The sequence below is a fragment of the Triturus cristatus genome, chromosome 7 (assembly GCF_964204655.1).
Source record: "Triturus cristatus chromosome 7, aTriCri1.1, whole genome shotgun sequence".
NCBI lineage: Eukaryota > Metazoa > Chordata > Amphibia > Caudata > Salamandridae > Triturus > Triturus cristatus.
In genome coordinates, this window is record NC_140590.1 from 1,776,223,189 (window position 1) to 1,777,232,359 (window position 1,009,171).

Consider the following 1,009,171-nt stretch of genomic DNA (forward strand, 5'->3'; position numbering starts at 1 on the left):
AGTGCCCACCGGCGGGGGCGCCGGGATTAGGCACGGTAGGGCGTCAGACATGTCAGAGCTTCACTAGCGGTGTAAATACATTCCATGTGGATTCATTCTATGCATAGTCGCCTTTTAATGAATATCACGCAAATCGTCATGGTGATAGGTACACACGGTTTGTCCAGCATGTCCTAGGTGTTTCTATAAATATATATATTTTTAAAATAATAAAAAACAAAAAGGGGGAGGAGCCAAGATGGCGACCGGGACGGCAGCGTAGACTCCCGGCTCCGTGAACCTCCGCATCCCGCACGGATATCCTGCATGAGATCCTCAGCCTGCGCTACGCGCTCGTATTTGTGAATGAGAGTGGCAACCGACCGTGTGACTCCGAAGTTTCTGGCGGCGGTATCGCCGGAGAAATGTGCCTTTGAAATTTGCGGCCCGTGCAGCCCTGGAGCCAGGACCTCGAGTGGACGCCATGGCCGGGTGGCAGTTCAACAACAGCGGCCTGTGATGACTGGGTGGAGTTGGACCACCGGAGCGGTGCACACCTCGGCCTACATTTCGCCGTGGTCGTTCCTACCGCTAAGCGTAGCGGACCGAGTGCATGCCCGGGGTGGCAATTCTGAGATTCTCCGGCGATTGCCCCTGCCTTTGACGGTGAGCTGCCCGGACGCCGCCCGTAACTCGCCCTGATTCTTGCGGGCTGCTCCCGGATTTTCGCGGGCGCTGGTCCGTGGTGGGGACGACTGTTGCCCGTGACCACACAACGGATAATTTTTGCCTGCCCCCGGAACCCTGTTTCCAGCGACGTGGACCTTGAGGCGCTTGTCCCTGGGTCCCGGTCCCAATACGGGTCGGGCCTACCCGGCGGCCATCTTGTTATGATGAAGCCTACCATCCTGTCCACCGGGTCACAGCAGGATTGGGAGTGTGTGACTTTTGGGAGTGTGGCGGAGCGATCGCAGAGAGCTGTGCTGGGGTACGGCGACCTCCTCGAGGCTCTCGGTGCCCTTCATTCCACCTTGGTTCATGGCATCGGGGTCTTGGGGAGTAAGCTCGATGGTGTGGCATCAGCGTCGGGACAGTTGCGGCCTGCCTGTCCTCAGGTACACAGGGACTTCCCACACTGCACACAGGAGGACAATGTCGCGGCCACCCCTGAGATTAGTGAACAGCTGGAAACTCCGGACAGTATGCTTCCGTGTGATCGGCTGGCTGTGGGTCTGATCTGTTCCGGAGGTATTGGACCTGAGTGGGAGGTGGTGGCCCCGTCCCGTGCACGGCCTCCGGCGACCCAGGGAAAATTCAAGCAACAGTTGTCTACTTTGGCTCATTCCGCCTTCCTGGACCTTGTGTGCAGTGCAGATCCTGGGGCAACACTGGGAAAGACGTCCCTCCATGATGCGGACTGTGTTGGTACTCAGAGACTTCCACCCCACCTGTGTGCGTCACTTCCCGGTCGTTTTTGGACACTCCTTTACCTTGTAACATTGGACATGGCGCTGGGTCGAGGGGTATGCATGGGCAGATTTGCAAAGAGTGGTTAAGGATAAGGCTGATCCTTCAGGGGTGGTCATCTAGTAGACGGGCGGGCTCAGGGGTTGCGTGCTCTCATGGCATAGCTATTAGTATAATTGGTGCATAATGCTCCCCATCTTTCTTTGACATGGTCGATTTTGTGCTGCTTACTGTTTGCCTTGGGGAAAACTTACCGTGCGGGAGGGAGAAGCCGGGGGCATGTTTTGAAGGCCCTCCTCCAGTTTATTAATACTCTCTCTACCCCCCCCGTCTGGTGGAGTTCTTTTCTTACTCCCTTTTCTCTGTTCTTCTATATTTCGGGTCTGGTTCCAGGGCGACAGGCACACTTACGGAGGGGGGGGGGCCGTACTCATTTGCAGAGGTGCAGGTTGGGGAAGGGGATTCTTTAGTCTTTACCCTTTTTTCCATGGCCTCCTTTTTCTTCTTTGATTCTTCTTTGTCTTTCTTTTCTGGGATCAGCGTAGTACAACTCCTTTGTTGTGAATCACTGCTTTTTCATGTGTGCCACAATTTCCGGGGTGTTTTCTGGGCTTTAGGGCATGGGACTGCAGGCGCAACTGGTCATGATACTTCTCTACATCCTGCACTTCCTGTTTTAGCGCCATTGACTCGATAGATTGCCGTTTATTGTTTACGTTTGTTATTCTGCCTGCCATTTTTCGCTGCTGGGAAATTGTTTGGCACCTGATCCTTTCGTCTTTCCCTATTATAAAATGAAAGCCTTCTTAATCCTGGTGTCCTACTTGCGCCATTCACTGGCCGAGAATATATTAGCATGGAGATTCTGCTCCCCGAGGTTCTGCCTGTGTCAACATTGGATCTCTGTTGCTTTGACTGCTTAGCGGCCGGCCCCGGGGGGTTGTAGGCCCATACTTGTTATTGGTTGAAATGCTAATAAAGGTTTTTCAAAAAAAAAAACAAAAAAAAACAAAGGCCGGCCCCGGGGGATGGGGTCCCCGGAGCCATAAGTGGCCTGAGGAGGGGGGCAACGCAGCCCTCCTAAAGAATTTAAATTAAAAAAAGGCCATGACCCGGGGGTTGGGGTCCCCAGGGCCGATTAAGGCCTTGGGAGGGCCAAATTAATTTTTTTCAACACAAAAAATTAGGGTGCAGGCCCTGGGGGATGGGGTCCCCAGGGCCAGTAAAATAGAAAAAGAAGAGGGGCCACACAGCCCTCCTTCTTAAAAAAATAAAATGAATAAAAGACCGGCATCGCACTGGAGGCCACGCCTCCTCCTTGCAGCACTCTGCAAACACGTCCCCTGGCCAGTTGTAAGTTGGGGAATTAATTCCCATTCAATACTGAGGGTCCCTGAGGGCCAACTAGCCCAACAGATATCTCCAGTATGCGCCAGGGAGCTGCGTTGCAGACAGGTGTTCTGAGGCCACGCCCCTTTTTACACCTCTATGCAATGCAGCTCTGTGGCGCTTACTGGAGGTACCTAGTGGGCTAGTTTGACCCTAGGGACCCTTAGGATTCAAGGGGACTTAATCTCTCAACTTAGAACGGCCACAGGGCGCGTTTACACAGTGGTGAAGGGAGGGGACGGGGCCTGAGGTGACATGTGCAAACACGCCCTGTGGCGCGTTTTAAGTTTGGGAAATAATTCCCTTTCAATCCTGAGGGACCCTGGGGGCCAACTATCCCACCAGGTGCTTCCAGTAAGTGCCACTGCTCTGCATTGCAGAGAGGTGGTGCAGGCCGTGCCCCTTTTTACACCTCTCTGCAATGGCGCTTACTGGACGTACCTAGTGGGCTTTTTTGCCCCTAGGGATCCTCAGTATTCAAAGGGACTTAATCTCCCAACTTAAAAAACGGCCACAGGGCATGTTTACACAGTGGGGAAGGAAGGGGACGGGGCCTGAGGTGACGTGTGCAAACACGCCCTATGGCGCGTTTTAATTTGGGGAAATAATTCCCCTTCAATCCTGAGGGTTCCTGGGGGCTTACTAGCCCACCAGGTGCTTCCAGTAAGTGCCACTGAGCTGCGTTGCAGAGAGGTGGTCCAGGCCGTGCCACTTTTTACACCTCTCTGCAACGCAGCTCTGTGGTGCATACTGGAGGTGGCTAGTTGGACCCTAGGGACCCTCAGGATTCAAGGGGACTTAATCTCCCAACTTAAAATGGCCACAGGGCGTGTTTACACAGTGGGGAAGTGAGGGGATGGGGCCTGAGGTGACATGTGCAAACACGGCCTGTGGCGCGTTTTAAGAGGTAGTTTTAATCCCCTGCCCTATTATATACTAGGGGATTACAGAGGAGGTCATGCTGATCACAGGGAGACCCCAACGCATAGTGTTCCCTAGTGTATGTAGGTGTTTTCACTGTATTCTAAGTTTCTTTTAACATAGCACTGGCTCTAGGACTGGTTAGTCAGACTCAGTTACCACCAGTATCCGTCTGAAAAAGTTGAGGGTACGGGATGATTTTGCAACAAGGCTTCTTTCTGCTCTTCTGTTTGTTCTTTCTGCATTATCCTTCTTCCTGCACTTTTCTTCGTCTTTGAGGACTTCTGTTGCTTCTTTCTGCATTTTTTTTTTTTCTTTCTGTGCGTTTTTTCTTCTTTCTTCACATGTCCTATCTCTGTAGGCATAGTTAGAAATTAGCATTTAAAAAACCTTTGAAATTCACTGAAAAAACCATAGGTTTCAGGCACGTTATAGTTAGGAATTAGCATTTAAAAAACCTTAGAAATTCACTGAAAAAACCATAGGTTTCAGGGGCGTTATAGTTAGCTGGACTTTTCACTCGTACAAAACCATTGAAATTCCCCTGTTATAGTTAGTTCAGCTAACTATAACTCGCGCGCCCGCAATGCACTGCTGATGACGTCACATATTACATCACTCATGATATTGTCAGTGACATCACTCATGACATCACTGATGACATCATCCTTGTGAGAGTGGCAGACATCCTCTTCCCCTAATATAACCTTTGATACACACATTCAAAAATAGAAACTACAATGTTCAAAACAATGGACATACCAATACCAGTTACAACAACCTATTCAGTAATTCTAAGATCCACATACACATCCACTCATTCACCAACAGTCCTATACAGTCACTCATACATGTACTCGCTCATCATATGTACTCACACACCTATACATCCTGTTACACAACACCACTTATCCATAGAGTTACTCACACACACAGTCACTCATGCGAATAAAGAATCAAACATACATTTACTTGCATATACAGTTCTACACACACCACCACACTTACTTCTACGGAAACTTACACATACTTAGTCTTTTAAACAATCACTTATAGGAACACATACTTATTCATACAGGAACTCTTTTAATCTCTCACTCTCACATATACTCACTTATATACACCAATAGTCACATATACTAGTTTCAAACATATGTAGTTACTCACGAAGACACTATTGAGACAGTGTATCACTCACTAACACACCCATGCACACACTCATCCACCCATACAGTCCTGCACACATGCTGTCTTCAACACATACAAACAGTGAGTCACTCATTCATGCACCTATGCACTACGTAATACCCCCCACCGAACCATACAGACACTCAGACACTCATACACTCATACTGATACTCAAAAAACCAACTAATAACCTATATAGACACTCATGTAGCTACTCACCAACCCATGCAGCCACTTATACACAAAGTGAGAGACTGATACAGATATTTACACATTTAAACATTACTCACTAAGCCATGTATTCACTAAGATACACTTAATCAGTCAGTTATACAATCAATTTTTCAAAAACAAATCATCCATTTAGACACTTATATACCCATTTATTCTTCCATCGACCTTGAGATATACATATATAAAACATGAATTAACATTCAAGACGCATATTGTAAGTTGGCTGAGATTCATAGATGACTTATTTATTATATGGAAAGGAAGTGAAAAGAGTGCATTAGAATTCATGGAACTCCTTAATGAAAACAATGTAAATCTTAAATTTACTTATGATATAAGCAGTGCACAAGTTACTTTTTTAGATGTGCAAATCAAAATAGTTAACAACAAATTAACCACTACCCTGTTTAGGAAACCAACTGCAGGCAACACGCTCCTCCATGCAACTAGCGCACATCCGACACACCTCATTAATAGTATCCCTTATGGGGAAATGCTACGAATACGCCGCATATGTAGCGAAGAGGAAGAAGTGGAGAAAATGCAAGGAGAGTGCCGCAATCGGTTCTTGGCACGAGGATATAAGAGCAAGGTCATTGAAGCAGCTATAATGAAATCGAAACAGAAAGCTAGAACAGACCTACTACAATACAGGAATAAGTCTGATAACAAGAATGATGTAGTAGATCCTATCAGACTCATTTTGGGGTTTTCAAAACAAGACTAACAACTTCGCACCATCGTTAGACGCAATTGGCCATTAATAAAAGATGACCCTATTATAGGGAAGCTTATAACGAACAATCCCTCTATAACATTCAGAAAGACTTCAAGTATGGGCAATGCGTTAGTAAAAAGTAGCCCAGAAGACCAGAGTAAAACAACTTGGTTAACTGCTAGGAAGGGATTCTTTAAGTGCACCACCTGCAAAGCTTGTCAGCAAGGTATAAATACTAGCTCCTATTGCACTGCATTCGATAATAAAATACATTTAATTAAACACCTCACGTGCAAGACTGAATTTACAGTGTATGTATTGGAATGCAGTTGTAATCTCAAATACATAGGAAGCACCAAACTAGCAGTGCACAAAAGAATCCTACAACACAACAAGGGCCATTACCAATAACGTTGTTACATACCCTGTTGCGAGACACTTCAAAGAAATTCATGATAGCAATTTGAAAGACCTTAGATATTTTGCTTTAGATTCAGTTCCATTACACAAAAGAGGCGGTGATCGCGAGGGTAAACTAAGACGATAGGAAACCAGATATATTCTAGAATTCGATTCTAAGCACCCTAGAGGACTTAATACTACTGAGGATTTGCACACATATATATGACAGTAACTTTTTATCATCTTTTAGCATTGAATTATGTATTATTTTATCGAGTTTAAAAAGGTTCACTAGTAATTCATGCTGGTAGGAGGTTTCTTTACACCTATGCATAAAATAGGCAATTCCTTTAACAATAGTTGAATTCCTGTTATTTTAGAATAGGTGTAGGATTACTTGTATGGTATACATCATATTTTATCTAGTGTTTCCCCATAATACTCGAGATCATACATGTATTTAATAATAAGGACATTTGAGGCACTGCTTATTATCATTCAGAATAGACTGATCTGTGCTCTATTTTGGTAACAGGAAAGAAGAGAAAAGAAGAACATAATACAGGAAATGTTGACGAGAGGGGTAATTTTAGGAATGGAAGGGAGAGGTGTATTTGAGTAGTGAACATAAAATTAGATTTTACAATCTTTATATAAATAATAATTTTTTATATATATTTATATATGCACAGTTTTATATTGAACGGTTTTTAGGAAATTGTTTAAAACGTGTATCATATTTATTCAATGTATTTATATGTAATATTTATTAATTTTAACTACCTATAATTACACAACTATGAAGCAATATGGATAGGTATATATTAACTGCAGATAACATCCTAAACCATTAATCCATATGCTCGTATTTCTCCCCTCCCAACCTCATTTACCCATACATACAATTTTATCCTTATCTCCAATTACATTTGCCATGAATTTAACACAGTATCTTAATTTCAGCCAAGTATGTATATTGAAATTAGACTTTGGAAAAATACACATATTGTGTTATGGTAAACATCTTATTTTAACTATATACTTACAAATGGTTGTACATATTTATTTTATTTACAACCGATGTATAATATCTTGGCTATGCACAGCACTTTATTTTAAAAAAAAAAAGAATTTTTAATATTTAGAAATTCAGCACATTATCTCACTTTATCCTTTTTCTCTTTTTCTTTTATAATTTTAGGGTTTTGCCATTTTGCACAGGTATAGTTATAGACATATAAATTGCGTATACTTATCTTCTTCTGTGAGTTTGCATTTATGCATTTATTGATGATTATTTCATATATAGCGTATATGGATTACTAAATCATTGTTTGTACCATTAAGCATAAATATAACCATGGATGGTTTAAACATAAATTATTTCATGCTTGTGTTGTAATCCTGATATACGTATTTATACGAGGTACGCTATGTTTGATAGTATCTTGTCTATGTCTATCATGCACAATTGAAGCACTGGCACTTTAAAAATGGCTTTCACGGTCCAGAGCGTGTCATGTGATCAAGGCCGAGGGAAGGCCGAAATGCGTCATGGCGGACTAACTGGTGGTGTGTAATCAATAAACAATTTGAAGCACGGATTTGGCTCCACACATCTTTTTTCTGGAGAAATAGTGGAACAAGGAGATTAAATATATAAAACATATGTAATTTTCAGAAAACACACATTCACTGGATGATGTAATTTGAGATGTCATCAGTGATGTCATGAGTGATGTCACTGACCATGTCATGAGTGATGTAATATGTGACGTCATCAGCAGTGCATTGCGGGCGCGCGAGTTATAGTTAGCTGAACTAACTATAACGGGGGAATTTCAATGGTTTTGTATGAGTGAAAAGTCCAGCTAACTATAACACCCCTGAAACCTATGGTTTTTTCAGTGAATATATATATATATATATATATATATATATATTTCACTGAAAAAACCATAGGTTTCACACACGTTATAGTTAGGAATTAGCATTTTAAAAACCTTGCAAATTCACTGAAAAAACCATAGGTTTCACACACGTTATAGTTAGGAATTAGCATTTGAAAAACCTTGCAAATTCACTGAAAAAACCATAGGTTTGACACATGTTATAGTTAGCTGGACATTTCACTCGTACAAAACCATTGAAATTCCCCCATTATAGTTAGTTCAGCTAACTATAACTCGCGCGCCCGCATTCCACTGCTGATGACGTCACATATTACATCACTCATGACATGGTCAGTGACATCACTCATGACATCACTGATGACATCTCAAATGACATCACTGATGACATCACTGATGACATCATCCTTGTGTAAGAGTGGCAGACCTCCTCATATCCGAATATAAACTTTGATACACACATTGAAAAATACAAACTAAGGTTTTGAATACTATAGAGAAACCAATACCAGTTAGAACAACCTATTCAGTAATTCCAAAATCTAAATACGCATCCACTCATTCATCAACACTTCTATATAGTCACTCATACATGTACTCAGTCATCGTACACTCATACATAGAGTTACTCACACACATACTCACACATGCAAATAAACATCCATTTACTTGCATGTACAGCTATACACACACCATGTCGTGGTCAGGTATAACTGAGTGCCACTAACCTGACAGCCGGATACAGCAGGAACGATGCTAGGTAATCTCCTCCCCTCAGAAGTGACACCTGCGCGCAGCGTATATATATGCGGCACAGATAACACTCCTACCGGGGAAGGGAAAAAAGGGACAAAGGAAACAAAAAATAGATTTGTCGCCTGCACTGCGGACGCACTTGGCGGGAAGGATGAGGTCTTGCTTCAGCTCCTCCCTCTAGTCTCTGAAATGAGAGCACAACATACATTCAGCAAGTTCTACAATCAAGCATTTCCCAACCTCCTCCCACCTCTTTAGACTATAGCTCACAATGTGTATTTGCAAGGAAGCAGGCGTAGAAACAGGCGAATTCTTAGGATCAATAATGCAGCACTAGACTTAGACAACAGTCTTGAATAAGGAAGTTGCAGGATACTTATCCAATCACGCCAAGCTCGGCAAGTCTGGCACCGACGTTGACTTTCTTCCAGCTGAAATCCAGCGCTATCATAAGCGCACCATGTGAAGAACAGTCCCTCCTGTACCAAGGTTAACAGCACTCTGGCAAAGGGGACGCTGACAACCAGGGGCTCTTGCGGGGGGAGAGCGCGACTCCGTGGCAGTGTCGCGTTGGGAGAGTCTCCGGCAGGGAAGTTCAATTCTCCCAGGGCATTGTCACCGGCATGCCAGTAAAGAATAAAGTGTGGGGACACAGGTTGGAGTTCACCCAACTTCCGTCTGAAGTTTGGGCGGTGGAGGTAGCGGAGTAATGACTGGTGCGGGGAGCATGCGCAGCGCTCTCCTACTGTTCGAAGAGCCTGCTGCGAGTCCCGCAGGGGAGAGAGTGTTTCTCTGCGTCCCGTCGGGTCAAGGGTGCGCGGAGGCCAACCGCCTTCCAGGGACAGTGTGGCGGAATCGGCAGGGTTCAGGTATCGCGGTTCTCCCGCGCGGCGGGAGAGTCTCTGTGGTGCGAAGCAGGTGCGGGTGATAGCAGGCTTCCGTGCTGCGGTTCCTTCCTTGTTGGCTCGAGGTAAACAGCGTTACGTGAAGCGAAGCTTCACGGCATAGATTCGGAACTTGAGTGTCAAGCACCGCCTTGCGTGGGGGCGGGGCTTATATACTGACGGCTGTGGTTCCCAGTGCACTGTGGGAGTTGTAGTGTACCGGCCCCTCAGTCATACGCATTCACGCCCTTCCTGCTCTACGGCGCCCCCTCTGCTGGGCCATGACAGTACCCCCTCTCAATGTCCGCCGTCTCGGCGGACCTCCTGGCTTAGAGGGATGTTGGTTATGGAAACGTCTCACTAACCCGGGGCAATGTATGTTTTTCTTGGGTTCCCAGGACCTGTCTTCTTGCCCATAACCCTTCCACTCTATGAGATAGTGGATCTGACCTCGTAGGATCTTGGAATCTAGAATAGCCTGCACCTCATATTCATCCTCCCCGTCTACTTCTATAGCTGGAGGCCTATCGGGAAGTCGTGTGCTGGCACGGCAGGGTTTCAGAAGGGACACATGAATTACGGGGTGGATATGCCATGAGGAGGGCAGAGTGAGTTTCATGGCCACAGGATTGATGATTTTGCTGATAGGGTACGGACCTATGTATTTGGGAGCTAGTCTACTATTACCCTTGAGTCTCAGATGTTTAGTGCTCAACCAGACCTTATCACCGACAGTGTATGCGGGTTCAGGTGTCCGTTTTTTATCAGCCTGCGATTTATCTCGTATCCGGGCTTCCTCGAGATGTGCCTTAGCTGTGTCCAACACGATTTTGAGGTGTGCGTGATGTTCTTGAATGGAAGGGAGTCTGGAGATGACGGGATTGACGAAAGGTAACATGTTGGGATGGAAGCCAAAAAGACAAAAGAACGGAGAGCATCCTAAGGAGGAATGGGTGGCATTATTGTATGCAAACTCCGCTGTCCATAGGAGTGTACTCCATTCCTCTGCGTGTATCAAGGTGAAGCATCTGAGATATTGCTCTAAGGTTTGATTGAGCCTTTCTGTTTTCCCATCCGTTTGGGGGTGATAACTAGAAGATAGTCTGGCGTCTACTTTCAGTATGGCACACAGTTCTTTCCAGAATTTGGAAGTGAATTGGGTCCCTCGGTCCGTGATGATGACAGCAGGTATTCCATGTAGTTTAATCACTTGTTGGAGGAAGACGGAGGCCACTTCTGCTGCCGTGGGTAACTTGGGGAGGGCAATGAAGTGCCCCATCTTGGTGAGATGGTCGACAATCACCAGGATGGTATTGTTGTTACAGCTGGGCGGCATTTCCACTATAAAATCCATGGATATGGTGTGCCAAGGAGCCGGGGGCGTGGGAATAGGTCTCAGAAGACCGCTGGGTCTTTGGTGAGATGCCTTGGCCTGGGTGCACACGGCACAGTCTGCCACATAGGTGGCGGTGTCTTGGTGTAATGTCTCCCACCAGAAATAGCGTGACACCGCTTGTTCTGTCTTTTGTCTTCCGACATGACCGGCTAAAACAGTGTCGTGGACCCAGTGTAAGGCTTGTTCTCGTAACGACTTACTGGGAACATACAGTTTATCGTCTTGAAATAGTAGATCATCCATGTCTTTTCTCAGATGAGGCTCTTTCTGGACCCAGGCGGCTCTATCCATAGCCATCACCTGTCTTTTTACTTCGGTAAGGAAGAGCTGGGTAGAGAGAGCAGCCGTGGACATCGTCGGGAATGACGCCTTGTGTAAAATGATAGGAGGCTCTTCTACAGTCTCAGGTACTGAAGGACCCTCGAGCACGGGTCTCGACAAGGCATCTGCCTTTCCATTTTGTGGTCCTGGTCGGTATTTAATGAGGAAATCGAAATCCGCGAAAAACAGGGACCATCGTAGCTGTCGAGGGGTTAAAGCCCTAGCACTCTTCAAAAACAATAGGTTTCTGTGATCCGTATAGATTTCAACGGTGTGCTTAGCCCCTAGCAGATAGTGTCTCCACTCCTCACAGGCGCGTTTTATGGCCAACAGCTCCTTATCAGTGGTGCTGTAATTGATTTCACAGCTTGACAATTTCTTCGAAAAGAAGGCAACGGGGTGAAGTTGCCCGGTGTCCGGATGTCTTTGAGACAGGATTCCTCCTAACGCGTAATAGGACGCGTCTGTTTCCAGTATGAAGGGCAGTTGGGCATCCGGATGTCTCAGAATCGGGGCCCTGGGAAAACATCTTTTTAGGTCTTGGAAGGCTTCTTCTGCTTCAGCTGTCCACTTGAAGGAAGCTCCTTTCTTCAGTAGATAGGTCATGGGTTGGATGCGGGTAGAGAAGTTCTGTATGAACCTTCTATAGAAGTTCGCAAACCCCAAGAAACTCTGTAAGGCCTTAACGCTAGAAGGGGAATTCCACTCTTGGATGGCCTGCGTTTTCTTTGTATCCATACACACCCCATTGGGCCCAATGACATAACCCAAGAATTCCACCTCCTGAGTGTGAAAGAAGCATTTTTCTAGTTTGGCATACAGTGAGGAATTCTGGAGCCTCTCCAATACCGCTGCTACGTGGCGCTTGTGCTCCTCTAATGAAGTTGAGTAGATGAGGATATCATCAATGTAGACGATACAGGATACATCTAAGAGGCCCCTCAATACCTCATCCATGAAGTATTGGAAGGCGGCAGGGGCATTACAAAGACCAAAGGGCATGACTTGGTACTCATATAGGCCAAACTTTGTTCTGAATGCCGTCTTCCATTCATCCCCCTGCCGCACTCTGACCAGATGATACGCTCCTCGGAGGTCCAGTTTCGTAAAGAATTTGGCTCCTTTTAATTGATCCAGAAGTACCGGAATGAGGGGAAGAGGATACCTGTTCTTCTTGGTAATCCTGTTTAGGGCTCTATAGTCTATACAGGCCCGCAATCCTCCTTCACGCTTCGGAATGAAAAATAAAGGAGATGACGCAGGGGAGGAGGAATGTCTGATAAATCCGTTGGCCAGTAACGAATTCAGATATTGCTGTAGATAGGTGGTTTCCGCTTCCGTTAGAGCGTAAATGCGGCTACACGGGATACTGGCCCCTGGTTCCAAGTCAATGACGCAATCATAGGCCCTGTGCGGAGGTAGTTTGTTGGCTTCTTGCTCATCGAACACGTCTTGATACTTGTGGTATTCTGGGGGTACTTGTGACGTACAGCCTATATTGGGGGAGCTACTTCCGCTAGCTAGGAATGCTGCAGGGTTGTCTTTCTTTGCCGGTCCTTCCTTTTGACGGAGAGTGCAGTGTTCTTTGCAATACGTTGAATTCAGAGATACTGTGCGTGCGGCCCATTGAATGAGAGGGTCATGGAGAGTTAACCAGGGCATCCCTAATATCAAGGTAAACTGAGGGGCATCGATCAAATCAAATTGAATGTCTTCACGATGATTCCCACCTATGGTCATCGCGAGAGATTGTGTGTGATACTCCACTGGTCCAGAGGTTAACTCTGTGCCGTCCACGGCTTTTACCATCTCGGGGATAGACTTTTTTACAGTTCGAAACCCTGTTTCTTTTGCGTATGTCTGATCCATAAAGTTCCCGGTTGCACCGGAATCAAGTAAGGCGTGAACTGAGACCACTCCGACCTCCGTAGCTGCTAATTCCACGCATACATTCATGTGAGCTACTGCACTTTGGATAGTATTGGCAAGGGCAGGACAGACCTCTCTCTCTCCGGGCCTCAAACAAGGGGTCTGGTTCTTGTCTGAGCTGGCTAGTTTTCCGACGGTTCAAACAGGGTGTCTGTGGTGTTCACTTTTTGTGGGCTTTTTACGTCTTTGTAAGGGGCCCGGGTTCTGGCCTTGCATTCCTTTATGAAATGCCCGGATTTTCCACAATAAAGGCACAGACGTAGCTTCCGCCGTCTCTCCCTTTCTTCTTGATTTAGAGGCCCACGAATACCACTGATTTGCATGGGTTCTACCCCGTCCATAACCGGGGTAGGAGCGGTGCTAATAGGTCGAGGTCGCGGGGTAGTATAACGGGTTTCCAGGCGGGTTTTATCCCCTCGCCGTTCTTGTAAGCGATGATCTAATTGAACTGTGAGATCGATGAGTTCATCACATGAAGTGGGGAGATGCACCACCTGCGCGAGGACATCTTTCAATTCGCCTCGTAACCCCTGATAGTATAAGGATGTGCGCTTCTCCTGAGGCCAATCTGTTTCGGAAACCAGTCTATTAAACGAGGTAATGTAAGTCAATAGTTCTTGATTCCCCTGTTTCAGGGTGATTAGTTCTCGGTCTAGTGAGAGGGCATGGGCCTTCCGATCAAACAATTTGCGCATTTCCTCGCAGAAGGAGTCAAAATCTCTCAGAGCCGGGTCATTTCTTTCTATGAGCGGGAAGGACCAGCTGGCCGCGTCTCCTCCTAGATAGGACATTACAAAGGCGGTTTTGGTCTGGTCATCTGGAAATACAGCAGGTTTGCACATGAAATGGAGTTTGCACTGCCCCATGAAATTACCAAATTTCTTAGGGTCCCCAAAGAAATGTTCAGGGGGGGGCTAAAGGCAAGTGTGCGGCCTGAATAACCTGGATGGTAGCCGGGCCTCCTGTACCCCCGTCTGTCTGTGAGGCATGCCCTGCATGGGAACTGCTAGTGTGAGGCGGAGGTAGGGTCCATTGCCTAATGTACTGCGCTCCTCTCTGCGTGCTGGGACCTGGGCGAGATAGCCCCGCAACCTCTCTTCGCATCGTGCTCATCTCACTACGCATTTCTAGCGCATCCCCCCTAAACGCATCTACTTCCATCCTGAGGGCGGTCATGGTCTCTAATACTGACGTGAGGACGGTGTTAGTGTCCATCGTTCGGGCTGTATATATCCGTGGGCTTGACACTCTGTCGTGGTCAGGTATAACTGAGTGCCACTAACCTGACAGCCGGATACAGCAGGAACGATGCTAGGTAATCTCCTCCCCTCAGAAGTGACACCTGCGCGCAGCGTATATATATGCGGCACAGATAACACTCCTACCGGGGAAGGGAAAAAAGGGACAAAGGAAACAAAAAATAGATTTGTCGCCTGCACTGCGGACGCACTTGGCGGGAAGGATGAGGTCTTGCTTCAGCTCCTCCCTCTAGTCTCTGAAATGAGAGCACAACATACATTCAGCAAGTTCTACAATCAAGCATTTCCCAACCTCCTCCCACCTCTTTAGACTATAGCTCACAATGTGTATTTGCAAGGAAGCAGGCGTAGAAACAGGCGAATTCTTAGGATCAATAATGCAGCACTAGACTTAGACAACAGTCTTGAATAAGGAAGTTGCAGGATACTTATCCAATCACGCCAAGCTCGGCAAGTCTGGCACCGACGTTGACTTTCTTCCAGCTGAAATCCAGCGCTATCATAAGCGCACCATGTGAAGAACAGTCCCTCCTGTACCAAGGTTAACAGCACTCTGGCAAAGGGGACGCTGACAACCAGGGGCTCTTGCGGGGGGAGAGCGCGACTCCGTGGCAGTGTCGCGTTGGGAGAGTCTCCGGCAGGGAAGTTCAATTCTCCCAGGGCATTGTCACCGGCATGCCAGTAAAGAATAAAGTGTGGGGACACAGGTTGGAGTTCACCCAACTTCCGTCTGAAGTTTGGGCGGTGGAGGTAGCGGAGTAATGACTGGTGCGGGGAGCATGCGCAGCGCTCTCCTACTGTTCGAAGAGCCTGCTGCGAGTCCCGCAGGGGAGAGAGTGTTTCTCTGCGTCCCGTCGGGTCAAGGGTGCGCGGAGGCCAACCGCCTTCCAGGGACAGTGTGGCGGAATCGGCAGGGTTCAGGTATCGCGGTTCTCCCGCGCGGCGGGAGAGTCTCTGTGGTGCGAAGCAGGTGCGGGTGATAGCAGGCTTCCGTGCTGCGGTTCCTTCCTTGTTGGCTCGAGGTAAACAGCGTTACGTGAAGCGAAGCTTCACGGCATAGATTCGGAACTTGAGTGTCAAGCACCGCCTTGCGTGGGGGCGGGGCTTATATACTGACGGCTGTGGTTCCCAGTGCACTGTGGGAGTTGTAGTGTACCGGCCCCTCAGTCATACGCATTCACGCCCTTCCTGCTCTACGGCGCCCCCTCTGCTGGGCCATGACACACCAGTACACTTACTTCTACAGAAACGTACACATACTTACTCTCTAAAACAATCACTTATAGAAACACATACTTATTTATACAGGAACTCTTCCAATCTCTCACTCTCATATATCCTCACTTATATACATCAATACTCACATATACTAGTTCAAAACATATGGACTTACTCATAAAGACACTATTGAGACAGTCATTCACTCTCTTACTCACCCATACACACACTCCTCGACCCATACTGTCCTGCTCACATACTGTCTTCAAAATACATACAAACAGTGAGTCACTCATTCATGCATCCATACGCTAAGTAACATCCCCCACTGAACCATACAGACATTCCTACTGATACTCTAAAAACGAACTAATAACCCATATACACACTCATGTAGCTACTCACCAACCCATGCAGCCACTTATACACAAAGCGAGACGCTGATACAGATATTTAAAATATTTAAACCTTACTCACTAATACTTGTATTCACTAAGATACTGTTAATAAGTCAGTTATACAATTAATTTTACAAAAAACCCCATCCATTTAGACACTTATTTACCCATTTTTTCTTCCATTAACCTTTAGATATACATATATAAAAAATATTTATTTTTCAGAAAGACACACATTCACTGGATGATGTCATCAGTGATGTCATTTGAGATGTCATCAGTGATGTCATGAGTGATGTCACTGACCATGTCATGAGTGATGTAATATGTGACGTCATCAGCAGTGGAATGCGGGCGCGCGAGTTATAGTTAGCTGAACTAACTATAATGGGGGAATTGCAATGGTTTTGTATGAGTGAAATGTCCAGCTAACTATAACATGTGTCAAACCTATGGTTTTTTCAGTGAATTTTCAAGGTTTTTTAAATGCTAATTCCTAACTATAACGTGTGTGAAACCTATGGTTTTTTCAGTGAATTTGCAAAGTTTTTTAAATGCTAATTCCTAACTATAACGTGTGTGAAACCTATGGTTTTTTAAAGTGAATTTGCAAGGTTTTTTAAATGCTAATTTATGAATGTATTATATTTTTTAAATATTTACTTTACAATAAGCTACCTATGTATATAGTTATAGATTGACTGTATCCTGTAATATGGAATGGCTCAGCTCTTTTTTTTAAAATTTGGATAAAGTTGAACCGCATAGTTAATATCCTCTATAAACTTATAAACACTTTATTTTTTATTTTTTTTTGTTTTTAAGGGTTTTTGACCGTGCGCACACTGTGCGCGCACGGTGCGCGCATGCATACGTGCTCCGTGTGCGCATGCGTACGTGCTCCGTGTGTGCATGCGTACGTGCTCCACGTGCGTGCTCCGTGCGCGCATGCTCCGTACGCGCATGCGCGGTACACGCGCGTGTTCCGTGCGCGCACGGCAAGTCATGAGATTAAGAAACAACACTTTTCATTGGTTTATAGTAGTTTCAGGTCATGTGATTAAGAAACAACACTTTTAATTGGTTTATAGTAGTTTCAGTTCCAGAAACTTCCAACACCACACCCACTCCCCTCATTATTTCTTCTGATTCCCTGGGAGAAGGAGCTGAGCAGCTTTTCCAGTACTCCAGTACTTGAGAATGGCAGAGCAGCAGTCATCTTCTGGGAGTGAGCAGGAGACCCTTGTGCCACAGAGACAGAGGAAACAGAAAAACTCTTTTATATGGCAATTTTTTACATTTCCAGAGGGGCAGAAGAAGGTGAATGCTCCGAAAGTCACCTGCACTATTTGTGGTGTTGTCTTATCAAGAGGAGATACTAAAAAGAAATACTCTTTTTTAGTATTTTCACTATGATCAGGCACGTTAAAGGAGTACATCCTGTGGCTTATGCTCGAGCTGCTAGAGACAACCCTCCAGCAGCTCAGCCGAGCACATCCGCAGCAGCTCAGCCGAGCACATCATTGGCAGCTCAGCCGAGCACTTCATCTGCGGCGGCAGCTTCACCTGCTTCTGTTCCTCTGGATATGCACCCTCTGTTCAAGAGGGTGCATATACGGTGCAATGCGTGCAATGCTCTTCTCTTTTATGGTGACACCAGCATTCCCCTAATAGAGAGCAAGATACAGCAGCACACATGCGGCACCCCATACTTTTTTTTATTTTTTTGTTCCTCTGTTACTCAATTAACACAACGGCTCTTTTTAGAGCCACTTAACATCTAAACACTTAAATTTGATTTTTAATTCTATTTTTTTAATGATTTTTTCCCGTCGTGCGCGCACCTCGTGACGGTGCGCGCACGTTGCGCGCACCTCGCGATTTTTTGAAAAAAAAAAAATGTTTTTTTCACCCTTTTGGGTCCTTCAGGGACCCCCTGACAAAAGCTAGGGGGTCAGGAACTCTCTACCCTGCCCCCTTTTCACGTTCTCCACCTTTCTTTTTCACTGTCACACACAAAATGGCGGCCGACACTTCCTGATTTCGACCGATTCGAATGTTGACTGACATGTAGCCACCAATCAGAATTACGCTCGCGCACGTTATGGTGCGCACACGGTGCGCGCCTATAGATATGTATGTACTTTTAACTGCAGTTTTCTCAGGAACTACTGAACAGATTGACTCCATATATGCAAAAGGCACATCCCTGACCTGAGGACTACCTCTTTGCCAAATTTCAAGTAATTCTTTTCAGCCGTTCGGGCGGTACCTTCGACTAAAGGTCCTATGGAAAATGCATGGGGAAAACGCGTTTTGGGACCCCCCTTTTTTCTCAGCCACCCGCTTGACGAACCACCCCGAGACTTTCAGGGTAGGAGCTGAGCGGAGCGCCCCATTAGTTTTGAAAATTTCGCGAGGATTCGTCAACCGGTGCGAAAGTTATTCAAAATAGAATTTTGAGATTTCCTATGGAAACTCGGTCCTAACTATAACTATCTACTGGCGACCGCCAGTTGATAATATATATTCACTGAAAAAAACATAGGTTTCTGGCACGTTCTAGTTAGGAATTAGCATTTAAAAAACCTGAGAAATTCACTGAAAAAAAACATAGGTTTCAGGGGCGTTATATTTAGTTGGACACTTCACTCGTACAAAACCATTGAAATTGCACTGTTATAGTTAGTTCAGCTAACTATAACTCGCGCGCCCACAATGCTATGCTGATGACGTGTCATATTACATCACTCATGACATAGTCAGTGGCATCACTGATGACATCATCCAGTGAATGTGTGTTTTTCTGAAAATGAAATATGTTTTATATATGTATATCTCAAGGTCGATGGAAGAATAAATGGGTATATAAGCGTCTAAATGGATGATTTTTTTAATGAAAAATTGATTGTATAACTGACTGATTAAGTGCATCTTAGTGAATACATGGGTTAGTGAGTAATGTTTAAATTTATAAATATCTATATCAGTCTCTCACTTTGTGTGAAAGTGGCTGCATGGGTTGGTGAGTAGCTACATGAGTGTCTATATGGGTTATTACTTGGTTTTTCGAGTATCAGTATGAGTGTCTAAGTGTCTGTATGGTTCAGTGGGTTGTAATGCTTAGTTCATACATGCATTAATGAGTAAGTCACTATTTGTATGTGTTGAAGACCGTATGTGTGCAGGACTGTATGGGTGGATGAGTGTGTTTATGTGCATGTTAATGAGTGAATGACTGTCTCAATAGTTTCTTTATAAGTAACTACATATTTTTTAAACTAGTATATGTGACTATTGGTGTATATGTGAGAGTGAGAGATTGGAAGAGTTCCTGTATGAATAGGTATGTGCTTCTATAAGTGATTGTTCAAAAGAGTAAGTATTTGTAAGTTTCTGTAGAAGTAAGTGTGGTGGTGTGTGTATAACTGTATATGCAAGTAAATGGATGTTTGATTCTTTATTAGCATGAGTGACTGTGTGTGAGTAACTCTATGGATGAGTGGCAGTGTGTAACAGGATGTATAGGTGTATGAGTATATATGATGAGTGAGTACATGTATGAGTGACTATATAGGACTGTTGGTGAATGAGTGTATGTGTATGTAGATCTTAGAATTACTGAATAGGTTGTTGTAACTGGTATAGGTATGTCCATTGTTTTGAAAATGCTAGTTTCTATTTTTGGATGTGTGTATCGAAGGTTATCTGAGGGTGAGAGGAGGTCTGCCACTCTATCACAAGGATGATGTCATCAGTGATGTAATATGTAACGTCATCAGAAGGGCATTGCGGGCGCGCGAGTTATAGTTAGCTGAACTAACTATAACGTGGGAATTTCAATGGTTTTGTATGAGTGAAAAGTCCAGCTAACTAGAACGCCCCTGAAACCTATGGTTTCTTCAGTGAATATATATATATATATTACATAGGAAGGAGAAGCCTGACCATGAGACAACATTCAAAAGGGATTTTTGATAAAAAAAAGAATGCATGGTCTCAGCGGGCAACTGGGAACTTAATATTAGACCATATAGATGAAAAATCTCCCATATTTTACCAACTGCTTCCTTACTTTCAGTGAGAGGCTAAACCAGTACTTGAAACAACAATGGAAGTCCAAGATTCTACTGTTTTAGAGTGGCGGAGATCCAAGACGACCACAACACCATCCTCTGTGATGTCCACTTGGGTAGACTCCACTCTGGGTCTAGGTCGGGCCCCAAACTGCCAGACATCCAAGAAGTGAGTGATGGTTGTGGCAGCATAACCTGTACTAGAGACTGTTTGAGAGCCAAGTTGGAAGGAGGCCGAGCTGGGGTTCTATGTTTACAGGTGATCAGCAAATATTGTCTTTCATTTGTCCATTACCAGTGCCCAGTCTCAGCCCCTCCCCTGGAGAAAAGAACAGCGGCGGCAGGATCCCTCTAATGTCCAGTTGAAGGTAGAGCGGCCGATAAAGAGGTGTGTTTTTATGTTCATGGACAAACCTTGACTATCCATGGTGCGTTGTCCCTCCTCGGTGGTTCTGTGAAATCTCCTCTTCGCTGCTTTAGCTTAGGAATTCCTGGCCAGGAAAGCAATGCCTGGTTCCAAGTCTGGATGCAGGGGGGCATCTGGTCCTCCAATAGTCCTGCCTCTTCCCAGAGAGCCCACCACCTCCCCTCTCTTGCTTGTCGCTGCACAAGGTAAGCACCCAGCAGACTGTAGACCATTCTGCACTGAGGTGAAGAAAGAGGGCTGGACCAGTCATGGGGCGGCCCTGCACTCAACCAACTAAGAACGGTGCTGTTGAACAAAGCTGAATTCTGGGAACTGCAACGAAAGGAATGAAAATCATTGTAACAATGAATTAGGCCTTCATTAAAATATATATATATATATTCTGACTGAGCCTCGTAGGCTGGAAGTTGCTGCTAAAAAGTGTTTTTACTTTTAAACAAAAGTATTCAAAAAATGGATTTCGTGCGAGGAGGGTTTGGCGTCGGAAGAACAGCTTCTAGGTAGAGGTTAAGGGTCTTGTTGCCTTGAAATGTTGAAGCCAGGACATTATTGAAAGCATGGTTCTTAAATGAGGGGCGGGGGGGGGGAGTCATTTGCGTAGCTGGGGGAAGCGTAATGAAGTGAAATTACAGCAAATTTATTCGGAATTATGAGAAGGACGTAATCCAGCACTTGGTGCATAGTCGCATAACTGTTGGTACTCATCACAAGGGTACGGAAAGTTCTCCAAATGCTCTGATGTAGTTAAGTTTGCCCTAGACTAGTTCATCCCTGGTGGTTGGGTCTCATGATGACACTAGCAACCATTCCGGATCAAAGGCCGTCAAAGAGTAAAGCTGCTATAACAAGGCAATGAATCGTTGTAATTAATTGTACATGCAAAATAACACAACCAAACCGTTAGAATGAAACTGAAGCTTTATTAATGAATGAATGAATGAGAGGAACTTCTATAGCGCACAGCTACTCAAGTGTCCGAAGCTTTAGGCCGCTGGAGACGGAAGAGAAACCAGAACTATAAGTCATAATCACTCAAGTTTGAATAAAAATGTTTTCAGAACTTTCTTAAATTTTGTTTCCTCCTTAACGGATCTGAGATGCACAGGGAACTGGTTGAGTATACTACAAGTGTAGTAGGAGGAGTAGGAGCTGTAACCTTGTGGTGCAAGAAGGCCATTTCTAGTGAAGGGAGAGCTGGCAGGTGGGTGTGCTGGGCAGGAGCTCTGTCCCATGAGTGCCTGAGGCCAAGCACTGGCCGCGTAGTCTTTGCATTGAGTGAGTGGTGGCATTTATATGGCACCTCTACAAACTGAGCTTCTTCTAGGTGCCCATCACCCAAGCTGTGAACCATCAACATCTGAGTGGCATCATATCGCGTGTACTGAGCACAGAGGAGCATGTGTAGTTTCCTTGCTTACGCTGGACCAAAGAAGGAGCATGACTCAAGTGAGGGAGTGATTTAGTCCAGGCCCTTTTGGTCACCTAAAGACCCTCCCATCCGCTTTCCTTATGCCTTCAGTCAGTGGAACTATTAGAGATGGCAGCTTTGCAGATTTCACTCCAGTGCACACCAAAGGCCTGCCTCAAATAAGAAAGGTCTTTCCCGGTCAAGCTCCCTGAGGCCTAGGTTCATCCACTGAAGATAATTCTGTCTTTGAACGTTAGTCGGTGTATATTCCCCTCCCCCTCCAGGGTCCTTCATTTTCAATCTGTTTTATGAGACAAATAATAAATTTCAAAGTTGATGGAAGATCTAATCAGTATAGGGTCCAGGCCATGCCTCTTAGCAGCATGAACTATGGGGGTCTTATGTATGTTTACCAGGACGCAAGGCGACAGGGAGCACATGGGCAGCCCCCAGTCACTTCCCACCATTGGGTTGACGAGGACATTTCACAGTCCACTCTGAGCTTTCATTGAATACTTCAGATAAGTTGGGTTGGATTCAAACTTGGTGTCCACCAGATTGGGCATGTTTCCAAGTGCTCTGGGGCTTGGGCAGCTCTTGGCGCCATCTTTGCTGGAAGATATGGAATGGCGTGCACATGACCACACCCACCGCATGCACATGAGCGCAACAGCAGGCCTAGATCACGACCACAGATGCAGGTATGAGGGATCAAGAATAGAGGCATTTCTTCTCTGATACCATCCCAAATGGAGAGCGGACAAGAATCCAATTTAGGTTCTAGAATTTAGGGAGCAAAATAAAGCTATCCCAGCGAGGCTACTGGTGATGCAGCTGCCAAAGGAAGTGGAGCTGAATCCCTTTCCTGGACCATGATCATTGACAGCCCTGTGACTTGCAAAGCCTTTGTTGTGACCTGAGCTTTAGAAATTGGTGAGGTGGAGTCTCTTTTTGTACAGAAAGTAATACACTCACTGCTAAACGCCCCTGATGAATCCAAAACGATACGATGACAAGAAACACTACAATGCTATCGATCTGGCTGATGTTGAGTGCTGTATTGAGCAACTAAGTCTGGTCAAGTAAGAAGCTACTGTGATCTGGAAAATAAGGGTGACCGTTTCTGAGCACCGCAGCGGGACGGGTCCAGTTTGCAGATCCTCATTTCTTAAGAAAATGAAACAGTTTGCACCACTTTCAGTGTATCACATAGAATATTGTCATTGCATTCATATGTATATGCATTTAAATAGAATTACCTATAATGTAACAACAATAAATAAAAGATTACATTAAAAAAAATGTGACCACATATAGGGCCAGATGTATGTAGAAACCATTTTTCGATATCCTAATCCTTGCGATTCGCAATTTGGAAATGCCAAAACTGCATGAATGAAAGTGTGTTAAACACTTTCTGCGATTCCCAGGGGGTCGCAAATGACCTACCTCATGAATATTAATGAGGTAGGTCACAATTTGAGACTTCCCTTCGAATCGCTAAAACCACGTGGATGGGGGCCTGGGGGGGATCAGCAGACCACCCTGTCCATGATTGCTTTTAAATAAAGCAAAAATGTGTTTTTTTAAATGTAGCCCGTTTTCCTCAAGGGAAAGCAGGTTGCATTAACATAAGAAAAATTAAAAGTTTTCTTTTCATTTTCTAAAAGTTGGCAGTGGTCCCATGGACACAACAACATCGGACCCAAATACCTCAACGAGAGACTATCCTTCCACGTACCCAAGAGAAACCTCCGCTCTGCCAACCTCGCATGGCAGAGGTCCCCCAGGTCCGCAGGAACAGAACAGGCGGGAGAGCCTTCTCCCACATAGCAGCCAAGACCTGTAACGAGCTCCCCGTGAACATCAGACGCTCCCCAACCCTGCACACATTCAGGAAGGACCTCAAGACCTGGCTCTTCGACTGATCCGGAGCTCCCCCCCCCCCCCAGCGCCTTGAGACCCTCAAGGGTGAGTAGTGCGCTATACAATACTCTCCAGAACAATTGCTGAGCTTACGCGGTAAAACCGGCACTGACTGTAATCTACTTTGTCCCTTAGAGGTTAACATCTCCTCCTCATGTTGCAATTACCGTTTTCGCACCCATTTCTCGAATGTTTTTAACAGTTCCATTATAGATGGTTCCTGTTTCCAGCGAAATTATGGATTTCCTTCAAATAAAATCTATAATTTTTAAAATATTAACTGTTGTTCCCTCCCTAAACATAAGGAGGACATTTTTAATTTGGTGATCAGTGAAGAACCTGATGCAATTTTTTTTAAACAGAAACATGGCTAAACACAAGTTCAGGACCGGACGTGGCTACTGCCCTACCTGACAATTATGCCATAGTCAGGAAAAATAGACCCTCTAGGAAAGGAGGAGGCATCGCGATAATTTAAAAAAAAATGTTATTCACGTAAATTTGAGGATTTTCCTCTTGTTGATTGCGAAGCTGCTCTTTTTAAAATTACTCTGACTGCCCACTTTACCCTATCTGGGGTATTGATCTACTGACCCCCAGGACCGGCTGGTTCTTGGGTGTCTTTACTCCCAGATTTGATAGCTCCTTATTTACTCAAAATGGCTAACTTTACAGTCTTGGGTGATTTAAATCTTCACTTTGATAATAATGAATGTACTGCGAGCAGGGCATTGATTGCAGACTTCTCTGCAATGAATTTACTACTCTGCAAAGGTGGCCCAACGCATACAGCTGGTCACTTATTGGATCCTATCTTCTCCAACTTGTCTCATATTAACTGCCCACCTGCTCTCCCTTTATGCTGGTCAGACCACTTCGCTGTCAAGTTTCAATATACAACCCCATTAAACCTGGTTTTACCAATACCTGGTACACATGCCCAGTCAAGGAACTGGGGAAAATTGGACATAGAAAAATGTAATCAAACCTTGTCAAATAATGCCCCTAGTTTTGACCTTATATCACTTTCATCTTTGGAAATTATCTATAATTGGATTTCTAAGGCAACTAACGTCTGTCTTCCACTTTCTGTGAAAAAATTGAATAATCATCGTCCCCCTGCTCCCTGGTTTACAGAGCAATTAAAAATTGAAAAAAGTAGGTGTAAGGTCATGGAAAGATATTGGAGGAAGAATTACTCCCCCCGAATCTAAACTCATATAAAAAACTGCGCTAAAAAAAATATCAAGCTTTATGTAAAATAGCTCGAGCAGAGCATATTTCCTCTACTATTTAGAGGGTGCAGAATTGCTCTCGCACTCGGTTCTCTATGGTTAAGAAGTTAGCAGGTTCGGGTACGCAGCCTAGCTCTCCTGTTTTGGATGAATTGCAATGCAACACTCTTGCTAACTTCTTTATAAATAAAGTGGAGCAAATATATCTGACACTAGATGGAACCAGCGCAATGGCACCTACTCAGTCCATCTCCTTTCTTGAACCCACTGTTGTTGCTGATCCTGAGTCTAGAGAAGTGGGCGTCTCTTAATATTAGCTCTTTTAAAACAATTCTAGCTAGCTTTAAATCGTGCTCTCCCTGTGACCCTCTTCCGGCTTCTGTACTCCTGCAATTTGAACGGCCATCTTTGAGAATTGTTATGGAATTACTTAATGCCTCGCTTCAAGAGGCCTTGATGCTGCCTGATTGGAAACATGCCATGGTCCTTCCTTTGTTGAAAAAGGCAAATGCTGATCCCACCCAGCCAGCTAATTTTAGGCCCTTCTTACTTCCTGTGTTTTTCAAAGTTTTGGGAAAGCACGTAAACTCACAATTGACCACGCTTGTTGAATCCTCTAATTTTTTACATTCTTCTCAGTCCGGCTTTAGAGCGGGTTTCTCAACTGAGACAACCCTTCTTGGCGTTACCGAAATGTTACGACAACGCTTGGATGCAGGGAATACAGTAGCACTTGTATTGTTAGACCTAAGTGTCGCATTTGATACGGTTTCTCATACCGTATTAATCAGGTCCTTACAATCTCTGAGCATTTCAGGATCTGCACTTGGTTGGTTATCCTCTTTTTTTTTTTTTTTTTTTTATCTAAGCGGACATTCCAAGTGTTCTCATCTAGGGCCTCCTCAAAGGTTTATTCCTCTCTGTATGGGGTACCACAAGGATCTATTCTAAGTCCTCTTCTGTTTAACATATATGTACAACCTCTGGCAGCGATTGCAGAAGAAGCGGGGCTGTCACTCTTTTCTTATGCCGATGACACCCAGATTATTTTTTCCCTATCGGCGGAAAAAATATCTGGACCTTCCACCCTGCAATTGGGCTTGAGTAATATTGCATCTTGGATGCAATTAAATCTACTCAAGCTCAATGGGGAAAAAACGGAAGTCCTTATTCCTGGAAAAAAAAAAAAAGATCTTTGGGGTCCACAACATTGGCCTGATGTAATGGGGCCTTTACCCTTGCCCTCCACTCAGGTACGCAATTTGATTCATCATTGACAATAAATTGTCTATGAAACATGCAGTAAAAACTGAAGCCACCTGTTTCACCATCTTAAAATGGCTAAAGAAAATCATTTGGCTGCTCCCAGTTGCTACCCAAAAGACTGTAGTCCAGGCACTTGTAACATCCCGATTGGACTATGGGAACATCCTCTTTTTGGGCGATAATAGGGATGTGTTGCGTAAACTTCAGGTGGTACAGAATTCTGCAGCGAGATTGCTCTGCAGAATCCCAAGAATGTCCTCTACCTCTAATGCCTCGAGAGACTTGCACTGGCTCAGGGGGGAAAATCGAACAAAATTTAAAGCCCTGAGCTATATGTTTAAGATCAAGACCGGCACTGCACCTAAATACCTTCAAAATTTGGTACGCCCCTGTCAACCTTCTCGTTTGCTACGCTCTTCTATTCAAGAAAAATTTGAGATTCCTAGGATCAAACTTGTAAGAATTCTCTCCCCTCTTTGATTCGCAAAGAAACACTGTATTTAAATTTCCTCAAACAACTAAAAGCTTGGCTGTTCAATCGATGATCTTTATCTTTTTCAGAGGCTCCTTCCAGGCTTGCGCTGGGAAACCCTTTTTGGGTAGCTGTGCGCATTATAAAATAAATTAACATAACATACAAACCCCTGATTGATTGATTGAATCTGTAAATACATGCAACAAAATACATTTATCAATTAATATAGAAATATTGAACTAAACATTAAAATACATTTAATATACAAAGAAATAGTTAATAAATACAAATTATAATAATTTATATTAACCAATAAACCTCAGTAGTAATGTGTAATGATAGATGTATTATAAACACTTTATATATTTTATATGTAGTAAACCATTAAAATATATTTCATAAATATAGAATAAAAACTAAAAATTTAAATACTAAATCTCATGACAAAAATGGCAAATAATTTACAAATCAAAATCCAATAGAAAAATAATTTTAAAAATATATACTTATCCTCAAAATATCTTACAAAAAACAGAATTAAGAAAGCAGCAACCTAATCGGATTCAAGAACTTGAAAACCTAAGAAAATAAAAAATACTTCAAATACACAACTCTTAATCACAGTTCAACAGACTCTGGGGAAAGTACATACATTGTGTTGCTGGTGTTCAGATTCACTATCCTAACTCCACTTAAACAAAAATTGGGAAAGTGCATACATTTGTGGAAGTCAGATTCACTATTTCCGCTCCAGTTTAACATACACCGGCATGGGGCCCGATCTACTATTGGGAAAAGTGCAATAATTGCAGAGCAGACAAATTTACTATTCTAACTCAAATCTACACAACATTGAGGAAGGAGCACAGAGTGGGAGTTTGGGGGCTCAAGGTATTATTTTCACTCCAGTCTAACAAAAATCAGACATAACACAATTCCATGAATTGGAAAAAGTGCATATATTTAGGAGGTGGTGGAGGCGGGTCAGATTCCTGTCACTCAAATAACAGAAGTGCATTTAAAATTCTTTAAAAATTTAATTTAAAAAATCAAAAACCTGAAAATCATTAATGTCTGAAAATTGGAAAAGAACTGAAGTACTTCTCAAAAACATTTAAAAGAATTTTTTTAATATAAAACGTATTAAGCATTTTTCTTAGAAGTAGGATGACTCAAACTTGCTCATAATAGCTTCGCGTTGTTCTTTGGTTACATTTTGGATGTTTTTCAAACCAGGTTGTTTGTTGCGTAACCGAATTTTGGTGTGATGTCTTCTGAAGAAGACATCACACCAAAATTCGAACAACTGATGCATTGACTGGGGAAGATCTGGCGGCCCTAGAGGTTATGGAGTCACTGAGAGAAGATAATCAAGTCGACAATACTCTGGAAAAAGGTGATCAATTACAGAGAACACTACAACTAGGATTTGACCAAGTAAAAGATATTAGTGACTTCAAACCGACCTCACAATTTCTACCACAACTACCCCCAGATGCAATTGATGTCTTCGCGGAGGCAGTTAATAAAGACCTTATACGGTTACGCAACAAACAACCTGGTTTGAAAAACATCCAAAATGTAACCAAAGAACAACGCGAAGCTATTATGAGTCTGAGCGAGGACAGCACGATCATCTGCAAACCCTCGGACAAAGGGGGCAATATAGTCCTACAGACCAGAGAAAACTACCGAATGGAAGCAGTAAGGCAACTATCTGATCCAAGCTGCTATCAGAAAGTCTCCAAAGAAATATACTTGGACAGCATACAAAGATACCACGATATGATCAAGATGTGGCTGGATAAATCTATGCTCGACATGGAGGAATACCTATTTCTTCGATGCTTGAATCCAGTGGTACCTACCTTCTATCATATCCCGAAGATACACAAAAATAGTACACAACCACCAGGAAGACCTATTGTTTCCTCACAAGGTGGACTCACGGAACATCTGTCAACTTTTATTGATTTTTTCCTTTTTCCTTTGGTTAAGACACTACCTGCATACATCAAAGACTCACGGGATTTCCTCATGCACATGGAAAAACAACAATGGGACCCACAATACAAATTAATTGTATTAGATATAACAAGTTTATATACTCGGATCCAGCATGAACATGGCCTTGAAGCAGTAGCTCACTTTCTAAAAAAGAAGCCATTAAAATTTACAGCACATAATGAAATGATCCTCCAATTCGCTGAGTTTTGTTTGAAAAATAATATTTTTGTCTTTGGTGAGGACTTCTACCGTCAGATCTCAGGTACGGCGATGGGCACATGCCCAAAGGCCCCAATGGTACCAATATGGAAAGGGTGATCTCCTGGTATCGTTACATAGACGATCTTTGTATAATCTGGAACGGATCAGAGCAGTCAGCCAAAGATTTCATTGATGAGCTAAACAGGAACACAGTGAATTTGGAGTTTAGTGGGGAAATCAGCTCTAAAACTGTAAATTTCTTGGATTTGAAAGTGAGCATTGACAATAACAACATAACTATGTCACTATATCGCAAACCCACGGCTGGGAATTCCCTATTACATGCAGCAAGTAACCACCCACCAGGACTAGTCAAGAGTATCCCCTATGGGGAATTTTTAAGACTAAAACGAAATAGCACTAGAGAAGCGGACTTTGAGGAAGCCGCACAAGCTAGTGTCTTTAGATTCCTGATTAGAGGTTACAGTAGGGATCTTCTGGATATAACCCTCAACAAGGTTAGACATATATCTAGAGATGATCTCTTTACCAAGGAGAAAGTTAACAAGGAAGGATTAGGATTGAATAAATTCAGAATGATCACTACTTATTCGAGCGATGCCAGTAAATTAAGAACAATCATGAGAAAAAATTGGCACATTTTAAAAACAGATAGTGTCATTGGCTCTGATATCCCACCTAACCCTCTGCTAACTTTCAGAAAGGCTAGATCTCTAAAAGATAGCCTTGTCCAAAGCCAATTTTGTCAGAAACTTCCCAAGGGGGGGACCTTAAGAGAACTTAGGGGTTTCTTCCCTTGTGGGAAATGTAAGGCTTGTGTGTACAGTAGGAGAACATTCACATACATGGTCACCGGCCTTAAGAAGCCTAAAACCATAACCAAGTTTCTGACATGCAGCAGCTCCTATGTAGTGTATTGCTTAGAATGCCCATGTGGTCTGCGTTATATCGGCAGCACTATCCATCCAGTCAAAGTAAGAATCTTGGAGCACATGAGAGCAATAGCAAAAAATGATGCCACCTATTCTGTGGCAAGACATTTCACTGACAAACACGAAAGCAACAGGGAACTGCTGCGTTTCTATGGGCTAGATCAAATCCCCTTGAACATCAGGGGAGGGGACAGGATCAAACAGCTTCTCAGACTAGAATCGAGATATATTATAGACCTAGGCACAAAGATACCCCAAGGGATGAATGTAGGGGAAGAATTAGCAGTGCATCTAGGGGATTAGTTCTTTCTCATTCTTGAAGTTGTTTAAGTACTATTGTGTTTCTGTATGATGATGTTGAATTCAGATTTGTGTACTCCTCAAGGTAAACTTTCCTTCCCTTCTTTTTAAACGTTGGTTGGTCCAGAACTATGTGTGGAGAGAATTGGATAAATGCCGATACACGGCGTAATAAGTACTCCACCGGGGATTTATGCCGATACACGGCATGATTGTGTCAATTAGCAACAAGTTACAGTTGATGTTATTTTATACATAATACGGTCCACACATGTGTGGGAAACATTTGTACTGTATGCTGTTAATTATTCAGCAGGAGTGTTGCTTTATGATGTTCCAATGGGAGTTTATCTACTCCAACATGGCGCCTGTTTATGAATCTATGGTGGTCCTTCTTTGCTCTCCACACATTGGTGTATCATGTGACCTCTGACATCTTGTTAAAAATGCTGGCCGTGTCACGGCGCGAAATCTAAAAACATCAGATTAAGGCGCAAGCCGAAACGCGTCATGTTTTTAAAGCGGACCAAATAAAGAATACGTAAGACAACCCCTGCGAGTGCTTTCCTTAATCCGGATGGAGACAAAGGAGTGAGCGAACATATATATATATATATATATATATTACCTGCTGTCGATAGCCAGTATGTAGTTATAGTAAGACCACAGAGTCCATAGGACAATGGTTTTTTGTTTTGCCAATATCTTTAGCGCCGCTTGACAAATCTTCCCAAAATTGTCCCAAAACTTCCCCTTTTTGATGCAGCTGCTGTGTTAAAAGTTTTGGGGTGATCCGTCAAGCGGGGGCTGAGAAAAAAAGGGGATCCCAAAACACAATTTCCCCATGTTAAGTCTATGGAGATTTTTCATTTTTAGAGCACTACTACAGCCCGAACAGCTGAACGCAATTACACCAAATTTGGCAAAAAGCTAGATGTTGGTTCAGAAAGCATGCTTTTTGTGATTTGGTGTAAATCCGTTCAGTGGTTTATTTTATTATTTTATTTAGGTTTTAAAAGTTATAGATATCTGGGAGCCCAAAAATCGATTAAATTTGATTGGTTGTCAACAAGGAAGTGTTGGCAGCCATCTTGGGACCCCTGTACATGATAGCACCCCATTGAAATGCATTGTAGTGAACGGCAGGATTTGAGGGTTACAAAAAGAACGCATAAAGGTTGATAACAGATTTTAGTTACAATATAAATCATTTGTTGATGGTACCATACTAATTTTAGGAATTGTGATGTGTTCTAAGGTGATTTTACCCTGTGGAAAAGCCTTGTGCTGGAATGTCAAGAATCACGTTTGAGAGACCCGTTTTCTCATGATTTCCCCATAGAGGTTATAGAAGGTGCACCAGAAGCTAAAATGATAGCATGTTTTCTGTAAATTCTGGCAGTTGATTCCCTTGTGTTCTACTGCAGCCTCCCATAGTGTAGAACAACTAGAGCCCTAACAGTATTACATATGACTAAAGTATGGCACACCAGAAGCCATGTTGATTGAATCAAACTGGTAAAACTTAAAGCATTTAATTTAGAAAGGAAAAAATTGAGGGGGTGGTCAGTTTGTCAAAGAAATTATAGTTGGTGCGTTAAAAAGAAAAATTAGGACACATTTTATGGGAGTTGTAAAATAACTTCCTCTTCTATTTAATTAAAACATTCTGACATGCAGACCAAAACATTCACTTTCAACACCAGCAGCAGACTGCCAGTTAACTCCCTGGTGAACAGCAGTTTTTCTACAGTGTTCTAATGAGCAACTAGAGTGCTAACATTCTGAATTTATGCTAAAAGTGTGGCACATATGAACGCCCTCATGATGGAATCCAAGTAGAAAACTGAAAGCATTTTCTACTGAGGATACTACAGTAAATGATGAAGGAGCTTCATAACAAGTCTCCCAAGATGGCCACTGGAGAAAAACTCGAGGAAAAAAGAGCCCAAATATAACCAAAATGTAGCCGAATGACCGGATTGTGCAAAGCACTTAATTATTTTGTGGTTTTATGTAGTGCAGACCCAGAGGCATAGGAGTTCTTTACATGAGCATCCGTTACATTGCACAAGAACACATTAAATGTGGTTTTAGACATAGGGAGATGAAGTGATTTACCCAGAATCACAGGATGTCGAACTGACCCCGAAACTGAAACCTGGTTACGAAGTCTGCAGTTCTGGCTGTAATGCTACATCCTCTCCCTTAAGTGTAACATTTAATCAAATGATCAACTGGATAAAAAAAACAAAGCAAGCAAATTATTTAAAAGTGCTTTGTTGCTAGTTGAGAACTCAGAAAATATATCCTCATTTTAGTTGTTAAAGCACGAACTATAATTTCTATGGGAATAAGACCCTCTAATTGAGGAGGGTGCAGAGGCAACATGTTGACCACGCTTTGCAGGCGTGAGGAACAATGGCCGCACAACAGACCATGGAGGGCAGGGGCAACAAACCAACCATGCAGTCCAGGCAAGAGAGGCTGTGGCACTATAAAAGACCATTGAGGGCATAAGGAAGAGGCAGTGGCAGTACAACCATAAATGCCAACAGAGCCGGTTCAGGCAGGAGACTCCTGAGATTTGTAAGCCTAAAAGGCCTTTATTTTATTCGTCTCCTACATAAAATATCCTCTCCTTCAATGTAAGTCAATACCGAAAAATCAATTCCTCAGGTATTTATTTCAAAATCTCCCTCTTACCAAGTTCAAAATATTGGCAAATAAGGTACATTGGTTCACGGAGGGTAGGAGGAATGGGGTAGGTACTTGGTTAAGAGAGGACAGGAGGAAGATGGGCAGAGCAGGCATCAGGGGTTGTAGCAGCACAATACACCACACTGGGCAAGTGGGATGGTAGTGCAGTACAACGGACCATGGAAAGCAATAGGGAGTGGACAGGGCCATGCACATTGAAAACAGAGAGCAGAGGGGAAAGAGGCACGGGCAGCAAGTTGACCATACCGGACAGAGAGGAGGGACAGTTGCAGCATAACGGACCATGGAGGGCAGGAGGGAGGGGGCAGGGGCCAACAAAATGACCAGACAAGGCAGGAGGGGGGGTACAGGGATCTGTACATGGAAAACGGAGGACGGGGGTAAGGAGCAGCAAGCTGACCATGGAGGGCAAGAGAAATGGGCACTGGAAGCACAACACACCATGGAGGGCAACAGTGAGACTATAATAGCATGCACACAGACATTGGAGTAAAGGTAGGAGGGGTGTCTGGGGCAGCAAACTGACTACACAGGGCAGGTGGGAGGGACTTGGGCAGCACAGAAGACCATGCATGGCAAGCGGGAGGGTTAGTGGCAGCACAACGGCCACGGTGGGCAAGAGAGAGGGGGCATGAGCATGCACAAAAGACCATGGAGGAGTAAAGGGAGGGGTAGCGGCTGGAGACGAACAAAAGAGGGCAGGGAAAGGGACTTCACAACAGACCATGCCGGTCAGACCGGAGGAGCAGTTGCAGCACATCACAGCATGGAGGGCAAAGGGAGTGGCAGCAAAATGGACCATGAAAGACAGGTGGGAGGGGATAGTGGCATGGAACCTGGACAGGCAGGGTGGATGTGGCAGGGACAGATGGCAGCCATCTGACCATGTTAAGCAGGTGGGAGGGGCATTGGCTGCTCAACAGAACACTCAGAGTAGATAGGATGGTGTCAGGTCAATGGAATATGGTGGGCAGAAAGGACGGGGCAGGGGCATGCACACAGACATCAAAGGACAGGGGAAAGAAGAGTAGGGACAGCAAGCTAAGCGCAGAGACTAAGCAGGAGGACAATGATGCTGCATAGAATTGAGGAACAGAGAGCAGGAGGAGTGGGCAGGGACATTGAGGTATAGGGAAGGGAGTGGCAGCACATCGGACCATGCAGGGCAGGAGGGATGGACTGGTGCATGGACTCGGACAACAGAGGTTAGGGTGGAAGTGGATGGGGCAGCAAGCTAAATGTTTAGGACAGGCAGGAAGGGCAGTGGTAGAATAATGGCCACACACAGCTCTCATGAGGGAGCAAGGTCATGGACATGAACAATGGATGGCAAGGAGGAGGGGGCAGGAGCAGCAAGCTTGGGTGGGGGCAGCTCAATGCCAGGCAAGGCATTCAACCCCACCCCCACTGTGCATTGCGATGGGCATCTTACTTTACATTAAAAAAACCTTAGAAATTCACTGAAAAAAACAAAGGTTACAGGGACGTTCTAGTTAGGAAATACCAGTACTTATACATTCACTCACTGATTTCGAGATCTACACACATCCACTCACTCACCCATACAGCCACTCATACATTCACTCACTTACTAATACAGCCACTGACCTATCCACTCACACACTGAGTCAGACACTCATAGAGCTACTCACACACCTACTCACACATAGTCATCACACAGCCACTTACCTATACAGTTACACACACCCACCCACTTATTTACTCATACATATACTAACATGTACTCACTAACCTCTACAGTCACTGACACAAGCACACACACCCACACCCATACAGCCACTCTCACATTCACTTACTCACCCATACAGTCACTCATATACCCCATCACTCATCTATACTACCTTTCACATACCCAGTTATTCACCCATATACCGCTGATACATTCACTCACCCAGACAGCCACCCCACACACAGCCAGACTCGCCCACTCACTCATTCATACAGGCAGTCACACACACACACCCTCACCCCACTTCACACAGACTCTTATACAGGTACTCAGAAAGTCAATCAATCACCCATACAGACACTCATGTAACAACTCACACATCTATACAGCCACTTAGACACCAACTGACAGACTGCTATAGTCACACAACCAGTCACTCACCCATACATTTGTTGAGACACCTAATAACTCACTTATACAGTCAGTCACTCACCCACTGAATCACCAATACAGGCACTCGTACACCCACTGATTCACCAATACACTTTGGTGTATATATATTTTATACTCAAACTTTTTAAAAACACTCAGTCACTGGATGATGTCATCAGCGATGTCATTTGCGATGTCATGAGTGATGACACTGACCATGTCATGAGTGATGTCATTTTTGAGGTCCTAAGCTGTGCATTGAGGGGGTGCGAGTTGTAGTTAGCTCAGCTAACTAGAACTGCTGAATTTCACTGGTTTTGTACAAGTGAAATCTGAACCTAACTCTGTCCCTGTAACCTCCTGTTTTTTCAGTGAATTTCTAGGGTTTTTTAATTCACTTTCCGAACTATAACTTCCCTGTAACCTTGTTTTTTTTTTTTAGTGAAATAAAATATAAATATACATATGTACATTACTCACTCAGCGGTAGTCACCACTGGGTATTTATAGTTAGGATTGTGTTTCCAAAGGAAAAGCATTTTTCTTTTCCTAAATAACTTTGACGCTTTTTGACGACTATTAACAAAACCTTCCCAATTAAATGTTCCACCTCTGCTCCAGCCTGGAAAGTTTTGGGGTGATCTATCAAGTGGGTTTGAGAAAAAGGGTGAGTCCCAAAACATGTTTACCCCATTAATTTGTCTATAGAACATTTAGACTCAGCCTAAATGGCTGAACGGATTTACATGAAATTTGGCAGAAAGAACGATCTTTGTCAAGAAAGCGTGCATTTCAAGATGTGGTGTAAATCCGACCTGTAGAGTTTGAGTAATTAAGCTTTAAAAACGTAGTATATTTCGCACTGCTGTTGTAAATTGAAACAATGATGTGATTAAGCATTTACTAAAGACATGAATTCTCCTTCCTTAGAACTTGTCTCTTTCGTTATGTTGACTAAAGTCTGGACTCCATTTTGTATTGTTATGTCTCCACGTGCGCAACACGAGAAGAGTCCTATCTTCGTGTTAGTTGCTCTTGCAATCTGCCTAGTAACAGTCTATAAATAGCTCCTTTGTCCGTCTGGCGCATGCCCAGACTTGACCACATCTGTTATCAGTTAGTCCTCGCTTGACCATGTTTTCGCGGGCCCAGGAAAGTGTTGACTCCGCCCACATATTGATCCTGTATCGAAAATGTCCTTAAATGGTAATGAATTTCGCTCTATGTTGTATCCACCCACTTATGAGCCCCTCTGTTGTGTATAAAAGGGGACCGTGTACGCAAGTTCTTTGTGCTACTCTATGCAATACTGAAGGGTGTTGTATGGATTGTAGGACCACCCTTAAGGGTTAATAAACTTTGTCTTTGTACTTTGCAGTTTCCGTGCCAACTTCCTTATAGATTCCATTTGCAGGAGAGCGAACCCTTGTGTCCTGCGGGCCTGGCTGGGGCCTGTATTCATCAATTGGCGCCCGTCACGTGGGGCTCATCGGCGACTCGGATGCTCGAAGGACTGGTCGCGACGAAGGTGAGGAATTTGGCCGGGGATGTGATCACTGCCAGAGGCACTTTAGTCCTGTTATCCCGAGGTTTTCTTCCTTCCCTTCCGAGCTGACCATCTGGGTGGCGCCGGTCCTCGACTGAGACCTCTTCTGTCGGTCCTGCCGTGACAGCCGTTTGGGCGAATTTTGGAGCTTGGCAGTTGGAATCTGGACTCTTGATTGGTAAGAACCGTTGTACGGTACTTGCTCCGAGTTTTTGAAGCCTGGTTTGGCTATTTTGAGTTTGATTTGTGATGACCGGTCATATCTTGTATTGGCTATTGTGAGAATATATGCGTTGCAACACATATAGGCAGGTAATGTGGAGATATTTCTCCGGAACTGTGTAACTTTGAACAGCACAACGTTTAAGTGCCATTTTTTATAATACTGCATATTTTGCATTATTTTTGAGCATGCCTGCTTTTAGCGCACTCCGTAAGTGGTGCTGCTGCTTTGGAAACCGGTTAAACCTCGAGGAATCTGCTCCAGCTCCCCCAGAGGGGACTCCTAATAGGGATATGTATGTGAAGCATGGTCTTTCTTCCATAATGTACAGCACAATATGGAGGAAATACACCAGAAAGGATCCTGAGTTACGATGGCCTTTGTATGGATCGTTTGATATGCGTAAGATTGAGTATGTGGAACAGTGTATGTGTAAACGGCGTGCTCGTCAAGACATGTTTGAATGTGTGCGATTATGGGTGAAGGAAGTGCGTGAGCGAGAGAAACGTGAGAAAGCGCTGTTTGATAAAGAGCAACGGAAGAATGATCATGTGCGAGCACAGGAAGCGAAGCGTCGGGAGGAAAGAGAACAGACGGAGAGACAAGAGAAAGAGCGTAGGTTGCAAGTCTCGGGTCAATATGCTGTCCGTCAGTCACTTTATCCTGTCCTTAATAATCCTGACGATGATTTTTATTTACTAGATCGCTCTCCGCCCCCTTATGTTGGCGCGTCTGCCCCGGGGCCACCGGATTCTGGATCGGTGTCGGGTAAGGTAGACACGCGGTCCATGTTATCGGCTGACCGAATGGGTGAGCTTCGGCAAGTTTCCTATCGTGCACTTAAGGGCAAGTTATCCCTTGCTGAGTTGTTGAATTCCTGGGAGCTGTGGCAGGATAGAGAAAAGTTGTATTTTTTGGGCCACTTTTCTGAGGAAGTGATTGCTGCTTTCCGGAAATATTCCAGTGTCTTTGAGCCTGACGATGTGGTATTAGATGCTAAAGCATTGCCTAATGGTGTTTTTTCTCCCTCTAAGGCGCCTGATGCGGTTCGACGGCTGTTTGCATTACGGGACGCGGTGAGTGACCTTAAAGAGAAAGCGCGCCAGAAAGCTGAGGAGGAAAAGCAGTCGGCTTCACGTGTCGGTGATGACCAATCATCTACCTCCCACTCAGATAAGAGCGATCTAGTGCATGTTAAACCAATGCGAGAGGCGGCGCCTTTGTATGTTCCTCCTAAAGGAGCGGGAACTAGTTCGGATATTACCTCCGCCGATGCTAAGGGATATTTTGTGTACAATTGGGTTTATACTCCCTGGCATAGGGCTGACGTCATGGCATTAAAGAATGCGTTGCCTGATCCCCGCAAGAATCCAGCGGCCTTTTACGAAGAAGTCGAGGGGGCCTTGAATTCTTGTACTATGACCTTAGCAGATATAGATTTGTTCTTTGGGCTTATTTTACCACCAGATATGTGGCGATCTGTGCGGAAGGTGGACGATGTTGCCGCTTTTAAGGCTCGGTGGTCTGAGCTTGAGGATGAGGATAGGGAAAGGAAGCCCGCGCAGAAACCACCTCAGGTTATCTTAGATCTCCCCGCTGCTATTCTGACTAAGTTGAAGACAATCATCCCCCCTAAAAAGATTGACTGGATCATGTTAGCCTCGTGTAAGCAGAAAGTCGATGAATCAGTTGCAGATTTCTTTACGCGCTTTGAGGAGACGTTTCATGATTTTAGTGGTCAGTCACTTACGGATGATACGGGTCGACACCTCTTTGCTGATAAATATGTGGCGAATTTACTACCGGCGATCGCGGCCCGCCTAAAAGCGAGTGAAAGTTCTTGGTCCACTGCGACCCCGACAGCCCTCCTGACTATAGCTCAGTATTATGAGCGTCAGGAGCAAGAAGCGAAGGGACAGGAGGAGAAGAAATCGAAAGATTTAAAAACAAAGGTGATGTTAGCGCAAGTATATGGTCCGCCCCGTCGGGGTGTCAATAGAGGTAGGGGAGGATTTTATGGTCCTCCCTCGGGCCGATCTGATTTGAACAGGAATCAATGTGCGTATTGTAAGCAATCGGGACACTGGGCCAGAGATTGCCCGGCATTGCATGCTTCGCGTCAGGGACACAATCAGGGTGGCCCGAGAGGTAGAGGGGGTTTCTCGAATTTTAGAGGGCATTCTAACGATCACGCTCGTTTTGACCCTGCCGGGCAGCAACGATATAGGCCTAATGTTTTCGATCGACAAAACCAGTATCAAGTGTCGGGGATTGACCGCTCTGGGTACCATGATTCTCAGCATGCATAGGAATGCGTTGGATGGGGGTTAGAATCAGTTGAGGTGCCGGTTGATCAGAAGGGTCCTTACGTATCAGCTGAGGTTTTGGGTTCTACTGATCAGTTCCTAGTGGATACAGGAGCGACTCGTAGTGCGCTGTCTAAACAATTGGTTCCGAGGGCTCCCCCATCTGGCTTAATGGTTACATCGGTAGGGTTTGACGGTACACTCTCCCGAAGCCCTCTTTCGCGGCCCCTCACATTTCAGGTTGATTCTTTTTCTGCACCCTGTCCGTTTTTGCTTGCCCCGAACACGCCGGACAACATTATGGGCCTTGATATGTTAAAGCACTTCAGAGCTACGATTCGCTGCTCCCATGCTGGAGTGCGGGTGATATTAAATGACAATTACCCTCGGTCTGAACGGATGTGTGTGGTTGCAGAGGACGCTGTGTTAGCTACCCTCCCTCGTGCTTTGTGGGCCACTTCGGATACTGATGTGGGACAGATGGTGATTCCGCCTGTTCACATTAGTGTCCAGGAGGGGGCGGTGTTACCACGCCTCCCACAGTATCGTATTTCCCAGGAGGGGGAGGAGGCTCTTATACAGATTGTGCAGGATTTGATTAAGGTGGGAGTAGTGGAGGAAGTTCCCTACAACGTCTGTAATAGCCCGATTCTACCCATTTTGAAAAAGGATACGGATGCCAAAGTCTATCGGTTTATAATTGATTTGAGAGAAGTAAACAAGATCGTGATACCTCAGTACCCAGTGGTTTCTGATATCACGACGTTGCTTACTTTGGTCCCGCCTACGGCGACGACGTTTTCAGTCATTGATTTGAAAAATGCTTTCTTTTCGATTCCTATTCATCCCGATAGTCGATACCTTTTTGGTTTCACTCTGAATAATAGGTCTTATCGATTTTGTAGAGTTCCTCAGGGCTACACAGAAAGCCCTAGCATTTATAGTCAAGCTTTGAAAAGGCAATTGGACTCCTTTGTTCTGCCCGAGGGTGTCGCCCTCATTCAATATGTCGACGACATCTTGCTGGCGGCCGACACTCCGGAGTTGTGTGAAAGGAGTACGTTGTCCTTGCTTTCCTTTTTGGCATCCCACAATCACAAAGTATCTCGGAAGAAATTGCAGTTCTGTAGACCAAAGGTGACTTATCTGGGTCACCTTTTGTCTAAGGAGGGGCGTGCACTCACACCAGATCGTATCCAAGTAATTTTGGACACGCCAGTACCTTCCAGGCAGAAGGACGTGCGTGCATTTTTGGGTCTTGTTTCTTTTTGTAGGCAATGGATATTAGGGTTCTCACACATAGCCAAACCATTATTAGCCCTTTTGACAAAAGACACACCTATTCCGCTTCCTTGGTCAAATGAGTGTGACGCTGCCTTTCAGCAATTACGACAGGCCCTTTGTTCAGCACCAGTGTTAGGGACCCCTGATTATACTAAACCTTTTTCACTGTATGTGCATGAGAAAGATGGATGTGCATTATCAGTTTTAGTGCAGATGCACGGCGACAAGCAGCGCCCTTGTGCATATTTTTCGGCTGCTCTTGATCCTGTTGCCCGAGCATTGCCTGGTTGTTTTCGCTCGGTTGCGGCGACAGCTGTGTCAATACGCCAAAGCGAGGGAATTGTGTTATCTCATAAGCTGTTGGTATTAGTCCCCCATGCTGTTGATGCCCTGCTTAATCAGACGAAGATGCTGCATTTGACCAGTGCCCGTTTAACGGGCTATGAGCTGACGCTTTTGGCTCCTCATATTACGTTAAAGAGGTGCGTAACGTTAAATCCGGCCACATTGTTGCCATACCCCGAGACTCAGTCTGAAGCACGGAAAGCACATGACTGTATTCTTGTGACGGAGGAACAGACAAAGGGTCGTATTGATCTCCAGGATACGCCCTTTACAGATGTAGATGGAGAACTGTGGGTGGACGGATCATGCCTGAAGCTACCAGACGGTACGACTTCAGCAGCGTATGCAATTACCACACTGCAAACAATAGTGGAGACAGCACGCATACCACAGAAATCAGCTCAAGCAGCGGAACTGATAGCATTAACACGAGTATGTGAGCTCAGTACAGGATTGTGTGTGAATGTTTATACAGACAGCCGCTATGCTTTCGGAGTAGCGCACGATTTCGGCCTACTCTGGAAGGAGAGAGGGTTTCTAACGTCGCATGGAGTACAAATAATGCATGGAGAGTTAGTTCATAACCTTTTAACTGCATTGACATATCCGAGGAAAATTGCTATCATTAAATGTAGTGCCCATAAGAAAGTAGTTGATAAAGTTGGAGAAGGGAATGCGTTAGCAGACCGGGTGGCACGGGAGACTGCGATGCAGCCCGGTGCTACTGCCATGTATGTAGTGAAGTCGCAGGTAGAAAGATGGCACGATGCGAAGGAAGAAGTGCGAGAAATACAGAGGACCGCTTCTGATAAAGAACGGGAGCAATGGTCCAGTGAGGGAGAATTGGATGGTGAGGGTTGCTGGAGAAATAAGCAGATGGATAGATGGAAATTACCCACGGCTTTTGTACAGCCTATGGTTCAGATGGCACATGGGCTAGCACATGTTGGAGCTTCCGCAATTGTAAAATTGCTTACCCAAGTCTGGGAGCATCCAGAGATTGCTAGCACGGCAAAGAGGGTGGTGCAGACCTGTATGATCTGCCTGAGGTACAACCCAGGAAAGGGTACTCGAACTCCAGCAGGAGGATTTGTAACACCTACTGCACCCTTTGAGGTTTTGCAGATGGATTACATCCAGCTTGAGCGCTGTAACAATTTGAAGTATGTTCTAGTAGTGGTTTGTGCCTTCAGTAAATGGATTGAAGCATACCCTACGAAAGACAATACTGCAATGACTACGGCTAAGATGCTATTGAAGGAGTTCTTCCCTCGATATGGCGTTTGTAGACTTCTGTGGAGTGATAACGGACCCCACTTTATAGCGGATGTTATAAAGTATGTTTTGAAGGGTCTGGGCATCACCCAGAAGTTTCACGCAGTGTTTCACCCTCAATCTGCGGGACTAGTCGAGAAGTATAATGGTACACTGAAGCTCAAGATCGCTAAAATTCAAGCTTCGACGTCTTTGACTTGGCCAGATGCTTTACCGCTGGCGTTATTGTCAATTAGATCGGTACCGCACTCTCGAACCGGTCTTACACCATACGAGATTGTCTTTGGACGCCCAATGAATATTTGGGGTCCACCAAAACCTAAGACTGTGTATGATGTACCTTGTGTAATGATGAATGATTATCTGGCGCAGTTAACGGATAACTTGGTTTCTATTCATCAACAGGTCCGGGAGGCGCTCCCTGATCGGTCCGCCGGTGAAGGACATAGTCTCAGGCCTGGCGACTATGTCATGGTGAAGATTTTTGACAGGACGAACAGCTTGGAGCCGAGATGGGTTGGTCCTGAGCAGGTCCTACTTGCAACGAGGACGGCTGTGCGAGTTTCCAACAGAAAGAATTGGATCCATTCCCTGCACTGCCGCAAGGTACCGCCCGGATTGGTGGAGTCTGCTGTATTGACCGATCAACGAGAAATTCTGGCCGCAGAGAAAGGCCGTGCTGGGGAACCGAACGACACTGAGGAGCTCTTCCCGGACCACGCGACTCCTGGAGGAAGATATCATCTCAGGCCAAGGAAGTGAATTCTTCAGTACCGGGACATGTTGTCAGAACGACCCTTGGGTCAGTGAAACGGAGAGCCAATGAGGCAAGGGGGGGGGGATCAGCCCTGCATTAGTGTAGCGACACCCGTCTTGGCCCGCTGGTGAAGAAATCGACCGCTGCCCAAGGGGAAGAGTTCTGACAAACCTTTTAGTTTCAGGAAGATATTGATTCTTATTTCTGACATGGAGAAAAAGAAAATCCTTTGTGCAACAGGTTTTATGCTCACAGTAGCTATTGTTGGGATAACCACATGGTTTGTGGAGGATGTGACTCCTGCTCGAAAGTTACTTGTGTTGACTACTCCAGTGCCTGAGGAGCACTACTTCTATACCCTTCCGTATCAAGATTTGAAGCATCGTCAGTCTTATTTGAATAACACTTTCATCCAGATGTTGCATCATACCCACGTTGCCACGAATGCCACGAACTGTTGGATATGCGGTATGATGCCAGCTCATCAGAAGAAAGGAGGAACTCCGTTCATACCTCTTCCTTTCTCTCATAATGGCTCTTGTAGAGCATGGTACACTTTGCTTTTTGCCACCCGGAAACCCACAGTGGGACGATTACTCTTCAGACTCAATAAAGAATGTCATCAGGATAAAGATGGATATCCGCAAGCGAATGGGACAATTTGGGAATGGGAAGAGTATCGACCAGACAATGAATCGTTTCCCTATATTTTCACCAACACCAGAGACACTGTGGGAAAAGACAGATTTGTGATTCAAGTGGCACAAGCTCAAGCGGACCTGTGTGTCCAGAGTGTGGGTTATATTCCTGTTGGTGTTAGTGATTGCATTACCATATTAAACATCGACGGGTTGAATAACAGTACCTTTTTAGCATCCCATAATACATACTTCGTATGTGGAAATAAAGGTTATTACCGTTTGCCAGCCGGTTGGTCCGGAGTATGTTATGTGGCATTTCTATTGCCCCCTGTATTCTTGGCACCTGCATCTTATCATAAGGATTTGAAGTTGTTAAATAATGTGACCGTAAATAGGTACAAACGCACTCTATCAATTGATGATGTGGATCAGACTGACACTAGTCTGCAGCAGTATATTGATTTTAATTTAGGATTGTTTTTCTTCGTTGGAGCTGCCCTAAATAGTAGGAAAGTTCGAAGGTTAACAAGAGTGGTAGAGGCTGTGACAAACCAAACCGCTGCTGCTCTTGAATCTTACGGAAGAATTACAGATTACTAGAATTGTTGCATTGCAGAATCGTATGGTGCTAGATGTTATGTTAGCCGACCGAGGTGGAGCTTGTAAAATTATCGGAAGTAGTTGTTGTGTGTTTATCCCTGACCACACGCCGTCAGTTTATAATGCTATCAATAGGTTGCATAAAATTGCAGCTGAAATCCATACAGAAAACTGCACTTGGACCTTTTCTGGATGGTTTTGGGCATTGATCACTGCTTGGGGGTGGAAGGTTTTAACTGGTCTCTGTATTATTGTAGCAGTTCTGTTTTCTTGTTGCATTTGTGCCCAATGTGGTCCTTTGCTCTGTTCCTTATGTGTATCATTCTGTATTCCCGATAAGAAAGCTATTGCCGATGTCACTCATCAGAAACATTTAGCTAAAGAAGTAGAAGGAATGATGACAATTGACATATACGATGATTATCCTAACTAACCGGATGTCTTCAGTAAATGCTGAAAGGGTCGTCTGTTGTAAATTGAAACGATGATGTGATTAAGCATTTACTAAAGACATGAATTCTCCTTCCTTAGAACTTGTCTCTTTCGTTATGTTGACTAAAGTCTGGACTCCATTTTGTATTGTTATGTCTCCACGTGCGCAACACGAGAAGAGTCCTATCTTCGTGTTAGTTGCTCTTGCAATCTGCCTAGTAACAGTCTATAAATAGCTCCTTTGTCCGTCTGGCGCATGGCCAGACTTGACCACATCTGTTATCAGTTAGTCCTCGCTTGACCATGTTTTCGCGGGCCCAGGAAAGTGTTGACTCCGCCCACATATTGATCCTGTATCGAAAATGTCCTTAAATGGTAATGAATTTCGCTCTATGTTGTATCCACCCACTTATGAGCCCCTCTGTTGTGTATAAAAGGGGACCGTGTACGCAAGTTCTTTGTGCTACTCTATGCAATACTGAAGGGTGTTGTATGGATTGTAGGACCACCCTTAAGGGTTAATAAACTTTGTCTTTGTACTTTGCAGTTTCCGTGCCAACTTCCTTATAGATTCCATTTGCAGGAGAGCGAACCCTTGTGTCCTGCGGGCCTGGCTGGGGCCTGTATTCATCACTGCGGAAGATACGACGATGCAAAAGTTCTCAAAATAAGATCCGATTGGCTGCTGCCACATTATTAACAATGTGGCGGCAGCCATCTTAGAACTTGGTCCTTGAAAAAAACATAAACAATAGACCTAAGGAGACAGGGTAGGGATACCAAGCCCCTTAGGACGAGTGGTGGTGGCAAGTGATGGAGGGGTCCCAGTAGCAATTATCTTTTTTTTATTTTGTATTTTGCTAGGACTTTGCCGAGGATCTGCAGCAAAATGTTTTTTTTTAAAGCACAGGCTCAGCGCTGTTGAAAAGAAGAAGAAATAAACGATTGGTGGCACAATAGCATATTTAGGAGAGGGACACGTGGCCTATCCTCGGGCCCACACACATACTGAAAGGGGGGGGCAGGCACTTCTCCTGCCCAGGCCTGTTGGGACCCTGTGTAGACGCATCCCTTATGGTCGATAAATATATTTAAAGGGGAGGGCAGTTGTGTGACCCCCCCTCCCCAAGCCTCATAAGACCCCGGGGACTCCATTCGCCAGGGCCATCCCATAAACAGTGGTCGAAGTGGGGGGGAACGGCAGGGCACGGCGTGCCCCTACTTCTTCAATTCAAGCGATTCCGTTCCCCTACTTTTTTTTTTTGAAAATGCGTCCCGGGACGCAAGAAATCACCATCGCCTATAAAGCTCGGCGTTCGAGCATGGGCGTAGGAAGTGTGGGGGACGCGGGGGATATATCCCCCCCAGATTTTGGAGTGGGGGGGACGAGGGGACAAAGGAATTTCCCCTCTCCCTTCTGTTATCGCAGGGCCATTAGCACGCGAAAGCGCTACCTAATGGCCCTGCACTTGACCTGCCTGGAGTCAGAGGCCACCCGCCCTCTGCCTTTTGTTATGCTGCAGGAAGGCTCAGCCGTTCTGGGAAGGGGAGAGAACGGAGAAAAAATAAACGCTGTCTCTTTTCCTTCATGGCAAGGACCGTGTCCACTACTCCTGACCTGCCTCTGGCGCTGCCCTCCTCTCTTTATTCCTCCATCTCTTTCTGTCTCTCTCCTGCTTACGTGCTGATTTCAAGAGGCAGCTCTTAAGGTACTCTCTCTTGCCTCTCCTTTTCTTTATTTGTTCCCCTGTGAAATTGATCCAAAAAAGGCTGAACACTTTGGCTGTAAATGTCCTCATTTTCTGACCGTTTTCTATTGAAAAGAAAAACCTCGGAATGGAGAGAAAAAATTGTTAAATACCTAAATAAAGCAATACAGAGTGGACAGCAGACAGGCCAGACTGTTATTTACACCCACACACATTAGCGCCACTTTACAGAGTTTGCCAGTGAAAGCGCTACTTTCTTTTTATCTTCATTCTTTGAACAACATTGTTTTCCCAGGGTGGGTAAGTGCGCCATTCCTAAAGGGACTGCAATACCTGGTTGATGGGTAGAGTGGAAACGTTTAATATGATCGTTTTCAACTTTTTAATTATTTTAGCTTATAAAATGCGGCTCTGTGTTTGGGGATGTGGTCTTTTTTAAACCAAACTGCATACATTTTTAAAGGATATAAGCAATGGACATTGAAAGGGGTCCCTTCCTGGTCCTGTAGCCATGTCTTGAACTTTTCAGGCAAAATCACTTACTGATTTCTGAATAATGAGTTTAAAACCGTTAAGGTAACCATGGTTTTTTCTGATTACAGTTCACATGCTTTGCTTATTCTTGCATTCCCTATGAGTGTTTTCTTTTTCCAGGGTGTTATTCATTTTTTTTCAGGCAGCATTTTACTGTTGTCTAGTGCATAATTTGAATTTAGTCGCAGCACAATTGAGTTGTGCTGAAGGCAGTGCGAGTTTCTCTCAGTGGGGCAGTATGGTGTTCAGTGTGGGAGAGAATGTGGCACTCTGGCCAGAGCTGCTGAATTTGGAACTGGAGAACCATGTTCAGACCTTCATGACCAGTTCACCATACCACACTCCTGACAGAGCTTATTCCGATGCTACGCCTTAGAAGGCCCGATAGACCTTAGAAACCCAGGTGTCTTAGCACCCGCAGGTGGACCTGTCCACCACAATCCATACTGCAGTTCACTTCCAGTCTTACGGGCAGGCATATGAAGAAGCACATCCTAGATCGACAGTGAATCTGTCACTGAGGTCACAAGACCCTTGAGGCCAGTCCACCTCACCCATTGGTACCTCCATTGGCCTTTTTCCAGCACTAGCAGTGCAACTTGCCAGGGGTTGGCAATGTAGGATTTGCATGCACACCAAACTTAGGGGGTGATTATAATGGCAGTGGGACCGCCACGTCAACCCGTCGGTGGCGGTCCCACCGCCATTGGTGACTGCATCACAGCCCGCCATATTACAATGGCGGGTGGTTACCTGGCGGTCGGAAAGACCAACCACCACGCACCCGACGGGCTTCTTGAGCCCGCCGGTGTGGTGGAGGGGCTCGTGGTTCCTACAATGCTGGTGGTACCTACCAAGCACCGCAGCAGGCATTACGATGTCCCATACCCGCCAGCTTATCAATGGCGGTTCACTTCCCATGGAAATGCTGGCGAAAGGGACATTGGGGGCCCGTAGCAGGCCCCTTTACCCCAGGCCCCCAGGCATGGGTCCTGGGGGGCATCTATGATGCCCCACAACATATCACTGCACCATGTGGCAGGCACCGATATATTTAACATGTTCCTTTTTGTTTTACTTTGCGGCGGATGATGCAGCCAGCAGCACCTGCTGCAATGTAAAAGATAGGCACTGCGAACACTGTAGTGGCAGTCACATTGTAATGCCTATCGTGGGGCATCCACCTTGAAGACCTGGAGGTACTGCAAAGTGTGGATTGGAAAACAAAATACGTCCAGGGATGTGGTCTTTTTACCATACTGCTTACGTTTTGTAAGGATATAAGCAATGGGCATTGAAATGGGTCCATTCAGGGCCTAGTAGTCATGTCCTTAACTTTTCAGGCAAAAGCACTCACTGATTTCTGAATAGTGAGTGTAAACGCATTAAGGTAACCATGTTGTTCCTGCTTACAATTCACATGGTTTGCTAAATTTTGCATTCCCTATGAGTGTTTGCTTTTTCCAGGATGCTGTCACTTTTTTTTGTAGGCTGCATATTGCTCTGCGTCATTTAAATTGAGCCGCATCCAGGTGTTTATAGCTGGCAACAATTGGGTTGTAGTTGAAGGCAGTGTGTTTTTTCTCAGTGGGGCAGTATGGTGTTTAGTGGGGGAGAGGATGTGGCGCTATGGCCAGAGCTACTGAATTTGTAACTGGGGAACCAGTTTCAGCCTTAATAACCAGTCCACCAGACCACTCTCCTGAGAGAGCACAATCCCATGCTAGACCTTAGAAGGCTTCGCAAGACCTTAGAACCGCTGGTGTCTTAGCACCAGCAGGTGGACCCTAGCAGTGGCAAGTGTGGGTTAACCTTCAAGGTTTGTCCACCACAATCCATATTGAAGTTCACCTCCAGTCTTGCAGACAGGCCTATGAAGCAGCACACCCTAGAGCGACAGTGACTCTGTCACTGAGGTCACAGGACACTTGAGAAGGGCCAGCTCTAGGGCAGTGCAACCAGTGTGACCGCACCGTGTGCTGACTTTGGGTGGAGGCATTATGTTTGCAAGTATATTAAGGTTTTAAAAGTGCTTGCTGCCTCCTTCCTGGCCTCCAGCAATTTTCGGCAACAATAAAAATGTCATGATGACTCTGGTGTTTAATGTTCTTCCTAGAGAGAGATCATTTTGTCTAGTGGAAGTTCTGATTCATGGAAAGGTAGCTCAGAGGGTTAATGTGCCTGCTGCAAAGAACATGTACCATACAGATTGTGAGAAGTTGGCCTGGTATATGCTGTCCACTAGTTATGATGGGCACCTTGTACCAGTCCAAACAACCCTTATTGATGATAGGTTTAAAGACAACCTTTATTGAAAGCTATCCTAGTGGTAGCTATGGAGAGCAGCCTTCAGGCTAAGTCTTGAAGGAGTGTAAAGCAGCTTGGTTTACCAGATTATAACCTCTTGAATTACTAAATGAAAGGAGAACCACACAAGCTATATATAAAATATATGTATTTATTTCTAAACACTCACAACTAATCTCTTTATGAGATTAGAGTCCAAGATACACAATAATACAGTTCTAAAACGACAGTAAATCGCACAATAGACAATGGGCCCTAGGGGCGGACCAAACCATATATTAAGAAAGGGGTATAAGAACCACGATTTGACTAGACACAGTGCCTAAAGCACGTAGAATCGCTGGGACCCCAAGAAACCACCCACCGGAGTACTTGAGTTACCTCACCTAGATAAACCGGGTGCATAGGTGTCAAATGGTGTCAGGGATCGTCGTTGATTTCAATGGCGATCTACTGCAAAGGGCTGCTGCCGGGAAGGAGAAAAGTGTCCGGTGTGATCCAAGCCTGGATCGAAGATCAGAAGAACCTGAAAGCAGAGGGTACAGAGTCTGGGTCACTTGCCAGTGACCAGGGGCACGGTAGAGGAAAGCCCACCGATGTTGGGTGATTCAAGTGCGAAGAGGTGAAGCTTGACTCTGCAGCCACGAGGACCAGGAGGCGTCGACGACAACCAGAAGCTGGATTTGAGCTGTCCCACAAAGGATGTCGAGTGCTGGGGTGTCGGTCCGCGTATTGAACACAACAAGTCTTGGCAACAGCAACCCACGCAGGAGGAGAAAAGATGCTTTGGTGCGGACCAGCAAGGTCCTGGGGACTCCCCAAGCAATGGAGAGTCAGGACACGTCTGGAGCAATCAGGTAAGCCTAATTAGAGGTAAAGTTGCCTTCACAGGGACCCACCAGTCGACGGACTAGGGATTGCGAAGGGACCTCGAGAGAAAACACAAAGGGCCAGCTCACGGAACACTCATGGAGTGTAGGCGGGCAATCTTCAGTGCAAATGCTGCTCGGGGTCAGCGCTATAAGTAATCCAAAGCTTAGCTGCAGGAGTTGTTGGAAAGCTGATGCTTCTGCAAAGTGACGTGGTGTCCAGGGGTTCAGTTTGCACAGTCGCCACGAGGGATACGGGCCTCAGACTTGCTGTGGGCACTGTTCGACCTCAAAGACCACGGAAACCCACCTCCTATGTTACAAAATTCTTCGGAGTCTGGCGGGAGCTTCGGAGCTGCAAACCGTTCAGATCTGTCTTTGGTGCCTGCCTTGCAGGGGAGTAACTCCTTTACTCCAAGGGAGATTCTTTACTTATCTAGTTCAATGTAGATCGTTGAAGTTCCAGGATTCAGTATCAGAGTTTCGTCCAGGTGTAATCTAAAGTCCTGTAGCCAGGGGTTCCTTTCTTATACCCAAAGAAGGGGTGGGACAAACTCTAGGGACCCACCTATGGGAGGGTCAGGAAAGAGGGGTGGCTACACCCATTTCCTTTGTCCAGTTTCGCGCCATTGCAGGGGCTGGACTATGTACAGGGACACCAAATGTGCCCCCAGTGCTGAACTTCAGTGCTGAACTTCAAAGCACTCTTGGAGTGCACCCACCCAGCCCCAATACACTAAAGCCTTTCTGGGAGGTGGTGACACCTCCCTGTGACAGGAAACCTATTGTCCAGGCCTCCCCTGCCGGAGTTTCGTCCAGCAACAGGAGGGCAGACTCGTGTCTGTGGCTGGCAGCATCCATTTTGCCAGGGCTCTGTTAGCTGGTGCTGGGTATACCGGTGCTGTCATGTCTCTCCCTCTAGAAGGGTGGGATCATACTCCCACACCAGTTACTGGTGTGGGGGTATGATTCCAAAGTGTTTGACACCAAATACAACATGTTTCCGTGCAGCCAGTCCAAAGTTAGCATTTACCGTTTGGTTATAATGCACTTAAGAGTGTATGGTTTGGCAGCATCACAAACAACCCCAGAATAAAGGTTCTGAAGGCTGCTGAGGGGCTCTGCTCATGCATGGGCACCCTCTCACATAAAACCCAGCACCCTGCCTTCAGGATTGGTAAGGTCTGCCATAGGGGTGACTGATAGGTTTGTATGTGCAGTGATATGGAGAGATAGAGTGAACCTATATCTCAGTAAGGGGTGCATGCACCACCTTACCCAGGCTGCAGTAGCAGACCTGTGGTGTCATTTTGGAAGGCTTCCCAGGGGTGACACAATACATGCTGCAGCCCCTGGTAGGCCTAGGGGGTACCTATGCCCTTGGTACATAGTATACCATATACTAGGGACTTATAGGGGTACCCCAGAATCCAATCTGGAGTGTACCTATAGTACTTGTAATCAATTTAAGGGAGAAAGCAGATAGGCTGGGGTCCTGAATAGCAGGATCCCAGGCAGACTAAGTCGAAAACCAGCAAAACACCAGGAAAAAAATGGGGCAACCATGTAGTCAGATTCCACCTTCCTACACAGATCACAAAGTGCACATAATGTAAATAGGTCAGTGGGCTACTGCTTTTGTCAGAGAGCTCCTTTTGTTACTTGCAGTTTAGAAGTTAAAATCCTAACATACAACAGTGAGCTATTAACTTTCATCTAAGAGCTGAATACAACCTGCAAGGTATAAATTAGAGCGTTATGTCCCCCCCCCCCCCCCAGTCTTTGATTATCCTAATGTTGCAAAAAGTGTTCTTTTGGACAGAAATCAATTCTGATTATTAAAGAGTACCCCCAACCATGGTATTAAGTTTTAAAATTCTGAGTTTATGTTTCTCCAGACCAATCACTATTAACTATACCGCCTAGTAGTATGGTTGTCATGTGACTCCTACACCTTGTAGTCCTTAGTCTTATGTAACATTTTCTATACAGTGATTTACACACATATTGATTGTCTCTGAGTAATGTGTGTGATGTAAAGTGCTCTGACACCCTACACTGGTATGAGTGGCGCTGTAAATCAAATTAAATGCATCTGAGAGAGAGTGTGGTTATGGAGACTTGAGGGGCACTGTTAAAGGGTGGTAGTGAGGGAATCCATGACAGAGGTGGCCATTAGAGGGTAATAACAAACATTAATGCACAGGGCACCGCCAGTGCCCTTGAGGCCAGTCTGCCTCACCCATAGTTAGCTCCATTGGCCTTGTTTCAGAAGTAGTAGCTGCAACTCACCAGAGATTGGCAATGCAGAATTTGGCACGCACACCAAACTAAGTTCGCAAACTTCACAGTTTCTCTGCTTCATTCACAAGCACTTTTAACATGTGCTGCTTGCTGTGGGGTCACTGGAATTAAATATGCAGCAAAGGAGGACACAATTATGCCACAGTGTTGACTAAATTATGCATTTAAAAAAAGGCTGCAGCGTAATGCAGTATATTTTCTGATATTTTATTATTTTGACGTGTACACATGCTAACAGTCTTTGGAAAGATTTTGCCTTATTAGCACCAGTGTAACATACAAATGCAACAGTGAGAAAGATGATCAGTCAACCTTCGCAATAAGCCATCCACTCCGCAGCAAAACAAGTCACATTTTTTGTTAACTTTTGATACATTTGAGCTATAAACAATTTATTAGTTTAAATGATCAGATCATGCAGCAGATCTTGCATTAGGAGGCAAATATGGCAGAGCCAGAGTTATATAGAAAACATTTGCAAACTAGGATATTTTGCCATTCATGTTTGAACTGCTGTTGTGGAAAAAGGGAGAAGTGCTGATGATAAACACCATGGCTCTGCGACAAATGGCTTGTGCTTCCACATTTTATCGTATTTGGGACATTCTGTGATTAGAAGCATATCCCACTTTGTGAATGTGTTTTACTGTCAATAACTCATTATAACCTTATATAATCATGTGTATCCATTGGTTGATTAAACTGGGCAGTGAAATGCCTAACAAATACTAAAAATTGGGATATTTGCGCATTCTGGCCACACCTCTGGCCCCGCCCACTGAGCCAATCCTTGGGTTATTCCCGCCCTCTGATTCTCCGCCCACAGTTCCCCTACTTTTTTCCCCCACTTCGACCACTGCCCATAAACCATGTCCCGGGCAGCCCCCCCCCCCCTCTCCCCCCTCCCCCCCCGTGGGACACTGTAGTTTCCCTGCAATCAGGAGTGCTGGCAGGGAAACGCACGTTTGGTCCTGCCCGATGGGAGCTTTAAAAATCCTCCCGCAGCATGGGAGCAGACGTGTTTCCCTGCCCGTGCTCTTGCTGGCAGGGAGACTCAAATTGCTCCTGCCCGGAGGTAGCAAGCAATAACTGCTTCTCCTTCCTGGCAGGATGAAAACCGGCTCCTGATGCATCTGGGATGGATGCTGGCATAAAGCCAAAGGGGCCCCTGAGGCTCCCCCCAACGGTGTGTACCGTGGGTGCCCCGGGGTGGGCACCCACGTGAGGCCCAGGGGCCGCTACTGCATTGGGAAGTGGGACCGTTTGAAACCCCCTCCACCCTGTCTTCTTTAAAAATAACTGCCTCTCGAGATGGGAACGCTGGGGGGCCCACAGTGGCTCAGGGATGGGGGCCATGCACCGCCCTCTCCTTTGCATATATGATTTGGTCCCAATGATGGGGTTCCTGAGGCCACTATTGGCATAGGAATGGGGGCTGTGGTCTCACTCTCCTTAAAAATAAAAAAGGTCCTGGGGATGGGGTCTCTGGGGCCTTAAAGGCCCAGGGAGCAGGCTGAACAACCCTCCCCCCTCGAACCCAATATTATGAAAAACAATTACAAAATTTAAAAAAGAGTTGCTGGCTCCCTCCAGCACTCGTGATGGTTGGGCACCATGACACACACATTATTATTTTTTTTTTTTTAAATGAATAATAAATGAGCAGCAGGAGGGCCCCATAATTTTACAATTCGATAGTCATGCTTGTAGTGCCCCCTAAAAGAGGCAGCGGCACCACCAAGCATATTTTTTAATGTTGTGGGTTGCTGCAGGATGTGCCCCCCAAACAACTTAAAAAATAAAACAAAAAGCAGCATGTCTCCTGGGCCATTTAATCCATGACTCCAGGAGAATTTATATTTTTTCAAAGCACTTCAAGCTAGAGCTTTATGCTCTTTAGCTGGAGTGCAAGGCCCTCTTGTGGTCATTTTTATGATTGTATTTTGGCTGAAAAATGTTAAAAGAAAGAAGCAAAAACTGTTTTTTTTTTCTTTTCAATGTCTGAGTTTTTCTTTTAACATTTTTCAGCCCACCAAGTGCAAACATAAACAATGTCCCAAGAAAAACTCAGACATGTTAATTTCATTTTTCATTAAAAACGTTATTACACATTGGTATAATAATCATTAAACCATGCATTGTGCAAATTATTGAAATATACATTTGGTTAAAAATGTTGGTTATTTTCAGAGAAACCTGATTGATGTGCTTTATATATACAGATCTGCTCACCCCTTGATAAAGCCAATAGGCACACATTTATGTTTTGGTGCTAAAGGCTGTGCTTGTCATAGGGTTCTCTGCCGTAGGCCCTGCGGCCAACCACATGTCATGCAAGGCCTCGGTTGGCTGCATGACGTGGGGTTATCTAAAGTAAATGTAACTCACTGCTAATTACCCCATACATTACATCAGTTCTGACCTGTTCTATAGCACCATTGATAATATGACTGCAACGTGATTCTGGGCAAATCACTTAATCTCCCCGTGCCTGAATGTGTCCGTCTGAAATGCAACGGATGCTCGTGTAAAGTGCTCTGATACCTTTGGGTCTAGTTTGCGCTATATAAACTCCAAAAATGTCAATGACATCATTTATGGAAAGATTGTGCATGGCAAGGGCGTGAGTTCTAGTTGCCTTAAGGCACAAGTTCTAGTTACTTGAGATAACTATAACTGGTGAATTTCAGTGGTTTTCTTTGTATAGAATGGTATGCTTTAATTGATATGTTAACCTAACTATAATATCGTTCTAAGCTTTGGTTTTTCAGTGAGCAATGAACATAAATATTCCCTGAAAATAAAACAAAGGCTACAGGGACATTATGGTTCAGCTCAGATTTCACTTGTACAAAACCAGTGAAATTCAGCAGTTCTATTTACCTGAGCTAACTTTAACTCATGCTCCCCACAATGCACTGCTTGTGACCTCACATATTACATAACTCATGACCAGGCTATTGACATCACTGATGACATCACATTTGTCATTGGTGTGTTTTTTTTATTATTCTCTGGTTGTTCTTTTGTGGTCATCACACATTTCTCTGCAGGTTGCCTTATCGCTCAGGCCAAGCGGCTCAAAGCAAGCCTGGGCTCTGCTCATTGAAGTCTGTTGCCTTTGAGGAGTGGTCAGTAGAGCGGCGGGTTCAATCCACTAAAGAGGCCACATAGTGATGATGCACAGTAGATTTTACATCCCAACCAGACATCATCAAAGAAAGAGAACCCAAGAGTTCTTATTGTTGTGTTTATTGATGATGTAAGAGTGGGTAAGAGGACATGCCTTTTACTTTTCACTGGATGACACTTTTACGACTGTGGCCTATTAGTCTTCCATTGTCTGATAGGTTGATTTCTCACAGAAAATAAGATTTACTCCAAGGTTTGTCAATAAATAAAATGAATGGCCTCTTGCCCCCTAAACTGACAGGGACTGCCTATTTTACACACCCAAGACTGTCCAGTTCTTTATCTCGGGTTTCCCAGGGAGTCATGAATCCAAGAAAATACTTGAAGATGCTCAAACAGGAGGGTTAGTAAAAAACTATGCTTTGCTTGTATTAATCAGAAAAGTGGTATAATTGGCAAGTTCTTCTTCCCTCCCCACCATAATGAGCTGCAGAGCACATAGTGTGTTGAACTATGCACACAAGTGCCGGGTCCTTCTACAAAGTGCTCTCTTCTCCTTCCATGCTACACACCTCCTACTACAGTGTTGTTGGAGTTGAGTCCTTGGACAGAGCTCATGTTCCTAACTTTATTGCGTTTTCGATTGTCTTTCAAGGAACTTGTATAACATATCCTGGTGGCACTGTCCATTTCACCGATACCAGGTGGCAATTTAAGACACCTACCCCATATAGTCTTTTTCTTCTCTAAGAGGCGGTGGAAGATGTTCTTCTGGCTCCATAAACAAAAAAATAATCATCTGGGCACAAGTGAGGGGACACGTGGGTAGACGGCAGCCACCCACTATTTGCACAGGGTGGACACCGTCCACCCTGCCACGAGGTGTGATCCCACTAAAATATGCTGAGTTCGCCCTGGTGTAGGTTTCAGACACCAGGACCTTTTCAGCAGCATCTTCACAGTGTCTGCTTTCGTTCTGAGAAGCAATGTGCATGCGGTTTTCTTATTTTAAATTTCTGGTATCCTGGCTGGGAACTATCTAGAGACTCGCACCTACCTGCAATGGAGGGTAAACAAGAGAAATGCTTTTGACTTTGTTCAGTCCCTGCATACAAGAGATATGCATGCACTGTAAGAATGTTAAATGTATACGTTGCCTTCTGTGTTCATATCTACAGATGTCAGCCGAAACTATACTGTACACTGTAACTGACATATGTTTAATAAAACATTTTTTTTTTAAAGAATGTGAGATCTGTTGGTCTGTCCCAGTATGTACACAAATAACAATAAAAATACCAGTATTTTGGGGCGCGAGGCCTGGCAAGCCGTTATGGCGGACGTGTGTTAGGCTAGCTCCGTCCAGGCTCAGCAAATATCCTTTACTTATCCTGCCTCTCCGAGCTGTGTCGCCTTCCTCAATTGTGTCCCAGGTGGGGCACATGTGGGGGCTGTCTCTTTTGCCCCGTTTTGGCTGTGGAGCACTGCACGACGAGACAGGGTGGCGTTGGCCCGGAGCGCGGCCTGCCATGCGGTATGAACTTTGAGAGACAGTGTTTGGTGAGTCTGAGCCACGGATGCCTGGCGTGTTATCGTCTCGCTCCTCCTCTTGGGCAGCGGTCGGCTTGTCGGTGGCCATACTGGGCCGCGAGTGAGGTGGGGGGGAGGCGAAGTTGTGTGCCGGGGCTGGTGGCCACCTCTCTGCTACTGGGCCGGTGTTGGATCCGATGTATCCTTGGCTCTCCAGCGTCTAGAGAGCCGTCTGCGGCACCTACCTTCCTTCGCTGCGCTGCACGCTCGTGTCGGCGGCAATTTCGGATGGCGCGAGCTCGCTGTGGTACCTCGGCAGTCCTTGGCCGTTGCTGCCGCTCCTGGAGGCTGAAGGCGGACCCTTTGGGGGGACGTTGAGTGTCTAGGGGATCTCCCTGGTTCCCTACCAGAGAGCCCCATCAGCAGTAGACGCCTGAGTGAGCGTGGCCACCCTGGGGCTCAGCGCGGGGGGCCTGGACAGAGTGCAGTGGCGCTGTGGCAGTGGGCAGCTGCCTGTGGACACCCACTGACCAGGGCTGGACGTCCCTGAGGTCCCCTCTCCTTCTCTTCTTCCTCCCTCCCTCTTGCTGGCAGTCTCGAAGTCAGCGGCCAGACCGGGCCGTGCAGACTGCGGGGCTACACTTCTCCGCCCCCCCTCAATTTGCACGGGGGAGTGTGCTCTCCCACTCCAGGGCTCAGGCAGTACCGCAGTCCTCTGACGAAGCTGCTTGGTGAGTCGGCCCAAAGATATCCTGGATGTCGGAGGGTTTGGTGGCCGGCATGACGAGAGACAAGGCAGGAGGGAGCTTAGCCAAGCAGAGCACACTCGACAAGTTTGCGGGCCCTGGGGTCCCTGTGGCAGTGCCGGGGGGGGCACAGGGTGTCACGCCGAACATGCCGGACAACGCCGCACTCATGGCTGCAATCACGCAGTTCAGGGACATGCTGAATGCTATAATCGGGGCGGTCGGCTCCGATGTCATGCTCCTCCGGCAGGATTTGAGTAATGCTGTGACTCGCATAACGGAAGCCGAGTCCCGGATTTCTGGCGTGGAAGATGAGGTCACCACCCTACAGAAGCGGGTGGCCACACAAGAGACAACTCAGCGGGACCTTGCAGATCAAGTGGAGGATGCAGAGGGAAGGGCCAGGCGCAACAACCTCTGTTTTGTAGGTTTTACGGAGGGCTGTGAGGGGGGAGATATCGAGCGGTTTCTTACTCAATGGCTGGAAAGTTGACTCCCCCCAGAGTCCTGTCTCGCTGCTTTGTGGTGGAGCGTGCCCATAGAGCCCTTATGCAGAAGCCTCCGCCTGGGGCCAGCCCGAGCCCGGTCATCGCAAAGCTGCTGAATTATCATGACTACGATGTAATTCTCAAGCAGGCCAGGGATAAGGAACCTCTGCTTTTTGCAAATGCTTGAATATTGATTTTTCCCGACTACGCAAAACTGGTTCAGCAACGGAGGCAATAGTTTCTGGCGGCCAAGGCCCGACTTCGAGAACTGAAACTTCCATATGCACTGCTGTATTCGGCCCGGTTGAGGGTGGTGTATCGGTCCCCCACCCATTTTTGTGACTCACCAGAATAAGTATTTCACTGGACAAATGAGACAGTTGCATCCTCACATGCCGCCCAGGAGGGGCTTGGACTCCTCGTCAAGCGAGGCAACTCGGAAGTTGCTACAACCGAAATCTAAGGGCCATAGACGCTCCAGATCCAGACGTCGGGCTCAATCTTGCAGTGAATCCTCCCGGGCCGGTTCGCCCTCCCAGCAGACTACCTTGGCATCATGATTGGAGGAGGTGACTGTAGTCCCATGAGTCTTAGATATTGCCGCTTTGATCAGAGAAGCCCGTACATGGGCCGGTTTCTCTGTTGGACTTTCCCCGACAGAGAGTGCATGTCTCCAATGGGCTGTAAGTTGGGGATCCATTTTATGGAGTGTGCCGGGACCCCCCGTTGGGGTCTGCGGGCCACACCTGCCGCGACAGATACTTCATCGTTGTTGAGGTAAAGGGTGAGGGGGTTGTTAGGTTGTTATTGTTTTTATCCCCAGATCGCACTTCTCTACACTAACATTAGGCCATCGTATCCACAGCAAACATCTTTTTCTACACTAGCACACGCAACCACGATCTTTCATGGCAGTCTCGCTAGCTTGTTCCCCCGGGCCCTCTGGTACCCTTCAAATAGTGAGTTGGAATGTTAGGGCGGCTCTAGACCAAATTAAACGTTAGGCCATACTTCAACAGGCTAAGAGGGACCGCGCTGACATACTCCTGTTACAAGAAACACACCTGATGGGATCGAAAGCACTTTGTTTTCAGCACTATGGGTTCGGTCAGGTGTTTCACGCGGGGTTTGTGAGGGGGTCATGGAGGGTGTCAGTCTCGATTCATCGTCTGGTCCCATACACACATGTTAAGGCATGGGCGGACATTCATGGGCGGTATTTATTCATACAGGGCATGATCTGTGAGGAACCGGTGGTGCTGAGCTGTGTCTATGCACCCCCTCCACTTTCGTGGGGTCTAGTTGAACAACTGATGACGCTATGGGTGGACATGCCAGAGGGCCTATCTGTGGTTGGGGGGGACTGGAATGACGTGATGGATATGATCAGAGATTGGTGGAGGTCTTGGGGGGGGGGGGGGGGGATACAGTGGTTCACCGGCCCATGAAATTATACTCTCTGGCATTGGGGCTTGGTTGGGAGGACCCGTGGCACCGGTTACATGGAAATGCCCAGGGGTACACATATCTCTCGGCGGTTCACGGCTCCTACTCCCGCCTTGATTACCTATTTGTTCCCCGAGTGGCAGCATTCAGGGTGGTCGGGCTGATATTCTTCTGAGGCGCCTCTCGGATCATTCGTCGATAGCCCTTACATTACAGGTGGGCCTGGTGAGACAGCCTTTCCGCTGGCGCCTATCAGCTTGGAACCTCCAAAAGGAAGATTATAGGGAACGTATGGAAGGTGCTATTGACCAATACTTGACAGTCAATGTGGGATCAGTTTCGGGGGCCGAACCCCTTTGGGAGGCCTTGAAGCCCACCTTACAGGGTATCGACATCTCCCTATGTGTGGCAGCTGGCAGAGCACGTAGGGACACGCTGGTACAAGCGGAGGCCAATATTATGGATTTGAATCAGCGCAGCAGGGACGACAGGGACAACCAGGTCCATTAACAGTTGCTGCTGGCACAAAAGAATTATGCCGCTCTCCTATTGGATGAGGCCTGCCATGCCTGGCTGGCAACACGCAGTCGGGTTTACCAGTGGGGAGATAAGTCGCGCAAGATGCTTCATCAGTTGTGTCAAGGGACGTTTAATTCCCAGGCTCTCCCCGGTATAGCAAATTTGGATGGGGAGTCCATCACGGACCCCTCTGAGATTGTCGAAAGTTTCGCTACGTATTATGCGGAGTTGTACGCCCCCAGATAGTGTCTCCCTGAAGATATGATAGGCCGGTTTCTTGACAACCTCCCGCCTAGGGCTCTGTCAGATGAGGCGAGTGAGGAATTGGACCTCCCCCTTACAGAGAAGGAATTGGGTGCTGCCCTAGGAGCCCTTAATTTGGGGAAGGCCCCAGGGACAAACTGGTTTCCCTATGAATTTTTTACGAAATACTTCTTGCAGCTGGGGCCACACTACCTCAGGGTGGTAGAAGAGGCCTGTGAGCGGGGATGCCTCCCTTGTGACTGGAGACATTCAGAGGTTGTGGTTTTTCATAAACCTGGCCGCCCCCCTGATCAACACGCTTCCTCCCACCCTATTTCCCTTTTGAACGTCTAAGCCAAAATTCTGGCCAAGACACTTGCCAATCGCCTGCGGTCCCATATTACTACTTTAGTGCACCCAGATCAGGCAGGGTTTATGCCCCAGAGGGCGACCCAACACAATATTCGACGGGCACATATTGCGGTCGCGACCATTCGGGGATTGGGTGAACGGGTGGCACCATTACTGGCGTATATGGACAGGGCATTTGATTCCCTTAGTTGAGTGTACTTATTTGCGTTGCTGAACCGTCTGAATTTTGGACCACGCTTCTTGTCCTACCTGACATTGCTTTACACTGATCTCAACGCGTCAGTGCGCGTTGCTGGCTCTATCTCCTCCACCTTTTTCATTGGACTGGGCACCCAGCAGGGCTGCCCTCTGTCTCCTTACCTGTTCGCATTGGTTATGGAACCCCAGGCTGCGTGTGTGCGTATCGATGTGTAAGTGTCTGGATTTGAAAGGGCGCACGGACGATCGGATCGTATCGCATTATATGCCGACGACGTTTTGTTTTTCCTTACCGATGTGGATAAGACGGGCCGAGATTACTCCGCATCATGCAGATCTTTGGGGAATCGTTGGGTCTCTACATGAACCCCCGCAAGTCCACCTTGTGGGTTCTTGGGGATGCGTCGGGTCTTGGCTCCTGGGCCTTGTCGGTTCAAGTGGTCACAGGGGGCATGAATTATTTGGGAGTGTTCCTGTCGGACTCGCCCACCGTGTCTTGGGAAAGGAACCTGATTCCGGTTTGGGAACGCGTGCGGGAGGATCTTAAGACCTGGTCCCATATGCCACTGTCAATTCATGGTAGATCGCCCATATTCAATATGGTCTTGCTCCCCTATCTATTATATCAACTACAGAATCACCTCTATCCGGTTTCCCCCAGATGGTTCCGACAGGTTAATGCCGCTCTGGGTCAGTTACTATGGACGGGAGGAGCGGTGCGAGTTGCCCTACAGACATGTTTCCTCTCTACGTACTGTGAGGGGCTGGCGACTTCCGATATTCTTTCATACTATATGGCCTTGCACCTCCTCGTCCTGGACGAGTGGTGATATGGGGATAGGGATGACCCAGCCTATGCCGTTGAGCGGCGCAGTATGGGGGATCTCTCCCTGCACACAATACTGTACTCTGCACTGTTACGCAATTTGTTGCTGTCTGCGACAAGGGTAGTTTTCCAAATTTGGCGGCAGGACCTACGGAGGATGGGGTGGTGGAATAAACTAACGCGGGAGACCCCTCTGTGGAACAACGGGTGCCTGCCATAATTAGCCACTCTGTTGGGGTTTCGTGGATGGGATAGCATTGGTATCTCTACCCTGGGGGATGTGATGCAGGAGTCAGTCCTTAAGTCCTTTCAGGATCTACAGAAAGACTTCCACATGCCGAAAACTCAATTCTATAAATATCTCCAGTTTCGGCATGCCCTTTCCCCTAGCCTGAAGGGTTTGGAGTCACTGGCGGAGTTTAGCCCAATAGAAGCAAAGGTGTTTATGGGGGATCTTCAGGACCACAAGATCTCTAAGATTTACCAGTCCCTGGTTACTCACTGCTCTCCCATACTGCAGAAGCTTAGAGGGGCCTAGGAGGGAGACGTCGGCCCACTTGATGAGGAAGACTGTATGAAGGCCTTAGCTTCCCCCTGTGGGGGGCTATAGTGATACGACTGAGCCTGGTCCAGTTTAAATTTGTACATCAGGTATATTTCACAAGGTCTCGATTGTGGGCGGCGGGACTGGTAGCCTCGCCGGTGTGTCTCAGGTGCGAACGGGAGGAGGGTACCCTGATGCATACAATTTGGCACTGTTCTACCTTGACACGATTCTGGAGGGGAGTGATGGCCTGCCTCTCTGAGGTATTGGGTTGGGACCTTCCCCACTCGCCGAAGCTGGTGCTCCTACATGTTATGGATTGGATTGGGGGCAACATAAACAAACGCCATTTCAAGTTGCTTGGGTTTGTTCTGGCAAAAAGAGACATCGCTAGGGCCTGGAAGGCACCAGTGGCACCTCCAGTGTCCGCATGGAAGAATGGCCTACATTTTTGCATGGGCTTGGAGCTTCCCCTTTTTGCTGCAAGAGGGTGCCTGCATTAAACATTTTAAAATTTGGAAGCGATGGGCGGGCTATCGAGGCTTGGAGCTGGAGTCGGTTTTTACAACAGGGCCCCTCAATCCAGTTTAGGTTTCACTTTATTGGTGCAAACGGTGGATTATTGTAATTTCATGTGCTAAAATTGCTTATTGTGATGCACGTTTTTTTGCTGTGCTGCTCTTGGGAGGTTGTTAGTGCGATGGGGGGGTAGTTGGGATGGGGTTTTTATATTGTCTCTCATCTGCATTGCTCTTCATTTTTCCTTGATCTTATTATGAAAATGTCAGTCGTAATGCCTTACGTTTATTATACAGAAGTCTCTGGGTTACAGAGCTCTGACACAAATGTGCTTTTTTTTGTTTCTTTTATAGTGCTCCACATCCCAATGCAGGGAGTCAGAGCACTTTACATCATATGTAAACATTATACATTGACAATAAATCATGTGTGCAAATCAATGTATAGGATGTGTTACATAAGACAGTGAGGGTCACAAGGTGTAGGAGTCGCATGCCCTTCATAGCTCACTGTGCTATATTCGAAGGATTCCAATTTATGAACTGCAAGTAACAAAAGGATCTTTGTGTTAAGAGCAGAAATCCACTTACCAAGCTACATAAAATAAGAATTTGTCATCTGCATGTTACATGATGTGCTTTACAGGAGAAATATTTACCCTCTATGCTAGATTCATTTAAAACTGGGAAAAGACAAAACACAGATTCCTCCAGCAAATGTGTTAACCTCCAAAGTTATCTTACCATTATTATTCCCTGAGATTTACTGTGCACAAAAAGATCTCAGCAGCAGGTGTCTTAACCCCATAAGATATTTTAAAATGCAGACTTTGCAACCAATTAAGCAGAACAGATTTACTGCCACATTTCTCCTTGTTGCCAATTTCGTGTGGGAGAGTTCAAAAAACAAATGTATAAATCAAGGCCCAGATTATGTGTGGGGCACTCTTTTGGCACAACCCCGTCACAAAATGACACTTGTTAAATCTCGCAATGCGCTCAAATATACTCCCGAAAGAACTGCTAAACATATGCCTGAGTTGTCAAGATCTAATGTCACTTCTTGTGATGTCACATCCTGTAAGGTCATAGGTTGTGATGCCACTTCCCGTGATGCCACATACGGTGTCCTGCGCCATGATGTCACTTGCATACTGCCTAACTTAGGTAGTACCCCCACGTCTTTTTATTTTTTTAGGACTTGGGGCCATATGTAAGAAACACTTTTGCGATCGCAAACACTGCGAATCGCAAGAATCTGGGTGTTTGCTATCGCAAAACTGACTTTACCTATGTAGGAAAGGTGTCTGCTGCATAAAATAGCAAATCGCTAATTTAGCGATTAGCAATTTTGCGTAAAGCTGATTGTTGGAGGGAGGGCCACCGGGTAGTCGGGGAGACTATTCCGGGCACCTTCCTACCGCAAAGGTATAGCCGAGCGCCGCTGAGAAGCCCCCTCGGGGAGGTCCTTCTCCTATGATCGTACTAGGCCCAGTAACACCACCACACAGGACTCAATAGCAGTTGCAAGATTAGATTCTTTATCGGCAGTAATACGGGCAATATTTACAGAGGGATCGAGGGATCCTATCAGAGTCTCAGTGTTCGTTAAGCGGATAGGGTAGCGGGACAGTCTTAGTACCAACCAGGTACGGGAGGGCCCTGTGCCAGACCTTGGATGCTGGTCTCAGAGCGGCTCGGACGTGGAGAGCCGCGACGGCGTCTGCAGGGCTCGGATGGTAGTTCCGCTTAGGTCGAGCCGCGACACGGTCAGCAGGGCTCTGGTGGTAGGTCCGCTTCGGTCGAGCCGCGACGAGGTCAGCTGGGCTCAGGTGGTAAGGTTCAACCAGGTCGGGCCGCGACAGCGTCAGCAGGGCCCCAAGGGTTCGTGAAGGTCTTTAAGCACGGTGGAGCCGCGACGTCGTCAGCAGGGCTCAAGTGGTGGTTCAGGGTGAGTCTTCTTCCGTAGGGTCAGCCGCGATCCGATCAGCAGGGCTCTTGACTCCAGGATACAACTACTGCCCTGTTGTCGGGTCGCCCCAGATATAGGACGGGAGCCCTTTGATGTCCGGACCCTTGCGCCCGGAGGGGGCGGAGAGGCCGGGTAGGGAGCGGCCAGACGCCCAGCAGGAGAGGCGCCAGGCCCCAGAGAGCTGTGGGGCGGTCACACTCAGGTGTGGAGAGACGGTTGGGGGTCCCATCGATACTGCCCTCCGCCGGGAGTGGGAAGGGCTCACGTGGTATCCCCCGGGCCAGGGGTTGGCGTCTCGATGTCGGGCCTCGCTGGGACCGAGGCCGGGTAGAGCAGGGTCATACAGATGGTCACGTGGAGTGACGTGCAATCCAAGATGGAGGAGTCCCGATGTGCATGGGACCTCGTGCGGCTTAGCGCGGGGAAACAGGACCACGCCACGAGGCCGGCTCCCACACGCGTCCCCCCCAGCTGAAGGCAGGGAGAGTCACCCATCTTCTTGGGGGTTCTCCTCGCCGAGGCGGAAGAATCGGGACATGCCGTCAGCATTGGCGTGGTCGTTGCCGGGCCGGTGTTCTACAGTGAAGTCCATCCCTTGCAGTGAGATGGACCAGCGCAACAGCTTGGGGTTCTCGCCCCGCATTTGCATGAGCCACCGCAAGGGCCGGTGGTCAGTCTGGACCCTGAAGTGGGTACCGAAAAGGTAGGGCCGGAGCTTCTTGAGAGCCCATACCACAGCGTAGGCCTCCCGCTCGATGGTGCTCCACCTCTGTTCTCGCAGCAGCAGTCGGCGGCTGATAAAGGCCACCGGTCGGTCGAGGCCCTTGGCGTCCAGCTGGGAGAGGACTGCCCCGACCCCGTACTCCGATGCATCGGTCTGGACTACAAATTACTTGCTGTAGTCGGGGGCCTGTAGCACAGGGGCAGCGCACATGGCCGCCTTGAGAGCATCAAACGCGGTCTGGCAGCGGGGCATCCAGTGCACTGTCTTGGGCCGCTTCTTCGAAGTGAGTTCCGTAAGGGGGCCCACAATGCTGCCATAATCCTTTATGAAGCGTCGGTAGTAACCTGTGAGGCCTAAGAAGGCCCGGACAGCGGTTTGGGTGGCGGGAGGTTCCCACGCCTGGATGGCGTCGACTTTTAACTGGAGGGGGGCCACCTGGCCACTCCCCACCTGGTGGCCCAGATAGGTCACAGAGCCTTGACCGATCTGGCATTTACTGGCTTTAATGGTGAGCCCGGCTCTTTGGAGAGCGGCCAGGACTTCCCCAAGGTGTCCTAGGTGCGCGGCCCAGTGGTCGCTGAAGATAAGATAGCAATGTCATCGAGGTAGGCCGCGCTGAAGGCTTCGAGACCGGCCAGGACCTTGTTTACCAGCCTCTGAAAGGTCGCTGGGGCGTTCTTCATGCCGAAGGGCATCACCCGGAATTGGTAGTGGCCATCGGGGGTAGAGAAAGCTGATCGTTCTTGTGCGCCGGGAGTGAGCTTGATCTGCCAGTACCCAGCGGTGAGATCAAAGGTGCTTAGGTAGCGGGCGGCCCCTAAGCGATCAATCTGCTCATCGGCTCGTGGCAAAGGGTGGGCATCGGTCTTGGTAACTGCGTTCAGGCCCCGGTAGTCGACACAAAATCTGAGTTCGAGGGCCGTGCCGGGGGCGGCGGCCTTTGGGTCCAAGACTACCGGGCTGGCCCACGGGCTGTCGGAAGGCTCGATGACTCCGAGGGCGAGCATCTTGGCGACCTCGGTCTTTATGCAGGCTCGGACTCGGTCAGGCACTCTATAAGCGCGGTGTCGTACAGGAGGCCTATCCCCCGTGTCCACGTCGTGGACGCACCAGGGGGTCACCCCGGGCGTGAGAGAGAAGAGGGCAGCGAAGGGTTGCAGCAGCTTCTGGCAGTCATGGCGCTGTTCTGGTGTCAGGGTGGCGGAGAGGCGGACGCCCTCCAAGGAGCCGTCTTGGCTCGAGGACCCCAGGAGGTCTGGTAGGGGCTCGGAGTCACTTTCACCCCCATCGTCAGTAGCCAGCAGTAAGCTTAGTTCAGTTCGGGCAAAGTGGGGCTTGAGCCGGTTGGCGTGCAGGACCCGGAGGGGGTTCCTCGGAGATTCCATGTCGACCAGGTACGTGACGGGGCTCTTCCTCTCAACTACCTTGAAGGGCCCGGTCCACTTGTCCTGCAGGGCGCAGGGGTCCACGGGTGACATGACCCAGACCTGCTGGCCCGGCTCAAACTCGACGGCGGAGACATTCTCGTCATACCAGCGTTTCATGTCTTCTTGGCTGGCTTCAAGGTTGGCTTCTGCCAGGGCCCGGAACTTCCGAGTCTGGTTCCGCAGGGTCAGGAGGTACCGGTAGACGTCGGGCGGGGCACTTTGGACGTTCGCCTCCCAACCCTCCTTGACCAGGCTGAGGGGCCCTCGGACGGGGTGCCCATACAACAGTTCGAAGGGGCTGAAGCCCAGGGACTTCTGTGGTACCTCCCGGTAGGCGAACAGGAGGCAGGGCAACAGGACATCCCATCTCCTCCTGAGGGGCTCTTCCAGGCCCTTGATCATCCCCTTCAGGGTTCGGTTGAACCGCTCGATCAGTCCGTTCCCCTGGGGGTGGTAAGGGGTAGTGAATTTATAGGTGACCCCACATTGTTGCCAGAGGGATCTCATGTACTTCGAGATAAAGTTCGTCCCCCTGTCGCTCACTACTTCTCGGGGGAACCCCACCCTGGAGAAGATGCCCATCAGGGCCCGGCCCACCACTGGAGCTGTCACAGTTCGGAGGGGGACAGCTTCTGGGTATTGGGTGGCGTGGTCGACCAGTACCAGGATGAAGCGGTGGCCCAGGGCGGTTCGGGGGTCGAGGGGCCCCACGATGTCGATCCCCACTCGTACGAACGGGGTGTGGACGGCTGGAAATGGTTGTAGGGGGGCTTTCACTCGTCCCCCTGTCTTCCCGCTAGCTTGGCAGGTCGGGCAGGACCGGCAGTGCTGGTCCACGTCTCGTCTCATTCGGGGCCAATAGAAATGGGTCACGAGGCGGCTGTAAGTCTTGTCCCGCCCTAGATGTCCGGCGAGGGGCACGTCATGTGCCAGGTTCAAGAGGAACTCTCGAAATCGGAGGGGGACCACCAGCACCCGGCCGGCCCCTAGTTCGGCGACTTTCTGCTCGCTATACAATAAGTCATCGTCCCAATAGACCCAGTGGGTTCCCGTGGGGTCCCCCGCAGCCTGCGCGGCCGCCTGCTGTCGGGCCCCCTCGAGGGACGGGCAGCCCTTCTGCTCTTGCTGGAATTGTTCGCGGGTGGGGCCCCCGTCGTGGCGCCACTGGGCCAGCCCGGGGATCTCGCTGAGGGGAGCGGCCTCGTTGGAAGAAAGTTCGGACGGCCCGGCCTCCTCGTCACGTTCCTCCGGGCCGGAGGAGGTGGATTGTTCGGGGCCCGCCGGCTTGTCGGGGGCCGGGGCCGCGGCTGGCTGGGTGGTCATGGACCGAGTGGTGGCTCAGGCCCACTCAGGTAGTCCTAGCATCCCCAGATGCTCTCGGCGCTCCACCTGGGCCCAGGGGGAGCTCTCTAGGTCGTTCCCCAGGAGGCAGTCCACCGGGGCGTCGTCGCGGACAGTTACTTTTAGGGTGCCGGACACTCCTCCCCACTCGAAGGGGATTCGGGCCATCCGGCACATGCTCTCGGTGTTGTCTGCGGTCCGGACAGGGCAGAGGACATGTGGCAGGATCTGTTCGGGGGTCACCAGATGGCAGCGGACAGCGGTCACACTGGCCCCAGTGTCCCGGAGGGCCTCGGCCCGTCGCCCGTTGATGGTGACCCACTGTTGGTACTTCTGGGTGTTGCTTGGGATGGTGGCTCGGGGCACCATTTCTCGGGAGCCTAGGCATACAAGCGACATGGCGGCTGGTTCCCACTCGGGGGATCCGTCGTCGTGGTTTTCCTCCTCGTCCTCTCTCTCCCCCAGGGCTGCGGCGGCTATGTGTCGGGGAGGTGGCCCCGTGGTCCCGTTCCGTCGGTTCACGGGGCAAGCCGGGTCGCTTGCATAATGGCCGGTCTGCTGACATCTGAAGCAGGTCACTGTCGGTCGTGGTCCAGACCGGGCGATAGGGGTCCCTCTTCGGCCCTGGGTCGGGGAAGCGGGGTTGGTTGCTTGCCCTCGTGGCGGACTTCTGGGCAGCCAAGCTGGGAATTCTCGACTGCGGTGGGACCCCCCTCCTCCGCCTCGCTGGCGGGGAGGTCCCGTGGTACTCCGGGTGTAGTCCCCCACAGGGTTCCGGGGGACCCGGGTGTTGAACCATCGGTCCGCTTCGGCGGCGAGCTTCCGGGGCTCGGTCAGTTTACTGTCCAGGAGGTGTTGCCTTAGTTCCACAAAGCAGTTGTTGGCGAGGTGCTCCCAGACAATGAGGTCGAACAGTTCATTATATGAGGTGACCTTGCTCCCTTTTATCCATCCTTCCAACGCTCGGCTGAAGAAGTCCACGTATTCGACCCATGTGGTACCGGGGACCTTCTTGCAGTCCCGGAAGCGTTGCCGGTACATCTCGGCCGATAGTCCGTAGCGTGTGAGTAGGGCTTCCTTCATGTGGTCGTACGAGGTCATCACGGCGTCGGGGAGTTGCAGCAGGGTATCCCGCCCCTCGCTGATGAACCTCCCCCATAGGCCGGCGCCCCAATCCTTCCGGGGTACCCGATGGGAGGTCATGGCTACCTCGTACGCTCGGAACCATTGCTGGATGTCATCATTTTTATAGTACTCCTTGACGACATCCTTGGGGATGTGAACCTTTGGCTCGGTCAGGGGCAGAGCGTCCCGGGCTCCGGGGTTGCTGGTCTCCCCAGTTTTAGCTTTTAGTTCAAGCTCTTTAAGGCTCCTCTCGTGCTCGAGGGTTAGCCGTCTCTCCTCTAGCTCCCGATGCCTTTTCTTCTCCTCGATTTCTTCTTGCAGCCGTAGTTGCTCCAGGGCTATCTTTTTCTCCGCCAGTAGGAGCTCACCGTCCAGCCGGAGTCGGGCAAGGTCCATTTCGTGTGTCCGTGCCCTTTCCCGTTCTCGTATCTCTTCGTGGGAAAGGCTGGTGTCCGGGACGGTTCGCTCCCCGTTTGTCGGGGTCGTGGTCGGCAGGTTTCCGTCCCGGGCCGAGGTCCCTTCGGCTCGGGGTGGAGGGGTCTCGAGTTCTGCCCAGGCTTTCAGGGCTCTCTGCATATCTTCCTTGGTGCCCAATCCTGTGGTTGGGATCCCTTTGTCCTTGCAGAACTGTTTGAGTTCTTTGTGGGTGTATTCCTCCAGTTTCTCCACCTGGAAGGTTGCGGCCACGGTTGCTTCTTGGCCATCCATGGTTTTCATTTCCCGTCTGGTCCGGCAGTGGTTGCGTTACTTGCTTGTACGATTGCGTCTGGCTCGGATCCCGTCGCTGGCCACCAAATGTTGGAGGGAGGGCCACCGGGTAGTCGGGGAGACTATTCCGGGCACCTTCCTACCGCAAAGGTATAGCCGAGCGCCGCTGAGAAGCCCCCTCGGGGAGGTCCTTCTCCTATGATCGTACTAGGCCCAGTAACACCACCACACAGGACTCAATAGCAGTTGCAATATTAGATTCTTTATCGGCAGTAATACGGGCAATATTTACAGAGGGATCGAGGGATCCTATCAGAGTCTCAGTGTTCGTTAAGCGGATAGGGTAGCGGGACAGTGTTAGTACCAACCAGGTACGGGAGGGCCCTGTGCCAGACCTTGGATGCTGGTCTCAGAGCGGCTCGGACGTGGAGAGCCGCGACGGCGTCTGCAGGGCTCGGATGGTAGTTCCGCTTAGGTCAATCCGCGACACGGTCAGCAGGGCTCTGGTGGTAGGTCCGCTTCGGTCGAGCCGCGACGAGGTCAGCTGGGCTCAGGTGGTAAGGTTCAACCAGGTCGGGCCGCGACAGCGTCAGCAGGGCCCCAAGGGTTCGTGAAGGTCTTTAAGCACGGTGGAGCCGCGACGTCGTCAGCAGGGCTCAAGTGGTGGTTCAGGGTGAGTCTTCTTCCGTAGGGTCAGCCGCGATCCGATCAGCAGGGCTCTTGACTCCAGGATACAACTACTGCCCTGTTGTCGGGTCGCCCCAGATATAGGACGGGAGCCCTTTGATGTCTGGACCCTTGCGCCCGGAGGGGGCGGAGAGGCCGGGTAGGGAGCGGCCAGACGCCCAGCAGGAGAGGCGCCAGGCCCCAGAGTGCTGTGGGGCGGTCACACTCAGGTGTGGAGAGACGGTTGGGGGTCCCATCGATACTGCCCTCCACCGGGAGTGGGAAGGGCTCACGTGGTATCCCCCGGGCCAGGGGTTGGCGTCTCGATGTCGGGCCTCACTGGGACCGAGGCCGGGTAGAGCAGGGTCATACAGATGGTCACGTGGAGTGACGTGCAATCCAAGATGGAGGAGTCCCGATGTGCATGGGACCTCGTGCGGCTTAGTGCGGGGAAACAGGACCACGCCACGAGGCCGGCTCCCACACTGATTCTGCGAATATTTTAGCATAATCACAGTCTGCGTCCCAGTAGTAGCGGAAATCACTGTTACCGACATCGCAATTTGCGAATTCGCAAAATCATATGTTCAAAAAAATCGCTAATAGCGATTCCTCAATAATCGCAGTTTAGCACTTCTCAATTACCACCAACTCTGAGCAGGTGGTAACCAAGTGCAACCTATTTAAACAGGCCCACAATGCCACAGGGACTTCCCACCATGGCTGGGCTGTACGTGATAGCCAGGAGGCTGCGAATCAGGGATGCCACGCAGGGAAGGAGACGCCAGGAAAGGATCTACAGAGCACGCATCACCCTCTTCCAACTGACCGATGAGGAGATCCATGTGAACTACAGGCTGCACCCACGCAGCATCCTGGATTTAATAGAGGAGCTGACACCCATACTTGAACACCCCACACGCAGGACACACTCCATTCCCACACATGTTCAGGTGCTGTGCTCACTGCACCTCCTGGCATCAGGGAGTTTTCAGGGGGTCATTGCCACAGCAGGAGGTGTCTCGCAAAGTGCACTGTCGCGCTTCCTCCACGCTTTCCTGGATGCAATGGTACAGAGGCTGCATCACCACATACAATTTCCAAGCACACCACAGGCACTAGATCAGACCAAGCAGGAATTCTACCAAATTGCCCAATTCCCCCATGTCATTGGCTGCGTAGATGGGACCCATGTCGCAGTCTCACCCCATCACATAATGAGTATGTATTTCACAACAGAAAGTCATATCATTCCCTCAACGTCCATGTAGTGTGCAATGCCCAACATATAATCACTGATATTGTGGCCAAATACCCTGGAAGCACACACGACTCATTTATGTTTCGCCACTGTGCATTACATCGAAGACTCACAAATGGTGATTTTGGAGAGGGCTACCTGCTAGGTAAATGCATGCCAAACACACACAGAGGCAGTAGAGTGATGCAGTGGCAGGACACTATTGAACCTGAATCTGCTTATGCCCCACAGGTGACAGTGCGTATGCTGTACGAGACTACATCCTCACACCGTACCTGAATCCAGCAACTGCCGGTGAGAGGAGGTACAACAGCGCACACAGAGCCACACGCTGTGCCATTGAGAGGACCTTTGGAATCCTAAAGAGCTGTTTTCGATGCCTCCATAAGAGTGGAGGAGCGCTACAGTACAGCCCTGAGACATGTTGCAAAATTGTGGTTGCCTGTGCAATGCTACACAACATCGCTACCAAAAAAGGAACCCCAGTGGACCTGACTGACTCTGAATCATCAGATGAGGATGGACCAGCACCACATCGCGGTCCGGCAGGTGGTGCTGGTGCGGCTGCCGGACGCATGAGACGAGATGAGATCACACAAAACTACTTCTAAGTGAGTAATGAGGACACGATGCGACTGATTGGTTTCTTACAGGGATGTTTATTTCCTTATCTTCAGGAATGAAGGTATCTTACATTGTGACTTTATAGTAACTGCATGCACATGTTTGTGTCACAGTGCAATAACTACCATCAGCCACTGAGTCATCATGGACTGTGTTGCGTCACACATGGCCATTAGTCCCTTGTGTCCCTTCACCTCCTACGTGCACGGCCTGTTGAGCCTCGCTGTGTCTGCGCAGTGCCCTCCCTGGAGTCATCATCCACTCTGCCCTGGCGTGCACTCCGGCGTCTGTCCTGTGGAATTGGGGGAGTGATGCTGCTCCTGCTTGACTGTCCATCAGTGTCCATGGCACCAAGTGTGCCTATGCCACCTGTGGCAGTTGCGCGCATCTGGTCCACCGCATGTGTAACCTGCACCAGGACACTGCCAACGTCCTGGCAGCAGTGGGCCATCTCGCGCTGCATGCTGACACATCTTCTGGCCAGCAGGGATGTGGCGGTTGACTGGCGGTTCACTGCCCTGGTGTATAGGTCCAGCCGTGTGTGTAGGCGATGTCTCTCCCGGCGCCGGGCTGCCCTGTCCCTCGCAATCTCCCTGCACAGTCCCTTCAATGCACCAGTCATGGCCATTACACCTGCACGCAACTCGGTCATGTTATGGTTATGTGCAGCCAGTTGCCGTCGGATTGACCGTATCCCCTTTACTCGCAGGCGCTGTTGCTTGAGCATGCTGCCCTCGAGGCCCGAGAACACCGTGTCCTCTTCACCAGGAGCAGTGCTGGTGGACGGCCGTGCCCTGCGTCTCATCCCTCTACCTACTCTGGAGTGTTCAGGGGACTGTGTATGGTGCTGTCCTGCATGCTGCCTGTGCACTGGCTGTTGCTCCTCTGCTGTGTCTGGTGCCTGTGCCTCCAACAGTGGTAGTGGTGTTACAATATTGCGGCACCTCATGGTGCTGTGTCTGCAGTTCTGGCTTCGCCCTGCTCCTCCTGGCCTGCCTCGTCCTCCATCTCAGCTGTTGCCTCGCATTCAGCCTCACTATCCTGTCTTGGCGGTGGTGCTGTGGATTGAATGGCACACATTAGTTCTGTGTCCTGTCTGGCATTTGTAATGCATTAGTTTTACACAATAAATTCACATGGGTACTATCTGTCTTTTTCACTATCTGCATGATGGAGTCCTCCCTATTCCACCTGCCTGTGTCTCACTGGTACAGTTATCAGTGCATGTGACTACGTCTCCCATAATGCATTTCTGGGTGTGCTGTGTGACATGTACTGGAGTTGCAGTCAGGTTGCCTTTTGGGGGTTGTGGGTTGGTTGGGGATGTATCAGGGGGTTTTGGCATGCATCTTACCTTGTCTGGTGTTTGTGTGTTCGGAGCTGTCCAGGTCAGCCACTCCACTCACACTCTCAGGCTGCAGTGTGCCCTCCACCAGCTCCTCCAGGGGCGTCGGTTCTGTTGCAGTGGAAGGCCCCCCCACCGTTTTTTTTGGCCTCTGCAAGTCTTGTGGCCACCCTCTCCTTTGACCTCTGCCGCATGTCATACCACTTTTTTCGTAGGTCCTCGACACTGCAGTGTGTGACACCAATGGCATTGACTTTCTCTTGGATGTCACTCCATATCTTGCGCTTTCTGGCCTCTGGAACTCGTAGGGAACGTTTCCCAAAAAGGAGATCATGGCTGGTGACCACCTCCTGTGTGAGGACCTCCAGCTCCCTGTCACTGAATTTATGTTTCCTCTTCCTTGGTGGTTCATCATGCTGCTTCTCAGGCCCCTGGGACTCCATTTGGCTTGTTTCCAAAAGCTGAGCAGAACTGTTCTCCTCTCCACACAGGCTCTCACACAGCTACTGGCTCACTCACAGCTGCTGGCAATCAGGTGCTGCATGGGCAGTCACACTTCCTGGGTGTGATGTCATCATTCTGCACCTGAATTGCAGATTCCCGGATTTGCGATTCCTTATTTGCGATTTTGCAGTTAAGGAATCGCTATTTGGGTAATCGCAATATAATTCTGCGATTTTTTGGGAATCGCTAAATAATTGCGAAGAAATACCTACATCGGAATTTGCGATTCCGAAATTGCGATTCACCAAAAAACGCAATTTGAGAATCGCAAATTCGGTTCTACCTACATATGGCCCCTGATCCCTGAATAACCGGTTTTGCTCTTGTTTGGGTCGCACCAGCAGGTGCCGGGCAAAAGCAGCATGAATTTTCTTGCAAGAAGTTGCTGCTTAAGGTACAGTAAAATATATCTAAAATGCAGCAAGTCGTTTTTTTTTTTTTACCACTTTTGTATTATTTCCAGGTGGGGTCATGTTTCATAAATGTTTATTTTTTAGCATGCACATTTTTGTAACGTTCTTGATTATTATAAGGTATGTGTCCTATATCTTCCTAGCTCCAGAGAGAAGATATTGTGTCATCAATAGAGCAGGAAAATTAATTTAATTAGATGTGCTTAAAAACAAATTGTGACACATTTCTCTTTAGTGCAGGAGGGCAGTACATGGGAGGCAGCCAGGCTTGGACAGATTTATTGAGTGCACATTAGAAGCTTATGGTGAATGCCCGCATGGCTTGCTGGTGATCACTGCTACTTTGATTCCTTATCACAGAGCGTCGATTGTAAAGCCTGCTCCAAGCAGACACCACCTGCAGCAGTGAGAGTGCTAGAGGTAATCTAATTTTGAGTTTTTGACAGGTGTTGAGCTCCTGTCCCACTAACAGCAGACATTGTGTTATTCTAACAGTGGCGGCCCCTTCCCTAAGGCGGAGGAGCGTCGCCCCACTGCTCAAATGAAAAAATAAAATGATAATGTGCGGTTTCTATAGCAGTCAGTGGTGGGTGGGGCTGGCCAGAGCGGGGAGAGGAGTGGTTTGCACTCCCTAAGTGAGCATGACTGTTTGGCTGGCCCACTTGGACCGCCCAAACAGTCTTACGCACTTTGCATGTCCCCTCACCAGGCTGCATTTCACCGCTCCCTGTCTGAGCACCGAACCATGGTGCTCAGACCAATAACAGCCCTGCGTTGCAGTGTTTTGTGTGCCCGGGTGCTTCCTGCTGCCGGACAGAACTGGAGACAGGAAGAAGGAAGAGGATGGAGGAGAGGCAGCGGCTGGCCATTCCAGGTAATTTCTTTTTTTCCTTTTTTCTTCCGCCCACCACCCCCGTTCGGTAGCAGCCACTACTGTATTCTACGTTTTATGATGAATTTTTCCAACATGAACAGCAACTTTTGTCCTAAAATTGGATTGGATGACAGAAGTAACTGGTTCTCCGCACTTGCTAGGCCAGTCCTTCCAGAAGCACCCCTAGTGGGCGAGATAGCATCCATTGAATCTTAGACATGCAAAGACAATTAAGGAGGGGCGATGATACTCCTCTTTCCTACCAACAGCGGTTTCTATTTTTGGCATGTGACTGCAACCATTTGGTAGTTTAACCTTTATCCTCTTGGAGGTAGGCAATTCAATAACCAAATTCAACACTATTAGCTATCACATCCTACTAAGTTTGTTCCGTAGGCACAACCTGCCCACCCGGTCAAATGCTGCGCTGTAATCCTCACAGAAATACCACTCGATTCCACAAGTTGTATTATCCGTAAATCTAGTGCGCTTTTTTCCTTTGAAGCGGCGACCTTTGCACAAATACTTGATAATACAGATCTCCTGTCTGAGAACGTGTTAGCCCATTCACTGTTTAGCACATAAATATAAAACACTTTAAACATGGCTGGTACGAAGAGACTGCAATTCATTAAGATCTATAAACAAATAAAATCCTAATTGTATCTCTCTTCTACCCGTGAGTCTTTCCCCTTAAGTCTCTCCAACATCTGGAGTCACCGAAAGCTTTGTGAGCTGTGCAGTGGTTAACTTTAGATCCACAGGAAGACAATCCTACAAAGTGTCATCCATATGACTTATCAGAGGTCTAAGACCAGCCAATGAATCCATCCCAACAAACCACTGGGGCTGTGCTGTATAGTTTCATTTCTCATGGATCAAGGCTTTACTCTCCAGCTGATGTTGGTTTAGAGAGATGGGTTCGCAAAAAATATTATTAAGCCCGAGCTTTGGGGGAACGAGTAAGAAGTTGGTAATATGGAGGGATGTCAAAATTGGGGTGAGACTTGTTTGGTTAACTACTTGTAGCGTAGAGATATACGCATAGAGGGGAAACGCCGATGACTGGTTCAGAGCAAAATGTAGCATTAATTTAGTAATGAACTGTTAATTATCTAGTATACACTTCAGTTTTTTTTTATTTAAATCTAATGGTTGTTTTTTAAAACTTACAGTGAATGCCTGAAGAAGAGCTAATAAAAGCTTGAAATGCATTGGGTAGAGAAGAACAATCACTATGGATGAATTTATGCATATGGCACGCGACAGAAAAAGACCCGGAGGCATATCTGCTGTGTCGAAGCTTTGTTATACATAAGTGCTCAACACGTGACACGATGAATGGAAATTAACTTTTGGAATACTTTGAATAAAACTGATTAAATCTGGAGGAAATTGGTATACATTTGTTATGCTACTAGAATTAAGCAATGCGTCCCATCCGCAGTGGAATCACGCTTCAGTTTCCATATGAGAACTTGTTAGCCCATTTACTGTTTACTAAATAATTATAAAACACTTTAGACATGGCTGGTAAGAAGAGATTGCAATTCATTAGGATCTATGAACAAATAAAATCCTATTATTATCACTCTTCTACCCGTGAGTCTTCCGCCTTAAATCCTTCCAACATCTGAAGTCACTGAAAGCTTTGTGAGCCGTCTAATGGTTAACTTTAGATCCACGGGAAGACAATCCTACAAAGTGTCATCCATATGACTTATCAGATGTCTAAGACCAGCCAGTCAATCCCAACAAGCCACTGGGGCTGTGCTTTATAGTTTCCTTTATCATGGATCAAGGCTTTACTCTCTTACTTCCCTCAACTGATGATGTAGATGCATTATAACCTTACAACATTCAGACCTGCTCTTGATTCCCTAAACCACAATGCCATCCCACACCTTTTCCACACCAGACACCGCAGGGCAGAGTCTCCTGCCAATTTCCAGTCGCGATTTGTTGAATCTTGGGACCAGGACCTGGAGATGGCTCTTCGAGCAGAGGCTCCATCTGGGGCCGAAGATCAAAAGTTATTTCTGGGGGAAGGTGTTGACACTCTTGACGCCGAGAGAAGGTACGTTCTGGAGAGGACGGATGTAGGTTTTGAGTGTTTGGGAGAGATTCCAGGTGGAAATGAGGGTTCAGCATGTTTCCAACAACCAGAGAGTGAGAAAAAGCAAGAGAAGGCCAGAAGCGCCCTGAAGACTTCAATCTGGCTGCGGCTCTGGGTTTCCGGCAGGATGCAACAATGACTAAGAAACCAGAATGAGACAACTGAGAAAAGGAGTGAGGCAGAGGGAGCGGGAGTGAAGAAGGGGCACTGCAAAATGTTATTGTGGGCAAAACAACTGTTCTACAAGGTGGGTGTGGCGATACAGAACTTTTTCTTATTTAAAAATAGTCCACATGAGCATTGCAGGGCAGGTGTGAGTTATAATAAATATTAGTTCTGTAAAACATAACAGTAATACATCTACCCTTGTAGGAAAAGCTCCCCATCCCTATTGCCCTCTTAGCAAACGGTTCAGACCTTGAGAAGTCTTCACCTGGAAGCCTGACCAGGTCAGCGGACACGGCCAGCATTTCTCGTCTGGTAGCCTTGTGTATTGATTGATCAGTTTCTAGCAAGTGGCGGATTTAAAATGCAGTGAACTTTACCCAGGTGGGTCTGAGGTAAGTACTCACAAGGGCACACTGTCCTTTGCCTTTCAAGGCGCATGGAATGCAGGGACAAGAAGGGCACATTTTCCTGTACTACCTCAGGAATCGCAAACCATTTACTAGGGTTTTTTCATTGACTGGTTCATTGTGGCTCATAATCAGTCAGGAGGCGGGCTGCCAGCGGCTTTCTGCTCCAGCACCCGAAGACAGACGCCCTCTGTCCCCCTGCCTGCCCCGCTCTGGAGCTGAATAGATTCCTTTGTTGGGAAGGTATGTGCAGGTCGCTCATCCCAAAGCCGTCAGCAGCCCAGCGCATTTCTGACGTATAGCAGATGCCTCCCTTTTCTGAAAGTTGACACCGTCTAATATCAGCCCAGTGACATGTACTCAAGCCAAATCCTCAATCAGCTTTTCATTGGGAAAGGTGGTGACAGCCGTGCTTCAGCCTAGAAATATTTCTAACTTTTTAAGTTAATTAAATATTAAAAACCTTCGGAAGGTAGGAGCAGGGTATCTAATTGTATCCGTAAATCTTTTAAGTATCGCTCCCAGCTGTGACAGCCCCGGAGGTGCTGCTAGAATTGACTTTAATTCCTGGAACTGTCCAAAAAAAGAGAGCCTCCACTCTTTCACAGGAGGAAAATTTCGGATTTCTCATACCAAAATGCTTCTACCGTGAGTGGTAGAAACTCTGCAAGTCCCACTTCAATGAAACCCGAGTGCTTCGTTACAATTAAGTCGGTGGTGTACAGCAAACTGAGGGGAGCCCGTGGAGCATATGATGAGGGGCCAGAGTCTCCCATATTTCAGAGATAGACATTCATTAGTCTTAGGCTAAATGGGTACCCAATTGAAGGGTTGGGGCCCCCCTGCACTGCAGAGGCATGCGTTACGCCCCTGAATAAAGTGTGTATGTGTATATATATATATATATATATATATATATATATATATATATATATATATATAATGCAAAATAGCTGTAATTCTGTGCCTAGAGGGGTAAAAAGTGCTTGTCTTTTTTTTCCCAGCTCATTGTGGTTAGCACAGCGCTAATCCCGTGCTTAAAAACCCTGCGCCAACAATTACATTTTGCAGTGCACACATTTCAAGTGTGGGTGTGTAATGGTTTCTCCCTCTCCTACTCAGCTGGAACAACCCCGAGCTTAGGGTCCCCCTAAGGATATGACACGTGGTCCTTGGGAATATTACAATGTGATGCTTTTATTGAGACTACCAGTCCAACAGTTAAGTGCACCATCAAGATTATCAACACGAGGAAGGGATATCGCAGTCCTGGGGTATGGTCTTGTAAGGGAAGGCCTTCTTCTTCCAGTCGTAGTCCTTCAATACTTCAACCAGGGCTGGTACTCCCAAAAGGAAACCGAAACACAACATTACCGTCACTGCCTGGACTAAAGTCTTAGTACTTTATATTGTGCTCCCTATCCCCATCATTCACAGGTCACCAACAGTGTGTGTGAGGGAAGGAAATAACTGAAGGGCGGGAAAGTGAAAGGGTTCTGTGCAGGGGTTACCACTCAGCAACTGTAGCGCCTTATTTGTGCCAGAACCCCAAAAAACCCTTCCCGCCAACCTCCTCCTCCACCCTTCTGCCCAAGACACTTGCCTTGAGCCACGGCCCTCCCCCAGGACCGTGGCGTCTGGTATCGCGGCGTCCTGTTTCCTCGGAGGACGTCCGGATACTGGCACAGGGTTTGTTGGGGAACTCTCCCTCTTCGGTGTCGAGTCGGCGTCTTCCTCTCTCTCCCTGGCTCCCTCTAGACTCCGTCACACTTCGCCTCGCCTTCCGCTCCTCCCGGGACCTTCTCCGTTCGCGGTTGTCTTCCTCCCGACCCGCAATCACCCGAAGACCCCCTCCACCTGTTCCAACCGACGTTTTCTCTCCTCTCCCCTGACGTCATGTCTTCCGCTTCCTCAACCACTAGACCGCCCATGTCTGTCAGAGGGCGTCCCCTTAGAATTCTCAGCCACTCCGGGATCACCCTCGCCTATATTACATTGCCTCTCTTCTGGGGATGGACGATCGGGCCATTCTGATGTAGGGAATCTGGATAGGTAGTCAACGTTTCCTTGCAACTTTCCTGGCAGGTGTAGAGTGTGAAAGGAAAAGGGCTGTAAGGCTAAGAACCATCGTAAGATTTTAGCATTGGTGTCCTTATTGGTGGCTAACCAAGTTAATGGAGCATGATCTGTGACCAGAAAGAAGGTACGTCCTAACAAGTAGTACTGTAGCGACTCCATAGCCCACTTTATGGCGAGGCATTCTTTTTACATAGTGGCATACCTTGTTTCTCTAGGAAATAGCTTGCAGCTCAAGAACAACACTGGTTTAAGCAAACCCTGGGAATCCGGTTGGGATAGTACTGCTCCAAGTCCTCTATCAGAGGCGTCCGTCTGTAGCACAAACTACTTTTTGTAGTCTGGACAAGTCAGTACTGGAGCACTACAAAGTAAAGTCTTTAAGGCCTCAACGCTCTTTTCTTGTGGGTGACCCCAATCTATCTTAGCTCTAGAGGGTTTGTGTCTTAGCAAATCAGTAAGGGGGCTGGCCACTTCTGATAATTGAGGGATAAATCTCCTATAGCATCCCACCAATCCCAAAAAGGCTCATACTTCTTTTCTAGTGGTAGGTCTAGGAATACTTTGGATTGCCTCTAGCTTGTTAATTTGTGGTTTGAGAGTTCCCTCACTTATAGTATATCCTAAATAGGGTGCCCAGTGTGGTTTTCTTTGAGTTCATGGTCAACCCCACTTGTGTCAAAGTTTCAAATAGGTTTCTTAGATGTTCCAAATGGGTCTCACAGTCTGGACTATACACCACAATATCGTCCAAGTATGCAACCGCATATTTGTGGTGTGCCCGTAGAAGGATGTCCATAAGTCTTTGAAAAGTAGCCGGAGCTCCATGAAGCCCAAAGGGCATGAATTTAAACTGGTACAAACCCGAGGGGGTTGACAATGCTGTCTTCTTCTGGGCAGAGGGTGTCACAGGAATTTGCCAATAACCTTTAGTTAAGTCAATCGTGGACATGACCCTAGCCTCCCCTAATCGCTCTATCAGTTCGTCCACTCGGGGCATAGGATAATTATCGAATTTGGAGTGGGCGTTCACTTGTCGGAAGTCTATGCAGAAACTGAGACTCACATCTGGTTTGGGCACTAACACAATTGGAGAGCGTCAGTTACTCTTAGAGGGCTCTATTATACCTGCTTGGAGCATTTTCTCTATTTCCTGTTCTACTGCCTCTCTTCTGGCCCCAGGTATTCTGTAGGGTTTCACATTAACCACCTTCCCGGGTTGAGTGACAATATCATGTGCTACCAAAGAGGTCCGTCCAGGACTGCCTGAACTGAGTCCCGGGTACTGTTCTAGCAACTGCTCTAACTGTCTTTGTTGATCCACATATAGTTTAGGCCCCATCAGAGGTTGTTCCCCCTTTTCACCCTCCCCTAGACCTTTGGGTACGTCCAACGTTTTATGAATGGATACGGGGTTTACTGTTTGGACTACACTCTGGCTCTGTGGCGTTGAACTGGATTCTTCCCATTTCTTAAGAAGATTGATGTGATCGGTCTGTCCAACTTTTTTAGTGTGAGGGACTGCGACCCGATAAGAAACAGGGGTCACTTTTTGAGTCACCGTATATGGCCCTTGCCATGTGGCCAACAGTTTCTTGTCAGAGGAGGGGAGAAGTATTAGAACTTTGTCCCAAACAGTCAATTCTCTCATGTGACTGTTACGATCCTACTGCTCTTTCTGTCTAGCTTGCGCTTTGTCCATGTTCTGGTGGACAGTGTCCCATAGGGTAGCTAGTGTCTCCTTTAGCATTTGCATGTACCCTGGGAGTGGCTTCCTCTCGTCTTCCTCTTCTGTCCACTGTTCAGCTGCCCTCTCCAATAAAGTACGGGGTTTTCTTCCGAACAAGAGTTCAAAAGGACAGAATCCTGTAGACTTTTGCTCATGGGTTCGAATGGCAAACAGAACTAAGGTCAGTTTCCTATCCCAGTCCTTTCCTGTCTCTCCTATCAGTTTCTTTAGGATAGTTTTGATAGTTTTATTGTATCTCTCGACCAGACCGTCTGTCTGGGGATTATACACGGCTGTCCGAATTTGGTGTACCCCCAAAAGCTTACATATCTCTTTCATAAGCTTAGCCATGAAAGGAGTTCCCTGGTTAGTGAGGAGTTCCAATGGAAAACCAACTCTAGAGAAAAAAGACACCATTGCCTGAGCAACTGCTACTGTGGTCATACTAGTGAGGCGTATAGCTTCGGGGTATTGAGTGGCATAGTCTACCAGAACCAATATGTATTGATGCCCCTGGGATGATGGAAGTTATGGTCCTACAAGGTCCATCCCTACTCGTTGGAACGGAACATCAATAATCGCTGGAGGTTGTAAGGGTACTTTTTTGTCTTTGGAGGGATTGATCAACTGACATTTGGGACATGCGGCACAGAATTTCGCAGTTTCTTGATACACTCCTGGCCAATAGAATCTTTCTAGGAGATACTTCAATGTCAGTTCCTGTCCGTAGTAACCCCCTCCCGCTCGGTTGTGTGCTAACTGCAAGGCTTGTTCCCTAACAGCCACTGGTACTAGTAACTGTTCCGTCCTGCCACCCTGCCCTTCACTCGCCCTGTATAACAATCCTCTTTTTATGAAAAAATAAGGTCCTACCTTCTCCGGCTCGACTTCCTGTACTTGATTCCATGCATTCATAAGGGTGCTGTCATCCTTCTGAGCTGCGCGAAAACTCAGAGCGGGAGTATTTCCATCTTCTGGGGAAGAGAGCAGACATGAGGCAATAGATTGGCAAGCATGTGTGTATCTCTCTTTTTCTCTTCTCTTTCCATTTCTGGATTTCTTTTCCCTATCCTTGGGGCTAGCTATAGTCTCACTGGAAAAGGGTGCCTCTTGTAACCATTCAATGTCAGCCCCTTGTTTGGACACCTCTGTCAGATACTCATGAAAATGGGGCAAGTCGGTACCTAGGAGAATGTTTTCTGGAAGTGTCGGCACTACTCCCACTTTCTCACTTGAGGATACCCATCGATTTCAAGTAACACTTCTGCCAAAGGATATGACTTAACGTCTCCATGAGCACATGACACTAGGACTGTCTCACCTTCACATACAGAATTTAACGGAACTAAGTCCTGGGCTACTACTGTATGATGACAACCTGTGTCCAGTAGAGCCTCAATAGGGCGACCATTGAGCCTAATAGCCTTCTTGTACCTTTGTTTCCGAACTCTGGTTACCAGTACCCTGCCCCGGGACCAACCCACCTCCATTGGTTCTGAGCCGTCACTGTTTAAGGGACAATTACGGGCTATGTGCCCCCAATCTGCACATTTGAAACACTGAGGTCCTATTTGGGCTGGGGAAGTTATCTTTGGGAATGGTTTAGGGGCCGGTCTAGGTGTAGAGAAGGATAATTTCTTCCCTCCCTCTGCTGTCGCTTTCGGGGTAGGTTTGGGAAAGAGAATAGGAGCTCTTCCTGTTGGGGCTTTGAAGTCAGGGGACCTATGATATGCACATGCTAATTCAATGGCAGATTGAGAAGTGAGCCCGGGATGTGTTTTTTAGCCATGCCCTTGTGTTGCTAGGTAATGCCTCCAGATATTGCTCTAGAAATATTTGTTCGGTGACATCTTCCATTGAGGAAGAATGAGGCTGAAGCCACCGGTTTCCCAAGTCTCGAACCCGATAGAACAACGCTCTTGGATTATCTCCACTGACCCATTTCTCTTTCCTAAAACGGGCTCAGTAGTACTCCTGATCACATCCCAATCTTTCTAAAATGGGTCTTGGTAGTGAGTAACTCCCGCGGGATTGGCAGCTTGGTAGGCCGCTTGTAACTCCCCGGATAGCAATGGGGCTATATATTGACCCCATCTCTCAGGAGGCCAAGTAGAAGTGGTAGCAACCCTCTCAAAGATCGTAAAGAAAAAATCTGGATCTTCGCCCTCCTGAAACTTTTGCAGAACACTGCCTGGCATATTAGGGTGCACTCTGGTATTAGAGATGGCATCTGTGAGTCTTAAACTGGCCGTATCTTGCACTTTCTGTTTGCTAGTTAAGAGAATTGCTTGTTCCTTCATTGCGTCTTGAAAAGATTCCCTTTCTTTTTGCGCATTCTGATTCTGTTGCTCCAACACCAATTGCAAATGTCTCTGTCCTTCTGCTAATTGAGTTATCATGTCCTGTACTATTACGGGCTGCGTCATCTTGTTTCAGACGACAGTATCCCCCTTCTGACACCACTGTGATGGTTTCCCCCTCTTCTACTCAGCTGGAACAACCCCGAGCTTAGGGTCCCCCTAAGGATATGACACGTGGTACTTGGGAATATTACAATGTGATGCTTTTATTGAGGCTACCAGTCCAACAGTTAAGTGCACCATCAAGATTATCAACACAATGAAGGGATATCGCAGTCCTGGGGTATGGTCTTGTAAGGGAAGGCCTTCTTCTTCCAGTCGTAGTCCTTCAATACTTCAACCAGGGCTGGTACCCCAAAAGGAAACCGAAACAGAACATTACCGTCACTGCCTGGACTAAAGTCTTAGTACTTTATATTGTGCTCCCTATCCCCATCATTCACAGGTCACCGACAGTGTGTGTGAGGGAAGGAAATAACTGAAGGGCGGGAAAGTGAAAGGGTTTTGTGCAGGGGTTATCACTCAGCAACTGTAGCGCCTTATTTGTGCCAGAGCCCCAAAAAGCCCTTCCCCGCCAACCTCCTCCTCCACCCTTCTGCCCAAGACACTTGCCCTGAGCCACGGCCTCCCCAGGACCGTGGCGTCGGGTATCGCGGCGTCCTATTTCCTGGGAGGACGTCCGGATACTGGCACAGAGTTTGTTGGGGAACTCTCTCTCTTCGGTGTTGAGCCAGCGTCTTCCTCTCTCTCCCTGGCTCCCCAGAGACTCCAGCCACACTCCGCCTCGCCTTCCGCTCCTCCCGGGAGCTTCTCAGTTCGCGGTTGTCTTCCTCCCAACCCGCAATCACCCGAAGACCCCCTTCACCTGTTCCAACCGACGTTTTCTCTCCTCTCCCCTGACGTCATGTCTTCCGCTTCCTCAACCACTAGACCGCCCATGTCTCTGTCAGAGGGCGTCCCGCAGGGCGCCATCTTAGAATTCTCGGCCACTCCGGGCTCTCCCTCGCCTATATTACATGGTACTGTAAAGTGCTCAATGTACAGGAGCTGCTCTACGCCTCAAGCTTGAGAACTATCCAGGGCACCCTACCTACTTTTTTTAATTATTATTAAATAGTTTATGTGGGACTCCAAGCCTAAAAGGCTATTGTATTGTTTTCAGTTGCGGCCAGCATGACTTGCGGGGGGTGAGGGGGGAGGTGGTTTAATTTTAAAAAAAAAAAAAAGAAGAAAAAGTTAACTTTCCTTTGCCGGCCCGGTCCTGCTTCATCTCTGCTTTTCTGCTCCTCACAGGAAGCAAGCAGCCTTCCTCCCCTAAGCCAATCACAACACATCAATGGCAGCAATGTGATTGGTTGGGACGCGGACCACAAAGGCATCTATGGGGAGGACAGCCTACTGTTATATTCCATATAGATACCATAATATAGGCCCCGGTAATCTCATTACCCTTCACCTATATTCTCTCCCTACATTACACTTGTCACGGTTTACAGGGACTGACTTTTTACCTAGATATTACACTGCATTCAGAATGCAGGTTTTCCCTAGTTCGAAATCTCATACATTATGTATGAGGATTCTTGGAAGCACAGCAGGACTACCTTCTCCTGTATAAAATCTATTTACAAAGTTCATGCCCAACGATATCCTTAGGCCGACACAGTAACACAGCAAGGTAGGACCCCTGGGGAGACCTATGGGTATATATACATCTCATCTTGCTAAGATAAGACAGAGGAGACCAAGACTTCCCGGCCGACACACTGACCAGAGACGCTGAAGTTCCTGCATGCAGACACTCCAGCTCGCAGTGGTCTAACATCCCTCGCGGGGTGTCCAACTCGAGGCCAGGATGGGGTTCCACAATCTCTCACTTCAGGTAATGGGGTTGACTAAATCCTAGAGGGATTCTTGCCTAAACACCTACACACAGGCTAGGTACACTTAGGTACATATAGTTAGGGAGGCATCATAGGAGTACACATCTTTTATTATGTGTTTTATATATTCATATGTATTCATGATTATAAGATTGTAGAGCTATACCATCCAATTACCTTTTTAGTACTGCTAATAATTTATATCTTATACTGCATAGCGGTTGTTGCAGCTCATCTATTTTACACCAGAATAACACCTGTTCAATAAATTATTAGCCTGTTTATTCTGTGTATTTCTCTGAGACAAACTAAGTAAGCACGAGTGACTGAGCGAAAGGTAGTATATTGTTTCCATGGTCCTGAGGGATCAGGGTTGTCATGTTCGATGGTTGCCAGGAACTATTCTCTCCTTGGTAAGAGGAGATTCTAGTGGCACTGTGAGCTAGTTGGTACAAAAGGCCAACATACCTGGTGGGGGTGATCAAAGTTTGTATGACACCAATCCTACAGTGTGTGTTGCCTAAACGCACAGATCGTGTATACTTTTTATAGGAACTACACGACATGGCGCCGCTAACATTGGTTGGGTACTTATTTAACAGTGGAATCTGAGTAGTTCGGTCGTGCTATTCTCAGAAATCCCTATTCCCAAAACACCAGAGACGTCTGGAGTGGGTGGGCAAAATTCCGCCACAGCTGAGTGGGCGAAATATCCTATTTATAGGCTGTTAATCAACCTTGAAGGACACAGTGTTACTAAAAAGTGTGCAAAACACCTTATCTTGGTTCCCTTGAAAAGTTATTTAGTGTTCTAAACACAATGACTAACCAGTTCTTAGCCCCACTAGAGAAACCACTGCTCCTCTCAGAAGACGAGGAAGATGCAAACGTAATACAATTGCGCCAAATGTTAGAAATACAGTCACCCTGAAACTGCTTGTGCATGGTTTAACACCTGGGGTGGCATAGTAGCTTTCGTGATTGAGGCACACGAATCATACAGAACAGAGGTATTTTATTTGTGGGTTACATTCCCAGCATCAAATGCAAGAAAACAAACTTTTAATTTTTACACAAAAGATAAACCACCAATGTCTGTATGAGGACATTGAGGTTCCACTCATGTACCAGGAACATTTAAACTGGTTTAAAGGCGGCCTACACCATACAAGAAGAAGGGTAAGACTCGGCCCGCTCAGAAGAGAAGTGGCAACATGGCCAATATTAGTAGCCAAAAAAGCAAAGAAATTCCTTTCCGCAAGACTAAACTATGGGTAGAGACCCAGTACTGTAAAGTGTACTCTGGTATGGATCATGTGCTATGGGTACTTAGAACAAGAAAAACAAGTTACTGCAATTATTATATCAAAAACATTTCCATATAGAGAGAATAAATTTGAAGTGCTATTCATCTTGCTGTAGAGTGTTATAAAAACTAAAAATTAGGACATCTAGTAGACTAGGAATTGTTTATTTAAAAAAATTTCAATATGAAACAGACCAATTGATCTACAGTTTTTACAGAATATAATACACAATCTAATCAGCACAATGAATACAGTTCGTTAATGGATTAAAATCAAAGAAGATAAAATACAAATACACGTTTAAAAAAAAAAAAGTTCACAAATGTATAAATAAACTTTTTACGAAAAACTGTTGATGTGGCATTTCAGCCAACATTTACTATTTCTTCACCTTCGAGACAAAAGTTTTCAGTTTATCTAAATAGAAAACATTTATTATACAAACCATAGATTGTGAGAAACTCAATATGAATTATAACACAGCAATTGAGAAAATATCCTAGAACTTACAAAAATCAAACTTTGACCAAAATCTATGTCCAACAACATGGCAATTCTACAGTATTAGTTCGTATATCACATGATGCATCAGATCTAATAACTAAAATGTACAATTTCTGAGAACCCACATTTCTTATCAAAGATGGAAACATTCCTAAATATATAATTCAGGGGGGTGTGGCCAAGCAACATGGCCGACAGGACGTGAGCTCCTTTAGCTCCCGACCGGCCTGTCGCTAAAATCCTGTTTAATACTTCACCCGGATGCCCACGGCTGCACTGTGATCGCAGCGGGGGCCCTGCAAGCGGTGGAGGCTGCCTGCGAGGGGGAGACCCCGATACACGACCTGATCCCCGGACGCTGGGGCCGAGCTCCCTGGCAGCTGAGTGCAAGGGGCGGATCACGCGAGGCCGGGCTGAGGCCTACGCCCGGCTGAGATGCGGCTAGCCCTGTGATACGCGGCCAGCCCTGTGAGACGGTGCTCCTACACTCGGGCACACCAAGGACCCTGAGACGGAGCAGGTCTCCATTGCCATCGGAGGTCTCCCGGAGCGTTTGGGTCCCCTGCGCTGGTGTGAGACTCGGGCCGGAGGGTAAGCCGCGAGTCTTTTCACTGACGGAGTGCTGGAGGGGCCTTGACCTAAGGCGGCCATCCCTGGGAGTCGGACGGTCGCGGCCTACTCCCTTTTTCTGAGGGGTCTGATGTGAGGGCGGACCACGAAGATCGAGCTTGGCAACCCCTGCTGAGAACAGCACAAGGCCGTGGCCTGCGCTCGCCCGAGGTGCGATGAAACTGAGCGGCCAGCGGTCTCTCCCTGTGGAGCTCCTGGGCAGCCTGGTGCCGGCAGTGAGGGGCCCCTGGGCACTGGGAACCCCGTGTGTGGTGAATCTGGTGCCCCGCTGAGGTAGAGCTGGCGTGACGCTGCTGACCAGGGCCCACCCTATTGTTGGAGGTACTACACCAGCGGCAGCCGCCTCCTGGGCCATTTATTTTGAGTCTGTTTGCATTGCCTGCCTCTGCCCTACTGGATGCCCAGGAGGTACCTGGCCTCTGCGAGGACTTTTGAATTCACTTACTGGTGGCATAACTGGAGCAGGAGGCTTTACCGCAGAGCCGCACCTGCATCATCTTCACGGGGGTCATGTCGGAGTGACCTGCGGGCGCTCCTGCCGGCATGCAGGGTGCAGGGATCGCTGCTCTGCGGTTATCGGAGCAGTGGACATATTGAGGTGAGTGGCCCCGGGGACTCTGTGGGACCCTTACGTCTGCCTACGCTTTGGGGTGTGCCTGGGCTGAGGTCTCCATCTGCCCCGGGCAAGGGCGGCTGCCCTTTAGACGCCGACTAAGTCTGCCATGCTATCTGGGTGCCTGCGGAAGATCCATAATTTCACTTCTCCAGTAACTCGGTTCGTCATAGGAGGGGAATACGCAGCGTGACGCTGGCACTCTGGGGGCTTCGGAGAGAGTCCTGCAGTCCTGAACTATGGGTAAAGACAAACTGCCCCGCCTTTCCAACCCCAACACAATTACTCAATATACTACTCACCGCCTCCCCACACAACGGATCACCCATCAAACAGGCCTGAAGGGGGATGGCGAAGCTGCTAATGAACCATCCCGAGCGGAGCTCCTGGAAGGCATACAGGGATCCCGAACCACCCTGGAAAAGCAGATTGAAACTGTTTCCATCGACGTAAATCTGCTGCGGGCGGACCTGCGGAAGGTAGCTGACAAGGTCTCAACGGCAGAGGGGGACATTGTGCAGCTTCCGGGAGAAGTGGCGTCTCTGAGGCAACAGGTCTCCCAGCTGACTAACACCACCGGAGCGTTGGAGCGCCGAGTGGAGGAAGCGGAAGGAAGGGCGTGCTGTAGCAATATCAGGGTCCTGGGCATTCCGGAGCACGTGGAACAGGGCAATGCTGAGCGTTTTCTGGAGAACTGGATACGCACTAAGCTCTGCTCCATGGGAATTTCGGAGGTCTTTGTGGTGGAGAGAGCCCATAAGGTATTGATTCCTCTGCCACCACAGGGATGCCCCCCAGGGCCCTTATAGCCAAAATCCTGAACTACCGGGATAGGGACTGTATACTGAAAGCCGCAAGAGAAGCGCCGGATCTCACCTATGACAATGCAAAAGTTTCAGTAAATCCAGACTATACCTGTCAGGTACAGGAACCGAAATCATTCCTCGGTATCAAGCAAAAGCTTTGTGAACTACACTTACAGTACATGAAATGAAATGAAATTTTGTACTTGTATAGCGCACTGCGGCCCCAGCGACGGGGCGTCCTGGCGCTTGGACTCATACCGCTGTGGAACCCTTCCTGGCTTTCCCTGTGAAATGTCCACTCCTGGGCACCCCCAAGGTGAAGCCAGGCATCCCCAGCGCTGCTGGGGCCCTTGTGGAGATCAAGCAAGCTATTGCCCAGAGTTGCAGAGTGGGACCCATGATTAGAGTATCTCCCCCCGCGTGTGGTGATCAAGAAGAATCAGAGGTTCATGTTATACTCTTCTGTGCAGCCTACAAAATCCCCGTCGATCCCCCGGGTGTGGTGATCAAGAAGAATCAGCGGTTCATGTTATACTCTTCTGTGCAGCCTACAAAATCCCCCGTCGAAAATGGATTATCCAGTTGGCAAAAAACATGGGGGTTAGGAACTATAGAGATTTGTTCAGGCTGCTGAAGTATGACTCTTCTCCCCTATTTGTCACGGTGATTGCTAAATTCCTATTTTCAATGTGGTTAACCAGGAGACGTTTACTATTACATTAAGGTAAACCTTGTGATACTATCCATCCTAAACTTAGTGCTTTTTTAGTCCATGTTTGTATGTTTTTATATATACATTTTCAATTATGTACTAGTTCCTTTGTATTTATTGTATAAGTTTTATGTTTCTTTGTGTTTATGAACTTTTATGGCTGACAGCCGAAATAAAGTTTTTCTGACTGACTGATTAGAGTAGACACCGAGGCGAGAATTATCAGGTCCGAGGAAATTGAGACCAAGACCCGCCGAGGCGGGAATTGAACCCTGGTCCCGGGCCAGATCTCTGAATCAGGGTCTGCCGCTCTAACCATTGAGCCACACTTCTCTACATGTTACTATACCCTGCGAAACTAAAGGTGATATCCCAGGGAAAAACCCACTTCTTTGACTCCCCTGAAGAAGTGTAGGAGTGGTTAGAAATCAGAGGAGAGGCGCTCCCCGAGCAGGAGTGGAGGGGCTCCCGGAACACACGGGGGACCAGGCCCCCGAGGAATCGGTGGGGTAGGCGCAGGAACCGGTCTGCCAGTGGTGCCCAAGCGGAAAGACAGGGGGATGATGGAGCCCTGCGAGTGGAATCTTCGGATTCCGGCGACTCTTCTCCATAAACTCTGACTGACACTCCAGATGTGGGACTAGTGCCTGAGACTCTGAGTCCGACCAACCATGCGGTTCCGGAAACTGCTATGGACCCTCCTACATCCACTCCAGACCTTCCATGAAAGTAATGTTTTTTGAGGTATGGGGGTTCCAGTTTGATAACCTGGTGGTAACTGACTCTGGGACTTTGGTGCTGTGCTTTTAAATATGTACCTCAAGGGGAGAATCTTGAGGGGAGGATCGTGGTGGAACAAACCATTGGTCAGATACCCCGTACATTCTGCTGGGTTTGAGAAGAGGACTGGCTCTGATATCTGAGAAACATAGAACAGGGTGGTTCAGGGCATTGATAACTGCTTCGATGTGACTGGGCTGGGACAAGAGTTAGAATTAGTTGTTCTTTGAGGGTAGTTTTCAGCCTCTTTTGGGCTGATTGGGCAGCTGTGCACATCCTGGCACCAGCAAGGGAAGAGCATTTATGCATGTATAGTTGAAAGCACATTGCTTGTGAGAGGGAGGAGGGCGTTCAAGGGGGGTCTTTTTTTGGTTTCTTTGTGTATTGTTTATGCAGCATGTGGGGAACAGGTTGTAAGTAGCTATTCAGGAGGAGAAACACATAGAGGCAGGTTGTTACACCACCAATGGGGATTAAACTCCTAAGCTGGAATGTGAGAGGGCTGGGTACATGTACCAAAAGATACAGGGTGCTGTCCTTCCTCCGGAGACATCAGGTCTCGATAGCGTGACTCCACGAAACCCACCTTAATGAAGAAGGAGCTCAGAGGCTGGTGACAAAAATGGCAGAGGCAAGTTTTCCACTCTCTACTTATGCCAGGGGTGTTCTTGTATGGATGGCCCCTTTGACCCCATTCGCCCATCAGTATATGGAAGCTGACGTTCACGGGAGATACATACTCCTCAGAGTTAAGTTAGATGGACGAGACATTGCTATATTGAATACTTATGCCCCAAATCCGGACGACCCAGACTTTTTTCAGGCCCTGCAGGAGGTCCTGGTGTCAGAGCTAGAAGTCCTATTGATCTGGGTGGGAGATTTTAATTGTGAGCTAGATCCTGATCTCGGCAGATTCCCACCTCGCAGGGGCACGAAGCCGAGGATGACAGAGAAGCTCCGGGAGGTTATGGGAAATATAGGGGCCCAGGACATATGGCTTCAGAGACACCCAACCCAGAAATTGTACACTTGTTTAACCCACACTCACAGTCAGCTGGACAGGATTTTTGTGGTGAACCCAGACATTATGTCCTTAGAGGTGACACATCAGGGGTGTTCCCTATCTGATCACTCCCCTGTGGCCTGTTTGGTTGATGGGGGGGGGTCCCGGCTCGTCGCCCCCGGACCTAGAGGTTACCGGCAGAGGTACTCGAGGACCCGGCAGGGAAGCAACACATAGAATCTGCAATAACTGTTTATATCGACCTAAACTGGGAGGGACCTTATTTGTCGAGAGCCACGAAGTGGGAGGCCTTGAAAGCGGTGGTAAGGGGTGCCTGCTTAAGCCTAACATGGAACTGCACACCGAGGAGCGGAACCTCCTGGAGGCACAGATCCAAGACGGTCTGGACGCAGAGGACGGGACTAGGGACCGCGACATTCGAGAGCGCATCCATGACATTTGGGACAGACTCGATAAGCATACCGTCACACAATACAGACAATGCCTTCATAGGGAAGGGGAAATAATCAAGTCGCTTGTTGGCCTGGATTCTCGGACGAGAACAAGCCCCTGCCACAATCGTGGCTCTGCAGGAACCCACTGGTGGCCTGATCCACTCTGAGGTGAGACTACTACGAGTCGTGAAATCCCATTTGCAGACGAGATAGGCCGCGGACCCAGCGGTTAGCGCGACAGCTTATCTCCCTTATCTGCACGATCTGACCCTACGGTCTATCCCTTAATCGGTACGGAAAGAGGTGGAAGAGCCATTAACGCTGGAGGAGGTGCACTCCGTGCTGCAGCACTTACCAAAGGCCTAGTCCCCGGGGAGTAAAGGGTACCCACATGAGTTTTATCAGGCCTTTGCGGGCTCGCTGCCCCATCTCCTATTACAGGTATATCTGGAGGCCTTTGAACGTGGTGATCTTCCACCCAGCATGAAGCAGGGGGAGATATGTATGATTCTGAAGCCGGGAGGGGATGCCCATGAGCCTTCGTCATACCGGCCAATTACTATGATCAATAAGGCTGCTAAAATTCTGCGTAAGCTCTTGGCCTCCTGCTTAGGGCCATACATGCCGCACTTGGTGCACGAGGACCAATGTGGTTTTATCCCGGGCCGGCACATGGCTATGAATCTGCGCCGGCGTAATCATGTTATGCATGAAGTACGTGATCAGGAGGAACAGATGGTACTTGTTTCCATCGATCTAGCCAAGGCATTTGATACGGTAGACTGGGGATTGCTTTTAGAAGTGCTATGGGTCTTGGGGCTGGGACCCAGATTCTGTCGCTGGATCCGCATACTGTTCATGGAGCCTTGTGCGAGGGTTAAGATCGGGGGCGAGTGCTCAGAAGAGTGGCAGCTGGGTAGGGGCACTTGCCAGGGGTGCCCACTTTCGCCTCTATGGTTCGCCCTTGCCATAGAACCATTTGCGGTCCATGTCAGAGCGGAAATGGATCAGTGGGGAATCAGAGTAGGTGACACGAGTCACGTAATTTCACAGTATGCAGATGATGCCCTTTTTTATTTGGCCTCCCCCCGGGAATCAATACCTGAACTGCTGCGTCAATTGGATAGATTTGGAGAGGTATCGGGATTGAGGCTCAATCATAATAAGTCACTGATTTTTCCATTGGCGGGACTAGCTTTGGTGCCCCTAGAGGATCTCCCGGACCTGGGACTGCGATGGGAGCGGGCGGGTTTCCGATCCCTAGGGATTCAGGTTGCGCCGACAGAGACACAAGCGCTGGCCAGGAATATAGATTGGGTACTCGCGTCCCTACAGCATTCAGTGACATTTTGGAACACCCTTCCACTGTCATTGATGGGCAAGCTGGCCATCTCCAAGATGGTGATGCTTCCCAGGACCCTGTATGTCCTACAGAACTCGCTATGCCCGTTACTGATGCGCGTCTTCAGGACCCTGAATATGATTCTCACGTCCCTGCTCTGGGCCGGCCGGAGAAGTAGAGTAGCCCTAAACACTGTCATATGCACCTATGAGGAGCGTGGCTTGGAGGCTCCATGATTTGACCTATATTGCTATGCCGCTCAATTGCAAACTGCGGCCCACTGGCTGACTGACTCAGACAATTAGGAAAAACGCCTTCTGTCCAGCAGAGCGGATACCCTGACACTTCAGACTGCGCTAAAGCAGGGCAGCGGAGCTGAGGCAACTCTCCCCTACGTAGTGAGACACACGGCCGACATGTGGCAGCGGTGTGTTGAGAAGGTCTTAAGGAAAGCACCATTTCATAGGGAGCTACAGATCTGGATACTGGCCCCCTCTACAGACTTGGGAATGCATATGTCATTCCAGACCTGGAGGAAGGGTGGCTGTGAAGTTCTTGCTGACCTTTTCCCCAATGAGACATTTATCACCTATAAACAGGCGGAGGAGACCCTTGGCCTCGTGCAGGGGCAATTCTTACACTACAGAGGTATCCAGGAAGTGGTAAAGGTCACCTGGCCAAAATACCCAGACATTCCACCTCCGACACAAACATTAGATATCCTGCTCACGTGTGGTGCTGGTCGTAAACTGAACTCTCTCTTCTATAAAGCCATGAAACAGGACTCCACGCCCCCAGTGCCGCCATCCAGGGCTGCCTGGGAGAGGAATCTAAGCGCCCAGTTGGAAGAGAAACAATGGGCATACATAGGCACCCTTACATGCACTGTCTCCTGCAATGCCAGATTTGTTATTTTTTTTAATTTTTTTTTTAAAAACCTTTATTTACGTCAACATGGTACACAGCTATTCAGCCGACATCCCGGTGGTCCGGCAGCACGATGAGAGCAATACGTAGGAAGGTCCATAGCTATACATCAGGAGTAACAAAGGTTTAGTTTTAATGTAAACCAAAAAAAAATAAAAACACAAGCAAGGCAGAGCATATAATAAGCATGCGCTAGTTCTCAGCCGGGGCGAGGTCCCACTCCCATCAGCGGAGCAGTACACCACGCCAAAGAAGTGAGGGGAAAGCAGAGGTACGGACTCCAGGTTATGAACAGTTTTACGTCCAAAGTTGGGAGTAGAGCTAGGGGGAAAGTTTCACATCGAGCATCTCAGTAACCGGGGGCACACAAATATCTCCCCTATAATGGTTCCATTGCCCCCATATCTTATGCCATTTCTTAGGGCGACCTCGGGCACTGTACACCGTTTTCTCCCGGAACATGCCCCAGTCCATATTTTCCATCCATGTTACCAAGGTGGGAGGTCTCTGGGATTCCCACAGCTGCGCAATATCTCGCTTCGCCACCATATTCCCCAGGGTCACCCATTGGGTCTGATCGGCATCATAGTCGGTGGGACCCCAGACATTCAATAGGCATCGTCTTGCCTCCGGAAAGAGTGCGATACCTGTGACCTCTTCCATCACGTCATGAATTTGTTTCCAGAACTCTACGATCTCCCCACACTCCCAAATAATGTGTAGAAAGGTGCCCAACATCCCACAGCCTCTCTTGCATAAGCCATCATCAGAGAAACCCATGTGAATCAGGTGGGGCCCCGTGACATAAACCCTGTGAAGTATCTTAAGCTGCACCAGCCGCAGTCTAGCCGGGATCGCAACCTCCTTCGGAGAGGAGATGGCATATTGCCAGTCCACATCGTCCAGCTCGAGACCATCCCTAGTCCATTGTTCTCGCACATCAAGGAGGAGGTCGGTCCGAACATTTACAAGCTTCTTGTAAATCAAGGAGATTGTACTCTCCGGCATATGACCATCCAGAATCCGATACTCCAAAGGAGAAGACTCAGGCACGACCTCCCCCTCGGCACAGACAGATAGCAGAGCGTGATGCACCTGGGCATATCGAAAGTATTCAGTACCCCCTAATTCGTACTCCGTCTGCAGCATCTCAAACGATTTCACCTTACCCTTAGTCAGCAAATCCCCAACTCTAGAAATCCCAATTAGGTCCCACTTCTCAAACCCTTTCGTGTGCCATAATTTCCCCAATATATCGGATTCGAAAAGCGGAGTAGCCTGGGTAAGTCTGTCCTTCCAGCCCAACGAGTTTGTAACCGCCTTCCACACATGCACTGCCATCTTGGTTGGTCCCGTGAGGGACCCATCCAGTGATTTGGAATACAGCGCCCTAAGATAATTACCCCCGCGCAACAACCACCGATCCATAGCAAACCCAGGGTTCAACGCCGGACCATAAACACCGTGGTTAATCGCTCCCAATTGGGTAGCCCAATAATATCTTCTGATGTCAGGGAGTGCAATCCCCCCGTCATACCATGGAAGGGTCAACTTTGCAACAGCTATACGCGGTCGACCGTCCCATAACAGCGAGCGCTGGAGACTCTCCACCTCACGAAAATAACAGGCCGGAACTAACTCTAGGGTGTTCTGTAGGGCATAGAGAAATTGGGGAAGAGACATCATTTTAAACAATGCGGCGCGGCCTAGGAGGGAGAGCAGCAGCCGCCTCCAACCCGCAACGTCCCGTCTCAAACGTGACAACGGAGGGAGTAGGTTCTTCTCGTATCGGACAGAGGGGTCGGTGGAAATATATATCCCCAAGTACAGAAAGCCCTGCTGGGCGATCTGGATGGAGCAATTCCGCGGGACAATAGGGGTGTCTCCACTGAGAACATATAGATGCGACTTTCCCCAATTAATGGCGAGACCCGAGTTTCTACCAAAAGAATTCAAGACGTCACAGACCACTATGAGGGATTTCCTAGGTGAGGTCAAGTATAACAAAATGTCGTCCGCATACAAAGAAATGCGGTCCTCGTGGTCTGGCGACCATCGGATCCCTTTTATGTCGGGCTGCCATCTAATCCATGCCGCCAGCGGCTCAAGGGCGAGGGCGAACAATAGTGGCGACAGAGGACAACCCTGCCGGGTGCCCCTCCCAAGCTCGAACGGAGATGACGCCCTACCGTTCACCGCGATTTTAGCCAAAGGTTCCTCATAGAGTAGCCTAATCCAGCCTATAAAACCCAGTCCGAAGCCAAATTTTGTGAGCGCTGCCCACAGATACGGCCATTCCACAGTGTCGAAAGCCATCGTGGCATCAAGTGACGCCAAGATGGCCGACTCCCGCAGCGTCCCAACACTCGCGAGCACGCCACGGAGTCGCCTGAGGTTCAACGCAGTGTTGCGGTGTGGGATAAACCCGGATTGGTCCGGGTGGATCAAGTCCCCAATGACCCTGATCAAACGGTTAGCCAACAGTTTGGCGAGGATTTTTGGCTCAGCGTTGAGTAGGGAGATCGGCCTATACGATCCACATCTGTTCCGGGGCTTGCCATCTTTGTGTATAACCACTATTGTCGCCAGACGTTGGTCAAATGGGAGACACCCATGCTCCCGTGCCTCTACAAACATATCTCGCAAATGCGGAGCAATCTTATCCGGCCTGAGTTTATACAACTCGATCGGCAAGCCATTCGGGCCCGAGGCCTTGCCCGGGTGTAGCAAGCGGATAGCAACTGCAACCTCATCCGCGGTGATGTTACCATCAAGGTCTTCCCTGTCTACGTCGGAGAGACAAGGCAGGGCAATATCTCGCAGCAGTTCGTGCGAGTCTTCCTCCGGCTTGTCCGACACGGACGTATAGACCATGCGGAAGTGGTCCGCGAAACACTGGACTATCCCGTCGGGTTCTGTGACAATATCCCCGCCGACCGTCACTCGTTCTTTTCTGTCTAACCACGCTATTAATTTCCCAGCCTTGTCACCTACATCATACAATCGCCCTTGTTGTTCCCTGCTAAGAACCTTAGCCGCGTTTGTCACCAGTGCTTTATATTCAGACTGTTTCAATCTCAACTTATGCAGTGTTTCCGCCGTAACCTCGTCTTCCAGGACTGACTCTAATACCACTATCTCAGCCTCGATCTGCGCCACCTCCGCATCTCTCCGACGTTTGACATCCGCTATCAAGGAGAGGGCCTCCCCTCTCAGTACTGTTTTAAACGCTTCCCACGAAGACACCGCGGAGGTAACCGAGCCAAGATTCTCCGAAAAGTAAAGATCGACCGCTTTCAGCAACGCGCTACGAGTCCTAGGGTCACGGAAATACCAGGGGTTAATCGGAGCCACCCTACCTGCCGCTCCACGGCCAAAATCCATACAAATCCACACCGGCGAATGATCGGAGATGCCCCTAGCCATGTGCCTAGCCTCGGACACCAAGGAAGCTTGGGCAGCCAAGGTGAGAACATAATCTATTCTAGAGAGACTGCCGTGCGCCCCAGAGTGAAAAGTGTACTGCCGCTGAGCGGGGTGCAGCAGCCTCCAGCAGTCAACCAGACCTAGTGTATTACTAAAATCTGGGAGCCATCTCTGCGCCCCCCCGTGGTCCCTTGGCGGATGTCTGTCTAGTAATCCGGGACCAACTGCATTAAAGTCACCACCCACCAACAACACGCCCTCGGGGAGATCCAGCATAGCCCTCCCCAAGTCAGCAAATGTGGCGGTCTGCAGGCCAGGAGGGACATAAACAGAAACCAAAACCAGTGTCATGCCCTCCCACCTCCCCGCAACAGCCACAAAGCGCCCCCTCTCATCGACAGTAGTAGAATCAATCTCAAACGGCAGCGAGGTCCTAACGAGTATTCCAGCCCCCCGAGATCCGGAGGAAAACCCAGAGTGCGCAACAAATTTATAACCCTTTCTATTGAGAGCATGACACTTGTTGCCTATCAGGTGCGTCTCCTGCAGCAAAACTATGTCAGGAGAGCACCTCTTCAGAAATTGCAAAACAATCCCCCGCTTAATACGATCCCCCAAGCCATTAACATTCCAACTAAGTATATTCAAACCCCTACCCCATCACAGAATGGCAAGAGACCCCCGTCCCCCCAGAGAACAGCACACGAGACTTGCATTGCGATACCTTGTGAAATGAAAAACAACAACAAACACTCCAACAAACCCAAACCACCCCCCACCCTGCACCCCTGCGTAAGCCTAAAAAGTCCCCCCAACTTGCAGTGTGCCTGTCGCCCTAGCAGAAGCTAATCTACAAGAAGAAACCCCGTAGGAGGAAAGAGATCCCATTGTACCCTCGCCACCCCCGGACAATAGCTAGCAATGAAAACAAATCAGCGAACCACTGTCCTGAGCTTAGCCAGAATGTTCAATCACCGGAGTCCTCACTCTTTTGCGACATGACCACCTTCAGCTCCGCCAGCATGATCCCCGCTAGTCCGCCGCTGAGGCAATGTGTCGAGCCATTCCCCAACCTCGTCTGGCAAGTCAAAGAAAAAGGTTCGCTCTTCGTACTCGACGCGCAACTTGGCTGGGAAGAGCATGGCATACTTCAGGCCCATCTCACGTAGCCTCCTCTTAACCCCCAGGAAACTCTGCCGTTGCTTCTGCACCGCCTGGGTGAAGTCAGAATGGCATCGCGGTCCCTGAAATTGAAGATCCTGGCGATGATCGGTCTCGGGGGGGCTCCCACCTTGGGCCTCCCACCCGGGACTCGGTGGGACCGCTCGACCGCAAAGAACTTGCTGAGGCCCTTAGGCGCCAAATGATTAACCACCAAGTCCTCAACAAACAAGTCCGCTGATTGCTCCTCCGATTTCTCCGGAACGCCAACAATGCGCACGTTATTGCGCCCCGCCCGGCCTTCAAAATCCTCCATCCTGCGGGCAAAGAGGTCATTGGTAGTCCTCAGCGTGCGGACCTCTATTTGCAGATCAGAGACGTCCCCCGTGAGGCTAGAGGTTTTTTGGTCCAATGATTTAACTCTCTCATTAGTTTTCCCCAGGTCAACGCGAAGCAAATTAACGTCAACTGAGATAGTGTCCACTTTGTGTGCCAGGGTCTCGAACTGTTGCCCAATAGAGGACTTCATCTCCTCAATGGCGCCCATGATGTCTTGCAGTGTCAATTCCAGGGCGGGGACCGAGCCGTCTCTCGGTAATTCCTGTGGCTTCCCCGGTCCGCTTGGCGATCCCTTTTGCTGGGCATAGCGATCCATATTGTTAGTTTGAGTGTAGCCCCCCTGCCTGGTATTCTTGGGCTTCTGTTTGTCGGCTTCCGATTTGGCCAACATCCTCAACACCGGAACAGTCAGCGTCAAAGACAGGCCGCTCAGCCACACAATTGGCACGAGGTCCGCTGGATCCGGGACCCCGATTCAAGCCCATGCATGTGCAGGCCGAGCTACAGGCGACTGTTGTCCAAGACACTCGCGGGCCGAGGCACGCAGTTGTAGAAGAAAGCGAAAGTGAAAGTGAAAACAGCCCCCATCCGATGGTCTGCACCACACACGGCCGCTGTTGTTCAATTAGTGTCCGGGCCCATGCCAACGCGAGACCCGGGCACCTCCCGGGGATAGGCCGCGAACTTCCACTTGTCACAACTTCAGTCTCCGGTGTACAATTTCAGTCCGGACAACGACGCTCGCCTCAGCAATGGTTCATCTCCTATATTCCGGATATTTGACACAGGATTTTTTCAGGATAGTTGCCAGAGGGAACGAGGGTCGCGGGAGCTCTGTGCTCACGCAGCCATCTTGGTCACGCGCTAGGCTCCTCCCCCCTGCAATGCCAGATTTAAATTGACGCACTTCAATTTCTTACATCATACTTACTTAACCCCGGTAACATTAAAACGCGTTTCACGTGACAGGGATGACAGATGCCTGAGGTGCGCCATAGACAAAGTGGATTTCCTTCACCTGGCGTGGGAGTGATCAGTGGTCGGGTAGTTCTGGACGGGGTGGTCAGCAAGATTAGTGAAGCTACGGGCCTTCAGTTGAGACCAGAACCCTTGTAAATGTATTTGTACTTATACAGCGCACTTCTACCCAGAGGTCTCGTAGCGCTGTATTCATACCGCTGTGGAACCCTTCCTGGTTTTCCTGTGAGATGTCCACTCCTGGGCACCCCCCAAGGTGAAGCCAGGCATCCTAGCGCTGTGGGGGCCGTTGTGGAGATTGAGCAAGCTATTGCCCAGAGTTGCACAGTGGGACCCATGATTAGAATAGGCACCGAGGCGAGAATTATCAGGTCCGGGGAAATTGAATCCAAGAGCCACCGAGGCGGAAATTGAACCCTGGTCCCGGGCCAGACCTCTGCATCAGGGTCTGCCGCTCCAATCATTGAGCCACACTTTTCCTCTTTGTATTGCCTACTAGCAGCCAAAGAAAGCCCAAGACACGAAAATACCATATAAATTGCTACAAGTAATGCAAGTGCTAACTAAACGTAGGGTGGCCCATAGATGGGACAGAGAGGCCCACAATTGTGATCACTAGCCGAAGAGGCAAATATGAAACTTACACATAGGGACGAGAAACTCAAGCTGACCTGATGGACTGGCGAGAAATGTGTACTTCGGGGCTGATGGAGGGAGATGCCTCCACCCACAACACTCCAGGGAGCGGGAAAAGCGGGTCGGATGAGGAAGGCCAGCCTGATAATAATGGGGGTTGGGAGAATTAATCTGAGCAGTGAACAGCCTATGTGTGTTTGGTATATCCCATGCTTGTACCTCACTGTGTTATACTTATGGATGATTATGTACCCCTATTGTGCCTTTCTATCTCCAATGCTGCCGCATGTACCGAGTATCAACAACTACATCGAAGGTATGACCCTATATTCTGTATCGTTGAAGGTATGTTTTTGTTGTTACAAAATAAAAAATAAAGTTAAAAAAAAAAAATGTATATATATATATATTCACTGAAAAAACCATAGGTTTCAGACATGTTATAGTTAGCGGAAATTTTACTGCTAAAAAACCAATGAAATTCCCCCGTTATAGTTAGTGCAGGCAACTATAACTCACGCGACCGCAATCCTCTGCTGATGCTAATACTGTATTTAGACACTTATTTGCCCATGTCTTCTTCCATAAATTTTTAGCTATACATATATTACAAATATTTTTTTTTCATAAAGACACATATGTCATCAGCAGAAGATTGCGGTCGCGTGAGTTATAGTTGCCTGCACTAACTATAACGGGGGAATTTCATTGGTTTTTTATCAGTAAAATTTCCGCTAACTATAACATGTCTGAAACCTATGGTTTTTTCAGTGAATTTGCAAGGTTTTTTAAATGCTAATTCCTAACTATAACATGTGTGAAACCTATGGTTTTTTCAGTGAATTTGTACGGTTTTTTAAATGCTAAGTTACTTTACGCCATTCGTGGCGTGGGCGCCCACTTAACGCAGTTCGTTCCGTGCGCGCACGGTGCGCTTCGCGCACCGTGCGCGCACAGTGAGCACGCGGTGCGCTTCGCGCACCGCGCGCCCACTTTACGCAGTTAGTGCCGTACACGCAAGGTGGGCACGCAGTGCGCTACGCGCACCGCGTGCCCACGTTACGCACCGTGCGCACCTGAAGGACATATTATGCGCTTCCTTGTGATAGGTAATCTGTTAAATTTTATTTGTAAGTGATGACAATAATATGCCATGCACAGAGAGTGTTTTTTTTTTTTTTTATTAAAATTTTTAGCGTAAGCGCACCGTACGCGTACGGTAAGCGTAATCGGCGAAATTTTCAAAAAAAAAAAATTTACCGTTTTTGGCCTTGGGGGATCTTTGAGGACTCAACTAACATGGCTATGTGCATGGGCGCTGTCTAAACAGCCCCTTTATATGTTTTTTGCCTTTGTTTACAGCCCCCCCCTCAGAGTGCGAGAGAGAAAATGGCGGCCGCCGCTTCCTGGTTTCGACCGATTCGAATGTTTACTTAGATGTAACAGCCAATCAGAATCGCGCTCGCGCACGCCACCATACGCGTACGGTAAGCTTACGGTAAGCGTACCGTAAGCTGGCTCAGATATATATATTGATTTAAAGGCTATTTTCTCAGAATCTACTGAACAGATTTACACCAAACCTACAAAAGGCACTTCCTTGACCTGAGGACTACCTCTCTGCCAAATTTCTAGTAATTCTGTTCAGCCGTTCGGGCTGTAGCCCTGTCTAAAGGTCCTATGGAAAAATGCATGGGAAAAACGCGTTTTGGGACCCCCCTTTTATCTCAGCCCCCGCTTGACGAATCCCCCCGAGACTTTCAGGGTAGGAGCGGAGCGTAGCGCCCCACCTATTTTGAGAAATTCGCGAGGATTCGTCGACCGGCGCTAAAGTTATTCAAAATAGAATGTTGCGGATTTCCTATGGAAAAGGGGTCCTAACTATAACTACCTACTGGCGACCGCCAGTAGGTAATATATATATATATATATATATATATATATATATATTATCTACTGGCGGTCGCCAGTAGATAGTTATAGTTAGGACCGTGTTTCAATAGGAAATCCGCAACATTCTATTTGGAATAACTTTGGCGCCGGTTGACGAATCCTTGCAAAATTTTCAAAATAGGTGGGGCGCTCCGCTCCGCTCCTACCCTGAAAGTCTCGGGGTGATTCGTCAAGCGGGGGCCGAGAAAAAAGGGGGTCCCAAAACACGTTTTCCCCATGCATTTTTCCATAGGACCTTTAGTCCAAGCTACAGCCCGAACGGCTGAACAGAATTACTTGAAATTTGGCAGAGAGGTAGTCCTCAGGTCAGGGAAGTGCCTTTTGCAGGTCTGGTGTCAATCTGTTCAGTAGTTCCTGAGAAAATCAAAAGTAAAATCATATATATATGTGGGCGGAGCCTAATCACAGATCTCATCCTGAGATCTGATTGGCTGTCAGCACTTCATCCAAGAAGTGTTGGCAGCCATCTTGGGACCAATATACATGATAGCACCTCATTAAAAATCATTGCAGTTAATAGAAGGTTTTAAGACTTTAGTTACATTATAAATCATTTGTTGATGGTACCATACTCATTTTAGGAATTGTGGTATGTTCTAAGGTGATTTCACCATGTGAAAAAGCCTTCTGCTGGGATATCATGATTGAGAGAAAAATATTTTCTCATGCTTTTCCCACAGAGGTTTGGAAGGTGATCTATAAGCTAAACTGAGAGCATATTTTCTGTAAATTCACATTATCTTTCTCAGTCATGTGAGAATGAAGTCTGACATTCTCAGTAAAACATGTACATCCAACAAGGGCAGAGACTGTCAGTTGATTCCTTTGTGTTCTACTGCAGCTTCCCAGAGTGTTCCAAAGAACAACTAGAGCGCTAACAGTCCTACTTATGATAAACGTATGGCACACCTGAAGCCATCTTGCTTGGATTGAAGTGGTAACTCTTAAAACATTTAATTTAAAAAGGAACAAAATGAGGGGGTTCATTTTTCCATAAAAAGTATGATTAGTGCTGCAGAAAGAAAAATTAGGGCACATTTTGAGTGACTTCTCAAATCCTCTAATATTTCATTAAACAATTCTGACATGCAGACTGAAACATGCACTTTCAATACCAGCAGCAGTTTTCCCTGGTGAGCAGTAGCTTTACTACAGTGATCTAATGAGCAAAAAGAGTGCTAACATTCTGAATTTAGGGCAAATGTGTGACACATCTGAATGCCTTCTTGATGGAATCAAAGTAAAAAACTGAAAGTATTTCCTACTGAGGAGACTGCAGTAAATGAGGAAATTAGGAAACTTCATAACAAATAAGTCTCCCAAGATGGCCACCAGAGACAAAAGAGCCCAAATGTAGCCCAAATAATGTAGCCCAAATATCACCCAGCTGTAGCCCAAGTATAGCCCAATGACAGAATGTCCCAGAGTGTTCTTAAAAACAACTAGAGCGCTTACTGTCTTCATTTTGACAAAAGTATGGCACACCTGAAGCCATCTTGATTGGAATAAACTGGTAACACTTAAAACATTTAATTTAAAAAGGAACACAATGAGGGGGTTCATTTTGCCATAGAAATTATGATTAATGCTGAAGAAAGAAAATGAGGGCACATTTTGAGTGACTTCTCAAATCCTCTTCTATTTTATTAAAAAATTCTGACATGCAGACTGAAACATGCACTTTTAATACCAGGAGCAGACTTCCATGGTGAACAGTAGTTTTACTACAGTGATCTAATGAGCAACTAGAGTGCTAACATTCAGAATTTATGGCAAATGTGTGACATATCTGAATACCTTCATGATGGAATCAAAGTAAAAAACTGAAAGTATTTCCTACTGAGGAGACTGCAGTACATGAGGAAATTAGGAAACTTCATAACAAATAAATCTCCCAAAATGGCCACCGGAGACAAAAGAGCCCAAATGTAGCCCAAAATCACCCAGATGTAGCCCAAATATAGCCCAATGACAGAAGTGTGCAAAACACTTATTATTTTGTGTTTTGCAGTGTTATATAGTGCAGACTTGTCAGGTATTGGAGTGCTTTACATGAGCATTGGTTACATCACACAAGAACAAATTCATTTTGGTTGTAGACATGGGGAGACTAAGTGATTTGACCAGAATCACAGAATGGCGAGCTGAAGCAGAAACTCCAACCTGGTCCCCAGTTGCAAAGTCTGCAGTTCTGGAAGTAACACCACATCCTCTCCCCTAAGTGCAACATTTAATCAAGTGGTCAACTGGATAAAAAAACATAAAGATAACAAATAATTTAAAAGTGCTTTGTCGCTATTTGAAAACTCAGAAAATATGTCCTTATTTTAGTCTTTTAGAGCACTAACCTTAATTTTGATGCCAATAAGACCCTCTCATATATGTAATTTCTAAAGGAAATGCTCTAGGTATTACAGTTTTGATTACATCAAGATGACGTCAGGCGTTCCACACTTTTGTAATAAATATAGAATGTTAGCAATCTAGTTGTTCATTAGGATACTGTTGAGAGGCAGAGGCCAGGGGCACGGACTCTGAAAATTGAAGGTAGGTAGGAGGGTGCAAAGGCAACAATTTAACCACACTGAGCAGGCAGGAAGGGCCGTGGCAGCACAACAGACTATGGAGGGCAGTGGAAAGGGGGGCAGGGGCAACAAACCAACAATACAGGACTTGCAAGAGAGGCTGTGGCAATGTAATAGACCATTGTGGGCAGAAGGAAGAGGCAATGGTAGTACAACCATACATGCCAACAGACCCGATTCAGCCAGGAAACGTCCAATGTTTTTAAGCTCAAATGGGCTTTATTTGATCTGTCTCCTGTCTACAATCACCTCTTTTTCAATGTAACTCAAAGGGGAATATCAATACCCCAGCTTTTTTTCAAAATCTCCCTCTTACCAAGTTCAAAATGTTCGCAAGTATGGTACATTGGATCATGGAAGGAAATGGGGTAGGGACGTGGACTTGGATAACAGAGGACAGGAGGGACATGGAGAGGTGCACCAAACTGACCCTGCAGGGCAGGCATCAGGGTTTGCAGCAGCACAATACACCACACAGGGCATGTGGGACAGGAGTGCAGCACAACAATCCATAGAAAGCAAGAGGGAGGGGACAGGACCATGCACATGGACAACAGAGAACAGAGGGGCAAGAGGCAATGGTAGCTAGCTGACCATAATGGACAGACAGGAGAGAAAGCTGCAGCATAGCAGACCATAAAGGGCAGGAGGGACGGATCAGGGGCATTACAATGGAACAGACAAGCCAGGAGGGAGGGAGAAGGGGTCTGCACATGTAAACAGAGGGCTGGGGGCAAGGGGGCAGGGCAGGAGCAGCAAGATAGCCATGGAGGTCAGGCAGGATGGGCACTAGAAGCAAGACACACCATGAAGAGCAACAGTGAGACTGTGATGGCATACACACAGACCATGGAGGGAAGGTGGGAGGGGGTCAGGGGCAGCTAACTGACCACACAGGGAAGGTGGGAGGGGCCATGGCAGCACAGAAGACCATGCATGGCAAGTGGGAGGGTTAGTGGCAGCACAATGGCTATGATGGGCAAGAAGGAGGGTGCAGGGGCATGCACAAAGGACGATGGAGGATAGAAGGGAGCGTCAGGACCTGTGCACAGACAAGAAAGTTCAGGGGAAGGAGCCTCACAACAGACCGCACGGGCAGGCAGGAGGAGCAGTTGCAGCACAACAGACCAGGGAGGGCAGAAGGGTGTGGCAGTACAATGGACCATGTGGACAGGAGGAAGAGGATAGGGGCATGGCATGTGGACAGGCAGGGTGGAGGTGGCAGGGACAGGTTACAGTCATCTGACAATGCTAGGCAGGTGGGAGGGGAGTGGCAGCTCAACAGAACACTCAGAGTAGATAGGAGTGGCAGGTCCATGGAACATGGTGGGCAAAAAGGATGGAGCAGGGGCATGCACAACGACATCGGAGGGCAGGGGGAAGGAGAATAGGGGCAGCAAGCTAAGCACAGAGTTTAAGCAGGAGGTCAATGATGGGACATAGAATTGGGCAATGGAGGGCAGGAGGAGTGGACTGGTACATCATACTAAATTGAGGGCAGTGGCAGCACATCAGACCATGCATGGCAGGAGGGAGGAGGCTAGTCCATGGATTCACACAACAGAGGATAGGGAGGAGGGGGATGGGGCAGCAAGCTAACTGTTCAGAGAAGGCGGGTATTAGGAACTTTATTGTTTTTAAAACGTGTGTCTGTGCGAACTACTTAAAATATGAACAAGTATGCAGCATAATCTCACTTTTATTCAGGAAGAAGAGGACGTTTGTGACTGTGACTCCGGGCTCACTTGGCAGAAACACCCCGTGACCCTCCACCCCCTATCCCAAAATGTAATGCCCGTGAAAAGGGTAGGTGAACACAGTGTTATATAGAACATAGTCCTGAGAGCACGATTGAAAATAAAAACTAGATATAGTGTATGGTATAAACTATGCACCAAAAAGTGTGATATAAGATGAACCGGGCATGAAATATAATATGCAATACATTGTGCGCAATGACAGATTCATTGGAGAGCGCGAGATAGCACAGGCACTAGCGCGTGCTATGCGATATGCGCCTTGGAGTGTAATATGCACAGGGCAGTGTTGTGTAACCTAACTAGTCTTTAAAGTTGTAATATAAAATATGTGCTGGGGAGTGTAACGTTGCATATGCACTGTGACAAAGATATGGATCCCAGATTGTAATATGTATGGCAAAGCACTGTGCATTATAACATAGGCATCGAGGAAGGCACGTTAGATGGGGCAATATAACACGTGCGAAGACAAGTGTGGCATGACATATTCACGGGGTGGTGTTACAGTGCACATGGGCTAGAGAGTGTCATAGCATATGCACTAGCTAGTGGAATACAACACAGAGGTGTGTGACACTCAGCAGGCAATGGTGGGTGTAACACAGCATTGGGCTCTGCCAGGAGCACGCTGTGACTCTCAAGTGATGTTCGTCCCCTTTCCAGAGAGTAAAATAAAAAGTATGACACATCCGGCAGTGGATGTGTGTTTTATTAATCGTGAGGGGGGTTTCTTGCATAGTTTTGGTCGAATTTTTGTCGAATCCCCTTTGAATGGCTTGGTGTGCATGTGTATTAAATGTGCCCGTCAATAGCTACCCATGTTTGTATAAATAAACGACAAGGGTGTCTACCGGGATTAGGCACGGTAGGGCATCAGACATGTCAGAGCTTCACTAGTGGTGTAAATACATTCCACGTGGATTCATTGTATGCATAGTCGCCTTTTAATGAATATCACGCAAATCGTCATGGTGATAGGTACGTACGGTTTGTCCAGCATGTCCTAGGTGTGTCTATAAATATATATATTCTTAAAATAATAAAAAACAGTGGCCGGCCCTGGGGATTGGGGTCAAAAAAATATAATTAGGAGACAGGCCCTGGGGGATGGGGTCATCAGGGCCAATAAATTAGAATAAGAAGGGGAACCACACAGCCCCCCTTCTTAAAAAATTTAAATAAATAAAAGACTGGCATCGTGCCGGAGGCGACGCCCCCTCCTTGCAGCACTCTGCAAACGCGCCCCCTGGGGAGTTGTAAGTTGGGGAATTAATTCCTCTTCAATACGGAGGGTCCCTGAGGGCCAACTAGCCCAACAGGCATCTCCAGTATGCGCCAGGGAGCTGCGCTGCAGACAGGTGTTCTGAGGCCAAGCCCCTTTTTACACCTCTCTGCAACGCAGCTCTGTGGCGCTTACTGGAGGTACCTAGTGGTCTAGTTTGACCCTAGGGACCCTTAGGATTCAAGGGGACTTAATCTCTCAACTTAGAACAGCCACAGGGCGCGTTTACACAGTGGTGAAGGGAGGGGACGGGGCCTGAGGTGACGTGTGCAAACACGCACTATGGCACGTTTTAAATTGGGGATATCATTTTCCTTCAATACTGAGGGCCCCTGGGGGCTAACTAGCCCACCAAGTGCTTCCAGTAAGCGCCACTGAGCTGCATTGCAGAGAGGTGGTCCAGGCCGTGCCACTTTTTACACCTCTCTGCAACGCAGCTCTGTGGCACTTACTGGAGGTACCTAGTGGGCTAGTTGGACCCTAGGGACCCTCAAGATTCAAATGAACTTAATCTCCCAACTAAAAACGGACACAGGGTGTGTTTACACAGTGGTGAAGGGAGGGGACGGGGCCTAAGTTAATGTGTGCAAAAACGCCCTGTGGCTTGTTTTAAGAGGTAGTTTTAATCCCCCTGCCCTATTATATACTAGGGGCTTACAGAGGAGGTCATGCTAATCACAGGAGGACCCCAACGCATAATGTTCCCTAGTGTATGTGGGTGTTTTCACTGTATTCTAAGTGTCTTTTAACATAGCACTGGCTCTAGGACTGGTTAGTCAGACTCAGTTACCACCACTATCCGTCTGAAAAAGTTGAGGGTACAGGATGATTTTGCAACAAGGCTTCTTTCTGCTCTTCTTTTTGTTCTTTCTGTACGTTATCCTTCTTCCTGCACTTTTCTTCGTCTTTGAGGACTTCTGTTGCTTCTTTCTGCACTTCTTTTTTTTCTTTCTGTGCATTTTTTCTTCTTTCTTCACATGTCCTATCTCTGTAGGCATAGTTAGAAATTAGCATTTAAAAAACCTTTGAAATTCACAGAAAAAACCATAGGTTTCAGGCACGTTATAGTTAGGAATTAGTATTTAAAAAACCTCAGAAATTCACTGAAAAAACCATAGGTTTCAGGGGTGTTATAGTTAGCTGGACTTTTCACTCGTACAAAACCATTGAAATTCCCCCGTTATAGTTAGTTCAGCTAACTATAACTCGCGCGCCCGCAATGCACTGCTGATGACGTCACATATTACATCACTCATGACATGGTCAGTGACATCACTCATGACATCACTGATGACATCTCAAATGACATCACTGATGACACCATCCTTGTGATAGAGTGGCAGACCTCCTCTCACCCTAATATAACCTTTGATACACACATTCAAAAATAGAGACTACAATTTTCAAAACAATGGACATACCAATACCAGTTATAACAACCTCTTCAGTAATTCTAAGATCCACATACACATCCACTCATTCACCAACAGTCCTATACAGTCACTCATACATGTACTCACTCATCATATGTACTCATACACCTATACATCCTGTTACACAATGCCACTCATCCATAGAGTTACTCACACACATAGTCACTCATGCTAATAAAGAATCAAACATACATTTACTTGCATATACAGTTATACACACACCACCACACTTACTTCTACGGAAACTTACACATACTTAGTCTTTTAAACAATCACTTATAGAAACACATACTTATTCATACAGGAACTCTTTCAATCTCTCACTCTCACATATACTCACTTATATACACCAATAGTCACATATACTAGTTTAAAACATATGTAGTTACTCATAAAGACACTATTGAGACAGTCATTCACTCACTAACACACCCATATACACACTCATCCACCCATACAGTTCTGCACACATGCTGTCTTCAACACATACAAACAGTGAGTCACTCATTCATGCAACTATGCACTACGTAATACCCCCCACCGAACCATGCAGACACTCAGACTGATACTCAAAAAACCAACTAATAACCTATATAGACACCCATGTAGCTACTTACCAACCCATGCAGCCACTTATTCACAAAGTGAGAGACTGATACAGATATTTACATATTTAAACATTACTCACTAAGCCATGTATTCACTATGATACACTTAATCAGTCAGTTACACAATCAATTTTTCAAAAACAAATCATCCATTTAGATACTTATATACCCATTTATTCTTCCATCGACCTTGAGATATACATATATAAAACATATTTAATTTTCAGAAAAACACACATTCACTGGATGATGTCATCAGTGATGTCATTTGAGATGTCATCAGTGATGTCATGAGTGATGTCACTGACCATGTCATGAGTGATGTAATATGTGACGTCATCAGCAGTGCATTGCGGGCGCGCGAGTTATAGTTAGCTGAACTAACTATAACGGAGGAATTTCAATGGTTTTGTACAAGTGAAAAGTCCAGCTAACTATAACACCCCTGAAACCTATGGTTTTTTCAGTGAATTTCTGAGGTTTTTTAAATACTAATTCCTAACTATAACGTGCCTGAAACCTATGGTTTTTTCTGTGAATATATATATATATATATATATATATATATATATATATATATATATATATATATATATATATATATATATATATATATGAAGTATCACCGTCCTGTCTTAATCTGAGAGTCCCAGGAAAAAACAGGTACGGACCACAGCGTGTTCTGAAGTTCAGTGCAGTTTATTGCTCAGGTTATCAGCAATTCTGGCATAGCAGCATTACGCGTTTCGACAGTGTACCACTGTCTTGATCACATGACATGCATGCGGCCAATCAAAGCTTATATACCGGTGAGAAAACAGTGAAAACAGACACAAAATGCTGTTGTTTGCTAGAATATCAAATGTAAACATATTAACACAATATTGATTATCATATTGTTAAAATTATACATATAAGTATTCGTATTTGGGCAAATGTGCAAAAATCGCAGTTTACAATAAATATATCAATAATTAAATATGTAAACAGAGTGAAAGTGCAAGTGCTAAAAAACTTGTCAGATTAAATTCAGTCACCGATAGTTGTTAAAAACAGTTGATAAAATATCCATATTAAAATCATATGAAATTGAATCATTGTAGAGAAGCTAAGCTCATTATTTGTGCATGTGTTTGGTGTTTGATGACTCTCATATTGGCAACAATAGATGTGAGATAAATAATGAGACCAATACTGCTCACAATACGTCAACCTCATGTGAGGTTGTGGTGTGTACTGCTCAATAATGGATTAACCTCGTATTATGTGCTAGTGCTGATGTAACATATCAGAGGGTTATATCTGTAGTTGCCAAAGTTTGGATGAGATTGCAAACAGTAAACATGCACAAATGTAGACGACTTATATTACATATAAAACCAGTACCCAATGCTATCATCGGCGATTGTTTCATTAATAGATCGTTAAAATCTTGAGTAAAACCGGGGAACCAGTAAAAACTCTCGATAAAAACACATCTAAAATTTCAACAAAAGCCTGATAAATAACAAATTGTAATGGCATAAAAAGTAGTATCAATGATAAAGACATATTGGCAGATATGAGAAGGTGATAAAGATGGATGTATGTCCCATATAGATAAAATATAAAACATTACAAAAAATGGTGCATTTCTTCTCCATTGTTCAGACCATTTGGCATCTTGGAATCTAGAGCCAAGATGTAATATGACTCTAACTGCCGCAATTTTTTCTCCCTGTTACCCCCTCTGATGGATTTGGGTATCATGTCTATGACAAAGTAGCTGAAGTCATTTAGGTTGTTATTATGAACATGTTTAAAATGTCGAGCTACCAGGTAACTGGGGTCTGAGTTGACTATTGCTCTCAGATGTTGTAGGATCCGATTAAAAGCTTGGAGTTTGGTACTTCCCACATATCTGAGTTTGCAGGTACATTGTAGGACATAAACTGCAAACTCAGTGCGGCATGTAAGCATTTTGGAGATTCTTATAGGATTAGAATCCACCATTCCTGTGACTTCATAAGTGTTGACCCCAAATTTGCAAGCTCTACATGAGCTGCATTTGTAAAAACCTTTTTTGTTGCTTAACCAGTTACTAGTTTTTATAACTTCTGGACTCGATCTTACTAATGCGTCTCTCATGGAAGGTGCTCGTCTGAAAGTAATGTTAGGCAATTCAGGCACCAATTGAGACATAGTAAGGTCTGTTTTTACAATGGGCCAATTTTTGTAAATGATCTTTTTAATTTGTTTGTCTTGTTGACTATATGCTGTGATTAATCTAATGTTGTTTTCAGATTCAGTTTTGTTGGTTTTGAGACCTACTTCTTCACTCTTTTCTACACTCTTTTCTACACTGTCGCTACGAGTGTTGGCTTTGTCCATGGCTTTCAGAAGTTCCTTTTCTTTGTATCCTCGATGGATAAATCTCTCAAATGCACCTAATTGACAAATCTTGAGGTCCTCATCTGTGTTGCATATGCGTTTGATCCTCAAGAATTCCCCATATGAGATGCTTTTGATCAAATGATAGGGGTGAGAGCTCGTAGCATGCAGTATGGCATTGCCCGCTGTGCTTTTTCTGTGTAGTTTAGTGTGAATGGAATTGTCACTGATGTAAATCTCCACATCTAAAAACTGTGTTAACTTCTCATTAATATCTGCCGTGAAATTCAAGTTTAGATTGTTGACGTTTATATTTTTAACAAATTCTTGAGCTGTTTCTTTACTGCCCCTCCAGATAACAAACACATCATCTATAAAGCGCCACCATCTAATGACATGTGTGTCAAACATCTCCTTGTGAGTGGTTCTGGGGACATGCTCCTCCCACCAGCCTACGTGGAGACACGCGTAGCTGGGGGAAAAACATGAACCCATCGCCACCCCGCGTAGTTGTTGAAACACCTCTTTGTTGAAAATAAAGAAGTTGTTGGTTAAACATATGTTAATCATGTCAAGTAGCATAATATTATGTTGATAAAAAATACTGGAGCGCTTAGACAGAAAGTATTCACTGGCCAATATACCATCAGAGTGTCGAATGCTGGTATATAAAGAGCTTATGTCCATAACCAGAAAAACATATTCTTGTTGCCATTCAATGGTATGAAGTTTAGATAAAAAATGGTTAGTGTCTTGAATATATGAGTCCAATTGTTCCACATGTTCGTGGAGAAAGAAATCCACATATTTGGACATATTCTCCAGGAGTCCCTTTTGTGCTGATATTATAGGTCTCCCTGGGACTGGATTTGTCTTTTTGTGTACTTTAGGAATAAAATAAAGTACTGGAGTAATAGGGTGGTCATTTCTTAGAAATTCCAATTCATTTTTAGTCAACAGTCCCATTCGTTTCCATTTTGATAGTTCTTTGAATACTAGTTCTTTGATTTTCTTCAAATCATTGAATGTTGCTTTTACATAGCAGTCACTGTCTCCCAAGTGTTTATGTGCTTCCTCCATATACATGTGCCGCGGCCATAAGACAATATTACCACCTTTGTCGGAGTTATTGATAATAAGATCTCCACGTGATTGTAGTTTACGCATTAATTTGGAATATTGAAGTTCTTTGTATTTACTGTGTTTTTGTGTGCGTAATGTTTTTGATTACGTTTTTTCAGATCTTCTGTGACGCAGTCACTAAAAATATCAATAGCATCCCTGGGCATCATCGGGATAAAAGATGACGGTGGTCGAAATGGTGTTGGACTGATTGCATTGCTCTGCATGCCCATTGCTGACATATCTTCTTGTGTTGGTTGGATTGTATTGGGTTCCTCTTGTTCTAGGGCATGCATAGAGCGGAGTAGTGGAATGTCACAAACTTGAAACAGTTCTTCAATGGTATTGGTAGATTCTGTAGTGTTGGATTTTTCCGTCATTTTATTCAATTTGAAATGTTTTCTCAGCTTCAATTTTCTTATAAATTTGAAAACGTCAACTCTAGTTTGTGGGTATTTGAATTGGTTGCCTGGACAAAACGATAAACCAAGAGATAGTAGTTGTAATTCCGCTACTGTTAACTCGATGTTGGATAGATTGATAACAGTGTTGTCTGGGGCTGTTTGATTTGGTTCTGTCATTACCATTTTTTCCCCCTGCTCCCTCTGCCTCTTCCTCTGCCTCTGGATTTTTCTCCTTTGTTTTCTCCTGGTGTTGTTTTCCCGGCGTTTGTCTTCTCGGGATCGTGTGAGCGTAGAGTGTGGCGACGATCGTCTATAAGAAACCCCAATTCCTCCGAGGGGGTGTAGTCTGTTGGGAGTCTTGCTAAATGGTTGTTTGATGCACTGTCATCAGAATCATAGTTGCTACTTATAGGGCTTGTATCAGTACTTGGTGTATTGTTTCTCCCTTCGGTTGAGTTGTTGCCACTGGTAATTTTGGTGGTCAGAGCTTGTCTTTTTGCGTTGTCAAATTTTCTTGCAAATGTGAACACCCTTCCTGTTTCATAGTCTGTCTTATCCCTTGTGAATTTCCATACTTTTCTTGTTTTGATTGTTTCTTCGTGTTTGGTTAGTCTTGACTTAACTTCTTCGCGACTTTTTTTGATAAAGTCTTTTTGTTCATGTGCATCCAATATGTTGTTTAGTGATTCAATTTTTTTGAGGATCTCATTTCTGTCGATCTCTGCATATTTTATCAAAATTGTTACCATGTTCATGGATGCTTCCAGGTTGTTGTTTGCCCATTCTTTTAACATTAAGGGATTAGGGTTTTCAAACGATGGCGCAGTAAGTATTCTAAGACCACGTGGGACGCGACCCACTTCTTTGTATTTCTCCAGGCTTTTTTTCTCCCACCATTTAGAGAGTTCCGTTTTTAATAGTTTTTCCAAGCTTTTCAACATTGTTTTTACGTCATGATCGACACCTGAACCATCTTTGTTGCCATTGTGGGTTGTGTCGGTTGCAGGAAGATTTGAAAATAAGGCGTCTGCTATAGCTTCTCTGGTCCGCAGCGCGTCTGCTGATGTAGCCATTTTACAATAATATTAGTGTTGCTGTGTGTTGCAAAGGGTATCTGCACTAGTGCGCTTGTTACTGGTGTGAATATATCTCACAAAGCGCCGGTGTTGTTGTGAGCACGCATCTCAATCACCCGCCTATATGCCACATACGAGGTATAGCTGATGCTGCTTACCCTTCCGGAGTCACTCCTTCTCCTCGTCGGCGTCCTCCGACCTCCGTTGAGTCGTCGGCTGAGTCCGGATAGATGGGTTGGCTTGAAAGAAATACTCCTTCCGGGTTATTCACAGGTGCTGGCTGTATGATTCTACCCGCCCGTTGTGAAGAGAGGGTCCGTAGAGGGGAAGACGGCCAAACTTCCCCGAAATGTATACGAAGTATCACCGTCCCGTCTTAATCTGAGAGTCCCAGGAAAAAACAGGTACGGACCACAGCGTGTTCTGAAGTTCAGTGCAGTTTATTGCTCAGGTTATCAGCAATTCTGGCATAGCAGCATTACGCGTTTCGACAGTGTACCACTGTCTTGATCACATGACATGCATGCGGCCAATCAAAGCTTATATACCGGTGAGAAAACAGTGAAAACAGACACAAAATGCCGTTGTTTGCTAGAATATCAAATGTAAACATATTAACACAATATTGATTATCATATTGTTAAAATTATAAGTAGTCGCATTTGGGCAAATGTGCAAAAATCGCAGTTTACAATAAATATATCAATAATTAAATATGTAAACAGAGTGAAAGTGCAAGTGCTAAAAAACTTGTCAGATTAAATTCAGTCACCGATAGTTGTTAAAAACAGTTGATAAAATATCCATATTAAAATCATATGAAATTGAATCATTGTAGAGAAGCTAAGCTCATTGTTTGTGCATGTGTTTGGTGTTTGATGACTCTCATATTGGCAACAATAGATGTGAGGTAAATAATGAGACCAATACTGCTCACAATACGTCAACCTCATGTGAGGTTGTGGTGTGTACTGCTCAATAATGGATTAACCTCGTACTATGTGCTAGTGCTGATGTAACATATCAGAGGGTTATATCTGTAGTTGCCAAAGTTTGGATGAGATTGCAAACGGTAAACATGCACAAATGTAGACGACTTATATTACATATAAAACCAGTACCCAATGCTATCATCGGCGATTATTTCATTAATAGATCGTTAAAATCTTGAGTAAAACCGGGGAACCAGTAAAAACTCTCGATAAAAACACATCTAAAATTTCAACAAAAGCCTGATAAATAACAAATTGTAATGGCATAAAAATTAGTATCAATGATAAAGACATATTGGCAGATATGAGAAGGTGATAAAGATGGATGTATGTCCCATAGAGATAAAATATAAAACATTACAAAAAATGGTGCATTTCTTCTCCATTGTTCAGACCATTTGGCATCTTGGAATCTAGAGCCAAGATGTAATATGACTCTAACTGCCGCAATTTTTTCTCCCTGTTACCCCCTCTGATGGATTTGGGTATCATGTCTATGACAAAGTAGCTGAAGTCATTTAGGTTGTTATTATGAACATGTTTAAAATGTCGAGCTACCGGGTAACTGGGGTCTGAGTTGACTATTGCTCTCAGATGTTGTAGGATCCGATTAAAAACTTGGAGTTTGGTACTTCCCACATATCTGAGTTTGCAGGTACATTGTAGGACATAAACTGCAAACTCAGTGCAGCATGTAAGCATTTTGGAGATTCTTATAGGATTAGAATCCACCATTCCTGTGACTTCATAAGTGTTGACCCCAAATTTGCAAGCTCTACATGAGCTGCATTTGTAAAAACCTTTTTTGTTGCTTAACCAGTTACTAGTTTTTATAACTTCTGGACTCGATCTTACTAATGCGTCTCTCATGGAAGGTGCTCGTCTGAAAGTAATGTTAGGCAATTCAGGCACCAATTGAGACATAGTAAGGTCTGTTTTTACAATGGGCCAATTTTTGTAAATGATCTTTTTAATTTGTTTGTCTTGTTGACTATATGCTGTGATTAATCTAATGTTGTTTTCAGATTCAGTTTTGTTGGTTTTGAGACCTACTTCTTCACTCTTTTCTACACTCTTTTCTACACTGTCGCTACGAGTGTTGGCTTTGTCCATGGCTTTCAGAAGTTCCTTTTCTTTGTATCCTCGATGGATAAATCTCTCAAATGCACCTAATTGACAAATCTTGAGGTCCTCATCTGTGTTGCATATGCGTTTGATCCTCAAGAATTCCCCATATGGGATGCTTTTGATCAAATTATATATATATAATTGAGAGACCCAAAGAAAGGCGTCTCCAGCTTGTATTCGCTTTGTACCCAACCGTTGATGTTTGAGTCAGGCGTTTCTATCGAAAAAAGTATTTTTATTTGTTTACTTTTTAGATATAGCCTTCTATTTTTGTTTATTACATTTTCATTTTGATGATTAAGCCGAACATTCCTCCGTAAATAAAAAGAGAGAAGTCCAACTGTTTATAGTTGCTTCTTGGTATGGAATAGCCCGCTATATGTCAATCAATCCAATATAGAGAGTCGATATGATATAGTTGTTATATATCTACAAAAAAAAGGGAACACTTTAAAATATAGAGCTAGTATTAACTATAATCCCAATGGAGGGAGATCTCACCATTAGTTTAAAAAAAAAAAATGGAATCAACTGTTCATTATTCTGCAGCTTTCATTGGTCACATTATGTTATATTCAATTTAACCTTTAATGTTTTAAGAGAGATAAACGTATTTTTGAATAAGGACGGTCTTGATCTTTTGAAATGTAAAACCATGCTAAGCATATTATTTCTAATTCCTAAAGTTTTTTACCTGACAATTTTTACCGCTCAAGAATATACTTCCAAAATGAAGATAAACCAAAACAAAAGCCACAGTTCAAAAAGAAGAGGGTTGCAGGTCTAAAGATCAGACATGCCCAGAAACCTGAGGACTCGACTACTGAATGGGGAATGGGCTCTGACGATGCTAGAAAGTGCGGCAGAAGTAACAATAGCTCGCCAGAACCTGATGGAATTTCTGGTGACAGCGAACTTGAATGATTGTATCTTGATAGAAACACCTGATACTAGGGTAAGTGTCCCACATAATTTATATGAAATTACACTCACAAATAGAGAGGGACAAATGCAGGATAGTTAGAGGTCTCTTTTTGGAGAACCTAACGTTTGGCTATGACATTTTGTCAGCTGAACAGGATTGGCTGCCAGCATTCATCATGGATTGCCCTAGGGGAGAAACGGTAATTTTACCAGCATTCTCCGACCATGTTCACAAATATTTAAAAAATACATATGCGTAGGAGTGGGTGGTAGCCCAAGCCCCAGCATTATACAAAAACCATGTTGGGTGGGATGAGGATTCAACCCACCACATAATTCCATTAGAAAATACTCGAACTGCACAAAGGCAGTATCCAATAAAGCAAGGAGCTAAAAAACAGGTCAGGGAGATCTTAGATCAACTTGAATACCAAAGAGTGATTGAAACATGCACCTCTCAAATGAATAACCCTCTGTTTCCCGTATCAAAACCAGACAGCACATACTGTCTAGTTTTGGATTACAGACATTTAAACACTTGCACTAGAACATTTGCAGTACAGAATACACACAGTGCCACATTAATGAATAACATTGTGCGCAAAAACAACACTAGATATCTAAAATGGATTTTGTTGCCAAAATATAGCACCTGAGAGCAGATATTTGACAGCATTCTGAGCGCGAGGATCTCAGCGTCAATTTTGCCGACTCCTCCAGGGGTGTAAGAACAGCCCGGGGTTGTTTTCGGCTAGGGTAACTGAATTACTTCAAAATCTGGATGAGGAGGCATTATCCTACGTAGATGATATTTATCTAACGGAGGATGACCTGGAGGAAAACTTGAACAGAGTAAACACCATCATTTTGGGATTTGGATCTGAGGGTTACAAATTCAACTTCAAAAAATTGAAGATTGCCCACCTTAATGTCCTTTTTCTAGGATATACGCTTTCAAGTGAAGGGAAAAGTCTAGCAACTACATTTTTAGAAAAATGCGCGCTGCTCCATTAATTTACAATCAATCCTGGGATTCCTGAACTTTCGCAGAAAATACATTTTGGATTACGCAGAAAGAGTAAAACCTTTCTACGATTTAATAAAAACCTGATTTTTCAGTCAGACAGTGGACACAGGAACACACAGATACTCTTTGTTCCTTACAAGCTGACATGATAGCTTCAAAACACTTACAAACACGCATAAATGTACGCAACCTGGTGATCCATATAGTTGTGGGTCAATTTGGGTACACATATCTAACATATAATGAAGGTGAGACAGTACCAATAGCATACAAATCACATTTGTAAACAAATGCTGATGCGCGTTTTGCATCAACTGAAAAAATTCTAACAGCAGTACAGACTGCTGTAGTCAGAGAAAGAGCCCTGGCTCATGGGGAGACGTATAATAGTCATTACCCCAGTTCCAGCCTTAGAGGCTGTGACAAAGGCAAGCGTTCCAAACGCTAAAGCCTTACATCCAAGATGGATACAATGGGTTAATTCTCTCACTGTAACAGATGTAGAATACAGGTTCGACCCAAATCTAAAAATACAAGCATTTCTGCAATGCGAACAAAAATAACCTCCACCAAATTAAATAATGCCTCTAGATCAGTATGAATATATAATTTACACTGACGGTTCTGCGCAACTGGCCACAGGGAGCAAACAGCAATATAGCGGAGCCTGTGCTATCGTTCAAGGATACATGCAGGATGTAAAGTTTCACCCCAGGTGTACTAAAACACCGTCTCTAGGAGACCGTATGGCGCAGCTGACAGAACTAAAAGCACTAATACTGGCACTGGTAAATATGGATCGAGAATTCCACACACTAATCGTGTGTGATTCCTTTTACTGTGTACTGCCATATAATGAATATTTACATCACTGGGGATAAAACGGGTTTAAGGATGCAAAAGGTGGCACAATAAAGCACAAAACTCTATGGGAACAGGTAGTAGAGTTGAAAAACGAACTACCAAGGACTCACATGATACATACACTGAGTCATCAACGTGATGTCGTTCACGTTGAAGGGAATTCATTGGCGGATGAAGCTGCAAAGGGGGCTGTATGTACGGCTTCTGTAGCTGCAATCACTCGTTCAAAAATGAGAATAGACATTGAGATAATGGTTGCGATTATTGCTACACGCAATAAATCAGCAGTACCCAAAAGGTTTCCACTCAAATACTCCTACAAGTTAGATGCAAACAATGTTCCATTTTCTCAAAGCGGGGGATAGAGTAATACCAAATATGGATCGTAGGTTAGGATTAATTCTAGCAGCACACAAGGGTATAGGGTCTGCACATGCAGGAGTTAGAGCAACTGTTTCTCTACTGAAACAGTGCTATTGGTGGCCAGGAGTAAGGAAGCAGACTAAGAACTATGTCTTGAAATGCAACATCTGCCAGCAGATGAAAGGCTCCATCGTAACACGTCCAGCGCAAACACCATTATTATTATTAGACAAACCACTGGCGTGTTGTGGAAATGTGCTTTTTTAGGGGCACACCAGTGCAGGGTTCACCCTTAAGTTTGTCCACGTGTCCTTAGACTAACAAAGAAGAGATTGGCACTGAAGCCGGAATTAAAAGAACAAGTTTATTAATCACTCATGAGTAGGACTACATCAATACAACACCCTCAGGCGCTGTAGGAGGTAGTACATGGAATAAAGAAACCATGGGCCTTTTATACACAGTTTGTTGCAGAGTAAGCATGTAGTTACAAATAGAATGTACAGGCCTACACAGGAATAGATACTGACAAACATGGGCAGATGAATATCACTTAGTCAGCAAAGTGGGAGGGGAAACAGAACTGCTTACATCAGGAAGGCATGGTGGACTATTACAATCTCAAACGTGCATTTTAGCAGCTACAGGCCTTTCTGAGCTCATACATTGCTCTGGCTCAGTACAGAAGGAGTTAACTAAGGTTGATGACTCAAGCAGAATAGAAAAGCAAGCAACAGTGAAGACGGCAGAATCACAAGGCTAACAAAATGGATGCAGCAAACAAGATGGCTTCAACTCATGCTAACAGCAATTATTTTCGATTTCCACAGTGTGTTTATTTAGACCACCGCAGCCCCTTACAATCTGATGGGGATTACAAATATATCATGGTTGCATTGGACTCCTGTTCTAGGTTCCTATGGGTGTGGCCCCAGCGCTCGGCTGACACTCAAACTGTTCTAAAAGATGTGCGAGTCTTTATAGGGACATACGCAGTAGGCATAGTACATTCTGACTGTGGCCCCGTGTTTAGCTTTAGGGCTTACAAGAAAGCCATGTGAGGTTTGGGTGTAGCATTGCAGTACTCTTCTCCCTACCATCCTGAGGCAAATTTGGTCGTGGAGAGGAAAAACCGGGACTTTAAGCAGTCTTTAACAGCTAGAGAATTAGGCTCGGGTAGAAATTGGGCAAAACATCTGTATGGAGTACAAAGGGCATAAAATAATCAGCCAAGAAGCTCTCTAGGGGGTGTCACTTCTTATGAGGTCCTATTTGGGATGAGAATGTGGGTACCTGATCTTGATTGTGAAGACACAGTGGCAGATGATAAACCTTTTGACATCCATTAACGTTTGGCTGTTTTACAGGACCTACATGAATCCAGGGCACTACAGAGTAATGTCCAGGTGAAAAGGACCGCCACTGGGGAAGCAAAAAAGTATCACGGCAAGTCCTGTCTGGATCCCTAAAGTTGGGGATCCAGTCAGAGACAAAATAGCGGACAAAAAATAATTTGGGCCATCATACAGTAAGCCTGTACCTGTCCTGTTAGTTGAAAGAACAAGAACAGTACTTCTGCCACCTCTTGCCTGTAAAAAGGAGAAATGATTTGTCTCAATTGACTTAATCAAACCACACTATGTGGCCGATACTGAATAGTAGGCCACGTGGACTCCGGAGTAACAGACACCCTCCTCTAGCAACTATACAAGAAGATCAAACAGAAAGACTCATCACGTTTGAAGAGTCACCTACACAGAATTAAGGACTATGTAACAATGCAATGGAACTCGTTCCTCTCGACACCGAAGATAAAAATGAGAACTCAACAGAAAGACAAGTTTCAATTCGACCAAACACGGATATCTACGTCAACATGCCCCAACGAGAGCAAGCTACAATTTCCACAAAACCTGCGGAATTATCGAAAATTGATCGAACTGCATCTGGCTATGTCATTGACTTTGATACTTTTTCATTGGATCCAAGTGAACCTGAAATTATGCCAGCCCAGAAATCTTGTCTACAGCGATTCAAAGATTTTCTGAACTTTCTTAAAAAGACTTACCTAGTATAACCTTGGGTGGAACTCTGGGTAACTACCGGGATACTTTTCTTTCTTTTCTGGATAGGCCTAGTAACTGTCTTTAGTATGCTTATAAATGGAACATATCTTTGAGAAAGCTCTGCAGCACAAAAAGTTAATGTGATTCTGAAACCACATCTATCATTACATCAGGAAAAAAGAGACCTATCATCAGTGAACATTACAGCAGTTCCAATACCTGACGGTATAGAATAGGACAAGGTTGAGTACGATATATTTGGCCCGACTGAACTTTTAAAAATACCACATTTATTTAAGATTTCATTAAGTGATATTACCTCCAGTACATTTTCCGATGATTGGGATTATGAAACTGTAAATAATATGTTGTCTGATTTAGAAAAATCTGCTGCTTTTTCTAATAATAAAATGTTAGAGGGCATATCAGACTTTGAAACAATGTATTGCTATCAACATTATGGTCCTCACTTTCTGCATAAATATGCTAATCCCAGAGATGTTTTCACATACCATCAATGGGAACATTGCCCAACACCACCGAAAGGCAGCTCAAAAACATTTGCACAGACATTTTTGTATTTTTCAGGGTTTAACAAATCAGACCCAGCCTCATATTATTATAAGGTTGCACCAACACCAGCACCGAAAAATATGTTAACAAACACCAAACAGATTTATTCTGCTACCTTTATTGCCCAATTGTCTGAACAGGGTTTCGACTTGACACTATAGACTTAAAATCGGTCTGGGGTACTAGGGACTGGCAGGTACAGGGAACAGAGGCACTATTTAGAGCATGCCTTATTCCTCATTGTGAGAAGTTGGCCTGGTATATGCTGTTCACTAATTAAAGTGGACACCTTGCACCAGTACAATTCGACTCTTATGGTAGATAGGTTTAAGACAACCTTTTAAAGAAAGCTATCCTAGTGGTAGCTGTGGAGAGCAGCCTTCAGGCTAAGTCTTGAAGGAATGTAAAGCAGCTTGTTTTACCACATGATCTCTTGAATTACCAAATGAAAGGACACCACACAGGTATATATATCAAATATATATGTATTTATGACTAAACAACTCTCTACTAATCTCTTTATGAGATTAGAAGTCAGGAACATATGCACAAATAAACGTTTCACAATAAATTAAGCACAAATATCGCTGGGGCCCTAGGGACGTACCAGACCATATACTAAACCAGCATTTGCAATGCAATAGGTCTCGCATTATAAAAGTTTGAGCAGTTGGCACTGCTAATAATAATGCAACACTAGCTATTGGAATTGTAAGTGATAATGTCATTTATTTATGTGTTTGTTTGATAAAATAGATTAAAAAAGGCATTGTCATGAACAATGACAATAGCTAAAACTTTTGCAAATGCGAGACCTATTGCATTGCAAATGCTTGTTTAAGTACTGCAGGCTTTAAAAAAAGTTTTAGTCACTACTCAAAATGAAATCCATTTTATCAGCGTTGCAGTGCTCCTTTATGTTTAATGCCCTAAATGAAACACAATGTTCTAAGCAGATTGCTAAACAGCATCTCCTGCCCCGATCATAATGTCTCACTTCATGCTGGACAGTGGGCACCCTGTTTTTATGCAGCGCCAAGACGGGGTGAACTAATGCACAGACTGAGGTCTGCCAGCCTCTGAGGCTCAAAGCATTCCTTGCAACAGTCCGCTGTGTCAAGGTATTGCCATGTGTACAGCACACACTCTGCAACAACAAGTGGTTTCAAAGTTGGGGGGGACTTCCCAAACTTTGCCGAGGTGTTCATCGTGTTTGGTGACAGCGTATTTATGCTGACAGCCAAAAAAACTGTTTGTGGTTGTGTGTGTGGTTGTGTGTGGGTGTTGTTGTGGTTGTGTGTGTAGTTGTGGTTGTGTGTGTTTGTGTGTTGTTGCGGGTGTAGTTGTGGTTGTGTGTGTGTGGTTGTGTGTGTGTGGTCGTGGTTATGTGTGGTTGTGTGTGTGAGTGGTTGTGTTTGTGGTTTTGTGTGTGTGGTTGTGTGTGTTTGTGGGTGTGTTTGTGGTTGGGTGTTGTTGTGGTTGTGTGTGTAGTGTGGTTGTGTGTGTGGTTGTGTGTTTGTGTTATTGTGTGTGGGTCTGTGGTTGTGTGGTTGTATGTGTGGTTGTGTGTGTGGTTGTGTGTGTGTGTGTGTGTGCTTGTGTGTGTGGTTGTGGGTGTTGTGTGTGTAGTTGTGGTTGTGTGTGTTTGTGTGTTGTTGTGGTTGCGTGTGTAGTTGTGGTCGTGTGTGGTGTTGTGTGTGGATGTGTGTTTGTGTTATTGTGTGTGTGGGTGGTTGTGTGTGTGATTGTGGTTGTGGGTGTGTTTGTGGTTGTGTGTGTAGTTGTGGTTGTGTGTGGTTGTGTGTTTGTGTTATTGTGTGTCTGTGGTTGTGTGTGTTTGTGGTTGTGTGTGTTTGTGGTTGTGTGTGGTTGTGATTGTGTTCATGGTTTTGTGTGTATGTTTGTGGTTGTGTGTGTGGTGTGTGTGGTTGTGTGTGTGGTTTTGTGTTTATGTTATTGTGTGTGTGGTTGTGGTTGTGTGTTTTTGTGGTTGTGTGTATGGTTGTGGTTGTGTGTGTGTGGTTGTGGTTGTTGTGTGTGGTTGTGTGTGTTTGTGGTTGTGTGTGTGGTTCTGTGTGGGGTTGTGTGTTGTTGTGGTTGTTTGTGTTGTGGTTGTGTGTGTGGTTGTGTGTTTGTGTTATTGTGTGTGTGGTTGTGTGTGGTTTTGTGGTTGTGTGTGTGTACCCCTTCAAGGCTTAACAGTGTTTTTGGAGTTGGGCACTGCGAAGGCACATGCTGAGCATTGGGAGAAGGATCACCCGGCTATTGGAGTGGATACCATCTGACACTGACATAAGAATATTTTCCTGTGCTGCCTCGCAACATTTTCGGAAAGACTCCTAGGATGACATTTGAAAGGTACACTGAAGTAAAAACCTGAATGTGAACTTGGAGACTGAAATGTTGCATGTTTTACTTTCAGAAGGTTTCCCACTTGGTTTATTACAGCCATGAGTCCTGTGACTGTAAGGCGGCACATCTGTACATTACAGCCGTTTGGTGCGTTTAACAAAGACTCATCCCGTGTAGCTCATGACAATCCAGTCTGGGTTTCATAAATGTTATTTTTATGTGTTGGAACTTTGCTAAAACAGCTGACTAGATGAATAGAGCTCAGAGGCACAGGCTAAAAATTGTCTATAGTAACCCATTAGAGATTTATATTAACTGTCAATTTTTTAACTGAGATGCTTCAGTAATATTTTGCACTAATGTTTAAATGATTCATGTTTCACACACAATTACTACTTTTAATAACAACGATGTAAATTGGCATGAACTGCTGCAGAGATGAAGTGCATTGTCTATGTTTACTGTTTACTGACGTACTGACATAAGAATATTTTTCTGTGCTGCAACGCAATATTTTCGGAAAGCCTCCTAGCCTGGCATTTAAAAGGTACACTGAAGTAAATACCTGAATGTGAAATTGGAGACGGAAATGTGGCCTCTTAACTTTCAGGAGGCTTCTGTTTTGATTTAATTAAGGCCATGAGACCCGTGACTGTAACTTTTGCAATAATCGCGGCACCGGCGCTTTACTTTTAACATTAAAAGTAAAGCGCGGGTGCCGCGATTATAGCAAAAATAAAGAAATCTTGAAATGGTGCAGAGTTCCATTAATTACAAGAAGCTTACGAGAGAAAAGTCTAACAGGGCTGTGTAGCAAATATATATAACAAGGGATGAGCGCGCAAGCGTGCGTGCTTGTTACGCTTTCAAGCAAACTGGGGGGAAAATGCTATCGCCGGTCACAGCTTGCCCGCGCACATGCACTGCAAGCTGTTATTTTAAGCATTCATGGGCATGCACGGAAGACAACAACCATAAATGACTAATGTATAGTCTTTACAATGATTAGAAAATTGAAGTGTACCTTACTATGCGATTACATGAAAACAAAACTTTAAAAAAAACAAAGCTCTCTAACACACTGTCTTTTGGAGCAAACGGTGTGCATACAGCCTTTCACAGAAGGGATGGTCTCTGGTTGCTTTTACACCGTGATCTCAAGCTGTGAAAAGATCAGTTTCCTTAAAACAATGAAAACTGCATAGCACGCATGAGCGGAAAGAAAGGCAAGCAAATGCAATCATGATTTGTTCATGAAAAATCAGAGAAATGTACACACAAAAGATCGTGGCCCTATAACCTTCCACTTTCCTGATCAGACACCCGTCATGTTTAAAATACCAATATCTTCTAAGATCCTACTGCAGAATTCGCTTTTTTTTTCAAAGATTGCTTTTTGACACCAACAAGCGTCTTTTGCAGAACACTGGCAGAGTCAGCTAAAAGTTGGCACACAAGAGAATGTGCCACATGCACATTACAAAAAAGACAGAGGCAGAGCGAGCCAGCGATGCGGAGGAAGAGATAATAAACAAGTGCCATGCATCGTGGGTTTGGCTAACGCATTGTAATGCCTTCTCCTGCATCACTGCACTGGCATTAAATGCCACACATTAGTGCCCTTAATTGTAGTGTCTGAGAGTGCAGCTTTAGCGCCCAACACTGAATATCTCGGCTGTGAGTGCTTCGGTAGCTAGAGCGTGAGCCGGGCCCAATGTTGAAACGGGGGCTGTGGTTGTCATGGATACACAGTAATGTCTGCTTGGGCCCGCCCTCACGTCACGTGCTGACACCTCTTTGCTTGAAATAGACTGCATGGCACGTTGTTGGGTTCCTGTGGTGCCCAGAAAACGAGGTCCGCGATCCGTTCCAATACTGGCACCGCCCGTCAGTGCCACACACACCGGACCGGTGCGGACAGTCCAGAGGCTCGCGGGGATCAGCCGCTGCCTGGGTAAATGAGCTCTCTACGGGTGGGTGAGACGCTATAAAATAAACATGTAATGCAGTCTGCACTCTTTTGTACCCAGACCAGGTTCGAGCTATTAAATTGCTGAAAAACGGTTGAAAAAAATAAACGTGTAATGATTAAAGTTATTTTTTTACCAGGTTAAATAATGCAAATTTTGCATAGTGAATGGGAAAAATAGAGTGCTTAATAACTCTCAAAGACTACGTTACTAAAGTAGCATGTAGACGCCAAACAGAGGGAGACAACCGCGCGAAAGTGATCGCGATGACGCACGAGTTTTCAAAGTGCTGCTGAAGGCTAGCGGTTCGCGCGTGCACTGTCGCGTGAACGCAAGCGCTAGGCCAGCCAGCACCACTTTGAAAACTCACATACAAAATGTCTCTCCGAGCCAGCGCATGTGCTGGGCTCAGCGAGACCTAAAAAGAGACTTAGAGATAACGACTTACAAAGGGACAAGGCCTAGGGCCTCCAGAAGTGTTGGGGCCTGACAAAACCAACCAAGGCAGGTAAGTAAAGGACCCACGGGGGACGCGTGCAGTGTGTTAACCCAGCTGCGAATCCCCGTTGACTTCAATGGTGCAAGCTGCGATTGGGCATTTAGAGTTTTAGGGCACTTCGAAGGAGACTACAAGCAAGTCACTTACAGGGTAAGTAGTTCTAGAGCAAACACCCACAGGAACACCGTAGTGCTGGAGTTACCTCACCCAGGGAAGCCGGGTGCATAGGTGTCTTTTGGTGTCGGGTCACGGCGTCGTTTTCAATGGTAGCCAATGAAGACTTGCTGCTTGTGAAGACAGAAGAAGTGTCCGGTTGAATCCAAAGCTGGATTCAGAAGAAGGAAGACTTGAAAGCAGAGGGGACAGTGTTCAAAGTCACTTGGCAGTGACCCAGGGCAAGGAAGATGGATGCCCACAGTCGTCGGGTGTTTTCAGGTGCTTCATGGGTGTCTTGACTCTTCAGCCACGAGGTCCAGGAGGCGTCGACGATGATCAGGAGCTGGATTCAGCGTGTCCTGCGAAGTCTGCAGCTTACTGCGGTGTCAGTGACCAGATTGGAGCCAACAAGCCTTGGAAACAGCAAGCCTTGTGGAAAGGACAAAAAGTCAGCGGTGTGTACCAGCAAGGTCTGGGGGGCTCACCCTGCGAGGGTAAGTCAGGGCAGGCCTGGAGCAACCAGGGGAGCCCTTTGGAATTGTAGAAAAGTCTTTAGGGGACCCACAAGCCAACCAGCAAGAGATCGCAAAGACGCCTCAGGAGGATCCCCTCAACAGAGGCCCACGGCCACTCGAGATGGGGTAGGCCTCTGATCTTTGGAGGGATCTCTACTGGAGGCTTAGACCACATGGGGCGAAAAGCACAGGTTCGTAGAACGTCATAAAGGGGTTGCACTCGACAATAGTGCACAGTACCCAGGGATTGCGGTTCCTCGTCACTCGTGGGGTCCACTTGCCTCAGCGTCGCTGGGGACTCATGATGGCCTTAGAGAAGTCAGGAAATCTTCTTCCAGGGCTGCAGGGACTTCTGACTCCGGCGGGAGCGGAAAAGTTTGCAACCGTTGTTGCAGTTTTGTGGTGCCTGCCAAGCCGGGGAGTCACTCCTTGACTCAAAGGGAGATTCTTCAGTCTTCCAGAGGTAGTGGAACATCGAAGGTCTGGGATTCTGTGTCAGAGGGTTCCCTAACTTATACTAGAAGGAAGGGAGGGACTAGCTATATGACCCCACCTATGGGAGGGTTAGGGGAGTGGGTGGTTACACCCACTTCCCTTTGTCCAGTTTCACGCCAGAGCAGGGGCAGGTAGCCCCTGAGCCGGTTTGAACTGGTGTATGCACAGAGGAGCCTTCTGCTCCCCCAGTGCAGGACTTCAAAGCACTCTAAGAGTGCACCCACCCAGCCCCAATACACTAAACCCTGTCTGGGAGGTGGTCACACCTCCCTGTGACAGGATACCTATTGTTGGGCTTCCTCCACTGCGAGTTTCGGTCATCAGCAGGAGGGCAGCCCAGTGTCTGTGACTGGTGGCATCCATTTTGTGAATTCCTGTGACTCCATCATATCTGGAGAAACTTTGACCCACAATGGATTTAAAATCCAAGCGACCAACTTGTGGAATTGTAAGACCCTCAACGTCATTTACTTGATCCTCTGTCCTTGCCAACTAGAATATGTAGACGAAACTGCGAGAGCTATACACATCAGAATATCAGAATATCGTTCTGCCATCAAAACTAAGAAACTTCAAGCCCCCTTAGTGAAACACTTTATCCAAGCAAAACACCACCCAGATGACCTACGCTGGTGCATTTTGGAAAAAGTCAAAACACCTGATACTCAAGGTGGAACTGCAATACGAAAAAAATGAGAAGTATTTTGGATTTTTTCCTTAGACACCTTTCGCAATGGTCTGAATAGTGACTTACCGTGGGAAAATGCAATTATCTAATTTGATACATAAGTCATAAAGATGCAATACTTACAATTGATATTTTCATCCTTTTTCCACAAGAAATGCGAGTTCTTTCATATCGATCGCTTAACTACCCCCTCTGTAGCTGATCACATACCTGCTTACATCCCCCAAGACAGACAATATATTTACACAGTTTACAGACATTACGCATTATTAGATTAAACACCTTGCATGCAAACTTTCACCCTAATATATACAAACATCGTGCATTGTGCACATGAGATGGTACCTGCGTGCCCATCTATATTGATCAGAGATCTCAATGAGCGATATTCATCCATTTGTATTCACACATACAGTTAGGGACTACTGTTTGCGAATCAAATTCCAACTCGCAACAGTAGCCCCACCAATTCCTCGCACATGTACCTTTAACTAAATTACGATTTAGTCTAAACGTCACTATCCACGTGATAAAAACCATTACTCCGCCCGCACATTAACCACGTAGCACGCATAGTCAGCTACATCCAATTAGATCAACTCAACTTGAATATTTAAGCGGATGTGAATCCCGCCATCGTCGCTTATCCGCCCGATCCACAGCTGAACAAACGTTTACGAAGAAGTAATCGGCACCTCACCGCGCCGCAGATCAGGTAAAGATCTTTTCCAGCACTTTAGAATTAAACCTGCAAATCCTTTACTTTCCAACATAGAAACTACTTTATTACTTATTTGTAATCTTAACTCACTGATGTGACAGACTCGCTCGTCACATCCCATCCACACCCTTCATACAACCTCTCCTTTTTTTCATTCGCGGCTGGCATGTAATCATTCTTTGCCCCAAAATGATTACCCTAAACATATCGTAATTATTAACATCAATTTGAGCCAAGCCAAACTCACCCATTTTACCGATTAAATAATCGTCACACACAGACCACCTTGAGGCCATTTATATAATGCTTTTTTTCCCCCTCCTTGTTCCCTTTGTTGTAGGATATCTGTTCCTAAAACTAGACGTCCGTCATCGACACGGCATCAGTTTAAACACCATCTGCGAATTTTCCATCCGTTTTATACATAAAAAGGTAAACAGTGAAACAGCCATGATGTCAAAAATGTTCGATCTTCATAGGCACCTATTAATTCCAACTAATTATTTTGGGTTCCTTACTTTAGAATCTTGCTGCATAAAGAACACATGTTGAACTTATGAACGAATGCCCAGTCCACTCGAGTCATTTGATCGCCACATTTGAACATCCATTTAAAAGATAGAACAGGTATTTTGATCGTATTGATATACAGAAAATTAATATATATTCTTTTAAGGGTGCTTATAGAGTTCTATCTACACCCACACAAATGCATGTTATCATTCTTACAGGCTTTACGACCACCACCAGTAATACCCTGCTACGTTTTTCATATATTGTGAAACCACATGGTTAAAGGCATTGCATCAACTATCAGGTACCGAAGGATGTCTTCAAGTGTAGTAGTCTCTTCCCGACATCATCATTGTTTTTCTTATATCTTGTTTTTTGGTCACTTTAGGCTGTTCATACCTCCTCCTGATAAACCCTTCATCCGTTATTAATTCGCTAGACTACCTTTTGAAGTAAGCACACCTTATTATCTCTTCAGTGTTTAGTATCTCGGCCACGTTTTTCGATAATTGTTTTTCTCAAACAACTAACTGCCTCGGTATCTGACACCGCACTCCTAGTTACTCAATCATGTTCACATCCCATTTTTTGTCCCTTTCCTTCTCTTTTTGTCTCCTTTCTCTTCCTTTTTCATTGTATTTTCCCTCATTTTTTTCTTTCTTCTTTCTTCTCTTTTCCCTTTTCTTCTCTTTTCCTCTTTCTTCTTTCTTCTTTTTTTCTTCTTTTCTCTTCCTTTTTTCCTTCTTTTTTCCTCCCGGTTTTCTCTTTTTTGCCCCCCCCCCCACCTTCCTGTCCTCACTCAATATTAGATGTTCCATCGTCCACATTTGTATCCATTAGACAGATATTTATCATTTACTCATATAATTATCTTATATGTAAGTGTCATCCTTCTCGTTATCCTTAGGTGAGAATAACAGATTCTTGCTGTATATGAAGTGTCCTGTTTAGTTTATAGCCAATTTTATGTAAAAAATGTGAAAACACAAAATTATTCATGTAATATCATTTTTTTAAATATTTGATTCTTTAATTCACAGGAATTGTGGCTTTTCCTGACGAAGGCGTACTTTTCGCCGAAACGCGCGTAGAAGATAATCATATGGCCACTGATTTGTTTTTACTTTTTATTGCTTGATGAATATTATTACATTGAATGTTTACATTATGTACAAATGCATTGTTGAATTGCTTTTTTTATTGAATTTGTCTTTGATTCTGTGAGAATCATATTAATAATAAACACTAATGTGAAATTTTTAAATACTGTTTTTGGCTATACTATTTGGACACATTCTAAATATCAATTCCCTTCAAATGTCAATTGCCTAGGAAGTTACTATTGCACTGTATCCATTTTGTGATGCCAGGGCTCTTCAGGATTCTACCGCGTTTCCACAGTAGGTACATGTCTATCCCTCTGGAAGGGTGGGATCATACTCCCACACCAGTTACTCGTGTGGGGGTATGATTCCAAAGCATTTGACACCAAACACGACATGTTTTGATGCAGCCATTCCAAAGTTAGCATTAACCGCGAGGTTATAATGCACTTAAGAGTATATGGTTTGACCGCATTCACAAACAGCCCCAGAGAATGGACTCTGAGAGCTGCAGAGGGGCTCTGCTCAGGCAGAGGCACCCTTTCACATAGAAACCAAGCACCATGCCCTCAGTATTGATAGGGTCTGCCTTAGGGGTGACTGATAGGTTTAAATGTGTGTGCTGGAGAGATATAGGGAACCTATATCTCAGTGATGAGTGCTAGCACTACCTCACCCATGCTGCAGTAGCAGGCCTGTGGTGTCAGATTTAGTCTGCTTCCCAGGGGTGGCATGACACATGCTTCAGCCCCTGTTAGGCCTGTGAAGTACCTATGCCCTTGGGACCTAAGGTACCATATACTAGGGGCTCACAAGAGACCACAGTATCCAATCACTAGTGCACCTAATGTGCACACCATGTCGTTTAAGGAGGTAAACAGATAGGCTGGGGTCCTGGATAGCAGGATCCCAGCCAGACTAGTCAAAAGCCAACAAAACACTAGAAAAAAAGTGGGGGAAACCATGTAGTCAGATTCCACCGTCCTACACTCAGCAAATAATGTTTTTGAATAAAACGGTGCAACAAACGACCTGTCTTGGATTAGCAAAGAATAAAGATCTGAATACACCGTGGATGCCCACACCATCACACACCGAGGGTAATATAACATCACAAGAAGAGGTTACACTATCATGCAATACAATAGATCAGTCCACGATTGGAAGGGATGGTTGATTTGTCCTGTAGACACCAACAACTGTCAAGAAAGATTCTTGGGTAAAACTAAAAGATTTAGTATCAATAGGCCAGATCCACGTTATGTACAGAGACAACACCCAGGGGTAGTGACATCTTACAGTGTTGGGAAATTATGGCTCGATTGGCTAAAGACCTCAACACTTACACATGTGAAACAACAATTATCTTTACTTTCAGAGGATGTGGACCTACAGGATTTTTTATTAGGTCCTAGGGAGCCACGTCACAAAGTTTCTATTATGCTGTCTACAATGAGATTTGGAAAACATCACAGCAAGAGGCCGCAGAAAGATTACGAGAAATAGATCGTATGAACCTAGAGAAAGCTCTATCAGTGGTCGACAATGGGTTAACAACACTAACCTTCAGAATATATTCTCTAGGCAACATTGTATCTTCTGCTATTGATGTACTAGAGCAGGATCTGTCCATATTACAGCAAGGGCAATCACAATTCTGTTCTATTATGTTATTAAGCTTGACGCTGCAATCTTTGCGCGAGGGCTATGTGCCTTGGCGTTTCCTAAACAATACGTCTCTGTTTTCTTTGTACAATCTGACGGAGAAACAGATAGAAATGGCACAAAGGGGAGCGAAATATACAATGATGCATATTGAAAAACTGGATAGATTAGCATTTACAGTGGCAGAGTTACCGTCCACGGAATAGCTAATCCATGGCCACATAACTCTTCCGGTCACAACTTTTCAATTCCAGTATTGCCTTGAACAAGTGCAGGCAGGCAGATATGAAGAAATGGGTAGGGAATTCATCAATGAATCTTGGGAATTACCGTACAGATTTCGATGCCGGAGTTGGGGAAAAAGAAGTGTTTTTGAGCTGTACAAACTGCGAGAATACTTTAAGCGGATCAATTATATGCCAGGATATAATAGTTCATGGGGCCTGTAACAGTTCGGTAGCAAACTTATCCTTTCACTTAAAGGGTGCGCCAGCTGCCGTGATCACTCCAGTGTTCAGGCTACTTTCAAATGGGAGTTACTTGATGCTGAAGGCTCAAGGTTGCTGTGGGATCCGGGCATCGCATATCTGGTAACAGTGAGTTCCAGGGTTACTTGCTGCTGTATGCAAGTATTGTTTCCACCATCACATACAATCAGGGAGGCGCCGTTATGACCTTCACTAAATGTTTCATTAATACGGTTTGATGCTTTGAGCAGAATGAAAGCCATGCTTATACAAAAATCTGTGCCCTTAACCTACGCTCGAGAGACTTTTGATCTTCAAGTAGCAAGTTCTTCGGCAGAGATACAGGCACTTATATGTACAAATTGCCCTTTCCATTTCACAGAAATGGTAAATCGTATCTTTAACATGTCTGATACAACAGGCATTGTCCTTCTATTTAAGACCATAGGTTCTGGACTACTTTCAGACGGTCCTCGGAGTTATACCAAACTTTATCCATATCTGGAAACATATTTGGAGGGCTGCGGCTGATCCTGTTTCTAATAGCAGGTATCCTTACTGTCATTTTTCTGCTACGCAATGGACGTCCCAGTCACCAAGGAGATGAAAACAGTACTCCCGGAGAGAAAATACCATGAACGCATGGTACAACTTCTAGGCACACTGAAGCATCCTGAATAATAAATCCAGCACTCAGGAATGCTTATATTATGAAGTTTATTCCAAGAGAGAAGATCCCATCCCTCAGCCAGCAGACAGTCCAGTAGCTGAACTCTTACAGAACATTTCCATGAACAACACTCCATGACATCAGCAAGGTTCCAATTTAACATAGCATTAGGACTTATCAACATAAACATAACAATGGCAATACAAGTGGAATACCACACACAACTTGCCTAAGGGAACTAAGTGCTTCTTGGTTCTTGTCATTTAGACCAGTCTGGATGGACTGCATCTTACCTGTCCTCCGATGCCTGTTTTGCGGAGAAAAATACATGTCGGATCTCTGTCTGACACTCCCATCATGTGCGCTACCAGAGGTTGATGCTTTACTGGACCCGATAACTGCCCATGTTCTGCGGTGTCCCCAGCGTATTCTCATGTTGAGGGCGGCATTCCTAGAGCCACGACAGGTAATATCTGCTCCTGTTGGTATGGACACCGGCTCCTCCTCTGACACCCAGGCCTTGGATGACGTACAGGCTTCCCCAGCACCGGCTGTGGACAGTATGGAAAATCATCTGTGCTCAATTGACGTAATATGTGAGGTGTTAAAGGGACCGCCAACTGCGGAGACAAGCAACAAGAATGTTTCATCTACCAGCCAGGACACAAACATTTGACTCATTTGGCCCGTCCTGTGCTGGTAAACAAATTCAACTTTTTGGAAAACAAACAGAAAATTGGAACTCCATATCAAAATTGACATTCTTTCTGAGCATGCACGGCTTTCAAAATGCTTGTAGTAGTTCGAACTATACCTATGGACATTTTAGAGCTATAGCTTGAGTGTCAATTTACCTCTTTTAGAATTTTTTTTTTAAGACAAACCTTTTTTAATGTTTGAAACATTGTTTTTAAGCATAAAAAGAAACTAATGTGTTTTACTATTTGCATATCAGTATCTAGCCAGCCTAGTAGTACGTTTAGAATGTAACTATGTCGTCCATTCGGAGTGGGTGTTATATTCCATATAGGCCCCGGTAATCTCATTACCCTTCACCTACATTCTCTCCCTACATTACACTTGTCATGGTTTACAAGGATTGACCTTTTACCTAGATATTACACTGCATTCAGAACACGGGTTTTCCCTAGTACGAAATCTCATACAGAATAGCAGGACTACCATCTCCTGTATAAAAACTGTGTACAAAGTTCATGCCCAACGTCTTCCCTAAGCCGACACAGTAACACAGCAAGGTAGGACCCCTGGGGAGACCTATTGGTATATATACATCACATCTTGCTAAGATAAGACAGAGGAGACCGAGACTTCCCGGCCGACACACTGCCCAGAGACGCTGAGGTTCCTGCATGTAGACACTCCAGCTCGCAGTGATCTAACATCGCTCACGGGGTGTCCAACTCGAGACCAGGACAGGGTCCCACAGTCTCTCACGCCAGGTAATGTGGTTGACTAAATCCTAGAGGGATTCTTGGCTAAACACCTACACCCATGCTAGGTACACTTAGGTACATCTAGTTAGGGAGGCATCGTAGGAGTACACATCTTTTATCATGTGTTTTATATATTCGTATTTATTCATGATTATTGTAAGATAGTAGAGCTATACCATCCATTTACCTTTTTAGTAGTGCTAAACATTTATATCTTATACTGCCTAGCGGTTGTTGCAGCTCATCTGTTTTACACTAGAATAACAACTGCTCAAATAATTCTTTTTTTAAACGCCCAGCCTGTTTAATCTGTGTATTTCTCTGAGACAGACTAAATAAACACGAGTGACTGAGCGAAAAGTAGTATGTTTCTACGGTCCTGAGGGATCGGGGTTGTCATGTTTGATGGTTGCCAGGAACTATTCTCTCATTGGTAAGAGGAGATTCTAGTGGCACTGTGAGCTAGTTGGTACAAAAGGCCATCCTATCCGGTGCGGGTAATCAGAGTTTGTCTGACACCAATCCTACAGGGTATGTTGTCTAAACTGGCAGATCCTGTATACTTTTTATAGGATCTACACGACACTACATGGAGAGTGCGTATGTCTGGTTTGGTCGGCCCTGGGGCCGACCAGTCAGTCAGCGCCCTCAGAGTGGGCAAGCCACTCCTTCCCTGCCCCAGAGCAGGACCGCCCACCCTCCTACACCCAACTAAACCCTTCTGTTCTCTCACAGTGCAAGGAGCAGAAACATAAAATGGTATTTATAACACTATTTAATGCTTCTCGCACTGCGAGAAAGCAGTGGGGTGATGCTCCTCCGCCCACAAGGAGGAGCCGCCCCTGATTTTTTTTATATATAAAGCAATGGCGCATTTATTGTGGATGCAGAACTATTGCGCCATCCTGGAGACACGGTACCATCTGGCATTCCAGATATAGTGTGCCATTGCGAGTACCAGACACTTTCAGGTGATCGCAATGGTTCCCAGATACGCTGCACCTTGAAGCATCCCCATCATACTATTGAGCTTCCTTCATGTAGAGCAGAAGCGTTCCGGAGACGTTATGTCATCAGGCGTCCCAAGGATACTGTGCCATTGGTAGTTCCCCAAAGACAAAATGTGGGCCATCACATGCATTACTATTATTATTATTAGTAATAGTATTAGTAGTTGTAGTAGTAACAATAGTAGTATTAGTATTCTTTTTTATTGCGCACACGTTCACCTGAGGAGAATAGACAAGTCAAAGAGACATAAAAGCAGGACGGTAACCAAAGTCACGAACCAAGAACCGGAGTGGCGCCAAGCCCCACCTGGGAGGCTGCACGATAACTTCGAAAACAGGAAAGCTTTCACAGTGTATTTAAAAGCTCGAAAGCTTATTCTGTGTCTCCAGAGAGAGGTTGTTCCAGCACTAGGTTCCAAGAATACAGAAGACTCTCCAACCACAGAGAAGCAAGTCACACCGTGTATGTATGTGTGGGTGGTGTGTGTGTGTTGGGTAGTAGCTGGTAGGGAGTCATGACATCCATTACTGGATGGCACACACTAAACAAGCATTGGCATAGCTAATAGGTCTCGCTTTTGGGACCTTATAAGTGTTTAGCCATGCAACAGTTGATGTTGTTGCACCAAAGATATTGTGCTGCATAACTAAATACTTATAAGGTCCCAAAAGTGAGACCTATTGGCTATGCCAATGCTTGTTAAAATCGCTATGTGTGTCATTATGTGAAATAGTATATGGCGATGTCGCAAAAGACACTTGCGCCATTCAACACTCCTACATGTAAACTTAAATACTCCGACTGCAGTTTGTTTCAATTATTCAATGCACTCAAATTACGTCTGCCAGTTTTTCAAAAGCCGTTTTAGAGCACTTATAGAAAAGGGAACCAACTTTAGAAAACAAAGCCTGGCTTGTGGTAACTTCACCATAGAGTCGTATAGCGACACCATAATCTGTTCAATTCATGGACGTGCTTCAAGCAGTGTAATTTGTGGCTCTGGGCTGACACCATGAATTGTTAGAGATGTCCGAAGCACCAGCAGAAATGCACAGACATGCGCTATTCAATGGACTGACGTATATCCGATGTCTCAGAAAGGCTGACGTCTCATTAGACTGTATGATGGGGCTGCGAGCATTTCTTTCCTGTGGGAACATGCAGGTCGCCGAGTCCTATGCAATGCGAGAAACTTCCGCCAGGACGTCCATGACGCGTGTCAACATTTAGTCGCCATTGAAGAGCCTCCTGGGAGGATGTCCATATTAGGCCTATTTATTGCACGTCTGTGTTTTCCAGTTGATTTCCTTTAATCTGAGTCGACATTGTAATGGTTATTGCTTCCCAAACGTGTCTTTCAATTAACCATTCGATGTGCATGCTAACGTCGCAGGGTGTTAATGACAGAATAGAGCAGTCTCAGGCAGGATACCTCTTTTCTTCTACAAGGACACAGTAAATTAGATTATAAATCGTGCAAATGAGGCAGACACATCTATTCGAATCCCGCTAATCCCGCGCTGGACGAAAATGAAGAAAAGAAGCCCGGGAGTTGTGTGCGCGTGCCGCGAAAGTGATTGCGATCGGATTCACGCGATAAAGCCAAATGGCAGCTGTGCATGTCGCGCGCGCTTGTACGCAGAACAGCAACCTGGTGGCTGGAAAAAGCATGTGGGTAGCACTTTGGAAACCCGCTTACTAAGTGTCTCGCCTGAGCAGCACTTGCGCTGGCTCAGTCGAGACCTAAAAACACTGCACCCAAATTAAATTATAAAGGGGACCCAATCCCAAAACTAGAGTGCTCCGACGAAAAGAATGAGATCAAAAGACTCAAATAGTCTTTTCCAACTAAAACAGATAAAGGACAAAAGTATCTCTGGGGTCTGTAATAATACAGCTGGTCTGAGACCCAACTATGGTGCTCCTGAGCGCCAAACTCAAAAACCCAGCAGCAAACCTGGAAATAATAACAAGAATCTTTTTGTAAAGTGCTTAGTGCTGCACTTCTGCAGCTTCTATGCTCTGTAAATAGCAGGTGTTAACAGTACCCGTTTTCCTGACCAGTGGCGTAACGAAAGTTCAAGGGGCCCCCCTGCAATATACACGGAGGGGCCCCCGCTCTGGATTTATTCCGGAGCGCTCAGGCATAAGTACTGTGCCGAGGGAGCCCCCTGCAGCTCGGGGACCCCCCGCACCGCGGGGAATGCGGGGGCCTGTGTTACGCCCCTGTTCCTGACCTCAGAAGGAGGGGGTTGATTGTGCTCGTGTTCAAAAGGAGGTGGCCTGGCCTGGGTCGGGGAGGTGGGTCCTAGCAAGGTACACTACATGGTGTGCTCACTCTGTCCTACGACTCAAGGTGCATCTAACCCACGAGGCCCCAAAAAGCTGAAATTGGTCTGATATGCTTTTTCTATGCTCACTATGCAACAACATTCAAGCCGGTCACTGATGGGGTCCAGTTACGTAAAAAAAAGTGTACAGTTGCTTGCATTGCTAATATGAAGGAAACTAGCTTAAAAATCAGACTGGATGGTTCCTATTGGGCAAGCTTATAGCTGAATTGCAGAAGGTTGGTTCCTGTCTGGAGTGGCAGTCTTAAAGCTCGTAGTAATTATCACTAGCCAAGATTAGTGCACACATTCCACCTATCACTTTTTTGTTTTTCTCATTCTGACATTTATGTATAGATATCAGTCCAGTGCTCACTGTGGCATAGGCTCAAGCCGTACCACACTGATGGGGCGTCAGGTTTGCAACAACCTTATGCACATGATCCATGGGAGATTTTGGGACACCTCACCACTCCCACCAATTAGCACACATTCATAAATATAAGGGCCGGGAAAGAGGAATGGAATAAGAGAGAAAGCAGATACACAGGAGTCCACCATTCCTGCCTTGGCACTCGGCTGGTCAATGAGGTCTGTGGAATGTAGTTAATTCCTAAAATGCAAATATCATATGTGAAAGCTAAATGTAACTATAATTGGGAATAGACATTCCTGGATTCTATCTCTGTGTTACCAATTCTCTTCCATTTGCTATGGAAGTAGCAATTTCTGAAAACTAAACCTAGAACAATAAGAATCTGAAAAGTAGCGCATGTATGCGAGTGTCTCTATCTAGTTCTCATAAAGACCTTGTGTAGTCATTTGTGAGAATGAATTATTCTCTCTCCTTGAATTCTGTAAAATGGAAAGATGACCAACATCATTAATATCCTGTTGTTTCTAGATCTGTCAATGATATGTTCTTTATGGACTCTAATACCATATTTGTAATATCTGTAAACCTATCTATTTAGTGAGCCATTAAACGTTCAAGAATAGTTCAGGTTTGTTTCCACGAACAACACAACTTGAGAATATTCACTATCCTCCTCGCCCAATAGTGTTGTGGCCTCCTTCTGTCACACAAGGGGGAGGGGGGCAAGGGCAAGGGTGACGTATCACAAAAGCAGTGGCGCCTCATTTGCGGGTGGGGGGGCAGGTAGGGGGGATTAAAAAAAAACGTACCTTACCGGGTACCCCGCCGCCTCCACTCCTGGCTGGGTCCCGCACCAGTGTTTTCCTGCTCCTTTCCTGCTCTCCTGCCTCTGGCAGGAAGAGGAAGCAGGCATCTTCCCTCCCCTCCCTTAAGCCATCACAACGCTGCAATGGCAGCATTGTGATTGGCGCCACTGTGTATTGTCCTCCTTGTGCACGCCATGCACATCCTCACAGCACCAGCACTCTACAAACACGGCTCCCCTTCCCTTGACTTCAAGATTCCCAGTGTGAGTGGGATTGACACACTGCCTCTAGACACATGAACCACATATTGTGTAAGAGGTTCCCACTGGAGCAGGGTCAAGACTGATTTGCATAGGTTTGGGTGCAAAGGGAGGTGGCATGGTGAGCAAAATAAGTGGGAGGGGTATGCCCAGACATCCACCCCATACACACTGTGTCACTGGACCAACCTATACCTGGCTGATGAGTCCTAACGGGGGCAAAACTGGTCCTGTGTTCCTTGTGTCCTGGTTTAGGGAGGACCTGGCTTGGCAGTTCGGCTGGACTGTTACCGATGGAGCAGGGTCAAGACTGGTCCAAACTGAGATGGCATGGTGTGCAAAAGAACGATGAATTGGGGTGCGCTCTCGAGTAATTACCAGTGGCTGATATTATTTCAAGCATTCTACCCATCACTTTTTTGTCTATTTTAGCAAGTTCACTAACATAAAACAGATTCCGCTGTGCAATTTCCCATTATACAAAGAACAGTAGTGGCAGCTCTTCTGTGGCAGCACTTGCAGCACCTTCTGCTACTGTCCTTCCTACTCCCACTCACCAGGTGCTAACTGAGTTTCCTAAAATAGTTAGAAGGAAGCTAAGGTTCAGACACCACACTTCGGGGCACCGGTTGTGGTGCACCTATTCTCGCCCAATAAAGTCTCTTGTCACACGGATAGAAATGGATTGTAGCCCTGCTGTAGCCCCTGGTCTTAAAGCTATACGATAATGTAGTCGCTAATGCACAGGCTGCCAAGAATCTCCAACCATCTGTGGTGTCATAAGTTTAAATATGGCTACACAGCCCTTCATTTCAGGCTCAAGAGTGGGACAGCAAGTGCTGCAAAACAAATTGTTTGTCCTGCCATCAGAATACAAATTCTGGGCACCTATGTGTCCCTCATCTGGATAAATAAAAACACATATTTGAGCTTCAAGTAATTGTGATGTGTTGGTGCCATTTGAAAGGTAGAGTGCATAACTATCATAGGCCACTGTACTAGTGTGCGGTCTAGTAGTGGGAAGGGCGGAGCGTGGGAGGAGCAGGGGGAAGAGGAGGCGCCAGGAAAGGGAAAGTTAGTGAAAGCAGGGACACGGAGGAAGACGGTTGAAATAAAGAGCCCTCCAAGAAAGTACGGTGTCTGTCATTATTGCAGGGGGTCTCAGGTGAACACGACAGCCGGCGACGAGGGTGGGATGAGCGGCAGACTCTCCCGAACCCCAACGAGTGATCGAGCCCGCCCTAGTGTGGGCGGCTGAAGAAGACGGCCGGAGCGCTGACACGTGCGCGGTGTGCCCGGAGCATAAACCGGGGCCTGTAGGCAGAAGAAAGAGAGCGCAAGGAAGCAGGAGAAACATAAGCCCTGCTCGAGCTCTCCTCTCCCCGCAAGACAAGTGCTCCGCTAGAGCGACGTCGTCACATGAGAGCCCCCCCGCGCATGAAGAGGAGGACGCGCGTGTGGGCCCGAGCAGCAGCAGCGGTGAAGCCTACCTGCCTGGCGCCTGCTGAAATCTCACGGAGCTGGTGAGTGAAGCTCCGATAGCAGCGCTGCATCAAGCTGAAAGTACGGTTGAACCTCGTGAGGCCCAGTGGGCGTGTGTCAATCCGGCGGCCATCTTGAAACCAGGCAGCCTCCGAGGGACACCCCCATTAAAGTGAGTTGGCGGCCATTTTGAAGTCAGGCGCCTAGGAGTCACCGAAGGAGAACAAACAAGCACGAGCAAGTCCAGGACAAGTTCTCAACAAGCACAGGCAAACGCAAGTGTGAAATAAACAAGCACGAGCAAAACCAAGATAAGAGAACAAACAAGCACAAGCAAACTCAAGATAAGTTCGCAACAAGCACAGGCAAAAGCAAACAAGGAACAAACAAGCACGAGAAAAATAAAGATAATTCTGTAACAAGCACAGACAAAAGCAAGCGAGCAACAAACAAGCACGAGCAAAGCCAGGATAAAGGAACAAACAAGCACGAGCAACCTCAAGACAAATTCAGCAACAAGCACAGGTGAAAACACGTGAGCTGACAGAAGTGAGCTGAGCCGAACGCGCGTGACCCACAATGTCAAACCACGGATCGCCGACACGACAGGAGGCGAAACCCATCGTTATGGGTCTATCACACCTGCGCCCTCCGGAGCCTCTGGCGCTGGTAGTCGGTAGTAGCATGGGCCCTCGCTGGGAAGAATGGATCGAGGATTTTGAAGACTACATCAAAGGCTCCAAGGTGCTCGGGGATGAGGATCAACTAATTGCGCTCCGCAACCTCGTGGGGAAAGATGTCAGCAAAATGATCAAGGAAATCCCCGCTGCGGACGCAGGAACATACGTCAAAGTACGAGAAGCCCTGGATAAAAAATTCATACACAAGAAGAATGTGGACTATGAGAGGTATGTGTTCCAGCGGGCGCGTCAGGAGAAAGATGAAATAATGGGCGCCAACATAACGCGACTACGGCGGTTGGCGCGTCACTGCAACTTTGAATCGTTCTCGACGGACGACGCCATACGCTTGCGCGTCATCGACGGCTGTCAATCGGAGACCCTCCGAAGAAAACTATTAAAGAAGAGTCACACCCTGGACAAAATCGAAGAGCTAACGAGGGTGCATGACCAGGCCGAGGAACAGGCCAGGTCCATGGAATCGGGGTGTGCAGAGCGCAAGGAACTTGCATGTCAAGTGCGCACCAGTCGCCCTCGCCGAGGGTCGAAAGAGCACGAGCGACACGCCCGGCCGCCATCGCACCGCCGCCACCAAGGACATCGGCAGCCAGACTCAGGGAGGAGGAGCAGGCGGCATGATCATGCGAAGAAGGCGACTGCACGACGATGCTACAGATGTGGATACGACTTTCCACACAGTGGAGTGTGTCCAGCTATGGGACAACAGTGCCGCAAGTGTGGCCAAAGCCACCACTTTGAAGCCATGTGCGGGGAGTATCGCCGTGAGAAAGATAAAAATGCGCCTGAGTCGTCGCGCAGCGACACCCGCCGGCATCATGTGAGAGCAGTACATGATCGCCAGAAGTCATCATCAAGATCCTCCCATTCCAGCAGGGAGTCGTGGTCATCAAGGTGGTTGTTAGAAGGCGACCTCAGGGGAGCCCGGAGGGGGCCCTGACTGTCCTGAGACCCACCCTCAAGGTATCGTAGCCGGGCACTGGCGGGAGATTCCGCAGGGGAGGAATCTCGTACCTAGGATCGTACACTTGGCACCACACGACAAAGAGACACCACACCGAGGGTTCTTAGGATTCAAGCTTTATCAAATCGAAGTGGTAGGATCTTTATGATCAGCAAGGCAGATATTTACAAGCAGAGCGGGGGCTCACAGAGTCTTGGCGGGGGTAGGAGGTAGCGGGACAGTCTTTGGGGGGTTCGGATCAAATGCAGGAGCGTACCCGGCGCACAGCTCACAATCCTCGAGCTGGGGGATACGCTTGTCGTCGTGGGGTCCGGCGGGACCAAAGAGAGTCAGGGGGAGCCGCGAGTCACTCAGCAGGCTCAAGCACAAGTTCGGAGGTCTTACGATCTTCAGGGAGCCGCGAGTCACTCAGCAGGGCTCAAGCACAAGTTCGGAGGTCTTACGTTCTTCGGGGAGCCGCGAGTCACTCAGCAGGGCTCAAGCACAAGTTCGGAGGTCTTACGATCTTCAGGGAGCCGCGAGTCACTCAGCAGGGCTCAAGCACAAGTTCGGAGGTCTTACGATCTTCAGGGAGCCGTGAGTCACTCAGCAGGGCTCAGATGTTCCAAGGCGAATCTGCCGGACAGTCCCAGAGCACCCCTTGTTATAGGTCGACCCCTCTTTGATGTCCGGAGCCTGTGCAGGCAGGGGTCTTGTCACCTGGGGGTCGTTTGTCGAGGTTTCCTGCCATTGTCTTTTGATCCTTTCAGGGCCGGGTCGGGAGGAGTCCCAGACACCCAGCAGGCGTGGAGCCAGCCCTCAGGGAGGCCGGAGGGCCGATCGAAACCCATCGTCCCAGGGGAGTTCAGAGGTGCGATAGAAACTGCTCCTCCCTCTCTCATCCCCTGGAAGCGTGATGTCCTCCAGCCGGAGTGGCGCCTCTAGGCCCGGGTTGTGCTGGGGCCGGGCGGCCATCTTGGTGCACGAAGTGGGCACGCGTGCCCGGGGTGGCGGAAAGGAGAGAGGCCATGGACGGGGAGGCCCGGGTCGCGTGGGTGTGTTCTGGTGGGAAGGATCGGCTGGGCCGTGTGCTTGGGGTTCCTGGTACCAGGTTAGGTAGTGCGAGGACAGGAAGAGCCATGCTACGAGGCCGGGTCTAACACGCGTCCCCCCCAGCTGAAAGCCGGAGAGAACTACCCATCATCTTGGGGGGTTCTCTTCGCTGAGGCGGAAGAACCGGGAGAGGCCGTCCGCGTTGGCGTGGTCCGTACCAGGGCGATGTTCTACGGTGAAATCCATCCCCTGGAGGGAGATTGACCACCGCAGTAGCTTGGGGTTTTCTCCTCGCATCTGCATGAGCCATCGCAAGGGCCGATGGTCGGTTTGTACTTTGAAATGGGTGCCAAACAGGTAAGGGCGCAGCTTCTTGAGGGCCCAGACTACGGCAAATGCCTCGCGCTCAATGGTGCTCCACCTCTGTTCTCTGGGCAACAGCCGCCGGCTAAGGAAGGCGATGGGCTGGTCTAGGCCTTGGTCATTCACCTGGGACAGGACGGCTCCAATGCCATGCTCGGAGGCATCGGTCTGGACTACAAACTCCTTGGAGTAGTCGGGAGCCTGGAGGACGGGGGCCGTGCACATGGCCTTCTTTAGGGCATCGAACGCTTCCTGGCAGGCAGTCGTCCACTGCACCCTCTTGGGCTGTTTTTTTGATGTGAGTTCGTGAAGGGGCCAACCAGGCTGCCATACCCCCGGATGAATCTTCGGTAGTAGCCAGTGAGGCCCAGGAAGGCTCGGACCTCCGTTTGGGTGGTGGGTGGTTCGCAGGCTAGGATGGCGTCGATCTTTGGCTGTAGAGGGGCGACCTGACCGCTCCCGACCTGGTGCCCCAGGTAGACTACTGATCCTTGCCCAATCTGGCACTTGCTGGCTTTTACTGTGAGGCCTGCCTGGCGCAGGGCGGTTAGCACTCTCCGGAGGTGCTGGAGGTGCTCACTCCATCCGGAACTGAAAACGGCGATGTCGTCTAGATAGGCCGCACTGAACTGTTCCATCCCGGCCAGGACCCTATTCACCAGTCGCTGGAAGGTGGCCGGGGCATTTTTCATTCCGAAGGGCATTACGCAGAAGCGATAATGCACATCTGGGGTGGAGAAGGCGGACCGCTCCTTGGCTTCCTCTGTGAGCGCAATCTGCCAGTATCCGCAGGTGAGGTCGAATGTGCTGAGGAACCGGGCCGCCCCGAGTCGGTCAATGAGCTCGTCGGCCCGGGGGATGGGGTGGGCATCGGCCCGGGTGACGTCATTGAGCCCCCGGTAGTCCACGCAGAATCGGAGCTCGGGGGCGACACCGGGGGCCGCTGCCTTCGGAACTAGGACCACGGGGCTGGCCCAGGGACTATCGGATGGCTCGATCACCCCCAGGGTCAACATCTTCGAGACTTCAGCTTGAATGCAGGACCGGACTCGGCCAGGGACTCGGTAGGCTCGGTGTCTTACTGGCGGGCTGTCCCCGGTGTCCACGTCATGGACACACCAGTCGGTGACTCGGGGGATCAGGGAGAAGAGGTCGGAGAATTGTCCTAGGAGCTGGCGACAGTCCGCTTGTTGCTGGTCAGTGAGGGATGGGGAGAGGTTCACTCCTTCCACGGAGCCATCCTTCTCCTTGACACACAGGAGGTCCGGGAGGGGACCGGACTCATCTTCGGCCCCGTCATCGGTGGCCAGCAGGAGGCTCAGTTCTGTCCGTACGAAGTGAGGCTTGAGGCGGTTCACGTGTAGGACCCGCAGGGGATCCCGGGGCGACTGGACGTCCACCAAGTACGTGACTGGACTCTTCCGCTCAATCACTTTGAAGGGCCCGGTCCACTTGTCCTGGAGGGCGCCAGGCTTCACGGGGGCCATGACCCATACCTGCTGGCCCGGCTGGAACTCGACCAGAGTGGCATTCTGGTCGTACCAGCGCTTCATCTCTTCTTGGCTTGCCTCCAGGTTGGCCTCGGCCAGCTCTCGGAACTTCCTGGTCTGGTTCCGGAGGGCCAGAACGTATTGGAACACATCTCGTGGGGTGGACTGGGGTGCTGCCTCCCACCCTTCCTTAACCAAGCTGAGGGGACCTCGGACGGGGTGCCCATATAGTAATTCAAACGGGCTGAACCCCAAGGACTTCTGTGGGACTTCCCGGTAAGCGAACAGGAGGCAGGGGAGCAGGACGTCCCACTTACGCCGGAGGGGTTCTTCTAGGCCGTTGATGATCCCCTTCAGAGTCCCATTAAACCTTTCTACTAGGCCGTTCCCTTGGGGATGGTATGGGGTGGTGAACTTATAGGACACCCCACATTGTTGCCACAGGGACGTCATGTATTTTGAGATAAAATTAGTGCCGCGATCGCTCACGACCTCGCGGGGGAAACCCACCCGGGAAAAGATCCCCATCAGGGCTCGGCCCACCACGGGAGCCGTGACGGTGCGTAGGGGGATCGCCTCAGGGTATCGGGTGGCGTGATCCACTAGGACCAGAATGAAACGGTGACCTTGGGAGGTGGGGGGATCCAGGGGCCCCACGATGTCGATTCCGACTCTTTCGAATGGGGTACTGACGACCGGGAAGGGTTGGAGGGGAGCCTTGCGCTTCCCCCCACTCTTCCCACTAGCCTGGCACGTGTGACAGGACTTGCAGTGGGCTTCTACAGCTACTCTCATCCTAGGCCAGTAAAAGTGAGTCACGAGACGGCTGTAGGTTTTGTCTTGACCCAGGTGGCCGGCGAGGGGGACGTCGTGGGCCAAGCCCAGGAGGAAGTCTCGGAAGCGTAGGGGTACCACCAGCACCCGGCCGGATCCTAGCTCCACCGACTTCTGCTCACTGTACAAGAGGTTATTCTCCCAATAAACTCGGTGTGTTCCGGTCTGGTCGCCTGCGGCTTGGCCCTCGGCCTGGTGCCGTAGCCCGACCAGGGAAGGACAGGTGGCTTGCTCCCGGCAGAACTCCTCCCGGGTGGGCCCGCCCTCGTGGTGCCACGGGGCCAATTCGGCCAGATCGCCTAACTCGGGGACCGGGGTGGTGTCTGACGGTGAGGGTTCGTCGCTGGCGACTGACCCTCCCGATGGGGGGACGGGAGGACCCTCGGCGGGGACTGCTCTGACTCCCTCGGTCGGGGGGTCCTCGACTTCCCCCAGGGGGGTGAGTCGGGCGGACATAGATCGGGTGGTGGCGCACACCCACTCGGGGAGTCCCATCATCTCTAGGTGGGCCTTGCGCTCGACGTACTTCCAGGGAGAACTCTCCAGGTCGTTCCCTAAGAGGCAGTCGACCGGCTGGGAGGTTCTTACGGCAACCCTCAGTTTACCTATCACCCCTCCCCACTCAAACGGCACCAGGGCTACCTGACACATACTCTCTCTATTATCTGCGGAAATTACGGGGCAAAAGACGTTGGGTAGGATCTGCTCCTCGGGGACTAAGTGCCTGAGGACACCGGTGATGCTGGCCCCGGTGTCTCGCAGGGCTTCTATCTGGTGGCCATTGATCTTGACGAGCTGCCCGTACTTCTTCGTGTTGGAGGGCAGGAGGCTACCCGGGACCATCTCTCTGTCTCCCAGGGACACTAGGGCCATAGCTGCGGGTTCCCACTCCCCGGTGTCCTCAACCTCCTCCCCCAGGGCTACGTTGGCTATCTGTCTAGCAGGGTTTGCAGCAGGGGGGACCTGGGGGGCCATGGGGCACTCCGGGTCATTGGCGTAGTGCCCGGGCCTTTGACAACGGAAACAAGTGATGGTTACCCGGTGCCCCCGTCTCCCGGGGGGTCCGGAGACTGGTGGGGGGGGCGCCGGGAAAGGTGGAGGTTGGGCCTTCGGGGGACTCGACTGGGACTCTCTCTGCCCTCCCTGGTTCCCTCCCCCTCTCTGGCGGGGTGGTCCCTGACTGGCTCGGGGGTATTCTCCTACACTGCTCCGGGGGACCCGGGTGTTGGTCCAGCGGTCTGCTTCCACAGCCAGCTTCCGGGGATCGGTGAGTTTGCTGTCGAGCAGATGCTGGCGTAGTTCCACAAAGCAGTTCGCCGCCAGGTGTTCCCACAACATGAGGTCGGTGAGTTCCTCGAGGGTGGTGACCTTGCTGCCCTTGATCCACCCATCGAAGGCCCGACTGAAAAAGTTTACATACTCCACCCAGGTGGTGCCCGGGATCTTCCTGCAGTCCCGGAATCGCTGACGGTACATCTCTGGGGTGAGGCCGTACCTAGTGAGGAGAGCCTCTTTCATGTGGCTGTAGGAGGTCTGCAGGGAGAGGGGTAGGTCGAGCAGGGTGTCCCTTCCTTCGCTCAGAAACCGTCCCCACAGCCCTGCCCCCCAGTCCTTCTGCGGGACCCGATGAGAGGTCATGGCGACCTCGTAGGCCCTGAACCATTGTTGAATGTCATCATTTTTATAATATTCTTTGACCACGTCCTTGGGGATGTGGACCTTCGGTTCCGCCGGGGAGGTCGCCTCTCGGTTCCCCGGGGGCCTCCCTTCCTCGTTTCTGGCTTTGAGCTCGATCTCCTTCAAGCTGCGTTCGTGCTCTAGTTGGAGCTTCCTTCCTTCGTGCTCCCGTTGGAGCTTCTTCTCCTCCGATTCGCCTTGTACGCGCATTTGTTCTACTGCTAGCTTTTTTTTTGCTAATTTCAATTCGCCTTCGATTTTGAGTTTGGCTAACTCGAGTTCGTGATTGCGACTTCTCTCTCTGTCTGCGAGCTCTTCCGGGGAAAGGCCCCCGTCTGGCACGAAGCCTCGCACCTGATTGCTGCTGCTTTCGCCTTGGGTGGGTTCTGCTTCGTCGTGTCGCTCCCCCATGCCTTCTGGGCGGGAGGCCCCGGCATCCACCCAAGCTTTCAGTGCCTTCTGCAAATCTTCTTTGGTGTTGAGACCGGTGGTAGCGATTTTAAGTTCTTTGCAGAATTGCTTCAGTTCTTTGTGCGTGTATTCTTCTAGTTGTTCCACCTGGAACACCCTGTTGGTGTTGGTTTCTGCGGGGCTCATGGCGCTTCCTTCTGCCATCTTTGTCGGTAGTGTGTCAGTCGTTCACGGTACGATCTCTAGGTTATGGGCCCGAATCCCGTCGCTTGCCACCAATGTTAGAAGGCGACCTCAGGGGAGCCCGGAGGGGGCCCTGACTGTCCTGAGACCCACCCTCAAGGTATCGTAGCCGGGCACTGGCGGGAGATTCCGCAGGGGAGGAATCTCGTACCTAGGATCGTACACTTGGCACCACACGACAAAGAGACACCACACCGAGGGTTCTTAGGATTCAAGCTTTATCAAATCGAAGTGGTAGGATCTTTATGATCAGCAAGGCAGATATTTACAAGCAGAGCGGGGGCTCACAGAGTCTTGGCGGGGGTAGGAGGTAGCGGGACAGTCTTTGGGTGGTTCGGATCAAATGCAGGAGCGTACCCGGCGCACAGCTCACAATCCTCGAGCTGGGGGATACGCTTGTCGTCGTGGGGTCCGGCAGGACCAAAGAGAGTCAGGGGGAGCCGCGAGTCACTCAGCAGGCTCAAGCACAAGTTCGGAGGTCTTACGATCTTCAGGGAGCCGCGAGTCACTCAGCAGGGCTCAAGCACAAGTTCGGAGGTCTTACGTTCTTCGGGGAGCCGCGAGTCACTCAGCAGGGCTCAAGCACAAGTTCGGAGGTCTTACGATCTTCAGGGAGCCGCGAGTCACTCAGCAGGGCTCAAGCACAAGTTCGGAGGTCTTACGATCTTCAGGGAGCCGCGAGTCACTCAGCAGGGCTCAGATGTTCCAAGGCGAATCTGCCGGACAGTCCCAGAGCACCCCTTGTTATAGGGCGACCCCTCTTTGATGTCCGGAGCCTGTGCAGGCAGGGGTCTTGTCACCTAGGGGTCGTTTGTCGAGGTTTCCTGCCATTGTCTTTTGATCCTTTCAGGGCCGGGTCGGGAGGAGTCCCAGACACCCAGCAGGCGTGGAGCCAGCCCTCAGGGAGGCCGGAGGGCCGATCGAAACCCATCGTCCCAGGGGAGTTCAGAGGTGCGATAGAAACTGCTCCTCCCTCTCTCATCCCCTGGAAGCGTGATGTCCTCCAGCCGGAGTGGCGCCTCTAGGCCCGGGTTGTGCTGGGGCCGGGCGGCCATCTTGGTGCACGAAGTGGGCACGCGTGCCCGGGGTGGCCGAAAGGAGAGAGGCCATGGACGGGGAGGCCCGGGTCGCGTGGGTGTGTTCTGGTGGGAAGGATCGGCTGGGCCGTGTGCTTGGGGTCCCTGGTACCAGGTTAGGTAGTGCGAGGACAGGAAGAGCCATGCTACGAGGCCGGGTCTAACAGTGGTCAAGGAGATCTCCGTCTCGTGACTCTGGGTCAACTTCAGACGAACGAGAGTACTCGGTGGAGTACGCGAACATGATCGCCTACCCAGACCAACTGAAAAAATATCCCCGTCTGGACATCAGTGTCGGTGACCATAACACGAAGTTTGTGATGGACAGTGGGGCGTCGCTGAATTATATCCCAGTGACAGAATACAGGAAGATGAACCCTCGCCCCCGACTGAGCCCTGCACACGTCCGCGTCTACACCTGGATGTCCAGGGAGCCACTTCCGTGTCTTGGAAAGTTTCCAACCATACTGAGGCATCAAACGACATCGGTCCCAGCGGTAATACACGTCATAGAGGGGCCGGAGGCGGACTGTCTCCTCAGCCTGCCGACGGCCAAACGACTAAGACTGGTAGAAATTCTCTACCGCGTCACAAACGACAGCGACATCATCCACAAATTCCCGAAATTGTTCACAGGGCTTGGGAAAATGAACAGAGGCCAGATCCGCCTTCATATCGATGAACAGGTCCGACCTGTTGCCCAACATCCTCGGAAAGTTCCCTTTCACCTCCAACAGGCCGTGGAGGATGAACTGCAAGACCTCCTGACAGCTGACATCATCGAGCGTACAGAAGGCCCCACGCCGTGGGTGTCACCAGTGGTGATTGTCCCAAAGAAAGGAACTCCAGGGAAAGTCCGGCTATGTGTGGACATGCGCATGCCCAACACAGCTATTGAGAGGGAGCGCCACCCGGGACCCCACTTGAGTGACATGATAGCCGCACTAAATGGTGCGCGAGTGTTCTCCAAGCTGGACCTTAACAAAGGGTACCATCAACTGGAACTCCACGAAGGCTCTCGGTATATTACAACGTTTGCAACGCACCTGGGGTTATTCAGGTATAAAAGGCTGAACTTTGGTATATCATCCGCTGCCGAGATATTCCAGGAAGCCATCCGGCAAACCATCCATCATATCCCCAACACACTGAATTACAGTGACGACATCCTGGTGTACGGGGCAAACCTTCAGGCTCACGACACAGCCCTAGACCGAGTCTGCCACGCCCTTTTGGAAGCAAATCTAACACTCAACAAAGAGAAATGCGAATTCCATCAAGCAAAACTGAAATTTTTTAGGCATATCTTCTCCGGTGCGGGGATGAAGCCTGACCCGGACAAAGTGAGCTCACTGAACGACACCAAGAGCCCACGAGACGTCAGCGATGTGCGGTCCTTCCTGGGTATGGCGAGCTACTGCTCACGGTACATTGAAGACTACGCCACTCTCAGTCACCCCCTCCGGAGGCTGACCAAACAAGGACAGACATTCGAGTGGACTCCAGAGTGTGAGCGAGCCTTTCAGGACATTAAACAGGCCGTGGGAAAAGCTGACAGTTTGGCATACTTCAGCCCGGACCGCAAGACCGAAATCACAGTGGACGCCAGCCCCGTCGGTCTAGGTGCCATCCTGGCTCAATACGATAAGGACACTGACCAGCGTCACATAGTGGCTCATGCCAGCCGAAGCCTTTCTGACACAGAGAAGGCCTACTCCCAACCCGAGAAGGAGAGTCTCGCGGTAGTGTGGGCCTGCGAGCACTTTCACGTGTTCATATATGGAAAACACTTCACCATGGTGACGGATCACCAAGCGCTCGTCACCATCTTTGGGAACCCACGTTCCAAAATGCCACCTCGCATCGAACGCTGGGGACTACGTCTGCAAGAATATACATTCACCATTGTCCACAAACCAGGGAAGTCAGCCAACCCAGCCGACTATATGTCAAGACACCCCGAAGCTCCCCAACGTCCCGCTCCGTCTGTAGCCGAGGAGTACATCCACTTCGTAGTGGACCAGGCGCGGCCGCCGGCTGTTCCTTTAGAAGCCATCCAACAAGCCACCTCGCAGGATGAGCTGCTACAAAGGGTGATTCACAGGGTACAAACACATCGGTGGCGACAGGACGACACACCTGAAGAGAGTGATCCGTTGAAGCGTCAAGAGCTGCAGGCGTTCAAGAACGTGAGCGAGGAACTATCCGTCACAGCGGAAGGTCTGCTCCTGAGAGACCACCGGATCGTCATCCCACAACAACTGCGCCAGGGAGTCATCAACCTGGCGCATGAGACCCATCGAGGCGTGGTCGCGACCAAGAGAGCCCTTCGCGAGCGTGTCTGGTTCCCGTTTCTTGACAAAATGGTAGAACTTACCCTTAAAGACTGTCCGCAGTGCCAAGTGGTGGGGCGCGGTGATCCCCCAGCCCCGCTTCAAATGACACCACTACCATCGGGAGTGTGGCAGGAACTAGCCATGGATTTCTACGGCCCCATGCAGTCGGGCAAGTATGTGCTGGTGATTGTCGATGAGTACTCGAGATTCCCCATTGCCCGATTCGTCCCTTCCACCGGAGCAGCTGCCACGCTTGCCGTCCTAGACGAAGTGTTCGCAGCTTGGGGAGTACCCAAAGTATTGAAGACGGACAATGGTCCTCCGTTCAATGGGCAGGAGTTCAGTGACTTCATGAAGCTAATGGATGTTCGACACCGGCGGATAACACCGCTATGGCCACAGGCCAATGGCACTGTCGAGAGATTCATGGCCACTCTCAAGAAAACATTCCAGCAGGCAGTGCTTGACAGAAGAGACATGCAAACAGCCCTCAATGACGTGCTCCGCTCATACCGAACGACACCTCATGCCACCACAGGCAAATGTCCAGCGACACTCATGCTGGGGCGCCCGTTCGGACACGGATACCCACCTGGGAAGCAGCTCTACGACCAGTGTCCCCAAGCCGCATCCATCGAGAAATGGTGGCTACCGATAGGGCTCGCAAAGAAGGCATGAAAACGTATGCTGATGGCCGGAGACGAGCTCGGTCGCTCTCTTTCCGAGAAGGAGACTGTGTGGTGGTTAAGCAGGAGCAATGTAAGAAAACGGACAGTAGGTTTCGAGCAGAGCCCCTGACGGTCACCCGACAAAAGGGAACCATGCTGACGGCAGAATCAGACAGTAGGCGCATCACTCGAAATGTGTCTCATTTTCAAAGATGTAGCTCGGCTCTGCAGGATGCGCTGGAGTCGCGGCTAGAGTCACCGAGAACTGAACAGACTGAGCAGCGACGCGAAACTGCCACTGACCCGGAGGGAGGAAGTGGAGGCAACCTCACTGCAGCAGCAGAAGGCCGGTCTCTCAGACCACGACAAACAATTCGCTAGCCACGACGGCTAATTGAGGAGATGTAAATATTTTGTGAGTTTGTTCTGTTAACAAAGGGGGAGATGTACTAGTGTGCGGTCTAGTAGTGGGAAGGGCGGAGCGTGGGAGGAGCAGGGGGAAGAGGAGGCGCCAGGAAAGGGAAAGTTAGTGAGAGCAGGGACACGGGGGAAGACGGTTGAAATAAAGAGCCCTCCAAGAAAGTACGGTGTCTGTCATTATTGCAGGGGGTCTCAGGTGAACACGACAGCCACTAATGTAATTAGCTATTAATTAACTCGCAGCTGTGGATGGGTGGTGTCCTTTAGTCAGAAGTCCTGCAAATCCCAGCTCCACAGTTTTCACAACAGTGCCTCTGAAGATATGCAACACAATCAAAAATTCTATAACCCTGACAGGAGGAAATGGTGATTAGGTACAGAGATGAGAAACTAGAGGAGAGTGCGAGCACAGAAAAGATTATGATAAGGAAAAAAACAAGAACTGAGGTGGGTGAAATGAGAACAAGAGAAGGAAATGGGTTAGAAGGCTGATTAGAGAGGAGTAAGAGAGTGAGTGCCATAAAGTAGAAAAGGCGATGAAGATGATGTTGGAGGTAGATGAAGGAGGATTTTAGAGCAGGACAATGATGAGCAAAGTGGATGATGGAAATAAGGTTATTGGTAGTTCTGTTCTGAGAAAAGGAGGAGAGGTGAGTATAGTGTGAGGAGTAATGATGGTGGAGAATGAGTCTGGTAAAGGATTAGAATGATAAGAAAGGAAGGATATCATAGAAGAGGGTGAAGGGCAAATTGATAAATTGTGGAGTGGCAGAGGAGGGTTAAGAGGAGATTAATGGAATAAAAGGGAGAAGAGAGTGATGGCGGGCAGGATGATAGAGGCAGAAAGGTTGATCGGTATAGGAAAGAATAGTGGGAGAAAGGAAGAGAACAGGAAAGAATATTGGAATATGCCAGTCACAATTTAAGAGACAGCTCCATTTTGAGGCACTCACATTAGATGCACATTTCCACTTTGTTCTCCTAAAAATACATTCTTCTCAAAAGTCTGACAGCCGAATGTTGGTTCAAAAACTAGCCACTAAATTACAAGTCCAGTTGTCCACCTCAGAAGCTGTACTCTTGGCGCTGTGGGCAGCGAAGTGTAGAAATGGGCTCACATTTGATGTCTGACCAGTTGCCAACTTGGATTGCGTATGCAATTGTTATTGCACTTATTTGAACTAAATGGACAGCAGAAGGTATTACCCACTAATACAAAAGGGTGCATAGCTCTTTACTCTCTCTTTAAAATATGCATGGCCCCCCAGTCATTGTAGATCTTTTGTGTGCTGGTGAGCTCTCCATATCATCAATGTTGACAGCATCCAGTGCAGAGCAGGTACAGGCAGCAGGACATTATAGGTCCACTTGCGCACAGTAATTTAGGAGAAGGAAGGACCCCGTATGCCAGCTAGAGATTTTCCAAGAGCTCTCCTGGGCTAGTAAGATTTAAGTCTTTTGTTAAGGAAGACAACGCACAGAATTTTCAAAACTGAACATTTTTTTATAGGGTGCCAGGACAGGTCATTCAAATGTTGTGGGATTTGGCAGGTAAGTTAACAATGAGTCTTGATATTGAGTTTTGAATCAGTTGAATGTTGTGTTTTCTAGGCAGATATGCCACAATAAGGAGTGTTGAGGAGTCCAGACGCAAGGTGTTAAGTACATGGATGACCAAAATATGTGTAGCGTCTTCCCCAGCCGGAATCACGCAAATAAACATGCCACACATGAAGCTCTGTAACAGACTTCTTTATTCCTCAGCACACAACCCCTCATTGTGTCATACTTTTTATAACCACACTTTACCGCCTCCCAGCAGGATACGTCATTCCTGTATAGTGTCCGCCCAGAAACGCAAGGGTCCTAGCGCACATAATATCATGACAAAACATGTCCCACTTTGTTAAATAAAAAGTACAGACAGCATTAGCATCATAGTTCCTCAATGACTTGTCGAGGCGCTCACACTAGTCGGCCAGATCAGGTGGTATGAGGTAGTTGAGATGCCCCTTGATTATACACCGATGACATGGGCTCAGATCCTTGTTCTGGACATTCAGACGGGGTCGTCTCACCCTTGATCTCAGGAGCTAATAAACATCAAGGTAGGTGTTTTCAGTGTACCGAGTCCTGTGTGATGGACCTTCCATGACGATACACTGCCACAATGTGTCCTTTGCACATTACAACCCAGCAAACAGAGTGTCCATTTTCCGTTTTTGTTTGACCAGTATCCAGTCCCCTTTGTCAATGATTGTTTCCTGTGTGCATCGGCGCTGATTGGCATTTATGTTAATTTTGCACTTTCGAGAAGTGTATGTGACCTTATCGGCATTCATCGATCGGTCTGATGTCCATTGTGGTAGTTCTGATGGCTCACCCAAATAGCAAGGTGGTAGGACTCTTACAGTTGTGTAGTGAGGAGTTGATAGATAGGCACGAAGGGGCTTGACACCTGGCTTGGTTTAGATTGATTCCTTCTATCAATGTTCGTTAAATTACCCTCTTGACGGTGCAAATGAATCGTTCAACAATACCATTGTCTTGGGGTCAGGGAGGTGTACTCTTTTGATGCTTGACATTGAGTCGAACAACCAACTCCTTGAATTCTTTGCCATTGAAAGGCAGGCCATTGTCAGATTTGAGAATAGCGGGGTTGCCCCACTCTGCAAATATGTCAGCAAGCAGCTCAATGACTTTGTCATGGGTTGTCGAAGATAAGTCTTCCACCAAAGGAAAATGCAAATATTCATCAATGACTACCTTAAGGTGATGTCCGTTTCCTAGAGGCCCAAAGAAGTCAACAGCAACTCTCTCCCATGCCTGTTCAGGTAGGTCAAACATGGTCAATGGATGGTGCGTCACCTTGGGAGATAAACAGTTACAAAGGAGGCACGCTTTCAGCTCTTTCTCAACACATTCTTCTAGATGAGGGAACCACACTCTGTCTCTTAGGGCCCTCTTGGTGACTACAATGCCACAATGTCTATCATGAGCTGGCTTAATGACTCGCTGTCTCTGGCTCGCAGGTATGGTGATTCTAGAGCATCTCAATATTATTCCTTTTTTGGGTGACAAATAGCTCATTCTGTAAAATTTTTAATTTTGGAAACTCAACATCATAAGCAAAGGGTCAAATACTTTTTTGGGGTCATAATTAGGTTTTTGAGGATGAGCATGTATTTATCTGCATTGGTAGTAGCAATAATCTGTTCACTGGATGGAGCAGATAGCCTGCTGGACCTCACAATGAAGTCGAAATACTCTTCAGCCGCTTTGGATGTCGAACTGTGGTGGTGCGGCACCCGTGAAAAGTAATCTTTCCCCAGCTTGTGGACAATTGCATAGTTGTAGTCTTGCAGTGGCAACCCCCACCTCTATTGGGCATCTTAGCTTTAGGGTTTCCAAAAATAGTGAGCAAGGTCTGGTTGCCGGGGATGACTATGAAATGTTTTCCATATAGAAACACATGAAAATGTTTGCAGGTCCACACTACAGTCAGACTCTCCTTTTCCAGCTGAGAAGAGGCACGTTCTGTTTCAGACAGGCTTCTACTGGCGTAGGCCACAATGTGTCTCTGAGCATTCAGATGCCAATCGCGTTGGGCAAGAATTGTCCACAGCCCCACCAGGCTGTGCTCTCAGCATGTAACTTGGGGTCAAAATTGGCCATTTAAGTTGCATTCTCAATTGCATGCGCTATTTATTTGAAACTTTGGTCACATTCAGGAGACCACTGGAATGGGACATTCTGCTTTAAGTCACTCACTGTAGCATTGTAACAAATGTACCTTGAGCAATAACTGGCCATGCCTAAGAAGGATCGCAGCTTGATTTACATCTTGTGAGGAACAAGTGGATGACAGTGCTTGCACCTTATTCGGGTCAGGAGTTATTCCTGCATCAGAAAATATGTGTCCAAAGAATTTGTTTGGTTTTGTGAAACTCACACTTTGCTGCATTAACAGTGAGACCTACATCAGCAAGTATACTTGTGTAAGAGCCTTGTCATGGTCATTTTGTGTTGTCCCAAATACCAGTATGTCATCACTGTATTTGAAAGCATGTCTAAGAGGTTGGCTTACTTGGCAAATAACATCATGGAATATCTCCTCAACCAAAGATATTTCAAAACTCACAATGTTGTATCTGAAAAAAACAAAATGAGTAGAAAAAGTAGTAATGTACCGACAGTTCTCTTCAAGCTTGAGTTGATGGTATCCTTTGTTCACTTCAAGTTGGGAGAAGACTTTGGCTCCATTCAGCTGCATGAACATGTCCATTTTGTGGGGACCAGGATGTCTTTCTCTCTTGATTGCTTTGTTGGCCTGTTGCATATCAACACAAATGTGCAATACACCTCCACAGTCCTTTTTTGGCACCACAACTATGGGTGGCACCCACGGTGTAGGAACAATGCAGCGTTTTATGATGTCAAGCTTCAACAGTGTTTCTAGTTCTTTCTCAACGGCTTCTTGTGAGTGATAAGTGACTCTGCTGTGACATTGGGCAACCGAAAGAATGTCTTCATTGGTGAGAAGTTGCATTTTGATTTTCTTGAGTCAACCTAGGCCATGAAACAATGATGGGAACTGACCGAGGAAGGAGGTTGTAGATGAGAGATATCAGTGCCATGTCAGCAGCAGTGGCAAAACTATGCAGCATGCACTCAATGAAGTTCCCTGAAAAACATGAACGGGTGCTTGCATTGACGTTGGTTTGTGTCTTATGGTTGTTGTAAATGACTCTTGACTCTGTAGCGGGTTAGACGCAATCCATGTGTACACCTTCATGTTTGACGGAGCAAGGCATGGTAAAGGAGATTAGCTGTTAAACCTCTCTACGGGCATTATATTAATCGATGCACCACTGTCAATAATGAAGGTAATGGGGCAACCGTTCACCTTTAATGTGATTTTAGGACAGTGTCCAAACTAATTTTGTCGCTCCGTTTGGTGTATTTATTTTAACTTTTGATCTTCTTTGCAAGCAGCTAATCCTACATGTGCATGTCGTTCCTTAGTGGATATCATCAATGCACCTTGGTTTCTACTTGTTGTAACTGATGTTGTCTTATGGCCTTAGAAGTGTGGCGAAAATGCTTCTGGAACCTTCTGGCATCTATTTTTTCTTCTCGCTGTGACACACGTGCTCTCTGTTTCGCTCTACAGACCATTATGAAATGATTTTCTTTCCTACAATCTTTGCATATTTGTCCTATGGCGGTACATTTACCTTCATGGGAAATTAAAACCCACATCGGAAGCATGATTATTTCTTCTTTGGAGACGTCAACATGTGTGACTATTTTGTGCCTACGCTTGCTTTTCATAATCAATGCTGATTCATAAATTGTGAGCTGTTCCAGCTTCCATATCAGCAGCTTGTTGATTTGCTCATTCTTCTGTCAGTGGTGGCTGGTGACATTTGAAAGTGGTATGGCGTAAAAGAGGGTTATGACTTTTATGTAGCAAGTGACACGTTATACGAGCATGCTTAATGGGCAAACGTGGTGTCCAGTGTGGATCCACCTCCAGAGAGCTTTTTTTTTAAATTGTCAAATGGTGCAATTTAAAGCAAATTCATTTAGTAATAAAGCAAGACTTATAAAGCAGTGGGACCTATAGTCTTGAAATATTAAACACTTTAAAAACTGCCCCATATCTTACTGCAATAATATGTTCATCAGTTACTGTAATGTGCAAATTGTCCAGCGTGAGAATTTCAGCCCTGTAGTGTGTGATGCCTATTGTCTTGCATTGCATGTGGTATCAACGTTGGAAAAAAATGCTCTAACTAGGCTTTGAAAAGCACCCACAGCTGCTGGCTGCAACCAGTCATATAGAAATATGAGCAGACAGGTCTTTAAGTGGGATGAAAAAAGTGGGGAGACTCTAAAAGGGAACATGTAAAATACATTGCTGATTCCCATAGTGTGCCACCCAACCGGTATTTTGGTTTCTCTTTGAGAGGTAATTGCATTCCGCTATATTACACAACAACTGAAATACACTTAAAACCGATCAGTAAGATTGGCTTTGTCAATGGTTGATAGCTGTTTAAAGATAAATGAGTAACAGCAATGATTTGTTGTAAATAATTAACATTGGAAATATTTTCAATTCTGAAATTGTGAGTCTATGAATTAAATAGTATTGAGGCCTGTGGATAGGGTTTTGGCCTTCAGTTATGTGTGCTTTATGTTAGATATGTATGCACTTTTTCTATGCACATCTCGTCCATCTGCACATCTTCAACTGCCTCTCTTTCCTCTTCAGCACCCTCTTTTCACTTTTGTCATTCTTCCCCGAATGAACTTCTTCACATCTCCCTCAGTTCACCACTTCCAAACATATACTGCACTCACTCACATTTTTTGGGGGGAAAATCTTTTTATTAAATCAGAGAACAAGCTTCAGATACAAGCAATTCCCAATATACAGATACAACTTATGTGAAAGACATGACACTTACCAGACACTGGATCCCGCAAGTACATTTTACACAGTTCTGTACACAGCCGGATTAGCTACAACAATTCCCTCTCCTAGGATAGCCTATGTCACCCCCCCCATGTGTCCCATCACAGGCCTCTGTACAATGTCCAGGCCCCACATATTTTCTCCCACTTGCGAGGGCAACCATGACTTTGATAGACCACCTGCTCTGCATTGTGAGACCAGTCCATATCACACAGCCATGCTGCTACTGTTGGTGGTTCTGTCGCACCCAATGCAAGTGTAATGTTCCTCTTAGCCAACCCCCCTGCTAATGCAAGCCACAGCTTGGCCCACAGTGGCCATGTGATCTCTCCTGTGACGCCAAGGATGTGCCATCTGGGCTCCAAAGGGACCTGCTCGCCCACTACAGTCTCCATTATGCGGGTGAGGCCCCTCCAGTACTTCTGAATCCTGGGGCAAGCCCATAATATGTGGAATAAAGATCCCCTCTCACCGCAACCCCTGACGCATAGCTCAGAACCGCTACCTTGAATACGGACCTGTACCATTCTCGAAGTGTAGGACCTATGAAGGATGTGGAGCTGAACCTGCCTGAAGCGCACCCTGATGGCTATTCCTCTGTGGCTCTGGAGGGCCGCTGCCCAATCATCATCCTCCAAAAGTCCCACCTCCGATTCCCAGGCCCCCCTCAGGGAACCCAGGCAGTCCAGGGAAATGTTTACTAGTTTTTTTGTAGGTGAGTGACACCACCTTCTCAATCATAGGATCTGAAAGGAGCCTATCCTCCAGTGGGGAGTATTCCGGAAGCACAGTCCCTTCTTTCAGATGGCAATGGAGTGCCGAACGCAGCTGTCGATATCTAAGGAATTCGCCTCCCCCATTTGGAAGCCTTCCCGCAGATTATCGAATGTCACCCACCTTTCCAGTCGTCCCCGAGTACATCAATGTCTATCAGGCTCCGTGACCGGAACCCCTGCAGAAGTTGTACTTCCCTCAGAAAATCTCCTCTCCATAGTGGAGTCTGTTCAGTGAGTTTCATCTCCCACACCATCATTTTAGTTGCTTTATGCCAAATGTCAATGACTGTCTTTGTGTGTGGTGGCGGGTGTACTGAGCCCCTACCCTGCAGTACAGTTCCTCCAGGTGGCTACGTTCAGCTAGTGCCAATCTATCCACCCTATAGGCTGGTTCCTCCAGTGGGACAAAAACCCATCCATTAACATTGATAAGGTGAGATACCCAGTAATATTTCCCGATGTCCAGGACTGCCAGCCCCCCTTCATACACCCCGTTCTGTAACCTTTTGAGCGCAATTCTTGAATTGTTGCCACCCCCCGAATAGTTTGCGGAGCTCGGATTCAATCGCACGAATGAACGTTTCCTGGATGCGATAAGGAGTATTTTGGACGGCGTAGAGTAAATGCGGGATGGCCATCATCTTCATCTTGAAAAGGACCGCCCTGCCCATAAGGGAAATTGGGAGCCCCCTCCAATGTGTCGCATCCTCACGTAACCTGGCTAGCTGCACCTGTATATTCAGTAGTGTAAACGCCTCCACAGACTTGCTTATACAGATACACAAGTACTTACATTTATCTTGCAATACCATCTCCGAGCATGTCGACATCAGGACAGGAGGGTCCCCGGATAATGAAAAAAACAAATGATTTGTCCCAGTTAATGCGATATTCAGAGTAGGAACCGAAGGACCGTATTATATGAATGAGTCTATGGAATGTTTGCCGGGCCTATGCGTATAAAGGAGGATATCGTCCGCATACAAGGATATGCGCTCTTCCCAGCCCCCCCCATATCTATGCCCCTCACTACTGGTTCTCTCCTGATCCACGCCGTCAGTGGTTCTAGCGCCAACACAAACAGCATCGGGGACAGTGGGCACCCCTGACGCGTCTCTCTGTGTTACGTGAAGGCCCTAGAGACGATCCCGTTAACCCTTACTCGTGCCGAGGGGACGAGTGGGGAGCTGTATTCCCCCCTATCTTCGGAGGGGGAGGGAGGAGGGGTTGAAGGTGAGGCTGATCCTTTGCGGCACTGAGCGGGGCTGGCCCGGATACTCCCCCATTATAGCTGGGGGCCTGCCTCACTCCCAGGTGTTACTTCTGTACATGTTTGATGCTTGGACCTGTATGAACTGCTTATCTCTGATGTCGGGGGGAGGAGGGAGAAATCTGATTGTTTGTCTTAAAATGAAAAATAAAGTTTTCAAAAAAAAAACCCTTACTCGTGCCATCGGAGCAATGTAAAACAACCCGATCCACTTTTGCAGCTACAGGCCAATGCCCACCTTTTCCAGCACTGCAAAGAGGTAGGACCATTCGATACTATTGAACGCCATCCTCGCATCCAATGAGAGGAGAGCAGCTGGGACCTCTGGCCGCATTTGAGTAATGTGCATGACTCCAAACAAGCGTCTCAAGTTGAGCCTTGTGCTCCTATGGGGCATGAAGCCAGATTGATCTGGGTGGACCAAGGACTGGATGAGAGGGCCCAAACGGTTTGCAATAATCTTGGCTAAGACCTTGGCCTCAAGTTTAAAAGGAAGCTAGGTTTGTAGGAACTGCACAGGTCATGCGGCTTACCCTTCTTGAGGAGTACAACTATAGTCGCCATTCTTGTGTCCTCAGGTAGTTGGCCCTCCTGGAATGCCTCCCTAAACATGTTCAACATGTAGGGGGCCAGCGTGCCCGCCACACATTGAAACAGCTCGTGGGGAGCCCGTTTGGTCCCGCCACCTTCCCGGATTGCAAGTCTTGCATGGCATTTTCCACTTCTTCAAGATGGAAGTCAGAGTCTAGCGTTTCCCTGTGCTCTAACCCCAGAGCCGGTAGAGAAATATCCCACAGGAAGTCAGTACAATCCGACTCCCCCCGCGTGGACTGGGACCGGTAAAAGTTCTCATAATACTTGGCAAAGATTTCTGTGAGAACCCTCCCAGTACCACCCTGCGTTCCTTCTGCAGACCGAATCTCAGAGACCCAGTTGCGACTTCTGTCCCTCTTTTCCTTCCACGTGATCAATTTATTGTCTTTATCACCCAGATCATAAACTCTCCGCTGCGTGGCAATCGCGTGAGCCCGGGCCGCGTTTTCTTCCAAGTCCTGGCGGGATTGTTCTTTGGGTTTCAGCATATGCTTGTTTCCAGTGGCAACCCCAGAGTCAGAGCCTAATGTGCGCTTCAGAGCCAGTATCTCCTGCTCGAGACCCTCACACAGACTCGTTTTACCTTACGTTGAGCACCAATCGCCGCCTGTACAAAGTCCCTCGCTACCGCCTTGTATGCTTCCCAGAGGATGCAGGCAGAGCTCACAGATCCGACGTTTTCGGCAAAATCTAGCTCCGTGCGCTCCTCAAAGCGCTCCTGAAATTCCTGATCCCGGAACATGAAGGGATCAAGTCACAGGGGAAGGGACCAATCGTGAGTTGGCCCAGGCAACCTCACCCCAACTGGAGAGTGATCTGATATCCCTTGCGCCTTATGACACCCTCCCTGAAAGAGACCCGTCGAGGTAGTGTGTGTAAAAATATAATCCAATCTTGCACCGCTGCCGTGTGCCGCAGAGATATGAGTGTAGTGTCTAGACTTGGGGTTATGGCTTCCCCACAGATCCACCGGTCCCAGCGCACGTGCGAACGTGTACAATAGATGGGTGCCCCTGCGCCACCGGGAGGAGAACTTTTCTATCCGTCTCCCGCGCTAGTGTGTTGTTCAAGCCCCCTCCCAAAAGCAAGAGCCCCTGAGGGAATTCCAGTAGGAGCTTACTAAGATCCGAGAACGTGATCTCATGCAGTCGTGGAGGAATATACGTGGAGCACACATTTACCACCTGACCCTCCCACGTTCCAGATAAGGCACGTAACGTCCCAGCTGGTCGCACCACGTGCGATGTATCACCAGGGGTACCACATTTTTTATGAGAATAACCGTACCCCTGGACCCGGACGTGAAACCAGCATATACCTGCAGTGTATAACCATATCTATTAAGGGCTAAATACTTGTTACCCTTGAGGTGCATCTCTTGAAGTAGGTCGATGTTCGGTGAGTGTCTGTGCAGATATTGCAGAACAATAGTGCGTTTAATTTTATCTCCAAGGCCATTCACATTTCAAGAGAGGATTGTTAGCGTTTTATTAGGTCATGTGGCCATGGTGACAGTCTATGCCCTCCCTCCCCCCCAGCAAATGAGGACCCACCCCTTACACGCGGCAGAGCCCGGCCCACCGGAACATGTCTCATGGCAGAATTGTTGAAGCAATAATCAACCCCTGGATAACACAAACAAAAAAGCCCTTAACACTACCGCCCACACTGCAACCCTGCCTTGTAGGTCTGAAACTACCCACATCCCCAATAGCAGAGCACCTGTCACCCTATTGAACAACTAACTAGTGTAGGGCTGCCTGGCACCATCACCCCATAGTGCCCTCCCTCAGGCCCGCAATTCCACGCCGCCACATATTGAAAAACTGGAGCATACAAAACTTTGGCCCATCCGGCCGTGTCCCGAACTTCAGTGTCCCTTGAGAATGAGCGTTACACCCGAGAGGTAAATGAAAATCTGTACCTTAAGCCCCGAATAAACCATGCAACAGTTCGCTGAAAAGAGTCCAGTCCCTTACTTTCCAGGATACCTTGCTTCCTGGATCTGGCCTCTGACCTTACCCCCTCGCTGCGTCAACTTGGAGACTCGAGAGTGCTGTAGCAACTCCTGCACCAGTTAGTTTCCTCTCGACGCCTGTGTACTCGGGGGGGTGGAGGGGGGGGGGGGGTCACCCATCCAGCCTTTGTTGGACATCTGCAGGCAATGTGAAAAACCAGGATGTGTTGCTGTCTATAACCTTGAGCTTGGCTGGCAAAAACATCATATATTTTATCCCCTTCTCCCTAAGGGTATGTTTCACCCCGTCAAATGTGCGCCTCTCCTGCTGCACTTTCTGAGTGAAATCCGGGAAAAACCGAACTGTTGAGTTCTCGTAGGGGAGATCGCCTCTCACTCTAGCCGCCTGCAAGATTATGTCCTCGTCGCGGAAGTTCAGGATGCGCACAATGATCGTCCAAGGAGGGGCCAAGGGTTTCGGCTTAGGGATCGTAGCTCTATGCGCTCTCTCAACAGAAAACAGGGTAGACAGGCTCTTAGGCTTGAGGAGATTCATGATAAGGTCTTCAATGAAGAGGTCCATACTGGGGCCCTCTGCCCCTTCAGGCACTCCCACCACCCTGATGTTATTGCGCTGGGCCCTCCCTTCCTGATCATCCAACTTCAGGGCCATCACCTATGTTGGTGCGCCAGCTTCTGTATGCGTTCCTCCAACTTGCTTGTCAACAATTAAAGCTCCCCTTTGTTCTCCTCGGTTGCTGTATCCCTCTGTGAGGTTTTCCGCATGTCCACCCTCATCAAGTTCATCTCAATTGTGACCTTGTCAATTTTCGTTTTCAGGTTCGTACCCACGGATTGGATCGCCGCCATAATTGAACTAAGGGATGGCTTCTCTCCGCTCAACTTGTCCCCAGTCACCCCATCTTCAGATGCCACTTCACGCCACCCCCCTGGCTTGCCGCTGACCTCCAGATGCAACAGGCACACAGTTTGATTATGAGATCACCCCCTTTCTCGTGTTGCAAGGAGAAGCAAAACGTCCTGCCTGTTGCACACACGGATCCAGGATAGCAGAGGACACAATAGAGGAGCCCAACCGCCCCAGGATATTGCTATGGCTGTCCACTGCGGCTACCAAGATCCCACTAGATCTGCTCTGCACCCTCCGTGGAATCAATCAATCAATCAGGGAGTTGTAAGCACGCTACTCACCCGTGAGGGTCCCAAGGTGCTGTGGGGGGGGGGTCCGCAGAGCTGTTTAGCCGAAAAGCCAGGTCTTGAGGGTCTTCCTGAAGGTGTTCAGGGAGGGGCACGTCTGATGTCTGCCGGTAGCTTGTTCCAGGTCTTGGCTGCAATGTGAGAGAAGGATCTTCTGCCTGCTCTGGCTCTGTGGATGCGCGGGGTTTCGGTCAGTGTGAGGTTGGAAGATCGGAGGTTTCTTTTGGATAAGTGGAAGTTGATTCTGTCGTTGAGGTATTTGGGTCCGTTGTTCTGTAGGCATTTGTAGGCGTGAGTGAGGATTTTGAAAGTGACTTTTTTCTCATCGGGGAGCCAGTGGAGACTTCGTAGATGTTGACTGATGTGTTTGTGTCAGGGGATGCCGAGGACTAGTCTGGCGGCGGTGTTCTGTATTGTCTGGAGTTTGCGGAGTAGGGACTTGTTGATGCCGGCGTAAAGTGCGTTTCCATAGTCCTGTCTGCTGGTGATGAGTGCGTGGGTGACTGTCTTCCTTGACTCGGGGGGGGGGGTCCACTTGAAGGTCTTGCGGAGGATGCGGAGGGTGTTGAAGCAGCTGGAGGTGACAGCATTGACCTGTCGGTTCATGGTGAGTGATGAGTCGAGTATGATGCCGACGTTCTTGGCGTGGTCTGAGGGGGCAGGTGGGCTTCCGAGGGCGGTCGGCCACCAGGTGCTGTCCCATGCAGAAGGGGTGGTACCGAGGACTAGGACTTCTGTCTTTTCACGGTTGAGCTTCAGGCAGCTGTTGGTCATCCAGATTATGATGTCTTGCATTCCATTCTGGAAGTTGAGTTTGGCAGTGGTGGGGTCTTTGGTGAGGGAGAGGATGAGCTGGGTGTCGTCGGAGTATGATATGATGTTGAGGCCATGTTGTTTGACGATGGCTGCGAGGGGGGCCATGTAGATGTTGAAGAGGGTGGGGCTCAGGGATGAACCCTGTGGGACTCTGCAGGTGATTTCCGTGGCGTCGAAGAGGAAGGGTGGGAGTCTGATCCTTTGGCTTCTTCCAGTGAGGAATGATAGGATCCAGTCCAGGGCTGTTCCTTGAATGCCTGCGTCGTGTAGTCTGGCGACTAGTGTGCGGTGGGAGACTGTGTCAAAGGCCGCTGATAGGTCGAGTAGGATGAGGGCTGCGGAGTGGCCTTCGTCCAGGAGGGTGCGGATGTCATCTGTGGTGGCACGTATGGCGGTCTCTGTGCTATGGTTGCTTCAGAATCCGGATTGGGACGAGTCGAGGACGGCGTTCTCTTCAATGAATCGTGTCAGTTTCCTGTTGACTGTTTTCTCTGCAACTTTGTCTGTGAAGGGTAGGAGCGAGATGGGCCGATAGTTCTTGAGGTTGGTGGGGTCAACTGTGGGCTTCTTGAGCAGAGGTCTGACTTCTGCATGCTTCCAGTCATCTGGGAAGGTGCCTGTTTTGAAGGTGGTGTTGATGGTGCATTGTAGTTCAGGTGTGATGGCGGCCGCTGCTCTGTGGTAGATGTGAGGGGGGCAGGGGTCGGTGGGGGCCCCCGAGTGGATGCTTTTCATGGTCGAGGCGGTGTCTTCGGCTGTGATCGGTGTCCAGTTGGAGATGGTGGGCTGACTGGTGTTTCTGGGGGGCGGAGGGCTATCTGTGGCATCTGGTGGATGGTCGATGAAGTTGTCGTAGAGGTTTTTGATCTTGAGGTGGAAATTGGTTCCAAGCTTGTCACAGAGGTCTTGGGATGGGGTGATGTCTGTGGCTTCGCTGCGTGGGTTGGTGAATTCTTGCATGACACTGACAAGTTCCTTGGAGTTAGTGGAGTTGGCCAGGATTTTGTTGTGGATGAAGTTCCTCTTGGTGGCTCTGATCTGGTTGTGGTAGTCCGTCATGGCGTCCTTGTAGGTGGTGTGGTTTTCGGTTGTCTTGGTGTTTCTCCAGTTCTTCTCCAGGCGTCTGCAGGTGCGTCTAGCTTTTTGGAGAGCGGTAGTGAGCCAGGTGGCTTTCCTGGGGCGTAGTCTGTCGGGGTTGTGTAGCGGAGCGAGCTCGTCTGCGCAGTCAGAGATCCAAGTGTGGAGTTCTCTGGCTGCGTCGTTTGCGTCAGGTGCCCAGGTGTGGTTGTCTTGGGTGAAGATGGAGTTAAGTTGCTCGTTGATAACCTTGCTCCAGTTCCTTTATGGTGGGCATGGGGCTGGTTTGGGTGCCTTGGGTTTGTTGATGGTGAAGTGTACGCAGTGGTGGTCGGTCCATTGTGGGTGCGTTGTGTGGCTGAATTGGATGCTGTTTCCTGCAGCGAAGATGGGGTCGAGGGTGTTTCCTGCTCTGTGGGCCGGTGTGTTGATGAGTTGTTTAAGTCCAATGCTGGCGAGGTTGTCAAGAAGGATAGTGGAGTTGGGGTCGCTGGGGTTGTCGAGGTAGAAGTTCAGGTCTCCAATGAGTATGTAGTTTGTTGAGGCGATGCCGTGGGGTGCGATGAAGTCAGTGATGGTGGTGGTGAAGGGTGTTCGTGGGCCATGGGCTCTGTAGACGAGGGTTCCTTGGAGTGTATCTTTAGGGGTGGTCTAGATCTGGAAGTGCAGGTATTCAGCAGACGTAAAGGTTTCCCTGTCTCTGGAGAGGCGGAGGGTGCTCTTGTGGGTGATGGCGAGGCCCCCTCCTGGGTGGTTGGGGCGGTCTTTCCGCTGGATCTTGTATCCGTCTGGGATGGCAGTGCTGATGTCGGGGGCGGAGGATGCGTTAGTCCAGGTCTCTGTGAAGAAGGTGATGTCGGGCAAGAGAGAGTCGAGTAGGTTCCAGATTTCCATGGTGTGTTTGTGTATGGAGCGTATGTTGAGGAGGATGCGTTTTAGGGTGTCGCTGGTGCTGGCGTCGGTGGTGTTGGAGGCCGAGGTGGCGGTGAGGGTCTGGCGGCAGTGGAGGGAGGAGAACTGGCTGTGGGTCGTGTTCGACGAGGCCTGTTGGCATTCTCTAAGTCTTCCAGGGTTGAATGCGAGGAGGGTGGTGGTGTCGTAGCAATGGGTAGTGGGAGGTCCAGGGTTCCTGGCGCTGGCCGCGGATGAGCGCAGATGGGCTTGCCTTTGGCTTGCCCGCAGCGCGCGTATGCTGCGCGCCTGCGCAGCGGCTCCCATTAAGTAGGGGAGGTGGGAGGAATGGGAGGCGGGAGCAGGGGAATTCTGGGGGGAATTCCCGGGGGAGGGGCCGCGAAGGCAGCAGCGGCGAAAGGAACAGGCAGGCACGAGAAAATTAAAACAGTGGTGGAATTAGAGCAAGACACAGATGGGCACAATAACAGTGGCACAACAGAGAAAAATTAAGAAGAAAAAAAAGTCTGAGAAAAGTTACAGTGGTTGCAGGCAGTCTGGGCCCAGTTGGAGTGGGCAGCAGGTGCAGGAGCCAGCAGCAGCCTCGAACCTCCCAAGGAAGAGGTCGGGGTCTGAAGGCAAGAGAAGGCAAAGCAGAGCTGCGGGGAGAGAGTGGACCTAGACCGAGGGTCGGAGGTCTTATGCACTGGCCTTTCCGAATCTCCAATCCCACAGTGTCTCTGGTGAAGTAGGGGGCCTGTAGGTACTCCTGAACCCCCTCCAGACCGGCCATGTGTGGGCCCCCGTCTGCCACACTGTGCCCGGCCTCACCTCATCAGGCTGCCTCAACGTGATCCAGAAGCCGCCAGCGGACTCACCACAGCATATAGCAGGCCAGATGGAGAAGACTGCCAATGATACACGATCTATACGACCCCCAGGAGACGCGCCTCAGGCACTGAGTCTTCCATCAATCACGGGCCCCACACTTGCAATCGCAGGTACAGGAGGTCCCAGGCCAGGCGTGTCAGGTGTGGACAGTGTGAGCTTGCCCCCAATCACTGGTTCCAAATCCTCGCCAAGCCAGGGAAGGGGCTTGTGGAAACTGTTATGCTCTGTCTCAGCAGTCCAGGGAGGGCCCGCCGGTCACCTCATGCCCGTCTTTGTGCTTTCGGGCACCACTGAATAATGCCCGCGGGATCACCCCTGCAGGCGTCAGGCTGTAAGGGGCGCCCTGCCGGCTGTACTCGCTCTGCGCGGCCCCAGGGAATAATACCACAGGCGCAGGGATCAGCTCCAGCTGCAGGCCCTATGCACCGGATCTCGGGCAACGCGCTCTAGGTGCAGGCCGGCAAAGTACGTGACTCCGCCCCTTCTTCCAGAGCTCATCGCCACTTGCAGGCTGGGCCCTTCGTCGCCACTCTCGGGGCACCGCACCGTCCAATATGAGAGGCACCTCTCCCACCCCAGAACTTTGCCGGGATAACAGTACCGGTCAATTCCTCCCTCCAGCCGCCAGAGAAATGCGCATATTCCAGGCTTTATCGCTCTCCTAGTTTCATATGTAAAGCTTCTAAAGTTGTCATGCTAATTGGCCAGTTCACACTATGCAAATACCACAAACAAAGATGCATATAAATATTTGTATTTACTGAAGAGCGAACACTCTTGGGGAATGCACGATTAAGTAAAACGTGAAATAAGAGAGGAACTAACTAAATCGCCGACATGCATTGCTTCAATGTTTTTAACACTCATTGTTTGAAAATCAATCCATGTTTTGGGCATTAATGTTGCTTCTATTACTACGCATCTTAGCTTGATAGCTGGAAAGGGCACCTCCAAAAGAGAATGTAAAAGGTAGGATTAAACTCTCATGAAATGTGTCTTTACATCCTACACCAAGGTCAGCAGGACCATTCAACGGTAGCAGTAAAGCGAAGCTTGATATACATTGACTGATGAATGCATTCTTAAACAGCAGAGATGAAATCAAGGGATCCACCCATTAATGTTGATGGAGATGAAGTGAATGCCTTACAGTCTGCTCGGTCTGGCAGAGTTTCACAAGGAACAATTAACAATGAATCCTATCTGGGTGAAGGTTGTGTTCCTGCCAGACAGTAGTGCAGTGTTTTACATTACTCATAGCAGGCTCTATTGATAAAACATGTGGATAGCATCTTCTGCAGACTCTGGGGAGAAGCAATAGAGCAGTAGGTAGGTCACTATAAATTTAGCAGAGTCTGTCAAGCATCACTCCTGTTACGACTGAGTGAGTGAGACGACTGGAGACAGGGCAGTTGTCGTCATCGAGTACGTATGCTAAGAAGTAATCTGCGGCCTACCTCAGTGTGAGCACACCAGTCAGCCAAACATTCTCATGCAATGCAATGACCCTCTGAACATGCCAGTAGTTAATCAGTAAACACAAATGTTTGTATGCATCTTTGTGGTATTTGCATAGTGTGAACTGGCCAATTAGCATGACAACTTTAGAAGCTTTACTTGTGAAACTGGGAGAGCTGCGGGATCTGCATTAACAGCACCCAGGCTTTCGAGTGGATTACTAAGAAAGAGGGGGAGGGCGGGATCCTCACAGCAGTTTCTTCTGGTCACCGTGATTGGCTGGCGTATTTGGAGGAGACATTCTAATCGCATTATCCTGGACTGGGAGGCTGCTGTGGAAGCGCGAGAACAGCACCTGCTTGCATTTGCAGCAGTATACAAAGCAGAGAAATTTTATTTTTAGAGAAAAAATAAAATATAGCATTTTGGATCACCGATTTATTCACGCTAATCTTGTATGTTGCTATGTGCAGAATTATTTCCTTTCCTGGTTGTGGAATGGTATTAGCTAACCACACAGAAACAAACAAATGACAGGAAGTGTGCCAACCTCACGCCGAAAAGAATTCAATTGCTACTACACAGCACTTCTTGCTTCGGATTTAACTTACCTCTGTGGAAGAATGAAGGCACTTTGAAGCTCTTTACAAATCAATGCATGCATGTAGGCTGAATCTTCCTTGCCACACAAAAAGGCCGCTGCAGATGGCTAACTCTGACGGTGTCAGAGTCTGTCAATAAAAGCATAAAACAGCACCCCAGGTAAGCTGCCTGGTTCACCACCGATCTCCCAAAAAATAGACTTACCTGCAAATGTCTGGAGAAGAACTGGAGAAACACCAAAACACCGGAAAATTACACCATCTACAAGGATGCCATGACAGACTACCACAACTGAATCAAAACCACAAAGAGGACTTTCATCCACAACAAAATTCTCGACAACTCCTCCAACTCCAAGGAACTCTTCAGTGTCATTCAGGAATTCACCAACCCCTGCAGCGAAGTCACAGACATCACCCCGTCCCAAGACCTCTGCGACAATCTCTGAACCTACTTCCACCTCTAGATCAAAAACCTATACGACAACTTCATCGACCATCCACCAGACGCCACAGCCAGCCCACCCCCCAGACACACCAGCCAGCCCACCATCTCCACCTGGACGCCGATCACGGCCGAAGACACCCCCTCGACCACTCGGGGGCCCCACCGACCCCTGCCCTCTACACCTCTACCACAGAGCCGCAACCACCATCGCACCCAAACTACAACACACCATCAACACCACCCTCGAAACAGGCACCTTCCAAGATGACTAGAAATGTGCAGAAGTCAGGCCCCTACTCAAGAAGCCCACAGCTGACCCCAATGACCCCAATGACCGCAAGAAAAACCGGCCCATCACTCTCCTCCCCTTCGCAGCAAAAGTTGCAGAGAAAACAGTCAACAGGGAACTGACATGATTCATTGAAGACAATGCCATCCTCGACCCGTCCCAATCTGGATTCCGAAGCAACCACAGCACGAGACCACTCTACTCGCCGCCACAGACGACATTCGCACCCTCCTGGACAAAGGCCACTCCGCAGCCCTTATCCTACTCGACCTATCAGCAGCCTTCAACAACGCCTCCCACCGCACACTCATCGCCAGACTACACAAATCCGGCATACAAGGAACCCACGAAAATCACCTGCGGAGTCCCACAGGGGTGTTCACTAAGTCGACACTCTTCGACATCTACATGGGCTGCCTCGGGCGCCATCGTCCGACAACAGGGCCTCAACATCGTATCCTACGCTGACGACACCCAGCTCATCCTCTCCCTCACCAAAGACCCCACCACCCCCAGACTCAACTTCCAGACTGGAATGCAGGACGTCGCAGTCTGAATGACCAACAGCTGCCTAAAGCTCAACGCAGAGAATACAGAAGTCCTTGTCCTGGGAACCACCCCCTTCTGCATGGGACAACACCTGGTAGCCGACCGCCCTCGGAAGCCCTCTGACCCCCGCGGACCACGCCAGAAACCTTGGCATCGTACTCGACTCACCCCTCACCATGAACCGACAGGTCAACGTCGTCACCTCCAGCTGCTTCAACACCTTTCGCATCCTCTGCAAGACTTTCAAATGGATCCCCCCCGGAGTCAAGGATGACAGTCACCCATGTACTCATCACCAGCAGACTGGACTATGGAAATGCTCTTTACGCCGGCATCAACAAGTCCCTACTCCGCAGACTCCAGGCGATACAGAACACCGCCGCCAGACTCGTCCTCCACATCCCCCGGTACGAACACACCAGCAAACACCTATGAAGGCTCCACTGGCTCCCCGTGGAGAAAAGAGTCACCTTCAAAATACTAACCCACACCTACAAATACCTACACAACACCGGACCCAACGACAGAATCAGCTTCCATGTACCCAAAAGAAACCTCCAATCTTCCAACCTCGCACTGGCCGAAATCCCTCACATCCACAGAGCCAAAGCAGGCGGAAGATCTTTCTCTCACATTGCAGCCAAAACCTGGAATGAACTCCCGGCAGACATCAGACACGCCCCCTCCCTGAACAGCTTCAGGAAGACTCTCAAGACCAGGCTCTTCGGCTAAACAGATCTGCAGATCCCCCCCACCAAGCGCCTTGGGAACCTCACAGGTGAGGAGCGCACTTATAATTCCCTGATTGATTGATTAAGACCCGCCCCCTCCCCTCAGACAATCATTGGCTTCTCCAGGAGTCAGGAGGACCCCCCTTAGGGCTCGATAGTACAAACTCCCTGGCCGCAGCAGAAACATGAATACAGTTTTAGTACTACTGCAATTCACATGGTAAAATATAAATGCCCCAATGCCCTGAGTGAGTCACCGTCCCATCTTCAGCTCTTGCAGCCATTAGCATTTTTTCTAAACTGAGTGTCTCTTTTAGCATGCGACTTCTGAAGGAATCTGAAAGACAGCCAGTAATGACTCAGGTGCATGACTTCTTAATTATCAAAGTCACAGAATGTATGGTGTTTGATAAGTGCATCATGTAGGAGAGTAGGATCTGCTTCTTATGGTTACCCCCACTTTTTGCTGAAATATCACAGTTTTCAACTTAGACTGACTGGGATCCTGCTATCCAGGACCCCAGTCTAGCTGCTTTCTCCTCTAAATTGATTGCATGTACTTTAGGTACACTCCAGATAGGATTCTGGGGTACCCTTATCAGTCCCTAGTATATGGTATACTATGTACCCAGGGCATAGGGTACCCCAGAGGCTTCCCAGGGGCTGCAGCATGGATTATGCCACCCCTGTGAGACCATTCAAACTGACACCATAGGTCTGCTACTGCAGCCTGTGTAAGGTGGTGCATGCACCCGTTACTTAGATATAGGTTCACTATATCTATTCTAAAACACTTCACATATAAACCTATCAGTCACCCCTATTGGAGGCCTTATCAATTCTGAAGGCATGGTGCTGGGTTCTATGTGAGAGGGTGGCCTTGCATGAGCAGAGCCCCTCTGCAGCCTTCGGAACCTATTTTCCGGGGTTATTTGTGATGCAGCCAACCATATATATTTAAGTGCATTATAACCTCGCGGTAAATGCTAACTTTAAAACGGCCGCTTAGAAACATGTTTGGTGTTTGGTGTCAAACACCTTGGAATCATATTCCATCCACCAGTAATTGGTGTGGGAGTTATGATTCCACCCTCATAGAGGGAGAAATATGACAACACCGGTAACCCGGCACCAGCTTTCTCGGCCCTGGTATCACAAGATGGATGCTGCCAGCCTCAGACACAAATCTGCCCTCCTACTGCTGAATAAAACTCTGGCAGGGGAAGGCTTGACAATAGGTTTCGTGTCACATGGAGGTGTGACCACCTCCCAGACAGGATTTAGTGTACTGGGGCTGGGTGGGTGCACTCTCAGAGTGCTTTGAAGTCTGCACTGGGGGCACATTTGGTGTCCCTGTGCATAGTCCAGTTCAAACCAGTTGCAGGAGCCATTTGCTCCTGCTCGAAACTGGACAAAGGACATGGGTGTAGCCACCCCTCTGTCCTGACCCTCCCATAGGTGGGTCCCCAGAGTTTGTCCCACCCCTTCCTTGGGTATAAAGTAGGAACCCCTGACTACAGGACTTTAGATTTGACCTGGGCTAAACTCTGCTACAGAAACCAAGTACTTCAACGATCTACACTACGCTGGATGACTGAAGAAACTCCCTTGGAGTAAAGGAGTTACTCCCCTGCAGCAGCAGGCACCTTAACACACCTGACCAGTTTGCATCTCCTGAGCTCCTGAGGACTCCAAAGATTTCTGCAACACAGGAGGTGGGTTCCCGAGGTCTCTGAGGTCAATCTGTTCTCTCAGCAAGTCTGAGACCAGTATCCCTCATAGGGACCAGCAGACCCGAACCCCTGTGCACCTTGTACTTTTGAAGCAGCATATGCCTTTTGGCAATCCCTGAGGCCGTGCTTTGGAATACTTGTAGTCCGGACCCCATGCAGTATTTCCACCGAAGATTTCTGGTCTACACTCCACGAGTGTTCCGTGGGCTGGTATTTCGTGATTCAGCTCGAGGTCCCTTCGCGATCCCTGGTCTGTTGGCCTGTGGGTCCCTGTTAAGGTAACTTTGACTTTCAGTGGGCTTTCCTGGTTGCTCCAAATGTGCCCTGACTCTCCATTGCTTGGAGAGTCCCCAGGACCTTTCTGGTCCTCAGTGAAGCTTATTTCCTCTGCCCATGTGGGTTGTAGTTGCCAAGGCTTGTTGGTGTTCGATCCGGACACTGACCCCCCCAGCACTCGACATCCTTTGTGGGACAGCTCACCTCTGGACTTTGTTCATCAATGACGTCTCCTGGTTCCCGTGGCTGCAAAGTCAAGCATCGCATCTTCTCACCTGAAGCACCCGACATCGGTGGGCATTCATCTGTCGTGCCCCTGGTCACCCTGAAGTGACCCAGACTCTGTCCCCTCTGCTTTGAGGTTCTTCTTACCTCGGATCCAGGCTTGGATTCCACCGGACACTTTTCATCTTCCCGCAGCAGCACTTTTTCGCATCACGCCATTGAAAACGACAAAGGTTTCTGACACCACTTGACCCCTATGCACCCGGCTCCTCTGGGATAGGTAACACGGGTATCTCGGTACTCTCAAGGGTGTTGGCCATAGAACCTTCTATGTTCCAAGGGGTTTGCTTAAAGTCCTCTCCGAAGTGTCCTTAATCTCTAAAATTCCAGCCTCGACTTTCCCATTGAGTTGTACAGAGCTCGCACCTGTGTTCACACACTGCACCCGTCCTTCGTGGGTCCCCTGTGTCACTACTTTGGGTGGTTCCTTGGGGTCCCAACGATTCAACATGCTCTAGGCACTGTGTCTAGGTAAGTCGTGGTTGTTATACCACTTTCTTAGTATATGGTTCTGTCTCCCCCTGGAGCCCGCTGTGTATTGTGCTATTTACTGTCGTTCTAGTGATTTAATATTGTGTGCTTTGTGCTCTAATCTCATAAAGAGGTTAGTAGAGAGTGTTTAGTAATAAATACATATATTTTATATACCTCTTGTGAGGTTCTCCTTTCATTTGTTCATTCAGGAGATTCTGATCTGGTAAAAGAAGCTGCTTTACATTCCTTCGAGACTTAGCCTGAAGGCTGCTCTCCATAGCTTCCACTAGGATATCTTTCAATAAAGGTTGTCTTTAACCTAATCATCAATAAGGGTTGTTTGGACTGGTACAAGGTGCCCACTATAATTAGTGGACAGCATATACCAGGTCAACTTCTCACACATAAAGTCTTTCAACAAACTCATCTATTATTTCCACCAGCCTCTTATCGTACCCGGTTGAAGATGTACCTTTCATAGTCGACATTCGGCATTGGATTGAACTTGACTTCCAGCGCTTCTTTTATCTTTTGGTATGATGTTGCATCAGTTTGTGTTACTTTCTTTAGCACTTCTTTCACACCATCACCAGCAAGATTTTTTAAATATTTGATGATTTTCTTGTCGTCGATTTCATCTAGTGAACCTATGAAGTTATCAAATGTTTCGATCCATGCAGCCCAGCTGGACCCGATGTTCTGTTTCTTTGTCGTGTCAAGCAAACGTGATGGCTTCAAGAATGTAGCCACGTCGTACCTTGTGCTCCCTCCTGTCACCACGAAGAGCATGTGCTGTTCTGGCAGCATTCTTCATGCAAATCAGGCTCTGCAACCTCTCCATGCAACCCCCGCTGTTGTTTGGGCCTGGTCACCTCGTCTAATTTGAGGTCATATAGCATTTTACTTGCTTGTGCCGCTAAGTACGTTTCTGCTTTCATACCTGGTTGTCACTGCCTTTAGTGTTTGCTTCATATGGATGATGGCTCTGTGTTATGGTGCCACACAGTAGCTCTTCTTTCAGCCTTACCATTAGGTTTTGGTGGGCTTTTCGAATGTGCTTCTCTAAAGGGCCTTCAACTTCTTCGATGGCCATGTATAGGCTGGAGCGGGGCTTTGCATCCACATACACCAACCGCAGACTGCTTTGCATCGATTTGGGGCACACATGACACGCACAAGCTGTTTGCTGGACCATTGCACACTCTCAGGGAGAGCAGCCTTTTTCCTCCGAGGCATGCATCTAATCCCTGTTGCCAGTTGTAGTGTCTTTCCCAGCCCGGGAGCATGCAAATGAAGACACCACACATGGAGTTCTGTAACAGACATCTTTATTACTCAGCACATAACACCGTACTGCACGCATTGCATAATAACTTTTATAGCCACACTTTAACACCTCCCAGCTGATTATGTAATTCCTATTTAGAGTCCACCCAGAACCGCAAGGGTCCTAGCGAGCATAACATTGCAAGACTACATCATACAGCCAGGTGAAGTTTTTTCCCACCATTCTAAGGATGGAGAAGCACATAACTGAGACTTTATTAACCCAACTATTCAAGGAAAGATTCACATCAAGAATGACCTTGAGATTTTTGGGTAATTCACCGCACGTATTGTGCTAAATGTCCTGTATTGTTTGATGGTCTGAGCAATGTTGATAAAAAGAGTTTAAAAAAAAAAAGAATGACCTTGAGATTTTTGGCAGACGATTTAGAAGAAGGTTGTGTTCCCACATCAGCTGGCCACCAAGTTGAAGATCAGCCAGAGGACTGGTTATCAAACGAGAGAACCTCCATCGTGTCACGGTTTCAGGCAATCGGTCGTCATCATTGATGCAGTGTATGACACACAAGGTCGGGAGCTGGGTTTGATGATAGAACAGTTATCAGAAAAAGACACAATAATTTGTGTGTCGTCAGTGGACGAGATTTTTTCATAACTGAAAGGTCTAAATAAATTGCCAAAGGGACACATGTAAATATTGAAAAGTGTGGGGCTCAAAGAGGATCCCTGAAGATATATGCATGTCTGAAGAGCTTCAGGGCAGGAGTGATATAGCCAGGGATCTGAATACAAAGGAACCCAGCCAGATTACATTTTCTAAGTAACTAACTAAAAGTTTGTTTGCACTGCAGTTCCTACTGCTATATGGTAGGTTTCCTGAAGTATATAGCTTATGCTGTCATCTTGTGTCCAGTTTGTAGTGTAGTTCCTATTTCCCTTATAGGCTCCGAGCATTGGAATAATATACACTATAGTTGTGGCATAGGACTGAGGTCAGTATGCCTCTATCGAGTACATTAAACTTAATTACTTTGTGTGCCAGCTAACTCAGAGGCCGCTAGAAACTCCTTGAATAAACAAGAAAGGAGAAGTTTCTGGCAACCGCATAAACATGACAACTTTGTTTCCCTTTAGAATCGGAACATCTCTCAGAACCGTGGAAACAACAGATAACAGTTTCACTCAGTCAATCGTGCAGGCTTAGTTTCTTCAGAGTTACAAAGAAATAGATAGACGGGCGTTTCAATAAAAAGGATTTATTGAACAGTCTTGTTTCTCGTGTAAGAGAAATGAGCTGTTACATTCGCAAGACAGTATGCAAGATATAATATGTACAGCGTAAGCAGTAAGAAGAAATAATACTGCACAAGCATTGTCTTCTAGCTATGACGTATATTCATATACACATACATAAATAACATGGTAAATGACCAAAATATAGAATCCAAAATATAGACAGGACAGAATATCGACTTCAAAATATAGATAGGACAGAATATCGAATTACCAAAATATAGATAGGGCAGAATATCGAAATTGGGGTATGAAATATCGATTTACATAATTCGAATTTTAAATATCGATTTCCATAATATCGGAAAAAAATTAGTGTTATGTATGGTGATATATGTGTTAAAATTATGTATTATTTTGTAATGTATGTTTAATTTTTTTAAAGTAATGAATGTTATGTAATTTAATTTTTGCGTAATTTAATTCTGTAGCGGGTTGTGGGTTTATGGGGGAACAGGGTGGGAAGTAATTTAATTGTAATAAAGTATATATTAATTTTTATTTATATGTATTGATAATTAATTGATTGATAATTCATTATTAATTGGTAATTAATTGTTATTAATTGGTAATTTATTTTGAATAATTGGTCATTAATTTGTATTAATTGATAATAATGTTAATTGTATTTTTTTATTATTGGGAGTGGGTTGTGGGTTTATAGGGGAATTGGGTGGGAAGTAATTTAATTGTAATAAAGTAAATATTATTTTTTATTTATATGCATTGATAATTAATTGATATTTATTAATTGGTAATACATTTTTATTAATTGGTAATACAAACATTTTCAATGGTAATTAATTTTTATTAATTGGTAATTATTTTTAATTACTTTTTTATTGGTATTGATAGTTAATTTAATCTTATTTTAATATTAAATCATTACTTTCCCTACTGTTGCACTCTCAGGAGTGGGAATAGTAATCTTTACCCTCCAGCTATCCCACGCTTTCCCTACTGTTGCACTCTCTGGAGTGGGAATAGTAATTTTTACCTTCCCGCTATCCAACGCTTTACCTACTGTTGCACTAACTGGAGTGGGAATAGTAATGTTTACCCTCCCGCTATCCAATGCTTTCCCTACTGTTGCACTCTGGAGTGGGAATAGTAATTTTTACCCCTATGCTATCCAACGTTTTCCCTGCTGTTGCACTCACTGGAGTATGAATAGTAAGTTTTACCCCTACTATATCCAACGCTTTCTCCACTGTTGCACTCACTGGAGTGGGAATAGTAATTTTTACCTTCCCGCTATCCAACGCTTTCCCTACTGTTGCGCTCTCTGGAGTGGGAATAGTAATTTTTACCCTCCCGCTATCCAACGCTTTCCCTACTGTTGCACTCTTCGGAGTGGAAATAGTAATTTTTACCCCAACGCTATCCAACGTTTTCCCTACTGTTGCACTCACTGGAGTGGGAATAGTAATTTTTACGCTCTCATTATCCAACAAAATCTCTACTTTTTTTACATTACATTTATTATTTTTACATTTGAAGCTTTTTATATTATTTTAAGTATGTTTTATTTATTTGTTTTTAATATTTAATTATTTTTATATTATTTTTAATACATTAAAAAAAATCGGTATTTTGGGCATTCTATATTATGTCCCTCGATATTTAGTCACTGAACCAAATAACATAGGCTAAAAAGTGGATACTCGTCTGATGCTTCTAAATAGTTCTACCCCAGTGTACCTAACCTAAGTGTAGTACAAGGTAAGAAGTAGGTGCTGTATTCTATAGTATGGTAAGCTATAGTTTGGCATATGCCAAGAGTCCCTCTAGGTTCTAGTCAGCTCCATACCTTACAATGAGAGAGGTGGGAATCTCTTTCCGTGTCTCAAACTCTAACACCCCGCAAAGGGAGTCAGAACACTGGAAGCTGGATTCTCTGCGAGCAGGGATGACAGCGTCATGCTGGGACTCGAATTCCTTTTGAACTTGCCATAGCGAGCCATATCGAGCTGTGCAGCCGAGCCATGGTTTGCCATGGTATGGGAATGTATATTTATACCTGGGAAGTGCTTAGGAATGCTAGCATTGACGTAAAGTCAGGCAGAGGAATACGTCATGAATGAACCCCTAAGAAATAGTAGTTCATGCATAATAGATGAGTTCTTGGAGAAATCAATAATTCTAGCTAGGGAAAGTCCCAAAGGCTTAAGGGTCTGGTTCGTACGAACTCGTCGTGACGTTGGGATGGACGGATGTAGGTGACTATGCCTGTATTTGGATAGCATGGCTAATGCCTAAATAAGGACTGGGATTCTATGCATAAATAAGGGCAATGAGAATTGTGCATATATAGGGACATGAATTAGGAAAACTCATAAACTCATATACGGACATCTAAATCGAAACACAACAAGTTGACTGAACACTCCAGTTCACTGCTAACTGGCTGAACCATTATTAGCATCGCTCCACTGCTGGGGACGTGTAACAGAGAGTGCCAGAGTTGTGCCATGAGTGATTACACCCTTTATTGTGCATCAGAAGCTCTTTGGTATAAAAGATCGAGCCACAGACAATTCCCCTTCTGTAATATAGATTGCACAGGCACATGTTGTCTCCGTCCAGGTGATCTCTAGGGGGCAATGGGGTTTGGCCTGATTCAAATGAGTTTCCCATGGAAACAAGACAACGCCTGTGCGGTTATACCGTATTACAGACGCAGGTGCAGGGGTTACCAGGCATCTATTGTGCTCCACGCATGAAGTGGCATGCAGTAAGTGTACCATCCAATGATGCCCACTGGCAGAAGCATAAGGGGTCCCAGTAATGACATCTCCCCACAGGTGGTTCAGTCACACACGGCACCTTCCTCTGAGAGGATCTCTCCCCCTCCTAAAAGGGCTGCAAGCCCAGCTGAATAGAAAGGAGAAGCTGATTCAAAGGTTGATCGCACTCTGCTCGTCACACCAGCAAGTTGCCCCAAGGAACTGTGGTAGATGTAGTGGCGACGGCGAGTACGCCTATGCCACGATGTATGTAGAAAAGTATGTGTTGCGTTAGCCATCCCTGGACACGTGTTTCGAGGTAGTTGCCTCTCGTCAGCAGGGAGTAGGTCAGTGTAAAGGGGTGCCGTGTGGACTGCCAAAATGTAATTAAAACAGGTCAAGTACCTCTCATGGCGCGCAGGTGCAGGTCCAAGGCTCGTCAGCCCGTTGGCTCAAGGGAGCCGTAATAAATGATTCAAAGGTTGATCGCACTCTGCTCGTCACACCAGCAAGTTGCCCCAAGGAACTGTGGTAGATGTAGTGGCTACGGCGAGTACGCCTATGCCACGATGTATGTAGAAAAGTATGTGTTGCATTAGCCATCCCTGGACACGTGTTTCGAGGTAGTTGCCTCTCGTCAGCAGGGAGCAGGTCAGTGTAAAGGGGTGCCGCGTAGACTGCCAAAATGTAATTAAAACAGGTAAAGTACCTCTCATGGCGCGCAGGTGCAGGTCCAAGGCTCGTCAGCCCGTTGGCTCAAGGGAGCCGTAATAAATGATTCAAAGGTTGATCGCACTCTGCTCGTCACACCAGCAAGTTGCCCCAAGGAACTGTGGTAGATGTAGTGGCGACGGCGAGTACGCCTATGCCACGATGTATGTAGAAAAGTATGTGTTGCATTAGCCATCCCTGGACACGTGTTTCGAGGTAGTTGCCTCTCGTCAGCAGGGAGCAGGTCAGTGTAAAGGGGTGCCGCGTGGACTACCAAAATGTAATTAAAACAGGTAAAGTACCTCTCATGGCGCGCAGGTGCAGGTCCAAGGCTCGTCAGCCCGTTGGCTCAAGGGAGCCGTAATAAATGATTCAAAGGTTGATCGCACTCTGCTCGTCACACCAGCAAGTTGCCCCAAGGAACTGTGGTAGATGTAGTGGCGACGGCGAGTACGCCTATGCCACGATGTATGTAGAAAAGTATGTGTTGCATTAGCCATCCCTGGACACGTGTTTCGAGGTAGTTGCCTCTCGTCAGCAGGGAGCAGGTGACAGTTTGCCTTTCAGGAGACTTCTGTCCACAGTGCATGCAAGAATTGTGCCAGCACTGGGAGCAGCACATTTTGTAAGTAATATGATGTGGTGTCCTTGTGTGGGCCCAGTGCACACAAGGGAGGGTCACAGAGACAGAGAGTATACGTAGACTTACCTGTTAAAACTTCCTCCCTTGCTTGCATGGTGCTGCTGGACTGCAGTAAAATCACCACAAGGTTGCTTTAAAATGGTGCAGGGAGTTGAAGGCCATGCGTGACCGGTATTGTTCACTCACAGGGGATTGAGCGCACAGCCTCATGCGGCAGTCCTGAAAATGAATTTTTAACAAAGTATGTAAGGGTTCAGGGTGAGCACACCCAGCCCCAAACGGCATGTGGGGGGTCCCAAAGGGACCCCCCCCCCTTTATTGGCTGGACACAACATGGACAACATGCTGTGGCAGCACTTACAGGACTCTAGAACATGGGCTCCGTTAAAAATGCGTTATAGTGAATGGCAGGTTCTGAGGGTCACAAAAAGAAGAACGAATAAACAGTGATTTTACCCTATGAAAAATGCTGAGCTTATACTGGGATTTCATGATTTATGTTTGATTTTCTCATAGAGGTTATAGAAGGTGCTACAAAAGCTAAAATGCGAGCTTATTTTCTGTAAATTCCCACTATCTTTCTCAGCCATAGGAAAATGAAGTAAATTATGTACTTCTAACAAGGGCAGCCTGTCAGTTGATTGCCTTGTGTTCTACTGCAGCTTCCCAGGGTGTTCTAAAGAACATCTAGAGCGCCTACAGTCTTACTTATGACAAAAGTATGGCACACTTGAAGCCATTTTGATTAAATCGAACAGAAGGAACCTAAAACATGTAATTTAGTAAGGAACAAAATTAGGTTCAGTTGGTCGTAGAAATAAAAGTTAGTGCTGGCAAAAGCACAATTAGAACTCATTGTAAATGATTTCTCAAATATCTTCCTCATCGATTTAACTAAAACACTCTGACATGCAGACTGAAGTTTGCACTTTCATCACCAGCAGCAGACTGACAGTTAACTCCCTGGTGATCAACTGCGGCTTCACCACAGTGTTCTAATGAGCAACTAGAACGCTAACATTCTCAGATTATGCCAAGATTGTGGTATATTTGAACACCATCTTGATGGAATTGAAGGGGAAAACTAAAAGTATTTCCTACTGAGGTTACTGAAGTAAATGAGGAAATTAGGGAGCTTGATAACAAAAAGTCTCGCAAAATGGCCACCAGAGAAAAAGAGCCCGAATGTAGCATATATATCACTGGAATGTAGCCCAGGTATAGCCCAATGACAAAAGTATGCAAAACGCTTAATTTCTTATTTTTTTCAGTTTTATAGAGCACTGAGTTGACCCAAACGTATTGGAGTGCTCTACGTGAGCATCAGTCACATTACACAAGGACAAATTCATTTTGGTTTTTGTCATGGAGAGATTAAGTGATTTGCCCAGAATCATAAGCTGTTGAGCTGACGCCGAAACTCGAACCTTGATACCCCACTGCAAAGTCGGCAGCTCTGGCTGTAACTCCACGTCCTCTCCCCTATATGAAACAAATAATTAAGTAATGAACTGGATAAAAAACGTAAATATAGCAAATAATTTAAAAGCACTTTGTCGCTAGTTTAGAACTCAGAAAATCATTTTAGTTTTTTAGAGCACGTATTATAATTTCTATGAGAAAAAAACCCTCATTTTTATAATTTCTAATGGAAATGCGTTAGGTATTACAGTTTGGATTACAACAAGATGACTTTAGGTGAGCCAGGCTTTTGTAATAAATAAAGAAAGTTAGCAATCTAGTTTTTCATTAGAACACTATGGGGAGGCAAAGGTCAGAGGGCAGGAAGGACAGGCAGAGGCAACAAGTTGGCCACGCTGGGTAGGCGAGAGGGGCAATGGCAGCACAACGAGCCATGGAGGGCAGGATGAAGGGGGTCTGGGGCAGAAAACCAAACCACACAGGAGAAGCAAGAGAGGCTGTGGCAACACAACAGACCATTGAAGGCAGAAAGGAAAAGCAGTGACAGTACAACCATACATGCCAAAATACCCAATTCAAGCAGGAGACTTACGGTTACTTTAAGACCAAAAGGGCTTTATTTTAGCAGTCTCCCGTCTAAAATCTCCTCTTTTTCAAATTAAATTAATGGAGAAAATCAATTATCCTGATTTCCTTTTCAAAATCTCCCTTTTATCAAGTTTGAAATGTTGGCATGCATGCAACAAAGGACCATGAAGGGCAGAATGAATGTGGTAGGGACATGGACTTGGACAATAGAGGGCTGGAGGGAGGTGGCAGGGGAACCAAACTGACCTTACAGGGCAAGCGCCAGGGGTTGTTGCAGCACAATACACCACACAGGGCAAGCGGGAGGGCAGTGCAGCACAACAGACCATGGAAACTAACAGGGAGGGGACAGGGCCACGCACAAGGACAACTGGTGGGAACAAGGAGTCAAGGGCAGCAAGCTGACCATACAGGGCAGGCAGAAGGGGCAGTTGAATCACAATGGACCATGAAGGGCAGTAGGAATGGGGCGGGGCATGCCAAGGGACCATGGAAGGCAGGAGGGAGGGGATATGGACCAGCACATTCACGACGGGTGGGAGGGCAAGAGGGAAGGGTGGGAGCAATAAGCTGACCATGCAGGGCAGGCAGAATACACATAATGTTGCGCAACAGGGAGCCTATAAGGGTATACATACAGACAACAAAAGGAGTGTGATAGGGGGTCAGGGGCAGCAAGCTGACCACACAGGGCAGGAGGGCCGTGGCAGCACAAAAGACCATACATGGCAGATGGGAGTATTAGCTGCAGCACAACAGCAATGGTGGGTAAGAGGAAGGAGGCAGGGGTATGCACATAGTACCATGGAGGGCTGAAGAGAAGCAGCTGGACATAGACTACAGAGGGCAGGGGTAGGGGGTACAGGTTTAATAACAGACCAAGCAGGGTGGGCAGGATGAGTAGTTGCAACACAACATCGCATCAAGGGCAGAAGGGAGTGGCAGCAAAATGGACCATGGAGGGTAGGAGGGAGGGTACAGGGGCATGGAACTCGGACAATGGAAGACAGGGTGGAGGGGGCAGGGACAGGAGGCAGCCATCTGACCATGCTGGGCAGGCAAGAGGGGTAGAGGCAGCAGAAGCTCAAAGTAATACTCAGAGTAGATAGGAGGGGCAGTTGCAGCTCCATGGAACACGGTGGGCAAAAGGCAGGGAGCAGGGACATGCACACAGACATCAGAGGGCAGCGGGGAGCAAGCTAAGCAAAGAGGCTAAGCAGGAGGGCAGTGACAGGGGAATGGACTCGGGCAATGGAGGGCAGGCGGAGTGGGCAGGGACAACAAGCTAACTGGAGGGCAGTGGCAGCATATCGGGCCACGATGAGCAGGAGGGAGGGGGCAGGTGCATGGACTTGGAATAAAGAGGGCAGAGAGGAGGTGGGTACGGACAGTAAGTTAACCGTTCAGTGCAAGCAAGGAGGGCAGTGGAAGAATAACAGCCAAACAGGGCTGGAATGAGAGGGCAGGGGCATGAACTTGGACAATGGATGGAAAAGAGGCGGGGGGAAGGGGCAGCAAGCTTTGGCTGGGACAGCACAACAGACCATGTCAGGCAAGGCCCTGTGTCAATCCCCCCATGCACTGCTATGGACATCTTACCGTAAGTTTTAAAAAAACTAGAAATTCACTGAAAAAAACAAAGGTTAAAGTGACTTCATAGTTAAGAATTGTAAAACTATCTAATTTCACATTTAAAAAATCAAATAGATTCACTGACAAATAACAAAGGTTAAAGAGATATTATAGTAAGCTGGAAACGTTACATCAAACATACCATTTGAAACTAACAAAACCACTGAAATACAATGGTTACAGTTATCTCAAGAAACTATAACTTGTGCCCTAGACTAACTATAACTTGCGCCCCCGCCATGCCCTCTATTGTAAAGAATAATGGCATTTCAGATGTGATTAAGGATGTTATAAATGCAGTCAATGAGTATTTCATGAGCGATTTAATATGCAAGGCTAAAATCAGGGGGATGGGGACCCCAGGGCCAATTAAGGGTCGGGAAGGGGGGTGCATCGTCCATCCCCTTAATATATATGTCTTGGCCCCAAGGGATGGGGTCCGAAGGCCCGAAGGCCAACCCTATGCTGTGCATGCCAAACGCTGTGTATGGTGTGGGGATGGCAGACTGTTGGGAGCTTGGCCACAGGGCCTGCCAGCAGGCCAAAGACTGTGCACAGCATGTGGTTGACTGCCTGTGGGGAGTTGGAAGCAGGGAATGGATGTGTGCAGCGTGGGGTTGGCTGCCTCCATGTGGCTGCCTGCAGCTAAACCCATGCTGCATGTGACAAGAGGCCTTGCGTAGCAAGGGGTTGGCTGCCTGGGGGTGGGTTGGCTGCCTCCAAGTGGATTAGCCACAGTGTCTGACTGCAGGTCATGCCCTCTTGCTAACTCCCTGCTGTGCACAGCAAAATGCAGTGCGCAGAATGAGGTTGGCTTCCTCTGGGGGGTTTGCCATAGGGCCTGGTTGTAGGCCAAGCCCTGCAACCAATGCGCCACTGCTCATGGCCAAAGGCCATGCATGGCATGGGGTTGTCTTTATCTATGGTAATAAAATATTACTTTATTTATAGAAAACCCATGAAATTAACTGCAAAAAACAAAGGTAAATGTAACCTTATAGCAAGGTGTGGTAAAAAGATCTGTTTCTGTTTTTAAAAAGCCTTAGAAATTCACTAAAAAAACAAAGTTGAAAGTAACATTATAGTTAGGTGAAAGTAGCTCACATTTTGAACTAAAACAAAACACAGAAATTCACCAGTTCGAGAATAAACAGCGCTAACTAAAACTTGCGCCCCCGCCGTGCCTACTTATGACCTCACATATCACTCATGACATATTCTATGACATCACTTATGACATCACTGATGGCATCTCAAATGACATCATTCATAACATTACTGATGACATCATCCAAGCTTCTTTTGCACACATTACTCTAAAAACTAGTATGGCATTAGAACCCTGAAAGTAAGTACAAAATAGCTCATGAAAATATAAAGCATCATTAGTGCCGTCACCGATACAACTGCATTAGGTGCAGCAATCATGTGTTATGTGCAACATTGACCCTATCCCATTCAATTCACTGGTAGCCTAGTTCACATTAACAACCAACCATGGATATATTCGAAACCTTCATTGCACATAGTGTTCAATATATATGCAACTGTTCAGAGAAAGCCAAGTTCCTCAAGATGCTCACCGTCTGTTCTAAAATGAATGCCTTACTGCAAACACCTTTTATCTTTATCAAAGCCCTCACAGTCACAGAGCCTACATTAAAAATATGGTTAATAAGAGTAGAAAAGTGGGTATTGTGAACAGTGTTTACTCTATGGAGAGACTTTGCTCTGTACCACACTGTTTACAGACAGTGACACTCATGAGACATACACCACAGAGTAATAAGAAGCCCATCTTTCTGAAACAAAAGAAGCACATGAATATAGGTTAGTAGCTGGTGCGCAGTCTTTTACGTTATGCAGAAATTGTCATGCTGTGACAATTCTGTCTAATAACTCACAACGTCCTACAATAGTTAGTATCCACTACGTAGAATAGTTGCCATGTTGGAAACTTATTCTGCAGAACTTAAAAAACTTTTGTGGACCATACTCGACACAAGTTGTCGACTGTCATCTGTACACAGAGTCACTCTTCAGTACAAAGATTTGTAACACATTCAATACCTCTACAGACCTATGACGTATTAGAAGCACAGGTGTTTTATAAACTCTCACGCCTATTAGCTGGACACAGGCTGTGTAAAATTAGGTAGAAACGTAATATAGTAGCTACCCGCCACTATATAAACTATAGAAACAAACTAAAATACTTATTGGATTATGTCATTAGTGATGTTATCAATGATGTCATTTGAGATGTCATCAGTGATGTCATAAATGTACTAGAACATGTCATGAGTGATGTAATATGTGAGGACATAAGAAGTGAATGATGGGTGCGCAAGTTAGGGTTAACTCTGCTGACTATAACTGGTGAATTTCTGTGTTGTTTTTAGTACAAAATGTTAATGTTGTCACTGACATATTCACCTAACTATAATGTTACTTTAATCTTAGTTTTTTTCAGTGAATTTCTAAGGCTTTTTAAAAACAGAAACAGATCTTCTTATCATACCTAACTATAACGTTACTTCAACCTTTGTTTTTTGCAGTTAAAAAATAAAATATATATATACATATATATACACACACACGCACACACACTTACTGTCCACTGTCTAGTGCCCCCTTTGTAAATCTGCACCTCAATATCTCTTCTCTGTAACTCCACCCACCCTCCTCAACACAAACATACTTTGCTGCCCTTCTCCTTATTTGTCTCAAATCCTTGTACATCCATTTGAAGTCTACTCAATAATTCCGTGCTCTCCATGCTGCAGTTTCTAGTTCTTTCTTGTTCGGTTCTGATGTCTGGCGCGAAGCCTGGGGTCGACACCAGGAGAGAATGAACTACAAAGCAATATTGTCAAGTGTCGCCTCGATGCCCTGACCATGAAGGCCTGCCTGCTCCTGAAGGCTTTGAACCTTGTACTTTCTTGCAAGATTAGTGCGGAAAAAAAGAGGATGAGCAGAGATCATCCAATAAGGAAACAAGAATGCTCCCAGTAAGTGAACTCTGCTCAGATGTACAGCAAAATGACATGGTGCCCATGTAATTGGAAGCAAAATCCAGACAAAGGGAAAATGTAACCATCCCCTAAATGCCAAGGCTTTAATGGGCATTCCTTGCAAGCAATGGGGAACCATGAAAAACATATGAACGCCAATAGCTGTCCCAAACTCCACTCTCTTTGTACATCTTATTGTACTTCTTCGAAGAATTGATGACATGAGTTATTTTACCTACAAAAGAGGGGTGAAACCCCGAAACCGGTCCTAGGATGCTTGTTTCCAGTCCAGGGAGGACCTGGCTTGGCAGTTCGGGCTGGACTGTTCCCATGAGGCACAGGGTCAAGGCTGATTTGCATATGGCTGGGTCTAAACTGGAATGGCATGGTGAGCAAAAAAACGATGGATTTAGGCCCAGATCTCTGTACTGGGGTGAATGCATGACATTGTTCTGCATTCTGTCCATCAACTGTTGTTTTTGCATGAGTTATTTTAACGGCAAAAGATCTCTATAACCTGGACCTAAACATTGCATGACCGACAACCAATTAGATCCCTGCATGATGCTCCACTCGTGTCCGCTGGCTCACTTTCTTTCATGTGTCACACATAAGTGCATTGCCCTGATATCCCACCATTGATCTGAGGTTTGTGACTTCCCAATATCGATGGCAGAGCCTTGTAGGGCAATATTTGCTTTCTTTAGTGTGTGCATTATTGTGTGGCAGGTATGACTGAATGTTTATTGATGAATTCGTTTTTCATAACAGATCTATGATCAGCAATCACTACTTTGCAATGACAAGTGACAGGAAAGAGTGTGCAGTTTGGTCCTGACATATGACTGCGTGGGAGGATTGGAACGAACACTACAGCCCTTGGGTCTCCATTGGTGGTTGGTTGGCGCTGCCCATGGTCAGGCTCTCCATGGTTCTGGAGTATGGGGCATGCTGGCATTTCTAGGTTTTTCGCATGGACTGTTGGCAGCATGAGTCAGGGTGCGCAGCGGGCCACGTTGGGCATCTCACCTCAACGGAGCTGCTCAGATAGCCTGCGAATAGTCCCAGCCCTTATCTCAGAGACCCTGGCTACGTGTTTCTCGATCAATTCTGATGTTAACACGCAGCACACATGAATGCTGACTGCCATTTACAGATACGGGCCCTTATTTATGAAGAGCGTACGCCGCCATGGCGTCCCTTTTTGAGACGCTGCGGCGGTGTGAAAAATGCAGCTCACAGCACCATATTTACAAAGTGACGCATCTAGGCCGTGTTTGAATTACACTGAAGCACTTAAAAGTATCAAAAAATAGTTAACTATGTTTGGCCTTTAAAGACTCTCGGGATAATCCCCCATACCATCTTTGACCCAGCTCACAAGGTGAGTCAGTAGATGACCCCATCGCACTTTGGATTCAAGGGCCAAGCTGATCCCTGGCGGGACCTGGCTTGGCTGTTCCTATAGGACTTTCCCTCCTCTAGGCGCCTGTGGTAAGTTAGCTCTTTGGTTAATATGTCTGGAGAGTGGCCTCCCAAAATTGATAAGATGGCTCTGAAGACATGGCCTTTATCCATATAGCACCCCTCCCTCTTTTTTCCTCTGATTAGCTATCAGTTACAGTTCTTGCATTATGTGGGTCCAGCGCTAAGAAGCCCCCTTGTTGGGGCAGCTATGCGCTTTATAAATCATATAGCATAATATAGTAACTTTTCAAGTAGCGCCTTGCTGCCCCGCGGGTAAAAACGCGCTAAAAAGCTGATATCTCTTGGCGCATGCGGCCTAGGACGGCTGTAATCCCCCTCTGGGGTGTTTGTGCGCCTGCAGCCGAGCCGGGTAAACATTAACCTCCTGGTACAGAGCAGTAAACCTAGCGCCCGGGCGGGCAGGCCTCTTGGCGCCGCGCCAAGCGCTGTGCTTACACAAGGCCACTAAGTGCAGGTGAAGACGCTCTGTTATCATGGACGCCGTAGCTGCAGGGACTTTGGACATGTTCCCGTGACTTGGAGGAGGACAGGGCCTCTCTGGGGGGTGGCTCTCTCCTGCCCAGCTCCACTCTGACAGGGAAGCAGCAGGAACAACAGGGAAACAAACTCCAGGGTGCGGGAGAAGGGCAGAGAGGGGGAGAAGTGAAGGGAAAGAAACTCCAGGGGGCAGGGAAAGTCCAGAGAAAAGGAGAAGAGGGGAAAGAAAAACTCCAGGGGGCAGGGAAACGGCAGAGAGGAAGGGGAAAGAACTCCAGGGAAAGGCCAGTGAGGAGGAGCAGAGGGGTAGAGGGGGAGAAACTCCAGGGGCAGTGAAAGCGCAGAGAAAAGGAGAAGAGACGAAAACGGAAGAAAAGAGAAGGGATTAAAGAGGGGACATTCTCCAGAGAACTGCAGCAGACCAGAAGACACCGCTGCCCACAGGTGTGTGAACGACATCTCTTCCTGCAGGGGTCCTATTCTCTCTCCTTCTCTTTCTTTGGCTCGTTCTCATCTTCCCTTTTTTTTTCAATCTCGTCTTCTAGTGTCATTCTAACTTTCTTTCTGCTTTTTCTTCTTTGCCTCTTTACACCATCTCTCTGTCCCAGTTCGCTCTCCGCTGTCCACAGGTCTGTGAAGTACATCTCTTTCCGTAGGCTTCGTTCTCGTCTTCTCTCTTCCCTTCTTCTCTTTGTTTTGGCTCTTTCTCATCTTCCTTTTCGTCTTCTAGAGTCATTCTAACCTTCTGTCTGCCTTTCTTCTTTGTCTCTTTACACCTTCTCTCTATCTCAATTCTCTCTCATTCCTTTATGCTCATCTCTGTCTAGTTCTGCCCACCACTTTCTTTTGCTTCACTTCTCCTCACTCCCTCTTTCACTGCCTGTAAACTTTCCCTCTCTCCCATCTCTCCATTCTACCTCACCTTGGACTTCTCCCTTTTCTTTTACTGCTTTACCCCTCCTGTCTCTTTTCCCTTTCTTTCTCACCTTCTTCCTCCCTTTCCTTTGCCTGTCTCCTTCTCACACGCTCAGTGTGGGCTCCTCCGCAACACGGCTGATCGTAGAGACATTGTATTTGTTTACTTTAAGCCATGCTGCTGTGCAGCCAACGCTGCTGTGCAAGATGTCCAAAAAACATTGACAACGCCACTAGATTTCGCATAGTAGAACCCTGTTAGCTTTGCCAGTGCTTGTTAATTTTTGTTTTGTTTACAAATTATTACACCGACAGCACTGTATTAAACGAAACCTAATGAACGTGACCTTTTGTAATGTAAATGATATGCGTGGAAAAAGCAAATTCGCAATATATAAAAAAAAAAAAAACAATCTTCGTGTGAGGTGGATGTCATACTGCAATTTACACATCCCAGTATCCCAAACTGTCAATGTCTTTCTAAATGCCATCTGAATGAATTGTGTTGCAGTAAACACTGACTATTCATGCAGCTAACACAACTGATCCCTGTTTGGCCTCACCCCGACTGGTGTTTGCTTTCATTGCCCAGCTCCCTTCTCCTCATTTTCTCTCTCCTAAATGGTTGGAAAGACGAGCCAGCCGTCTCAGGAGTCAGACCTGTAACTTGGAAGCCAAAGACCGAGCTGGTCAGAAGGCACCCAACCCACTGAGCTATCTTATCTACAGCTTGGCTGGATAAACGAGTACTTGAATGGATGAATAGCTGGATAGATGTATGAGGCTGGGAGGGTGGCTAGATTTAACACAATTCAATATGGGACATTTTGCAACAGGGTCAGTATGCATGAATATATTATTACAAAACCAAACCCATGCTGCAATAATAAAAATACACTTATATGAAACATAGGGGAAAATGTATTAGCCCGTCTAGCCACGAGAACGTCATTTTTTAGGACGTTCCTGTGGCGATAGGGGCTTTGCCTTACTTACAAGGTAGCGTTTAGCCGCTTAAATTGGCTAAACGAAAATAAGGCCCCCTTTCACGCTATGCTCAGCATGAAAGAGGTGGGCAGTGGGTGTTGCAGTGGGGGTTCCACCGCAACACCAATTGATTTTGACTCTGCCTCCTATTTACAAGGGCAGTGTAAATAGGAGGCAGCGCCAGAATTAAGACCAGGGAAAACCTAGTCTTACCCTGGCGCAACGAGGAGAAATGTTTCATTTCTCCTCGTTTTACTGTTTTCATGTGTGCTGCATTGTGCAGCACGCATGACAACAGCAAAAGGCCAATGATTACTTATGTACAGGAAGTTCCCCCTTCCTGCACATAAACAATTAATTTTTTTAAATGCTGGTTTGCAACTTGTGTGTGTGCTGCATTAATGTGCTGCATTAAGCAGCACGCATAGAAGTTACAAACCAGCATTTAAAGTTTGTTTATGAGCAGGAAGGGGGACCTTCCTGCTTGTTTTTGCAGGAAGGGAGACCTTCCTGCACATAAACGAGCTTCCCCTGCACGCAGACACCCTTGCAATATTCTTGTAAATGTGGTGCAGCCTTGCGTTTCTGAAGTGGCGGAGAGAGGCGTTAAGCCAGGACGGCTAACGCCTCTCTCTGCCACTTCCCTTGTGCATATACCCCATAATAGTGCTATCCTCAGGCGGCAACTGGAAAGCAAGCCTGGGCCGGGTTAGCGAAACTCCGCGAAGTGCAAAAAAAACCTCCGCCGCACTACGCGGAGTTCCGCAAGCGGCGGAGTTTCTTTAGATAAATGTCCTTCGCAGTGATTTTCAGTGCCAGGTGCTTGTCCGCACTGTGCAATCATCGCGAACAGCACCATGCACAGCGCAAGCTGGCGCTGCTTCCCTTCTGCCGCTCAAGTAGATTTTTACTCTAGCAGCAGCTTTCTCAATGTGAACGGACTGTTTCTCAACGTGAGCGGTCGCGAGTATATGTGACCACTCGTAATGAGAAATCAGACCGCCGTGTTGAGAAATCTGGCTGGGAGGTTGATTTTCCATGCTCGCGCTCGCCATCTTGATGTTGACGTTCGCGAACGAGGAAAAATGTCACTGGGAGGTGGATTTTCCTCGCTCGCGCTCGCCAACTTGACGTTGATGAATGCGAGTGAGGGAAAAAACTCTACTCCGCTACAAGGAGCGGAGTATTTTCGGAACTCTGCTAGCTCCGCGTAACTCGGAAAGCTCCGCAAACTACACGAGCGGAGTTCACAGCACAGACTTACTGGAAAGCCACTGTCCTCTGTCACTGGCTATCTAAGCCCACATGCCTTGACGCTTGGATGTGCTCGCAGGGCTTGAAAGGCCTGCAAATCTCACCTTTGGTGATCCAAGGCTGAAAAGGTTGTTTAACATGGAAATTACAGGCGGATTTGAGCCCCTTCTTTTATCTCACGCGTTTCCTCGAAAGCAGTTAAACAGCCCATCTGCATCTGCTGAGATCTTTGTGCAACCCACACTTGTGAATCCAGAGTGGGCCAACTCAGGCACTCATTCTTCTGAAGTCGATAAAATGTGTGCATCTGAGTTGTTAATCAATAGTACCAGTGAATCACCATGCTGTTAAGCTGGAAGGCCGTGGCAGAATGCACTTTCTAAAACACATCCTCTTTAGTCCCCTGTAGTTCACATCAGGTAGTTGCAAAACATGACATTAATCCTAGTTATATTATATTGACCAATTGCAGATTTTTACACAATACCAGGACAGGGAGTTCAACAGGGTTGAACTAATCCATTAGGTGAAAGGAGAGTACAGTCAGAAACAGGCCACAGCGAAGCCACTGTACCTGATGTCGAAGTCAACAAGAAGATGCCTCAGCGGGTTCAGCGGCTGCTGTAAAGATCTGTGTGTGTCGCTGGTAGCTTCTGAGTTTTAACTGCAGGTTATATGTAAATATAGTGCTATCCTCAGACAGTAGCAAAAAAGCCCCTGTCCTCTGTCACCACAGTTATCTAAGCCCATATGCCTTGACAACGGGAAGTCCTCCGGGCGCTTGAACGGCCACCCCGGAAATCTGAAGAATTTGCTTTATGGCTTTTGAATCAGTCAGTAAAACGGATTTCACTTAAGTGTTACAAAAATGATAAATGCGTAAAACCACCCAGACCCCGCCCCATAAGAAGCGTTAATGGGCCAGCAGCACAGAGATAATGTTAATGTGCTTTTTTAGGTCTTACCTAGCATTGCAGCACGCATTCGCTGCTCGCTCTGCCAGACATATTGTGGTAGAGGAGATTTCAGAAGGGGATTTGAAGCCCCGCCTATTATTTTCATTGGCTGGCGTCATCGTTTATGCTAAACTGTGACCTCCGATTGAAAAGGAGGCTTCTTTGTTTCCGCCCTGTCTCCTTTTGGTACGGCCCATCCGTACTGGATCGTTTGCTTGACGGCTGTCTTGAGGGTATTTCTTATCTTTAGGAAGCGTGTAGTGCCGGATCATGTTTCCAAAGTCTTGTTTCTTTATTCGTGCAATGGTGACAGCTTGGTCCATGGCAGTACGGTGGAGGTACATGTCTTTTATTCATGTCCTCACACTCGTTTTATATGTTAATTTGAGCGCAGCGTCCACGTGTCTTTTATTCATGTCATCACACTCGTTTGATATGTTAATTTGAGCGCGGCATCCACTTCGAAGACACCGCGCTCGGTTTATTTATATTTTTTAACTTTACCACTGAACGCAGTGCCCGCTTCAAGGACTCCGTGCTCAGTGTTAAAGTTAAAAAAAAAAAACGAGCGCGGTGTCCTTGAAGCGGCGCCGTACTCACCCTGACTCACTAAATATCCAGCAGTAACACACTGCAAAGGTAGCGGCTGTAGCGTGCGCTCCTCCACCTATAGGGCGCCAAACTTAACAAACAGTCCCAGGACAATGGAGACCGTGCCTCATGTAAGCAGTACCTAGAAAACCAAAAGGGGTTCTGGCTCGTATGGCAGCAAGGCCAAACCAATTATAATATAAGAACAAAAAGACAAGCCAATGCTGCGTGTGAATTTGCCTGAAATTTTTCTGGTCCCAGAATCAAACAGGGGCACAGACAACCAATTGTTCCGTTGGATTTAATCCTGTGACAATTTTTTTAGTTCACGTTTAGAAACATTTTGAATTTAACAATACATATACATTACAAAAAACATGGAAAACACTTAACTTGATGATGACATCATTAGAAACAATTAGACACCACTATATTCATTCATACAATCACCCATGAGGACAACATTCATACTACTCATACTACTCGTACAACCAAACTAACGTACAACATAAGACAGAAATCTTCATTCAATAAATCTTTACAAAAAGGCCATCAAATCACTACTGTGCATAATAATGAGGCTTAACGCTGTTTTTTCGCAAGATTGGCCGTAGAAAAAAACAGGGTCTACGCGTTTCGAATCCCTTTGTTGAGGGGATTCTCGTCAGGACCAACACTTGACTTAAACTAAGGAACGGGGAACTCTGCCCAACCGGGTGTGTGGAACGGTGTCGGGTTGACTGAAGGAATTTCTTTCTGAAATCAGGACAACCACGAGGTTTTCCGAGTGTTAATGGATACTAAGGAATATCTCCAAAGGAGGGGGAGGAGGATTTAATCCACTGCTCGATCGTCTACTGTCCGCGGCAGGAACTAGCGCGGCGTGAACTCAGTCGGCCGTTTTGGAGATATTGTCATGCTTGGAGTATCTCCCGTCCTCCATCGGATGGTGTTAAAACTCCGAGTGCTTCTACCTTGCTTTCGACTCCGGAGTACTTCAGAAACTGTTTCAGGACAACCACGAGGTTTTCCGAGTGTAAATGGATACTAAGGAATATCTCCAAAGGAGGGGGAGGAGGATTTAATCCACTGCTCGATCGTCTACTGTCCGCGGCAGGAACTAGCGCGGCGTGAACTCAATCGGCCGTTTTGGAGATATTGTCATGCTTGGAGTATCTCCCGTCCTCCATCGGATGGTGTTAAAACTCCGAGTGCTTCTACCTTGCTTTCGACTCCGGAGTACTTCAGAAACAGTTTCAGGACAACCACGAGGTTTTCCGAGTGTAAATGGATACTAAGGAATATCTCCAAAGGAGGGGGAGGAGGATTTAATCCACTGCTCGATCGTCTACTGTCCGCGGCAGGAACTAGCGCGGCGTGAACTCAGTCGGCCGTTTTGGAGATATTGTCATGCTTGGAGTATCTCCCGTCCTCCATCGGATGGTGTTAAAACTCCGAGTGCTTCTACCTTGCTTTCGACTCCGGAGTACTTCAGAAACAGTTTCAGGACAACCACGAGGTTTTCCGAGTGTAAATGGATACTAAGGAATATCTCCAAAGGAGGGGGAGGAGGATTTAATCCACTGCTCGATCGTCTACTGTCCGCGGCAGGAACTAGCGCGGCGTGAACTCAGTCGGCCGTTTTGGAGATATTGTCATGCTTGGAGTATCTCCCGTCCTCCATCGGATGGTGTTAAAACTCCGAGTGCTTCTACCTTGCTTTCGACTCCGGAGTACTTCAGAAACTGTTTCAGGACAACCACGAGGTTTTCCGAGTGTAAATGGATACTAAGGAATATCTCCAAAGGAGGGGGAGGAGGATTTAATCCACTGCTCGATCGTCTACTGTCCGCGGCAGGAACTAGCGCGGCGTGAACTCAGTCGGCCGTTTTGGAGATATTGTCATGCTTGGAGTATCTCCCGTCCTCCATCGGATGGTGTTAAAACTCCGAGTGCTTCTACCTTGCTTTCGACTCCGGAGTACTTCAGAAACTGTTTCAGGACAACCACGAGGTTTTCCGAGTGTAAATGGATACTAAGGAATATCTCCAAAGGAGGGGGAGGAGGATTTAATCCACTGCTCGATCGTCTACTGTCCGCGGCAGGAACTAGCGCGGCGTGAACTCAGTCGGCCGTTTTGGAGATATTGTCATGCTTGGAGTATCTCCCGTCCTCCATCGGATGGTGTTAAAACTCCGAGTGCTTCTACCTTGCTTTCGACTCCGGAGTACTTCAGAAACTGTTTCAGGACAACCACGAGGTTTTCCGAGTGTAAATGGATACTAAGGAATATCTCCAAAGGAGGGGGAGGAGGATTTAATCCACTGCTCGATCGTCTACTGTCCGCGGCAGGAACTAGCGCGGCGTGAACTCAGTCGGCCGTTTTGGAGATATTGTCATGCTTGGAGTATCTCCCGTCCTCCATCGGATGGTGTTAAAACTCCGAGTGCTTCTACCTTGCTTTCGACTCCGGAGTACTTCAGAAACTGTTTCAGGACAACCACGAGGTTTTCCGAGTGTAAATGGATACTAAGGAATATCTCCAAAGGAGGGGGAGGAGGATTTAATCCACTGCTCGATCGTCTACTGTCCGCGGCAGGAACTAGCGCGGCGTGAACTCAGTCGGCCGTTTTGGAGATATTGTCATGCTTGGAGTATCTCCCGTCCTCCATCGGATGGTGTTAAAACTCCGAGTGCTTCTACCTTGCTTTCGACGAGTCGAAAGCAAGGTAGAAGCACTCGGAGTTTTAACACCATCCGATGGAGGACGGGAGATACTCCAAGCATGACAATATCTCCAAAACGGCCGACTGAGTTCACGCCGCGCTAGTTCCTGCCGCGGACAGTAGACGATCGAGCAGTGGATTAAATCCTCCTCCCCCTCCTTTGGAGATATTCCTTAGTATCCATTTACACTCGGAAAACCTCGTGGTTGTCCTGAAACAGTTTCTGAAGTACTCCGGAGTCGAAAGCAAGGTAGAAGCACTCGGAGTTTTAACACCATCCGATGGAGGACGGGAGATACTCCAAGCATGACAATATCTCCAAAACGGCCGACTGAGTTCACGCCGCGCTAGTTCCTGCCGCGGACAGTAGACGATCGAGCAGTGGATTAAATCCTCCTCCCCCTCCTTTGGAGATATTCCTTAGTATCCATTTACACTCGGAAAACCTCGTGGTTGTCCTGATTTCAGAAAGAAATTCCTTCAGTCAACCCGACACCGTTCCACACACCCGGTTGGGCAGAGTTCCCCGTTCCTTAGTTTAAGTCAAGTGTTGGTCCTGACGAGAATCCCCTCAACAAAGGGATTCGAAACGCGTAGACCCTGGTTTTTTCTACGGCCAATCTTGCGAAAAAACAGCGTTATGCCTCATTATTATGCACAGTAGTGATTTGATGGCCTTTTTGTAAAGATTTATTGAATGAAGATTTCTGTCTTATGTTGTACGTTAGTTTGGTTGTACGAGTAGTATGAGTAGTATGAATGTTGTCCTCATGGGTGATTGTATGAATGAATATAGTGGTGTCTAATTGTTTCTAATGATGTCATCATCAAGTTAAGTGTTTTCCATGTTTTTTGTAATGTATATGTATTGTTAAATTCAAAATGTTTCTAAACGTGAACTAAAAAATTTGTCACAGGATTAAATCCAACGGAACAATTGGTTGTCTGTGCCCCTGTTTGATTCTGGGAGCAGAAAAAATTCAGGCAAATTCACATGCAGCATTGGCTTGTCTTTTTGTTCTTATATCATGTAAGCAGTATCATGGCTAATTCACTTTCTTCCCTGCATTGCGATCCAATCTACCCAAAGAGATTCCTCGGTGTTTCAAGTTTAGGTTTATTTGCATGATGAACAAAAACATTGAAATTGGGTATTGAAAAACAAAAACGTAACCAAATTACACCAAATAGTGGAGAGAAACAGGCAATTAAAAATAAAATCATCACAGTGAGCTAAATTACACTAACTACTAATATGGCATATGCTGGCATAAGTTACGGAAACAGTAAAACAAAAGTAAAGTTGATCAGTGATTAGTATGGTCCAAATCTAACCGAAGGCAATGTGCTGAAGTGCACTCCCTCTGCTTATGGCGGTGATTAACAGGGGGATGTGCGCCACCTAGCGGCTGCAAGTCCTGGCACCATACGTTCTGAAATCGTCACTGCGGGGTGGCGCTAAAACTAACGTGCATGTCTTTTTCTTTCATTAATTGCACGGTGAGTTGCTATAGTGCGGTGCATTTGCCATTCGTGCTGATATCCTGACAATAACTTGTGCAAAATTTGTCGGAGATGGCTTATGTACGAGCTCTGTACTTCCTAAAGATTTCATTGTGGGCTGTTTGAGTGTCTTCACTTTTAAAAGGAATTTTACAAAACGCCATGGTTTGCGGTGTCGGACCTTTTATGTAGAACAAAATTGTTTGGCAAGCGGATCTGATTCCATTTGCGTTAAAGATGTATTGGGCTAGCTTTTAGGCAAAGGCCATAAAACTTGGCAGGAAATCTTCCTAAGGATATTGACACAGGTGCCATTTTGTGAGCTTGTGTTATTGTAGAAACCCCGAATCTGGCTTGGAGCACTTCTGTTTTTATATACTTTCTTGTAACCTAATTCATGTAGGTTTGTGCAATTAGGGTCTTATAAGAGGTGATGGTCATCCAGGTGTTGCAGGGTCCTTGACCCCGGAGCTGGACAATAGAACCCAGCCTCTCGGGCAAATGCCAGTACAAGGCAGCATAGGATATGGAAGCGCATTTTAGTGCCCCATTAGCCTCTGCTGGTGTAACTCCTTTGACCTTAGGGTTTTCTTTGAATAGTACACAAAATCACGACCTGTCTCCAGTCCATGGCTAAAGGTGTACAATACAGGGAATGTTGCTCAAGAACGTTACTTTTTGATAGCGCCTGGTTGACACGTCATGTCAGACAATCACTTACTCCTGTATAACATATAAGACCTATCATGACGGGCTTTGCTGGCTCAGCGCAGAGCCCAGCGCTTGGTTTTCTACATGCAGTGCTGCTCTTCTCCTCGCTCTACGTCCTTGCGTCTCACACTACTGTTCTCCTCACTCTCCGTCCTTGTGACTCACTCTCCTTCCTTGTGCCTCACTCTGCTCTTCGCCTCACTATCCTTCCTGGTGCCTCACGCTGCTCTTCTCCTCACTCTCCTTCCTTCTGTCTCAAGTTGATCTTCTACTTACTCTCCATCCTTATGCCTCATGCTGCTCTTCTCACTCCTTTCCTTTTGCCTCATGCTGCTCTTCTCCTGACTTTCCTTCTTTGTGACTCACGCTGCTCTTCTCCTCCTCATTCTCCTTCCTTCTGCCTTACATTGCTTTTCTCCTCACTCTCCGTCCTTGTGCCTCATGTTGCTCTTCTCCTCACTCTCCGTCCTTGTGCCTCATGCTGCTCTTCTCCTCCCTCTCCGTCCTTGTGTCTCACACTGCTGTTCACCTCACTCTCCATCCTTCTACCTCACTCTGCTCTTCTCCTCACTCTCCTTCCTTGTGCCTCACTCTGCTCTTCGCCTCACTATCCTTCCTGGTGCCTCACGCTGCTCTTCTCCTCACTCTCCTTCCTTCTGTCTCAAGTTGATCTTCTACTTACTCTCCATCCTTATGCCTCATGCTGCTCTTCTCACTCCTTTCCTTTTACCTCATGCTGCTCTTCTCCTGACTTTCCTTCTTTGTGACTCACGCTGCTCTTCTCCTCCTCATACTCCTTCCTTCTGCCTCACATTGCTTTTCTCCTCACTCTCTGTCCTTGTGCCTCATGCTGCTCTTCTCCTCCCTCTCCGTCCTTGTGTCTCACATTGCTGTTCACCTCACTCTCCATCCTTCTACCTCACTCTGCTCTTCTCCTCACTCTCCTTCCTTCTGCCTCACGCTGCTCTTCTCCTCCCTTTTGCCTCACGCTGCTCTTCTCCTCACTCTCCGTCCTTGTGCCTCATGCTGCTCTTCTCCTCACTTTCCGTCCTTCTGCCCCACGCTGCTCTTCTCCAGTGGCGGCTGATGAAATTTGAAAGTGGTGAGACGTAAAATTGTTGGCGTACTGCACTGCGGCGTGCGCGCGTGAACAACCTACGGGGGTCTCGGGGGGGATTCAAAATTTTGAAAGAAGAGTGGATAAATTGAGCATTTGCAAGCACATTTAAGGAAGCAGGAAGATTAATAATGCAATACACCCAGCAATACCCCAGGCTCCTCCTTATGAACCCTATTACCCTCCCATCTCTCTCCATTGCTTCTCTCCACCACTCTCAAGGACCATAAGAGCAGCAGCACTTTAATCAGGTCCTCTGGAATTATGCAACAGGAAGTACCAAATTATGCAGCTGGGTTGACTACATTTTACAGTGTAATGCAGGGTATTATTATTTCAATATTATGTCATTTTGTGCACATGTTATCACTATGCGAAGGGCCTGCCACTGTGCAGCCACATATTACTGCATTTTTAGTAACATTTGGTCATTTTTCTGATAGTTTTTGTTAAAATCTTCACCTTAGGCTGTAGATGATGGATTATATAGCTGAGGTATCAAATCTATAATTATGCCTAAAACGCAGCAGCATCGAATAAATCCTCTGGCCCTGGCTATAACACTGGTACCCCAAAGTGATGTTGCACTACGTGACTGCCGTGTCGTGAGATACTGATGTGTGTGATATTAGTGTGAGTGTGTTTGTGTGAGGAGGGCTGGTGTCTGTGTTTCCGATTATGTGTCTTGCTTGTGTCTGTGTCACAATCTGTGTGATTCAATTAGGGTCACTGGAATTGTGTGCCATAGGAGGACCACATTATGCAGCAAGAAATGACAAATTGTGCCTCATAATGCAGCACATTCTGTTGTAGTATTATATCCACATTCTAATACATATTTGACCATGCATTCATAATTCTGATCAGTATCCCTCCACCCCTTCCCTTTGTTGCATCCAAATCCAACTCTAAAAGGAAACAGCTTCCCAGCTCCCTCCGTGCTGTCCTAAACTATATCCCATATCCGCAACTACCTTCTGCCGCTGCAACTAACTATGTAATTCAAGCAATTTGAGTGTACCCTTAAAAATGCCTTGTACTCAAACTGTCCTCTACGCACACGCTTCTTCTGCGTTACATCAACAGATCCACATGTTCCTCATTAGCAGCGACGACCCCCTATTTCAGAACTCAAGAGCCCACAGTACACGCTCAAACTCCACTCAATCTGAAATCCAGGCACACACGTTTGTAACGTGGAACGCAAAGTGATGTTGTGTATTTAGACAAAATGATATACCCCCTAGGGAACTGAAGAGCTACAGTTTTAAATTGGTCTTCATAGCTGTCCAGTGGCCCCATGTCATGTGTGGCTCATTCAGTCATTTCTGGCTGTTCTGAAAACAGAAAACTGCATGCTGGGACTTGTGGTCCACTTTTAACATGATAGGGATTGGTCCAAAAAAGCAATTCGAAACAATCAAAATGTTATTAGCTAAAAAGAACTTGCACTGTCTCAAAGTGTCGCACATGACATAGGGCCACTTGTCAGCCAGTCCTGTTGTGTTGCACCTTTCACGTCTGTGATCATTTATGTGTTTGCTGCTCGAGCAGAAATACTACAGTGAGCTTACAAACAACCACCGTGGCTAGCGATTGGCCAATTGGCACGAGAAACACCTTTTTTATCCAACAGCCCTTGGAATTCTGGGTTTTGCAGTTGTATTTTTCCCATTATAAAGTATAGCCATAAAGTCATAGCATGAAAAATACTATTTGTTAAGAAGTAGACGCTGGCTAATGGTGCCAACCGTCATGGCATGAGTCCACTTGGCAGCGGTGAACAGCAAACCAGGGATTAGACGAGAGGTCCCAGCCAGTCACCCTTTGGGTTTGCACCTAGGCGAGGGGATGCAGGTAACCAGCACAGTGAACTATAAAAGTACCAATTTACTATAGCATCACATAGGCTTTCTGAACACAAGGACACACTTCCCACAGAAAAGCGAAAGCCATTTACAGGGGGTACATTTTACATCAGGTACATTTTGTGTGAATGTGCAGAGGTGAAATTTTCCTCGCCCCCTGTTTGGTAGTATAAATGGTCTTACCTGAGGAAGATGTCCTTCACCTGGCCCCTGCAGGCATCCTCGTGAGGCAGCAGTGGACGGCTGAACTCCACTACCACCGGCAGATAAGAGGGGGAGTTTCATGAGGGCAGACTCCTCTGAGCTCTCAAAGTTCGCTTTGTCTCAGCCTGTGTGACCGTGACTACTCCTGCGGGGGTGGCTTGTCGTAGTGCACTGTTTCAGGGTGGTGTCCCTTCATGACCCCTCTCCTCCTCATTTGTGCCAGTCACCCTTGGATTTCCTTCCCCCTGTCCGAGTTACCTACCGCAACTGACGCAATGGAGTGTACGGGGTTTAAGCGCGCAAGTCCGGTTCGGTTGTTACAAGTAAAGAATCGCGGGAGATGTTTTTTCAGATCACATGCTGATACTGCCAAATCAGAAGACTGGATTCTTGTTTACCCGGCTAGTCGGCTGTATCCTGGCATTTGGCAGGGCACGGGGCGACTGTGTCGAAAACACGTCACCGCCCTAGCAGGATGCTATCTTTAGACATGCTGCACTACACTAGGCATGCGCAGCATGTCTAATGCCTTGTCAATGTGAGACAGGGGCTGAAATGAAGAGCGCTCCTCTCTCACATGCGCAGTCAGACCATCTTCTGGACTCCTCCTGCTTTTGCCTGAGCTGTGCGTTGACATGCGCACTTTCACCTGTGTGAAGCACAGGCCGGAAATGTAAACCGACGAATTGTGAAAGCTGTCAATTCGCCTGCTTACATTCCTGTTGACCGAACAGAGTTTCTTTTTTGTGTTGATGCTTAGTGGGGCGCCGCTCCGGCGCCCCTATAGACCAGCCACCACTCCTTTAGTTGTGCCTCATTCTGCTTTTCTCACTCTCTGTCCTTGTGCCTCATGCTGCTCTTCTCACACTCTCCTTTCTTATGTTGCATGCTGCGATTATCCTCACTCTGTCCTTTTGCCTAGTGCTGCTCTTCTCCTCACTATGTCCTTGTGCCTTACGCTTCTCTCCTCCTCACTCTCTGGCCTAGTGCCTCACACTGCTCTTCTCCTCACTCTCCTTCCTTGTGTCTCATGCTGCTCTTCTCCTCACTCTCCATCCTTGTGCCTCACGCTGTTCTCCTCCTTACTCTCCATCCTTGTGCCTCACACTGCTCTTCTCCCCACTCTCCGTCCTTGTGCCTCACGCTGTTCTTCTCCTCAGTCTTCCTTCAGCCTCACGCTTCTGTTCTCCTCACTCTCCTTTTCTTTTGCCTCATGCTGCTCTTCTCATTCCTTGTGCCTCATGCTGCTCTCCTCCTCACTCTCCTTCCTTGTGCTTCACGCTTCTCTTTTCCTCACCCTCCTTCCTTGTGTCTCATGCTGCTCTTCTCCTTACTCTCCATCCTTGTACCTCACACTGCTCTTCTCCCCACTCTCCGCCCATGTGCCTCACGCTGTTCTTCTCCTCAGTCTTCCTTCAGCCTCACGCTTCTGTTCTCCTCACCCTCCTTTTCTTTTGCTTCACGCTGCTCTTCTCACTCTCCGTCCTTGTGCCTCATGCTGCTCTTCTCATTCCTTGTGCCTCATGCTGCTCTCCTCCTCACTCTCCTTCCTTGTGATTCACGCTTCTCTTCTCCTCACTCTCCGTCCTTGTGCCTCATGCTGCTCTTCTCCTCACTCTCCATCCTTGTGCCTCACGCTGTTCTCCTCCTTACTCTCCATCCTTGTGCCTCACGCTGCTCTTCTCCCCACTCTCCATCCTTGTGCCTCACGCTGTTCTTCTCCTCACTCTTCCTTCAGCCTCACGCTTCTGTTCTCCTCACCCTCCTTTTCTTTTGCTTCACGCTGCTCTTCTCACTCTCCGTCCTTGTGCCTCATGCTGCTCTTCTCATTCCTTGTGCCTCATGCTGCTCTCCTCCTCACTCTCCTTCCTTGTGCTTCACGCTTCTCTTCTCCTCACTCTCCGTCCTTGTGCCTCATGCTGCTCTTCACCTCCTCAATATCCTTCCTGATGCTTCTTGGTGCTCCACAAATAACAATTATAATCCAACTCAAAATATTCCACAACACACCACATACATACACTCCATAACACATGGGTACAAAACATTGCCATTTACAACGCCAAAAGCTCAAAATCAAACAAATGCGAGACCTATTCCATTTCCAATGTTTGTTCTTGTAGGATACCAGATACCAGGTAGGATTTACCTTGTATATACCAAAGCTTTGTCAGGAAGGGTATTTGTATCCAATAAAAAATGGTTTCCTTTGAGATATGCAGGCAAAAGTATCACACCAAATAGTACTTTGCAAGATGTTAATATAAAAACAAGTTTTATAAGTAATGTTATCGAAAAAAAGTGTTTTTGTTAAAGTGATTTCAATTAGTTGTGTGAACATGCAAAAACAAAGACAGCTTGTAACAACAACAGCTGTCTGCGAACGTGTTATTACTTGTAGAAGACCTGGTGTTTATTCACGTTTTTTCACTTGTAGAAGCCGGGGTGTTTATTCATGTTTTCACTTGTAGAAGCCTGGGCGTCTATTCACATTTTTACTTGTAGAAGACCAGGTATTTATTCACATTTTCACTTGTAGAAGACCAGGTGTTTATTCAGGTTTTCACTTGTTGAAGCCTGGGTGTTTATTCACATTTTTACTTGTAGAAGACCAGGTGTTTATTCACATTTTCACTTTTAGAAGACCAGGTGTTTATTCATGTTTTCACTGGTAGACGACCGGGTGTTTATTCACGTTTTCACCGATAGAAGACCGGGTGTTTATTCACGTTTTCACTCGTAGAACACTGCTGTTTATTCACGTTTTCACTAGTAGAAGCCCCCGCCGGTGGAGTCTGTGGTTTGCGGCCGGGGCATTTACTGATCGGAGAGGAGCTAAGATGCCAAGAGCAGTAACTCTGAAGCATTTCGAGTGCCTGCAGAGGCAGCTCGGAGTCTGCTGCACCAGTCAGGCACAAATCTCATCAGCTAAAAGTTTTTTTTTGGTGCAAGGGAAATCAGGAGCCCACTGGACCCGTCCAAAAAAGTTACAGATCTTTGGTAATGCCTCCACGGGCAGCACAATCTGCAAGAGAAACCTAATGTTCCGTTCTTCCTGAATGAGTGCCCTTAGTTTGTTAATATGTACATGTGCAGAACAACGGATGGAGGAGGGGGGACAGAATCGACTGCGGGAGGAGTGAAGGAGACATACTGCTGAGACATGCACGCTATAAAAGTGCATGTCCAGCATTAAAAAACACAGTACCCGGAGGAGTCTATGCACAGTGGAAGGACACTGGCCAGAGGAAGCAGTACTCAAACCAAGCTCCACGGCAGGGACATATGGCGAAGCTTTCGGAGGAAGTCAAAGCAAGGAGGAGGATCTGACCAATGAGAGCCACGAAAACTAGAGAGACGTGGTAGCCAACAAATGGTAAGTAAAGGTAACTAATAGGTCTTTTTAAAGATTTTTTTCTCATTTACAAGAGATTTTACAAGCACGGCACAAGCCATGTGCAGGAGAAACTTAAAAAAGGCAGTAAAAGGTGGGGTGGAGGAAGTGCCTGTTGCCAACTCCATGCCATGCACAGTCGAAAGCTGTGCACGGCATGGGGTTTGGCTACCTGCAGTGTTTGGACGCAGTGCCTGGCCACAGGCCTCTATAACACGTGCCCTCGCCATGCACTGTTAATGACCTCCCTTATTACATCAATCATGACATGTTCTATGACATCACTGATAACATCACTGCAGCATCTAAAATGACATAATTGATGACAACTGTGCATGGCAAAGGCGAAAATATTGTTACTTTACTGCACAAGCTACAATTACTTGAGATAACAATAACTGGTAAATGTCAGTGTTATATAAGTTTAAAATTGTATGTTTTAGCTGACATTTCACCTATCTATAGCGTCCCTTTTACCTTAGGTTTTCTCATTGAATTTCTAAGATTTTTTTGAAATGTGAAGTAAGTACACACAAACGTACGCAGGTGTGTGGGGGTGTGTGTGTGTACACATATATTTATATGAAAACAATACCCTTGCAGGCTTAGAGTGGCACATAAATTATGCAAAATCAAAGCAGAGAAATATGGGTAATTCCCAAGGTTAGGTGAAAAGCAACCCCTATATAGAGCACCCTACTATACTAGCGACACTCTAAAATCTGCTCACGGTAAATGTGTTTTTCTAGCAGTTTTTAAGCATAGGATTAGCTCAGTGCCATCCACGTTGAGCTAGAAGGGGACAAAGTATTTTGCCATTTATACACAGGGAGCACTCAGTGTAAGTCAAAACAATACCCTTTCAGGCTTAGAGTGCTGGATAAATTATACGAAAACAAAGCAGAGAACTCTGGGTAGTTCCCAAGTTTAGGTGGCAAGCAGCTCCTATATAGTCCATCCTATAATACCAGTGACACTCTAAAACCTGCTCACCTCAAATGCCTATTTTTCTAGTAAAGTTTGTAAGCATAGGATCTGCACAGTGCCATCCACACCAAGCTACACAGGAGCAGAGGCACTTACTTACAAGCCCCTGTGCAGCACCAGAACATCACTTTTATTGACCTTACGGCAGCACACAGTCCAGTGCTATATCTATAAGGACACGTAAGGCCGCCCTGCGTGGCTTTTCATGCTCTGCAGATATGGTGTGAGGCAACACAACGCAAATCTCTGCATTGCCTCACACTGCGTTTCCACACACTGCGATTGAGACGCGAACACTGTGTGTTCCCACATAACACCCATGGCAGATTTACAATATTCTGTACACCTGGGAATGTGTCGAGGCTTACGCCTCCCCACGGGAGGCCCACTAGGTGAAATAACTTTATTTCTCCATGTTTTTGCTCTTCCTACGTGTGCTGCATTCAGCAGCACACGTAGAAGGTGGGGATCGCCTCCATTGATTGTTGTTGTGCAGGAAGGTGTCCCTTTCTGCACAAAAACAATCATTCCCACAACGCAGATGCACTTGAAACATGGTGCAAGGATGCCTGCATTGTCGCATGGCAGCCAATTGTGCGCCAGAGCCGGGAAAGAGGACAGGAATGCGCCTTATCGCATAGATACAGCGCATTCCAGTCCATCTCTTTTGAGGTAGGACAGCGCAGCAAGAAGGCTTGCGGCGCTGCCCTACACCAAAAGTTTGCAAATGAGGCGCAAAGTCATTTACAATTTGTACTGCAAAAAAAAAAACACTAGATATTCACTGAAAACCCAAAATGCGAAGGCGACATCATAGTGAGGTAGGGTAATAATATCTTACTTTGCATAAAAAAACTTGGAAATCCACTTAAAAAAACAAAGGTTAAAATCACGTTATAGTCAGGTGAAATTGTCAGTTATGGTTATTTCAGGTAACTATATGTTGTGTCATTGCTATGCACTGCTTATGACCCCACATATTACAACACTCATGACATGGTCTATGACATCATTGATAACATCACTGATGGAAACGGAATTGACATCACTGATGGCGGGGCAAGAGTTATAGTTACTTGAAATAACTATAACTATTGAATTTCTGCGGGGTTTTTTCAGTTCGAAACATTAAGACATTTGAAAACTGGTAAGGTGTCCGCTAATCCTTGGGAGGGAGTGACGGTGTTACTTATGGAGCTTGGCTAACTCAAATCTTCGAGAACCAAATCTTCAAGTGTTCTAAAAAAATTCTACTGATGAATTGTTAACGTTTAAAATCTTTTGAGAGTAGTAGGGGTTTCTTTTGGGTCCTAACTATATGGCGGCATCTATGCATTTGTTTAGCATAATCAAGTTAGGCTGAAGAATTATATGATTTACGCCATCTTCTTTCTAAGTTTTTCAAACTCTCCTTTTCTGACCTGTGTGCCTGGGGAAACCAGGGACATAAGTTATATTTGGTTCTGGGCAGTGCTGGATGGTTGCTCTGAGGAGAGAGGCAAATTGTAAGATTTGTTGCAGTAATATCAGTGACAGAAGTGATGCAATCACTTTGGGGCAGATTTACTAATCTGTCATGCAGTGCAACTCAGCAAGGCAAGTCACTGCGTTGCTTGAAGAGGCGAGAGCTGACCTGTGCCATATTTACAAAGATAAGTTGCTGTTCAACTCTCTCCTTGCGTGGGCACGTTTGTGGCTGACTAGCGCCAACGCAGGTGCCCTTGTACCATGGTGCTCAAGTGGCTGTGTGTTTAGAGGATTGTGTTTCCTGCAGCACAAAAAAACACAATTTTTAGAGGCTTATTCATCTTTGTATGTGTGCTGCATAATGCATCACACATGGAAAGAGGAAGTAATGAGGAGAAATAAAGATCTTTCTATTCGTTAAGCCAAGATCAAGCAGGTGCACAATTGAGGCACAAGCCCAGGTTTACAGTAAATCTGAATTTATATCAAAATCCATGTGTGGATACACAGGGATGACCATGCTACTCGCATGGGATGCCTCCCCAACGCAAAGGAACGAAAGGCTGCACTATGCATTGCTGTGCTTTATTTTTCTTTGCATAAGCCACACAAATCGGGCTTTGCATGGCTTAGTAAATCCCAAAATAAGTTTTGTGTTGGAACTGAATCAAAAAAGATACGCAACCCGACACGAAATGTGGGCCTTCCAATTTTAACCTTCTTGTATGTATTATTAAAAGCCATAGGAGTCTCTAAGGTCCAGTTCCAGTTGCGGCCTTTAACTATGTTTTTATGGTCATCATTATGTGTTTGCATTGAGTCTATGTTGAATAGGACCAAAAAATTCTATCCAAGGAAGTTCATTAGTGTCAAGAACTTTTACCCATTTAGTGGTGGAAAGAATGAGGTCTAGGGTAGGGCAGCTCTATGTGCAGAGCCACTTGCTGGGTAAGACCTAGTACTGGCTGGATTTTCTTATGTTTATGGCAATTTGTAAAAGTCTCCTAGAATTCTGATTTAGAAATGGGATTACTGATTCCTCTACCCACTCAAAGCATTCCATTAGGGTAAGTGATGGGCAGTAACATAAAGTGGAACCTGATGGGGAGTTCTCTTCGACCTCAGGAGTTCATTCCAGACAATATTTTACATTATCCGAAATAAGGCACATCCTCACTTTCTTTCTCATCCGGCCATTATTCCAATTTCAGATGCGAACAGGAGAAAGCACCCACGTAGGGAATACAATTTGCATGAAAATACTACACAGGCCGAGCAATTTTCCCAGCAGAAATTTCGGCTGCCAGGAAAATTTGTGAGGGCATAAAATGCAATATTCAGAGTTTTGCACCTCTGAACAATGACCTTAAACATGACCTTTAGCACAATCTCCCATTCCCTACTCGTGAATCCAGGAAAATCCAAACTCTGCAGTATTGAGTATTTCCCAGGTGGGAGTACAGCATCATCGGGGTAATCAGAATGAGACACTTACACAGGGGCATATTATCAAGCACGGCGTTAACATTATCGCCGCTTTAGCGGCAGAAAACTGCCCATGTTGACACCAGAACATAGGCTTCTATGGGAATTCTTAAGGGCATATTATCAAGCCCATTATCGCGGTTTTCTGCTGCTAAAGCGGCGATAATTTTAACGCCGTTCCTTGATAATATGCCCCACAGTTTTTTTACGATTTCCAAGTACGCCTCGCCGTCTGCCCTGGTGTACAGTTTATTTTATTTATTTATTTATTTTTCACATTTATAGAGCGCACTGTTACCCAGAGGTGTCCTGGCGCTAGTTGAGTGAGTGTGAATAAGCAGGGGTTACTGTGTGAAAAGCCAGGTCTTCAGAGCTTTCCTAAAAGACAAGAGGTCCGGTAGTTGTCTGAGTTTTAGTGGTAACGCGTTCCATGCCTTTGCTGCTCCTAGAGAGAAACTCCTGCCTCCCCAACTGGCTTTCCTAACTCTGGGGATGACTACCAGACCCTGCTCGGCTGATCTCAGAAGTCTTGTTGGTCTATACCACTGAAAGAGTTGGGAGATACAGTGGGGGCCAAGGCCGTACAAGGCCTTAAAAGTCACGCAAAGAGATTTAAAAATAATTCTCTTGCGAACTGGTAGCCAATGTAGTTTGTAGCAACATCTCCTGTTTTGCTTCTTATAGGTACAGTCAGTTAATTCTATTGTCTAATTACACTTTTTATGGCATTATCTTCAATTATGGATATGTTTTACTTGGTATGAATGGACAGGCATCATTTTATTTCTCAACTACTTGAACTGGGTTGTTTATCTGACCTTTAACCTAATTGTTTCTGGAGAAAAGCTTGACCTCTGACAGCCACCTATGCATCGAGCATCGGTTACTATATGATGGCCTTGTTCTATTTTTGTGAGTCACTTTCAGCATCTGATTTTGGGGTGGGGGGTGCCTGATTGAGTGCCATCAACCTCCTCTATATGTGCTTTCTCTTACTGAAGGCCTAAGCACAGGGGTATTTAAACAGCATAATGGTACCTTCATATGGTGGAGATATCCTTAAAGTACTCAGTGAGGTGATATCACCCAGAGAAGAAATACACAGAACACTCCATGATGATGGAATCCCTCAGAAACACCCGACATAATGTTAATTAACATTCCTACAACATACTTCGCACAGAAGCCAGTAAGCATGAAGCAATGACCAGTGCAATATATTGTGCAACGGATTCCATTGCTCGTTGGACCGCTGACCAAGCGCATGAGTTATTTACTGTAGCTATTTAGGTGTTTTTTGCAGCTCCTATACGTCACCACCTGTACTCTTTACATCATGGTGGCGCGGAGATTATATGCAACCTGTGATGTCACGAATGGCATTTTTTTAAAAGTGAACGCAGCTAAAGGCCTCGAGACCCAAGTGATCTGTGCATTTAATCATGTTTTACAACACCTGGACACCCTGTTCAGTCTCCAGTGCTCCCCATCCATGTGTAGTTATTCAGATTTAGGAGTCCTTCCAGCAGAAGTGCTGTATAAAGCAAAAGAGAGGGTGTGGTTTAGAGTCTGGTGGATGGGTACTCCGCCATAAATGTGATGGAGACCGCATCCTCCTTATTGCAACTGCCACAAGATATAACGCGCGTCTGATAAGGCCACAGGATATAATGCACTTGTAATAGGACAGGCAGGATACCCGCCAACTTTAGGCACTAAGGGGCAGATTTAGCAATGAGTTGCTTGCCCTTGTGCCATGGATCGGGGCAAAGGGTGACACAATTGCTAAGTCAGATTTATCAAGGCGCACAATGCCATCTTCAGTGGCGCTGCGTGGCTAGATAAATCTAGAGTAACTCAAAGCAGTGCAATTCACTGAGCTGCGATACTCTTCCCCAGGGAGGCGTAGGATTTCCCATGCATCCACCCATGGATTTTGGTGCATTCCCAAATTTACCAATACTGGTATACCTGGAAATGTGTCACAATGCTACGCCTCCCCAGGTAAGGTCTAACAAGAAGGAATACGTTTATTTCTCCTCGTTTTTTCCCCTCTTTCTATGTGTGCTGCATTCTACAGAACACATAGAAAGAGGAAAGTGGCCCAGGGGGTTGTCTTTGTGCAGGAAGGTGTCCCTTCAATCCTGTCTGCAATGCTGGTACCCTTGCACCATGGTGCAAGGGTGCCTGCTTTGACCCCAGGCAGCACATTTTACACAAGAAAATGACAGGAATTCCCGTTAAATATGGCTGCCCTTTCACGCAGCACAGCAAGATAGTTTGCTGCGCTGCACTGTGCTGTGTGAAATTATAAATCGGCCTCTCAATACATAGTGACAGGTATAGAAGATACAGATTTAGGTGGTTAAATCTAAAATAGCTGATGATACATAGATAGTATAATAATATTAGCATGCAGATGTTGAAAAGAAATGCATACACAGACCAATTATTCTAGACAGGAAATCGGCTAACAGTTTTTTACAAATAATACAGGTTTATGTGCAATGCACCCACTTCTTTCTTACCTTCGTGATTAGTACTTTTTACAAAGATTCTGTTGCTTGATTGTATTTTCTTCACAAAAGATCTCTCTTTACGGCTCCGATATGGCGGATCAGCTCCTACTGGGCTAACTGTGACGGGGTTCCTGCCACAAGCCCCAGCTAGGGGTGGACTGCACACATCAGGGTAAACACCCAGGTTGGTGGCAAACCCTCTGCTTTGCTTATAAAACTGACGAGCGTCCTTGACTTCTGCAGTGCCCCTTGCCTCCTGTAGTTATCAAACAAGCCCAAAGTCTTTCTGCTCATAGCAGTCCACACACACCAAGTCCTAATATCACTCCCATCGCCCCATGTGTGTTACTCTAAGACCCTAACATTCCCATACAAAACATAGTGCAAGGGCGCCTGTGTTATAGTAAGGATAGTTTGCACAAAAACTTTCCTCTATCCTTAGAAGCCTTTTTGTCGTTGTATGTGTGTTGCAGATTGTAGAACACATGCAAAGATTACATTATGAGGTGGAATAAAGAGATTTCTCCTCATTACACCATCCTCAGGCTGGTGCACCATTTTGACGGAAACCCATTTGTATTCTCTTTGTAAATATGGTTTTGCATCAAAATCCGTGGGTGGATGCACAGGAGCGCCCATGCACCACCGATGGAATGCCTCCCTGAAGCAAAGTAACACAAGGCAGTGCAATGCACCGTGTTGCATTACTTTTTCATACAAAGTCATGCAAATTGAAATTTGGGTGGCTTTGTGAATGCCAAAAAGGTTTTGCATCAAGGATGCTTCAAAAAAAGTGATTCATTGTCCCCCAACACAACATCTTTGTAAATCTGGGTCGTGGTTCCAAACCAGTTATTTCCCGTCCATCACATTTCGCATTGTGCTCCTTCCTGGTAGCAGGTTGTTGAGTGAAGGAGCAGGCAGGGTATAATACCATAGTATCATTGTCAGATTGTCATCTGACATAAAAACTGAGTCCTAAGTTTTGTTCACAGAAAGATCAATCCATAGGGGCTAATAATAGAAAATCTACACTCATTGGGACACTATTTTTGTAAACAAAACTTAGGGAACAATGTTCATGTCAGTTGTGTGTCTCTGTGGACAATATTCTGAGGACGTATCTCCTTCCCGCTGAGAACTGCAGTCAGCTCCCTCCGCACATTGCTGAGTGCAGGAGCAGTCGGGCCTTTGCCAAGGCGATCCTCTTCTTTGCCCTGCCCATAACCATGGTTTGGATAAGAGGCAGGAGGGAGAGAATGATAGTGGGGCATGACTCCATCATACAGAGGAATAATCAGCATAGCAAGGGAGGGTGCAGGAAATGATCAGCATTACCTTACATCACCCCTGGCCCATTCATTTTAATCCCTTCCTGGTTCAGTGCCCTCTTGGTCAGGCTGGCCTTGCGCTAATGATTCGCTAAACCTGGGAAATGCTGTTTGCCCAGGTCAGGTCTGCGTGATTTCAGCTTTGCTTCCTCATCAGGAGCGAGCAGTGTCTGAGTCTCCCTCTTAGGCATTGTCTCAGTAGGCCAAACACCAGGAAGCTGCTGGTGCCCCAAACACCAAAGACCCCAAGTCCCCATTCTAGTCATGGCCTCCTGTAGTGTGGGGCTTGTTTGAACATTTGTGCCAGGGCTGATTTTGGTTTCCAAACCAGTCTTAGTAACTGACTCTACTTCATTCACAAAATGGGCCATTATTTTATTAATTGCAGCTTCTTGATCTCACTATGTGAACCCTCTGAGGCTATACTGTAGAGAGCATCCAGGTGGCATAAGGGGTGTTTGCACCTGCCTTTTGCACACCTGGGGTAACTATGGAATTATATGAAGGGCAGCAGATGCTAACACATATCACACTATTGTTAAATGTGGGCTGACATGATCTCAAGGGGCAGTCCCTCATTTACGAAATGGAGTGGCCCCTTGTATACAAATAAATCCTTTGCGTCTGCACCCGCGCCATAGTACAGAAATGGGCAAAGAGATTGACACAATGCGCACTGACTGTGCACCACATGGAGGTTGCATGTAGTCTGTGCGCCCCCTTTCAGAGTTCCTTGGAAAGAAAGAAATGGAGCCCCAGGGACCACCTCTAGCATCACCCTGTAGGCAGGTGAAGTCACTCACTGGATCTGCCCGCCGTGGGATCTCTGACACCCTTTGAATTGCGTACCCACTTACTGCCTCTTCAATGAAACACGGACTGGCAGCTTCCAAAGCTGATTGGGCTTTCACTAATGTAAAGTATTGCACCTGGAACAATGCATTCGGTGCAATACGGATACTCTGTCCTAGACAGCGCCATGCGCACAGACTTAAATATGAGTGGACATATCCTTAATGCGACCACAGGTCATCTGGATTGAAAACAAATACCGTCATCATAGGGCAAGTCACTTAAAATGTGAGTGGCTTCCTGTCATCGAAGGGCAAGTCACTTAAAATGTGATTGGCTTCCTGTGGTCGTAGGGCAAGTCACTTAAAATGTGATTGGCTTCCTGTGGTCGTAGGGCAAGTCACTTAAAATGTGAATGGCTTCATATCATCACAGGGCAAGTCACTTAAAATGTGATTGGCTTCCTGTCATCACAGGGCAAGTCACTTAAAATGTGTTTGGCTTCCTGTCATCGTAAGGCAAGTCACTTAAAATGTGAATGTCTTCCTGTCATCATAGAGCAAGTCACTTAAAATGTGAATGACTGTCATCATAGGGCAAGTCACTTAAAAGGTGATTGGCTTCCTGTCATCGTGGGGCAGGTCACTTAAAATGTGAATGACTGTCATCACAGGGCAAGTCACTTAAAATGTGAATGGCTTCCTGTCATCATAGGGCACATAAAATGTGAATGGCCTCCTCCCATCACAGGGCAAGTCACATAAAATGTGAATGGCTTCCTGTCATCATAGGGCAAGTCACCTAAAATGTGAATGGCTTCCTGTCATCATAGGCCAAGTCACTTAAAGGTGAATGGCTACCTGTCATCATAGGGCAAGTCACCTAAAATGTTATTGTTTTCCTGTCATCATAGGGCAAGTCGCTTAAAATGTGAATGGTTTCCTGTCATCATAGGGCAAGTCACTTAAAATGTGAATGGTTTCCTGTCATCATAGGGCAAGTCACCTAAAATGTGAATGGTTTCCTGTCATCATAGGGCAAGTCAAAGTCACTTAAAATGTGAATGGTCTCCTGTCATCATTTGGCAAGTCACTTAAAATGTGAATGGCTTCCTGTCATCGTAGGGCACTTAAAATGTGAATGGCTTCCTGTCATCGTAGGGCACTTAAAATGTGAATGGCCTCCTCTCATCACAGGGCAAGTCACGTAAAATGTGAATGGCTTCCTGTCATCATAGGGCAAGTCAAAGTCACTTAAAATGTGAATGGCCTCCTCTCATCACAGGGCAAGTCACGTAAAATGTGAATGGTTTCCTGTCATCATAGGGCAAGTCAAAGTCACTTAAAATGTGAATGGTCTCCTGTCATCATTTGGCAAGTCACTTAAAATGTGAATGGCTTCCTGTCTTCGTAGGGCACTTAAAATGTGAATGGCTTCCTGTCATCGTAGGGCACTTAAAATGTGAATGGCCTCCTCTCATCACAGGGCAAGTCACGTAAAATGTGAATGGCCTCCTCCCATCACAGGGCAAGTCACGTAAAATGTGAACGCCTTCCTGTCATCATAGGGCAAGTCACCTAAAATGTGAATGGCTTCCTGTCATCATAGGCCAAGTCACTTAAAGGTGAATGGCTACCTGTCATCATAGGGCAAGTCACCTAAAATGTTATTGTTTTCCTGTCATCATAGGGCAAGTCGCTTAAAATGTGAATGGTTTCCTGTCATCATAGGGCAAGTCACTTAAAATGTGAATGGTTTCCTGTCATCATAGGGCAAGTCACCTAAAATGTGAATGGTTTCCTGTCATCATAGGGCAAGTCAAAGTCACTTAAAATGTGAATGGTCTCTTGTCATCATTTGGCAAGTCACTTAAAATGTGAATGGCTTCCTGTCATCGTAGGGCACTTAAAATGTGAATGGCTTCCTGTCATCGTAGGGCACTTAAAATGTGAATGGCCTCCTCTCATCACAGGGCAAGTCACGTAAAATGTGAATGGCTTCCTGTCATCATAGGGCAAGTCAAAGTCACTTAAAATGTGAATGGCCTCCTCTCATCACAGGGCAAGTCACGTAAAATGTGAATGGTTTCCTGTCATCATAGGGCAAGTCAAAGTCACTTAAAATGTGAATGGTCTCCTGTCATCATTTGGCAAGTCACTTAAAATGTGAATGGCTTCCTGTCATCGTAGGGCACTTAAAATGTGAATGGCCTCCTCTCATCACAGGGCACTCTCCTTGTCGCTATCATCAGGATCAATGGACCCGAACACAAAGGTGTAAATCGGTTGTAATACACTGCCGGTATGCGGTTTGTTCTAAGGATACGCATCCTTGTTTCTATGGCAGCCTGGGCGGGACATTTTGGTGGCATTTAGGGCACCTCTTTACAATATGAAATTCAACATGACGATTTCATCCTCATCTTCTTTCTCTTTTTGCCTCCATAAGGCAGCTTTTTATTTTATTTTCCAGGCCAGTGATCAAAGTACGTCAGCAATAATTGTAAATTCATCGGTTTGTGTGCTTCACATTCGTTTAGTAGTCCTGCGGCCTGTAAGTGTTTTCTAGGAATTAACGTACATTTAATATTAAATTAGTAGTGATCAGTTCCAAAATCAATCAAAATCCACCGGATGCTCTAAAGTTACCAGTTATAATTAGATTAAAACACATTTTCTATTACCAGTGAAATAGTCCACACAATTTGGTAACTGCTGAATAAAATAAAAGGAAGAGCAGTTTGTAATTCCAATCGCATTGAGTTCAAACGAAACACATACGGGCTGTAACCGCTAGATGGCAATGTAACCCTAAAAAGATAAAACTCTTTTATGTCTCGAATGCTTTAAAGTCACGTGGCTTCTTCCGCAAAAGGTAAGGATAAAACAATTGGACATGTGCGCCAATAGGCAGGGCCACTGGAATTATGCGATTGTGCGGTGCGGCGATTTTCGCATATTTATAGATTTTGCTGCACTTGGCACATAATCCATCATCTGCTGCATAATCTGCAGATTTTAACCAAAAAAAAAGTTTCTTTCCAGCTCAAACAGTTCAAGAGTTACTAAAAACACAGCGGCACGTGTTACCGCGCAGTGGAAGGCCGTTTGTAAAGGTTGACTGGTCACCTTTCCGTTGCTTATTGCGTGCTATATTTAGGTACTAAACTGGTACTAATGAGGTGCACCCAATTCCCAGGCAGTGTTAACAAGTACAAAAGGTACAAAATAATGAAGTAATACTATTTTAAAAAGTGCTGCATTATGCCGCATAATTTGCCTTTTTGTGCTGCATAATTTACCCAACTCTGCCACATAATTTGGGCCTAATTCCAGTGGCCCTGCCCATTGGTGTATCGGTGCATTTTGAGTAAATGTCAGATTTTGTTGCATTTCTCACGGAATTCTAGGAGTCCCCTTGGAAGCTATGATAGTCGCTATTTTTAGCAGCAGTCATCTGCATTGATGCAATGTCAGAGCGAACGTTCTCTCTCAGGATCTGAACGTGAAGATAAATGGACCCACCTCTCGATACCACCAACTCTGATTCAAAGTAATAGAGTGACGGCGTGATCAAGCGGGGGGAAGGGAAATTAGGATGGGAACTGCTGGGAAGGAGATCTGGAAAGGAAAAAGGTTAAAACAAAGACAAAAACAAATCACAATGCAACAGTAGGTCTTGCGCTAAGTCTGCTGCTTAAAATACAAGTGCTTTCCTTTATCAGCAAAACACAATGCCAAGACATGCGAGTTGATTCCACTCACTAGGTACAGTACAATTTGTGGCCTGACATTATCACCTTTAAATGTTTTAACTCCAACTGTTGACTACAAGATGTGTGAGTTACCTTCACTCACTGCAATATCATAGTTAACACTTTTCTTAATGCAGGGCTAGTGTTTACTAATTTACATTGTGCTTATTGCGTAATTCTCTAGGTAAACTCTCTCCAAAACAGTAATGTACATCAAGATTCGAATAAACAGCACTCTAAGAGAAATGCGATGTTTCAATCACCATGATTCGTTTTTAGGTCTCGCCTAGCTATTGTGTTTACGCAATCGCTATGCGAGACTCTAGTAAGAGGGGCATTTCAAAGTGCTCCCAAAAGTGGATTGCATGGCGAGCACGCGCACAATCACGTGCATCGTGCCGCCATGCAATCCGTTTGGGGAGGCGCTTCAGCCCACTGGCGCCCTCGGCATCATACTTCAAAGGGTCCGCTCCCCCGCCTGGAATGCGCTCCCCCGCCCCCGCCAAGCGCGCGCGGCCGCTCCGCTGCATCTCGCCGTGACAAATTTGCTTTCACTTTCACGCGGCGGGCGCTCGCGTCCGGAGCAATTTAGAAGCCGGGCTTGTCTTGTTTTCTTCGTAATACGCATTTGTTCTCTACCTGGCTCCCCTCCTTTTGCTAGGCCTCTGTCTCTCTTACGACCCCATTCCCTTTCGCTTATGTCTGTATTTACTGCTCTCTCTCTCTTCGCTCATGTCTGTATTTACTGCTCTCTCTCTCTTCGCTTATGTCTGAATTTACTGCTCTTTGTCTCTCCCGCTCTCCCCATTCTATCCTGCTCTCTCTCACGAGCCTTCCATCATTTCCTATCTCTAACCTGTGGTCCCCGTCTACCTCGCGCCCTCTCCCCTCTTTGTGCCCGCTCCCTTTCTCGCGTCGCCACCTCTTCCATCATTGTACCTCGCTGTCCCTGTCTAACCTGCAGTCCCCGTCGACCTCGCGCCATCTCCCCTCTTTGTGCCCGCTCCGTCGCCACCTCTTCCATCATTGTACCTCGCTGTCCCTGTCTTTCTCGCGCCCCCTCCCTTCCAGATCTCTGTGTCGCTGTGTCTCCTTCCCTGTCAGGCCTCTTCTTTCCTCCCGGTGTCTGACATTTGAGGGTCGCTAATGAGCGCCTCCGCAGTCCGGCTCTCACTGATCCCTCGGAGGCTGACGGGGGTATGGGATCCTTTCCCCGCAAATAATTAATTTAGCTACGTGTTGCGTAAGAACCTAAAAGGCTTTCTGCTGCTACCGTGCTGCTCGGCGGCCATTAATATTATATCAGGGCCGGTGCTGTTGCTGTAATGCAGTTTCATTAAAAATGTGATCTGTAGCTTTAAACATGCAGCTTTCCATGCAGAACTATGCCAAGTAATTCTTGGTCTGCAAACTCGTAATTGCGTACAGAGATTCCCGTCGGTACCGAAAATTCAGAACGCCTGGAACGGCTGCATATAGTTCCTCAATACTTTGTCCATTTCTACTAGTTGTGTTTCATCAGCTTTTAAGAGTAGCGTTCGGGCCACTCCTTCCCCCCCTCTTATCTAGTCTCCTTCTAGGCCACTTTTTCCATTTTGCTTGGACATTTGATCCTCGTATTTTGGCTGCCTCTTTCTCTTCTTAATAATTATACTATAATATAATACTTGGACCCCCAAGACATAGTTAACCACTTCGCAGAGCACTTCCGCACAGTATACAGTTCGGTTGCACCATACACCGAAGACGATACCTCAGATCTCCTGAGAGACATCTCCCTTCACACGCTATTTGATGAGGACCGAGCATTCATGGACAGCGACATCTCCACTGACAAAATAGCACTCACGATACGAGCCCTACATCCGGGCATGGCCCTTGGACCCAACGGCATCCCCATAGAACTCTACAAGCACCGACCAAATAAATTAGCCCCGTATCTAAATGCTATGTACGAAGACAGCCTCGAACAGGGGTTACTACCTCTGGATCAGAGAATTGCAACTATTGTAACAATTTATAAGGAAGGTAAAGCCAAGACAGACTGCGCCTCCTATTGCCCCACATCTCTGTTGAATGCAGAACCCAAAATCCTCGTTAAACTACTCGTCAATAGATTGATCAAAGTCATAGGGGACCTAGTACACCCTGACTAATCAGGATTTATGCCACGTAGAAACACGCGTTAAATCTGCGCAGGGTCCACGGGGTTCTGGGTTGGGCATCTACCATACGAGAGCAGGCGATCATAGTCTCCCTTGATGCTACCATGGTATTTGATACGGTAGAGTGGCCCTATCTATTCACTGTACTCGCAAAACTGGGGTTTGGGCCAGGATTAATCCGATGGGTGCGCCTGTTATACTGTGAACCCATGGCTCAAGTCGTTGTAAATAACAAAAGTCAGAGGCCTTTACACTCAGCCGAGGGACTCGACAGGGATGTCCCCTGTCTCCCTTATTATTCGCGCTGGCCCTGGAGTCCCTCGCAGCATGGATCCGGAGAGATCCAGTAATTCGAGGAATGCGATGGTCCCCGGACTGGGAGGATGGTATTTCTCTATACGCTGATGATGTCCTGTTATATCTCACTTCCCCCAAGAAGTCTCTGATCCCTGTTCTCGATATCTTAGCCATTTTCGGCAGATACTCCAGGTTTGGTATCAATTGGCAGAAATCTCTCCTCTATGTCCTTTGGGGGAATCCTCCTCCATTGCCCTTAAAGTGTCCAATACAGGTAGTCACGGAGGGCTTCAAATACCTGGGAATATTCTTCTTTTTTTATCACTCCCTCCGATATGGCCGCATCCTGGTCCCCCCACTGCAAAGACTCCGACAGGACATAGCGAACTGGAAGTCGCTCCCACTCTCCTTCTTGGGCAAGGCAGCCCTTTTTAAAATTATGTCCTTACCCAGCTTCTTGTACACATTACAAAACTCGGCCGACCCTGTCCCAAACTCGTACATCAAAGAAATAGAAGGGCTCCAGCGGGAACTCCTATGGGACGGAAAACCCCGTATTGCTCTACAAAAACTCACGCTCAACTGGTATGATGGAGGGATCGGACTGCGAGATATTAAAAAATATTACTGGGCAGCGCACCTTGCAGCCATAAACCACGGTACAAATGGACGCTTTGACGACCCGGGGTTTAATATGGATAGATGGCTTCTCCCCAACGGTGCTTACAGTCGATCCAAACCAGGCCGGTATCCACTTGCAGGTCCCACTGGACACGCAGTTGGAATCTGGCATTCAGCTACTAAATCTCTCGTTTGGAGCCATAAGCTTACTCTTGCTACGCCTTTATGGGATTCTCAGGACTTGGGAGTCCTGGGGAACTCAAAGGGCTTCGACAAATGGGAACTAATAGGAATATCCCAAATTAAAGACCTTTGGGATGCAGGTGACGTGAAGCCCTTCAACGTTCTCCAGTGTCAATACGAGTTGGCAGACTAGGAACATTTCCGATATCTACAAGACCGACACGCGTTGCGATCAGTACTGCCCCGAAACTCCTCTCCTCCAGACTCAATCCCACTAGAGGATAGATTACTCGACGGTCACTTGCCTGAAAAAGCCATCTCCCTTACCTATCGGAAGCCCATTAACAATATGGAAGACCCTCTGCGCTCACTGCGAGAAAAATGGGCCAGAGATGGTATCGAGCTAGACGACGAAGATTGGCAAGTGGCAGTCTCTTTCCCCAAAACTGTTGCAATCCCAGCACGTCTCCGCTTAGTACAACTGAAGATACTGCACAGAATTTACATAACAGGTCCCCAATTATTACACATGGGAGGGCCAACGGATGGGTCGTGCAGGCGGGGATGCACCCGCCTGGGCACGTACATGCACATAATATGGCACTGTGGGCCTATCCAAGAATACTGGCTGAAGATACACGAGGTGATGGGAGAGACTCTGGGAGTTGTGCTTCGTCTAGAAGCACGTAGATGCCTCCTTAATATCTGGGAGCCTACTGATCTCACCACTCACACTACACAATGGGTCACGCTTGGCTACATGGTTGCCAAAAGGAACATTGCTCAGCTCTGGGGGGCCTCACATGCACCCAAAATTGCAGACTGGAAGAAAGACCTCGATTGGTGTATGTTGAGGGAAAAGACAGTGTACATTGCCCGAGGCTGCCCCCGGAAATGGTCCAAGATTTGGGACCCCTGGAATAACTACCGTGGTAATATTTGTGTTCCACACCGTAATTTGGATTGTGATGATGCCCCTTCACCGTGATTTCCAATGAATTATCCTACTGCATCTGTATGGGTAATTGTCTCCACTGTAATTCCACATGTCATGTCTGCGGTACTGTACTTTTATGTCGAATTTTGTTAAATAAAAAGATATTTAAAAAAAAATAATGCATCAGATAATAAAAATGCTAGAGGATCGATATAAGGCCTATCTTGAAAGCAAGTAAATTGCTAGAACTAAAGTGTATTTAAGCAAAAGGACTAACATAAATCTGCTCAGTTAAGAAATCAAGGAAAGTATACGTATAAACAATAGACAGAGTAACGCACAGTCTGCAAAGTTCAGAAAGCAGGAAAAGTCCAAGTATAGACAGTCTGATATAATTCGCATTCTCAGAAATAAGCAAAAAGTGTGACAAATCTCCCAAAAAGGGCATAGTTTATAGGTTTTAGGTAATGAACGCCACACACTCAAAATAGTTAGACATAATAAGGCTGGTCTAATAAAGTTCCATGCATATATAAAGAATAGTGTTTAAAGAAAATGTGATACATCAAATAAGAAATATTTAGGAACACCTATTTTCATGTATAATTATAATAGGGCATACATATATTGCAGGAAATAACATGGCCTTTGCGCAACAAATGAAAACAATACACAGTACAGCTCATGAATAAGTCTTGGAGCAGACATTGGTAAAGAACTTTTAATTTGCTGCAAATACAGAAACATCCTGGGCATGAATTTCTTTGCAAGGAACACAAACTAATCCATTCCAGCTTGAAAAGCAAACAGCCCTATGAAATAAATATTATTTTGCTTATCGTAATGAAATGAAAACAAACAGAAGAGAAACATGTATATAGAAAGCTCATTTATGTAATTTTTAAAGCACATTTTTTTCTGTCACTGTAAAATAAATATCAAAGCTTTCTGACTTTGCCTAGTCATGCCAACTGAAGCCTGGTTATGCGAACTAAAGACCATTTAAATCAATTATTATTTTCTATTAATTCAAAACATGTTAACAGTATCCCCAACCCCTCTCTTTTCTTGGCTAATTAGGCTGATCTTAATGATACCAAAGGGGCATTTTATGAGTTTTTTAGATGACCATGTTCACATGCACCTTGATGTTTTGGAACAAAAGAAGCAGTTTTCAGTAGGGAGATGGCTGTGGTTTCTGTGCCACAGCTGAGGTATTGCCCTCGGTCAGGTAGGTCAGTCTATCTAAAGACTCAGGGGCATATTCTCAAGACTGTGTGATAACTATCGTAAATTTTGCTTAATGCAACTTTGCACATCGCAGTCTATCGCGGGAAAATAACGCCCTGTTAACGTTGTATTCTGAACCCGGCCGCACCATGCGATAGTCTCACGATAACCAGCCAAATGACCGCGTTAAAACGAACGTGGCGCCGAAAAAACGCGAAACACGAACGCGAAAAAAGATGCGAGGTGGCCAATCGTGTTACAAAAATGAGCGATAACCAGCGACAGGCCTGCAATTTCCACGCGTCATGCAGGAAAATGCACTATAAAAGAAGAACAAAAAAAAGGCAAAAGACAATAAACTGCATAGCGCCATAGATGCACCGGGACCGAGTGCAGAGGTCAACCCGAACGCCACAAGCCCCACAGACGACCAGCAAGGAACCCCGGGCTCAGGAAAGGCCAAGGAGAAGAGGAAGAGAAAGACGCGGTTCAGTCCGCAGGAAAACAGGATCATCGTTACGGAGGTGATAGGACACTACCAACAACTGTTCGGCACCGCAAACGTGTCATTGGCAACACAAACGGAAATATGGCAGTCCATCTTGAACAACGTGAATGCATTCGGAGTGTCGAGGAGGTCAATGGAGGAGGTCAAGAGGCTCTGGCATGACGTGAAAAGCCAAAGCAGAAAGTCGCTGCCAACAGGAAGGCAGCAACGGCGACTGAAGGTGGGAGTACTGCGTCACAGGAGGAGCTGGATGATCTGGAGGAAATGGTGGCCACAGTCATCAGTGTGGAGACGGTGGCAGGAGTTGGTGTGCCGGACACAGCTCGATATGACCTGACCCAACAGCAACAGGGTGAGTAACGACCAGGGACTGGGGGGACGGGGGGAGATGGGCACAATGACACACATGCACAATCATGTGTAGCACACTGTACACCCACAATGAGTGTGGGACATGTCCCTGACGCTGCTGCACACATAGAAGCACCAAGTAGGCCCCCCTCCACAATGGGCACAAAAGGGCCCCCCTCCCTATCACCAATCACACAACCTACCCATGCACATGTGCTGAATCCACCTAAGCAGCGGCTTTGTGAGCCACACTGACAATGCAAGTGACACTGCATGACCAATAGCATGGCTGCAGTCAAAATACATGACATGGTGCATGCCACAACACTGAGGTGGCCCAGTGTGGATCACATCCTCCAATGAGCAGGTCACACTCTGACACATCCACGTGCACATGCAACCCCTGACGACAACAACAAAACTGCAAACAAACAATGCACACGAGTACAAAAACCATCCAAGAGCACAAATGACCCAAGTCGCCAACATCTCTGCACCGTAAAAGCACACAAGTCAAAGGCACACCTCCTCAACGGGATAAGGGGCCGCTAAATTAGAGCTGCAGGGGCGACTCTCCCACAATGTAGCACACACACATAGCAATCACAGCAAATCAACATTGATGACAATGTGGTACAAGGTGCAACACTATCACTACAGAACAAAGGACACAACTGGTGCCGCTTGTGTGTAGAAACTGGTCAATCACATCTGGCATAGGAGGAAACTGTGAGGTGACAATGTACGAGTACAACCTCACATCCATCATGTAGTCCAAATGTCCACTGTCTCCCATCAAATAGCCAGCTCCTCCAAAACAGTCACAATGTACATTGTCATGCAGTCTGTATGTAAACATCTACATCCGTCAACATACATGGGACACACTGTTAACCTGCATCCCCCCTTTACATTGCAGAGGGACAATCAACACCTCCTGCAGAGCAGACCAGACATCTCTGCAGTGATGATGAAGAGGACACCCTGCACATTTGCTCAGACACCCTCCAATGGCTGATGGACAGCCTCTGCACCCCAACCCCAGGAGCAGTGCAGCCCAGCTGCATCAAGGTGACCCCACCCCTTGCACAGACCACACAGCAGGAAGCACCCACCACCAGGGCTGGCTCCCAGCACCTCACCGAAGAACACATGTCGTTCCAACGCTGTGTGTTAGACTGCCAGAAGGAGCTGGCTAAACATGTGCGTCTGGGTTTCGAAATCATGGCAGCCAAACTCAATGCCATACGTGGGTGTATAAGTCCCATCCGGGACAACTTACAGTCCCTAACGGACACCCCCAGTCCATTCCATGCCCTACAACAATCATTGGCTGACCTCGCTGGAGCCATTACTCGGATACAAGAACTGTCTAGTCAGACAGGCTCCAGCGATGACAGCACAGAGTTGGCACAGATGCGGAGGACAATGGAGAACATGCAGCGGAAGCAGGCAGGAAGGATAGCTGCCACGGCTGAACACCAGCGAGATGTAGCTGGGATCTACCATGTCCTGAAGATCCTCATCTTGCCATTGCTGCCACAGAGCCTGTCCCAGATGACTGCTGCAGGAACTTCGACACAAACATCTCCGCCCCCTGATGTGTCTGTGGCACACAAAGATGCAGCCATGCCGCCTCCACCCCCTGATGTGTCTTTGGCACACAGTGATGCAGCCATAACACCACCACACACACCTGGAACACCTGACACTGAAGACATTTCAGAGGACGAAGATGTGGATAGAAATGACTCTGTGTCAAAAACGAAGTTGTAGCAATCTTCCCCGCCATATAGCCTGTTCCTGCTTGGTTCAGCCCTCTGCATCATGCCCTGGAACAACTTCTTTCACTGCCCCCCCAAACACTCTTGAGACATTCACCTGGACCCCAACATGGACTGCCATAGCTGCACTGGTTACCAATGACACAGCAATCAGACTGCGGACTGTACTCTTCCTCTTCCGACTCACTTGTCATTCCTCCAAGGACTCTGGTTGGCACTGTGCAACCATGTAATTTAGGGTGTGCATGGCCATGTACTGCTCCAGCTCCGACACTCCACAGAATGTGAATAAAACATTTCAAATCACACAGAGATGTCATGTATATGTTCAGTCAAGGATAAAAGTATGGATGAATGTAGGGACATCGATTGCACAAAAAGGTACACCCTTGGAAATGACATCAATGTGCATGTTTGACCGTGACACACATGGCCAATCATGTCTGTGAAGGTGTGAACTAGCTGTGGCCTCATTGCTCATTAACAACAATCTCGCAACCCCCCAGCGTAGCCCCACAACCATGTATGAAATATGGTTGTGTGTGAAAATGTCAGAGCCGGTAGCAGGACCAAAGTAGTGCCCCCCATTACATGTGGCAACAGTACATCTCTTTGCATACCTACACACACTAAACTATGTGATTCACATGGCAAGAAGTTGGATACCATACACACATTGCTTGTTAGAACTGGGGGTCTCTAGTTGGCAGAGGTAGGTAACTTTGACCAAATAGGGACCATTGCTTCTAAGTCAGGGAAAATTACACTACTGGATAACCCCTGCTCACCCCCTTGGTAGCTTGGCACGCGCAGACAGGCTTATCTCAGAGGCAGTGCATTAAGCATTTGTGAACACAGCAATACAGTGAAAACACTACAGATGGACACAACATAGGTTTTATAAAAATAAGTGTTCTTTATATAGACACAAGACCACAAACGACAAAAATCCACAATACTGTACTCAAAATAGACTTAAAGGTGGTAGAAGTAACTTAGCTCAAGTTGATGATAAATGCAACACGTTTCTCCCAAAAGTACCTTGGATGCGTAACGCAAAAAAACCCAAAAGGTTCCAGAGAGGGTGATGCGTCGATTCCTTGCTTCGGGGGAGGCGATGCGTCGCGCCTCAATGCCTGCGCAGAGTCGGGGATGCGTCTGTTTCTTACCGGAGAGGAGGTGATGCGTTGATTCTCGTACTGCGTTACGGTTCCGATCCGGCAAGATGGCGCCTCCATGCGATGCGACAGTCCGGTGCGATGCGATAAGATGGCGCCCTTGATGCGATGCGACGACGTGAAGGCAATGCGTGCACGCCCGACGGCGAGTCAACAACTTCTGAGCCGCGACAGGCCCTGCAACATGCTTTTCTGGTGATGCGACGGCAACCCTTGCGTGGCGACACGCTTCTCCGGTGATGCGACGGCAAACAGCTGCGACGAAGACACGCTTCTCTGGTGATGAGGTGGCGGCGCTGCGGCAGCGACACGCTTCTCCGGCGATGCGACGGCAACAGCTGTGACGGCAACACGCTTCTTCTCGTTGAGTCATGCTTCCGGGTCCCAGCGACACGCAGGCTTATGCAGACAGAATTTCCCAGCAAGGAAATTCAGGGGGGAGCTGGTGGTGAAGTCTTGTAGCCCTGAGACTTCAGCAGGAGGCAAGCACAAGTTCAAAGCCTTGGAGAAATATTCTGCAAGATGATGAAAGTTCCTTAAAAGTTCCTTCTCCTTTCCTTGGCAATGAAGAAACAACTGCAGGCCAACCCAGCAACCAGCACACTAGCAGAGGGGCAGTCCAAAACTCCTGCAGCTTCCTTGGTTCTTCTCCTTAGCAAAGGTTTGTCTTGTTTTCCCAGAGTGATCTAAAGTCTTGGGGTCTGGGTCCCCCCTTTTATACACCAAAATACTTTGTCTCTGAAGGCAGAGAGTGTCTGTACCTAGTCCAAACCAGTTCTGTGCAGTCCCTGAGCACTTTGTTTACAGGACTCCTTCTTTCCTTTAGCAGGATGGGCCAGGGACATCAGACGCACCACAGGAGGTGGAGCCAGCATTGTGGAAGGCAGACACAGCCCTATTTAGACCCAGGTGCTGACTCCTCCCACCACTCTACATGCAGATAGGTCTATTCAGCCCTGTTCTGACTCACCCTGTCTCCTGGAATGCCCCAGCCCCTGTCACTCACAAAAACAGACACACAATGCACAAGCTAGCTGAGGCAGACTGGATGGTTAGGTAAGAAAAGTGGTATTTTCAAACACAGAATGTTAAAACCAACTTCACTAAAAGATGTATTTTATCATTCTGAGTTCAGGTATACTAAACTCGAATTTCTACCATGTTCCCATTCTGGCCTATGGGGACTGGTAGCCTTGCAATAGTGAAACACGAAAATGGCTGTAATTCACTATTAGGATATGCCACCTACCTTACACACCAGGGCATGTTCTACCTAATGCTTACAATGCACCCTGCCCTTGGTCCTACCTTAGGGGTGTCTAGTACTAGACTGCACACAGGCTCTGCAATGGCAGGCCTGAGACAGACTTTACAGGCTGCTTCTGTGGGTGGCACAACCAGTGCTGCAAGCCCACCAGGAGCATTTGATTTACAGGCCTTGGACACACATGGTGCACTATACTAAGGTCTGACAAGTAAATCACCTAAGCCAATCATGGAGTCACTAATCCAGTACATCAATTTACAATATAGAGCATATGCACTTTAGCACTGATCAGCAGTTGTAAAGTGCCCAGAGTCATAAAACAGCCAACAACAGGTCAGAAAAAATACAGGAGGCAGGCAAAAAGTTTGCAGGGATGACCCTGCAAAAAGGGCCAAGTCCAACATTGCTGAAGACACGTAAGCGACACGTAAGCGCACAGGTCTACCAGCAACTTTCCCAACCACAATATCCGGCTCAAAGAGGTGGAGCTGCCAGTGGGGACTCACCCCTAAGTGAAATGCGTCACTCAGTCCCTCCCTGTGTACGGACAATGCTCATTGAGGCACACGATTTGGCATTCTAATCAACACTCATCACAGTTGAACACTAGTGAAGTTGCGTACACTTTATTAGCATGTGCGTGTCAGTACGGGCAAGACAAGGGCCACAACATGCGGACCAATGCATCATATATTACCAGGCAGCATGGGAACATGTAGAGGTGCAAGACATTGGGATGCAAACATGGACAGAAATTATCACGGATGGGAACGGTCTCAGCCCACCTTGCCTTGCTGGACGAGTCATGTGATGTTTGGCGTACGCTCATTGCACCTTGTCTGGGGACACCACTCGCAGCCCATGGGATCTGCATATTCCTGTACCACCGAACTGCGCTGACTGTCTGCTCTGCTGACAGTGGGCAGTCCAAAAGGGTCACATGTAGAACTACATTGCCATGTGTGTACACTTCCTCCAGCAGGGTGTCAGATTGAGGAATGGTGCCATACGCCGCTGTCCACTCACCTTGACCAGGTGTGTGTCAACCCGCAGTGTTGCACACACATGCATTCTGAGTCCAGGCAAATGCAGCCATGTCCACTGTAATGGTGGGATATGTGACTATTTCTCCAAGATGCAAAAGGGTGTTGGGACCTGTGCTATGGGTTACAATCAGTTGTGGCTGCAGGAACGTAGTTACTCGTCCATGAGAGCGAGCGCAGCTTCATAGGCAATCTGTTCCAAGAGTACGTCATTGTCGGGTTCAACGAACACGAGGGCGAGCCCAATAGGGGAGCGCCTAGATGTGATCACTGCACATGAGGAATTGTGCAATCTCCCTTGCCCAACGGCCAGAACATACGCCAAATATCAAGGCATCCCATGAACGGGTATCACGGTTACACTTCTGGTCGTGGGCCAACAGGCAGCGCACACACTTGTCATAATCCAGTACAGCTACCGTTGTGTTGGATAGGCAGACATCCATGGGCCACTCGAATATGCATGATCAACAGTGGAACCAGGGCTGGACAAAGGTGACGTACGCAAGTTGAAGCTCAAACGGTAATTGATCCGCAGCACTGCCAATGGCAGTGCCCCCAACAGATGCAGCATTCGGTCACAGTACAGTTCCACGTGACACAGGTTGCGCATGTGCCCGGGATGTCCTGCCATTGCGTTGTTGGGTCTCGGAGAACCGGCACTCTTCTGACCTGCGGCTGTTGTATGGATGATATGCCACAGCTCGGAGTAATGAGTCGTATAGGTGTGCAAAGTTTGGATGTATGGGTTTTGCTGTGCTTAAGTGTCAAGGGCATTCCATGCTGGAGTATCTCAGGAAAGGTCTTCTATGAGTGGGGTATGGATACGTTGTTCTTTCATTAGCGCTGTGTGGGGTGTGGGAGTCTTCATCTGCTATGGTGTATCTTTCAGTGGGTGCCCGCTGCATGCACTGGCAAAGTCGTAGGTGCAGGTGTCCTTTCACCTTCTGTTTTGGGACAAAGGAGCTTTCATCCACAATGTCAGTCTGACTACTGCTTGCATTCTTGACATGCGATGTGGCTTTCGCTTTGCAAATGAGGCTCGGCCTTAGGCTTATGGTGCACCAAGAGCGAAACACACACGACAGTTGGCATGTATCAGCCAAGACCCCGAGCGGCCTTGCGCTCCTTGTACAATACCTTCATGCGTGGCCGCCCTCCGTGTTCATGCAACAGGGCGACATTGTCGGTTGAGGTCCGTGTGGCGCCGACACTGCAACAGAGACACACACATCAGTTGGTTTCCTGTCCAGCCCAGACATGAATCATGCACAAGGCCCAGGGATGATTCTCTCTCTTTCTCTCACTCCTGCTCTTCCTTTTACTGTCTCTCTCTTCCTCTGTTTCTCTCTCTTCTTCTCCCTCTCTCCCCCATTCTCTCTCTCTCTGTCCTTTGATGAGCGCATGACACACCTTCTTGTCTTGAATTTTGTCTTGCAGGCTGTGACTTACAGAATGTCCATGGGAGACCCGCCATGACTCTTGCAAATAGTAGTATTGAGTTACATTTGAATGAATTATTCTTTTTGGGAAATTCAAAGGTGAATGGATGATTTACCTTTGTCTGTCCACACATGAATGTTAATTGTTGTTATTGTGAGGCTTCAGGTGAATTGTTTGGTGCAAGAATCTGTAAAGTTGATGTGAACTATCTTCGTCCGGGGGGAGGTAGGGCCCGGGGGGGGGAGAAGGGGGGGAGTGCTGGGGGTGGTGGCGGTGTGTGTTGTGGCCCTCTTGGGTGTCCAAGCAGCCTGATCAGTGGCTCCATGGTATCTGTTGTTCTTCAGGTGTGGCTGTGTGTTGGGCTCCCTTTGATGGTGTAGGTTGTCGTCAGACTTAACACCAGGTAAGGGCAGGTGTTAAATTCCTGCTGCTAACGCACCTTATCTCATGTTTTGGGATCTTATCGCAGATCTGGCTAGTCGTTGAGAATGTTGCAAAGTGGTGTTGACGCGGCTTTTTGCAGGGGAACGCCTACTCTGCATCTCATTAGCGTTAGTTGCCGGTGTCATCTGTGGTATTGTTTTTTGCGGCTACTATCGCAGGAAAATTGGTGATATCAGCTGTTAGCACCAGCTTGTGAATGGTGCGATGAATTTATCACCACTTTGGCTGCGATACAGTGCCGCTAACTCGGCGATAGGTCCTTGAGAATATGCCCCTCAATGTTCCTTTTGTGTAACCTTCAGCAAGGAAAGGTGTTTGCAGCTAAATCTCTTGTCAGCAAAACCCCTCAGCCTACAATTGTTGGATTAAAGTTCCTCTCCATCTATCTTGTACAATACTTCAGTGCAGCTTATTTTATCCAAACGTTGTTAAATATTTTTACAACAATCAAAATAAAAGCATCCCTGCCCTTTACCTATTCATGTTCGGTGAAATGTTGTCTACTATTTAGGCCTTTGATCCCTGATCCATGGGCAGATTGTGCCTTCAGGTCATAATTTTTTAGCAGTTTAATTCTGCTCAGGGTACATCTATACAAGTTGCTGCATGATGACCCACCATGTTTTTCACTCACTTGCACGCACCTTTTTTACCCTCCATACAGAACCCACTTTCCACATACCCACATGCACCATCCGGCGGTTCCTAAAAGATCTCCGAAAAAGTGACCCTTCGGGGGCCCGTAGGGAATTGCAGCGCCGGCCCTACGAGGAGCAACCGCCCGATGATGAAGCATGACACCTTTCGGGGTGTGTGAGGGCACAGAGGACATAGAGTGGTCCTCCACTTACCTGAGTGGTTCTTCAAACTAGGAACTCTTTCACTCCTTATTTATTTTTAAGGGCTCGGGTGACTTTTTGCACCTGCCCGCAGGAACTTTGTCCTCCTGGAAATATGTCTACTATTTAGAAACAACAACTGAGAAGTCAAGATATCAGATTCTATGAAATCTTGTTGACTGTTTAGAAATAATAACTAGAAAATCAAGATATCAGGCTATGCTAGAACAAACATTGAACAATGTAGTCAAGTGATTTACACATAATTCAAAAGGGGAATACCTAAATAAAAAATATATTCAGATTATTTAAAAAATCATCTTCTTGTTTTCATGCTACAGATCCCTGGGCAGTCATGTGACCATCTTCATAGGAGATCCCATCATGTGCCGTTGTGAAGCCTCCTATGCTGACGTCACATGGAACTGGATACGGAAATGGCTGTTGATCGTTGGTGCTTTTATGGATGTGATCGGGGTGTTCCTGCTGGCCTTCAGATTCCATACAATTGTTTCAGGTGTCATCTGCATTGCTTCTGGCTCTACCGTACTCTTGCTCTATCTGCTGACTAGCTTGAGCATTGTTGCACAGTGGTTTAAGAAATATTGCTTGCCAACCATAATGAACCGAACAGAGGATCATGTGACACAGGGAGGCAGGTCGGTGCAGGACAATACAGACTGGTAAGCATCTAAGTACTCAGTACTCCATTGTCTTGCTGTTAAAAATAGCCAAGATGACACAGAGAGAGGTGTAGTGTCCCCCTCTCTCTATTAATCATGTTGTTTCTTGGTGTCTTTCTCTGGCTCCATTTGTCTTGCCTGTTCTTTCTCTCTCTCAGTCAAAACACCAAATATCCACTGTAAGGAAATGGGTTCTATCCCTCAAATCCATCCGGAATTTTTGCTTTTTGACCAAATTGTTTTTGACCTTTTTACTGTGGGTGAGCTTTACAACTGGTGACTTGGACACGGTAAACTCTTGGTAACTGGATTGTGCGTGTTTACCCCTGGAGTCTGCCTATTAAGGAAAGGCCACTGTGATGCAGCAAGTGTAAGGGGCACTTGGATGGTTACACATTAACACACGCACATGTCTGTGTACATGTGTGAGAGCTGCGTATGGGAGACTCCTGTTGTGCACAGCCCAGTAAAAGCGCACAGGTAGCCTGGTGAAGCGGGGACTCTGCAGGATTGGGTATTAACCCAGGTAGGCCTCATGATGTTATTGCACACTCAAAGAGAAAGTCAGTGCGGTTTACTGACCTGTCTGCAGTGACACTTAATTATACATCTATGGGGAGGGCTCCCTAAGAGGGCAGCTTCACTTCCCTTTAATATCAAGTTAGGGTGTAACCTATATGGCAAAGTCAGTTGTGCAAGTTCCAAAAACAAACTGTTCAGCTTATGGGTTATGCAGGAATGTCACACTTCTCTACTCAGGATCAGAGCCCAGCCATTTTGTAACCCTGCTGTGCCAAGCTAATTACATTTCTCTCCAGTGGCAGGAACAAAGGCCTCCCCACACAACGGGAGCAATTAACATTGCTTCACTCAGCTCCAGAGGAGGAAAGAGGTGGGGCGGAATGCTCTATATCAATCAACCAGCTGTCACTAAACAAAGGAGGCAGCCAGACATCTGAACCCAACCTAGTAGGGGGCTCCCTTTAAACATTTTCTGGGGCAGGCTCTGGCAGTAATATCAGCAAGAGGTGGAATTGAGGCCCCCAGAGGAGATGTGGCAAGTGACTCCTGGGTGACGTAATTATGAAGGGTTCCGGCAGGGTGTGTAGAAAGGTAGGCACAGGGCCGGAGAAGAGATGTGGTCCCTGAGTATACGGCCGATGTGCCTCCCTGCCGGACCCTCCTGCCCCCACTTAAAAGGTCTTGTGCAGGGGGGAGAGTTCTCTCTCGGATGTGCCTTTCTGATGGACACTGGGACTGGAGGTGGCAGCCATGGACAACTGGAAAGAAGAACCCTCTGATGGTCATTTGGAAGAAGGGCTCTGGCTTAAGTTGACCCCGACCACTGGGGCTCTTCCCAGAACCAGGGAAGCTGGTTCCCTTACACCACCTGAAGACTAGTTGGGTAAAGACTGGGCTTCTGCGGCAAGGAGGAGAGGCCCAGAGGATATCAAGTAGAAAGGCTGGAGTAGGAAGCCAATGAAACCAGCTCCGTGTGAATGCCATTGCCTTCGAGGCCAGGAGACCTAAACAAAAGGACTCCAGGTGGCTAGGTCTCACCACCAGGAGGAGGAAAACGAGATCGAGATCACACAAAACATCCCAATGGGGCCTGAGATATCAGCTTGCAAATAATTTGGCCTGTGATCCCCCCAGAGAGGCCCAGATCACATGGAGCGTCACTGCCAGAGCTTTTCACCCCTGGGGTGGTCCGGGGGCACCCCCAGCATTGTAGTGGGCCTGGGGTTCCCATCCTCCAAAGTAATTTTCCTGAATGGGGAGCCCAACTCCAGACCCCAAATATCAGTGAAGGCAGAGAAGTGCTGTTGCACTTCCCTGCATCTGAGGTGTGCAGGAGGGGCCCAGGACCCTCTTCCTGGGCCACAGAACCAAGAGGATGTGAGGGGGAGCACTCTTGGTTCTTTTGGCCTGTCCCTCTCCCCGTGCCCAAGTCCAAAGGGAGAGGAGGGCCGTCATGTGCCACAGCGCTCTGCCGGCTACTGTACATGCAAGAAGCTGGCGGGGGCAGCGAGGAGTGGTCTCTCAGGCTGCCTCCCATCCTGGAAATGCACGGGGTGTTGGAGTGGGACCGTGCACCCCCAAGAAAATAAAAGGACAAATGGCGAATACGAAAACAGCAAACAAAGGCAGCGGCTCTCCCTGAGGCAGCGGGAGAGCAGCTAATCCAATATGCATGCACTCGCAAAGTGCCCCATAATGCCCTGCAGGACTCGCTAATTTGGCACTGTTTTTCTCCCCTTGTGGTACATGCTTTAGTATCGTTTTTAAATGTTTTTTGGAAAGAATAACACTGACTGATTATTGGTCATGTAGTAATAAGTGTATTTACACATGATTATTTGTGATTTACTGCATTTTCTCCAAAAAGTATGCTATTCTGACAAATGGTTTGCTGGTCTGGACCCCGTTAAGTGTCCAGAGGTGATTACACAATGTGTTCACCAGGACTTTTCAGCAGCCTTATGTAAATTTGTAAATTTCTGCGTAGTATTGAGTAATTAATGTGTAATCAATGCACTTTTCCTTTTTCAAAAGAAACTTTGAGAGACTCATTTATTGAGTGTTATAATTGGGTGACAGCGAATGGTGATTACTCGCCCAAACCACCTCCTTTGACCAGGCCTTGGACTGCTCTGCTAGGCCTTGGACTGCTCTGCTTCACTACCCTGAGAGTCAAATGCTACAACGGGGTGTTTGGTTCCCAGTGGAGGACAAATATGGAGCCGTTACTTGTGCAGACCTCACAACTAATGGCCGTTTTTCTTACAACCCCCTACCCTGAGGCAGGTCTAGTGCACTCACTCTTGCCTGACTGTAATTTCAGATCTGAATGTCTTCATAGAATAGATGATCAAGAACCACAATCCAGGAGAGCGTGGTTATAAGGGGCCTGGTAAAGTCAATGCAAACCTTCAATATCCAGAATTACAAGGCATTTCTCAAGGAACATCCTTCTCACCTAAACCTGTATATTTTCTCCCCTACAAAAATCTTGTGGCCTCATGACATCTTGTACCACATGTACATGGATAATACACAACTATATCTAAGGCTAAACAGTGCAGAAAACATTGTCTGGAATACAACCAATTTAGCCATTTCATCAATTAAACCGATCTAGCTAACATGGCTTTCATCAGGTGTTGTATTGCCTTGTCATCCTCAGGGTTTGAAAAATATACAATGCAAACTTACTGCGTATGCAAACTTACTGCGTAGAAGCAAATAACCAGACAGCATTGCATGTTGTCACAGAGAGGGATAAACCAATGTTCTCAAAATAAGAGCTTGATGCCTTTGTGGGTGAGTGAACATCTTCAATGAATCAGAGTTCTTAACATTCCTATGCGGTCAATAGGGGAGAAAAAAGCAATGTATTTCAATGCAATACATCATGACTAGACCATATGTTAAAATGAGAGGTTTCTTGGCCTTATGTGCCTTAATATGAAATTTTAACTCTTTTGTTTTTAATAGAGAAACAATTTCAACAGATACCAGAAGAGAGACAGATTCCAGTCTTCAAGAGATTGAAGACGAGGAAGATCTGTTGAGAATTTTGTTTCAAGTCTTCTCTGGAAAGCTGAGTTTGGTTCAAATTTACCAAGTTGTTGCATCGAATACCATAGGGTAATCAACTGAGCGAAATCTTGGCGGGAAAATCCTTAGAGCTTGTAATGCATCAAGGAAATCAGAAATGGAAATGGATAAAAGGGGACAATGATGCAACCTTGATGTACCCCATTTCTGGTATAAGCCCTTGTCGGATTCCATCATTAGCCTTAAAAAGGTACATTGATATTAAGGAAAATAACCTTCGCACAAACCCCCACTTTTTAAATTTCCTCCATGAAGTGGGGAAAGTAAACTTTTTCAAAGCCAAATATGATGACTAGATCTTGTTTTTCCTAACGAAACACTCCTGGTCTAATGAATCCAATAGTAATACACTGTCTTAGACCTTTCTGCCTTAGGGTGGCCTTCCCCCAAACCCTCCAAATCTTGATGGATTTCCGTTTTGTTGGCCTTAGGACTCTGTGAACTTGACCACTGCCAACCACTGCTTAAGTGCTTGTGCTCACTCCCCTAAACATGGTTTCATTAGTATATACTTAATTGGCATGTTTTATTTACTTATAAGTCCCTTGTAGAGTGGTATGTCATATAACCAGGGCCTGTAAAGTAAATGCCACCCACCTAAGTAGCACTCTAAAACATGACCCAGGTCTGCCATTGCAGCCTGAATGCGGTGTTCCACTGCCATGAGGACTTGGCATTTCAACCCCCTTGCCAGGCCTTAAACACCCCTTTTATAACATATAGGTCACCCCTAAGGCAGTTCCTAGGTAGTTCATATGTTACGGTGCTGTGTAATTAACTGATCAATCGCAGACTTTAAAGTTTTACATGTCCTGGTAGTAAAAAACTCAGAAATTCATTTCACTACTGTGAGGCCTACCCCTTACATAGAATAACATTGTGGATTCCTTATTACATTGAACAGGCTGTAATGCCTAATTGGGAGAAGGTAGATATTTAATGTTTGGTACCTATGAAATTGTAATGGTAAACCCTTTGAAAATGCCAATCTTAAAAAGTTGCCATTTTCCTGCCCTTAACCCTTCATGCCTGCCGACTGCCCTGTGTCACATGACTGGGTGTAGCTGAGAGTTAGACTTTGTGAATTCCTCCTAGACAGTCACACAATAGAAGGATTGGGTGTGCCTCAATGGACCATCTACTAGTAAGATGGGGCGGGTCTTAGCTAAGCACTACCCCATGTACACCTGAATAGCTTGTGCTCTGCCTTCATGCAAAGGGCCTAACAACCCTGTATTGTCACTGCAGCCAGCTTGGAGACAGGGCAGGGGTGTCAGGAAATTCCATGCATTTCAAAGAACCATTCCAGAAGCTTCTCTCACTTTCCAAAAGAGGAACACTAGGGTATAAAAATAAGATCATCAGTTCACTACTGGGCCTGCGTAAGGACTCTCAGAGAACTGCCTGTTGCTGTGACCTGCTATGCACTCTCTCAGACTGCTGCTGAACCTTGAAAGAGTGCTTTTTTGCCTGTAGTTTGCCTTGAACCCTCAAAGGTCAGCCCTGATATTGGGCCCTGCATCTTCGCCTGCACCCAGGACTATCAGAAGTGACTCCAAGGGCTAGTTTGGTGGCCTACTGTTCAGAGCCACAGGGACAAAAAAGGGTCCCACTATATTGAACCCGCACCTCGGCCCAGCCTGATCCGCCAAGAGGTGTACCATCAGTCCTACACCCTTGGTTGTGGTGATAAAGGTACCCAGATGACCAAGTTAAAGAACTCAGGAAGATGTGGCCAAAAAAGTGCTCTGAAAACAAGGAGGAGACCAGGACCAATGTAGTAGTAGTAAATCTTTATTCGGTTATAAAAACAATAATAACCATTAAAGTACATAAAAAAAAAAATATATCATACACAATATACACTTTATAAAAAGACTGATTGTATTGATTAAAATTGATTCAATCTAGATTTACTCTATGTTTAAAAATACATTTTAAAAACGTGCTGACACTTTTAGTAATCAATGGGTTGTTCAGAAATTGCAAATACAACATAGCAATGCGACACCTTCTAAAACCCAGTGTTCTCAGCAAAGGGATTAGCCATAATTTACGGTGTATAGAGTAAAATTTACAGAACAATATCGTGTGCATTGTTGATTGTTCCGATAAATCATCACACGGACAAGCCATTAGGCCCTCTTTCCAGTTATAGTTTTTTGGAAAGGCAACAAGTCTATGGAAAACATTCAATCTGAATCGTGTCAATAGAAAGCGTTCAAATTGTGAATCAACATAAGTCAAATACGGTTCCATTTCAAGTGTGGTCATGACTGTCAAGGAGTGCTGAGTGGATATTTTATTTATCTCCTTGCCCATCCTTAGTTCTTCCAAGTGGCTGAGGGCCCTTATTTTTAAATCTTTCTTGGAAATCTCAGCAATTTTTTGGGGATTAATATAATATTTATTAAGGCCCAAATCAGTAAGGAAGTTTTTTACATAAAGCAGCCATTCTATTTTTCCCGCATGTTCCAGGGACATGCAATCCGCCACAATCTCTTTTGTAAATAGATTCTTTGTTGAGGTCCAAATACGGGGCCATAACAAAAGAGGTTGAATTTTGGCCAGGTCTTCAATATGGGAAAGGCCAAGTTCTGCACGACAGGCAAAAGTGGAAGCCCGCTTGGGGGCCATCAGGAGAAATCTCGTAAATGTATTCTCTGCTATCTGCAGGGCATTGGTGTTTTTATGTCCCCACAGACCCGCCCCGTAAAGTGCGATGGAAAGACACTTTGCTTTATAAATGCGGAGGAGCTCTACCGGTGGCCGCTTTCCTAGCTTCTGGGAAAATTTTATCAAGGCAATAATAGCTCACAAAAGTTGATGTTTGCGGGCTTCAATGGCGGCTTTCCAGTTAAGTTTGTCGTCTGTCATCACCCCTAAGTATGGGTATTGGGAGGTCGAATCTACTTTCTCTTCGTGAAGGTAAATGGGCTTTTCCTTTTTTTTCCCCTTTCCTGCCACCATCACATACGTTTTTCTTATATTTATTTTGAGGTCCAAGGTACCCATGAATTTTGAGTATCTATCTAAAGCTTTCTGCAGCTCTCGCGGAGTACGTGCCAGTATTACTGCGTCATCCGCGTAGAGGAGGGCCGGGACGGGGCGATTTTTTACTCGTGGAAGGTCCTGGGCCCCTCTCAACATCTCGACCTCAAGATCGTTAGTATAGAGGGAGAAAAGAAAGGGGGCCAGTACACAGCCCTGCCTCACGCCCCTCTCCACATTAAAGAGTTCAGATAGCTCACCCTGCGTTCCAAAACGGACCCTTGATGAGGCGTTGGAATATAGAGCCCTAAGAAGATGTACGAGGGGGATATCTATGCCCATATTAGAGAGCACTGACCGCAGTTTCGAGTGGGAAACGCAATCGAAGGCTGCGGAAAGATCGACATAGACCATATATAACTTTCCTTGCTTTGCTGATGCATATTTACCCATCAATAAAGCTAGGTTCAGGGCCTGTTCTGTTGTTCCAAATCCCTCTCGAAAACCGAACTGAATGTCAGATAGTACGTTGTGGTCATCTGCCCACTCCTGTAGGCGCTGAAGGACCACTCTGCCTAGAGCTTTGCCAAGTGAGTCCAATAATGAGATAGGCCTATAACAGGTCACATCTTCCCTGTTTCCTTTTTTAAAAATAGGGACCATGATTGATTGGGACCAAGTTTTAATGAGACCACACTTCATTGTTGCATCGAACACTTTTTTTAGGATTGGAGCCCACAGATCTAAGTTGGACTTAAAAAAGTCCACTGGCACACCGTCTGGGCCGGGGGCTTTTCCGCTTTTACTCTTTTTTACCGCGTTTATGACTTCGTTTAACTCAAAATTTAAAAGGATCGGGAATACACTTTCATGTGAGATCTGTTTATTTTCTTCGAGTGGATCTTCCCCTACTACTTTACCAAATACTTTAGAAAAGTGGTTTGCCCATATTGGGCCCTCGATCACTACATCAACTTTCGGCAGATCGCTAGTGTCTGTCAAAAAGGGAGTCCTTACTACCTTCCAGAATTGTTCACTATTCCAGTTCCGGGAACTCTCATATAGTTGGTCCCAGAGCGCTTTTTTCAAATGTTTTTTCCTAGTTATACATGCTAGACGATAGCACCTCCTTAAACCACGTATTTCCTCTCGATCTCGTAGAGGTTTTGTCAGCGCTTTTTTTAAAGATTTATGCGCCAAGGTGCATTCATGATCAAACCATCTTTTTTTCCTGGGCTTATTCACTTTTATATTACGGGTTAGAAAATCCTTTACTTTCTCTATGATTAAACTAAAATTTAGTAGAATCTCTTCTTCGCTGGTATCGTTCTCAAGACACTTCACTATTGCTGGATATGTCTCACGAACCACTTTGTTTGTCATGGCCACTGGATCAATCATTCCCCATCCTATGGCATAGCCATTTGTTCTTGCAAGATAGATATTATTCTGAGCAAGTGTTGTCATCATTGGATGTGAATTATATTGCCCCTGGTCAATGACCAAATCAAATGCCAGTGCAGTATGATCACTTAAGGTATTTACTAACAGCCTAAAACTCTTAGCCTTACTTTCAAGTATTGCTGAGACCAGTATATAGTCTATTGTTGTTTCCCATCCCCTACCCAGATAGGTGGGCTGTACTTTGCCAGATACAACGTCAGTTTCATTTAAAATTACAAGTCCTAGTTCTGATAGCATTTCATTTAGGAAATCCCCCACTTTAGAGTGAGAGAAGTGGGACGTGTGTTTGTCTATTTCTTCTACCATGCCACAGATGTTACTGTTTTTTGCCTCACAGGGATGGTGATTAAAATCGCCACCCCAAACAATGCATGGTACGTCGGCTCCTTGCATTTTTTTTGTCTGGATAGAAAGTTTATTTCGAAGAGGCCCAAGTAAATTTAATCTCTCGCTTTCCGGGACATTGTCGTATGTATTCACTAAAATTATTGTCCCATTCTTCGGAAGTGAGAGTTTCAATATCTGGTAGTTGGAATGTAGGCTGAGCGATATTATTTTTAGCCCAATTATAGTATTTTTTATATATATCGTTAAACCCCCCTTTGCCCTACCATGAATGCCTGCCACTGCCGCTATAAAATGGGTTTTATAACCTAATAAATGCTCTTCATTTATGGACCATGTCTCCTGCAAACAGACAATGTGGTAATCTTGTATAAAATCCAGTAAATTCCCATTCCTTATTTTAGTTCACAGTCCTGCGATGTTCCAGGACATAATTTTTATTATGTTATCGTCCTTTCTAGGAACTAAACATTTATTTGTGCAGGCTGCCTCTACTTTTGAGACATTCTCAGGGTTTTTTTTTGATTCATCAGCCAGGTACTTAGATCGATTGCTACAAATTCTCCCACGAGTGGTAATATCGTGTCCTATATGCACTGTTTGGATGGGTGCTGGGGAGGAATTACTGTTTACCATTTCTTGTATTTCTACAATTTCTCTTTGGAGAATAGTGTCATTTTCAGTAGATTGACTTGGCATGTTCGGTCTTTGGACTCGTGCCTGCTCGGCATTAAGTCAATCTACATTCTCCAAACCACCCAGAACTGAGAAGCGATTAAAAGTGGGTATATTAAACCTCTGATGTTGGTTTACATAATCGCTCTGATAGAGTGGTTTTAATCGCTGGAGTGGGTATTGATTATTATTCGAGCTTCTCCAGAACTGGGGGTTAGACAAATGATTATAAGCGTTTTGATGGGCAAATTGATGGTCTGCCTCCATCCAGTCTTGGAGAGAATTAGTTGCAGGATGAGGTCTAGGATGGGAGATCAGTTCTCGTGGATAAAAATAATTGATATAATGTGTGGAAATAACGTCTCCTCCTCTAGGTTCGTACCAGTCGCCGATACATCTAACGGCTCTGTGATCCCTAAAGTTTACAATTATCACGTCCCCCTTCCTTTCTTTTGGTCTCGTACCCACCCAGCTCGTTCTTCTCACCATTAAAATTTCCCCATTTATATGGGCAGGGAGAGGTCGATTTTGATTAAGCCAATAGATGGTTTGATTTTTTAACGCGTAATAGTCCTCCCTAGCACCATCTGATAATTCGGGGACCCCAGTCATGATAATCGTGTATGGGGCTGATTCTGGGGGTAGATCCACTCTTCTAGATAGTGCAATGGGTTGTTGAAGGGGGGGCTGTTCTTCATTTCCATTATCCAATGTGTGTGTTAATAAGGTACTACTTTTTCCCTTAAGGACATTTGTATTTTTGTTTTTATTATCTTCAACATTTCCTGTCGTTTCTAGTATGGAACTACTATCCATCCTTATCTCCCTATCATTTTCTGTGTTGTTCTTTGGGCACTTGGTTTTACTTGTGGACACAGTTTTTTCTAGTGTTTTTCCAACAGATTTTTTGCCCATCGGGGTAAATGTTTTCCTTAAAGTGCCACTAGTTGATGGTTGTTCTAATAGAATGGGGGGAGAGGTGGAAGTGGTGGTTTTAGTCTGGGTTTTTAGATAATCAGTTAGGGTCAGGTTATTCCCTTTTATTTGTTTACCCAGATCGTCCAAATGTAGGGTGATCAATCTAGTCCTTTCAAAAAGGGGGAGTAAGAGGGACTTAACCATTGTCTCTATTTTCGTGAGTAATTCGGCCAAAGGGTCCTCGTCAGTGGCTGGCCCTATTGTATTAATACTTGTGAGGGGATTTTTTATCGTCGTTGGGTCAGTAAGGATCGAGGGTTGTACTTTGGATTTGGTCTTCTGTTTTTTCGCCACCAATGGTGTCGCAGAGGCACCTTGCCTCTTTCTTAAAATGTGTTTAATCTCGAGAGGCCCTATTGACGGTGTGGGGGAAATTGCTAGGTTCGGGGAATCTGACAGTCCTGATATAGATGAACCAATTGTGTGGTCAGCAATACTAGCCGTAACTGAGGTATTTGTCTGTAAAATTATTTCGGCATTCTCAGGGATAGAGCCTACACCCTCACTCATTGTCTCCGGGGAGAGTACTTTTCCAATTTGGCCAAGTGAAGAGCGTTTGCCCGTTAACAAATCAAGGGATAGGCGTTTCTCCGTATCCGCAATTTCCTTCTCCAGAACTGTAGTAACACGTTTAAAAAACTGATCTATTGTGCCAGAGACAGGACCATTAAAAGTATTAACGGTTAAAGTGCGTGATTTGCCAGCGTCTAGTGGCATATTTGCGGACTATGGACAAATACCAAAGGGACTCAAGAAACAAATAAATAAGTTCGAATTATCAGCAATACAAGGTCCAGAGAATCAGAATAATTGTGGCAATATTGTCACATAAGTCTTACCGGGCCGTAGGAGTTAGGGGAGTGGCCCGTCCCGTCCTCGAACGGCCTCAAACGGCCCGCCCTTTGCCCGGGCTTAGCACTGTGTTCCTAGAAATAGGGAGGTGCTTGAGCAAGGGGGCGTGGCGGCCAGGGAGAGCAGCCCAGGTGTTGATGATTGGGGTTGCAGGGACTCCTGGGCAATGGAGTCCCCGCTGCTTGCAGCCCCGGTCCAGGTAGGTTTTTCCCCTAGATGGTAGGCAGCCCCGTCCAGCAAGCTCCCGCGCTGTGTTGGCGCGCTGCGGGACCCGCGCAGCGGGTCTGGCGAGTTGCTGACGGCAAGAACAGGGACAGCAAGATTGTGCAAGGCAGTCCAGCGTCGATCCTAAGGTCTGTAGATTGTCCCGCTGTTAGGAGAAAACTGATCCTCTTTTACTCTCGTGAGCAAGGGGGCGTGGCGCCCAGGGAGAGCAGCCCAGGTGTTGATGATTGGGGTTGCAGGGACTCCTGGGCAATGGAGTCCCCGCTGCTCGCAGCCCCGGTCCAGGTAGGTTTTTCCCCCAGATGGTAGGCAGCCCCGTCCAGCAAGCTCCCGCGCTGTGTTGGCGCGCTGCGGGACCCGCGCAGTGGGTCCGGCGAGTTGCTGACGGCAAGAACAGGGACAGCAAGATTGTGCAAGGCAGTCCAGCGTTGATCCTAAGGTCTGTAGATTGTCCCGCTGTTAGGAGAAAACTGATCCTCTTTTACTCTCGTGAGCAAGGGGGCGTGGCGGCCAGGGAGAGCAGCCCAGGTGTTAATGATTGGGGTTGCAGGGACTCCTGGGCAATGGAGTCCCCGCTGCTCGCAGCCCCGGTCCAGGTAGGTTTTTCCCCCAGATGGTAGGCAGCCCCGTCCAGCAAGCTCCCGCGCTGTGTTGGCGCGCTGCGGGACCCGCGCAGCGGGTCCGGCGAGTTGCTGACGGCAAGAACAGGGACAGCAAGATTGTGCAAGGCAGTCCAGCGTCGATCCTAAGGTCTGTAGATTGTCCCCAGGACCAATGTGCTTGCCTATCCATCCTAGGTGCATTGCCAGTAGGACTGAATTTGCGGCTTCTCCCACTACGTTCTTCTCCGCAGCAGCAAATTCGTTTCAGCGGTCCTTCACTAAAGAAATATCGTCCTTGTGGAATTGTTTTGGCTACAGTTCTCTGCTTTGTCCCGGGGGACTTTTTCAACTTCCATTTCAGCGACTAAGTCCAAACATAGAAATCTTCACCACAGCTTCGACACGAGGCAATCTGACGATAAAGCTCCCTCTTCAGACACCTCCTGCAGCCTTGCCCCATTGAACTTTACCTTTTCAAACATTTTTCTTCAAGAATTTTTCTAAGTCCGAAGTATCTTGTATCTGAACCATGCTCCATCACGGTCGGCCTTACATTTAAACTTTGACCCGGTCTCGCGTGACTATATGTCCGCAATTAGCGCTTCGATCCTTTAGGCCCTAGATTTCACTTAAAACATTAGAAATTCATAACTCCGGTTCTACTGATTGGATTTCTGTAGTTTTAGTGTCAAATTATTTATTAAAATGTACTTTATTTTTCTAAATTGGTTTGCACTTTTTCTGGTGTTGTGTTTCAATTAAATACTGTTATTGTGCTGCATAAACACTTTACACATTGCCTCTAAGTTAAGCCTGACTGATTTTTGTAGCAAGCTACCCAGGGTTAAGTACAGGTTAATTTAGTGACTTTTTGTGGTTCACCCTCCAAGGGATTGTGGCTGTTGCTTGACCAGGGTTCATGCCCTAGTAAACCAACAACACAATTTAGCATACATTGTGTTTCCACTTGAAGCTTTCCTTAAACATGTATTGGTGGAGTTTTCAAAATACTTTCCTGCAACATTTCAGGAGTGCTCTCAATTGATAACTTTCAGGTCATACCACAGGACCCTTCCTATGAATAAGGATCATGATGCTCCCTTTCCATGAAAGAGGTGCTTTACAGTTTAAGATACATATTCGAAAACTTTTTTGGACCCTTTGAATGCTGGTAATGTGGGATGCAGGTTATCGGTCTTTGTCCAAAAGTACTAGATTTAAGGAAGAAATATCTAAGTGCAGTCTTCAGAGAAGTTACTTTAAGGACAGTCAATAAGTCTATAAAATGTTGCTTACTGCACGATCTAACTCTTTTATCAGTAAATGTATGACATTTTTAGACTATGCTTACTATTAACTTAACCAAACTGTACAAGATTATTTATATTTTATTACAACATGGTCTTACATGAGCTGATATAAAATGTTCAATATATTCTAGCAGAGCAATTTAATTTATGCATTATTTTAGCCTCTTATATTTATTGTAATCATTTTTGATAAATACAATAAACTTACTAATACTAAAAAAAATGTGTTGACCAACCATGCTTAATTCGCTCAATAACTGAATTAAGGTTCTGGTTAGGAACTTGGATATTTGAATTACTATATCTCTTATCAAATTACACATAATGCAAAAAATTGCAATCCTCATTGATTTCAAACTCAACGGATCTCTGTGTTTTTTAATTTTTTTAATATATTTCCTTATACTTCATGAGTGAAATGTGTTTGCTCATTTCTCTATACATCAGAGAAGCCACTGATTTCCATGGATTGGAAATGACAAATATATGAATTGCAATTCCCACCCCAAAGCATATATAGATCATGCGCTATCTTACTTAATGCCATTAAAATCTTTGTCCAGCCTACCAATCACGCCAGATCTCCCCGCATCACAAACGTTGTTATAGAAAATTATGCATATTAGCCCCATGCCCCTAGAAGCTTCTAGACCAAAGATCTGACAGTAGGGTTTGCCAGTCTGATATGTATAGACTAGCCCCTTTTGCAGAGTTGAGAAAGCTACAAACAAGCCTTCCCTGGCCTTTCTAGAATTGACATCGACCGTAGGCATGTGAAATGTAAGATAGCCATTAAAATGTAGGATTGCTACTGCCCATGTCTCCTGGAAACAAATGATTGAATGTTTTTTAACAGCATCCAACCACTCAGTTTTAACAGTTTTTTTTCTTTAACCCACATTATTGAAGCTTTTATACTGCGCCATGAACAATTTTTTCAGCATCTTTTAAAAAAAAGTAGAGCTTTAGAAATTCAAAAGTGGCACTGATGTTTTTGCAACAATTGCACTTGCTCGAAATCTGTGCAATTGCTTCATCATAATCATACTTATGGTATGCTTTGCACATCAGAAAATCCCTGGGTTGATATCTGTGTGTTTCTATTCTTCTGGGAAGGTGGTGGAGTTGATGGAGCAGTTGATGGTGCAACATAATACAGGGGCGATGGTGGTGCCGGCTTTGTTGAAGATGTGGTGCGGGTAGCGGCTCGAGGGGGCTCCGGAGTTGAAGCTCTTCATGAGTCAGAGGGTGTCGTCAGCGGTGAAGGGTGTCCGGCTGAGTTGGGTCTGCTGGGTTCTGGTGTTGTTGGGTGTGGTGGTTGTGGGTGCGGTGGGAAGGTCTTGAGTATCGAGTCTGTCAAAGCTGTTGTATATCTCCTTAATCTTGCAGTGGAAGAAGGTGCCAAGGTTGTTGCAGAGGTCTTGGGAGGATCGGATGTCTATTATCTATGTGCTGGGTCTGGCAAATTCTTTGACCACGGCGAAACGTTATTTGTTATTAAGTGCATTGGCGTTGATCCTTTCTAGTAGGTCCGCTTTCTTTGTTGTTCTAATTAGGTGGTAGTGTGTGGTGACAGCGGTCTTGAAGGCTGAGTGGTCTCCTGGTGTATTTCTGCTTCTCCATCTCTTCTCGAGCCATCTAGAGGTGCATCTGGACTCATGAAGGGCGGGAACAAACCAGATTGCTTTCTTGGAGTGTCGCTTACTTGGGGCTTTCTTCAGGGAACCAGAGTGTCGGCGCAGTTGGAGATCCATCAGTGGAGGTTGCATGCTGAGGCATTAGGTGGAGGGGGCGGGGGGTTTGCTGAGGGAGGTGGTGAGCTGTTCTTCGGTGACTTTGTTCCAACTACTGCGAGGTGAGCAGTAGGCATGGTGGTGTACAGTGGGTTTGGCGAAGGAGACATGCAGCGGTGGTCGGTCGACAGGAGCTCAGTGGTGTGGCTGAAGGTTATGTTGTCACTGGCAGGGAAGATGGGGTCGAGCGTGTGTACTGCTGAGTGGTTTGGGGAGGTGACCACTTATTTGAGTCCGAAGGTGACAAGGTTCTCCAGCAGGGATGAGGAGTTTTCAACGTTGGAGTTGTCCAGGGGAGAGTTGAGGTCGCCGAGGAGGATGTTGTCTGAGGAGGCAAGAATGTGTGGTATGATGAAGTTGATTATGGAATCGCTGAAGGGTGGGTGGGGTCTGGGGGATCTGTAGATGAGGGTGGTATTCTGGTTGGTCTGGCCCTGGAAGTGGAGGTGTTCCATGTCAATTGAGTGGTCGTCCGCGTGGGTGGTGAGGCGGTGGGTGCTTTGGTGTACGATGGCGATGCCTCCCCCCGGTTTGTCGATGCGGTCCTTGTGAATGATCTTGTAGCTGCCCGAGATGGCAGTGGTGATGTCCAGGTCGGAGGTGGGGGTTCATCCAGGTTTCCATGAGGAAGGCAATGTCGGGGTTGACAGAGTAGAGCAGGTCCCAGACGGGCTTGCCCTTAGTGCTCCAGTTGTGTGCCTGCTTCCCGCGGCCGTTCAGCGACCGCCATATGTAGTGTGAGCAGGAGGGAAAGCGGGAAGCGGTGCCAGATGTGGGGCGGGTCACGGGGGATGAGCAGCGGCAGGGGCATGGAGGGAAAAGGTGCAAAAAGAAGAAAGGCAAGAGAGGGGAAAAGTGAAAAAAAGTGCAGAAAAGCAAAGAAAAATGAAGGGAGGGAAAAAGAGATAAGTAGGCAGAGAAGCGGCAGAGCAAAGAAGTTCCCCACTGGACCACCAGGAATGAGGCGCAGGCAGGTGCCTGCAGGTGGAGGAGTGCCTCGAAATCAGAACAGCAAGGGTGAGGTGCAGCAGCCATCTAGGAGGAGCTGTGCTTGAAGGGAAGCAGTTCACTGACGAGGTCAGCGATCACAACACGTTTAAAAAACTCCTTCAGTCTACCACGTTTCAGGAGTGTGAATAGTCTTGTATCTGGTTTTTATCTTTTATTTTCATTCTTTAATTTCCGGTCAGAATTGTTCACAATGACTTGTTTAGTTAAGAATTATCCTCTAATAAAACCGCACATGTTAAATGCTGTGAATTTTAAGTCATTACTATCTTTGTATCATCTTTCGTATAGATTTTGACAAACATTTGCACCGGTCACTTATTTGTATATTTAACGTAAGTTTGGAAAAATGTTTTATTTTCAAACACATACAGACTATTGCTCTTTTAACAATTATCTACTCGATGCTGCAGCACTCGCGGCCTTCATTAGTCTTCTGGTAAGCATCAGTAGAGACATGAGTGCAATTTCAATAAACACTCTGAAAGCTCCCTGCCCTTTTTATTCTACATTTTAGAGGCAAAGTCAACATATGCATTACCCCACAATGCTTTCAGCTCTATTTCACCAATTGAAGATGGCAGAAAGGGGATATTGAAAGCATTTAGGGCCTCATTTATGAGGTTTTGGTGCAGGGCAGCGCCACAAGATTCCTTGCGGCGCTGCCCTGCATAAAAAAAAGGTCAGGAAAGGCCGTATCTATGAAAAACTGCATGTTCCTGTCCTTTTCCCCTGCGCTGGCGCACAATGGTATGCCATGAGCCGCCACAGGATCCCTTGCACCATGGTTAAGGGTGTCTGCATTGTAGGGGTGATTGTTTTTGTGCAGGAATGGAAGGTGTCCCTTCTTTCAAAAAAACAATCACAAGAGGTGCTTTCCTCTTTCTATGTGTGCTGCAGAATGCAGCACACATAGAAAGAGGAAGAAGCAAGGCGAAATGAAGACATTTATCCTCGTTGTGCCTCCCTAACGCCACCCCTGGGGTGGGGTTAGCATCTGACACATTTCCAGGTTTAAGATTCTTCATAAATATAGGAATATGTCAGGTTCCATGGATGTTGCATGGGAACACCCACAGTGACACCCATGGAACGCTCATTTCACGCAGTGTTCTGTGTGAAATGGGCACATATTTACAAGGCCATGAAAAACCACGCAAAGTGGCTTTGCGTGACCGTGGAAATATGCTGCAGCACATTACGACGGTGGAGCGTCAAAAAAGTTAAGCTCCGGCGGCACAAAAGTGCCGCTCCGGCGGCACAAAAGTGCCTTAGTAGTCCCAACATAACTAAATCGGATGACCAAATGTGTTGCTTGCATTGAATCAACCAACTGATAGTCAAACTTCATACTCTACAAAATGTAAACATTAAACATTAATATGTTTCATAACCTTGCTCATTTGTTTTTTTTTAATTGAACCCTGTAACTGGAAACTTATATCAAAAAGCTACCTGCAAGCCAATGGTACAAGTATTAATAAATTGTACTTAGCAGAAAGATTCTAACTGATGCATGCAATCAGGTTTGTTAGTATCAATATTCTTTAACTGAGTAAATGAAACAGTAGGAGTAAAATACGGGTATATTTATGAGAGCCTTGGCTCATGTTTGCACCATGCAAAGTCGTACATGAATGACGGAAGGCACATTCATGAAGCTGCGTAAAGCCACATTGCATGGCTCTGAGTGGCCTCATAAATATTAAGTAAGGCAACGTAGCACAAATCGCTGCGTCACCTTACTCTGTGCAAGGGCGGTGTTCCATGGTCGTTGCAGTGGGTGTTCCCCCGGCAACTCAGGCCCAAGGACTTGCAAATCTGGGAATGCATCAAAATCTTGCGCCTCCTCAGGGCAGGCGTGACTAGGAAAAATATCTGTATTTCTCCTCGTTCTTTCCTCCTTCTTTGTGTGCTGCATTCTGCAACGCACATAGGAGGAAACACCTCTATGGATTGTTTTCATGCAGGAGGGTGGCCTTTCCTGCAGAAAAACAATCCTGCTTACAGCACAGGCACTCCTGCACCAGGGTGCAAGGGTGCTTGCGCTGGGACTAGCCTGCCAAAACGGCAAAAGCGCAAGGGGAGAGGACAGGAATGTACTGTATTGGATAAATATGGTGTATCCTACTCATTCACTTTGACGAAGCCTTACATAGTGTTCTCTGGTCTACTTGATCACCTTTTTGCTGCTCTGTCTTTCTCTTAATATTTACATTCAATTTGTCTCTCATTCTAGGGATACTGCTGTTTATGATGTACCAACATATGAGGAAGTTGTGGGACCCATGAACAGTACACTGTCCAGCATCTGGACTACTGGAGTCCTTGATGACAAGCCCCCTCCATACAGCGCAGTAATAAGGGTGCCTGAAACACCATGCACAGCGGGACCTGCTTCGCAGCAGGACACACCATGTAGTAGAGGGGGCACTGCATCAGAAGACAATAGAGGCACTCTAATGACAGGCCCCGCCCAGGTGCTCAAGATCCTGAAGCCCTACAAGCCACTCAGCGGTCCCTGCAGTACGCATGAGCTTATTCAGCCAGCAGAGGGGTCACCTCGGGAGGAAACGCAGACCCCTCCACCGAGTTACGAGGACGCAGTGGATGATGATGTTTTCTATCCTACAGAATGGAATCCACCTGCAGGACTATCACTAAGAGACGGGATATGAAAAGGAAAACACACAGAGGACTGCGGAATTTCAAATAGTACTCATAGACAATGACAATTTTGCAAATATATCACTACAATCATTAGAATGTAGACAATGTATTTATCCACAATTCTATCTGGACTGGGAGTGAGTTTAGAAAGACTAGGTCCAATACCAATCCTCCCAAGAAATATCGTTAAATCACGTTGTGGTAACTGTTCCTCAAAAGGAAGAAGGGATCAGAGGCCAATTTGGTCACAGAAGTTAGATGAAGAAGGAAAAGTCTCTAAAGTAAGTGTCCCTTGTCAGTGCTAGGTGGGGAGTCTCTCCTTTAGACTTTAGAGCCCTTTCGTGGGGCCCGTGGGGGACTGCAGCGCCACCCCCACGAGGAGCAACTCCTGATGATGAAGCATGACACACGTAAGGGAGTGTGAGGGCACTAAAGTCTAAAAGAGAGACTCCTCACCTACAATGACAAGGGACACTTACTTTAGAGACTTTTCATACTTACATTTAATACCTTCCTTGACAGTTCACTGATATTTCAGTAATTTATGTTTATGACAGAAAGATTAGGGGGTCTTTGCTGAGATAAGAGAGAATGCTAGCCAATCACTAAAAGAATTCCGCTACTAGTAAAGTTTGCAGAAGTGTGGGATTAGGAGAAACTGGGAGCTCAAATACATGCTTAAAGTTTTTTCCTTGTTGTTCTCTCAGCCCTCGTTCTCATACCCTAATGTACTCAACTGCTCCTATCTTCTAGGTGCATGGCCAAAAGAAGACTTCTTTGTTATCAAGCTATGTACCTTTCTCCTGATCAAGTTTAAGAATTATTGTATCTATGAATGAATTGCAACTAAGGAATGTAAGAAATGTAGGGGATAGGTTGGTTAACAGATATATTGAAAGAGACCTAATGGAGACTTGGAGGGGAGAGAGGAAATAGGAGATGCATTTGGAGGAAGGCTGGAAGGAGGGAGAAAAACTGATCAGCTGGGTACAGAACGTGACTGTTAGACCTGTTAGCCTTAGGGTGGTCTTCCACCACAACTTTTGCCTTCACCGTTCCTATTTTGCTGATCTAGTTTTTGTTGGCCTTATGCCTTATCGGATCTCATCATTTGCTTTAAAAGGGTTTTAGAATGGATTGATATGATCAAGGAAATTAGCCTTCCCACAAACCCTCACTTTTTCATTTTCATCTACGAAGTGAGGGAAAGCAAACTTTATCAAATGCCTTTTCATTGTCAACAAATGATAAGACTAGATCTTGTTTTTCCTACTGAAAATACTTCTGGTCTAATGAACCCAATAGTAACACTGTCAGCCTTGGGGTAGTCTTCCCCCAAATGTATTGCCTACTTACCTCCAATTTCTGCTGGATTTTGTTTTTGTTGGCCGTAGGACTTTGTGCACTTCACCACCAGTGCTCAGTGATGGATTAAACACTGTGGAGGCCCCTAGGCAGTCCCAAGGTCAGGCCCCCCTTGTAAATTATCTCCGAATACCCAATGTACTGATTTATTTACAAACGGACAGTTGCCAGAAGATGAGATAAACTGTAATGTGAATCTGATGTCTCTGGTTTATGTACTTTAAGTTGTTAATGGGTACATTACATTAATACCGTATTTTCTCTACAGAGTCTTTAATGTAAAGTTTTCGTTTCTTTGAATTAATTAATTTTTTTCTATTTTTTTGAAAGCTTGATTTTAATTTTCTTTCAAGATCAAATCAATATTATTTTCATCTGTTGTCGCATGGCCCATAAAAGGAGTGGGGCCCGAAGGCTGGTGCCTACTTTGCCTATTTGCTAATCCGGCACTGCCAGAGATCAAGTGCTTGTGCTCTCTCCGCTAAACATGGAAGAACTGGCTTGTACGCAATTGGTACATTTATTTTTCCCAAGTCCCTAGTGGAGTGGTATCACCTGTACCCCAGGCCTGTAAATGGACGCTAATAGTGGGCCTGCAGCTATGATTGTGCCACTCACTTAAGTAGCCTTGTAAAACATGGTGTAGGCATGCCATTGCTGCCTGTCTGTAGTTTTAAACTGTCATTTCGACCCGGCAAAAGAAACCTTTGGCCTGGCCTAAACACTCCTTTGTAATACATAGAAGTCAACCCTAGGGTAGACCCTAAATAGGCCATACAGAGGGGTGCAGTGTATCTAAAAGGTTGGACATGTACCTTTAAGTTTAACATGTCCTGGTGGTGAAAACTCTTACATTTGTTTTTGACTCCTGTAAAGCCTATTTCTCCCATAGACTAATATTGGGTTCCCTTATCACATTCAATAAGTGGTAACTTTAATTTGGGAGCAGGTAAATGGGTCAAGATTGTTGTTCTGCAGTGAGGATCTGGACTTGTGTTTGTGCAGTACCATGCAGGGATTCTGTTTTACACTGAAAACCCCAGATAAGTAATCTGAGACCAATCTAAGCCTTTTTTAAACTCTCCTTGGTGTTTTGATGAGCTGTTTTTCCTTTTTCTAAATGTAAGTTTCTCTTCTTTCATGGAGATGTAGGTGCTCAATGTGGACACCCTTCGCAGGTCTGAGTTGCAGAAACTCTGTAAGAAGAGTGGACTGCGTGCAGGAAAGAAGGCTAAAAAGCTGGACCTTCAGATAGCACTCTGTGCCTAAAAGAAAGTCACAAGGATGGAAAACAGAGGAGTCTGAGGAGGAGGATCTTAATGAGGGCAATACGGATGATGACAAAATTGATTTAGAAGTAGAGAAGGACCTGACTGTGGGCCTTGAACAGAAGCTCCCAGAAGAGGGAGATCATTTGCCCACTGAAAGAGAGCCTAGTGTGAGTGCATGGAGCAGTGTGTGTCTTGAAATAACATGTCCCCAGAAGAGTTAGAGGACAGGAGGGCAGAAAGGGAGCTCAAGCTGAATTTAGCCAAAATGAAACTGCAGGCAGAAGAAAGGAAGGCCAAGGCCGAGAGGGCCTTGGCAGAAAAGAAAATTATGCTGGAGCATGACATAAGCCAGAAGAAACTGGAGCTCAAAGCTAGACAAGCCGCAGAGTCTATCAGCTATGGTGGCAGCATACCTGCAGTATCTGAGGGAGAAAAGAAAGTCTGCATTCCTAAAGATCTGCTGCCCACTTTTGTAGTGGAAGATTACATAGACACGTGTTTTTCTACCTATGAGATAGCTCTGAGGGTACACAAGGTACCAGTGGGTTGAGAACAGGTTAGTTTAGGGATTGCTTGTGACTTCACGCTGACAAAGATTGTTGTTGCTGCTTCAGTAGTTTTGCACCCCTCAACAAGTAACAATCTGGCACATGCATCAACGTAGGCTTTTGCGATTTCTTAATTGCGATTATTAAAGAATCGCAATTAAGGAATTGCAAAAGCCTATGCATGTAGGAATCGCTATAAAAATAGCGATTCCTACACATTCCTTAATTGCGACTCGCAAATTGCGAGTCGCAATTAAGGAATGCCGTCCCATTCATTCCTATGGGCCTCCAGGCCCATAGGAATGAATTGGAGATTGCATGAGCAATTTGCGAGTACCAGGTAGGTACTCGCAAATTGCTCATGCAATTTCAAGAGTGCAAGGGTGTCAAAATGACACCCTTTTGCACCCCTGAAATTGATCTGTGCACATATGTTGCACACACACATGCCCTAAGGGCATGTGTTTGCGCAACATGAAACTTAGAAAAATGCACAAAAGTGCATTTTTCAAAGTTTTTGCAAATTACCATGAAGTTCAACTTCATGGTAATTTGCTCCCCCTATTAGCGAAATCGCTAATTTTTTTACTTTAATGCATTGCATTTAAGGAATCTCAATTTGGGAATCCTTAAATGCAATCGCAATTTAAGTAATCGCAATTTAGAGATTCCTTAAATTGCGATTTTTGCATTTGGGATGATGCATTCCAAAGGGAAAAATACCGGTCGCAAAGGGGCAGATTCTGAGAATCTGCCCCTTTGCGACCGGTTTTTCCTTTGATGCATGTGCCTGTAGGTTTCTTACAGTAACACAGTAGTCTTCAAGGGAGAAGGAAGAAAACTAAGCCATGGAGGTCTCCCTATTTCAACAACACTGATACTTCTTCTTTTATCACTTCATTTACTTAAATTATTTACATTTTCCAAATTATGGTGGGAACACTTCCCTCAATAATCAAGGATGTGAAAATCAAATATATTTAACATTTCTATATCTTCTACACAATTTAAAAAAAAATGTAATTGTAATTTACAATACTGATATGAATCACATGTCGCAGTATTGTTGAATTGATGAGTGTGAGGGCCTACATACCCCCTAAGAATAGAGGCCTATCCGAGAGAAGCAACACATCCCGACACTAAATAGCAATAGAAGCGCCCAAGACATCTGTGGAGACTTGTTCTCTCTCTTTATTTCTCATGTCAAAGTCACAGACTGGAAAATATCTGCAGATATGGATTCCAGACAAAAGCAGAACAGCGGAACACCTCAGATGTCTTCCATTACAAGCAATACCAAATCTCCAGGATGAGACAATGTAGAAAGTAGTGATTCCAGAAATGCCAAAAGCAATCTAGGAATAATATTAAGAATTTAGGGGTATATTATCAAGCCAGGCGATACAATTATCGCCGCTTTAGTGGCAGAAAACTGCCGCTAAGCGGCGATAATGGGCTTGATAATATGCTCTATGGAATTCCAATTGAAGCCCAGGTTAGATGTCCTTCACATTTAACATGGGCTTCAATTGGAATTCCATAGAGCATATTATCAAGCCCATTATCGCCGTTTTAGCGGCAGTTTTCTGCCGCTAAAGCGGCGATAATTTTATCGCCTGGTTTGATAATATGTACCTTTACATTTATAGCAAATGGTTTAAATGATGGTAGTGATAGTTAAGGACTGACCCAAAGGTATGCCTTTTGGTAAATCATGACTACAAAAAGTGATGGATGGATTTCTTAAAATAATCTCAACTATTGGCATTTGCTCTGGGCCACAACAATCCAGTCCATTATTATTCTGCTTGCTATGGCCACTTCAGACAGGAACCAGCTACATACATATCAGCCATGGTTCTGCTCCAGCAGAAACAGTTCAGCCCAAACTGACAGGCCAAGTCCCCTCTGAACATGAACACCAGCAACCTCTGACGGTTTCAGCCTATTTGCTTCTTTTCAGTAGGGTGCAGCTTGAGTCCTGCGGCATAGTGAGCCCAGGACCCACATCCACGCATACTTATCACACTTAGGGCATCACACTGAATGGAATGCTTGAACTTATCTCAGGTACTAGTAATTACTGTGGAAAAAAAGGGTTGTGGCTATTTTACTGACACTGAAATGAGGAGGCCTGGTTTCGAACTCTACCAATTTTGTGATCTTGTGCAAAGTGCTTTTGATCTCTTTGCCTTAATTCAACCAGAAGCCAACACAGGCTGGAAAGAAGTATTTTAAAGAAAAATGAGCATGATACTGACAGCTGCATAAAAATACCCTCCCAACCTAGAAAATACACACTTACAATTTGAATGCATGATTTATTTGTCTTCAAGGTGAATGTCTTTGTGATTTAAAATGGGTGCTGGAATCTGAGGAAAATGCATTGTTAATGTTTCCTCTGATCCCAGGTGGTCATGCAGACTCCCAGAGACCGTGCATCAAGTGCCACATGCTTGCTTGTCTACAAGTGCACAACACAACCACTGTCAATGGCTATAGATCTAGTTGATTATTCATGTGGTATGCAATAAAGGTTTTGCTGGTAAAACTGTTAAAAGAGAAGAATCTTGTGCAATAATGTTATCTAGTTGCACAATATATTTGAATTATAATAGCTAAAATGTGTACTTACACCATTCAAGTTTGAATAATACAATGGAACTGTAAAACATTTACGGCTTGATTATGAGTCTGGTGGACCACAGACCGCCAGACTCGTGGGAGCCCGGCGGTGGTGGTCTCTCGACCTCTTTATTACAATTAGGGCGGTCGGACCGCTATAGCCCCGCCAGGGAACTGCCATTAGTTGATGGTGGTGCCGTGGTGTAGAGGCAATAATATGCTTGGTGGGACTTCCGCGGACCCACCAAACTTATTACAAGTTTCCTCTCCGCCGGAGTTTTCATGGTGGTTGACCGTGGCAGAGAGGAAACAAAAGGGGCCCTACAGGGCCTCCTGGTACCTCACACCATGTGGATGCACACAGGGGGGCACAATATGTTCCCCCGTGTGCATGCACACCAGTCTCTGCACAGAATGGACTTTACATTCCATGCCGTGCAGGGACTGTTTTTGGCGTTTCCATTGTGGTGCCCATTTGCTGTGCCAGCGCCATGGGAACGTAAAAATAAAAAGACCGTCAGAGACTCGCAATCTAGTGTGCAGTGCAACTACAGGTTTGGCGGAGCAGTGGCGGTGCGCACCTGGTGGTTCAGCACCAAACTCGTAATCAGGCTCTTAAAGGGAATGAAAAGCAAATTAAGTTGGTGCTTTATGAAGTAAACATTACTTAGGTACGCATTTGTTTAATTTCATAATGCAAACCTTGTAATTGTACAGTGGTAGAAAGTTGAAAAGTAAAAACAGTAGTGGGAGAGTGAGTGTGTCAGCAGAAATGTATTAGTTTCGTTTTTGTAATTTTAAAGTAGTTTTACATTGCAAGTGTTGAAAATGACATAACTGTTGTTTAAAGGATTTAGGGCAGGGTTCTCCATTGAGTAGCTCGTGAGCTACTGGTAGCTCTCCAAGTAGCTCTCCTGTGTTCTTCCCAGCCTTCTAAACTGTAAGCTTTCACTTGACTGAATTAATACATGTATACCAACATTGAAAAATATGTATTTGAGGAGGAAATGTGTGTATTGTCTGAGTTCATAAGCTAATGATTGCAGAAACGTATTTGAATTATTGATTGAATTTCTCATTCAACCACTCAATTGGGTAACAAGAAGTATATCCTAAAAGACGAACATGCACTTACAAATACACATTTTATGCTTGCTCTATTCACAGCTAATAATTTATAAATCAGGCAACGTTTGGGAGACTTATTACCTTGGTACATTGAGGATTTAACTGTTCTGTAGCAGCCATTCAAAAGCATTCCATATTGGTAATGCTTTTTTACATTAATGCTGACAATACCGCTGGTCGCATGGGGTGGCCTCTGATGTGATCTGGTCACTATTACAACACTAATAATATTAGTAGCGCCGGAGGATTTCCACTGAACATAAGTAGCTCTTATTACAGAAGAGGTTGCGGACCCCTGATTTAGTGCCTTAGATTTTGGCGGACGGGTTACTCCATCACAAATGTGACAGATATCCCAACCACTTTATTACAAGTGTCATAGGCTATAATCCACTCCTAATATGTTGGATGGGTCATTTGCCATGTTTGTAACAGAGTACCCCATCAGTCAAATTCTAAATAATCCCCTTAGAGTTCATGATTGGAGGCAAATAATGGTTATCGTGAATTGGTTGATATGCTGTTAGTTTTAAGTTTCTGTAAAGTGATATTTGAATGTTAGTAAAGTGTTTTACTAGGTGCCTTTTACTCTGTAAAGAATCGCAAGAACATTACTTTGTATTACAATGCAAAAGCTTAGGACATAGGGATTGTCTTAGTTATTTAAAAATGAATAAGAAAGTGTTTCATGACTTCATCAACACTATGAAATTCAGCATATACATAGCTCGCTCCTTTTTAAAAAAAACTATCACCAATGGGTAGCTGTAAAATATACACATTACAGAGGCCGCTGTAAGTTAGATGGGAACGTTAGGTAAAGTAGGTATGATAGGTTACATCTTGCAGGCATGGTAGGTTGGTATTCTATATTTGGTGGGAACGGTAAACAGGTATTGTAGGGCTGGAGGGTATAGCAAGTTAGGTACAGTAGGTGTGAGAGCAAGTTAGCGTAGGTTTGGAATGGTATGAATGTATGTATGTTTTGGTATTTCTAAAGCACAAACGTAGCTGTCTAGCAATGAATGAAAGAATGAAATTAAATATTTATGTAGCATAGAAAAAGGTTACTTAACAGCTACTTCAAAGAACAAAGTGTCCATGCGCTAGAATGTCCACATTAGAACTAGATAGGAAGAAAGCTCAAACAATCTTCAAAGAGGAGAAGAAGGAGCCTAGATGTTATTGATGAATAAATAGGCCTTGAGTTTTTTCTAAAATCCATGATGTTTTGCTCAGTGTGGAGGGAGGGAAGTTCAGTACTTAGCTGTCACCACAGCTAGGGAGTGGCCTCCTGTCTCGCTTTCTTCTTACTATGAAAACAAAGTTGTCATAAAAGATGTATGCGTCTAATTGTAAAGAGTTTTGTGGCAAAGGTACATTGCCTCGAATTGGTATCTTTTCTGGACACAGATAATGAATCCCAGAATGGATGAGGGCATGAATAATGTCTTTCCTGGAGGAGGCAGGGATAAAAGGAAGACTAAAACTTGTCCTGCAAGATTTCTTAATTTGTTCTTGAAAGACAGTTCAACAAAAACAATAGGTTACCAACCTGTAAAAAAATGTTTAGGTAAGGCTCGGAAAGATTCTGGCCCTATTCCTGAGACCAGTCAGCCCCTGATCCAAAACCTTAATTTCTGTTTCCTCACAGTTCAGGAAAATGGAGTTTGCCTTCATCCTGTCACATACTTCCAGCAGGCATTTCCTAGAATAACTGCCCATAGTCTCTGTTTTTTTAATCTAGTCTACTGATCATATGCGTGTTGTCACCATAAGAGTAGAAGGTAATGCCAAACATTTCGATGAGGTTAGCCAGTGTAGCTACATAGAAATTAAAAAGAGTTGGACTCCAGACAGATAACTGAGGGACTCTGGAGGAAATCAGCTTAGAAGTAGTTCTACTGCTACTGCCGGAGAGGTGAATGCGGTAAGCACAGCCCCCCATCCCCCCCTAAGCGGGCAAACTCAAATCTAAATATTAGGGAGAAGTGGGAGACTGTGTCAAAAGAAGATGATAGATCTAATAAGATCAATGCTCCCCCTCTTCACCATGCAGGAGATGCCTGATATCCAGAACTGCCTTTACTAAGACAGTCTTTTGGAAGCCTGATTGGGCTTTATGCAAACAGAGATTTGATTACAAATATTAGACTACCTGCTTGTTACCTATGGGCTCGATGAAGCTTGGCAAAAAGAGGGAGTACCGAAAGGAGGGGAAAATTAGCCATGATCTGAAGGTCCAGGGAAGGTTTCTGTAAAAGAGGCGTGACCAGGGAAGTTTTCCATTCCATGACAACCATGCCTGTGGCAAGCGACCAGATGCATTAATCAGTCAAGTAGGGCACCATTAGATCATTGATCTTTTTGAGTTAGTGTGGTGGACAAACATCTAGTGAGGAAGACGAAGTCATAGCAATGGAGCAATGGCAAGCCATAATGGGGATACATGAAGGAGGGGAGACAATGAGGAGGTAAAACTAGTGGTTAATATGAACTCATCCTATCTTATGTACTGCTTCTTGAAGAGGTGAGTTTTCAGTTTCTTGCTGAATAGTGGGGGGGGGGGGGGGGCGGTAGTCCTGCACTAAAATCCCCAGATTGTTGTCCCTGATCATGGGGTCATAGGGTGAGAAGGTGTGTTTCTTGTTTTCTCCTTTCAGCAGTTTTTAGTCTCTAATATAGCAATGGTGGAGCTCCTCATCCTACCTCCAGATATTGTTACTTTGTGAGCTAGGTAAGCAGAGGTCTTAGTACACCAGGACTTGAAAGTGATGCAGCTGATCTTGAAGAGCATCCAGGCTTACAGTAAGAGCCATAGTAGATCTTGTGGCACAAGAATGATATGGTTGGATTTCTTCTGCCCTATGATGAGCCATGCTGCTCAGTGAGGATGCCTCTCAGGGTAGCAAGGGTCGTCTCTGGGATGACTTTGAGCCAGGCCGTTCTCTCCATCAAGTGCCCACCAGGCATTAGACGCCTTAGCACATTTCATATTGATCTCATACAAAAGCTCTTAATGGTCGGTCCACAAAGTGATTTCATGCCGTTACCCATCCGTTTTTGGAGGGGGGAGTAAGTGGTATAAAAATATAAATAGGCAGAAATTCATTATTTTGAAAGATTAAATATCACGTATTATCAAATAGCAATGTAGTGTATGACAACAAAAAAAGAAAAGAAAAGAAACACATGGGACATATGGACTGAATCTCAATTTTGGTCCATTAAGAAATGCTAAATTGCCTTTCCATATGTGCAAAGGCAGATAGAGAATCGCAAAATGCAATTTCTACTCAATCGAAATCGCATTTTGCGATTACCTAAATAGGAACTTGCAAATAGGGATTTCCTATTTGTGATTTCCTAAGCACATGTACAAAGAATTTCCTAAATGCAAAATGGGCATTTCGGAAGTGCTATTACCAACGACTCCAAGTCAATGGTAACCATGTGTAAATCTAGGGCATTTGGGCGCTTTACATGTGCACCACATTTTTGGGGGTGTATCAAGGGGGGCCTTAGTCCCATAGGCACCGTTGGTGTTGCATTTTCTAATTTGAAATTTCCTAATAGGTAATCCCTAATTTTGAAATGCAAAACCATTGTACCTATAGCAGTGAATGGTTTCAATTCCTACTATGTAGGAATCGCTATTAGGAAATCTCTATTTTTGTACATTCTATTTTGCATTCCCTAAATATCGATTTTTTGGGATTCGCTATTTAGGAAATGCAAAATGGAAACTTCGTACATATGGCCCGGAATACCATGGGATATTGAATGCGGACAAGTTATTTTCCTCAATGCCCATTAGACCTGTATTCTTATTGATGAGCGGGGTCCATATACCTCACACTTGTTTCTTGGCTTGAGTCCTCTTAAATATGCAAAGTTCTAAACTGATTATATCTACAAATTGTGGTTACCATAGTGAAATATTCAGGGGTTCTAGATCCAGCTAGAATCGTGCAATGCATATCCTTGCCGTCAAAATCATAAAAAATACAATGTCAGTGTATTCCTTGGGAATGGCAATGGAAAGTCCCAAAATTAGTGGATTCAACCTAACTTGAGCCCCAACTAATTTAGCTATTTCATTAAAAACTACTTTCCACTGAGTTTGGAGCTTAATGCATGTAATAAACATGTATACCATATCTGTCACATGGGTTTTATACCTAAAACTGACTAAGCTAATTTGCCATCCCCATAGACATAGCCAGTTTGGTGTATAATACACATATTTGAATCATTTTTAAATGATGGGTCTGCAAACAGGATATATTGATAAAATGAATTCCAGATTTAATTAAGTATGATATAGCCCCTGCCATAATATGCTTGTCTATTTTGAAGGACCATTTGAGAGCCAGTATAGATCCATAATCAGGCTGATCCTGAGTGAGCGGTTGATAGATACTGCCGATCAGACCTCTTTTGCTGGTATTCCATGGTAAGTCAATAAACGGAATTTGAAGAAGGCAGCCGCTGCCCTTATAATTATATACAAAAAATTAAAATCTGCAGATACTTGAAATGTTCAGTGTTTGGAATTGCAAATTGAGACTGAATTTCGGCATATCTTAATATTCGATCATTGACAAAGAGTTGATCAACCGTCTGGAGATCAGATTTAGCCCATGGGGCCATAAGAATGTGAAAGCCAAAAATCAATAAGACAAATACACAGCAAGATTCAAATGGAAACTTTATAGACAGCTGTAGGAATCCCAAATGCAATTAGCTCTGAATTCCCCAAACAACCCTTGACAAGGGTGCATTTCAATACTCACTCTTGTCAGGGTATAACATTTCTTAATATTCTTCCAATCATGTATCAGTTCTAAACATTTAACTGTATATGTGTATAGTCCTATGGAATCATAATGTCAAGCACAGCAGGATTGGTTTTCTGTACACTCATGATGTCCTGATTACTTGAAGCTTTCCGGTCACTGTGAGTTCAGAACAGGTCATCAGGCTTTTAGGCATTCTGCAAGTCCATGTTTAGTGACACAAAATATAACCTGAAATAAAATGGATTCTACATTCCCACCTCTTACACTAGTAAGTCTCACAGGCTAAAGGTAATGTGCATCATATGCTGCACATCCTGCTCAATAAAGGAACCTGCCATTGCCTTCTTGGTGCCTTTTAGATGGCATTCATGTCAGTGTATTAACCACCTGATTGCTAAGGCATATATGTGTGTGTAACCCCACAGGCAATATGCCTGGTCTTAGAAATTGGGGAGCTGGTTGACTGGGCTGTAATCCCTGGTCATATATCAACCACAGTCCGAGTCAGGGTAAACCACAAGCAAACCCCACATTAACATTGGTAGCTTGGCACATAGCAGTCAGATTTAACTTAGAGGGAATGTGTAAAGTATTTGTGCAAAAAGAACTATTGATGGACAGACTGCAGAACAATGTTATACATTCACCCCAGTACAGAGATCTGGGTTTAAATCCATTGTTTTTTTGCTCACCATGCCATTCCAGTTTGGACCCAGCCATATGCAAATCAGTCTCGACCCTGCGCCCAATGGGAACAGTCCAGCCCGAACTGCCAAGCCAGGTCCTCCCTGGACTGGAAACAAGCATCCTAGGACCGGTTTCAGGGTTTCACCCCTTTTCAGCCAGAATAGCTTGATTCCAGTGCCATGGAGAACACAGGACTCACGTCTGAGCATACCCGTCCCACTCGGGGTGACAAATGCAAAAAGAACTATTGATGGACAGAATGCAGAACAATGTCATACATTCACCCCAGTACAGAGATCTGGGCTTAAATCCATCGTTTTTTTGCTCACCATGCCATTCCAGTTTGGACCCAGCCATATGCAAATCATTCTTGACCCTGCGCCCAATGGGAACAGTCCAGCCCGAACTGCCAAGCCAGGTCCTCCCTGGACTGGAAACAAGCATCCTAGGACCGGTTTCGGGGTTTTCCCCCTCTTCAGCCAGGATAGCTTGATTCCAGTGGCATGGAGAGCACGGAGTATGCCGAGACGTGGGTCCCTTGCTCACTTTGCCACTGGATTCAAGCTAGCCTGGCTGATGAGGGTTATGAATGTGAAACCGGTCCCAGGATGCTTGTTTCCGGTCCAGGGAAGACATGGCTTGGCAATTCGGGCTGGACTGTTCCCATGAGGCACAGGGTCAGACTGATTTGCATATGGCCATGTCTGAACTGGGGTGGCGCAGTAGGCTAAAGAATGATGATGGATTAAACCCAGATCAGTTGACTGGGGTGAGTGTTTGCATGGCTTCAAACGCTCTGTCCATCATCCCCTTTGGTTTTGCTTTGTTCGCCCTAAGTTGGCAGGGTATGCCCAGACGTGGGTCACTTGCTCACTATGCTACTGGATTCAAGATAGCCGGGCTGCTGAGGGTTATGAACCCGAAACCGGTCCCAGGATGCTTGTTTTTCGGTCCAGGGAAGACATGGCTTGGCAGTTCGGGCTGGACTGTTCCCATGAGGCACAGGGTCAGACTGATTTGCATATGGCCATGTCTGAACTGGGGTGGCGGAGTGAGATAAAGCATGATGATGGATTAAACCCAGATCAGTTAACTGGGGGTGAGTGTTTGCATGGCTTCAAACGCTCCGTCCATCATCCCCTTTGAAGTATTTGTGCAACACTGTAAACAGTATAACAGTGAAAACACCACCACATAAAACGATCTCACACCAGGTTAGAACAATAGAGCTTATTTGAAACACGCAACATGCCAAAAATAACAAAAAACAAATTAGTAGAATCAAAGATATTGAATTTTAACGTTTTGAGAGTAAATAGTGCCAAAAGGTGTAAAACGCCAACTGTGGGTATCTGGTCACAACCTCCTGGGACAAAGTCACAAGTTCCCACCGACCACGATGGAGTGCTGGACGGCTTCAGGGACCCAGTTAGGCCTGCTGAACAGAGTACCATAAATCCTGGTTTACGGAGCATTGTGATGATCCACATCGAAGATACGTCATGCAGCGGAGGCAATGGGGCTGTTCCGATATGTGGAGAGGCAGTAGTGCGAGATCCTGTTGCACTGACGTCTAGGGCTATGGCCACGGGGCTTGCAATGCACAGTCCAGCGTCAGGCATGGGGCCTGCAGTCGGGCAGATGCAGCGGTTCCGAAGAGCTGCAGCATCATTGAGGCTGCTGTTAACAAGAGATATGAGGGCAGGCGCCCTTGATGCGTCGTGCAGTGGTGGTTCCGAAGGCGATGCAGGCTGCAGGGCTGATGGGTGTCTTTGCGATGGGTCCAATCCACACAGCAGCCGAGATGCGTCAGTTGTGCTTGTGGTTGCGCACACAGCAGATGAGATGCACTGGTTCCGCTGGATCCACAGAAGCTGACAAAGCATGTTAAGCCCACTTCCAAGTGACCTAGGTTGGGATGGCCCCACTTGGCAGGGGAGACTCACAGATAGCAGAGTCAAGGTGCAGATGTACCTAAGCCTGCTGATCAGGAGGCCAGCCAACTAGCCCTTGGAGTCACTCTAGGTTCTGGGTTCAAGTGATGTAGGACCAGGCAGAAGGACAGCAGGTCAGCACAGCAAAGCAGGAGTCCAGAAGAGTGGCAGTCCTTCAGAAGCACAGCAGTCCTTCTTCCTGCCAGAGTTTCCACAGGTCAAGAGGTGTATCAATGTGTTGTCTGAGGTCGTTCTTTTATACACAGTTGTGCCTTTAAAGTGAGTAGAAGCTTCTAGAGGTATGCCTGTGAAGTGCACAGATGCCCTGCCTTCCCTGCCCAGGCACCAGACTAAGGGGGTATGCAACCCTTTGTGTAGAGACAGGACACAGCCTATTCAGGTGTAAGTGAAATTGAGCCCAGCTCCTCCCTCCTTTCCTGCCAATGACGGCCCATCCAGTGACACCTATGGTTTAATTGTGTGTGGCTGTTAAGGAGGAATAACCTAAGCCCAACTGCCAACTACACCCAATCATGTGACCAGAGGCAGGCTGCAGGCACCAAATGGCTAGAGCAAGAAAATGCCAACTTTCTTAAAGTGCCATTTTCAGAATTGTAATTTAAAATCTGACTGCGCCATAAATTAGAATTTTAAATTACGATTCCAGAGAAACCAAACATAAACCAATTATCTCTTACCATTTGGCAATAACACATGCAATGCAATGAGGAACTTCCAATGTTATCCTATGGGAGAGATAGACCTAGTGAAAAATGAATTTAAGAGTTTTTCACTACCAGGACATGTAAAATTTAAACGTACATGTCCAACTTTTAAAATACACTGCACCCATCCCTTGGGGCTGTGTAGAGCCTACCTGAGGAATGACTTACATTTATTAAAAAAGTAAGGTTTGGGACTGGGAAAAGATTTATTTGGCTAGGTCGACATGGCAGGTTAAAACCGTACACACAGGCCCTACAATGGCAGGCTTGAGACATGTTTAAAGGGCGGTGGTACAATCAGTGCTGAAGGCCCACTAGTAGTATTTAATTTACTGGCCCTGGGCACATGTAGTGCACTTTATTAGAGTTTTATACGTAAATTAAATATGGCAATTGGATATAAGTCAATGCTACCATGTTCTGAGCGGAGAGAACAAACACATTAGCATTGGATAGCAGTGGTAAAGAAGGACAGCGAAAACAAAGTCAGCAAAAACAGGAGGTCTGAAGGCAAAACATTGGGGGAAACCACAACAAGGATGTCAGGTATAACACCTGGGCACAACAGTAATTATTAAAAGCGCCCCATCCCTAAACCTATTGTGATGGCCTGTTGGTGCGAATACCCTATCAGCCGAGCAACGATGCACAGAATTCCCATAGCCTTTTCACCCTGAATGTCCCTCTCCTCTAATTTGTGGATCTGATTTATTCCTCCAAGTATATTTTTGTTGTAGTCTGGAACATAAGTATAACACTTGATGAGGCAACAGATCTCTTTTTTCTTGGCTAGAAATATGTCCAAAGCCATCCTATTCTGAATGACTATGTCACTAATGGCATCTATTTAATCTCTTATATTTCCTAAAGTAGAAGCACTGCTTTCCAATTGTTTTTGCATTAATTCAATTTTTTATCACGCTGCTGGCATAATGATGGCCTGAAACAGTTCAACCTATTATTAACCCACTTAGGGGTCTGCCTCTTTCTCTGAAAGATGTTGACCAATAGTTTAACAGTATGATAAACTCTGGGCAAAATAAAAAGGCAAATGTCAGCTCCCACACCCTGCTTGGGATAAATAAACGTAGGCCTGATCTCCACATATAAAGCATACTCCCTTATAATTTATCATGCACGCACAGCTCTTGGGGTGCACCAATATTCAATACCTCATGAAGGCAAGTTTGCATTTCTTCTGCATGTACTCTTCTTGACCCATACAGTATTCATCACAATATTTACTAAATATATCGGCTCCATTTTATTTCAATCTATCTTCAGAAAGGATAGCTCAGGTTTACATCTGTCTGCCAGATTTACACTTTAATTGTGGAACTCCCCCAGTATCTCTTGTAGTGACCATATATCCCCATTTCGCCTTTACTAACCTCCATAAAGGTACCCACAGTCTTTTCATTCCCTGGACTAACATCAGACTTTAAAGTAAGGTGAGCCTCATTTACTATAGTCAAATAACGAGCAGTTTCATACAGTACCTCTCCCAAGAAACCAGAACTTATAGCTCTAGCTACAGGTATAACACTATAAGTTGTGTCATCTTTGACATTAGTATGTGTGCAAATATAACAGGTTGACATATTAAAAATGAACACATACGTCTTTAATAAGATAACTGAATTTTTTTCCTTTACATTCTTGTTAGTGTCAGACCATTTCTCGAACGGGGTGTGGGTAGGGCAAAGGCAGCGGTTGAAGTATAAGCCACAAATATCTCATTAACACTTCCAAGTTTGTCGGTGATCTTTGAAATCTGTATGCAATTTTTTAGAACAATCAGCAACCCAGTCACTTTTATAGCTGGTACAAAGGTAAACAGCACAGTCATCAGCCATGGCCACTCCCTATTACTTCTCACTGAGGTCTCAGTCATCACGCAGGAAGAATTCATGATTATTTCACTTGCTCGGGCCTCTTTGCTTGGCAATCGTGATACTGAGTGCCTGCAACTGGTACCTGTTTGTGGAATCCTATTCTCAGTTCTACAGAAAAGTCTACAAAGCCATGTGGGAATTAGAGAAGTATTTTGCACTGAATAAACTGGCATCTGTTTGTGTCACAAGGAGTCATCCATCGGGATTATGAAGTTTATGTAGTGAATACAGGGTTTTGCCTGCACACATTGCTATGTTAGCATAAGCCTTTTAGATGTTAACACCATCTTGCCTCTTTGCTGCTTTTGCACACGACACTCCAGGTAGCTGTTATTAGAAGTAAAACTGCTTGCTTGCTTTTTCTTCACATGAGAACGGTCTGTTTTTCACATGCCTAGACTTACACCCCGACCTTAGTCTGAACACTGTGTGCAGAAACCGTCAAGGTCAAATAACAATGTATGCTGTTGAATTCAGGTTGATCTGCCCCCGCTCTAGACACAACAAGCACACAGCTGCAAATATCTGAAACTCGGTGCCTTTAATATTGCATTTTTTTTAGCAGAGTTTTATATAGCGCGTACTTGACCCGAATCCAATCAGGTATCAGAGCGCTTTACATAGCACCAGTTACGTTACATGAGGACACACATTCATTTTTTTTTGTTAGGCACGGGGAGATTAAGTGATTCGCCCAGAATCACAGGATGTGTAGCGTTGTTACCGAGACTCGAACCCAGTTCCCCCAGGTCCGAGGTCGAGCGCACTAACCGTTAGGCCATCATGCATTGTATGCATGATGCTGGCACTCTTGGAGAAAACCTTTCCAGACACAGACAGCAGTGCTGATCCTGTGATGTGATTCACCTAGGCTGATCTTGGAGGTATGGGGTTCCCCATTCAAACCTAGAGACCTTCTATTATTATCATAAAACTAGCTTATAGCCAGGGGAGGGTGGTACACAAGGTATTATAGGACCTGTTTCCACTATCATTATAATATGATTTCTCCCTTTGTGTTTTATGGAATTGTAAAATGCTGACGGTTTTATTTCTAATCATTTGTTTGCTTATGTTAGCCAAAATACTGCATAAAACACGTAGTTAAAAATAAACATTTCAAACTTTTCTGTGTCTCTGATTACTCACGTTGTGGACTGATATGACAATAACAACGAAAAGGTGTTCTTGAGTCCCACCATTCCTGAGAGTAACCTAAGTCGCTTGTTCTGGGTTGTCTAATCATTGGTAGCTTCGCTGTAGTACGGAGAACGAATGAGACACTGATGCTAGTCGGATAGGGGTTCTGGGTACTGAGGTGAGTTTTTTGGTACACCACAATTCACTGAGGTCCTGGTTTCCTGCGCATAGTTCTGTGCATGAGCAGAATCCCCACAACATTTATAGCACTTTTTTCAAAAGAGTTTATCCATAGGGGTTATGACCACTATAGCACTTGTTTCACTGGAATTATCCTTAGGGATTACATACTCTATAGTGCTTGTTTGTTTTTAGAAAGTTATCCACAAGCATTACAAACTCTTAGAACCTGTTTCCAAAGATTCATTCATAGGATTATGAAAGCTACTGCAATTTTTCAAAGGCCAATGGAAGTATATCAGCAATGAAGTAGGTCTATATGGTATGTTGGTATCGGAGATAGTGTATACATACGTGAGATGGGTTCAAAACTATACACGCAATACTAAAAAGTGTTAGTTATGATAGTTATTCACTTGTCATCCTGAACGCAAACTACCTACAAAAGTTGTTTCTAGTTTTGAAGGTAGATTATTGTAATCTAGATGGGTATTCAGTTATTATAAAAAGGTAATTGGATTTCAGCTCAAAAGAAAGGTTGAGTATCAAATTGTAACAGAGTCAAAATACAGGGAGTGCTACGAGGTATAATATAGGCCCCACTTCGAAGTTGAAACTTCAATACACAAAATATAGTTATACTAAAGCTCTTCTTTACCTTTATGTATCAACGCTCTGGTAGTGCAGATTAAGCCCCGCTGTGTGTCCTAATCCTCTTTCTCCAGGCATGCTGTACAACTTCATCACAGTGTTGCAAAGTTAGCTGTAGGTTTGACCAAGTGTGGAAAATATCCTTGCTTCCGTTGAATCTGGATTTCTAGGTTAGTGCATCATGAAATTGGGGGGCATATTATCAAGACAGGCGATAAAATTATCGCCGCTTTAGCGGCAGAAAACTGCCGCTAAAACAACGATAATGGGCTTGATAATATGCTCTGTGGAATTCCAACTGAAGCCCATGTTAGATGTGAACGACATCTAACCTAAGCTTCAATTGGAATTCCATAGAGCATGTTGTCAAGCCCATTATCGCCGTTTTAGCTGCAGTTTTCTGCCGGTAAAGCGGCGATAATTTTATCGCCTGTCTTGATAATATGCCCCTCAGTTTCTTCTGAATGACTTGACACCTGGGAATCTGCAGTTTGGCTTTTCAAGTTCGCCCTCTAATAATGATGGCTTTGAGCCAGATTGACACTACCTTGAGGGGTGAGACATGACATGACTAATTGAATTGATTTTAACTAATCTTAATGGCTTTTGAATGATTTTTGTTATTGGCCTCATTTTACAGTTTGGTCATTTTTTGTATATTTACCAACTGTTACCTGTTTTTTTCCTAGTTTAAAAAAGATCTTACTGCATTCTTTATTTCTAACTAGATTGGATAAGACATTTACATTTTGTATGTCTTTCTCAATTTGAAACATTTTGGACTTCAACCCACCACTAAACACAACTATAGCTCCCTTCTTTCATCACATGTCCTATGACATTACTTTATAATCTTTCAAATGTATTAAATCTGGGAGATATCACGCACTACAATAACAACATTCTCATTTTCTGATTTAAAACATTTATTTAATGAATATCAACCCACATTAATTTCTTACTAAAAGAACTCAAGCAAACATGCGTTTCACAACTTTTCAGTTGCACTCTGGACTGTAAATATAATTTTATACCATGTGGTTACCAAATATGCTGGCATAAAGAAAATAAATCTACAGTGCACTTATTCATTTGGAAATACACATTTTATGGCTATCTATTAATTACTTTTATTTTTTATCACATTTCACTTTAAAAACTAAGGGGCTTATTTATAAGAGCCCTGCGTCACTTTTGCACCACGTACAGTGGTACATGTGTAACGCAGGGATCTCAATTCAATTTATGAAGCCATGCAAAGTCACCCTGCGTGCCTTTGAGTGGCCGCATAAATCATGAGTAAGGCGACGCAGCGCAAACCACCGCATCCTGCAGCACATAGAAAGAGGGAAATGTCTCAATGGATTACTTTTGTGCAGGAAGATACCCCTACCTACACAAAAACAATCCATTGTGCAAGAGAGACACCCTTGCACCATGATGCCGAAACGGCACCAGCACAGGGAGAAAGTACAGGAATGCACCATATTGTCTACCTTGGCGTAGGGCAATACAGCAAGGTGCCTTGCTGCGCTGCCCTACGCCAAAATCACATAAATGATTCCCTGAATGTTTTACATTTTTCATACAAAAATTACCAAATGAAACTCAATACCAATTTGCTCCATTTCAACGTAATTTTCGTTCTAGATTGCATTCCTTTTTATAATTATTAATTTGACATTAGATTAGCATATTTTATCTGAAAATAAATTACTTTTCAAATGTATTTAAATGGGATCCTATTAATGACCTAATTGGATGTGCTTGCGCATGAAGACCATTTCATCTCCAGTCTTCCAAAATCTAATACTTATACCACAGCAGTCCTTTTTTAAGCTTATTGCCTAAGCAAAATGTTCATTTATGTTAATCTTTAAAAAATCCTAAATCTAATGGGCTTGTTATGGACATGACGCAAACTGGGAGAATACCATTCATCAAGGCAGGTGTGAGCCCAATTTCTTATCACTAAAGGTTCTGGGAGAATAGTAGTCCTCGGGCGCTCGAGAACCCGACATTCAGATATTTAACCAGTGTACTTTGACTATTCCTTACAGTATCAATCTACATTGCTTTGGCTCTTAGGGCCAGATTTACGACCCTTTTTTGTGGCCGCAAACAGGAGAACCTCCTCATTTTTCAACTCTCGCTATTAGGAAGGCACGTCCCTTCCTAATAGCGAGTCATCATGCTATGTACTAGTGTTTCGTGACCGCATTTGCGGCCGCAAAACACTCACAGTTTACCACCTACTTCAAGTAGGTGGTAAACCACTCACAAAGGGGAAGGGGTCCCCAGGGGACCCCTTCCCCTTTGTAAAGTATGTTGGAAAATATTTTTTAAGTGCAGGCAGTGGTCCCGGTACCACTGCTTGCCCTTAAAAAAATGAAACTGAGAAGTTTCATTTTTCTTTTTTAAATGCATCCAGTTTTCCTTTAAGGAAAACTGGATGCATTTTAAAAAAAGCTGCTTTATTAAAAAGCAGTCCCAGACATGGTGGTCTGCTGAGCCCAGCAGGCCACCATCCCTGGGAGGGCTGCCATTCACAATGGGATCTCAAATTGCGAGAGGGTCATTAATATTAATAAGCCTCGCAATTTGCGACCCCATTGGAAATGGCAAACAGTGTGAAATACAAAGTTGTACATCAGAAATTGCGCCTCGCTAATTGCAACTCGCAAAAGAGTCGCAATTTGCGATGAGCAATTTACTTGGTCGTACATCTGGCCCTTAGTCTTTCTTATTCCTGATAAAGGGTAAAAACCTGAGTGACAAAACACATGTTGGCTGAGCTGGAACTCATACACACGAATTGAGGCTTCGAATAAAAATAAGTCTGCCCAGCTGGACATACTGGAATTGAAACCTGCCTGAAGACATTTGTACCACAAATATTTGATGTGTGGGCAATTGCAGTATCATAACCTCGATCTTAATCGTGCTTACCTGGGGAATACTGCTACAGCTGGTCTCCCTATATGCTTAGCACCCATTAGCTGTACAAGACAAGTAGCTGTACACCAGAATAACTCTTGCTATACATAGTATTTCAATACTCCTTCATTTGTTCTTGCTAAACTTCAGTTTATTCACCTAAGAGTATTCCTACACCCTTGCTACCACCTGAGTGGCTGCATTCAATCACAAAATATGAGGCTAGCACTCTTCTCCTCAAGCCCGATGTAGGCAACATTATCTGTGGCTGCTGGCATCATTATAAAGCTGTTGTCCGTATGCCAATTGACGAGCACCATAGTATCCATGTTCTTGATTTCCAGGTTTCTCCACAGTACATTTCCTGTCCACAGTGTCAAAGGTCTCTCCCTTTAATCAGTGAATGTCACCATTCTTGTTCACCATTTTGTGCTTAAAAACAGCTGTTATTGTGGCTACAAAACAAGTTATTCACTTTCATTCAGTCGTTATAATAAAGATACAGAAAACCATCAGCATTTGATTAAGTTGTTTTTATTTCTATATGAAAAAGATACATTGTTTGTCAATCGAATTCTTGGTTGAGAACATTTAAACTTAATATATTGTGAGTGGCAAAAATATTCATATTTGCCATATTTCACATTAATGTCCATAGTGACAGTGTTCCAAGTGGGCCCATTTAAAGTGGTTCTTTTGAAATACGTGAATACATTCTACTTTTCATAAAGCTTTCCCATGTGAGTGACTACTTTTTCTCTTGATGATAGTCTAATAGTATGAAAATGTTGTGTTGGTAGAGGATGGAGTAGTTTCATGCCTGTAACTCCAGTTCTCTTGTAGGGGTATTTCCGCGATAGTCATAATCACGCCCATGTGCGTGGACCCCACTTCATTATATGTATCTTCTAAAGTTGCCATCTTCTGCCTTTCTTCAGGAAGGTCTGCATAGACACTTAAGAGATAAGGAGACAATAATGCAGCCTAACAAACTAGGCTACACTGGCCATTACTTCATCTTAAAGGGAAAAAAGATAGCAAGTTAACATGTAAATTTAGCACAGAAAACTCCCCGACACAAAACTCCTTTTTTCATGATAGATATGAAAGGGTTGGACAGAGAAGCCCCCATAGGCTGCCATTATGAGTCTGCAAATGGATACCGTGCCTTTAAGAGTCTCCAGAGACCCCTGGTATCCCGTGATGCAAAGCCAGAGGCAGTTACTTTCAGTTCTTTGCTTGCTAGCAGGACCCTGGAACATTGAGCTCTACCGTTTTTTGGTATTTCCTTCAAAATATACTTCAGGATTTGGATTTTTGTAACTTCACTTGACGTCTTTGACCTGTATCTACCTTCTGCTGTCCTTTTTTGGCAGAATTTCTACAGTTTTCTGGCAACAACTTGAACAGTGATCAATATTATAGCGGAAACAGAAAACACCAACATAACAAAACAACTGCGAAGCATCATGATGGTAGCCGGAGCAAGTAGAGAGGTCACCCAATATTCAATCATAAGTGTCCGTGAGTTGCAGTGCACTGAGGTAGGGGCACCAGAGCTGAGCGCGCTCATGTGAAGAAATTGTCTAGGATTGTGTCCCTTCGGGATATTCCTGCCCGTGCTGCAGTGGGGTGTGTTACACCTGCCTCATCTTCCTCATCATTGTCCCAGGTCTTCCCCACTGCGTGAGATGACATTGTTCGTGAGCCATCCACAGCACAAAACTCAATCATAAAGTGTCCATGAGTTGTGGTGCACTGAGTTGGTGGCACCTGAAGAGCTGTGCAGGGTATCAAGCTGATGATGGCATCCAAGACAGGTGTGAGCAACTCTGATAGTCTTGCTGCAAGACACTTTCAACTCTGGCAGTTGTTGGTTGGAGGTGGTCCTGGTGGTGGTGGTGTGTGCAGCCAGCGGTGATGCGTCATACGGGCTTGATTTGATGAGTGAGCCCTGGTGGACTGCAGTTGAGGCCGGAGACAGCGGTCAGTGCAGGGCCACAGACACATGGCGTTGATGAACACCAGGCCCACGACTCAGAGGCCATCCAATATTCAATCAGAAAGGGTCCATTACTTGAGCTGCACAGAGTTAGTGGCTCCAGATGCACTGCGGCCGGTACAGGCACACCACCAAGGGACGATGACTTGCGGTGCACTGAGGTGGGGCCACGTGAGCTGAGCGGGTCCTCGTCGATGTCCAAGGTGAATGTCGGGGAGTGGGGGAAGGTGTTCTTCCAGGACATGATGCAGAGGGCAGAACCAAGCAGACACAGGCAATATGGAGGAGATGAATGCTACAGACTCATTCCTAACACCAAGTCAGTATCATCTACATGATGATGAAGACAACACCCAGGCCATAGACTCAGACGCCAACAAAGTTCAACCAGAGAGTGTCCATGAATTTCGGGGCACAGGGTTAGTGGCATCAGAGCTGGAAGGGGATGCAGTCTGCGATGAGGCCTGTACAATGGTATAAACTCTGCCATAAACAAATCAAGACTCAGTTCCAAATGTGTGACCTCAGTGTAGGCCAGTGGCAGCGGTTAGCAGGGGCCCACAGGCACGTGTCGTTGGCTTGCGATGCATAGAGTTAGTGGCACCAGAGCAGCTGTTGGTAGTGTTCGATCACCTCCATAGCGATGATCTTTTTTTCCTTCGGACTGAACTGCGTCTTCCTCTTACTCCTCTCCATGCGTACAATGATATGGACTCTGCCATACACAAATCAAGACTCAGTTCCAAATGTGTGACCTACTTGACCGCAGTGTAGGGCGGTGGAGTACGTCAACGAGAAAGGAGTGCTGGGGGCCTGTGTCGCAGAGGCCGTGATGGTCTGAGGAGGCTGCCAAGGTCATGGGCCTTGGGCTTGGAGCTTGCACTGGCACGTGGCGGCCCCTCTTTGACACACGCCAGTGTCGGTAGGTGAGCAGTGAGGCCTGGTTGCGCAGGGACGGCCAAGACGGGTCTGGGGACCTGCGGCCTGAGGTGCAGCAGGCGCACATTATCGCAGACACCGCCGCTCACGGCGTCGGCCTCGTGGCGGGCCAAGAGGCACCGCCCTGGCAGACACGTTGGCCATTCCGGAAGAGAACCACGCCCAGAGCAACGGGCTTTTTATTCACACCCCTACGCTGGTCTGGCGTACGCCGGGCAGCCCACTCCGCTCACGCTTACAGGGGGGGGTGTAACAAGCTACATTTCCGCGATCATCCCCGTTGCCTGGTGTAACATGGTTGCGTCCACTGTTCACTACACTCCAAACACCAGCAGTATATGTCGACATGGACATGTCTGTGTTCTGCATACTGCAGTCTGGCCAGCACATCCACGCCACACTTGGAATTGTGTACATTCTCATTCACGGGTCACTTGCCTCCTTCGCACATGCATGGTTCCCAGTTGAGGTGTGTGGTGTGTTCATTTGGTACTTACCAGCGAGCAATGCATTCCCATAGGTGCCAGCCTCAAAGCGCTGGTTGATGATGGACTGTCGGAAGATGAAGGAATCATGCACACTGCCTGGGTACTTGGCGACGACATTAGTGAAGGGTCCCAGGTGGTCCACTATTGCCTGTACATTGATGGAATGCGTGTGCTTCCTGTTGCGGTAATTGTGTGCAGTGGCGGCAGGGGGCACAAGGAGTACATGTGTGCAGTCGATTGCCCCCAACACGTGCAGGAAGCCAGCTATGGTGTAGGAGCCTTGCTTGGTCTCCAGCTGTTCCTGCGCAGTGTGTGGGAAGTAAAGGTGCTGGGGTACCAAACTGATGATGGCATCCAAGACAGGTGTGAGGTACTTGGATGGAGCTGGCTGTGAGACTCCTCTGACTATGGCAGTTGTTGGTTGGAAGGTACCATAGGCCAACAAGTACAGCACAGCCAGCAGCTTTGTCTGCGGAGGGATGATGGTTGTCCGCTGTGTTGGTACCGTCAGCCTGTGGGCAATGATGGTCAGGATGCGGAGGATGGTTGTCCTTTTGAGCCTGTAGCGGGCAATGACATCCTCTGGTGTTAAGTCTGTGAGGCTGGTGCGTTTTCTGAAGGTCCGCTGTCTTTGTCTGTGCTGCCTCTGTGGTAGTCCGGGGGGAGGGATGGGGAAGGGTTGCTGGACTGGGTGTGGTGGCGGTGGGTGTTGTGGCCCTCTTGGGGCTCCGAGTTGCATGTACAGTAGCTCCATGGCATCTGTTGTTCTTCAGGTGTGGCTCTGGGCTGGGCTCCCTTTTATGGTGCAGGTTGTCGTCCGACTTAACAACAGGTAATGGCAGGTGTTAAATCCCTGCTGCTAACGCGCATTATCACCTGTTTTGGGATCTTATCGCAGATCTGGCTAGTCGTTAAGAATATTGCGAAGTGGTGTCGTTATCGTGGCATTTTGCACGGGAACGCCAACTCTGCATCTCATTAGCGTTGGTTGCCGGTGCCATCCGTGGCAATGTTTTTTGCGGCTGCTAGAGCGGGAAAACTGGCGATATCGGCTGTTGGCACCAGCTTGTGAATAGGGCGATAAATCTATCGCCACATTGGCTGCGATAAAGTGCCGCTAACTTGGCGATATGTCCTTGAGAATATGCCCCGTTGTGTGTCTGTGGTCAAACCAGCTGTTGAAAAACCAGTATATTGTATAGAAAACGACACAACGATCACATTTGTTAAACTGAACTAGTGGCAGTATCGGATGGTTCCCTTAGCTCACAATAATGTGACCCCAGTCCATCAAATTTACAGGGGCAGCCTCTGCTACTGTATGTCACTTTTTCGGCTGTCATATAGAGGTCCATACCAGGCCACCATTTCTCTACAGAAGGCACCTCCAGCACTCCCCAGTATTTAGCCACATCTCTTTTTGCCCCCACCAGGCTCAGCATGCAAAAGATCGGTTTAGAACTGGGGAGATCGACCTTACTCAGGATCCCCAGTGTCACCTCTAAAATGACTGAGAACTCCTGAAGGATCATAGTCCAGTAGTTTTGGTACATGGGCATTCCCAAAATGTATGTAGGAAGGACCCTATTTCAGCATCGCAGTGCAAGCAGGCCAGTGAAGGCTCCCTCCCCATATGGTGTAGTCTTCGATGGTCATAATATACCCTGTGGAGTATTTTGAATTTGATTAGGCGCAAACGTGCCTTAATGGCAACCTCATGGGGTGCATTAGCGCCGCTTCCTAGGCTATGTACTGTAGGTTGCCCATGTCTCTTTGCCATTTCTCTCTCAACTGGCCTAGGGTGTCTGACATATTATTGTTTATAGTTCTATACATGGCTGACACAGCACCTCTAAAGAGTTCGTCCAGTAAAATGCGACCCTCGAGGAGGGCATACTCTGGTATATCAGTCTCCCTCAGTCCCTCAGCCCTTCACAAGAGCTGAAGTTGGGCATAGCAAAGGATTTGGGACGGGTGTATGTTGTATTCTTTCTGTAGTGAAGAAAAGATAATGTCACCATCCTCCAAAATGTCTCCCACCCTGGAGATGCCTATTGTACATGCCGGAAAGCCCATTAGTTTTACGATCTCTCGCAACCAAGTTCCCTTCCAGAGGGGTTATTGTGTCGGCCTACCCAAAGGTCCTCATCGCACTGGCCTAAATCTCAGGTGGTCGTGTGGTGCATAAAACCTGTTAATAATATTAATCAGATGTGACGCCCAGTAATAACCCTCCATATCGGAGAGCGCATGCCCAACGTTATATTGGTTGCACTGCAGAAACTTAAGCGAGATCCTGGGGTGTCGCCCATCCCATAAGAGTGCTCTCAGTTCACTCTTTAACCTAGCAAACACTGTTGGTGTGACCTGGTAGTAAGTGTTTTGGAGGACATACAAAAGCTTAGCCAGTGTAAATATTTTGAAGAGGGCCGCCCGCCTCATCAGAGAGAGAAGCAGGCCCCTCCTCCGAGCTGAATCAGCATGGCAGTCCGACAGTACCCTTCCCACATTGGGACAAAGCATAGGTTTTTGTGTAATGTCAGAAATATTCCTAGATATTTAAATCCTCCTCCAAATCTTTAAGCCCCTGGGCAGTGGCAATGGCATTCGTATCACGTGAAGGGGATTAAAGCACTGATTTGTCCCATTTGACCTTATATTCTGAGTGGGCACCATATTACCCCAGTATTTGAAAAAGTGTCAGGATGGTATTCACCCGGTGTGTTACATATGGGAAGATATCGTCAGGATATGACGATATCTTCTCTACTTGCTCATTCTCCACTGCAATACGGAACCCACCAACTCCACAGTGTTGTCTTATGCATGGCCAGGGATTCAGCCGTCAGGGCAAATAGAAGTGGGGACAGGGGGCAACTCTACTTGGTTCCCCTAGTTATCAGAAATTCAGTCAATATCTTCCCATTAACCCTCACTACGGCTACCGGGCATCGGTAAAATATCGCTACCCACTTCTGGAACCTAGGGCCGCAGCTGAATTTCAATAGTGTCTGCTCTAAGAAGGGCCAATGAACAGTGTCATAAGCCCTTTTCAGCATCTAAAGATAGGAAAACAGGTGGGATGGTTCTTGTCTGTACAACATTTAGCCAGTTGTGAGTGTACTGCAGGTTGAGAAGTGTGGACCTGCTGGGCATAAAGCTTGATTGGTCACTGTGAACCAAAGAGGTGATGACCTGTAACAGTCTGGTAGCAAGAATGATGGCCAATAGTTTTGTTTCCCCATTAGGCAGGAAAATTGAACAGTAAGAGTCACAACAGTTTTTAGGTTTCCCTTCCTTGGGAAGGACAACTATGGTGGCCTTCATGCCACTGCACGTACTTATTGCGAGGGTGAACGGCCGGGGCGGCTCTTGCGATGCCTCTTAGGCAGCGAAGAGACAATACGGCGATCCCAGAAATTAGACCACAACCTGGAACCTCTCCGCTAATGGAGGCCCAAGTGGCGGAGCAATATCGACAATATTATGCAGACCTCTACCCCTCCCGAGGCTGCAGTACCGACGAGCAAATATTAGACTACCTGACACATATAAAGCTCCCGTGGCTGTCCAACTGGCACCGTGAATTTCTGATGCAACCGATCGAGCGGGATGAAATTATCCTAGCTCTCTCTGATATGAGGGCGGGGAGCGCGCTGGGGAGTGATGGCCTCACGGTTGCCTTCTATAAGGCGTTCATCGATCTACTGTCCGAGGACATGTGTACCACGGGAGAGATGCCCCCGTCTATGCGGGAGGTGATCTTAGTGGCTATACTTAAACCTGGAAAGCCTCCGGACGAGTGCGCCTCGTATCGACCCCTGTCCCTGATGAATGTGGACGCCAACATTTTCACGAAACTGCTTGCAAAATATCTGGCACCACTTGTCACAACCTTGGTGGCCCCGGAGCAGGCCGGATTCGTGCCCAGCAGAAACCTGATGTACAACCTGCGTACCGTTTTTGCTGCGCTACAGCATACAAGACCGGAGGTGCCGGCTATTGCGGTATTTTTGGACATGGAAAAGGCATTCGACTCGGTCGAATGGCCCTTCATGAGGCAGGTCCTCAGCCGCATGGGGGTTGGGGAGGTGTTTTTGCAACTTCTTCCTCTCCCACAGCGCGTATCAAAATAGGCTCCCTGGTCACTAACCCCATTCGAATATACAGGGGCACAAGACAGGGCTGCCCCTTATCTCCGATCCTCCACGCCCTGATTGCTGAGCCCTTGGCATGCGCCCTACGGGAGTATCATAGCCATAGAGGCATTCGCTTTCCAAACTACCGCCTAATCGTCTCCACCTACGTGGACGATACACTGCTTTATGTCAGAGACCCTGAGACCAATCTTTCCCTGGTCCTGCATGAGGTGGTGCTCTTTGGCTCCCTGTCCGGCCTTAGAGTCAATTGGAACAAATCCATCATGTTCCCCCTCACTACAGCCACGGCGGCCTTTGAACCTGAATACCCACTGCAGAGGTCTACAGAGGCGGTGCGGTACTTGGGGATCAAATTGCACACTGACTCCGAGGTTGTCCTCAGGGAGAACTATGGGGTCGCTATTTCCAGGCTGGAGGAGGACATTGACAGATGGATGTGCCTCCCTTTATCGTTGATGGGTAGAGTGTCTCTTATGAAAATGATTGTACTACCTCGCTTTCTCTTCCTCTTTATGAATATACCCATGGTGCTTCCCCGTGTCTTCTTCCAGCGCCTTCAGTCCCTAATGGTACGCTTGGCTTGGGAGGGCAAGCAGGCGCGCGTCGCCTGGCAAATATTGACACTGCCGTACGCGATGGGGGCCTGGGTGCTCCCGATTTGGATTTATATTATAGAGATGCTCAATGCTCTCAGGCATATCATTGGATACATGGTCCGCTTGACATTCTGCACGTACGCATTGAGACGATAGTTGCTGCTCCTAGGCCTCTTCCTGCCTTGCTGTTTACTCCCCCTGATAGGCGCACGGGTATAGTGGACTCTCTTAACTCGGTCACTCATGCCTGGCATTATTTATTAGCTACTCAGGCGGGTAATATATTGTATTCCCTGATGGTCCGCCTTGATTGGTGCCATTGGCTTGCTCCATGTTAAGACAGGGGGGTCACAGCTGCTTTACAGACGCTAAATGCCCACACCATAGGGGACCTTTTCACAGATGGCGCACCTCGTTCATGGGGCTATATGATCGGAGGGGAAGTTAAGCCGACGCCCCTTGCACAATTCCAATTCCATAGACTTCGACACAATCTCAAGGACTTACTAGGGGAGGATATGGCAGAGCCCCCTGAGGTTGTGGCTCTTACTGCTGTCATTAGAGCGCAAACACCTGCTAAGATGGTATCTAAGATTTACCACATCACAATGACTGCTGGGGGAAGTACCTACATCAAACCGCGGCTGGCATGGCAGCGTGACCTACAGGTAGACCTTACGAACGACAAATGGCTCTACTGCTGTACGAGCACTAAACGTGTCTCGCTCAGTGGGCGGCATAGAATTGTTCACTTTAAATACTTGAACAGGGTTCACTATACGCCGGAACGTCTACATAGTTATGGGCTGCGTGAGGAATCTCATTGTGAAAGATGCGGGGAACAAATTGCTGACTTCTTCCACTTAGCCTGGACATGCCCGTGGATCGCTCGTTTCTGGGGACTGGAATTTATGGAAATTAATCGGATAACAGAACTGACGTTGGCCCCTGACCTGTTCCTGGCTTTACTGGGTTACTCCAAGCCTCTACCTAAAGCGCTACGACGACTGGTAGACATGACACTACTCTTAGCTAAGAGATGCGTTGCGATCTGTTGGCTTGGCAGCCAGACCCCTACGATAGCTCAGTGGTCTAAAGATATAATGTTCTGTTTCACCCAGACCGAAAATTACAGTGAACTCTTACCTCCTCGCAACAGACCAAAGAACTTTTGGGCCCTGTATATGACGGGCAACACTAACACGGTGGACACTGACCCTGATGACGCTGCCGCCCCATGATATCCTGCCCCCCCAGACCACGAGCCTACCTTCATGCATTTCACCTGACAGATGCAGGCCACACCGTCCATTCGACTTTGTCCATAGATGAAACGGTTCAGACAGTAGAGGGGACTATGACGTTTAGAGGGTAGGGCCCTCCAATTGCTTGACGTAGTGTATCTTTCTTTCCAGCATGGTATTACGTTGTATGTTTCTGGTTGTCGCACGCTGCTAACATCATTTGAAATATGTCACTGTCGCTTGTTTGCTGCATAAAAATGTAATAAACACATTAAAAATAAAAAATAAAAATACAAAATGGTGGCTTTCTGGAGATCTGGAGGGAGTTCACTGGCTTCCCCCACTTCGTAGAACATATTTAGGACATGAGGACCAAGGAGATTCACTTATCGCTTATAGAATTTAGCCACTTTCCCATGTCTCAATTTTGCGATGTCTGCGTGTAATTCAGCTAATGTTAAGTCTTCAACAGGAAGTTCCCTTGACTCCAAGTCCAATACTGGAGTGGGACCTGCTGCAAGATATTGTTGTATAGTCTCTAAATCAGAAAGTGGTCTAGTTTAGTAGAACTCTCTGTAATATCGGGTGAACTTGCCCACAATGAGGTAATCCGTGTCATATATTTCACCATTTGGGTTTAGAATAGTGTGTATCCATCAGGCCTCATGTTTCTGCTTGCTTAACCAGGCCAGTAGCTGACCAGCTTTATCCCCCATCTCGTAAAGGAGGTGGAGAGTAGCCATCATCTGTTTTTTTGACTACCTCCTGGGGCAGGTCTTCATATTCAGTTTGTAACGCTGCAATCCGTCGGAGAACGAGGGGGTTAGACTCTGCCCCAGGTGAGCTTTCTAGCTGCAGGATCCATGTTTCCAGATCCTCCAGTTCTCTTCCTCCACGCCTCTTTTTCTGCGCTATTCCGTTTTGGGCCCAGTCTCAATGCCATTTCGAATGCTTCCCATAAGACTGTTGTGAATCTACGGAGTCCTAATTTTCAGCAAAATATATCTCAATATCTGTCGGGAGGCGTCATGCCACCTCCCAGTCCTTCATGTCTCAGGCATTCAATTTCCATCCTGGGGCCCGCCTTTTTTTGGCCGCCCAATTTGGACCAGCTTGGGCGAATGGTCTGATAGTCCGCTTGCCAAGTAGTGTACTTGGCTTATCTCCCCTACCTCCCTATGTGGTACAAAGGCATAATCCAACCTCGAATACACGATGTGTGCCCCTGAGAAATAAGAATATTTCTGTTCACCTGGATGGAAACTATGCCAAATATTAACCAAACCCGACAGAACCGGTAAGTGGGCTGGTGCTGTCTTCTGTGGGGCAGACACAGAAAGACTAAAGCAGTCAACATTCAAAGCCATCACGTCATTGAAATCCCCACCCACAATACGTAGTACTGAGGTAGAGTACAGGAGGATGTCTGTTATTTTGGCCAGGGTGGGTGCCTGGAGTTGAGGGTGGCGTAGACACTTAGGGTGGACCTATCACCTAATTTTAATGCTACTACACATGGTGTGGTCGCATTTTCCAATTTCTAAATGGGAGCTTGTGTTAAGGCCGTCAACTATCCGTAACACAAACTCCCATTGAGAAATGAGAGTCTGTGTTCATACCTGCACCATATGACAAGGTGCAGGGATCAACAGGGGGCATCATAGGTGCCCCCTCGCCCCCAACCGGATGCCGAATACAGAAGAGGGCCCTGCTAGGGGCCCCCGAGCACGCTTTCCGACATGGTTTCGATGTTGGAAAGGCCGGACTGGAAACCCCGCCGGAGACCGTGCATCGTAATCCAGAAGGCGAAGACGCCTTCCATTAGGATTAAGGGCCGGTCTCCGACTGGCATATGGGCTCCTCCTTGTATCATAATCAGCTGGTCCGAATTGTCCTATGGTCGGAGGGCTTACGACCAACATTGTAATCGGGCCCAAAGTAGGGTTGTCTCTGTAAAGCCCAAGTGGCACTGCACTATCACGTACCATCCATGTGGGTGAACCCATGCCTTTGTTACTTTGAATTGGAGGCTTTTCCTAGCTAAAATGGCCACTCCACTTGCCCTTCTGGTGAATCCTGCATGTGCTAGGGTGGTGTATGCCCGTGCAAGTGGGTCTCCTGAAAGAGAACCACATTTGACTGCATTTGCTTAATGTATTATCCCACCAGGCCACTCTTAATTTTATAACAGAGGCCGTTTACGTTCCAAGTCAGTATCAATAGAGGTGAGCCGTTTACATGTCCAGTCTGGGCCACTGGGAATCAAGTGATATTGAAGTTGCTACACGAGTGTGTGTACAGGTGCAAATGTGGGCATGGGACCGTGTATCCACCATTTTAACAAAATAAACACCAGTAAAGCTGAATTCAGCTAAAATAAAACAACAACAAAAAAGCTGAATTCAGCTGCCTGTCCATCCCAACTATGCCCACTTACTATTATTCTTAAACTTGAGTACAGTCATGCTTGGCTTCAAGAAACTCTCCATTTGGAAAATGTAAAGATGCACCTATCCTGATATCAAGCTGTTACGTGCAAAATACAGTTTTCTGCTGCCTTTTTCTTGAATAATCTATGTTATAATTTGTTATTATAATACAAGGTCCATTACAACAATAATAGGATTATAAACATCAAGTGGGGAAAAACTGGTAAGGAGGCTTTCTTCAGAGATTTTATGACAAACAAACGGTAACAAATTGAGGTGGACCTAAAAGAGGATGCGGAACCAGAGGATATTATACAGGCCTTTACCTCTCTAAATAAATATATAGAAACTAAACAAAACAAAAAGCCCTAGAAAAACAATTGAAGCCCCAAGATGGTTCAATAGCGCTTGTTCCACAGTGCATAAATCATTAAAGCACGCTTTAAGCGTACGTCCGAGAGATAGTGAAGAAATAGTCAAGGCTAGGAAGTTATATAAATCAATCAATCAATCAAGTCAGGGAATTGTAAGCGTGCTACTCACCCGTGAGGGTCTCAAGGCACTTAGGGGGGGGGGGGTCCGCAGATCTGTTTAGCCAAAGAGCCAGGTCTTGAGGGTCTTCCTGAAGGTGTTCACGTCAAAACGGAAGCAGGAATTAACAGAAAAGGATTGGAAAGATCTAAAAATGCCTGCATGGCAAGAGATTTGCGTGCTTTCTGGCAAATCTTAAATTCCACAACCTTGATGGGGGATGATTTGTCCAAGCTAGAAACAATCATGCCAGCAGCGGACTAGGTAAACTATTTCGTGAAAATATTTTGTCATGACAAGCAGATTTCTAATCCTGACAAAGTAGTTCCCATGACATGAGTGCAGCCCGACCCCGAGCCACTCAATAAACATCTTCCACAATTCTGTCCCCGATAATAATCAATGTCATTAGAAGTGGAATAGTAGGACCCCTAATTAAGACCTGGCAAGAGGCCATTATCGTGTTGATTTTCAAAAAGATAGATAAAAGTCAACCACGCTGCTATTGTCTCATCTGCCTTCTAGACAGTACAGTGAAAATATTAGGCAGGGTGCTTCTGGCAAAACTGGAATTGTGGGCAACAGAGACCCAAGTACTGTTGGATTTCCAATTGTGGTTTTGCCCCGGGTTAGCCACAGTAGAACAGACCCTAAACCTCTCCTTAATAATTCAAAAGTATACAAAGGCACAAAAAGGCTGTGTCCATCTAGCCTCCATGGATTTAACATGTGCTATTGATAAAGTGGTTCACTCAAAATTATGGGCACTCATGACAAGATGGGGATTGAAGGAGCCATTATCACACTACTCACCAGGCTTCACTATCAAACATCAGTAAGAATCCGCTATAACACGACCGGTGACTAAACTGAAGCATTTCCCTCAACTGTTCGGGTTTGACAGGGGTGTGAATTGGCACCATTCCTCTTTTTGCTTTATATTAGTGGGCTAGGTGAATATTTGTGTAAGAAGGGGAAGGACACCCCGAGGGTAAATGCACACCAAATACCGGTTCTCTTATATGCGGACGATGCTGTCCTGATAGTGAGAACAGTAAATGGACTTCAATCCCTCTTGATGCTTTTAATGCCTTTATGATTGATTTGGGACTCAAAACTAATCGCACAAAATCATTTGTTATGAAGTGTGGCCCCAAAAAAGCTAAAATAAGGAAGTTAATGTTAGGAGGGGAAGAAATCAGAAAAAAGCCCTACTTTTCATACTTGGGAATGCCTTTTGATACCAATCTTAATTTGAAGTTTTTAATCAGTGTTAGGGCAATGCAATTTAAATGATCTATAGAAGCTGTTTTTAGATTCTCTAAAAGAATTGGGCACAAGCCAATTCAGGAATTGCTTTATGTGTTTAAAATTAAATGTCTGTCTTTTGTTTCTTTTGGCGCCGGCGTCGGATATATAAACTGTAAAACATTGCAAAAAAAAGAAAACAAATTTATCAGGAGACCATTAGCAGTGCCACAATGTACATCTGCATTGTTTTGTCACAAGGAAGTTGGGGTAAATTGTTGCAGGGATTCTGCTTATACACAGAACTATGCGTAGAACCCCAGGACCTCAGTGAATTGTGGTGTACCAGAAACTCACCTCAGAACCCAGAACCCAGTATCCGGCTAGCATAAGTGTCCCATTCGTTATCCGAGATTTAGCTCGGCGGTCCCAATGAAAAGACAACCCAGAACACGCGACTCAGTGTACTCTCAGGAATGGTGAGAATCGGAAATACCTGTTCGTATATTATTCTTACATCAGTCCACAACAAGAATAAAACAGAGACACGGTGAAAATAAAAAGAGTTTATTTTTATAGACCACGTGTCCTCATATGCAGTACTTTGGCTAATACAAGCAGACAAATGATTATAATTAAAACCATCAGCATCGTTACAATACCATAGAATAGAAAAGGAGTTATGTTATAAATGACAGTGGATACTACCACCTTCCCTTTACTAAGAAGCTAATATTACTATTATGCTAATAGAAGGTCTCTTAGGCTTGAATAGGGGATCCCATACCTCAAAGATCAGCTTAGTGAAATCACATCACAGGAGCATCAGGAGTCTTCTCGCAGGAAGGCTCGTCTTCGGTCTGAATATTAAACATGATGTCTGCAATATTAAAAGCACCAGCTTTCAGGTATTCGCAGCTGCCCGTGTGTTATGGCTAAATAGTGGGTCGATCAACCTAGAGTGGAAAACATGCATTGTCTAACAACCCAGACTGTTTTGTCACACCATGTACAGACCAAGGTCGCTGCGCAGAGCTCGGGATGGTAACAACAGATTGCTTTCATGGGAGGCAAAGCTCGAGTCAGCAGTTTGTTTAATCAATAACATGTAAACGTGCAGTGTCGTGCGCAAAAGCAGCAAGATGGCTTTCTAACATCTAACGTGGTTATGCTAACTTAACAATGCATGGACGTATTAAGGGATTCCTTACTACATGCCCCCTTGATCGAATCACTAACCAGTAGGGAAGAAATGAGAGAACGCAGAGTTCAATTTCGACAAAGCAGGACAAGGCGAATTCAAATTGAAATCAAGCAAAAAAGTATAAAAAACCTCAAACAGGGGGGGGCGGAGCTAGCCGGCGGCTATGGCGGACGTGTGAGCGCGGAGCTCCCGCTCTAGGCCCCTTTCTATCCGTCCATAGGATCCTGAATAGCAGCATTGCTCTGTGCACTGGTGTGGGGGGTCCCCTCTGGCACTGGGTGGTGTCGCCCCGGGGGGGCCGGCGGCGGCGATCGAGCCCTGGTGTCCCGATACCGGCGTCCGAGGAGTGAAGAGGCGGACTGGGCCGCGATCCCCGGGCTGGCCTGTGGCTCTACCCGACGTGCGTCAGCCGACGTGCGGCTGCCAAGCAGGAGGCGGACCCGACCATCGTGGTCCTACGGCCGGGTCCCCGGGAACCGGCAGAGAGGCGCACCGGACACATAAGCGGAGGGTCGGCTGCGGTGCCCCCCCCCCCCCCTGGATTGCTGGCTGAGTGGGCTGCTAGGTGGGAACTGCAGCCCTCGCTGCGTCGGACTTCAAGCACCCCAGGGGCGCGGGCCCGGAGGTCCCCCCGAGGCACCTCGGAACTGGGAGACGAGCTGGTGAGGCTCGCCCCCCCCCTCACTCCCCCCCCCCCGCTGGAAGTACAGGGGGGCAGCGCACGCTGTGGGGCGCCCGTGCAACGTGAGGCAGTCGGGGCACACATTGGAGCTGCGCCGGGGTGCCAAGGAGCGACGAGCACCTGTGGATCGCTTGGAGATTGGCGCGCTCGCCACCCTGCTCCCCACTCGCGCTGAGGGCGCTGATCCGAGCCCGCGGGGGCGGTAGAGGGACCGCTGCTCATCCTGGCCCGGGCCTGCGTCCAGTAGCGGCGGCTACCCGATACCTGAACTGTGGAAAGCCCGGTGAGTGACGGTGGTGGCCCGGAGCACTAGTCCTCGCAGCTGGCGCTGAGGCTTGGCCGTGTGTGGTGGAGGGGCCGCTGGCGTTGTCGCGCGGAGGGGTGCGGTTCGCTGCCGTGGTCCTCTGAGGCGAGGCCAGCGTTGCTGGCGGTATTCAGCTGCGGCCCTGTGGGCGCCCGCCCAGTCCTGGACAGTAAAGCCACATTTGGAGTAGCCAGGAATAACTGACTCGGGCAAGGCGTGCCCCATTCGCACTCGGCCCTGAGGAGGCGACCGGACACTGGAAGTGGCGAGTGCGGCTCTTAGACACCGGAGTGCGGGACTGTGACGCGGGGAGGTCGGCGCCCCGGACATCGAGTGGTGGCGGCGGTGGCCTGCAGGACTGGGCCTTTGCGTCGTAGAAGAGGCCACGAGCCAGTTGCCGACCTCAGGCGCAGCCATGGGCAAAAGTGATAAATCGCAGTCCAAACTGTCATTTGACCCCCGCAAGCCGAAGGGGCCAGTCGAGGCTTCGCCGGCGCGGCCCCCGGACGGGGCGACCGCGGAGAGCTCCATGTGCGCCGACATCAAAGCAACACTGGCAGCAATGGAAAAGGGGCTGCAGGGTAGTCTAGCCGCGATAGACACTAAGCTTGATGCGCTCACATACCGCATGGACCGCATGTCGGAACGAGTGGATAAGAACGCTGAGAGGCTGGACGCGACCGAGCAGAGGATAACGCAGGTGGAGGAGACGCAGACGGCGTGGGACTCGGACCGCCGGCAATTCAGTAAACTTCTGCAGGTCATTCAGGATAAGTCCGAAGATTTGGAGGCCCGTTCTAGGAGATCGAACGTCCGCATCACCGGCGTGGCGGAATCGACGCACACAGGTCGAATGGAGCTCTTCGTGGAAAAACTGCTGCGGGCCCTGCTTGGAGAGGAGGTGTTCTCCCCAATGTTCGTGGTTGAGAGAGCCCACCGCTCGCTGGGCCCTCGACCCAGGCCCGGGGCGCCAGCCAGACCTATAATAGCAAAACTGCTAAATTATAGAGACAGAGACACTGCCCTGCGTGTGGCGCGGGAAAAGGGGAAGCTGCAATATGAAGGGATGGATATCTCCATCTATCCCGACTTTACGGCGAAGGTACAGGAGGAACGCAGGCAGTTTGCACCCTACAAAAAACAGCTCCGCGACTTGGGCCTGGACTACGCAATGCTATACCCGGCGTGGCTCCGTATCAACAGGCAGGGGCAGTCGCACTTCTTCACAGACCCGAGGGAGCTGCAGCGATCCCTGAAAGAGTGGTCGAGGGAGCAGCGGCGTGGAATACAGGACGACGCGACTGCCCGGGCGGAGGTCTCCGACCTGGGGGACCAGGACTAGAACACTGGCGGTGACCGCTTGATACGCATTGTCTCCTGGTGAGGGGACGCCGCCCTGTTGCAGAGGCTGCCGCTCCACTGGCGGCTCTGCGGCAGCTGGAACTTTGTTGGCGTGTAGGAGACGACGAACGCCATGGAGGACTCTTAGGCTGCGGCTGGGTGAGAACATTCTGTTGTGTTGGGGGAGCCCCGGGTGTCGCTGCCCTAGAATTGGTGGGGGGGCGAGAGACTGGTCCTCTTCCACGGTTCTGATCAGGGGTGGGATAGCCCGGTGGTCCTAAGCATTGCGAGACTTTGGTGGGTATGGCGCCTGAAGCGCACCGCATGGGCTGAGCTGTGAGATAAATGGGCAACGGCCTGGTTGCCTGTCCGGGGGAGGTTGTGGGGTGCTGTGCAGATTCGGATAGACTGGGGAGCTCGCCACTGATGGGCGGGCGGGGGTACCCCCCCACCGCACCTACTGGAGGGGAGGCGATATTCGCTCGAGCTGCACTTAGATTGGCGGCTTAGAGGCGGGGGCAAGGCCACATGGTGGACTCTTGAGAGTTTCGAGTAGCTGCTCAACGGAGGCCCCTGCCCCAGTGCTGATAGCTCTCTTGGCTCCCACGGGGGCTGGTTCAGGGATGGTTATGTATGGTTGTTGTTGTGGGGTAGGGTGGGGGGGGGGACGAGGGATCTGTCTGGCCAGGTTGGGGACGGTCGGCTGTGGGTGGGGGGCTGGGAAGTTAGGGGAACGTTCTGCTTTGTGCATTTGTGATAAGCACTGTCTTTTGCGCGGCAAGCCATTTGATTTACTGGTGTGTGGCTGTTTCAGATTGTCTGAACTAGAGGGGTGGGCGGGGACTCCCTGCTGCCCTAAGTGCAGAGGTGATATTAGTATGTGCAACCGGGATGACTGGAACGGATGAACGAATGGGTGACTCTGGCGGGGAAGCTCTTAGAGCGCTGACGTGGAATGTCCGAGGGCTGAATGACTATCGCAAACTCAGAAAAGTCTTAAACTACCTCCACCGACATCACATTGACCTGGCACTGCTCCAGGAGACTCATCTCCCACTTACAAGTAAGTTGTTAGCGTGGGGAACTGGCGGACGAAATAGACACGTTCTTTGAGGTCAACGCAGGCACAGTCCAGAGTTTCCAAATAGTGTGGGACTCGTTCAAGGCCTATATCCGTGGAGTAGCGATGACTAAGCATTCGGGAGTGCTTAAATCCATCCGGCGGCGGCTCGGGGCCCTGGAGACGCAGATAGCTCAGCTGGAGGAGAGTCAGGGGGCCTCGGTGGACCCTGAGGTGGCCACGAGGCTGCAGCACCTGGTCACTGAGTTCAATAGTGAAGCGGACCGAGAGGTGCAACACATGGGGAAGTATGCCACAGCCCGCACATATGGGGAGGGTGAGCGCCCGGGATCCTTACTAGCGGGAATACTGCGCAATTCTAGGCGACCCCTGGTCATCGATGAGCTTGTCACTGCTTCGGGTGATGTGATTACCGAGGAGGAGGGGGTCATAGAAGAATTTAGGGCCTATTACGCTGGACTGTACAAATCGCAGTCCTCGCGCATGGAGGAGGAGATAGACGACTACCTCAGTTACCTCAAAATGCCGTTCTTGTCCAACTCGCGGCGGGAATTCTTGGCGCTGCCCATACAAAAAGACGAGATCTTGGAGGCTTTGGGAGGTATGCGGGCGGGCACTGCCCCGGGAGCAGACGGGCTGACGGTGGCCTTTTATAAGGCCTTCCAGGACCAGCTCCTCCCACACCTTATGGCCCTTTTTGACGACATTTGCCTCGAAGGCAGTATGCCCGACACGATGCGAGAGGCCCTGCTTGTTACAATTCTAAAACCCGGGAAGCCTCCCAACCAGTGCGGATCCTATAGGCCACTCTCACTGATCAATGTTGATGCCAAAATATATGCAAAGGTGCTGGCCACGCGCTTGGCGCTACTGGTGCCGGAGCTCGTGGCGCCGGAGCAGGCGGGCTTTGTCCCATCCAGGAATCTCACGTACAATATCCGCACGGTCCTTGGCGTCATGCAACATGTGCGCCCAGAGAGTAAGGCCATAGCGCTCTTCCTTGATATGGAGAAAGCGTTTGACTCCGTGGAGTGGCCGTTTATGGTGCGGGTGCTGAGGAAGCTTGGGCTGGGAGAGCCTTTCCTGCAGATGATCGGGGCATTGTATTTCAGACCCACTGCCCGGCTTCGCCTTGGAGATCGTGTCACGGAGCCGTTTGCAATCACTAGAGGGACCAGGCAGGGTTGCCCCCTCTCCCCACTTCTTTACGCACTGGTGGCGGAGCCCTTAGCGTGCGCAATAAGGGAATACCACAGATTCGAGGGCATTAACTTTCCCTCTTATAAGATTGGTATTTCTACCTATGCGGACGACACGCTACTGTACATCAGAGACCCGGAGGAGAACCTCCCCTCTATCCTGCGGGAGGTGGTCCGGTTTGGGGCGCTGTCGGGCCTCAAAGTCAACTGGAACAAATCGCTGGCATTTCCGCTAACCCCGGCAACATTGCCGTTCTCTATGGAATACCCTCTGCAGTGGACAACAGACTCAATCCGCTACCTGGGCATCCGGCTGCACAGGGACCCGGAGGTCTTGCTGAGGGAAAACTATGGGGTGGCTTATTCCAAACTCGTGGATGAGGTGGAAGAGTGGAACAGGCTGCCCCTCTCGCTGATGGGCAGGATAGCCATTATGAAAATGATCATCCTACCGCGATTTCTGTTCCTCTTTACCAACATTCCTATAGTGTTGCCCAGGTCTTTCTTTGCACAGCTGACTCAGACCCTAATCCGGCTGGCTTGGGGTGGTAGACAACCGAGAGTCCAGTGGAAAGTGCTAACGTTGCCATACGAGATGGGGGGACTTGGAGCTCCGGACCTGGAGAGTTATTACAGGGTGGCGCAGGCGTCCCATCTGCATTCGTGGATACACGCTGACCCAGATGTCCCACATGTGCTACTGGAGCGCTTGTTCGCGGATCCGGTACCACTCCCGGCGACGATCTTTCAGCCCGTGGATCGGAGGGCGGGACTGTTGGACTCGCTCGGATCTACTAACCACGCGTGGCACATGCTTATGAAACGGCAGGAATGTGCTCTCTTATACTCCCCGCTGATGCGGGTGGAGTGGGCAGTTTGGCTCCCTCCTCTGCGAGAAGCGGGGGTGACGCGGGCGCTGGGTGCTTTGGGTATAGTGAGGATGGCTGACCTGTTCCAAGACGGCGTGGCTAAGACGCTGGAGAGTGTTGTATCGGCACAGCCGGGGTGCACATTACTCCAGCGCTTTCAATTTCACAGGGTTCGGGGCGCACTGCTGTCTCTTCTGGGGCCGACCGCGGCGGAGCCGCCCGAGATCCCGGAGCTTACCTATGTCATTAAAACTGCGGCGCCGTCCAAGCTGGTCTCGATACTCAAAAAGATCGGGGATCAACACAGGGAGCCCCAGTGCTCTGCTGCGCGGCGAGCCTGGCAAACGGACCTCGAAATGGACATCTCGGATGAGATGTGGAGATACTGCTGCTCCAGCACTAAAAAGGTCTCTTTGAACGGTCGACACCGATTAATACACTTTAAGTTCTTACAGCGGGTCTACTACACCCCTGAAAGACTACATAGATATGGGTTGCGCCCCACGGCGGAATGCGAGCGTTGCCATGCTCTTGTGGCTGACTTCCTACACATGGCCTGGCTTTGCCCAGGAGTGGCCCGGTTCTGGACGGCGGTGTTTCGTGAGTTGAGCCAGATCTTGGAAAGAGAGATCCCCCCTGACCCAGCTCTAGCGCTTCTGGGCTACTCCAAGCCGCTTCCGCGGGCGCTGCGACGACTGACAGACGTGGCGTTGCTGATTGCGAGACGAGTCGTGGCGGCCTGCTGGATGAGAGGGCCTCTTCCCACTAAGAAAAGATGGGCCAGGGATATGCTGTACTGTAGCACACAGGCGGAAACGTATAGCGAACTGTTGCCCCCTAGGAGTCGCCCTAAGAACTTCTGGGCGCTGTACAGCACATACATGGCGGCGGGAGACTCTGAGGAGACTGGTCGAGGGGAGACGCAGCATGAAGCCCCGGAGGAGTGCGGTGGGGTGGTGGATGGTGCGCCACCGGATTAGTGTTCGATAGAGGTGAGATAGGCTATGATGATAGTGTGATGTTTGAGAGAGCGACTGGTTGGCGGGAGGAGAGACGGGGTGTCCCCTGTATGAGGCGCGTGCTACCTTGCGGCGTGCTTGCGAAGCGGACACTGGAACCGCGGGATTGGCCAGGCCTGGAGGCATGGGGTGTGATGTCTGGCCGGAGTTCGGCGCCCTGGTTAGAGACAGTGTGCATGAGTACACATGAAACGGGTGAAGACAGTGGCACGATGGCGAACGGGGTGGGGGGTTGGGTGTTGAGATATGGTGAGCGAAACTTCAGGTGCTTGAGCAGACTGCCTGCAGGTTGGATGAGTGGGCTGGTTATACCACGGCGTAGGCTGGGGGGGCATACGTACCATATGCGTTGGAAGTGCTTCAGCCCGAACTGTATTATGTAGAACTGCAATGCCGCCGGTCCTCCGGGATGTCGGCTAAATGGCTGTGTGAGAGCTGCAGGACCGTAACAGACGTGTTTTCTGAAGTAACCCATTGCATAAGGAGCATACGGCAGTCTGCTATGTCTATTTACTATATCTCAATAAAGGTTTTTGAAAAACTAAAAGAAAAAAAAACCTCAAACAGGGGAAAAAAATCAAAACAGATGCTGCTTAATCCAGCACTCAATAGTCACAAGTAACATAAGGTTCATGACATGGCGGAAAAAGCACAGCAGAAGACAGTTCACTCAATCCATGAACGTGTATGCAGCATACGTAGCAACAGCTTCCAACAGAAAATCGTTGGCACTGCCACCAAAAGTTTCAGCCATCCAGTTAATCAAAGAAAAGGAACATACATGTTCTTCAATAAGCGGAGCCTCTAGCACGATCAGAGGACAACCGACGTGTTCCTCCAGATAGCTCATATTCAAGAAGTCATAAGCAGCCCTCGCGATGTCCCAATTACCCAGGATGCCATGCGCCGCACCACAGGCCATAATCCGAACACCAGAACAGGCAAACTCGTGAGACACTAAGGGCCTCATCAGTCAATCATAATCCGGCACCGGAGACACCGTGTTGGTTAAGCACAAATCCAGAGGCCATTCAAAGGGACAATCTAGGCAGTGAAAGACAGGTTGCACGCAGGTGAAGTATGAATACCGGAAGGATAATCCATACGCCAGGCTCAAAGTCGCCAATGGCAGCGTACCATAATAGTCAAGCATCCTGTCACGAAAAAGATGCAGACGGGACAGGTTGTCGTGTGGCACAGGAAGAGCAGCCATTTCGTAGTATGAAAAGCAAAAGTAGCACCCCTGCCACCAGCGCCAGAATCAGCGGGACACCTCCAAAGACGCTCGAAAAAATAGAATGAAAAAATGCCGGAATCACACCAAAAATAGTTTGGAAGGAGGTCACGAGGCCGGAGCCCACAAGTTTAAAAAAATGGGCCAGGCCGGTCGTGGACGAGGCATTGAAAATTGTTTGGATCAAAGCTCCAAAATGCAGGGGGAGGTCAGTATTTAAAAGCGCCTGTACCTCAGTGCGTGTATTTGCTACGTGAAGGACAAATGTTTCTCGGGAGGAAGTGAAAGGCACCTCCTTTTGGGACAATAGAGCTCTTATTCTGCTCATCTTGTTGAACTCTGCTTTCAAGGTCGGAATCGAAGGCCAGATGGAAACATCCAGCCGCCCATGCGGGGGAGGAAATAGAACATTATTGCAGCAGACTACTCTCTGCGATACAGTTACAATATATGGGATTCCCACTAACATCCCGCAGCAAGCTTCATTATTCAAAATCAAATAACTACCGTTCGCAAGCAGCGTGAAAGATGGTGTAATAACTGGTACTGGGATACCTTTGAGGACGCAGGCCAAATTCGGGGCGTGAACATTGCAAGCACCGTGCAACTGAATGTGCCTACATACTAAGGAATGATCTGGTGTCGTGGTACATTCCTCACCCTTCAGATAAACCTCAGTACCGTCTCTAGTACATCTATACGTAAAGGGGAGGGACCAAACCTCATGCATGAAAGCGGTACCCAGCTGTTCATATCTACCCAGAGCATAATGTTTCATACAGGACGTAAACTTAAAAAGCGCAAAAGGTAGAGTGATCAACCCATGTATTAACCACACGGCTGAATTTAGTTCCGCCACAGAGAAAGGTAACGGCTCCAATTTTTCAATATGCAACAAATAATATGTAGCATCTTTCATGGACATGAACCGTTGTTTCTCAGTAAGGTTAAGGGGAAGAAATAAAGATGTTGTATTCAGATAGTCCCAAGGGACCTTTCCTGCCTTTAACGTTTGTAATGTCCATGCAAACTGCATAACAGAACGCAACTGGTTTTGACCATGATACAACACAGACATATCATCATGCACAATATCAACAACTGAAGAAACAATATTATCTAACGTATAAATTCTTGAAGAAAGAGTGTTAATGCTGTTATCTATAACGGCTAATACCTTTTCCATATTTGCTTGGTCAATAGCCCTCAATCTAGAAGCCGCTTCAATTTGCGACAATTTCCATACTTCGTTGTAAATAGCATACGCCCACCTCTTTGATCTGCCACCCACAGGACCTTTAACAAAATCATTCAAATCTATTTTGTCATGTAATTTCGATAAATGAACTTTGACAGATGCCAAGGTGGAATGTCGCAGCCAGGATTGACATAATTTCCCTACAGAGTAGGTAGTTACTGTACGAGAGGACTCAAACCGAGGGTCTGCGCGTTGTTGAGTATACCCCGGTTTGAGACCCAGAAAACGACGTTGACAGGCATCGGAACTGCTTTGCCAAATTAACCACCCTTCATTACTAAATTTCGAAATATTGAAAGATGTATTAGAAACTAATGACTGCAAAGCAGGAAGGGACAGATCCGTGTGGTTATCCCAATTTGGGTAAGCGCCCAGATCCGGCACAGAGGGGAAATTTAGTTTTTTAGTAGTGGCCAATCCGAGACAGGTGGTCTGGAAGATTGTCGAATTCAAAAACAACATATGATTTGGTATAAGACAGGCACGATGTAAAGCTTCAGTTCCTTGAACCTGCCATGGTTTGGAACCCCAAACCGATTTGAGATCTATACTAGCCTTCCACAGATCATAACCTTTGATTGACAACTCATCCATAAAGGACTTAGAATAGAGTAATTTGGTGTGCGTCAGTCTAACCTTCGAGGTAGACTCAGGCATAACTTTAAAATAAAAAGATACAGGGTCGGAAACACTGAAATCAGTAAAGTAGGTATACTTATCAACTAATGTAGGTGAACTACCGAAAGAGGGGGTGGGACAGTGTTCCCATTGGGTAAAATTTACAAAATTACGAAAAGTGTTTGCCTTATGCAGGAAGTGATTGCCATAATGTTGAAAACAATACTGTTCTGCATAGTTAGCCGTATTTTCATATAAATCTTCTGCATCAAAAGCGGCATAATATTTCAAATCAGAAAACAGTGCTTCAATGGCATGAACATCCCAATCATCAGAACGAATGTTCTGCTTAACCACATCACCCATAGAAACACGAAATACATTAGGCACATTGATGACCTCTGTAGGACCATGAATTTGGAATTTAACAGCATCCCACGCAATTCCATCCAAAACGGGCCAGGCAGTAATATTCACAAAAGTCTGGTCCCTTTTCATGATGTGGGACGATGAGTGGGGGGCCAAAGTTCCATTGATGAGTCTAATTGTTGATCTCTCTTTGAGATAGTGGCCATCCACCAGACGGAAAAACACTATTACAAATCCAATGGACATAAACAAAAAAACACTGAAAAGCAACAGCCAGATGTATGTCCAAGGGGTAACCAAAAAATGTCTTTTAAACCATCTAGCAAAAACAGCAATGTTCGAAGGGGGAGTGGAGGGCAATGAGTTAGTGTCAAAGGAGAAACGGGACCGGTCAACTGCCGTAGATTGTAAAACAGGCGAGTGACCATTTGTAGGATAAGCATACTCAGTCTCTTCGGGCAGACCACCAGCCGGTGGTAGTAACAAGGGATCAGTAACTGACTGCATCTCGATGGCAACATCAGACAAGGTGTCAGAAGCAGGAACCAGCATTGAATTTCTTTGCATCGTCTGGCATGAAACTGCTGGAGTCAGACTAAGAAGTATCGGCCACTCGCTGAAGTTTGACATTGTCAATAGAGATGTACCTGTTTTCTTTTCGACCAGGAAGTGGAGGTAAAATGACTGTTCTTGTACCCTGCACTCCAAGCACCGGAACCGGTGCACGATAAGAGGGGCCGAACTTCTTGTTCTCCACCTTCTCACGGACCAGGTCTCCAACTCGGGGTAGCCAGCCGACTACCGGAATCTGAAGCTCAGCATCAGACGTGGAGGGCAAGTGTTCCTTCGAAAGAGTGTCTCTGGCTTCTTGTATAGTCTGCAAAACAGCACAGTGATCATCTACGTCAAAGGGTGCGGTCGACGCCGCCATGTCTAGACCATCAAGGTCTGGGACAAACATTCTAATTCCGAAGAGCATCATGTACGGGGTCCGCCCACCCAGAGACCTTCTAGGGAGATTATTAAGTGCACGTTGGACGTTATACAAATGGGCTAGCCAGTTCCGGCCTGTGCCTAAAACACGTGCTGTCAAAGATTGCTTTAAGTCACGGTTCATTCGCTCCACCACACTATTACCCTCCGGTCGGTAGGGGGACGAAAATTTGACTTGGACCCCCAAATTTCTCATAGCCTCCTTGTAAGCCTTAGAGGCGAACGCAGGGCCCTGATCAGAATGGAAGGTACCACACGCAAAAGTTCCCACAAAGACACGCAAATCCCTGATGACAGTCCGCGAGTCAGCACTCCTTTGTGGCCATACCCACAGAAAACGTGTGCACGAATCCACTGCAACCAAGATATACTTGTACGCAGTATCAGAAGAAAAAGGACCGCAGTGATCTAGATAAACACAACCAAATGGTTTATTAGATATGTACAACTGTGTTTGTGGTGGGCGCGCAACAGTGGAAGGTTTAATTTGTTGGCAAATGTCACAATCTAGTACATAAGCGCGCGCTTGTTTATATAAACCAAACCACCAGTAACGTTGTTGTAACAGAGATATAGTAGCGGACACGCCGGTGTGGGCTGACGCCAACCCCTCGTGCGCTGCTAATATCAAAGCTGGTCTGCAGTCCGCGTTGGGAATAATTCTGTCACCAACGTCGTTAATCCTCACTAACGGGACGTTATCAGGACTTAAGTGATAAAAATAACGAGAAGGAAAACCCTTCGGGTAATCACTTCCCTTCTCTGTAGCAGCAATAGCTGCCAAGATGTCATCATCAATCTTACTTTTGGATCTTGTAACTGCTGCCACTAAGTATGTAGCCACTGCGGGTTTAGCTGCCTCGTCAGCCAAGCTGTTACCGACAGCATGGACACCAAGTCGTTGGTGACCAAGAGTGTGAATAACATTCACAAGAGGGAGACGTTCTTTAAAGTCTGCCACTCGAACCCAAAGCAATTTATGCTTAATTGTGCTACCTTTGGTATCTCGGTAATCGTTTTGAGACCAGAAGTGTAAGTTGTCATTGTAGGACTGGACACAATAAAAGGAGTCACTTACTATAAGAGTCGTGACTCGGGGATCAGCAAACTCCAATGCAAGCACCAGAGCCCGGAGCTCCACCAATTGCGCGGTACAATCACCCAATGACTGCGTATGCACTGCATCAGATTGGAATTCACAATTCACGAATGTACCTACGACAATTGCGCAAGCCGCAGAATAGGCGTGCTTTGATCCAATCGCGGGCTGCGCCGAGCCGTCAGTGTATATGACACAATGGTATTCTTCGAGCGGGCGCAAAGACAGAGGAGCCGGATGAACGAATTCATACTGCAAAAACTCCTGAGTCTGTAAAGAGGCGTCAAAGATATAAGTGACATCTGGGGATGTCAGTGTCGTGGCCCATTGTATCCACCGTGGATGCAAAGCTTTAGAATTTGGTACACTTGCTTTAGTCACTGCCTCTAGGGCAGGATACGGTGTTACAACCAAGATCTGTTTTCCATGCGACAGTGCGCGTTCCTTAAGGATCGCCATCTGTACTGCCGTCAGAACTTTCTCGACGGTGGAAAAACGTAATTCAGCAGAGGTGTACAAGTGTGATTTATACGCAATGGGGACAGTATCGCCCTCATTGAACGTCAAATACGTGAAACCCACGGCGCCTGGTACTATTCTTATTACCAGGTTCGTGCGGTTATCACGCGTCAGCAAGTACTTTGATGCAAGAAGATCAGCCTGTAAAGACTGTAAAATAGCAGAATGTTCTAGTTGCCAGCTAGACTTCGAAAAAGAAGGTTGTACCAAGGCGTATAGCGGCTTGATACGCTGGGCATAATCAGGAATATACGTACGGCCGAAATTCAAAAAGCCCAGTAGAGATTGTAATTTTTTCAGTGTCGTAGGAGCACGCAAGCATGCGCACTTCTCCAGAAAGTGAGGAGCCAATCCCTTACCCTCGTTGTTGAGCTCGTAGCCCAAAAACAACACTGTATATTCCGCGATGTGAGACTTCGCAAAATTTAATTTGTAGCCATAGTCAGCAAAACTCACTATTATATTGTCGACTCGAGACAGATGCGGCATCAGCTCATCATCCGTGAGGTAGATATCGTCAACATAGGAGTATGCGTCGGGGTCTATTCTTTCTAAGAGCGAGACCACGCGAGCGGAAAAGACGCCAGGGCTGTTTTTATAGCCCATGGCTAATCTTGTAAACTGTTTCTGTTTGCCGCCCGAAGTAAACGCCGTCCACTGGCTACTCAGTGTGGACAGGTTGTGGCTAAAAAAGCCATTGGAAATGTCAAGTGTCGTTTTAAATCTCTTACGCACGAGACTGTCGACAAGAGCCGAGCTGTGAGTATTTTGTACCGCGCAGGTCCGGCAATGCGAATTTAGGTGCCGGTAATCCAAAACTAAACGGTACGACCCGTCAGGCTTCGTCACAGTGAATAAAGGGTTATTCATAGGGGACACACAAGTTTCAATAACACCCTGATATTCCAATTGTTCAAGGATTGCCGCGACGTGCGGTCTAGCTTCACGACGCATGGGATATTGGGGTTGAGGCTGGGGCATAGACCGCAATGGAATCTCATGGCAGGGGGACAGCCGGTCCCAACCCACTTGAGTACGATACACCGCCGGCGCAAGCGCCAGCGCCCACTCCTCAGCGTACACTTCAGCCTGGTCCTTAGGCACCGTGTGCGCAAAGGACGGTAGGATCACTTCCTCCCCTCTAGGAGCTTCTAAAATGAAAGTTGGGGGCCAATCCGCCTCCGCTAGGAGGATATCATAAGTGGTAGTCAGATTATCCCAAAAAATCCCCTTAATTGTACGTTGTATGTCACCCTCAATTAATAAGACTATTTCATAAAGTCTGTCTGGGGGAGCCACCCTGGTGTCAGCTGTTTCAACAGTAACCGATATATCAGTTGCTGTCACCGCCAGAAATGGACGCAGAGCTTGACGGACTATGGTAATTTCCGCTGCGCTGTCCAGTAGCGTCAGCGCCCATGTCCGGTTCCGAAGCTGTGTCCGCACTATCTGAGGCATATCTTGCCGTCAGAGCAGCCACTTTCTTCTTCTGAAACGGGGGTCTTTGTCGTGCAAATTCGTCCTGCTTGCCTTTACCTTCAGTCTGTCGGGGCTGATCACGTGTCTGTGGAGCACCCCGACCTTTGCCACCGCCTCCGCCACCGGACTGTGAAGCCGATGTTTCCTGTGAAGAATGAGGAGAACGTTGTTCAGAAACCTGAAACCTATCAGGAGACTTAATAGTAGCACGATCACGTAGATCATAAGTGCGTTCACTACCTGATGGGAGAGGCAGGCCGAGAGCCCTGTTTCTGCTGCTGCTTTCCCTGTTGTTTTGACCGCCAATTTTGTTTTTGAAAATTTGGACGGTCATCCTTACCAGAGGCTTCCGCCTTACCCTGCTGCTTAATTTCGGGAGTTTTGCCCACAGGTTTAACTCCTAAAGAGCTACGACCCAAATCTCTGTACGCTGACGAGATTATTTTCGCAAATTCCCGCGGCTTATCCTCATCAGCAACTTTCTTCAGTTCATTACGAACTTGGAACTGCATAGCATCACCTTTAAGGTTACACATCATCATGGAAGCCACCAGGTCAAACTGTCCGAGGAGCCGCATCCCTAATTCTACCGCAGACTCCGCACCGTGGTTATCTTGAACACGTTTAATAACGGAGGGCAGCACCGACATAGACGGAGTGCCAAAGCACTGCGAGTACGTCGCCGCAAAGACCTTGCCCCAGTTAACACAATCATCAATGTCGGGGACCAAGTCTTTAGGCAAACTAATGGTAAGGATCCTGTGTTTCTCCACAGGAGATGTATTCGGATAAACCGCTTCTATCTGGTCAAATTTTTCAGCAAGCCAAAAGGGGAAATCATCCCGCGTTTGGGGGCGCTTGCCCATAACAGAATTAACCATAACAGGACTAATGACCACCGCGTGATGGTCAGTAGGCTGTCCCGCAACAGCAGGTGCCCCCGCCTGCACATTGCGCGACACATACTGCACTAACGCCCTATATACCGTAATAAGGGAAGTGTGTAGTACACGCAATTCAGCCACCGTCACCGTCAGGTAACGGGGATGAGGCGTAAATCCGGCTAGTACCGGCCAAGTGGCCCCGGCAATCGATAAAGGGCCCATTCTTGGCGGTATAACCACATGGGGAAGGGCGCCATTAAACCAAATAACATGCTGCCAAGCAGATATTGGTATTTCCTGTGTCCTATACGGCGTATAGTTCGCTGGCACCGCAGTGGCAGTGTAAGAATGGAAGGTATTATCGTCCTCACTCACTGCCGGAATCGTCACCCAAGAGTAGAACAACTCATATGGATGTGCCGCATCTACTCCTACCACATGCCAGTGTCCGGCACCCCATACTGCGTCAAATGACGTTTCAGAGCTGCACGGCTATGCGCCGCAATATCGACCGACATAAGGACAAGCTACACTCGAAGTAATCAGTAGCACAAGGGTTCAATAACCTTTTTAATGATCAAGCTTGAAGAAACCTATATCAACAGAAATAGGTAGGTTTAAATCCGTCAGACTTGTTATCCGGAAACAAGAATGAGGGTGTTGTGGACTAATATAAGCACTACTAAGGCGTTTCAACGCATAGACCAAACGTTAGGTGCGCCATGTTGCAGGGATTCTGCTTATACACAGAACTATGCGTAGAACCCCAGGACCTCAGTGAATTGTGGTGTACCAGAAACTCACCTCAGAACCCAGAACCCAGTATCCGGCTAGCATAAGTGTCCCATTCGTTATCCGAGATTTAGCTCGGCGGTCCCAATGAAAAGACAACCCAGAACACGCGACTCAGTGTACTCTCAGGAATGGTGGGAATCGGAAATACCTGTTCGTATATTATTCTTACATCAGTCCACAGCAAGAATAAAACAGAGACACGGTGAAAATAAAAAGAGTTTATTTTTATAGACCACGTGTCCTCATATGCAGTACTTTGGCTAATACAAGCAGACAAATGATTATAATTAAAACCATCAGCATCGTTACAATACCATAGAATAGAAAAGGAGTTATCATGTTATAAATTACAGTGGATACTACCACCTTCCCTTTACTAAGAAGCTAATATTACTATTATGCTAATAGAAGGTCTCTTAGGCTTGAATAGGGGACCCCATACCTCAAAGATCAGCTTAGTGAAATCACATCACAGGAGCATCAGGAGTCTTCTCGCAGGAAGGCTCGTCTTCGGTCTGAATATTAAACATGATGTCTGCAATATTAAAAGCACCAGCTTTCAGGTATTCGCAGCTGCCCGTGTGTTATGGCTAAATAGTGGGTCGATCAACCTAGAGTGGAAAACATGCATTGTCTAACAACCCAGACTGTTTTGTCACACCATGTACAGACCAAGGTCGCTGCGCAGAGCTCGGGATGGTAACAACAGATTGCTTTCATGGGAGGCAAAGCTCGAGTCAGCAGTTTGTTTAATCAATAACATGTAAACGTGCAGTGTCGTGCGCAAAAGCAGCAAGATGGCTTTCTAACATCTAACGTGGTTATGCTAACTTAACAATGCATGGACGTATTAAGGGATTCCTTACTACAATATTTAGAAGAATTCCTAAAACTGCAACCCATGTTGCTGTGGGCAAGAATTTGGAAAAATCCATAAGCCCAACTCTGCAGAGAGATACTGAGAGATTGCTTAAATCTAGACAACTGCCTAGAGACCCCATGGCTCAGGTATATCAAATCCACCTTCTTAAAGATGAGTACCTCTGAGTACTTTTCTAATCCAGATACCCTCACTAATGCTTCCCTCCAAAAAAATATTAATCTTTTTTACCACCATCAGATGCACTCCTCAGATGATATTGCCTCTGATAAGGTAGAGTTATATCGCCAACTCAAAGCACAGCCTGCACTTTATTTACAGCTAAGTTTAAATGAAAGGCGAAAATTCCTGCTGACTAGGCTAGGCCTTAAACCAGTACAATTTTTGGCAGCCTTTCCCATTCAAGTTACATGGTTTTCTTCACTTCCACTTTGTCCTTGTGAGGGTCTAACATATCAAAGCAGCAGGCACTTTATTTTGTTTTGCACATTTTACAATCCTCAGAGAAGGCAATTCATTCGACCATTACTATTAGCAGAGAAAATTAGGAATCATGAGACAACTTTGGCTTATTTATTATCCCTAGATAATCTGGATATTATATATGCCGTTTTAAACTATGTTTTAACTGTACTTAGGATATGTAGCAAATACTAAATATGTATCATGCTCATTTTGTTTTTTAATGAAAGTAATATTTATTTATTTATTCATGAATTTTTATAGAAATGGGAGTAAATGAACTAGCTTGTGCACACTTTTATGGCTCAAATAGAGTTGAAAAAAGTATTTTTGATGATGATGATGATGACTAGAAATTCATTCTCAGAAACGCCTTTAAGTATTACTAAATTCTAATGTTAGAGTGGGATTTGCATTGTCTATATTCAAATAATTATATCACTGCTCCAATTGCTCAGTCATTCCTCTTCATATTATCGAAATATAAATTAACAACTAGATCTCTGTGCCATAGTATTATGTTCCCTAAACTACCCAAGTATGCTCCCTTTAAAACCAATGCACAAAGTGTACAGCATAAGAAGGAGCAAACTGTGGTCACATTACTGGTCCCAGTTTTGTATGTAAATGTTGAAAGAGCTGCCAGATAAAATATATAATGGACTTTTTGCCTCAAGACAAATAATATTCAAAAAGTCAATGTCAATGTGGATAATGATACATTCACGCACAAAACGAAATCGCATCTTTATTGACCAATTTGCCTGGTGTGAATTCCACGTCCACCCGACTCAGAAATACGTAGTTAGTCAGGTCCTGAGACCCAGGTCCAATGTCACTGACTGACAGATCACAAGTGGGGTAGCCCGTAGCCAGAAGACAAACGCAAAAACAAGAATGCCCAGACTAATCCCACAGATGTGTACAGCGACACCACAATGGTTCAAGGAGATTGGCCCCAATCAAGCACACATGGCCGGAGGGGTGCGAGGATTCCCAAAAAAACATTACGTCAGATGCCACATAAAGTGAGGAATACTTAAGGACACAGCACACACAGTACAGGCAATAATCACATGCTCCCCATGCCGGGCATCTGGACACTGCCGTATTGTGTCTACGTAAGGTCAATCCCTACCTGGATTCCTCATCCACTACTTTGATTCATGGCTCTATAGATAGCGGACGGCATTGCTTTCCAAGGATTTGCGGAACCATTTTAAAGCATCCATTAAACTGTATAAAAGTCTATGTAAGACCATTTGTAAATTGAGAGTCCTGAGACCCTATGAAGGTCCTGCAGCACTGTTTAATAAAATAAACTGTTCCTGTGTTGCCAAATGCCTCGTTTTTTCATGGTATTTCATGTTCAAGCAACATTTTGGTGAGCCAGCCAGGAGCTCATTGGTACCTCGAAGCCGACTGCAGCCAAAGAAATGGGACCCCGCCCGGACGGATTCACATATGTGGAACATCAAGGAAGGTGAGAAGAAGCTGCAATTGATTGAATTTTCTGCTGAATCCGTTGGGCGGAGGTCCATCCTGAAGCAGCCGTCACAGAGGGTAAGAGACTACATCAGGACCTTGGTAAGCATGTTGCAAAAGGCAAACTAGGGAGAAGCATAAAAAGATAACATGATCGCCCTGCCACTGACAGAAATCTGGCATATTACCTAGTTTATATGTCCTGAGTAGTCGCAAGGCGGCCTTGGAGGCGATCCAGTGGAAGTCACCTTTTTTCAATAGTCAGCACACTAGGAAAGGTGAATATTCATTATATTCATTGTCAGAGTTGTCACCTCAATCTTATTTTGTAGTCGAAAAGGGCTGCTCAGTGCCACCGAGAAATCCTAAAGCAATTTATAAAAATTGCTCTGATTTTGATATATTTTAGACACCAAAATGAAAACAATGCATACTTTATAATCGGAGATATCAATTTTAAAGCTTTAAATAAATCAGTACTTTTCAATGTGAAAACTGTATGCTGCGGTCTAAGAGAAAAAACACATATATGCAATTGGATACTTATAGAGTGAGTTCAACGGAACCCACTTGGAGTTAAGGTCTTGTGAGTCCCTAGACCAGTTCAAAACAGCTATCATAATTTTACCTGGCTCAGGGGAGCAGGGTGAAAAGGTGTACTTTAGCTGTCAAATGGAGCTGTCAATCAGGCTTGCTGTGTTGAAATTGTTACCTTAGCAAAAAGGTACTGGTGGGGCTGGTTAAGCAAAACCCTTTAGAACCTAAGCAAGGAGCTGGCCCTGGATCAGGAGTCTCCAGGTGCATCTGATCTACATGGTTTAGGGGGCTCTGTTGCAAAGGTATTCATGGATATACACGGTGCAGAACTGGATCCGCGGCCAGAGAAGCTGGCAGGCATGCCAAGAGAGGGTAAAAACAAATACAAGGTCTGTATGATGGAGCCACAGGGGTGATTGGCCATGCAGGTGATTCTTTTCTCTTGAAGCGTTGAGTAAAGCAGATTGTAGTCGGACTGACCACCAACAAGCCTTGATACCTGCAAGCACTCCGGTTGAGGAAATCTTTATCCCGGGGACCAGGGGAATGTTGTAGAAAGCTGAGGGTTGGGACTACAGTTCCCAGAAGCCACCTGCCCACGGACTTTGGGTGGCCATCCCTGACTTCAAGGTTGTGGACTTAACAATTTGTGCCTGCCGACTTCAGGGGACTAGTTCCTCTAGCCCAAGGGAGTTATTGTCAGTCTAGAGTTTTCAGAGGAGTTCACCTTCCTTTTGGAACTGGTCTCTTGCCTTGGTCAAGTAAAAATCCAGCAGGTGCAGAGTGGCTTTCACAGGTGCAGAGCTTGACACTAAACATGAAAGAAATCGTCTGGGCCCTCATGGAGTTGGACGTATATGTAATGCCCATAAGTCAGCCCATGCAATCCGAGGGACTGCCGGCTACTTGTGGTAGAATTACGTTTAGAATGCTACCACAGGGTAATATATGCTTCTACATATATTCCCACACAGATAATATAATGCACCCAGCCTCCTGGGCTATAGGAGGCCTACCTTAGATGTGACTGACATATACTAAATGCAGTGAGGTGACCCAGTCACACGTGGTGTGTGAAGGGTTGAACTTGTGCAGGGCTGGTATGGCAGACTTCAATTTTACTTGTGTCACCCAGGGAGGCATCATAAGGGCTGCAGGCCTGGTACCCCTTTTACAACCTTGCCCTGGGTACAACTTGTACCATTTACTAGGGCCTCACAGGGGTATAAAAGTACTTGCCAATTGGGTATACCAATTCACATCTACAGTTTAAGAGAAAGAGCACTGGCGCTGTGCCTGGTTAGCAGGGCCCAGCAGACTTTTAGATCAATTATCACAACATCTAGCAGTTCACATGGGGGCAAAAGGTGGTGTGGGGGTTGGGGAGGTTGGTGCGGGGCATCTGCAAGCAGCCCAGTTTACTACATTCACAAAGTCGTCATTTTTTCTCTGTCAGTTTTTTTTGGTGTTGGTCGCTTGGACCGCTGGGTGTGATACAGATGGTACGCTTGACCCCTGGGAGTGATACAGGGTGCAATTATTGATGTGCTATTATTAATGTGCGATTGTTGATGTGCGATTATTGATGCACGATTGTTAATGTGCGATTGTTGACGTGCGATTATCGATGTGCCATTATTGATATGTGATGTTGTGTTGCTGTTAGTATTGCAAACTGTGTTTTGCATTAGGTGTTGTGTTTTTTGTCGATGATTTAATGTTTCATCAAAGCAATATTGTACAGATACTATTTTTTTTACCAACTGCACTTTGTTCTAGATTGTAACTCTTCATATGCATTGTTGACTAGAGTTTTCAGAGGGGTTAACCTTCCTTTTGGAACTGGTCTCCTGCCTTGGTAGAGTCAAAATCCAGCAGTTGCAGGGTGGCTGCCACAGGTGCAGAGCTTGACACCAAACATGAAAGAAACTGATATGCGATTGTTGGTGTGAGATTATCGATGTGCGACTATTGATATGGGATGGTGTGTTGCTGTTAATATTGCAAACTGTGTTTTGTATTAGGTGTTTTGTTTTTTTGTCGAAGATTTAATGTTTCATATGGGGGTCCTGCTATTTCTCACAAACTGTACTTGACCACAAAGCAATATCGTACAGATACTGTTTTTATTAACAACTGCACTTTTTTCTAGGTTGTAACCCTTCATATGCATTGATGAACAAGTTACTTACCTTCTGTAACTATATATATGTAAGAGACATATGTTAGTTATGGATTCCTCACCTTAGAATTGCCCCCAGGCGTCAGACTGGAGAATTTTTTCCCTCAGCAGTACCTCTGCATGTCGATAGGTGATGTTGGTCGACTCCGCGTTCGTCGTTGGCGTCGTGGTCACCGGAATGACGTCGCAGTATCTACTTAGACGCTGCCCTCACGCGCCTACGTCAGTTTTTTACACGACATTCCACGCCAGAAGTGCAGAGCCATGCAAGACACTGACCACTGGTGCACAAAAACTAGGGCCCTGAAAGGGAAGTCCCTTATTCTAGAAACCAGTTTGCAGAATGGGGAGGATTGGTGGGGTGGTGAGGAATCCATAACTAACCTATGTCTCTTAGAGCTATATCGTTACCGAAGGTAAGTAACTTGTTCATCTGAAAGAGACAGTTAGTTATGGATTCCTCACCTTAGAATAGATACCCCAGCAATACCAACCCCGGTGGTGGGTCTGTGAACCAAGTTCACACCAGAAAGTCCTGGAGAACTGAACGGCCAAAGAAGCCATCCCTCCAGACTTGACTGTCCAGGCAATAGTGTTTCGTAAACATGTGCAGTGAAACCCACGTAGCTGCCTGGCAGAAATCATGAAGGGCGACTCCATGTCCCATAGCAGTAGTGGCTGCCTTCGCCCTGGTGGAATGAGCGCACAACCCCACTGGAGGTTCCTTTTTCGCTAAGGAATAACAGATTTTGATGCAAAGAACGACCCATCGGGGATGGTTTGTTTTTGCACGGCCCGACCTTTCTTGGCACCCACATAACCGACAAAGAGCTGGTCATCCTCCCTGAATTGTTTTGTGCGATCCAGATAGAAAGAAAGTGCACGGTTTGGATCCAGACGGTGGATCCTCTTTTGAAGGATTTGGAGGCGGAAAGAAGGTGGGCAAATTGATGGTCTGTCCTATATGGAAAGAGGTAACCACTTTGGGAAAGAAAGAAGGCCTAGTGCGGACCTCAACCCTGTCCGGATGAACAACCAGGAAAGGAGGCTTTGACGAAACGGGCTGTAGCTCACTCACCCTGCGAGCAGAGGTGATGGCAACCAGAAAAACAGTCTTATGGGTTAAAAGTCTGAGAGGGGAGGAGCCTAGCGCTTGACCAAGATGGCCGCGTGAGCTTAGAGCTCCCGAGACCCTCGCGCCCTCCGTCGACTATCCTGTCTCTAATCCTGATGGTATGCATGGCACCGTGTTGCTGAGTTGTCAGGGAGGCGATTGATGCTACCCGCGGCCGGATCGCCCATCGGGAACCGGACTTACGACTGGCGGAAGATTGCGGCCTAACTCCCGGGGATGCCAGGGGCTAGAGTTGGCAGGATGCCCGACTCCTAGTTGATCAACAACGGCCTGGCGAGGTGTGAACTGTCGGACGGAGGTCCTCGCACTTTCACTTTCGATTTCGTTCCCTTTGTCTGCCCGGACACTGTAGAGCTCTGGGTGGCTTTATTACCCCAAGGACGCTCGGCGGGCTGCTCACCCCTTATCCCTCTCTTTGAGAGGGAACAGTCTTAACTGCACTGGACTGCCCGGAGTCCATTGTGTCGGGCAAAGCAGAAGGGGATCGGCTGAAGACTAAGTCCACCAGGCGGGGAACGTATTCCCAAGTCAACAGTATGGACCGCTACGCCCTCCTGAAAGCATCGCCGAGTGGATCGAGCCAGGCGCCGGATGCCCAGAAGGAGGACTCGCCTGGGACACCGGAGCTCTCCCTACAGGATGTCATGGGCGCGCTCGACGGGATGCAGACCTCGATGGGGAAACAGTTCGAGGCCCTGGCGCATAAGGTGGATGCCATCCTGGTAGATGTCAATCTGATCCGCTCGGACCTGGGCAAGACGAACGAGCGCGTTAAGAACCTGGACCACAAGACCACGGGCCTCACTGATGATGTTGCGGGTCTGCAGACCGAGGTTCGGAAGCTGAGGGCCGAGAGTGACCTCGCCGCCCGCCGGCTGGAGGACTTCGAGAGCCGGGCCAGGCGCAACAATGTGCGCGTCATCGGGGTCCCGGAGTCCTCGGATGAGGCTTCGGCAGACCTGCTTGTGGAGGATTTGGTCCTCAATCATCTGAAGCCTAAGGGCCTTGGAAAGTTTTTTGCGGTGGAAAGGGCCCATAGGGTGCCGGGCGGGCGGCCTAAGGCGGGTGCCCCGCCGCGGCCGATTGTCGCCCGGCTCTTTCATTTTCGAGATCGGGACGCTATCCTGCAAGCTTCGAGGGTGACGGGCCCAGTCCCCTTCCAGAATGCGTCGGTGAATTTTTATCCGGACTTCACCCAGCAGGTGCAGAGACAGAGACAGAGCCTCATGGGGGTGAAGCGGAGACTTCGGGAACTGGATCTGAAGTATGCCATGCTTTTCCCTGCCAGACTACGGGTGGTGCATGAAGATCGGACATTCTTTTTTGACTCTCCTGTTATGGCCGACGAATGGCTGGACGCTTTGCCCCGGCGACGGACGGGGGATGACACGGCCGAGCATGGAGACAGTGGCCGGGATGGACAGGGTTGAGATCTCAGAGCCGGCCTGACTTGATTTGACTATACTTGAAGATTCGAACAGAGTGCAGTAACTGTGGAGGGTTGCGGGAGGGCGAGCGAGGGGTGCTCTTTTCCTCCCTTAGGGTACTTTTTGTAGATTTTTGTTATTGTAGGGCGACAGGCACACTGCAAGTTGGGGGGGCTTTGTAAGCTGCAGCAGGGGTGCAGGGTGGGGGGAGTTTTGGGGATTTTGAGTTTGTTGTTGGGGGGTTTATTTCTGCAAGGCATCCTCAGGGCTGTTCCATGGTGGCTCCTCGGGTGTGGGGTGGGCCTCTTTCCGTTTGAGGATGGGGGGTAGGGGCTTAAGTGTTATAAGCTGGAATGTTAATGGTTTGGGGGATCGCATCAAGAGGGGGATTGTTTTGCAATTTTTGAAACGCTCAATGCCAGATGTTGTCCTGCTGCAGGAGACGCATCTCATAGGTAATATGTGCTATGCCTTGAATAGGAAGGGGTATAAATTCATTGCACACTCGGGATTCTCTTCTGGGTCCAGGGGTGCGGGCATCCTTGTTAGAGCATCGTTGCCTTTTGAGGTGGACTCCACCATTGTTGACGATAGGGGGAGGTTTGTGGCGGTGGCGGGGCGGTGGGAAGGAAGGACTTTGGTTTTGGTTTCGGTTTATGTCCCGCCGGCCCTGCAGGCCTCCACACTTGCTGAATTGGGTAGGGCTTTGCTGACTCTCCCGGGGGGAATGCTGGTAGTGGGAGGGGATTTCAACGCTGTGGGCTCCGGACTGTTGGATAGATACCCGCCCAGGGACACAGGGGGGGCTCAGAAATGGCTTCCAGACTTCCTGGACACGTTTGGTCTGATAGACTGCTGGAGGCTCCGGCACCCCACACAGAGTCAATACACGTTTCACTCCGGGGCGCATGGTAGTCTCTCCAGGATTGATTACCTGCTCACTCTGGCCGCACATGCCTCGTTGATATCCGAGGCGAGGCACATGGCACGCGGTATCTCTGACCACTCGCCAGTGTGGATCCGGCTGGATCTAGGTCGGGAGGGAGGAGGGAGGGTGGCCCCCATCAACCCATGGTATTTCCGGGACCCCAAGATGCGCAGCGCCCTGGTAAAGAAGGTGGATAATTACTTTAAGGACAATCTGGGAACCGTGGACTCGGCGGTGTCGCTGTGGGAAGCCTTTAAGACCGTGCTTCGGGGGGAAGCCCTCTCCCTGGTGGTGGCTGCCAAGAATCAGAGGGATGGCGAGGTGCGGCAAGTGGAGGAGGAGATCGCGGCCCTTGAGGGGGCTATGGAGGAGGAGGTTACAGAGTCCTCACTGCATGAGCTTTGCTTGAAGCAGGCGGAGTATAGGGACCTGGTTACGAACGCCGCTAAGACCCTCAGTAGGGAACAACAAGGCCGCCTGTATGACGTTGGTGATAAGGCAGGGAAACTCCTGGCGTGGTTGGACAGGAAAGAACGGGTCAATAGAGTGGTGCCAGAGTTGACGGGAGAGTGGGGAGAGGCGATTGTGGAACCTGAGGGGATTGTGAAGTGTTTCGCGGAGTATTTTCGTAGGGTTTATTCCTCTGTGTCGGACAGGCCGCCCGAGGACTCGTCTGAGCTCCTCCGTGATATCGAGTTGCCCTGCCTCTCTGACATAGATAGGGATGATTTGGATGGTGACATAACGGTTGACGAGGTGGCGGGGGCGATTCGCGTGTTAAACTCGGGTAAGGCCTCTGGACCGAATGGAATGCCGATCGACCTGTATAAACTGTTCCCGGATAGGGTCGCCCCTCACCTGCGCGCCATGTTTTTGGAGGCGCGGGGGGATGGGATCCTTCCGTTGGATCAGCGGCTGGCGTCGATCGTGGTAATACATAAAGAGGGTAAACCCCGAGATAGGTGCGCCTCCTATCGGCCCATTTCACTCCTCAACGCTGAGCCGAAAATTCTGGCCAAACTCCTGGCTACCCGTTTGAGTAGGGTGCTTGGCGATTTGGTCCACCCGGATCAATCTGGCTTCATCCCGCACCGAAACACAGCATTAAACCTTAGGCGTCTTCATGGCGTCATCGCCAGGGCGGGCACGCTGCGTGAACCGGCTATTGTGGCATCTCTTGATGCCGCGATGGCCTTTGACACGGTGGAGTGGGCATACTTATGGGCCGTGCTGGCCAAGTTTGGTTTCGGTCGCGGTTTTGTGAGTTGGGTTCGGTTGCTGTACGAGGGGCCACTAGCGAATGTTGTGGTGAATGGTCGGGCATCTACTCCGTTTCAGCTTGGTAGGGGTACTCGGCAGGGTTGCCCCCTGTCGCCTCTGTTGTTCGCCCTCGCCCTTGAACCGTTGGCTGCGTGGATACGTTGGCACCCGGATATACGGGGCCTTCGGTGGTCGCCTGATCACGAGGACCGTATTTCGCTTTATGCCGACGATATCCTACTGTATCTTGCCTCACCTAAGAAGTCACTTATAGTGGTCTGTGACGTACTCTCATCGTTCGGTAGGAATTCGGGGCTTGTGATTAATTAGGGCAAATCGTACTTGTACGTTCTTAGTGGCGAGGTCCCACCGATCCCTAGAACATGTTCGATACAGGTTGCCCAGCAGGGTTTCGTGTATTTGGGGATTTTTATATCCATGGATCCTGCTGTGCGCTATGAGAGGAATCTGCTCCCCCCCTTGGCGCGTTTGAGGCGAGATGTTGAAGGTTGGCGGAGGCTGCCGCTCTCCCTTGTTGGGCGTGCGGCCCTGTTCAAAATGATGTCTCTTCCCCGCTTCCTCTATGCCCTCCAGAACACCTTGGACTGGGTACCGGCCAAATACTTTCGGGAGGTCGAAGGCCTCCAACGGACGTTGCTGTGGGATGGGCGGCCGCGAATAGCTATTTCAAAGTTGACGCTCCCATGGTACGATGGGGGCATTGCACTCCCAGACATCCGACGGTACTATTGGGCCACGCAGCTGAGCGCGATCAACCACGGGTTTTATGGCCCTGCCCTCAGCCCTGGGTATGCCCTGGATAGGTGGCTGCTGCGTGGCGGCAACTACTACAGGGCGTTGTATTCGCGGTCCTTAGACTCGTCCCTCACGGGGCCCACAGGTGTGGCGGTGCGTGTATGGAAGATGGCGACTGATTCGTTGGGCTGGAAGGATAGGCTCACCCTCGCTACCCCATTGTTTGAATCGGCGAGATTGGGAAGACTCTGGCATACGAAGGGCTTTGATAAGTGGGACCTGATAGGTATATCCAAGGTGGGAGATGTGCTGCATAAGGGGAGGGTGAAGTCCTTCGAGGAGTTGCAGACTGAGTATGAGCTAGGGCCCTCAGAGTATTTCAGGTATATCCAGCTGCGTCACGCCCTCCGATCAGTCCTCGTGGAGGGTGAGAAGGTGCCGGAGTCCTCTCCCCTTGAGGACCGAGTCCTTGATGGTCATATGCCCGAGAGCACGATCTCGCTCATATATAAGAAGTTGATTAACGTCCGGGCAGATATGCTTTTGGGGCTGAGAGAACAGTGGACTAGGGATGGCCTTGAGTTGGATAATGAGGACTGGCAGTCAGCGGTTTCTTCTCCTAAGGAGGTTGCGATCCCGTCGCGTCTGAGGCTGGTGCAGCTTAAAATACTGCACCGGGTGTATGTGACGGGGCCAAGGCTGGTCCACATGGGATTCTCGGAGGACGGCCTGTGCAGAAGGGGATGTGGTATGGTGGGTACTTTTCTGCACATCATTTGGGAATGTGGTGTCATCGTGGAGTTCTGGAGGAGAGTCCATGCAGTTATGGGGGAGGTGACGGGCACTGCGGTACAGCCGGAGGCGCGGTGTTGCCTCCTGAACGTCTGGGGGCCCACTGACCTCGATGAGGCGCAGACCCAATGGGTGACTCTGGGTAACATGGTAGCTAAAAGGGATATCGCGCGATTGTGGGGCTCCTCGGGACCCCCTACACTGACCGCGTGGAAGGAGAACATGGATTGGAGCATGTTTAGGGAGAAGACGGTCTACTGCTCTAGAGGTCGCCCCCGGAAGTGGCACGCCATCTGGGGGCGGTGGAACCAATACAGGGGGGGAATATGTCTTGCCCCGGATCTGGAACCTCCCGAGGAACAGCTTTCCCCCTGACCTACTTTCCAGCACAGTTTGGTTTTAGGAACCGTTTTGGGCCTCTGCTGTCCCCCTTCTTCCTCCGTACACAGTCTTGTAACTAGTAGATGAGTGGGGTCCGGCCTCCCCTGGGGGCTTTCGCCATGGGTTTTCAATGTTCTGCCTTGCTGGGGTTTGTTGTGAGTTTTTTCTGTGTTTATTTAAAATTGGACCTTTGCATTACTCTTTGAACTGTATTGGGGACACATCACTGTATCTAACTCTCAATGCTGCCGAACCTTCGGGCTGTCGGCTGAATAGCTGTGTCCTGAATTTTGAAATAAAGGTTTTCAAAAAAAAAAAAGAAAAACAAAAAAAACAAAAAAAAAAAGTCTGAGAGGGCATTTATGTAGCGGCTCGAAGGGAGCACACATCAAATAAGTCTCACTGGGGCATCACGAAAGGAGAAGGTGGAAACAAATGAGTAATGCCCTTAAGGAAGCCAATTACAATAGGGGACTTGAAAAGAGAAGGCTGGTCAGGCAGCCGAAGGAAGGCCGAAATGGCCGAAAGATAACTTTAGAGAGTGCCCAGAGCAGAGCCCTGCTGGGCCATAGAAAGAATGAAGAGATGAACCTCCGAAAGGGAGGCAGAAAGGGGATCCACAGCCTTTGCTGTGCTCCATGCCACAAATTTGTTCCATCTACAGGCGTATACCGTTTTAGTGGAGGGGCGCATGGCTGCCCAGATAACATTACAGACTTCGGGAGGAAGGTCGAAAGCTGTCAACTGTCGCCGCTCAATCTCCACGCAAGGAGGTGGAGGCTGGACAGGTTCAGGTGGAGGACCGTCCCCTGATGCTGCAACAGAAGATCCTCCCGAAGAGGCAGTATGATTGGATGATTGATGGCCATGTGTAACAGCTCGGGATACCAGACTCTTCTCACCCAATCCGGAGCCACATGAATGACTTGGGCCCAGTCGCGCTTGATCTTCTTCAGCACTCTGGGCAGAAGTGGTATAGGTGGAAAGGTGTATAGAAGACCGCAACTCCACTCGCGAGGAAAAGCGTGGCCTAGCGAGGGCCGCCTTGGAAATTACAATGCGCACAACTGCTGACATTGCGCGTCCTCTTCGGTGACGAATTGATCTAACCAAAGCTCTCCCCTCTGCTGAAAGAGACCCTACACCACCTCTGAGTGAAGACGCCATTCATGATCCATCATGCACCTGTGGCTGAGTTTGTCCACACTGGCGTTCAGGGAACCTGCCAGGTGTTGAACCACCAGGGATATGCCCTGATGTTCCAGCCATAGCCTCTTGACATAGGGTCCACAACTCCACCCTGCCATGTTTGTTGGAGTACCACATGGTGGTGGTGTTGTCCGTGAACACCTGCACTACTCTTCCCTAGACAGAGGGAAGGAATGCTTTTAGTGCACAACGAATCGCCCAAAGCTCTTACGTTCAGTTGTTGCTGTTGCCAGTCGTTGCTGTTGCCTCTGTCAGGGCTTCATGAAAAATTCTCTCTTGGCCCTCGTTTGGTGCATACAGCGCCCAGATGATCAATGTTTGACCCCCTATTATGAACTGATGGGATAACAGCCTCCTCCTAATTTCTGCCACTTTCTGGACTACCCTGTCTTGGAAGGACCGGGATACTAATATAGCCACCCCTGCAGCTTTAGTGGGGCCAGACAAGAATAGCTGTATAGGAAACATACAAGGTGCGTCCCTTGTAGGAGGCAAATATCGGCTTTGGTGCTTTCCAAATATGATAGAATTGCCCTACGCTTTATCGGATTATTGAGACCTCTCACGTTCAGCGTGAGGACCTTGAGGTCAGAGGGAGACATTTAAGGGCCTAGTGGCAGGATTTATTGCTAAAGATCCAAGGCTAAGCCATTGCGCTTGTTCGTGGTTATGATCTCTAGGGTACCCCTGTGGCTTGGTGTGAGGCAGCTTTGTACAATGATAGAGTGAATGAGGGAACCCAATACACAAAAACCCCTGTTGAACAAGAACAAAGCATGCATACAGATAAATGGTAAGAGATCAAAGAATAGTCCGTCAGCCATGTGTGACTGGTAGGAAGTCTTTACGGGGTCCAAAGTGTGGCCAAGTGCTGGGTCTCCGCCCCGCCCGCCGCCCTCCCTTGCTCAGTGAAAAAGGGATTAACATCCACTGCTTGCTCACAAAGCCTATGTCTTTGCCGGGGCCACCGAATGGATTCCAATGCAGCATGTTGCCCTTTCGTGATCTCTGCTTGGTTTGGCCTTTTTGGCTGTTGTCTGCAGCCTTGACGCCGCCATCGCGGGGCTTGATCGCCAGTGCCGGATGAAGAGTTCTCTCTTTCTTCATCCTCTTCAGGGATTTCAACACCTAACAAACAACTTGCCTCTGAGAGTGATCTTACCTGGTGGAGTTTACCATCTAATTGGAAGATAAGCCAGAACGGGTGACCCGGGGTGTATGGAATGGCCCACTGGCAGAGGTGTGCAGTTATTGGTCGGAAGTCCCTTCGCTTTTGTAAAGTTAACCCGGCGAGATCTTGGTACAGTACTGATGTCTGATCCCTGAAGGTGATAGGGTGCATGGACCTGGCTTTGCGGAGTATCTCTTCTTTTGTTTGAAAGTCCTGTACACAGACTAATATGTCTGCCGGTGGAGCTTTGACAGGGCAAGGCGGACCCAACCTGTGTGCTCTGTCTAACATGAGGTCCCTGTTAGGAGCGTCGCCGAGGATGTGGTTGATTAGGTCCCTAGTGAAGGCAAAGATATTGCTTCCTTCTGTATTCGTTTTCACCCCACTGAGCCGAATGTTGTGTCGCTGGGAACGGTTTTCTACATCTTCAAGATGTGCCTATAGATCTATGTGTTGGTCATGAAGGCGGATTACTTCCTGCTGTAAGGCCGCCATTTCAGTTTCTCTATTGTCTCCTTTATCCTCCCATGCAGCCACTCGTTCCCCAATCGTGTCAACGTCCCGTCTAATATCTTCAATTTCGAACGTTAGATTGCTCTTGACCGTTTGTAAATCTTCGTGGAGCCCCGTCAACAGAGACTCCTGAAAGGCGCGCCTCACCGGTTCCTCCATCTGAGTTTTAGTTGCTTATCCTGAACATTCCATTGTGCTACCTCCTTGGGGGCCCGCAAACAAGTCTTTCAGTGTTTTGTCTTTCTTCCTGGACAGGTCATGGTCACGGTCCAGACCGGACTGTCACGTCCTTATGGGGGTGAGTTCGGCGCTGACCTTGCGTGTTGTTCACCCCCCGATCCATGTAGCTGCTCGTCTCGGGGCCTCTGCGTGCTATGGCCTGATAGTGGCCTGTCTCACAGGCTTTTTGGGGGGCCAGCTCGGTCCACCTTGTGTCGAAGGGCTGCCTAGGTCCAAGGTGTGAGAGTGCCCGAAGTGTCTCCCAAGTGTGCCTGTGCTCCAGTACCTGAGGGGGTCCGTCATTTCCCCATGATCTTTGCTGTCCGTGCCCTCCTCTTCGGCCCCCTCCCAAGGAGTAAGGTGTTGCAGCCCAAGCTCACTTCATTTAGTTGATCCCTCTGCTTTGGAGGTATCACTCCGGGCTCTATGGGTGCAAAGGGTCTCACTCTGTAACCCCAAAATGGATCCAATTGGCGACTATCATTCGCCGTGACGCTGGAGTGTCTGGGCTCCTCGGACTTCTGGCTCCCAAGGTCCACGGTTATGTGAGCCCCACTGCGGGCGTCCTGAACTGGTCCCAGCTACGTGGGGAGGGGGGCCCAGATACGGACTGCCCCTGGAATCCCCCCTGGTTTGCATTGCCAGACAGTCTTCCTCCCTGCACGCCCCATGGCCCATGGCTGCTGCTAGGGGGGTCAGGGCCTATGTCTCGGTGGTCTTCCCGTTGCTGTATGGGTCTTTCTTCCCCCCAGCTCAGGCCCCCCCTGTAGTTGCTTCATGCCGCTCAACTTGCCAATTCCTGGATGGGCCGTTCTCTCCCAGATGCGCCCTATGCTGCTCACCTGGATGACTGATCTCTCGCTCTCTCTCCTCGAGCTCGGCCGGCAAACACGCTTCACTCCCTCAGGCCGTCATATTTCCCTTGCCGCGGTCGCACTCAGTGTGCCTTGGGCCTCACCGGAGTCCACATAGGGCCAAGTCTTCTTCTTTTCCCTGCGAGGGCTCGTTCGTGTGGCGCAGTTAGATCGAGCACCATGCTCTTCGGCGTTGGTGCAGGCCGCAGGTTGTCAGGCAGCGCCAGCCTGTGGCCACACCCGAGCCCAGCCACGGCAGTTATCCGTGGCCACTCAGCTCCTCAGCAAGCGTTCTGTTTGGCCATTCTGCCGCCTCAATGTTGCCCAGACTGCTTCGGGCTGGCCTGGGGATGTAGTCCGGCGGAATTCATTCCTCTGTGCCCAGCATGCACCAAGGGAATCGCGGTTACGGGCCGACGGCAGGCGGGAGCGAAGAGACCAGCGTCCTATCTCGCCGCCATCTTGGCCATGCACCCCATTCATTCTCATTTAGATGACACTCACTGCACTGCCTTTTAAGAAAAAGTATATAGCACTCAAGATTTGAACTTACTTTGTAACCGGAAAGTTACCAATTCAAAAACATACAGTCATTGACATGCACTCACCACCTGAAGGTTATGGGAAAGTTTTACGAAGGAGCTGGATCCAGAGATTCTGCGACAAAAAGGAGCTGGCGGAGAAAGAGCAAGATGTTAATCGCAACAACACTGAATCTTGCCCTGGGAAGGTACCCACAGGAACGCAAGAAAACAATAAAGGAGCACATGTGAGAAGAGATGGTTGGGAACCTGAGCGAAGGGCAAATAAACCCACCAACACACATAGACTGAGACTGCATTCTTAAAATACTGCTGGGAGCCGCAGGCTACAAGCCTGCCACATCAACTCGCCCCAACAACAGTGCGGCAATAAAAACAAACTTATAGCCGAATAAATCCATAGTCACCAAAGATAAACTCACTACTTAGTAATTAAACTTATTTTTACTTACCTGTGTCCTGTGGAACTGAAGTCAGCTAAGGTGATTTAGCTCAGTCTTAATCATGTCTCACCAAAATGACAAAACAGAACTTGACTGGCGCGTGAGACGGAAGGATGCAGAAACCGATTCACTTACTGCCATAAAGGGAATATACAATGGACGTTGTCCGGATACTATTGCCTATTAATGGGCTATGTTAGACTTTTTTCACCGTGAACATCTGAATATAGAGATAAAAATAGTACTGTTGAGCCCTGAAGAAGTCCATGTTTGGACGAAACGCGTTGGCGGTTACACTAATGAATAAAGATGAAAAAAAACAACTTCGATTGAATAACGTTATTTCTTCTGTACAAGCATACATCTTCATGATTACTGTACCTATTTGTGGGTTTTGATAAACAAATATTTGCAAGTGTGCAGGGCCACTTTGTGCTGTATGTCTCTAGTGTATCCAGTGGGTTCTCTCCTGGTTTACCTAGCTTTGGGACATAGGGGATTGTGTCTCAGGTTCCTTTGCACCTTGGCTGTTGTTTCAAAATAGAAACACTTCTTGAGACGTTTAGACTGGTGTGGTTTCATGTACTTCGATCCCCTCTTTTTCTTGTAACCCACCAACACACATAGACTGAGACTGCATTCTTAAAATACTGCTGGGAGCCGCAGGCTACAAGCCTGCCACATCAACTCGCCTCAACAACAGTGCGGCAATAAAAACAAACTTATAGCCGAATAAATCCATAGTCACTAAAGATAAACTCACTACTTAGTAATTAAACTTATTTTTACTTACCTGTGTCCTGTGGAACTGAAGTCAGCTAAGGTGACTCTGCTCAGTCTTAATCATGTCTCACCAAAATGAGAGAAAGCCTTTACTCCCACCCCCCCGCTGCCTCACGTGACGCTGATAAGCACACACTGCCAGGAGGCCTCTAACCCAACCACTGTGTCTCCCCTCTGAGCCAATTTGGGCAAAGCTCCTGCTTTTACAGCAACGCAGGGATTGGCTCGTGCAGGCAGCCATACCGCTCGTTACTGAGACCGGGGGCTGCCACTTTGAGTCACTCCCCGCTCACTAATGCGCAGATGGAAACATCTCTAGTGTGTATGTTGGGGTGGCTGGAGAAAGGCAGTCGTCCAACCGGACATGCGCACTTGGGGCGAAGTGCATGCTGCCACTGTACTTCACTAATACTGTCTGTCTAGTCTGTGTCAATTTAAGCCCCACCACCTTAGGCATGGTCACACTGGCTTCTCAAGAAGCTGCCTCAAATGCTCGTCCGCGGCAAAACGTTATCTTTTTGAAATAGTACTCACCTTTAATTGTGGGGGCCTGGGGCCTAAATTATGAGTGGGGTATTGCCATGAGGTCCAAAGGAAAGCATCATGTCTGGATCGCCATCCGGTTATGGGATCCTGAGAAGCGATGGGTACTCCAACCCAGGCCAAAAAACACAGCAAATGTCCCCAAAATGCGCCTCCCACAGATGGCCCGGTGAGGATGTAAAACCTGTAATGCATTTCGATCATGCCAATAGTGCTGAACATTCACACATGTGCTAGAAATGTCCACCTTATCTGCTACTGACTGTGATATTGACTCATGAAGGGTTGACCGTGTGAAACGTGCTGCTTTCATGTGACACTGCATGTCTGCAGCTTAACTAAGGCAACGCCGCCATTGGAGGAGGAAATGAAAACTTGATTGTGGCACTGTGGTAGTAGGGGAAAGTAATGACCACAAGTTGTAGCACACATCAACAACTGTAAAAAACTACCATACTATATGTAGTCAAAGAAACCTTCTACCTTAAGGCAACCAGAATATCCACGTAGCAATTCCAGTGCTTCCTTCTCGAGATAAAATTAATTTACATAAGGATTTGTTTCAATATTTACTGATTTTTCATTAAATAAATGATAAAAATAAGTGGCCACAGTCACTGACATGGACTGTCATGTGCATTCAATAACTCATGAAAAGCCCAGTACAGTGGCGTGGTGGATGCCATGTTTTCAGCTTTCCTGCTACTCAAGAAATATTGTCAATTTCAGAAATCTTTTGTTTTTGTACAAAGTAGAAAGGTATTTCAATACATTATACGATGACTATAATGGTAAGTTTGAGACAGGAATGGATCGTGGTGCATGAAATAACCAATTCAGTGGCAATGGCAATTAGTGCTTTACCATCCGGCAAGGCAGCAGGGGAAGATTCTATTCCCCTGTAACTTTATAAAACTTTTAAAGATGTCTTGCTGGAGCCACTTAGCCAGGTAATAGAGTTTGTTGGAATAAGCGGTAAAACCCCAGAATCATGGCATAAGATGCAAAGAATTTTTTTCTTGAAAAAAAAAAAAGAGCAGAGGAGTGTGGGTCGTATCGGCCAATTTCACTCAGAAATGCCGATGCAAAAATCTATGCAAACAAAAATTCTTGCAAATCACCTTTCCCCAATAATTCCTAGATTGGTCTCCCGCCATCAGCATGGGTTTATCCAAGGAAGGGACACTACAGCTCATGTTAGCATGGCAGTGACAGCCTTTGATGTGGCAAATATAAGATCCACCTCACTCGGTATGATATTACTAGACGTAGAAAAAGCGTTCGACCGAGTGGGGTGGAAATTTCTTTGTGCCACACTTTCAGCTTTTGGGATTAAGGGTCAATTTAAAAGGCAGATGCAAGCTTCATACGATAAGCCTTGTGCTAAATTAACATACTCAGGTCTGCAATCGTCTATCTTCCCGGTACTCTGTGGCACTCGTCAGGAGTGCCCTCTCTCACCTTTATTATTTGCTCTCTATATAGAGCCATTTATCCAAGCTTTGCAAAATAATCCCCAAATACAAGCTTTTATGTCTGGAACAAACTCTCTTAAGGTCATCGCATATGCAGATGACATAGCGGTCTTTTCATCAGAACCAGGAGAAGCGCTAAAAGAGATAACAGACGTAGCTGTCAAGTTCGGTTCAATCTCAGGCTACAAGTTAAATGTCAATAAGACCCAAGTCCTTCTTAACTATAAATCTACTGCTCCTATGCAGGGAGTTTGTTCAGTGGTTACTTATTTGGGGATCAGGATAACAGCACAAATAGACAGAATTTTTTCATTAAATTATGAAGCTTTGCTGAAGGAGACGACCAAGTCTTTAAAAAATGGCACAAGCTACCTATTGGTATTATTGGTAGAATCAATATTATAAAAATGAAGATTCTTCCTAAGTTTCTTTATCTTTTTCGTTCTATTCTGTTACGTGTTCCAAACTTATTTTTTAAGCGGTTAGATGGAACGTTAAGTAGTTTTATATGGGGATATAAGAAAGCAAGGCGTGTGATAGTTCGGTTGAAACTTCCTTTCAGCCAAAGGGGTTTAGAGGTTCCAGATTTTAAAACATACTTCTGGGCAGCCTGTTTTATTCGCCTCCGTAGTCTTATCAATCCTGCCAGTACCATTTTTTGTCATGAGTTTATGTTAGGGGGCGAGAGCAAGATGTTTCTGTATAGAATTAACGACCCAAACTACTTTAAAAGGGTAAAATTTAAGACTATACGGGACGGTATATATACCTGGCACACTATTTTGCTTAGCAATAATATTTCTCAATATCATGACAAATTCACGTTATGGCATAATCCAGGATTGCCAGAGAAATTTCAGGATGCTGTGGGTAGTAAATGGGCAAGCTGTGGAGTTACAAGTTTGGGGGATTTGTATGACTACAGCGGCTTTGTCTCATTTGAGAGACTGCAGATTGAGCATAAATTGCCCGATTATATGCTGTTTAAATACTACCGGATTCAGGATTATTTTTTTAAGAGACATAAATTTGGTAAACATAGCTGACTCCGAGATATGGGATTTTCTGTATGCAGTAGAGTCGAAAACATTGATCAGCAGGGTGTACAAATGGTTAAGCAGTCACAGAATAGATGACTGTGGGAGATTAGCTGATCGCTGGAGCAAGGTGCTGGGGGCGCCGGTAGCGGCTAGTACCATATCACAAGCTCTTAGCACAATAGATAAGGCTGTCCACTCTACTAACTTGCGACTGCAGCAACATCGTATGTTATGTCTCTTATATTACACTCCCGAAAGAATAGCTAAGTGGTCATCTGGCAATACTATGACTAGTGATCGGACAAAATGCCCTAGATGTAAATTATATGCAGCTGACATAAAACATATGTTTGTAACATGTCCGGTACTGGCTATATTCTGGCAGAATGTTGGGAGTGTTCTCCTTCAGAAGTTGGGGATAGGAGCACCTTTGTCAATTAATGAAATCATGATGGGAAATAGTTCTGGGCGCCTTAAAAGCAATAGTTTGCTTGCTATTTTAATAGTCTCTGCAAGATTAACCATAGCTAGAGAGGGGATATCATCAAAACCCCCATCTGTTATGGATTGGTGGCTGTTAGTAAGGCAAACATATGATATGGAACAGGCCCTGGCTAAGGCAAGAGGTATCCGCTCAACAGCTAAATTCACGGCAATCTGGGGGTCTTTGTTTTTGGCGGAATAAATGCTCTGTTGTATAGTGTATAATTACCGAGTTAGGTAATGTTATCTGTATATTCTTAATTCTGTGTATATTATTTTGTATGTGTGCATTAACCTCTCGTTGACAATAAAAAAAGAAATTAAAAATATATATATATATCTAATTCAGTTCACCTTCATGTTGTCTCTTTAGCTGGCCTGCTGTCTAGAGATCCAGTGGGAGAAGTGCCGGGTATATGACTTTTATTGCACTTCTCAGGGAATTCTTCACTACGAAATACTGCACCCTGTTGTAAGTCTGCTCTACCCACTCTCGCACAAGACAATTGCCATAACGAAGCCCCACAAAGAAAATCTGCCCTTAAGGAAAGTCTATCTTATACAGTATGTTCATGCAGGTTTACCATGACGGCAGCAGAATTGCCATTTGTTCTCGTATGTGGCAAGCGCCATAATTCACTAATTAACTGTGTGCTTTCTGGTTCAAAATGAGCTGCTTTATGTGAAATGCATTTTACTTTTGTCCTCCAATATCTATGTGAGAGGCTGGCTCTGTACATGATGTACACTTATGTAAGTGGACACCTTGCACTGATCCAGACAACCCTAATGGTGATTTTAGTGGTCTCAGACAACCTTAGAAAGCTCTCTAAGGGGAGCAATGGAGAGCAGCCTTCAGGCTTAGTCCAGAAGGAGTGTAAAGCAGCTTGTTATAGCAGTATATAATCTTTTAGGTATAGATAAACAAGCATTGGCATAGCCAATAGGTCTCGCCTTTGGGACCGTATACGTTTTTAGCCAGAGATATTGACTTTGCCTATGTCTTTAAGCTGTGCTGTAGAGAAGTGTGCAGCATGCTGAAAAGTTATAATAAAGAAGTGTCAGAAGCATTTTTGTTACCTTATATATGACCAAGAAAGCATTATGTACAACTGAACGACCATATTAAACAAGGTCTTTGTAATGTATAAACTATAGCGCTACGAAGCTGTGCTGGGCATCTGGTGTTTTTACAAGATCTCATTAAAACATTTTCCAGTGGAATCCGCAGTAAGAAGCACCGTGTTAAAAACCTGCCCCATTCTTCCCCGCTTGGTGTGCCATCAGCAAAGCGCCCAAAGGCTGCCCTCTTGGTGATTCTCACAGTCGCACGAGCTTCGCTCTCCAAGCTCCCAATGCAGAGGGAGGGTGCGGGAAGGGTGTGCTTGATTCCGTGTGACTTTAGCAGTGAATTCTACATTGAAATTTCCAAATGACACTGGGGACGATGCAAATAAGTAATAATGTCACTGGTGTTTATTAATTATTTTTTCGGAGTTTTTTATATAGTGCGGATTTGACCAAAAGTATCTGAGCGCTTTACATGAGCACCAGTGGCGTTACAGACGGAAAATTTATTTTGTTAGGCATGGTGAGATTAACTAATTTGTCCAGGACCACAGGATGTTGAGGGTTTCTACCGAGACTGGAACCCGGTCCCCCAACTTCAAGGTCCACCGCTGTAGCAGTTAGGCCACATCCTATTGCTGTGGGTAGGCCCAGCAGGATACGTTAATCACAAGAGCTTGTGCTGTATATATCCATCCTAAACCACAACAAGGTCTTTGTAATGTATAAACTATAGCGCTACGAAACTGTGCCGGGCATTTGGTGTTTTTACAAGATCTCATTAAAACATTTTCCAGTGGAATCCGCAGTACGAAGCACCGTGTTAAAAACCTGCCCCATTCTTCCCCGCTTGGTGTGCAGTCAGCAAAGCGCCCAAAGGCTGCCCTCTTGGCGATCCTCACAGTCGCACGAGCTTCGCTCTCCGAGCTCCCAATGCAGAGGGAGGGTGCGGAGAGCGTGTGCTTGATTCCGTGTGACTTAACCAGTGAATTTTACATTCAAATTTCCAAATGACACTGGGGACGATGCAAATAAGTAATAATGTCACTGGTGTTCATTGATTTTTTTTTAGGAGTTTTTTATATAGCGCGGACTCGACCGAAAGTATGTGAGCACTTTACATGAGCACCAGTGGCATTACAGACGGAACATTGATTTTGTTAGGCACGGGGAGATTAACTATTTTGCCCAGGACCACAGGATGTTGAGGCATTCTACAGGGTGAGGAAAGCGTGTGCTTCACGTGCACCCCGAGAACAACTAACATCCAGACACGAATCAGAGGAGCATCGTTGTGCACAGTACGTTATATTGAGAGGCTGTAGTGAAAAAACAGGCGCTGGCAGCCTGCAATTGAAAAACAAGGCACCGCAGCAAACAATAATGTCTGTAATGTTGTTTGTTTATTCTTTAGAGACTGGGGTGTCTGCAGTCTTGTGGGAAATGCGTAATTAGTCTGTGTTCCTTCTTTGTGCCTAAAGATGACTTCGCTCCTTTTCACTCGCAGAGGTAAACAGCACAAGGAAAGGAAAGGAAACCGACACGGCCTGCCAGACACACACAGCGTTTCCCTTGTGGGAATGAGCAGGGGCACCATCTGTTTGCAAGATAATTACAAACAGATGTTGCCAAAGCTTGCTCCCGCAAGGGAAGCGCCAAACGTGCACATGTTGCAATTGAAAGTAATGCAAAGCGTGCATGTTTTTGGGGAAAAAAGCTGATCGATTACAAAAGGTCCCCTCCTATGCAGCGCATGCGCACTGCGTAGGCGAGACTTAAAAAAAGAACCACACAGTTTATTTGTAAAAATATGTATTTATAATAAAACACTCACTTACACATTTAGATATCTCCTAGCCGGAGATATACACAATACTTTGGAATAGAAACAGGTAAGTAGCACAGAATACATTGTGGTCACCAGGGGGGACCAAACCATACACTAAAATAGTGGTATGCGAACCACGACTCAAGTCAAGACAATACTCAGAAGACTTAGAAGTGCCAGGGACTCAAGGAATTACCCAAGGTGAGTATGTAGGAGCCTCACAGAGGTGGTGTGCAGTGTAGGAACACAACCACGTTCTCCGTACAAATCAAAGTGTAAGTCGCGGTTGCAATTTTAAAGAAAGAGGACCCTTCCCAATGGACCCTGAAGGAACCCTGTGGAGGAGAAAAGGTTGGAGAGCTACCCCACCCGTGGATACCCTAGGAACCAGGTTACCTGCACCCGGGAAGCCGGGTGCATTGTTGTGAAGTGGTGTCGGAAACCGCTGTTGAACCCAATGAAGGACTTCAGAAAGAGCCCGCTGCTGGAGAAGGTGAAAGTGTCCGGTGGAACCCAAAGGTGGATTCATGATGTGAAGAACCTGAAAGCAGAGGGGACAGAGTATATGCCACTTAGGATTGACCAGGAGGCACGGAAGATGGATGCCCACCGATGTCGGGTGTTGCAGGAGAGGTGACGGTGACCTTGGAACTGCAGCTGTGTGGACAGGAGACGCTGTGGAAGAACAGGAGCCGTACACAAGCTGTCCCACATCGGATGTCGAGAGTTGAGCACCAACAAGCCTTGGGAACTGCAACCAACGTGGAAGTTGAAGAAGGTATAATGTAGGGACCAGCAAGGTCCAGGAGACTCACCACAGGCAGGGCAGTCAGGGGGAGCCCAAAAGAATTCAAAGGTGACCCTAAAGAGGACCCACAGGCCGGAGGCACTGGAGTCACAGAGGACCTCGAGCAGCTCACCAAAGATGCAGGCCCCCGGTGCAAGTTTTGCGGTGAATTGTATCGTGTTCCATGATGAATATAGGGACCGACCCTCAGGTAAGCCCTTAAATACCCTAAGGAAAGGAAAGGGTTGGGATGATACAGGGGTCCCTCCCTACGGAGGGGATGGACAAGGGCTAGGATACTCCCTTGTCCTTTGCCCAGTTTTGCGCCAGAGCGGGAACCAAAGGATCCCTGAACTAGTTTGAACTGGACTGTGCATGGAGGGCCCCAATTGTGCCCTGCATGCAGACTATGTGGTGCTGTCAAGCGCCCCCACCTTGCCTCAATACACTAAATCCTTTCTGGGAGGTGGTCAGACCTCCCTGTGACAGAATGCCTATTGTTCTGCCTTCCCCTGCTCGAGCTTGGCTCAGCAGCAGGAGGGCAGAATTGTGTCTCTGGTCGGCAGCAGCCATGTTGTGCTGTCTGGGTCTAGTAAACTGGTACCGGGAGTACTGAGGGCCTAACGGAGGGCCTTTACAGTGCTTGGAATCATACCTCCCACACTGTGTGGGGGAGGATTCCCATATGTTTGATACTAAATACAACAGGGTTTGTTACAGCCAGTTTTGAGATGGTCATCGGGTAATGATGCAGTGCATCTCTATATGTTATATGGCTGTCTCACTTCCAACCCGGGAGAATGGACTCCGTAGGATGTAGGGGTGTCCTGCTCATGCAGGGGCACCCTCACACATACAACCGAGCACCCTGTGTTCAGGATTGACAAGGCCAGCTGTAGGGGTGACTTATAGGTTTTAAGTGCAGGGACCCTAGATATAGGGAAACCTAAATCTTTTGTAAGTGGTGCTAGAGCACAAGCTGCAATGGCAGGCCTGTAGTGCTAGTATGAATGGTCTCCTATAGGTGGCATAGTACATGCTTCAGCCTATGGGGGACCCCCGGGGTACCGATGCCATGGGTCCCTTAATACCATATACTAGGGACTGAAAAGGATACCCCAGTATTCAATCTGGAATGAACCTAAGTACTTACCATAACAATATAGGCGAGAAAGCATAGAGACTGGGGTCCTGATTAGTAGGATCCCAGTCAAACTAGTCAGAAAACAGCATTACATCAAGCAAAAAGGGGGGGTAACCATAGAAGCAGGTCCTACTTACTTACAATCTGCGTACTAATTGGTGCTTTTAAACGCCTCTCTATGATTGCGTTGCTGGGTAATATTTCATGTTGACCCCCACAATGGCAGTACACCACAATTAAATAATGCACTCAGGACACTTGCAAGAGTATACTTGCGCTCCTATAGTGCGCTGTACTCAGGAGACAAGCACGTTTCGATCTGACAACCATGATTGTGCACTCGTACAGCACTCGGGAACCCAGGCATGTATTAGCGCCAAAGCCAGACTGGACGTACCAGCATCTGGTGTTTTCCCGGGAGGCTGGAAGGGTTCACAATTGCTTTAGTCACATATTTGCTTTCTCAATTTCCTTGAAAATGCACCATTTGCCCACTCTTTTTTCAAAATATTCTAGGAGGAGAACTCTCCCCCCTGCTACCCCTTTATGACAGTTGGGCTACGCTAGCTCACCAAAGGACACTCATCCCAAACGTTTACGCCCCACCACTTTCAAATATCAACAGCTACCCCTGAGCCTATCTAGATCTGGAAAGGAAACCTGGCCACTCTTGCTGTGGTCTGACCTCTATTCCCAACACCAGCAAAATCCACAACCTTGAAACAGGGAGGACGTCAACACCTGCAGGCACAATTCCCGAATCTGCATCTAAGGCACCCTTTGGTTCTCGACTCTCCCATGGATATACACCCCCCTCAGATCTATTGTTGAGTAACTCCTGACAGTGAGGTGGAGGAGCAGCGGGTTACAGCGCTACATGGTGGAAGGACGTTCGCGGTTGAGAGCTGAACAACATTAGAGATAGTGTGGACGGCGAGGATATTGAGAGGGTGCTAGGAGAAAAGGGCGAGCTGACAAACTCTACCCTTAATGCTCCAAGTCTCACCACATTTCCAAAGAAGGGCAGTGGCATTTGCAAGTGTGTGGACACAGGCAGGGAGGTAAATTTAAAGTAGGAATGTTAATTTTAAAATTGTGGTTTTGTTTTAGTAATTTTTGGTTTTCTTTTGGAACACACTATACCGATGATTCAAAACTGGGCAACAGTAAGAAAGAGGTGCATGGCTCTTGTGGAGCTAAAATATAGAACTTACATTAGGTTTTTGGGAGTTCGAAGAGAAAGACACAAAGAAGGACTGCCTGGTCAAAAAAGGGACAGTGGAAGGAGTCTTTAGAAGTAGTGAGTGAACCAACACAAGATATGAGTATGAAGAGAGAAGAAGGAAAAGAAAGTCTGAGAATCAAAAGAAAAGCCTGAAAATTGAACCAGCAGGTGAATGTGTTAAGCTGCATCAGCCTGTACCCAAACATAAAGTGGTAATACTCATTGCTCCTGTTCATGCGTAAAGAGGAATCCAGAGAATGAAGTCACCACCCAAGTGTAAGTAAGACCAGACTTACAAGAGCCCTTAATAATAGGGATCTATAACCCTCAATTGGACCCAATGCTAAAATAAAGTATAGAAGATACTGAATCCTATCTGACAACTGCTCCTTTTTCAGGACTCAGAAAACCTATACAACCAAGAGAGAAAGAAGGCAGGACAAGGAAAGGGGCTTTCAGGAGTTCAATATCCTACTAACTCAGGAAAACTGGTCGAAGGATATGCTGTTTAAAAAGAGGACTCACTGCTGCGGAATGCCTGCTAAAGGGCTAAAGATACAGAAAGAGACTCTTTTTTGAAGAATGGGGTTCTCTGTAGAAAGGAACAACCTCTCCAATGTTTCCTTGAAAATATATGGCTTTAGATGTGGGCTGGCTGAACCGTCTCTGCATCGAAAGACTATTTACCGTTGGGTAAGCAGCGCACCTCCGTCACCGTGGCGGACTCCGTTGCTGGCTAACAGTATTTCATTGCTCTCAGGCTAGCAGGTTTGCGCTGAGCCGATTTAGATTTCCCCATTGTGCTGGAGTTGTCCTAGCGGCGGATTCCTGACAGAGTGAGCCCCTGGTGGAGTGGAGACTGGTAAGTACCACTTTTATAATATATCACTCCACCTACAGGTTGTGTTTGGTTAAAAAATATATGTAGGTAATGGGTCATGCCCCTTTTTGTACATATAGCATAGCACACATACAACATACACACACTACTGAATGCACATCCACATGCATCACACTCACCACAATAAAAATAAAAATAAATTCTGAGTTAATACAAGTGTTTTCATTTTACCTTGATAAGTGGTAAAATGAGCACTAATGTATTACACATGAGAAGAAAAGTGCATGCAAGAGCAAAGTAAAAATACACAAGGCTAAAGCAAATGTTAACTCCTAGCACATCTGCTTGGGGCCCAGACGAATGCCCGCCATAGAGAAGGGATTAGGAATGGCTGCGGAGAAATCCTTCGATCAGATAAAGACATTGCGACCGAATCTGAGTCTTTTTATACCGCACTCTACAAGGAGGATCACTTAGATCAGTCTGCAGCCGAGGAATACTCTCGTGGGGCACCAGTGTCCTCCCACCCGCCTATGGACGCGACCGAGTTGGTGGCAGACATCCGACCTGAGGAGGTCTTGCGAGCAATACAGGGTCTCACCCCAGGGAAAGCCCCCGGAGAGGACAGATTTTCAGTCGATTTCTACAAGGACTTCGTGTCGGACCTTGTCCCCCTCCTAACCCGACTATTCAACACTTTTCGTGCAACTGGGAGCTTGGCCCCTTTGATGTCTATGGCAGAGGTGGTGGTGATACCTAAACTGGGAAAGGACCCTCTAGATTGCGCATCATACCGTCCTATCTCCCTCCTAAATGTAGATCTGAAGATTTTTATCAGTATTCCTGCGGCGAGTCTCGCTCCCCACATGCAAGGAATGGTGGACCCGGATCAGTCTGGCTTTATCCCGGAGCGAAATTGCAGTGATGGGACTAGGCGACTATGCCATCTATTGGATAAAACGCAGCACACACAGATTCCTTCGGTGCTCCTGTCGGTGGACGCCGAGGCATTCGATCGGGTCAACTGGCCCTACTTGCGACAGGTCCTACACAGGTTCGGCATTGGGGAGCGATACATGTAGTAGGTGGACTGCATATATAATAGACCAGAGGCTAGAATTAGAGTCAATGGGGTTGCCTCCTGTCCTTTCTGGATTGGTAGAGGCACTAGACAGGGGTGCCCACTCTCCCTCTTACTCTTTGCGCTCCATATGGAGCCGTTCGCCGAACGAGTTAGGTTGCTCCCTTCCATCACTGGGATTCAGATGGGAGATAAAGAACATAAGATTTCGCTTTACGCAGACGACGTGGTGCTTATTCTCACAAAACATTACTCTCTCTGCCCCCCCGTGGAGGAGATAGAGGCCTTTAGCGCCGTCTCAGGCTTTAAAATCAATCTTCGGAAGACTCAGGCCCTTAGCCTAACCCTTCCCAAAGCAGACCTGCAACAACTAGTGGCACAATTCCCATTTGTATGGGCTTCCAGTGGCATCACATACTTAGGGCTGCAGATTTTTCCCATGGTCGAGCAGATTACTCGGGTGAATTACTCAGAGACCCTAGTTAAAGTACAAAAGGAACTCCTTACCTGCAAGAAGCATACTATGTCATGGTTGCTGCTATTAAAATGACTCTCTTACCCCGTATCTTATATATAATGCAGACACTTCCACAACATCCGCCACCTAGGATACTGGCTCAACTTCAGCAACTCATTGAGGGTTTCATATCGGGAGGAAGAGGACACACATGGCTAGACACCTGATGTACCTCAGACAGGAGGACGGGGGATTTGGGGTCCCACATCTGGGACGATACTTTGAGGTAGCGCAATTATGCTGCATGACAGAGTGGTATAAATTGGAATCGGAAAAACACTGGTGCTTTATTGACCGGCTATCCCAGGCATGCACATTTAGTAGGTCCCCTGGCTACCCAAACGACAGCGCCCACCAGGAGTGTACATTTCCCCGGTCTTGAGGTCCACCATGAGGGTGTGGGACAAAGTACGGGAGAAGTGTGGGCTTTCGACCGCTATGTCCCCCCTGACCCCCTTAATTGGCAACCCTGACTTCCCCCCCCACTAATAAAGGGAATGATTACCTGAAATGGCAATAGGCCAACTGCAAACAAATAGGGGACCTTTTTGACAAACAGGGCGCTATGGACGTTCCCCAATTAGTGTCGGGATTTGGGATCCCCAGGGACGCATATTGGCAATATATGGTGGTGCGCCACTGGGTCAGCCAACCCTGTGTACTTCCCCATGCAAGCCAACCTCTCACCAAATTTGAGCTCTGGCTCATCACTTGTAAATCGGACAAACGCCTACTGTCCAACATTAACACCTTTCGGAATAAAGTTAAAACTAACAATAAATCCCCAGCACAGCGTTGGTGGGAATCAGAATTGGTGCGGGAATTTTCCCCAAAGGAATGGCGGGACATTATTCATAGGGCCAGAGCTTCCTCCTGTAGCACTGCAGGTAAGGAAATGTTTTTAAAGACTGTGTATTATTGGTACTACACACCAACCCGCATTGCAAGATGGGAACCAAGAGGGGATGATATCTGCTGGCGCAGCTGTGGACAGTCAGGCACTCTAACACACATTCTCAGGCAGTGCCATAAAACACAGAGCTTTTGGGACTCCATCCTTCCGGACATTGACAGCATCTATCATGCGAAATCCCTAGATTCCCCAGCTATATTCTATTGGAACTCCCTAATTCTCTTACCTATCCCCTCAGGTCTTGCAGGGGGAGAGCGATCACCTTAGCACTAGGTGCGGCTAAGCAAGTATTATTATCCAGGTGGGGTATGGAGGATATCCCAACTAAATTAGACTGGCTACATAAGGTCTGGGAATCGGTGGGTATAGAGAGGATTACAGCGGAGCTCTCCCAAACATTACCCAGATTTGACAAAACATGGGGCTCCACTATTGCCTATCTATCATCCGAGTTTGAAGAAACTCACGTGCCCACGATACTTGCGGGTTCTCAGGTTGAAGATCACGACTCCCACTGAAAAGGAACATACCCACACGGAGAGAGGGACCCCCCCACTAGCTACAACCTCACATACCCGGGACACAGACAGGAAGTAGACCTCTGACTAGCTAAGAGCCATCTCAACAACTTGTTTTTAGCAATTTGAAGATCATCTGTGGTAGTGTACCCCAGATGTCACTGCCATATAGTACTTTTGAGATACACTTGGCCCTATAAAGCTTTATTAAAGCCCCCACCTGTCTTTTTCTATAGGCAAAGTTAAAAATAGCTGCAGTCTCCCAGGTAAGGTATATTTTCTACGAGTTAACTGGGGCCCCGATTACATTTTGCCATCTAACAATACCCCCAAGTAAGAGAAAACACTTGTATATGTGACCGGGGTAGCCAGACAGATCTTGATCTCGTTTTGACATTTGGTTTTTAGGATCTCATGAAAAGAATCAGGAATGACCTGAGCCCATTTGAGCCTTCTCCCCGCGTCTGTGGTCTGCAGTGAGCCCCCTCTCCCCTTCTTCAAACCCAATGAGGGCCAGCTGGCTTTGAGACATAAATTGTAAATTGATACTTGTATAGCGTACTACTCACCTGCAAGGATCTCAAGGCGCTTGTACGAATACCGCTGTGGAACCCATCCTGGCTTTCCCTGTGAGGCGTCCACTCCTGGGCACCCCCAAGGTGGAGGCCAGGCATCCTTAGCGTTGTGGGGGCCGTTGTGGAGATTAAGCAAGCTATTGCCCAGAGTTGCAGAGTGGGACTCCATGGATGGAATGGCACCGAGGCGAGAATTATCAGGTCCGTGGAATTTTAGAGGCCAAGACCCACCAAGGCGGGGAATTGAACCCTGGTCCCGGGCTAGATCTCTGCATCAGGGTCTGCCGCTCTAATCATTGAGCCACACTTCTCCACATAGACATAGCAGGTTGTGATAGCTACGAGTACTTGCTTTAATAGTAAAATCAAATATAAGGTGAAAAAGGGGGGGTAGAGACAAAAATAAAATCAATAAAAGAGTCGCTACCATGCCCTTTAAAGGTGGGAGTGTTGTCCCTCTGATCTGGTCCCGTTTGCCCATCGCTGATAGGCAGTCAAAGTCACATACTAGGGTGTTTAATTTGTCCCCCTGGCTGCTATGTTCAAGGTGCGTACCGGAAGGCGGGGACAGGATGAACCCCCTATACCCAGCAGTCGTGAGTCCCCACATAGATGGATGTTAAAATCTCCCACCAGGACAAAATGGGTGGTATGGCGAATAGACTCATTACAATTAGTCAGAAAGGTGCCCAGCCGAGATATGTTGCAAACCTCAGGGAGAGATGAAATAGCATTAAAAAAGTTCAAAAGCAATAATCTACTGAACCTATGGGAAAATAGCAGAGCCTGCAGGCAAGAATTAGCTGTGTTCAGATCAACAATACTTCACTTAAGCCTAAGTGAGACCGCCCTTAGGTCGGCCAGCCCCAAAGAAGAACTTGTACCCCTCCAGAGAAAAGGAGTTATCAGTAGCCCAGGTCTCCTGCAAGCATATAATATCAAACTTTTGAACAAAACAGCGCCACTATGGGACCATGATCTTGCTTGCCAGACCGGCTAGGTTCCAAGAGATGAGATTGCAATGGTTAATATCCAGGGAGTGGGTTTCGGGGGTGCCTTGGTGCAGCTGATGAATACGGACGGATTGCAGAAAAGGCCCCATTGGGATCGTTGGCATTAACCCTTCAAGTCAATCACAGTTATCTAAGGACCCCAGGATGCGAAGGCGTTGGTGGATTGGACGGGTGGTGGAACCTGTTGCCACTCCCGGAGGACCGAGCTGAATGGTCTCCTGGGGTGCCATAAGCTTGGGGTTAAGGTTTGAGGCTGAGGTCTGTAGAAAAAGCCCAGGAGAAGGGCCATGAAGGAGGTAACAGGGCCCGTAGAGGTGTGGAGGCTAGGTGCGTGAAGGATTCTCTCTGCCAGGTGTGGCCAATCGAAATTATTTATTACACAGTCACCAACACTGCACTTTTTAAACCCTCCTATTCAGGCCATCCTCTGGACCATGTTGATATGCATCCCCAATCTAAATCCCAGGATTGTTTTATTATTCAGCCAATGCAACATTTTGTTTTCTAACTGGTGAAAGTCATCTTTGGCACCAGGCTTCAACACTGGTACATTTCCCAGGACCACAACGAATGGGAGAAAATGGGTGGTTGTTGGGCCCTAGGGCTGTATTCCTGGTTCCCCTGTTACAAAGTTGGAGTCCGTTCCTCGACCGGGCTCCCTCCTGATGGTCCTATTGCTACATCGGCAGGTCTTCGTCTTTGAGCTCTCCAGGGATGATGCTACCGCCTTTGATTCTTTTTTAGGGACGGGAGGGGAGCAGGCCGTGACGGTGGAAGGGTGGGAGGGATGGTGCTCTCGTGCGGTAAGGTACAAAGCGATTGAACCTCCCCAATTGTGGGTGGGGGGAGAGGCTGGCAATGGCCCTTATATCCACCACTGACCAAAGGTGCCGCATGACAGTTGTTGACTGTGGTGCTGCCCATCTTAATGTACTGGGACCGGTTAGAGAGTTCCCTCTTAATGGAGGGCAGACGTTGCTTGATTGGTTACAATTTGGAGTCCAGTCCGTCAAGGCTGCCAACTCGTCTTTCAAGAGGGGTGCAGCTCCCAGAATGGTAGATGTTGGAGTGTCTTCTCTGGGCTGTTTTGCCTAGGCCCCTAACGAGGGACACTTTCACTTTGTACCAGATCGAGTCCCCTTACTGAGTTCCCCCCAGGCATCAGATTAGATTACTGCCAATTTAGTGGTAAACATCCCACAGGCTGGCATAGTTACAACGACTAACTGTACCCCGCAGGCCCCTCCAACGAACTGAATGTCTGCTACCGTGCCTTGGCCTGGCTCCTGACCAGAGGGAGATACAGGAGGATCTACCAACTCCACCAGGTCAGGGGTGAGCAGTAAAGGGGCCTGACCACTTTAAGGGCTAGGAGACCATGCGTGCAGCTGATTTGCCGAGGAGCAGGAGAGCCGACGATCCACCTGTTCGATTTCCTTCTCGAGGACCACCGCTGCTCTCTGCAGGAAGCAGTCCATGCTTGTTATTGCTGTTGCCACATGGACTTCTACAGCTGTCTTTCCTTCCCTCATTGGGCCTAGCTGGATGACAGCAGTACCTTTGTAAGGGCAAGGCAGCATGGCAAGGCGATGAGAGCCCCAAAGCCGAGCAACCTGGGCAAAGCTAAACTTATACTGCAGAGTGTAAAAAAACATATACTGCCGAGCGAGAACATATTGATGAACTTGATGCACAAATGGCAGGGAGTTGAATGTATTGTCGAGTGTGAATGGATTGACTAAATATGAGGTATAATTGGCATGATATTGAATACAATGGTCTCGAATAACTACCTTTACAAACGTGAGACCTCCTTGACGCATACATATTATGACACGGGTTGCTGGCACTGGAAGAGGTGCAAACGGAATAGGCGATATTCACTCTAAGTACAAATGGTACGCTATGGTTATACGCACACTGCCAAATTGGCAGCTTTGAATTAATGGATTCATTTAGGCTCCGCCGTTTCTGGTCACATGAGCACAGACCGTGCATGATAGGGACGGGTGCACCCATGCTTGATGGACATATTTGCACTTTAAGAATGCTATTTTAATACAATGTATTTTTTTGTCCTTTTTCTTCTTCTTTCTCTCAGTTTCGTAACTGGATAAAGGGAGATAAGTATCCTCCCCAATGTGATTGTTTTCACTGTCACTAATTTCAACGAAGGTTGCAGCTTTCCGCACTTTCAAAGCTAATATATAGGTCAGCTAATATTGTTTTTGATCTAAACCAGGGAGGGAATTTCATTTTGCCCTGACGAAAGCCCAGGACCATTTTTTGGCCACGCACCTTCGGGCTGAAACATGTTGGCAGTCTTTTAGGGTCTTAGGACCATAACCTCCAAGAAAGACCCGCTTTTATTATCTTTTTAATATCAACTACATCCCCACAAATAAAGGGATACCTGGGTGGTGTAGTAGGATTTTTATCTTCAAGTCCCCCTGGCCTACATCTCCTAAGAGCTCCCTGAAATACGGTCGAGCCCACTCTGACCTTTAGGAGTCAGGGTGCACCCGATGAAGAAGCATGACACCAATAGGGTGTGTGAGGGATAAATAACAAAAGGAATCATTTTCCTTTACGCTGTTGCGGTACACGCCACCTAAGGAGTTGAGAAGGTCTTTGGAGCCATTTTGGGGTCAGGATACACTGTTGTGAGTAGAAATTTACCTGGGAGGAGGTATCCTCACTCTCACCTCTCTTACCCTTCTCGTGGACAAGTGGGGGGTCTCCACTGCCACTTGTTGGTTACAGTACATAGCTAACCTAGCCCAGAAAATGTTGAGACAGGAGGAGATAAAGTCAATATGTGCTGGCACGCAGAGTATGGAAGGGGATGCCGTGAACCTCTAAATTCCAGAACAATTGTAGATATGCAGTAATAATATCCCAGCAGGCCTACCTTGATCGGGGTGGCCGATGGGGTCCAATCAGACTCGCCGGTGTCTTGCCCATTTGCTTAATGGCTACGCAGGAGGACCAAGAGGGGGATCCAAGCCTGGCCTCCTCCGGTCTCTGCCGGGCACAGACGGGTGCACACGTGCGCGTCCTGCACTGCTGGAGTGCAGTGATGCTTTTCAGGCACCGGGAGGACTGGCTCCGCGCCCTCGCGCCTGGACACGGTTGCTGGGGGACCAAGGCCCCCCAGGTGGGCTAGTTGGCCCCTAAGGGCCCTCAGCAGCAAAGGGGACTTCATCCCCCAACCAAGTGCATGCCAGGAGGTGAGTTTGCAGAGTAGTGGAGAAAAGGGTCAGGGCCTCCAGGCGAGTTGCCGTCTTCCTATTTTTTTAATTATAGGAAGAGGGGCTGTGTGTACCCCTTCCCGTTCACCCTTTTGGGACCCGGGAACCCCATTCCCTGGGGTTTGACCCATCTTTTTATATTTTAGTACATTAAAAAGGGAGGGGGCTGTGCGGCCACCCTCCCAAGGACGATTTCGGCCCCGGGGCCCGACCATTTATTTATTTTTTTAAATAAAAAAAAGGGAGGAGGGCCAAGCAGCCCCCTACTGGGCCATTTTTGGCCCTATGGACCTAGGCTCCCCCAACGTTTAGATTTTTAAAGAAGAATGGGAGAGGGGACATGCGGGCCCACTCCCCCAGGCCATTTTAGGCCCAGGGACCCCATCCCCTCGGGACAGGCCATTTCTTTAAATGTACTTCAATTTAAGGGAGGGAGGCCGCGCGGCGGCCCTCTACAGGCCGATTTCGGCCCCAGGAACCCCATCCCCCGGGTCCCGACCATTTTTTTTAAATAAAAAAAGGGAGGAGGGCGAAGTGGCCCCCTACTGGGCCTTTTTCGGCTCCCTGGACCCCATCCCCCGGGGCTTGGCAGGTCGTTGGGGACCGCAGGGGAGTCTCAAGGCCCCCACAGTCCCTGCCGGCTCCCCATCTCCTGTGGGAGCCAGCATTGCTTTTGGGCGCAGGGAGCTGCAAACATGAATCTCCCTCTGCCCAAAAGCAGTTCTGCTCCGTTTCATGGGAGCATTGAAAAATGCTCTCGCTTCCATGAAGCGAAGCAGTGTTTGCTATGGCTTGGCGGGAGACCTGCTCCCGCCAAGCCATACCAAACTGCAATGTCCTGAGGGTGGGCACCCCAGGACATTATGGAGTGGCGGTCACCAGGGCCATTTGCGGCTCCATGGGGGTGCCGGGTAGCCTTCCTCCCATCTTTGAAATAGCCCTAGGGAGGTGGAGGTCCCCGGGCAGAGTGCGCATGACCGTTGGGCCGGCCCCAGATGTGCACATAGAGAAATGCAAAACCACTCCTCACTCTGCTTGGCATCACAGAGCCCCCACCTGGACCCAAGTGCTGCATGGAAAAATAAAATGATAATAACATCCTTTTATTACCATTTTCTTTTGTGCACTTCTTAAATAGCAGTATCAGTGGGGCGACGCTCCTCCGCATTAGCGTATTTTCCTCATGTTACGTCTATGGGGATTTTTCATTTTTTGAATACAACTACAGCCCGAACCGCTAACGGAATTACACCAAGTTTGGCAGAAAGCTCGATGTTGGTTCAGAAAGTGAGTATTGTGTGATTTGTTCAGTACTTTCAGAGATATTTAGGTTTAAAAAATATAGATATCTGGGAGCCTAAAATCCTAATGATATTTGATTGGCTGCCAACACTCCAACCAGGATGTGTTGGCAGCCATCTTGGGACCAATATACAAGATAGCACCCTATTGAAATGCATTGTAGTGAATGGCAGGTTTTGAGGGTCACAAAAAAGAGAACATATAAAAGGGCAAAACAAGATTTTAGTTACAATATAAATCATTAGTTGCTGGTTTAAGGAAATGTGGTGTGTTTTAAGGTAATTATACCGTGTGGAAAAACGTTCTGCTAGGATTTCAAGAATCATATTTGAGAGAAAACAGTTTTCTCATGATTTTCCCATAGAGGTTATGGAAGGTGCTCCAGAAGCTAAAATGAGAGCATATTTTCTGTAAATTCACACTATCTTTCTCAGCCATATGAAAATGAAGTCTGACAGTTGATTCCCTTGAGTTCCAATACAGCCTCCCAGAGTGTTGTATTGAACAACTAGAGTGCTAACAGTGCTGGAGCAGGGTTTTTATTAAAATCATGTATACCCTCTCCATTTTTGCATGTTTAGATTAATAAGATTAATTAACTAATAGTAACCGTATTATTTTGTTTGCTGTTTACTAACATTAAGAATACATGTGGGAATTGCTTTTGCATGGCCTAATTAATACGTGAACTAAACAGTGTACGCTTATTGATCATGGATAAATAGAGTTTTACATGTTATATGTTGCTTCCGTGATGTATTTGTAATTCGTGCTTTTTTAATGTGAGTATAACCCGCAATGAGTGTTGCTTCTGCTAGATAAATACACACACATATGGGTATTAGTGAGGGGATAACATTTTATTAGTCATTTCTATGTATTAATTGCGGTTTTGTGTTTCTTTGCTTAAGTTGTCCATTATGGCCTGCCTAAAGATGGCTGATATTTGGCGCTGGTCTGCCAATGCTGAACAAGGCTTGGGTGAAGTGCGCATGCGTTGCCGCTAGCAACAGTGGCCTTTGTACGACCCTAACCCGACTGTGCCCTCCAAGGACGCACTGGAATGACAGCCAGATGTCCGAAAAGAAACAAGAGTGGATACAATTTTGTTAACGGATTTGAACTATATGTAAAGAAACATTTTCCCTATGGGAAAGTGGTGGTACGGATTTCATCGACCAATGAGAGACTTTCTAAAATATCATCTGTAACATTTGGAATGTAATTTTCCTATAAAAGGCCATAGAATAGAGAGGTTGCAGAGCTATCCCCTTCCATCCCCATCGCTTTCCTGACGTTGTGCTGATGGAGAGGACGGTGACACTGCAGGACAGCTGTTATCCAGAGACTCTGACAGATTGAGCTGATGACCAAGATTCTGACTTAGAAAAACGACTTTTAGCCAGAATAGGTAAATATGATGGCCAGCTGCTTGATTTAACAAATGATCTTTTGCAATTACTTAGATAAAAACATTATTATTATTACAAGATCTGTGTCGGGTTGTTTATTATGAGAAAATGTATTAATGTAAATAGATTGTAGTAGTTTTTAGATAATCACTTCAACCTGCAGCTAGTTGATCCATGGCCTATCCATGAGGGGAAGTACCAAATGGTGAGGTTTAGGCCTTATTATATAGAGAAGGGTATTTCCTTTCATCACAGCGAACGGAATAAATCAACCTCCCTAGGAAAAACAGATTAATAGAGAATGAATGTTAGTGTTATGGGCCCCACCAGCGAATGTAGTGATTGAGTGAGTCTGTGCGATCAATGATCTGTGACGGAGGGAGGGATTTTGCATTCCGCGCTGCAGCAGTTTTTCCTGGTAGCAGAGATATGGTTAACTACTGTTTTGGTTTGGTGATCATTGCTTGTAAATAGCTTATTGATTTTTGATTATTGATTGGTATTGATTTATGGACTAACACTCTATGTTGATTCGCGTTGAGTTATATGTTGTTTGCACGGCTTCTGAGATGTAGGGAGGCGGAAGTTTGTAACAATTCCGTAGTAGAGCAGAGGTAAGCGCTGCTCTCGGGAAAGACGGAATTGTGGTTATCCTGTAGGTACACAGGAGAAAACGTGTGACAAGTGAAGTTGCACGGCACATTGTCTGGGTTCGATTCGGTGACATCGTCGTGTGTTACCATTAGAGACATTTTCTGTATTGAGAGAAGTGTGTATGATAGCGAAGGTTATCTGTGAAATTTTGGTCTTTAAGTACCAGGAAACCAAATGGCATACCGATAACGCTTATCACTGAAAAGGTAGCAGGTATTCTCTGAGCTTGTTAGAAGGACAAAGTAGAGGTAAGCGCTGCTTTGTTAACGTATGTTATAATTCTGTAGTAGGACAGACTATTCGCTGTTCTCGGGAAAGACAGGATTCTGTGTGAATGTACTACATTTTCTGTATGAAAGTGTGTGTATGAAAAGGCATTCCGATTCATTGTGAAACTCTGGATTTATTAAATACTAGAGAAACAGTTGGTTGATGCTTGCTAGAAGGGTGAAGTAGAGGGATGTGCTACTTTATCAACGGAAGTAACGATTCCGTAGTAGGGCAGAGGTAAGCGCTGCTCTCGGGAAAGACGGAATTCTCGTGAGAAAGGTCTATTGCTATTCTTTGGTTAGCGAAGCGGACAATGGAGATGTTTTTGTGTTGTTACTAATAGAATTGTAAGAGTTGCAATAAAGAGTTTACTGAGCGGACTTGTGAAGGAGGGGTAGACAGAAGCAGAGCTGCCGCAGCGGCTGCTAACGTCAGAACGACCGCACTGGGATTGGACAGTCGGTCAGAACTGTAAAACGCTCCTGATTGGTGCGTTAGTGTAAAGTCGCGCTGGGATTTGAGGACTAAGACAGTGACGTAGACGCTCCGGATTGGTGCGTTAGTGTGAGTCGCGCTGTGAGTGGACAGAATAGCGGTACAGTTGTAGAGAGACTAGCGATACACAAAAACCAAGAAAATGTATTATCAGCCGCCAGACAAGGAGAAAAAGACATGGTTTGGTAAAATTAAGAAGTGGTTTAAGAAAGACAAACAGGTCAAGACTAGGGAAGGACAGTTACTTCCTCCACCGAAAACCCCCGCATCTATGATGATTGCGAAATACAGGTATCATACTTGTATTTGGTTAGACAATTGGGTAAAATATACCAAGGACGATGGAGTCCTGGCATTTCCAGAGCATGGTTCCTTTAATTTGGCCGTTTTAAGGAATTTACGGGACACAATGATGTGTCTAGAACCAAGACCTAGACCGACGCAATTTGAGGCATTGACGGAGTGGGAAGACGAAATGCATGAACGAGAGAGACAAAGAAATGTTAAAGGCTACAGACATCTATTTAGTAGACCGTATGGACATGAAACACATGATGATCGAATGAAAAGGTGGCGAAATGCGAGTATGACTGAGGGTGTGTTTCCTGTAAGAACGATAGGAAAGAATGAAGGAAGAAAATGTGTGGAAAAAAGGAATAATGTGGAATCAAGAGGTTACGGAGCAAATGAATCGGATGACGATGTGCTGGATGATGTGTTTTATAAAAATCCACCACCGTACCGACCAGACCCAGAAATGTTGACACCAAATGCCCCAATGAGAGAAACATTACGAATTATCAAAACTGAGGCTATGTCACCAGAGTTAGATAAGAGTAGCTCCAATAGAGAAACAGAAAAGAAGGCAGAGAATAGAGTAAGTAGTGAAAATTCAGCAGAATTGGCCAAAACTACTCTAGAATTAACCGAGAAAATAAGAGAATTGACAAAAAATCTGGAAGCTGTAACAGTTCAAGTGACCATAGGTCCAGTAATGCCCATTTTTGAAAAGCAAAAAGATAGCGAACATTGCTTGACGGTACCATACCGGAACCATAATTTGGTTGAGAATCCAGAACGGAGTCAAATTGAGAATCCGTGGGGACCGACAATAAATATGTTTGAACCCCATGTTTCAAATAATCCGTTTATAAATCAGAATTATACTGAAAAGAGTAGAACGACAGTAGAAACATTGTTAGAACCCCAGAGAAATCCAGAACAGGGTAATACAGAAAGCTCAGTAGGACCCTCAGTGGAGGAACTAAGTGAATGGTTAAGAGGGTTACAGAAGCAAGATAGGGAATCCCAGTCAATTGATGTAGCCAAATTACGGGTGGTATTGGAAGAATTAATAGTAGGGACTATTCCCATAGAAAAATTGAAAAACTATCAGGATGAAGAAATATTATTCCTGTGCAAAAGCGTGACATGGAGAGCATAAAACCTACATGAAACACTAGGAGAAGTTGCGAATGAAATGAGTATAGATATTGATAAGGTAAAAGCCTTACAGAAACCCTATCGAGTAGATTTCACTGAAAAGGACATTGAAAATCTGAACATCACAGGACAGACAGGTCAGATTAAGGACACAATTATTTTGTTGAGAAAATGGGGGGATGTGGATAAATGGAGAAGTAAGTGGTATCGAAAACGAGATGATGCCCCGGACAGGACAATTACAACATTTCCTGTTAGAGAAAAGGGAAAAGTAGCAACTGAATACCCCATGAGAGAGATTCCAGGAGGAGGATATGTACATGTCCCCTGGACAAGACAGGACATTTTGTCATTTACGAATGATTTCCCTCGACTGCGCGAAAAGCCCGTCGAGTGGTACCGGCAGGTAGACAGATTTGTGAAATTGTCAAAAGTACTATGGATTGTCTTGAATAGTCTATTTGATATAGTAGTACCGGCAGATTTGTGGACAGAGTGCAAACTGATGATTAATTGGCCAAGTCAGGAATACCCCAGGGATCCAAAGACAGGAGCTCCAGACCCAGAGGTAATGAAGAAATATGAGCAGGTTATGGTATTTTTGAAAAACAAAGTGCCCCCCAAAGAGACAGATTGGGTAAAAATTGACCGAACACATCAAGAAAGTAAGGAGTCAGTACATGCCTACTATGAGAGGTTAATTCTGGCCTTTAAGCAGTTCAGTGGAGATGAGAACCTGAGTGATAAGGATTTGAGTCATTTCATATACAGATTTGTATATGGTTTATGTCCAGACATTGGGGATATGATTAAACAGCATACAGTAGATTGGCAAAATAAGAAAATAGATGAAGTTTTGAGACATGCTAAATATTTCAGTGATGAAATAGAGGCCAAACAGCGAAAATTAAAAGAAAAGGCAATGTGGGCACAGGTGAAGGTAGCTGAAAGGCAGGAAGCTCAGTTAGTCGAACAAGCAAATAACTCAGGAATTAAACCAAGATTTGGCCCAAGAAAATGGAAAGGTAATATAGAAGAAGCTAAAAAGAAGTTCCCATGCCATAATTGCGGTAGGTTAGGGCATTGGAAATCCGAGTGTAAAAATCCTCCGAGTACTAACAATGAAAATCCATCATTGAATCCACAGGTGCAGAATGAGGAGAGTGGTCAACTGCAGCAACAGCAGCAGGTGGTTACTTCACAGAATCAGGTGCCAAAACCACCTTTCCCGCAGAGCAGAAACACTCAGAAGTATAGTAATGAATCAGGATTCTACAATGAAGAACAGGTAAATAAACCATCACGCGCCTGCGCAGTTTCACAGCATTGGCTGCAACGCGATGAAAGTGATTCGGAAGGAGGCTATTGACGGTGCCGAAGGGAGGAAGAAGAGTGCGTACTTGGCGCAACTCTAGAAGTAGACCAGACAGGACCATTTGTAGATGGGAAGGTTAATAATGAAAATATTACTTTCTTAGTCGATACTGGTGCTACTCGATCAACTGTTAGATCAGCTGATGTCAAAAATCTTCCTCTCTCGGATGAAACGATCCAAGTGGTTGGTGTATCCAACAGATAGATTAAAACTTACCTTACAGAACCAGTGAAAGTCAGCAAAGTGAATTTATTAGGAAGGGACCTGTTGTGCAAAATGAATTGCACTATATTTTGTACTCCAGATGGAATAGCATTTGAAACACCCGATAAGGATGTACTGTACAAAATGACAATAGCTAATCAGGAGAGTGAAGTTACAGGAACTTATGCAGTATTCAATCCTGATGAACTACCTAAAGAATTGATGAAGTCAGTGAAAGCAGAAGTGTGGGATTTTACTGGAGAAGATGTAGGGCTAATGAGAAATGCAGATCCAGTGAAAATAACTGTAAAGGAAGGAATAAGCTATCCAAATGTTCCCCAATATAAATTGACACCTGAGATAATTGAAGGGTTAACACCAATAATTGAGAAAATGATTAAGCAAGGAATTCTAAGAGAGTAGTCAATGTAATTCACCAATAATGGGACTGAAAAAGCCTAATGGAAAATTCAGGATAGTACAGGATTTGAGAAAGGTAAACAAAATCGTTGTGTCATGCTGTCCCATTGTGCCAAATCCATCAGTGATTTTGTACCAGATTCCCCATGATGCAGAATGGTATACAGTAATTGATCTATGCCATGCTTTCTTTTCCATCCCATTACATCATGACAGTCAGCAAATTTTTGCATTTCGGTTTGGAGAGCGGATTTTGGCATGGTGCCGAATCCCACAGGGGTATACAGAAAGCCCCTCAATATTTAATCAATTGTTGAAGAAATCATTGGAAAGTCTGCAAATGCCCGAAAGTTCAGTACTAGTCCAGTATATCGACGACCTTTTGGTGGCGTCGAAAACACGTGAAGCTTGTGAAGTAGACACAATAGCACTACTAAATCATTTGGCAGATGGAGGACTGAAAGTGTCCCCAGCAAAATTGCAGTATTGTAAGCAGGAAGTACAGTATTTGGGACATAAAATTGAGAAAGGGCTGAGGAAAATAACGATAGACAGAATCAGAATCATAAAAGGAATGAGAGCTCCCATGACTCAAAGAGAAGTGAGAATGTTTCTGGGAATGGTAGGGTACTGCCGTCAGTGGATTAGTAACTTTTCCCTGATTGCAAAGCCCTTGGTGCGTTTGACCAGGAGTGATGTAAAAGATCTCCTGGAATTGAACAAGGAAGAATTGGCAGCATTCAAACGATTGAAAGAAGGTTTGTGTGAAGCACCAGCACTAGGCATGCCTGATTATGAGAAAGACTTTGAGTTGTATTGCAGTGAGAGAAATGGATGTGCACTTTCTGTGTTAATTCAGAAACATGGAAGATTGAGAAGACCAATTGCGTACTTTTCATCAATGCTTGACCCAGTAGCTGCAGCTTTACCTGGGTGTTTGAAGGCAGTGGCTGCAACATGTCGAAGTTTGGAGCAGAGTGAAGGAATCATGATGGGATATCCATTGTGAGTGTTTGTACCTCATGATGTGGCGATTCTTTTAACAAGGAGTCGTACTCAGTATATGACACATAGTCGGCTGACTAAGTATGAGAAGGTCATATTAGGTTCAACAAATGTGAGCCTTGTGAGGTGTTTAAATGTGAATCCTGCAACTTTGTTACCAGATGCTGTGAATGTGGAAGTGAGAGATGAAGCAGATCATGATTGTTTGGATGTGCTTGAGTATTGCACAAAGCCACGACCAGATATAAAAGATGTACCTTTGCCAGAAAGTGATTTTGTGTTGTTCGTTGATGGGTCATGTTTGAGAACAGATGAAGGAGTACTAAGTGCAGCATATGCAGTGTGCACAGTTGCAGCAGTAATGGAAGCATCTTACCTGAAAGGAGTAAGGTCAGCTCAAGTAGCTGAACTTGTTACTTTGACAAAAGCATGTAAAATTGGGAAAAATGTGAGAGTGACTGTGATAACTGACAGCCAGTATGGCTTCGGGGTCGTCCATGATTTTGGCCAAATTTGGCTACAAAGAGGTTTCCTGACCTCAAGTGGAACCCCTATTAAGAATGCTGAAGTGGTTGGAAAATTGATTGAGGCGATACAGCTGCCTAAACAACTGGCTGTGGTGAAATGTGCTGCCCATGGTCAGGGTAGTGATTATATCACTACCGGTAACAGGTTTGCTAACGATATGGCACAGTATTGTGCAAGAAATCAGAATTCAGTCAATCGGGCAAAGGAAAGGGAAATGTCTTCTTGCTCATTGATGTTTACTAACGTTGTGGGAACATGGGAGGAAGTGAGACAATTGCAGGAAGAGTCAGGAGATGAGGAAATGAAACAGTGGATAAAAGCAGGGTGTGCCCCAAGAGAAAAGGACCATGTGTGGGTCTATCGAGATGGAAGACCAGTAATGCCTGATAGCATGATGTCTACCATGGTACGGATGTATCATGGCCAGGGATACATAGGGAGAGACGCCATGATCAGGTCTTTTAAGCAGACCTGGTACAACCCCAAATTTAGGCTTGTAGCAGAGAGCCTATGTCAGAGATGTCTAATATGTCAGCAATACAATCCTGGAAGAAAGACAGTGGTGAGTCTAGGAACCATAGGCCGAGAAGGAGGGCCTTTCACTAGAATGCAGGTGGATTTCATTGAGATGCCTCCTTGTAACAGATTGAGGTATGTTCTGGTCATAGTCTGCCTATTCTCCAGGTGGGTGGAAGCATTTCCAACTAGAAGAAATGATGGGATGACAGTGACAAAGCTTCTTTTGAGAGAGTTTATTCCCAGGTTCGGGTTTCCAGTAACCCTTGAATCAGACAGAGGAGGACATTTTCACAATGAGATCATAAAATTGATTAGTGAAGCATTGAATGTACAACAGAAACTACATTGTGCCTATCGACCAGAGGCTTCTGGTGTGGTTGAACAAATGAATGGTACGATCAAAAACAGAATAGGGAAAATGTGTTTAGCCACGGGTATGAAATGGCCTGATGTCTTGCCTCTTGTGCTTATGACAATTCGAGCAATACCAGACAGAACCACAGGGTTGAGTCCACATGAAATAATCATAGGACGGGCCATGAGGCATGTGTATATTCCAGTCAACAAGCTGATGACAATAACTGATGACATGGTGTTGGAATACTGTAAAGGCCTGGCTGACGCAGTTAATTCTGTGTTTCATCAGGTTGGAGCGGATGCCACCACCCTTGAAAAGAAGCCAGCCCATGATCTGAGCCCAGGAGACTGGGTAAGGATAAAAGTCCACAGAAGAAGAAACTGTTTGGTTCAGAGGTGGGGAAAACCAAGACAAGTCATTCTGACCACGACAACAGCTGTGAAGTGTGCTGGATTGAAAAACTGGATCCATGCCAGTCATACTTTGAGGATACCAAATCCAGTTGACAGCAGAGAAAAAGAGTACTATGACAATTCAGAGATAAGTACTGAATCAGACAATGAAGAGCTGAGAACACAAGAAAACCCTGAAAGGGGGGAGACAGAACCAAAACAAAGTTTGGTCCCCGGAAGTATCTCTCTGAGAAGAAGATTGCAGATTTCTGACATCAGTTCAGATTCTGAAAACGAACAAGGTACACAAAGTTCTAGAAAAGAACACAGAAAGAAGAAGGAAAAAGTCAATGGAGAGACATAAAAGACACTCGTGAGAAAGAAGTTTCAGACGAAAGGCTGAGAGAGATTCCACCTGAAATAACTGATTCAAGTGAACAAGGGACAGGTACAGAGAGAGATGGACAGATTGCGGAAGACCCCCGAGAAGGTGTAGGGAACTGCAACACCCAGTTAGGTGAAGGGACAAGTAGTCAGCAGGAAGATTGCGTGCCGGAGACCCGAGGAGGGACAGAAGTGGGGAATACAAAACAGGTGGAAGAAGAGGCCACTGAAAAGACAAAGCAAGTTGAAACAGAATCTGAAGAAAGTGAGAATGAAATACCCGAAGGTCGAGTATTAAGGAAAAGAGCTTGGAGAGAAGAAAAGAATAATAAAGGAAATAAAGAAAAAAGAGTTAAGAGAGATGAGGTGTGGCCAAACAAGATAAAGAGATTGAGATATCGGCTGACACGGGTGCGTTCACCGGGAGCTGAACAGGTGAATGAAGTGACAAGCCAAGAAAAGTTGAAAGGAGAAGAAGCAACTGAGAATAAAAGAACGAGAAAACCTAACCAGAAGTATAAGTCACCGGAATGGATGTACGTGGCTCTGCCTAAAAAGGATGACGAGGTAGATGGTCAAGGAAATCCAGAGGAGACTTTGCTGAAAGTGGTTCAAGAAGAAGAAGAAACAGGAATCCTGAGAGTTATCTTGTCCGACATTGGAGAAGAAGAAACAGAAATTCAGGAGTTTCTGTATTGGGATGACGAGAAGGAAGTGAAAAATGATGAGATGCCAAATTGAGTAAATTCAAGAAGCAACTGATGGAAAATTAACAAATGTCAAAAGATAGAAAACTGGTAGAACTAAGTAGGTGTGGAGAATTCAAGAAGTAGAAAACTCGTCGTGAAGTAAAAGAGGCTAAGTCAAAAGACACAGTCCAGTTCTAACTAGATGGCTAATATAGATAGAAGCAAAAGTAGATGTACATTCATGAAAAGATGGTGTAAAATGTGTTGTTTTTGTACAGGATTATTAATGCTTCTGTGGAGTATATTTGCTCTACTAATTTCTTTTAAGGTTACTATAAATACATTAGAAGGACACACTGAAAACATTACTAATGTGGGGAAGATTCAAAAGGTGGTTCCGGCTAAAATAGATAATAATTATTTACATAAAGATAGGTCTATTAATGATTTTTCAAATAATGTGTTTTCAAAGTTATTGTATGAATATGTAAAAACCATGGATGTAAGGGACTGCTACATATGCATGCAGTTACCTGCTTCTGTTTCAGAAGGAGTGACTTATCATCACCTTCCAGCAACGTATGGAATAGCATGTAGTGTAATAGCTAGTTTATTTTATCAGACAGGTAAATTAGAATACTATTTTTCAGATGTAGATAACCTTTTTGCGCAAGTACCTGCTAATAACAAACTAAACAAAGTGAAACCTGCTAAGGTATTAGGTACATTTTTCTTAGAAACTAAAGAACTAACGTTAGAATATATTTTTAGAAACAATTTGACTTGCAGTTTAAAGAATGAGGAAAAGACATTCCTAGACATGGTCGAGGAAAGGAGATTGAAAATGCAAAGAAAGGCAGTAGAAGGAAAAGGGGAGAAAACAGTTTGGGAAGTAGAAATGGAAAAACATATGAAGGGAGAGTCTAATTCAACTTTAGCTTTAGATATGCCTCAGAAAGGGAAGATGTGTATTAGAAGGAATCAAACTGCATATGATAATTATTTTGTAGGTAATAGTGAGTGCCATGATACATATCGAATCATGGGTGTATGGGGATTTAAAGGTGGAAGAGATCCAGTTTTCCCTGGACTTTATTTTATTTGTGGGAACAGGGCATATTATCGTTTGCCAGACCACTGGTATGGCACATGTTATGTTGGCCTGGTTTTTCCAAAAATCTTTCACATGGACAGAGGAGAAGATGGTGTATATAGTTTAGGTAGTCATTTAGTACGTAGTAAAAGAGAATCCTGGACAGATTATAGGTGATGTTTTTGGAGCATTGATACCAACTGTGGGAATATCTCTGAATGCAGACAAAATTAGAAGATTATCAACAGTAGTGGATCGCTTGTCAACAAGCACTGCTGGAGGATTTTATTTGGTAAATACTGAAATGGTTGCCATGCGTGCTATGGTTATGCAAAATCGACTTGCCCTTGATATACTATTGGCAAAAGAGGGTGGAGTCTGTGGAATGCTGAAAGTTCAACATTGTTGCACTTACATTCCAGATGAAAGCAAAGATCTGAAAATTTATATTAGAAATATTACAGAATTGCATGACGAAATTGTACCACTGGAGGTTGAAGGTGTTTGGGAAAAGATTGGTAAGAAAATAGCTGCTATTAAAAACTTCTTAGTTAAAATAGGTAGTACTTTTATAGGTAAAATATTGTTTCCATTAACATGTGTGATTTTCATATTATTCATATTAAGATTAGGTTGTATGTGTTGTAGAAACAAGAAAACAAAGAGTAAAATAAAAAGAGAAAAACTGAAAAGAAAAGGAAAGGATCCAGATAGAGACTTAGAAGAAATAACATTAGAAGAGTGGAAAGAGAGTATGTATAAAAAGGCAAAAAGAGATGAAGAAGAAACTGAATTATGAATAAGAGCAAGAATACATTTTGAGTTTCCATAAAAGGGGTAAAGAAATTTAGTGTTGTTGTGGTGATAAAATCACCAAAGGGGGGATTGCTGGAGCATGGTTTTTATTAAAATCGTGTATACCCTCTCCATTTTTGCATGTTTAGATTAATAAGACTAATTAACTAATAGTAACCGTATTATTTTGTTTGCTGTGGGATTAACCAACCTTATTAACATTAAGAATACACGTGGGAATTGCTTTTGCATGGCCTAATTAATACGTGAACTAAACAGTGTACGCTTATTGATCATGGATAAATAGAGTTTTACATGTTATATGTTGCTTCCGTGATGTATTTGTAATTCGTGCTTTTTAATGTGAGTATAACCCGCAATGAGTGTTGCTTCTGGTAGATAAATACACACACATATGGGTTTTAGTGAGGGGATAACATTTTATTAGTCATTTCTATGTATTAATTACGGTTTTGTGTTTCTTTGCTTAAGTTGTCCATTATGGCCTGCCTAAAGATGGCTGATATTTGGCGCTGATCCCGTCTGCCAACGCTGAACAAGGCTTGGGTGAAGTGCGCATGCTTTGCCGCTAGCAACAGTGGCCTTTGTAGGACCCTAACCCGACTGTGCCCTCCAAGGACGCACTGGGATGACAGCCAGATGTCCGAAAAGAAACAAGAGTGGATACAATTTTGTTCACGGATTTGAACTATATGTAAAGAAACATTTTCCCTATGGGAAAGTGGTGGTAGAGATTTCATCGACCAATGAGAGACTTTCTAAAATATCATCTGTAACATTTGGAATGTATTTTCCTATAAAAGGCCATAGAATAGAGAGGTTGCAGAGCTATCCCCTTCCATCCCCATCGATTTCCTGACGTTATGCTGACGGAGAGGACGGTGACACTGCAGGACTCTGACAGATTGAGCTGATGACCAAGATTCTGAATTAGAAAAATGACTTTTAGCCAGAATAGGTAAATATGATGGCCAGCTGCTTGATTTAACAAATGATCTTTTGCAATTACTTAGATAAAAACATTATTATTATTACAAGAACTGTGTCGGGTTGTTTATTATGAGAAAATGTATTAATGTAAATAGATTGTAGTAGTTTTTAGATAATCACTTCAACCTGCAGCTAGTTGATCCATGGCCTATCCATGAGGGGAAGTACCAAATGGTGAAGTTTAGGCCTTATTAAATAGAGAAGCGTATTTCCTTTCATCACAGCGAACGGAATAAATCAACCTCCCTAGGAAAAACAGATTAATAGAGAATGAATGTTGGTGTTATGGGCCCCACCAGCGAATGTAGTGATTGAGTGTGTCTGTGAGATCAATGATCTGTGACGGAGGGAGGGATTTTGCATTCCGCGCTGCAGCAACAGTGTTACTCATGACAAACGTATGGCACACCGGAAGGTATGTTGAGTGAATCAAAATGGTAAAACTTAAAACATTTAATTTAGAAAGGAACAAAATGAAGGAGTTCTGTTTGTCATAGAAATTATAGTTGTTGCCGTTTCAACATATGCACACATGCACTTTCAACACCAGCAGCAGACTGCCAGTTAACTCCCTGATGATCAGTAGTTTTACTACAGTGTTCTAATGAGCAACTAGAGGGCTAACATTCTGAATTTATGCCAAAGGTGTGGCCCATATGAACGCTATCTTGATGGAATTAAAATAGAAAACCGAAAGCATTTTCGACTGAGGATACTGCAGTAAATTATGAACTTTGAATGCTTTTTAACTAATAAGTCTCTCAAGATGGCCAACGGAGAAAAAAGAACCCAAATATCGCACGCATATCACCCAAATGTAGCCCAATGACATGTGTGCTCAACAATTAACTATTTAGGTTTTTTTGCAGTTTTATATAGCAAAGACTTAACCCAAATGAATAGGAGTGCATCAGTTATGTTGCACAAGGACGCATTCATTTTCGTTTTAGGCATGAGGAGATTAAGTGATTTCCTCAGAATCACAGAATGTCGAGCTGACACCGAAACTCAAAACTAGTTCCCCAGGTGCTAGGTCTGCAGCTCTGGCTATAACGCAACATCGTCTTCCTTAAGTGTACCATATAATTCAGTGACCAACTGCATAAAAAATAACATAAAGATAGCAAATTATTTAAAAGTGCTTTTTTGCTATTTGAGAAATCAGAAAATATGTCCACTTTTTAGTTGTCTAGAGCACTAACCATAAATTCTATGAAAATAAGACCCTCTTATGGAGGAGGGTGCAGAGGCAACAAGTTGACCACGCTGTGCAAGCGGGAGGTGCAGTGGCCGCACAACGGACCATGGAGGGAGGGAAAAGGGGGGCTGGGGCAACAAACCAACCATGCAGTAAAGGTAAGAGAGTCTGTGGCAATATAAAAGATCACTGAGGGCAGAAGGAAGAGACAGTACAACCATACATGCCAACAGACCCGCTTCAGGCAGGAGGCTCCCGATGTTTTTAAGCCCAATATGCCTTAATTTTAATTCTGCATAAAATCTCCTCTTTTCCATGTAAGTCAATAGGACAAATCAATTTCCCAAGTTTTACTTCAAAATCTCACTCTTACCAAGTTCAAAATGTTGGCAAGTTTGGTACATTGGATCACGGAGGGCAGGAGGAATGGGGTTGGGGCACGGACTCGGATAGAAGGGGGCAGGAGGGATATGGGCAGGGGCACCAAACTGACATTACAGGACAGGCATCAGGGTTGCAGCAGCACAATACATCACATAGGGCATGTGGGATGGTATTGCAGCAAACATACCATGGAAATCAATAGGGAGGGAACAGGACCATGAACATGGACAACAGAGAGCAGAGGGGAAAGAGGCAAGGGCAGCAAGCTCACCATAGCGGACAGACAGGAGAGACAGTTGCAGCACAACGGACCATAAAGGGCAGGAGGGAGGGGCAGGGGAATGACAGCGAACCAAACAAGGAGGGAGGGTATAGGGGTCTGCACATGGAAAACGGAGGGCAGGGGGTAAGTTGATAATAGGCGCTGACCATGGAGGGCAGGTGTGATGGGCAGTGAAAGCACAACACACCATTGAGGGCATCAGTGAGACTATAATGGAATACACAGAGACAACTGAGGGAAGGTGTGAGGGGTCAGGGCCAGCAAGCTGACCACACAGGGCAGGTGGGAAGGGCTGTGGTAGCACAGAAGACCATGCGCGGCAAGCAGGAGGGTTAGTGACAGCACAACGTCCATGGTGGGCAAAAGAGAGGGGGTAGGGTCATGTACAAAAGACCATGGAGGACAGAAGGGCGGGGTAGGCGCTTGGACGCAGACAAAAGAGGGGAGGGGAAGGGACTTCACAACTGACCATGCAGAGCAGACAGGAGGAGAATTTGCAGCACAACAGAGCATGGAGGGCAGAAGGGAGTGGCAGCAAAAGAGACCATGGAGGATAGGTGGGAGGAGATAGGGGCATGGTACTTGGACAGGAAAGGTGGAGGTGGCAGGGACAGGCAGCAGCCATCTGACAATGCTAGGCAGGTAGGAGTGGCAGTGGCAGCTCAACAGAACACTCAGAATAGATAGGAGGATGGTAGGTCCATGGAATATGATGAGCAGAAAGGAGGGAGCAGGGGCATGCACACAGACATCGGAGGGCAGGGGGAAAGGGAGTAGGGACAGCAAGCTAAGCACAGAGGGTAAGCAGGGGGACAATGCTGCTGCACAGAATTGGGTAACCGAGGCAGGAGGAGTGGGCAGGGACATTGAACTAAATGGAAGGCAGTGGCAGCACATCGGACCATGCAGGGCGGGAGGAAGGGGCTGGTGCATGACAACAGAGGGTAGGGAGGAGGTGGATGGGGCAGCAAGCTAACTGTTTAGAGCAGGCAGGAAGGGCAGTGGAAGAACAACAGGCACCCATGGCTGTATTGAGAGAGCAGGGTTATTGACATGGACGCCAAGGAGGAGGGGGGCAGAAGTAGCAAGCTTAGGTGGAGGCAGCACCATGCCAAGCCAGGCCCTGCGGTCAACCCCACCCTCACTGTGCATTGCGATGGCCATCTTACTTCATGTTAAAAAAAAACTTAGAAATTCCATGAAAAAAACAAAGTTTGCAAGGACGTTATAGTTGGGAAAAATAATTTTTTTAAACCTTAGAAATTCGCTGAAAAAGGTTACAGGGACATTATTGTTAGGCTCAGATTTCAGTGAAATTCAGCAGTTATAGTTAGCTGAGCTAACTGTAACTCACACCCCAACAATGCACTGTTATGACTTCACATATTACTTCACTTATGACATGATCAGTGACATCACTGATGACATCTCAAAAACCGTTGTACAATCACTGCAAAAATAGTATCCAACCTCACCACCTGTGCTAAACCTCTGCTGAAAGTGTGAAAGATGTGAGAGCTGCATGATACATTAGAATCTGTGCTTCCTGGGATTTCCAGAAGGAGTAGAAAGCCCTCGGCCAGTGTTTATCCTCAAAAACTAGTTGAAAGGAATTATAGCATCCAACAAACTGTCCCAGTGTTTGATCACAGAGAGTCCATTGGCCCTCGCACAAAAACCACCACCAGGTGCCCCGCCTAGAATCATGATAGTCAAGCTTTTGAGCTATAAAAACTGCAACAAAATTCCTAAAACAGTGCAAACTCAAAGAGAAATTTGCAATGAATAGCAGATCATGAAAGTGTTCCCGACTACATGTTGCAAGTTAAAACATTTAAGGAAGTCAAACAAGCTCCAGATAATGAACATTAAATCCATTCTCCTACTTCCTCCAAACGAAAAGTTATTTTCAAATTGTGTTTTGACAATCGTAAGGTAGCATGGAATAGGTGGAGGAGTGCAGAGATCTTAAGTGCGAGGCACAAACTGTACAGAGAGAATTACAGAGAAAGGAAAATGCTAACACCAGGAGCATCTTCAAGACACAAAGGAACAAGCCTAACAGCACGAAACCATGACAGAAACACGCCAGGAATGTAGTAGAGAAATACAGCAATTTCCTTTTTTCATCTGATATTGCGGAGCTTTGCGGCAAGAGCATTTTCTGGACAATGCAATTCAGCTGTGAATATGAAATAGTTATCTCCACCAAGAGACCCAGCATGTACCACCGTAGGTGTTGAGGCTGGACCTTGACCATATCAGCACAACATGGGAACCAAACACCTTAGTAAAGTCACCCAACATGTATGCATGTTGCAGATGGATAGGGTGACTGGAGTTGCTGGAGGGGCTGAGTGTTATTCATTTTCGCAGGAAAAAGCTGGGACAATCGCAAATGCTGGATACTTACCATTTTGGACTGATAACACAGTATATGCACTGAAGTCTAACAGTTGATCTTACGTGGGCATCAAACCAAATAAGGCATGCTAAACAAGAGACCACCGGCAGTTAGGGTCCTGGTGTAATACAAATTCTCTTCTCACTCCTAAAATACCAGAGAGAGCAGTGGGGAGGTAAAGTTCTCCCCCAATTAGATCATTGACCGCAATGCTGCTAATACTGGTTCGGTGCCAGGTGGCGATCCACTGAGATCGGAAATCGGCGCCGTCTCCCAAGGCCTGGCTGGCAGATGCATCACATTGTCAGACTCATTTCACTGACTACTGGAACCCCATGCCCCCAGCTAGCCGACCACACGATATATGGGCCCCCCTAGTAATGTACTTACAGCGGTCTGACAGTGGCTCTCCCTCTCCCGATCATGCGAGAGCAGACCTAGATGCGCCCTCGACAGTTATGGTTGAAAATGATGATGTGGACCCTTATATTAATATGACGCAATGATTTCTACTGGACTAAATTTACAGATCGTTCTGCAGCTAAACATGTGTAATGTAAACCTACTGGCTATTGTTACGTGGCAATGTTCATGTTGTCATGCTATAATTACTCCAAACTACTGTGGGGGATATTCACAAGAACGTGTGATAACTACCGCAAGAGTAGCGTAGCGCAACTTCCAATATCGTAGCCCATCGTGGGAAAATAACCCTGTGTCAACGTGGAATTCACAACAAGGCGGTACCATGCGATAGTCCGCCGACACCACGGACAATATCCGCGATACAACCACCATGACAGAGATAAAAACACAAACCACAACACCAAAAAACACGCGATGAGCCAAAGCGCGATGAGGAAATCAGCAATAAGCAGCGCCAGGCCTGCAACACACACCTGGCAGGCAGAAAAAATCACCATAAAAGTAGAAAAAACACCCACACCCAAACTGACCTACACCCAAGCACCATGGAGGCAGCCGGAGCAGGCGCAGAGGACGAGCGCATCCCCACAAGCACCCAGGACGACCAGCCCGGGACATCGGGGACAGGCAAGGGCAAGGACAAGAAGACGAAGTTCAGTCCGCAGGCGAACAGGATCATAGTCACGGAGGTGATGGAACACCATCAACAACTCTTCGTCACCTTCAACGTGTCATTGGGCACCAAAACTGCAATATGGCGGGACATCGCCGACAAGGTAAATGCTGTCGGAGAGCACAAGCGGACAATGGACGAGGTCAAGAGGCGATGGAATGACATCAAGCAGAAGACCAAGGAGAAACTCTCCGCCAACCAGAAGGCAGCAATGCAGACTGGAGGTGGGGGCCCAGCGCCACAGCTCGAGCTGGATGACATGGAGGAGCTGGTGTCGACAGTCATCAGTGTGGATACTGTGGCTGGAGTCGGGGGACCGGACACTGCTCGACGGGACACAACACAACTGCAACAGGGTGAGCGACCACCAGGTACTTGGGGGACGGGTGGAGATGGCCTCGATGGCACACATGCACAATCAAGCAGGGCATAATACACACCCACAATGACCCTGGCTCCTCGCACAGACCCACAGACTGTAACAATGTACAATGCCATGCTGTCAGAATGTCAACCTGTACCATGCACCCACATACATGTGCACACATTGTAATACACCATCTCCCCTTCACATCACAGGGGCATCGTCAACACCTCCAGCAGAGCAGACCCAGCCACTCTTCACTGATGACGAGGAGGACAACATCAGCATCGACGCACAAGCCCACCTAGACATCACTGACCTCATCCGTGACTCACCTCCAGGATTAGGGCAGCCCAGCTACATCGAGGAGACCCCACCCACCACCCAAACCACCCAGCAGGAGGCACCCACAGCCCCGGCACCCTCCCAAGTCCCCCAGGAACAACAAATGGCCTTCCAGCGCCGTGTGTTGGAGGGCCAGAGGGAGACGGCCGAGCAGGTGCGCGTGAGGTTCGAACTCATGGCTGCCAAACTGGACGCCATCCTTGGGTGTCTATGTCCGCCCCATGGTCTCCAACGAGCCCTGACTGACATCGCTGGAGTCATGACACGGAGAGTAGAACAGCTGTACGCTCAGAGTGGCTCCAGCGATACCAGCCGTGAGCTGGCACACATGTGGAGGCTCATGGAGGACATGGTGCAGATGGAGGAGGAAAGGATGACAGCCACCGCAGCACATCATCAAAATGTAGCTGGGATCGATCATGCCCTGCAGACCTCCACCATGGTATTGCCGCCACAAGGCGTGGCGCTGATAAATGCTGCCGCCCCCTCACCATCCACATGAGAGGTACTCTACCGGTTTTAATTACATTTTGGCAGTCCACGCGTCACCCCTTTACACTGACCTGCTCCCTGCTGACGAGAGGCAACTACCTCGAAACACGTGTCCAGGGATGGCTAATGCGACACATACTTTTCTACATACACCGTGGCATAGGCGTACTCGCCGTCGCCACTACATTGACCACAGTTCCTTGGGGCAACTTGCTGGTGTGACGAGCAGAGTGCGACCAACTTTTGATTCATCCACATCCCTGCACCCTGGTGTGTCAGTGCCTCCCAGTGTGCCAGACGTATCCACTCAGGCACCTGATGTGTCAGTGGCACACAGTGCTGCCGACAATTCCCCTCCGGCCCCTGATGTGTCAGTGGCACACAGTGCTGCAGCTGGTACTGCAACACCTGCAGGGGGGCAGGGCACACATCCGGGGACGAGGACGTGGATGGTTTTGTGATCAGGAGGCACTAGCATTCATTTCCGACACCTGGCCTGTTTCTGCTTGGTGCCGCACATGGTCTCATTACCTTCCACTGACCCCCGATACACTCCGATGCACTCACCTTGGACAGCGACATGGACTGCCACATTCTGTTCGACGCCCAATGACACGGCGGACATACTGCTGACTGTACCCTTCCTTTTCCGTAGTGCATGTCATCCCCGGATGGACTCTGGCTGGCCCTCCACGGGCCCATATTGTGTAGTGTGCTCGGCATTGCCCTTTACCGCTCCAGCTGCTTTACTGCACTGGATGTGCAAATAAACATCCAATGACGCACTGCTGTGTCATGTCTTATATCATTCAGGTATGGATGAATGTGGGGACAGTGCCTTCCCTTGCATCAATGATGTTCATCCTGTGGGATGCGAGTCAGTGGGTGCGACATTTTGTGTACCTGGTCCAGTGAACACTACAACAGGGACACACGCTTCAGTCACTTCCTTGTCCGGACATGGACTGGACCACACCCCGAGCCCACGAGTCATTGTGGCAAGCTCTGTGCTGATCCGGCAGGCCAGACCACTCCGATGACGCACCGAGGGGGGGCCATCATTGCTATCCGTCGCAGGCGTACTCGTTGGTGGTGTGCAAGTCACTGGTCTAGTCATCAGCATGTCACAGCCACTCCCTGAGGGCAGGTTTACACACATACCAGACCCATCCGGCACAGGCGTCACTGGCCATGTGACTCCGCCAACGTAAGGGGCCGACGACGTCACATTCCCCTCTTCCGGTGGTGACTGGATGGCGGTCGCTCCACGCTTCTCATTCATAAAGGGCCCATGACATGTTGCGCACAGGGTTGGTGGCATCTGAGGCCTGCTGCACAACATGGGCCTACTGCCACGTGGCGCTGACTGGGCTTGCACAGGTTTAGTGGCACCCAAGGCCTTGCGGCCATCATGGGCCTACCACCACGTGGCGCTGACAGGGGTTGCACAGGGTTGGTGGCACTCGGAGCATTGCAGCCGGCACAGGCACCCCGCCACGGGATGGTGAGTCAGTGGCACCTTAAGCTGCTGAGCAGGTGTGCAGCCTGCGATGATGCCCCGTCCCGGCGGTCCGTACAGCTCAAGTTTTGTGTGCCCTGCTGGACCGCAGTGTAGGCCAGAGCCAGCGTCGCTTTCGGGATCCCAGAGTTAGTGTCACCCATTGGGCTGAGCGGGTGTGCAGCCTGCGATGGTGCCGGGTACACTGGTATGTCCTCTGCCATGGAGTAATCAAGACCCAGCACCAAACGGGAGACCTGTTGGCCTGTGAAGCGTGGCTGCATGGTGTGGAGGGTGCCATGTCTGCGGGCCCCGGGCTTGTGGCTTGCAGCGGCACGTGGTGGGACCTCCCGTCTACGCGCCGGTGGCAGAAGGTAAGCAGTGAGGACTGGGTGTGCATGGGCAGGCATGCTCGATGGGCGGCGGGAGGGGTTGGGGTGCCTCTGCCTGGGTGTGCATGGGCCGGCAGGCGCTGTTGTCTTGTGCAGATGTGTGTACTGTGCCAGTCATGTATCTGGACTCTGTTTCAGCTGGTGGCTCTGACTCAGATGTGTGACCTGGTGAACTACGATACATACCTGCACGTGGTTGGAGACACACTGGTGGCAGCAGGTGAGCAGTGTGGCCTGGGTGCGCAGGGGCGGCACTGTCTCTCTCTCCCTCTCTCTTCTTTTCTCTCTCTCTCTCTCCCCCTCTCTTCATCTCTCTCTCTCCCCTTCGCTCTCTCTCTGTCCTTTGCTGTGCGGAGGACACACCTTCTCATCATGATTTTTGTCTTGCAGGCTGGGACCTACGGATTGCCCCGAGGGGAGCGGCCATGTGTCTTCATTTCATTGTTCATTTTTTTTTTTAATTCTTTTTATTGAAAAAGGCATGTAAACAATCAAAGCACTACAATGCTCAAAAGGTCTATAGAGCACATTGATACAGCAGTATTAACCCATTGCACAGTACATTATAAGTGTTGTCAAATGTCACATACTATACAACTACAGCAGTACTCTCATCCCTGCTCCCAGGTGGCTCACATATGTCCCCTCGAAAGGTGTTCCATGACCCCCATATTTGTGACCATTTCGTCGGGCACCCCTAGAGGCATAAATAGGAACTTCCATCACCATACACCAGTCCATGTCCTTGACCCAATCAGCAATGCTGAGTAGGTTCGGGGCCCTCCATAGACGTGCAATGTTTCGCTTGGCCACCATGAAGCCCAGAGCCACCCAGATTCTCCCCTTAGCACTGAGATCTGTGGGGTCCCAAATGTTCAATAAAATCAATTTGATGCTACAAGGTATCTGTTGTCCCAACGCCTCCTCCATCATACATACCAACCCCTCCCAATATTTCTGTATTATAGCACATTCCCACAGTGTGTGAATAAAGGTACTCTCTTGTCCACAGTGCCGCACACAATTACTGTCTTGGGCATAGCCTATATGAACCAAAGAGGGTCCAGACAAATATTTTCAGTTGGACCAATCGGAGTCTGGAAGAAATGGCAACCTCCCGCGGGGGCGCCACTGCAGCTCGCCACTCCTCATCATCCAGCCCAGCCACTTCGTGGTCCCATTTACTTCTAAGACGGATCAGGAGATCGGGCTTGTTGTTAATGAGCTTTCTATATATGAGAGATATGACCTTCACAGGCAAATCGCCATCTAAGATCTTGTCCTCCAGCGGAGAGGACTCGGGGAGGTCAGCCCCTTTAGGGAGAACTGCAAGCAGAGCGTGCCTGATTTGGAGGTACCAAAACTGTTCAGAATTGGCCATTTCGTAGTCTTGCTGCAAGCGGGAGAACGGTATGACCTCGGTCGGCTTCCACAGGTCCCCAATTTGGGAGAGGCTAATGAGTTCCCATTTGTCGAACCCCTGGGAACGAGATAATCGACCCAATCGGTCACAGTGCCAGAGTGGCGTGGCCCTGCTGAGCTTGCCCTCCCAGCCCAGGCATCTAGTAGCATCTTTCCATACCTGCACAGCATGTTTGGTCGGACCAGACAGGCTGGATATCGGAGATTTGCTATACAACGCCCCCTCGAAGCCGCCTCCTGGGAGAGCCATCGGTCTATCCAAAAGGCCGGGTCATCGTGCCGCCTATAACGCCACTGATTGATGGCAACGTTCTGCGAGGCCCAATAATACCTTCTCATATCAGGTAGCCCAATTCCACTGTTATACCACCCCAACGTGAGTTTTTGCGTGGCAATGCGGGGGGGCTTACCCTCCCATAACAATTCCCGCACCAATGACTCCTGTTCCCTGAAGTACGACACTGCTACCGCAATGGGCGTGTTTTGCAGGGCATATAGAATTCAGGGAAGGGACATCATCTTAAATAATGCCGCCCGCCCCAGGAGGGTTAGGGGAAGCGACTTCCAGTGCTGGACATCAGATTTGAGACGTTCTAGCGGAGGCTGGAGTTTAGTCTCATAGAATCGGGACAAGTCTTTGGATACCCAGATTCCCAGATATTTAAACCCTTCCACAGCCTCCGTCAATTGGAAACCACAGGGGAGTCGGGGCTTCTGCCCACTAAGGACGTACAGCACAGATTTGGACCAGTTGATCCTGTAACCTGCGAATCTACCGATGATGTGAAATATGTCCATCACCACGTTGAGCGACTTCGCCGGGGAGGTAAGATAGAGCAGGATATCATCCGCATACAAAGATATACGGTCCTCCCATCCATGTGTCCAGCTCAGGCCTCTGATAGCTGGGTCCCAGCGGATCCACGCCGCCAAGGGCTCCAAGGTCAAGGCGAAGAGGAGTGGTGATAGGGGACAGCCCTGCCTGGTGCCCCTACCCAGGGGAAAAAAAGGGGACTTTCGATTATTGACGACCACCTGTGCCAACGGTTGGCAGTATAAAAGGCGCACCCATTTAATAAATTCCAGGCCAAAGCCGAATTTGTAGAGCAACGCAAACATGAAGGGCCATTCAATGGTATCGAAGGCCGACGCAGCATCCAGGGACACCACCACGGCATCCTCCCTAATAGTGTCTGCTCTGCAGAGTACTCCGTGTAGTCGGCGGAGATTAAGAGATGTGTTTCTTGCCGGCATAAACCCGGACTGGTCCGGGTGGATCAGGGTGGGAAGAACCTGCAACAGACGAGTGGTGAGGACCTCAGCGAGGATTTTTGCCTCACAATTGAGCAACGAAATAGGCCTATATGAAGAACACTGATCTGCGGGCTTGCCCGGTTTATGGATGACAATGACGGTGGCCAGTCTATGGTCTTTGGGGAGGATTCCAATCTCTCTACTCTCCTGGTACATATCTGTAAGATAAGGGGCATTTATGTTCGCCGTCAACTTAAATAATTCTATGGGGATCCCATGGGGACCCGAGGCTTTCCCCCCGCGCAAGTCATGGATGGCCTTCTCTACTTCGGTCACAGTTAGATCACGCTCCAGATCGGAGGTGCCCTCAGCTGTAAGAGCCGGCAAGTCTATATCACGGAGTAGAAATAAGACCTCCTCCTCTGAATAGATCGTACAGGAAGTATATAGGGAGCGGTAGTGATGTCCAAATGCGTCCGCAATGTCTTGCTGTGCGGTAACACAGGAATGTTGGTCGGTGTTGACCTCAACCACTACTCGCCTCGCCTCCTCTCTGCGGTCCAGCCATGCCAGCAATTTGCCTGCTTTATCGCCTACATCATAGATCCTGCTGAGAGTCGCCCTGTATTGTGCTTTAGCCGTGTCAGTGGCCAAATCAGAGTATTTTTTCATCTTAATTGGGAGCTTGTGACGCGATTCCTCCAACTCCTGTGTACAAACCGCGCATTCTAAGACCAGGACCTCTCCCTCTAAGCGCACCATTTCCGCAGTTTTTTCCTTGCGTTGTCCAGCAATCTGTCTCAATACCACCCCCAGAATGACCGTTTTATAGGCTTCACAAAGGGAAACAGATGAACCAACTGAACCATGGTTCACCTGATAATAGAGGTGATAAGTGGTGCCACGCGGCCAACCGTGGGTTCTCCCACTTCCACCCTGCACAGCACGGGTGAGTTATCCGAAATCCCCCTAGCCAAATACTGAATCTCTTTGACATTGTGAATCTGATTCGTGAGCGTAAGTACATAGTCGATGCGTGACATGCTACGATGGGGCCCCAAGAGATGCGTGTACTGAAGCTCGCTGGAATGTAGGCACCTCCAGACATCCACCAGGCCCATAGGCCCCAGAAAACTATATATGCGTTTGCGTGATGCCGGCAGGTCTTTTCGGGGCCAGCGACCCAGGGAGTCTGAAACGATGGAGTTAAAATCACCCCCAATCAACAATCTCCCATCCGGCAAATTCAAGAGAGGATCACCACGGTCAATAAATGCCTGTGTGTGTAGACCTGGTGGAATATACACTGATACCAGGTTGAGGGCAGCCCCCTCCCACACCCCGGACACCTCCACGAACCTGCCCAGGGGGTCCGTGTGGATCATATTAACAGTCAAGGAGAAGGACTTGCGGACTAAAATGCCCACCCCCGGGAACCAGAGCCAAAGGCAGAATGAGCAGCCATCAGGAATCCCCACCGAGACAGGGCTTTACAACCATTGCCCAACAGGTGGGTCTCCTGCAAAAGAACGACATCAGGTGAATGCCGCTTCAGAAACTGGAGGACCACCCCTCTTTTGATTTTATCTCCCAGCCCATTCACATTCCAGAATAACAGTTTGAGTTTCTGTCTATGCGTGGTACCCATCACTCGATGTCATAGATGCGAGGTACCCCACTGAGGAGCACATCAAGGGGGAGAAAGGAAAGGATGGCACTGCATTCTTGAGTACTGTTACCAATGAGAACACCACAATCGCTGCATCTGTCGCATCCTGCTCACAAGACCAATCGATGGTGACATGCCTGAACCTAAATACTGTGGCTAATGATAGCATTACCAACATTGCATCTATCACAATTTACAACTGAGACCAATCGAATATGACATGCCTAAACATAAACAATATCAATAACATAACACAAATACATTCCCCGCCCACCCGCCCCACACACCCAACAGACAATCCCCCAACCCCCCCTTCCTGCCTCCCTGCTCGGCGGTAACATAACCTCCCAGCCCCCCAACTAGCAGAGTGTCTATTGCTCACCCTTTCGAAAACTTGCGGGTCCGTGCAGCCGAACCGAGCAGCCAATTTTTAAGAAATCGTTTTACCAGCAATAACATCAATACTCTAACATACATATACAAAGAGCTTCAACCAAAGCCTAGAACACACCCCATAACACCCACATGGTTGGTCGGGGTACAAGCAAAGCTCGGGGAAAGCATATCAACCAGTCATATGGGGCAGGATAACTCAAGATAGCAAAGTCTGATGCATGTGGCAAAGGCAACTCCATCCCCACAGCCCACGGTCTGATTGAACCATACCAGCACTCAAAGGGAAAACATACAGACCAGTTATTCGGCACCTCACGCTGCCTCACTCAAGTCATGTAGTGGTGAGCCACCACCTGAAGCTCGGGTGTCTCCGTCCATCCTCATGCCTCGAGCCTGGTTGTTGCGGCGCCCGCCGTACGCCAGCCCTCCAGCCAGTCCCAGGTCTCCTCCGGGGTGGTGGAGAACCAGGACTTTCCCTCCGACTCCACTCGCAACTTGGTCGGGAACATCATAGCATACTTCAAGTCCTTGTCGCGGAGTACCTTTTTCACTTCCAAGAAGCTTCGTCTTTGTCGCTGCACCTTGAGGGTGAAGTCCGTGAAGAAAGTGATGTGACTGTTTTGGAATTCCACTGGCGGCACGGAGCGGGCACACTGCAGGATGACATCCCTGTCGCGGAAATGGAAGATTCTGGCGAAAAGAGGACGTGGGGGGCGGGCCCAGGTTTCGGCCAGCCTCCCGGCACCCGATGCGCACGTTCCACCACAGAGAAGAATTTGGAAAGTCCACGTGGCTTGAGGTAGGTGTTGATCAGATCTTCTACGAAGAGGTCCGCCGATGGCCCCTCCGCCCGCTCCAGAACCCCAATTATGCGAACGTTATTGCGCCCTACATAATCATCCAACTGCGCTTCCAGTTTCGCCGCGTGCGTTTGGAGGTCATCTACATTCCTTTGCAGCGCTGACGTGTCTTCCACCAGGGAGGTCGCCTTGATTTCGACGTCTTTCAGGCGCGTGTTCATAGACCGCATATCCTCCCTGATAAGGGTGGACACAGTGTCAATGAGCGACTCTAAAGATGTGCAGACAGTGGTAATGGCCTCAAGAATGTCCTGCAACGTTGGTTCCTTATGCTTCCCGCCAGACTCAGACTTGTCAAATGAGGCTAGTCCTCCTTTAGGGCTCGCGCCGGGGCCTCCATCCCACGCATTTTTTGTCAATTTGGCTTGGAGTGCTGCCTTCGAGCTGCGACCACCCCGCCATAATAACGGCAGAGCCCCCCTACGAGGCTTACTTGCGATGAGTACAGGTTACTATATATGGCCGTAGCGGTGGAATCTCCAATGACCGCCTTCCTGTACAGTGCAGCCTTTGAACAGCAGGACTATCAGTGTCAAGGTACAAGCTGTGGGGATCTTCTAGCACCAGTGTGTGACCAGATGGGTGCCAGGGCCGCCTCAAGAATGCCTGCGGCCGGGTATACAAGTCAACTTGAGGAGAGAAAGGGTCTACACCGCTGGTCAGTGCTCTCCAACACAGCACCTGTTGAGGCCAGTAGTGCAAAGCCACCATGCGGCTCTACTAAATAACTGCCGGGGGGGGGGGGGCAGTTGGGGTTCACTGCAGCTTTGTAGCCAGTAGGAGTATTGTGTAGCAGCTGACTGGCCGATAGGCAGCAGCTAGTCTCGGCCGTCCGTGGACATGTATATGCGCTGCAGGCGCGCTGTTGTGTGTCTGTTCTTAGTGCTCAGTGACACTCCAGTTCCGGCCCCATGCTACCCTGATGGACGGAGCTGTGTAACAATCCTGGGGAACTCGGCGGATGGCCTGGCGCCGCAAAAACCCCTCCCGCCCCCCTGCCCAGCCGGTGCAGGACTGTCTCCTCACCTCGATCTTCGCTACAGGCGCTGTATGCCTTGGCGGGGGTCAATGCCGGCGCCGAGATCTCCTGTCCTCCAGCCCGTGTGGCCTGCACTCCGCTCACAGTCCACACCAGCCCCACAGCGTCGGCGGCGCACCCACAGCCGACTGCGGACTCCCAATGCTGACGGCCATGGTATTCGGCGGGATGCTGCCCGCAGGCGCGCCACGAACCAGCCACCGAGGGTAAACAGTTCTTCCGTCACACGCCACCAATGCAGCGCTCAGCCACCAAGCCTCAGGCCGCGCCGCAGCCCTGATGCCGCAGAGCTCGTCGGGTCCGTTCTGCACCTTCTATCTGGCCCCCGGAGGTAACAGTCTGCGCCGTAGCTCCTCCAATTGCTGGTGTCGATGTTAAAACCCCACTTCAGGCACAATTGACCGGATGTATGGCGGATTGTTTGCACGGTCGGCAGAGCTGTCAGATTAGGCAGCCATCTTGTAGCTCAGCTGGCCAGGCCCCCCCCCCACGTGTTCATTTTAATAAAGTTTAATTTGTTGCTTCGAAAGTGAATGTGTGCTGCACTTTTCTGTGTCGGCACAGGCATGTCACCAGTTGTGATTGTGCGACATCAGGCGGATTATTTTGTGCATGCTTAGGTGTAGCTGATATGGCATGTCTTTGGTCGGGGGTGCCAGGGAGGGGTGGTCCTGGGGGTGGTGTCGGTGGGTGTTGTGGCCCTCTTGGGTGTCCGGGCCGCATGATGGGTGGCTCCATGGCATCTGTTGCCCTTCCGATGTGGCCCTGGGCTGGTCTCGCTTTTGTGGTGCAGGCTGCCATCCGACTTTACAACAGGTCAGAGCAGGTGTAGATTTCCTGGTGCTAACGCGCCTCATTGCCTGTTTTGTGTTTTTATCGCAGTTCTGTCTGGTCATTGAGAATGTTGAGGTGTGATGTTGTTGCGGCTTTTGGCATGGAAACGCCCACTCTACATCCATTAGCGACAGTTGCGGGGGGCCTCTGTGGCGATGTTTTTTGTGGCTGCTATCGCGGGTAACCTGGTGCTGTGGGCTGTTTACACTGGCTTGTGAATGGTGAGGTGTTTTTATCGCAACTTTGGCTGCGATAAAGTGCCGTTGACTCGGCGATAGCTTCTTGTGAACATGCCCCTGTGTCTTCCAAGGCAAAACCTGTAATGCTTGTTCTTCCCGAATAAAGATTTGGAAAAAAAAAAGTTCTCCCCCAATATTTTGACAGATACTTCTGTTTTCAAAGTTTAAGTTTATTGTTGCTTACATCTTGTTTCTATTATTCCTTTGCTAAGTTCAGGCCTATAATATTCCTCATACTTGCCTGATACAGACTGCCATGACCAATAAGGCGTAGCCTTTTGACCCCACCCGTTTCCGGTGTCTCTCTTGGAATGTTAATGGTCTTCTGTGTAAAATCAAACATGGATCAGTTATCAAAATAGAAAGCCATTACAACTCGAAGGTTCTGATGTTCAAGGAGACACATCTTATGGTGACAAATTACAATCATTTGGGATGAGGCAGATATTAGAAAGTCTTTCAATCTGCTGTTGTAAGGGGCTCAATGTGGGTGGCCATATTGGTGAAGGGGCGTCTCCCCTTCTAAATCACATGTACGTGGCTGGATCATCAGTGCCAAAATGTAATGATGTGGGGAACATTATCTGACCCACCATAACTTTATTGAATGTGTTTGTACCTTCAACTGCCACATTCACATTCCTATGCTTCCTAGGGTCAAACCGCTGAGAGGCTCTCATCTCTTGTCCATCATGGGAGGAAATTTCAATGGACTAAGGGACATGTCTGTAGATAGACAGGACTCCTCCCTGCAACAGAAATTAGCCTGCAGCCCTTTAGTGGCATTGGCCCAGGCATCACCTTCACCCTGCCAAAGGCAATATACCTTCTTTTTCGGTGAGCATAATTCTTTTTCCATATAAAATATTGATTCATAAAGCAACTGATATGGTCTGGGCCACTGACTGGAATATACACCCTTGCAGCCAATCTGACCAGGCTCTAGTAGACATCACAATGGAAAGGCAGATGTCCAGGCAGCAGGGCATGTGGCGTCTCAATGAATGGTGGCTTGGCAGGAAAGTGGTTGGAGGCCCCATCAGAGAAGTATTTACTCACTACTTTGCCCTCAACAAAAGCTCAGTGGCATCCCAATAACGTTATGGGAGGCAGTCAAACTTGAGGTACAGAGTACAGCTACTGGCATTCTTTCTATTCTTAAATGTAAAATGTTCGATAAAATCGACAGGTTGGGGTAAAACATTTATAAAACATGAATGACAAGAGCAAGGGGAGGCCTCAAACCCTCCCACTACGAACCTAAACGTATGAAAATACAATACGAACAGTGCTGATTATATGAACATGCCAGCATAACAGGGGAGATGTTGAACCGGCTAAGTGTTAAGAGATGAGGCTGATATGCAAATTGGGGTGAATCAAAAACAATGAGCAACTTCATGATACAGTTCAAATGCTTGCTTAGTTTTGTCAACAGCTGTACGATCTCTGCAATCCAACAAGGCCAGAGGGATCCACGCAGTTTATGGATGACTTACCAAAGGCCTGACCAGCAAAGACAGCACCACACTGGATAGGGCTATCACAACTGAAAAGATAGAAGATTTAATTAACTTGTTTAAAATTGCAAAAAAAAGGGTCGAGCCACTGCTTGAACTCTTCATGTCTGCTAAGGAGAAGGGATCTCTTCCCAAGGACATGTGCGAGGTCACCGTCACTGTGCAGCTTAGACCTTTTCTTTCAGCTTCTGAATGTGCTTCATACAATCTCACTTACGAATACAGAGCCCAAACCTTTAAATCCTGGCTAACCACCTCCTGAAAGAAATTCATAAGCTATTTAAATATGATCATAGTTGTTTGAAACCATTCCGATCCACAAGGCACAACATTCAGAGCGTGTATAATGTTAATGCAGTGTCCCACAGGCCTGTGAAACTGCTACCACTGTGCATGGTGGATTTTCAAAAGGTATTTGGTAATATTAGATAGGACTATTTCTTCTTCATTCTACATGGTATGAGGTTAGAGGCAAATGTTATTGCCTACACAAGGTTAGTCGACATAGAAGTCACTGTCAGGATGCGTACCATTGGTACTATATCAACCTATTCAAATAAATAAAGGCACATGGCAGGGTTGTCCTCTGAATTGATTTTTGCGATGAGTATTGAGCTCTTGGCAGTGTTTTTGGTGCAATAAAGAAATAGAAGGCTTCCATATGGCATCCGCAGTGGAGGACAAGGTGTCCTTATACGCGGATGAAATTTTGCATTTGCTCTTGTAGCAAGTACCACAGGTCCCAAAATGGAACAGGCACTCAATCAATTCTGAGTTTGTTTCGGATTATGGGTAAACTGAGATAAATCGTGTGTTATTCCTCTATACATGCCAGAGGATATGGAACAGTGGAACTCACAATCACCAATTAGGATAATCCATCTCTCCTTCTAATATTAAGGCAAGCACATAATCCCAGAGCCCTCAGCGGCCCTGGCAGAAAACATAACACCCATGATGGATACACTGAAACAAGACCTTGAGGACTGGAACCCACTTTCCCTCTCCCTACTCAGGAACAGTTTGGCCTGTTGAAAACACGATTTTATAAATTACAACAATTACGGCATGCACTACATGCATATATAAGGCGACTGGACTCATTACCAGACTTGCATCCACTGGAGGACAAGCTAACCATGGAGGAACTCGGGGAGAGGGAAAAAAAGGTCTCCCACCTATGCAAATCTATACTAATGACACACCATACAACTTTGAGAAGTTTAAGACAGCATGGGAAGTAGACGTGAGCTCTCTAGAGGACTCCAAATGGCAGGGTGTATTGGCAGCACCCCAAAAGATAGTAATGGCTGCAAAATTTTGTCTGATTAAATGTAAATACCTACACAGAGTTAACCCCTGATGCGTTAAACAGGATCCCTCACTTTTATTTCTTAGATGCCAAACTGAGGAAGGCGACTGGCTTCATACCACTTGAAGTTGCAGAGTCCTGCAGTGGTTCTGGAGGGTTGCAGAAAACACATACAATGAAGTCCGGGGTATCAGGCTTCTTTCAACTCATGAATAGCCTTAGTAAGTACTCTAGATGATCTGGCCCTTATGTGCTTCTAAAAAAGGAATTATTGGGTCATGTCTGATATTGGTCAAAAGAGATATAGCCAGATACTGGAGTAATCCAGTAGCACCTAACATCATGGCCTCAATGAACGTAAACACTTTGAAAACCCTGTTTATGAGGAAAAGAGGTGCCACAAAAGCACTACAAAATATGTGTGGGGTTGGGATTTAAATCAGGATCTCATGGATTAAATGTGACATTATTCCCATATGATAAAACAAGAAACTCTGTGCTTGTACAGGCAGTGGGCAGAATGTACACTGTAAAATCATTGGAGGCTTATATTTGCTGTTTACGTTGATATACTTGTTTCAACAATGGTTACTCTGGAAAAATATACCTACAAACGATTTTTACAGCAAAAATAAGATCTAATCTAGAGGTTATTAGATATTGTTTCAGAATCAAAGATTATCGTGCAATTAAAAGACTGATTATATTTTTAGATGAAGTTTAAAGTGTTTAGCACATTTTTTTTTCATAGATTTTAACTTATGTATGTCCAGTACCTTTCAACTATTATCTTTATTCAACATTTATGCTGATTGTGTTATACTGTTTATATTGTAATCTTTGGATTAATACCATAAATTTCTAAATTGTATTCTTGTCAAGTACCTCAAAGAGATCTCAGCAGAGAAAATGGCCGACTTTGAGTGAAGACACTGGATTCTGGAACTGTCTGCAAGACTGTAAGCAGGCACTCCACCCCAGCCTGCTTCTCCTCTTGACTAATATGGTGTGGGTGTTGTAGAAAGTAGTGCCCAACTGATTTATCAGATCCTGCGAGATCCTGGGAACTCATGGGTTCTTTAGACGAAGTATCCCCATGCACGCCAACAGACCTGATTCAGACAAGAGAATCCTGAATTTGAAGCCAAATATGGCTTTAGTTTGGCTGTTTTCAGCCTTAAATTGCCTCTACTGCAACAGAAATCTTGTGGGAAAATACATTAAGTGATGAAAGAGAGAAAAGTGAGGGGTCTGCACTCATTACAATGACTATTTGATCTCACGATCGAGACAGCCTGCCAAGTGCTGTGCATCTGGGGTTAGACTAACGCATTTTAGTGCTGGTGTCTGTTTTACCATACCAAAATGCATTGGTCACACATTTTTAGAGCTCCTCCACTCTGTGTAAATCACAACGCGTTACAGTGAATAAAAGCAGCCCATGCACAGTGCTGAGGGCACTGTGTCTGCCCTGGCAATTCACAGCTGGTTTGTGGACAACTTTGTTGCTATGGTGAACTAGTTGTAGTTGGAATGGACACATTGTTTCAGCACACGCAGCAAAAGAATTTGTACTCTCTGGAGGGTCCAGACTCTTGGGGAGACACACGGACGTGTGGCACTGGCCGGATCATTCTGCATGAGTTAAGGTCAGGGAGTGTACATTTAGAAAAAAATTACAATGAGACAAACAGCAAGCGTCGGGCCAGCCTCACGAGGATCCGGCGCCTTCTGCTTTTTCCTGGCTCAGCTCGCAGCTGCTGGTTATTGGTGCAGGCAGCAGCTACTGAAAGATTGTTTTACCCTGCGACTCCCAGAAAAGTGGCAACGTGGTGCTGTGCAGATTGTGCGCAGTGATTATTATTATTATTATTATTAATATTTATAAAGCGCGACAGCTACTTCCCACGGAAGTGTCCCGGCGCTAGCGTCCTACAGGCACAGGAGGTAGAGTGGAGAGAGGGTTGCGGCAGTCTCTAAGGTAACCTGAATAGCCAGGTCTTCAGGGCTCTTCTAAACGGAAGTTCTTTATCAATCTGTGTGAGGTCATTAGGTAGAGTATTCCACAACATTGCCGTTTTCACGGAGAACGCCCGTCCACCTGTCCTAGTCTTTTTAAACCGTGGAGTGATCAGAAGATTTTGAGTGCAGGATCTAAGAGTTCTTGACGGAAGATAATTCTGCAGTCTCTGTTTCAGATAGCGGGGACCTATCCCTCTAGTTGCTTTATGAGCCAACACGAGTGCTTTGAACTGCACTCTTTTTCTTACCGGCAGCCAGTGTAGGCTTTGCAAATGAGGCGCAATGTGATACCATAAAGGCACATTCCTCAAAAGTCTAGCCGCAGCGTTTTGAATACGTTGCAGTCTTCTCATCAAGTAATCCGGAAGGCCAATGTACAGACTGATGGCGTAGTCAAGTTGGGATGTAATGAGGGCGTACACCACTGCCTTCCTGCAGTTCACAGGGAGAAAGCATAAAAATCTACGTAGCGCCTTCAATCTCCAAAAACATTGAGAGGAAATATGCATAATTTGAGCCTTGTCAGACAGTTGCGAGTCAAACCTGACCCCTAGGTTCCTTGCCACCGTGGCATTGTGGATGGTCAGAGCAAGCATCATTGATGTGCGCAGGATGTTGTTTACAAGAACGAAGGAAAGCACTGTAGTTACTCTGTATTGTTTCTCCAGGCCAGCAGAACCAGGATTTTGCTGGTTGGGTAATCATTTTGTTGTATTACTCAGCTGTACACACAATAATAAAAGCACCACTGCTGCAATCCAGTCAGCCAAAATGAGACACTGAGGAGAGATGCAGCTTGTGACGCTCCTTCTGCTCAGGCACACCCTTGACCTGCCACCTACTGTTGCAGCCCATGTCTCCCCTGCCAATGTTGGGCTGAGAATGTGCCAAGCCGACTCCTTCTAGCATTGTGCGAGTTAAGTTAGGAATTGTGGCACCATTTTATTTTCAGCCACTTTTTTGTGTCATGATTGAAATGAAGCTTCAGTCTCGCACTGTCGGCCTCAGCAGAAAAGCAGCCTCAATTGTTTCTTTTTATTCAAGTTTGTGCTTCGTTGCACCAATGAATAGCTCGTTTTGTGTTTGCATGCCTTTCCTCATATGTAGCCCGGCTCCCACTCTCAGAGAGACAGACATGGGCTGGGTAACCTTGAAGCTAAGATAGTGTGTTTCCGGTCTCAGGAAGGTAGCTCATTCTTCTGTACCTCCTTTGTTTATCTCTGCCCAGACTGGAAAATTCCAGTCTGGGCGTGTCTTAGAGGTGTCAAAAATGTATATCTAACTTGTGGACGGCGGTCAGTCCCTCTGCAGCTATCCTAGGAGGCTGGTCAGACTGGACTCCGCTCGAGCGAATACTAATAAAATAACTTTGGTTTGTATTCTCTACTGTCTGACCGACTCTTCATTTGGGTGTAAGGCTGAGAGGTGGTCGTGGGTGACCCAGGTGGCCCTTATCGGGTCACTTCCTTCACCAAGCCGAACAAGAACTCTCAGCTCACGATCAAGCAAAAGATCAAAGTGCTCACATGGCAATACACTCCCAAAGCAATTGTGGGCAGTGGCAGGAGTCAAGTGAGTTATTCACACACACTAAGGGGCAGATTTACAATAACTGGTGCATCCCTGCATATCAGCAGGGATGCGCCAGTTATTGTGCGTCACTGCTCCGCCACCATGGATGCGCCACATTTACAATGTGGCGCACCATGGGGCAAAAACAGACAGATGCGTGATGCATCTGGGCCGTAAAGGCAGCGCATTGCTGGAGTTGCGTCGCAAGCGCGACGCAGCTCCAGCAAGGCTCTGGGGTGCCCTATCTTTACAATGCTGCATCAATCCTTATGCCTGCTTCAAGCAGGCGCAGGGTTTTGACGCAGCATGGGCACAAAAGTGACTGAGTGAAATCTTGTAAGCCACAACTTCTGATGTGACACACAATCGAAGGCGGCTGTCAAGTCCATAAAGGCCATGTATAACTTCCCACATTTAGCATTCGTGTATTTATCTATACAGAGCGCGAGGTTGAGACATTGGTCCACTGTCCCCTTCCCTTTCTGGAAGCCATGTTGCGCCTGCATTAAGATGTTTCATTCCAGTGCCCAATCCTCCAGCTGGACTAGTAACAGCAGGCCCATTAATTTGGCAGTCGTGTCCAGAAGGAAGATGGGTCTGTAGTTCTTCAGGCTGCCCCTGTCTTCCTTCTTGAAGATTGGAACTATGACACTGTGTTTCCAGGATGGAGGGGAGGCCTCTACCGCTATGCTGTTGAGGATGTTTGTTATTAGGGGGGCCCACATATCGCAGTTGGCCTGGAAGAGGTAAATTGGCACCCCTTCGGGACCCGGGGTCTTTCCCGGGACACAGGCTGCCAACCCTATCCTGAATTTGTGTAGCAAGAATGTCAGGGTTCTATGGGGAAGGGGTGCTGAATCGGATTGTGGAAGCTCCAGGGTAGATTTTCGTCCGAAAATACCTCCAAAATGCTCAATCCACACCTCTTCCTCTACATGCATGTCTAGGAACGGATCTTTTGTGTCTTTAAAATAAGGGGCATTTATAACTTTCCAAAACTCACTACTGTTTCCTGAACTGGCGACTTGTTCGAGGTCATCCCAGGCCTTTTCTCTTATATCCTTTGCTTCTAGCCTACTTGTACTCATTTCACAGTGATCTTACCAAAGCCAGGTCTCTGGGCTTGGATTTTAAACAACTAACGAGGGATCTCTGCTATGGAGCATGATGTATCGAACCAGCAACTCGGATGTAAATCATTTACTGGCTTGTGTTGTGTGAGTGCGGTTTTTAATTTTGATAATAAGGTTCTAAACTGAGCAATTAATAGAAGGGGGGAGGACTCCTTGGCCAGGCAGAGTAGGATGTTGTCCCTTACTTGGGCTATTATTGCAGGAGCAAGTTCTGCTTCAAGACCTGTGCCCGTTTTAGTTGGTATCCGTTGTTCCTAGCTAATACAATATCGTCCGCTACCTGTTGGGAGTCTTTTCATTTTTTGAGGGAGGCTTAGATGGATATATAGGATTGCGTGATCGCTAAGGCATGTGAACAAGGTGGCTGAATGGTCCACTCTATCTCGTGTTGCAGAGGAGACTAAAACAAAATCGATTGTGGACTCCCAGTTATTCTTCCTGAATGTTCTCTCGATCTGGCCAGTCTTCGAACTGTTAATTACACTCAGGTGCCTCGAATAAAGTAATCTGTTGAGGGTGTCACCATATTCATGGTGTGTAAAATGGAGGAGGGGCTAGCCCTGGAAATCGTCCAACCCACACACCCTACCCTCATTATACTTACACAAATGTGTGTTAAAATCCCCCATCCAGATTAGGCTAAATGGGCCCTTGTGTGTACGTGGATTAAGTAAACCTAACTCATTGTTTAAGTCATCTGCGACTCGCTTCATGTTACCCCCAAATTAATGATTATAAAAACTAATTAAAATCCAATAGGTGTCATTTAGGGGCTCAAATTGTAGAATTTGGAAGTGGTTATTCTGAGCACCAACCTGCTTTACTTGAAAAGGTGAGGTATTAGAGATTAAGGTTAATAGTCCCCCTTTAGCTCTACCTGACACTGAGGGCACCGCTGGTGTATAAAATGTAAGGTACCCTACAAAAAACACTGGGTCCTTAGCTTAAGTTTCTTGGAAGCAGATAATATCCAACCTAAACCAATAGTTCTGCCACTCTGTATTTACCGCTTTGGATGTAATCTCTGCCACATTCCATGATGCCAGACTGAACTTATTTCTAACCGCTAATCCCTGGGTTGGGGGAGGGGGGCAGGGGCTAAATTGTCTGTATATGGACTGGAGGGTAGGATGTTGGTGGTCAATCAGACGCTTCCAGATCTGGAAGAGGTGTGGCGCCTCGGCCAGGGCGACTGACTACGGAATCTAGGTATCACGGTTTGATCCCCGGCACCGGCAGCAGATTAGCCCAGCACCATGTCACAGAGTCACTGTGCAATAGCTTGCTTAATCTTCCAACGGCCCCCAGCGCCTAAAGACCCTTACCGGTGATTGTTCGCGCTTTACTAATGTGGATTATTATTATTTATTATCTGTGAGGGGAGTAAATCTATTGGCTAACCCGACCCCCGAAGCGGTGCTCGCGCAGTCCAAGTATCGCGGCATATATGTAGCCATTATAAAGCAAGTATCAACATTCCATTTCAGAGGCTTCACAGCAATTTAAAGATATGTTTCAGAGCTCCTAAATGCTCAAAAGGGTAATGAAGTAGGTAACATTTCTGATATCTCTGTTCATGCGCCTCATTGCTCGGAAATACTTGCGAGAAAGTGTCATGCTATAAGGGTCACGCATTTGGTAGTTCAAATCCTGTATAAAAAAAAATTAAAAACATTTCCCTCAGCCCAGCGCAACCTAATGAGGAAGACAAATGCACCGACCTTTATTTCTTGCTTCGGGTCAGAAAGTTAGCGCTCTTCCGGTTGCTCTCGCGACCTCTCCTCTGGCGGCACGCGGCGGGTGCCTAACGTGACACGCACGGAGGCGTGTGACGTGCCACGCCAGGCGATGCGTGCGCCCTCGCCTGCGTCCGCGCTCCCTCCTGGTGACGAAGGCCGGCGCATGGGTTTGATTGTTTTCAACGGGGACCGGCGGTCTAGGTGTTTCAAACCGAGAGCGCGTCCCCCGAAGGACGACGGCCCGAGCCTCAGAGGCGGGATGGGGACTCTCCATGAGGACGTCAAGACTGTGCTCTTCATGACACACGTGCATCTGCTGGTGAAAATGGCGCTGGACATGCAGCTGAGCTTGAACCGGTTGAAGACCTCTTGGGAGCCCGTGCCCGAGAGCATGATCCACTGTCTGCGGAGCTACATGCCGCGCCGCCTCTGGCATAAGCAATACCATTTCGTTCACGACTGGGCGAATAATCAGCAGAGACACCTAGACTTTCTCTTCCATCACCTGGGGACCCTGCTGATGGAGCACGGTAGGGCACAGGGCAAGAAGCGCGACGGACTGCACGCTTTCCTTAAGCAAATAAGGCCCCCGAGGGATAGCCAGGACTCCATCTGGGATGATTACTACACAAGGGCCCAGCAACTCAACTTTTCTGTGGAAGAAATGCAGAAGATCGAGGGCACCCTAGCCACGGTCCGTCTGGAGACATTTCAGAAAGAGGTGTGCACCCTGAGTCAGCAGCTAGATGCTATCTCGCCCCAGCTGAAAAGCGACATACATCTAGCACGGCGGTCTAATGGGACATGCCCTAGCGAAGCAGCAGACACCCCAGCGATCGCTCATGCAAGGTGCCTTCCAGGTGCTCTTCCTCTGGGTTTCAAGGATGCGTATAAAGGCAAGAAAGAGCAAGCTTTGGCAAAGTTATTAGGGGTTGCTACCGTACAGCGGATGCGCGCGCTCCCAGCATACCTTTACACTTTGCTATGCTTCATAGCACTCCTTAATGCCATTCATTATTGGACCTGGAATCTCAAGTTTGACATAGGCCAGTTGCCGGGGAATAGATGGTTCAAAGCAGGGTTTGTCATAATGGAGGTCCAATCATATTAAGAGAAGATACAGCCTTAGTTTCTGTACAACCGCCCTACAGCATATGCTAGCATGGAGTCTGGGTGACCAGCCCTGCCTTTAATACCCACAGGGTATTTACTACATCACCATACACATCCAGATCTATACAACTCTCTTAGGGACATGAAACAGCATAAGTACATCTTCCCTCTTTCCTTCATTCTTCATAAAATATGTGTCTTTCTAGAGTAGATGTTCATACCTTAGGGCACTCCCACCTGGGGGTCTGTGACTGTTTTCCGGGGGTGGTTTAGGGGGCCTCACTAATGTATAATTGTAAATGAAGATGCCTTCGAAGCGTAACTTTTGTTTATTTGTCACGCTTAATCGCTGTCTTCAAAGTTGAAGTGCATTGTGGTGGAATGGTCAATGACACAACTAAAAAGAGTAACACATTCTGTAAGTATTTTGTTGTTTGTTCAACTTCAGCTAACTGCATTTAAAGTAACATATAATTCTTAAATGAAAAATAAATGCCAATTAAACTAATCAGTGGGAAATACACTGTTTTATGTTAGAGACCACTGGAGTGTGGCAGTAATGATTCTTGGACGGCATAGTCTGGAATAGTGGTGTGTATTTATACTGCTATAAAGTCCCAGCCTGGGACAGAAAGCCCTTGAATACTAAAGTCATTTTATAATTGTATTGCACACAATATAAGATAGGCTTCCGCAAAATGATTTAGCATTTAAGATAAAACAAGTCCTTTCAAAGGATACATTTAGTATTAGGTAATCAGACTGTAACTAGTACAAATGTTTTTATAAGCCTGTTTAAATGCCGCTTTCCTAATCACACCTTTTCAATACCTCAAAAAGAATAAATCTTTTTCATAGTGATCCTTCAAGTGACTCAATAAATTAAAGCCTATACTTGATGGCAAGCAGCCTTTACATTTTGAAAGGCCTGTTTCTTCTTTACATTGCTGTCCCTCTAAACGCTTCTCTGCAGAAAAACCCACACTAACCCACCTAAACTTTTACCAAGAGGCAGTTCAAGGTCCCTATTAGCTATTTAGGGGTGATAGACTGTAACACAAAGTATGGGCACTGTTTTAATAAAATTAAAAAAGGATAGGCACGTTGACCTCCATAATTCCCGTTTGCTTCATCCTCTACATGCAGATATTCTTTCAGAAAAATCGAGGAGGTGGCATGGAGGAGGCTAGTGAGCTCGTATTCATATGCAGAGCTCCTATCATCCGTACACCTGGAGCCTCAGAGTAATAGCCGTGGATAAAGTAGAAAGGGCCAACATCCATGGACAGTGTCAAAGAGATTGCCAGGAAGAAGGGGTGCTATTTGGGGTTAATTTTTTAGTTTACAAATGGACAGAAACAGGTTCCTCAGAGAGATGCTCTGAGGAAGGTATTGAGAAATGCAGGCGCATTATTAATATTTATTTGAAGGGCCATCACTGCTATTAGTGTAGCAGGTGCACTGGCACTGGGGCAATGGTATGAGGGGCCACCGTACTCCCATTATGGCTGTTTTACTAGTCGAAATGTTTGTGTGGGGCCATTTTCCTTGCTAGTATTAAGATCTAGGTTACTCTTGCTGCGCAACGAACAGTTCTCGCAGTGGGGGCAGTGTGTATGAGATATAGACTTTGTTCCTCTTTTTAGGTCTCGCCTAGGCAGCTCTTGTGGTGTCTCTTCGAGACATGCAGTATTCAGGTATGGACTTTAGCTCCACCTATTTTCTGCCCAACTTTTCCGTTGGTTCCTGTTATTTTCCTTTATAAATGGTGCCTTTTGATTAGTGAAAAGGCTTAGTAGTCCCTCCTTAGCACCTCCTTTTCTCCCATTGTTACTTCCTGTGAGGACTGCTGTTACATGTGTTGATACGGTGGATGTTTTAATTACAGTACGTGAGCACTATTTTCTTAAATTACTTTCTCCTGCCTAACTCTCCCCAACTGCTTTTTTTTAACCAGCGGGGCACCTCTGCAGCTGCCTCCTCCTCCATCCTGCTTGTTGGGCTCTTTTCTCCCTGCACCCCCATGGCGCTGCTGATATTCATCCGCTTGGTCCTCTTCCAGTCTGTTCATATCCACATTCTGTCCTGTCACTTACCCCCCATTCTACCCACTATTCTTTCTGCTCCCCCCGATTCTCCTCAGCTCTTTGCTCCATGATTCTCTTTGCGCCCTTCCTCACTAAGTCTTCCCAGTAACTCCCATTTCCCCCACCCTCCTTTCTTGTGTGTACATGCTTGTTGTGCAGCAGGAATACATTAGTCTCCCTCTCAGTGAGAGATGTAGACTGCAGGGAACAGATGCGTTGTTCTCCTCCAGGGTGTCTAATAAATCACACCTCCATGCTCTTACAGTCAGTGCTGCAAACATGGGCGCTTACTTCATGGTGGTCTTCGTGCGGAAGGGGATGGATTTTCCATTAACCAACTTAAATTCCAATAGCTAGAGCTCAGGCAAAAATAAATATTTCATTATTTTAATATTATTTTTACTTATTAATCAATATTGCCGTTTCATAAACGTGGCTTGTTTTACATATTGCATAAGCGCTGCAATTAATAGGGTAAAATGCATCTGTACCTTTGTTGTAAAAATAATGCATGCTCTTTAACATTGATATTTCTATTTTGTGACAAATACTTGGGGGTTTAGCAACGTTTGCAGGTCATATACCTATATTTGAAGTAGTACAAGATGGCCCCAACCATGAATCACGCTGTATGTAACGGTTTCTATCTGCTACCTTAATACTTCCCAACAGGCCAGGCCTGGGGCATGTGCTGCTTGTGGCTTACACTGGAGTGGACTCAACGGAGCAGTGGGTGTAGAGTCTGTTGAGCAGCTTCACAGACAGTGGGAGGATATGCTGCTATTGCCCTGCCCAAGTGCCTAGTCTGCTCCACTGCCATGAGTCGGGACATGTGTCCATCACAGGGCTGAGCGCTGCTCTGCCTGGTGCTGTTCTTTGTATTCACCTGCCCGGGGATGCGGCCATGGGCTGGGCGGAGAAGCAGGGTCTCGGGTACAGAGCTTGTGCAGGGGTTTGGCTGCAATACCCAAAAACCTCATGTGACAGTGCTGGCACCTGTATAACGCTTAACAGGTGGACTATTGAATCCATTGACATTATACTTGCATCTTGATAACCACTGACTGTAACCACCAAACTGATGCCACCTTGTACGATCCTCTAAAATCTTAACTGGCTTATTTTCATCAGTGGAATTACTGCCCTTGTCTTCCTTTCGCTTTGGTAAATGATTGACCATATCCCCTGTTCTTGTGCAACTACCAAAACCACCTTCATTCAATTCACATAAACACAAATACCCTGCACTTGGCGTTCATTGGATTGGATTTATGACACTGCTTTTAGAACCGCAGACATCTGTATCAAGCCTGTTCTTCCAAAACTGGTCACTGTCTATAGGGGAACTGCCATAAAAATGCCTTGAAAGAAATTGGAATCCAATATATTTAAGGATATTCATTATAGGTAAATGCAGCACAGCTACAGGAACCTTCAGATGCTCAGGGAAGCCCAGTACAACTGGCCCAGTGCAAGCTGAGTACGTTCTAAATGGAACTGGAATGTAAGAGGAAAAACAACAAGCATAGTAAAAATATATGTAAGAATACAACATACCTCCCTTATTTAAAACAAATTTAAAAAAAGATAAATAAGCAACTAATATTCAACAAGAGCATAAAAAAAACTATCTAACATAACTTAACAATTTCTTGGGTAAAGACCTTGGGCGAGAAGAGTCTTTAACTCTCAGGGCAACAGAATCATTGTGTAACATTGTGGTATCAGCACCAGTGTGAGGTAACTCCTGAGACCTGGTGGGAGCAGGTACATTTGAAGGCAAGCAATTATAATTTTCCTGACTGGAATTATGGATGGGCCTAGCATTCAGAGGACACTTAGAAATATGTCTGACATTCCAAATCTTACCATCCTGAGTTATAAGCAAATTCCTAAAAACTTTGGTGATTTTAATGGGTTTAGAGAACTTGCTCGAACACTGCCTTAGGAAACCAGGTTTTTTAATTCTCACATATTCACCTAATCTAAAATTATGCTCCTTTTGTATTCCATTTACTGTCATACCATTCTCTATATTTCATTTGTTTTTATTTAACCATAATGCTAGTATCCATAATGTTGCAATCATTCCTGATGTTATTACCACACTTCTCCTTGAGCCACCATGGACAAATATGAGAAACAGGCTCTCTTCCCTTCAACAGACAACATGGGCTGACTTCAGTAACAGAATGTGGAGTAATTCTATACATCCACAATCTTTCCCTTAAAGCATTCTTCCAATCATGTGTCTGCTTAAGAATATCAGATATGTAATTTTTTAGTACCCGGTTGAAGCGTTCAACCAGACCATTTTCGTGTGGTGCATACAATGATGTAGTGACATGTTTGATATTGTGACATTTAAGATACTCTTCCATATCTTTTGAAGTCAACGGAACCCCATTATCAGTGACAATGATTGATGGACAACCTTCTCTTGCGAGGATCTCTTTAAAGAATTCAACAACTCTATTTGTGGTAGCCATCGGAACAAATTTGACCTCTGGCCATTTTGAGTGGTAATCTACTAGAACTAACGCATAACGCGAATCTAATGGAAAATTTTAGAAAGGACCAGATATATCAAATGCCAATTTCTTTCAGGGTTCCTCCGCCCATTCAGTACTTTTAAGAGGAGGAACACATACTTTAAACATTTTTTCATTAGAAATGCCAACATCACACTCCCTAACAACACGATCTGCCATGCGGTCCATTCCTGGCCACCAAAAATAAGATCTAATTAACCGTTTCATAGCAGACATTCCTGTGTGAGACTTATGGGCTAATTTAAGAATCATCTCACGCACTCCAAACGGTGGAACACACTTTCCATTTTTATATACAAAATCACCCTCTAACTCTAATTGATCTGCAACATTAAACATGGGGACAAGTTCTTCGCTAATATCCTTCCTCCTAGGCCAGCCTTCCAGAATATATTCCTTCATTAACTTGCATAGAGAATCATTCTCTTCACTAGATTTCCATGACTCCTCAGATATGTCTGAAAACGCACCTACTACAACATCCTGAATAGTAGTAACAATTTCTAATTCATCATCATTTATATCTGAATCTGAGTGACAAGGATGACGTGACCAAGTCTGCTGTAACATTTTTTTTTTCCTGGGACAAACTCGGCCTTAAAACAATATTCTTGCAGCCTGGATGTCAACCTAGCAATTCTAGCTGTGGAGTTCCACCCTCCACCTGGGGAAAGTATGTTAATCAAGGGTTTGTGGTCTGTTCTCAAAGTAAAGTTGGCACCCCAAATATAATTTCTAAAATGTTCAATTGTCCATACACATGCAAGTAATTCTTTTTCTATAACGGCATAACGCCTTTCAGTCCCATTTAGGGTTCTAGAAGCAAAGCATATATTCCACTCTTCATTTCCACACTTTTGTGAGAGTATACCACCAATTCCATATAAGCTTGCATCAACAGTGATAACACAATGTTCATGCTAAAAGGTCTTAAAATCGGAGCATTTAAAATATCCTGCTTAATAATATTGCAAGCATGTTCTTGTTCTTCTGACCATTCAAATACGTTTATTTTTCTCAACAACCTCCTCAAGGGCTCCATTTTACTAGCAAAAGTTTGCACACATTTAGAATAATACTCGCACATTCCTGCAAAAGATAGTAACTGTTCCTTGGTCTTTGGAGAAGGAGCATTTAAAATTCCATAAACATTGTATTTTTTTGGAATCACTCCATCCCCGGTTAAAGTATGACCCAAATATTCCACCGACTTTTTAAACCTTTTACATTTGTGAGCCTTGAGCGTCCAGCCATTTTTTTTTAATCTATCACACACTAGTGACAAATGTTTTAGATGTTCATCATTTGAAGAAAATATCAAAATATCATCTTGAAAGCGTTTTACGAAGTCATCAATGTCTTTGAAGATGTTAAACATTATCCTCTGAAACACCGATGCCGCAGAGGCCAAACCAAAGGGCATTCGGTTATATTGATATAAACCCTGTGGAGTGATGAAAGCCGTTAACATTTTAGAATCATCTGTTAGAGGAACTTGATGATATGCTGACCTCAAGTCAAAAGTGGAAAACACCTTTGCACCTTCCAATAGTGACACCACCTCGTTTATCTGGTATTTCAGAATTCAATGCTCTCAAGTCCACACACAACCTTAATTTTTTTATCCGGTTTGCGGACTAAAACAATGAGTGAAACCCATTCAGATGAATTGATAGGTTCAATAATGCCCTCTAATGCTAGTTCTTTTAACATCTCTTTTAACTCATCTCTTACATTTAAGGGTACCGGTCTAATTCTTTGTCTAACCGGTGTAGCATTACTTTTGAGTTTAATTTGATGAGAATACTTCTTAAGTTTCCCTAAAGAATCTGTGAAAACTTCCTTATAAGAATCCTTAATGAACTTTTCCATATCCTCTGATCCTGTAAATGAGATGTACATATTATTAAGTGATTCATCCAACACCACGGCTTCTTTAAGTCTTGGATTCAACATTATTCCAAGCTTCCATTGATCCCTCCAACCTAACACATTTATACCTTTGACAGAAACATACAGGTGTATATCTGCCTTTGTGGTCTTGAACACTATTGATGTTTTGAAATAACCCATCAAGTCAATTCGTGAACCATCATAACTTACAGGATTTATATCAGGTGAATAAATCTTATTCAGGTCAAAAACACCCAGAAGTTTTTCCTCAAAATATTGTTTAGATATTATTGTTCAGGGTGATCCAGAATCTGCCATAAGATCTAAATTCACATTACATATCTGAACCACACACATAGGTGGTTTTTTAATTGACAAAACCTAATCACCCTTAATGATAGAAATGTTATCCAGGAGAGACACAACAAAACCTGAAGTTTGTGATATATCGCCATTTACTGTATCATTTAGTTCCTGTGTAGGTCCTTGAGAAGTACATGAAATTCTTGAGCGATATTGTGTAGTATATTTTCTCTGATCCCTACACATGTTTGCAAAATGTCCAATCCTTCCGCAGTACTTGCATTCTCTTTTTATGGCTGGACATCCAGCAAATGAAGCCATATGATTTCTGTTCCCACACCTGTAGCAAAGTCCATTTTTCCCCATTCTATCAAACCTTTTAGGGGTATTAAAATTAGAATTTTGAACTGACGTAGAATTCACATTATGAGTTTAATTTTTAAGATCAACTTGGCATTTGACGACAGCAATTTCTTCCGGTTTATCCGATTTGTTTGTTATCCTTTACTACATGCATCCACTTTTCCGTCTTCTCAAACGCTTTTGCTGTGGAAATGGCTTCTGATAATTTTGGATCACCCATAGTTGTTTGTGTTTCCTTACATCTTACATGAACTATAATTTGGTCTCTTATCATTTAATCTGTGATGTTAAAAAAGTTACAATGTAAGCTTAAAGTGCGCAAACCTGTTAAAAATTAATCAAATGACTCTCCTTCTTCTTGTATCCTAGTATAAAATTTGAACCTATTCAAGGCTATATTACTTCTCGGTTTAAATCTCTTTTCTATCCGAAGTAATGCTTCATTGTATACATTAGTTGCTTCTCCATTTTCTGTAATACTTATTTGCAGTAATGCTCTAAACACCATTTGTCCTTCTGAACCTAAACAGTGTAACAAAATGCTTTTTTTTTCTTTCCGCTCCCATTCTTTCACCATCAATCGCTTTCATGTAATTAATGAATTCCGCCTTCCACCTAGCCCATGGAAGTGGTGGTTCACCTTTAGTTTGCAAAAACTTTGCTGGCGGTTCAAATTGCATATTTTCAAGTTACAAATACTTTAACCTCCTTTATAATACTCTTCGACCATTAAGGTTTTTTTTTAATAATGAAGAACAATGAAGATATTCTTTGTGTGGTTGCCAGAAAATACATACAGTTGAACCAACAATTAGGACCAAAATACCACACAAAAAAAAAAATCCAATAGAGTCTCTTAATTACATTATCCACGATGTATCAGTTAGTGAAGGTACATTAAAAAAAAAAAAAGAACGTTTGTGGAATCTGCTTCCATATTTTATAAATTAAAATAGTGACTCTCTCTACGCTAATGTCTATTCCTCACAGAATCTTAAGTGTACTGTCCTTTTGACTGGTAACTGCTACTAGCAAGTAACAATGCAGCAGAGAAAACCAGAAACGGTCTTAATTCTTGAACGCTGTGTGCGATTTCTTTCTTCCGATCGTGTGGTTGCTAGGATACTAATCAACAACAAGAAAATGGCCGCTACGTCATATACGCACGTTCCCAGAGACACTTTCGGCTCCCAGAATGCAATGCGGACGTATGACGCTCGGCAAAGCTGACGAGAAATTCTGCAGCACAATGACGGCTTTGCGATTGAATTCAGCTTGCGAAGACGATGGAGAAAGTTTAAAAGATGCAGGAAGCGTCGTTGGTGTATTCAAATCCCGCAGGTAGTTGACGATCTCCACATGTGTTGAATTTCGAATAATTTCCCTTCTTTCTTTTTTTGTTTGTAGCGCTGGTAATACTTTTCTTCTACTTCCTCGGTGAAGAATGCGCTTGTCAAAATTAACCGGATCTCATTGAAAATGCCCTTCTTTTCCGTTGAATGATTTCCATTAGTATTTCCTCTTTTCTCTTTTGTGGTTCCTTAAGTGAATAGCGAAGCAATTATCACTGTCAAACCTCAAAGCTTCTTCCTTCATAAGAGAGTCCTTATCTTTTTCTTACATTTTCTCCTCTTTTGATAAATCCTTTAATCCTTTGTGAATGGGTTTTGGAACACTAATCTTCTGTGCTGCTGTCTTTTGAAGTTGAGAAGAGTGATCCTCCGCTCGTCGCGAATGAAAGAAATTGGAATCCAATATATTTAAGGATATTTATTATAGGTAAATGCAGCACAGCAACAGGAACCTTCAGATGCTCAGGGAAGCCCAGTACAACTGGCCCAGTGCAAGCTGAGGTTCTACAAGTACATTCTAAATGGAACTGGAATGTAAGAGGAAAAACAACAAGCATAGTAAAAAGATATGTAAGAATACAACATGCGGACCTAACATTTTACACCATAGTTTTTCCTTTTTTAAATATTCATGGAATAGAAAAACGTGCTTGACAAATTCATAAATACAGTCTTCCTTTACAAGAGTAACAAATCAGTAGGAACACTATGATGGTGTATAAAGCACCCATATCCTGGGCCATTAGCAATAATACATGGTACCTGTAAGCAGTGCAGTAAATTTAAGAACATTTACTCTTTGGTTTACACCTTTGGAATTTGAACTTCATATGAAAAACTAAATTCCTCTTTCCGAAACTAATTCACACACTCAGATAATACACACATACGAATATAGAGGTATTCACAGCATGTTTGTGGCTATTTTTCAGTGGCACCTGCTATTCCACTTACGTCTTTAAGTCGAGTCTGGGCAGAGCATGCGCTGCTCTGCATGGCATGATGTATTCGAGTACAGACTTGAAGCCCCGCCCACTCTCCGCCCATATTTGTCATTATCGTGTGTCATTGTCCATCCTAAATGCCTGCCTCTGATTTGTTAATAGGCGTGATAGTCCCTCATTAGTGCCACCCTGTCTTCATTTGTAACCTCCCAGGAGGACTGGCCCTTTTATTTATGTTGATACACAGGATGTCGTATTTAGTCTGTAAGCTCTATTTCTTTAATGAGTTTCTCCAGTTGCAGACACCACATGCTTTCCTGCAACATTCAGCCTGCCAAGCGCGCTTTCATTTTCGAAGCAGCCCCTGGCAATGGCGGCCTCTTCGTTGAAATTAAATAGGTCTTGCATTTACAAGAGTTTGAGCTATTAGCATTGTAAATGACAATGTCTTTTATTTATATGTTAATTATCAAAACTGATAAATAAAAGGCATTGCCATTTACAATGCCAATAGCTTAAACACTCGCAAATGCGAGACCTATTGCATTGCAAATGCTTGTGTTACTTAGCATTGTAAATAATAGGTGTTATTACCATCTCAGTGATGTATGTTTTGTCTAGTTTGGAAGCTTGAAAAGGGCTGTTGGCCTCAATGAGCCTTTAACGTTTGACCAGTAAGCTTACACATTTTTGCAGAACGAAATGAACCCTGAGAATGAATGACTATATTTGCTAGCCAAGTTTATCAGCTGGTAATAAAGCTCAGTGGAAGATACCTACAACTAAGATGTGTTTATTCAGAAAGTATGTGCTTCATATGGTAGTAAAATACCTCTGGTGTTTAGCATGTGTCCTACTGTTTTCTCTTCACTCTCCTTCATTGTGCCTCTTGCTACTCTTCCCCTCCATCCATGTGCCTCATATCTGCTCTTCTCCTCACTCTCCTTCCTTGTGCGTCACACTGCTCTTCTCATCAAACTCCTTCCTTCTGCATCAAGCTTCTCTTCTCATCACTCTCCTTCCTTTTGCCTCACGCTGCTCTTCTCCCTCTCCTTCCTTGTTCCTCATGTTGCTCTTCTCCTCACTCTCCTTCCGCATGCCTCATGCTTCTCCTTTCCTCCTCACTCTCCGTCCCCATGCCTCATGCTTCTCGTTTTCTCCTCACTCTCCTTCCTTTTGCCTCATGCTGCCCTTCTTACTCTCCTTGCTTGTGCTTCACGCTGCACTGCTCATCACTCTTCCGTGTGCCTCACACTGCTCTTCGTCTCCTCACACTCTTTCCTTCTGCATCGCGCAGCTCTTCTCACTCTCCTTCCTTGTGACTCATGCTGCTTTTCTCATCACTCCTTTCTTGTGCCTCACGCTGCTTTTCCCCTTACTCTCCTGCCTTGTGCCTCGCGCTGATCTTCTCCTCACTCTCCTTCCCCATCCCTCATGCTGCTCTTTTTCTTCTCACTCTCATTCCTTGTGCCTCATGCTGCTCTTCCCCTCACACTCATTCCTTGTTTCTCATTCTGCTCTTCCCCTCACTCTCCTTCCTTTTGCCTTACGCGTCTTTTGTCCTCATTCTCCATCCTTGTGCCTCATGCCGCTCTTCTTACACTCCTTGCTTGTGCCTCACGCTGCTCTTCTCCCCACTTTCCGTCTAATCTTCTCTCTCCTTCCTTTGTTTTTCTATTTTTATCTATCTGTCAGATTTTCCATCGAAAGAAATCTGCAATCACACCATATGCCCCCCGCTCTCAGAAACGACTCCAATAATACCTGAACTGGCCCGTTAAGGTTAGGAGGGAACGGGATAGAGAAGTGCCTGCTCTTAGTGTTGATCCTGGCACTTTTGGCTACCAGATGGAGTCTTACCTTGATGTGCTTTTCCCAAAGATCATGATTTTGTTCTTGTCGGTGTTCAGTTTTAGACAGTTGGGGCCTGATTATGATGTTGGCGGACAGGTTACTCTGTCATAACGGTGACAGATATCCCGTCCGCCAAAATATAAATCCCATAAGATATAATGGGATTTATATTTTGGCAGACGGGATATCCGTCACCGTTGTGACAGAGTAACCCTTCCACCAAAATCGTAATCAGGCCCTTAGTCTTCATCCAGTGGGTGATTTCAGTCATGCAGGTAGTGAACTTGAACCCGGTACTGGGTGTGTTGTCCTTGGGGGAATGAATGAGTTGCGTATTTTCGGCGTAAGAGAGGATGTTGATGTGAGAGTGGAGGATGCTGGCTAGAGGCATCATGTATACGTTTAAGCGAATCGGGCTCAGGGAGGATCCTTGCGGAATTTTGCAGATGAGGTCGCAGGCGTCTGACTTGTATGGTGCCAGTCTGACTTACAGGGTTCTTCCTGTCAGGAAGAACCAGATACACCGGAGTGCATGTCCTTGAATTCGGATGTTGTATATGCAATGGATGAGAATGTTGTGGGAGAATATGTCAAATGCTGCAGAGAGGTGCAGTAGGATGATATCCACCATGTCTCCTCTGTTCTGTTGAAGTTAGACTAAGAGGTGTTGAGTTGGTGATTGTTGAGGTACTAAGTGAGGTGTCTGTTGATGATTTTCTCTAAGACTTTTACCTAGAATGGTAGCAGGGAGATTGGTAGTAGTTGGCAAGCTTTGAAGGTTCTGTCAGGGGTGTAGAATTTAATAAAATTTCTACTTGCCCATGGGGCTGGTTGCTTCATAAATCTACTTGTCCTCTAACAAAACCCACTTCTCCCTTTGGTGCCATGTAGCGCGGCAAAACATTGTTGACTATCTCATTATATAAGAGCTCTGATATAGTTTCTTTGATTATGCCAGGGCTCATACTGTAGTAGTGTTTGAATACTTGCATTCCCCTTATCTTGCCAATTTTCCGCAGATCTACATACTGGGGCTGAAGGTAGTGGTAAGCAATATTTCCAGGGTTAGAATGCCCTTTTGAGCCTGTGCAATCTTACTAACTTGCCTGTTTTAAGGGTTTTCAACAACTCTTCTCTAATCTTTTCCCATATTAAGAAATGTTGGAAATGTACTTCCGACAATGGCAGACGAAACCTTCTTCCAGAGTTGGCGGGAAAGTGAACTTGCAAACACTCAATTTTTCGCATGAGCATATCTGCACATTTGCTCATGCTAAAATGCAGTTCACAAAAGTTTTCGAGGAGCACTATTTCTTGTCCAAATTCTGTAAATTCTTGGAAATCCACGAAAGCTGTATAGCTGCACTTAATGCAAGGACATATACCTTGGGTGCACTTTTGAGACTTTCTTTCATAATTGGTACCCTAATTTGGTCTGGCGTTGACCATGACCATTTGCGTTAATAAAAATTTAGTCTCTGTCCTTTATCGGTTGGCTTCACTGTGAGTGACAGCATTCTGCTCTTTCACGAGGAGCATATCGGCACACAAAGTAGTTTTGTTTAGTGCCAGTAACTACTGTGGCAGTGTGTGCTTTTTGAGAATTAAAAAACAATTTTTGCTTTTGCAAATGTTTTTATAATGGTGAGGGCCCAGCAGCTCCCACACCAATGAGGTTTTACAAAACCCATGCCAAAACACTTCATGCATTGAGAAAACTAGAAAGCTTGTCTTGCCTAGCAATCTTGTTGCCATGGCTAATGGCTGGGATATTGCCAGGTGCAGCTGATGGGTTTAGCTAGGTTTCATTAAGGAAACGTAGGTCAGGGTGAGTGTCGTACAGCAAGCCCCAGATCTATGTAGCATGCAAGTGTGGAGTGTTTGTTGTGTAGGTGGTTGCAGGACTGTGAGTGTGAGGGAGTGGGTTACTATCAGTCAAGTGAGTGTGGGGCATGGGTAAGTGCATGAAAACTTACAGGAAGTGCAGCAGAATTCTCCCTAGAGTCGTGTGGTCCAGCGAGGCAGAAGCATGTACTAAGGTCGCTGGGCTTGAGGTTGTGGAGAGTCGCAGTGTGGGTGCGGTGGGAGGGAGAAAGACCAGATTTCCTGGCAGTTGGCACAGTCTAGGCGCAGATGGCCTTGCCTCTGGTATGCCAGTGGCATGTCCTCTGTGCATCCACACTGTGGCAGCTATTAAATAAGTCCTGGGAGAGGAAAGGATTGATTTCCCTTCCTGTGAAGATGGATGATGGGAAATCCAGTGATCTCACTTCCTGTGCAGATGAATGATGGAGTAGTATTCACCAACTTGGCTGTTACTTATGGAATCCTCACTGGTTCACTTAACTTAAAGATGACTTTTGGAGGTATCATTAAGCTCCTACTGCAGCATACAAAGAATCCGAGCGGCACTTTTTTTTGTTTCATAACACAGTGTAAAATTAACATTTGGAGATTCATTTTACCCCTATTCTACAGTTTGAAGACTTTACTACCCAGTTTGGCATTTGAGCATAACGATCTGAGGTTGCTCTATACAAATTTTGGCTCTGTAGAGACCTAAATCGTTCACAGGGTCTGTTTGTGATGGCAGTTACTTTTGCTGGAATAGTTGCAGTAGATAGCCTCTTGACATCCTTATACAAACTTTAACGAAAATAAACTTGTCTTCGAAAACAGCCTTTGTTTTAACCAAAGATTCAGAATCCTCCTTTGGATAGTAAAAGTTCATTATTGCCTTTAATTTAATAGAGCTCTTATGTGTAGGTATATTGGTTGAAGACCTTAAACTTAGACCACCTGTTTGTCACTTACTGTGGCCCATCGCAAGGCATGTAGGCATCATTTCACAGTGGATTGTCTGTTTGGTAGATTCGTAGCAGCACAGCATTTTGTTTGTTGGAGGGCATTGATGACCAAAACTATTCCAGTACATACTCTGCTTAATGTTTTTTGCAAAGTGTTCGTTTAGTTTCATTCACATGGCTTTTGCAAGCAGTATACATTGGTCAGCTCTTAATCAACTACACAGATACATGAGGCCAAATTTAGCTTGGTTAATCTTGTGGGTTTTTGTAATGCTGCTTTCTCCTTCCCGACCCCAGAAACATTTTGGTGCTATTAAATCTTCCCAAGAAACTCGCAGGAGGAAGAGAAATTGACTGCATCAGTAAGTGGAAGGTAACAAACATACTAAGTAACTCATGTTGTGATTGTCCCAAGTATCACTGTTTCCGTACAACCAACAGTCAGTCCTGATCCTATATGTATGATGGCATGACTCATTCTTAATGCTGAAAGGTAGTCGGCCTTCAGTTCTGTGATTTATTTTGTTGGGAAGACATACACAAGCTCTCTGGCCTGTTTGTCTTGACCCTGCAATGACTCTGGAGGAAGGGGGATCTTAGTCCTACAGCACAGTAGCCACTACAGTGAGTAACTTTATGTTTTAGGCTTTTCTTCAGAATGATTTTCTTTAATTAACCTTTCTCATTTTTTTCCCCACAGAGTGTAATTATTGTTGCTGCCATGTAGCACTACGTTCATTTCGTTATGCAGCTCTGTGCTTCATTATTTTGATTGTGCTAGTTGTTACAGGTAAGAATATTCTGCAATAACCAATTATTTATTCTGCTCTGGCTGTTAATTAGTATGCTAAAAGGGACATGTAATAGATGTAATTTCCCAACTTCCCTTTCTTCTCCTCTTGCTTCAACGATCCTTATGCACAAATGTAATTGAAGAAATGTTGACGGATTATTACAAAGACCATATTGCATCACAGATAATAAAAGTGGCCATATTGTGAGTTCAATGCAGTGCTATATTTATCCCATTCAAGTATACTCACAAGATTGTAAGCTCGTTGCAGATCAAGTTTGGTGAAAATCTTAGCTGTTGTGCCTTGATTCAGCAGGATTGAAATTAGAGGGTATAGATTGCTGTTCCTGATTAGAATGGTAGTTATACCTCTGTAAGTGATGCATAGCCAATACCCCCATTCACTTTGTATACAAAATACATAGAGACATACACAAATAAAAATAAAAAAAACCTAATGAAGCCTTTAACCGGTGTTTGTTTAAGTATTGTCTTAACATCCATTAAGGGATCTATTCTTACATGAGGGATGGGTTCTCCCAGCATCAACTCAAGAAGTAGTTCAGGGGTGTGGAATTTTATAAAATATCTACTTATCCGCCGAACACTATGCTTCATAGATCTACATCTCCTGCAAAACAATCCACTTGTCCCTTTTAACTTCATGCTGTGAGTTAAGAAATGGTGGCAGCATTCTCTTATAATAGCCTCCCTGATTGTGTGGAGTTTCATATTATAAGAATGAAGCTTTATGACAACTATACATACATTTACCTTGTTCATGAGATGCACATATGGGCCACTCCTTTTAATGATGTGATCTATTATTATATCATCTTAACACTCTAATTATTAGACATCAGTGCAGGTGGCAAAGTGCAAAAAAGTGACAAGCGTGTTATTTCATGTATCCACAAATGGTAACAGAGATGCCACATCAATTATCCATCAACAAAATTCAGTTCAGATTTTTGCGTTTTTGTTTCAAAAGTTTATCAATGACAGCGCTGTGAATGTGTCACTGTTTGACTCTATGTAATGAATCGGCGGGTCTTTTCAGAACAAGGCTGTCTGTCTAATCGCCTTAATTAGAGGGCTGTCTGTCTAATCGCCTTAATTAGAGAGAAGAGGGCCCTTTGAACAATTTGCACAAGATTCTAAATTCTAGAGTGTACCGGGTAGACAGCATACCTCTTACAGTTTCGAGGCTAGTAAGGCTCTGATTTTGCCACTTTTCAGCAAATTTACTCATAGGCGCAAGATGGTATTTCGTGACTGAAATCCTTGTGCGTCTTTGCACACCCACACACTTACATGTTTAAAGTTATTTACAAAATCCTCTCCCCTCTTGTCCCACGTTGGAAAAGGTTGTACCTTTACTCCTAACAATGACAGAAGTAAAATATTTGCAGATTGCAGTCACTCAGTAGATTTTCACACAAGCAGAAGTATGCTTGTATAGGTGCCTGGGTGAATGGAGTATACAAGTTGTTTTGCAGGAGTAGATGTCCCAGGCCTAATTCTGTAAATCCTTGTGAATTCCTGAAAGTTGGAGATTTAAACCCATCCAAGGACATACACCTAATAGCGCACTTTTGTGACTTTAAGAATTCACTTCAAAAGCTTCTTTGGAGGTACATTACCCAGCCAGACTGCCAAGACCTCAGGGGACTCACTCCCCCATCCGGCAATGCGCCAGCAGGTGCAGTCTCTGCTCCAGAGGGGCGGGCCTCTCATCATCGCTCTACAAGAGTACTTAATTTCCTCAGTGCGAAACACTGCAAAAGCTTCTTTGGGAGTACATTACCCCACCGGACTACTAAGACCCCAGGGAACACACTCCCCCATGCAGCAACAAGCCAGGAGGCGCAGGTACAGTCTCTGCTCCATCGGGCAGTAACTCTCCTCATCACGCCATAAGTGCTCAGCATTTCCACAGCGCAGGACACTTCAAAAGCTTCTTTGGGAGTATATTATCTCACTGGACTGCCAGGACCCCAGGGGACTCACTCTCCCATCTGGCAATACGCCAGGAGGTGCAGGTGCAGGCTATATGCCAGAAGGTGGTCCTTTCATCATCGCGCTATAAGCGTTCTGCATTCCCACAGTGGAGGTTGTGCCTTGGCGAAGCCGAGGGCAAGGGCTGCTTCAGGAAGAGGCAGGGCTGGGCCACCCCATTGGTTTTCCTTGTTTGTGACTCCAACCTTTGTATCGTGCTGTGGGCATTGCTTTCTCCTAATCAAGGTACTGTCCTATAGGGCAGATTCCATATTCAGTTTTACAGGAGGAGGCCCTGGGTGGAACTGTTCACTCTAGGAACCACTGACTTGACACAGGCCAAATCAATATTGTTGTCCTCCGGGCCCCCCATTTCATTTTTGTATATTTGGGAGTGGAGAGGACGGGAGGAAGTGAATCCTCGTGAGCTCTGTTATTTCATTATGGGAAAAGCGGAATGTTTAGGGCATGCACAGGCCCCTGTGGTTATTACAAGTTAAACCCTTGTAATGGGTGAGCAGGCTTGATGTAATTGTTGTATATTAATTCCGATTTTATTGTCCGTGAGTTAGTGGTTGCCTCCATCCCTCACTCTTATAATGGGTAAAAGGAAGGCAGCGGAAGGGGTTTCGGTGTCCTCTAAAGCGAAAAAGAAGACACTATCCTCAGCAACAGGCAACTGCGTAATAGACAGGATTGACAATCTCCTATCCGAATGTGAGGACGTTATTAATCCCAACTCTTCCTCTAACAGTAATACTACTACACCCATTACAATGGACTAAGCGCATACCTTAAATGTTTAGAAAACCTCAGGTGCGTTTTGGAACGCAGTCTAGGGGGAGAGGATACTGTGCTCTCTATGAAGGCTGAGAGTGAGAGGCCCCTGTCTGTATATAATGATAAAGTAATTGAGTGCTGTAACCGCTTATCGATCCTTTGCCCAGACTCTGTTTTAAACGAGGGGTCTCGAAAGGAGTTGAGTCGCTCCTCCAGTTTGGAATGTTTCTCAATTTTCCGTAGCTTGATGGGTGTCATTGTGGACTTGAGGGACCAGATTTCAGCTTTGAAGTATGCTGTGGAGAGTTATAAAGGGAGGGAATGTGGGAAGTAAAACCCTAACCTTCCTAAGTGCAATCCAATGGAGGTAGGTGAACGCGTGGGTAAACCTAGTGACAACAGAAATGAGGAGCCCCACCTTACATTCCATACTGTCCTAACCCAACAGCCCCTGTTGGTTAACACTACCAATTTGACCCAGTTCCCCTCTGACCCTTCCCCGTGTCTAAGTAACAGCTCTGGTGTGTGGGATATAAGTCCAGGATAGGACCCATAGGATGTAGAAGAGAGAAAGAGTAGATTGGAGACCTAGACTTATGGGTTTTAGCAAATCCCCCATGGAGAGCTCTCATATGGTGCAGCCCAGAGGGATAGTGCAAAATGTGTTGTATATTTCGAGGCACATAGGGCAGCATTAGGTTGCAATTTACCTTATCCAGATTCCCAGGTTGACTGTGGGAGCCAGGTAAGACCGTGAATCACTTATAAGCAAAGTCACATACTTGTTCTGAGAGGTTTGTCATAGCTACTCTAATATCAGGACTGACCGCATACATGTGGAACGGAACTCCATCCCTGAGGAACAATACAACAGGGTGAAGGCTTGCTTTTCTCATAGGATCATAGTTGATGTTCTTATGGCTATAGATTCACCTACCGTTCCCCAAGCTAATACCCGCTTTTTGATCAAATACCATGCCCGGCAGTTGATGCTAGTCTGGACTTCGGTGGAGCCCCTCACCCAGAGGGGGATGCTGATAGTGGTACTCCTAGGGATCTTCCTTGACTGTGTTCTGACATAAATTGTATATCAGCTAAAGGCTGTGTGTTATGAATAGTGGGCAGGGTGTTCTCGAGAATAATAATCTTGTTGGTGAGACGATTACTGGAGATCTTTTTACTTTATCGTTGACCCAGCAGCCATCGTAAAAAATCTTGTCAATAGAATGTAGCAGGGATCTCTAAACTGTTTCCAGAGGTAGAATGAGGCCATATTGTAGGGTCCCATGACATCTGCCCCTTCCAAGAGACAGGGTGTCTGGCCCTCCTTTCACTGGAGTGGGTTCACCTCCTTTAGTGTTAAGGCAGTTCAGGGGGGAAGGGGCAGACCTTCAGGGGTCTAGGGATTTTGTTCGAAACAGCTCTGCAGTGTAAAAACAGGTACATTCTGATTGATTCCCTTGACGTTTTGCCAGTTGGGCTGGCACTCCCATCAGGGCTGTCCCTAAAAAAGAATATGTTTACAATAGAGCCAGAATAGGTAGTGCAGAGACTAGGGTTTTGAATGTGTTGGAGCAATCTTAATCAGAATACACCGGGGAATGGTTCCCTCCTGGTGGCTGGAAACTTAATCACCACGTTCAAACCTATAATAGGTACTCCCTCTGACCTGACATTGGACTGGGACAAACAGTGGTGCATTCCGCAAGTAGATTTGCTGAGTGTGAGATGGACCCCTAAAGCAGCCCAAGTGCTAGCACTAACGCTTAACTGTGATCTTCAAGCTGCAAATGGTAGGACTCCCTGTGACCAGTTGGGTAAATCGACATTTAACAGGCCAGGCCACCTCAGTAGAATTGACTGTTTCTTGGTTGATGTGAAGGTTTGGCCAGCTGTTTCTGATATGGTAGTGGTGGATAGATCTGATAGTGACCACCATGCACTAACCATGACCTTTTTAGACCATCAAGCTCTAAAACCATTTCTTCAGGGTAACATTGATTTGGGTGACCTTTCTCAAACAAACCAGTATGGTAAGACCATTATGTGGAATTTGGTGTAAAAAAATCCTGTAGCCATAGAAGAAGTCAAGGATATAGTGGAGAAAGATGTTGCACACCTTTCCCAACTCGCTGCGAAACTCAGGAGGTTATAGTTGAGCTCTATGTTGTCTTCCTGTTTTCCCAAGTCAGGGATTTGGTATGAAAGGTCACATGAGGGGAGAAGAAGAGGGCTCAAGAAGAACAATGGTTGGGACAACCATGATTATAAGCCAGCCAAAAGTGAGCTTTTATCTTCAGTAAAGATCAACTATAATGAGGTGCGGGACTAGGTACAGGCAGGTCTTGGCTTCACCCAAAAAGGAATGGGAAAATTCCTTGTGGACTTCTTTACAAGAAGTTATGACTGTTACAGACAACAAATCTTTCTGGAGGACCTTTGTAGTCTGCCTAAATGGCCCCAAAACAGAGCTAGAGTTTTGTATTCAATCAGACGAGTGGGTGACCCACTTTAGTAAGTTGTATAAGGTGAAAATATGGCAGCTGGCTGAGACGCCGTTTAGCAGCTTAGCGAGGGGGGGTACTTTTGCAAATGTAACCCGTACTCACCACCGTTGCAGCCTGCCTCGCGTCCCTTTTCTTGACGCTGTGATTCTTGGTCCAGTCTGTCTTGTTGCAGTTATCTGCATGGTAGGATTCATGGAGGAACTTAAGGCCTGAGGCGAATGGTGGTGCCGGGATCCCCTCCCTGGGTTGCGTCAGCAGGTGCACTGTGAGCACTTCGCCTGGCTCGGCAGCTACGAGGAAGTAAGGAGTGCAGAACCGGCAGAGTCGGCACAAGCAGCTGGTGCTCGAAAAAAGTTTGTGCGAAGCTGTTTGAACAGACAAACAATTGAAAGGCGGTAGGTGACTTGAAAGTGAACATGGGCAAACAAGTGAACTATGAAAAGAAAAGCAATAGTGCTGGGCAGATGGGTACAAATGGTCATACTGGCCTAAGGGTAGAACTAGAGCAGGAGAAGTCGCCGGGAAACCAGCAAATTAGCCCCAAGAATATAGATATCTCTCAGCTCCCGCTGGACAGGCGCTATACATTATGATCACGCATCTGCTCCCCGTGGGTATTGGAGGAGGGTGGAGGGACTGAAAAAATTACCCCGCAACCCATTGTAAAATTACAGGTTAGTCGGAGGAAGGGTAAAACAAATATTGCCCCTAATCAAGATTTGCAACCCCACCCCAAAAGAGCAACTACAAAATTGGCAAACACTGGACCGCGGAAGGGAAAGCAATTAGCTGTAGTCCAAAATCTTCAGAAAATTACCCCCTCACTCAGATCTTATTTCAAGTTTAGGACTGAGTCCAAAGGCACAGAGGGAGGTACTGACAACATTGATGAAAAATAAAAACACCCATGGTCAAGAAAAGCAAGAGAACAGAGCAAAGAAGCCCAACGCAAAGACTATCCTTCACAGCGAGCCTGATATCTCTCTGGTTCTTTCAGTAGTCAAAACGCAAAATTTTCGTCTTTAAATGTGGAGGCGTTACTTTCTGAGGTTGGTGACAAAGGGTATGATGTTCCAGAACAACATTAAGGGGCCGATGGGTCATCTATCTTGAAGGGAGCAGCTAAGAGCTCTAGTAGCTCAGATAGCGCAGATAGCTCAGATAGCAAGAACGCATTGCTGGAGATGTTGTCCCGCCTCTTTGGATATTTCGGAATCAAATCGGAAAGATTCAGGGAACTTGTCTGAGCTTGGAAGGAAAGATAGAAGGTCTCTCTTTATGAACACAAGAATTGGAACAGGGCTTTCAAGATATACAGGCTAAAGTCCAGTTAAATGCACAAGAGATGGAGCAGTTAAACTATCAGAAAGGTTGGAAAACAGTGCCAGGAGAAACAATATCAAAATCCTGAATGTAGCTGAGGGATTGGAAGGTTCGGACATAAAAGCTTTTGTGATGCACTTGCTGAGTAGTTCGTTCCCGCAGGAGGTTCTGTTATATTTAGAAGCAGAAATTCAGCGAGTGCACAGAGATCCTTTCAAGCTACGCCCCGGCCAAAAAAACACACGAAAGATCCTGGTTAACTTTCTCTCGTACTCAAAAGAAAACTTTTTGGGGTTAGCGCTAAAAGTAAAATCCTTTCAAGCATTATGTGCGTCCTACAGAGTTAGGTCAGATATCTCAAAGGAGACTGCTGATAGACAGTGGGAACTGGGTAAAAGAATGGATGAGGTAAAGAAACTGGGGGCATCCGTACAATTGAGGTTCCTGGCTTTTTAGGTCTCGCTGAGTCAGCGCGCATGCGCTGCTCGGAGAGATTTTAGTAGGTGAGTTTTCAAAGTGCTGTTGGCTGGTGACAAGCTTGCGTTCACCCGAGCATGCATGCGCGAAGCGCCAGCCTCCAGCAGCACTTTGAAAACTCACCTACTAAAGTCTCTCCGAGCAGCGCATGCGCACTGACTCAGCGAGACCTAAAAAGCATGCCAGTCCCAATGTTCGATGCGCCGAGGAAAGGGGCAGTGCCGGGTCAGCCACATCCCCTACAAGCGCGCGCGGTGCACTCCAATCTAGGTCGAGTTTTTCATTAGCAATGGCCAGTTGTTTAGAAGACCAAATAATGACAGTGTCTTTGCGCTGCATAATAAAGCGGCGTGCACATTTCTTGGAAAGCATTGTTCGGGCTGACAGATGGCGCCCGCGTCGGAGCAGACTCCTAACGAGAGACTGAGGTGAGCCATTAATCCGCCATTAACCATTTGCTGCAATCGTCCGTGCGGACTGCGCAGCTTTTATCTCTTTTTGTAACTGGCAATTAAATGTTTAATTTCCGCAGTCTTGAGGCCGTGTCAGGCAGGGCAGGAAGCCCCCCTGTGAGGTTTGATGCATGTCCAGGCCAGGGCCTTACAGACCGTTCATTGATTGTCTCATGAAAGGCGGCAATAACTGAAACAGCAGGAAGAGGTTTAGGCCCTGTTTTGATTTCACGCCCTCTTCCCCACAAAGAAGTTACTTCAACCACTCTCTGTGAATCATTTGCAAAGATGATGTTTTTCTGTAATGCAGTGTGCTTGCTGTAATAGATTGACACATGAGAGTAGTGCCGCTGTAATCATTGTATTGGCGTGCGGATAGTTTTTGAGAACGAGCTGTCCAGCACCGGGAGGGCTTCATGAACATGACGTGCTGGCGTGCAAAGTCGAGATGCAAATCTGGGGCGGAGACTTCCAGAGCTCAAGCCAGAACTGAAGCAGCCCATTTTAGACCATTTATTTCAATGTGACAGCCTTTTCAAACTATTGTAGTAGTGCCACAAGGTAAATGTAGTACTGGCCTTGTGGTACGATTCCACTCCATGATAGAGCTGGGTACCCTGCTATCAGGCGCGCAACACCCAATTGGACTCAAAGAGCTTCCGCCCCCCACCCCTCATCGTGTGTGGCAGCCCGGGATGAGACAGCTTCCTGGGCACACACACAGCCGCACCCGAGCACTTCAAAGGTCTTTAAAAGACCATTTGCATGTTAATGAGGCCTTGCTGTTGTTTCACCCCTTCTACTTCTAAGAGCCCCTGCAGCTCCACTCTGCCTATTGCTTAAAGATTCAGACCCCCCCCCCCGCCCCCCCCCCCCGAAATTTGGCTCTAGTTGCGCCTCTGGCTGCTATTATGGGATGTAACTCGCTGGTTGCAGGGCTTTGTCTCGTGACGATAATCCCTTCATTTCCAGGCTGGTAAGGAGGCTCCTAGGTCTGCGTTGAGAATGATGAAGTGGTAGTCAGCCATCCACAACTTAGTCAAACTCATAGTTGTCCTGGCAGGCAGACCCGAAGCTGATACAGCTCTTTTTTGCCCCCTTGCTATGGGGAGACCTTCTCATACACCTGCATCTCTGGGGTTTACTTCAACCCGGGGGCATGTACGTGGGCAGCTCATGTTTCCATGTGCTGGGCCTGCTGAGGAAGATTTTTCCATTTCCACAAGGCAGTGAGGCCTTGTGTCTTGTCCGGAAGGGGTTACTGCAACGCCTTGACTTTGCCTGCCAGTATTGTGTCATACATTCAATGCACACAAAACGCATAATGGTGCGGAGACCCAGAAATGTCTGCACCGGCTGGTCATGGGCAGAAGGTTTTATTCAGATGCGTCTACATATCTCATAGGACCTTACGTTGAAGAGAAGGGTCTGAGCTTTGCTCCATCCTGCAGCCCTTCACTTCCACTCTTCATTATGAAGATGAGCCACTCTTGTGTGCCCCGCATGCGAGGAGGGCCCGCGCAGGAGGCTCTTCTTTTTGGCTCTTGGCCACTAAATTGTAAAATCCAGAGGAGATCGAAATATTGAGAATGACTTGGTTTCCAGAAGAACCTTGGAGATGATGTGCTCTGTCTGGCTCTTTTGCCTTGTTCGTTTCGGCATCTCTAACTTTTTGTCCTTTGTAGCACTATAAAGCCTTTTGGTGTCTGCACTTTCTAGAAATAAAAAAATAATCATAAAACCATGAGAGCTAGGATACACAGCAAGACAAACAAATACAATTCCTGACTGCATTGGCATTATAGTATTATGAGTGTTATGGGGAGTAACTGAAACATCTTACAGCCAGCCCTACGTGGAATACACTGTGAACGATGCTGGTTCCTTATTTTCATTTATAGATTTAATAATTATTTAACTTGTATAGTGTATATTGGACGAAGAACAGCTTCAAAGCACAAAGAAGAACGGAAAAAGTATAAATACAGCCACTATACTGTAATGCGCAGTAAACAACAAACAATACAAACGTAAAATACAACAAGCTGGTCACTCGACAAGTATCTGTGAAGAGAGTAAACTCCAGATGATGGAGTGCAATATTACTCATGCCTCGAATTATCCTGAAGCACAAACACTCTGCAATTACTACAAAGACCATTAGAAAGTACATTAAGCATTGAAATGAGGAGTAGGGCCCTGTGGGACAGTTCATCATGTGCATTTAAATGCCCATTTACCTGGCACCAATCCCTACAGAATTATATTGACTCATGCAAATGCTTGACACAGTAAAAACCATTGTAGATATTGCCTGTCATATTTATTGTTCCCAGTGTTTAAAGCATTTAGCTTGCAAATGCTGCAAGGAGAATTTGCATTGAAATAGATATTTTGACCTAAAATGCATCACCATATGTCCCCATTCACCTGCTGAGAACTGTTTCTGCAGCCGCCACTGGGATGCGTACAAGGGATTCCGTGATTTGGCTGAGTTTCAAATGGGAAGGCATTCATAATTATGATAGACTGTTTTTATTAAGTTTTATGGGATTGCTCTTGGTTTAATGTACAGGGAGAGAAGAGCGTTGTTTCTTGCTAAGGGCTCCAGACTCAGATGTTTGCAGCACAGGCTGTGCTCCTGACTCCCAACCCCCCATGCATACTTTCAGACCAGCTGTACTCATGTTTTTCAAGCATCAGTCAGATCTCATTGGTTTGGAACTGGACACCATGTAGTGTACATAGGATAGTCCCCAAACCTGCCACCTGGCGGCATTGTGATATGTAGAAGTTTCCTTTCTTGAACAAGTCATTTTGTGGAAGAGAATCCCATGTTTATTTATTCAGCATCAATGGTGCCTCAATTATGCAGTAATGCCTGTCCTATCTTTTTATGTGTGGGGTTCTCATCCTCGACTGCGGAATCTACGCACACGGAAGCTTACTATGATTTACTTCTTCTATCTATATATGTATTCACTGAAAAAACCATAGGTTTCAGGTGTGTTATAGTTAGCTGGACTTTTCACTTGTACAAAACCATTGAAATTCCCCCGTTTATAGTTAGTTCAGCTAACTATAACTCGCGCGCCCGCAATGCACTGCTGATGACGTCACATATTACATCACTCATGACATGGTCAGTGACATCACTCATGACATCACTGATGACATCTCAAATGACATCACTGATGACATCATCCAGTGAATGTGTGTTTTTCTGAAAATTAAATATGTTTTATATATGTATACCTCAAGGTCGATGGAAGAATAAATGGGTATATAAGTGTCTAAATGGATGATTTGTTTTTGAAAAATTGATTGTGTAACTGACTGATTAAGTGTATCATAGTGAATACATGCCTTAGTGAGTAATGTTTAAATATGTAAATATCTGTATCAGTCTCCCAATTTGTGTATAAGTGGCTGCATGGGTTGGTGAGTAGCTACATGGGTATCTATATAGGTTATTAGTTGGTTTTTTGAGTATCAGTCTGAGTGTCTGCATGGTTCGGTGGGGGGTATTACGTAGTGCATAGGTGCATGAATGAGTGACTCACTGTTTGTATGTGTTGAACACAGCATGTGTGCAGGACTGTATGGGTGGATGAGTGTGTGTATGGGTGTGTTAGTGAGTGAATGACTGTCTCAATAGTGTCTTTATGAGTAACTACATATGTTTTAAACTAGTATATGTGACTATTGGTGTATATATGTGAGTATATGTGAGAGTGAGAGATTGAAAGAGTTCCTGTATGAATAAGTATGTGTTTCTATAAGTGATTGTTTAAAAGACTAAGTATGTGTAAGTTTCCGTAGAAGTAAGTGTGGTGGTGTGTGTATAACTGTATATGCAAGTAAATGTATGTTTGATTCTTTATTAGCATGAGTGACTGTGTGTGAGTAACTCTATGGATGAGTGGCATTGTGTAACAGGATGTATAGGTGTATGAGTACATATGATGAGTGAGTACATGTATGAGTGACTGTATAGGACTGTTGGTGAATGAGTGGATGTGTATGTGGATCTTAGAATTACTGAAGAGGTTGTTGTAACTGGTATTGGTATGTCCATTGTTTTGAAAATTTTAGTCTCTATTTTTGAATGTGTGTATCAAAGGTTATATTAGGGTGAGAGGAGGTCTGCCACTCTATCACAAGGATGATGTCATCAGTGATGTCATCAGTGATGTCATTTGAGATGTCATCAGTGATGTCATGAGTGATGTCACTGACCATGTCATGAGTGATGTAATATGTGACGTCATCAGCAGTGCATTGCGGGCGCGCGAGTTATAGTTAGCTGAACTAACTATAACGGGGGAATTTCAATGGTTTTGTACAAGTGAAAAGTCCAGCTAACTATAACACCCCTGAAACCTATGGTTTTTTCAGTGAATTTCTGAGGTTTTTTAAATGCTAATTCCTAACTATAACGTGCCTGAAACCTATGGTTTTTTCTGTGAATTTCAAAGGTTTTTTAAATGCTAATTTCTAACTATGCCTACAGAGATAGGACATGTGAAGAAAGAAGAAAAAATGCACAGAAAGAAAAAAAAGAAGTGCAGAAAGAAGCAACAGAAGTCCTCAAATACGAAGATAAGTGCAGGAAGAAGGATAACGTGCAGAAAGAACAAAAAGAAGAGCAGAAAGAAGCCTTGTTTATTTATTTATAGATTTATATCGCGCTAGAATCAACTCTTGCATAAGAGTATCTCTGTTGCAAAATCATCCTGTACCCTCAACTTTTTCAGACGGATACTGGTGGTAACTGAGTCTGACTAACCAGTCCTAGAGCCAGTGCTATGTTAAAAGACACTTAGAATACAGTGAAAACACCTACATACACTAGGGAACATTATGCGTTGGGGGCCCCCTGTGATTAGCATGACCTCCTCTGTAAGCCCCTAGTATATAATAGGGCATGGGGATTAAAACTACCTCTTAAAACAGGCCACAGGGTGTTTTTGCACACGTTAACTCAGGCCCTGTCCCCTCCCTTCACCACTGTGTAAACACGCCTTGTGTCCATTTTTAGTTTGGAGATTAAGTTAATTTGAATCCCGAGGGTCCCTAGGGTCCAACTAGCCCACTAGGTACCTCCAGTAAGTGCCACAGAGCTGCGTTGCAGAGAGGTGTAAAAAGTGGCACGGCCTGCACCACCTCCTTGCAATGCAGCTCAGTGGCGCTTACTGGAAGCACTTGGTGGGCTAGTTAGCCCCCAGGGGCCCTCAGTATTTAAGGGAAATTATATCCCCAATTTAAAATGTGCCATAGTGTGTGTTTGCACACGTCACCTCAGGCCCCGTCCCCTCCCTTCACCATTGTGTAAACGCGCCCTGTGGCTGTTCTAAGTTGAGAGATTAAGTCCCCTTGAATCCTAAGGGTCCCTAGGGTCAAACTAGACCACTAGGTACCTCCAGTAAGCGCCACAGAGCTGCGTTGCAGAGAGGTGTAAAAAGGGGCTTGGCCTCAGAACACCTGTCTGCAGCACAGCTCCCTGGCGCATACTGGAGATGCCTGTTGGGGGCGCGTTTGCAGAGTGCTGCATGGAGGGGGCATGGCCTCCGGCACGATGCCAGTCTTTTATTTATTTTAATTTTTTAAGAAGGGGGTCTGTGTGGTTCCCCTTCTTATTCTAATTTATTGGCCCTGATGACCCCATCCCCCAGGGCCTGTCTCCTAATTATATTTTTTTGACCCCAATCCCGAGGCCGCCCACTGTTTTTTATTATTTTTAAAAAATATATATGTATAGACACACCTAGGACATGCTGGACAAACCGTACGTACCTATCACCATGACGATTTGCATGATATTCATTAAAAGGCGACTATGCCTGCAATGAATCCACGTGGAATGTATTTACACCACTAGCGAAGCTCTGACATGTCTGATGCCCTACCGTGCCTAATCCCGGTAGACACCCTTGTTGTTTATTTATACAAACATGGGTAGCTATTGACGGGCACATTTAATACACATGCACACCAAGCCATTCAAAGGGGATTCGACAAAAATTCGACCAAAACTATGCAAGAAACCCCCCTCACGGTTAATAAAACACACATCCACTGCCGGATGTGTAATACTTTTTATTTTACTCTCTGGAAAGGGGACGAACATCACTTGAGTCACAGCGCGCTCCTGACAGAGCCCAATGCTGCGTTACACCCACCATTGCCTGCCGAGTGCCACACACCTCTGTGTTGTATTCCACTAGCTAGTGCATATGCTATGACACTCTCTAGCCCATGTGCACTGTAACACCACCCCGTGAATATGTCATGCCACACTTGTCTTCGCACGGGTTATATTGCCCCATCTAACGTGCCTTCCTCGATGCCTATGTTATAACGCACAGTGCTATGCCATACATATTACCATCTGGGATCCATATGTTTGTCACAGTGCATATGCAACGTTACACTCCCCAGCACATATTTTATATTACAACTTTAGAGACTAGTTAGGTTACACAACACTGCCCTGTGCATATTACACTCCAAGGCGCATATCGCATAGCACGCGCTAGTGCCTGTGCTATCTCGCGCTCTCCAATGAATCTGTCATTGCGCACAATGTATTGCATATTATATTTCACGCCCGGTTCATCTTATATCAAACTTTTTAGTGCATAGTTTATACCATACACTATATCTAGTTTTCATTTTCAATCGTGCTCTCAGGACTATGTTCTATATAACACTGTGTTCACCTACCCTTTTCACGGGCATTACATTTTGCGATAGGGGGTGGAGGGTCAGGGGGTGTTTCTGCCAAGTGAGCCCGGAGTCACAGTCACAAACGTCCTCTTCTTCCTGAATAAAAGTGAGATTATGCTGCATACTTGTTCATATTTTAAGTAGTTCGCACAGACACAATGTTTTAAAAACAATAAAGTTCCTAATACCCGCCTTCTCTGAACAGTTAGCTTGCTGCCCCATCCCCTTCCTCCCTATCCTCTGTTGTGTGAATCCATGGACTAGCCTCCTCCCTCCTGCCATGCATGGTCTGATGTGCTGCCACTGCCCTCAATTTAGTATGATGTAGCAGTCCACTCCTCCTGCCCTCCATTGCCCAATTCTATGCCCCATCATTGACCTCCTGCTTAAACTCTGTGCTTAGCTTGCTGCCCCTATTCTCCTTCCCCCTGCCCTCCGATGTCTTTGTGCATGCCCCTGCTCCATCCTTTTTGCCCACCATGTCCCATGGACCTGCCACTCCTATCTACTCTGAGTGTTCTGTTGAGCTGCCACTCCCCTCCCACCTGCCTAGCATTGTCAGATGACTGTAACCTGTCCCTGCCACCTCCACCCTGCCTGTCCACATGCCATGCCCCTATCCTCTTCCTCCTGTCCTACATGGTCCATTGTACTGCCACACCCTTCTGCCCTCCCTGGTCTGTTGTGCTGCAACTGCTCCTCCTGCCTGCCCCGTGTGGTCTGTTGTGAGGTCCCTTCCCCTGAACTTTCTTGTCTGTGCACAGGTCCTGACCCTCCCTTCTATCCTCCATCGTCCTTTGTGCATGCCCCTGCACCCTCCTTCTTGCCCATCATAGCCATTGTGCTGCCACTAACCCTCCCACTTGCCATGCATGGTCTTCTGTGCTGCCATGCCCCTCCCACCTTCCCTGTGTGGTCAGTTAGCTGCCCCTGACCCCCTCCCACCTTCCCTCCATGGTCTGTGTGTATGCCATCACAGTCTCACTGTTGCTCTTCATGGTGTGTCTTGCTTCTAGTGCCCATCCTGCCTGACCTCCATGGCTATCTTGCTGCTCCTGCCCTGCCCCCTTGCCCCCAGCCCTCTGTTTACATGTGCAGACCCCTACTCCCTCCCTCCTGGCTTGTCTGTTCCATTGTAATGCCCCTGATCCGTCCCTCCTGCCCACTATGGTCTGTTATGCTGCAGCTTTCTCTCCTGTCTGTCCATTATGGTCAGCTAGCTACCATTGCCTCTTGCCCCTCTGTTCTCTGTTGTCCATGTGCATGGTCCTGTCCCCTCCCTCTTGCTTTCTATGGATTGTTGTGCTGCACTCCCGTCCTGCATGCCCTGTGTGGTGTATTGTGCTGCTGCAAACCCTGATGCCTGCCCTGCAGGGTCAGTTTGGTGCACCTCTCCATGTCCCTCCTGTCCTCTGTTATCCAAGTCCATGTCCCTATCCCATTTCCTTCCATGATCCAATGTACCATACTTGCGAACATTTTGAACTTGGTAAGAGGGAGATTTTGAAAAAAAAATGGGGTATTGATTTTCCCCTTTGAGTTACATTGAAAAAGAGGATATTGTAGACAGGAGACAGATCAAATAAAGCCCATTTGAGCTTAAAAAAATTGGACGTTTCCTGGCTGAATCGGGTCTGTTGGCATGTATGGTTGTACTACCATTGCCTCTTCCTTCTGCCCACAATGGTCTATTACATTGCCACAGCCTTGAAGGAGGGTAGATTTTGTATCACAGGGGGCCCCTGGCCCGTTCTGTCCACACCTGAAGTATGAGACCCTTGTCCTTGCCCTGCCAGCCGCATTTGTAGGCCGTATTAAATTGACCAGCGGGTCCTGTGTTGCTATATAATTATCCTGAGACATCATTACCACTCAGCCAGCATAAAACCCCTGTGTAGGCCCTTCTGTTCAATATGTAGGCCTCTTTGTTAAATTGACCATAGCTCTGCAATTTTAGTGTATAGCAGTCTGAAGGCAAGTCTGCGAGGCCTTCTGCTCCAAACTAGTAGCCCCCACCCTACCCGAGTGCTCCGTGCTCGGTATCAAAGTTCAACATCCCCCTGAAGCTGTCGACATACAGTAGGCTTCATCCTGGACTGGTACTTGCTTCCTGGGCAGGTTTCCCGCTTTTAAGGAAGTGGCAACCGCAGAGCGTCAAGTTAGGAGAACTGAGGAGATTTTATACATGAATATATTGAATTCCCGCTGATGACATATGTGTCTTTCTGAAAAATAAATATTTGTAATATATGTATAGCTAAAGATTAATGGAAGAAGACATGGGTAAATAAGTGTCTAAATACAGTGATGTAATATCTGACGTCATCAGCAGAGGATTGCGGTCGCGTGAGTTATAGTTGCCTGCAGTAACTATAACGGGGGAATTTCATTGGTTTTTTATGAGTGAAATGTCCAGCTAACTATAACATGTGTGAAACCTATGGTTTTTTAAGTGAATATATATATAATCTACTGGCAGTCGCCAGTAGATAGTTATAGTTAGGACCGTGTTTCCATAGGAAATCTCAAAATTCTATTTTGAATAACTTTGGCGCCGGTTGGCGAATCTTCGCGAAATTTTCAAAACTAATGGGGCGCTCCGTTCAGCTCCTAACCTGAAAGTCTCGGGGTGATTCGTCAAGCGGGGGCCGAGAAAAAAGGGGGTCCCAAAACGCGTTTTCCCCATGCATTTTCCCATAGGACCTTTAGTCGAAGGTACAGCCCGAACGGCTGAACAGAAATACTTGAAATTTGGCAGAGAGGTAGTCCTCAGGTCAGGGAAGTGCCTTTTGCAGGTCTGGTGTAAATCTGTTCAGTATTTCCTGAGAAAATAGCATTTAAAAGCATATAAATATCTATACGCGCGCACGGTGACGTGCGCAAGCGAAATTCTGATTGGTTGTTAGATGTCAGTAAACATTCGAATCGGTCGAAATCGGGAAGTGTCGGCCGCCATTTTGTCTGTCGCACTGAAAAGGAAAGGTGGAAAAAAGGTGGAAAACGTGAAAAGGGGGCAGGGAAGAGAGTTCCTGACCCCCTAGCCTTTGTCAGGGGGTCCCTGAAGGACCCCGAAGGGTGAGAAAAAATCGCAAAGGTGCGCGCACGCTGAAAATGCCATAAAAAAAAAAATAAAAATAAGTAAATTAGCATTTAAAAAACCTTTTGAAATTCACTGAAAAAACCATAGGTTTCACACACGTTATAGTTAGGAATTAGCATTTAAAAAACCTTGCAAATTCACTTAAAAAACCATAGGTTTCACACATGTTATAGTTAGCTGGACATTTCACTCGAAAAAAACGAATGAAATTCCCCCGTTATAGTTAGTTCAGGCAACTATAACTCACGCGACCGCAATCCACTGCTGATGACGTCAGATATTACATCACAGATGACATATGTGTCTTTCTGTAAAATAAATATTTGTAATATATGTATAGCTAAAGGTAAATGGAAGAATAAATGGGTAAATAAGTGTCTAAAAACAGTGATGTAATATCTGACGTCATCAGCAGTGGATTGCGGTCGCGTGAGTTATAGTTGCCTGAACTAACTATAACGGGGAAATTTCATTGGTTTTTTTCATGTGAAATGTCCAGCTAACTATAACGCGTGAAACCTATGGTTTTTTAAGTGAATTTGCAAGGTTTTAAATGCTAATTCCTAACTATAACGTGTGTGAAACCTATGGTTTTTTCAGTGAAAATATATATATATATATAATCTACTGGCGGTCGCCAGTAGATAGTTCTAGTTAGGACCGTGTTTCCATAGGAAATCCGCAACATTCTATGTGGAATAACTTTGGCGCCGGTTGACGAATCCTCGCGAAATTGTCAAAATAGGTGGGGCGCTCCGCTCCTACCCTGAAAGTCTCGGGGGGATTCGTCAAGCGGGGGCTGAGAAAAAAGGGGGGTCCCAAAACGCGTTTTCCCCATGCAATTTTCCATAGGGACCTTTAGTCCAAGGTACAGCCCGAACGGCTGAACAGAATTACTTGAAATTTGGCAGAGAGGTAGTCCTCAGGTCAGGGATGTGCCTTTTGCAGGTCTGGTGTCAATCTGTTCAGTAGTTCCTGAGAAAATCAGAAGTAAAATCATATATATGTGGGCGGAGCCTAACCACACATCTCATCCTGAGATCTGATTGGCTGTCAGCACTTCATCCAAGAAGTGTTGGCAGCCATCTTGGGACCAATATACATGATAGCACCTCATTAAAAAGCATTGCAGTTAATGGAAGGTTTTAAGTAGTTACATTATAAATCATTTGTTGATGGTACCATACTCATTTTAGGAATTGTGGTATATTCTAAGGTGATTTCACCATGTGAAAAAGCCTTCTGCTGGGATATCATGAATCATGTTTGAGAGAAAAATATTTTCTCATGCTTTTCCCACAGAGGTTTGGAAGGTGATCTATAAGCTAACTGAGAGCATATTTTCTGTAAATTCACATTATCTTTCTCAGTCATGTGAGAATGAAGTCTGACATTCTCAGTAAAACATGTACATCCAACAAGGGCAGAGACTGTCAGTTGATTCCTTTGTGTTCTACTGCAGCTTCCCAGAGTGTTCCAAAGAACAACTAGAGCGCTAACAGTCCTACTTATGATGAACGTATGGCACACCTGAAGCCATCTTGCTTGGAATAAAGGGGTAACTCTTGAAACATTTAATTTAAAAGAACAAAATGAGGGGGTTCATTTTTCCATAAAAAGTATGATTAGTGCTGCAGAAAGAAAAATTAGGGCACATTTTGAGTGACTTCTCAAATCCTCTTCTATTTCATTAAAAAGTTCTGACATGCAGACTGAAACATGCACTTTCAATACCAGCAGCAGTTTTCCCTGGTGAGCAGTAGCTTTACTACAGTGATCTAATGAGCACAAATAGTGCTAACATTCTGAATTTATGGCAAATGTGTGACACATCTGAATGCCTTTGAATCAAAGTAAAAAACTGAAAGTATTTCCTACTGAGGAGACTGCAGTAAATGAGGAAATTAGGAAACTTCATAACAAATAAATCTCCCAAGATGGCCACCGGAGACAAAAGAGCCCAAATGTAGCCCAAATATCACCCAGATGTAGCCCAGGTATAGCCCAATGACAGAATGTCCCACAGTGTTCTTAAAAACAACTAGAGCGCTTACTGTCTTCATTATGACAAAAGTATGGCACACCTGAAGCCATCTTGATTGGAATAAACTGGTAACACTTAAAACATTTAATTTAAAAAGGAACACAATGAGGGGGTTCATTTTGCCATAGAAATTATGATTAATGCTGAAGAAAGAAAATGAGGGCACATTTTGAGTGACTTCTCAAATCCTCTTCTATTTCATTAAAAAATTCTGACATGCAGACTGAAACATGCACTTTTAATACCAGGAGCAGACTTCCATGGTGAACAGTAGTTTTACTACAGTGATCTAATGAGCACAAATAGTGCTAACATTCAGAATTTATGGCAAATGTGACATATCTGAATACCTTCATGATGGAATCAAAGTAAAAAACTGAAAGCATTTCCTACTGAGGAGACTGCAGTACATGAGGAAATTAGGAAACTTCATAACAAATAAATCTCCCAAGATGGCCACCGGAGACAAAAGAGCCCAAATGTAGCCCAAAATCACCCAGATGTAGCCCAAATATAGCCCAATGACAGTGTGCAAAACACTTATTATTTTGTTTTTTTGCAGTGTTATATAGTGCAGACTTGTCAGGTATTGGAGTGCTTTACATGAACATTGGTTACATCACACAAGAACAAATTCATTTTGGTTGTAGACATGGGGAGACTAAGTGATTTGACCAGAATCTCAGAATGTCGAGCTGAAGCAGAAACTCCAACCAGGTTCCCCAGTTGCAAAGTCTGCAGTTCTGGAAGTAACACCACATCCTCTCCCCTAAGTGCAACATTTAATCAAGTGGTCAACTGGATAAAAAAACATAAAGGTAACATAATTTAAAAGGGCTTTCTCGCTATTTGAAAAATCAGAAAATATGTCCTTATTTTAGTCTTTTAGAGCACTAACCATAATTTTGATGCCAATAAGACCCTCTCATATCTGTAATTTCTAAAGGAAATGCTCTAGGTATTACAGTTTTGATTACATCAAGATGACGTCAGGCGTTCCACACTTTTGTAATAAATATAGAATGTTAGCAATCTAGTTGTTCATTAGGATACTGTTGAGAGGCAGAGGCCAGGGGCATGGACTCTGAAAATTGAAGGCAGGTAGGAGGGTGCAAAGGCAACAATTTAACCACAGTGAGCAGGCAGGAAGGGCCGTGGCAGCACAACAGACTATAGAGGGCAGTGGAAAGGGGGGCAGGGGCAACAAACAAACAATACAGGACTTGCAAGAGAGGCTGTGGCAATGTAATAGACCATTGTGGGCAGAAGGAAGAGGCAATGGTAGTACAACCATATATGCCAACAGACCCGATTCAGCCAGGAAACGTCCAATGTTTTTAAGCTCAAATGGGCTTTATTTTATCCGTCTCCTGTCTACAATCTCCTCTTTTTCAATGTAACTCAAAGGGGAAAATCAATACCCTAGTTTTTTTTCAAAATCTCCCTCTTACCAAGTTCAAAATGTTCGCAAGTATGGTACATTGGATCATGGAAGGAAATGGGGTAGGGACATGGACTTGGATAACAGAGGACAGGAGGGACAGGGTTTGCAGCAGCACAATACACCACACAGGGCATGCAGGACAGAAGTGCAGCACAACAATCCATAGAAAGCAAGAGGGAGGGGACAGGACCATGCACATGGACAACAGAGAACAGAGGGGCAAGAGGCAGGACCATAATGGACAGACAGGAGAGAAAGCTGCAGCATAACAGACCATAAAGGGCAGGAGGGGTGGATCAGGGGCATTACAATGGAACAGACAAGCCAGGAGGGAGGGAGTAGGGGTCTGCACATGTAAACAGAGGGCTGGGGGCAAGGGGGCAGGGCAGGAGCAGCAAGATAGCCATGGAGGTCAGGCAGGATGGGCACTAGAAGCAAGACACACCATGAAGAGCAACAGTGAGACTGTGATGGCATACACACAGACCATGGAGGGAAGGTGGGGGGGGTTCAGGGGCAGCTAACTGACCACACAGGGAAGGTGGGAGGGGCCATGGCAGCACAGAAGACCATGCATGGCAAGTGGGAGGGTTAGTGGTAGCACAATGGCTATGATGGGCAAGAAGGAGGGTGCAGGGGCATGCACAAAGGACGATGGAGGATAGAAGGGAGGGTCAGGACCTGTGCACAGACAAGAAAGTTCAGGGGAAGGAGCCTCACAACAGACCGCACGGGGCAGGCAGGAGGAGCAGTTGCAGCACAACAGACCAGGGAGGGCAGAAGGGTGTGGCAGTACAATGGACCATGTAGGACAGGAGGAAGAGGATAGGGGCATGGCATGTGGACAGGCAGGGTGGAGGTGGCAGGGACAGGTTACAGTCATCTGACAATGCTAGGCAGGTGGGAGGGGAGTGGGAGGGGAGTGGCAGCTCAACAGAACACTCAGAGTAGATAGGAGTGGCAGGTCCATGGAACATGGTGGGCAAAAAGGATGGAGCAGGGGCATGCACAAAGACATAGGAGGCCAGGGGGAAGGAGAATAGGGGCAGCAAGCTAAGCACAGAGTTTAAGCAGGAGGTCAATGATGGGGCATAGAATTGGGCAATGGAGGGCAGGAGGAGTGGACTGGTACATCATACTAAATTGAGGGCAGTGGCAGCACATCAGACCATGCATGGCAGGAGGGAGGAGGCTAGTCCATGGATTCACACAACAGAGGATAGGGAGGAGGGGGATGTGGCAGCAAGCTAACTGTTCAGAGAAGGCGGGTATTAGGAACTTTATTGTTTTTAAAACGTGTGTCTGTGCGAACTACTTATAATATGAACAAGTATGCAGCATAATCTCACTTTTATTCAGGAAGAAGAGGACGTTTGTGACTCTGACTCCGGGCTCACTTGGCAGAAACACCCCCTGACCCTCCACCCCCTATTGCAAAATGTAATGCCCGTGAAAAGGGTAGGTGAACACAGTGTTATATAGAACATAGTCCTGAGAGCACGATTGAAAATGAAAACTAGATGTAGTGTATGGTATAAACTATGCACCAAAAAGTGTGATATAAGATGAACCGGGCGTGAAATAATATATGCAATACATTGTGCGCAATGACAGATTCATTGGAGAGCGCGAGATAGCACAGGCACTAGCACGTGCTATGCGATATGCGTTTTGGAGTGTAATATGCACAGGGCAGTGTTGTGTAACCTAACTAGTCTCTAAAGTTGTAATATAAAATATGTGCTGGGGAGTGGAACGTTGCATATGCACTGTGACAAATATATGGATCCCAGATTGTAATATGTATGGCATAGCGCTGTGCGTTATAACATAGGTATCGAGGAAGGCACGTTAGATGGGGCAATATAACCCGTGCGAAGACAAGTGTGGCATGACATATTCACGGGGTGGTGTTACAGTACACATGGGCTAGAGAGTGTCATAGCATATGCACTAGCTAGTGGAATACAACACAGAGGTGTGTGGCACTCAGCAGGCAATGGTGGGTGTTACACAGCATTGGGCTCTGCCAGGAGCGCGCTGTGACTCTCAAGTGATGTTCGTCCCCTTTCCAGAGAGTAAAATAAAAAGTATTACACATCCGGCAGTGGATGTGTGTTTTATTAACCGTGAGGGGGGTTTCTTGCATAGTTTTGGTCGAATTTTTGTCGAATCCCCTTTGAATGGCTTGGTGTGCATGTGTATTAAATGTGCCCGTCAATAGCTACCCATGTTTGTATAAATAAACGACAAGGGTGTCTACCGGGATTAGGCACGGTAGGGCATCAGACATGTCAGAGCTTCACTAGTGGTGTAAATACATTCCACGTGGATTCATTGTATGCATAGTCGCCTTTTAATGAATATCACGCAAATCGTCATGGTGATAGGTACGTGCGGTTTGTCCAGCATGTCCTAGGTGTGTCTATAAATATATATTTTTTTTTTTTTTTTTTTTTTGTTTTTAAAAGTTTTTATTGAACAATAAGTCGATTACAAGCACGGGCCTACAACCACCAGGGCCGGCCGCTAAGTACAGAATGAAATATACATTTATCAAAGCTGCAGTCGGTTCCCGGGGGTCGGCCCCGTAGTGAGTCCGGATAGTTCTAGAGGCACAGGAGACTAGATCAAACAAACACAGAGAACTAAAAAAAAAAAAAACAAAAGGCGAGGCATAAAGACAAACGGCGCAGGTCAGGCTTCCTCCGGGGAACTCCAGGTCAGACCATTAAGCAGCACACGAAAAGAAGGAGTACCGGGAGGCTGGGGACGGAGGGGGGGGGGCCAAGGGAACTGAACGTCCATATGTAGTCATTCCAAAAGGTGCCCGGAACCGTCAAGGGTCAGGGGGACATGGCGATATCGGTGTCCACCAGGGGGGGCGTACAGATACCCCCGCGATAAGCATTCCATTGCCCCCAGATTCTGCCCCATGCCCCCGGCTTACCACGGGCAACATACAGTCTTCTCCCTGAACATACACCAGTCCATATTCTCCTTCCATACTGACACGGTGGGCGGCCGCTGGGCACCCCAAAGCTGCGCTATATCTCTCTTGGCAATCATGTTCCCCAGGGCCGCCCACCGAGTCTGAGCCGCGCTATAATCATTGGGCTCCCACACATTCAGGACACAGCGACGCACCTCCGGCAGCAGCACAACCCCAGTGACCTGTCCCATAACCGTATGTACCCGGCGCCAGTAGTCCGCCACCTCGCGGCACTCCCACAGGATATGGAGAAAGGTGGCACTGAGCCCACAACCCCGCTTACAGAGCCCATCGTCGGAATATCCCATCGAGACCAAGCGAGGACCCGTCACATACACCCGGTGAAGAATCTTAAGCTGTACCAACCGGAGACGGGCTGGAATGGCGACCTCTTTGGGGGACGACAGTGCAGACTGCCAGTCCTCGTCGTCCAATTCCACCCCATCCCCCGTCCAAGCCTCCCGAAGGCGCACCAAGAGGTCAGCCCGATGATTAATCAGTTTCTTATAAATTAAAGAAATAGTGCTGTCCGGGACATGTCCGTCAAGTATGCGGTCCTCGAGGGGCGAGGAAACCGGGATCGTGGTCCCCTCTCCAAAGACCGAGAGGAGGGCGTGTCGAACCTGGGCATAGCGGAAGAACTCCCTGTCCGTAAGCTCATATTCGGCCTGAAGAGCCGCGAAAGTCTTAACCGCGCCCTTATGCCACAGGTCTCCCACTTTGCTGATACCAATCGTGTCCCACTGGTCAAACCCCTTCGTAGTCCAGAGGCTCCCCAGGCGATCGGAGGCAAACAAAGGAGTAGCACATGTCAGTCGCTCACCCCAGCCCGTGGCCGCAGTGGCGGCCCTCCAGGTCCGCACAGCGATCTTAGTAGGACCCGTAAGGGTCCGGCCAGCCGAGCGGGAGTACAGCGCCCTGTTATAGTCCCCGCCGGGAAGCAGGAACTTGTCCATCTCATACGCCGGGTTCAGGCCAGGCGCATACGTGGCATGGTTGATGGCCGAAAGCTGCGCGGCCCAATAATACCTGCGAATGTCGGGAAGCGCGATGCCCCCGTCATACCAGGGGAGAGTAAGCTTAGCAAGAGCAATACGCGCCCGCCCGTCCCACACCAGTCTCCCCTGCAGGCTCTCTACCTCCCGAAAGTAGGCCACTGGGATGACGTCGAAGGAATTCTGGAGTGCATAGAGGAACCTGGGAAGGGACATCATTTTGAACAGCGCGGCCCGACCCAGCGGGGACAGGGGCAGCCTGCACCACCGGGCCGTATCCTCTCGCAATCGCCGAAGCGGACGCAGGAGATTCAGCTCATAGCGAGCCACCGGGTCCAGCGAAACGTATATCCCCAGGTACTTAAAGCCGCTCAGTGATACCTGGATCGGAAGCCGAGGCGGTAGGAGTGGAGGACCACCGGAGATCGGATAGACGCAGGATTTAGACCAATTGATCGTGAGACCCGAATTACTCCCAAAGGAAGTCAGAACGTCAAAGAGGACGTTGAGCGACTGCCGCGGTGAGGTGAGATATAGGAGAATATCGTCCGCATACAGCGAAACCCGATCTTCAAAGCCCGGGGCCCACCGGATCCCTCGAAGCGAGGGCTCCCAGCGGAGCCAAGCCGCGAGTGGCTCCAGGGCGAGAGCAAAGGGGACAACGGGCATCCCTGCCTCGTGCCCCTGCCGAGGGCAAAGGGCCGAGAGACCCGCCCGTTCACCACCACCTGAGCCATGGGTCCCGTGTACAGAAGCTTCACCCAGCCAATAAATCCTTCCCCAAAGCCAAATTTAGCCAAGACAGCCCAGAGGAATGGCCACTCGATGGTGTCAAAAGCCATCGTGGCATCCAAAGAAACCAGCACGGCCGGTTCGGAGAGGAGCTCCGCCCTGGCAAGGGCGCCATGAAGACGCCGCAAGTTAAGAGCGGTGTTACGATGCGGGATGAATCCGCATTGGTCCGGATGAATCAGATCGCACACGACGCTCAACAGACGATTGGCAAGGACTTTCGCCAGGATCTTAGGCTCCGCATTTAGCAGTGAAATAGGCCGGTAAGAAGTACAGCGATCTCGCGGCTTGTCCTCCTTGGGGATAACGACTATCGTGGCCAAACGCTGATCGGCCGGGAGGGAACCCGCCGCCAGAGACTCACGGAACATGCGACTGAGGAAGGGCGCAAGCTTGTCAGGGCGCAATTTATATAGCTCAATGGGCAGACCGTTGGGACCCATAGCCTTGCCCGAGCGAAGGGAGCGGATCGCGGTCGCTATTTCATCCACCGACAAGGGGGCGTCCAGCCGCTCACGGTCCTCAACGGACAGGCAGGGCAAGGCGATATCCCTCAGTAGAAGGCGAGAGTCGTCCTCATCCCTGTCAGTCACTGGGGAGTACACAGCCCGGAGGTGGTCGGCAAAACATTCCACAATCTCGTCAGGCTCCGTCACACACACACCATCCGGAGCACGCAACTCCGGGACCACACGATTCACTCTCTCCTTCCTGTCCAGCCACGCGATCAACTTTCCCGCCTTGTCCCCGGCATCGTACAGTCGACCCTGCTGCTCCCTATACATAGTTTTGGCCGCGTCAGTGACCAGGGACCTATATTCAAACTGTTTCAGGCTGAGGGCATGGAGCCCGTCCGGAGTAACATTCGCCTCCAAGGCCGACTCCAGCCCCAAGATGTCAGTCTCCAGCCTCACCACTGCCTCACTCTTGACCCTCTTAGCCACCACTATCTGGGAAAGGGCGTGTCCGCGGATCACGGTTTTAAAGGCTTCCCACAGGGACATTGCAGAAGACACCGACCCCTCGTTATCCAGGAAGTATTGGTCCATAGCCTTAACCAGGCTGTCACGAGTCGTAGGGTCTCGCAGGTACCATGGGTTAATGGGAGCGATCCGCCCTGCAGACCGCGGCCCGGTGTCAAAAACAAGCCACAGCGGAGAATGGTCGGAGATACCCCGCGCCAGGTGCCTGACCTCTCGAATCCGACCAGTCTGCGCCGCGGGCATAAGGAAGTAGTCTAACCTAGAGAGACTCCCATGCGCCCCCGAGTGAAAGGTGAATTGACATTGGGTCGGATGCATTAATCTCCAACTATCCACCAGGCCGAAGGTCTCCAGCATCCCACCCAGCCATGCCTGGGCAGCGGGGAGGGTCCTTGGTGGGTGACGATCCAGTTCACCCGAAACCACAGAATTAAAGTCCCCGCCCATGAGCAGGAGGCTGTCCGGAAGGTCAAGCAGCATTCGACCCAAGTCAGTGAAGGTGGAGTTCTGGAGGCCCGGGGGGACGTAAACTGAAACCAGGGCAAGGGGCTGCCCCTCCCACCTCCCAATCAAACACACATAGCGCCCTCTGTCATCCGAGACTATCTTGGTGATCTCCACCGGAAGTGAGGTTCGCAGCAGAATGCCCACCCCCCTGGAACCAGTTGTGAAACCAGAATGGGCCACGAGGCGGTATCCCCCCCTGTTCATTGCATGACAAACATTGCCAACCAGATGCGTCTCCTGGAGAAACACCACATCAGGAGTCAAACGACGCAAATATTGCAGTACTACACCCCGCTTGATACGGTCCCCCAACCCATTGACGTTCCATGACATAAGCCTCAACCCGTCCCCCCCCCCATCCCCCCCAATAGATCAAGGGTCCCCCCGCCTGCAGCACAGTTCCCAAATGTGGACAAAAATCAGTACCTCGCCCTGTAAACAAAAAACACACAGCAAAACAAACCCTCCTCCCCCCCAACCCCACCCCAGGACCAACTCCCCCCACCCTGCACCCCTGCGGGCCAAAAAACCCCCCCAACTTGCAGTGTGCCTGTCGCCCCACTAACCCCATTCTACGAAAAGAACCCAGAGGAGGTAAGGGACCCGTCCCCGCCCGCCCCCCTCACTGGTCCTGGTAAAACACAATATGCAAATGAAATAAGACCCGACTGTACAGTGCAAAAAGGCAAAATCAAGGACCAAAAGTCATTCTAAAGGGGACCCATCACCTGCGGTGCCCGCAGAGGGTCCGGGACGGCCACCTCCGTCCGGCAGAGAGTCCAGCCAGTCACTTGCAGCCACAGGAGAGTCAAAAAAGGCTGTCCGATCCCCATGTTCCACTCGGAGTTTTGCAGGGTAGAGCATCGAATACTTTAGGCCCAGCTCACGGAGACGACGCTTCACCCCTTGGAATCCCATCCGTTGTTTCTGGACCAGTTGCGTGAAGTCCGGGTAAAAATTGATGGTCGAGTTCTCATGACGAACCGGGCCGTGGGTCCGTGAGGCCTGCAGAATAGCGTCGCGGTCCCTGTAATAGAACAGTTTGGCCACGATAGGCCTCGGGGGGGGCCCCCGGCCGTGGCCGACCGCCCGGAACTCGATGGGCCCGCTCCACGGCAAAGAACTTACTTAGGCCAGCCGAGGACAACTGTTTCAGGATAAGTTCCTCGACCACGAGGTCAACCGGGCGGCCGTCAGCGGACTCCGGTACACCTATGACGCGGATGTTGTTGCGTCGGGCCCGTCCCTCGAAGTCCTCAAGCCGCCGGGCCATATGGTCGTTAACCACCCTGATGTCTCCAAGCGCGGCCCGCAGATCCGACACATCCGCACCGAGGGTGGAGGTCCGTGCGTCGAGAGCCTGGACCTTCTCGTTAGTTTTGGAGAGGTCGGCCCGGATCAGGGTGACATCGATCGCGACAGTGTCAATCTTACGGGCCAGGGCCTCATATTGCGTCGCGATGGTTTCCCTGATGCCATCAATGGCGCCCATAATGTCCTGCAAGGATAGTTCCGTAGTGGCGGTCGCGCCTCCTTCCGCAGTATCCGAGGGGAGGCCAGCAGCGCCAGAGGGCCCCCTGCCCTGGGTGTAGCGGTCCATGTTATTGCTCTGGACTGCCCCCCCGCGGAGGGAAGCCTTGGTCTTGCGGCCCTCGGGACCCCCTTTGCCCCCCATGTGAACACGGTCACCCGAGGGGACCTCTAATCAAGAGGTGTAAGGCACCAGCAAGAAGACCACAAAATGTCGGTATAGGGGGTCCGAGGCGATAGGCGCTCTAGTGGCAGATGAAAGAAAACCTCATGCAGAGGCCCAGGAAGCACCTCTCCACCCCGAGCGCACCTCCCTGCCGGTCTCCTGAAGTGCAAAACCGAAACCGAAAGTGGTGGATCGGCAGCTGGCACCGCGCTGAAGCCGCTGTTGTTCAATTGCAGCCCGGTCCCTCGGGTCACCTTCACCCCGGTCACCTCCGTCGGGTGGGTCCCAAAAGTTCCGACGACGACAACTCAGGATTCCCAGGTCCGATTTGAGTTTTGAAAAGAGATATACGCTCAGCTGGTCTTTATCTCCCAGATTCCATAAGCCACGTCAGGATATTCTCAGGATAAATTCCGAGGAGCAGAGAGGGTCCGGGGAGCCCTGTGCTCACGCGACCATCTTGGATGCGCGCTAGGCTCCTCCTCTATATATTTTTTTAAAATAATAAAAAACAGTGGCCGGCCCTGGCGATTGGGGTCAAGAAAATATAATTAGGAGACAGGCCCTGGGGGATGGGGTCATCAGGGCCAATAAATTAGAATAAGAAGGGTAACCACACAGCCCCCCTTCTTAAAAAATTAAAATAAATAAAAGACTGGCATCGTGCCGGAGGCCACGCCCCCTCCTTGCAGCACTCTTCAAACGCGCCCCCTGGCGAGTTGTAAGTTGGGGAATTAATTCCTCTTCAATACTGAGGCTCCCTGAGGGCCAACTAGCCCAACAGGCATCTCCAGTATGCACCAGGGAGCTGCGCTGCAGACAGGTGTTCTGAGGCCAAGCCCCTTTTTACACCTCTCTGCAACGCAGCTCTGTGGCGCTTACTGGAGGTACCTAGTGGTCTAGTTTGACCCTAGGGACCCTTAGGATTCAAGGGGACTTAATCTCTCAACTTAGAACAGCCACAGGGCGCGTTTACACAGTGGTGAAGGGAGGGGACGGGGCCTGAGGTGACGTGTGCAAACACGCACTATGGCACGTTTTAAATTGGGGATATCATTTTCCTTCAATACTGAGTCCCCCTGGGGGCTAACTAGCCCACCAAGTGCTTCCAGTAAGCGCCACTGAGCTGCATTGCAGAGAGGTGGTCCAGGCCGTGCCACTTTTTACACCTCTCTGCAACGCAGCTCTGTGGCACTTACTGGAGGTACCTAGTGGGCTAGTTGGACCCTAGGGACCCTCAGGATTCAAATGAACTTAATCTCCCAACTAAAAACGGACACAGAGTGTGTTTACACAGTGGTGAAGAAAGGGGACGGGCCTGAGTTAACGTGTGCAAAAACGCCCTGTGGCCTGTTTTAAGAGGTAGTTTTAATCCCCCTGCCCTATTTTATACTAGGGGCTTACAGAGGAGGTCATGCTAATCACAGGGGGACCCCAACGCATAATGTTCCCTAGTGTATGTAGGTGTTTTCACTGTATTCTCAGTGTCTTTTAACATAGCACTGGCTCTAGGACTGGTTAGTCAGACTCAGTTACCACCAGTATCCGTCTGAAAAAGTTGAGGGTGCAGGATGATTTTGCAACAAGGCTTCTTTCTGCTCTTCTTTTTGTTCTTTCTGCACGTTATCCTTCTTCCTGCACTTTTCTTCGTCTTTGAGGACTTCTGTTGCTTCTTTCTGCACTTCTTTTTTTTCTTTCTGTGCATTTTTTCTTCTTTCTTCACATGTCCTATCTCTGTAGGCATAGTTAGAAATTAGCATTTAAAAAACCTTTGAAATTCACTGAAAAACCATAGGTTTGAGGGGTGTTATAGTTAGCTGGACTTTTCACTTCTACAAAACCATTGAAATTCCCCCGTAATAGTTAGTTCAGCTAACTATAACTCGCGCGCCCGCAATGCACTACTGATGGCGTCACTTATTACATCACTCATGACCTGGTCAGTGACATCACTCATGACATCACTGATGACATCTCAAATGACATCACTGATGACATCACTGATGACATCATCCTTGTGATAGAGTGGCAGACCTCCTCTCACCCTAATATAACCTTTGATACACACGTTCAAAAATAGAGACTAAACTTTTCAAAACAATGGACATACCAATACCAGTTACAACAACCTCTTCAGTAATTCTAAGATCCACATCCACATACACATCCACTCATTCACCAACCGTCCTATACAGTCACTCATACATGTATTCACTCATCATATGTACTCGTACACCTATACATCCTGTTACACAATGCCACTCATCCATAGTTACTCACACACATAGTCACTCATGCTAATAAAGAATCAAACATACATTTATTTGCATATACAGTGCTACACACACCACCACACTTACTTCTACGGAAACTTACACATACTTAGTCTTTTAAACAATCACTTATAGAAACACATACTTATTCATACAGGAACTCTTTCAATCTCTCACTCTCACATATACTCACTTATATACACCAATAGTCACATATACTAGTTTAAAACCTATGTAGTTACTCATAAAGACACTATTGAGACAGTCATTCACTCACTAACACACCCATACACACACTCATCCACCCATACAGTCCTGCACACATGCTGTCTTCAACACATACAAACAGTGAGTCACTCATTCATGCACCTATGCACTACGTAATACCCCCCACCGAACCATGCAGACACTCAGACTGATACTCAAAAAAACAACTAATAACCTATATAGACACCCATGTAGGTACTCACCAACCCATGCAGCCACTTATACACAAAGTGAGAGACTGATACAGATATATACATATTTAAACATTACTCACTAAGCCATGTATTCACTATGATACACTTAATCAGTCAGTTACACAATCAATTTTTCAAAAACAAATCATCCATTAGACACTTATATACCCATTTATTCTTCCATCAACCTTGATATATATACATATATAAAACATATTTAATTTTCAGAAAAACACACATTCACTGGGTGATGTCATCAGTGATGTCATTTGAGATGTCATCAGTGATGTCATGAGTGATGTCACTGACCATGTCATGAGTGATGTAATATGTGACGTCATCAGCAGTGCATTGCGGGCGCGCGAGTTATAGTTAGCTGAACTAACTATAACGGGGGAATTTCAATGGCTTTGTAGAAGTGAAAAGTCCAGCTAACTATAACACCCCTCAAACCTATGGTTTTTCAGTGAATTTCTGAGGTTTTTTAAATGCTAATTCCTAACTATAACGTGCCTGAAACCTATGGTTTTTTCTGTGAATATTTATATATATATATAAATCAAGATCGCGGAGGCGATCGAAACGCGTCTGAGGCGGACACTTGTCTGACAATGAAATAGTCAGAATTGAATTATTTGGATTCGTTTGCTGTTTTTACCGTTGGACGTCAGCATTGAGCGTGGTGAAGAGGTCCTTACCTGTTTGCAGCTCCCTTTGCTTTACTGGGGAGTTCAGGACTTTGGTTTCATATATATATATATATATATTCACTGAAAAAACCATAGGTTTCACACATGTTATAGTTAGCGGAAATTTTACTGATAAAAAACCAATGAAATTCCCCCGTTATAGTTAGTGCAGGCAACTATAACTCACGCGACCGCAATCCTCTGCTGATGCTAATACTGTATTTAGACACTTATTTGCCCATGTCTTCTTCCATACATTTTTAGCTATACATATATTACAAATATTTTTTTTTCATAAAGACACATATGTCATCAGCAGAAGATTGCGGTCGCGTGAGTTATAGTTGCCTGCACTAACTATAACGGGGGAATTTCATTGGTTTTTTATCAGGAAAATTTCCGCTAACTATAACATGTGTGAAACCTATGGTTTTTTCAGTGAATTTGCAAGGTTTTTTAAATGCTAATTCCTAACTATAACGTGTGTGAAACCTATGGTTTTTTCAGTGAATTTGTACGGTTTTTTAAATGCTAAGTTACTTTACGCCATTCGTGGCGTGCGCGCCCACTTAACGCAGTTCGTTCCGTGCGCGCACGGTGCGCACCGTGCGCGCACAGTGAGCACGCGGTGCGCTTCGCGCACCGCGCGCCCACTTTACGCAGTTAGTGCCGTGCATGCACGGTGGGCACGCGGTGCGATGACAAAGCAAGAAAGCACGTCAACAAATCTGTTTCTGCTTTCCTCCGTGACTATGGTATGGGTGCCATTTACCACAACAACTTGCGTTATGACATGCAAGACATTTATAGAGGAGATGGTGTGCACTTCAATGATGAAGGGAACAGAGTCTTCCTCTTGAACCTTAGACTCTGCATCGGTACTTACTTGTAGGTACCACTAAAAAATCATTTCATAAACACAACGGCTCTTTTTAGAGCCCCCTAATATCTAAACACTTAAATCTGATTTTCATTTTTTTTTTTTTTTTTTTTTCTACCGTACGCTTACCGTAAGCTTACCGTACGCGTACCCCGTGATTTTTTTTAAAATCAATAAATTTTTTTTTTGTACTTTTCTGTCCTTCTTTGACCCCCTTACAAATGTTAGGGGGTCTGTAACTCTCCTCATTGCCCCCTTTCCTTGTTTTCACTCTTTTTTTTTCAGAGTGAAATACACAAAATGGCGGCCGCCGCTTCCTGGTTTCGGCCGATTCGAATGTTTACTAAGATCTAAGAGCCAATCAGAATCGCGCACGCCACCGTACGCTTACCGTAAGCGTACGGTAAGCGTACCGTAAGCGGGCTCAGATATATATATTGATTTAAAGGCTATTTTCTCAGAATCTACTGAACAGATTTACACCAAACCTACAAAAGGCACTTCCTTGACCTAGGGACTACCTCTCTGCCAAATTTTGAGTAATTCTGTTCAGCCGTTCGGGCTGTAGCTCGTTCTAAAGGTCCTATGGAAAAATGCATGGGAAAAACGCGTTTTGGGACCCCCCTTTTATCTCAGCCCCCGCTTGACGGATCCCCCCGAGACTTTCAGGGTAGGAGCGGAGCGTAGCGCCCCACCTATTTTGAGAAATTCGCGAGGATTCGTCGACCGGCGCCAAAGTTATTCAAAATAGAATGTTGAGATTTTCCTATGGAAACGTGGTCCTAACTATAACTACCTACTGGCGACCGCCAATAGGTAATATATATATATATATATATATATATATATATATATATATAATTACCTACTGGCGGTCGCCAGTAGATAGTTATAGTTACAACCTAGTTTACATAGGAAATCTCAAAATTCTATTTTGAATAACTTTGGCGCCGGTTGACGAATCCTCGCGAAATTTTCAAAACAAATGGGGCGCTCCGTTCAGCTCCTACCCTGAAAGTCTCGGGGTGATTCGTCAAGCGGGGGCCGAGAAAAAGGGGGGGTCCCAAAACGCGTTTTCCCCATGCATTTTTCCATAGGACCTTTAGTCGAAGGTACAGCCCGAACGGCTGAACAGAATTACGTGAAATTTGGCAGAGAGGTAGTCCTCAGGTCAGGCATGTGCCTTTTGCATATATGGTGTAAATCCGTTCAGTAGTTCCTGTGAAACTCAAAAGTAAAATCATATACATATCTGGGCGGAGCCTAACCACACATCTCATTGTGAGATCTGATTGGCTGTCAGCACTTCATCCAAGAAGTGTTGACAGCCATCTTGGGACCTATATACATGATAGCACCTCATTAAAAAGCATTGCAGTTAATAGAAGGTTTTAAGACTTTAGTTACATTATAAATCATTTGTTGATGGTACCATACTCATTTTAGGAATTGTGGTATGTTCTAAGGTGATTTTATCATGTGAAAAAGCCTTCTGCTGGGATATCATGAATCATGTTTGAGAGAACTATTTTCACATGCTTTTCCCACAGAGGTTTGGAAGGTGATCTATAAGCTAAACTGAGAGCATATTTTCTGTAAATTCACATTATCTTTCTCAGTCATGTGAGAATGAAGTCTGACATTCTCAGTAAAACATGTACATCCAACAAGGGCAGAGAGTGTTCTACTGCAGCTTCCCAGAGTGTTCCAAAGAATAACTAGAGCGCTAACAGTCTTACTTATGACAAAGGTATGGCACACCTGAAGCCATCTTGATTGGAATAAAGTGGTAACATTTGAAACATTTAATTTAAAAAGGAACAAAATGAGAGGGTTCATTTTGCCATAGAATGTATGATTAGTGCTGCAGAAAGAAAAATTAGGGCACATTTTGAGTGACTTCTCAAATCCTCTTTTATTTCATTAAAGAATTCTGACATGCAGACTGAAACATGCACTTTTAATACCAGGTGCAGACTTCCCTGGTGAGCAGTAGCTTTACTACAGTGATCTAATGAGCGACTAGAGTGCTAACATTCTGAATTTATGGCAAATGTGTGATACATCTGAATGCCTTCTTCATTGAATCAAAGTAAAAAACTGACAGTATGCCTACTGAGGAGACTGCAGTAAATGAGGAAATTAGGAATCTTCATAATAAGGTTCCCAAGATGGCCACCAGAGACAAAAGAGCCCAAATGTAGCACAAATATCACCGAGATGTAGCCCAAGTATAGCCCAATGACAGAAATCCCAGAGTGTTTTAAAGAACAACTAGAGCGCTAACAGTCTTACTTATGACAAAGGTATGGCACACCTGAAGCCATCTTGATTGGAATAAAGTGGTAACATTTAAAACATTTAATTTGCAAAGGAACAAAATGAGGGGGTTCATTTTGCCATAGAAATTATGATTAGTGCTGCAGAAAGAAAACTTAGGGCACATTTTGACTTCTCAAATCCTCTTCTATTTCATTAAAGAATTCTGACATGCAGACTGAGCATGCACTTTGAATACCAGCAGCAGACTTTCATGGTGAGCAGTAGCTTTGCTACAGTGATCTAATGAGGAACTAGAGTGCTAACATTCAGAATTTATGGCAAATGTGTGACACATCTGAATGCCTTCTTGATGGAACCAAAGTAAACAAGCAATGAAAATGCAATAGGTCTCGCCCTCGTTTAAGTTAAAGCAATTCTATTTATAATTAGGTGGCTTTTTAGCTTTGCTTTTATTAGTGTTTTTCAAAATTTCATATACATACCATGCATATGTATGCATATATGTATATGTTTGCATGAATTTATATTTATATAGATATGCAGTGTGTGTGTGTGTATGTGTATATATATATATATATATATATATATATATATATATATATATATATATATATATATATATATATTCAGTGAAAAAACCATAGGTTTCACACATGTTATAGTTAGCTGGACATTTTACTGATAAAAAAACCAATGAAATTCCCCCGTTATAGTTAGTGCAGGCAACTATAACTCACGCGACCGCAATCCTCTGCTGATGACATGTGTCTTTATGAAAAAAAAATATTTGTAATATATGTATAGCTAAAATTTAATGGAAGAAGACATGGGCAAATAAGTGTCTAAATACAGTATTAGCATCAGCAGAGGATTGCGGTCGCGTGAGTTATAGTTGCCTGCACTAACTATAACGGGGGAATTTCATTGGTTTTTTATCAGTAAAATGTCCAGCTAACTATAACGTGTGAAACCTATGGTTTTTTCACTGAATTTGCAAGGTTTTTTAAATGCTAATTCCTAACTATAACGTGTGTGAAACCTATGGTTTTTTCAGTGAACCGTGCGCACATGGAGGACATATTATGCGCTTCGTTGTGAAAGTAAATCTTTATTTCTTCCAAATAGAGTAATATGCCTTGCACAAATGGTGCACTGCGGGCACCATTTGCACACGGGGTGGGGAGAGTGTGGTTGATTTTTTTTTTTTTTTTTGTTTTGGTAATTTTTACCGTACGCGTACGGTAAGCGTAATCGCCGATTTTTCGGAAAAAATTAAGTGATTTTTTGGCCTTGGGGGTTCATTGGGGACACCATCATCAAGGATATGTGATTAGGAGCTGTCTAAACAGCCCCTTTACATGTTTTTTCCCTTTGTTAATCCTCCACCCCTCAGAGTGCGAGAGAGAAAATGGCGCCCGCCACTTCCTGGTTTCGACCGATTCGAATGTTTACTAAGATCTAACAGCCAATCAGAATCGCGCTCGCGCACGTCACCGTACGCGTACGGTAAGCGCACCGTAAGCTGGCTCAGATATATATATTGATTTAAATGCGATTTTCTCAGGAACTACTGAACAGATTTACACCAGACCTACAAAAGGCACTTCCTTGACCTGAGGACTACCTCTCTGCCAAATTTCAAGTAACTCTGTTCAGCCGTTCGGACTGTAGCTGTGTCTAAAGGTCCTATGGAAAAATGCATGGGAAAAACGCGTTTTGGGACCCCCCTTTTATCTCAGCCCCCGCTTGACGAATCCCCCCGAGACTTTCAGGGTAGGAGCGGAGCGCCCCACCTATTTTGAAAATTTCGCGAGGATTCGTCGACCGGCGCCAAAGTTATTCCAAATAGAATGTTGCGGATTTCCTATGGAAACAGGGTCCTAACTATAACTATCTACTGGCGACCGCCAGTAGATAATACACACACATACATATATATGCATATATATGTACATGTGTGCATGTACAGAGAGGTAGAGAGTAGTAGAGAGAGAGGTAGAGAGCGAGTAATAGAGAGTGAGTAGTAGAGAGTAGTAGAGAAAGTATCAGTGAGTAGTAGAGAGTAGTAGAGAGTGAGTAGTAGAGAGAGTAGTAGAGAGTAGTAGAGTGAATAGTAGAGAGTGAGTAGTAGAGTAGAGGGAGAGTAGTAGAGTAGAGGGAGAGTAGTAGAGTAGAGGGAGAGAAGTAGAGGGAGAGTAGTAGAGTAGAGGGAGAGTAGTAGAGTAGAGGGAGAGTGGTAGAGGGAGAGTGGTAGAGTAGAGGCAGAGTAGTAGAGGGAGAGTGGTAGAGTAGAGGGTGAGTGGTAGAGGGTGAGTGGTAGAGGGTGAGTGGTAGAGGGTGAGTGGTAGAGGGTGAGTGGTAGAGGGTGAGTGGTAGAGGGTGAGTGGTAGAGGGTGAGTGGTAGAGGGTGAGTGGTAGAGGGTGAGTGGTAGAGAGGGTGAGTGGTAGAGAGGGTGAGTGGTAGAGAGAGAGAGTGAGTAGTAGAGAGAGTGTAGTAGAGAGAGTGAGTAGTAGAGAGATTGTGTAGTAGAGAGTGTAGTAGAGCGTGTAGTAGAGAGTAGTCTGTCAGTGTCTGTCTGTCTCTGTCTGTCTGTCTGTCAGTGTCTGTCTGTCTATCAGTGTCAGCTAGAGCAGCTCTGCTGACCTGGTTCTCTGGCTCTAAAGCAGCTCTGCTGACCTGGTTCTCTCTGGCTCTACAGCAGGTCTGCTGACCTGGTTCTCTCTGGCTCTAGAGCAGCACTGCTGACCTGGTTCTCTCTGGCTCTAGAGCAGCACTGCTGACCTGGTTCTCTGGCTCTACAGCAGCACTGCTGACCTAGTTCTTAGGCTCTAGAGCAGCTCTGCTGACCTGGTCCTCTGGCTCTAGAGCAGCTCTGCTGACCTGGTTTTCTGCACTCACGACGCACGCACCCGACTTCGCGAAAATATATGTAAAAATAATATAAGTTTCTTATAAGTACAAATATATTATTTTGATGAATATCTTACATAATCTCTTTCCTTAATATGTATATTAAAGACACATACATATCATTTTGGAACATACATTGTTTTTGCGGGAGTCGCGCACCCAGCGCGCCCCAGCACGTATATGATGTCACGCGGGACCCGCAAGCGCGCAAACATTTTGTACCGTAATGCGCATGTGTCGCGAATGCGTGGGAGCAGGAGTCGCAGACTGGTCGCATACCAATCGCGCATATCACGTGATATTAAATGTATATGATGTAACTGAAAAACACGCAGCCGTCGCACACCATACGCGGATCCTTCATGACTTTTCTAAAATGGCGGCTAGAATGCGCGCACCCACCGTGATGTGTACACTTTGAGTGCGCGACTGCGGAAAAAAAATGGATTTTCTTTTTTAAAGAAAATGATATGAATATATTAAAATAAAAAATGAAAACAAGAAAATTAATCAATATTTCAGTTTTAATTAAAAAATGTTTTTTTGCAATTTTCAGAAAAATGTTATTAAATGAATAAAATATTTTTAAACTGTAGAAAATCAGTACAAAAAAATAGATATAACCACTATCACACTTAAAAGTTAGCATTTAAAAAACCTTTGAAATTCACTGAAAAAAAACCTAGGTTTCAGAGACGTTATAGTTAGAAATTAGCATTTAAAAAACCTTACAAATTCACTGAAAAAAAACATAGGTTTCAGGGGTGTTATAGTTAGCTGCCCATTTCACTCGTACAAAACCATAGAAATTCCTCCGTTATAGTTAGTTCTGCTAACTATAACTCACGCGCCCGCAATGCACTGCTGATTATGTCACATATTGCATCATTCATGACATGGTCAGTGACATCACTGATGACATCTCAAATGACATCACTGATGACATCATCCACTTGACAATCCGATACACCACATCATACACTATTATAACCTTTCATCACTCACTGTAAAATACAGAGTACCATATTTGAAACCATTGACACCAATACCAGTTACTACCTACCCACTCACTGATTCCTAAGTCTACACACACAACTACCCATTCAACAACAGAATCATCTATACATGCAGTCATTAATTAATAGAACACTATCAAATGCACTTATACACATATATAGACATTGACACATCAGCATTCATCTTAGTCGGTTATGCAGTCATCCTACTCACTCATGAAAAAAATGTATCGCACTTAAATTTACTCACTTACACAATTATCCAACGACACCTCATTTATTCAAACAAATAGTAACTCATCGTTAATATGTTGAAAAAGCACCATTACAATTATACACTCATTCATATATTTACTCTCACAATCACTGACTCTTACACAAACTTATTTATATACACCAACTCTCACATACAATGCCTTTTATTTTTTTACTTTGTTGAAGATGACAACTAAACATATATTCGCTCACCAACACACAAATAAATACTCAGTCACCCAAACAACTGTTTCCACATGCACTCTTAAACCCATACACCTAGTCAATCAACCATTCACACATCTATGCATAGAGTTACACACACCCCATCCAACCACACACAAACTCAGTGTCCCATACAAATACCCACCCAACTAATCAATACCTAATATACACACATGTAGTTAGTGACCAACTGAGGCAGCATGTTATACAACAGAGACAGTGCTGCACACATTCACATAGTTTCGTTACTAATCCATGTATTAAGTGAGACACTTTTAATTACTCACTTAAAAAGACAGTCAGACAGCTACTAAATCCTCCATCCAGACAGTTGTATATCCACTCAATCTTCAATACAGATTGGTATATATATAATACATATTTAAATTTCAAACTAAACCACATTCAGTGGATGATGTCATCAGTGATGTCACTGACCATGTCATGAATGATGCAGTATATGACATCATCAGCAGTGCATTGCGGGCGCGTGAGTTATAGTTAGCAGAACTAACTATAACGGAAGAATTTCTATGGTTTTGTACGAGTGAAATGGGCAGCTAACTATAACACCCCTGAAACCTATGGTTTTTTCTGTGAATATATATATATATATATATATATATATATATATATATATATATATATATATATATATATATATATATATATATATATTCTTTGTCATCTGTTTGTAATCGTTCCTCAAATCTGTACGAGAAAACATTGTACCACCTCCGGTCCATCAATTAATGTATACAAGTCACCTTTTTACAAACAGTGGATTGTATATCTTGTTCTTTAAAAAAAATGCTGAAACAGCGTAAACTTACACAAACATGTAAGTTTATGTTTGTGAATCAGGCCCACAGTCATTATAATATCCCATTGCGAAAGCTGTACGGATGGAAAACAATGCCTTACTGGCTAAAACCTATCTTCAATTGCTGAACCTCTTCTAAAGACAGCGAGTTAGGATGAAAATTACCATTCCAGCTGCAAATGGATGGTTCTTGATCAAACTAATCAACAAGCATTGGCATAGCCAATAGGTCTCGCTTTTGGTACCTCATAAGTATTTAGTTTTGCAGCACAATATCCTTGGTGCAACAACATCAACTGTTGCATGGCTAAACACTTATAAGGTCCCAAAGGCGAGACCTATTGGCTATGCTAATGCTTGTTTAAAAGTGGTGTGGCAGAATAAATAGCACAACTTCTCAGACCCAGCTGATGTAGATAAATGTATCCAGGAAGTGAAATCAGGAAACGCAAGTTATAGATGGAAGGCAGGAGGCATGCGCGGGTGGTGGTGACAGTAATATAGGTAATTTTGTTTTCCCCTAAGCACAAGCTCAAATAGGCACCAGGGATGCCTATAAAATAATTTTTGGGGTGAGGGTTTTCACGGGACGGTGCACAAGTGGTGGGAGCATAGGGAAAACATTTAAAAAAATCTTTTGTCCTCTAGTCAGCAAAAGGAGGGCCTGTTATAAATCATCAAAACAAGGTCCGCAGGGATATCAAATAGGGAAGTGGAAGAAGTATGAATAAGAAAGATCTGACGATCCTGTAGTGGAACATAAATGGGTTGAGGGTCATAAGAAGGCAGAGAACTATAGCGCAATATTTAAAAGATCAGAGCGCCCAAATAATTATGTTGCAGGAGACGCACTTTCTGAGGCAAGAATGTGGGAAATTTTTGTCTAAACAAAGATGGGTTGGAAAGTGGGTATCTACTGATCAAACTCACTGTACTAAAGGGATAGTAATAATATTAAAGGCAAACTCAGGAATTGAGTTTCTTAGATACAGAGCTGAAGAGGGAGAGCGGTGGGTAACTTTAATTTGTGTGATATCTCCCGTAGAGACTAGGGTAAAACTGAGGTTATTTCTTCCATAGTAAGAAGAATAGGCACTTTTTCTTGAATAGATTACTTGTTTATGGATAAGAAAGAAGTGGAGTTGGTAGTCGGTATAGACCATCTGCCCATACATCTCTCGGATCATGCAGCCTTGTTATTAAAAATTGAGAGTAAAGAGCCCCAAATAGTTAGTAGGTGGATGATGAACAAAAGGATTTTGCTACAACCCGAGATAATAGAGAAGGTGCGTCATAACACTGAGGATTTTTTCTCATGGAATTCGGGGTCAGCCCCCGTGCATATAGTATGGGATACCTATAAGGCATGGTTGAGAGGTATTGTTAAAAACCTAACGGTATATTGGGTTAGGGAAGAGTAAAAACACCTTAATAATATAGAGGAGGAGATCGGTAAAATGGAAAATCTATTAAAAGATAATAAAGGTGTGGAAAGAGAAAGAAATGGGTAGATAAGCTTGAAGAGCTACGGCTGAAGTTCAAAACCACATTGGAGGAGAAAGTAACTCAACAGTGGAAGGTGAGCAGATCCAGAGATATCATGCAAGGGGAATGAGGTGGAAAGCTCCTGGCCTGGAAATCAAGGCTGGATAGAAACCAAAACTTTTTAGGGAAAATCCTAGAAGAAGAATCGGGACTTATAGTCGAGGAGAGCAAAAAAATTAGAACTGCGTTTACTAACTTCTTTCAGGAGCTATATATAGAAGATCTAGAGGTAACGGAGCAAGAAATACAAGGATGGCTCCTAAGTAAGCAACTTCCCAAACTTACAGAAGCACAAGCCCTCTATCTAGGATGAGAAATAGATGGTAGCGAAATTCTGGACATTTAAAAAAAACAAAAAAAGGGGAAAGCTGCAAGCCCAGATTGGATCCCTATCGAAATGTATTCCCTACTACGAGAAAAGATAATTCTGGTGTGGGTCAAACTATTTAATTCTATCCCGATAGATGGGGGCGCCATCCCTAAGACATGGAATGAAGCAGTTATCTCCTTAATTTTGAAGCCATGCAAGAACCCGACACATTGACAATCATTTCGCCCAATATCTTTACTCAATAATGATTACAAGATATTCTCTGGGGTTTTGGTTGCACATTTGAATAAGGTAATGGGGCTGCTGACCTTCAGCAAAATTAAAAAGGTTTTCTCCCCGGGAGATATATGAATGAGCTTAATTACTCCCCGATTGGCTCTATAGATTTAGCTATGACACATAATGCTCCTCTTGCAATTGTTACGCTAGATGCTGCAAAAGCATTTGGTCACGTTAATTGGAAGTATTTAAAGATCACATTAGAACATTTTGGTTTCAGTAAAAATCTGATAGACACTATTTTTTAAATCTACAGAACTCCAAATTCAAGCACCCGTGTGTGTTTACATTAAAAGAGACTTTGGCAGCAATTGATTCTTGCATTTCTGCATGTGCCCCATGTCCCAGTAGGATCCCTAATGACCTGTATAAAGGTAACTTGCAAATGTGAGGTCCATATATAAACATCTTATCCAATGCCAGCCTCTTCATCTCTGTGCAGTCCCATGCAATGGAAACTAGCGGAGTTCCTCTCATAAGAGGGGGGATCGGGAAAACTCAGGGAACTACAGACATATCCGCCTGATCGATTCCATACAGAAAAAAATATGCAAACAAATGCTGTCGCACCTACAGGATTGGATAAATGAAGAGAGCGTTTGGTCTCATTTTCAGGCCTGATCCGGTTTTCTGTTTTTCTTGCATTTGTTGGAGAGAGGTTCTAATCAACAAGGGCAAGCTTTTTGTTGCCTTTGTTGATATATGCATGACTTTTAATGTGGTCCGCAGGGGGAAGCTCTGGAGGGTTTTGGGGAAGAATGGCATTCTTGCTCCTATATTGAACATCTTGTTAAGTTTGCATGTTGGCAATATGGTCCAAGTCAGATGGGGGGGGAGGATGGGCAGATTACCGAACCCTTCAAGTTACATCGTGGGGTTAGGCAGGGATGCATCCTCGACCCCACCCTGTTTTCCCTTTATTTCAGTTGGGTGCTAGAGTACTTAAACAGGGATGGGTGCAATGCTCCTCAACTTGTGGGGAGAAGGGTTCCGACCCACCTCTTCGCTGACGATACTCTACTGATTTCTAAATCCCTGCAAAGACTTCATATGCTGCTTGACCTCCTTAATTCTTTTTGTGACGTGAGGGGCTTGGAATGCAATAGTGCCAAGGCTAAGTGTATGTTCTTTTCTTATCCTAGGGTGAGCCGCTGTAAAAGACGCATGCTAGTGGGTGACTACCCATTAAATCAGGTAGCTGTCTTTGATTATCTAGGAATCAGAATTGTACCCAATCTGAGTTTGGCTCCACAGTTGGAGAAGGTTCACATGGCTCTAACCCATCAGACCGCAAATATAGCCAAGATTCTCTGGAGGACTACATCCAGAAGAATCAACCCAGCATTCGAAATTTACAATGTAAAGGCAATGGGGTTTATATTGTATAGGGCTGAAGTGTGGGGACGTTCTAACAGCACTAGCTTTGAATTTGTGGAGCACAAGTTCTTTGAGATCTATATGTTCGAGGCATGTGGGCTGCTGAATTCATATCTGTGCATAGATCGCCGCCTAGTGTTGGGTCCGGATGTTTGCACGTTGTTGTCCTGGAAGAGTCTTCGAAGTATCCTTGGATAGGTGACTCCTCCCCTGGACTACAGTGCGCATGGGCATCCTCTCCATTCTCAGATTGTTTTTTTCCGCCATTGGGTTCGGATGTGCTATCTTAGCTCAAGTTAGGAAAAAACTTTGTCGAGGCCAAAAGGCCCTTAGTTCGCGTCGGTACTGTTTATCGATCGATTTTCGATACCACCTTGTTAGTTTACTAACTTTCAGGACCGACTTTTTCGCATTTACCTGTCCATCGACTACTTCGACGATGGAATCGAGGACGCCATTCAAGAGGTGTCCGGTATGCAATGCGAAGTACCCCCACATCGACGTCCATCCGGTGTGCAACAAATACCTTTCGCCGGACCACGACGAATCGACATGCATGGCCTGTGCCCGGTTCCGTTCCAAAAAGACTCTACGGAATCGACGAGCGGCGAGACTCGAAGCGCAGCACGCGGCACCGGCCCCAGCAGACATCTTCAACGAGGCCGAAGATGTCGAAGAATTGGAAATCCTACCCTCCAGTCCCGTTTCCGAACACGACTCCGGATCGGACGAATCACTCTTCCACAGAGGTGAAGACGACACCGAGGTAGGAGACGACGAGGAGGCCTTAGGGGCCGAAGAGAGTAGCTCCAATGATGAACAAGGCCTGCCTGTTCAGACCGAAGAAAGCCCAGTGCCACGGTCAATGGCTCCGGTCGAGGGATCGCCTTCGGGCCTTACCCGAGACCCATCCCGCAGTTCTTCGGCCCCGCTCTCGGGCCCGGCCTCGGACATTCAGCGGCAGCCATTACTACCTACACCAGCTGGTTTCCCTTCTACAAAACCGAAACCGAAAGCTGCACCGGTTCAAACGAAACCGAAACCGAAAGTGGCGCTGGTCGGATCGAGGCCTTCCACGCCAGCGAAACGCACCGACCGCACCAAAAGAGACTTCGGTGCCGAACTTGAAGCGGGCGACGTCGGAGTCGACATACGGAAAAAGGCCTTCGGCGCCAACAAACCTGCTCGGCTCCCGGCGCCACCGACACCGAGGGCCGCACTGCCTGCTGCGTCTCGCATCGCTCCCTCTACAACACCAAAGCCTCACGCATCGAAGCCGTCGACGGTCATTTCCGCACCTCGACTCGATGAACCACCGGCGCCGAAAAAGTCCACGGCCGCCTCTACTAACCTGGTCGGTGCAAAAGCCTCAAAGGCGCTCCAAGTGCGACCCGTTGCGGCACAAAGCAGCAAAACCAAGACTGCCCTCCAGGACCCGTCGGGTTCCGGACCGATCGAAGCTCCGGCAGCCTCTTCGGTGCCAGCCAACATTACCTTTGGCTTGCCTCCGTCCACAATACCAAAAATATTCCAACACGGGTCACCCAGACCACGATTACACCTGCTGAGACGTCTCCGTCACACGTCATCGACGCCAACACTGGCAGGATGATTCTCCACGAGCGGAGGATAACTTCGGAACCACCGCTGGACCCTTTCAGGATCCCACTAAAAAGGAAGCTGCCTGTAGAATCAGAACCTGCCCTTTATGAACCTTTCCACTCATCCTACCAGGATCCACAATTATTCTCTCCCACACACTCCGACAAGGACGCGTTGGAGGACTACATGGATGACCAAGTCCCCTACCATGGAGACACAGACCCTGATGACCAGCAGGACCCTGATCACACTTGGGGCGACCCTGTAGATCCAGGTGCACCTCTCGATGCACAGGACCCACAACTCTATGGGGCAAAAACATCTCCCACAGAGGATACTGCAGCGTTCAACGCTCTTATTGAACGTGCTGCGAATAACCATGGGGTGCAGCTTCACTCTGACACCATCGAAGATGACTTTCTTATGGACACTTTCGCATCCTCAGAAAGGCATGTAAAGACTCTGCCCATGTTGAAAGGAGTCCTCAAACCAGCCAAGGACATTTTCAAGGAACCCACCAGGGCACGAGTGATAAACCCCAGGATTGATAAGAAATACAGATCAGCACCTGGGGATCCTACTTACATCAGAGGCCAATTACCACTAGACTCCATTGTCGTAGCGAATGCTCGCAAAAGGGCACACTCGCAAACGACAGGTGACGCTCCTCCCCCGGACAAAGAGTCCAAGGTGTTAGAGACCTCTGGCAAGCGAGTTGCCGCCCAAGCTGCCAACATATGGCGCATAGCCAACACTCAAGCGCTCCTTGCTCGCTACGATAGAGCGCACTATGACACATTGGAGCAACTACTCCAACATCTCCCTGACCAGTTCAAAGAAGGCGCAGAAATTCTCATCAGAGAGGGACAGCTACTCACGAATGCTTCCATCAAGTGTGCACTAGATGCCGCTGACACAGCTGCCAGGGCCATAAACACCAGCGTCATGCTGCGACGACATGCCTGGTTACGAATCTCTGGATTCAAGCCTGAGGTACAAAATAATATACTCAACCAGCCTGTCAACCCCGACTATTTATTCGGGCCGGAGGTTGACACCACCCTTGAGAAGATAAAAAAGGACACGGACACTGCAAAGTCCATGGGCGCTCTCCAAACTCAGTCCTTTCGGAGCGGCTCCTTTCGTCGCCCCGGAAACAAGGGAGCAGGTAGAGGACAGGGGTCACAACAAACGTATAACAAAGGCAATACACAGACCACCTACGATAAAAACACACGAGGTGGATATCGTGGCTCCAGTACAAAGGGCAGAGGACGCGGCTACGGCAACACCAGGTCCTCCCCCAAGAACAAGCAGTGACGCCCTCTCCCTTCCTCCCGACCACATAACACCTGTCGGGGGAAGGCTACAAAGGTTCCTGTCCACGTGGAACTCCATCACCACGGACAGGTGGGTCAAAGATATAGTCAAATACGGTTACTGTCTGGAGTTAACCTCCACTCCACCCACAATACCACCAAAAAACCGTCCTATGTCCTCAGAGCACTTAACGCTCTTACAGCAGGAGGTGCAAAGTATGCTTCTAAAAGGCGCTATAGAGGTCGTACCCGTCCACGAGCAGGGTACGGGAGTGTACTCCCTCTACTTCTTAATACCAAAAAAGGACGGGTCACTCAGACCTATATTAGACCTGAGACCCCTGAACCGGTACATTCTTTCAGAGCACTTTCACATGCTCACTCTCCAGCAAGTTCTTCCGCTTCTCAAGCAGGGAGACTTCCTAGCCACGCTGGACCTCAAGGATCCACATACCCATTCACCCCTCACACAAAAAATACCTCAGGTTCACTGTTCAGGGGCAGCACTACCAATTCAAAGTCCTTCCCTTCGGCGTGACAACAGCGCCCAGGGTTTTCACGAAGTGCCTAGCTACGGTGGCAGCACATCTACGGAGGCAGCACATACACGTCTACCCCTACCTGGACGACTGGCTCGTTCAAGCGAAGTCAGCCCAGCAATGTGCCAGCCACATGTCCCGCACCATTCACCTTCTTCACAGTCTGGGATTCTCACTAAATTACCCAAAGTCCCATCTCCAGCCCGCACACGTACAACAGTACCTAGGTGCGACTATAGACACTCTGGCGGCCACAGCTCAGCCAAATTTAGTGAGGATCAACAGCATGCAACTGCTGATCTCCAAGTTCAAACCCAAACACTCACTTCCAGCGCGAGTGTTCATGCAGTTGATAGGCATGATGGCCCCCTGCATCTTCATAGTCCCACACGCGAGATTACATATGCGCCCACTTCAGGAGTGCCTAGCACGTCAGTGGAATCAGGCTCAAGGACAGTTGAAAGACCTAGTGTTGGTGAGCGGTCAGGCATACAACTCTCTGCATTGGTGGAACCCACAAAACCTTTGCAAGGGCCGACCGTTCCAAGAGCCTGTTCCACAAATAGTACTGACAGCGGACGCGTCTCTCCAGGGATGGAGCTCATGTACTCCACTACACAGTGCAGGGACTATGGACGACGCAACAGAAGAAGATGCACATCAACCTTCTGGAACTGATGGCAATCTTCCTGGCCATGAAGGCATTCAAAGTACATCTGTGCAACAAGGTCGTGTTGATCCGGACGGAAAACATGACCGCAATGTACTACATACAGAAGCAGGGAGGAACACACTCTCCACAGTTGTCTCATCTGGCTCAGAGCATGTGGAAGTGGGCCATTCAGAGGAACATGTTCCTCATGGCGGAACACCTCCCCGGCAAGGACAACCAGATGGCGGATCTGCTCAGAAGACACAGCCACCAGATGCACGAGTGGGAGTTACACCCATCAGTACTCCAGCCGTACTTCCAGCAGTGGGGTCATCCAGAGATAGACCTGTTCGCCACAAGCGAAAACGCAAAATGCCAAAGCTTTGCCGCCAGGTTCCCACATCCGCAGTCGCAGGGCAATGCGATATGGATGAACTGGTCCGGCAAATTTGCGTACGCTTTTCCCCCAGCGCCGTTGATACCGCTGGTGGCTCGCAAACTCAGACAACACTCCCTGACACTCGTCCTAGTTGCTCCTACGTGGGCACGCCAGCCATGGTACACCACATTCCTCGAACTTTCCGTGGTGCCGCATCAAAGGCTGCGGATCAAACCCGCTCATTTGACGCAGAACCATGGAGAGATTCAGCACCCAGATCCGCAACAGCTGAACCTGGCAATCTGGCTCCTGAAGTCCTAGAGTTTGGCTATCTCAACCTGCCACCTGACTGTATGGACATCATCAAGGAGGCCAGGAGACCCACTACAAGAGCTTGCTATGCAGCCAAATGGAAAAGGTTCGTCATTTATTGCACTAATAATGACATTAACCCGCTGGACGCATCCATCCAAAACATCATTTGCTACCTATTACACCTATACCGATGCAATCTGGCGTACACCTCTATACGTGTCCATTTGACCGCAATATCAGCCTATCTGCAAACCAGGCAGCACCTCTCACTATTCAGAGTGCCCGCCATCAAAGCATTCTTGGAAGGACTCAAACGAGTCATCCCTCCAAGCCACCCACCGGCTCCAATGTGGAACCTCAACCTGGTCCTCACACGCCTGATGGGTCCACCCTTTGAACCTCTCCACTCATGCGAGATTCAATTCCTCACCTGGAAAGTAGCTTTCCTGGTAGCGATCACTTCTTTAAGAAGAGTTAGTGAACTCCAGGCACTAACAGTTCAAGAGCCATTTATACAGGTTCATGCCAACAGGGTCGTACTACGTACCAACCCCAAATTCATGACCAAGGTAATATCGCAGTTCCACATGAACCAAACTATTGAACTGCCCGTTTTCTTCCAAAACCCACAAACTGTCGCGGAAAGGGCACTCCACATACTAGATGTCAAAAGGGCCCTCATGTATTACATCGACAGGACTAAACCCTTTAGGAAGACAAAACAACTGTTCGTTGCCTTTGCCCCACACCACAAAGGTAACGCCATCTCCAAAGCAGGGATAGCCAGATGGATAGTTAAGTGCATCCAAATTTGTTATCAAAAGGCAAAACGCACATTAACTATTCCCCCACGAGCCCACTCAACACGTAAGTTAGGGGCCTCCATGGCTTTTCTGGGAAATATTCCCCTGCATGATATATGTAGAGCAGCCACCTGGTCCACTACACACACATTTACAAAACACTATTGTGTAGATGTGCAATCAAAACAGCAGGCAGCTGTAGGACAGGCTGTTCTCAAAACTCTTTTTCAGACTGCTGCAGCTGGCACTGGTAGCCGCCGCTAATAAGAGGGCACTGCTATATATTCTATGCACAGATATGAATTCAGCAGCCCACATGCCTCGAACTGAATATGCTACTTACCAGTATGCATCTGTTCTTGGCATGTAGGGCTGCTGACATTCATATCGCCCTCCCTCCTCCCCGGCGCCTGTAGCAGCTGCAGCTCTCAGAATTACTGTAAGCATGGTCATCACTTTCTGTATCTACTCCATCACTGCCACAATGGCGAAAAACAATCTGAGGATGGAGAGGATGCCCATGCGCACTGTAGTCCAGGGGAGGAGTCACCTATCCAAGGATACTTCGAAGACTCTTCCAGGACAACAATGTGCAAACATCCAGACCCAACACTAGGCGGCGATCTATGCACAGATATGAATGTCAGCAGCCCTACATGCCAAGAACAGATGCATACTGGTAAGTAGCATATTCATAAATCTCCCTCAAAGTACCCTGCTTTTGCCAGTATATTTAGATCTAATGGAGAGAAAGATCTCACATAGAATAGAATGCAGGCTTCTAACTTACTGGCATCGGCTGTGGAGTGGTAAACATCCTTTACAACGAATGTGTCACAATGCATTACCCTGCATTTTTTACTCCTCAAAATCTTTTACAATGCAGGGCTAAGCACCGCGCACCATTACAACGCATTCGCCACAGTAACGCCCCGGTGGAGTTAAAATAGTAAATAGCGTTGTAATGGAGAATGCGTCGTAAAGCCCTGTTGTAAAAGATTTCGCAGAGTAAAAAATGTGGGGTAATGGCACGTGTTGTAAAAGCGTGCGGGGTAAAGTGTCCTATTTCTGTCGAGTACTCCAGCCATTGAACCATTTTGAGTAGGTATAAGAGACCTTATGGCCCGCAGTGCACAGAGAAGATCTCTTGGTTTTGAACCCTAAAGGCACACTGTTGGTCCTCCCCTGAATCGATGAGCTTGATCCCATGAGATAGGCTCAAGGGACACTACTGGATAGTTGTAGCCGCAGAAATTGTGACGCAGAGTAAAGGAACATCAACATTAGCTTTCAGTGATGTAAAACCATGTGCACGATATGAAACGACCATTGATGAAATTGTCCCAACCTTAGCACGCAAGTTATACCTCCAATTTAGGTACGGCACCTTACCCACAAAAGTTTCAGCTCTAAATGGTATGGAAAGGGTGAGGTTGATGATCAGTGTCCAGTATGCCAAGTGGGTACATAATCGCTAGAACATGCATCATATTTTTTGTCCTTGCTATCATAACTTTCGGGTCAAGTGGGCGTGCCCCTTTGTAAGAACTTGGGCACTGAGAGGTATCTAGATGCTGTTAGAATCTTGAGAACCGACACAAGTAGAGTAATTGTGTTCAGTGTGGCCAAGTATTTAATGGCACTATTTTTATCCAGTATTGGGGTACCTTTCAAAGATTCACATGCTTGAATCATTCCCTGTCGTCGAAGTGGGATTCCCACGGTAATATAAATAAAGCAGTAGTAAAAAACTTTCCATAGGCTGTCATGGTGACAACTATGCATTTAATAGCCTATCCACCTCCTCTTTAAAACGGGACCAAACTTAAGAAATAGCCAGTCAGCAACTAGCACCCTCTAGAACCTTCCCAAGAGAGGCTGAATCCCTAAGATTTTCACTGCACATCGTGTGTGAAGGGAGTCTCCCTGAGCTCTGCTCAGTTGTTTCTTAATTTTCACAGATAAGTCTTATTTCCTTCTGGATATTTATAATGTCTGACGGGTAGGGACTGTTTTGCCCTTGCAAGTCCTGTGGGAAGAAGAAGATTCATACTGATGGCCCCCACAAGAATAGCATCTATTGCCTCTATCCTCATCATGAGGCAAAACAGTGCAAAATCTGCAACACTTTCTCATCCAAAACTCTGAGTGATCGAGAAGGCAGACTTTTGTTGTGGCTAAAAAAGATGCAGAGAACATCTTGTGATGAGGAGAGTGACACTTCGTCTAAATCCCATAAGAGACCCAGGTCGCCTTAGGTTAAGTCTGAGGAGATCAAGAAACACCCTAAAACCTCTCATCTGACCAAAGAAGCTCATAAAAAGGAGAAAGATTTTAAAATCTCCTCAGAGCTAGTCTTGCCATCTCATTCTGTGACTTCTAAGACTAAACTGGAGTCTGCACCTCTTCAGAGTCTTCTAGGCATAAATCAAGTCACAGATACCTCTTGGCGACATTATCACCGTCGACGCCTGCAACTGAAACGATGACGACGACTACCCTCTTGTTGTCGAGACCTTGGACGGCGCCAACTTCATCTACACCGCCAACTTCATCTACGGCTGCCATCAACTCTCCAATATCGTTAACGCTTTCAGTGTCTTCGACAAAGACCTCAGTGACCGCAGGACCACGCGACGCCCGTACAAGCGACGAGGTCTGTACCACCACCATCGATGAGCACACCACCGTCGAGGGCATCCGCGTTGATGATGACATTGTCAGCGGCAGTTTTACCGTCAACAAGAAATCATCTTCACCGACGGATCAGTCTACGTCGCTCTTGCCGATGAGGTCAATGAGGCTGTCATTACAGACTATACTCTCAACACCTCCGCAGCAGGTGTCCAGAGTGTCCAAGGCATCTCTGCAGTCTGTCTTTTCAATCACCTACTGGATACAGAAGAAACTGACGATGGCGGTCCTTTTTGAGACTTCTCACAGTCCTTTAGAGCTCAACGTCAAGTGTCAGGAGGATAGTGAAGACTACTTTGATGAAGCACAGTAATACCAGCACTACTATCCAGTTCGTCCTAAACAATACCAACATTACAGGTATTGTGTTGCTCCCCCAAGACAGGAACCTGCTCAAATGCCACCTTTGTTAATCCAAGATCTGCAAGCCATGCTCACAGACTACAGGAAAAAGTTGCCACCCCAAGAGGAACAGACTACTATGCCACCGTCACCTATGGCGCCACCATGCCAATACTGCCTCCTCCTTCTACTCCTAGGATGACGCTGCAACCCATTATCCGGGTTCTTTCTAGGTATGATCCTTCCTCTTCTGAAGACGATGCTGAAGAGGGAGAAATTCACAATCCTCCACCGCCCACTGGTGAATGGGATAATTACATCATATCCATGCCATCCCTTCCTCCTTATCATCCTTCTGACCCTCCTCTGGAAGACATTGGGAGGTTTCATAATCTAATGGACAAGGCTGCCTCTAGATTTCATCTACCCACAATAGTGAAGGAATCGGATTGCTTTCTTTATGAATTTAAAGAAAAATCAAGAAAATCAGTAAGGTCTATACCCATTATTGACCATATCTGGCTGGAGGGCTTTAAAGTCATGAAGTCAACAGCCACTGTGGTGCCTGTATTGCCAACAATGGACAAAAAATACAGGGCGCCTGAGGATTCCCCCGCATTCCTTACGGGTCATCCCAAACCGGATTCGGTAATTTCCCAAGTGGCACAGAGGAGATCAAAGAATATGTTAGCTCCAAAAACATCTCTACCGGACAAGGCAGGACACTGCTTGGACGCCATTGGGAAGCGGTTCTCATTCATGTCGGCAATTACTGTGAGAGCTGCTAATGCACAGGCCATACTTGCCCGCTATGATCGGCAGATGTGGTCTGACATCGGGCAATGTTGAATCCTATACCTGATTAAAATAAGCAGGAATTTCGGAAAGTCCTAGCTGAAGGGAAAGGCACAGCGGCTGAAATAATAGACTGCACCATGGACATAGCCACAACAGACTTTAGACAACTAGCCGGTGCTGCTGTTTTAAGGCGCAATGGATGGCTTAGAGCAACATCGTTTTGTCCAGAAGTACAATCAAAGATACTGGTCATGGCGTACGATGGCAATAGTCTATTTGGAAAGCACATAGATAAAGCTCTACTAGCAATAAAGACCGATACAGACACAGCCAAGGTGCTGGGAACCCTGCAGTATTGTAGAGGTGCATTCCAGCGCACCCAACACTATCAGTCCTCTCAACCACAATATCAACAGGGTTACCAACAACTAACCTGTCAACATCCAACAACAGCTGGTTTCTCTAGACAAGGCGCACATAGAAAATCACCATCATAAGCCCGCAACTACGGTCACAACCAGTGAGCGCATCAGGGTACCAATCAATCAATCAAGGAAATTTATAGAGCGCACTACCTACCCGTAGGGTCTCGAGGCGCTTGGGGGGGGGGGGGGGGTGCCGCTACTGCTTGAACAGCCAGGTCTTGAGCTTCTTCCTGAAGGAGAGGTGGTCTTGGGTCAGGCGCAGGTCGGCCGGGAGGGAGTTCCAGGTCTTGGCGGCCAGGTAGGAGAAGGACCTTCCTCCAGCAGTGGTTCTGCGGATGCGTGGGACGGTGGCGAGGGCGTGGCTGGCGGATCGGAGGTGGCGTTTGGGAGCGTAGAAGTTGATTCGGTTGTTGAGGTAGCTCGGGCCGTGGTCGTGGAGAGCTTTGTGTGCGTGGGTAAGGAGGCGGAAGGTGATTCTCTTGTTGATCGGGAGCCAGTGCAGGTCTCTTAGGTGTCCGGAGATGTGGCTGTGACGTGGGATGTCGAGGATGAGTCTGGCTGAGGCGTTCTGGATGCGCTGGAGTCTCTTCTGGATCTTGGCGGTGGTTCCGGCGTAGAGTGCGTTGCCGTAGTCCAGTCGGCTGGTGACGAGGGCCTGGGTGACGGTCTTCCTGGTCTCCGTGGGGATCCACCAGAAGATCTTCCGAAGCATGCGCAGGATGTTGAAGCACGATGAGGAGACGGCGTTGACTTGCCTGGTCATGGAGAGGGAGGAGTCCAGGATGAAACCCAGGTTGCGTGCGTGGTCTGTCGGTTTGGGTGCGGTGCCCAGGGCGGGGGGCCACCAGGAGTCGTCCCAGGCGGAGGGCGAGGAGCCCAGGATGAGGACCTCCGTCTTATCTGAGTTCAGCTTCAGGCGGCTCGCCGTCATCCACTCGGCTACCTCTCTCATCCCTTCGTGCAGGTTGGCTCTGGCGGCGGCGGGGTCGTCGTTGGTCAGGGAGAGGATCAGCTGGGTGTGGTCGGCGTAGGAGATTATGTTGAGGTTGTGTTGGCGTGCGATGGCCGCGAGAGGGCTCATGTAGACGTTGAAGAGAGTCGGGCTCAGTGAGGATCCCTGAGGGACGCCGCAGATGACTTCGGTGGCCTCTGACTTGTACGGTGGTAGGCGGACTCTTTGTGTTCTTCCGTCGAGAAAGGAGACGATCCATTCCAGCGCCTTCTCCTGGATTCCGACGTTGCTGAGGCGCTGTACTAGGGTGCGGTGGCAGACCGTGTCGAAAGCCGCGGAGAGGTCTAGGAGGATGAGGGCCGCTGTTTCCCCGTTGTCCATCAGGGCTCGGATGTCGTCAGTGGCGGCGATGAGGGCGGTCTCGGTGCTGTGGTTGGCACGGAATCCGGACTGCGATGGGTCGAGGGATCCATTCGTCTCGAGGAAGGCGGCCAGCTGTTTGTTGACGGTTTTCTCGATGACTTTGGCTGGAAACGGTAGTAGAGAGATGGGGCGGTAGTTCTTGAGTTCGGTGGGGTCTGCTGTAGGTTTCTTGAGTAGAGCGCTGAGTTTGGCGTGCTTCCAGCTCTCGGGGAAGGTGGCGGTGTCGAATGAGGTGTTGATGATGTCCCGCAGGTGGGGGGCGATGACAGCGTCGGCTTTGTTGAAGACGTGGTGAGGGCAGGGGTCGGTCAGAGATCCGGAGTGGACGGAGTTCATCGTGTGGACGGTGTCTTCGGTGTTGACCGGGGTCCAGGCGCGGAGGGTGGTGGTGGGTGGCGTTGCTGCGGTCGTGGCGTGGGTTGGATGGGTGCTGAAGCTGTTGTGTATGTCCGCGATCTTGTTGTGGAAGTAGGAGGCGAGGGAGTTGCAGAGGTCTTGCGAAGGGGTGATGTCGTTGCTTCCGGCGTTGGGGTTGGAGAGCTCTTTCACGATGTTGAAGAGTTCCTTGCAGTTGTGAGCGTTGTTGTCCAGTCGGTTCTTGAAAGCCGTCTTCTTGGCGATGCGGATCAGTTGGTGGTGTTTCCGGGTGGCAAGCCTGAGGGTGGTCCTGTTGTCCGGCGTGGGTTCCCTTCTCCAGGCTTTCTCGAGGGCGCGGCAGTTCTTCTTGGAGCTCTTGAGTTCGTCGGTGAACCAAGGGGCTACCAGTTACTACTCCCCATCCCCCAGCCGGAGAATCATTTCCAGTCATGTCTATCAGTGGCATGATATTACAGTAGACCGATTGGGCTTGGACTTGATATCTTATGGCCACACTCTGGACTTTGTCAAGCGCCCACCAAACGCTCCACCCGGGGGACCGCACCCTCCTCGTCTTCACTTATTATGCTACTGATGGGGGCAATAGAGAGAGTTCCAGTGGCACAAAGAGGAAAAGGTTTTTACTCCTTTTTTTCCCTGATATGCAAGAAATCAGGGGAGTTGAGATCTTATGTTAAGACTTCAGACAGCTAAACAAATTCCTCAAAAATCAAACCTTCAGAATAGTTACGCTCTCGGAGATCTTTCAGCGACACAACAGTTGAGACTAAATGACCGCTGGAATTGGAGGATGCTTATTTTTATGATCTTATACACCCCAAACACATAAAGGTCCTCCGATTCACAGTGGCTGCTACCCATTATCAGTTTTGAGTCCTACCCTTCGTCATGAAATCCGCTCCGCGGATCTTCACCAAGTTCCTGGCCCCAGGGGTGGCCGCCTTATGGAACCAGGGTCACCATGTATTTTTATATTAGGACGACTGGCTCTTGAAAGCTCCTTTGGCTCGTCTAGCTGACTACAGAGGACTGCATAAGTTCCACAGACTGGGCCTTATCCTAAACAAACAAAAGTCATCAGTCTCTCCAAGTCAAATAATGGCTTTCCTAGGAGCCGACCTAGACTCCACTCCGAACAAGGCTTTCATCTCACATGTAAGGCAGGAGATGTTGCAAACCTTGTCTCTCAGACTATCAAAAAGACAGTGCACTTCAGTGAGGACGTACATGTCTCTTCTGGGCATGCTGTCTTCAGCGATCGACCTAGTGCCTCTAGCTTGTCTTCACATGAGGTTATTTCAAGAAGAACTTCGATGTCAATGGATTCAAACAATGGGATCCTTTGACAACGTGGTAACTATCACTCCACGCTTGATGGAGGCATTCAGATGGTTAACTCTAAAGTCGCACATTTCTCAGGGCCTCTCCTTTCTACCACTAGTCTCGGATTTCATCACCACCATGGATGGTTCCATGGAGGGTTCGGATAGGCCATCTGCAAGACCTCCATATTCAGGGGCGAATGGTTCTCGTCCCAACAACAAATGCATATCAACAGGCTAGAGTTAAAGGCTATTTTTCTCTACCTGCAAGCTTTCCTTCCCCGGATAAAAGGCTCATCTGTGTTGGTCCGTACGGACAACACCATAAGCATGTTTTATATCAACAAACAGTGAGGAACTAAGTCCCTTACTCTCTCAAGAAGCCCAACAGCTGTGGAGTTTGCTGACAATTCTTGGAATATCTCTAAAAGTGGAGCATGTTCCAGGGCTTTGGAATACTCTTGCAGACGCCCTCAGCAGGTCACAAGACCACTGCCATGAGTGGATGCTAGAGCAAGACCAACTGAACAGGATTTTTTTTTTTTTTTAAAATTTTTATTGAGCAGTAAAAAAGGATACAAGCACGGGCCTACAACCACCTGGGCCGGCCGCTAGAATCAAAAAGGATCACACAGTGCTAAAGTCAATAACTGGCCCGTGGGGGCTCCGCACATTACAGAAGCTCCGACTGCACATACGGGAATCCGGATACACACATTTAACATAATAACTAAAAACAAAAAGCGAGGCGAGACGACAAGAAATGGGCGTCGTACCACAGCAGGGGGACTCTACATCCGACCACCCGATAGCGGTCAAGAAGAAGGAGGACTAAGAGGTCAGGGGGGGGTTCACGGGAGAGCCAGGTCTATACTCGGATATTCCAGATAAGCAAGGAACCATCAAGGATCAGCGGGACAAGGCAACCTCGGACGTATCCACCAGGGGGGGAGCACAGATATCCCCACGATACTCATTCCACTGCCCCCAGATTCTACCCCATGCCCCGGGTTTACCGCGAGCCACATACACAGTCTTCTCCCTGAACATGCACCAGTCCATGTTCTCCTTCCATACAGACACGGTGGGAGGCCGCTGGGAACCCCAAAGCTGCGCTATATCTCTCTTTGCAATCATGTTCCCCAGGGCCGCCCACCGAGTCTGGGCCGCATTATAGTCATTGGGCTCCCACACATTCAGAACACAGCGACGCACCTCCGGCAACAGAGCAACCCCGGTGACTTGTCCCATAACCTCATGCACCCGGCGCCAATATTCCGCCACCTCGCAGCACTCCCATAGGATGTGGAGAAAGGTGGCACTAAGCCCACAGCCCCGCTTACAGAGCCCGTCTTCAGAAAACCCCATCGAAACCAAACGGGGACCCGTCACGTAAACACGGTGGAGAATCTTAAGCTGGACCAGACGGAGACGGGCCGGGATGGCCACCTCCTTAGGGGATGACAGTGCGGACTGCCAGTCCTCGTCGTCCAACTCCACCCCATCTCCCGTCCATGCCTCCCGAAGACGCACCAAGAGGTCAGCCTGATTATTAATCAGTTTTTTATAAATCAGAGAGATAGTACTGTCTGGCACGTGACCGTCAAGTATGCGGTCCTCGAGGGGCGAAGAAACCGGGACCTTGGTCCCTTCCCCAAAGACCGAGAGCAGGGCATGCCGAACCTGGGCATAACGGAAGAACTCCCTTTCAGTAAGCTCGTATTCGCTCTGGAGCGCCGGGAAGGTTTTAACCGCGCCCTTAACCCATAAGTCTCCCACTCTGCTAATACCGATCGTGTCCCAGTGCTCAAAGCCTTTCGTTGTCCAGAGGCTTCCCAAGCGGTCTGAGGCGAATAAAGGAGTGGCACACGTTAAACGCTCACTCCAGCCCATGGCTACATTCGCCGCCTTCCAGATCCCTACCGCAACCCTAGTAGGGCCCGTAAGGGTCCTTCCAACCGAACGGGAGTAAAGCGCCCTGTTATAGTTACCGCCGGGAAGCAGGAATTTATCCATCTCATATGCCGGGTTCAAGCCAGGCGCATACGTGGCATGGTTAATGGCCGATAGCTGGGAGGCCCAATAGTACCGTCTGATGTCAGGAAGCGCGATGCCCCCGTCGTACCAGGGGAGAGTAAGCTTTGCCAAAGCGATACGCGCCCGCCCGTCCCACACCAGTCTCCTCTGCAGGCTCTCCACCTCCCGAAAGTAGGCCACCGGAATGACGTCGAAGGAGTTCTGAAGTGCATAAAGGAATCTGGGAAGGGACATCATTTTAAACAGCGCTGCACGACCAAGCGGGGACAAGGGCAGCTTACACCACCGAGCCGTATCCACCCTCAAACGCCGAAGTGGAAGCAGGAGGTTCTGCTCATAGCGAACCGCCGGATCCAACGAAACGTACACCCCCAGGTATTTAAAGCCGGACCGAGATATTTGGATCGGAAGCCGAGGCGGCAAGAGAGGAGGGCCACCAGAGATAGGATACACGCAAGATTTAGACCAGTTAATCGTCAGACCCGAATTTCTCCCAAAGGAAGTAAGGACGTCAAAGAGAACATTGAGCGACTGCCGCGGCGAGGTGAGGTACAAGAGAATATCATCCGCGTACAACGAGACCCGGTCCTCGAAGCCCGGGGCCCACCGGATCCCTCTGATCGAGGGCTCCCAGCGGAGCCAGGCAGCGAGCGGTTCCAAGGCGAGAGCAAAGAGCAGAGGGGACAACGGGCACCCCTGCCTAGTACCCCTTCCGAGAGCGAAAGGCTGAGAAACCCGCCCATTGACAACCACCTGAGCCATTGGTCCAGCATAAAGAAGCTTCACCCAGCCAAGAAATCCCTCCCCAAAGCCAAATTTAGCCAAGACAGCCCAGAGGAATGGCCACTCGATAGTATCAAAGGCCATCGTGGCATCTAAAGAAACCAGTACGGCTGGTTCGGAGAGGTACTCCGCCCTAGCGAGGACGCCGTGGAGACGTCGCAGGTTAAGAGCGGTATTACGATGAGGGATGAAGCCGCATTGATCTGGATGTATCAGATCACAGATAACGCTCAGCAAGCGAGTGGCGAGGACTTTAGCCAGTATCTTGGGCTTGGCGTTTAATAGGGAAATAGGCCTGTAGGAGGCACAGCGGTCTCGTGGCTTACCATCCTTGGGGATCACGACTATAGTAGCCAGACGCTGGTCAGCGGGAAGGGAACCCTTCTCGAGCGACTCCTGAAACATACGACGGAGGAAAGGCGCGATTTTATCCGGGCGTAATTTATACAGTTCAATAGGCAGGCCGTTGGGGCCCATAGCCTTGCCAGAGCGAAGGGAGCGAATCGCAGTGGCAATCTCTTCAACAGACAAGGGGGCGTCCATCTGCTCACGGTCCTCGACGGACAAGCCGGGCAGAGCAATATCCCGCAGCAGAAGGCGAGAGTCATCCTCATCCCTATCCGTCACCGGGGAGTACACCGCCTGGAGGTGGTCAGCAAAACACTCCACAATCTCACCAGGCTCAGTCACACACGTTCCATCCGAAACCCTAAGCTCCGGGACCACACGATTCACTCTCTCCTTCTTATCCAGCCAAGCAATCAATTTACCCGCCTTGTCCCCAGCATCATATAATCTACCCTGCTGCTCCCTATACATAGTCTTGGCAGCGTCAGTGACAAGAGACTTGTATTCAAACTGCTTCAAGCTGAGGGCATGGAGCCCATCCGGAGTGACACCCGCCTCCAAGGCCGCCTCCAGCCCCGATATGTCAGTCTCCAGCTTCACCACCGCCTCATTCCTGATCTTCTTAGCCACCACTATCTGGGAGAGGGCATGTCCGCGGAGTACTGTCTTAAAAGCTTCCCACAGGGACATTGAGGACGACACCGACCCCTCGTTTTCAAGGAAATATTGGTCAATCGACTTGACCAGGCTATCGCGAGTCGTGGGGTCTCGCAGGTACCAAGGGTTAATAGGAGCGATCCGCCCTGCAGACCGCGTCCCGGTATCAAAGAGCAGCCACAGTGGGGAATGATCAGAGATACCCCGAGCCAGGTGCTTAACCTCTCGAATCCGGGCAGTCTGGGCCGCGGGCATAAGAAAATAGTCTAATCTGGAAAGACTCCCATGTGCCCCAGAGTGAAAGGTGTACTGACATTGTGTCGGATGCATTAACCTCCAACTATCTACCAGACCAAAGGTCTCCAAGAGTCCGCCGAGCCATGCCTGGGCAGCGGGGAGGGCCCTGGGCGGGTGACGATCCCGGTCACCCGAAACCACCGAATTGAAGTCCCCGCCCATAAGCAAAAGACTGTCCGGAAGCTCAAGCAGCATGCGACCCAAGTCTGAGAAGGTGGAGTTCTGGAAGCCCGGGGGAACATAAACAGAGACCAAGGAAAGGGACTGCCCCTCCCACCTCCCAGTCAAAGCCACATAGCGCCCTCCATCATCCGGGACTACCCTGGTGATCTCTAACGGAAGTGAAGATCGGAGGAGAATGCCCACCCCTCTAGAACCAGTGGTGAAACCAGAATGGGCCACGAGGCGGTATCCCCCCCTGTTCATGGCATGACAAACATTACCAACCAGATGCGTCTCCTGTAAGAACACCACATCAGGAGTCAGACGACGCAAATACTGCAGCACAACACCCCGCTTGATACGGTCCCCCAATCCATTGACGTTCCATGACATCAATCTCAACCCGTCCCCCCCCCATCCCCTCCAGTAGATCAAAGGTCCCCCAGCAAATAGCGCAACACTCGAAACTGGACCAGAATCAGTACCTCGCCTTGAAAACAAAAAACACACATCAAAACAACCCCTCCCACCCCCCAACCCCCCCCCCCAAATCCAACTCCCCCCCCCACCCTGCACCCCTGCGGTCCAAAAAACCACCCAAACTTGCAGTGTGCCTGTCGCCCTACAAACCCCATTCTACGAAAAGACCCCGGAGGAGGAAAGGGACCCGTCCCCGCCCGCCCCCCACACAGGTCATAGTGAAACAAAATGAACAAAAGAAGTAAAACCCAGCCGAACAGTACAAAGTGGCAAAGTCAAGGGCCAAAAGTCACTCCGAAGGGGACCCGTCACCCTCGGTACCGGCAGAGGGCCCAGGCCGGTCACCCCGGTCCGGCAGCGAGTCCAGCCAGTCACTCACAGTCGCGGGAGAGTCAAAAAAGGCAGTCCGATCCTCGTGTTCCACTCGGAGCTTTGCGGGATAAAGCATAGAGTACTTAAGGCCCAGGTCACGGAGACGACGCTTCACCCCCTGGAAACCCATCCTCTGTTTCTGGACAAGTTGGGTGAAGTCCGGAAAAAAGTTAATAGACGAGTTCTCATGATGAACCGGGCCGTGGACCCGTGAGGCCTGCAGAATCGCATCTCGGTCTCTGTAGTGGAAAAGTTTGGCTACTATAGGCCTCGGGGGGGGGCCCCCGGTCGCGGCCGACCGCCCGGAACTCGATGGGCCCGCTCCACGGCAAAGAACTTACTCAGGCCAGCGGGGGCGAGCTGTTTGAGGATGAGCTCCTCGACCAGGAGGTCAACCGGGCGGTTGTCGGAGGACTCGAACGCCTATGACACGGATGTTATTGCGTCGGCTCGTCCCTCAAAGTCCTCCAGCCGCCGGGCCATCTGATCGTTGGCCAGCTTGAGGTCGCCAAGAGTGGTCCGCAGGTCCGACACATCCGCACCAAGGGTGGACGTCCGCACATCCAGCGCTTGAACCCTCTCGTTGGTTTTAGAGAGATCCGCCCGAATTAGTGTAACATCAATAGCCACCGTGTCGATTTTACGGGCCAAGGCCTCGTACTGCGTGGCGATGGTCTCCTTGATGCCGTTAATGGCGCCCATGATGTCCTGCAGGGACAGCTCCGGGGAGACGGATGTGCCACCACCGGCATCGTCTGGGGGGGCACCGGCCGCTCCAGGGGACCCTCTGCTATGAGTGTAGCGGTCCATGTTGTTCGTCTGGACCGGTCCCCCACGGAGGGAAGTCTTAGTCTTACGCCCCTCGGGGCCCCCCTTGCCCCCCATGTGGACCACGATCGCAGAAGGGGACCGCCGATCAAGTGTCGAAGGGGCACCGGCACAGCAGACGGGCGCCGCACCAGAGTCCGCAACGTGGCGGTGCGAGGGGACCAAAGGCAATGGGCACACTTGTAGCAGGCGGAGACAAAGGCCTCAAGCAGCGGCCAAGTAAACACCCAGCCGCACCAAGCAATTCCGCCGTCCAGCCCCTCAGAAGTCCAAAAGTGAAACCGAAAGTGATGGAGCGGCCACTGGCACAGCGCTGCTGCCGCTGTTGTTCAATTACGCCCCGGCTCCACAGTTCACCCTCGCACCGGGCACAGCCATCGGTTGGGCCTCAAAAGTTCAGACCACGATAAATCAGGATTCCCAGGTCCGATTTGATTTCTGAAAGGAGGTCAGTGTTCAGCCAGCCTTCATCTTCCAGATTCCGTAAACCATATCAGGATAAAATCAGGATAAGTTCCGAGGAGCAGCGAGGGTCCGGGGAGCCCTGTGCTCACGCGACCATCTTGGATGCGCGCTAGGCTCCTCCCCCTGAACAGGATTTTTTAACACTGGGACCTGTTTGTGACCCACACCAATAGAAAATGCTGGTTCATTGCAAGCAAATTCCCTCTCCCAAACTCTTGGGGGAATGCCCTTTCAATGCGCTGGTCTGGAATATATGCTTACGCCCCCCATTCCACTGATCCCCCAAAGTCTTTACAAAAATAAAAAAGGAACACTGCTCCGTTCTTCTGATAGCCCCCATATGCTCCAGACAGCACTGGTTCACAGAGCTTCTCCTCCTCTCGGAAGCCCAACCCATTCATCTGCTACCAACACCAACCCTATTAACCTGGAACCCAGGTCAGATGTGTCATCCGGAGCCAGCGTTTTACGTTTGCATGCCTGGCTCCATAATTCTTCGGATTTAAGGATTTGACTATTACTCAAGAGTGTAAAGACATTATCACCAGGTCTTGTGCGGAAAGCATCAACAAGACGTACAGGCTGAAATGGAAGTGTTTCTGTCTGTGGTGGCATAAAAACAAAGTGCATCCGTACCTCTGCTCCAGGACAAATCCTACCGTACCTTCTGTCATTGGCGAAATCACGACTGGTATGTTCTTCAGTTAAAGTTAATCTTGCTTCTACATCTTGATATAGGTGTGCCCCTAAACGTCTGTCTCTCTGCTCTACCAGAATTGTACAGCAATTCATGAAAGGCCTTTTTCATGCTTTTCCACCTGTAAAAGCTCCACCCCCTGAGTGGCACTTCCTTTTTGGAAAATCGCTCCCAGGCAGTCTGTACAGCCCAGTTCACCGCTCCTAGAGTCAAATTTCTTGTGGAGTCCCTCAGGACTCATCTCTTTCTCCCCTGTTGTTCAATCCCTATCTCCTCCCTCTTGTCCGAGCTCTGAAGGAGCGTAAAGTCTGCATTTTCAACTATGCAGATGATTTTCAGCTTATTTTCTCCACCAGTAACTCCTCAGTCGGTTCATGCTTTTCAATCAACCATGCTGTTCATCAGTCAATGGATGAACAAGAACCATTTAAAACGCAATCCGGACAAGACTGAGCTGGTTTTAACAGGTGGCATTGTTAAAATCCATGGGGACCTCATTTCTGGCCTACGGAGCCGGGTCAGCCCCCTGTTCCTTCTAGTTCGGCTAAAAGCTATGGGGTGATCATCAGTCAGGATCTTACTTTGATGCCTCAGATTAGTTCAGTGATCTCCGTCTGCTTTTTTCAACTTCGTAAAATAAAAAAGATTTGCAGATATCTCACTCATGATGCCCGGATTCAGGTGATTCTCGCCTTGGTCATGTCCCACATCGATTATGCCAATTCATTATAGTTTAGCAACCCCCTCTATCTTTCCAGACGCTTGCAGATAGTACAAAATCAGGCTGCTCGTCTGATTGTTCATCATCCTAGGCATCATCACATTACTCCTCTCTTGAAGCAATTACACTGGCTTCCGGTTGCTCAGCGGTGCGCTTTCAAGACTGGATGTCTTATTTTTAAGTCACTTTATGGAAAGAGCCCAAAATGTGTTGATAATATGATTAACAAATACGCTCCTACACAAAATCTTCGTTCAGCTCACAAAAATGTATTACTTATTCCTCATTTTAGATTAAAGCGCACTGGTGGTGCCAGGTTCTCTACCTTTTCGCTCCTGTACCAATCTTCTCGGCTTCAGGAGTCTTCTAAAAACTTGGCTCTTTCGACAGGCTTTCTCAACCCTCTTTTTATGACCTTGATCTCAACCATATTAGCGCCATGAAATCTCCCCGGTGTACATGCGCTCTATAAATTCATTTTAACATAACATAAATATAGTCTTGTTGCAATTAATGAAGCAACCCTTTGAGCCCATCCATCGGGCTCACATCAAGTACTTAATGTGGAAAGTGGCTCTTTTTTACTCACCCTAACAGAAGGGCCAGCGAAATACAAGCGTTCACTATTAAACATCCTTTTCTTTGTTTCACAAATAAAATGGTTATCCTCAGGACAAATCCCAAATTCATCCCTAAAGTTCCTTCGCAATTCCACTTAAACTAACCTGTCATTCTCAGAACTTTCTTCCCTGATCCGACTACACCAGAGGAACACACTCTATGCACTTAAGACATTAAGAGCTGTCTTAAATTCTCACTTTCAGAAGACTAAGACTATCTGAAAAACTGATCGATTGTTCGTAGTCTATAGACAAGGTTGTCAGGGCACTACTGTTTCTAAAGTGACCACTGCAAGATGGATAGCAGCCACAATTCAGTTTTGCTGCGACAAATTAGGCAAGCCTTTGACAAGAACAACGAGAGTGCACTCCACAAGGGCAGTCTCTACATCGGCTGCTTTGCTTGCAGGGGTGCCACTGGAAAAAATCTGCAGAGCGGCAACATGGAAATTGACGTGCACGTTCACGTAGCATTATTGCCTGGAGTCGGCGCAGCGTGCTGATGCAGCCGTCGGACAGGCAGTACCACGCCATTTTGTTTCATTAAGGTTAGCCTTTTTAATTAGAGGATTGCTTTTCTGTTTAAATTTGGCCTGTGTTTCAAAATATGGTATAATTGTTTATGAAAAATGGTTTACTAGTCCATGGTAGAAATGTTTACTCTATCTGTCTATAAGTTTATGTGCATATAGTTCTACACCAGTATTTTCACAAGAATTTTTCATATGTGAATACAATTTGATAGGATACTAGTACTACCCACCATCCGCTAAGGGTACTTGTTTTACATTACTGCTTGCTACTCTAATTCAAGCATTTAAATCTATGAAAGATACACCAATACTGGATAAGAAATAAGTTACTTACCTGTATGTGTGGTACTGCTTCGGAATACCAGACTGTTTCTGTTGTTGTACCGTTTAAAACAATAAAAACTTGTTTATCAAAAAAAGTTACTTACCTGTAACTGCAGTTATCCAGTATTAGTATCTTCATAGATTCACATGCAGCCCACCCTCCTCCCTGGAGAGGCTACCCTTTCACTTAGGTAAAATCTGGGGGCTTCAGCCTCTCTTGTGAAGGTTCTAGAGGGTGCCAGTTGCTTATTGGTTATATCTAAAGATTGGTCCTTTTTTTAAAATGATGTAGATATGCTATTATGTGCATGTTTGTCAACATGATAGCCTATGGAAAGTTTTTTACTATTGCTTTATTTATATTACCGTGGGACTCCCACTTTGACGACGGGGAATGATTCAAGCATGTGAATCTATGAAAGATACCAATACTGGATAACTGTAGTTACAGGTAAGTCACTTATTTCTTAAGGTGCACCAAGCGTTAATGATAATCCCAGAGCGACGAGTGGGGGCTGGATGTTTTTTGATAACCGTAAATGCACTAGTCTAATTATATTGCAATTACTGTAATGTTTTTGTCTGTGCTTTCTGTTCTTAAACCCCTCCCCGTTGAAGTATTATCATAGAGTAGTTTTTTGGTTTTAGCATATTCTGGGAAATCAGTTACTTTGTATTATTGTAGTTTTAAAAAAAATGTTTTTTTTATATTCCTTTTTATTGTAAACAGATCGACATTACATATCTTTGTACAACAAGAGCGAGTGGTTGTAAATATTCCAATGTTATGATATGGGTTACAGTAAGTCAAAAAACAGATATACAAATCATGACTGTTAGGGTGTTTCTAGAGTCTCATCATTCTGAATTACTGGTGGGATACAAATATTTCCCCTATAGGAGTCCCAAGGCCCCCATAACTTGTTCCACTTCCCAGGACACCCTCTGGCCACTTATACTGACATTTCCCTAAACATGCACCAGTCAAGATCCTCCTTCCATTTGACTAGTGTTGGCGGTTTGTGGGCTCTCCAGCTTTGCGCTATATTTCTCTTGGCTACCATTAATGCCAGGATCGCCCATTGCTTGGTGTAAGAGGTGAGGTCCGTCGGCTCCCAAATGTTCAGGATACATCTGCGGGCTTCGGGTTGCAGGTCAACTGCGAGTACGTCCCAGAGAGTGCGATGCACTAGTTGCCAATATGATTGTATACTCACACACGCCCATATTATATGGATCAAGGTACCCACCTCCCCACATCCGCGTCTGCACTCTCCATTTTCCATTATACCCATCCGTACTAGGTCTGGTCCAGTGATATATATTCTGTGCAGAATTTTTAGCTGCACCAACCTCAGCCTGGCTTGGACTGCCACTTCCCTCGGGGAGGAAACTGCTGTTTGCCAGTCTTCACCATCCAGTTTAATTCCATCTTTAATCCATTTGTCCTTAAGGGAGTGGAGAGGGTCTTCCATATTGTTTATCAATTTTTTGTAGATCAATTAGATAGATCTCTCGGGAAGGTGACCGTCCAGTATCCTATACTCGAGAGGAGATGCTTCGGGGAGGGGAGATCTACCAGCCAAGTGGGTCGGGAGCACGTGTCGGACCTGCAGGTAATTGTAGTGCTCAGTACCAGCCAGTTCATATTGTTGTTGAAGAGCAGCAAATGAGAGGATCGTGCCCCCTACCCAGAGGTCCTTTATCTGGGAAATACCAATGAGATCCCACCTATCAAACCCTTTAGTGTGCCAGAGGTTTCCCAGCTGCTCGGAATTCCAGAGGGGAGTCACCAGTGTGAGCCTGCAGTCCCATCCCAAATGCTTGTTCACTTCATGCCAAACTTGCACTGAATGCGCGGTCGGACCCGTAAGGGGGTATCTACGGGGTCTGAAGTAAAGTGCTCTATTGTAGTCCCCACCTGGGAGGAGCCACTTGTCCATGGCGTATCCTGGGTCGTCATACATTCTCTGGTTTATCGCAGCCAGATGAGCTGCCCAATAATATTTCCTAATATCAGGAAGACTGATGCCGCCATCATACCAGTTGAGGGTGAGTTTTGCCAATGTGATCCGGGGTTTCCTGTCCCATAAAAGAGTTTGTTGCAGAGTTTCTATTTCCTTAAAATATGATTTGGGGACTAGGTCCATAGAGTTTTGCAGAGCATCGAGAAAACGGGGCAAATCCATCATTTTAAATAAGACGGCCTTACCAAGTAGGGAGAGGGGCAAGGACCTCCAGTGACTTATGTTGCTCCTCAATCTCTGAGTTGGTGGCAGGAGATTACGAGTGTATCGGAGCGTGGTGTTTAAGGTTACAAAGATACCAAGGTATCTGAAGCCGTCCGCCGCAATTTGTATCAAGCTACCTGTCGGGAGACTTGGCGGCTCGCCATGCAGGGCATAGATCAGAGATTTGGACCAGTTTATGGTGAACCCGGAATATCTGCCGAATATGGCGAGAATATCAAGTACGCATACAAAGGAGGCCCTAGGGGAGGTCAAATACAACAGCACATTGTCTGCATATAACGATATTCTGTCTTCCCAGTCAGGGGCCCACCCCATACCACGGTGTGATAAGGCGGAAGGAGGGGGTTGCAATAAGCCACGACCCGCTACTTTGTTTCAACAATCTGCTTTATTGGGTTAAGTTCATGGCCTCTCAAATCGTCCCGTATGTTCTGAGGTTTTCCTGAGGGGGGTTTTCGGTCAGGTGTTCCTCCTCCGGGGACGCCTCTTCCTCGGTTGTGCAGGGGAAAAATAAGGAAGAAACACAGGGACACAAACTTGAGTAGGTTTGAAGGGGGCGTAAGCTACGTGAGAGGAAGGGGAGTGAGGGGTCACCGGGACTGCCACCGCATCTTTCGTGTCTCAACCAAAACTGAGAGGACCCTATGGTCAGACGCGTGGTAGTGGGTAAAGAAAAAACAAAAGGCAGCACCCAACAATCGGCCTCACACAGCCCCGTGACCTCCCTCGCTCAAATCACTCGGTCCCTCCCCGTGAAAAGGAAAAGCCCAGGAATCTGTCCCGTACCTTTCCCAGCCACGCTCCTCCAGGAACGTGGCGGGGCGAGTTGCGCATCTGTTGGCCTCCTGGCTCCGTCGACTGCGCGACTCTGCTTCCTTCGGTCCCTCCTATCGCCCTCTCTCCGTCTGCTCCGCATCCTCGCTTCCGTAGTACCTCCGTCTCTCCAATCTCGACTCCTTCTACGTCTTTCGCCCCGTCCTCCTCTTCCGCGTTCCCCTTACGTGAGAGCGTGTCCCCTGATTGGCTAGTTGTTGCTGACGTGGTTCCTGCGGGCTCCTCCCCCAGGAATTCCCAGTTCGTGTTAAAGGGGCCGCTTGAGTCCTGTGGCCGGGGCGGAAATGAACAGTCAATATTGTCTCCACCCCGTTCTTCCTCCGGAGTGACCCCGTGACAATTCCCTCCCTCTGGAGTACCCCGGTCGGGGGAACAAGGGAATCGGGAAAGAAAGTCGGCGTTCCCCTGGTTTACCCCTTTCCGATGACGAATGTCTATTTGATAAGTCTGTAGGGCCAGAAACCAACGGAGGATGCGTTCATTATGGCTGCGGTTCCTTTGTAGCCAGGTAAGGGGAGCGTGGTCCGTATAAAGGATGAAGGGTCTGCCTTCCAAGTAATACCGGAGTTTGTCAACCCCCCACTTTACTGCGAGACATTCATTTTCTACGGTTGAATACGCCTGCTCCCTGGGAAATAGTTTCCGGCTGAGAAAAAGAAGGGGGCGTTCGTGGCTGTCTGTGTCCTGTTGAGAGAGAGAACCGCCCCAATCCCGATACCTGAGGCATCCGTCTGTAGGATAAAGGTTTTAGTGAAGTCCGGGGTCACTAATACAGGGGAGGTAGTTAGTGCGTCCTTCAAGGCTTGAAAAGCACGAGCTTCCCTATCGGAAGGTGCATGTAACCGGGGAGAGGTGTGGGTTTTGCGTAGTAGGTCTGTAAGGGGTCCCGCTATGGTAGCGAACTGGGCTATGAATCTACGATAATAACCCACTAACCCTAAAAAAGCCCTTAAGTCCCTTTTGGTTTTAGGATAGGGAACTGTCTGTATGGCGGCCACTTTCTCGGTCTGGGGTGCGATGTGTCCCTCCCCCAAGAGATACCCCAAATAGCGGACCTTCTGAAAGGCTACCCTTGATTTTTTTGCATTGACGTGCAGCCCTGACTGTCGAAGGCCGCCAAGGATGTTTCCTAAATGGAGTAGGTGCTCCTCCCAGGTCTTGCTGAACACCACAATGTCATCGAGATAAGCCCCCGAATACTGCAGATGAGGGGCCAGGAGGGTGTCCATGGCCCGTTGAAAGGTAGCTGGAGCTCCATGCAACCCAAAGGGGAGGACTGTAAAGTGGTAGTGGCCAGAAGGGGTGGAGAAAGCGTTTTTTTCCTGGTCCACGGGGGCCAACGGGATCTGCCAATACCCCTTGGTGAGGTCGATAGTGGTTATATAGCGGGCCTCACCAAGGCGTTCTATCAGTTCATCTACCCTGGAAAGGGGATAGGCGTCTTGTTTGGACACTCGGTTCACGGCCCTAAAGTCAATACAAAACCGGATGCTGCCATCCGGTTTTGGTACCAGGACGACTGGGGAACACCAATTGCTGTGTGAGGGAACTATAACCCCTGATGCCAACATCCTGGAGACCTCCTCCTGGAACGCGGCTCGCCGGGCTTCAGGAATCCGGTATGGTTTTTGTTTAACCACGACCCCTGGTGGGGTGGAGATGGAATGTTCTGCTAGGAGGGTCCTCCCTGGTTGATCGGAGAAAACATCTGAGAAATTTAGAAGAAGGGAGTGAATTTCTTCGCTTTGGGGCGCTGTGAGATCAGGATTGGTAGGAGTCTCTTCGACTGTGTGAGACAGGGGGGAGACTACAGACACCGTATGGGTCCCGGAGGAGGGGGTCCTAACCACTTTTTCAGTAGATTATGTGGTACATTTGCGTCCTATTCCCGCTCATCTGTAGGATGTACGTGGTTTTCCCTATCTTTAGGATTACCTTGAAAGGGCCTTGCCATTCCTTTTTTAACTTGTGGGTGGACGTGGGTAGGAGTACCATCGTCCAGTCACCTATGTTTAACTCCCTCCACTTCCTGCCCCGATCATAAAACGTTTTCTGTTTAGTTTGTGCTATCGACAACTGGGTATGGGCCAGGGTTCTCAGTTTATGTAACCTGGTTTGTAGCTGCCGGGTATAGTCCAGTAACGCTTCGGCTTCTTGTAGCCCCTCCCGTTCCCAACTATCTTTGGTGATCTCGAGTAACGTTCGAGGTTTAGGACCAAACAACAGCTCAAAAGAAGAGGTCCCCAAACTGGATTGTTTTTGGCTACGGAGTACAAAGAGGGCTAGCGGAAGCAGTTGGTCCCAGTGCCTTCCATCCCCAGACAGAAGTTTCTTTAGGGTAAGCTTGAGACTACCATTATACCGTTCGACTAGCCCATCTGTCTGGGGGTGATAAACAGAGGTGGTGATATGTTTAATACGTAATTGGTCGCAAACCTGTTTCATTAGTCCTGACACGAAGGGTGTACCTTGATCAGTGATGATTTCTCGGGGGAACCCCATGCGGGAGAACACCTCTACGAGTCGTTGCGCGATGGCGCTGGAGGTCGCGGCGCGAAGGGGAAAAGCCTCTGGAAATCTGGTGGCATAATCAATCAACACCAGGGCATACTGGTGACCGCGTGCGGATTTGGGTAATGGCCCTATAAGGTCCATTCCCAATCGATCAAAGGGAGTTCCAATGATGGGCAGGGGGCGTAAGGGAACTGGAGGGGGAACATAGGGATTGCGTCGCTGACAAATCTGGCATTCCTGACAGTACTTCTGTATTTGAGCGTATACCCCAGGCCAAATAAAATGTTGCAAAATGGCCTGGCCCGTTTTTTCTGCTCCGGAATGTCCCGCCAACAGGTGAACAAGTGCAAAAAACAGGATTTGGTCCCTGAACTCTAAGGGGACCAACAGTTGGGGGACTGCGTCCGGTTTAGCGAGTCGGTACAGTAGCCCTTTTTGTTCTAGGAAGGTAGGATATGCCCTATTTAGTGGGTTCTGATGATCTCGGGCTTTTTGCCATGCATGTGTGAGGCTGGCGTCATTCAATTGGGCCATCCGGAAATGGTTATCTCTAGCCCAGGGTTCAGGTGTGAGACATACGTTATACTTTACTGGGTTCAGGGCAGCCTGCAGTAGGGGAGTAAAAGATGGGGTGTCAATCCCTATGATTAGTGATTCTGGGAGATTCTCTACCACCACCCCCACCACCACCTCTGGCTGCATACCCTCGTCAGTACACAAGACAATCCTAGCCCAAGGGTATTCTTTCACGTCCCCATGTATACACCTAATATGCACGGTTTTCCCAGGTAAAAGCCAAGAAGGCGCTATCAGTTCCCGCTTTATGACCGAATGTCTGCATCCTGAGTCAAGGAGAGCCCTTACCACCCTCCCATTGAGAGACACACTTACGTAAAATACCGGCCCGGTTTCTTGGGCGAATAGGACAGTTCGGGGTGCATAGCTCACATCCATTGGTTCTTCTTTCTCTCTTTTCTTGCGGCAGTACCGCGCGATGTGTCCCCATTCCCCACAGTCATAACATTGGGGAGCCGAGTAGGCGAGGCTCTCTTGTCAGGAGACACTGGGACGGGTGGCCTCGGGTGGAGGTCTCGAGGTCCCTTTTTCTGGTTTTCCAAGGCCGGTGTGACGTGTGCTTCTCTCAGGTTCTTTTACAGGTGGTCGGCCCCGGGCCCTGGCGTAAGAAGTCGCCATTTCAATGGCTTGTTCCAGAGACAATCCTGCGTGCTGTCTTAACCAACGTAGAGTTGCATATGGGAGGGACTCCAGAAATTGCTCTAGATAGATTTTGTTCATGACCTCCTCCATATTGGCTTCATAGGGTTTGAGCCAGAGGTCGGCAGCTCCTTTGAGTTTGAAAAACAAAGTTTTAGGTAGATCTCCCGGGGCACCCCGTTCTTGCCGGAACCTTAACCGGTGGGTCTCGTCGTCCACACCCAACCGATCTAGAACGTATTGTTTTACCACCGTATAGGTGGCGGTCCCGTCTTTGTTTACCATCTGATATGCTGCTTGGGCTTCTCCAGTCAGGAGTGGAGCGAGATAAAAAGGCCAACGTTCTCCCGGCCAGGCACTGGCCCTTGCGGCCCTTTCAAAGTTAAAAAAAAAAAAATGCCAAGGGGTCGTCTCCCGGTACGAACTTCTGGAGGGGTACCACTGTTCCAGGGGGGTTACTCGCCCTGCCCTACCCCAGTGTAACAAGCAGTTGGGCATGTCCCTCGGCTAGTTTCAATAAACTGTCAGCCTGATTCTGGATTGCCGAAGTAACCACGGCGCGATCCGCCTGACTGGAGGATTTTTCCACCGCCCATTCAAGTTTGGCCTGGCCCTCCTTCATCTGGTGGATAAGGGCCTCCATCCTGTTTCGGATGTTGGGTTTCAACAGCTCCTATCTGGCTCGCCACTTGTGATAAGACGGAAGGAGGGGGTTGCAATAAGCCACGACCCCGCTACTGTGTTTGAACAATCTGCTTTATTGGGTTAAGTTCACGGCCTCTCAAATCGTCCCGTATGTTCTGAGGTCTTCCTGAGGGGGGTTTTCGGTCAGGTGTTCCTCCTCCGGGGACGTCTCTTCCTCGGTTGTGCAGGGGAAAAATAAGGAAGAAACACAGGGACACAAACTTGAGTAGGTTTGAAGGGGGCGTAAGCTACGTGAGAGGAAGGGAAGTGAGGGGTCACCGGGACTGCCACCGCATCTTTCGTGTCTCAACCAAAACTGAGAGGACCCTATGGTCAGAGGCGTGGTAGTGGGTAAAGAAAAAACAAAAGGCAGCGCCCAACAATCGGCCTCACACAGCCCCGTGACCTCCCTCGCTCAAATCACTCGGTCCCTCCCCGTGAAAAGGAAAAGCCCAGGAATCGGTCCCGTACCTTTCCCAGCCACGCTCCTCCAGGAACGTGGCGGGGCGAGTTGCGTATCTGTTGGCCTCCTGGCTCCGTCGACTGCGCGACTCTGCTTCCTTCGGTCCCTCCGATCGCCCTCTCTCCGTCTGCTCCGCTTCCTCGCTTCTGTAGTACCTCCGTCTCTCCAATCTCCACTCCTTCTCCGGCTTTTGCCCCGTCCTCCTCTTCCGGGTTCCCCTTACGTGAAAGCGTGTCCCCTGATTGGCTCGTTGTTGCTGACGTTGTTCCTGCGGGCTCCTCCCCCAGGAATTCCCAGTTCGTGTTAAAGGGGCCGCTTGAGTCCTGTGGCCGGGGCGGAAATGAACAGTCCATATTGTCTCCACCCCGTTCTTCCTCCGGAGTGACCCCGTGACACACGGATCATCGGATCTTTGCGGATCCATGCCGCAAACGGTTCCAGTGCCAAGGCAAAGAGGAGCGGCGACAAAGGACACCTCTGACGCGTCCCACGGCTCAGCTCTAAGGTCCTCAATGTATGGTTATTCACGACTACCCTGGCCAGGTGTTTAGTTTATAACAGCCGGATCCAGCTCACAAACTGGGGTCCAAACCCCATCTTTTCCAGAACGGCAATTTATTGTAGTCTTTAATGCTATGGAGTTGTGAAGCGCACCGAGCGCCCACAGCGCGCGCACGGTGCGCGCACGATGAAAAACCTGGAAAAAAAAATATTAATAAATACATAACTTAGCATTTAAAAAAACGTACAAATTCACTTAAAAAACCATAGGTTTCACACACGTTATAGTTAGGAATTAGCATTTAAAAAACCTTGCAAATTCACTTAAAAAACCATAGGTTCCACACATGTTATAGTTAGCTGGACATTTCCTTCGTAAAAAACCAATGAAATTCCCCCGTTATAGTTAGTGCAGGCAACTATAACTCACGCGACCGCAATCCTCTGCTGATGACGTCAGATATTACATCACTGATTACATATGCGTCTTTCTGAAAAATAAATATTTGTAATATATGTATAGCTAAAGATTAATGGAAGAAGACATGGGTAAATAGGTGTCTAAATACAGTGATGTAATATCTGACGTTATCAGCAGAGGATTGCGGTCGCGTGAGTTATAGTTGCCTGCACTAACTATAACGGGGGAATTTCATTGGTTTTTTACGAGGGAAATGTCCAGCTAACTAGAACATGTGTGAAACCTATGGTTTTTTAAGTGAATATAAATATACATATTACCTACTGGCAGTCTCCAGTGGGTATTTATAGTTGGACTATGTTTCCATTGGAAAAGCGTTTTTTGACTTGTCTCCCATCTTTGGCGCCTGGTCATTTTAGTTGTTTGTGAAAAGCTTCTAGGTGATCCGTCAATGCATTCACAGTCATTCACTCACTAATACACCCAGTCACAGACTCACTAAAACACTAACAATCACAGGGCTCGAAATAATCCACTCGCTATGGCGAGTCAGATTTAATCAGGACAAGCTATTTTTAGGGCCTATTTGCCCTTTCTGGCAAGCTGACAATAGTTGTTCTGCGTGCTTACATAGTGAATGAGCAATAAAGCTGCCTTTACATCTTGTTATCTTGTCACATTTGCTCAGCTTTCAGAGACAGAGGTCAAAAGTCAGTTTGTCTTCTAACCTTTACTTTTCTTTCTGTGACTGAAGTTAGAGGATTTTGTAAAGTGAACTGTGTGACGATCACATTGAGACCAGTTCACGGGTCACATACATTACAGTTAGAACCAGAAGGTTTTTCAAGTTACTAGACCGCAGGTCTAGTAACATTTTAATGGTTTTTAGACCCCTGACTCACTTACAGATCCACTCACACTCGTGCACCCACTCGTAGACTCATGCATTCACTCACATACCCACTCAGACACCCACTCACAGACCTACCCAGATACTCATGCATCCTCTCACATAGCCACTCACACCCATTCACAGACTCACTCACAAGTCCACTTAAATAATAATGCACCCACTCAAACACTCCTGCACCCAAGACCCACTCAGACACTAACTCAGACCCACTCAAAGACTGACCTACCTAGACACAGCCCCTCAGAGACTCTCACATCCACTCACAGTCCCACTAAGACACGCATGCACTTACTCAGAAATCCATTCAATGTGCACCCACTCACAGACCCACTGAGAGATTCTCTCACACACACACACACACACACACACACACACACACACACACACACACACACACACACACACACACACACACACACACACACACACACACACACACACACACACACACACAATCAAGGCCCCCTCAGAAACTAACACACCCATTCACACACCAACTCAGACTCGTGGAGCCACTGACAGACCCACTCAGACACTTGCACACCCACTGACAGACCTACTCAGACATTTATTAATCTAATCACAGACCCACTCAACCTCTCATGCCTTCAGAAACTCCCACTCTCACTCAAATGTTCATGCACCTATTCAGAAATCCATTCAGGCATTCATACACCCACTCATAAATCCACTGACACATACACACTCAGAGAGCCACTCAGACTAACACACCCACTCACACACCGACTCAGACTCATGCAGCCACTCACATTCATGCACCCACTTGCAGACCCACTCAGACACACACCAACTCACAGACTTATACACCCACTAAGACTCAAGCAGCGTCTCAGACCTACTCAGACACTCCCACACCGACATTCATGCACCCACTCTGACACCTAGTCAGAGACTCAGGCACCCACTCAGATACACCCACTCACAGACCCACTCACAGACTCACCCACTCGCACACCCACTCACAGACTCATTCACCCACCCACATATGGATCCACTCAGAGACATGTACCCACTCACAGACCCACTCACGCACTCCTTCACAGAGCCACTCAGATACTCATGCACCCAATCACAGACACACAGACTCATGTACCCAATCACAGACACACAGACACTCATACACCCACTCGCAGATCCACCCAGACACTCATACACCCACTCAGAGGCCCACTCAGTCACTCACACCCAATCGGACACTCCTGTGTCCATTCACAGACCCACTGACACACTCACGCACCCACTCACAGGTCCACTTAAACACTAATGCATCTAGTTACTGACCACAATAGATACTCACATAGCTGCAACAGAGACTTATACATTGTTATGTTGCTATTGTGCATTGAATGAGCACTTTTGGTTTGCGAATCCAAGACTGATCCACGGCTCAAAAAAAAATATGAAAATTAATTAGTGACTGGTAAAATGGAGGACAGATCCTGGCTTAAAAAGGACATAGTTCATTGGATGGTTTAAATATGTTGGTAGCTAAAAATAGGTAGTGATTTGAAAGGTAAAGGCCATAGATCTGTCATTTGCTCTGAATAAATTAAAAAGAAGTTGTTATTTTGGATATGCTAAGATTTTCAAACCCTCAACTGCACCTTGATACACTGTGGGTGATGGAACACCGGGTGACTATGGCGCTCACTATTTACGGGTGCGTCAGTGCTGTGTGATCTAAATGTGGTGCTCCCTGGTAGGGGGAACCACCTAAACCCCCTCAGTGCAACCCTGAGTGGATCTGTCTATAATGTATACACTCAACCCAAGCACACCCTTGAATCAATTCCTAGCATGTTACAGTCATATACTAAAACACATTTCATAATAAGATTCTCAGTTTGGAAGATTTTGAAGACTCTAAGAATTCAAGATTTTGATGTCCACTCGAGTGCCTGACGGGACGGAAGTATAACCGGCTTTGAGGTACTTGAAAGCAACACTACAGGAAGACAGCCCTGAGGAATTCGTGGGTAACATCCCAAATGACGAAACACGTGTTGGCTGGCTGGTAATATAAAGCAGGAAATAAAGACCAAGAGAACCTTAAAATGAAATGTGTTTTACTATATGACTGTAACATGCTGGGAATTGATTCAATTGTGTGCTTGGGTTGAGCGTATACTCAACCACACCAGCTATAGTTGAACTTGCAGCTAGTATACTGTTGACAGAAAGTGCTATGAACCTATAACCTACTGGTACAGTAGAATGTTTCAAAGGAGGTTGATATGGCAACTGAGGTAAAACGGTGTGGAGGATAAGGTCTCAAACTGTACTTTCAAACTTTAAAGGAGAGTGCTTTACATATATTACTTCTTCCAATATAGCAATTTCCAAAATCACAACCATCAAATATAGATAAAAAATGATAATGGTACAACGGTAAATGCAGTAAGGACTCCGGTATAAATTCTCAACTGTTATGAAGTTACACTGGGAGGGGCCGCGCTGAGTGTCGCGATGGATTCATGAATCTTCCCACAGACACTACAGGGCTCGAAAAATCCACTCACTGAGGCGAGACAGATTTAATCAGGACGACCTATTTTTAGGACCTACTCACCCGTTCTGGCAAGCTGACAACAGGTGTTCTGCTTACTCACAAAGTGAATGAGCAATAAAAGATGCCTTTACTTTTTATCTTGTCACATTTGCTTGCTTTCAGAGGCAGAGGTCAAAAGCCAGTTTCTTTCTACATTTACTTTTCTTTTTGTGACTGAAGTTAGAGAATTTTGTAATATGAACGGTGTGACTATCGTGCTGTGCAATGCATGTAAAATAAAAGGCTTTTTTACTAACACAACACTGATAGTTAATAAATGAACTGTGGAAACATTTCAGATACATTTTACTAGGTTGTAGACCCATTTATTTAATTCTGTGGTGAAAAGAGATTTGTATAGGATTATAACAAATCTGAACATTTTACTTGATGGTGTGCAGCTTTTAAATATTTTTGCTGAACCCCAATTTCCAAACATTGTGTTCGAGGCATATGAGCTGCAGATTACACACTTTTGCATAGATCGCCATCTGGTGTTGGGCCCGGATGTTTGCAGTTTGTTTTTCCTCTTGGAAAGTGTTTGGAAGTCACGAGGTCGGTGACTCCTCCTCTGTATCGTATTGCGCATGGGCTTCGGCTCCATCCTCATTGTTTTTTTCCGCCATCGGGCTCGGATGTAATACTTCGCGCTCCGGTTCCGAACATTTCCAGTTCGACGATCGAAGCGGAATCCTCGCTCATCGGTATTGTTCAGATCCAGATCTCCTCAATCACCTTCTCTTCGACACTTCTTCGATTCCAGTCGTCGACGGCGGCCTTCGGGCCTATCCAAGCTCCGGTCCCGGCTGATGGAAAGAACTCCATTCAAAATGTGCCCTCGATGTGGGTCCAAATTCCCCCACACCGATCTTCATGAGGTGTGCAACCTCTGCCTCTCCCCTGAACACGAGGCTCGAGACTGTCCCGCCTGCAAGTGTTTCAGATCGAAAAAGACTATTCGAGATCGAAGGGCCAGACGAAACATGGCGCACTCCTCGACCTCTGTTCCAATCGACATCTTCGGGGACGACGTCGAAGCTCCGGGACAGCAGCACACCGAAGAGGACCTAGTCAGTGCTTCCGAAGCCGACGACTCGGATGTGAAGGAAATCACCCCGGCGCAGAGGGTCGTGAGTACTATACCCCCTTCCACACCCGCGTCGACACCCAAAAAGGCTTCGGTCACGCCTTCGCCTCGGGCCTAGGCAAGACCAGAGACACTGCTTCAAACACCTCACCTTCGGGCCCGGTGAAGAAGCCAAATAAGCCTTCCGGCGGCTCGGGCTCGAGCCAGCCTGCCAGCGGTGCCGAGAAACACACTTCGGCACCGAAAAAGAGATCGGCCTCTACCTCGACACCGAGCTCCGCACCGAAGCCCTCTGGGTCGAAACCCGGCCTTTCGGTACCGACCAAACCCCATAAGGCCCTCAGCACCGACACTTCCGCGCCGAAGCCCACCTCGGCGCCGACTAAGAAATCGGAGGTTCCCAAAAAGCACGGCACGGACAAGCCTAAAAAGTCATCGGCCCCGAAACCTTTCGCACCGATGGAACAACCATTGTCACAGGAACTGTTTACGCCGGATCCCTTGCAAAAGACACTTACCAAGGATCCAAAAACTGGACATTTGGCACTCTCTTCTAAAAAGAGACACTTGGACAAACCGGCTCCGCCTCCACCTCCAAAGAGGAAAGACTCTGCTACCTCCCCTTTCAGAGTACCTTCCCCACCTCCTCCACCCTATCCACCTCCGCCCCCTCCACCTTCTCCACCCCCACCTCATCGCTCCCCGACCCCGTCTCCAGACCATGATGATCAGGGGGACCCATATTACGATCCAGGGGATGTGCCACAAGACCCCACCCCTACAGGATCCCCAGACCCATGGGACAACTATAATAATCCAGACATTCCAGATGTCCCACAGGATGACCTTTACCCGTCCAGGCCATCTCCACCGGAAGACTCATTAGGATTCCACCACCTACTTCAGAGGGCGGCACATTATCACTGGGTAGAGCTACACACTGACCCGGTAGAGGTGGATTTCCTCCTCGACACCTTTGATACCGCACATAGGTCTACCTCCATACTACCTATGCTCAAGGGGGTAATAAAACATGCGCCAGAGCTTTTTAAAGGCCCAGTCAGGGCTAGGGTCATTAACCCACGTATAGAGAGAGTACAAAGCTGCCCCCACAGATCCTGCCTATATCAAAGGGCCGGCGCCATTGGATTCCCTAGTGGTTTCCACTGCACGGAAGAGGTCAAACTCCCAGGCGTCAGGCGAAGCACCAACACCTGACAAGGAGTCAAAGCTACTGGACGCTTCAGGAAAGCGCACTGCGTCACAGGCAGCCAATATATGGCGTATCGCCAACACTCAAGCGCTATTGGCCAGATACGATAGGGCGCATTATGACGAATTAGAAACAATCATGCACCATCTCCCAGAAAAATACAGAAATAGGGCCAATGAATTAATTCAAGAGGGTAAGACTATAACTAACACCTCCTATACGCTGTGCCTTAGACGCAGCAGACACAGCCTCCAGGGCCATTAACACTAGTGTCCTCCTCAGTCGCCATGCTTGGCTGAGAGTTTCAGGCTTTAAGCCTGAGGTACAGGCCTCCATCCTAAATCATCCCTTTGACCAAGAACATCTATTCGGTCCAAAGGTAGATGAGGCCCTCGAGAAAATGAAGGACACGGATACGGCAAAATCTATGGGAGCCCTGCAGTCACACCCTCCTAGGCGCTCCTTTCGCTGCTCTTCCTTTCAGGGTACAGCTAGAGGCTACTCCTCAGCGCGTCCACTTCCTACAAATCCCCTGCTCAATCCACCTTCACAAGGGTTTATCAAAGAGGCGGATATAGGGGCAATAACAATAAAGGCAGAGGCAAAACAAATACCGCCCGCTCTGCTACACCGCCTACCCAATGACTTCCCCCTGCTCCCTCCAGACCATCCCACTCCGGTCGGGGTCAGGCTACAAAATTTCCTTCACGTCTGGGAGACCATCACCTCAGACAGATGGGTGACCCAAATTATTCGCTCAGGGTACTGCCTAGAATTGACATATACCCCCCCCCCCCCCAAACATTCCACCCAGGCAACGCCCAATGTCACAAGAACATTCCACATTACTAAAACAGGAGGTAATCTTCCTCCTACTAGAACAAGTCCCCGTCAATCAACAAAATTTAGGGGTCTACTCCCTATATTTTCTGATACCAAAAAGAGACAAGACTATACGACCTATTCTAGATCTCCGACCTCTAAACACATACATGCATTCGGACCATTTTCACATGGTAACACTTCAGCAGGTACTTCCGCTCCTCTCCCAGAACGACTTTCTCACCACACTGGACTTGAAAGACTCATACTTTCACATTCCGGTACACCATGCTCACAGAAAGTACCTCAGATTTGTAGTGGACGGGACACACTACCAGTTCAAGGTGCTCCCATTCGGGGTCACAACAGCACCAAGGGTATTCACCAAGTGCCTAGCGGTAGTGGCGGCACACCTCAGAAGTCAGCACATTCACGTCTTCCCATATTTGGACGACTGGCTAATAAAAGCCAAGTCCTACAACCAATGTGTACATCACACCGCCACTACGATCCAACTACTTCACCAGCTAGGCTTCACAGTGAACCACCAAAAGTCCCAGCTAACACCATCCCACACAAAACAATACCTCGGTGCCACCATAGACACCTCAAAAGCCATAGCCTACCCCAATCCTGCCAGGATTGCAAGAATTCAGTCTTTGCGTCAAAGGTTCATACCTCAACACTCTCTTCCAGCAAGAGTGTTTATGCAACTCATAGGGATGATGGCCTCTTGCATTTTCATAGTGCCTCACGCAAGACTCCAGATGTGTCCACTCCAAGAGTGCTTAGCGCGCCAATGGAACCAGGCCCAGGGGCAACTGACGGATCTGGTGTTGGTGGACGGTCGCACCCATCGCTCTCTGCAGTGGTGGAACACCACAAATCTTTCCAGAGGTCGAACGTTCCTGGACCCGGTTCCACAAATAATCCTAACAGACACATCGCTCTCCGGCTGGGGGGCTCATCTATTACACCTCACAGTGCAGGGCACATGGACGCCGCAACAAAAGTTGCTCTATATCAACCACCTGGAGTTACTGGCAATCTTTCTAGCCCTAAAATCCTTTCACACACAGATTTTAGGCAAGGAAGTCCTTATTCGCACAGACAACATGACGGCCATGTACTACATTCAAAAACAAGGCGGCACACACTCTCCACAACTCTCTCAACTAGCACAGAGCATATGGAGATGGGCAATTCCGCACAAAATCTTTCTCCTAGCCCAACATGTCCCAGGAGTCCAAAACACCATAGCAGATCTGCTCAGCAGACAGACGCAGCAGATCCACGAGTGGGAACTTCACCCACAGGTTCTTCAGCCGTTCTTTCAGATGTGGGGGCATCCACAGATAGACCTCTTCGCCACCCACGTAAACAAAAAATGCCCAGACTTCGCCGCCAGATACCCACACCCATTGTCCAAAGGCAATGCGATATGGATGAACTGGTCAGGCAAATTTGCGTACGCCTTTCCACCTCTCCCACTAATTCCACTAGTGGTGCGAAAGCTACAACAGCACTCCCTCACACTGATCCTAGTAGCTCCAACGTGGGCCAGACAACCGTGGTACACCACGCTGCTGGAACTCTCAGTAGTACCACACCAAAAGCTACACCTCTCACCATGCCTCCTAACCCAGAACCATGGAGAGATCAGACACCCGGACCCAGCTCAGCTCAACCTTGCGATCTGGCTCCTGAGATCCTAGAATTCGGATACCTTAACCTTCCCCCTGACTGCATGAACGTCATCGGAGAAACTAGACGCCCTACTACTAGGGCCTGCTACGCTTCAAAGTGGAAAAGATTTGTTGTTTTTTGCCATAACAACACAATCAACCCTCTAGACGTATCTATACAGCACATCATATGCTACTTGCTCCATCTACAAAGGTGTAACCTAGCATATACATCTATTCGGTTACACCTCGCAGCAATTGCTGCTTACCTACAAAACAGACAGCACCTATCACTTTTCAGAGTGCCTGCCATTAAAGCCTTCATGGAAGGCCTTCAATGGATAATTCCCCCTGGAGTACCACCCTCACCTGTGTGGAACTTGAATATAGTTCTCACAAGGCTAATTTCTCACATGGAAAACAGCTTTTCTTGTAGCCATCACTTCCCTTAGAAGGGTGAGTGAGATACAAGCACTTACTCTACAAGAACCTTTTCTCCAAATGCACCAAAATAAGGTTGTTCTCCGTACCAACCCAAAATTCCAACCCAAAGTCATTTCCCCAGTATGCATCTGTTCTTGGCATGTAGAGCTGCAGATCTACACACGCCCACCCGCCTCCCCGGCTACCTGTATCTGTTCCAGTCTATCTTATTTAGATACAACACACATGGGTTTCTTCACTGTTATTACTACGCTCCATCTTTCCCTGCTGGCGAAAAACAATCTGAGGATGGATCCGAAGCCCATGTGCAATACGATACAGAGGAGGAGTCACCGACCTCGTGACTTCCAAAGACTTTCCAAGAGGAAAAACAAACTGCAAACATCCGGGCCCAACACCAGATGGCGATCTATGCAAAAGTGTGTAGATCTGCAGCTCTACATGCCAAGAACAGATGCATACTGGTAAGTAGCATATTCCTTATGCGCTATATAGTTTTATCAGTAAAACTATCCATTATTGGGAACTTTTTGTGACCATTTCAGTGAAAAATTTGCTATCTGTAAATGACAGTGCACTACCACATCATGCCTAAGTGATATAATTATGAAAAGTGAGATTTAAACATAAACTGAAAAATATTCCTGCTCCTGCCCAGATGACAATGCTATTAGTGAACTAAGAGGGAAGCCATGTATCATGTTTACCCTATATGTGGGCTTGATTCTTATTATTCATGGATCAAATGTTTAGTATGGTAAATAAAGAGTTTTTTGTACAGTAGAAATGGTGAACTTGCATATTTGAAGGTGCTCTCTTATGATAATTAAGAAAAGGGCAGCTCCATAAGACAAAATATTTGCTTAGGATCACACAAATTGAGACCAGCTCATGTGGCTAGTGCATTACAGTTAGGTCAAGTAAATTATTCAAGTTACTAGACCTGCAGGTCTAGTAAACGTTTTTTGATTTTTCGAGCCATGCACTTCTGAATTGGATTTCTTTAGAGAATATTTAGAAAGGGTTACAAATAAGTGACCAATGAGAAATGGGAAACAAAAGAAAAAAAATAAAGGGTACGTTATGATTTGCTAAGCACATGAGTATCACTGGAAAAAGAGTGGGAAAGATTCCCATTACTGGTTCTTTTCTATTGAGAGTGTTACTAATCATTTCCTCTCATGCGTAATTTGAAGTAAAACTGCATTTAAATTTGGAGAATAAAGCGATTACACAAGCATGTTAATAAAGGGGGAAGATTCATACTACACACAGACTCACACACATATATAAGTGATAGAAAAATTAGTAAGTTGTGTATTAAATGTAATAAAGATTAAATATTAGTTACATATCGTGTATTATACCCAAGACTGGACTGAAATAATTGACTATATATCAAGTAAAGTGCTCACTATAGTGGTTACCCAGTTGACCTGTAATTGAGAAATGCATCTAAACTGTTTGTTATATAGGCATTTGGAAAAAGTAACCGACACTAAGAAATATAGTTACACAGTGAGTTATGTAGTTGGAATTAGGTGATTGAAAACTTTGTTAGTGGTAGGTAGTTGTCAAGTGAATGGTTTTGACTCCTACATATAGGTTCATTAACTTATCCGCAATTAGTTTACTTAATTTATTTTTAAGCCTGTACTTCTGTAACTGTGCTCAGAGCCAGGTAATTAAATAGTATTATACGCAATCTACATCTGATTGGCCAATCCGGAGAAGTAGACCTTCAAATATGCGTGAGGCGTGCTACTCCAGAACCTGTGTTTTCAGTTTCTACTTCTATGTTGAATTGAGATTTATAATATGTTGGAAAGTGTTATTGTTATCTTTTATTACATTCAAGTCATTGCTAAGGTAAAATGTATGTATCCAATAGGATAGGAAGGTATGTATTAAAAGGTAAAACAGGTAGTTGTAATGCTCAGTGAGTTAGAAATACAGTTACAGGCCAGTATAGCTAGTTAAACATCTACTCATCTAGCTGTGTCAGACATAGCTACACATTTACTGATACAGCTACATAGCAGTTACGTATCTAGGAGTAAAAGAGCCAGCTGTACACCCATTTTTTAAAAAAACTTTATTTGTAAATTTTCACCACAAACTGAGCGGTCATATACAGAATCCCTCGAGACAATATCCATTGACTTGTTTACGTTACACATATTAGAGCCCCGAACACATAGCACAGCTAGATACACTTTACATGTTTCATGGCTTAGTAGCGGACACAGCATCATATATAGTTAGGGAGACACAAGCACCTGCCGTTTACATACGATCGTCACCATCAGTCTCGGCAGTCTGATCACTTTCTGTCCCTGTTGAGTTCAACAATTCTCTACATAGTTCTCTCCAGGTTGCTATGTCCTCATCCAACCTTTCGTCTCTGCGGCAGGCTTTCATGTGTAGTTCCTCCTCCAGGGACCACTCCCCCACGTGTCTCATCCAATTTACAAAAGAGGGAGCCCACTCGCCCATCCAGCAAATGGCCCCCCTCCGTTTAGCTAATACCAACGCTAGCTGCATTAACTTGTTGGCCATTTTCCTCTTCTTGCGGTGTGGCACCAGCCCTAGGAGGCACTGCTCAGGCTTATCCTCCAACGCAATTCCCGCTCTTCCACGGAGTCGTGCTACTACCTCAAACCAATACTGATGCACTTCCGGGCATTCCCATGCCAAATTCCTGAACCCAGCATGGGCTCCATGACATCTAGGACATTCATGTGAACGGGAGGCATTGATACGATGGAGCCTCACCGGAGTCATATACACCCGTTGTAAGACGTTATAGTGCAGCAACTTCAGCCGGGCATTGCAAGACACCTTGCGTGTCAGTGTACATACTCTGACCCACTCCCTCTCCAGTAATGGTGCCTGCAAATCTTCATTCCAAGCATCCCATGCCCTAAGCGCCAAAGACCCCGAGTCCACACTCATAGCCTTATACAACAAAGACATCAAACTGCACCCTCCCCCACATGTTAACAAAATGTCCAAGGTCTCAGTGGTCCGGGGCATACCTGGATATGTGAGCCATGTCATCTTGGCGACTTCCATTAGACCATGGCCCCTGTCCCAAACCGAACCCTTCACATGCCTGCTCAAATGTAAGGTAGGTATCATTTATATATTGAACAACCAACACCCTGCAGCCACCCTCCGTCCATGCCTGGAAAGACCTGTTTTCTGCTATCCTGCGCACAGGGACCAGCTGCCAAACTGACAATTCCGGGTGGAAGGGAGCCTGCCCCAGCACTCGTTCCACAACTTTCTGCCATATATAGGCCGTTTGTCTAACAATGTATGGAAACTCTGCGCTCACACCCGCAATCTCCCATCAAGAGCGTAGGGAGATCCTCTGACTGCACTCGCCCGGCTAATAACAGATTTTCCCAGTGATCGCCCTCATCCAACCACTGCATCACATACTGAACGTGCCCCGCATAATAATAAAGATGAAATCTGGGTGCTCCAAGACCACCCTCCTCATACCGTTTCTGGAGCACCTGCAGCGCAACCTTATAACGCTTCCCTGCCCAAATCAGGGTCACCAGTAGAGAATTCAGTTGACTAAACACTTTCACAGGAATCGGGCACAGTGCGTTCTGCAAAGCATACAGACATCTCGGCAGTATCACCATCTTTTCCACCGCCATTCTTCCCATTAAGGAAAGCAGCTGCGTATTCCAGAACTCTACGGAGTGCCTCAGCGACTCCACCACCCTGTTCATGTTCCGCTGGAGCAGACTAGCGTCCCCATGAGCCACCTGCACCCCTAGATATCTGAAGTGATCCGTCTTCCATGTCAATCCTAGATTAGGCAAGTCCTCCGGCTTACTATCTCGCAGTCCTGCTAGGGGTAACGCCAAGAATTTGTCTATTTATGCGCAGTCCTGAATAAGTCGCATACCTGTCCATCAGCCCCAGCAAGCGCTGTATGGCTTCACGTGGAGACGTAAAATAAAACAGCGAATTATCCGCATAGAGTGAGATAAGATGCGTACTCTGCCCAATTTGTATGCCCCAGTGGCCCAGTTCCCTTCTCGCCCATATTACCATGGGCTCAATGGCCAGTGCAAACAGCAGCGGCGAAGGTGGGCACCCCTGCCGCTTGCCCCTCCCCAACAACCACTGCGCCGATCTGGTTTGACCCATTCGCACACATACCGCTGGGTTTGTCTATAGTATTTTAACCCTTCTGCAAAAACGCGGTCCAACCCCCAACTTCCCAAGTATTTTGAGCAAGTAGCCCCAGTCCACCGTGTCGAACGCCTTTTCAAGGTCGATGGACACCACCGCTATCTCCCCAGAGGCTCCCCGCGTCTCATGAAGACATGCGCCAGCCTCCTTATATTCATTGATGTACTACGGCACGGGATGAAACCACACTGGTCCTCGTGGACTAGATGGGACATATGTGGACCCAACCGCTTGTCCAGCACTTTACGTAATTTTTTTACATCCAAGTTAATCATCGTGAGGGGTCGGTATGGCGCCGGGTCCTGGACATCACCACCCAGCTTTGGAATCAGACAAATTTCACCCTCACAAATTGTAGGGGGCAATATTTAACTCTCACAGGACTCATTAAAAGTTTGCAATAGCGGCCGGATCAGTATTGCTGAATATGCTTGATAATACTCCATGGGAAACCATCCCCTCCCGGAGCTTTCGCCCTAGGTATGTCGGCTATCGCCTCCCTGAGCTCCTCCTCAGTAAGCTGCGCGTCCAGTTCTGTCTTGACCTCATCAGATATCTGCCTCAACTGTAGGCCCTCTAAAAAAGGGATATAATGGCCTACACCTACAAGGGGGTCGGCCCTATCCACTGTCTGCAGGTGTTGCCAGAACACCTCCAGCATAGCTGCCCGAGAATAAACCAACTCGCCTGACTGTGCTCGAAGACTGGTAACCAAGGAGGGTGACTGCTACTTTCGTAATATCCAAGTCAATAACCGACCAGATTTTTCACCCTCTGCATGTAGCCACTGGCGATATTTCGTGAGGGTTTACTTATCCAGCCTATCCCTAGTATCTGCAACCTGTTCCCATAATGCACGCTCCCGTTCCTGGGAGGCATCTTGCCATTGCGACCCTGACTGAAGTTCAGCTAACATATTCTCCCTGTCCTGCAGCTCAGATTGTAATTGCCTCTGGAAGCCATATGTCCGCCCCATCGCCGCCCCTCGAACCACAGCCTTTATCGCAGCCCACTTGTGAACTCTGTTGCTAGCAGTGCCCCAATTAATAGTCATAACCCGTTAACATGCTGAAAATTGTCTCCTTCCCAACCGGATTCTTCAGAATATCAACGGGGAGCCACCATCTACAAGGGCCCTGCTCCCCTGCCGCCCACCGCACCGTGCAACACATCGGTGCATGATCAGACAAAAAACGTGCCAGGTGTATAATCTCCGCTGCATGAACGCTGTATGCTCTGTCACTAGTTCCCCATCTAGACGACTGTGCGTGTTAGTGGGTGTAAAAAGGTGAATATTTTCTGGGTCGGGTGGTGCTCCCTCCAAACATCCCGATTGCCTAGGTCAACAATTAGCTTTTGCAACTGCTTAGTCGTACGCGGTTTGGTACCCGTTCGAGAGGGGCATCTATCAAAATTCCGGGTCCATGACACAATTAAAGTCACCCTACCATAACAGGGGAGTGTCCAAGTCTACAGTGATCAAATCCTGTAAGGCTGCAAATAAATTTGGCTCATCAATATTAGGGGCATAGGTGTTTCATATACTGATGTCTGTGCCATCTAGCTTGCCCCGCAATAGCACATAACGGCCCTCTACGTCTGCTTTGGCATATTGTAGAGTAAACAGGGCCCCAGGTGCCACCCAAATCAATACCCCCCCTTTCATAGGTAGAATACGACGAATGGAACACCTGCCCCCTCCATTTATTGGCTAGGCACCCCGCCCCAGCATCATCCGGATGTGTCTCCTGCAGGCAAGCAATCGTTATGCCATGACGCTTAAGAAATGAAAGGACCCTATGTAATTTAGTGTTGGTGCCTAAACTCCTAACATTCCAACGAAGGAACTTTACTACGTCTGCCATAATCATACATGCGCACATTCTGCCTGGCGACGCGCACTGACTCGGCACTCTTCTGCAATGACTCGCTCTTGGGCGCAACCCCACAAAAATTCACACTAGAACTAAACCAACACAAGCCTTGCCTCCCCCCACCCACGGACAATACTCTACAACCATCACAGACAATTTTGACCACCCACCGCTCGTGCCAGGTCATGCACAGCATCGCCCGCCCGCCACAGATCTATGATCCTGCGGCCATTCTGAAATACATTATCTGCATATCTGCATATATGCTTAATCCAGGCAATATCCCCACCCCTAGGTCCCATCAGGCCCACAAATAGCGCTATATTCCCCCCCTCCCCCCACCCCAAAGTCCCAGTGCAGCAAACAACACCAGACAGCATTACCAACTCCTGCGTAGTTGACCCGAATCAACCAGTAGTTTTGTAGTCCAACAGTCAATGTATAATCACTTTCCCTGACATCCCCAGGAAGATCCTCCAACAAAGTCTCGGTCACTGCGTCGATCGTTGGGGGCAGAGTCTGATCTTGCGTATCCCGTTCAGCGGAGGCAGCTCCCAGCAAATTGACCTCTGTAGCATTCTCCACTAGGGAACGAAACTGCAGCGTTCCATCATCTCCCACTGTTATAGTCCGCTGTGACTACTCCGGGCGTTTTGCGAGTCCGGTCGATTCTGCTGCCCTCGTCTGCCTCCATCCGGCCGTGTCCCCCATCGTGGCTTCTGACCCCTTGCTTCTCCAGGCGGCAATCCATCATCTCAGATCTCCAACCACTCCCAAATAGTCAAAGAATTGCGCCTTACCCCCTGAAATCACCTTCAACTTAGCTGGATACAGGAGCATATATTGCACGTTCATGTCTCGCAGCTTACGCTTCACACCCAGGAAAGATTTGCGGAGTTCCTGAACTTGCTTAGTGTAATCCGGGCAGATAGTCTCTTTATTGTTTTCATACTGAAGGTTCTGGAGTTCCCTTGCCGCTCGCAGGATACAGTCTCTATCCCGATAGTTGAAGATTTTAGCTATGATAACTTGTGGCTGCGCTCCAGGAGGCGGGGATTGGACGAGAGCCCTATGCACTCTCTCAAACACATCCGACAAGCCCTCAGGGCACAGCTGGGTACAAATCCAGTGCTCAAGGAACTGCTCGGCCACCCCCAGTTCTGCCCGTTCCGGAATGCCCAGCACTCGAATATTGCTGCATCTCACCCTCCGCCTCTTCAGCACGATTCTCCAGTGCATTCGTGACCACAGACATCTGCACCATCTGCTGCTTGAGGATGACCACCTCTCCTTTTAATTCTGCGATATCCCCCTCGGTACTCGTGACCTTATCTGCTACCTTCCGGAAACCTGCACGCAGTAGGTTCAAGTCCACAGAGACAGTATCTATCCTATCTTCCAGTGCCTTCCTAGAGCCCTGTATGGCCGCCATGAGTTCCTCCCTGGTGGGCTCCGGGCTCTCCCCTTCCGTCCCCTCTGTCTGGTCAGGCCCAGGGGCGAGGGGGGGCTAGGTGTGGTGTACTGGGTGATAGTGTTCGGCCCAGTCGTCTTCTGAGGCTTGCCTTTGCCCATTGCAATCCCTAGCGTGCGTTCCTCGATCTTCCACCGATGCAATGCACGCAGTAATAGAGCCTCCTCAGTGGGGGTCCACTAATCAATCCAGGTCAGCAGACACAGCAATACATAAAACAGCAATCCAGGTAAGTAGCATGCACTGCCCCTTCTTCCTGGCGCAGAAGCAGATGCCAGTTCCAAGCCTGTCATGGCCACACAAGCAGCAATTTACATCAGCAGAACCAGAGCCAGGGCACGACAGTCCACATAGTTATTGAGCGTAGGGAGTGCAACGCAATACGCAGTCAATGCAGCTCTCTGGCTGCGTCCTCTTGTGTCCCTCTCCTTAGGTCCTCGATTATGTGCCGCTGTCCTTACATGGGCCCCACACGCTTGCCAGAGGCACTACAGCAAACATGGCACATTTGTGTTAAGGCCCTCAGCCCCCACGGTCCAGCAATGCCTAGGCCACCATTCAGCCACTTGCATTGAGATTTACAGGGCCATAGAGTTACCAAAAGAGGCACTCAAATAGCGATAGTTACTTCTACATACAGTAACGCACACAAAGTGACTAAAACAGTAACTTCGAATGTACTAAAGTACTGAGACAGTCAAGTCACCCATCCAGACAAGTCACCCCTTAAACATGTCTCAGGCCTACTACTACAGAATCTATGTGGGCAGTTTTACTGCAAAGCCGACTTGGCATTTAAAACCCCTTTGCCAAGCCTTACACTCTCCTTCAAGTACACCAGTTAAATAGTCCATACGTAGGTGATTGGGAGCGTGGTATGTGTTTAAAAGGTAAGGCATGCAGAAACCACTTATGTATCCAGCAGTAACAGAGCAAGTTGTACATACACCCTCATACTCCAATACTCACGAACACAATCAGTAAGCGAGCCATACACCCACTTCCATACAGTTTTACAGGTGCATAGAATTACTAAGAAAGCCACTCATATACCAATATACTAAGATATCCAGTCTAACACCCACAGAGAGAAGGATACAGTCACTCTCATATGTATTAAAGTACTGACACAATCAAGTCACCCATATACACAAGAAGCCCTTTAACAATCTCTTGGGCTTGCTACTGCAGAGCATGTATGGGCAGTTGTACAGCCAAGTACACTTGGCATTTAAAACCCCTTTGGCAAGTGTTAAACTCCCCTTCCAGGAAATATAAGTTACCTGTAAAGTAGGCCTTAAGTGAAAGGGAGAGTGATATGTACTTAACACATAAGGCATGCGCATTGAACTTTCTTTTGAGTATGCCATGTATTTAAAGACCCCTATGCTGACCCAATACTGGGACTCATAAACCTATTGAAAAAAAGCCTAGAGGCACTCATACCCAGTGAGACAAATAGAGAGGGGCACTTAGATATTCACTCAAACACTAATACACCCCTTATGTATCAAGTAGTAACAGAGCGCGTTCCATATACACTTACTTGCCCTAATATTCACTAACACAGCCAGTAAGCTATCCATGCAGTGATTTGCATTCAGTTTTGCAAACTGATACAATTAGTAAGAAAGCCTGTAAAATAGCGATATAGTTTCTGAGACATCCAGTCACACACCCACAAACAGATTGATGAACTCACTCACATATATACTCAGATACTCATATAATGAAAGCACCTATCTTCAGAAATAGCTCTTAAAGCATTTTTTGGGCTTGGTAACACAGAGTCTGAGTGGCAGTTGTACCGCTAAGTCGAGTTGGCATTCAAAATCCCTTTGCAAAACCTTAGAATCCCCTCCTACTACACATAAGTCACCTGTGGAGTAGATCGTAGGTAGGCCGTATGATGGGGTGGTATGTGATTAAAAGGTAAGACATACACTTTGAAGTTTTAGGGAGTTTGATGTGCACTTAAAGACACATATGCTCTGTTATACTTGCACTCTCCCACCACTTCTCCATCAATGCATGCCCTGAAGAAGGTGGGTGGGCGTTTGATCACCAGCACAGAAACGCGTCGGCACTAGATACTTGAGGGTATCAAATGTAGAAATTAAATGTTTTTTTATCAAATTATCATTTACAAAAAAGATTATTAAAAAACAAATGTATACTATATATATTGATTTGTCACAACAGATGAACAACTGATACATTCTTGTGAAACTGTTTTTTAGTTTATCTCCCTGATCTTAGTTTAGGATGATCTATTTAAGTATGTTCTAAAGGCTCTATGTATGTCTTGTTTTTATAGTGTGAATAGTTGTGTGTTGGAATTGGTTATGAACGATATGTGCTTATTATGAATGATTGAAATATATGTATTCTTGATTGATGGGAGGTTTATCAGTTTGTTAAAAATACATGTTTGATTTAGAATATGTATTGAATAGTCCTATGATATAAAAGGAAAAGAAAAAAAGACAGAAAGAACTATCTGAAATACAAATAAATATCATTATCATTTTTTCTGTATAAGTTTTGAATTGCTTTGTGTGCCTTAAACATTCTGATGACTCTATTTCAGAGTGTTATTTGACTCTGCCACCAATATTGCAACTCATACACATATTTACAGAAGAGGCACTTAGACATTCAGTCACACACTGACATACCACTTATATATCTAGCAGTAACAGAGTCCGAGGTAACCACAGTTACATACCTCAGCACTTAGTTACTGCTAGTAAGCTATCCATACAGCCACTTGCATACTGTTTTGCAAACCTATAGAATTACTAAGAAAGCCAGTGAAATAGTGATATAGTTACTTAGAGATCCAGTGACACACCCTCAGATTGATGCAGTCACTCACATATGTACTCAAATACTCACATTTTAAAGCCACCCATCCACAGAAGTAGCCCTTTAAGCATGTCGTGGGCCTGGTAATGCAGAGCCTATGTATGGAGTTTTACTGCTAAGTCAACTTGCCATTTAAAATCCCGTTTCCAAACCTAAACCTCCCCTCTTACTACACATACACCACTTGTAGAGTAGGCCTTAGGATGGTCCATAGGGCAGGGTGGTGTGTGCTTAAAAAGTAAGACATGCACTTTAAAGTTTTAGTGAATTTGATGCACACTCACAGACACATATGCTCGGTTATACATGTACTCTCACCCATACTATAACTCATAAACCTATTTACAAAAGCATAGAGGTGGTCACAGTAGGAATGCACTTAGACATTCAGTCACACACTGACATGCCACTTATGTATCCAGCAGTAACAAATTCAGTTGTACAGAGTTACATACCCGAACAGTCACTAACACTGTCAGTAAACAGTCACTTGCCAACAGTTTTAGAGGCCTATAGAGTTATTAAGAGAGCCGGTTGTAGTGACTTAAGGATAGACTGTTACTCCCTGACACACAATTATACATACCATACGCTAACATACCCAGTAACACTGAGATATATAGTAATATGACCACACATACACTTATCCATACACAGAGACACCCAGGCACACACTACGGTAAAAACTAACATAGCCAGTCACACACTGACCCATACAATAAGACAGCCAGCCACACACTGATAAATACCTTGACATGGCCGGACACACACTTGTGTATATATTGATACCCCCATGTACACACTTATGCACACACAGACACAACCAGACAGATAGTGGTGTATACACTGATACACCTAGGCACAGACTTAAACAATAACTAAGACACCCAGTTAATCTCTGATGGATATAGCAATGCACCTACAAATACAGTTATGCATACACTGAGATACTTGGCGACAGTTATTTACACACTAAGATTCCCAGTCACACACTGACCCATACACTTAAACACTCAGGATAACACTAGTCCATACACTAACATCCCAAAGTAGAAAGTGAAAAATATTCTGACACACCCATGTACATTCTGATGGTTAGAGTAGCACATCTACCCGTACACTGATAAATGCGCATACACAACAAAGGAGACGGGGAAGAAGACACTGACATATGCATGTACATTCTCATGCATACACTAAAACACCAAAATACACACATGCATACTTAGTCACAGCCTTCTTCATACGCTATCGCACCCAGACAATCATTTATGCATACAGTGAGACTATCTAATATACAGTGATACATATGGTTAAACAAGCAGGATCACAATTATACATACAGTAGTGTAACCATGCACACACTGATGGATATGCTGACTCAGGCAGAGACACACAGATGCCAACATAAAAAATAATAGTTAGACTGGCTATGCTATTGTAATATAACTGTTTATGTTGTCTGTTAAATGCTTTAAAATGTAATTTAATAGTATGCAAAGAAAACACAATTGTGCTCATTTGTTTTTTCTCTTTGCAGACAGTTACCTCCACTTACAACATAATTACAATGCCATCAAAAACTGAGAGATGAAAGGAACAGAGGAAAGGATACTATCTCCTCACAACTGAGAAACAAAAGAGCCAAAATGGAGGGAATGTAGTGAAAGAGAAAAGAGCTGTGGGTAAAAAAACAAAAAGGTTTCTTAAAATAGTATGTGGAAAACTGCAAAACCGAACTTTGAAAACGGGCTCAGACAGGACAAAAAGCGCATGACATTAAGAGTAAAAAAAAATGAATGACAAAGCAGATAGGTAGAGAGGCAGTTTAAAGAAAACAGTCAGAATGTTTCGTAGTAGGGTAATTCACAATTTCATAAAAACCATGATGCAGTATGAAAGAAGAGAAGCAGTCAAACAAAAGGAACGTGCTGGGGCTGTATTTGATAAGGCCTTTGCCCTCAAGAGGAGTCTATTTATTTTGCGACTGAGCAGAATAAGAACACTGAATAAAATAGTGATGTTTATGACGGAAAGAAGCCAAAAGGAAAGACTTCTGAATAGAAGTAACATTTGCAAAGTTTTCAGTGGCTAATGGAAATATACTTCCAGTAGTGAGCCTTTCTTTAATGAAGAAAGCTACTTCCAAGAGAGCACATTAGTGCATGCAGTTGAAGCAACTGGACGATTATATGAGATGAAGGATGGTACTTCCCTTGCAAATGAGGAGATGGTAGCTAGGAATATTGGAGAAGTTATAGCTTAAGAGGTAAAGGGAAGGCGTAGACATGCCCATGTGTCAATTAGAACTGTAGCAGTATTTTGCTATGTTCGGCAGGAATCAATTGGCACATTGAGAACTTTTCCCCGTCTGTTTCCGTGCAAAAATATGAAACTGAAAAAAAAGTATGTTGCAAGGATTAGATCCATGCAAATTAGGGAAGTATACCGATTTACAAGGGCACTCACTAGCATGTCTTTCAAAGAAAGTGTGCCAAATCACCTTTCATCATTTTTTAATGTCAGCTGTTCAGCACTCTATAATGCGAAAGTTAGTATAGTTTACTCTGTCAAAACTCCTGCCTTTTGTTTAGGACAAATGACTAAAGCTATTTTGCATGGTAGGGTAGCAGAGTTAGAAAATGTTTGTGATGATGTTCAGTTTTGGTTGTTTGGTCCTGAAGAGGAGTGTAGAGAAAATGAGAAGCTTGTATGTGCAGGAGTAGAAACAGGATATAGTTATTAGTGTTGATAACTTTAGAAAAGAGATTAGGAATTTTAACACAGTTTCTTCAGAGAAAGCAAACTGTGTTTGTATATGTTGTCGACACACTCACTACAAAAGTCAAACTCGCAATGTAGTTGTATTATTGAAAACTGAACAGGAGAACAGAGTGGATAAGTGGCTAGAATCTGCTGTTTATTTATAGAGGAACTGTTTGAGTTATTCATACAGCAAATTATTTGTAAGTACTGCTATGATACGTTAGAGGAAAGAAAATGCCAGCTAGGGCAGCACATAACAAGTTAGAACTAGTATCTATTCCACAAGAACTATGAGGTTTAAATGTTTTTGAATCAATTCTCATGCAATGTGTACACGTATTTCAGGCTGTATTTCTTAGAGAGCCAAAGACAAGGATGCTGCCACCAACTGATCTTCAGTTTCTACTTATCTTTAGATTTTAAACAGAACATTAATACTGTTGGTGTACACAGAGATGATCATGAACCACATATTGTAGTAAATGGTGTGCCTACGAAGAATAAAAAAATCTGGCAAGACTTAGTGGATGCTAGTAAAGTAAAAGAATTAACATTATACCTGGTGTAAAATAATATTTATTATAAAATGTTGCTGCTGTTTGAGAGGTGACATATATAGAGAATGAAACATTACCATCAAGTTGACAGATTGAAAAGTGGATTGATCCAGATCAGAGGAGATTTACAAAGACGACAGCAGCTATCCGTTACATTCTAAAGAAGTCATCAGTGATGCTACTGATCTCTTTAAAATGAAGCAAGCAAAAAGAGCTCCCACGAGTGTGTGGGAGAAAAGTTTAGAAGTTCGCTGTTTACCACAACTCTTTCCCAGTGATGTAGATGGCCACTTTGTTGACCATTCTTTACATATACCAGCAGCTGAATACCTGTCAAACACAGGGGCCAAGATTTATGCATTGTATTCCCCTACAAATTTGATCTTCTGTTTGAGAATGACTTGTTTAGACTTTCAAATGCTGTTAGCTACATACTGAAAGCAGGATTAAATCTTCTAAATCTCTCTGCATAGGAATTTATTGAAAAAGTTCACGGGAACGATGGAAACTTAGAATACAGCTTTATTAATTTGATGGCATGCCAACGTGACACCAACAATTGCTGATATCACTGTCAAGGAGAACTGAAATGTATGTTGATAAATCTATATGCCCTACTTGATTTCTGACACTCAGTTGTGCTGAGTATGCCTAGGATGAATTGCTTGAATTTTTGAGAGAAGCAAACTCCAATGTGAAGACAGCTGGATAACTATGCTCCTTGGATCCCACCAATGTTTGTAGATATTTTAGTCGCAGATTTCAAGCTATAATATCTTTCATCTGCAACAAATGAAATCCTCCTCTTTGCGAAGTAACTGATTTCTTTTGGCGAAAAGAATACCAAGCAAGAGGTGCTCCTCATATTTACATGCTGTTATGAATAAGAGGTGCACTGAAATTTGGAACAGACCGTGATGAGTGTGTCTTATCTTTCATAGAACAGTATGTGACATGCGCCATTCCAAAAGAAAGTGGTGGAAAGGGCTTGCCACAACAAGTTCTATGATTTCACACTCATAGACATTGGATGTACTGTCATTGAAAATACAAATGCAAAGGAAAATTTCACATGAGATGTCAATTTGGAGTCCCACGACCTGCCATTTTTCAAGGAAGAATGAACAGCTTTTTGTCTGCAGTCAGACATACAGTGACACAGAAATCAATGAAAAAAACACATACAACCTGAGAAGAACAGAGGCTTCCAAGTATATTAATGACTACAACCCTGTGATTCTCAAGTTGTGGAATGCAAATATGGATTGATAATTTGTTGCAGACAACTCCATCGCTGTTGCTTGGTACGTCACTTCATACATAACAAAATCAGAAGATACAGGAGGATGAAGGCGATGTGGGAGAGGTTTCTGCTGAAATGACTTTATCCAAGAAATTGTACCCCTTCAGCTTGTAAAATGCTTTCCCACAGAGAGATGGGATCCTGTGAGTCCTGTGACTGGTTCAGCTTGGGCAGTTTGTTGTGAAAGGGAATTGTTGACTAAATCTAGGCCTAGCAAGTACACGAAATAGAGTGTTAATGCCTTTCCCAGAAATTCAGTACCTAGCAGAGTTTGACCCGAAAAGTGCAGATATTGTGAAATCAACTATGTTAGACACGCACTATCCAAGAAAGAGTCCACATCTAGAAGACGTGTGTCTTTATGAAGTACTTCAATACTACAGATACAAAAGGAATGTAATAGAAAATTTAGATAAGGGAAATATGCAGTAGTGGGATGTGACCGTTGTTTGGTGAGACATACAAAAGGAAAGTTAATTGACCACAGAAAGCTTAGTTGCCAAACTCCAGACAGAAGAGAGTTTTCCTATTAGGCACTTCAACTCTTCAAGCCTGGACATGCTGAATCGGAATTACTTGGAGACTATGACTGCTATGAAGATTCTTTCAATGCTGTGAAAGGCAACATTCAGTGTTCAGTATTTACAAATTATTTGCAAATGTTAAATGCTGAGATTCAACAGGAGAAAACATTTGCTTCTGAGATAGCTAAGAAGAGTTCACAAAGCAGTCAAAGTTCTGTTCCACTGAGTCAGGATTCTCTTGGACAACTCAATATTGAAGACAAAACTCTAATAGCCATGAATAAGGTGGAAAGTGCAATGGAACAAGCTAGACAGAAAGTGTTTATTTCAAACAATTAGTTGGACAACTGAACGACGAGCAACAAGAAATGTATTTGGTGGTAAATTTAAAATAAAGCATGGATTGCCTCAGGAGAAGAAAGAATGCAAATGTTCATCATTTAAGCCAATACTATTGTACATCCGTGGTCAAACTGGCACCTGGAAAATCTTTATTAATGGAAGTACTCACCGCTTACCTACAGAGAACTACAGAATCAAATGTATATGACCTGTTGAACATGGCAATAAATTGCAATACCAAAAGTTACCTAGTGAAGCTTATGAGGTGTCAAGAGTGTTGAAGAAACTGAAGCTATTGATCATCAGTGAAGCAGATGGGCCGATGTGTAGTACTTTTTTTGCTTGTAAAAGACTTATAAGTCTGGAAAACGCTGTCTCTAGCATATGCTGTAACTATCCATAAATCTCAAGGTTTAAGTGTAGATGCAGTGTTTATTAATATTGGTAGTACTGTGTTTAAAGAATTTGTGGTATATGTTGTATTGTCTCGAGTGAGAACGTTGTCTGGCTTGATTTTGGTTGTACCAGTTATAATAACAAAACAAATATATTTTATAGCTAGGTTTGTTTAATGCAGTGTGGTAACTGTTGGTAAAAATACTCATTAAGGAATTGTAGTGAGTGCACTGCAAAGTTTCACTTAATTACAGTGATATACTATGCAGGATTTTGTTCTACAATCTATATGATTGTTTTTTCCCCTCTGTTCAAATATGAAGCTTCATACAGTGCATTGTTTATGGTGAAAAAGTATGAAAGCTGAGAATAGTAAAAAAGGAAAATGTAATGTTTTACTAATTTGTAATATACTCTTACAGCATAAGCAATGTGTACTATTCCGTTTCTGGATTTTTTTTTATCAAATACTAACTTATATTTCCATTTTGTTTGTTTTAGAACATTGATTGCAGTGATATGCCTTCGGATGTGTCAATATACTTATAGAGCCACAGAAATACTTCTTTGACATACTCTTGGAGAGGGTCTTAATGTATAAAGAGCATTTGCTATGTTTTGCCACAAGTTTCTTTTGGGAATGGTGAAAAACTTCCGTGCAATTGACTACCGCTTTGCTGTGGCAACTGATCCTGACTGCCAACAGGTGCCATTTTATTTAGAATTGATATAGAAAGCAACACGTTTGAATTTATAAAAAGAATAGAACAGATACTGAATTTTGAACAGGGTATTTTTTTAAAGCGCTCTTCATATTTGTTTTGTTCCCCCACTGTTGAAAAATTATTATATATATATATATATATCCATTGATTATGGTATACAACTACAACACCTGAAAACAGTAAATAAGGGGAAAAATTGATTTCTAAAATGTGAAATACTATTACCGTATAAGACGTCTACTGTTTTGTTTGAAATTTGAGAGTTAGTCTCATAGAGGCACTAATACAGACACACACTGGTAAACCCAGTCAATCACCAAGCCACTCGCACATCCTTTCACTCACCAATAGTCAATAAGATACCAAGACTCTCACAGATACATTTACAGCTACATACACTCACTTTCCCATACAGATACTGACACATCCTCTCACTCACTCATATAGGTACTAACACAGGCAGTTATTCATACATTCATCCTCTGACACACTCATTCACTCATTCATAGTCTCATGCACCCACTTACTCAAGCAGTCATTCTTCTACTCAGTCTCTCATATAATCCCTAACACACCCAGTCATTCTCACTTGTAAGCACTGACACACCCAGTCGCTGACCGATACAGCTACAAAACCATCTACTCACATAGCCTTTTGCACTCACTCACACAACCACTCACACACCCTTTCACTTACCCATACAGATACTCACACAGTGATATAGAAACTCAGAGACTCATTCGCTCATATACCCCCTTACATACCCTGTTACTAGCTCGTACAACTACTTGCATACACTTACTAACTCATACAATCACTTGCGCATACTCTGACCCAGACGGGCTACACACATGCACTCATCCATACACCTAGTCACACACCCATGTAGCACTCATGCACTGTTACTCACTCATACAGACACTCAAACAGACCCTCCCTCACAACTTAGTCTGTCACTAACTATACACACACTCACACATCCACTAATACACTTAGATAGCCACCCATACACTCATACAACTACTCACACACCAACTGCCTCACCCACATAACCATTCATCTCCTCAATCACCCATTCACTCATCCCTACAACACTCATGCACCCAGTCACTCACTCATACAGCCACCCACACACCCTTTTACTTACTCACAAACCCACTTACCTATATATCCACTCACACACCCTCACTCACCCATACAGTCACTAACGCCCAGTCAGTCACCTATGTCACCAGGCAGGTCGCTCCCCCCATCCGCCACCCAGCCCCCTGTCGGTTGAACCGCCATTGCCGCTTTTGCCGCCTGACTACTCGCTCCCTTTTTAGGTCTCGCGAGCCAAAGGCTCGAAGAGACATTTTATATGTGTGACTTTCTTTTTTTTTTTCTTCTTTTTTTTTTTTTTTTTTTTTTTTTGAAACCGTGTATTACAAAATTCAAAATATATACAAAAATGGGCCTACAACCTTCCGGCCGGCCGCTAGCAGACAAAAGGAGCATATGATATACACTGTGGAGCGCATGTTGCGACTAAGGAAAAAGCACAGGAGTTAGCAGCGTTGATAGCCACACCATTCGGATCCCACTAAGCGGTTTCATTTTAAACTTAACCAACAACAAGAAAAACAAACCCACAAGGCAACCCACAATCGGAAACAGCAGCATGTGCTCCCCTGGAAGGGGGACCCTACCAATCCATAGGAGTATCAAGAGGGGGAAGAGATCAGGACAGGGACTGGGTGAACTAAGCGCCCGGTACCGGGGAGATAAGTCGGCTAAGGGGACGGGGCAGGCGAGGGATCGGGCAATAACGGCGGGGCACAAATTCCCCCGCGGTAGGCGTTCCAGGGGCCCCACACTTTCACCCATGTCCCAGGCTTGCCTCTCGCCACATACACCACCTTTTCCCGAAACATGCACCAATCCATATTTTCCTTCCAGGCCGAGACAGTAGGGGACCTCTGGGAGCCCCACAGCTGGGCAATATCGCGCTTGGCCACCATATATCCCAGAGTCACCCACCACGTCTGTGGCGCCGAGTAGTCGGTAGGTTCCCACACATTCAACAAGCATCTCCTCGCTTCGGGCAGCAGCGCCACACGCGTAACCACTTGCAAGACCTCATGCACTCCACGCCAAAATCGCTCCACCTCCGGGCATTCCCACAGGATATGCAGAAAGGTCCCCAAAGCACCACACCCACGCTTACACAACCCGTCCACAGCATAGCCCATACGCAGGAGCCTTGGCCCCGTCATGTAGATCCTGTGGAGTATCTTGAGCTGGACGAAGCGAAGACGGGCCGGTATGGCCACCTCTTTCGGGGAGGCCACCGCGGAGATCCAGTCCTCGTCGTCCAGCTCCAGTCCATCGGTAACCCAAGCCTCACGAAGGGTAGCCAGCAATCCCGAGCGGTCATTGATCAGTTTTTTATAGATTAGTGAGATCGTGCTTTCCGGAACGTGTCCGTCCAGCACTCTATCCTCCAGGGGGGAATACTCCGGGATGGCGGCAACGTCCGGGAAGACGGAGCAAGGTGCATGACGGATCTGCAAATACCGAAAGTATTCCCTGTCTCGCAACTGGAATTCCGTCTGCAGCATAGCGAACGTTTTAAATCCCCCCCTCGTCCAGAGATCCCCCACCCTACTGATGCCTATCATGTCCCACTTCTCGAAGCCCTTCGAGGTCCACAGGGAACCCAACTGTTCGGACGCGTATAGTGGTGACGCCCGGGTCAAACGATCCTTCCACCCCATCGCCACATTAGCCGCGTGCCATACTCGCACCATGACACGCGTGGGGCCCGTCAGACGTGCGTCGGGCGCGCTGGAGTAGAGCGCTCGATTATAGTCACCACCCGGCAGTAGCATCTTGTCCATTTCAAAGGCTGGGTTTAAGGCAGGCCCGTATAGGCCGTGATTAATCGCAGCCAGCTGGGAGGCCCAATAGTACCGTTTGATATCCGGGAGGGCAATCCCCCCGTCGTACCATGGGAGCGTCAGCTTCGCCAGGGCGATACGCGGCCTCCCGTCCCAGAACAGGCGGCGTTGCAAACCCTCCACCTCGCGGAAGTAGCGCGCCGGGACGAGGTCCATAGTATTCTGTAGCGCGTACAAGAAACGCGGTAGCGACATCATCTTAAACAATGCCGCCCGGCCGAGCGGCGAGAGCGGCAAGCGCCGCCAGCGCGCGACATCCTCCTTCAGGCGCTGGAGGGGGGGGAAGCAGGTTCCGATCGTACCGGGCCTCCGGGTCCAGAGTAATGAAGACCCCCAGGTACCTAAATCCCTGCAGGGCGATCTGTATAGGACAGCCCCGCGGGAGGATAGGAGCCTCCCCAGAAAGAACGTACACGCACGATTTAGCCCAGTTGATGACAAGGCCGGAGTTGCGACCAAATGAATGCAAAACATCAACCAGCACTATCAGTGATTTACGTGGGGAAGCTAGGTACAAGAGGATATCATCAGCGTAAAGAGATACGCGGTCCTCATACTCGGGGGTCCAACGGAGACCACGGATAGAAGGATGCCACCGCAGCCACTCCGCCAGGGGCTCCAAGGCAAGCGCAAAAAGGAGCGGCGATAAAGGGCAGCCCTGCCGCGTGCCCCTGCCCAACTCAAACGGAGCCGACACTCTACCGTTCACCACCACCTGCGCCAGTGGGCCCGAATACAACAATTTGACCCAACTGATAAACCCTGCGCCGAATCCAAATTTCGCGAGTGTCGCCCAGATGTATGGCCATTCAAGTGTGTCAAACGCCATAGTAGCGCCAAAATGGCCGGCTCCCGTATGAACGGGACACGTGCAAGCACCCCATGCAAACGCCGCAAATTGAGGGCCGTGTTGCGATGGGGAATAAAGCCGGATTGGTCCTGGTGAACCAGGTCACCCACTACGCCGACCAGCCGATTGGCCAACACCTTGGCGAGAATTTTGGACTCCGCATTCAGTAGCGAAATGGGCCGATAGGATGTAACCCGGTCCCGAGGCCTCCCCTCCTTGTGGATAACCACGATGGTAGCCAGACGCTGGTCCAGCGGGAGGGAGCCCACCGAGTGGGCCGCAAGGAACATAGCCCGAAGATGCGGCGCCAGCGTATCCGGTCGCAACTTGTACAACTCGATGGGAAGACCATTGGGACCCATGGCCTTGCCGGAGGCAATCGAGCGTATGGCGAGGGCGATTTCGTCGGAGGATGGAGCGGCATCCAACGATACCCTGTCCTCCTCCGAAAGGGAGGGCAGCGCGATATCCCTGAGCAGGGCATGGGAATCCTCTTCAGAGCGGGAAGACACCGGGGAATACACCCCACCGAAATGATCCGCAAAGTAGGAGACAATTTCTTCCGGTTCAGTGACACGCACACCATCCATCTTCTCAATCAGCGGGACCACACGACTCGCTCTCTCCTTTTTGTCCAGCCACGCAATCAGTTTACCAGCCTTATCACCCACATCATACAGTCTCCCCTGTTGCTCTCTACTGAGGCCCCTGGCCGCCTCCGTGACGAGAGCCCTATAGGCCGCTTGCTTGAGCCGGAGAACATGTAAAGCAGCATCCGTCACCCCTCGTTCTAGATTACTCTCCAACTCGGTTATCTCGGCCTCAACACGGGTCACCTCCTCCCGCTCGCGCCTCCGGGAATGGGAGATAAGGGATAGGGCCTCCCCTCGAAGTACTGTCTTAAACGCCTCCCACAGTGAGACAGCCGATGGCACGGACCCCACATTCTCATCAAAATAGCGCTTAAGGGATTTAATCAACTCTGCACGAATGGTGGGGTCACGCAGGTACCAGGGATTGATCGGGACCACCCTACCCTCGGAAAAATATCAAAGTGCAACAAGAGCGGGGAGTGGTCCGAGATACCCCGTGCCAAATGGCGCACCTCTCCCACCCTCCCCACATAAGCTGCCGGGACCAGGACATAATCGAGCCGTGAGAGACTACCATGGGCCCCGGAATGGAAGGTATACTGTAGCTGCGTGGGATGTTTTAAACGCCAGCAGTCCACCAATCCCAAAGTATCCAAGAGGCCGGAGAGCCACATTTGGGCCCGGGGGAGGTCCCTAGGGGGGTGACGATCCACAGTCCCAGAAACTACCGCATTGAAATCCCCCCCGGAAGGCCAAGGAGGAGGCGCCCCAGATCCGCAAAGGTAGTCGACTGCAGCCCCGGCGGGACATATACCGACACAAAAACGACCACTCTGCCCTCCATTCTTCCCACCACGTCCCCTGTCATCATGGAGCACCTCATCAATCTCCAACGGGAGCGAGTTCTTAACCATAATGCCCACACCCCTTGAGCAAGACGTAAAGCCCGAGTGGGCCACAAGACGGTAGCCCCGCCGATTCATGGCGCTAAAGGAGTTGCCAATGAGGTGTGTCTCCTGCAGAAAAACTATATCGGGCGAGATTCGCTTCAAGAACTGCAGGACCACACCTCGTTTAATCCTGTCCCCCAGTCCATTCACGTTCCAGGACAACAAAGTTAGTTCCCTACCCCCCATCATAGACCGGAGTCATCACTCGTCCCCCAGAGAGCACTATAGAGCTAACACAATGATACGTTTGCCTTGTGGTGAAAACGAACAACATCCCATCCCAACCCACCCACCCCAACAAAACTCCCCCCTCCCTGCACCCCTGCATGAGCCCGGACAGCCCCCCCAAAGTGCAGTGTGCCTGTCGCCCCATATATACAATAAAACTAGCTAAACCCCCTAGAGGAGGAAGGAGAACCCCCAGTAGACCCCACACAACCTCCGTAGGAGGGAAAATAATACAAACAGATACTTAAACGAAAGTGGCATCATATTCATCCAGAGTGAGGTCCAATATTAACCCCTCAGTCCCGATCCAGTGGGCCGTCTCCTCCCGCCGCCCCCCCCCCCCCGCCCCCTCGATCACGATCCCCAGACAGAGTGTCTAGCCAGTCCCCGGCCGCTTCGGGACGATCAAAAAAGTGCGTGCGACCCTCTACCTCAATTCGCAGCTTGGCCGGGAATAGCATAACGTATTTTAAGTTTAGGTCCCGAAGACGGCGCTTGACGCCTAGGAAGCTCAGTCTCTGTTTCTGGACCGCTTGGGTGAAATCAGGGTAAAAGTTCACCTCCATATTTTCAAGCTTGACCGGCCCATGCAGTCGGGAGGCCTGCAGGATAGCGTCCCTGTCCCGAAAGTTGAAAATCCGGGCGATGAGAGGTCGCGGAGGGGCTCCGACCTTCGGCCTTCCCCCGGGAACCCTGTGGGCTCTCTCTACGGCAAAGAATTTACTCAGCCCCCGAGGCTGGAGATGGGTAGCGATCAGGTCCTCCACAAATAGGTCCGCCGCCGCTTCCTCTCGCCCCTCGGGTACCCCAATGAGGCGGATGTTGTTCCTCCGGGCCCGACTCTCGGAGTCCTCCAGGCGCCGATCCATAAGGGCGCTCGCCTGACTAAGCCGGCGCACCTCTGTTTGTAGTGCCGCCACCTCAGTCGTAAGGCCCGATGCGGTGTGGGCCAAAGAATCAACTCGGTCGTTGGTCTTGGAGAGATCGGCCCTCAACAGGCCAACATCCACTAGGACCGAGTCGATCTTCTGTGCCAGTGTGTCAAACCGCTGGCCCACCGAGGCCTTCATCTCGGCAATGGCGCCCATGACGTCCCGCAGAGTCAGATCCGTGGACAGGTCCGGGGCGTCAGGAGGACCCTCAGAGGACTTGTGCGGTCCGCCGGGCGACCCCTTCTGGAGGGTATAGCGGTCCATGCTATTGGCCTGATGGACAGTGCCACGACGGGTCGACTTGGCCTTGGACCGGTCGCCATCTTGTTTCGTGGCCATCGCCACAGGCCTCCCGATCGCACCAGCAACGCCGTGGAGGGACAGGCAATCAGGGCCACGGGCTCTGGGGGGGCCACCCCTAGATCAGCGGGGTGGGTCACAGCCGGTAGGCAGGCCGGGTCTCCCAGCGAGGCCACACCAACACCAAGAGCCCCGCGATCCAACCCCGCAGAGACGGCAAGGGGGTGTGAAAGCGAAAGTGCGGGGTACGCAACTCGCCAGGCCCGGCACGCCGCTGTTGTTCACTTTGTCACTGGGTCACCCCTCAGCGCAAATCCGGGGTCCGGCGAGGAGAAGGCCGCAAACTTCAATCGGTGCTCACTCCGGCACCCGAGGTCCAATTTGAAAACGGGAAACGGGTACCACCTCAGCTCAGGTTCACCAACACATTCCCTTCATCCAAGACAGGATAAATTCAGGATAGTCGTAGGAGGTTGCGGAGGTCCTCGGGAGCCTCGCACCTACGCGGCCATCTCGGTTGCGCGCTAGGCTCCTCCCCATATGTGGGATTTTCAAAGTGCTACCCAGTCTTTTGGCTGGCCTAAACCTTGAGTGCACGATAGCATGCACGTGCACAGCTGCTCCCACTCCCCCCTCCCTTCTCTATAGCTTTGGCTCCTTTGTTTTTTATTACACCCTCCCTTCTCTCCCCGCTGTTTTCACACTACCCCCTCCCTTCTAATCAGTTTCCTTTCTGCTTGCTTGATCGCGTTTCCGATCACTTTAACTACAGCGCTCGCGCCCCTGCTTTCTCTTTTGCCGTGTCTGTGATCACTTTAATGAAATGCAGCGCTCGCTCCCCTGCTTTCACTTTTGCCGTCTTTATTAAAGGTCGCATAACGTGACGCGGTAACTAAACACACCCTACAGAATTATGTCCGCGTTTTGTAAACTCTAGCTGAGTTAATCTGAAACCTCAGCATAACAAGTGGCCTTTTATCTGTGTACTATTCCAGGAAGAAATGCTTGGCATTTCGTCGTCGCAGCTGAAAGAGTGGCTGGTTCCGCACGTAGGCTCCGGCAGAAGCACGCCTCCTTGACTATAATAATTAGCCTGGGGCAGTAGTCAGCGCTTACTTAATCGGTTTCCTTGTGCGTTCCCTGTTGCCGTTCATTGTGATGGTGACTGCAGGCAAAGTACACCGACTGCCGATAGAACACTGAAAACTACCAGCCATATTTTTTGCCGTGAGAATGACATTCTAAGTAGGGGCCTTCATGATGTGTGGAAATGCTGCACTTTGAGAGGTGGCGCCAGAGGACGGATTGCTTCCGATAATTTGTGCTCCATAGATCAGAAAACTAGAATCAGCGAATGAGTCACTCAAGCGCTGTTGTTGTGGCTTGAATGGATTCCAAACAACGGACTGGGGCTCATGAGGGACAAACGGCGTCTGGCGTTTCCATGAAGGCAGTATATTTACCAAGCCCTCTTATAAACAGATGCACTTGTCTTATACCACGAGTTTATTTTCACCATTATTATCATTATGTTCGTATTTTCGCATGTTCACCCTGTAACTTCAGTGCACATACATTGTGGTACGTTGTTGGTTTTATATGATATCATGTCCGCCATAGGTTTTGTCCTTTGCTGCTGTGAGCTAAACTTTTTCGTTTGGTCATGCAGAGACAGCACATCTTTTAGCTGTCATATTTCAGCAGATCACTTCCTCAGCCCCGTCGTTCTTCTTGAGCAGTTTTTGTTACCGCAATTATTATGTTTTAATTATAATTTGTTGTTTTGGGGAAAGCCGAGAAGCCAGTCTTTAGTGTAATAATGTGTTTTGCTGCTTAGGCATTGAGTGTTTTTACACAGATTAGGCAATTCGTTATAATATGCCTCGATATGACACTAATGTTGTATGCTTTATTGTGAAGTGTAACATGGCAGCTGCTTGCATCTTCATGAAATTTGGACAGATGGACGTTATCCTAAGCTAATGTAAAACTTGCCGAGACTTGTTTTTACTATTGTTGGGTGGGCCACACTTTGTTTCTTCTTAGGAGGTCGTATCTTCTTTTTTATAGCTCTGCTTTGGCCAGTGACACATAGCCTAGCTAGAGCAATAAAGCATATAATCATTGGTGGGATTGAGATGTGAACTGAAGGTGATTGTTCATTATTAGCTCTTAGTGTATTCTCTAAATCATCGGTTTATACACTTGCCAACGTGTGTTACTTCTTATAGTGGTCTAACCAATGAGGGGATGCAAGCCATGCACAATGTTTTAGTTCAGATGAGATTACACTCTGATACGGAGTAAGCAATTTCTTAGAATCGTTGTTCAACACCAATGCCTCAAGCACACCATGACGAGCCTTGTATTAAAAGTACAAAGTCTAACGTTGAAGACAATGCCATTGCTGATGTATTTTGATGAGCCAGTTTAGGAAAGCTTACATTCACAACCGATTCCTGCACAGAATGCTGTGACACAATTATCCTTGTAAATCAGATTCTGTAGTAGGGGGATCTCTGTGTATAGTCATAATCTAGTGAATAGTCCCGCCCATGTGCGTGGACCCCGGAGCAATAAAAAATAATCTCTAAAAGGTGACAAATCATGCAGACCTGCATACACCTTTAAGAGAGAATTTAATTTAAAGACAGATAATGCAGCCTATACCCACAGGCTACACTGTCCAGTACTTCAACTAGAATTCCACCAATATCCACAAACAGCACTGCCTGTCTAGTTTTTCTCCACATAGGAAAAAATCCTGCCTCTACCAGCAAAAGCCTCTGGAATGATAGAGAGGAAGGAGTGGACAGACAAGCCCCATAGGCTGCCATTATGTGGCTTGGAACAGGATACTGTGCCTTTAAGAAAACTTTCCAGTTTTCCAGAACTTTCCCCAGTATCCCAGAATGCCCAGCAGGTCCCATTTACTTTCAGTTCTTTTTTCCGGCTCCTGCTAGCAGGACCCTGGAGCATTGAGCTCTCCCTTTTGCAAGGGTTTCATTGAGATTTTGGCAATTTTTGTCATTTTTTCTAGTGTTTAGTAGCTGGTACTGTCAACATGCCTGGCTTGTTCGACAAGTGCCCGGAATGTGGTCGAAAGAAGGCTAAAACTGACCCACACTAGGTGTGCATAGCTTGCCTTCCCCAGTCCCACGTGCCTGAAAGCTGTACCATCTGCCACTCGTTTTCAGCCAGGACCCTGAGGGACAGGATGAAGAGCAGGCTTCAAGCTCTGGAGGAGCGAAGACTGAAGGAACCAGGTGGGTCTGGAGGGGCTGATTTGGCCCATACTGAGGCCTCTGGGGGCCTCCCCAGGGGCAGGAAGACCAGTAAGCGCTCCCGCTCCCCGTCGACATCGAGGGCGTCTACGGCGACGTCGAGGAGGATGACCACCGTCTGTTCGCCGTCTCCCCAGGGCTCTGGGGAGAAGCGGCGTCGACGATCGGCGTCGAGGGACCTGAATAGGCCGCCGTCGACTACATCGGCGACGACGCCGTCGTCGGCTTCGTCCAGCGGTCGCCGTCGAGTGAAGACCCGGCGTCGGCGTCTAGCAGCTCGCCGTCGATGAAGAGAAGGAGATCGACGTCGAGGCGAAGGGCGCCGTCGAGGCGGAGGTTGCCGTCGAGGCGAAGATCGACGCCGAGGAAGAGATCGACGCCGAGAAGATCGCCGTCGAGGCACAGGTCGACGTCGAGGCACAGGTCGACGTCTAGGAAGATCGACGTCGAGGAAGAGAGAGTCGCCGGGATCGGTGTACTCGGTGGTGTATACCCCGCCTCGGATGCCTCCGTCGCCTCCTCCTCTCCCACCTCTGCCACCGCCTCCTCCACCGCCGCCACCTCCTCCACCAACGTCTCCACCTCCGCCACCGCCTCCGCCGCGGACGCTGTCTCCGCCACCCCAGCCTCTGTTGCTGCCACGCACTCCTGCGGGACCGCCGCCGGTTCCCCCGAGGTCGGTTTCCCTTCCACGGTACCCGACTCCGCCGCAGGGGACCCCGAAGCCACGACGCCCACGGTCGCCTGGACCGGCGAGACCGGCGGACAGGCCTAAGCCGAAGAGGTCGCGCTCCCGCTCTCACAGGAGGCGACGATCGCGGAGCCGAGGGCGATCCTCGTCAGACTCAAGACGACGCCGCAGGAGGTATAGGTCCAGGTCGCGCTCCTCGGACAGGGACCTTTCCCAGACGCTGTCGGACTTCCCGGGGACTAGGGTGTCGCCGGTGGACGACTTGGTCTCGTTCCAGGAGGTGCTGTTGCGAGGGGCTGCGAAGCTGAATATCACGGTGACGGTTCCAACACCCACGACGTCCGTGATATTTGAGACACTTCATAAAAGATACTTGTCTCGCCCCCTCCTGCCTCTCGTGCCTGGACTGGTGGAACCAGCCTTGGAACTGTTCCTCACTCCCGCAACGGCGAAGGCCGCTCCGTCCAGGCTCATGAAGAAGTATAGGGCCCCGGAGTCGGATCCGTCCTTTTTGAGAGTGGACCCGAAGCCGGATTCGGTTATCGTGACTGCGGCGAGAAAACAACATGCGACCGCCCCGGCCTCCACGGTTCCACCGGACAAGGAAAGCCGCTGGCTGGACTCTGCGGGCAGGAAGGTGTGTGGTACCGCCGCCACCACGATGAAGGCGGCGAGTGCAGGGGCGTTGTTGGGCCGTTACGACTGGGCCCTGTGGGAATCCCTGCAGCAATATGCGGACCTCCTGCCACGAGACAAGAAGGAGGACTTCTTGGAGACGGTGCGCGAAGGCATGCTGGTTTCTAACCAAACGATCAGCGCAGCGGCGGATGTATCGCTATTGGCCGCCCACGCCTACTGTCATGGCGTCCACCAGCGGCGCCATTCCTGGTTGCGCCTGACGTCCCTCAAGCCGGAGGCGCAGCAAAGAGTGGCCAACCTGCCCTTCTCGGGGGAAACCCTGTTCGGGAAGCATGCGGACGATGAGATGGCCCGCATGAAGGCTGAGGCGGAAACCCTGACGGCCGTCGGGTTAGAGAAGGCCGAGAAAAAGAAACGACCGTTCCAGAGGAGGTTCGGGTCGTCGGGCCGAGGGCGTGGGCAGGGCTCGGGACAGCAGCAGCCACAACAGCAGCAGTTCCGCAAGCCCTTCCAGAAGCGCCAGAGGGGTAGAGGAGGCCAACAGGCTACTACCACAAACAAGGGCCCGGCCGGGTCTCGGCCCTGAGCTGTTACTTCCCCCTCAACCGTTACCCACTCCAGTGGGGGGAAGCATTCAATTTTTTCCGGCAGAGTGGAGAAAAATTACTCAGGACAAGTGGGTGCTGAATATTGTTTGCAATGGATACAGTCTTCGGTTTATCAGCCCGCCTCCAGCGATTCCGCCGGTCAGCTCTCGCTTCCAGCTGAGGGAGCTCCAGGCGGAGGCAGACATCTTGTTGAGAAAAAAGGCGGTAGAAGAAGTACCTTTGTCTCAAAGGGGAAGAGGTCTGTACTCTCGGTTCTTCCTCGTTCGCAAGAAGGACAAGAACGAGTTCAGGCCCATTCTGGATTTGCGACAAGCAAACAAGTGGATTCGCAGAGAGAAGTTTCGCATGCTATCGTTGCACCAGATTTACCCTCAGCTGCAACGGGGAGACTGGCTCTGTGCCATAGATCTACAGGATGCGTACTTCCATGTGCCCATAGCACGGAAGCACAGGAAGTTCCTGCGATTCCAAGTCGGCGCCAATCACGATCAATACACAGTACTGCCATTCGGGCTAAAGTCTGCTCCCAGGACCTTTTCGAAGTGCATGGCGGTGGTGGCGGCACACCTGCGGAGGAACAAGGTGTTTGTCTACCCGTATCTGGACGATTGGCTGATCAAGGCATCATCCTTCGAGGAAGCGCAAGAACACTTCCGATGGACGTGCGAGCTCTTGAACAAGCTGGGGTTACACGTCAACATGTCCAAATCGGTCCCGTCTCCGGTACAGTGCATACAGTACCTGGGGGCCTCCATAGATACGCGGTCAGCAAGCGTGTCTCCTTCGGAGGAGAGACGGTTATCACTCCTTCGGAAGGCTCAGGACTGCTCCATCGACGACTGTGAGGAAGGTGTCGTCTCTACTGGGATCGATGGCCTCCTGTATCTTCCTCACTCCGCACGCACGTCTACACATGCGACCACTGCAGGAGTGCTTGGAGGATCAGTGGGATCAGAGGACAGGCTCTTGGGACGACAAGATCCGACTGTCTCTACATGCTCGTCAGTCTCTGAAGTGGTGGTGTTCAGCGGAAAACCTCCTCAAAGGGGGTTCCCTTCCACAAGGACATTCCCACGACGAATGTGGTGACGGATGCTTCTCTCCAGGGCTGGGGTGCGCATTCCGGGGACCTGCAGATTCAAGGGAAGTGGTCTCCTTTGGAATCGACGTACCACATCAATTTCCTGGAACTCAGAGCTGTCTTCCTGGCACTGAAGGCTTTCCTTCCGTCCTTCCAGACCAACTCGCTGCTGATACAGACGGACAATACAACCACGATGTATTACCTCAACAAGCAGGGGGGGTCGAGATCGCGCACTCTGTCGCAGGAGGCGCAGGCGATCTGGCGCTGGCTGCTGGCCCGAGGACTGACGATTACGGCCACGCATCTGCCAGGGGTGCAGAATGCTCAGGCGGACGCCTTGAGCAGGCTGATTCAGGAAAACCACGAATGGGTCATAAACGACGAAGTACTAGGAGAAGTCTTCGCAAGGTGGGGGACTCCAGACGTAGATCTGTTGGCCACCGCCGAAAACAGCAAATGCCGAGACTTCGCATCCAGGTACTACCAGCGGGGGACGCTGGGGAATGCGCTATGGATCGATTGGTCGAACAGCTTTCTCTACGCTTTTCCACCCATTCCCCTGATTCCGGCGGTGCTCATCAAGCTGTCCCAGTCCAGGGCGCGGATGATCCTGATCGCCCCGGAGTGGCCCAGGCAGTGGTGGTTCACGGACCTTCTTCACCGGTCTCTCCTTCCTCACATGCGATTGCCGTGCAGGCCGGACCTTCTCACGAAGTTCGGGGAGCGGATGGTGCACCCCAACCTCTCGTCTTTGAGTTTGGCGGCATGGCTCCTGAAATAGTGCAATATGGTCATCTGAATCTACCAGTCGATTGTATGGACATTCTGAAGGAGTCTAAGCGACCTTCCACTAGGACATCCTATGCTTACAAGTGGAAGAGGTTCTGTATCTGGTGTAAGTCCAAGAACTTTGATCCGACAACATGTAAGGAAGATGTCATCCTTCCATACCTTTTGCATCTGGCGCAGTCTGGCCTTAATTTCCATTCCATTAAGGTTCATCTGGCTGCTTTGACTGCTTACAGGAAGTGCCCTTCACAGACGTCCTTCTTTCAGATTCCTGTGGTCAAGGATTTTTTGGAAGGCTTGAAGAAGGTGTTTCCTCCTGTCAGACTTCCCTCGCCTTCTTGGGACTTGAATGTGGTGCTGTCCAGACTGATGAGGGAGCCTTTTGAACCTATTCACAAGGCTTCATTGCAGCACCTATCCTGGAAGGCGGCGTTCCTAGTGGCCATTACATCGGCCCGCAGGGTGAGTGAACTTCAGGCATTATGTTGTCAAGAACCTTATACTGTGTTTCATGCTGCTAAGGTTGTGATGCGTACTCACCCTAAGTTCCTTCCTAAGATTATCTCTGACTTTCATGTCAATCAGACCATAACTTTACCTACGTTCTTTCAGAATCCCTCTTCACCAGCGGAAAGGGCTCTCCATTCCCTGGATGTTCGAAGGGTGTTGAAATTTTATCTGGATAAGACCAAGGATATTCGTAGGTCTGACCAATTGTTTGTTAATTATGGCTCAGTCAGGACTGGTCTTGCGACCTCTAAGCAGTCCATCTCTCGGTGGATTGTGTCCTGCATACAGTTGTGTTATCTAAAGGCTAATAAGACCTTAGGGGGTAAACCTAAGGCTCATTCCACCAGGGGCAAAGCTGCCACGACTGCTTTGCTGCGTAATGTTCCGATTGCGGAAATCTGTAAGGCGGCCACTTGGAAGTCGGTCCATACCTTTGCTGCGCATTACTGTCTGGACACGGATGCCAGGGCAGATGCTCAGGTTGGGCAGGCTTCGCTGCGAAATTTCTTCGCACAGTAGTGGTAGTGTCTTGTGTGTTCTCCACCGCTTTTGTTGTGTGGGGATGGGCTTGCCATTCTATTCACTAGATTATGACTATACACAGAGATCCCCTACTACAGAAGGAGTAGTTTCTTTTCTGTAACTCCAGTTCTGTAGTAGGGGTATCTCTGTTATAGTCATAAGCGCCCGCCCTCCTCCCCGGTGGAGAGATACTTATTCATATGTAGAATGCTACATGTCTGGCGTGCTACGCCTTCAAAAAGAACTGAAAGTAAATGGGACCTGCTGGGCATTCTGGGATACTGGGGAAAGTTCTGGAAAACTGGAAAGTTTTCTTAAAGGCACAGTATCCTGTTCCAAGCCACATAATGGCAGCCTATGGGGCTTGTCTGTCCACTCCTTCCTCTCTATCATTCCAGAGGCTTTTGCTGGTAGAGGCAGGATTTTTTCCTATGTGGAGAAAAACTAGACAGGCAGTGCTGTTTGTGGATATTGGTGGAATTCTAGTTGAAGTACTGGACAGTGTAGCCTGTGGGTATAGGCTGCATTATCTGTCTTTAAATTAAATTCTCTCTTAAAGGTGTATGCAGGTCTGCATGATTTGTCACCTTTTAGAGATTATTTTTTATTGCTCCGGGGTCCACGCACATGGGCGGGACTATTCACTAGATTATGACTATAACAGAGATACCCCTACTACAGAACTGGAGTTACAGAAAAGAAACTACTCCCTCTACAACATGATCTTGCAAAAGTTCCTTTTCCTGCTGAATTAATTTATTTGATAGAAATTAACTAGTATAAAGGTGAGTAGAAGAGGATGAACAAGCTTCCCAAAACAAAAATCTGGAGCCAGGACTGAAGTACTTCTCACGTGGAGGTATGAGGCAAGATTGAGAAAAGCCCACTTTCTTAAGCTGCCTTCTCTCCATAACCACTGACATCTGACACACATTCATTTGCGTGCACACAAAGGATAACATTCCTCGAACTCTATTTTGCTTACAACACCACTTCGTAGCCACACTATCATAATACCTTGAACATTCTGTACAAGGGCTAAGTTCAGCATGCAAGATGTTGGTATTGGTATTTAGCCACTTGGCGAAAGAGCTATCACAATCAAATAAGCAATAGCGGCTTGAGTGGGGCTTCAACATGGCAACATGGAGGATGTAGGAAGCTGGTTCTTTAAATGATAGATAAAAATGAGATATATTGTGTGAAGAGTCTAGGGGTTCCCTTATGAGTGGACAGGGATTTATCCCCTAGCAGAGCAACTGGGGATTGCCATAGCAGTGTAGTCGAGCAGCCTTAGGCTAATCCCAGTGGAGTGCAAGACATCTGAAAATAAACACAATGGTCAATAAATCAGACACACAACTCAAGAAGGAGATTCACAGCAATTAATGAAAATGCAATAGGTCTCGCATTCGCGACAGTTTAAGCTATTGGCATTGTTAAATGCCTTTTATTTATGTTTTAAAAATCAACACATAAATAAAAGGCATTGTCATTTACAATGCCAATAGCTCAAACTCTCGTAAATGCGAGACCTATTGCATTGCAAATAATTGTTTATTCTGTACCCCTGCGCTTGGCACTCTGTGCCACTTTGTTTTTTCATTCTGTGCCCCTGTGTTTTGCTTTCTGTACCCCTGTGCTCTGTTGTCCCTCTCCCGCCGTCTTTTCCCGCCGTTTTTTCCCCGGGTTTTTCCCCTGCCGCTGAGCCCCTGCGGCCCCGCCCCCTTCACTCCCATTGGCCGCCCCACTCCCACCTCCCAGCTGCTCCTCCCTCCCTCTGCCCTCATATGGAGGCCGCGATGCGGCCGCGCAGCAGGCGCGCGCAGCCGGCGTGCCTAAGGCAAGCCCATCTGCGCCCGTCCGCGCCTCGACCGCACCCAGCGCCAGATACCCTGGACCCCGCACCCCCCGCAATGCCAGACTGCACTACGACGCAAGCACCCTCCACACACTCAACACCAGACGAGACCACCCCTGCTACCGGGCCACCCCGAAACGCACCCAGGGGCCTTTCACCTGCCGGAACTGCAGATTCACCAGCATCCAACCCTCCACACCACCAGCCAGAGAACCCAACTACCTCCGCTGCATCCTCCTCAACACCCGCTCCACTCGCAAGCACACCATCGAACTCTGGGACCTCCTAGACTCCACCGCCCCCGACGTCGCCTTCCTGACGGAGACCTGGCTGAACGCCACCTCAGCACCAGACATCGCCATAGCCATCCCACAGGGCTACAAGATCTCCCGCAGAGACCGCACCAACGGAGTGGAAGGAGGAATCGCCATCATCCATAAAGACTCCATCAAAATCTCAACGAACACCGATGACACCCTCACCACCGCCGAGCACATGCACTTCCAGATCCACACCGACCCCAACACCACCCTCAGAGGAACTCTCATCTGCAGACCTCCCGGACCCCGCCCACAGTTCAGTGACACCCATCGCCGACCTCGTCAGCACCCACGCCCTCGCCTCCACGGACTACATCCTCCTCGGGGACCTGAACTTCCACCTTGAGAACAACAACGACGCCAACTCCACCGCCCTGATCGACAACCTCGCCAGCCTCTGACTCAAACAGCTCGTAACGACACCTACTCACGCCGCTGGACACCCGCTTGACCCCATCTTCTCCGCAAGCACACTGGACCGACCACAGATGCGTCCACTTCACCTTCAGAAAACCCACCACACACCACCGCACCCTACAGCTACCACGCTGCTGCTGGGGCAAGGTCACCGAGGACCAACTGACTACCGCCCTCGCCCTGAGACCACCCACCGACCCAGACACCGCCGCGACCAACCTCACACAGTGGATCACCAACTGCGCCAACACCCTCGCCCCACTCAAGACCTCTACAACCAACCACACCAACAAGAAGGCCGCCTGGTTCACCGAGGACCCCTGGATCTCCAAGCACACCTGTCGGAAACTGGAGAAGAAATGGCTCCACGACTGAACACCAGACAACCACACAGCCCTCGAGCGCCACCCGCAGACACCACCAACTCATCAGGACCGCCAAGAAGACAGCCTTCAAGGACCGCCTAGACAACAACGCACACAACACCAAAGAGCTCTTCAGCATCGTGAAAGAACTCTCCAACCGCAGCTCTAACACCAACTACATCCCGCCATCTCAAGACCTGTGCGACTCCCTGGCCACCTTCTTCCACCGCAAGATCGCCGACATCCACAACAGCTTCAACTCCGACCCCCCCCCCGCACCCACCACAGAGTCCACCACCCCTGCGACTACCACTCGCACCAGTCGCCTGACCGTTTGGTCCAGCGTCAGCGACGAAGACCCCATCAAAACCATGAACTCCATCCACTCCGGATCCCCATCGGACCCCTGCCCTCACCACGTCTTCAACAAAGCCAGTGCTACCATCACGCCCCACCTCCGGAAAACAATCAACTGTTCCTTCGAGACAGCAACCTTCCAAAAAAGCTGGAAGCACGCTGAGATCAACGCCCTTCTGAAGAAGCCCAAGGCGGACCCCAAGGACCTCAAGAACTTCCGGCCCATCTCCCTGCTCCCTTTCCCGGCAAAAGTGACCGAAAAGATGGTCAACAAACAGCTGACCCGCTACCTCGAAGTTACCAACATCCTGGACCCTTCCCAATCCGGTTTTCGCAGCAACCACAGCACCGAGACCGCCCTCATCGCCGCCACTGACGACATTCGGACCATGATGGACAAAGGAGAAACAGCCGCCCTCATCCTCCTGGACCTATCAGCAGCCTTTGACACGGTCTGCCATCGCACCCTATCAGCACGCCTCCATGACGCCGGTATCCAAGAGAAGGCCCTGGCCTGGACCACATCCTTCCTCTCCGGCAAAACCCAGAGCGTCCGCCTCCCACCCTTCCGCTCCAAAACCACCGAGATAATCTGCTGCGTCCCACAGGGATCCTCCCTCAGCCCGACGCTGTTCAATATCGACATGGCCCCCCTCGCCCACGTCGCACGACAACACAACCTCAACATCATCTTCTACGCCAACGACACCCAGCTGATCATATTCCTCACAGAAGATCCCCACACCGCCAAAGCTAACCTCCACAGAGGAATGAAGGCCGTAGCCGACTGGATGAAGGACAGCAGACTGAAGCTGAACTCAGACAAGACGGAGGTCCTCATTCTCAGACCCACCCCATCAGCCTGGGACGACTCTTGGTGGCCCACGTCACTTGGCACAGCCCCGGAACCCACGGACCACGCACGCAACCTGGGGGTCATCCTCTACTCCACTCTCTCCATGACCAGGCAAGTCAACGCCGTCTCCGCATCCGGTTTCAACACCCTCCGTATGCTCCACAGAATCTTCAAATGGATCCCCCTCGACACGAGAAAAACCGTTACCCAGGCCCTCATCACCAACAGACTCGACTATGGGAATGCCCTCTACTCAGGAACTACAAACAAGCTCCAGAGACGACTCCCAACGCATCCAGAACGCCTCGGCCCGACTCATCCTCGACGTCCCCCGCCACAACCACATCACACTCCACCTGAGAGGCCTGCACTGGCTCCCCATCAACAAAAGGATCACCTTCAAGCTCCTGATCCACGCACACAAAGCACTGCACAACACCGGACCCACCTACCTCAAAAACCGACTCAGCTTCCACACCCCCACCCGAAGCCTCCGCTCAGCCAACCTTGCCCTCGCCACAGTCCCCCGCATCCGAAAAACCACCGGCGGCGGCAGATCCTTCTCCTACCTCGCCGCCAAGACCTGGAACACTCTCCCCACCATCCTACGACAGACCCAGGACCTGCTGGCCTTCAGAAGACTCTTCAAGACCTGGCTCTTCGACCAGTAGCACCCCCCCCTCCTCCAGCGCCTTGAGACCCTCTCGGGTATGTAGCGCGCTTTACAAATGAAGTGATTGATTGATTGATTGATTGATTGATTGATTGATACAGCCACTGGCACACCCACTCACACACCAATACAGCCACTCAAACACCCAGTCACTCACCTGTACAGTAAGACACACCCACTCACTCACCCATTCAGCCATTGACACACCCTAACACTTACGCATACTGCTAGTCATGTACCCACTCAACCCATCTATGCACTTACGCACCTACTTACTCACCCATACAGACGCTTGTATACCCACTTACACAAATAGTCATTAGCACACACACTCATGCACACAGTCACTCACACAAGCACTCACCCATACAACTCACACACCCACTCACGCCCATAAAGGCACATACACAGGTACTCACTCATCCATACAAGCAACAACACACCCAATTACAGTCAGTTATGTATCCATGCATTAACCCATACAAGCACTCATGCACCCATTCAATCACCCATAGACCACTCACACACGCATTCATTCCCCCATACTATCAGTCACACATGCACTCAGCCATCCATAAAAGCACTCCAACATCTAGTGACTTTTCCATTCAGTGGCTCATACTCCCAATCACTCACCTATACACACACTCACTCAGGCACTCATCCATACAGCTGCTCACACACCCACTCATTCACCCATATAGCCTCTCACTCATCCATATAGCCTCTCAAACACCAATCCAGGCACTCGCACATCCAGTCGCTTATCCATACAGCCACTCACACACACTCAACCAAACAGACACTCGTACAGCTACTCACTAACCCATGGCGCCACTAACACACCCAGTCAAACATTCATACATACACACATACATACATACATTCACTCACCCATTCAGTCAACCCAGCTACTCATCCATCCATACAGCCACTGACACATGCACTTACTCAGCCATAGAGCCACAGGCATACACAGACACTACTCACTCACAAATACACCCACTCAAACACCCACTTACTCAACCATATACCAATCATCTATCTACTCACTCAGACAGCTACTCACATACCCACTCACACACCCATACAGGCGCTCATGCTCCCACTCATTCACGCATATACCACTCATGTACTCTTTCAGTCACCTAATTGCTACTTGCACACTGACTCACTCAACCATACATCCACTACACAGCCACTCAGTCACTAATACTCTTCATTCACTCATACAACTACTCACCAGCTTACTAACACATGCAGCCACTTACGTACCCACTCAGACACCCATAAAGGCACTCACACATGCACTCATTCACCCATAGATGCACGTATACACCCAGTGACTCATCTTTACAATCTCACTCACTGACAGGCCAAACAAGAGATATTTACACTGTTACAAACATACATATAATTATTCTTTCTTAAACCAGAATTGGTGTTCTAACAAACTGTTTGTTTTTTTAGCTTTAAAATAAAATAAGCAAATCATATCTTCTAACTTTTTTTAATAGTTTCTTGAGAGAAAAGTGCGAAACACTTTGCTTCTTAACCAAAAGTACAAAACTTGCACAAACAATTAGAAAAATAACCTAACACTTATTGCTGCCAACTAGAGCAGTGATAGACTGCTATCCCATGCTCTATATTCCCTTACATTTTAAACAAAACCATCCAACTCGGCGAACTCCGGAATACTGGCTGTAGGATCCGTAGAAAGTGCAGGAGCAGATGAGGTGCCCAGTTGCCCTCCATCACCAGCAGATGTTTCTTGCTGGCCCCTGTCCCTTTCTGATTATGCTTGTGCGATACAAGTGTAGTGCATGGCCAGCAGGTGCCTCATATTGCTAATGCCGCATGAGTATTTCCTCTCTAAACCTCTTGAAAGGATTTTGTTGCAGATAGTGCAGGTGACTTTGGGGCGTTCAGTTATTTTTTCTGCTGCAGGAATAGAGAAGAACTGCCACACTATGCTCTTCCTCTTAGGCCTCACAGATTCTTTTCCCTCTGAAAAGTTGGGATGCTCCTCTCGGTTATCTGGAGGAGCAGATCCCGTATTTGTGTCCAAAAATTCTGTGTAAAACACCCAAAAACCCAAAAGTATTGGAAGCAATACAAAGGTGTGAGAAACACAACCACACCTTAAAGATGGAGGAAATGGGTGGGAACTTCCTCTATTAATGATAGAAAGCTCTTTAAACAAATAAATCTATTTGTTCCTGTGTCACATGGGAGTCGCGACTCCGTTGCGCTCACACCGCGGTGACGTTAGCAACTCCACAATATATATTAAAACGACTTTTTTAAAATATTTTTCTCAATAGTTAGACTACTTTTCTTACTTTATTAGTAAACCTCTTACTTTGAATAAAACCTTTAAAGTGTGTAAGTATGTCTTTTGCTACTGACCAAAACATGCCAGAGTCATGTCCCTACTGCTATTCCGGAAATCCATGCTGCCACCGGTCGCAACGGTGTCGTGACTCCCAAAAATAATTTAAACAACCTTTAAAATTTTATTTCCCTATAATTATACTGCTTTTATTACTTTATTAGTGAACTACTTATCTTGAACAAAATTGTGTCTATATATCTGTTTCAATATTGGCGAAGTACACGTGACCCCTCCCTGCAACATATTACTGTAGACACCTCACAACCACCTACCCTGTTTACTTTTTTCTTACAGGGAAGTGCCACAGAAGGGAGTGGGCTTCAGCCCCTTCGAGCTTCTGTATGGGCACCCTGTACGCGGACCTCTTAACCTGGTGAGAGACGGATGGGAAAGAACTCCCAGAAAGCTCCCCCAGGATGTGGTGAGCTATATGCTGGCCTTCCGGAGCCAAATGGCTAAGTTGTGGAAGCAAGCTTCTGACAACTTGGAAGCCAGCCAAGCAGTGATGAAGGCGTGGTATGACCACAATGCTCACCCGGTGGAGTTGGAGCCTGGCCAGAAGGTGTGGGTGATCGAACCAGGAGAGCTTAGTGCCCTCCAGGATCGCTGGTCAGGACCCTTTGAGGTGTTGGAGAAGAAGGGTAAGGCTACCTACTTGGTGGACCTGAAGACCCCTCGTCAGCCCCTGCGGGTGCTGCATGCCAACCGCCTCAAACCCCACCACGAGAGGCCCGAAGTCATCTTGATGATGGTGACTGACGGAGGAGAGGACGTGGAAAGCGAGCCTCTCCCTGATCTGTTTGCGTCTCAAGAAAAGGATGGGTCGGTGGAGGGAGTGATTCTCTCCCCATCTCTAACTCCTGAACAGCAGGAGGACTGTCGCCAGGTCCTGGGGCAGTACTCTTCGTTGTTCTCCCTTGTCCCGGGTAGGACTCACCTGTGCGTCCATGATGTGGACACAGGAGACAGCCCACCTGTGAAGTCCAAGATCTACCGGATGTCCGACAAGGTGAAGGCCAGCATTCATAGTGAAGTCACTAAGATGCTGGAGCTAGGAGTGATTGAACCTTCTAGCAGCCCCTGGTCTAGTCCGGTGGTGTTAGTACCGAAAGCTGCACCACCGGGTGCCCAACCAGAACTGAGGTTCTGTGTGGACTACCGGGGACTGAATTCAGTGACAAAGACTGATGCACATCCGATCCCTAGGGCGGATGAATTGATTGACCGGCTGGGAGCTGCCCAATATCTAAGTACCTTTGACCTTACTTCGGGGTACTGGCAGATCTCTTTGACTGATGGAGCAAGGGAAAGGTCAGCCTTCTCCACGCCCAATGGCCACTACCAGTTCTGTGTGATGCCCTTTGGGCTCAAGAACGCACCTGCCACGTTTCAGCGCCTGGTAAACCAGATCCTCACCGGGATGGAGAGTTTCTCTGCTGCTTATCTGGATGACATAGCCGTCTTCAGTAACAGCTGGGAGGATCACTTGCAGCACCTGCAAGCTGTTCTCCAGGCCCTGAGACAAGCTGGATTGACGATCAAGGCCAGCAAGTGCCAGATCGGGCAGGGGTCGGTAGTGTACCTTGGACACTTGGTGGGTAGGGGGACGGTGCAACCCCTCCAGGCGAAGATCGAGGCCATCATGGCCTGGGAACCCCCCAAGACACAGACTGAGGTCCGAGCATTTTTGGGCCTCACGGGATACTATCGTCGCTTCGTGAAGGGGTACGGTACCATCGTAGCCCCTCTCACGGAGCTCACGTCCAAGAAACAACCTCGACGGGTAGTCTGGACGGAGGCTTGTCAGCAAGCCTTTGAGAAATTGAAGAAAGCCATGTGCGAGGCCCCGGTCTTAAGGGCCCCAGACTTTTCCAAGAAGTTCATTGTCCAGACAGATGCATCAGAACATGGCATTGGGGCAGTGTTATCGCAACTCAACGAAGAGGGCCTGGATCAACCCGTGGTCTTCCTATCCAGGAGACTACTTCCCAGGGAACAGAAGTGGAGTGCAATAGAGCGTGAAGCCTTTGCAGTGGTATGGGCTCTGAAGAAGTTGCGGCCATACCTGTTTGGCTCGCACTTCCTTGTTCAGACCGACCACAGACCCCTTCGTTGGCTGATGCAAATGAAGGGGGAGAATCCCAAGTTGTTGAGGTGGTCTATTTCCCTACAGGGGATGGACTTCCAGGTGGAACATCGGCCTGGAGTGGACCACGCCAATGCAGACGGTCTCTCAAGGTATTTCCGCCTTAGTGATGAGAACTCCCAAGGGGTTGGGTAGCTCTCCCCACTTTCAGCTGGGGGGGACGCGTGTTAGACCTGTCAGCCCTTTGGGTGGTCCCTCCTCATCATTATTTATTTTGTCCCACTTTTGCCTCAAACCCTGTTTGAATTTTTCCTTTTTGGGAACCACCAGACTTTTTCGTGTTGCTACAGATTCAGGGAGCCATTTTAGCTACCCCTGAAACTTCTGTCTGAGGGCCTGAAGCACAAAATGGTGGCCTCCTATGACATCACCAGCATCCACTGGAACCTACCAGCACCTTCCAGAACCTTCCAGGAGATTCCAGAACTGTGTGACAGTTGGAAACCGTTTGGAATGTTGGGAGGATAAGAGAAGCAGTTGGCAGTTGGAGCTGGCAGTTGGCACCTGACTGGTGAAGAGAGAGGAGCACAACAGTGAAGGAGGAAGGAGTGAAGCAGCAGGGGTGGAAACTTGTGCCTGGAGTGGGGTCCATAAACCCACCCTTGATACTTGTCCCAGCTGATGGATCCCAGCCTATAGCCCTGTGTGGGAAGAAGAAAGAAGAAAACCATCCTGAGGACCTGGACAGCAGGAACAGGCCTTAGAACCAAGAAGATAACAAGATTCTGACCTGAGAGTTGGTTTCCCTGGAGCCTGGCGTCGAGTAGCCGAAGACCTGGAGCCCGAGGTGGAGAAGCGGCGCTGACTGAGGTAGCAGACGTCGTACCCGGAGCCGCCTGAGGTCATAAGAGGGCGCCGGCGGAGGTCGAGTGGAATACCAAGGGTCGAGAAGGAGGTGAACCGAGGTCGAGCGAGCGGCGTCATCGGAAGGGTGAAGTCTGCCCTCCGGAGTCGTCGGAGACCGAGGTAGAGGAGCACCGGAGGTCGGGAGTGAGGATCGCACTCCGGAGTCGCCCGGAACCTGTGAGGAGGAACACCGGAGGTCGGGGGTGAGGATCGCACCCCGGAGTCGCCGGAAGTCGACAGCGAGGTCAGACCGGCCGACGTCATCGGAGCCGAGTGCGCCATCGGACCGGAGCCGCCCGAAGTCGACATCGTGTGGAGACTGCCCGACGCCGCCGAATCGAAGGTAGAGGTCGAACCGAGGCCACCGACATCGGACCGGAACCGCCTACCGGCGCCGTCATAGAACTGACATTGTGCCGAGGCCGCCGAGACCGAACCGGAACCGCCTCACGGCGTCGACACGACTCCAGCGGCGTCGGAGCATCAGAAAAGGGCAGTAAGTGGAGTAGAGGGCGCCTTAGGCCCTGTGGAGACCTGAGAGACTACTCTAAGGGGCTAGGGAGGAGCTGAAACCCACCTGACTGTGCCTGGGGTGAACTGGGACTAACCTAGAGAGGTTCTGTGGAGAGGGAAGCCAGGGCATTGGAATTTCCCCCCTTTTTGATCTACCTCAGTTTAGGCCTCAGCCTTTGCCTCAGCCAGGGAGTAGTACCCCTCAAGCCTTTCACACCCTACAAGCTGTGCCTGGGCCAATCCAGCCCTTCAGTAGTGAAGTGTCATCTGATTCACAAAGTGTACTGTATACTTCTAATTATTTATTGGGGTTACTGTATTTATTAAGTTCTCATCTATTTATTGCTGCACTGAATTTCTAGGTCCACAGGACTTGTTGGTGTACAGTATTTATTTGGACAGTATTTATTGATACAGTATTTATTCCCTCAAAGTATTTAATTGTCTGTATATATTGCACTTGTATTTATGCCCTGTATTTATAATCACCCCTATTTATTTCAGCAAACAGCAAATATTTATTTGACCTGCTATATTTAAAAATGTATATACTGTGATTGTTATTTATTTTTCCAATCAGCAACTAAGAGAAGAAAGATAAAGAGAACATATTTTCATAATTTTTACGGTGTAGAGTCGTTTTTGGAACGGATGCACGCATGGTTATTGTATGGGTATATTGTATGCTTAGCACTGCGCCTGTTTCCTGACCACTCGAGCCAAGCTACCACGTTGTGTCGGGAAGGTCCACCACCACCCTGCGGAGTGGGAGTGGGCTGTTTCCAACATAAATTGGTGGCAGCGGTGGGATAGAGCTGTGCCTACATATACTCAACAATAACTGTGGGTAGTCCATAGGCCTACACCGGGAGTTTTCTCAAAGCGGCCTTCCTAATTGTGGGATTTTGTTTTTTCCAAATTTACTCTGGTGGTGGGAGGAGGTATTATTAAAGGTACCACCCTACATTGTTACTGCACAAAACCTGTCCTCTAACCTGGGTGGGCAAGATGGAGTTTGTTCTTGAAGATTTAGAAACATACACTGTGGCCCAACTCAGGGAGTTTTGCCAGCGAGAGGGGGTGTACTGTCCCCCAGGAGCAAAGAAGGGTGCACTTCAAACCAGCTTAAGGGCTTGGGGGGAGGCACGCAGGGAAAGCAAGGCTGAGGAGGAAGACAGGGATGGAGAGCCTGACCCCGAGGGGGCTGAGATGTACCAACCTGAGGTGGGGAACCTGTCCGCAGGGCCCAGGACACTTTCTAGGGGGGGCAGCCGTGCCTCTAGTGGGGGCTTATCCAGCGTGGAGTTAGCAGATCGGAGAGAGAAAAGACAGCTCACATTGGATTTAGCAAAGCTGGAGAAGGAGAAGGAGGAACAGAGGTTGGCTCATGAGACGGAGAAAGAGAGGATGGCTCATGAGATAAGACTGAAGGAGATAGAGCTTCAGATCCTCAGAATTGGGGCACCAACTGTTCCTAATGGTGGCAGCCAAATCCAAGAGTCCACCAGGGAATCCAAACCTTACCTGCCAAAGGACATTGTAGCAAGCTATGGGGCAGGTGATGACATCGCCAAATGGCTAGCAGCCTATGAGGTCTCATTGAGGGCCCATGGGGTTCCAGTGAAGTATTGGGGAGGGGGATTGTACAAATACATGCCTCCAGCTGGTAGGGATGCTTTATTGGCCCTCGAAGAGGAGGAGCAAACCCACTACCCCACCATGAAACTGGCGCTCATCAGGAAGTTTGGACTAACTCCGGAAAAGTACAGGCAGAAGTTCAGGGGTAGTCACAAACTGGGCACACAGAATTGGGTGGACTTCCTGGACTATGCAAAGAAGGCACTGGAAGGTTGGATTCAGGGCAGTGAAGTCAGGAACTACGAGGAGCTGTTTGACCTGGTATTGAAGGAACACCTACTCGAGAAATGTTTCCCTGAACTGCGGCAACACCTGGTGGATAGCAAGCTGACCAGTCCCCGGAAGCTTGCTGAGGAGGCGGACATTTGGGCTAGTACCCGGGTGTCCACAAGGGGGACTGGAGGGGATGCTTTCAGGCAGACTTCTGATCATGCCTTTTAAGGTTTTATTAAACCTCTCCACCAGACCATTGGTCTGGGGGTGGTAAGGAGTTGTGAACCGGTAGGTCACTCCACACTCCTTCCACATTGCCCGCATATATGCTGACATGAAGTTGGTCCCCCTGTCGGACACAACTTCCTTGGGAAAACCCACTCGGGTAAAGATTCCCATCAGGGCCCTAGCCACAACAGGTGCTGTTATGGTCCTCAGAGGTATCGCCTCTGGGTACCGTGTGGCATGATCCACCAGAACCAGGATAAACCTGTGACCAGCTGTAGTTGGTGGATCTAACGGTCCCACAATGTCGATGCCCACCCTTTCAAAGGGGGTGCTAACGACAGGAAGTGGTTCCAGGGGAGCTTTCAGCTTCACCCCTGTTTTCCCACTGGCTTGGCAAGACACACAGGTCCGGCAGTAGGTATCGGACGACACTTTCATCTGAGGCCAATAAAAGTGTGGGACAAGACGGGCGAAGGTCTTGTCTTGCCCCAGGTGTCCTGCCAAGGGGATCTCGTGAGCCAACTCTAACAGGAAGGCTCGAAAACGTTGAGGTACTACCAAGGCTCGTGACGATCCATGTAGGGGTGCCTTGGGTTCACTGTAGAGGAGGCCATCCTCCCAGTAGACACTGTAGTTCCCTTCAACGTTCCCTGCCGCCTGGGCTTCGGCCTGTCGCCTCAGCCCCTCAAGGGTAGGGCACTCCCTCTGGCCCTGGCAGAATTCCTCCCTGGACGGGCCTCCCTCCACGTGCCACTCGGCCGGGATGGGTAAGTCCTCCAGGTTGGTAACGTCCCCCTCCGCAGACTCCTGGTCCACCACCTCCGGTGGCCTATCCGTCCTACGGGGTGGAGGCGCCGAGGCAGGCTCCTCCTGTCCTCGGTTCTTCCCTTGACTGGCAGCTGGCTGGGCCTTTGTTCCAGGCTCCAGCCGAAATGAACTCCCTCTTCGGGTAGTCTCGGACCTTGTGCTAACTCAGGCCCAGTCAGGTGTACCCAGCATCTCGGTATGAGTCCGGTATTCCACCTCCTTCCAAGCGTTGTGCTCCATGTCATTGCCCAGCAGACAATCGACTGGCACGGCAGGGCTTACGGCAACTCGAAGTGAACCTGCAACCCCCCCCCATTCAAAGGGAACCTCAGCCACGGGATAGTGACCGGTTCTGCCGTCAGCCATCGCGGCTGGGTGGAGTACATCGGGAATGACTTGCTCTGGAGACACCAGTTGGCTACGTACCATAGTCATACTGGCTCCTGTGTCTCTCAGAGCCTCCCCTCTTTGGCCGTTGATGGTGATCCACTGCCCATACTTTGCAGTATTTGCGGGCACCTGGATCTTAGGAACCATCTCCCGTTCTCCCAGGGACACTAAAGTGACACCCGCCCACTCCCTTCCCTTAGTTAAGGGCATCTCCTCCCCGAGCACTGCACTAGCTACTCCGGGGGGCTTTCCTCCAGTGGGATGGGGTGAGCGTTTCTGACACTTCGGATCTCCTTTATAGTGTCCAACGCCACCGCACTCGTAGCAATGGACAACCCTTGGCTGCTGACTCTGGCCAGGATTAGGGTTTCTGGGAGGGTTAGCCTTAGAGGTGAATCCTGTTCCCTTCCCTTGGAAGTTATTTTGGGGGCCTTTGGAGAACTCCTTTTTCTTTTCCCCTCCTTCTTTCTTCTGGGGGGCGCCCTGTCCGGTCTTTTGAGTATCCCCTCCAGTCCCCCTTGTGGACACCCGGGTACTAGCCCAAATGTCCGCCTCCTCAGCAAGCTTCCGGGGACTGGTCAGCTTGCTATCCACCAGGTGTTGCCGCAGTTCAGGGAAACATTTCTCGAGTAGGTGTTCCTTCAATACCAGGTCAAACAGCTCCTCGTAGTTCCTGACTTCACTGCCCTGAATCCAACCTTCCAGTGCCTTCTTTGCATAGTCCAGGAAGTCCACCCAATTCTGTGTGCCCAGTTTGTGACTACCCCTGAACTTCTGCCTGTACTTTTCCGGAGTTAGTCCAAACTTCCTGATGAGCGCCAGTTTCATGGTGGGGTAGTGGGTTTGCTCCTCCTCTTCGAGGGCCAATAAAGCATCCCTACCAGCTGGAGGCATGTATTTGTACAATCCCCCTCCCCAATACTTCACTGGAACCCCATGGGCCCTCAATGAGACCTCATAGGCTGCTAGCCATTTGGCGATGTCATCACCTGCCCCATAGCTTGCTACAATGTCCTTTGGCAGGTAAGGTTTGGATTCCCTGGTGGACTCTTGGATTTGGCTGCCACCATTAGGAACAGTTGGTGCCCCAATTCTGAGGATCTGAAGCTCTATCTCCTTCAGTCTTATCTCATGAGCCATCCTCTCTTTCTCCGTCTCATGAGCCAACCTCTGTTCCTCCTTCTCCTTCTCCAGCTTTGCTAAATCCAATGTGAGCTGTCTTTTCTCTCTCCGATCTGCTAACTCCACGCTGGATAAGCCCCCACTAGAGGCACGGCTGCCCCCCCTAGAAAGTGTCCTGGGCCCTGCGGACAGGTTCCCCACCTCAGGTTGGTACATCTCAGCCCCCTCGGGGTCAGGCTCTCCATCCCTGTCTTCCTCCTCAGCCTTGCTTTCCCTGCGTGCCTCCCCCCAAGCCCTTAAGCTGGTTTGAAGTGCACCCTTCTTTGCTCCTGGGGGACAGTACACCCCCTCTCGCTGGCAAAACTCCCTGAGTTGGGCCACAGTGTATGTTTCTAAATCTTCAAGAACAAACTCCATCTTGCCCACCCAGGTTAGAGGACAGGTTTTGTGCAGTAACAATGTAGGGTGGTACCTTTAATAATACCTCCTCCCACCACCAGAGTAAATTTGGAAAAAACAAAATCCCACAATTAGGAAGGCCGCTTTGAGAAAACTCCCGGTGTAGGCCTATGGACTACCCACAGTTATTGTTGAGTATATGTAGGCACAGCTCTATCCCACCGCTGAACACCAATTTATGTTGGAAACAGCCCACTCCCACTCCGCAGGGTGGTGGTGGACCTTCCCGACACAACGTGGTAGCTTGGCTCGAGTGGTCAGGAAACAGGCGCAGTGCTAAGCATACAATATACCCATACAATAACCATGCGTGCATCCGTTCCAAAAACGACTCTACACCGTAAAAATTATGAAAATATGTTCTCTTTATCTTTCTTCTCTTAGTTGCTGATTGGAAAAATAAATAACAATCACAGTATATACATTTTTAAATATAGCAGGTCAAATAAATATTTGCTGTTTGCTGAAATAAATAGGGGTGATTATAAATACAGGGCATAAATACAAGTGCAATATATACAGACAATTAAATACTTTGAGGGAATAAATACTGTATCAATAAATACTGTCCAAATAAATACTGTACACCAACAAGTCCTGTGGACCTAGAAATTCAGTGCAGCAATAAATAGATGAGAACTTAATAAATACAGTAACCCCAATAAATAATTAGAAGTATACAGTACACTTTGTGAATCAGATGACACTTCACTACTGAAGGGCTGGATTGGCCCAGGCACAGCTTGTAGGGTGTGAAAGGCTTGAGGGGTACTACTCCCTGGCTGAGGCAAAGGCTGAGGCCTAAACTGAGGTAGATCAAAAAGGGGGGAAATTCCAATGCCCTGGCTTCCCTCTCCACAGAACCTCTCTAGGTTAGTCCCAGTTCACCCCAGGCACAGTCAGGTGGGTTTCAGCTCCTCCCTAGCCCCTTAGAGTAGTCTCTCAGGTCTCCACAGGGCCTAAGGCGCCCTCTACTCCACTTACTGCCCTTTTCTGATGCTCCGACGCCGCTGGAGTCGTGTCGACGCCGTGAGGCGGTTCCGGTTCGGTCTCGGCGGCCTCGGCACAATGTCAGTTCTATGACGGCGCCGGTAGGCGGTTCCGGTCCGATGTCGGTGGCCTCGGTTCGACCTCTACCTTCGATTCGGCGGCGTCGGGCAGTCTCCACACGATGTCGACTTCGGGCGGCTCCGGTCCGATGGCGCACTCGGCTCCGATGACGTCGGCCGGTCTGACCTCGCTGTCGACTTCCGGCGACTCCGGGGTGCGATCCTCACCCCCGACCTCCGGTGTTCCTCCTCACAGGTTCCGGGCGACTCCGGAGTGCGATCCTCACTCCCGACCTCCGGTGCTCCTCTACCTCGGTCTCCGACGACTCCGGAGGGCAGACTTCACCCTTCCGATGACGCCGCTCGCTCGACCTCGGTTCACCTCCTTCTCGACCCTCGGTATTCCACTCGACCTCCGCCGGCGCCCTCTTATGACCTCAGGCGGCTCCGGGTACGACGTCTGCTACCTCAGTCAGCGCCGCTTCTCCACCTCGGGCTCCAGGTCTTCGGCTACTCGACGCCAGGCTCCAGGGAAACCAACTCTCAGGTCAGAATCTTGTTATCTTCTTGGTTCTAAGGCCTGTTCCTGCTGTCCAGGTCCTCAGGATGGTTTTCTTCTTTCTTCTTCCCACACAGGGCTATAGGCTGGGATCCATCAGCTGGGACAAGTATCAAGGGTGGGTTTATGGACCCCACTCCAGGCACAAGTTTCCACCCCTGCTGCTTCACTCCTTCCTCCTTCACTGTTGTGCTCCTCTCTCTTCACCAGTCAGGTGCCAACTGCCAGCTCCAACTGCCAACTGCTTCTCTTATCCTCCCAACATTCCAAACGGTTTCCAACTGTCACACAGTTCTGGAATCTCCTGGAAGGTTCTGGAAGGTGCTGGTAGGTTCCAGTGGATGCTGGTGATGTCATAGGAGGCCACCATTTTGTGCTTCAGGCCCTCAGACAGAAGTTTCAGGGGTAGCTAAAATGGCTCCCTGAATCTGTAGCAACACGAAAAAGTCTGGTGGTTCCCAAAAAGGAAAAATTCAAACAGGGTTTGAGGCAAAAGTGGGACAAAATAAATAATGATGAGGAGGGACCACCCAAAGGGCTGACAGGTCTAACAATTAGTGAACTACTTATCTTGAACAAAATTGTGTCTATATATCTGTTTCAATATTGGCGAAGTACACGTGACCCCTCCCTGCAACATATTACTGTAGACACCTCACAACCACCCTAATAAAGCATAGGCATTCTTGAAAAAACGAAACGTTACAGGGATGTTAGGAAATACAGTTATAAAACAACTGATGAAAATGAAGTCATAAAATACAAAAAAAAATTGAAATTCACAGGAAAAAAAACAAAGGTTACAGACACATTATAGTTAGGAAATAGAATTAGAAAACCCAAGAAATTCACTGAAAAAGTTAAATGCTATTGGGAAATTATAGTTAGGCTCAAATTTCTCATCAGTGATGTCACTGACCATGTCATGAGCTATGTAATATGTGAGGTCATAAGCAGTGCATTGCGGGACGTAAGTTATACTCTGCTCAGGTAACTATAACTGCTGAATTTCGATGGATTTGTACGTGTGAAATGTAAGCCTAATTATAACGTTCCTATGACCTTTGTTTTTTTGAGTGATGGATATATATAAAATCAAAGATAGCGTGACACTCATGGAATGGTAATGGAAATCCTTTAATCATCCTTAATGTGAGACCAAAGCAATAACGCCAACACGTTTCAACCTTGTGGTCTTGGTCACGGCTATTGAGTCCTTTCTCAATGTGACCTTTTTTTACTTGCCAACCCCTACCTATTAGGATGCATGTTGGGAAATGAAGTTCACATTTCTTTTTAGTGTGTGACACTAATAAGTAAATGAAAAAGGAAAACATAAACCGTGTATCTAATCAGTGCCATAATTATTGTTACTTCTCAAGTATATTATTAGGAATGTGAACATCAGTTGCTGCATCTAATGGTGTCTCCAACAGGGAACTGACTTTCTCTCTAGGCATTTCAAACATGTTATCTCATAAGTGGCAATGTAATGTTTCTCAACCACATATCATTTGATTTTTCCCAAAGAGATACTAAGTAGTCTATTCTCACTTCAATTTATAGCCTAAGTGGCACATTGGTCAAGTTGCACATTCCATGAAGGTTGAATTTGTGTCCCAAATAAATTATCTATCATCATCATCAGCTTTATTTTGGGTCATAAAATAAACCATGAAAGCATAGTCACACAATAAAATGCAAAATGAAAATACAGCAGTTGAAAAAAATGGCACGTGGCGCTAAACAGATTCTGCGCCAACCAGCAATTCAGCAAAGCAAATATATAAAAACATCCATAAATATAAGGTGCAAGAAAAAACATGTGCACCATATCTTGATAATTGGGGAGCATGACCTGAAGGGCACAATGGAAAACTAATGCAGTCACTTAAAACAATACAGAACGCCTGTGCTATAATGCATGCTTAAGAAAAGTGGTCACACCAAAACAAACCTTGGGGGTTGTGTGCAACTTTATGGTTTAAATGTTTTTATTAATATTAATTCACATATTTCTAACAAACGGACATGCTCATAAAGATCATCAGTCACTGCCTTGATATATCCATGGGGGAATTACATAAAGCACCATCCAAGCAGCGCGCGCTTATTCAAAGAATGACCGTAACAAAAAAGGGGAGCTAACTGTCGAAATTAAAAGAAATCAGGGGAAAACCAAACCCCCCCCATACCCAAAAAAAGGGGGCCATTCCCTTACCCTCATCCCTCCCCCTCCCCGTGCTCCACGTCCTTCTCAAAGTCTTGTTGAACCCCTTGTGCTCCTATCGGCTACCCTCCCCGGGAGCTCTGTGATGCGCAGCAGCTGAAGATATCGAGGGCACGTGATATCCGTAAACTCAGTAGCCAAGAGTGTCAAGAAGGGCTGCCACAATTCACCATACCTATCCCCCTCCCCGACTATAGTCAGTGCCAGTTTCTCCATACCCAGAACATGCCACAAGCGGTGTAGCCAGCCGGTGAAGGCGGGACTCTGCGGCGTGCGCCAATGTGCAAGAATGTTTTGCGTCGCTGACCCAATAGCAATGGCCATCAGTCTGCGCCTACGAGACCGTAGCGGATACGTCAGGGGGTTGGGAAGACCCAGTAGTACATAGGCTGGGAAGCGTGGTATTTCAGTCTCAAAGCACTTGTCCACTTCATCCAGCACCTGGGTCCAATAGGACCGAATGCGCGGACATTTCCAGAGCAGGTGAACCAGGTTACCCACCTGGCCGCAACCCCTCCAGCATTCCGCCTCACGAGAACTGTCCATCGCATGCAGGCGCTCCGGAGTGTAATACCAATATGTGACAATCTTAGTAAGCGTCTCCGTGAGCCCCATATGATATGCAGAATGTCTAGCCCTATAATAAATACCCTCCTACTATTTATGGCTCAATGTTCTGCCCAATTCCCGTTCCCACCTGTCCCTGCTAGGATTGTGTGAGTACTAGGGGTGGGCGGAATTTGCGTAGTCGCGCTACGCAAATCTCCGCGAAATGGTTAAAAATCTCCGTAAAACGCGGAATTGCTTGTTCGCGATGCTTTTTACCTGTTCGCGACTGCTGTTTGCGTGCTCCGGGGGAAATATCTCGCGAACACGCATTTTGAAATCGCGAACAAGCAAAAATTCCGCGAAGCCGCGGAAAGCAGAATTTTTTGGCAATTCCGCGTTCTCCGCGTAACGCGAAATTACCCAAATTCCGTGAGCGGAGCGGAATTTGCCGCCCAGGCCTAGTGAGTACTTGTGTGGGAGCTGCAGCTGCTTATAGAGGTCAGAAATTAGATTTTTGTCTGAGGGACGGGTGATGAGCCACCGTTCAAATGTGGAGAGTCGCCTATTAGCCCCAGAGCGTACTTGCGGCTGAAGCGCCCAGTGCCTCACTTGCAGATACCGTAACCTCTCTGTCTCCGGGAGCCCAAAGTCTCTCTGCATCTGAGTGAAGGAATTTACCCCCTCTGCCCCATAAACATGAAACGGGGATCGACAACCGGCCATCTTCCAGCCCGCGTAAGCGGTGTCCTCCATCCCCGGAGTAAAGTCAGGATTGCAAATCAACGGTGTGAGCAGAGACGGTAAAGTCGTGAAGTCATGGGTAAGATTAGTGGCATCCCACACTTCCAGGGGAACTCGTGCTTCCAGGGGAACTCGTGTAATATAAGAGGCGTACAGGTTAGGGGGCCTATGAGGTTTGCGCAGGAAGGGAATCTCTTGCAGGGGCCTCGCCGCCACCGCTTGGTCCTGAAACAAGCAGTGCTTCTCCGATTCCCATCTGCTCCACTCTACTAGGTAGCGCAATTGAGCAGCCTGAAAGAGTCTGAGATCAGGAACCCCGAGACCTCCACCCTCCGGCGCCAACGACACCAGTGCTCGACGCATACGCGGTTTCCGGCCGTTCCATATAAACCGGGCTAGATCAGCCTGCATTTTCGAGATCCATCCGACAGGCGGTCGGAGAGATATAGTGCGGAAAAGATAGAGGATCTGCAGGAGAATGGTCATCTTGACTGCCGCCACCCTACCTAACCAAGAGAGGGGATAGTGCCACCACCGATCGAGCTCGTGTCGGACTCTGTCGCGCAGCAATGAATAATTAGTATGAACCACCTGGGGGAGAGAGGGGGCTAGTTGAATCCCTAGGTACGGTACGGTGTCTGTCGCCCAACGAATGGGGAGCAGATTCTGCAAATATTCCCGGGTGGGGCGTGACAACGAGAGGTCTAGAGCTAGGGATTTCCCCGCATTCACTTTGAATCCGGCCGCCATATCCGCCCAGCAAGCCGGAAGAGCAGATGCCGGGTCCGTCAATGCGATTAACACATCGTCTGCGTAGAGGCTGATCGTGTGGACAAAGCCTCCAAATTTTATCCCTGTGATTCCCGGGTTTTGTCGCAGCTTCTGAGCCAAAGGCTCCATATAGAGGGCAAAGAGGAGGGGGGATAGCAGACACCCCTGCCTCGTGCCGCGTTCAATGCGGAAGCGAGAGGACGTATGGCCATTCAACCGGACTGTAGCCGTAGGGTACTGATAGCAATTGAGGATGAACGTGCGGAACCGCTCACCCATCCCTGCTCTCTCGAGCACCTGTTCCAGGTAAGGCCAATGCACTCGATCAAACGCCTTTTCAGCATCGATGGCCAGCATCATAAATTACCCGGGGACCCGGGTGGCCTTTTCAATAAGGTGTAGGACCCGTTTCGTGTTATCCGACGTTTGGCGGTCAGGGATGAAACCCGCCTGATCCGGGTCAATGAGGCATGGCATGTGGGGGCTGAGACGAGCTGCCAGTAAACCTGTATAGAGTTTAAAGTCTATGTTAAGTAAGTAAATTGGACGGTAGGCTTCTCAGCGCGTGCTATCTTTCCCGGGTTTGGGGATGACTGCTATAGAGGCCTCCAGGAGGTCGCTCGGAAGCGCCCCATGGACATCGAAGGAATTGAACAGCCGGGCAAGGAGCGGGGCGAGTAGGGAGCAAAACTTCTTATAAAACGTTGCGGGAAAGCCGTCCGGGCCGGGGGCCTTCCCAAGCTTTAGACGAGAAATGGCAGTTACGACCTCATCTAACTGGATAGCGCTATCAAGGCGCTCGGCCTGTTCTCCGGTCAGGACCGGCAGGGTGACCGAGTCCAAAAAAGCCGCTCCATCTGAGCGCTCCAACGGGGCCCCTGCATAGAGAGTGGCATAAAAGTCCCGGAACGTCTCTGATATAGCTCCATCCTCCGTAGCGCTAGTGCCATCCTCTCGCTCGACCGCCTTGACCCCGTTACGCTGGCGAACCTCTCTGTTTATGTGCCAGGAGGCGTCCACACCGGTCTCCCCCCGCATAGTAGGCATGCCGCAGTCTCAATGCCGCATATTCTGCCCTATCTTGATCTAACGCCAATAACTGTTGACGAGCAGCTTTAAGTCGCCGCCACACTCTTGGGGCTCCCGTCCGCCAGTGCATCTGTTCCAACTCGCGGACCTGCTGCGTAAGCTCTTCCCTTTTGATCCCTCGTTCCCTATTGTCTGCCGCCGCAATTGAGATGAACTCTCCCCGAATAACCGCCTTTAAGGCAGCCCACTGTGTGGCGAGTGTGGTGTCTGAATTCGCATTATGGGCAAGATAATCGCGAATAGCTTGTTGAATGCGTTTAACCACGTCCTCTCGGCATAGGAGGGCCTCTCTAAGACGCCACACTCTATTCCGTTGTGCCGTGGGTGGGAGGCCAGCACCGGAGCATGGTCTGACAGGGAGGCCACCCCGATGTCAATCGCGGTCGTGAGCTCCCGTATCGGAGCAGTTACCAGGAAGTGATCTAATCGGGCATATGTCTTGTGTGCGTTGGAGTAAAATGAGTATTCCCGTTCTTGGGGGTGGAGGCTGTGCCAAAGGTCGCACAGTCCCAGGTCCCGCAACCTCGCCCGTCCCTCCGTGGACCAGGCCCCAGCCTGGTGAGTGCGTTGAGCAGATCTGTCCTGCACGTTATCAAAAACTAGGTTAAGGTCGCCCCCTGTGATGATATTGCGGTCGTGTGTAGCCGTGGCTTATGTGATGGCGGTATGTAAGAATCGTTCCGGACCCTCGTTAGGAGCATGCAGGGAACTAATAGTAAACGTCATTCCCCCCCAGTGCGAAGCGGTAGGTCAGCAGCCGCCCCTTAATCTCCGTCACCTTGTGCAAAACTTCACCCCGGAACCTCTGAGCCACTAGGATTGCCACCCCCGCCGTTTTCGTGGGCCCAGAAGAGAAGAACTGGGTGGGGAACTTGCGCGATCTCATCCGATGGCAGTCACGTGCCAAGAGGTGAGTTTCCTGTAGAAGGCATAATTCCGCTTGCGAGTTCTCCAAGCATGAAAGAATCGCCCTATGCTTTACTGGGTTGTTAAGACCCCGTACATTCAGGGTCAGAATCTTAAGTGAGGTAGGGGCCATTACATGTAGTGGATGAGGAATCCTGCAGTAGGGGCGGGTCAGATGGCGCAGCTGCGGAGTGTCTGGTGTGTGAACAGCCTAAATGAGCGAGGTCTCCGGGGGACGGACAAACCTCAAAAGGAAGGCGCACGTGGAGCACTACAAACCCTCCCCAGCCCTCCCCAAACATCCCCAAACAATAGAACTGTCGAATAGAAAAATTAAGAACATGTAGTCCATCACTCGTCGGTGATCGGTGAAAAGTCATTGGGGTAATTCACCAATAGTGAAAGGGAGCCCTGCCCCCGCTAAGGAACTCAATCTCGGAGACGAAAACACCCGCGACAGCATAGCGTTCATGGTTAGCCAGGAGGCGAGCCAGAGAGTTCCGCGGTCACCACCTCCAATGCCGCCTGTCAGCCCTTTGCGATCTCCCATCTGTGGTTTCCTGAGGCGGCACTTACAACCCTGTTGCCGCCAGCGGGGCCCAGTGTCCTCCGGTCCAGGCCTGGAGTCCCCCCTCCTCCTCCGGGAGTTCCACCCCTAATAACTTGCTGGCTTCAGACGGAGAACGCAGCTGATACAGTTTATCATCCTTGCGGAATACTAGGCCAAAGGGGTGTCCCCAGCTATATGGAATGCTGAGCTGCCGCAGGTGCGCAGTGATGGGCCGGAAGAGGCGCCTCTTCTGCAGCGTGAGAGCAGACAGATCTTGGTACAGCACCGGTCGCTGATCGCGGAACTGAAGGGGGTGCACTTGACTAGCTTTTTGCATTATCAGTTCCTTGGAGCGGAAGTCTTGCACGCATACCAGAATGTCCGACGGGGGAGCCGACAGTGCCCTGGGAGGGCCCACCCTATGCGCCCGATCTATGCACAGGTCTGTCTCTGGGGGGCGCCCTAGGATATGATTGAAGAGTTCCCTCGTATAGGTAAAAAGGTCCTTCGAGGCCACGTCCATGGTAACCCCCCTGATCCGGATGTTATGGCAACGGGAACGATTTTCCAGGAGCCTACGAGCAGGACGTCTGCTCACTCCGCCATCTTGGCTCCGCCCCCTGTGCAACTTTAAATACAGAAGGGCAGCGATATATCGGGAATGTGGGGTACACCTCATAAGTGGAATAAAAACTTTCCAGCGTAACTATTAGAAAACCTGCAAAAGAAAACTGAGTGTGTCCGTGTTTGCAGTGATTACTCATCGCAAGGGAAGACTAAGATTCCCTTCAAATCAAACTGGCACAGAGGGGAAGAGACTTGGCGCCTGATCAAACCCAGCCTAAACCTCGTGAGAAGAACCCTATCCCTTCATCTCGGCACCGTGGCCAGGGAAGGTTCCTTACCGGGAGTAGTTTGTACCAACAGATAATCTCTGTTAGCGGTCTTCCACAACTCAGACTCCTCCCTTTCTCGGTTTATAAGGTCAGTAAAAGTCGTTTTTCACCACTTTTTATCTCTTGCAGGAATATCACCAAGCGAGGAAAAAATATCAGGTCTACCTTCCATATTGCACATATCCTTAACATACATAAACCACGGGATAGGGAGACCCAAGTCACAACCAAGGCAGTCCAAGATAATATCCCGGTTCAGCGAGGCCTCCTGGTTTATTTATCTGAAATGTTTTATATAGCGCAAACAAGACCCTTCAGGGTATCAGAGTGCTGTACATTGTGGTTGAGAAGTTGCGCTGTTAACAAATGAGGATGCATCATATTCACCAATGAAGAAAACAATAGAGCTAAACTTAGTAACAGTGAATGCTCACTGCATGGTAGATAAGTGGGTCAATGATGTAAAATGAATACAGATGGCTTGCAGGTTACAGTTCTATTGGCGCAGGTGGCTATTCAGGAGTAATGCTTTGACTTCACTTTTAAAAGCAGCGGTCGAAGGGTTCTTTCTGATATGGAGAGGGAGAGCGTTCCATATTCTTAGAGCAAGACCAGAAAATGTGCGGTTGTAGGTTCTCTTCTTTTTGAACTTTTGTTGCTTCAACAGTAGAGTATTTGAGCTTCTAAGGGCTCCATTCCCGCCAGATAGTTCAAGCTTATTAGCCAAGTAAGGAGGAGTGTTCTGATGCAGCAGTTTGTGTGTCAAGTAGGCTATCGTGTACCTGATCCTTGCATCGATTGGTAGCCAGTTGACTTGGATTAGATATGGTGTGATATGATCTTGTTTTCTAGATCCCTTGGTGAGCCTGGCCACCGAGTTCAGTGTGGCCAGTTTAGCTTTGGGGAGACCGGCCAAGGGCCACGAACCAGTAGTCTAAACAGGTGATGACTAGGGATTTGGTTGTTAGTTGCATGTCTGCAGGCGGCAGGAACGGTTTGATTTTCTTTAAGGTGTAAAGATGGTGATTAGCTCCTTGTTGTTGCCCTGATGTGGTCTTGCATATTCAGGAATTTGTCCAATGTTATTCCTAATGATCTAGTTGAGTCAACAATGTGTGGGGTGCCATTGACGGCTGTTAGTTGTTTGAGCCAGGCTTAAATGGGGGCAGGATGATTGTGGGGGGCCAGCAGGAGGGATTCTGTCTTGAGGGTATTTAGCATAAGATGGTTATGAGATGGCCACTGTTGAGTTTTCAAAAGAGCAGAGTTGAGAGTATTGATGTAGTCTGGTGAAGAAATGTTCAGATACAATTGAGTATCATCGGTGTACATGTGATAGAGTATGTTTGTGAGTTTCAGAATTTCAGTGAGAGGTTGATCCAAATGGAAAACCATAGCTTCATTGGGGCCAGTTTAATTGTGTCAACTACATACGACATGCCCAATTCCTCGTGGATACATAATTAGGAGTCCCTACCTGCACTCCAAGGATACATCTGCAGATCCTGTTTTCCTTAGCCTGTAATCCCTGCTCCTTTTTACATGGTTACCCCCCTAACTTTTTTGCCAGATACCTGTTGCAAACTTGAGTGAGTGTGTGCTGGGAGCCTCCTAAAAAGGTCCTAGCAACTGTGTTCTTTCCCAAACTGTACCTTTGTCTCCACAATTGGCACACCTCTGGGTGACATGTAAGTCCCTTGTAAAAAAGGTATCCCTGGTACCAAGGGCCTTGTGGCCAGAGAGGGCCTTGGAGGGCAGCAGCATGTCTTATGCCACCATCAGAGACCCCTCACCTTAACACCCACAAACTGCTATTTCAGGCTGTATGTTTTGGTGCTGACCGAATTGAAGAGTCGACATGGCACACATCCCTGAGTGCCATGCCCACCAACACTGCCTTTGGCATAGATAAGTCACCCCTCTAGAAGGCTGCAAAGCCCTAAGGCAGGGTGCACCATATCACAGATGAGGACTTAGCTGCATGAGCAATATGCCCCTACAGCCTCTGTGCCATTCACAGACATTGTAAGTGCAGTTAACCCATTTTGAGTACATGGGCTGGGAGTTTATCAATACGAACTCCACAGCTCCATGATGGCTTTATTGAAGACTGAGAAGTTTGGTATCATGCTTCTCAGCATAATTAACCCACCCTGATGCCAGTGATGGATTTAGTATAAAATGCACTCACTCCATATTAGAGATGTCCCCTGAAAAACGACCAACTTCTAGTGTAATGCCTGACTGGTCCCGCCAGCCAACCTCCACCAGACAGGTTTCTGACCTCATAAGGTGAGTGCCTTTGTGCTCTCGAAGGTCAGAAAGAAAGCTTGTTCTGGGTGGAGGTGCTTCACACCTCACCCTGGCAGGAACAGCAACACTTGTCAGTGAGCCTCAAAGACTCTCACCTTGTTATCTGCTGATTTGGGCAGCTTCAGCCAGTGGAGATGCCCGTCCTCCTGTCCAAGACCCACTTTAGGCAGCAGGACAGGTGGGAAAATTAGGAGTGTCCACCTTAGTCTGGCACACCCTGGGGTCGCCAGGAGCTGAAGTGAGCCTCTCTCTTAGAAATTCTACATCTTGAATTGGAGAATTAGGCCCAATAGGAACAGGGATGTGCCCCTCTCCCCAAAAGAGGGGGAACCCTAAGGATGTAGTCACCCTTGATGACAGTAGGCATTCATTAGTGGCCCCAACCTCTGTAACACCCTTATATGTAGTATTTAAGGGCTTCTCTGAACCTTGTTCCTCAGATTCGAAGGACCAAAGATCAGTGTGCAGTGGAGAAGAAGACGATGAGTGACTTGGCCCCAGCCCTACTTGCCTGTCTCCACCTCCAGTATCCTTGGTCCAAGAGACTGGTGTGGCCCGCAGTCCGCAACATCCAAGAACCCCAGCGGACCTGTGCTGTCTTTAACAAAGACTTTTGAATCCTGTGGACACTGGATCTGTCCAGCAAAGAAACCAACACAAGGAACCTGGATCCAGGCTGATTCGCGACACCGGCACCCGACGCCTCTGACCCGGGTCCAGGTGGCCCACCGACCCAGTGAAGTATCCCCAGCGTTCCTGACCTGGGACCCTGTTTTGGATGACCTCTTCTGATGTCCCCCTCGACGCCTGCCGCCTCAACCTAAAGGAACTAGGGAGAAAAAGCAGATACCTAAAGACACTCCTGCACTCACAACCCCTAGGAGTTGCCATCCGACTGTGTCCTAGAATCCCCCAACTATCCAACGTACCTCTCCCGTCGTGGTATTCCTTCAACCAACCTTCGCAACCGAGCTGTTTTCTCTAACCGAGGATCTCCATTGGTTTCAACGGGGCCCCTGACACATCCTTGGCACTCTGCACCCAGCTGCCTTTGAGTCGCAGGTGGTACAGTCTCAGTGCTCTTTGGGGCCCCCTCCAGTGCTGAACTGAACCTCCAGGACCTGTGTTCCTGAACCAACTGTAATCAGTGCCTCTTCGAGGTGGCCACAGCCTCCATAGGATAACATTGGGCTCAGTGACCTCTGCACCCGGCTGCCCCAGTGCCCCTGGTGGTACAGTACCTACCTTGGTCCGACCCTTTACCAGTGTTGACCAAAACCCCCGCAGACTAAAACTTAAAACAGATTACTGACCTGTAAGTTACTCACCTGTATTTTTCCCCATAGGAGTGCATTAGTCTCACACTGTATGTGTGATCCTAAATACAAAGTATCGCTTTTTGTACTAAAAAGCATTTTTTGAAAATGTAAAATATTGTTTACTGCTATACAACCCTATTGCCAGTAATTTGAAAGTATTGCATCAAAGTTTACTCACACATAACTGAGTACAACTTGGTTCCTAGAAATAAAAGTGACTATTATTCTACAAACATTGGCCTGGAGTCAGTCATTGAGTGTGTGTTCCTGTCTCGTGTGAGTATGTACACCAAATGCACTCTCACTACCGTCTGATAAGCCTGACTGCTCAGCTACCACTATTTTCAGAGTAAGGTTTATCTACTTTAACCTCTGCCATGCCTTTGGGGACTCACTGGATTCTGTGCACACTATACCTCTTTTTGGTGTAATATATACAGAATCAGCTTCCTACATTAGTGGATCAGCAGTGGGGTCTACAACTTTGCATTTGTCGGACCACTCAACCAACACCTGATCACAAGACTCCTAAATTGTCTTTAGAATCATATTTTTGGGAGTTGAATTTTTTTTCAACATTTTTAAAAGTCTGTTAGGGCCCTGGTTAAGTCCCTTTTAGCATTTCTCTTAAATAACAACTTACTATAATTAAGGAGAAAAGTATCTTAGAAGTTTTTTGACCTCTTGTAAAAAGAAAAAAACACTATTAGTCAATCAATCAATCAATTCACTTTATTTGGTTTCTGCCTAAAACCATAAGTCATCTAAAACAATACGTTGTACAAAGAGGTCACTCAATAGACAAAGCTTCCTTGTAGATCTATATGTAGATTTATGTATTATAGATACTATACATAAAAACAGTATGTAAAAAAGTGAATATACGATTTATCTTTAAAAGAAATGAAACAAGACTCCTTCATGAACTCAATGTAACCTAACAATACATACGGGGACACATTACAAACATCCCTTGTAAGCCTCTTTTGGTTAATTGCAGCAGGCTCAGAGCCTGACCGCTGCTTTTAAAAAGTTAAGAACATATAAGACAATGTTACCAGATAACATGTGTAAAAAGGTAAAGGTAGGTCGCACCTGCTTGAACTTCAATTTTTTCAAGATGGGAACAATAAAAGTTTTCCGAGTACCTCATACAAATTACAAAACATTATAAAATGGAGCATCTCCTGTGAAGGCTTAACGTCGCAGCCACAAGACTCTAGGTTTTGACCTCTGCTACACCCACGTGGCTGCACCAGCAGAAGGTGGAAGAGATCAAAACGGAACCTAGTCAATAGGAAATGATTGTAGGCACTTAGAGGCCCTAGAAGATATAGTTCAGTGGATTGCGCGGTTTTCAGAATGACAAATCTTTGTACACTAGACTTCTTCAACTCCCGAGCTTCCTTATCTAAGGTCCTCTGTCTAGAAAAGGACTCCCTTACCTGCCCCTGGTTTTTCCTGTTCACTGATTCTGGGTTGATAAATGAGCCAGCTCCTCCCAGCTTTAGGAAACAGCTCTTTCTATAATTAAGCCAGGGGATGTGATGGGCATGGTCAAGGGCCATACAATCCTTCAGGATCAGTTTGTTTAAGGCTGATCCCTGACTCAACCACATTTTTAACCACAGAATCAGGAGTGAAGGGCCAGTAGGTCAGAATGTTAGGACTCACCCAGCTCTTCATGAACCGCTAGGGTCGAGGTTCCCTGGGGCACACATAGGAGACGTTTCAAGATATTATTTTCATCCACTTGGAGTTCCTCCAGGACAGTATAATCCCAGATTTCACTACCGTAGGAGACTTTAGTGATACATTTTGCCCGATATATCTGCACGAGAGCCCCAATTGCCCTCCTACCGAGCTTGGAGGCAAAGTTAAAAATGGTTGTATTGGCACCCACTAAATCTCATTTCTTTCTCGGTTTTAATGGCCCCCCATTTCATCTAATTGTCTAAAAGGACCCCCAGATAGGGAAAGGCATCTGGTACTTGGAACCTGGGCAGATCCAACCATGAAATAATCATGCTTTTCTATGCGCGGTCCCACCTGCATCACATAGGATTTTGAGTTATTTATCAGCAAATCCTCCATGAATGAGGCAAAAGAATTAAGCAGTGTTTGCGGCCCGGTCTACAAGGACCACATCGTCTGCGTACAATAAAATGGGCAAACCACGGCGACCCTCCTGGGGATAATCCACCTTTAGACTCCTCTATAACCTTCTCCAATTTGTTGATATATATATTAAACAAAAAGGGTCTAAGCTACACCGTTGTCGTACTCCTCTTTTTATAGAGAACTGGTGGGTGACCTTCAGGTCTTGTGTATATTGAACCTCAGCATCTCTATGGAGGTTCTGCAGGAAGTCAACGATATCGCCATCCACACTGATGGACAACATAGTCTGCCAACGCTTTGTTCCGTTTACGCGATCAAATGCGGATGACAGATCCATGAAGGACAGGTGGATAGTGCCGGGGCGGGCGACCGTGTACTTGTTAAGAATGATAAATAAGTTTAGACACTGGTCCACGGTCGACCGTTCCAGATGGAAACCATACTGGGCATCAACTAGAATGTCATTATCCATTGCCCAGCTGCTCAACCTATCAAAAAGAATATGGCCAACCACCTTGACCTCTGAGTCCAACAGGGAGATTCGCCTATAGCAATGCAAGCTATCTCTGTTACCCTTTTCAAATACTGGAACTATAGTGGGTGTGGCCCAGGAACCGGGGGGGCAGTTTTTACTGCGACATAATGACAGCTGTAAGGGCTGGTGCCCAAGGTTTAATATTGGATTTATAAAGATCCGACGGAATACAATCTGGGCCTGGTGCTTAACTGATCAACAGCCCAACAATACCCTTCCTGACCTCTTCTACCATAAAGACCAGGGCAGATATCCCAGCAACTAGTCTAGAAGGTGGATTCCTGTCAGGGGGACACTGAAACATATCCTCAAAATGGTGTACCCCTTTCTCCTCTGTTATATGAATTCCAACAGCATTCCTGCATCCTCAGTTAAAAATGGGCTATTTATAATGCTCCAAAACTTCAAGCTGCTCTTAAGGGTACTTGGCTCAATTAACTCTCTCCATGTTTCTTCCTTCAGCACTGCCTTTCGTCTAGGTAGTTCAGCTTTATAAGCCGTTGGATGGATCTTAACTAATGCAGTGTCCCTCTGGCACTGACTTACGGCGTTCTTCAGTTTCCTGGATGCACGAGAGCAGTCTGAGTCAAACCATCTGGGGACCAAAACAGTGGAACATCGCGTTGGAGCACTAAGGAGGTCTGTTATTTTCAAAGAAATGACCATAAAGGCTTCTATGATGTCAACCGGGTCTGCCAGCGGGGCTATACAAGTTGATAACTCTAACTTGTAACACAAAGCAGTTAGTGATTCCTGTAATGACTCTGGTAATATCTGAGCCCAATTTAACCTTCTTCCCCCATCTGTAGCGTTCAATAACCCCCTCTTCCCTGCCCCCTTGATTGGCGCTAGTAGTGGCCAGCTAAATTGAGCACTAGGATAAAATCGATAAATGAACCGCTTCCCCTCCCCACAAAAAAGGGATTAAGATCCTTTCTACAAGGTTCCAATTTACACATGGACGAGGATAAAACAAATTCATTTAGTAGGGCATTAAGGGAGTCACCCTGAGGGTGTGGTCAAAATGGATGCCTTTCCCTTGTGGACAGCCCAGATCGATGATGCCAGTTAACCTTGGATCCCCACATAGATGGAAGTTAAAATCACCAGCAATCATTACATTATTGTAATCTGCAGAAGACTGATTCCTTAAAAAGGAACCCAACAGGGATATATTACGAACAGCTAAGGGAACAAGAGGTTGCATTGTAAAAATTCAAAAGTCCCAGTTTACAAGACCCTTTGCTCCGCAACAACGATTGCAGGCAGAGGTTGTCTGTGAGCAACACGGAAACTCTACACTGTATTGCTATAGAAATATAAATCACTGGACCACCCTTAGATCTTCCTGAGCTCGAGGGAATAGCCGGTACAAATAAGGACTTATAAGCCTCCAAGGGGAAGCTGTTCACAATGGCCCACAATTCCTGTAAACAAATCAAGTTAAACTTTTTTATGAATAAGATCCATGCAGGGTCAAGACACTTGTTAGCAAGACCGGCGATATTCCATGAAATTACAATCCTTTCCATCCAAGCAGCTACGGCCTTGCCAGGAGCAATCATGCAAGTTATTTAATCGCCCATTTCCACTGGAAAACAGCCCCACTCAGTCATTCACAAGCATCCATGGAACCCAAGGATGCAAAGCTATTGGAAAGTGACAAATGTGGGGGTGCAGTCATCTCTCCACCATACGGAGCCTGTTTGGTATGGTGTGTGTTGTTCCAAGGTACTGAGCTGTTGGGAAGCATTAAAAGGGGGGGGGTAGTCCTCTGCCTACCATACAGGGCCGCCCTGGTATAGCTCATGTTGTTCCAGCCAGTAAGCTTAGGTATATAAAAGAATCTGAGAGGAACGGCCATAATGATTGACTGAGGGCCGGAGGAAGTACTGATGGAAGTTGAGGCTAGGATCCTTTCCGCAACATAAGGTCTATTGAAGTTAATGATGATGCAGTCCCCTTTACTGGTCTATTTGGACCTGCCTACCCAATTAACCCTACACACCATGTTGATGTGGTTTCCCACCCTCAGACCCAGAGTGGTATTACGAGTCAGCCAGTGCATGACTTTATTCTTCAATTGAGAAAAGTCTTCTGTGACGCCCGGTGGAAGTGTTGGCACATTCCCCAAGACCACAACATATGGTGTCGATTTGGGTGGGAGGTGTAGGGTTACTATGTTCTGGTTTGGGCTCCCCTCCCCCTCATTAAATATTTACCCCGCATTAGAATTTCTTAAGTTGAATTGTTCCGAGGGGGGCCCCTTCCCGCAGGCCCCAAAAATGAGCCCAGCTGGTTCTGGGAGGGTTGTGGAGGCTGTAAGCGCCAAAGCGGATTGTTGGCAGTCCCAAGGATTTTGTAGTGGTGGCTGCTCCCTGTGTCATTTATATTGATCATCCAGGTTAGGGGCTTCGACTGTGATACAGCCAGCAGAGGTTTTAGGTTTCACATTGAGTGCCTGCCCCCTAGGTGAAGTGCACTGGTTGAGATTAAGAAGTCCCTGTTCTATAGAGGTAAAGCGCTGCATAAGTGGATCTAAGTTTGAGTCTAATATAGCCCGTAACAAGCACAAAAAGGATTCCAGTGCGGCGCCCATATCCACCCTTACAAATGCATGCTTTTTGCTGTGTCCTCTCAGCCTCTTGGCTTTCTCTCCATTCAAGGGACCCTTTCTTATCGCGTCAGAGCCAGCCACGGCTCGTTCTCTAGCCGCCCCATCCAAGAATAACGAAATAGCAGCTAATGACTTGACGGGGCTACCATTAATCCGCTCCTGGGTAAGGAGTAATTTAGCCCCAATTGCATGAGTAGACAGTATGATGGGTAAGAGGGGTATGGGTTGGCCAGCCACGCAACTAGATATGTCGCCCGAGTGTTAAATTGGGGATATGTTGGATGGTCCTGGAACAGTTTCAGAAATCACCAACATCCTTGAGTGGAGACGATTAACAGGGAGCAAGAAAGGCGCTGGTTCACCAACTCAATTTCCTTATCAAGGACCCCAGCCAAACTGCAAAAAAAGAGTCCATGGTACCTACCGTACCTGTAGCAGCCTTCGGGGCAGCGTTTCCCCATTCCTCCCCCGAGATGAAACGAGGTCCGCTCAGAACTATCGCGCTACAATAAAATTCAATGAGCGTGCTATTGGTTAAGATAGCGAATAGATTCCGGATCAAAAACTGCTGTCACGGTAAAACAAAGTGGGTAGCATTGTGGGCTGGCCCAAAGCCCCTCTCTTTCAACAGTGCTAATTGGAGAGTCACACTGTACATGTAGGAAAGGAAACACCGCTTTTCCCTACCTGCTCCTCAAGCACCGTACGCTCACACAATGCTAACTGGGTGTCCCAAATCCACTGCAATATCACGGTGACGCTGCGGCCCCGATGGTTAAACAAGTGGTGAAGAAAAGAGAGACCAAGAGGGTGGGCCCAGCCTCCTCCAGTCTCTGATGGAAGGGTCAACAGTGCTTTTCAGCACGCGGCACAGGAGAGACTCGATCTCCTCCCCTGCTAGCAAAGGGTCCTGGGCAGTGAATCCCCTCACCACGGCCACAGGAATCACCAGCACCGGCAGCAGTTTATACTTCACTTCCCGCGCCGCGGGAGGTCAGCAGCACTTTTCAGTGTGCGTTCGGGGGGGAGACTCCTTCTTCTCTGCTCCTCGCAAAGAGTCCTGGGACAGCGAGTCCCCTCACCACGGCCACAGGAATCACCAGCCCTGGCAGCAGTGTATACGTCACATTCCCCCTTACCCCCCACACTATTAGTGACATGAGTGATACACAGCTCACCCCCTATCTCCATTTAGATATGAGACAGTTAAGGTCTCTGTGTAAACGTAAAAAAGATTCCATGGGGTCCCATGCTTCCAAGGTCAAGCTTCAGGAGCTCTTGGCAGAATATGCAAGGGGAAACCCTTTTGAGGGGGGAGATCCCACCTCAGAAGAGGATGAAGTTACTGATATTGAGAGGTCTCTGTGCCCCAGACTCTAAGGATAGTGCTCATAGCACCTAGATCCCACACAAGTGGGTCAGATCTTGATGAGATCATTGATGATAAACTCAATAAAGAGGACATCTCTCTAGCAAGGTTGACCAAAGAATAGATCTAGAAGCCAGACTCCTGGCCTTGGAAAAACAAAGAGCAGAGATGGGCTTAGCTCCCATCAGTGGTGACAGCAACATAAAACCTAGGCAAAAAGAGTTCCTATGACCCTAAAATCCCCAAAGGGATTGTCACCTAATAGTTCACCGCCTTTGAGAGGGCCTTTGGATTGAGGCAAATGGAGTGGCCACATTGGGGAGCCTTACTTTGGGAACTGTTCTCTGGTAACTGCAGAAACAGACTTCTGACCCTTACTAGGGCAGATTCTGAGTCCTATGACCTCATGAAGGGCACCCAGATTGAGGGCTTTGGACTCACAAATGAGAGGTATAGGATCAGATTCAGGGGGCTTTCAAAACCCTAAACCAGTCCTGGTTTGACTTCATAGACTACTCAGTAAAACCACTAGAGGGTTGGGTAACTGGAAGTGTTGTGCAAGAACACATGTTAAGTAATTGCACAAACGAAAAGTTGCATCAGTATCTGGTGGACCTGGGTTTAATTTCCCCCCAAGAATTGGGAAAGAAGGCAGACCATTGGGTCAAGACTATTGTGACCAAAACTTCCACTGGAGCTGCCCAGAAAAAAGGGGTTACAAAACCTCCCCAGGGGAAAGGGGGTAATCCCCCCCCCCAAAGAAAAAAAAAGTTCTGAAGGCATCCAAAAATCTGCTCAGGAGGGTGGGCCCCAGAATTCTTCCCAGCCCACTGGTTGAGTACAAGGGTAAACATTTTGATCCCCTAAAGGCCTTGTGTCACACCTGTGAGAAGGTTTGACACCAAACTGGAGATTCTACCTGTCCTAACAAGAATACCCCTAGTCCACCGCCAGTTAGCACGGGTGTGGCAAATTTCCAGATGGGATCAGCAGCGTGCCCAGAGCAAATCAGGGTTCACACTGAAGCTGTTCTAGTCTCTGAAAGGAAGGGAGAGTTAGCCACTTAAACTGTCTGGCCACCTAACTCAAATAAGCACTTACAGAACCCCTTAGTCAGTGGGACTAGAGTAGAAGCCCTGGGGGATACTGGTGTCAGTGTTATTATGGTGAAAGTTACACTGATTTCCCCAGGACAATACCGGACTGAAAAACCTATCCAGTCACCAACGCTGACAGTGTAACTACAGACGATTCTATGGCTATAGTGACATTAGACTGGGGGCGGTGGGGGTTACTGGCCTGAAACAGGTAGTGGTCTCTCCAAAGCTTCCACCTGCCTGTCTGCCTGGAAGTGCCATGAAGACCTCAGCATGGGCTTAGGTAGAGCTGAAAACCCATGCTGCACATCCCTGAGATAGTGTGTGTAAAGACCAGAGTACGAAGTAGAGCACAGGGTGAAAAAAGTGTTGGAGCTAGGGCGCGGACTTGCCTGGCTCCAAGATGGGCGCGGAGTAGAAAAGCTCCATCGGCCCACCTATCCTTCTAAACTATCCTTGCACCCACAGAAACGTGTTGAACTGCTACAAGGGTGGTTTCTTCTGCTGACACAGCGGAGTGCACCACGTCGCAGAAAGGGAGGTGCTCGGAGCTGCGGTGAGACTGGGGAGAGAGCTGAGAGGGCTGCAGCGGAAGATGCGTGGTTAGCAGCAGTGTTGGCTGTGGGCGGTGAGGAGTAACTGGTCTATGAGCCTCCCTGGAACCACTTTAGGTCGTCGTGGACTACTGACGACGGAAGAGGTCTGGTTGCCTCTAGCAAGCTGATGTCTGAGCTTGATGACCACATACAGGATCGAGTGACTCTGTGGCCGGGCCCCGGGGACTTCGATTCGTAGGCCTGAGACACCGAAGACACAGCACCTTGAGTGCTTGGTGTGAGCAGCCCCCTGGCCTCAGTTTTTGCAGCCATAGGACGGTGTGTTTCCTGAAATGAACAAGGCCACTTGAGGTTGCTTCTGGTGATCGATGGGGGGAGATCAGCTCAGACACCCTGAGCACTGTACCTGGAACACGCAACAGACACTAGACCCTGAGCAAATCCAGAGGGCACCTCTCGTTCCACCTTTCAGGACATAATTGTGGATCGTGTGATATTGTAGTGGTACGAGAGCAGGAGCACACCGCCAGAGAATCACAATATAGGCAATAGGCAGAAGACTGCAATATAGTTAGCAAGAACAGGACCGCACCATACATCAGACACCGGGCTTGCGTGGTGCACAATCTATGGGGAATCGCCACATATGAAACTGCTCCCACTGCTGATGATGGTCTGACCGCACTGGGTGCTGACCGAACATTGTAACTTGCTGGATCTACTGCGACAAGCGATACAGTATGCGTGTTCAACATGGGCAAGTCAAATAAGGTGCAGTCCAAGCTCTCATTCGAGTTGTTCAAGGCACCAAAACCGAGAGTGACGGAATCTGGCGCAGCAGGGGCTTGTTCAAAAGCTACCAACACTACCACTGACACAGAGTTGAAGCCAATACTCTCGGCCATGCAGCCCGGCCTAATCAAGATAAATGGGAAGATTGATGCACTCTTACAGGATGGATAGGATGACAAAGAGGCTTGATAAGCACACCAAGAGGCTGGATACAGTTGAAAGGAGGGTGTCTGACGCAAAAACTGTGCTTACCGTAGAGGCGGTTGTACACAAGAAGATGGAAAAATTGCTTAACACCCTACAGGCTAAGACGGATGACTTGGAAGCTGGTTCCTGAAGAAATGATATCAAGATTGTGGGAGTGGCTCAATCGTCCAACATAGATAACGCGTAACTATATATGGAACGTCTCCTGATAACTCTTGTTAGAGGCACTTTCTCAGATATCTTTGTCGTGGAGCAAGCACATCTGTCCCTGGCACCGGGACCGATCCCTGGTGCTCACCCTCGTGCAATAATAGCAAGGCGCGACAACTGAAGACACTGCACGAATTGGTACTACACCCTGATTTCACACGACACGTCCAAGAAGCCAGGCGTCTTTTTTCTCCAAGTGAAAAACGTGAGAACTTGGGGGCATATTATCAAGAAACGGTGTTAAAATTATCGCCGGCTTAGCGGCAGACAACTGCCGCTAAAGCGGCGATAATGGGCTTGATAATATGCCCTTGAGAATTCCCATAGAAGCCCATGTTCTGGTGTCAGCATAGGCTTCTATTGGAGTTCTCTGCGGCATATTATCAAGCCCATTATCGCCGCTTTAGTGGCAGTTTTCTGCCGCTAAAGCGGCGATAATTTTAACACCGTGCTTGATAATATGCCCCTTAATTTGGAATATAGCATGCTCTATCCAGGTGAACTACGAGTGATGCCGGAGGGTTCATGCCTAAGCCCCACACTATTCAATGTGTACGTAGCCCCCTTGGCGGATATTGTAAGATCTCATGGATTCACCCCTGTGTCATACGCTGATGACACTCAACTTTTGTTCCCCTTTAAAATTTTGACGCCTGCAATACAAAAATCCTTTGCGGACGGAATGAGGGCAATATCTCACTGGATGGCCAATAATCGCCTCCAGTGTAATGTAGGCAAGACTGAGGTAATGCTGTTTGGGGAGGCCACACTTCTGTGGTCCCCGGAATGGTGGCCCCCGGATTTAGGACCAACCCCAACCCCCAAACAGATTGTCAAAAATCTCGGTGTGCGCTTAGACAAATCACTTCTGTTTAAAGAACGCACAAACCAAGTAGCAGGCATTGGACTGCTACGACGAGTCTTCCCATTTCTGTCAGACTCCTATAGGAAGACTCTTGTCCAAGCCTTGGTTATAAGTAGACTGGATGTGAGGGATCCCGCGATGACCGCCCGAGACTGACGTCACGGAAGCACTCTGGTCCTGACCTCACATACTCCGTCCCTCACTCCGCCCCTCTGAAAGAGAAGAGGAACGTACGGGAACTGCAATATCCATGCTCCTCTCTGGTTTCTTCACAGACGGGAACCAAAGACCCGGAAGAGGGCGGGGTTAAACCCGGAAGTACTGTTCCAGCGCCAATGAAAGCCGGAGGAGAAGAAACGTCGTTGTCGAGGACCAAACGCGAGAAAGAGGAAGGAACCCGGAACAAACCACACGAAGAAGACTAAGACGGAGAAAACGCTGAGGAGAGAGCGGACCCCGAGGACCACAAGCAGACGGAAGACCGAGACGAAGCGGACTCAGAGGACCGCTGGTACGAGGAATGGTGGTGCCCACCGGAGGACGCTGAGGAGCGGCCGTAACTCAGGAGAGTTACGGCGGGGGTCGGTGAGTGAAACCGTCTCCGGGGTGTGAGCTGGGAGGGGGGGATTGAGGGAGGTAACGGAGGGACTGGGTCGGGACCTGGGAGGCCCGAATTACCGTGTAGTTGTCGCAACCAAGTAGAAATCTGTCTAGATAAATGTCTGCCCTCACTACCTTCCATAGCCAAAGCTAAACTACCCTGCTAATCCGGTTACTCCCGATACATAGCCGGAATACGTTCAACTTGAAGTATTTCCCCTCACCTCCATACTTCCCTTCACGTCCCTATTTCCCTCACGACCCCTCCTATTGATCCGGAACAACACTCGCTGGTGCGGTGAAGGTGTTAAGACAAACGTATCACAATATACCACCCTGACAAACCCCTTTCTTTTCCCTCCTATGAGCCTCCGGGAAGACGGCCACGCCATCGCCAAAGAAGTCCCCGATACATCCACCTTGAACCCTACGGAATCTCCGGACCGGGAAGACAGTCTCTCAGGAGGGAAACCAGGAGAACCAACATCATCCGGATCTCTATTCTCACCGAAAATCAATAAAAAGCCTTCCTTAGGCAAATATATACAGCCTCCTCGCCTGTTCATTAAGCCTGCCCTCCCACACTGGACTACTGTAATGGCCTGTTGGTCTCTGCAAATGAAGAACAACTACAGAGACTACAGGTGGTCCAAAATACGGCTGCGAGACTAGTTCTCAACGCTCAGCCAAGGTCTCCATCACTCCCCCTCTTGACAAAACTCCATTGGTTGCCAATTAGACAGCGTGTAAAATTTAAAATCTGCTGCACTATTCACTGTTGTTTGTTTGGCAATGGACCTAAATATTTAAAAGAAATATTCAAATCCTATACACCCAGTCGCACCCTGCGCTCTGGCAGTCTGCAACAACTGCAGGTTCCAAGGATAAAAAAAAAAGCCAGGCAGGGAGGGCGAGCCTTGTCCTACAAAGGCCCCATCCTTTGGAACTCATTGCCCCCTGCTCTCAAAAATACTACTAATTTTCAATCCTTTAAGAAGTCCCTGAAAACGTTTCTATTTGTCGCCTGTTAGGTTTCTCCCCCCTTCATTCCTTTGACTAGTATGATCCTGGCTCTTTGGTAAAACGTAAGCGCGGAGATACCCTTCCGGGGGTTGACTTCCTGCGCTATACAAGAATATAAATAAAATAAAATAAGCACACTTCTTTACAGACCCGAAGCAAGCATTGCAATTCGTCAGACAGAAAGCAGGTACTAGAAACCAACGCTGATCGCCCGTGAAGCTTATAACAACGAGGAACTGAATCCGGATCCAGAGGAGCAATGTGTTGACATTTAGACTCGATACGGACTGAGGGGGAGTCAGGGGCTGATGCGATATTGCCTGGTGCTGGTGTTGGTATAGTCATTAGCCCTGACGCAGGGGCCGAGATGAAAAGAAGCGTGCAGGCAAACGCCACAAATAAGGCGGGAGGGCAGACCCCTCTCCAGCGGACTGCACCTGAGATGGTGGTAATACTGTTCCAAAAGCGTCGAGCTGGGATTCCGGAGGGGGTGGATACTTGCTAGGGGTGTAGGTGGTAATGAAAATATATTGTGATAAGGAAAGGTCCTTTTCAGTTTTTCTATTCTCTTCTATTTAACGGGTGGGAGCAACACTGGTAGCAGCAAACTGGCTATGTTTTTCTCTTTAGATATACAATGGGTGTGAGAAGTTGGCCTGGCATATGCTGGTCACTAGTTATAGTGGCCACCTTGCACCAGTCCAATTCGACTCTTATGGTAGATAGGTTTAACACAACCTTTTAAAGAAAGCTATCCTAGTGGTAGCTGTGGAGAGTAGCCTTCAGGCTAAGTCTCAGAGGAATGTAGAGCCGCTTGTTTTACCTTATAATCTCTTGAATTACCAAATGAAAGGACACCACACAGGTATATATATCAAATATATATGTATTTATTACTAGACACACTCTACTAATCTCTTTATGAGATTAGAAGCCAGATACGCATTCAAAATTAAACGTTTCTGAATAAGTTAAGCGCAAATATGGCTGGGGCCCTAGGGGCGTACCAGACCATATACTAAAAAATTGGTATAAGAAAGTCGACTTGCAAAATGACAAGGCCTAGGTCCTGGGGAATCTCTGGGGCTTCACTACTGCAGTGTTAGCAGGTAAGTAACAGGCCTACGGGAGACGCGTACAGTGTGTGAACACAGCCGCGGGTTCCCTATTGATTATAATGGTGCGAGTCGCGGTTTGATTTTTAAAGTTTTAGGGTACTTCGAGGAAGTCTACAAGCAAGCCACTTAGAAGGTAAGTACTTCGAGGGCCAACACACACTAGGGCACCGGAGTGCACGAGTTACCTCACACAGGGAAGCCCGGTGCATAGGTGTCTTTTGGTGTCGGGTCGCGTCGCTGTTTGCTATGGAGACTAGACTTGCTGCTTGCGTCGACTGAAGAAGTGTCCGGTGGAATCCAAGGGTGGATTCAAGATGCAGAAGACCTGAAATGTGAAAGGACAGTGTTCAAAGTCACTTGCCAGTGACCGGTGGCCAGGAAGATGGATGACCACAGATGTCGGGTGATTTCAGGTTGTCGATGGTGTTTTGACTCTTTGCTCACGAGGTCCAGGAGAGATCGACGATGACCAGCAGCTGGATTCGGAGTGTCCCACGACGTCTGCAGCTGACTGCGGTGTCGGCAACCGGATTGGAGCCAACAAGCCTTGGCAACTGCAAGTCTCGTGAAGAGTGAAGAATGTCGATGGTGCAGACCAGCAAGGTCTGAGGGACTCACCCAGCGAGGGTAAGTGAGGGCAGGCCTGGAGCAACCAGGGAGCCCTTTGGGTCGATGAGAAAGTCTTCGGGGGGCCCACTAGCCAACGGGCAAGGGATCTTGAAGACGACTCTTCAGGAAATGCTTCACAGGAGCCCACGGTCACTCGGGACGGGGTAGGCCTCTGATTTTCGCTGCAAAACCTGCTGGAGGCTTGGGCCACAAATGGTCCAATGCACAAGTTTGTAGAACGTCGTGAAGGGATTGCACTCGACAATAGTGCACGGTCCCCGGGTATTGCTGTTACTCTTCACTCGTGGGGTCCACTAGCCACAGCTTTGCTGGGTACTCACAATGGCCGTCGAGAAGTCAGGAAATCCACTTCCTGGGCAGCAGGGACTTCGAACTCCAGCGGGACGGGAACGTTTGCAACTGTGGATTAAGGTTTTTGGTCCCTGCCAAACAGGGGAGTCACTTCTTGACTCCAAGGGAGATTCTTCTGTCTTCCAAAGGTAGTGGAACGTCGAAGGGCCAGGATTCTTCTTTGTAGAGCGTCGTCCAGGGTTATCTGATTTGCAATGGCAAAGTTTGGTAGGGGAGGGACTAGCTCTATGACCACACCTCTGGGAGGGTCAGGGTAGGGGGTGGTTGCACCCACTTCCCTTTGTCCAGTTTCACGCCAGAGCAGGGACAGGTAGCCCCTGAACCGGTTTGAGCTGGCATATGCACAGAGGAGCCTACTGCTCCCCCAGTGCAGGACTTCAAAGCACTCTAGGAGTGCACCCACCCAGCTCCAATACACTAAATCCTGTCTTGAAGGTGGTGACACCTCCTTGTGACAGGATGCCTTTTGTTGGGCTTCCTCCACTGCGAATTTCAGTCAGCAGCAGGAGGGCAGCCCAGTGTCTGTGCTGGTGGCATCCATTTTGTGATGCCAGGGCTCTATAGGATTTCTATCGTGTTACATGTCATCCCCTCTAGAAGGGTGGGATCATGCTTCCACATCATGGACTGATGTGGGGGTATGATTCCAAGTTGTTTGACACCAAACACAACATGTTTTGATTAGATAGAATGTGGTGGATATGCTTTCGAATATCTGCACATCAATAATGTCACCTTATTGTAAAAATACGTGATTCAGAAGCATCAAACCAAATATTAGGTGCAACATTGGTGTCTAATACCCATCCACCTAGAGCATTAATTACTAAACTCACAAGGCGTGATATAGGTTCACAATTGAGCAAATGACACCAGAGCACAGCATATGTATGTTACTTTCATCCTCATTGTACAAAAACATCAAATGTATGTACGAGAGAAAAAATCCCAAAAAATACAGCAAGATGACAGGGACTATCGTGGCTGTTGCTTTGATTAAGAAAATAATAAAGTGGATTGATCTACAGCTACGTTGATATCCAATGATGTTGAATTATTTATGTCTTTGAAGTGTGCGCAACATACAATGAGGATGAAAGTAACATACATATGCTGAAGTTTCAGTGAGCCCAGCATCACGGCAACCTGTCCGACCATGTCTTGATCTCGGAGGGCACTGCACAGCAGTTGCAGTGGTGGCTCACGGACCGCGATTGGGTCAAGGGCAAGAGCCTCTCCCTTCCCCAACCGGAGCATGTCGTAGTGACGGATGCGTCCCTCCTAGGATGGGGTGGCCATATGGGAGAGGCGGAGATCAGAGGCCTCTGGTCTCCGGCGGAGTCTCGCCTCCACATCAACCTGTTGGAGTTGAGAGCGATCCGACTTGCACTGAAAGCCTTCCTTCCCTCTGTCAGGGCAGTGCAGGTGTTCACAGACAACACCACCGCCATGTGGTATTGCAACAAACAGGGCGGGGTGGGGTCATGGACCCTTTGTCAGGAGGCTCTGCGCCTCTGGACGTGGCTGGAACACCAGGGCGTCACCTTAGTGGTTCAACATCTGGCGGGCTCTCTGAACGCCAGAGCAGACGAACTCAGCCGCCGGTGCATGATGGATCACGAATGGCGTCTGCACTCCGAAGTGGCGCAAGGTCTCTTTCAGCAGTGGGGAGAGCCTTGGTTAGATCTATTCGCCACCGAAGAGAACGCGCAATGTCAGCAGTTCTGCGCGTTGGAATTTCCAAGGCGGCACTCGCTCGGCGACGCTTTTCGTCACGAGTGGAGTTGCGGTCTGTTGTACGCCTTTCCGCCTATACCACTTCTGCCCAGAGTGCTGAAGAAGATCAGGCACGACCGGGCCCAAGTCATCTTGGTGGCTCTGGATTGGGCACGAAGGTACTGGTATCCCGAGCTACTCAGTATGTTGACCGATCCTCCGATACGTCTGCCCCTTCGGGAGGATCTTCTGTCGCAGCAGCAGGGGACGGTCCTCCACCCGAACCTGTCCAGCCTCCACCTCCATGCGTGGAGATTGAGCGGCGGCAGTTGATGCCATTTGACTTGCCTCCTGAAGTCTGTGATATCATTCTGGCAGCCAGGCGTCCCTCCACAAAGACGGTATACGCCTGCCGGTGGAACAAATTTGTGGCATGGTGCACAGCAAAGGCTGTGGATCCCCTTTCTGCCCCTCTTTCTGAGGTTCTCCTCTTTCTTCTTTCTTTGGCCCAGCAGGGCTCTGCCCTGGGCACCTTGAAAGGTTATCTCGCTGCCATCTCTGCCTTCTTGCGGCTTCCTGATCAGCCTTCTCTTTTCAAGTCCCCTGTAGTTACACGCTTTCTAAAAGGCATTACTCACACGTTCCCTCCTGTCCCTTTTGTAATGCCTCAGTGGGACTTGAATCTTGTTCTCACATTTCTAATGTGCGCTCCCTTTGAGCCTCTTCATAATTGTCCTCTTCGTCTGCTGACGCTTAAGACTGCTTTTCTGGTAGCCATCACCTCGGCTAGACGGGTGAGTGAGCTCCAGGCTTTATCATCAAAGCCTCCTTTTCTCTCTGTTCATCCGGACAAGGTTGTCCTTCGGCCTCGTCCCTCCTTTCTTCCGAAAGTGGTGACCCCCTTTCATCTTGGGCAGTCTGTCACCTTGCCCACCTTCTTTCCGCCTCCGCATCCTTCCAAAGAGGAAGAGAGGCTCCACCGTCTGGACCCAAAACGTGCGCTCTCCTTTTATCTGGACCGCACGAAGCAGTTCCGGGTGGACGACCAACTTCTCGTTGGATACGTGGGTGCTAAGAAGGGGAAAGCTGTGCACAAACGGACCATCTCTCGGTGGGTCGTTTTGTGCATCAAAACTTGTTATTCCTTGGCAAAAAAGGACCCTCCTGTTGGGCTGCGCGCCCATTCTACTCGGGCCACGGCGGCTACTACTGCTTTGGGACGGGGTGTCCCTTTGCAGGACATCTGTCCGGCGGCAACGTGGGCTTCGCTACACACGTTTGCCAGGCATTATTGCCTTGACAGCCAAGTCCGGAGGGATGGCTTCTTTGGCCGTTCTGTCCTCCAGGACTTTCTGGTGTGATCTTGGTTCGCAGACCCACCACCGGGGATGGTATTGCTTGGGTATCTATTCTAAGGTGAGGAATCTAACTAACGTGTTTCTTTCAGATGAACAAGTTACTTACCTTCGGTAACGGTGTATCTGTAAGAAACATTAGTTAGTTAGATTCCTCACCGACCCACCCATCCTCCCCGTTCTGCGAACTGACATCTAGGGTTAAGGCTATCCCTTTCAGGGCCCAAGACTTTTTTGGCACCAGTGTCGGTATCTTGCATGGCTCTGCGTTCCTGGCGCGGAAGACTATGTACAAGAACTGACGTCAGCGCGCGAGGGCGGCGTCTAAGTACTCCGACGACGTCATTCCGGCGCACGACGCCGACGACGGACGCGGAGCCGCAGACGACGCCTAGCGACGCGCAAGGGGTATTGCTGACGAAAAATCTTCCGGATCCAGTCTGACGCCTGGGGATATTCTAAGGTGAGGAATCTAACTAACTAATGTTTCTTACAGATACATCGTTACCGAAGGTAAGTAACTTGTTCATTTGGTTTGATGCTTCTGAATCACGTATTTTTACAATAAGGTGACATTATTGATGTGCAGATATTCGAAAGCATATCCACCACATTCTATCTAATTAGATACTTATTGCTAATCTAGCGCTCAATTACCCTTTGAATCAAGAAAAGACTATTTGGTAAAATATTGAAAATAGAATCAAGCAAGGAGATAAAAACAAAGGCTGAGAATACTTTAAATAAATAAAAATCAGCCGAAACCTTCATACCAATACGTGAAGGTGTGGTAAAAGCAGGCGGAATATTATCACGCCAAAATAGTTATGACCACCTTTGATGATAATAGGGATGCCTTATTGGAGGATCTCTTTAGCGTAAATCCTGGACGAAGTACAACTAATCCAAAAACATCAGTCAAAGAGGGATTACGTCAAAAATTTATGAGGCTTGAAAAATAAAAAAAACAGGAACTTTCCTGTTGGTGGGATGCCACGGTATTACGTCAATACATAAAGAACAGGTCCCTAGAGGGCTTCGAGTATTAATTTTCCCATCATTTGAAGATCTAGATAGAGGACATCTAAAAGAATGGGAAAAGTTGTTACTGAACTCTTCTATGGGTATGATGGATATTCTAATAAGAGATGCGGAATTAAAAAGAGAGAAGCTTCTCGTGGATATTGCTACCTTAGAAAAAGCGATACAAGACCTTAACCTACCGGAGGTGACTGAACGCAATCTGGCCATAATAAAGGATGAACTACAAAAACATCAAATGTATGTACGAGAAAAGAAATCCCAAAAAATACAGCGAGATGACAGGGACTAACGTGGCTGTTGCTTTGATAAAGAAAATAATAAAGTGGAATGATCTACAGCTACGTTGAAATCCAACGATGTTGAATTATTTATGTCTTTGAAGTGTGGGCAACATACAATGAGGATGAAAGTAACATACATATGCTGTGCTCTGGTGTCATTTGCTCAATTGTGAACCTATATCACACTTTGTGAGTTTAGGAATTAATGCTCTAGGTGGATGGGTATTAGACACCAATGTTGCACCTAATATTTGGTTTGATGCTTCTGAATCACGTATTTTTACAAGAAGGTGACATTATTGATGTGCAGATATTCGAAAGCATATCCACCACATTCTATCTAATTAGATTTTTTTTTTTTTTTTTTTTTTTAAAGTTTTTATTGAACAATAATTCGATTACAAGCACGGGCCTACAACCACCAGGGCCGGCCGCTAAGTACAGAATAAAATATACATTTATCAAAGCTGCAGTCGGTTCCCGGGGCTCGGCCCCGTAGTGACTCCGGATAGTTCTAAAGGAACAGGAGACTTAAGTCCAACAAACACAAAAAACTAAAAGAAAAACAAAAGGCGAGGCATAAAGACAAACAGTGCAGGTCAGGCTTCCTCCGGGGAACTCCAGTTCAGACCCTTAAGCAGCACGCGAAAGGAAGGAGTACCGGGAGGCTGGGGACGGGGGGGGGGGGCCAAGGGAAACGAACGTCCATATGTAGTCATTCCAAAAGGTGCCCGGAACCGTCAAGGGTCAGGGGGACATGGCGATATCGGTGTCCACCAGGGGGGGCGTACAGATACCCCCGCGATATGCATTCCATTGCCCCCAGATTCTGCCCCATGCCCCCGGCTTACCACGGGCAACATACACAGTCTTCTCCCTGAACATACACCAGTCCATATTCTCCTTCCATACTGACACGGTGGGCGGCCGCTGGGCACCCCAAAGCTGCGCTATATCTCTCTTGGCAATCATGTTCCCCAGGGCCGCCCACCGAGTCTGAGCTGCGCTATAATCATTGGGCTCCCACACATTCAGGACACAGCGACGCACCTCCGGCAGCAGCACAACCCCAGTGACCTGTCCCATAACCGTATGTACCCGGCGCCAGTAGTCCGCCACCTCGCGGCACTCCCACAGGATATGGAGAAAGGTGGCGCTGAGCCCACAACCCCGCTTACAGAGCCCATCATCGGAATATCCCATCGAGACTAAGCGAGGACCCGTCACATACACCCGGTGAAGAATCTTAAGCTGTACCAACCGGAGACGGGCCGGAATGGCGACCTCCTTGGGGGACGACAGTGCAGACTGCCAGTCCTCGTCGTCCAATTCCACCCCATCCCCCGTCCAAGCCTCCCGAAGGCGCACCAAGAGGTCAGCCCGATGATTAATCAGTTTCTTATAAATTAAAGAAATAGTACTGTCAGGGACATGTCCGTCAAGTATGCGGTCCTCGAGGGGCGAAGAAACCGGGATCTTGGTCCCCTCTCCAAAGACTGAAAGCAGGGCGTGTCGAACTTGGGCATAGCGGAAGAACTCCCTGTCCGTAAGCTCATATTCGGCCTGAAGAGCCGCGAAAGTCTTAACCGCGCCCTTATGCCACAGGTCTCCCACTTTGCTGATACCAATCGTATCCCACTGGTCAAACCCCTTCGTAGTCCAGAGGCTCCCCAGGCGATCAGAGGCAAACAAAGGAGTAGCACATGTCAGTCGCTCACTCCAGCCCGTGGCCGCAGTGGCAGCCCTCCAGGTCCGCACCGCAATCTTAGTAGGACCCGTAAGGGTCCGGCCAGCCGAGCGGGAGTAAAGCGCCCTGTTATAGTCCCCGCCGGGAAGCAGGAACTTGTCCATCTCATACGCCGGATTCAGGCCAGGCGCATACGTGGCATGGTTGATGGCCGAAAGCTGCGCGGCCCAATAATACCTGCGAATGTCGGGAAGCGTGATGCCCCCGTCGTACCAGGGGAGAGTAAGCTTAGCAAGAGCAATACGCGCCCGCCCGTCCCACACCAATCTCCTCTGCAGGCTCTCCACCTCCCGAAAGTAGGCCACTGGGATGACGTCGAAGGAATTCTGGAGTGCATAGAGGAACCTGGGAAGGGACATCATTTTGAACAGCGCGGCCCGACCCAGCGGGGACAGGGGCAGCCTGCACCACCGGGCCGTGTCCTCTCGCAATCGCCGAAGCGGACGCAGGAGATTCTGCTCATAGCGAGCCACCGGGTCCAGCGAAACGTATATCCCCAGGTACTTAAAGCCGCTCAGAGATACCTGGATCGGAAGCCGAGGCGGCAGGAGAGGAGGACCCCCGGAGATCGGATAGACGCAGGATTTAGACCAATTGATCGTGAGGCCCGAATTATTCCCAAAGGAAGTCAAAACGTCAAAGAGGACGTTGAGCGACTGCCGCGGTGAGGTGAGATATAGGAGAATATCGTCCGCATACAGCGAAACCCGATCCTCAAAGCCCGGGGCCCACCGGATCCCTCTAAGCGAGGGCTCCCAGCGGAGCCAAGCCGCGAGTGGCTCCAGGGCGAGAGCAAAGAGCAAAGGGGACAAAGGGCATCCCTGCCGAGGGCAAAGGGCCGAGAGACCCGCCCATTCACCACCACCTGAGCCATGGGTCCCGTGTAAAGAAGCTTCACCCAGCCAATAAATCCTTCCCCAAAGCCAAACTTAGCCAAGACAGCCCAGAGGAATGGCCACTCGATGGTGTCAAAAGCCATCGTGGCATCCAAAGAAACCAGCACGGCCGGTTCGGAGAGGAGCTCCGCCCTGGCAAGGGCGCCGTGAAGACGCCGCAAGTTAAGAGCGGTGTTACGATGCGGGATGAATCCGCATTGGTCCGGATGAATAAGATCGCACACGACGCTCAACAGACGATTGGCAAGGACTTTCGCCAGGACCTTAGGCTCCGCATTTAGCAGTGAAATAGGCCGGTAAGAAGTACAGCGGTCTCGCGGCTTGTCCTCCTTGGGGATAACGACTATCGTGGCCAAACGCTGGTCGGCCGGGAGGGAACCCGCCGCCAGAGACTCACGGAACATGCGACTGAGGAAGGGCGCAAGCTTGTCAGGGCGCAATTTATATAGCTCAATGGGCAGACCGTTGGGACCCATAGCCTTGCCCGAGCGAAGGGAGCGGATCGCAGTCGCTATTTCATCCGCCGACAAGGGGGCGTCCAGCCGCTCACGGTCTTCAACGGACAGGCCGGGCAAGGCGATATCCCTCAAAAGAAGGCGAGAGTCGTCCTCATCCCTGTCAGTCACTGGGGAGTACACAGCCCGGAGGTGGTCGGCAAAACATTCCACAATTTCGTCAGGCTCCGTCACACACACACCATCCGCAGCACGCAACTCCGGGACCACACGATTCACTCTCTCCTTCCTGTCCAGCCACGCGATCAACTTTCCCGCCTTGTCCCCGGCATCGTACAGTCGACCCTGCTGCTCCCTATACATAGTTTTGGCCGCGTCAGTGACCAGGGACCTATACTCAAACTGTTTCAGGCTGAGGGCATGGAGCCCGTCCGGAGTGACATTCGCCTCCAAGGCCGACTCCAGCCCCACTATGTCAGTCTCCAGCCTCACCACTGCCTCACTCTTGACCCTCTTAGCCACCACTATCTGGGAAAGGGCGTGTCCGCGGATCACGGTTTTAAAGGCTTCCCACAGGGACATTGCAGACGACACCGACCCCTCGTTATCCAGGAAGTATTGGTCCATAGCCTTGACCAGGCTGTCACGAGTCGTAGGGTCTCGCAGGTACCATGGATTAATGGGAGCGATCCGCCCTGCAGACCGCGGCCCGGTGTCGAAAAGAAGCCACAGCGGAGAATGGTCGGAGATACCCCGCGCCAGGTGCCTGACCTCACGAATCCGACCAGTCTGCGCCGCGGGCATAAGGAAGTAGTCTAACCTAGAGAGACTCCCATGCGCCCCCGAGTGAAAGGTGAATTGACATTGGGTCGGATGCATTAATCTCCAACTATCCACCAGGCCGAAGGTATCCAGCATCCCACCCAGCCATGCCTGGGCAGCGGGGAGGGTCCTTGGTGGGTGACGATCCAGTTCACCCGAAACCACAGAATTAAAGTCCCCGCCCATGAGCAGGAGGCTGTCCGGAAGGTCAAGCAGCATTCGACCCAAGTCAGTGAAGGTGGAGTTATGGAGGCCCGGGGGGACGTAAACTGAAACCAGGGCAAGGGGCTGCCCCTCCCACCTCCCAATCAAGCACACATAGCGCCCTCTGTCATCCGAGACTATCTTAGTGATCTCCACCGGAAGTGAGGTTCGCAGGAGAATGCCCACCCCCCTGGAACCAGTTGTGAAGCCAGAATGGGCCACGAGGCGGTATCCCCCCCTGTTCATTGCATGACAAACATTACCAACCAGATGCGTCTCCTGGAGAAACACCACATCAGGAGTCAAACGACGCAAATATTGCAGTACTACACCCCGCTTGATACGGTCCCCCAACCCATTGACGTTCCATGACATAAGCCTCAACCCGTCCCCCCCCCCATCCCCCCCAATAGATCAAGGGTCCCCCAGCCTGCAGCACAGTTCCCAAATGTGGACAAAAATCAGTACCTCGCCCTGTAAACAAAAAACACACAGCAAAACAACCCCACCTCCCCCCCAACCCCACCCCAGGACCAACTCCCCCCACCCTGCACCCCTGCGGGCCAAAAAACCCCCCCAACTTGCAGTGTGCCTGTCGCCCCTCTAACCCCATTCTACGAAAAGACCCCGGAGGAGGTAAGGGACCCGTCCCCGCCCGCCCCCCTCACTGGTCCTGGTTAAACACAATATGCAAGTGAAATAAGACCCGACTGTACAGTGCAAAACGGCAAAATCAAGGACCAAAAGTCATTCTAAAGGGGACCCGTCACCCGCGGTGCCCGCAGAGGGTCCGGGACGGCCACCTCCGTCCGGCAGAGAGTCCAGCCAGTCACTTGCAGCCACGGGAGAGTCAAAAAAGGCTGTCCGATCCCCATGTTCCACTCGGAGTTTTGCAGGGTAGAGCATCGAATACTTTAGGCCTAGCTCGCGGAGACGACGCTTCACCCCTTGGAATCCCATCCGTTGTTTCTGGACCAGTTGCGTGAAGTCCGGATAAAAATTGATGGTCGAGTTCTCATGACGAACCGGGCCGTGGGTCCGTGAGGCCTGCAGAATAGCGTCGCGGTCCCTGTAGTAGAACAGTTTGGCCACGATAGGCCTCGGGGGGGGCCCCGGCCGTGGCCGACCGCCCGGAACTCGATGGGCCCGCTCCACGGCAAAGAACTTACTTAGGCCAGCCGGGGACAACTGTTTCAGGATAAGTTCCTCGACCACGAGGTCAACCGGGCGGCCGTCAGAGGACTCCGGTACACCTATGACGCGGATGTTGTTGCGTCGGGCCCGTCCCTCGAAGTCCTCAAGCCGCCGGGCCATATGATCGTTGACCACCCTGATGTCTCCAAGCGCGGCCCGCAGATCCGACACCTCCGCACCGAGGGTGGAGGTCCGTGTGTCGAGAGCCTGGACCCTCTCGTTAGTTTTGGAGAGGTCGGCCCGGATCAGGGTGACCTCAATCGCGACAGTGTCAATCTTACGGGCCAGGGCCTCATATTGCGTCGCGATGGTTTCCCTAATGCCCTCAATAGCGCCCATAATGTCCTGCAGGGATAGTTCCGTAGAGACGGTCGCGCCTCCCTCCGCAGTATCCGAGGGGGGGCCAGCAGCGCCAGAGGGCCCCCTGCCCTGGGTGTATCGGTCCATGTTATTGCTCTGGACTGCTCCCCCGCGGAGGGAAGCCTTGGTCTTGCGGACCTCGGGACCCCCTTTGCCCCCCATGTGAACACGGTCACTCAAGGGGACACCCAATCAAGAGGTGTAAGGGCACCAGCAAGAAGACCACAAAATGTCGGTAGAGGGGGTCCGAGGCGATAGGCACTCTAGTAGCAGGTGAAAGAAAACCTCATTCAGAGGCCCAGGAAGCACCTCGCCACCCCGAGCGCACCCCCCTGCCGGTCTCCTGAAGTGCAAAACCGAAACCGAAAGTGGTGGATCGGCAACTGGCACCGCGCTGAAGCCGCTGTTGTTCAATTGCAGCCCGGCCCCTCGGGTCACCTTCACCCCGGTCACCTCCGTCGGGTGGGTCCCAAAAGTTCCGACGGCGACAACTCAGGATTCCCAGGTCCGATTTGAGTTTTGAAAAGAGATATATGCTCAGCTGGTCTTTATCTCCCAGATTCCATAAGCCACTTCAGGATATTCTCAGGATAGATTCCGAGGAGCAGAGAGGGTCCGGGGAGCCCTGTGCTCACGCGACCATCTTGGATGCGCGCTAGGCTCCTCCTCCTCTAATTAGATACTTATTGCTAATCTAGCACTCCATTACCCTTTGAATCAAGAAAAGACTATTTGGTTAAATATTGAAAATAGAATCAAGCAAGGAGATAAAAACAAAGGCTGAGAATACTTTAAATAAATAAAAATCATCCGGAACCTACATGCCAATACGTGAAGGTGTGGTAAAAGCAGGTGGAATATTATCACGCCAAAATAGTTATGACCACCTTTGATAATAGGGATGCCTTTTTGGAGGATCTCTTTAGCGTAAATCCTGGACGAAGTACAACTAATCCAAAAACATCAGTCAAAGAGGGATTACGTCGAAAATTTATGAGGCTTGAAAAATTAAAAAAACAGGAACTTTCCTGTTGGTGGGATGCCACGGTATTACGTAAATACATAAATAAAGAACCGGTCCCTAGAGAGCTTCGAGTATTAATTTTCCCTTCATTTGAAGATCTAGACAGAGGACATCTAAAAGAATGGAAAAAGTTGTTACTGAACTCCTCTATGGGTACGACATGTTTTGATGCAGTCATTCCAAAGTTAGCATTTTAATGCACTTAAGAGTATATGGTTTAATCGCATCCACAAACAGCCATAGAGAATAGACTCTGCTAGCTGCAGAGGGGCCCTACTCACGCAGAGGCACCCCCTCACATTGTAAACCATGCACACTGCCCTCTGGATTGATAGGGCCTGCCATAGGGGTGGCTGATAGGTTTATATGTGTGTATGGTGAGATATAGAAATCTATATCTCAGTGAGGAGTGCTAACACTACCTCACACAGGCTGCAGTAGCAGGCCTGTGGTGTCAGATTGAGAATGCTTCCCAGGGGTTTCATAATACATGCTGCAGCCCCTGGTAGGCCTGTGAAGTGCCTATGCCCTAGGTACCATATACTAGGGGCTCATAAGGTACCACAGTATCCAATCACTAGTGCATCTAATATGCACACCAAGTCGTTTAGAGAGAACAGAGAGACTGGGGCCATGATTACCAGGGACCCAGCCAGACTATAGCCAGAAACCAGTGTATACATCAGAAAAAAAGTGGGGGCAACATAAGTGCAGATCCTACTCTCCTACACAACCCCCCCCCCCCCCCCCCCAACGCAGGGACATTAAACTGACCTTGACCAGTTGAGTCTTCATGTTCTAAGTGGAAATACCTTGAGAGTCCATCTGCATTGGCATGTTGGGTCCCAGGTCTATGTTCCACTGTATAGTCCATCCCCTGTATGGAAATGGACCACCTGAGCAGTTTAGGATTTTCACCTTTCATCTGTTTGAGCCATAGGAGGGGCTTGTGGTCAGTCTGAACTATGAAGTGAGTGCCAAACAAGTATGGCCTCAGCTTCTTCAGGGCCCACACCACAGCAAAGGCCTCCCTCTCTATAGCTGACCAACGTTTCTCTCTAGGGGTCAGCCTTCTGCTTATGAAAGTTACTGGCTGGTCTTGACCTTCATCATTAAGTTGAGACAGTACAGCTCCCACACCCAGCTCTGAAGCATCTGTTTGAACAATGAACTTCTTTTTGTAATCTGGACTCTGCAAGATGGGGGCAGTGCACATTGCCTGCTTGAGGTCATCAAATGCCTTTTGACAGCTAGCTGTCCACTGAACCTTTTTTGGCATTTTCTTGGAGGTCAGATCATTTAAGGGGGTTACTATAGATCCATATCCCTTAACAAACCTCCTATAGTACCCCGTCAGGCCTAAAAAGGCTCCAACCTGTGTCTGGGTTGTTGGAGCTACCCATTCCATTATGGTTTGGATTTTGCTCTGCAATGGTTGAACCTGGCCTCCACCTACAAGGTGGCCCAGGTACACAACCTGACTTTGCCCTATCTGGCACTTAGTGGCCTTGATAGTGAGGCCTGCTTTTTGCAGGGCCTCCAAAACATTTCTGAGGTGGACCAGGTGATCCTGCCAGGTGGAACTAAAGACAGCAATATCATCTAGATAAGCTGAGCAATAAGTTTCCATACCAGTCAGAACTTTATTCACCAACCTCTGAAAAGTGGCAGGTGCATTCTTCAAACCAAAGGGCATTACCACAAAGTGATAGTGCCCACCAGGGATTGAAAATGCTGTTTTGGCCTTGGCATCATCAACTAACTTGATTTGGCAGTAGCCAGCTGTTAGGTCAAATGTACTAAGATACTTGGCTGAGGCCAAAGTGTCTAAGTTCATCTGCCCTTGGTATTGGGTAGGCATCAGTCCTGGTGACTGCATTGAGGCCTATGTGGTCAACACAAAACCTCATTTCTTTCTTACCACCCTGGGTATGAGGTTTTGGCACAAGGACTACTGGGCTAGCCCAAGGGCTATCTTAAGGCTCAATAACACTTAGTTCCAACATTTTCTGGACTTCAGTCCTGATACAATCCCTGACATGGTCAGGTTGCCTGTAGATTTTACTCTTTACAGGCAGACTGTCTCCAGTGTCGACCTCAAGGGTGCACCAGGAAGTCTGACTTGGGGTCAGGCTAAACATATGTCTAAACTGTTGCAGAACTTGTCTGCATTCAGTTTGCTGATGATCAGTGAGGGTGCTTGCCAAAGCAACACCATCAACTGACCCATCATCAGGGTTCTGTGAGAGCAGGTCAGGGAGAGGGTCACTCTCCTCCTCCTGGTCCTCATCAGTTGCCATGAGCAAGCCCATGTCAGCCCTGTCCACATATGGCTTAAGTCCGTTGACCTGGAGCACCCTAAGGGGGCTCCTGGGAGTTCCCAAATCCACCAAGTAGGTGACTTCTGCCTTTTTCTCAACAATTGTATGGTGGCCTCTCCACCTGTCCTGGAGAGCTGCTGGGGCCACAGGCTCCAACACCCACACTTTCTGGCCTGGCTGATAAACAGTCAGGACAGCCTTTTGGCCATGCCAAGCTTTTTGTAATTCTTGGCTAGCCTCAAGGTTTTTAGTTGCCTTCTTCATATACTCTTCCATCCGGGAGCGGAGACCAAGTACATAGTCCATCACATCCTGGTTGGGAGGTTTGAGAGGTAACTCCCACCCCTCCTTCACCAGACATAAGGGTCCTCTGACAATGTGCCCAAACAGAAGTTCAAAAGGGCTGTAGCCAACCCCCTTCTGTGGGACCTCCCGGTATGCAAACAGAAGGCAGGGAAGTAGAAGGTCCCATTTTCGCCTAAGCTTTTCTGGGAGGCCTTTAATCATTGCCTTTAGGGTTTTGTTGAATGTCTCAACTAACCCATTGCATTGTGGGTGATAGGGAGTAGTGAATTTATAATTGACACCACACTCCTTCCACATTGCTTTTAGATATCCTGACATAAAGTTTGTACCTCTTTCAGATATGACCTCTTTGGGGAAACCCACTCTGGAGAAAACTCCAATGAGGGCTCTTGCTACCACAGGGGCTGTGGTAGTCCTTTGGGGTATAGCTTCTGGATAACTGGTGGCATGATCCACTACCACCAGTATAAATCTGTGCCCAGATGCAGTTGGAGGGTCAAGGGGACCAACAATGTCAATCCCTACCCTTTCAAAGGGAACCCCCACCACAGGTAGTGGTATCAGGGGGGCCTTTGTTGTGCCACCTGACTTGGCAAGTGACACAGGAGCGACAAAACTCCTTGGTGTCCTCAGACATGTGTGGCCAATGAAAATGAGGGACCAGCCTGACCCAGGTCTTGTTTTGGCCCAAGTGTCCTGCCAATGGGATGTCATGTGCTAGGGTCAAGAGGAACACCCTAAATTTCTGAGGTATTACCAACCTCCTGGTGGCTCCAGGGGTAGGATCTCTAGCCTCAGAATATAGGAGCCCCTCATCCCAATAAACTTTATGGGACTCACTAGCACTCCCAGCAGCCTCAGCAGCAGCTTGCTGTCTGAGGGGTTCAAGAGAGGGGCAGCACTGTTGCTCCTTACTCAGATCTTCCCTGGAAGGTCCCCCTGCCCCCAAGAACTCAACCTGACCAGGCTCATGTTCCTCTGGGGCAGTTCCTTCTTCAGGCTCTGCTTCTCCTCCCTCAGGAGGGGAGTCTGAGATCTGAGACAGAGGGGGAAGGCACAGCCTTAACCCTACTGCTCCTCCTCTTGGTTAGCATCTGGTCCATAGTTTCAGGATCCAGAGCCGGTTCAGCTTTATGCATTTTGGCCTGTGACCTGGTCACAGCAAACACTTCTGTAGGTATGCCCAATGTCTCAGCATGAGTCCATAATTCTACTTCAGACCAGGCTGAAGTCTCCAGATCATTGCCCAACAAACATTCGACAGGGATGTCTGCACTGACTACTACCTTTTTGAGGCCAGTTACCCCTCCCCAGGAGAAGTTCACAACTGCCAGGCTATGGTTGGTCCTGAAATTGCTTGCATTGGTCACCTGGTACATTTCACCCAGGATGATCTGTGTAGGGTCCACTAGATCCTCTGCCACCATGGTGACACTAGCACCTGTGTCCCTGAATGCTAAAGCCTGTTTGCGATTTATGATAGGCTGCTGTTTGTACTTGCCCAGATTACTGGGGCACACTAGGAAGGACATATAAAGGTCTCCCTCACAAACTAGCAATGCCTGTGTTGGTACTCTGACTAGGCCAGAGTCCACATCAGAACCCAGGGTCAACCCTACTACATCCTTATTCTGGTTACCACCTCCACCAGTGACTGCACTAGGGGTAACAGCTGCCTTAGGGGCTGGAGTGGTGGTGGTTTGGTCTTTGGACTTGGTACAATCTGAAGTCCAGTGCCCTTTCTGTTTACAGAATTTGCACCAGGGCTTCTTTTGGCCTTTTCCCTTGGTAGACTGTGAATCCCCACCAGATGCAGATTTGTGGGGCCCTTGTGAAGACTTCTGTTTTTTTACCTTATCCCCAACTTTATCTGAGCCTTTAGGATCCTGCTTCTTAGTGTCACTCCCTTGGTTCTGGGTTTTCTGGTCACCCTGGTTCTGACCCATTTGTCTGCCTTCTTTCCCAATTCTTGGGGAGAGGTCAGATCAGAGTCCACCAGGTACTGATGCAACAACTGGTTTTGGCAATTATTAAGGATCTGTTTTCTCATGATAAGATTATACAATCCCGTAAAATCAGTAACTCTACTACCAACCAGCCAACCCTCTAGAGCCTTGGTTGCACAATCAACAAAGTCAGTCCAATCCTGAGTCTGTGCTTTCTGTGTATCTCTGAAGTTCAACCTGTACTGTTCAGTGGTTAAGCCAAACCCATCTATTAATGCACTCTTAAGGGCTTCATAGTCATTAGCATCCTCTTCTCTAACAGTGAGGAGCTTGTCTCTACCTTTATCAGAAAAGGAGAGCCACAAGATTGCTGCCCACTGTTTCTGGGGGACCTGTTGAACTTTACAGGCCCTCTCCATAGCAGTTATCCATTTGTGGATATCTTCCCCACTCTGGTAGGGAGGAACAACCTTGGACAGGTTCCTATGGTCTGGAATGTATTCTCTGCCTCTAGGGACACTGTTGCTGCCACCAGGGGTATCTAGCCCCTCTTTTCTAGAAGCTCTCTTGAGCTCAAAGGCTTCTCTTTCTAAGGCCAATTGCTTTGTTCTGAGGGCAAGCCTACCTTCCTCATACTGGAGCATCTTTTACCTTCTTTCAGAGGAGGTCTCTCTATGTAAGTATGAGTTCCTCTGATGGACAGAATCCTTGTCAGAGTGATATGAGTGGTTAGACTCCCTTGATAGGGACCTAGGCCTCTCTTCCACTCTGCCAACTCTCTTAGGGAGAATTCCTCTGTCCTGTTCAGATCCTTGTGGATCTGGCCCTTCAACCACAGAGTCCTGGTCATCCTGATTTTCATCATCAGACCCAGACACTGTAATTGACCCATCCCCTGGTTCAGACCTGTCAGCTCCTAGAGCTGACCTAAGGTCATCTGCTATTAACAGATCTATCCGGTGTAGGGCTGAGGGACTCCGTCCTAGCTTCAGGTGTCTTTCAACACACATGGCCTTCAAGTCAATGTAGGTCATGTCCTTGTACTGAGGCTGGATGGACCCACTGGCTCCACCTTTTAAGGACATTCTAGTGTTCTTCAGTGTTGTACTACCTACACTAGTTTGTGGCCTACTGAATCTAGCTTGAGCTGTAGCAAGGGTGTGCTATCCCTTCACAAACTGCTCTAAGTTCAGTAGAACGTATTGATACTAAGCTTGACTTTATATGTACCTTGAGTACCTTTAGTGGTTTTCAGTTAGTAATTCAAATAGAGATTTTCTGGTAAAACAATGGCAAGCTGGAATCCCACACGCTGCCCACCAATGTGAGAAGTTGGCCTGACATATGCTGGTCACTAGTTATAGTGGCCACCTTGCACCAGTATGGTAGATAGGTTTAAGACAACCTTTTAAAGAAAGCTATCCTAGTGGTAGCTGTGGAGAGCAGCCTTCAGGCTAAGTCTCAGAGGAATGTAAAGCAGCTTGTTTTACCTTATAATCTCTTGAATTACCAAATGAAAGGACACCACACAGGTATATATATCAAATATATATGTATTTATTACTAGACACACTCTACTAATCTCTTTATGAGATTAGAAGTCAGATACACATTCTAAATTCAACTTTTCTCAATAAGTTAAGCACAAATATGGCTGGGGCCCTAGAGGCGTACCAGACCATATACTAAAAAAATGGTATAAGAAAGTCGACTTGCAAAATGACAAGGCCTAGGGCCTGGGGAATCTCTGGGGCTTCACTACTGCAGTGTTAGCAGGTAAGTAACCGGCCCACGGGAGACGCGTGCAGTGTGTGAACACAGCCGCGGGTTCCCTATTGATTATAATGGTGCGAGTCGCGGTTTGATTTTTAAAGTTTTAGGGTACTTCGAGGAAGTCTACAAGCAAGCCACTTAGAAGGTAAGTACTTCGAGGGCCAACACACAATAGGGCACCGGAGTGCACAAGTTACCTCACCCAGGGAAGCCGGGTGCATAGGTGTCTTTTGGTGTCGGGTTGCGTCGCTGTTTGCTATGGAGACCAAAGAAGACTTGCTGCTTGCGTCGACTGAAGAATTGTCCGGTGGAATCCAAGGGTGGATTCAAGATGCAGAAGACCTGAAAATTGAAGGGACAGTGTTCAAAGTCACTTGCCAGTGACCGGTGGCCAGGAAGATGGATGACCACAGAGATCGGGTGATTTCAGGTTGTCGATGGTATTTTGACACTTCACTCACGAGGTCCAGGAGAGATCGACGATGACCAGCAGCTGGATTCGGAGTGTCCCACGACGTCTGCAGCTGACTGCTGTGTCGGCAACCGGATTGGAGCCAACAAGCCTTGGCAACTGCAAGTCTCGTGTAGAGTGAAGAAAGTCGATGGTGCAGACCAGCAAGGTCTGAGGGACTCACCCAGCGAGGGTAAGTGAGGGCAGGCCTGGAGCAACCAGGGGAGCCCTTTGTCGATAAAGTCTTCGGGGGACCCACTAGCCAACGGGCAAGGGATCGTGAAGACGCCTCTTTAGGAAATGCTTCACAGGAGCCCACGGTCACTCGGGACGGGGTAGGCCTCTGATTTTCGCTGCAAAACCTGCTGGAGGCTTGGGCCACAAATGGGCCTATGCACAAGTTCGTAGAACGTCGTGAAGGGATTGCACTCTACAATAGTGCACGGTCCCCGGGTATTGCTGTTCCTCGTCACTCGTGGAGTCGACTCGCCACAGCTTTGCTGGGGACTCACAATGGCCGCCAAGAAGTCAGGAAATCCACTTCCGGGGCAGCAGGGACTTCGAACTCCAGCGGGAGCGGGAAAGTTTGCAACCGTTGATTAAGGTTTTTGGTGCCTTCCAAGCAGGGGAGTCACTCCTTCACTCCAAGGGAGATTCTTCTGTCTTCCAAAGGAAATGGAACGTCGAAGGGCCAGGATTCTTCTTTGTAGAGCGTCGTCCAGGGTTATCTGATTTGCAATGGCAACTTTTTCTATCTTATACTGAAGATAGGGAAGGGACTAGCTCTATGACCACTCCTCTGGGAGGGTCAGGGTAGGGGGTGGTTACACCATCTTCCCTTTGACCAGTTTCGTGCCAGAGCAGGGACAGGTAGCCCCTGAACCGGTTTGAGCTGGCATATGCACAGAGGAGTCTACTGCTCCCCCAGTACAGGACTTCAAAGAACTCTAGGAGTGCACCCACCCAGCTCCAATACACTAAATCCTGTCTGGAAGGTGGTGACACCTCCCTGTGACAGGATGCCTTTTGTTGGGCTTCCTCCACTGCGAGTTTGTCAGCAGCAGGAGGGCAGCCCAGTGTCTGTGCTGGTGGCATCCATTTTGTGATGTCAGGGCTCTATAGGATTTCTATCGTGTTACATGTCATCCCCTCTAGAAGGGTGGGATCATGCTCCCACATCATGGACTGATGTGGGGGTATGATTCAAAGTTGTTTGACACCATACACGACATGTTTTGATGCAGTCATTCCAAAGTTAGCATTTTAATGCACTTAAGAGTATATGGTTTAACCGCATCCACAAACAGCCATAGAGAATAGACTCTGGTAGCTGCGGAGGGGCCCTGCTCACGCAGAGGTACCCCCTCACATTGTAAACCACGCACCCTGTCCTCAGGATTGATAGGGCCTGCCATAGGGGTGGCTCACACTACCTCTCACAGGCTGCAGTAGCAGGCCTGTGGTGTCAGATTGAGAATGCTTCCCAGGGGTGGCATAATACATGCTGCAGCCCCTGGTAGGCCTGTGAAGTGCCTATGCCCTAGGTACCTAAGGTACCATATACTAGGGGCTCATAAGGTACCACATTATCCATTCACTAGTGCATCTAATATGCACACCAAGTCGTGTAGAGTGAACAGAGAGACTGGGGCCCTGATTAGCAGGGACCCAGCTAGACTATAGCCAGAAACCAGTGTATACATCAGAAAAAAAGTGGGGGCAACATAAGTGCAGATCCTACTCTCCTACAATGGGCACATCTAATGTTACATTGCTTGGATGATGGGTTGGACCATATGGGGGCTTGTGAGGCTGATAACATCCGCCCCCATATATATACCATGTTGGATTGACATTTGTTTTTGTGTTCGGGAGTATGGGAAGGGAGAGTTGAGGAGGGGTATGATACTGCTATGCGACTTGGGGCTACAGATAGCGTGGGGAGGAGTTCTTCAGATGGGTTTATTTTCTGTTAATGTTGAAAAAACGTGATACAGGCTATATTAATCAATGCTACAGTGATACTTACACTACCATAGTGGGATGGGCGACATAGAACAGACTCTTGAGAGCAGTATGACTTGCCTACTGATTAGACTTTTGACGTGGAATGTCAGGGGTTTAAATGACCACAGGATGTTACGTAAAGTGATTGCATACCTTAAAAGGGATAAGATCAAGATCGATATAGCCATTTTGCAGGAGCCTCCCCTGGCTCCAGACAGTAGCATGCTGACACAGCACAGGCTGCTGGGGCATCACTGCGCTTTCACATGTCTGTGGAGTACTGATATGGATGGAAGGGAGGTCTTGAATTACGCTTCAGGAAGTGTATGTGGATCCAGGGGTAGACACGTAGTAACAAGATGCTGTAGGGAGGACTTAGCAATATTGTTTGTGGAAGTATACGGTCCGAACTATGACGATCCACAGTTCTACCACACACTCAATGTGAGACTCCTACAGTGGGATGACCTAACACAGGTATGGGGGAGAATTTCAATTGTGTACTAGAACCTGCTAAGGAGAGATCGAAGGGCCCACCCTGCCAACCGTCTGCAGACACTAGGCCTCTGCTAGAGATTGCAGAAAGCATAGGTCTGGTGGATATTTGGAGACCCAGGTCACCTGAGGCCGCTGGATTTACACATTACACAACACATCATACTCGCATAGATTTCTGGTTGCTCTTGAAGAGTTTGGCCTCCTGAGTAAATAACTGCAATACTTTCATGGACCTACTCGGACTTGGAGCTGCAGTCCAGGCACGGCGAACTGCCACTTTCACGTGAAAGTTTCCTCCGTACTCTTTATTGGATACGGTCTTTAAGGCAGAAATAGAGCAAAACAATTAATAGAGAGGGGGCCGTTCTTAGCCAAAAGAAGGAGGTTCCGTATTCAGCATAACAATTTTAAATGTTCCTTTGGCAAACCAATGACCACTTCATACCTCCAATAATCAAAAAGCACTCTCACTCTGCACCAAACAGGGTGGATAATATTCTTTCAAACATGTGTGCCACCACACAACAATGAACATTGAATCATATTAAATGTTTTATTTGAAACACATAAAAGACATAAATCCTAAATTTTCGTTGTTAAAAGCATAATACAGGGCTGAGTTAATTCACACAATATTGCATAAAGATCTATGCAATACAAAATGTACTACTTGGTGTTTAAAAATTAGAGAAACACATCTCCCCAATGAGAACGAAAATCTGAAAGGAGAAGAAAAAGAAAAGGAAGAGCCAGAGTATCTAACAGACAGTATACTTTGTGATAGACATAACCTGTCTGTGACCAAATTTAGTTAAGGCTGGAACTCGATAAAACAATCAGAATGTCCAACCAACGTTATAGATTTAGGAACCTGAGCGTTGACGCGTTTTCGATGGTATCGTCCTGGTTTACACCATCTTTGCTGTATGTACGTGATCCAGAGAGCATACTCCGCAAGGTGGTGCGATTTGGGGATGCATCAGGCCTCCACATTAATTGGGATAAGTCTATAATTTTCCCACTTAGGCCCTCCACAATGCCAATGGCAATTGAATATCATCTGCAGTGGACATCGAATATCTGGAATACAAGTTCACACTGGCCAAGCCATGGTGATAAATAACAACTATGGGAAAGTGTCATAAAAATTGGCGGACGATGTGGAACGATGGATCAAGATGCCACTGTTGTTAATGGGGCTCCTAGCCATAATGAACATGGTGTTACTCCCCAGATACTTTTTCTCTTCCAAAACATAGGATTCTACTACCACGCATGGTGGGAAGTGCTTACCTCACCGTACGATATGGTGGGGTCTCAATGCACCCGAACTTGGAATTATATTATAAGGTGGCCCAGAACTTGTTGGCACACCACTGGATACAAGGCCTGCACAACTTTCCACACTCGTAGATCGAGAAGGATTCTGCAAGCCTACATGCACTTCCCAAGATGCTGTTCCGACGCCTGGCTCGACACCACAGCATATTTGATGTATTAAATTCTACAGATCATGCCTGATGGAGCTTACTAAAGGAACAATTTAGTTCTCTACTATACTCTCCACTTATACCGATAGAATGGTGCTCCTGGTTCCCGGTGGGTCAGGAAAGTGTGGTGGTGTGTGCTTTGCATGCACTGAGAATAATCACTATGTGAGACTTCTTCCAGATGGTGTGGCGTGTAAGTGGGAGACATTGCAGGATAGGAAGGTCCTAACCACACCACTTACCCACTTCCAGTACATGCAAAGTTATTTACTGGGACAAGATATACAAGAACCATCAGAAATGCTAGAGTTATCTTCTCTTTTGCAAATTGTTTCTCCTAAAAAGTTGATAACCAGGCTCTATGCCCGCTCGCAGGAAGCGTGTAGACTTGGAGTGGCAAAGGTCTACTTAGACTGACAGAGGGATATAGTGCTGCGTCAAAACTAGGTCGGTGTCGCTTAACAATAGGAACAAGCTCATACACTTCAAGTATGTCAATAGGGTTTACTATACCCCAGTAATTCTCTGTAGATATGGATTGCGAAACACTGTGGAATGTCAACGATGAGGTTCCAGAGTAGCTGAATTTGCGCACGTTGCTTGGTATTGCCCTGAGGTACACGATTTTCAGAGGAAAGTCTTCAATGAGCTGAGGGACATTACCGGACAAGCTATGGAAATAGACCCAATGCTGGCACTAATGGGGTACGATAGGGAAGTTGATAAGACGATTAGGAGGTTGGTGGCCATTGGCCTGTTGCTGGTGAAACACAAAGTGGTGTGCGATGGGCTATGGGTCGAATTCCTACCCTCAAAGACTGGCACGCAGATATGGTATACTGTTGCTCTCAATCAGATGTTTATAGCGAACTACATCCATCATAGAGTCGCCCCAAGAGCTACTCGGTCTTTTACCAAGCCTACCTGGTATGGAAGGAAATGGGGAAGCCGGAGGAAGGTGACGAGGAGTGACTTTGATTCAAGACAAATATAGCTGTAGCACAATACATGCCGTCGATAGGTTGCTTTTTTCTAAGAATGTAATGATGATGGAAGTGACAACAATGTTTTTCATTAACGACATTACCTAGGGTGAGAAGCCTAGAGATATACTCGTCTATACTGCATACCTTAGTAGCTAAAGTTGCGAATAGACGTACCAATGGGTTGGCGATCAATGTTAATTTAAAATGTGTATGATCAAACCTGATACCCTATGTTGTAACCCACAGTTAGGAACTGTATTAGCATTGTAAGACTGAACTGTACCTGATTGACATGTATATAATCCCCATGTATCACCCATAAATAAGCCTGAGAGGATGGCCCAACCTTCCAAGGGGAAAGGTAAGAAGACTGGAGGACCAGCTTCTGAACAGCAAAAAGATCAGGACCCCTCTCCTCATTGAGAGGACTTGTCAAACCCAGAGTGAACTGAGCCCATGGAACTTGGACATTACTATGTTGAACGCCTGGGACAGCTGGGCCTTGGCCAGCTGGTCTGTCTCACTCTTGAAAGCTTGCGACAGAAAGCTGCTGCACAGGATAAGGGAAATGTAAGTGGCTCCCACAGGACCCATTGGGAGGAGAGACTTCTGTATAATGAGGCCAGAGATCCCACACCTGATGTCACTAGTATAGTGGCAGTGCCTCAGCTGTACAGAGTGTTCCTACTAACATTGGCCCATGACATCCTGTAGCTGGGCCTCTTGGCCAGACTAAAACTTGGGAAAGGTTTTTCAGCCATTTCTACTGGCCCCAGCTGTCCCATAAAGAGAAGGAGTTTGTCAGTGCCTGTGTCACCTGCCAGGCTAGTGGAAAAACAGGTGGATACCCACAGGCCCCCTTAATTTCCCAACCAGTGGTTGGGGTTCTCTGTGAACGAACGGGTTTGTGTGGACATAGTGGGCCCACTTGAGCCACACAGCCTCAGAAAACAAATACATACTGGTAGCTGTGGGTCATGCTACCGGGTACCCTAAAGCAATTCCCCTTAGGGCTACTATAGCTCCTGCAGTAGCCAAAGCCCTCATTTGGTGTTTTCACCAGGGTAGGGTTCCCTTAGGAGGTCGTGTTAGACAGAGTTTCCAACTCCATGTCTGCATACTTGAAACACATGTGGAGTGAACTACAAATTCACTACACCCTATCACCAATAAACCAATGGCCTTTTTGAAAGATTCAACAAGACATTGAAGGGCTTGATCATGGGGCTCCCTGAAAATCTCAAAAGAAGATGGGATGTCCTCTTGACATGCCTGCTTTTTGCTTGCAGAGAGGTGCCTCAGAAGGGAGTAGCGTTTCGGATCTTCCTCCTTTGAAATTCTGTTAGCCCTTCCTGTGAGGGGACTACTTACTCTTGTAAAGGAAAGTTGGGAGAGGCCTCTTCATGAACCTAAACAAGATGCGGCGGACTATGTACAAGGCCTCCGTTCCAAAACCCTTGAGGCCAGCCAACCGCTCCAGAAGCTGTGATTCGACCAAAAGGCTGCACTGCTAGAGTTCAAACCAGGGCAGAAGGTGTGGTGTTTGGAGCCTGTGGCCCCAAGGGCCCTCCAGGAAAGATGGAATGGTCCATACCCTATCCTTGAAAAGAAATGTGAAGTCACCTACTTGGTTGACCCGGGCACTAGCAGGCACCCGAAGAGAGTGATCCAAGTGAACCGCCTGAAACGTTTCTGTGACAGGACTGATGTGTCCATGCTGTTGGTTACTGATGAGGATCAGGAAACAGAGAGTGAACCTCTCCCTGATCACCTCTTTTACCGTCCAAAAGATGGGCCAGTTTATGATGTTATCTACTCAGAAACCCATCACTGCCGAACAGAAGGCTGACTGTAGGCATGTCCTGTAACAGTATGCTAAGCTCTTCTCCTTAACCCTTGAACAGACACACTGGTGTACCCAATATGTGAATACTAGAGACCGCTTGCCTGTCAAAACCAAGAACTGTCGACAGTCTGACCAGGTTAAGAAGAGCATCAAAGCTGAAGTAAGCAAGCTGCTGCAGTTAGGGGTTATTGAGCCCTCTGAAATTCCCTGGGCCAGCCCGTGGTCTTAGTCCCCCAAACCTCACACCTAGGGTGGAAAAGAGAGATAAGGTTCTGTGTAGATTATTGAGGACTCAATGCTGTCACTAAGACTGATGCTCTTCCCATACCCAGGGCTGATCAGCTGATAGATAAGCTAGGGCAACCATATTTCTCAGCACCTTTGACTTAAGTGCAGATTGCCATGGCCACAGGAGCCAAAGAGAAAACATCATTCTCCACACCTGATGGGTATTATCATATTAGTGTTATGCCCTTTGGTTTAAAGAATGCGCCTGACAACTTCCAAAGGTTGGTGAATTAAGTACTTGCTTGGTTGGAGAACTTTAGTGCAGCATATCTTGATGATATTGCTTTCTTTAGCTCCTCCTAACAGGATTACCTGGTCCACCTGGAGAAGATTTGACATGCCTTGCAGTCTGCAGGCCTGACTATCAAGGCATCCAAGTGACCGATAGGGCAGGGCACTGTTGTATACCTGGGCCACCTTGTAGGTGGAGGCTAAGTACAGCCCTTAGAACCCAAAATCCAGAAAATTCTGGACTGGGAGGCTCCAACAACCCAGACTCACGTCAGGGCATTCCTTGGCTTGACTGTGTGTTACAGGAGGTTTGTAAAGGGGTATGGATCCATTGTGACCCCCTCACAGAACGTACCTCCAAGAAGATGCCAAAGAAAGTGAACTGAACAGTTAGTAGTCAAAAGGCTTTTGACATCCTGAAAGAGGCAATGTGCTCAGTACCTATTCTCAAATCGCCAGATAACTCAAAGCAGTTCATTGTGCAGACTGATGCATCTGAGCTAGGAATAGGAGCGGTCCTATCCCAGACCATTGATGAAGGCAAAGACCAAACTGTTGCTTTAATAAGCAGGAGGCAACTCCCCAGGGCACAGCGTTGGAGTGCTATTGATAAGGAGGCCTTTGCTCTGGTTTGGTCCCTGAAGAAGCTGAGACCCTATCTGTTCGGGACTCACTTCCTAATCTAAATTGAACACCGACCTCTCAGATGGCTAATGCACATGAAAGCTGAAAACCTGACACTCTTGGTTGGTCCATATCCCTACAGGGAATGGACTTTACGGTGGAACATGACCTGGGACTGCCCATGCCAATGCAGATGGCACACATCCCCGTGTCTCTGAGACCTCGTGTCACTGACTTCTTGAAACCTGAGCGCACAGCAACTGAATCTATCAACAATTCTTACATACAAATGTCATCAAAATTGTTGTAAACAACAAAACATTCCGTTATAATCGATGTTTTTAATTATTCAAATCTCTCACATTTGTTCACTGTTATGAGATTACTCATCAAAATTCTGTTTCTTGTGCTCATGCTTAAAGTATAAAAACATTGGCCTATTTAACAATGTTTTTATAGTTACAGCATGAGCACAAGAAACAGAATTGTGATGTGTAATCTCAAAACAGTGAACAAATGTGATAGATTTGAAAAACTGAAAAATTAAAAATCTTGATTAGAACAGAACGTTTAGTTGGTTACAACAGCATTGATGAAATTTGTATGTAAGATTTTTTTTTTAATTCTTTTTATTGATAACAACTTGACACTTACAGTTATCACACAGTCCTTGTCGTTAGGGAGCATGCCTGCAATAGAACAATCAACTATAACCCCAAATTCATACAATTTTATGCGGTGGCCCACCGAGTCGCAATTACCCTCACTCCCCAATGTCCAGGTGGCGGTCCATCCCCGGAGGCTCACATAGTCCCCCGCTATAAGCATTCCACTTTCCCCGTATCTGCGTCCGCTTTTTAGGACACCCTCTCAACTCATAAATTGTCTGTTCCATCAGCATGCACCAATCTATGTCCCACTGCCATTCTACGATAGTTGGTGGCTCTTGGGCGCCCCATCCTTTGGCAATGTTCCGCTTTGCAATCATAGTCCCCAACATCACCCACAGTTTCTCCTTGCTGCTTAGATCTGGTGGACCCAAAATATTCAAGAGGCACAGCTTTATATCGGGTTCGATTGTGACAGCCATGACCTCTTCCATACACTTAATCAACCCCGCCCAATAGTTCTGGATATGTACGCATTCCCAGATGATGTGCACAAAAGTGCCCTCCTGCCCACATCTCCGCAAGCACCCTGGATCAGTCTTGTAACCCATGCGCACTAGCGCTGGCCCAGTGAGGTAGACTCTGGAGTATTTTCAGTTGTGACAGTCTGAGTCTGGATGAAATGGCTATCTCTTTGGCCTCCATCCATTCTTCATCATCCAATTCCGCTACATCACGGTCCCACCTAGCCCGGAGTTGGTCAAGGGGGTCTGCCATATTATTGATTTAACTTTTTATATGTCATGGAAATAGACTTTTGGGGCATATATTCGTCTAATATCCTATCTTCTAGCGCAGAGGACTCTGAAAGGTATGTAATAATTGTTGATAAATTCAATTGCTGTGCGCTCAGGTTTCAAGTTATAAGGGACACTCGAGGTTTCAGAAATACAATTTCACGTTTGCCAGGCAGCAACACGTTCCTGATCAGCACGCTAAGCACTAAAATTATTTTGTTAACCTTATCGAACATTCAAACAGGTTCACAATACACACACATTTATAATTTACACATCCCAGTGTGCCATGCCCACTGCTTATGGCAAGGATAAGTCACCCCTCTATCAGACCTCACAGCCTTAAGACAGGGTGCACCATACCACAGGTGAGGCCATAGCTGTATGAGCAATATGCCCCTACAGAGTCTGTGCCATTCACAGACATTGTCAGTACAATGAAGCCATTTTATGTACATGGGCTGGGAGTTTGTCAACACGAACTCTACAGCTCTTTGGTGGCTTTACTGAAGAATGAGAAGTTTAGTATTACATTTTCTCAGCATAATAAAACCACACTGAAGTCAGTGATGGATTTATTTTAAAGTGCACTCAGAGGACATCTTAGTTATACACCCTAAAAAACTAGCAACATCTAGTGTAGTGACTGACTGGTCTCCGCCGGCCAGCCATCACCAGACATGTTTCTGACCTCATGGGGTAAGAGCCTTTGTGCTCCCGAAGGTCAGAAAGAAAGCCTGCTCTGGGTGAAGGTGATTCACACCTTCCCCTGGCAGGAAGAGCACCTTGTGATGTGCTTATTTGGGCATCTCCAACCAGTGGAGATGCCCGATCCCCTCTCCAAGACCCACCTTTTGGCGGCAGGACAGGTGGGAAAATTAGTAAGGAGAGTATGAGTTTCCACCTTTGTCTAGCACACCCATAGGGTCGAGGATCATCAGTAGCTGAGGTAAACCCCTCTTAGAAATTCTCAGTCTTGAATTGGAGAATTAGGCCCAATAGGAACAGAGATGTTTCCCCCTCTCTAAAGGGAGGGGGCATCCAAAGGGTGTAGTCTCCCTAGGGGACAGTAGCCATTGGCTACTGCCCCCCAACCTCAGTAATACCCTTAAGTTTAGTATTTGAGGGCTTCCCTGGACCTTGTTCCTCCGATTCCTACGAAGAAGGACCAAAGAGCTATGCAGCAGTTGAGAAGAAGACAATGACTGACTTGGTCCCATCCCTACCGGCCTATCTCCTCCTCCAGTGAAAACTCAAGAAACTGGTGTGGCCCGCAGCCAGCAACCTCCAAGAACTCCGGAGGAGCTGTGCTGTCTTCAACAAAGACTCTTATCTCCCGTGGACACTGGATTTGTCCAGCAAAGAAACCAACACAAGGACTCCGGATCCAGGCAGATTCCAACACTTGCACCACTCTGCACCCGACAACTACAGCCCGAGTTTAGATGGCCCGCCAAACCAGTGAAGTCTCCCTGCCGATCCTGACCTGGGATCCGGCGTTGGTTGGCCATCCTGAGCTCCTGCCTCAACCTGTAGGGTCCTCACGACCGGAACCGGTGAGAAAAACACAAAGCCTAAAGACACCCCTGCACCCTCAGTCCCCCGACCTATTAGTGCCCAACCAACGGTGTCCAGGCATCCCCTCCCCCCCCCCCACACTATCTAACTTACCGCTCCAGTCGTGGGATTCCTTCAGCCAACCTTCAGAACGGAGCCTGCAGCTGTTTCCACCAACCTAGGATCTCCACTGGTTTCAATGGGGCCCTCGACACCTCCTTGGCACTCTGTACCCGGCCACCCTTTTGCCACTCGTGGTGCAGTCTCAGTGCTGTTTGGTGACCCCTCCTGTGCTGATCTTACCTGTGACCAGTGCCTATTCGAAGTGCCCCCAGCCTCCATGGGATGACACTGGTCCTAGTGACCTCTGCACCTGGCTGCCCAGTGTCGCTGGTGGTGCACTACCTACCTTGGTCCGACCCTTTACCAGTGTTGACCAAACCCCTGGAGACTGAATCTCAAAACCGCTTACTGATCTGGAAGTTACTCACCTTTTTTTCCCCCATAGGATTGCATTGGTCTCACACTTTATTGCACTAAGTGTGATCCTAAATACAAAGTATCACTTTTTGTACTGAAAAGCATTTCTTGCTTATGTAAAGTATTGTTTAATGCTATACAAGGCTATTGCCAGTAATTTTAAAGTATTCCATAAACGTTTACTTACCTGGAACGGAGTTCAACTTGGTTCCTAGGATTAAAAGTAACTAAATTAATATTTTTCTACAAACATTGGCCTGGAGTCAGTTGCTGCGTGTGTGTTCCTGTCCTGTATGAGTACCTAAACCAAATGCATTCACACTACCCTCTGATAAGCCTGACTGCTCAGCCCAGCTACCACTCAATTGAGAGTAAGGTATTATCTATTTTGACCTCTGCCATACCTTTGGGGACTCACTGTATCTCTTTTTGGTATAGTGTATACAGAATTGGCTTCCTACGGCTTTATACCCCATAATTGAGATTCAGAGATGAGTATTGGCATACACTTTTTTTTTTTTTTTGCGAAAACCTTTATTGCACATAAAAATCAATACAAACATGGGCCTACAACCACCAGGGCCGGCCGCTAATATATACATGTTCAACAACATCAAGGAAGCAATAGGCCCCCTGGGGCTCAGCCGAATTAACAAAATACTGAGTGCACCTCAGAGGTTATCAGGATACATAATTTTTAAAGATAAAAAGAAAAAGAAAATAACACCAAAAAGCAAGGCGGAAACCATCGAAAAAGGGGGCGTCTAACCACGGCCAGGGAACCACACAGTACCTACCCCACCCTCGGGTGGTCAATGAGGATGATCAAGGGGGAGGTGGGGGCGACGGGAGAGCCACAACCATCTACAGGTGAAATGTAATAGTCCGGGAACCTCAGGATCAGGGGGACAAGGCAGCATCAGATGTGTCCACGAGGGGGGGTGTGCAGATGTTCCCTCGATACGCGTTCCACTGGCCCCAAATTCTACCCCACGCCCCCGGCTTACCCCGTGCCACATACACCGTCTTTTCTCTGCACATGCACCAATCCATGTTCTCCTTCCATACTGACACGGTGGGAGGCCGCCGGGAACCCCAAAGCTGTGCGATGTCCCTCTTAGCAATCATGTTCCCAAGAGCCGCCCACCGAGTCTGAGCCGCGTTATAGTCATTAGGCTCCCACACGTTCAGCAAACATCGGCGAACTTCAGGCAATAGGGCGACCCCAGTGACACATTCCATGACAGCATGCACCCGGCGCCAATACTCCGCCACCTCACAGCACTCCCAGAGAACATGGAGAAAAGTGGCGCTGAGCTCACAGCCGCGCCTACAGAGCCCGTCTTCAGAAAAACCCATCAAAACTAAACGAGGGCCCGTCACGTAAACACGGTGGAGAATTTTAAGCTGGACAAGACGGAGACGCGCGAGTATGGCCACCTCCTTAGGGGAGGACAGCGCAGACTGACAGTCCTCGTCGTCCAGTTCCACCCCATCCCCGATCCACGCCTCCCGAAGACGCACGAGGAGATCCGCCCGAATGTTTATTAGTTTTTTATAGATAAGGGAAATAGTACTGTTGGGCAAGTGACCGTCGAGTATGCGGTCCTCGAGTGGCGAAGACACAGGGACTGCAGTCTCAGCCCCGATGGCCGAGAGCAAAGCGTGCCGAACCTGAACGTAGCGAAAGAACTCCCTCTCACTCAATTCGTACTCACTCTGCAGCGCAGCGAAGGATTTAACCGCACCCTTCACCCAAAGGTCACCTACTCTGCTGATGCCAATCGTGTCCCAACGCTCGAATCCCTTCGTCGTCCAAAGGCTTCCCAATCTTTCAGACGCAAACAAGGGGGTCGCGCCCGTCAAGCGATCATTCCAGCCCATGGCCACATTCGCAGCCTTCCACAAGCGTACTGCAATCTTAGTGGGACCGGTTAAGGTCCGCCCAGCCGATCGAGAGTAAAGCCCTCTGTTAAAGTTGCCGCCAGGCAACAAGAATCTATCCATTTCAAAAGCCGGATTCGGACCAGGTGCGTACCTTGCATGGTTAATAGCAGATAGCTGGGAAGCCCAATAGTACCTCCTGATGTCCGGGAGCGCGATGCCCCCGTCGTACCAGGGGAGAGTCAGTTTTGCAAGAGCAATACGTGCACAACCGTCCCAAACAAGTCTCCTCTGTAAGCTCTCCACTTCCCGGAAGTAGGCCGCCGGAATAATATCAAACGAGTTCTGAAGTGCGTAAAGGAATCTGGGAAGAGACATCATTTTAAAAAGTGCCGCACGACCGAGGGGAGACAAGGGAAGCTTACGCCAACGGGCCACGTCTAACCTCAATCTCCGAAGTGGAGAGAGGAGATTATGCTCGTAGCGGACAGCCGGATCCAATGAGACGTACACCCCCAGGTACGTAAAGCCGGAGTTGGACGCCTTAATGGGAAAACGAGAAGGCAAGAGAGGAAAGCCACCGGATATAGCATAGACACAAGATTTGGACCAGTTGATGATCAAACCAGAGTTCTTGCCGAAGGAAGTGAGGATGTCAAAGAGCACATTGAGTGACTTACGTGGTGAGGTGAGGTACAAGAGAATGTCGTCCGCGTACAACGAAACACGATCCTCGAAGCCAGGGGCCAACTGGATCTCTCTTATCGACGGTTCCCAACGAAGCCAAGCAGCGAGCGGTTCCAAAGCCAACGCGAAGAGCAGGGGAGACAACGGACACCCCTGCCTAGTGCCCCTCCCAAGAACGAAAGGCCGGGAAACCCTCCCGTTAACGACCACCTGTGCCAGCGGGGCAGCGTATAAGAGTTTAACCCAACTAATAAATCCCGCCCCGAAGGCAAAGATACGGCCATTCTATCGTATCAAAGGCCATCGTGGCGTCCAAGGAAACCAAGATGGCCGGCTCTGAAAGATATTCCGTCCTTGCAAGTACGCCATGTAGGCGCCGCAAGTTAAGGGCCGTATTCCGGTGCGGGATAAAACCGGATTGGTCCGGATGCACCAGATCGCAAATAACAGTAAGCAGTCGGTTCGCAAGAACCTTGGCAAGGATTTTCGGCTCTGCGTTCAACAGAGAATTAGGCCTGTACGAGGCGCAACGGTCCCGAGGCTTACCGTCCTTGGGAATCACGACTATAGTGGGCAGACGTTGGTCATCAGGGAGAGAACCGAGTTCAAGCGACTCCGAGAACATACGACGGAGAAATGGCGCAATTTTATCCGGTTGCAGTTTATAGAGTTCAATCAGGAGTCCGTTGGGGCCCATAGCCTTGGCTGAGCGAAGGGAACGAATCGCGGTAGCAATCTCGTCGACCGATAGGGGGGCATCCATCTGCTCACGCTCATCCACCGACAAGCAGGGCAAAGCAATATCCTTCAACAAGTGACGAGAGTCAACCTCACCTCTAGCAGACACCGGGGAGTACACAGCACAGAAGTAGTCCGCAAAACACTCCACAATCTCACCAGGGTCAGTCACACTTACTCCCTCCGACGTCTGAAGCACGGGGACCACTCGATTCACTCTCTCCTTCTTATCAAGCCAAGCAATCAATTTACCCGCCTTATCCCCAGCATCATACAGTCTACCCTGCTGTTCCCTATACATTGTCCGAGCAGCATCCGTGACAAGGGACTTATATTCGAACTGCTTCAGGCTGAGGGCGTGGAGCCCTTCCTGAGTGACACCCGTCTCCAAGGCAGCCTCCAACCCCGATATCTCAGCCTCCAACGCAACCACCTCCCCGTTCTTAGCTTTCTTGGCCTCCACGATCAGGGATAGGGCGTGTCCTCGGAGAACCGTTTTGAAAGCCTCCCACAGGGACACTGAGGACAAAACGGACCCCTCATTCTCAAGAAAATACTGATCAAGCGACTTAACGAGACCCTTGCGAATCTTGGGGTCACGCAAGTACCAGGGGTTAATGGGGGCGATCCGCCCAGCGGATCGCATCCCGGTATCGAAGAGGAGCCACAATGGGGAATGATCGGAAATGCCCCGGGCCAGGTGCTTAACCTCCCGGACCCGGGCGGTCTGGGCCGCGGGCATAAGAAAATAATCTAGTCTGGAGAGACTCCCGTGGGCCCCGGAGTGGAATGTGTACTGACTCTGTGTCGGATGTATCAACCTCCAGCAGTCCACTAGACCGAAAGTGTCCAAGAACCCGCCGAGCCACTCCTGGGCGGCAGAGAGGGCTCTGGGAGGGTAACGATCTAACTCGCCAGAAATCACGGAATTCAAATCCCCACCCACAAGCAGGAGACCATCAGGAAGTTCAAGTAATATACGACCCACATCAGAGAAAGTGGAGGTCTGGAGGCCCGGGGGAACATAGACCGAAACCAATGAAAGAGTCTGCCCCTCCCACCGTCCAGTCAAGGACGCATAGCGCCCTCTATCATCGAGTAACTTTGTCAATCTCAAGCGGGAGGGAAGTGCGCAGCAAGATGCCCACCCCTCTGGATCCAGTGGTGAAGCCAGAGTGCGCAACCAGCCGGTAGCCCCCCCTGTTCATAGCATGACATACATTGCCCACCAAGTGCGTCTCTTGAAGAAATACCACATCAGGGGCCAATCGACGCAAATATTGCAACACAACCCCACGTTTGATACGGTCCCCCAATCCGTTGACGTTCCAAGACATCAGTTTCAACCCGTCCCCCCCATCCCAACACAAGAAGCTGGAGTCCCAGGGCACGCAGCCAGACACCTGAAACTGAAAGGGAACAAACACACCGCCTTGAAAGGAAAAAACACACAACCCAATAACCATTGCCACCCTCCCACCCCCACACCAGTGCAACTCCCCCCACCCTGCACCCCTGCGGACTATACAGCCCCCCCAACTTGCAGTGTGCCTGTCGCCCTAACAATCCCATGCTACAAAAAGACCCTAGAGGAGGAAAGGGATCCGTCCCCGCCCGCACCCAGACGAAACATTAATAGACAAAATATAAAATTGCAGTAGAACCTGGCTGAGCGCAGAAGGAAATGTCAAAGTGGAGGACCAAGAATCATTCCTGCAGAGGCCCACCGCCCTCGGCACCGCCAGTACGCCCAGTCCGGTCTCCCCGTTTCGGCAGGGAATCCAACCAGTCACTCACTGTGTCTGAGCGTTCAAAAAAGCGAGTCCTATCTTCATATTCCACACGAAGCCTGGCAGGGAAAAGCATAGAGTATTTGATGTCCAGATCTCGAAGACGGCGCTTCACCCCCTGAAAGCTCATTCTCTGTTTCTGAACGAGTTGGGTGAAGTCCGGGAAGAGGTTAACGGAGGAATTCTCATATTTAACTGGGCCGTGCACCCTCGAGGCCTGCAGGATCGCATCCCGGTCTCTGTAATGAAAAAGTTTTGCAATGATAGGCCTCGGGGGAGCGCCTGGTCGAGGCCTACCGCCCGGGACACGATGGGCACGCTCCACGGCGAAGAACTTGCTCAGGCCTGAAGGAGCAAGATGATTGAGGATTAGATCTTCGACCATGAGGTCCACCGGACGATTGTTGGAAGTCTCCGGTACACCTATGACACGGATATTATTGCGTCGTGCCCGACCTTCGAAATCCTCCAGCCGCCGGGACATCGCGTCGTTTGCAGACTTTAGATCGCCAAGAGTTGCCTGGAGGTCTGATACATCCGTAACAAGAGTGGATGTCCTCAAGTCCAGCGATTGAACCCTCTCGTTAGTCTTAGAGAGATCCGCCCGGATTAATGTAACATCAATGGCAACCGTGTCAATTTTACGGGCCAGAGCCTCGTACTGCTGGGCGATGGTCTCCCTTATGCCGTTGATGGCGCCCATAAAGTCCTGCAGCGACAATTCCGTTGGGACGTACGGGCCCCCATCGGAGTCCTCCATGACGGCACTTGCTGGCCCGGGGGTTCCTTTACCCTGGGTATAGCGATCCATGATGTTACTCTGGACTGGTCCCCCATGCTGGGATGTCTTGGTCTTCCGTTTCTCGGGATCCCCCTTGCCCCCTATGTTGAGCGATGCTCACCGGTGGGGTCCGCCCGGACCGATAGCAAAGGGGCACCAGCAGATCAGACACACTGTCCGAGAGCCCGCTCGGAAGAGTTGAGAAAAAGGCACAAATCAGTCCAGTACCAAGGACGGAGGATGCCCCCGCCGCGCGAAGTAGCTCCTCGATCAGGACATGCAGAAGTGCAAAAGCGAAACTGAAAGTGGGGGCGCGGTCATTGGCAAGGCTCCGATGCCGTTGTTGTTCAACTACTCCCCGGCCCCACGGTTCGCCAAAGCACCGGGCACAGCTTCCAGGTGGGCCTGCAAAATGCAAGACGCTGTATTTCAGGTCTCCCCGGTCCGATTTACGTTCTGAAAAGAGTTATGGATTCAGCCAAGGTTCATCCTCCAGAATCCGTCCACAAATCCAGGATAATGTCAGGATAAGTTGCGAGGAGCGGCAAGGGTCCGGGGAGCCCTGTGCTCACGCGACCATCTTGGATGCGCGCGAAGCTCCTCCTCTGGCATACACTTCTTGATATATAGCTCAACAAGAGCGCAACTGGCTTACTTTTTATCTTTGACACCAAACTAAAAAGAATCCCAGCTAAATTACAAAACTTGAGGCATCTCTGCTTTAGACAGGGCACCCATAACCCTTATGACTCAAAGGTGACCCCCCAAATAAGGCAATTCATGAGTTTGTCGCTGGGTGGTACCCTGTAATGCAAAAAAATCAATTTTACATTTTTTTTACCCACAGGGCATTACAAACGTCCCAGACTAAAAATCTCCGTGCATGCACCATTCTGCCAATGTCTAATGAATTTACTCAGGTCATAGTCAAGAGCTTGTAGGAAAGCCACCAGGCCTGGGTCAAGCCCCAGAAGTACAAGATCTTCCCAAAGTTTGGACCTGACTACGCTATCAAAGGTGCAAACCAGACCCATAATAGCTATACATTGTAAAACTTATCCATAGAAAATGACCTATATGATATTTTTATCCTTGATATTTTTGACACTATATTCTGTCCCACAATATTTGTTTCTGATATTTTGTCCAAACACTAAATAGGTGCTATCATGGAAGGCAGGTAATCTGTAGAACCCATGCATCTCAAACACTTTGTTGCCATGTCTGCAGAAATAAGGAAAAGGTACATTTGACGCCAGCAACATTAGTGACCATAGAAAAAGCACAGACTTTTACAATGTCACAGGAGATATGTTGCCTGCATCTCCATATTGGCAAATAATTCACAGCATTGCACACCTTCTTGTGTTACTGAAGTCCAAAGCTTGGAAATCCTTCACAAGTGATTTAGAAAACAGTTCCGGGTTGCAATCTCCATTGCGAAGGATGCACATACCGAGCAGGCAAGGAGGAGGAGGCCACCCAAAAAGCGGGGACGCAGAGAGAAGAATTGGCAAAGCCGCCTATACAAGAGCCGTTGGCTGTGAAATTGTGTTTTAGCCATGTTGTACACCAGCCTGGCTGCTGTTCAGCATGGCGAAAGATTTGTGGCGTTGAGGATAGTGACGTGAACTGTTGTAGAGTGGAATGGTCAGAGTGGAATAGCATGTTATATCGTGAAGTGGCATGTATCGTTGTGTATTGGAGTGACATAGATTTGAATTGAGTAGAGTGGCGTATAGTGGAGTAGAGTAGAGTGGACTGGTTTAGGTTTAATTGGCGTAGAGCATTGCAGAGTGCAGTGGTAAAAAGTGCAGCAGTGTAGAATTCTGCAGCATACAATGCAGTGTTGTAGATCAGAGTGTTGCATAGTAGAGTGCAGCAGTGCAGAATGGAATGGTGAAGAGTAGAGTACAGTGGCAAAGAGTGCAGTGGTGCAGAGTACAGTGGCACAAAGTGCAGTGGTGCAGAGTCGAGTGAAGTAGAGTGGTGAAGAGTTGAATATAGTGCCAAAGATTGCAGTGGCATAGAGTGGATTGCTGCAGACTGCAGTGGCATAGAGTTGAATGATGCAGAGTAGAGCGACGTTGAGTGGACTGATGTAGAGTGCATTGGCATAGAATGCAGTAGTACAGAATGGAGTTGTGTAGAGTTCAGTGCGTAGAATGCAGTGTGGCAGAGTGGTGTTTTTGAGTCCAGTGGTGTAGAGTGGAGTAGCATTGAATACAGTGGTGTAGAATAGAGTGCAGTGGCGTAGAGTAAAATTCAGTGGAATGGTATAGAGTAGAGTGGGCTGGTGTAGAGTGTTGCAGAGTATAGTAACGTAGAGTGCAGTGACAGAGTGCAGTGGCATAGAATTCAGTGGTGAATCAATGAAGCATCGTAGAATGCAGTGGTGTAGATTAGAGAGGTGCATAGTAGAGTGCAATGGTGCAGAGTACAGTGGCATAGAGTGCAGTAGTGTGGAGTAGAGTTACATAGAGTAGAGTGGCGTAGAGTTGAGTGGAATAGAGTAGAGTGATGAAGAGTGCAGTGGTGTACTGCAGTGATGCAGGGTAGATTGGCCAGAGTGCATTGGCACTGAGCGCAGTGTTGCAGAGTAGAATGCAGGGGCCTAGAGTGCTGTTGTGTAGAGTGCAGTCGACAGTGCAGTGGTTTAGAGTAGATTCGCGTGGAGTGTAGTGGCATAGAGTAGATTGTTCCAGAGTAGAGTGAAGTGGTGCAGGGTAGAGTGCAGTGGCGTAGAGTGTAGTGGTACAGAGTAGATTAGAGTTGCATCCAGTGGTTTGGTGTACAGTGCAGGGGCATAGATTTAAGTGTTACAGAGTAAAGTGCATTGGCGTAGAGTGCAGTCGTGTAGAGTGCAGTATTGCAGAGTGGCGTTGAGTGGAGTTGTGCAGAGTAGATTGTGGTGGCCTGGAAGGAAGTAAATTGTGGTGGCTTAGGATGGAGTGGTGTAGAGCACAGTGGCGAAGAGTGCATTGGTGTAGAGAGGCATAGAATTAAGTGGCGTAGAGTGGACTAGAGAGCAGTGGCGTGGTGTAACGTGGAGTGGTGCAGAGTAGAGTGGAGAATGCACAGTGTGATAGTACACTGCTGTTATAGGCAACACATTTTCAGTTGAAATGACCGTAAAATCTTTACAGTGCAACTATGACAATGTGTGGAAATGGCATCACAAAGTGTATTTATTTGTTTGGAAATGGAAACCTTAGTTGCAGCAAAGAAAGAGGAGAGTAGGAGGACTATTTGTGCCGCATTTAGCTTTGCAACAAGACTGGGTAGTAGAACGCTCAAGGCATTATTTAAAGGGGGGGGGGGTGGGTGTGTGTGTGTCCGTGTGTTTGTCCGTGTCCCGTCCAAAGGAATTCCGCCTTTTTGCCACACAGCGGAATGGACGAAATTAAGTTAGTGCATGTGTTTAACTTTATTCGGATAAACGTCCGCACCTCCGCCATGACGCATTTCGGCCTCCCACGAGGCCTTGATCATATATATATATATTCTTTAGGGAGCCAATTCTGTTTACATAACTTTATTCATGAAATTTGTAGTCATGTATTGGCAGACCCTTGCAAGTTCTGGAAATGTGACAAGCTATATTTCCATAATTAAAAACGTGTTAGAGCTCACACGTGCCAACTGTCAAGCCTTCCCACCCTTCCCGTGCAAACTGTAATATCATCCCTGCACTCCGTGTGCCTTTCAGCACGTGTATCTCTACCTCAGTGGTTCACAAATGTTTTCGACCCGTGGCTCCATTGGCCACACTTACTATGCTAGATAACACCCCTGTGCATGTAGGCCCCATTGCCAGTGTTTCTCCGCTTGAAGAATATTTGCATGCACTTCCATGTCTACCCATGTCATACGTGCCAACACACCTGTCTCAGCAGGGTGACTCACGATTTTTTAAACCACATACAGCTTTATTTTTGCTGTCTCCTCCCTAAAATTGGCCCCAAATCAATGCAAGTAAAATAAATTCCTCTGATTATTTTTTTTAAACGTTCCTCTTTTTTGCTTCCGAATGTTGGCATTATGCCTTATATTGTGTTATACTTCCCTGTACACAAGGAGAGAGCAGGCCTGTCTGGAAATGTGTATGTACTGAAAGAAATGTGTACCGGAAGTACCTATGATTCAAGTACAAATGTCAATACTTAATAATACTTAGTGTGTTTAATAGACAGGACAACTGTACTTTCCTGATAACTTAAATTGGTGTAAAATGCATTTGGAAAAAAATGAAACTGTTAACAAGTCTAACAAAGTAATTCAGGCATCTTCCGCTTAATTTGGAATGTTGGAACGTTGGTATCCAGTGAAATATGGAGGTCATCTCCTTTGACATGCCATCAATTAAGTACTACATTTTCAACTTTAGGCATGTCACTTACAAATCATCAACTTCATGCGTTTAAGTCTAATTAGTTTAACTGAATCCAATTGATCCTTCAACATTAAATGCATTAAAGTGCTTGGTGCGCGGCTCCCCTTGCTAGTTTTGACGGCCCCCCAGGGAGCCACGGCGCACAGTTTGGGAACTACAGCTCTACCTATAAATACAAGCAGAGTGATGCAGTCAACGCTTGGCCTCGGATCATTCTGAGCCTTACCTGAACTCCAGCGGTGGCGCGTTGATCCAGCGATGCTGTGTCCTTAATTGAATTCCTGCTTCACTACAGTGTGGTGCGAGATCTTCTGGCGGTCTCTCTTCCTCCTGCTTCACGTTGGATGTCTGACTTCCACTTTTTCCAAGTCAGGCAGTCCGTTTCCTGTCTTCACTTTTTTTTTTTCACTTGGCTATGGATACAAAATAAAGAACATTAAAGGATTGTGAGTAAAAAATCTAGTGACTCCTCTCGCAGCGCGAAGAAAAGCAAATAAGGTAATTTCATTTCTTTAACACTTACGTTTCCTCGATTGCAGATCTGCTTTGGTATTTATTTGAATATAACCAGGGCTTTAAGTGAGATGAAAAAACTGAGTAGTCTCTCAGAGGGGTGTGGCAAATGTAATTAAGGGTGTGGCTTAAAAACACGTAATCTAAAAATCTGTGCTTAGCATACTGTGCGACCCGACTTGTATTTTGCTGTTTCTGTTATTGCATCCAGATATATAATAAAAAAAGTAACATCATACCTACAACAAGTTAGGACTTTTAGCTTTGTCAATGGTTGTCAGTTGCATAAGATAAATAAGCAGCAACTATTGTATATAATATTGAAAAAGCTTCCACTTAAAGCCCTGGTGACACCACGACAATGTTGCTCCTCCTGAGTCGCAAAAAGCGAAGGGAATACAGAGAGAAAATGACTCTCTTTAAAGGATTTCCCTTCCCCTGCAATGCTCACCTGTCATGACGTCACGCCGTAACTTCTCCACCAGTGAGAAATGATCAGTGTGAGCATGTGCACATCGATGTGCCTGTTGCAACTGCAGGTTGGAAAAAAACGAACCGCCTGTGAAAGGGCACAAAACAGAGCCCGATAGAGACCCCTTTCGAGGCCCTCCTTTAAAAAACTGCCTGTGCTCAGCACCTGTGAGACCCGGCCCACTTAAAGCCCTGAATATAAGACTGCTTATGAATTTCAATGAGCATTTTTCCTGGAACAAGTTGAGCAAAGATTCTACGAACTACACAGTCTTTTTAACCTTGAGTGACCTCTTGTGGACATTGGATAGAACTATTTTATATAGAGCCCATTATCAAGAAATTCCTTCAAAATAGCGTACAGCACAATTAAAAGATTTAAGAAAAAACAGTATAATCCGCAGGATCCGTTGGGGGCTGCCCGTGTCAAGTTGTTTTCTACTTTTATGCCTATTGATCTCGCCTGCTCACTTAAAATTCTTAAGGGCCTCAAGTCAGGCTCTCCAAATGACCCCTGCGCTGCTAGATTCCTGGCTGTCGCTGCGGATGTTATCAATCCCGAAGGTAATGCATTGGTTGACATGTCTCTCCGGGAGGCCGTGGTCCCAGCATCTTGGAAGCAGGCGCTAATTCTTCCGCTTCTTAAGAATCCCTCTCTTGACCCGTAGCTCCCCGGTAACTATCGTCCCATCTCACTCCTGCCTAGCTTGGCTAAGGTCTGTGAAAAGGTGGTTACTAACCAACTTACTAATCATGTTGAGGCTTTGGGACTCTTGCATCCGCCAGAATCTGGCTTCTGGCCTCTGCACAGCACCGAGTCGGCATTGCTGGAGGTGGCGGAAGCAATCCGGGAGTGTCAGGACGCCGGTGGGAGGGCGGCTCTTGTTATGTTAGACCTCTCTGTGGCGTTCGACACGGTGCCCCACTCCTTACTCCTTGACCGCCTCTCGGTGATTGGTGTTTCTGGGGCTGTGTTGTGCTGGATCAGATCTTTCTTGGAGGGCCGCTCTCAGCAGGTCTGGCTTCCTCCGTTTTTCTCGGTGCCCCAGCCGGTGGACACTGGTGTCCCGCAGGGGTCATCCCTTAGTCCCCTTCTTTTCAACATCTATATTACTCCCCTGGTCTTTCTAGCGGAATCATTAGGGGCTAAATTGATGGCCTACGCTGACGACACTCAGCTTTTGTTCACTTGGGGCCGGGACAACGACTCAGTTCTTGCGGCACAACATTGCCTTTTCTCTGTGTTTCAGTGGCTTGCTCAGGCGCAACTGAAATGCAATGAGGAGAAGTCCGTGGTCCTTCTTTATGGTCCGATTACGGCCAATTTTAGAGAAAGATTATGGCCCCCTGCCTAGCGCAGAGAGAAAGGCTGCAAAGAATCTGGGTGTCTGGTTCGATGAAAATTTGAACTTTTCGACACAGATTAAGAAGCTGGCGGGGACCTGCTTTGGCACCTTGAAGGCACTGAGGAAATTTCTTCCTCTTAACCCTAGATCTGCCAAAGAAACGGTGGTCCGGGCTTTGATATTGTCCCGTTTGAACAATGCGAATGCACTCTTCGTGGGTATCCCTGGCTACCTCCTAAAGAAATTGCAAGTTGTCCAAAATTCGGCAGCCAGACTCCTTCTGGGTCTGTCAAATAGGAGTAGTGTGCGTGCATACCTGCACTCCCTGCACTGGCTCCCAGTGGAGTCTCGGATAAAATTCAAAATGCTGACCACTGTTCACAAGGCCCTTTATGGTCTTGGTCCCCTCTACCTACAAAAGAGGTTTGCTTTTTATATACCAGCGAGACAGCTGCGTTCGTCCTCTCAGCTTTTGATGCTGACCCCCAGATTTAACCTCCAAAGGCTGGGCGGGTGCTCTTTTGTTAGGTCAGCTGCTATAGCTTGGAACCTTCTGCCGCTGACATTGCGCGGCCTTCAGGATCCTACAACCTTTAAGAAAAAACTAAAAACCCTTCTCTTTTAGCCTCATTTAGATATTTGCTTCCTCTTCTATTGCCGTGCGCGCTATAAATAAATATAACATAACATGTGAGACATCTGCTGTGATTAGAGAGTGTTATAGAATTAACAGCGTAGTATGATAATTTATGTTTGATTTTATGTTTTATATAGTGCAACTATAAACAATAGAGAGCTTTAACTGTAAGTCCTGCAAAAAGACGCCTTCCTAGAAAAAAACACAAAATAAAGAATTCATAATTAGACATGTATCAGAATATTGTTTTCTTTTGCTGCTAATAAAATATAATTTTGAAGCCCAGATTTATAATCACTTGTTCTTATTTTCACAGTATAAGACGTACAATTTTATAAACCAATGTCACAGATGAGATTCTCCAAGAGGTTCCCATTGTATCCTTCAATAGTGTGATGTCCTGAGGATCACAGCAGTATTTTTTCATTCTTTATCTCTCCCAATTCCCCCTTCCCCTTGAAACCCGTCCCAGCTTAATAGTTACAAAAGGCATTGTAGCTGGGAGGAGTTTCAGGGAGGTTTGGGTTCAAATGTCTCCCTTGAGGAGTGGCTGTTTTTTTTTTTTTTTTTACAACCAGATTTTATTAGGTTTTTAAGACATTAACATACCTAGATATTATGCACGTCATATCTGGTACACATTACGCAATACAGTTACTCTCTAGTGTGCTTAGTTTAACACCCCTTTTAACAAAACAGTTCCCCCTCTCCCCTTGAGTTGCGCTTAAGTAGACGTAGTCCAATCCCTAGGTGCTGTTGGGTTCTTGTGAGTCAGGCTTTTAGTTTCAGTATGATGTGGTGCCTATTGTCCCTGATCTGAATACTCATCTCTCCCTCACCCCTGTTCCAGCGCCGTTGAATGCGGGGAGCCAGTCCGGGTATTATCCTGTCGATCTGCCGTCAGTTTACTCACTCGATTTTCCCACGCCCTGGCCCTATCTATTTTACCTATCCCTCGACTAGCATTCCTGAGCAGTAGTCTACCTTCCACTCCCGCCCACTTGTCGACTTCTTTTTTCCAGGAAACAATCCTATGCCCTCCTGGTGCCTTCCAATTCCTGTCTAGCTCGATTTTGGCCAGAGCATAGGCCAGTTCCTGAAACTTCCCGGTCGTCTTGTTTTTGGCCGTTGTGTGGGAACCATCTAGCAGGAAGTGCTCTGGGGAATGCGGGAGCTATTTGTCAATGAGATCACCTACTACATGCCTTATCTCCTCCCAAAAAGATTTCAGCGTGGGGCAGCTCCAAAACATATTAATTATATGTGCCTCCCTCTCTCCACATCTCAGGCATGCTGCTGTCTTCGTCCCAAAATATCTATTAATGTGGGTCGGGTGAGGTATGCTCTTTGCAGTATGTAGAAATTAATTCATTTAAATTGCACTTTTCTAGATGCTTTTGGGGTTTGTGCTAGGATCTTGCCCCACTCCACCTCTGGAATCTGCTTCCCCAGGTTTTCTTCCCACTGTAATCGCAGGTACTCTAATGACCTTTGCTATCTTGCCTCATTGCTTGTAGAGGCAGGAGACTGTCTTGATCCTCCCCGCTGATAGCACAACATACATACAGCCTGCTATCATCCGTGGCTCCATGCCTCCACGCCCCAGTGTTTTCTAATCCTTCTGGTGAGGGCTCAATGCTTCAGGAAGTGGCCTCCCTGTAAGTCATATGCCGCTTGCAACTCTTCAAATGAGAGCAGTGTAGAATCTTAATATAAGGTCCCCATCACTTTCAGTCCTGACTCTTCCCAGTCCTACAACCCCACCCAGTGTTCTCCCTGTGGCAGACAGCATAGCATTGTGATGGGCAAGTTCACCCGCTGTGTCACTGAGAAATAGTAATAGGTTGTCTGCATATAGGGCTTTAGAATGTGTCACCGCTCCTGTCCTCAGGCCACTATAGTCCTGCCCACTCTTCACCCTGCATGCCAGTGGCTCCATGTTCAATGCGAACAGGAGTGGGGAGAGGGGGCATCCCTGCCTTGTACCCCTCTCCACCCCCTGTCACGGTGCGCACCCGGGCTGTGGGGGACGTTTAAAATAGCCTTACCCATGCCAGAAAGCCTCCTCCCAGTCCTATCCTGTTCAGGTGAGTGGCTCTTGACACCTAGTGATTACGATATGGAGCATAGAGGAGCTTAGCCTGAACCGCTTAATACTTAGCGACTTCGTTACTTGATCATGCTTTAAAAATCCCCTAGTTGAAGTATATTTGCGATTAATTCCCCAAGTTGGTAAGGGTGGAGCTATTTTCTAACTCTGAGGGTATTCTTAGATTGGATTCTAAATGGGTAAAGGGGCACTTTTTCGAAGGGAATGCATTGTTAGAAGAGTCTGAATTGCTGAAACTCTCAGTTGAAAAGTATGTACTGCTAACTACCACCCAAGATATGGAACCCTATTTAGCTCAGATGAAAAACATTAGGGAGAGATTTTTGCTTGTAAGATTTAGATTTAATATATTGCATCTGTCTTTAGCTCACCTAGACTCACCTAGACTTTGTTATGATTTTAAATCCCTGGGTCCCTGCAGCTGTGATGATAGGTCTCTGCATGATATGATGCATTTTATCATGTTTTGTCAATTTTATGATGTGCCCAGGAGAACGTTTATTGTCCCATTGCTTAAAGATAGAGGCTTTTCACAAGTTTGCCCTGCCCTGTTGTTTTTACTGATGCCAGCTGTTGAGTCCACCCTTTTAAATGTTGTATGTTTTTTAAGCGCTATAACCAGCCTCAGGAGGTCACAGGAAAATTAATTGTGATGCTTGTTTTTAAAGTACTTTCTTTGTAGAATGTATTGTTTTTATGATTCTGATATATGTGTTTATGGTTTTTAATGTAACCAAATAAAAATATAAATTGATTGATTTTTGATCATATGAAAGAAATTGTTTCCAACACGCTTCAGAATTAATGAAATACTTGCACAGTTCATTTAAATGTTGCTGTGTGCTAGAATTCAATCTTTTTCCTAACCCCAATATCCAGCAAGATTGTCACATAAATTATCACATTTTGAAGTCTGAGAAAGAAAAGTAAACACCAAGCTTCGTCAAAAAACAGAGCTTGACATTTGACCTCTGTCTTTGACTGCATAGCAAATTCAACAAGATAAGAACAAGATTACAGGCCTGTTTACAGAAACGAGCACTGGTGGAGCAATACAATAGTAGTTAGTGTGAAAAGGCTTTGCTCCTTGGGTGGGACGAACTCACCCTTGATAGCCTAAAACAAATAAAGCTAGCAAATAAAAACCAGAAAATATGAGTTATAAACCACAAAGCCAATGGTAAGCAACGGACAGAATGCATTCTCAGGGAAGATTTCTGAATGTCCCTGAGATGTCTTTAGCAAACTAGACAGTTGTGCTGTCTGGTAGGCTTCTACCAAGCCATTGTGGAGTTGGTAGCAGATAGTAGCTTTTAAGAATGTCATGTTGCAGATTTTCAACTTTCTCCTGTCCTCTCTGGCACCCTTTCTGGCACAGTGAACACATTATGGGCTGCCAGTCAGACCTCTGCTGCCAGACCCTCCCCCAGTACCAACTGACCTCTCTCACAATCTGACTGCCCTCCAAAGAGGGGAAACAATGTCTCTGCTCCTATGCTGAACGCCACAGTGAATGTTGCCCCATCGACACCCCCTCTCGCTCAGCAACTTTAATTTGGATCCATCAGCACTGCCCCATATTCTGGAATAAATTAGGAGTTGGTGGAATTCCACAGAGTTACCTAAAAACTCTGTAAGATTCTGTGGCGTTCCAATGATTTTTACCGAACGGCAGCACACAACGTACCTGAGAGTGCTGCTTCTTCCTGTTGCTCGAGTAGATAGCGTATTCGTGCGCCGGTTTTCTCAACTCGAGCAGCAGGTTTCTCAACGTGTGCATTGGCGACTTGATGCGACTGCCAGCATTGAGAAATTGAGCTGGGACTCAACCTGGCACTTGATTTTCTCGCTCAGAAACTTAGCTTTGGCAAGCTGAGCATGAGAAAACGCTGCCACGTAGTGGTTGGCGAATTTTATTCTAGATCTCCACACTCCATGCGGAGCACAGAGTGGCTAAAACTCTGCAAACTCTGCTGGCGGAGCGGAGTTTACTGCCCACCCCTTGAGTAAATACGTTTTCAAGTGAGGTTCCAAACACTGCCTGTATCAACTAAAGATTTGTGAGCCATGCTTCACATCTGGGGCACGGAAGAATTAAGATAAACTGACTTGTGGGGACAAGGGTGGCCCATGTTTGCCGCTCTTTTTTCATCATGTCAGGGGCACAACTGGGATGTGACTGAGACTGATGGAGCAACCTACTGGCGCACGGATGCTATTTCAAGAGTTGTTCTAGGTGAATCTGGTGCTTGATGATATTCAGATGGTGAGGAATCTGCAGGTAGATTGTACAGCCCCCTGAAAGCATTAACGGTAATTTATATTTATTCTTTTTATCCTTTTGTGCTGAGGTAACAATAACAGTGGAAATGTGTGTCTTGCATATCCCTGCATAAATGTAAGCATTTACTGTTATTGGTGTGGGAAACAGTGCTCCCAATGTAGGGATTTGTCGGCTCGCAAATTTTAATTGAAGTTTCTCCACACTCAATTACTCTGCCTGCTGCTATTGGTCAGGTTACATACAGTCACATTCATGTTGACACTAATTATTTTGGCACTGTTCGACTGGTAATTGAAAAAACTGAAGGTGCTCAATCTACATAACACAAAGTTGGCCTTTTTGTGTTTAAGTATTTATTAGTCTGACATTACTACTGCAAATCATGTTTCCATCTAGTTCTTAACAACTCTTTTTTTTGTCTTGCAGCCGGTGTCCACTTTACTGAACCAAGTCTCGCATCCAAGTATTATGGTGAGTGATTGTAGGATGGGAGTGCTTGTGTATCATCAAAATAATTCGAAAATAGCTTCTTCTTCAAAATAGTTTGAAAATAGCTTCACAGTCTTGTTGGCAAAGATGCATTTGAGAAACGAAATAGGCTGCATTACTTACAAGCATTGGTAAAGCCAGTAGGTCTCGCTATATTTTAAGAAGCAAGGACATTCACTTTCAAAAGCCTTTTATAAGCTGCTGTCATCACTTTCCATAACCATTACCTGTTATTAGTGGTCTCTCTACATGTTTGGCCTGCTGTGCAAACATATTTTGCAGTTGGAAAATCACATTCTCTGGGCAACCCAATACAAATGTATATATATTCTAGTACCCCCAGTACACCATGAGCTCAAACAGCCACATAACACCTTTACTAATGCTTTCTCAGCTTTTCCCTTGCTACGTGCACCTTCTCCATCTGTGTTGATTAGTCCGTCTCGATCTTTCTCATGAAAGTGCCCCTGTTCCATTTTGGCATGCCCTTCACTTATCAGAACAAGCTTTTCGGGGATCCTACCTAGTAGTGCTGAAATAGATGAAGAAGCAATTGGATAGTTACACCGCAACCACTGGCCAACAAAACAGGTAAATAAATCTAGCTTAGTCTCGTGGACAAAGGGATCCTATTCGTATATTCCAAAAGGCGGAAGATGGAAAATCTGTGTCTAAAACAAGCAATGAACAGTACCTTATATTGGGAGATCAATAGATTCACTGTGTCTTAGAGTAAGATTGCAGGTGAGTCAAATATAATACCATGTACACATCTCATGAGTGGTTACAGAATATAAGGAAGACAAGCCAGTGGTGCTTAACTCAAGGTTTATCTCTTGATAGTGGTTATACTCTAAGTGGGCACTTGTCCCCTGCGGCCCATTTCTATGTCACTTGCTCCAGTCTGTGCTGCTCCTTACGGTTTTCTTGGTGCTGATCCTTCTGAGTGGTGTATTGTGGCGTAGCATCCGGAGTCTCTGATGTCCATGTCTGCTGTGTCCAGGAATTTTTTCATTGCCTCTGGGTCCTTGTATTACATTGTTTAACCTGTAGGGTGATGAGCATTGGGACCAGACGCCAGAGGCCACATCAAGTTTCTCTATTACGCTGTCCCAGTCAGAGAGCTAAAATCATCTTTTCACGTTAGTGTAGCTTTTGTGGTCATCATACACATTCTTTGCTGAATTAATGACAGGGTGGGTCTTTAGGTGACACAGGAAGAAGGCTAGGATCAGGGTGTTTAGATTCAAGGCTGTACAGTTTTTTATTTTGTGCCCAACATGGTTTTACTCTATGTACCCAATGTATTTCCACTGGCTCAAAAGTCGTCATTAGAGGCTTTGGGAAAAGTGGCATAGAATGGCTGACATGTTCTCTGCTTCCAATTTTTCTGCAACACCCTTGATAAGTATGTTATCTGTCCTCCATGTCCGTCACCTTTTGCATTGAGAACCATATGTTCGAGGCATATGAGCTGCAGATTATACACTATGCATAGATCGCCATCTGGTGTTGGGCCCGGATGTTTGCAGTTTGTTTTTGTTCTTGGACAGTCTTTGGAAGTCACGAGTTCAGTGACTCCTCCTTCGGTCCGTACTGCGCATGGGCTTCGGCTCCATCCTCAGATTGTTTTTTCCCGCCATCGGGCTCGGATGTAATACTTCGTGCTCCGGTTTCGAACTTTCCCAGTTCGACCTTCGACGAAAAATCCTCGGCCATCGAGATTCTTTAGACGAAATCGACTTCATCTCTCTCTTCGGCACTTCTTCGATTCCAGGCAACGGCAGCGGCCTTCGGGCCTATCTTGACTCCGGTCTCGGCCGATGGACTGGACTCCCTTCAAGAAGTGCCCAAAATGTGGGTCTAAATTTCCCCACACCGACCTCCATCAGGTGTGCAACCTCTGCCTCTCTCCCGAACACGAGGCCCGAGACAGCCCCGCCTGCAAGTCTTTTCGTTCGAAAAAGACTATTCGGGATCGACGAGCTCGACGCACCATGGCGCACTCATCGACCTCAGCTCCACCTGACTTCTTCGGAGAAGACACCGGAACTTCGGGACAGCAGCACACTGAGCAGGAGGACGATGTCGTCAGCGCTTCCGAGGCTGACGACTCCGACGTGGAGGAGATCATACCGGCGCAGAGGGTTGTGAGTACTTTACCCCCTCCCACTCCTGCGCCCATACCGAAAGAGGCTCCGGTTACCCCTTCGCCTCCGAGCCTAGGGAAAACCAAGTATACTGCTTCCATCACCCCACCTTCGGGCCCGGTGAAAAAGCATCAAAAGTCTCCTGGCGCCTCGGGCTCGAGCCAGCCTCCTAGCGGCGCCGACAAACAGTCTTCGGCACCGAAGAAAACAAGCTCCGTTCCGAAGCCATCGGGGTCGAGACCTGTCCTCTCGGTGCCGACCAAACACAAATCCCTCGGCACCGACGCTCCCGTGTCGAAGCCTGCCTCGGCGCCGACCAAAAAATCGGACACCCCGAGAAAGCATGGCGCGGATAAACCAACGAAGCCTTCGGTTCCGAAAACATCGGCGCCGATGGAGGAATTAGTGCCGGAGGAGCTTTTCACACCGGATCCTCTTCAAAAGACTTTAATAAAGGATCCAAGGACTGGACATTTAATTTTGTCTTCCAAGAAAAGACTTTTGGACAAGCCAACTCCTCCTCCACCACCAAAACGGAAGGACTCTGCCACATCCCCGTTCAGAGTACCCTCCCCACCACCTCCACCTCCTCCTCCACCTCCTCCACCCCCTCCATCTCCGCCCCCACCTTCTCCACCCTTGCCTCATCGCTCTCCAACTCCGTTTCCAGACCCTGATGACCACGGAGATCCATTCTATGATCCCACAGATGCCCCGCAGGACCCCACTCCTCCGGGAACACCTGACCCATGGGAGGATTATCATAATCCAAACGTCCCAGATGTGCCTCAGGATGATCTCTATCCATCCAGGCCATCTCCACCAGAGGACTCCCTGGGGTTACACCACCTCTTACAACGGGCGGCACATTATCATGTGGTGGAGTTACACAGTGATCCAGTTGAGGAAGACTTCCTACTTGACACATTTGACATAGCAGATAAATCCACCGCTATATTGCCCATGCTCAAAGGGGTGACCAAACATGCGATGGAGGTTTTCAAAGACCCCGTCAGGGCTAGAGTCTTAAACCCCAGAATAGAAAAGAAATATAAGGCAGCCCCCACAGATCCTGCTTATATTAAAGGACCTGTGCCCCTAGACTCATTGGTGGTATCCACAGCTAGGAAGCGCTCCAATTCTCAGTCATCTGGTGAAGCTCCGCCACCCGATAAAGAATCCAAGCTTTTAGACGCGTCAGGCAAACGCACCGCCGCGCAAGCTGCCAATATGTGGCGCATCGCCAACACGCAAGCGCTGCTGGCGCGGTACGACAGAGCACACTATGATGAGCTGGAGGCTCTAATGCAACACCTCCCAGACAAATATAAAAATAAGGCTAATGAACTGATACAAGAGGGAAAGATCATTACCAACACCTCGATCAAATGTGCCCTTGACGCCGCAGACACAGCCTCCAGGGCTATAAATACCAGTGTTCTGCTTCAACGTCACGCCTGGCTCAGGATCTCAGGCTTTAAACCAGAGGTCCAAGCATCTATATTAAACCACTCTTTTGACCAACAACACTTGTTTGGCCCCAAAGTGGACGAAGCCCTAGAAAAAATGAAAAAGGATACAGATACGGCGAAGTCTATGGGAGCACTACAATCACACACCCCTAGACGCTCCTTTCACCGTTCCTCCTTTCGAGGCTCTAACAGAGGTTACTCTTCCGATAACGCCTCCTCGTCCTATAAGTCCCCTCCTCAAAATACCTTCACAAAGGGCTATCAAAGGGGTGGATATCGAGGAAACCATAATTAAGGCAGGGGCAAAACCAACACCGCCCGTTCTGCCACACCGCCCAAACAATGACTTTCCCCCGCTCCCCCCAGACCATTCCACTCCGGTCGGGGGCAGACTACAAGACTTTCTTCAAACCTGGGAGACCATAACATCGGACAAATGGGTGACCCAAATTATTCGTTCAGGGTACTGTCTCGAACTAACTTCCACCCCCCCAAATATTCCACCTAGACACCGTGCGATGTCACAAGAACATACCACACTTCTGAAGCAAGAGGTACTCTCACTCCTCCAAAAACAAGCTATAGAGCAGGTCCCCCTCAATCAGCAAAATTTAGGGGTCTACTCTCTGTACTTTCTAATACCAAAGAAGGACGAGACCCTACGGCCCATTCTAGACCTACGGCCTCTAAATGCATATATCCATTCAGACCATTTTCACATGGTAACTCTCCAACAAGTTCTCCCACTCCTCTGTCAGGGCGACTTTCTCACTACACTGGACTTGAAAGACGCATACTTTCATATTCCAATACACCCTGCTCACAGAAAGTACCTCCCGATTTGTGGTGGATGGCCAACATTATCAATTCAAGGTTCTCCCCTTCGGGGTCACAACCGCACCAAGGGTGTTTACCAAATGCCTGGCAGTAGTGGCGGCACACCTCAGAAGACAGAACATTCACGTCTTCCCCTACCTGGACGACTGGCTCATAAAAGCCGCGTCCTACCACCAGTGTGTGCAGCATACAAACACTACCATTCAATTACTCCACCAGCTAGGCTTCACATTGAACCACCAAAAATCCCACTTGATACCTTCTCACACAAAACAATACCTCGGTGCCACTATAGACACCTCAAGAGCCATAGCCTATCCCAACTCCGCCAGAATCGCAAGCATACAAGCCTTGCGCCAAAGATTCCTTCTTCAGCACTCTCTCCCAGCAAGAGTGTTCATGAAACTAATAGGGATGATGGCATCTTGCATCTTCATAGTGCCTTATGCAAGACTTCACATGCGTCCACTCCAAGAGTGCCTAGCACGCCAGTGGAACCAGGCCCAGGGGCAGCTGACGGATCTGGTGTTGGTGGACGGTCGCACCCATCGCTCTATGCAGTGGTGGAACACCACAAACCTTTCCAAAGGGCGACCGTTCCTGGACCCGGTTCCTCAGGTGATTCTAACAACGGACGCATCGCTCTCCGGCTGGGGAGCGCACCTGTTACACCTCACAGTGCAAGGTATATGGACGCCACAACAAAAGTTACTCCACATCAACCATCTGGAGTTATTGGCGATCTTTCTACCCCTGAGATCGTTTCAGAAACAAATCTCAGCCAAAGCAGTCCTCATTCGCACAGACAATATGACTGCAATGTACTACATTCAAAAACAGGGGGGGACACACTCTCCCCAGCTCTCTCGGTTAGCACAGAGCATATGGAGATGGGCAGTTCCACAAAAGATCTTTCTCCTGGCACAACACGTCCCAGGGATACAAAACACCAGGGCAGATCTGCTCAGCAGACAAACACAGCAGATGCACGATTGGGAACTGCATCCACAAGTTCTTCACCCATTCTTTCACAAGTGGGGGCATCCTCAGATAGACCTCTTCGCCACCCACGAAAACAAAAAATGCCCAAGCTTCGCCGCCAGATACCCACACCCATTGTCCAAAGGCAATGCGATATGGATGAACTGGTCAGGCAAATTTGCATATGCATTTCCACCTCTCCCGCTAATTCCATTAGTGGTAAGGAAGCTACAACAGCACTCCCTCACACTCATTCTGGTAGCTCCAACGTGGGCCAGGCAGCCGTGGTACACCACACTACTACAGCTCTCAGTGGTACCACATCAAAAACTGCACCTGTCCCCATGCCTCCTAACCCAGAACCATGGAGAAATCAGGCACCCGGACTCAGCTCAGCTCAACCTTGCGATCTGGCTCTTGAAATCTTAGAATTTGGATACCTTAACCTTCCCCCCGATTGCTTAAACATTATCAGGGAAGCCAGACGTTCTACCACTCGGGCATGCTATGCCGCTAAGTGGAAGAGATTTGTTGTCTACTGCCGTAACAACACCATCAACCCTTTAGATGTATCCATACAGCACATCATTTGCTATCTGCTCCATCTACACAGGTGTAACCTGGCATACTCATCCATCCGTTTACACCTAGCAGCAATTGCTGCTTACCTGCAAAACAGACAGCATTTATCACTTTTCAGAGTGCCTGCTATTAAAGCTTTCATGGAAGGCCTTAAAAGAGTAATTCCGCCCAGGGCACCACCATCACCTGTGTGGAATCTAAACGTAGTTCTTACAAGGCTCATGGGTCCACCTTTCGAACCAATGCATAAATGTGAGCTGCAGTTCCTTACTTGGAAAACAGCTTTTCTCGTAGCGATCACTTCCCTTAGAAGGGTTAGTGAAATACAAGCGTTCACAATACAAGAACCCTTTCTACAAGTACATCACAGTAAGGTGATACTTCGCACAAATCCAAAGTTTCTGCCCAAAGTTATTTCCCCCTTCCATCTCAATCAGTCGGTGGAATTACCAGTTTTTTTCTCGCAACCTCAATCTGTTGCGGAAAGAGCTCTACATACACTTGATGTTAAAAGGGCCTTAATGTATTACATACAAAGAACGCAACCTTTCAGAAAGACCAAACAGTTGTTCGTCTCCTTCTCTCCACCGCATAAAGGCAACCCTATTTCAAAATCAGGGATAGCTAGGTGGATTGTAAAGTGTATACAAATTTGCTATCACAAAGCAAAAAGAACATTATCTGTTCCACGTAAAGCCCACTCTACAAGAAAGATAGGGGCTTCTATGGCTTTTCTAGGGAACATACCCTTAGATGACATCTGCAAGGCAGCCACATGGTCAACACCGCACACCTTCACAAAACATTACTGTGTAGATGTGCACTCCAAACAACAAGCTAGTGTGGGCCAGGCTGTACTAAAGACACTGTTTCAAACTACTGCAACGGATACCGGTGGTCGCCGCTAGGGTTGGGTACTGCTATATAGTCTATGCATAGTGTATAATCTGCAGCTCATATGCCTCGAACGGAATATGCTACTTACCAGTATGCATCTGTTCTTGGCATGTAGAGCTGCAGATCTATACACGCCCACCCACCTCCCCGGCTACCTGTATCCGTTCCAGCCTATCTTATTTAGATACAACACACATGGGTTTCTTTACTATATTCACTACGCTCCATCTTTTCCCTGCTGGCGAAAAACAATCTGAGGATGGAGCCGAAGCCCATGCGCAGTACGGACCGAAGGAGGAGTCACCGAACTCGTGACTTCCAAAGACCGTCCAAGAACAAAAACAAACTGCAAACATCCGGGCCCAACACCAGATGGCGATCTATGCATAGTGTATAGATCTGCAGCTCTACATGCCAAGAACAGATGCATACTAGTAAGTAGCATATTCCTTCTGGGACCCGTTTCAGGAGTTCACTCGGATGCGTTTCCATTTCTTGGAATACGGTGTCTGTTGTTGGAAGGTATCTAGGTCAGTTCTCATTGAGTGGACCTCCGTCAGTGTACGTTACTGCTGTATTTATCGCATTACAGACATTTTAACATCTCACAGGTCTTGTATTAAAGTGTCTAGCGTTGAGATGGGAACAGATTGAGTAGCTGCCATTTCTTGTGATTGAGTTTCAACCGTAAATTTGATGTTTGTAATGACTCAGAGAAAAGCAGTTGTTATTTAGATGTTGGCAGGTCCATAGACGATAGTGCATCCGAGTCCCGCTGTCTCTGCCAGGATTTCTCTACTACGTCAGCGGTGTTGCAGACAAAAGCGGTTGAAGGATGGAGTCCAGCCACTATTACCACCTTACCAATTATGATGTACCTTTCCATCGAGGCAATCGTGGCGAGAAACCTCCACACCTGAGTTGGCGGTTATGGTGGATAAAAGGTACAAAAGTACCTTATTTCCTGTTTCCACTCCGTTTTCCATCACTGAGCCGATTGTCTACATACCCCCCCTTTGCTTGCCCACGAAGGAAATTCACCCTGTCGTTATTGTAATCCAGGTAAGCCCCTTTTCCACTTGTTCACTTTTGCAATGGCTGTGGACTCGTGCAGTTGTACATTGCTCTTACAAGCAATGGTTCCAAATGTGTAATGCGTATTCAGTATTTCTTAACTTGTTTTGTTGAAATAAGCATATATGTATTGACACCGGAAGAAAAATATTCAAAAAAGTGAGGTGTCATCCCCAACAGTATCCCTTCGTCAGGTGTCCACCACGGGACACCGCCAGCACAACGGTGAGATCTAAATAGAGTTGGTGCAATACCTCTACCCTGACAGCGACGGAGCAATGTGAGCCAGTAGAGGAGTCAGCCGCATTGATGGAGTAGACTTGGACGGTGGTTCAGCCAGCGCACATCTAAATACAGCGGGCGGGATTCCGTCAGCCTAGCTGAGTACTTGGATACTCTGCCGCGGAGAGACGACGATAATACTGCCAAGATCTAAATCAGGCCCATATACATTGGCAAGTGGGTAGTATACTCCACTGCAGTGAACGCACGTGCCTTAGAAATCAAAATGGAGAACCATATATGGTATTGTTGTTAGCAACGACAGTCAATCGCTAGGCATGCAGCTGGGTCTAGAGATTCTCCAGAGGAAAATGATGTAACAAAACCAGCAGTGGCCACCATAAAATTGTGGCCTGGGAGACAACGTATCCATATCCTAGTCAGTGTGCCCTACATAGTATTTGGGTTGGTGGCCGGGTGTTTTTTTATTGTAGGCAGTTATGCCTCTGAAGCATGGCGTTCCACTCACCTCAGCCTGTGTTTGTAGAAGTGCCCAGTCAGTGGAGGCCACTGTGCTACCCATGAGTACCTTCCCGTCTGGTAGTAGGGTGGCTTCAGAGCACCACTGCCATATTGTGGTTTTAGGCTGCCATTGTCCTTCCGGTGCCATCTCTTGCACAGCCCTGTGGCTCTTACACAGGCGGGGAGCGCTATGATTACATGTGTTGCTGCTATGATGCCAATCCAGATAAGTCCTGCACACACTCTTCTTTATGATTGGCCACTCCACCTTGGGGTTAAAGAATGCCCTCACTGCATTTGATTCTTGCCCCCTGCTAGGCCCCAGTGGCAAGTTATTAATATACAGGGTTGAATCTAACTACACAGGCTTCTCTCAGGGTCAGTAGGGCTTCATAGTATCAGACAACACCAGATCATTGAAATTCAGTATTTAAAGCATTTAGAGATCAAATCAAGGTCCGGGAGGTCCCATAGGATGCATCCATGATCTTTGGCGCTTCGCTCCAACTCTCTGTATGCCATTTTTGATATGTGGTGACTACATATCAATTTGTTATTGCCCAGATGAGGCGGGACACCAAGCACCTGTTAGTAAGGGGTTAATGTATGGAACCTGAATGGCACCAAATATGTATTTGCCTTAACAAAATACATGGTGTGACTTTAAAACGCAATAATGAATATAACAATTTACATACATAAGTCCCTGCACTACCCACAGTAGAATCATTAAAAGGCATTTATAAAACAAGGGGTAAAATATAAATTGCAACCCTTACATCCACTCACCTTTGACTACCATAGCACTACAATAATTTGCAAGACATTCAACTGCTATAAACAATAGCAGCTAGAATAATACAGATTAAATCAGTCTAGATTCCCCTTGTTCTTCGACTTCCCAGTCATAATACAGGCACACCAGATATACATAGAAACTGCACAATAAATCACTGAGTGGGTCATTCTGTAGCAAAGGGCTATGTTATCTGTCCCATTTGATACATTATACACGCTTAATAAAGGAGTAAGCCATTTCCTGCGAGCGTCCAGTGCATTAGGGCAGAATAACATAAAATGGGTAATATTTTCTTTTTCCCCACTAGCAGAATTACCAAATGTATCATTCCTCACAGCCTTGCTCCATATGGCAAAATATGCTTTTAAAGAAAGCGTTCTCAGCGGAGTCTCGTGGATTAGTGGACTAATGCGTTCACTTTAGGGGCCTGTGTTTTACCTTTGGTCACAGGTTCAATTCTCAGCCTTTCATCCTTCTGAGGTTGACAAAATGAGTACCCCTGGAGTTGGGTAACAATAAACATCTGTTGTTCAGCAGCAAGATACACTTCTAGGTGAACGTGTGTTTTACAAATACACATTTTATGTTAACTTAACATATAGTGAACTCTGTACCTCAACTATATCAATATTGAACGGTTCTCATTTTTCTGGAGTTTGAAAGGTTATATATATATATTCACTGAAAAAACCATAAGTTTCGGGGGCGTTGTAGTTAGCTGGACTTTTCACTCGTACAAAACCATTGAAATTCCCCCGTTATAGTTAGTTCAGCTAACTATAACTCGCGCGCCCGCAATGCACTGCTGATGACGTCACATATTACATCACTCATGACATGGTCAGTGACATCACTCATGACATCTCAAATGACATCACTCATGACATCATCCAGTGAATGTGTGTTTTTCTGAAAATTACATATGTTTTATATATGTATATCTCAAGGTCGATGGAAGAATACATGGGTTTATAAGTGTCTAAATGGATGATTTGTTTTTGAAAAATTGACTGATTAAGTGCATCTTAGCGAATACATGGCTCAGTGAGTAATGTTTAAATATGTAAATATCTGTATCAGTCTCTCACTTTGTGTATAAGTGGCTGCATGGGTTGGTGAGTAGCTACATGAGTGTCTATATAGGTTATCAGTTAGTTTTTTGAGTATCCGTATGGGTGTGAGTGTCTTTATGGTTCGGTGGGGGGTATTACGTAGTACATAGGTGCATGAATGAGTGACTCACTGTATGTGTTGAAGACAGCATGTGTGTAGGACTGTATGGGTGGATGTGTGTGTGCATGGGTGTGTTAGTGAGTGAATGACTGTCTCAATAGTGTCTTTATGAGTAACTACATATGTTTTAAACTAGTATATGTGACTTGGTGTATATAAGTGAGTATATGTGAGGGTGAGAGATTGAAAGAGTTCCTGTATGAATAAGTATGTGTTTCTATAAGTGATTGTTTAAAAGACTGAGTATGTGTAAGTTTCTGTAGAAGTAAGTGTGGTGGTGTGTGTATAACTGTATATGCAAGTAAATGGATGTTTGATTCTTTATTAGCATGAGTGACTGTGTGTGAGTAACTCTATGGATGAGTGGCGTTGTGTAACAGGATGTATCGGTGTATGAGTATATATGATGAGTGAGTACATGTATGAGTGACTGTATAGGACTGTTGGTGAATGAGTGGATGTGTATGTGGATCTTAGAATTACTGAATAGGTTGTTGTAACTGGTATTGGTATGTCCATTGTTTTGAAAATTGTAGTTTCTATTTTTGAATGTGTGTATCAAAGGTTATATTAGGGGGAGAGGAGGTCTGCCACTCTATCACAAGGATGATGTCATTTGAGATGTCATCAGTGATGTCATGAGTGATGTCACTGGCCATGTCATGAGTGATGTAATATGTGAAGTCATCAGCAGTGCATTGCGGGCGCGCGAGTTATAGTTAGCTAAACTAACTATAACGGGGGAATTTCAATGGTTTTGTACGAGTGAAAAGTCCAGTTAACTATAACGCCCCTGAAACCTATGGTTTTTTCAGTGAATTTCTAAGGTTTTTTAAATGCTAATTCATAACTATAACGTGCCTGAAACCTATGGGTTTTTCAGTGAATTTCAAAGGTTTTTTGAAATGCTAATTTCAAACTATGCCTACAGAGATAGGACATGTGAAGAAAGAAAAAAAAGAAATGCAGAAAGAAGCAACAGAAGTCCTCAAAGACGAAGAAAAATTCAGGAAGAAGGATAACGTGCAGAAAGAACAAACAAAAGAGCAGAAAGTAGCCTTGTTGCAAAATCATCCTGTACCCTCAACTTTTTCAGAAGGATACTGGTGGTAACTGAGTCTGACTAACCAGACCTAGAGCCAGTGCTATGTTAAAAGGCACTCAGAATACAGTGAAAACACCTACATACACTAGGGAACATTATGCGTTGGGGTCCCCCTGTGATTAGCATGACTTCCTCTGTAAGCCCCTAGTATATAATAGGGCAGGGGATTAAAACTACCTCTTAAAACGCGCCACAGGGCGTGTTTGCACATGTTCACTCAGGCCCCGTCCCCTCCCTTCACCACTGTGTAAACACGCCCTGTGGCTGTTTTTAGTTGGGAGATTAAGTTCATTTGAATCCTGAGGGTCCCTAGGGTCCAACTAGCCCACTAGGTACCTCCAGTAAGCGCCACAGAGCTGCGTTGCAGAGAGGTGTAAAAAGTGGCACGGCCTGGACCACCTCTCTGCAACGCAGCTCAGTGGCGCTTACTGGAAGCACCTGGTGGGCTAGTTAGCCCCCAGGGGCCCTCAGGATTGAAGGGGAATTATTTCCCCAACTTAAAACCAATCCGGTGTATGTGCGCTATACAAGTTCATTATAACATAACATAACATAAAACGCGCCATAGGGCGTGTTTGCACACGTCACCTCAGGCCCCGTCCCCTCCCTTCCTCACTGTGTAAACACGCCCTGTGGCCGTTTTTTAAGTTGGGAGATTAAGTCCCCTTGAATCCTGAGGGTCCCTAGGGGCAAAATAGCCCACTAGGTACGTCCAGTAAGCGCCATTGCAGAGAGGTGTAAAAAGGGGCATGGCCTGCACCACCTCTCTGCAACGCAGAGCAGTGGCGCTTACTGGAAGCACCGGTGGGCTAGTTGGCCCCCAGGGTCCCTCAGGATTGAAAGGGAATTATTTCCCCAACTTAAAACGTGCCATAGTGCGTGTTTGCACACGTCACCTCAGGCCCCGTCCCCTCCCTTCACCACCGTGTAAACGTGCCTTGTGGCCGTTCTAAGTTGAGAGATTAAGTCCCCTTGAATCCTAAGGGTCCCTAGGGTCAAACTAGCCCACTAGGTACCTCCAGTAAGCGCCACAGAGCTGCGTTGCATAAAGGTGTAAAAAGGGGTGTGGCCTCAGAACACCTGTCTGCAACGCAGCTCCCTGGCGCAATATGGAGATACCTGTTGGGCTAGTTGGCCCTCAGGGACCCTCAGTATTGAAGGGAAATTAATTCCCCAACTTACAACTGGCCAGGGGGCGCGTTTGCAGAGTGCTGCAAGGAGGGGGCGTGGCCTCCGGTGCGATGCCGGTCTTTTATTTATTTTATTTTGTTAAGAAGGAGGGCTGTGTGGCCCCCCTTCTTTTTCTAATTTACTGGCCCTGGGGACCCCATCCCCCAGGGCCTGCACCCTAACTTTTTTTGTTGAAAAATATAAATTTGGCCCTCCCAAGGCCTTAATCGGTCCCGGGGACCCCAAGCCCCGGGTCATGGCCTTTTTTTTTTTTTTATTCTTTAGAGGGGGCTGCGTTGCCCCCCTCCTCAGGCCACTTATGGCCCCGGGGACCCCATCCCCCGGGGCCGGCCTTTGTTTTTTATTATTTAAAAAAAATATATATTTATAGAAACACCTAGGACATGCTGGACAAACCGTATTTACCTATCACCATGACGATTTGCGTGATATTCATTAAAAAGCAACTGCATACAATGAATCCACGTGGAATGTATTTACACTGCTAGTGAAGCTCTGACGTGTCTGACGCCATACCGTGCCTAATCCCGGCGCCCCCGCCGGTGGGTACTCTTCAAGTAGACACCCTTGTCGTTTATTGATACAAACATGGGTAGCTATTGACGGGCACATTTAATACACACGCACACCAAGCCATTCAAAGGGGATTCGACAAAAATCCGACCAAACTACGCAAGAAACCCCCCTCACGGTTAATAAAACACACATCCACCGCCTTTTTATTTTACTCTCTGGAAAGGAAACCTCACTTGAGTCACAGCGTGCTCCTGGCTGAGCCCAATGTTGTGTTACACCCACCAGTGCCCGCCGAGTGCCACACACCTCTGTGTTGTATTCCACCAGCTAGTGCGTATGCTATGACACTCTCTAGCCCATGTGCACTGTAACACCACCCCGTGAATATGTCATGCCACACTTGGCTTCGCACGGGTTATATTGCCCCATCTAACGTGCCTTCCTCAATGCCTATGTTATAACGCACAGCGCTATGCCATACATATTACAATCTGGGATCCATATCTTTGTCACAGTGCATATGCAACGTTACACTCCCCAACACATATTTTATATTACAACTTTAGAGACTAGTTAGGTTACACAACACTGCTCTGTGCATATTACACTCCAAGGCGCATATCGCATAGCATGCGGTAGTGCCTGTGCTATCTCGCGCTCTCCAATGAATCTGTCACTGCGCACAATGTATTGCATATTATATTTCCCGCCCCGGTTCATCTTATATCACACTTTTTGGTGCATAGTTTATACCATATACTATATCTAGTTTTCATTTTCAATCGTGCTCTCAGGACTATGCTCTATATAACACTGCGTCCACCTACCCTTTTCACTGGCATTATATTTTGCGATGGGGGGTGGAGGGTCAGGGGGTGTTTCTGCCAGGTGAGCCCGGAGTCACAGTCACAAACGTCCTCTTCTTCCTGAATAAAAGTGAGATTATGCTGCATACTTGTTCATATTTTAAGTAGTTCGCACAGACACACATTTTAAAAACAATACATTTCCTAATACCCACCTTCTCTGAACAGTTAGCTTGCTGCCCCATCCACCTCCTCCCTATCCTCTATTGTCTGAATCCATGGAGTAGCCTCCTCCCTCCTCCCTCCTGCCATGGATGGTCTGATGTGCTGCCACTGCCCTCCATTTAGCATGATGTACCAGTCCACTCCTCCTGCCCTCCATTGCCCAATTCTATGGCCCATCATTGACCTCCTGCTTAGCCTCTGTGCTTAGCTTGCTGCCCCTATTCTCCTTCCCCCGCCCTTCGATGTCTTTGTGCATGCCCCTGCTCTATCCTTTTTGCCCACCATGTTCCATGGACCTGCCACTCCTATCTACTCTGAGTGTTCTGTTGAGCTGCCACTCCCCTCCCACCTGCCTAGCATTGTCAGATGGCTGTAACCTGTCCCTGCCACCTCCACCCTGCCTGTCCACTTGCCATGCCCCTATCCCCTTCCTCCTGTCCTCCATGGTCCATTTTACTGCCACACCCTTCTGCCCTCCCTGGTCTGTTGTGCTGCAACTGCTCCTCCTGCCTGCCCCACACGGTCTGTTGTGAGGCCCCTTCCCCTGAACTCTCTTGTCTGTGCCCAGGTCCTGACCCTCCCTTCTATCCTCCATGGTCCTTTGTGCATGCCCCTGCACCCTCCTTCTTGCCCATCATAGCCATTGTACTGCCACTAACCCTCCCGCTTGCCATGCATGGTCTTCTGTGCTGCCATGGCCCCTCCCACCTCCCCTGTGTGGTCAGCTAGCTGCCCCTGACCCCCTCCCACCTTCCCTCCATGGTCTGTGTGTATGCCACCATAGTCTCACTGTTGCTCACCATGGTGTGTCTTGTTTCTAGTGCCTATCCTGCCTGACCTCCATGGTCATCTTGCTGCTCCTGCCCTGCCCCCTTGCCCCCAGCCCTCTGTTTCCATGTGCAGACCCCTATTCCCTCCCTCCTGGCTTGTGTGTTCCATTGTAATGCCCCTGATCCGTCCCTCCTGCCCTTTATGGTCTGTTATGCTGCAGCTTTCTCTCCTGTCTGTCCATTATGGTCAGCTAGCTACCATTGCCTCTTGCCCCTCTGTTCTCTGTTGTCCATGTGCATGGTCCTGTCCCCTCCCTATTGCTTTCTATGGATTGTTGTGCTGCACTCCCGTCCCGCATGCCCTGTGTGGTGTATTGTGCTGCTGCAAACCCTGATGCCTGCCCTGTTGGGTCAGTTTGGTGCACCTCTCCATGTCCCTCCTGTCCTCTGTTATCCAAGTCCATGTCCCTACCCCAATTCCTCCTGCCTACCATGATCCAATGTACCATACTTGCGAACATTTTGAAATTGGTAAGAGGGAGATTTTGAAAACAAACTGGGGTATTGATTTTCCCCTTTGAGTTACATTGAAAAAGAGGAGATTGTAGACAGGAGACAGATCAAATAAAGCCCATTTGAGCTTAAAAACATTGGACGTTTCCTGGCTGAAACGGGTTTGTTGGCATGTATGGTTGTACTACCACTGCCTCTTCCTTCTGCCCACAATGGTCTATTATATTGCCACAGCCTCTCTTGCCAGTCCTGTATTGTTGGTTTGTTGCCCCTGCCCCCCTTTCCACTGCCCTTCATAGTCTGTTGTGCTGCCACTGCCCTTCCTGCCTGCCCAGTGTGGTCAAATTGTTGCCTCTGCACTCTCCTACCTGCCTTCAATTTTCAGAGTCCGTGCCCCTGGCCTCTGCCTCTCAACAGTATCCCAATGAACAACCAGATTGCTAACATTCTATATTTATTACAAAAGTGTGGAACGCCTGACGTCATCTTGATGTAATCAAAACTGTAATACCTAGAGCATTTCCTTTAGAAATTACATATATGAGAGGGTCTTATTTGCATCAAAATTATGGTGAGTGCTCTAAAAAACTAAAATGAGGACATATTTTCTGAGTTTTCAAATAGCGACACAGCACTTTTAAATTATTTGTAATCTTTATGTTTTTTTATCCAGTTGACCACTTGATTAAATGTTGCACCTAGGGGAGAGGATGTGGTGTTACTTCCAGAGCTGCAGACTTTGCAACTGGGGAACCAGGTTGGAGTTTCTGCTTCAGCTCAACATTCTGTGACTCTGGTCAAATCACTTAATCTCCCCATGTCTACAACCAAAATGAATTTGATCTTGTGTGATGTAACCAATGCTCATGTAAAGCACTCCAATACCTGACAAGTCTGCACTATATAAAACTGCAAATACACAAAAAAAATAAGTGTTTTGCACACTTCTGCCATTGGGCTACATCTGGGTGATATTTGGGCTCTTTTGTCTCTGGTGGCCATCTTGGGAGATTTATTTGTTATGAAGTTTCCTAATTTCCTCATTTACAGCAGTCTCCTCTGTAGGAAATAACTTCAGTTTTTTACTTTGGTTCCATCAAGAAGGCATTCAGATGTGTCACACATTTGCCATAAATTCTGAATGTTAGCACTCTAGTTGCTCATTAGATCACTGTAGTAAAGCTACTGCTCACCAGGAAAGTCTGCTGCTGGTATTCAAAGTGCATGTTTCAGTCTGCATGTCAGAATTTATTTATGAAATAGAAGAGGATTTGAGAAGTCAAAATGTGCCCTAATTTTTCCTTCTGCAGCACTAATCATAATTTCTATGGCAAAATGAACCCCCTCATTTTGTTCCTTTCTAAATTAAATATTTTAAGTGTTACCACTTTATTCCAATCAAGATGGCTTCAGGTGTGCCATACTTTTGTCATAATGAAGACAGTAAGCGCTCTAGTTGTTTTTAAGAACACTCTGGGACATTCTGTCATTGGGCTATACTTGGGCTACATCTTGGTGATATTTGTGCTACATTTGGGCTCTTTTGTCTCTGGTGGCCATTTTGGGAGACTTATTTGTTATGAAGTTTCCTAATTTCCTCATTTACTACAGTCTCCTCAGTAGGAAATACTTTCAGTTTTTTACTTTGATTCCATCAAGGAGGCATTCAGATGTGTCACACATTTGCCATAAATTCAGAATGTTAGCACTCTAGTTGCTTATTAGATCACTGTAGTAAAGCTACTGCTCACCAGGAAAGTCTGCTGCTGGTATTCAAAGTGCATGTTTCAGTCTGCATGTCAGACTGAAATAGAAGAGGATTTCAGAACTCACTCAAAATGTGCCCTAATTTTTCTTTCTGCAGCACTAATCATACTTTCTATGGCAAATTGAACCCCCTCATTTTGTTCCTTTTTAAATTAAATGTTTTAAGAGTTACCACTTTATTCCAATCAAGATGGCTTCAGGTGTGCAATACGTTTGTCATAAGTAGGACTGTTAGCGCTCTAGATGTTCTTTGGAACACTGGGAAGCTGCAGTAGAACACAAAGGAATCAACTGACAGTCTCTGCCCTTGTTGGATGTACATGTTTTACTGAGAATGTCAGACTTCATTCTCACAAGACTGAGAAAGATAATGTGAATTTACAGAACATATGCTCTCAGTTTAGCTTATAGATCACCTTCCAAACCTCTGTGGGAAAAGCATGAGAAAATAGTTTTCTCTCAAACATGATTCATGATATCACAGCAGAAGGCTTTTTCACATGGTAAAATCACCTTAGAACACACCACAATTCCTAAAATGAGTATGGTACCATCAACAAATGATTTATAATGTAACTAAAGTCTTAAAACCTTCTATTAACTGCAGTGCTTTTTAATGAGGTGCTATCATGTATATTGGTCCCAAGATGGCTGCCAACACTTCTTGGATGAAGTACTGACAGCCAATCAGATCTCACGATGAGATGTGTGGTTAGGCTCCGCCCAGATATATCTATCTTTTTAACTCTAATTTTCTCAGGAACTGCTGAACGGATTTACACCATTTAAGCAAAAGGCACGAGTCTGAACTGAGGACTACCTCTTTGCCAAATTTGGTGTAATTCCATTCAGCAGTTCGGGCTATAGTTGCGTCAACAGGTCCTATGGGAAAATGCATGGGGAAAATGCGTTATGGGACCCCCCTTTTTTCTCGGCCCCCGCTTGACGAATCACCGTGAAATTATCAGGATAGGAGCAGACCGGAGCTGGCCAAAAGTTTGGAAAATTTTGCGAAGATTCGTCAATCGGCGCCAACGTTATTCCAAATAGAATGTTGAGGATTTCCTATGGAAAATAGGTCCTAACTATAACTACCTACTGGCGACTGCCAGTAGGTAATATATATCGCATCGCAAAAGGGTCCCAGCTCTTCTGGCTGCTGCTTCGGCGGTTTCTCTGACACTTCAAGGTATTGATAAGCTGGGACACGCCTCAACGCTGTGGAAGGAAAATGGTGGTTGTGAAGTATTCTACTTCACACAGGGCGGGATGCATGGCCATACCTACCCCCGCTGATTGGTTTCCATGGCACAGAGGTTGATGCGGTTCGGGGACCCAGGGAAGCGCCTGACTAACATCGCAGCAGGACATTGGCTTTGGAAGAATCTCCGTTTGTTTGGCACGCAGTACGACCATTCTCACAATTTCATACCCCACTGCATCACCTACCTGATAGCCAACAGCATTCTGGGACTAGTAGTTCACCGTCAATCTCGTGAGCTACTTCGTGTGAGCAGTTTCACCTGTGTGGGGGCGGAGCCAACATTGTCCTATAACATCGAAGCAGGGCTCACTTCAAACGGAACTGCCAAAACCTCCTGAACACTGCTTGGGCACTGAGGAAGGCCGACAGGCCGAAATGCATTTGCCGACAATAAAAGTGGTTCCCTGGATTTCCCCCGTGTGGCCTCTGCTTTCTTCGTGAGGAGGGAGTTTGTGGTGATATTGTGCACGTCGGCCGGAGACGTGATACAGAGGCACCCGCATCGAAAAAGGGTCCCAGCTCTTCTGGCTGCTGCTTCGGCGGTTTCTCTGACACTTCAAGGTATTGATAAGCTGGGACACGCCTCAACGCTGTGGAAGGAAAATGGTGGTTGTGAAGTATTCTACTTCACACAGGGCGGGATGCATGGCCATACCTACCCCCGCTGATTGGTTTCCATGGCACAGAGGTTGATGCGGTTCGGGGACCCAGGGAAGCGCCTGACTAACATCGCAGCAGGACATTGGCTTTGGAAGAATCTCCGTTTGTTTGGCACGCAGTACGACCATTCTCACAATTTCATACCCCACTGCATCACCTACCTGATAGCCAACAGCATTCTGGGACTAGTAGTTCACCGTCAATCTCGTGAGCTACTTCGTGTGAGCAGTTTCACCTGTGTGGGGGCGGAGCCAACATTGTCCTATAACATCGAAGCAGGGCTCTCTTCAAACGGAACTGCCAAAACCTCCTGAACACTGCTTGGGCACTGAGGAAGGCCGACAGGCCGAAATGCATTTGCCGACAATAAAAGTGGTTCCCTGGATTTCCCCCGTGTGGCCTCTGCTTTCTTCGTGAGGAGGGAGTTTGTGGTGATATTGTGCACGTCGGCCGGAGACGTGATACAGAGGCACCCGCATCGCAAAAGGGTCCCAGCTCTTCTGGCTGCTGCTTCGGCGGTTTCTCTGACACTTCAAGGTATTGATAAGCTGGGACACGCCTCAACGCTGTGGAAGGAAAATGGTGGTTGTGAAGTATTCTACTTCACACAGGGCGGGATGCATGGCCATACCTACCCCCGCTGATTGGTTTCCATGGCACAGAGGTTGATGCGGTTCGGGGACCCAGGGAAGCGCCTGACTAATATCGCAGCAGGACATTGGCTTTGGAAGAATCTCCGTTTGTTTGGCACGCAGTACGACCATTCTCACAATTTCATACCCCACTGCATCACCTACCTGATAGCCAACAGCATTCTGGGACTAGTAGTTCACCGTCAATCTCGTGAGCTACTTCGTGTGAGCAGTTTCACCTGTGTGGGGGCGGAGCCAACATTGTCCTATAACATCGAAGCAGGGCTCACTTCAAACGGAACTGCCAAAACCACCTGAACACTGCTTGGGCACTGAGGAAGGCCGACAGGCCGAAATGCATTTGCCGACAATAAAAGTGGTTCCCTGGATTTCCCCCGTGTGGCCTCTGCTTTCTTCGTGAGGAGGGAGTTTGTGGTGATATTGTGCACGTCGGCCGGAGACGTGATACAGAGGCACCCGCATCGCAAAAGGGTCCCAGCTCTTCTGGCTGCTGCTTCGGCGGTTTCTCTGACACTTCAAGGTATTGATAAGCTGGGACACGCCTCAACGCTGTGGAAGGAAAATGGTGGTTGTGAAGTATTCTACTTCACACAGGGCGGGATGCATGGCCATACCTACCCCCGCTGATTGGTTTCCATGGCACAGAGGTTGATGCGGTTCGGGGACCCAGGGAAGCGCCTGACTAACATCGCAGCAGGACATTGGCTTTGGAAGAATCTCCGTTTGTTTGGCACGCAGTACGACCATTCTCACAATTTCATACCCCACTGCATCACCTACCTGATAGCCAACAGCATTCTGGGACTAGTAGTTCACCGTCAATCTCGTGAGCTACTTCGTGTGAGCAGTTTCACCTGTGTGGGGGCGGAGCCAACATTGTCCTATAACATCGAAGCAGGGCTCACTTCAAACGGAACTGCCAAAACCTCCTGAACACTGCTTGGGCACTGAGGAAGGCCGACAGGCCGAAATGCATTTGCCGACAATAAAAGTGGTTCCCTGGATTTCCCCCGTGTGGCCTCTGCTTTCTTCGTGAGGAGGGAGTTTGTGGTGATATTGTGCACGTCGGCCGGAGACGTGATACAGAGGCACCCGCATCGCAAAAGGGTCCCAGCTCTTCTGGCTGCTGCTTCGACGGTTTCTCTGACACTTCAAGGTATTGATAAGCTGGGACACGCCTCAACGCTGTGGAAGGAAAATGGTGGTTGTGAAGTATTCTACTTCACACAGGGCGGGATGCATGGCCATACCTACCCCCGCTGATTGGTTTCCACGGCACAGAGGTTGATGCGGTTCGGGGACCCAGGGAAGCGCCTGACTAACATCGCAGCAGGACATTGGCTTTGGAAGAATCTCCGTTTGTTTGGCACGCAGTACGACCATTCTCACAATTTCATACCCCACTGCATCACCTACCTGATAGCCAACAGCATTCTGGGACTAGTAGTTCACCGTCAATCTCGTGAGCTACTTCGTGTGAGCAGTTTCACCTGTGTGGGGGCGGAGCCAACATTGTCCTATAACATCGAAGCAGGGCTCACTTCAAACGGAACTGCCAAAACCTCCTGAACACTGCTTGGGCACTGAGGAAGGCCGACAGGCCGAAATGCATTTGCCGACAATAAAAGTGGGTCCCTGGATTTCCCCCGTGTGGCCTCTGCTTTCTTCGTGAGGAGGGAGTTTGTGGTGATATATATATATATATATATATATATATATATATATATATTCCAACATACCAGGTAGCACCAAAGGAGGGAGTCCACAGGAGGCTTGTAAGGTCAATTTCTTTAATTGTCGACACCCTGCCAACAAGCACCTCACCAGAATACAGGCATCTTGAATCTTTAGCCAGACGCGTTTCAGGAATTGTTATCCTTTCTTCAGTGGCAATGCAGTAAGAATGGAAGTCACGTTAATCGCGCACATTTATGTTTCAGTTACCTGCCTCAGTGGGCGTGGCTGTCAGCACAGCCTCATGGTTGCTGTAGTCCTCTATTGAAGTGTTCCCGAGTGGGTGCGCTTTCATTCCTACAAATTCACGCTCAAATAGTACCCATGTGGGTTTGGTGCACTGTTCTGTAGTGGTGCCAGCCCTGCTTTGTAGGCGTCGACTTGACCATGATGTGGCCTGCAGCCCTGAACTGCAGCCAAACATCGCTTCCTCCCGCAAGTTTCAGATCCAGATTGGAGCCAAATGCGGACCCGCCATTTGCAGCAGTGGGCCTCACTCCGCGGCCGTGCAAAGCCGTAATTTATTCCAACATACCAGGTAGCACCAAAGGAGGGAGTCCACAGGAGGCTTGTAAGGTCAATTTCTTTAATTGTCGACACCCTGCCAACAAGCACCTCACCAGAATACAGGCATCTTGAATCTTTAGCCAGACGCGTTTCAGGAATTGTTATCCTTTCTTCAGTGGCAATGCAGTAAGAATGGAAGTCACGTTAATCGCGCACATTTATGTTTCAGTTACCTGCCTCAGTGGGCGTGGCTGTCAGCACAGCCTCATGGTTGCTGTAGTCCGCTATTGAAGTGTTCCCGAGTGGGTGCGCTTTCATTCCTACAAATTCACGCTCAAATAGTACCCATGTGGGTTTGGTGCACTGTTCTGTAGTGGTGCCAGCCCTGCTTTGTAGGCGTCGACTTGACCATGATGTGGCCTGCAGCCCTGAACTGCAGCCAAACATCGCTTCCTCCCGCAAGTTTCAGATCCAGATTGGAGCCAAATGCGGACCCGCCATTTGCAGCAGTGGGCCTCACTCCGCGGCCGTGCAAAGCCGTAATTTATTCCAACATACCAGGTAGCACCAAAGGAGGGAGTCCACAGGAGGCTTGTAAGGTCAATTTCTTTAATTGTCGACACCCTGCCAACAAGCACCTCACCAGAATACAGGCATCTTGAATCTTTAGCCAGACGCGTTTCAGGAATTGTTATCCTTTCTTCAGTGGCAATGCAGTAAGAATGGAAGTCACGTTAATCGCGCACATTTATGTTTCAGTTACCTGCCTCAGTGGGCGTGGCTGTCAGCACAGCCTCATGGTTGCTGTAGTCCGCTATTGAAGTGATCCCGAGTGGGTGCGCTTTCATTCCTACAAATTCACGCTCAAATAGTACCCATGTGGGTTTGGTGCACTGTTCTGTAGTGGTGCCAGCCCTGCTTTGTAGGCGTCGACTTGACCATGATGTGGCCTGCAGCCCTGAACTGCAGCCAAACATATATATATATCACAGCCAACACTTCCAGCACTTCCCTTCAGCGAACATGGAAGACAACGACCCACACGGAAGTTTGTAATTGCAGGTAAGTTTATTCCTCCTTCCACTCACTCCTCACATGACGCGTTTCGGGCATCGAGTGCCCTTGATCACATAGTTGAACAGCGGCACGATTTCAAAAATGTATACCATCTTTTTTTCTTCTTTGTTACACCACGTGATAATGGATAGTGACAAAATACTTATAGTATAGGCTTTCTTCTATGTAACAATACATGATCTTAGTTTTCTTTTGAGTCTATGGTATTTACATACAGTTATATGTTTGTACAAATTTGCACATGATCCCCAAATGATTTTACCAACATATTAAGTGCAAATCACGCGAGATTTTCTTATTTCCTGTATAGATTAAGCGTCAAATATACATTCATTACGCAATATGTGCCGTATATTGTAATATGGTTTAATCTTACGGATTGGTACCTATACAAATCACGCTTATCACAATTCGTACCCATGTGCATATTTCAGCATAATTGCCAAATATGTGCAAAATACGCAACCCACATGTGCAAATTACGCAATAAATATATGTATACTGATATTAGTGCAAAACACGCATCCTTTACCATGTGCAACATTATGCATACATATACATATACATATATATATATATACATACATACACGAAGACGTCCTGTCCGCGCTAAGTCCTTGAAGGCGGAACTCCAGGCACGGACCTCCAAACTCCAGGGACAAATCACGGACTTCCACAAACCATACGTGGATGAAGCAGTAATAATTTATTAAAGAAAAAGTATCACAGGAGCAGTGCCTGCCATGACGCGTTTCGCTCCTCGGGGGGAGCTTGATCACATGATGCGTCTCCACACTGTGACGTTTTTTAAAAGGTGAAGAGTGTGCACAATCAACTATAAAAACAAACTGTTGTTGTTAATCAATATAGAAAACAGACTGTAGTCAATATGTGGTCAACTGCTGACAATAATACCTCACTGTAAACATTGGGAGGATTAAAAATTCAGTGCAATATAAATTAATTGAGATTCAGAGAGAAATAAATACATAGTGTATATATAAATACTGTAAATAACAATGCATGACCTAAAAATGGAGCTTATACTGTTCTATGGAAGCAATGTTCAGCAAGTGCCCTAAGTATACAGATTTAAACTATATTTCTCTCAAATACAAAAACAATTTAAATGACCAGATGTAGATCAGGCAAAACATAAACCAAAACCCAAAAGGCATCATATAAATGTATAACCTATCATGCAAATCCATCAGTAACTATAAATACAAAAATAGTCCATTCCATATTGGTCTAATAGGTAGCAGCAAATTCATCAATAAAGTGCAAGTGCAATATTGGAGAGGTAGCTGATCCAATCTAAAAAGACCCAATACTAAAAGAAGGACAAAAATATATTAAAATCAATAAAAATCGAAATTGCAAGTTAAAAAATACAGATACATATATAAATAGAATGCCCAATGGTTAAAAAACTCTGTATAAACAACAAGATACAATATACCATAAAGTGCAAAAAAGTGCAGTGCAAAAAAATCCTCCAACACTTAGCAGCAGTAGAAAGAACCCTGAATCACTTAAGCGATCCTAATGTGCAAGGATAATAATAAAATCACAGATCAAACCAATATATGTTTGACTAGACAAATGTAACACAGACTCAATGAAAGGAAATGATTATCATAATGCAGTACATCTTAATAGATAAACACCTGAAAACTGATTCATAAAAAATTGTGCAAATCTTCATTCATGTTAAGACGATTAGGGAATATTGTATCGAGAGCTAAAATAAAATGAGATTCTCGTTGTCTCAGTAATTTCTCTCGATTTACCCCCCCGTCCGGGGTGGGGAACTGACCCTAGAACTGTGTATTCCAAATCCTTTAGTTTGTTATCATGAATAGATTTGAAATGCCTGGCCACCAGGTAATTGTGGTCAGAATTAACAATAGCCCTAACATGCTGAAGAATGCGTTTATGAACCGGGAGCTTTGTACTGCCAATGTATTCAAGATGGCAAGAGCACTTCAGTTTGTAAATAGCGTATTCGGTACGACATGTAAGATGTTCATTAATAGCTATCTCTTTATCGCTAAATGCTGTTGTGTAGTGGGTACAGTTTTTGGCAAAAGTGCACGCACGACAGGAGTTGCATTTGAAAAAACCCATCGTGGTGAGCAAAGTATTTTTAGATTTCACCTCAGGCATGGATTTGACAAGGGCATCCCTCATGAAGGGTGCCCTTCTGAAGGTGATGGCTGGTAAACTAGGAAGAATAGGACCAAGAATATTATCGGTCAAGATGATGGGCCATTCAGAGTAAATAATCTTGCGTATTGCCTGTTCTTGTGCACTGAATGTAGTTATTAACCGAATAGGGCAGGTTTCATTCTGAGAACTCTCTGTCAGATCTAACGTTTGAACGGGGTAAAAGCAGGATATCTCTTTGCAGATTGTTAGCTTTGTTAAGGGCAAGGGTCAATTGGGGTTTCTTATAACCCCTGCCAAGAAATTTGCGAAAAGCTGCCATTTGACACTCCATGGAGACTGAATCAGAACTACAAATTCTCTGGATACGGATGAATTCACCATAGGGGATGCTATTGATGAGATGGCGAGGGTGGGCACTATCTGCGTGGAGGATTGAGTTACCAGCGGTGGTCTTTCTGTGCAACTTAGTTTGTAAAATACCTTCATTAACATATAGCAAAACATCAAGAAATTCGACCTTGGAGCTATCAATGGAAGCAGTGAATCTTAAATTTAAATCATTAGAATTGATCTCTCCTACGAACTTCAAAGCATCTTCCCTAGACCCGTTCCAGATCAAACAAATATCGTCTATGTAACGCCAATAGTGCACAATGTGATTACACCAGTGCGCGTGCGTGGCTCTCCCACCAGCCCACATGCAAACATGAGTAACTGGGGGAGAAACATGCCCCCATTGCCACACCGCGCACCTGTTGGTAAATGTTATTGTGAAACATAAAAAAATTGGTCGTAAGACATAACTCAATTATTTCCAACAGCATGGTGTTTTGGTCTCTCATGTTGATGTCCATGTTGTCCAAGAAATGTTTAGTGGCATTAATGCCGTGGCAGTGATTGATACTCGTATAAAGAGATTCAATGTCCATGAGCACCAGCAAATAATCAGAACACCAATTTACATTTTTAATCTTATTTAGAAAGTCTGTAGTGTCTTTGATGTATGACGGCAAACTGATCACATGCGGCTGCAGAAAAAAATCAACATACTTTGCTAAGTTCTCGTTCATGCTTCCTTGTGCTGAAATAATCGGACGACCTGGGACAGGAGTGACCTTCTTGCGGATTTTAGGCAAAAAATACAATATGGGAGTAACTGGATGTTCTACAGTCAGAAAATTCATTTACTGTTTAGTCAATAGCCCATTTCTTTTCCATTGGCGGATTTTTTTGCGAGTTGTATCTTCTGCTGCTCTCATTTCAAATTTGGTGGAATGTTTATAACAAGAAGTGTCAGAGAGATGACATTCAGATTCTGATAAATAGTCCTTGCGTGACCATAAAACTGTGTTACCACCTTCATCAGATTTATTGATAATGAGATCTTGATTATGTTGAAGTTTGGTGATTAACACGTGGTATTGATTGTTCCTGAAATCTTTCTGTCTCGATTGAAATGACACAGTTCTGTTTAACGATTTCAATTCAGTGATGACTCTGTCGCTAAAGACATCAACTGCATCTTTGGTCATAAGTGGGAGAAAGGTAGATGCAGGGCGAAATGGGCTGAGGGCTGTCCTTTTATGATACAAATCTTGACTGGTAGTTAGTATACCTTCATTGCAGGTTTCTTGTGCCAGATCACAGAGAATCTGTAGATTAGGAATGTCCTTAACCTGCAATACCCCTTCGGTGTTGATAACACCGGATGAAAAGTCAGTAGATTTGCCAGAAAACGTGTTTAACTGAAAGTATTTAATTAATTTGATTTTCCTAATAAATTTAAACATGTCAATCCTTCCCTGATTATAAGAGAAACGATGTTTAGGACAGGAAGAGAGGCCAAATGAGAGAAGTTGCTCTTCAGCTTTGGATAATACTGTATCTGTAAGATTAATGACGGTGTTTTCTATTCCACTCATCATTTCTTCCAGGCTCTTCTCGCATTTCCTCTTGATGTATTTTTGCCTGTGCCTAACCCTCCTCTCCCTCCTGTGTTTGTTGACTGATCCCCTTGCACATAATGAGGTTTGCGGAGGCGCAAGGTGTACCACCGGTCCTCGCTTACAAAATTTAGTTCCTCGGCAAGAGAAAAACTCATTGTGCCTGATGATATAGGAGCTGGGGTCCCAGGTCGGCCATCCTCAGAACTGCTGTTGGATGTCAAGGAAGTCACAGAGTCAGAGTCCACTTCAGTCATATGTGCTTCACTACCACTGACACCTTGTTTGCTGTGAACATTACCTCTGGTTAATGCTTGTCGCTTATAGTTGTCATATTTGCGAGCAAACGTGAATATTCTTCCGGTGGCGTAATCATTCTGATCACGCGCAAACTTGTAAATCTTTCTTTCTTTAATTACTTCTTCATGTTTTTTGATGCGTAACTCAATCTCATGTTTGCTTTTATTTATCAGATCACTTTGTCCTGTAGCATCAAGCAGACCATTAATGCGATCAATTTCTGTTAAAGCATTACGGTCGATTTCAGCATATTTGATGAGAATGTGGATCATGTTCATAGATGCCTGCAGATTGTTCTCTGCCCATTCTTGTAACATTAGAGGATTAGGATTTTCAAATGTGGAAGCAATGAGTACTCGCAGCCCTCTTGGGACACGATTGGCATCTCTGTATTTTTCCGATGATTTCTTCTCCCACCATTTAGAAAGTTCGTTTTTTAATAGTTTTTCTAGTGTTTTAAGTAATGCTTTCACATCATTACTTCTTGAGTCTGTGTTAGAGCCTCTACGCTGAATGGTAACAGTTGGTAGTGTAGTGAAGATTGCTATCTATATACGTACAATGCTAAGTTAGCACAACCGCGTTAGATGTTAGAAAGCCATCTTGCCGCTTTTGCTGCTTTTGCACACTACACTGGAGTCACATGTTATTAATTAAGAAATGCTTGCTCGCCTTTGCTTCACATGAGAACTGTCTGTTGTTCACATCCCTAACAGTGAGTAGCGACCTTGGTCTGCACATTGTGTAAAGAAACAGTCTGGGTCGCTAGACGGTGCATGTTGTTGGGTTCAGGTTGATCGGTCCACTATTTAGCCATATCATGCGCACAGCTGCAGATACCTGAAAGTCGGGTGCTTTTAATATTGCAGACGCTGCATGTTTTTAGACATTCGGAAGAAGAGCTTTCCCAGGAGAAGAGTCTAGCTGATCCTGTGATGTGATTCCACTAAGCTGATCCCTACGGTATGGGTTTCCCCATTCAAGCCTAGAGACCTTTTATTCGTAATAATAATAATAATATTAATTTACTAGCGAAAGGAAGGTGGCTGACATCCACTGTCGTTTTATTATGATTACTCCTTTCATTTTCTATGGTTTTGTAACTATGCTGATGGTTTTGATCTTAATCATTTGTCTGCTTATGTTAGCCAAAGTACTGCATCTTAGGACACGAGGTTTTTAAAATAAACTCTTTAAACTTTACCGTGTCTCTGTTTATTCTGTTGTGGACTGATATGAGAATAATTACGAACAGCTATTTCTGATTCCCACCATTCCTGAGAATACCCTAAGTCGCTTGTTCTGGGTTGTCTATACATTGGGACCGCCGAGCTAAAACTCGGATAACGAATGGGACACTGATGCTGGTCGGATAAGGGGTTCGGGGTTCTGAGGTGAGTTTTTGGTACACCACAATTCACTGAGGTCCTGGTTTCCTGTGCATAGTTCTGTGCATAAGCAGAATCCCTGCAACAGTAGGTTCTGGAATCAGGCTTCCGCCGCTGATTCCCTGTCGCGGATAGCATCACTGGAAAACATGATACGTAAAAATAATCGGTGATATAATCCACCGTAAATACTGCTTCAAAATGTCCTGTCAAATAGAATACTGGAGACAATCCTGTAACCCGATATCTCCCTGTTTCAACACCAAAATCGAAGGTCACCTTACCGGTATTGAAGTTGCAGCTCTCCTGGTCCTCCGACCAACCAGACTCCGCAACCTCTCGCCGTCGGGAGAACTCTCCACGCACTGGTGATGTATACACGGGTAATCGGGGGACACAGCAAAAGCGAGTCTCTTCCGTGCAGGAAAGTTCATGCGCAGATGGCTGTACAGAAACTGTGCCTCAAAACAACAGAAGGGTCCGTGAAACCGGAAACAGCCAGGCTCCAGTAACCGAGATAAACAAAGACGTCCTGTCCGGGCTAAATCGTTGAAGGCGGAACTCCAGGCACGGACCTCCAAACTCCAGGGACAAATCACAGACTTCCACAAACCATACGTGGATGAAGCAGTAATAATTTATTAAAGAAAAAGTACCACAGGAGCAGTGCCTGCCATGACACGTTTCGCTCCTCGGGGGGAGCTTGATCACATGATGCGTCTCCACACTGTGACGTTTTTTAAAAAGGTGAAGAGTATGCCATGAGATAGGGTTGTTTCCGGATCTCAGCACCTATAGTGAAGGATCAGCCTTATAAAAATCTATGGGGAAAAAGTCTGGGCCCGGGCTTTATTTGTTTTTTGTTGTAAGATATCCTTCAACCTCAGCTTTGGGAAAATCCCACACACCCACTTCTGATGATGATTAAACAAGCACAGTTGTAAACGTTTTTGGCCAATTTCTAAGCGTATGAGCCGCATAGAACCTATTAAAGTGTGACTCCCTTTTCTGAGCCCCACTACACATTACCTTCTTATCCCTACATGAATTATACCCCCAAAAGTTCCTAGAGTTCTTATCCTTAGCTGCCCATTTCACCTTATCCCAGATATTGAGCCGCATCTCAAGCTTCTTTCTCTGGATCAACTCTTTATACTCACACCTTAGTCTAGTGAAAATCCTATCTGAATCAACAGTAACATGAAGTCTCACTAGAGAATAAGACAGCTCCTCCTTCCTGTTAAACTTGGCACCTTTTGGCGTGTTTCCCCTGACCTTTTGCTTTCTGACCTTCCGGTTTTTACTACGTTTTTGCTGGCTTAGTGTGAAAGTGCAAGTGCTCCTGTTGTAAATTGTGTTATGGATTGGTGTTTCCATGATTGGCATATTTTATTTACTTGTCAGTCCCTAGTAAAGTGCACTGAGTGCCAGGGCCTGTAAGTCAAATGCTGCTAGTGGGCTGCAGCACTGGATTGTGCCACCCACACAAGCAGCCTGTAAATGTAACTCTGGCCGGACATTGCAGAGCCTGTGTGCAGGCTAGGACTGCCATGTCGACTTGGCAAGTGCACACACTGGCCAGTCCCTAACCTTCCCTTTTCTTACATATTAGTCACACCCTATTGTAGGCCCAAGGTACGCCTATGGGCAGGGTGCATTGTAGGTGAAAAGTAGGACATGCCCTGATGTGTGTGGCATGTCCTGATGGTGAAATACTGCCAATTTCGTTTTTTACTATTGCAAGTATGGGGAGTTAGTTTATAACATCTTATAAACATAAATACCCCTGGGAACAAGGTAGGAAAATAAAGTTTGATATGCCTGAACTTAGAATGTTACAATGCATCTATTAGTGAGGGTGATTTTTACATTCTGTGTTTGAAAATACCACTTTTAGAAAGTAGATATTTTCTTGCTTAGCCATCCAGTATGCCTTTGCTAGGTTTGTGTATTGCATGTCTGGCTTTGGATGACGGGGTGAAGGGGGGCAGTGGCTCCAGAGAGCCCGATGAGTCAGGGCTGGGCTGAATAGGCCTGGTCTGCATTTGGTGTGGTGGGAGGAGTAGCACCTGCACCTGAATAGGGCTGTGCCTGCCTTTCACAATGATGTCTCCGCCCCCTGTGGTGTGTCTGGATCCAGGGCTCACACTGACAATGGGGGTTGTTGTGCACTTGCAAAGTGCTATGAAAACTACCAAAAGGTGCAAAGTCCATTCATGGAGAATAGCAAGCCACTAGGAACTGTGAAAGAGTGCAAGAGACTTATCAGATAGTTAGTACATCACCTAGCTGGAGTTAAGAGTCCATCAGCCCACCCTTACTGGCGGAACTTAGTCATCTGGAACTCTGGGGAATCAAAGTCTGGGCCCACAATATCGAGCCAGAAGGCTCTGCTGGGTGCACAGCCTAATGCTTCCCGACAAAAACAAACTCCTGCCAAGGTGTATGTTCAAGCCCTGAGGACTCCAGTAATGTGCAGTGCTCTAGTGTGGGTGTGAATTAAAAATGAATACCTGGGCAAAAAAATGTTTAATAGGAATTGTCCAGGTCTCATATCTAAAAAGACCTATAGTCTTGAAAAAATAGACTATTTCCTGACTCATTTTTAAAGGGTCGACATGTTTCAGCCGATATGGTCAACTGACCCGGCTTTCTTCAGGACCAAAATGCGGTGGACAAATAAAAGCTACTGCAGGATAGACATAAAATTGTGAATTGTGAGACAACAAAATTAAACAGTGTAGGTGCAATCGTCAGGTAATTATGTGGCAATAGCCACCTTACCAGACAAGCACTCTCGTGCTTAGACTTAAGCAACTGTGTCTTCTTTCCCAGCCTTTTGTGGGAGAAACGCCTCACCTCACACGGCTGACCGCTCGGAGATGGAGGCACCGCTCTGTCCGTCGGTACTTCAGCCCACACTAGAGCACTGCACATTACTGGAGTCCTCAGGGCTTGAACATACACCTTGGCAGGAGTTTGTTTTTGTCGGGAAGCATTAGGCTGTGCACCCAGCAGAGCCTTCTGGCTCGATATTGCGGGCCCAGACTTTGATTCCCCAGAGTTCCAGATGACGAAGTTCCGCCAGTAAGGGTGGGCTGATGGACTCTTAACTCCAGCTAGGTGATGTACTAACTATCTGATAAGTCTCTTGCACTCTTTAACAGTTCGTAGTGGCTTGCTGTTCTCCATGAATGGACTTTGCACCTTTTGGTAGTTTTCATAGTATCTTTTGGGGATTGGAGGTGCAGTAGTCCCTAAACTGAATTTCCCCTGCGACCCTTATTTAAATTGTGTTTTTGGTCACTTGCAAAGTGCCCCACAGAACTGGTTTTGGCTGGGTACAGACACTCTCTGCCTTAAGAGAACAAAGGATTTTGGGGTATTAAAAGAGGGGCTCAGACTTTTAGAACTCGCTGGAATCAAGGATCCTGCCAAGAAGAAGAGCTGGAAGAGCTGTAGTAGGAGTACTGCCCCTTCGCTGTGCTTTTGATTCGTTGGGTTGGCCTGCAGTGGCTGCTTCTGCCTTGGGCAGGCAAAGGACTGGACTAAACTTTCTTTACTTGTGCTGAGTATCCTCAAGGGCCTGAAATCGAGTTGGCCTCCTGTTCTGAAGTCTCAGGGTCTGCAAAGACTTCATCAGCCTCTGGGTACGGCTTCTGGAACCGCTGTTTCAGTTTCCACAGAGAAGGGAAGCCCAACCGACTCTGTCACCAACTCCGTCGCGGGCTGTGTCCTGACGGCACCTCAGACCGCACCGTCCACATCTCGCATTGCAACCGACGACGATGACCGCCACCACCGAGCTGCTTCTTGCACTGTGACCTGTGGGCACCGCAGTCCGCACCACCTCGCTTCACTTCGCCATCCTGGTCTCACAGACTCTGTTGCTGCTGCTGACTCGACACCCGTGACCACATCGTGGTTGGGGGCACTGCTGGTAAAGTTTTACAACGCACCACCTCGTCCCACACAGCCGTCTGGGCCGCCGGACGCCAGCTCCTGCAAACCGGCTCTGTTGCCTGTACCACAACCTGCCAGCACCGCATTGAGCACCATCTCGCCCTGCACCACAGGCCTTGGTCCCACCAATGCTGTCAGGACGATCGTCACTGTGTCACTGGCTGCACTGAGAGGACACAGCGCCCTGCACCACTTTGCGACGCAACTGCGACGGTTGCCACGACTGGCTCGCACCTCTGTGTAAGCCTCAACAAGAAAAGTACTGTTAGCGAGTCTGTTCATGCTTTTGCTGGCCCCTATCAACACGGTCGGCTGGAACTGTTAGACTCTGTTGTTTTCAGCTTTGCGGTAGCCCCGGATGGAGCTACCGACTCGTATGAACTGTGTTTTTGAGGTATTTCTGCAGTTTAGAAGACATCTTGCAAAGTATCTATTTTTCAAGTACTGTATTGTGTATTTTATATCGTTTTTGGTCTTGTTTTGAGTTTATAAAAATATTGGATATTTTTCTATGCTGGTGTCCTTTTGTAGTGCTTTTAATCAATCAATCAGGGGTTTGTCAGCGCACTACTCTCCCGTGAGGGTCTCAAGGCGCTGGGGGGGTTGGCGCAGATCTGCTCAGCCGAAGAGCCAGGTCTTGAGGGTCTCTCTGAAGGTGCTCAGGGAGGGGCCGCATCTGATGTCCGCTGGGAGCTCGTTCCAGCTCTTGGCCGCAATGTGAGAGAAGTTGAAGGTCTTGCGGAGGGTGTTGAAGCGGCTGGAGGTGACGGCGTTGACCTGTCGGTTCATGGTGAGGGATGAGTCGAGTACACTTTCACTGTGTTACTGTTGGTTATGTGCAAATGCTTTACACGCTGCCTCTAAGATAAGCCTGCCCGCTCGTGAAAAGCTACCAAGGGGTGAGCAGGGGTTATTTTAGGAGTGTAACTCCCCTATCCTGACTAAAAGGAAGGGTCCCTACTTGGACAAAGGTGCAAACCCTTGCCAACTAGAGACCCCTATTTCTAACACTTCCTGATCCAGCATTCATACCAATTACCTATATAGTTGTTACACCTCACATTATAAGCGCTCTTGGAAGTCGTCAGAAAAGAGGATATCTTGGCTATGATTTGTTCAAATACGACCAACACACCAAATAAAAAAGGTTACTGCTACATAATGAACATTAATGTTTCATTAAATTCACAAGTTTATGATCTGCTCAGTTTGTACCTAGATATTTATCTAAATTAGAAATGTATTGTTTAATCTTAATGATCAAAGAATGGAGCATGTCTTTTATGTACTTATCAAAATAAGGGTAAACCATCCTAGTTCAATTTGTTCATAAACTAATTTTCATGAGACAGGCCTTGAGCATAGGGCAAGCTTAGATATAAGCACTACAGTGTGCACTGGTACTTTCTCACAACAAGCCTGAAGTAGAATTCTCTATCACAAATGTACTATTTGGAATGGCCTGCTCTAATTATTCACAACAAAATCATTGTTTTTACCCATTTATATCAAACTGCGAACAAGCACCCGCAAAGACAATAGGCCTGGCTTATTTTAGGCATTCTTTTGTTGTGTAATGTCTGGTTGCAACAGAAGGAAACACAAAGAAGTATCTAAATACTGGTCAGGCAGTGTGCTGCATAAAGTGCAGGTTTTTAGTTCACATCTTTTAAGCCATGTCCCTAATTATATAGGAGATGCCCCTTTAAAGAGACCATCCCACCTTTATGTTCCCACTTAAAGCACTGTGATCCACAATAGGCTTTCGCCTACAGAGAGCTAAAGGCTGTCTGGCTGGTAAGACCTAAACATCATGATGTTGTAAAACCGTGGAGTCCTTATTGTCAAATCAAAACACATGGAGCAGAAAGAATAATAAACCACTTTGCTTGCTGCATCCTTGTAGGATACCCTGGCTGGTGTTATGAGTCAGACGGGTTGTTGTTTATTTCAGCGAAAGAAAGCAAGGAGCCTGACATCGAGGCCATGATTGAGGGTCTTTATCGTTCCACCACACTCCTAAGGAAGTGGAGTTGCAGTACTTTCTCCCCAGCAAAGTTGATTCCCCAGGTTTTGCGACCTGGGCAAGCAGCTCCAACGATCCTCAGCTTTTCTTGCTGACCGCTGCCATATGCCTATCCACGGCTTCTCTATGAGTCAAGCAGTAGGGATTCAGATGATTGACTGTGTCACATGGTAAACAAATTTAGTGTAAAGTGGGAATTGAACTCGTGGTCTTGAGACCAAGCTCTCAAGCACAAGCTCTGCAACCAAGCTACTTGCTCAGCTCTATGTTAACTCACTCAAAGGACATGCTTAAAGTAATAAAAATAAAAAATGCCAGAATTTCACACAATGTGAAAGGAACATGTTCCCCTTTAACAAGTCTGTGTGAATGCAGCAGCTGAGCTAGGAACTAGTGCTGCGCTTTGCTCTGCATGTGAAAGAAGTTGCTGACAGCTGACTATTGTGAGGCTGGACCATGTGAGGGGACCCAGAGTCGCAAAGCAGGGCATGTACGGAAGGCTTAGATTTGCTCATGCTGAAAACACAAATGAGATTTTTAATAAAGACCATGCCATAAGAAAATAGTCCCTGATGGATACTTTTAACCATAGAGTCCTCTCCTTAGAATATCCCCAGGCACCAGACTGGATCTGGACATTTTTTCATACCAGTGGTCCTGCTAGGTTATACCATTTCTTTCTGCGTTGTCTCCACACTACCCTGGAAGTGACAGTGGAGCTGCCTTTAAGCGATGCCTCTGTCCACTGATGTCAGCTTGTTTGTTTTTACGCCTTTCAACTGTGATCCAGAACTCTGCTCCCTAATATGGCCATTTTCTGATTACTTCCAAATTTCTTAATTGTGCTAAGGAACCATGTTCCCAAAGAAAACAAATTTCAAGCCATGCATGCGATTGCAGGAAGCAGATGTCTGTCATGGACCAACTCAAGTTGTGTCTTTGGTGTCTGAGCTCGCGACACGACTCTTAGGAATGTCAGAAGTGCACCCTCCGGTTCCTGGAGCCGTTCCAAACCTGGGTGGCGAAGTTGAATGCCACCGAACACAAGAAGAAATGATGAGCTTCGCTCCAACTCGTGGGCCCGGTCTGTGTCCTGTTCTACGGCCTTCTCCCATGACCGTTCAACTTTGAGCTCAATGTCCTTCGGTAAGAAGTAAAGCAAGTCAAAAGCAAGCATAAGAAAGCAAAGATGGACTCAAAATCTTCCCTTCACTCTGACTCCACAGAATAGGTGCAAGGGCATCACAATGTAGGTTTCACTCCTTTGAAGTCACCGACCATGGAACCGGCTCATCTGTTTGTATCAACTTGCCCAAATTTCCTGGAAGCTGCAGGGACCTCCAATTGGGTTATCAACAATGGGTTCTACCCTGAAATCATCTACCCCCTTGGAAACTGTTATTTAAACTGTACCAAGTCCAAAATACAATTCCATGATCTAAGTTAGTTCTTGCCACCTTGGCCGGATGATCCTCTGGTGCCGTAGGCACTGGCCTAGGGCACCAGAGGATCATCCGGGGCTGATACCTATGTTGGACCCAGAGCTGGTGTTGGCCTTAGATTGGCTGATGATTTGCTACGAAATTACAAAAGCGCAACCGATCATCATGCATCCTGCCTAACCCTGTACCTTTAGGATATCACTACTACCAGCTTATTCCACATGATCTTTTTGGTTCCAGCTCCGACCCTGTGCTAGAGTAGATGGCACCTCAGGATGTTTTTGATGATGATGGTCAGGGGCATAATTTGCTTCCCCCTAATATAGTGATTATGCTTGATATCTTGATTTACAAAATGCCATGTGACTTGATACCTCTTCTGAGACAGAGCTTGACATGCCACATGGGCCACCAACACAAGAGAGTGTCTCATTTGCAATGGTAGTCCAGAAGGCAGTTGAGGTACTGGAATTACAGCTGCCATCTGTAAATACCAGAATAAAATTTTTAATTGAAATTATGCAGCCTGTGCCAGCAACATCAATCAATCATGGCATTTATAAAGCGCACTACTTACCCGTGAGGGTCTCAAGTCGCTGAGGGGGGGGGGGGGGTTCTGCTACTGCTCGAATAGCCAGGTCTTGAGTATCCTCCTGAAGGTTAGTAGGTCCTGGGTCTGCCGTAGGAGGATGGGGAGGGTGTTCCAGGTCTTAACAGGGAGGTGGGAGAACCACCTGCCGCCAGAGGTCGTTCTTCGGATGCTAGGGCTGGTGACGAGAGTGAGGTCGGCGGAGCGGAGCGGAGTTGGCGGTTCGGGGTTTCCACCTCTCCCGCTAATTCCATTAGTGGTAAGGAAGCTACAACAGCACTCCCTCACACTCATTCTGGTAGCTCCAACGTGGGCCAGGCAGCCGTGGTACACCACACTACTACAGCTCTCAGTGGTACCACATCAAAAACTGCACCTGTCCCCATGCCTCCTAACCCAGAACCATGGAGAAATCGGGCACCCGGACCCAGCTCAGCTCAACCTTGCGATCTGGCTCTTGAAATCTTGGAATTTGGATACCTTAACCTTCCCCCCGATTGCTTAAACATTATCAGGGAAGCCAGACGTCCTACCACTCGGGCATGCTATCCCGCTAAGGGGAAGAGATTTGTTGTCTACTGCCGTAACAACACCATCAACCCTTTAGATGTATTCATACAGCACGTCATTTGCTACCTGCTCCATCTACACAGGTGTAACCTGGCATACTCATCCATCCGTTTACACCTAGCAGCAATTGCTGCTTACCTGCAAAACAGACAGCATTTATCACTTTTCAGAGTGCCTGCTATTAAAGCTTTAATGGAAGGCCTTAAAAGAGTAATTCCGCCCAGGGCACCACCATCACCTGTGTGGAATCTAAACGTAGTTCTTACAAGGCTCATGGGTCCACCTTTCGAACCAATGCATAAATGTGAGCTGCAGTTCCTTACTTGGAAAACAGCTTTTCTCGTAGCTATCACTTCCCTTAGAAGGGTTAGTGAAATACAAGCGTTCACAATACAAGAACCCTTTCTACAAGTACATCACAGTAAGGTGATACTTGCACAAATCCAAAGTTTCTGCCCAAAGTTATTTCCCCCTTCCATCTCAATCAGTCGGTGGAATTACCAGATTTTTTCTCGCAACCTCAATCTGTTGCGGAAAGAGCTCTACATACACTTGATGTTAAAAGGGCCTTAATGTACTACATACAAAGAACGCAACCTTTCAGAAAGACCAAACAGTTGTTCGTCTCCTTCTCTCCACCGCATAAAGGCAACCCTATTTCAAAATCAGGAATAGCTAGGTGGATTTTAAAGTGTATACAAATTTGCTATCACAAAGCAAAAAGAACATTATCTGTTCCACCTAAAGCCCACTCTACAAGAAAGATAGGGGCTTCTATGGCTTTTCTAGGGAACATACCCTTAGATGACATCTGCAAGGCAGCCACATGGTCAACACCGCACACCTTCACAAAACATTACTGTGTAGATGTGCACTCCAAACAACAAGCTAGTGTGGGCCAGGCTGTACTAAAGACACTGTTTCAAACTACTGCAACGGATACCGGTGGTCGCCGCTAGGGTTGGGTACTGCTATATAGTCTATGCATAGTGTATAATCTGCAGCTCATATGCCTCGAACGGAATATGCTACTTACCAGTATGCATCTGTTCTTGGCATGTAGAGCTGCAGATCTATACATGCCCACCCACCTCCCCGGCTACCTGTATCCGTTTCCGTTTCAGCCTATCTTATTTAGATACAACACACATGGGTTTCTTCACTATATTCACTACGCTCCATCTTTTCCCTGCTGGCGAAAAACAATCTGAGGATGGAGCCGAAGCCCATGCGCAGTACGGACCGAAGGAGGAGTCACCGAACTCGTGACTTCCAAAGACTGTCCAAGAACAAAAACAAACTGCAAACATCCGGGCCCAACACCAGATGGCGATCTATGCATAGTGTATAGATCTGCAGCTCTACATGCCAAGAACAGATGCATACTGGTAAGTAGCATATTCCTTCTGGGACCCGTTTCAGGAGTTCACTCGGATGCGTTTCCATTTCTTGGAATACGGTGTCTGTTGTTGGAAGGTATCTAGGTCAGTTCTCATTGAGTGGACCTCTGTCAGTGTACGTTACTGCTGTATTTATCGCATTACAGACATTTTAACATCTCACAGGTCTTGTATTAAAGTGTCTAGCGTTGAGATGGGAACAGATTGAGTAGCTGCCATTTCTTGTGATTGAGTTTCAACCGTAAATTTGATGTTTGTAATGACTCAGAGAAAAGCAGTTGTTATTTAGATGTTGGCAGGTCCATAGACGATAGTGCATCCGAGTCCCGCTGTCTCTGCCAGGATTTCTCTACTACGTCAACGGTGTTGCAGACAAAAGCGGTTGAAGGATGGAGTCCAGCCACTATTACCACCTTGCCAATTATGATGTACCTTTCCATCAAGGCAATCGTGGCGAGAAACCTCCACACCTGAGTTGGCGGTTATGGTGGATAAAAGGTACAAAAGTACCTTATTTCCTGTTTCCACTCCGTTTTCCATCACTGAGCCGATTGTCTACATACCCCCCCTTTGCTTGCCCACGAAGGAAATTCACCCTGTCGTTATTGGAATCAAGGTAAGCCCCTTTTCCACTTGTTCACTATTGCAGTGGCTGTGGACTCGTGCAGTTGTACATTGCTCTTACAAGCAATGGTTCCAAATGTGTAATGCGTATTCGGTATTTCTTAACTTGTTTTGTTGAAATAAGCATAAATGTATTGACACCGGAAGAAAAATATTCAAAAAAGTGAGGTGTCATCCCCAACAGTATCCCTTCGTCAGGTGTCCACCACGGGACACCGCCAGCACAACGGTGAGATCTAAATAGAGTTGGTGCAATACCTCTACCCTGACAGCGACGGAGCAATGTGAGCCAGTAGAGGAGTCAGCCGCATTGATGGAGTAGACTTGGACGGTGGTTCAGCCAGCGCACATCTAAATACAGCGGGCGGGATTCCGTCAGCCTAGCTGAGTACTTGGATACTCTGCCGCGGAGAGACGACGATAATACTGCCAAGATCTAAATCAGGCCCATATACATTGGCAAGTGGGTAGTATACTCCAGTGCAGTGAACGCACGTGCCTTAGAAATCAAAATGGAGAACCATATATGGTATAGTTGTTAGCAACGACAGTCAATCGCTAGGCATGCAGCTGGGTCTAGAGATTCTCCAGAGGAAAATGATGTAACAAAACCAGCAGTGGCCACCATAAAATTGTGGCCTGGGAGACAACGTATCCATATCCTAGTCAGTGTGCCCTACATAGTATTTGGGTTGGTGGCCGGATGTTTTTTTATTGTAGGCAGTTATGCCTCTGAAGCATGGCGTTCCACTCACCTCAGCCTGTGTTTGTAGAAGTGCCCAGTCAGTGGAGGCCACTGTGCTACCCATGAGTACCTTCCCGTCTGGTAGTAGGGTGGCTTCAGAGCACCACTGCCATATTGTGGTTTTAGGCTGCCATTGTCCTTCCGGTGCCATCTCTTGCACAGCCCTGTGGCTCTTACACAGGCGGGGACCGGTATGATTACATGTGTTGCTGCTATGATGCCAATCCAGATAAGTCCTACACTCTCTCTTCTTTATGATTGGCCACTCCACCTTGGGGTTAAAGAATGCCCTCACTGCATTTGATTCTTGCCCCCTGCTAGGCCCCAGTGGCAAGTTATTAATATACAGGGTTGAATCTAACTACACAGGCTTCTCTCAGGGTCAGTAGGGCTTCATAGTATCAGACAACACCAGATCATTGAAATTCAGTATTTAAAGCATTTAGAGATCAAATCAAGGTCCGGGAGGTCCCATAGGATGCATCCATGATCTTTGGCGCTTCGCTCCAACTCTCTGTATGCCATTTTTGATATGTGGTGACTACATATCAATTTGTTATTGCCCAGATGAGGCGGGACACCAAGCACCTGTTAGTAAGGGGTTAATGTATGGAACCTGAATGGCACCAAATATGTATTTGCCTTAACAAAATACATGATGTGACTTTAAAACACAATAATGAATATAACAATTTACATACACAAGTCCCTGCCCTACCCATAGTAGAATCATTAAAAGGTATTTACAAAACAAGAGGTAAAATATAAATTGCAACCCTTACATCCAATCACCTTTGACTACCATAGCATTACAATAATTTGCAAGACATTAAACTGCTATAAACAATAGCAGCTAGAATAATACAGATTAAATCACTCTAGATTACCCTTGTTCTTCGACTTCCCAGTCATAATACAGGCACTCCAGATATACATAGAAACTGCACAATAAATCACTGAGTGGGTCTTTCTGTAGCAAAGGGCTATGTTATCTGTCCCATTTGATACATTATACACACTTAATAAAGGAGTAAGCCATTTCCTGCGAGCGTCCAGTGCTTTAGGGCAGAATAACATAAAATGGGTAATATTTTCTTTTTCCCCACTAGCAGAATTACCAAATGTATCATTCCTCACAGCCTTGCTCCATCTGACAAAATATGCTTTTAAAGAAAGCGTTCTCAGCTGACTCTCGTGGATTAGTGGACTAATGCGTTCACTTTAGGGGCCTGTGTTTTACCTTTGGTCACAGGTTAAATTCTCAGCCTTTCATCCTTCTGAGGTTGACAAAATGAGTACCCCTGGAGTTGGGTAACAATAAACATCTGTTGTTCAGCAGCAAGATACCCTTCTAGGTGAACGTGTGTTTTACAAATACACATTTTATGTTAACTTAACAGATAGTGAACACTGTACCTCAACTATATCAATATTGAACGATTCTCATTTTTCTGAAGTTTGAAAGGTTATATATATGTATATATATTATCTACTGGCGGTCGCCAGTAGACAGTTATAGTTAGGATCATGTTTCCATAGGAAATCTCAAAATTCTATTTTGGATAACTTTGGCGTCGGTTGACGAATCCTCGCGAAATTTTCAAAACCAATGGGGCGCTCCGTTCAGCTCCTACCCTGAAAGTCTCGGGGTGATTCGTCAAGCGGGGGCCAAGAAAAGGGGGGGGTCCCAAAACGCGTTTTCCCCATGTATTTTTCCATAGGACCTTTAGACACAGCTACAGCCCGAACTGCTGAACAGAATTACTTGAAATTTGGCAGAGAAGTAGCCATAAGGTCAAGGAAGTGCCTTTCGCAGGTCTGGTGTAAATCTGTTCAGTATTTCGTGAGAAAATAGCATTTAAAAGAATATCAATATCTATACGCGCGCACCGTGCGAGCACCCTAAGGTGCGCGAGCGTAATTCTGATTGGTGGTTACATGTTAGTCAACGTTCGAATCGGTCGAAATCAGGAAGTGTCGGCCGCCATTTTGTTTGTTTTCAGTGCGAGAGTGAAAAAGGAAGGTGGCGAACGTGAAAAGGGGGCATTTTCAAATCGCGGGGGTGCGCGCATCGTGCGCGCACGGTGAAAAACCCAAAAAAATATATATATATTTTTTTTTTTTAAATCGGGGGTGCGCGCACCGTGCGCGCACGGTGAAAATCAAAAAAAATAAATATTTAATACGTAGTTTATTGTAAAATAAATATATATAAAAAAAAAATAATACATAAATAAATTAGCATTTAAAAAAACGTACAAATTCACTGAAAAAACCATAGGTTTCACACACGTTATAGTTAGGAATTAGCATTTAAAAAACCTTGCAAATTCACTTAAAAAACCATAGGTTTCACACATGTTATAGTTAGGTGGATATTTCACTTGTAAAAAACCAATGAAATTCCCCCGTTATAGTTAGTTCAGATAACTATAACTCGCGCGACCGCCACTCTATCACAAGGATGATGTCATCAGTGATGTCATGAGTGATGCCACTGACCATGTCATGAGTGATGTAATATGTGACGTCATGAGCAGTGGATTGCGGGCGCGCGAGTTATAGTTATCTGAACTAACTATAACGGGGGAATTTCATTGGTTTTTTACGAGTGAAATATCCACCTAACTATAACATGTGTGAAACCTATGGTTTTTTAAGTGAATTTGCAAGGTTTTTTAAATGCTAATTCCTAACTATAACGTGTGTGAAACCTATGGTTTTTTCAGTGAATATATATATATATATATATATATATATATATATATATGAAGACGTCCTGTCCGCGCTAAATCGTTGAAGGCGGAACTCCAGGCAATGACCTCCAAACTCCAGGGACAAATCACAGACTTCCACAAACCATATGTGGATGAAGCAGTAATAATTTATTAAAGAAAAAGTATCACAGGAGCAGTGCCTGCCATGACGCGTTTCGCTCCTCGGGGGGAGCTTGATCACATGATGCGTCTCCACACTGACGTTTTTTAAAAGGCGAAGAGTGTGCATAATCAACTATAAAAACAAACTGTTGTTGTTAAGCAATATAGAAAACAGACTGTAGTCAATATGTGGTCAACTGCTGACAATAATACCTCACTGTAAACATTGGGAGGATTCAAAATTCAGTGCAATATAAATTAATTGAGATTCAGAGAGAAATAAATACATAGTGTATACATAAATACTGTAAATGACAATGCATGACCTAAAAATGGAGCTTATACTGTTCTATGGAAGCAATGTTCAGCAAGTGCCCTAAGTATACCGATTTAAACTATATTTCTCTCAAATACAAAAACAATTTAAATGACCAGATGTAGATCAGGCAAAACATAAACCAAAACCCAAAAGGCATCATATAAATGTATAACCTTTCATGCAAATCCATCAGTAACTATAAATACAAAAATAGTCCATTCCATATTGGTCTAATAGGTAGCAGCAAATTCATCAATAAAGTGCAAGTGCAATATTGGAGAGGTAGCTGATCCAATCTAAAAAGACTCAATACTAAAAGAAGGACAAAAATGTATTAAAATCAATAGATATCGAAATTGCAAGTTAACAAATACAGATACATATATAAATAGAATGCCCAATGGTTAAAAAAGTTTGTATAAACAACAAGATACAATATACCATAAAGTGCAAAAAAGTGCAGTGCAAAAAAAACCTCTAACTTTTAGCAGCAGTAGAAAGAACCCTGAATCGCTAAAGCCTAAGCAATCCTAAAGTGCAAGGATAATAATAAAATCACAGATCAAACCAATATATGTTCGACTAGACAAATGTAACACAGATTCAATGAAAGCAAATGATTACCATAATACAGTACCATCTTAATAGATAAACACCTGAAAACTGATTCATAAAAAATTGTGCAAATCTTCACTCATGTTAAGACCTTTAGGGACTATTGTATCGAGAGCTACAATAAAATGGGATTCTCGTTGTCTCAGTAATTTATCTCAATTAGATAAATTACCAATTCGATTACATTTTTAATCTTATTTAGAAAGTCTGTAGTGTGTTTGATGTATGACGGCAAACTGATCACATGCGTCTGCAGAAAAAAATCAACATACTTTGATAAGTTCTCATTCATGCTTCCTTGTGCTGAAATAATCGGACGGCCTGGGACAGGAGTGACCTTCTTGTGGATTTTAGGCAAAAAATACAATATGGGAGTACCTAGATGTTCTACAGTCAGAAAATTAATTTCCTGTTTAGTCAATAGCCCATTTCTTTTCCATTGGTAGATTTTTTTGCGAGCTGTATCTTCTGCTGCTCTCATTTCAAATTTGGTGGACTGTTTATAACAAGAAGTGTCGGAGAGATGACGTTCAGATTCTGATAAATAGTCCTTGCGTGACCATAAAACTGTGTTGCCACCTTTATCAGATTTATTGATAATGAGATCTTGATTATGTTGAAGTTTGGTGATTAACAAGTGGTATTGATTGTTCCTGAAATCTTTCTGTCCCGATTGAAATGACACAGTTCTGTTTAACGATTTCAATTCAGTGATGACTGTCGCTAAAGACATCAACTGCATCTTTGGGCATAAGTGGGAGAAAGGTAGATGCAGGGCGAAATGGGCTGAGGGCTGTCCTTTTATGATACAAATCTTGACTGGTAGTTAGTATATCTTCATTGCAGGTTTCTTGTGCCAGATCACAGAGAATCTGTAGATTAGGAATGTCCTTAACCTGCAATGCCCCTTCGGTGTTGATAACACCAGATGAAAAGTCAGTAGATTTGCCGGAAAACGGGTTTAACTGAAAGTATTTAATTAATTTGATTTTCCTAATAAATTTAAACATGTCAATCCTTCCCTGATTATAAGAGAAACGATGTTTAGGACAGGAAGAGAGGCCCAATGAGAGAAGTTGCTCTTCAGCTTTGGATAATACTGTATCTGTAAGATTAATGACGGTGTTTTCTATTCCACTCATCATTTCTTCCAGGCTCTTCTCGCATTTCCTCTTGATGTATTTTTGCCTGTGCCTAACCCTCCTCTCCCTCCTGCGTTTGTTGACTGATCACCTTGCACATAATGAGGTTTGCGGGGGCGCAAGGTGTACCGCCAGTCCTCGCTTACAAAATTTAGTTCCTCAGCAAGAGAAAAACTCATTGTGCCTGATGATATAGGAGCTGGGGTCCCAGGTCGGCCATCCTCAGAACTGCTGTTGGATGTCAAGGAAGTCACAGAGTCAGAGTCCACTTCAGTCATATGTGCTTCACTACCACTGACACCTTGTTTGCTGTGAACATTACCTCCGGTTAATGCTTGTCGCTTATAGTTGTCATATTTGCAAGGAAATGTGAATATTCTTCCGGTGGCATAATCATTCTGATTACGCGCAAACTTGTAAATCTTTCTTTCTTTAATTACTTCTTCATGTTTTTTGATGCGTAACTCAATCTCATGTTTGCTTTTATTTATCAGATCACTTTGTCCTGTAGCATCAAGCAGACCATTAATGCGATCATTTTCTGTTAGGAGAGCATTACGGTCGATTTCAGCATATTTGATGAGAATGTGGATCATGTTCATAGATGCCTGCAGATTGTTCTCTGCCCATTCTTGTAACATTAGAGGATTAGGATTTTCAAATGTGGGAGCAATGAGTACTCGCAGCCATCTTGGGACACGATAGGCATCTGTTTTTTCTAATGATTTCTTCTCCCACCATTTAGAAAGTTCGTTTTTTAATAGTTTTTCTAGAGTTTTAAGTAATGCTTTCACATCATTGCTTCTAGAGTCTGTGTTAGAGCCTCTACGCTCAATGGTAACAGTTGGTAGGTTCTGGAATAGGGCTTCCGCCGCTGATTCCCTGTCGCGGATAGCATCACTGGAAAACATGATACATAAAAATAATCGGTGATATAATACACCGTAAATACTGCTTCAAAATGTCCTGTCAAATAGAATACTGGAGACAATCCTGTAACCCGATATCTCCCTGTTTCAACCCCAAAATCGAAGGTCTCCTTACCGGTATTGAAGTTGCAGCTCTCGCGGTCCTCCGACCAACCAGACTCCGCAACCTCTCGCCGTCGGGAGAACTCTCCGCGCACTGGTGATGTATACACGGGTAATCGGGGGGCACATCAAAAGCGAGTCCCTTCCGAGCAGGAAAGTTCATGCACAGAAGCGTAGATGGCTGTACGGAAACTGTGCCTCAAAACAACAGAAGGGTCCGTGAAACCGGAAACAGCCAGGCTCCGGTAACAGAGATAAACTAAGACGTCCTGTCCGCGCTAAATCGTTGAAGGCGGAACTCCAGGCACGGACCTCCAAACTCCAGGGATAAATCACAGACTTCCACAAACCATACATGGATGAAGCAGTAATAATTTATTAAAGAAAAAGTATCACAGGAGCAGTGCCTGCCATGACGCGTTTCGCTCCTCGGGGGAGCTTGATCACATGATGCGTCTCCACACTGTGACGTTTTTTAAAAAGGTGAAGAGTGTGCACAATCAACTATAAAAACAAACTGTTGTTGTTAATCAATATAGAAAACAGACTGTAGTCAATATGTGGTCAACTGCTGACAATAATACCTCACTGTAAACATTGGGAGGATTCAAATGCAGTGCAATATAAATTAATTGAGATTCAGAGAGAAATAAATACATAGTGTATACATAAATACTGTAAATGACAATGCATGACCTAAAAATTGAGCTTATACTGTTCTATGGAAGCAATGTTCAGCAAGTGCCCTAAGTATACAGATTCAAACTATATTTCTCTCAAATACAAAAACAATTTAAATGATCAGATGTAGATCAGGCAAAACATAAACCATATGTATATGTATTGCAATATATTGCTGCTGCTACTGCCTTAATTCTACAAACATGTAGTAGCGGGCTCAAGGACTGCCCCTGTAGTCTTAGCTTGCATTTAATGACTGCACCTGCAGCCTGCTTTAGTATTGCTGCTGCCTTGTCCCGGTGCTGACTCCAGGTCAGTTTCGCATTATATTGTATGCCAAGATACTCAAAATAATTCCCCCGCTACCAAAGCTCACGGTTCACCGAGAGGAGCTCTATAGCACAGTCTTTATCATAAATCCAGTTTTGGAAAAATTGATGATCAATTGTTTCCCTAAACAATAAATAACAAAGTCATTAATCAGCTTGTGCATTGCGATCTCAGTAATCGATAACAGGACTGCATCATCCACAAATAACAGCATCAAAATCCTCAATTGACCGAGTCTCGTGCTATCCAGATTCTGGCCCTCTGCGTATGAGCTAACATTGTTTAAAACAAATGAGAAGAACATGAGAGACTGTACGCATCCTTGGAGCCCACCTGGAGTTATAGGTAAACTCTCTGTGAAGTGCCCATTGGGCCCATACTGCACCTGAGCTATTTTGTTTTCATGTAAATTCGGCAAGGCTGTAATCAAATACTGGATCAATCCCTGCTACTGTAATGCCTACCAAAGTAGGTCACCATCCACTGAATCAAAATGTGACTTCAAATCCATGGACGTTAGATAGATGGTGACTCTCCTTTGCCTAACACACTTTATGCATATGAAGTATAAGTGCCTGCAAGGCGGTAGGTGATACGTCGGCGTTGGCATCCCATGTGGCCATGCTGAACATGGTGGACTATGACATAAGAGGTGATCTGTCATCAATTCCTTTACATTGCCATTACATGGTAATTCGCGGGCATGTTTTTAAATGGACACTTGGTCAATCGCTGGGTATACCTGTTAAACTTACTTCTGGCAATATTTGGCGTAAGCCCTGTACGGTCTGACATACTAGCCAAAAATGCTGTTGTACCATACCATGTACTTATTCATTTGCTTGTTACTGAGTATGCCGTTTATTGAAAAATGGAAAAAATGTCAAAGATATTAAAAAAAAAAAAAAAAAAAAATTAAGTATAAGTGCCTGGCCTGTTCACCTGTTCCATTACCCTTCTAAAGCCTGCTTGATTATCTGCTGGTATTTGCTTGGTTATAACCAAATTTTGCATATGGTTGGAAAGTGCCCTCCCATAGAACAAACCCACACTGTCTAATAATGATATTGGGCCATAGTTGGATGTATCTCTTCTAACACCTATCTTGAATATTGGAATAATTGTTGCCACATGCCATGAGATAGGGTTGTTTCCGGATCTCAGCACCTATAGTGAAGGATCAACCGTATAAAAATCTATGGGAACAAAGTCTGGGCCCCGGGCTTTATTTGTCTTTTGTTGTAAGATATCATCCAACCTCAGCTTTGGGAAAATCCCACACACCCACTTCTGATGATGATTAAATAAGCGCAGTTGTAAAAGTTTTTGGCCAATTTCTAAGCGTATGAGCCGCATAGAGCCCATTAAAGTGTGACTCCCTTTTCTGAGCCCCACTACACATAACCTTCTTATCCCTACCCCTAAAAGTTCCTAGAGTTCTTATCCTTTGCTGCCCATTTCACCTTATCCCAGATATTGAGCCGCATCTCAAGCTTCTTTCTCTGGATCAACTCTTTATACTCACGCCTTAGTCTAGTGAAAATCCTATCTGAATCAACAGTAACATGAAGTCTCACCAGAGCATAAGACAGCTCCTCCTTCCTGTTAGACTTGGCACCTTTTGGCGTGTTTCCCCTGACTTTTTGCTTTCTGACCTCCCGGTTTTGACTACGTTTTTGCTGGCTTAGTTTGAAAGTGCAAGTGCTCCTGTTGTAAATTGTGTTATGGATTGGTTTTTCCATGATTGGCATATTTTATTTACTTGTCAGTCCCTAGTAAAGTGCACTGAGTGCCAGGGCCTGTAAGTCAAATGCTGCTAGTGGGCTGCAGCACTGGATTGTGCCACCCACACAAGCAGCCTGTAAATGTAACTCTGGCCGGACATTGCAGAGCCTGTGTGCAGGCTAGGACTGCCATGTCGACTTGGCAAGTGCACACACTGGCCAGTCCCTAACCTTCCCTTTTCTTACATATTAGTCACCCCCTATTGTAGGCCCAAGGTACGCCTATGGGCAGGGTGCATTGTAGGTGAAATGTAGGACATGCCCTGATGTGTGTGGCATGTCCTGATGGTGAAATACTGCCAATTTTGATTTTTACTATTGCAAGAATGGGGAGTTAGTTTATAACATCTTATAAACATAAATACACCTGGGAACAAGGTAGGAAAATAAAGTTTGATATGCCTGAACTTAGAATGTTACAATGCATCTATTAGTGAGGGTGATTTTTACATTCTGTGTTTGAAAATACCACTTTTAGAAAGTAGGTATTTTCTTGCTTAGCCATCCAGTATGCCTTTGCTAGGTTTGTGTATTGCATGTCTGGCTTTGGATGGCAGGGAGTGAAGGGGGGCAGTGGCTCCAGAGAGCCTGATGAGTCAGGGCTGGGCTGAATAGGCCTGGTCTGCATTTGGTGTGGTGGGAGGAGTAGCACCTGCACCTGAATAGGGCTGTGCCTGCCTTTCACAATGATGGCTCCACCCCTTGTGGTGTGTCTGGATCCAGGGCTCACACTGACAATGGGGGTTGTTGTGCACTTGCAAAATGCCCCACAGAACTGGTTTTGGCTGGGTACAGACACTCTCTGCCTTCAGAGAACAAAGGATTTTGGGGTATTAAAAGAGGGGCCCAGACCCCAGACTTTTAGAACTCGCTGGAATCAAGGAGCCTGCCAAGAAGAAGAGCTGGAAGAGCTGCCAGGAGGAGTACTGCCCCTTTGCTGTGCTTTTGAGCTGGCCCCCTGTTCTGAAGTCTCAGGGTCTGCAAAGACTTCATCAGCCTCTGGGTACGGCTTCTGGAACCGCTGTTTCAGTTTCCACAGAGAAGGGAACCCCAACCGACTCCATCACCTACTCCGTCGCGGGCTGTGTCCTGACGGCACCTCAGACCGCACTGTCCACATCTCGCATTGCAACCGACGACGATGACCGCCACCACCGAGCTGCTTCTTGCACTGTGAACTGTGGGCACCGCAGTCCGCGCACCACCTCGCTTCACTTCGCCATCCTGGTCTCACAGACGCTGTTGCTGCTGCTGACTCGACACCCGTGACCACATCGTAGTTGGGGTCACTGCTCGTAAAGTTTCACAACGCACCACCTCGTCCCACACAGCCGTCTGGGCCGACCGACGCCAGTTCCCGCAAACCGGCTCTGTTGCCTGTACCACAACCTGCCAGTACCGCATTGAGTACCGGTTAGCCCTGCACCACAGGCCTTGGTCTCACCAATGCTGTCAGGACGATTGTCACTGAGTCACTGCCTGCACTGAGAGGACACAGCGCCCTGCACCGCTTCCACTTTGCGACGCAACTGCGACGTTTGCCACGACCGGATCGCACCTCTGTGTAAGTCGCAACAAGAAAAGTACTGTTAGCGAGTCTGTTCATGCTTTTGCTGGCCCCTATCAACACGGTCGGCTGGAACTGTTAGACTCTGTTGTTTTCAGCTTTGCGGTAGCCCCGGATGGAGCTACCGACTCGTATGAACTGTGTTTTTGAGGTATTTCTGCAGTTTAGAAGACATCTTGCAAAGTATCTATTTTTCAAGTACTGTATTGTGGATTCTTTATCGTTTTTGGTCTTGTTTTGAGTATATAAAAATATTGGATATTTTTCTATGCTGGTGTGGTGTCCTTTTGTAGTGCTTTTAACCAATCAATCAGGGGTTTGTCAGCGCACTACTCTCCCGTGAGTGTCTCAAGGCGCTGGGGGGGGGTGTCGCAGATCTGCGCAGCCGAAGAGCCAGGTCTTGAGGGTCTCTCTGAAGGTGCTCAGGGAGGGGCCGCATCTGATGTCCGCTGGGAGCTTGTTCCAGGTCTTGGCCGCAATGTGAGAGAAGGATCTTCTGCCTGCCCTGGCTCTGTGGATAGGTGGGGTTTTGGCTAGTGCGAGGTTGGAGGATCGGAGGTTTCTTTTGGGTATGTGGAAGTTGATTCTGTTGAGGTATTTGAGTCCGATGTTGTGTAGACATTTGTAGGCGTGGATGAGAATTTTGAAGGTGACTCTTTTCTCAACGGGGAGCCAATGGAGCCTTCGTAGGTGTTTGCTGATGTGTTCGTACCGGGGGATACCGAGGACGAGTCTGGCAGCGGTGTTCTGTATGGTCTGGAGTTTGCGGAGTAGGGATTTGCTTATGCCGGCATAGAGTGCGTTTCCATAGTCTAGTCCAGTCTGCTGGTGATGAGTGCGTGGGTGACCGTCTTTCTTGACTCGGGGGGTGGGGGGGGACCATTTGAAGGTTTTGCGGAGGGTGTTGAAGCGGCTGGAGGTGACGGCGTTGACCTGTCGGTTCATGATGAGGGATGAGTCGAGTACACTTTCACTGTGTTACTGTTGGTTATGTGCAAATGCTTTACACGCTGCCTCTAAGATAAGCCTGACTGCTCGTAACAAGCTACCAAGGGGTGAGCAGGGGTTATTTTAGGAGTGGAACTCCCCTATCCTGACTAAAAGGAAGGGTCCCTACTTGGACAAAGGTGCAAACCCTTGCCAACTAGAGACCCATATTTCTAACACTTCCTGATCCAGCATTTATACCAATAACCTATATAGTTTTTACACCTCACATTATAAGCGCTCTTGGAAGTCGTCAGAAAAGAGGATATCTTGGCTATGATTTGTTCAAATACGACCAACACACCAAATAAAAAAGGTTACTGCTACATAATGAACATTGATGTTTGATTAAATTCACAAAGTTTATGATCTGCTCAGTTTGTACCAGATATTTATCTAAATTAGAAATGTATTTTTTAATCTTAATGATCAAAGAGTGGAGCATGTCTTTTATGTACTTATCAAGATAAGGGTAAACCATCCTAGTTCAATTTGTTCTTAAACTAATTTTCATGAGACAGCCCTTGAGCATAGGGCAAGCTTAGATATAAGCACTACAGTGTGCACTGGTACTTTATCACAACAAGCCTGAAGTAGAATTCACTGTCACAAATGTACTAGTTGGAATGGCCTGCTCTAATTATTCACAACAAAATCATTGTTTTATCCATTTATAATCAAGCTGCGAACAAGCACCCGCAAAGACAATAGGTCTGGCATATTTTAGGCATTCTTTTGTTGTGTAATGTCTGGTTGCAACAGAAGGAAACACAAAGAAGTATCTAAATACTGGTCAGGCAGTGTGCTGCATAAAGCGCAGGTTTTTAGTTCACATCTTTGAAGCCATGTCCCTAATTATATAGGAGATGCCCCTTTAAAGAGACCATCCCACCTTTATCTTCCCACTTATAAAGCACTGTGATCCACAATAGGCTTTCGCCTACAGAGAGCTAAAGGCTGTCTGGCTGGTAAGACCTAAACATCATGATGTTGTAAAACCGTGGAGTCCTTATTGTCAAATCCAAAACACATGGAGCAGAAAGAACAATAAACCACTTTGCTTGCTGCATCCTTGTAGGATACCCTGGCTGGTGTTATGAGTCAGACGGGTTGTTGTTTATTTCAGCGAAAGAAAGCAAGGAGCCTGACATCGAGGCCATGATTGAGGGTCTTTATCGTTCCACCACACTCCTAAGGAAGTGGAGATGCAGTACTTTCTCCCCAGCAAAGTTGATTCCCCAGGTTTTGCGACCTGGGCAAGCAGCTCCAACGACCCTCAGCTTTTCTTGCTGACCGCTGCCATATGCCTATCCACGGCTTCTCTATGAGTCAAGCAGTAGGGAGTCAGATGATTGACTGTGTCACACAGTAAACAAATTTAGTGTAAAGTGGGAATTGAACTCGGGGTCTTGAGACCAAGCTCTCAAGCACAAGCTCTGCAACCAAGCTACTTCCTCAGCTGTAAGTTATCTCACTCAAAGGACATGCTTAAAGTAATAAAAATAAATATGCCAGAATTTCGCACAATGTGAAAGGAACATGTTCCCCTTTAAAAAGTCTGTGTGAATGCAGCAGCTGGGCTAGGAACTAGTGCTGCGCTTTGCTCTGCATGTGAAAGAAGTTGCTGACAGCCAACTATTGTGAGGCTGGACCATGTGAGGGGACCCAGAGTCGCAAAGCAGGGCATGTCCTGAAGGCTTAGATTTGCTCATGATGAAAACACAAATGAGATTTTTAATATAGACCATGCCATAAGAAAATAGTCCCTGATGGATACTTTTAACCATAGAGTCCTCTCCTTAGAATATCCCCAGGCACCAGACTGGATCTGGACATTTTTTCATACCAGTGGTCCTGCTAGGTTATACCATTTCTTTCTGTGTTGTCTCCACACTACCCTGGAAGTGACAGTGGAGCTGCCTTTAAGCGATGCCTCTGTCCACTGATGTCAGCTTGTTTGTTTTTACGCCTTTCAACTGTGATCCAGAACTCTGCTCCCTAATATGGCCATTCTCTGATTACTTCCAAATTTCTTAATTGTGCTAAGGAACCATGTTCTCAAAGAAAACAAATTTCAAGCCATGCTGCGATTGCAGGAAGCAGATGTCTGCCATGGACCAACTCAAGTTTTGTCTTTGGTGTCTGAGCTCGCGACGCGACTCTTAAGGAATGTCAGAAGTGCACCCTCCGGTTCCTGGAGCCGTTCCAAGCCTGGGTGGCAAAGTTGAATGGCACCGAACACAAGAAGAAATGATGAGCTTCGCTCCAACTCGTGGGCCCGGTCTGTGTCCTGTTCTACGGCCTGCTCCCATGACCATTCAACTTTGAGCTCAATGTCCTTCGGTAAGATGTAAAGCAAGTCAAAAGCAAGCATAAGAAAGCAAAGATAGACTCAAACTCTTCCCTTCACTCTGACTCCACAGAATAGGTGCAAGGGCATCACAATGTAGGTTTCACTCCTTTGAAGTCACCGACCATGGAACCGGCTCATCTGTTTTTATCAACTTGCCTAAATTTCCTGGAAGCTGCAGGGACCTCCAATTGGGTTATCAACGATGGGTTCCCCCCTAAAGTCATCTACCCCCTTGGAAACTGTTATTTAAACTGTACCAAGTCCAAAATACACTTCCATGATCTAAGTGAGTTCTTGCCACCTTGACCGGATGATCCTCTGGTGCCGTAGGCACTGGCCTACGGCACCAGAGGATCATCCGGGGCTGACACCTATGTTGGACCCACAGCTGATGTTGGCCTTAGATTGGCTGATGATTTGCTACGAAATTACAAAAGCGCAACCGATCATCATGCATCCTGCCTAACCCTGTACCTTTAGGATATCACTACTACCAGCTTATTCCACATGATCTTTTTGGTTCCAGCTCCGACCCTGTGCTAGAGTAGATGGCACCTCAGGATGTTTTTGATGATGATGGTCGAGGGCATAATTTCCTTCCCCCTAATATAGTGATGATGCTTGATATCTTGATTTACAAAATGCCATGTGGCTTGATACCTCTTCTGAGACAGAGCTTGACATGCCACATGGGCCACCAACAGAAGAGAGTGTCTCATTTGCAATGGTAGTTCAGAAGGCAGTTGAGGTACTGGAATTAAAGCTGCCATCTGTAAATACCAGAATAAAATGTTTTAATTGAAATTATGCAGCCTGTGCCAGCAACATCAATCAATCATGGCATTTGTAAAGCGCACTACTCACCCGTGAGGGTCTCAAGGGGGGGGGGATTCTGCTACTGCTCGAATAGCCAGGTCTTGAGTAGCCTCCTGAAGGTTAGTAGGTCCTGGATCTGCCGTAGGAGGATGGGGAGGGTGTTCCAGGTCTTGGCAGCGAGGTGGGAGAACGATCTGCCGCCGGAGGTCGTTCTTCGGATGCTAGGGTCGGTGGCAAGAGTGAGGTCGGCGGAGCAGAGTTGGCGGTTCGGGGTGTAGAAGGTGAGCTGACTGTTGAGGTATGCTGGTCCTGTGTCGTGAAGTGCCTTGTGTGCGTGGGTGAGGAGCTTGAAGGTGATCCTCTTGTTGACGGGGAGCCAGTGCAGGTCTCTCAGGTGGGATGTGATGTGGCTGTGTCGAGGATCAGGCGGGCGGAGGCGTTCTGTATGCATTGTAGTTGTTTCAGCAGTTTGGCCGGTGCTCACGCGTAGAGGGTGTTTCCGTAGTCCAGCTTGCTGCTGACGAGGGCCTGGTTGACCGTTCTTCTTGTGTTGGTGGGGATCCACCTGTAGATCTTGCAGAGCATGCGGAGGGTGTTGAAGCAGGAAGAGGAGACGACGTTGACTTGCTTGGTCAAGGAGAGCGTTGAGTCGAGGATGAACCCCAGGTTGCGAGCGTGGTCGGTGGGTGTCGGTGCAGCTTCCAGGACGGTCGGCCACCAGGAGTCGTCCCAGGCTGAGGGGGTGCAGCCGAGGATGAGGACCTCCGTCTTGTCTGAGTTCAGCTTCAGATGGCTGTTCTTCATCCATTCGGCGATGGCTTTCATCGCTTCGTGGAGGTTAGTTTTGGCGGTGAGGGGGTCCTTGCTGAGGGAGAGGATCAGCAGTGTGTCGTCGGCGTAGGAGATGATGTTGTGGTCGTGCAGTCTGGCGACGTGGGCGAGTAGGGCCATGTAAATGTTGAACAGTGTCGGGCTGAGGGTTGATCCTTGTGGTACGCCGCAGATGATCTCGGTGGCTTCGGAGCGGAAGGGGGGCAAGGCGGACGCTCTGGGTTCTGCCGGAGAGGATGGAGGTGGCCTAATCCAGAGCCTTGTCTCGGATCCCTGCATTGTGGAGGCGTGTGCGTAAGGTGCGGTGGCAGACTGTGTCGAAGGCGGTTGATAGGTCCAGGAGGATGAGGGCCGCGGTTTTGCCGTTGTCCAGCAGGGCCCTGATGTCATCGGTGGTGGTGATGAGGGCAGTTTCGGTGCTGTGGTTGCTGCGGAACCCGGACTGGGATGGGTCCAGGATGTTGTTCTCCTCGAGGTAGTGGGTCAGCTGTTTGTTGACGGTTTTCTCTATGACCTTTGCCGGTAACAGAAGCAGTGAGATGGGCCGGAAGTTCTTGAGGTCCCTTCAATCCGCCTTGGGTTTCTTGAGCAGGGCGTTGATCTCGGCGTGCTTCCAGCTCTCCGGGAAGGTCATGGTCTCGAAGGAGATGTTGATGGCTTTTCGGAGATGGAGTGCGATGGTGGTGCTGGCTTTGTTGAAGATGTGGTGAGGGCATGGGTCTGAAGGGGAGCCGGAGTGGATGTTGTTCATGATTTTGATGGTATCCTCATCGTTGATGTTGGTCCAGGTGAGCAGGGGGTCGTTAGGTGGGTGGCCGTGGGGTCTGAGGTGCCGTTGGCTGTTGGGGTGGTGGGGTTGTTGAAGCTGGCATGGATGTCCGTGATCTTGCAATGGAAGAAGGTGGCCAGGGCGTTGCACTGGTAGTGCGATGGTGGGATGTCGTTGGTGTTGGAGCTGGGGTTGGAGAGTTTCTTCACAATGTTGAAGAGCTCTTTGCTGTTGTGTGCGTTGTTGTCGAGGCGGTCCTTGATGGAGGTCCTTTTGGCGGATCTGATGAGGTGATGGTGTTGGCGGATTGCGTTCATGTGGGCTACGTGGTTCTCCGGCGTCTGTTCGCGTTGCCATTTTTACTCTAGTTTTCGGCAGGTTTGCCTGGAGGTCTGCGTTGAACCAGTTGGCATTCTTTTATTTTTTTTTAAACATTTTATTGATTTTGCAAACGATAACAAACCTGATCCACATGTAATCCTATTTTACATCTTTAACACCTGAAGGTATTTACTGTTCAACATACAATATACATTGTTTCTGTGCCGTGTCTTTGTGACCATGAACCCTTGTTTGTTTTGGCAGTCATCCTGTCCCATATAGCTCCCATCCGTCGGTCACTCTATCCCCACTCCTCTACATAAGCCCTTTCTTATTCACTTACATCCGAAATTGACTCCGCTCGTGGGAATTCACATATGTCGCCTCTGAATTCGTTCCATTTGCCCCATATCTTGGACCACTTCTTGGGGCAACCCCTGTGCACATACACCGCTCGCTCTGCCACCATGGGTTATCCATGTCATTTCTCCAATGTTGGTATGTGGGGGGCATCCCCGAACCCCAGTTCTGCGCAATATTACGTTTAGCAATTGTCATCCCCAGTGTCGCCCATTCCTGCATCCTCAGGTTCACGCCTGTTGGTTCCCATATGTTAAGGAGGCACCTCTTTTGCTCCGGTGGGACCTCCTCCTCCCCCACTCTCGCAATTACCCTCATAACTTTTTCCCAGTAAGGTATAATCTGCGGACATTCCCATATTATATGAAAAAATGTGCCTGGTTGTCCACAGTGTCGCAGGCACAGGGGCTCGGGAGCTCGCCCCAATTTATGCAACAGGATACGTGTGTAGTATATGCGGTGAAGGATCTTTAGCTGTACTAGTTTGAGTTTGGAGGGGCTCGCCACTTCTCTCGGTGATGCCAATGCCTCCTGCCACTCCGCTTCGTCCAGTGCGCCCACGTCCTCCCGCCAACGGTCCCGTAGGGACACCGTGGGGTCCCGCTGGTTATTTATAATTTTGCGGTAGGTTTGGGAAATGGCCCTTGTGGTCAGTAAGGAGTCTATCCTCCAATGGTGAGGCCTCCGGCAGCTGAGTATTTAGTGGTATTGCTTTTAACAAGGCGTGTCGAATCTGCATGTATCTGAAAGTTTCGGTTGGGGCCATGTCGTACTTTTCTCTCAGTTGTGCAAAGGGAACGACCGCACCCTTCACCCAAAGGTCTCCTATTTTTTAAATGCCCACAAGGTCCCACTGTCTGAACCCTTTGGTGTTGTATAGCTTACCCAGTCGTTGGGTTTCCCAAAGCGGTGTGGCCAGCGTCAGTCTACCCTCCCACCCCAGCGCTCGCTGCGCCATGTGCCATATTTTGACTGTGCGGGCTGTTGGGCCCATGAGATTGTTGTTCCTTGCATTTGTATATAGTGCCCTCAGTATGTGATCAGCCGGCAGGGTGTATCTGTCCAGCCGGAAAGCTGGCTCTGTCTGTGGTGTATGTATCCACTGGTTTATAATCATTAGTTGCGCAGCCCAATAGTACAGTTTTATGTTGGGCAGAGCAATCCCCCCATCATACCAGCTTCGATTTAACTTGTGCATCGCTATACGCGCTGGCTTTCCGTCCCACAATAAAGTAGTGACTTCCGCCTCAATTGCCCTGAAATATACCAAGGGAACCAGAAACGGCATGTTCTGTAGGGCATAGAGGAATCTCGGCAACGCCATAATTTTAAAGAGGGCGGCTCTGCCCAACAGCGTCAACGGGAGCGATCTCCAGTGAGTCACATCATGACGGAACTTGTCGAGGGGTTTCTTGAGGTTCTCTTCAATGAAGAGTGTTTGTTTGGGTGTGATAAATATTCCAAGGTACTTAAATCCCCCGGCCGCTACTTGCAGTTTACATCCGGGCGGTAGCCTCGGAACAGGCCCGTAGAGGACATATAATAGGGATTTCTCCCAGTTTATTGTGTATCCGGAGACCTGTCCATACACGGTGCAGATGTCTAGCGAGCTCACGATGGAGCGCGCCGGGGACGTCAGGTATAACAACACATCATCCGCATAGAGCGAAATACGGTCTTCCCAGCCCATCTCCCACTTCATCCCGCGGATCATCTGATCCTGTCGTATCCACGCCGCCAGTGGCTCCAGTACTAACGCAAAGAGGAGCGGCGACAGAGGGCAGCCCTGCCTCGTCCCCCGGCCCAGCGGAAATTCTCCTGAGATGCGCCCATTCACCGCCACTTGCGCTAAGGGTTTTGTATATAAGAGTTGGATCCATGCTCGAAATTTTGGGCCGAAACCCATTCGTTGGAGCACCGCGAATAAAAATGGCCATTCGACAAGTTGAAACGCCATGCGTGCGTCCAGTGATAGGATCACCGCGTCTTCCTGTATAGTAGATATGCGAGACATTACTCTGTTCAGACGTCTAAGATTGAGGACTGTGTTTCGCCCTGGCACAAAGCCTGATTGGTCCGGGTGTATTAGTGTAGGGAGGAGCGGTTGTAGCCGCGACGCCAGTGCTTTTGCCAATATTTTGGCTTCTGCGTTAATTAGGGATATCGGATGGTAGGACGCACACTTCTGCGGTGGTTTACCTGATTTATGTATGACTATAATGGTGGCTAAACATTGGTCCCGCGGTAGTATTCCCTTCTCCAAACTATCATTGTACATATTGAGCAAATGGGGCACCACAATGGCGTCCGTTTTCTTGTAGAATTCTACCGGTATTCCATTAGGTCCCATCGCTTTCCCTGTGTGGAGTGCCCGCAACAACTCGTCTTCGGTCAGAGTCGCTTCTAAGTCCTGCATTTCTGTATGTGATAAAGTAGGTAGGCGAATGTCCCGAAGAAAGGTTACATTTTCGGGTATGGTTGCCGTGGCTGTGGGTGTATAGCTGTTTTCATAATGGGCCGCGAATGTGTCCGCTATTTGTTGTGGGTCCGCCGTGACAGAGCCATCATTCCTCTCCAGCTGGGACACCCAGCGACTCGCCTTTTCCCATCTATCTAGCCATGCCAGGAGCCGACCTGTTTTGTTCCCCATTTCGTAGATTGAGTGCTGCGTTGCCGTGTGTCGAGCTTTTGCCGCCCTCCATGCATATACCTTGTACTCCTGTTGTGCCAGAGCCAGTTTGAGCGTCGTGGCGTCTGTTATATTGGTGGCGTGCGCAATTTCAGCCCACAGCACATCCTGTTCCAGGGTGTCTAGGTGTAGTCGCTGCTCTCGTTTGTGGTTAGTAATTAACGAGATGGCTTGCCCACGGACCACTGGTTTGTATGCTTCCCAAAGTGTGATAGGGGATGCTACCGAATGTACGTTTTCAATGAAGTAATGTCTTGTAGCCTGCGAGAGACCCTTGCTTATCTTGGGGATCTTAAGATACCGGGGGTAAATAGGGAAAAGTCGTCTTCGGCTCGGCACAACCGAGAGGTAAGCAAGTTGAACCGGGGAGTGGTCTGAAATGCCCCTCGGCAAATGGGATATTTCCAACTGTGTTCCCGGAGTCATTGCAAGTGTGAAAATGTAATCAATCCGCGAGAGACTATTATGGGCGCCGGAGTGGAAAGTGTATTGTCGTTCAACGGGGTGTCTTTACGCGCCATACATCAACAAGCCCCAGAGCTTCTATAAACTCCTTTAGTCTACGTGTAGTGTTAGTAGGGTCTCTGGGAGGTGTGCGGTCCACCATGCAGTCCATCGTGGCATTGAAGTCCCCTCCCATTTTCAATTCTCCAGGTGGGAGGTTAAGTAAGAATTTTCCCAGCTCTTGAAAGGCCACCTGGTGGAGCGCGGGTGGAACATAGACTGAGATCAAGTTGTAGTCCCTTCCCTCCCATTGACATGAGACCGCAGCGAAACGGCCCTGGTCGTCAGTCCAAGACCCGTTAATTATCAGAGGGTAGCTTTTATGAACCAATATCCCCACTCCTCGGGACCCGGTGGTAAATGCCGAATGGGCCACCATCCTGAACCCCCATCTATCCAATACCCTACAGGCTGTTCCCACCAAATGGGTTTCTTAAATCAAAGCGGCTGCGGGGGCTTTACGCTTTAAGTATTGGAGGACCAGCCCTCTTTTAATTTTATTACCCAGTCCATTGACATTCCAGGATATGATTGGCAAGGCGGTGCCTGGCCCCCCCAGTGACAGCGAGCTGTTACCTGTATCCTCAGGTCGCGCTAATGTGTGTGCCATGTGTTACTGTCTTTAGTAAGCCGTGCAATGCGTGTCACAATAGACAAAGCACCAGTGCATATCATGGAACCCCTTCTGATAGTTTGTGGATCTAAAATTATAACAAAAAACTACACTTCTTAAACTGAAACCCCTTCTCCGCCCCCCTCCCTGCCCGACGGTTCTAGAACTGCCCGCCACCCCAACTGAGCAGAGTGCTTAGACCCCTGAACTTGCACCATGGTAAGGGGTTCGAGACTTCCGAGAATCCCCAGGAGCTTCCCCCGGGAGGAAGATATATCACCACTGCTACCATTACTAATCCCGCTCATACCTGTAAGGTGCGTTCACCCGCACCCCAGCGGCCCAGGCGAGCCGCTCCCCAATAGCAAGTTCATACATTACCTGAGAAATGTCTCTCCAACAACTCCATATCAGGATTGCAGTCCTCTCAGTTTGTCGGTATCAACGCTCCGGTGTACAATCCTGACCATTATGGTAGTTCGTGAACGGCTACTCAGTCGCTGGACATATTGCGTTCTCTACTCGTGGGCAGTAACGAGTCAGCCGCGCTGTGAGGACGTTGTTTCCCCGAAGGTCTGGGTCTAGCCGCCGGGCGCGATCCCTCCAGCCACACCTGCGCCTCTTCCGGCATCGTGAAGAAACATACCTTCCCCTCCGCCTCTACTCTCAATTTTGCCGGGAAGAACATTGAGTATTTCAGTCCTCTTGTGCGCAACTGCTGCTTTACATCAAGAAAGTTTTGTCTTTGTTTGGTGACCACCGCCGTGTAATCCGGGTAAAGCGTGGCGGTACTATTGTCAATCCGGATAGGAGGGGCTATTCTTGCCGCTTGCAAAATTGCGTCACGGTCCCGAAAATTTAAAATTCGTGCCAAAAGGGGTCTGGGTGGAGCTCCTGGGCACGGCCGTCCCCCTGGTACGCGGTGTGCCCTCTCCACCGAAAAGAAACTGGACAAGCCCCGTGGTTGTAGCTGATTCTTTATTAAATCTTCCACAAAGAGATCCAGTGCTGGGCCTCCTGTAGTTTACGGTACGCCAACAAGACGAACGTTATTGCGACGTGAGCGTCCTTCCTGGTCATCCAGCTTAGCCATAATGAGCTTGTTATCCGCTTCCAGGCGCTGTACTTGTCGTTCTAGCGCCTCCGTTTCGGTGGAGAGTGCCGTCGTTGTGGTTTCCACCTCCACCAGTCTGTCTGTTAGTTTGGAGAAATCAGCACGTATTAATGAAATGTCTGTAGAGATAGAGCCAATGGAGGACTGCACATTCTGCAGGGCCGCCATTACGTCTCTCAGTGTGACTTCATCGGGCTTGTCCTTCGTTGGGGTGTTTCAGCTATTGACATTGCAAATAACAATGCCTTTTATTTTTGTTTTTAAAACCTAAATAAAAGGGATTGTCATTACAATGCCAATAGCTTAAACCTGCGTAGATGTGAGGTCTATTGCATTGTTAATGCTTTTTGTTGGCTGTTGCTAGTGTATGACGAAGACTTGGGCCACGCGTTGCAGCAGAGCATAGCTAATAGTGCAGCAGGTGCAGGGCCATCGTTAGGGTTACCAGAGGTCCCGGATTTCCCCAGATAGTCCTGGTATTTAGAGGACTGTCCCAGACGTTTCAACGCTGTTTTAAAAGTTTAAATGCATGTCCCGGTTTTTGGGACAAAGGTCAAGTCATCAAGGAAAGCAGATTTTAAAGATATGCTTTCCTTTCCACGGGACGCCTTTAAAGTCCAAACTAATTAAAATGAAATCCGCTACATTTTATTTGGAATAACTTTGGCGCCGGTTGACTAATCTTCGCGGATTTTTCAAAACTGGTGGGGTGCTCCGGTCCGCTCCTATCCTAAAAGTCTTGGGGTGATTCGTCAAGCAGGGGTCGAGAAAAAAGGGGGGTCCCAAAACGTGTTTTCCCCATGCAATTTTCCATAGGAACCATTAATCGCAGCTACAGGCCGAACTGCTGAACGGAATTACACCAAATTTGCCAAAGAGGTAGCCCTTGGTTCACACTCGTGCCATTTGGTTAAATGGTGTAAATCCGTTCAGTAGTTCCTGAGGGATTGAAAAGTAAAAACACATATATATCTAGCGCTGCGGATCCTCCCGAGAACGAGCTTTATGCTAATTGGCTGTCAACACTTCAAACCAGGAAGTGTTGGCAGCCATCTTGTGCCTCGTAGAACCGAGGTACAAGAAAGCAGTGAAACAAACGTGAAAAACACGCAAAGGGGGCAGGGTAGAAACACCCTGACCCTTAGGCCTGCTCAAGGGGTCCCACAAGGACCCCCAAGGCCCCAAAAAAAAAAATATATTTTTTTTTTAAATCGCGGGATGCGCTTAGGATCCGTGCATCCCGTCGTGAAAAAAAAACGAAGCGCGGGCTTCCGCGCTTCGTTTTAAATTAGCCCCCAGGGGGGCCAAATCCCGGGGGCAATATGCATATTGTAATGGGGGGCCCAGAGGTGCCCCGGGGACCATCACCCCTGGGGCTTTTCTGAATTATGGGGGGGCTCTCAGCCCCCAACAACCCAGGGGACCGCCACCCCACGGGGCTTTGTGAGAATATATGCAGGGGGGCTCACTGAGCCAGGCCTCAGCACATGAACTGCTTCATACCCTATCCACTATGCATGCGGTCCTCTAACCACCTACACACTTGTCTTTCACACCTTCAATTCCCCAGTCAGTATCTGTACACTCCAGCAAACACCCTGTCACTCCCCTTGCACTCCTCCAGTGACCCATTCAGCTACATGTACTATTCCATTCACTGCGCCAAAACCCAAGCACTTATAAATTCACCTATGCACTCTCCTTGCAGTACTCTAATCATTCAGTCAGTACTCAAGTACTCATGCAGTGAGCCAGGCCTTAGCACATGGACTGCTTCAAACGCCTATCCACTATGCATGCAGTCCTCTAACCACCTACACACTTGTCTTTCACACCTTCAGTTCCCCAGTCAGTATATATACACTTCCAGCAAACACCCTGTCACTCCCCTTGCACTCCTGTAGTGACATATTCAGCACCATGTACTAATCCATTCACTGCGCCAAAACCCAAACACTTATAAATTCACCCAGGCACTCTCCTTGCAGTACTCTAATCATTCAGTCAGTACCCAAGTACTCATCCAGTGACCCACTTATAAATTCACCCAGGCACTCTCCTTGCAGTACTCTAATCATTCAGTCAGTACCCAACTACTCATCCAGTGACCCAGGCCTTAGCACATGGACTGCTTCAAACGCCTATCCACTATGCATGCAGTCCTCTAACCACCTACACACTTGTCTTTCACACCTTCAGTTCCCCAGTCAGTATATATACACTTCCAGCAAACACCCTGTCACTCTCCTTGCACTCCTCTTGTGACCCATTCATCACCATGTACTAATCCATTCACTGCGCCAAAACCCAAACACTTATAAATTCACCCCGGCACTCTCCTTGCAGTACTCTAATCATTCAATTTGTACCCAAGTACTCATCCAGTGAACCAGGCCTTAGGACATGGACTGCTTCAAACCCCTATCCACTATGCATGCAGTCCCCTAACTAACCATCACACTTATAGTTCTGCACTTATATATTCAACAAAAAAAAACAATATTTCAGTTTCAATATTTTAAAAAACATTTTTATTTCCATTTATATTAAAAATATATAATGTAATTAAAAAAATTAAATATGTAAAAATAAACAGTTAAAAAACTGTAGAAAATCAGTATGAAAAAATACATATAACTATTATTACATTTAAAAATTATCATTTAAAAAACCTTCGAAATTAACTGAAAAACCATAGGTTTCAGACATGTTATAGTTAGGAATTAGTATTTAAAAAACCTTAGAAATTCACTGAAAAACACCATAGGTTTCAGGGGTGTTATAGTTAGCTGGACATTTCACTCGTACAAAACCATTGAAATTCCTTCGTTATAGTTAGTTCTACTAACTATAACTCGCGCGCCTGCAATCCACTGCTGATGATGTTACATATTACATTATTCATGACATGGTCAGTGACATCACTGATGACATGACATCACTGATGACAACAATGACAACATCATCCTTGTGACAATCTGATACACTAGTATAACCTTTCATCACTCAATATAAAATATGGAGTACCATATTTGAAACCATTGACACACCAATATAAGTTTCTAAAATCCCATTCAGTGATTCCTAGTTCTACACACACATCTAAACACTTACCTATAGATTCACTTATACATGCTGACAAACATCAATAGAACACTATCAAATATACTTATACACCTACATCAACATTACACACCAGCATACATCCTATTCACTTATGCAAACAGTTGATCATACTTACATTTACTCAGCTACACACTTATGCAAACACCACATCATTGATTCATATAGATAGTAACTCATACTTAGTGTGTTATAAAATCACTATTACAAGTATAGAGTTGTCCATACAGTCACTCATAGAATCACTTAGTCTTATGTATACTCATTTATATACAACTGTCACATACACTGCCTTTTATATTTCTACTTTGTTGTACATGTATCATTGAAAAATATATTTACTCATCACTACACCCATAAAGACATTCACTCGCCCAAACAACTGTTTCCACATGCAGTCTTAACCTCATATACCTACTAAATCAACTATTTACACATCTTTGGACAGGCACACACCTCCCACCCAACCACACACGCATTCACTCTCCCATAAAAATACTCACTTAACTAATCAATAACTAATATAGACTTTTAAATAGCTAGTAACCAACTTATGCAGTAGTTTACATAACAAGAGACAGAGTGATATAGATATTCACACAGTTTAATCACTATCCCATATATTTAGTGAGACACTTTAAATTAGTCACTTAAACAGTTAATCACACTGCTAGTAAATCCTCCATCCAGACACTTATACTTCCACTCATTCTTCAATGCAGATTGCTATATATATAATACATATTTAAATATCATAACAAAGAAATTTCAATGGTTTTGTACGAGTGAAATGTCCAACTAACTATAACACCCCTGAAACCTATGTTTTTTTCAGTGAATATATATATATATATATATATATATATATATATATATATTCACTGAAAAAACCATAGGTTTCACACATGTTATAGTTAGCTGTACATTTCACTCGTAAAAAACCAATGAAATTCCCCCGTTATAGTTAGTGCAGGCAACTATAACTCACGCGACCGCAATCCTCTGCTGATGCTAATACTGTATTTAGACACTTATTTGCCCATGTCTTCTTCCATTAAATTTTAGCTATACATATATTACAAATATTTTTTTTTCATAAAGACACATATGTCATCAGCAGAAGATTGCGGTCGCGTGAGTTATAGTTGCCTGCACTAACTATAACGGGGGAATTTCATTGGTTTTTTACGAGTGAAATGTACAGCTAACTATAACATGTGTGAAACCTATGGTTTTTTCAGTGAATTTGCAAGGTTTTTTAAATGCTAATTCCTAACTATAACGTGTGTGAAACCTATGGTTTTTTCAGTGAATGTGTGTAAAAAAAAAAAGAAAACGCCATGGACCGAATAGATTGTGCTACTAAGCTACTCCTGTCCCAATAATGCGCTTTTGTGCAAGTTTTTTATTTACTGCTTCAGAATGGGCATCCGCCATCTTGGAACAGTAAATCAAAACATAAAAATCACTGCTGCAGCGTCATGTGCGTCATGATACGTGAGCACATACATGTCATCATACTGGAACTAGCCAAATAGCAAAAAAAGCAGAGTCATAACTCATGAGCGTATATGCTTGATGCTGGGTATTTTCTTTTTTCATGTTTTTTGTTTTACTTTGATTTGCCTTTAGTGCTTCCCAGTTGCCTGTTTCTTCGTGCAAGCTGTATATTTTCTCTATTGAAATTTTTACCATACCATATGACTTGAAGATGTTGGCTTCTCTTTGACAATAGTGCAATGCCAACAGGAGAAATCCCCTAATTTGTCATGAAATATCAATATTGTAGCCTTAATTTTTTCGATTGTTCCTTTTACAATTTGCTATCTGTTCTTATGATAGTCTTTTAACTCTTGATAGCGACCTGTACCACAATCAGCTTTCTCCAGCAGTTTATTATAGGTATTAATTTGGATGCCATCAACATGACAATGCAACCATGATTCAACCAGCCCACCATATAACACCACACAACATATTTACACTCCACATAATACCATTGAAGACCACATATTTCAACTCCACCTTATTACACTCTACTCAATACCACATAAATACACCCCACATAAATACACTCTGTGCCACAAAACAATCCACATAAATACACCATGTCACATAATTCCACTCTACATAATTTCACTCAAGCCACACTATTCCGTGCCACACAATTCAACTCCACAAAATTCCATTCCAAACAACATAATTCCACACCCAACCACATAATTCAACTGCACAACACAATTTAACTACACATAACATATACCCAATTCACGACAAAGAATTCCACATTGTGCTTCAAAACTCAACATCACATAATTCCTCTCAATTACCTGCCACTCCAGGACACACAATCCCAGTCCACATAATTCCACTCCATACCACACACTCCCACTCCACAAAATTTCAGTACACTCAGTGCCACATAATTACTATCTACATAATTCCACTACACGCCACATAATTCCTTTACACATAACTCCATTCAACACCACACAATTCCACGCCATACAATTACACAAATAATTCCAATCCAGCCCACATAATTCCATTCCACACACATACATCCACTGCACTCCATAACACATGGCTAAAATACATTGATAATGCCAATACCTCTCGAAAACGCAAAGCTATCCACACAATTCAACTCCACACATTTTCCATCCATGTGACATAATTCAACACCAAACCACATAATACTACTCAACAATACAATTCCACAACATTCCAAATTCATTCAATCCAAACCACACAATTCCACATCATGCCTCAAAATTCAACAGCACACCACATAATTAAACTCCACTACATACCACTTCACAACACAATACCGGTCCACATAATTCCACTCCATAACACACAATTCGACTGCATATATTTCCAATACACTCAATACCACATAGTTATATCCACATATATCCAGATCACAACATGCCACATAATTTCAATACACAAATCCTCTCCACACCACACAGTTCCACGCCACACAATTCCACAACAAACTAATCCAATCCGACCCACATAATTCCACGACACACCACATACATAAACTCCATAACACATAGGTAAAAGACCTTGCCATTTACAATGCTAAAAACTCTAGCTCAAACAAATGCGAGACCGATTTAATTTCCAAAGCTTGTTGCAGCCAGGCGTCCCTTAACAAAAAATGTACAGCACTTTCGCTGGGGCAAATTTGTGACTTGATGCGGCACTCGCCAGATAGACCCCCTCAAGCCAAGTTATCTGACGTTCTGTTATTTGTTCTTTCTCTTGCCCAGAAATGTTTTGCTGTGAGAACAGTTATGGTTATCTTTCCGCCTTCTTACAGTTGCCAGTTCAGCCCTAGCTGTTTAAGTCACTAATGTGATCTGATTTTTGAAAGGGCTGAAACACGGTTCCTTCTTCTCCCTTTGTAATGCCCCAAAGGGATCTTAATCAGGACCTTGTTTATCTGATGTGCATTCTGTTGGAGCTGTTTTCCAGGTGTCCTTTGCAACTCCTTGCTACCCAACCTGTTCCTCATTTCTGCGTCTGAGCAAACTTCAGGCTCTTTCTATTAATCCACCATACACCTTCTCCCTCCCAGACAAACTGGTTCTGCGTACTCAGGTCTCCTTTCTAGAGAAAGCTGTGACGCTATTTCACGTCAGTCAAACCATCACCTTACGGCATTCAATGCACCACACCTCACCCCTCTAAAAGAGGAGAGGCTCCATCGCTTTTAAAAATTATTTTGTTTATTGAAGTGTTTAGAAATATATCAAAAACAAAATACAAAGCAAATGGTTCAGGTTCCATGTACTGCAGGAGGATGTATGACGTTACAATGCATGCTGTTACAACGCATGCTGTTACAACGAAAGTTTTACAACGCGAGTGCATTGACAACGCAGGACATTACAACGCAAGTCTTTACATCAACTTGCACTAGATGGCGTGCTAACATTAAAAAAGTGTAATTTACTATTCCAACTCCAGTCCACGTAACAGTAGCGAAGGTGTTGGGATAGTAAACTACACTATTTTTAATGTTAGCACGCCATCTAGTGCAAGTCGATGTAAAGACTTGCGTTGTAATGTCCTGCGTTGTCAATGCACTCGCGTTGTAACAGTTTCGTTGTAATGGTAGTGCGTTGTAAAAGTTGCGTTGTAAAGGTTGTTCCCCACTGCAGGATCGTGGCACAATAAGATATAGTTAATCTTCATTATGCACACTTGTTATTTCTCAGTTTGAGACTGCCAATACAGTAGAGGCTATTCAGCTCACAGAGGACAGATAAGTGTCGACATGATTTAGTATGATGATCCCACCTCCCTCTCGGCTGCCCCAGCCTATGCACACATCCCCTATCAGTTATGTCAATGTGCTTGGGCAGTTTGTGATGTCATGTATCTACTAAAGGGGCTCTTAAATGTCTTTGGGGCGGGACTTTTCTGGCATTAGATCCCAATAGTCCTTGGTAATAAGACACGTCGGCCAGCCAGTCCTTCACTTGTGTGTATGTCCCTCAGCCTCAGTGTATTGCCACACTCCTTTTAGCCAGCAGCAGCATCATCATCACCGTCAATCTGCAGGTGCCAGTTGGAATGTCCTTTCCATGTCCGACGAATGCCACAAGTGGTGCTCTTGTCACCGGATGGCTAGTTACCTGTGTAAGACAATCTAAGACCCCTGCCCAAAATGTAGCTATCCTTGCACAACTCCAAGCTAAAACTGTAGGAAGGTGACTTTTATGTGATTGCATCTTGAGCAGTGAGAGTCAAAGCGCAGGCCCATTTTGAACAGGCCATGGCAGGTGTGCTTCTCCAAGTGGAGGATTTCAACATGTCTAGTTTGCAGCCTGTAGTTGGACAACAGCATTGAGCAACAGTACTTCCATTTCTCCTATGTTAAGTCCTTGAGGAGGTTGTCCTGCCACTTCCCCAGTGCCTTATGTGTAATTGTAGGGGCCTTGTCTTGCATAGTAGTATACAAAACAGTGTTGATAATTTGCTGGGGGAAGCGTAGGCAAATATGCAATTAAGGGCATGAAATTAGATTGTTTCATATGGAAGGGAGCCATGCACGGTCTTGCAAGCACTTTGTAACCGGTAGTAAAGACAAATATCTAGCAGTCTGCATGTCTCAGTGACCTGCACTTCACGGCGAGAGAGGTTATTGATCTCACAGTCTCCGCAGTCCGAGGGCTGTCACGGTTTCTCATCTTGACTCCAGGGTAGCCTCAGGTTGTTGGCAAGCAGCAGACCAGTGTAGTAGAGGCCATCCAGCCCAGCTCTGTGATGTAACAGTTCCCATGCCCAAACCAAACTCTGGACCATGTCTATAGAGGTCCAGAGGTGAGTGCCCTCCATTCAAATCACGGTTGTGAGCGGGCGAGGGTAAGTGTTCTCCATCTCTGTGGTTATGTGGGTGGAATCAGTGAAAAGCATATGGAGCTTGTGCGCATTAGTAATAGAGCCCCATATCGGGAGCACTTAGAATGGCGAAAAAGATCAGAGCCTGCAAAAAGAAGGACATGGTGAGTGGGATGAGTATGTTTATAAACAAATATAGAATCTTAGGTAGGATCAATCAGTCAATCAGGGGTTTGTAAAGCTCTGCTACTCACCCGCTAGGGTCTCAAGGCACTAGGGGTGGGGGGGGCTGGCTCTGTTGAGTGCTGGGGTAATCTGAAGAGCCAGGTCTTGAGGTCCTTCCTGAACTGGAGAAGTGTAGGGACTTGGTGGAGGGGGAAGGCTTTCCTGGCCTTGGCTACGAGGTAGGAGAAGGATTTTCCTCCCATTCTGGTCCTGTAGATGCGTGGGATGGTGACCAGAGAGAGGTCAGCTGATCGGAGGTGTCTCTTGGGTGCATGGAAGGGGAGGCGGTTGTTTAGGCAGGTCCGATGTGGAGGGCCTTGTATGCATGAGTGAGGAACTTGAAGGTTATTCTTCTTTCGATTGGGAAGCAGTGGAGATCACGGAGGTGTTGGGTGATGTGGTTGTAATGTCTAGGATCATCTGGCTACGGCGTTCTGGAAGGTCTGGAGTTTGCAGAGTAATTTCTTGTTGATTCCAGCATAGAAAGCGTTGTCGTAGTCCAGTCTGCTACTAAGGAGGGCGTGCCTCACCGTTTTCTAGATACGGATGGGATGCGAAGGGTGTTGAGGCAGGCTGAGGATACGGCATTGATCTGGTGTATGATGCCAAGGTTTCGTGCGTGGTCCTTCAGGGTGGGCGGGTTCCGAGGGCGGGAGCCACCAGGTGTCGTCCCATGCGAGGGGGTGGAGCCAAGAATGAGGACTTCTGTTTTCTCTGAGTTGAGTTTCAGGCAGCTCTTCTTCATCCAGGTGGCGATGGCTTTCGTCCCTTCTTGGAAGTTTTGCCTGGGGATGTTGGGTTCTTTGGTGAGGGAGAGCATGAGCTCGTTGTCGACAGGGTAGGAGATGATGTTGAGCCTATGGTTACTGACATTGGTTGCGAGGGGGGCCATGTAGATGTTGAAGAGGGTGGGCCTGAGTGAGGATCCCTGGGTCACTCTACATCTGTTCTCTGTTGGTTCCGAGAGGTAGGGTGGTAGTCTGACTGTGAGTTCGTCCCATGAGATATGAGCATACCCAGTCAAGGGCCTTTCCGCGGATACCGGCATCATGTAGTCTGGTGGCTGCTGTGCGGTGGGAGACTGTGTCGAAGGCAGCTGAGTGGTCCAGGAGGATGAGGGCTGCCGTTTGGCCCTGGTCGAGGAGGGAGCGGATGTCATCTATGGCTGTGAATAGGGCGGTCTCAGTGCTGTGGTTGCTGCGAAATCCGGAGATGTCCATGACGTTGTTGGCTTCGGTCAAGTTTGCTAGCTGGATGTTGACGACCTTTTTGATGACCTTGGCTGCGAATGGAAGCAGGGAGAAGGACCTAGCGTTCTTACAGTCTTTCGGTTCTGCGGAAGGTTTTTTCAGGAGGGGGTTGACTTGGGCGTGTTTCCAGCCGAGGGATGTGGTGGTTTAGAGGGAGCAGTTGATCGTCCAAGGTAGTTCGGCTGTGATGGCCGTGGCGGCTTTGTAGAAGATGTGGGGTTGGCAGGGTTCTGAGGGTGCTTCGCAGTGCATGCTCTTCATGGTCTTTACGGTTTCTTCTGTCATGAACGGGGGCCAGGTGAGCAGGGTCTGTTGGGTGGCATCGTTGGGGATAGGCTCTGGAGCAGTGCGGAGGTCTTGGTTGTCAAAGCTGTTGTAGATCGTCTTAATCTTGAGGTGAAAAAAGGTGCGGAGTCTATTGCAGAGGTCTTGGGAGGGTGGGACGTCTGTTGTTTTGCTGTTTGTTTTGGCAAATTCCTTGATGATGGAGAAGAGTTCTTTGTTGTTGTGGGCGTTGGTGAGGATTCTGTCTTGAAGGAATTTCTTCTTTGTTGGTGGTGTGCTGTGATGCCTTCTCTGTATGCGGTGCATGTTTTCTGGGGTTCTGTTGTTCCTCCATGTCATTCGGAGTCGTCTGCAGGAGCACTTGGATCCTTTGAGTGTAGGGGTAAACCAGCTTGCTTTCTTGATGTGTCGTCCTTTGGCTTTCTTGAGGGGTTTAAGTGTGTCGGCGCAGTTTGCAATCCAACGGTGGAGGTTGCATGCCGCGGTGTTAGCATCTGGCGTTGTTGGTGGTTGGGTGCTGAAGAGGACGGAAGTGAGCTGGTCTTCGGTGACTTTGTTCCAGCTTCTGTGGGGGGAGGCAGTGGGCGTGCATGTGAGCGGTGGGTTTTCTGAAGGAGAAGTGTATGCAGTGGTGGTCTGTCCAGAGGAGTTCCGTGGTGTGGCTGTAGGAGATGCTGTTTCCTTCTGCGAAGTGGGATCGAGTGTGTGTCCTGCTGTGCGCGTAGGGGCGGTGACCAGTTGCTTCCGTCCTATGTTGGCGAGGTTCTCGAGGAGGTTGGTGGTGTTGGGGCTGTCATGGTTGTCCAGGTGGAAGTTTAGGTCTCCGAGTAGGATTTAGTCAGTGGAGGTGAGGGCATGGGGTGCGATGGCGTTAGTGAAAGGAGCACGCAGGCCTGGTGGCCTGTAAATGAGAATTCCGCGGAGATTCGTTTTAGGGTTGGTCTGGATCTGGAAGTGGAGGTGCTCCATGAGGGTCGTGGTGTCGTCCGGGCCAGTGGTTGACATGCAAAGGGTGCTTTTGTGGATGATGGCGATGCCTCCTCATTTATGGGTGGGGCGATCTTTCTGCAGGATCTTGTATCCATCTGGAATGGCGGTGGCGATGTCGGGCGCGCAGTTGGGGTTGGTCCAGGTTTCTGTGAGGAATGTGACATCGGGCGTGTGGGTGTTGAGGAGGTCCCAGATTTTTATGATGTACTTGTGTAGGGAGCGCACTTTGAGGAGGACCCAGTTGAGTGGTTTGTGAGCAGTGATGTCTGGTAAGCTGGGGCTGCTGCTGGGGTCCCGAGGTGGGTGAAGGTGCAGTGGCAGTGTTGACAGGAGATCGGGCCTTGGGTAATGCTCGGCGTCGAAAGCTGGCAGTTGTTGCCGCGTCTGGGGTTGAGAGCATGGAGGGTGCTGGAGTGGTGGCAGCCGCCATTAAGTAGGGGAGGGCAGTCAGCTGGGAGGCGGGAAAGACACACCGGAGGGAGGAGGTTCCCCGGAGGCAGCAGCGGCGTGGAGCGAGAAGAGAGCAGAGAGAAAAGAGCACAGAGAGTGAAAAGAGGGCACAGAAAAGCCAAGAGCGGTACAACAGCAGAAGAGCAGAGTGTTCTCCCACTGGACCGCCAGGGATGAGGCGCAGATAGGAGCCCGCGAGTGGAGAAGGGCCTCGAACACCCAGGGTAGCATTTAGTGGTGGAGCTGCACGGGGAGAGTAGTCTCACTGACCAGGTCAGTGGTCTATCTCCTTTGTGATAGCCAGTATCCCAGCGAGGGAGAGTGGAAGACCAAGGTACACTGCGACCCACTCCTCCAAGCATGCAATTACCTTTCGGTAGTTCTCAAGCCAGAGATGTGACAAGTTTCGACTGACCCATATCCATAAATATTTAATTGTGTCCTCCACCCACTCCTGGGGATATTCTGTAGGGAATCGGGCCTTAGCTTCATTTAAGAGGAACATCACAGATTTGGACCAGTTTATCATGACACCCAAGTGAGGGTACCAATTAAGTAAATTCACTCAATATTAGAGTGCGTTTCTGGGTGAGTCTGGCACATATACGGTAACAACATTTGCTTAGAACGGCACCACAAGCTTACGGGCCCTGTATTTGAAACCACAGTCTGTTTTCGTAGATGAGCAGCTAGAGGTTCCATAGCAATTGCATATAAAATTGGTGAGAGCGGGCAACCGTGTGAATTAATATGGGGTCAGAAATGATGCTATTGACACCAAGCTTAGCTGTAGGAGATGCATAGAGGAGATTTATTCCGTGAAGAAAGGAGGGGCGAACCCTATGTGTTGCAATAGGGTGAAAAAGAACGGTGACTTGAGCAAATCAGAGGCCGTTGTGGCATCCAGGAAACAGCAGCTCCCTGGAGATGTGTTTCCAAAGTGTGGAGTAAGGCAAAGAGAGTTTGCAAATTGTGAGCAGTGGGGCGCCCTAGGACAAAGCCTGATTTTTTTTTTTTTTTTTATTTTTAAATTCTTTTTATTTGCATTTTCAGCAACAAAACAAATACAATTCTCTGCAGTGTGTATAGGATATGTGAATGACAATACAGCTCCCCACCAACACAACATTATCAATAGGATTGCCAGGTGCCAACCCGTCAGTGCTCGGTAATTCTCACATGGTCCCCCCACCTCCGCCCCTCCCCATCCCGAACACCCCCCACATCATATTCATTGACCTGAGCACCCCATGATCCACCCGGTTCCCGTCCCCGCCCGGCCACCATCAGTGAATAGCATTGTTTTACAGTGCCTGAAGCGTTGTGTGAGCCAACCAGTGTGTGAATGGTTCCCATATGTCCTTTGGCCGTGAGCGCACTGGCAAGAGCTCCCAATATAAAGCGAGTTGCGTCTGGCAGTATACAACGCTTTTAATCCATTCCCTAACGCTAGGCGATGTAGTAGCTCCCCAGTGCATCGCGACCTGTCTTTTGGCAAGCAAAATGAGTATGGCCGGCAGCTTACGGTGTTTAGGCTTGACCATGTGTAAGATCCCTAGTAGTGTAGTCTGCGGAGTGCATGGGATCAGTAGGCCAGTGATTGCACGCACCAGCTCCATTACCCTGGCCCAGAAGGAGGCCAACATGGGACATTCCCACGCCATATGTAAGAAAGTAGCTCCGTGTGCACTGCAACGCCAGCAGTTGTCTGTGTCTCTTAAGCCCATGCGATGGAGCCGGCTAGGAGTGCGGTATGTCATATGTATGTATTTAAAATGTATCAGTCGGAGCCGATAGTTAGGGGAAAGGGTCTCAAGCAGTCTACAGCATATATCCCAGTGATCGTCAGTGATTTCGGTACCAGGTTCCGTATCCCACATACAGCGCGCCGTTGGGACCACTATTGGATGATTGCTTTGCATGCTTCCGTACAGTCAGGATATTAGTTTGCGCCCCGATTCCACTTTTAGCACATTTTCCAGGGCCAACAAATCCGGCGGCGGCGCCGGAAATGTAGGAAACAGCTTTTGACATGTGTGGCGAAGCTGATAATAAAGCAGTGTGTCGAGCATCGTCGGGGCCTCCGCACTGCACAGCTGTTCCGGCGTGATGAAAGTATCCCCTGGGAATAGGTCCCCCCCCCCGTGTGAAGGCCATGCGACGCCGCGCGTTCCCCGGTTTTCATGTTTTGCAGCGGGGGCCACATGGGGTTCCCGCGCAGGGGCACCGACTTGGTGTAGAGAAGGTCCAACTTGGCTCGGCGTCGCAACCCGTCCCAGGCCCACTGAAGTGCGTGCACAGTGTCAATTTCTGTGCATCTCCTCTTGTGTGGTGCGTATAGGGCCGTGTTGAGCGGTAGCGGGGCAGCCCTATCCGTTTCTATCGCCACATGCGGCTGAAACGGCGTGGGGTGTACCCAGTGGTGCAAGAACTGCGCCTGTGCGCAGTAAGCATACAGCGTGAAATCCGGTGCTGCCATACCACCCTGTCTCTGTGGGAGAGTAAGGGTCTCCCAGGCCACCCTCGGCTGCCTTCCACCCCACGCCAGTTCTATCATCTGCGAACGCACTTGGTTCAGAAAACGTGCCGTCAGGGGCAGTGGGATGTTGACAAATAAGTATAGTAGCTTGGGTAGGATGACCATTTTGGCCACAGCTATTCTCCCTGCCAGCGAAAGGGGCAAGTGCTTCCAGCGGCTAACCTTTTCCTCTATCCACCGCAGCGCCCGCCCATAGTTTTCTGCCCACAATTTCTGCATGTCCGTGCTGATCCAGATCCCTAGGTAGTGCACCGGACCGGTCGCCCACTCTAGCGGGCAGTCTGGAGTAAATCGGGGTGTCCCAGTCGTCAGAGGTAGAATGACCGATTTCTCCCAGTTTATAGTCACCCCCGATAGCCGGCCATAATTCAGCAACTCTCTCGTCATGGGGGCGAGATTTTCATGTGGGTCCACCACATAGAGTGTAATGTCATCTGCGTACATAGATACGGTTAATGCCCGGGATGAGAACCCGATGCCCCTGGCCGCATGGTGTTGTCTAATCCGGGCCGCCAATGGCTCGGTGGCGATCGCAAATAGCAGGGGTGACAGGGGGCAGCCCTGTCTCGTGCCCCTGCTAATGGCAAAGGGCTCAGAGATAAGCCCGTTCACCCGTACACGGGCAGTGATGGTAGTGTAGAGTAATCTGATATACCGGATAAAAGCCTCACTCATCCCCATTCGCTGCAGTAAAGGAAACAGGAATCTCCATTCCAGGGAATCGAACGCTTTCGTGGCGTCCAGTAGCACCACTGCAGCTTTGACGTGTGGGGCCAAATAGTGCAGCACCCCAAACAGGGTTCGAAGGTTGTGAGACGTGAATCGGCCCGGCACATATCCCGACTGATCCGGGCGTATCATGGGTGGCAGCACCGGCTGTAGCCGCGCGGCGAGCATTTTAGCGAATATTTTCGCATCAGTGTTAATTAAGGACAGTGGCCGATACGAGTCGCACTTCTGGGCATCCTTATCTGGTTTTAAGAGGGCAATGACGATAGCCTCTCTCATTGACGCTGGGAGTATACCCGCCTCAACTGTCTCAGCGTACACGGCTAATAGCCTGGGGGCCAGGAGATCAGCGTATTCCTTATAAAACTGCGCTGGCAGGCCATCCGGCCCTGGAGCTTTTCCGGCTGCCAAGGACCCTATTGCTTCCTTGACATCTTCCACCGCAAAGGGGCGATCGAAATATCCCTTCTGGTGCGCATTGAACCAGATCAGCTGTATCGTGTCTAGGTAACCGGACAGGTCCGCCAGTGTAGGCGCTCCCCGGGAGCGGTACAAGTCTTTATAGAAAGTTCGAAATGTACCCAGGATCTCTGGTGGAGTGCATGCATGGTTACCCTGCGGCGTTTCGACTGAGGAGATGTAGGAGGAATTTCTTTGCGACCGTAGCAAATGGGCGAGCGTTTTGCCCGAGCGATCTCCCTCCCCATATCGGCGGGCCGTCGCATGTTTATGTAAAAATGTAAGCTCCCTATCCGCCTCAGTCTGGTATTCCGTAAGTTTGGTGCGCGTCTCCGCTAGCACTGTCACCGAGGGGTCAGAGCAGTATTGCACTTCCAGGGCATGCAGGCGGTCCTCCAGCCCCTTGAGCGTCTTTCTTATGTCCTTCAGTACTCTGGCCTGCCCCGCAATGCAGTGGCCTCTGATAACTACCTTGAACGCGTCCCACAGGGTGCCCACCGATGCCACGAGTTCGTGTTTAGTTCGAAATAGTCGAGGATGTGTTGATGTACGTCCTCTCGAAATACCTGATCTAACAAGGCCTGCGCCGGCAACCTCCACGTGAAAGGTGTAATGTATGGTCTGGGGACTTGTAGCACCAGCTCAACTGGGGAGTGGTCGGATAGGGTGCGCGCTCTAAGATGAACCTCAGATACCCAGGCATGTATATGTGGGGTTAATAGCCAAAAATCCAATCTGGACCAGGCTCTCCTGTGTGGGGTGAAGCAGGTGCCCTCCCTCACCGCGGGGTGCAATACCCGCCATGAATCGAGCAGATTGTAGTCCTCCATTAGGCCTCGGAGAAGACCCGCCGTGTGTGGGTGATGTGTGCGAGCAGCCCCCTCCCTGTCGAGTTCCAGTGAAAGCACCGCATTGAAATCTCCGCCCCAGGTGTACGCTCCCTCGCCCATTGATTGTGCCTTAAGCCAAACGTGTAGGAAAAAGCCTGGGTCGTCCGTGTTAGGGCCATAAGTGTTGATAATTATTATCTGCATGTGAAATAATTTCCCCAGCAATATTATGTATCGCCCCTCTGAGTCGGCGTGCACCTTAAACGTTTGCCAGGGTAGGCCCTTCCGAATCAATATGGCCACTCCCCGGGAATAGCTGGAGCATCCGGACGTGTGCACTTCGCCCCATCTGGCATGCCTGAGCCTCTCCCCAGCCCTCTGCATCAGGTGGGTCTCCTGTAAGAGACATATGTCAATGTGGTGCCTGGTCAAGTGCGCGTGAGTCAGTCGGATCTTGCGGTGATCATTTAGACCGCGAATATTCCATGTCAGGCAGCGCAGCGCGGTCAGAGATGTGTATGGAGATGTGTCTTACTTAGCGGTGTGTATCTTCGGCGCAAGAGGTGGGGCATGTGGTAAGAGCCCTAGTGTACCATGTCTCGCACCCAACAGCAACGTATAGGTGGCAGGGGATAGCGCCGTCTCATCATTTAGTTGTGTAATAAAATGCTGCAGTACAATAATACAAACCAACAAAGAACATACCCCCCCCTCCTCCCACTCCAACCCCCCAATCAGGTTGAGATTCATTACCCCCCCCCCAAACAGGCCCAACAACAACTCTCCTGTAACAGTATCATGGGAATCATCCCTTCGAGGGCGTGGGGTCACCGGCACACTCCCCCATCTGAGAGCGACAGGGTTGCCGAACATGTCCGCCTTCTATATTCGCAATTTGTCTAAGTTCAGCAGGATATGCCCTACGCATCACCCAGCACAGTATTGGTGTTCAGCCACGGATCATAAATAGTCTCTGCCCCGTGTCCAACTGTCCCCGTCGGCCCATCCTTGCACCTCCTGCCCACTCCAGGTCCCAGGACAATATTAGTAAGGAAAATGGCGTATACTTAACAGCAAAGCCTCCGGGCGTCTCTCGGTGCTGCAGGTAGCCACAGTCCCCACAGCAGTATGCTGTTTTACTCAATGTCAGTCAGCTGGCCAGCCGGGGGGGGTCTTTAGGCCTTCGCGTGGCCCCCGGTGCAACCGCTCCACTTGTCGTGCAAATTTCAGCGCCTCCTTCGCCTCCGTGAAGATCATCGGTTTCCCCTTGATCTGAATCCTCAGCTTTGCAGGGTACAACATGGCGTACTTGGTCCCCACTTTTTGGAAGATCTTTTTAGCCGGCAGGAATTCACGCCTCGCAGCTTGCACAGTTTGAGTAAAGTCAGGGTACAAGGAGACGGCCATGTTTTGGAAAGTGAGCTCGCCTTTTTCACGGGACAGCCTCAATATTGTCTCGGTCTCTGTAATTTAGAACTCTGGCAAGGATCGGGCGCGGCAGCGCTCCCGGCCCTGGGCGTGGGCCCAGCGTCCGGTGCACGCGCTCGACCAGGAACATGGCCGACAGGTCCGCACCAGACAAGTCGCGGAACATACCCTCCGCGAACTGTTCCATATTACCAATATTTGTGGATTCCGCAATCCCAATAATGCGTATGTTATTTCTGCGGGAGCGGGCTTCCAAATCTTCGTTGCGCCCACGTATCACTTCCAGGACCTTATCCATGCGTAACAGTTTTTCTCGGGTGTCACTGTGGCCCTCCTCACATTCAGCAATCCGCGTCTCCGCCGCCGCAAGTCGCTCCTCGTGCTGATCGACTTTGTGCGATATGCCTTCCATTCGCTGAGCCATGGAGTCTAGTTTGTTGTCTATCTCCTTGAGGCAGCCTTTGAGGTCGCGAAACATACTTTTTATGTTGTCCTCTTGCGTTAGGTCCATCTGCGTTTCAGGGACCACCGTCTGTGACGCCGGTTCCACCTCAATGGTCCGGGCACTCCGTCTCTCGAAATGCAGCTTCGGCATCCTGCTTCCCCATGTTTCTGCGGGGGAGACACCTCGGGAGGTCCCGGGGGGGGGGGGCCGATGGGTCACTTCAGGTTCCGGCCCTCGGTGAAACCGGCAGGTCGTGCAGGCGCCCGAGTCCCGCCCTCACCGGGCCGCCCCCGCCGTGGGCACAGTCCTTTTCAGCCAGCCAGGCCGAGCAGGCCACCAGCGCGCTGTGTCTGTAGTTGCGTGTCGGCTCCTTCGCACTAGGTATGTGCGCAGTTATCGTGTGGCATATGGGCCGTCACCATGGGCATGTCACTCCGCCCCCGCCGCGCAGTCACCTCGCCGTCCTCAATCCACCTTTCCCCAGGATGGGTACCTTCATGGGTGGGCAATCAGGCGCCACACACAAGCAGGAGCCAATCGGCCCTCACCCCTGGGGCGCAGCAGTCATTTCTCCCTGCGCTGGCGGGAGCGTCAGTGGACACAGCAGTTCAGGGTGCTCTTCTTCTCCCAAGGCCCCAGCAGCTCGCAGCGCAACCCGTCACTGTTCTCCGCCTCTAGTGTGGGTCAGCCCGCTTACTGCCCTTCAGGTGTCCCGCTGCAGCGAGTCGTCCGTGTATGGCAGGCCAGTCCCGCTCCCGCAAGTCCTCGCGGCGGCTCCACTCCGCACGTCGGGCCCGCGACCAGGGACTCGCGTAGCGGACGAGGCCGTCTAGCGCGACGTGAGCAGGCCGCTGGTGTAGCGAAGGGCCACCGCGCCCGAACGCCGCCGCCGATCGCGGCCGCGAAAGCTGTCGCCGGGTCCCCAGCGCTCAGGCACCTCCCGCCTCATCTTTGCTGCTCAGAAAAGGAGGCATATTACGGATGGGCATGCGGATATTGTGTTCGGCCGGCAGAGCCCCGTTACACGGCGGCCATCTTGCGGCTCGGCTCGGCCACGCCCCCGGACAAAGCCTGATTGGTTTGATCTAACAATATGGGGGAAGAGAGGGAGTATCCTAGTCGCCAGTATGTGTGCCAGTATTTTATTGTTTACATTGATCATGGAAAGGGGCCTATAAGAGTTGCAGAGATTAGGCCATTTCCTAAAAGGTTTTACAGGCACATGCATCAAAGGAAAAACCGGTCACAAGCGGGCAGATTCTCAGAATCTGCCCCTTTGCGACCGGTATTTTTGCATTTGGGATGCATCATCCCAAATGCAAAAATCGCAATTTAAGGAACCTCTAAATTGCGATTACTTAAATTGCGATTGCATTTAAGGAATCCCAAATTGAGATTCCTTAAATGCAATGCATTAAAGTAAAAAAAAATTGCGATTTCGTTAATAGGGGTAGCAAATTACTCTGAAGTTGAACTTCATGGTAATTTGCAAAAACTTTGAAAAAAGCACTTTTGTGCATTTTACAAAGTTTCATGTTGCACACACACATGCCCTTAGGGCATGTGTCTGTGCAACATATGTGCACAGATCAATTTCAGGGGTGCTATAGGGTGTCATTTTGACACCCTTGCACCCTTGAAATTGCAGGAGCAATTTGCGAGTACGTTCTGGTACTCGCAAATTGCTCTTGCACTCTCCAATTCATTCCTATGGGCCTGGAGGCCCATAGGAATGAATGGGACGGCAGTCCTTACTTGCGACTCGCAATTTGCAAGTCGCAATCAAGGAATGTGTAGGAATCGCTATTTTTATAGCGATTCCTACATGCATAGGCTTTTGCAATTCCTTAATTGCGATTCCTTAATAATCGCAATTAAGGAATCGCAAAAGCTATGTTGATGCATGTGCCAGATAGAGTGGTGACTATGAAGGCCTCATGAATTGGTTGTTCATACCCTGATCACCTCACGGCTTGACTATTACAATATTCTCTCCTTGGGTCTGACTATTTAGCTGATCCAGAAGCTGCAGGAGGTACAAAATGCTGCAGCAAGACTGGTACTTCAACTCCCTCGTCAAAGCTCCATCAGAGGGTTTGTGGGGGCTCCATTGGTTACCAGTTGGTAAACAGACTCTTTTTAAGTTTTAACTATGTTGTGTTCTGTTCTGTTATATTGATTTGTATAACACACTAATCACCCGGAAAGGTATCCAGATGCATGGGCAGGCGTGTAGGTTTGTGGTCTCTAAGGTGCTTATATGAAGAGCCAAGTCTTCAGCTTCTTGTGGAACTCAAGAAGTGAGGAGGCTGCTCTGAAGTGTTGAGGGAGGTCATTTCATGTCTTAGGTGCAGTTTAGGAGAACGAGCGACCTCCAGTTTTGCTTTTACAGATGACAGACTTGTGGAGTCTTCTGATGAGGGTGTTATGGGAGACGGTGTTCTATGCTGCAGAGAGGTTGAGCAGGAGGATGAGGGCCACTGTTTTTCCTGAGTCCAGGATGATTCGAGTGTCATTGGTGGCCGTGATGAGTGCTGTTTCGGTGCTGTGGTTCTTTCTGAATATAGATTGAATGTTGTGTAGAAGATGGTGATTTTCTAGGTTGGTTGTGAGTTGCTTGTTGAAGGCCTTCTCAATCACTTTGTCTGGATAAGGAAGCAGGGAGATGAGTTGTAAGTTTCTCAGTTGATTTGAGTCGGCTGTGGGATTCTTGAGAAGTGCATTGATTTAAAAAAAATTCCATTCATCCGGGAACGTGGCACACTTGATGGAGGTGTTGATGTAGTGGTTCAGGTTGCTGCTGATTGATGATGTTTCCAGGTTGTAGGTGTGGTGGGGGCCTGGGTCCGTTGGGGCCCCTGAGTGGATGGTCTGCATGATTGGTGTTCTGTAGTTTCTGGTGAGGGTTGTCTATTCTGTTAGGTGGCCATCTTGGTTGGTGGTGGGTAGGTAAGCAACGAGTTCTATGGAGTTGGGTTGGTGTGCAAAGTTGTTGTAGATCAGTGATACTCAAAGTACGGCCCGGTGGCCGCATGCAGCCCTCCCGACCTTTACATGTGGCCCCCTGGACAGTAGCAGAACTAGGCTGTTGTTTATTCAACTCAGCACTAACATGATTTTTTTTTTTTAAATATACTTCAAGCACTTGTTTAAAGGTTAATAGCAGTTAGTGGAAGGAAGTAACTAGGCCCTTAACTTTATGACTACCTTCATTTTTAAAGACCGCAAATGTGTATAAATATGATAGTCTTTTCAAAATTCAAAAAGTGTATTTCATTGACCTGTAGAACTATTTCACCTTAGTAAATTAAAATTATAGCAGTGCATCCAGAAGTATTTTTTCTTAAAGTGATGTTTTTCAAACATGAATTTAGAAACATTCATGCTCTCCTACCCCCACCCTGACAACAATGCTGTTACTGATTACATCCAAGCACAGGAGATAGTTTTGAACAGCACGCATCCTGAAAGTCATGTATTTCTAGTTTCTCTTATATGTGATAATGATCCAAAAGTAGGGAAATTGAAATAAAACAATTGCCCAGGGTCACACAATTTGGTCAAGTGGAGAAGCCAGGATTCATCCCAGGTTTTCTAGTTTCACATTGTTCAATTGAGTTCAGCCACTAAATATACATACTTTGTTTTCTCTACAACGACTTTACACCCCCCACTGGCATCAGTGCAGCCTTGGTCACACCAAAGACCAAATGTTTGTGAGTACCCATGCTGTAGATGTTTGCAATTTTGTTGCGGAAGAAGTTTATTTATTTATTTATTTTTTTAAACTTTGTTTATTAGATTTTACAACCAAGGAAAATGTTGCATAGTTCGTCGCGTAGTTGTTTGGAGGCAGCGATGTTGGTGGCAGCTGCTAAGGGCGAGGTGAAATTCCTAACAGTAAGATCTCCTTGCAGCTATTGAAATGTCCTTCAATGCAGTGCACTAGTCCTTTTTTCTTGGTTTCTCTTATTTGCTGGTGATACCGTCTGAGTGCAGCCTTGTAGGTATTTCTGTCGGTGGTGTCATGACTGGCTCTCCATTTCCTTTCTGATGTTTACTGTGTTGTTTGGTGTCTCAGAGGTCTTCTGCGTATCAGCTGGCTTGCTTGAATAATGTTCGTGCAGTTCTTTAGCCAGTTGTTGACATTGTTGATAACCTTGTCTAGGTTGTCAGTGTGCCTAGGTTGATTTATGCTGTGGGTGCCAAGCCAGTCTGCTTCTGTTATTTTGCCCTAGCTGCAGCTAGAAATGCTGAATCTGGTAGGGTTGTTGACTTGAGGTGTGTTGATTTGGAAATGGATGATGGAGTGGTCGGTCACTGGTGTGGTGGAGTTGTATTAGATGCTGTCACTTGTGGTGAAGATGGGTACCAGTGTGTGTGTTCTGTGGTGTGTGTTTGTTCTGGGAGGAGCTGGATGAGTCTGATGTTGGTCAAGCTTTCAACGAGTGCTGTGGAGCAGAAGTCGTTTTTGTCTTCCAGGTGAAAGTTGAGGTCACTGCAGAGAATGTGGTCGATGGTGAGCTGAGTGGCAAAGTTCGTAATGAGGTTGGGCGGTCCGTAGACAAGGGTTCCATTCACACCCCCAACACGAATCAGACGGCATTCTTTGATAAATTGACACCTTCACTACTGATCAACACAATCACCCCATGCTCCTGGTGCAGAGATGTCAATAGTGTCCCAGGGGCTAAATCCTTTATGACTAAGAGGCAGCTCCAACCGTGGGCCTTCCACATGCAACTCTTAGGCATATTGTGCCTCGCCCTCCCGACTGACAGGGCAGCTAATATTCTTATTAGTCCGGGCTTCATTGAATTCACACTAGGATAGACGTCATATTCTGCTGTGCAGACCGGTCCCCTAAGCCAAAACCGACCGAATACCTGAGCTGCATCTTGTTGAACCACAACCCCTTACTCTTCACACTAGACTGGGGGGGGCTGTTCTGGCGAGAATAAGAATTGACGTCTTTAAAGGCCAAGACTGAAGTACTGCAAAAGTTCTCTGTCTCCGCACCTTCTTCTATTACCCAGCTAGCCCAAACAAAAATAGTTCATATAAATACTCTAACGCGACTCTCCACCTTAGATTACAGGGAATGTATAGCTCCACAAAATGGGAAGGGGGATAAAGAGAGCAGCTGTTCTCACAGTTCTCTTTAAACCAGAAAGGGGCCAATTGCGAGTGGGCTCATTTAGGCCTTGTCCCTGTTGAATATGGACTATAAAATCCTGGGATCATATTAACAAATAGATTACTGGCGTTAGCGAAATCAATAGTTTACATGGATCAAAATGCTTTATCCCAAAGCTGAATGCTTTGCTAAATTGACACAGATTGTTTCTGATAATAAACTAGGTGCGTTGCAGGGCCCTATGCCCATGGGCCGGCTCCCTGGATATTGAAAAAGCCCTCGACACCTTGGAATGGCCCTGCCTGTGGAAAGTGCTCTGCAAATTAGGGCTCAGTCCAGCAATCCTCTTATGGATTTGCGGTCATTCAAGACATGCAGTTACCTGCCTCAACACAGCACTACAGCACAAGACAGATCAGCTGCTCTCAGCCCTGCGGGCACATTCGGCGTTGGATATTGGCCAGGAACTTACTGACACTCATAGGGCAAGATGCCAACAGAAAGGTAAGAACATTTCTTGCAATGCCTGCCTCAAATGTTTACAATTTAGTTATGTACAACAAACTTACCTGACACCCCAACGGATAGACCGCATTTTTCCAGGGTCCATACGCTATTGCCCTTTGTGTCCCAAGGTCAATGCAGTTTTCATTGATTTGGTGTGGTGCTGCCCACTAAATACCAGCTACTGGGGAGTGGCCATGGCTCATGAATTGAATAAAGGGGGGAGGCAGTTCCTCGTTGCATGTTGGGACTAACCAGGCGCTCAAAACATAACCGAAATATGCACAAATGTATCTACCTCGTCTGGCCCTTGCCAAACTGTAATTTTCCATGGTCAAAACTATAGAGGAAAAGGAGTGTTCAAATTCAATCAATAAATGTCGTTGATATTTTTGTTCTTCACTTTGCCATTGGATTGATAGGTGGGAGGGTAACAATAATTGTGTAATCCAAGATTACACAGTGAAATGATTGTATTAGATTGTATATAGGTAGGGAGTCTTGTTGGGGTGCATTCGGAGGTTTTTTGTATTTAATTGTAATATGGGTTTATGTGTTGATATGAAATTCTTTTTTTTAAAATATCTTTTTATTAAGTTTATTAACAAAAAAAAATCAACTCTCGGCAACTCACATATGACCGAGAATAATGACATTCGTATATGGCAATTAATTTGAGATACAGTACAATTGCAGAAAACAACCTGTGGACAGGATAGAAAAATTAGGGAGACAAAGCTTCGTCGTCATGAGGTAGCATGGGAGCAACACAGATATCCCCTCTATATGTGTTCCACTTAGCCCAAACTCGGGACCACTTTTGGGGACACCCTCTTGCCACATAAACGGTTTTCTCCCGAAACATGCACCAATCAAGATTGTGCTTCCACGCTGCTACAGTAGGGGGTGACAGCCCACCCCAAAATTGAGCAATGTCCCTCTTGGCCACAGCTGCACCCTGGGTGACCCACAGCCTCTCCGCCCCTGTCAAGTCCGTGGGCTCCCATACATTAAGGAGGCATCTCTTAGCCTCAGGGTGAACAGATTTATGTAGAACCTCACTCATAACCGTATGTATCCCCCTCCAGTATGTCTGAATTTGTTTACACTCCCAAATGATGTGCATGAGGGTGGCAACCTGCCCACACCCCCTCCTACAGTCCCCCAGAACAGCTGTGTGCTCATTCCAAAATGGCCAAAGGTGTTTAACACTCAGAGTCCCAGTCCTAGATATCGGCCAGGAAGCTGCGTGGGCGTCCCGCCATATGTTCGCAAAGCATTATTTACTGGACAGTCAGGTTTGCTGGGAGAGGCAGGCTGGGAGAGGCAATTTACCTACTCGGTCCTACAGGACTTTCTGGTTTGAGTCCACTCACAGACCCACCTCCTATTAGGTTCTGCTTTGGTAGCTATTCAAAATTGTCAATAGGTGAGAAATTTGTGGCTAGAAGTCTCTATTAGAAGAACAAGTTACTTACCTTCTGTAACGCTGTTTCTAGTAGAGAATATATCAAGCCGCAAGTTCCTCACCGACCTTCCTGTCCTCTATGTTCTGTGATTGGACACTATCCTTTAATAAGATCCCAAGTTTAGGAATCTGCAAACTGCTTTCCATCCGTATCACTCATGGGGCTTAGCCCCGGAGGATGTGGACAGTCTCGAAAACAACTGGCGTCAGTGTTCAGAGGTGGTGCCCATATATGCTCTGTACATCGTTTACAGTGGGGACCTGCATCGGTGCAAAACCGCATAGCGCCACCTACATGCGTGCTGAGGTACAGCTGGAAAATCTTCTGGATCCAGTCTGATGCCTGGGGAATATTTAAAAGGTGAGGAATCTGCGGCTAGATAGTCTCTACCAGTAAGAGCACTACTGGAGGTAAGTTACTTGTTTATCAGTTCAGTGGAGGTTGCAAAGTGAATCAGTCTTATCTTCCAGAATCCATGAACTCGCAATAGTTCCTTCTCCAGTCCATGGCTGGATTCATATTCATAAATTTCACTTGCCGGACTATAAACCCTTCTGCTTTAGCTCACCATGGGCAGCTTCTTGAGGTGTCAATACGTTGAATTTCGTTCTGACTGTTTCTCTGTGTGCACTTTCCAAAATGACAACAGTTGTAAAAAAAAAAGCACACACATAGGGTGATACACGCTCACTATTTTGCATTATTTAATGATATGTTGTTGAATCTAAAAAGTGTTTGACCATACTTGAATACCCAACTATGTGTCCATATAGTTTTTAGAAGCAGCAATGTGATCTGAGGTGTTAAAGTACATACAATGTTTAAAAACATTATAATCATGCTCTCATCGGAGTGAGATTGCTTCTAGAATCCCCGTTAATCCAAAATTCTTTACAATGTGTTTCTGCCCACAGAAGGTGTCCGGGATGCTAATGATGCTTTGCTTCCATTTATAAACATCAAAATTGGAGATGGTAAGTTAGCTAGTGAACAGCAGAGTGACTTATGAATCATCAGAGTGCTATGAAAAATGTTTCAGATTGTTGTGGATGATCAGTATGTTTTAGGAAATGCTAACATTAATATTGTTAAGATTACTAAAAAAAGGATAACTATTGAATTCTACTACTAAACCTAATGGGACCTACTGGTCCTCTGGTATGTGAATTTTATTACTGTAATTTTTAGTAATAGTGAACTTTTTTCCCAAGGGAACTGGTCTAGTTCTAAAAGATTTTCTACCCATAATCACATAAATATACAAAACACCTTTTGTTTTCAGGTCTGGCCTCAAGATGCCTTTATTATTTTGTCAGATGTTTTTCCAAACACACACATACGTGGACCCACACACACGCTTTTGTCTGGCAGACTTCGTTTATAAGTTGTCATTCACAGTGTGCTTTTACCACCAAAGAATACAGCATGGGATAGCATGGCAGACCACTTCAGTCATTGGCTCCCCTCAGTGTGAGCAGACATTTTGCCTGTAGACAACCTCTTAAAAATAGGTCACTTAATTGCTCAAATTTCCTAATTTGCTTTTTTTTTTTTTTTACATTTGCTTTGCTTTGCCCATGCTGTTTTGTTGGTTTGCCATTTTTAGCTCTGGCTTGAGAACACCGTTGTTGTCAGTCATTACGTAAACAATCAAAACAAGCATTAGCAAAGCCAGTAGGTCTGGTCTGTTCTAGAGCTTTAAGCTTTGCTAGTCTCTTTTAGCCATGTTGTAGAGCAGTATGGATGCTGTGCAACCTTGCTAAATGTTATAAATGCACTATGACGTGGCAGCCCTGGCCATGTCATAGCGATATTGTTTTCTTATTACGGGTGAGGGTTAGGGTGGGCAACATAAGCACCGGGAGGGAGGGTGGTAGGCAATGGACAACAAATAATAGCAGGGAAGGTGGGAGCAAACAGGCAACGGGACTAAAAAAAAGTGCTGTGAGGAGGCCGGGACACTCCTAAAATAGCACTTTTTTTCTTATGTTGGAGGGGTGGGGCAAAACAGATAACGTGGGGAGCGAGTGATTTAAAGGGCTAGTTGGCTGGCCTCCTGTGTGAGCTACAGGGACATAACAAGCTCTTGAGGCTTTGAATCCTGCTGGGCTCTATCACAGTAAGTCCAAATTTCCTGAGTTGTGCGCCCCCAGATTATGGACCCATGAGAATTGTGTTGATGGCACTTCTCCCAAAAGCAGAGACTTGCACATTTCTTCTTCTAAAAGTGCCTTGAGAACCGACAGAAGACTAGGATCTCTGCCAGCTGTTCCGCCCAAGGTGCATTGCCGGGCTACCTGACTTCGTGGTAGCTCCCTCTATGTTCTTCTCAGCAGCTGTAAATCCTGTTTGGTGGGATCTCTTGGCAAAGGTATTCGGCCATGTGGACCGCTTGTCGGCTACAGCCTGCAGCTTTGTCCCGCTAGAGATTTTCGACTTCCAAAAAAAGGTCTAAGTCCAAAGTAAAAAATATTGGCCAGATCTTCATCCAGCAGTTTCCCGACGACAACACCGCCTCCTCAGATACCGCCTCTTGACTTATCCCTGCTGAACTCTGCCTTTTCAGGAACTCTTCTTCAGGGATCTTTTCCGAAGGAAAGGCAAGACCAGGCCTGTAGGAGAGTAGGGTCTGCTATCCTATGGTCACCCCAAATTTTTGCTTTTTTCTTCACTGGTTTTTGACATATTGAGGCTGTGGTCCTGCTAATCAGACCCCCAGCCTGCTGTTCTCTCTACTAAATTGACACTATGCACTCTAGGTGCATAACCCATTGGAATTGGCTCACCCTGTGAGCCCCTGTACCAGTGTACACTAGGTACCCAGGGCATTGGTGTATCTAAGGCCTACCAGGGGCTGAAGCATGTATTGTGCCACCCCTGGCCTGGCCTAACAAATTTGACACAACTGGCTGATCACTCAGCTGGGGTAAGTTGCTGTAACCACCTCTTACTTAGGTGTAGTGTACCTATACCTAACCTTAAATGGGACACATGTTAACCTATAAGTCACTCCTATGGCAGGCCTTAACAATCCTGAAGGCAGAGTGCTTGGTTCCATATGAACACAAGTTGGTCGCACACTGCTCGTCACACCAGCAAGTTGCCCCAAAGGACTGTGGTGAATGTAGTGGCGACGGCGGGTACGCCTATGCCACGATGTGTAAAAAGAAAAAAGTATGTGTTGCATTTAGCCATCCCTGGACACGTGTTTCGAGGTAGTTGCCTCTCGTCAGCAGGGAGCAGGACAATGTAAAGGGGTGCCGAGTGGACTGCCAAAATGTAATTAAAACAGGTCAAATACCTCTCATGGCGCGCAGGTGCAGAACCAGGGCTCGTCAGCCCGATAGCTCACGGGAGCCGTAATAATTTGAACACAAGTTGGTCGCACACTGCTCGTCACACCAGCAAGTTGCCCCAAAGGACTGTGGTGAATGTAGTGGCGACGGCGGGTACGCCTATGCCACGATGTGTAAAAAGAAAAAAGTATGTGTTGCATTTAGCCATCCCTGGACACGTGTTTCGAGGTAGTTGCCTCTCGTCAGCAGGGAGCAGGACAATGTAAAGGGGTGCCGAGTGGACTGCCAAAATGTAATTAAAACAGGTCAAATACCTCTCATGGCGCGCAGGTGCAGAACCAGGGCTCGTCAGCCCGATAGCTCACGGGAGCCGTAATAATTTGAACACAAGTTGGTCGCACACTGCTCGTCACACCAGCAAGTTGCCCCAAAGGACTGTGGTGAATGTAGTGGCGACGGCGGGTACGCCTATGCCACGATGTGTAAAAAGAAAAAAGTATGTGTTGCATTTAGCCATCCCTGGACACGTGTTTCGAGGTAGTTGCCTCTCGTCAGCAGGGAGCAGGACAATGTAAAGGGGTGCCGAGTGGACTGCCAAAATGTAATTAAAACAGGTCAAATACCTCTCATGGCGCGCAGGTGCAGAACCAGGGCTCGTCAGCCCGATAGCTCACGGGAGCCGTAATAATTTGAACACAAGTTGGTCGCACACTGCTCGTCACACCAGCAAGTTGCCCCAAAGGACTGTGGTGAATGTAGTGGCGACGGTGGGTACGCCTATGCCACGATGTGTAAAAAGAAAAAAGTATGTGTTGCATTTAGCCATCCCTGGACACGTGTTTCGAGGTAGTTGCCTCTCGTCAGCAGGGAGCAGGACAATGTAAAGGGGTGCAGAGTGGACTGCCAAAATGTAATTAAAACAGGTCAAATACCTCTCATGGCGCGCAGGTGCAGAACCAGGGCTCGTCAGCCCGATAGCTCACGGGAGCCGTAATAATTTGAACACAAGTTGGTCGCACACTGCTCGTCACACCAGCAAGTTGCCCCAAAGGACTGTGGTGAATGTAGTGGCGACGGCGGGTACGCCTATGCCACGATGTGTAAAAAGAAAAAAGTATGTGTTGCATTTAGCCATCCCTGGACACGTGTTTCGAGGTAGTTACCTCTCGTCAGCAGGGAGCAGGACAATGTATAGGGGTGCCGAGTGGACTGCCAAAATGTAATTAAAACAGGTCAAATACCTCTCATGGCGCGCAGGTGCAGAACCAGGGCTCGTCAGCCCGATAGCTCACGGGAGCCGTAATAATTTGAACACAAGTTGGTCGCACACTGCTCGTCACACCAGCAAGTTGCCCCAAAGGACTGTGGTGAATGTAGTGGCGACGGCGGGTACGCCTATGCCACGATGTGTAAAAAGAAAAAAGTATGTGTTGCATTTACCCATCCCTGGACACGTGTTTCGAGGTAGTTGCCTCTCGTCAGCAGGGAGCAGGACAATGTAAAGGGGTGCCGAGTGGACTGCCAAAATGTAATTAAAACAGGTCAAATACCTCTCATGGCGCGCAGGTTCCATATGAGATGGTTCTCTGGCATGAGCTGAGCCTGTCTGCAGTGGTCGGAACAACTTCCTTCTACCGTTTCCAGATATCGCCATACCATTGCATTATGAACCTCTCGGTTAAATGCTATCTTTGGTTTGGCTTTATCAAAACATGTCGAGTAAGGTTTCATACGAATTGGAATACTAACCCCTCGCCAGTTCTGGCGACGGGGTTAGCATTCCACCCTTCTAGAGGGACACGACATGTACAGATCCTGAAACCCGGGTACAATCAGACATAGCCTCAGTTCCACAAAATGGATGCTGCCACCACAGACACAAGTCTGCCCTCCTGCTGCTGGGAGTCCTTCCAGCTTGGGAGACGTGGACAAAGGGTTTCCTGCCAGGGGAGGTGCGAGCACCACCCCAGACAGGATTTTGTGTATTGGTCAGGTAGGGCTTGAATAGAATCAGACATGCCTGAGGCTCACAAGGAGCCTCGGTGCATATGCCAGTTCAAACCGGTCCTGGGGCACACCAGCCCCAGACCTGGGGCGAGCTGGACAAAGGATTGGGGGTGTAACCACCCCCCTTCCTGGTCCCACCCTTAGGGGGGGACCTAGCAGGTAGTCCGGCCCCTAGAATCCGCTTAAAGGTAGGAGCTGTGTCCTAAGACTTCAGACATCCTGGAATCAACTTAACACAAAGAAGAAGACGGGAACTTCGACGCTCTGCTGCACAGAGGACTGAAGGAAATCTCCCCTATGTTCAGGGAGTGACCATCTTGCTAAACGCAAGCACCATCCAGCAACTCGACGTCTGCTTTGCCGCCGCCTCCCGCCGGAGCCCGAGCCCAGAGACCGACAAGACCTGGACCTCCAGACCTCTCACAGCCCGATCCACAGTCCCTGCAAAGAAGGAACCCGTGGAGGCACCGAGACACGTGGAGCCAGCCATCTTGAAAAGACACTCGACAAGCTGCAAGCGCGACAACAGAGGCTCCCTCCGAGTTGTGCTTTGGGTCCTGAGAAGCCCAACATCCGAGCAGCATCTGCACCAAAGGTGAGCCCTCCAGCATCTCCACAATCTGCGTGGGGCCCCTCAGCACTTTGCGACTCGACGCGCCTGCCCGGTCCCTGGCCCGTTGGCTAGTGGCCATCTTGGCGACTAACTTTGAAAACTACGATGCTGGTCTGGTTGCTCCAGACTGGCCCCTGCTTCCCTCCAAAGGAGCAGCCCCTCTGACCTTGCTGGTCAGAGTAATCAGCTTTCTTCAATTCCTGCGACTCCTGCTTTTGCCAAGGCTTGTTTGCTTCCTTCGAGTCGCCGACACCGCCGACAGCGAGAGCCTGCGTGGGACAGCTCGTGAACCGACTCCTGGACGTCGTCGACCTTCAGGGACCACGTGGCTGCAGAGACAAGCTACACCTCTTCACCTGTTTGCACCCAACATCGCCTGGTACCTACCTGGTGCCACACTGGTCACTGGCTAGTGACTGTGAACACTGTCCCCTCTGCTTTCAGGTCTTCTACAACTCCGATCCACCCTTGGGTCCACCGCATCTCTTCTGGACCGACCGCCTGCAGCATCTTTGTCATCAGGCTCCATTGAACAGATAGACGAAACCCGACGCACTTCGAGACCTATGCACCCGCTTCCTGTGGGTGAGGTAAAGCTGGCACTCCGGTGCCCAAGTGTAGAGAAACATCTCTAGTGTCTGTGTTTTAAGTCTTAAGTTCGTAGTCCATCCAGAAGACCCTTCTAGCAGTAACTTTTGAACTTTTACGCACCCATTGAAAACCTATGGGAGCCCGCGTGTAACTTTCCTCACTGCACACGCGACCCGTGGACCTCCTGGTCACTAACTGAAGTTAGCTCCTTGTTGGCCCAGCGATTCTAGAGGCCCTAGGCCTTTTTCCTTTCCTGTTCGTGGTACTTATACCACTATTTTAGTATATGGTTTGATCAGCCACCAGGGCCTATCCATATAAAGTGCAACTTCTGTATATTGTATTACTTTCTTGTTTAACGATTTGTGCTCCTGTGCTCATAAAGAGTCTAGGGGATACTTTGAGTAATAAATACATATATATTTTGAATATATATCTGTGTGGTGTCCTTTCATTGGTATAAAGGGGGGTTACATATGGTAAAACAGCTTGCTTTACATGCCAAAACGAGTTTAGCCTGAAAGACTGCTTAGCCTACACTACCACTAGGGCAGCTGGTCCGAAAAGGTTGACTTACAACCACACCATAAGGGTTGCTTGGCATGGTACAGGGTGGTCACTTTAATTAGTGAACATCATATACCAGGCCAACTTCTCACAAGGCCAATCTACCTCTTGTTCTGATCCTCACTCTTTTGTGGTTGGCCTTAACTTTTGACTTGCACCTCTCTCATGCACCTACATACCAGCAGTTGATCTTTAAGACACTAATTTACTCTAAAAACTAAACTCATAATGATTGGATTTAATTCATTTTGTTGTCAGTTTATTCATTAAAATGTAGTAAATTTTTCTACATTGGTTTGGGGTTTATTTTCTGTAGTGTTTTCACTTTATTACTCTTTGTGTGCTCGATAAAATATTGTACACTTTTCCTCTTAAGTTAAGTTTGAATGCTTTTGTGCGAAGCTACCAGAGTGTTGAATATAAGTTACTTTAGTGACATTTTGTGGTTCAACTTTACATATGTGTGTGTGTGGGAGGGGCTTTTTGTGGTGGGTCATGGTGTTGTAACTGCTGTGTTGTCTGGTAATTTGTGTAGAGTGTTTTGGGTTGTGGTCAGAAGGTACGATCAGGGAACCTTGTGATCCTACGTTTGTACCTTCCATTTATTTTTAGGTTCCTTATGGCAAGTGACATTGTGTTTGTAGGGTATTTTTGTTTTGGGTGTTGAATTGTTGTATTGTTTGTGATAGGTTGTGTGGTATTGGTTTGCGGTTGTTTTTATTTAGTTTTTTTTGTAAACGTTAGATGGTTGATGGGGAGATTTTTCAGTACTTAAAGTTACTTAGCGTTTGTATATGAGGGATGTATTGTAGTATAGGGGAAAATTTAGGGAGTATTAGTTGATAAAGATTTTGTAACTAGAGGTTGCTTACCTGAAATTCTTATGGTAGATATGCAGGATGTCTGTCCCTAGGCCCTTTTCAGGCCCTAACATGCAACACCCTTCATCTGTTGCCCAATACCTGGGTTCCCTGAGCCCAAGGGTTAAAGAGCCATAGTAATCGGATCACCTTGGGCCAATGACAACCCTAGCCCTAACTGTAACTAATCCGAACCCTAGCCCTAGACTCTATAGCCAAGGGAAGCCCTGCTCCAGGAACCAATCACCGCTCTATCCTTATTCACCAATCAGACTCCAAACCCAAAGCCCTAGGTCCAACAGACACATTAACCCTATTAGCCAATCATAACCCAAAGCCTAAGCCCTAGGAGCCAATCAGAACTCTGTTCCTATCAATCAGTCAGAACCCAAACTGTAAGCCCTAGGTCCAATAGAAACCCTAGCCCTGGAAGCCAGTCGGTGCAAGGGCAACACCCAATAAATGCCTTATTCTGAGAGTGTGTGACCTTAAATGTAAGGGGCTGTGCACGTTGTGAGGAGTCGTGCTTTCTCAGGTGACTCTGTCCCAATCACTTACCTAGAAGCTGTTGTGTAGAGGGGGGAGGGAGATGCTGTTCAGCTCACATTCTCCTTGGATAGAGACTGGAGCAATACTCACTTGACAGTTCCTGTTGTTCCCTGCAGGTAAGGCCCACATAAAGCCACTAAATAATGCTTTTTCTACACTTAAAACCACCCCAAAATATGTGCTTCTTGCACTCTCAAACACAATTTAAACAACCGAAACAGATTAAGCAGTCTTTACACACTCAGGTAAGGGTTTTGGGTTTGCTTTTTTTAAATATTTTGGAGGGTAGGGTGGGAGCTTGGCCTTTAGTATCCTTGGTGCAGTTTAGGGAATACAAATAAAGAAATTTAAGCAGTCACGCATTAACAGAACTAACAGATTTAGAATGAAATTGCACAGCCGAAAGTGCCTGCTCTTACCACATTTTCTTTGGCTTTGATCTCTGGGCTGCTCACAGCTGACAGAATCTGGGGGTACATAAGGGAGATGGCTACCTTGTGGTTTCTTCCCCAATAGAAAAGGGACTTGGCAAGATGTGAGGGGAGGAGGAATGCCTGCTTAGGTGACTATGGCTCAATCATTTAACTAGAAATTGCTGTGCATGGGGGGAGGGAGTTGCTGTTTAGCTCACAATCTCCTTGGATACAGACTAGCTCAGTAAACACAGTAATAGTACTACTTTTTTACCAGTGGTAATTAAATTACCAAAGTCCAATACAATACTTTCATAGAGCGCACACTTACCTCTGAAGAGGCGTCCCGGCGCTAGTGGAAAGAACATCATCAAGAGATCTAACTAGAGTGACCCTAAATGACCTCAAACTAGGAATCAAAGAGTAGTGTTTTAAGGCTTGTTCTGAAAGCACCTTCAATTGGGCTGCTTTTCAGACCAATAGGGAAAGCATCCACAGCTTTGAGGCCAGAAAAACAAATGATCTCCCACCACTTCTGGCCTTGTGGATATATGAGAGTTGGAAAAGTTTCAAATTATTGGATCCCAGCGATCTCACCTGGGCGTAGGACTCGAGATAGGGCCGCAGGTAAAGAAGACCTTTGTGGGTGTAGTACCTGAATGCAAAGAGGAGTGCCTTGAACTGAAACCTATGTTTCACCCAGAGCCAGTGAAGAAGTCGTAGGTGACCTGACACTGCTGCCCTGGGGGGAATTTTGAGAATTAAATACGCACCAGGGTTCTAAATGGTATAAAGACACTGGATCAGGAAAGCGAGCAGCCCAAGGTACACACTGTTAACATAGTCCAACCATATGTGATCATGGCATTTGCGGAACCCCATGGGGATAATATGCAGCATCCTTCCTAAGGGCCTGAGAGAAAAGAAGCAGGTGGAGGACAGTTCCTTGATTTAGGGCTCAAAGGTCAGGTTAGAGTCGAATTTTACACCCAGATTCGTTACTACTGGAGCCAGCTGGGGAGGGGCATCCAATTCAGCTGGTCACCAGAAGCTGGGATCTGGAGAGGTTTTGATGCCAAGAAAAGAATCTGTCTTATTTGTTAGTTAAGTTTTGAAGAACTAGAGTTCATCCCAATCTACTATTGTTTTGGGACAGAGTTTCTGATGGATACATCTGCCAGTGGATTCCTCACCTTGTGAATATCCCTGCGCCAGCAACATTCGGAAACTTTTGTAGCAGTCCACGCCGATGAGGTCGAAGACTACGTCACAGAGGAACGGCACCGCTCGCGACTCCGCTGACGTCACTGGCTCCATCAGAAGACCTCGTCGGCGTGATGACGTCAGTTCCCTTTTTTCCGCGCTGTCGAAGCCAACGGATTTCGGGAATCGCTGTTGTTAGCGTCGTTGATACTTTGTGTATTCTCGTTATTGTTCCTGTTCTCTTTCGAGGATGTCAACAAAAAAGTCTGGATTTAAGCCTTGCCGGGAGTGTGGCAAGCACATGTCCATCACAGATCCTCATGAGGACTGTGTGTGGTGTTTATCGTCGGACCACGACGTGGATGGCTGTACCAGCTGCCGCAAGAGGAGCATGAAGGCTCTTAAGGAACGGGAGGCAAAACTCTTCATTGCAAAAATGAAGAAGGAGAAGAGAGGGAGAAGAAGATCGAGAACGAGGTCGAGGTCTCGATCGAAGTCGGCGTCGAAGTCAACTTCGGGACATACTTCTCGAGCCAAGAAACATAAGAAAAAGAGAAGGCACTCGTCTCGACACCATTCGGATAAGAGCTCGGCGCCGAAGTCACCTACTCGGAATCGGAAGGACTCTGTTTCTCCTTCTCCTGTGCCGGATTTGCCTGCTGGTCCTTCATCTCCAGTGGTCTCCTTGTCTCCAGCTTCACCGGTTCCAGCTCGAACTCCGACGCCGGTTCCATCTCCGGCGCCGGTTCCGTCTCCGGCTCCGTCTCCGGCCCCGGAAGATCTTCAAGCCCCGGGTGAGCCTGCGACGCCGCTGATTCCACCGTCGGCGCCGGTTGGCCCGAGTCCGGTGAGGCCTGACCAGTACCCTGCCTTCCCTGGGCCAGGTCAGGACCCCTCGCATTACTTAAATGCGATGTATGGGGTGTTCGCTCGAGCCATGTACACCACTGGTGCACCTGCAGGTCCAATGGCATTTAACATGGGGGTGCCGCAAGTATATCGACAGGCCCCTTTCATACCGTTATTTCCAACGACGCCGTCTTGGAATCCTCCGGCTCCGAGGAAGTCGACGCCGCTTCCATCCTCGCCGGCTCCGGCTCGACCTCGTTCGACGCCGATGGCTCCGGCAGATCCACGCTCGACACCGGCACCGGCGCCATCGGATTCGAATACGGCGCCGCCAACGCCGATGATTCGGATTCGTTCCAGAAGGGAGACTCAGAGGATTATTGAAGAGCAGAGGTACCTTCAGGAGGAAGCGGAAGAGGGAGAATTGGTGGGGAGTCAGATGAGGTATTCGAAGAGCTTAAAGAAGCTAGTGGATTGGATCTGTCTCCTGAGTGGGAGATTACTCCACTGTCAGATGAACCCTCTAAGGACGTTGCTCCCTACCATTCGGTTATCAGGAAGGCTGCGGAGCTGCTGGATCTCCAGTTACCAACTACGGAGTTTAAGTCGAACATTTTAACTGAGGTACTACATTCTCCCACGGCGGTTTCAGAGCCTTTGCTTCCCTTTAATGAGGCCATTGTGGAACCTTTGTTAGAGGTGTGGCGCAAGCCCCTTTCTGCTCCTGCGGTCTCTAAGACGATTGCTAGGAGATATAGAGCATCCCCAGGGGACCCTGAATTTTTAACGTCACATCCTTCACCTGAGAGCCTGGTAATTCAGGCAGCTTGTTCGGGAAAGTCTAAGGGGGCTTTTCCTCAGGTTCCTGGGGACAGAGAGGCTAAAAGGCTAGGCCAGTCAGCAAAGAAAGTATTTTCATCAGCCAGCATGGCCTTGAAATCAACAAACGCCACTTGTCTTTTGGGACGCTATGTGCACGCGCTTATGGATTCGGCTAAGAAACTGGCGCCAAAACTGTCTGAGGAGGATAGGACTGGGTTTAATGACATCTTGGCTGATGCTCAGGCGGCAGCACGTCAGGTGATCCAAAGTGGGCTGGACACTGCAGATTCTGTTGCAAGGATCATGGGGTCTTCTGTCGCAACCAGAAGGAGTGCTTGGTTAAGATCTTCAGAGTTCTCACAGGATGTGCAATCGACTCTATTGGATCTGCCGTTTGATGGGTCTGGCCTATTTGGTAAAAAGGCGGATGCTGCTCTAGAAAGATTCAAAGAGAGCAAGGCGACTGCTGAATCTCTGGGACTTCAATCTCAGTCGAGGGGGTCTTTTAAGAGGTACAGAGGATTTGGAAGGACATCCTTTCGATCCTACAGACAGACCCAGCAGCAGCAGCAGCAAGGTTCCTCGTCCAGAGGTTTCAGGGGAAGAATCAGGGGTCGCACTCGTGGCTGGCAACTCTCCTCCTCCTCTTCCTCTTCCTCAGCCCCTCCCACCACCGCAAAGCAGCCCTAGATTCGCCATTCCGGATCATGCTGGTCCTGTGGGGGGCCGGCTTACCCATTTTCTACAAGATTGGGAATCTGTAACTACAGATCTCTGGGTTCTGGATCTTGTAGAAAATGGGTGCGCCCTTCCATTTCGGGAATTCCCTCCAAATTACCCTCCTTGTCAAGGGGTTTGCTCGGAGGACCACCATCTTCTCCTGCAGGAGGAAGTCCTGAAGTTGTTTCAGAAAGGTGCGATAGAGGTGGTTCCAGAGCAGGAGAGGGGTGAGGGATGCTACTCCCGGTATTTCCTGATTCCGAAAAAGGATGGCAGATTGCGTCCGATGTTGGACCTCAGAATCTTGAATCTTTTTCTAAAACAAGAAAAGTTCAAGATGCTCACCCTTGCTCAGGTTCTTCAAGCGCTGAATCAGGAGGACTGGATGGTGTCGATCGACTTGCAGGATGCGTATTTTCACATCCCAATCCTGAAGTCGCACAGAAAGTATCTCCGTTTCACGGTAGGGTCGCAACAGTATCAGTTTGCGGTCCTACCGTTTGGTCTTACTTCTGCACCCCGAGTCTTCACGAAGGTGATGGCAGTGGTGGCAGCCCATCTCAGAAGGTCAGGGATATCAGTTTTTCCCTATCTGGACGACTGGCTGATAAAAGCAGAGTCGCCAGAGAAGGTGCTACATCATCTGCAGGATACAACTCAGCTGTTGTACAAATTGGGCTTTTCGATAAACGTGCCTAAATCTCAGCTGGTGCCCTCTCAGCGCAACCTGTTCATAGGTGCGGTACTGAACACTACTGTGTGTCGAGCATTCCCTCCTCCACAAAGGATTCTCGACATACAGGAAATGATTCCTTTATTTTACAACGGAGCGGTCGTTCCGGTTCTGAAGGTCCTTCGCCTGCTCGGTCTGTTCGCTTCCTGCATTCTGTTGGTCAACCATGCACGCTGGCACATGAGGGCGCTCCAGTGGTGCCTCCGCAAGCAGTGGTATCAGCACAAGGGAGATCTCAGGGAGTCTGTGAGGATCTCCAGAGAAGCTGCAGCGGATCTGTCTTGGTGGAGCGTGAAGGGCAATCTGTCTCAAGGAAAGCCCTTTCATCTTCCTCCATCGGTGGCCACAGTGATAACGGATGCATCCACCTTAGGGTGGGGTGCTCATCTGGGGGATCTGGAGATCAAGGGTCTTTGGTCTCCAGAGGAAAGGTTGCTTCACATCAACCTTCTGGAGTTACGGGCGATTCGTTTGGCACTCAAGGCCTTCCTCCCTTCCCTTCGCGGTCAGTCTGTTCAAGTCCTGACGGACAACACGACCGCGATGTGGTATGTCAACAAGCAGGGAGGAGTAGGGTCTCTTTGTCTATGCAGAGAGGCCCTGCATCTATGGTCCTGGGCTCAGGACCATCAGATTTGTCTGATGGCAAATCATCTGGCCGGGGTTCTGAACGTTCGTGCAGACAGTCTCAGTCGGCAGTTCTCCGCCGATCACGAGTGGAGGCTCCATCCGGAGGTGGTTTGTCACGTCTTTCGGATGTGGGGGACTCCTCAGGTGGACCTGTTCGCCACTCACGAGAATGCTCACTGCCCGTCGTTCTGCAGTCTCCAGTATCCGATGCAGGGAGCGTTGGGGGACGCGTTTCGGGTGAGTTGGGGCTCACGACTCCTTTACGCTTTTCCTCCCATACCCTTGATTCCTCGGGTTCTGAGGAAGATTCGCCAAGACCGGGCCCAAGTTATATTGATCGCCCCGGATTGGCCAAGAAGGGTGTGGTACACAGATCTTCTCCACCTCTCCTCGTGCCCTCCGCTCCGTCTCCCTCTGAGGGCAGACCTCCTCTCGCAGTCGGAGGGGCAGGTTCTACACCCCCACCTCCAGAGCTTACACCTTCATGCCTGGAGATTGAACGGGGCAACCTGAATTCTTTTTCTCTCCCGCCAGATGTGGTAGATGTCATTCTGTCTGCCAGACGTCGCTCGACCAAATCCATATATTCCTATAGATGGTCTAAATTTGTACTCTGGTGTGGAGAGAGGTCAATTGATCATTTGAAGGCTCGTCTGTCTAACATTCTGCAGTTTGCCCTTTCTCTTGCTCAGCAAGGTTTTGCTGTGGCTACAGTAAAAGGATATTTATCGGCTTGGTTGGCTTTCCTTTGCCAGCCGGATCAGCCATCATTATTTAAATCACCTATTGTGCTTAGGTTTCTCAAGGGCCTCACAAACACATTTCCTCCTACTCCCTTTATTGTGCCTCAATGGTACTTAAACCTTGTATTGACTTATCTTATGGGTTCTCCCTTTGAGCCCTTACATAAGTGTCCCTTGAGACTGTTGTCTTTTAAGACGGTTTTCCTCATTGCAATCACCTCGGCAAGGAGGGTAAGTGAGCTTCAAGCTCTGAGTTCAAAACCCCCGTTCTTGACCATTCATGCTGAAAGAATGGTACTCAGGACCAGGGCTGCATTTTTTGCCTAAGGTGGTAACTCCCTTCCATCTGGGGCAATCCATTACCCTCCCTACCTTTTATCCTCCCCCTCACCCTTCCAAGGAGGAGGAGAGACTTCACCGCTTGGACCCTAAGAGGGCGGTGAGCTTTTACCTGGACAGAACAAAGGACATCGGAGTTGATGACCAGCTCTTTGTGGGCTTTGTTGGCTGCAGGAAAGGTCGAGCGGTGCACAAGCGCACCCTTTCCAGATGGATTGTCTTGTGCATCAAGATATGCTACTCTTTGGCTGGTAAGGAACCTCCAGAGGGTTTAAGAGCTCATTCCACTAGAGCAAAGTCTTCCACTTCTGCTTTGTCTAGGGGTGTTCCTGTGGAGGACATTTGTAGGGCGGCAACTTGGGCCTCCCTCCACACCTTCGCAAAACATTGCTTGGACACTGAGGTGAGGAGGGACGGACACTTTGCTTGTTCCGTCCTTCAGGACTTTCTGGTATAAAAGGGTGGACACCCTCCTCCGGGAGTGGGGACTGCTGTGGAATCTATTCACAAGGTGAGGAATCCACTGGCAGATGTATCCATCAGAAGAACAAGTTACTTACCTTCGGTAACGCTTTTTCTGGTGGATACAGTATCTGCCTGTGGATTCCTCACTGACCCACCCGCCTCCCCGTTGTCCATCCTTCTATACCTAAGGTTCTATTAATAATGTTTTAATCTACTATTCTAATGATGGTATTTCAAAATGTATATGTTACTGTCAAAGGCATTGTGTCTTTCTTTTGCCTTTCTATTTATTCTCCACACTATGGACCTCATGTAGGTAGAATGTGAATGCGTTATCTCCCGTGGGAGTAACGTCCTTTACTCAGCACTCCGGTATTGTCAAAATTCAAATAAGGTGATCCAAGGGGTGATAGATTATTTCACAATCATTTCTTTAATTCGTAATTTTACTTCAAAGAATTCTTTGAACAATGTATAATATTGGATGTTGTATCCTGTCACTCGAACAAAATGTTTTCTGTTTTCAGAATGTAAGTCCCCTGAAGAAGGGTTCGCCCGAAATGCATAGGGCTGAAATATTGAAATTGTTGAGAAGAAACACGCAATACTATGTGAGAAATAGTATGAATTGGAAGTAAAATTACGAATTAAAGAAATTATTGTGAAATAATCTATCACCCCTTGGATCACCTTATTTGAATTTTGACAATACCGGAGTGCTGAGTAAAGGACGTTACTCCCACGGGAGATAACGCATTCACATTTGTCATTTTTACCTCCTGGCTCAGGAGGGCATTTACCAGGCACCCTAAATAAACGCAACATCATTCACACACGGCTGTGCGACGTTCCACTATCCAATTGGAGTTCCACGTTTTTCAACCTCATGTAGGTAGCCCAATACCGGTCGGTAACGGCCGATTTTCGGTAATTATACCGTTACCGACCGGTATTTAGGCTTTTGCAATGTAGGGGGCACATTACAGGATTCGAAATTACCGAATCGGTAATTTTACCGATTCGGTAAATACCGGAGCCTGTAATGATATGTAGGGGGAGTGTGTGGGTGTCGTGTGGAGTCGGTATTTACCACCAACTAATAGTTGGTGGTAAATGAAGAATGGCTCTGTAAATGCATTTTCAAGCGCTTAGAAGTGTACAATGTGGCAGACATACATGCCCTTAGGGCATGTATGTGTGCCACATGTGCACACATGCAGGAATCAGGGGTGCAACAGGGTGTCAATGTGACTCCCTGCCACCCTTGATTGTGCTCCCCCCATTACCGAATCGGTATTTACCGATTCGGTAATGAGGCATACCTTCCCATTGATTCAATCAATGGGAAGGTATGCCTCATTACCGAATCGGTAAATACCGATTCGGTAATTACCGAATTTCTACGAATCGGTAATTTTTACCGACGGAATACCTACATAGCATTTACCACTTCATAAATACCGAATCGGTATGATTCGGTATTTATGAAGTGGTAAATGCCAGGCCACCTACATAAGGCTCAAAGTGTGTTGATCTGCATATTGTGTACTGTGTATACTGTGTATATATTGCTGTCAGTCTGTCCGTGTGCCTCGAAGGCACGGAAAAAAGGGGCGGAAATGACGTCATCACGCCGACGAGGTCTTCTTATGGAGCCAGTGACGTCAGCTGAGAAGGGGCATCCAATTCAGCTGGTCACCAGAAGCTGGGATCTGGAGAGGTTTTGATGCCAAGAAAAGAATCTGTCTTATTTGTTAGTTAAGTTTTGAAGAACTAGAGTTCATCCCAATCTACTATTGTTTTGGGACAGAGTTTCTGATGGATACATCTGCCAGTGGTTCCTCACCTTGTGAATATCCCTGCGCCAGCAACATTCGGAAACTTTTGTAGCAGTCCACGCCGATGAGGTCGAAGACTACGTCACAGAGGAACGGCACCGCTCGCGACTCCGCTGACGTCACTGGCTCCATAAGAAGACCTCGTCGGCGTGATGACGTCAGTTCCCTTTTTTCCGCGCCGTCGAAGCCAACGGATTTCGGGAATCGCTGTTGTTAGCGTCGTTGATACTTTGTGTATTCTCGTTATTGTTCCTGTTCTCTTTCGAGGATGTCGACAAAAAAGTCTGGATTTAAGCCTTGCCGGGAGTGTGGCAAGCACATGTCCATCACAGATCCTCATGAGGACTGTGTGTGGTGTTTATCGTCGGACCACGACGTGGATGGCTGTACCAGCTGCCGCAAGAGGAGCATGAAGGCTCTTAAGGAACGGGAGGCAAAACTCTTCATTGCAAAAATGAAGAAGGAGAAGAGAGGGAGAAGAAGATCGAGAACGAGGTCGAGGTCTCGATCGAAGTCGGCGTCGAAGTCAACTTCGGGACATACTTCTCGAGCCAAGAAACATAAGAAAAAGAGAAGGCACTCGTCTCGACACCATTCGGATAAGAGCTCGGCGCCGAAGTCACCTACTCGGCATCGGAAGGACTCTGTTTCTCCTTCTCCTGTGCCGGATTTGCCTGCTGGTCCTTCATCTCCAGTGGTCTCCTTGTCTCCAGCTTCACCGGTTCCAGCTCGAACTCCGACGCCGGTTCCATCTCCGGCGCCGGTTCCGTCTCCGGCTCCGTCTCCGGCCCCGGAAGATCTTCAAGCCCCGGGTGAGCCTGCGACGCCGCTGATTCCACCGTCGGCGCCGGTTGGCCCGAGTCCGGTGAGGCCTGACCAGTACCCTGCCTTCCCTGGGCCAGGTCAGGACCCCTCGCATTACTTAAATGCGATGTATGGGGTGTTCGCTCGAGCCATGTACACCACTGGTGCACCTGCAGGTCTGATGGCATTTAACATGGGGGTGCCGCAAGTATATCCACAGGCCCCTTTCATACCGTTCTTTCCAACGACGCCGTCTTGGAATCCTCCGGCTCCGAGGAAGTCGACGCCGCTTCCATCCTCGCCGGCTCCGGCTCGACCTCGTTCGACGCCGATGGCTCCGGCAGATCCACGCTCGACGCCGGCACCGGCGCCATCGGATTCGAATACGGCGCCGCCAACGCCGATGATTCGGATTCGTTCCAGAAGGGAGACTCAGAGGATTATTGAAGAGCAGAGGTACCTTCAGGAGGAAGCGGAAGAGGGAGAATTGGTGGAGTCAGATGAGGTATTCGAAGAGCTTAAAGAAGCTAGTGGATTGGATCTGTCTCCTGAGTGGGAGATTACTCCACTGTCAGATGAACCCTCTAAGGACGTTGCTCCCTACCATTCGGTTATCAGGAAGGCTGCGGAGCTGCTGGATCTCCAGTTACCAACTACGGAGTTTAAGTCGAACATTTTAACTGAGGTACTACATTCTCCCACGGCGGTTTCAGAGCCTTTGCTTCCCTTTAATGAGGCCATTGTGGAACCTGTGTTAGAGGTGTGGCGCAAGCCCCTTTCTGCTCCTGCGGTCTCTAAGACGATTGCTAGGAGATATAGAGCATCCCCAGGGGACCCTAAATTTTTAACGTCACATCCTTCACCTGAGAGCCTGGTAATTCAGGCAGCTTGTTCGGGAAAGTCTAAGGGGGCTTTTCCTCAGGTTCCTGGGGACAGAGAGGCTAAAAGGCTAGGCCAGTCAGCAAAGAAAGTATTTTCATCAGCCAGCATGGCCTTGAAATCAACAAACGCCACTTGTCTTTTGGGACGCTATGTGCACGCGCTTATGGATTCGGCTAAGAAACTGGCGCCAAAACTGTCTGAGGAGGATAGGACTGGGTTTAATGACATCTTGGCTGATGCTCAGGCGGCAGCACGTCAGGTGATCCAAAGTGGGCTGGACACTGCAGATTCTGTTGCAAGGATCATGGGGTCTTCTGTCGCAACCAGAAGGAGTGCTTGGTTAAGATCTTCAGAGTTCTCACAGGATGTGCAATCGACTCTATTGGATCTGCCGTTTGATGGGTCTGGCCTATTTGGTAAAAGGGCGGATGCTGCTCTAGAAAGATTCAAAGAGAGCAAGGCGACTGCTGAATCTCTGGGACTTCAATCTCAGTCGAGGGGGTCTTTTAAGAGGTACAGAGGATTTGGAAGGACATCCTTTCGATCCTACAGACAGACCCAGCAGCAGCAGCAGCAAGGTTCCTCGTCCAGAGGTTTCAGGGGAAGAATCAGGGGTCGCACTCGTGGCTGGCAACTCTCCTCCTCCTCTTCCTCTTCCTCAGCCCCTCCCACCACCGCAAAGCAGCCCTAGATTCGCCATTCCGGATCATGCTGGTCCTGTGGGGGGCCGGCTTACCCATTTTCTACAAGATTGGGAATCTGTAACTACAGATCTCTGGGTTCTGGATCTTGTAGAAAATGGGTGCGCCCTTCCATTTCGGGAATTCCCTCCAAATTACCCTCCTTGTCAAGGGGTTTGCTCGGAGGACCACCATCTTCTCCTGCAGGAGGAAGTCCTGAAGTTGTTTCAGAAAGGTGCGATAGAGGTGGTTCCAGAGCAGGAGAGGGGTGAGGGATGCTACTCCCGGTATTTCCTGATTCCGAAAAAGGATGGCAGATTGCGTCCGATGTTGGACCTCAGAATCTTGAATCTTTTTCTAAAACAAGAAAAGTTCAAGATGCTCACCCTTGCTCAGGTTCTTCAAGCGCTGAATCAGGAGGACTGGATGGTGTCGATCGACTTGCAGGATGCGTATTTTCACATCCCAATCCTGAAGTCGCACAGAAAGTATCTCCGTTTCACGGTAGGGTCGCAACAGTATCAGTTTGCGGTCCTACCGTTTGGTCTTACTTCTGCACCCCGAGTCTTCACGAAGGTGATGGCAGTGGTGGCAGCCCATCTCAGAAGGTCAGAGATATCAGTTTTTCCCTATCTGGACGACTGGCTGATAAAAGCAGAGTCGCCAGAGAAGGTGCTACATCATCTGCAGGATACAACTCAGCTGTTGTACAAATTGGGCTTTTCGATAAACGTGCCTAAATCTCAGCTGGTGCCCTCTCAGCGCAACCTGTTCATAGGTGCGGTACTGAACACTACTGTGTGTCGAGCATTCCCTCCTCCACAAAGGATTCTCGACATACAGGAAATGATTCCTTTATTTTACAACGGAGCGGTCGTTCCGGTTCTGAAGGTCCTTCGCCTGCTCGGTCTGTTCGCTTCCTGCATTCTGTTGGTCAACCATGCACGCTGGCACATGAGGGCGCTCCAGTGGTGCCTCCGCAAGCAGTGGTATCAGCACAAGGGAGATCTCAGGGAGTCTGAGGATTTCCAGAGAAGCTGCAGCGGATCTGTCTTGGTGGAGCGTGAAGGGCAATCTGTCTCAAGGAAAGCCCTTTCATCTTCCTCCATCGGTGGCCACAGTGATAACGGATGCATCCACCTTAGGGTGGGGTGCTCATCTGGGGGATCTGGAGATCAAGGGTCTTTGGTCTCCAGAGGAAAGGTTGCTTCACATCAACCTTCTGGAGTTACGGGCGATTCGTTTGGCACTCAAGGCCTTCCTCCCTTCCCTTCGCGGTCAGTCTGTTCAAGTCCTGACGGACAACACGACCGCGATGTGGTATGTCAACAAGCAGGGAGGAGTAGGGTCTCTTTGTCTATGCAGAGAGGCCCTGCATCTATGGTCCTGGGCTCAGGACCATCAGATTTGTCTGATGGCAAATCATCTGGCCGGGGTTCTGAACGTTCGTGCAGACAGTCTCAGTCGGCAGTTCTCCGCCGATCACGAGTGGAGGCTCCATCCGGAGGTGGTTTGTCACGTCGTTCGGATGTGGGGGACTCCTCGGGTGGACCTGTTCGCCACTCACGAGAATGCTCACTGCCCTTCGTTCTGCAGTCTCCAGTATCCGATGCAGGGAGCGTTGGGGGACGCGTTTCGGTTGAGTTGGGGCTCACGACTCCTTTACGCTTTTCCTCCCATACCCTTGATTCCTCGGGTTCTGAGGAAGATTCGCCAAGACCGGGCCCAAGTTATATTGATCGCCCCGGATTGGCCAAGAAGGGTGTGGTACACAGATCTTCTCCACCTCTCCTCGTGCCCTCCGCTCCGTCTCCCTCTGAGGGCAGACCTCCTCTCGCAGTCGGAGGGGCAGGTTCTACACCCCCACCTCCAGAGCTTACACCTTCATGCCTGGAGATTGAACGGGGCAACCTGAATTCTTTTTCTCTCCCGCCAGATGTGGTAGATGTCATTCTGTCTGCCAGACGTCGCTCGACCAAATCCATATATTCCTATAGATGGTCTAAATTTGTACTCTGGTGTGGAGAGAGGTCAATTGATCATTTGAAGGCTCGTCTGTCTAACATTCTGCAGTTTGCCCTTTCTCTTGCTCAGCAAGGTTTTGCTGTGGCTACAGTAAAAGGATATTTATCGGCTTGGTTGGCTTTCCTTTGCCAGCCGGATCAGCCATCATTATTTAAATCACCTATTGTGCTTAGGTTTCTCAAGGGCCTCACAAACAAATTTCCTCCTACTCCCTTTATTGTGCCTCAATGGTACTTAAACCTTGTATTGACTTATCTTATGGGTTCTCCCTTTGAGCCCTTACATAAGTGTCCCTTGAGACTGTTGTCTTTTAAGACGGTTTTCCTCATTGCAATCACCTCGGCAAGGAGGGTAAGTGAGCTTCAAGCTCTGAGTTCAAAACCCCCGTTCTTGACCATTCATGCTGAAAGAATGGTACTCAGGACCAGGGCTGCATTTTTGCCTAAGGTGGTAACTCCCTTCCATCTGGGGCAATCCATTACCCTCCCTACCTTTTATCCTCCCCCCTCACCCTTCCAAGGAGGAGGAGAGACTTCACCGCTTGGACCCTAAGAGGGCGGTGAGCTTTTACCTGGACAGAACAAAGGACATCGGAGTTGATGACCAGCTCTTCGTGGGCTTTGTTGGCTGCAGGAAAGGTCGAGCGGTGCACAAGCGCACCCTTTCCAGATGGATTGTCTTGTGCATCAAGATATGCTACTCTTTGGCTGGTAAGGAACCTCCAGAGGGTTTAAGAGCTCATTCCACTAGAGCAAAGTCTTCCACTTCTGCTTTGTCTAGGGGTGTTCCTGTGGAGGACATTTGTAGGGCGGCAACTTGGGCCTCCCTCCACACCTTCGCAAAACATTGCTTGGACACTGAGGTGAGGAGGGACGGACACTTTGCTCGTTCCGTCCTTCAGGACTTTCTGGTATAAAAGGGTGGACACCCTCCTCCGGGAGTGGGGACTGCTGAGGAATCTATTCACAAGGTGAGGAATCCACTGGCAGATGTATCCATCAGAAGAACAAGTTACTTACCTTCGGTAACGCTTTTTCTGGTGGATACAGTATCTGCCTGTGGATTCCTCACTGACCCACCCGCCTCCCCGTTGTCCATCCTTCTATACCTAAGGTTCTATTAATATTGTTTTAATCTACTATTCTAATGATGGTATTTCAAAATGTATATGTTTCTGTCAAAGGCATTGTGTCTTTCTTTTGCCTTTCTATTTATTCTCCACACTATGTGTGTTGATCTGCATATTGTGTACTGTGTATACTGTGTATATATTGCTGTCAGTCCGTCCGTGTGCCTCGAAGGCACGGAAAAAAGGGGCGGAACTGACGTCATCACGCCGACGAGGTCTTCTTATGGAGCCAGTGACGTCAGCTGAGTCGCGAGCGGTGCCGTTCCTCTGTGACGTCGTCTTCGACCTCATCGGCGTGGACTGCTACAAAAGTTTCCGAATGTTGCTGGCACAGGGATATTCACAAGGTGAGGAATCCACAGGCAGATACTGTATCCACCAGAAAAAGCGTTACCGAAGGTAAGTAACTTGTTCTTTAAGTAGCACAGGGTTGAGGAAGAGTTTTCCTTAAACATCAGGAGAATTGAGTGTCATCCGCGTAAGGCACAACTCTCACTCCCCAAGCCACATCAAGTTTCGCCAGTGGCTCCAGATAAATGTTAAAGAGCTTGGGGCTCAGGGCAGAGCCCTGAGGTACACCACACTTAAGTTTCAGAAGTGGAGGTGAAAGGAGGACGAAAGACAGCCTGGGAACGGTCAGTAGTGAATACCATAACAGGGATTTGTCTCTAATGCCAATCTTTTTCAAGTCTTTTAAGCAGAATAGCATGAGAGACTGTATTCAATACAGAAGAAAGGTCCAGTAGCAGAATCATAACAGGAGTATTTAAATCCAAGTTCTCATGCTTGGAGCAGGGCAGACTCTGTTCTGTAGCCTGCACAAAACCCATATTGGTAGCAGGTGGTTGGACTCAAGGAAATAAGGTATCTGCCTGTTTACCCTTTTCTCAAGTTGTTTGGCAATGGTTGGAAGAAGTGAGATGGGTCTAAAATTGCTAAGAATTTTTGTGTCAGCCAAAGGCATCCTAAGCAGTCTAAGCAGCAGGGCTTGTTTCTAGCTAGAAGGAACCGGTGCCTGATCTGAGGAGTCATTTAATAGATTATATAAAATTGGATTCACCACAGGGGGAGATGGTTTTAGGATGGCAGGGGGGCAGGAATCAATGGGGGAGCCAGATTTGCAGCACACACGTTTGGCTGCAGATTCCTCTGAGGTTATAGAGGTAAAGCTAGACAGTGTTGGCCCGGGATCTGAGGAGGACACCACTCCTAGATTATATGCTTTAAAATCAGCCATCAATCATCAGCCAATGCGCTTCGTTCCTTTTTCCAAATAGGAACTCCTTCAGGGTTTGTAAACTTGATCCGGGGTGACCGTGCCCACGCCGGGACTTCCGAGGACTCGGATTTCCAGCCGGGACAGGAAATTACTTTATACCCTGATTCTGGGGGGACAATCCTGGTGCTGTTACTACATCTCTTACCTATAAGCGTGACTATACTGTTTAATAGTTGGAGCCCTGACGAAGTTCCTATTTGGAAAAAGGAACGAAACATGTTGACTGATGATTGACGGCTGATTTTAAAGCATATGATCAATAATTTTCAATAAAAGAAGATGATGAACTGACACTGGCAATACTGATTCTATTCCTGGTGCACCTTCCTTTATGTTTATATCTGTTTCTCTGGTTTCCAGTGGCACTAAACGGGGGCAAGTGCCAGAAGAGAATACAAAGGACGTCTTACTAAATAGATGTGAATGGGAGAGTGGTGCAGAACCTATGGTCAGCTGCTTTGCGTTGCCACTCCTAGATTAGTAGGGTTCGGACCTTGGAATATTTTATACATGTTTTTCATTTTCTTGAAAAAAAAGTCAGAAAGGTCCTCGCCTAGTTCTTTATGGGGAGCTGTTGGACTTGGCCCTTTCTGCAGGGTCATCCCTAAACTTTTTGCCTTCCTCCTGTATTTTTTCTGACCTGTTGTTGGCTGTTTTATGACTCTGGGCACCTTACCACTGCTGACCAGTGCTAAGGTGCATATGCTCTCCCTATGGTAAAATGTATACATTGATTGGTGTCCATGTTTGGCTTATTCGGTTTACTATCAGCCCCTAGTAAAGTGCACCAGGAGTGCCAGGGCTTGTAAATGCGAATGCTGCTGGTGGGCCTGCAGCGCTGGTTGCGCCACCCACAGAAAGCGGCCTTGTAAAATGTGTCTAGGGTCTGCCACCGCAGACCCTGCGCGCGGTCTGGGACCGTCGCGCTGACTGCGCAAGTGCCCCCACTTGCCAGTCCCTAAACCTTCCCTTACCTACATATTAGCCACCCCTCTGGTAGGCCCAAGGGCAGGGTGCATTGTAGGCATAAGGTAGGACATGCCCTGATGTGTGTGGCATGTCTTAGTAGTGAATTACAGCCATTTTCGTTTTTCACTATTGAAGGCTACCTGCTCTCCATAGGCCAGAATGGGCTGCTGGAGTCACTACACGCTGTGACCCCAGTGGACTCAGAGAGCATGGTAGAAGTGTCAAGTTTAGTATGCCTGAACTCAGGATGATAAAATACTTCTTGTAGTCAAGTTTATTTTAGTATCCTGGGTTTGTAAATACTACTTTTAGAAAGTTAGTATTTACTGACCTGACCATTTCAGTCCGCCTCTGCTGTGTGTGTGTGTGTTCTGCCTAGCAACAGTAAGGAGCAGGGTTGGGGAATCCCCAGAGACAGGTTGGCTGCCAGGTGGTGGGTAGAGAGGTGACACCTGGATGGGTGGGAGGAGTACACCTTGACTCTTGAATAGACCTGTGCTCTGCCACCACAAAGCCGGCGCCGCCCCCTGTGGAGCGGCTGATGTCTCTGCCCTGCTGCTGAAAGGAAAGAGCAGAGTCACCATAACAAAGTGCTCCAGAACTGGACTGAGCCAGGCCCAGGCCCCCTGGCGCTAAAGAACAAAAGAATCATGGTATAAAAGTAGGAGCCTGGCTCCTAAGAAATCAGAATCCTGTTTTACCACAAAGAACCTCTGCCCGACTAGAAGGAGAAGAAGACGCTGGAGGAGCTGGCCTGCTGCTTGCCTTGCTGAGAAAGGAGAGGAAGAGACTTACTGAAAAGACTTTGCTGCTTTGTGCTTTAAACATTCTCCAAGGGCTTGATCTGAGCTTGCCCCCTGAACTGAACCCCAGGACCAGTGGGTTCTCTGTGCATTTGCTCGTCCTCCAATTCGAGCCGTGTGTGCATCCCGCTGGAAAAGAGACTGCGCCCCTCATCGCCCCTCCTAGGGCCGTGACACTCAGAAGCTCGCCTGCCTCAAACCCGTGAGAGCCCCGCTCCGTCCAGAGCCGCTCTCTGTCCCCGGGCCAGGCCGCCGGCATCCCTGTCACCGCCTGCTACTGGAGCGCGCTGACCGCGCTATCACCCCTCCCGCCGGAAGCCGTCCGACGACTGTGATCTACGCCGGGTCATCCAGCTGCACTGACCGTGCCCTGCGACCCTGCTTCGCTATCCCCGGACATCTCAGGCCGCGCCGCCCCCGCTGTGGAGACCCTCCTGCACCGCCGTGCTAAAGGGTCGCTGGCCGCGCCTGCCTACGTGCCCACACCTGCTGATTGAGGACCCAAGAACACTTCCTAAGCCGAGAGTCGCACCGACCTGTGCCGACTCTCCACATCACGAAAGAAGTTCCAGCATCGGGCTCGGGGCCCGCAACGCCTTATTTCCCCGTTCGCAGGAGCCGACCTCTGTGAGTACTGGAACCACAAGTAACATTTGCAAGAGACTACAAAGTATCCATTTGAAGCTACGAACAAAGAACATTTGCCTGCTTTACAACCTGGTGACATAGCGAAAACGTTATTGGTCTTGTGATAAGTCTGCTGAGATATATATACCTATTTTTACATAAAGAAACGTATTTTTATATATATCCAAGTCTGGTGTCCGTTTCTGGGGGGATTGATGTATTTACTGGGTGTATGATTGTAAGTGCTTAACCAACAACGCCTGAGGAATCGCCTTGGCTGCTCACGCCACGCACCTAAAGGGTGAGCAAGGGTCATTCGCGAGGGGTTATCCTGCGCCCTGACGTGGAGGAGAGGGTTCCTGCTTGACACAAGGGCAACCTTGCGCCAACCAGAGATCCCCGACTCTAACAGGAGCAAGGATATTTCTTTTTGCTAAGGGTGATAGAAAAAAGTTGACAATTTTGAACACCTCACGCAGTTGTTTGCTGCCTTAGAGATGGATTAGGCGATAAAGGATTTTTGGGCTGTCCGCACTGCTGCATGATATTTTTTCAGAGCGGCCTGGTAAGATACTTTGACGCACGGGTTGTATTTGGACTTCTATTGCTTTTCTAAACTTTTGCATAACAACTTCTCATATTTAAGGACATCAAAGAACCAAGGTGCCAAAGGTTTTAACCTCTTAGTGTTGTAATTGCTGCAGAGGTTGATGTCTTCGAGGATGAAGGGATGAGCAAGCCAAGCGAAGGTATTGGTGATGAGATCTAATATATCTTCAGTGATGTTTTAATTAGAACCAGGTAATCTGTAGCTCAGGTAAAGGGAGGCTGTGTCACATGCTGAGGGTGGGAAATGCTCGTGAGGAGCTCAGATGACTTAGGTGTTGCTTGGCAGTGAAATTGCAGAGCCAGATTGATGTGTGTTCTATAGCCAGTCCTCCGGTCTTTGTTTTTTCCAAAGAAAATAATTTTATTGGCATTCATTACAAAAACTGCAGAAGTGACAACCAAAGGGCATCAGTCCGTCTTATTAAAGTAAAAACATATAAATCTCTTTGTATGCTCTGAATTTGCATACTCGTTTGAGAGGAGCATGTTAAAATAGGCAGCTCCCATAGTATGTGGGCAGCCTCTTGCTTCATAAATAAGCCTTTCCAGAACAAAGGCATCTATTTATGCCCTGCAGCCAAACATTCAAAGAGAGAGTTCTGTCTGTTCGCCAGTTTTGGAAATGTGCCTCTACAGCATCACCAGTTATTGTGCTGGAATTGGAAAAAATGAACTTCTGTAACAAATAAATTGGTGGTCAAGGTGTGGAGCTGAAAGGGGAGGGGTTTGGCAGTCAACTTATACTTTTTTTTTTTTTAACTTTGTGGCACAGAAATAAGCAGTAAGGACAAGAGTGACAGTAAATCTTTTCTGGCCTGCTTTATGGGTCACAAAGAGGGAGCATTTTAAAATATCTTAAGAGGCACCAGCTGCAGCAGTTTTCAGGTGATGACAATAATAATAATAATGCTAAGATAACTCTGGTGGTTAATGAACTTGCTGGATAGATCTCTGATTTGTTTAGTTATGGTTTTGACCCAATCAAAATTACTTTATTCGGTTATTATTAAAAAACCATAAACATATGTTAAAAATACTCATCAACATTACAAGATTAAAAAGAATTATTACATAAAATCAGCCATAAATATAACATAGTCGCAGTTCCTAATATGCATATATCATTCTAAAAGACAGACAGTATAAAAACGTTTCATGTGCAATGAGGCAAAAATACATAGCATGATACAGACACAAAAACCTGTTTCAGTCACTACTTCCTTTTTTTCCTTGCTCTAACTGCTGCTACTAAAAAGCTAGCAATGCTGAAAGTTTCCCAAGGATTACTCAATAACTGCAGGAATAAAAGAGCTAGTTTAGCCTGCAAAAAAACTTTCTTTTTTAAAATTGGAAGGATATAACACCTGCGTATAGATAAATGCAAATCACAGAATAAGACAAAATGCATAGTGTCTTGCCTTGATAAACAATCACATGAGCAAGGACCCAGGTCATCTATCTTGGCCCAGCCTAAAGGATCAACCAGAAAATATGTAAATAATTAAACATAAATCTCGTCAAAAGGAAACGATGTTGGGGCTTGGTGACAATATCCAAGTAAGGCTCCATAAAATAGGACGTTTTTAGGAGCCGGTGGGCTCGGACAGTGGGTTTCAATAATTCCAAGGCCTCTCTTTCTAATGATGCTATGCACTGAAATGAGGTCTTGGCCCACACAAGATCTTTTTTTACATATATTTTCTGGGCTGTCAAACAAGTTTGGTCGACCTAACCACTACACCGTGCTTTTCAAATGTCTCAACCATGGTATATTACTTGCCCTATCTAGAGCCATGCAATCTCGTATGATCTCTTTATTTAACACCAAATCAGGATTAGACCAGATCGAGATCCATTTAAGAATAGGAGACATTCTACTCAGATCAGAAACATAGCCGAGGCCCACCTCTTGATGAATTATATACGAGGATATAGATTGGGGGACGGAGAGCAGGCTTCTTAGAAATTTATTTTCAACAATTTGGAGCTCTGTGCAGTTATTATAACCCCAAAGTTCAGAGCCATACTTCACAATAGCGATGCTCTTGGCCTTATAATTATTCAACAAGGCCTGCATGGGCTCAGAGCCCAGCCTCCGGGCAAAGTCAAGAACCGCACCTGTTGATCTAGGCATAGCAAATCTCTTCGCCCCTCCTTTGCGAAACCCATGAACACCTATCATCAAATAGGACGCCCAGGTACGGGAATGTGGGGACCCTAGTTACTTCAATCCCGCCACAGCAAAACGTTTTGGCTACCTTTGACTTCCCTCCCAGGCTCATGATATGTGACTTGGACAGGTTAACATTTAAGTCTAATGAGCCCATAACATTTGTGAAGGCGGTCAACAAGTGCTGCAGCCCCACGGCTGTGAGTGCTAATAGTGCCTCATCATCTGCATAGAGCAATGCAGGAATCAATCGGTTCCTTACACGGGGAATATCCTTCGCAGCTCCGGCTAGAACTGGTTCAAGATGGTTAATATAAAGAGTAAATAACAAGAGCGCCAGATACAACCTTGTCTAACTCCTCTTGTGATAACTGAATGCTGCGAAAGATTACCCTTTTGGTCAAACCTTACTGCTGCCGTGAGGTCCCTCTGCAGGTCCGCCAAAAAAAATACAATATTCTTATCCATCTCCATTTCTAATAATAAATCCCAGAGCTTAGACCTATTCACCCGGTCAAACGCAGAGGAAAGGTCCAAAAAGGCGAGATGTAAAGTCCCTTTCTTGGCCATTGTTTATTTCCCTATCCAAATGTATAGGTTAAGGCACTGGTCCATGGTGCCTCTGCCTTTCCTAAAACCATATTGGAGGTCTGACAGGACATCCCACTCATCAATCCATCCTGTCAATCTGCTGAGGACCACTCTCCCCAACACCTTGACGGTGGAATCGATCAGCGATATTGGCCTGTAGTACCTTGGATCCCCCCTATCGCCTTTTTTAAAAACAGGGACAATAATAGATTTTGACCATGATTTAGGCAGCCCTTTTACACATGCTATATTAAAAACATGTGCCAGTAATTTTGACCATAAATTGATATCTAGCCTAAAAAGATCAGCTGGGACCCCATCTGGGCCTGGTGCTTTATTACAAGACATTGGGCTTTAGCCACAGCCACCTCTTGTACAGAAAAAGTTATACTGTATGCAACATTAGGGCAGGTTGGGCCTGTACTCACCTGATCAGGTTGGTCCCCATAGATATGTTTAAAATGGGAAAACCAGAGCTCTTCAGGGATGTTACACTTCACTATGTTAGCCCCCAAGTCAGAGAAGAAGGGTCTATTAATGACGTCCCAAAATGTTGCAATGTTCATAAGCACATCCACAGACAATAGATCGTCCTATGCCTCTTGTTTGATTTCAGATTTGCGGTTGCGTATTGCCTGCTTGTACTCTGCCCCTAGCATAGCTATTCTATTTCTGTCCTGGGGTATTTGTTTCAGGGCGAGTAATAAGTTCCGGTGGGCAGCCGAGCAGTTACAATCAAACCACCTCTCTGCCTTCTGAACACCTTTCATAGGTAGGGAGAGGGCACTATCTACCTGTTTACAGATCTTCTCAAAAGCTACAACAGTTGCCTCTCCTCCTTGGGTGCTGTCTAGACAGATAGCTATCTCGGTGCCTACAACGTTTAACATGTGGGTCAAGTTGAGGTCTGGTACCACCTTAACCCATTTCAATCTACGCCCTTGATCTCTAGTTCTCAATATAGGATCGGGGGCCCTGGTCTCCACCACCTCTGTAGTATTTAAACAACCCCTTAGACTAATATAAATAGGGTTGTGATCACAAAGATGCGACCATTGTACCACATACTCCTTTACATAGGGAGATGAAATTGTGCTAACAAATATATAGTCAATAGTGGAGAACAAACCCCTACCCTTGAAAGTAGGAATACCCACCCCTTCTTCTCTCCTATTTGGGAGGACCAACCCAAAATCTGCAAGAGCGTCCTCTAGACATCCCCCTTGTATAGAGTGTTCAAAGTGGGTCTCTGCATTATTACCTGGACCAAGTTCATCAAACACCTGGCACTTTTTGTTACACAAATGGTTGTTAAAGTCGCCAAGTAAAACAATTGAGAACTGGCTGGTTTGTTTATCTCTATAGGCCTCTAAGAAGTGACTATGAGTGCATAAAGGTTCATTGATCAGTAACTTATCAAAAGAATTATAAAAGTTAATGATGAGAAACCTTGGCGCATGTGCTGGGTTAATCTCAACCGCTAGACAGTTTACTGATCCTGTATCTAATTTACAATAGCTTCCTTTTACTTTTTGGGAGATCAGTGTGAGCAGGCCACCCTTCGCCCAACCTGCAGCCGATGGTTGCGCAACCTCCGTAAAAGAGGTATAACCATCCAGCCAAAATGTGTGTTCGAGGCATATGAGCTGCAGATTACACACTTTTGCATAGATCGCCATCTGGTGTTGGGCCCGGATGTTTGCAGTTTGTTTTTCCTCTTGGAAAGTCTTTGGAAGTCACGAGGTCGGTGACTCCTCCCTTGGTTCGTATTGCGCATGGGCTTCGGTATATATTCGGTATTTATGGTATAAAGTTGTTAGTCCTGAGGAAGGTGCTAAGTATAAAGAAGTCACCGAAACGCTGCGTCGACTGCTTTTTAACAACTCCACTGATAAGATTGTTTTTAATAACTGTATTAATTTTATTGTTTTTAATACTTGTTCTGATTATATTAAATTTAGCAAAGGTTTTTTAAAAGTGTTTTACGAATTGTCATTTAGATTGTAACCTATAATAGGAGGATTGGTATGGCATTTATCTAAACATAAAGTGGTTTTGAGTGAACACGTTCTTTTTTGTAATAAATTGTATTTTGATATCTTTCATACGTATTTAGTCCATTGCTTACTTTGTTCTTACTGTCTAGGACTGTGATTCTGGTGTTATAACCTAATAGATAGTTGGTTCCTGGAGAGTATTTTCCCTCCTGTTTTTAAGAAAACAATAGGGACTTCACTTTGCTTAGAAGTTGTCAAATGGACAGAGGTGGAATTATGAAAGGGTTGTGAAGGTTGACGATGTTTGCAGTGATTTGGGATTGAACCTTCTTCCAGAAAAAGTGAGTGGTGTTCATGGATGCGAATCTGTGTGTCATTGCACTGTTCCACACAAGTCATCAGCTTTTACTCAAAGTGCAGAACGGAAATGACCATCAAAATATAAAGAATACATTATTGGCTGACATGTGGATTATTTTATCTACTGTTGTTAATTAGTTACTGATTATCAACACCAATGTGTGAGTTCTACAAATGAGGAATATTTATTCATAAGCGGTAATCGTCACAAGAGAATTACTGTGGACAATCTCAAGGTCATTGGTCAGCTGGTGAATTGCTTCTGTAGGACGTGTTTCTAATATGGCTAGCCAGTGTCTTGAGCCCCTGAATGGTTCCTCTCTGGTGATTAGGTGTAGTGACCAAGTGAACTGTCTGCTAGTCCTCGAATGCTGGCTGGGATGTAGGTGGTGGGCTGGCTGTTAACTGAGCTACTTTATTGGGGTACTGGACTTGTTGCACTGTTCTCCCTGTCATTCCTGTTGTATGAGTGTAACCTAGTACACTACTGTTGATCTAGAAAGTCTTACAAATAGAGATTTTTCTCCCAGGCAGAAACAAAACATTTAATCCTAGAAAAGCAACTTAGGAAGATGCTTGAAAGTAATAAAGGATTGACATGCAGAAAACGAAATAAAATAGCATTGGCAGAGCAGATGCAGTAGTAGCTCGGAGCAACCATACGTCGCAGCTCGTTATTCTCAGGCAAAACAGGAGGAAACAGAAGAAATGAACCGATTATAGTCCTGGACCTTCGACTTTCTATTTTTGCTAGAAGACTGAAGAAATCTCCCTTGGGGTCAAGGAGTGACTCCCCTGCTTGGCAGGCACCAAAGAAGCAACTGTCCGATCTGCAACTCTGAAGCTCCCGCCAGACGCCGAAGTCTTTGCATCACCAGAGGTGGATTTCCAGACTTCCCCGAGGCTACCCTGAGTCCACAGCAAAGCTGAGGCCCGTGGCTATCGTGGGTGACGTGGAACCGTGACCCCTGGACACTGATCTTTTGCCGATCCATCATCTTCCTGGTCTTCCTCGAAGTTGTGCTTTGTGCTCCGAGTAGCCCTAGCCTTGACACCTCCTGCACCGAAGATCTCTGGCCTCCACTCCACAAGTGACCCGTGGGCCAGTTTCAAGTGCGACCGCTCGAGGCTCCTTCTCGATCGCTAACCCGTTGGCTAGTGGGTCCCCACGAAGGCAACTCCTCATCTGATTGGGCTTTCCTGGTTGCTCCAGATGTGCCCCGACTTACCTTTGCTGGGTGAGTTCCCCAGACCTTGCTGGGCTGCACTGACGTCCTTCTTCTATTTGCACAAGACTTGCCGTTGCCAAGGCTTGTTGGATCCATCCTGGTTGCTGACACTGCAGCACTCGACAGACTTCATAGGACAGTTCGAATCCAGCTCCTGGTCATCGTCGACGCCTCCTGGACCTCGTGGCTGAAGAGTCAAGACACCCGTCAACTCACCTGAAGCACCCGACATCTGTGGGCATTGGTCTATCGTGCCCCTGGTCACTGGTAAGTGACCCAGACTCTGTCCCCTCTGCTTTTAGGTTCCTTCTATCCTCGATCCAGGCTTCGATCTCTTCGGACACTTCTCCTCTTCACGGCAGCAGCACTTCTTTGCCAGCTTCCATTGAAAACAGCGGCGCGACCCGACACCAAAAGACACCTATGCACCCAGCTTCCCTGGGTGAGGTAACTCAAGTACTCCGGTGCTCCCGTGGGTGTTGGCTCTAGACACCTAAGTCCAAAAGGGTTCGCTTGTAGTCATCCTCTAAGTGTCCTTAAACTCCTAATTTCCAACCGCGACTTTCCCCATAGAAGTTAACGGCGATTCGTGGCTGTGTTCTCACACTGCACGCGTCCCCCGTGGGTCCCCTGTGTCACAACCTTGGGTGGTTCCTTGTGGTCCAAGCACTTCTACCGACTCTAGGCCTTGTGTCTAGTTCAGTCATGGTTCTTATACCACTTTATTGGTATATGGTTTGGTACGCCGCTAGGGCCCAAACGTGTATTTGTGCTTTTACTGTTGAATACTGACTTGTAACTTAAGTACTTCGAACTCCAGCCTCATAAAGAGACTAGAGGGGTGTGTTTTATCTTAAATACATATATTTTAAATATATACCTGGTATGGTTGTCCTTTCATTTGATCATTCAAGAGGTTATAGACTGGTAAAACAAGCTGCTTTACATTCCTTCAAGACTTAGCCTGAAGGCTGCTCTCCATAGCTACCACTAGGATAGCTTTCAATAAAGGTTGTCTTTAACCTATCACCATAAGGGGTTTGTTTGGACTGGTACAAGGTGCCCACTTTAATTAGTGGGCAGCATATACCAAGCTAACTTCTCACATTGGTGTACAGCGTGTGGGATTCCAGCTTGCTATTGTTTTACCAGATAATCTCAATTGAATTGATCAACTGAAATCCACTAAAGGTACCTTAGGTACATATAATATCAAGTTTAGTATACAGTAAGTTCTACTGAACTTAAAGTTGTGTGTCAAGGGCTTAGCACACCCTTTCTACAACTCAAGAGAGTTTAGTAGGCCACACTAGTGTAGGTAGTGCAATACACCACACCACACTAGTAATGTCTAATCAGCCAGGAACCAGTGGGTCCCTGCCAGAAGCCAGTGGGCTTCTCCCCTATAAATATTATCTTAGGGCCTTATGTTCCATTAGGAAGCTGAAGACGGGCAAAAACCCAACCACCCAGCATCTCTTGAAGATATTCAGGCTGGATGATCTCTCAGGGCCTAGTGGGCCTGAAGGGGTAGGCAGAGTGGGTGGGGCAGCAGTTGAGGGTGGATCTGGGTGTGGAACTCCCCCTGGCCCAACCTCTGCTGTTGACCAGACTGATGACAATGATCAGGATCTGGAAAACCCAGCTCCCCGTGATGAGGATGAGCACAATGCCCCCTTCTTTGTCCCTCCAGGAAGACTTGGAAGTAGGGTTAGAAGGGATAGATCTCTCTCAAGGGAGTCTGTCCAGTCTACCTCATCTGTAGGGACCGCTATTTCTTCTCACAGAGGGAGGGAAATCTCCCAGGAGAGGAGAGATAGACTGCTGAAGTATGAGCAAGCTCAGCTTCACCTCAGAAAGCAGCAGATGGCCCTAGATAAGGAAGCCCTAGATCTCTACAGAGCTAGCAAAAAAGGAGGGACTAGAGTCCCTTGGTGGCAGCAACTTCCCTAGAGATAGGGAGAGGTCTTATGACCATAGAAACCGAAGTAGGATTGTCCCTCCCTACCAGAGTGGGGATGACATCCACAAATGGATAACTGCCTTGGAGAGGGCCTGTAAAGTACAGAGGGTCCCCCAAGGGCAGTGGGCAGCAATCTTATGGTTCTCCTTTGCAGACAAAGGTAGAGATAACCTCCTCACTGTAAGAGAAGAGGATGCTGATGATTACCAGGTCTTGAAAAGTGCACTGATAGATGGGTTTGGCCTAACCACTGAACAATACAGGTTAAAGTTCAGGGATATCCAAAAAGCACAAAATCAAGACTGGGTGGACTTTGTTGACTGTGCTACTAAGGCTCTGGAAGGTTGGTTGTTGTCAGTAAAGTGTGTGACTTCATAGGATTGTACAATCTAATAATGAGGGAACAGATTCTTAATTACTGTCAAAATCAGCTGTTGCACCAGTACCTGGTAGATTCTGATCAGACCTCTCCCCAAGAATTGGGAAAGAAGGCAGACAAATGGGTCAGAACCAGGGTGAGGCAGAAGGTACAGAACCAAGGTGGTGACCCAAAGAAGCAAGATTCTAAAACTCTGACAAGGGTCGGGAGAAGGGTAAAGACCAGAAGTCTTCACAAGGTCCCCAAAAATCTTATTCAGGTGTGGATTCACAGTCCAACAAAGGGAAAGGCCAAAAGAAACCATGGTGCAAAGTCTGTAAGCAAAAGACACACTGGACCAGTGATTGCACCAAGTCCAAAGAGAATACTCCAGCCCCCACCAATGCCCCTAAGGCACCTGTTCCCCCTAGTGTAGTTACAATTGGTGGTGGGAATACACAAGCCAAGGGTATAGTAGGGTTGACCCTGGGTACTGAGTTGGGCTCTGGCCTAGTCCGAGAACCCACTCATGCTGTTCTTGTCTGTGATGGGGGCATGGATATGACCCCCCTCTGTGAGTCCCAGTAACTTGGGCAAGTTCAGGCAACAGCCTTTAATCAATGGAGTACAGGCTTTGGCATTCAGGGACACAGGAGCAAGTGTCACTATGGTGATAAAAGATCTTGTGGATCCTGGGCAGATTATACTTGGTGAAATGTACCAAGTGACCAATGCTAGGAATGTCACTAGAGACCATTCTCTGGCTGTTGTTAACTTCTCCTGGGGAGGGATAACTGGCCTTAAGAAGGTTGTGGTGAGTGCAAACCTACCAGTCGAATGCTTGCTTGGCAATGATCTAGAGACTTCAGCTTGGGCAGAAGTAGAGCTCAGGACTCATGCAGAAATGATGGGCATCCCTACAGATGTGTTTGCTGTGACCAGGTCACAAGCCAAAATGTCTGAAACTGAACAGGCCTTGGATTCTGGAAAAATGGACCAAGTGCCATCCAAGAGGAGGAGCAGAAGGGTTAAGGCAGAGCCTTCCCCCCTGACTCAGAAGGAGGATCCGTCTCTTGAGGGAGATGATCACAGTCCTGAGGAAGGAACTGTCCCAGAGGAGCTTGAGCCTGATCAGGTTGAGTTCTTGGTGACAGGGGGCCCTTCCAGGGCAGATCTGAGCCAGGGGCAGCAGAGCTGCCCCTCTCTTGAACCCCTCAGACAGCAAGCTGCTGCTGAGGCTGCTGGGACTGCTAGTGGTCCCCATAAGGTGTATTGGGATGGTGGACTCCTGTACTCAGAGTGTAGAGACCCCAAGACTGGTGCCACCAGGAGGTTGGTTATACCTCTGAAGTTCAGGGGCTTCCTACTGACCCTAGCCCATGAAATCCCTTTAGCAGGTCACCTGGGCCAGAACAAGACTTAGGACAGGCTTGTCCCTCACTTTCACTGGCCCCACATGTCTGAAGACACAAAGGAGTTTTGTCGCTCCTGTGTAACCTGCCAAGCCAGTGGCAAAGCAGGTGGCACTACAAAGGCCCCCCTGATACCACTACCTGTGGTGGGGGTGCCCTTTGAAAGGGTAGGGATTGACATTGTTGGTCCCATGGATCCCCAAACAGCATCTGGGAACAGATTTATCCTGGTGGTAGTGGATCATGCTACCAGGTACCCAGAAGCTATTCCCCTTAGGACTACTACAGCACCTGTGGTGGCAAGAGCCTTCTTGGGAATTTTCTCAAGAGTGGGTTTTCCTAAGGAGGTGGTACCAACTTCATGTCTGGATACTTAAGGGCAATGTGGAAGGAGTGTGGAGTGACTTACAAGTTCACCACACCCTATCACCCAAAATGCAATGGTTTGGTTGAAAGGTTCAACAAAACCTTGAAGGGCATGATCAAAGGGCTCCCAGAAAAGCTTAGGCGAAGATGGGACATTCTCTTGACCTGCCTTTTGTTTGCATACAGGGAGGTTGCCACAAAAGGGGGTTGGCTACAGCCCCTTTGAACTTTTTTTTGGTCACCCTGTCAGGGGTCCATTGTGTTTGGTGAAGGAAGGATGAGAGTTACCTCTCAAGCCCCCAAAGCAAGACATAGTGGACTATGTACTTGGTCTCCGCTCCAGGATGGCTGAGTACATGAAAAAGGCAACTAAAACCCTTGAGGCTAGCCAGGAACTGCAAAAAGCCTGGCATGACCAAAAGGCTGTACTGACTGTTTACCAGCCAGGACAGAAAGTGTGGGTGTTGGAGCCTGTGGCCCCAGCAGCTCTCCAAGACAAATGGAGTAGACCCCTCGCTATTGTTAAACAGAAGGGAGAGGTTACCTACTTAGTAGACCTAGGAACTCCCAGGAGTCCTCACAGGGCTCTCCATGTCAACAGGCTATAGCCATATGAAGACAGGGCTGACATGGGCTTGCTCATGGCTACTGATGAGGGACAGGAGGAAGAGAGTGACCCACTCCCTGACCTCCTCTCACAGAACCCTGATGATGGGTCAGTTGATGGTGTGGCCTTGGCAGGCAGCCTCACTGCCCAGCAGCAAACTGATTGCAGACAGGTGCTCAATCAGTTCAGAAACATGTTTTCTCTGACAGCAAGTCAGACTACCTGGTGTACTCATGAAGTGGACACTGGGGACAGTCTGCCTATTAAAAATAAGATTTATAGGCAACCTGAACATGTCAGGGACTGTATCAGGACAGGAGTCCAGAAAATATATATTTGGGAGTTATTGAACCCTCAGATAGCCCTTGGGCTAGTCCAGTGGTCCTTGTGCCAAAACCTCACACCATTGGTGGGAAAAGAGAGATGAGGTTTTGTGTGGACTACAGGGGTCTCAATGCAGTCACTAGGACTGATGTCCATCCAATTCCAAGGACAGATGAGCTAATAGATACTTTGGCCTCAGCCAAGTACCTTTTAGCACATTTGACTTGACAGCTGGCTACTGGCAGATCAGACTAGCTGATGATGCAAAGCCAAAAACAGCATTTTCGACCCCAAGTGGGCACTACCAATTTGTGGTGATGCCCTTTGGTTTGAAGAAGGCACCTGCCACTGTCCAATGGTTGGTGAATACAGTTCTCACATGTCTGGAAGCCTACAGTGCAGCTTATCTAGATGATATTGCTGTCTTTAGCTCCGCCTGGGAGGATCACCTGGTAATGTTTTGGAGGCCCTGCAAAAGGCAGGCCTCACTATCAAGGCCACTAAGTGCCAGATAGGGCAGAGTGAAGTTGTGTACTTGGGCCACCTTATAGGTGGAGGCCAGGTTCAACCACTGCAGAGCAAAATCCAGACCATTATGGACTGGGTTGCTCCAACCACCCAGACTCAGGTGAGAGCCTTCTTAGGCCTGACTGGGTACTATAGGAGATTTGTCAAGGGGTATGGATCAATAGTGACACCCCTGAATGACTTAACTTCTAAGAAAATGCCCAAAAAGGTTCAGTGGACAGCTAGCTGTCAAAAAGCATTTGGTGACCTGAAGCAGGCCATGTTCACTGCTCCCATTCTACAGAGGCCTGATTACTCCAAGAAGTTCATTGTCCACACAGATGCATCTGAATTGGGGGTAGGGGCTGTACTGTCACAATTGAATGATGAAGGTCAGGATCAGCCAGTAGCTTTCATAAGCAGAAGGCTGACCCCTAGAGAGAAACGTTGGTCAGCCATTGAGAGGGAGGCCTTTGCTGTGGTTTGGGCTCTGAAGAAGTTGAGGCCATACTTGTTTGGTACTCACTTCCTTGTCCAGACAGACCATAAGCCCCTCTTATGGCTGCGTTTGGGGGGGGGGAGGGGGGGTTGTTTAGGAGAGTAGGATCTGCTCACATGGGCACCCCCACTTTTTGCTGGTGTTTCACTGCTTTTTGACCTTAGTCTGGCTGTGGCCCTGCTAATCAGGACCCCAGCGTAGCTGCTTCCTCTCTAAAATGGTTTCCATGTACATTAGGTACATCTCTAAATGGATTCTGGAGTGCCTTATAAGCCCCTAGTATATGGTATACTATGTACCTAGGGCATAGGTGTTGGAAGGTGGATATCTGACTATGGTTACCCCCAACTTTTTGCCTAGTGTCTAGCTGGTTTTTCGACTTAGTTGGCCTGAGATCCTGCCATTCAGGGTCTCAGGCTGTCTACTCTCTCTTTAAAATGGACTCCATGTACCCTAGGTACATACCCAATTGGTAAGGATCACCTTATTGGACCCTGTACAGTGTACCCTAGGTACCCAGGGCATAGGTGTACCCTAGGCCTACCAGGGGCTGCAGCATGTATTATGCCACCCCTGGCCTGGCCTTACAATCAGACACAACTGGCTGATCACTCAGCTGGGGCAGGGTCGTGTAATCACCCCTTGCTTAGATATAGTATACCTATATCTACACTCACAATAGACACATGTGTACCTATCAGCCACTCCTATGGCAGGCCTTAACAATCCTGGAGGCAGAGTGCTTGGTAACATGTGAGATGGTGCTCTAGCATGAGCTGAGCCTGCCTGCAGCTTTTGGAACCATGTCCTTATAGCTGTTCTATGATATTGCCTACCATATACTCTTAAGTACCTTATAATCTTACACGGTTATGGTAACTATGGTTTGGCTTTATCGAAACATGTCGTGTAAGATGTCTAACACTTTGGAATAATACCCCCATACCATTTCTGGTGATGAGGATATTATTCCTCCCTTCTAGAGGGAGAGACATGTTAAAATCCTACTTTGCTGTTTAACTCTGACCAAAGCCTCAGCATCACAAAATGGATGCTGCTGCCACAGACACGAGTCTGACCTCCTGCAGCTGGGAGCCCTCCCAGCCAGGGAGGCCTGGACAATAGGTTTCCTGCTTGGGGAGGTGCTAGCACCTCCCCAGACAGACTTTAGTGTATTGGGGCAGGGAGGGCTGAAAGGAAGGAGACATGCCTGGGGCACACAAGGTGTTCCATGCATAGTCCAGTTCAAACCGGTGCTGTGGCACTCCAGCCCCAGTCCTGGCGCGAAACTGGACAAAGGGAAGGGGGTGTAACCACCCCCCTCCCTGGTCCCACCCATAGGAGGGACCTAGCAGGTAACCCAGCCCCCCAGTTTAGTATAAGAGTGGGAGCTGAGTCCCTAGGATTTTGGATTATCCTGATAAACTGAACTTGAACAGAAACTCTGGACCTTCGACATTCGACTACGGAAGAAGAATGAAGAATCTCCCTTGTGGCCAAGGAGTGGCCAACCTGTGCAAACAGGCACCATCAAGCGACCTGCCGTTTGCTTTGCCCGAAGTTCTACGAGGAACCGACTGCAGAGCCCGACCAGCGCCTTGACTTCCAGACTTCTCCGACCCTAATCCACATCCACAGCAAAGCTGAGATCCGTGGAGGCGACGAGAGACGTGGGACCGGCTACCTGGGAAAATTGGCGACTTGCTTCCAGCGCAGCTTCTGAGGCATCCTCAAAGTTGTGCTCTGGGGATTGAGAAGCCCCAACCCCGAGCACCATCTGCACCGAAGATCAGCCCTCCACACTCCACGAGTTCTGCGTGGGGCCCTTCTGCATTTTTCTGCTCGACGTGTCTGTCCGGTTGCTTGCCCGTTGGCTAGTGACCTCTGCGACGGCGAACCCTTGACTTTCCACTGCTGGTTTGGCTCCTCCAGGCTGGCCCTTGCTTCCCTGTGAATGAGAAGCACCTCAGGCCTTCCTGGTCTGCAACAGAAGCGAATCCTTCATTCTGCGTGGGTTGCGCTTGCCAAGGCTTGTTGTGTCCAAACTCGACATCGACGCCGCCGACAGCAAGAGCCCTCGTGGGACAGCTCAACTCCTGGTTCTGGTCGTCCTCGACGCCTCCTGGTACTCGTGGCTGCTGCGACAAGCTTCACCTCTTCACCTGCATCTTCACGACATCGCCTGGTTCCTTCCTGGTTCCTTCCCGGCTCCTGGCTGGTGACCTAGACTCTGTCCCCTCTGCTTGCAGGTATCCTCCTTCCTGATTCCATCCTTGGAATCCACCGGACACTCTTCACTGACTGCCTGTCAGCAACTTTCTTCAGGCATCCATAGGAGTCGACGACGAAACCCGACGCAAGTTCACACCTATGCACCGCGGCCCGTGGGCTAGGTAACTTGAGTACTCCGGTGCTCACAAGGGTATTGACTATCCTAGTGTCTAGTTTCCAAGTCTCTAACTCCTAGTTCCTTCCGAAGTGTCCTAAAACTCTTGATTTCTAAATACTACTATTTCTATTGACTTTAACGCATTACGCGTGAGTGTTTCCACTCTGCACCTGAATCCCGTGGGCCTCCCACTGCCTAGCAACTGATAGGATAGTGTAGCCCCAGCGATTCCCTAGTCCTAGGTCTAGGCCTAACCTGTGTTCGTGACAGTGGTTCTTATACCACTTACTTAGTATATGGTTTGCGTGGCCCCTAGGGCCTAACTGTATTACTTACCTGTGTGACTTATGTATGCTTAAATAAGACTGTGTTGTACTTACCTCGAATCTCATAAAGAGTGCTGAGGGTATTTTGACTAGAATAAATACATTCTATTTTTATAATATATCTGTTGTGGTGTCCTTTCATTTGGTATTTAAGGGGTTGCAAATGGTATAACAGCTGGCTTCACATGCCATACAGAGTTTAGCCTAAGACTGCTCTTGTCCATGCTACCACTAGGATAGCTGGTCTATAAAGGTTGACTTTACAACCAATCACCATAAGGGTTGTTTGGACTGATACAAGGTGTACACTAGAACTAGTGACATCATATATCAGGCCAACTTCTCACAATAGGTACCTCAGAGGCCTACCAGGGGCTGAAGCATGTATTATGGCACCCCTGGGAAGCACTCCAAAATGACACCACAGGTCTGCTACTTCAGCCTGGGTAAGATGGTGCCTGCACCCCTTACTGTGGTATAGGCTACCTAAATCACTACCATTGCACACACATATAAAACCTATAAGTCACTCCTATGGCAGGCCTTAACAATCCTGAAGGCAGAGTGCTTGGTTTTTATGTGAGAGGGTGCCCCTGCATGAGCAGAGCCCCTCTGCAGCGTTCGGAGCACCTCCTCTGATGTTTGTGGTGCAGCCTGACCATATACTCTTAAGTGCATTGTAACCTTGTGGTAAATGCTAACTTTGGACTGGCTGCACGGAAACACGTTGTGTTTGGTGTCAAACACTTTGGAATACTACCCCCTACCCCGCCAGTTCTGGCGGCGGGGTTAGCATTCCACCCTTCTAGAGGAGAGACATGTTGACACTGGTCTGCCCGGTAAAGACGTTCTAAAGCCCTGGCATCACAAAATGGATGCCACTGCCACAGACACGGGTCTGGCCTCCTGCTGCTGACCGAAACTCCGGCCGGGGAGGCCTGGACAATAGGTTTCCTGTCCCAGGGAGGTGTAACCACCTCCCCAGGCAGGCAGATGTGTATTGGGGCTGGACGGGAGCACTCTAGTGCTTTGAAGACCTGCACTGGGGGCACACTTGGTGTCCCTGTGCGTAGTCAAGTTCAAACCGGTTGCAGGGGCTACCTGCCCCTGCTCTGGCCCGAAACTGGACAAAGAAAATGGGTGTAACCACTCCTCTTTCCAAACCCACCCATAGGTGAGTCCCTAGAGTATGTCCATCCCCCAAACTTTGTATAAGTAATGGAACCCAGTCCTTGAGACTTCGGATTTCCCTGGACGAAACTCTGCAACATATCTCCTGGACCTTCGACTTTCTATTTTCGCTAGAAGACTGAAGAAATCTCCCTTGGGGACAAGGAGTGACTCCCCTGCTTGGCAGGCACCAAAGAAGCAACTGTCCGGTCTGCAACTCAGAAGCTCCTGCCGGACGCCAAAGTCTTTGCATCACCAGAGGTGGATTTCCAGACTTCCCCAAGGCTACGCTGAGTCCACTGCAAAGCTGAGGCCCGTGGCTATCGTGGGTGACGTGGAACCGTGACCCCTGGACACCGTGATCTTTTGCCGATCCATCATCTTCCTGGTCTTCCTCGAAGTTGTGCTTTGGGCTCCGAGTAGCCCCAGCCTTGAGCACCTCCTGCACCGATGATCTCTGGCCTTCACTCCACAAGTGACCCGTGGGCCAGTTTCAAGTGCAACCGTTCAAGGCTCCTTCGCAATCGGTACCCCGTTGGCTAGTGGGTCCCCACGAAGGCAACTCCTCTTCTGATTGGGCTTTCCTGGTTGCTCCAGACATGCCCCGACTTACCCTCACTGGGTGAGTCCCCCAGACCTTGCTGGTCTGCATCGACGTCCTTCTTCTATTTCCACGTCACTTGCCGTTGCCAAGGCTTGTTTGGTCCATCCTGGTCGCCGACATCGCAGCACTCAGACTTCGTGGGACAGCTCGAATCCAGCTCCTGGTCATCGTCAACGCCTCCTGGACCTCGTGGCTAAAGAGTCAAGACACCCGTCAACTCACCTGAAGCACCGGACATCTGTGGGCATTGGTCTATCGTGCACCTGGTCGCTGGTAAGTGACCCAGACTCTGTCCCCTCTGCTTTCAGGTTCCTTCCATCCTCGATCCAGTCTTGGATTACTTCGGACACTTCTCCTCTTTCATGGCAGCAGCACTTCTTTGCCAGCTTCCATTGAAAACAGCGACGCGTCCCGACACCAAAAGACACCTATGCACTCGGCTTCCCTGGGTAAGGTAACTCGAGTACTCCGGTGCTCCCGTGGGTGTGTGCTGTAGACACCTCTAAGTCCAAAAGAGTTCGCTTGTAGTCATCCTCTGAGTGTCCTTAAACTCTTAATTTCCAACCGCGACTTTCCCCATAGAAGTTAACGGCGATTCGCGGCTGTGTTCTCACACTACATGCGTCCCCCGTGGGTGTCCTGTGTCACTACCTTGGGTGGTTCCTTGTGGTCCAAGCACTTCTACAGGCTCTAGGCCTTGTGTCTAGTTCAGTCGTGGTTCTTATACGACTTTATTGGTATATGGTTTGGTACGCCCCTAGGGCCCAAACGTGTATTTGTGCTTTGTACTTCGAACTCCAGCCTCATAGAGAGACTAGAGGAGTGTGTTTTATCTTAAATATATATATTTTAAATATATACCTGATGTGGTTGTCCTTTCATTTGATCATTCAAGAGGTTATAGACTGGTAAAACAAGCTGCTTTACATTCCTTCAAGACTTAGCCTGAAGGCTGCTCTCCATAGCTACCACTAGGATAGCTTTCAATAAAGGTTGTCTGTAACTTATCACCATAAGGGGTTTGTTTGGACTGGTAGAAGGTGCCCACTTTAATTAGTGGACAGCATATACTAGGCCAACTTCTCACATGCAGGCTGTGGCTCTGTGATGGTCGTCCAGCGGCACCGGTGAGACCACGGCTGTGGTGCGAAGTGATGCGGTGGTTGTTGCGGTGCTGGCAGGTCACGGTGGAAGCAGAGTCTTCGTCGCTGCTGAAGCACTGTCGTCGGCTGATGAACTGGAGTCGATGGTGCCGGCAGGCCAAGGCAGCTGTGCGGGATGAGGACGGTGCGTTGTGTAACTTACGAAGGGTGCCCTCGAACCACCGTGCAAGCAGCGACGTCAATATTGGCTTGGAGCGGGGTGGTCGGGGATACCAAGGCGTTGTCATGAAGCGAGGCGGTGCAAAGCGCGGTGCCCACAGGTCACTGTGCAAGCAACGGCTTGGTGACGGCGTCGGTGAGACCAGGCTGACGGCGGTGCCCTCTGTGGTGCCTTCAGGACACGGAGTTGGCAGCGGTTTCGTAGGCAGTGTTGGGTTTCTTTTTCTTCAGTTGCAGCACAAAACAGACAGTCTCTGGTGCTGATGGTAGAAGACCTTGAAGTCTTTGCTGTTTCTGGACTTTTCGAACGGGTGGCAAGCTCTACCTCAAGTCTTTGGAGAAACTCACAAAAAGGAAGTTGCAGAAAGTTCAGTCCCGTCCTTTCACTGCCCAAGACAGAAGCAGTCACTGCAGGCCAACACAGCAAAGCACACGCAAAGTGGTAGTCCCTTCTCATAGCTTCCCCAGCTCTTCTTCTTGGCAGTGTTCTTGGTTCCAAAAGAGTTCTAAAGTCCTGGGGTCTGGGTCCCAATATTTATACTCCAGATTCCTTTGTCCTCCCAGGCAGAGAGTGTCTGTGCTTAGCCAAAACCAGTTCTATCCTCTCTGGCCCAGCTTCCTGGCAGGGGGTGGAGACAGCATTGTGGAAGGCAGACCAGGCCCATTCAGGTGCAAGTAAATCTCCTCCCACTACTCTAGATGCAGCCCAGGCCTATTCAGCCCAGCATACTCTCTGCAGCCACTGCACATCCCTAGCCCCTGTCACTCCAAAGCCAGACAGTCAATCCACATCCTAGCCGAGGCAGACAGGATTGCTAAGCAAGAAAATACCTACTTTCTAAAAGTCGCATTTTCACACACAGAATGTAAAAATCACCTTTACTAAAAGATGCATCTTTAGATTCTGAGTCAGGCATACTGAACTTTATCTTCCTATCTGGTCCCAATGGGAAGTTATATTTATAAGCTGGTATAAATTAAATCCCATGCTTTCCTATTGGCCAGATAGCTTTTCAATAGTGAAAAACGAAATTGGCAGTATTTCACTATCAGGACATGCCACACACATCAGGGCATGTCCTACCTTTCACATACACTGCACCCTGCCCACAGGGGTATCTTGGGCCTACCTTAGGGGTGACTAATATGTAAGAAAAGGGAGGATTAGGGCCTGGCAAGTGAATGCACTTGCCAAGTCGGCATGGCAGTTACAAACTGTGCGCAGACCCTGCAGTGGCAGGTCTGAGTTACTTTTTCAGGACTACTCATGTGGATGGCAAAATCAGTGCTGCAGGCCCACTACTAGCATCTGATTTACAGGCCCTGGCACACTCAGTGCACTTTACAAGGGGCTTACCAGTAAATTAGATATGCCAGTCATGGAAACGCCAATCCATAGTACAAATTTCACAGACCGCATATGCACTTTAGCACTGAATAGCAGTGGTAAAGTGCCCACAGTCCCAAAACCAACATCAGCAGGTCAGGGAAAAACAGGAGGAAGAAGCAAAAGGTTTGGGCATAACCGTGCAAAAAGGGCCTTTTACAACAAGCGTATTATAATTAACACTAAAATTTGTCCTCATGAGACTGCACCGTCACACATTTATCTTCCTTGTTTAATATACCTGCTCGATGGTTGGGTCGGCACGCCGCGGTCGTCTCCCTCAGATTCATTATTAAGGGTGGGTTGTGTGGGGGGGTGAGAGGGTGGTTTGGGAGCGGCTTTAGGGTTTGGGTTTCTTTTTTCGTATGACTGTGTTTTATTGGTTTTTTTCTTGTGGCATTACATAATTCTTATGGCATGACATATCTGTCTTCTTCATTTCAAATCTCAATTGGCTGGTGACAATGCACAACATTTCAAACCCATACCAGAGCAGCAAGCTCTAGTCTATATTCTGGAATACTTCTTGGGGAGATAGCACGCTTCTATTTTAAACTCCAGTATCATCATTTATGATGGATACATCTGCCTGTGGATTCCTCACCTTTTGAATTACCACTGCACCCGCATTCCATTTTAAACTCCAGTATCATCATTTATGATGGATACATCTGCCTGTGGATTCCTCACCTTTTGAATTACCACTGCACCCGCATTCCACAGAAACTTGTTTCTAGCTCTCCCATGTCGACGAGGACGTCACAATTGCACGGCTCCGCTTGCGACTCCTTATGACGTCATCAGAGCCATAAGAGGACCTCGTCGGCGTGCTGCCGTCAGTTCCCTTTTTTCCGCGTCGGCGACGCATAAGGGTTTTCTGGGACTCTCCAATTGGTTTCATTATTACTTTGTTTCTTCTTCACTCTTGGAGTAGCAGTGTGATGGCTACTTTGAAGAAGTTTGGATTTAAGCCTTGTAGATGGTGTGAGGGACATATTTCCATCTCTGATCCCCACGATGACTGTCTCTGGGGTCTCTCGTCGGACCACAACGTCGGAGGCTGTTCCAGTTGTTGGAAGATGAATCTGAAGGCTTTGAAGGAGCGTGAGGCTAAGCTTTTTATGGCAAAAGCAAGGAGAAGAGGGGCTGTAAGAGGTCAAAATTGAAGTTGTCGACCTCACATACTTCGAAGTCGTAGTAGCATAAGAAGAAGAGAAGGCATGGTTCTAGACGCCTCTCTTCGGAGAGTAGGGCTTCAAGGTTGCCTTCTCCGGCTCCACTACGTCACTCTAAAGATGTCATCTCGCCTTCTTCTTCTCCTCAAGCGACTCCGACTCGCTCACCGATGCCGAGGGGTTCTCCAGCGCCAAGAATATCTCCGGCACCAAGAGATTCTCCGGATTCCAGGGAGTCTTCTCCTGTGCCTGTGGCCGCGCCTGTTCCGAATCCGTCGTCTCCGGAGCCTCGGCCTTCATCTTGGCCTCGAGTGGACTCAGACTCCACTCCTTTTCCACCCTTTCCTGGGCCTGGGTCGGATCCTTCGCATTTTCTTAATGCGATGTGCGGCATGTTTGCCAGGGCAGCCTACCCTACCGGTGCGCCGTCGGGCCCCATGGGTCCGCTTGCTTTCAATTTGGGCGTTCCTCATCAATATGCACAGGCACCCTTTATGCCGTCGGAGCCCTCCTGGCACTTTCCAGCTCCAAGGTTTTCGACGCCGGTTACTCAATATCTGGCGCCATCTGGTGGTCCTTCTTCTTCTCGGTTTTGGTCGGTGCCGTTACCTGCTTCGGAAGGTCTTCCTTCGACGCCGGCACCGCCCTTGGCGCCGCTTACGCCAATTACAAAGTTGCGGTCATGGAGGTAAGCCCAAAGACTGCTGTAGGAGGAAGAATATCGGCAGGATGAGGTTGAAGAAGGTGAGGTCGATGACTGTTGATGAGTTTGAGGGCCATCGAGAGGCAAGTGGTTTAGACACTTCCCGAGTAGGAGCTTTCTTCGCCAAAAGCCTTACCTTCTCAGGATGTTGCACCATACCTTGCTGTCATGAGGAAAGCTGCTGAACTTTTAGACCTTCAGTTACCCACAGCTGATTTCAGGCCAAATATTCTCACAAAGGTGTTCTATTCTCCATCTTCTGTGGTTGAGCCTCTTTTACCTTTTAATAAGGCCGTGACAGAGCCAATTCTGGAGGTATTGTGGAAGCCCTTATCAGCTCCTGCTGTTTCAAGGACTGTAGCAATGAGGTATAGGCCTGCTCATAAGGATCCTGCCGTTCGTTCTGCTCATCCTTCGCCAAAAAGTTTGATAGTGCAGGCTTCCTGTTCTAAACAGTCGGCTGGGTCTTTCCCTCAAACTCCTGGAGACATAGACTCTGAGAAATAGGAGCAATCTGCCATGAAGGTTTTCTTTTCTTCGAGTATGGCGTTAAAGTCTACCAATGCAACATGCTTGTTGGGGAGGTATATACATGCCTTAATGGACTCAGCCAAACAGTTGGCTCCTAAATTGCCTAACAATGATTGTGGTTCCTTTTTGGAGATTTTGGCGGATACACAGGCTGCAGCCCGTCAAGTTATTCAGTTTGGCCTGGGCACTGCGGATTCGGTGGCCAGGGTGATGGGTTCCTCCATTGCTACTAGGAGGCATGCCTGGGTTAGGTCTTTAGGGTTCTCTCCAGATGTGTAGGCTACTCTTCATGATCTCCCGTTCGATGAATCCAAGCTTTTTGGTGAAAAGTCGGATTCTGGGCTGCAAAAGTTCAAAGACAGTAGAGCCACTGCAAAGTCCTTGGGTCTTTAGTCCCAGTGTAGGGGCTTTGGTTAAGGGAAATATCGTGGTTTTGGTAAGGCTGCTTCCTTTCGGGGCCGTCAACAACCTCAGCAACAGCAGGAGCAGAACCCTCTGTACAAGTTGTACAGAGGGAAAGTCAGAGGTCGACTGCTGGGTGCATCCTGTCAACTCTCCTCCTCCTCTTCCTCCCCTCTCCACACCACTGGTACCACAGGAAAGCAGCTCAAGATCCCCCATCTTAGAGCATGCTGGTCCTGTAGGTGGTTGTGTTTCCCATTTTCTACAAGATTGGAAATCTATCACATCAGACATTTGGGTTTTGAATCTTGTGGAAAATGGGTACGCCCTTCCCTTCCGAGAGTTTTCACCTCCTTACCCTCCTTGCTAGGGCTGGTGTTCAGGGGACCATTAGCTGCTTCTGCAGCAGGAGGTTCTTGTTTTGCTTAAGAAAGGTGCGATATAGGTGGTTCCGGAGTAGGAAAGGGGTCAGGGATGCTACTCCCGCTATTTCCTGATTCACAAGAAGGACTGCAGGTTAAGACCGATCGTAGACTTCATGGTTTTGAATTTTTACCTCAGGTTCTCTTGGCACTGCAGCAAGAAGACTGGATGATGTTGATTGACTTACAAGGGGCATATTTTCACATTGCCATCCTGAAGTCACATCAGAAGTATCTCCGGTTTACGGTAGGGTCGCGACATTATCAGTTTGCTGTCCTCGCGCTCGGTCTCACTTCCACACCACAGGTCTTCACTAAGGTGATAGCGGTGGTAGTAGCTCATCTCGGAAAGTCGGGGATTCCTGTTTTCCCCTATTTGGACGACAGGCTGCTCAAAGCAAAGACGCCGGAGTTGGTGCGGCGTCATCTGCAAGTAACAGCACAACTGTTGTTCGACTTGAGTTTCTCGATAAATGTACCCAAATTTCACCTGGTGCCCTCACAGCGCAACCTATTCATAAGGGCAGTACTGGACACTACTGTGTGTCGAGCTTTCCCGCCTCCGCAGAGGATTCTCGACATTCAGGAGATGATTCCTTTGTTTCGCCTTTGAGCGGTTGTTCCAGTCCTGAGGGTCCTACGCCTGCTCGGTCTGTTCCCTTCCTGCATACTGTTGGTCAATCATGCACAATGGCACATGAGGGCTCTCCAGTGGTGCCTCCGCAGGTATGGTTTCAGCACAACGGAGATCTCTGGGAGATGATCAGGATCTCCAGAGACACTGCTGTGGATCGGTCTTGGTGGAGTTGGGAGGGAAACCTGTCGCAAGGAAAACCCTTTCAACTTCCTCCACCGGTGTGCACAGTGATCACGAATGCCTCCACTCTAGGGTGGGGTGCTCCTCTGGGGGATCTGGAGATCAAGGGTCTCCGGAAGAAAGATTGCTTCACATCAACCTTCTAGAATTGCGGGTGATACATTTGGCTCTCAAGTCCTTTCATCCCTCCCTTCGCTGTCAGTCGGTGCAAGTCCTGACAGACAACACTACCGCAATGTGGTACATAAACAAACAGGAAGTTGTAGGCTCGTATCGTCACTGCAGAGAGGCTCTGCTACTCTGGTCTTGGGCTCAGGTCCATCAGATTTGTGTGTTTGCAAATCATCTGGCCGGAGTGCTAAATGTGCGTGCGGACAGTCTCAGTCGGCATTTCTCTGCCGACCACTAGTGAAGGCTTCATCCAGAGGTAGTCCATCATATCTTCCTGCAGTGGGGATTCCCTCTGTTGGACATTTACGCCACTCAAGAGAACGTGCACTGTCTGTCATTCTGCAGTCTCCAGTTTCCAAAACGGGGAGCGTTGGTGTTAGACTTGGCATCTTTTGGCGTGTTTCCCCAGAGTTTTTGCTTTCTGACCTCCTGTTTTTTGACTCTGTTTGTGCTGGCTTAGCCTTTTTGCGCACTTTTTTCACTGCTGATCAGTGGTAAACTGCAGGTACTCCTGTGGTAAAATGTGTTATGGATTGGTGTTTCCACGAATGGATGTTTGATTTACTTGTTAGTCCCTAGTAAAGTGCACTGAGTGTGCCAGGGCCTGTAAACCAAATGCTACAAGTGGGTGTGCCACCCACGTGCGTAGCTCTGAAAAGGTAACTCAGACCTGCCAATGCAGATTCTGCGCGCAGTTTGTAACTGCCATGTCGACTTAGCCAATGCACACACTTGCCAGTCTCTAACCTTCCCTTTTCTTATATGTCAGCCACCCTTAAGGTAGGCTAAAGGTACCCTTGTGGGCAGGGTGCAGTGTATGTGAAAGGCAGGACATGCCCTGGTGTGTGTGTGGCATGTCCTGATAGTGAATTACAGCCCATTTCGTTTTTCACTATTGCAAGGCTACCTGTTCCCCATAGGACAGAATGGGAAGTTTGTTTATAACATCTTATAAACATAACGGGCCCTGGGAACTAGGTTGGAAAATAAAGTTTAGTATGCCTGAACTCAGAATCTTTCAGTGAAGGTGATTTTTACATTCTGCGTTTGAAAATACCACGTTAAGAAAGTAGGTATTTTCTTGCTCAGTCATCCTATGTGCCTCTGCTGGAATGTGGATTGCCTGTCTGGATTTTGGATGACAGAAGTCTGGGGAGCAGGAGTGGCTCCAGATAGTCTAGGTCGGGTCAGGAAAGGGCTGAATAGACCTGGGCTGCAAAGGGAGAAGGGGAAGGAGATTTCCTTGCACCTCAAAAGGCCTTGTCTGCCTCTGACAATGTAGTCTCCACCACCTGCCAGGAAGTCACACCAGAGAAGGCAGAACTGGTTCTGGCCGGGCACAGACACTCTCTGCCTAAGAGATCAAAGGGTTTTGGGATATAAATATTGGGGCCCAGACACCTGAACCTTAGAACTCTTTTGGATCAAAAAGACTGCCAAGAAGAAGAGCTGGAGAAGCTGTGAGGAGGAACTGCTGTTTTTCTGTGTGCTTTGCTGTGTTGGCCTGCAGTGGCTGCTTCTGTCTTGGGCAGTGAAAGGACTGGATTGAACTTTCTGCAATCAAATTTGTGAGTCTCTCCAAGGGCTGGAGGTAGAGCCTGCCCCCTGTTCACGAAGTCTCAGGAACAGCAAAGACTGCAAGCTTTTCTGCCCTCAGCACTGGGGTCTGAGTGGTTTGTGCTGCAACAGAAGAAAAACAACTCAACAAGGTCTACAACGCGCTGCCGACTCCGTGTCCCAAAGGCACCACAGAGGGCACCGCCGCACCGCGACCCTGGTCTCACCGACAACGCCTGCTGATGCCGCCACCGAGCCGCTACTCGCATCGCGACCTGTGGGCACCGCACTCCGCACCGCCTCGCTGCACGACAACGCCTTAGCACCGCAGAGGGCCCCGCCGCAACGCTGCACCACGACCCTGGTCTCACTGACGATGCCTGCTGAAGCCGCCACTGAGCTGCTGCTCGCACCGCGACCTGTGGGCACCGCACTCTGCACCGCCTCGCTTCACAACGACGCCTTGGCCTCCCCAACGATGACGCACCACGCCAAAATCGATGCCACTGCTTGCACCGTGGTTCGAGGGCACCGCTTGTAAAGTTACACGACACACCGCCCTCATCCCACACCACAGCCTTGGCCTATCGATGCCGGTGCCATCGACTCCAGTTCGTCAGCAGACGACCACGCTTCAGCAACAACGACGACGCTGCTTGCACTGTGACCTGCCAGCACCGTGAGGAGCACCGCCTTCATCTCGCACCGTGACCCTGGACTCATCGATGACGCCATTTGACGCCGCCACCGAGCCGCTGCTCGCACTGTGACCTGAGGGCACCGCAAGCTGCACTTCGCACCGCAGCACATGACGCCTGCCGACGTCAGCGCTCCTGACTCCCAACAGAGAGGAGATCGACCTGCAACGCGTGTGACTTCGAGGGCCCCGACGACTCCGGAACCGACCTCCGGAACCGAGGCCGTGCTTTCGGAAGCTCAATGAGAGGTCATCGACGCCCTGCATTTCTAAAGGGTACTGTTTGCGGGTCTTCCTGACACCGTAGCTGGCCCGCGACGCCGCGGTCAGCCAGAACTGTTGGATTTGTTTGCTCACGACGCCGTGATAGCCCCGGACGGAGCTATCGACAGCAAGTAACTATTTTTAAAGCATATTTTGATAATGAAGATTTTGAAGTAATGTATTGTGGATTTTTATCGTTTTTGGTATTGTCTTAAGTATAAAAAATGTAGGATATTTTTCTAAACTGGTGTGGTGTCCTTTTGTAGTGCTTACACTGTATTACTGTTGGTTATGTGCAAATTCTTTACACACTGCTTCTAAGATAAGCCTGACTGTTTGTGCCAAGCTACCAAGGGGGTGAGCAGGGGTTATTTTACGAGTGTAACTACCTTATCCTGACTAGGACGAAGGGTCCCTATTTGGACAAAGGTGCAAACCCTTGCCAACTAGAGACCCCCATCTCTAACAGTTGGGGGACACGTTTCAGTTGGTATGGGGTTCACAGCCCCTTTACGCGTTTCCTCCCATACTCTTGATTTCTCAGGTTCTGGGAAGATTCGCCAAGACCGGGCCAACGTCATATTGATCTCTCCGGATTGGCAAAGAAGGGTGTGGTACACAGATCTACTTCACCTTTCATTGCTCCCTTCTCTCCGTCTCCCTCTCAGGCCAGACCTCCTCTCGCAATCGCAGGGACAGGTTCTACACCCCCACCTCCAGAGCTTGCACCTTCATGCCTGGAGATTGAACGGGGCAATCTGACTTTGTTCTCTCCCACCAGATGTGGTGGATGTTATTTTATCATCCAAGAGACACTCCACAAAATCTATTTATTCTTCTAGGGTGTCCACATTTGTGAAATGGTGTGGAGAGTGGTCCTTTGAAGGCCCATTTGTCTGATGTGCTTGGTTTTTCTCTTTCCTTGGCTCAGCAGGTTTGTGCTGTGGCGACGGTAAACGGTTACTTGTCAGCCTTGTCGGCTTTCTTTTGTTTACCGGACCAGCCATCTTTATTTAAGTTCCCCATTGTTATGAGGTTCAATAAAGGCCTTACCAATAGGTTTCCTCCCACTCCGTTCATTATGCCTCAGTGGGATTTGAATCTAGTAATTAACACAACACACAGAGGGTTGAGGCAAAGATCCTGCACCTATTACTAATAGTGGTCTGATAATATTGTGATGGTGCTGAAAAAACCAGGAAGTGCACCCTTCTCCACCCAAATAGAATCAAAGACAGAAACCAGAATTAGCACCCATCATTTGAAAAGTCTCATTGAAATTGATTAGGACATGAAACATCCATAGCGACCAGTAGAAGAAGCAGGTCCAAAATTTGCTTGTAGTCGAAAATAAGTGTTCTTTATTCAAATATATTCAAATGCTTAAAATCCAAAGACCATAAAAGTGAATCTGTTAGCCAACGCATTTCGTCTCTATCGAGACTTCTTCAGGGCTCAAAGTTAAATATATGTAGATTCAATTGTATTCCATTTAGGAAAAGAAAAGTTTCAATGGCACAGATGAGTGTTGTTGTACAATAGTTGTCTGAAATGAATTGTCATCAAATAATAACAAGATAGGCAGGGTGGCCAGCAACGATCTAAAGCGTCCGTATTCCAAAGCGGTACCGCTACATATATTTACCTTTGAGCCCGGTTTCTACTCTTACCCTGGCAAGGTGGGTTAAATGAGTTGCTGCTTTGAATGTCAATACAATTGTTTTGATTGCTTAATTCTCTAGGGTTTAATTGGCTTTAAAGCCATTTTGCTCTGGGGTGAGAAGACGTTCCTAATATGATGCTTTCCAGCGCGTCTATGTTCAGACCTTTTCCTCATAAACCTGTGGCTCACACTTTTTTGGCAGCAGTAGGTGTAAGATAAAAAGCATAATGAAGCTTTCATTCAATCTTGCAATAAAATGCACATATCCCTATGGTAGCAAAGTAAAGTCCTAATATTGTTAAAGACACAAAGGCGGATGTTATTGCTCCACCATTTAATATTTGCTTCATCATTATTAAAATCATGACTTCCCTTTGCTACCCAGCGCTAAATATCCGCTTGGTATGAGTAAGTGCATATGTAATACTAGGTGGCAATTTGGAGGTTTCAGTACAGAACTTTAATGTTTAATTTTGTCACATTTCTCTTTAGAAAAACAGGCATGTCCTGCAGAGTGGATATCCTTCAGGCATCACTGTTTCAGCTTCTTTAGTTCCAAATTCTCGAATTGGGATTCCAGCTTGAAATACTGTAATTCCCTCAATAGTACCCTAGGAATATTTAATGATACAGATACACTGGTAAGAAATGTAAAATAATTTCTCTTTTGCTTGTTTCTTGTTTTTATAAATGTATTTGCCTGATTATTTGTGTCTGTTTTTAATTCACGTAATTTTACTGTCAGAAAAAATTACCAGTAGATATGTCTAGTCTGTACAATTCCAAACCTGATGTCACTACACTTATCCATTAGCACTGTATTTTGTCTTTTCATGTTTGATTTATCGATATTTCTATATATAGCTTTCCAAGACACCACAATGCAACGCATGTGTTGTCGAAGGTAGGAAGGAGAATTTCTGGCTTTGCAATTGGTTGAGTGCCTTGCTTCATTTGTTTTTATTAGTTTTTGTTGGAAAAGCTTCCTGGCTCTCACAGAAACCATTTATGACCATATTTAAAAATGTTACTCAAAAGATAGCTTTTTTGGTTTCGCCAATGGGCTGATGAAAAAAAGCAGATAGTTCTTTAAAGCACAAAAGAAAGCCATGTCATGTATTTTCCGCAAAGACAACATGCAAATTGTTGGTGTATTTTCTTTTTACATTTTTTCACCCATTCGTCCACACTGCTTTTGTCTTTGCTGTACATTTAAAATTCCCAGTATGTGGGGGGGCGTGGCTTGCTGCCGACGGGAATGGCCGCGCAGTAGCGAAGCTCTGCAGCGCCACTCCCGAATTATCCTGATTTACTGAGCCCCGAGGCCCCGACCCGTGCGAAGAGTCGGCGCTGCTGGTTCCGGAGCCCCTGCTGACTAAGTGGAGAAGTTTGGGAGCGATCGGCGGTGGGGCCGAGACGGGGCTCCGCTCCCCGGTTGCTGGTGGACTGCCGGGCGGTCGAGAGGTGCTGCCCTGTCGGACGCGGCGGCTGCGGGAGGCCGCAGTCGCGGCCTGGGACAACCGGAGCGGGGTGAGCTGCGGCGCGGCACCCCGGGTGATTCGAGGGCTGGTTCGGCGGGGGCCCCCCCGCCATGCACGGCTCATTAGAGGCACCAGGGGCAGACGGAGGCTAAATGGCGATAAATTAACGGACGAAGGCAGCGGAGCTTCGGGCCTGGTGGTGTGGCCGGATCGCGACCCACGGTTGCTGCGCTACGACAAGGAGGGCGACTGAAGAGGTACTGTGGTGCAGGATCGCCGCTCTGTGAGGTGGGACCAAGGGGCTTGATGACTCCTGGCCCCGAGTGCTGACAATCGCCAGTCGGAACGAAGCGCGGCCCAGGCGGGCGCAGGAATACGCGAGGCTGCGGTGGCGGCCTAATCTACCTGGTGGAGAGGCAACTTGGGGCGCGACGCCTCCTGCGGGATAAAGGCTTGTTCCGAGAGACTCTGTGGCCCCCCCTGCACCTCAGAGACCCTGCAAGAGACAAGGCGTGATTTGCGGCGCCATCGTGGCAAAGGATCGGCGGAGTTCCAAACTGGATGACCGGACCGCCGCGCCGTCGGTAAGGGGTGCGCTCGGACACTGGAGTGAAAGGAGGGTGGCGGTGGTCGGACGCTTGCTGAGGCGGAGGAGAGGGGCTCGGCGCCTCCGTTGCTGCCGTTGAGTGTGTTGGGGTGTGCGGACGGCCGCGCCACCGGCCAGGCCCTAAAACTGTAGCGGCAACGGCGTGGGCCCACAGGAGTGTCTGGAAGCTGGACTGATACCCGATAACGGCCAGGCCACGGTATTTTGGAGATTCGCCCGGGAGGTTGGGTGTCCCCCTCAGGTGCTGAAGACGGAGGTGTGGGCGCAGTCGACGCGCTTGCCTCCGAGTGGGGGGGGTGATTCTTCTACTCTCCGGCCCCAGTAGTATGCTAGGGGTGAAAAGATAACGCTCGACTGGGGCGAGAACGCTTGGGGGACGACCACCACCTACACAGCCTTCATGGAGAGCGGGGTGAGAGACTGGACAGGGGGTCCTCGATTTCCCGCTTCTGCGGCGGAGAGGGACTCGGCCGCTGGTGCTGCTCAGACGACGACTGGCTGCGGGAGCTGAGGTACGGCCCTACTGGGTGGCGGGACCCAGAGGCCGCTCTCCTAACCAGGACGCCAAGTTTCCCGGAGCGGGGGCACTTGGCTGGAGTGCGATTATCCTGCTGAGGTGAAGTAGAGACTGGGAGGGCAGCGACTGGCCATACCCACGGCCCATCGCAGGATCTTGCGGCCGAGTGGGGTGCCCTGGCGACTGGGGTGTAGCCTGCGAAAACCGACAGGCCGGGTGGAGGTTTCCACCGCGGGCGGCGGGGACTAGCGGCGGCGCCTCATAGCTGCGGAGTGCCCCCTGGGGGGTGATCATGCCTTCCGGGCGGCACAACAAAACTGGGACACAGACCAAACTAGAGAAATTCGCATGGCACCAGCAGCTGGGCGGCGATCGGGCTGGGACGCCGGCCTCGGAAGGTAGGAGCGACCCGACGAACAAAGACCTCCTGGACGCCATCACTGCCGTTAAGACGTCCCTTGAACATCGGATCGACACTGTGGCCACCGATGTTGGTCTGATCCGCGAGGATGTGAAAAAAATTGCCGACCGGGTGGAGGCAGTGGAAAGTGTCACCAAAGAACTGTCAAATGACACCGGCCTCCTCAAGCGTGAGGTCACTGACCTGCGTACCTCTCATGAGGTACTTGCCCGGCAGCTGGACGACTATGAAGGCAGGATGCGCCGGAATAATGTTCGAATTATTGGTGTTCCGGAGCGGGCGGAGGGGCAGGCCGTGGACCTCTTTGTCGAGGACCTGGTCCTCACTCACTTACAGCCTAGGGGACTCTCCAAGTGTTTTTCCATTGAAAGAGCCCATCGAGTGCCGGGGGGCCTCCCTAGGCCGGGGGCCCCTCCCAGACCAATTCTGGCCCGAGTGTTTAACTTCCGGGACCGTGACCTTATTCTTCAAACGGCGAGGGCGGCTCCATCCGTCACTGTGGAAAACAGCAACATTACGTTCTTTCCAGACTTTACCCTACGGGTCCAGAAACAAAGACGAAGCTTCCAGGAGGTGAAAAAGGCCCTTCGCGACCTTGACGTCAAGTACGTAATGATGTTCCCTGCCAAGCTGCGAGTAGAGGCCGAGGGCAAATCATGGTTCTTCATGCGCCCGGAGGATGCTTGGGATTGGCTGGAGGGTTGGCGCACTGCAGACAAACGGAAGAAAAAGGGACCTTCGGCGGCGGATGCGGCCGATGATTGGCGCCAGCAGAGACGCTCTCCTGTACGTTCGGACTCTGGGGCCCCGGGCCCAGCGGATGAACATTAGCTCTGGACGCTGGTAAGAGGGTATGGGATCTACTATGGCCGCACCGAAATTCCCCTGTCGATGTCACGAGGCGGATTACTATCCTCATGGTGACATTACTTATTGTATGGATTGACCTCATGAGGGGAGTGAATTGAACCCTTTGTTATGTTGTCAACGGGGACCCCCATTGTAGGCAGTGGAGGGGCGAGAGCCGAGCTCCCACGAACATAGCTGGTTTCCCTTCAACGATGCGTTTATTGCTAGAATTGTTTTCTGGATTGGTGTGGGGGAATCTACTTCAAGCTCGTAGCTGCGGGGTGGAGGGGGGTTCTGGCAACCCGGGCAGTGCTTAAACGGAATTCTCTGGCTTGTTGAGAGTAGTGGGGGGGGGAAGGGGACGGTTTTTGTAAAGATGTCAGCTGTTATGATGGGAGTGGGGCAATGCACGTTTCCTCGAAGTATTTATGGGGGGGGCGACAGGCACTCTGCATGTTGGGGGAGGCGGGCGGTTTTAGTCCCGTTTTGCAGGGAAGCAGGGAGGGAGGGGTAGTTTCTTGGATTGAGTATGTTGGGGGGGTGTTACTTATTGTTTTTTTGCAGCAGTCCTACAAGGTAAATTTTGTCACTACAGGGCACGGACTACTCACCTACTGATCTCTGATCTCCTCTCCGTCGTCTTAGGGCAAGGCAGTGGGCGGCGGGTAATGATATTGAGGGTGTTGGCTATGGGGCCCCTATACACTGGTCACCCCGACCATTCCTGCATGTTGCTATCAAGATCTTATGGCTATGGCTCAGAGACTTAGTCTAATGTCCTGGATCGTTAAAAAAAAAAATCCCAGTATGTGGAGATGCAATTAACCAAAAAGGCAGGAGATGTCATGCAGGAAATCGAACACAACGTGTTGTCCCTCAGTTCCTGGCCATGTTCAGCAATTGTGCATTACCCTGTACCATATTGTTAAACATAGTCTAATGTTGAAACAAAGCTGTTTGAAAAAAATGAATCTGATAGAGACTTCTAGCTGCGAGATTCCTTACCTTAAACTGAATCTGAAAGTTGTCGATCAGTACCCCAGTGTTCTGGTAGGTGGTGTCATTTGGCTCTGCATAAGCGCTAGAAGTGATATGCCTGATGCTATATAGGTGCAAACCCAGCACGCTGATGTCAGATCTTTCCTTTCCATGACAGATAGCGCTGATCCATGAAAAGCTACCCTCAGTTGCGTTTTGACTGTTTTTGCTTGACTTATTGTCTAACTTTTTTCAAAAGATTGCTCTCCTGAGGACAGGCATCTCGCTTAATAAACCTACTGGTTTCAAGCCATGTGGTACCCGACACAGGCAGATGTCGGTGAGGCAGATGTCACTCTTGACTTGTCAGTGTTACTTGGAGAGGTACCATGACTCCAAGACCTGTGAGGACTGGCTCACCATGCACCCGAAGTCACTGAGAAAGCGTTCCCTCAAGCTCCTTGCCAGCCGACTTCAGATGACCCCATGATGTTCAAGATCCCAGTCCCGTGGAGGGTCTCAGGACTGCTCACAGAGCCACACGCAGTGGTCGTCATCTTATTCAAAATCCTCAGGTAAGTCAAGAAGTAATAGACATCTTTGTCGCACCCACCTAAATCCTCAGAAGAGGCGCAGGAATATCATTATGCCAGGCCCGTGTTTTGGCGGAGCCTGAGACAGGGTCTGCTCCCTGATTTCCTGAAGCCAGAGTGACCCCCACCAAACTGAAAGAATTCTCTGAGTCCATGCACCTCATATTTGGCCCGCCACTCTGAAGCACCCCACTTGATCCCCGCTGGTAGGTTTGCCCTCAATGCCAGTCAGGCCACTTTGATCCTGTGTTGGATCCGGAGCGGCGCCACCTACAAGACTGAGACATCCTTGATGCTTGCTCCAGTACCAGCGCTCCTGGCGCTGCCAACGCCCCATGGCAGCGCCATCCCCATTGTCATTCCTGTCTCTGACACAGAGCTGGACCGGCAACGTCTGGCACTGACCGAGGTCATCCCCTCCGGTTTGGAGCCAGTGCCATTCAACAGGCCTGTAGAAGGAGATGAATGGATGGGATCTGAGGACCCTTATTGATACCAGCATCCCCATGACGATACTGAGGACAACTGGTATGAGGAAATGGTGTATGCCAGTGAATTAGACTCCTCATCAGACAGCAGCTGGGTCTCTCCCCCTACCATGGTTACGTAGGACAGTGCCTTATTCACAATGATGGCGCATAGGGTGGCTGATGTCTTGGACCTTTAGTTGCCCTCAGTGGCACTCAAGACAAATGTCTTGGTAGAGGTGCTTCACCCGGGAGTTGCCTGATCTAAACCCTTACTCCCCTTTAATAAATCCCTCACTGATGTCTTACCTGAGGTCAGATCCAAGCCTTGCAGTGGCTCCTGAGCACAAGACAATTACCAGCATTGCACCCCCCTCCCCCATCCCTCCTCGGGACCCCAGTTTCCTTACCCAGCACCACACTCTGGAGAGTTTGGTGGTCCAAGCCTCCAACATTTGGGTCAATTCTGGCGCTTTCCCTCCCACTCCCCCATATAGGGAATCCAAGATGCTTCGATACCTTTGGGAAGAGGAAGTTCTCTTCTGCCAGCCTAGCACTATGGTCGGAGAACACAGCATGCGTCTCGGGACGATATGCCCATACAATCTAGGATTCCGTTGTGCAAGGGTTGCCTATTCTCTATGAGGAGGCACGAGCCATACTCTCCCAAGCAATTGCTGATCAGAGAAGAGAAACGCAGCAAAGTTCACCATACGATGTGGACTGGACATGACAGAGTAGGTGGGTACAGCAATTACATTGTCTGTGGCCCTTAGGCACCACACCTGGCTGAGAACTGCTATCTTTTTAATGCATGTCCAAGCTGCCCTCATGGACAAGCTCTTTGATAGCTCTTATCTTTCTGGTGAGAAGGCAGACTCAGACCTGGAGCCCTTTAAGGATAGTAGAGATTTGGCCAGTCCATTGGGCCTCCCCATGGTCTCTTGCCAGCCCCAGTCCACCTTCTGCCACTTGGGCCTTGGAAGCGGTTTCCAGCCGTATTCATACCCTCCTAGTCACCATGGCCAACTGGGGTCCCAGCCTATTTGTTACCAAGGAGAAGGTTCTCACAGACCATGTGAAACAGGTAGCCAGAGGTTAGGCCAGTCCACGTCCCCTGCCCCCAGGAGCAATAGCCTCCAAAATCATTTAGTTTGCCCTCCTACTATCACAGGCACCCAGTGGGGGGGAGGGGGGGGACAGGATATGCCATCACCAGCACCAATGGAGGTCAGTAACATCCGACTGTTGGGTTTTACAGATTGTCCAAAGGGGTTTCTTGTTCTATACTAGCCCTGCGCCTTCCCAATCTCTTCCTGAAAAAGAGAAATTCCAAAAGCTCTCGCTCGCTCAAGTTATGTCTGCCCTGTACCTGGGAAACTGGATGGTAGCTTTGGATTTGCAGGTCGCATAATTCCACATCCCCATCCTGCCTTCCAACAGATGGTACCTACGGAAAGAGCACATTCAGCTTGCTTTGCGCCCCTTCAGCCTTACCAGTGCCCCTCAGGTGTTCACAAAGGTGTTAGTGGTGGTTCCAGGTTCCAACACATCTGCAGAGGTCATGGGTTCCAGTCTTCTCCCTATCTCGACGAATGGCTGTTGAAAGCAGGTTCCCCCCCTCAGGCAATCATCTTCCACCTCCAGACTACAGCAAATCTCCTGCACTCGCCCGGGTTCACTATCAATGTGCCAAAGTCACACCTGACTCCCTCTTAGACGATCCCTTTCTTCTGAGCTGTTTTGGGCTACATGCAGTTTCTGGCCTATCCTCCTGAGAGAGGAGTCCAGGACATTCAGGCTATGATTTTTGTTTACATTTTTTTATTGCTTTATCACACTTTATAGTACACATCTGTTCAGTAGTTACATAACTGCGTAAGGGCTTCTTGCCACGCTTTTGTGTTTTTTTTCATTGTACAGCAATAGGTAGTCTGAGCGGTCATACATAACAGTATGGTTCCATAAAAAAACTAAATTCCTGATGGCGCGTGTCAAGCCATCTTGCCACCCACTGGAGCTGCGCTGCAAGATAGTACTGCTCCATGTAGGGTAGCGAGAGGCTCCCGCTGGCTGATGAAGGGTACATTTTGGTTAGTGCCACCCTGCTACGCGACCCACCCCAGATGAATCTTCAGACGGCCAGTTCTAAACTCTTGAACAGCGCTGGCTTAAGGCATAGGGGGCACATTTACGAAGTGGTACAGCAGTCGCAAGAGTACCACCATCTTTAGTAGCGCTATCCACCCCATGACCGTCAGCGGAAGAGTACCCCAGAAATTCATCTGCGCACTTAGCGTAGTGACGGCTCGTATCAGATTACCTGCAAGAAGGTCAGCAGGCTTTCTATAGATGAGTATTCCCAGATATCGGAATGCCGACTCCTGCCAATGGATTGGCTTGTCGCTGAAGGACAATCGGGTGTTCAGTGTGGTCTCCGAGAAAGGGTACACGTATGATTGTCCCAGTTCACGCGGAGTCCTAACACAGTGGCAAATTCCAGTAGGATTTGCTCAATCAAAGCACAAGTTGACCTAACATCCTTGAGGTAAATAAGCAGGTCGTCCGCGTACAATGAGACACCATGCATGCCGTCGCCCAAGGGGATCCCCCACTCATCCTGCACCTTGGGCAGTGAGGCAGCCAGCGGCTCCATGGCGAGCGCAAATAGTAGCAGTGAGAGCGGCAGCCCTGCCGCGTACCCCGCTTGATTGGAATCTGGCCTGATAAGTGCGGACCGGTTTTAACTCTAGCTTACTGGCTGGGTGTAGAGGTGCTGTACAATACTGAGGAACTCTTCTCCCAGATCATATTTACGGAGCGCAGCAAACAAGAAACCCCATTCCATGGTGTCGAATGCCTTTTCTAGATCTAACACCAGGCATCGGGGCTGATCCCAGTTCACCCTAGCATAGTGAGCCACTCGGAAGAACCGGCGTAGGTTTAGGGACGTGCTGCGAGCTGGCACAAACCCATTTTAGTTTGTGTGAACCGACTTCAGAACCAGTGGGGCCAGCCTACACACCAGTAGCTTGGCCAAAATCTTATAATCAGTATTTAGGAGTGCAAGCGGGCAGTATGAACCCAGCAGCTCTGCTTTTCTGTTTGGCTTCGGCAGTGACACTGGCAGTGACTCACGCAATGTACTCAGCAGGGTCCTCGACTCCAGCGCGTCACTATACATGGAGGGGAGCTGCGGTGCCAGTGCTTGCTAATACGCTTTTTAATATTCAGCCGGGAAGCCGTCGGGTCCCGCAGCTTTGCCAGTGGCCAGCAAGCGTATTGCCTCCTATATTTCCGGCAATGTGATCGGCTCATTCAATTCCCTACGCTGGGCAGCAGTGATTTGTGGCAGGGGGAGTGGGGAAAGGAAGGAGTCCAGTTCCTCGGTGGTCGCGCAATGTACTGATTTATATACCTTGGTGCACATCGTACTGTTTGGTGAGTATGTGACCAGTGGCCAACAACAAGCGTAGTATAGGTATCCGCGCGTGCTCCTAACAGATCGTACGCGCAAGCAGTCTGCCTGCGCGATCAGCTGCAGTATGTGTGCGCGCTGCATGCGAGGTGTAATTTAGGCATCGCAACCTCTCTAGTACCTCCATGGGGCATATTCTCAAGGAGCTATTGCCCAGTTATTAGCACTTTATCGCAGCCAAAGTCACAATAAATGTATCGCCCCATTCACAAGCTGGTGCTAACAGCCGATACCACCAGTTTGTGTGAAAGCATCCGCAAAAAAAACGACACAGATGACCCCGGCAACTATCACTAATGAGATGCAGAGTAGGCATTCCCGAGCAAAAAGCCGTGACAACACTACACCTCAACATTCTGAACGACCAGCCAGATTGGCGATAAGACCACAAAACAGGCGATAAGGCGCGTTAGCAGCAGGAAATTAACACCTACTCTGACCTGGTGTAAAGTCGGACGACAACCTGCACCATCAAAGGTAGCCCTGTCCAGAACCACACATGAAGAACAACAGATGCCATGGAGCCACTCACCATGCAACCCGGAGCTCCGAGAGGGCAACAACACCCTCCGCCACCACCTCCAGGACCGCCAACCCTCCCCCAGACCCCCCTCCCCCCGGACCACCACAGAGACAGCACAGACAAAGACAACAGACTTTCAGGAAATGCACCAGCTTCACAGACCCAACACCTGACAATGTCAATGCCCACTACAGGCTCAAAAGGATAACCATCCTCCACATCCTGAACATCATTGCCAACAGGCTGATGGTACCAACTCAGCGGACAACCAACATCTCTCCGCAGACCAAGCTGCTGGCTGTGCTGCACCTGTTGGCCTCTGGTACCTCTGGTACCTCCCAACCAACAACCGCCAGAGTCGGAGGAGGAGGATCAGAGCCAGTCCCATCCAAGTTCCCCACACCTGTCCTGGATGCCATCATCAGCTTGGTACCCCAGTACCTATACATCCCCCACAATGCGCAGGAACAGCTGGAGACCAAGCAAAGACCATACACCATAGCTGGATTCCCTCATGTGTTGGGGGCAATTGACTGCACACATGTCCTACTTGTGACCCCTGCCGACACTACACACAATTACCGCAACAGAAAGCTCACGCATTCCATCATTGTGCAGGCAATAGTGGACCACCGGGGACTCTTCACCAATGTCGTAGCCAAATGCCTAGGCAGTGTGCATGATTCCTTCATCCTCCCGACAGTCCAACATAAGCCAGCTCTTCCAGGATGGCACCTATGGGAATGCACTGCTCGTTGGCAAGTACCAAATGAAGACACCACTCACCTCAACTCCACAATCATGCAACTCACAAACCTGGCAAGGAACATGTTACAAAATCACATACAACATGCCCACCCACCAGACACGACAGCACAACTTACTGTGGTAACCTTGGTGAGCAATGTACATGAGCCATCAACGGTATGGCACCTCAGCCACACAATAGCGGAATGTGGGGAGAGGTGGGAACCAGGCATATGCAAAGGAGGTAAGTGACACATGAATCAGAATGTACACAATGCCAAGTGTGGCGTAGATGGGCTGGACAGACTGCAGTATGCAGACCACAGACATATCCATGTCTACATGCACTGCTGGTGTTTGGAGTGTAGTGGACAGTGGATGCAACCATGTCACCCCAGCCAGTGGGGAAGATCGCGGAAATGGAGCTTGTGACGTCCCCCCCTGTAAGCGTGTGCAGAGTGGGCTGGCCCGGTGTACGCCAGGCCAGCGTAGGGGTGTGAATAAAAAGCACGTAGCTCTGGGCGTTTTTCTCTTCCGGAATGCCCAGTGTGTCTGCCAGGGCGGCGCCTCCCACCCCGCCACGAGGCCATCGCCGTGAGCAGTGTTGCCTGCGATCCAGTGCGTCTGCTGCACCCCGGGCCGCTGGTCCCCGAACCCGTAATGCCCGCCCCTGCGCAGCCAGGCCTCACTGCTCACCTTTAGACACCCGCGTGTGTCAAAGAGGGCCCACCAGGTGCCGGCGCAAGCTCCAAGCCCGAGGCCCGCAACCTTGGCAGCCTCCTCAGACCATAACGACCTCCGCAACACATGCCCGCTTTACTCCTTTCTCGTTGACGTGCTGTATCGCTGCCCCTACACTACGGTTAAGTAGGTCTCACATTTGGAACTGAGTCTTGATTATGATCACACTTTATGGCTGAGTTTATATCACTGTACCCCCTTCGATGTGGTGCCACCAACTCTGTGCATAGCTTACGAACTACACCTGTCTGTGGTCCCTTGCTGTCTACTGCCACTGAGTCCGAGTAGGTCACACACTTGGAACTAATTCTTGATTTCTGTGTGCCAGAGTTCATATCATTGTACGCAAGGAGACGAGTAAGAGGAAGACGCGGTTCAGTCCGGAGGAGAAAAGGATCATCATTACGGAGGTGATCGAACACTGCTGACAACTGCTCTGGTGTCACTAACTCTGTGCATCGCGGGCCAACGACACATGGCTGTGGGCCCCTGCTGACCGCTGCCTCAGGCCTACACTGCGGTCGAGTGGGTCACACATATAGAACTGAATCTTGATTTCATGATGTCCCAAACTGTTTATTTATGGCAGCCTGTATTTCACTGTACTCCCTTCGATCAGGTGCCAGCAACTCTGTGCATAGCATCCCAACGACACTTGGCTGTGGGCCCATGCGGACCGCTGCCTCCGGCCTACACTGCGGTCGAGTAGGTAACACATTGGGAACTCAGTCTTGATTTATTCATGGCAGATTGTATATCGTTGTACTGGCTTCATCGCAGACTGCATCCCCTTTCAGCTCCGGTGGCACTAAGTCCGTTCCCCAACATCCGTGGACACTTTCTGGTTGAATTTTGGTGGCGACTGAGTCTATGGACTGGGGGTCGTCTTCATCATCATGTCGGTGATACTGACTTTGTGGCAAAAACGAGGCTGTAGCATTCCACTCCTCTATTTGCTGCTTCCAGCCGGCTTCTGCCGTCTGCATCATGCCCTGGAGGACACCTTCCACTGTTCCCCGCAACCCTCTGCTACATTCACCTTTGACATCGACGAGGACCCGCTCAGCTCGCGAGTCCCTATCTCACTACACCGCAAGTCACCATCCCATGGCAGTGTGCCTGTGCCGACCACAGTGCATCCGGGGCCACTAACTCTGTGCAGCTCAAATCATGGGCATGGCCTCTGAGTCGATGGACATGGGGTCATCAAGGCCATGTGTCTGTGGCTCTGCACTGTCCACTGCCTCCGGCCTCAACTGCGGTCAACCTGGGCTCACACATCCCATCGAGTGCCTGACCTGCCCAGACATCGCATCACTGCAGGATGCACACGCTACCACCGCCAGGACCAACTCCATACAACAGGTGCCAGAGTCTGAAGTGTCTTACTGACAGACTATCAGAGTTGCTCACACGTGTCGTGTGTGCCATCATCAGATTGATACCCTGAACAGCTCTTCAGGTGCCACTAACTCAGTGCACCACAAATCATGGGCCATTCTGCTTGCTTGTAGGGTGAACACTGTACGTTCTCCTGCTACCACCATGATGCCTCACAGTTGTTTCTCTTATGCTGGTGTTTTCTGTTTCCGCTTTAATTGTGATCACTTTTCAAGTTGTTGCCAGCACCAACGACTCCATGAGGGCTGGCTTACACTCAACCCACACACCTCCATCACATGCGTCACTGTCCATGTGACCATAGCAATAAAGGTGTCGAGCGCACGTGCCCGTAGCCAGTTGAACGAACAATCTGAGTGTGTCCGTGTGCTCATGATGTATGCATTAGGGCCCCGGGCCCTACAACATTACATTGTGCCATGTACAGCGGAGGCAGCCATGTCACCGCAGGCTGCGGGTGAGACCTTACACATGTAGCTTTGTCGTCCCCCACTCAATACGTAAGAGGAGTGGACTGGCCCGGCATGCGCCAGTCCAGCGTGGGGGTGTGGATGATTATCCCGTGGCTCTGGGTGTGGTTCAGTCCTGGAAATGTGCAAATGCAGGCGTCTCTGTCGCAGTGTGGGTCTCCTTTGGTGAGTGTAGGTGGTCCCTGATGGGACTTAGATACCCAGGTATGGGATCTAGTTCGGCTACCATGAGGTAGGACCCCACACACACCTGTTCGGACACCCCCTTCTGGCAATCTGACACCTGGCCTTGTAATGCGATCTGTGCTTCGGGTAGCTGCTGGGAGCCAGCCGTGGTGGTGGGTGTGTCAAGCTGTGTTGTTTGTGCAAGGGGATGGAGTATCCTCGATGCAGCTGGGCTGCCCTGCTCCTGGAGGTCAACTGCCTAAGATGTCCATGAACTGTTGTAGGGCGTCGGTGTCGAAAGAGTGGAGGTCCTCTTCAGCATCACTGTAGAGTTGTCTGGTCTGCTCTGCTGGAGGTGTTGTTTGTCCCTCTGCAATGTGAAGGGGAGATGCTTTTTGACATTGTGTTGACATGTATGTTGAAGCATTGTTCAAGTTTACATACAGACTGCATGACAATGTACATTGTGACTGTTTGGGAGGAGCGGACTATTTGATGCGGGACATTGTACTCCAGCCATGCTGCTCGTCATGTGGTGTCAGTTGCATTGTCAGTGTGGCTGTCACATACGCATCTTTGCTGTGTTTCGCACGGGTGCATGTGTGTGTCATGGAATTGGTAATGTGTGGGGTGTGACCAATTTGGGTACATGGTGGACGGGGGCCCACTGGATGTATGTATGTGTGCTGCAGTGTGCCACGGGGATCAGGGACATGGCCCAGGGTCATTGTGGGTGTGCGGTGTGCTACACGTCGTTGCGCATATGTGCCATTGTCCCTGTCCCCACAGTCCCTGTTCGGTACTCACCCTGTTGATGTTGTGTCCATTCATGTCGAGCAGTGTCTGGACTCCCAACCCTTTGCACCGACTCCACACTGATGACTGTGGCCACCATTTGCTCCAGCTCCTCCTGTGGCGCAGGACTCCCACCTCGATTCGCCGTTGCTGCCTCTCTGTTGGCAGCAGGTTTCTGCTTGGTTTGGCTTTTCACATCGTGCCAGCGCATCTTGGCCTCCTCGACACTCCGACTGCATTCACAATGGAATGCCATTTTTCCGTCTGTGTTGCCAATGACACGGTGGAGGTGACAAACAGTTGTTGTTAGTGTTCTGTCACCTCCGTGACGACGATCCGGTTGTCATGCGGACTGTACCCCGTCTTCCTCTTCTCCTAGGCCTTCCCCGACCCCGAGGTTCCTTGCTGGTGGTCTGTTTGGCTTGTGGGGTTCGCGTTGACCTGGGCACCTATTCCGGGTGCATCCATGTTGCTACCCAGTTTATTGTGTGTTTTTCTAGTTCTGCTTTTATAGTGCATTTTCCCGCATGACGGGTGGGAATGCAGGCCTGTCGCTGGTTATCGCTGAATTTGTATCGCGGTTGGCCTCATCGCAACTTTATTTGCATTTGTGTTTCACATTTTTGCGTTGATTTTAACGCGGACATTTGACGTGTTATCGTGGGACTATCGCAAGGTGCCGCCAGGTTGAGAATACTACGTTAACAAGGCATTGTTTTCCCGCGATAGACTGCGATAGCAAAGTTAGTTATGTTAAGCTAAATTTGTGGTGGTTATCACACGTTCTTGAGAATATCCCCCCATGTGTTTCTGACTGCACGTCTAGTGCCTGTTGGGTGTCTCCGCCGCTGGCCAATTCGGCCTCTAGTCTAGTGAGGGTGCGCTCAATACAACGTATTTTGTCGTCAAGTTGTTTTCTAATGGACCAACTTAGGCCCAGACATCACACTCTCCCATAGCATCCCAGTGTCCTTGACGGAGCCAGTGTTGTCTTCAAAATATGTGCCTATCGACTCATCTATTGCCTGCCTGAAGGGGGGGGGGTCCTCCAGGGCAAGGGGCTGCAGTCTCCAGAGATGGGTGATGGGACCCTTTTCATCGCCCTGCAGCTGTAGCGTGTGGGGGTTGTGGTCTGAATGCGTTTTACCCATGCAATCTGCTGTGGCGCACTGAGCCAGCACCTGCTGGGTCGCAACAAAGCGGTCGATATGGACATGCAGACCATGCGGGTGAGAGTAGAAGGAGTAAAGGCGCGACTGTGGGTCAAGTGCCCTCCAGACATCAGACAGCCCCCAGGAGCACAGCCACTCACCCAGTCCACGCGCATTAGTGTGTGTCTGTGGAAGGAAGGACCTATCATTGGTGGTGTCTAGAACCGTGTTAAAATCTCCGTTGAGCAACCATGGCACGTCGCACCAGCGCGGTAGCATGTCAGACAGTGTAGTCCAGAACGTGCTCTGGTTCGTGTTTGGGGCATAAATGGAGTCTATCACTGTGTGTTTCCCATTCAGCCTCCCTTTAGACAGGACATATCTGCCATAGGCATCAATCTCGGTCTCTTCTGGTGTAAAGAGTGTCCAGGCCTAATCCAGATTAGAGCCCCCCTGGCGTATGAGGAATAGCCTGTATCTAGAACCTGTCGTCTACACCGCTGCTGCAATCTACAGATCTCAGGTTGCGCTATGCGCCTCTCTTGCAAGAACGCTATGTGAGTTTTGTGACGTTTTAGATACGCATAGATGTTGTATCTGCGTGACAGTGTGTGCAGCCCCCAGACATTCCAGGTGATTATGCTGGTGGGTGGCATGTTTCAAGAGAGGAGTACAGCACTGTGCACGCCTGACCCAGCAACCTTGGGGGCAGGCAGCTGTGCATAGCGCAGTCAGGGAGCGCGCAGTGTAGGCATAGAGGTGGTGCAAGTTCGCTAAACGATGCCTCATGGAGTTGACGCAAGAGGGAGCTGTGTAGGACGGAACTTGAGTAGAGCAGAGGGACCACAGGTATCTGCCCAAACACTAAACAATGCCATATGGCAACTGTTTGCTATGCACACCTGTTCAAACATGTCGGGGGTGTTGGTGTGTAGATAGCAAAGAGCACCGCAGTGTAGTGGGCTCGCTTGACTTGAGTGGACCCGTGAGGTATGTCAATCTTGTGTGATGCACCGTGCGCCCATTAGCCAGGGCACGTGTGGAGGGGATCCGGGCGCCTATGTCAGTAGGGCGCCATGGGAAGTGTCCGACTGACCTGAGATGCTGGGTGTTCAGTTTTGTCGTAACTGCATACAGATTTGGGCGTCAAATACATCCTATCATTACATTAAATCGTCTGCAGTTTGCAGCATCACCACAGGGAGTGACTGCGAGCCTTCTCCAGTGGGCCACATTGCCAGCGAGCTGCCGCCACTCAGCGAGTGTTCTGAAAAAATATCAGAGTCTTTACTAGGCCATCTGCTTCTCATGTTCTTCACTGTTCTAAGGGCCCCTTGTCTCTTTTGGAGCACTTGTTCTGGATTTGGGGCTGCCCTAAGCTATTTTGGCGAGACCTGTGTCTTCTGCGACGGTCTCTGCGTCCCCTCGCGTTCGACTCACCTGCTGCTCCTCTCTGACTCGGCGAGGTATGGTGACACTTGGACTCAAGCCAGTCCCACGCATCTTCTGCGTCATTAAAGAAGTGAGTGGACTCATCCTCAACCACTTGTAGCCGGGCAAGGAATATGAGGGAATACTTTTTGTCCAGTTCACGCAATCGCCTTTTGACAGGGAGGAAAGTGCTACGCTGCTTCTGTACACCTTCGGCGTAATCCGGGAAGAAGAGGACCTGAGAGTTGTCAACAACAATGGATTCCAAGCGCCTGGTTTCGCAGAGTACCGCATCTCTGTCCTTAAATTTCAGCAAGCTAAATAGAAAAGGTTGTGGTCTTGCATTAGGGGGCGGCCGGCCTGAGGGCACTCTGTGTGCACGTTCCACTGCAAAGTAAGGGGAGAGCGACTCAGCAGGCAGCAGGGATTTCATCCAGGATTTAGCATATGCGACCGCATCTCGGCCCTCCGCACCTTCCGGCAGCCCACGACACGGACATTGTTGCAGCGGGAGCCACACTTCACATCGTCCACCCTGTGTTCCAGTGATCGCAGTCGTGCAGTGAGTTCTTGCACATCAACAGTCAGCGCCTTAGTGTCTGGGGCGATTTCCGCAGTTTCCGCCTCCAGTTCTCCGACCTTCGCTGCCAGCTTCTTGTGGTCCGCATGTAGAAGAGTTAAGTCCGACGTGGTCTTGTCTATGCGGCTATCTAGGGACGCTCTGGTTTGTGCGAGGGTCTCACCAATGCCTTCCACCGCTTGGAGTACCAAGTCTATTTTTGTTTCCAGTGTGGATGGTCCTGGGCTAATCACCGCATTAGACTGAACTGGCTGCATGAGGTCTGGGGGTGGCTGAATATTTGTGACTCCCTCACCCGTCTGGTTTCTGCCCATGGCGCACTTCGGGCGGTGTGTGGCCGTTTAGCAAGGGTGTGGCTGTTCATTCAAGGCCTGTGAGAGAAGGGGGGGCTCTTCCTGCACCCCACGCACTGCTTAGTCCTGCAGGTTCAGGTGGGCGTCTGTCGCTCATGGCCCGGGCACTCATGGCTATATACGCTTCCTCCCAATGCCCGCAGCCCTCTTCGGTTTGGCTCAGCTGTGACTATGGTCCAGTGAAGTCTCAGCCGTGCGCTGTCTTCCTGGTAGGTCTTCGCACAGACTCTAGTGTGTCAGCAATCCTCCTCTGCGAGCCCAGCATGAGCTGATAGGCCATCCAGGGGGTGCCACGTGAGGTAAGACCGGTAGCGGCCTCCGTAAGGTCAGGCCAGTGCACCACACAGTTCATGCACAGGAGGCCTCCAATCCTGCATCGACGACCAGGCCCCAGGCTCACAGCCCACATCTGTTGTCAGTCCCCCAGTTCACGGAATGAGGCCTACATAAGCAGACACAGCCCCCAGCCAGCCGGTTCTGCTACCTTGCTCCTCTGTTCGCACCAGTCGTCCCTCGTCGCGCCACTCTAGCCAGCCCAGACAGTTCTTCCGAGCTGGCTAATAACCCCACAATTCGTCGCGCAGCTTCGCTTCTCACCCGGGTCGATGGGTCTGTATCGTCCAGCTCTGACGCGTGTAGGCAGCTCCCAGTTCTGGCCGCAGACCAGGGGCTTTGCACAGCGCAGGTCTGTCTTTCCCTGGGCACCAGCTTCACTCTAAGTCACACTCAGGCCCGACCAACCAGGTCTCGGGGAAGCGTCCCCGCCCTGCAGTCCAGACTCGGCCTCAGGGCACAGGTTGTCACTCAGCAAAGTGCATCCGAGGGGAGAAATCAGCAGGTAGCAGGCCCTGTTTACACACTCCAAAGAGGACCTCGCAACGCCGCCACGAGCCTCCCACGGATTCACCTGTCAGGATCGAGCCGGTCCCAGTGAGTCGCTGCAATTGCTTGGCGAGGGAGGGAGAGAGCAGCTCAGCCTCAAGCTCCACCTTTCTTCCTAGGCTCAGGCACGGGCGGCCGACCTCTCGACAGAACAGGGGTTTCGCCGCTCGAATCTGACGGGGAGCAGCTCCGGCGGCGGCGGGTGGCAGGTGGCTCGGGCAGCTCAGGAACAGTGCAGCCCCCCGTCTAGATCCGAGTCATGGCCAGCGGCCACAGACAGCAACCTTCAGGCGCCGGCCCCGCCTCGGCCGCGTCTCACCGCACTGCCGTAGGCCTGGCAGCTGTATCTCAGCGAGCAGGGCGTCTGGCCTCAACTAGCGATTAATGCCGGGATCCGCTGACTGTAGGGACCCTCCGATGCAACCAGGACGGTGCTATGGCTGCAATCAGTGCAAGAGAATTAGAGAATTTTCGGGCCACAATGCGGAGCTCCTTAGATCGTGTCTGCCACCATGGCTGGTTAGCCATGCCCCCAACATTCAGGCAATAATATTGATGTTTCAGACTCAACCTGGATTTCAGCAAGATTGAATCTGAGGCTGTTGGGCCTCATGGCCTCCTGCATCCTGCTTGTAACACATGCCCATTGGCATATGCAGGCTCCGCACTGGGACCTTAAGTTCCAGTGGGCACAGCATAAGCAGACTCTCTCTGAGGTAGTCCAGATCTTAGAGGGAACTGTAAAAGATCTGCAGTGGTGGCTGACGCACCACGATTGGGTCAGTGGCCCCTCTTAATTCCCCATCAAGAGTTGACTGTAGTGACAGATGCATCACTCCTGGCTTAGGGTGGCCATCTAGGAGATCACAGGACTCTGCTCTCCAGGGAATCTAGAATCCATATCAACCTGTTGGATCTTCGGGTGACCGATTGGCGTTGAAAGCCTTTCTTCCTTCTATAAAGGAAGACTAGTGCTGGTGTTCACAGACAATGCCACGTGGTACTGCAACAAACAAGGCAGTGTGGGGTCATGGACCCTTTCTCAAGAGGCTCTACATCTCTGAACATGGCATTTCATTGGTGGTTCAACAACCTGGCGGGCTCTCTGAACACCAGCGCAGGCAAACTTAATCGTCGATGCCTAGCGGTTCACAAATGGCGTCTCCATCTGGTTGAGGTACAAGGTCCCTTTTAAGAATGGAAGAACGTTGGTTAGATCGTTCTCCAGTGCCAAGAAGGGGCAATGTCAGCAGTTCTGCACACTGGAGCTTTTAAGGCCGCTCTCACTCTGATGCTCTTTTTGTCTCAAGGGAGCTCACGCCTACTATACACCTTCCTGCCTATACCACTCCTACTCCAAATTCTCAAGAAGATCAGACATGACCGGGCCAAAGTCATTCTTGTGGGTCCAGATTGAGCAAGGAGAAGATATGGTATTCCAAGCTATTGATCATTTAACAAAAGATTCAAGGTACGTTCTGCATTCCATAAAGTGGATAAACAGGTAAGGTTAGTAGCATCTGTACAATTAAGTTGTTTATAAAATTTGGAGACCGTATGTTGGGAGGCAGAAAAAGCTTTAATACAACTTATCGAATCTGGAATCTTAATTTGGGGGTAGCACATTTGTAAAGGTGTTAAGCAGTGTGTTGCAAAGAAATTCATATTTAAGGGCTTCGGTATTGGGTAAAATGAATCTGTCTTGTAGTTCAGAGAACGATAATAGAGCACCATCTTCATAAATATCCTGGAGAAAGAAAATGGCAGCCGAAATCCATAGTTTCCAGCATGCAATTGTATGGTTACATTTTAATAAAGGATTATGCCAAAGGGAAATCATAGTAGAGTCTGAAATACGTGATGAAAAAGAAGCATCAACATCAGCAATAATCAATTTAGTGGGAACAATGATAGTGGAAGAATTAAAAGATTTATTTGAATTAGACATGGACAACAGAGATAGGAGAGGAAATGGTGACACTAAATTGCATTCAATCAGTAACCATTTGGGGAATAATTAGTATCCAAGCATGTGAACCAGAGTGAACCTTGTTTTAAAATAAATGCGTTATGGTATTTGATAAAATCAGGTAAGCCAAATCCTCCATTCAATTCAATTCAATTCAATAATACTTTATTCAGTTACAAATATATAACCATAAAAGCACATAGTAAAAACTTATTAAAATATATAAAACAAATCTTAGTATATACAATAATGGACATGGCACCACGTACTTAGACATAATTTCATTTAACTTATTATCACATCATGATCGTTTTCCTGCATTTAAAAATGTTTTTTTTAAAAGCAGTAACAGGGGCTACGACAAATTCTGTTTCTAATTGTTGAAGAGCCACAAGTGCTGGGCGACAGGACCTCATAGCCAATGTTTTTAAAACCGGAATAATCCATAATTTCCTCTGTACAGAGTAATATTTACAGAAATATTTCACGTGTATAGTAGACTGGTCAGAGATGTCATCACACGGACATTTACACAACTGTTTTGACCAATCATTTACAGCTGGAAAACTTAATGATCTATACAGAGTACCCAGGCGGAAGCGAATCAATAAAAATCTGTCATTCGTTATCAGGCATAGGTATGGCTGCAGGCTAAGAGTTGTTAATGTAAGATTATGTGCTTGCACCGTGGTTTTACTCTTTTCGACACACAATCTCTGTTCACTCAGAAAGCTCAGGCATTGAATCTTAAGATCTTTCCTGGACAGCCTGACCATGGTAAGTGGGTCATCATAAAATTCTTGATGGCCTAAATTATATAAAAAAGATTTAACATAAAACAGCCATCTAATATGTATCACCCCATCCAGGCCCCTACAGTCTTCTAAAACCCCACGATTAAAATTTGTTTCCTCTGTTGTACCTATCCTATGCCATAACAGAACCGGTTGGATCTTTATGATGTCTTCTAAATATGACAAGCCTAGTTCTGTGTGGCATATAAAGGAGGAGGTGCTGTTAGGAACTATTAACAGAAATCTTAAAAACATATTTTCAACTGCCTGCAAAGAGCTAACGTCCGCATACCCCCATATGCCAGCTCCAAATGATGCGACAGTAACACATTTTGCTATATAAATATTTAATAGTTCCACCGTGGGACGTCTGCCTAATTTCCTACTAAAATTTGATAGTGCAGATAAGGTCTTTGTATACAGTAATCTCCTTGCTTTAACAGCCTGCACCCATGACCTCGTACGATCAAATAAAGTTACAAGGTAGGAAAATGTCTTTGTGCCTTCAATCCGTTTTCCATCAATAAAGATTGATCTAGTCTTTATACATCCTGACCCACAATTCATAATTAAAGTTTTAGATGAATTAATAGTAAGGCCCTGTTCTGACATAAAATTTGCAAAGCTGGTTACGACCCTTTGTAGTCCCAACGGTGTACGGGCCATTAGGACCGCATCGTCAGCATATAACAATGCAGGGATAGGGTGTTTACCAGCCTCTGGTAGGTCCTTACATTCCTGAACTAAAACCTTTTCAAGGTTATTTATGTATAAGGTGAAAATAAACGGGGCGAGGACACAACCTTGCCTCACGCCACGCCTCACTTTAAAGTGTCCAGTACATTCCCCTCCCACCCCGAACCATACCCGTGCCTTTGCCCCTAATTATAGCTTTCTTAAAAAGGAAATTAAAACTGGTTCAACACCCAGCTCCTCTAAAATCAACCAGAGTTTTTTGTGCCTTACGCAATCAAATGCCGATGATAAGTCGACGAAGGCCAAGTACAGGGCTCCCTTTTTTGCTTTAATGAACTTTTTCATCACAATGTTTAAATTAAGGCCCTGCTCGATTGTGCCTAACTTCTTACGAAAGCCAAACTGCAGATCACTTTTCACAGACCGTTCCTCCGCCCAATCCTGGAGTCTGTTCAGTATAACCCGACCCACAATTTTCACTGTTGAGTACAACAATGATATCAGTCGGTAACACGCCGGCTCGGTCCTATCCCCTTTTTTAAATACAGGTACAAGGATGGACTCATACCATGTCGAAACAAAGCCAGCAGAACTACAGGCATTGAACACTTGTGTCAACAATGGGCCCCCTAAAGCAATATTAGCTTTAGAAATGTCAACAGGGACACCATCCGGCCCTGCTGCCTTCCCACCCGAACTAGTGGCAATGGCCAGGTTTACCTCACTTAACTCAAAGAGGAGCACTTTTCCTTGATCCCTAAGAGATATACCATGCTCCACCTCAGCAACTATACTATCATGTGACCCTAGAGATAACTCATCATACAGAGAGGAGAAATGCTCTGTCCACCGATGCTCTGGAATTGCCACCTCAATTGTTGCTATGCCCTTATCTCTACGGAATGGTGCATTAACTGCCTTCCAGAAGGCGCTGGAATCTCTAGCACTAGAGGCTTCACGTAGAACTATCCATGCCTCTGCTCTTAACATATCTCTTCTACCTTTTAGGGCACACTTGTACTCTCTCCGTGCCTCTCTGATCTTTTTCCTGTCTTTTTCTTCCATGTGTAGGGCATGCTTAAGCTTTCTATAAGCCCTAGTACAATTTGGATCAAACCATCCTTTTTTCCTTTGTTTTTTTTCCTTACTATTTACATTAACAGTAAGTGCCCTCTTAATGTGGTCTGTAATATCATTAAAACCATCAACAATTTCTTTAGTTGTGGTATTATCATCCAGGCAGGCCATGATCTTATCATAACAATTCGTTACAACATCAACCATAAAATCTTTAGGTTCCACTTTATCCCAGCTTAAATTATAGCCGTTTGCCGAGATAGGAATATATTCTCCAATATAAGAATGGAGCTATTAACCTTACTTATCTCTTGACTAAATAGCGAGATACCAACACTCTGTGTAAAATGGTCACTTAATGCAATCAGGTGATTACAAAAGTCAACGATACCTGAGCAATACCGATTTGAAACCAAGATAAAATCTATTATAGAAAAAATTCCACAACCAATAAAAGTAGGACCAAAGGGAATGGGGGGACAACTTAAAGTGTTGGCAAATCCCAGATCAAATTGAAATACAATTTCATTTAAACTATCACCATACCGTGTATGCGGAAAATAGTCTCCATATCATATGTGACCCGCAAATCCCGGTATCCGAATGTTGGCAGAGAGGAGTGTTAAAATCCCCTTCCCCCCCCCCAAACTATAATCAAATCTTTACTCCCTACCTCCTGCAAATTTTGCAAATGACACCATATAGCCCTGACAATCCCTTCTAATAAATTGTGGGGAACATTGTTATAATAATTCACTATTATTACTGTGCAGCTTGTATCTACCACTAAACTAATGATTTGGTAAAAACTATCCTCGAACAACATGTACATTTTTTTAAATTCAGCTAGATTCGAAACATAGCTGCAGAGCCCCCCTTTAGCTCTACTATCCATGGAGGCTATGGCAGGTGTATGTAAGGTTTTATAGCCATTAATATGGGTCGGCTCAACCGCCCACGTTTCCTGTAGACTAATGAGATCAAATTGCTGTATAAACTCATTCCACAGTCTATTTGTCACCTTTGATTTTAAACCAGCAACATTCCAAAACATAAAGTTACATCTCTCGTTTCCTCTGACACCTATATTAAAATCCGAACTTTCCTCTTCACTTGACATCAGATTGTTGTCCTCCAATGAAGTGGATAATATTGGCACAGTCATAGTTAAAGGGGGGATAAAACGCGCATCATTAATAGCTGTAATATTTCCCTTACAGATACTCTCTGCCAAGTCTGTATCTAGTGTATCATAATATACTGCAATATCATGTTGGCCAAATAAGTCTACTTTCCCCGTAGCATACTCAGCCTCCCAAGTCCTTGGCACTTCTTCCCTAGTGCTTATGTTAGGAGTTAAGACAACAGTGGGTTTCTCAAATGCATTATTCAAATACTTAGATTTGGCTCCGTTATTGTCCGACCCCTTCTGTCAATCCACTTCTTCCAGGCTAGGCAGTACATTAAAACGATTATGAGTGGGTATGCCATACCTTGTACTGTGATTTATCAACAAGATCACCCTACTCTGTACTCCATAGTCAAAATGGCTAGGTTTATAAAAATATCCTAGTGGAACAACATTAATCTGTTCTGCCGAAATTGGACTATTGCCCGCCCTACTCAAGATTGACTGAATTAAGTGTGGGGTCTTAAAATTTAATATCACACAATCGCCAGCCAAATCCTTACGACCCCTTCCTATCCAGCTCACCCTTCTTGCCATTTTGAACTCTATAAAGAGTCTATCAGTTATATCAGTCCTAGCCCCAAGCCAAGATAGCGATTTGTTTCTCAAACTTTCACATGACTCCACCATCCCCTTTCGCAACCTAGGGACATTAGTTAATACAACTGTATAGGGAGTCGCCGCCGGAGGTAAATCTACATATATCACTTGTTTTTCAAACTCCGGGCCCTCCATTGCTCTAAGATCTCTCATCACCTTTGGCCCCTCTATTTGATTATCTATACTTCCACTACGGGCAATTGGCTTGGGACAGGTCCCCACAATTCTATTTCCAGTTGTCAATTGCACACTTGGAATAAGAGTGTTTGTGTGAATACTAGAATTTAAATGGGTATTCACTCTTCGAACGCACTGTGTGTCATTGGACTCGGGTAGAAACTCACATCTATTATGGCATTTGGATAAAACATCTTCTATAGCCCCCAATCTTCCACTCATTTTATTTAGAGTTTCCCTCAGATAAATATCAAGAGCTTCCAATTTATTTCTCACTTTTAGAACTTCATTCTGTGTGCGGGAATCTGAACTAGCTAACGCCTTTTCCCAGCCACACATTTTACTCAATGCAGGAGTCCTGCCCTTTTTGGGTGCTTTTGTTTGTTTTAAATTTTTAGTTAACGGACCATTTAGACTGGTGTCTCTCTTCTGCTTTGGTAGATTATCTGGATTTCTAGGTCGCTTCGAAGGCGGTTGGGGATCACTCTCAGAATCACTATCTATGACATGATCTGAGATATTCACGACACACCCATTTCTACCATCTAGACCATTAAGCATTCCCACCTGGTGATCATTTATCACTTAATCATTATCACTAACAGATACGGTGGGACCCTCTACAGTATTGTTATTATCTGGGTTCATGGCCTCTTCTACAGTTAAAATTTGCTTTTCTATTGCACCCATTGCACCTGTCAGGTAATTTAATAAATATAGACAAGGACCTTCCCCCGTTTTGCTCTGCTTGTTTTGTGGTATGGTTTGTTTTTCTCTTCCCCATACTGATCCAATTACGCGTTTGATAAATTAATAGAATTAATGATATCTCCTTGATTACTATTGCAGAACTTAATCCTAGACTCAGTCGCATACTTCATACAATAGAGACTATCAATATTTTCACAGAGTCCCTCGTTGTTACAAATACACAGATGGTCAGCCAATGAACTTGGTTTTCAATTGGTCCAGCACAGGTACAAATGCAGACAGTTGCCTTTGTCAGTCCATATGGAAAAATCAGGGGTACAGTACCTTCAAACAGAAAATGTCACAACAAACAACCAAGAGCCGTGGCCAAGCCCTGCCTCTTCCGGTCGATGACGGGCAAGGATGCTTTATGCGCCGGCTGGCGCAAAGATGGTGTGCGGTTCCTGCCGCGGGTTCGCTATGCCCCTGGGACTTGTGGTCCAATGGCAGTCCGCGGTAGCTGTGGCAAGGTTTGGCGGTAGCTGGGGCAAGTATGGCAGATGTGGCAGGTAGCAGAGAGCAGCAATAGCTGCGATTACAGCGTGACAGAGATGGCAGCAAGTAAAGGAATGACCGGACGTCCCGTGCCACGGGAGCCCTGATGGTGATTTATGCACCGGCTGGCACGAAGATGGTGCACGGTTCCTGCCGTGAGTTCGCTATGCCCCTGGGACTTGTGGTCCAATGGCAGTCCGCGGTAGCTGTGGCAAGTATGGCAGATGTGGCAGGTGGCAGAGAGCAGCAATACCTGCGATTACAGCATGACCGAGATGGCAGCAAGTAAAGGAATGACCAGGCGTCCATTCAGTTTGAACAGTTTGAGTTTAGTATAAGCAATACGAGGGGGTTTGTGATTCCATATAAATTTAGAAATAAGCTTATCAATTTTTTATAGATTGAAAGAGGTAATTGTACAGGCATCATACAGAAGGTATAACAAATAATTGGGGCAAATACCATTTTAATGGTTTCAAGTTTCCCCCACCATGATAAATATAGTGTGGACCATTGACAAATTTTTTCTATAATTTTGTTAAGTAGATTGTCACAATTTAGAGTAATGGAGTATTTTTAGGGGCGTATAAAGAATATACCTAGATGTTTGATTTTCTCTTTCTGCAATATAATTTCAGTATTGTCCAGTACTGATGGTGTACAGTGAATGTTCAAGGAGAAGAATTCTGTTTTATGAGTATTCAAGGTATAGCCAGAGACAGTAGAATATTTGTGTATAACATCAAAAACCTCAGAGAGAGAGGTGGCTGGATTACTAAGATATAGTAAGACATCATCTGCATAGGCAGAAATTTTAAGATTAACATCAGCTAACATAACTCCTTCAATCTCAATAGAGTTTCGAATGTTGGAAAGAAAAGCTTCAATTGCCAACACAAAAAGAAGTGGCGACAAAGAACAGCCTAGTCAAGTTCCTCTATAGAGAGAAAAGGGATTTGAAAATTGGCCTTTAATAAAGAGTCGGGAAGGGGAGCCATATAAAGTCGATATAATTTTAATAAAATTATCACCAAAATTAAAAGAAGTGTTCGAAAAAGAAATTGCTAGTGAACCTTATCGAACGCGTCTAAAGCTAGTCGGCCAGCAGGAGAGGTTAGGGGTTATATATGAACGCCCGGAAGTCTGTACTCTGGCCTCTGCTCGGGGGCTCTCAAATGGGCGCATGAGCTGCAGATGTCACGATAGCCATAACAGGATTTAAATATCTTGGGGTCCACCTGGCGTCCTCCTAATCGGTGTCATGGGATAGAAACATCACCCTCATCTGGCTGCGCAACCAGACCGAAATGAAGTCATGAACACGTATGCCCCTATCTATATTGGGTAGATTGGCAATTTTTAAAATGATGTTACTCCCTCGCCTTCTCTACCAGCTGCAGAATCATCTTTTTCAAATACCGCCCGCCTGGTTCCGACAGCTTAATTCCAGACTCGGCCGCTTCCTTTGGAATGACCAGACCACTAGAGTCGCGCTAAAAATATTCTTTCAGTCTACCTACTGTAGAGGGATAGCGACACCAGATATTCAATCATATCATGCAGCATCTCATCTCTTAGTGCTAAACGATTGGTGGTACGGATATAGAAATGACCCGCATACGAGGTGGAACGATGGCTCATGGGTAGCACCCTACTCCATTTGCTCCTACATGCCCCAAGGGAGCTCTGTCAACTCCCGCCTGCTACACGGGTGGTCTTTGGATTATGGAAGCAATCTCTGCGCACTCGTGAACACTCCTGAGGCGAACTAGCCGGGAGCTCCTTTATTTTTAACAAACTGTGATTGATACTGTGTTTTAATCTGTACTCTGTATTTTTAAAAGCTTATTTGCACAATTCCCTGGTCTTTACCTGGTCGGCGCAGAGAAGCAGATCGCTTGCTGTCTCTGCCCTGACCCGAGTCTTGCCGCCATTCCCTGCGTGAGGGACACGCCCACCTCGGGTGGCCACGCCCCCCTCCCACTGCCAACTCCACTCTACAAAACATGAGTACCAGCCGGAAGCGCAGCGGACGAGCGCAGCGGGCGCGACGATTGCGCGCCGAAGGCGCGCTTAAGGCAAGCTCGTCTGCGCTCGTCCGCGCCTCGGACGCAACTGGGGCAACTCTCCCTGCCTTGATCCCTCCGCCAGCCGCCGCCCCCCTCCCACATTTGGCGAGTTAGTCCCTTCTCCGTCTACGAGACTTCGCACATAAGGGTCAGTTATCATTTCTTGATACCGCCTTCCCCCTGCACGAGTTTACCAGTCAGGGCCTTCTAACTTGCGGCCTTCTCAATGTCAGGTCATTACCAAAACATGCCAATGAAATCCAACTGCTCATTGACGCCCATCACCTGGACGCGCTATTTCTCACTGAGACCTGGACGCATGCAGATTGCAACGTCGACCTCGGTCTCGCGTGCCCTCAAGATTTTAAAATACTGCATCTCCCCAGGCCAAAGGGCCGTGGCGGGGGAGTGGGGGTCATCTTCCGAGCATCCTAGTCGATTGCCATTCTTGACATAGACCCGGTTGCCGGAACGGAACTCCTTGGCGTTTCGATTAACTGTCACCATGGAGACACCGTGACAGCCATTATCTGCTACCGCCCCCCTGGGGTTTTCAACGCCCAGCAGCAACAATCGCTAATCACTACTCTCACTAATCTGGCCACTTCCCACCACAAACTAATCATTTTAGGAGACTTTAATCTCTGGCCCAACGGCAGCCTGGATAATGCACTGCACAACTTAGTGCTTTCCTGCGATGGAGTCGGCCTCTCACAATTGGTTAACAAACCCACCCACACTGCCGGGCACCAACTGGATTTAATTTTTGCCTCTCCCCAGTTGGTACACCTGGGTGACATCCTGCCCATGTGTTGGACCGACCACGCACTTATTAAATTTCACATCTTATGTGATAAAGCTAAAAGGCCCCCACGTAGCACTACTTCAGATTTTCTGTATAGAGATTGGAAAGCCCTTGACAAACTAAGAGCGGCGGGCACTGTATTCAATGTTGAAAACAGTTTCTCCCCCACCAACTCGGTTGAGAACAACTTCAAAGCCTTCTGTCTAGCAATCACCTCCACCGTAGACTCTCTTGCCCCCCAGAAGAAAGGCAAAGCAAAAAGCAGAGCTCCTGCCCCCTGGTTTAACGACTCTCTGAAATCCCTTAAACTAGCCTGCAGACAATCAGAGAGGAAATGGAGACAAGGCTACTCCGATTCGAATAAAGTAATCTGGAAAAACCATCTCCAAGCATATAAAACTGCCATTAATCAGAGCAAAGCCAACTATTTCTGCACTACGATCAGCAATGCCCCCAACAGTTCTAAAAGCATTTTTCAGATTCTCAAAAACCTTACCCACCCTGATTGTGCCATAACATCTACCCTTCCTACACAAGCCCTCTGCGATAACCTTGCGCTATTTTTCAAAAACAAAATCGACACCATTATTCTTAATCTGAACTCCTCCCCTCCCCTAGGTGGTCTCATTACACCTAGAGCCTGTACTAGTGATCCTGTTTCGGTGCACTCTGATTTTCCTCTCATGGAAAAGCTGCGGGAGTTTCCCCCCATCCCAGAACCTGAATTTGAAAGGCTGGCACTTGGGATCACCTCCGGATCCCCTCTTGACCCGGTGCCTCCAAAAGTCTGGAAGAGTTTTGGTTCTGACCTCTTTGTCACCCTCTGCAGGATCTGCAATCAATCCTTACACTGCGGGCTTGTGCCATCCTCCTGGAAGGAGGCCCTCATCATCCCACTGTTAAAAAAACCTTCCTTGAACCCTGACTGTTTGTCCAATTACCGGCCTATATCCCTCCTGCCTTTCCCAGCAAACATTGTAGAGCGCTGGGTTAGCACCTGTCTCTCCATTCATCTGGAGAAAAATCAGATTCTGGACGATTTTCAGTTTGGCTTTCGTCCTGCTCACGGGACTGAAACAGCTGTCCTGACAGCTGCCGGCAGACAGGGGCCAGGCAGTAGCCTTGATCCTGTTGGACCTGTCTGCCGCTTTCGATATGGTCAACCATGGGGTCCTGTTGGAGCGACTCCGGACGGCTGGGGTAGACGGCACTGCCCTACTTTGGTTCCACTCCTTCCTACGGGACAGGAGACAGGCGGTGTCTCTCCCCCCTTATCAATCTATCTTCTCTTCTGTCCCCCACGGGGTGCCCCAGGGCTCCTCCATCAGCCCCATTCTCTTTAACGTGTACCTTAGACCTCTGATCACGTTGATAAAGGCGCACAGGTTAAAAACAATCAACTATGCGGATGACACCCAGCTCATCCTCTCTTGGGAGGGAGAAGACTCTACCCCCCTTGCAGCCTTTCACGACTGCTTAAGGGAGACGGCTGGGTGGCTACACAATAACTCGCTGCAATTTAATTCCTCCAAAACGGAGGTTCTGTATTGTGCAGGAAGTCGCATTCCTCGGCAATTCCCCTGCGACTTTTGGCCCCCGGAAACAGCAGATAAACCTCGGCCAGTTACATCGGTTCGCAACCTTGGGGCCACACTGAATGATAAAATGAACACTGAAACCCAAGTTGCTAAAACGGTGGGAATGTGCACAGCTATCCTGCACTCCCTGCGCAAAATTATGCCATTGCTACCCGCACAAGCTCGGGAGCAGATAGTCAGGTGCACCATCCTCAGTCGCCTGGACTATTGCAACGCGCTGTTACTTGAGTCCCCAGTTGCCCTGCTTGACCGACTTCAAAGAGTTCAGTCGGCCGCAGCCAAATTAGTTCTGGGTTGGACTAGGAGATCTTCAGCCTCAGCGGCCCTTGCTGAACTACACTGGCTTCCGCTCAAACAACGTGTGGCCTTCAAGTCCCTCTGCCTTGTTTTTAAAGCGCTCCATGGAGCTGGACCTAAACCTCTGCAGGCCATGTTCACATGGTATACCCCTTCCAGAGCTCTACGCTCAGCCTCAGCCCGTCTGGTGATTGTTCCTAAATATAACAAAGTCAGGACGGGGGGCAGATCTTTCAGAGTCGCAGCGGCTAAACTGTGGAACAGTCTGCCTCCTGATATCCGTCAAATCTCACAGCTCCTCCCTTTCAGGAAACGCATCAAGACGTGGTTATTCCCTTAGAAACAACCCCTTCTTCCTGCTCCTCGCTATCTGTTCCCCTGAGTTAAGAGTATTCACCAGCGCCAGGAAACCTGCAAGGTGTCAGCCGCGCTTTATAAATGTTTAAAAATAAATAAAATGGGATGGTGGGGAAAACTGACAAGAGAAACGCCTTTTTGGATAAATGGTCTTATGCCACAGGTATCTACCTTGTCTGGGTTTCTGGACTGGGATATCATTGTTGTCTCCACATTGGGGGACGTGATGTGTGGCATTGTTCTGAAGTCCTTTCAAGAGCTCCAGAAGGAATTTGAGATGCCGCGTACTCAATTCTACAAGTATTTGCAATTTCGCCAAGCTCTAAAACCATACATAGCGACCCTGGAATCTATCCCAGAGTTTAACCCGATAGAGGCTAAGGTCTTTATGGGCGATCTGGGAGACCAGGAGATGGCAAAAATATACCAATCCCTGGTGACGAATCTCTCTACGACCCTGGACTCAATCCCGGAGAGATGGCAGGCTGATCTTGTCCACTAGATAACAACGACTGGACTGAGATATTATAATCCCCCAGGGGAGCCGCTATAGCATCACGCCTAAGATTTATTCAGTTAAAATATATACACCGCGCTTATTTTACTATATATAGGTTATGGAGGGCAGGACTGATAGTTTCCCCTCATGTCTCCCCTGTGACACCGTGGAAGGTACGTTCCTACCCACTATTTGGGAATGCACGGGGCTCTGCAGATTTTGGACTGGGGTCACAACCTGTCTGTCAGAAGTACTGGGATTTGAAATACCCCTGTCCCCTAAGCTTGCACTACTACATGCCACCGAAGAGATTGGAGGAAATCTGTATAAAAGACATCTATTATTCTTTGGCTTACTCTGGCCAAAAGAATGGAAAGACCCAGCTCCGCCCAAACTGGGAGCATGAAGGGCGAGTCTAGATTGGTGTATGAACATGGAGCAACCTATATTTAAGGCACGAGGTTGCCCGCAGAAACATTTTAAAATCTGGACATGCTTGCCAGATTTTCGAGGTCTTATTTTGGAACCCCCTCCACCGCTTTACTGATGCTGAAACCTCTGGATGATAGATCAAGGGGACGAGAGGTGATACAGGGGCCTATGTTATATGGGAATTGTCTTGCAAGGTGTGTTAAACTGACTACTGTATTGTACATGGTTATAAAATTATGTGCAGTTGTTTGCAAGCCCGAAATGTTTATTTACTTATTCTGCAAATGTCATATGAATGTCAACAGATTGATTCTTATAATTCTGACCAGAACAAACTGTATTTCGCCTGCTTTTGATGTGATTGTCTTATCTGCTGACTTAATAAACTGTGTTTTGAAAAAAAAAAAGTAATTGAACTATAATATAAGCCGCCCACCTGCGTTACTTAGTGGAATGGGCAAGGTCAGAATCCGAAAAGCGATGGCTTTTTCAGGACTGAGCCATAGCGGGAATTCATCTCTGGAAGGTCCCCTTTTTGAAGAAGGCCCAACGCCCACGCAGTTTACTGGGGTCCCCAATCACTAAGTCAGTGATGTTGGTTTGGGATGGGATGGCGACAACGAAGAATCTCACAACCTATCCGTCTCCCTTGACTCCCCTGTTCGGGAACAGCAAATTTACACCTGGCATGTCTGACAAATCCTATACGGCTTGGTGGGACACTTCCTGCCGCTCTGTGGGGCATCTTTTTGATCTTTCTGGAGTCCTATCATTTTCTCAGATGAAGCTTGAATACGGGATTCCTGAATCCGAGCGATTGCGATACTGGCAATTACAGCACTGGGTACTTCAAAAGGAAGTGAGGGAACAGGGGGCAGACGTCTGACTAAGTATGAGAAATGGCTCATTACTAAACTCACTGATAAGGGGCTGATATCCGAAATGTACGACATGATTAGACATAATCCACTGCCACAAGCCACGCCGAGTCAGAGGAGATGGGGAGAGAACAGGGGGGATCTCATACAGAAGGACTGGGAAGGGATCTATTATAGGGCAAAGCACACGGCCCAGAAAGTAGCTAGTATAGAAACGGTAATGAAAATAGCTACATATTGGTATCTCACACCTGCTCTTTTACATAGAGGCAGTCCGCATAGGAGTCCAACTTGTTGTCGCGGCTGTGACGACGAGGGAACACTCTTACATATTCTGTGGGAGTGTCCACTGTTGTCTAGCTGTCGGTCCGTGATCCTAGACCAGATAGATGAGCTATTCGACACACAGATTCCGAGGCTTCCTGTCTATGTTGTTCTAGGCCTTCCCAATCCAATCATCTATCCCCTTAAGAGCACGAGAGGACGTCAAATGGGGCTAGCACTAGGGGCAGCACTGCAGAACATTTTGTCGCACTGGGGGTCCTCCACTTCTACACACACAGGTTGGCTACATGGACTTTGGTACATCTTGGGGATGAAACATATCTCAGCTACTCTGAATAACTCCACCAACTCCTTTCAGAAAACCTGGGGCCCATTCCTAAAGCTGCTCTCATCAGAACTCAATGAAATTACCCAGCCCAAATACCTAAGAGTGTCACGTCTCTCAGATCTTTGGATGGACCCACCAACCTCTCCTACCGATTAGCTCGCTATGCCGTAGATGCAGAAACGGGACTTGTTCAATGTGCTACAGGGACTACCGGACGGGGGGCGGGGTTAATGTTTTTGGTTTCCGACAAGCGCAGAGCTTTTCATGTTATAATCCACTCATGGCTGTGTATATGCTTTCTCTATCTCATATTTTACGATGTTGATATGTTTAATCCTGCTACGAGACCACCTGTGGATTGTATATCTTTTTACACTGTGTTTTTGATCATGCCTCCGTATGGTCGTCTAATTCTTGAAAACTCAATAAATACATTTACACTTAAAAAATGGTCCATTGACCTAACCAAGTAATGTTTAATGTGCTGACCATCTAAGTTCTGAATCAGGGCCTGCAAACGCGTCCTCATACTGGGTTGATTAAAATATGTCCTTAGCCATGTCCTGCGAACACATTAGTTATTGCTTAGTTATTTATGGTGGCTGTATTGTCAGTGATGAGACATTTCAACGAGGAGCAAATGACCTTGATGTTGCATGTGAAATATTACTTATGAACAAGTGCAACTCGCTCATATCTGCCTTGGTTAGTCAGTCCTTTTGTGAAATATTTCTGTAGATGCAAGAACATGTAGATCTTGATTTCCTTATTCATATAATGTAAGGTAAAATACTTATTAAAGGGCGTTGGATATGATCGGAGCCCAATATACAGTGCCCTTTCTTTCTATGGAAGAAAATTCCTGAGGTGGCCAGGGTTACCGCGGTGTGCTTGCAAGCCTGCAGGCCATCTGTGCCAGCACAAATCTGCTACTGAGTCACACACTTCATGTGTGCCACACTCCTGCTTTTACTCACAGTGTCCAACCCCTCCTTAGCCCCTCTCTGTGTTACAGCCATTACCCCACCTTGCTTCTCTGTGTGGAGAACCTAGCCTTTCACCCCGTGTGGTCCTGCGTGGGAAGGCCTCTGACTTTTCTGGGGAAATCATTTCATGAAACCCCGATGTAACAAATAAAAACAAAATACTTGGTCACTTATTTATGCGAGACTGGTGTCGCTTTTGCACCACGTCAAGTGGTAGATGTGTGATGCAGGGCCCTCAATCGGATTTATAATGCCACGTAAAACCACCCAGCGTGGCTTTAAGTGGCCTCATAAATCATGAGTAAGGTGACAACGCTGCGTCGCCTTACTCTGCGCCCGGGAGGTGTTCCATGGTGTTGCAATGAGTTTTCCCACTCACCACCCATGGAATTTGATACTACCTCAGATTTAAAAAATCATTCCTGCCCTTTCATTTTGGCGTAGGGCAGCACAGCAAGGTGCCTTGCCGCGCTAGCCTAAGCCAAAATCTCTTAAATTAGGCCCTTGGTTCTAGCAGTCTCAACAGGCTCTCATACATGCTGGAGAGGGTAGGTAGCCAAGCGGCAGACATTCAAAATCTAGGGCCTTATATATAGGATTTTGGTGTAGGGCAGCGCAGCAAAGCACCTTGCTGCACTGCCCTACACCAAAGTGAGTGGGGAGTAATGCACCGTATTTAAGTAATACAGTTCATTCCTGTCCTTTCTCCCTGAGCAGATGCCATTTCGTCAACCTAACGCCAATGTAGGCACCCTTGTTCCATAGTACAATGGTGCCTCCGTTGCATACAGGATTGTTTTTGTGCAGGAAGTGGCACCTTCCTGCACAAAAACAATCCTAAGAGGCATTTTCCTCTTTCTATGTGTGCAGCAGAATATAGCACACATAGAAATTGGAACAAAATGGGGAGAAAAAAATACGGGGCATATCAGCAAGGGCCGGCAATAATTATCGCTCAGCGCTCTTGGCATGAGGATAATTATCGCCGGCTAGCGTGGATTTTTATCGCTGAGATAGCGTGCTATTAGCAACGCTTATCTCAAAAGCGATAAAAATCCTAGCGCTAACTGCCTAACGTGAAATTATCGCTGGAAACCCAGCGATAATCTCACGAAATGTGGCGTTAGCTTGTAGATAGGGACTCACAAACTTAGCCATGATATCCACCTTCCATAGGATATCATGGCTAAGTCAGTCCTGAAGCAGGCGTAAGGAAAGTAGCGATAACAGGGGTTATCGCTACTTTTCCTGCCGCTATGCTTCATAGCTTGGGGCTTGATGATAGGAGAAATGTCACTTAGCAACATTTCTCCTGTCAGGTCAGGTCAGGAACACCCACTTTGCATCTCATTAGAGATGCAAAGCTGGGCGTTAAGAATAGGTGCGCTAATGCAAGGTTTCACGCGTTAGCGTGACCTTGCTAATTAGGCGGTAAAATTATCGCCGCTTTTCGGCCGAAAACAGCCGCAAAAGCGGCGATAATTTTCTATCGCCGCCTTGCAAATATGCCCCTTATTTCTTCTTATTGTGCCTCACCTGAGGAGGCGTACAGATTTAAGTACAGATTTAATACTTCCCCATGTTTACATTAATTATTAAATCTGGATCCGCTTCAAAATCCAAGGGCATTGCGTGGGAAACTGTAACGCTCATGGGACACCTCCGGGGCTCTGAGTTAGGCGATGCAGCGATTTGCCCTGCGTTGCCCTACTCATGTTTTATGAGGCCATTCAAAGCCGCACATTGTGGCTTTGCGTAGCTTCATAAATCTGATTGAGAGCCCTGCGCCATGGTTGTGCCACTTTATGTGGTGCAAAAGTGACACAGGACTCTCATAAGTCAGCCCCTAGTATATGTGCTTCAAAAAAAACCTTGCCATGGGGGCTTTGTAGTGAAATGGAGAGCTTCTTATGAACCCCTCTACTATATTCCAGATTGCCTATGTATCTAGAGTTATGTATGGGGTATTACTTCACACTATTTTAGTAAGAGAAAGCAGAGTTTGAAATCCGTTCTGCATCAAATTACCTGCATGTTGCATATTTAGCAAGCATCTTCTAGTTGAACTATGTTCCTAAAACACTGATGCCTCTTTTGCTGAGTTCTCGTTTCCACCTGTACTTTAATGATAGTTTATATTTTTCCCAATTTCAGGACATGGCTAAGACTCTATCAAGTTCAAGAAACTTCTGGATTGGACTACGTTTTAGGGGAGGGAGATGGAAGTGGATGGACGGCAAGGATGGAAATTCAGTATTGTAAGTAGTGCACCCTTTTCATCCATTTCATGGCTCCTCCCTTATGCCGTTATGTGTATCGGTGCCTCTTTGCATGTGGCAATAGATGCTTAAAAAGTCTCCTTGTAACTGCAACCAGTGTTGTGCTTCCTGGAGATTTTTCATTGGTGCATTTTTAGGGATGTAAAATGCATACTGGTCAAAGCAGTTACGTCCATAGTGGGGGGAAGGGGCGTCCCAACTTTGTGAGCCCCTTGACAGTTTACATGAATGTGGTAATCTCAGTAAATGTTTGGATTTTTAGTGCTTCCACCTCATTCACATAAACCAGGAATTAATAAACTCTGAATACATACATTAGCTACTCAACAGTAAGTTTTGAATGAGAACACACTCATATGATATTTCAGATCAGCCATATATTTAATCCCGGATAGTGGTTTTAAATGATAAGCACGAATGGCATAAACCTGCCCACATTAATCTATTATAATCTATATACATCAGAATCATTATACATTATCAGAATCATTAAACTTGTGCAATGAACCACTGTCTCCCGCCGTATTCTTCTCAAGGAAAATATTGCTGTTAATAATTCAGTATCCAGTGGCGGCTGGTGGATTTTTAAAAGTGGTGAGCATATTAAAAGTGGTGAGCATAAATTCTATATTTGAGTCGGACTTGCATACAAAAATGGGATTCCATATGTGCATATTTATATAGATTCATATACATTGAGTCTATAAGAAACCGTAAAAAAAAAAAATACTAGTATCCATGCCAAAAACGCCTATGTTCTTTTATATATACCAAACCCTGCGTATACTTATTAGTCATCCAGGCACACCTGCGTGCACTGAGAACATAGTACAAACTGTGACCCTCTAGACATGCCCCCATTGCACATGACAGATAGCAATGCGATGTAATTTAGATTAAGTAGAGGTGGGTGAGCCAACAAATTAACAGAGAGAGCTGAGCCAAGAGCCTGACTTGACTCTTAGAGCCCGTGCTTGAGCCAAGCCCTGAAAAGGTTTCCATGTTAAACTTACAACCTCACTTAAAATACGATGAAGACTCTTTAAAAGTCTAAAAACTGTATGTTCGAGGCATATGAGCTGTAGATCATATGCTATGCATAGATCGCCATCTAGTGTTGGGTCCAGATGTTTGCACTTTGTTTTTCTTTGAAGAAGTCTTTCCAGTCACGAGGTAGGTGACGCCTCCTTTCGGTGATAGTGCGCATGGGCATCAACTCCATTGTTAGATTGTTTTTTTCTGCCATCGGGTTCGGATGTTCGTCGATGCGCTCCGGTTCGACACCATTCTTTCGGTTTCCCTCAGCGCACAAGATATTCTACCTCGCCGGTATTGTTTCTGATCGCGTATTCCATTCTTCGCGTGTCATGTTTACTAACAAAAAACCCTCTTTCGATCGTGATAGGGCATCAGGCCTACCCGCGTCAGTCCGACTCGCAGTAGATGGAATGAACACGATTTAAATTCTGCCCTCGGAGCCACGCAAAATACCCGCGCACCGACTCACGCGAAGTGTTCAACCTGTGCTTGTCCCCTGAGCACAGTGAACAGGACTAGGACGCGTGCAAAGCTTTCCACTCCAAGAGCAAAGCTTTCCACTCCAAGAAGACGTTTCGCGACCATCAGGCACGACGTAGCGACATGCAGAGCCAGCACACAGGCTCCATTCGGGACCTCTTCGGAACTAAATCGGAGGAAGAAGCCGGCGATGCTATACGGGCCGAGTAGGAACAGGAACCGATCTCCGAGTATGACTCCGACCAGGCTGAAGACATCCCACACATGGACAGCGTACTGTAAGTACAAATCCTCCCTCGCCCTGAAATCCACCTCAACCAAAAAAAAAAGGCTCTGGACAAACCCGCACCCTTGGACTCCGGTCGGCACCGAGACCACGCTTCTGATGCCCTGCCTTCTGACCCAGCAACAAAGCCTACAAAAAAGCCTTCCGCCAAAAACCTCACGCCAAATTGGGGACCGAGCCAAAACCTTCGGAATCGAAATTTAAGTCCGGCTCCGACCCACAACATTCGGCACCAAAACTCGTCTCGGATCCGAAAACACCAGCCCCTAAACCCTCGGCACTGAAACCTTCAGCGCCAAAACAACAGCAGGCACCGAAATCACCAAAGAAGCTCAGTTTCGACGATCCACTCAATAAAACGGACCCGAAACAGAAAGTGTTGTGCATTCATCTAAAAACTGGGCATATCACCACCACAGTGTCTCTAGAGAGAAGGAATGATGCTGAAGAGAAATATCACATTCCTCTGAAGAAGAGAATTAACTAACCCTTCCCCTCCTCCTCTTCCTCCTACTATCCCATCTCCTCCTTCTCGATAATGGGGATGACAATACCTGCAGACCAATGGGACGAGTACATTAACTCGCCCACAGACAATGATCCTGACTTGTATCCTACCAAACCCTCTCCACCAGACCACAGTGTAGGTTATATTGAATTGCTGGGTAGAGCTGCCAATAACCATGGGGTGCAGCTCCACGACCATTCCCTCGAAGAGGATTTCCTTTTAAAGACCCTAAGCACTACTGAAAAGTCATGACACACTTTACCAATGCTCAAAGGTATGATCAGACATGTCATGGCACGGATCATTACCCCTAAGGTAGACAAAAAATATAAGTCATCACCATCTGACCCAGCGTACATTAGGGGAAAATTACCGTTGGACTTGGTAGTAGTGTCTAACGCACGCAAAAGGGCTAACTCCCAAACCACAGGAGATGCTCCAGCCCCAGATAAGGAATCCACGCTTCTTAATGCTTCGGGGAAGAGAGTCGCATCACAGGCAGCAAACTTCTGGCGCATAGCCAACACACAAGCGTTGCTAGCTAGATACGACCATGCGCATTGGGATGAGATGGAACAATTGCTCCAATATCTACACCAAGAACATAAATCTAAAGCTGAAGACCTAATAGGGAAGGGACAACTTATTTCCAACAATCAAATCAGGTGCTCCCTCGATGCTGCAGACACAGCTGCCAGAGCAGTAAATTCCAGTGTCCTTTTAAGAAGGCACGCCTGGCTACGTATCTCTGGATTCAAACCTCTATCCTAAACACACCTTTTGTTAAAGAACACCTTTTTGGCCCAGTGTTAGGCTCTTCACTGGAAAAAATGAAGAAAGGCCGTCGTTCCTTTCGACGCTCTTTTTATCCAGCGGGGTCCAAGAATTCTTCTCAGAAAATACCTCCACCTACAAGGGTAATAATCAACCCTCTGGCTCTAAGAATTACTTCCAAGGGGGTTATAGAGGAAATAACGGTAAGGGAAGAGGTAGAGGTTCAAACACAGGCACCTTCCCCTCCAATATAAAACAGTGACTCACCTCTCCTTCCCCCCGACCACCTAACACCTGTGTGGGGAAGACTGTCAAATTTCTTACCAGCTTGGCAGTCAATAACAACAGACAAATGCGTTCTACAAATTATTCGTTCTGGTTACTGCCTGGAGTTCATCAACACTCCTCCAAACATTCCCCCAAAGTCACACAAACTCTCATAGGATCATCTACACCTCCTCAAACAAGAGGTTCAGTCTCTACTTTTAAAAGGAGCTATAGAGCCCGTACCACTACAATACCAAGTGTCGGGCCTTTACTCCTTTTACTTCCTTATACCAAAAAAGGATGGGTCTCTCAGACCAATCTTAGGGCCCCATTACGATGGCGGGCAGACTTTGTCCACCCGCCACTGTAACGGTAAATGGGACCGACCTCCAGAGGTGCGGCGGTCCCGCCAGGCTCATTATGATGCGACCGCCACCTTGGCGGTCGCATCCTACATATTTTACATTGCAGCGGGCGGTACTGTAAGCAGCACCCGCCGCAATGTAAAAGATGAACTGTGTGCATTGGCATGCACAACGTGACAGGCACCGCACCGTGCCTGCCACCTTGTGAATGCCAATGTAGGGGGGTACCCCCCAAGTGCAGCCCCCACCCCCCAACGGGCTCCCAAAGTAAACATCTTCATGCCTTTCCATGGCGGACTCTCCGCCATGGAAATGCATGCACACCGCACACATCATAATATGGATGGCCGTGCCTGCAAGGCACCACCACCATATTATGGGCCTTTTCCGCTCGGCAGGCAATCTTGATATCATGATAATGATAATAGGCCCCTTAGATCTCAGAGAACTCAATTTTTACATACAGTCAGACCATTTTCAGATGGTAACACTTCAACAGGTACTACCTCTTTTGCAAAAAGGCGACTTTCTGTCCACTCTAGATTTAAAGGACGCCTACGGTCATATTTCAATCCACCCTGCTCATCGCAAATTTCTCAGGTTTGTGCTAGCGGGTCAATATTACCAGTTCAAGGTACTCTCATTCGGAGTCACTACTGCCCCCAGAGTCTTCACAAAATGTCTGGCGGTCGTAGCTGCTCATCTCAGGAGACAAAGCCTCCATGTCTTCCCATACTTAGACAACTGGCTCATCAAAGCCAGCACGTACCAACAGTGTCTAAAATACACTTCCATAACCATCAAGTTACTACATCGACTAGGGTTCACAGTCAATGTGCCAAAGTCACATATTCAGCCAGCCAATATTCAGAACTACCTAGGAGCCACTTTAGATACTCAAAAGGCTCTGGCGTTTCCCAACACAGCCAGAATTCGCAACATTAAGGCTTTGGTTCTTCAGCTTCAACCCAATCAATCTCTTCTAGCTCAGGCTTGCATGCAACTGCTGGGGATGATGGCATCTTGCATCATAATCGTCCCGTATGCCAGGCTCCACAGGCGTCCGCTTCAGGAATGCTTAGCCAGTCAGTGGAACTAGTGTTGGTAAGTGACCGTACTCATCGCTCTCTGCAGTGGTGCAACACACAAAATCTGTTAATAGGACGGCCCTTCATAGACCCGGTTCCACAGACAGTACTAACAGCGGACGCATCTAACTGGCTGGGGTGCTCATCTACAGCAAAACACAATACAAGGCCTGTGGAGTCACCAACAAAAGTTGCTCCACATCAACCATTTAGAGCTCATGGCCATATTTCTAGCCCTCAAAGCTTTTCAAATCCATCTGTCCTGGTTCGTACCGACAACATGATAGCTAAGTATTATATACAAAAACAGGGGGGGGGGACACTCCCTCCAACTGTCTCACCTAGCCCAGGACATCTGGAAGTGGGCCATTCATCAAAAAATCTATCTCCTAGCAGAACACCTCCCAGGAGTAGACAATCAGATGGCAGATCTGCTAAGTTGTCAGACACAGCAAGTCTACGAATGGGAACTACGCCCTCAAGTTCTCCTCCCATTCTTTCAAACATGGGGCTTTCCAGACATAGACCTGTTCGCCACGAGGCTAAACGCAAAATGCCCAAACTTCGCGTCCAGGTATCCGCACCCATTGTCCAAAGGCAATGCACTATGGATGAATTGGTCATGGGATATTTGCTTACGCTTTTCCACCTCTCCCACTCATTCCATTAGTGGTTCGGAAACTCGAACAAGCGTCCCTAACACTAATCCTGGTTGCTCCCACATGGGCACGTCAACCATGGTTCACAACCCTATTGGAATTCTTGGTAGTTCCTCATCAAAAACTATGTCTTACACCCAATCTCCTAACACAGAGCCATGGAGACATAATACACCTAGATCCCAGTCAACTCAATCTGGCGATCTGGCACCTGAAGTCTTAGAGTTTGGCTATCTTAATCTACCGCCAGACTGTATGAATATTATCAAGGAAGCTAGACGTCCTACCACAAGAGCATGCTATGCAGCAAAGGGGAAGCGGTTTGTGATTTACTGCAATAACAACCACATCAACCTGCTTGATGCTTCTGTCCAAAACATGATATGCTATTTGTTACATCTACAACGTTCCAATTTATCATACACATCAATACGTTTACATCTAGCTGCAATAGCTGCATACCTACAAAATCGACAACATCTATCTCTTTTTAGAGTATCTGTCATTAAAGCATTTATGGAAGGACTCAAAAGTGTTATTCCCCTGAGACGTCCACCGGCTCCAATATGGAATCTCAGCATTGTCCTCACCAGACTAATGGGTCCACCCTTTCAGCCATTTCACAAATGTGAACTGCAATTTCTCACATGGAAAACTGCTTTCCTGGTGGCTATCACATCACTCAGAAGAGTGGGTGACCTTCAGGCATTAACTATAGAAGAACCTTTTTTACAAATGCACCAAAATAAAGTAGTTCTTTGGACTAATCCTAAATTTCTTCCTAAAGTCATTTCTGCTTTTCACGTCAATCAATCAGTTGAGCTACATGTGTTCTTCCCTCAACCAGATTCAGTAGCAGAACGTGCCCTACACACATTAGATGTAAAAAGAGCATTGCTCTATTACATAGAAAGGACAAAACCTTTCCGTAACACAAATCAACTTTTTGTTGCTTTTGCTCCACCACACAAAGGCAATCCCATATCAAAATCAGGAATTGTAAGGTGGATAGTCAAGTGCATTCAAATCTGCTACGCAAAAGCAAAACAAACATTAACAGTTCCCCCTAGAGCACTCTACACACATACTAGGGACTTCTATGGCATTCTTAGGAAATATACCCATAGATGACATATGCAAAGCTGCAACATGGTCTACACCTCACACACTCACAAAACACTATTGTGTAGATGTGTTAGCAAGACAACAAGCTAGAGTGGGCCATGCAGTTTTACGTACACTATTTCAGACCATTGCAACAGATACAGGTTAACCACCACTTTGGGAGATAACTGCTATATAGTCTATGTATAGCATAGGATCTACAGCTCATATGCCTCAAACAGAAAATGCTACTTACCCAGTATGTATCTGTTCTTGGAATATAGAGCTGTAGAGTCAAATGCGGCCACTCACCTCCCCGGGTACCTATACCTTTTGCAGTAACATCTAACATTTAGATTCATGCATTCATGGACATTTCCTTTTACTACTCCTACTATCTTCATTATCACCCTCTGCGGGAAAACAATCTAACAATGCAGTCGATGGCCAAGCGCCCTATCGATTGGAAAGACTTCTTCGAAGAAAAACAAAGTGCAAACATCCGGAACCAACACTAGATGGCGATCTATGCATAGCATATGCCTCTACAGCTCTATATGCCAAGAACCGATGCATACTGGGTAAGTAGCATTTTCCTTCTTTAACATACCGAACGTTTGACATTATTATGTCACATTATATCAGTGTACTGAGAGATATTTATTAAAAGAGATAGTTTTAAGCATGATCTTAGAACAGTTCGAGCCCGCCATGGTGACAATGCCATTAGCGGACTAAGAGGCAATTCAGTCGTCATGTGCACCCTGTATGTGGCACAGATTATTGTAGATAGAATAACATTACAGTCTGTTAATTTAAACACAATGTATTTTTGTACAGCTCATATTCTGACGTCACATATTTGAAGAATGAGGGAAATAAAATATTTCCTTAAGATTACACAATTTGTGCTCAGTTGTGGTTTTTATTTTCAATAAAAATTAAAAAAAAAAAAATAAGATTACACAATTTGGTTAAGGGGAAAGCAGGGATTAATCCCATGTTGTCTGTTTAACTTTGTACAAATCAACCAGTAAAGGGGTATTTATTTGTCTCATAAATATACTAGTCAGCAATTAGCAGGAGTAATTGTTCTTACATGCATGTGCAGCCAACATGGAACGGAAGAGAAAGGCCAAGTTACTGCGAAGCTGAGGTTTAGAGTGTGTAGTCCTTGTAAGCAACGCCTCTGTGGACTCGGAGTCCATCCTCTGGTGGCTGCTGGCTCAGGCTGGTAGTAGGAGGAGACAGTCCTAATAGCTGGCAAGGTTTCAGATTTCTTATGTGTGACATTTTATTAATTTCGGTGTAATTATGAGTGACATTCAACTACTATGAATGACAAAATCAAGCAATGAAGACGCGGGAAACCTATAAATATCAATGTTACCCACTTGAGCAACGAGAAACTCGAAGAAGATCTTAAAACTGCTTAAAAGTACCAGAAATGGGAGGGCACTGTGGAACCAACTGCCCCAAACAGGATATGAGAAGCCCCAGCACGGATAATCTCAGCTGCCTGCTAATAAATTAACATAATTACTTAGAGTCACTACAGTGCCTCTGGTTTTCCGTTCCATATAGCTAAAACTGGAAGGACAGCCTTGTAGGTTAATGCACATGTTTCAGAGTTGAGTGAACTTCAGTGCACAGAGGGATGGCAATAGAGTACCTTCAAAAGCAAGAGACTGTGTTAAACATTGGATGCTGGCACTCCCCCGCTTCTTATATATTCTTCAGAATTGCTCATATCGAGTTCCAGACACACATTTCACAGAGGTGGAGAGTGAGGATAGAACCCTGCTCTGGGATGGAAGGTCCCCCCGCATTGCCACCAAAAAACTAACGAAAGGTTGGTACGATGGAGGAATAGCCCTCCCGGACCTTAGACTCTACTACTGGGCCTCGCAACTAGTGGTGATAAACGAGTGGATTTACCGCTCTCCTAATGATCCCGCATATATGCTGAACAGATATCAGACTGGGCGTTCAGGTTATCTGGGAGCGCTGTACTCCAAAGTGAAGCGAGGGCAATATTTGGGGCCTCTCTCTCATACAGTGGCTATCTGGCATCGGGCCAACCCCCGACTAGGGTGGTCAAACGTCCTCACAAAGGCAACGCCATTATGGTATGCCCAAAGGTTGGGTTCTCTCTGCCATTAACCCGGCTTTGATAGGTGGGACACCATCAAGATCTCCGTCATTGGAGACATGATCAAAAAGGGGTCGATCCTCAGTTTTAAGGAGCTTCAAGACAAGTATGCGATGGCACAGGGGGAACAGTTTAGATACATGCAGATCCGACACGCTCTCACCACAGCATTGCCGGACCCCGCAGAGTTACCAGAGTCGTCACCGTTGGAAGATCGGCTGCTAGATGGGCCACTACATTCCAAAGCCGTTTAATTGACCTACAAAAAATTGCGTAATGACATACCTGACACATTGCACACGCTTAGAGAACAATGGGAGGGAGACCTGGGATCACTTGAAGATTGGCAGGCTGCCCTGATGTCCCCTAGAGAGGCGGCCATCACCCTCCGCTTCCGATTGATACAATTCAAAATTCTTCATAGATCATATTTAACGGGAGTAACACTTGCAAAGATAGGGGCCAGGACTGATCCACTCTGTCTCAGGGGTTGCAACCATACGGCTACCTTTTATCATACGGTATGGGAATGCGCGGAGCTTCTACAGCTATGGGAGGGGGCCACGACTCATATCCAAACGGCCCTAGGGAAAGTATTGACTCTCACACTGGGGTTGGGTCTGGTTAATAAGTGGGCGGCAACGGATCTTACAGAGGTGGAACAACAGCTAGCCACACTTGGATATACCCTGGTCAAAAGAGAAATAGCTAAAGGGTGGGGGGGGGCGTCAAGTTCTCCACTACGCAAGTATGGTTACAGGAAGTTGATAAATGTATGCTTGCAGAAAAGGAAGTGGGATAGGAAATGGGGCAAATGGAGTGTATACCGTGGTAATCTTTGTATTTCCCCAACGTTGGAACTGGAAATGAGGTGCAATAGTGATCGAGCAGCAGATAACATGTAAATGTGACTTTCTTCCCCCTGTCAATGTACGGATATACTCATTGATTGCTGAAATATCGACTCTAATGTATGCATAACTACAAATTAAACTTATAAAAATTCATATTAAAAGAAAGCAAGAGACTGTCGCTAACAAGGTTCCTTTATGAGACTCCATACTGAGAACTGAAGTGGAACTGGGAGACAGATTTTCCCTGTTGTGTTCTCATGGAAATAGAGTTCGAACTTCAAAAGTATTATTTGGACATGGGATGCACCCATATGAATCTGGGAGGTGATCCCATCCCCCATAGAAACTCCGACGGCATTGAATGTGAAGACTCCCACTTCCTTGGTCTTTATCCCACACACCGAACCTTGCTTCCTTCTTTCCTTGTGTGGCTCCTCTCCTGTTTACCCACACCTCAACCTTCACTCTGTTTGCCTATTCTCTTTAGTAATCTCACACCACCTTGTTAATGGATCCTTTCACACTCTTGGTTTGCCCTCCTGCACTTCACCCACTCTTCTTTGTCTTCTTGTTACAGTCGCCATCGGCAGCCTGAATGTTAGTGACATTTGTTTGGGAAGATTGTATGTCTATAGATGGCAAATTTGTAACTGGTTTACAGTGGCTGACGCTATCTCTGTGTCCCTTGGCCCTCTTAAACTATTCCTTTGAAGACGAGCTTTCCTGGGGGCCCTGATGCTTTCAATTGATATTTTATTAGGGAATCAACTAGTTTCTGTGAGCTTTTCTTTTGTTAGTTTCCCTGTAGTCTGCTTTTTAACTTTTTTCTATTACAACTCTGAAATTAGCCTAGATGAAGTATTACGATACAGTTGTTTTGAGATGGTTTCCATCGATTAGATCAGATAAGGAATAGGTTACCAAATATAGACCCTTATTACGATGGCGGGCCGACTGCCACCAACAGGCAGTCGGTGGTGGTTCGCCCGCCATCAAGGGCACTGGTAGGACTGCTGCATTACAGTGCAGCCGGTCAGACCGCAGAGGGGGGGGGGGGGGGGGGGGGGGGGAGTGCTGTAGTTTCTGACAGGATCAAAGATCTGTCGGGAAGGCGGTTGGATTCCTAATTGCTACAATGGAGGCGGTGCCTGCGTAGGCACCGCCTTAGGGATTAGAATATCCCTTTCCGATTGCCTGTTCATGACGGTGTCACTGCCATGAACGGGCAGCGGGAAAGGTACTTTGGGGGCCCCCTAGCAGGGACCCCGTCCTCTGTGGGCCACTTGAACGCCCCCCACAAATATCCATGCATCGTGTGCCAGGCACAACATGGTGCATGGATCATCTGCTGCAACGTCTATGCCTGGGTTCCATACAGGAACATTCCAAGGCCTGTGGACATCCAAGACACCTGAAGGAATCTCCCTTGAAGTGAAGGAGTCACTTCCCCGCATCTGCAGGCACCACAACCAAGCTAACTGATCTGCTGCTCCTGGGCTCCCACGGACTCCGAAAGGCTCGGCAACACAGGTGGTGGTTCTACAACTCCCTCAAGGCCTGCACTGTCTTCACAACCAGTTTAAGGCCAGTATCCCTCGTCGGAACAGCAGTAACCAAACCCCTGTGCACTGCGTCGACGTGTCGTTCCAAAGGCTTGTTGGCATCTTCCTCAAAGATCTTCAGGCTCCAAGTAGCCCCCACCTCAAGCATCTCCTGTGACCAAGATCTTCATCCTCACCACATCTCTTGCACCGTGGGCTGACATATTTGGTGAGGTGCTCAAGGTCACCTTGCGAGTCCAGTGCCTCTTGAGGGTCTTCTTTGATTCCAGTGGACTCCCCTGATTGCTCGGGGCCTGCTCTGACTCCCCTGATCTTGGTGAGTCACTGCACCTTTTTGGCCTTCCACGTTGGTTGTATTTGCCAAAGCTTGTTGGTGCTCCCGTCGGACACCGACCCCTCAACTCTCGACATCCGATTTTAGATAGCTAGTGAACGGTTCCTGGTCATCTATAGCGTCGCCGGGTCCACACAGCTGCAGCTCCAAGGTCACCGTCAACTCTCCTGCAACACCTACATCGGTGGGTATTCGTCTTCCATGCCCCCTATCACTCCTGAGTGGCCTAGACCCTGTCCCCTCTGCTTGCATGTGCTTCTCATCATGAATCCACCTTTGGGTTCCACTGCACACTCTCACCTTCTTCGCCAGCAGCATCTTCTCGAAGTCCTCCATTAAGTTTGACTGCGGGTTCCGACGCCACTTCATACCTATGCACCCAGCTTCCCTGGTGTAGGTATCCTGGTTCATAGGGTACCCACGGGTGGGGTGGCTCTCTAACCTTCTGTCTTCCACCTGGTTTCTTTAGGGTCCACTGGGAAGGGTCCTTCTTCTTTAAAATTACAGCATGATGAACCCATTGACTAGAATTGAGTGCACTGTCATGTTCCCACTCTGCACACGGCCTCCGTAGTGCTCCTGGGTACTTACCTTGGGTGGTTCCTTGGGTCCCCAGCACTTCTACGTCTTCTGGGTATAGTTTTGATTTGAGTTGTGGTTCGCATACCACTATTTTAGTATATGGTTTGTTTTCCCCCTTGCGACCACTGTGTACTTGTGCTACTTACCAGTTATCCAGTATTGGGGTATCTTTCATAGATTCACATGCCTGAATCATTCCCCGTCGTCGAAGTGAGAGTCCCACGGTACAAATAATAATGCAGTAAATAATAATTTCCATAGGCTATCTTGGAGGTAACCATGTATTCAATAGCCTATCAACCTCCTTTTTTTTAAAAAAGGACCAATCTTAGACTACAACCAATCAGCACCCAGCACCCTCTAGAACCTTCCCAAGAGAGGCTAAATCCCTCAGATTTTCACTGTACATCGTGTGTAAGGGAGTCTCCCTGAGATCTGCTCAGTTTTTTCTTCATCTTTCTCAGATAAGTCTCCTTTCTATTTATAGAAAAATGTCTGATAAAATCGGATTGTTTAGAGCTTGTAAATCCTGTGGAAAGAAGAGAGTGCACGTGGATGATGCCCACAAGGAGTGCATCTATTGTCTCTATCCCAACCATGAGGCAAATCAGTGTAAGATTTGCTGCACTTTTTCAACAAAAACCCTTAAGGACAGAGAGGGTAGACTTTTGTTGTGGCTGAAGAGGAAGCAGGGAGCTTCATCAGAGGAGAGTGACACATCCTCTAAGACTTCAAAGAGGCCCAGGTCACCTGAGGGACAGCCTGAAGAGAGCAGGAAACCTTCAAAACTCTCTCATCTGACCAAAAAATCTCTATCAAAGGAGAAACAGCCTAAGGTCTCCTTAGAGATAAGTTCCCCTCATTCTTCAAGGACATCTAAGGAACAACAGGAATCTTCCAGTCATTCCAGCCAAAAAATAAGTCATAAGTCCTCATCAGCGTAAAGTTCACCCTCAACGCCTATTACTTTGTCAACACCGACGACAAGAACTCTATTGTCATCGAGACCGTCGACGGTGCTGACTACTTCAACGTCGAGTATGAAAAGTTCCATACCGTCGATATTACCTCTATCGATGAACTCCGTCGACGAAAACACCACCGTCGACAAAGTTTTCATCATCGACGACACCGTCGAAGACACCATCGTCGACGAAGACTTCATCGTCAACAAAAGTTCCGCCGTCGACAGAAATTCCAGCATTGACGATGACTTCATCATCCATGGCCCCTTCATCTTCGACAACGACTCCATCGTCGATTTATTTATTTATTTATTTTTGAAAATGTGTTTATTTGCATGAAAATCACTCAAATACAGTGCAATCAACATCCAACACTTGCCCGGAACGTACCAACATACAATTCCCTTTGCACCAACATTCTTATTATGACTCCACAATATACGGAGTAATTCAGTGCCTCCCCAGCAAATCTTGTGGGGTAACCCTTGGAAGTCCACCATCCAGTGTCCATATGTAGGTAGCTCGTATACCCGCAGGTCGCGGAGTCTCCACTCGGGAGATTCTGCCGTGCAATAGAAACAACTAAACTAAAGTGAAACAGCCACCCCACGTTACGTCCCTCCCCCACCTACCACCCTCAACCCCCACCCCCCTCCGGCATGACTGAATGACAGAATATATGGCAAGGCACTCAAGTCTTTAACGCTACGCCTCTGACTTGCCCAACACAGGACCACCAGCCACCCAAGTGTGCTATTGCCCGACCCCTCAGCGCTCCTCTAGACAGATGTAGGGGAGGACAGGACCCGCTCCCCCCCCCCTCCGTGTCAGAGGCCCCTTCACCATCAGCGTCAGCAGCATTCAATCCGCCAGCGCTCCCCAAGCTCGGGCCGACTCCAACGCCCTATCACTATGAGCACTAGTAGCCGACTGCATGCGAAGGGCTGCTTCGCAATCTGCCCACCGAGTAAATTCTACCCTCCACTTGTGCAAGCGTGGCCCGCGTTGCAGTTTCCAGTTAGCAGTGATTTCCCGCTTAGCTAATACCAGCCCTAGGTCTATAAATTTGCTGGTTATTTTATACTTGGAGGTGTGGGGGAACCAGTGCAACAGGCACGGGCCCATACCAAGTTCAATCTCCCTGTCCGTGATAGCACATAATAACGTCCACACCCCCCTCCAGTATCCCCTGATCTGAGGGCATCCCCATAACATGTGGCAGAGGTCAGCTCCCTCCGCCCGACAGCGAGGGCAGGGCGCCGTGAGAGTATGAAAGTAACTCTGAATCTTGGCTGGGGTAAGATAAGCCCGGTGCAGAATAAAGAATTGGATCTGCTGGAAACGAGCATTCCTAGAGCATTTCCAAGGGCGCTCGAGCAATTCAGCCCACACTCTATCAGGTATATCCCTTTCAATATCCTCCTCCCAACACTGTTTTAACCTGTCAAGTGGGGCCAGCCTTTCATTCGTCATCCGCCGATATAAACATGTGACCGCTTTGATAGTGCCCGCCGCCAAAACCACATACTGACAAGCCATCGATGTTTGCGGCTCCGATAATCCACTCTGCCACCGACGCTGAAGAGCCGAGACCAGGGACGAGTGAAGCAGGTAGTCCCCGCACGGTAGGCCACAACGCTCGCGAATAGATTCATAAGGCAAGAGTACACCATCTTCAAACAGGTCCCCCACCGTCGTCAATCCCGCCTCGTTCCATCCCGATAGCGCTGACCAGTTGCCCCCATGTGGTAGCTGCTGGTACATCAATATGGGTATCTCTGGCGCATATGGACGGGCGATCCGCGCCCTCTGCTGACTCCTAGTCCAACACTGCCGAAAGGTCTGTACCTCAGCAGGCAACTCCCCAGCGCGGAGCGGTTGCTGGAGAATTATCTTTGCTAGAAGAGAGGCAGACACCCGCCCTCCCGCACCCTCGCCAATTCCCCTGAACTCTCGGGCCACCGCCTGGGTCAACTACTGCAATTGCGCAGTCAAGTAATAAGTCTCTAGATCAGGGACCGCATAACCGCCTTCCCCCGCGGCCTCATCAGTTTGAACGACTCCATCGTCGATGGCGACTTCTCCGTCTAAAACAATACCACCGTCGACAATGATAATTCCACCTTTGACGGCCTCGACGACGGAAACGTCGACGATGAGTCCAATTTCGTCCATCTGCCCGTAGACTCTGTTTTTGCAGCATACACAGCATCAATTTCAGACACCAAAGATTTCTCCACTGCCTCCAAGTCATCTGTTGAATGTGGAGGATACTGAGGATGATGATGGTCCTTTTGGGAAAGCTCATAGCCCTTCGTAACTAAATGTGAAATGTTTGGAAGAGGACGAAGACTATTACGATGAAGTGCAATATTTTTAACAATATCCAGTCCCTCGTACACAATATCATCAATTCAGATACTATGAGCGACCATGGCAACAACCTGCTCAACTGTCTCCAGCCCTTTTAGGAGATTTACAGAGTATGTTAGCGGATTACAAAAGGAGATTTCCTCCTCAAGAGGACTGCGTCGCAGTGCCACCACCTCCACCGGTGGCTCCTCTGACACCACCACCGCCTCCGGCCACGCCCGGACTGACGCCACGTTCCATTATTCCTCTGCCTCCCAGAGACAATGCCACCACCTCTGAAGAAGAGCCAGAGGAAGGAGAGATTAATGATCCTCCTCTGCCTGCTGATGAATGGGATGACTATCTAGTACCAACGTCCTTCGCCACCTCCACGTCACCCTTCAGACTCCTCTCCTGAAGACATTGGAGGTTTCCATAATATAATGGACAGAGCTGCAGCCTGATTCCACTGGCCTACAGTTGAAAAGCAATCAGATTGGTTTCTTTATGATTTTAAAGAACAGTCAAGGAAGACAGTCAGGTCAATACCTATAATTGACTATATTTGGCAAGAGGGTGTTAAGGTGATGAAAACACCAGCCTCAGTGGTACCGGTGCTACCAAGACTGGACATGAAATACAGGGTGCCGGAGGATTCCCCTGCATGTCTTACATGTTACCCGAAACCGGACTCTGTTATCTCACAGGCAGCACAAAGGAGATCAAAAAACCCTTCTACTCCCATCACATCCCCACCGGAAAAAGAGGGCCGGGGGTGGGCTCCATTGGAAAAAGATTTTCTTCAATGGCGGCAATATCTATGAGAGCTTCTAATGCTTTGGCCATACTGGGCCGCAATGACTGCCAAATGTGGTCCGATATGGAGACAATGAGAGATTTTCTTCCAGAGGATAATAAAGAAGAATTTAATAAAATCCTTACAGAGGGGGAAAGCGCAGAGGCCGAGATCATTGACTGCGCAATGGACATAGCCATTGCAAGCTTTCGCCAGCTAGCTGGCGCAGCAGTTTTAAGACACCAGGGTTGGCTATGGGCAACATCCTTTAGCCCGGAAGTGCAGTCAAAGATTCTTGACATGGCATTTGACGGCGATAGACGATTCGGCAGTCACATAGATGAGGCGCTAACGACAATAAAGAATGATACGAACACTGCCAAGGCGCTAGGTACACTTCCATACTGTAAGGTGCCCTTTCGGGGAGTTCGGGCCGTGGTTTCTCTGGATACAGAGGGAACTACCAACGTGCCCAGACTTACCAACCCTATCAGCCACAATATCGCCAAGGATATCAACAACAATCCTACCAGCAATCAGCAACGGCTAGTTTCTCCAGACAAGGCTCCAGACAAAAACGGGTGTCGCAAACCTGTGCCTCCAGTCGTAAACAGTGATTCCAACAGGGTACCAGCTACTACCCTCCCGCCCCCTCTTCCCAGCCGGTGCGAAGATTTCCAGCCACATCCATCAGTGGCGCAATATAACATCAGACAAGTAGGTACTAGATCTCATATCTTATGGCCAAACTTTGGAATTTACCCGAATGCCTCCAAACACTCCACCAAGAGGATCGCACCCCCCACGTCTTCACTTTCTCAAGAAGGAAGCAAAGATTATGCTCCAGAAAGGAGTGATAGAGAGAGTCCCATTTCTTCAGAAAGGGAAAGGATTTTACTCCTGTTTATTTCACATTCGCAAAAAGACAGGAGAGTGGAGACCTATATTAGACCTAAGGAATCTAAACAAATACCTCAAAAGTCAAACTTTCAGGATGGTCACGCTCTCCGACATCCTGCGACGACTTAACAACGGAGACTTTATGACCTCATTGGATCTAGAGGATGCGTATTTTCTTGTCCCTTTATACACCCTAAGCACAGAAAAGTCCTCCGCTTCACAGTGACTGGTACCCACTATCAATTTCGAGTCCTTCCCTTTGGCCTCAAATTGGCTCCACAAATCTTTACAAAATTTCTAGCTCCTGTGGCACCGGCCTTACGGATCAAGGCCCATCAAGTATTCCCATACTTAGACGATTGGCTGCTGAAAGCCCCTTCAGCTCGTCTAGTAAAGGCTGCCACAGACAATTGGTTACAACTGTTACTCAAATTAGGACTCTCAATCAATCATCTCTCTCGCCAAGTCAGACAATGACTTTCCTAGGGGCCAACTTGGACACCATTCAGAGCAAAGCCTGCCTCTCCCAGGAAAGGCAAGAACGGCTACAAGTATTGGCCCTCAAACTTTCCAGAAAAAAGTACACTTCTGTGAGAATATTCAAGTCTCTACTGGAAATGCTCTCCTAAGCTATCGACTTGGTGCCACTTGCTCGTCTACATATGAGACCTCTCCAAGAAGAACTTCAATGTCAATGGGTTCAAACCACGGGGTTATTCGACAATGTGGTAACGATCACCCCATGCATGAAAAAGGCATCCGAATGGTGGACGCTAAAATCGCATCTGTCCCAGGGCCTCTCCTTTCTACCAGTGATTCCACAATACATAGTCACAACAGATGCTTCTATGGAAGGTTGAGGAGGGCATCTGCAGATTCAAGGAAAATAGTCCTCGACCCAGGTCAAATGCATATAAACAGGTTAGAATTGAAAGGCATTTTTCTCTCCCTTCAGGCTTTCCTCCCTCAAATTCAGGGCTCATCGGTGTTGATCCACACGGACAACACCACAAGCATGTTTTACTTCAACAAGCAAGGAGGAATATATATATTCACTGAAAAAACCATAGGTTTCACACACGTTATAGTTAGGAATTAGCATTTAAAAAACCTTGCAAATTCACTTAAAAAACCATAGGTTTCACACATGTTATAGTTAGGTGGATATTTCGCTCGTAAAAAAACAATGAAATTCCCCCGTTATAGTTAGTTCAGATAACTATAACTCGCGCGCCCGCAATCCACTGCTCATGACGTCACATATTACATCACTTATGACATGGTCAGTGGCATCACTCATGACATCACTGATGACATCATCCTTGTGATAGAGTGGCGGTCGCGCGAGTTATAGTTATAGATATTTATATGCTTTTAAATGCTATTTTCTCAGGAACTACTGAACAGATTGACACCAGACCTGCAAAAGGCACTTCCCTGACCTGAGGACTACCTCTCTGCCAAATTTCAAGTAATTCTGTTCAGCCGTTCGGGCTGTACCTTCGACTAAAGGTCCTATGGAAAAATGCATGGGGAAAACGTGTTTTGGGACCCCCCTTTTTTCTCGGCCCCCGCTTGACGAATCACCCCGAGGTTCAGCGCCCCATTAGTTTTGAAAATTTCGCGAGGATTCGTCAACCGGCGCCAAAGTTATTCAAAATAGAATTTTCAGATTTCCTATGGAAACTCGGTCCTAACTATAACTATCTACTGGCGACCGCCAGTAGATTTTATATATATATATATATATATATATATATATATATATATATATATATATATATATATATATATATATATATATATATATTCACTGAAAAAAACATAGGTTTCACACATGTTATAGTTAGCTGGACATTTTACTGATAAAAAACCAATGTAATTCCCCCGTTATAGTTAGTGCAGGCAACTATAACTCACGCGACCGCAATCCTCTGCTGATGCTAATACTGTATTTAGACACTTATTTGCCCAGGTCTTCTTCCATTAAATTTTAGCCATACATATATTACAAATATTTTTTTTTCATAAAGACACATATGTCATCAGCAGAGGATTGCGGTCGCGTGAGTTATAGTTGCCTGCACTAACTATAACGGGGGAATTTCATTGGTTTTTTATCAGTAAAATGTCCAGCTAACTATAACATGTGTGAAACCTATGGTTTTTTCAGTGAATTTGCAAGGTTTTTTAAATGCTATTTCCTAACTATAACGTGTGTGAAACCTATGGTTTTTTCAGTGAATTTGTACGGTTTTTTAAATGCTAAGTTACTTTACGCCATTCGTGGCGTGCGCGCCCACTTAACGCAGTTCGTTCCGTGCGCGCACGGTGAGCACGCGGTGCGCTTCGCGCACCGCGCGCCCACTTTACGCACTTAGTGCCGTGCACGCACGGTGGATGGGCCATGTACGCACGATGCGCTTCGCGCACTGTGCACACATGGAGGACATATTATGCGCTTCGTTGCGAAAGGAAATCTTTTTTCTTTTCATATTGTTTTATATGCCATACACAAATGGTGTCCTGCGGGCACCATTTGCACACGGGGTGGGGAGAGTGTGGTTGATTTTTTTTGTAATTTGGGTAATTTTTACCGTACGCGTACGGTAAGCGTAACCGCCGATTTTTCGAAAAAAATTAAAATAGATTTTTTGTCTTAGGGGGTTCATTGGGGACACCATCATCAAGGCTATGTGATTAGGAGCTGTCTAAACAGCCCCTTTACATGTTTTTTCCCTTTGTTAATCCTCCACCCCTCAGAGTGCGAGAGAGAAAATGGCGGCCGCCGCTTCCTGGTTTCGACCGATTCGAATGTTTACTAAGATCTAACAGCCAATCAGAATCGCGCTCGCGCACGTCACCGTACGCGTACGGTAAGCGCACCGTAAGCGCACCGTAAGCTGGCTCAGATATATATATTGATTTAAAGGCTATTTTCTCAGAATCTAATGAACAGATTTACACCAAACCTACAAAAGGCACTTCCTTGACCTGTAGACTACCTCTCTGCCAAATTTCAAGTAACTCTGTTCAGCCGTTCGGGCTGTAGCTGTGTCTAAAGGTCCTATGGAAAAATGCATGGAAAAAACGCGTTTTGGGACCCCCCTTTTTTCTCAGCCCCCGCTTGACGAATCCCCCCGAGACTTTCAGGGTAGGAGCGGAGCGTAGCGCCCCATTAGTTTTGAAAATTTCGCGAGGATTCGTCGACCGGCGCCAAAGTTATTCCAAATAGAATGTTACGGTTTTCCTATGGAAACAGGGTCCTAACTATAACTACCTACTGGAGACCGCCAGTAGGTAATATATATATATATATGTATATATATATATATTATCATCTACTGGCGGTCGCCAGTAGATAGTTATAGTTAGGATCGTGTTTCCATAGGAAATCCGCAACATTCTATTCGGAATAACTTTGGCGCCGATTGACGAATCCTCGCGAAATTTTCAAAATAGGTGGGGCGCTCCGCTCCTTCCCTGAAAGTCTCGGGGGGATTCGTCAAGCGGGGGCTGAGAAAAAGGGGGGGTCCCAAAACGCATTTTCCCCATGCATTTTTCCATAGGACCTTGAAATTTGGCATAGAGGTAGTCCTCAGGTCAGGGATGTGCCTTTTGCAGGTCTGGTGTAAATCTGTTCAGTATTTCCTGAGAAAATAGCATTTAAAAGCATATATATATCTATAAGCGCGCACCGTGCGCGTACGGTAAAACTTACCGTACGCTGCCGTGCGCGAGCGCGATTCTGATTGGTTGTTAGATCTTAGTAAACATTCGAATCGGTCGAAACCAGGAAGTGTCGGCCGCCATTTTGTCTCTCGCAGTCTGAGGGGGTGAAAAACAAAGGTGGAGAACGTGAAAAGGGGGCAGGGTGGACAGTTCCTGACCCCCTAGCCTTTGTCAGGGGGTCCCAGAAGGACCCCCAAGGGCCAAAAGTTCCTTTCCGTGCGCGTACGGTAGAAAGCGTAACGTGGGTGCGCAAAGCGCTCCACGCGGCCACAGCGCGCGTACGGTACGCGAAGCGCACCGTGCGCGTACTGTACGCGCACGGTGAAAAACCTTAAAAAAATACATAACTTAGCATTTTAAAAAAACTTACAAATTCACTGAAAAAACCATAGGTTTCACACACGTTATAGTTAGGAATTAGCATTTAAAAAACCTTGCATATTCACTTAAAAAACCATAGGTTTCACACATGTTATAGTTAGCTGGACATTTCACTCGTGAAAAACCATTGAAATTCCCCCGTTATAGTTAGTGCAGGCAACTATAACTCACGCGACCGCAATCCTCTGCTGATGACGTCAGATATTACATCACTGATGACATATGTGTCTTTCTGAAAAAAAAATATTTGTAATATATGTATAGCTAAAAATTAATGGAAGAAGACATGGGTAAATAGGTGTCTAAATACAGTGATGTAATATCTGACGTCATCAGCAGAGGATTGCGGTCGTGTGAGGTATAGTTGCCTGCTCTAACTATAACGGGGGAATTTCAATGGTTTTTCACGAGTGAAATGTCCAGCTAACTATAACATGTGTGAAACCTTTGTTTTTTTAAGTGAATATATATATATATATATATATATATATATATATATATATATATATATATACATACTATTCTGATTCAGGCATGTGAATCTATGAAAGATATACCAATACTGGATAAGAAATAAGTTACTTACCTGTAGCTGCAGTTAACCAGTATTGGTATCTTTCATAGATTCACATGCAACCCACCCTTCTCCCCAGAGAGGCTCCTCTATCAATACAGTACTACTAACCACACTTGTGCTAGAAAATCTGAGGGATTCAGCCTCTCTTGGGAAGGTTCTAGAGGGTGCTGGGTGCTGATTGGTGAAGTCTAAGATTGGTCCTTTTAAAAAAAAAAAATTAAAAAAAAGGAGGTTGATAGGGTATTGAATACGTGGTTACCTCCATGATAGCCTATGGAAATTATTATTTACTGCTTTATTATATGTACCGTGGGACTCCCACTTTGACGACAGGGAATGATTCAGGAATGTGAATCTATGAAAGATACCAATACTGGATAACTGCAGTTACAGGTAAGTAACTTATTTATTTTTTTTGCAAAGTATTGTGGGCATTGTATATATCTCCGGGTAGGAAATATTTGTACATGTTAGTGAGTGTCTTATAATAAATACCTATTTTTATAAATATACTGTGTGGTCCTTTTTCACTTAATCTATACCAATAAAATCACATTCTGGTCAAACAAGCTGCTTTACACTCCTTCTGGACTAAGCCTGAAGGCTGCTCTCTACAGCTACCACTTAAGGGCTGTCTAAGGTTGTCTAAGACTACTACTACCATAAGGATTGTCTGGATTAGTGTAGGGTACCCAGTAACATACGCCTGCACCAGCCTCCTACAGAGATCTCAAGGGAGAGGGCAGTTCCTCACAACATTCTACTACGCACACCTATCATTACAGAGGGAGGTCTCATCAGAGAGGCCAGTCCCTCCGCACACCTGTTATCTGAGAGAGCACTCTAAAATGAGAGGGTTGTCCCTCCCCACACCCTACTGTTCATACCTATAACAGAGAGAGGTCTCAGCAGAGAGGCGAGTAGCTCCACACACTCTGCTATGCAGACCCGTCATCTGAAAGAGAAGTCTAAGAGGAGAGGGCAGTCCCTCTACACACCCTACTATGGACACCTGCCATCTGAGATAGAGGTCTGAAAGGCGAGGTCAGTCCCTCTCCACACCCTACTACGTACACCTATCATTGCAAGAGTAATGACACCTCAAAAAAAGATTGCTGGTGGCAGGTCTTGATGTCAGAGTTACAATGCCTGAGCAAATAAATAATTACTATTGAATATTTATGTTTAATACTTACACATTTTACAAAGATTTTGCAAACTGAACCATATTCTGTTTTGTGACAAATAAAAAACTAATTATTTTACAAAAATTTATGTCAGAGCACAGCTTATATTTTAAAGGATTCTACCATCCACACTCTCACAAAATGATGAATTTAGTTTAAAACAATAAAAAAAAACTAGAAATTAATTGAAAAACCACAGGATAAAGTAACGTAAAAGTTATGTGTAATAAAAATATCTATTTTCATTTTTTTTTTTACTTTGAAATACACTGACAAAAAGTGTTAAAGTAACGTTATAGTTAGTTTCATTTGTCAGTGAACATTAACGTTTTGAACTGAAAAAAAACACAGTTTTGAAATGAAATATCCAAGTGGCAAGGACGCCTTCCTTGCTCTATGAGCCTTAACACAGAAAAAGGATGTTAAAGTCGCTAGCAAGTGAGGTGGGGCCAGCAGAGTAACTGGCTACTTAGAGAGATGCTGATAATCGGGATTGCAATTCGAGCCTGCTGGCATGCAGGAATTTGGGATGGGTGGGGAGATTACATATTACATGTTTCAGTAAGCATTATGCAGTACATAGTACAATATGCTGTAAGCCTGCTGAATAAAAAATACAGAATTATACTAATAAGCTAGGGATAAATCATGACATGAACTAAGTTTGGGGTGTTCCGATTTTTTACCTATGTTTTATTTTTGATTGCTGATATGTGTATAATTCTGATGATAATTCTTGTTCATATGATTTATACACACAATGCATATAATACACTCTTATGTATTCTAAAATACCACTATTTGTGTGATTATCGATTCCAGGGTTCAGGGTGGGGCTCTGCAATATCAGTTACATGTACCTTTAACTCCTAATATCCTTCCTTCACATGTCCATAACACGGTAGGAGGGGTGAGGGACACCTACCTGTATCTCTCTCTTCTGAAAAGGTCCCACGACAGAATGGGTTCTGACTTCTCAACATGGCTTAACCCAGATCGGCCATGTCACATCCCAGCATACCTTTGGGGAGGGCCACTGGAATTATGCAATTGTGCGGCTGAGGCATTTTCCGCATAATTATGGATTTGCTGCATTTGCCACATAATCATTCATCTGCTGCATCATCTGTGGATTTCAACAACAAAAAATGTGTTTCTTGCTCAAACAGTTCAAAAGTTACTAAAAACACAGTGACACCTGTTACTGCGCAGTGAAGGGGCCTTGGCAAAGGTTGGCAGTCCACCTTTCTGTTGCTTGTTGCTATATTTGGAGGTTAAACTAGTACTAATGAGCTGCAACCTATGCAAAAGACAATGTTAAGTGTAAACCTAGAAGGTAATGAAGTTTATGATCACAAAATATACACCGCGTTACGCCGCACAATTTGCCTTTTCTTTCCACATAATTTAGTCAACCCTGACGCTTAATATGACTTTCCCCTGTCGCATAATTCCTGTGGCCCTGCCCTTGGGTCAAGCGAGCAGCGGTAGAGGAGAAGGCACACCTGATCCATCAGCAACCCGCTCTGTATGCAGAGAAGAGAACATACAGTCTCTCCTCTTCACTGTCCCCTCCTCACTGTCCTGGTCTGTCCTTACGCAAACCTATGAAGTCCTCAGACAGACAACCCTTGAAGTGCCTGGGCGGACCAGCCATACCTTACTGCCGGGAACTCAAGAAGACCTGTAATTCCAGCCATGGAGCCTGAGAGCCTGTCGTAATATCTGTTCCCCATCTAATCCCTATTTAATTTACATGATATTTGAGCATACATTTTATATACTCTATAATGTATCCTGTTTATATTTAATATGCAGTTTAGAAACCATACAACTCGAAACAAAAAATAATGTTTGCTTGGGGGGGCGCCAACAAAGATTGTCGCACAGGGCACCACAATCTCTAAAGCCGGCCCTGAATCAATCACAGATATATGGGAAACCCTCATTGAGTGTAGTGTTAAATCTGTATAAAACTGTACCAAGAAAGACAAAATAGTGAATGCCAATTCCAAAACAAATGCCCTACAATGGCCAGCCCTTTATCTGCAGTAGCTTAACGAAACCTGAGGAGGCCCCGCATAAAGTACATTAAGGGGGCCACCGTGATTCGGGTTCAGTCAGGAGCTCTCAGGCCCACCTATGCACAGTGCCAGAGGGGGCCCCCTGGAGCTCAAAGCCCCCACACACGACGGAAGCTATTGTGATGCAACTATTTCTCTCTATTAAATCTTTGACACACACCAAACTTGCATTAAGAAATTAGGCTGATGTCAGTTGAGATATGAGTACTATACATTGGCGGCAACCCTATTAGGGTGCTGGAGCTTTGTCCCCCTTCATTTTTTTCCCTCGCTTTAGCAGTAGGTATCATTTAGCTTAGGATTGTTTTACCGCCGGGTGGCCGCAATGTTTTCATTTCAAGGGTGGTGCCAATTGTAATAAGTGAGAGCCCAGGGTCATGCAGGCATGGGTGGGCTTCACAGGAGGCTTTGGTTGTGATAAAGTGTGCATGTCGGGTTTGACGGGTGGCCATCTGAATCCAACCCGACATGCGCACTTCAGGCGTCTCCGATGTGCAACGTTAGTGACCAAGGTTAGTTTGCATCTGCAACCGCTTGGTCTCTTAAGGAGCGCTGCGTTTGCCCGCTCCAGCCAATCCGGGCGCTGCCTGCATGCTGTTTGGTAGTTACAGGAGGCACCGTCCGGATTGACTCATGAGACGCAGGACGGCCTCTCTGGTATCTCAACCGGCCCCCTGGAGTTCAGCGAGCCGGTGTTAAACAATGTATGAGTGGGTTTGAGCCATCACGAGGGGAGAGGCAGACCAGACAGAGTCTGGCAAAGAAGCACGTGTGCCTGTTTTCAGCTCAGCAGGATTTGAAAGGCCATATTGTGGAGATTAGGCAGAGCCCGTCCTTTTTAGGTCTTGCTGGCGTTGCAGCGCGAAGCGCTGCCGCCAACGAGAACTATTGTTACCGTGATGCCTCTCAAGGGAGACAGACCGGGGCACGCGCAGTGATCGGGGTCTGTGGACGCGCTTCTGAGAAGCGCAGACGCACACGCCCCCAAGCGCGCCACGCTCCGCCAACCGCCGGGCTTGTTTATTTCTGTCATTACAGATGTACCGCGCAGAATTGGATTATGCCTTTCTTCTGTTTTTGTTTGACCGTCTCGCTCTACTATGGTAAATATAAAAAATAAAATAAAGACGCTGCAGCAGTGTTGTATTTTACAGTTCTTTTCACCATATTTTCTGTATTTGCACATGTGTAAAATACCACTTTTCTTATACTGTGTTTGCTGTCCTCACAAGTAAAAGAGGTGCAGATGGTCTCCCTTCATATATATCTGAAGTCCTTTGTACAACCGCAAATGGCAGTGGTAAACGTTCACTCACAGCGTCATTTTACAGGTTTTAAATAATGCTTATTATAATAATATGTACAATATTGTTTTCAGGCCAATTGTCTGTTTTCTTTGAGATTGTAAACCTCTTTTTATTGTTTTTTGTGTTCTGAATTTACTGTTATTTTCTGCTGTAAAACTCCTGCAAGCAGCCCTTTGTGTGATAACGTTGCAGTTGGTGCTTTGATAGTTTATGTGAACGTTGATCGTTGTTTCGTCTACTCATGGGTGTCATAACAAACCTATGGGGCCCTGCTGTGTTATGAGTTCGGCTCACTCCTTCATCAAACCTTTTATAATTGCCTTATCCTGCCCCTGAGCAGTTATTTCATATGGCGATGACTGTAACCCTACTAAGGCTGCCAGGAAGTTACATCGTGTTTTCAGCAAAGGCAGGTTACTTTTTAATGGCGATAAATTAGTTTTAGGGGCTAAAAAAACAAAACCTAAAGAAAAGGACAACGGAATAACTCGTCAAAGGTTTGGGAAGCTTAACATTTAAACTGCAGGTCCCGTGGAAATCTTCCCATCCTGTTGTTTATGGCTCTTTTATTCAATGATAATACCACACATACCGCTGTGATTTAGAAAAGATAATAACCATCTTGGCTACAAGTCTAATTTTATGTTTAATCTGCCGGTACTGTCTGTGTCTGTGTCCCGAAAACATCAAGTACCATTTAAAGAAGCCCAGACTCCTGGGTCCCGCCGCTTTATCTAAAAAGAAAAAAGTACTATAACATGATGTAATAACTGGTTTCAACGCTTCTTCCCACCATATTTTCGTAATTCCCCCTGGTACAAATAATAAATGTATTTTGCTGCTTTAATTACACTTTAACGTCTTTGCTAGCTTGGGAGGTAGAGTTGGTCTCCCTGTATTTGTTGCTTTAGTCCTTTGATTAATCGCAAATAACAGTGGGAACCTTTCAAGAACTTAAACATTTTACAGGCTATAAATAATGGCAGTACACTTTCATTCTTCTCCACTGCATCTACCTCTACCACCTTATGCCCTTCATTCCATCACATACTCCTTCCTTACAATCGCTTCATTCCTCTCTCCTCCCCTTCCTTCAACAATCTAGTTTTCCTTACCTCATTGTCTTCCTATTCATTACTTACATCACCTCTAACCCACTCTCATGCTCCCTCTCTTTCTCATTCACTAATTCCTTCTTTTCTCTCACAAATTCCTTTCATTTTCTTACTTCCCTTTTCATCTCTTCCACTATCTCTTCCACCCTACCTCCTTCCCTCAAACCCACCTTATCATACTACCTTCTTTTACTCTCTTCTAACATCTCATCCAACAGTCCTCCCTATATCCTACCTTTAAACACAACCTTCTTTCATTATAACTTCATATTTGCTGCAAGACGCAAACCACACAATACCACACCAGACAATTCACCAGCACACAATTCAAAACTACCCAGCATAATTACTCTTCACAGTAATGGCTCATTCTAAATCCTCTACACACTGCTGCTAGCTGCTTCTCTAGTCCCATCGGTAATTCCTCATTCTAACTCCTCTAGGCAGTGCTGCTAAATGCTTCGCTGATCCAGTCTGTAATTCCTCATTCTAACTCCTCTACAAACTGCTGCAACTATGTCTCTATTCCCAATGGTAATTCCCCATTCTTAATCCTTTACACATTGCTGCAGCTGCGTCTCTGTACCCACTGGTAATTCCTCTTCTCCAGTATTGGGGTGTCTTTCATAGATTCACATGCTTGAATATTCCCCGTCGTCGGAGTGGGAGTCCCACGGTAAATAAAAATAGCAATATATATAGTAATAATATACATAAATAATCACATAAATAGAGCTATGCAGGTGTAAAAACACCAAGAATGTACCTATATGAAATCTCCATAGGGATACATGGAGAGAGAAAAAAGACATTTGTAGTCTATCTCTGTCATTATCTTGGTCCAAACTACAGCCAATCAGGCGTCAGCCCCTCTCCAGAACCTTCTCCTCAGAGTTCCTGACCTCAGATTTTCTACCGCACGTCGTGTGACAGGGAGTCTCCCTGAGCTCTGCTCAGTTTTTGTCTGTCAGAATGTCTTCAAGTAAGAGATCTCTGTTTAGACCTTGTTCTTCGTGTGGAAAACTGCGTTTATTCTCTGAGGACCCACACAGTAAGTGCATTTACTGTTTGTACCCGGATCATGAGGTGGCAAAATGTAAATTTTGTAGAACCTTTTCTACAAAAACTTTGAAGGACAGGGAAGGCCGTCTCTTATTGTGGCTACAGAGACTTAAAGATAAGGAGGATCCAGTTTCCGATATGGAAAGCCTTATTTCTGGCCGTTCCCAGACCTCCTCAAAGCGCAGTAGTGTGCAGGATTTGCCATCTCCTTTCCTGAAGAAAAAGAAACTGTCTTTGGCTCTTACATCTGCCACATCTGCTGTTTCACCTACTGTTTTGTCACCTTCGAGACCTAGTTCTCAGGCTATTGAGGCGTCTACTTCCAAGTTTTCTGGTAAAATACTGGCAACCTCGTCGATGATGCTTCCGCCGAAATTTGCAGTGACCGGCTCGTCGACGGTGACTCTGACGACGACATCAGCAGCGTCTTCGTCGACGATTGTCCCGTCGACGTTAGCCTCGTCGACGGTAACCATCAGTACCACAAGGTCGGTGACTTCTATATTACCCATTACATCGTCGTCGACGAGGAAAGAAAAAGTTCCGTCGACGAAGACTTCGTCGTCGATGAAGGGTGTGAGATCGACTTCGTCGTCGAACTCGTCGACGGCTATTCCGTCGACGAAGAAGAAGAAGAAGATTCCGACGACAGCTTCGTCGACGACGGCTTCGTCGACGACAGCTCCGTCGACGACAGCTTCGCCGGCGACGTCGACGACGGTTTGTCGACGCAAATTTCGCCGATGATAGTTCCGTCGATCACCGTTCCACCGACGGTAGCTCCGTCGATGAGGCCCTCTCCGAAAACGTCCTCGGTGAATAACATGCAGCCGTCGACGGCAATATCATCAGTAAGGATAAAGGTGAACAGATTATCATCTGCTCAAAGGTCATTGAGAGAGCAGCTGCCTCCCGCGATTTCAGCGCCGGTTTCATCTTTCGCCGTGGTCCCTTTGATGCCACTGCCATCTAGTACTGGCCTAGATAGGCAAGACGAGATTATTCCTGTAGAGGAGTCGCAGCTTCCGTCACCATTATTTGCGACAGATTCTGAACAGGAGTCCGAGGAAGGTTTACCTGACTCTTTTGGTACGGCGCAAAGCCCATCCGACTTAATAATTAAATGCCAGGATGACAGTAGTGAGGATGAAGATCCAGTTTACAGGCAGCAGGTTCCTGCGAAACATTCAACGGCGACTCTGCCATTGTGACTCATAGCTAATTTCCAACGCATGTTGGACGATTATAACCAACGTTTTCCTCTGTCGCCGCAACATCCTGGGGTTCCGTCAACGCCTGTGGTTCCGACAAATATAACTCCGGTGCCGATTGGACATCCTTCACCCCTGATGCCGTCAGCACCACCAAGACAGCCTTCAACGAGGGTTTTACCTCATCATGAGTTCGTGGAGGAGGTCCCTCAGGAAAGAGAAGAAGGTGAAATCCCAGATGATGATGGTGATGTTGATAATGATGATGATGATATGGCGGAGTGGGACGAGTACCAAGCACAAACACCATCCCCCTCTCAAGTGGTATCTGGTGACTCACCCCCAGTGGACATAGCGACTTTTCACCAGCTAATGGAAAGGGCGGCACAACGTTTTAGGCTGACAACGGAGCGCAGAGAGGAAGATTGTTTCCTTTATGATTTCAAGAGTCAACCTTTTAAACAAACGCATACTATTCCCATTGTGGATTTCATTTGGGAAGAGGGCAAGAAGTTGATGAAAACACCTAATACCTTGCCAGCACAGGTGCCTCGATTAGAAAAGAAGTATAAGGCGCCACTAGGAACCCCAGCATGCCTCACGAGTCAGTCAAGACCTGACTCCGTCATTATGCAGGCAGCGCAACGTTGGGCGAAAAATCCTGCATCTACTGTCACCGCACCACCGGATCGTGACGGACGTAGAATGGATGCCATAGGGCGTAAGTTTTCTTCTATGGCCTCTACTGTGGTTAGAGCGGCTAATGCCTTGGCCATTTTGGGTCGTTATGACCGACAAGTGTGGGCTGACATTTCGACTTTGGTTCAAGAACTGCCGGAGCCATCTAAGGGCGAAGCAATGAAGTTGCTCCAAGAGGGAGAAGCTACGTCGGCGGAAATGATTGATTGTGCAGTGGACATCGCATGCACGGGTTTCCGTCAGCTTGCTGGAGCGGCTGTTCTGCGCAGGCAGGGGTGGTTACGATCGACATCCTTTCGCCAGGAGGTGCAGTCCATGATTTTAAACATGGCTTATGACGGAGAGGCGTTATTTGGAAATCACGTCGATGAAGCGCTCCAGTCCATAAAGAAGGATACTGAGACGGCTAAATCTCTCGGAAATTTACATTTTCAAAGACAACATTTTCGTGGTGCACGTGGACGCGGCATCTCCTCAAATTTTCGAAGGGGAAATAATCAATATAGACCCAATAATCAAGGATCCAACCGCTATTCATATAGCCAGCACCAACAATCATCACGACAGCAGGCCTCCAAGTCGTATAGAGGGAAATCCTCATACAGAGGAAACGCGTCAAAAAGACAATGACTCTTACCAGACAAGCAAAGTTGGAGGTCGAATCTCTCTGTTCTTTTCCCAATGGTCCTCAATTACAAAGGACCGTTGGGTTTTGGACATTGTGAAAAAGGGGCACGCTTTAGAGTTCACGAAATTCCCTCCGTCCACACCACCCACCGGACCACCACCAGCTCACTTCAAGGAACTTTTACATCAAGTTCGTCTTCTAAGTTAAAAAGGAGCTATAGAGTTGGTACCAATATCTCAAAGGGGGAAAGGATTTTATTCCCGGTTCTTTCTTATCACAAAGAAGAACAGAGAATGGAGGCCCATCCTCGATCTGAGGGCGCTCAACAAATATATAAAGAGCCAATCCTTTCGTATGATGACGTTAGTAGAGATCTTGCGTTTACTCTCGCAGGAAGATTTCATGGCAACGATAGATCTCCAGGATGCCTATTTTCATATCCCTATATTACAACGTCATCGGAAGTTCCTGCGTTTTCGAGTGGGTCAACACGATTTCCAATTCAAAGTGTTACCGTTTGGTCTGCGCTCGGCCCCTCGAGTGTTTACAAAGGTACTAGCTCCAGTGATAGCGTTTCTGCGACTCCAAGGTGTGCAAATATTTCCATACCTAGACGATTGTCTACTAAAATCACAGTCAAGCGCTCGCCTGCGACAACACACGCTTCTATGCCAGGAGATGTTTCGCTCATTAGGTCTCTCCATAAATGCAGCGAAATCCCAGCTTCATCTTTCGCAACAAAAGGACTTTCTGGGAGCCACTCTAGAAACGGTATCAGCAAAAGCGTTTCTATCCCAGGAGCGTCTACAAAAGATACTACGGCTGGTGACTTTGATCAGGTCAAAAAAGTCAGTTTCTGTAAGACTGTTGAAATCATTTCTGGGGATTGCATCATCGTCCATTGCCTTGATTCCTCACTGCAGGCTAAGGACACGTCCTATCCAGGAAGCACTGGATGCTCAATGGCGTCAAGTGTCGGGATCTTTCAACGACATGGTATGTGTCACAGATCAAATGAGGTCAGCACTCGAATGGTGGACAATACCAGCCAACTTAGCAGAAGGCACTTCATTTCTGTCGGTGACACCGGACAGGACAATCACGACAGACGCCTCATTAGAGGGATGGGGCGCTCATTTGGAAGATCTTTCTGTAAAAGGAAGATGGTCAACACATCAAAGAACTTGGCACATCAACAGGTTGGAGCTTATGGCGATTTTTCTGGCTCTAAAATCATTTCTACCCTTAATCCAAGGAGAATCAGTGCTAATACAGACAGACAACACAACCTGTATGCACTATGTGAACAAACAGGGCGGAACGAAATCCCCGAGTCTGTCCAGGTTAGCTCAATCAATTTGGGACTGGTCTCTCAGTCATCGCATCATGATTACAGCAGTTCATCTATCAGGAATATCCAATGTCCTAGCGGATTCCCTGAGCAGGTCCTCCTCATCGACCCATGAATGGGAATTACACCAACCAACTCTAGAGAGGATATTCCAACAATGGGGTCGTCCACGGCTGGATCTCTTTGCTACGCCGGAGAACAGAAAATGCCGAGATTATGCAAGCTGGCATCCCCACAAAGGGTCACAGGGAAATGCCCTTTTGATGAACTGGTGCAATCTATTTGCGTACGCTTTTCCTCCAATTCCCCTCATACCTCGGGTCCTTTGGAAGATGAAGAGACAACCTTGCCACCTGATTCTAATAGCCCCACGTTGGCCCCGACAGGCATGGTTCTCAGAACTGCTCCTGCTGTCCCAATGCCAACCAATCCTCCTGCAGTCTCGGACAGATCTGCTCACGATGAGCGAAGGGAGAATTTGTCATCCGAATCCTTCCTCACTGAGTTTATCGGCGTGGAACCTGAACACCATGAGTTCGCCCATCTAGACATCCCGCAGGATTGTAGGGACATTTTGGCCCAGGCAAGAGCACCCTCTACAGTCAAGACGTACAAGTTGAAATGGAAAATATTCTGCCACTGGTGTGCTTCTAACGGAATCCACCCAATACATTCCACGGCACACCAATTACTACCTTTCTTCTTGCACTTGGCTAGTTCCGGACTATCCCATGCAACTTTACGGGTTTTCCTAGCAGCGATTTCCCGTTTCCGACAGGATGGCTCAAATTCCCTTTGTGCCTCAAGAATAATCCGCCAATTCTTTAAAGGCTTATTCCGAAAATTTCCGCCAATTCGGCGTCCTCCTCCGTTGTGGCATCTTAACGTTGTGTTAGCGCAATTGATGAGACCACCGTTCGAGCCCATTCACAAGGCCGACTTAAAACATCTAACTTGGAAAGTGGCCCTACTTCTGGCACTAACGTCTTCACGTTGTGTCAGTGACATCCATGCTTTTACCATCAAACCTCCTTTCCTGCAGTTCAAACCGGATGCTGTAGTGTTGCGTACCAATCCATCATTCCTACCCAAGGTGCCTTCTGATTTTCATATTAACGAGCCAGTCATATTAAAGACTTTCTTTGCTAATCCTCAGACACCTGCGGAGCAAAGGTTGCATTCTTTCGATGTGAAACGATGTTTGAAGTTCTACATCAGCAGGACAGCTTCGTTTCGAAAATCCGATCAGCTTTTTATAGCGTATGGACGCTGTCATAAAGGACGTCAGGTTACTAAACCGACGATTGCACGCTGGATTTCGACGGCTATTGTCTTCTGCCATCAAAAGGCAAACAAACCACTGCAGTCTTCAGTGAGAGCACACTCCACTAGGGCAGTATCATCATCTACCGCCTTATTTGCTGGAGTACCTTTGCAACACATCTGCAGAGCAGCTACGTGGTCGACCAGACACACGTTTACTAAGCACTACTGCTTGGCGGCTTTAAGCGAGGAGGATGCTACAGTGGGACAGGCAGTGCTGCGCAATCTTTTTAAATAAGGTGAGCCTCTTCCTCCCGCCTCCATATTGTTTCCATTTCCTGTTCAATATTATTCATTGCATTTAGATACATGCTGTATGTCAACAGATATATGTATCTATATATATATATATATATGTGTGCTGTTTTTATAAGAAGGTTATGATCATTGCGATCTCACGTTGATGTCATTATGGAAACAATAATTTGGTTACTGCTTTCTATTCATATTCAAGCATGTGAATCTATGAAAGACACCCCAATACTGGAGAAGAACAATTGTTACTTACCTGTAAACAGGTGGTTCTCCAGTATTGGTGTCTTTCATAGATTCACATGTGACCCTCCCTCCTCCCTTCAGAGGCTTTTTCCTCCTCATAAACTATGCATACACTTTGGTGCTACGAAAATCTGAGGTCAGGAACTCTGAGGGGAAGGTTCTGGAGAGGGGCTGACGCCTGATTGGCTGTAGTTTGGACCAAGATAATGACAGAGATAGACTACAAATGTCTTTTTTCTCTCTCCATGTATCCCTATGGAGATTTCATATAGGTACATTCTTGGTGTTTTTACACCTGCATAGCTCTATTTATGGGATTATTTATGTATATTATTACTATATATATTGCTATTTTTATTTACCGTGGGACTCCCACTCCGACGACGGGGAATATTCAAGCATGTGAATCTATGAAAGACACCAATACTGGAGAACCACCTGTTTACAGGTAAGTAACAATTGTTCATCCTTACTACTTTAAACCATGCTCCAACTGCTTTTCTAGTCCCAGAAGTGATTCCTCATTCTAAATTTTCTAAACATTACTAAAGCTGCTTCCCTCGTCCCATTAGTAATTCCTCATTCCTAGTCCTCCACAAACTGCTGCAGCTGCTTCTCTGGTCTCATTGTGAATTCCTCATTCTAATCCCTCTAAGCAGTGCTGCAGCTGCATCTTTGGCCCTGTCAGTAGTTCCTCATTCTAAATCCTCTACACAGTGCTGCCACCTGCTTCTCTGGCCTCAATGGTAATTCCTCATTCTAAGTTCCCTAGACAATGATGCAACTGCTTCTATGTTCCCAGTGGTAATTTCTCATTCTAACTGCTCTAGGCAGTGCTGCAACTATGTCTCCATACAAAAACACATAGGTAAAATACTTTTTCATTTACAACGCCAATAGCTCTAACTGACTGTGAGACCTATTGCATTGCAAATGCTTGTTTATTTAATGTACTTGAATCATGGGAGAACAAGCATTTGCAATGCAATAGGTCTCGCATTGACGCGAGTTTGAGCTATTGACTTTGCAAATAACAATGCCTTTTCTTTTTGTTTTCTTTTTAAAAACATAAATAAAAGGCATTGTTATTTACAATGCCAATAGTTTAAACTTGCATAACTGCGAGAACTGGGCAGCAGCAGGCGAGGGACAGGAGGGGTCACAAGTGCCCCTCGGAGTGGCAGGTACGTGATCCAAGGGCAGAGAGATGCCTTTAACTTGTCTTGTTGCAGTCAGCACCCACTCACCTCCGTGTCTTAATCCGAGGTGGGGCACTAACGTGCCAATTCTGAGGCGCAGGACCAGGCATGTCAAATGCGGTATTTACGTTGGCATCAAGCACGGTACATTAGACGCGGTACCAAGAGTACTTTTTGCTTCTATACCACGTTTGAACATTCAAGGCTGTTTGTATGGAAGAAGCACAGTAAGTCTGTCGTCTACTTTTAGCCGCGAACATGAATTTGGGGGTTTCAATGTGAAATGAAGGAGCGCTGTGCCCAGATAGCGTGAGATGTCCAAATGAGGGCTTTTTATGGGGTGTTGGGAGTGTGTGGACAGGTTGCAGAAACTAGACTTCTCATGCGCTCCCGTGCACTAGAACCGGCATCAATATCGACTCCTTTCTGGAGCCTGGGTGGAAAACAGGAAATGGGTAAAGTGCTGCAATGTTCAAGACGGGTGTAAGGGCAAAGGGATGTGTAATTGCACCCGACCCCACATGCACCATATAAGTGTAGTGTATTTTTTTACCAGCTGCCAATGTCAGGGAGTAAAGAATTTCTCTGCATCTTTTTAGCAATTTAGTGCGGATAGTGTTCCAATGTGAAAAATGAGGTGCCCCACTTGTTGGTTATGCCAGCAGTGGAAGAGGGTGGGTATAGTTTGGGTGGGGCGGTTGTGTTGGCCCTGCAGGGACTGTGGTGTTTGATGGTAGTGTTTCTGGTGGTATTGGTGCTGTGGATGTTCATGGTGGTGGTATACTGGTGGTATTGGTAGCAATCCTGTTGTTGGAGTTGGTTATGGTAGTGTTGGTGTTGGTGGTGTGTTTGAAGCTAGTGTTGGTGGTTGTAGTGTCGTTGGAGAACTGGTTATTGGTGAAAGCAGTTTTAATGGTGCTGGTGTTCTTGATGATTTTATCTCTGGTGAAGGTGTAATTGGTAGTATTGCTGTTGTGAGTGGTGTTGTTGCTGGTGGAAGTGTTGCTGGTGGAATTGGTGGCAGTAGAGTTGTTGGTGGTAGTGTTGCTTTCAGTATCTATGCGGATGGTGATAGTGTTTTAGGTGCAGCTGATGTGGTAGTGTTGGTGGTGTATTTTTGATAGTAGCAGTGCTGTTAGTGTTAATTTTGTTGTTAGTGTTATTGCCGACGTTTGTGGAAATAGGAGGAAGCTATTGCTGGTAAATGAGATGAACCTACTGCTGAGACATGGCACCTGTTCCAAACACCCCTTCTGGCATCGGTAGTGTGTTCAGCACTTAAATGAACAGCTTCACTATTAGCACTATAACCGGAAGTGGTTTGTCCACACTTTCTAAAAGCTCTTGTGTTGTGCAAGTTGAACACATAGAACAAGGGTGAGCTTTGCGGAATATGTAAATTACAACCCAGAAGTTTCCATTTAGCTGGAGTGCTGATAACGAGAGGTAGCAGTTGTATTTGGCACGTGGATACAAGAGGCACGATCCGTTTTACACGTGCCCACCTGTCAAATCGCTTGAGTAACACGAGTGGTGCATGAGTGAGAATTTCACAATGAGCAATGCACACACGTGCACGCTGTGGAAACAACAGACATTCGTTACGTTGTCAAAGGCAATGAGTTCGACGCTTTCAGATACGCGTGCGTTCACGTGCAGTTTTCAAGGAAAAGCTTTTGGTAATCGAAGGGCTTCATTGTGCACAGCTGTGTGCAGTGAGATGTGCAGATCTGCGCGCAGGGAGAGGCGCACAGCCCCGGGGAGCTTGGAGGGATGCACTGCTCCTTAATTTGAACCGCTCTCTCGGTGCCATCCTCGTTGGCTGTAGAGTGCTGTTGCGCAACATCAAAATGTGTACAGCCCCGGAGTGAGGTTCGTGCATGGCTCCGAGGTATACAGCACCAGAGCAGTGCCTGAGGGATGCAGATCTGGAGGGCTGCAAGATGCGCACACCTTAGAAGCGCTGCAAGAGTTTCATGGGACGGAAGACAACCGCAAGTCTTCGGGGGTACCCAGCTCCGGATAACTTCTAGATGTGCAGAGCTCCCGGGTGCTGAAAACTGAATAGCTTTGAAGTGCTTAAAGGTGTCACAGCAGGTTCGGGGCACTGCTAGACATTCAAAGCTATGGAGCGCTGCAAGAGCTGTGCCTTTCTGGTGTGCTTCGAAGGATTTTAAAGACCGCGACTACACCCAGAAGTGCACAGTTCCAGAACGCTGCTAGAAGCGCACAGTTCCAGAAGCGCCGAGAAAACAACCCATCTACTCAGTGCATCGAGAGCAGACAGGTGGGCTCAACCCCGTCCTCATTTCACACCCGTGGAACAGATGATGCTCACGGGCAACCATTGATCTCTGTGGTGCATGTACACTTTTGCCATAGCGTGACCTCCCAGATGGCTTGTGCTGCCCAGCCCATCCCCAGCAGCGTCCTCTAGTCACGAGAACTGCAGAGGAAAAGACAGTTCTTCCTGAAAAGCTGGTAAGAGTTCTATTTGAAATGAAGTGCATTTCTAACTCTAATGCAGGTGTCTATACTGCGAATTAAAACAAAGACGAGTATATACGTAACTGTGCCATAAAAATAAATGTTTATTCAATTTCTGTAAATAATCACTTTACTAAAACTATTTACGTATTTGTTTAATACATGAATCTCATATTAAACAAGCACACGAGTGGTGCGCGCGCCACAGGGAGACATGTGGTTTCACTTATCGCACCCGTGTCTGGGCACGATAATTGAACCCACATGGCGGCGGTGCGGGTAACCGACACCAATAGGCCATGGGCGGAACAATGCGCCCGCCTTTGGCCAATTGCGTGCTGTCTTTGTTAAAAAGACGCATGCAAAGGCCAATACCGTGGGCCAAAAGGAAAAGCACATGCTCGTGCGATTCCTAGGTCAGTTTTGAAACCCCCTACAAGAGGTCTCTCGTTGCGCGTGCAGCGCTACACACTGCAACGCTAGGCGCAAGACCTAACAAGCATTGGCATAGCCAATAGGTCTCGCCTTTGGGACCTTATAAGTGTTTAGCCATGCAACAGTTGCATAACTAAATACTTATAAGGTCCCAAAAGCAAGACCTATTGGCTATGCAAAGCGGCCGCGAAAGTGATCGCGATCACGATCAAACATCAAAGCGGCCGAAAGTAATCGTGGTAAAGCACGGTGCCCGCGCACATGCACTGGAGCTCTAGGCTGGCCTGGCAGAAGAAGGCCTCCTATCTAGGCAAATTACAATCACAATTGCCCAATATGAAGAAGTCACACGTGAGGGGCACCCACAAGCGCCCTTGGCTTTAAAACAGAGGGGTGTAGAATTAATTAACATCAGGAAAAGAGCAGGGTTGTAAGATCTGTTCTTGGAATGTCAACGGGCAAAGCTCAAAGTTAGAAGAAGAAGATTTCATGGAGTTCATTACACAACACAACATACTTTTCTTTCAGGAAACCTGGCAGACAAAAAACTCACCACTTGTGGGTTATAAAGAACATTTCGTTTCAGCATAAAAGGAGGCACAGCATGGTAGGGCAAAAGGAGGGCTATCGACCTTTATATCCACTGACTTCCTTTGGAGAGGAGTTTGCATTGACTTATACTCCACATGGATGCAATGCATCAAAGACGATATCTCACCTTCCATGGGCCTATTAATTCTGAATCTATATATGCACCCAGCGGGAAAACATAAAGGGCAAACAATTAAGCAACTAATAGCAGCAATTACAATGCTTTAAAGCACCTACCCACGTGACAACATGATAATAACAGGTGACTTCAATATGAACCTAAACCAAGGACAGGAGGGAAATTTAGCGAGCTTCATACAGCCAAGACATGGCAATCGAAGCAGAGAAGATGCCATGGGGAAGAAATGCGCAGCAAAATGGAAGACCTCTTTCTGCACAGGTTAAATGGCAGGGGCCCCTTGGACAGACCAGCAGCCTTAACGAGGGTCACTAGGGACACAGGCTCAACAATAGACTTTACGCTAGCAGACCCTGATCTATTTCCTTATCCTGGAACGGGTTGAAAGCAACCATTATCCCCAGATCTTCACATTATCTATTACCCCAAAAGGGTCGGAGCAGGCGAATCCTCTAACATTGAACATGCAACTCTTCAACTTACAACGATTAAACTGGAACAAAAATAACATCACTAATCTAATGGAGATATGCCGCTCATTGCTATCACCGCCAGTAGAAGCTCAAGACACAGTAAAGATTTGGGAGTCCTTTGTAGTCAACATCAACAAAAGATACCAAAACAAGTACAGAGGACACAAAACAACAAGAAACAGAGGAGGGAAGTGGTATACGCTTAAATGTGGGCAATAAAAACGCAGCTGAACACGCACCTAAAGTCATTTCGAACAAAGGACCTCCAACTGTCACAACAAACTCTCATAACAATAGAAAATTTAAAAAAGGAGCTAAAACACGAAACCAAGGCGACCAAGCAAAAATATAAGGAAAACCTCGAGACCATCATACTCCATGCCAGTAAGCTGTGAAATTCTGAAAAGTTTTGGGAAAAATTTAATCTTATGCTTAACGGCAGACGCCGGCAGTTCAACTCAAACATGACAGATCAAACTTGGAGCGCCCACATCGACGCAACATACAATACCACACTGGACATGCGCGTAGATAGCATAACTGACATTTCAACAGAGTTCATACCGACTCTCAGTTCGAGAACAACACCAGAAGTCGGGAGTCCCAGCAAGCAAAAAGGTTCACCTCACACACTCAGTCTGCTATCAGTGGAAGCCTCAGCCGCGGAACCAATAGAGCCATCCCAAATCAAACCACAAATTACAAATAGAGAAACCTATAAAGAAAGCTGTAAGCTAGCTATTCTGGAGCAAAGAGAAGAAACAGACCAGATAAATGCAAAGCAGGTTCTGAGGACAATAAACCACTTCAGAGCGGACGGGGCTCCCCGACCAAACGGCCTACCAAACCTCCTATTTAGGCAAGATCCTACGTTTTGGTCCAGCTTCTTATCCACAATGTTTTGCAACAGCTTAAGGATCGTGAATATTCCTGACTCCTGGAGGGGTAGCATCCGTCAACCGATTCACAAATCAGGGACACCCTCAGACCCAAAAAAACTATAGGTTAGAAGCCCTAATAGACGCTGAGGCCAAGTTCTATGCATCCAACCTACTGGCAGACCTGGAGACCTGGGTCAGAAGCAATAACCTGATCCCAAAGACACAAACAGGATTCCGGACTGGCATGGGCACCCTAACAAACTTATCAGCACTAACTCTTCTAGCTAAGAAAGCAATTGACAACTCTAACATCCTATATACATGTCAACGCAACGAAGCCAGCAAGTGTGGTCACAGTGCAGCACCTACCTGGTACTTGGGGCACCCGCCAACAGTTCCTGCACCCTTGTGGACGCCTGGTTCCCCCGCCGCCTCACGCCACCTGAGGCTGCCGCAGGGTCGAACCACAGGCCCCAGCATTCTCCTTTGCCCCGCCCACTTCCGCCGGACTACGCGCCCGGAGGCGCTACATATTCCGAGGCTCCCTCCGCGTCGCGGGATCGCGCGCGGGTCGGCGCCGGGAGAAGCCCGGGACAAGGGCGGGACCGTCTGTGGCCGTCCGGGGCCGGAAGAGGCCGGGCTGGGCTCACCCCCTAAATTGTTGGTATCTCCATAACCGGCCCCATACAGGTACTGCTGTTGATCCTTGTGATTTCCTGCATATTATAGAGGTTGTGGACTGGGATCGTCAGTAGCGGACTAATCTCCACGGCAACTTTCTCTGAATGTAAGCACGATAGAGTGCGGGTTATTCTGCGCTATTCTTCGGACTCTTAAATTTGTCTCAGGGCTTTCTTGTGATTCTAGGCATAGCCCTGTCCAGCAATAGTTATGCCAACTCGCTCTGGGAAAAGTCTGAGGGGGAACGAGGGGGGTATGGTGGGCACCATGGATCAATTTATTACGCGTGTGGCCAATGTCATTGACAAGGAAATCAGTATGGCTGAACGCCGGCTATCCCAAAGTCCGTTTACTGATAAGCGCTCATCGATTGACCAGCTAGCCCAAATATCCTCCCCGGACCGAACTTCGCTGCCCAACGCCCCCCACTCCTTAGACCACCCTCGAGTTGCGGCCTTGAGGGCCAACTTCGAGGGCCTCGAAAGCCTGACGGCCACGACACTCAACACCCAAAATCAAGTGGCTCCCATCCCAGCAGTAACTAAGTTAGGCACTCTTTCCTCCTCCCCACATTTGGTTGATTCCACCATTTCCCTAACTTTGCCTTCTATGGCGGACACTGGGGTTCAGGCTGAAATCCATTCGGCTACTACTAAGAGTGCAAGATCCGCTACCCCCCGGATAACCAGACTGTTAAAGAACCGTAAGAACAAGAGGCGGGTAGGCGTTAGGAGGGGTGATCTCAATAAAGTAGTGGAAGGAGCACTTAGATCGCTTCAGGAAGAAAATAATCTTGAGGGGCCTGCCGCTATTGTGTCCAAAAATTCTGCTGCGGATAGTGCAGCGACTTTCCCCCTAGATTCCCTCCCCACTAAAAAAATGGAGGATATAATAAAATCCTTACTCCTTCCAGTACTTGACAGAATTAAAGGGCTAACTGAGCGTGTGGATAAGTTGGAACAGACAATTTTAGACAATTTTTTTCCCTAAAATCTTTTATAAAAATGCAGTAAAAGACGAGGGAAGAAGGACTTGGGGGGGGGGGGGGGGGCATGACGGCAACTCGCTGTCAACAGCTCTATCTAGCTCAGTAACCTCCACTGACAGGATACCAGTTGGGTTGGAAACACCTAACTGTAACCTGTACCCTACTGTGTTAGTGGAGGATACTGCCAGTCATCCAGCTTATACCTCCCACAAGCACGTGGCTAAATCTAAGACTCCCAAGGTTCCAAGCCATATCTCAGGCAACAAGATGACACGCCCCTTAGTCCCGGTTGGCTCAGGCGACGAAAACTTATTTAGCATGTCTACCCCGCCACCAGCTCGTAGTATAAATGAGACCACAACCGCTAGTTCAACTGGAATTGTAAAGGCAAACACAGTGGAGCCTGATGAGGCCCCTTCCTTAATGCGGGTCCCCAATATAAATCTGCCTCCTGATTGCCAGCCCTATGTGGTTGTGCTGACTGGTGTACCGGTCCTCAGCCCAGGCAAGAGTGAGCCCTACACTGACTTGTTTAACAAAACTCTATTCTGGCTCAAAGAGAATAGACCCCTGCCCGAGTCATGGGAGGGCCGGATAATACATGTACGCAGAGTGGGTTGGATTGGAAGTAGGAAAAAATCCACCAAAGGGGATTGCATTATAGTGAACTTTGAAGATCCAAAGGTTGCCAGCTACATATGCAGGGGCTCTAGGAAGGGAAATAGCTTAGTAAGCAGTGTGGGCTCAATCGATACCCGTGATCTTAGTTATTTTAATCCTCCTAACCCGCTCGTGAGACAAAGTGGATTCCACACGAGGGAGAGCTGGGACAGCTACCCTTCCTGTCGCAACACTTCTAAATTCAGCTTATTCAACATAAACTTCAGCCAGCCACAGGTTTGCCCTTGGCAAGGCTATTGACACACAACTTGCCCTAGACATGAGTGCCACATTGAAGCACCTGGTGAATTAGCCACCGGTAACTCTCCCATAGGAGATCAATTGGGGAGTCCCTCCACTTGTATTCTTCCGTCTCTACCGATCCCGTGCGGACACTCTCGGGCTACACATGATTCTAGTAGGGATTCACCCACTAAGAGCCTCTTGACTACTTATGATGTGGCCCCACTTGTTGGTGATGTAAACAATATTACTAACTCTATTCTCACTACAAGTGCATTAGCCCTAGGTCAGGGAAAGGACCCAACTGCGCCTTTGAAGGTAGCCAGTTGGAATATTGCCGGTTTAGCGAGAAACTTAGCCATCCCTGATTGGAATGCATTTATTGAAACCTTTGGGATTTGCCTGTTCCAGGAAACTTGGTGCCTGGAACCACAGCCTAAGCTGGGCTTTACTACCTATTTTGTTCCAGCTGTTCGACCCAAGGAAGGCAAGGGGCGCCCTTCCGGTGGGCTCTTAATTTGGGTAAGCATTTCCCTGCGGTGTTCTATTAAATGCATTGCGACTATTTCCCCGGATTTACAGAGACTCTCACTTCGAGGCCCGTGTGGAGGGCCGGAACTTGAAATACTTAATATTTATGTTAGAGCCTCTAGGGGTGGAGGACCTATTCTCTCTTCAACCGGCATTGATGAGGAACTTAAAAACTGTGGCTCAAACTCCCTTGTCCTATTAGCGGGGGATTTTAACTGCACTTTCGAACCTCTTGCAGCGGAGGATGTGCTGGGTTATAGAGATGATGATGCAAGAAGAGGCATTCCGCCCCTGTCAATTGCTCCAATCAAAAGATGGTCTCAAAATGCTATAGACCTCAATGCGCTCTGTCTGGAATACGGACTGAGAGCTACCAATGGCAGATCTAAGTCTGACCAAAAGGGGGGCACATACATTCAACAGAATAGGCCATTCCTCCAGGATCGACTACATTATGTTGAACTTTTCCCTGTGGTCTTTCTTGGTGGATATGGAGGTCCGCCCGTCTATAGACAGTGATCACAACCCCTTACTCTTGTCTTTGTCCCCCTTGTGGAAGGGCAGCCCTCCTACCCCAATTCCTCATGTGTGGAAATTATCAAACGAAGTATGTCCTTCAAACTGTGGCAGGCGCCTGAAATGGAAGACCTTTATTGGCAATGAGGCCAAGATGCGGGAGGCACAATCCATAATGGCTAATATCTCACCGCGCCTAGACTCCCCCTCAATCAGTGCACCAGAGGTATCTGCAGTTTTTGTACAAACCACAAAGGCTATAGGTGAGTTATTTATAGCCAAGAATGCGGGCAAGGGGGCTAAGAGAGATTCAAGGAAGGGCCCACCCGGGTGGTTCTCAGATTCTTGTCGAGCGGCCAAAAGGGAACTATTAAAAGCAGTAAAAGCTAAGAATAGAACCCTAGCATGTGCAGCCAGGGGCAACTACAAGAGGGCACTAATAAAAGCAAAGGCAAATTGGGAAGACCAGTTTTGGCGCGACCTCAAAGCCGCAAGCACAAGGAAGGATGCAAAGGGTTTTTGGGACCTTTTGAGATCCAGGGAGAAACCTGCGGACACAATGATTACGTGTAATGTACCAGAGAGTGCATGGGTTGACCACTTCACTAAACTTTACTCAATGGCTCAGGAAGTGGGGGTTAGCTTGAGTGTTCGACACCCTTACGACTCTGCCCAATTTAAGGATGAGCTTCTGTTTACACCCAAGGAAGTGGAGGGGGCAATAAATAATCTGGTCCCCAACAAAGCAGCAGGTCTGGACGGCATTACCGGAGACCTGTTACGCGCCAATCCAGAACATTGGGGAAAACTCATCTCTGCCCTATTAAATTCTAATTTTGAAGGGGCAACTTTTCCGACTTCATGGAAGGGTGCTGAGGTCGTCCCTATTTTTAAGAAAGGTTGTCGGAACGACCCAGCTAATTACCGTCCAATAAGTCTTTTAGATACCTCACAAAAGGTGGCTGGAAAGGTAGTTCTGACCAGGATATTGCAGTGGGTGGAGGATAAGGGCATTCTCTCTGACTTTCAGGCAGGGTTCAGATCAGGCACGGGGACAATAGAGCAATCCTTTCGACTAATGATGCTCTACTGGAAGGTTATTCTTTTGGCCAAGGGCAGTCTATACCTTGCCTTTATAGACTTGCAGACTGCCTTTGACCTAGTTCCCCGTAGCCAACTCTGGAGAGTGCTAGACGAACTGGGTATCCCACCCTATCTGTTAAACCTGTTAATAAATCTTCACGCGGACAACTTTGCACAGATCAGGTGGGGTAGCCAGGGGCAAAAAACAGCATGCATCCCTGTAAATAGAGGGGTACGCCAGGGATGTGTCCTTGCTCCTACCTTGTTCTCCTTATATGTTAATGGAGTGGTGGAGCACCTGCTCCAACACCCAGCAGATGCACCATCCCTGGCTGGCAGAAGAATACCTACCCTTCTATTTGCAGATGACACCCTCCTGATCTCAAAATCCCCGGCAGGTTTGCAGAGTCTGTTAACTAACTTTAAGTCTTTCTGTGATGCGAGAGGGTTAGTTATTAACACTGCAAAGACCAAGTATTTGGTCCTCAACCCCCCTAAAAAACTGGCTAAACCACCGTCCTTAGATTCTGTTGCTCTGGAGAGAGTCTCAGAGTTCGATTACCTGGGTGTCCGACTCTGTGACTCTATGAGCTGGAATTGCCACCTTCAAAAGATGTTGTTGACACATAAGAGGGTGGTGGGTGCCTTGCTCAAGGAACACCGCGCTTCATCACTAAAACCCATCGCTGCTGTTCTGGACATTTACAGGGCAAGGGCTGTTAGCGCTGCTCTATATGGGGCCGAACTTTGGGGGGTTCAAAAGGTAGATCTTCTTTCCCGTTCGGAAAATAAATTCCTTAAAGATCTAATGGGGCTTCCCTATAGCACCCCAACCCTCCCCTTGTTTCTAGATACGGGAATTCGCCCACTGAGTGATCAAGCAAAGCTTCGCCCTCTCCTCCTATGGGCAAGAATATGGAGAACACCAGAATTATCCAGCTACGCAGACGGCCTAACCGACGTGCTGGGTTCATCAGCCTGGGCCAAGATTCCTTGGCTGAGGGAAGTCAAGCGTCTTCTCTCCAACCTTGGCCTCGGCGAAAACTGGACCAATAGAACTGCTCCTCCTAAGTTAGAGTTGAAAAAGATCTATTGGGCCTGGGTAGCTGGTACTAGAAATAGTGATGCCAATTTGTGTAGGACATCTATGGACTTTCTCCTGATCAAGGAAGTGTATTTCTGTGAACCCTACCTGGACATTATTTCAAACCGCAAAGATAGGGCTTTGTACTTCCAATTCAGAGTAGGTTTACTCCCCGTTGGTGATCTGACATCTAGGTGGAAGGTTCCAACGCAGACAACTTCCTCCTGCCCCTTCTGTGAAAATAGGCTTGAGTCTGTACCCCATCTATTGTTTGAATGCCCGGCTTATGCAGCCCCCCGGAGTAGATGGCTCAAGCCCCTTTGCAGAGAACTTGGAACCAGGCTCCACACAGAGGCCATGCGAATATTAAAAAACGACCCACGGCCCCTTTTTGCCTGTGGGTTAGCCAAGTTCCTAGGTTGGGCTTGGCGCATTAGATCAACTAGGCTTTCCTATCTTGTTTAATTTGTTTTTTATCTAAATATTTTGGCTTTTACTTAAATTATTGACACCAGTAGCGGTTCTGAAATGTCTGGCTATCTTTTAATGCACTGATGTCTTTTAATATTTTAATGTGTACCTTGTGTATGTATGCTTTTAAGATATATTTATATCGAAATAAAGCCTTCTTGACTTGATATACATGTTTCTAGACCTCAAAGCAGCTTTTGATAAAGTGCCAAGAGCCAAACTATGGGCCAAAATGAAAGCTTGGGGTGCCCCCCCTAACCTATTGGGAGCAATCATCAACTTACATTCGAATACCTGGGTCCAAATAAAAAGAGGGGACGGTCGGCGCCTAACAAAGACATTGCCAACAATAAATGGGCTAAAGCAAGGATGTGCGCTGGCTCCTAGCCTATTCAACATCTATACTGCCGACCTAAAGAGCAACCTATGCACAATCCAGGGTGACCCACCGAAATTGGGAAAAACAACTATAGCGAGCCTGCAATATGCGGACGATATCATGCTTCTCTCTCAAACTCCACTTGGCTTACAACGGCTGATTTCACACCTCGCGCTGTATATCTCTAACGCTCATTTAACTATAAACCTAAAAAAATCTAACGTCCTATGCTTCTCCAGCAGTCGTAAAATTTGTTTGGAGGATAAATTCTTGTACTCTAAAACAGGTGGATGGATACAAATACTTGGGCATACTACTGGATCGTCAATTAAACTATAACCATCATTGAGATCTCGGGAAAACTAAATCTAAACAAATGCAATTCACTTTCAAAGCAATACAAAAAAGCGAAGTGGAAGCTCTACCAGTCACTTACTAAAGGTAGTAGCAGAAAAATGTCTGCCCTCTATCACATATGGCTCGGAAATGATGGACACCAAGGACTCTAAAACACTAAATCTCGCCCAATCAAGATTGTTAAAAAAACTGTTCTTAATTCCGTGCCATATTTCCCAAGCAGAAATACGCCTGGAATACGGATTAACAAACCAGATACAGACCAGACAATGGGGTCCTGGCAAAATATTACTGGCGAATGAGGGCTGCTGAAGACAACACGCTAGCCCATAACTGTTGGGAAGAGGTCGAAAAACAGGCTAGGCAGACCAATTCCACATGTAAGACTCTTAGGCAAGCGCTTCGATTGCTAAACCTGGAAGAAGCTTGGCGTTCACCAATGTCATACCTTGCTTTTAAACAAATTACTAACAAAGCCATCAAACAACCATCGTTGCAAATAGATAAAGCATTAGTGGCTGGCAAAAGTCATGCCTGGATTGTGATACCAACGTATAAACAACTGAAGCAACAATCCTATTTACAAGAATGCTTCAGGGATCACTATAAGAAGAAACTAAGCTTACTGATATTGGGGGTAATTTCCGATCAAAGACTTTAGCCCAGAATGGTTACGGACTTGGCCATCTCTGGATTGTCGCCTGTGTGACAAGGGAGAAGAGTCGCTATTACACCTATTATGTATTTGCCCGGCCTTACACAAATTAAGGAATATCCTCCTGAGGCCAACCCTGAGAGAAACACAAGTCAGGACCTGCAGGGCGGCCGTGATAAAATGCCTCAGTGGGTCTTCGATCCAACATTCCTGCAAAACGATAAAATTCCTGACATTTGCAGCTCAAGAGCTCGAAAAAAAGGCAGCAGAAAAACAGGAACTGGGACATATGGACACTTTGCAGCCGGATCCAGATCTTCCTTGATGCTCTTTACAGCCTACTCTCCTCCCTCTTCCCTTTTATTCTAAGACACTGCAAGCACTTTATTTGAGACAGGGGGGACCGACACATTTAATCAAACACAAGACCTAACGCGTGCTGCATCCTTGTTATAATAGTCATTTGCTGGCCCCAATCTTCTAATGAAAGGGCCATTGCCTTATAAAGTGCTACTCCTGTTTCTATTCATCTTGCATATTTAAAAGCGCTCTCCCTGTTTTTACTCATCATGTACATTTGTGCAACGCTGCCCCGCACACGGGTATGTTTTACTCTATATGTTGTTGTTTACCACATGGTGGTATGTTCCACCCTTTTTTTATAAATCTTATTATTAAATATTATCGACATAACACAAACATCGGCACAAGCGCAGATGACAATACATCTTCCAGGTTTCCGACCTGGGTCACTGAGAGTCAATTCACAGTGAATAATATATGACCATTAGGGGGTTACAAGAGTCTCATCTTCATTCAGGGGTGCAGGTGGAGCGCAAATATTTCCTCTATATGAATTCCAAGGCCCCCACACCCTGCTCCATTTCTTGGAACACCCTCTGGCGACATAGACTGATTTTTCCTGGAACATGCACCAGTCTAGATCCTCCTTCCATTTACCTATTGTTGGCGGTAGGTGAGCGCGCCAGTTTTGTGCTATATTCCTTTTTGCGATCATTACTGCCAGGGTTGCCCATTGTTTGGTGTAAGAGGTGAGGTCTATCGGTTCCCAAATGTTTAGGAGGCACATGGCGCTTACAGCTGAAAATCGACAGTAAGTACCTCACGAAGAATTTTGTGTAAGGCCTGCCAGTAAATTTGTATGTGTTAACATTCCCATATGATGTGGATAAATGTGCCAACCTCTCCACACCCACGTCAGCGCTCCCCACTATCTGTTCTGCTCATACGGACCAACCCCGGCCCAGTGGTGTAAATCCTATGCAGGATTTTAAGTTGCACTAAGCGTAGCCTGTCCTGGATCGCCACCTCTCTCGGGGAGGAGACCGCCTCTCGCCAGTCTTCCTCGTCCAGTTCTAGGCCATCTCTAATCCATTTGTCTTTGAGGGACTGGAGTGGGTCTTTCATATTATTTATTAGCTTTTTGTATATCAGGGAGATGTTTTTTTGGGAAGGTGGCGTCGAGGATTCTATCCTCCAGAGGGGAGGCGTCAGGGAGGGGGGACTTATTAGCGAGATGAGCGTGGAGGGCGTGTTGAACCTGGAGGTACCGATAACGCTCAGTGTCTGCCATGCCATATTGCTGTTGTAGGGAGGCAAAGGGAAGGATTTCGGCTTTGATCCAGAGGTCTTTAATCTGGGAAATTCCAATGAGGTCCCATTTATCAAACCCCTTGGTTTGTCACAGGCTTCCCAGCTTTTCGGAATTCCAGAGGGGAGTAGCCAGGGTGAGTCTGCGGTCCCATCCCAGGTGTTTGTTCACCTCATGCCATATGTGGACTGAGTGCGCGGTCGGACCTGTGAGGGGGTATTTACGGGGCCCACGATAGAGTGCCCTACTATAGTTCCCTCCTGGGAGGAGGCATCTATCCATGGCGTACTCTGGATCGTCAGGACGACCGTACATCCCCTGGTTTATAGCAGCGAGATGGGCCGCCCAATAATATTTTTTAATGTCGGGGAGACTGATGCCTCCATCGTACCAATTGAGGGGGAGCTTTGCTAAGGCAATCCGGGGCTTACCGTCCCACAAGAGAATGCAAAATTTCCTAGCTAACGTGCAGGAACGTTTCAATTTTATTAAGGAGGCGGAGGCGAGGATTAGGCTTACTCTTTCCAATTTTATTACTCCAGCAGCTCTTTATAACAATACCATTCAATAACTGAACCACATTTCCCATGAATACCGGGGAAATGAAAAGTGAAGATGTCCAAAAACAACATCATCCAATCCTGTGTCAGGTTGCCTCATATCCTCCCCTGCGGGCGCTCTACCCTCCTCTTTCTTCCTGCGACTCTGTCATGGTAGTCCTCCACTTACTCCTGCTTACCAGAATCTGAACCTACGGAAGAAGAGACTAATTAAGCGTATGGAAGTGTCCTTGTAATACAACTGTACATAGCAAAGCATCAATGTACAGTAGCGAAACAATAACGTTAACAGTTATCATAGACTGTAACAAAAGATTCCCATAAAGAGTCTACTTACCCTCGGAACGTAGATTTCTGGGGTGGGTTAGATTGAATATCGGGTGGGCTAATCCTCGCCTCCGCCGTTAGCTAGGAAATTTTGCATTCTATGGCAGGAGCGGAGGCTTCTGATTAGGCTAGTTTAAAGCTTATCTACCACTAAAGAACCCAAGGACACCACAGGTTTAAAGTAGAACCGTTTGAAGGTGGAATCCGAGGACCAGTCCGCGGCATGTAAAATATCCTCCAGTCGCGCTCCCAGGGTAAACGCCTTTGACGCCATTGCGCCCCTGACAGAATGTGCTCCAAATCTTGGGATATCGATACCAACCTCCTGCATAACCTGGCGCACCCATCGTGCAATAGTAGGGGACGACTCCGCCCCGTGTGGTTTTGTAAGAGCAATGAACAGTTGTTTGACAACCGGAGGGCGAACATCAACCTTTGCCACCTCATAGGCTTTGAGAGCTTGCACTACACACAGTTTGGGATCGTCAGGAAATGCAGGATAGGACACCGAGCGTGAATTGCACTTAGTTCATCTAGAAATGTAGAAGGTAACCCCTTCCGGAGTAAAAACCCGACTGGAGAGGTCTAGAGCTCTCACATCCGAAACCCTTCAACAAGAAATCAAGCACAGCAACATAGCTAGCGTGGCTGACATCTGTTTGCGGGATAAATACTTGTTAGAGGGCCATGAGCGGAATAGGAACAAAACTTTGTTCACGTCTCAAAATTCCGAGTAACGAGGCTCTGGGGGAGTTGACAACCTAATACCACGTAACAATTTGCAGACTGAAGGGTGCTCCCCCACCGGGCGATTGTCCAATGGAACATGGCCCGCCGAGATTGCCGAGCGAAAGGTGTTAACTGACCGATAAGCCAATCCCTCTCTTGCGAGAGAGGCTAGGAAATTAAGGATGTGGACAACATCCGCCCCCAACGGATCCACCTGTTGTTGCATACACCAACCGCTCCATCGAGACCAGGTTGAACGGTATCTCTTATTGGTGCTGTCAGACCAGGATTTTGCGAGCAACAGGGCAGCGTGCTGTGAAAGGCCTTGGACTTGCCAACGTTGCCTGTAAACCGCCATGCCATCAGACATAGACTGCCCGTGGTCAGAAGATGGTGAGGATTCCCTTGGGTATCTCTGAGGAGAAACGGACCGAGGGGTAGAGGGATTGGAAAATCCCAGGAAAGTTCCATCAGAACCGGAAACCAGGCTTGCGACCTCCATATCGGGGAAATCAGTACTAGGTCCTCCCGTTGTCTCCTCACCTGGGTGGATACCCTCATGATCATCGCAAAAGGGGGAAACGCATAGCCCTGCTCCTTGATCCAATCCTGAAGAAAGGCATCCACCGCCAAAGCCTGCGGGTCCGGCCACCAACTGTAGTACCTCGGTAGCTGTGTGTCCAACCGAGACTCAAAGAGGTCCACCGAGAACGGGTCCCATCGGAACTGGATTTTTCTGAAGACCCCGGGATGGAGTTTCCAGAGGCTGGTGTCCTTCCAGTGGTGAGAGCACCAGTCTGCCACCTGGTTGGACGATCCCGGAAGATGCTCCGCCGACAGGGAAATCTGAATGGCCAGACAGTACTCCCATAGTTCGCGGGCGAGATTGGACAACGCGGTCGATCGAGTCACTTCGAGATGGTTGATGTAGCGCACCGCAGCCACATTGTCCATCTTGAGTAGAATGCACGTTTGGATCCTGTCCTTCGTCCAGCACTTGACCGCAAACAAACTCGCCATCAACTCCAAACAGTTGATGTGGAGGGACTTTTCCGACGAGGACCATCGTCCGCCGGTAGGCACCGAGCACCCCACCCCGAGCCGCTGGCGTCGGATTCGATGACGAGATCCGGTTTGGAACCGAAAATCGCCCTGCCGTTCCAAGCCTCCATGTGTTATATCCACCATTGCAACTCCGTCCGCGCATCCTCCGTGAGAACTACCGCTTGTGAGTAGGAGAGACCTTTGCGCAAGTGGAAGGCTTTGAGGCGCTGAAGGGCCCTGTAGTGCAAGGGGCCCGGAAAAATCGCCTGAATTGACGATGAAAGAAGGCCCACCACTCTGGCCAGATGTCGAAGCAGGATCGTGGGCCTCGCCAGAATGCGCTTCAGTTCGTGTCTGATCTTGGAGAGTTTCCGGGAGGGCAAAGACAAGGTGGCCGCCACCGAGTCTATCGTGAATCCCAGAAATTGCATCCTTTGGGAAGGTAGAAGATCCGATTTGGCCTCATTGATAACGAACCCCAGTGACTCCAAGAGGGACACTGCCTGGTTGAGGTGAGAAGTCAGTCTTCGCGGACATTGACTCATAATGAGTATGTCGTCCAAGTAAATTATCAACCAGACACCCTCTGAACGGAGACGCTCCACCACCGGCTTCATCACCTTGGTGAAACACCATGGAGCGGAAGACAGACCAAAAGGAAGGGAGGTGAATTCGAATATCTGTGGACCCCACTGAAATTGAAGAAACCGTCTGTGAGGCGCAAAAATCGGGATTGTAAGATATGCATCCTTCAGGTCCAAATGGACCATCCAATCCCCTTCCTGTAGCAAATCCCGTAGGAGGTGAATGCCCTCCATCTTGAAATGGCGATAGGTGAGCCACCCGTTGAATTCTGTGAGGTTTATCACGGGACGATAGCCCCCATCCCTTTTCTCTACTAGGAACATGTTGCTGAGAAAGCCCCGGGGATGGGGCGATCGCACCTTTCATTAGTAGGTCCGATATCTCGTTGTCTATCAACACTCTCTGATCCGGGGAGAAGGCTATAGGTTTGGGTCGGAGGGGTTGAACAGGGGTGTCGGAGTACTCGATTTGAAAGCCTTTTACGGTTTGTAAGACCCAAGCGTCGGAGGTAAGTGAAGACCATCTGGGAAGAAAATATTGGAGTCTGCCCCCCAACTGCATGCCCCTCGAAGGTTGAACTCTCACCTTTTGGATAGTTGTGACCTCCGTCTCCTCTGCCTCTGCCACCTCTGCAACGGGGAAAGCTCTGAGTCGGGTAGAAGTTCCCGAACTTGTCAGGGTCTTGATACTGCCCTCTGTGGGATTCGCCCTGTCTGAAGGATGCTCTATTATGGGGTCAGCCGGCCGAGCGCCCCCTGCCACGACCGGCTGCGCCAAAAACACGCCGGGAAAAAATGCGTTTGATCGAGGACTGGGCTTTGTCCAATGAATTAAACATATTTACGAACTTGCCATGTTCTTTGACGAAGGGATCCCCAAAGAGATTCCCTCCACGACTGGTCCTGCCTCCGAAGTGGCCAACTCCCCTAACTTGGGATCAATTTTGATAAGAATGGATCTGCAGCGTTCCGTAGAGATGGCCACATTTGCATTCCCTAGGAATATTTTCGCTCTCTGAGCCCATCCGGAGAGAGTGTCCGGGGGAATTAAGGACCCGGAGGCTTTGGCGTCCTCGGCCATGTCTAACATTTTTGCCAAAGGCCCAGCCGCATCCAAGAGTTTATCTTGGCACGCTCTCCACGAGCGATCGATCCCTTTCTTGGGATCCTTTTGAAATTTCGACAAGTAAGTGGTCATCTTAGCATCTATTTCCGGGGTAACCGCGACCTTACCCTCCAGGGTAGGACGCGGACACTCCGCTCGCAGACAGCTCCGCACTTCCTGATCTAGGGATTTGCGTAGCCTGGCCGCCATGTAGGTCGCCACCTTGGGAGCCGGGACCCATTGCGACGAACGAGGATGTAATAGTTCGTCGGGGTTGAGCATGTCTGCACTGAGCTCTGAAGGTGTGGGCTGCTCAGGATGCGAGGGGCGCCATGGGCAATCCGGTTCCCCCTCTCCATCAGTAGACTGAGGGGAGTCACCCGGATCCAGTGTAGACTCATCCTCAGGGGCCATAGAGGGACCAGCCGGACTTTCCGCCGGAGCACTAGGAGTTACAGGGGCCTTGGTTTCTAGGAAAGCCTTCTTAAGGCGTGAAAAAGCGTCTGAATCTACTCCCCCAGCCCCAGAACGCTTCCGTTTGGGCAGAATGACACTAGCGGCAGGTTGACCTGGAGGTAAGGGGGCTGAGGACCCCATGAGACCTTCCCTCAGTGCGAGGGGTTGATATTGAGTTTGCAACATATCTATCCTCTTCTCCAGAGGCGCAACCACCTGCAAAACCGCTTAAAAATAGAGGAATCCATACCCTGGCAGAAGTGGTCATCCACAGGTAGGTACATTACTTCCTCTTCCTCCTCATAGTATTCATCATACTCCATCATGAGAGTATGATCCAGCTCTAACGCAAGGCAGGGGATAAAACAAGGGCAGTACCCCTAAGCACTCAACCCCCACTGGGTGGGAATACAGTAAAAGCAGGACCAATCACCCTCTCAATTCTGAGGGAAAGGAAACCTCGTAGCCTGCCTGGGCCAGTCCTGAGGGCAATATAACTCCTACACGCAACGCGTGTGTTCAAAGCAGTGTAATGTGCACTGTGGTCTTACACGCTGCGCGTGTGATCAAGGCTCCAGGCAGGGGCTCTTGAAAACAACTTCAGCCCAAGCTCTCCAATCGATCAAAAGAGTCGTCCCCCGTGGCGCACGAGGCCGTCTAAACCGCCGGTAACTTCAGAGCGGAACTAGACGACTCGCGGCCGTCCGGGGGGTAAGCTCGCAATGAAGCGAGTGCGCTCAGGCGTGCGGTCCCCTAGCGGCGGGAGGCCGCACCGTGCAAGAGCCGGAGAAAACCCCAGCACCGCGAAAGGAGCGATAAGACATTTCCGCGGTGCCGTACAATAACAAAGAGAACAATGGGCAAATTCTCAGCAGAACAGTCGCCGAATAGCAAAACAAAGGCTATAAAGCCCACAAATCTAGCATAAGCACCATTAGCACATTAACACATAAAAAATAAAAGAGCACTCATGTGAATGCTGCTGGAGCAGCGAAGAAAGAGGTGGGTAGAGCGCCCGCAGGGGAGGATATGAGGCAACCTGACACGGGATTGGATGATGTTGTTTTTGGACATCTTCACTTTTCATTTCCCCGGTATTGTTGTAAAGAGCCGCTGGAGTTATAAAATTGGAAAGAGTAAGCCTAATCAGAAGCCTCCGCTCCTGCCATAGAATTCTTTGGAGGTTCTCTATTTCTTTAAAATATGTTTTAGGAACTGGATCCATTGAGTTCTGTAGGGCGTAAAGGGAGCGGGGCAGAGCCATAATTTCAAAAAGGACAGCTTTATCCAACAATGAGAGGGGCAACGACTGCCAGTGTTTGATATCTCTTTTCAATCTCTGAATTGGTGGTAGGAGGTTGTGCGTGAAGCGGAGCGTGGAGCTCAATGAAATAAATATGCAGAGGTAGCGGAAACCGTCTGATGCTATCTGGATCGGGCAGCCCTTCGGGAGAATGGGCGGTTCTCCCTGCAGGACATAAACCACGGATTTGGACCAGTTTATGGTAAACCCGGAGTATTTGCCGAAACTGCTATGATGTCCAGCAGGCATAACGGCGAAGCTCTCGGGGAGGTCAGATACAGCAGTATATCGTCTGCGTATAGTGATATCTTATCTTCCCAGTCAGGGGACCAGCCCATACCGCGAATCACTGGATCCCTGTGGATCCACACCGCCAGGGGCTCCAGAGCGAAAGCAAATAGGAGTGGTGATAAAGGACACCCCGGGCGTGTATCACGGCTGAGTTGAAATGTTGTTGATTTGCGGTTGTTCACGACAACTTGAGCCATTGGCTTTGAATATAATAGCCGGACCCAGCTCACGAAGTGGGGTCCAAATCCCAATTTGTCTAGTACGGTGAAGAGGTACGGCCATTCCACCATATCAAACGCCATGGTGGCGTCCAGTGATACGAGCACTGCCGGTTCTAGGATAGTTATAGCTCTGCCGAGCACACCATGCAATCTGCGGAGATTTAAGGCAGTGTTACAGTGTGGCATAAAGCCTGGTTGGTCAGGATGTACTAGGCTATCAATTACTTTTACCACACGTATAGCCAGTATTTTGGCTAGGATCTTGGGTTCTGCATTGAGCAGTGATATCGGTCTATAGGATGTACAGCATGTTTTGGGCTTACCCTCTTTGTGGATGACCACAATGTTGGCTATCCTTTGATCTAAAGGAAGTGTCCCCTTCTCTCTGCTATCCATGAACATCGAGCGAAGATAGGGGGCTATCCTGTCCGGTCTCAGCTTGTATATCTCTATCAGTATGCCATTAGGGCCCTAAGCTTTCCCTGAATGAATCGCCCGTATCGCCTGAGCCACCTCATCGTTCGAGAAATCGGACTCAAGATATTCACGATTCCTGTCTGATAGGGTGGGGAGCGCGATGTCACGGAGCAAGGCACTATTTTCTCCCTCCGTGCGCTGCCCTTCCTTACGGCATACCTTCTGATAATATTCTGCAAACTGGTCAGCTATTTGCTGTGGGTCCGTACCCTCTTCGGTCAGTTCAGGCACCAGACGGGCAGCCCATTCCTTCCTATCCAGCCATGCGATCAATTTCCCTGCCTTATCACCTTGTTAATAAATTCTGCTCTGCATTTCACTCCCCTGTGCCCTAGCTCTGTCGGTTGCTATGCCTTTGAACTCGTCTTGTTTTAAGTTCAAGTGGTGCAATTTCTCAGATGTCACTGCACACTCCAGCTCTTCTTCCAATTTAAGCACTTCGTCTTCCACCCTCACCAAGTCTTTTTGTTTGTCTTTTTTTTACCCGCAATAAGGGATATGGCTTCCCCGCAGATGACCGATTTATAGGCTGATTCTACAGTTCCCTCGTTTTCTTGGATTTAGTGGTCTGTGGTCTGAGTTATTTTCTTTAGAATCTCTGGGTCGCGTAGATACCACTGATTAATGGGAGCAATTCTCTCTGCACTCATTTGGCCCATGACCAAATGCATCCAGATCGGAGAATGGTCTGAGTTACCTCTGCCTAAATGACGGATCTCCCGAATATCGCATGCCTGCGTCGCTAGGACCAGGATATAATCGATACGGGACAGGCTACGATGGGCACTTGACAAGAAGCTGTACTGGGCCCTATCCGGGTTATGTGTCCTCCAGCCATCCACCAACCCCATGGCCTCAAGGAAGTCAGGCAACCACCGCTGTGCAGGTCTAATTTCCCGTGGGGGTTGACCGTCCAATTCCCCAGACATCACTGCATTAAAATCTATCCCTACCATGAGGAGGCCCTGCGGGAAGGACAAAAGTATTGTGCCTAGATCCTTAAATGTATCACTCTGAAGGCCAGGGGGAACATACACTGAGACAAATGTGATAGTCCTACCTTCCCACAGACCCGAAACACCTTCATGTCTACCCCGGTTATCGGACCATGTGGATTGTGTGGTGAGTGGGAACGAGTTTTTAACTAAGATGCCCACGCCTCGGGACCCGGACGTAAATCCTGCGTGTACCACTAACTTATATCCTCCCCTATTCATTGCCTGGCATGCATCACCAATCAAGTATGTTTCTTGCAACAGGATAACGTCTGGAGCCTGTCTTTTAATATACTGATGAACCATACTGCGCTTGATCTTGTCGCCAAGCCCATTGACATTCCAGCTGAGGACTCTAACCCCTACATCCCACTGTGTACCCATCTGTACATGTGTAAATAAGTGGCTCCCGCACTGTATTACAACTCGATGTAGTCGATCGGACCAATTCTGCAAAAGATTAAAAACTTGACAACAATAGCATTCCCTCCCAACCGCCCCCCTCCCTGCACCACTGCACTCTGGGCTTCAAACTGCCCATAATCAAACTTGCAGAGTGCCCGTCGCCCCACAAGATAACTAAAGGTAGAAAAGTGGGGTACGTGGTGCCCCACCATCCCCATGTCACACAAAGTACAATCGTGCAATCCCTTACATTTACTCAAGGTGTCACACAACGATATGCTTGAGAAGGATCCATGGCTTATGAATATATACCTACTGGCGTGTCCCTGTGTTAGGTCCTACTCCCCCGCTCAATCAGATTAGCATAGAGGCCCAGATCAACGTCACTCCCGTCCGTCGGATCCCACCCGTTCGGGTGTCGTCGTCCCCCCCAACGGTTTTACCCCCAGCGTCACATGGATCACCGGTCAGCGACTCTACAACCATTCCGCCGCTGATTCTGGATGCTCAAAGAACCAGGCCCTGCCCTCTGTCTCCACTCGAAGCCTAGCTGGGAACAGCATGGCGTACTTGTAGACTTTGTCTCTCAGTGTCTTCTTGATCCCCAGAAAGGAGCGTCTTTGCCTCTGGACTAGCTGGGTGAAGTCTGGGAAGAAGGTTATGTCTGCATTTTCGTATTTCAAGGGTGGCCCCGCCCTTGCATGTTTTACGTCCCGGTCTTGGAAATTGAGGACCATGGCCAGGATCGGACGCGGGGGCCCCTGGTTTCGGCCGACCCCCCAGTACTCTATGGGCTCTCTCGATGACAAAGAAGTTTTCCCTGCCCTGTGGGTTGCAGGTAGTTAAGAATAAGATCTTCCACGAAGGGATCCGTTGCCTGCCCCTCTGATTTTTCCGGGACACCCAAGATTCGCACATTGTTGCGCCGCAGGCGTCCTTCATAATCACCCAGCTTGGTTTCTGCTACTTTCTGGAACATTTGCAAGTCTTTGACATCCGATTGTATTTGGTAGGTATCCTCCACTAGGCTTGTGATAGTGAGTTCAACTTGTTTGACTCGTTCATTATTTTTATTCATATCCGCCCGGATCAGTTTGACCTCGACGGTAATGGCGTCCATCTTGTGTTCTAGCGAAGTCTTGATCCCGGCGATTGCTTCTAGGACATCCTTGAGCGTGGGTTCCGGTTCGGCTTCTCCTTGTGTTACTCCACCCTTACCCGTAGGGGAGGGTCCAGATATCGATGCTTTGGGGAGCGTGTATCTGTCCAGTCTGTTCTGCTGCACGGGTTTGTTACCCCTGGTTGACGACATTGCGCCTCAATATCTTGCCCCAGGTGTATTTGCCATCCCACTCGGGCCTATCGGTGATCGCCTAGGGGCAGGCTGCGTGGTCAGGAGGTGACCAGGCAGGCGCCGGCGGTGCTGGCTCGTGGCCCGTGCCCGTCCTCTGTCCGGGCCCACCCACGCCCAGGAGGGCCAGGAACTCAGAGGCGAAAGTGCGTTACACCCCTTGAAGGGCAACGATGGATGCAAGGCGACAGGTAGCAAGAGCGGCTCTCTCTGGGGGGGCACAGGACAAACACCGCTCCAGTTCCCACGCCGGGGTAGCAAGCTGTCCGTTGCTCTCCCTTAGGACCAGTATTCAGTCCAACTCACAGTGGGCTGTGCTTTGCAGAAGTAGCGGTGCTTTTGATGGCTGAGAGCGCCGATTGCGCCCCTCTCGCAGTTGCCGTGAGATAATGGGCTTCGTCAATGCCTCCATTTTCTGGGAGGGCCACTACCTCTCTACACCCCCAGGTGGTCATGGGGCGATATCCCACGGAGAAGCAGGGTCACCAGCCTTGCAGAGTGGCCGTCATGACCGCCCGGAGATCATGGGCCAAGCGAGAGGGCTTACACCTCGCCTGTGTCAGCAAGCGGGGCAGCAGTTCTATTTCCCCCCACAGATTGCCGCTGTGTCCGTCGCTTCCTCGGCTCTGAAAGATACCTCCACAGTCTGCTCTCCAATGGAGGGAGGAAGGAATTTCGGACGGCCTCCTGCCGATGGGGCCGTAATAGCACGGTGTCTGCCGTTAGCCAGACCACCAGGGAGTCTGGGCCGTTCACCGTCAGTCTTTCTACTCGAGGCCCTGGCGTCCACACTCCACCCAGGCCCCGGTCGATTCAGCGTCTTCCTGGGGCCTCCAGTCGTCGCTCTAGGTCAGGTGCTGCAGAGACGTATGCCGGACGCCTCCTGTTAGACCTGGCACCTTGGCGTGGGTCTCCCTTCCACTTTTTGTTGCTGTTGCCTCATGTATTTTGCTGGTGTTAGCCGCTCAGGGCACTGTGCCACTGCCAATCAGTGCCACAGTGCAAGTGCTCCCTTGATAAAATATATCCATTGATTGGATTCCATGATTGGCTCATTGGGTTTACTGTCAGGTCCCAGTAAAAGTGCACCAGGAGTGTTCAGGGCTTGTAAATCCAAATACTGCTAGTGGGCCTGCAGCACCGGTTGTGCCACCCACAGACGCAGCCTTGAAAAATGTGTCTAAGATCTGCCATTGCAGAACCTGCGTGCAGTCTGGTACTGTCATGCTGACTGGGCAAGGGCACCCCCTTCCCAATCCCTAAACCTTCCCTTAACTTCATATTAGTCACCCCTATGGTAGGCCCAAGGGCAGGGTGCATTGTAAGTGTAAGGTAGGACAAGCCCTGATGTGTGTGCCATGTCCTAATAGTAAATTACAGCCATTTTCGTTTTTCACTTGTAAGGCTACCTGTTCTCATAGGCCAGAATGGGCTGCTGGAATTATTACACTCTATAATCCTAGCAGACTCAGGGAACATGGTAGAAACTCGAGTTTGATATGCCTGAACTCAGAATAATAAAATACATCTTGTAGCAAAGTTTATTTTAATGTTCTGTGTTTGCAAATACCACTTTTAGAAATTTGGTATTTGCTTGCTTAACCATTTCAGCCCGCCTCTGCTCTAATGTGTATCTGCTGTCTGGTTTGTGTGAGTGACAGGGCTGGGGGATTCCAGGAGACAGTCTGGGCAGCTAGGTGGTGAATAGAAAGATTACACCAGGATGGGTGGGAGGAGTACACCTGGACTCTGACTAGGGCTGTGCTCTGCCACCACAATGCTGGCTCCACCTCCTGTGGAGCGTCTGATGTGTCTGCACTGCACACTGAAAAGACAACCCAGAGTCACCACAACAAAGTGCTCAGAAACCGGACTGAACTAGGCAAAGGCCCCCTGGCCGCAAAGAACAAAAGAAATGTAGTATAGATATAGGAGCCCTGCTCCTAAGAAATCAGATCCTGCTTGAACCACTAAGAACCTCTGCCCGACTAGAAGGACCTGGGAAAGCTGAAGGAGGAGTACTGTCCCTGACCTGGGGGACTGGCCTGCAGTGGGTGCCTTGCTGAGAAAGGAGAGGAAAAAACTGAAAGAGACTTTGTAGAACTTGTGCTTCAACCTAAATCTCCAAGGGCTTGTGGGTGAGCTTGCCCCCTGAACGGAGTACCAGGAATATTGGACTCCTCCTGCCTCAAGAGCCGCTGGACATTGCCTTGAAACTTGCCCCGCCGCTGTAGCCGCGATTGAAGTGCGACCCGAAACCCTGTTCGTTCTGCAGCTGTGTCCGTGGCCGCCCGCACCGTGTGGCTCCACTCTGTACGAGCCGTACCCGCACTGTCCACTGCCGGGCTGCCCACACCCCGCTGCACCCTCCCCCCGTGAGCCGCACTGCTCGCCTCGCCGCCCCTGCCACTGGCAGTTAAGGACCGGAGCGCCCCGCAGGGAGAGTCTGCCCCGTACGCCGAAGCGTACCGGCTGCCCCGTACTGCGCCGCTGGGTTCAAATTGGCATCCCCACTCCAAGGCAAGACGCACATCCTGCGCCGCACCGTGAAGCCGCTACAACCCGGACCGTCCGCTCCACCCTGCAGCCCCGCCCAGACGCCCCAAACCGGGGTATCTAACCAAGCCGGGCCACACCGGAGGAGAGCCAACGCACGCTCCTGGAGCCCTTCACCTGCAGCATCATCCGCGTCGAACCCTACGAACTGCAAAGGTACTGTGAGAGTCGCCTTGACTATGTGCGCATCGGACCCGCGTGTCCGCAACGTTTAACTAACTCTTTTGGGATACGATCTTCCCCGAAACGAACCGCACAGTCAGCGCGAAGCGCACGATACACAAAGATACACATATCATTGACCGGAAACGCTCCTTTCTAAGATAGTATTGTGGCCTCCTGTTAAGAAACGTTATTTGGGTCTTGTACTAAGTTTTTTTTATAAAGAATACTTATTTTGATACAACCCTGGTGTGGTGTCCATGTGTGATGTTGTCACTGAGTTGCTGTGTGTATTTACAAATGCTTAACCCATAACGATCTGAGATTAGCCTTGTCTGCTCGCGCCACGCAACCTAGAGGGTGAGCAGGGGTTATTTTTAGGGGTAAGTCCCTTGCCCTGACTGAAGGAGAGGGTCCCTGCTTGTCACAAGTATTTACCTGTGCCAACCAGAGACCCCCGATTCTAACACCTCCCGGTCAAAGTCTCCCCGCAGTGGGGCCACATGGAAGAGGCTCGTCCCCCACTTGCACCACTAAGCGAGGCCCCGGTTCCTTCGCCGCACCCAGGCCTCACTCCCGACGTGGCCAGATCTTCGCCTCCGAACGGTGTTCGGGGTCCGACGCCTCAGGATATTGCACCGGACACCTTCCCAACCAGGGACTGCACGTTTGTAGTACGGATGTTGGTACCGGATAGACGGAGGATGATGGGGATTAGCAGAGCTCCGCTAAGCTGCTCCCATCGCGCTTCGCGGTTTCGCCTCGCCCCCTCTAAAAGTATTTCTTTATCATCACCAGTAGGGGGAAGATTAGATCAGTTTCTGCCATTTGGCAGTCGAAAACAACAGACAAATGGGTATTGGATATTATCCAACATGGTTACTGCCTGGAATTCACAAACAAACCCTCCCAACATCCCCCCTTTTATTCACAAACCATCTTTTTCTAACACAAATGTATACTCCCAACAAGAAGTACAAGCTCTTCTAACAAAAGGAGCTATAGAACTCGTCTCATTACAACAATAAGGAACAGGAGTATATTCACTATACTTCCTAATTCCCAAAAAGATGATTCATTAAGACCAATATTGGATCTCAGACCTCTAAACCTATACATATTCTCAGAACACTTTCACTTGGTCACTCTACAACAAGTAATTCCACTTTTGCAGAGAGGCGACTTTATGTGAATGCTAGACTTAAAAGTATGCAAACTTTCATGTACCCAACCACCCAGTACATCGCAAATATCTCAGGTTTGTGATTGGGAAAATCATTATCAGTTTGAAGTGCTTCATTTGGAGCAACAATTGTACCCAGAGTGTTCCCCAAGTCCCTAGCAGTAGTAGTGGCACATCTGAGATGACAACAAACACGTGTCTTCCCATACTTACACAATTGGCTCATAAAAGCCAACTCGCATCTCAACTGTGTGCATCACACTCAAGTTACCCTAAACCTTCAACATCACTTAGGATTCACAGTCAATATACAAAAATCCCATATTCAACCCAGTCAAACACAACCATATCTAAGAACCATCCTAAACATTCACATAGCTCTAGCATATCCCAATGCAGCCAGGATTCAGAATTTACAGACACTGTTATGACAGTTTCAAGTCAAGCAGTATCTCTCGGCCAGAACATTCATGCAGTTATGCAGTTACTAGGGATGATGGCAACATGCACCCTCTATAAGAATGCTTAACACATCAGTGGAATCAATGACAGGGTCAGCTGACAGATGACAGATCTAGTGTTGGTAGACAGCCGCACTCATCACTCTCTGTAGTGGTGGAACACACAAAATTTATCAAAAGGGCAGCCGTTTATTGACCCTTTTACACAAGTCATACTCACAACAGACGCACCTCTCACAGGGTGTGGGCACATTTACAACACTCAACAGTTCAGGGTCTTTGGAACTCCAAACTACACAACTATCAAATCAACTACCTAGAGTTGCAAGCAGTTCGACTAGCGTTGAAAGCATTTCTACCTCACCTGGTAAACAAAGTTGTCTTAATCCAGACGGACAATATGACAGCAATGTACTATATAGAAAAACTGGGGTGAAACAGACTCTACAACTGTCACGCCTCTCTCAGAACATTTAGAAACAAAACACCTTGTCCTAACTGGATTTAGTTTAACCAACCGAATATTTTCACACACTTTTGTGAATTGAAACAACAAAAATGGGGCTTTACGAATTGCCTGTTATTCAAAAAAACTTTTTGTTTATTTCACATTCTTTTTTTGTGTGATAAAGACAGAGCAACTGTACATAATACAAACATATATATTCAATATAAATGACAATACATTAAATAGCACCCTAGAAAATTGTAACATTCAATCATCTAACACACTTGGCCAATCCATTCATACCAAAAAGCTGACTCATACTAAACTAAACTAAACTAAATGGTCCTTGCACCACTACTCCCTTTTGGGCGTAGATTGTTGTTCGTGTTTCAAACGTATTAAGACATTTATTTTCTTAATAAACACTTCAAATCCCACATAAACATCAAGGGCAAGACTTTTGTGTGGAGTGTGTGAAGGACCAACTGGTCTACGCGTTTCAAACCTCGATCATTGTGAGGTTCTCATCAGGACCAATGTATTTTGAAAAGAAAATCAATAAAAAAAGGGGGGGGTCAATCTAAAGCCCAGTGAGCAGTTTAAGAACTTAAGCCAGCCCCCATTCCCGGCCTGGCATACCCACCTCAAGAATAAACGTTATCGTGTGGAATTGACCAGCTTTATGTCCAAGGACGATTCAATCAGCTAATGCCGGACCTGTGAATGACCAAATGTGAAATTAACACACACTTCAAATCATTCTCGCCACACGAGGACAGACGAACAAGTATAATGCAACAGGTAAGGGAGTTTGTCACTCACTTTCCGCTTCGTTCCAAAGAGTTGATTTGACAAACGTTCAAGTGTTCTGTTTGTATTAAGCTCTCAGTCAACTGCTCACATCAGAGACTAAAAATAAAAGGAAGGGCAGTATAAATTGCATATATTCGTTCACTGCCGCTCACCCTTAAACAGCTTATTTCCTCTTCGTTAAGTGGAGTTGTTATAACGCCTCTTACCCGGTGCCTTCTCATTCCACGGCGTACAGCGAACTCGTACAGCTGGAGCGGGAACTTCTTGTGTAAACAGGAAGTGAATCCGATACATAAAGTTGAATCCAATTCATGCCATAGACTCATGGGAATTGTAGTTCTATAGCGAGAGAAGTGGGAAATGTAGTTTCGTGTTGGATCAAAACCGTCCAAACTTTATTGAAAAAAGCATTTTGAGTCGAGTCAAAGGCATTCCATAGACTCATGGGAATTGTAGTTCTATAGCGAGAGGAGTGGGAAATGTAGTTTCGCGTCGGATCAAAGCCGATCCTAACTTTATTGAAAAACGTACAAACAGTTAATTTGATGAGACAAAGTGGTGCGGAATCGTACAGTATATGGTCATACTTGGAGAGATGAACAGATCATGCTCAAGTCGTGATCGGTCTGTATATTTCAGCTATTTCATTGAGGCCGTTGGTCGTTGTGTTAAATTTCATAATGAGGAATGACTCTCTTTGACTCAAGAGCCCCTCCAGGTCACCACCACGCGGGTCTTTCTCAATTTTGGACAAAACTGTCCACTTAAAATCTTCCTCACGATGTTTCAATAAGCTCCAATGGCTCACTAGTGGAGCATTTTCGACTTTCCGTCGAATCCTTGACTTGTGTTGAGTGATGCGCTGTCGTACTTCCTGGGTGGTCTTGCCTATATACAATTTCGGGCATGGGCATGTGACTGCGTACACGACATTTTTAGTCCTACAGTTGGTGAAGGTATCGTGTTTCCAATAGATGTTGCTAAAGGTGATTATATTACCTTCTACAGTTTGTTCACAGCGATTAATCCCCCTGGAAGACCAATCGTTTCAGGGTGCGAGTCGCTCATTGAACCAGTTGCCCAATACATCGATTTCTTTTTAAAACCTTTCATTAATGACATCCCTGCCCACCTGAAAGACACTACAGCTTTCTTGAACCGCATAACATCGGTTAAATTTGACAATAAAAATCAATTGATGGTGACATTAGATGTGGTGTCGCTTTACACCCAGATACCTCAAGACCAAGCGCTAGAGACACTAACGTGGTTCCTTGAGAAAAGAGAACGACCAGTCCAGGTCCCATCGGAGTTCATTTTAGAACTCGCCAAATTTGCATTATCAAAAAATTATTTTTCTTTTGACTCCCAGTTTTTCTTTCAAATAAGAGGCGTGGCGATGGGGTGTCCTTTCGCCCCAGAGCTAGCTGTGCTATTTATGGGACTATTCGAAAAAAATTTCATCTATGATAACAACCCCTACTCGGCAAATATTTCCAATTATATGAGATACATAGACGATATCTTTTTAATTTGGACTGGATCTCAACAACAACTTGACGAGTTCGTAGGATGGCTCAACGAACGAACAAGAGACATCAAATTCAGCTGTTCGGCTTCCAACCAGTCAATAACATTCTTGGACGTCAAAGTAGAAAATCTATCGGGACAATTAGAAACTACACTTTTTAGAAAGTCAACCGATCGAAATAAGGCACTGCATTACACCAGCAACCATCCACGGAGCTTAAAACAGAATTTACCGTACGGGCAGTTCCTACGGATCCGTAGGAATTGTTCACAAAAAGAGGAATACTTTTTACATGCCAATAAACTCAAAGACCGACTACTGGAGAGAGGATACCCAAAAAAATTACTTACATTCCCTAAAAAGAGCATGGTGGACACCAAGGGAAACTTTGTTGGTGAGCAAGGAGAAGAAGATGGCCAACAGACCAGTTTGTGTGACAACGTTTTGTCCCAATTCAAATCAACTTCGTAAACTGGTGTTTTCAAATTGGCACCTGATTAAAGATCTACATAATGACTTTTCCACACCACCCCTTTTCGCGTTCAAAAAAGAAAAAAGCATAGCTAACTTCATCGTAAGAGCAGCTCTGCCCAAACAACAGCCTCCCACGTTGAGAGGACTATTGGCCCTACCTCCAATTGTTGGACATCACAGATGCGGGTCTTGCATTTGCTGTGAACAAACTGTAGAAGGTAATATATTCACCTTTAGCAACATCTATTGGAAACACGATACCTTCACCAACTGTAGGACTAAAAATGTCGTGTACGCAGTCACATGCCCATGCCCTAAATTGTATATAGGCAAGACCACCCAGGAAGTACGACAGCGCATCACTCAACACAAGTCAAGGATTCGACGGAAAGTCGAAAATGCTCCACTAGTGAGCCATTGGAGCTTATTGAAACATCGTGAGGAAGATTTTAAGTGGACAGTTTTGTCCAAAATTGAGAAAGACCCGCGTGGTGGTGACCTGGAGGGGCTCTTGAGTCAAAGAGAGTCATTCCTCATTATGAAATTTAACACAACGACCAACGGCCTCAATGAAATAGCTGAAATATACAGACCGATCACGACTTGAGCATGATCTGTTCATCTCTCCAAGTATGACCATATACTGTACGATTCCGCACCACTTTGTCTCATCAAATTAACTGTTTGTACGTTTTTCAATAAAGTTAGGATCGGCTTTGATCCGACGCTAAACTACATTTCCCACTCCTCTCGCTATAGAACTACAATTCCCATGAGTCTATGGAATGCCTTTGACTCGACTCAAAATGCTTTTTTCAATAAAGTTTGGACGGTTTTGATCCGACACGAAACTACATTTCCCACTTCTCTCGCTATAGAACTACAATTCCCATGAATCTATGGCATGAATTGGATTCAACTTTATGTATCGGATTCACTTCCTGTTTACACAAGAAGTTCCCGCTCCAGCTGTACGAGTTCGCTGTACGCCGTGGAATGAGAAGGCACCGGGTAAGAGGCGTTATAACAACTCCACTTAACGAAGAGGAAATAAGCTGTTTAAGGGTGAGCGGCAGTGAACGAATATATGCAATTTATACTGCCCTTCCTTTTATTTTTAGTCTCTGATGTGAGCAGTTGACTGAGAGCTTAATACAAACAGAACACTTGAACGTTTGTCAAATCAACTCTTTGGAACGAAGCGGAAAGTGAGTGACAAACTCCCTTACCTGTTGCATTATACTTGTTCGTCTGTCCTCGTGTGGCGAGAATGATTTGAAGAGTGTGTTAATTTCACATTTGGTCATTCACAGGTCCGGCATTAGCTGATTGAATCGTCCTTGGACATAAAGCTGGTCAATTCCACACGATAACGTTTATTCTTGAGGTGGGTATGCCAGGCCGGGAATGGGGGCTGGCTTAAGTTCTTAAACTGCTCACTGGGCTTTAGATTGACCCCCCCCCCTTTTTTCATTGATTTTCTTTTCAGAATACATTGGTCCTGATGAGAACCTCACAATGATCGAGGTTTGAAACGCGTAGACCAGTTGGTCCTTCACACACTCCACACAAAAGTCTTGCCCTTGATGTTTATGTGGGATTTGAAGTGTTTATTAAGAAAATAAATGTCTTAATACGTTTGAAACACGAACAACAATCTACGCCCAAAAGGGAGTAGTGGTGCAAGGACCGTTTAGTTTAGTATGAGTCAGCTTTTTGGTATGAATGGATTGGCCAAGTGTGTTAGATGATTGAATGTTAAAATTTTCTAGGGTGCTATTTAATGTATTGTCATTTATATTGAATATATATGTTTGTATTATGTACAGTTGCTCTGTCTTTATCACACAAAAAAAGAATGTGAAATAAACAAAAAGTTTTTTTGAATAACAGGCAATTCGTAAAGCCCCATTTTTGTTGTTTCAATTCACAAAAGTGTGTGAAAATATTCGGTTGGTTAAACTAAATCCAGTTAGGACAAGGTGTTTTGTTTCTTAGTGTTTTCGGCTCAGTTCTGCTGGTCATTTGAGCCAAAGCCCAGTTTTGGTTTTTAGTCTCTCAGAACATTTGGCATTAGGCAATTCATCACAAAACCCATCTACTAGCAGAGCACCTTCCAGGCACAGACAACATCTTTGCAGATCTCCTCAGCAGAAAGAAACAACAAATACATGAATGAGAACTTCACCCACAAGTTCTCCATCTGTACTTTCAAAAATGGGGATTCCTACAAATAGACCTCTTTGCCACAGCACAGAACTCAAAATGCCCAGACTTCACCTTCAGGTTCCCACACCGTCTATCAAATGCCCTATGGATGAACTGGTCAGGGATATTTGCTTACGCTTTTCCGCCCCTCCCTCTCCTTCCATTTCTGGTTCGGAAACTCAAGCAGACATCTCTCACACTGATTCTTGTAGCTCCCACATGGGCTCGTCAGCCATGGTTCACAACACTGTTGGAATTGTCAGTGGTTCCACATCAGAAGCTTCACTTAACATCAACTTTTCTCATACAGAACCGTGGAGAAATCAGACATCCAAATCTCAAAGACCTCAACCTTGCGATTTGGCTTCTGAAGTCATAGAGTTTGGTTATCCAAACTTACCACCAGATTGAATGACGATTCTTTAAGAAGCAAGAAGACCTACCACTAGAGCACGTTATGCAGCAAAGTGGAAAATATATGTCATATTTTGTACTAATAATGCAATTGATCCACTAGATGCATCCAGACAAAATATTATTTGTTATCTTTTTCTTTTACAACTCCCAGATTTAGCCTACACATCTATTCAACTATACCTTGCAGCAGTAGCTGCATATCTTCAGAACAGGCAATATTTATCTCTATTTAAAGTGCCTGTGATCAAAGACTTTATGGAAGTCCTTAAAAGAGTAATACCACCCAAAGTACCCTCTGCACTTGTCTGGAACCTTACATTTTTCTTACAAGACTTATGGGTCCACCTTTCGAACCATTACGCAATTGTTCCCTATAGTTTCTTTCATGGAAAGTTGCCTTCTTAATAGCTATCACTTCACTAAGGCGTGTTTGTGAGTTACAGGCATTAACCTTGGAAGAACCCATCCTTCAACTTCATAAAGATAGAAATGTTCTCCGTACAAATAAAAGAATTTCTTCCAAAGGTTGTCTCTGCTTTTCATATTAACCAATCAGTTGAGTTACCTGTGTACTGATTCAGTAGCAGAAAGAGCTCTACACACACTTGATGTCAAAAGAGCATTATTGTACTACATTGATAGGAAAAAATATTTTCACAAAACAACTTTTTGTTGCTTTTACTCCACCTCATAAAGATAACCGTCAAAATTTGGTATTTCGAAGGCGGATTGTCAAATGTTTTCAAACTTGCTATGTTAAAGCTAAAAGAACAGTACCTCCTAGGGCACATTCCACTCGCAAAATAGGAGCATCTATGGCCTTTTTAGGCAACATTCCCATAGCTGACATGTATAAGCAAGCTACATGGTCTACACCACACACATTTACAAAACATTATGTGGATGTGTTAGCATGTCAACATGCTAATGTCGTACAGGAAGTGCTAAAAAAACTCTTTCAAACAACTGAAACACCCACTGGCTAGCCACCGCTTTTTGGGTTACTGCTATACAGTCTATGAAAAGCATGTATATCTACAGCACACATGCCTTGAACAGATTAAGTTACTTATCCTGTAAGCATCTGATCTTGGCATGTAGAGCTGTAGATTCACATGCGCCCTCCCTCCTTCCCGGACACCTATGGTTGTTGCAGTTCCTATTATTCACCCTATATACGCATGGACATCTCTATTCTCACCCTCTTGCGGGAAAACAATCTTAACAATGGAGCCCATGAACACTATCAATGAAAAGGAGGAGTCACCTTACCTCTTGACTTGAAAAGACTTCTTTGAAGAAATATAACTTGCAAACATCCAGACCAACACTAGATGGCAGGAGTATACAAAGCATGTGAATCTACAGCTCTCGGATGCTTACAGGGTAAGTAAGTAGCTGTGGTGCATTAGGTGCACATGTTTTTTCTAAATGCCTACACCTCACCTATTAACTGGACCCAAAGTACACAGAATTGGGTGGAAAAGTAATATGGTAGTCATCTACCACAATCTAAACAAGGACACTCATTGGATGATGTCATTGATGATGCCATCAATTATGTCATGAGTGATGTCATAAATTGTCAGTGCATGGAAAACGCTGCTAACTATAACTGAATTTCTCTGTTTTTTTGCTGAAAACGTCACCTAACTAAATTGTTACTTTAACCTTTGTGTGTGTGTGTGTGTATATATATATATATATATTCACTGAAAAAACCATGGGTTTCACACACGTTATAGTTAGGAATTAGCATTTAAAAAACCTTAGAAATTCAATGAAAAAACCAAAGGTTTCACACATGTTATAGTTAGCTGGACATTTCACTCGTAAAAAACCAATGAAATTTCCCCGTTATAGTTAGTTCAGCTAACTATAACTCGCGCGCCCGCAATGCACTACTGATGACGTCACATATTACATCACTCATGACATGGTCACTGACATCACTCATGACATCACTGATGACATCTCAAATGACATCACTGATGACATCATCCAGTGAATGTGTGTTTTTCTGAAAATTAAATATGTTTTATATTTATGTATATCTCAAGGTCAATGGAAGAATAAATGGGTATATAAGTGTCTAAATGGATGCTTTTTTTTAAAAAAGAATTTGTGTAACTGACTGATTAAGTGTATCATAGTGAATACATGGCTTACTGAGTAATGTTTAAATATGAAAATATCTGTATCAGTTTCTCACTTTGTGTATAAGTGGCTGCATGGGTTGGTGAGTAGCTTCATGGGTATCTATATAGGTAAATAGTTCTTTTTTTAAGTATCAGTCTGAGTGTCTGTATGGTTCGGTGGGGGGTATTATGTAGTGCATAGGTGCATGAATGAGTGATTCACTCTTTGTATGTGTTGAAGACAACATGTGTGCAGGACTGTATGGGTGGATGACTGTGTGTATGAGTGTGTTAGTGAGTGAATGACTGTCTCAATAGTGTCTTTATGAGTAACTACATATCTATTAAACTAGTATATATGACTATTGGTGTATATAAGTGAGTATATGTGACAGTGAGAGATTGAAAGAGTTCCTGTATGAATAAGTATGTGTTTCTATAAGTGATTGTTTTTTAGACTAACTATGTGTAAGTTTCCGTAGAAGTAAGTGTGGTGGTGTGTGTATAACTGTATAAGCTAATAAATGTATGTTTGTTTCTTTATTAGCATGAGTGACTATGTGTGAGTAACTCTATGGATGAGTGGCATTGTGTAACAGGATGTATAGGTGTATGAGTACATATGATGAATGAGTGCATGTATGAGTGACTGTATAGGACTGTTGGTGAATGAGTGGATGTGTATGTGTTTCTTAGAATTACTGAATAGGTTGTTGTAACTGATATTGGTATGTCCATTATTTTGAACATTTTAGTTTCTATTTTTGTATGTGTGTATCAAAGGTTATATTAGGGGAAGAGGAGGTCTGCCACTATCACAAGGATGATGTCATCAGTGATGTCATCAGTGATGTCATTTGAGATGTCATCAGTGATGTCATGAGTGATGTCAGTGACCATGTCATGAGTGATGTAATATGTGACGTCATCAGTAGTGCATTGCGGGCGCGCGAGTTATAGTTAGCTGAACTAACTATAACGGGGAAATTTCATTGGTTTTTTACGAGTGAAATGTCCAGCTAACTATAACATGTGTGAAACCTTTGGTTTTTTCATTGAATTTCTAAGGTTTTTTAAATGCTAATTCCTAACTATAGCGTGTGTGAAACCCATGGTTTTTTCAGTGAATTTGCAAGGTTTTTTAAATGCTAATTTTTTTTTTCTTTTCTTTTTTTTTTACATATTTTTATTTTAATTTCCTATCCTTTTTTAAAGACTATGGTTACATTTTAAAAATTCTACAATATGTTTTTTTTTTACCATTTTTATAAAATAAACAGGTAAGATTTATTAGTATAACATATTGTTTTTTTTTTCCTTTTTTTTTTTAACGTGCGCGTACGGTAAGCGCACGTCTTGGTTTCATTACGTTAGATTTCTACGCTGTTTGCGTTCATTTACGCAATTTGCGTAGACGCACGTCACGCGCGCACAGCGCGTAACGCGTACGCTGCACGCGCACGTTACGCGGAAGTGAAGGGGCGTGCCTGTTTTGCGCGCGTGCGCGTGTCTTTTTTACGCGCATGCGTACTTTTGCCGTAAGCGCTCCGTAAGCGTAACGTACGCGCACGGTAGGTCATGTGATCAAGAAACAAGACTTTTGATTGGTTTTTACTACTTTCAGTTCTAGAACTCTCCTACACCACACCCATTCCCCTCATTTCTGCTTGTGATCCCTTAGGAGAAGGAGCTGGGTTGTCTTTGTGATACGATGGCAGAACAGCAGAACTCTTCTGAGAGTGAGGCTAGCAGCACTACCTTGAGGCAGAGAAGGAGGAAACAAAAGACCTCTTTCATATGGGAGTATTTTACTTTTCCAGAGGGCAAGAAAAAGGTAAATGCACCCTTAGTGACTTGTAAGCTTTGTGGCCATGTACTTTCAAGAGGGAATCCCAACAAGAAGTATTCCTTCGGGAATCACACCATGAAGAGACACCTTCAAGATGTACACGGTAGGACACATGCTCGACATACTGAAGGTAACCCTTCAGTAAGTCAACCAAGCACATCCACAGCAGCTCAGCCTGGTCCATCATCTGCAGGGCCGAGTCCATCTTCGGCAGGTCAGGTGAGCCCTTCATCTGTGGGGGGAGCATCTCCTTTTTCTCGTCCTCTGGAAATCAACCATCGGTTTGTGAGGGTTGAAATACGGTGCGCCACTTGTCATGATCTAATTTGTCATAGGTAGACCAGTGTTTCCCTAGTGAACAATAAAATAGATCAGCACATTTGTCGTACCGACTAATATTCCCATTCTTTCTTTCCTCTGTCCCTGCATGAACACAACTGCTCTTTTAAGAGCCAACCTTACCTTTTAACTTTTTTTTATATATTTTTTAAAACTTTTTTTAATTTTTTTTTTTACCGTACGCGTACGGTACGCGTATTTTTTTTTTTTTTTTTTTTTAAAAACACTAAAAATCAATTATCACATTACAAGGTCCTTGAGAGACTACAATGAAAAACTGAAAATGTGATTGTGGAAAAAAGGGACCATGAAATTTTTGACTTACCATACCCACTCAAAAAAATATTTATTAATTTAAATTTAATTTTAATTGCTTTAAAAATGGTTCTAGTTTTCGAAAATTTTCTATCTCAATCTGGAAAAAAAAGAAAAAAGTATTAATATTTAATAAAACATTTTATAATACAGTACACATATTTACATATTTTTCAAAAAAAATGTTTGCCTTTTTTTTGCTGTTTTCAGAATATATTGCATTTCACTATAAATTGTGAAAGCAATTGCATTCATTATTTAACAGCGGGCAAAAAAAAAATTAACAATCTCAAAGATTGTTTTAAAAAAGCCCACAATCTCTTTTTGCATAAACATAACTTTATAGAAATGCATAATATTCTTAAAAAATATCATCTAATATCAATACTTATTTCTTTAAAATACCGTCTGACATTTTTGTTTCAGAAGTATAATCACAAAAATATATCTCAAATAACTCCACAATACATCTGGTTCCATTTCCTTTAGGCCAAATAGTAATTTTAAAATTCATTTTTGATTAAATTTCCAATGGTAATCCAATAAAAATCTAAAGTTTAAATTGTACAGATCTCACCGATTGTCTGTAACATTTTGGTTTCCGAAAGATTAATTAATAATTAAATAAGTCCACAATAGAATTGTTTACCTTTCCGCATGGCCAAATAGTAATTTTAAAAATCTTTTTTGAATAAATTTCCAATGGCAATCCAATAACATTCCAAAATTTAAATTGTGCAGATGTTACCGATCTTGTCTAAATTTTTGGTTTTCCAAAGTTTCATTAAAAATTGAAAAAGTCCACATTACAATTGGTTACCTTTCCATTAGGCCAAATGATAATTTGTAAAATCATTTTTTTTGAAAATTCCAATGGTAATCCAATAAAATGGTAAAATTGTTTTGTACAGATGTTGCCAAATCTCTAAAATTTAGGTTTCAGGAAGATTAGATAGGAATTTGCTAAATCAAAAGGCAAACGTTGCTTAAAAATCAATTGGGAATCATTACACAGTGTCCAGCCTTTTTCACATTTAAGATAAACTGTGTAATGTCCAGAAGTTACAGTAGGTCCTTCATGGAAAATTATTGCAACTGTTACAAAAGTTTTTCCTGAAATTGATAATTGCTGTCCTGTAAACTTCTTTATTAAAGTATCTAATTTTGAACCATCAGCTTTACAGCGTTGCATCATTAAAATTACATATTGTCCGTATTCCTTTAAAATTAACGTTGAAAACATGTCAGATTGACACTCACTGCATTCCATGCTATGATTAGCATCTTTAACTAATTTAGCAAAAGTGACTGTTTTACTTTCTGGCAATGTTAAATAAATAAACCTTTCAGAATCAACATTAGAGCCACATATATTGTAACAGTTTTCACAACTATGTTCCCATTTATAAGAGAGACCAAATACATTTTCAATGGGAACCCCTTCTTCTTCCAGTACCTGAAGAAAAAACATCAAGAATTCCTGTGCGTCTTGCTGTACATTTTGAGAAAACTGTGTTCGTCCTGAACATACATCTAAAAGTTTTCTAATTTCAGTAGCACTTTCTATTTGAGTTTTATCATTACTCAGCTTTTGAAAAAGGAGACTCAACTCAGAACAGAATCTTTTTCCCTGGTTTACTATTATCTGCTCTTGCACACTTTCCAGATAAAATGCAACATTCAGCACTTAGCGTAGCAGTTGACACCAGAGCTATTTTCAAAATGACATCCTACAACCTGTTCTTCATTTTCCTTTTTCTTTTTGCTTGCAATTACATCACTCCTCTTTTTTTTCCTCCTCTCTACATCTTCATTACAGATATTCTCATTTCTCCTTTTACGAGAAACTACACGTTTCTCCAACACAGGATACTGACCTAAATGAGGAGCATAGCTTCTTCTTAATCTATTATACTCCTTTACACAATTTGTATCAGCACTAACTTTTGAGTCATCAAAGTCTATCATGAATAAACCTGATAATGTTTTCACTCGTGACAAAGCAACATATGCCATACCTTCTTTGAACACAGTTGAACCAATGTTCACAAATGCACAATCTACAGTCAATCCTTGAGACTTGTGAATAGTTACAGCATATGCTAGAGAAAACGGAAACTGCTTCCTACGTACATATAAGTCTTTCACAAGCATGAAACGAACTGAACAACGACAAATGTCTTTAACTTCTTCTATCTGATCAAATTTTATTTTTAAACATTCAATTTCATCTTTTTTCTGATAATTAATAAAACCCACAACTCTTCCCATAGCTCCATTAACTAAACCTTTTTCAACATCCACATTTCTCCTTAAAAATACTCTACAGTTCATGCAAACATATAGATTTTTTTCTAATCCAGCAGTTTTGGAAATGTTCTTCTCTAGTGAATCCAATTTATTTTTCAGTGTGCCTGTTAATGTGATAGTAATTCTTCCATCCTCAATTTTGTCCACTGCTTCCAATTTCCTGATATCTTCCTTTTCCAATTTCAAAAGCTCCTCATTGAAAATTGAGCATTCACGTAGAGTTGGCATTAAGCAGATGACACTTTTCTTTTCTGCAATGTTCTTGTATATCTTCTCTGCAACTATTTCTTCCTTTGGAAATAAATTATGTAGCAACCGACTCTGTAATGCTTTTGTGCCAGCTTCAGTGAGTAGTCCAATTCTGATATCTTTCAGAATACTTCCATATTCTTCATCGTTTGCTTGCCTCATATTAGTAGTAAGTTCCTTGTACTCAAAGAAGGACCAAATATTTGCATTACCAATGCTTCCCAATGACTTCTTTGTGTCTTCATGTGTCACAGTATTAAACACTGGTTGTCCTTTAACTGGAGTAAGCTGTAGAAGATCCCCAAAAACTATGACATGTTTTCCACCAAATAACACGTCATAGTCTGTCCTTAGAATTTGCTGCATTCTTAAATGCACAAAGGCAAGCATTAAGTTTGATACCATGCTCACCTCATCAATAATGAGAACTTGCATCTTCTTCAATACTCTTGAAACTTCCAAGCATGCTTCTCCAGTTAGCTTGTTGTATTGTATTTTGTTCTCATGCTCCACTGGTAACATTAGCAAACGATGTAAAGTGATTCCTTTTATGTTATATGCTGCTAACCCAGTTGGAGCAGTAACCACACAAGACAAAGTAGAATCCGTTTTTTGCTGTAGGTAGCTTCTGATGACTTTTATAAGGAAACTTTTTCCAGTTCCAGCTTGTCCGCTTACATACATCCTGATTGGATGAAATGATGTGCATGAGCACTCTTTTTTTTCATGTAGAAATCCGTGATCAATTTTGCTTCTGATCTCTTCATAAATTTGTTGCTGCTCTTCATTCAGTTGTTCTTCCAAATTTTGTAAGTCTATAAATTCTTCTTGAGCTTGATTCATAGCCGTTTCCACTTCATTCATGGCTATTGATGCTTCATTTTCAACGATTGGTTGTCCTAGGGGATCTTGACTGAGTGTTCCTGAACTTTGGCTGTCTTGAGAACTGTCTCTAGCTACTTCTGCTGCAATTGTAGTTTCCTGTTCAATTTCTTCATTTAACATTTGCAGATAAGTTGTGAATGTATTGCATTGTATGCTGTCTTTGCAAGCATTAAATGAATCTTCATAGCTTTGAAATTCTCCCAGTAGTTCATCCTCTGTACGCCATGGTTTAAACAGCTGTAAAAGAGCCAAGTAGTAAAATTCCTTTTTGTCAGTAGTGTCGCAACTCAGCTTCCTGTGATTTATCAAACTTCCTTTTGTTTGCTTCACCAAACATCCTACCTCACCAATGACTTTATATTTTCCATTGTTGATGTCTTCTGCAGCTTTCCGTGAATAAATGTAGTTCTGCAGCACTTCATAGAGACACATGTTCTCCAGATGTTGACTTCTCTTGGGATAATATGTGTCCAACATGTTTGATTTCAAAATATCTGTACTTTCTGGGTCATTCTCGGCCAAATATTCAATTTCTCCAACAGATTTCAGTACCCGATTTCTCATTGATGCAAGGCCTAAACTTGCCCAAATTATTCTTCTTGATTTCGAGTAGAGACTTGCAGAAGATAACCTATCTGAACATTCGTAGGATCCAATTTCTCGATGCGATAACATCTTTAAACTGAAACTGTACAGCTTCTTACTGACAGTCTTCTCGTGAGAAATCTCTTCCCACATTTCTTTCAATTCAGTTTTTTCAGATTTAGTAATGTAAGACGTTACATATCGAGCAACAGCAATGGAATTGTCAGCTACATACTGAATATCCATGTTAGCATTCCACATGGATAAAATGACTGGGTTGTAGTCATTTATATTTTTTGATTCTTCTTTTCTTTTTAGGTTGTAGGTATTCTTAGGTGATTTTCTTGTGATAGTATGTCTCACAGATGACATAAAACTGTTGACTCTTCCTTTTGAAAGAACAGGTCTAGGAAATCCAAATCGACATTTAGTGTAGTATTTATCTTTGCTCTTGTATTTCCGTCGACAGTATTTTCCACACCGATGACTTTGGAAACGTAAAACTTGCTCCTTTAACTTTTTCTCTTCTGTGCTTTTTGGTATAGCACATGTTGCATATTCTTCAATGTAAGATAACACTGCTTCATCAGCATCTGTTCCAAACTTTGGGGCATCCTTGATCCACAACAGCATATGAATATGAGGAGCACCTCTTGCCTGGTACTCTTTTCTCCAAAAGAAATCCACTACTTCTCCAAGGGGTGGATTTTTTTTATTGCAGATGAAGGACATCATAGCCTCAAATCTATGATTGAAATATCTGCAAACATTAACCGGATCCAATGAGCACAGTTCTCCTGCTGTCTTGTATTCGATGTTTTTAATGTTTGAATTTGCCTCTCGTAGAAAATCCAGTAAATCATCCCAAGCGTACTCAGCACAGCTTAGGGTAAGGAACCATGTTGGTGTTCCTAAATTCCGTAACATGCATTTTAATTCACCATGGCGTCGGTACCAATATTCATTTGTCCCACGCTGACAAACCATCAGATTGATCAGTTGTGTTTCCAAATGATCATCTCGGTGCTGCACTTTCTCCATAAAATCCTTAGCAGACACATTTTGTAAATGTACTCCACTTTTTAAAATGTGATTTACTGCATAAGACAGTGCAGACAAGTCGCTTTCAAATAAAAGATGGAACAAATAAGGAATACTTTGTCGAAATCTGGGATCTTCAGCATATAGTCTTGTAGTCCGATACTCAGAAGCTGGAATCTGTTCTGGACGTTCATCGTATCGTCCTCCTTTTCCTTTAGGAAACAGCTGGGGAAAACATCGAGCTTCCAAGCTCTCCTCCCATACACTCACGGGAGTTCCTTTTGCTTTCTTCATCTGAAACAGATCAATATTGTCTCCCATAACTTCTTTTGAATGAAGAGGATGTATGCTAAAATGTTCATAAATTTCTTCTTCCTTTGACTTGTCCACTTTTTCAATTTGTCCAGTTGGTGTTTCTGTGTCTTCTTGTAAATCTTCTTCTTCTTCTTCTTCTTCTATATAAATTGATTCATACCATTTGTTATTCCTTTTCAAATACAAATTTGCTCTTTGTACTTTCCGTACATCTACCAGCTCCTGCCAAATCTTCTTATTCTTTGTAGGTACACCATTAACCAGAATAATTAATGGTTCAGTTTCCAAAGTATCCGCATCAATAGTTTCCATATTTTTTTTCAAATCCAAGGGCAAATTCACCACTCTACCTTTTAAACCTCTCAGTAAATCTGAAGGAGGTAATTTACCAGTTTTGGGCTCCATACGTACTATGGTCTGGAACGGATGAACACATTGAATGAGTACAGACTCATATGTATTTAATTCAGAAAGTTCAGCAGGAATAGCATCCAATTCTAAATTATTATGTACAGCTCTGGTCGGCATTCTATTTTCCTCTAACTTGTTGTAACAGTATTTACAAATACGCTGATCTTCACCCAATTCAAAACAATTTTCAAGAAATATATATGTGGCAAAATCCTTCCACTTATAATTATCTTCATTTTCACTCTTTCTGTAGAGATCAACATTCCTAGTTTGTTTTCTATAATGAGTTCTGCGGCAACAAATACAAGTAATATTTGGTCTTTCATTAGAGATTATTGCAAATTTTGTTATGTGATCATTAAATGTCTTACTTACAGAGGGTTCTACATTCTCTTCCACTTCTTCCTCATTTACTGTGTCCTTTTCTGCACTGTTTTGTTCAGGACCAAAGTAACAAAACTGAATTTCATCAACAACCTTCTCTACATCTGATACCGATCCACGGAACAGAGCCCTATTCAATTCATCTAACTTTATTGCTGGACTTTTAGCAAAATACAACCGTCTCACAAACTTTCTCATTTCAGTATGATGAACAGCCAGCATCCTAAAATGATGGAAAACACTATTACACACTTTTCTAGATAGACAAGCCAGAGAATGACCCTGCAAACCAGTATTCTCTCTCACTCTGCATGGATCTAGACTTTGAAGCACCTTAATCTTCTGTTTTACACTTTTTTTTACTATATTCTCTTAGAAACTCACGAAATTTATCAATAGATTCCTGACGCACAGTGCAAATACTACTACAATTCCAAGTGTACACTGGGGCTTTAGGACGTCTCCCCATAGCCTCATCCGCCATCACTTGTACCTCATCTCTTGGAACCATTATCTCCTTCTCCATTATGCAACCATTTTTCACTTCGTAAGCACGACCTCTTGTGTCAACTGCATGCAGCAAACTATTACTTTAAAAATAGCTCTCTTCATTAAAAAAAGGTTCACTACTTGAACTATGCATCCATTTTCCTAAAAACACTTTACAAAAGTTTGTTCTGTTCACTACTCTTTTCCTTTTGCTTTGTGATTTCAGTACATTAACCATTTTATCTAATGTACGCATCCTATTCAAAATTAAAATGAATAGTTTCCTTTTTAATTCTAATGCCTTTGCTGCAATGGCTTCAATTTCTTTTTTTCTCTTGTAAAATTTTGCCTTTTGCTTATATTTCTTCACATCCTTTATCAAATTGGACATAACTCTTCTCTGAAACATTTTTCTACGTATCTCTTTAAACGCTGTGTTTCTGTTTAAGTTAATCTTTATAGATACAGAAGGTATATTTGCATTAACTAAATTCTCAATTTTTTCCTGTCCTTTTCTATTGAAAACATTCTTTCCAGTACAGACATTTTGTACATTTTTCCTTTTTTTGAATATGCTCTTTAAAAAATCTTTTGTCTGCTTACCAGAAGATTTTTTCTTTTTCCCAACATGAGCATCTCCAACTAACTTAGGTCCTCCAGTTGTCTTCAAATATAGGTTTTTTTTTTTGTGGTCTTTCTTTAGTCTGGATTTTGTAGGCATCTTAAATTTTGTTCACTGCTCTTCAGCAATACCTGAAAAAAACTAAAAAAAAAAATTCCTTTATTTTATTTAAATATATTACTACATTTTTTATGTTCTTTAGAAATCTTAAAATACTATAAACCCCTTTCCTATAAATGAAAATCACAATAACACCTTCACAAATTAAATATCTAAAAATAATTCCTGTGTGCACACAGAGTCATGCTTTGAAATTAGACAGAAAACGAAATTTCTTTGCCAATTTGAAAGCACACTTACTACTCTTTTTTTTGGCAAGTGATAAACACTTTTACAGACTGACACATTTTGAATCCACTTTTTAGATTCTTAAAAAAGCACATGTCCAAACTGCTTTTTCAGACCAGCACCATGTGTAACCTGGGTGACTGACTACACTCCAGCAAGGGCAACCAGCCTTAGTGATGCTGAATGTATTTGCATTACTGACTGAAACCTCAAACCCCACTCGGTTGTGAATACTATGCATGATTCCAGAGGATAAGCAGCTGGGTGTGTGCTAAGAGTCTGCTTCTACACAAAAAAAATGGCTCCCCTTTCCATCTAATGCAAATGTGAAATCTCCAGAGCAATACGCAATAAATCTCTGCCTGTAATTCTTATTTGCACACAGAGTCATGTTTTCACATTAGTCACAAAACGAAATTTCTTTGCCAATTTGAAAGCACACTTACTAGTCTTTTTTTTGGCAAGTGATAAGTACTTTTACAGACTGACACATTTTGAATCCACTTTTCAGATTCTTAAAAAAGCACATGTCCAAACTGCTTTTTCAGACCAGCACCATATGTAACCTGGGTGACTCACTACACTCCAGCAAGGGCAACCAGCCTTAGTGATGCTGAATGTATTTGCATTACTGACTGAAACCTCAAACCCCACTCGGTTGTGAATACTGTGCATGATTCCACAGGATAAGCAGCTGGGTGTGTGCTAAGAGTCTGCTTCTACACAAAAAATGGCTCCCCCTTTCCATCTAATGCAAATGTGAAATCACCAGAGCAATACGCAATAAATCTCTGCCTGTAATTCCTCTTTGCACACAGAGTCATGTTTTCATATTAGTCACAAAACGAAATTTCTTTGCCAATTTGAAAGCACACTTACTAATCTTTTTTTTGGCAAGTGATAAACACTTTTACAGACTGACACATTTTGAATCCACTTTTTAGATTCTTAAAAAAGCACATGTCCAAACTGCTTTTTCAGACCAGCACCATATGTAACCTGGGTGACTCACTACACTCCAGCAAGGGCAACCAGCCTTAGTGATGCTGAATGTATTTGCATTACTGACTGAAACCTCAAACCCCACTCGGTTGTGAATACTGTGCATGATTCCACAGGATAAGCTGCTGGGTGTGTGCTAAGAGTCTGCTTCTACACAAAAAAAATGGCTCCCCCTTTCCATCTAATGCAAATGTGAAATCTCCAGAGTAATACGCAATAAATCTCTGCCTGTAATTCCTCTTTGCACACAGAGTCATGTTTTCACATTAGTCACAAAACGAAATTTCTTTGCCAATTTGAAAGCACACTTACTTCTCTTTTTTTTGGCAAGTGATAAGTACTTTTACAGACTGACACATTTTGAATCCACTTTTCAGATTCTTAAAAAAGCACATGTCCAAACTGCTTTTTCAGACCAGCACCATATGTAACCTGGGTGACTGACTACACTCCAGCAAAGGCAACCAGCCTTAGTGATGCTGAATGTATTTGCATTACTGACTGAAACCTCAAACCCCACTCGGTTGTAAATACTGTGCATGATTCCACAGGATAAGCAGCTGGGTGTGTGCTAAGAGTCTGCTTCTACACAAAAAAAATGGCTCCCCCTTTCCATCTAATGCAAATGTGAAATCACCAGAGCAATACGCAATAAATCTCTGCCTGTAATTCCTCTTTGCACACAGAGTCATGTTTTCACATTAGTCACAAAACGAAATTTCTTTGCCAATTTGAAAGCACACTTACTACTCTTTTTTTTGGCAAGTGATAAATACTTTTACAGACTGACACATTTTGAATCCACTTTTTAGATTCTGAAAACAGCACATGTCCAAACTGCTTTTTCAAACCAGCACCATGTGTAACCTGGGTGACTCACTACACTCCAGCAAGGGCAACCAGCCTTAGTGATGCTGAATGTATTTGCATTACTGACTGAAACCTCAAACCCTTAAAGTATTCCTTATTTTTACCAGTACACCTTAATTTATCGTGAAAACATAGTCCATATTATTTTACATGTTCCTCACATTTAAATTTCTCCCAAAACAGAAAATGATAAACACAACTTCAACAAAAGGAATTCCATTTCTATTATTCATTTCTTAATTTACCATATACATCCCCTCTCAAACTCTAAACTCACCTTTAAAATTAGTTAGCTGTGAAAGAAATGTGGCACTCAAACAGCAGATTATCAGAGCCAGGATCTCTGTTCTTTACACCTCTCTCCTCTCAGCAGATCCAGATAATGGCAAACTTTCCCTCTCTTTTTCCACACATATACATGTTAATTTCAAATCTCAGTGCTTCCCCCTTTTTTTCAAATGTAATCACACATTTCTATTGGTTGAAAACCAACCCTTTTCCAAAAGTACCCTTCCCCCAACTTGACTTCTGCCTAGTACCCTTCCCCCAACTTGACTTCTGCCTGCTACCATAGCAACAGCTCATGGAACACTGCTGTGTGGAGTTAGGTCAGAAGTTCACCAAACAATGTTTCAATTCCACAGAGCAAGAGTGCTTGACTTTTCAAACCTAACAGCAAATCCATAGTACTGTTCTTTGGTAACACATTTTTCTGTACCAATACAAAACATGCTTCTATTAATTTACACATACAGCCTAGTTTTTATTCTAGAATGGTATGAAACAGCCAATCAGTTCTTTTTTTTATAAAAAAAAATATGTATGCCTCCATTTCCAAACTGTCTTTAATTTCTTTTTACCATTCTACTGAATTACACCTCCTGAGTGCATCCAGTTCTCCTTTGAAGATGTTCACAGTGTGGATTGTAGGGCACAGCTATGTCTTCTGGAGTGAAAAGTATGCAGAGAAAACAGATATGGTGAGAGACCTTGCTTTGCCAAATGTAGACATTAAATGGATTGGTCAGAGAGGGTTAAAGTGGCACCAATTGATGCCATTTGTGAAATCCTTCATGCAAATCCAACACCCTGACCTCATAATAGTGCACTGTGGTGGCAATGACCTAGGCACTTTGACTGGGGTAGGTCTGGAAATGCTTATGAAGGACACCTTTGCACAACTGTTTTCACTTTTCCCTAAAACTGCCTTTGTGTTTTCTAACATATGCCAAAGGCAAAAATTGAACTGGTCCAATCATTTCTGTCCGCAGATTGACAAAGCAAGAAAGCACGTCAACAAATCTGTTTCTGCTTTCCTCCGTGACTATGGTATGGGTTCTATATACCACAACAACTTGCGTTACGACATGCAAGACATTTATAGAGGAGATGGTGTGCACTTCAATGATGAAGGGAACAGAGTCTTCCTCTTGAACCTTAGACTCTGCATCGGTACTTACTTGTAGGTACCACTAAAAAATCAAATAACTTCATAAACACAACGGCTCTTTTTAGAGCCCCCTAATATCTAAACTCTTAAATCTGCATTTCGTTTCTTTTTTTTCTACCGTACGCGTACGGTGAGCTTACCGTACGCGTACCCCGCGATTTTTTTTAAAATCAATAAATGTTTTCTTTGTACTTTTCTGTCCTTCTTTGACCCCCTTACAAATGTTAGGGGGTCTGTAACTCTCTCCCTTGCCCCCTTTTCAAGATATCACCCTTTTTTTTCTGAGTGAAACACACGAAATGGCGGCCGCCGCTTCCTGGTTTCGACCGATTCGAATGTTTACTAAGATCTAAGAGCCAATCAGAATCGTGCTCGCGCACGCCACCGTACGCGTACGGTAAGCGCACCGTAAGCGCACCGTAAGCTGGCTCAGATATATATATTGATTTAAAGGCTATTTTCTCAGAATCTACTGAACAGATTTACACCAAACCTACAAAAGGCACTTCCTTGACCTGAGGACTACCTCTCTGCCAAATTTCAAGTAATTCTGTTCAGCCGTTCGGGCTGTAGCTGTGTCTAAAGGTCCTATGGAAAAATGCATGGGAAAAACGCGTTTTGGGACCCCCCTTTTATCTCAGCCCCCGCTTGACGAATCCCCCCGAGACTTTCAGGGTAGGAGCGGAGCGTAGCGCCCCACCTATTTTGAAAAATTTGCGAGGATTCGTCGACCGGCGCCAAAGTTATTCAAAATAGAATGTTGCGGATTTCTTATGGAAACGTGGTCCTAACTATAACTACCTACTGGCGACCGCCAGTAGGTTATATATATATATATATATATATATATATATATATATCCACAAAAACCTCCTTTGTAGAGACAAAAGAAGAGCGCCGAAACCAGACTTCTGCAAACATGTGCTTTTATTCTCAAAACTTCATCACGGCAGCATGGAAATCCTTACGCGTTTCAACTCATGGCGAGTCTTGATCACAGGTGAGCCATCTGGATAATTAAGGGCGTGACCTTCCTCGTGCTCCCTTTAAACAGAGACTGCAACGTCACTTTGCAGTCCTAGTGTACTATAATGTCCATGATGCACTGGGAAATTCATTTCATATCTTGGATCCAGTCAAACAATTCGTTTTCACAAGTATTATATATTTCAGTGAAATTGCAGGCTGGACAATCTTTATCCTTTTCATTATTCTCCATGTGCACAAAAACGGCTCAATATTGACATGTTGCCCTGAATATTGCATTAACCCAGCGTTTGTGTTTGAAGTCCATCACAAACTGACCTGTGTCAGTTCATTTTCCCTTGCTCTGCTGCACCCTTTCGTAGGTTGAGCATTTCGTACCTTTTGCATTGGTGCAAAAATGCAGGCGGGTCGGGCTCATTGAAAATAACAATCCAACTGCAATCTCCGACCTTGAGCCCCTGACCTCAACAGGGCGGTCTCGGCATGCGGGGACCGGAGCACCTCGCTAACATCCACAAAAACCTCCTTTGTAGAGACAAAAGAAGAGCGCCGAAACCAGACTTCTGCAAACATGTGCTTTTATTCTCAAAACTTCATCACGGCAGCATGGAAATCCTTACGCGTTTCAACTCATGGCGAGTCTTGATCACAGGTGAGCCATCTGGATAATTAAGGGCGTGACCTTCCTCGTGCTCCCTTTAAACAGAGACTGCAACGTCACTTTGCAGTCCTAGTGTACTATAATGTCCATGATGCACTGGGAAATTCATTTCATGTCTTGGATCCAGTCAAACAATTCGTTTTCACAAGTATTATATATTTCAGTGAAATTGCAGGCTGGACAATCTTTATCCTTTTCATTATTCTCCATGTGCACAAAAACGGCTCAATATTGTCATGTTGCCCTGAATATTGCATTAACCCAGCGTTTGTGTTTGAAGTCCATCACAAACTGACCTGTGTCAGTTCATTTTCCCTTGCTCTGCTGCACCCTTTCGTAGGTTGAGCATTTCGTACCTTTTGCATTGGTGCAAAAATGCAGGCGGGTCGGGCTCATTGAAAATAACAATCCAACTGCAATCTCCGACCTTGAGCCCCTGACCTCAACAGGGCGGTCTCGGCATGCGGGGACCGGAGCACCTCGCTAACATCCACAAAAACCTCCTTTGTAGAGACAAAAGAAGAGCGCCGAAACCAGACTTCTGCAAACATGTGCTTTTATTCTCAAAACTTCATCACGGCAGCATGGAAATCCTTACGCGTTTCAACTCATGGCGAGTCTTGATCACAGGTGAGCCATCTGGATAATTAAGGGCGTGACCTTCCTCGTGCTCCCTTTAAACAGAGACTGCAACGTCACTTTGCAGTCCTAGTGTACTATAATGTCCATGATGCACTGGGAAATTCATTTCATGTCTTGTATCCAGTCAAACAATTCGTTTTCACAAGTATTATATATTTCAGTGAAATTGCAGGCTGGACAATCTTTATCCTTTTCATTATTCTCCATGTGCACAAAAACGTCTCAATATTGTCATGTTGCCCTGAATATTGCATTAACCCAGCGTTTGTGTTTGAAGTCCATCACAAACTGACCTGTGTCAGTTCATTTTCCCTTGCTCTGCTGCACCCTTTCGTAGGTTGAGCATTTCGTACCTTTTGCATTGGTGCAAAAATGCAGGCGGGTCGGGCTCATTGAAAATAACAATCCAACTGCAATCTCCGACCTTGAGCCCCTGACCTCAACAGGGCGGTCTCGGCATGCGGGGACCGGAGCACCTCGCTAACATCCACAAAAACCTCCTTTGTAGAGACAAAAGAAGAGCGCCGAAACCAGACTTCTGCAAGGATAAAGATTGTCCAGCCTGCAATTTCACTGAAATATATAATACTTGTGAAAACGAATTGTTTGACTGGATCCAAGACATGAAATGAATTTCCCAGTGCATCATGGACATTATAGTACACTAGGACTGCAAAGTGACGTTGCAGTCTCTGTTTAAAGGGAGCACGAGGAAGGTCACGCCCTTAATTATCCAGATGGCTCACCTGTGATCAAGACTCGCCATGAGTTGAAACGCGTAAGGATTTCCATGCTGCCGTGATGAAGTTTTGAGAATAAAAGCACATGTTTGCAGAAGTCTGGTTTCGGCGCTCATCTTTTGTCTCTACAAAGGAGGTTTTTGTGGATGTTAGCGAGGTGCTCCGGTCCCCGCATGCCGAGACCGCCCTGTTGAGGTCAGGGGCTCAAGGTCGGAGATTGCAGTTGGATTGTTATTTTCAATGAGCCCGACCCGCCTGCATTTTTGCACCAATGCAAAAGGTACGAAATGCTCAACCTACGAAAGGGTGCAGCAGAGCAAGGGAAAATGAACTGACACAGGTCAGTTTGTGATGGACTTCAAACACAAACGCTGGGTTAATGCAATATTCAGGGCAACATGTCAATATTGAGCCGTTTTTGTGCACATGGAGAATAATGAAAAGGATAAAGATTGTCCAGCCTGCAATTTCACTGAAATATATAATACTTGTGAAAACGAATTGTTTGACTGGATCCAAGATATGAAATGAATTTCCCAGTGCATCATGGACATTATAGTACACTAGGACTGCAAAGTGACGTTGCAGTCTCTGTTTAAAGGGAGCACGAGGAAGGTCACGCCCTTAATTATCCAGATGGCTCACCTGTGATCAAGACTCGCCATGAGTTGAAACGCGTAAGGATTTCCATGCTGCCGTGATGAAGTTTTGAGAATAAAAGCACATGTTTGCAGAAGTCTGGTTTCGGCGCTCTTCTTTTGTCTCTACAAAGGAGGTTTTTGTGGATGTTAGCGAGGTGCTCCGGTCCCCGCATGCCGAGACCGCCCTGTTGAGGTCAGGGGCTCAAGGTCGGAGATTGCAGTTGGATATATATATATATATATATATATATATATATATATATATATATATATATATATATACATACATAAAATTCGCGTCTCAAACCAGAAAAAACGAGCGTGGACCCAGCGATAAGTGCAAATTCTCTTTTACTTCATTGCCGCCAACTTGCCCACCATGATGCAAAACGGCCTTGATCACATGACACGTCCTCAGACAGTGCTGCCGCTTTTAAAGTGCTAGTGCAATCAATTGTGTCATAGACATAGAAGACATTTTATATACAAAGATTTATAAATGCTGATTAACATTTGCACATACATAAGACCATATTTATAATAAAATTCACGGGTTAAATCCAAATTCATATAATAACGACCCTTAGAATCATATCATTTCAGAACATGATTCTAAATAAAAACCTCCTTGTTCTTCATGTCTAAGAATAATGAAATAACATTGTAACTACCCCTAAATATCCCTATCGTGAACCACCATATTTACTGTGTATTCCATCACTTTCAATACTAGTTGTCACAGGCTTGAAATGCTGCAACTGGATAACTGGTTTTCAAATATGCACTCATTGGTCAGTACATGGGTGACTATGCTGCCCCTATGTTAATACCACATATTATACCATCTCATCTATAATAGTATTGTGCAAAAAACGCATGTATATTTTTCCTAAAGTGACGGTGTGCTTACAAAAGTGCCTAAATTGAATATTAAAGTGCATGTGCTAAAGTGATATTGTTCTATTGGTTGCTCGCTATTATAAACATAATAGTAAGTATAGTAGCAAGTTCCTATAGATAGTATAGAGAGTTTTTTAGTGTTATCTGTTGTTGATAACATTATACTCAATCATTCCTTAACCCTCAAGTATCTGACCTTATAATTTACAGGATTCATCTAGGTCAAAGAAACTAAGGTGCTAATGATTGAAAAGTGCAAATTGATGAAGGACATATTATACATTATTGACTAATCCACAGTTGATCCCATAATAGATTCTTGAATAATTCATATACATTATAAAATACAATATATGAAATCAATTAAACATGATCCATTTAAACAACTGTTAAATAGCAATAAATATCAATAAAATATCCTAAAATCCATAAAACTGATTCAAGCAATAAATTCACATGATCATTTAAGATATTTCACGAATTGTGCTCTTTAGATGCCATATACATTTTTAGTTTAGTTCTCCTTGGCGATTTATAGGAACATACTTAAAACTAATATATATTGTTTTGTAGATCTTACATTCTCACTATAACAGTTCACTGCTTTTAACATCCTCCCCCTATATGTCTCAACCTAGACACTGCTGTATGAAATTTTTGTGTAATACTGCAGGAGGATATTATAACTCTGTCTCATAAAAAGGTATATAGGTCTTCGCTCGTGTTGAGACCTCCAGGATGTTTGCAATCGAACTGTAATATATAATTAGTTTCTAAGCGTCTTAACTTCGACTCACGATCCCCTCCTCTTTTCTGTGGTGGTATTGAATCTATAATAAAGGATTTCAAATATTTTAGATTACTATTGTGGCAGAATTTAAAATGTCTTGCAACATGATAGTTGGCGTCATTATTGGAGATGGCCCTGCTATGCTGAAGAATTCTCTTATGTACAGGTAACTTAGTGCTTCCTATATACTTCAGATGGCAACTGCACTCTAAGTAATAAACTGCATACTCAGTTTTGCAGTTCAGGTGTTGGTTAATTTCTTGTACTTTGTTATTAAAAGCAGTTATATAAGTAGAAGTATTCAAGCCATACTGGCAAACCTTGCATGTGGAGCACTTAAAAAATCCTTTTCGTGCAGTTAGCCACATGCCCCAGCTCAGATCTTCCGGTCTGCTCTTCACCAGCATATCTACCATACTTTTTGTTTTTCGAAATGTAATCATAGGATTAGTTGGTAATGGACTTACCTATCACTGGGTCATCCCTTACTATGGGCCGTTTACGCCTAACTATCGACCTTATTTCCTGCCTGCAAAAGGATAAAATGAGTCGTGTTCTTGAGTTCCGTCACATTTTTTAGTCAAATTATGTTTTTTACGTTTTATGTCTGACCCTGCAATCTTATATTTCAGTAGGTCTTCTCTCGCCTGTTACCTAGACCTTCTTATTGCTGTATCCACTATTTCTGACCTATAACCTCTTGCTAGAAATCGAGCCCGACTCTCAGCTTGCTTTTTATGGGTGTCTTGGTCATTGCTACAAATGCGTCTAATGCGCAGCATTTCCCCGTACGGAATACTCTTGATTAAATGTGGGGGATGTGCACTTGTAGCAGTGTATTCCCTGATGTTGGTTTTCTAAATAGTGTAGTGGCCAGGCAATTATCAATCACCTCAATCTGTACATCTAAAAATGTCACCATGTTCCTGCTAAGAGTTGAGGTAAAATGTAAATTGATGTCATTTTTGTTGATTTGTTCAATGATGTTTATGGCACTTTGTTCATCTCCATTCCATTCAATAAATAAGTCGTCTATAAAGCGCAACCAAGTTACTATATTTGCAGCATACATTTTCTCAAATTTTTGCATGAGGACCAGCTCCTCCCTCCAGCCCATGAACAAGCATGCATAGCTGGGAGAGAAGCTGGCCCCCATTGCTACTCCTTGTATTTACTGATACATTTGATTGTTAAACAAAAACAAATTGTTTTCTAAACAAAACAGCAACATGGTAAGGAGCATTTTTGTATGCTGTATGTACTTGATAGGCCTATTAGATTAAAGATACTCTACAACTCGCATTCCATCTCTATTCCTGATGCACGTGTACAAAGATGATACATCCAGAGCAATAAGTAGATATTCTGACCTCCATTGTAAATTCCTAATCTTATTTAAAAAGTCCCCTGTATCTTGTACATAAGATTTCAATTTCTGTACAAACTCTTGCAAAAAAAAAGTCAATATATATTGATGCATTCTCCAATTGGCCATCACAGGCTGCTATTATTGGCTTTCCTGGTGGTTTGTCAACGTTCTTATGAATTTTTGGGATAAAATATAATGCCGGGATGGTCGGATGCTCTTTTTTAAGATATTTCAATTCTTCGCAACTAAGGAGGCCTGCGCTTTTCCATGCAAGTAGCTGCGAATAAAAAAGTTCCTGGGTACTTTTAAATTTCAATGGGGAGCGCTTCCTGTAGCAATCTTTGTCATTCAATTGGCTATGTGCTTCCTCTAGATATTCTTTTAGCTGCCATAAAACAATGTTCCCGCCTTTGTCAAAATCTCGGATTACTGTGTTTTTTTCGTTTCTTAATTTTGCGATAAGCTGATGGTACTGTCTTTCTTGAATAGAGATCTTTCTTTGTTTTTGATTGATGATAATATTGAGCTTTTTTACTTGAGCCACAATCTGTTCATTGAACACTTCAATGTAATCTCTAGCCATAATCGGTACAAACCTAGATTTCAACTGGAATGGAGTGGCAGGTCTGGCACATGTCATCAGTTCTTCATGTTGATGTAAGATTATCCTTGACATATCCTGAGGAATCCCCTCAGGGCTTGTGATGTCTGCCGCTCCTCTTTCTAACTCTTGCAGATCTTGCATTAACTCAAAGTCCGAGACTAATAAACCGGGGGTACTTATGCCACTGTTAGACTGAGTTGCAGCACTCACATCAACTTGCATGTCTTTTAGCTGATGAAATTTCCTTCGTTTAAGTTACCTTATGAACTTATAAATGTCTGCCCTTGTCTGTGTGTAATTAAAATGTGATTCTGGGCAATAAGACAACCCTAAGGATAAAAGCTGTTGTTCTGCTAAAGTCAAGTTAATATTTGCTAAGTTTTAGCTCCTTGAGCTTGCAATGTGTCTAGATTTGAGGATTCAAGGCTATGTGGGTCACTTTCTACTTGCGTGTCCCTCTCCCTCGACCTCGTTTCTTCACATTGTCTCCTCTCCCTCCGTGCCTGCCTTCTCCTCCAGGTGTTCCTGTTTTGGCTGCCCCGTTGTTGCGGGACCTCGGAGTGTCTCTCCGGCTTCATTTTAAAATGTCTAACTCTTACCCCGTAGTCAGTTTAATATTGCATGCCTCAGATCTTGGTCTGCTGTTCTCTGCTTCTGATTCGCTCTCCAAAGCAGAGCTTAAATCAGATAATTCATGTTCATTCTGACGTTTGTTGCCCTCTTGCAGTTTGATCACGGCTCTGCATCCGATTGCTGGCGGTTGCCGTTCTCATATTGTCATATCGCCTTCCAAACGTAAATATTTGACCATTTTCATAGTCCTCACGATCCCTCTTGAATTTATAAGTTTTTCTCATTTTTATTTTATCCTCTTCTTTTTGCAATCGTGTTACCATTTCCTCATGTAATTTTTTCCTGCTTTGGGGATCACCTTGTATTTTAATTTCATTTTCTAGTGCTTCTATCTTGGTCTGCAGCTCATTCCGGTCTATTTCTGCATATTTTACCAATAATACCACTAACCTTCGAGATGACTCCAAGTTGCCTTCCGCCCACTCTGCCATCATGAGTGGGTTCGGTGCCTCATAATTGGGAGCGATCATAATGCGAAGTCCCCTAGGTACCCGTCCCACATCTAAGTAGCTTTGCAATGGCCTCACTTCCCACCACTTGGACTGTTCTTGGCGTTTTAGTTTATCCAGCACCCGATAATTATCTTTCTGTCCCTTCATCTTGCCACTCGATTCCTCCTTAGCATCCTTGCTGGCACCTCGCGGTTCCGAGGGAGAGTCAGAAAACATCTCCTCTGCGGCTAGCTTGCTGTCTCTGAGCGTGTCTGCGGACATGGTGGCTAATATATGTATTCTCCTGTTTCCTGCTCCTATGCGCTCTCCCCCTCGACCAGTGTCCATGGGAGCACCAGGATAACACACCTCCCAGCCTGCTTGCTGCAATAAGTTGCGTACCTTGTGTGTCCAGCGGATAAACATGTAGCTCCTTCCTTCTGATGCTCACTCCACAGAGTTCCCCACCGAAGGTCCGGAACCTCCACACTCAATCCACAGTACTCATTTTGCACGCTTTGATTTCGTTGCTTGCTGGGGGATCCGTTGTTTCCGGTTTCGGATATGAAAAGTGCCCCGGGGGTCCCCGCCTGCGCCGCACCATGGGCCCGCGATGTTGCTGCCAGACAGAGCTTCCGGGACCAAGACTTGCCTGTTACGGAGCCTACTTACAGAGAGGGTGTCCACGAGTCGGAGGAAGTCAATCCGGTACACATGAGGAAAACTCGAATTCGCTTCTGCTTTTCAAACCAGAAAAAACAAGTGTGGACCCAGCGATAAGTGCAAATTCTTTTTTACTTTATTGCCACCAACTTGCCCGCCATGACGCGTTTCGGCTGGAAAACTCCCTTGATCACATGACAAGTCCTCAGACAGTGCTGCCGCTTTTTAAGTGCTAGTGCAATCAATTGTGTCATAGACATAGAAGACATTTTATATACAAAGATTTAAAGCATTAAGTAAAATGCGGGGTTGAGCACTATGTCAAGGCCTCCTAAAGAACAAAGTGACAAAAGTGAAAAAAGTGAAAGATGATTCTGATACATGCTAAATGATTGTCTTTTAATATGCACGTCTTACTATGAGTCCAATAGTAATTTTAGATCTGATTTTAATATCACTTTTTCTACTTTCTCTTTACACAGGAGGAAAGGAAGGGACGCGCACCGCCTGCGGACTGTCTCATCCGATCCGGCCTCCCTACCCTTTTCTTTCCCGTCCTGTGGGTCCATTCCAGTTAAGATCCTGTATCGACTTTTATTCTTTCACTTTTTTGACTTCAGTCACTTTGTTCTTTAGGAGGCCTTGACATAGCACTCAACCCCACATTTTACTTATTGTTCTCATTTACTTATTCAGAATATATGTATGGACAGTTACTATTATGTGGACACTTAACCAGAATATATTAGCCTGGTAATACCGCTATCTATCACATGATTTGTCAGAGTAGCCATAACAGTCAGAAATTTACTATTGATGTTGTTATCATTTACAGCTACTAGTGCTACAAATTACCACTATGGTAAATATAATCTACTGTGCTTAATGGCTTGGTCAATTCACAGCACCTACTGACGTATGCATATTGTCCAGTTTTTGGTCACACTATAACACTCTATACCACTATGAGTCATATATATACGATTCCGTATTTATTGCGACCATATGCTTGCTTAAATCATGCATCTTTTTCCATTACACCATGCAGTAATTCTGCATCAGGTGAGAACACCACAGCCATATGCTCAGACATCACTGCCGCGTCCCAACCACTATGGTAAATCTAATTTGCGTTAACAAAGACATATCTGTTTTGATATTTGAATATGCTCGTTGCCGCTGGTCACATTATTTAACCCCTTCGGATTAACATTGTCTTTTACCGGACGGCAAATTGACACAAAATTATTTTTGTTTTTTCACTAGGTATACATGCGCTCATTTATTTCTTTGCTTAACTACATACTACATGTAATATTTTTAAAGTAAGCGCATACAAGTAAGGTATATAGTACTAACTGTACCTACTTTGCCTATTTACAAATGGCCGCCGCAGTTATATGGAATGTATCTGCATGCGAAGCCCGTCATCTCTGTTGTGTAAAATGTCTATGTAATGCCGCCTCACTTACATGCTCACTGTTTGAACAAGACAGCTTGCCTGTCGAAACGCATTACCGATTAATCCCTGTCTGGTTTATTTCCTGAGTGTGCGTTCTTCTTGTTGGAATCGCGTGGAATATTAATTTGTGTATATATATATATATATATATATATATATATATATATATTCACTTAAAAAACCATAGGTTTCACACATGTTATAGTTAGCTGGACATTTCCCTCGTAAAAAACCAATGAAATTCCCCCGTTATAGTTAGTGCAGGCAACTATAACTCACGTGACCGCAATCCTCTGCTGATGACTTCAGATATTACATCACTGTATTTAGACACCTATTTACCCATGTCTTCTTCCATTAATCTTTAGCTATACATATATTACAAATATTTATTTTTCAGAAAGACGCATATGTAATCAGTGATGTAGTATCTGACGTCATCAGCAGAGGATTGCGGTCGCGTGAGTTATAGTTGCCTGCACTAACTATAACGGGGGAATTTCATTGGTTTTTTACGAGGGAAATGTCCAGCTAACTATAACATGTGTGAAACCTATGGTTTTTTAAGTGAATTTGCAAGGTTTTTTAAATGCGAATTCCTAACTATAACGTGTGTGAAACCTATGGTTTTTAAGTGAATTTGTACAGTTTTTTAAATGCTAAGTTATGTATTTATTAATATTTATTTTTTTTCAGGTTTTTCACCGTGCGCGCACCGAGCGCCCACGATGCGTTGTGCGTGCCGTGCGCACCCCGCGCTTTTTCGTAAAAAAAATGTTTTTTTCACCCTTGGGGGTCCTTCAGTGACCCCCTGACAAAGGCTAGGGGGTCAGGAACTGTCCCACCCTGCCCCCTTTTCATGTTCTCCACCTTTGTTTTTCACTGCCTCAGACTGCGAGAGACAAAATGGCGGCCGACACTTCCTGATTTCGACCGATTAGAATGTTTACTGACATCTAACAACCAATCAGAATTGCGCTCGCGCACGTCACCATGCGCGCACGGTGCGCACTTATAGATATATATGTACTTTTAACTGAAATTTTCTCAGGAACTACTGAATAGATTGACTCCAAATATTCAAAAGGCACATCCCTGACCTGAGGACTACCTCTCTGCCAAATTTCAAGTAATTCTGTTCAGCAGTTCGGGCTGTACCTTGGACTAAAGGTCCCTATGGAAAAATGCATGGGGAAAACGCGTTTTGGGACCCCCCTTTTTTCTCGGCTCCCGCTTGACTAACACCCCGAGACTTTCAGGGTAGGAGCGGAGCGCCCCACCTATTTTGAAAAATTCGCGAGGATTCGTCAACCGGCGCCAAAGTTATTCAAAATAGAATTTTCAGATTTCCTATGGAAACACGGTCCTAACTATAACTATCTACTGGCGACCGCCAGTAGATTATATATATATATATATATATATATATATATATATATATACATACATACATACACATATATATATATATATACATACATACATACATACACATTATTTTATGCTTAACATGTATATAGGTCGCTGCATAGTTTTCATATGTTACTTGATGAATTTCTTATGGGTCCCTCTTTATTTTATTTATCTATCTCTCAGCCTTAGGGTGGTCTCCCCCTAAACATTTTGCTTGCTTAGCTCCTCATTTTGCTAATTCATTTTGTTGGCCTTAGGACTGCCACTGCCACTGCTGACCGGTGCAAAAGTGCATGTGATTCTCGTCTAAACATGTCAACATTGGTGTACACACTTCTGGACCTACAACTGAACTCTATTAGAAGAACTGCTATGCTGCGTTAAGGACTGAACACTCTCCCGGACAGCTGACCTGAAAGGCTTACTGTGCTGCCTGCTACTCTGACCCTGCTGAGAGCTGGACTCTGCCTTGCAACTGACGTGATCTCAAAGGTCTTGTTGGCTTGCCTCCTGTTGCTGGACACCCAGGCATATTAAAGTCTCTACCAGTGCTCCTATGCCTAGTTCACTGGAAGTGGACTCAGATACTTGCACCAAGGAAACTAACACAACTCCAATCTGCTTGTAGCCGAACCAGCACTTGATCCTGTTATGGGAGTAGGACCCGGCGCATTGCACTCGGAACTGCTGCATCCCTTCTGGAACAACAGCTTTGGAAGCAACACATCGCTGACACTGCATTGAGAAGATCTACGCATTGCCCCTCCAACGTGAATTAACTCGGTGCATCGTCTTCAGAACTGTCACACTCGAAACTACCACTTTGCTCAAAGGACCCAACGCATTACCGCCACTGCTTGAAGAAAATCGACGCATCCCCTCGTCTGTGAGCCTCACATCAACGCATTGCCTGTCTGGGCCCTGCAATTTGCTGTTGCGTCTAGGATCACAGTACTCTGTTCCCCGATCCTGCGTGGCTCCTTTCCTTGGCCTGTGCTCCATCGCGGTGAGCATGAACTGTTGACTTTGTCCCCGTCCTTTCCTCATTTTGTAGTGACCTACATGCAGGGCTTCAAAAGCCACATGGTTAAATTGTGGAAACAAGCTTCAGACAACTTAGAAGCCAGTCATGAAGTGATGAAACAGTGATACGTCCAGATATCGACTTCTACTCATTCGATTTTTGTTGTTTTGGTCTTGATTTATTTATAAAATTATTCTCAATTTTTTCAAATCTGTGTGGGGAGTGTGTGTGTGTGTGTGTGTGGGGGTGTGTGTGTGTGTGGTCGGTCGGCTAAATACCATTGCCTCTCTAGATAAGCCTGACCGCTCTGTGCCAAGCTACCAGAGGGTGAGAACAGGTTATCTTTTAGTGTGTATCTAGCTTAGCCTGACTAGAGTGGTGGTCCCTATTTAAAAAGGATGCATACCTCTGCTAACTAGATACCCAATTTCTAACAGTAAATATATTCATAACAATTATATCTAGAAGTGCTTCACTATTTGAATATTAAGGAAAACATAACATTAAAATAAATAATTGAAAGTATTATAACAATACACAAATAAATTAGGTTTACGCACAGTAACACCTAAAAGTCTACATTTCTATCTATCTATCCATACATACAAATATGAAAATTTGTACAATACAATTTATATCTCTTTGTTATTTTCCTTATACATGTATAATCTTTATATATAGTTATGTATCTATATATTTATTAGTTTACTCCTACTGTAGAAAGGAGGGGAAAACAACGTCAACTCCCTTCAATGCACTACTCTGTCTCAACTTACCTCTCTCACAAAATCCTCTACCTTCACTGTCTGACTCATTCCAACCCTCCTTTATTGACTCTTCCCTCCTTTATCCCTCCTTGACTTACTCCAAACCTCATTCCACTACTATGATCACCCATATAACCCTTTATAAACTCTTCCCTCCTCTGTTCCTCCTTGACTCACCCAAAACCTCATTTTACTACTATGATCTCCAAAATAACACTTCCTAGAATCTTCCCTCCTATATCCCTCTTTTGACTCATCCCAAACCTCATTTTACTACTGTGATCGCCCTAACAACCATTTCAAGACTCTTCCCTCCTTTGACCCGTCCCAGACCTAATCCTATTAGTATGATCTCCCAAATAACACTATCTAGGCTCTTCACTCCTCTACCCCTCCTTTATCCCAATCAATCAAACTAACACACTCACATGTCCACCACTCAAATTAACAACTTAAATTTCCCTATACTAATCCACCTCTAATCCTTTGGGTTCCAGTGTAGAGTACAACTCCCTGAAATGTGCTTCAACGCTTTGTCTGGGGTAGTAAATGCTATGTAAATACACTTACAATTAGACAGTAGCTCTGGGTGATTTTCATTGGTAAGTAGTAGCTTTCACACTAGAGAAGGTTAAAGACCCCTGCTGAAGTGGACTTCAGTATCATTCATGCCTTAGATAACTTTTTTATTGGGTTGCCTTTTACATTTGAATCCTTTCATGATGTTGTTCAAATTCGTATTGTGTTTATAATGTGCCATAATGCATGTTTGTGATATGCGTTGCAATAGTAAATGTAATAAGGTTTGCTGCAAATGCATTGTAAAACTACTCTTTGTTCTTGCATTGTAAAAGCAGGAGTGAGTGCGTGTTGAGACATAATGGCCAGACAGTAGCTAGTCGAATATTGGTCTGTTATCATTTCGCTAAATTATTTACAGACATAAGCATGGCTGAGAGAAGAGCCAAATCAAGGATTTAGTCAATGAGAACTGGGATGCAGAGCACAATCACAATAAGCTTTATCAGCAACATGGATATGGTGATGATGTACTGAGAAGTGGGTGAGCATCGTTCTTGGGTAGACTGGAATATGTTAGGGTCATTAAGTCACTAAAAGCTTGTATCTGAAAGAGACAGTTAGTTGTAGATTCCTTACCTTAGAATTTCCCCCAGGCGGCAGTCTGGATCTGGAGATTTTTTCTTTAGCAATATCCCTGCACATCGGAGAGTGGCATCAGTCAACTCCGCGTCCGTCGTCGGTGTCCTGGTCGCCGGGATGACGTCCCGGTGCCTACTTAGACGCCGCCCCTGCACGCGGACGTCAGTTCTTTCCTTTTCCGTGCCAGCCTAGCACAGACCCGGAGAGGGCTACCCCATAGCCAGTTTTTTGGCTAACTTTTTGCAACTTTTTGTCCACTTCTTTGACTCCTAGTGCGCGAGGGATGTCCCTACGTCGAACCAGCTTCAAGCACAGCAACACCTGTCACAAGATGATATCTGTGACGGGTCTGCACCTCATGTGCTTGTGGCAGTCAGGACTAACCTCCTGACAGGTGGTTCTTCCTCTGAACCCCTATTGCCTTTTTAATGAAGCCCTTACTGATGTCCTCCTGGGCACTTGGTCCAAGCCCAGCACAAGGGCTCCTGTGGAGAGGACAATTGCCCGCCACCACCGCCAGGCCCTGGGCAACCTTGTGTTCTTGACCCATCACCCTTCCCCTGAGAATTTGGTGGTCCAAACCTCTTCTTCTAAGGACGTGTTCCTTTCTGCTCCCCCCAGATAGGGAATCCAAGAAGCAAGACCATCTTGGGAAGCAAATGTTCTCTTCCTCCAGCTTGGCACTGTGGTAGGTGAATTCCGCGTGCCTCTTGGGCCGCTACTCCCATACCATATGTGATACGGTCGCGCAGGTGCTGCCTCAGTGCCCAGAGGAGGCCCAGGTCATTCTCTCCCAAGCAGTTGCAGATGGGAGAGACACAAACCCAATTCATCATTCAATGTGGACTGGATACCACCGACTCACTGGGCAGAATGATTGCCACGTCGGTAGCCCGTCGAGGCTACGCCTACTTAAGGACATCTTGGTTTTCGGGGGATGTCCAGTCAACTTTGATGAACATGCCATTTGATGGCCGTCGTCTTTATGGCGACAAAGCAGACTCAGCGCTTGAGCGCTTTAAAGACTCTCGAGCCCTGGCCAGATCTTTGGGCCTCACTGTGCCTTTCCATCCACTCCTGTCTGCTTTTTGTCCCTTTCGTGGCTACGGAAGGGGCACCCAACCATGTCCGGTCCAGTCTAGCCATCGGTTCACGCAAGCTGCCCAGGCTCTGCGTGGCCGCTCTCGTGGGACCCAGTGTCCTCATGGGTCTGGGTACCAGCGGGTGGGCCAGTTCACCAGCCACCTGCCCCCCCATCCCTCCTTCCCCTCCCGGCCACTGCCTCCAAACCCTCCAAGCCCATCTTCAGCCAATTGGAGGCAGGATTCGCCATCACTTCCTCCACTGGCAATCCATCACGTCAGACAGGTGGGTTCTGTAAATCGTTTGAAGGGGCTACTCCCTCCCCTTCGAGACTCCCCTCCATTAAGGCCACCATCTTACGATCGCATGTCGGAGGATCATTTGGCACTTCTCCGCCAGGAATTCACAGTTCTTTTGGCCAAGGGAGCTATAGATAGGGTCCCTGTGCCAGAAGTAGGTTGTGGTTGCTATTTCCGCTACTTTCTGGTGCCCAAGAAGGACAAAGGCGTGCTTCCTATTCTAGGCCGTGGACCCTCAACTGCTTCCTCTGGAATGAGAAATGTTCACATTGGCTCAAGTCCTATCTGCCCTCGACCCCAGAGACTGAATGGTGGCGTTGGACTTGCAGGACGCTTTTTTCCACATTCCCGTGCTGCCGGCCCACAGACGCTGTCTACGGTTCGTGGTGGATCATAGCACTTTCAGTTTACCGTGCTCCCCTTTGGCCTTACCAGTGCCCCTCGGGTGTTCACTAAGGTGATGGCAGTGGTCGCAGCTCGTCTGCGCAGATCAGGTGTTCCAGTCTTCCCTATTTCGACCACTGGCTGTTGAAGGCTGGCTCGCCCCAGGTTGTCATCTCCCACCTTTAAACTACGGTTATGTTATGTTATGGTATGTTAACATAACATAACCTTTAAACTACGGTGGACCTCCTGCATTCGCGGGGTTTACTGTAAACATGCTAAAGTCACACCTGACTCCCTCTCAGATGCTCCTTTTCATCTGAGCTGTTCTGGACACTGCAGTTTTGGGCCTATCCTCCCGAACAGCGAGTCTGGGATATTCGGGCTATAAGACTGATGTTGCAGCCTCTATCCCGGATTTCGGTGATAATGACTCTTAGGCTGCTGGGCCTCATGGCCTCCTACATCCTGGTGGATCATGCCAGGTGGCATATGTGGGCTCTGATGTGGGACCTGAAGTTCCAGTGGGCGCAGCATCAGGGAAATCTTTCCGACTACGTGAAGATCTCAGAAGGCACTGCGACACAGCTGCAGTGGTGGTTAACGACCCAAGATTGGGTCAGAGGCAGATCCCTCTGCCTTCCCCAACCAGATCTAAGGGATGCGTCACTCCTGGGATGGGGCGGCCAACAGGGAGTGGTGGGGTTCAGATGCGTCTTCTCTCCAGCAGGGATCCGGGCTCCATATCATCCTGCTGGAGCTCCGGGCGATCAGACTGGCACTGAAGGCATTCCTTCCCTCTCTCAAAGGGAAAGTGGTGCAGGTGTACATAGACAACACCACCGCCATGTGGTACTGCAAAAATAGGGCGGGGTGAGGTTGTGGACCCTTTGTCAGGAGGCTCTCCGCCTCTGGACATGGCTGAAACATCAGGGCATGACCCTGGTGGTTCAACATCTGGCAGGTTCTCTGAATGGCAAGGTGGACAAACTCAGCCGCCAATGCCTGATCCATCACGAATTATGTCTTCACTCAGAGGTGGTGCAAGATCTCTTTCAACACTGGAGAGAGACTTGATTAGATCTGTTCACCACCAAAGAGAACCCGCAATATCAGCAGTATTGCGCAATGGAGTTTCCAAGGCGGCACTCGCACAGCGACGTTTTTCTTCATGAGTGGCACTATGGCCTCCTGTACGCCTTTCCTCCTGTACCACTTCTGGCATGAGTGCTTGAGAAGATTAAGCGTGACCGGGCCCAAGTTAATCTTATTCCGCCGGACTTGGCACAAAGAGTCTGATACCCTGAGCATGGCCATTGATCCTCCGATCAGACTGCCCCTTTGGGAGGATCTTCTGTCACAGCAGCAGGGAACGGTTCTTCGCCCAAACCTTTCCAGTCTCCACCTTCTTGAGTGGAGATTGAGCGGCGACAGTTCACCTCTTTCGACCTTCCGCCCGACGTCTGTGATGTCATCATGGCAGCAAGGCTTCTCTCCCCTAAATCTGTATACTCTTGTAGATGGAACAAGTTTGTGGCATGGTGCACAGCAAAGGCTGTGGATCCCGTTTCTGGCTCTTTTTCAGAGGTCCTTTTGTATATACTTTCTGTGGCCCATCAGGGCTGTGCTCTGGGCACTCTCAAAGGTTATCTTGCAACAAACTCTGCTTTTCTTCGGCTGCCTGATCAGCCATCCCTATTCAAGTCCACTAAGGTTAATAGATTCTTTAAGGGCATTACTCATCTGTTTCCTCCATCTCCCTTCATAATGCCCCAGTGGGACTTGAATCTTGTTCTCACATTTCTTATGTGTGTTCCCTTCGAGCCTCTTCATAACTGTCCTCTCAGGCTCCTCACTCTTAAGACTGCCTTCCTTGGTACCATCACCTCTGCTCGCAGGGTGAGTGAGCTTCAGGCTCTATCTTCCAAGACCCCTTTCACAAAGTGGTGCTTAGAACGAGGCCTTCAATCCTTCCTAATGTGGTTACACCATTTGAAGTAGGACAATCTATCACCTTTTTCCCACCTCTGCACCCTTTCTATCTTGAACACACCAAAGACTTCCGGGTGGATGATCATCTCTTTATTGGCTATGTGGGTGCCAAGAAAGGCCGGGCAGTTCAAAAACGTACCATCTCTCAATGGGTTGTCCTTTACATTAAGATCTGGTATGCTTTAGCAAATAAGGATCCTCCAGTGGTGTTGCGCGCTCACTCCACTAGAGCTACAGCAGCAACTACTGTATTGGCACGTGAAGTTCCAATCCTTGATATCTGCCAGGCAGCAACGTGGGCATCTCTGCACACGTTCACCAGACACTATTGCCTGGACATTCAAGTCCAGAGGGACAGTTATTTTGCCTGTTCGGCCCTTCAGGACTTTCTCGTGTGAACTTTAATGGCAGACCCTCCTCCAGGGATGGTATTGCTGGGGTAACTATTCTAAGGTAAGGAATATTCAACTGTCTCTTTCAGATGAACAAGTTACTTACCTTCAGTAACAATGTATCTGTAAGAGACATATGTTAATTGTAGATCCCTTACTGCCCCACCCATCCTCCCCACTCAGCGAACTGATTTCTAGGGAAAGGGACTCGCTTACAGGGACCTAGTTGTGGTGCACCAGTGATCAGTGTTTTTCATGGCTCTGGGCTACTGGCGTGGAACGTGTTGTCAGAACTGAGGCAGTGCGCAGGGGCGGCACCTTAGTAGGCACCGTAACGTCATCCCAGCGACCACGACGCTGACGACTGATGCAGAGTCAACCAACACCACCTACCAATGCGCAGGGGTATTGCTGAAGAAAAGATCTCCGGATCCAGACTGACGCCTGGGGGAAATTATATGGTAAGGAATCTACAACTAACACATGTCTCTTACAGATACATCGTTACCAAAGGTAAGTAACTTGTTCAACAAGCCCTATATTTTGTTCTGGTTTTGAAGATGATTTTCTTTTAGATAGTTTATGTATTCATTGGCAGCATGATACAAAGTCAGTGGAGGGATTGGTCTGTCGTGTTTTACGTGACTCATATTGAGGCCTGAGACTCTGATGGTGTGCAGGGATAAGACTTGGAGGACCTTTCCAGCAGTTTGGGAACTGTACAGAAATGTATTTTTGTGCCAGTTAGTTGGATGTGCGGATGTTTGATATGCCCTGAACGGGAAACGGCCACTACAACGCGGCCGTTTCCACGCATAACCATAACCATGCATGCATTACAACGCATGCATGGTTACAACGAAAAAGCCTTTAGCACGCATACCTTTACTACGAAATTCGTAGTAAAGGCATGTGTGCTAAAGTTAAAAGAAAAAAAAGGGGGGGTTGGGGGTGTGTCTCCCCCCCCCCCCCCCAAAAAAAGTGAGATTAAAAAAGAGGGCTTGTGGGGGCACCCCCAAAAATAAAATATAAAAAAAACTGTACCTGATTCCGTCAATTAAAGAGAGATATGGAGGCAATCCACATCGGTAGAGGAGATGGAAGGACACTTCCGCTTCCTCTTAACGACGTGGAACGTCACCAAGGAGGATCGAGGTGAGGAGAGGTGAGGAGAGGTGAGGGGGTGGAGTCCCGCAAGGGAAAAATTTAAAGAGTAGATAATAAGTGCGATATCCTTTAACAAGAAAATGCATTAACATGCATAATTTAACAATGAAAATCGTTTTAAAAGTATGCGTGTTAAAGGCATTTTCGTGGTAAAGGATATTCGTGGTGATGGCATTCGCGTTGTAACGCATGCGTGGTAAAGGCATGCGTTACAACGGAATGCGTTGTAAAGTCATACATTCCCCTGAACACAAGTGATCGCAGGAATGTCAGGGGTGCCTGTGGCAGAGAGAAGGATAGATGCTAAATGAATCTTCTGCTTTGGGAGCCTGAGCTACATTGCTTCTTATCAATCGCAGCAGTGCCCAAATGAGCTGAAAATAACAAACCGTATGGAAGTTTTTGACTCATTCCCCTTGCAGAAAAGTATATCATAATTAATGGAGGGGTGGTGTTTGATAGAATAAGAATGTTGTCTAGAGAATTATGAACACATCTTTGACTTATGTTTTCTTCCTAGTGCAACATTTCCGAAGAACGTTCACAACGTATCCAAAGCTTGTGCTGCCATGAATATTCACAACGTAACTTATTTGGACTGCAATTTACCGCTCAATTGGATATGCATGAATAGGTTTCCTAAAACAATTCTAAAACGAAAATAAATTGATAATTGCGGGATTTTCTGTTCAGCTTGACCAGAAGACTTCTTCACTCCCCTGGGAGAGTAGGAAATCGGCAAAGTTGTGTGTTTGCTTAAACTAATGTATTTATGCTGACTGTCTCTCAAGTTTCTCTACTGCTTTTCTGAATCTATTCATTTTTTACATTAGGTGTATTCTAAATCTTTCTTTATATTATATGTAACATGTTATGGTTGATTTCACACCAGCAAAAACTTTCCAAATGTATGTTGTTTATAAAATTAAATTGCATAAGTAACCAAAATGTGTTGTACCAGGGTGCCATGTAATGTCTAATTGTAACACGGTTTTTAGTAAAGACAATGTGGGGTGCTTATGATGTGTTAATGTTCCAAGAATCTGGCATTGTAAATTTCACCATTAGGAACCCTTGGTGAATGCTATACGAGTCACTGTGAGAGAATCACTAAATGGTGCAGGAGGTTCTTATAATAGGGAGAGAATGCACTAGTGGTTGTGTTTTGCTTCTGGGACCTGCATTGCCAGTGGCTACTTAATTCCAGTGGGGCCAGTAACAGGCTTACTGGTACCACTAAAATTATCAGATCCAGGGGGAACACAGAAGATTTGATTAATGTCACATTGCGATTTCAGATGCAGATGCAGCAAACATTTTCTTGTAAATATGTGGGCCAAAATGAGCAGTTACTGTGGTAATCTGACCACAAGTCACCAATTCCCTGGGTTTTTCCGATTTCAAATTAGACCATCAGATTCAAACATATTAGGTGGATGGTTTCAATCACCAGAAGTGCTGGTACCCTGCCATCTGTATTTTTCTACGGGCGGGCATATAGTCAGCCCATTTCCAAGACCAATCGTAATAAAGGCCTTGGAGTTGACTTGTGATATACCAAAATGAGTGTTATGAGAGAGAGAACGTGATAGAGACATCTTGAGGTCACACCTGGAAAGTGTTCTCTAAGCGTGCCATGGGACTGGTCCCACCATGAAATCAGAAACATTTAAAAGTGAACCCCAAAAGGGAGACAGCAGGCTCTAAGGGAGCGCTCGGTGAATAGATACTCCCACGGTAGATCCTCCCACGGTTCATTCAGACACACACTGAAGCGGTGCAAATGTTGAACGTATGTGATGAAGGGGTGGAAGGGCAAGAGAGGGTGTGTACAAGTGGGGTCAGGAAAGTTGGAATGCTGAAGAACTGCTATAGTAGAAGAAAATGGGAAGTTTTCCTCATTTGTTGAATATTATTTCAGGCCTCATGTTTTAGGGAGATTCATAGGAAATATCGAAAAAGGAAACCAGTAAATTCAGAAGTGTGTGTTATGGAGCTGATGAATAAAGTGTTCCAACTAACAGAGTTTATGCTAGTAGAAATGGCCCTAGAATTTACCGTTGAAATGTCTATTTAGCTTTTAGGAGCTTTTTTTCTGTTATTTCATGTTCAGTTTAATTTTAGTGTTCTGCAAGTTACAAAATAGCACAGCTATGACTCACATAGCAAGTTTCTTTGGGAATAAATTAGTATTCTACTCTTTTGTAGCCCATTTGTGATTTGTTTTCCAGATTTTGAGCTTGTGTAACTCACTCCTATTGGTACTTGTTGTTTGCAATCTGAGACACTCACTGATGTTACAAAGCAATGATTGGCTTATTTATGAGCTGGTTTGCGTGGTGCAAGAGCGACACAACCCTTACATGTGATTTAGGAAGCCATGCAAGGCCACTTTGCGGTTGCTTCGTAAATCTGGAGTAAGGCAATGCTCCTCAAATCGCTGAGTTTCCTTGCTTTGCCCTGAAAAGGCGTTCTGTAGGTGTTACATGGGTATTCCCAAGCAACTCGCATGGTTTTTAATGCTTTCCCAGATTTACAAGAACTGGTAGACCTTGGAATGCACCAAATAGATAGGCCTTCCCAGGAGAAAAATCTTTATTTCTCCTTGTTACTTCCTCTTTCTATTTGTGCTACATTCTGCAGCACACATAGAAAGAGGAATGTGCCTCTAAGGATTGTTTTTGTGCTGGAAGGTGCTTCTTCCTCTAGTGACAGCTGGCACGGATCTGGAGTGGCAGGGCAGGGAGGAGGTGGTAAAAAAAATTAAACTTACCTCTTCACGGGCGCCATCTCTCCTCCGCTTATCTTCCTGACGAGTTCTGGAAGCAGGAAGCACACAGGCTCCCCTAAGCTAATCACAAAGCTGCTGTCACCAGCATGACAGCAGCGCCTGAATGGTCTGAGTGCCGTGGTTCAGCGCTAAGACAGGGAGTCCTGGGAGCCTGTGCATGCTTCCGACCCAGGCTGTGCAATACTGCTGGGTGGAGAACATGCTAAGTGTGCATGACTGGCCGGCCCAAGACGGCCGGCCAAACCTTCATGCCCACTTAGAGAATGCGCCCCCTGCTCTGGGTTGTACAGCCCTGCCTCACACCTAGAACTGAGCTTCTACGGAAAAATAAAATGATAATAACATTGCGTTATTAACATTTTATTTTTACTTTTTTTGCACTTCTGAAAAGCAGTTGGGCAACGCTCCTCCGCTTTAGTGGAGAGCCACCTCTGCCTTCTTGCACAAAACAATTGTGCATGCAAAGCACGCATCATTGCGGTAGTTCGAAGTTAGAGGGTTCACTTTGCTACCAGCAGTGATACATTTTTAGTGCAAGTATGCCTCCTTGACAGCTGCAGCGCTCTCACTGTTTATTCGACTAGAGTCCCACCAGAGATAGAGCAGGCCTAACTCATTAAGTACTTAGCTTACATGTTTCCCCCGGCTATGCCCGTTTGTACATTCTATGGCTAATACTTCAATAGCAGATTGCAGATACACACTTGCAAAGGGATTTCTGTTTTGTTTAAACTGATACACTATAGGACAGGTAGTAAGGGAGCTATATATGATGAACGTTGTAAACCCAGCTCTGCTTACAAGGAGAGTAGCGGTGTCCAAGGGCCCAGTTTTAACAAAGTGCACAGAAAATAATTTTCCACTACTTGCAGGTCCCTGGCTTTGTTAATCTCTGCACCATAGAGAGCCAGTGCAACAGGTTTTTGCTTATAGACCTTTTGGGCGACAGCAGCTGGCTGCCTATCCTTTTGGCAAAACAAATTACTGCATTTGTGCAAACTGTCGGTACTACCAAAATCACAAGCTTAACATGCACACCCAGAAGAACAAGGCTCTTGTGTATATGGTTTTGTAAAATGGGCCAGCCACATATTGGCCCCAAAAATTGTTTGACCTTTTGACCACGCTCATTAAACCCTATTGGAAGCTGTCTTTCTATGTAGTGCACTAAAATTAGGTACACTATATAGAAAATCCAGACAGCCCTTATTGGTTTACAGGGCTTACATTTATAATCCCAAATGCTCTCTTTTTTTTTAGTGTGGGCAAGCAGTTTAGGCTTTTCAGAGGGTAGTGTTAAGCATTTGTTGTACACACAGAGTCAATAAATGAGACACACACTCAAGAAGAAACTTGAGGCCAATTTAGAAAACTAAAACAGCTTTTTATATAATTTTTGACACCAAGCTATCGAAATCAGGTTAGTACATTAGATGTGAATAATTAATTATTTGAGGCATGAACCTTGAACGCGGTGAGGTTATCCTCAAGTAACATTCACTAGTTGCACTATAGGGCGACTTACAGGACTGTTCTTTTGGACATTAGGTAGGTAGAGGCCAAGGTCCAAGAAAGCACCAACAGTTCAGGTTTACCTGCCCTGGGGTGTCCAGGTGCAGAGGTGCTGTACACTGTAGTAGCCTTGAACGCTACATGCTATAGTCAATGTGAAAAAAGCCTGTAAGAAAAAGGCATTCAAGTGGGGACTGTGGGGCCAGTCCAGTAGAACCCAATGGGGGGGCTCGGTTGTTGAGGGTCTTAGGACCACAGAGACACCAGTGGTTTACTTGCGCCCATGCTGGGGAGCTCTGGTGCAGAGGTGTTTTGTCCGACGGGTCGGTGAGCTAAAGGGTATCACGGTTCTTGATGTACCTTCAAAAGAGGTAAAAGTAACATAGGATTGCCACTTTTAGGGTGGAGCTGGCCTCTCTCAATGTCCCTCAACATACACGTAACTTTTGGCGGTGGTGGTGTTCCGACTAAACGCAAACAAACTTGGTTTACTTGCGCTCATCCTGGGGAGCTTGGGTGCAGAGGTGTTTTGTCCGACAGGTCAGTGAGTTACAAGGTCTCACGGTTCTTGGTGTACCTTCAGAAGAGGGAAATTGTAACATAGCATGGCCACTCATATTGTGAAGCCGGCCTCTCTCGATGTCCCTCAACATACAGGTAACTTTAGTGGTGTTGCAGCTTAAACACAAACAAGCCTTGGTGCTTGCCGCTGGCTCCAGTACGTCGGGTATTCGTGCTGGAGGGCTCCTGGGGTTCCTGGCATCTCCACACTTGGCAGGGAGATCGAGCTGACCTCGTGGACTAACAACTTCCTCTTTTTGGAGTGCTACTCCCTTGGTTGGTCCAGAGGTCGACAGATCGATGTACCGGGTAGATGTGGCTGGTGCCTGCTGGGACAGGGAAGTGGCGCCTCGACACCAAGGGAGATGCTGCTAAGTCAATTAAGTGCTGGGCAGACCTCCAATGGTTTGAGGAGGGTGTTCTGCTTCTGGATGAGTCGCTGTTGGGAGAGCAGCAGCAGTCATGGTTTTGCGCCACAGTTCTAATGTCTTCAGCTCTTCTTTGTCCTTCTTCTTTCAGGCGGATGAATCTGAGTTCCTGGTGTCAGGGTACCACCTAAATACTGCATTTAGGGGAGTGAAGGGTTATAGCCAATGGGCTACTTACCCCTGGAGTCACAACTCCCCCAATATGGCCACTTCCTGTGGGGAGTGGGCATAACCCTGTCCCAGAGTTCCTAATTCCACAAAATACAAGATGGTGGAACCCTTCTTTTGTGGAGCACATCAGGTAGCCCACCTTAGGGGTGTGACTAGCCTGAAGGTGCAACACGCCTACTGCATAGCTCATTTGTAGCCTATCTGGGTGCCAGGGCCTCAGGGCAGGGAGTAGCATCTCCTAGGTCTGGGGAAAGGTAGAGTCTCATATTAAAGGCGCAAGGGCTTTGAAACCACTGGCCTTGATATGATAAATCACTAGCCATCCTGCTGGAGGAGGTGTGAACACCTTCTTCGGGAGGAGGCATTGTTTCTGACCTCAGAGATTGCAGTCTCTAACCTGCAGGGGTCAGTAACTTGTCTGTGGAGGCAGGCTGGACGATACCAGTCAGCCAGCACACTAGATATTGGTAGGTGGTTTAGGGGGCACCTCTAAGGTCCCCTCTGTGTGCATTTCATAATAAACCTAGTACTGGTATTGGACTGATTTATTAAGACAAGGTGCCTGATACTGATAACATACACGTAATCACCAGTGCCCAGTACATATACTTAAGATGGCTTCCCTGTTCACTTGTACCACCTAGTAATAGAACTAGGCAGCACAGGGACATAGCTGCTCATGCAAATATGTCCTCACATGTAATATAATGCGCACTGCCTTAAGACTACAAGGCCTTCTGTATGGATGACGTACATATGGTTCGAGGCATGTGGGCTGCTGAATTCATATCTGTGCATAGATCGCCGCCTAGTGTTGGGTCCGGATGTTTGCACGTTGTTGTCCTGGAAGAGTCTTCGAAGTATCCTTGGATAGGTGACTCCTCCCCTGGACTACAGTGCGCATGGGCATCCTCTCCATCCTCAGATTGTTTTTTTCCGCCATTGGGTTCGGATGTGCTATCTTAGCTCAAGTTAGGAAAAAACTTTGTCGAGGCCAAAAGGCCTTTAGTTCGCGTCGGTACTGTTTATCGATCGGTTTTCGATACCACCTTGTTAGTTAACTAACTTTCAGAACCGACTTTTTTCGCATTTACCTGTCCATCGACTACTTCGACGATGGAATCGAGGACGCCATTCAAGAGGTGTCCGGTATGCAATGCGAAGTACCCACACATCGACGTCCATCCGGTGTGCAACAAATGCCTTTCGCCGGACCACGATGAATCGACATGCATGGCCTGTGCCCGGTTCCGTTCCAAAAAGACTCTACGGAATCGACGAGCGGCGAGACTCGAAGCGCAGCACGCGGCACCGGCCCCAGCAGACATCTTCAACGAGGCCGAAGATGTCGAAGAATTGGAAATCCTACCCTCCAGTCCCGTTTCCGAACACAACTCCGGATCGGACGAAGTCGACGAATCACTCTTCCACAGAGGTGAAGACGACACCGAGGTAGGAGACGACGAGGAGGCCTTAGGGGCCGAAGAGAGTAGCTCCAATGATGAACAAGGCCTGCCTGTTCAGACCGAAGAAAGCCCAGTGCCACAGTCAATGGCTCCGGTCGAGGGATCGCCTTCGGGCCTTACCCGAGACCCATCCCGCAGTTCTTCGGCCCCGCCCTCGGGCCCGGCCTCGGACATTCAGCGGCAGCCATTACTGTCTAAACCAGCTGGTTTCCCTTCTACAAAACCGAAACCGAAAGCTGCACCGGTTCAAACGAAACCAAAACCGAAAGTGGCGCTGGTCGGATCGAGGCCTTCCACGCCTTCGACCCCAGCGAAACACGTCGGCACCGACCGCGCCAAGAGAGACTTCGGTGCCGAACTTGAAGCGGGCGACGTCGGAGTCGACATACGGAAAAAGGCCTTCGGCACCAACAAACCTGCTCGGCTCCCGGCGCCAACGCCACCGACACCGAGGGCCGCACTGCCTGCTGCGTCTCGCATCGCTCCCTCTACAACACCAAAGCCTCACGCATCGAAGACGTCGACGGTCATTTCCGCACCTCGACTCGATGAACCACCGGCGCCGAAAAAGTCCACGGCCGCCTCTACGAACCTGGTCGGTGCAAAAGCCTCAAAGGCGCTCCAAGTGCGACCCGTTGCCGCACAAGGCAGCAAAACCAAGACTGCCCTCCAGGACCCGTCGGGTTCCGGACCGATCGAAGCTCCGGCAGCCTCTTCGGCGCCAGCCAACATTACCTTTGGCTTGCCTCCGTCCACAATCCCAAAAATTTTCCAATTCAGGACATGGGTCACCCATACCACGATTACACCTGCTGAGACGTCTCCGTCACATGTCATCGACGCCAACACTGGCAGGATGATTCTCCACGAGCGGAGGATAACTTCGGAACCACCGTTGGACCCTTTCAGGATCCCACTAAAAAGGAAGCTGCCTGTAGAATCAGAAACTGTCCTTTATGAACCTTTCCACTCATCCTACCAGGATCCACAATTATTCTCTCCCACACACTCCGACACGGACGCGTTGGAGGACTACATGGACGACCAAGTCCCCTACCATGGAGACATAGACCCTGATGACCAGCAGGACCCTGATCACACTTGGGGCGACCCTGTAGATCCAGGTGCACCTCTCGATGCACAGGACCCACAACTCTATGGGGCAAAAACATCTCCCACAGAGGATACTGCAGCGTTCAACGCCCTTATTGAACGTGCTGCGAATAACCATGGGGTGCAGCTTCACTCTGACACCATCGAAGATGACTTTCTTATGGACACTTTTGCATCCTCAGAAAGGCATATAAAGACTCTGCCCATGTTGAAAGGAGTCCCCAAACCAGCCAAGGACATTTTCAAGGAACCCACCAGGGCACGAGTGATAAACCCCAGGATCGATAAGAAGTACAGATCAGGAGGAGCCTAGCGCGCATCCAAGATGGTCGCGTGAGCACAGGGCTCCCCGGACCCTTTCTGCTCCTCGGAATTTATCCTGAGAATATCCTGACGTGGCTTATGGAATTTGGGAGATGAAGACCAGCTGAGCATATATCTCTTTTCAAAAATCAAATCGGACCTGGGAATCCTGAGTTGTCGTCGTCGGAACTTTTGGGACCCACCCGACGGAGGTGACCGGGGTGAAGGTGACCCGAGGGGCCGGGCTGCAATTGAACAACAGCGGCTTCAGCGCGGTGCCAGTTGCCGATCCACCACTTTCGGTTTCGGTTTTGGACTTCAGGAGACCAGCGGGCGGGTGCGCTCGGGGTGGCGAGGTGCTTCCTGGGCCTCTGCACGAGGTTTTCCTCCACCTGCCACTAGAGTGCCTATCGCCTCGGACCCCCTATACCGACATTTTGTGGTCTTCTTGCTGGTGCCCTTACACCTCTTGATTGGAGGTCCCCTTGAGTGACCGTGTTCACATGGGGGGCAAAGGGGGTCCCGAGGGGCGCAAGACCAAGGCTTCCCTCCGCGGGGGAGCGGTCCAGAGCAATAACATGGACCGCTACACCCAGGGCAGGGGGTCCCCTGGCGCTGCTGGCCTCCCCTCGGATACTGCGGGGGGAGGCACGACCGTCTCTACGGAACTTTCCCTGCAGGACATTATGGGCGCCATTGATGGCATTAGGGAAACCATCGCGACGCAATACGAGGCCCTGGCCCGTAAGATCGACACTGTCGCGATTGATGTCACCCTGATCCGGGCCGACCTCTCCAAAACTAACGAGAGGGTCCAGGCTCTCGATACACGGACCTCCACCCTCGGTGCGGAGGTGTCGGATCTGCGGGCCGCGCTTGGAGACATCAGGGTGGTCACCGATCATATGGCCCGGCGGCTTGAGGACTTCGAGGGACGGGCCCGACGCAACAACATCCGCGTCATAGGTGTACCGGAGTCCTCCGACAGCCGCCCGGTTGACCTCGTGGTCGAGGAACTTATCCTGAAACAGTTGTCCCCGGCTGGCCTAAGTAAGTTCTTTGCCGTGGAGCGGGCCCATCGAGTTCCGGGCGGTCGGCCACGGCCGGGGGCCCCCCCGAGGCCTATCGTGGCCAAACTGTTCCACTACAGGGACCGCGACGCTATTCTGCAGGCCTCACGGACCCACGGCCCGGTTCGTCACGAGAACTCGACCATCAATTTTTATCCGGACTTCACGCAACTGGTCCAGAAACAGCGGATGGGATTCCAAGGGGTGAAGCGTCGTCTCCGCGAGCTGGGCCTAAAGTATTCGATGCTCTACCCTGCAAAACTCCGAGTGGAACATGGGGATCGGACAGCCTTTTTTGACTCTCCTGTGGCCGCAAGTGACTGGCTGGACTCTCGGCCGGACGGAGGTGGCCGTCCCGGACCCTCTGCGGGCACCGCTGGTGACGGGTCCCCTTTAGAATGACTTTTGGTCCTTGATTTTGCCGTTTTGCACTGTACAGTTGGGTCTTATTTCTTTTGTATATTGTGTTTCACCAGGACCAGTGAGGGGGGCGGGCGGGGACGGGTCCCTTACCTCCTCTGGGGTCTTTTCGTAGAATGGGGTTAGTGGGGCGACAGGCACACTGCAAGTTGGGGGGGTTTTTTGGCCCGCAGGGGTGCAGGGTGGGGGGAGTTGGACTTGGGGTGGGGTTGGGGGGGAGGAGGGGTTGTTTTGCTGTGTGTTTTTTGTTTACAGGGCGAGGTATTGATTTTTGTCCACATCTGGGAACTGTGCTGCAGGCTGGGGGACCCTTGATCTATTGGGGGGGATGGGGGGGGACGGGTTGAGGCTTATGTCATGGAACGTCAATGGGTTGGGGGACCGTATCAAGCGGGGTGTAGTACTGCAATATTTGCGTCGTTTGACTCCTGATGTGGTGTTTCTCCAGGAGACGCATCTGGTTGGCAATGTTTGTCATGCAATGAACAGGGGGGGATACCGCCTCGTGGCCCATTCTGGTTTCACAACTGGTTCCAGGGGGGTGGGCATTCTCCTGCGAACCTCACTTCCGGTGGAGATCACTAAGATAGTCTCGGATGACAGAGGGCGCTATGTGTGTTTGATTGGGAGGTGGGAGGGGCAGCCCCTTACCCTGGTTTCAGTTTACGTCCCCCCGGGCCTCCAGAACTCCACCTTCACTGACTTGGGTCGAATGCTGCTTGACCTTCCGGACAGCCTCCTGCTCATGGGCGGGGACTTTAATTCTGTGGTTTCGGGTGAACTGGATCGTCACCCACCAAGGACCCTCCCCGCTGCCCAGGCATGGCTGGGTGGGATGCTGGAGACCTTCGGCCTGGTGGATAGTTGGAGATTAATGCATCCGACCCAATGTCAGTTCACCTTTCACTCGGGGGCGCATGGGAGTCTCTCTAGGTTAGACTACTTCCTTATGCCCGCGGCGCAGACTGGTCGGATTCGAGAGGTCAGGCACCTGGCGCGGGGTATCTCCGACCATTCTCCGCTGTGGCTTCTTTTTGACACCGGGTCGCGGTCTGCAGGGCGGATCGCTCCCATTAACCCATGGTACCTGCGAGACCCTACGACTCGTGACAGCCTGGTTAAGGCTATGGACCAATACTTCCTTGATAACGAGGGGTCGGTGTCGTCTGCAATGTCCCTGTGGGAAGCCTTTAAAACCGTGATCCGCGGACACGCCCTCTCCCAGATAGTGGTGGCTAAGAGGGTCAAGAGTGAGGCAGTGGTGAGGCTGGAGACTGACATCTCGGGGCTGGAGTCGGCCTTGGAGGCGAATGTCACTCCGGACGGGCTCCATGCCCTCAGCCTGAAACAGTTTGAATATAGGTCCCTGGTCACTGACGCGGCCAAAACTATGTATAGGGAGCAGCAGGGTCGACTGTACGACGCCGGGGACAAGGCGGGAAAGTTGATCGCGTGGCTGGACAAGAAGGAGAGAGTGAATCGTGTGGTCCCGGAGTTGCGTGCTGCGGATGGTGTGTGTGTGACTGAGCCGGATGAGATTGTGGAATGTTTCGCCGACCACCTCCGGGCTGTGTACTCCCCAGTGACTGACAGGGATGAGGACGACTCTCGCCTTCTACTGAGGGATATTGCCTTGCCCGGCCTGTCCGTTGAGGACCGTGAGCGGCTGGATGCCCCCTTGTCTGCGGATGAAATAGCGACCGCGATCCGCTCCCTTCGCTCGGGCAAGGCTATGGGTCCCAACGGTCTGCCCATTGAGCTATATAAATTGCGCCCTGATAAGCTTGCGCCCTTCCTCAGTCGCATGTTCCGTGAGTCTCTTACGGCGGGTTCCCTTCCGGCCGACCAGCGTTTGGCCACGATAGTCGTGATCCCCAAGGAGGGCAAGCCGCGAGACCGCTGTACTTCTTACCGGCCTATTTCACTGCTAAATGCAGAGCCTAAGATCCTGGCGAAAGTCCTTGCCAATCGTTTGTTGAGCGTCGTGTGCGATCTTATTCATCCGGACCAATGCGGCTTCATCCCGCATCGCAACACCGCTCTTAACTTGCGGCGTCTTCACGGCGCCCTTGCCAGGGCGGAGCTCCTCTCCGAACCGGCCGTGCTGGTTTCTTTGGATGCCACGATGGCTTTTGACACCGAGTGGCCATTCCTCTGGGCTGTCTTGGCTAAATTTGGCTTTGGGGAAGGATTTATTGGCTGGGTGAAGCTTCTTTACACGGGACCCATGGCTCAGGTGGTGGTGAATGGGCGGGTCTCTCGGCCCTTTGCCCTCGGCAGGGGCACGAGGCAGGGATGCCCGTTGTCCCCTTTGCTCTTTGCTCTCGCCCTGGAGCCACTCGCTGCTTGGCTCCGCTGGGAGCCCTCGCTTAGAGGGATCCGGTGGGCCCCGGGCTTCGAAGACCGGGTCTCGCTGTATGCGGACGATATTCTCCTGTATCTCACCTCACCGCGGCAGTCGCTCAACGTCCTCTTTGACGTTCTGACTTCCTTTGGGAACAACTCGGGCCTCACGATCAATTGGTCTAAATCCTGCGTCTATCCTATCTCCGGTGGTCCTCCTCTCCTGCCGCCTCGGCTTCCGATCCAAGTATCTCTGAGCGGCTTTAAGTACCTGGGGATATACGTTTCGCTGGACCCGGTGGCTCGCTATGAGCAGAATCTCCTGCGTCCACTTCGGCGTTTGCGAGAGGACACGGCCCGGTGGTGCAGGCTGCCCCTGTCCCCGCTGGGTCGGGCCGCGCTGTTCAAAATGATGTCCCTTCCCAGGTTCCTCTATGCACTCCAGAACTCCTTCGACGTCATCCCAGTGGCCTACTTTCGGGAGGTGGAGAGCCTGCAGAGGAGACTGGTGTGGGACGGGCGGGCGCGTATTGCTCTTGCTAAGCTTACTCTCCCCTGGTACGACGGGGGCATCGCGCTTCCCGACATTCGCAGGTATTATTGGGCCTCGCAGCTTTCGGCTATAAACCATGCCACGTATGCGCCTGGCTTGAATCCGGCGTATGAGATGGACAAGTTCCTGCTTCCCGGCGGGAACTATAACAGGGCACTTTACTCCCGCTCGGCTGGCCGGACCCTTACGGGTCCTACTAAGATTGCGGTGCGGACCTGGAGGGCTGCCACTGCGGCCACGGGCTGGAGTGAGCGACTAACATGTGCTACTCCTTTGTTTGCCTCCGATCGCCTGGGCAGCCTCTGGACTACGAAGGGGTTTGACCAGTGGGACACGATTGGTATCAGCAAAGTGGGAGACCTGTGGCATAAAGGCGCGGTTAAGACTTTCGCGGTGCTTCAGGCCGAATACGAGCTTACGGACAGGGAGTTCTTCCGCTATGCCCAGGTTCGACACGCCCTGCTCTCGGTCTTTGGGGAGGGGACCAAGATCCCGGTTTCCTCGCCCCTCGAGGACCGCATACTTGACGGACATGTCCCTGACAGTACTATTTCTTTAATTTATAAAAAACTGATCAATCATCGGGCAGACCTCTTTGTGCGCCTTCGGGAGGCTTGGACGGGGGATGGGGTGGAATTGGACGACGAGGACTGGCAGTCTGCACTGTCGTCCCCCAAGGAGGTCGCCATTCCGGCCCGTCTCCGGTTGGTACAGCTTAAGATTCTTCACCGGGTGTATGTGACGGGTCCTCGCTTGGTCTCGATGGGATTTTCCGACGACGGGCTCTGTAAGCGGGGTTGTGGGCTCAGCGCCACCTTTCTCCATATCCTGTGGGAGTGCCGCGAGGTGGCGGACTACTGGCGCCGGGTCCATACGGTTATGGGACAGGTCACTGGGGTTGTGCTGCTGCCGGAGGTGCGTCGCTGTGTCCTGAATGTGTGGGAGCCCAATGATTACAGCGCGGCTCAGACTCGGTGGGCGGCCCTGGGGAACATGATTGCCAAAAGAGATATAGCGCAGCTTTGGGGCGCCCAGCGGCCGCCCACCGTGTCAGTATGGAAGGAGAACATGGACTGGTGTATGTTCAGGGAGAAGACTGTGTATGTGGCCCGTGGTAAGCCGGGGGCATGGGGTAGAATCTGGGGGCAATGGAATGCGTATCGCGGGGGTATCTGTACGCCACCCCTAGTGGACACCGATATCGCCATGTCCCCCTGACCCTTGACGGTTCCTGGCACCTTTTGGAATAACTACATATGGACGTTCATCTCCCTTGACCCCCCCCCCCCATCCCCAGCCTCCCGGTACTCCTTCCTTTTGCCGGCTGCTTAATGGTCTGAACTGGAGTTCCCCGGAGGAAGCCTGACCCGCACTGTTTGCCTTTATGCCTCGCCTTTTGTTTTTCTTTTAGTTTTTGTGTCTGTTGGACTTAAGTCTCCTGTTCCTTTAGAACTATCCGGAGCCACTACGGGGCTGAGCCCCGGGAACCGACTGCAGCCTTGATAAATGTATATTTCATTCTGTACTTAGCGGCCGGCCCTGGTGGTTGTAGGCCCGTGCTTGTAACCGAATTATTGTTCAATAAAAATTTTAAAAAAAGAAGTACAGATCAGCGCCTGGAGATCCTACTTACATCAGAGGCCAATTACCACTAGACTCCATTGTCGTAGCGAATGCTCGCAAAAGGGCACACTCGCAAACGACAGGTGACGCTCCTCCCCCGGACAAAGAGTCCAAGGTGTTAGAGACCTCTGGCAAGCGAGTTGCCGCCCAAGCTGCCAACATATGGCGCATAGCTAACACTCAAGCGCTCCTCGCTCGCTACGATAGAGCGCACTATGACACATTGGAGCAACTACTCCAACATCTCCCTGACCCGTTCAAAGAAGGTGCAGAAATTCTTATCAGAGAGGGACAGCTACTCACAAATGCTTCCATCAAGTGTGCACTAGATGCCGCTGATACAGCTGCCAGGGCCATAAACACAAGCGTCATGCTGCGACGACATGCCTGGTTACGAATCTCTGGATTCAAGCCTGAGGTACAAAATAATATACTCAACCAGCCTGTCAACCCCGACTATTTATTCGGGCCGGAGGTTGACACCACCCTTGAGAAGATAAAAAAGGACACGGACACTGCAAAGTCCATGGGCGCTCTCCAAACTCAGTCCTTTCGGAGCGGCTCCTTTCGTCGCCCCGGAAACAAGGGAACAGGTAGAGGACAGGGGTCACAACAAACGTATAACAAAGGCAATACACAGACCGCCTACGATAAAAACACACGAGGTGGATATCGTGGCTCCAGTACAAAGGGCAGAGGACGCGGCTACGGCAACACCAGGTCCTCCCCCAAGAACAAGCAGTGACGCCCTCTCCCTTCCTCCCGACCACATAACACCTGTCGGGGGAAGGCTACAAAGGTTCCTGTCCACGTGGAACTCCATCACCACGGACAGGTGGGTCAAAGATATTGTCAAATACGGTTACTGTCTAGAGCTAACGTCCACTCCGCCCACAATACCTCCAAGAAACCGTCCTATGTCCTCAGAGCACTTAACGCTCTTACAGCAAGAGGTGCAAAGTATGCTTCTAAAAGGCGCTATAGAGGTCGTACTTGTCCACGAGCAGGGTACGGGAGTGTACTCCCTCTACTTTTTAATACCGAAAAAGGACGGGTCACTCAGACCTATACTAGACCTAAGACCCCTGAACCGCTACATTCTTTCCGAGCACTTTCACATGCTCACTCTCCAGCAAGTCCTTCCGCTTCTCAAGCAGGGAGACTTCCTGGCCACACTGGACCTCAAGGATGCGTATTTCCACATACCCATTCACCCCTCACACAAAAAATACCTCAGGTTCACTGTTCAGGGACAGCACTACCAATTCAAAGTCCTGCCCTTCGGCGTGACAACAGCACCCAGGGTTTTCACAAAGTGCCTAGCTACTGTGGCGGCACATCTACGGAGGCAGCACATACACGTCTACCCCTACCTGGACGACTGGCTCGTTCAAGCGAAGTCAGCCCAGCAATGTGCCAGCCACATGTCCCGCACCATTCACCTCCTTCACAGTCTGGGATTCTCACTAAATTACCCAAAATCCCATCTCCAGCCCGCACACGTACAACAGTACCTGGGTGCGACTATAGACACTCTGGCGGCCACGGCTCAGCCAAATTTAGTGAGGATCAACAGCATGCAAATGCTGATTTCCAAGTTCAAACCCCAACACTCCCTTCCTGCGCGAGTGTTCATGCAGTTGATAGGCATGATGGCCTCCTGCATTTTCATAGTCCCGCACGCGAGATTACATATGCGCCCGCTTCAGGAGTGCTTAGCACGTCAGTGGAATCAGGCTCAAGGACAGTTGAAAGACCTAGTGTTGGTGAGCGGTCGGGCATACAACTCTCTGCATTGGTGGAATCCACAAAACCTTTGCAAGGGCCGACCGTTCCAAGAGCCTGTTCCACAAATAGTACTGACAGCGGACGCGTCTCTCCAGGGATTGGGAGCTCATGTACTCCACTACACAGTGCAGGGACTATGGACGACACAACAGAAGAAGATGCACATCAACCTTCTGGAACTGATGGCAATCTTCCTGGCCATGAAGGCATTCAAAGTACATCTGTGCAACAAGGTCGTGTTGATCCGGACGGACAACATGACCGCAATGTACTACATACAGAAGCAGGGAGGAACGCACTCTCCACAGTTGTCTCATCTGGCTCAGAGCATGTGGAAGTGGGCCATTCAGAGGAACATGTTCCTCATGGCGGAACACCTCCCGGGCAAGGACAACCAGATGGCGGATCTGCTCAGCAGACACAGCCACCAGATGCACGAGTGGGAGTTACACCCATCAGTACTCCAGCCGTACTTCCAGCAGTGGGGTCATCCAGAGATAGACCTGTTCGCCACAAGCGAAAACGCAAAATGCCAAAGCTTTGCCGCCAGGTTCCCACATCCGCAGTCGCAGGGCAATGCGATATGGATGAACTGGTCCGGCAGATTTGCGTACGCTTTTCCCCCAGCGCCGTTGATACCGCTGGTGGCTCGCAAACTCAGACAACACTCCCTGACACTCGTCCTAGTTGCTCCTACGTGGGCACGCCAACCATGGTACACCACCTTCCTCGAACTTTCCGTGGTGCCGCATCAAAGGCTGCGGATCAAACCCGCGCATTTGACGCAGAACCATGGAGAGATTCAGCACCCAGATCCGCTACAGCTGAACCTGGCAATCTGGCTCCTGAAGTCCTAGAGTTTGGCTACCTCAACCTGCCACCTGACTGTATGGACATCATCAAGGAGGCCAGGAGACCCACTACAAGAGCTTGCTATGCAGCCAAATGGAAAAGGTTCGTCATTTATTGCGATAATAATGACATTAACCCGCTGGACGCATCCATCCAAAACATCATTTGTTACCTCTTACACCTATACCGATGCAATCTGGCGTACACCTCTATACGTGTCCATTTGACCGCAATATCAGCCTATCTGCAAACCAGGCAGCACCTCTCACTATTCAGAGTGCCTGCCATCAAAGCATTCTTGGAAGGACTCAAACGAGTCATTCCACCAAGCCACCCACCGGCTCCAATGTGGAACCTCAACCTGGTCCTCACACGCCTGATGGGTCCACCCTTTGAACCTCTCCACTCATGCGAGATTCAATTCCTCACCTGGAAAGTAGCTTTCCTGGTAGCGATCACTTCTTTAAGAAGAGTTAGTGAACTCCAGGCACTAACAGTTCAAGAGCCATTTATACAGGTTCACGCCAACAGGGTCGTACTACGTACCAACCCCAAATTCATGCCCAAGGTAATATCGCAGTTCCACATGAACCAAACTATTGAACTGCCCGTTTTCTTCCAAAACCCACAAACTGTCGCCGAAAGGGCACTCCACACACTAGATGTCAAAAGGGCCCTCATGTATTACATCGACAGGACTAAACCCTTTAGGAAGACAAAACAACTGTTCGTTGCCTTTGCCCCACACCACAAAGGTAACGCCATCTCCAAAGCAGGGATAGCCAGATGGATAGTTAAGTGTATCCAAATTTGTTATCAAAAGGCAAAACGCACATTAACTATTCCCCCACGAGCCCACTCAACACGTAAGTTAGGGGCCTCCATGGCTTTTCTGGGAAATATTCCCCTGCATGATATATGTAGAGCAGCCACCTGGTCCACTACACACACATTTACAAAACACTATTGTGTAGATGTGCAATCAAAACAGCAGGCAGCTGTAGGACAGGCTGTTCTCAAAACTCTTTTTCAGACCGCTGCAGCTGGCACTGGTAGCCGCCGCTAATAAGAGGGCACTGCTATATATTCTATGCACAGATATGAATTCAGCAGCCCACATGCCTCGAACTGAATATGCTACTTACCAGTATGCATCTGTTCTTGGCATGTAGGGCTGCTGACATTCATATCGCCCTCCCTCCTCCCCGGCGCCTGTAGCAGCTGCAGCTCTCACAATTACTGTAAGCATGGTCATCACTTTCTGTATCTACTCCATCACTGCCACAATGGCGAAAAACAATCTGAGGATGGAGAGGATGCCCATGCGCACTGTAGTCCAGGGGAGGAGTCACCTATCCAAGGATACTTCGAAGACTCTTCCAGGACAACAACGTGCAAACATCCGGACCCAACACTAGGCGGCGATCTATGCACAGATATGAATGTCAGCAGCCCTACATGCCAAGAACAGATGCATACTGGTAAGTAGCATATTCATTATATGCAGTAATTTTGGCATGGCACACAAGGAGTGTGACATGTTGTGTTTTCACACATGATTTGCACCATATCATGCAGCCTGCAGCGGCAGCCTGCATGCAATTTGTATGGGGATCTCTTAGGGACCCTCTTTAGTACCCATGCTCTAGGTACCCGGGGTACTATTTACTAGGGACTTATAGGGGTGCTAAAGTCTTTGCCAGTTAGGGGACAATTGAACAGTTACTTTGTTTTAAGCAAAGAATGCTGGCACTGAAGCCTGGTTAGAAGGCTTCAGTGCACTGTAAGAGTTAAAAACCAGCACCTAGTAGTTCAAATGGGGGCAAAAAGTGGGGTGACAAGTGCAGCAAAATTCCAGTTTCCTACACACCCCAACTAGACCATCCTCCAAAATTGCTTGGTGGCATATTCTGTTTTTTTTGCAGCCAGTATTATCTTCCATGCTTTTGCCTGACTCTGTTTTTTTGTTGGTGTTTTTTTGCATGAGCATTTATATTTGTATTTTCTTAGATCCAGGAAGCATGCTGACGCAGATGACGTTTTACGTATAATCAAATCCAAAGAATGCTCTGTTCGAAGCATGTGTGCTATAGATACACATGCTTTGCATACTCCTGCCATCTAGTGTTTGGTCCGGATGTTTGCAAGTTGTTTTCTTTTGAAGAAGTCTTTCCAGTCACGAGGTACAGTGATTCCTAGTTTCAGTGATAGTGCACATGGGCATCGACTCCATTGTTAGATTTTCTTTTTTTTAAACGCCATCGGGTTCGTACGTGTATTGCTGCGCTCCAGTTCGAAACCATCCTTGGGTTCCCCTCGCTGCCTAATCCACTGTAACCTCGGCGGTATTGTTCTCATACGCATTTCCCCGTTCTCCGTCTATTGAATCTGGAAACACTCTATCTTTGGTCGGAAGCATTGTGTGCGGCCCGAGGGCCTAGCCGCGTCAGTCCACTCTTCTGCCGATGGAACGGACTCTGTTCCAATTCTGTTCTTTGTGCCACTCCCAAGTACCCTCGCACCAACCTACATAAACTTTGTAATTTGTGCCTCTCGCCGGAGCACAAGGAGGAAGACTGACGCCTGCAAATCATTGGACGTTGGGCTCGACAAAGAGAAATGCAACACCAAAGCATTCAACATACTCCGAATATCTTTGGGGAAGAATCCGAACATGAAGAGGTCGAAGCATCAGCAGCAAAAGAGGAAGAAGCCTTCTCTGTTTAAGAATCCGATTCCGAACTGGAGATTGATTTGGAGTCTGTAGACATGCCTCCTGGAGAGGATACCGTGAGTACTAATGACCCTTCACCCATAAAACATCCTCCCTCATGCATAATGTTTCGGCACCACCTCTGCCTTCGGTCCTTGGTCGGCACTGAGACAATGCTTCCGACGCCCCGCCTTCTGGCCCGGCACCGAAACAAACAGTCAAGCCATCCAAAGTCGTCGTCATCCGATACCGTCCGCTCCAAAAGACAAGACTGGTTCGGAATCAAAGCCTTCCCCTCAGAAAGATAAACATACTTCAGAGCCGAAAATTTCCACTCCTGGAGGCAAGAGTGGTTCGGCACTGAAACCTTCAACGCGAAAACGAAAGAAAGCCTCAAAAAGTCTCCCGAACCTATCCTGAAACTTTTCAAAGAAAAATTAGACCTAAACAAAAGATGATACACATCAATCCAGATACTGGACATATTTTAGCTAAGACACCATCCAAACAGAAACTTCCTTTAGAGGACCCTGCTTATAAGATTCCTTCTAAGAAGAAGATGGACATGGCTACAAGCCCTGTTCATACACCTCCACCATCTTTACCACATTTACCAAGTTCAGATCATCTAATCATAACACCTCAGGGGTCTCCTCATACACTACCTGATGTAGACTATGAGGATGATGATAATACTCATTTGCCTGAGGATCCATGGAATGACTACACTTTTGATCCTCCCATGGATACTGACCCAGAGCTATACCCTGCAAAGCCATCATCACCAGATGGTAATGTAGCTTATCAGGAGCGTATTTCTAGAGCAACAGAGTATCACGGAGTTGCATTTTTTAGAGTCTTTGGAGAATGATTTTTTATTTGATACTCTAGGGTCTACCCACTGGACAATTCAGAGTCTTTCTATGTTAAAGAGCATGATGAGACATGCTGACAATATTTAAAGACCCGGTTCATGCCCGTGTTTTAACTCCAAGGGTTGATAAATATAAACCCCGCCACCTGATCCAGTTTTTATTAAAGGACAATTGCCACTAGACTCGTTAGTGATCTTGAATGCTCGTAAGAGAGCAAATTCCCAGACCTCTGCCGATGCACCCCCCCTCCCCCCCCCCCCCCCCCTCCCAGTCAAGGAGTCTAAATTAATCAATGCAGCTGGTAAAAGAGTAGCTGCTCAAGCCACTAACCACTGGCGGATTACTAACACACAAGGCCTGCTAGCTATGTATGATAGGGCACACTGGGACCAGATGGAACAACTACTTTAATATCTCCCAGATGAACTCAAGATTAAAACACGAGAGTTAGTTCACGAAAGCAAATTCATTTCTAACTCCTCCATAAGACGTGCTTTAGATGCTGCTGATACAATAGCGAGTGGAATAAATACCAGCATTTTTCTAAGAAGATAAGCCTGGATTAGTAATTCAGGGTTTAAACCTGAAGTTCAACAGTCCATTTTAAACACTCTTTTTTTTAAAAAACACCTGTTTGGACCTCAAGTTGATGAGGCTTTAGAGAAAATGAAGAAAGTTACAGAAGTTGCCAAGTCCATGGGAGCTCTCCAGTCTCCATCAAACAGAGGCTCCTTTCGTCGCTCGTTTTACAAAGCAGGGTCCAAAAGCACATCCTCAGACCCTAATGCTTCCTCTTACAAATCCAACACACAACCCACTCTCTCTAGAGATTTTTATAGAGGAGTATACAGAGGAAACACTTTCAAGGGTAGGGGTAGAGGTGCCTTAGCGTGTAACTCCCCTTCCCCAACAAGCAGTGACTAGCCCTCATTTCCCCCTTATCACTTAACACCTGTCCGGGTAAGACTTAAACAATTTCTCCCCATTTGGTAGTCCATAACATCATATAAACACAACCAGACCCGACTATCTCCGAACAGTTCATTCTTTTTATGGTTGTTCAGAACGTGGTACATTGACATTTCATGTTGAAATTGACATTTCATGCTGAAATTGAACAGTGGGGCTAACAGGCTTGCTGGAGTAAATCTGACCTGTGAGGGAAGTTTTATGATCAAAAACATCAACTTTGTCCCATAAAAGGAATTAACTGTTCTGAGATGGTCGGGTCTGGTTGTGTTTACATATTGTTGAGTGGGGTGCGACCTGACTATTTACCCCCTGGTGCTCCTTTTTGTGATTGTGTAGTCCATAACATCGGACAAATGGGTGATTGACATTATCTGATATGGTTATTGCCTGCAGCTTACCACCAATCCTCAAATATTCCACCTCACACTCACAAACTCTTGTTAGAGCACCTACAGCTACTCAAACAAGAAGTGCAATCTCTATTGACAAAGGGAGCCATAGAACCAGTTCCGTTACAGTACGAAGGTTTAGGGGTTTACTCTCTGTATTTTCTAATCCCCAAAAAGAATGATTCTTTAAGACCAATTTTGGATCGAAGAGAGTTAAACTGGTACATACCGTCAGAACATTTCCATATAATAACACTTCAACAAGTGCTTCCACTTCTACAGCAAGGCAATTTTATGTCCACGCTAGACTTAACCCCTTCGCTGCTAGGCCTTTTTCCACCTGTGCTAAGCCTTTTTTTGGCTATTTGGGGTTGTTCGCTTAGGCCCCTGTAACATTTTGACGACATAAGGTATCCACGCCAAATTTGCGTCCTTTTTTTCCAACATCATGGAGATTCTAAAGGTACCCAGGGTTTGTGGATTCCCCTGGAGGGGACCCAGAAATTAGCCAACATACAGCTAAATTTAGTTTCTTGGGGGGGAAATGCAAAAAAAAAAAACGGCTACAGATGAAAGCGTCTGGTTTTTTCCCCTGCAAATGGTATCAAAAAAGGGGTTGTGGTGCTGAAATCACCATCTTCCCAGCTTTCAGGGACAAGCAGACTTTTGTTAGAAAACCAAAATGTTTTACTCAGTTTTGTCATTTTTCTGGGAAATTGCCTATTTTTACTATTTTTTGTGCTTTCAACCTCCTTCCTGTTAATGGGAGAAATGGGTAAGAAAGCAATAATGGATCCAGGACAGCTATACATTTTGGAAAAGTAGACGATATTTTGAATTCAGCAAGGGGTCATTTGTGTAGATCCTTCAAGGTTTCTTTATGGAAACTAACAGTTAAATATAGGAAAAATTGAAAATTAGTTGAAAAAAACAGCCTTTTGTGTTACATGTAACTTCTTCTAATTATGACAACTCTTTAATTAAGCAATATACTGTTACATCCGCTGGACCTTACTGGTTGTGGGGATATATAGGACTTGTAGGTTCACCAAGAACCCGACGAACCCAGAGCCAAAAACTGAGCAGCGACTTGCAGTGGTTTTTTATTATGTACCGGGTATATAGTAATTATTCTGGGAAAATGTATACATGGAAAAATCGGTATGAAAGACACCTATGTATTTCTCAAATGGGAACAAAATTTAGAGTTTAAAAACAGTAGTTATTTGCACATTTCCGAAATTGGGAATACTCCTGCTAGCATGAGAATTATCGATAATATTTCAAAATTACTTCTTTTTTACACATTGTCTTTAATTTGGAAGGCAGAAATGCATCCAAAGTCAATAGGTAATAACAGTTGCTTTATAAATCTGAATTACCCTAAATCTTCCGATAAAAATGGTACCTCACTTGTGTGGGTAGGCTTATAGCCCACGACAGGAAACGGCTCACAACACAACGTGAACACACCACATTTTCACAATGAAAAATTACCCTTTTGTTTTGCAAAGTGCCTAGCTGTAGTTTTTTAACCCTAGCTCTGCCGGCACCTAGGGAAATCTAGCAAACCTATACATTTTTTTAAAATAGACACCCAGGGGAATCCAGGGTGGGGTGACTTGACTGCCTCTCACCAGGTTCTGTTACCCAGAATCCCTTGCAAACCTAAAATAATTGTCAAAAAAACCCACATTTTCCTCACATTTCTGTGGTGGAAAGTTCTGGAATCTGCGTGGATCCACAAATTTCCACCCACCCCGCGTTCCCCGAAGTCTTCCGAGAAAAATGGTACCTCACTTGTGTGGGTAAGCCTAGTGCCCGTGACATGAAATGGCACAAAACGCAACGTGGACACACCACAATTTCTCAGCGATAAATGACCCTTTTTTGGCAAAGTACCTAGCTAAAGTTTTTTAGGTTTCGCCTACGCAACGCGCATGCGCTGCATTGGCGAAAAGACCTTTTGCAATCGCTTTGGCATTTCAGCCAAAAACGTGCACGCGTTCCATTGCCTTCAATGGCAACGCGTGCACGTCTGGAGATTCACTTGCGGGAGCGAGCGGCGCCATATGGTAGCAATTATCGCACCTGGCGAGGCTCGCTCTCGCAAGTGAAACGCTTTCACTTGCCCCCTCTACTCGCCCCTCCCCCTGCTGCCTACTTTTAGCGCGAGGAACGCGCTTGTTACACTAAGAGTTGGTCGCAACCTGAGCAGATAGATCTCTATATGATAAAAATGTACCCCAACTGTTTACCCACTATGTGAATAATATGACGTCCAGCGTTTATTTTTACATGCTATGGAGAAAAAGTGAAAACCTCACCTAACACCGTGCATCTACAGTTCCATAGAAAAAAAGATTATAACACGATTTCCATTGAAATACACACTTCCACAGATCTCTGGGCACCTGATCTCTTTGTGTATGATGGCACTCGCCTAAGAGACAGACAAAACATGCCTGACGGGTATACTTCCAAAAGAAAACTGAGAATTAATATGACAAAAAATGACTTCTAGGCGCGCAGCTGCGTCTTGGTTATTTATGCGTGGGAGGGTTCTTGCAACAACAAACTGGGAGAGATAGTCCCGGGCTCAAACCCCATCTTCAATGAGCAGCAGAACTTTGGCTGTTGTGTCAAGAATTTTGGTACGGTGCATATACTCCAACAACAGCACAACGGGCCACAACATCAGGCCAGCAAATCAATTAGAAGTGCAGTTCCTGACTTAAAAAGCTCTTACTGTGTTTCTAGACTTTTCTGGATAGCGGACTACATAGCTATGTGTCATGCAGTTCATCTTTCACAACTATATTCCCTACAGTCTTTTGGCTGGGTAAGCTAAGCCAGAGCATTATGGTCATTGTAGTATAACAAGCAGGCATCACACTGTTCTTTTTAAACAGTATTCTATCCAAAACAAATATGAACAAACACTCTGATTGACACGCTCACCTGTACTCATATTTATCGCCCTGAAAAGATGAAGAGACTGAGCTGGGACTGCTGGGGCTTGAATCTGTGAAGCCTTGTTTAGTCTTTAACATGACATTTGTGGAAAGCTGCCAGTATATCACACAGATCATGGTAAAACAAAACTGTACTTGCGAAGTTACATTTTTTAGTAGCCAAGGGCAGGTGGCGATGGGTATTTAGAAGGATAAAAGGACACTGTAGAGCCATCACAACACCGACAATGGATGGAGAGAAGGCTTCAGCAGTAACGCCCGGGGCCAACCACTGTTAGAGATGCAACCCTGAAGCCGCTAGTAGAGCCATCACAACACCGACAATGGATAGAGAGAAGGCTTCAGCAGTACCGCCCGGGGCCAACCACTGTTACAGATGCAACCCTGAAGCCGCTAGTAGAGCCATCACAACACCGACAATGAATGGCGAGAAGGCTTCAGCAGTACCGCCCGGGGCCAACCACTGTTAGAGATGCAACCCTGAATCCGCCAGTAGAGCCATCACAACACCGACAATGGATGGAGAGAAGGCTTCAGCAGTACCGCCCGGGGCCAACCACTGTTAGAGATGCAACCCTGAATCCGCCGCTTGAGTGGTGTGCTTTGGCAGCCTCCTTCCTACACAGCCTACAACTGCTCAAGATACAGATTCAATCCCTTCCTTGGAGGGCAGTTCTTGGGAAGGACAGTTATGGAGCCCTTGCTGTTTTCTACCCTTCAGGAACGCAGCAGTCATAAATGAGCAAGTTCAGAGTACTTTATGAGGGATCATTAATGGCGCCGAGCCTGAATCCATGCAAGAGGGAGTGAAACAAACGTGAGCGTGCTCAAAGCACACTACAATGCCTTTACTCTGTGTTAAACAACTCTTGGATGACGCACATGTAAGCTTACGGTACACTTGTGACGTCAGAATGGTACCTCAAGGGCAAGAGTGAGCATCTAGGAGAAGAGTCGGCATTCTGATGCTCCTGCTTTTACTCGTGTTTTCTAAATGCCCTACTAGAAAGGGACTTCAAAGGATGCATTACAGATATGCTAATGTCTGCGAGTGGTGACAGATGCTGTGTAAGAAGGGCTGTTGGCTCAGGCACAGCGCCATTAATGATCCATCATAAAGTACTCTGAATTTACTCATTTATTACTGCCGCGTTGCTCAAGGGTACAAAACAGCAAGAGTTTTTTTTTTTACCCTTTCCAAGGCAAAATCATAAACCGCTTATGTATCCTAATGTCATGATCCCCGCTGTTTAGATTTTTATGGTAATTAGAAAATGTAGAAGTGGTCAAATGTTGTTTTATGCGTTTGGTATAAACATACCCATCAGGAGTCCAGCGTAGCATGTAAAATATTACAAAACCAAGGGATCCTCTAATATCATATCAGAGACTAATTACAAGCTCTAGCAGTCATGCTACCCAGGAGTCAGCTGCGCAGTCGGCACAACCCAACTCTTTGCATCGGTGACCAGATGGAAACCCAAGCGAGCAGCTCTCCCCGTACCCTCTGTCTGTAAGTGCAACAAGCAGCAGCAGGCTTCCAAATGATGAATTTCTTCTGTTAAAGCGGTCAGTAATGCGGAACAAACTTTCAGTTTACCCAAAAACAGTGGGCAAATTGAAGTCCTAGTCAAGAATAGGGAACATGGCGCGGCCAGGCTGAAAACCACTGAGTGGAGAACTTCAGTTTCAAACTAACTGATGCATCAGCAAGTTCACTTTGCTGGGTTCCGCGAAGAGAAAAACTGAGGGGCAGATTTACAAGCCCCCTGCGCCACCAGTACGTCACTTTTTGTGACGTACTGGTGGCGCAGGGGGCTCCTCCATATTTACAAGGAGAGGAAAAGCCACCCTGCGTGAGTAAATATTGCCCCTTCACACACAGCACTGTGTGTGGAAGGGGCGTTCCATGGGTGTTGCTGTGGGTGTTCCCACGCAACACCCATGGAACGAGACACATGGAGATGCGTGTGTTCGAGGCATGTGGGCTGCTGAATTCATATCTGTGCATAGATCGCCGCCTAGTGTTGTGTCCGGATGTTTGCACGTTGTTGTCCTGGAAGAGTCTTCGAAGTATCCTGAGATAGGTGACTCCTCCCCTGGACCACAGTGCGCATGGGCATCCTCTCCATCGTCAGATTGTTTTTTTCCGCCATTGGGTTCGGATGTGCTTATCTTGACTCAAGTAAATTTAGTTTAAGGCCAAAAGGCCTTTAGTTTTCGTCGGTACTGTTCCCGATCGGTATCGACAGCTTACTTGCTAGTTTAGAAAACTTATCAAGTTTTTCGGATCCGTTTAATCCGACCATCGACCTTACATCGACGATGGAATCGAGGACCCCATTCAAACGGTGTCCTGTTTGCCACGCCAAATATCCACATATCGACGTCCACCCGGTGTGCAACAAATGCCTCTCGCCGGATCACGACGAATCGAAATGTATGGCCTGTGCCCGATTCAGATCCAAGAAGACTCTCCGGAATCGACGGGCAGCGAGATTAGAAGCGCAGCAATCGGCATCGGCCCCGACCAACATCTTCAGCACCGAGGACGAAGATATTGAAAGCGTGGAAGACATAAACTACAGCCCCGCTTCCGAACACGATTCCCGATCGGAAGACGCCAATGAAGCGCTTTTTCACAGGGAAGAAGCCGACGATGAGGTAGGAGACTACGATGAGGCCTTTGGGGCCAAAGAAGATAGCTCTGGTGAAGAGCAGGGCCTACCCGTTCAAACGGAGGCTATCAAAGTGCGTCAGTCTACGGCTCCGGTCGAGGGATCGCCTTCGGGCCTTACCCGAGATCAATCCCGCAGTTCTTCGGCCCCGCCTTCTGGCCCGGTCTCGAACATCCAGCGAGAGCCATTATTACCGAAAAAGACTGGTTTCCCTTCAACAAAACCGAAACCAATCGTCGCACCGGTTCAACCGAAACCGAAAGTGAAACTGGCAGTGGTCGGCTCGAAGACCTCCACTCCTTCGACACCAGCCAAAACCATCGGCTCCGAACGCACAAAAAGGGATTTCGGCGCCGAACTCGCTGCAGCGGATGTCGGCACCGACCCGAAAAGGAAGGCCATCGGTACCACCAAAGCGCCTCGGCCCCCGGCACCGAAGCAATCGGCCCGACCACCAAGGTTAAAATGGCCGCTCCATCGGAGTCCACTTCGAAGGCAGCGACTAGGGCCCAGTCATCGACGCCGTCGACCGCTACTACCTCTCCTCGACTCGATGACCCTGTGGCTCCGAAGAAGTCCACGCCTACCTCTACAGAACCACTCGGCACCAAAGAACCTTCGGCGTTCTCGGTGCGACAAGTTGCAGCGTCATTGCAACGCATCAGAGAACAGGCAGCCCTCCAGTCCACGTCGGGCCCCGACCCGAAAAAGGCTCCAAAGGCACCTTCGGCACCAACCAACATCACTTTTGGTTTGCCGCCGTCCACAGCGCCAAAACTTTTCGAGATCCGAACACGTGTCACCCAGACAAGGTCCCCATCTACTGGGCTCTCTCCTACTGGGCCTGCACCGTCCCAATTCATCGACGCCGACACCGGCAGACTCATGCTCCGAAAACGGAAGGTCACGACAGACCAGGCTTTGGACTCTTACAGAATCCCTCTAAAGCAGAAACTGCCAGCAGAATCGGAACCGGTTCTATATGAACGCCTGCACACCTCCTATCCAGATCCCCAGTCCTTTTCTCCGACGCCCTCCGACACAGACGCAATGGAGGACTACATGGGTGATGATACCACCTACCCCAGGGATATAGATCCTGAGGAGCAGCAGGACCCAGATCAAGCTTGGGATGACCCTGCAGACCCAGGTGCCACAACAGATACCCAGGACACGCAGCTTTACGGCGCAAAAACATCTCCCACAGAGGACACTGCTGCCTTCAATGCCCTCATTGAACGTGCTGCAGCCAATCATGGAGTACAACTCCACTCGGACACAGTTGAGGACGACTTCTTGGTGGACACTTTCGCCTCCTCAGAGAGGACAGTCAAGACTCTGCCCATGTTAAAAGGTGTTCTCAAGCCAGCAAAGGACATTTTCAAGGAAACAACCAGGGCACGGGTGATAAACCCCAGGATTGAGAAAAAATACAAACCTGCGCCCGGGGACCCTATGTACATTAGAGGTCAGTTACCTCTGGACTCCATGATGGTTGCTAACGCTCGCATATGGGCGCACTCGCAAACAACTGGTGATGCTCCTCCCCCAGACAAAGAGTCCAAGGTGCTGGAGACCTCCGGCAAAAGGATTGCAGCCCAAGCAGCAAACATCTGGCGCATTGCCAATACACAGGCACTCCTGGCTCGCTATGATCGTTCACACTATGACACGCTAGAGTCACTACTCCAACATCTACCAGACGAGTACAAAGAGGCAGCGGAGCTCCTCATCAGAGAGGGACAACTTCTTACAAACGCATCCATTAAGTGTGCACTAGATGCTGTCGACACAGCTGCGAGGGCGATAAACACCAGCGTCATGTTACGCCGACACGCTTGGTTAAGAATCTCCGGATTCAAACCTGAGATTCAAAATAACATCCTAAATCAGCCTGTCAACCCCGACTACTTATTAGGACCAGAAGTTGACACCACCTTAGAAAAGATCAAAAAGGACACTGACACTGCAAAGTCAATGGGGGCTCTGCAAACGCAGACATTTCGTAGTGGCTCCTTTCGTCGCCCCGGAAATAGGGGAGCGGCTAGAGGACAGGGGTCACAGCAAACATACAATAAAGGGGGCACACAGAGTACCTACGATGAAAACACCAGAGGTGGATATCGTGGCTCCAGCACCAAGGGCAGAGGACGCGGTTACGGCAACACCAGGTCCTCACCCAAGAACAAACAGTGACGCCCTCTCCCTTCCCCCCGACCACATAACACCTGTCGGGAGGAGACTCCAGCGGTTCCTGTCCACGTGGAATACCATCACCACAGACAGGTGGGTCAGGGATGTTATCCAGCACGGTTACTGTCTCGAATTAACCTCCACTCCACCCACAATACCACCAAAGCACCGTCCTATGTCCTCAGAGCACTTAGCATTATTGCAGCAGGAAGTGCTAAGTATGCTGCAAAAAGGTGCTATAGAGGTCGTGCCCGTCCACCAGCAAGAGACAGGGGTGTACTCTCTGTACTTCTTAATACCAAAGAAGGACGGGTCACTCAGACCTATACTAGACCTGAGACTCCTCAACCACTACATTCTCTCAGAGCATTTCCATATGCTCACCCTACAGCAGGTTCTCCCGCTGCTCAAACAGGTGGACTTCCTCGCCACACTAGACCTCAAAGATGCGTACTTCCACATCCCCATACACCCGGCACACAGGAAATATCTCAGGTTCACTATTCAGGGACAGCACTACCAATTCAAAGTCCTCCCCTTCGGTGTGACGACAGCACCCAGAGTTTTCATCAAGTGCCTAGCTACAGTGGCTGCACATCTACGGAGACAACACATTCACGTCTACCCTTACCTGGACGACTGGCTTGTTCAGGCAAAGTCAGCCCAGCAATGTGCCAACCACATGTTCCTCACCATTCACCTTCTTCACAGTCTGGGATTCTCACTAAATTACCCAAAATCACATCTCCAACCCGCACATGTACAACAGTACCTAGGTGCGACCATAGACACTCTGGCAGCCACAGCTCAGCCAAATTTAGTGAGGATCAACAGCATGCAGATGCTGATTTCAAAGTTCAAACCTCAACACTCCATTCCTGCGCGAGTGTTCATGCAGTTGATAGGCATGATGGCCTCCTGCATTTTCATAGTCCCACACGCGAGACTACATATGCGCCCGCTTCAGGAGTGCTTGGCACGTCAATGGAATCAGGCTCACGGACGATTAAAAGACCAAGGGCCTTATGTAGGTGGGCTTGCATTTACCACTTCATAAATACCGAATCATACTGATTCGGTATTTATGAAGTGGTAAATGCTATGTAGGTAATGAGTCGGTAATTATTACCGATTCGGTAAAATTCGTTAATTACCGAATCGGTATTTACCGATTCGGTAATGAGGCATACCTTCCCATTGATGGGAAGGTATGCCTCATTAACGAATCGGTAAATACCGATTCGGTAATGGGGGGAACACATGCAAGGGTGGCAGGGTGTCACATTGACACCCTGTTGCACCCCTGATTCGGCCATGTGTGCACATGTGGCACACATACATGCCCTAAGGGCATGTATGTCTGCCACATTGCACACTTCTAAGCGCTATGTAATGCTTTTCCACATCCATTCTTTATTTACCACCAACTATTAGTTGGTGGTAAATACCGGCTCCAAACAACACCCACACACTCCCCCTACATCTCATTTCTGTATTCGGAATTTACCGAATCGGTAATTTTACCGATTCGGTAAATTACCGAATACAGAAATTCACCCCCTACATACCAAAAGCCAAAATACCGGTCGGCCGTTACCGACCGGTATTCGGCTACCTACATGAGGCCCCTAGTGTTGGTGAGCGGTCGGGCATACAACTCTCTGCATTGGTGGAATCCACAAAACCTTTGCAAGGGCCGACCGTTCCAAGAGCCTGTTCCACAAATAATACTGACGGCGGACGCATCTCTCCAGGGATGGGGAGCTCATGTACTCAATTACACAGTGCAGGGACTATGGACAACACAGCAAAAGAAGATGCACATCAACCTTCTGGAACTGATGGCAATCTTCCTGGCAATGAAGGCATTCAAAGTACATCTGTGCAACAAGGTCGTGTTGATCCGGACGGACAACATGACCGCAATGTACTACATACAGAAGCAGGGAGGAACGCACTCTCCACAGTTGTCTCATCTGGCTCAGAGCATGTGGAAGTGGGCCATTCAGAGGAACATGGGAACACCTCCCGGGCAAGGACAACCAGATGGCGGATCTGCTCAGCAGACACAGCCACCAGATGCACGAGTGGGAGCTACATCCGTCAGTACTCCAACCGTACTTCCAACACTGGGGTCATCCAGAGATAGACCTATTCGCCACACACAAACGCAAAATGCCAAAGCTTTGCCGCCAGGTTCCCACATCCACAGTCGCAGGGCAATGCGATATGGATGAACTGGTCCGGCAGATTTGCGTACGCTTTTCCCCCAGCGCCATTGATACCGCTGGTGGCACGCAAACTACGACAGCACTCACTGATACTCATCCTAGTTGCTCCCACATGGGCGCGCCAGCCATGGTACACCACCTTTCTAGAACTTTCCGTGGTGCCGCATCAAAGGCTGCGGATCAAACCTGCACTCTTAACGCAGAACCATGGCGAAATTCAGCACCCAGATCCGCAACAGCTGAACCTGGCAATCTGGCTCCTGAAGTCTTAGAGTTTGGCTACCTAAACCTGCCACCTGACTGTATGGAGATCATTAAGGAGGCCAGGAGACCCACTACCAGAGCCTGCTATGCAGCTAAATGGAAGATGTTAGAGTCGGGGATCTCTGGTTGGCGCAAGGTTGCCCTTGTGTCAAGCAGGAACCCTCTCCTCTACGTCAGGGCGCAGGATAACCCCGTGTGAATGACCCTTGCTCACCCTCTAGGTGCGTGGCGTGAGCAGCCAAGGCGATTCCTCAGGCGTTGTTGGTTAAGCACTTACAATCATACACACAGTAAATACATCAATCCCCCCATAAATGGACACCAGACTTGGATATGTAGAAAAATACGCTTCTTTATGTAAAAATAGGTATATATATCTCAGCAGACTTATCACAAGACCAATAACGTTTTCGCTATGCCACCAGGTTGTAAAGCAGGCAAATGTTCTTTGTTCGTAGCTTCAAATAGATACTTTGCAGTCTCTTGCAAATGTCACTTGTGGTTCCAGTACTTACAGAGATCGACTCCTGTGAACGGGGAAATAAGGCGTTGCGGGCCCCGAGCCCGATACTGGAACCTCTTCCGTGATGTGGAGAGTCGGCACAGGTCGGTGCGACTCTCAGCTTGAGAAGTGGTCTTGGGTCCTCGATCAGCGGGTGTGGGCAGGTAGGCAGGCGCGGCCAGCGACCCTCAGCACGGCGGTGCAGGGGGGTCTCCACAGCGGGGGCGGCGCGGCCTGAGATGTCCGGGGATAGCGAAGCGGGGTCACAGGGCACGGTCAGTGCAGCTGGATGACCCGGCGTAGATCACAGTCGTCGGACGGTTTCCGGCCGGAGGGGTGATAGCGCGTTCAGCGCGCTCCAGTGACAGGCAGTGACAGGGGTGCAGGCAACCTAGCCCGGGGACAGAGAGCGGCTCCGGACGGAGCGAGGCTCTCACGGGGTTGAGGCAGGCAAGCTCCTGAGTGTCACGGCCCTAGGAGGAGCGATGAGGGGCGCAGTCTCTTTCCAGCGGGATGCACACACGGCTCGAATCGGAGGACGAGCAAAAGCACAGAGAACCCACTGGTCCTGGGGTTCAGTTCAGGGGGCAAGCTCAGATCAAGCCCTTGGAGAATGTTTAAAGCACAAAGTAGCAAAGTCTTTTCAGTAGTCTCTTCCTCTCCTTTCTCAGCAAGGCAAGCAGCAGGCCAGCTCCTCCGGCGTCTTCTTCTCCTTCTAGTCGGGCAGAGGTTCTTTGTGGTAAAACAGGATTCTGATTTCTTAGGAGCCAGGCTCCTACTTTTATACCATGATTCTTTTGTTCTTTAGCGCCAGGGGGCCTGGGCCTGGCTCAGTCCAGTTCTGGAGCACTTTGTTATGGTGACTCTGCTCTTTCCTTTCAGCAGCAGGGCAGAGACATCAGCCGCTCCGCAGGGGGCGGCGCCGGCTTTGTGGTGGCAGAGCACAGGTCTATTCAAGAGTCAAGGTGTACTCCTCCCACCCATCCTGGTGTCACCTCTCTACCCACCACCTGGCAGCCAACCTGTCTCTGGGGATTCCCCAACCCTGCTCCTTACTGTTGCTAGGCAGAACACACACACACAGCAGAGGCGGACTGAAATGGCCAGGTCAGTAAATACTAACTTTCTAAAAGTAGTATTTACAAACCCAGGATATTAAAATAAACTTGACTACAAGAAGTATTTTATTATTCTGAGTTCAGGCATACTAAACTTGACATTCTACCATGCTCTCTGAGTCCACTGGGGTCACAGCGTGTAGTGACTCCAGCAGCCCATTCTGGCCTATGGAGAGCAGGTAGCCTTCAATAGTGAAAAACGAAAATGCGAAAATGGCTGTAATTCACTATTAGGACATGCCACACACTCCGGGCTTGTCCTACCTTACACCTACAATGCACCCTGCCCGTGGACCTACCAGAGGGGTGGCTAATATGTAGGTAAGGGAAGGTTTGGGGACTGGCAAGTGGGGGCACTTGCGCAGTCAGCGCGACAGTACCAGACTGCACGCAGGGTCTGCAGTGGCAGACCTTAGACATATTTTACTAGGCCGCTTCTGTGGGTGGCACAACCAGTGCTGCAAGCCCACCAGCAGCATTTGTATTTACAAGCCCTGGCACTCCTGGTGCACTTTACTAGGGGCTGATAGTAAACCAAATAAGCCAAACATGGACACCAATCAATGTATACATTTTACCATAGGGAGAGCATATGCACCTTAGCACTGGTCAGCAGTGGTAAGGTGCCCAGAGTCATAAAACAGCCAACACCAGGTCAGAAAAAATACCGGAGGAAGGCAAAAAGTTTAGGGGTGACCCTGCAAAAAGGGCCAAGTCCAACAGAAGAGGTTTGTCATCTACTGCAACAACAATGACATTAACCCGCTAGACGCATCCATTTAAAATATTATCTGTTACCTCTTACACCTTTACCGATGCAATCTGGCATACACCTCAATACGTGTCCATTTGACCGCAATAGCAGCCTATGTCCAGAACAGGCAGCACCTCTCTTTGTTAAGAGTGCCTGCCATCAAAGCTTTCTTGGAGGGACTTAAACGAGTAATTCCCCCAAGACACCCACCAGCACCGGTGTGGAACCTCAACTTGGTCCTCACCCGGCTGATGGGTCCACCCTTCGAACCTCTCCACTCATGTGAGATTCAATTCCTCACCTGGAAAGTAGCTTTCCTAGTAGCAATCACTTTGTTAAGAAGAGTTAGTGAACTCCAGGCACTAACCATTCAAGAGCCATTCATACAGGTTCACGCAAACAGGGTCGTACTTTGTACCAACCCCAAATTCATGCCTACAGTAATATCGCAGTTCCACATGAATCAAACTATAGAACTGCCTGTTTTCTTTCAAAATCCACAAAATGTAGCAGAGAGAATGCTCCATACACTAGATGTAAAAAGAGCCCTCATGTACTATATAGACAGAACTAAAGTCTTTAGGAAGACAAAACAACTTTTCGTTGCCTTTTCTCCACAACACAAGGGCAACGCCATTTCCAAAGCAGGTATAGCCAGATGGATCGTTAAATGTATTCAAATTTGCTATCAAAAGGCTAAACGCACATTAACGATTCCCCCACGAGCCCATTCAACACGTAAGTTGGGGGCGTCCATGGCTTTCCTGGGAAACATTCCTTTACAGGAAATATGTAGAGCAGCCACATGGTCCACTATACATACATTTACCAAACACTACTGTGTAGATGTACACTCAAAACAGCAGGCAGCTGTAGGACAGGCTGTTCTCAAAACTCTTTTTCAGACCGCTGCAGCTGACACTGGTGGCCGCCGCTAATATTAGGTACTGCTATGTATTCTATGCACAGATATGAATTCAGCAGCCCACATGCCTCGAACTGAATATGCTACTTACCAGTATGCATCTGTTCTTGGCATGTAGGGCTGCTGACATTCATATCGCCCACCCTCCTCCCCGGCACCTGTAGCAGCTGCAGCTCTCAGAATTACTGTATAGCATGGTCATCACTTTCTGTATCTAGTCCATCACTGCCACAATGGCGAAAAACAATCTGAGGATGGAGAGGATGCCCATGCGCACTGTGGTCCAGGGGAGGAGTCACCTATCTCAGGATACTTCGAAGACTCTTCCAGGACAACAACGTGCAAACATCCGGACCCAACACTAGGCGGCGATCTATGCACAGATATGAATATCAGCAGCTCTACATGCCAAGAACAGATGCATACTGGTAAGTAGCATATTCAGAATGCTACGCCACCCTAGAGGTGGCGTAGCGAGACACAACGAGGAGAAATGTTTTAATTTCTCCTCATTTTTTCCTCTTTCAATGCGTGCTGCATTCTACAGCACGCATAGTTTTTTAACCCTAGCTCGGCCGGCACTTAGAGAAACCTAGCAAACCTATCCATTTTTGAAAACTAGACACCCAGGAGAATCCAGGATGGGGTAACTTTACTTCCTCTCACCACGTTCTGTTACCCAGAATCCCTTGCAAACCTAAAAATAATTGTCAAATAAACCACATTTTCCTCACATTTCTGTGGCGGAAAGTTCTGGAATCTGCGTGGATCCACAACTTTCCACCCACCCCGCGTTCCCCAAAGTCTTTAGAGAAAAACGGTACGGCACTTGTGTGGGTAGGCCTTGTGCCCGCAACAGGAAACGGCGCAAAATGCAACGTGGACACACCACAATTTCACAGTGAAAAATGACCCTTTTTTGGCAAAGTGCCTAGCTGTAGTTTTTGAACCCTAGCTCTGCCAGCACCAAGGGAAATCTAGCAAACCTATACATTTTTGAAAACTAGCCACCCAGCGGAATCCAGGATGGGGTGACTTGACTGCCTCTCACCAGGTTATGTTACCCAGAATCCCTTGCAAACCTAAAAAATTGTCCAAAAAATCAAATTTTCCACACATTTCTGTAGTGGAAAGTTCTGGAATCTGCGTGGATCCACAAATTCCCACCCACCCCGCGTTTCCCAAAGTCTTCAGAGAAAAATTGTACCTCACTTGCATGGGTGAGTCAAGGACCCGTGACAGGCAAGGGCCCAAAACCTATTGAGGTGACATCAAAATTACCAATCACAAACCAATCTGGTTTTGCAAGGGGAGTTACACGAGTGAGGAATCATTTTTATCAGGAGAGCTGGGTGGTAGGAAATTTGTGGAGCCACGTAGATTCCAGAACTTTCCCACACAGAAATTTGAGAAAAATTCACGCCAGGGAGTTTTTTGGGGCAAATTTGAATTAGGGTGGGGGCATTGGCATGCCTGTTTTGGGCAGCCCCCACCCTAATTAAAATTTGGGGCACCGATGCTCATGACGGAACCATTCCATCATGAGCATCGAAGGGGTTAAAAGACGCATACTTTCACATTCGAATTCACCCAGCTCATCACAAATATCTCAGATTTTTGTTAGAAGGAAAACACTTCTGAATTCAAATTACTCCCATTTGGAGTAACTACTGCACCCAGAGTGTTCACAAAATGCATAGCAGTAGCCACAGCTCATCTCAGTAGACAACAGATTCATGTCTTCCCATATCTAGACGATTGGCTTGTTAAAGCTAGCACACACAAAAAGTGCTAGCAAAACACTCAGACTAAGTTAGACCTACACCACCAATTGGCTTTAACGGTCAATAATCAAAAGTCTCATCTTCAGCCTTCACAAATGTAGTCCTATCTGGCAGCTACTCTCAATACTTGCACACCTCTAGCCTCTACCAATACAGCCAGGATTCAAAATATTTAAACTCTGTTATTACAGTTTCAGGTCAACCAATACGTACCAGCCAAGACTTTCATGAAACAGATAGGAATGATGGCATCATGCATCGCAATAGTGCCTCATGCAAGACAACACATCGTCCCTTACAAGAATGCTTAGCACGTCGGTGAAATCAGTCACAGGGTCAATTGACAGATCTAGTGTTGGTAGACGGACGCACCCATCGCTCTCTGCAGTGGTGGAACACACAAAACGTATCAAAAGGCTGGCACATCATCAACCCTGTTCAACAGATGGTGCTAACAACAGACGCATCTCTTACAGGTTGGGGTGCCCATCTCCACAACTACACAATTAAAGGGCTCTGGGACGACAAGCACAAACGTCTTCACATCAACCATCTAGAACTTCTAGCAGTATTTCTAGCGTTGAAACCCTTTTATTCTTACCTCACAGCCAAAGCTGTCCTAGTCCACACAGACAACACGACAGCCATGTACTATGTACAAAAACAGGGGTGGCACTCTCTACAACTGTCACAACTCTGTCAGACCATTTGGCTTTCGGCAATCCATCACAAAGTTCATCTTCTGGCAGAACACCTCCCAGGAGTGAACAATCAATTTGCCTACCTCCTCTTGCTTAAGTGGGAACTTCATCCCCATATTCTCCTTCCAGTCTTTAAAAAAAGCGGATTCCCAAAAATAGATCACCTCCAGGTTCCCACACCATCTATCCAAAGCAATGCCATATGGATGAATTGGTCTAGGATATTTGCCTATGCTTTGCCGCCTCACGCACTCCTGTTTCTGGTTCAAAAGCTCAAGCAAACATTGCTCACACTAATTTTGGTAGCCCCCACATGGGCTCGTCAACCGGGGTTCACCACACTATTGGCACTATTAGTGGTTCCACATCAAAAGTTGGGTCTCATTTCCAGCCTTCTCACTCACAACCATGGAGAAGTCAGGTAGCCAAACCCCAAGGCGCTCCACTTAACAATTTGGATCCTATAGTCATAAGAGTTTGGATACCTAAACGTACCACCAAATAGTATGACTATTCTCAAAGAAGCAAGAAAGCCTAACACCAGAGCTGTTATGCAGCCAAATGGAAGAGATTTGTTGTCTATTGTAACAACAACAAAATGAATCCTCTAGATGCTTCTGTACAAAACATTATATCACATCTTTTGCATCTACAGCAAGCTGGTCTAGCCTACACATCTACTTGATGGCACCTTGCAGCAGTAGCCGCATATTTGCAAAACAGACAGCATTTAACTTTGTTCAAAGTTCCAGTAACTATAGCCTTTATGGACGGCTTCAAAAGAGTAATTCCACCTAGAACACCTCCCGCACCAGTTTGGAATGTCAACAGTGTGCTTACAAGACTAATGCGTTCTCCGTTTGAACCATTACACAATTGTCCTTTACAGTTCCTTTCATGGAAGGTTGTCTTCTTCATTGCTATCACATCATTAAGGAGAGTTGGTGAGCTACAGGTATTAACCTGCTTAGAAGAACCCATAAAGATAGGGCAGTTCTTCGCACCACTCCAAAATTCCTTCCTAAAGATATTTCTGCTTTGCATCAACCGATCAGTTGAGTTACCGGTGTCCTTTCCTCAACCAGATTCTGTAGCAGACAGAGCTCTTCACACACTTAATGTCAGAAGAGCGATATTGTATTATATTGAAAGGACAACGGATTTTCATAAAACAAAGCAACTGTTTCTTGCATTTGCTCCACCTCACATGGGGACTCCCATCTCTAAATCTGGTATTTTGAGATGGATTATTAACTGCATTCAGACTTTCTATGCTAAAGCTAAAATAATTTTATCTGAAAGAGACTATTAGTTATAGATTCCTTACCTTACAATTACTCCCAGACGTCAAACGGTATCCGTAGAATTTTTCATCAGCAGTACCCCTGCGCGTCAGTAGGTGGGGTCGGTCGACTCTGTGTCGTGGTCGCCGGGATGACGTCGGGCAGCCCACTTAGACGCCGCCCCTGCAAGCTTTTTCGAGTCTTCAACTCCTGGTGCGCGAAGGATGTCCCAATGTTGGACCGAATTCAAGCCTTGTGACTCCTGTCACAAGCTGATGTCTGTGACGGATCCGCACCTCATGTGCCTCTGGTGCCTGGAGCACGACCATGACCTGAAGTCGTGCTCCGACTGTCGAGCCATTAATCCGAAGTCTTTGCGGAAGCGGTCTCGAAAGCTTTTGGAGGCCCGGCAGTCGGCTCCGTGTCACTCCCGGTCTCGCTCGAGGGGAAGGTCATCAGACCGGTCGCAGACCCACCACACCTCGTCCAAGTAATCGCACTCTTCGGCTAAGTTGAAGCACAAGAAGCAGGCGAAGAAGCACCGTAGCTCTTCGCTTTCCCCCCGTCGGTCAGCTGGCACAACGCGGGACCCAGAGTGTCGTCGCTCTAAGGCTCCATCTCCGGCGCCTGACTCAGGGATGACTCCCCGCCTTTCCCCCATTTCCGGGAGCCAGGATGACCCCTGCTCAGCTTCGTGCATACCACAAAGCCCTCCATCCTGTGTTTGGGCAGCCCAACTCCACTGGTGCTCCTTCAGGCCCTACGGAGTCGGTTGGGGGCCCTGGGCTTTAGATGATGGTGGCTTCGGCCCCGGCGCCAGAGGGCTCCTATGGATCCAGACCTGGATCCTGATCGACGCCGGTTGACCTTACTCGACCTTCCCTTGCACCGATCCCAGCAACTACACCCCCGGCCCATGCCGTCCCCATCCTCATCCCCGAGATTGACCCGGAGCCGGACCGACGTCGAATCTGACGCAAGAGGGTACTTTTGTTCCCTTGTTCATCCCAGGTGTTCCCTATCACGGTAATGAGGACTGGGAGGGGTCGCTGGACCCCTTGACAGACCAGCAGGAAGAACCGGGCTGGGGAGAGGAATTGGGTGATGCCAGTGGTCTGGATACCTACCCAGACCTTAGCATGATTTCTCCCCGTTGCTACAGAGGAGGGCGCGTCCTATGAGTGGTGGTGCGTAGGGCAACCGAGGCCTTGGACCTGAAGCTCCCTACAGTGGCAGTCAGGACTAATCTCCTGACGGAGGTGCTTCAGCCGGCGGTAACTTCCTCTGAACGGCCCTTGCCCTTTAATGAAGCAGTTGGTCCAAGCCCAGCACAGGGGCTCCTGTCAAACGGACTATTGCCGGCCATCACCACCCGGCTCCGGGCGACCCCATTTTCCACACTCAACACCCTTCCCCCAAGAGCTTGGTGGTCCAAGCCTCTTCTTCCAATGATGCATTCCCTTCTGCACCCCCGGATAGTGAATCAAAGAAGCTGGATCATGTTTGGAAGCGCACGTGCTCTTCCTCCAGCTTGGCACTGCGGTCTGTGACTACTGCGTGCCTCTTGGGCCAATACTCCCATACCATCTGGGATTCGGTGGCATAGGTGCCTCCTCAGTGCCCGGAGGAGGCCCGAGCCATCTCTCCCAAGCCATGGCAGATGAGAGAGACGCAGCTAAATTCACAATTCGCTGTCGACTGGATACCTCCGGCTCACTGGGCAGAACGATTGCCAGGTTGGTAGCCCTTCGGCGCTACGCCTGGTTAAGGAAGTCTGGTTTTTCGGGGGATGTTCAGTCTACTTTGCTGGACATGCCCTTCGATGGCTGGCACCTTTTTGGTGACAAGGCAGATGCAGCGCTGGAGCACTTTAGGGCTTCTCGCGCTACGGCCAGATCCTTGGGCCTCGCTGCATCCTCCCGTCCATCACAGTCTGCCTTTCGTGGCTACAGAAGGGGCACCCCACCATTTCCGACCCAGTCCAGCCATTGGTCCACGCAAGCTGCCCAGCCCCTGCGTGGCCGTGGAACCCAGTGACCCGGGCCTGGGAACCAGCGGGCTGACCAGGCCACCCTTTCCCCCACCGTAGCAGCTTCCAAACCCTCCTAGTCTGACCTTTCAGGCCAATCAGCGACCTGTCAGTGGCAGGATTCGCCATCAACTCCCCCACTGGCAGTCCTTCATGTATGACAGGTGGGTTTTGCAGATAGTCCGAATGGGCCACTCCCTCCCCTTCAAGACTACCCCTCCCTCTATGCCACCATCTTTCGATTGCATGTCGGAGGATGATGTGGCGCTACTCCACCAGAAAGTCACAGCTCCCTTGGCAAAGGGAACTATCGTGAGGGTCTCTGCGCCAGAAGTAGATCGTGATTGCTATTCCCGCCACTTTCTGGTGCCCAAGAAGGACAAAGGCCTGTGTCCTATCCTAGACCTCAGAGCCCTCAACCACTTCCACATTAAGGAGATGTTCAAAATGCAAACCTTGGCTCAGGTCCTATCTGCCCTCAATCCTGGAGACTGGATGGTGGCGTTTGACTTGCAGGACACCTGTTTCCCCATCCCTGTCCTGCCGGCCCAAAGATGTTACCTACGGTTCACGGTAGGCCACAAGCATTTTCAGTTCACCGTGCTTCCCTTCAGCCTTACTGGTGCCCTTCGGGTGTTCATGAAGGTGATGGCGGTGGTTGCAGCTCATCTGCACAGATATGGGGTTCTAGTCTTCCCCTATCTCAATGACTGGCCAGATTACGGTGCACCTCCTGCATTCGCTGGGGTTCACTATCAATGTGCTGAAGTTACACCTGACTCCCTCTCGGTTGCTCCCTTTCATCTGAGCTTTTCTGGACACAGTGCAGTTTCGGGCCTATCCTCCTGAGCAGCGAGTCCAAGATATTTGGGCTATGATACCGATGTTTCAACCTGTATCCCGGATTTTGGTGAAAATGACCCTGAGGCTGCTGGGCCTCATTGCCTCCTGCATCCTGCAGGTGGCTCATGCCAGATGGCATATGGGGGCTCTGCAGTTGGACCTGAAGTTCTAGTGGGCGCAGCATCGGGGGAATCTTTCCGACTACGTCCAGATCTCGGAGGGAACTGTGCAACAACTTCAGTGGTGGTTAACGAACCAGGATTGGGTCAGAGGCAGATCCCTCTCCCTTCCCCAACCAGACCTCATGTGGTGACCAATGCATCACTCCTGGGATGGAGTGGCCACCTGGGAGAGGCGGAGATCAGAGGAGTCTGGTTTCCGGCAGAGTCCGGGCTCAGTATCAACCTGTTGGAGCTCTGGGCGATTCGCTTGGCACTGAAGGGATTCCTACCCTCTCTCAAAGGGAAACAGTGCAGGTGTTCATGGACATCACCACCGCCATGTGGTACTGCAACAAACAGAGCATGGTGGGGTCATGGAGCCGTTGTGAAGAGGCTCTTTGCCTTTGGACATGACTGGAACATCAGGACAAGACCCTGGTGGTTCAACACCTGGCAGGTTCTCTGAACACCAGGGCAGACAAACTCAGCCACCGGTGTCTGGTGAATCATGATGGGCGTCTTCACTCAGAGATGGTGCAAGGCCTCTTTCAGTAGTGGGGTGAGCCTTGGTTAGATCTGCTCTCCACCGAAGAGAACGTGCAATGTCAGCAGTTCTGCACATTGGAGTTTCCAAGGCGGCATTCGCTTGGTGGCGCTTTTCGCAATGAGTGAAGCTGCGGCCTCCTGTACGCCTTTCCGCCTCTACCTCTTCTGCCCAGAGTGCTGAAGAAGATCAAGCGCGACCAAGTTCAAGTCATTCTTGTGGCACCGGACTGGGCACAAAGAGTCTGGTACCCCAAGCTCCTGAGCATGGCTACCGATCATCTGATCAGACTGCCTCTTCGGGAGGAGCTTCTGTCGCAGCAGCAGTGGACGGTCCTCCACCCAAACCTGTCCAGCCTCCACTTCCTTGTGTGGAGATTGAGCGGCAACAGCTGACTGCTTCTTACCTTCCTCCTGAAGTCTGTAATGTCATCTTGGCAACCAAGCATCCCTCCACTAAGCGGTATACGCCTGGTGATGGAACAAGTTTATGGCATGGTGCACAGTAAAGGTTGTGGATCCCCTTTCTGCCCCACTTTCTGAGGTCCTTTTGTTCCTTCTCTCTTTGGCCCAGCATGGCTCTGCTCTGGGCACTCTTAAAGGCTACCTGGCACCATTTTTGCTTTTCTTTGGCTACCAGTCGGTTCTTTAGAGGCATTATTCATTTCTTTCCTCCATCTCCTTTCACAATGTCTTAGTAGTACTTGACCCTTGTTTTGATTTACCTTATGTGCACTCCCTTCGAGCCTCTTCACAACCGTCCTCTTAGTCTTCTCACTCTAAAGACTGCCTTTCTTGTTGCCATCACCTCTGCTCGCAGAGTGACTGAGCTTCAGGCTCTTTCTTCTAAGCCCCCTTTGTTCTCGGTCCATCCGGACAAAGTGGTGCTTCAAACGAGGCCCTATTTCCTACCTAAAGTTGTCACTCCTTTTCACATCGGACAGACTGTTCCTCTGCCCACTTTTTTACCGCCTCCGCACCCTGCCAAGGAGGAGGAGAGACTCCACTGTCTGGACCCTGAACGTGCGCTGTCTTTCTACCTTGACCACATGAAAGATTTCCGGGTGGACGATATACTCTTTGTTGGCTATGTGGGTGCCAAGAAAGGTCAGGCTGTGCAAAAGCGTACCATCTCTCGATGGGTTGTCCTTTGTATAAAGATTTGTTACGCTTTAGCTAAAAAGGAACCTCCGGTGGAGCTGTGAGCTCATTCTACTAGAGCTATGGCAGCAACCACTGCTTTGTCATGTGGAGTCCCACTCACTGACATCTGCCATACGGCCATGTGGGCTTCTATGCACACGTTTATCAGACATTACTGCCTTGATAGTCAAGTCTGAAGGGACGGCCATTTTGCTCGTTCTGTCCTCCAGGTCTTTCTGGTGTGAACTTGGTTCGCAGTCCCTCCTCCATGATTGGTATTGCTGGGGTGTCTATTCTAATTTAAGGAAGCTATAACTAATAGTCTCTTTAAGATGAACAAGGTACTTACCTTCTTTGACGATGTATCTGTAATAGACATATATTAGTTATAGATTCCTTACCGCCCCACCCATCCTTCCCGCTCTGTGAACTGACTTCTAGGGATAGGGACTCCCTTGCAGGGCCCTAGTGTGGGGCCCCAGTGGTCATTGTCTTTCATGGCTCTGCTCTTCTGGCATGGAAAGTCGTATCAGAACTGATATCAGCACGCAGGGGCGGCGTCTAAATAGGCACCGCGACATCATCCCGGTGACCACAACGCCGATGACAGACGCGAATTTGACCGACACCACCTCCCGATGCACAGGGGTACCGTTGAAGAAAAATTCTCCAGATCCAGTATGACGCCTGGGGGTAATTCTAAAGTAAGGAATCTATAACTAATATATCTCTCTTACAGATACATCGTTACTGAAGGTAAGTAACTTGTTCATCTATACCTCCTGGAGCACATTCCATTTGCAAAACAGAAGCAACTATTGCCTTTTTAGGTAACTTTCCTATAGCTGACATCTGTAAGGCAGCAACATGATCCACACCACACACATTTATCAAAGACTATTGTGTGTATGTGTTAGCACATCAACAAGCTAATGTAGGCCAAGCAGTGCTAAAGACACTTTTTCAGACAACTGCAACATCTGCTGGTTAGCCACCGCTTTGGGAGAATACTGCTTTATAGTCTATGCAAAGCATGTGTATCTACAGCACAAATGCCTCATATGGATTATATTACTTACCCAGTAAGCATCTGTTCTTGGCATGTAGAGCTGTAGATTCACATGCCCCCTCCCACCTCCCCAGGCACCTGTAATTGTTGCAGTTCTCATTATCTACATTACGTACGCATGGACATCTCTGTACTATACTCATTCACTCACTCCATTTTCACCCTCTTACGGGAAAACAATCTAACAATATAGTCGATGCCCATGCGCACTATCACCGAAAGGAGGAGTCACAGTACCCCGTGACTGGAATACTTCTTCAAAAGAAAACAACTTGCAAACATCCGGACCCAACACGAGATGGCAGGAGTATGCAAAGCATGTGAATCTACAGCCCTACATGCCAAGAACAGATGTTTACTGGGTTAGTAACATAATCCTTCTTTTAAGAGAAGCATTTTACATTGTGCCAGTCCAGAGGGTTGTTCTCCACTGTTTTCCCTCTGGGATAAATAGGTTTGATCCAGAAGGATGCAATTTTCTTGATCAGTGCATTGTAAGCTTCAAGGTTTTATTATTACAGACCCAGCTCATAACATGCTCTCTAGCTAAAATCAGATGTTATGACGTTCATGAGAGTAGGCTGTACATTCTCCTATATTGGTCCAGACCACCTTACTGACCTTACATTAGTAGTTTCTTCCATACTTATCAAAAATGGGGGGAGGAAGAAGAAAAACTGGGTTCACTCTCCTCTTTACTATGGACTCAACAAATTGAGTAACCCAGCAGGGGGGAGAGCTTTTAGAAAAAGCAAAATACTCCACCGCAATAGAAACATTTAGAAACACATAGTTTTTCTTAGAAAACCCTCACCCACCAGGGCATGCTTCATCATTGGGGGTTCATCCCGATCTGCTGCGGATCGAGGCATGCTACAACCAAGCAAATACGCAGGAGCACTTAGAAATAATGTCTATGATAAAGACAGTGATTGTTTAGGGGAGTGGTAAGTTAGTCAGTATGGTTAGAATCAGGGGGTTGTGTTTGCAGAGGTAGTCTACCATAAGTTTAGCTCTTCAACCCCCTGACTTTAAACATACTGGTTAGAGGAAGGAATAAAATAAGGGTCCTACTAGTCAGGTACTTTTAACCTGTTAGCACTAACTTCCCACTTCCCTCAACAATCACTGTCTTTATCATTGACATTATTTCTAAGTGCTCCCGCGTGTTCGCTTGGTTGTAGCACGTCTCGATCCACAGCTGATCGGGATGAACCCCACGGTTGAAGCATGCCACCAAGGGGCAACCCTGGTGGGTGAAAGTTTTCTAAGAAAAACTGTTTTTCTAAACGTTTCCATCACAGTGGAGGATTTAGCTTTTTCTAGTTTCTTCCATAGCCATTAGTTTTTAGTATGTATAGATGCAACCTTTATGCCCTTGATTAATATATCTGTAAATAGGGGGACATTAACAGCAGTAGTGGCTGAACTGCGGGCAGAGTGGGGGTTGATGAGGGACAGACAACAGATAGAACCTTTAAAAAATAACTTACCGAGAGGAGCCTAGCGCGCAACCAAGATGGCCGCGTAGGTGCGAGGCTCCCGAGGACCTCCGCGACCTCCTGAATTAATCCTGGCAATATCCTGTCCTTGTTGAGGGGACTGTGTCGGTGAACCCGAGCTGAGGCGCCACCCGTTTTTTGGGCTCGAATCGGACCCCGAACACCGGTGGGAGCATCGATTGAAGGTTGCGGCCTTCTCCTCGCCGGCCCCCCGGATTGGAGTAGTGGGGCGATCCGGGGACGAAGTGAATAACAGCGGCGAGCGGGGCTGGGCGACTCGCGTACCCCGCACTTTCACTTTCGCTTTTGCGCCCTCCTTGCCTCAGGCGGGGTCGGGCTGCGGAGCGGGGTGCGGTGGTGTTGCCTCGTCCAGGTGCCCGGCTGACCCGCCGGCGGTGGGTTGACCCGCGGCCCGGTGGTCGCCCCCGCCCCCCCCCCTGACGCCCGTGATTTGGTGTGGCGGCCCGTTCGGAGATCTTGGCACGACGGTGGAAGGGCCAGCATGTCCACCAAACAAGATGGCGACCGGGCGAAGATGAAGACAACCCGCCGTGGCACGGCGCACCAGGCCAATAGTATTGATCGCTACACGCTCCAGAAGGGTTCTCCGGAGACATCGCGGTCATCCCTGGTGGGCCCGACGGAGGCGCCTGCCCAACCGGTGGATCTGACCCTCCGGGACGTCATGGGCGCCATCGCAGAGATGAAGGCCTCAGTGGACCAGCGTTTCGATACCTTGGCGCAAAAAATTGACTCGGTCCTGGTGGATGTGGGCCTTGTGAGGGCAGACTTGTCAAAAACGAACGACCGAAATGCCCGGCGGCGCGAGCGGGAGGAGGTGACCCGGGTTGAGGCCGAGATTGCAGAACTGGAGGGTGACCTGGGGAGCGGGGTAACAGACGCCAAGTTGCATGTTTTGCACTTAAAGCAGGCGGCCTATCGGGCCCTCGTCACGGAGGCGGCCAGGGGCCTCAGTAGAGAGCAGCAGGGGCGATTGTATGATGTGGGTGACAAGGCTGGCAAATTGATTGCGTGGTTGGACAAGAGGGAAAGAGCGAGCCGCGTGGTGCCTTTGATTGAGAGCGTGGATGGTGTGTGCGTCACTGAGCCGGAAGCCATTGTCTCCTGCTTCGCGGATTATTTCCGCGAAGTCTACTCCCCGGTTTCTCCCTGCTCGGAGGAAGATTCCCATGCCTTGCTTCGGGACATCGCACTGCCCTCCCTTACGGTGGAGGACAGGGATTCGCTGGATGCCCCGCCCACCTCGGACGAAATTGCCTCGGCTATTCGCTCGGTTGCATCCGGCAAGGCCATGGGCCCCAATGGTATTCCCATTGAGCTATACAAGCTACGCCCGGATGTGTTGGCGCCCCACCTGCGCGCGATGTTCCTTGCGGCCCACTCGCAGGGCTCCCTCCCGCCGGACCAGCGTCTGGCTACAATTGTGGTGATCCATAAGGAGGGGAAGCCCCGTGAGCGGGTCACATCCTATAGGCCGATTTCGCTTCTGAACGCGGAGCCCAAAATCCTCGCCAAGGTGTTGGCCAACCGGTTGGTTGGCGTGGTGGGCGATTTGGTCCACCAAGACCAATCGGGCTTTATACCACACCGCAACACGGCGCTTAATCTGCGGCGCTTACACGGGGTGCTCGCGCGTGTCCCATTTGTGCGGGAGCCGGCCATCTTGGCGTCCTTGGACGCCACCATGGCGTTTGATACGCTCGAATGGCCATATATTTGGGCGATGCTGGCGAAGTTTGGGTTCGGCCCGGGTTTCGTCAGCTGGGTCAAATTGCTATATTCGGGCCCGTTGGCGCAGGTGGTGGTGAATGGGCGAGTATCTGCCCCATTCGCGCTGGGGCGGGGCACGCGACAGGGTTGTCCCCTGTCGCCTCTCCTGTTCGCCCTGGCCATGGAGCCCCTGGCGGAGTGGTTGCGGTGGCACCCTTCTATCCGTGGTCTCCGCTGGACCCCCGAGCATGAGGACCGCGTGTCCCTCTATGCTGACGATATCCTTTTGTATCTCGCCTCCCCGCGCAAGTCACTGATCGTCCTGGTTGATGTTTTGCGCTCCTTCGGTCGCAACTCAGGCCTGGTCATCAACTGGGCGAAATCCTGTGTCTATGTGCTCTCCGGGGAGGCCCCGGTCTTGCCACGGGACTGTCCGATCCAGATTGCCTCCCAGGGTTTCCGGTACCTGGGTATATATATCACTCTTGACCCGGAGGCCCGCTATGAGCGGAACTTGCTGCCCCCCCTCCAGCGTCTGAGGGAGGACGTGGTGCGCTGGCGGCGTCTGCCGCTCTCGCCGCTCGGCCGAGCGGCCTTATTTAAAATGATGTCCCTGCCGCGCTTCCTCTACGCCCTCCAGAATACCATGGACCTGGTTCCGGCACGCTACTTTCGCGAGGTGGAGGGCCTCCAGCGGCGCCTGTTCTGGGACGGGAGGCCGCGTATTGCTCTGGCTAAATTGACGCTCCCGTGGTACGATGGAGGGGTCGCCCTCCCGGACATCAAACGGTATTACTGGGCCTCCCTACTAGCTGCAATTAATCATGGCCTTTACGGGCCCGCCTTGAACCCGGCATTTGAGATGGACAGGACGCTCCTGCCCGGTGGCGATTATAATCGAGCGCTCTACTCTGGCGCGCCCGACTCCCGTTTGACGGGACCGACGCGTGTCATGGTGCGTGTCTGGCACGCGGCTAATGCAGCTATGGGGTGGAAGGACCGTTTGACCCGAGCGTCTCCGCTGTATGCATCTGAGAGGTTGGGCTCCCTGTGGACGTCGAAGGGCTTCGAGAAGTGGGACACGATCGGAATCAGCACGGTGGGAGATCTCTGGACGAGGGGGGGATTCAAAACTTTTGAGACGCTGCAGGCGGAGTTTCAGCTGCAGGGCAGTGAGTACTTTCGGTACCTACAGGTCCGCCATGCGCTGGGCTCCGTCTTCCCGGATGTTGCATCCATTCCGGAGTCTTCCCCCCTGGAGGACAGAGTGCTAGATGGCCATGTCCCGGACAGCACGATCTCCCTCATATACAAAAAATTGATTAACGATAGATCGTGTCTGCTGACTAGTCTCCGCGAGGCTTGGGTTGCCGACGGGCTGGAGCTGGACGACGAGGATTGGATCTCCGCGGTGGCCTCTCCGAAAGAGGTGGCCATCCCGGCTCGCCTTCGTTTCGTCCAGCTCAAGATCCTTCACCGGGTCTACGTGACGGGGCCAAGGCTTTTACGTATGGGTTTTGCCGGTGATGGAATGTGTAAGCGTGGCTGTGGTGCGTTGGCGACTTTCATGCATATACTGTGGGAGTGCCCGAGGGTGGAGCGATTCTGGCGTGGTGTGCATGAGGTTCTACGAATGGTTACGCGTGTCGCGCTGCTGCCTGAAGCGAGGAGATGCTTGCTGAATGTCTGGGAACCAAATGACTACTCGGTCCCGCAGGCGCGGTGGGTGACTCTGGGATACATGATAGCCAAGCGTGATATTGCCCAATTGTGGGGATCCCAGAGGCCCCCTGCGGTGTCGGCTTGGAAAGAGCATATGGATTGGTGTATGTTTCGTGAAAAGGTGGTGTATGTGGCGAGGGGTAAGCCTGGGGCGTGGATGAAACTCTGGGGCCCCTGGAACGCCTACCGCGGGGGTATTTGTGAGCCGCCGCTGCTACCGGCGGCCTCGCCGGCTCCGTCTCCCTAGATGGCGCCCCTCCCTTGGCCGCGGGCGCGCGGTCCCCCAGTCCCTGATCTACTCCCGTCCCCCTCTTCAGAATTTTGCTGCTGGTTTGGATCCCCCACTTATGGAGCACGTGTTGTCACTTTGGATCGAGGGTTGCCTTGCGGTTGTGGTTTGTTTACGTTGTTTTGCGTTAAGAAAATGGAACCGTACTGTGGGCATGGAGCTGTGAGGCCTGCACCATTGATCGCTCCTGTCTTCCTACTGTGCACCGCTGAGAAAGTTTTTTGCTGTATGTATGTAATATGCTTTTGATGCTCTAGCGGCCGGCCGTGTGGTTGTAGGCCCATACCTGTAACTTCTATAAACTGCAATAAACGGTTTCAAAAAAAAAAAAAAAAAAAAACGAACGACCGAGTTGACTCCCTGGCCCACACCACAACGAGCCTCACTACGGACGTGGTGGCCCTCCAGAAGGAGGTGCGCCGGCTTGGCCAGGCGTGCGCCCTGATGGACCGGCGACTGGAGGATTCCGAGGGTCGGGCCCGGAGGAACAATGTTCGCATTATTGGTGTGCCGGAGGGCCGAGAGGCGGAGGTGGCAGATCTCTTTGTGGAAGAACTGATCCTGACCCATCTCCAGCCCCGGGGGCTGAGTAAGCTTTTTGCGGTGGAGCGTGCCCACCGGGTCCCTGGGGGCCGCCCTAAGACCGGTGCACCGCCGCGGCCTATTATTGCCCGGATTTTTAATTTCCGGGACAGAGACGCCATCCTCCAGACCTCCAGGCAACAGGGACCGGTCAGGCTGGATAACATGGATGTACACTTCTACCCAGACTTTACTCCGGCGGTCCAGAAGCAGCGACAGAGCTTTCTTGGTATTAAACGTCGCCTAAGGGACCTAAACCTCAAGTACTCAATGCTCTTTCCGGCTAAGCTGAGGGTGGAGGTGGATGGCCGTACGCACTTCTTCGACCGGCCCGAGGTGGCTGGGGACTGGTTAGATACTTTGCCTGGAGATCGGGGTGGGGGGGGCGCGGCTGGCGGGGAGGGCCCGCCGGATCAGAATTGAGGGGTGACTGTATAGGCCTTGCTCTGGATATTGTTCCTTTACCATATATTGCTTTCGTATGTTCCCCTCCCATGGAGGTCGGGTGGGGTCTGCTGGGGGCTTCCCTCCTCCTCGGGGGGACTAGTTAGTACTTAGCTATGGGGCGACAGGCACACTGCACTTTGGGGGGGCTATCTGGGCTCATGCAGGGGTGCAGGGAGGGGGGAGTTCTGTTGGGACCGGGGGGTGGGGGGGGTGTGTTGTTTGTTAGCACCGCAAGGCAAACCCGCAACTGTTTTGTTGTTTTTAAGATGCTCGGTGGGGGGCGACCGATTGTTTTTACGTATGATGGGGGGTAGGGATTTGATTGTGTTGTCATGGAATGTTAACGGCCTGGGGGATAGGATTAAGCGTGGTGTGGTCCTGCAGTATTTAAAACGTATTTCTCCAGATGTTGTCTTCCTGCAGGAGACACACCTTATAGGTAACACCTTTCATGCAATGAATCGGCGGGGATATCGTTTGGCGGCCCACTCCGGCTTCACTTCGGGCTCGCGGGGGGTGGGTATTATGGTCAAGAACTCGCTCCCGTTGGAGATTGACGAGGTGCGCCATGATGAGAGGGGACGCTACACAGTTCTGGTGGGGCGAATGGAGGGTAGAGTGTTTATCTTTATATCAGTGTACGTCCCGCCTGGGTTACAAGCCACTACATTTGCGGACCTGGGGCGCCTCCTTCTGGACCTTCCGGGTGGCCTATTGGTGGTTGGAGGGGACTTTAACGCGGTTGCCTCTGGGTCTATGGATCGCCATCCCCCTAGGGACCTCCCCCGGGCACAGGCGTGGCTGCCCGGCCTTTTAGACACGCTGGGCCTGGTGGATTGCTGGCGCTTAAAGCATCCCGTATTGCAACAGTACACCTTCCACTCGGGGGCCCATGGTAGCCTCTCGCGGCTTGATTACATCCTTGTCCCGGCGGCCCAGGCAGGGAGGGTGGGGGAGGTGCGCCATTTGGCACGGGGTATCTCAGACCACTCCCCATTGTTGTTGCATTTCGATGTCTTCCCGAGGGGGGATGGCAGGGTGGCCCCGATCAATGCATGGTATTTGCGCGACCCCACCATTCGTGCCGACTTGATCAAATCCTTACAGCGCTATTTCGATGAGAATGTGGGGTCGGTCCCGTCTGCCATCTCCCTGTGGGAGGCTTTCAAGGTGGTTCTTAGAGGGGAGGCCCTCTCCTTTATTTCCAATGCCCGGCGGCGCGAGCGGGAGGAGGTGACCCGGGTTGAGGCCGAGATTGCAGAACTGGAGGGTGACCTGGGGAGCGGGGTAACAGACGCCAAGTTGCATGCTTTGCACTTAAAGCAGGCGGCCTATCGGGCCCTCGTCGCGGAGGCGGCCAGGGGCCTCAGTAGAGAGCAGCAGGGGCGATTGTATGATGTGGGTGACAAGGCTGGCAAATTGATTGCGTGGTTGGACAAGAGGGAAAGAGCGAGCCGCGTGGTGCCTCTGATTGAGAGCGCGGATGGTGTGTGCGTCACTGAGCCGGAAGCCATTGTCTCCTGCTTCGCGGATTATTTCCGCGAAGTCTACTCCCCGGTTTCTCCCTGCTCGGAGGAAGATTCCCATGCCTTGCTTCGGGACATCGCACTGCCCTCCCTTACGGTGGAGGACAGGGATTCGCTGGATGCCCCGCCCACCTCGGACGAAATTGCCTCGGCTATTCGCTCGGTTGCATCCGGCAAGGCCATGGGCCCCAATGGTATTCCCATTGAGCTATACAAGCTACGCCCGGATGTGTTGGCGCCCCACCTGCGCGCGATGTTCCTTGCGGCCCACTCGCAGGGCTCCCTCCCGCCGGACCAGCGTCTGGCTACAATTGTGGTGATCCATAAGGAGGGGAAGCCCCGTGAGCCGGTCACATCCTATAGGCCGATTTCGCTTCTGAACGCGGAGCCCAAAATCCTCGCCAAGGTGTTGGCCAACCGGTTGGTTGGCGTGGTGGGCGATTTGGTCCACCAAGACCAATCGGGCTTTATACCACACCGCAACACGGCGCTTAATCTGCGGCGCTTACACGGGGTGCTCGCGCGTGTCCCATTTGTGCGGGAGCCGGCCATCCTGGCGTCCTTGGACGCCACCATGGCGTTTGATACGCTCGAATGGCCATATATCTGGGCGATGCTGGCGAAGTTTGGGTTCGGCCCGGGTTTCGTCAGCTGGGTCAAATTGCTATACTCGGGCCCGTTGGCGCAGGTGGTGGTGAATGGGCGAGTATCTGCCCCATTCGCGCTGGGGCGGGGCACGCGACAGGGTTGTCCCCTGTCGCCTCTCCTGTTCGCCCTGGCCATGGAGCCCCTGGCGGAGTGGTTGCGGTGGCACCCTTCTATCCGTGGTCTCCGCTGGACCCCCGAGCATGAGGACCGCGTGTCCCTCTATGCTGACGATATCCTTCTGTATCTCGCCTCCCCGCGCAAGTCACTGATCGTCCTGGTTGATGTTTTGCGCTCCTTCGGTCGCAACTCAGGCCTGGTCATCAACTGGGCGAAATCCTGTGTCTATGTGCTTTCCGGGGAGGTCCCGGTCTTGCCACGGGATTGTCCGATCCAGATTGCCTCCCAGGGTTTCCGGTACCTGGGTATATATATCACTCTTGACCCGGAGGCCCGCTATGAGCAGAACTTGTTGCCCCCCCTCCAGCGTCTGAGGGAGGACGTGGTGCGCTGGCGGCGTCTGCCGCTCTCGCCGCTCGGCCGAGCGGCCTTATTTAAAATGATGTCCCTGCCGCGCTTCCTCTACGCCCTCCAGAATACCATGGACCTGGTCCCGGCACGCTATTTTCGCGAGGTGGAGGGCCTCCAGCGGCGTCTGTTCTGGGACGGGAGGCCGCGTATTGCTCTGGCTAAATTGACGCTCCCGTGGTACGATGGAGGGGTCGCCCTCCCGGACATCAAACGGTATTACTGGGCCTCCCAACTAGCTGCAATTAATCATGGCCTTTACGGGCCCGCCTTGAACCCGGCATTTGAGATGGACAGGACGCTTCTGCCCGGTGGCGATTATAATCGAGCGCTATACTCTGGCGCGCCCGACTCCCGTTTGACGGGACCGACGCGTGTCATGGTGCGTGTCTGGCACGCGGCTAATGCAGCTATGGGGTGGAAGGACCGTTTGACCCGAGCGTCTCCGCTGTATGCATCTGAGAGGTTGGGCTCCCTGTGGACGTCGAAGGGCTTCGAGAAGTGGGACACGATCGGAATCAGCACGGTGGGAGATCTCTGGACGAGGGGGGGATTCAAAACTTTTGAGACGCTGCAGGCGGAGTTTCAGCTGCAGGGCAGTGAGTACTTTCGGTACCTACAGGTCCGCCATGCGCTGGGCTCCGTCTTCCCGGATGTTGCATCCATTCCGGAGTCTTCCCCCCTGGAGGACAGAGTGCTAGATGGCCATGTCCCGGACAGCACGATCTCCCTCATATACAAAAAATTGATTAACGATAGATCGTGTCTGCTGACTAGTCTCCGCGAGGCTTGGGTTGCCGACGGGCTGGAGCTGGACGACGAGGATTGGATCTCCGCGGTGGCCTCTCCGAAAGAGGTGGCCATCCCGGCTCGCCTTCGTTTCGTCCAGCTCAAGATCCTTCACCGGGTCTACGTGACGGGGCCAAGGCTTTTACGTATGGGTTTTGCTGGTGATGGAATGTGTAAGCGTGGCTGTGGTGCGTTGGCGACTTTCATGCATATACTGTGGGAGTGCCCGAGGGTGGAGCGATTCTGGCGTGGTGTGCATGAGGTTCTACGAATGGTTACGCGTGTCGCGCTGCTGCCTGAAGCGAGGAGATGCTTGCTGAACGTCTGGGAACCAAATGACTACTCGGTCCCGCAGGCGCGGTGGGTGACTCTGGGATACATGATAGCCAAGCGTGATATTGCCCAATTGTGGGGATCCCAGAGGCCCCCTGCGGTGTCGGCCTGGAAAGAGCATATGGATTGGTGTATGTTTCGTGAAAAGGTGGTGTATGTGGCGAGGGGTAAGCCTGGGGCGTGGATGAAACTCTGGGGCCCCTGGAACGCCTACCGCGGGGGTATTTGTGAGCCGCCGCTGCTACCGACGGCCTCGCCGGCTCCGTCTCCCTAGATGGCGCCCCTCCCTTGGCCGCGGGCTCGCGGTCCCCCAGTCCCTGATCTACTCCCGTCCCCCTCTTCAGAATTTTGCTGCTGGTTTGGATCCCCCACTTATGGAGCACGTGTTGTCACTTTGGATTGAGGGTTGCCTTGCGGTTGTGGTTTGTTTACGTTGTTTTGCGTTAAGAAAATGGAACCGTACTGTGGGCATGGAGCTGTGAGGCCTGCACCATTGATCGCTCCTGTCTTCCTACTGTGCACCGCTGAGAAAGTTTTTTGCTGTATGTATGTAATATGCTTTTGATGCTCTAGCGGCCGGCCGTGTGGTTGTAGGCCCATACCTGTAACTTCTATAAACTGCAATAAACGGTTTCAAAAAAAAAAAAAAAAAAAAAAACGTACCTGCTGTCGTGTTCCGCGGCACTTGCCGTATCCCCGCCAACGCACACACAGAAACGCCGGGAGACTCACTTCCGGTTGGAGGTCGAGTCCTGGTCTAGTCGTTTGCAACAACGAGAGGTCGCAGAAGCACTTCCGGGGGAAACGCTTGAACCTCGCGTTTCCCGCCAGCTCTGTGCTTCGGATTCTCCTGGATTCCCCAGTGACGTGAATGCTGTTCCCGGAGCCGAGTCGCATCTAGGTACCCTGGTGTCTTCCACGCCAAGGCGCAACCGGTTGACCTTCTCGCCGTGCTGGAGCGCACATCGAGTAGTGAACCTTCCCCCGACTTCTGAGTCTTTGATTCCATAGCGCAGGAGCGCTTGTGGGATTACCTTGCTTTCCATAGCGCAGGAGCGCTTGTGGGATTACCTTGCTTTCCATAGCGCCAGGAGCGCTTGTGGGATTACCTTGCTTTCCATAGCGCCAGGAGCACTTGTGGGATTACCTTGCTTAAATTCCATAGCGCAGGAGCGCTTGTGGGATTACCTTGCTTTCCATAGCGCCAGGAGCGCTTGTGGAATTACTTTGTTTTCATCGCGCAGGAGCGCTTGGGGGTTTCCTTTGATTCCATAGCGCAGGAGCGCTTGTGGGGTTACTTTGATTTCCATAGCGCAGGAGCGCTGCAATGGGGAATAACTCCACAGAGTTGGAGCCTTGTTCTTAACCAACCATTGCCTTTCAGGGATGCCACTGTTTTAGCTTGCCTAATTGTTTCAGCAAGATTGCGCAGGAGCGCCATTGCTCATGGTTTTGACTTTTCTTTTGGCACGTTGCGCAGGAGCGCTTTCCTTTGGTTTCACTGAGGTATCCGTGTTCTGGAGTACCTCGCCTGGATTAGCCTTCGTTGGAGCAGCGCTGATTTTGGGTGCCGTGGTCCACAGAAGCATTGGTGAGTCCCCGGAAGGAAATACTTTCTTTGTGTGCGTTTTAAGGGTTGCTTAAGAATAGGAGTTGGGGTTCTCTATTGATCTGGTCCTTTCCTGTCTTCCAGAGGGCTCCGAGATTCCCCACACACCAAGCCACTACGTCCTTTCTGGCGCCCTTCCCTGCGTCCATCTCATCCCTGCTGGGTCCTACTGTCCACGAGGGTCAGGTGGGTACAGGGACGGGTGCTCTTGTCGTCTCTGCGGAATTGCTTCACAAGCAGCGGTAAGTCTTGTGAGGCACCTGACACCTGCCGCCCAACACTTCTCTCCTCCGTGTCCTCGCTGCAGTACACAGGCTCCTAGTGTCCCCTGCGGCCAATTCTGACGCTGCTCTCATGCTTGAAAGCAGCATCAGGATTAACCTTAGCACTGTGACTTTGTGCTCCCAAGGAGACTGGAAGCCTGTGCTTTGCAGTCTCCAACCCAGCAACACAGCTGGGTTGGAGACAGCTCAGTGCGCATATCTGTTTCGCAGTCCTGAGACGGCCGACCAAACTGACATGCACACTGATTAGCCCTGCCCACCACTCCTCTCCTCACTGCCCTCGCGATTGCCCCGCTCCCAAGACTACCGGCTCTTAGAACCTGCAAAATAAAACGATAATAAACCCATTTTCTTATCGTTTTATTTTACAATTTTTGTGGGTGGCGGAGGCAACGCTCCTCCGCCATAGCGGAGGAACCGCCACTGATGATCAGTTTTGGTTCTAGGGCTAATCTTCAAATCTTTCACTCTGCGCCATTCCTCAATGTTAATCAGCATGAAAGTTCATAGATTGTCTGTGCACCTCTGTTATTAGGAGCAGTTTTCTCGGCTGTCAGGCTGCGTGCGCCGATTCAGAATGAGCATGCCTGTTCTCAACCAAATAGAGTTAAAACTAGCCCCTTCCTTAGATTGCCTCTCCTTCTGGGATAATTGGTTTCGGTACTCCCCAGCCTTCGTCCTGTTCTTTACACCAGCTCTGTAAGACATTAGCTAGTGGGCGGGTGTTGAGATCGACTCACATGATCAGCACATTACCCGTCCAAGGTTCTTTATCCTCGCGGACCTTACTAATGACACTCTCCAGTTCCAAAATTGGACCGCTGAACGTGCCATTATATCAGGCTGTATATACACATTCAAGATGTCTATTCTCTCCTTTTTAGGTCGAGCTTTAGCGGCAGCGCGCATGCGCTGCTCGATCTGCGAGGCATGCAGTAGTCCAGTATGGGGAGACAAGCTTCCCTCACTCTCCGCCAATATTTTTCATTGGCTTCTATGTTTGTCCTTCGTAAATTTAGTCTTCTGATTGATAAGGAGGCTTGTTAGTCACGCCTTATTATGCCATTTTGTCCTTTGTATCCTTCCGTTGCTATTGGCCCCTTTACTTCGAGTGTTGCATGAGCACTTTTTCCTTTCCATGACTTCTCTTTCCTCCTCCCGCTGTCCGTGCCTTCTCTCCCTCCCTCCCCTCTCCCGTTGTTCATGCCTTCTCCCGCCTGCCTGCACTCCCGTTTGCAATGCAATAGGTCTTGCGTAAGTCCTATTGCATTGCAAATGCTTGTTTTCCATCTCTCCACTCAACGCCGTACGTCACACTAAGCCAATCAGAATCCAAGGCCTCAATGTCTCTCTTAACATCAGTCACAGAAGGACGGCGCTTGACCCAGGAACTGCGCCGGTGCGGTGACTTACGGTCAAGTGTGTCTCCAGTTCCGATGTCCGCGGTGCTTCCTAGTTGCTCCTCTAACCTAAATCCAAAGAGGTGCTAAGAGAGGCCTGAAGGTAGACAGCGGTGCCTGGACCAGCGGGATCGGAGGCCGGCACCATGCCGCTGATTGGATCCAACCCTTTCAATCAGGTCGTGGGTGAGTGGGTGCGGCAGACATTGGTCTCCCAGCCTGACTCAGGCTCCAGACACCTGACAGGCGGAGGTTGGGGATCCTGGACATGACTATCCGATGTCCACGGTTTCCCGGAAGTGACAATCCCAAATAGCCAGGAATTAGTAGCTCCGAGACCCACCTCGTACCAAGAAGGGCCCTGTCATTAGCTCAACAGGTCCATCCTTGTTTAGAGCTGTTATGAACTTGGGCCACTTCAAATACACCCATGGTGGAAATGTGCATGCCCTAAGCCCCCAGTAAGTCCACTGAAAACCCAATCACAGAACACACTAAGAAACACAGTTTCAATGGTTGAGTAAAAAAAGCACTGCTGCCGAAGAGTAGTAACATGAAAGTGGTAGCGCTTCTAGGAAAACTGTCAAACAGCAGCAGCTTGTTTGGGAGGTTTGTATGTTTTCCTTCCTTGTGAGGACTGGAACAATGTGTGCACGTTCAATGGCTCTGACCCTCTCCAAGGGCTGCAGTTAGTGTCTTCTGGCTGGTTGGGTCGATTTGGTCTTTTTGACCTAGTCTCCGAGGGTGTTTTTTGTTTGGTTCTTGTATTGTGAATGCCGCAATCCGACCCTATCTTCAATTAGGGTTTGTTTTTAAAGTTAGCATCACGCGGTTACATCCTCAGCTCCCCCGACCCCTGGCTTCAGTGTATGTTTTGGCATAAATTTCCTGAAGGTAGTGAGTCACCTTGCATTTGGTTTATGATTTTTAATACTGAAATTCCAAATAAAGTACATACGTTTTGGCAGGAGAGGCGCACTGGCAGTGCCTCAAATGTTAAATGGATTTTCAATTCCTAAAATGCATTTACCGTTGCTTTCTCGGAATGTTATATCCCTTGGTTGGGTAAACCACACGCTGGCTACCCCAGTTGTACACCAAGCTTCCTGTTTGTACTGTTACATCTTGTTTTGGGTGGGAATCTTTTATTCGAGTACAATTGGGTTTTGCAGAGAATGTTTAAAAATTCATGCAGTACTGTATCATACATTTGACTGGTCAATTGGAATTTTCATTGTAGATTGAGCTGGGGTGTAATCGCACACACCAGCTGCTTACTTTAGGTTAGTTTCTAGAGTTCTGATTCTACACAGAATAAAAACCTGTGCACCCTGCTAAAACCACAAGAGTATCTACTGTGGCGAAATTGTTGCGTAGGCAACTTTGGAGTTATGGATAGGACTGTGGGGCTTCCTGGTTCGGGGGTCATCCTGCAGATGGTTATTTACATGCCTTTTGCCGGTAGTTTCACACACAAAAACAAACATAAGTGCATTTTCTTGATGGAAATTGGGATATCCTATATTTATTGCAAAAGTATGGGACTAGGATTAGCAATTTAGCAGTAATGAGTGAGGCTATGTTGCAGTAATATGGGACATCGCTAAATACTTATATGGTCCCTAAGGCGAGACCGATTGCATTGCAAATGCTTGTTTGGTGAGTCTGCGGTTAACTATACCTTTTGGATGTTCCATGAGTGGTCGTTGACGGGGAAGAATGTTGCTGATACATGTAGTTTAGTTGAATATACATCTGATAGAGACATCTAGCCTCAGATTTTTTAGCTTAGAGTTCTCCCCAGGCGCTAGACTGGATGTGGAAATGTTTCACAGCAGTACCTCTGCACGTCAGTAGAGGGCGTCGAGTAGCTCTATAGCAACATCAACCATCAGTTGTGATGATGACGCAGCCCATATAAACCCTCCCCTGACGTGCTGATGACATGTTCTTATTTTCTGCGCCTCAAAGCGGATCCGGTAGCGATATCTTTGGCTGTTTTTTCGCATACTCCGACTTCTCGTCGATGGAATTGTGTGACTTTTCTACCTATATGTCTTGATGCTTCTAGCTTTATGGGTCTTGTGTCTTGTGTCGTCCACAGACCTAACTCTATGTTCGAGGCATATGAGCTGCAGATTACACACTGTGCATAGATCGCCATCTGGTGTTGGGCTTGGATGTTTGCAGTTGTTTTTCCTCTTGCAAAGTCTTTGGAAGTCACGAGGTATGTGACTCCTCCTTTGGGTCATACGCATGGGCTTCAGCTCCATCCTCAGATTGTTTATTTCCGCCATCGTGCTCGGATGTGTTCTTCGCGCTCCGGTTCTGAACCGTTTTCAGTTCTTCTGATCGGCGCGCAATCCTTCCCTTTCCGCAGTATTGTTTCGATAGCGATCTCCACACTAGACGCGACTCTCATCGTTCGAAGTCTTCGATTCCGATCGTCGACGAAGGCCTTCGGGCCTACCTGAGCTCCGGTCCTGGCTGATGGAAAGGACTCCATTTAAGAAGTGTCCTCGATGTGGGTCAAAGTTTCCCCACACCGATCTCCATGAGGTGTGCAACCTCTGCCTCTCCCCAGAACACGAGGCAAGAGACTGTCCGGCTTGCAAATCCTTCCGGTCGAAGAAGACCATTCAGGACCGAAGGGCGAGGAGAACAATGGCACACTCGTCGACTGCGATCCCCGACGACATCTTCGGAGAAGGCGTCGATGTTCCCGAACAGCAGCACACCGAAGAGGGCCTCGTCAGCGCCGCCGAAGCTGACGACTCAGATGTCGAGGACATCACTCTGGCACAGAGGGGCGTGAGTACTAACATCGACCCCCACCCTCGACGGCATCGAAAAAGGCTTCGGTCACGCCTTCGCCCTCAGGCCTAGGCACAACCAAAGACACTGCTTCACATACCTCGCTTTCGGGCCCGGTTAAGAAGCCCATCAAGCCTTCCGGCGGCTCGGGCTCGAGCCAGCCTGCCGTCGGTACCGAGAAACACTCCTCGACACCGGCACCGAAAAAGAAGATGGCCTCCTCCTCCTCCGCGCCGAGCTCCAAACTGAAGCGCTCGGCGCCAAAGAAAAGCACTAGCTCCTCGGCACCGACACCATCCCCGGAGCCGAGCAAAAAATCAAAGGCCCTCAACACCCACACCTCAAAGTCGAAAGTCTTCTCGGAACCGAGGAAACAACCAGACATTTCTGAGCCACACGTTTCAAAACAACGAACCGATGCCGACTCGAAGACTAAAAATCCTACGGCTCCGACAGATGAACTATTTCGGCCCGATCCACTACAAAAAACACTTGTCAAAGACCCTAAAACTGGACATTTGATGCTCAGCATCAAAAAGAGACCGCTGGACAAGCCTACCCCAGCTCCACCTCCAAAGAGAAGAGATTTTGCTACCTCCCCTTTGAGACTACCTTCACCCCCTCCTCCACCTCCGCTTTCTCCACCTCATCATTCCCCCACACCCTCTCCGGATGAGGATGATGACGACGTCTACGACGACACAGGGGACAGGCCCCATGACCAGCCCACAGGGGACCCCACTCCTACAGGCTCCCCAGACCCATGGGACGACTACAACATCCCAGACGTCCATAACGTCCCGCAGGACGACCTTTACCCTTCAAGACCGTCCTACCCCTGAAGACACAAAGGGATTTAACCAACTGCTCCATAGGGCTGCACACTACCACGGAGTTTATCTCCATACAGACCCCGTGGAGGAGGACTTCCTCCTAGATATCTTTGACACTACACACAGGGTCATTTCCATTCTGCCCATGCTTAAAGGGGTTATCAAGCACGCACCGGAGGTCTTTAAAGACCCAGTCAGGGCCAGGGTCATCAACCCTCGCATCGAGAAAAAGTATAAGGCCGCCCCTACAGATTCCACCTACATCAGAGGCCATGCACCACTAGACTCCCTAGTAGTCTCCACTGCAAGGAAGCGTGCAAACTCCCAGGCATCAGGTGAGGTTCCACCACCCGATGAGGAGTCCAAACTCCTAGACGCCTCTGGCAAGCGAACTGCATCCCAGGCTGCCAACATATGGCGAATTGCAAACACCCAAGCGCTTTTGGCAAGATATGACAGGGCACATTATGATGAACTAGAAGCCATAATGCAACACCTCCCTGACAAATACAAGAATAGAGCCAACGAGCTAATCCAGGAGGGTAAAATCATCACCAACACCTCCATTCGTTGCGCCCTCAATGTAGCTGACACCGCCTCTAGGGCAATTAACACCAGCGTCCTCCTGCGTAGGCATGCCTGGCTACGAATTTCAGGTTTCAAACCTGAGGTGCAGGCTTCCATCCTCAACCACCCCTTTAATCAGAAACATCTGTTTGGCGTCGACGTTGCCCTTGAAAAAATTAAAAAGGACACAGATACGGCGAAATCTATGGGAGCCTTGCAGTCGCACCCTCCCAGGCGCTCCTTTCGCCGCTCTGCCTTTAGAAGCACCTCCAGAGGCTACTCCTCCAACAGTGCCTCCACTTCCTATAAAGCCCCTACCCAATCCACCTTCACTAGGGGTTACCAGAGAGGCGGCTACAGGGGTAACAACAATAAAGGCAGAGGCAAAACTAACACCTCCCGCTCTGCCTCCACCCCTGCGCAATGACTTCCCTCCACTCCCCCCAGACCATCCCACTCCTGTCGGGGGCAGACTCCACAATTTCCTTCCTGTCTGGACTACCATCACCTCAGACAAATGGGTAACACAGATAATTTGGTCAGGCTACTGTCTCAAACTAACATCTACCCCCCCAAACATTCTACCCAAACAGCGCCCAATGTCAGAGGAACATTTGTCACTTCTAAAGCAGGAGGTAATCTCCCTCCTACAAAAGAGTGCGATAGAACTAGTTCCTGCCCACCAACAAAATATGGGAGTTTACTCCCTATATTTTCTCATACCAAAAAGGGACGACACTCTTAAGGCCCATCCTGGACCTCAGACCCCTAAATCACTATATACACTCAGACCATTTCCACATGGTCACACTCCAGCAGGTACTTCCCCTGCTCTCCCAAAACGACTTCCTTGCCACCCTAGACCTCAAGGACGTGTATTTCCACATTCCCGTTCACAAGGCTCACAGAAAGTTTCTCAGATTTGTAGTGGACGGTCAACACTATTGATTCAAAGTGCTCCCATTCGGAGTCACCATAGCACCACGGGTGTTTACCAAGTGCCTACCGGTAGTGGCAGCACACCTGCGAAGACAACAGATCCACGTCTTCCCATACCTAGATGACTGGCTCATAAAAGCCAACTCATACAACCAGTGTGTACAACACACTCACGCCACTATCCAACTACTTCACCAACTGGGCTTCACAGTAAACCACACCAAGTCCCATCTGCAACCGTCCCATGTAAAACAATACCTTGGTGCCACCATAGACAGCTCAAAAGCGCTAGCCTATCCCAGTCCTGCCAGGATAGCAAGCATTCAGGCTCTAAGTGCCAATTTTCACCCGGAACACTCTCTTCCAGCTCGAGTGTTCATGCAACTTATAGGAATGATGGCCTCTTGCATTATCATAGTACCTCACGCAAGACTCCAGATGCGTCCTCTCCAAGAGTGCTTAGCGCGCCAATGGAACCAGGCCCAGGGTCAATTGACAGATCTGGTGTTGGTAGACGGTCGTGCCCATCGCTCTCTGCAGTGGTGGACCACCAAAAACCTTTCCAAAGGGCGACCATTCCTGGAACCAGTTCCTTAGATAGTACTGACAGCGGACGCATCGCTCTCCGGCTGGGGAGCTCACCTACTACATCACACCATGCAGGGCAGGTGGACACCTCAACAAAAGTTACTCCACATCAACCATCTGGAGTTATTAGCCATATTCTTAGCCCTAAAGGCCTTTCAAACCCATGTCTCAAGCAAGGCCGTCCTAGTCCGCACAGACAACATGACAGCCATGGACTATATACAAAAACAAGGCAGCACACACTCTCCGCAGCTCTCTCAGCTAGCACAGAGCAAATGGAGATGGGCCATACCCCAAAAAATCTTTCTCCTAGCCCAACATGTCCCAGGACTCCAAAACACTATGGCCAACCTGCTCAGCAGACAAACACAACAGATCCACGAGTGGGAACTCCATCCACAAGTTCTTCATCCGTACTTTAAAATGTGGGGCCATCCACAGTTAGACCTCTTTGCCACCCACGAAAACGCCAAATGCCTAAGCTTCGCCGCCAGGTATCCACCCCCATTGTCCAAAGTCAATGCGATATGGATGAACATGTCAGGCAGATTTGCATATGTCTTTCCGCCTCTCCCACTCATTCCATTAGTGGTGCGCAAAGTACAGCAACACTCCCTCACTCTCATCCTAGTAGCTCCAACTTGGGCCAGACAACCGTGGTACACCACACTGCTGGAACTATCTGTAGTACCGCACCAAAAGTTACACCTCTCTCCACGCCTCTTAACCCAGAACCATGGAGAGATCAGGCACCCGGACCCAGCTCAGCTCAACCTTGCGATCTGGCTCCTGAAATCCTAGAATTCGGTTATCTTAATCTTCCCCCTGACTGTATGAACGTCCATTAGAGAAGCTAGACGACCTACCACTAGAGCTTCCTACGCAGCCAAGTGGAAACGTTTCGTGATCTATTGTCACAACAATAACTTCAATCCCCTAGATGTGTCCATTCAACACATCATAGGCTATTTACTACACCTACAAAGATGCAACCTAGCCTACACGTCTATTAGACTGCACCTTGCTGCCATAGCAGCTTATCTACAAAACAGGCAACATCTATCACTCTTTACAGTACCTGCCATAAAAGCCTTCATGGAAGGCCTCAAGAGAATAATTCCCCCCAGAAGTGCCACCCTCACCTGTGTGGAACCTAAACATCGTTCTCACAAGACTAATGGGGCCTCCCTTTGAACCTCTACACAAATGTGAACTTCAATTCCTAACATGGAAAACTGCATTTCTTGTAGCCATTACTTCCCTCAGAAGGGTCAGTGAGATACAAGCACTCACCATTCAAGAACCCTTTCTGCAAATGCACCATAACAAGGTTGTTCTCCGCACTAATCCAAAATTCCTCCCTAAAGTCATTTCTTCCTTTCACCTAAACCAATCTGTGGAACTGCCCGTATTTTTCTCGCAGCCACAGACCATTGCAGAAAGAGCTCTACACACACTAGATGTCAAACGAGCCTTACTCTACTACATCGAGAGAACACAACCCTTTCGTAAGACCAAACAACTGTTCGTGTCTTTCTCACCACCACACAAAGGCAACCCCATCTGCAAATCTGGGATAGGTAGGTGGATTGTTAAATGCATACAGATTTGCTACCACAAAGCAAAACGCATGCTATCTGTTCCCCCTAAAGCCCACTCTACACGTAAAATAGGGGCTTCCATGGCATTTTTAAGGGAACATCCCCTTAGATGATATCTGCAAAGCAGCTACATAGTCTACACCGCACACTTTCACTAAACACTATTGTGTAGATTTGCAAACTAAACAACAAGCTAGTGTGGGCCAGGCTGTTCTCAAAGCACTGTTTCAAACAACTGCAACAGATACTGGTGGTCACTGCTAGGAGCGAATACTGCTATATAATCTATGCACAGTGTGTAATCTGCAGCTCATATGCCTCGAACGGAATATGCTACTTACCAGTATGCATCTGTTCTTGGCATGTAGAGCTGCAGATCTACACACGCCCACCCGCCTCCCCGGCTACCATTATCTGTTCCAGTTTATCTTATTTAGATACAGCACACATGGGCATCTTCACTGCTTATTACTACGCTCCATCATTGCCCAGCTGGCGAAAAACAATCTGAGGATGGAGCCGAAGCCCATGCGCAATATGATCCAAAGGAGGGGTCACATACCTTGTGACTTCCAAAGACTTTCCAAGAGGAAAATCAACTGCAAACATCCAGGCCCAACACCAGATGGCGATCTATGCACAGTGTGTAGATCTGCAGCTCTACATGCCAAGAACAGATGCATACTGGTAAGTAGCATATTCCTTGTATGTGGTTCCTGGGAGTTCACCATGATGCCAACGAATGCGACTCCTGCGTCAACTTTGTCCAAAGGTGCTGAGGGAATGTCGGCTAAAGATCCTGGCAGCATGACTGTCAAAGCCTTTCAAGTCCTCCTGTCGTTCTCAGTCTCCCTCTCAATCCCAAGGCCACTCGCTGGCCTGTTCTCGGAGCTGTTCCCATGGACGTCATTCTCCATCTACTTCCTGAGTTGGCTCTGAGCGCCGGCGGTCAAATTTGTGGCCTCTTCCGACTTCACAGCCTGAGGCCTCTTCTCTTGCTCAGGTTGGAGAGTCGTTTCTTGAGTCTACCCCGCGCCTCCCTACCTTCCGTGGAGTTGGGGCTAATATGGCCCAGATGCGAGAATATTATCACTCTTTTCATATTATCTTTCGTTCTTCACCTTAACCTGGAATGCCTGTGGACCCCAAGGATGTGAGGAGTGCCTTGACTGTATCCACGCCAGTGGGTTCCCCTAGGCCTCAGTTAGGCCTTCTGATTAAATTGTCGAATCTGTTCTGACATCCGTGCACAGCCCTTTGGAGTTCACACCTTCGGCGCCTGTGTCTGATCAGCCAACACCCACGACGCCGTTGGCGGCATCGATCGACCGCACACCACCTTTTTTCTCCTGACGCTGCTTCGGTGACGCATCAGTAACGCCATCTAAGTTGGACACCCTCCCTCTGCTCTCTTCGGTGCCCCCTCTGGTTTTTCCTTCAGAGGAATGTGGTATGACAGATAATGGCACCCAGTCGGGGTCCCCACACCCCATAACTGACACTATCCATCCTCCTCTGCAGGACAGCTAGCTATCTGCGTTGGGTGAAGCAAGTGGTTTAGAGTCTTCTCTGGCATAGAGTAACCCTCCCCACCCCATCCCCCCGACCTTGCCTCGGAGGCGAGCTCCTCATTAGCGGACATCCTCAAGTGTGTTTCTGTGATGTTGGATTTAGCTCTCCCATCTGAGGAGTTGGCTACTGATCCTCTCATTGAGGTCCGCCATCTGAGCCAAATGGGTGGAGCAGGCACTCCTTTATAGTGACGGTTTATGTGAATTATTTTTGGGGGCTTGGGTTAAACCTTACACAGCAGCCCCTGTGGATTGCTCTATTTCGCACAGATACCTGTGATCTGGTTTGTCTCCTCCTGCACCCTTCTCCTCTCAGTTTCATGGTACAGGCCGTTTCTACCTCCCAAGATCCTTAATCTCTTCCACATGTCCCTCCTGACAGAGCTGCCAGAAAACTGGACCCCTGTGGCTGACATATTCTTTCCTCCACCAGTTCTGCTCTGTGTTCTAACAATACATCTTGCGTTCTCGGATGCTTTACCCTTGCCTTCTGGAACTCGTGGTCATTTCTCCTACCCTCATTTCCTGATTACACCTGGGAAGACCTTGTTCAGTTAGTTCGAGATGGGTAACAAGTAGCTCATGGGCATACTCTGTGGCGTTACATCGCCGCACCTGGCTCGGTGGTGCCTCTGTTTTGTCAGAGGCTGTTCAAGCCACTTTAATTGATATGCCTTTTGATGGTGCGCCAGTCTTTTCAGCGCACGGGCTGACTCTGCTCTGCGGCGATATCAAGTAAGTCAGGGTGAAGCAGAATCTTAACTCTACCATTTGCTTCCATGGTCTCCCGTACTAGGATTGTACAGGGAACTGTCCCATCCTTTGTTCACATCAGTGCCATTCCGGGGAAGGTGCCCATTGGCTTTCTTGTCAAGTCCCCTTGATATCTACGGGTCACACCCGGTGGGATGTTCCTGCTCTCTGCAGGTACTTTTCGTACTAATTTTAATAGACAGTGGTATAGTAATGGGTTTTCTGATGGATACATCTGCCAGTGGATTCCTCACCTTGTGAATATCCCTTGCGCCAGCAACATTCGGAAACTTTTGTAGCAGTCCACGCCGATGAGGCCGAAGACGACGTCACAGAGACACGGCTCCGCTTGCGACTCCGCTGACGTCACCGGCTCCATAAGAAGACCTCGTCGGCGTGATGACGTCAGTTCCCTTTTTTCCGCGCCGTCGAAGCCAACGGATTTCGGGAATCGCTGTTGTTAGCGTCGTGGATACTTTGTGTATTTTCATTGCTGTTTCCTGTCTTCTTTGAAAATGTCATCGAGGAAGTCTGGATTTAAGCCTTGCCGGGAGTGTGGCAAGCATATGTCCATCACTGACCCACATGAGGACTGTGTGTGGTGTTTATCCTCGGACCACGATGTGGATGGCTGTACCAGCTGCTGTAAAATGAGCTCAAAGGCTCTGAAAGAACGGGAGGCAAAACTCTTTATTGCCAAGATGAAGAAGGAGAAGAGAGGGAGGAGGAAATCGAGATCGAGGTCTCGATCGAAGTCGAGGTCGGCATCAGGGCATGCTTTGAGAGCTAAGAAGCACAAGAAAAAGAGAAGGCATTCCTCTTGGCGTCATTCTGACAAGAGTACGGCGCCGAAGCCGAAGTCACCTGCTCGGCGTCGAAGGGACTCCGTCTCTCCTTCTCCTGTGCCGGGTTCACCGGCTGGTCCTTCGTCTCCAGTGGTCCCTTTGTCTCCGGCTTCGCCAGTTCCGGTCCGGACTCCGATGCCGGTTTCATCCCCGGCTCCGGCTCCGGCTCCATCTCCGGCCCCGGAAGAACTTCAAGCCCCGGGTGAGCCTGCGACGCCGTTGAATCCACCGTCGGCGCCGGTTGGCCCGAGTCCGGTGGGGCCTGACCAGTATCCTGCCTTTCCTGGGCCAGGTCAGGACCCTTCGCATTACTTAAATGCGATGTATGGGGTATTTGCTCGTGCCATGTATGCCCCTGGTGCACCTTCGGGTCCGATGGGTCCTTTGGCCTTTAACTTGGGAGTGCCGCAGGTGTATCCTCAGGCTCCTTTCTACCCATTTTATCCAGCGACGCCTTCTTGGAATCCTCCGGCTCCGAGAACGTCGACGCCGCTTCCATCCTCGCCGGCTCCGGCTCAACCTCGTTCGACGTCGAAGGCTCCGCTGGATCCACGTTCGACGCCGATGGCTCCACTGGCACCGGCGCCGTCGGAGTCGATTTCGGCGCCGCCGACGCCGAGGATTCGAATTCGCTCCAGGAGGGAGACTCAGAGGATTATTGAGGAGCAGAGATACCTTCAAGAGGAGGCGGAGGATGGGGAATTGGTAGAGTCGGATGAGGTTTTTGATGAGCTTAAGGAAGCTAGTGGCTTGGACCTTTCTCCTGAGTGGGAGATTACTCCGCCATCTGATGAGCCATCCAAGGATGTCGCACCCTACCATGCAGTCATAAGGAGAGCTGCGGAGTTGCTTGATCTCCAGCTTCCTACAACAGAGTTTAAGTCAAACATTTTGACTGAAGTGCTGCATTCTCCAGCGACGGTATCAGAGCCTCTGCTTCCCTTTAATGAGGCCATTGTGGAGCCTGTATTGGAGGTGTGGCGCAAGCCTTTTTCTGCTCCTGCGGTCTCAAAGACGATCGCAAGGAGATACAGAGTGGCCCCAGGAGATCCTGAATTTTTGTCGTCCCATCCGTCACCTGAGAGTCTGGTGATTCAAGCGGCTTGTTCTGGAAAGTCTAAGGGGGCTTTTCCACAGGTCCCTGGGGATAGAGAGGCTAAAAGACTGGACCAGTCAGCTAAGAAAGTATTTTCATCAGCCAGCATGGCTTTGAAGTCGACTAGCGCCACATGTCTCTTGGGACGCTATGTTCACGCGCTGATTGGCTCGGCTAGGAAACTGGTGCCGAAATTGCCTGAGGATGATAGATCTGGATTTAATGACATCTTGGCTGATGCTCAGGCGGCTGCGCGGCAAGTGATCCAAAGTGGGCTGGACACTGCAGATTCTGTTGCAAGGATCATGGGGTCGTCTGTTGCAACTAGGAGAAGTGCTTGGTTGAGAACGTCGGAGTTCTCTCAGGATGTACAGTCTACTTTATTGGATCTACCGTTTGATGGGTCTGGCCTATTTGGGAAAAAGGCAGATGCTGCTCTGGAAAGATTCAAGGAGAGCAAGGCAACTGCTAAATCTTTGGGACTCCAGTCTCAGTCGAGAGGGTCTTTTAAGAGGTACAGAGGTTTTGGAAGAGCATCCTTTCGTACCTATAGGCAGACTCAGCAGCAGCAGCAGCAAAGTTCCTCGTCCAGAGGTTACAGAGGAAGAATCAGGGGTCGCACACGTGGCTCTCGTCAGCTCTCCTCCTCCTCTTCCTCTTCCTCAGCCCCTCCCACCACCACAAAACAGCCCTAGATCCGACATTCCGGATCATGTTGGTCCTGTGGGGGGCCGGCTTACCCATTTTCTACAAGATTGGGAATCTGTAACTACAGATCTCTGGGTTCTAGATCTTGTGGAAAATGGGTACGCCCTTCCCTTTCGGGAATTCCCTCCAAATTACCCTCCTTGCCAAGGGGTTTGTTCGGAGGACCACCGTCTTCTCCTGCAGGAGGAAGTCCTGAAGTTGTTTCAGAAAGGTGCGATAGAGGTGGTCCCGGAGCAGGAGAGGGGTCAGGGATGCTACTCCCGGTATTTTCTGATCCCGAAAAAGGACGGCAGATTGCGTCCGATATTAGACCTCAGAATCCTGAACTTTTACCTGAAACAGGAAAAGTTCAAGATGCTCACCCTTGCTCAGGTTCTTCAGGCGCTGAATCAGGAGGACTGGATGGTGTCGCTCGACTTGCAGGATGCGTATTTTCACATCCCCATTCTGAAGTCGCACAGGAAGTATCTCCGTTTCACGGTAGGGTCGCTACATTATCAGTTTGCGGTCCTCCCGTTTGGTCTTACTTCAGCACCTCGAGTCTTCACAAAGGTGATGGCAGTGGTGGCAGCCCATCTCAGAAGATCGGGAATTTCGGTTTTCCCTTATTTGGACGACTGGCTGATCAAGGCGGAGTCGTCGGAGAAGGTGCTGTGCCATCTGCAGGATACAACTCAGCTGTTGTACAGATTGGGTTTTTCGATCAATGTGCCCAAATCTCACCTGGTGCCCTCTCAGCGCAACCTGTTCATAGGTGCGGTACTGGACACTACTGTGTGTCGAGCATTCCCTCCTCCACAAAGGATTCTCGACATACAGGAAATGATTCCTTTATTTTACAACGGAGCGGTCGTTCCAGTTCTGAAGGTCCTTCGCCTGCTCGGTCTGTTCGCCTCCTGCATCCTGTTGGTCAACCATGCACGCTGGCACATGAGGGCGCTCCAGTGGTGCCTCCGCAAGCAGTGGTATCAGCACAAGGGAGATCTCAGGGAGTCTGTGAGGATCTCCAGAGAAGCTGCAGCGGATCTATCTTGGTGGAGCGTGGAGGGCAATCTGTCCCAAGGAAAGCCCTTCCATATACCTCCATCGGTGGCAACAGTGATAACGGATGCATCCACCTTAGGGTGGGGTGCTCATCTGGGGGATCTGGAGATCAAGGGTCTTTGGTCTCCAGAGGAAAGGTTGCTTCACATCAACCTTCTGGAGTTACGGGCGATACGTTTGGCGCTCAAGGCTTTTCTCCCTTCCCTTCGCGGTCAGTCTGTTCAAGTCCTGACGGACAACACGACCGCGATGTGGTATATAAACAAACAGGGAGGAGTGGGGTCTCTTTGTCTCTGCAGAGAGGCCCTGCGTCTATGGTCCTGGGCTCAGGACCATCGGATTTGTCTGATGGCAAATCATCTGGCCGGAGTTCTGAACGTGCGTGCGGACAGTCTCAGTCGACAGTTCTCCGCCGACCACGAGTGGAGGCTCCATCCGGAGGTGGTTCGTTATGTCTTTCAGACGTGGGGGACTCCTCGGGTGGACTTGTTTGCCACTTACGAGAACGCGCACTGCCCGTCATTCTGCAGTCTCCAGTATCCGTTGCAGGGAGCGTTAGGGGACGCGTTCCAGTTGAGTTGGGGCTCACGACTCCTTTACGCGTTTCCTCCCATACCCTTGATTCCTCGGGTTCTGAGGAAGATTCACCAAGACCGGGCCCAAGTCATATTGATCGCCCCGGATTGGCCAAGAAGGGTGTGGTACACAGATCTTCTCCACCTCTCCTCGTGCCCTCCGCTCCGTCTCCCTCTGAGGGCAGACCTCCTCTCGCAGTCGGAGGGGCAGGTTCTACACCCCCACCTCCAGAGCTTACACCTTCATGCCTGGAGATTGAACGGGGCAACCTGAATTCTTTCTCTCTCCCGCCAGATGTGGTGGATGTTATTTTATCGGCCAGGCGACACTCCACCAAATCTATTTACTCATATAGGTGGTCTAAATTTGTTCTCTGGTGTGGAGAGAGGTCCATTGATCCCTTGAAGGCTCGTCTGTCTAATATTCTACAGTTTGCCCTTTCTCTTGCTCAGCAGGGTTTTGCTGTGGCTACAGTGAAGGGGTATTTATCGGCTCTATCGGCTTTCCTTTGTTTGCCGGATCAGCCGTCGTTGTTTAAGTCTCCTATTGTTCTTCGTTTTATAAAGGGCCTTGTAAACAAATTTCCTCCAACTCCCTTTGTTATGCCTCAATGGGACTTGAACCTTGTGTTAACTTATCTTATGGGTTCTCCCTTCGAGCCCTTACACAAGTGTCCTTTGAGGCTGTTGTCTTTTAAGACGGTATTCCTCGTTGCAATCACCTCGGCAAGGAGGGTAAGTGAGCTTCAAGCTCTGAGTTCAAAACCCCCGTTCTTGACCATTCATGCTGAAAGAATGGTACTCAGGACCAGGGCTGCATTTTTTGCCTAAGGTGGTAACTCCCTTCCATCTGGGGCAATCCATTACCCTCCCTACCTTTTATCCTCCCCCTCACCCTTCCAAGGAGGAGGAGAGACTTCACCGCTTGGACCCTAAGAGGGCGGTGAGCTTTTACCTGGACAGAACAAAGGACATCAGAGTTGATGACCAGCTCTTTGTGGGCTTTGTTGGCTGCAGGAAAGGTCGAGCGGTGCACAAGCGCACCCTTTCCAGATGGATTGTACTATGCATCAAGATCTGCTACTCCCTAGCTGGTAAGGAGCCTCCGGAGGGTTTGAGGGCTCATTCTACCAGGGCAAAGTCTTCTATGTCTGCTTTATCTAGGGGTGTTCCTGTGGAGGACATTTGTAGGGCGGCAACTTGGGCCTCCCTCCACACCTTTGCAAAACATTATTGCTTAGACACCGAGGTGAGGAGGGACGGACACTTTGCTCGTTCCGTCCTTCAGGACTTTCTGGTATAGAAGGGTGGACACCCTCCTCCGGGAGTGGGGACTGCTGTCGAATCTATTCACAAGGTGAGGAATCCACTGGCAGATGTATCCATCAGAAGAACAAGTTACTTACCTTCGGTAACGCTTTTTCTGGTGGATACAGTATCTGCCTGTGGATTCCTCACTGACCCACCCGCCTCCCCGTTGTCCATCCTTCTATACTGGTATTTCTGTTTTGTTATTTATTTTCCACACTGAGTGTGTTGATATGCATATTGTGTACTGTGTATACTGTTTATGTACATATTGCTGTCAGTCCGTCCGTGTGCCTCGAAGGCACGGAAAAAAGGGGCGGAAATGACGTCATCACGCCGACGAGGTCTTCTTATGGAGCCGGTGACGTCAGCGGAGTCGCGAGCGGAGCCGTGTCTCTGTGACGTCGTCTTCGGCCTCATCGGCGTGGACTGCTACAAAAGTTTCCGAATGTTGCTGGCGCAAGGGATATTCACAAGGTGAGGAATCCACAGGCAGATACTGTATCCACCAGAAAAAGCGTTACCGAAGGTAAGTAACTTGTTCATATGGCGCCTTAGGAATAATCGTACATATATCAGTTCAAGTTAATAGTATTGAGCTACGCTGTTGAAAGGTGAGGAGAACCACCAACCTCCCCCCAAAGTTGTGGCGAAAGCCAACATAGAAATTCACTAAATCCTCAGCACACGTCTCTAGTGTAATATTAAATACCAATGCAAGTATACACAAACTATAAACACAGTTTCAGAAATCTTCTCTTTCTTTTATTCTTTTCTTTCTGATCTGCCAACACTTGTTTCGTTGCACAAACCGGGAAATCGCCCGCGACTTTCTCAAGGATTCAATGTCATTGGTAGCAACCGCTCCGCGCCGTGGTACAGCAACAACTAGATAAGTCTTTCCGGTCCTCGTTGCCTCTCATCCACATAGCGCCTGTCTTTTCTATCGGGCGTCTTGTCTTCCCTAGTGGGAGCAGTGCTCCAAGTGGCATACTCCTTGCTCTGGGTTGATTTTCCTCTGTGGCCTGAGATGACGTTTCCACTTCGATCTTTTATTGGTGCATTTGTCCTTCTTATTTCTCCTTTTGTTATGCATTGCCAGGATGACTTCCTGCCACTGATCCTTCTGGTTCCTTCTTGGACTATAACTAGGCCTGTATCTCTAGCCTCAAAATGTTTTCTCTGTTTCAACCTTGGAGAGGGTGGTATTGCTGTTGCTTTCTGGAACACCAAGTACGCTTGTATTCCATGGGCATTATTAATTGTCAATTTTCCTTCTGGAACATGTGGTCCATTCGGCATTATAGTTCCACCTCTTGAAGGACTGGCTTCCCCTCTCGCAGTACAATCGTTCAGTGTCGCAGAGCACGCCTGCATCACCCGTGAGGGTCCTGAGCCACTGGGTGAGGCAAGGGGACTTCTGCCTCCTTTTGCATCCTTTTTCCAGAAGGTTGTCTTCTTTTTCATTGAATGTGATACCGATTCTTAACTCTTTTCGGTATGCCACTTCCTCTGTATTTTTGCGAACTCCTTCCACTTGAGGGATTTTTTCCTCTTTTCCAGCTCTTCCTTGGTAGCTCTGGGTCTTTTCCTGTTTTTTGCCATGCAATATACTGAAGCCTAGGCTATGTATGCCTCCTGTCAACTATGGAGACATTCTTTGCTGGCCAGATATCTCTGTCCATTGGTTGAAAATGGTTATGTGTCAAGTCCTTACATGTGTTGGCCTTTATTTCGACTACCTTCTTTTATTTTATTTTTTATAGTCCTCGGTGTGCTCCTCTTCCACTTCATAGCAGAGTTTCACACCTGCCCAGAAGCAGATTCTCAGAACCAACCCAAGCAGATCTTTGCTAAAAACAAAACTCTTCCGTGCAGTAAGGGAGGGGGAGGAAAGCCTGCCATGCGAAGGAGCGGGTGAGAGAGGGGGAGGAAAGCCTGCCAATCTCTCAGAACCAACCCAAGCAGATCTTTGCTAAAAATGAAACTCTTCCGTGCAGTAAGGGAGGGGGAGGGGCGGTGAGAGAGGGGGGAGGAAAGCCTTCCATGCGAAGGAGCGGGTGAGAGAGGGGGAGGAAACCCTGCCAATCTCTCAGAACCAACCCAAGCAGATCTTTGCTAAAAACGAAACTCTTCCGTGCAGTAAGGGAGGGGGAGGGGCAGGTGAGAGAGGGGGAGGAAAGCCTGCCATGCGAGGGATGATAGAAACCAGGATAGCAGCTGTGCGCGTGCACAACATCGCGAACGCAAGCTGGAGGCCTGAAAAGCCACTAGGTTAGCACTTCCAAAACCCGCTTACTAAAACTTTCGCCAGAGCAGCGCTATAAGCGCTGGCTCAGGCGAGACCTAAAAACTGCCTTTCTGGTGGCCATCACCTCTGCGCGCAGGGTGAGTGAGCTACAGGCTCTTTCTTCCAAGCTTCCCTTCCTGGCTGTTCATCCGGACAAGGTCGTCCTCAGAACTAGACCTTCCTTTCTTCCCTAGGTTGTTACTTCTTTCCACATTGGCCAAACCATCACTTTGCCCACCTTCTTCCCGCCTTCGCATCCTTCAAAAGCGGAAGAGAGGCTCCACCGTCTGGATCTAAAACGTGTGCTTTCCTTCTACTTGGATCACACCAAACAATTCTGGGTTGACGACCAGCTCTTAGTTGGTTACATGGGCGCTAAGAAAGGTCTGGCCGTGCACAAACAAACCATCTCCAGGTGGGTCCTTCTGTGCATCAAAGCCTGCTATTCTTTGGCAAAGAAGGAGCCTCCAGTGGGACAGCACACCCATTCCACCAGGGCGACGGCAGCTACCACTGCTTTGGGACGAGGAATCCCTCTTAATGATATCTGTCAGGCAGCTACATGGGCATCGCTGCACACGTTTACCAAACACTACTGCCTGGACAGCCAAGTCCGGAGAGACGGCTTCTTTGGCTGTTCTGTTCTCCAGGACTTCCTGGTGTGAACTTAGTTTGCAGACCCACCTCCGGGGTTGGTATTGCTGGAGTATCTATTCTATGATAAGGAATCTATAACTAACTGTTTCTTTCAGATGCACAAGTTACTTACCTTCGGTAACAATATATCTGTAAGAAACATAGGTTAGTTATAGATTCCTTACCGCCCCACCCATCCTCCCCTTTCTGCAAACTGACTTCTAGGGTTAAGGACTCCCTTTCAGGGCCCTAGTTTTGTGCATCACTGGTCAGTGTCTTGCATGGCTCTGCGATTCTGGGGTGGAATGTCGTGTATAGAACTGACGTCAGCGCGCGAGGGCGGCGTCTAATTAGCAACCGCGACGTCATCCCGGCAACCAGGATGCCAACGACAATCGCGAAGTCGACCACTGCCACCTTTCGACGCGCAGGGGTACTGATGATGACAAATTCTCCGGATCCAGTCTGACGCCTGGGGGTAATTCTAAGGTAAGGAATCTATAACTAACCTATGTTTCTTACAGAAATATTGTTACCGAAGGTAAGTAACTTGTTCTTCAACTCTATGACCAAGTGCTCTAGAACAGTGGCATGTGCTGTTTTTCCTTGGTCCTTCAGCCTTGTCCAGTCATGGTTTGGTTACTATCAGGAGTGCTACATAGTTGTTCTTCTTCTCTCCTCTGCTGTTCCCTTTGAAGGCCGTCGCCTATTCGGCGACAAGGCAGACAACGGGCTGGAGCGCTTTAAGGACTCTCGGGCTACGGCCAGGTCCTTGGACCTCTCCACCACCCGCCCTGCGCAGTCTGCCTTTCGCTCCTTTAGTGGCTACGGAAGGGGTGCCCGCTACGTCCAGCCCAGAGCCACAGGCCGGCGCAAGCTGTTCAGCCTCAGCACAGCCGGGGACGTGGGAACCACCGCCGTGGTTCTGGGGGCCTGCGGGCAGGCCAGTCCACCACAGCCCACTCTGAAGCAGCCTCCAAACCTTCCTAGTCCGACCTTTCGGGGCCACCAAACCCCAGTGGATGGCAGGTTCTCCATCACCTCCCCCACTGGCGCAACATCATGTCTGACAGGTGGCTGTTGCAAATAGTCCGAAGGGACTACTACCTCCCCTTGGAGACTACCCCTCTCGCCATGCCACCTCAGTACCATCGCATGTCGAAGGATCATCTGGCCCTTCTCCAACAGGACGTTTCGGCACTCTTGGCCAAGGGAGCCATGGAGTGAGTTCCTGTCCCAGAAGTAGGTTGTGGTTGCTATTCCCACTACTTTCTGGTACCAATAAAGGACAAAGGCCTGCGTCCTATCTTAGATCTCAGAGAAGTTCAAAATGTTGACGCTAGCTCGGGTCCTGTCTGCCCTGGAGGCTGGATGATAGTGTTGGACTTGCAGGACGCTTATCTTCACATCCCCGTCCTGCCAGCCCACCGGCGTTACTTGTGGTTCACGGTAGGCCACGAGCACTTTCAGTTTACCGTGCTCCCCTTAGGCCTTACCAGCGCCACTCGGGTGTTATCAAAAGTGATGGCGGTGGTTGCAGCTCATCTGCGCAGATCAGGGGTTCCAGCCTTCCCCTATCTCGACTACTGGCTGTTGAAGGTGGGCTTGTCTCAGGCTGTCATCACCCACCTCCAGACTATGGCCGACCGTCTGCATTCGCTGGGGTTCTCTGTCAACGTGCCGAAGTCACACCTGACTCCCTCTCTGAAGCTCCTTTTCATCTGAGCGGTTCTGGACACGACGCAATTTCGGATCTATCCTCCCGAACAGCGAGTCCGGGATATTTGGGCTATGATTCCGACCTTTCAGCCTATATCCCGGGTTTTGGTCAGAATGACCCTGAGGCTGCTGGGCCTCATGACCTCCTGCATCCTGTTGGTGAATCATGCCAGGTGGCATATGTGGGCTCTGCAGTGGGACCTGAAGTTCCAGTGGGCACAGCATCAGGGAAATCTGTCCGATTACGTCCAGATCCCGGAGGGCACTGCACGACACTTGCAGTTGTGGCTAACAAACCGGGATTGGGTCAAGGGCAGATCCCTCTTCCTTCCCCAACCTGAGTTCACAGTGGTGACGGATACATCACTACTGAGATGGGGCGGCCACATGGGAGAGGCGGAGATCGGAGGCCTCTGGTCTCCGGCGGAGTCCGACTCCACATCAACCTTCTGGAGATTTATGCGATCCGTCTTGCACTAAAGGCATTCCTTCCCTCTGGGGAAAAGTGGTGCAGGTGTTCACGGACAACACCACCGCCATGTGGTACTGCAACAAACAGGGCGGGGTGGTCATGGACCCTATGTCAAGAGGCTCTCCGTCTCTGGACATGGCTGGAACATCAGGGCATTTTCCTGAGGGTTCAACACCTGGCAGGTTCGCTGAACGCCAGGGCGGACGAACGCAGGTGCATGATGGATCACAAATGGTGTCTTCACTTGGAGGTGGCGCAAGGTCTCTTTTAGCAGTGGGGAGAGCCTTGGTTAGATCTTTTTGCCACCGAAGAGAACACGCAACGTCAGCAATTCTGCGCGTTGGAATTTCCAAGGCGGCACTCGCTAGGCAACGCTTTTCATCGTGAGTGGAGTTGGGGTCTTCTATACGCCTTTCCGCCTATACCACCTCTGCCCAGAGTGTTGAAGAAGATCAAGCGCGACCAGGTCATCCTTGTGGCTCTGGATTGGGCACGAAGAGTCTGGTATCCTGAGCTATTGCACATGGCCATCGATCCTCTGATCCGGGGAGGATCTTCTGTCGCAGCAGCAGGGGACAGTCTTCTCCCGAACCTGTCCAGCCTCCACCTCCTTGCTTGGAGATTGAGCTGCAACAGTTGACAGCTTTCGACCTTCCTCCCGAAGTCTGTGATGTTATCTTGGCAGCCAGGCGTCCCTCCATTAAAACGGTATGGCGATGGAACAAATTTGTGCCATGGTGCACAGCAAAGGCTGTATATCTCCTTTTTGCCCCTCTTTCTGAAGTACTCTTGTTCCTTCTCTCTTTGGCCCAGCAGGGTTGTACTCTGGGCACTCTTGAAGGCTATCTCTCTGCCATTTCAGCCTTCCTTAGTATTCCTGATCAGCCTTCTCTTTTCAAGTCCCCTGTTGTAAATTGCTTCCTTAAAGGCATTACTCATCTTTTCACAATCAAGCGAAGGAAAATAAAACCGGGTGGGCTATGTTTAACGAGGTCCAGTATACAAGCCCTGGAGTAGTTATGCGAGAAAGGTATACCGTTCCTCCTAGTGGGGAGTAGTGTGAAGAGTACACTTATCCCTAAGATTGAGACAAAGTGGGGGATAATGTCTAGACAGCCTGGGAGCTAATAGCATGTGATGGGTGGGGGAACCCACACTGGTGGAACTAAAACCCTCACACACCCAGCAAGCTAGGTGTCATGCTTCATCATCTGGGTTTTGCTCCTCGTCGGGTCGGCGCTGCAATTCCCAACGGGCACCCAAAGATGGGGCTCTTTAGCGGAGATCTTTTGTTCCTTGCCGAAAGTGAGTGCAAGTGAGGGCCAGGTAGGTGTAGACGTTGGTGAGTGTATTTTAAAACAGGGTTGGTTAGTCTGAATAATGACTTTTATTCGGTCAGTAAACCACCCTATTATAAACGGGATGAGTGGCGGTAGTCTGGACACAATGGGTCAAGGACTAACTCTGCTCTACTCAGATGGTCAACATGTTTCTTGCCTCAAGGTCAGGGGGATCCAGCGGCAATTCATCAGGACCAGTGAAAGGTGAACTATCTACAAATTGTGAGGGTGTAAAATAGGATATTAAGTTGTTGTGGTAGTGCCTGGATAAAACTACCCTAGGGAAGTGTCTGGAAAACTTAACACTTCCGCATTGGAATGGCCTAAAGGAGAAGGAGAGAGGAAGCAAAACAGGCCAACACAGAACATCTTTTTCCTCCTGTTCTCTTCATAATGCCCCAGTGGGACTTGAACTTAGTTCTTACATACCTTATGTGCGCTCCCTTTGAGCCACTACATAACTGTCCTCTCAGGCTTCTAACTTTAAAAACTGCCTTTCTGGTTGCCATCACCTTTGCGCGCAGGGTGAGTGAGCTACAGGCTCTTTCTTCCAAGCTTCCCTTCCTGGCTGTTCATCCGGACAAGGTCGTCCTCAGAACTAGGCCTTCCTTTCTTCCCTAGGTTATTACTTCTTTCCACATTGGCCAAACCATCACTTTGCCCACCTTCTTCCCACCTTCGCATCCTTCAAAAGAGGAAGAGAGGCTCCACCGTCTAGATCTAAAACGTGTGCTTTCCTTCTACTTGGATCACACCAAATAATTCCGGGTTGACGACCAGCTCTTAGTTGGTTACGTGGACGCTAAGAAAGGTCTGGCCGTGCAAAAACAGACCATCGCCAGGTGGGTCCTTCTGTGCATCAAAGCCTGCTATTCTTTGGCAAAGAAGGAGCCTCCAGTGGAACAGTGCGCCCATTCCACAGGGTGACGGCAGCTACCACTGCTTTGGGACGAGGAATCCCTCTTAATGACATCTGTCAGGCAGCTACATGGGCATCGCTGCACACGTTTACCAAACACTACTGCCTGGACAGCCAAGTCCGGAGAGACGGCTTCTTTGGCCGTTCTGTTCTCCAGGACTTCCTGGTGTGAACTTAGTTTGCAGACCCTCCTCCGGGGTTGGTATTGCTGGAGTATCTATTCTAAGGTAAGGAATCTATAACTAACTGTTTCTTTCAGATGCACAAGTTACTTACCTTCGGTAACAATATATCTGTAAGAAACATAGGTTAGTTATAGATTCCTTACCGCCCCACCCATCCTCCCCTTTCTGCAAAGTGACTTCTAGGGTTAAGGACTCCCTTTCAGGGCCCTAGTTTTGTGCATCACTGGTCAGTGTCTTGCATGGCTCTGCGATTCTGGGGTGGAATGTCGTGTACAGAACTGACGTTAGCGCGCGAGGGCGGCGTCTAATTAGCAACCGCGACATCATCCCGGCAACCAGGATGCCAACGACAATCGCGAAGTCGACCACCGCCACCTTCCGACGCGCAGGGGTACTGATGATGACAAATTCTCTGGATCCAGTCTGACGCCTGGGGGTAATTCTAAGGTAAGGAATCTATAACTAACCTATGTTTCTCACAGATTATTGTTACCGAAGGTAAGTAACTCTATGACCAAGTGCTCTAGAACAGCGGCATCTGATGTTTTTCCTTGGTCCTTCAGCCTTGTCCAGTCATGGTTTGGTTACTATCAGGAGAGCTACATAGTTGTTTTTGTGGAAGTGTTTTCTCCAACACTGTCTTCTCTCCTCTGCTGTTCTTTTGTTTTCTGCATATTTGTCTGCATGTTTTCACAGTCTTGCAGACTTCTGATCCCTACAGGCTTCCACAGTCCCCCTAATGGAGCTTCTTCTTTTCCTTTCCATGTTCCCACAACAGCCTGCTCCCCCTATTCCTTTTCGGGCTCCCTTCTCCTATTCAGGCTTCTTTTGTGGATTCAGTTCACAGACCCTCCTCCGGGGACAGTATTGCTTGGGTATCTTTTCTAAGGTAAGGACTCTGCCCCTCGATGTCTATCAGATGAACAAGTTACGTGCCTTTGGTAACATCTTAGCTGGTAGAGACAGGACCTAGCCGAGAGTCCTTACTGACCCACCCATCCTCGACACTCTGCGAATTGCTGGGCCTGTTACCTACAAGATCCCTTTCTTGGTATTCTGATACCTGTCTTTAGGAATTCGTGTTTGTTTGACACGATGTCTCTTTCTTGCACACTTTCTATAGGCAGTTTCTAAGAGTGGCTCCGCATTTTGGCGCAGAAGGTAGTCCCAGAAGAAACTGACTTCAGCAGAGGGCTTATATGGACTCAGTCGACGTCACATCTGGTGTTCGATGTCGCTACGGAGTTGCTCGACGCCCTCTACTAAAGCGCAGAGGTACTGCTGTGAAAACTTTCCGGATACAGTCTGGCACCTGGGGAGAATTCTAAGGTAAGGAATCTGGTGCTAAAGACTGTCTCTACCAGATAAGCCGTTACCGAAGGTAAGTAACTTGTTCATTGCTAGGCCACCCATTGAGCCCACTCTTTCCCTTACTTGCCATAATGTGGTAATCAATGTACCCATCTAAGCCTACCTTCGCAAGTGCCCACATCTCCTGGGAACGACATATGTCTGTCCCATTGATAAATCCTATTGAATCTAGGCCACGTTTCTCCAACCAGTCGATCGCGAGCTACCAGTAGCCCCCAAACACCTTCAGAGTAGCTCACAGCCTTGAGTTCATTTTACAATAAGCACATGATCATATTTTCATTTTAAAGTTAAGTGAAGGCTGTGTTTAGTTTACATTTTTATGATCAAGCTGCAAATAGTAGGGCCCGATAATGAGCAGTGCTCAGTCAAATGTAGGATCTAGGCTGGGGCACAGAGGTGAACAAGTGAAGGACTGAGATATTTATCGCTGAAATAGTTCTTGTTAACTCAATAATGGAGCTATGAACAAATTGATGTTTTTGAATGCGATTAAATGGGAGAAAATGTAAAGTTACAATATAATTTCCTTTCCTTTTTGGGTGGCTCTAAAAGTGATCTGCATTAATGAGGATCAGTTGGCAGACCCTGTTTGAATGGAATTCCATTCTAGTTCTTTGTGGTAGCGTATCATATGCCATAAGATTTGTCTCCACCCTTTTTGTATCTCGAGTGGTAATAGTTCTCAGCAGTGGTATTGCTTCAAACAAGCTTAACAGCCTTGATATGTTTAGAGGACAGGAGGCTTGTTCATCAGGTCAAAAGCAATCAATAACTTTTCGCTTCAAAACTTCATTCGGTATGTAAAAAAACAACCATAAAAGAATTCAGAAAAAGAAGATAAACAAAAACACAATTCCACTTGAAAATGGTAAAGATAAAAATAAGAATAACACCCATTGTACATCATTATAATCACGAATCATGCCAAAATACAAGTTTAACAATACTTTAAAAAGATTAAAATGTCATCTGGGCTCCATAAAACTCATCATGATGTCAATAGGACAATACTTTTCGTGTTTTAATTGCTTTTATAATAAAAAGTGCAACATTAAGACAGACCCTTATATAAGCGATCTAGGGGCATATCAACAAGGGCTTTATCTCTGCTTTTTTGGCTTTAAAAGCCAAAAAAGCAGAGATAAAACTAGCACCCTATCAACAACAGGGTGCTAACACGCAAATTTGCATGTTAGCACCCTTTTACTCTACGCATCCCCTTGCATCTCTAATGAGATGCAAAGGGGGCGTTCCAGAGTAAAATAATAGGAGAAATGTCGCTAAGCGACATTTCTCCTATTATCAAGAATGTCGCTAACCCTGTTTGAGACAAAAAAAGCAGCGCTAACCGCGGTTAACGCTGCTTTTTTACGTCTGCTAATTTTCAGACTTAGCCATGATATCCTATGGAAGGAGGATATCATGGCTAAGTTTGTCTGTCCCTATCAACAAGGTAACGTGTGATTATCGCTGGGTTTACAGCGATAATCTCACGTTACCCTGTTAGCGTGTAGATTTTTATCGCTATTGAGATAAGCGTTGCTAATAGCACGCTATCTCAGCGATAAAAATTCACGCTAGCCGGCGATAATTATCCTCACGCTCAGAGCGCTGAGCGATAATTATCGCCGGTTGTTGTTGATATGCCCCCTAATGCCTTGTGCAAGCAAAAGGGGGTTTAAATAAAGCACCTAAGACTTGAATAGACATCCCAGAACAGTATAAAGAGCATAGGGGCATATCAACAAGGGCTTTATCTCTGCTTTTTGGCTTTAAAAGCCAAAAAAGCAGAGATAAAACTAGCGCCCTATCAACAACAGGGTGCTAACATGCAAATTTGCATGTAAGCACCCTTTTACTTTACGCTTCCCCTTGCATCTCTAATGAGATGCAAGGGGGCGTTCCAGAGTAAAATAATAGGAGAAATGTCGCTAAGTGACATTTCTCCTATTATCAAGAATATCGCTAACCCTGTTAGAGACAAAAAAAGCAGCGCTAACCGCGGTTAACGCTGCTTTTTTACGTCTGCTAATTTTCAGACTTAGCCATGATATCCTATGGAAGGAGGATATCATGGCTAAGTTTGCCTGTCCCTATCAACAAGGTAACGTGTGATTATCGCTGGGTTTCCAGCGATAATCTCACGTTACCCTGTTAGCGTGTAGATTTTTATCGCTATTGAGATAAGCGTTGCTAATAGCACGCTATCTCAGCGATAAAAATTCACGCTAGCCGGCGATAATTATCCTCACGCTCAGAGCGCTGAGCGATAATGATCGCCGGTTGTTGTTGATATGCCCCCTAATGCCTTGTGCAAGCAAAAGGGGGTTTAAATAAAGCACCTAAGACTTGAATAGACATCCCAGAACAGTATAAAGAGCATAGGGGCATATCAAGAAGGGCTTTATCTCTGCTTTTTGGCTTTAAAAGCCAAAAAAGCAGAGATAAAACTAGCGCCCTATCAACAACAGGGTGCTAACATGCAAATTTGCATGTAAGCACCCTTTTACTTTACGCTTCCCCTTGCATCTCTAATGAGATGCAAAGGGGGCGTTCCAGAGTAAAATAATAGGAGAAATGTCGCTAAGTGACATTTCTCCTATTATCAAGAATATCGCTAACCCTGTTAGAGACAAAAAAAGCAGCGCTAACCGCGGTTAACGCTGCTTTTTTACGTCTGGTATTTTTCTGACTTAGCCATGATATCCTATGTAAGGTGGATATCATGGCTAAGTTTGCCTGTCCCTATCAACAAGGTAACGTGAGATTATCGCTGGGTTTCCAGTGATAATCTCACGCTAGCCTGTTAGCGTGAGGATTTTTATCGCTATTGAGATAAGCGTTGCTAATAGCACGCAATCTCAGCGATAAAAATTCACGCTAGCCGGCGATAATTATCCAAGCGCTAAGTGCGCTTTGCGTTTATTATCACCGGTTGTTGTTGATATGCCTCATAGTGCTTTGCGTGCTCTGGCCATCACATGGGCAGGGAGTCATATCTTGGGGCAAGATTTCATGGTGGGAAAGGACCCAAATGATGGGCAATTCCCAATCTAAATCTAATTAATACAAAAGGGTGGATTAAATTAGAAACATAAGTTAAGTAACCTTGGCATCTCTCCTTTAGCGCACGTGTAAGATAGAATGTTACAATTGATTTCCCTCCCTCACTTTTCATCTGGGCTTCCATTTGGTGAATCATAAAGGTTTCTGTGATGGACCGTTTGGTAAGTGATGTTACCAATAAGGGTCAGGCTGAATTGACGTCTTAATAAAATTAGTATAAAAAGATACAACTTAGCCAGGGAATACACAATGCATTATCCAAAGACAAGCAATCGAAGATAATTGACTTAGCCAAACCAGTCTAATCTTTGGACTAAAAAGAACGTTAGAGCAACAGGGGATGAAGTGTGACTGTATGAGATATTGTAGCCCTGACTCTCGATGTGTAATCTCTGTAGAGGCTGAGGTGGGAAAATAGAATAGGCGTTTGTGAAAGCTGTTTTCCTCAGTCTGGAGAAATTTCCTATTATAGTGGCCCCACATACCAACCCCATATGTGGCAATAGCTAAAACCCTGGACAAGTTACTTACCTTCCGTATGACCTTATTGGTATTTATGGGGCCCCGGTGGCATGTTACTGGGCTCCCTTTGGGGACAGCCTCTGCCAAGACATGATGATGGAAAGGGTAAGAAGCACAGACGACTTGAAAAGTGAAGATTAGGAAAGAATGTGCTGGAAAGAGTGCCGTTGTGGTGAAGAAGCAGGCAAGAGTAAGTTACCGGGAGTACTGTAAATGGAAGAGAGATTGAGGGCTTAGATATGGTGAAAATGAGAACAAAAAAGGATTAGAACTAGTAAGATAAAGGGCATGTGAGAAGGTGAGTAGAGAATTCTGTATGTGTAATGGAACAAAAGAGGAAAGTGGGAGATAATATAAAGAGAAGCAGGGCATTGCCTCACGGTGCGCTTCCTTGGGGTGTGCAGGTGGTGTGCTTTCGTGTTTTGTGATGCAAGCTCTTCAGCTGGGACCACACTTGACACACACACCTGTTTATCTGTAGTGTGTGTGTGTGTGTAGAGAATGGCCAAGTGCTTTCATATAGGGCCACTTTTACCCATTTGAAAAGTACTCTATTCTTCCTCATAAGGATGATTCCGTTTTGCCCTTATTAGAACACTTCACCTGTAGGTCCCGGCAGATGTCAGCATTTGCAACTCATTCAGTCCTCTTGCTGGGTCATATTACTAGTAAGTGAGCCAACATACCCTTGGAGCCTTCATGGGAATCTTCACAAGGCCTCTGCGCTCACTGCTGCTTATGTCCTACAGCTCAGCAGTGACCTAAGCTGAGCATACCCCTGTCCCAAGCTTTGGAGAACAGTAGGTTGTTTATAACACACACACCCAATGAGTACTTTCACTTCGAAGACAGCAAGGGCACTTCTAAACACATTGGTAATATTTTAATGAGACAATATTTGAATTTCTAATAAGGATCCTTATAATGGTAGGTGATATCCTTCCCCTCCCCAGCAGCAAGAGACATTCAAGCGTCCTGTCTCACCTCCCTAAGGCTAGGCTACCTTCCTCACTCTCCAGTGTGCCACAGCAGGTAAACAGGCAGTGACGTTTTAAGGAATGGGCAGTTTGTGTTGACATTTTTTATTGAACTTTATAATATAATACAATACATATGCATAACAAGAGTAAAAAAGCAGCAATACATTGTTAAGAAATATTTAACTCCTGCTAATAAATACCAAGCAATAAATACAAAATGTATAAATAGGCATATGCTAAATTAATCATTAAATAAATAAATAAGTAAAATAGAATAAAAGGTAATGAAAATAATACATACATGAAATTGCTAAAATACATATCAATACTTGATGGAATATAAATAGATTAAGTATAAATATAGAGCTATAGCTAGACATTATAGTCCTATAATATTAGCAGAAAAATGCATTATCATAAAAAATACTCCTCTAACAAAAATTTAGGATACAATAGGTTGAGACAATGAATAGATTTTTTTTTTAACTTTATTTATGATTTTCAACATAAAGAACATGTATCATAAACAGAAGAATAATGGTTACAGACAGACGGAAAAATGCATTAAGTACATATTGCTCTCGTTGGTGCACTTCATCCACATTTGCCCAATACTGTCTTGAGTCTCGTCCAAGGGGCTACTATCACCTTACAGATCTGTTCTCTGTCAGTATTAGCTACGGGCATTGCGATGCAGTCCAATATCTGACAGGGCGCTCAGTCGCTCAACAGTATTTATAGCAGACGTTCACCTTAAATTGCGTCGACCATAGCGATCCATAAACGCGAACACATCAATCCGGGAGCAACATGGATTAGGGACTCCTCCCGTCCCCTACCTTCTAGGACTGTCCTGTGGTAGGGGCACTGCTAGATATATCAGCGGTGTCAGATTTGTATGGGGGAGGGTCCGCAGTGTGTGCCAGCAAATAGTGCGTGAGGGGACCCCAAATATTCCTAGGCCTCGAAGTGTGGGGGAGCGTCTCCGTGTGTATTGCAAGTTGTTCCTGACAATATACCATGTCATCCAACCATTCCTTAAATTTAGGGGCTCGCCCTCTACCCCACCTACAGGCTACTCTACGTTTTGCTAACAATAAGGAGAGTGTGATGTAACGGCGGTATGTTTTAGGGATTTGTTTGGTGTAGCCTAGGAGCGCAGTCAGGGGATCACATTCTAGCGCTAGAGACGTCATGTCAGTTAGAGCTTCAAATATTTGCACCCAGTATTCCACCACCCGTGGGCACTCCCAGGACAAGTGCAGGAACCCGGCTCCCGGACTGCTGCATCTATCACAGTGGTCTGTGTCCCGTAACCCAAAGCGACACATCTTGGCTGGGGTACAGTATACTCGCTGTAGAAACTTGTAGTGGATTATACGTAGTCTGCAACTAGCAGATATGTGTGCAGTTTGTGAACAATAATATTGCCATTGTTCATCTGTTATTTTATTGCCCAGATCTGCAGTCCAATGTGTACGGGCAGCGCTGCGGGGCTCCGTGTGCTCCGCTCGAATCGTCCGATACAAGTTGGACACCAGATGTCTGGGGCTTGCCGTTTGCAACAACTGATGAAGTGACTTGAGGTTTGCGGGCTCCTGGGGGAAGTTCGGAAGAATAGCACGCATGCCCTGTTGCAGACGCACATATAATAAGAGATCCAAAGGGGTGGGCCGTGCGTCCCCAAAAAACCGCTCAGATGTGCAGAAAATACCGTTACGAAATAGATCCCCCCAGGTCATGATGTGCACGTGGTTGCATAGTTGTCGGAAGCCCGTTTCCTGCAGTAGAAAGAGCCGCGGGTGATACGACAGAGGTAAAACCGAGGAGTAGAGTGTCAATTCTTCTAGGGTGTGCATAATATAGTGCCAGGCGTCGACCATGCTCATGATGGTGGTTGGCGCAGTGTCACGTGTGCAAGGGGGTGCGTGTATCATCCCATCGAGCCGGATGGGGTCTGCTAGCCAATGTTCCGCCGCGACCTGTGGCATACATGCCGGCTGGTGGATCCAGAAATATGAATAATGGGCCTGAGCACATGCAGAGTACAGTTCGAAGTCTGGAATATCGAACCCGCCTTGCGCATAGGGCCTTGTAAGTATCGCCCATTGCACCCGGGGTTGTTTGCCACCCCAGTATAATCGTATGAGCTCAGATCGAAGTGTTTTGAAAAAGTACCGTCCCGGGTTATAGGGAAGATTCAAGAAGAGGTATAAAAATTGAGGGAGTACCACCATCTTAATCAGAGAAGCCCTTCCGGCCATAGACAGGGGGAGCGATATCCAACGTGTGACGTTAGTTGTAAGACGTTCTATAGCGGTTCCATAATTGAGGCGGAGTATTTCGTCTCTGTCCCCCGAGACTTGAATCCCCAAGTACCGCAAATCTGTATCACACCATTCGAGCGAGTAATCCAGAGGGAATTTGGCAACCGCCAATGTCAGGGGAAGTAGTTGCGATTTTTCCCAATTAATATGGATGCCGGAGAGTTTTCCAAAGACAATGAACTCACGTAATAAAGGATTAAGGTTATTTTGGGGGTCACGAACATAGAGTGTCAAGTCATCTGCATATAGGGAGATCAAGATTTGGCGCAAGGGACACTGGAGCGCTCTATCCCTATGGTGCTGGCGCAGTTTGCATGCCAGGGGCTCAATCGCGAGGGCAAATAAAAGGGGAGATAGCGGACACCCTTGCCTAGTGCCCCTGGTAATCTGAAATGAGGATGACAGGCGGCCATTTATAAGTACCTTGGCAGTGGGCCGGTGATACAACAGCTGTATCTAGGACACAAAAAGAGTGGGAAAACCCATACGGAGCAGTATACCAAAGAGATAGTCCCACTCGACTGAATCAAACGCCTTAGTGGCATCTAAGAAAATAGCAGCCAAGGGGAGTTCGGGCACCACGTTTTGCACAATCGAGAACAGTGTGCGAAGATTATGCGTGGTGGCACGACCAGGAATGAAGCCCGCCTGATCTGGTAACACCAGTTTCCCCATCAGGAGGAGTACCCGATTTGCAATGATCTTAGCTAAAAAAAATTGTGTCACAATTGAGGAGTGACAAGGGTCTATAGGAATTGCAGGAGATGGACGCTTTGCCTGGTTTCAGGAGGGAGGTTATCAAGGCCTCTCTCATTGATGGGGGAAGTATACCGCATTCTAAGGATTCCTCATATAGTTCCTTCAGTATGGGGGCTAGGATATCTATATAGGTTTTGTAAACTTCGGCGGGGATGCAGTCTAGGCCCGGCGCCTTGACAGATTTTTGTTGCATTATTGCTTCGCGAACTTCATCCAGCTCAAATGGGGCACAGAGGAACTCCCTGTGATGGTCCTCTAGCCAACCCAATGCAACGTCTCCTAAGAAATGTACATAGTGTGGAGTAGTGCGTGGTGAATGTTGTTAGTATACCCTCCGTGTCCCTGTGCGTCTCCCCATTAGGGTCTATTACTTCCAATATGTAACTGGAGAATCTGGGTTTCTGTATTACGTCAGCCAAGGCCTTCCCCGGTCGCTCCCCCTCCCCATATCTCCGGGCCTTCCAGTATTTCCCCATACATTTTGACTCACAGATCGCAGTGTCCGTGTAGACCAACAATTTTTCCCGAAATTCTAGTTGTGTTTGCCCTACCTCCCACCTGGCCATTCGCGTCTCTAGTAATTTAAGGTCCTTCTCCAATTTCTGGAGCGTGCCACAGATATCTCGAAGCACGCCAAAACTCTTGGAGATGCAAAATCCCCTATCTGAAAGAAACACGTTAGTTAGATTCCTCACCTTAGAATATCCCCAGGCGTCAGGCTGGATCCGGAAAGATTTTTCGTCTGCAATACCCTTGCGCGTCGCTAGGCGTCGTCTGCGGCTCCACGTCCGTCGTCAGTGTCGTGCGCCGGAATGACGTCGTCTGAGTACTTAGACGCCGCCCTCGCGCGCTGACGTCAGTTCTTCTTTTTTCCGCGCCAGACAGCGCCGATCCGGGAAGAGCATACCCTTTTTGTCATTTTTTGACTAAACTTTTTGGACTCTTTTGGTCTATTCTCGTCGACTCGACTCTGGTGCCAGTAGGATGCCTGGTTTTAAACCTTGTGACTCCTGTCACCGACTGATGTCGGTTACGGACCACCACCGCCGGTGCCTCTACTGCCTTGGGGTCGACCACGATGCCGAATCGTGCCTCGACTGCCGGGCCTTGACTTTGAAGGCTAGGCGGGAGCGGTCCCGCAAACTGCTTGAGCTCCGGCAGTCGGCTCCGCGTCGTTCACGGTCCCGGTCGAGGAGGAGGTCGAGGGACCGGTCGCGGAGCCGCAGCCATCACCACCACTCGTCTGGTTCCAAGTCTTCGGGTAAATCAAAGCATAGTAAGAAGTCCAAGAGGCGACATCGTTCTTCAGTCTCCCCTCGCCGGTTGCGCGACTCGGCTGAGGGTTCGGGTGGTACCACCCACCCGGCTCCATCGGAGCCGCAGGAGTCACGTCCGTCCCCATACCCGCCAGTCCCTGGGACTGACGCGACTCCGGTGGAGATCAGTGCCTTTCTCTCGGCCATGAGAGGCCTGGCTCCGCCGTCGATGCCTGCCGGCGCGCCTTCGGGCCCCGCGGGCTTGACTGGGAGGCCTAGCGAGCTGGCGGCTCCGGCCCCGGCGCCGTTGTCGACTCCGGTCCCGACGCCACAGGTCCCTGCGGGATCCAGGCCTTCCCCGACGCCGTTCACCGGTTCAGTCCCGGTCTGGGCCCAGCGTCGGAGCGGCGCCGTCCGGCACCGCACCCGACGCCGATGGGTGGCAATTTCATCTTCCGCCCGGCTCCAATCATTCCACCTGTCTACCAGGAATCGGATGACGGTGACGACTGGGAGGGGTCTGATGACCCTCTGGCCTGGCAGGGCCAGTTATCACAGGATTGGGCAGACGAGCTGGGGGATGGCAGTGGTCTTGACACCTCCCCTGACACTGGCTTCATCTCTCCTCCGACTGTGGCTTCGGAGGAAGGTGCTGCATTTTCTGTGGTGCTGCTCAAGGCGGCCGAAGCCCTTGGGCTGGAGCTACCTGCTGTGGCCGTGAGGACTAACCTCCTCACTGAAGTGCTCAAACCGTCAGCAAGCTCCTCGGAGCCTCTGCTGCAGTTTAATGAAGCACTAGTGGACGTTCTGAAGGGCACCTGGTCCAAGCCCTCCACAGTACCTCCTGTGGACCGGAACGTGGCCCGGCGCAACCACCCTGCACCGGGCTACCCCAGTTTCCTGTCCATGCACCCCACGCCCGAGAACCTGGTTATCCAGGCCTCTACTTCCCAGACCTCCTTCCCGTCCGCTTCCCCGGATCAGGAATCCAAGAGACTAGAACAGTTTGGTAAGAAGCTGTTCTCCTCCCTTAGTTTGGGACTGCGGTCTATTAACACGGCTTGTCTCTTGGACCGTTACTCCCACTCCCTGTGGGATACGGTGGAGGACGTGCTGCCCCAGTGTCCGGAGGAGGCCCGGACACAGCTTGCCCAGGCTCTTGCCGAGGGGCGGGATGCAGCGCGGCATGACATCCGATGTGGACTGGACACTACGGACTCGCTGGGTAGGGCAATGTCGACCACGGTGGCGCTTCGTCGCCTCGCCTGGCTGCGGTCCACGAGTTTTTATGGGGATGTCCAGAGCACCCTCATGGACATGCCCTTCGATCAAGCGGATAGGGCGCTGGAGTGCTTTAAGGACTCCAGGGCTACGGCCAAGTCCTTGGGCCTCTCGGCCCGCGCCCGCAAACTTCCGCTTTTCGCCCCTTTCGTGGCCAAGGAAGGGGCGCCCCCTCACGTCCGCCTAGCCACAGGCCGCAGAACCAACCTTCACGCGGTCGCAGACGTGGATTCCGCCGAGGCGGTACAGGGGGACAACGTGCCGGTCCGTCCACATCTACCCCAGCATCATCCGCCTCAAAGCCCTCCTAGTCCGTGCTTTTAGGCCCATTCCATGCCAGTGGGAGGCAGAGTTCGCCATCACCTGCTCCACTGGCGTTCCATCACGTCGGACAGGTGGGTGCTGCAAATCTTTCGAAGGGGCTACTCCCTCCCCTTCGAGACGACCCCTCCAGCCATGCCACCGCAGTACCACCGTATGTCGGGGGACCACTTGAAACTTCTACAGGAGGAAGTTACGGCCCTCTTGGCCAAGGGGGCCATCGAGCGCGTTCCTAGTCCAGAAGTAGGTCGGGGTTGTTACTCCCACTACTTTCTGGTTCCCAAGAAGGGCAAAGCGGGCCTACGCCCTATCTTGGACCTCAGGAGCATCAACGTCTTCCTCCGGAAGGAGAAGTTCAAGATGCTCACCTTAGCTCAGGTTCTGGCTGCCCTAGACCCTGGAGACTGGATGGTAGCATTGGACTCGCAGGGCGCTTATTTCCACATCCCCATCCTGCCGGCCCACCGGCGTTACCTGCGGTTCACGGTGGGCCAAGAGCATTTTCAGTTTACCGTGCTCCCCTTCGGCCTCACCAGTGCCCCTCGGGTGTTCACGAAAGTGATGGCGGTGGTCGCAGCTCATCTGCGCAGATTGGGGGTTCCAGTCTTCCCCTATCTCGACGACTGGTTGCTGAAGGCGGGCTCGCCCCAGGCAGTTGTTTCCCACCTCCAGACTACAGCCGACCTCTTGCATTTGCTGGGGTTCTCCATCAATGTGCCGAAGTCGCATTTGAGTCCCTCCCAGAAGCTCCTCTTCATCGGAGCGGTTCTGGACTCAGCGCAGTTCAAGGCCTATCCTCCGGAACAGTGGGTCCGGGTTATTCAGGCTCTGATTCCCATCTTTCGGGCTATATCCCGGGTTTCGGTCAGGTTGGTGCTGCGGCTTCTGGGTCAGATGGCCTCCTGCATCCTGTTGGTGCATCACGCCAGATGGCGAATGCGGGCTCTGCAGTGGGACCTGAAGTTTCAGTGGGCCCAGCATCGGGGCAACCTGTCCGACCATTTCTTGATCTCGGAGGGCACTGCACGACAGTTGCAGTGGTGGCTCACGGACCACGATTGGGTCAGTGGCAGATCCCTCTCCCAACCCCAACCGGAGCATGTAGTAGTGACGGACGCGTCCCTCCTGGGATGGGGGGCCACATGGGAGAGGCGGAGATCAGAGGACTCTGGTCTCCGGCGGAGTCTCGGCTCCATATCAACCTTTTGGAGCTGAGAGCGATCCGACTTGCACTGAAGGCATTCCTTCCCTCTGTCCGCAGTGTAGTGCAGGTGTTCACAGACAACACCACCGCCATGTGGTATTGCAACAAGCAGGGCAGGGTGGGGTCGTGGACCCTTTGTCAGGAGGCTCTGCGCCTCTGGACATGGCTGGAACATCAGGGCATCACCCTGGTGGTTCAACATCTGGCGGGCTCTCTGAACGCCAGCGCAGACGAACTCAGCCGCCGGTGCATGATGGATCACGAATGGCGTCTACACTTGGACGTGGCGCAAGGCCTCTTTCACCAGTGGGGAGCGCCTTGGTTAGATCTATTCGCCACCGAAGAGAACACGCAATGTCAGCAGTTCTGCGCGTTGGAGTTTCCAAGGCGGCACTCGCTCGGAGACGCTTTTCGTCGTGAGTGGAGTTGCGGTCTGTTGTACGCCTTTCCTCCTATACCACTTCTGCCCAGAGTGCTAAAGAAGATCCGACGCGACCGGGCGCAAGTCATCTTGGTGGCTCTGGATTGGGCACGAAGGTACTGGTATCCCGAGCTACTCAGTCTGTCGATCGATCCCCCGATACGACTTCCTCTTCAGGAGGACCTTCTGTCGCAGAAGCAGGGGACGGTCCTCCACCCGAACCTGTCCAGTCTCCACCTCCTTGCGTGGAGATTGAGCGGCGACAGTTGATGCCATTTGACTTGCCTCCTGAAGTCTGTAATGTGATTCTGGCAGCCAGGCGTCCCTCCACAAAATCGGTATACGCCTGCAGGTGGAACAAATTTGTAGCATGGTGCACAGCAAAGGCTGTGGATCCCCTTTCCACCCCTCTTTCTGAGGTTCTCCTGTTTCTTCTTTCCATGGCCCAGCAGGGCTCTGCTCTGGGCACTCTTAAAGGTTATCTTTCAGCTATCTCTGCTTTCTTACGGCTTCCTGATCAGCCTTCTCTTTTCAAATCCCCTGTTGGTTCTGGCTTCTTCAAGGGCATTACTCACATGTTTCCTCCTGTCCCTTTCTTAATGCCTCAGTGGGATTTGAATCTGGTATTGACGTATCTGATGTGCGCTCCCTTTGAGCCACTTCGAAATTGTCCCCTTCCTCTGTTGACGCTCAAGACTGCTTTCCTGGTTGCCAACACCTCTGCTAGGAGGGTGAGTGAGCTCCAGGCTCTCTCTTCTAAGCCTCCTTTTCTTTCTGTCCATCCGGACAAAGTTGTTCTCAGGACTCGTCCTTCCTTTCTCCCTAAGGTGGTAACTGCCTTTCACATCGGGCAGTCTGTTACGTTGCCCACCTTCTTTCCGCCTCCGCATCCTTCGAAAGAGGAAGAGCAGCTCCACCGTCTGTACCCAAAACTGGGCGCTGTCCTTTTATTTGGACCGCACCAAGCAGTTCCGGGTGGACGACCAACTCTTTGTTGGCTATGCGGGCGGTGCACAAGCGAACCATCTCTCGGTGGGTCGTTTTGTGTATCAAAGCTTGTTACTCCTTAGCTTAAAAGGAACCTCCTGTAGGGCAGAGGGCCCATTCCACTCGGGCCACAGCGGTGACAACTGCCCTGGGCCGGGGAGTCCCCTTGCAGGACATCTGTCAGGCAGCAACGTGGGCCTCGCTGCACACGTTTGCCAAACATTATTGCCTGGACAGCCTAGTCCGGAGAGATGGCTTCTTTGGCCGTTCTGTTCTCCAGGACTTTCTGGTGTGATCTTGGTTCGCAGACCCACCCCCGGGGTTGGTATTGCTGGGGTATCTATTCTAAGGTGAGGAATCTATAACGAACGTGTTTCTTTCAGATGAACAAGTTACTTACCTTCGGTAACGATATATCTGTAAGAAATATTAGTTAGTTAGATTCCTCACCGACTCACCCATCCTCCCCATTCTGCGAACCGATATCTAGGGTTGAGGTTATCCCTTCCCGGACCCTAGAATTTTTTGGCACCAGTGTCGGTCTCTTGCATGGTTCTGCATTCCTGGCGCGGAAAGCTATGTACAAGAACTGACGTCAGCGAGGGCGGCGTCTAAGTACTCCGACGACGTCATTCCGGCGCTCGACGACGGACGCGGAGCCGCAGATGATGCCTAGCGACACGCAAGGGTATTGCTGACGAAAAATCTTTCCGGATCCAGCCTGACGCCTGGGGATATTCTAAGGTGAGGAATCTAACTAACTAATGTTTCTTACAGATATAGATATATCGTTACCGAAGGTAAGTAACTTGTTCGATCGTGACCTTGAAGGCCTCCCATATTATTTCTGCCGAGTCAACAGACCTCCTATTCCTCTGGAAGAACTTCTGGATCTCTTCTGACAATTCAGCGTGGAACACCGCATCCAGCAGGGCAGTTGGCTGCAACCTCCAGTTATACCTGGGTAGTTCATAACCTGGAAGTGTAATCAGTAGCTGCACGGGCGAGTGATCAGAATAAGTTCTAGAGAGGTGGGTCACTCTGGCGACGGACGGCCCCAGACCTCTCGATACGAGACAGTAGTCTATACGGGCCCAAGATGCAGCCCTAAACGTAAAATGTGTGCCCTCCTTGGCAGTGGGGTGAATGTGGCGCCAGGTGTCAATGAGGCTCCCCTCTTCCAGGATTCCCTGCAATGTTTTTTGCGATCTGGTATAGTGGTGTGGTGCCGCATTAGACCTATCATATATTGGGTTGAAGGCCAATTAAAGTCCCCACCCCAGATCACGTGGGTGGTACCTATATCCACGATTTTCCCCCACAGGATATTAAAGAATTCAGGCGTGTCAATATTCGGGCCATAACAGCTCACCAACGTGACAATGTCCGCCTCCAGGCGTCCTCGTACGATAACATTTCTCCCCTGTGGGTCTATGATCTCTCCCTGGGGTGTGAACGGCGTGTGTCTTTTGATGAGTATCGCTGTACCCCGTGCATAGGAAATGAAATAGGATGTTGTGGGCTAAAGTGTGTTTCGTGTATGAATGCTATACTGATTTTATGGCGATCTAGGTATGTAATTATCTGTCTACGCTTCCTGGGGTCCCCTAGCCCATGCACATTCCAAGACAGAATCCCCAGACAATTACCAGGTATCGAGTCAGCCATACTCCCCATCGGTGACAGTGTGGGCAGTGTGCAAGATTTTACTTGCCGCATTAAGAACAGCTGTACGAGCAATGTATTGTTTGTCTGTAAATATTAGAACCATTACTAAACACTGAACGGTAACCCCCCCTACATCCCCCTCCCACTGAAGCATCCCAAACATGCCAGAAAATGACACCCCTCCCTGTCCCAGCAACCCCAAACTATTAAAACAATTTAAGCCCTTCTGGGTAGGTGTGAAACTGAGAAGAGGGCTCGCCCGAGGGGGGACTATATCTAAGCAGCGCACGAGTGTCACTCATTCCCACAAGGGTGCGGGATAATACGGTCAACCCCGGTGAGGGAGTGAGGGTGTCCGGTGTACAGTACCTTTCGACTCCAATGCCAGATCTGGAATACAAAGTTCTCCTTTTCAATGTCCTGCAAATAATTCCAAACATGTCTCAAGAATCAAAGTCGAAGATTGTACCCTTCTCTGGTGCAAGCATATCGGCTCCCCCTGACAGGCCCTGTCAGTCAATGTCCGAGGTAGTTCGTTTTGGCGAGTCTTCAGAGGAGTGTGATGCTTTATTATGCCGTTTTAGCTGTTTCAGGAAGTCTTCAGCCTGTTGAGGTTTTGTGCAGAAGGTTTGTTTACCTTGATAGGTAATGCGGAGGCGAGCAGGGTATAACAGTGCATAATCTATTTGGGCCTGTCTCAACTTCTGCTTCACCAAGAGAAATTTACGCCGATCTTCCTGTACAGCAGCGGTGAAGTCTAGATAGATGGTGAACGGCACCCCTTCATAGTGCAGCAGTATCTGCTCCCGTGCCACTCGAAGGGCAACATCACGGTCCCTGTAGTTTAAGAGACGGGCTATGATGGGACGTGGGGTACCTCTCACGGGGGGTCTAGGGCCCAAAGAGCGGTGCGCTCTCCACTATGAATTGAGAGGAGAGGGCCTCCGCCCCTATCACCACCAGCAAAAGCGTCTCTATGTATACCTCCATTTGCCCATGTTGGTACTTTCTGGTATGCCTAGGACCTTGATGTTATTTCTGCAACTCCTCGCTTCGATGTCCTCGTTTTTGGCAGCAATGACTTTTAATAGCTTGTCCATTTGGGATACTGTGCTTTGTATATGTGCGTTTGCATCTTCTGCGTCCGAAATACGGCATTCAGTCTCCTTGATCCTTTCCTCATGGCCATCAATTTTATGAACAATATTGTCCATGCGCGTGTTCATCACATCCATTTTGTCGGCAATAGCTGCAATGCCTTACCGGACCTCCAGCAAAATGGCCTTCATATCGTCCTCTGTTACGGCAAGGGGCTCCCGGGTACCCTCCGCTGCGTTAATGTCGTCGCCCTCCAGGTTTGTTCTAGTGTTCTTTTTAGTTTCAAAGTGGATCCGAGGCTGCCTAGCATCCGGCTTCCCCATTCTGGTAGCACACAGGTGGGTGCCTTTAGGCGCTGTTATGGTACAGGGCAAAGTGCCTTGCTACGCTCGTCAATCTGCGTATCAGTAGTGTTCCTGCTGGTCATGGTATCCGTGTAGTGCCCAGAGCAGAGTTTGCTGTCTAGTGTGATCTCTTCCACAGTGTTTGAGCGGCACATCGCCCCCCGTGATACCACCACTGTCAGCTACGCAGGCGTCAGCGCCGACATGGTCGCGTCTATAGCAGGGCGCAGGATCCCAGATGTCTTCCCTTTGCAGGGCCCACAGCGCGCGACGACAGCACCTCCACGTCCCGTGCCGCTCTCAGCATGTAACTTGTGTGTGCACTGTATTATGCCCAATGACGACGAGAGTAGCGGCGCCACACCGCCAGCTCCCGCAAAAGTATGGCGCCTCCACGAATGCTGCACAGTAAGTGCCGCGCCCCGTTGTCTACTGCACCTTAGATGATCCGCCCGTCTTCCGTCCACCTTTCACTGCGTTTCTCAACAGATTGGCATTGTGTCCGAATCAGCACCTGCACCTTGGAATCCTCTGAGCAGGAGACAGCAGAGGCCTGCGCTCCTCCCTGAAGCCACGGCCCTGAGCAATCCGATCCTGAAGCACCCCAGGCCTCATGGCCGTATGTGTAGTCTCCGCCTCCCCCAGCCGCACTTTGATGCCAACGCCCTATAATCTCTGCCGGCCGCGTGTTGAGCGCAAGTCTATAGGGCCGTGCTATTTAACATTCCTTCACTGTAAGCCTGAAGCCTCCTCAATACTGCAGCAGCAGGCCGTCAGGTTAGCTGAATAATGTCCGCTGTAAGCAGGGGGTCACATAGACACCGCGACGCAGTGCCGGGTGTTTGCTTCTAGATGGCTGGTCTGCCACCCGATCTGCTCACATATGTCTCCCCCCGCTGGGTCATCGGCACCACTGCTGCCCAGATCTGATGTTTGCAACACGGATTCACTCACCCGGGTAGGCAGGGCCCGTGCACCTAGTGGGCACCACGGCGTTGCGCAGGCTGGCTCTGCCGGGTCATAGCTCCAAGCCGTTCTGGTCCTCGCAGCGGCGGGATCCGTCACCTCCGCCACCAGGCGCTGCCGGGCATCAACTCGCCTGAAACTTCTAGCGTCTCTGCAGCAGTACACTAGCACCTCAATTCCGCTGTGTGCAGACGGTCACTGGCAAATGGATAGGATCTGTCAAAAAAAGGGAACCAAAAAGGATCCTGATAAAGCCTACCTAGAAAAATATATGTATAAGTGCTCTATTAATTGAGTACTACACTAGAAAACACACTTATTTTTCTAGAGTCCCCTCACTCACCTAGGGTTGTCCCAGGGTGACATGCTTCATCATAGGGGTCCTCCCAGACATCTACTGTCTGGGGCGTGCTACAACTTAACGAAATACGCAGGAGCACTTTTTAAACTATGTGTAGTGATGTGTTGTGCAGTGCTGTGTGGAGTGAAAAGTGAAATTAATTCAATAAAAAATTACCTGGATAGTGAGCCCTAATTTTATTCTGCTCCTATCCGGTAAATGTACTTAAAAATGGGGCTAGTAATAGAGTACAGTAACGTTATGTGTGCCTGTCCCTAATTACTTGGTCGACATGTTTCGTGGTTACCCCAACCACTTCCTCAGGACCATACAAGGACCAGCCTTGCGTGTACCACTCCGTGTTTTTACAGACAAACAACTAATTTGTACTGTTTTTATACCGTTGGTTTTTTAAAAATACATACGATTCCCATGTTTATCAGGATTTCTTAGATGTACTGGGTCGTAGTTTCTGTATGAAAATACAATGACATATAAGGATTAGTTACACACCCAAGTCCACAGATTGATGTGGACTAGGGATCTTAATAACTTTACATCTTTTTTACATGTCAGAAAAACCTTGTATTTCTTGAAAAGTAAAAGTGCATATTTAATAAGTGCTTTTGGTGAATAAAGTGAAAAACACATAGACATATACACACATATATACAGAACACATGGTTACGGTAGGTTGCATCAATAAAACCTACTTTAATGGAGGTGTAATTCTACTCCATGGTGTTGCTGGGGCAGAGAGGCTCTAGACATCTAGGACATGATATAAGAATGTAAGTTAAGCGCAAGTGGATCTTACTAATAGATGCCAGAGAATCAATCATAAAGATTCGTCAAAGTATTTTGTTTCTTCTTCAACTTACTTGTCTAGATTGCACCATCAGCTTTTAAATCTATGAGCTCCCAGGAACACCGCATATTGTTGTGTCCCTGTCGGTGCTCGCTTTTAAATGTTTCTAGTGGCGGGAAAATTAGAAAACAATTCTCAGGTGTGGCCGCCCGAGTGGTATTGGGCGCCATCTTACAATGGTGAATCGACATGCACTTCTTGATTGTGACATAATGAAGTTTGTATATTACAAACCACCTAAGAACATAAAATGTAGTTCTTAAAGAATTGTTGTAGTGTATTTCAAGATCATCATGGTTGTACTCAACCAAAAACCATGTTTGTACTTGTCAGCCGGAAAGAGTGAAAAAATGATTATTCATTCGTTCGAGTGGTTTTTTAGGGCGCCATCTTGGAGTGGTAAATGGGTCATTCTTTTTAGTGGCTAGTGGCTACTAACGCACGATGATATTCGTAAATGTGAATTTCTTTCTAGAATGAGTTTTTATACCCTGATTATTACTGATAAAAAAGTTACAAACATAATTCTTGTGCTAACCAGGTAGAATATGAGACAGAGGTTGTACTTGTCAGCCGAGTAATTTTTAGGCGCCATCTTGGAGTGGTGAACGGATCATTCTTTTAATGGCTAGTGGCACTTAACATACGATGATATTCGTAAACATGAATTTCATTCTAGAATGAGTTATAACCTTAAATGTTACTGATAAAAAAGTTATAAACATAATTCTTGTACTCTTGTGATGACTAGGTAAGATATGAGACAGAGGTTGTACTTGTCAGCCCAGTGATTTTTAGGCGCCATCTTAGAGTGGTGAATCAGTAATTCTTTTTAGTGGCAAATACCAAACAGCACACGCCAATATTCGTCAATGTGAGCTTAATCTCAGTACGAGTTCTTACTCTAAATATTTCTAATAATTCCATTAACCCTATATTGTATAGGTGGAATGTGATACATGTATGGTTTCTATTTATTTTATTTGTATTTAACTCATTCATACATGGGTTTTATTGTTAGCGTTGATGATTGGGTTCCTTTTTCATGGACAAAGTCAAAGAGGGCCTTTTTTAGGCCGAGGCAGAGGACAACAAAGAGGACGCCAAAAAGGAAAGAACAACGTCCAATGGGCACAACCCCTAACAACGACACGAATGAACACCAGGAGCATGGGCTTCCCCAATCAGCAAACATCATAAACAATGAACAATCCGCAAGCATCGTGGTCAATCTCTCTAAAAAAACCTTAACCACAGTCGAGACACAAATCCTGGAAAAAGGTCTGGGTTTTGTACCTACTCCTACGCTGGATAAATTTGCACTTATTTGCGAAATGAACGAATTCATTAGGAAATTAAAATTGGAAGTATTTTTTAAAGATAAAAACATTCATTGTGTGTAAGTATACCAGCTTTGTGTAACTTGACCGGCGACCAGTGCCAGTCATGAAGAATTTTAAACAGACACAATTTAAGTCTTGCTTCACGTACTGCTTTATGCAGACCTTCTAATATCTGATCCCATTCAACAGTTGTAAAGGAAGTTGATCAACGGAGTTGCCATTTAAGTTGAAGGTTGTGGGAGAGGTTCTGCGAAAAGAGATGAAGCATAACTATTTTGTAAAGGCCAGAAGTTACTCCTTTATGTTTCGCCCACACGTTCAAGTAAGATAATACTTTGAAGTAACCATGGGGGCGATCCCAAATGTCTCTTCAGACCTTTTTGAAGTTGGAGATATTTGGTAGAATGTTGTATAGAAAGATCAAATTCCTCCCTCAATTGTGAGAAGGGTTTAAATTCTCCGTTATGAAGAAGCTGATCTGGGGAATAGGTGCCTGCTGTTTGCCACAAAGGCCAGGAAATCATGCTGCCATTAATACGTATACCTGAGTTGTTCCACAGGGGAGCCTTAACATGAATACGAGCATTTGAGTCCAATAAATGATGCCCTTTTGCCAAGATTTATGCATAGCAGACAAAATTGGGTTTTTAGGATCAGAACGACTAGTGCCGCTGTAATACAGAGGAGAGTGGTGGAATGGGCAGTTTGGACTATTGGAAAGGCCCCCACCTTTCAAGGTCCTCCTGATAAAACTCTCTCACTTTTTTCTCACCTGTAACTCTTTGTAAACATCTCTCTCTCTCTCTCGGTCTGTCTGCCTCTGACTGTCTCTCTTTCGGTCCATGTTTCACCACTTTCTACCTTTTGATCTACCTCTCGGTCTCTCATCACCCAGCACTTGTTCTAATGGTTCCCACTATTTATCATCACCCTTCTTAACTGAGCTCTCTACTTTTTGTCTACCTGCCTATAACTTACTCTTTAACTTCCCTCTCTGTATACCATTCCCTTCTATTTGCACTTCACCGTTTGCTACTTAGTTTCTCTTTATACTTATCTTTTTTTACCTCATTTCTCTCTACCTCACCAGTCACTATATCCCTGCCTAGGTCTATCTTCCCTCACTCTCCGTCAACCTTTAGGTTACCTCTTTTATTACTCCCACCTCTCTTTCTAAGCATCAATTATCTTTCTGTCTCAGATCTCCCCTTACTTGTCTCCAGCTTGTCTACCTCACCTCTTTTCTTTTCATCTCTCTTCACTGATCTCTAAACCTCTATGTACCTATCACTCAATTTCTGTTGCAGCCCATTCCACCGCATTTCTGTCTACTTCACCTCTCTCTTTAAAATACACCTTTCTGTATCCCACCTGTCATAACCTCGATCTCTTACTATGTCTGCCTATCTCAACATCTCTTCTTGCCCATTCCATCTGTACCCCAGCCCTTTCTCAGTACCTCACAGTCCTTTATATTTCACTGACCTGTCTATCTCTTCCATCTACTTTACCCCTCTCTCAGCCTTCTGTGTCTTTACCTCACCACTCCATCTCTATCCCTCACTTCTCTTTACCTTTCTCATTCCCTCTCTCCACTTCACCATTCTTCTTTGCCTCTCTCTACTTTTCATCTTGCACACTACCTCCTTCATCTTTCTACCCCCTACATTTCTTTCTCTCAATACTCAACCTCTCATTTTCCCTCACTTGATCACTCTCCTCGCCACATCTTTCTACCACTATTCCCTCTGTGTCACCTCTCTCACAAAGCTACTCCTTTATTACTAACCCTCTTTCTCTACGTCTAGCCCTCTTTTTAAACTATCATTGCATTTTTCTCTCTTTCAAATCTATTTCTTGACCAGTTTTCAACATACCGTCTTTGCCTCTTTCTTTTTATATCTCTCTACTTCGCCGGGCGGTATGTCCCCTCTGTGTCTCTACCTCAGCTTTCTCTCTACTTCACCTCTTTTCTTGACAAATAATTTCTTTTTCTAACATTCGCCCCTTCCAATGTACCTTTCTCTCTACTTCACTGCCCACTTTACCTAACCTATCTTTCTGTAACCTACTTCTCATTCTGCTCCTCTCTCAACCTCACCGCTGTTGTTCAGCAATGAAACATACAATCTCAAGCACTCTGCACATACATTCTAATCTTGAGCACTGGTCCACTAAGCATCCAACAAGTGACCCTTACTATGTCTTTCCTACAATGATAGAAACCAGCTTATTTGACAGTTATTTGAATTTAAAATGTTTTGCATGACAAAATATTTAGATTCAAACACAAAAAGAAATGGCTTCATCAATGCTTGTTCAGGCTTTATTTTGTTACTATTGGGGTGGTGCACACTGAGCAGCTTCAGCTTTCAACTGTTATTGTGTGCCCCCCATTTTCTGTAAGGTTAATTTATAGTTTAGTCTTTGCAATCAAGTGGGCTTGCATTAGCTGAAAATGAGTAACAAACTCACAGCTGTTCTAAACAATGCCCCCCCCCCAAGATAGGTCTTTACTGGGGTGCCAAAAATACTCAATATGGCACTGAAAATAGCAGGTGCGTGCATCGAGGCTCTGACCTCACCCCTTTCTCATCCCACCACAGGGTTTAAGAGGGAAGAGGAGTGACAATTAAAATATGTCCTTCCACCTCCGGATTTCCATGCCCACTTTTGCCAGGTAAGAGGGATAAATTATTCAGTGCCCACTACCAGCAGGCTCCAAAGGTTGCAGCAGGAGGACACAACAAAGAGCTAACCAGCCCGTAGGTGGGAAGGGGGAGACCATGCTTCAACACACTTCTGCTTCAGATCACTTCTTCAAGTCCTTATGTCTCAGCCACCTCCCGTCCTGCCTAAGAGGAAGGAATCATGACCTAGACCAAGGCCGTCAGTGGCTTACTTCAGTTACTGAAGCACAGGTAGGAGTCGGACCACAAATCTCTCACCCAAAACCACACAGGGTCACTGAGCCCTTTATTTTCTGTAACTCTACCGAAGCCTCGAGTATCACAGGTCCAGAGCACCAACTCCATAGGACTATTTATTTGACCTTTCAACACCAATCTTCTCCCCAATGTAGGCTGACTCAAACCCTTCCGTCCAGGCTTTAGAATGAATTTCTATGATGATCAGAGTCCAGTACACAGTTGATTGGGACAGGATAAATCACTTTTTTGTGCAAGGCATTCACACTTCAAGTCAGTGTAGGAAAGTAGGATCTTTCTGACATGGTTGCCCCCAATTTTTGCCTTGTGTCAGTGTGGGTAGACTGTAGTACACTGTAATCCTGCTAACCAGGACGTCAGTGTGCTCTCCTCTAAATGCATGGGAAAGTACTTTGCACACCCCACAAATGGCATAGTGGTGTACCTCTGCAATTCCCTAGTATATGAAACTTAGATACTGTTAGAGGCTGGCTTAGAGGCCGATTACAATGCCGGACGGACCCAAGTCCGTCTGGCATCGTTCTGGAACTGAAACCGAATGACCTCCAGTCGTGGGTTACAGCCCAGGAATTAGGGGTTCGGTCGCAATCCTATACTTTGGTATGAGAGCATGCATTCTTAATGGAATGCATGCTATCATAGAAAGGGGCAGAGGTGCAGTTCATCCTTGCACCCAGTGGCAGGCACCTCTAGGTGCCTGCCACCGGGATCAACAGTGGAGGCACCATAGGTGCCCCCTGGGCCGTCATTCCGTGGTTTGACCCATGGAGACCCTGCTGCGGGCCCCCAAAGCGGTTTCCCAATGTCTTTTTGAACCGGTAAGGCCGGCACAAAAAGGCAGTAGGAAACTGCCATCGTAATCCCTCGGCCAGAAAGAGCTGGCCAGGGGATTACTGAGGGCCTTACGAATGGCAGGCGGGCTCTCTGAGCCCGTTGTTAGCCATTCGGAAGAAATTATTCGGATTCCCTTCCGTCCGAGCCCATCGAAATGGCTCAGTCGGAAGGGAATCTGAATCCGTGATTATGATGCGGGCAGGAGGGCTCCGTGCCCGCATCGTAATCGGCCCTTAGTATATATTGCATACATTTTTAAGTGACGCACCTTGCACTATTCCAGGCAACCCTTATGGTGATTTTAGTGGTCTTTGATAATCTTTTGAAAGCTCGCAAGGTGGTAGCTGTGGAGAACAGCCTTCAGGCTCACGTTTAAGGGGTGTTAAGCAGCTTGTTTTACCAGGTTAATCATGTAGTGCAGGTTAAACGAAAAAGAACCACAGTGTGTATATAAAAATATTTCTATTTATTACACTACACTCACAAACACATTGGTATAACTCCTATCCGTAGATATAAACACACATACACAATAATACTTCAATTTCAATAAGGTAAGTAAGCACCAAATACAGTGGTCTCTAGGGGAAGACCAAACCATATCCTAAAAAAATGGAATGCGAACTGCGGACTTGGAACAGGAGACTCAGAGGAGCTGGGACACAAGTAGCTACCCAAGGTAAGTACCCAGGAACCCCATGGAGGCTGTGTGCAGAGTGGAAATATGCGTGTTCAATTGAAGTCAACTGGAAAGTTGCAGTTTTGGAGAAAAAGGACCCTTCCCAGTGGACCCAGAAAAACCCTGTAGAAGACAAGGTTGGAGAGTCACCCCAATCACATACCCCAGGAACCAGGATACCTCCAACACGGAATCCGGATGCATACGTGTGAAGTGACATCGGAAACCACCGTAGACCACAATGGAGGACTTCAGGAAAGATGCTGCTAGAGGAGACTGTGTAAGAGTCTGGTGGAATCCAAGGGTGGATTATTGAAGTGAAGAACCTGTAAGCAGAAGGGAATGAGTCAGTTCCACTTGGAGTTGACCAGGAGGCACGGAATAGCAATGCCCACCGATGTCGGACAGTTCCGAAGTGTTGTGGGTGACCTTGTCACTGCAGCTGTGAGCACCAGGCGACTCTGAGGAAGACCAGGAGCCGTGCACAAGCTGTCCCACGTCGGAAGTTGAGAACCAGGGGGTGACTGTCCGGCAGGAGCACCAACAAGCCTTGGCACCTGCAATAGGCATGGAAAGTGAACAAAGAGCAGCTGGGACCAGCAAGATCCAAGGCACTCACCACAAGCAAGAAAGTCAGAGCAGGCCCTGTGCAAACAGGGGAGACCACTGAAACAGGAGAAGACCCTCAGGAGGACCCACAGGCAAAAAGCATAGGTGTCGCGAGAGGACCTCGAGCAGCTCACCAAGAAGAAAGGCCCACGCTGCTGAGGATGCAGTGAAGATGCTGTACTTGGCAGGAGGAGATGCTAGAGGCTTGAGCTTCTTGTAGCCCGAACACCTCTGGAATGCAGAGCCAACAAGCCTTGGTAACAGCAACTCGAAGCAGTGCAAAGTAGTTTGGTCCCAACGGTTCTGACTAGGAATACTGGCCTAAGATTGCAGAGAGGACAGGTCAGGCCTCGAGGGAGTTGTAAAACCACCAGTTGTGTTGCTGAGCCCTTCGAAGTCCGTGGGACATCATGAGCAGTAGACCGGTCTGCTTTGTTGCAGTGCCTGCAGAAGCACTGGAGTGACTTATTCACTCCAAGGGAGATTACTTCAGGTGTCCTTGATGCCCACAGGTCTGTTGAAGATCCTGGAAGAAGCACAGCCACAGATGACAAAGAAGACTTGCAAAACAACAAGACCAGGAGCAGCAGGAGTCTTCCTTGATATACTCTTGGTTCCAGACGAACCCCAAGTGTCCAGATGGTCAAAGGGTGGCAGAATTTCAGGCTTAAGTCTTGTCCCATGATGAATTTGAGGACCCACCCACAGGTAAGTCCTTAAATACTTTAGGAAGGGGGTTAGGATGACTCAGAGGTCCCTCCCAGAGGTGGGGGGGCTGGACAGAGGTAAGGATACTGCCATGTCCTTTGTTCAGTTTTGCGCGAGAGCTTGAGCCAAAGGCTCCCTTAACTGGCTCAAACTGGAGTATGCAAGGAGGGCAACAAATGTGCCCTTCAAAGCAGTCTGGTGGCACTGGCAAGCGCCCCCATCCCCAGCCCAAGTCCAGTCTGGGAGTTGGTCCCTGCGACAAGAAACATATTGTTCTACCTTCTCATGCTCGAGCTCAGCTCAGCATCATGAGGGCAGAATAGTGTTTGTGGTTGGCAGCAGCATTAACTTGCTGTCAGACCCTGAACAGCTGTAACCAGGAGTAAGGGGGTACCCTAAGGGTGCCCCCCAGTACATGAGATCCTATTTCTAACACTGGAATCGGTGTTGGGGTACGTTTCCAACATGTTCGGTGCAGCAACCATTTAGTTAGGCATCTTGTAATGACTGATGTCCACTATAAGTATTAAAATAGCTGACCACACTTATAAAGCCTGGAGAATCGACTCCTGGGTTTCTAGGGGCGCCCTGCTCATGTGTGGGCACACTCACACTTATAACCAAGCACCCTGCCTTCATGACTGAAAGGCCTGCCATAGGGGTGATTTATAGGTTTTAAATTGTAGTGACCTCAGATATAAGGAAACATATCTGTTGTGAGAGGTGCAAGCACCAACTCACACAGGCTGCAATGGCAGGCCTGAGGTCACAGTTTGAGTGGTCTTTCTTGAGTGGCACAATACATGCTGCAGCCCATGGGAGACCCCTGGTGTACCTGTGCCCCGGGTAACTTAGTACCATATACTAAGGACTTACAATGGTACACCAGTATCCAATTGTGGAGGGACAGAGGTACTTACCATGGTCAGTTTAGGGAGGAAGCCCATTGACTGGGGTCCCGATTAGCAGGATCCCTGTCAGACTAGTCAAAATACATACTGACACCAGCAAAAAGGAGGGGTAACCATGAAAGCAGATCCTACTTTTCTACATAATCTCCCTAACGATCGGAGATGAGACTAACCTTGCCCAGTTGAGTCTTCATTTTCTAATTGGAAATATCTGGAGAGTCCATCTGTGTTGGCATGGTTACTCCAAGGTCTATGTTCCACAGAAAAGACCATCCCCCTATAGGGAAACTGACCTCCTCAAAAGTTTGGGGTTTTCACCCTTCATTTGTTTAAGCCATAAAAGGGGCTTATGGTCTGTCTGAAAAATTGAGTGAGTGCTAAACAGGTATGGCCTCAACTTTTTCAAGGCCCAGACTCCAGCAAAGGCCTCCCTCTCAGTAGCTGGAAAATGCTTTTCTCTGGGGGGGTCAATCTTCTGCTTATAAAAGCTACTGGTTGGTCCTTGCCATCTCTGTTAAGTTGTGATAATACTGCACCTACCCCTATCTCAGAAGCATCTGTTTGGACAATGAAGGTTTTGGAGTAATCATGACTTTGCTGGATGGGAGCAGAGCCCATGGCCTGCTTCAGGTCATCAAATGCATTTTGACAGCTAACTGTCCACTGAACTTTCTTAGACATCCTTTTGGAGGTGAGATCATTAAGGGGAGTCACTATGGACCCATATCCCTTAACAAACTTCCTTATTACCCAGTCAGGCACAAGAAAGCTCTGACCAGAGTACGAGTAGTGAGAACAACCCAGTCCATCATGGTCTGAATTTTGCTCTCCAGTGGTTGAACCTGTCCTCCACCTACAAGATGACCCAAGTACACAACCTTTCTCTGCCCAATCTGGCACTCTGTGGCCTTGATAGTTAGGCCTGCCTTTTGCAGTGCCTCCAGAACATTCTTGAGGTGGATGAGGTGATCCGCCCAGGTGGAGCTAAAGACATCAATAGCATCTAGATATGCTGCACTTAAGCCTTCCAGACCTGTTGGGACTCTGTTCACCAACCTTTGAAATGTTGCAGGTGCATTCTTCAAGCCAAACGGCATTGCAATAAATGGATTATGCCTACTAGGGTTTAAAACGCTGTCTTTGGTTTGGCATCCTTCGAGAGTCTGATTCGCCAGTAACCAGCTGTCAGGTCAAATGTATTGAGATACTTGGCAGCGACAAGAGTATGTCAGTTCATCTACCCTGGGAATTGGATGGGCATAGTCCTAGTGACTGCATTGACGCCTCTATAGTCCACACAAAACCTCATCTCTCTTACCATCTTGGGTGTGAAGTTTTGGCACAAGGATTACTGGACTAGCCCAAGGGCTATGCAAAGGTCCAATGACACCCAACTCCAGCATCTTTTGGACCTCTGCCCTGAACCAGTCCCTGACATGGTCAGGCTGTCTGTAGATGTCTCTCTTGACAGGCAGGCGGTCACCTGTGTCCACTTCATGGGTACACCAGGCTGTTAGACTCAGAGTCAGAGAGAACAAGTTTTGGAAACTGATTGAGGACTTTCTTACAATCAGCTCCCTGCTGGTCAGTGAGGCTGCCTGCCAAGGCTACTCTATCAACTGCCCCATCAACACGGTCCTGAGAGAGGAGATTGGGGAGAGGGTCACTCTCTTCCTCCTGTCCCTCATCAGTTGCCATGAGCAAGCTCATGTCTGCCTTTTCAATAAAAGGCTTTAAGCAGTTCACATGAAGAACTCTGTGAGGACTTCTTGGAGTGCCTAGGTCAACTAAGTAGGTGACCTCACCTTTTTTCTCAAAAAAGGTGTGGGGGCCACTCCACTTGTCTTGGAGAGCTGTGGGGGCTACAGGCTCCAACACCTACACTTTCTGTCCTGGCTGATAAACAGTCAGTACAGCCTTTTGGTCATGCCAAACGTTCTGAAACTCTTGGCTGGACTCAAGGTTTTTGCTGGCTTTCAGGTACTCAGCCATATGTGAACGCAGGCCAAGAACATAGTCAAGTATATCATGCATAGGGGATGTGAGAGAGTGCTCCCAGCCCTCCTCAATCATACACAATGGACCCATAACTAGATGTCCAAACATAAGTTCAAATGGGCTGTAGTCCATCCCTTGTGAGGAACCTCTCTGTAGGCAAAGAGAAGCAGTGTAGTAAGACATCCCATGTTTGCCTCAGCTTTTCTAGGAGTACCATGATCATACCCTTTAGGGTCTTGTTGAACCCTTAAACAAGCCCATTGCACTGTGGATGTTAGGGTGTGGTACACTTGTAGTTTACACCACACTCTTTCCACATTGCAGTGATGTTGCTAAACAAGAAGTGTGTACCTCTGTCTGAGAAGACTTCATTAGGAAACCCCACTCTGGAAAAGACTCCCAGAAGGGCCCTAGCCACCACAGGAGCTGTATTGGTCCCAAGTGGAATAGCTGCTGGATACCTAGTGGCATGGTCCACCACCACTAGGATGTAACTATGTCCAGATGCTGTTGAAGGGTTTAAGTAACCAACAATGTCTACTCCTACCCTCTCAAAGGGAACCCTAACCACTAGAGGTGGAATTAAGGGGGGGGGGGCTTTGTAGTGCCACCTGACTTACTACTGGCTTAGCAAATGACTTAGGAGCAACAAAACTCCTTAGTATCCTCAGACATGTGGGGCCAGTGAAAGTGAGGGACTAACCAGTCCCATGTCTTACTTTGCCCATGATGTCCTACAAGGGGAATGTCATGTGCTAGGGACAGAAAACAAAACTGGATTTCTGAGGTATGACCAACATCCTGGTGGCACCAGGCTTGGGGTCTCTACTGTCAGGAAACAGGAGCCTATCTTCCTAATAGATCCTATTGGAGCCACTGACATTCCCTGTCTCCTCGGCCGCAGCTTGCTGTCTGAGTTGTTCAAGAGAAGGGCAGGATTTCTGCTCAAGACTCAAGTCTGCCTGGAAATGCCCCCAGCCCCCAGGAACTCTGCCCTGTCACTCCCAAGTTTCTCTGGGACAGTTCCTTCACAGGGACTGAGGTCATCTTCCTCAGGAGATTGATCCTCTCCGAGAGGAGGATCATTTCTTGCCCTTCCTGCTCCTTCCATTAGAAGCTAGCTGGCCCATTCTTCCAGGACCCAGAGCTTCCTCAGTGCCTAACTGTTTGGCTTGAGCCTTAGCAACAGCAAATGCGCTGGCAGAGATTCCCATCATCTCTGCATGTGTCCTGAACTCCATGTCAAACCAGGCTGAAGTTTCCGAGTCATTTCCCAACAGACAGTCCACAGGTAGGTCTGGGGAAACCAGAACTCTTTTAGGGCCAGTTACCCCCCTCCCCAGCTGAGATTCACAACTGCCAAGGAATGATCAGTCCTGACATTGCTTGCATTGATCACTTAGTAAAGTTGACCAAGTATGATGTGGTCAGGACACACAAGTTTCTCTGTCACCATAGTGACACTGGCCCCTGTGTCCCTGTATGCCACACTTCTTGACCATTAATCAAAGGCTGTTGCCTGTACTTGTCTCAAGTTAGTGGGAATTACAAGTAAAGTGGCAAGTTCCATGCCACTGTCAAGGACAAGGACAGCCTGAGTGGCTGTTCTGACTAGGCCAGAAGTCAAGGTTAATCCTACTAATCTCTTGGGGACACAACTACTACTCGTACTGGTGCTAGGGGCGCTAGTTGCCTTAGGGGTAGTAGTAGTAGTTTCTTTGGTGTTAGCTCTAGAGCAATTGGCATCCCTTGCTCAATGGCCTTTATCTTTACACAGGTGATACCAAGGTTCCTTGCCAGAGGAAGAGGAGGTTTGGGACCCACCCCAGTGGAAGATTGTTGGGGACCTTATGAAGACTTCTTTTGTCTTTAACTTTCTCCCCACCCTTTTCTTGGGCCTTAGAAGAATTGTGCTTCTTCTGCTCACTAATATTTTTCTGATTGACCCTGGTACGGACCCATTTGTCTGCCTTCTTTCCCAATTCTTGGGAAGAGGTCCGATGAGACTCTACCAGGTACTGGTGCAGTTGCTGATTTGGACAATGATTAAGGAAGTGTTCCCTCATCAATAAATTGTACAGTCCCTCATAGTCATGCACATTACTTCTATGAAGCCAGCCTTCCAGAGCCTTAATAGGACTGTGTACAAAATCATCACAGTCTTGGTTGTGTGTAGGGGTGGGCGGAAAATTCCGTTCCGCCAGCGTAGAATAAAAAAGCAAGCCACCCCGGCTCACGGGCCCGGTCCTTGCTTCTGAAAGCAGCCAGGCCGGGGAGCCTCCTCCGGGCACACGGAGCCTAGCAAGGCCCGGGGAGAGCCTCCCCGGGCCCCGGTGGACCCCCGTCCCCAGCGCCCGGACCCTCGGCTGGCTTGCGGGACAGGGGGCTCCCGCACCCCGGGACGGAGCTCCAGCACCGGGCCCAGCTTCCTGGACCCCCAGCCAGGCCGGGGAGAGCCTCCCCGGGCCCCGGTGGACACCCTGTCCCCAGCGCCCGGACCCTCGGCTGGCTTGCGGGACAGGGGGCTCCCGCACCCCGGGACGGAGCTCCAGCACCGGGCCCAGCTTCCGGACCTCCAGCCAGGCCGGGGAGAGACTCCCCGGGCCCCGGTGGACACCCTGTCCCCAGCGCCCGGACCCTCGGCTGGCTTGCGGGACAGGGGGCTCCCGCACCCCAGGACGGAGCTCCAGCACCGGGCCCAGCTCCCGGACCTCCAGCCAGGCCGGGGAGAGACGCCCCAGTGGACACCCTGTCCCCAGCGCCCGGACCCTCGGCTGGCTTGCGGGACAGGGGGCTCCCGCACCCCGGGACGGAGCTCCAGCACCGGGCCCAGCTCCCGGACCTCCAGCCAGGCCGGGGAGAGACTCCCCGGGCCCCGGTGGACACCCTGTCCCCAGCTCCCAGACCCTCGGCTGGCTTGCGGGACAGGGGGCCCCCGCAACCCCGGGACGGAGCTCCAGCACCGGGCCCAGCTTCCGGACCCCCAGCCAGGCCCAGGGAGAGACTCCCTGGGCCCCGGTGGACACCCGACCCCAGCGCCCGGACCCTCGGCTGGCTTGCGGGACAGGGGGCTCCCGCACCCCGGGACGGAGCTCCAGCACCGGGCCCAGCTCCCGGACCTCCAGCCAGGCCGGGGAGAGCCGCCCCGGTGGACACCCTGTCCCCAGCTCCCGGACCCTCGGCTGGCTTGCGGGACAGGGGGCTCCCGCACCCCGGGACGGAGCTCCAGCACCGGGCCCAGCTTCCGGACCCCCAGCCAGGCCGGGGAGAGACTCCCCGGGCCCCGGTGGACACCCTGTCCCCAGCTCCCGGACCCTCGGCTGGCTTGCGGGACAGGGGGCTCCCGCACCCCGGGACGGAGCCGCACCCTGGGACGGAGCTCCAGCACCGGGCCCAGCTTCCTGGACCCCCAGCCAGGCCGGGGAGAGCCTCCCCGGGCCCCGGTGGACACCCTGTCCCCAGCGCCCGGACCCTCGGCTGGCTTGCGGCACAGGGGGCTCCCGCACCCCGGGACGGAGCCGCACCCTGGGACGGAGCTCCAGCACCGGGCCCAGCTTCCGGACCTCCAGCCAGGCCAGGGACAGCCTCCCCGGGCCCCCGGTGGACCCCCTGTCCCCAGCACCCGGACCCTCGGCGGGAACCAAGGAGGATTAAGCCCAGGCCACGTCCTTTCCCCGACAGCCTGCCCGGGGAGCCAATTTTTACCGACTATTAAGCCCCTGGGGGTGGACAAAAGTTGGAAGCAGCCCGGCCGGCCGGCAGGCCGGCCATCTGGTCACCCGGCCCGCAGGGCCATCTGGTCGCCCGGCCCGCAGGGCCATCTGGTCGCCCGGCCCGCAGGGCCATCTGGTCGTGCAGCCAGGCGACCAGATGGCCAGGGACCACCCAGCCCCCCAGGTGGCCTGGGAGGGTGCCGTGCCCACTCGCCGTTGCAGTCCGGCGAGGGTGGCCAGGCACTCCGAGGCAGCCGCTCGGGAGGGCTCCTTCCCCGGTGCTGCTCCCTGCGCGGGAGCGGCGGGAAGGGGAGGCCAGGCCATCTGGTCACCCTGCCGAGCAGCAAGGGACTGTGGCCCCCATCCCCGCGCCCCGGTGGGACAGAGACAGGAGGGGGAAGCCCCCGTGCCGGAAGGCACGTGGTGGAGGCAGCCTCCCGCAGGCCCGCGTTACCCCCTTCCGCGTCCCTTCCCGCCGGCCCGGCGGCAGAGGGACCCACCCCTGGGTGTGGTGGAAGAGGGCGTCCGCGGGCGCCCACGCACGGAGAGAGACAAAAGCTTGGCTCAGAGGATGACTTTCAATAGATCGCAGCGAGGTAGCTGCTCTGCTACTTACGAAACCCTGACCCAGAATCAGGTCGTCTACGAATGATTTAGCACCGGGTGCCCCACGAACATGCGGTGCACTAAGGGCGATGGAGGCGGCCCCCTTCCGTCCACGCTCCGGTCCCCAAGCGAGCGGCTCTACGCACCGGCCCCCCGAGAGAGGCCGGCTATCCCAGGCCAACCGAGGCTCCACGGCACTGGCCCCAGCCGCGTCCCAGGGAAGCCCCGGGGCAATTGACGATCGAGCGACCCTCAGACAGGCGTAGCCCCGGGAGGAACCCGGGGCCGCAAGGTGCGTTCGAAGTGTCGATGATCAATGAGTCCTGCAATTCACACTAATTCTCGCAGCTAGCTGCGTTCTTCATCGACGCGCGAGCCAAGTGATCCACCGCCAAGAGTCACAGGCAACTTTTCGAAAACGTTCGCCCACCTGCAGGCGCAGGAGAGGCGGGAGGAAGGTGACGCCGTCCCGTCCGCCGCCCGCGCGGCGAGACGGCACGGGCGCCCCGTTCAAGGCTTCCCCTCTGGGAGTCAGACAGCACCGTCGGGGGGGGA

General features: G+C 47.4%; 2 protein-coding genes, 1 long non-coding RNA gene and 1 other non-coding gene across 5 annotated transcripts; 3 read left to right on the forward strand and 1 right to left on the reverse strand.

The window, feature by feature from the left end:
* Positions 1-132,306: 132,306 nt before the first annotated feature.
* LOC146813075 (uncharacterized) lies at positions 132,307-134,225 on the forward strand. Its single transcript, XR_014966010.1, has 6 exons — positions 132,307-132,442; positions 132,789-132,880; positions 132,972-133,075; positions 133,180-133,265; positions 133,350-133,413; positions 134,002-134,225. It is a non-coding gene; the product is annotated as an uncharacterized LOC146813075 (long non-coding RNA).
* A 60,574-nt stretch (positions 134,226-194,799) lies between these two features.
* LOC146813076 (uncharacterized) lies at positions 194,800-258,600 on the forward strand. The gene is made up of 3 exons (XM_085620066.1): positions 194,800-195,341; positions 238,090-238,431; positions 256,535-258,600. The coding sequence occupies exons 2-3, from the start codon at positions 238,133-238,135 to the stop codon at positions 256,971-256,973; spliced, it is 738 nt and encodes a 245-aa protein (XP_085476192.1). The 5' UTR covers positions 194,800-195,341; positions 238,090-238,132; the 3' UTR covers positions 256,974-258,600.
* A 126,955-nt stretch (positions 258,601-385,555) lies between these two features.
* On the forward strand, positions 385,556-895,356 carry LOC146813077 (uncharacterized). 2 transcript variants are annotated; one of them, XM_085620067.1, is made up of 7 exons: positions 385,556-386,416; positions 401,489-401,578; positions 607,637-607,681; positions 696,259-696,318; positions 750,865-751,013; positions 787,438-787,541; positions 893,677-895,356. In XM_085620067.1, exons 1-7 carry the CDS (start codon positions 385,630-385,632, stop codon positions 893,819-893,821), a joined length of 1,380 nt encoding a protein of 459 aa, XP_085476193.1. In that variant the 5' UTR covers positions 385,556-385,629; the 3' UTR covers positions 893,822-895,356. The 2 variants fall into 2 exon arrangements, with proteins under 2 accessions (XP_085476193.1, XP_085476194.1); XM_085620068.1 differs by lacking the exon at positions 401,489-401,578.
* Positions 895,357-1,008,862: 113,506 nt separating this feature from the next.
* LOC146813078 (5.8S ribosomal RNA) lies at positions 1,008,863-1,009,016 on the reverse strand. The gene has a single exon (XR_014967305.1). It is a non-coding gene; the product is annotated as a 5.8S ribosomal RNA (ribosomal RNA).
* Positions 1,009,017-1,009,171: the final 155 nt, after the last annotated feature.

What these genes read in the sequence shown, in the direction of transcription:
- LOC146813076 (XM_085620066.1), top strand. Translation starts at nt 238,133, where the DNA reads ATGTGCCGTTGTGAAGCCTCCTATGCTGACGTCACATGGAACTGGATA. An exon ending in GTGCAGGACAATACAGACTG is followed by an intron (nt 238,432 to 256,534) that starts GTAAGCATCTAA and finishes CTCTCATTCTAG; the next exon opens with GGATACTGCTGTTTATGATG.
- LOC146813077 (XM_085620067.1), top strand. Translation starts at nt 385,630, where the DNA reads ATGCGTGCGCCCTCGCCTGCGTCCGCGCTCCCTCCTGGTGACGAAGGC. An exon ending in TCTCGCATCCAAGTATTATG is followed by an intron (nt 607,682 to 696,258) that starts GTGAGTGATTGT and finishes TTCTGCCCACAG; the next exon opens with AAGGTGTCCGGGATGCTAAT. An exon ending in AAACATCAAAATTGGAGATG is followed by an intron (nt 696,319 to 750,864) that starts GTAAGTTAGCTA and finishes ATTTCTCTTTAG; the next exon opens with AAAAACAGGCATGTCCTGCA.